Consider the following 1,128,198-nt stretch of genomic DNA (forward strand, 5'->3'; position numbering starts at 1 on the left):
TAGGGAAGATCCCTCCCTTGCCTCTTCTTAGCTTTTGATGGCTCTTAGTAATCTTTAACTTGTACCTTTATTATGGCTTGTATCTAGATGTCACTGCAAAGCCTCATGCACCTATTGGTGGGGTTCTGGGGAGGTGACTGGATCATGGATGTGTTATACTGGATTAGTCCACTGATGGGTTTATACCTGGGTGTGATGTTGCGAGGTGAAGCCTGGTGGGAAAAGGGATCACTGGGGGCATGGCCTGGGAGTATACATCTTTCCTACTTCCTGCTTGCCCTGCCATGGACTGTTTCTCCCCTGCAATGCTCCTCTGCCGTGCCACCCTGTTTTGGAGTCAGCCAACTCTCGACTGAAACCTCTGCTTTAACTTTCGGGTGTCAGGTATTTTGTCCCAGCAATGAAACAGTAACTAAGACAACCCTCATCACTTTAATCTCTGCAACCATTTATACGTGACCTGGACTTGGATTTGGCAGGCCTCGAATTTGGCCTTGAATTTACTATCCTGCTTTAGCCTTCTCAGTAGCTGGGATTACAGTTGTGTTCCACAGCACCCAGTTAATTTCTTAATAGTTTGTTTTGTTTTGTTTATACAGAACTGGGGATTGAACTCAGAGCCTTTGCTCTGAGGTACACTCCCATCCCTTTTTAAATTTTTTGAGACAGGATCTCACTGACTCACTAAGTTGCCCAGGTTGGGCTCAAACTTGTGATTCCCCTCCCTCAGCCTCTGAGAGTATTGGGATTACAACAGCACACCACCATGCCTGGCTAACTTCTTGATCTTAATATGTTACAATTATGTGGTATGTCCTCGATTGAAACACACAGTAAAGTTTTTGATGATAGGAAAACTGAAAGGCAATTTATTTTCATATTACTCAAGCGAAAAGAGGTTTATGATTTTTTTGCCCTGGTACTGGGGATCGAACTTAGGACCTTGTGCTTGTAAGGCAGGCGTGGTGCCACTGAGCTAAATCGCTAGCCCTAAGAGATTTATGATTATAATTTAACTTTTCTGTAACTATGTGATTGCTTTAAAACTAATTTTTAAAAATGGAAGCAACTATGCACTGAAAATAAATTTATAAATAATTTGAGAGACAAGTTAATGTTTCAAGATTGAACTTTCCCACTCAGTAACTTCTAATCTATCTCCATGTATTTAAGTTTTTAAAAAAAATTCTCCAGGCAAGTGTTATTTCTCTTACATAGGTCTTTGAACATCTCACTTTTAGGCATAATATAACATTTTTACTATTATAAATGGATCTGTGTTACATTTCATTTTATCTTGTTTTGTTTTTGCTGTTACATAATCAATGAACATTTATTTGTTTCTTTTGTATCTTTGGTACGCAACAGACTTCTGAACTTGTATTAGTTCTACTATATTTTTAGTCATTTCCTTTTGCATTTTCTTAGTACTAAATCATATACCTTCAAATAATTTTAGTTTGGGCTCTTCATTTTATAAATGTATACCTTATAGCTTTTTTTTAACCTTAGTTCTAGTAATTCTAGAATTTTGGAGCCTATAGGCTTAAAAGCTGATATCCTTGTCTCAAACTGGGCTTCAGGGGGGACTTTCACAAATGTTTTACTGTGAGTTACAATATTTACTATCTGTATTTAATAGATATTTCTTACTATAGTAAGAGAATATTCTTTTAGTCCTTAGTTTACTGAGAATTTTTCCCCTAAGGATTGGATGTTAAATTTTATGAAATACCTTTGTGATGATTATCAAGATAAAAAATATCTCTCACTAAACATGGTTGATTAGCTATTTAAGTTGATTTTCTAAAGTTGACTCATTCATGACTCCCTGGAAATAATTCAAATTTAGAATTGATATAACATTGGATTTAACATGATAATATTTTACGTAGGATTTTATAAGCATATTTATAAGTTATTCATGTTTATTATGTTGTTCTTGTTGATTTTGTTTATTTAAAAAAAATTTTTTTTTTTGGTACCAGGGATTGAACTCGGGTCCTTGTGGTTGCAAGGCAGGCGGCAGAACCACTTAGCTAAATCCCTGGCCAGTTGATTTTAAACTCTAAGTTAATGCCAACCTCATAATACTGAGGAACATGCCAATATTTTCTGTCTTCTATAATTACACAGATAACATAAGACTTAGACAAACTTTCAGTGAGTAGAGAAACTTTACCCTAGAGCATATAGGTTTACTGGCTTTCTCTTTTCCTTTGTTATTATTATTGCTCAATAATATTTTTGGTTTCTTTCCTACTTATTTGCCATACAAAAATGCTTTTGAGCCAATTTTGATACCCACCATTTTCTTAGAAACTCTTTTTTTTTGGTACTGGGGATTGAACTCGGGTCCTTGTGCTTGCACAGCAGGTGGTGAAACCACTGAGCTAAATCCCCAGCCCTAGAAAGTCTTTTTCTAACTTTGTGATCTCTCTTTCTTTGCCTCCCTACTGTCTTGTTACACTGATCAAGTTTCCTTTGATTCTTTTCTCTAGTGATTTGAAAGCCGTACATCCAATTTCCATTTTATCACTGATTATTTTACATTAGGAATATATTTGAACTTACATTTAATATCATTTTCCAGAGCAAAGTAATATCTATGCATGCTCCACATTCTGTCACTCTCCTCAAAGAAAAGTTAACATGTTTTACATCACTCATCAATCCTTTCCTACTCTTGAAGTGAATCCAGATTATCTTTTAATATCATACACCTTTATTTTTAAATGTTTTATAATTGCTTTATTCTTCATAACTAGAATAAAATATTATTTTAAATTTTAATTTCTTTGCTATTACCAATATAGAGATATATTCTCATTTTTAAAGTTTAATCATTATGCATAAAATTAAACTCTTCTTTCATCTGTGCCTAGAATGCCAGTGCTTTTCAGAGAAGCTCTTACAATTATGTGATCATGCATGACATATGTGTCCCAAATCTGTACTATATGTGCAGTATTCAGAATAAATAAGTTGGGTCTTATGGCATGCACCTGTGATCTCTGCTAGGAGCCTGAGGTGGGAAGATCATTTGAGCCCAGGAGGTTTAGGAAAGCCAGGGCACCATAGTGAAACCCTGTCTCAAAAACAACAAAGACAACAAATTTAGAATAAATAGCTTAATATGACACAAGCAGTCATGCAACTTTAAAAAAAACCTGGCCAATATATCTTTGCGTTTTTATGTCAATACAGATTTGTTTCATTCTTCTAAAAGGTTACATATGGTAGTATAGATGTACTGTAATTTTTTCAACCATTCCCTATTGTTAGACACATAGGTAACTATAGTTTTGGTGTTATTACAAATCATGTTTTATGTGCCTCTTTTTTCACTTGTTCAAGTGTTTCTCTAGGGTTATGTGTCAGTTGGACTTCTCTATTTCAAGAAGCAGAAAATGATCTATGTCCTCCAAATATAAAAGGATTTAATACAGAAATAAGTTGTCAATAAAATAACTGTGAGTGCCGGAGGTGTGGGAGAAGGTTATTCTGTTGGAACTGGGGCTTCAATTTCAACTCTTGTTGGGTTGATTCCAAGACTAGGTGACTGCTGTCTCTCTGTGGCCCCCATCACCATTCCCCACAGGACTGGACACCAAACAGTGGATGACAAGCATGGCACCCACAAAACCCTCCATCCCTTAGAGCCTCCTTGGCTGCCCACACTACTCAAGAGAGAAGGTGGACTCTTCCCTCTGTCTTAAAAAATATGCAAATGCAATTGATTGGCAAAACTAAATTTTTATCTATAAATTTAGCATCAAGAGAATTCTAAGAAATGTAGTTTTTAGGTTTTGAGATCTCCAAATAGAATAGCGAGAGTGAGGACAAGAAACACAGAGTTGAGTCAAGCCAGTTATCCATCACTGCCAATCCTTTGACTATTCAATCACCATGAACAGGTCTGTATGGATATGAAGCCTTTCACACTATCACAATGGCAACTCACTCCTACCTAATATCATGCAACTTTGTCTTATCTGAATAATACTTTTTCACAAAGGAAAATCCAAATTCCACCTCATAGAAACGGAGTGAAGATAGAAAATTGATTAACACATGCAAATATTTTTGTACAAAGCAAAGAAGAAAAGCATGGGCAGCTGTAGTCCCACCCTTGAAACAGGTCATAAAGCTACAGTTTGGATTTATGATTTCCTTTGCCCACTGCAAATTTTATGGACCAATTTGCCCTCCACCTGAAACTTGGTGGTCAGAGTTCTGTCGTGAGGATGACCCAAGACTTCACTCCTTAACTGCTCGAGCCTCGCCTGGGTTTGCCTGTGTTGGGTTGCTGTAGTGTTTCATTAATACTTACTATTGTACATCAAAGTACTAGAGGGTACCTCAGAGTAGTCTCTGGATTATAAATACCCCTTCCTGCCCTTGATAAGTATCAATAATTCTGTCTCTACCTGATAATCAGTTAATCACTCTTCTTCATCTTCATCTATTATTTTAGTAGCATGTGAACCCCAAAGTGGTCAGGAGGCTGACTGATCTTTCAGTTAAAAGACCATCCTGTGTCTCATATGAAGGGAGCCCTCCACTGGGGAATGAGACATTTAATCCAGATGAATTTATGTTCATGAGGATGGGAAGCAAGATTTTTTCCAAGTAAATAATTAAATATTATAGAAAGAGAGGCCGCTTCATTTTTCCCCTTTGATTCCCAGACTCTTAACATTTAATCTGCAGGGAATTACCATATTATAAAACTGCCCCCTACATCACAGAGTGTCATCTTTCAGCTGATGTATAAGTGAGTTTTCAATCCAACATCCACCATTATATAAGGTGTTAGGGTACACAGTAAGATCCATAAATATTAAAAGAAAGAGTCTCATTGTCTCAATTTTTACAAATATAAAATAAGCTCCTTGGTCCAAAGGAATATTGTATGAAATTCCATGATAGATAAAAGGTATTGCATAAGTCCATGGTGATTGTAGCAGAAGCATGCAGAGAAGGTGAGTCCATGTCTAGAATAAGATTATTTTCTACATAAAAGAGTCTAGGTCCAAGCAGGTCATGAACAAATTTCATGAGGTTCAACTGCGGAGTACCCTTTCACAAATCTGTTTGTCAACTGGAACTCAGAGGTATGGCCACACAATGGAAAACTACTTAAATGCCTCAGTACCAGAAAGTAGATAGCACCCTGGGCTCCTTGACTCTTTCCCTTCTTTGGATTCCATGGCTGCCCCTGCTCCTCCTTTCAGATCCAGGCAGTAGGGTGAGCAAAATTGTAAATGACTGGCTTTTATTTTTGGTACTGTTATTTTAGGGATATCTGTGTTCATATCTTGTGAATGCATAATAGGTCCGCATCGTATTTTGTTTGATAAATTAAAATATTGGAAATGAAACTTGAAACTCTCTCCCTGTGTTTCACCCTGGGACTGAGATTCCTCATTGTTCTGGTGAGGGGTCTCTTCGCGGTTGCATGCTGATGACTTCTCCTTGTGTAATCATTCAGCAGAAAAATGTGGAGAAATCTCTCTGCATTCCCTTTTATAAGGGTACAAATCCCATTCATGAGGGCTCCACCCTCATGACCTAATTCCCTCCCGGAGGTCCCATCTCCTAATACCATTGCTTTAGGGGTTAGGATTTCAACATATTTTGGGAAAATATATTCAGTCTGTCAACTTGGAACTATCTTCCAACTCTCCCTCCAAGGGATTATACAGTGGTGAGTCTGCATGTGGTTTTATCACCCATTTCTCACCATGTCCCACTCTGCATTCACAGCCAATATGTCCCTGAAAACTGCCCAGTTGTAGGATCTATCTATGCTGGCATCATGCCCTGGCTTATGGCAGAGCCATGGAGCTTATCTATCAAGCCCCTAGCTGAGATTCCTGATCTCCTGCAAGACAATACAGAGAAAGGTGAAAGAAAGAAAAACACAGAAACAAAACTTAAACAAAGAGGATCAGAGATTGTCTGAGCTGATCTGGGAAGCAAAGACAAAAGGCACTGAAGGCCTCTGGTATTTAATGATTACAAGCATGGGAAGAAATAGGGCAGAATATATGCAAGACATCTGGTAATAGTGTGAGGCATCTGGCAAAAGCTGTTATTGCAGGCAAGTCTGGAAAAGGGAGGCAATGCATTCCTGCAGAAGAAACAAGGGAAGACCAGGACTGGGTCACAATTAACCAGTAACCCATCAGATCAATGAGAGAGCTATAATTCAGGGAAAGGAATTTAGTTGGAGCCACACTGTCCTCAGCCATGATTTTATCTCAATCAGGGCCCCCAGCTTCACAGGCCAGGTCTTAGGTCTCTGCAACAGGCATTGGAGGAGGGGCTATGCTCACCTGCTCACCATCTGACATGCCCACATGAGTCACGTAGGCTTCAGTCAGACTCCTAATACAGCCAAATAATGGCAAAGCAAGAAGCCTATGCCGCTTATAACCTGCTAGGAAACTGGCCAGGAGGATCAGCTACATTTATCCTTCTGTAAACTTGACTTGCCTCCTTGGAAAAGTAGGAGTGGGAAGGAAATGAGACCTATAGATCCAGGCTGCCATGTCTGTCTCAGAAAGCATCTGATGAAATTTCTTTAAAAATATTTGCCATTTGGCTGGAGGTATAGGTCAGTAGTAGAGTGATTGATTCACATGCATGAGTTTTGGGGTTCAAGTTTTAGCACCTCAAAAAATACAGTTTATCTTGATTATAAAAATAATACATGGACATGGAAAAAATTCTGTTGTACAATAACAAATGCTGATGAGGCTGTGGGGGAAACAGGAGCCCTTCTCCACAGTTGGGTGGGAGTATAAATTGGTACAACCACTGTGGAAATCAGTATGGAGGTTCCTCAAAAAGCTAAAACTAGAAATTCCATCTGACCCAGCTGTGCTCCTTCTGGGTATCTTCCCAAAAGAGTTAAAAGCATCATACCACAGTGGTATATGCACGCCCATGTTTATAGTAGCACAGTTTATAATAGCTAAACCTTGGAAACTGCACATATGCCCATCAACAGATGAATGGACAGAGAAGATGTGGGGTTTTTTGGTACCAGGGATCAAACTTGGGACCTTGCGTTTGTGAGGCAGGTGGCGGAACCACTGAGGTAAATCCCTGGCAAGTGGTTTTTATATATGATGGAGTACTACTCTACCATAAAGAAGAATAAACAAGTCATTTTTAGGTAAACAGATGTACCTCGAGACCATAATGTTAAGTGAAATAAATCAGACATGCCAGTTTAAATATATTCATTGTTTCTTCTGTGTGAGAAACCCAAAGGGTAAATAAGGAGCAAAACAGAGGATAGATATGGGGAAGGAGGAAGACCACATTCAGATGGGAAGGGGGAAAAGGGATTAAAAAAGAGAACAGAAGAAAAATGGAAACAAAGCTTTTGTTAGTGGGGAGGGGAAGAAGGGTGGAAAGAGGGGGAAGGAAATGGGAAAAAAGAATTAAGATGTATTAGAATAGCTATAAATTCTCTATGATGAATGTAATCAATATGTATGGTGAATATGTACTGATAAAATTTTTAAAAATTATGTAATAACAATACATGTTCAGCGATTCTACCTTATTCTCAACTCTCTCTCCAGTGGTAAACATTAGCATCAGTTTTGCCTCAAACTCAGATGCACACATACATGTGTATATATACTCTTCCATAGTAGTGTGTTAGTACTTTTTACTAAGAGGAATATTAGTACACAAATGTTTCTATTTAATAAGATATGTATTCACTTATCTCTTCCAGGACATCTTATTCCTTGGTACAGTGGTTTAGTATTCTACTCTCAGCATGCAGCATAACATAAGTCAATACGGCAGCAAAGGAGAGTTAGAAGTTTATATATTTTTCTTATGTCTATGTACATATGGGGGTGATTTTAAAAGGAAATTTCACCTTTTCCTCCTTGGACTCTTCCCAGAGTTTTACAAAACACAAAGGCTGCCTAGACATGGGGATGGAAAGCTAGACTTCCAACTGGTGTAGAAAGCTATGCTTGCTTTAAGGTGTTAATTCAGAATCATTTCAAAATAAAACAGCATTCTTTGTTTATTTTTGTTTACAGAGGAGGGAATTGAAGTGTGTTGTGTTCAGGGGTGCAGTATGTGCACAACAGTTCCTTAAATAAATGTGCGGCATAAAATGCTTTTTAAAGAAGGCACATTAAAAATATCCTTTGTCTTCAAAGAAAATATTCTATGCAATGATGTTTTAATGGAATATATGAACACACACACACACACACACACGCTAACCACAGAAGGTGCCTTTTGTTTGTATTAGAGAGATTTTTATACTCTATTTGTAATAACTTTAAGTTTTTTAGTCAATGAGCTGTTACATCATCAATTTTCATTTCTTTTTATTTTACTTCGAGGTGGACTGGATCCAAGTTGACTAAGTCACACATTTAAAATAATTAAAAGTTTAATATTGCAGAAGAAAAATACTCTTCCCTCCACCTTGGACTGTGTCCTTTTCTACACTCATTGATCACTGTAATACTGAAAAATAGTAAACCAAAACAACATCCCATGTCTCACTGTCTTGACTTAAACACTCAGGAGGGAACTTGTGAACGCACTAGATCCCCTGCATGCAGATCCTGTGCTTATAAAGGACGAACTGAAACAACCAAATGTTTTTTAAATTACACTTACTAAATAATGTGTATTTCTAGTCTTTTCAAACAGTATCTCGTGATTGAATATAAGTGGTTATACAATGGTAAGTCAAGCTGAAGGAAGGAAGTGCTGTATCCCAGGAAGGGGAAATGCCTCTTTTATTTGAAAACAGTAGCTGATGCCTGCTGATTTTTAATAAGATCACATTCTCTTCACCTGCAGTCTATACCCACACCTTTCCACTTTTTAACTGCATAAATCATTTTCATAGATGCACTGCACTCATTTTTATTCATGTAATTGTAAGTGGAGATTCCAGAATTTCTATGCAGAAAGAATGAAAGGATAGAGAGACATTTGAAGGTACAATAAAAAACTTGGGAGAATATCAATTGTAGAAGAGAATGCCCTCCCTCCACTCACAACCAGGTGATGCTTTGCTTTTCAAATGTCAAGGGAACTCTGAGTTTTTTTGCTTCAGGGTGAGGCAGGCCCAGAGCTGGACAAAGTGCTCATGCTTATGACCCATGAGTGGTAGTTGGAGTTCCCCATCTGACCCCTGGTCCTGTTATTCATGAAGGGTATTCAAAATGATCAACAATTACCATAAACTTGATGTTTTGGTTTATAGTATGTTTTTTATTTATATATAAATGATGTCATTTCTGATCTTCTAAGAACCCACTTTGGATGAAATAATCATGTCACACAGCCAAAGTCTCATTTGGAGGATATGGGAAGTTGAAAAAATTTACTGGTTTTTTTTATGCTGAAATTTCTCCTGAATTTCTACTCAAATAATGTTGTGGTTGAACATTCAAGTGCTCTCTCTGCTGCATGACCATCTGATCATCTGTATGCACTGCAAAAGTTTCAACAAAGATAATTAGGACATTGATTATAGCTTCTTTGGGAAAATATCTTAAAAGATTTCCTAAGCAGAGTCTGTGATAAGCTTGAAGGTAAGGTGACTGCTCCATCTACAGTGACACTTTGGTTTTTCTTATATGGTGGTTTGGAGAGATTCCTTTGAAGGCATAACTTTCCATCTCCCCATCAGTGCATTTCTCTAGTCTTTGATTTTATCTGGACAGGTTCATGGGGTCAGAATGTGGGAGAGAGAAGCCACCATTTATAAAGGGAAGGAGAAGAGAAGGAAAGTTTCAGGGAAATCACATCAGACATTCAATTTTCTCCTAGTGGCAAGAGTCCAGTGTGTTTACTGAGTGGAGGGAGCAAAAGATGAGTAACATGCTTAGAAGATGTAGAGAGGAGAGTAGGATTTGTAGGAAATGACTGTGTGGGGACTAACTGTTGGTAAGGGAAAGGATTTTGTGGCGGTAAGACTGAGGGCACAGCTAGAATTGAAGACCAGGGCTGAAATGGCTCCAAGGCCTAATTCCCGAAGATTATATGAGTATGAAATTGGAGAGAATGTGTTGTAGCAAGACCAGGGTTGAAGGGTCCAGAGCAGTTGCTCAAAAAGTCTTAGGTGCAAGAAAACCGAGTAAACTGCTGAAGGGAGTATTTCAGATAATTAAAAAACCCAGAATTTGATTTGGATCCTAGGACCCTATAAACTGTTAGTTATGGGCCAAATAGCCTTCACCCTATATGTGGGATGACTGGTCTAGAACTTTGCTTTTTCTTTTGTCTACCACAGAGTTGTATGTTCATAAAGGGCGGATGTAACAGAAGAGGTTTTTGAGCTGCATTTCTTACCATCTTTAGAAGCAGGATAAATTCTCATTAGTCTGGGATAATTCGGGTGTGACTATCTGAAAGGGAAGGATAAATTGCACTATCCTACAAGTACTTTTACATTCCAATGATTTTGTGAAACTAAGCTAAATTAGCTGAGATTCCTGAGTATTATAAATGTTGTGGAATATCTTTACAACATTTTGCAAAGATTCAGAGTGACCTTAATTTTATAAACTTAAAATTAGAACATGTGGTCCAGAAATAAATGTTTTGTAATCTCTAAATTGAATAATATGTGATCACAATATTTAACATTCAGTTAAACATCGAATGTTCTGCCTTTGTAGAAAAGAATAAAATAAATTTAACTTGACATTGCCCCAGAAAAGTCTAAGATATATGACCACTGTACTTATAAAAGAGAGTAATTTGTCAAGTGGATATTTCAGTAACTATGCCTTTTTGATATAGTTTAACAAATTCTGATCTGGGGCATGAATGTCCCAGTGAGGTTTCAGTGGAATTCTCCAAATCCAAGAAAGGAAAGATGTAGCTCTTACTGAATAATTTATACTTCTTCTCTACTTTAAAGCACTGTAGTCTTACATCAATTTCTTGTTTCACTCAACTGCTTAGAAACACATTATCTTACAACGGGGAAGCCACTGAGAGCAGCTGGCTCTAATTCCTGCACTGTACCTCAAGGGAAATTCTTCCTTCTGCAAGTGATAAGGAACTCACAGCAAGTTCAGCCACAGCTAATCCTATTCCTTTGGCAGGAGTGTGTTGCTGCACATTGGAAAGACTGCAACAAACATACTTTTAAGGGCAGTGGCTCAAAGTAGAAATAATAATATCATCATTTTCAGTCACCACACCTTCACTCATTCTTTCTAAAGCTCCCTGCAGGCTTTCAAGGCCTTTTGCTTTCTCTGCGACAATTTGTGCTTTTATAAGAATAAAACCTCACAGTTCAAATCAAGTTTATTATATTAATTGAAAACAAAACAGTCTACAAAACCTTGATATTTACTTGAAATTGTGAGGTGAACACTTGTAAGTTGAGATTACTGGTGGAACCCCTGGAGTCACCTAGGAGGTATGTATGAGTATGATCATTCTGTGCCATAGAAACTGTTATGCAGTGAAAAGTTTACTTGTGTGTATGGAGACGAAAGGAAAAGGAAAAGGAAATAAAGGAATTAGAGGAGAATGAGAGGGAAATTATATCAGAGCCAAAAATGGGCTAAGGAAGCAAGGCCAGAGGCCACACAGGAGTTTCTGACAATAGGGTTGTGGATGCTCTCTTACTCATTTTCTCATTGCTTGGACAAAAACTGGAACCCACAGCTTAAAGGAGGAGAACTTAAAGGTTTGTTTCGGCTCGCAGTTTCAGAAGCTTCAGTCCTTAGTCGCCTGGCTCTAAGGCAGAAATGGCCTGGCAGAGGAAAAGCTGTCACAGTACGCCAGCCAAGAAGCAGAGCAAGAAGGGAGGAGCCAGGGAGGGGAGCCCCTCCAGGCCGCTTCTTCCCGACCCACCTCTTCTGACTCCTGCTTCCTCCATCAGCACACTCAGCTGTTGAACTCCCGGGTGGGTGAATCTGCCCCTGTGGACAGTGCCCCGTGACCCGGGACCTTCCTGAAACCCCTCCTCTTAGCACATGAAGCTTTTGAGGTAAATTCTAGCTCTAAACCACAGAACGACAGGAAATGATTTACTCTTACTTCTGCAATCTAAGGAAAAGCGATGCCTGAATTGCTAATTCTTAGAAACCTGGGATTTTTCCCCCCCTGGAGTTTCTAAATACTAAGAATGGGAATTAAGACCTATGTCCCAGAGCTCTTGACCATGAGGACACTGTGAGATCCCCTGAATTCATAGATAGCTGCCCCATGTTACTGTGTTTTTAACCCCTGTCCTTCCCCACAGAGACACTGGTAAATCCTTCAAGGGTACATTTGTCCCATGCATTCATTCTGAGTCCATCCAGTAAAAAAAAAAAAAAAAAAAATGGAGCAAGCTGGGAAAACAGCCTCTTCTTGTTGTCCAGTTTGGGAGATCAGGAAACAGAGTAAGGGTGGGCATCTTTACCAATCGCAGGTCACCTCAGAGGGGATCCTCGCAGGATCCAGGTGAGTGGCCCTTCAGGGCTTTGGGACAGACATCTTGGCACAGCATGAAGGATCACTGGATCGTGGTAATCTTCTAGTAGCTGCAGCACTGGAGCCAGGGCCAGACTGTCTGGGTGGATCTTTTAAAGAGCTTGTGGGAAAGGGGTGTTCAGTCTTCATCTTTCTAATTTTTCACGTTAAATTCACACTCTACACTCCTATCTCAATAACATGGAAAACCCATTACTGGCTCTGTGTTCCTCACCAGATGTGGTCCATACTCGACAATAAATTCATGGCCAACTGCAGTTGCCCTGGAAATCCTATTTCCTGCCTTGATAAAACTCAAGTTCATAGTAAGCCGCCAGGAATTTCATCTTCATTCTCTTTCTGCCTCTGCTAGACCCTCGTTTCATAGCTTTCCTTTTTATGGGCTCATCTTCCTAAGTCAACTGGGCTATGATGGCTTCCTGTTTTCCAAAAAGCACCACTTAATCCTTCTTGCCCAAATAACTTACTCTCTAAGCAAACAGTTTCAATAATAATGAGGACTTCTTTTCTGGTGCTTCAGGTTTAGATATGGTAGAAAGGAAGGAAGGATGTGGAAGGAGAGGGCAGACAGTGCCCAACCCCTTTTACTACTTGATACCATCACACTCTCTTTGTATTTCTTTGGCTTTCTTGGGTTCCTACAGGCAGGGACTGAATTTTATTAAAGCACTAGGCCCTGAGAATCTAGCACTGTGATGAGAACTCAGTAGATACTTACCGACTGGAAGGATTAGAATTTTCGTCCAGCCTCACAACACACAGGTGACATCGTTTAGTGACATTTTCTGAATCTGCCTCTGAGGCTTGCACACTGGCATTGATGAACTGTCAGACGCTTAGTCATAGGTATCTTTGATCTAATCCCAGAGGATTTCACCCTAGAAGAGAATAATTCTGATGAGACATCCCAGGGAGTACTGGAGCAACTCATCATGGATTCAGTGCATCTTTCCATCTGCTTCTTGTGCTGTCTCCACGCAGAGGGATGAAGTTGCCATGTGACCCAGGTGCCAATGTCTTCTGATAAATGGATGCAATGTCCTTTACCCCGAAGAGAGAAATGATCCAGCTATCATAGGCCTACCCTCCTCGAAGGCCACAAAATATGAACCCCAGGGGTAGGACTGATGGGGAACCCTGAGTTGCTACTGAAGCAGCAGTTGCTCCAAGCGTTCAACCTACATTAGCTTCTCCAGAGCCTTGCCTTAGACCTGCCTCCCTTCTTGTCCTTGTGACCCTGATCAAGGCCAAATGTTATCCCCTTGTACAGGGATATGTGCAGCTAGGCCTCAAGTCTGCCCTGCTTAGCAGTGGTCCCCATCCTTCCATTGGATGCAGCTCTCAGACCAAAGCTTGGGCTTTGTGTGTGGCATACACTGTGCCCTCCCAGATGTGGTGGGGCTGGCCCATGCTGAAGGCATGCAGGGCCCGGGCAAACCACACCATGTAGTTTTCTCTATGCTCAACAACATTTGTCCTCAGGTTAAATCAGGTAAAACTGACAAAGTGGCAGTTATAAATGAAAAAGATGCACTGGAAGACAATGTTTATTAACTCCTTTTTGTGTACCAGACTTTGCATTTTCTTGTTCATCTTTTTCTCCCTAACAACACTTTGAGGTAAATGCTATGAGGTGTATATGTGGGGTCTGGGAATAACCATATGAGTCCCACTTAATGGGACTTGTTGTGCTAGCTACTAGGAGTGCTCTGAACCACTTTTTGGGCTGCCTCAGCTGCAGAGCACCCTTCACTCAGGGTATGTCCTTCCAGGGGGGCCGTATCCAGTGCCTGATCACAGGAGGTCCACGGGGGACAACTCTGAGAGTTAGCTGAGACTTTGTCCTGCCTACACAGCATTTTGACTTCTCCTTGCACCCAGTTCTGCTTCCTTAGGTGCTGTCTTAGCTACTTTTCATGTTGCTGAGACAAAATACCCCATACCCAAAGGTGAAGGAGGAAAGGTTTATTTAACTTACAGTTCATAGAGATTTCAGCTCATAGTTGGCTGGCTCCAAGGCAGGGTGGCATGGCAGAGGGGAAACAGTCCATAGCAAGCAGGCAGGAGGCAGCAAGCAGCAAGTGACCTCACTAGCCCTCTTTCTATCCCTTATATTTTATCCACCCAGGGTGGGGCATTCTTAATCCTACCCAGAACTATGCCAAACCAATCAGTGGACTGATCTAGTAATCACACACCCTTAATCCCAGCATCACCACTCCAGATTCAGCCACCTCTGAAAAAGCCCCACCTATGACCCCATGAGGCTTTGGGGGGAACATCTAGACACAAGCTGTAGCAGTTGCTGATCTCATAAATACTCTGTGCCCCAAACCCTGTCTCAACATTTGCAGGACCAATCTGTGACAACCACACTGTAGGGGGCTTCCTGTGGCCTACTTGGCTGGACTGGGGGTGGATACCTGACACCACCCACGCTAGACCAAGAACTCCCTGCTGGCTCAGGAGGCCAGAGGTAAATCAATAATGTTAACCTAAGTCATGTAAGAAATTAATACTAGTATTATTCAAGCTAGAAGAATATGACTAGTCTGTGATATTTGAATTCAACTACCCACTCTAACACATGGGCATATGTATAAAGCTAATTAGAGTGTCAAAAATATGTACAATAATATGGCAGACTAGATATGATGTCAAAATCCTGCAACAACAATTCATCTAAAAATACCAGGACAAATATATCTCTTAAAAGTCATTTAAACGCAAAATCAAGAAAATCACTGGGGTCAGATGCAAAAGTGTGTAGGAATTCCTAAAACTGCGGTCATCTCTGGGAATGTCTGCAGAGTTTCATTCTTAGAGCTTTCCCAAAAGAGTTTTAGGAAGAGATAATATCTAAGAGAAAAAGGTGAACAAGAAAAAATAGGCTCAGAAAATTCAGAGAGCAGGGACTGTTTGAGATTCAGTTTTGATGGGAGTGAACAGGAATCTCTCCCAATATTTCAAGGTCACCAGCCATGACAGGGAGTTAGGGTCTGAGGCACACTATTTGTGTGACACATGCTATCCCAAGATAAAAGAGGTCCTGGTCAGTCCCTCTCAGAAGTCAAGTCAGTCTATCTTGCATAATGCACCCATTCCCTGGGCCTCCTACTCCCCAAAAGAGAGTCCCTGTAACAGCCCTCAGAAAACAAAACAAAAACCCAAACACATGTGCAAAAGCAAGCCAATGTGAACAAGAACAGAAATACATACAGAACTGGACCCACAAAGATATATCAGAGCCAAAAAATAAAATAACACAGTTTCATATACAGCTATGTGTGGCTTAACAGTGGGATAGGTTCTGAGAAGTGTATGCTAAGGTGATTTTGTTGTTGTGTTAACATCATAGAGTGCACTACATGTAGATGGTATTCGCTTACTGCACACCTAGCTGTATGGTCTAGGCTATTGCTCCTAGGCTACCTGCCTGTACAGCTGTTACTGTACTGACACTGTGGGTAATAGTAACCAAATGGCAAGTATCTGTGCATCTAAATATAGAAAAAGTACAGTAAAAGTAATAGTGATAGGAATTTTCCAGCTCCATTGTGTCTTATGGAACCACCATTGAATATGCTGTCTATAGCTGACAGAAACCTTACTTATGGAGCACATGACTATATTTTTTAAAATTAAAAGAAGTTTTGAAAGAGTAAGGCAGATTTGAAAAAGAACCCAACTGCAATTCTAGAAATAAAAAATAATAATTTAAAATGAAAATGTAATCAAAGTTGTAAACAGCCAAATAGACATAGCTGAAGAGAGAATATGGGGAATGTGAACTGGAGAAGCAGGTGAAAATATGAAAGAGGGAAGTTAGAAGCCTGAAAGTTTACCAGGATTGGTGAAAATGCATCTCCTTTAATTCAGAAGACCACTGAATGCTTACCCACAGAATTCAAAAGAAGTCCACAGAATGGAACTGGAACACAGAACAGTAATTCAGAGCAGCCAGAGGAGGAAGAAAAGTCAGTTTAGCAGGAAGGAACGAGGACCAGGTTCTCCACGGCAATCATAGAGCTCAAGGACAATGGAACTGTATTAAAATCTTTAAAGTAATCAACTGACAGTAACCGTAAAAGAACTGTATTCCTAACAAAGTTATCTTTAGCAAAGGGAAATGTTTTCTGTAAGATAAAATATTTTCTGAGGGGGTTTACTACCAGCAAATTCTCACAGAATTTCCCAAGTATTCTTCAAGGGAAAGGAAAACATTTCCAAAAGGTTTGAGCTGTAAGAAAAAAATAACCTATAAATAAAATGATAAGCATCTTACTAAATCCCTCTTGATAGTATAAAATGATAAAATCTAACTTGTGAGATGAACAATAAAACATAGCTAAAAATTGGACAAAAATTGAATATAAAATGGGTGACGGGTTGATTTAATGGACAATATGCAAATCAGTTAAATAATCTGAATTATTCTCTAATTTGAAATAACTAATAACACATAGATAAAAGATAAATCAAACTGAAACTAACAGATACAGAAAATTAAATGACATATACTTCACAGAAAATTACATGCGCATGATCATTAGGCACAAAAATGCTGCAATCAATAATAAAAAAATAAAAATCAAGACCACAAGGAGTAATTACTTTACACCAATTAATTGGCAAAAATTAAGAAGCCAGGGGCCGGGGATTTAGCTCAGTGGTTCCGCCGCCTGCCTTGCAAGCGGAAGGATCCGAGTTCAATCCCCGGTACCAAAAAAAAAAATTAAGAAACTGACAAAATCAAGTGCTCTCGTGTCCTGGAAGAATCTCTTAAATCTCTGGGCGCTGGCAGGATGCAACTTTGTGGTCATGTTGGAAGATAATGCAGCAGTATGGAACATTCAACTCGGCAACTCAGCGATTCCATTCTCCCCCACACACTGTTCTTCCAGACCAGAACGTTCATAGCAGCGGCGTGGCATCAGCAACAACTGTGAGCTAGCCCTGTCTTCGCTTGGGTCCTCTGGGAAGTAGACGTGAAGACAGGGCGAGAGGCACGTAAGATCTCGGGGAATGCTCTCGAAGGATCGCGGCAGCAGACTAGATCACTACGGGGGAATCCGTACTGTATGAGAAACGCAAGGGAAAAGGATGAGGAACAGCGTGGGTGACTCTTAATTACCTATCGTCCAGTGAAAAAGGCAAAGAGAAAGAGACTTCCAGACAACCACCTAGGAAGCTTTGTGAAAGTCTAAAAACACACAAAACTAAATGGTCCGTTATTTTAGGCACACATAGATCTGTGATAAAACTACTCTTAAAGTAACTAAAAGAATGATTAATCTTAAAAGTCGGGATGGTTGTTATCTTTGGAGGTGAAACTGAATCATATGTGATGAAGGAAAGGAAAAATTCATGGAAAGGCAGCTGTGTTGGTAATACTGATCCCAATTCCTATGTGAGGTTCAGGTTTATGTGCAGAATAAGTACCGGGTGGGAATAAAATGAACCTATTAAATACTGAAAGTAAAGAAATTAATTAAAGGTCTACCTGACTGTAACATGTAAACTTAGAGATAGGTGACCGGGTTCAGGCATCTTACGCCCATATGTTCAGCAGGCAGAAAAAGATATGGGTTAATACTAGACTTTTTAAATGTGAACATGTTAAAATTTCAAGGACAACTACTTGAAGACTAGAAATAAAAAAATCTTCCAAATCAATATAGGAGAGAACAATGGAATGAAAATAAATCAATTCAGGGGACCAGAAAGAAGAAAGGTAGAATTCAGAAAAAGATTGGACAAATAATCGAATAAACAGGGCACATTTGTAAGAAATCACGATAAATGTCAAAACGCAAATCAATAGTTGGTTTCTTTTTTAAATGCCCACCTATATACTTTTTACACATAAAAGTTTACAGAATTTTTCTTCACCTAGCTTATGTGTGCTAGGCCATCATCATTATGCCTGTTGTCTGTGTACTTAGAGTGCCTAATACAATGGAAATTCACAGATGGCTGAGCCCACAAATGTCACACAAGTCAGAATTAATTTGCCTCCAGGGTCCTTGGAGATCTTTGGAGGCATGTTTTCATTTCATTAGTCACTGTCTTGAGGCTGAGAGGTATTTTCAGGCAGTCCTGGAGTTTCTTGAGAAATCTTTCTGGGATCGTCTAAGATTCACCACTTGGTAAGAACTCGAGTAACGCATGTCAGTATTGGAGCTTCTCTGACCTTGGCCTGGGAACCTGGCCTCAGGGATGTCATTCTGGGATCTGTTCAGAGGGCTGGGTTCTTTCTTGGAGAGTCAGAGCTGACTTACCACAGTCTGATTCCATATCTGCCTATGTACCATGACGTTTACTCATGTCAATTTCATAATGTCAAGACCAGTCTTCTCACGTAGGCTGGTAGTCCGCTGTCTAGAACGGCAAACTATTGCAAGCACTGAAGTGCTGGGTGACCTTTTTTGTTGGTAGATAAAAAAAGTCTATTTCAAAGGACCACAAAGGGTAGAGTTAAAAGAAAACTGTAAAATACAGGAGTTCTTATCCCTTTTCTTCTTTTAAAGAAAACAATGCTGTAAGAGGCCTGAAACTTAAGAAACGTGCTGTGCTTCTTTTCTTCCTAGGAACTAACAGGACCTGTGCCTAGGCAGATTTGACAAACCCAAAATGGCTTCCCCTTTCTCCAAAAATATTCTTCTGTAGCCTTCTATGCTAACATTCTTACAATAGGCAATCACAATTAAATTTTATTTATATTTTTATCAAAATGAAATATGAATAAAAATTTTAAGTTAAGACATACAAAAATGGCGCTCCATTGCCCCAGTCCCCAACTTGGCTTTCTGAGAAGGAACTTCGTAACCGCATTTAGTTATTTCTTCTCATAATTACCTATGTGATTTGAAATTCTGGTTTTTTTCAGTTTCTTCACTTTTTCACTTTGTCTCATTTTACTGAATTTTAATTCCCTTCCTGTTTGTATTAGTTTCTGCCTTTCATATGAGAAGTTTTCCTCAATTGTATATAGCTTGGATGTCAGTTTACATTAAAAAACCTATTGGGAACGTATGTGTGCCGGTGGGACTGTCTGCATGGGTGTCTGCTAGTTTCACAGCAGAGGCCCAGCTGTTTCAGAAGAGTTTTCTCAAATGTCAATATATTCAAGTCTTCCTCTCAACCTCCACTCGATCTTTTTATATCTTAAGAGAATAATTCCCCACTCTCCAGCCTGGGGGAATATGACTAGTTGCCTGAATTCTTGGAGCTGAGTCATGGTGAAGTGTGGATACTTCAATATTTAGTTATAAGTATTCAGATTTTCCTTTTTGATTTACATATAATAGGGCTCTTTTTTTTATTTAGAGCTTCGTGAGTTTTGACAAATGTAAATTGTCACAAACCATCACTACAACCAAGAAACAGGGCAGTTTTATTTTTCCAATACCTTCATGCTTCTCCTTTGTTTCCAACTTCTCCGAACCTTAACCATTGTCAGCTACCACTGATCTCTTCATCATGCCTGAGGTCTTTCTTTTCAGAGTACAGTGGACTCCTGACTTATGAACTCTACCTATTCCCAAGGGCTGGTTGTAGCTCAAGTTGGTCGTAAGTCAGTAGAGCTGAAATCTGGATGTTTACCTGGGTACACACTATAGATAACAAGAGGCAGATGAATGTTCCATTAGCCTAATTAACCCAAGTTGTTTGCATGTCAGGCTGGTCATAACTTGAGGGTCTACTATATCAAGTACATGGAAACATTTATTGTTCACTGTTTCTGATTATTTTCATGTGGTATAATAAATTTGAGTTTAATCCATCCTGTTTCATATATCAACAGTGTATTTCTTTATTCATTAAGTAGTATTCTATCAACATGGATTTATCATAGATTGTTTATCCATTTCCCTCTCCAAAGACATAAGGATTAGATATACTCTTTGGTGATTATGAATACAGTTGCCATAACATTTGCATACATAACCTTGAATGAAATAAAAATTATTTGGTAAATACACAAACTTTATAAGAAGAAATGGCTTTTTAGAGTCTATTGTCCATCCTCACTAGTAGTGTCTGAGAGTTCCAGTCACTCCGAAAGCTCATTAGGTCGAGTATTGTCAAGATTTGTTTGTCCAACTTCATTCTGCTTTTGCAAAATTCTTTTGCTTTGCTATTCTGCTTTCCCATCTAAACTTTGGAATGAGCTTGCTGATATTTACAAGAATTTCTGGATTTGATTAGGACTGCTACAGGTGAGACTAGTTTCCTGGTGGAAAAGCACAAGTAATGGTGGAGAACACATAGGAGATGCCACTTAGAGAATCCTACACTTGGTCAAGAACACTTTGCAAAGCTGTCCTAAGTTAGTGTGTATTATCCAACAAATGCTGAATTAAGACATTTGCTTCTGGTCAGAATGGAGTAATGAAAATTGTATTCTTATGGAAGGAACAACTAAAATACTGGAAATAATACATTAAACTATAGTTTTCAAGGCATTGAACAGCAGCCAATGAAGAACAGTTTCTCCCGAGTAATGGGAAACACATGACTGGGAGTTTTGATTGTTCCAGCTTACCACTGCTTACAGTGCATTTCTAGGTTTCATTAGGAAAAGAAAAACTAGACCAAATGCAGAACTCTTCCTGAATTAAGGTGAGGCAATTGGAAATCAGGGACTGTAAAGCCTGCTAAATTTTGAAGAAGGGAATAATAGAGAGAGAATGCTAGACAGAGAACTCTAGTTATCCCCGTGCAGTACTTTCTGACTGCCCTGCATAGGACCAGCCAACGTATGCATTTAAGAAAACTACACGAGGTAAGGAAAAAGATTTCTTCAAAATGTCAGAATGGACAGTGCCTGGTGTTCACACAGAGCCTGAACCAGCACCTGGTGCCACTGGCCAAAATGGAAAAAACATAATTCTGGGAGCACTGGGTAGAGCGTTCCGTAAGATCTTGCCTGAGAAGTGAGGACCTGAAAGGGGACACCACTGTGGACCTGGCTGACGTATAAGCAAAGGCAGACGCAACAAATCAAGTTCAGCTAAGAACAAGGCTCATTAAAACTTACAGAAATACTAAAAATAAAAAAAAATTTATAGAAATACTAAAAAAACAGCTAGTAGCCAACGAGAAAATTTTTAACATCTCGCATCTAATAAAAAATTACCAGGCATACATGGAAGCCGGAAAACATGACTTGTAATAAGGATACAAATTCCATCAATCAAAATGGACCGAAACCTGTAACAGATGTTAGAATTACCAAAGACATTACGTAGATATAACTGTCTTCCAGATGTTCAAAAAACTAGTGGAAAGTCTAAATTAAGTAGTAATATCCTATATATTTAAAGCCTAATATTTTTAGTGATCATACCTAAAATATCAGAGATAAAAAGTTCACCACATAGGATTATTGGTAGATTAGCCTATGCAACCAGGCAAGGGAAAGAAATAATAGTCATCAAGACCAGAAAGGAAGAAGTAAGAATTCTTTTTATTCACAGATAATTTGTCTTAAGGCTGTATTTGACGAAATGTACAAAAAGTTACTAGGACTAATTACTAAGTTTAGAAAAGCTGCATGAGAAATGCATCATCAATATACCCAAGTCGAGGTATTCCAAAATATCAGCAGTGAGCTCTCACTCTTCTTTTATGTGCTCTTCATTAACTCTGGATGTTTAGACGTTGAGATAAAACCCATATCATTGACACCAAGCAGAATTATGAAATATTTGTGATAAACCTGACAAGTAATACATCAGACCTGTACATTGAAAACTGTATATTGAAACATTTTGGGGGAGATTTTAAGAGACTGAAATAAAAGGAAACATATATTGTATTCATGGGTTGGAAGGCTCACAATGTTAAGATAGCAGTTCTCCCCAGTTTCGTTTATAGATTGCTATGGCCTGTGTTTAGATGTCCCCCCAAACCCTCATACTTTTTCAGAGGTGGCTGAATCTAGAGTGTGTGATTGATTTGTGGTGGGGCTAGGACCGAGGGTACCAGGATTATGGACATGAGTGCTACCTTCCCAAATTAGTCCACATCAGATAAAGGGGGCAGAAAGATGCTATTAAGGTCCCTTGTTTCCTCTGCTACCTTCTGGCCACCGTGAACTATTCCCCCTCTCTCACCCTGCCTGGAGCCAGCCAATTATGGACTGAAACCTCTACAAACTGTGAGCTAAATTAACCCTTTCCTCTTTTACTTTGAGTGTCAGGTATTTTGCCTCAGCAAGGAAAGAAAAGTAACTAAGACATAGATTAAACATAATCTCAAAATGGAAAAATAAACTCTGGGCCAACATTCCACTATTACATCTGAATCACAGCAGAGAACTGGCTTAAGGAGTAATCACACCTAAGGCGGCTACCAGAGTAGATGCTTGCCTACGTACCCCTGGCTGCCTGTATTCGCTAGACTCCAGCAATTCTACTTGGCTTCAACTGTCCCCGCTACCAGCAATGATTCCACCGCAAAGATTTTTTCCTGACAAGCACAGCTAAACTGAAATTCTTTGCCAACACCCTCTCCAGTGAAATAAATGCTCCAGACCGAGATTATTTCTCACGTTTCTCACTTCTGAAGTCTTGGGTGGAGCACATGCTACTTCCAAGTCCCTTGCCTGTACTCTGCTACAAAATGAAGCTCTAAAAGTAAAATATCAACTTTTTCACTCTTGAAAAGGTGAAACTTACTCAGAATTAGAAAGGCATTCAAAAATTTGGGGCAGCTAGAGGCATAGCATTTGCCCCATATAGGCCAAACACTAAAAATCATCAAAATAAAATAAGAGGACGGCAGCTGTATTTTAAAAGAAACTCCGTAAATTGGAAATGTAGGAGTCCTTTTATTATTCCTTAACACATTATTCCTCTGTGTCTTAATCTATAATGTGCATTCATTTTCATTTCCTCCAGATTCATTTGAAGAGCTTCAAACATGTATGTGCAGGTCATAGCCAGGAAGACACAATACAAAAACAGAAAACAAAACAAAATTAAAAACCCCAGCCTGATAAAGAAAGCCTTCATTAAAAGCATTATGGGAGGGCTGGGGATTTAGCTCAGTGGTGCTGCTGCCTGCCTCGCAAGTGTAAGGTCGCAAGTTTGATCCCCAGTACCAAAAAAAGTATTCTGGGAAATTGGCTATTTCCCACTGCCGGATCATCACTGGTTCCCAGGAAGTCATGGAGAGATGGGGAAAGGGGACCCCTGTGATCAGCCATGGGCGCTCGGATACCTCCTTGGGAGTCTCTCAAGAAGTCTTTAGGCTTTGGGCGTCTCCCTTATTCAGTTTCCTGAGGGCTTTTCTTCACTTTGCCTTATTTCTTTTAAAAAAGATTTTGTAAGTTCCATAAAAAATTCAGACATCAGCGTCATTGTTAACATTGCTGTTATAATTTAAGGCATTACCAGCGGTCTTCTGGAGCACGTAAGCTTTGAAAGAATTGTACATTTCTTCATAGGTGCCTTGAGTTTTTAAAAGAATGCTTCTTTTATGTAGCTTTGGGTGGATATATAGTCTAAAAATATGCACTCTATTTCTCTAGGCTACCACAGAGCGGGGATTTATAAGAGATTTTACCTCCCTCTCATACATATACAAGTAGTATTTCTATAATTCTATACAGCTTTCCATTACAGGACTTTAGTCCTCTACCTAAAGAGTGTTTGTCTTAGTCTGGTCTGGCTGCTACAAAATACCTCGACTGGGTAATTTATAAAGAATAGAAATTTATTTCTTACAGTTCTGGAGACTGGGAAGTCCCAGATAAAGGTACTGGCAGATGCAGTGGCCGGTGAGGGTTTGCTCTGTGCTTCAAAGATGGCACTGTGTGGCTATGTCCTCCTGAGGCAGAAGGGGAAAGTGGCCAAACAAGCTTCCTGGAACCCCTTCAAGAGGCCACCAGTCCCATCCCTCAGGGCAGAGCCCTCATGACCTAATAACTCCCTAAGTGCCTAGCTATTAGTACTATTTCATAGAAGATCAAGTTTCAACCTGAAGTTTGGAGGGACACAAACATTCAGACCATGCCAGTGTTCCTTGCATCCCTCTGAAGAGTCCACTTCCAGGCCAGAATCCTCAGAGTGATAGAGGCTTTGCCAGGCAGGCCTCATGGAGGAAGCAGCCCTGCTCACCCCACATAGAGAGTTTCGTCAAAGACTCGGGGCTCCTAGGCCAGCCACCCCACTCATATATCTGCACGCCCAGTCCAGGGATGTCCATACAGCAGCCTTTTGATGAAGGGAGAAGCTCTACTCAGGCACTTTTCTCCATGCCCATTCAAGACTCTTCCTCTCCTAGCCTTTCCCCTCTGTGATGGTTAATCTCGATTGTCACCTTGATTGGCCTGAGAGACCCTAGGAGATAAGTAATGGATACTTTTGGGCACTGGGTGCATCACGGAAGCATGACTTTAGGGACTATATATGGTCCTTAGCCCCTTTCTCTCTGGATCCTCCCCTGCTCTCTGCTTCCCAGATGCCATGAGGTGAATGTATTTGTTCTGCCACATCTTCCACCATGTTGTTACTACATTGGAGCCAATGGACCATGGACTGAAACCTTTGAAATCGTGAGCCTGAATAAGTCCTTTCTCCTTTATGTTGTTTTTGTAAGGTATTTGTCCCAGATATGGAAAAGTGATTAACAGACTGTCTTCCCTGCTCTTTCTCTTCATTCCTGGGCCCATGAAAAGGCAAGAGATTTTTGTTGGGGGCTCCACAGCAGTGAGAAGGTCTCCTGATTTTCTATTTTTTTTCCTGATTTTCTATTGGTCCACCCTGCCCTTCCCCTTTTTGCTTCTTGCCTGTACTTTTTCAGTAAGTGAGCAAAGCCTTGCCTGGCTTCTTGTTCTAACTGAACGCCCACACCTGGATGCTCAGCAGCCTGCCTCCATCTCCCACTCACCTCCACCCGGGAAGAGCTTCCTTCATGTAAGTTTTCAGCCACCATGTGGTTTCCTTCTCCGCTGGTTCCCTGTCTGGCCCTGGAGACTGAAAACTGAGGACATTCCTTCCTAAGTGCTGTTTCATCTGGCCCCAACACCTTCACCCAGGGATGTTACCCTCTTCTTAGGTGGCCCAGTGTACCAGACCCACCAGGTGGCTACTGTGGGCATTGTTGGTACTGCCTTTCCAAAAAGCCTTCCTACTCTGCACTATCTGCTGGGGTTTGAGAAGGCGAATTCCTTCCTGAAGTGTACACACAGCATTACTGAGATTCAGAGCAGGGCTGGTTTGTTTGCTTAGGAATCCAGGCTTCATGAAATCATCTAAGTGATAGAGACTCATTGTTCTCAAAATTACACTGTCCTAGGACAGCCCAGTGCATTAACCTCCCTCTCTTTAGAAATGGGTCATATGTTTGTGTAAGATCTTTCTTGGCCATTTCTAATTGGTTCTACTCATGGACTCACTAAAAATCTTCATTCCACACAGTAACTGGGGAGGTTTGGAAAGGCTAAAGCTTTATTTCCAAAGGTTCCTCTACCTAACATTCTAGACTCACTAATTAGACATAACTCACACACACTTTAGGTGGCAGAAGCATGACAAGAGCCAACTTGGGGCAAGCTCTGGCTATTTCTGCTTGGAAAAGAAGGTCCCAGACATTACAGTGGCCTTGCAGTGACAGTGTCTTGCTCTCCAGATGTGGAGAAACAGCTGCAGTGGCACAATAGAAGTGGGATGTGGTTCAGATTGCATAACTCCAATGGTAGCTCCAGAGGTGATAGCCAGGGTGCACGTTGGGCTCCGTATTGCTTTGAGTGTTGTTTCTGGAGGCTCAGGGCAAAACAATTCCTTCCTGATCCTCCAGTGATTTTTGTGAGCACCTAATTCTAGACATTAAAACACTGAGTTCTTAAAATATTTGGAGCAGCTAGGTATGGTGGTGGAGACCACCATCCCAGCTATCTGAAGGGCTGAGGCAGGAGGATTACAATTCAAGGCCAGCCTGGCAAAGCTGTGAGACTCAGAGTAAAAACGTAAGCCCACCCAAAGGGCTGGTGTACCTCAGCATTAGAGCACTTGCCAAGCATGTGTGAAGCCTGGGTTCAATCCCCAGGAGCGTGCACACGCGTGCATGCCCCCCCCCCCCACACACACACTGAGCAAATTCTTTGTCTTGTTCTGACCTTTGACTGCTAGACCACCTTGACAGGAGTCCCCTGTGATGCAAACTTACACTCACCCGGAACATCACTTCCCTCCCCCATACTCACCCATCTCACGCGTCTTAGTCACTTTTCTCATCTCTGGGACAAAATACCTGACACCCCCACAACGTAAAGGAGGGAAAGGTTTATTTTGGCTCTGTTTTCAGAAGTTTCAGTCCTCGCATGGTCAGCAGTATGACAGAAGGGCCTGGGCGGAGGAAAGCGCCTCCCGTCATGGCAGCCCGGAAGCTGAGCGCTCAGGCCAAAACAGGAAAGGGAGCCACGCCCTACCAGGTCACATGCCCTGTGGCCCCACCTCTTCGCCCCACATGTAACTGTAGTGCTGCCATGGTCCGGTCCTCTTCAGAATTCCTGCCTGTGAGCACACGGAGCTCTTGGGGGATATCTACATATAAATCATAACACATCTCTATAAATATTTCCCCTTAGAGATATATTATTTTTCCTGCCCAGTAATTCATAGTACATGCAGATTTTTAAAAACTAAGATGTATAGTTTAAAACTCCAGAAGCAGTTGCTGGAGAACAGTTATGGTCATTGCACACTTCTCCTTTTATCATTTTAATGGAACTTCCTGGAAGGCATTTGGCTTGCAGTTTTCATTTGCCGTGGTCTTTTACACACAAATCTGAGGATTAGTTCAAGACAGCTATTTTTTTTTCTTTAAAGTAACTGCAAGTGAAGGCATACATGCCCAGTGATTATTTTGGAGGGCTGGATAATGTTTCAAATGATAACATCCTCCAGAGAGCTCCATATGCTGTCAAAATCGATGGGTCTTGCTGTGCTGGAAAGAACCAGGAGCAAGACTGCTGAGCACAGGCAGACTCGGCACCCTGGCCAGGGTTGCGGCTCTGTGGGCACTGAGCAGTTCTTCCTGGGAGCTCCCCTAGGTATTGCTGCAGCAGGGTCAAAGAAAATTTTACTATACAGTGCAATATCCAATTAATTCAAAAGACTGAATGTATTGCTTGAAACACTGGAATTTTTGACTGCAGAAGTCTCTGGCCGACATTTCCATTCTAACACATTAAAATAACCTGACTGCATCAGAAGAAAAACCCCAGGCAAAAAGCAAGGAAGGTGAGGAGCTCCCTCTTCCTAGGTAGTAAAATGGGCAAGGTTTTCAATTTTGTGTAGTAGTGCTCTTTGGACATTGTATATTTTCAAATGGCATGAGTATTTTGGCCATGGAAACTTCTGCTCAGTGATTTAAGCTGCAGCACTAACTGAATTACCTCAACCTGAAAAGATCATTGCAGGAAGAGACTGACAGGTCTACTTAGCACAAGCCAACGGGTATTTATATTGACTGCATTTTCAGTGATGTTGTTCTTCTTTATTCTGAGTTGGAAATGAGAGGCAGTCACTGCTTCTTCAACACAGTCAAAGCTGATTTTCTGATCATTGTTTAGTAAGATGAGGAAAGATAACCGGCTGACAACTGTATTCTTCGTTGGTTACCACAGGGTAAGGCTCATGTAAATGCCCACCCCATATTTCCTGGGAGAAGTAAGTGGCAGTTTGTGATTAACAAACTGCCCTCTCTGTGGGGACATATTATACATCATAATTATACACATTATACATCTTCATGGCCAATTTACTCCTTGTGGACACACAGATCTTAACCATCCTTAATGTTGGCTGGATGTGAGGATGAAAAAGCCTTCAAAGAAGACTGCTTTGAATAGTTTGCAACTTGAATACAACATAAGTATCTCCCTGCCATTTCTGCATCTCAGAGGTGGGTGGAGGAAAACTGCAGGTGCATCTCTTCACCAGAATATATAGTAACATATTTTTGGAAGATTGTATAATGTGGTGCCCATTATACCAAAGGTTTCATAAGATAATTATGAAGCACTAAAGCAAATCAGCATGCTAGACTGGTTGACTATGCTAACATTCTAATTTTGTATAGAGGGTGATTACTGTTATTATTTATAGAGTGCAGCAAATGTGCATAATGCTTTATATACACGTAGGTAGACAAGGGCTCTGCCCAGAGGTGCCTAAGTTCTAATTGCCTGAATTAGACAATATAAATGAAAAAAGGCTACTGTGTGCAAAAGTGGGAGGACATTAACAGCAAAACAGGGTTAAAGAAATAAGTGTTTATGAAGGAATAATAAATAAAGTGTTCTTTTAGACTTACGTTGAAGTTGTTCCATACAAAAAAAAAAAAAGAATCAAAGTAATGTAACTAAATCCATTCTGGAATGCTTCCTGAAGCCTTTTAAGGAATTCTAAGTGGTTCCTATAAGTGGTCCCTAACTTGACCAGGTGAGTTTCAAAGACTCCAAGCCAACTAAAAGGGAGTTCAGTAGGGAAGGGGGGCTGGTGGGAATGTGCACTAGTCCAACCACTAAGGAAATCAGTGTGAAGATTCCTCAAAAAGCTAAAAACAGAAATTCTATTTGATCCAGGAATTTCTCTTCTAGGTATCTTCCCAAAAGAGTTAAATCATCATATTACAGGGATATATGCATACTGCTGTTTATAACAGCATGACTTATAATAGCTAGATCTATATGACTACTAATGGGATGAATGGATAAGGAAAATGTGGTATGTATATATACTATGGACTACTATGCTACTTTAAGGAAAGATAAACTTGAGACATTCTTACATAAATGGATGCAACTTGAGAACATGATGTTAAGTGAAGTAAGTCAGACACATGAGCTCAATATCACATAGTTTCTGGTACCACCACTCCCAGCGCAGAGGAAGGAGCTTCCAGGCTGCTGTACCACCACTACCAGCTGAGAGGTAGGAGCTTCCAAGCCACTTTGCCATCACTCCCAGCACAAGGAAGGGGCTTTGTGGCCACCATACCACCTGTCCCAGTGCAGAGGAGGTGACCCGTGCGGGCACCAATAGCACACACCCCTGCCCCCCCATTGAAATGAGAAGATATATAAACAAGTCTCAAAACCAGACTTCCAAATCATCTAGAGCAACCCCAAAGGGAAATGAGATGGAACACTCTGATTTGCAAACACCTGGACTCCCTGAACTGGCAACAAAAGAGGATCTGGAAAAAATTAAATCAGAAATAATCTCTCAGATAACAGCAGAGAGTGTGCTCGTAGTGCAAGACTTTGTTAATAAATCTAGAGAGGAGCTCATGAACAGGATAGAATCCCAATATAGTAAACAAATGGAATCCATAAAACAGATGCAAACACATTTCCAGGAGATTAAAAACTCCATCAAAAGTCTACACAGCAGAATGAGCCAATGTGAGGACAGAATTTCAGATATAGACGATAAGATTGCAGTTAGTGAACAGGAAAAGAAAAATTGCTTCAAAATTGTAGGGACCACAAGAAATCAATCCAGCAGCTTCTAGATGATGCAAAGAAGAATAACATAAGACTGACTGGAGTCAAAGAAGAAACAGGAGAGAGTGCAGATGACATAAAAAAACTGTTCACAGAAGTAATGGCAGAAAACTTCCCAAGGAGGGGAAAACAACTTGACATACAGATAAGTGAGGCATATAGGACTCCAACTAGCCTTGATAAAAAAAAATCTATACATAGGCATATAATTGTTAAGATTCCAGAAACCCAACACAAGAACAAAGTTCTACAAGCAGTGAGAGAAAAGAAACAAATCACATACAAAGGAAAGCCCATCAGAATGACAGCAGACTTCTTAATGCAAACCCTCTAAGGCAAGAAGAGCTTGGAGTGATGTATTCCAAGCCCTAAAAGAAAACAGCCTCCAAAGGAAACAAAGTCTTTATAAATAGGGAAAGGTGGAGGGGGTAAAGGGAGGTCATGGAATGGGGAAAAAATAAGAACCAAGATACATCATGTAAAGGTACAAATTCCCAATGATTAAATGTAAATGTGTTGTATACCTAAAATATACCAATAAAAGAATTTAAGGGGAAAAAAAGAATGAAAGAAAACAGCCTCCAACCCAGATTGATGTACCCTGCAAAATTACCTTTCAAAACTGATGGAGAAATAAGATACTTTCATGACAAAGAGCACCTTAGGAACTTCATGAATACCAAACTAACACTACAAAAAATTTTACACAATATCCTAGGAAAAGACAATGAGGATCACAACCCCAGGAAGCCCAGAAGAATGAATCTGTCAGGTGTGACATGAAATTAAATGCAAAGGGGGAGAATCCAACAAACAGAAAAAGTCATGATGATGATAACTCAATACATATCAGTTATAACCATGAATGTTAATGGTCTCAATTCAACAATCAAAAGAAATAGACTGGCAGAATGGGCCAAGAAGCAAAATCCAACAATATGCCACACAGAAGAAACACACTTAATTCAAAATGAAACTCATAGACTGAAAGTTAAAGTGTGGAAAACAATACTCCATGTGACAGGAACCTGAAAAAAAAGCAGGAGTAGCTATCCTCTTTGCAGATCAAGTGTATTTCAAACCAACACTGATTAAGAGAGACAGAAGGACACTACATCCTTGTAAAGGGAACAATCCAACAGGAAGAGATGACAATCATAAATATATATGCACCAAATGCTAGTGTGCCCAACTATATAAAACAAATACTGACATGAAAAGTCATATATACAATAATACAATAATAGTGGGGGACCTCAATACCCCACTGTCACAAATAGATAGATCAACTAGACAAAAAACAAGTAATGAAATACTAGAACTCAATTGAACTCTTGAACAAATGAACTTAACAGATGTTTACAGAGTGTTCCACCCCACCAAATCAGAATACGCATTCTTTTCAGCTGCACATGGGTTGTTCTCCAAAATAAACCACTCATAGAACATGTTTAAGTAAGTGCAAAAGAATTGAAGTTATCCCCTCTATATTATCAGACCATAGTACAATGAAATTGGAGATCCATAGCAAAAGAAACTGCAAAAATTTCATAAACACATGGAAATTGAACAGCACACTTCTGAATAACCAATGGGTCACAGAGGAAATTAAAGAAGAAATCAGACAGTTCCATCAATTAAATGACAATGACAATACAACATATCAGAATCTATGGAACACAATGAAAGCAGTCATATAAGGGAAATTCATAGCAGCGAATACACATATTAGGAAAACAGAGCGAGTCCAATTAAACAACCTGATGCTGAATCTCAAGCTTCTAGAAAAAGAAGAGCAGGACAAACCCAAAACTCATAGAAGGGAGGAAATTATAAAGATCAGAGGAGAAATCAATGCAATGGAGATGAAGAGAATGATACAAAAAATTAATGAAGAGTTGGTTCTTTGAAAAAATAAACAAAATTGAGAAACCCTTAGCCAACCTTATCAGAAAAAGGAAAGGCCCAAATCCATGCAATTAAGAATGAAAAGGGTGAAAATATAACAGACCCAGCAGAAAACCCAAGGCTCATCAATACCTGCTTTGAGAACCTATACGCCAATAAGATGGAAAACACAGAAGAAATGGACAGATTCTTGGATATGTATGAATTACCAAAGTTGAATGAAGAAGACCTAAAAATTCTAAACAACCCAATATCAACCAATGAAATTGAAAACGTATTTAAAAACTTATCAACTGAGAAAAACCCAGGTCCTGATGGCTTCACTGCTGAATTCTACAAGACATTTAGAGAGGAATTACTGCCACTACTCTTTAAACTCTTCAATGAAATTGAAAGGAAAGCAATAATCCTGAATTTATTCCTGAAGGCAAGGATCACCTTAATCTCCAAAGCAGAGAAAGACCCAACCAAAAAGGAGAACTATAGGCCAATCTCACTAATGAACATAGATGCAAAAATCCTTAACAGGATACTTGCAAATAGAATTCAGAAGATCATCAAGAAGATCATATACCCTAACCAAGAGGGATTCATCTCAGGGATGCAGGGATGGTTCAACATAGGCAAATCAATCAATGTAATACACTATATCAATAGAGCCAAGGACAAAAACCATGTGATCATCTCAATAGATGCAGAAAAAGCATTTAACAAAATCCAACACACATTTATGATAAAAACCCTACAAAAAATTGGAATAGATGATCTCTACCTCAATCTGATAAAAGCCATCTATGAAAAACCAACAGCCAATATCATACTAAATGGTCAAAAACTGAAATCCTTCACACTAAAATCAGGAACAAGAAAAGGATGTCCACTATCACCACTCCTGTTCAATATAGTTTTGCAAGCATTAACCACAGCAATTAGACAAGTGAAAGAAATAAAAGGAATAAAGACAGGAAATGAAGAAATCAAATTGTCATTATTTGCAGATGACATGATACTGTATATAGAAGACCCCAGGAACTCCACCAAAAGTCTTCTAGACTTAATAACCAAATTCAGTAAAGTAGCTGGATACAAGGTCAACACACAAAAATCAATAGGTTTTCTGAACACAAAACACAGACTCACTGAGAGAGAAATGGGGCAATCGATTCCTTGCACAATAGCATCCAAATAATTGAAATACCTAGGAATCAACCTAACAAAAGAAATCAAAGACCTCTTCTCTGAAAACTGTCTAGCACTCTGAAAAGAGAGATTGAAGATGATATCAGAAAATGTAAAGACATCCCCTGCTCCTGGATAGGAAGAATCAACATAGTGAAAATGGCCATACTTCCAAAACTGCTATATAGATTCAATGCAATCCCAATTGAAATCCCAGCAGCATATTTCATGGACCTTGAGAAAACAATCCAAAAATTCATTTGGAACAAGAAGAGACCCAGAATAGTAAAAGCAATTCTAGGTAACAGAGACATAGCAGGGGGTATCACAATCCCCAACTTGAAACTATACTACAAAGGTACTGTGATAAAAACAGCATGGTACTGGCAAAGAAACAGATCTGAGGACCAGTGGAACAGATTAGAAGATGCAGAAACAATGCCAGATACAATCAGCCATCTCATCTTTGACGAAGGACCCAAACACCCTCCCTGGAGGAAGGATAGCCTCTTTAATAAATGGTGCTGGAAAAATTGGGTTTCAACTTGTCAAATATTAAAACTAGATGTATATCTCTCACCATGCACTAAACTAAAATCAAAATGGATTAAAGATCTAAATATTAAAATAGAAATGCTGAATTGGCTGGAACAGAGGTTAGGTAGAACTCGTGAAGACATTGGTGTAGGAGATTTTATGAATAAAACCTCAGTTGCCCATGAAATAGCACAAACAATCAACAAGTGGGATCTCTTCTTGTTAAAAAGCTTTTGCACAGCAAGAGAAACCACCAGCAGTGTGAAGAGACAACCCACAATGTGGGAAAAAAATCTTCACCTGCTGTTCCTCAGACAAAGTTCTACCATCTAGAATCTATAAAGAATTTAAAAAGATCAGACCTCCCAAATTTAAAGACCCAATCCAAAAATGGGCAGCTGAAAGGAATAGACATTTCTCAGACAAAGAAGTAGAAATACCAAATAAATTATGAAAAAATGTTCTGCCGCCCTTGTCATTCATGAGATGCAAATGAAAACAAATGCTGAGATTCCACCTCATCCCAGAAAGAATGGCTGCTATCATGAAATCAACCAATAACTAATGCTGGCAGGGCTGTGGGGAAAGAGGAACCCTGTTCCACTGCTGGTGGGAGTGTAGATTGGTACAACCACTGTGGAAATCAGTATGGAAATACCTCAAAGAACTAGGACTGGAAGCCCCATTTGACCCCGCTATTCCACTGCTGGGGATCTTCCCCAAAGAATTAAAAGAATCCTACCACAGTGATATATGTGCACCCATGTTCATAGCAGCACAGTTTGTGATAGCTAAAACTTGGAAACAGCCCAAATGCCCATCAACTAGAGACTGGATAAAGAAAATGTGGTTTTTTTATAAAATGGAGTACTACTCAGCCATAAGAAATGAGAAATTAGAGACATTTATAGCTAAATGGATGCACACTGAGGCAATAATCTTAAGTGAAATAAATAGGACACACATGTGTAAATACCAAATAGTTTCTCCAGTGTGAGAAACTGAAAGTGTAAATAAGGACTAAAATGTATAATAGATACTGTGAAATGGGAAGAAAAGGGGCAAAGGGGAAGGGGAAGTAGGAGAGGTAGGGGAAAGGAAAGAAGGAAATGGAATTAATATGAGAAAATGAAAAAATGGAAAAAAAGTCTTTGTAAATAGGGAGGGATGGAGGGGTTGAAAAGAGATTATGTAAAGGTGCAAATTTCCAATGATGAATGTCATTATATTTATACCTAAAATGTACCAATAAAATAATATTTTTAAAAATCGCATAGTTTCTCTGATATGAGGAACACAATATGTATATTATGAAGAGAGATAAATATATAAATATATAAATATGTGTGTGTGTGTGAAGAGAGACAAATAGGAAGTTCAAATGCTTCCCCAATCTGCATATTTTGTTTCAAAATATTTTAATCTATATGTTAATTTGTTTCAATTATAGTACTAGTTTACCTTAGTTCATTGAAAAGAAAGCTTTGTATTAGTATCTGTTTGGGGTTTTTTTGTAAGAATCTTTTTGGTTTATGTCTTGTACTCTTCCTACTTTGAAGGTAATACAGTGTGTTAATTATTGTTATTGTTTCATTATTTTGTTATGAATTTTTTTCATAAAATAAAAAAGTAAAAATAAGACTCTATGTATTTTTTTTTGTACCGGGGATCGAACTCGGGTCCTTGCGCTTGTGCAGCAGGCAGCAAAACCACTGAGCTAAATCCCCAGCTGAGACTCTATGTATTAAAAGAATGTTATGGCTTGTATCTGTATGTCCCCCAAAGCCTCACCTACTCATAGGTGGGGCTTTTTGGAGGTGGCTTAATCTAGGGCATGTGAATATGGATTAAGGGTGTGTGGTAACTAAATTAGTTTAGTGTAGACCTGAGTGTGGATAAGAGGCAGGGCCACCTTGGGCATGGTGTAGCCTGGATGGAATACAAAAAGAGGCCTCCTGCTGCTGTGGCTGCTACTTTGCTGGTTCCTGCCTACCTTGCCATGGGCTGTTGCTCTTCTGCTATGCCTATCTGCCGTGGTACCCTCTCTTGGAACCAGCTGACTATGGACTGAAACTTGTACAAAGTGTGAATCAAAATAAACCTTTCCTCTTTTAACTTGTGGGTGTTGGGTATTGTGCCTCAGCAATGAGAAAAGTAACTAGGCCAAAGAGTAAAAGGAAAGTAGTGGGAAAAAAAGGAAAGGAAGAAAGGAGCAAGGGTACTAAACTGTAGGCTGTTAAAGGCAGGAAACAAGTCTGATAAGTACTTGACTTTCTAAATCTGTTCTGGCTGAGACTTTTCTTGACTTCATACAAGGAATAAGAAAAATGAAAACTTTGTAATTTGCAGCATTGTTGCCACATAGAAGCAAATCTACATAGAGGAGAATGCCTTATAAGAACACTCAATAGCCCAACTTCTAAGGAAGCCCTTTCCAAAATTTGAGCTGGAAGAAACCATGAATTATCTCTTTACTATTGCTCATTAGCTTTGATGACAATGACAGGAGTGTCCCCTGCTGTAAAAGTAGCCTATACAGGAATCACGGTAAGGCAGATTCAGGCAATAGTCTAAAGTTCAAATTGCAAATCTATGGTAACATATAATTACAACATATGAACTCATACATGAGTAAAAGGTAGTTATTATTTAATATAATAATGGCAGCCAAACTCAACTTTCATTACAAAATTATTGCTAATCTACGATTATCCATAAAACATTTGGTTACATAAATGAGTCCTCCTTAACATTTTAGTTTAAACTTAATGAAATTATCCTTGGGGACTACTATCTATTAGCGTATTATGCAAGTGTTTGCTTTGGTTATGGCATTTTTTGAAATTTGAATGCGTCAGTTTAGGACTTTAATTTCCCAAAAAGAAAAGGCCACTTAGATTTTTGTCCTAGGGGTTAACTCCATCAGGATTAGAGGGCACTGTAGAAGCAGTTCAAGTACAAAGCTATGAATATATCATGAAGCATAAAATATTAAGAACAAACCCAAGTCCTGAGAGAAGTTGCAGGAAAAGTCCAGTGTTTTATACCAATTCTGCTGTGTTCTGAAAATGTGTTTAAAATTTTTTGATCAGATTTTCTTCATCATGAGCTAATGTAGCAGTCTTTAAAATCTCTCTTTAGAAGTAGGCCTACAAAAATCAGATAGATTATTTAAAAGTCATTTTGGTCATAATATATGAGTGATATATATGTGTATTTATCTATCTAGATAAATATATGTATATATACAAGATGTGACCAAATATACAAGTGAACATTTAAAGAAATTATTATAGCAAAAGGCATATTCCCATTAATCCTTCCCAAAATGTTCTCCTAACTCAAACACACTGATGCCATCATTCTTGCCACTGAAGCAGTTCTGATTCAGTTCCAGAAGTCCTTTGTGTCTTTAATTGTGCTGTCACGACTGCCTTGATGTCCTGAATCAATTAAAAATGTATTTCTCATGATCATTTTGACTTTAGGGAAGACCCAGAAGTCGCCTGGTGCCAGATCTGGTGAATAAGGTAGATGAGGATACACTGTAATATTTTTATAATCCTGCCTTTTAGTGGCACTCAGCAGCAGCATTCATCAAAATTTTGATCATACCACATTAAGACACTCATGAGAAAAGACTTCTAGAACTGCTTCAGAAAGGGCAAGAATGATGGGATAGGTGTGTTCAAAGTGAAGGGGTTGTTTTATGGGAAAGTGATAGAATTGTGTCTTTTACTGTAATGATTTCTAAAAATTTAAACTTTCACCATGTATTTTGATCACACCTTGTAAATATACATATAAAGATAGGTTACAAATATATACAAGATACATATTAACTGGGCTCTAGGGCACATATAGGAAGTTAAATATCATGTGAAATAACTAATTTTCATTACTCTTATCTTGTTTTACTTTTTTTGCTACAGAAAATGAGAAGCTGCATGAAAGATAGAAGGAGTTTATTTTGCTCAGGATATAGCTTCTAGAAGGACAGAATTATGCTTTTCCATAACGATGCGTTTGCCAAAGGGTTTGTTTTCAAAGCTTTAATGGCTGTGGAGTACATGATGAAAAGCCACAGCTGCCTCCCCCAAACAGCTTACTCTGCAGACAGAGCTGTTCCTTCCTTCTTTGTGGATGTGATGCTCTCACTCTGGTAGCTGTGGATTGACAGGGGTGTGTGGGGGGGGGTATGCGGCTTATTTAACACCTGGTCCTTACAATATATCTGACAATTCCCTAGGCTTAGGTGGCCTGTATTTGACAGCACAGTACACAGCCCTGGCCTGGGCCTGTTGGGTGATATTAGCAGTGCCAGGACCCTGGCTTTCCTCACACTCATCAGAGCAAAGGCCACCGTGTAGTTGAGCTAAGAGTGCTTTTTATCAGCGATTCCCAGACTCAACTTGAATGCTGCATCCTATACAATCGAAAAATATTTGCAATGCACTTTGGATAGTGCTGCTGAGTTCCAAACATCAAACTTTAAAACGTGCAAATGTCAAAAGACAAACAAGAAAGAATTCACGGGGTAAGAGCAGCCAGTAATTCTATGGTAGCTGAACCTCCCCACCTAGACCTGGTACCATTTGGGCCCCCAGCACCTGACCCTTTGCAGAGCTGATTTTCTGTTCCTCCCTTCTCCTCTTCTGTTTTCTCTCCTCTCCTCTTCATCTTTTCCACTTCATATCTATCTATATCTATATCTATATCCATATAGGTACGTATTTCACATGTATCTATATGAGGTATGATCAAGTAAAAATACAGTGAATGTTAGATTGGTGCTAATCCCCCTCAAAATACTCTTCCTTGCTTCAAACACATTTATCTCCATTCTTGCCACTTTCCAAAGCAGCTCTGGTGGTCCTCTTTCATGAATATCTTTTCCTGCATCCCTCAGTGTCCAGAGTTGATTCAAAATGTTTATAGCAATTGCTGTCAAATAAAAAGACTGCAGTTCGTCCTCGTCTACCTTATTCTCTGGGTCTGGCACCATCTAATTTCTGACTCTATCTCAAAATTAAAATGACAATGAAAGGTAAGTGTTTTGAATTGATTCAGGAGTCATGGCACAGCCCAACTAAAACATACACACACACACACACACACACACACACGTTTCACACTGATGGCATAGGATCCACTTTTAAAATATTTTATAAATTCTACTGTGCATAATCAAAGTTTACAATATGATGTTATGGGATAGAAAAATGATTATAGTGAAGCACATTAACACATCTATAATTCAAGTAGTTACTTTTTGTGACCAGAGCCGCTAAAATCTACTTATTTTACAAAAGCCCTAACACAATTTTAAATTTTGTGTCCTCATATTATACATCCAATCTCCAGGCCTCATTAGCCTACATATTTGCTATTTTGTTTTCTTTCACCTGCATGTCCTCATTTCTTCTTACCCACATCTGCCTGTGTGCTGAGCACTCTCTTTTAGTATATGTGCTGCCAAAGCAAGCACTGAGCACTCTTTTAAAAAATATATTCTATATGTCATTGAGATCATACAATATTTTTCTTCCTGAGTCTGCCTTATTTAATGTAGTAATATGTCCTCCAGTTCCATCCGTATTGTGGCAAATGACAGAATTTCCTCTTTCTTTCAAAACACTGAATAGCATTCCATTGAATATATTGGATAAATATATTTCTTTACTCTTTCATCCATCAATAGACATTTAGATTGTTTCCATATCTAAGCTGTTGTGGATAATGCTGCAGTGAACTCTGGAATGCAGATTGCCTAACAAGGTGGTGATTTCATCTCCCCTGGGTATATACCCTGATGGATGGATGGGTCATGTGGTAACTCTACTTTGAATACGACTTTCCATAATGGTGGCACCCATGTTGTTCCCCAAGTGTGAACAAGGGTTTCCTATTTTCTACATGCCTGTGCACATTTATTATCTTTTGCCTTTGTATAATAGACACCCTAATAGGTATGGGGTGACTTTTCATAGTTTTAATTTGCATCTCTCTGGTAATTACGGATGTTGACCATCTTTGCACATACCTTTTGACCATTTTTATGTCTTCTTTGCAGAAGTTCTTGTTCAGGTTCTTTGCCCATTTTTAATTCAGTCATTTGTTTTTGTGGTTGAATTATGAATTCTTTTGTGTATTAATCCCTTCCTAGATTTGTGGTTTGCAAGTATTTTTTCCAAGTCCACATGTTGCCTTGCTTGTTTCTTTTATGCAAAATATGTTAGTTTGAAGAAGTCTTCTTTATTTTTGCTATTGTAGCCAGAGCTTTTGGTGGGATAGCCAAAAAATCATCCCAAAGCTAATGTCAAGGGGCTTCTCTCCTTTTATAGTCTAGGAGGTTTTTTGTAATGGCTTCTCATCTTCATTTAGATCTTTCAACCACTTTGAGTTGATTTTTGAGAGTAGTAGTTGGCATGTAGGATTCAGTTTTTCCAGCATCATTCACTGAAATGATTACCCATTCCTTACTGTATCTTTTTTTGGCTCCCTTGTTGATAACTAGTTGATCCTATGTTTGGATTTATTTATCTCACTTTTGTTGGTCTATGCTTCTTTTTTCAATTTTAGTTTATTAGTACACGTGTGGAGTACAGAATGTTTACATTCCTTGCAGGAAGTTGATGCCTGTACATACCACATCTTAATTCCTTTCTTATCCCCTTCCCTCTCTCGCCCCTCTACCCATTCCTGGTTCCCCTTCCCCCTTTTTATTTTTATTTTTTTGGTACACGTTTGCACTACATAATGTTGACGTTCCTTGTGTGGAATGTTGTGCCACTACCATACTTAAACCAGATTTTAAACGTAGTTGTTTAATACTCTTAAAAACAATTAATACAGTTAACATGTATTTTGTTGCCATTCACCAGGCACTGTAATGGATTCCCAAAGCAAAGCCAAGTGCCTGTACTGGAGGAGCTTCTAAGTTTAGAGAAAGTCGGACGTGCACACCACCAATCACATTAGAATGCAAAGGACAGTTATCCTGGAGGTAGGTGTCAAAAGAATGCAACTGGAAATAAGGGAAGGAACGCTTAGGCCTGCCACATCAAACAGCCATTACTCACTGTGGGGCAGGCCTGTCAGCGCATGCTGTCATTCTTGCTATTGGAGCATCACTAACGTACTGCATTGAACCCTGGGAAGTGATATTGAGCCCAACGTAGAGGGTTCCTAGCTGCTACTTTACAATTTTGTTTTCAAGTCATCCCTTTGTCAATGACTTGCTTATTCCCACACTATTAATCTGCATTAGCATTTTCAGGGAACAGTGACTCCTACTGAGGCACGAACTGTTTTTGAAACATGCATAACGAGGAAGCCCTTATGTAATTCCTTCCTCGTGTCCGGGTGCTCTCAAGTTTACATTAAAAATGGGGCGGTTGCAGAAGGACGGGGGCCGATGACCCCATGTCCTTCCCCAATAGTCTGTTTTCTAATTAGGAACATGCTGTATCTTTACTTATTTTAATTGTACTATTTGTGAAATCCAACCCATGGTTAAAGATATCTAGTTTTACCTAATCAGCTAGGATTCTAATTTTCAGGGAAATTTAAGATTTTCTAACCCTAAGGCGGTAGACTTGCTTCTATTTTATTAAGTTTCCACTGGAGCATTAAAGTTGTCATGAAACCTCTCACTACTTTGTCCAGAACTGATCCGACTTAAGAGACTTTAGAAAGTTGGGGATGAAAAAGAGTAGGGGCGGGGGATTATTTCTCCCCCTTTTACTTCTGTCCTACTCTCCACCCTTTCTATTAAAACTTATGTTAATGAATAAGAGCATCTCGGGCGATTAAATAGGTCTGGATTCAAGAAGGAAGACGCTTGCACTTAAAAATTAAACATCGATCGCCACTCCAAGGGGGCAGAACTGGGGCTGCCCTTGCGGCCACTGCAGCGCGCTCGCCGCCCTCGCCGTGCACGTTTGGCTCCGGCCGGGAGGCAGCGGCCCCTGGGGCACGCGGGACGCTGTGTCCCAAGGGGCTAGGGCTGCAGGAACCCCCGGGGCCTCTCCAGGACCGCCAGCGCCTTCAAGGGCGCCTCTGCGGAAAGTCTTCGAATTCCGGCCCCGGGACAGTTTTAAAAAGCAAGGAAAGTTTGGTGTCGGTTTGAGGGCGCAAGGTCCCGGAGGGGCTCAGCCCGCGGACCGCGGGACCCGTCTCAGGGCGCGAGTCCCCGCGGCCTGGAACCCGGCACCCACGGGCGGGGCCCGCGCCCTCCGGCCGGCCGCCCCGACCCCCGCCGGTGCAGGGGGCGCTTTCGCCAGCTTCTGCCGGAAACTGCGCAGGTTCGGGCGTCCAGGGGCCTCGGGGATGGGGCTGGGGGCGGAGGGCGACCTCGGCCCGCTTCGCGGCTCCCCGAGGGCCCGGGAGGGGCTCGCGGGCGCCCCACTCCGGCTCCCTCGCGGGGGCTTGCGCAGGCCGAGGGCGCCGGGCTCCCCACTCCCTACCGTACGGGAGCGCGAGCCCCGACCCTCGCGGCGGGCGCACACCTGTCCCGGGCCCCTCCAACTTCGGGGGAGCGCGCCCGACTCGGCGCCCCGCCGCCCCCGGCGCCCGTTCGCGGAGAGCGCGGTCTCGGGGCTCGGGTCCAGCGACGGTTCCGACCGGCCCGGCCCCGCGGAAACACGCGCGCGCCCACCCCGCGTCCCCGCGTCCCCGCGCCGCGCCGCCTCCGACCCGCCTCCGCCTCGCCTGCGGGGAGCGCTGACGTCAGGACTGCAGTCCCGGGGAGAGCGGCTCCGCGCCCCGCGCCTCAGCGCCAGAGCTGCGCTGAGAGTCGTCCCGGAGGACGGGCGGGTCCGCGGGCCGGGCCGGGCCGCACGGAAGCCGAGAGTCGGACGGAGGCGGCCCAAGCGGGAGCGGCGCAGCCTCGGGGCCGCTGCGGGAGGCGGCTCGGCCCCGGCCAGGGCGGCCGCTCCCCCGGATCCGGGCCGGCGGCGGAGCCGCTTCCCCCGCGCCGCCCTCCGCGGCTGCGCTGCGCGGACGTGGGGCTCCGGGTGCCGCGGAGCAGCTGCCGGCGAGAGAGCAAGCGGAGCCCGGCCCGAAGTAAGTGCGGCCGAAGTTTGCGCCGGCGCCCGCCGCTCACGGCTCGAGTGGGAGACGCGGTCCCGCTGCTGCCCCAGGCCGGGCGCAGAGCGAGGCTCGCGGGGGCACGGACAGGGCGAGAGGCGGGGACCCCGGAGAGGGCAGCCCAGGTGCGCGCGAGCAGCCCGCCCGCGACCTCGGCGGGCCAGGCCGGGCCGGGGGGCGAGGCCGGGGGGCGAGGCCGGGGGGGTGGGGGGGTCCGGGCCCGGGGCTCCAGAGCTGCCAGGCCGTCCGGGCTGCGCGGAGGCGGGCGGGTGAGGACGCGGGCCGCTGCCGCCTTCGGAGCCCCAGTCAATGTCCCTGCCCTTGGGCGGCGTCTCTGGGGGCGACCTCGGTCCGGGAGCGGGGACCGAGGCGGCCGCTGGCCCGGCTGCCGCCCCCTGGCGCCCCTGCGTCCCGCGAAGCCCTGGGAGCTCCCTGGGCTGCGGGCCCGGAGGGACCCGGGCTCCCTCTCGCTTCCAGGGCGCGATCCGCTCTTCAGCTCCCTCTTGTCCCACTGATCCCCCCGGAGGTTTCATTCCGTAACGGACCAAACTTCTAAATGGTTAATAAAAGGAGAGAGGAAAGAGAGAAAGAAAGTTCCAGGGAGCCGCGCTCCGGCTCCTGTCGGCTCAGAGGCCTGCAGAGGGCGGGCGAGGACGGGGAGGAGAGGCGGCTGGGCCGCGCTGGGCTCCGCAGGGTTCCAGGGACTCTGTCTGAAGGTGAGGAAGAAAAGATTCCGGCAAGACAGCAAGGACACTAACACTGTCCGTGCCCGGAACCCAAAAGCCCATTTAGCTTTCGGTCCCGAGGCCTGCACTTTGGGGGGCGGGGGGTAGTGTATTTAGAATAATGATCCCAATGACTTTTTAAAAAGTCAATCAAAATGGATACAAGTCACCCGGTTCCAGCCAGCCAGCCAGCCAGCCAGAACATGCATGGGGCTCAACTGTTTGTGATGAGTTGTGTTAGGTGATGGGGCAAAACCTGATCCATGTGTGGTCTCAGAGCTCTGGGAGGTGACAGTGAGTGAGGGAAGTGTTCTGGAAAGAATCGAAAAAAAGACACGCTCCACAGAGGGTACAGGTGCTGCCTGGTTTTACCCAGAGTGAGTCACTCCCCACCCAACGCCTGCTAGACTCCATACTCCCTGGGGGCGGGCACCCGACATTCATCTTGGGTGCCCAAGGCCACACTGCCTGTGCCAGGCACATCATGGGTCCTCAACGAGTACCATCAAGTAGATAAATGCACGATGCACTGTTCATGGTCAGAAGCATGCAAGAGAGTGGTGACATGCTGGGAGGAGCATGAAAAGGAAGAAGAGAGTAAGCTGGAAAATAAACAGAACTGGAGAGGCCAGGAGGGAGAAGACAGAATTTCCAAGCATCTGGAATTATACATTCTTTAACAGATGAGCTGCGTTTTCCATTTCGTGCAGTGGGAATTATCAACACCCAACTGCGTTCTCTGTGTGTGGAATGCATGCATCTCTGGGGATATGTAAATTTTAACATCTACAGCAAGGTCTCTACTAACTTGCCATGTGGAAGTCACAGGGACAAGCTCATGTGAACATGTTGGTAGCATGATGACTTGGACATGTCTTGGGCGGTGGAACAGATTGGTGATAAAAATACTTTAGAATCACCAAAATAGTTCCTTCACATGTCTAATAATATTTGGCTATTTGGTGCACACATTTCTCCTCTTGTATTTTCAACAGATTTAATTTAGACTTGATTAAAGATTTAAGTATAGACTTCGCTCATGAAGATTAAACACATATATGCCAGACTCTTCTTCATTTAATTAATTGAGCCCATCATTACTGCCCTTAGGTAGAAGGTAGTAAATTCGAAAGTGAAAGATCCAGGGGCTTCCTCTTCTTAATTTTGTTTTACTTTTACCAAAAAACTCAAGTTTCATGTTTCTTTTAAGTAAATTTTTAATTGCACTGGTTTTTCAGTATTTATCAGTGGTAATAATAAAGAACTCAGTAATTTGAGCAAAGAGTTTATAGGCAGTAATATTGGCTTTAGTTGGAATCTTTTTAGTGCTATGTGGTTTGGGGCCTTTTGTAGTATTTTTGTAAGCCTTTTTTTTTGCTAGCAAGAAAATAAGATAATTTTATTTATATGACTTAATTAGGTATTGAAAATCAGAATAGATGGATATAAAATGCTACTTATTTTGGACTTTGTATTCTGTAGTTAATGTCATAATTAAGTAAATCAACATTGACAAAAACTTACGAGTAATAAATAGAAAAAACACCCTGTGCTTTCCATTATTAAGGTTGTATTGACATTTAAAGATATCAGAGTTTTCTGAGGAGTATTGTGATTGTGGACACTTAATGGTGGTTTAAAATTATATATATATTTTTAAAAATTAGAAGTACATGTAAAGAAATACATGTAAAGAAATACTAATAATGGTGTCTAGACTTCAGAATTCTTTAACCAAACTCTGAGCTGTTCTTTCCATTGTGTGTGTTTGATCTGGAATGTTTCGATGAAATGGCCTTTGGAATGGGTCTTGCATTTGAATGAGATTTGGCAAGGAACATGCTTTAGAAGAAAGAAGTGTATTTTGGGGTACTGATGTTTTAGGGGTGTGGGATCATAGATTACCAAGATTAGAATTTACCTAGTTTAACTTTTGTAGAAGAAGGAATTGGGGCCTGGATTGGCCAGGGGTCTCTGTTCCCCAGGATGACATTCAGGTGCCCTTGGGTTGCCTAAACCCTGGGTCAATTTAATGGACTTGCTATCTTTGGAATTCTCATCACTTTTTTGGGTGGTGGTTGGTATTGAACCCATGGTACACATCTTTTCTATGACTTCCCAGCTCACACCCACCTCCTGCCCCATGTGTCAGAGGGAGTCCTACCTGCTAGCCCCCACTCTTCAGGGCTCCGGATCCCTTCCTAAGCTCTCCAGAGAGCAGAGCAGCACAAGACTTACCTGGGGTGCTGTGGCTCCCAGCTTCAGTACAGGCCTGGTCTTGAAATGTGAAGTAAGTGAAGCTCCAGTCAGGAGTTCTTCAGATCTTCTTTCCTACCTTTGGATACCGATATGCACCCAAGAACCCCGGTTTCTGAAGCAGAAGGACCTTTCAAGACGATCTGCTCCAAACCCTTCATCTTACAAAGAAGGAAAGCTGGCTCTGTAATGGCCACATCACAGCCATGACACAGGGCTTCATGGGTCAGTCTTATGGCCATTGGTTGCTTTGTGTTTTCTGTCTCCACTGAATGGTGGACAGCACTGATGTTCGATGATGCCACAGTGCAGCCTGTGGGTTCAGAAGCAGGCAAACATGTTCATGTTCCAGTCCCGTCCATCCCCAGCTATGCAGTCACAGGCACGTTACGGAAGTTGTCCAACACTCATTTCTTTATTCCTTCATTTTTGCTCTGTTCTGTCTTTACTCCCTAGATGTTAACTATAAATATATTTGCATAAGTGTTTGCTTATTGCTTTCCCTCTGGATCATGTGTCTTGTAAGGGAAGCTACCAAGTACAGTGTATCATGTTCACTACATATCCAAGACCAAGCACACCGAGTAAAGAAATGAAGGAATTGGGCCTGGGATAGCTCAGTGGTTCTGGCACCTGCCTTGCAAGCGAAAGGTCCTGAGTTCGATCCCCAGTACCGAAAGAAAAGAAAAGAAAAGAAATGAAGGAACAAGGGCATGTATGAGTGAAGGAGACGTCACTCAGGCAGAGTTAGAATCTTACTCATGAAAGCTACGTCATTCTGCAGATTCTAAGTCACAAATACCATAGTTCCTGTGGCCACTATCTCTGGATACGTGAGCTGCTGCTCTACCTGCTACTCAAACACACATCTCTCTTAGTCTGTCTCAGTGATGCACCTTGTTTTTCTGATTGCTTGGACCAAAAACCTTCCTCTCCTCCTGGATTCCTCTTTCTCTCCCAGCCAGCATTCAGCCCATTAACAAATGCTGCAGCTGGGCCTTCCTGATACACTGCAGATCTGATCAATTCTCGCTGCTTCCTCTGCTAACCACGTTAGTCCATGCTTCCATCATTTCTCTTGATTATTGCAGCGGCTTCCTAACTTCTGTCTCTGCTTCCATACTTGTGCCATCCTACCATCTGGATTTCATGCGCAGCCAGAGCAGTACAAATCAGATCACGTGATGCCCCTGCTGACATTTTACAGCGTCTTTCTTCCCTTCTGTCTCGCAGTAAAAGGAAAAATCTGAACTCAGCACATGCGTGGAATCCAGATACACGGTGTGAGGATTGCAGGCTTGGGGATAGCCTGGGCAACTTGGCAAGACCTAGTCTCAAATTAAGAAATGAAAAAGGGGGGCCGGGGATTTGGCTCAGTGGTGCCGCTGCCTGCCTCAAAAGCGCAAGGTCCTGAGTTTGATCCCCGGTACCGAAAAAAAAAGAAAAAAGAAATGGAAAAGGGCTGGGGATGTAGCTTAGTAGTACAGTGTATGGTTAACGTATGCACAATCTCCAATCCCTCACAAGAAAAGAAAGGAAAGAGCCCTTAGAATTAACAATAAAGCCCTATACTATCTAGCCCCCTTTACCCTCTGATTTTATCTCCTGCTTTCTCCTCCTAATCATTTCTTCCAACCTTTTCTCAAATTTCATCTCAATGAGGTCTTCCTTAGCTTCCCTATTGAAAACTACACCCTTTAACTTTGTACCCCTTTTCCTGCATGAATGTTCCTTTCAGATAGTGATTATAAACATCCTACATTTTACTTATATTTTTTGTTTCTCTCCACCATCCAAAGATAAGTATGAAAGTGGAGATTTCATCTATTTGTTCATTTCTGTACCCCTGGAACATGTGGCACATAGTAGGTGCTCGGTAAAAATTTATTAAATGAGAATGCAGTAGTGCTTGTATCATGTAGTGTCTTGCTAGGATTAAACAAAATAATGTGTGCTGCTGAGTGCCTAGCGCAGTACCCCACACAGTGTTAGTTGGTATAGGGCATCATTATTACAGTGTCATCTCTTGTCTCCTGGCCAGTCGGTCCCTCCTTTGACCAGAATTGAGTTCAGGGACAGAACTCTTCCAGGATGATTAGATACTATTTTTGGAAATGACATTGAAGGAGTCCCATCTGCTGCTGGAAATAATTAGGAAAGAGCTGCAGTTCTCTCTCCAAGCTGTGGGCTAATCCTTCTGTCTGGGGCTCCTGGAAGGCTGCAGTTGTCCGCTTTGTCCTCAAGGTGAAAGTGCCACATTCTCTCATGGCAGCCATGCAAGGTCTCGTGAAAGGAGGCAGGAGAACGTATCTCACTTCTCACATGGCGGTGGAAATGGGGGTGAGGCTGCAGATCCTAGCAGAACTAGCATCACAGAAGTGTTTCTGGAACAGCAGGTCTCATTGGAGTTGCCCTGCTAAGTCAGGATTATGAACAACAGGGACAGAGGGACAGGAGAGGGGAGGGGAGGGGAGGAAGGAGAGGAAGGGGAAGGAGAAAGGGGCGAAGAAAAGAAGAGAAGAAGAGGGAAGAAAAAGAAGGCGAAGAGGGAGAAGAGAAGAGAAAGGCTTGGATCAGCTAGTCGGCCACTCAAGTTGTTTTTCACAATTTTCATTTTTTTAAGTTGTAACAAGGTATCATAAGCGTCTATTCCACTTACGTGTTACAGTTTGTACCCCACTGCATTTCTAAATCAATGATAAAGTATATAGCTTGTAATTCTCACTGGTTCAAAGCAGTCACATTTTAGAAGTGGGCTTGACAGAGACTGCTTTCAACTCTGGATTTGAAATGGTTTTGCCTGGTCAGGAAAAAGAAGTGTGCTCTCTGCCCATTCTTCGCTCTGGAAATAGAAAGAAAGCCTTGGGTTCAGTGCTTGTAGGGTACCGTTCTGTTCTTAGCGTGCTCTGTGACCTTGTCCAAGGTACACTAGTTTAGAGTCACTTTTGGAGCCAGAAAATCTACCACAGCAGCAAAAATGGGGCCAAAACACTGAACTGTATCCACGAAAATCCATTTCCTTGTAACTGTGAAATAGATGCAGCCAGGGCAACACTTCAGGGGAGAGAAAGTTGGGAGTGGGAGGAATATGTACCCTGGAATAGAAACACAAACTATCCTAACAGTGAAATGAAAGAGGGGTGACTTTCGTCTCTACAAACAACGGGTGCACGCAGTTTTTTCTGCCTAGTTCACAAACACATTTTGTTCCAAACTTTCTTCATAAGTAGGTTGTTGGGAAATTTTCTTTCTCGTAGAAACAATATTGTATGTGGAATTTAGGTTCCCGGCTGCCTTGGGAAAACCCTATTTAATTCATTGCTGAGCCTTAAGAAACGATGCTATCGTTCTCTATCTCATACAGAAAAGTGAGCCTTAATGTCTAATAGAATCCCAGTTTCCCTCATGGTATCGCATGAAGATTTAGGCTGTCATGTTTGTAAGCCATCTGTCCCCTGACCCCTTGCTGATTTATTCAGTAGAGTAGGGATATACATTGTCATATGTTGTATGTGTTGCGTATATCGTATATGGAATCTACCAAAGAGACAGTATTGGGTTCCTTTACTTGCCACCTTTAAAAAACAAGTTTATAAATAACATTAAACTAATAAAGTAAATAAAATATGTGATCAACATTAAGTGTAAGTCCCATTAAGAACTGAGATGCCTGCTTCCACCCGGCTGCTGCCCCTCAGCCTGAGTGGTGCTCCTGTCCCCCATCTTCTGGCAGTGTGACCAGCGCTCGCCTCGTGGAGGTCGGGAACGCTTCCCCCGGCTCTGGTCAGTGCCCGGCGTCTTTGCACCTGCTGCAGCCAGCCCTGGCCCACGAGCTGGGTGCTGCTCCTCATGGCAGTGGGGTCTGGAGATCGGGCTGCGGATGGAGACAGCCCTGGAGGCCCCTCCTGTTACCAGAATAGTGCACGCCCAGCAGGCCTGGGGCAGGGTGGGAAGGGGGAAGGAGCCGTCGAAGAAGCAGGATGAGGGTGGAAGACTCAGATGTCGCCCCGACTTTCCCGTGCACCCCAGCTTTGAACCGTGGTGTCCCAGCTGCAGATCCCCGCGGACCAGAAGTCTGGTTCAGAGCTGCTCCTCTGCCTTCTGATTTCTGAAAAGGCGAGAAGATTTTTATTTAGTGATGCGCTCGTTCACTGCAGGAGGGAAAAGCCCTGATTTGCAGTGGCTGCTGATTTCCGTGTTGTAAATATTTCCACTCTAGCCACTTCCAACACGATGTCAGCTGGCTCACAAAACTCTTCAGAATTTAACAGTTGCCTCCCACGAATCTGTGCAAGGGGGCTCTCGCCCTGCGCTATTTATTGTTAACAATGCTGCTGAGAAAAAGGATAAGGTTTCCTCGCGTCCTCTCTCTTCTACTTGCCCTTTTCCGCTTGGTAAGTGTAGAGGGAAAAAAAGGTATGGATCAGGAGTCCACACACTTGTGCTGAAAAGTGCCAGATAGTAAGTAAATATTTTAGACTTTGCAGTCTACGTTTGGTTTTTGTCATGTGTTCTTTAAAGAAAAACTCTTTGAAAATGTAAAAACTGTCCTTAGCTAAAGGCAGTACAAAAACCAAAACCAAAAAATTGAGTGTTAAATGAAGTCTGTGTGTCTTAATGTACTGTCCTTGAGATATGTTTCTAGACCAGAAGACACTGTCCTGAGGATCTCATTGTAGGACCCACCCAAGCTGGGGTCTCTGGGACTGGGGTGGAGAGATGTGGGGGTCCTGAGGGTGGAGCTCGGTTGTGAATAAGAGCATGACTGCAAGGCATCCTTTTCTTCCCATCTTTGTTAAGAAACAGCTTTGTTGAAATGTAGCTCACCCGGTATAAAATACATCTATGTAAAAGACAAAGTTCAGTCATCAAGAAATCAAATAATAACATGCTGGCGAGGCTGCAGGGAAAAGGGAACTCTTCTACAGTGGTGGTGGGCATGTGAACTAGCATAGCTATTATGGAAATCAGTATGGAGATTCCTCAAAGAACTAAAATTAGAAATTCCACTTGACCCAGCTATTCCTCTTCCAGGTATCTTCCAGAAAGAGTTAAAGACATCATATTATAGTGACCCATGCATACCCATGTTTATGGCAGCACAACTCATAATAGCTAAATCTTGGAAGTGGTCTTTATGTCCAACAAAGGAATGGTTTTTAAAAATGTGGTATTTACACGCAGTGGAGTACTACTTTGCCATAAAGGAAGATACATGAGTCATTTGTAAGAAAATTGTCCCACCTGGAGACCATATTGTTAAATTGCCATGCAACTGTAAATATTGCATGATTTTTCTTTTATGAAAAACCTAAAGAGCAAAATGAAAGATAAGCAGTAGTAAATAAAGATATCGATCGCTCTCAAACGGGAGGGAGTTCAGGAGATGGAGGGAGGGAAGGGCTGGAGGGAAATGGGATGAAAAAGGAATTAAGTTGTATTATGTACCTATACCACCTCCTCACAAAGAATGTAAACATTGTGCATTATAACCACATATTGATGAGTTTTAAAAATAAATATATTCTTAAGGTTATGTAACTGTCACATTTCAACCTACCTAGAAGATACTCCCACACCTATAGCAGTCACTTGGCATTCCCTCTGCATGGTCTTCCCCCCAGGTCTGGGCAACCATAATCTACTTTCCATTTAAATTTGCCTATTCTGGACAGTTCATTCAGCTGAAATTCATACAATACGTAGCCTTTTTACTTAGTACTTTTTAGTTAGTATGATGTCTTCAAGGTCCAACGCACATTGTAGCATGCATCAATACACTTATTTTTACTGCCAAATAATAGTTCAGCGTATGGATGTACCATATTTTATTTATCTGTTCATCAGTTGATTGACAACTGAATGTTTCCAATTTTGGCTATTATGAGTAATGCTGCTATGAAGATTCATGTACAAGTCTTTGTGTGGATATATGTTTTAATTTTTTCTTGGTAGCTATTGAGAAATGAGGTTGTTGGGTAATATGGTAACTATGGTTAGTGTTTTGAAAAATTACCAAACTGTTTTCTAGAGCAGCTGCATCATTTTATATTCCCATCAGCAATGTACAAGGGTTCCGTTTTCTGCACATCTGTACCAATGTCTGTCTCTGTTTTTTGTAATAACAGTCCTAATGGATGAGAAGTGGTGTCTTGTGATTTTGATTAGCATTTTACTAATGAGTAATTATATTGAGTATCTTCTCATGAGTTTGTTGGATATTTGTGTATTTTGTTTGTAGAAATGTTTATTTGAATTCATTGTTGATTTTCAAATTGGGTTTTTTGTTATTGAGTTGTAAGTATTCTTTATGTATTGTAGAAACAAGTCCCTTGTCAGATATGTGATTCATAAATATTTTTTCCCTATGTCTTGTCTTTTCACTTTCCTGACAGTTTAGTTTACAACCATTGCAGAAATTTTGATATTTTGGTGAAGTTCAATTTATTTATTTTATTGCTTGTACAACAAATCCAACATTATTAAGATTTATTTCTGTTTTCTTCTAAGAGTTTTGCAACTTGAGATCTTGCTTAGTCTATAATCTATTTTAAATATTGATTTTTGTATATAATGTGGAGAATGTATCCAACTTCATTCTTTAGCATGTGGATATTCATTTGCCCTGGGATCACTTAAAAAGAATTGAAGTACCTTGGCATGTTTGTGGAAATCAGTTGAACATAAATATGAAGGCTTATTTCTAGATAATCAATATCATTCCTTTATTCTGTTTATTCTTATGCTAGTATTGCAATGTCTTGAATACTGAAGATTTGTAATACATTTTTAAATTTGAAAATGTGAGTCCTCTAGATTTTTTCTCATTTCTCAAGATTGCTTTGGTTATCCAGCTTCCTTCATTTTCCACATACATTTTAGAATCTGCTTGTCAGTTTCTGAAATAGAAAATCAACTGAGGGATTTTGATGTGTTGAATCTGTAGATAAATTTTATGAGTCATGTCATCTTAATTATATCGATTCTTTTGATGCATGAACATGAGATTGCTTTGTGTTTATTAAAATCTCTTAATAGTTTTTCAATATTGTTTTGTAGTATTATGAATACAAGCTCTGCATTTCTTTTGTTATTCTTAAATATTTTATTTTTTTTGATGCTATTGTAAATAGAATTGTTTTCTCAATTTTTTTTTTTTTTGGTACCTGAGATTGAACTCTGGACCTTGCGCTTGCGAAGCAGGCACGGTGCCACTGAGCTAAATCCTCTGCCCCCTCATTTTGATTTTTAAATTGTTCACTGCTAGTATATAGAACTATAATTATTTTATATTGGTTTTATATTCTGAAAACTGGCTGAACAATTTAGTTCTAATAGCTTTTTTGAGAGACTTTTAAAGGATTTTATCTATATGAGATCATTTCATCTGCAAATATAGTTTTATTTCTTTCTATTCTAGAATGGCCCTCCACGCATCTTTCTTCCTTTCCTCATTCTTTCTCTTTGTTCAGTCCAATTCTCCCAGATGAAACTGCAGTATAATGTGAAATAGGAGTAGCAAGAGGAGACTTCCTTGTCTTGCCCCTGATTCGAGGGGGAAAAGCCTAGGTTTTTGCCATTGAGCATATTAGTTGTGGTTCTTTTGAAGATGCCCTTTATCAGGTTGAGGATTTTTATTTTTCTCTTTTTTATTTTTCTCTTCTTAGGTTGTTGAGTTGTTTTTTTATCATGAAATGGTATTGGATTTTGTGAAGTGCTTTTTCTGTGACTGTTAAGATAATCATGTTTTTATTTTTATTCCATTAATATGGTATATTGCATTAATTGATTTTAATATGTTAAACCAACCTTGCATTCTTGGAATAAATTCCATTTGGATGTGCTATGTAATTATATATGTTGCTGGATTTAGTCTGCTGGTATTTGTTCAGGACTTTTGTGTTTATATTCAGAAGGAATTTTGGTCTACAATTTTTATTTTATTGTGCTGTCTGATTTGGATATTTATTCTTCATTCATAATACTGATGTTTTACCCACTTTAGGGACTAGCAGAATTAGGAAAGTGTCCAGGACTGATAGCAAGTGTAGCACTATGGAAAAGAATTTAACTCCAAATAGTTTCTATAGAAGACACAGGATTCTTCGTTGCCATATGAGCATGGGAGAGAGAGGGGCTGCTATTGAACATGTCTTATGTAGAAGATGTATTCTATTTGGTTCTTTTTCCTGTACTTATTCAGAATGTTTTATTGCTTACCTACCATGTAGTATGAAGTAAATTTATTAATGTCAAGTTTGAATGGACATGATTCCTCTCCTACTTGAATATACAGTTTAAAGAGTAGACAGATGTAATAGCTTACACATTACTTTTGAAATTACAACTGTAATCTGGATGGTGTAGGGGAGCCTCCTGGTGCTGTGAGAGCATGTATTCGGGGTTTGGTCTGTTGTGGTGGAGAGAACAACATACCCAAAGCTTACCCCATGGAAAGAAGTGATAGAAGGCTGGGTGGAAGGAGCACATAGAGTAAGAGGAAGGGAACAACTGTGGGGAAGGGACAGGAAGGAAAAGCCAGACCACTTGGCACCTGGGTATTTGGTGAATGGCCTCCATCATCATCTGCAAGAGCCAAGTGGAAGTGGGCTAGAATATGGGATTAAGAAAGGGGTTTTATGCTGGTCTTAGAGAGAAGCTAGTTAGAAAAGCAAGGAAGAAGATACCTAGTAGGAGAATAGCTAGGTCAAGTGGAATTTCTAATTTTAGTATTTTGGGGGAATCTCCATACTGATTTCTATAGTGATTGTACATGTTTACATCCACACAATTCAGAATAGCTGACTCTTGGAAGCAGCCTATATGCTCAAGAGTAGACAAATGGATAAAGAAAATGTGTTATTTATACACAATTGGATACTACTGTGGTATTAAGAAGGATATATTTCAGTCATTTGTAGGAAAATGGGTGCACTTTGAAGCCATAATGTTACGTGATATAAATTAGATACACAAGCTTAAATACTATCTGATTTCTCTTATAAGAGAAACTCAAAGTATAAATAAATTAAAGAGCAAAATAAAAGATAGTTAAAAGGAAACGGGAAGATAGATCTTCTGCAGATGTGAAAGAGACCAAGAAATGGAGAGATGAGATCAGGGGAGGAGAATCAAGATGTGCCATGTACCAAATACCCACAATGAAAGCACTCATTATGGGTCACACTCATGTATTAATACATTTAAAAAAGAAGAAAAAAGCACAAGAAAGCAGCGTTAAAAGCAATAGAAAAGGAAGAACAGGGATAGAAAGAAGCAGCGCTCACATCTGGTCCAATCCCCTAATCTTACAGGTGTTACCAAGGCTCAGAAATGAGGGCTGACTTCCGGTCACATAGCCTGCGGGGGCAGAGCCAGAACAGGAGCCAGACTTGCCCGCCTGCGTCCTGGGCGCTCTTAGCACCGGCTTCTCTTTTCCTCAGCTGATCTGTGCGGGTTAAGAAGAGCGTCGGGAAGCCTTAGGCTAGAGGACAGTGCTGCTGGCAGCTGTGGCTGAGGGCTGTTCTAGCCGCAGCACAGCGAGTGCCGTGGGGACGGTGGGAGAGGGGGTGGAAGAGTTGGGTAGGGAGTCTTGTTGGTTGGCGAGGACTACAGATTGATTCTAAGTAGAGTGTGAAGAGCTCAAGGGAAGATTCATGAGAAAGACTGATGTTTCAGGAAGATGACTCTTGGTACTTTGCGGAAAGCAGATTAAATAGGACCAGGGCAGAAGTGGAGGTGGAGAAGCCAGGTCTGGGTCAGTGGAGGCTGAGATGGGTGAAGAGAAGGGAGCAGACTAGAGATCCGCTCTGGATGTTATTGGCAGGCATCCTGGGCGGAAGTGGGTTATGACTAAATTTGGGGGAAAGGGCAGTGTGGCTCCTTCTCGGAGCAGTCAGGCTGGTCTGGAGGCAGATGCGTTACGTGTTAGCTCTTTCCTAAGCTCCTGGGATGTGCCCAGTTTTTACCCAAGGTATCCCTGGCTTACCTTGCAAATGTTCTGACCAGATGTTGCCCTACCAGTCTGTGGCCAAGTGATATTTGGATGCCTCCTTTCAGGTATCTGGCTGCAGTAGTCATGGGGGGAAACAAACCTTCCTGCTGGGGGTGGAGCTCAGCGGTAAGCACATGCTTAGCACGTGTCAGGCGCCGAGTTCTACCCCAGCACCTCTCCCCGCTCCAAAGAATAAAAAAAAGAAACTACTTTTTACCTGGAATGGCTTTCCTCCTTCCTTCTTCACTAATGGATAAATAAACTATTTTTCAAAGCCTGGCTCAAATATTTTCTTTTCTATGCAACCATCAAGTTATACACATATATGACATTTATTATGCCATATAAGGCTTTTTTTTTTTTACTGTGTCTACACCGTACTTTTCTGCCTTAAATGTTATCATTATCTGTGTCTAACACACTGAGATACGAAGCATAGGGAGGTTGAGTAGCTCACGCGGGGCTGTAAGGAAGCCACCTGGCTCCACCGTCCATGCTGTGCCGTCTTCAGTTGAGTCCACTGGGCAGCCTTGCTGGCTTCCTCGTGCTCCGGAGCAGGGGCAGATTGAAGACAGGAACTGCATTTCTCACTCTCACATTCCCAGTGTGGGGTAGTATCAGAGGCAGGGTGAGTGAGTGTGTGAGTGAATAAATTCATGAACAAATGGACGAGTGGATGACGGATTAAAGAAGTAAAGTGGCAGAGTGGGCAGGACCTTCTGTTTACCATATGTAAGTGACACTTTTTCTGGGCCAAGGAGTCCTTAACGAGTATGATAATTCAGGTCAGTGCGTATCTGGCTTTGCCACCATTTTATTAAAAATTTCTGTTATTCTTTTGGTGTATTCTAATCAGGTAATGCTGTTCTCAGTCAGATGAAGCTCCTTCTCCGGTAGGAATTATGCTGTCTAACATTGCTGCTTTGATGTCACCAAGGACATTTCTGCATCTGCTGTTGACTTAAATATTTAGTTATGAATGTCGGGAAGGCAAGTATTTATAGCTAATGAGGATTGTATTGGCTGAAGAAATTCTGACAACTTGACAATACAGTATGTACTTGCTAATCTAGTGTGAATGGATAGTGGATTCATCGATCCACATTCACAGAGCCACATTTATTCTGTGCCAATGTGAAGTTGAGAAATATTAGGTACTATTATTTGACTGTATTTTGGTGTCAGGTGATGAAAGTACTTTTGGAGAATTAATTATCATTTGCAGACAGTTCAAGTTGTGTTGAACTTTTGCTCATATATAGATTTACACTGTTGTAACTTGATTTTGAAGAACTTGTTTTACCAAAATGTGAGTTATAGATGAGTTATATGAGAAAGAAATTCCATCATGAAAGAATCTCCAGGTACTTCATCATATATTTCTAGAATGAGACCAATGAATCTAGGAGACTGAGGCATCATCTACTCATCTCATTCTCTAGGGCCTGATCAATAAAGCAAACTAAGCAGGATCGCTGGCCAGGTGGAGATATGAATCATGGTTTTGCTTGTCTGTATAAATCCTCAATGCAGACCTTTGTCAAATTGACATTAGAATACATGCTTCAGGCTCCTTTCAATGTGGGATCCTTTACTCCTGCTCTTCATCTATATTTGAGCCCTGTGGCTCAGGTGTGCTTGCAGAATGAAGGAGGTGTAAACACATCTTCAGGTCCCTCTCCAATATCATTTGCTGGCAGACTGGCTCCGGGAGGGAGGTGTCATGCAAGAATAATACACTGTCCCCCAAGTCTGTATCCTACCGCTGCAAAGCTGGGACTATGTTACCTTACATGGACAAAAGGAGTTTGCCCATGTGCTTATGTTAAGGTCTTGGAACAGAGAAGTTGGCCTTATCATCCAAGTGGGCAGCATGTCATCCCAGGAGTCCTAGTAAGAAGGAAGCATGAGCGTCATAGCAGAACATGAGATTTTGGAGACACAGGTCAGGGTGATCCAAGGCCATGAGCCAAGGAATGTAGACAGCCTTCAGAAGGGGGAAAAGGCTAGGAAATACATTCTCCTTAGTGTGCAGCCCTGCTGACACCTTGATTGCAGCCCAGTTATCTAACATATGGAACTCTAACAGTACGCTTATATTGTTCTCAGCTGCTAAACTGATGGTAATTTGTTACAGTAGCACTAGGAAACTAATACAGAAGACTTGTGGACCTGCACAGATGTGATTGTCATAGACAACAAGAAACAAAGGAAAGCCCTCCAGGTCTGAGCCTGGAAGGGAAAGGAGACTGATCCGGCCCACTAGGAAATCTGGTCCATTTAATGTCAACAGCTCAGACTAATTGCTCTTCTCTCCTGGCATAGAGTGAGGGAAAACAGAAGTTCTTAAGTTAACTCAGGGGAAGAGTTTAGCCCTGGGAATTGGAGCCCTCCATAACCATTAAAAGACGAGAGGGTGAGTCCAGTATGACCACTTTTAGGAAGGGCGGGATCTGCAGGGAAAGCTGTTTATTAAGTGTCTCAGGAGGGTGCCAGAATCCACTTTCAGCTTTACCTATGCTGTCCATGGATGCTGGCGAGCCTGCAGCCGCCATGACAATATAACGACTTTCATTGTCTACGTCACACGTGAGGAGGCCGTCTTGATGGTGGGCTCTTACAGGAACCTCAGTCAAAGGAGAAATGTGATTTCTAGGATTTCCTTCTCTGAAGGTTAAGGGCTAAACTTTAGCGGGTGTCAAAAAACCTGGGCACAGTCGTGAAGAGATCATGGCAGAATGATCTCACTTAGTTAGCGGGAGGAAAGTAGAAAGGACACAATCATTCCCTCTCCGTGAGCTCCAGACCTGTGACCTCTTCACCTATGGGGACCCCATAATGGCAGAGCCCACTGTGATCCCAGTCCACAGAAGTCTTGGCAAACTCTTTTCAACTCCTGCCGAGCTGTGCGGGCCACTCAGTCCAGAAGAGATAGAAAGATGTGAAATTGAATATTAGTGGAGAAATCTTAAATGATAGTGTTGTAATTTACCTGTAACTTACCAGATAGCTATTTTAAACCTCCTTTGTTTCAAGGGCACTTTGCTTTGAAGCTTTTTGCAAGTAATTGAAGCCAAATTAATATTCATTGCAAATGTCAGGAACAGTTGACTTTTATTTTTATAGGGCTTTTGAGCTCCTGTGTTTGCTGGGAGAAATTAAATGTTATGATGCTATTATTTCTACTTTTTAGAATATGATAGATACATATGTCACTGTTATCTAATTATTAATAGCTATTCATATCATCTAATTTATATAAGAGCAAAGTCAGTATGCTATCTTTCTTATTGCTCTTAATCAAGTTATTTTCAGATTTGTATATTACCCATTTGTTCAAACTTTAATTACCTCTTAAGAGTATAGAATTGCTTCAAAGGGTGGCATGGATGGGGTGAAGTGTCCTTGCAGACATTTGGCTTAGTACAAGGTCCAGGAGGATGAAGGTAGGGCTCAGCTGAAGTGAATACCCAGTGGTCAGTTGGAATCTTTAAAAACTGAGAAGGGAGCTAAATTGAGCCAAGTTTCAAGTCACGAAATTCAGGATTTAGAAAAGATGGCACATTGTGGATTAGTTGAACAATCAAAGGATAGAAGTGCAGGAGCAGAGTGCTGGAAAATCACTGAATAGAACAATTGGACTTGTCATACTTTGGACTCCGTTTACCTGCTTGGTTGTCAGGTGCTCCTTCAGGCTCATCACCATAAGCTGTGGTCTCATGAAGCTTTTTTCCTTGGCTCTTTGCCTCCAGATATATCATAATGGATTGTTTTTCCATTCCTAAGGCTACAAGGCCGAATTCAGGAGCTGTTGGGTTCAGTTCCTAGTAGCTAATCATTTCAGTTTTATTTTCTCACCAGAGATTTTATGGATTTCCTTCAAGTGGATTAGTCCCCAGCCAGACTGTCATGGCCCAAGAGGCAGGTCTAAATATTCTCTGAAACTGCATGTCAGTGAACGTTCCCATAGTCCTTTGCGTGTTTACCACCTCTTAGGAACGGTGATATCATTAGTGGTTATCATTCTACACATCATGTGTTCAGTTAATAGGGAAGTTCTGCTCTTACGTAGTCCAATTTTTAAAGTCCTACCTAATTTTTCTGTGTCTAGGAGACTTGATTTGCATGGAGGTATTTCTCATTATTAGCTATTATTAGGTAGGACAGTCATTAAAACAGTTAAGGATCTCCAATTAATTTCAATTTTAATTGCTACTAGAATATATGGTATGATTCCATAAATGAAATCATTCTTTAAAAGTCAATTTAGAGTGTCATATTGCCTACCAGTAGGTGTTTCATGATCACCTATTTCTGATACTACTAGGAAATTTCATTTATAGCCTTGGCTCAAACTTCCTCTGAAATCTGTCCAGCTCAGAACTCTCTGATTGCTAGGTGCTCAGCTGGTTCCTAGGTATCTCACCCCTCACAGGTGCAAATCTGATATTATCCTCCATTCTACTCCCCAGCGCCTGCTCCTGCAGGCAGAGCCACATTCTGACTTCAGGAGAGGCCTTCCTCCATAAATAGATCCATCTGACTGTAACTAATACCGTGGACCCTTGACTTACGAACCAGATCGGTTCCCAAGTGCTGGTTGTAACACAAGTTGGTTGTAAGTCAGTACAGCTGAGATCTGGATGTTTACCTGGGTACACGCTATAGGTAACAAGAGGCAGGTGAATTTTCCATTAACTTAGTTAACACAAGTCGTTCATATGTCAGGCTGGTCGTAACTTGAGGGTCCACTGTACCTACCCTTTCCTCTCTGCCTGAAACATTTTCCTTTATCTTCTCTGTACTCTTGGCTTCTGGAAGAAGGGTACCTATGAAGTCCTACCAGCTCTCCCTCTTCGATGCCCTTGCACCCTCCAAGGAGGCTTGCTGGTCCCCCGGACCCCGGGCGGGTTCTTCGACACTGCTCCTGCACGGTGGACTGACTCCTGTTATAGAGTGGCTACTTATGTATGTTGTATCTATTGTTGGCATGGTCACCTCTCACTTGTGGTGGTGGAGGAAAGAGACAAGATCTTTCCATTTTTATCCCTTTGATGTTTAGTTCAACACTTGTTGAGTCAGTGAAATGAGTGAAGGAGTAAATGCATTTGATGAAAGTACTGTGACCAGAGTTTGTACCTATTGTGTTCTAAATCATTTAATTTCTGGAGATCCTGAGATTCTACTAGAATATGTCGTGTAAATAAAACTTGTTTTAGCTTATCCATTCCTTGCTATTGAGTGTTGTTATGGTTTATACCTAGATGTTCCCCTAAAGCCTCATGTGATCATAGGCAGAGGTTTTTGGAAGGTGATTGGGTGGTGGGGCGTTATTCCTGACTGGCCTACAAGGTGGGGCCTGGTGGGAAGAGGCGGGTCAGTGTGGGGGTGGCTTGGTAGGGTGTGCCTCCCCTCCTGGCTCCGCCCCCGACTCCCAGCTTCCCTGCTGCCATGAGGGGAGCCCTTCTCCTGTGTTCCGCCCTTCCGGCATGCCTTCCTGCCTTGCAGCTGGCCGACTATCGGACTAAAACATGAGCCCAAGTCCACCTTTCTTCCGTGATGTGGTGGGTGTGAGGTATTGGGTCTCAATGACAGAGGAAAGGTCCCTCGTGGTGTAAGTTATATCCACTTTGGTGTCTCTTTAGTGTAGTTATAAGATTTAAAATTTTTTTTTTATGATTCCCCATTTGAAGTTTGAAATATATACCAGAAATATTTAAAAGGAGAATCAAGCAGATGACTAACTTATAAAGTTGAGAATTTCAGTGTTAAAATATATACATCTATTTATGTTCATTTCCTCTCAGCTATAAATACTATGCATTCTTAAAAATTAGGTAGAGCTGATTGTAAAGAAAGAAATCATGCCAAGATTTTATAAATCAGACTTGTCCATGAAAGTAAAGTGAGGTTTACATGACACTTTAATTTTTACATTTTATTGAAAAGATAAATGTCATTACTCAGTTCACCAAAATGACCTTTAAGAGCCACAATCTTTAAAAAATAAATGGTTTTGTTTTAAAGGAAAACACTTTGCTCCAATTTACATGTTAATAGTTGTATTTTTGCCTTAACAGTGATAAGCAGAAATTGAGGCACAAATACTACAAATGGTGTGTTACAGTCTTGAAAGGCATTATTATTCTTTTTATTTCTTAAATAAGCTTTTATGGAAGCATTCTGACTAATGCGGTATACAAGCGATTTATACACATACTTCCATTAGATGAGAATATGTCATTAAAATATATGAACATAAAGGCTGTGCACACAAAATGAAACAAAACTATGCTCGGGGCATGGGAAAGTTTCTCTTTATAAAAAATGAACACTGCCTTATTTAAATCCATCTAAACAAAGCTCTGATTTACAATATAGGGCTTAGTTTTGGATCATTGAATTCTCTTTGTACTGGATTCTTATGAACGCATTTTTGTACTTCTAAACAGATAAACTAATCAACCCAGTTCTCTTTTTGATTGGTCTCCCTCATGCTGAATAAATGCAATAGGTAAAATGTTTGGATTACAAATTATAAATTAAGACATAAATTCAATGTGTGTATTAAGACCCACCTGCATTTGCAGTGGGAACCTGCTTTGTCTTTCCTAAGATAAAATTGAATCTATTGGGCTAGCCAAGTATTATGTTTACAACTAATTTCTGCATCTGGAGAATACCTCCCTTTCCACCCCCAGCCTGGACTGAACACAGAGAAAGACTGCATGCTTCTATGGTGTAAATCAGTGAGAAAGCAGGTCCTATTCCCTGGTGGCAGCTTTTTAGGTCTATTGCCATTGTGCATATTAAACGACATCTATATGCATGTAAAAGACAAAGATATGTATATGGCTTTACTTAACTTATTAAAGACATTCCTCTCCCCCCTATTTTTTTGTAGTGCTGGGGTTTGAGCTCTATCCCTAGTATTTTTTATAATTTTTATTTTGAGACAGGGTCTTGCTAAGTCACTAAATAGGCCAAGCTGAGCTCAAACTTGTGATCTTCCTGATTCAGCCTTTGGGACTACAGAGTGTTGGAATTACAGGCATGCACCACAACAGCTGTAAAGACTTTCTGTTTTTAAGAAAAAAGATCCTGAATGACAGTTTTACACAATAGAACCCAATTTATTACATCATATTTTTTCTTTATCATCATCCATTGTTCTTTTAGGTCCTAATTTTCCATTTTAAAGTCTTTATATATAATAGGTATTTATACTTATTATCACCTTCTGTACCTACTGTGTACATTCATGTTTCTCTAGCCTTTAAAAACTCACAGAAATACATGTTAAGCAACAAAAAGGCAAAGAAAAACAATACATAAAGTTAAATTCTCTTCCATACCAAATCTGAACCCCAGCCTGGTGCTTTTTCCACTGCCTGAGCTTCCTCACCATCTTTACTTCACCTTATGTTCGCCTCTGGGTGTCTGTGGATTGGAAACTCTTCTTTGTTATTAAAAAATACTTGGCCATTTCTGTGCTGGTGGGGTCTTCAGTGCAATAAGTTGACTTCTGCTTTTAGATATTTGTTCTGTGAATTAACCTCATGGGAGGTCTTGTTAAAATACAGAACCTTATTAGCTATTAAGTGTTAAATATTATAGCTAATATTTACTGAATACTTATTATTGACCAAGTATATGCTAAACTCCTCATGTGGATTTGTCTACCTTATGCTTCACAATCACATCATGGGGCAGAAATTTTGTCCACTGGGTAACGGGAAAAAAATGAGACACGAAGTTGTGGCCAGTCTCAGGCACAGTAATATGGGTCACTCCAAGATCACCCTGAACTGAATAATTACATGTTTCTAGATGCTCATCAACTAAAATTAGAGTCCTGCAATGGAAAGTCCAGTTGGGGATGGGATGGGTAAATTTATTTCCTAATGCTCGTACATTATTCCAATAGAATGTGAGTCAAGATAATAAAGATATACACAATGAGAATAGAAATAAAGATAAGGAAAAATAATCCTAAGCTAAGAGTAGGATGTAAAATGTATGTTAGAAATCTTCTGCCCTTGATCCAGACAGTTGGGCTGGAACTTAACCAGCAGCCAGTGCTCATATGAAACATCACCAGGGACACGATTCATGGTGCCTAAGTCTGAGAACAAATGAGCTGCTCAGGAAAAGGGCAGCCAATCCTGGACCCAGAGCCTCATAGCAGTGGTTATATAGCATCCACGTGAATGCTGTTAAAGATACATGTGTATTTAAAATGTCTTTTTCATATGTACTCCTTAACTCTACTGAGCTGTGTTTTTATGTCAAAGCCTTTATGGTTCTACTTCCTGTTGGTTCGCCTCAGTTTTCTTTGCTGTCTTGGTAGCCTGCTCAGCTGAGGTGGAACTGCGAGTTTCCTCTTCCTCACTACCTCATAGGAGGTGTGAACACAGGAGGTAAAACAAGTGGACCCTCATCTATTACACGCACCAGTACTGGGGAGAAAATTTTTATACTTGTCTTGGGAAAATATTTAAATGTGGCTCATAGGATATCAGAGATACTTTTAGGAGCTATTTGTTTTTAAGTGAGTTTTGTGTTAAGAGGGAAATATTTTATGAGTCAGAATTTGTCTCATTTGTTTTTTCCATGTGTAATTCTTTTTGCCTCCCCAGCTCCCCCGCCCCCCCCCCCCAGGGATTGAACTCAGCACCTTGCACTTATGAGGCAGGCTCTGCACCACTGAGCTAAATCCCCACCCCTCTTTTTGCTTGCTTTTTAATGCACACAGGCTTTAAACAGTTTCAAAATTGCATTCTTTTTTAGTTACTTGATAAATCCTCTATCAGGGTAGAATTATATGGGTAGAGAAACATTAAGACAGGGCTGATAAGGAATCAACTCAGAGTTAGAAAGGAGCTGGTGAAATTGTTTTTAACAGAAGATAAATCATAGGCTTTATCTTTGTTCAAATGGACCAAATTCTTTATAATATTTTCTCATAGTAGTCTCAAAGTTTATGTGGATGAAGTGACTATTTAATAAATAGTTTTAGACCATCTACAGAAGCACATCAGGGTTCAGACAGTTTAGAGAGAGGGGAAAAGAGACAGAAAGAGAAAGAGGGAATTAAAGACAAAGATTTCTTTTTGAGAAACTTACTTATTTAGCTGATATTTGCACACTAAGCAAGTGTTTGACTGTTCCTCGAAAGGTTAAGCATAAAATTACCATATGACCCTGCAGTTCCAGTCCTAGGTGTATACTCCATAGAATTGAAAACAGATATTTACTGTGCATACACACACATGTTCATAGAAGCACTATTCATAATAACCAAAGGGTGGAAATAGCCTAAATATATATCAATGGATGAACGGATAAACACATTAATACAATGGACTTTATGAAAATAAAGGAATATTACTAAGCCACTAAAATGGAGTGAGATACTTATAGGTCACACAGTATGATAAACCTCAGAACATAATGTCTGCAGTATTGAAAGAAGCCAGACACATGGGCAGGGGAATGGGGAAAAAATGAGAACCAAGAGAGATTATGTAAAGGTGCAAATTTCCAATGATGAATGTCATATTTTATACCTGAAAGAAGCCAGACACAAAATGCTACATATATATTATATGCTTCCACTTGTATGAAATATTCAGAGTAGGTAAATCCATAGAGGCCAAATGTGGATTGATGGTTTCCTGGAGCCAGAGGACAGAGGGAATGGGAAGAAATTGCTGAATGAGTGGAAGGTTTTACTTTGAAATGATGGAAGTATAAATATTCTGTAAGTAGATAGAGGTGGTGGTTGTGCAGTATTGTGAGTGTACCACATGCAGTGGATTGTTGACATTAAAATGGTTAATTTTGTATAAATTTTACCTTAATAAATTATTTTAAAAATAGCAACATATTATCTGGAAATATGTAGGCTTATAAATGCCTGATTAAGCAGCTGAAAGATTCAAGAGTGTTTGCCTCTAGAACAAAAGAATGGGGGTCTGGGGAGGGATGGGACTGTCATAGTATTTTTGTTTCAAGTGTCATAGTCACATTTAACTTGTTAAACTATGTGTATCACTTTATGAAATTAAATTTCCTAAGAGTTGGCTCAGTAATATTTAAAAATAGTATGCATAAATAACAATGAAATTCTAAATCCTAGAGAAATATTGAGTGAAAAACCGGTTAGAGTATTGAGGGTTATTTAAAGAAATCTCTTTGTGGAGATAACTTTTGCACTGGGTGTTTGAGCTCCAGAGAGGACAGAACAAGTGGAGACCTAGAGGTGACGGAAGGAGTGGGGACAGCAGAGGGCTGGGCTACAGGGCAGTGACATAGAAAGGATTTCTCATCCTCACCTCTTCTGCCGGTCGAGTGCTACTACCTGGAAAGCGAGTCAGGGCTCCTGCTCTCAGTAACATTTTAAGCTAAGGTCTCGGAGCTGTCTACCATCACCTGATTGCTCACAAAACATACAGGTGAAAGATAGATAAACGAATGCAATCTGGGATACTTTCATAAATAATATATTTTGTTATCTATTTTTTAACATGTGATGGACTGCTATTGCTTTTGCAGTCAGTGTATGGTATTCCTTCAGGGCTTACAAAAGTGTAAGTAAATAAATACACCTATGTTCTCGGTTACACAAACTAATGGAAACCAATAGATGGGATTAAAAATGTTTTTCTGAGTATGTTTATCTTCCATGTAAATAAGTTTCGAAAATTTTCCAGAAAGTCTTTCCAGAAAAGTTTTCTTCTTTTAGGAGTTACTTGCTTTCTGAAGAAATGGAAGAAATTAACATAAGCACATTTGTTCAGAGTTTAAAAGAACTCAGCCCCAATGCTAATGCACATGAAGGAGGCGTTTCTCATAAAATGTTTGAATTTTCACTTTTCCATTAAATCAGATACCCAGGATTTCCTGTATTTTATTGTTTCATTGATTTCCGATCATTTTGCTTTTAAAAATAATTTGCTATTGCAATCCAGGTGTCCACTGATGGATGAATGGATAAACAAGATGAGGTACATAGATACAATGGGATACATAGTGAAAGAAGCACGTCGCAAAAAGACATACTGCACGATTTCATTTATATAAGGTTGCCTAGTAGTCAGATTCATAGAAAGTAGAATGGTGCTTACCAAGGCGGAGGGAGAGGAGAACAGAGAGTTTGCAGTGGGTTGAGAGTATCCGTTTTGCGAGATGAGATGTATTCTAGGATGCATAGCAGTGACACCACGTTGTAATGTGAAAATACTTAATGCCGTTGAACTGCACATTGCAGAGTGAGTGGTTAAGATGGTAAATTTTGTGGTTTGTTTTGCCAAAATTTAAAAAATTAAAAAGTAAAAAGATCTGTAAGATTAATGGTTTTTAGAATTTCTCCACTCTCTCTCATCAGCCCTTTTTCATTAGTACCTAAGAGACCCATGTGTGTAGCATTTGCTCATTTCTACCCCTCCGCTAACATCTTTCCCTTTCCACACCCTGAGCTCCCTCCCTCTGCTTTAAGTCTCTCTTCTACTTCCACATATGATAGGGACCATGAAATACTTGTCTGAGTCTGGCTTATTTCTTTCTCTTATAGTGATCTCCAGTCTCATCCATTTTCCTGAAAATGATAAATTATGAGCTCTTAGATTAGTATAAACATGGCTTCATTAAAGAAAATGTCTGCTAATATTTTTACAAGTAAATTAAAATTCAAGTAATTTTAGGTAAAACTTTTTCCAAGCGTGTGTGTGTGAAATGTGGTATACAGCAAATATTTAAATTTAAACAATGTATTGTAGCGAAAGACACATTGCCATTAATCTCCTCAAAATACTCTCACTCACTTCAAACACACTTATTCCATCATTCTTGCCCCTTTCTGAAGTAGTTCTGTACGTTTTCTGTCAGCAAAATGTTTCTTTTTTATGCTCATTCTGATTTTGGGGAAAAGTCAGCAGTCACAGAGTGCTGGATCTGGTGGATAAAGTGTATGAGGACCTACTGTCATGTTTTAACAAGCCCATCTTTCCCTCGCTGGCACTTGGCAGCAGCATTCACTGTCCTTTTGATCATACCTGGTAAAATTGAGGGAACATATATATGTATATACATATATATATAATCTCGGTATACCATTCTTTGGTGCAATGAACCAGATGTGGTAAATATGCTTTAACTTTGTTAGCTCAGTATCTACTCACAATTTCTTCAATTTCTTTGAAGAAATTTTACCAATGAGGAAACGGAGGCTCAAACAAAATGAAGAACCTTCCTCAGAGTCACATAGTGCTGCAGCCAAGATGGGAGCTCAGTCGTGTAATAAGAACCTTTGGATAGTGCAGACCTGAAATCTAAATTCAAATTGGCTTCAACAGGGAGGTGATATAGGCCACATATTCCAGCTCCTGGGGGCGCTTGGGGCCTTGAAGCTGGAGTCTAGCTGCTCTTCTCTGACTCTGTTGATTCTGCCCAACCCACGTGTGGGCCTCATTCCCAGGCTGGTGTCAAGGCAGCCAGAGTAGCTCTTCTGAGGGCTCCGTCAGCCCCTCCTGACAGGACTGTCCCGAACACCAGTCTTCACAGCCTCTAGCCAGCAGAGTGACGAACTCAAGTCAGGTTTGGGGACCCGGCAGACAGAGGAGTCCTCCTGCCCTGACCATTACAGCCAGTCTGGTTCCTTGTAGCAGCTCCCTTCCTTTGGCTGCTGATGTGTAGTCTCTTCTTCACAGGCCCAGAGTGGCCTGTGCTTCTCTGCTTTTTAGTCACTGTCTCTGGCATAGCCCCATTTCTCTAGCTCTTGCTGTCACTGTGAGCTGCTTCTCCCGTTTTCTATCGCTGTGCTTGTTCCCAGCAGTATTTCCATTCCTCCTCTGATTATTTAATTACATGCTGCTCAGCTGCTGTGCCCTGAGAAAATGAAAAAAAAATTATTAGAGCTGTATGTAAAATTTAAAAATAGATTAATAGCAATGCCATGTTGGTCTGTTCTAAGGGAAAAAAAGCGCAGGTCTTAATGTAGCTTCACTTGGCTCCTCTCTTTCTGCTGTTCACATTCATTTTTGCACAGTTATTGCTTCATCCCCAAGTTTCCTGGTGGTTTAGGGTCACTCACAAGGCATTTCTAGCTGTGAGTATTTAAAGTTATACAAAAGAATGTATAACCGGTCTACATTATTCAAAGCTATTTTGCAATTGGCAGCATTAGAATTTTTAGCATTTTTCAAGAGACACTAAGACATCTGTGTGATTATGCTTTGCTGTTTGATGATTTATAAAAAATATAGAAATTCATATGTGAGAATGAATACATTGGTAAGCTTAAGCTTTGCATATTATATTTTTGCATGATTTCACAATTCCTGTTTTTTTATCAAATTGATAAAAATCTTACCATTTAAATGTTTGACTTTTCAATGCTATTTGTGTGCATACATTTTTTATTTCATTAATTTTAATTTTTACTGTTGTGATGTTTTACTTTGGTTTAATTAGCAAATAATTTTCTACATTTCTTAAGTTTAGCTTTTAAATCATACATTGCCAACCTTTCTTCTTTTTATATTTTGAAGATGCTGTCCAAACTGTGATATTTGATTTATCAATAGTGGAAGATGAGATGAAAAGGTAGGCAAGATTTTGATTGCCAGTCTGGATAATTTAGCAGATTCTCTCAAGTTTTATCCCTAGATATCTCTAACAGTGGAAGATCCCGCAGGCTTAATCTGATAATTTGGATGACAACCCCTAAATGGTTCCCAACACCCCACCAAAATTTCTTCCCACATTTGTGTTTCAGTTTAAAAATTCACATGAATTTCACATTTCCCTCTAGGTATGTGTGTGACTGTTTTCCTGTGAGTTATGTTTTAGTGACTCGTCGCGGACGTAGCTGATGTACCAGGAGGACGAGCCAGGGTTAGTGGGTAACTTTGCCTTCATATTCCCATCAGGAGGACTGTATAGCTGTTCCATGACGTTGGTCCTGTGTGAAAGTTACAAAATGCGTCCCCACCAGTTGCCCAAAGCCATCAGCTTGGCCCCAGTTCTGCGAGGCGGGAGCCTTCTCCGTCCAGGCCTCTGGAGCAGTCTTTCCAGCAAAGCGCTTGCCCTTCTACCTGCTGCTCTCACGGGTTCCTGTCTTCGGTTTCTTCAGCTGCACCCCTATTCTGTTTTCAGCAGCTTATCCACTTCTCAGCCACATTTGGATTCTTGCTGCCCTGCTTCCAGCACCCAGTACATGCCTCGGCCCATTCTGTGAAACAGGAGCTGAAAACCACAGATAGCGCAACTGATTCATGGGTGTTTCTGGAAACTTGCTTAGAGTGGTGTGGGAGAAGAGTTTTGGTGGGAAACTGCAGCAAGAGGGACATCCACGGTAATGTGGGTAGCTGGCAGTGAGGCTGACATGAGAGGATGTCATTATTGAAGGACCGCAAAGATAACCGTGACCTGTATCTTGAATTGTACATTTTCCCCTTTAGTTTAGAGATGATTTCATGGGTGAATACTGCCTCATGAAATTTTTAGCTATTTTCCTAAGTTTGACTTTAAGATTGTAATCATGTATCAGGTGTATGAGAATAAGACAAAAAGTATAATACAGCAGGTGAGCAGGTTGTCCCCTTCTTTCCAAGTAGGATGAAGTATAGAACACTGGAGTTGCTGGAGTAATGAATGCCCAGCACTGACGAGAGTGAATTCTTTGGTTTAAATCAACAAAAAAATATTGTCTTGTGTACATACATGGCTTGTTTATTCACTGAACTTTTGACTTTCAGAAACTAGCATTTTACTGTAATAAACGCTTGGTCACATCTGTTATAAATTGAACACAATTGGTTTTTCCAAGAATAGTGTTCCAAGTCTATCCAAAATTATAAGCAGCTGTCTGCTAACCGATGTCTGCACCTCAAAAATCAAGCTCAGGTGGCTGTAATTTCTTAATTTCAAAATTTTGCTTTAGGATTTTGTGTTCTCTTTTTTCCTCACTCAATAAAGGAACTGTTGTTTGTGGGACAAACCTGGCTGTTTGGATTTTTTTCTTTTATGTTACCTTTTATTATATGATTTCAAGGAAATATTTTTCTATTATTTTTTCCACTATTCGAACTAAATTTCAATTTTCACTCTTTTTTAGTTCTAAGAGGGTTTTCAGTTCACATATTTAGTTTTTCTTGATGCTCGCTTTTCTTTTTTGTTTTCTTTTCCTTTTGATACAAGGGATCGAACTCAGGTCCTTAGGCTTGCTGGGCAGGCGGCGGAACCAGTGAGCTAAATGCCCGGCCTGCTTGCTTTTCTTTAGTATGATTCTGAATAACGTTCCTAGGATTTAGGGGAGAATAGAAGTAATATGTTTGTTTCAAAAAAGGTAAGCTTAATTTTTGAGCAAGAGATTTTCATTTTCCTATTTATTAAAATTGTAAATAAAATATAACACATATAAAAATCTCAGAAGATTAAGAATGGCTTGTAGATTTAGCCTATCAAAACTTTTAATAATTTTGAAGAATTTAATTCTATTCTTTTTATAGGCTTGTTTTTTTAAAAAAATGAAATTGTCATCATGATGCATATGCATCTTTGTATTCTTTTTCATCTAATGTTTATTAGCATTTCTTTTTAAAAATAGATTTTATTTGTAGAGCAGTTTTAGGCTCACACAAAAAATGGAGGGAAAATACAGAGATGCATTTCCCTGCAAGAGAGGAACATTTGTTAGGATTGGTGAATCCACATCGACACAGCTTCACAAAAAGTCCATTCTAATAAGTAGAACCTGAGGATTGTTGCTGACAGCATAAAAGGAGAAATGTAGGGGAAGATCGTGTGCTGTTGATCTTTGATTTTCTAGGAGAAGCTCGGTGTGGGTGGTTTTCCTGATGCGAACTCGGCTGTTCTCCTTGGAGGAGGAGCTGGGGCCTCGCTGCCCCGGGGAGGGCTACTGTTCTCCTCGGGGGAGCTCTGGTCTTCACCATGAGAGTCGCCTCCTGGCTCCAGTGCAGATCCCTCAGAATGGTGGTGCAGACCCTTACCCCTGGCACAGATTTTCTGGCTTCCACCCTGGTCTTTGGGCCTTCCCGGTGCAGATTCTTGATACGGACTTGCATGAGACACTGCTGTGGGCTCCAGGCCTCTGTCTGGACTCACAGAGGGCCCTAGGCCCTCTGCTGGGTTCCTCAGATCTCTAGTGCATGGACAGACCTCTCGCATTCTTCTGCATTTGACTTTTGGGGTGAATATTATAAAATAATCCTATAAATTATGTGTTCGCTATTAAATCTGTCCCTTTGCAAAATGCTGACGGTGACAGTTACACTAAGGCTCACTCTGGTGCACACTCTGTGGAGGTGAAAACCTGCAATGACACATGTCCGTCACTATTGCACATGACCGTACAGAGTAGTTTACTGTCCTGGAAATTCTTTGTCTTCTGTCTGTTCCTTCCGCCTCCCAACCCTAAGCAACCACTGATCTTTTCACTGATTCGAGAAGATTTTAATGGAGCTGGAAAGGTTTATTGCCCTGTGATGTTGTAGCTATTGGAATGTCTTAGCGCAGTCTATTCCTTATGTGTGTGTGGATATCGGCGTGAATGCTTGTCCTCTGCCAGTCGTCTGAGAGTGTAGCACACACAGTTTTCACAGCATAGCTGAGGACGATAATGATGTTGCTGGTTCATATATGTACGTACTTCTTACCATTAGCTTAGAGTGTACTTTTTCTACTTCTCAGGAAAGAAAGTTGACTGTGAAACAGCCCCAGGCAAGTCCTTTAGGAGTGTCCCAGATGGAGGTATTGCTGTCATCAAAGGGGGCAGCTGCATTGTGCCCCTGGCCTGGAGGACCTTCCAGTGGGACACAGTGCAGTGGAAGACAGTGATACTGATGCCTCTTTGTGTCACAGGTCCTCCCTGTGTCAGGCTCAGGTGTGTCTGGATCCTCGTTTTAACAAAAAAGTTTAAAAAGTAAAAATGAAAAACTTAAAACTACGGACAGATCTTACAGACTGAGAATAAAGGCAAACTATTTCTGTACAACTGTACACCATGACTGTTTTAAACCAAGTGTTATTACAAGAGTCAAAAAATTAAAAATAGAGTTTATAATGTAAAAATGTTACAGTAATTCAGATTGATTTGTTTTAAAAATAAAACTGGGGCCAGGGATTTAGCTCAGTGGTTTCGCCACCTGTGTCACAAGCAGAAGGACCCGAGTTTGATCCCCAGTACCAAAAATTAAATTAAATAAAATAAATAAAACTTTGAAAAAGAATTTAGTGTAGCACAAGCGGCACAGTTGGTAAATCCACAGCACTGTGTGTCCTGCCTCCCCCAGAGCGACTTCCAGGCAGCACCTATTCAGATGGACTTTTTTGTCTTTTATACCAGATTCCTCACCATTGTGTGATGGTTGTCTGAAGTGTGTAAGAAGTTGTACAGTTTTGTGGCCAAGGAACAAAAGGCTATGCTATAGCCTCGGTGTACAGTGGGGCTGTAACATCTAGGTTTTTTGAAGGACTTCTGTGAGGTTTGCAGAATGATGAAATTGCATAAGCACTTCCCACAATGTGTTCCCCATGGTTGAGAGACGTGTATGTGACCTACTCAGTGCTATAAGTTTCTAAGTGCTGCTTTTTCTATAGGCCATCCATGGGATGTAAGCTTTTTACATGCTGAGTGAAAAGCCTTAATGTGACTTTTTTGTGGCTATGTAATATTCAGAGCTGTCAACTTTAATGTCCATGAGCCATACCTTTGGAGAAACATGATAATTCACTTACCATATTTTATATTGTCGAATACTTACATTACTTTTATGAGTAAACTACAACATAAAGGCAGGGTAGCTAGATAAAGTGTAAGAACATATTTAGATTGTTAAACTGCTTTGATAATTCGTTCTTTAACAGTATTCTAGTGTATGGTTTTCATAGACTTTTAAGTGTCTACTTTTAGCTCTACAATAGGTGACATAGAATTTTTTTAAATGTGTTAATTTAATTTGTAGTTACTTACTGCTCTTTCTTTTCTTTTCTTTCTTTCTTTCTTTCTTCTTTCTTTTTAGTTTTTTGAGACAGTGTCTTGTTATTAGTTCAGGCTGGCCTTGAACTCACTATGTAACCCAGGCTGGCCTCTATCCTCCTGCCTCAGCCTCCTAGGTGCTGGATTACAGCTGTGTACCATCACGCCTGGCACTGCTTCAGTTATAGCTTAGTGGTTGTATGGCTGAATTTTTGTCTATATTTTTTGCTGGATTTTGTTTTTTTTATAAATTGTTCCTTGTTCCTTGGCAGTTTACTACATTTCTAATATTTTCTTAGGTATTTAAATTTTACTGGCTGCTTCCTGTGCTAAGGAAATATACATTTTTCTTTTAAATAATTTGTTTCAATGGCATTTAGCACAGAATATTAATCAGAAATGTCAGTTATAAAACTAAGTGCACATCATCATAACTTAATGAGAGCACCAGCCCCCAACTTCATAGGAATTCCTCTGCCTGTATCTTCTCACTCCTCTTCCTGTCTCCCTTCGTCACTAGGTACTATTCTTATTTTGAGGTTTATCATAGTCTTTGAATTTATTTCATCATGCATGTTTCATTCTTAACCTTTCATTTGAGTTTATTATTTTTTCAATTTAGAACTATGTCGTACTTCATGTGGTCTCTGTACCTCTGCACTTCTCCAGTGACATTATATTTCTGTGAAACATCATGTTGTTGCAGTTGGATGCCATTTATTCATATTTACCATGATAAATTTTCTGTTAAGAGAATATATCACAAGTTAGTCATTCGTTCCCCTATACATGAGAATTCGCATTTTTCCATTTTTTATTCTAAATAATACTGTGAATATTGCTGTATGTGTTTGTCTCCTAATGTAGACATGCAAGACTTTCTCTAAAATATGTTCCTGAGAAAAGAATCACTGGGTTATAAGGACTGCAGAGCAGCAATTCTAATCTATACTGTTGCATTGTCCTTTGAAATGGCTCATTATTTTAACTTTCTACAACAATGTGTAAGACTTTGTATTGATCTGTATCCTCCTTACACTTTACTTTAGACTTTTAAATTTTTTATAAATTAATGAAGGCTAAATAGCACACCATTTTGACTTTAAAATTATGTTTTTCTGTTTAAAGGTTCAGCCTCTTTTTATATGTATTTGGGTGTTTGTGGTCCTTTTGTGAGATGCCTATTTGTGTCTTTCACCTGTTTTTCTATTAAATTATTGACTTTATTCTTGTTAGGCTCAAGAAAATCTTTATATAGTATGAATACTATTCCTTTTATGGTTATATATGTTGAACATATCTTCTAGTTTTGGCTTGACCTTTCTTTGTGATATCTTTTTGAAACAGCTTTATTGAGTTACAGTTGACATACAATAAACTCCATATATTTAAAAGGTACACTTGAACACATTTTGACACATGCATATGAAACCATCAGCTATCGACACAATTAAGATAGCAAACTTATTTAGTACTCTCTAAAAGTTTCCTTGTGAACACGGATTCCCTCTCTCGAGTAAATGCATATGAGTGGACGGGTGAATGTTTGGCAGGTGTGTATTTAAATTTTAAGAAACTGCCAAACTGTTTTCCTGAGTGGTTGCACCATTTTACACCCCAGCTAGTAGAGCGCAAGAGCTTTGTCATGAAATCTTGTTTTTTATGGACATAAATTCTTACTTTTAAAGTAGTTGAATGTATTAATCATTTATTTCATTGCTTCTTTTTGAATGTTATTTACGAAGTTCTTCTCTACCTGAGACCATAACGTATGTTCCAGGTTTTGTAGATTTTAACATTCACGTTCAATTCTTTTGTCATTTATTATGGTATGCATAGTATGGTCAGTACGGTGTGACTCACAAATACATTCCCATATGTGTGCGTCTCCACACTGTCTGTCAAAGTCTCTCATTTCTCTCGTAGCCTCCAGTGCCACCTCTGCCATAGTCGAGTTTTTATGTGTGAAAGGCTCAGTGTACTCATCTGTATTCTGTTCCATTTGTCTGTCTCCAAGCCAAGGTGACACTGTAATAATTCATCACTGCAGGTTTTGGACAATCTTAAGTGAAGGTGGAACAAGTCCTCTGTGTTCAGCAATTTCAAGCCTATTCTTGGCCTTTTATCTCCCATACACATTTTGGAATCTGCTAGTCAAGTTCCATAAAAGAAATAAGCTTCTGAGATTTTTGATTGAGTTCTATGTAATTCAAAGATCATTGTGAGAGGATTTGAGATCCTTATACAGTTGAGTATTCTGACCCATGAACATGATATTTATTTCTCTTTATTTGCATCTGTAAGCTCCTTCCAAAGGGTTTAGTATTTTTCCATGAATGTCTTGTACATGATTTAATAATTTAACCACCAGACTTTATGGATGGATGGCAGATAGTATGTTTTAAATCCTACTAGTACTTACGTGAACATTTTAGAAGGACTTTAGTCTTCTTTAACTTTCCTGTTTCCCTTTCATCGCCCTTCCCCTCAGTACACATGGGACTCATTACTCTTCCCACAGTTTAATCTAGAATTTCTCACAACTTTACAAATAAAATCCCCTCACTTTCAAGACATGCATAATTGTTCATTCTGTTCGCATTATTATAATTGTAATAATTAAATTATTTCTGAGAACATTTTTCTCACGATGATTGACGTGTTTAGTTGTTTCTAAGTAGTTAACCAGTTTCAGTGCCTCCTGACAGCTATTTTCTACTAAAATATCTGCACATTTTGCACTCATGACTTATTAATTTCTCGATGAGATGGAATACATAGGTAGTGAAATTTTATAGAAAATCAATTGGGTGCAAGTTTATGAGAACTTTTCATCTCCCAGCTATATTTCTTATAACATTCATTTCCAAGTGTGGGCATTTAATATATGCTGTCCTAGCACATGAAGAGCACACGGATATTTATAAAGTCTTCATTAGTAAACTTCTTTCCTCCATGCAGTATATACTGCCTATTGTCTGTCATTTATTATTATAAAATATTGAGAAAGAATCTATAGTTGTTTTTTCTCCTACTTTGATATATTTTAAAAATTTATTTATTTCAAAAACATATAGTTCATATTTAAGGTATACAAGATGATGCTAAGAAATACACACACACACACACACATGGAGAGAAAGAGAGGGTTAGTGTTGCTGTGGAACAAACTGACATGCCCATCATGGCACATAGTTACCCATTTTCCACGATGTGGCAAGAGCAGGTATAATCTATTCAATTAGCAAAGCCTTCGCTACAATGCTATTACTGATAGTTCTATGGTTGTATCTTAGATCTTTCAAGTTTTTCATCCTACATATTTGCGTCTTTGCATCCTTTGACCTAGACCACCCCCCATTTCCTGTGTCCCCCCAACCTTGCTAACCATTGTTTTATTCCCTTTCAATCTCTACATGTTTGACCTTTCAAAATTTTTTTTTGACATATAAATGAGATTATGCTATATTTTTCTTTCTGTTTCGGTTTATTTCATTTAGCATAATGTCCTCTAAAACTGTAAGTTGCTCTGTGCTGTGGTAAGTCTCTGTCTTGAAGAAAGAGTGTGTGTGTGTGTGTTTATGTATGCGTTTTTCTGTCGTATATTTACATGGAAAACGCGTGTGTGTGTGTGTATACGTATGTTTTTTCTTTGTCCATTGGCTCATTGATGGAATTCTGGGTTGCTCTGTATCTTGGCAGTTTGCCGTGGGCCGAGCCTGAAGATGTCCCTTCGCCTCCTCCCTCCCTCCTCCGTGGACTGTGTCTGTGTGACTCAGACTGTAGACCCTGATGGCACAGACCCAGGGGACAGTGCCCTTGTATCCTTCCCTGTCTCCTTCCTGCGCATGGCCCGATCACAAGACGATCACGCCGGTCAGGGTCCGCCTAGGCCACATCAGCCACGTGGCACTGTTTGCCCCGCCCTCTCTTCCCGTTTGCTTCCACTATAAATAAAGCGCGCGTGGAACTCCAGGCAGCCATTAGCTCTCGACAGGCTATGGTTTCACCTGGTCCCAACTTTCAAAAGGAGCATTTGTTTCTTCATTTTTTTTCTTCATCTCCCACCATTCTCCCGGCTTTGGACCCTACGCTGTGCTGTACAGTTGTGAACACTGCAGCGCTGTGCATGTGACTGCAGATATCTTTGTATGAGGTGGCGACACGACTTCCTTTGAACATGTACCCAGACAAGAGTTTGTGCTGGGTCACGTAGCAGTTCCATTTTTAATTTTAGGGTCATCTATCCTGTTTTCCACAATGGCTTCACCACTACATTCCTACTAATGACAGTATGCTAGGGTTGTCTTTTTTCACACTCGCACCAGCATTTGTTACCTCCTATCTTTTTCGGGCTTCGAGGATACTGGCGGTCAAACCTAGGGCTTCATGATGCCGAGCTCTACCACTGAGCTACATCCCCACTCTCTTGTCTTTTTGATAGCAACTATCCTACTGATTAATTTTAGAGCTTGGTTAAAAAAAAAAATCTTTATGAGACAGTATCTTAGTATTTCTGCTCATTATGTTTCTTGGAAGATGTTAAACTGTCAGTTTCTAATCTCAAATTTGTTTTATCAGGTCTAGAATGTTTCATCCTCTCACGTCTCTGATTATTGTCTCTTATCTATGCCTTTGCAATTTTATTGGTAGGCTTTCTCTCTGAGATCTGCCATAATATGTCATAGGCGTGTGCATATTTTTACAAAATTAATCATATGGCCTTTGTTCTAGGAGCAGTTCTCAAGTTCATTCTCTCAAATTAGGAACAGATTTTCTGCATGCCTGCTGATTTGACTTCTGGTACTACAAATTTAATTTTCCTATGTCATGTCTTATTTCAACCAGCTCTTGTTTAATACATTCTTTTATCATACTGAGATCAGAAAGTCGATATTCTTACATTTCCCATTTTTTTGATCTGTAAGAGAAAGGATCCTGAGGAAGGAATCAGATTTTCTCTTTAAAAATTATATTTTTGCCTTCTGTTTCTTGGGCAGAAGGAATTTACAGACAGATGATTGATTAGTTCAACACATGCTATGGAGCACCTCTTATGTGCTGGGCACTGGTTTTGGCACTGGAGATATAGCAGTAAACACAGGTAAAAATGTTTTTCTGCTTTCATGGAATTTATATTCTGCTGGGAAGACAGGGAATAAACATGTAACTAAATAAAGCATGTGTAGATCACATGGGGTGATGTACTCAAGAGAAAAATAAAAGGGGGAAAGGGGAAAGTGTTAAATGGGGGTACATGGGATGCTTTTAAAACTAAGAAGTAAAGCTATGTGGAGGAGATGGAAGAAATTATTACTCCAAAGCCTTTAGTGGGAACATGTCAGGTGGTATGAGAGAGAGTGATGGCTTCAGCAGAATGCACAAGGGGACCAAGAAGTAGGAGATGGCATCAGAAGGGGAGTAGGGCCCAGAATGCACATGACCTCTTGACTTTGGCTTTCTCTGCATGTGATGGGCATGCTGTGGAAGTGTTAGAAGCAAAGGGAGACGTGACCTCACACTTGCTTTTACATGACCACTGTGGCTGCTGTATTAAGGATTGACCTGACTCATGAGGCCAGAGTGGATGAGGAAGGGGAGGAGTGGCTGGGTGAGCTCTTCAGTGGTCCATGTGACGCATGCTGATGATTTGGGCCAGGTCACAGCAGTGACTGCCCAGGGCTCAGCTGTGGATCCATTGGGAAGCATAGCCAATGTGACTGCTGAAGTATCGGATGCCAGATGAGAGAGCAAGGAGTGAAGGATGAATTCAAGGCTGTTTGAGAACTGAAGTGGAGTCACCACCTTTTAAACAGGGGAAACTGAGGAAAGATTAGAGTTGGGGAAGTGAAGGGATTTCATTGTATGCATCTCAGATTGGAGATGACTTTTGCACATGTAAGTGGGGCTAACATGTACACAACTGGATGCAGCCACTGGGAGGCCAGACAGGAGAAATGATTTGAGAGGCATCAGTGGATAAATGATCTTCACGATCACACCAAGGGGAGCATAGATAAAGAAGTGTGCTAAAACTTTCATCAATTTAATTCACTTTTGAGTTTAACTTGGTCGCTATTTTCCCCAGAATCCCTGTGGCATTAGGGCTCCTCTTCTGTGGGTATGTGGGCACGGGCACATGTTGTCTTGCTTTGCTTTATGTTTTGGGTGGAGAAGTTCCATCCAGGTCTGGGCTGGAGGAGACACAGAAGTAGGCAGGTAGGCCTCACCTCATCACTGTTGCTATCCACAGATTTTTGCTAGACATGAAAGTGTGTGTGGGTTGAGATGAAAAACATCTCATTTTGTGCTGGGGATAAAAGATGTGTTCAACAAGTTTTGGTTTACTTGATTAGGTATACATTTCCCATCCTTTCTTCAGTTTGGCTGCCCGAACATTGGTCCAGTGGTAGACATAAGGCATAAACCAGGCAACTTGAGTCATTCCTGGGATTAGTATGAAGCTCCCTGGACCAGGGAGCCTCTTTCTACTGGAGTTACTGATCTGTGTGATCCTGGAATCCACTGCAGCATGCAGGAAGCATCTCTACAGTAGGAGCAAACATGGCTTTCATAAGGAAGAAGAGTGAGGCAGGAGCCGATCAGCACTGCAGTCTGCTAACATTCTTTAAAGATCTTGCATTCAGATACGCCTGAAGTCACTTCATGGGGTTTCTTCCTGTCCCTTCTTCTTTGCGCTCAACCTCCCTCTCCCTCTCCTTTCTGTCTTTCCACTTAAGTGTTTTGAAAATGGGCTTCTATTCATTTTGAATTAGAATGGTTCTAACGCTACACCCATTCAAGCCTACAAATTCAGGCAGGGAAATAAAAATCCTTACAAGTAGTTCATTCAACAAAGACAGCACATTTAGATGCTTATTTCAGCCCCTGGAACTTCTGCATCAGGAGGTATCCACATGTGCTTTCCGGGTGGTTTTCTGGAAGCATGTGAACATGCAGAGCCCGTGCTAGGTGACTTGAGCCACCAGCGAGACCTGGAATGGTCCCAGTCATTAAAGAGTAGACAAAGGCACATTTCTCCCACTCCTCCAGCTTAATGAGGGAGATAGACACCAAACAGATAAATAATAGAAATAACCAGGAGGAGTAGGAGGTAAGGAGTGTGGGGAAAGAGGCTGGGCATCTGTGATGGGAGGACAGGCCGCTGTCAGGGCCAGACCTTCGGATAACAGAAGAGAAGTCAGTGCGCGAATCTGGGGCGATCTCTGGGAATGAAGTTGAAAGGAAGGAAAAGCGGGTGTGAAGATGCAGGGAGGAGACTGTGGCCTTGGGAAACTGCAGGAAGCTGCATTGAGCAGAGTGGTGTGAAGGGCGGCAGAGCAGCAGTCAGAGCTACATGAGGCCCAGGTTGTTTCTGTCCTTTGAAAGTCCTTGCGAGTGTGATCAGGAGCCTGTGGGTGATTGCAGCAGGGAAGCCATGCGATTTTATTTATTTCTTGGAACTATCACTGTGCATTCTATGGAGCATGGACTGTAGGGCAGGAGATCAGGTAGGGGTTGAAGCAATGGCCACCCAGGTAGAGGTAGTGGTGACTTGGTCCCGTGCTGTAGTAACAGGGAGTGAGGTAAGCACCCGAGAGTCAGCCATGGAGCTGCAGGGATCTGCTGCTGGAGTAGGTGTGGGCTCTTTTCAGTACATGATAGAAGTCAAGGATTGCATGTAAGGCTTTGCCAAAGTAATGCTATTGTGCCATGGACTGATAGGGGAATGTGTGGTGTGTTAGTTACTTTTCTCTCATTGCTGAGACAAAATACTGGACACCCAGATTTAGAGGGGAGGGGGTTTATTTGGTTTAGAGTTCATAGAGGTTTCAGTCTGCATTCAGCTGGCTCAAAGGCCAGGCAGGTTGGTGGTGGGGCATTGCAGAGAACATTCATGGTAGACAGATAGTAGTAAAGCAACAAGAGAGTTTAACAGCGTCTTTCTGCCCCTTTATCCCATCCAGACTCCTGGGATTAGGGCCTGGCCAAACCAATCACTCATGTGTACTGGTTTAGTAATCACACGCCCTTAATCCAAGCATCACACATTCCAGATTCAGCTACCTTTGAAAAAGACTGCACAAGGCTTTGGGGGACATCTAGACATGAGCCACAACCTGTGGGGACCAGGTCTGGGGAGGAGATGGGATGTAGAAGAGCTGCATTTGAGAGCGATTGTGTTCAGATGCTGCTCAGTGCCTGACGGGGAGTGTGCACTGAGGATACATCTGTAACTCTGAGAAGAGATCAGGGTGGAGATGCACACGAGGAAGTCCTTGGTGTGTAGGTGCCTGTAAAGTCATCAGACTAGACGAGAGGACTTCAGGTGTGAATGTGGAGACTAAAGGAGAGAGGAGGGAAGAGACTTGTGTTCTGGGAGATCCAGAAGAAGAGGCTTCCAGAAAGGCTGATCTGGAGAGAAGCAGAATTGCGGGACAGTGTGGCATCTTGAAGGTCACACGCGTGAAGATCTTCAGGAGGAGAAGGCAGTTCTCCTGAAGCACTGCTGAGTAGCCGGAAGCCAGGAGGACTGAGGCTGCTGGATTAGCCATTCTCATCATCCGGTCTCCCGGCCAGGTTTTGGGGGTGATGGAAAGGAACTCATTCTTGACCATTTGTCGAAGGGGCAGCCTGATCCATGCCTGCCTCTGCAGAAGTATTAAAGTGATGGGTTAGGTTGCCGGGAATAAAAGCCCAAACTGGCACCACTGAAGCTGTGGGGAGTGAAGGGGAGCAAAGCACAGAGTGCTGGAAGTTTCAGTACAGGGATTCTGCCATCGCCGTTATGGTCGGTCTGATTATGACCTGCACAGGAAGCCTGAAAGTTGAGCCAAGTACAAAATTGAAATTGCCTCCTGATGGGCCCCAGGTGATAGATGGGCTCTGGGAAAAATCATTGTTTATGGCAGCTCTAACCACAGACTGGTTGGAAGTCCCGCCTAACACCTATTTCCATAATTATCTCAGTACTTCAGCTTCCTTCCTTCCTTCCTTCCTTCCTTCCTTCCTTCCTTCCTTCCTTCCTTCCTTCCTTCCTTTCCTCTCTCTTTCTTGCTCTCACTGTCTGCAAATCATTCCTAATCATGCCATGTGTGCTAAAACCAATCTGATAGAGGAAAAAAGTTCTCTGGCATTTAAATGGATTTGACACGTGCCAGTTCTGGAAACTCCTAGCAAGCGGGGACATTTTATTGTGATGTTCCACATAGTTGTTTGAACTGTACAAATTACATTTGCTCTAGAGATGGAGGATCTCAAGAGTAGAGGAAATGAGTGTAGTTGTAATCAAACAATAAAAAGGATGGCTATATTGAGAGAAATTATCCACACCTACCTCACTGACATGGGATAATACATTTTTATATTTTGGAATTCTTACATTCGAAGGGCATCTTGCTGAGCTATCCATACCTGGGAAGATCTATTTACAAATTGCATTTATGAATACTGGTACTGACATCAGAATAAAATAAACCAGTAATATTTGCACTGTCATATTTGGGTTAGTTTTCCAGGATGACTTTTATTGGGCTGATGTTTGAATATATGGTTAATATGACCTTGTTTTTTTGTATCTTTTTTAATTTTGGAAAAAAAATAGAGGTGTCTCTGAGAAGACAGTTAAGGGAGTCATTAATTTTTCCTGGCAGGGCTCAGAAAACACTTCAGAGAAAAGGCCATAAGGACCTTTTTCCAGTAGAAAAATGGAAGAGAAGCATTCCAGGCAGAGGGAAAGCATAAAGAAAGCCTACACCATGTGGAAGAGCTTGGCACGGTTGGATCCAGGCCAAGGCCAATGGGAAGATGGCATCCTTGAAATCCAGGGCCACCTTAGTCACTTTCTCATCACCGAGACACCCACAGCTTAAAGGAGCTAGGATGTGCATGTATCTATGTTTATTTTAAGGAATTGGCTTACATGATTATAGAAGCTAGATAATTCAAAATCTGCATGATGGGCTGCAAACCAATGTTGCAGTTCAAGTCAAAGCCCAGCTGCTGACAGGCAGAATTCTCACTTGAGGTAGGTCAAGATTTGGTTTGTGAAGGTCTTCAACTGATTGGGTGAGGCCCACCCCCATAATGGAAGACAACCTGCTTTACTCAAAGTCCGCTGATTTAAATTCTGTCATACAGAAAAGAAAAAAAAAACTTCACAGAAACTTTCAGAATGATATTTGATCACATATCTGGGGACTGGGGTCCAGACAAGTTGACACATAAAATTAACCATCACCTCCCCATCCAAAGGCTGAGGTAAGAAAAGCAAAAGAATCTCTATTAGAATCTAATATCTGTTTGTTGTCTTTTTTTGCCAACAAAGCATGAGGGATATTTTATTATGTTTTCCATGTTGTTGCATCTCCAGTACTTGAAGAAGTACTACATAAATGAATGAATAATGGAGTAAATGTTTGAGTTTAGTTATTTGGATGCATATTATCTGGCAACTGGCTATTTCCATCCTGGCCAGGGTGCTGGTGCTAACAATGTGATGGCACCGAGTTGGGCAGCATGTCTGGCTTGCATCGCGGCTCCTTCCGAGGCACGTGTTAAGCATCCTGGGAAACTGCTTTAACTCTTTCCTGTTGCTGATCACCATGGAGATGATGGCAGTGGTCTTCAGTGTACAGTGGCTCTACTTGTCCTGATGGAAGCTCTCACTCTTGTGAGAATCTCTAATTAACAGCCAGAGGAATTTTAACCATTTTAGCTGTATACACCTCGGAACACTTTGAAAGAGAAGGAGAGATGATGTATTTTCTTTACCAGCAAAACTTGGGAAGGCTATTTGTAACTGTACTTGGCCTACAGATAATTTGTAGCCCTGGAAGACAAGACAAGTGTGGAAGTGCTCACAGAGCTCACAGTAAAGTGAGTGATAAATTGCAGCTTGGTGAATGGATGGCAAATCACAGGGAGATGGGGCTGGAGGGAGGAAGCTCATCACGCAATGAGTGCAGAGGCAAAAGACAAAAAATCATCTGGCTCTTGTTGTGTCTGCAAGCAAGTGAAGAGAAGCCTGATCTATGCGTATCCTCTTTCATGGTTCAGACTTCCGTGTTGTTTTGCACCCTTTATAAATACAGACATGACTCTAAAGACTGCATGAATACCATTCGATGAGTCCCCTACCTTCCACCAACTTATATTCCAGCTGGAAGGTTGGGGTAGAGGCCTGTGTGCACATTTTCTACCTGGGGTGGCCACATTATTTGTTCAGCTAGAATTTGAGTGAGAACATATATGAGAAAACAGAGGAACCCGAGTAGACTGGTGTTAGGAATCATTCCCCACCAACTCTTGTAGGGAAGAAGCTAGGAAGATAGCAATGGAAGGAGTAGGCAGTGTGCCACTACCCGCCCTGTTGGAATGAGAGGAGGTGAAAGGCTATAGGAAGTGAAGAAGCAATCAGGAAAGGGGCAGAAAGCCTTGAAACCATCATGAAGGAAGCTGAGATTATACAGAGCCCAGGGGACCATCCTGACTCATGTGAATGGCACATTTGAAAAGCACATCATGGTGTGCGAACACTCATCTAGGAGCATGACCTGATTAATTTGGCAAGAGACTTCCTTGAGTCTCTGGAGAGGAAACTAGCTAGAAATAAGAGGACTCTGGGAGTGATGGCAGTACCCAGGAGCCTTGAGGAATAAAAGATAAATGAAGGTAGTAAGAATGGTAAAGGAAGTGCTGATGCTTTATTTCTTCTAGAATTTGGGTGAAGATGATGATGCATCTTTTTCTCGTGGTCTTCTGACCCGAGGTGACTGGGTGTCTCTTGGTGACTTTATGTAGATAAACAGTGGAATGGATTTCAGGCAAGAGATGAAGACTGTGGTCTTTAGTGTAAGTTCAGGCAACAAAGAATAGTTCTGGGAAGTATCCTGCCTGCAGAGCTACCAACAGGCATGTTGGGTAGGACCAGGATGGGTTAGAAGAGGGCTGACTCTCCAGATCGTGGTGGTGGTGATAAGAAAGGGAGCACATTCCTTATTATGAAGGAACTGAGAACAGATCTCAGAGAAATATGAACATAATAGTGGTAATGATGAAGGTGTGCATTCAAAGGAGGTATAAAGCTTAGAAAAGTACAGAGAACCAAGCCAGGGGTGGATTTCTTGAAAAGCCCTAGAACTGGCTAGCCTCTTTGCAAAAGACCTATCTTCTGTCTGAGTGCCTGGGGCTGTGTGTAACCAACATGTGGTCAAATCATGCACTGCACTTTCGCTGTCCTGTATTGATTGCCCGAGACCAGGGTCTAACTAGGCCTTGTCTGGGTTTATGATGAGAACCAACATCCCCGGGAGTCACTGTTGGATTGTGTCCCTGGGGAAGCATACTTAATCAGGACCTGTGTGTCTAGGACAGATTCCCCTGGAAACCTAGGGGCAGTTAGCTCTTCCAGCAGGCTACACATCCCTGCTGTTCTTAGTGTGTCTCCAACACGAGTTCTCTCTTCTCTGCCACCCGACTTGCTCTGTGTTTTCTTCCCTTGTCTCAGCCTTCCCCACCTCCAATCCCCAAATCCTGAGTATTGGGCCTTTTGGAGTACTGGTCCCCAGCGAACCCAAGTCCTTTCCTTTACTGTCCTTTTCTGTAGAAGGTATCTTTACTCTGGATTTCACCTCACACCATTATCCCTCTCAAACTTTCATTTTTCTAGCAAAAGCATGTGTGATTATTTCCCAAGAATTTTCCCAGCAGCCAGCACAGCCCCAGAATGAGCAGATACCAGGAAACGCTTCTTTTTTTTTTCCCCATTAAGTTTATTGGTACATTTTAGGTATAAAATAGAGTTACATTCATCATTGGGATCTTGTACCATTACATGAGTATCTTGGTTCTTATTTTTTTCCTCTTCCCCTGCCCTTCCTTCACCCCCTCCACCATTCCCTATTTGCAAAGACTTTGTTTCCATTTTTTTCCTTTTCTCATATTTTTTCTTTTCCCTTTTTTCCTTTCCCCTACCCCTCCCACTTCCCCTGCACCTGTAGACCTTTCCTTCATGTTACACAATATCAATTATACATTTTTTAAATTACAATATCAAGATCTAGGAAACGTTACCACAGATTTTACAGAATTTAAAAGGATATAAGAAGCATATTACAAAAATCTTTTTTGAAATAAATTTGACAACTTCTAAGAAGTACCTTGGAAGACAAATTAATGAAACTAACTCTGGAGGAAATATAAAATTTGAATACCACCTATTAAAGAAAGTATATTCCTACCTTGAAAAACTACCTATATGAGAACAACAGGCTCATATATATTTTAACTGATAAATTATATCAAACATTTAAAGCAGAAAAAAGGAATACTTCTCCCCTCATTTGAGGAACTCAACATTGTACTAATCCTAAAACTGGATTAAGATAATAGAAGAAAAAAGTATGAACATAGATAGGAACTTGTTTAACAAAACAAACTATTAGAAGTCAGATCTGGCAGTATGTAGAAAGTGGTTTTGTTATAGGGATGGCAGTGTTGGTTCAGCATTGGAAGATCCACCCCCAAAAGTCATCATTTTAACAGAGGAAAGGAAAAAGCTATATGATCCTGCCACTAGTTGGAGGAAAAGTATTGGACTAAATTCTACAGATGTTCATGGTAAAAGCTATCAGGAGACTAGAAGTAGAACAGAACCTTCTCAACAGATTAAAGACATGTACTCCATACTTACAGGGAGAACGCCTTATATGAATGGAGAAGATACAATGCTTTCTCCTTAAGGTGGGGAACGAGGGCAATTATGCTTACTCTTTATCTGTCCATTAAACTTTGAAACCTAGGCCCCACCAAAATAGTCTGGCAATAAAATGACACAATTAGGATGGGATTGGCAAGGTAGAAGCAAAATCTTTATATGTAGATGAAATGATCATCTACAGAGAAAATAGTAAGAAATCTCTAGGAGCCCTTAGAACTTGTATTTGAATTTAGCAGGATTAGAAATTCAGGTCTGTGTATACTTGCTATAAATGAAGAATTGGATATTGAAATTTAAAAGTTATGTAGGAGTACAAAGGACCTAGAAAAGTTAAAAAAAAAAAAAAAACTGTGTTGGAAGACTTTCAGTACCTAATTTTAAGACTTCTTCTAAAGCTACAGTAATCAAGGCAGTGTTGGTGTAAGGAAAGACATATAGATCATTGGAATAAAACAGAATCTAGAAATAGAACCACGCATATATGGTTCACTGAGTTTTGAAAGATTATTTAACATTAGCATTTTATAGAATATAAACTCAATTCAAGAGCAGAGGAAGAGATAGTATTTTCAGCAAATGCACTAGAACACCTGGTATCCGTATATAAAAAATTAACCTCAACCCTTTTTTTCCATACATGAAAATAACTTGAAGGGATCTATGAACCTAAATAAGAAAGCCTAAAAGTATAAAACTTTAAGAAGAAATTATAAGGGAAAATGTTTATGAATTCAGGGTGGACAAGAACTACCTAGGATACAAAAGACATGATGTGTAAAAGAAAACAATTGATAAATGAGATTCCATCAAAATTTAGAACTTTAAATGACATCATTAAAATAAAAGTAGTCCTTAAACAGACCATATTTACAATGCATATAACCTATGACCAGGATATATAAAGAACTCTTACAGCTCATTAATAGACAACCCAATTAAAAAGTAGACATAAGAAGATGATAAATAGCCAGTACAGCCCAAGGAAAGGTGTGCAACTCTAGAATCAGAAAAATACTGATCAGTACAATAACAAGACTGAATTATACACTCATTAGGGAGATGAAGTCAAAAGTTTTAAAAGCCTTGTCATGACTTTTTCTTTTTGTTGGATTCTCCCTCTTTGCGTTTAATTTGTCACACCCAATGGATTCACTCTGCTGGGTTTCCTGGGGTTGTGATCCTCATTGTCTTTTCCTAGGGTATTGTCTAAAATTTTTTGGAGTGCCGGTTTGGTATTCATGAAGTTCCTGAGGTGCTCTTTATCATGAAAGTATCTTATTTCTCCATCAATTTTGAAGGATAGTTTTGCAGGGTACATCAATCTGCGTCGGAGGCTGTTTTCCTTTAGGGCTTGAAATCCATCACTCCAAGCTCTTCTTGCCTTGAGAGTTTGCACTGAGAAGTCTGCTGTGATTCTGATGGGCTTTCCTTTGTATGTGATTTGTTTCTTTTCTCTCACTACTTGTAGAATTTTGTTCGTCTGTTGGATTTCTGGAATCCTAACTATTATATGCCTATGTGTAGATTTTTTTTTGATCAAGGCTAGTTGGAGTCCTATATGCCTCACTTATCTGTATGTCAGGTTCTTTTCCCCTCCTTGGGAAGTTTTCTGCCATCACTTCTGTGAACAATTTTTTTTATGTCATCTGCACTCTCTCCTCTTTCTTCATTGACTCCAGTCAGTCTTATGTTATTCTTCTTTGCATCATCTAGCAGCTGCTGGATTGATTTCTCGTGTTTCTTTACAATTTTAAAGCAATTTTTCTTTTCCTGGTCACTAATTGCAATCTTTTCTTCTATATCTGAAATTCTATTCTCACATTGGTTCATTCTGCTGGGCAGACTTTTGATGGAGTTTTTAATCTCCTGGAAATGTGTTTGCATCTGTTTTATGGATTCCATTTGTTTCCTATGTTGAGATTCCATCATGTTCCTCAGATCCTCTATTTTTTTATCTGTGTCTTCTCTAGATTTATTAATCATGTCTTGCACCATGAGCACAATCTTTGCTGTTATCTGAGTAATTATTTCTGATTTCATTTTTTCCCCAGGTCCTCTTTTGTTGGCAGTTCAGAGAGTCCAGGTGGTTGAGTATCAGAGTGTTCCATCTCGTTTCCCTTTGGGGTTGCTGTAGGTGATCCAGAAGTCTGTTTTTGAGGCTTGTTTACATGTCTTCTCATTTCCATCGGGTCGGGGGTTGCTTCTGGTGCCCGCGCAGCTCACCTTCTCTGCCCTAGGAATGTGGAATGGCGGTGGGGGAGCTTCCTTCTGGGTGCTGGGACCGGCTCACCTTCTCTGCCCCAGGAAATGCTTCTTGAATGAATGATGAGTGAATGAAGAGTTTACTCATTAATCCACAACCTATGTTGCGAGGCAGGTGTTCGGAACCCCTGTGTTCTCCCTGTGCATTTTGCAGATAATGGCTATTCCTCTTTGCTTATCAATGCCCTTGTGAGGCTCATGCTGATTCATTATAAAGCCGGGTAACCTATATTGTTGCTCCTCTGTCCCTCAGGTAGTAAATAAAGGCTTTGCTGTCTGACTCCCCCTGCCCCCAATCCTGAGTAACATCCGTGTCCAGAACTACCCAGCTCTATGGTCTGTTGACTTCCTCAACTTCTGTGAACCTCAACTTGACCTCCCGGCAGCTGTCCACCCACTTGGGTCCATCCCAGAACTTGTCATCATTTGGTGTCCTACATGTAACATTCTTGTTCTCATGCATATAAACTTCCGGAAGTGGACAGTTAGTATTCATGAAAATGTTGTTTCCACCTCCCCATTTCCTAGGGGCATCCTAACTGAATCCCATTGCGTGTTTGTAGTTTGAAGACCCCTGACTCCTCTACCACCATGCTTTTGTTAAATCCTTTTGCTCTTTTCTTTTTTTTTTTTTTTGCACTTTATTAAATTCTTTTATTGGTACATTGTAGGTATAAAACACAATTACATTTCTCATTGGAAATTGTACCTTTGCATAATGCATCTTGGTTCTTATTTTTTCCCCTTTCCTAGCCCTCCCTTCACCCCCTCCATCCTTCCCTATTTACAAAGACTTTATTTCCATTTTTTCCATTTCTCATCATTTTTCCTTCTGACTTTATCTCACTTGACAAGTTGGCAGTGTTTGCCAGTTTTGATAATTGCCACCCTCTTAAAACATTTGTCTTTAGCTTTCTCCATACTCATTCTCTTAGCTTCTGCCCCTTCCTAAAATGCTAGTGTTTGTAATGTTCAGTTATTTGCTTTTTTCCTCTACTCTGCTTTTCACCTGTGCTCTTTCTGCCTTTCCTGCAATTTAAATAACTGTTTACGCAGAGATGCTGTCTACATTTACAACCCCCTCAGACAGCTTGTGAGGCTGGGATGGGCATCTTGCTGCTGTGTGCTGATTGTCTGTACAGGGCTCGCACTGAGCTCACGTTCAGCCTGTTATGAGCTGAGAGTGTCATTTCCCAGCCATCTCCCTGGACTTGTCTTGACCCTGTATTCCTTTCCCTTTCTCTTTTTTAACCTTCCTCATGTGTCTTGCCTCATTTCCTCCTCTCCAGTTCCACTCCCACAGCCGCCTTTCTGACCATCAACATTTATTTCCTGAGTTATTACAATCCTCTCTTAAACTATCCAGGTGTCTTCTCCTAACTCCATCCAATTTAATACCCCAGCTATCACCTTTCTAAATTTCATAAAAATCAGGCCATGTCATTCTGTTGCTTAACACCCTTCCATTTCTCTGCATTATCCTCATAAAATTCTAAGCTTTTTGGCATGGAATACACAAGCCACCAAAATGTACCCACTCTCCTCTCTTCTGCTTCACTCTTGCCACTGCTCTTTGGACTAAAGTCTAACTTATGGGCTGTGTCTGGCTTGGAATATAGTTGTTAAATTAACGAGTGACTAAGAGGCTGTGACTGGCTAGTGGGAGCATAAATACAGGCTTGTTTTCCATTTGTGGTGTCTTGGCCGAATGAGGCTGTTGGTCCTGTTTTTCCAATATCATTAATGTGGTCTGGTGCTCTCTTTGCTTGTAGAAATGCACAGTTTAGTGGCTCTTCCACAGCTGTTCTTGTTCCTGACATGCTGGCTGTGAGATGTTCTCCACACTTCTGTGTGAGGGTCCTGTGTACTGGAACAGGTGCATTGCTGGGAGGCTTATTCCATCACATATTTTAACAATTTAAATCAATGAAGACTACGTGTGCTGAAACATTTACTTCCCCACACAAGTCAGGAGAGCCTTTCAGTAAAAATGTCTTTTGCCTAATGAGATGCCATTTCTTCCCTTGAACCTACTCTCAATGTAAGAAAGAATTTGAATTTCATCTCATTTTACTGAGAGTGATTAAATTAATGTGTGATTTATGGCTAGTGGTTTTGAAAATCAAAATAATTTCCTTGGTTTAGCAAATCTGGTTGAAGAATGTGAAGAAAAAAATTCACTCTCTTGGTGTTTATTACAATATTTTGAGACATCCTCAGGGGCTTCCTGTCAGATTATTGTCATGAAGATATTTGTGACTAATTATGAGCAGTGTAACTAGAAGAGAGATTGCTCACTTTCAAATTTTGAAAACATTCAGATGAGGGAACATGAACAAATACCCTTTATTACATCTATTCATTTTTAAAATAAATTTTCTGGAAAATTACTTTTATAGGCCAAAGTGGGTCTGCTGTGTTATTATTTGTTTTGCTTTTTACTGTGGATTTCATGTGTCACATCCTGAGTCATCCATGCTCAGTTTAGAAGAGAGATGGGGCAGTTTGTGGATATTTGAGCCTTTGCTGGAGCCAATTAGACACCAGTTTCTTTCTGTTTCTTTTTCTGGTACCGGGGATTGAACTCAGGACCTTGTGCTTGCCAGACAGGTGGTGGCACCACTGAACTAAATCCCCAGACCCCGAGACACCAGTTTCTACAGTCGTTCCATTGTCCTGTGGTGCATGTTAAGACCACAGTAATTTTCATAAAGAAATAGATTGTATTTCCCTGTAAACGTTTTAATCAGTTCCTGAAATCTTAGAATGCTATTAATTAGCAATTTGCAAGCATTGTGTTATGTGGAAGGATTGATGTAATGAATTGAAATACCATTAATTTGTCTCTCTTATTTGGGTTCCTAAGACATTTACATTTTATTTACACTTCAGATGTGATTCTTAAGTAAGTCTTTTTAAAAGTGGAAATCATTGAATGAATTATTTGTTAGATCCAAAAGTAGGTTGATTTTATTGCTTTGAGTTATATGGACAAAAATTGTACTTGATCCTTATTAATTGGATGCTACAGAACTGTTTCTGAAAATTTGACTGTTTTTAATCACCTTGATGTAGGCTCCAATTAAAATAACCACATATGACATTCACTTTAGTTTTCATTAACTGAGAATTAAGAAGCATGTTAGAGTTTTACAGTGTCATATGATATTGCTCTTTCTCTATTTCCCTTAGGTATTATATTTGACTATGTTTATTTTTGAAATGGTGCATTTTTCTCTTGTATCAAAACATGAGTTATGACATGATTATTAATAAATGTGAGCATAAGGGATCTACATTTAAATAATTCTTTACACATTATGCTTTTTCAATGTCTATTCTAGGAATTCTGTCATGAACCCAAGTCTATAAATATTCTTTGATTGCCTTCTATGCATCAGCCCTGTGCTAAGATATATGTACTACACAGGCTTCATAGGTTATTGCATTTAAGCCCTTCTAGGGCCCTATGAAGTGTTATCATCCTCAGTTTACCTCGAGGAAGCTGAGGCACAGAGCACTTCAGTGTCCACTTCAAGTTTGCAGAATAGCATTTAGCTAATTTGGGAATCACAGACTTGAAATTAGTGTTAAATGCTCTGCACATCAGTTCTCCAGTTCTTCATTTTAATTTGTGTGTGTGTGTGTGTGTGTGTGAATATAAATTTTTATTTCCCTAGGAGTGGGATTTCTGGATTATATATATGCATTTTTTGCTTTTGCAGTACATAATAATGACATTGCTCTGGGGAGTTGTTACATGTGCGTAACTCATCTTCATTCTTTTTACTTCTCCTTCCCCTCCCTTCCACCCACCCTGCCTCCATCTCTTCATCCTCTTCCCATTTGCAAATGATCTGTCTCCCTATTTCCCATTATCTACCTTTTATTTTGCTCTTTATTTATATTTTGGGGTTCTCATGTAAGAGAAACAATGTGATATTTGAGCTTGGGTGTCTTATTTAATATTGTGGTCTCAAGGTACATTCATTTTCTTACAAATGACTCAAGTTTATCCTTTATGGCAGAGTAGTATTCCACTGTGTATACATACCACATTTTCTCTATCCATTCATCTGGACATATAGGCTGCTTACAAGATTTAGCTAATTGTATTTACATGGAAGCCTTAAGAATGTCAACAAAAAAGCTCAAACTTCTTTTTTGCAACTTTGAAATTACAAATGGTGTCAAATTAAAAGAACGACAATTTATTTTATGTAAACTGCATCATAGACAACTGAAGGTGAAAAAAATACCATCCACATATGTAACTAATTTGTACTATGTGCCAATAAGAACCTGCTTTAAATTTCCATGCCAATTTACAACGCCTGTGTACCAGGCAAGGTTAGTGGCTACAGGAAATACCAGCAGGACAGGGATGTCTGAAACTTGTTAACTGTGCTGTACAGTTTTCAAAGAAATCTTTACCCAGGCTTATATCTCACTTTTTTTCTTTAAAAGGAGTGAATTATGTACAGATGGCTTGAGTTAAATGCTTTAAAGATATACAGAAAGCTGTACTGGAACCAAATCCTTCATCACAATTGTTACAGCTTAATCTAGATGTGCCCCCAAAAGCCTCATGTGCTCATAGGTGAGGAGTTTAGAAGGTGGGCAGATTAAGGTGTGTGGATGTGTGGATGTGGATTAAGGGGGTGGTGCTTGGATCAAGGGTGTGGATAATGGAAGCCCCAACCTGGATGTGGGTGGGACCAATTAATAGGCTTGTAGCCTGGATGGAATATAAAGGGAGAGAGGGAAGACAGGTTGCTGCTGCTGCTTGCTGCCTTCTGCCTGTTCAGCCACACCATGAACTGTTTCTTCTCTGCGATGCCCCTCTGCCATGCTGCCCCACTTTGGAACCAGCTGACTCTAGACTGAAACCTCTACCGACTGTGATCCAAATAAACCTTTCCTTCTTTAATTTTGGGTGTTGGATATTTTGTCTCAGCAATGAGAAAAGTAACTAAGACAATAATCATCTTCATCTTCCTCATCATCTTCCTCCTTTGCCTCAGTCTTTCAGTCTTGTCAGTTCCCTTTATTGGCTCAGTAGGTAGCAATATCATTTTTGTATTTTTCCTTCAGCTTTGCAGCTTCTGTTCATAAAGCTGCTCATCCTCTGCAGCAGTGTCTTCCCATCTCCCCCAGTTTCTTTCCATCACCACCGGTGGATGAGCCAGGATATTCTTTGATTTGGGGGTGATACTCAGAACAGAAAGAAGGCCAAAGAAGGCCTCTTGGGTGCTTTGGGATCCTTGAACATTTTTGTTATTTCACTGTTAGGGATGATATAAGTTTCCATTTCTCTTTTACAAAAAGCTTTGTCCATCCTTTCTATGTCTTTAAATTTCCTTTTCTTTTCAGAAGGGAGGCTCTCCCACTTCTTTCGGTACTTCTTAGAAGACTCTGAGAAATTGGCTAAGTTCCTGCACGCTCCCTGGCACAGAGATGCACATGAGGACATTTTGCTCCCAGCTTCCTAGGCTGTCCTGTGACCATGTTTAGTTATTTTTCCTCCACGAGACACAGTTGCCCAGTGCCTATGCCACTATCTCTAAGGAGTCCAGTGTACTCCAGCTCGCCAGTTTAATGGCTATTACTTTCAGTGAAGCTCAGGTGTTTGTAAAAAGCATTGCCTGCCTATCTGAGAAAACATTTTAGATTTGATAAACAATGGTGCCAATAGAGGAGGCGTCAAACAAGAGTAGAGGAAAGACCAGTGGTGCTAGTTATAATCAAAATGTCCATGGTCAGTGTTTAGAGGCTCTGTAGAAAGATAACATCCTCAGACAAGGGTCATTGTCCCTCAGGGATCTCAGGACTTCTAAGCTCCTAATCATTTACAGAAACACTTTAAGCTACACTGTAACATACTGTCTATCATGCCTGTTTCCCCTGTACATTTGCTTGTGAACATAATCAAAAGTCAGATAGCTACCAAGATATCTTGTGATTGCCATTGTTACTATAATAGTTTTAGAAAACTTAGGATGGAAGCTAGGAACTAGATTTGAAACTCAGTAGCCTGCATGTGGTTGGATGCACTCAGCTCCTTATAAAATGCTCCCAAACTTGTGTGAACAGAAATCTCACTGAGGGCAACAAGAGTTCTCTTGACTGCTGTTCTCTAAACAATATTGGAAAGCAGAATAGGAGTCTATTCAGTAATAAGCAAATTAATCTTTTTTAATGGTTTTAAACATTGGAAATGCCACATGTCTAAAATCTTACCTAATTTTAACATTTGGTCAATGAATAGTGATTGAGAACTTCTGAAGTGACAGCACATCCAAAATGAGTTTTGAAATATCTATTTTTAGAACGTAAATGAAATCACAGGTCTTGAAATTTCCAGACTTTCACTTTCCACTCTGCCTTTGGAACTTGATGATTTTAATCCCATTTAGTCTCCCTGAACATTTTGCATTTATGCGCAAGACACAGCTCAAAAGTGTGCTCATATAAGAATTCACCCCCATCCGCTCACTGTTCCTGCTCTCAGTCCGGTTGGAGTCAGGCACTCCCTGCTAGCCCCTGGACATCGTGTAATGACTGGCCTCTATAGCTGTCCTTCCCCCCCCCCCCATTAAGTTTATTGGTACATTTTAGGTATAAAATACAGTTACATTCATCATTGGGGTCTTGTACCATTACATGAGTATCTTGGTTCTTATTTTTTTCCCCTTCCCCTGCCCTCCCTTCACCCCTTCCATTCTTCCCTATTTGCAAAGAATTGTTTCCTTTTTTTTCCTTTTCTCATATGTTTTCTTTTCCCTTCTTTCCTTTCTTCTACCCATCCCACTTCCCATGCTCATTTAGACCTTTTCTTCCTATTACACAATATCAATTATACTTTTTTAAAATTACAATATCAAGATCTAGGAGACATTACCACAGATTTTACAGAATTTAAAAGGATATAGAAAGCATATTACAAAAATCTGTTTTGAAATAAATTTGACAACTTCTAAGAAGTACCTTGGAAGACAAATTAATGAAACTAACTCTGGAGAAATATAAAATTTGAATACCACCTATTAAAGTATATTCCTAGCTTGAAAACCTACTTATATGACAACAACAGGCTCATATACATTTTAACTGATAAATTATATCAAACATTTAAAGCAGAGAAAAGAAGGAACACTTCTCCCCTCATTCTAGGAAATCAACATTGTACTAATCCTAAAACTGGATAAAGATAATAGAAGAAAAAAGCATGAACATAGATAGAGATTTGTTTAACAACACAAACTATTAGAAGTCAGATCTGGCAGGATATAGAAAGTGGTTTTGTTATAGGGATGGCAGTGTTGGTTCAGCACTGGAAGATCCACCCCCAAAAGTCATCATTTTAACAGAGGAAAGGCAAAAGCCATATGATCCTGTCACTAGTTGGAGAAAAAGTATTGGACTAAATTCTTCAGATGTTCATGGTAAAAGCTATCAGGAGACCAGAGATAGAACAGAACCTTCTCAACAGATCAAAGACATGTACTTCATACTTCCAGCAAAAACACTTTATATGAATGGAGAAGATACGATGTTTTCTCCCTAAGGTGGGGAACAAAGGCAGATATGCCTACTCTTCCTCTGTCTGTTAAACTGTGAAACATAGGCCCAAACCAAACTAGTCTGGCAATAAAATGACACAATTAGGATGGGATTGGCAAGGTAGAAGTAAAATCTTTATATGTAGATGAAATGATCATCTCCAGAGAAAATACTAAGAAATCTCCAGGAGCCCCTAAAACTTGTACTTGAATTTAGCAGGATTAGAAAACACAAGGTATATATAAAAATTCAAGTATATGTATACTTGCTATAAATGAAGAATTGGATGTTGAAATTTAAAAGTTATGTAGGAGTACGAAGGACCTAGAAAAGTAAAAAGAAAAAGGAAAAAAAAAACAGCGTTGGAAGACATTTAGTATCTAATTTTAAGACTTCCTCTAAAGCCACAGTAATCAAGGCAGTGTTGGTGTAAGGAAAGACATATAGATCATTGGAATAAAACAGAGAATCTAAACATAGAACCACACATATATGATCCAATGAGTTTTGAAAGATTATTTAACATTAACATTTTATAGAATATAAACTCAATTCAAGAGCAGAGGAAAAGATAATGTTTTCAGCAAATGGCACTAGAACACCTGGTATCTGTATATAAAAAATTAACCTCAACTCTTTATTTCCATACATAAAAATAACTTGAAAGGTTCTGTGTAGCTAAATATGAAAGACTAAAGCTATAAAACTTTAAGAAGAAATTATAAGGGAAAATGTTTGTGAATTTAGGGTAGGCAAGAATTTCCTAGGATACAAAAAACATGATATATAAAAGAAAACAATTGATAAATGAGATTCCATCAAAGTTTAGAACTTTAAATGACATCATTAAAATGAAAAATAGTCCTTAAACAGATCATATTTACAATGCATATAACCTATGACCAGGATATATAAAGAACTCTTACAGCTCATTAATAGACAACCCAATTAAAAAGTAGACACAAGATGATATATAGCCAGTATAGCATAAGGAAAGGTGTGCAACACTAGAATCAGAAAAATACTAATCAGTACAATAACAAGATTGAATTATACACTCCTTGGGGAGATGAAGTTAAAAGTTTTAAAAGCCTTGTCATGACTTTTTCTTTTCATTGGATTCTCCCCCGCTGTGTTTAATTTGTCACGCCCAATGGATTCATTCTGCTGGGCTTCCTGGGGTTGTGATCCTCATTGTCTTTTCCTAGGATATTGTCTAAAATTTTTTGGAGCATTGGTTTGGTATTCATGAAGTTCCTAAGGTACTCTTTATCATGATAGTATCTTATTTCTCCATCAATTTTGAAAGATAGTTTTGCAGGGTACATCAATCTGGGTTGGAGGCTGTTTTCCTTTAGGGCTTGAAATACATCACTCCAAACTCTTCTTGCCTTGAGGGTTTGCTTTGATTCTGATGGGCTTTCCTTTGTATGTGATTTGTTTCTTTTCTCACACTGTTTGTAGAATTTTATTCTTCTGTTGGGTTTCTGGAATCTTAACAATTATAAGCCTATGTGTAGATTTTTTTGATCAAGGCTAGTTGGAGTCCTATATGCCTCACTTATCTGTATGTCAGGTTCTTTTCCCCTCCTTGGGAAGTTTTCTGCCATCACTTCTGTGAACAGTTTTTTGATGTCATCTGCACTCTCTCCTCTTTCTTCATTGACTCCAATCAGTCTTATGTTATTCTTCTTTGCATCGTCTAGCAGCTGCTGGATTGATTTCTTTTGGTCCCTTACAATTTTGAAACAATTTTTCTTTTCCTGTTCACTAATTGCAATCTTATCTTCTATATCTGAAATTCTGTCCTCACATTGGTTCATCCTTCTGCGTAGACTTTCAATGGAGTTTTTAATCTCCTGGAAATGTGTTTGCATCTGTTTTATAGATTCCATTTGTTTCCTATATTGCGATTCCATTGTGTTCCTCAGATCCTCTATTTTTTTAATCTGTGCCCTCTCTAGATTTATTAATCATATCTTGCACTATGGGTACAATCTCTGGTGTTATCTGAGAAATTATTTCGGATTTTATTTTTTCCAGATCCTCTTTTGTTGCCAGTTCAGGGAGTCCAGGTGGTTGAATATCAGATTGTTCCATCTCATTTCCCTTTAGGGTTGCTGTAGGTGATCTGGAAGTCTGGTTTTGAGGCTTATTTACGTGTCTTCTCATTTCCTGGGGGTGGGAGTGGGGGCATGCTGCTGGCGCCCATGTGGCTCACTCCTCTGGGCTGGGAGTGCTGGAATGGTGGCTGGGGAGCCTCCTCCTGGGTGCTGGGATTGGCTCACCTCCTCTGCTCTGGGAGCAGTGGAATGGCAGCTAGCTGTAGCTATCCTTTTGGCAGAGCTGTGGCAACCTAGGTGGAAGCTGCCAGACCTTTGATCTCAGAACCTCCAGGGTCTAGTACCATACCTGGCATTCAATGTTTGTCGAGGAGATGAATGAATAGCACAGCCAGGGCAAAGCGTGTGTGCAGGGACAGTCATGTCAAAAGGAGAGGAAAGGAGGGGGATGTCCTCTGGAAAACTCCAAAGCGAGAGGAGTCCTGTCCCTGACTTGTCTCTGTTCTAGAAAAAGAGTGACAGCTGTGCACAGTGGCATTCTTGGCCTGTGTCCCATGTAGAGTCCCTTTAAAATGAGGCTTTACTGGAATTCTGAGATGCATGTGTTCTACCCAGGAACCTTCCTGGCCTTTTCCAACATAGTCTGACAGGCCGAGGACTTCGTCTTTCTTAGGACTGTAGACATATCTTCTGTGGGGTGTGGCACGGGCAGGGGTCAGCAGGGCTGAGCATCTCCACCCTACCCCTCCCACCTCCCCTCTCCCCCGCACCCTGCCTGTCCACCGTCTGGAGGATGATGAGTCCCTCGCCCGACCCTGCCCTCCAGCTTCTCCCTGGGCCCTTGAGTCCTGCCTCTTGAATTTCTAAATGCTCTTTTCTTGCCTTGCCATTCTTCCTTGGTGTTGTGCATCCCTAAGGGGATGAACGCAGGGGTCCATTGTACCATTTCTTACAGTATGCTTTTTGAGCATTGCTAATTTTTTCCATTTGTGAGCCTTAAGCAGTAATGTTTAATTGCTACATTAAGAGGAAGGATAAAAATCAAAGGAAAGGGAATTTTAAAATACCATTGGCAAAAGATTTAAAACCACCAAATTATCAAAGCAATAATTAAATACAAACCAAATTTCATCTCTGTTATACGAATGCACAGGCAAATGACAGACTGTGTCGCTGTCGGGGCTGACCCTTGAGATCCAGGGATCCACAGCTGCCACAGCCCCGCATGGGCTCCCCTGCACCCTGCTGCCTTCAGCTGTGGCCCAGATCCCTCTGGACTGTGGTGCAAATGGTACAAAAAGTTGGGAAGGGATGGTAATGGATCATTGCAGATTACTGAGAGATGTTAAAGCCTGGAGGAGTCCTAGGAACCTCTCGGACAGAGGAAAGAGAATATTAGTGTGCATGACAGTCCCAACTATGTATCAGTAGGCAGTTAGGAGACCTGTTTTCATCCCAATTCAGTTGCCAAGTGGCCCTAATAGCCTTGTCCAAGCCTCTTAACCTGTGATCCGTTCATTGATGATAAAAGTCCCTAGGAGTGCTCGAATTCAGCCCTTCTGTGATCCCGTTGTCAGAGCACCCAGAATGTGCTGCAGAAGGTGGAGTTGAATGTACTTTTCATTTCTCCCCAGTGGCCTCCAGTGAGACGCAAAATGCATATAACTATGTGAATGAGAGGCAGAAACAAGTGGGGAATGAAAAGCAAAGAGAAACAAAATAATAAGCCTAGAGGGAGATTTAATAGACTGTTGCAGGAGTAGCAGGAAAGAGTAGAAAAGCCAATAGTCAGAACATGAAGCCGGCCATGCTGTGTGCTACTGAGAACATCATGGGTGGAGTGCAGGCTCATGACTACAAGCACGAGTCCTGCCAGCCTCAGGTCCTCTCGTGTCCATGTGTTCATGGTTATGAACCAGTACATATTGCACTGACATTTCACTTTCCTTTTAACCACTCGTGTGTTCATATTACCTTTAGTTATTTTGTGAATCTAAGACCTCTTTAAAGAAATACGTTAAGACTGTTTTCAACATGATAGATGACAAACAGGAATTGATGCGGGTAGATATTATTAAAAAATAATATTAAGAATGCTGAAACTGAGTTTGGTGCCAAAAGATACGGTGCTGTCAGTGTTTAAAAAGGATGACTTATTTTCAGATTATTAGTGATTAACTTTTTACATATTTTTCACAATTTTTATTATTAAAATACACAACAAAATTCACTGTTAAGCATTGTTAAATGTGCAGTTCAGCAGCACTAAGTATATTCACATTGTCCTGCTGTCAGAGCTGTGCTCTAGCTACAGAACTCATGATCTTGTAAAACTGAACCTCTGTCCCCATTAAATAATATCGCCCCACTCCCTGGTTTCCCAGCCCTGGATAAAGCACTACTGTACCTTTTGTCTCTATGAGACTGATTACACTTACACCTCATACCACACATGAGCAGGATCATACAGTATCCATCCTCTCTGGCTGACATAGTCACTTGCCACACTACCTTCAAGCTTTATCTGCATTTACCTCTTGTCAGAATTTCCTTCCTTTTTAGGGCTGAATATCGTTTCTGTTGCATGTATTTACTGTGTTTAGCATATCCATTCATTTGTTGATGGACACTGGGTTATTTCCATGTTTCAGCTGTTGTGAGTGGTGCTGCTGTGAACATGGAAGTGCAAACAGAATCACTATACTGTTTTTCACAGTGACTAGTATTTTATGTTCACACAAATATAATATGATGGTTCCAGTTTCTTGTCAACACTTGTTAATTTTTATTTCTTTTTTAATTAAAAAATTATAGCAGTCGTCCTTGTGGGTGTGAGGTTGTATTTCATTATAGTTTTAATTTGCATTTCTCTAGTGATTAGCAATGTTAAGCATCTTTTTCCTTTTATTGACCATTTCTCTTCTTTAGGGACATGTTTATTCAAGGTTTTTCCCCTTTTTTTAGTCTTTGTTTTGATACCAGGGATCGAACTCAGGACCTTGTGGTTGCGAGGCAGGCAGCAGAACCACTGAGCTGAATCCCTGGCCCTTTTACCCATCTTGTAATCCACTAGTGAAGTTTTTGATGTTAAGCTTTAGGGGTCCTCTCTAATGTCTGAAATTAGTTCCTTAAATAGAAACGTGATTCGAAAATATGTTCTCCTATTCTGTGGGTTGCCTTTTTACTCTGCTGATAGTATTTAAAAAAATTTTTTTTGAGACAGTCTCACTACATTGCTAAATCAAATTTGAAATAAAAATGCATGAGTCGTATAGCTTTGTTCTTTTTTAGAATTGTTTTGGCTAATTGGGTTCCCTTGAGCTTGCATATCAATTTCAGGATGGGCTTTTCTGTTTTTGAAAAGTATGTCATTATGATTTTGTGCATATGAATTTTAGGATGGATGTTTCTGTCTTTGCAAAAAAATGTCACTGGGATTTTGATAGAATTGCATTAAACCTGTAGATCACTTTGGGTATTATTGATATTTTATTAGTAAGTCTTCAATCCATGAACATGAATATCTTTTAAGTGATATAAATCTTCAGTTTCTTTCAGAAATATTTTGTAGCTTTCATTCTACAAGTTTTTTCCCTCCTTTGTTAATTTAATTCCAAAGTACTTTGTTCTTTTGATGCTATTGTAAACAGAGTTGTTTTCCAAATCGTCATTGTTAGTGTGCAGAAACACAATGGATTTTTTTGTGTTACCTTTGTATCTGCTACTTTGTTGATATAAATCCATTTATTCTAACAATTTTTTTTTGGAAAATATTTTGTTTGCTGGGTAGAAGATGACAGTATATCTGTAAGCAGAAGTGTTTTACCTCTTCATCTACAATTTGGGTGCCTTTTAATTGTTTGTTCCTCAATGTCTATTGCCTGTGCTGAATGGAGGCAGTGAAAATAGGCATTTTTGTCTTGTTCCCAAAGTTAGAGAAAAAGCTTTTGTTCTTCCACCATTGAGAATGATGTTCACTCGGGTTGTTCATGTATGCCATTTTTTGGTGAAGTATATTAGTTTTTCATTTTGACTAATATAAATTGAACATATAATGTTTCTAAGTGCTTGATCTCAAAGTATGATAATGTCTGAAAATCCTTGGGTTCATTCACAGCGTTTCTGTTTTCTGACTCTCAGACTTTGGACAAAGTGAGTTTCCAGTTCTGTCTGCACAGTTGCCTTTGTAAAGTATATATATATAAAATTTATAATATATATTAATATAACATTAATATAATATATAATATACAATATAATATACAGATGATTATATATTTATATTAAATATATATTAAACATTTTCTTTTGTTCTACATGCACACCTGTGTTATAGGTATGAAGGATGCATTTTTCTTCTGTTACTTGCCATGGAAGGAGGACAAAATTATTTCCTTTGATTCAATACCCTATTGCTATTTGGTTCATTTCTTCTATTTGCTTCATATTATACATATACCATATGTAGCACACTAACCAACATTGCTTTATTCTGTGCTTTTTCTCCTTTCTTATTTAGGGAAGTTGTAACTTACTGTCAAGGCCCTTGTGTATGACTTCCATATTTGGCACATATGGGTCAGTGGGCAGGCATATGGAAACCAAGTCAAGAGGGTGAGGAGTTGAAAGTGATTTTGCGTGTACTTGGTGCTATAGTTAATATCTCAGATGTCCACCAAACCCCACATACTAGGTGCTGGAGTCCTGGGCAGGCTATGGGGAGGTACTGGAGCCTTCAGAAGGTAGAGTATAGTAGGAGGTCGTTAGCTCTCTAAGAGTGACCCTCAAACTTGGTTGTGAGACTCCAGCTGCATCTTACTCTTCTTTCTCTTTTGCCCTGTAGTTTATGATGCACATGGTTTTGCTCAGCCAGATGTTCTCACCATGCTGTGCTGCCTCACCACAGGTACAAAGCAACAGGGCCAACTGATCATGGACTGGAACTATAAAATCATAAGCCAGAACAGCCCTTTCTCTTTGTAACCCAGCACTATAGTAACAGAAAGCTGTTAGTAACACCCTTGCTAAGAGCTTCGTTTGTCTGTGGATGAGGTTCCCTTTCATGCAGGGCAAAGTGGGTGGAGGGTCAGTGTGTTGCCACATTGAGGGCTGCAGGTGGACTCTCTTTACCTCATCTGATTGACCCATGCCCCTCGTGTTCCCACACCATCTTTGTGGATTGGAGGTGAATCAATAAGGTGCTGGTGGCATCCTCAGGTTGCATCAGTGTACACCGAGATGGGGAAGTTGGAGAATGCACGGAGAGGAGGGATTGGGTGGGAAGTGGCAGGAGCTGAGTTCTGGCAGTCACCAGGCACATCTCTTTTGGTACCTATAGTTTTTCACCTTTTGCGTGTAATATGAATAATAGTAATAGTAGGGGAAACAGGTGCAATGTAGGGAATGAGAGAGAAAGCGGCCGAAAGTTTACTAGTGAGAGCAGCAAATCTCTGCGTGTGCTTACACTGAGCCCTTTCAGCAGTGGGTACAAAAAAATTCAGAGTTTAGCAAGTATCTCCTTTTAGGGTGATCTAGTCCCAAACTTGCTCATCGGATCTTACAAGGTGATTTTTTTAAAAGTAATTGGGCAATCTTTTAAATTACACTTTCTTGTTAATATATTGCAATGTCAGCTATGATAAACACTAGAACTCTTGGATAGAAAATTCTTTGCCTTTCCCTTTTCCTTCTCTTCTTTTCCTGTTTCCTTCTCTTCCTTTTGCTACCCCAAGGGTGTGCATTAAATGTCAGAATTAAAAGAATGTGCTTGCTGTCCTGTGTTACGTGTGCTAGTTTTGAATTTCTAAGTCTCATCGGATCACTCATTGATTTTTATTTTTTTCAAGTAGTCACAGTAGAGGAGAATTTCAAGGTGTGTTGCAAAAGACAGCATGTCAATTCGGAATGGGGACAGTACAGTCTCATAAGCAGCAGTGATTTCAGTATGCTTCTACTCTAAAAGAATTGAGTCAGGTGGCAAGTGAAAGGTCATGTGTTCTAAAGGAAAACTAGGTACTTCCCCAGGAGATTCTCATGGTTTCTAAATTAAATGTAGTTTCATTCTCTGTAGCTGTCTCCACTGGTGTGATAGAATGAATACAGCAACTACTGACTTTTGTTCTTGTAATTTTTAAATAATGGCATTCATGTATGTTAGTGTCTTGATATCAAAACAATAGTTTATGGTTTGATCAAATTTGACATCGTGTGGTTTCACTTGAAGTACCACATAATGCAGAGAGCAATAATTTAGTTTTCAATGCCAATGTTAGGTAGGAATTTACTCAATGAATATTTGGGTCTACAGAAGTCATTTGACTCCAGAGCCAGTGTTGTTACCGTGTGCTCAAGTTGACCCTAGAAAAGTCAGTCATTGTCTTCTCTCTGCTGAGTTATTGATTCAGCGAATGTTCGTCCAGGGCTCATCCAGTGCTGGGCGTAAGAGAGACAGAGGTGAGATCAGTCCGGCCTCCTCTGGACCTTACTGCTTTGGAGGTAGTCTACTCTGGGCTGGCCTGGAGGAAGGATGCGTTGGCTGCCGTATACAATATTCCAGATGAGAAGTGCTAGAGCTCCAACTAAGCAGAGAGGAAAACACATTTAGATTCTACTGGAGAACAGTCAGAGGATGAGGTGAAAAGGAAGGGACTGGAACAACTCAAGTTGGCCGTTAGGGGGCGCCATTCACTGGTGGTGCATTTGGGTTCAGTGAGGTATTTCAATGCCCTTCTTTTCTTCTTAGTTTCACGTGTACTTAAGGAAAAACATCACATGGGACCGAAGAACTGCTTTAGTAGTGATCAGTTAAGCATTCTACAGCCCAAACCAAGCCCAGGGCACAGGTCTTCAGCCCAGAAATGCAAGCAGGGCTTTCTTTTTCCTTCTTCTGCCAGCAGCTGGAAACTGGGAAGCAGGTGCTGGGCTGTCCAGCTGGGGAGACCCCAAGTGGTGGCCTGGCTGGCTGCTGCCAGGCGAGCAAGACCTGGGCAGAAAGTTACTTTGAAATAGAAAGTGACAACAGAGTGGTGGCGTCTCGATCTGTCTTGGAAGAAGGGTGGCTCCATCTATTCCTAAAATTCAGCCGAGTGAAGCTTTTAAGAGTGTATCAGTAAGACTTGTGGGCTCCCCTTTGGGGAAGAAGTAGTGACGGAGGGAAGCAGTGGAGCAAGGTGGTAGAGATAGAAACACGGGGACAGTGACAGGAGTGTGTTTCTTTGCACACAGTCACTACCAACACCGAACACGCTACAGACAGAAGAGCTGTCTGGAAGGGAAGGAAGAGAAAACAGAAAACATAAGTGTCTCTGACTCCAAGAGAGGAGAAACTATGGAAAGGGTGGAGCAGCCGTAAGCCGTCGAGCACTGTGAGTTTCAGAAGTACCCTCTGAGCCTAGCTAGCAGGGGCCACAGGGAGCTGGCTCAGCATCCACGGGTAGTTTGAGGAAGAAGGCAGAGTGAGTGCACACAAAAGTACAGTAGAGGCAAAAGGGCAGAGGCCGAGAGTGCAGGAGTGGGGTGGGGGCAATGTAAGGAGTTGCTGGGAATGGGGACGCACCCAGAGCTCCGGGTGCACCTGCGCCTCACCTGCATCGGGAGTCCGCATCTCCGTCACTTCAGCTTTCAGCTCCTCGCTTGTCGACTCCTCCTCGTCTGATGTGATACTTCCTCATAGAACTTGCCCTAAAACCCTCAAACCCAGCACTGTCCCTCCATTTCAGTCGTTTATTGTGCCTTGAATCTGTTCTTGAATTTCAGAGCACTTACCGCTGCTGGCAAGTATATCTCCGCCTTTATTTGTCTGGTCATTTTCTCCTACTAAAATGATTTTGTCTGGGTTTGCCCATTGTCCTCCTGGCACAGTGCTGGGTACATATCATGTGCTAAATAAGTACTTGTCAAATCCACCTATGAAGCACTGGAAGATTTCCACCTTTTAATTTTACCACTCACAAACAAGGGTATACTTGTGAGCTTTTCTGTGATCTAAATGTAAGATACCATTTTAAGGATGTAGAGAACTAAGCTCTGCCATGATCATTAACATGACCGATGAGAGGATGTGAACACAACTGTGTAGCAAAGAGCAGAGATGACTTAGTGTGAGAATCGCTGACTCCCCACAGGCTGTCCTGGCCCGAACTTGTCTCAAGGGGGTGCTTGGAGCCAAAGGTGACCCAGATTTTCCTGACTCTTCTGGAGCCCAAATCTACAGGGAAAAATCTCGCCAAACCAGGCCAGAGAGGTTAACGAGCATGGATCTTTATGTTGTACTAGTTTTGTATTGCAAGGTGCTCGAAGTCCTCAGCTGAGAGGTGCCTATCTCCCATACTCATAGAGTTGCAAGTCTAGTGACAACTCAGGGCGATGGAGACCAAGAGTTGAGACAGAAAAAAGTATTTTACCAAAGGAGTAGGATGGATTGTACTACATCATTCCTGCATTCCAGCTTTCTCCAAGGGTTCTGCTTAATGACTTGAGAGTCTAAGGAGCTCTACTTAGACACCAGGAGACCTTGGCTTCGACAGAGGCAATCAGTGCAGGCCTTGGGGACTTGGTTCCCTTTTCACTCGGGATTAGTTATAGGTGCTTATATTTCAGGGCCAAAATGAGTAATTCAACCTAAGTGAGTGGTAGTCAGTGCTTCTCTTCCTCCCGACTCTTCTCTGTGTACAGTGCCAATTACATGAAGATGAGCTTGATGCTGAGAAGACGAGAAAGCTTTTCAAGGCTTGGGGAAGGGACATCATTCTGACCTCAGAAACAGAAAATATGATGTGTAGTTTCCAGTTTTGCTGATGGTTTTGGGGTATCCGTGACTATCTTTTACACTTGGCAGTTTTCCTGTCCTGTGCCGGAGACTGTATAAAATGTGCAAATCCCTTTGCTCAGGTGTTTGTACACTGGAGGAGTCTTGATTCTTGCCATTTCTGTGGCCTAGGCTTCATTTAATTTAGTTACACATTATGGTTGTTTAAAACATCCTTCCAGCTAAGGCTCAATTTTCACCAACTATTCACTGGTAGGTAAAGTTTGGTGAGCTCCATGGTGGTGATGGAAGGAGAAAAGACAGGACTTGGTGACATAGCTCTTCAGAAGGATGTCGAAACATCACTGCAGTGGTCCCCAACGGTGCAGAAACACCTGTGGAAAGGTGATTCTACTGTAGCATTCATCCAAAAGCTTAGTTTCCAATGGTCTTTTTGAAAACTAATAGTAGATCTCCTCTTATTCATCATTGAGTCAATCTAGATTGTCTAGTGTCTACGTGATGTATAATTCTTCCAAGTTTCCCCAAAGGAAGTGGGTCATAACAATAGCTTCTGTGCATATAGGTGGCCCTGTGGCTTCCAAGAGTTCACCCATTTTCCCAGTGTCATGGAACTCAGTGAGATTGGGCCTTGATAGAATTAAGGATTATGTTAGCTGTAGAACATATCACCTTTTATGGATGCCAATATTAGTACGGCATATCCAAGGTACTTTTGGTCAAGCTTGAGGAACCCCTTTAACGTGATAGTGTACATTAACATACTGTTGGCCTAGCATTCCTTCTGTAGGTAAACAGACCTCTTCTCCTTTCATCACCTGCATAGAGCTCTTTGAGGGCTTGGAAGTTGTAAAGAAGTGTACTCTGTAAGCACTGTAGGATTATTGTAATGATGCCACCAGAGTGGTTATGTACAGTTCCTGAGCCATTGTTAGATCTGCTTCAGGCATGGTTTGCAAGGGCATAATTTTGCCTCTGATATGGTTCAAGTTGAAGAAAACTCTCAGATTCTGTCTTCTAATTCTGCCTTATTCGTAGGTTCTGCAGTGACTCTTAGAACCTACTTGCTACGCCTCAGAGAGCCTGCCGTTGAACTCCTTCCTTTGTCATAGGTTTTGATTTAGGAAAAGCAAGTAACCTTTTAATATTAGCATGCATAAGAGAAAACTGGAAAAAGATACGTTTTTGCTGCCAAATCCTGCTGAACCTTTTGTCCCAGTGTAAGCCATTTATTTGTGCGTGAATAAGTGCTGCTTCTTGCTAGTATTTTGTGATGTTTATATTAGATAAAGTAAGCTGGCCACTGTACAATAGATAAACTTGGAAATCTGAAGAACAGAGTACAATAGGACTTTATTTCTCAATCACATAATGTGTTTTCCTGGTTAGTGGATGGAACCAAATAAAGGGAGCTAATCATCCAAGCAATGATTCAGAGACCCCACTTTCCTTTATCTCGTGGCATTGCCAGTTTTGACACAGCCTTCCCCATTACTGTAGAAGGAAAAGGGCATGAAGGATTGCGTGTGTTAAAGGCTAAGCATGGGGCAGCACACATCACTTCTGAGTTGGCCAGAATTTGGTCCCAAGCAAGGAGGCCGAGCCAGCGGCCCAGCCCTGCAGTCCCGGGGAGGAAGGTGTGGCTGCGATGAATTGCTAGCCTGTCGCTGCCACAATTGTTTTCTTTGTTTCTTTACACCCTCTCTGTTCCTTTTCAGTTTATCTTTTTAATTTCTATGATGTAAAGGTTGGCAGTATAGCTGAAATGTTGAGAATTTAAGAACAAATCTAAAAATACAAAATCCCATCGTATTTTATGAATTTTAAATCTTGTGAACTTAAAAAGTGTGATTTAAATGTTAGTAAATATTTTAGCAGCATCTCATTTGATGTGTAAAATTTGAAAAAGTTAAAATATACCCTAGCTAAAAATAATCCACATTGTACAATTTTTGAAGCAAAGCAAAGCAAATTATAAAGTATTATGTCTTTGACACTGAGAGACTTAACCTCAGCTGGTAACAGAAATAGTCACTGTTCTACATAGATACAATATGAATCCTCAAGTTCTTTATTTGCATTGTAATCTCTGGTGATGATTTTAATGACTGATGTACATCAGTTTAATGTCCACAGTTGTTGTAATTGAAAATCTTTTTTGATATCCTAAAAGAACACTACAGAGCACTCATGAAGTGGTATTAAAGTACCAATGTTGAAATGTGCCTGCAAATCAATATTATTAAAATGGGGAGTTAATAATAATTATCAGGAGGTGGAGAAGGATGAGAAGAAAAAACACAACTAGAAAACTAAGAACATTTAGTATTTGGGAGGCCAGACTTTGTTATTATGAACACTTAGGTTGTATTGACCCTTTTGTATTGTATTTTATTTTAGATTGTTTTGTTCTAAGCCCTTGGGTTATACTGACCTCTGTGTTAGCCAAGATGGTACCTTTTTCACTCCCATTCTACAAATTTAGAAACAAAATACTCACGGCCAAAGGCCACACGCTTCCAAATTATGCCATCATATTAATTTAGGGGTGACCACTCCGCAAACTATTAGTGATACTCCTGAATAAATACAGAGGAAAAGGCACAGAGTTTTTTATTCTGTTCCATTCTGCAATTCATTCTGTGGGATAATTAACAGTATAATTCTTCAGGAACATATACCCCTGGTAGACAAGAACCTGCCCTGTAACTTAATACCTGACCAAGGAAACGCTCCTTACGATTTCTTCACACTGCTGGATTCAGAGCCCTTATTGATTGTGTCTGGTTTCCCTTCCCTCCGTGCCTTTGTGTGAAGAGCATGTTACCCTCCCACCAATAGAATAGGGTTTTATTTTATTTTTTCTTCCTGGAACCCGTGATGGATTTAGAAACCCAGTGATGAGAGTGGAAGTTGAGGAAGAGAAAAACAGGAGCAGGCTGGATCCAGGGCTGTGACTGATTCATTCACCAAAGCATTGTCGAGGATGCTGTGTGCCAGGCATTGTTGTAGACTTGGGAGATGCAAAAAGGGCAGGGACCATCAAGGTACTCTGTGGAGTGAGCAAACATGGACAATAGAAGTGAAGCAGGCAACCATGGCGTGTCTACCTTTCCCTGTGAAAAGACTTTACTTACAGTTTGTTCAGACAAGAAGAGGTGAAAGGACCCGATACATGCCAGAAACCAAGAGGTGTTGTATGTTTCTGGGGTGTAGGCCGTGCTGGTGGGTGGCTCTATTGCCTTTGGCTGTGGGTGATGGCACTGCCGTCCTGGATCCTGCCCCGAAGAGGGTGTCGTGGTGCCAAGAGGCTTGTGGAGCCCAGGCGAGTGCAGCCTGGAGCCCATACTCCTGCCCTCCAGGGTTCCAGGAGCAGGCTCAGATCCCTCCCAGGCCCACTTCCAAGGTCTCGCCCACCACCTGGGGCGGTTCGTCTTAGAACACACGGCAGATAGAAGCATCTCCAAGCCCAAAGTGGGGTCAGAGGCTATTTGTGGGAGGTTGAGGTTGAGCTCTGACCAGTCAATGGGTCCACATAGAGGGAAGCCAGCGATGGAGGGAGGGGAGGGGAACAGCTGGGGGCCTAGAGCCTGCCCTCCCCATGCCTCTGTTTTCCATGTGGGGGTTGGAGGAGTCCAGAATCCTAAATTTACCCAAGTAATTTAAGCAATTATACTTGTTAAAATAGAAAACTTGAGTGTATTTCATGGCTTATAAGCTGGATTTATAATTATGATCTTTCTATATGCATGGGTTTCCATTTCTACACTTGCCCTGGGCCCACAGTAATAGAGAATGGGGTTCATGGAGAAAATGAAGCTGATGAGAGATTTTCCAAATGATGCAGATCTTTGTGTTATCATCCCATTAGCACCAGGGAGTTAACAGACATTTTTAAAAACAGGCACACGATCAGATGACATAAAAGACAACTTCACTTGGTTGGAAGCTGTTGCCCTTCATTAGCCGCCCTTCGTTAGGTGACAAACAAGCAAGAACTGACTGAGGCTGTGGAAAAGGTAGTGACCGTGATGGTGAAAAAAGAGGAGGCCCTGGATTTGCAGGACAAAGAGTAGTAGAATGAGTGAGTTTTCCTGATGGATTAACAGGTGGCTTCATGTCTACAGTGGTGGAATGGGATCTGGGAGTCAGAGAAACAGGACTCATCAGAAGATGATGCCATTGACTGAGACAGAGAGACAGAATTTAGGGGAGAGGTAAAGAGTTCATTTCAGGTGCCCTAAACCGGAAGTGTCTCGGAGGCATCCATATTCAGGGGCCAGCTGGCACGAGGAAAGGAAGTCAGAGCTGTCCCCAGACCTGCAACCCCACCCCAAGCCACACACCTTGTGTAGGATGTGAGAGTTGATTGCATCCCATAGAAAATGAATGGCCAACATTAATTACGCCTTTGACTAAAAGGACTTAATAGTTGAGTTAATTCAGGGTTTGAAAGTTCACAACAGACTCTCACTTTCAGATTATACTGGGATCTCTCCGCACCCAAGGCCTCAGGGAGATGAGATTTGCTGTCTAAAAGTACAGCATTGAGTACGGGATAAACCTGCATGTTCTTCCTTGCACGTAACTGATTTTTAGCGCGAGACATTTCCATCACAGCCTTCTTTCCAGTGGTCAGTGTCTCACTCTGTATTTTATATAATTTTGATTTAAACCATTTCATATTGAAGCTATGTTACCTTCTACAACCTCTGCAACCATAAAACATAATTATCCCGCAGACATATCAGATAATGCTATGAAAGTAACATTGAATCAAAATGACTTTCACTGAGTCCTATAAAGAACTCTAATGATTTCTTCTAAATGATTTCTAAAATTATAGGGCAAGTCATGTTCACCAAAGAATCAAATATTAAGCAAGGGAATTACATTGGATTAGTGCCCAATTTCTTAAGAGGGATCATTGGTTATGATCAGCAGCTCTCCTTTGAGCTGGAATCTAAATCCTGTCTCCTTGATACTGTGCTACTTGACAGTAAGGCTGAGGATGAGTTTGATCCTTTAAGATTCTTACTTAAGGATATTGTTATCAGGGTAGTTTGTAACCTAATTCCTTTTTAAGGAATTTTGTCAATGATAAATAAATGAACTTAGAGAACTGTGGGAGAAACACATACTTAATTTTTTATTAATGATAATGTAGATAAAGATATTCTTATGCCTTATTATAGCTTTATTCACACATTATTTTCATATACTTATTTGTTATATTCTATTTTAAGCTGTTCTTTCAGGGACAATTGTATATCCTGCAATAGACATATTTCATTATAGATATTATCTGAGGCTAGTAACTCAAAATATTAAAATTATGAAGTTAATTACCTATATGACCTTAAAATGTACAATATCAGTAAAATTACTAAACAAATACTTTGGAATTACTGCTAAGTGTATTGATTGGTATGGCTGTGAGTCTGTATTTCTTTATACACATTGAGCATTTTCCAAAATTTTTTCAATGAACATACTATTCCTATATTTGGAAAAAGACAATCTTATCATTTAGAAAAAAAGTAAAAAGGTGTATAAAGAAAATATATGGTTGGGGAACATGGGTGGTAAGGTCTGCCAGGGTTATATGATTGCTCATGCATGTAAATCCCACACATACACTCCAAGGAAAGAATAAAGCTGAGAGAAAGAACAGAGAAGGCACTTGTAAATATGTTGCCATCCTTGTTGGATAGAAAGGAAGTCAAATCACAGAAAAGACCTGCTTTCTGATTATCTCTTCAAGAGTCACTGATTATCAATAATAACAGGCAAACAAAAGCATCAATTGCTGCACCAGAAACATTTTTATTTCATAATTTGAGCAGTTACCATTACCACTTATTTTTAATATCATTAAAAATTTAAGCACATAGAAAATTATAGAGAAAAATTATAACAGCCATGTTCCTATGACCCTGCTTTGTTAAACTGTACTTTCTAGATTTGCTTCTGATGTTGTATTGTTAGTGTCAAATAAAATATTGCAACTTCACAATGGACCGAAAGGAAGGCCCCAGCTAGTTTTTGATTGGGGCCATTGGTGTGGACCAGAAGGAGGCTGGCTAACTAGCAGCAGGCAGCTTACATGGTTAGTTAAGGAAACATGTTTAGCCTTCTCTGGTCTGCGATTGGAAGCAGGGACAAAAATTAGGAAGGTGCAGTTAATAATCAAGGCCTGACCATTTGAGGCTGACGATTACTGAGGCGATTGTTTAGTTTTCCAGATTGTTCCTGGTGATAGCATCTTGCTTCCTGCAGATTTGGCCTCAACCAAGCTGGCTTCCTGGGGTGTTTATTGGAGATAAAGGGTTTGGTTTCCTGGGCAGGTCGCTGCAGGTCATGGGTCAAAGTACTATTTTTATATATAGTTTGACTGTTGTTCAAACTCTCATGATACCCGAACATCAAATTCATTCATGTTAACCTGTTGAATGTTTCATTGTAGCCTCCATTGATGAACTTGTATCTAAGCTTGCTGTCCTTCTGAACAGTGCTACAATTAATATTCCCGTCTATTCGTGCAAGAAACTTTTATTCAGTGTTTCATATAACTTTCCTCCTCTATTTCTTCCTTCTGGTTTTGGACCATGAAGATAAGGTTTTATAAGTCTCATGTTTCCCTTTGGTCAAATCTCATGTTTTAGAACTTTAAAAGTAAAATCAAATATCTCTAGAATTAGACTTTCAAAGCCTGCCCCCCGAAATTCTTGTCCTTCCTCCTTCTGCAGAAACGGGAGCAGGTCATCCTTCCCTTCCTCCTGCATCTCCTCTCCATGTGGAGTTAGTCAGTTGGGTGGCAGTTGCTCCGCTCCACCAGGACAGACGCCTCCTTAAGTGAGTCATTGGAAATAGCCTCCAGTGTCGCTTACCCAGGACGTTATCACATAAAGTTACTCGGTGTGAATGTTTTTGGCCAAAGCCAGGCTAATAGATAGTTAACTAGAAGTTAAATTGACCGCAAGTTCTCTGTTGAATCCTTGGTCCTGAGTAATTGTCAACACGGTTATTTTATGTTTACCTTCTCCTTTAAAAACTCTACTGTGTATTGAATATTAATATTGCAATGCATCCTGTATATACTTCCTAGGATTTTCAATAGCTTTTCCTTTTATTCCAAATGACTAATCTATGCACATTAACATAGATACTAAATATTTCAAAGGAATAGTACAGAAGTAAAGCTATACATAATAGGAAAGATATGAGGTTGTATGTCTCTCATATAAACAAGTGTTTTGATATATGTGTATATTTAAGGTGTACGACATGATGCTTTGATATATTCACACATAGTAAGATGATCCACATAGTCAAGCAAATTAATAGCCTTCACCTGGCATAATTACTTTTGTGGTGGTAAGAGCAGCTAAAATTTACTGTTTATAAACTTGCCAGTATGCAGCGCTATGTTATTTAGTATAGTCTTCATGCTGTAACTGGGGTCTCTAGACTTCTTCGCCCTCTATCCATACAACTTTGCACCCTCTGACCCATGCACCCCCTTCCTCTCCTTGCACCGACCAACCTGCCCCTGATAATCCCAATTCTCTTCTTTGTTTCTATGGTCAATTTCTTAAAATTATGCATATATACGGCACAGTGCACTATTTTTCTTTCTATATCTGACTAATTTCTCTTAGCGTACTATCCTCCAGGTTCTCCATGTTGTTGCACATGATAGGATTTCCTTCTTTTTAAGGCAAAATAACTTTCCTTACGCGTATAAACCTCATTTTCCTAAGCAAGCACTCATCCATAGACAGACATTTATGTTACTTCCATATCTTGACTGTTGTAATGCTGCAGTTGGGATGGAAGTGTAGATATCTTTAGGAGGCGATGATCTTATCTCCTTTTGGTATATTCCCTGAAGAGGAATTTCTGGGTCATCTGGTGGTTCTAGTTTTAATTTCTTCCATAACAGCTGAACCAATCTACATTTCCACCAATAGTGTACAGGATTCCCTTTGCTTCACACTCTCGCCAACATTTTTTATCTCTTGTTTTTTAACCACCAGTCCTAGTCCTACAGGTGTGAAGTGATATCTGATTGTGGTTTTCATTTGCCTTTTCCTGTGGTTATTAATGTTGAGCACCTTTTTATGTACTTGTTAGTCATTTTTATTTCTTCTATGTGGAAATATCTATTCCAGTCCATCACACACATTTTTAAATCATGGGCTTTTTTTTTTTTTTTTTGCTATTGAGTTGTTAATTGTAAATGTCTTTGAATATTAGCCCTTTTTAGACATATGGTTCTCATGTTTTCTCCTAATTTGTAAGCTTCCTTTTCATTATGTTTCCTTGGTTGTGCAGAAGCAGTTCAATTGCACATCTTTATTTTTTGCTTTGGTTGCCATAGTCAAAAAGGAATCATTGCCAAGGCCAATGTTTTCTCTGGGGAAGTTTATGGTTTTAGGCTTTACATTTAGTTGACTTTTACGTATAGTGTAAGGTAAGAGTCAAGGTCACTGTCTCATGTGTGGAGATCCTGTTTTCCCAGCACCACTTACTGAAGGGATATCTTTGCCTCAGGGTGTCAGTTCAGTGCTCTGGGTGGAGTTGGTTGACCACATGTGAACAGGCTCCTTTCAGGTTCTCTGTTCTGCTCATTGGTCTGTGCATCTCTTTTATGCCACTAAAATACTGTTTTGGTTACTGTAGCTTTGTAATTTAATTTTAAATCAGGAAGTGTGATTTTCTTTTTCTTGCCCAAGATTTTTTTTTTCAAGCTTTTTCTTGCCCAAGATTGCTGTGGTTTTTTTGGGAGTCTTTTGTTGATCTATCGTAATCATAGGATTATTTTCTGTTTCTATGATGATATCATTAGAATTTTGATAGGGATTACGTCAAATCTGTACATTGCTCTGAGTAGCATGGACGTTTTAACATTATTAATTCTTCTAATCCACAAATATGGGATATCTTCCCATTTATTTGTGTCTTCAAGCTCTATCACTGATTTTTAACAGCTTTCAGTTTCACCTTCTTTGTTCAATTTATTCTTAAGTATCTTCTTTTGGAGCTATCGTAAATATGTTTATTTTCTTGATGTCTTTCTTGGATAGGTAATATTGATGTAGAGAAATATAATTGCTTTTTATTTTGTATCCTGCAACTTTTCTGATTTTGTATCAACTTTGTTGATTTTGTATCCTGCAACTTTGCTGAGTTCATTCATATTAGCAGGATTTTTTTTCCTTTTTGGTAGTGTCTTTACGATTTTCGACATATACATTCATGTCACCTGCTAATAGGGATAATTTTACTTGATTCTTTCTGATTTAGGTGCCTCTTGTCTGAGTGCACTCACTAATATTTCTACTACTATGTTGAATAGAAGTGGCAAGAGTGGTTGGTCTTGTCCTGTACTGTATTTTAGAGAAGAACACTTTATTATGACAACAGGGCTATTCATCAATGGCCTTTATTGTATTGAGAAAATTTCCTTTTGTACCTAAATTATTGAGATTATTTAATTGACAAAGATGTTCACCTTTGTCAAATGTACTTTTGGATTTATTGAGTTGACCATAGAGCTTTTACATTTCATTCTGTTAATATAATATATCACATTGGTTGATTTGTGCATGTTGAAACAACTTTGCATCCTAGGAATAAATCTTATTTGGTCATGATGCATAATCCTTGTGGTCTGTTGTTGAGTTTGGTTTGCTAGTATTATATGCAGGGTTTTTGCATGTAGGCTCATCTGGGATATTTGCTTGTATGTTTCCTTTTTGAGCTTGTCATCATCTAGCTTAGGTAATAGGGTAATGCTGGCTTTATAAAATGATTTTGAAAATGTCTGGATTTTTTTAGAAGACTTTAAGAAGGATTGGTATTAATTCTTCTTTGAATGCTTGGTAGAATTCATCCATGAAGCTGTCTGGTCTTGGGTTTTTGTTTGTTGGGATATTTTAATTAATACTTCAGTCTCTTTGTTATTGATCTGTTAACACTTTCTATTTCTGCCTGATTTGTCTTTGTAAGTAACATTCTTCTAGGACTTTATCCATTTCCATTAGGTTTTCCAATTTTTTGACATATAACTATTCATATTCTTTTAGAATCCTTTTTTAATTTCTGAATATCCATTATAATCTCTTCCTTTTCATTTCTGATTTTATTTATTTGATCTTTGCTCTTTAAAAATAATCTAGTGAAGCATTTGTTAATTTTTTATATTTTTCAAAATTCAACTATTATGGTTGTTATGTCCCACAAAGGGCTTATGTTTTCAGATGTAGCACTTTTGGAAGATTATTGGATTACTAGGGCTCTAGCTTCATTAGTGGATTAATCCATTGATGGATTCGTAATTAGATGCATTACTGGGTGGTGATAAAATCTTAGGAGATGGGACTTACTTGAGGGGAGTTGGTTGTCCAGGAGCACATTGTTTAGTTTCTACCTATTTGTGAATTGTCCAATTTTCCTCCTGTTATTGATTTCTATCTTCATACTGTTGTAGTTGAAAAAAGATACTTGCTCAAATTTTACTCTTAAATTCATTAAGACTTGCATTGTGGCCTAAAATTTCATCTGTCCTGAAGAACATTCTCTGTGTGCTTCAGGAGAATTTATATTCTGATACTATTGAGTGAAAGATTCTGTAAATATGTTTGGTTCATTTCATCTGAAGTAGCCATCAAGTCCAATGTTTCTTTATCAGTTTACTATCTAGGTGATCTGTCCATTACTGGAAGTGGGATATTGAAGTTTCTGTTGATTTCTCCTTCAGATCTGTCAATATTTGTTTCAAACATTTAGGTGTTTGAAACATACCTATTTACAGTTGTTATAGTCTCTTGGTGAATGGATCCTTTTGTCATTTAGTGACATTCATTGTCTCATGACAGTTTTTGACACAAAGTTTCTTTTGTTTGATATACATATAGCCATCAATGCTTCTTTTGTTACATTTATATGGAGTATTTTCTTCTTTTCCTTCACTTTATGCGATAAATATCTTTAAGCCGAAAATGGGTCACTTGCAGGCAACATGAGATAGGATCTTCTTTATTCATCCATACACTCTATGTTTTTGATTAGAGAATTTAATCCATTTACATTTAAGGTAAGTATAATAGATGAAGACTTACTGTTACTCTTACTTTGTTAATTTTTTTCAGGTTATGTGTAGACGCTTTATTCTTTCTTCTGCTCTTATCTCCCTTTGTGATTAATAAAATACTTTCTCTTTTGTGGTTCTCGCACAGGCTTTGTTTTGTAGTTACCATAAAGGTTACATGAACAGTCTTTAACAGTTATTTTATGCTAGGTGCATTTTAACTTCTATTTAAGTTAACAACTCAAGTTCTGTCACTGTTTCTTCACCCCCACGTTTGATGTTTCTGATGTCACAATTTACACCTTTTTTATTGTATGTCTCTTGACAGATTACCGTGGCCATAGTTATTTTGGCTAGTTTCTCCTGTGACTGTTTAAAAAACCCAATCTCTTAACTCATAGATCTGTTTCCTTTCGCATATCCCACTGACTCCAATATTTCTTTCCTGAACTCTATTTTAAAAATCAAAGTCAAAGCTTTTCTAATAAAGTTTATATCACGGGGCTTGCCCTCTTTCAGGCTTCTAGCCACCACTACCAGAGTAATATTTCTAAAATGAAAATCGAGTTACTTCCCTCGTTAAAATCCACTACGGCTTTGTAGAACCATCTTTAGGGTGAAGTTAGCACCTCGTTAAACTGGCAGGAAAGGTCCTTTGCAGCCTGGATGTCCCTGCCCCAGCCACCTTCTCTCCCACTACACCCGCAGCTCCCGGAGCGCCACAGGGGCCGAGGCTGTTGCCTAAAGTATTTTCTTTCCCTGTTTATCCTTCTATCCCCTCCTTAGGACTCAGCCCCAGAGTGACTTGCTGGGTGGAGCTGTTCCGGAGCCTGCTGCTCCCTCACTTAGGAACCAGGAGCCCCTTTCCCCACCCACAGACCCCCACTTTCTGCCTTTGTAGAGGCCCCCACAGGGCACCTGGCAAGGAGGTGTGCGATTGGCAGTGTGAAGCCCATAGACTTGGCTTTCCTTGGTGAGGGACTTCCGTGTGTCCTCTGTATAGATGTGAATTTAAAATTTAAAAGTACATATACGCGCGTATGTACATGTATAAACTTGCTTTGTTTTTAGCTCTCCTTTGATACTTGCTTTCTAGAAGTGGACATGTACAAGAAATTTAACGTTCAGGCCTTTGGTTTTCTTATGAGGATGTTCAGCCTAGGTTTGAGACTTTGGAGAAGTTGTTAAAAGTTTCAAACAGGGCTGGGGATGTAGCTCAGTGGTGCAGTGCCTGCCTGGTAAGCATGAGGCCCTGAGTTCGATTTCTGGTACCCTTAAAAAATTTCAAACAAAGATCTATGAAGAATAAGCCCACTTCACCAAACTTTTTTTTTTATTATTATTATCCAGGAAAATAGGTAGTAGCTTGATGAATAAACTGAAAGGAAAAAGAAATGAAAGAGGGAAGAGAGGCATGAGGAAGGGAGAAGTGGGAAGGCACAGAGTGGATCGTGCAACTACTTTGAAATCTACACAGTGGTGGGGAAACCAAAACAACCTTTGAACTTGGCTGAAAGAGAAGGAAAAGGAGGAAAGCCGTGCTGGGCAGGCACTAACAATATTGACACCAAACTCAATGAGATATGAAATTGCTCTCAGAAAGCTTTCTTTCTAGTAAAGGCGATTAAAGCACATGTCTATATAAAACTATCAGACATGGAGGTCTCCTGAAGAAGTCCACAGGATGCATGAATAAATGAGCAAATAGAAATGCAGGTGAAGTTCTTAAGAGCACTTCAGAGCAGAAGTGAGTTCCATCCAGCTGAGAGATCCTGGGAAGGGAAAAATAACACTTTCCCTGGGCTTTGAGGTCAGGGAGAATTTGTATAATACAAGTAAGGGACAGGGATCTGGGGTGATAGCATGGAGGAGAGTACATTCTGGAGACTGAAGAAGGCAGAGTAGTAATGGGAACTGAGTTTAATTTTTTGACCAAGCAATTCAGCTTTGAATGCTTACAGTTAGGATACCTATGCCTCTATCACTGCAAACACTGACACTTTAGGCACACATTATTTAATTGTTACAGTTACCCTCAAATGCCAGTTCTACCTTTCCAAATCTAAAATCTATTCAGAAGCAGCCCAATGAACGTCAGTGAAAATAGCGACATTTGGCTGTTTTAACTGCAGCAAACAAGGAGACCTGGAAGTGAGCTCCCAGAATCACGGAGCCTGGGTGGCAATGGATTTTTTGTAGTCTTGTTTCTAATGGAAGATTGAAAACATCTTTTTTTATCCATTAAGTTTATTGGTACATTTAGGTAAACAATATGACATTCATCATTGGGAATTTGCACCTTTACATAATCTCTCTTGGTTCTTATTTTTCCCCCTTCCCCTGCCTTCCCTTCACCCCCTCCATCCCTCCCTATTTACAAAGACTTTGTTTCCATTTTTTCCTTTTCTCGCATTTATTCCTTTCTTTTCTTTCCTTTCCTCTGCCCCTCCCACTTCCCCTTCCCCTTTGCCCCTTTTCTTCCTATTTTACATTATCTGTGATACAGTTTGATCCTCATTTACACTTTCAGTTTCTCACACCAGAGAAACTATTCAGTGTTTACACATATGTGTCCTGTTTATTTCACTGAAGAGTACATCCTTCACTAGAGTAAACCAAGGGCACAAGGAAGTGCCGAAATCAGCAGGTCCAGCAGCACTCAGGGACATCCTGCCCTTGACTGCTGAGATTTCTGCCTGGGCTGCTCCGCAGTGTGAATTCCTGCAGTGAAAGAGTGCTTTCCAGTCGTCAAAGCTTGACCTTTAGGAATGGTGACAGCTCTCTCTGCGTGGTCTGCTCCGGTCCTCCATGGAGAAGGTTGACTGTGACAATGAGAAAGGGGAATCATGTTTTCTGTTTTATAAACATGTAAGAAATGTTAAAGTTTAATAGCGTGATATTTTCCTTCCAGCAACATTTTAAAACTTAAAGATCTTTGAATCATTTTCTGTATAATGAACAGTGAGATAATAAAAGTAAGAGTTTACTATATTTTTTAAATATTCTGGAAAAAAACACTCTCCCCATTTATGACTTATTCCCCACTTCCAGATGTTCACCCATCCATCACAATGAGTCTTTGGGTTAATTTTTTTTTCCTTCGATACCAGGGATCGAACTCAGGACCTTGCATTTGCCGGCAGGCATGGCGCCACTGAGCTACATTCCTGGCCCTTCTTTGGGTTAATTTTTAACCCTCCTTGACTTAAGATGGGATTATGTCTTGAGAAACCAATTATAAGTTGAAAATATCACAAGTAAAATGCATTTAGTATGCCTACCTTGTCAACTTTCATGCTTCTGCCTTTTATCTCTTAATGTGCTCATAACACTAACGTTAGCCTACCCTGGGCGTGCTGTATCACAGTATATTTCTAGCCTGGAGAAAAGTCAAAATTGAGAATGTGAAGTACAGTTTATTCTCAATTCATATCACTTTTTAAAATCATTGATAAGTCAAAAAATTGTTATTTGCCATGTCTAGTAAGTGTGGCTAAGTGTGGGAGGTATAAAAATACAGAAATACCTGACATGGCAAGGCAGGGCTGGCAGGACCTCATAATTTTGGGGCCCGCATGTAAGTGCAGAGGTGAGCACAAGGTTCCTTCGGAGCCTGCAGTAGGAACCCAGGCCAGTTCTGAGAGTCAGGGAAAGAGTCTAGGAGCAGGCCATTGAGGTAGAATGGGCATGCGAAGAAGGGGCTGGAGGTTAATGTTCTGGGCAGAAGAGGCTCGGAGAGGGTAGAAAGCATGGCTCCCAGGGAGCTCGTAGGGATTGTGCAAAAACAAACAGAAATCTACCACACCGCCCAAGTTTTAAACTGGTTGTGTGTCATCTGCATATTGTATGGTAAATAGCCTTCTGTGTCTGATATTTCTTTTCTGAACAGACCGGTGAAGCAAATAACTGCTAAAATATGAATCCACTGCAATGCATTTGGTGGTAGATCCTCTGGGACAAAAATCAGGCAAAGACTGTTATCTCGAGTTTAGTGTTTTTTAGTATTTTATCACTTTTTTAAAATAATTGATCACTTGGGAAAAATTGAAATCCTCTTCCTTGCCATTTTTAGATAGCTCAGTGAGAGAAACATGGGATGCCTGTACCGGAAAAGCCCTCATGCGATCATAGGCCTTGGTTCACTGAGGAAGCTGCCGAGTTCCCCATGGGAAAAATGCTTTGTCCAAGCTCACTGCTCAACCCGTCAGGGTTAGGGTTAGATCAAGGTTTTGTTGTTATTGTTTTGTTTTATTTTGGTTTTTGTTTTTTTTGAGACAAGGTCTCCCTTCCTCTCTGCAGTCTAGACTGGCCTCAAATTTGACATCTTCCTGCCTCAGCTTACAGGGTGCTAGGATTACAGGCATGCCCCATCACACCCAGCTCCAGCTCAGGGTTTTAAATCCCCATCAGCTTTCAAAACTCACCCCTAAATTTTCCAAGAAAAGCTTTGTGAGTATCCTAAGTTCTTTTGTCAGTTGTCCACTGTGACATAATCCTTTGCTTTCCGCTTCTCACATGCGCGCTTTCAGTTAACGCAAGGTCAGGTGACAGGCGATTTGCTTTTCGATGGGATTTTGATATGCATTGTTGAGTGTGATTATGTGTGCACATCCTGGGGAGAGCAGATCCCTGACAGCACTCATTTACATGGCTAATTCCCAGGGGCAGCCCAGGCCAGCCAGCTGTGATGAGTTGAGGCCGGACAGGCACGAGAAACCCAAAAGGACAGCAGATGGAACACATACTCTGCTATTTCGTGATTGCAGAGCTTGGTGCCACATTTTAGATAAAGTCTCCTGATTATTCTCAGTGTCTTTTTACTCAAGGCTCTTGACAGTCATAGAACTCAGTTACCTTGAAAGATGAGCTGCAGATCACAAGGGACAATTTTTGATAAATTTTGGCAATGAGTTGGGGTCAGGGACCTCCCAATTACTAATAAACGGCAAAGCTCTTTTGGCATCTCTGTACTGAGCCCACATGAGAAGCTGTCTTTATTCCCTGTCTCTGACTGTCAAACACATCTATAAGAGAGAGGAGGGATGGCTTTTATTTTTATTAGGTTTTCTTTGTTTTTTATTACAGCAGAGCTAGTTAAGTTACATATATGAGGGCCTTGTGATTCTTACTGGCAGCAGTGACCTTTGTTTTTAATTTTGGATGATTTAACTTTGGTATCTTGATTTCTGAGACAGAGTGTTGCATGAGTGATTATGTAGTGTACAATGCACTAATTCCTTGAATGCTATGGCTTATATCTAAATGTCTCCCAAGAGCCTCATGTGCTCATAGGCAGGGCTTTGGGATGACTGGATCATGGGGCGCTATAGCTGATTGCTAAGAAGCAGGGCTTGGAAGGGAGAGGTGGTCACTGGGGCAGGACCTGGAAGGGTCCATCTCCCTCCCAGGCTCCCCTCTTCTCTCTCTGCTTCCTGGCTGCCATGCTGTGACCAGCGTCCTCCACCTTGACCCTTCCTCCAGGCCACCTCTGCCCTGCAGCCCGCTGACTGGGACTGAAACTAAGCCCTGCCTCCTCTAAGTTTCAGGGGTCAGGGATTGTGTCTCACACACAATGTCCTGTAGCTGAAAGGCTGCTCGGATGCAGGCTCAGAAGTTACACATTTGTGGGCTCTTCATCTAGCTTAGCTTCTCACCACCTGAGAGATTTTAGGCAATTTAATTTAAATTTTGTAAGATTTCTCACCTGCACAGTGGAATGATCATGATACCCACATCACAACATATTAGTGAGAACAAAGCGAGACAGAGCCAGTAAAGGTCTTCCTGAGGTGCCCAGGCATCCTAAGAATTCAGTAAAAGCCACCAAAATATAAGGGGACTGGTGATGCAGAATTTTGTCAACTTTCCACAATACATTTGGTATCTAAAACTTTCATAGCTGTGCTGACTCCCGAGTTCTGTTACTGAGAAAGGCCGAGTTCTATTCTAAGTGTGGAAGCATTTATTTCTTTAACACTTGCTAAGGTGTCCATCAGTGGTCACAAGGTGGTATTGAAGTTCATTTTGGTAAAAACTGTTCACTTTTTAAGAATCAGTGATATTTTTTTCCATTGCATTGCCAAGCAAAATGAGGGCGAAAAGACTTATATGTGAGGTCTCTAAATACCTTCTTTCAAGAATCCTGGTAGATATTCTTAAGCTAATAATAATATGATTATTAATCATAAGTAATAGTTGACTGTCCCTTTTACAAAAAACTTTATATCATGAAAAATTCAAACTTATACAAAAATAGAAGAGTTTAATAACCCTGGGTATGCATATATCACAACCTCAACAGTTAACGACACATATCCAGTCTCAAAATTCCTACTCCTTTCCCTTCTGCCATATTACACTGGATTATTTTGAAATAAATGTCAGACATCATATCATTTCATTCTTAAGTACTTAGAATTGTATCCTTAGAGGATGAAGACCCTTGATGTTAAGAAAACCTCCAAGAACTTAAATTCCTTGCCATTGCTAATCTCTTGTCAGCTCTCCAATTTCTTCAGTTATTTTGTGAACATTGTTTTATAGTTTGGGTACCTCTTTGAATTAAAAAAAATTTAAAAAGCAACCTTACTGTAAATTTGCGTCATGTGATATAGTCATTTCTGGAAATTGCCTCTCGTGGAGTAAAATACACCACCTCAAATATTGAAATTTTTTTCCCTTGGAGAATCGAAACATTCAGTGGCTGAACTTTTCATGGCAACTGATGGGCGCAAGTGGGTATCGATGGCCCTATCAAAGGTGGCCCTCACACTGCGGGCTAGAACCATAGTGGCCAACTTTAGCAATACCGTATCATGCCTCCACCAAATAACTGATTTTCCCTCTCTTATCTAGACACTGGCCTAATGCAAGGTCATTTATAGTTTCAATTTTATATTTAAGGACCCTACTATAAGACTATTTTGATTTGCAATTTGAGCTACATCTAAACCACATGTTGTCTAGGAAAAATATTGGTATCTATGGAAGATTTTGTGAGTGCCCTAGAAATGAATTGAATAGAAACTCTTTCTTTGGGGTGATCATTTTATGATGTGTTTTATCTTTGCAAAGCAGGACCCTGGAGGACAAAACAAACACTGAACCTGACTGGTAGGGCTGGGGAAAGGACAAACTTTCTGCCATAGCAGCTCTAGAATATGTGTACATCACACTTTCAGAGCTAAGCCATGCTGCAGATGCCTGTAGAAGCCTGCGATGTAAGAATTACATGGACCAAATACCCACAGTGGATACATTCCTCATGTACTGCAAACGTGTACTAGAAAAAGATTTACAACGAATCCTTATGCACACTAAAGCATACATTGTTCAAACCTTGAGCAAATACTATACATTTCATTCACTTATAGTAAATTGTCCATATATTACCTTTTTTCAAATGAATCTAACCTGAATGTCATTACTATTAAAGTTTTGCACTATTCTTTTTGTCTTAAAGTAAGAAAGGAAGTGGATAAAACGGTAAGCTTTTATGGTCTTATAACTGCTCTGTTCTACAGAATTACATTTTCCTGAGACTCTTTTCCTTTCCCTCTCTGATTTCCCTCATTAGTAGAAGGTTATTCTTTAGCCATTTTTCATGGCAGTTGGACTGTGAACTGTGTAATTATCTGAGAATATCATGTGCCATGTGGAAGAAGGGATGAGAGTGAGTGTGCAAAGTCATTTAAGCTCCATTTTTTGCCTTGGAAGAAATGAGTGAAGACTTGGGCACAGAATTTGTTTCCTCTGATGGACAAGTAGCTCATAAAATGCAGTTCTTCCCCCTCCCCAGGTACAATGAGCGCCTAGTGTTTGGTGCTTCTGCCTGCAGGGTGCCAATTCCAGGGCACTAATGCTTCCTGGCCATGAAGCCACATTCTTGTTCATACTCTCTTTCTTCATTGTTCTCTCCTCTTCTTCCAAGTCTGAAACTGTTTCTTGCTAGACAGATTGCACTACTATCCAGGAGACACTCAGCCATGGGCCAAGATTTAGCACTATTCAACACACTTCTACTGCACACATTCTTGGCAAGGACAATAATGCCTTGGCCGGCCACCCGCTGCCTGAAACACACTGAGAGTTACCGCCATGCATGCTTGCATACCAAACATCTGTGCAGAACACCTGCTCTTTGGGCCTGGGCTCTTTGCTTTCCCACTGCTGCGGCTGCCACCTCGGTTACCCCCTTGCCCTGCTGCCCAGGCTGCTGAGATGACCCCGGACCCAGCTGAGCTGCAGCACGGAGCCACCAGAGGCAGTAGAGGCTTCTGTCAGCAAAAGCACTTAAAAGTGAGGGGAATTATTTCATTTTGACCTTTTCTCCCGTGGTTCAAATAAGGTGAAATTAACTTTTAATAGTTATTCATCAAAGGCATTTTGACTGTTCCTCTAAATTCACTGCTTTTCAAAATGTGCATATGGTTGTTATGAGAAAATGATTGGACTTCCAGATCCTCTTCAATTTAAAAAATATCTTTTAACAACATGACATCGTTGACATCTTAGACCTTCTTACGCTTGGCTTCCCCACTTGCTTGTGAGCCAGTCATTTAGAGGCTGTGGCACAGGAGAGATGCATTGTGTCTTCGCACCGGTCTCCGAGTTACTCTTTTAAGTACATCCCTGTCCACCGTCATCCCGTTCTTCTGGGGTGCTGGTTTCTCGCTGACTTCACTGTCCCTGGTCAGAAAGAATTGCAGTGTTTGAGGAATATCCTAGCACTTAGAAAATAGATGTATGCAGGGGATCTAAAAATTGTCCCTACAATAACTTGACTCACGCGCTAAGCTGTTTAGGAAGGAAGCTGATGTAGCCGGTTCCGCTTTCTACCTACTCCTGATTATGAAGAACGAAGCCAAGCTCAAGTTTTCACTAAAGAACACATTTTTCTTCAGGCTTTTGCTTACAAAAGCAGAAAAAGCTGTTTGTTAAAGTTTTCATTTAGCTGACAAAATTGCAGTTATCTATTTTAGGGAGGCTTTGATATTTGTTAAAAACCGTGAGTCACTTCATGTGAAATACAAGCTTTGGTTTCATTCTGTCAGGGTTCAGAACAAAATTTTAGATTTCCTGAAATAAATGCAGAGCATATGATGGCTTCCACGTAGAACCAACCCTACTTCTTCTATGAAGGCTAGTCTGAAGAAACAAATGAAGAAATAGGTTCATAATTAGTTTCCTTCATTATGAGGAAACAGATGCGTAATTAATCACCTTAACCTGGGGACCAAGGAAGCTTCTAAAAGACCTGAAAATGAAAGACTTTCACTTTATGCATTTCCTTTGGTGATAAGTGCACAGGGATTATCTTTTGTTTGAGCATTGAAGGGTACTAGAACATCACTGGATTTTACCTCTTGCAGCCTGCATGTCTGGGGGGCCACCTGCTCTTTGAAGAGCTCTTACCCTTGGCCTGACTCTGGCCCCTCAGACCCTTTTAGGACAGCCGGGAGCCCCTGGGCTTTCCTCCTCACGAGCCCCAGGCTGCTGCGCTCCCAGGTCAGTATGGCAGCTTCAGTTTCACCCGGCCCACACTGCTCTCTGTAAAAAGAGCCTGTCTTCAGCATTTCCTGCTCTTAGTAACCTTTGATGACCTTTGGGGGGAATGGGGCGAGGTCACTCAGGACCCTCTGATATCTCCTTAGCTCCACCTCATTTTCTCAACTCCTCCTACCTCCACTTCCCAAAGAAGCAAATTCATCCCTGATGCATCCCGGGCTTCATCTTTGATTCCCAGAGGACACAGAGTATGTTGGGGAGGGTGACTCGTCCAAGGAGCCTGGATAACTAACTGCCTTCTCAGAATTCTGTTCTTACCTTATAGATGACCTTGTCACAGTCTTAATTTCACCTCCCTAAACCTCAGTTTCCCCATTTGTCAAGGGGAGATACTAATAAGGCTTTGCCTTTCTCAGAGGCTGCTCTCCTTATTTATCTCTCACCTTCTCCTGAGGATGTGCAAGAGCCGTGATGGCAAACCTATGGCATGCATGCCACAGCCAGCTCTAAAAGGTTCACCATCTCTGCAAACAGGATTATGAACAGCTCTACCAAGTTGGAACTTTCCCTCAGTGGAGTTGACTACTTTAGGGACAGTGATGTCACCACTTAGTAAAATGCATGTTTTGTGCAAAGACTGGCCATACTACCTAGATCAGGAATCTGAGTAGACTTCAGGCCTTAGGGACAAGAGGGAAGACCCTTGCTCTGAATGGTGATGTAGGTGTCTTCAGTGAACATCTGTATGTCCCACTCCACTGGACACTTCATATTCATTATCCACTAACTACTCACAGTCGCCCGGAGATGTTCTTGTCTCTGTTTCAGAAAGATGGAACCTGAATTTTTGAGCTGTTAAGTAACTTGCTGAAGGACACACAGTTAGTGGGTCGTGTGTCAAGGCATGCTTGACCCCAGCACTCATGATCATTCGCTTATAGCAAGCTAGAGGTCAGATTGCTGTTCATACAGAAGAGCTTCTAGTTCCTATGGACACCAGGTCTCCTGGACCAGAGAAGGAGGCTTAAACTCAGAGAAGTGACCCAGAGAGATCTTCCGGGTCATTGGCACCTGCAGTGTTCAGAGAAGTTACGAATCCCATACTTCAGCCACAAGTTAAATGGGGTACACACGGGAGGGCTTCTTTCTTCTCTTCTTCCTTCAGAAAAAAGGTCTACAGCGTGCTGTGAAACAAAGCCCATCAGAAGGTGGGAGGAATACAAGGGGTCGGTAGACGCCAACACTCGGTTAAGGCTTGGAACCAGGGTTCTGCAGTCTGTGGTCACAGGGTCAAGCACCCATCCAAGTCAAAAGGATGGACATACCTCACCCTAGGTGGAAGAAATATCACAGAATCTCTGGCCTTTTTAGTCTTCTTCAAGGTGTGTTATTTAAACCAAGCAACCAATAACCCATCTGCGTGGATGCAGAAAGGACTGTTTATAGGAGCCGCATGCTGTGTTCTCTCCCCTGGTACCTCTTTCCACTTGGAGCCATAGACCTTCTGAGTTCTTCATCCTCCCTCAGGGCATTTTTATAAACCAGAGTGTCACAGCTAAAGACATAGGCTGCCATTTGAGTTGAGTGATTTTCTGCTACAAGCCAAGCAGAAAGCTTAATGGCAGAGTGACCCATAGGCTCTGTAGTTTGTGGGGTTGTCTCATGAGAGTAGGAGAAAAAGGGAAGTATTTTGACCCCTAAATACCCTAAATGCACAGTGACCCTGGCCAGGCTGGGCATTTTACTTCCGTTGCTTCCTGTCCTATCAGTGTCAGCTTCTTGCCAGCATCCTGACTGAGATGCCCAGTGTGGCTGTAGCGCAGAGCAATATGCCAAGGGGCTGGGTCACAAAGGGTCTTTGTATTGGATTTTTGTGGGGCTCATATAGCAAAGAACCACAGACTAAGTGGCTTAACCAACAGAATTCACTGTTTCACAGTTCTGGAAGCTAGAAGGTAGAAGTTCACTATGAACGTGTCAGCAGGGCAGATTCCTCTGAGGGCTGTCGTCCCAGAGAAGCTGCTGGGGAAATCTTTGGTGTGGCATGGCCTGCGGATGCATCACAGTCTCTGTCTCCATGTTTACCCAGCCTTCTCTCCAGGGGTGCCTCTGTCTCCAGATTTCCTCTTTTCCACCCTCCTCCCACCAGGCTTGTTAGATTAGGGGCAGCCCAGGGACCTCCTTGTAACGTGATCACCTTTGTAAAGACCTTATCTCCAAATGAGGCCACACCCTGAGATAGCAGGGGTTAGGATTTTGCCATACAAATTTTTGAGAGGGAATGATTCAACCCTTATCAGCTTTATAAATGAGCAAAGATGGACAGACTTTGAAATCAGAATTTTTATTAGGATCACTTAAGACAGTATTAAAGAAAACACTTCAAAAACTGTGAAGTACAACACAGATGTGAGGCATTGCTGTCATAATTCCTAGGCACTTTATAATTATTTCAGCCCATTTCTTCCAGGTTTCCTCTAATTTTTGGAACAATGGAGAGGAGACTACCACTGTTCGGAAAGTGTAAAGAAGGTGGATGTGTCTACCACTAGAGGTTTTTGAAGAGAGAAAAAAACAGCTACCTTTAGCGTATGCTTCTGAGGAGTTGGGATCTGCTAATTAATTTCTGCTTTTCTGTGGGTCTCCAAGAAATGTCCTCCAGAATTTTTATTGGATTTATTAAGACTCACTCTTATACTTAAGGCCAGTGAGCTTATGTGTGAAATAGAAATGCTGTATTAAAGGTAACCTAGCTCTGTTTAAATGAAAACCTTCTCTGTTTAAATGAAAAGCTTAAGGACTACCCTCTTTGGAATGTCAGATTTAAAATAAAGAAAAGAGATTATGTACAAAAAGGCAGAAAAGAGGTTAGAGTTCTAAGAATTAAAATAAAATAAAATAAAATAAAAATAAAAGAATATGTGACTTCAGGTTGGGGATTTAGCTCAGTGGTGCCGCCACCTGCCTCGAAAGTGCAAGGTCCTAAGTTCGATCCCTGGTACCAAAAAAAAAAAAAAAAAAAAGGAAAAATCAGTAGAATATGTGAGCTCTCCAAGATACACCTTTCTAGGATATAAAGAAGATTAATTTTAAGGAGATTTCTTTTTCTTTGTATAATATTTTTCTGAGAGTAATTTTCTTTGCTTTGAAAACTGTCACCACCGGGCATCTTAGGAATGTCTTGATTGCTTTATCATCTGTTTACAGCCCAACAACCCTCACCCCAGCCTCTCATATTTTCATGACAATAGAAGATCAAAATTCATTTAAACAGGAAGAGGAACACCCATAAAACAGAGCAAATAGCATAATAGGCAGCAAGACACCAATCTACACTGTATGGATTTGTTTCCATGTTTGTGTATGTAATGACTTTATTCCTCAATGGGGTTGAGCTGTTTCATGAAAGCACATATATCACAGCAGGATTATGTAAACAACTGAGGGACCAGGGGCCAAAGGGAAAGCATGGGTGACAAAATCAGAAAATGGGAGCAGGTGGAAAACATAGGGTCCCCTGACCCTGCGGAAGTGCCCTCAGGTGGGGCCCAGTTTCCTGACTCCCATGGCGCTCCTCACAAAGTGCCCATTTCTGTGTGATGTTAACACTCAGAACTTCACTGGAGGACCTTCTTAGTCTTGCCTGCAGGAGGATTTCTTCCATGAGGCCTCACAAAAAGGCCTCTATGTGATGAACATGGTCCTCAGCCTCCCTCTGCCATAGCCACAGTAGTGGATGCCATGTGGTCAAGTCAGTGGCATAATTTAAAAAAGAAAAGGTCCAAAAGGACATGGTCCAGATGAGCAGTCCTCTGTAGTCTGACTCCATCTAGCAGATTAACTGAGAATCCTCACAGGAGTGTGTCTGAACTCTTGGAGTGTAGGCAAATATAAACGGAAAACCTAGGGTACCCAGACACCTGAGATTACTGTGCTTCATCTGCATAGCAACTGCAGGGTAGATGCTCCTTCTATCCCTCATTATAGATTAGGAACTTGAGGCCCCATGAAAATAAGTAACTTGCCTGAAGTCACACAGTCAGTCAGGTGGAATCAGATATAAACTCAAACAGTCTAAGTTCAGCCTGGCATAAGCCACCTCACAGACCTACCCATGACATGCCCTTCAGTAACCCGATAATCAGATTAAATTAATTAAGCAGTAGATCCAGAAAATATGCACATGGACATAAACACCAAAATCCACATCATCTTTACAGCCTTCATATATTCCCTGGAAATCTTCCAAATAGCCAAAGAGCTGCAGCTGTGAAGATGGACAGGTTGAATGTCGTTGAGGACATTCTGGGAAATAGCTCTCGTGAGGACTTTGTGAGCTGAGAGAGCAGGCAGCTGCAGGCTGGGTGATGCCAGAACCCTGCAGATAGACACGTGAGGATGCAGATCCACGAGTCTGTAGAACCAGAAAGGCACGGGGAAGCCTAGTGCTCTCTGGAGAAAGCTGAGGAGGGTGACTGCTAAGTGGATGGCCCTGCAGGAAAGTGCTCAGCGTCCACCCTAAAACATAGGCGAAAGAGTGACTCGGCCCCGCACTGTCTCACCTACATAATCACTTAAGGAATACTGTTCTGGGCCTGGGGACTTAGCTCAGTGGTTCCACTGCCTGCCTCATAAGCACAAGGTCCCGAGTTTGATCCCTGGTACCAAAAAAAAGAAATACTGTTCCTGTCCAACATGGTGACCATGTGAATGTTCTAATGGGGAACAGTGCTATCTCCCTTCACGCAGCATCAGTTTCCAGGCAGCCTCCTTAGATGGACTCTGCACACTGAACCTCGGGTGCCTGATTGGCTTGCCTGGCTTAATTGAATGAAAATGAGCAGTTAAAAATTGGAAGACATTTCACACTATGATAGCTTTGATTTTGGAAGGGTTGAGCTAACACTGTCTTTCCGCTCTCTCAATCTTAATGCCAACTGTCCTTTCGTTTAGACAGGGTCTCACTGTGTAGTTGGGATTGACCTTGAACTCACTATGTAGCCTACACTGGCCTCAAATTTGCAGCAATCCTCCTGCCTCAGCCTCCTGAGTGCTGGGGATACAGGCGTGTGCCTCCACACCTGGCTCCAACTGTCTAGTAAAACCATATCTTCTGACGACAAAACCAAATACAAAAAAGAAACACCCTTTTTCTTAGTGATATGAAAGTTAACCGAATGTAATGTGAAGTCATTGGCTATTGCCTAAAAAGGGGTGGGTAAGAAATAAACATGTCACAGGAACCTAAAATGTTAAAGGCTGGGCAGGTTCTCAATTCTTCTTTAGGTGGTTTTTGAAGCAGATACTAAATGGCAACAGTAATCCTGAAATGATATTGAATTCACAGAGTTTTTCAGAAATAGTAATGCTGATAATAGATAACTGTATGATAAGCACTCTTAGAAGACCTCTGCCTGGATAATTTAATTTATTCTGCACACCCCATGTGGCCAGTACTATTATTACCTGCCCTATTTCATGGGTAAAGAAGCTGGAATTCACTCTTTTCCCACAAAGTGTGCATACATTTTATTCTAGTCTTATTTCTCTACATGGTCATCAAAGATACTTTCCATGTGGAAAAATTGGACTACAGTTGACTCGTTGACTGAAGAAGTCAGATTTGCAGAAGGAAAACTCACAAAGATTGGGGGATATCTGTTAGGACAGTGGGTTTGTGATTCAGGTTTAGCCCTCGTTAAAAACTGAGATGGACTCACAAATCTCAGATGATGGGGAGCTCCACCAAAGCTCCCCATCAGGCCTGAGGCCCCTCTTTCCCTGCCTGCTGAGAGTGCCCCTCACTGATGGGTCACGGTCGAGTCCATGTCCAGGTGCTGTTCTCCAGGAACGGGAGCCTCTGGCCAAGGATAGACCTCCTCACCAGGGAAAGCCCCTTTGTCCACTGGGCCAAGCAGGTGCAAGGGCACCTCGATCTTAGATCCAGGGGTCTCTGAAAGGCCCCCAAGAAACTGGGCTGTAGTCAGTGCTTCCCTTTGCTCTGTCACCCGCCTGCACTTGCTGAAGGGCACTGCTGATGTCTGACCCAGGACATCTGCTTTGGTTCTCATATTCCTTTTATCAATTTTAAATCAACGAATGATTGCTTTCTCATTTCATGTAGGACGTATTAAATCACTTTTATGTCTGTATCTGTTTTTGTTGCTTTCCATTACTTTGTAAGAGAAATAACATCTTAAATTGCATGTTGATGAAACTACCATTAGAATAGTTTGATATTACCTGGTGGGTTTGTGTTTGCATACACAAAAACACACAATGGCAAAGATACTGATTTAGACTCATAGCAATATGTGTGCTTATATAAAATTAAAATAATTACATATAGTGGCAGTAGATATAGGAGAGGTAGTGATTTAAATATGGAAAAATACAAATAACACACACACATTTTATGGTACAGACCTACAGACAAAACATAGCTCTAGACATGGATATGGATATGGATTTTTGTTGTTCTGTGAAGCCTCTTTCTAGATCCTGTTTTCAACCCAGCACTTCTTTCTTCATTGCAGGCCCCCTCACCTTTATTAGGACAGGTAGGGTGCAACTGATCAAGTATGGCTTACATCAACTGCTGGGATACTTCAGGGAAGGTTGTGATTCTGTGCTACAGACAAGCTGCAAAATCATCTTTCCTGAGTGTCTTTACGAGGAGTGATCAAAACGGCAGCAGGCAGGAGATTTAGCTCAGTGGTGCCACGCCTGCTTTGCAAGCACAAGGTCCTGAGTGGATGGATCCCCAGTACGTCAAAAAAAAAAAAAAAAAAAAAAACCTGCAGGGAATACTGCTACTGAGTGCCATCCAATGGAAAGGAGGGCTTGTGAAAACATTATGTGTCTTCACTCACCTTATTCACCGGATCTGGCACTAAGAGATTTCTGGCTCTTCCTCAAAGTCAAAATGACCATGAAAGGTAAACATTTTGAATCAATTCGGGACATTGAGGCAGCCACACCACTGCAACTAAAGACACTCATGAGAGAGGACTTCCAGAATTGCTCCTGAAAGTCCCAAGAATGCAGGGGTAAGAGTGTTAGTAGTAAGAGGTAGTGTTATGAGGGAGATTATACTGAATCTGGGCTGTGATCTAAAAAATTGTGTAGAAGTTCAATGTGTTCTTTGGTCATGCTGCATATCTGTATGCCATGTATATTCAATATATAGGTCACATATATATATGGCACATATATGGATTATATACACTCATACATATGTGCATATATTTACATATATGACTTTATTGATGAGACAGCAAGCCTCGGTGGAATAGCACATATTCTGAGACAAGGAATCGGACTACATTATTCCTTTCAGTGTTCTAATCAGCTGACCCAGCCATTGTGTACTGACGAAATCTCAGTTTGAACCTAAGACGGGGCCCATGCAAGAGGACAGTATAAGGCAGCTGTCTTAAAAGAATCAGTCCTCTAACGGGATTTAGCTCAGTGGCTCCGCCGCTTACCTCATAAGCAGAATGTCCTTAGTTCGATCCCCAGTACCAAAAAAAAGATTCAGTTCTCTAATCAGCTGCTACTCCCACCTTGGGAATTTCTTATGTATTCAGGCCAGAGAAGCCTAAGAGTTGACTATGGTGTGTGTGTGTGTGCACACATTTGAGGAGAAAGGATTTGTTGAAAATCCTCTGCATTGCTGAGTTTATTGCATTGTTTATGACAATATTCATAGATAAAGGGGTGCATATTTAAGTGCAAATTAAATTATATATAAACAAGTCCAAATTGAATAATAAATGAATGATAAAATGTGAATGTCTTTTTTTTTTTACATTAGATAGGCTTTATTTTGGATAATACCATAGCTGGTGATTCAGGCAGTAATTTTTCATTTCACCAGACCCTTCTCTAATTACTAAACCTCCCTTTACCTTAGTGATGACCTTCTCTTTTTATGTTCAGCAGCCTTCCTAAGGATACCATTCTGCATTCTCATGAGTTACACTTTGGGAAGAAATTCTCAAAACAAATATCTGGGTTGGATTGTTTTTTATGCACATTTCATATTCTATCACTTTCTTCTGTTATCTATTCTAGGAATAATGATTTTCTGCTAGCCTAGTTAAATCTTCTTAGGTTTTAACCAAGTCTTTACTCTTTTGAATGAGTTTAATTTGCACTGCTACTTTTTCTTTTTGCCAACTCTTTGAAGATTGCAATCAACTTCTTTTTGCCCTTCACTGTACATTTTTAAATTATTGATGCACAGCATATACAGTATATAAATGAAGCTTACAAATGCAATTTCTTTGGTTCCTAAAGTACTGATGTTCCAGCATTTCTAACTCTATATTCATAATATCTTGGCCCATTAGCAGCCAGGATTTATTTGGACCGAATGAACCATATTTCCTTGCTCTAATGAAGCACACAAATTATAACAGCCATCCCCTTTGCTAGCCTGTGTAGGAGGCCAGAGCAAATGTTGTCTAAGATTGGAGAGCTAAGCTCTGAGAACTTAATGAGCTTTAAGACACTGTCTACACAGGACTCCAGCATTGAGATAAAACTCAGTGGTTCACTTCATCAAAATCAGTTGCTACCTGTTGGGCATCTTGAATGGACACTTTCACTGTCCCACTGGGTTTTCTTGTGGTTTTAATAGATTAATGACCTGGATGTCGTAGCTCTGCTTTCAAATCCATTTTTCATTTTCCATAGTGAAAGTCACACAATGTCACTACTAGAAGTAGAAATAAGTCCTAGAAATCACCCTTCAGTTCCATAAAGCGACGATGTTGAGGTATGATATCACTTGAAATGTTTGGAGAATGAGGCCTAGGCCACTGTGGTTGTCAGGTAAGATTGGGGGATTTAGGATGTAGCTGAAGGTGACGTTTGGGAACCAGAATTTCACCTGAATGTGAAGTTCTGATATAGCCAGGGAAGGAGATGGGCTATTCTTCAAGCAAACCAGAACCCACTGAAAGCCATGTATTTGTATTTAGAACAATCAGGTGCATATGGCTGACCAAACTGTTACAAAACAACATCCTGGACTTTTCGCATCAACACATGGAAATGTTGAAAAAGTATAAAACTGTAAAGACCTAGGCCAAGTTCCAGATCAAGAAATGAAATCCTCAGCTGTCAGAAATGAAAAGGAGACTCAAAGCCAGAGCAGTGAGCAGGAACTGAGGCTGAAGTGGACCATGAAAGAAAGCAATACAGACAGAGGCTTAACTGCTGGCCCCCGGAATTTCAATTCCACAGGCAGGCAGCTCCCACTACCCACAGACCCATGTGCTCCAAACAGGAATTAGAAAGGGCTTGCCAGTCCAGTAAAAGAGAATAGGCAACAGTGCAGGGCCACTGCAGATGTAAGAGCTGGATTTGCTCAGACCAGCACTGAGAAATCAGCACAGAGTGTCCAGAGACCAGGAAATCAGACCTCTGGCACAGGCATCTACTGCCATCCCTTCCGAAGTAATTCTCACTGAAAATGAGCTCAGTCTCAAAGAGTAAAGATCAAGTGAACAATGAAGACCAACAGATAGAATTAGGAGACCGACAAATGGTAGAATGTAAATTCCAAGAACTAGCAGTGACATAACAATCAGAAACATCAGTGCAGGTGTACTTAGAGCTTTCCAGGAGCTAAAGGAAAACCATGGGGAGGTAGAAACCCACATGAAAGCAGCGTATCAGAAAATAATCAAAAGGTTTTTTTTAATTAGAACTGCAGTTTTTAAAATAAAAAGGCGAATTAATCAATAGACCAAACAGAATCAAAAAAGTAGAAAAATGACATAGCAATCTGGGGAAATGATGGAGAATTCACTACAGAAAAGTAGAGATAGAAAATATATAGGAGAAATTAAGAGGAAAAGAGTATACATTTTAAAAAATCAGCATATGTTTAATACAAGTTCCGGGGGAAAGAGAACATAAAGAATGAGAAAAAAGCATTATTCAAAATGCTTATAGTGAGAATATTCCAGAATTTGACTCAAGGAGTACAGCGGGTGCTGAATATAAGTAGATAATAAAATAAAAACAGAAACCCACTTAAGACACTTAACTGTGAAAATACAGAATGTCAATAGCGTAAAGAAAATTATATAAGCTTAAAGAGACAAAAGCAAGTAATGAAGAAGGGCAGTTAGGAAAACAGTACACTTTGCATCTGTAATAAAAGATGACATAAACAATGAAATAATATCCTCAAAGTACAGAGGAAAAATAATTGTCAGCTTAGAATACTCCACTCAGGATCAGTAAAATAAAGGATAAAGACCATGTGTGACTTACAGAGATCATTTACTACTCTGACTCCGCAGTGAAATGAAATCCATTGCAGAAAAGAAGAGTGAAGGAAGAATTTTGTAAAAAGACATGCAAATAAATGTAATATTCAAAGCATGTCTAATGATAGATATTTAAGGAAAAAAGGTAAAAACACTAAACATGGGGATGGGGAGCAAAAGGAGAGAGAATTGGATCCTGGTCTTGCTAAGAAGAAAATTAGAGATACTGATAAATTTAATTTATGATTAAGATTTCATTGAAAACTTTCATTATAAGAATTATAAGAAAAAGTAGAACTCATTATAAGAAAAAAAGTAGAATATGTAATTTGGGAGACAGAAGAAGGTATAACAGAAAAATAAAAAGAAATAAGGAAAACTTGATTAACAACAAAAGTCAGATGAGGGAAAAGGAACAAAGCTAATTCAAAATACAAAATAAGTTGGCAGCAATAAGTCTAAATATATAAATAATCACAATAAGTGTAAATACTTTAAATATACATTATAAAGTTAAAACTGTACACAAATAATGTATAAATTCGAACTTAACAAGGTCATTAAATTGAATTTCAGTGTGTGAAAATGAATTAACATTTGGGTAATAAATAACTGCAACAAAAATAAAAATTTTAAATATTTAAAATAGTATAAAAATCAAATACTAAGAAATAAATTTATGAAGGATCTATTAGACAACTACACAGAAAATTGTAAATCTTAGAGAAAGGTAAAGAACTAAAACAAAGGATATATCAGGTTAAAGATCTGAAAACTCAATATTGTAAAAAAGTGAGATTTTCTCAAACTGATCTGGAGCTGGAATAAAATCCCAAACAGTAATCCCAGAAAGAACATGCATGGAAATTGACTAACTTCAGGATTTTTATTAAAATGCAAGTAGGTATCCAAGATAGTCTTGAGGAAGAATAAAGTTTAAGCATAGACAGTACAAGATACCAAAACTTTTTATAAAATTACATTCAATAAGATGGTATTGAAAGGATGGACAGGTAGACCAGCAGTACAGAATAGTATCCAGCAGCAGAATCTACATATAGAATTACATGGCTCACAGTCAAGGTGCCCTTGCAATGTGCTGCAGAAAGGATGCCCTTGACTTTATGAATGAATAATACTGGCATCTACTCCTGCATTTGCCAAAATGAATTCTAAGTCAATCATAGATCTACAAGGTATAACAATAGTGTCTTGAAAATGATACAGAAAAACATCTTGATGCTATAGATAGTTCTTAAAATATGTTTTATAAAAATACCCTAACCCTAAAATACTACCAGAAAAGGGATAAAATGAAGAACTTCCATTTGCTCTCATCCTTAAGAGTGAAAGGGCTAGTAGTAAGGTATGAGATGTTTATTACACATGTGGCTCTTGAATATGTAGCTAGTTAAAATATATAAACTTCCCCAAGTTAAGAACAAATATGACTCAATAAAACCTTGGCAAATGATTTGAACAGACACTTCATAAAAAAGGATTAATATTCCCAATAAAGCTACAAAATAAATTTCAACACTATTCATCAGGGAAATAAAATTAAAATTATAATGAAATGCACCACCCAGCATTTGTTTTTTGAGAAGCAATACCAAGTTTTGGAGATGATCAGAAGCAATTGGAATTTTCATTTACTACTGGTGGAAATGCAAAGAAGGAAATAAGGAGGTACCACTAAAACTGAGTAGGTACACAACAGTGACACTCCAGCTCACTTGTTTGTAGGCATATACCCTGCGGAAATGTATGTGTGCATATGCATGCAAAGACAGGTATAGTAATATTTATTGAAGAATTATACAGTGTGGTTCCAAACTGAAAACAACCCAAATGTTGGTTAAGGCTGAAATAAACCACAATGTATAAAACAGTGAAATAGCACACAGCAATGAAAATGGGCAGCTGACTGCATGCAACATGAGTGGACTCGACAGACATAGTATTGAATGAAGTCAGACACAAAAAAGAATATAGACATGCACACACAGTGGAAGTCTCCAGACATACTTGTGTAGCATTCGAACAAGGCAAAACTCATCTGTTATGATAGGAAGCCCAATGATGCTGGGCTTAGGAAATGACAGGTACAAAAGACGCTGGCGGTGGTCTGTGTCTGGATGTGGAAGGGGCTGATGTGGGCGTATTTCCTTTGCAAATATTTATTAAGACATATCCTTAAGATGTGAGCTCTTTATTGTATTTATGTTAAGTTTCAGTGATAAAATCAGCAAAAAAATATACAAAGCAGCACCATATATCATTTATACATACATAGCATACACACGTTCTGTGTGTGTGTGTATGTGAAGTGTGAACTGAAATTGAACATCCAAATTCATAAAATTGGGGGCTAGGGATGTAGTTCAGTGGCTCCACGCCTGCCTGGCAAGTAAAAGGTCCTGAGTTTGATTCTCAGTGCAAAAAAAAAAACAAACAAAAAAAAACCCCAAACTCATAAAATTGTCTCTGGGGTGATGAGTAAGGGCGTGGAACTAGAAAGGGAACGAAAGGTGATCTCAGCTTTGATTAGTCATTTCCATCTAGAAAAAAGTCACAGCAAAAGTTCCATTGCATTAAAATGTGTTCATTCTTTGCTAAGCAATTTTTAAAATTTATTTTCGAGTTTGAGAAATGCAGTTGGAACGGGGAGAGGAGATGGTCCTGAGAGCAGCATGGGGGTAAAAATCGGGAGGCCAGGCTGAGGTGGGAGGCCAGGCAGTCGTACTGTTCCAGGTGAAGACAGGGACTAGGCAGTGGTTAGGGGAGAGAGTGGAACACAGACTCCTGAGACAGAACAGGCAGGACAAGCCCTCAACTCTGAGCTGCGCTGGGAGACGGGGATGTGCAGGACTCAGGACTCTCAGAGCAGGCTGTGTCGTGCGCTCCCCAGATGTGGAAAAAAGTGGACCTGGACTTGGGGCATCCAGTGGGCTGTGGGGAGGATGCTGCAGAACTGGAATGGGGTTTAAAACTTGTGTTTGAGTTACTAACCAGAAAGGATAGAGATGAGATTTGACAGACATTTGTATTAACTGATGAAGTCATTTACATGTGCTTCAAAAATAGCAATGGAGTAAGAGGTGTTAATAGTTGTCCCATGGCCTTTGTGTGAAGTTATAAGGAAATATGTGTATAATGTGTCTAATTATATATGCATGATAACATTGTTTCTTCTAGGATGGGTTGGAATTCATTGCGTTCATCTTGAAAGCAAAGAATTTATGTCTCTTTCCTTGTGCTTAGCCCAGGCCATCGTAGAGCCAACGAGGGACAAATAGATGAAATAATGAAAATAATTTTTCTTGTTCTTTTGGTGTTTTAAAAAAATCGGGCTTTGTTGTGATAGAATTCAAATTCCACACAATCAACTTATTTAGAGTACGCAAATCAGCAGTTTTTAATATATTCAATGGAATAATATCATTACCACAGTCAACCTTGGGAAATTTTGACTATCCCCAGAAGGAACTCCGTGTCCACTGTCTGACGTGCCCAATCATCCCTCATCAACCTTCTACCCTGCACTATTTAACTAGTAGTTTGTTTCCTATTTCTGTAGATTTGTTTACTCTGGTTATTTCATAGAGATGAAACAATACAGTATGTTGTTCTTTATGACTGGCTTCTTTCACTTAACATTTTGCTTTCAATGTTCATCTATGTTATAGCATTTATGGATACTTTATTTCTGTTTATTGCCCAATAACATTCCATTACACAGACGTATTACATTTTATTATACTATCCATCAACTGATGGGTAATTGAGTCATTTCTACTTTTTTGATATTATGAATAATGCTGCTATGAAAAGTTATGTACAAGTTTTTGTGTAGACATATGTTTTTTGTGCCTCTTGGATATATATGTATATATGAATGAAAATGCCGTGTCATATGATCATTTTGTGTTTAACCATTAAAGGAATCGCCAGACTATTTTCTAAGGTGGCTGCATAGTTTTACATTCTTACAAGCAGCATTTAAAGTTATAATTTCTCTATATCTTCACCAATACTTGTTATTATCTGGCTTTTTAGTAAAGCATTCTTGTGTGTGGCATGATATCTCATGGTTTGCATTTCCCCAGGTTGTTAGCTTTTCGGTTGTCTTTTGACCATTTGTCTGCCTCTGTACAGTTCTTTAGCTGATTTAGCTTATGTAAAATAATTGGGTTGCCTCTTTATTATTGAGTTATATTAGCTCTTTTCACATTTCTTATACAATTTGTTCTACCTGTGTTTCTTTTCATTCGTTCACTGTCTTCATGGTGTCCTTTGAAGCACAAAATTTTGATAATATTTTATTTTTTTCTTTTGTTGATGGCCTAAGAAACCATTGTGTAATCCAAGAACACATTCTTCATTTTCACAAAATAACTTTTATGACTTTGTTTTTTCTTTATATTTCTTTTTTAAAAGGATATATAGCTTGCCCTGCCCTTTTTCTTCTCTTTCTGCCTATAACTACCTATCTTTAAATGAGATCATCATGTATGTAATGATTTGCTACTGCTTTTCTCACTTGAAATCTATAATGAATATTTTCCTACATCTTTCAAAATATTTGGAAAAGGTCACATAAATGGTTGTACATCCTACCATGTAGTTTAGGTACCATGCTGCTCTTAACACTGTCCATATTCTTGCACATTTGTAAACTACTTTCTGTATTGTGGCAGTATTACTATTAAGGGCTAGTGAACATGCACATAAATATATCTTGATCCAAAGACCTAATTCTTGGCTTAGAATAGATTCTAGCTAAGAGGTGGAATAAGTGGGTCGAAGGGCTGGCATATCTTTCGAGGTGGCTTGCACTGTTTTCTAGAAAATTACCCCAATTCATACTCTCTCGGAAAGTGCCAGTTACTGCGCATCCTTGTCAGTGTGGTATTATTTGAAGCGAATTAGTAACCGTGTGGCTGCTTCTCCTTCCGGCCCAGCCCTCCACATTTACGTACAGCTGAGGCTGCAGCTGCCAAATCAGAATGATGCATCCTCCCAGGAAGCTATACATTTTGCCACGGCTTTCACAGTGTCCTCATGACTTTTCAGTGACTCCATTTTAAAAGGTATAAAACAATTATGGGGTTATTAGCACACGCTTTTCCAAAGGAGCTTCAAAAAAATATTCTCCTAGACATGGCTTCTGAGCTGGTGTTTTATTTAGAGGATGAGGGGGGAAGGAACAGTTCAAAGGCAGCTGTCAGAATGGCAGGAGAAATGAGTGGACTGCCCTGCCCCCTGGATTGGGCCGATTTCCTTAGGGCAGGGACTCTAACTCACCCTAGTATTGTGAGTCACTTAGCAGGTCAGTGTCAGAGCCTATTTTCTCACCAGGTGATCCTAGGTCTGCCTCAGTCATATCTGAAAATGCTTAGCACAGCTAAGCACATACTAGGTTATCCATGTTAGCTATTTTTCATTATTGCTCATTTCTGATCTTTAACAAGGCAGTAAGCACTGGGGGTGGCCAGAACAAGTACTCAATACGTTAGTAAGTGGCTAGATTATAGAAAAACTAACACAGTGCCTATGGAAGAACCTTCCCAATTTTCCATCTTATAGGCCACTCATACTCATTTCAAAACTGAATCTTCTCACATTCTTCTGAAAATTTCCTATGCTGTTATCCACTCCGGCATCCTTGGTGAGATTTTACTCAGAAATGAATGGTTATTTGCAGCCTTCCAGGTTTATATTCTTGCAGGGATAGGTGTTGTGCTTTAGTCCTACTATTTTAAATCACTTAACAGGCATTCTCCAAAGTCACTTAGCTTCTGATTTAATCAAAAAGCACAGGACGAAGTGTGAAAAATCCAGTGTAGTTTGATCCTCAGCTTTGATGAAGGTGCAAAAAGATAAAAATGAAGTGACCATTCCAGGTCAGGATTTTGTGCCTCTGGTAAATTTCCCGGGCTTGGTAATTCCATTGGAAACACCAAGTAAGAAGAGGAGGAGTGTTTCCCTCCAACTCCATCTCTCCAGTGAGTGGATGAGACAATGGATATGAAAGTGCTCAGAGAAAAGTGCAGTTTTAAAATTCTAAAACATTATAATGGTAGCATAGTTGCTATTGACACAATAAAGATATGGACTTAAAACTGAGGCTAGATTTTAATTTTTTTCTTATTTCATAAGATCTTACAGCTAGATAATCAGAAGTTTCATGTTCCAGATTTCTCACTTTTATATATTAAAAAAGAGAACTCACTTCAAGATCACCTCATTCAAAACCAAGCTCTTGGCCAGGGATTTAGCTCAGTGGTTTCATCACCTGCTGCACAAGTGCAAGGACCCAAGTTCGATCCCTGGTACCAAAAAAAATTTTAAAAAGATAAAAATAAATAAATAAATAAATAAATAAATAAATAAAACCAAGCTCTTATTGCTCTACATGAAAACAATGGCTGTTAAAAACTAACCCTTTAAAATGTTCACAGAAGACTATACTATTTATCTTCACAAGGCAAAGACAAAATGACCTCTTTTTGTTTATTTCATGTATAAAAGGTTTGGGTGCATTTTAAATGTTATTGTCCCAAGGTAAATTTTAACTGTAAGTAAGAAATTTCAGTTATGAAGTCTTTATTGGAATTGATCGTTTTTGTGTTTTGAAAATGTTTTTGCTGCCTAAGCAGGACGAAGTTACACTCTCTCTGAGCCTGCTGTAAGTTTGCCAACTGGCCCCCTCCTTTGGAAAACTGCTTACAGAGAGGGGCTGGCATCCCTGGAGGTTAATTTACATGGAAATTAATAAAAGTTAATGACAACTCAGGAAGTTTTTCCCCTCTGTGGGATGCCATACTAAAAGGTAAACTACACCCCTGAAGCAGAAGTCTAAGAAAGTTATTTCCTGGCAACTTGCATTCCATCGCTTTGAGCTATAAAGGTACTGGATAGGCAGTATTGAATGACATTTTGAACAAACACAAAAGCAAACAGTAGATGGCTTTTTTTTTTTTTTTTGCAACTATAACTTTAATCTATAGGAGGAGCAGTCTTCAGCGCTCTTTTGGATGATACTGTAGTTTAGACATGGTTCTTTCTCCTTCATCCAACTCTGGAAACAATGAGAGTAAGAGTGAGGAATACACATCACTTTAGGGGGGGGTAGAAAAGAGCGTATTTCACTTTTATAATTTGAAAGGCCAGTAGATGAGGAGTTGGAGGATAAAGCTGCCCCATGGTTTGTCACTAACTGCCAATGGAAATCAGCCACATGGTACTGAAACCAGCAAGAGAAAACAGCAAAGAAGTGGGGGAAAGGGTGACTGCTATTCTCAGGCTACAGCATTTACTGCCGTTCCTGCTGCCATGAACTTGAAATAGTAACGAGGATGTAGAATATGATTAGGAAGCACTTGACATCAATAATCCTGCATAGCTGAAAAGTAAGAGGATTCTTTCCCATTGCCGAAAGACAGAATACTACTTCTCCCCAAAGCCGTCCTCTAAGACTACTACACAACACTCATCTCAAACGATGTGAAATAATTTTAATTGGTACTTACCTGGAAGGCTGTGTCACTGTCATTTCACCAAGTCCCTTGAAACGCCACAGTGAATTGCCTCTCATCGGCAGCTGTGAAAGTCTGGTAAGACAGGATGATGTATACAAATGATTCCTTCTTTGGAAGAATTTATCCAGAACTGTCAAATCATTTTTAAATGGTTGTAGTTCTTATTGAAACATTGAAGAGAAGCTTAAATCCTTCACTTGTCGTATGTGATGCTGCCGTGGAAAGGTAAGCCTATCAAAGTTCTAGGATGCTTCATCTGAGACCTCCTGGAGAGATTATCTTTTCTAAAACACTCATTTTTTTCCAAATGAGACAACAGATCCAGAAAAGTTAGATACCTTGAGGGATATAAAGTACACTGGAAGATCAAAGTTGCCTTTAAAAAAATCAAAAATATCACACTTATATAATTGATTGTGAGGAAGAATGAAGAGTGTCTAAGATTTCAATACCAACAGACATTGGAGGTGGGAGCTGTGGAAAGTGGAGGGCAGGCTGTTAGAATAAGGTGTATTTCATTGACTTTGCTTAAATGTTGAGATAGCACTGGTGGCACTTAAAGATTGTATGGCAGGAGAGGTTTTGACTCAGAGTGATGTAGATGTTCTATCTGAGAGGCCACTCATTTTGAACAGCTATCAGGGAAGCCCTGAAGGGATGAATTAGATCCAAAGTGAAAAAGATTTTGCATTTATTTAAAACCTAAGTTCTTAGTTACGCTTATTTTCCAGGTTCCCTTTTTGTAGTCCCTCCACTATGGCGGAGTCTCCATAGTAAAGTGTCAGCAAATTTAATCTCTGTGGAACCAAGACATGGGGATTTCTTGACAGAAGCAAAGATCAGACCTCTATTTATTTACCTCAGAGCAACTTTGTGCTTCCTTGGACTTGTTTGATTGTAGCACAGGTGCCCGGGGTCAGCTAGAGAGTCGCTTTGGCAATGACTTGACCTTTGGCAGGATTTAAGAGAGTAGGGAATGCAGGTGGAAGAGGCTGGCCAGACTCTTAATAAAATTGCTCACCCCTGTAAGGTCTTTTGACAAATGTTACAACCTGGTAGCTATTTTCTTGCCCTGTGAGGAATCTTCTAATGCCCTGGGATTGTTTTGCTGCATTAGTATCACTAAACCAAAGGTGTGAGCTTATAGTGTTTGCATTCTAATAAAACATTCCTTTTATATGAAATGTTTTAAAGACTGTCATGATGCAGGTTCATATTACCTGATCTATGTAAATCGCATTTCATTTTTAAATATGCATTGTCTTAGTAACTTTTCTCATTGCTAAGACACAATACATGACACCCACAGTTTATAGGAAGAGAGGTTTGTTTTGACTCACAGTGTTTAAAGACTTCAGTCCATGGTTGGCATGGCAGAAGGGCCTGCCATGGAGCAAAGCTCCTCACATCGTGGTGGTCAGGAAGCAGAGGAAGAAGGGAGGAGCCAGGGAGAGAGAGATGTACCTTCCAGGTCAGGTCCCCAGGGGAACCTCTGCCCACCAGGCACCAGCTCCTGTTGTCACAATGAGTTATAGCACCTTAGAATACGACCTCCTGACACAAGGAGCACGTGGGCGTCTTAGGGGTCATTCTTGTTCTAAACTATGCTGTGCATTATTTGCATAATATTAATCTTTAAATTGAGAGAAAGCAATGGAAGGGATGGTGGTCTAGCATTCTGTGGAGAGGGATGCCGATTGCATCCCATATCCCTTTTCCCCTTTTTGCCTAGTAAAACCTCCCTTTTAGCCATAATAAAAGACTACCTCATCCAGGTCCCTGCATGCAGGGTGGAGCCACATGACCAGGTTCCGGTTCCAGCCAAGGCATTTGTAAGCAGAATTGTTGGTTCAGATTCCTGAGAGGTTTTCTTAAAAGACAGGAGTGTACCCTTTCTCTGCCTTTTCTCTTTGCTGGCTGAATTCCGAGGAGAGGGAGCCCTAGGGTCAGCCTTGAACTCAGACGCAGTGTGAGAAAAGGATGGAGTCACTTGCAGAGACATGGAGGCCCCAGAAACCGGAAAGCTGCACACCAGCCCTGGGTCCCTGGCGTTGGGCTTCTTTAGGTGACAGAAAGATAAATGTGATTCTCACTTAAATCAGTACTGTTTAGAGATCCCCTCATACATTCAGTCTCATGCATCCTAAATAATATGCGTCATAAAATAAGATGCAACACACTTAACCCACATAGGAAATCATTAAGCCGCACAACAATATGTTTCATGCAGTACTCTTGCGATGCCCCGTACATAGCAACTGTCTTGGTGGTTGGTGAGGTTACGTCATCACATTGACTTTTGGACAAGACTTCCCCTGTGGATCGTGAGAGAAATGCTGCACTCCGGGCCTCCTGAGCTGTTGATCGGTGCTATACCATTGAGTCAGCATTCCAAGCTCAGTTTTCCCTTCTGCAAAACAAAAATTGTGGACTACTCTCCATAATTCTCTAAGTTCGCCACGCTGGAAATTTCAGAAACTGCCTTTAAATCTACAGAAACCGGTTCTGGGCCCCAGCCCTGTGGAGTAGGCCTTCTGTCTCCACAGGTTCCACACCCGACAATTCAACCCACCATAGATGGGAAATACTTTTTAAAATTGGCCTGTACAAAACACATCCGGACGTTTTCTTGTCATTATTGCATCAAATCACAGCATAACAACTATGTACACAGCTTTTACCTTGGGTTAGGTCTAAATAATCTAGGGACGATTGGGAGGTACAGAGAATGCAAATAGGTTATGTGCAAGCACTACACTTTTTTGTACAAGGGACTGGAGTCTGAGGACTTGGGTGTTCTTGGGGTGGGAGGGAGCCTAGAACAAATCCCCTTCAGGTGTCTAGGGGTGACAACGCAAATACAGAGTGGCTGGTGTCCGTAGACAGTTACTCAGTTTTGCGTTACATGGGGGAAGGAGGCCACAAAGCCCTCTAATTGTGTAGAAAACCATGCAAATATTGAGCCACAGTATTTTGAATGACCTGTGACCCCTGACTCGAGCTCAGAGCCATGTTCTCTGCTCCATGTTCTTTCTCATACAGCTCCACCTATTAAATTGACAAAGGTCTGCTAGCTCCGTGACTTAACGAGAAAGCTCTTTGACAGTTCCACCATTTTGTTTAGTGCCATGAAATGCAGTTCTGCTCTATTTTAACACACCTAAGACCAATCAGCTGACTATGATGCCCACCATTCGACCTCTGCCTAATTAACCCTGCCACTTCCTCTCCCTTTCAAGGCTACATATCAAGGAGAGCAAAATGTTCAGGTGTTCACTGAATGCCCACATGTTGAGTTGATGGGATAATTAAATCAGAGAAGATTTTTCTGGAGGAGGTGAATTTTGATCCAGAGTTTTAGGAAGGTAATAAATATGGTTGTCAGAGAACTGGGGAGGCCCAGGTGAAAGGGGAATGGTAAGTGCACAGACAAGGGCAGGAATGGGGTGCTTGGCAGTCAGATTGGCTTACTCAGCTGGAGGGCGGGGTGGGGTCAGAAGGCAGGCAGATCCCAGAGCTTCCTCCCTTTGTTTCCCTTCTGCCCGGACTTTCTTGTTGACATGAAATACTATGCTGAACCCCCATTGGTTGGGAGTGTGGAGGCAGCTTATGTAGAAGAGAGATGGATACGAACAGGGCTCTGCCAGAAGTAAACTTAGATATAGAGCAGGAAATGGCAAATCCTCGCTGCAAGAATGTGGGCTTTTGCAAGAGGTATTTCATTTGCATATTTGGGCTTCATGCTTCATTATGTGCCTCTATGGTGTGGGTGAGATAATGGTGCAGAAGGAACTTAGAGTTGCCTGACTTTTCAAAGTTAAGTCGGCTGTGACTTGCCACTAATAAAGTATCTTCGTGGCCTTAATTCTCTTGCAGCTGTGTGCGTGTGCGCGCACATGTGTGTATGTGTGATATTTAATGGAAAGAGGATAAATAGGCAGCTGATTTATTGCCAGTGGTGTGTTTACTTGAGTGTGTCATCACGGAAATTGTCTGTAGCATTCTGAGTAGAAAAGTCAAGAGTGTCGGCTTCAGTCTTCCCCTTCTGCTGCACAAACCTCAAAATTAGGACCTTTCCCAAGCATCTGCTTGCCCATCATCCTAGGGACAAAGCACAGAGCCATGTTATGATAGCACATTCCATGCAAACTGGAGTGGCCAACTCACAGAACACACGCAAACTGCACAGCAGAGTTAGTGCTGTCTGTGTTTTCTCTCTGAAGCGGGAAGCAATGCTTCTTTTGGGGGTATCTTCCAATGTTTCATTGCTTGTGGTTCCCACCTTCTAATCCAAAGGCAGGAGAAAACCTGGAGAAGCTGAAGGAGGCAGGATCCTTTCCACTGTACCCTCCTTTCTGCAGCTAATTTCTTTTTTCACTCTTTCCTACCTATTCACCAACACACACATCCGGTTGCCATGAATTTGCTTCACATCAATTGTGTACAAAAATACCATTTTTCCATATGAACTCAAGGCCACACCACTGTCCTTTTCTTGCGAGAGAAGATCCACCACGGGTACCCCATCTCTGAATAAGACAGACCCCAGTGTCTCAGTAAGACTGGTTTTCAGATTTCTGCTGCAACTTCTGTTTTCAACTCATAAAATTTCTGGAAGTCCTAATCTCATAATTCAACAGTCTTTTCCATCTAGGAAGAGGAGAGTGAAACTTCCCTTATTTTTCCTAGATTCTATTGCAGTAGAAGAAACAAGGCACAAATTTGCATTTGAATAGATTATCTGGAACACACGTAACATGTCTGTCGGAATTTGTGGCATGTGGAGCGGACAGGAAATTTTGAGCACTGGAAAATTGGCAAGTTTTTAAATTTCTTTCAATTGTTGACAATATGACTTTGTGTTATACAGTATAAGACTTTTCTGAAGGTCAGTTTGACTGATAAATTGAGTAAGCAGAATCTGCTTGTTCTTCCTGCATCACAACCTCTTATTCCATTTACACAGTTTAAATTTTTATTCTATTCTAGTGAAGTGGGAGGGACCAAATTATGTCCCTTGATTGCTGGAAGAAGCAAGAGATTTAACAGGGGGTATGTTAGTGAGACTTCCGTGACTGTAACAGATACCTCTAGAAGAGGTAACCCACTCCATAGAGAAAAGGTTTATTGGGGACCACAGCCTTGGAGGTCTCCATCCATAATTGATTAGTCTCATTGCTCTGAGTTTGTGGAGAAGCTGTGTAAAGCAAAACTACTCACGTAGTGTCTGGAAATAAAGGGAAAGGGGCTGAAGGCCCCACATCCCCTTTGAGGCAATGCCCCAGTGACCTAAGACCTCTCACTAGGCCCTGGCCCTTAATGTCCTACCACCTTCTGATAGCACCACAGGGTGGGGACTGAGCTTTTGACACATGGGCCTTTGAGGAATTCTTAAGATCCCAATGATAGCAGAGAGCTATTTAGAAAAAGCCCAAAGAGATTTTTCCTACTGAGTTTTCTGAGAATGAAGATGAATCAAATGTTGGCAGTAATGATGCATGCCTTGAGAATGAGTCTCTGTAGATCACCAAGTTTATTCTTTGGTTTGAAAACATAACAATGATTTAAAAATCAATTAGTGCATATCCTCCATGTCCATATGTATTTTTTAGTTTCAGGGGTTACTCATCTCAAAATTGAGTAAGGTTAAATATCATTTGTTTTGTATTAGTGTTCCATTGCTGCTATAACAAATTGCCACAGATGTAGTGGCTTTAACTGTCTTTATCATCCGGCAGTTCTGGAGATCAGAAGTCCGACTACAGCGTGCCTCAACTGGGTCCTCTGCTTAGAGTCTTATGAGGCCATAATCCAGATGCTGGCTGGGCTGGGCTTTTCTCTGGAGTTTCTGGGGGAAGAAGACCCACTTCCCAGTACACTGCAGTTGGTGCTAGAATCGAGTGCCTTATGGTTATCAGACTGAACTAGTGCCTTCTTGCTGCTGTGAGCCAGGCACCACCCATTGGTCCCACAAGCCCTCCTTGGTCCTTGTACATGATCCCCTCATCCCATAATCCCCTCCTTTTCAGAGCCAGCAAAAGTTTGAATCCTTTGCACCCTTAGAATCTCTGCCTTCTTCTTTTGTTGCATGTCTTCTGCCTTCAGCTAGGGAAATTTGTCTACTTTAAGGGTTCATACAAGTAGACTGGGCCCTCCCAGGAATCCAGGATAACTTCCTTCAAATACACAATCATATTTGTGAAGTCTCTTCTGCCATGTAAAATATTCTCAGGGTGTGGACGATGTTTTTCTGCCTACCAAAATGCCCTTTTGTTTATATATATATATATATATATATATATATATATATATATATATATATATATATAATTTGATTTACAGAGAATGTAAAACTATTTGGTAAAATTAACAAAAAATCTTAATTCTAATTTAGGCCCAATAATGGTAAGTTGGGATGGGTCTGATAGGATGGAGGTAATGGAGAGTCTTGATAAGAGAATTTATTTTTTAAAAAGGAAAGAAGGAAGAAAAGGAGAGAGGGAGTGAGCTACAGAGATGAGGAGGCAGAGTCAGGGAAAGAAGATCAAAGGGAAAGAAATGAAGAGAAAGAGGGAAAGGAAGAGTAGAAACTGGAAAGAAAGGTAGGGGAGATGAGGAGATGGGTAGTATATACAAGTTAAGAAGGTAGGCAAAGGTTAGTAAAGGAGAACAGGGATGTCCAGAGGTGTATGAACAAGGGAGAAGTTCAGTAGGGTTTGAAGATTCATTCGTGATTCTTTGGGCATTTAGAGTATTTATCATCTATTGCAGTGGCACGCACTCTAATCTGCCAGAGAGAGTCTCCGATTAACTGTCCGGGCATATGTATTAGTAGCATCTTTCTCACTTTTGTAAGTGTCCTGATTTGGACAACATATTGTACAGTAATCCTCCTTAATGGGATTCCATTTGGGGAGCACATTAACTGTTTACTGCTCCTTGCAGCGTTTAAAATGCTGTCGGGAACGTCTGCTGCATGCCAGTTGGCCTCCGAATTCTGCAAAATGCATGAAATTTGTCAGTGACTGACTCCAGTCCCCAAGCCACGTTTCCAGTGTGCAGATTCATCTTTTGTTCTGTTTGTCTCTGACATTCACAATCTGTAAACTCTATTAGTGGAATTAGAAAACGTCCATGTTTTCTCTTTTAAACTAATTTCCTTTCTCCACTCTTCATGTATCATTGTAGAACACACAGTTTAAAACGTAATCTTATGCTTTTTGGAGGGAGAAAAAGGAAAACTCATTATCTGTTAGATGTTAACTCAGAATATGCTTTCTGGCATTTTTGTTTTTTCACATTAAAATGTCACCTTTTCTTTATCATTTAAGCCCTCCTTAAAAGGTTTAAATTCTTAGCAGTTCCAGACCATGTTTGCGTGCTAATTAACCTTTGTGGTGAACTTGTATAAATAATGGTGATAAATAAAAGAGCAGCCCACCCATAGAACAGCTATCTCTGGTTCTGATGCATTTGTATTTCTGGTTGTGTTTGGTTATTAAACTACATACAAAGTTTTGCCTTCCAGTTATCACACTCTGCAGGATGGTTATTTGATTATGAGATATTTGCTTTAAGTAAAATTCATTTTCATGGGCTACAGTTTAGTTCTATGTATTGCTTTGGATTACAGCGACTTCAGGAAATAAAGCATTAGGGCAATATTTGGTTTGCCACAGATTGAAATGCTGGGTAGGGACTTGGTCTGTCCAGTGTGGCAGGGTAGCAAAAACAATAACTTTGGTGTCAGGCAGACTGAGGTTAAAGACTAACTTTGGGGGGGAGGGGGGCCAGGTGACCCCAGATAAACTCTTCATCCTTGCTGGTACCCAGTGTCTTCATGGGCAAAACTGACATGCCACTCACATCCTAGACTCAGGGAGTTGGATGTAAATTAAGTGAGAAGCGAATTAATAAGAAATCCCTCCCACAGGTTTTAGTATACAGACAGTTTTAAAACTTATTAGTTAGCGTCTCCCTGACTCCTGCAGTGGCTTATATGCTAGTATGCTAACTTCAGCCTCCCCGTATTTGGTGATGAAAGAATTGTTCCATGTAGATTTGACGTCCTATTTTATGTTACTCTAACTATGGATGGTTTTGTTTGTTTGTTTGCTTGCTTGTTTTTTTGTTACACCCTCAGGGCCCACCAAAAGAAGCTTAGGTATTGTATATGATCATATTCCAAAGAAATAACGCAAAATTCTTTTTTCAAAGATTAAAAGTTATAAATTTTATAACAAGACCAGAGTCAGTAGCATTTTATTACTTACATTAGATTGGCCATTTCAATAGCGAATGCAATTGAAAAAAGTTCTTAGGATGAGGAACTTAAGATGAATTATTAGTCACTGTTCTAAAGAGTAGCAAAAATCTCCTTGTGTTCTGTGTCTAATGGGAGAAAAGCAGATAGCATCAATGGGCGATTTGCGAGCAGAGCAGAGTCCTCCCGCTTGGACTTTGGAGCCTGGTTCGTGGCTCCGCCCCCAGGGTGCCCCTGTCCGTGGTGCTGACCGGCAGGCGGAGGTCTGGGCTCCCGTTTCAGGGGTCCAGAGGCCCTGTAAACAGCATCCTTTGGTTTGTGGCCCCTGGTTGCCTGTGTTCAGTCTGCTGTAATTTTAAAGCTTTTCCGGGACGCTCCTAGTGCCCCAAGTTGGATCGTATTCCTGAGTACACTTTAAGCCCCCGGCACCGCGTCTTGTTTTATGCTGTCAGCCAGACTTTCTTGAAATGTTTTTGCTTGCCCAAGCTTCTTGCTAAGATTCGAATCCTTCCTATCATATCTTCATTCATTCATTCCACAAAACTTAATTGCTCCCTTTATAGGGTAAATCCCTGTCATAAGCACTACAAGGAAACAAAACTTGAATGTAATTCAGTCCTGGACTTCAAGAAGCTTGGATCTGGGTGGGGTGGGTGAGGGATGGGGCTGGGTAGAGTGGGGGATTAAAATCTTGACGCAGCCCGGGTGGTGGTGCACGCCTGCAGTCCTAGCACTCTGGGAAACTGAAGCAGGAGGATCATAAGTTCGAGGCCAGCCGGGTAACATAGTGAGACTGTGTCTCAGAAAAAGTGTAAAGACTGGGGATGAAGTTCAATGCAAAAGTCCTGAGTTCAATCCTTGGTACTGGAAAAAAAAAAAAAAAACCCTGATGCATATTCTGTATTCCAGACAAATTCAGAAGCTCTAGGAGTGAAGGTTGAGGCATCAGCATTTTTAAAGTCGATTCGAAAGATCCTAGTGTGGAAAGTTGAGAATCATTGGCCTAGAAGAGAGCTTGACAAATTCTGAGTGGCTTGATTATGAACTAATAATAAAATCTCAGGTACCTGTTTTCCCCTGATTTCTTGTGCCTGTATTCATGTTATATCTTGGGTACTAATAACCTCCTATTTCAATGTTGATAGGGAACTTGTATGTATTTATCTGTTGATAGATGAGCACCTACTTTTAAGTCTCCCCCTTTTTAAAAAATGCCAAACATTTCCTGAGCACCTACTTTGTTTTAGTCACTACACTGAGGAGCGGAGACCTCAGCAGGAAGTGCAGTCCTGTCTTTCCCTGGGCTCTGTGGTTTCCCCTCCATCAGGAAGGTCTGGGGAGCTTGTCCACAGAGCAGATCCTTGGGTCCTTCCTACACTGTTGACAGAGACTTTGAGGTGGAAGCCGGGAAACATCCTCTGCTTGCAGGCTGCCCAGATGATTCCCATGGACACGAAAGCCTGAAGTCACTAAGTGACAGCAGTGCAAAGCCACAGCGACAGAACGCTGCCAGATCAGAAAGCTGGCATCTCTTGGGGGACCAGGAAAGGGTCAGGGAGGAGGTGGTCTCTGAGGAGATCTTGAAAGATGAGCATTGGCTCCAGTAATAACAGGGGAGAGCGTTTCTGACAAAAGGAGGCCTCTGTGTCAGAAAGGGGAAGAGATATGGCCGGTGGAGGAGACTGGAGCCAGACTGTGAAGGGCGCTTGGTAATTTTAAGCTAATTAATTTTTATTGATTTTCTACAGTGTTTAAACCCTGTGGGCAAAGAGGGTGATGAAATGCTGGAGAACAGGGTGCTCCTGGGTCTGATTCTGAGCCCTGGTTTTTTCCAGCAGGGTAACGCTGAGCTCTGAAAGTCTTCTAAGAACAGGAAGCCCATCCTGGGTCATGGTGTGATGAAGCAACACCCCAACACGGATGTGTCTTTGTGAGAAATAAACTTCTGGAGGCCAAGCAGAGGCAGCCAGGTTTGGGAGGGTAGGGGGGATTGGCTGACACGCCAGCAGTTCACACCCAGTATGCTGTGAAGCTGGGAGTCTGGTTTATTAACTGGGCTGTGAACGTTATTAGGAAAGTGGGCTTTGGCAGCTTAACCTAGAACTCTAACTTTTTGTCTAAGGAGAAGAGGAAAACGGATTCCAAAGTTTAAATTTGTGGAGTGACAGTAACTTCATTCTTCACTTACCAGGCACCTGGCCTCCAGTGCTTTGCGTCTCATACTTACTAGCCCCCAAGAGAGACAGTGTCATTACATCTGTCTGACAGACTGTGTGTCTTAGAAGTGACAAAGTTGTCATTTTTACCTATGTGTACATAGCTATTAGGAACTGAGTGTGTGGCACTCAACCCAGGGCACTTTTGGAATGTGATTTTTTTTTAATTGATGATTTTCTCTGCCTTCTTTATATATATATATATATGGGCCTGATGAGTAGTTAAGATAAAACAAATTAAAAATAAATAAGTTTCCCCAGAGTAAACAGCAAGAAAAGTCCTTCAATACTGTGATGCTCACCGCTAGGCACAGAGAATCCATTTTCTTGAGTACTTTGGCTTAAGAATACCAGGTAAAGGGGTAAGAAAATGTAAAGCTATTCATTCAGGTAGGAATTACAGCTAAGGTTCAATATCCAATTACTCTGCTCCAGGGAGCATTTTCAGAGATATTGACCATAGGCTGCACCTGAGTCTGATTCTGCAAAACAGACTTTGGAAGGGGAGGACAAATTCAATTGAGTTATGAGCACAAGTACAGTACTGCGCTTTATTAAGTACATTCTTTTATCACCCATTTCCCCCTGAAAGCTAGGTAGTTACCAGGGGCTTGAATCACAGTCTGCACCTAGTCATTTGATGGTCTGTAAAACCCGGGTGACATGTCAGCTTGCTAGGTCTCTCCGGATGTGTCAATGCAGGGAGAAATATAGACATTGCTTTGGCAAAAACTCATAATTTAAATACACGAAAGGAAAAAGCTACAGAAACAAAATCCCTTCACAGTGGTCTGGAGTCTTCATAATATTCAATTATTATACATTAGCACCTTTTTATTCAAAAGATACAATTGTTTTTACCTTGACAACCTGATGTGTGGCTTGATATTTAATCCAAATATTTCATTTGATCATTGGATAGACTAACTCATTTTCTCTCCTTCCTAAAAATCGCCAATCTTTACGGTCATTGATATGATTAAATTATATCATATTATTTAAATTCTGCTCTATGGAATGCCTTCTATGTACCAAGTATTTTATTTGCAACATTTTTGTACACGTAGTAATTTCAGATACCAAGGAGTTAAAAATACTGCATAGTCGTTAGGCATTTCAAAATATTTGTAGGGTAGATTTGAATTTACATGACCTTTTAGAAAAAAGAAATTAATTGAGCTCATGCTGTGAAACTAAATAAATGAGTGGGGAGAAAAACGGTAGGGTTTACTAGCGGAAGTAATTAGATCAAAGAATTCACGGTTGTACTAAGTTGCCACTGTTTGTTCCTGAATGGCTGCTAATGTTTAAATCTCTGGGCTGCCAGATTTTTACTATTTTGCCAACAACATTTTCTCTACTCCAAATGTTACTGGAAAGCTAATCAGATGTAGTAATTGATTTAACGACAGGATGATTCAATAGTTGCAATCTTCCATAAAATCTCCTCTTTTTATCAATTTGTAAGGTAAACTGTCAATTTATAGATTTCAGAATAGCAGTTCTCTTTGCAGAGAGGGTAAGAGTTCTATGCATTAACATTTATTTGGGGGTAGACTGTTGCGCTTCCAGAGCTCCGTGCTGGAGAATTAACACAGACCTCCATTGACAATGAAAGGCTCTCTGGAGATGGTAACGCTGCATGATAATAATTACATACCTGGTCAGAATTACATATAGTCAGAGTAGTGCAGCCTTGATAAAAGAGGACCATGCCCAGGAATGTTTGAGAATTCAGCAGTAGAAAGTTGTCTGTTAAAGGAGCTGGTCTTTTATCGTTAGTTTGTTTGGTGTTCTGTACCTGAATTGCCTATCCTAGCCCCTAGCCCCAGTCTTCAATAGACAACTGCAGCTCCTCTGTAAAGCTAGGCATGTGTATACGAGAGAGAGAGAGAAGGTGGAGAGACATGATAGATTGACGGATGGTAGAAGGTAATAGATAGGTAATATGTACACAGACATACTCATATATTATGTGAATATACATACTTAGTGACTAAAACAAACATGAAAATGGCAGACTTTTATGTCCAGACTAGAGGGTTCTAAAATACCCACAGGCACTGAGTGTGACACAGGGTTTATGGTGACAGAAGGGGTGAGCCAGGCAGGGGAACCATGTAGAACTCCTAGTTTCCAGAAGTTGTCTTCTCTACTGAGTCCCACAAAATCACTACCTTCTACAGAACAACACAAACTGGACTCTTATCTCACTCTGTAGATAAGAATCACCTCTCAGTGGACCTGAGTGTGCGTTTAATCAACTGTAGAACTGAAATTGTACCACAGCTTCACCCCCTCCCCGCTTCCCCGGACATCCCAGCCTCAGCAGTGTGACTTACATGATCAATGTCTGTGCCATTCCCATGCTGAACTGCAGCTTTTCTTGTTAACATAAAGCAGCTGCGTGCCCTCGCCTAGTTCTTACTCATCAGACTCACGAGCAGCAGTTTGCTGCATAGCCACATATTCCCTCAGGTCCTTTGATTGTGGCTTGCTGGTCTACCATTGCATTTCACTACTGATCTAAGTCCAATATGAATCATTTTCTTAGTTTCATTTTATACATCCTAATTCTTGTTTGAAAATGTGTTCTTTTTCCCTCACACTTGAGTGAACATATGACTGGAGACAGAGTGCCAGGTTCAAAGTCATGCTTTTCAGAACTGAAGGCATTGCTTGTGATGGAGAAGGTAATGTTTCCAATGTTCTGTGTTGCCAATGAGAAGTCGAACACTATTGATTTTTTTGTTTTCATTGGGTTTTCTGCTTTCCTCTCTGAATCTTTAAGATTATTTTTTTTCTGAAATGTCATGAGGATGTGTTTGAGTGTGGGAGCAAAATTTACCTTTGACTTGGTATTCAGTAGACAAGTCTAACATTTATTTAACTTATGAATATTTTCTTTCATAATAATTTGGATTATTCTTTACTTCTCTAATTTTTAACATTCTAGCTTTTTAAACTAGTGTTCAATAGATGTTGATCCTTATAATCACTATGTGTTTTAATTGTTTCTAAGTTTTTGTCTGTGTGTATTTACTCTATACTGTTGCATTTATTGGCTTCTCTCTGAAGGTAATTACTGATGTCAAGAAAAATACACCCATACGTTAAATAACTAAAAACTCATTCTTGTTTTTTAATGAATATTTTTACTGTGGCCTGTTCTTATTTTAGTGATAGGATGCCTATTAATTCACCTAGTTATGGGCCAGGGATTTAGCTCAGTGGTTCCAGCACCTGCCGCACAAGGTCCTGAGTTCAATCCCTGGTATCAAAACCAAAATCACCTAGTTAGATTTTCAAAATCACATTTATCTCCTAATCATATACTTCCTTCAATGTCTGTTGTCATATTTATTATCCTTGATTTTCTTTTCTAGATGTTGTGATAGGTTCCTATTTCCAAATAAAGGTCTAGGTTTTTTTTAACATAGACAGCAAGAATGGATACTTTCTGACTTTAAGTACACCATTCTGCATAGTTTTACAACAAGATTGTCACCACCCTGAAGGGGTAAAGCCTCTTTACTGAGTTGTATGAGAAACTGGGGGGGGGGTCTTGATCTGCTTGGTTAGTCTACCCAGCATATGTTTTAGAACTGAAAACGATGATAGATGGCATTATTTTCATCAGATTTCCGACTGAAGTCAACACACATTGCGTTCATTATGCTATCAACACTAGGTAAAAATAAATGAATGTTGAAAGGTATACAGTTACTGAAGCACTAAGTCACAGTAGAAATATAAAATCCCTGTTTATGACCACTAATTTTTTAACAAATTAGCTAAGAACATTCTGAATAAATATCTCCTGGAGTATAAAACTTAATTTTGGAGATGGTAATACAAAGATCCAAGTTATGACTGACTTTTTAAATTACATCTTGCAAAACCTATGGTCTGAATGTTTATGTTTATGAGTCTCCCTCTTGCCCAAATTTATATGTTGAAGCCTTAACCTCCCATGTGGTAGACTTAGGAGTGGAGGAGTCTTAGAGTAGTCACTGAGTCATGATGGGGTCAGTACCTCTCCCAGAGAGGATCCAAGGAGTGCCCCAAATGAAGATATAGCAAGGAGACCCCATGTGTGAACCGGGAAGAGCCCTCACCAGATTCCTATCCTGCAGATACCTTGGTCTTGGCCTTCCCAGTTTCAAATTGTGAGAAGTAAATTTCTGTTGCTCATAAGCCACCAAGTCTAGGGTATTTTGTTATAACAACCCAAACAGAGCCCAAGGCTAGAAAATAAATGAAGCTGTGTTAATTAGAATAAGATGTTTTCAAAAGTTGAAAAATATTCCTAATTATTATTGGTATTCATGATGAGAAGCAACCAGTGACTTCTGAAACAACTGCCAGGGGCAAAGGGAAGTGAGAAGCAGTTTGGGATTGGCTCTTCAACTCAGCCCTAGAGGGACTGGTGAGTCACTTACAGTTGGATAGAAAAAGCCCCAGGGAATATCAAGAAGTGGCAAGAATTCAATCATAGGTAAACTAATAAAATTTGTTTTAAAAATTCTAGTAGTTGAAATGATATTTCTAGTAGTAGAACATAATGTTAAAAAGTGACAGGAAATATTGCTGGATTGAATGAAATCTGGCTGTTGCAAGATAAAGGGAGGAGTATTAAAATATGTAGAGCCAGAAATTTTAGAATTTTAAATATGCATCAGGTAGTAAAATCCTCTCTGCCCCTGGAAAACACTGTGGTTTTATTTATGGTATATACTAGAATAATTTTATAATCCCTTGGACATATATCAGTGTTCTCAAGCTTTATTTGAACTTGACATTTTAGAATTCAGGGATGGTGTGAATATAGAAACTGATTTCCTGAAAAACCACACTGAATTCTTTCAAAGAGACTGAACTATTTTAAACACTCATCCTGAATTCACTTGAATTTTGTCATAGAAATGATCAGTTCCATTGATCCGACTTCAGCTGCAGGAAGTAGAGTGACCATAGCTTGTTTAAGCAAAAGGCAGAATGTTTTGAAAAACCTATCACTAAATCACTGAGAGAGGTGAAGAAAGAATTTGTAGACTGTGCTTTTAGGAACTGGATCACACACAGAGTGGCCACCAGTGGCTTCTCCCGCTGTGATTACAAAGCTCCTGTCTCCAGAGAATGGCACCCACGTGTACGTCAGGAAGGCCAAGCAAGGCCAAATCAATGCTATCCAAATAATTGTTTTTGGTAGCTTTGTTTTGTTTTCTAATTTTTTTATTTGCCGTACTATGGACTGAATGAACCCCTGTATGCTAGGCAAGTGCTCTACCACTAAGCTATTTCCCCAGCCCTTTTAAAAAATTTTATGAGTATTTTGAGATAGGGTCTTACTAAGTTGCCCAGGCTGCCAATGAACCTTTGATTTTCCTGCCTCAGCCTCCTAAGTAGCTAGGATCACAAGTATGCACCACAACACCCAACTTGTTTTCTATTTTGACCCCGTTCTTTAATGATTTTAAATTCTAAGTAAATAGTTATATATCCTTAGCATTTGGAATATGTTACTCTACTGTTTCCTTATTTTTGTAGTTGCTGATGAAAAATCTGTGCTGTCAAATATTAAACTTCCCATCCCAATACATTTTTCTCCTTGATTTTTTTCAATTTTAATACATGTGTCTCTATTTTGGGATGGATTTTTATTCTTTATTTTGGTGTTAGGGTCTACTTTCATTCAGTGTCTTTCTATAGTTCTTAGAAATACTAATCAACCAAGTTTTCAAATATTATTTTGTAGCCTTTCCTTAGATTTTGAAATTTCTACTAAATAGGTAATTCAGCCTCTTTGTTATGACCTGTATTTAGATGTTCCCCCAACACCTCATGCAGTGTTAGGTGGGGCTTTTTTGGAGGTGGCTGAATCTAGAGTGTGTGATTGATTTGTCATACAGTGCTAGGTCCAAGGGCTCTAGAATTAAGAGTGTGATTGCTACCAACCTAAGTAATCTGAATAAGATAAAAGGGGCAGAAAGGCCCTTTTGTCAAGGTCTCTTGTTGCTTTTGTTGCCTTCTGCCTCCATGAGCCTGCCTTGGAGCCAACTGTAAGCCAAATAAACCCTTTTCCCTCTTTAACTTTGCATATTTTGTCTCAGCAATGAGAAAAGTAACTAAGACAAAATTTGGTATCAGGAGTGGGGCTGTTGCTCTGACATTACCTGGCCATTTGGTCGAGAGCCTTTGGAACTAGCTTGTGGGAGGGGAAAGAGTTAAGAAAGGTTTAGAGATGCCGGCTGAAGAAGTAGAGCTGGAATGCCTTAGGCTGTTCTGTATGGGAGATTCTGGTCAGAGCTCAGGAGACCAGAAAGTCAGTAAAGACCAGGCTCAGGAAGCTTCTGTTAGGAAGAAGGACTACATTGGCTGTTGGACTGCAGATGTGTTCTATGGCTTGACAGAAAGTTTGTCTGCATTTTGCTTGTGTCCAGAGACTTTGCCTAAGACTGAGATTAAGGGTGACAGACTAATTAATCTCACAGAATAAATTTCAAGGCAATCTAATGTTGAGGCCATGGCATGACTGCTGTTGGGGACTGTTAGCCAGATCTATGTTGAGAGTCAAGAGAAAAAAACCATCAGAATGATTTAAAATGTTTTGAGTTTGGCCAGAAGGGAAGCTCCAGTAAAGCTGTGGACTACAAAGATAAAACAGAGGGAATCTTGACTGATAAGAAGGGACAAGAGGATAGAAAAGATGGCCTGAGGCCATCACAAGAAGCAGAAGGGCTCAACTCTTTGCAGCCTCAAAATTGCAAAAATGAATGACTTTGCTCTGAGAAGAAAGCCCCAGAGCACCATGTTCCAGAACGGTGGTAGCCTAGAGAATTTGTTCCTTGGAATTGGATTCAGTGTGCTCAGAGATTAGAATCGACCCCTACAGCCAAGAGAGAAGGAAGCCTGGCTACTGCTCCAACTGGGAGCAGACCTTGATGTCATCCATGTGGTGCTGGTTTTAGCTGCATGCAGAATGCAAGCGTTGTGGGGTCAGGAAGGCTTCCACCCCCTCAGAAGAAGGCCCGGCAATGTGCCACTGAGAGGGCAATGTGTGAAGCTGTGGGTGAAGCTGAAGGTGCAGTGGAGACCCTAGAAGTTTGGAGAAGCCAGGAGTGTGGATCATCTGAGGAAAGCTGCAAGGAAGGAGCAGAGCTGACCCAAGAGAGAGAAGCCATAGGAGCTACAACCTTCTGTGGTGCCACGGGGGCAGAGATACCCAAGCCCTTTGAAGTTCACAACTTGCCACAGATTGCCAGGGATGCTGGAAGTGGAACTGTGGGATTTAATCTTTGCCCTGATGGATTTTGTTCTTGCTTCGTTCCCATTCATTGCTAGCCCCCTGTTTGTAACTGTTGGAATGGAAATGTCTGTCTTGTGCCATTGTATCTTGGAAGTGTTTAACTTTCTTTTCATTTATAAGGGGCTTGCAGCTAAGAGTTTGCCTTAAATCTCAGAGGAGACTTTGGACTTGAACTGTTTAGCAATGCTGAAACTGTTAGGACTTTGGCAACTCTTAGAGGTGGACTAAATGCCTTTTGCATAAAGGAATATGCATGAGTCTCTGGAGCCCGAGAGTGGAATGTTATGGCTTGTGTTTAGATGTCCCCCCAAATCCTCATGCAGTCTTATGTGGGGCTTTTTCAGAGATGGCTGCACTATAGTGTGATTGATTCACAGTGCAGTGCTAGGTCTGAGGGCTCTAGGATTAAGTGTGTGAATGCTACCCTCCCTATGTAGTCTGAATTAGATAAAAGGAGCAGAAATGCACTATCAAAGTCTTGGAGCCAGCCAATTATGGACTGAAACCTCTACAAACTATAAGCCAAATAAACCCCTTTCCCTCTTTAACTTTGGGTGTTGGGTATTTTATCTCAGCAACAAAAAACGTAATTAAGACACTCTTAATCTGTGTCTCTTTATTTTTAAATTTTTATTTCTCATATGTCAAAGTATAGCTTTTAAAAATCTGCTTTTCTAATTTTATTGCCATCTGTTTGGTTTAATGGTTTATTGTCGTGGGTAGCTTATATACACACATACTTTATGATGGGTTTTATATCTTCATTTATGTCTTCAACCAACGTTTTTGATTGTTAACATAAAATAACTTTCAGATATAGTGAGTTCATGTTTCTGTTATTATTGTTCTTTTTTTGCTGTTTTTATTAGGAATAGTTTTCTTTTTCTTTTTTTAGAATTTATATGTGTAGGCTAATTTTGAGTGGAAGATCTAGCTTTTTGTTTTATTTTGTTTTACCTTTCCTATCTGCTTGTCCCTGAACAGATTTGGTTGTTAGGTCAGCACTCCTGGAAGGTAGTGGGACTTGAAGGAGGTGGGGCCTAGTGGAAGCAAAGTCACTGGGATGTGGGCTTGTTAGGGTTTATTTTTAGATGTTCCCCAAGAGCCTTGTGCACTTATGGGTGAGGCTTTGGAAGGTGGCTAAACCGTGGGAGCATTGTGGCTCAGGTGCTGTTAGGAGCTGGGGTCTGGTGGGAAGAGGAGGGTCACTGGGCGTGTGACCCGGAAGGGTTTATCTCCCTATCGGGTTCCTCTCTTTTTTCTCTGCTTCCTGGTAATGCTGACATGAGGACCTTTTCTGTGCCAGACCCTTCCACCATGCTTTCCTGCCATCGAGCCAGGCCCCCGTGTGGACTACAAAGTGTGAGCCAAATAAACTTCTCCTCTTTAATTGTAAGTGTTGGGTATTTTGTTGTAGCAATGAAAAAAGTAAGTAACAGAGCCTTTGAAAGGGACATTGATACACTTGCCTGTTCTCTCTCAGTTCCGCTTCCTGGCCATCATGAGGTGAGCAGTTTCCTCTGCCACATGCTCCCTGCCTTGATACACATGCTGTGCCGCCACAGCTCCAAAGCAACAAGGCCAAGTGACCATGGACTGAAACCTCTGAAAACATAAACCGCAGTAAACTTTTCTCCTTTTGAGTTATTATCTGAGGTATTTGTCCCAGAGATACACGTTCTGGAGTTTGAAAGAAACATTAAGTCGGGGAGTTGGAACATCTAGTAATGAGGCCATGGGACAGGTGAAGAAGAGAGAAAATGTAATAGAGACAGGAGACTAGATAAATCTGAGGGCAAGTCTCTGGGCTATGCCTACATGAGAGGTAGGGGAGATGAATAGGAACTGACAAAGACAAAGAAGGAGGTGTCAATGAAGTACAAGGAGAACTAAGAAGGAATGGTATTCAGGAACCCGAGCAAAGAAAACATTTCAAGAGACTAATAAACCAGCTCAAATGCTAATAATGAAATGAATATAAAGGTTAAAAAGTAAAGTGGAACAATGTAGTAAACTTGAAGACCAAGTAGTTTTCTTGCTGTTGTTGATGCTTTGTCTTAGCTTTTCTTTGAAGAGAAGGGGACCATCTCCCATCCATGGGACATTTTTATTCCTAGGACATAACCACCCCAGCCCTGCTAGCACCTACATTAGCACCCAGCAGGGGAGTTGCCATAGCCACTGATATTTCTGCCCTTTTCCTCATTGAAAGTGGTATTTATTTCTTTAAGAGCCTGCCAATGCATTTTTGTTTGCTCTTTTCTATTTGATAACATTGTCATTCCAACAGTGGAAAAGTATGAACCTACTGTACCATTCTGACTGAAAATGAAAGTTCTTTCAGCTATATTTTCAATTTCTTTACCCAATATTCATCTGGCCTTCCCTGGCTCACTGTTATAAACCATTAAGGATGTGATTTTTGTGGTTATTTCCTCAAATGGAGATCCATGTTCTTACCCCACTCTACAGACAGTTGCATTGGAGGTGAAGTTGATATTTCATCACTCCAGACTGCCACTAACAGTCATTTCTTCTTCATTTATGATCATCTCATTTGTTATTCTTCTAATATTTTGCTCATTAATGCTTTAGTCAGCCCCTGTTATGAGCTAAATTGTGCCTCTACAAAAATTCACATATTGAATTCCTATTCCTCAGAACCTTGGAATGTGACCTTATTTGGAAGCACACTCTAGAGTCTTTGAAGGAAGTAACTAAGTCAAAATGTTGTCATTAGAGTGAGTCCTAATCCAGTATTACTGGTATTCTTATCAAAAGAGGAAATTAAGAAACAGATTCACAGATGGAAGGCCATAGCGAGAAGAAGCCTATCTATATGCTGAGAGTGGCCTCAGAAGAAACCAGCCCTGCTGACCCTGGGAGCTTGTTCTCGCCTTCTAGACTGTAAGAAGATAGATTTCTGTTGCTTGAGACACCGTGTCTGTGATCTGATTATGGAGGCCCTAAGAAATTAATACACCCCCTGCCTATTTGTGGAAGATTTTAGCACCTAGCTCACTGATCTTATTTCCGTCCACTGCACTGCCTTCCTCCCGGCTGACTTCAGTGTCTGTGAGAATGGACAATTTAATATGCTAGGCATTTATTTACCACCAAAGTCATCTTCATTCCCAAAACCAGACCCTGGTTTCATCCAGAACTTGAAGTGACACTTCCACCTTTCTAGCAGTCTCACTCAATTATTTCTAGTGCACTAGCTTTTCTAAATTTCCCTCCCTGATTATTAGTTAGCTCTTCATGACTTCCTCTCTCTTTGACCCATTTTTTCAACCAAACTCTACCAGTAACCCTTGCTGTCTTGTTCAGCTGTCTTGTACCTGTTTGGTAAACCCCAGGTCTGTATGAATCCAGTTGCTCTCTTCAAGTCTGCAACTGGGACACATTATAATGTGTTCAGTGATTGGGCACATGGAAATTGCTTCCTGTTTTACTATTAAATAATACCACAATGAATATCATTGTCCATGTATCTTTGTGTGTTTCTCTGATTACTTAAACTAAATGCCTAAAAGTATAGTTTTATAATCAAAGGGTTTAACACTTTGGAGATATAACATCAGGTTGCCTTCATTAGGTTGTAATGATTTTCCATCAATGATATATGAAAATATACATTTCATTACATATTTCCCAAGATTAAGAAAAATGAGTTTAACATTTTTAATGAACTTAACAAATGAAAGATGACACATTTTAAGATATTGGGTTTTTTTCATGAATAGGGAGAAAGAATTTTATTTACTTATAGCTTATTTAGAAGTAGTGTATTAGGTTTTATATTTTTCATTGATTTTTGTAAGACATCTTTTTTCTCATTAAACAATTATTTGATATATATTGACTCAGAGCTTTGAAACTCATAAATGTTTTATTCTATTATTGTATATTTAGGACATTTTTTAAACACATAAAATTTGATTTTATTTCTGTCATATATTATTTGTTGTTACACATACATACTCCTATTTTTCCCTTTCATATTTTTTGTGGTCTTTAATGTCACATTTATCTATATTCTTTCTCTCTGTATTCCAAAAAGCCATCTCAGGTTTTCGCATTATATTGACTTCTCTGTATTTTCAATTTTTTTATTAATTTCATTACAGGTTTTTAATTTGACAATAAATTTCTAGTTTCTTATAATATCTCATTTCATCCAGTTCCTTTTCCCTCTCTTCCTGTTTCTCAGATAGCTTCTTGTTAATATCTTGCTGTGGTCTTCCTTTTCTGTCTCCACAGAGTGCTAAATTTTGGGAACACACAGTTTGCATTGTCAGCCATGTTCCTGTGCATCTGACAGTGGAATGTTGTTGAAGCCGATGGTTCTTTATCTTGAACATGAGATTTCTCTGCTTTGGAGCTGCAGAACTTCCTCAGTTGGTTTTGTTTTGTCCTGTTTGACCCATGAGGAGTTTCTCTCTGCATGTCTGCTTTGGCCGATTCCAGGATGAGTACATCCTCTTCATTGTCCTCACTGCTTGCCGATTTGTGGTTAGAACTCTCTCTCTCATGTGATTACGAGCCTGGGCTACTTCATAGAGCTCCTTTTCTGTTTCCTGAGCCTGTGGTCATTTGTGTTCAGCATGACTGTCATACCCTGAAGAATGACGTTCTGCACGCCCATCATCTTGTCTCACAATGTGGAGAATTTATCTCAGGTTCTCAGAGCATCCAATAGATCATCCCTTTCCAGAAATAGTGCAAGAAAAACTATCCCCTCCCTAACTTGGATGGCTCCCACAGTTCTTTCTTTTCCTTCTCATTTTACAATCAAGTTTGTATCCCAGGATTGATCTCCCACCGCAAATCTGTCTTTTCCCAGTGCAGTTTAATTAAAAGCTTATCCAAGTAGGTATAGAAAAGAAAGGCATATTTGCAATTGGTAAGAACAGGTGGAAAATGACCTCCTGTCCTACAAGACTCAGTTCCCGTATTTACCTGATGCACTCCCTTGTTTTGATCAGAGAAAGCCCCCAAAACCAAGGTAGGCTGCCTGGTAGGCAACAGTGGATCCACCTCATGTCCTCTCCTTGGGCTTTGTATTATCTTCTCCACCACTGGGACCAAATACCCGACATACACAATTTAAAGAGGAAAGATTTACTTTGGCTCACAGTTTCAGAGGTTTCAGTCCATGGTTGGCTGGCTCCAAGGCAGAAACATCATGGTGGAAGGGCAGGGTAGAGGAAAGCTGCTCAGTCTGTGGCAACTAGGCAGCAGTGGGAGAACAAGAATGAGCCAGAGGGGAGGTACATCCTTTGGAGCTAACCCCAGTGACCGACTTCTTCCAACCAGCCCCCACTTTCTAAAAGTACATTCAGTTATGAACTTATCAGAGGATGAATCCACTGGTAAATAGTGTCCCCATGATCCAATAACCTTTCATAAGCTTCACCTCTGAACACATGAAACATCTGGGGGGAATATTTTAGATCTAAACCATAGCAGTTAATATTATTGGTATATTATTATTACTGGTATATTATTGACCAGTATTCATATTTCCAGGGCTCTTGAAATTATGCCTCTCTTTTAGTGTTACTGTAAATATTTTAAGGACAGGATAGAAAAGTGCGGATGTGACACACAATAACTACACTTCAGCTTAATAGAGAAGTGCACGTTCTTTCTTAGAAGTTATAAAATATTTTAAAAGGGATAGGTCTAGGGGCCAGGGATGGAGCTCAGTGGCACGGTGCCTGCCTGGTAAGAGCAAGGTCCTGAGTTCAATCCCTGCTTCTGGGAAAATAAAACAATTAATTAATTAATTAATTAATTAATAAAAGTGGAGGGAAGGAAGCAGAATGAATTGATGAACCTTTTATATTACCGGCAAGTAAGTCATTAAAAAAAAAACATGGAATTACTATCGATTAAAGTTTTTCACTTACTTCATACATGTTTTTAGTTTATGAAAGTACAGTCATTATAAATTACACATTCTCCATAATTACTAATGTTTTCAGATTCTCTTCAACATACAAGGAAAAACCTATCATATCTATCTTACCCTGCAGGAGAGCAGAGGAGAACTGAGGCCTGACTGGCCTCCTCTGTGACACCAAGGAGAAAGGCTGCACTCGGGAGACTGCACATCACAGGTTCTAGGGAAAACTTAGGACAGCCCAGGTTAAGTTGTTTATGTGAGATGCAGGAATGGACATTGGAAAGCAGTGTCTTTTGTGTCACTCTGATTGCTTGTGCCTTGTTTGTGTGAATAAAGGGAAGATGAACCAGACATGGGTGGGGTGTTCCTCTGCCTACTAAGAGGTGAGAGCACCCCCCCATGTTAAACTGACTCCAGGTCTCTTTGTCATTCATCCCTGGTCAGGGAGAACAAAGTAGTGGGTCCAGGTCCCGAACAAGGCCAGGTGGGCGGGTCAGCTACAGGTGTCACCCCAGGGTGGGCTCACCCCCTGAGCTTGGCAACATTAGTCAATCACTAAGACATAAGATATTTAAGTTTCTGAGATGGGAAGAGTCTGACTGAACTGGTAGGACTCAGCTGGCAGTTGCATATCGTGTTTTAAGAAGCCTAGATTAGTGGTCAAGACCATAAGCTCTGGAGCTAGAGTACTTGTACTGTAACTTCAGGTACAGCTGTAACTACAGATCTGAGGACAGTTTTACTCAGCCTGTCTGTGTATTGATTTCCTCAAAAATAATAGATTCTCTTCATTATATATCTGAAAGTATTATGATTGTACTTGCAAGAAACAGAAAACCAGCTTGAATTAATTGAATCGTAACAGGTAATTTATTATTAGAATATTAGGGTGCCTCATGCAACACAAAGGCAGGATTCTGGTTAACCTTTAAATACAGCAGTAACCTTGCACCCTTGTGGCATTGTATCTCCTCATTTCTGTGTATCTGTTTTATTCCCTTTTACTATAAACTAGTTTTTTGATTTCTAGTCTACATGGTAGGAAAAAATGGCTTCTGCCAGTAGCTCCTAAACTCACATCTTCATAGTTCAAGAGGATGGCCGGGGTGCTCTCCACATTCCTAGAGTGGACTGTCATTGGCTGAGCTTAGGTCAGGTGCCCAACCTTGGACCGATCACAATCATAAGGATAAGTCAGAGAAAGGTTAATCATAAAAGAGATGGTGGTGACATCAAGAGGGGTCCAGTCAGGCAAAGTAATCATTCTGTTACATATTTTTGGACTAAATCCTCATCATAAACTTAAGAGGTTAAGAAATATCACTCATTTCATCAGAAAATAGAGCAGGAATTTAAATAAAATCTGTACTTAAGTACCACACTAGGCAACAAACTTTTAATTATATGGTAACTGAATGCAAGGTTAGTGCCTTAATGTGATGATATAAGTGAATTACAGGCTCAAAAGGAATTAAAGAGATTCAACCAAAGGAATTCCCACAATGGACTAATTAGAATTTTCATACAGGCAGGCATGGACCTCTCATAACTATTCTTAAGTTTCAACATGAACATGAAATGAACTGTAGGGTAGGCGTTAGAAAAAAATTTTAAGAAATGTTTATGTCTGACAAAGAACCAAGTGAAATATTAACTTTTTTAAAGGTTTTTCTAAAAACAAAAGGCACTGGGAAAAGTTAAGATGCCCCACTAGTGCACAGTTTTTTGAGACCGCTTAGGGTTACTCTGAAGTAGAATAACGTGTTAAATGTTATCAGTGCAAATGTCTAGGCTTACTTGTCAGAGACATAGTTTGAGATTTGAGCAGTTTTGATTTCTGTCTTTCTTTCTATACAAATCTTTCATCATACGTGGTAGATTCCTGTGAGCATGAAGATACTTTATCTTTTATTAAAACACATGAGCCTTGATTAAACAAAATGGTGGTATCTTAAGTAATTTCACTGAACAGCTCAAAACTCTGTACCCCAAAAGTAAATTCTACAAATCAGAGGGGTTTTTTATTAAGCTTTTTCCTAAGTCCCAGACTTAATAGATTCTTTTCATTTTAGATCGGTCCCAACAGAGACGACTTAAAAATCAATCCATATTCTTACCTGCCTTTTCCTTTGTCTCTTCTTCCAAGTGTTTTTCTGCCAATTTCCAGAGGCACACTCCTGCTACTTGTCCCTCCTTAGCATGTTGTTCTTTATGGAGACTATCCCTCTCCACTGGCCCTTCTAGATCTACCCCATCCTTCTGCATTCTGCTCTCTACCCCAGGGGGCTGATCCATTAAGTAGGTTTCTTGCCCTTTATCTTCGAGTTGGGTTTGGTCAATGGAGATACTCAGCAAGGAGTCAAGGAAGGAAGGGACTAAGGTCACGTTACTGCCCAGTGTGTCCTTCAGTGTAGGGGACAATGTTTGACTTGTTTCCTTGGGGAGGACTTGTCAGTTTCTTTGGCTTTTTTCCCTTGGGCCAGTCAAATTTCCTAAAGAAGACTCAACCAATCTCTTCCTAGCCCACTAAACCTGGCTAATTTTAATATGCTCAAAGAAGAGGGCTTTGGGTTTCAACATTCCAGAAATAAACTTTGATTTAATTATCCTTTATTTAGCATGGCATGTAATTGTACCTGGGCTCAGTTGTGCCTGGGCTCTGCCAAACCAGAGATCTTCTGTTGTGTCCTCTGCAAAGAATGAACTTCCCATTGTGTATTGGCATGTAAGAGGGGCAGCTGGTAACAAAAGGTATATATGAAAATTTCAGTTCTTTTAAAGTATTTTCAATCAGCCCTCATATCTTGAGCATCCCCTTCATCTTCACTTTCAAAGGAACCCAGTGTCACAGTTTCTGACTTCTGGTGGGTTTTGATGTATAACTCTTGCTAATTTGCTTTTCTTATCAGTCTAGGGGCCAACTTCCTAGAACCATCAGTAGCTTCTATCCTCTTTTCCTTTTTCTTTGTGAATTTATGTCTTTAATGTCTTTTTCATCTTTGTTTTAGTGCAGGTTTGGAAAAGGATGACATACACGCCCATTTTTAATCTGCCATCTTTAAATAATGGCCTCTTCCTTCCCTGATTCCTATGGAACGTACAGCTTCTGTCTCCCCTTCTGAGCCACAGTGGTCTCATGTTCCTCTTACTTGGTACTTCAGCATTGTTTTATGATGTTGAGCCCTTGCTTTAGAAAGAGTATACTTTCTGGATCTCAAGACCCTGCATTCTCCTGGTTTTCTCTCTGGCTTTTTTCCCCTCCTTCTCAATATCCTCTGCAAGATGTGCTAGCAAAATTTGGGGCCTCTCAAGGTGCAGTTCTCTTCATGCTTCTTACTCTCTCCCATCACATAGGAAGTCTTAACTGCGTCTCTGCCTTCTGTTTTCTCCCAGTTCCTCATCAGTTCTAACATATCTCCAGGCAGATGGCACCAAAGGACCCCTAATGTTCACCCAGCTCCTCCATCTGAATGTCTTCAAGGAGCCTTCAAACCGTTGTGTGTAAAACGGAACCGAGGAAACCCCAGCAAACATACACAGAACACACACAGTTCCAAACCTTAGCGTTTGATATTTTAGTGAATGGCACCATCATCTGTGCGGTTGGCTAAATCAGGGACCACCCTCGAGATTGTGCCGCTGGGAGGACGGTTACTGTATGCCCTGGAAGTCACTCGGTTCCACAGTGTATTTTTTTAAAAAACAAGAAATATAGCTTTGTTTTTGTAAACAATGAGATATTTAGATTGCTTATAGACACAGCATAATTTAGCCCATCCTGAATAACACAGTATATATCAGGGTTTATAATTACACATTCCTTTATTTATTATCTTCATCCATTGCGAAATTGTCAGATTTAGTAGTACAGAAATTGTGTCTAGGTTTTGCATCCCCAGAACCTGGCACATTCCTAGCACATGAAAAGTACTTACAAATTATGTGTTTGATAAACAAAGGAATAAATAAAATAGGAAAACCCAAAGCATAATATTATGTTGATACAGCCCTTTATAAATATTGATAGAGCAAATGAATAAGTTGATTTTTGCTGTAATTTATAACAATTTATGAATGGAAGCCTAAAATAATGTCTTCAATCTAGAAACAAGGACTATATTTTCTGTGCCGCAATCCTGGTTTACACCCCAGTCAGTCACTAGCCAGCCAAATTCTGACGGCAAGGGCGTTTCAATAACAGCCGGTGCTTATGAAACGTCCTCGGATCAATGCATCTGTGTTGAAATAGAGGGAAATCAGGCGGTTGCTCTTCATCCACCTGGAGTAGCCTTTGCTTGAAAGAATGTTACTTTGCCCCTCTCCTGAGGAATATGCTGCAACTTTGTATCCAGATAGCATTCTGCAAAGTGCAAAGCTCTTCACACCTCCCTAACTGCTTGCTGTTGTTCTCCCCGGGTTCTCTTACCCTTTCTGCTCCCTGGCTGCCTCCTGTCATCCCCTAAGAAGACTTTCTGTTCCTGCTCTCAGCTCTGACGGCACAAGGTCTCCCAGGGTGACACTCCTTGTTTGACCTTCCTCTCTCTTCCCAGGGCTCCTCTGCCAATTTCCAGGTACTCCAAACATCACCCGTGGGACGGATACATTGCAATCTTGCTTATTCTCCAATATTAATAGCCTGTAAATCCATCTTTCAGAGACCGCTGTGAAGTTTTTATTGTGTTCTCAAACCAGGAGGCTATTTTTAAACATAATTTTTAAACTGGACTTTGGAAAATGAGGTGAACCAGGTTCCAGCGTTTTCAACAAATAAGTGCCTGAAAGTCCATCCCATTAAGGAGTTTTTAATTAAAAAGAACAACCCACAGGTGCCTCATTGTTCAAGTATGCTGGATCACTCAGCAGCCTTCCGAGGAGACAGAATAGTTCACTGCATGGTTAACGTTTTCGAGACAAAATTAACCCTAGCACAAGAGCAGGGCTGGCCATCAGAGGCTAAGGTAATTTTGTCTGAAGTGGGACTAGCTCCTCACTTTCATTTCTTTAAGTCTCCCAGAATAGCATAGAAAAGAGTAATCATGGCCTGGATTCTTTTATTTCCTCTCTACTCCATCATTTTAATGAGAATTTCAGCGAATGCCAGCTGACAATACCACTGTAGGGGAAAAACCAGAAACAGAAATGTAAATAGCAGGGGATAATTTTCCTCTTCACTTCTCTACTGATCTCTATGAAGGACGAGACAAAGATTAACACCCCTCTGTAGGCCCGGTACCTAGTGGAGTACAATGAATATAGTAGCCATTCAATAAATATTCGCTGGATGAAATTCATGTAAGATCTTGAAATACCTTCAATTAATAAATCATAATCTCAGAAAGAGAAAGTCCCCATGTTTTATTAACTTATGATGGATTTCGTGGCTCAGTAAATTTTATTCCTTGGGCTATGTGGGTCTCCTTTGTCACCACTTCTGAGCCTTTTGTCAAATAGAGTTGATCGGGTCACTTGTTTATTAGAGGGAAAAGGACAGGACACAGAGAGAGAGGAGTGGGAATCAAATGGTCAATTAAAGAAAGCATTTGCTGGAACCAGAACTCTGTCCTTAACAATAATGATCTTCAGCCGTAATTGAAACAGATTGATAAGTTTGTTCATGCCCGTGTGCTTTTGAGAGACCCTGTAGGGCATCTCTATGTCAGAATCACCTCGCAAGCGATGGGCCCACCTTAGAAATATTGAATCAAACTCTGGGGCTGGGAATGTAGCTAAGCACTTGGGAGGCCCTCAGTTCAATCCCAGTTCTGCAAAGAAGGCCGGGCCTGGGGACCCTGGAATCTGCATTTTGTATGACTGTGGTTTGTATGCGTTTATGATGTATAGCTACTTAGGTAACCGCGCTGCCTCTAAGAATATTTAGTATGTATGACTGCTACCTCTCCACCTTTAGGAAGAAGGGATTAATCTTTCCTCAAGAACTTCATGGAGAATCAGTTATATCAGAAGAGAAAGCAACTTAGACTTATGTATGCATGGATGTATGTTTTTGTGCATGGATGTGTTTCCAGGGAAGGCTGTGGCTATGATTAAAAATACTTTTAAAGTTGAGAGCAGTGAAAATGAAGTTTAATAAGTATAGATGAAAAGCATTTTAAACATTTCTAAGAGAAGGAAGGAAGCCAAGATGCTCAAGCAGGAGACAGCAGAGAGGAGACGGGCCAGGAGGAATTGAGGAGGGGCAGGGCGGGAGGGCAGGATGTGCTTCTTGGAAACTCTTTCAGGGCCAGGTCCCCCTCTTCCAGGCTTCCCAAGTCCCAGTTTCCTCTCCTGAAGATGAGTCAGGTGGAGAAGAGTAGAAAACATACACGGTATATTGTACGTGTTGATTCCTTCCCAGCCCTGATGATCAAAGCCCCCAGATCTCCTTGCCTTTGACTCTGACTCTGACTGACAACTTCGAACAATGGATGTTAAACTCCATCAGTAGTGACAGGAGCAACTTTGGGTGGAACTCTCCTTGTGCACAGGTTGATTGTTTTTCTTACCTGCAGTGGAATAAAAAGCTCATTCAGTGCCATTTTGGGAAAAGTGGTACGGCTACAAGCTCTTACTAACCATATCCCTCGGGGGATTCTTTGACCTGGGTACCTAGGGCCGGTAAGACTGTGGCTGTAGTGGTATATGGGGTCCTTCCACATGTAAATAGTTGTTCAAGTTTATATCTGAACTGTATTACTTTGGGCCATGGTATATTGGAAAGCTTTCAATGCAAAGAATAAGTTAATGCATATGTTAGAAAAGGGTCGCACTTTCAATGGAAATTCTAAATATATAAATTTATGTCACTGAGAGAAGGACATACTAGCCTCATGAATATTGCCATGTTTAGACTAAAGTGATTAATATTACTTTTCTGTGATTTTTTTGGCAGCCACTACAGAAGGAATTAGTCAGGCCCCAGGCCTGGATGATTTTCCCTTCCGAATGAGAATGTCATACAGACTCTCAAAAGCATGTGTAAGCCAGGAATGGTTGGTGGAGAGCGCCTATAATTTCAGCACTCTTGGAGACTAGGGCAGGAGGATCACAAGTTTAAGCTTGGCTTGGGCAGCTTAGGAACTTAGGGAGACCCCATCTCAAAATAAAAGTTAAAAAGGGCTGGGGTGGAGCTCAGTGCGAAGGCCCTGGGTTCAGTCTCCAATGCTGGGAAGAAATGCTCATATGCTCTCTGTCATTTTCTCCTTTGAGGAAAGATTTGCAGCTGCGATGCTGAGTATCGCTGCCTGTGTGGAAGGGGGTGAAGAGGAGCAGCCGTGTTGTGTCTGAGCAGCTCTGCCTCTCCAGGCGCTGACTTCTACGGCCTTTTCCTCAGGGTTGTGTCTGGCTGCCTCTCACAGCCCAGGCAAGGAGATTTTCCTCCTAGTGCCTCCAAGGTAACTTTTTTTTTTCTTGGCACTACACTCCAATTGGCCTTAATGATGAAATCTTTACAAATTTATACCTCTGGTTTCCTAGGTGATAATTTAATATCATTACTCCTTGCTTGCAACCTGCTTGGAAACTTCCATTTCACTGTGGCCCTCTTTTTGGTTTGATTTCATTGTGTAACTCCCTTCAAAGGGACAGGGCTCCCTTGCCTTTGGTGACAGCGATGTCATTTAATGATGCTATGACACACATGTAGTGGAATGTTTTTATGTGGGACCAACCATGTTTAAAACTACATCAAACAAATAGTTTTGCAATTAAGAATTGTTAAGAAGTATTTTTCATTCTTTATTTGTAAACAATTTAGGGATTCAGTTTTTTAAATTATTCAAATATATTACTATAATATTAAAGGAACTGTTATTGAAGAATGTCAAGTATTATCGCTTACTTGCAGTTTGCTTTAGGCAAAACAAAGCCCAATCAACATTAAATTCTTTTTAAAAATATTTTTATTAGTACCTGTTTTCAGTACATAATGATCACATCTACCATGGGGAATTTGTATGTGCACAGAAGATATCCTGATTCTTGTTTTGTTCTTGTTTCTTTCCCTGCCAACCCCTACCTGCCTCCTCTCTTGTTCCCCTTTCTATTTCCGTTTTTTCCTTCCACCACCTCATTTTTCATCTCTTCTCCTTCCCTCCTTCCTCTTCCCTCTGTCTCTTGTTCCCCTGCCCATTTGAAAAAGACATCCTATTTCCTATTATCTTTCTTTCATTTTGTTCTTTATTTACATTTTGGATTTCTCATATAAGAGAAGCCATATGATATTTAATCTTGTGTGTCTGATTTATTTCACTCAACATTATGGTCTCGAGGTGCATCCATTTACCTACAAATGACTCAAGTTCATTATTGCATTATTGCATTATTCATTTCCTTATTGCAGATAGCACTTAAAAACGCTCTTTTTCATTTCCTTCCCACCGTCTCTGCCATACAAGGAGGCTAAGTTTTCAGCATTCGTGGTAGGATGTATCTTGTCTAATAGCACAGTCATGAGCCTTACAGGAAGAAGGGGACTTCTAGAAGTTTCAAGCTAACCTGGGTTGAGTGATGACACGCACGCACAAACAGTAGGTCTATGAGGCAGGCAGAATGGGTTCTCAAGAAGCCCGTGCCCTAATCCCTGGAAATTGTGTTATCACATTACATGGCAAAGGAGACTTTGCAGATGTGATTATGGTTGTGGACCTTAAAAATAGGAGTTTATCTTGGATTATCTAGCTGAATCTAATCTAATCCACATAGATCTTTAAGAGCAAAGAGCCTTTTTCAGTTAAGAGTCAGAGAGAGGTGGCAGAAAAGGAAGTCAGAGAAATCTGAAGCAGGATCAGGCGCAACTCACCATCGCTGACTCCAAGAGAGAGGGACCATTGTGATGAGGCTGCAGAGGCTGGGAGGGTCCCAGGGCACCCCCAACTGGCAGGCAGCAAGGAAATGGGGACCTCAGTCCAAGTTCTTTCCAACAATGGGAAAGAGGATAGAAGGGGGTTCCTCCCCCAAAGCCTCTACACGATAGCCTGACCCAGCCCACACATCAACTTCTGCCTTGTGAGCCTCAGAACCAAAAAAACAAAGCGAGTCACCAAGATTTCTGACCTACAGAACTCTGAAATAACAAAATTTGTTCTTTAGAGCTTCTAGTTTTGTGGCAATTTATGACAGCAATAAAAAGTAATACAAGTAGGAAGCCTGGGATGAGAGTCATAGATTCTATCTCTGAACTGATCAACTTTGTGAAGATGAAACCTTTGCATTATTACAAAGAGGATTAAAATGTTAGATCTAAGGGACTGCACTTAGATGAATTCAGGAACAGCCTAATATGTTCAGGGGTTCCCAGATGGTTGGCTTGCATTTTATATTAACGTCTCTCTGCCTAGCTTCTCTTATCTCATAAGCTGGATTTGTAACAGGCCTTAAAGAAAGGGAGGGTAATAAATGAAATATTAATAAAGATGAACTTCAAATTCAGTGGACATTCTTTAAATGTATAGATTATAAACATGGTTATTGTGTGTTTTTAGGTTTAATTTCAAAATAAAAAATTGGATGGGAGTATCAGTCAATGAGAGTTGCCTATCTGCAGTTATTTACAGATGTCCAAAACTCATGTTGACCAAACTCTTGAGGTACTTGAGAAAAAAATTATTAGCCACTTTCTCATCTCTTAGACAAAAGATCATAGTTACACTTTGTGTGTGTGTAGTAAGAATGCTTAAAATCTACTCTCAAATGTTTTTTCTGCATATAATACAGTATCGTATTGGTGAGCTTTCCTGTTGCTGAGACAAAATACCTGACACCTGCAATTTAAAGTCAGACAAGCTGATTTTGGCTCATGGTTTCAGAGGTTCAGTCCATAGTTGGCTGGCTCCAAGGTAGAACATCATGGCGGAAGGGCATGGGGAAAGAAAGCTGCTCACCATCAGGAGGTAGTTGATGATGGGAGCCCTGAAGAAAAGTGAACCTGGATGAGTGAGGGAAGTGACATGGGGCAGAAGGAATGCTATTTCTTTTGTTGTTGTTGTTGTTTAATTTTTGGTATTGGGAATCAAACTTGGGACCTTGTGTTTGCAAGGCAGGCAGCACAACCACTGAGCTAAATCCCTGGCCCTGCTATTTTCATTTTTTAAAACAAATTTTATTTTAAATAATTAAGATATACATCACAATGTTACAGGATACATGTAGAGAGTTAAAAAAAAATGCTGTAGTGAAGCAGCCTCACATACTTGTCCATTTTTTGTTTCTGACTTTTTGGCACCTGCAGCTAAAATGTCATTTAGCAAGAATTCCACATACAGTACAATCCTCATGTTGTACATTAGATCCCTAGATGTGTCCACCCTACTTATCTATGACTTTTTACCGCCTGATCTTCATCTCTCCATTAATTGTCTTCTACTCCACACTAGCAACCACTGTTTGGTTTTCTATCTCTGTGTTTTTGAATTTTTTTAGAGAAATCCTTTTTTAGACACATGGGTCAGTGAAAGCCTCTGACAAGGAAATATATGACAAAGCTAAATTTTAAAAAATGCAAACGATTGCAGGCAGAGTGATCCAGAGGCATGGGAAGCCCCTGCGTGTGCAGGAAAAACAAGAGGCCCCAGAGGTTGGAAGAGCATTAGGTGGGGAGCAGTGGTAGGTGACAGAATCAAAGGGGTAGGTAGGGGCAGGGTCAGACGGGACCTTGTCGGTCAAGAGAAGGATTTCTTTTTATTCTGAGAAGAGGAAGAAGCCGTCAGAGAGACTGATTCAAGCAGAGGCAAAACTGCAATGCCTTTCTGTCTCCATGTCTTAGATATTATATTCCTTGAAAAAATAGTCAATATTTATCAGTTTTTCTTGCGTTCTTTGCTTCTGAACCCGCTGAAGTCAGACCCTAGCGAGGATAAGGTTACCTCCCACTTTCCAAATTCAGCATGTTTTCAGTGTTTCCTTTTCAGCCCTTGGTGCCTTTGACTTTGGAGTCTAAGTTAGAGTTCCCTTTAATGTTTACAACCCAGTCCCACAATTATTGGCTCTGTGGCCCTGGGAAAGTTAGTTAATCTTTCTAGTCTTCAGTTTCCTCATCTGTGAAATGGGAAAAGGAATTGTAACAGCTTCACAGGATCATGGCGAAGGTCATAAAGATTACATACTAAACATTTATAAATACCAGTGATTTATCCCAAACCAAACTCCTCATGTTACCCTTCTCCCAAAACTGTTCCTCTCCTGTTAGCAGCATTGTCTGTTCTGGCTCAATACGTCACCTCCAGCATTCAGCTGGACCTGTGTGAAGAGATGATCAGGCATGGAAGCTGCTCCCTCATTCACGAGATTAGGGCCCTCCTGACAGGCACTCTGCGCGGCATTAAGCCAGCTTGCTCTCTTCCAGCTCCACCATAAGACTGGCAGTAAGGCTCTGTCGGGCACCCGAGGCTGGGGCCTTGCTTGGTCTTGAACCTCTCTGTCTCCAGAACCATGAGAAGTAAATGTCCATTCCTTACAAATTGCTCCATCCGTGGTATTATGTCGGAATAGCACAAACGGACTAAACCGTTTAAATCTAGCCCAAAACCTTCAGCATCCTTCTCAATAACAAAATTCTCCTGCAGGTTTAAGCTCTGAGACCCTCCCTCCACCCATTCCTATGCCTGCTGCCTGTCCTGCCTGACCACAAGCACACAGCAGATGTCCGTAACACACAACTCTCCTTACCTTACGCTTTGGATGTCCTACTTCACCTGCCACTTACCTGATTTTTGCAAATTTTGCTTGGCTTCTCTTCATAATCCTTTAGGAATTTCTCTAATAATCACAAAACAACACTAGTAATAAATTCAACTGTTTACTCCATGCTAGCAAGCAGCACTGTGCTTCCGTCCATGATCTCATGGGATACTCACAGTCTCACGAAGTGGGTGTTATTATTACTGTTCTGTCTTACAGCTAAGGTAACTGAAACTCAGAGAAATGAAATAATACAGAAAAAGTCACACCCAAATAAGTTGTGGAGCTGGGATTTAAACCCAGATCCAGCTGATGTCCAAGCCCAAGCTTCTGAGCACCAGGCTCTTTTTTATTATACCTTGCAGGGAGCTCATCTTAGCACATTCGCTTCAAATTATTCTTGTTCGTATATTTTAAACCTTTGATGACTTTCCACTGTGTGTAGGACAATAGGGCACTTAGGTCTAGCGTGAAAGACCCTTTGCTATTCAGTCCCAATTGATTCTTTTAAAATTTAATTCACTTATGCCTATTTGTGTATGTTCAATTTTTATGTGCCCCTGATTTTATTGTACTTCCTTTTATATTATGCTATTTCTGTTTTGCTGTAGATGTTTTTCTCTTCTTCCTCAACACACATACACGTACACACACACACCAGTATTTTCAGCTTCATACAAATTTTTCTCAGTGTTCTGCATATTCACACAAACCTATACAAATGTAAATATCCATTCACAAGTCCGAAATCTGCAGGAAGGCTGGCAGGCTGCAGCTCTGCATCCTGGCTCTGGAGGCCCTGTGGAGAAAGATTTCCTCCTTTCTCTGGGGATCTCAGGCCTTTTCCTTCTTAAAGTCTTCAGCTGATTGGCTGGGGCCCAGCCAGGCCCTGCTAAGTAATCTGCTTTATTCACAGGGCTCATTGTAACGTTAAGCACATCTAAGATCTACCTTCATGGTAACATGGAAACCAGTGTTTGACAAGATATCTGGCCTCATAGCCTAGCCAAGTTATCATGTAAAATAAACCATTGCAATGCATTTCCTCATACCTTACCTTTTCTTACAAACAGGGTATCATTGGTGTTTCTTCTTTTCAATGGTTACAAGCATAACACTTTGTTTTGAGACAGGGTCTCACTGTGTGGTTCAGGGTGGCCTTGAACTCACTATGTACTCCAGACCAGCCTCAAACTCATGGCACTCCTCCTGCCTCAGCCTCCCAAGTGCTGGGATTACAGGCATGCACCACCATGCCCAGATGAACTTATTCTTTTTCATAGCTGAATAACATTTCATATTTTACATAAGACTATGATGTATTATTTTTTTTCAGCCGTTTACCAATTTATGAATATTTAGTTTCTTCTCAGATGTCTTTGGGGGGTAGATCAGTACAAATAATGCTGAACATTGGAACTATTTTCCTAGGTACTTTTGGATTTGTTTCTTAACATGTGAGAGAACTTTCCCTTTGTCCTGGCTGGCACATGGGATTAGAGCTCTAGGTAATTCATGTCAATCTAATAGATGAAAGATGGCATGTTATTGTGCCTTTAATTTGTGTTTCCAAGCCTATTGGTGAACTTGAGCATCTTTTCATGTATTTATTAAGGCCATTTGGACACTCTTTTGTGAACTATATTTGTAAAATGTGATTATATCCCTTGCCCATTTTTTAATTTCCATGCCATTTTATTAACATACTGATTTTAACCCCCAATCTCTCAAGTGGTTTGGAAATATTTTTTCCACTTTGTAATTTGTCTTTTCATATTGTTTATGAAATCATTTAACATTCTAAATGCCTTTGTTAAACTTCTTTTTATAGTCAAACTCTCTTTGGCTTCATAGCTTCAGATATTCCTATTTTGCTTAAGGACTCCGTTTCATTTTTTAAACTTTTTAACATTTAAATCTTTAATTCTTCTAAAATTTATTTTTGCTATTCATGTGGGATGGGGTCCAAATATTTTACCTCAAAATGGTTTATGAATAGTGCTAGAAACATTTATCAAACTTTATCAAAATTTAATTTAGAGGAGAAAAGACTAAGCCATTTTTTTCTAAAAATTGAAATAATTTGTCACATGTCAATGTCACATAGATATTTAGATCTGTCTCTGGATTCTCTATTCATCTACTTGTTTTGTTCCTGTGCTTGTTTGATTAAAGAAACTTTCTAACGAGTTTTGTAGACAGTAACACACAATTCCCTCCGCTTCAGACCCACGTACACACTAGTTGTTCTCCTAAGTCTCTGGGGGATTTATGTTTCCATGCAAACATCAAATTATTCCACACACTTCCAAAAGTAAAGTAAATAAAATAATCTCTCCTGCTCTAAAGCAAACACACAGCCCTCTAGGAGCCCACGTATAACTGCATTACATTATATGTTACGAAGGAGAGACACACTGCTGCCTTCCTGATGCTAAATCTTCCTATCTCAATACAAGATGCTTACTTGCAGAACGAGTATTATCATACACATTGTTCTTTCAGGGTAATCAGGCCTCGAGGAAAATTCCCCAGTTGGGTCTGGGTAATTCTGTTGATTAAAAAGCACTTTGCAAAAAGGTGAAAACTTAGTATCAGGAAATTTTGTATTTTAGTAAGTCTCTTTTCTAGAGAAAGATACAATGTGTCCCATCAGTGCACCCACCGCCTGTGACTTCAGAGAATAAGGACTACCCGCCCCCCGTGGGAGCCCCAGGTCTAGACCCTGGTGCCCACCCTTCTGGTCCCCGGGGGTCCTGCAGCCTAGCTCCAGGCTTCAATCTGCTTCCTCAACTTCCACGCAAGGTGCAGGCAAGGTTCCCGGATGTCTCACTCACACCTCTGCACGAGATGCTCCTGACCGGGCAATTGTTTTCATGCCCTCGAGAATCTGTGGACCTGGGAGCATTGACAGAGGCAGCTGGAGCGAGCCTGGCACCACCCAGTCCTTGTCCTTGGCAGAATCTCAGGATGCTTTTCCATGTGTTTCTTCCTTTCCCGCTGGCTCAGCCCTTTTTGCTTTTGTGTTGCTTTTTGCCCTTTCTCAGCCCATAACATAACTCCCGACCACATGGTTTTCTTTGCTGCCAAGAAGGCAGCCCAGATGTAGGGCTGCTCAGTTAAGCCAGCATTGGCAGGAAAGACTGGAAGACAGACCGGCAAACAGGCTGGGCAGAGCCTGGGCAAAGGTTGCCCTGACCCAAGGGCACAGTGACCCCCCATTACTACGCACATGGTGCCTGGAGCAAGGAAAAACCGGCGAGGAACAGATCTGTTAAATCTCCGTCCTTGTCTGTGGAGCTCTTTGTATGGAGATTTTTTTGTTTTTTATTTTTAAAAATTTTCCCCATCTGCTACCAAACCAAGATTCTCCTGGCAGGCAGCCTGGGTCAAGATGCAGTGGTGAGTCCCTTGTTCCTTTTGAAGGCTGACATTTTCCAACATCTGCAGCCTAGATACCGAACAAATAAATGGCTATCATCTCACAAAGGGAGGAGGACTTCATTTCACATGACCTACGTCTAGGATATGTGGCAGCCACTGAGCTGTCTGTCCTTGTTAGCTGAGTTTCCCAGCTCAGGCTTGCTATACTCTCGGGATGTCTGCAGAATCCTTTTATTGGATGTAATAGTTAATAAAAAGTCATCACTTGATATCACAAGTTGAGGCCATACTTTCTGTGCATATTTTTGAATAATATTTGAAAGAGGATCTTCCCTGTGGAAAAACTAGGATGTCTTTTATAAAAATAGGCCTGTTCTAATGTCAATTTTCTGCCTGAATAAAAGTGAATGAATATTAAACATTGCTGCGGGCAGTCTTGTCATTGGAGTTAAAGATTCTCTGCTATAATAAATAATTTTGTAAAAACATAAATTTTGTCCAAGCAATGATAAGCCCAATTCTTTTTTTTCTTTCGGCAAATGTATTTTCAGTCCAGGGTACATGCATTTGCAGTGTAATGTGTGAACATGAAACGTTGGTTTTAGAATAAGGCTCATCTATTTTGCAAAAGCAGCACAGCCACCTACCTGTTAAAAAGTGGTCTGGTGGCTAAATGGGGAAGGGATGACTCTTCCTTGTGGGAAGATGGCATATGTCTTCCGGAGAAAGTGAGTCACATTCAGCACCGTGAAATTGGTGCTCACTGGAGTAGTGGATTAGGCCCGTGCAGCAGTGCCATGCGTCCTGCAAGAGGGCTCTGCACCCCGCTCAGCTGACTGGGTTTCCAGTGCGCAGCCGGCTGCTACTTGCCAGCCGTGTGGCCTCTGGCGATTTATTTATGCTCTCACTGCTGTGGACCACGACAGGGAAGGATCAGACTAGGGTCCTAACTGCTTCACCTAATACACTGGCGCATCTCCATGGGTTGTGAGGTAAGTCATTTATTGCACTGGAGATAAAGTCCTGACGTTCGTAAATGATTTAAGTGTGGCCTGTGATGTCATTCTCCCCAGGTCAGCTTCTGGGGAGTCTAGAGGTGAGGCGGGAGTGGGGGTTATGGTTTCCACACTGGTAGCAACACCAAATCATGTCTGTATAGAGTAGTTACAAAAAAAACCCCAGAGTCAGGATTAATGTCCTTTATAAATAAGATGAGCGCCATGCTGCCAAGAATTTCGGATGACTAATTTCATTATTTAAGTGCTTATAAAATGTTTTCATAGGTACTCTCTTCCGATAAGTGTCTGGCTGTTTGCCTTCTGAAGAAATGGTTTTTTGTCGCTATTTTCTTGCTGTCTGAGCACTCTCTGAAGAAGGAATTAATTCTTGAATATGGCCCAGCATGTAGGAACTGCTGGGCTGATTTTCTGTGGCATTTGTCCCCGTTAGCCACCCTCTGTGCCCAGTGAAGGTTCTCACACACCCCAAGTGGAGTGACTGAGAGGAGATAGTGACTCAGATTATCCAGGGATGGAAATGTGTCCGGGCAGGGAAGAACCTCCAGAATTTTTCTTCGATTTTCCTGATTCTGTTTTTGCTGCTCACTCCTTAGCCATGGAGATTGTAATTTCCTAGGGTTTGAAGATTGTGAATTTCAAATTCCATATTTTTATATTCTAGATCTTCTTTGCCTCAAGGAGTCTTAGCGAAGGCAGGAGACACTGAGTGAAGCCATCGTGAATCCCCACTTCCTCTCCTACCACACACACACACACACACACACACACACACACACACACACACACACACACACTGAAGGAAACACCAGGAAATGATGGACTGGTTAAGGCACTGGCAGGGAGACAGGTGACAGCAGCCAGGGCAGCAACGGTCACCTCATCACTGTCCAGCCTTATTTATTGCTTACTCTGTGCTAGGCAAGGTACCTGTTCTTCCACGCATCAAGAACAACTCTGTGAGCTAACACTGACATCTGTATTTTTATGAGAAAACTGAAACTCAGAGAAATAAGTAATCCACCCAAGTGGCAGCATTTGGCTGAGATTCCCACTCAGGCAGTCTGCCTCCAAATTCAAGGCTGTTGGCCAGTGATCTCTGCCACGTCACGAGTACCCTAAGTTAACTGGGGTTGGGGCAACTACTGTCACATTACCGTCCTCTGCTGCAGCTCTTCTTATCCCAGTGTGTATTTGAGGACCCAAGGATTAGTGAGAGTATACAAGTGAACAAGATCACATGGCGGGAAATACTGATGGGCAGAGAAGCTGGACTTCAAACCTAGGTGTCTCAGACTATAAAACTGAGTACTTTCCTCTGTTGTGTATTGTTTTCTGTGTAGTTGACGAACCTGATACAATGGATATGAAACACTCCTGGGCTTTACTTCCCCCTGAAAGGATCATTTGTCCACAATCATTGAAGCTTTCATCTATAGCGTGGAATCCTCACCTAGTGCTTATTACCGCAGCAGTTTCACCATGCTCAGGTTTTGAGTATCTCAGAAGGCTCACTATGAATAATTGCAAATAGAAGAGACTGATGACTTTAATTCTCAAGCCCTGCCTCTTCCACCCAGAGCCAGTCACAACCGAACCTGACAGTGTGTTGGGTCTCGCTGCCCACCAGTGGGTGGGGCCTAGAGACAGTCTCATTTACCTAAGGAAGATGGATCCCCACCTATAACCCAGCTCAGTGTGGAAGTTCTGTCCTCATTCTAGATTTGTAGTCAAGCTTTTGATGGAATTAGGACCTTGCTCTTTGATGTCTGAAAAGCCATTAGCCAGTTCAGTTCCCCTCCTTTGGGACTGTGTCACTTATCCTGGATTATTGGCTGGGATTAACCCAAATATCTTCCCCTTTCACCCTGCCCCCTAAATTTGATCAATTTCTGCTCAGCATGACTTTCTAAGTAGGGCATTTGGGTGATGCATCCATTATCCCTCTTTGGGTGGTACGATCTTTTGAAATTTCTCATCTAAACCTCAGGCTGTTGCCAAGATTCAATAGCTACTATGAAAACTCAATAGCAATCAATAACTGCTGCTGATGGCATGAAGAGCAATGCTGGCAGCATCACCAGTGTGTCACTGTAAATTTCCCATTCAAGGCAGGCCTGCTTGTTACCAACATGCCAGGCGCAGTGTTAGGCAGCAGGGATTAGTGAGTCTTTGGTCCTGTCCACAGGCCCTGGCAGGTTCATTTGTGCCCAGAGAGGCCTGTTGCTCTCCAACTGATTTAGCTTTTCTGAGACGGCCAAAGAACCTCTGTGTTCCTGATGTTCATGGGATGCATTTGCCTATTTGGGGAAAAAACAAAACAAAAATGCCAAACCAAGAAATGCACTCAGCTCCCAAAATTTAACTCAGAAGCAGAGTAAGACAGGTGACCTAGGAAACCTCAGATGAGCCTAGGAAGATGAACTCTTGTCACCTTCCAAAGGCAAAGGCTTCACAGGTGCAGATAAAAGAGGAGAATGCACCTAGGATGATAGATTTTCAAACACTGAGCAGCAGTAGAAGAGGATAGATGTTTACACATCACAATGTTAAGTGCTACTCTCGACTTCTAGGAGGAAGATTTGCTTTCAGCTCCTTGAAAGCAAAGGAAGCTGGAGTGCCAGACTGCCGCTCGTGTCTTGGGGACTGTACCCCCAAACACAGCTTCAGAGCAGCCTTCCCGAAACTGCAGAGAGCTTCATTTACCACTGCAAAACATCTCCACTGGCTGGTGTTCTCATTAAGGGGAACAATTAACAAGTTAATTAATTGTATGTTTTCCTAGCTTTTCTCTTTTCAACTCCACTTTGCCTTGATCAGTAGCCCAAGCCTTTTTGTAGGCTCATAGCTCTTTGCAACTCAAGGTTTGTGAAAATATAACATTTCAGAAAAGCGATCTGAAGATTTACAGTAATTTCTAATGACAGTACTCGGTGGAAGATTTTTATACACTTACAGATATTTAATTTTTAGAATTTAGGAGGACCGAAGCTATAGTCTCCATTGTTCTTCCTGGAGTTTGTAATTGATTGACATTCAGTGTTCTCTAGGAAAAACATCTATCAGGAAGGAACAGCTCACCCTCCTGGAGGTCAGGTTTCCAGTATTTTCAGAATGAAGTAAACCCAGAACAGGCAAGTAAACAGACTGATATAAAGGGCCAATAAGTGACAAAAGTCTGTGAAAAAGCCCATGTGTTTTCTTCAGTTAGAAACATATGAGTTCCAACTGGTGAGAGACTAAAAAAAATAAGACCCAAATTAGACACAGGATATTCTGATAGAAAATATGGGGCTCAGAACAGGATAAGGACAATAATCTGGGGTCATTAACTAAATGGACAAATAACTTTCCATGCCTTAAAATCCTTCCAGAGCACTGCAGTTTTCATATAAAATAATTGCTATTCATGCTTTTAATTTTATCTTTTCAAGAGAAAATCAAACTATGTTTAGTATATACTTTTAAAAACTCAGGGTCATTATTAATTTTCTGTATCAGTAAGTTAGTTAAAATAATTTCTCAAAAGACGACTCAAAGGAATAAAATTTATCTAAAAATGAGTATATGTGTCCCATCTTTTCTGTGAAGAGGCTAGATGAAGCATTACTACATATCATCGAACATGTTGCATCCTACCTGACTTGTAAGTTAGGTATTAAACTCTGTTTTAAGATGGGAAAATTAGTCACAATCGGGTGAATGGGCTTAAGCAATATTTGAGTTGATGGATACCAGTACAAGACACTATCACCTTGTCTGTCCCTGATCTGGACCTCTGTGGGCGTGGTTGAGAGGAACACAAGGAGAGCTCCACTACTGCCATCTCCTCGGTCTTCTGACCCATTCTGTCTGGCTCTGTGTCCGGCTGTCTGGCCCCCAACCATTCACTGCTCAGAACTAACTGAAGAAAGGACCCTTCACCCAAGGTAAATCCAGATTACAAAGTTGGAGCCTCCAACATTATAAGGCAACAACATATGAATACACATGTGGTAGACTAGTAAGGCCTTCCGGTTCTGTGGCCCAGCTCAGTCCAGTTCAGTTCGATTTGGCATCGTAGCATCAGTGGCGAAACACAACACTGATCCCTATTGGAGCCCTTGGCATTTACCCAAGCATTCTGCTTGACAAGGTGAAATACACCTAAGTTGCGTTGTGCTTACATGGTGAGAACATATGCAATGTTTTGTGGGATCATCTATGTTTTATCCAACCTGGATTCTGTTTAATACTAACCAAGTCGCTTTTATTTTCACCCTGACCTTCACCTGTTAGCTGTGACACTTCAAGCCCCCAGCTTCCACTATTCTTCTGCGAGTCATCATGGATTTGTCTTGTAATCTGTCCTTGAATGGCATTACCGTGTTCACTTCTTGTCATACATTCTGTGTGTTCTGAACAAAGCTGTTGCTTCTTTTTAAGTCCTAAATTCTCTCTGTCTCTCTTAGCTATCAGGGGATATCCCATCGTGATTTAGCTTATGAGGTCACTTGACCAGAATCCTAGCTCTGCCTCTAAGTGAGCTCTGAGACCTTAACATCCCTAGATCTCAGGTTCCTCACCGTTCTGGCAGAGAGAATCCTGAAACTTTCTGGTGTACTGTATCTTCCAATCCAAAATTCTGTTATTTTATATTTATATATTAATAATTTCATATCCTTTATGATTGCACAATCTTTACTGATTATAAGTATGTCCAACATGTGATTTGCAGGTTGGGCAAGCCTGTGTTATAATAAAAAGGATGTTTTGTTACCTTTATAAGTTTTATTAAATATTTTATATGCAGCCCAAGACAATTCCTCTTCACTTATTGTGCCCCAGGCAAGCCAAGAAGTGGATGCTCTTGTAGTCATTTGGAGATTTTTAAAAAAATACCGTATGCTCAGTGCCCACTCCAGACAATTAAATGTAAGAATCATATTTTTTAAAGCTCTGAAGTTAATTCTAATGTGCAACCAGAATCAGGAGAACTCATCTCCACTAAAGCATATTGGTTTTGTCTTTGGCCTCTCCACTGGTCACTATTAAAATAAGGACAGAGAGAGAGACAGAGAGAGAGAGAGAGAGAGAAGGGTAGGGAGAATATGACTGCCTTCCTCTCTGTATAGAAGCAAAGGAGCAAGGAGAGAGGAGGGCAGTAGGAGGAGGGAGCCAGTAGCAGACAAAACAACATTGTTTTGGGAAAACATTATGAGGGGTCACTATTTTCCATGCACAGAATAGAACCCTGCACAGGCTTGGCTGGCGGAGTTCTAAGATATCCAAGAAAAAGAGTGGCTGGTTTCCATTGTAACACTGTTCTAACTTGTTCTAACAAGTCTTCCCCATGAAAGTGTGCCTCCAATTATGTAAGGCTGTAGAAGGTGCTGCATGATTATGCTTTGGGGTCAGTGCTGCCGAATGGAGTTCTTCCCCAAACACGGGCCAGGCACACCTCTGTCACCATCCTGGCCGCTCCCACCCAGCCACGAGCTCCCTCTCCCACTCAGCCCCTCCGCTTCTTTGGAAAGCCGCCTATGGCACTGAACTGGATTCTACAATTCAGTGCTTTTCCCCCTTTACTATTAAAGATTTCCCTGTATTCCAATAGATGTGAAAGGTTACACTGAAAGCAATATATGCTCAGCGGTGAGACTGCCATGAAATTCTACAACTGTATTTGATACCAGAAGTAAAGGAGGTTGTGACAGGTCAGGTTTGGTGATTGGCAGCCAGTGCTTTAGAAAGGATACTGGCTTCTGCATGCCCTCCATGTGAAGAGCCTCACTCTGCTTCTAGGTGACTTGATCCCCCAATCTTTTCAACCTTTAAAAGGTCTCTGTTTTAAAAACAATGGGATGAGGGAGTGTGGCATGATCTTCCTTTGGGTCCCTTTTGGCAGTCAGGTTTCATAGTTTTAAGCTCAAGTGCCACTAACTGCTTTTCCTTGGCTAACAAATGGACGGTCGGTCTCGTTTTCCTCTTTGGGTGATTGTGAAGTTTGTAACTTTGACAAGATGTTCACCCACGGGGCAGAGCCTTCCCACAGCAGAATGAAAGCAAAGCGCCTGAGAAGCCCAGCCAAACGACTACATCCTGTTTAATTGTCAAATGTTATATAATCTTTTATATCTGCAAGAAAAATGTGTTTTTATATACCTTCCCATGCAGACATCTATTTACTATTTTTAATTTTTCTAGGATTATCCCCTTGGACACTGAGATTAATGTCTTCCATCCATGAACAAAACTCTTTCTGCAGCAAGAAATATTGAATATGGGGTGAGTGAGACAACCCTATAATCGACACGTTTATATGAACAGTGAGTCTGTCTTGGGAATTTGAGAAGTTAATATATTTTTGCTTTAAGTGATTACGGTTTCCCTAGGAGGATATTTACATGTTTCCGTGGGCCGTGTGTCTCTTGCTGCATCAGATAGGTGCAATCGTGTCTTTAAAAGTCGGAGCTAATTCTCTTTGCTAGCTTCAGAATAAATGCTCACTCTCACAAGCCTTAACATTAGATAGAAATTGACACTTGAAGATAAAATAGGCCTTTAAAAAGCTATCATTGTATTTGGCTAGCATCTGTTTGTCATATCCTAAATAAACACGGGTACATAAAAGAGTCATCCAGTGATGTGAATCCTCAGGGCAGAGGGTTCCTGGACACAGTGAAGTCTTGATGTGCAGCTACATAAAGGCACTGGTTTTCCACTGCTTCCTGTCAAGCTCCCGTGGAGCCTCGGTGGGAGCCAGATTACCGGCCACATGGTGCAGCTGTGCCGACGGCCAGTCAGGGAAGTTAGAGGGTAACACAGGTGCACGCTGTCTGCAGAAGAGCCACACATGTCCTCTGCTATTTCTTCTGGTAGGAAGGCTCTAGACCAGGGAGAGCAACTTACCATGAGACATTGAGTCTGATCGTGGAAAGAGAAAATGTTGTGTATTAAAATAACGTGCTTTCATTTAATATCAAGTTTTTAAAAACATGATTCTAGTTAAATGTAGGAGTAGAAAAAAGAGGAAGTGTTCACTTTTTTAATACACTGATTTAGAAATTTGATATCTTATTTCAGTAGCTCTGAGGTGTTGATAGCGTTATTTCTGCTGACAGTGTTGAAGCAGGGTGACTAACTAGGGCATATTATTTTTTTCCTAGTAAGCCAGCCATTCATGATGTTTTCTTTGGAGTTTCTGGATAAGTTCGAGAAAACATTCTGCATGTTAAATCTAGTCTGATGTACTTATCCATCTCATTACAAACAAAAACAAGCAGACTACATTTTGTGGCTCTGTAATCCTCGAATATAGAAATAATCTTCTTTCCTGACTTTGACATTGCAGCTCTGTTTTCATTTTGATTTTTACAAATCCTTTGGGTCCAATTCTGTGAGCCTACCTATAGCACTGGATTAAATGTCTGCATCATTTTTTAGTTATCCAGTTGACTTTAAAACTGTTGTAAAAGTGTAAACCAGCCCATGAGTTTTTTGTACATGTAAAGAACTTTATTGTTCAGTTTTCATGATTATTGTGCAATGAAGACTGATATAGATGTTCTATGCTGTCCTTGACCATGTTAATTACACTTATGATGTATTTTGGTTCCACATCATAATGATTTGTCCATAATAACCCTTTTGTCCTTTCTAGGCACATTTTTTGTTGATGTTGTTGTTGCAGTTTCCCTCTGCATTGTATTGCTTTCACAACTGAAATTTGAATCAGATCTGAAAGAGGCCCAGAATAAAATATATTTCATTATTATGTTGGGTGTGTACATAGATAAAACTTTTGATATCTATGTAGTTTGTACAAATTATTTACTAGTTAAGAGCGAAGGAGGGTACTGTTTACAATTTCTTGTTTACATTTTAATTGCTTTTATTTCTCTAATGTTCTGTAGAATTGTAGAATTGTAGAATTGTTCTGAAAAAGAAAATGATGTGCTCTTCATGCTTTCTTTTTCAGGGGGAGGAGGGAGGCCACTTGTGCACCAAAAGCTTTTTTTAACTCTGCTGTCAAACAAGTGGACAGTATGAAATAGTAACCTTTGAACCACAGCCTTGGCTGGCTCTTCCTTCTTAACATGATCAGACTCTGTTCCCTCTGATTCATTTCTATGATTGTATTCACAGACAGACTTGTGTACTAAGACATTAAAGACTCAATCATTCATTCAGTAAATATTCGGTGCCTATCTGTTCTCATGTTATAGGTTTATTTCAAATGCAAGGCTTTCTCGAGCCTGTATTCTAAGGGAGACACAGAATTAATAAACAAGAGGGCCAGGTAGGCAGCTCAGTAGTAGAATACTTGTGTGGCATGCTCAAGGCCTTCGGTTCAGTCTCCAGCACTATAAAAAAAAGTGAAAAATGTGGAATGTCAGATGGCAAGAAGTGCAATGGAGTAAAATAAAGTCAGAAAGTACAATAAGGTATGCTGGGATTAGGTGCTATTTTAACTGGGGCAGTCAGAGAAAGCACCACTGAGTGGATAATATTTGGGCAATGAATGAATAGGAGAAGCAAGCAGTACATCCACTGGAGGAAAAATGATGGTGGCAACAGAGGTGTTGAGCAGTGACAGGTTTTCTTGAGCTGTTTTGGAGGTGGAAATGACAGGATTTTTCCAGATTGGATGTGGGGTATGAGTGAAAAACGATGAGATGACTCCAGAGTCTCTGGCTTCAACAGCTGAAGGGTGGTCTTGTCACTTCCTGGCAGGGAGAAGACTCAAAAGCAAGCTTGGAGAGGGCAGAATTAGGAATTCTATTTCAGAGCTGGGAAGTCTGAGACACATATGCGACATCCAGATGTAGAAATCAAGTGGGTAGTTGGTCATTCAAGCCTGGAGGTCAAGGCAAGGCATCGGTTCTGAGATGGTTTTTTACGGCTGAGGCCAGATGAGAGCATGGGATTTTCCACCAATATCCATCTTCATCTTAGAAATTCTGCTTCAGTTGGAATGTGGTGGGCTCCGTGCTTTGGGATTGTTAAAAGCCTTCCCAGATGAATCATATTTGCACACAGATTTAGTCCATCTGACTGAGAACTGAGGATGACTAAAGACAAGCAGAGATCATGCAACAGAGTGTGGAACACTAGCATTTAGAGGTCACTTTTGATGAGTTTCTCTGTGAATGTGAGAAGACGGGACTTAGCTGGATTGGGAATTGCAAGTAAGAGCAATTTGTTTTTAAATGAGAAAAGTGGTGACACATTTGTATGCTCTCGGGTTTCGGGTTTTTGTTGCTGTTATTTTTTGAGACAGAATGGCCTCAAACTCACAGAGATTCCCCTGCCTCAGCCTTTGCAGGATTGCAGGTGTGAGCTACCACACTCAGCTATATGCTTGTGGAAGAAAGCCAATGCAGGGAGAAAACGATGTAGGAGAAAGGAAGAATGGATAAAAGGATTGGATTGGGTAGAGAAAGGAGGGCCATGCTGTGGCTGATTCTCCAGCTCAGACCCTGGCCGGTTGCCCCTGGTTACGGGAGGGAAGGCTTTAGAACACAGGCCAGTGCGGGGCAGGATGGTGCTCACATTGCGGGTGCTGGAGGGCACTGTCTAAAGACTACTGTCTCCTCAGGGGAGCGGGAAGCAGCGTCTTCCATTAAGAGAGGGGTTGGGAAGGGAGAGGAGGAGGGCTGAGGAGAGAGCAGAGTATGAGCTACATTGCTATGGTTTGCGTGTGGACTGTGCCCTCTAAAGTCCATATGTTACAAGCTTGGCCCCAGGGCGGCATTACTGGGGAGTAGTGGGCTCTGTGAGGGTGGGGCTGGTGGGAGGTCGTAGTCCCTGGGGGTGTCCTCGGCCTCGCGGTGTCTCTGCTTCTTGGCTTGTGACCTGTGCTGTCCACCATGGCATCTGGCACCACACCAGAGGCCCTAAAGGAATGGGACAGCCCCACTGGATGGAATCGCCAGAACTGTGAGCTCAGTACACCCTTAGTTACATCCTTGTGTATTTTGTAATGGACAAACAAAGCTGGGTGTTATGCACTGCATACACGTAAGGCAAATGAATGGGAAGGTAGAACTGGTGGGCAGTTCAAGGGCCATGGCTTTGGTGTGACACCCGCAGCTTTGTATGGTGTTTGCCGTCTGTGTTCAGCCGCCTGCTGCTGAGAACTAGGAGGGTCAGAGTAAACAGGGGCGGAGTTCCTGCCAGGTGAAAGACTGGAGGAGCAATGAGCTACAGAGTTGAAGCTGTGGGCAACTCTCAGATTATAATGACCTACCTTACTGTTTATGCTGCATGGTAAAGTTGGGGAAACTGAGGACTCCAGAGGAGGGATCATGGTGAAAGGGAGGCAGGACTTGAGTGTCAGAGGCCTGGATAGAGCCACAACTTTGCCGAAAATGGTTCATTACAGCACAAGAGCACTTTTAATTATGGTGAAAGGTAGGCATATTCATTACAGAAGCCGATTTCACTTGGAAACTACTTAATTAAGTTTTCATCCATTAAAATTACTTAAGTTATGCAAAAAAGGACCATAGCTTTGAACATTAGTATGCAGTCTTTCACTTACAATTATGAAATGAATATATTTGTTTATAATCTAAAAACAATTAGTGATTGCTAGAATACATCACAGTAATCTGTTTCTCGTAAAGTAATAAATTGCCAAAGACAGAATTAAACCATCCTGAGCACTTTTTAAATATTTATGCTTCTTTGTAACCCCAGTGGTTTGGGGAAATGATGACAAACAACATAGTATATGTCTCTGCCTATTTTGTAAATCACTTTACCTTTCCTAAATTGCTGGAAAGGGATTCACAGCAGTTAAGAAACTTTTCAAAAAATCTAATTGATAAAATTGTGTTACATAAGACTGATGCTAGAGTTATGAAATGCTTGACTTTAATAAAATTTTATCTGCTACACATCAGAATTGCTAAATGCAAAAAGGGAGTTGGTCATTCACAACTGACCTAATGACATTTCCCCGCCACCGGGATGCTCTGCCTGACGCCTGGGTTCCCTGATTGTCTTCTTATAAATTTTGACCTTGTCCAGTTTGTGGGAAACTGTGCTGGTGGACTGGACATCTACAGGGGGCCCAGCAGACCAAACCAATTTAAAAGTTGAATCACAATAACTGTACTGTTGCAGGAGGCCTTATAGCCAATTAACTAAACTATAACCAACCTACTGGTTGATTCACTAAGCTGTGGCCAGTTAAATTATTTGCTGTATCTCACTTCCATTTTTCTATAAATTCTTTCTGATAGCACTGTTGTCCAGACTGCTCAGAAACTGCTCTGGTTCTAGAAACTATCTGATTCACAAATCCTGTTTTGCTTTGTTTTGTTCTTCGTCGCTCGTATTAAACTCTAAATTTAATTGCTCTAAGGAATTTTCCTTTTAGTAGCAGCATCAAAGTTAAAGTTTTGAATAAATTAAGAACAGTGAAGACATGTAAAAATCCCATGGTTGGTAGGTTTAGTGAGCTCCTGGTCAGAAAGAGAGGAATCCACTTTTTCATGTATTGTTCAACTTGGCAAGCGCGTGGCTTCAGAAAAAGATGGAGTCTTTCATGCCTGCCATCTTTGTCTGTATGACTAGCACCTGGGTGAGATCATGCTAAAACCACTCACTATTGCTCCCACGGTACTAAAGCCACACCCACAGACTGGAAGTTTCGTCTGCCAGCTGTTCTTAGTGTGGAGCTCAGCTGACCCCCTTTAGCAGCTCTGGGTTCAGTTATGCTGACCTCAATTTCTGAATTTCTGTTGATCCCCTGCCTAGTGGAAGGCCTTTGACAAGAGCAGTAGGGTACATATCTGCATGTAGCAAATTCCTGTTTGAATTACGGTAAAACAAACCTACAGGTTGTTCTCTATTTTTGCACATAAAGTGCTCTTGAAAATGTAAAAAATCAAATGCAGGAAAATTGAAAAATAGACTTAAATATTCTAAGATATTTCTATTTCCATGGAGAAAAACATTAAATCCCCAATGGCATTTCACCTATAGTCTTCAGTGAAGTAGTTTTAGTATTCAGGATGCGTTCTTCACTCATAATTAGACATGCTGTTGCCAAGGCAGATTCGGGTGAAGCTAGAGACATACTGTTTCGTAAAACACTCTAAGGTCCTTTTCAGGAGGATCAGAGTTTCCATTTCTCTGTTCTTACCTACATAATGTATTCCACAGAAAATACTAATCACGTTCACATGCTCATGGTGTACCGTGGTGGACAGGTGAAGCTAGTGATCCCATGAACCCAAGCCCTCGAACTGCAGATACCACCATTGCCTGACGATGGTAGTGTGGGAGATTGGTGTCAGTGGTTATGAGAAAACAAGACAGAATCACCCCCAGGAGGGAGTACCTGCACGCTTTCTGAAGGAGAGCCTCTGAGTGAAGGAAGGAGAAGGTAGACGGGGAGCCAGGACCCCGTGGCCGATGGGGGATGGTGCAAGAGTTTTCACATTCACTGAGCAGTGCTTGGAAGCGTGGCTCAGTCCCCTACACGTGAGTTAGGGTTTGTTTGGCATGGCACGTGCTAACAATTGGTACCTTTTTATTGGTCTATGTTTATCTGTGGATTGTTCAGTTGCTTTTTACAATTGGGAAACCACATGTCCCAATAATTAAACAGAAAAAAAGCTGAAATCTATATCCACCACTCACGGCCCCCAATGACTGGCCTGTCCTCGGTGTTATCCCAGCAGTATTCCTCATGCTACATGTTGATTACTGGAACGTCTGCTACTTTTATTGGGTGTTAAGCATTTTTTATTCCCTACTGGGACTGAGCCCAGGGCTTTATACCAAGCCATATTCCTAGGCCTGCTTTTTATTTTGAGATAAGGTCTCATTAAACTAGTTGCCCAAGCTGGGCTTGAACTGCACTCCCCCTGCCTCATCCTCCAGAGTGCTGAGATTACAGATGGGCACCACTATGCCTGGCCTAAGCATATTTATAAGTACTGCTCTTTGTGAGGCATCATAGGGGATGAAAAACACATGATTCCTTGTAAAAATGGATCACAGTGTGGAAAAAGATGTGGCCAAAGCCATAATTAACCAATTAACTGGGAAATAGTTCATATAATCTTGAGAAGAGATGAGACAAAGTGATTGTTAATTACGGTGGGGGAGTTTACATTTTTATGATGAACATCACTAGCAGGATAAGCCATATTCCTCTTTTACCTAGAATGCTTTGCATTATAGTAACTGCTACTTCAGGTCATGCTGCATTTTAAAAAATCAAAGAATTAAAGGCAACTACAGATATATTGAGTTATGATCATTTCAAGAGCCAACCAAATTAATACAGCCATGCACTGCATGAAGCTGTTTCCATTATGAGTGGATTCCTTGTATGACAATACTCCAGAAGATTGTAAAGGGGCCAAAGAAGAGCTATTGCTTCAGGAGGTTGTAGTGACCCCAGCATCAGTGCCATGCACTATTCACGTGTTTGTGGTGACGCTGGTGTAAACAAACCTGCTCTGCTGCAGATGTGTAAAAGTGTAGCAAATCAATTATGTACCAGTCCATACACCCTACTTTCTATTGCTGTTTTAGAGTGGACTCCTTCTGTATGTAGAACAGTGCACTGTAAAACAGTATGCCCCGTTTCACCAGTGGCATTCTCAAATAGCTTGTGTTTACCATGCCTCTCCATCACTTTAGCAGACCATGTGGCGAGAATGACTGAGACCAACTTGAAGCTTGTGGAAGTAAGCCCTGCACGCCTTATGATCTTTGCCCAGAAGCAAAATCACCTAATGCTCCAACTCTCACAGTGCATCTTGGTTGTTAAGTGATGCATGACTATATTACCCTTCACTGAAATTGTATTTCCTTGGAGGAAAGCTATGACAATACACTGGTCAGAAACTTAAAAACTGACTTCCAGATCCAGCCAGTGTCCTGACTCACTCTTGATCTGAAACATATAACCTAAAGGAAGGACAGGAGGCCAGTTATGACCCAGGCTTTTAGCTTTCAAAATTTAAATTATGTAGGACAAAAGGTGGAATATAAGTGAACTGTTTGGGCCCTTACTATAAAAACTAAATTTTTAAAAGTCTTTGGCATTTGAGTGTTGGGTGCTGTGTACAAAAGAAAAACATCCATAGACTTTTTAAAAATTGACTATTTTTTTTGGAGCAGTTTTAGGCTCAGAGCAAAATTGAGCAGCAAGTAGAGATTTCTCACATAGTTTCTTTCCTTCCATGTATGCATAGCTTCCCCTGCCACCAAAATGCAGTATGTCTTTTCTACAATCTGCGATCGTATATTGACACACATTACCACCAGGGCCCACAGTTCACTTAGGACTTGCTCTTGGTATTGTACCTCCTGAGAGTTTGGCAAATGTGTGATACTGTGTCCAGCACTGTAATGTCACACAAAGCACTTTCCATTTTCTAAAATTCCTCAGTGCTCTTCTTCCATCTTATTCAACCCTGGCAACCATAGATTTTTTTTACTGTCTCCATAGTTTTGCTGTTTACAGAATGTTAGTTGGAGCTGTATAGAATATAGCTTTTTCAGATTGGCTTCTTTCACTTATATTGTAAGTTTCCTGCATGTCTTTTCATTTTTTCTTAATATTCAATAATATTCCATTGCCTGAATATATCATAGGTTATCCATTTACCTACTGAAAGATATCTCAGTTGCTCCTAAGTCTTGGCTATTGTAAATAGAGCTGCTGTAAACATCCCAGTGCAGGTTTTTGTGTGGACATAAGCTTTCCACCTCTTTGGGTAAATACCAAGGAGTGGATTTGCCAGATCATAGGTAAGAGTGTATTTAGTTTGATAAGCAGCAGGCAAGCTGTCATCTAAAATACCCATACCATTTTGCATTACCACCAGTAATGCAGGAGAGACCCTATTTGCCTACATCCTCACGAGCATTTGGTGGTGCTGGTATTTAGGATTTGGGCTATATGAGTAGGTGTATAGTGGTAGCTCTTTGTTGTTTTAATGTGCACTTCTCTGATGACAGATGATGTGGTTGGTATATTTTTCACGTGTTCTCGATTATGCTAAAGCTTGGAAGTATGCTCTGTGGATCCCCAGAGATGTCTGACTGAGGAAACCTGCCAACAAGAGGCAAGAGAAGTGGCTTACCGTCTTTGTGGCTGACCTGGCCCTTCTCAGAGCAGCAAGTGGGCAGATCATAGCCTTAGTCCATATCCTCTTCATCTTTTACACCAATTTAGCCAGGAATACACTGTCAGCCCAGTAATCTCAAGAGCAAAATTATTTCCAAAGGTAGAGCGGCCTTTCTCCCATCAGTAGCCAGGGAAGAATAAAACTCAGCCACCCATGTTGCCTCTCTAATTATCTTATCACAGGCACTGAGAGAGTAGGAGAATGAGGAGAGTTATTCCTGCAGATCTGCCCTTCATCACAGGTGTCGGTTTGTTCTCAGCAGCTGGAGTAGTAGCATCCTGTTCTTGGCCTCTGCACTGCCTGCTGCTCCCCCAGGACTCCAGCAGTCATGAGACTGCGGTTAGCCACTCACTCCAGCACCGAGGCTCTGAGGCTCGGTGCATTGCCTGCGAGTTTAACTTGAAGCAGAATCATCCCTACCTACCGCCTCTCCTGCTTTCCCGTCTGTCTGACCTCAGCACTCTGTTCTCTCCTAGTGGCTTACATTGCTGTTTTTAGGGGGAAAGCATTCCCACTCCCTCCAGCCAGAGGAACTAAGTCCTCTTTGAGTTTTATAGTTCATAGTGCACTTTTAAATATTTTTAAAAATTGGACATATTTAAGGTGATGTTTTGATATATATATGTATATCTGTATAGTGAAATGATTACCATGGCAAAGCGAACATCTCTCTCTCCTCACCTAATTACTGTGTGTGCACGCACGCAGTGAGAACACTTAGCATTGGCTCTCTTAGCTCATTTTGATTGGACAATGCTGTGTTATTAACCATGAGTAGCATGCTGTTCATTGGATCTCTAGAACGATTCATCTGCATAACTGAAACGTTCTACCCTTTAGCCATCATCTCTCCATACTGCACCTAAGCTGGAATCTTGGGGTAGGGATGGTGACAGGAGAGAGGGACTCCACCCAGAGAGCTGCAGAAGGAAACCACGGAGGGGGCAGACAGGAAGGACAAATGCGCCCTTCTCCAGCTCATTTATAGATGGGACCTCCATGTGTCCAGGAAGAGCATCCCACTCATCTCTGTATCTTCAGTTTGTGACGCTGAGGGGGTGCTTGGTAAATGTTTGTGGAGCTGGACAGAACAGAGCCACACACGGCTGAGCCATGGATACGTGGCCGTCAGCTAGTGACTGACTATAACTAGTGATAGGAAGAGCACAGAAATGAGGCGTCCACCCCGCTTTTATTCCCAGCTCTCTCTCTGCTGCACCCATTTGAAATTGTGTTTATATGACTCGATCAGTTCTAAATTGATCTCAGACCGTTGACATAGGAACAGTTGTATCCATGTTCAGTGACTAATTTGTGGAACCAAAGGTGCCGAAATGAAACATTTATTTCTCCAAATTACTTCCTCAGTGGAAAGTGCCATTTGTGCTTTGAAATGCACTTGCATATATTTCTGATTCACTCCAGTGTGATGGTGTGGGTGAAGTTTTCAGTGCTTGATGGCGTTGGAGTCTCCACCTGGTAGTAGATAAATCATTATCCTGATGTTAGCTTTTGCTCTCCATCCGCCTATTCTTTTTACTGCTGCTGCCGCTACAATAGGGGGCACTCTAGTGGCCTTGCTTTCTTGATTTCCTTATTGTTCACTTTGTGAATGATAAAATGGAAAGAATTTCCTTTTCCTAAAAATGCTTTCCTTAAAAGAAAGTCTGGAGTCTCATGTTCATTCAGAGGGATTGTCCCCTGTGTGCTTCTATGCCTGACCCGACCGGTCAGTTGCTTTTCAGCAAAAGCTGTCCTGAAAGATGAGAGCTCTCTATTAGGTGTAATTAGGAAAAGCAATAGCCAAATTAGCTGAGCAGTCAGAGCAGCTGGGAGGCTCTTTCTGAGGAGGGGATGACAGAGAGGAACCTGCTGAGCTTGGAAAAAGCATTTCCTTTTTTAAATGCACACTAGGGTGCAGCAGAGAGAGAAACTGTGTGTTCTCAGAGGTTAATGCTCTCAGCCAAACAACTGACTTAATCAAGGGTGGCCGAATGGGCCAAACACAAAAGGTTCAGATGATAATCTTTATTATATTTTAAATAGATTTCTTTCCCCCTAAAAATGGATTTGATAAATTAGTAGTTGTTCAGGCTGTAGGAGTTAGGAACTCTATTCTCTTTTTAACTTTTAGAGGATAGGTGCAGTTAAAATGTTAATTACTGCAGATTTTGGAATCAAATTCTCCGACTGCCCTACCAGTAGAGAATACATTTTCACCTGCCTTATTCTGTAAGTTAATCGATAATGTAGGAGATTCAAGACTCTTTTTAGTAAAAATATCTTCCCATTAGATTATTTGGAGCTATACAGGGGTCCCTTGTCACCTGCACAGGATTGGTTCCAGGACCTCTGCTGTCACTGAACTCTGAGTGTGCTCTGTCCCTTGTGTAAGATGGCACAGTGTATGCATGCAACCTTTGTGTCACCTCTAGAATGACACCTCACACGGTGTAAATGCTGTGGCAGTTGTTACTCTATCGTTTAGAGAGTAATACAAGAGAAAGTTCTTATGTTCAGTACAGACTCAATTTTTTTCAAATATTTTCAATCCAGAGTTATTTGAATCTGCAGATGCAGAATCCATTCACACAAAGGGGTGACTATTTGTTAGGAAAACAGATTAAAAGTCAGGAATCCTAGATTTTAGACTCGACGTTGCCGCTGTCTTGCTTTCTTACCTAAGTGAAATCCTTTAACCCCTCTGAACCAGTTTTGCCAGTTGTAAAAAAATAAAAGAATAATGGTCTCTAACATTGTTTTGATGATCTTTGTGAAATAAAGTATGTCAGAGTAGTTCTTAAAAGTGTAAAGTGTTATGTGTTTTATGCTTAAGACAAGATATAAATGCAGCAAGGAGATCGTATGAATGCTGGAGGGAAAGAAATGTTTAATCTCTAAATCACATTCCTTTGAAATTTTTCCATTACTGATGTTTTCCAACAAGGAGTTACAAAGGAAAAAGAAGTAAAGGAAGGAAGAAGCACAGCTATAGGCAACCATTAGGATAAGTTAGAATCTGTCTCTAAAGTATGTGAGTTTTACATCTCTGTCCCGAGGGGTCAATATTCACAGTCACAGGAGAAAAACAAAATTCTATCTGTGAATAAAAACCAGTCCTGAAATTTTCCTGTACAGGCTATAATCTGGCCATAAATGTATTCATCTTTACTTATCTCTTTCATTCCACATTTTCTTGGTTTCTTTTAATAAAAACCCACCTTTTGGGGCTTTTATGAAGTTCCATGTTTGATTGCTTATGAAAGAAATGGAAGTTTAAAAATAACTAAGAAATTTTACCCATGACTTGGATGTGATTTACTTTTGGAAACTCTGAAATAATACTAAATTATTGCTCAAATATTTATTATATCTCTTATGAAATAGTTATCTTTGTGATTTATATCATTAATTCTTATAAATTGGTGGTATATATTTTAGGATTTTTCTTCATAAGCAAGACTGCAGAGAGCAATGCACAATCTTTGTAAGATTCTTAACAGAATTTTCCATTTCCAAAACAGAATGCAATCAAGTGTGAAATTGTTTATGAGTATTTCCACCAACATTTCTGCTTGTCTTATGTAGGAGGTCTAAGCATGTGCCAAGAACCCCTTACTAAATTCTGGGACTCATTTTACCAGGCTGACAATAGTTAAAACCTAAAGATGAGATTTAAGAACTCGAGCATAACACTGATTTAACCTCATTTAGTAACCATAAAAAGAATGCTGAGAGGGCCAAGGATTTAGCTCAGGGGTTCCACCCCCTGCCTCACAAGTGCAAGGTCCTGAGTTCAATCCTCAGTATCAAAAACAAAAACAAAAAAAGAATGCTGAAAATAAGATAAGGATGGTCATTTTCTTGGATTGTTTTTGGCATTTCCCCATTTTATCAGCATCATGCTATTTTTGGCCAAGTGAAATGCCCTACTCTTGAGTTATGCTTGTAATTGTGCATCTGAAATGATCTGTCTGGCTTTGAAATTTAGGAACAATATCTAGTGTGTTGCTTCACATCTAACATCCCACTAGACTTTTCTTATGTCTTGATGATGTGAAAACACACTTATGTCTTGGTGAGACTCAGAGCTGCCCAGCATTTCTTTAGCTGTAATAAGTAGCTTTACGTTACTTTTGTGTTAAACTAGTTTTTGCACTTTTGAGTCAAAGTAGTTTTGTTAATTGGAAATCAGTCCATGCTTGGAAAGTTTTAATGATCTTTAGCAATGTATAATTTACACAGAGTAAAAGCAGTCCCATAAAATGTATAATTGAGTTTTGCCAAATGTGTAGGTGCATGTAACCAATGACCACATCAAACTGCAGAACATTTCCTTCACCCAGGCACTCGCCTCTTGCAAGCTTGCAGTCCATTGATCTCTCCCACCCTAGCACCACCAATCTGCTATCTGCCTCTACTGATAAAGCATCGTATAATTGGAACCATGCAGCACATGTTTGATGTGTCTGGCTTCTTTTGCTCAGCGTTATGTTTTTGAGATTCATCAATTGTGACATCAGTAGTTCGTTTCTTTAGATCACAGAGACTATTTCGTTTCATGGCTACACCAAAGTTTGCCTTTGAATATGTGAGTTGTGTACAGTTGTTATTAGTATAGCTAGTCTATATTTTCAGCCCCCATTTTAATGTTGATATATATTTTCATTTCTCTTGGGTGCATACTCTTGGCTTATAGAGTATAAGTGAGCATGTACTTTTATAATAAATTTAAAATAAATTGACAAATTGTTTTCCATAGTGATGGAACAATTTTACACTCCTGCCTTTGATGTAGGAGATTTCAGTTGCTCTACATCCTTATCAACTGCTTGCTTTGCCAGTTTTCTTTATTAGAGATATTTCAATGCAGGTGTATTTTGTCTCACTGTGGTCTTATTTCTTGATGACTTTCATGGGTTTTCACCCATTTACATGCCCTCATTTAGATCACTGTTTTTATCCTTTTCCTGTTTATCAGTTTATCCACACATTCTAGATTTGTAAGACTTTTTAATGCATTCTTAATGTGAGTCTTTTATCAGGTATGTGCTTTGAAAATATTTTCTCATTTAGAGAAAAATTTGTAACTTTAAATGAGTAAAAAAGGAGAAATGGTTTGCATTTTCATAAATACATTAACTTTATTGGAGTCCATTTAAATCAATTTCTTGCTTCGTTTTCTTCTAAAAATCATTTGTGTTGCTTAGAGTCAAAAAGGTGGTCCCTCATGTTTTGTTCAGAAATGCAATTGATTTCTGTGTGTTAACTTCGTATGATTCCATGTTGCTAAATTCATTTATTAACTCTCACTCATTTTTGGTAAATTTCTTAGGTATTTTTTTCATAGATAATCTTCAGCTTTGTAAACAGAAGACAATGCCATGTCTTTAACAGGCCTTGGTAATGACTTTAGAAGTGTTTCTCCTTTAGTTTTTAAAGAATTTGCATGTGAATTAATCTATTTTCCTTAAATGTTTAATAAAATTCACTAGTAAAATCATCTAAGTCTAAGTTTTCATTAAGGGAACATCTTTTATTATAGACTCAAATTATTTAATAGATATAAAGCCATTCAACTTTTATATTTCCTCTTGAAGTAACTTTTGGCATGTTATGTCATTCAAAGAATATATGCATCTCCTCTCCTTTATTAAATGTTCGGGATAAGTTTTCCCATTATTCTCTCTCAAAAATCTGTAAGCTCTATAGTAGTTTCCTTTGTCATCCTAGGATCAGCAATTTATATTTCTCTGCTTGGCCATAATTAGTCTTACTAAGAGTTTATAATTTTAATTGTTTTTTCAAAGAAGTAAATTTTAGTCTAATTTTCTGTTTTTTCATTGATCTGTGTTGTTATTTTCTTATTTCTATTCACTTTGGAATTATTTTGATATTCTTTTTCTAAATTCTCAGGATAGACACTTAGAAAAGATTTTAGAAGTCCTTTTTAAAGTTACAAATTTTCCTTTACATACTGCTTTTGCATATTTTGATGTGTTGTATTTTTATTGTTGTTTATTTTGAAATTTTGTCTCACCTGTCTTTGACCCCTTCTTTAATCTATGGATTATTTAGGAGTGTGTTGGTTAATTTTGTCAACAGAAATTCACTGGGAAGGAATTTTAAAAGGGAGGCTTAGCCGCCTGCCTCGCAAGCGTAGGGTCCCGAGTTCGTTCGACCCCTGGTACCAAAAAATAAAAAATAAAAGGGAGGCTTAACTGGCCTTCCTGGCACACACCCATAATCCCAGCTGCCTAGGAGGCTGAGGCAAGAAGGTGGCAAATTCAAGGTCAGCCTGGGCAATTTAATGAGACCCTGTCTCAAAATAAAATCCAAAGGGCTGCAGGTGTAGCTCAGGGCCCCGGGGGATGATCCCCAGCAAATCGAAACAAAAGCACCACATAGTAGGAGGATGCGCCTTCTGTACAAAACAGCAGTGCACTCTGAAGGAACGGAGAGAGGGCTCCCACGTGGAGAAAGTTCCTGCTGGTGTCCCAGAGTGTTCTGCTATGCTGGAAGAGGTACAGGCACACTCGGTTCTGATTGGCTGATTGCAGGTCCCCCCTCATTGCTCGGGTCTGGGTGGGTGCTAAGATGTGACTTTCCTGAGCCTGTTTAACTTGGCAGTTGAAACAGGAACCTGCCCAAGCGAGGACCTCAAAGTTTGGTGTATGGTTTTTCCCGGAAGGTAGAGTTCACGTGTAACACACACACACCCATCAGCAAATGGCTGACAGACTACATTTTGCATTAGGATCCAGTTTTTCTCCACATTCATAGTTTTCAAATATTTAGGATTTTTTTCTATATCTTACCATGACCAATTTAAAATTTAATTCTGTTCTGGTCTGGTCAAAGACTCTGTCCGTTTTCAACTTTTGAAATGTTTTGATCTTGATGACTAGTCCATGTACCATTGAAACAAATATGTATTATGTGGTTGTGAGAGAAAATAGCTTGTAAATGACAATTTGGTTAGTCGATAGTGTTTTTCAAATAGTTTGTATCTTTACAGAGTTTTTGCCTACTTAATCTATTAACTTCTTAGAACAATTGTAATAACAAAAATTCCAACTTACTTATTTCCTTAATTCTCCCAGTTTAACTTCCTGTCTTTTGAATTTCTGTTGTTAGTATATTTATATTTAGACTTACTATGTCTTATTGATAAATTGTATTTTTTACCACTGTAAATTTTTTTCCTTTAACTTGAGTGATATTTTTTGCCCTGAGGATCACTTTAATCTTAAAATAGCCTTGTCAACTTTCTGGTCCTGTCTGTTCTCCTGAATTCTTGCTCTTTTACTTTCATTACATTTGCACATTAAAAATGCATTCTGCTCATTTGGAAGGCACCTTATCTGCTGCATGTTTATTTTATATGTAGTTAATAATCTTTTAACTGGGTTATTCAATCAGCTCATATTTAATGTACCAATTGTTGTTTTTATGTTAGGATACATCGTGAGTTTTTTTCCCATTTGTCCCTTTCATTTTCCCTTCTTCTGTTATTCCTTTATTGTCTTCTTTTGAGTTAATTGAAAAATTTATAATTTTCCATTTTACTTCTTAACTATTCTGTTTGGTTGTTTTTAGTGGTTGCTCTGGGACTCATCAGTGCTTCTTTAGCTGCATTTTCTACCACTTCACGTTTTCTTTCACTTCCTTCTTCCTTCTCATATTTTACCTTATTGAAATCACAAATTAATTGTCTGTCACCATTACAATTTCAGGTAACTATTTCTCTCTGTACTTCGGGCTATTTTTATTTATTTTATTTTCATGTGCACTATTTACCCTACCTTACGATGATATTATTTTCACTTTAAACAGATAAATGTCTTTGAAATTCCACCAAGAAAAAATATCTTTTACATTTACCCACATATTTTTGTTGTATCATTTCTCTGGCGCATTTCCATCATTTTCCATGTGCTGTGAGGTTTATCTGGAATCATTTCCATTTAAGAGATCCTTGCCTTCCGTAGCTTTCATAGGTCTTAAAATGTGCATATAATCACCCTTGTATTTAAGGCATATTTTTCCTGGATTTAGAACTCTAGGTTGACAGTCTCATTTTCCTTCAGCAGTTTAAAGATTTTTTTGTTGTTGTTCACTGGCCTCTAGTTTTCCTCTTCTTTTTCCTTTTTTTTTTTTTTTTTAGCTATGATATACCTGATGTTTGTTTTCCTTTTATTTATCCTGCTTTGGATATCCTTATCTTTTTGGATCTGTTTATCAGAATTTTTAAACCTGGGAAATGTTTGGCTATTATTTCTTCAAATACTTTTTCTGCCCATTCTTATTTTTTTCTCCTTTTGTTATTTCAATTCAGATACATTATGCAATTGGATATTATTCCACAGGTTCCTGAAACGCTGTTCAATTTTTTTATTTCAATCTGTTTATGCTCTATTCTTTCAATTGAGTAGTTTCTGCTGGCTTCTCTTTAAGTTCACAAACTTAATATTTTTTTTCCACCTCCAATATGTTGTGAGTTTGTTTATTTGGGGTAAGGTATTGTTCAGTTCAAAAATTTCCTTTTATATAATTTCCATTTCTTTTCTGATATCATTCCCTAGCTGACTTATCATCTTGTTTTTGAACATGTTTATTAAAACTAATGTGAAGTCTTTGCTGATGCCAACATATCTATCTCTATTAACCATTTTTTCTCTTGACAATTGGGGACATTTTTGTTTCCTCACATGAACAGCAAATTCTGATTTTATAATGGAAATTATATATGTTATAGAAACTAGATTTTGTTTTCTTTCTCTGAAGTATATTGTCAGTGATCAGACTGAACTTGCATTAAGCTTTTTTTTTTGATACTTCCAGAGATTGGACCCAGGGCCTTGCCTGTGACAGACAGGTCCTCTACCCGACTTCCATCCCTCTCCCTGAATGAAACCTCTTTACCCCTTGTTAGATTGGGTCTAATGGAAGCCCGAGATATTAAATTGTTCAAATGACAAAATTCCATGTTCTGTCATCCCTATCTCTCTTGATGAATTGTGGTGTTAGAATTTGTAAAGCCAGGCATAATGGGAACCTTACTTTAAGCTGTGGTTCTTTCTCCTTAGGCAAAGCCTTTCTAGTGTCTCAGGAGTGTCAATATTATCTACTTGTATGTGACCAAGGTCTTTCCCACCTGATTGAGCAGGAGCTCCGAAGTCTCCCAGTGCTCCTTGATCCCGGTGTCTCTGGCTCTCATCCCAGCAGCAGCAGCCTCTTCTTAGCCTTTTGTATTGCTCTGCACACACACAGCCCAGCCCTGAGCGAAAGACACTGAGGAATACATGTTTAGGCCTCAGAATCTGTCTCCCCACACTCTGGTAGCTCTCCCTTCTCCAGGACACGGTCATTCTGGTGTTAGTGGCTGATCTTTGCCTGATGGGATTGCAGAACTGCCGCACTGTGCTTGGACTCCAGCTGCTATGCTGCCGCTGGAAAATTGTCTCGAGGCAGAATTCCAAGGTAATCCCAGGCTTCACCTCCTGAGTTTCTGTTCTCTCAGGGTTTGTATTCTTATACTTAGTATTGTCCCCTACCTGGAAATCATTACCTCATATATTTTCTGGTTGTTTATGGGAGAAAGCTTGGTCCAGTTGAGGTCCCTAAATTCTATTTTTCCCAAAATCCCCATAATTTCCCATAAACCCCATAATTAACACCTCAGGTGTTAATTTTCTCTTATTCATTAGTCTTTAAATTATTTTTGTATTTTCAGAGCTATTTATTTTTAAACTAAAAAAATAGTTTCCTACTGAATTTTTATTTATTTGACTTAAAAATGGAAAACCACAGGAAGAGCCAAAGTAAAATATAATGTATTTTATAAAGATAATTTGTGGTGCCTATAAAGAGAGTAAGCATCAGCTACTCATTTTTTCTCCAGCTTATAAATCTCTGAAGTTTATGCCTATGAAGTGTTTCCAAATTTTTATCTAAGTATGTGTCAGTTTTTCTTTCAAATTTACAGCTAATATTCACACATATATAGTCACAAATTTCACTGTAGCGACAAAAATGAAAATGATAAATACCAAGAATTTTATTTTATTACAAGTATTTTTTATCCCTTTGTTGTTGAATGTTTTAAAAACGTGGTACTCACTTCAATAAGCCTCACCTATGCTAGATCAAAATCTAAAGAAAGAAAAATCATAATTAAATACTTTAATATCTGTTTAAAGTGAAAAGTCCTTTTAAAATATTGCTTGCCAGCTAATAATAAAGAAGTTCCTTTTATGGGAACATAGATAATTTTTAAACAAACAGTATGGGGGGTGCAGATTTATTAGACAGAGTTAGGAAGGAAAGGAAAATAGAAAAAGGATGAGCAATGCTGTGGGTCTCACTGTGATAGAGAGATTCTGGCTCCCCTCAAACAATGCCTTTGATGAGATTTTTCCCTCAGTCTGTTTCTTCTAACTAATGGGAATAAAATGATCATTACAGGAAGCTGGGAAGCTGTTCCTGGTTCCCAGGGGCATCCGTCAGGAACCTCATTGGGTTGTGCTACATCTGGTAGACCCGAGTGAGTCATCTTTCATAATATGCTCAGTGTCTGCCTGCCTTGGGACCAGGAGTCCGCTGATGAACCCTGGCCTCTCAAGTAACAGAAATGAGTCTTTGAGTTAAGAGTTATTAATGACATGCATTAAGCCTCAGCTGTCACTTCCTCCCAGGAGGAGAAAGCTCTGGACAATCTGCAGAGTGTGCCTCATTTGTTGTGTTAAAGGTCTTTTCACAATGATGGCTTGTATTTAAGTTTTATTCAAGGTTCACAAGTTGGAGAGGGTCATTTGTCCTGTTGTAAACAAAAGATGTTAGTTAAAAACTTTGATATAACTGTGGACAAACCCACAACTTAAAATATATAATGTTATCACTAATGGACCGTCATCTGGTGGTAAAAAAAGGTGACGTCCTCATCCCTCTGGCTGACTTACGGTAGAGAAAAAAAAAACAACAACCAGAACATAGCATTGAGGCCTCTCTGAAAAGTAGAATTATCCAAGGCAGTGGCTCCGTATTTTCATATCAGATCCTTTTATCCATTTCCCACTATGTTTCTTGTTGTTTTTGTTAATTTAATAATCACCATCCACAAAATACAGTTTACATTAAATGCTTCTTTAGGCTCTATTTCAATAGGTTAAAGAATACTTTTGAATGAGTTTTTTCCTCTTTTATTAACACTCATTCTGCGTACTGTAGGGAGTCCCTGCTGTATATTTCTACCTTCTTCCTCCTCTACCCAGTGAAGCCTTCCCCTGACTGTGATGTCCTAGCTTCAGGATGTGGACAGAGGTCTTGCTGCTGAACACTGCAGTGCCATTTGATGATTTGGTAGGCCATAGCCGATACCACTTTGAGCTCCTGTCTTTGGCCTACTGTATCATTGGATATACCAGTTTTCATTTTGCCTTCTTTATGTTTTTGCTCTATCATACGGTGGGGGGGGGTGATGATGAGGATTTGAAAAGAATAATTTTGAAAACAAACTCACATTTTGCGACTGCATCAGCACATTTGGGGGAACACCCTAAAAACTGGTGAGTCTCTTAGAAAATGTCTTGGGTAGCCAAATCTGAATGGTAGTCCCCTTCTTCACGTGACCATCTTTTAAACTTGAAATATGTCCCATTATCAGTTATTTTTTTTAATTCTTAAGTTTTTCTGAAACCTGGGTTTTTATCTGTTTTTACAAAGTTGAACCAAATGAAAATGGACTTTTTACAATGAAGATATAACTAAGGGTGAGTGGTGATTCATAAATTCTAGGGATCAGAAACTCTAAATGAGTGCTTCAGAATTCTGCAATCCTTTTAAATTGTTTTTGGTCTCCATTTGATGAAGACAGTTTGTGGTCAAGCCAGTGGTATAAGGAGATATTCCTCATTTGCTTAATGACATTTTTTGGAAATAAATGGTGAATTTCTGAAAGCTGAAGTATGGGAAGCTCCCAGAGCTTCATGTAGTTGAGCTTGTTTATTGGAATGTGGTTTTGACACCCTCCCTGGTAGAGATACACATCTGATATAAGTAACGCTGTTCCCTGTTAACCGACACCACCAAAGGCAAGTGACCTTGTCAAGTCACACGCGAGGCTTGTATCTTGGGGTCCTCATCAGCTCCATCCTCATTTTATTTATACATGAAAATAAAATCTTTTGGTTCCTTCATCTGCAACTGAGGTCTAAGTTGTCCGGCATCACTGGGATTGTCTCATTGGCTCTTCCTGGTTTGATTCTTTCCCTTTGTGTGTCTTCTTTCCACTTTTTGCTTCAGTTTGATCTTAGCCTTGTTAGTGGCACCTGACATCAGAAAGACAATAGAGTTACGACTCAGATGAACTCTGGTGGAGGCTGGTGATGAGGTTGCACGCTATGGACATTGGTAGGTTTGGCCAGCTGTGGAGACGGTGTCCTTCTGTATTGAAGTTGTTTTCAGGCGGGTCCCTGGGGACTGCATGAAACGGGAATGAAAGCTCTCCAGCAGCTGTGAGCCGTGCGTGCTCTCCAACCTCCCCTGAACTCAGAATCGTAATTGGGCAACCGCACTTTAGTTTTTATCTCATGTGAGACCAAATCACTGTTCTATTTAGAACCAAAAATGTTATTCTTTCTTAGATTGGAAAAAGGCCTTTCCATTTGTGCAGTGTCCAAATAAATAAAATAATTTATTGAAATAATCTGGCATACTACATTTTATTTAATAGTAAATAATTTTTAACTTGTTTCCAAAAGTTCTTTCCTGGATCTTCAATTTCCCTTCTTTTACGAGTGGACTTCTATTTTGGGCTAGGCTGATAGTAAGTGTTCAGAGAGAAGCTGCCAGCACATCTGTGGACATGGCTGTTTTCTCCGGTGCCAGTGCTTAGCTGTTGCTAAGGAAGTCCAAGAAGACAGTGGTGGTTATTCGTATTTTATTGAACAGGCAGAACGCATATTCTTATTATAACCAGGGGGTTGGGGGTGTTACTCCGAACAGAATGACTTTCTAACCTAGAACTAGTACCATACATTACGCATGCTGACCATAGTTTTGACATTTGGAGAGGGCTTTAGCTTGGAAAAAAAATTTAGATATTGGTAAGATAGATAGATAGATGAGAGATAGAGACATAGAGAGATAGATAGGTAGATATTTTTGGGGGGGGTACCAGGGATCAAATTCAGGATCTTGTGCTTGCAAGGCAGGTACAGAGCCACTGAGCTACATCCCCAGCCCAGGATCTATGTATTTGAAGTATGTACAAGCATCAGGCTGTATCTGATGCCCAGTTTAAGGGGCACAGTGTAAGTATCATACCGAAAGGCCCCTGTGCCCTTTCCCATTCTCATAGCAGCACCTTACTGCCTATAATTTTACCATAGGTGTTTGTGTCTCTAAGAACAAGTTTGCAGGTGTTTGGGAATTATAAAAGTCTAATTATACCCTGTGTGTTCTTCTACAACTTTTAAATTTTTTTAATGGTAGCAAACTCCTGAAACACAAAATTTACAATCATAACTACCTGTAAGTGTGCAGTTCAGTATTGTTAAATACATGCACTTTGTTGTACAACTGATCTTTTCCATCTTGCAAATTGAGCTTTGTTTGCATTAAACCCCTCTTGCCAGCACCTGGAAAGCATCATTTTCATTTCTGTCTGTATGAATCTCACTACATTAGATGTTTCATATAAATGCAACCACATAAACTTGTCTTTTGACACAAGCTTACTTTATGTACCCTAATGTCCTCACATTCATCCAAGTTGTAGCAAGCATGTGAAGTTCCTTCTCTTTTCAGGACTGGATGCAACATTATATTCCTGGCTACACCACGTGGGTGTGTACCATTATTGTTGTTGGTTAATTTGCATTGTTTTATGTCACTTCATTATACAACCATGCCATGGCTTATTTACCCACTCCGTTTTTTTCTGGGTTTTGAATTATTTCCAATGTTGGTTTTCTATTTGCTTGTTCTATAACCAAAGTCCCTAGAACAGTCTTATTGATGTCATCTTATTTGGTACCTATGCAAGTATTTTTCTAAATTGTAAACCCAGTGAAGTGCAGAGTAATAGTGTACGCACTTGCAAACTTGACTGGATAATGCCAGATTGATGTTCAAAGTGTTTCTAATGATTCCCGTTCCTGTGTGGGAGTTCTTGTCTCACACCGTGGCTAACACTGACATCATCAGAACTTCTCATGTCTGCCGGTCTGGTGGGTGCAAAATAGTATCTCATTGTGATTTTAATTTGCATTTCTCTGATTGCTGATGAGACTGGAGCATCTTCTCGTGTGTCTGACTTGAATTTTTAAATCTACTTTTAGACTAGAAAGGAACAAAGCTAAGTGGAGGGAGAGAAATGGGAAGAGCTCTATATCCAACCCCTAACTGTGGAAATTATGACTCCATAATTGCCCATATCTGTGGCAGCTTTCCCCTGATTGGAGCAATTTAAATATGCAAAATGAGCACTGCCCTTGAATCCCCCCTCAGAGGCTTTATCTTTCTGATGCTGCTCAGGATCTTTGAAGGGAAGGGGTCATGTCAGAGCCAGAGCATGGGAAAACACGGAAGGCTCTTAACTTTTTGGAATGAAAGATGTTTGTGAATGTGTGGAAACTAAGTACAATCAAAAATTTCAAAAACCAATTCGTAGATTGGCCAGGTGAACTAAAATGTGGCTTTTTCTTTCACTTATTCATCTCTTTCTCTCTCATTTTCCTTCTGTCTCTTCTCCCTCCCTTTTTTCATCCCTTCTCCCTTTTTTCCTTCCTGATCACCACCCAGCTAAATTGTCGTCTCAGTCCGAGTGTGTGCTGCTTCCTACTGGGGACATCACTGCAGCCAAGCAGTATTTTGGATATTTGTGAGGGTTTTCCTGGCACTCATTGGCTATGAACCAAATATGTGGTCATCGAGACAGTCTCAAACAATAATAAATGATTCCCTATATGACAGATCATGAGAAATTGATGTAAGTAATCATTGACTATTTATGCAGGTTAAAAAATCTTAGAACTTCCTTTTCTAAAGTACATTTTGCAGACTTTTCATACACAATATGCACTTATATTATAGGATTTATATCAATCTTCTTATAAAATAGTGGTCTATTACCACTGAAGTGGAAGCGCCTTGAAAGCAGAACAGGTGTGGCATTTACCTGGGGTAGCCCCAGGGCCCGTGGGATACAGGAGGGCAGTGTGGTGGTGGTGGGACATAGAATTTAGTTAGAGAAGGACTTGATTTAAGTCCCAGCTATATCAGGTGCAGTTAGACTAGACTAGGTAAATTAGACTAATAAGTTATATAAAAGTTCTCTATCCTTCCCTCACTCATCTGCAAATGAATTAATACTACACACAGAAAATTTCTGTGGGGATTAAATAAAAATTTATAGAAGTACATAGAGTAGACCTCAAATTATCAAAACTATATGACTATTAGCAATTTTTATTTTAATATTTTTAATTTAAATGTTTATTAACACTTGGCTCTAGCCCATGTTGCTCTAATATTTTATTTAACCATAATAATAAACATTAACTTTTAGGGAATGCTTTGTATTGGAGATAAAAACTTTCCACGGATTACTTTTCTTTGGTTAATATTTGGTACAACTCCATAAAATAATTATTGTCTGGCTAAGAAAATTTGCATAAAAGGCTGGGGATTTAGCTCAGTGGTTCCACAGCCTGCTTTGCAAGCAGAAGGACCCAAGTTTGATCCCCTTAACCCCCCCAAAAAAAATTGCATAAAAGAGACTATATAACTTGCTCAAGATCTCACTCCTGTAGGAAGCCAGGGTATGAGCCAAAGGAGTCTGAAATCAGCATGTATATTTTAGCCATTTTTCTGTTGCTTGCCAATGTAGAGAACTGTTTAAAGTTCTTTAATACCTTCACCTGGCTTCAAGCTTGACACATCATTGAACCTGTCCATATAAAGTCAGAAACGAAGTCTGTGACCAAGAGCACAAGCCTAAGACTTTAAAAATGTGGTAAATCTAACTTATTTTGGAAATCAAGCATCCAACTCCAAAATTTAATTTATGACCTAGGACTGAATGTTGCTTCTCTAATATTGCCATATCGTTCATAAACTGAAAACTGAAATATGAAGGAGCTGGCATGTTTGGGTCCGAATCTAGATGACAAAATCAAGCGTGAGGGTCCGGGGATTTAGCTCAGTGGTTCCTCCGCCTGCCTCGCAAGCGCAAGGACCCGAGTTCCATCCCCGGTACCAAAAAAAAAAAAATTCAAGCATGAAAATAAAACTTTAGGCAGATACACAGAGCTACAAATCAAGAATAGATTGCCGATGGTTCTGGTATTTCTTTTGTGAGCCAGCATGCATGTGGCATGAGGTGTGTGTGTGTGTGTGTGTGTGTGTGTACATGCTCACACATGCTGGTCAAGAGCTCTCTGGATGTGGCTATGAAAACTTGCATTTTTAATCTCAGCCAATAAGCAGTGCGAGCCTGCAATCTCACGGAGGCGGAGCAGGGATTCCAGTTGGAAGGCTGTGACCATCACCCCGGCTGGAAACACCATGCACGCTGCCTCATCCTCCCCAGGACTCAGGAGCAGGTTCTTGCGTGTGCTGTGTTCTTTACATATCACAGACCTACACGTGGATGTAAGCAGGAGAAGTGGATGCCATGAGTCCACTCATAGGATTTTCAGTGTAACATCAGATGGCAGGCAGACAAGGCTGTGGCTGACACAATCCTCTCTGGTCAGCCCAACAGAGTTGCTGAAGTGCTTGCTGGGACCAACATATGATGAGGTGGTGAAGTGCAGTATAATTAAGACAGGGAAACAGAAATGCTCAGATGGACTGGAGGCTGGGTCTGTGAGCTCAGTTCACCATAAGGTTCAAGTGGCCTAGAGATGAGAAGATCCTGTGGAAGGAGAATATATAGCTTCCTTACATGAAATGAAGGAGAAATGACTCATACAAAGTCAGCCAAGTATCTTCAAGATCTGGGAAACAATTTCACGTCAAGTCCATAATTTCTGTGCTAGCACATACAGACCATGACCACCTGACTCTTGAAGTAGTCGGTATCTATATGTTTTGAAATAATCCTTCAGCTCTACTCTACCCCTGATGAACAGTAACCTAGAAGAGTTCTACAAAGTGAAAGACTTTTTATGAGTCTGTAGTTTGAGGATGAACTATTATTTCATCTTCAAAGGGCACACTAAATGTAAATGCAATTGGTATTTAAGATGATTTAACATCAGAAAGACAGTATCACATATGCATGGCCTGGAATAACATCGGAAATTTGGTGGGCGCTCTGTAGGCACTGGGGTCATGAGGAGGAGCTGCCTTAGCTGTCATCCAGATGCATTTGTGTTACCATGGAAACAGGAGCCTTCTGTCAGGAAGGGTAACATTATCTTTACACATACCTGCAACTGTGATAATTCACATTTATGATATTGTATTTGGCAACACTTCTCTTACCTGTATTTGTAGGGATAAGCTAAGGCTTGCTGTGTTTACAACAACCTCCAAAATATCCTTGGCTTAACACAAGAAAGGTTTCTGTCCCAGTCATGCAGTGTTAGCTGCAGACTCTAATCCCTAAGTTGGGACCACTTTTCTTGGGTTGCCTCCTGTTGGGGTATACCAGTCATCCCGGCAAGGGAGGAGAGACCATGGGAAACCACATGTAGCTCTGAACTATTTCCACGTGGAAGTGACACATCCCTCTCATTTCATTGGCCAAAGCATGTCATATACCCACATCTGGCTTCATGAGGTCGCCAAGTATGAGCTTGTGACCCAGAAAGAAAATTTGTGAGCCCCAGTAATGTCACCACTCCTACCTTGTTTGCCATTTGTTCTTTCTGAGTTTTACAAGGTTTAAAATTTTATTGTTCTTGGCTATCATGCCTCTTGGTGATAGCCCGCCTTCACATGGTAGGGTGTACTTCTTTTCCTACTTTTACTTGGCCCAAATGCATTCTGCAGAGCCTGTTTCTTTTCCTACGTTTAATAAAACTTTGCCACTGTTAAATTTTTTTTATTGTTCTTATTTTCCGAATGAGATAAAGTAAAAGTAAAGGTCAAGTAACTTTCTCACAATCAACCAGCTGGTAAGAAATGGGACAGCTTTGACCCTCAGTCCTCTAATGGCAAATCCTCCCTTTCTTTCCTCCACCGTAGTGATGGAGTCCACTGCTGAGAGTGTGCTTGGAGGCAGAGTTCACACTACGCTTTTTTTTTAAGTAAGAGCCATATCACCATTTATGTGGCTCTACCTAACCTATTAGTGTGTAGCCTGCCACACAAAACTGAACTCAGGGCAGGTGTTCTTACTACTTGGCTGCAGCAGAAGTTCCTACATGCAGTAGGAAACTGTCTGCCCAGGACTCCAGAGCCATCAACCCAGGGGTCCCAGAGAGAGCAGCAGAGTAGAGGGAGCTTTTTTCTCAGTCTCTCCACTCATGGAAAGCTCTCTGTGTATCCTGTGGGGAAAGGTAAAGAGAGCAGTGTGGGGGCACCAGATACAGGCCCCAGAGTAAGGCCCATGACCAGCTCCCTTCAGTTAGGCCCCAGCTCTTGATCCACTGATGGCATCAGAGCCCTCTCAGTCTATTCACTTCCCCTCACCACTGGATTCATCGATAAGCCACTCCCCAGATGGAAGAGGCCAGCACCCTCACAACATGAGTCTTTAAACCATAACACTTGCCTGGCCATAGAGCCAGGGGAGATAGGGCAGGAGATTCCAAGGTTCCACCATCCTCCTTCAAGAGTACCCCCTGCATCTGAAGGGGACCCCAGAGAACACATCACCACAGACTTCCGAGAGCAGCCATGAGGTAGAGAGATGGGGTATAGTTGCTTCCACCAGCTGGAAAGAGCCTCCTCTTTAAATGAAAGCGGGGAGAGTGAATGGCTTTCTCATCCGTCAATTAACAGATTGGTGTTTCCCCAAAACGTGAAACACTTAACAATAAATGTGAGCCATTCCCCCAGAAGTCCCTGTCCAAGACTGCCATGGTAGCCTGGTGCATGCCCATGACCACTGAGTTGTTCCTGCTGCTATCACAAAATGCCTCAGACCGAGTAACTTATAAAACAGAGAAATTTACTTTCTCATAATTCTGGAGATTGGGAAGTCCAAGAACAAGGTGCTAGTGGATTCCATGTCTGGTAAGGGCCATGCTGTGCCTCAAGACAGTGCCTTATTGCTGTGTCCTCACATGGCAGGAGGAGGAAGGGCAAAGGGCCTAGTGACTTCCCACCAGCCCTGATGTAAAGGACTAACCCAGATGTGCGGGATGAGCCCCATGGCCTTATTACTTCTTACAGGCTCACCTCTTACTACTGTTGTAGTGGGGATTAAATTTCTATGAGTTTTGGAAGGGGGCACAAACATTCAAACCATAGCAAGTGCACACACACACACACACACACACACACATACTCATCCACACACACTCCAAACATGTAAGACATTTTTATAGTGTAATATTCATAATATCTCCATAACATTTTTTAGGATAACCAAATCTGAGATGGAACGTACTTTAACAACAACAAATGAGAAGTGGAAAAAAATTTTGTTTTGTAGATGTTTAGTGTTTTCACCATCACATGCGTTATGGTCTTATATCTAGATGTCCCTGCAAAGCCTCATGCAGTCATAGGTGGAGCTTTCTGGAGGTGGCTGGATCTGGAGTGCATGATCCTGGGTTTAAAGGTGTGATGCTGGGACTGATTCGTGGTGCAATGATAAAAGTAAGGGTGTGAGTGCTACCTGCTCTGAGGGTGGGTAGCCTAAATGCAACATAAGGGCCAGAAAGAGGGCTGCTATTGTCACTTGCTGCTTATTGCTTACTGTTGTTGCTGCTGCTGCTTTGCTGTCTCCTGCCTACCCTGCCATGGACGGTTTCTCCTCTGTGATGCCCCTCTGCCATGCCACCCTGCCTTGGAGCCAGCTGACTATGGACTGAAACCTCTACAAACTGCGAGTTAAATAAACCTTTCCTCCTTTATCTTTGGTTATCAGATATTTTGTCTCAGCAATGAGAAAAGTAACTAAGACAGTGTGATTTTAGTATTTTATTTAGGGAAAGGCCATTATTGGGTGAATTCATCCATTGATTTATGCAACAGTAGTCCTGTTAGCAAAAATATTTCACAAATTCTCCCATTTGCAATTTCTTATAGGATTGTGTCTAGGAAAACAGTTTGGGGTGCACTGTGTAGGACAATGGAGTATTTCTGATACTAAATCCCCAGCATTCATTTGGTTTCATGTACAGGACAACAGTCTATGGGCCCAAACAAACAAAACTGCAGTTGTGTTCCTGGAACCCTGACAGCTATGCGGACCTCAGTGGAGAGCAGAGAAGTCCTCCTGGTGGGTCAGTGTGGAAGCCCCTCATCCTGGCCAAATTTCTCTTTTCTTAATCCTCATACAAACCACTGACACCATTACAGAGTTCCCTGACTTTTCATAAATATCTTTTTGGGAGCAGTGTGAGATTTACTTGGGCTAAATTCTAAAATGGAGAACGTTTATGAGGAAAAAGTGCCTTTCTTACAGAGTCAAATATTTATACACTGAGGTATCGAGGGTTCCAGTGAATGAACTGTCAGAGCTTAAAACCCTTTATGGATTTCCACATATAAATAATTGACATGGTTACTGCACACAATTCTCCCCTGTGAACTAGAGCAAATGACCCAAAGACCTCTATTGGGCTGCTGTTCTGCTTGAGTTATTCATCAAATAGGTTCTGTTGTATGCTTTTCTCTCTCCTCCTCTTCTTCTTACCTATTCTTCCTTCATTCTTTTCTTTCTTCAAAACATAATTATTGAGAGCTGTTTTGGGGGTCTAGAGAAAAACAAAACCAATAAGATACATATACTCACACACACAGAAGTGTACACACACTTGCATATATATACAGAGAAAGAAGAGACAGGAAGTTAGAGAGTACAGATTTTGCTCATGCAATTTTAGAACCTGAGAAGTTCTACAATCTGCTGTCTGCAAACTGGAGGACCCAGAAAGGCAGTGAAATCATTTAGTGTGAGTCCAAGGGCCTGGGGACCAGGGAAGTGGTGATTTAAGTCCTGCTCCAAGTCCAGACCCAGTACCAGGAGCAGTGGTATCCAAGGTCAGGAGAAGATGAATGTCCCAGCTCAAATAGAACAAACACATTCTTCCTCTGCCTTTTCATTCTGTCTTGGCTCTCACCAGGTTGAATGGTGCCTGCCTACAGTGGTGAGGGTGGATTTTCTTTACTGAGCCTCCTGATTCAAATGCCAGTCACTTCTGGAAACACCTTCTAGACACACACAGAAATAATGCTTTACCCACTACCTGGGCATCCCTGAACCCTGCTGAGCTGACACACAAAATGAGCCATTTTAAGGACTAACTATATACTCACCCCTCTTCTAGGCTCTGGAGAAACCACAGTGAACAGGCATGGGTCTCTGCTCATGGACTTAATATCCATGAGTAAAGGGCACACATAGCCACAAATACATGGAGAAGAAGCTAATTCTTCCTGTGAGACAGGAGCTTGGAAATGATGCCAGATTGTGCGCTCAAGAAATAAGTCTCTGAAGAGTTTGCATTTGAAATGTTGAGCAAATGACCATGAGAAGCCTGGGGAAGGGAACCCAGGCAGAGGAGGAGCTGAAGCCAGAGCAGGCAGCAGAGAAGCTCAGCAGAGAGGAAAGGCAGCTCCGATGGGAGCCAGAGGAGGAAAAGGTGGGCAGGGTCCTCTGCTTGCTGCTGAGGAATCTGGATTTAAGAATCTATTAGTGCATTGATTTATTTCATCAATTTTCCATAAATTGGAGCGCATCCTCTCGACAACACTTCCTCTGATTCCAAAGCTAACACCTCCCCTTTGCAGTTGCGGCCCTGACTCTTCCCATGGTGGTGCATCTGGCATTTTCTTCCCCTTTCTTGATCGCTTCTTCTCTCTCCTACACTGGCCTCTTCCTCAGCTCATACTTTCAGTGTAGGTTGCACCCAGACTCAGCCATCTGCTTTCTTCTTTCTCAGGAAGTGGGCTCCAACCACTGACTTTGAGTCCCCAAAGCCATTCCACCAGTTCTCCAACTCGGCCCCGACTTCTCAGCTGGACTCCGAGGCCATTTGGGCATCTCTGCTGGGTGACGTCCAGTCTTTCCAGGGGCAGCCTTTTCAGTGTCTCCCTCTCCCCACAGGCAAAGCCCAGGTCCCTGGTCATCCCCCTCTGCTCTGTCCTCAGTCTTATGCCCCGCATCTTCCTGCGAATGCCGTGAGACACAGGAGGGCTGCGTACCATTGTCGCCAAGCAATGCTTTCCTGCAATACAGCTTCCCCGACAAACTCGTCCACACATGGGGGTAAGATGGAGTTTGCGATAAGAAATAAGCACTCAGGAAACACCTGACAGTAAAGAATGTCCTTCAGAATTTTAAAGGGCCCATAGAATCTTTTTAAAGGGAAATTGAAGAAAGACATGATTTGGACAAAGTATTCTAGGACCTCAGATGAAACTGCCTTCAGAAGAAGCAGGAAAAGTGGGAATTTCTGGACAGGAAGAGAAGAGGAGGACTCCCAGGAACAGCGCTGTCTTGCCTTCACCACACCGTGCTCCAGAAGTCCCCCTGGCTGCTGCTGCCACACTTACCTGATGGAGGAAGGTGATGTCCCCTTGCCTGGGTGAGGCCTTCCTCGAGAACAGACTCCAGGTTTACTGAAAACAAATGCAGCACTCAGAGGAATAAAATCAAATCCTGGGCAAGAAAACCTGCGGTCTGACAAATGATAAGATGGATAAAGACAGTGCGAATGTTTTTCCCAGGAGCATTTAGAATAAGCTGGTCCATCCGTGTCAGTGCTGAACACCTAGGGCCTGTGGCCCGGCCTCAGTGCTGACGTCAGCCAGAGCAGTGTGCAGGGCCCTGGGGGAGAGAGAACACACACCCTGGTGGAGTCCTTGCCACAAAATGCTCAGACCCGCTGGGCCTGGGAATGGCACGCTGCAGGGCTCCTCTGAGGACCTATGGATCCGTATCTGCTCAGGGTCAGAGTTAATAATTACCAGAACCTGGAACTGTGGGGCCAGTGCTGCACAGGGTGTTTCCAAGCATCCTTTCCCTTTGTCCTCATCGATCTCCCTGCTGCAGGTACCACTGGCCCAATCTGAAAGGTGAGAATATTGAAATAGGAGGATGTGACCAGCCCTGGTTATATCTCTGATGTGTGAAAAGACAGGGTTCAATTCACCTGCCTCCACAATGGGCAGCATTTTCGTAGGCGTCTAATTGTTGCCAACACTAACTTCATCTTCTGCCTACCTCCAGGCCTCTTATCACTGGTTGTTCTTCTACCCAGGATAACCTGTCTCTCTACAGCTTTGAGTCTGAACTGTCTTCACCACTCGTAGCTTTACAGCTTCATCTTTTGGAAGGCAAATAACCACCCTTCTCATGTTTGCTGTTAAGTGACAGGAACAGATGCGACAGAAAGCTTTTGTGTCTTTGTGATCCATGCATGTGTGTGTGTGCATGCAAGAGCACAGGCATTTGTAGTGCTTGTGTTTCCCTTTCTAGCCCTTCTTCCTCATCTTACCCCCAAATTCAAAAGAAATAAAATATTTAAGAAGGAAAATCTATGTATTATTGGAATAACAAAACTAGAGTGATGCCACCCCATGTTTTAACCAAGTTCTTGATCAACCTGGTAATCCAGGCTAGGGGTGAATTATCCTCCAGTTAATACAGCTGAGGATGGCTGAGGTCTTCAACTCTCACTTCTGTGCTATACAGTCTGTAGCAGCAAAGCTAAGACTTTCTGTCAGTAACCCCTGGCTCTATGCTATTATTGCTGAGATTGCCCTATATGAACTGCTTCAGGTAACAGGGAACTTGAGGCAGGATGAGCACAAATAAAGCCCTCAATGTAACTGGGCGTGGTGGTGCATGCCCATAATCCCAGTGCTCTGGGGGACTGATTCAGGGTCTCACTGAGTCACCTAAGTTGTATTTGTGATCCCTGGGTTCACTCACCCATAAACACACACACACACCCAAAACCCCCTGAGCCAGAGGCCTAGGAGGAAGCCAGTTACCTTGTTGGAAGACATGGTTCCTTGGCATGCTTGCCTTCTCTTTCTCTTCTCCCATTCACCAGCTTCTTCATACTGTTCATTCCACTAACAAAGAACCAAGCCCCCCCGGCTCCTCAGTTTTAGGAATGCTGTCAGTGCAAATGCCCTTGGCAGAAGTAACGCATTACCCTCAATTTACATTGAGGTAAAAGTTTCCAGTGGATTTGGCCAGGGATCCTGAGACTTCTAGATCTGTAGTTCACCTTTCTCTGCCTAGATTTAAATGAGCATTTGTTAGGGTCCATTGGAAGAGGGCTGGAAGTACCAGGAAGGATTGTTGTCCATCTCAAAGGCTATTTTATTTTTTGTGCTGGGGATTGAACCGAGGGCCTTGGGCATGCTAAGCACATGCTCTACATCCTCCAATCCATAAAGGTAAAATTTTAAGCCAGTATATAATATAGAAGTTCCATTGCAGAACACACTTTCCAGTAGAAAGAATTTAGGGCAGGAATGGCAGGAATAGAGAGAAGCATTAGATTCTGGCAGCAAGAGGAGACTGGATGCCAACCGTCTTAGTTTCACTTCATTGTCCTTGGTAAATACAGTGACACAGACTGGGCCTGCTTGGGCCATTCTGTCACTGATGTTTTCTTCAGACTGTCAGTTCCTCTCCTGAGTTGTGTACATAGCCTTCAGGTCAGCATTGCTAGCAAGAGAAAATTAAAGCAATGTTGTTTTTATTCGTTTACCCTTTGGAATAAAGGTCACCCTCGTAACTGTCCCTTATTGAGACTGCCCATGAGTTGACAGTGACTTGTGACAGCCAGCCAAAGTCCTAATGGAGACATTTCTTTGGTGGAGAAGAATTCCGCTAAGGCCCTGCTTTCACCTCCCTCACTGTAGCCACTGCTGACTTGCGGCGATTCTTCGGGTTGGCGATAAAGAAGTTGTCAGGCTGAATCAATCCAGGAGAGCAGACAGCCAGTGGAGCACGCGGGTCTACATTGGCAAGGAAGAGGGTCACAGCTTGTTACACTGTTGTGTTTTAGCCAAGTTTTTCCTGTAGCCGGAAAGAAGGCGGCCAGGAGGAAAGAAGGAATGAAGGAAGGACAGGGAGAAAGGGAGAGCAGAGGAAGCATGCTTTTCCTTTAGTATGAGGTAATCTTACCCCTTGCTTCCTACATTACCCTGCACGGGGCTCTGAGGGTTCTTTGGGGATGAATGGAGGGTGAGTTGGAAGCATCTGGTGAGACTCAATGCATTTGAGGCCCCCAAGCGGGAGCAGAATGTTAAGTGAGGGGCCATCCCGAGGCCACCAGAAAGTTCCTGCTTGGTGAAGCAGGAGGCCGATGGCCAGGGAAACCCCTGCTCTGAGACTGTGCTGCTCCGTGTTCCTCAGCTAGATTGATGTAACTGACTTCTCCTCACCCTTTTCTGTTGCTCACCCTTTTCCTTTGCTCACTGGGAGGCAGCCAGGCACAAAAGGAGGCATCTTTTGGGGTTGGGAAAGAAAGCCGCTGCCTCCCGCTCCTTTTACTTCTCCTTCTTACCCCCGCAAGGTGTTTATCCCTACAACCTTTTGTCCGCTTAACCAGTGCTTATTGGCCTGCTCCTCCTTGCTGACACTTCTAGGTGGTGGGAACCACCGTAATGCAGATGCATCCCTGCCCCCTTGGTGGACTGGCTGGGGCTCAGTGCTAGCAGCGTAGTCTTAAGTTAGAGAAGAGGGGACTGAACCTCAAATGAGTTTATGCAAGGAAGCGGCCACTTAGGCCAAGGTGCAGAAGCTGAGTGGCTGGTCTTCTGGGCAGAGGGAAGGCAGCCTTCTGGGCAGAGGCCTGCGTAAGGTGCGATGGGGCCACCTCTGAAGTCAGGCGGCAGCACACACACATCCACCTTCCCCGACCTTGGTACAAAATCTCAACATCAGCTCTTGCACAACCACTGTGGTTCTGTGCATGTAACGGAGTGCAAGAGCAAAGAGGAGGAGGCTCAGTGTTGGTTCCCAGCCAGGCTTGGGGACAGTGTGAATACCTGTGTGAACCTTTACGCTTAGGACCAACATAATTTTAACTTTTCAGTCAAAATCATTGAAAATGGGAGGAAACCACTGCCCGGTCAGCTGCCTAGTGAGTGCAATAGTCAGTCCATGTTCAGTTAAGTTACAGTCCAGACTCCCAAGCCAGTGCTGGGTGAGCCGTGGAATGATGCCCTTGGGAGAAGAGACAGTGGGCTGGGCCAGGGGTAGAGAAGGGAGGTGGGGAAAGCCAGCCCGGAGCTTCCTGTGACCATGCCAGGGACTGTTGGTAAGATTTGACGTGCTGGTGCTCGAGGGAGATTTCAGCGGTAGAGCTACGTTTGAGTGCCCAGTGAGCTCTCTCAGTGAAAATATCTAGTGAGTGAGAAGAAAGGGGATGATAGACCAGACTTGAGGCAGAAGAAGGAGAATCCCACAAGGAAAAAGAAACGAAGGAAAGAAAGAAGAGAGAGGAGGAAGAGGAGGAAGACAAAGAAATGGCTCAAAGGGAAGATGAGAGGTTGTGGGAAGGGGATAGCGGCCCAGGACAGCCATATCGCTCGGAAAAAAGAAGGCGTCCTTTCGTTTAGCAATAAGTGGGTCATCAGCAAAACTCCCCAAGGCAGTGTTAGTGACTGCAGGGAGCTGAGGTAGAGGAAGCAAAGCGGCAGTTTATGAAAGAGAAAGAAAGGTAGCTACAGTTGGCCATGGATTTGACAGAGGCTTTTTCCATGTTTGTGATACTGTGGAGACTTGAATCTGGTAAAATACCATTAGGAAGAGAAATAGGAGATGAGAAAAACCCTGCTGAGATCCCAATAGGGTTTGGGGCACAATATCGTTTCCACATCGGAGGGTCCAAGATGGCGTAGGATGTCAATGCCAGGGGAAGTTGGGTGGGGCTATGCGGGAACTCTCTGAATTATTTTTTTCAACTTTTCTGGAAATCTAAAACTATTTCAAAGCAAAATGGTTATTTTAAAATTGGCTGTTGGGAAGGTGCTTCCAGGAGAGGATTGGGAGCCCTACAGCAGAGGAACTGGTTAGCAGACAGGGCTGCGACCAGACCTAGGAGGAGGCTACAGATAAAGACAGCTTGTTTGTCAATTTTCTGGCCCGAAGTGCAAGGCCATCTCACAAATGACATCTGCTTTCTCTGTCAGAAGGAAGCTCCTACCATTGTTTAATTTGGAAGAGAGCTAAAAAGGAAGATTTAGGAGATAGGGATTCTTTTAAAAGCCACAGTACATAAGGAGAGAGAATACCTGGAGCAGTGTGGGAGAAGACATGAGCACTGTGAATGGCTTTTTAGGCATTTCCCGTGTGCTGGTTATCAGTATTCTACTTGGCACTTTGAAATACTCAGCCTCCAGTTACAAGTACCACATTTAGGTTCATGTTGTCAGATAGTCTGCTTGTTTATTCTAAGGAAGAATTTAAACTAGAAGCTGCCTTAGGGATTGGCTAACGTCTCGGGAGGGTGGGCCCAGCTTGTCCGGGTGCATAATGACTCATGTAGACTGTGGCCCCGAAGCCGCCAAACTTCACGGAAGCTGAGGTTGCGAGGAGTTGAAGCAGACACATTTGGATGGCACTGTACAGCGCACTCTCTGCCTGCTCTGGCTCCGAGCAGTTGTTCGCCATCCTTCCCTCCCCAGTCGTTGTCCTGCCCCTGCTCGCCTGGGCCGCGCACCCTGCACAGAGTTCCACTTCCCGCGCGCGCCGTACTCTCGTGCCGGTTTGCATCTTTTCACTAGAAGGAGCAGTGATCTCCCTCTATTGCAGGCAATTGTTTATTTAGAGCTTCAGGGCTATGCTAGAATAATTAATTTTCTAGTTCTGAAGGGTTTTTTTTTAAATAAAGGTGACAAGACAAGACGTGATAGTAGGTTCCTTACCCACGTAGCTTAGAGCCATGCCCCGCCACCCAGGTGAACTGTACTTGGAAATGTTTGGCTCTACCCATCTCTCTGTCTCTTTCTTCGTCTCTTGCCCACTTCTCTCTCCCCACCTCCTTCTCTGCCTTCCTCTTTCACTCCCTCTCCCTTTTCCCCTCTCCCGTCTTCCCTCTTCCTTCCTTCCTCTCTTCCTTCCTTCTCCTTCCTTCTCCCCCTCCCTTCCTTTCTTCTTTCCTCCTTTCTTTGTTTCCTTCCTTCCCGCTTCTTATAGAATATTGTATATACGTGCCAGTTAGGCCTCAAGTTTTTAATGTTTAAACCTTTTTTCTCTTCTGGTCTGTTTAAGTGTGTTGAGGACAGCATGGTGGCTCTTGTGTCAAAATTAAACAGGGATCAGGGGAGGAAATCTCTGATGCTAGCAGCATTGCGCACAGAAGCGCAGCCCTGCTGTGTTGCAGTCTCCATGTGCACGGCTGTGGCCCAGCAGAAAGGAACACTACTGCTTCCATCCAGGGAGTTGCAGGGCGGTAGGGCAGCCAGAGCAAGGGGCTCCTCGGGTCTTTATTTCTCACTTGAAGTTATTAGGTGGCTTGCTCTGTAGATTGGCAGCAAGCCTGCAGCTGGTCAGGAAGGGCAGTAGAAGAGGGAAGAGGAGGCTGAGCTGGCGTGGGGACAGGGCGGGGGACAGGTGTGTGAGAGGCAGAGGGACAGCAGGATGGCGTCTGGAGCAGAGAACTCTGGCTGTGGAAGTAGAAAGCGGCTTGGCTTTATTCTGGAGATGTTATTTCCCAGAGCTTGTCTGGTGCAGGCAGTATGAAAGGTCAGTGGAAAAGAGCCAGCAAGGAGTCCCCAGAAGGTGGGGCACGGTTCTCCCCACCTGTCCACACAGCTGCTGCTGACAGATGACACCTGGGTCTCGCTCCCCCTCAGTTCTAAGTCCTCAGTATGATTGGCAGGGGATGATGAAGAACTAATTCCACGGTCAAAAGCGGTGAAAGGCTGTGATTCTCTCTTCCTTTGGGAGGGGTTTGATTACTTGAGTGCTTTGTTTCGGGGTTTGTGCTATGGTATTTATGTTATAACAACAGTACTTATAGAAGTTATAGATTTATATATATATATATTATATATATATATACCTGTTGAGTTGTATGTAAACAATGAGCTAAATTAATTCCAATCCTAATTTAAATGCATTAAAATAGGATTCATATTTTCAATTTTAAGGCAACATACTTTTTATCCAGCAACTCCTAAGGAAAAAAAAATGAGGTTCATGAGAAATTGACCTATCTCACCCTTGGAGAAAATAATTGGAAAAAGTCACAAATGGACCTTGTCCAGTTAATGTAACTGACCCCTGGTTGGTCTTCTAGGAAGCTGTTTGGAGCCACGATGACCTTTCAGTGAGAACTTCTCCAGCGCTAGGTCATGGCAGAGGTCCCTGGGAAACATCACCATTCCCATGGAAGCTTCAGCATTGCTCTGCTGAGGACCTGCTGCCAACACGAGGCTGCCACCAATCAGGGCTGGGGCACAATCAGCCATGCCTGGCACGTGCCTAATGTTGGCCGGATGCTGTTATATGTTATATCCCTTGGGTGGTAGCACCATTGAGATCTTTAAGAAGAAAAATGTCATTGGAGACAATCCCTTTTCTCCCCAAAGCAAGTTTGCTGACAGAAGATGCCAGGAGAGTTGTCTTTGCACCAGCAGGGCTGCTACAGAAACGGAACTAGTGTCTTGAGGCTCTGTTGCAGTTTGCCCCATGAGAGTCTTAACTGAGCACATGGGGTAGGAGCCATGTCTCTGAGTGGTTAAGGAGGGAAACAGACTCTACAGCAGGGTCCAGTGGGCAGGCATAAGTTATGGATTTTCGTGATGCATCATGATGTTGAGATCCCTGGGAATGATCTCTGAACCCATCATTCAGCATTCATTGTCATTGGTTGTGGTCTTCTTGGGTGAATGTTTATCTCACCAGTAGGAATCTGGGAATCTGGAAGTCTCCTGTCAAGAATGATGTCAACGCCAAATGTTAACCTGTTAACTTTCTGTTGCTGTGACAGAAGAGCTGACCTAAAAAACTTTAGGAAAGGTGTATTTGGGCTCCTGATTTCAGTGCATGGCCAGCCAGCTCTGTTGGTTTGGGGCTTGTGGTGGAGCAGAAACAACATGGTGGAAGAGCAAAGTAGAGGAAAGCTGCTCACCTGATGGGAACCAGGAAGTAGAGACGGAGAAGGAGAACCTGAGGGGAAGGTGCCAAGGACAAGATTTAGTCCCCAAGGTCAGGCCTCGTGATTCATTGCCTTCAAGGAGCTCCCACCTAACAGCCATTCCACTTAATTAATCCATTGGTGGAGTTAATGCCCTTGTGATCCAGTTACCTTCCAATGTCCCACCTCAAGCACATGAGCCTTTTCAGGGATATTCTTAATCCAAATCATAAGTGATCTGTGTATGTTTGAAGCCCCAGTCACAATCTTTGAAAAAGTTATTCATTGCTCTTGGCTATAATGACTCCACACTCAATCTCTAGTAATTATGTCTCACCAAAACCGTAATAGGGGTTGAGTATGCAGATTTATCCATTCATTTCACGAGTATTTATCCACATTTGCCATGTGTTCAGACACTGTCCTAGGCTCTAGGCGTAGCTAATGGTGTTCATTAACACAAGGCTTTGATCCCAAGCCCTATGCTACTAGTAGTGGCCAAGGAGGGCTGCCCTGAATAAGACCTCTTTGACTAGGCGAGGGACCCCAAAATTGTGTGCCACCCCTTCTTCCATCTCGGCCATGCCCTCTCCAGTAAGGAACACTCTCAAACTTGCTGACATTTGAGAAGCAAAGTGTTGTATGGGATACAATCCAGAAATAGAGTCTCCAAGAACAGCAGATCTAAGAATAAGATCTCCAAGAGAAGATTCTGAACTGAGAGGCTGTACAGAGGCCTTGCAAATACACACACACAGCAATTCTAAGACAGGACTTTCTCAGTGTTGGCCCTGACGTAAGCCGGTACTTCTGTCAGCACAGTGGCTCTCGGTCCTTTTGGCCCAGCACTCTTTAGGGAGGATTCAGGTGAAGGGAGAGGACAAGGTACCCTCTTCCAGTCTCATTTGGGACGAGTCTTAGACATGCAGATTTGGAGTAGGCATTGAGCCCTTTTGGTCTCTGGCCACCCTGCGCCAGCCTGTTCTCTCCTTTGGGACGGTCTCTGGCTGGATGGGTTAATATGTACTGAATTTCTAAACCAATACAGTTTCATTTTGAAGGGAACCTGGGCAAGTCAGGAGGCTATGGAATTCCCTGGTCTCTCTGAGGTCTTCCGGGTTCGTAGTTTCGGATGAGTCATCAGACCACTTCAGACATGGCCTTAGAACGAGTGAATACCAAGTTTTCCAGAACTCTGAAGGTCAATCCCTTCTTTTATCCCTCTATTTGTCTCTTAAATCCCTCCTGTCACATGGAGAAGTAGCTGTCTGATCTCCTTTTGAGTGCAGTGACAGGAACTTCTCTATCTCATGAAGGTGCCTGTCAGTACATTTTCTCTGAAGTAATTTATAAAGCTCCAAGTCATGGTTCTGGAGGTCAAGGGGCTAAACCTAGTGAGGGTCCTCTTGCTAGTGGGGACTTTCTGTGGCATCCGAAGGCAGCCCAGGGTGCAGAGCTCTCCCCGAGTAGCTCTGTAGTCTCCTTTCCTCCTCTTTTAGCCACTGACATCTCCAGGGGAGCCCCAGCATCATGACCTCAGCTTATCACAATCACCATGTGGAGGCCCCACCTCCAAATACCATCGCCATAAACTTTAGGAATTATGCTTCTAACACATGAATTTCAGGGACACACCCAAATCATAGCAAAGGCCCAGTCCACAGATACCTTACATGGAGAGATAGTTCTCCTGTTATGTGAACCAGATTTCAGGTTATAGGAAATTATTTTCATTTTAAACTCAATGCATCACTTTCATTATATAAGACTATTTCAACAACTGGAAGATTTGTCCCTGGAGAAGTGTGTGTTTTGGGATTCCTAACCCCCACCCCAAATGAAAGATTTCTCCTGGGGTTTGGGTTAGAGATGGAACACTCCTTCACTGCTGCTGGAGCCTGTAATGGCCAACTGTGGCTTCCATATGGCCCTATTTTCTGATCTAGTGAGCAGATCCATCAGTGAGAACATGTTTTTCCTGGCTCCGTCTACTTGAATGATTTAGTTTGAGTCAAGCATGTTGTTATCACTTCTTTCCCGCCTGGTTGGAATAGGAATGCCTACCTGCTCCTAGATGTTTCCTGTACAGTGCAAGGATGTTTCTTTAAACTCTGCCAAGATTAGAACGCAACTACCAGGAGCCTCATATAGACCCTGTTCAAAGTATGCAGTGCAGATATTCTGTGATATTCTCAAGGCAGGCCAGGGATTCCCTTGTAGGAAGGGACTTGGGGAGAGCAGATATCCCCAGGGGCTGGTTACAGTTATGTGACCATTGCCTTCTCATAGGAGTTCAGTGAATTTGGTTCATAGTGACACAGTGGGGGATGGGTTCCCGGGAGATAGATTCCAGATTCTTGTGTGTGAAGAGTAAAACATTTCAAGTTATGAAGTGTATGCAATGATAAAGAAAAAAGCAGCTACATTCATTGAAGTTAACGGGCAAGGTACACTCAGAGTGAGCAAGTTCATGCCAGCAGAAATGAAAAAATGGCCCATGTAGGGAGAGTGGTGCTGTGGGGCAGTGGGGAAAAAGGAAGGGAACGGGATAAGTTAGGCTCTTGGATTTGAAAACTATGTGCCCCGCCTACTGTGCCTCTCATTGGGTCTTCAGGATATGATTAACGCCATGATTGACAGCGTGCTGAGACATCTCATTTGTATCTACTATGCAGGACCTTTCCCATAATTCACTCAATTATAATTACAGGCATGCTATGCAGTCCATATGAAGCATTAATAAATTCTGAGTGAGGGAAGGTCATTGTAGGTCATGCTAGTATATCTAACATGCACCCGGACCTGGAACTTTAGGAGTTTCCTGTCTTTGTTATTCTTATTTCTGCCTCCCTTATGACAGTGGAGAGAGGTTGCTTCTGGAGTGTGACCCAAGTTCAGGAGAATGGAAGGGGAGTGGTCCCATGGCCCTAATCGTGCTATCTGTACTACTAGTACTACTTATTATTAGAAAACAAAAAATCTGTGCATGTCGTCCTCATTTCTGGTTCCTGGTTGAAGAGCTTTTAATTAAGACCTGCATTAGTCAGATTTCCATCCCAGTTACCAAATACCTGAGACAAACTACTTAAAGGAGGAAATGTTTATTTTGACTCATGGTTTCAGAGGGTTCAGTCCATGGTCAGCTGGTTCCATTATTGCTGGGCCTGTGGTGAGGCAGAAACATCACAGCAAGAAGAGCCTGATGGAGCAAAGCTGCTTACCTCATGGCAACAAGGATGAAGAGAGAGATTATGAAAGGGCCTGGGGACAAATATACCCTTCAAAGCCACACCTTTACTTATCTACTTCTTCTGGTTAGCCCTCCCTTCCTACTGGCCCATTCAGCGATGAATTCATCAATGGATTAATCCATTTATTATCCAGTCACTTCTTTGGGCACCACCTCTAAACATTGCTACATTAGAGATCAAGACTTCAATACATGAGCTTTTGTGAAACTTTCCAGATACAGATCATCAGATTCTTGGAATCTTTGGACTGATAAGCATATCTTTGTGTATGCTAATAAGTTGGCTGGGGACTAGGCGCTTTAGGATGGGGTTGGAGTTGCCAAAAATTAAAAAAAATCTTTGTGATTAGACTGTTTGAACTTTCAGCTCTATCTTACTCACAACTTCTAGGAAATGTACTGGAAATTAAGTTCAGTCACCAATGGCCAGTGGTTTAATTAATCATGCACAAAACCCTAAACAGATGGATTCAGAGAGCTTCCGGGTTGGTGAATACTCTCTCGAGTTGGGAGGGAAATGCACCCAGAGAGGGCCTGGAAGTTTTGCACTCCTTCCTGTACCCGACCCTGTGTGCCTCTTCATCTGACCGTTCATTTGGATCCTTTCTTATAAGTCAGTAAATGTAAGTAAAGTGTCAGTCTGAGTTCTGTGACCTGTTTTACAAATTAACCTGTGGAGAAAGCTGTAATCAAGTGAGACAAACATTGTTAATGTGGAATCCACTTTTGCCACTGAAATGAGGACAGTCTTGTTGGGCTCACCCCTTAGCCTATGGGATCTGTGCTAACTCGAGAATTAGTGTCAGAGTGAGACTAGATTGACCACTGGCCCTTTGGGCGGTGTGAGTGTAGACAGGTTAGTAAACCTCTCTCAGCTTGTGATGTGGGATTCGTGGGACTTCTCTTTCCTGAGTGTTTTGATCCTCTGATAATTGAGGCAAAGTAGTAAAGCTAAGCAACTCCTCTGTCAGCGGTGGCGAACCTATGGCACGTCTGTTATTTGTTTTTTTTTTAGACAAAAGATGTTAAGGTATGAGCTGTTTGTTCTAAACTAAAACCTCAGTGTTCAGGTTGAATGCAGTGTTGGTGCTTTAGGGTAAGTAAGCAGGTTTTGGGTTGCAGTTTGGGTGCTTAACTCTAAAAGGTCACCATCACTCACCCATGTTCTGGATAATGGAGGACCTGGCTTATATCCACTGACCAGTAGACTTTCCCACACTGACTTGGAGAATATGCCTACTTACCCACACTCCAGGACTCTGGTTCTAGACCCAGGCCAACTTCCTGCTTCTGGAGAAGCAGAGGTCAAAACCAGCTCAGGCACATTGGTCCTCATGACATAGAAGGAACAGATCCATGTAGGTACAGAATCAACCTCCTACCCCTTAATTAGATCAGGTGCATTCTCTTCCCCAGGAGTAGGTTGTGGGCAAAGAAACTGAAAAAAGCAAAGAGTGTATGTTAGCATTACAGTACTGTGACAGATTCCTGAGATGATCGACTTATATGGAGGAAAGGTGTATTTGGCTGACTCAGAGGTTTTGGTGACTTGGTCTTGTTGTGTTTGTTTTTTTTTCTTACATACTTTTATTGGTACATTGTAGGTATACAACACATTTACATTTCTCATTGGGAACTTGTACCTTTACATGATGTATCTTGGTTCTTATTTTTTCCCCATTCCTCGCCCTCCCTTCACCCCCTCCACCCTTTCCTATTTACAAAGACTTTGTTTCTATCATTTTTCCTTTCCCTTCATTCCTTTCTCCTGCCCCTCCTACTACCCCTACCCCTTTGGACCTTTTCTTCCTATTTTGCATTATCGATTATTCATTCTAATCATTGGTACATTTTAGGTATACAATATAATGACATTCATCATTGGAAATTTGCACCTTTACATAATCTCTCTTGGTTCTTATTTTTCACCCTTGCCCAGCCCTCCCTTCAACCCCTCCATTCCTCCCTATTTACAAAGATTTTGTTCCTATTTTTCCATTTTCTCATATTAATCCCATTCCCTTCTATCCTTTCCCCTTTCCCTCCCACTTCCTTCCCCTTTGCCCCTTTTCTTCCTATTTCACATTACCTATTATACATTTTTAGTCCTCATTTACACTTTCAGTTTCTCACACCAGAGAAACTATTCGGTATTTACACATGTGTGTCCTATTTATTTCACTTAAGAGTATCGCCTCAATGTGCATCCACTTAGCTATAGATGTCTCTAATTTATCATTTTTGTGGCTGAGTAGTACTCCATTTTATTTTTTTAAAAAACACATTTTCTTTATCCTGTCTCCAGTTGATGGGCATTTGGGCTGTTTCCAAGTTTTAGCTATTACAGACTGCACTGCTATGAACATGGGCGCACATATATCACTGTGGTATGATTCTTTTAATTCTTTGGGGAAGATCCCCAGCAGGGGAATAGCTGGGTCAAATGGGACTTCCAGTCCTAGTTCTTTGAGGTATCTCTGTATTGATTTCCATGGTGGTTGCACCAGTCTACACTCCCACCAGCAGTGGAACATTGTTCCTCTTTTCCGACAGCCCCGCCAGCATTTGTTATTGGTTGATTTCATGATAGCAGCCATTCTTTCTGGTGTGAGGTGGAATCTCAGTTTTGTTTTCATTTTCATCTCTCGAATGACCAGTGATGTTGGACATTTTTTTATGTTTATTTGCTATTTCTGCTTCTTTGTCTGAGAAATTTCTGTTCATTACAGATGACCATTTTCGGATTGGGTCTTTAAATTTGGGAGTCTGATTTTTTTTAAGTTCTTTATAGATTCTAGATAGTAGACCTTTGTCTGAGGGACTGCTGGTGAAAATTTTTTTCCCCATTGTGGGTTGTCTCTTCACACTGTTGGTGGTTTCTCTTGCTGTGCAGAAGCTTTTTAGTAAGAAGAGATCCCATTTGTTGATTGTGCTAGTTCACAGGCAACTGAGGTTTTGTTCATAAAATCTTTTCCTACACCAATGTCTGCAAGAGTTCTACCTAACCCCTGTTCCAGCTGATTCAGCGTTTCTGCTTTACTATTTAGATCTTTAATCCATTTTGATTTTAGTTTAGTGCATGGCGAGAGATATAGGCCTAGTTTTAGTCTTTGGCAAGTTGAAACCCAGTTTCTCCGTCACCGTTTATTATCTTTTCTCCACTGAGGATGTTTGGCTTCTTTGTCGAAGATGAGGTGGCTGAGTGTGTCTGGAGTTGTTTCTGCATCTTCTAATCTGTTCCACTGGTCCTCAGGTCTGTTTCTTTGCCAGTACCATGCTGTTTTATCACAGTAGCTTTGTAATATAGTTTCAAGTTGGGGATTGTGATACCTCCTGCCATGTCTCTGTTACCTAGAATTGCTTTTGCTATTCTGGGTCTCTTCTGGTTCCAAATGAATTTTTGGATTGTTTTCTCAAGGTCCGTGAAGTTTGCTGCTGAGATTTCAGTTGGGATTGCATTGAATCTATATAGCAGTTTTGGGAGTATGGCCATTTTCACTATGTTGATCCTACCGAGGAGCAAGGATGTCTTTCCGTTTTCTGATAACGTCTTCAATCTCTCTTTTCAAAGTGCTATAGTTTTCATAGAAGAGGTCTTTGATTTCTCTTGTTAGGTTGATTCCTAGGTATTTCAGTTTTTTGGATGCTATTGTGAAAGGAATTTTTTTGTCCTATTTCTCTCTCGGTGAGTCTGGTTTTTTTGCACAGAAAAGCTGTTGATTTTTGTGTGTTTACCTTGTATCCAGCTACTTTACTGAATTTGGTTATTAAGTCTAGAAGGCTTTTGCTGGAATTCTTGCAGTCTTCTATATAGAGTATCATGTCATCTGCAAATAATGACGATTTGACTTCTTCATTTCCTATCTTTATTCCTTTTATTTCTTTCTCTTGTCTAATTGCCATGGCTAATGTTTCCAAAACTATATTGAACAGGAGTGGTGATAGTGGACATCCTTGTCTTGTTCCTGATTTTAGTGCTTTACCTTGTGTATTTCAAGGAAGTTATATGAGACTGCAATCTATCCTATTTATTTTAACTGCTTGAAAATTTTTAGTACAAGTGAAATTCTTTTCTAGCAATAATACCATTTTCTCCCATCTGGCATTCCCTAACTCATCATAAGAAAGGTGTCAGTGTGAGGGCTGGGGATTTAGCTCAGTGGTTTCGACGCCTGCTGCACAAGCGCAAGGACCCGAGTTCGATCCCCGGTACAAAAAAAAAAAAAAAGAAAGGTGTCAGTGTGTGTACACAGACCCGTGTGTGTGTGTGTGTGTGTGTGTGTGTGTGTGGCCAAGTTTGGCTTTAAAACAAGGTTCTCCTCTCTATATTGCTGACACTTGTTGTGTTTAAAGTATAACATGGACGTGACCTGTGAGGTAATGCTACATAAAACTTTCAGTAAATCAGAGGTAGAATTTTAAAGAATCAAATAGGATTTTATTATACTATAAAAGAAGGAAAGTGTCATGCCATGAGATGCTCATCTATGGTGGAAACTGATTATGTGAGTTTGTGAAAGTAAAATTTTCAGAAAGACAAAATGATTATCACCAGGCTTTTTTTCAAATATTTTCAGGATGGGATTTATAAACCCTCTATCTCTATTTAATACTCCTGAAGTCTTTTCTTTTGAACTCCCTGAATGTCACCTGGTTTGGGCATCCAGGGTTCTGTAGCAGATTCGAGTATAAACAGATGTGCTCTTCAGACCTCCAGAGATGGTGAGATTGTTTTTTTCACTTAGTTCTGAGACTAATGTGCAATAAACCAAATGTCACATTGAACCTAAGACTTTGGAAGGAACTCATGTGTAAAATATTTAATTAAGGGGAGGAAAAGTTAACCACGAGCTTGAGTCAATCCTTCCATCATGGGTGGACTGGTGCTGATGAACTTTAGGTGAGAAGCAGCAGCTAGCTCATATGGCAAACTGGCCGACATGAATTCCTGTCACAGAACCTTACTTTTTGTTTAAGAATATAGCTCAGTGGTTGAGCTGTCTACCTCTTCAGGATGGTGGACATAAACCTGTGTGGCAATCCATTTAGTAAGTAGCTATCGTATGCCTGCTGTGTTTTGTATACTGGATTACAAACTGGGATTGTGAATTGAGCACGGGATAAGCTCCTTGTTCTCATGAGACTTAGTGACGTTGGCTGTGGAAAACAGTCTGAGCAAGGAACTGGTGCTCACCACCTGTCCTGCTCCCAGCAGCTTTATGAGGGAGATACTGAAGAAATTGAGGCGCTCAAAGGCCCACACAATTACTAACGAGCTTGAACATGGGAAACAAGCTTCACTCTGCTTCCTTCACTTCCCCATTGGACATTACAGTATGGTGAGCTCATAGCCAGTGGGGCCAGGTTATACTGAGAGAAGGTTTCACTGTCTAAGCAAATGTCCTGAGAGCTAGGGTTTGAGTAATAGGAGGATGTCAAATATGCAGACAGGGACAAGGTACAGCAAGGGCAGAGTCTCCGAGGCCCAGATAAGCTTGACAAGAAAGAGGATCAAAAAGAAAGACACATGAGCAGGCTGGAGGAAAGATGTGTTCACTGAGCCGGCCATGAAAAAGGCCCAGTCAGGTCTGGCTTTGCAAGCCTAAAAAGGGAGTTGGAATATTAATTATCATTTTTAAAATATGGCTGTGCCAAAAACTAAGACAAAATAAATTTTAAAGTATAGAAACTTTTCATTTATCTTCAGTGTTAGCACAATTCTTCATGGTTGTACCACTCAGTTGACAGCAGTAAGAAAAAAATATGGATACACTGAAATAAAGGAATAAAAAAGCAACCCCGGGTTCTTTACAAATATGTACAAAAACTGTTAGCGTTCTCAATAACACCTTCCCCTATGTCATCTTATATAGTTGTTGTCTAAATATTTCAACTGGAAATGTCTGGAAGCCCTGGTGAATGGCAGCCGTGTTTCACCAAAAGCACAGTCTGCCTTTGTCCCACATCGGTCAGTTTGTGCTTCCCATTCTCCCGCAGACATTTTTGCACACTTAAATGTTTCTAAAATTCGCTTGCCTCTTCCAATAAAGATGTGCGTGTATATGCTACCAAAATATACAGGGACTTCCAGAAGTTACAGTTTCTGAATTGTTACAACTTCTGAATTGTTACAGTTTCGCTGGATGGGAATTAAACTAGTTACAGTTTCAGAGGAATCCAGAAACAGTGAAATAGAGCCTTCTGGTGTGTGCCTGGTACCTCGGGAAGGCATACAACATTTGTAGATGCTCTGCATTTGTCTTAGTCGCAGTCTGATTCTCAGAACTCAACACCTGGACACCAGGCCCTCCAAAGACAATTGACCTCGGGATTGCCATGTATTTCACAGCCATGGATGGCTCCTGGATATTGAGTTTATCCTCCTTCACCTGAGCGCCTTCCACTAAAGGAGAAGGTGGCAGCCAATTATGGAGCTTCCAGCTCATGTTGTCTTTCAAAATTAAAGGGTGTATTTCTTAATTCTGGTAGGAATACTGTGGACATATAGACAGTAGCAGAATATTGTATTCATACTCAAAAATTTTCTATAATCCCCACTTCTAGGCTGTGAGCTAACTCACCCTGCCTGGTTTGTTTGGGTTTTTTTATGACATGTTATTCCTAACAACCCGGCATTTATTCAGTGCTTTCCTAAAGGTCCAGCTCCGTGGTCAGTTCTTAACCTGCAAGTCTGTGTAAAACCCTCAGCACCACTGGGTGGCAGGTGTTGGCATTAGCATGTCCTTTTGATACATGAACTGAGCCCAGCGAGAAGGGGTGACTTGTTCTTGGTCATATAGCCAGAAAATGGCATGGCCAAGATTTGAATCTCAACTATCTTAGCTTGAGCCTCTGCTAATTGATGCTCTTTCCCTTCACGTTTATTCTTAAATAAACCCAGAGGAAAGATTCACCGTGCCAAGTCCATGCCATCTAACACTTAGCTATTGCCTGACCTGCACTGGTTTTAGCATGAGCTTTATTCACTAACTAGACTGGAAATTCCTTGAGGCAAGAATTATATCTTCTAGTTTTCCTGTGCCCTCCCCAGTCCCTGACACCAAGTATCTACATGATCACTATTGGGGGATGGATCGCCGCTGTTCATGGGAAGGGAACTATCCACTATGATCTGAAAGCATCTACTCACGTATAACAAATGAGCACCATTTTTCCTTCTTACTGGTGGTTGCTGTGGTTTGCATCTTGAAATGTCCCTCATTGGCCCATGTTAAAGACTTGGTCCCTAGCTTGGTGCTCTTGGGAGGTGGTGAGGTCAAGTGGGCTATCTTTAGGTCATTGTGAGCATACCCTCAAAGAAGATTGTGGGATCTCTTCCTCTGTCCTTCATTTGCTGTCCATGAGGTGAGCAGACACACATACTTCTTGCCCCAGGCCAAAGCCCCAGAGCAACTAACTGTGGACTAACACCTCTAAAACTGTGAGCCAAGACAAATCTTCTTTCTTTATAATATAATTATCTCAAGTATTTTTATCATAATGGCTAACATAGTGATGTTAGGTTCTGTCTCCTCCTATTTTATTTCAATATATGGCAGACATGCAACTTCTTAAACCTCTTGTTTATCAGAGTCCTGGCAGGAAATAGTTCATTCATCTGAGGAATTGAGAAGTATTTTCAAAAGGGGCTGTTTGCAAAGGGAAATTACTCTGGGGCTGATAAATGAGGAGCTCTCACTATCCCTCAGTCTGAACAGACAAAGGGGGATCAGCTACTGGAATCTAGAGAGTGGCTGAGCAAAGCTAGGCTGGAAAGAGCTGTAGCAATTAGCAGAAGAAAACAACTACAGCAGCCTACCAGGGAGGAAGAAAAGAATAATAACCTTCTCTTCTCTCTTCCCCTTCGCCATCTCTGCTAGAACCTTTGGTTGACTGAAGATAACAGGAAACTGAGAGGTAAGGGAGCACTAGATGCTCCTTCCTGGGGCACAAATAAAGTAGAGAGGGGCAGAGGTGGCACCTGGTGGAGGAAGCAGATGAGATTCATCACATGTGAGGAAACCTGAGAGTTAGCTTGTAATGATGGGACTAGCATAGCTCCCACTTATTAAATATGACTTTCATTCCTAAATGGAGTGTTGAAGGACTTATACGTACCAACAAAAGTGTATGAATTGAGCCAGATTCTCTTAGGCTTTAAAAAAGTGTATCTTAACTTACATGTTCGTTTGATGAGTTTTGACAGATGTTTACATCCATGTATACCAGTCCACAGTTCTTCCTCCCTGTCAAATTAAAAAATGTTTTCATTACTCCAGAAAACTCTCCTATCCTCCTTCCCACTTCCACCTCCAACCCCAGGCAACCAACCTTTGTTCTGATTTTTTTAATCATTGATTAGTGTTGTCTGTTATAGAATTTCATGTAAATTATATCTGTAAGATGTACATAGACTGGCTGCTTTTTTTTCATCGATGTGGACATGATGTTAGGCTTATCCATATCTTTGCATTCACATGTATCATTTTATCACTTTTAGTGTATATGAATGCATCACATATTGCTTATTTTCTCACTAAACATTTGTACTCATTTTAGTTTGAGCCATTCATAAATAAAGCTGCTATGAACTTTGCTGTACAAGAAAATGAAAAATATAAAAAGTACATCTATAGGGAATCTTGGAAACATTGACTCTTCAAAGACACTTGAGTAGAACAATGAATTATCAGCTCCAAGAGCTGGCATACATCTTTGAAGAAATTTATTCATGGAGTGTGTGAGAAAACCAGTAAATTTTACACATAAATAACTTCCTCAAAGCCCAATGAATCTTGTCCTCATGGAGAATTTCCTAAATGATTTTTAAGTAATAACATTTTAACATCCTTCTACTACCTACTGACAATATTTTTTGTAAAAAAAAAAAAAATGACTCCTCGAGTCATTAGATGCTATATCCCTTTAAAGTAGCCATTATGATTTAAATCTAGATGTCCTCCCAAAGCCTCATATGCTCATAGGTGGGGCTTTTCAGAGGTGGTGGGACCTAGGGTGTGTGAATATGGATTAAGGGTGTGTGGTGATAACTGAATCAGTCCACTGATTGGTTTAGTATAGTTCTGGATGTGGATAATGGGAAGGCCCATGCTGTGTGTGGGTGATACCAACCAATGGGCTTGTAGTTTGAATGGAATAAAAGGGAAAGGGAGGCTCACTGCTGGCTCCTTCCTGCCCGCCCCACCATGAACTGTTTCTCCTCTGCCATGCCACCCTCCCTTGTAACCAGCTGACTATGGACTGAAACTCTACAAACTGTGAGCTAAAATAAACCTTTCCTCCTCTAACTTGTAGGTGTTGCGTATTTTGTCCCACATGAGAAAGTAACTAAGACAGCAGCCAAACACAGTAATCTCTCTAATTCGTGCTTTTGCTTTCTGTACTTTCAGTTGCCTTTAGTCAACTGCAGTCCAAAAATATTAATATTTGCATTAACTCTTTCGAGAGAGAGCAAATATGAATGGTTCCCTACATTTGTAGAACATTTATTACAGTATGTATATTTTTTTCAATTTTCTATTATATTTTTGCTAATTTATGTGCCTAATTTATACATCGAACTTCATCATAAGTCTAATATAGGAAAAACTAAATATATACATATATATGTATATATTTTGTACTATTCATACTTTCAGGTACATATGGGGGTCTTGGAACATACCCCCCATAGATAAAAAGAAACTATTACATGGTGATGTTAACTTTTCATCTGCAAATATCAAAGAAAAAGCTCCATAATGCTGTGAATTTCTCTAAAGTATCTTGCTCTAAATTAATATTTGAGATAATGAAGCAAAAGGAAATAAATGAAGTTACTTAGAAGAATTACTAAACGTGAAGGTAAAATTGGAGCCATTTGTAAGTACTGCCCTTGTTTTTAGATTATTATGACAGGCAAAATAAACACCCTAAGAACTTGTTATGAACAATTAGTTGATTAGCTAGAACTATGGGCATTTATTATATAAAAGTAATAGAGGTATTACATTAACATTTCAACATTACTTCTAACTTCTATTATTTTGCCAGTTTCACTTCCTGTATAATAAAATCAGCATTTTCTCTACTGCATATTGTGGAGCTTGGGTCTGTTTACACACCTGCCATTGTTAAATCTATACTGTAAGCTGTCTGATGACACCTTGATGATAGAAATGGATAGAATCTCAGGATATTAAAGAGTAGCATTTGAAAAGCCTCAAAAGACAATACCACCTTCATGGGAAGGATGACATAATTTCTGAAATGAGCATCCTGCTTTGGGACTTTAGGGACCCAGGATGGGTTCTGGGGGCCCAGGACCTGCTCCTTGCTCAGTAACCAACCCTGTTCCTACAACAAGACTCTGTCGGCCTTTGTTTCATCAGTGGTAAAATCATGCACTTACTTTTAATGGTCAGCATGTTTCATTCCAGCCCCAAAACCCCAGGATTATCTGCTAACCAACATTTTTAAATTATTAAATGCTTAGAGAATATTTCTATGGTTTGTAGTACAGAATGTTCAAAACAAATGGACATAACTTTATCTAGCCTCCAGATATAAGTCTACCATGAATATTGACCAGAGCTTAGAACTGATAACTCCAGGAATCCATTAGCTATTCATAGCTACCCCTGTCATGCTGGTGGTGTTTTTCCCTAAGCAAAGTCTGTGTTTTTAAGGAAGTAAGAAAGTCCAGAGGAAGTGATGGCATTTCCTGTTTGTGGAATTCTTGTCCAGTCCTAAACTGAATATGATAAAACATATAAACACCATACTTTTTGCTAATTATTACCCTAGTGTTGTCAAAATAAATTGACTTACTAATCTAAATGGTGGGCTTCTGCCCAGCTCAGACCACTAAAAGAAAAATTCATCTAAGCATTCAGCATAGTTGCCAGCAAGCATCTGCATTAAGGTGATGCCTCTTATTTTATCAGTATTTGCTCAACATTTATTGAATCTGCTTTAACCTGAAATTCTTAATTTAGTATGCAATGCCATGTGAAATTCTATAGCCTAGATGATATGACCTGCAATGGTCAACCTATGGCACATGTGCCACAGCGGGCTGTTTGTTGTTATTGAAAACTCTAGAAGGTTCGCCGTCACTGCCTTAGACCACAGCATATTAGCAACAAACTAGGAGTCAGGAGGAAAGAAAAAGAAATACACATCATAATGGGAAGGAAGTAAAAGTTCAGAGCCTGGATCTGAGTAATAGATAAAAACAAATAAAAGGTGGACAGCAAATTGTGTAATTAATATTTACAGCAAATTTCCTACATCATTATATATTGTTTTTAAGCCAGCATGCCTTTAAAAAGCCATGTATAATATTATCTCTAAATTGAAATGGTTCTTTATTCTTTTAAGTTTTGGTGCTTCACGATACAAGCTACAAATATATTGGAGGGTTTTTTTTAATCACCTACTTGAAACTGAAGCCCAAGTATAGTGGATAAATGTCAGAATCCCAACAGGCAGCAGAATATACACTCAAATTAGGATAATTCTAGATGGCTCATTAAGGAACAAAGGAGACTACAAAGTAGATTGCAAGAACTAACTGAAGCCATACGTTCCAAAGGGCAAGAGAAAGAGTTTAGTAGAATCAAGAATGACTCAATAAAATATAGCAGGCAGCCTGGTGACCTGCCAAGGCACCCAGTAGCACTGGCGTCACTTCTTGGGATGAGATCAGATAAATAAATTCTTTGACCTCACTGTTCTCATTCCCTCCAAATCATTCCTAGGGCTCACATTCACTGAACTTGCCCAGAAGCTGGGGGTCATGAGAGCCCATTGATGCTGCCTATACCATATCTGTTGACCTCGGGGGGCACAAAGAAAGGTAAAGCGAGGCGGAACCTAGGACCAAGAGTCTGGGGAAGTACCTATCACGCCAGGTGTAGTGAGTTGAATTATGTTCCCACAGAAGATAGGTTTAGAACAAGTGTTTAAATCCGGTGTCTGCAAGTGTGACCTCATGTTCAGCAGAGTCTTTGTGCAGGTAAGCAAGTTAAAGCAAAGTCACACAGGATTCAGGCTCCAAGTTCAGTGATTGGTGTCTTTATAAGAGGAAATAGAAGAAATTTGGCCAGAGAACCTCAGAGCATATTCACATCCATGGGGAAGAGGGAGGCTGTGTGACGTTCCGGGCAGGGATCCAGTGATGGGCCGGGAAGCCGTGGAATGCCAAGGATTTCCATCAGCGGGACAATTAGAAAAAGCAAGGAAGGATTCTCCTCTAGAGTCGTCAGAAAGGACGTGTATTTCAGACTTCTAGCCTCCAAAACTGTCAAAGAACCATTTCTGTCATTTTAGGAAGTCCAATTTGTGCTATTTTGTTATGGCAGCCCTAAAAAAAAATCTAATAAACACATGAAGCAGTCCTAGACTATTAAACCACAAATACAGTTCAATTTTCCTTCATTGGATCTTTATTTTAAGCAATCACAGCCCCCAGTCAGATCCCCTAACTGACATGCAATGGAACCATGGGGATGGAGGTGTCTAGAAGGGGAAGAGAGACCCACGCCTGGTCCCCCTGGGGTGGAGAATCATGTGTCCTCCAAACAAACTCCTCTGCCTGCTGCGCTGAGGTGCCCTGGCTATCCAGCCTGTGAGTTAACCTGGGTCCCATTCCTAGGACCTGTGTTCCAGGCCCCCGTGGTTAAGCTGGCTTCCACTTGTCCTCTTTCCAGATTTTACTTCTGTCACCAGCAATGCTGCCTCACTTCGGTTCACTGGAATCTGTGCCTCTTAGACTCGCTCAAGTTTCATCCGCCACTTTTTAAAGAGTTAGGCTAACACAGGTGACAAACAGAAAGACCTTCTCAACAGTCTACGTCTTGCTTCCCCAGGAGACACACAAGTAGCATCTGCCCCTCCCTTGCTTCTCTTCGCTCCCCTCCCCCTGCCCCCCAGGAATGAACTGGAAGAACCTGCCATCCTGTCCTGCCACCACCACGAGGTTGCCCCAGGACTGCTCTCTGCACTGCTCTGACAGGTTCAGCTCAGGCGTCAGCCATGGCACCCCCCACTCCTGCCGTCAGGTGCTGCCGCCACCTCTTTGAAGCAGAAGAGAGGACCACGCTAAGGTGACTAAGGTGAGGCTCTGTACTAGCACCTCCAGCCTCCCCAAACCCCTAGCTGAAATAAACACAGCCAGCCCTCCAGAAGATGCAAAATCCATACAGTATGATATTCAGTAGGAACTAACAGACGTGCAGGAAAGCAAGGAAATGTGACCTATAATGAAAATAATAGCCCCTTTAACGTGTTCCCATTGGCTTGGACCACTGATGGTACATGCATGACTGTCCCATCAGACGACTTGTACCACAGGTGGCACAAATGGATCTAATCACTTTTATCAGTCTTTTTACTAATAAAATTAATAAAAAGCCAACCCAGTGGGACAGTTATGCACACACACCATTGGTGCTCAAGCCACCTGGTGCTAAGATGAACAAATTACAGCCTCATTGTGAATGTGTTAAACTAACCCATAAATGAGACAGATAATAGAATAAGTAGAAAATGATATTAAAACAGCCATTGCAATTATATTCCATAGGTTTAAGAAAATAGAGGAAAACATTAAAATAGTAAAGACAAGGAAGATGTATTTGATGTAATTAAATTATATAAACCCTAACACCCATTTAAAATACAACTAATAAGTCAACAAATAGATAAAATGGAATAACAAAATTAATGCAAACGAAGTCAGAAAAGGAGGAAAAGATACAAAGAACAAGTAGAAGAAAACAGTAAGGTGGTATGTTTAAATCAACTATAGTTTTGAAAAATCACATCAAAAGTCAGTGATTTGGATGTCCTGGTTGAAGAGCAAAGATTATCAGGTTTGGTGATCTCTACATGTAGATCCACACAAATGTGTGTGTGTATGCACTTTACAGACACAGGTTAAAAGTAAAAAATATATGTCAGTATTAAGAATGAGAAAATAATGTGGCTATATTAAGTGTCAATGCAATCAATTTATGAGAAAAATGTTAATAATTACTAAAAATGAGGATTGTTTCTTCATATCAAATGGATAGATCATTAATAGGACAAAACAACCCAAATGTTCATGTACCTAATAACAGCTTCAACATCATGAAACAGATATTTATACAACTAAAAGAACAAATGGACAAATTCACAATTCTAGAGATTTCAACTGTTCCTTCTGCTCACGTATGAATAAAACAATTAGAAAATCGGCAGGTACGTAAAGATTTGAACAATAGTTCAACTAAATTGATCTAAGGGAAATATATAAAATGTTTCATCTGAGAACAGAATACATATTCTTTGCAAGTACATATGGTACTTGTACCAAGGTGGACCATATTTTAGGCCATCAAACAAGTATCAGTAAATGTAAAAGATTCCATTATACAATGTATGTTTTATGACAATGCGATTGTCAGAAATTAATTTCAGAATTGTATTTGAGAACTCACCTAACTAGTTGGAAATTTAATAACTGATTTCTGAATGACCCATGTATCAAAGAAATCATAGACATATAGGTATCAATTTATAAATTCTTTCTGATCAGTGTCATAACATTTCAACTTCTTATTTCTATTTCTGTTTCTACCTAACTAAATTCAACAATCAATATCTAGTAATTTGGAAAAAAAGAATGAGCAAGTAACTTCTCCCAAGTTTCCTGATGCAGCAGCTTTGTCTGCAGATATCTGGGGTATCTACCTATGGAAACTGTTCAGGTGTCTCTATTCTCGCTAGAGGAACAGGCCATCATATTCCTATTTTCTATCCATAGGAAAAAGTCTGAAGGAAGATACTGCAAAATTTTAATTGTGGTTGTTTAGGTAATTTTTATTTTCCTACTACACTTTAAAAAATTTTTAATATTATTCTATAACATACACTTATGCACATGACAGTAACACTGCTAAATATGAATAATAAAATTCTGCAAGCAACCAAAGGAAAATGATACATTGATAAAAAGGATAACAAAGGAAAATAATAGCAAGGGAATAAGGGTAGATGCGGAGATTTACTCTCCCCACTTCTACTCAACACTGTACCGGAGACTGTAGCCAATTTAACATGACAGGAAAAAGAAAATTCATATATATAAGAAGTCTTTGTGACAGACTTCACAAAGTGTGATAAAACCAATGAATACTGCTGTCTAGTGCCATCCAGTGGAAAGGGGGTCTATGAAAACATTACTAGGGTGTCCTTATCCACCTTATTCACTGGATCTGGCAACTTCCAACTTGTGGCTCTTCTTCAAAGTCAAATGACCTTGAAAAGTAAATGTTTTGAATCAATTCAGACATTGAGACAGCCATGACAGCACAATTAAAGACACTTATGAAAGAGGACTTCCAGAACTGCTTCAGAGAGTGGCAAGAATGATGAGATAAGTGTGTTCAAAGCAAGGAGGAATATTTAGAGGGAAAAATGTGACTTTTACTGCAATAATTTTTTAATATAAAAACTCCTGTATTTTTATCATAGCTCATATATATAATATATATAGATGATATATAGCAATACAAAGGAAAAATAATAAGTAAAAGCTGTCTGTATTTACAAATAATATGAATGTTTAGAAAATCCTGATCAATTAACAAAACAACTACTGGAACAAATAAATTTAGTGAAGTCTAAAGATTCAAGATTAATATGTAAAAAACAATTGCAATCTGTACAGTAGCAGCACACAATTGTAACATGAATTTTTTTAGGTAAAGTAACTATAAAGTAGATAGGAATAAATTTAACAAAAATGTGTAATGTATATATTGAAAATTATGAAACTATCCTAAGGCCTCAGGCATGCTCGGCAAGTGCTCTGCCACTGAGAATGTCCCCTGCCCAACTACTAAATATTGTGGAGAAAACTTATACAAGCTCTAAATAAATGGAGAGGTGTAACATACTCATATATTAAAAAGCCAGTGTTGTTAAGATGTCATTTTTCTTCAAATTTATCCATAGATTCGGTACAACTCTGATAAAAAATGTAGTAGACTTTTGGGGGGATTGAAATTTAAAAATTGATTCTAAAACTTATATTAAAAATCAAAGATCCTAATATACTTTAAAACATCTTGAAGAATAAAATTTGAAGATTCACACTGACACCAAAATTCTCTAAAGTCGAAAATGATGATGATGGTTATGGTGGTATGGTAAATACAGATAAGAAATTAAGAAACAGACAGAGATATGTGGTCAGTTGACTTTTTACCAAAGCAGTAAAGCAATTCAATAAGAAAAGAAAATATCTGTATATCACTCAGGAAAAACTGAACACATAATGAATAACTAAACTTTGACACTGACTTCATCCCACACAGAGCAATTAGAATCAGACAGACCTAAACATAAAAGCTAAAATTATAAAGCATCTGAAGTAAACACCGGTCACCCTCCTCACTACCTTGTGTAGGCAAAGATTGTTTTAGAAAAAAAATTAAAAGTTCTAAATGTAAAAGAAAAAAATGAAAAATGCAGTTGCATCAAACTCTAACCTTATCAAAAAAGCACACATTAAGAATTGAAAAACTATATTAGAATATATAAAGCTCTATAAATCAATAGCAGGCATAAAAGCCCAATTAAAAATCTGGAAAAAGAATTGAGCACAAAGCTCTTCAAAGGTGTACCAGTAACCAGTGAGCACAAATAAATGTGGTCACCATCACTGAGTATTGTTCGGTCCAATAGTAGGTAATTCCACAGCAAGTTATCACCCCACCCCAACCAGAATGGCTAGACTTGAGAAGACTGTGGACATCAACTGTTGCTAAGAACATGCAGATGGTGCTGATAGACACACATATTAGAAAAGAGTTTCGAAGTTTCTTATGAAGTTAAACATATGCCTATTTTGTGACCCAATGAATCGACTTCTAAATATTTAACTGTATTTATACATAGATTTAAACATATATATATATATATGACCCTTCTACAAGAAATTTCATACTAGCTTTATTCATAATATCTCCAAAGTGGAAATAATGTAAGCTTCATCTACAGGAGAATGGATAAACAAATTATGATATGTTATACCAGTAGTGGTGAATCTATGGGACACGCGTTATTGTGTTTTACTTTTAAGACAGAAAGATGTTAATGTAGAGTTAGTTTTTCTAAAAGTTTAATTGCACTGTTGGCACCTTGCAATAAATAAGTGGGTTTTGGGTTGCTGTTTGGCATTTGGTCTCTAAAAGGTTTGCCATCACTGTTACACAGTGTAACACAACTGAAACAATGAAAAGGAATGAAATAGTGATACCTGTGATCACATGGATGCATTTCAAAACCGTTAAGCAAAAGAATCTAGCCATATGCTGAACACTATATATTCCATTCATATGAAATTCACAGAAGCAAAGCTAACTTTGATGATAGAGATCAGAATAGTGGCTGCCTATAGTGAAAATATAGGAATTCACTGTCAAGGGGCAGAAGGAAATTTTGAGAGGTTAGAAGTATTCTGTATTTCAGTTGAGAGGTGTTACAGCTTTGTATACTATCAAAATGCAACAAATTTAACATTTAAGTTCTGTGTCAGGTCAATTTTCCCTCAAAAACAACAATAACAACACCAGCAAAACCCAGGAAACTCCAAGGAGGTATCAAAATTCTTTTATTATGCAGAACAGAGTTTAAAAATCAAGTATTTGGGGATAAAAATAGTTGTGCATTTGCTAGAACTTAGTGATGACTCTCCCATACTTAGTTCCTCACAGGAGTGATAGTGATTCTTTTGAGGGAGAATTCCACACATAAAAATGACACAAGAAAGGAGCAGAAAGGCTCCTCTGACATATGAAGGCCATTCACAACTGCAGAGGGCTCTGTAAATCCTTGTGTCTATTTTCAGTGCAAGGGTAACTTCAAAGCCCGGGTTTTATACCTGGAGGACATTTGATGTAGACCATAAGTCTATTGGTTACCAAAGCGCCATGTAGATGGCAGTGATAAAGCACACAGAATTCATTTAGGCCATGTCCAGTCTGTGCTACATGGCCGACCCTTTTGTTCTCTACCAGCTTCTGCCTAAAGAAAATACATGTAGGCTGTGTGCCTCTAATGTGTGTTCTGTTAAAAAAAAAATTGAGAGAGTTATTTGGCACGTGGAAAAAAAATACGTAAAAAAAAATCAACCTGACTATAATTGCCTTAGGGCTCCCTGGTTTATTTCAGGATCTCAGATTGTGTCTCTTTAATTATATATCTATTCATTTTACATTCATATATTACTCACACACTGAACCATTGTTGAGTTTAAATTCATTTACCCACGAGAAGAAATTTTCAAACAAATAAAAAGGATGTCTTCCACTGTCAGACAAATTATTAAGCAAAGACTTAGAAGAACAGCATTGTGTAAAATGACCACTGCAAAAAAAAAAAAAAAATCACTGTTTTCCTCTTTGCTTTTTTATTATTCTGATACCTGCAGCACCACATTATCATCACCTAATAGCTTGTACGTATTCTTCAAAGAACCGTCTCTCCAAGGGTAAAAGATTTTGACAAATCTTAGTTTGAAAAGATTGAGGTGGGAAGAACTTTGGAGAGACTGATTCATTTATTCCTAGTAGAATTTAAATATAAAGATCAAAAGTAGATGACAATAAATACATCTTTCCCTAATAAAGCATATTTTTGACTGGAGAAAAAGATGCAATAAAATTAGCCAGCCAGAAACTAAAATTATGATTTTTCAGCAGTGTGCGACCTGTATTTCAGGCACTCATATCGTGTGCCATCCGTAAACTCCCCAGGCTTTAGCCAATCCTGTAAATTTCATTCCATACCCAAGCTTTTCACCTCACTGCTGTAAGCAACAGAAAGAGCATTTTTTGTATTTCTTCATCTTTTCTCTCTTCCTCTTTTTTCAACAAAAGATGTGAACATATTGTAACTTGAAGCAAACTCCAGTAGAGTAAAAATTATAAAATTATTATTATTGTATTCATTCAATAAGTACAGTGTCTTACCATGTGGCAGGCACAGTATGAAATGGAAAAGTCTGCTCTCATGGAGCTTATAAAGACGATACATTCTGTATGACATGAGAAATGGTCATAATGAGAAAAATGAGGAACCTTTAGGTCATCTACTTTTGAGTAATTGAGAAATTACTGCATTCTCATTATCTCCCAGACAGGTTTCCTTGCCTTATGAGCTCAGATCTTGCCAGTGTTATTCATTTGCTCAGCTACCTTTCCCCGAATACAGGAAAGGTGCAGAGAATGCCAGTGTGTCCGTGAGCTAATCTGATGCTCAGAGCTCCTAGGAATTTCTCATATGCAAAATTATACTACATGTTTGCAATGTGTTTGTTGGTTGGTCTGAGTGCTTGTTTCTGGTAGCAGCAGAAACCCAGTAGAAAGATGGAAAGTTAGTCTCTTACTAGGTAAAGACAAAGATTTTGCTTTGCATCCTAGTGCTCCCCAGCTATGTGATCAAAAGCAAGATTCTGTGAATGAGTCTCCTCAGCTAGGCAGTGGTGATGATTATGTACATGTCTCTTAGGGCTGTTGTGTTAATGTTTCCAAGGTTAGGTTGGGTTGAAGATTATATACAGCGCCATACCCATTCTGAAATCATTGCAGGCAAATGCTTCTTCACTAAACACCATGGGGTGATACTAGAGTACATGAAGTTTTCTTTGAGATTTAAAGAGATTATAATACCAATTCTATTAATTACTCTGTGGTTTTGAAAATTAAGTCCCCATATATCAGGAAAACTTCACTTGTTGTTTATTCTTTATTGTCATTTTTCTTCCACTGACAGCTTGCTTCCGTGAGGTCACAGGTTTTATTTTAATCCTATTTTTGTTTTTGCTTTGTTTGTTGTTCACAGATGTGTCCCAAGTGCTTAGAACGGTATTTGGCACATGGTAGACATTCAACACATTGGATAAATAAATGAATAAAAGAAGGGCTCAATAACAGGTGGTGGGGAGGGATGAAAAAATTACAGCCTAAAAAGGAGAGGGGCCAGGTTTAATTCTGGCTTAGTCACTAACCCCAATGGGGCTTCATTATTCATCTATAAGATGTGTTTATTTTTAGAATGCTTTTGAATCTAACATACACAAGGTAATCTGCTAGACTGAGCTCTCAGAAAGCCCACAGTGCACTAGCACAGTGTGAAGGGTACATAAATAAAGAATGTAGGTTGGAAAGGTGTAGGTCCTTTGAAAAGAAAACTGAGAGAAATGGAGAGGTCCGGGAGAGAGTCCTTGCTGACCTTTGACCTTTTATGCCTGCCTGGGGGTGGTCACATGATCTTTTTATGGAGCCTTCTTCAGTTAGTCTTTTGAAAGTCAAAGTAGCTGTCCAGTTTGCAAACTCTGTGAAACTAGACAGAAAATACATAGGGAGATCTGGTAAAACCAGACACCCTCATGTACAAAAGCAAATAAGCGCTGAAAGAAGACGGTTATTTGGGGGGAACTCTGATGAGATTTTCTAAGTCTGATTTTTTTTAGTTTATATATTTTTACACTTTCTGTTTTTGTCACTTCTCTCGGTTATTTATGTTATTTAATTTGTAGCCGTACAAGAGCCTGTGACATATGCAGAGTGAGAATTTGTTTCTCTGACAATGATTACTTATGTGTGTACAGAATTACACTACAAATGCATTAAATCCAGATACCCAAGAGAAATTGCAACTATAAATTTCATTTGCCAGAAAACAGACAGCAACGTTTCTTTATCTTTTTACCTTCTTAAAATTTGATCTTCATGATATTGCAGAAGAGAGTCATGCTTTTAAAAGCAAGTGTACTAGAAATCATTTATGATCATGATAATGTAAGTGCTGGGAATGAAGTTCTTATTTTTAAAAGTCGAAAAGTATTCTGTTTTGTACATGTAAAGTAACTAAGAAAAATAAAGGTGAGAAATCATAGCTGCTTTACAATTAAATTCTCTAGTTTGTTTGCTAAACCATTTTCAGTTGTATGATGAGGCCAATATGGTGAGGTGTAGCATTGTGATCCTGAATCAGAGAAATAACAGCTAACGTTTAGTACTTCCTACATCAGGAATTCTTCTAAGGCTATTACATTTGTATTAACACATTTGATCCATGCAATAACCCTGTGAGGCAGGTGTTTTTGTTATTTTAATCATAGATAAATAAATCCAATGAGAGATATTAAGGGATGACCGTTTTTCAGAGCCAAAAAGTTACAGAGCACAAATCTGAACCAAGACTTCCGTAATTCCACAACCTTGAATGACCTCGTGTCATGGAGAGGCTGCACTGTAGTTGTAACTGGAAAATATCCAGTCTCTGCTTATAGAATGTATGGCTTTTCTCTCCATAAGACTGCTGGGATTTCTTAGGTAACCATCACACTGAAGAGCTGTGAGAACTACAAATAAAGCTGAAATGCTAAATGTTAGCATATTCCAGCCTTTTTTCCTAGGTATTTTGAGTGTTAGCTTTAGATTTCATTTCTGATCTGTGGAGGTTTCAAAGATATACATGATAAGACCCAGGCATGGCCAAGGGGATGGGAGAAGAGAAATATTTATTGAGTACATATTGGGCCAGGCCTGTACGAGGCCTTTACTGGCATTGACTCAAGTCAAACACAAAATAATTCTGTCAATCATTCATTCATTCTGGATGGTGGTGAAAATGACTTTCAAGTTCCATATGTGCAGGTAAAATGGGATCAAATTAGAGGCTGAGATGGGGTTGAATTGGGCGCCAAGGATGGAAGCAGAAATGAGGCCGGGAGTAGAATGACACTGTAGACAGTTTCTATGTTCTACTTCTTTACTTTCCATTTCCCCTTGCTAGAATATAAGCTCCATGAAGTTTCAGGTTTTGTGTTTTTTTCTGAAAGCTTGCATTTCTAGGGTCTAGAACAAGGCCTACCGTATAATAGGCATGACTATTACTATGGGAGTCGATCAACGAATCATTTTATAAACATTTTTGTGCTGAACCAGCCACTTCCCTGAAGCAGGGGTCTTGCATAAGAGGCGTTGTCCTTGGTCTTAGTAATTTGCAATGATGTAGTTTGAGAGATGATTTAAAACAAAACCAGGAAGTTTCTGATTGGTGTGAAAGGTACCACTGCGGAGGTGGAAATTCAGGAAGCATCTGTGTGATCGTGGGGACCTAACACAGCCGTGGGAAGGCGGAGTAGGAAAGCCTGAGCTGAGACCTGGACAGTATGGGAAGCCAGACAGGAGGAGGAAGGATGTTCAGACAGAGAAAGGACCAGAAGGAGGCTGCGGGGTAGGAGAAGCTTAACAGGCTCCTGGAACTCGTAATGTTCCTGTTTTAGTTTTGAGAAAATTGAAGCTCAGAAAAGTAAACTAATTGGCCCAGCGTTAGCCCAAATCAAGACTCCAGCTTAGACCTGTCTGCGTCCAAATGCCTCAGCTTTTCCAGTACACTGCACGTGTGACCACAGACCCGAGTTCCCTAGCACCCCAGATGTCCCTCTCATGATCACATGGTTATACTTTCCAAACGGACTGTTCAGGTTCCTGCCTGGTAATTGTGTCTCATTTTTTACTATTTAAAATATTTCTCAGAGAACTACAAGCTTATTTTCTAGGCTTCTTTCTATGTGATTTAGAATAGCAAGCTATCTGTACTTTCTTAGGACACCACAGATTCACTTTGTGGACTAATATATACAAGGTATGATCACAAAATATGGTACATGTTTAAATTAAAAAAATCCTCTAGTAAAAGACACATTGCCCTAAACCCCTCTTAGAATATTCAAAATTCTCCCTTCGCTTAGAACACACTTATCTCATCATTTTTGGCAATGTGTCTTTCACTGTAAAAAGTTTTATTAAATTTCAACATTCGCTATGCCTTTTGAGCACTCGGTATACACTTAATCAATGCAGTTTAAAGGGCTGAGAGAATTCATGTACCTGCGAAAGAGATGATGTTTCCCCTTGGGACTGGCATCCATATGAGGATTAGCATCCCTCTTCCCAACAGAATCATTGTTGGACCAAATCCTTTAACCTCCAGAGGCCAATTCTGATGGAAACTTGGGCTTGTATTTGTCCAATACCATCTGCAGATGCGGCATGCATGGCACATGACCACTGAGCCACCATGGCCTGCTTTGGGAGACTTGCCTTTGCCTACAGAAGCACACATTATCTGAGTTGGAAGTGTTTTTGTCCTTCTATTTAACCCTTCGGCTATAGCCACAATTTCTCTAGACTTTTCTGTCTGCCCTTTCTCTTTCTGTGTTCAGCAGGTGTCTCATCTTAAAGTCAGGAACATGGTGATCTCCAAATCTACACAGGAAAGCCCTGTTGCAATTTGTTCTTGAAGTCGTGGAAGACTGCACTAATCTCCACTCCCAAGAGAAAGTACCTCTGACAGAATGCTTTAGTTGGGCAATTCTAACTGCTAGGCATCAGCTAGGGTCTCAAGTGCTTTTCTCTCAGTATTACCAAGGTTCTTCAGTACTCGTGTTGGCATTTTCTCCCATCTAGGAGCAAGGTAGTAGGATTTGGAGAATCTGAGGCTTAGCTTTAGCTCTGCTATGTGGAAATCCTTAGCTCTCTTGAGCTAATCTGTGAAATGAAAATAGTAATAATGGAGTCACCTATTTCAAAGTGTCTTAGTCACTTTCCTCTTCACTGGAACAAAATACTCAATACCAGCCTCTTAAGGGAGGGGGGGTTTACCTTGGCTCACAGTTGTAGATGGTTCAGTCCATAGTCATCTGGCTCCAAGGCAGGTCAGCACTGCACAGGGCCATGAAAGAGGAGAAGCTGCTCATGGCATAGAGGAATGAGGAAGAGATAAACCTTTCCAGGCCATGCCCCACCTCTTCTGACCAGATCCCACCTCCTAATAGCAAGTCAGCTATAAACTCATCAGTGGCCTAGTCCACTGATGATCATCACACCTCCATGATCTCTTCACCTCCGAAAATCCCCAACTATGAGCACATGAGGCTTTGTGGGGCCATCTATAAACCCTAACACATAATGTCTTCCTAAGGAACCAATGAGATAATATGTGTGAACATAACTTGAAAATTATAGAGCATTGTAAATGCAAACTGGAATATTGTGATTAGCCATAGACTGAGATGCAGGTAAGCACTTTTATTTCCATTCTCTCCTATGACAAGCCATCGTTGTAAGCATCAGGACTGGGTCGGGTGGTATAGAAACATATTGCTGGGTATCGGTAACAGTGCCATCCCACTTGGAATGACTTCATTCACGAAAGTGAAGAAGGTAATGACAGAGTCAGGGATTTCCTGCCAGGAGCTCTGTTGATGTCATGTGTTGTCCACTTCCTGAGAAAATACAGTGGAGACATTCTGGAATTCTGCATAATGGCTTCAATGTTTTAAAAGACTAACTTTAGGACTAGAACCTGGCAAATATATGGTAAATGTTCCAGAGAACATAACACAATGGTTAAGAGTTGGTGCTTTGGAGGCGGCCCAATGTTCCAGTAGTGTTTTATGTACCAGTTTCTGCTACAGGAACCTGTTAATTTTGAAATACAGTGGTTTAACATACTGTAAGTTTCTCTTTTGTGTAGAAGCTGATCCAGATCAATAATAGTTCTCCTCCATCAGCATCACAGAAATCCTAGCTTCTTCCAACTTGAGGCATTGCTGTCTCAACACATGGCTTTCACACTCTCAAGGCAAGGGAAAAAGTTGCCCTAAAGTGACACCTCAGGCCGAGCATGGTGGTGCACGCCTGTAATCCCAGCCTTCAGGAGGCAGAGGCAGGAGGATTGCCTTGAGTGCGAGGCCAGTCTAGGCTACATAGTACATTCAAGGCTAGCTTGAACTACACAGTGAGACCCTGTCTCAAAAAAAAAGATAAAGTTGACACATCAGCCCTGCCATGCCTTAGTCCACAGCAGTGCTGGCGAACCTCTTAGAACTTTCCATAAAGAGAATTTGAGGTCTCTGACATACATGGCTCTGCCCCTTAGTGAATTCTGGCATGTTAGGGTTCCTCATGTAGGAGATAAAAGAAGTATAGTTTCTACTTCATGTAGCTACTGTGCAGAAGGAGTGAGATAATATACAAAAAACACTTAACATAGTCCCGACACAGAATGAGTGCATGACAAAAGGAAAGTAGTATTGTTGTGAGTGAGTAGAGAATTGTCCTAAGTCACTTGTATTAAGGGTCCCTGAAAGCACTGTATTGCTGACCTCTGAATTTCTTGGAAATTCTTCAGCACCAGAACCAGCTTCATGTCCAGGAGGATTTAATTTTTGTCCGAACAATTCTTGAAACATTACGTATCCTGTAATTTCTAAATGAAGATCTTTCTTTCTAAGAAACCACCATTGCCTTGATTTAAATATATTTTATCCGTAGTACAGATGAAAGTGAGTTCATATAGCAAGTGTGGAAGAGCTTCTGCCCCGTTGAGTGAGAACTGGCATGATTTTTTTTTAATGGCTACTTTGTAATTAAAAGCCTATGAAGTTCTCTTCCTCCGGTAAGTCCATTGACAAAAACATAACAGCTATGTTCCCAGCAGGCAGGAAAATTCTTATGAGTCCTGGCCACTTGTTGAAAACTCTCAATAACAAGGGAGGGAGATTGTGGGCTCCTGATCACCACCATATGCTGCATGCCTGCTAGGTCACTCCATTTAATCCTCATGGCAAATTTATAAGATCAATGCTATCCCTTAGTTTGTAGATAAGAAAACCAAAACTCAGGAGGACCAAGTAATTGGCCCAAGGTCTCTCAGCTGGAAACATCCTGCTTGGGTTTGAACCATGGTCTGAGGGCAGAAGGGGGAGTGAGAGACACACTTTGAAAAGAGAAAGCTGAGCTTGAATCCTGCCTTTGCCACTCACTGGTGTGATATCAAGATTAGGTTACTAAGCCCAGCTGATTCATCTGTAAAATGAAGATGGTAATAATAAAAATAATAATGACAACAATAGCAACATACATCCAGCTGATTGTCAGGGTTTTTTATATAGGGCTTATTCTGCCAAGTTCTCCTGATGTACTTTATGTACATGACCCGACTTAACCTATACAATCAAATGATTGGGGTAGGAAACATCATCATCCCTATTTTAAAGAAAACAAAGGTCACGCTGCTGGTTTGCAGGAGAACGTGAATTCCAACCCAAGCTCTCTGGCTCCAGAGTCTGTCCTTTGCTGATGTCTCCCCTTGAGGTGCCGACGCTGTGCATAACACATAAGAGAGCACCGGCAATGCAGGACCTCCCCGAGCAGGGCCTCAGCAGTGCTCACCATTCGAGCCTTTCCACTCTGCAGTCCTGGGCCGTAGTTCCCAGGTCTCTTTCCTCTAGAGAAGCGTGTATACCCTGTGAACTGTGAGCGTTGGCCCAGCCGTGAGCGGCTCTTGCTCCTTCATCTGCCGAAAGGTTTCCCTCCCGTCCTTTAAATTGTCTTGAATTCTGTCCTTCCATTGAACGGGAATTTGTGATTTCTCTAATCTAAAGGAAATCAGATACAGGGCAGGAGCACCCCTGCAGTCTGCAGCCGGTGAACTGTGTGCCCACTGGGAAGGCTGTGGATGATGAAACATGGCAGTTGAGCAGACCGCTCATCAAATGGGGAGATAGCGGGATAGTGTAATTCTTAGAGGTTTTACCATATATTTGGTTTTTTGCTAATGGAGAGCTTAACTGTAATCCTCTTGAACTGATGAGCCGTTGTTCCTGTTGTGAGACCAAGTGCTTAAGGACAGTTTCTTGTTTCCTCTCTGTTCGTTTTATCACCAAAATCTAAGAGATGGAGGGAAGTCTTACTTTCACAGGAGTCGTTAAATGGGCAGAGAACACGGGAGGATCCTGAAGTCTTTGGATTCAATATGGTGCCTGATGCAGAAGGATGATGAAGTGCGTGGACTACAAAGAGCAGGCCCTGTGAGTTACTATGGAAATACTTCCCAAGCCTCCAGGCGAAAGCAGACTCCGGGAAGACAGATAACTCTGAGTGCTTTTGTGAGGTGAATCCGTAAGGAGCCACAACTTCGGAACTCTCTAAGGCCACTGTTAACCTTCTTGCTTTCTCACATCAAATTTCAAAAAGCAGAAGTCAGAGTTCACAGAAAGTGGTCTTTCGTGGTGGCTTTTTATCCTTATGTCTTTGACAGAGTCTCACCCCACACTTAGGAGCTAAGAAATATGTAGTGCGAGGGCACACTCACACGCATGGGCATGCACACTCAAGGACGTTCACTGCAGCATTATTGTATGTCACGTGGATTGTTCGCTGACCTTGGTCACATATAGGGACATTACAGTCGCAATTCAGTAAACACAGCTGAAGACCGTACAGCCAAGGCAGTGGGCTAATTAACCTCTCTGCATTAAAATGCTGTCAGATGCCACCTTCTGACCTTGTCCAACCCGTGACCGAAGCCTGCTGTCCCTGGAGTCAGGACATGCCCTTGACTGCTTTCCAGTTCCACCAGAGCCTGGGCCTGTGCCGCCCCCCACTCCCCCTCAGCTCTCCGAGCCTCGCCCCTTCCTCTGAACAGTGTGCTCCTTAAACTGTAACTCACCTGCCGCTGTGCACTGGAAACTCTTCGCTGCTGCCGGCTCCATGGCCAAATTCCCCATGGGCCCCGGTGAGCCCTGGGAGCCCGGCTGTACAGGCCAGTGTCCCCGTGTATCCCTTCCATCTGCACACTCTCCGGTGTCACCTTGAGGCGCCCCGTCCCCTCCTGCCCGAGCATTTACACGCTGGTTCTTCTGCCGAGCAGTCCCCTAGCTCCACCTACCCTCACCTGCTCATCCTAGGTCCTCAGTGTAAATCTTATTTTCTCAAAAAGTGAAATCCCAACCCACCCCTTCTTCCCTCGCCTCTTCTCCATCCTGACCGTCCTCCTTTGGAGCAACCTGCTTTCTCATGGATGTCGCTGTCAGCACAGTTTCTTTGCCTACTTAGTTGCACAGTAAATTTGCGACCCCCCTGAAGACCAACCTGCCCGAGGAGGTATTTGGCTGTTGCGGTCTCAGGATCTAACGCAGAGCCTCACACAAAAGAGATGCTAGATATTTACGGGATAAATGAATGAATAGCTAGCCACCAGTCCTCCTTGCTGTGGTCCTTACAGAGCATGGGTTGAGTCGGTCCTCCAGAGATTCGTGCACGGGAAGCTTGGTTCCCAGTTGGGCAGTGTGGAGAGGTGGTTAGGCCTTTAACGGTGGAGCCTCCTCGTGGGCGTGGCTGGGTCGTGAGCACCTTGGGAAAGGGTTGGTGATGGTAAGTGGAGTAGGTTGTGTCTCACAGGAGTGGATTCTTGCTTGAGAGTTGTTTGTTAAGAGAGTAAGCCCAGACCCTCCACAGTCTCTTGCTTCGTGAGCCTTCTTGAGCATGCTCTCGCCGTGTGGTGTCATTCTGCCGCGTCGTGACACAGAGAAAGGGCCTTTATTTGCAGCCTCCAAACATGTGAGCCAGAGAAACCTTTTTTCTTTACAAAGTATCTAGCTGGAGGCATTTTGTCACAGCTTCACAGTCATTTCCTGGTACTCTAGAGGGATGGTTTCAGGACCCTGTACGGATACCAAAATCTACAGAAACTGAAGCCTCTTGCATAAAATGGTACAATATTTGCACATTCTCGTGTACTCCAAACCATCTCTAGATTAATCACAGTCTAGTACAATAAATGGTTGTTAAACTGCATTGTAGTACATACAGTTTAGTGTTGTAAATGGTTGTATTGTTTAGTGTGCAGTGAGAAGGAAATGATCTGCTTGTTCCACACAGACATGACCCCTTCTTTCACAGCCACACCAGCTCTGAGCTTCCATCCTCTCTCCATGGCTGGCTGAATCCCTGGGTGTGGCCGGAAGATAGAGGACCCACTGTGTCCTCTGCTAGAGAAAGAATATTTGCACCTAACTTAACAGAAAGGAGAAAGAAAGAAACACTGTGCGAGTGGATATGGGAGCCATGAATTCCCCTAGAGGGACGGGCGGAGTGGCCATCTGTAAAGTGGACGTTCAGATGAGCAGAATTAAGAGGCACAAGGAGGGATGGCCCTGTCCATGCGCCCGGCCACAGACGTGGGCTGGCAAGCTGTGGCCGACACAGAGGCAGGTGGCTGGCAGGGATGGGGGCTGAAAGCTGCAGCAGGTGGGGAGGGTGGCCTTCGGCATCTTGTTAGGAGAGAACATCGCTTCCACACCCGATGTTAGCAGCACCTTATGGCAGGTGAGAATAATGCAGCTGAAAAATGTGGAAAAGCTAAAGTAGACCAATGGCGAGGAAATAAAAACCAGAACAGATTCAAAAGATGGGGCAAAGAGTGAGATCACTTCACTTTCCACATTGAAAGCAAACGCAAGGGATTTTTTATTTCACTCTTTGCTCTTTTTGTAATAAAGAATCTTCTTTTTTTTCACTGAGAGTGCTCATTTAATTATTCTGAGCCTGAGCAGTAGCTACCCTGGGGAAATAAAAATATAAAAATGGAATAACCATTTATTTAAATATTCAAGAAGAAAGAAAAGCTTAGACTTATGAAGACCACACAGAGTAACATTGCTTTATGCTTCATAGACAAATAAATTTTACTTGGATATTACATGTTTTGATGAATAAAAATAATCATTATTTAATAATTTCAATTTTCTGTTTTTAACCCAACATTTAAAATGTAGTGTCCATTTAAAGTGTTACTAGTCCAAATGGTCGGTCTACTGGGGATAAATATTGCCTTGCACATAATAGTGGCTCAATAAAACTGTGTCAAGTGGAGAAGCAGAGTATTCTTAACCTTTAAAATATAAAAACCTTTCTTCAAACAAAATCTTCATCTGAACACAAATTGTACAGTAGAGTGCACTGGCTTTCATTAAAGTTGAGGTGCATGTGGAAGGAATGGGGATCCAGAGCGCTTTCTGCTCTTTACTTTCTTTGACCAGACGAAAACATCTCAGGTGGGTATGTAGACTCTGAAGGCCTCATGAGCTGTTGTTTTAAAACTACTGACTTACTGACCTGGCACAGTGCTGTAGGCCCATAACACAACACTCGGGAGGCTGAGGCAGAAGGATGGACGCCAGTTCCAGGCCAGCCTGGGCTACCTAGTGAGATCGAGGCTAATCTGAACTACATACTGAGAGCCTGTCTCAAAAAACAAAAACAACAACAAAATTACTACCATGAGCCATCCCACCCCAAATCTCTACATCCATTTTAGCTTCAGCCCTTCGGTTGCACCAAGTGATTTTCATTATATAGACAGATAATGTAACAGGAAGAGTAAAAGATAGTGCATTCGTTTGCTGCAGCTCCCTTAACCACAAACTACAAGTCCAAGTTCAAGGTGTCAGAGGGCAAATGCATGTTTAATACGAGTTTGTTGAGAACAGCTCTGACTTTTCCCTTGCAAGCCATTCATCTGGAACTTTGTCCAGTGTTTCTGGGAATTGAGAGAAAGAGACAGAAAAAGATTGTTTGGTTGATTATTTCAGTTGCAAGAAAGAGAAATTTAACCCAAACTAGTTTAGGCATCACGAGAACTTATTGGCTGTGGTACCACAGAAAGGCTGGTTAGCTGCCAGAGGCTCTTCTTACTTCTCCTCGTCTTTCTCTGCTGAACTTTGGGTATCAGCTGTACTCCAGCAGACAGGTGCTTGCTGAGCTTCTCCCTGAGTGGTGGTCTCCACACATCCTCAAGATGCTGCAGGTTGAACATCTCTAAGTTGAAAACCTAAAATCGGAAATTCTCCAAAATCTGCAAATGAACACAAACATAACATCGCAGGTGGAAAATTGAGCACCCAACCTCCTATGACAGCAGAAATACAGACACACTAACAGCACCTATGAAATCACCTTTAGACTGCCTGTATGTATACATCACCAAGAGTTTTCATGGCTGAGACCCTTAGAACAAAGACATTAATTAATAAGGGAAAAGCATGCATTTATGTTACATGCATGTTACATGACACCAGAGCCTTCAAAAATGAGGATGAAAGAAACAGGCAAACTTGTGTATTTGTGTGCTGAGTTTAACACAGAGTGGACAGTGGTAGAGAAGTAGGATTGGGAAACGGGTGTGTGCTCTACTAGTGATAAACTGGGGAGGACTCAGCAAGGCCTGGCTCTCAGATTCTTCTTGGTGTCTGTCTCTGAGGCTAAGGGTGCTCATTCCCAGAAGCCATTGGGAAGGCAGCTCTGAAGGAAGGCCTTACAACCAACTCAGGAAATTCCTTCATGATCTGCTTTCAGGAGAAGGGCGAGGTAAAGCCAAGCATGGCACTCTTGTGCCTGCTGTCTTCTCAGATGCCCAGGTGCATATTTTGAGGTTCCCTTTCCTGAGCCCCATCAAGACCTACTCACAGGGAGCTTCCTGATATCCACTGACTGGGCTCGTCATAACCTAAAACATCTTTCCATGAATCCACCACTTAATATTTGAAGAAAATAGAAAGCTCCCCGACCCCAGTCTCGGATTGGTTAACTAAATGAATGTTCTTTCTTTAATGAAGTTACAATGGTTATTTTCATTCCAGAAATACAAGAATATGTATCTAGAAAAGGAAATAACTGAGCATAATATTTCTGTTTCTTCTGGTTTTACCTTACTTCATCATTGAATAATGTCCTAAAGAGTCAGAGGGAAATAAAGAAGTGGAACCAATATTTCACTTAAGAAATTTAAACAAACCAAAACAAACAACCATGAAAATTCTGGAAATCTAGCCCAGTTTGACACACCCTAACCAGGTCATTATATAATTCAAATTAATCAATTTTTTAAAACAAGAATAGATGCATACGACTAAATAATATTTCATCTTATATTTCATGTAATCACATTCACATAATTATTTTATAATAACAAAGTAGGAGTTGACAGCCATGGATTTGGGCAAGTATGTCTAAGAGCACGTAATTTAAAACACATTACATTCAAAAGACATACCTTGATATTCTTCGGAAATCAAAGTCAGTAAAGTAAAATATGAAATTATACTACATTGAGAATGTTCAAATTATGTTGTTATGGATTATAAATTAGAAGATTTTTACAAAGCCTCCAGAGAATTTTAGAATTTGCGTTGGAGGCTTCTCTGTGGAATTCCATAAAAGACTAAAGGTAGGAATTTTCACTAAGGGCTTCTGTAAGGCACCATAAAAGTGCAATTTCCATAAAATATCATGTTAATGCACTTTCAGCTTATTTATCTTTGTGCTTTCCTCCAGCTGTAACCTAGAAATCATCTTCTACTTTTTATGTTACTTTTTGAGGGTTATCCAGATGTAAATCTGTACTTTAGTTATATTTCATATGCCTTTTCAAGGACCATGTTATCCAAAAATAATATCAGAAATGATGCCAGGAAACATTTTTGTGAGGCTATTAGTCAACAGTGGCATGCACTGGGAGATCACAATAGAGACTTTAAAACATTTTTAAGTAAAAGAAATACAATTAGCAAATTTCACAACAACCTCTATAATTTTAGAAAAATTGTTCAGTAATCATTGCATTTATAATTATCACTGATCCTCTCTGTGTGCTCCATGAGCTTTCTGGTAAAAGCGCATGGGTTTTCTGGTAAAGGTGCAATTTTACAAGTGTTATTATACCTATAAATTATGTTTAAAATAAAACAAGTTTTTTTAATATGACAAAGCAAAGTAAATCAGATCCAGTTGAGCCTAGGAAAACTATTCTTTTGGCAGCAGATGAGGTAAGATCATGTATGAGTTGGCTAAGGCTGTTATAACAAAGTACCCCATGCTGGATTGCCTAAAGAAGAATATACTGTCTCAGAGTTGAGGAAACCAGGAGAGCAAAGTCAGGTGTTGGCAGGGTTGGGTCCTTCTGAGGAACTGTAAAGGCAGGATTGTCCAGCCCCTGCTTTCAGAGAGATGGTCATTATGTTAGTCGGTGTCATGGCTGTGTCTAGATGCCCCTCAAAGCCCCGTGCACACAGGTGGGGCTTTTCAGAGGTGGCTGGGCCTAGAGTGTGTGGTGCTGGGATCAAGGGTGTGGGATTACTAAAGTAGTCCACTGGTTTGATTTGTTCTGGGAATGGATAATGGTAAGGCTCAGCCTGGGTGTGAGTGCTACCTGCTGTGATGGTGTGTGGCCTGGATGGACTGTAAGGGAGGACAGAAAGAGGGCTGCTGTCAGTGCTTGGTGTGTCACTACTTCACTGCTTGCTGCCTTCTACTTTCCTGCCACTTTCCCACCATGAACTGTTTCTCCTCTGCGATGCCCTCTGCCATGCCACCCTGCATTGGAGCCAGCTAACCAAGGATTGAAACCTCTACAAACTGTGAGCCAAATAAACCTTTCCTGTTTTAACTTTGGGTGTTGAGTATTTTGTCTCAGCAACGAGAAAAGTAACTAAGTCAGTCAGCTTTCTACCACTGTAACAAATACATGAAATAATAAACCTATAAAGAGAAAAGGTTTATTTTAGATCAGTTTTCAGTCCGTGATCCATTGGTCAAATTGCCTTCGAACCTGTGGTGAGGCAATACATCATGATGGGAGTGTACAGCAGAGCAAATCTTCATACTTCATGGCTCGCTTCATGGCTAGGAAGCGAGCAATAGAGGAAGGAGCCTGAGTCCCACAGTCTCCTGTGAAGACACATCTTCCATGACCTAGGTAACTCCCACCAGGCCCGTCTCCTGAAGGGTCCACCATCTCCCAAAAGCACACTAGGGACCAAGGCTCGGCACATGGCCTCCTGAAGAACATTCTAGATCCAAACCGTAGCCATCAGCTTCTCCCTGTGTCTTTCACATCACCTTCCCACTGTGCCCATCTGCTTCTGTGTTCAAATTCCTCCTTTTTGTAAAAGTCGCAGTTGTATTGGATGAAGGCTGCCCTAAACGACTTTGTTTTATCCTGATTATCTCTGTAAAGACCTGTCTTCAAATGCAGTTACATCTGAGACAAACGTGTGACTTTGGGGGCACCCAGTTCACCCGTCACAGATGAGGTGGCCTCACTGTCTGACCACGCAGGCCAGTTCTGACCTAGGATATCAGGAGACATTGCTGTCACTGGGGGGAGTTGAGAGTACAGGCCCTGAAGCTTGAGAGCCCAGATTAGGATATTTCTTCTTATACTTGCTTTATATCTGATAGTGGCTAACACATAACCTTGCGTAGTGTCACTTTCCACCTCTGTCAAACAAGGGTAACAAAAGCATCTGATGCATAAATGAAAGAATCCATAAAAGTGTTTAGCAGCTAAAATAGAAATCCACTCAAACATGACACCTTCTCTTATTATTTTTAATCATTAAATTATCTATCAATTCTTATTGTCACTTTTACCTTAACTTTTCTATACCTTTTATATTTATGCTGACAGAAAAAAAAAATGAATTCTAGATCTGTTTGAGAACAGCCATGGCTCAGGATCTGTGGAAAGTTGGCACCAGGACCCCGCGGATACCCAAATGTGCACATGCCTAAGTCCTTCATATAGAACAGCACAGTATTTGCATGTAATTGACATACATCCTCCCATAGACTTTAAATCACCTTTGGATAACTTATGTGATACAATGTAAATACTTTCTAAATTTTTATACTATATCATTTAGGAAATAATGACAAGGAGGTTCAGAATAAATCCACTGTTTTCCAAAGCAGGGTGAACTGCATATGTAGTGCTGATGTACCTCAGGAAAGCTTGTGTGAAAAGTACTATCCCCTTGCCTGTGATCTGTTTATATTAAGAAAACTAGAGGCAGGTTGAATGATCCTCTCCTCATGCCAAAGAGTACATAGATAATCTTCTGATCCCATCTATGACTTAGAAACTATTTTGCACATGTACAGCTGGAACAGGATCACTTCTCTCTTGTTTGTTTCCTCTTCTGAACAGAAGAGGATGCCCAACATAAAGCTAAGATTTTCAGTTCCCAGATGGGGCCAGGCCAGCTCGCCCTCCACAAATTCACTTATTACTCGTCACCAGGTAGAGCATAGGTGAAGGTGGCTCAGCTCTTGCCTCATTTGCATTTTTTTTACTGGAAAAATTTTCTGAAAATATAAAATCTCTAAAAGGGAGAGAAGCTGAGCTGGTCCCAGCACTTGGAAGGAAGCTCCCCTGCCACCATCCCAAGCTCCTAGGGCAGAGAAGCTGAGCCAGTCCCAGAACCCTGAAGGAAGCTCCCTCGCTGCCATCCCAAGCTCTTAGGGCAGAGAAGCTGAGCCACGCGGATGCCAGAAGCACCCCTCCTACCCCTGTGAAAATGAGAAGACACATAAACAAGCCTCAAAAACAGACTTCCGGATCACCTACAGCAACCCCAAAGGGAAATGAGATGGAACAATCTGATATTCAACTACCTGGACTCTCTGAACTGGCAACAAAAGAGGATCTGGGAAAAATGAAATCAGAAATAATTACTCAGACAATAGCAAAGATTGTGCTCATTGTGCAAGACATGATTAATAAATCTAGAGAGGACACAGATAAAAAAATAGAGGATCTGAGGAACATGATGGAATCCCAACATAGGAAACAAATGGAATCCATAAAACAGATGCAAACAGATTTCCAGGAGATTAAAAACTCCATCAAAAGTCTGTGCAGCAGAATGAACCAATGTGAGGATAGAATTTCAGATATAGAAGAAAAGATTGCAATTAGTGAGGAGGAAAAGAAAAATTCTTTAAAATTGTAAAGGAACACGAGAATCCAGCAGCTGCTAGACAATGCAAAGAAGAATAACATAAGACTGACTGGAGTCAATGAAGAAAGAAGAGAGAGTGCAGATGACATAAAAAAACTGTTCACAGAAGTGATGTCAGAAAACTTCCCAAGGAGGGGAAAAGAACTTGACATACAGATAAGTGAGACATATAGGACTCCAACTAGCCTTGATCAAAAAAAATCTACACATAGGCATATAATAGTTAGGATTCCAGAAATCCAACAGAAGAACAAAATTCTACAAGCAGTGAGAGAAAAGAAACAAATCACATACAAAGGAAAGCCAATCAGAATCACAGCAGACTTCTCAGTGCAAACTCTCAAGGCAAGAAGAGCTTGGAGTGATGGATTTCAAGCCCTAAAGGAAAACAGCCTCCAACCCAGATTAATGTACCCTGCAAAACTATCTTTCAAAGTTGATGGAGAAATAAGATACTTTCATGATAAAGAACACCTCAGGAACTTCATGAATATCAAACCGGCACTCCAAAAAATTTTAGACAATACCCTAGGAAAAGACAATGAGGATCACAACCCCAGGAAACCCAGCAGAATGAATCCATTGGGCGTGACAAATTAAACGCAAGGCGGGAGAATCCAACAAAAAGAAAAAGGCATGACAAGGCTTTTAAAACTTTTAACTTCATCTCCCCAATGAGTGTATAATTCTATCTTGTTATTGTACTGATTAGTATTTTTCTGATTCTAGAGTTGCACACCATTCCTTGTGCTATACTGGCTAATTATCATCTTATGCCTACTCTTTAATTGGGTTGTGTACTAATGAGCTCTAAGAATTCTTCATATATTCTGGTCATAGGTTATATGCATTGTAAATATGGTCTGTTTAAGGACTACTTTTCATTTTAATGATGTCATTTCAAGTTCTAAATTTTGATGGGATCTCATTTATTAATTTTTTTCTTTTATACATCATGTCTTTTGTATCCTAGGTAGTTCTTGCCTACCCTGAATTCATAAACATTTTCCCTTATAATTTCTTCTTAAAGTTTTATACTTTTAGGCTTTCTTATTTAGGTTCATAGATCCCTTCAAGTTATTTTCATGTATGGAAATAAAGCGCTGAGGTTAATTTTCTATATACGGATAAAAAAAATAATAAAATCTCTAAAAGAGAAAACATTTTCAGGTCTCAGGTCATGATCTTCATTTAAGTATTAGGTTGAACCCGAGTCACATGGACAGTATTTGACCTTATGTGACATACAAGCAGAGTGGTTTTATGTGATTGAACTAATAGCTGAATTCTCAGAGAAAGAATGAGCATGAGCTTTATCCTGGGTTGGTTATTGCAAAGTCACTTCTGCCAGCAGAGGAAGAAAAGTGGCCTCATCCCTTGTCCTTCCTGTTGTGATTTGGAGGGAAAAAGAGTCACCCGATCTATCTCCATTGGAATCTTTCTCAAACTAAAAACGTAAATGTTGTAAAAAGCATTTCTGTTATTAGAACCAACTGCAGCCTAAATTAGCAAAAATAAAATTACACATGTACATGCACATTTATAATCTTAGAATGTCTTTTCAGAAAGAACCTAAGCCATGCTTAGCAGCTTTAACAGGCCTCATGCTCCATCCAGGAGAATTGTCTGCAGGTGTCTCTAGAAACGTGTGAGCTGTAGATCTGGGGGGTTTATAACCTACCAGGAGGCACTTTGTCACCCATTGCCCTGCTGGGTCTCCTGCTCCTGGGCCAGTGGACAGCGGCAGCGTGGAGAGCAGTGTGGTTCCTTGGAGAGAGCACCTGATGCCTAGAATCCCATTCACTGCTTCCACCCCAGGGTAGTCAGGACCTGGATACCACTATGGACGTAACTGTGTACCAGGCTGGGGCTCCCTCACTGGGCTGTAATTTATGGAAGTCTGCTACATGCAAGAATGGTTGTGTCAGAATCTCCCGACATTCTGCCGCAAGGTACTTGTGTGTGCAAGGATACAGGAAGTGGAGGAAAAAGCAACAGCCAGAGCAGAAGTGGGACATTAGATACCACCCACCTGCACTTGCCCAGCACTGTAGGCAAACAGCACTGGCCTCAAGGGGACTGAGTTGCATGGGCACAGTTCCCAGCACTTCAGACTGAGGGTACCTGGGAAAACAAGCCTGCTTTGTGCCCACGGGGCCTCCACAGATTTGGGTACCCTGACAACTTTAAAAGATGCCTGTTCTCTTTCAGCAAGTGAGAAAAATCGTGTGGTTGTACCTGGCTTGATTTAATGGCATGTCCATGACATATCATGGCCTGTCTGAACCCCAGCATTGCAGGATGTTTTGCCAACATTCCTTCTACCCAAGCAAAAAGCAATTGACTTCCAGCATAGTTAAAAAGTAAACGGTACTTTCAGAAATGCCCCTCATTGACCCAGGACACACGAAGCAGTGTTACTACTCACAGCGTAATTCCATCCCCCATGCTGGAGCGGAAGAGCAGGCCTAAGAGTGAGGATGTGTTTGCATAACAATGGCTGAGAATTGTCCAAAGCCTCCCTGCAGAAGCCAGCTAGGTATCTATATTCTAGTATTATGCTTAGTATTGCATACAATGGCGTTCACTGAAGACAGCAGCTACTCAAGAACTATCCCACTGTTTTCACACAAATTCATTTATAGAGAAACTAACCAAGGCAACTAGACAAAAAATGTATAGAGAGAATAATTTTTAATGATTTTCAGATGTAGAGGTATACGAATGTAAAATTCAGTTACACAAGGTATCAACTTAAGAACATTAACCATTGTAAGGTAATTCAGAACAATTGCTGGTTATAATTTGGGATGTAAGGCATGAGAACCATGTGTCTTTTCTCACATACAAAGCAATCATCAGAGGATAAATATGATGGAGAAATGAAAAGATAATTTATATTAACAGAAGATACTGAAGAGTCAATTACAAAAGAAATGTATGGGACCTATCTGCAGGAAACTTTACCAGTTCTATTGGTGGATGTTTGAGAAAATTTGAACACATGAAAAAACACACCTTGTATTTAGGGCAAATCATTATTAAAAAGATATCAATTCTTCAGGAGTAGCACCAACAAGATATTTTTCTAGGACTTCAACAAAATCTGTAGAAACATGTGGTCCTGCCAGGACACTTCTGGACTGGAAGAGTAATAGGAGAGGCTGATGGATTAAACATGTTGTGAACAGTGATTAAAATACCTCAGTCCTAAAGGTAAAGTGATATCAGGGTACAAGGACACAGTAGTATAGGAATTGACCTGAATTCAGGGAATGTTGTTGCTCCCTATCAAATTTTAAGTAATTGAGGAAACTTGGGGTAGATGTTAGCCACTTTAAAAAATAAATCAAGGTGAATATCCCATTTTTTCATGAAAACAAACTCTATGTATATCAAGGTTTTAAATATAAAAAGTGAAACCAGGAAGTATCAAAAGAGAGTAGGGACTTATTTCTAATCTTGAAGTGAAAACACCTTTTTTTGCTTTTGGTTTTGAGACAGGGTCTCACTATGTAGCTCAAGCTGGCCTTGAACTCACTGTGTAGCCCAGGCTGACCTTGAACTCATGGTGATCCTCCTGCCTCAGCCTCCCACGTCCTGGGATGACAGGCATGAGCCACCATGCAAAGACAATGCAAAACTCACAGCTATAAAAGAAATCAATAAAATCAACAGCATAAAATTTTAGAAAATTATATGATTTTAAAAAGACAGCAAAAGAAGACGCCGTTCTAGAACAGAATCATCAAAGCACCCGTTTCAATAGTTCATAAAAAATCAATAAAAATACAAGAAGTCCACAGAAGAAGGAATACAAATGGCCAGTAAATAAACCCAGTGATGCTTAGCCTTCTTCATAAGGAAATTCCATTTTTCTAGATAATATTGTCAAAGAGGTGGGGGAAGCAGAGGTCCTCCTACAGCGCTGGTAGGCATAGAAATGAAGACAACTTTTGAGGACAGTTTGGCACCATAGTTCCCCTGCTAAGCCATACTCCCAAAAGAACACCCAAGTCCTGCTGTGGGTATGTGTGTGTTACATGCTTATGTATTCCTGTATACATATGTATATTCTCATATGTGTGTATACATAATGCAACATGACATGGAAGGCTGAAAGCGTTCTAAGTGTCTATGAAAAGAATAATAGTTCACTATATGATGATGTATTTATGGAAAAGAAAAAGCACTGAAGGCAATAAAGTGGGTATGTATGTGCTTGATGGGGAAGGCTTTTCAAGAGCTACCTAGGCTCAGGTAGACTGGCTTTGTATAAGTTGACTTAGGAAAAATACCCAGGGCTACTTTCTTTTTTGATGTTATTTTACCAGCTTTATTGCAGTATAGCTCACACAACATATAATATATCCCTTGGAAATGCATGACTCAGTGGCTGTTAGTATTTTCAAAGTTATGCAACCATCAACCACAATCAGTTTTTGTCCCTCTCAAAAGAAACTCTATACCCATTAGAAGTTACTCCCCACTCCCTCCCAGCCCTCAGTGTCCATGAATCTACTCTTTGTCCCTATGGATTTGCCTATTCTAGACATTTCATATCAATTCTATCATAAAATATATGTTCTTTCATGATTGGCTTCTTCTGCTTAATGTTCAAGTTCATCCATCATATAGCAAGTACCAATATTTATTCTTTTATTGTAAAATAAAATAAAATAAAATAGTATTCCACTCGTTTTTCAAAAACACCATATTTTATGAAATTTTCAATTTTTTCCCATTTTTGACTATTATAAATAATAATGTTATGAGAATTTATATAAAAGCTTGGATGTGGATCTATCTTCTCATTTCTTTTGAATACATACCAAAAAGTGGAATTTCTGGATCAAACAGAAATTTGGGGTTTAAAATTTTGAGGAACTATGACATATTTTCCTAAGTGGCTGTACCATTTTACAGCACTATTATAATGCATGAGATTTCATCTCCCAGTTGTCTTCACATGTGTGAAGTGATATCTCATTGTGGTTTTAACTTTATTTCCATAATGCATGTTGAGCATCTCATCATGTGTTTATTGACTTATTTTTATATCCTGATTGTTCATAATTCTGTTGGGTTATATATCTTTTAATTATTGAATTGTAAGAGTGTATTTATGCTCTGGGTAAACAAACCTTATCAAATATATGATTTTCAAATATTTTGCTTGTTGTCTTCGCTTTCTTAATGAAATAATTTGCAGCACAAAAAATTAATTGTGTTGAAATCCCATTTGTGTACTTTTTTTTGTCACTTGTGATTTTGGTATTGAATCCAAAAAAGTGTAATCTGAGCTCATAAAGATTTTTTTCTGTCGTTTATGACAACGTGAGTGAACCTGTAGGAATTGTATTAAGTGAAATAAGGCAAAAACCTAGAAATACAAATGGCATGTGATCTCACTCACATGTAGAATCTAAAAACTCACAGAGGGGCAGGGATTTAGCTCAGTGGTTCCAGTGCCAGCCTCGCAAGCGAAAGGCCCCGAGTTCAATCCCCAGTACCAAATAAATAAATAAATGAAAAAAATAAAAACTCACAGAAGTAGAGAGGCTCCCAGGAGCTGACAGGCCAGGAAAGGGCAAATGTTGATCAAAGGGCATAAAGTTTCAGTTAGATATGCAGGATAAATTTTCTAAGCTCTGTTGCACAGCATACTGACAGTTTATAATGAACAGTTGAAAATGGCTGAGAGTAGATTTTAAGTGGTTTTTCCACAAATAAAAATGTTAATTATGTGAAGTGTTGTACATATTAATTTACTTGATTTGGGTAATCATTTATTTCTATCCATATATATCATATATTTCACATTATATATCATAAATATATACAAATTTTATGTGTCAGACATCAATAAACCTAGAAAAAGACTTCTTGAATTGAAAAGGCTTACTTTGAAAGGATATATATTTTTTCAATAACTTTACAATTCTGATATCGACTGATACTGATGGAAGGTGTGTTTTTAATATATATCTTTTCTGTTTAGATGCACACAGAATTAAGTTTAGGAGAGAAAATGTCTTTAGAAGGGAAAAAGGGAATTATTGAAGAGTTTTATCCTGATTATTATAATCATAGCTACCACTTGTTATACACTTGCTCTGCATTATATATTATGTGATTTAATCCCTAAAAACAATGTATTTTACAGGATAGGACTCATGCTGTTTCCACCTGGTAGAGCTGGAATTTGAAGCCAGGCCTATTTGAAACTAAAATTCAGAGACAGGACTGGGGGGTGTGGCTCGGGGGAGAGTACTGGCTGAGCACACTTCAGGTCCTGGGTTTGATTCCCAGCAGTACAAAAGAGAAAAAAAAGATAAAATGTTAAAACAGTTTGCTGCCTATCTTGATATGGTTCCCATACTCGCAAAGGGATCATGCTGAAATTCTAGAAATATCATACCCGAGGGGAACAAGTACATGTATTGTGCAAACAGGGAGTTATTTGTCCAGATCAAGGGTGGCCAGGTAGCAAATTCCTAACTTGTTGCACATATTCCAAACAAGCAGCCTTGTGCTCATGTGTAAAGATGATTCCTCACCGCAGGCAGGCAGAGGGAGGGAGGAGAAAACTCAGCTGTTTGCTTCTTGAAAGTCTTAGATTTCACACCGATTTTGGTCAGCAGTTTTTTTTCTGTAGGACCACTCCTAGTCAAGGAAGAAAATATGATGGGGAAAATGCCTCCCACTTCCCCTCTGGAAGGAAAGGTGGCCGCACTCACCCCCGTGTTGTTTTTCAGCTCTCTGGAATAGTCCTAGACTAGGTGTCAGCCAGACAGCCTGTGAATCCATAGTCAATGTTTGCAAAATGGGAAACAGAAGAGGCTGTGACTGCCGTGCAATGTGATCTGGATTAATTCATTCACTAAAAGAAAGAAGCATTTACGGTAACTATGCATACATTTCTGATGGAAAACTATAGATTTATAGAACTAGTCCTTCAATGTAGGGATATTAGGGATATTATTATTATTATTATTATTATTGGTACCGGGGATCGAACTCAGGACCTTGTGCTTGCGAGGCAGGCACAGTGCCACTGAGCTAAAGCCCCGGCCCTGGATCTTATTATGAAACATTCCACACCATGAAGATTTTACTGTTATTAGAGCTGGAAAAGCTTGGCAGTGAAGAACTAGGGGTGAAGTACATCCTATGATGCTAGCTTTGGAGAAATCACAGAACTCCCCACATACCAGTTTTTCTGTCTCTAAACGAGAATGTTGGTAACTATTAAATATGGAGTCATGTGTAGAGTTAAGAGTCTGGGCTTTGTAGTTATTCACACCAGGGTTCAAATCTTGCCAATCGTGTGATGCTGTATGAATAGCTGCCCGCTCTAAATCTTGGTTTTTTTCTTCTACAAATGAGCTGTCATAAAACATTTATGAGAATTAAGAAAAGTAATATGTAGAAAGTACATAAAATTGAACCTACCTTCTATTACATGCTAAAAGGTGCACGTATCATTTTTTGTTTATTATCATCACTACTATGGTGTGGACACCTAGCATAATCCCTGCCAGGAAGCAGGAACTGTCTCTCCTACTATATAGTCTGAAAGGACATTCATTAGTTTTATGATTACGCCTCCCTCAGTGGACAGACATTTGCTCTCCAGTCATAATGTGCATGTGGAATACTTTAAGCTCCTTTTCATGAGTTGTGGGTGTAACTGTTATTTCTTCCTCCTTAGCAGTCAACTTGAGAGTTTTCCTTTCATTGCTCAAAGCACATTGCAGACAGCATGCTTTCCCTGGGTCAGTAGCTCCCAGAACAGATACACACTGAAGCAAAGGAGCTGCAAGCTGACCTGCCAGTTTCCCTTCTCTTTACATAGAAAATGTGCATTTTCAATTTAGAAACACCATGCGAATCACTGGCCCCAGAGGCAGAGGCTATTTTTATCAGAAGTTGGCCCCTCAAACTTTCTTTGCCAACTGATTTTACGGCATCCTGGCTCCTCTTGTCTGGCTCCCCACACTGTTCTCTGACTGAAAGTGAGATCTAGTTTCAGGGAAATGCTTGGCTGGCTGGCTGGCTGGCAGGACACATTTTATAAAAAGCAAGGATCTGAAATTAAGATTTCACCCTGCTGTCCCAGCAGCAGATTTTTCCAAATTTTACTTTCTACCCTGAAACTGAATTAAAAATACCAAAAGTTCCTTTGAAAATAAAAGGTGAAACAGTTCTGATTAAAAGGCACAGATTAATGCTTCCTCAGCTTCATTGGATGAGTTAGAAGCCTTAAAGAAAGGACCTCAAATGACTTATGAGGGCAGAAGTGGCTGCCCATGTCAAACGCTGTTGTAGAAGGAAATGTGAAGGTCAGCTGCTCCATACCAACCTGAGACTCCCAGATGCCAAGACCACGAGTGACCACTGAACAACACACCTTTGTATTTGTGTTGTCAGAATAAGAGATGTTTAGAAAAACAGAGAGAGCTCAATTATACAACCTGATGCTGAACCTCGAGCTTCTAGAAAAAGAAGAGCAGGACAACCCCAGAGCTCATACAAGAGAGGAAATTATAAAGATCAGGGCAGAAATCAATGCAATGGAGACTAAGAGAATGATACAAAAAATCAATGAAGCCAAGAGTTGGTTCTTCAAAAGAATAAACAAAATTGACAAGCCCTTAGCCAACCTTATCAGAAAAAGGAAAGAAAAGGCCTAAATCCATGCAATTAGGAGTGAGAAGTGTAAAATTACAATGGGCCCAGCAGAAATCCAGAGGATCATCAATACCTACTTCCAGAACCTATACACCAATAAGATGGAAAACACAGAAGAAATGGACAGATTCCTAGATACATGTGAATTACCAAAGTTGCCAAAGATGAGCTAAAAATTCTAAACAACCCAATATCAATCAATGAAATTGAAAACATAATTAAAAGCTTACCAACTAAGAAAAGCCTAGGTCCTGATTGCTTCACTACTGAATTCTACAAGACATTTAGAGAGGAACTGCTGCCACTACTGTTTAAACTCTTCAATGAAATTGAAACGGAAGCAATACTCCCGAATTCATTCCTGGAAGCAAGCATCACCTTGATCCCCAAAGCAGAGAAAGACCCAACTGAAAAAGAGAACTATAGGCCAATCTCACTAATGAACATAGATGCAAAAATCCTTAATAAGATACTGGCAAACAGAATGCAGAAGATCATCAAGAAGATCATACACCCAGACCAAATGGGATTCATCCCAGGGATGCAGGGATGGTTCAACATACACAATTCAATCAATGTGATATACTATATCAATAGATCCAAGGACAAAAACCATACGATTATCTCAATAGATGCAGAAAAAGCATTTGACAAAATCCAACACACATTTATGATAAAAAAAAAAGCCCTTCAAAAAGTTAGAATAGATGGTCTCTACTTCAATCTGATAAAAGCCATCTATGAAAAGCCAACAGCCAATATCATACTAAATGGTCAAAAGCTGAAATCCTTCACACTCAAATCAGGAATAAGACAAGGATGTCCACTATCACCACTCCTGTTCAATATAGTTTTGGAAACATTAGCCACAGCAATTAGCCAAGAGAAAGAAATAAAAAGAATAAAGATAGGAAATGAAGAAGTCAAATTGTCATTATTTGCAGATGACATGATACTGTATATAGAAGACCCCAGGAACTCCACCAAAAATCTTCTAGACTTAATAACCAAATTCAGTAAAGTAGCTGGATACAAGGTCAACACACAAAAATCAGTACATTTTCTGTATGCAAAAAACAGACTCACTGAAAGAGAAATGGGGCAATCAATTCCTTGCACAATAGCATCCAAATAATTGAAATACCTAGGAATCAACCTAACAAAAGAAATCAAAAACTTCTTCTCTAAAAACTATCTAGCACTCTGAAAAGAGAGATTGAAGATGATATCAGAAAATGGAAAGACATCCCTGCTCCTGGATAGGAAGAATCAACATAGAGAAAATGGCCATACTTCCAAAACTGCTATTTAGATTCAATGGAATCCCAATTGAAATTCCACCAGCATACTTCATGGACCTTGAGAAAACAATCCAAAAATTCATTTGGAACAAGAAGAGATCCCAAATAGCAAAAGTAATTCTAGGCAACAGAGACATGTCAGGGAGTATTACAATCGCCAACTTGAAACTATACTACAAAGCTACTGTGATGAAAACAGCATGGCATTGGCAAAGAAACAGACGTGAGGACCAGTGGAACAGATTAGAAGATGCAGAAACAACTCCAAACACACTCAGCTACCTCATCTTTGACAAAGGAGCCAAACACCCTCCCTGGAGGAAAAATAGCCTCTTTAATAAATGGTGCTGGAAAACTTGGGTTTCAACCTGCCAGACATTAAAACTAGACCTGTATCTCTCACCATGCACTAAACTAAAATCAAAATGGATCAAAGATCTAAATATTAAAGCAGAAATGCTGAACCAGCTGGAACACAGGTTAGGTAGAACTCTTGAAGACACTGGTGTAGGAAAAGATTTTATGAGCAAAACCTCAGTTGCCTGTGAACTAGCACAAACAGTCAGCAAATGGGATCTCATCTTAATAAAAAGCTTCTGCACTACAAGAGAAACCACGAACAGTGTGAAGAGACAACCCACAATGGGGGGAAAAAATTTTCACCAGTGGTCCCTCAGACAAAGGTCTACTATCTAGAATCTATAAAGAACTTTAAAAAATCAGACCTCCCAAATTTAAAGACCCAATCCAAAAATGGGCATCTGAAATGAACAGACATTTCTCAAAGAAGTAGAAAAAGCAAATAAACATGAAAAAATGTTCAACATCACTGGTCATTCTAGAGATGCAAATGAAAACAATGCTGAGATTCCACCTCACCCCAGAAAGAATGGCTGCTATCATTAAACCAACCAATAACAAATGCTGGCGGGGGTGTGGGGAAAGAGGAACCCTGCTCCACTGCTGGTGGGAGTGTAGACTGGTGCAACCAGTGTGGAAATCAGGATGGAGATTCCTCAAAGAACTAGGACTGGAAGTCCCATTTGACCCCGCTCTTCCCCTGCTGGGTATGTTCCCCAAAGAATTAAAAGAATCCTACCACAGCGATATATGTGCACCCATGTTTATAGCGGCACAGTTTGTAATAGCTAAAGCTTGAAAACAGCCCAAGTGCCCATCAACTGGAGACTGGATAAAGAAAATGTGGGTTTTTAAAAAATAAAATGGAGTATTACACAGCCATAAAGAATGAAAAACTAGAGACATTTATAGCTAAATGGATGCACATTGAGGCTATAGTCTTAAGTGAAATAAATAAGACACACATGTGTAAATACCAAATAGTCTTTCTAGCATGAGAAACTGAAAGTGTAAATAAGGACTAAAGGATATAATAGGTAGTGTGAAATAGGAAGAAAAGGGGCAAAGGAGAAGGGGAAGTGGGAGGGGTAGGGGGAAGGAAAGAAGGGTAAGGAATTAATATAAGAAAAAGGAAAAATGGAAACAAAGCCTTTGTAAATAGGGAGGGATGGAGGGGTTGAAGGGGGGGCACAGGAATAGGGAAAAAATAAGAACCAAGACAGATTATGTAAAGGTGCAAATTTCCAATGATGAATGTCATTATATTGTGAACCTTAAATGTACGATATAATTAATTTTTAAAAAGCATAAGGGATGTGTAGCCCTTCTGCTTTCCTTCTACCCCAAAATATCATGAAGGACACCTGTAACCAATTGTTTTTCTGGAACTGGAGATGGCTCCGCAGCTGTGTTACCATCTCATGCTGGAATTCTCTGTGGTCCACTCATTTTCCCGACAGCATCTCAAGATAAGCATTCCCCTTGTAAGACCTCAGCAGTCTGTGTAGGGAGCACCACTTTCCGCTCTCCTTGCCTATCCTCCAACCCAGCAGACCCAGAGTGACTACAGAGACTCCCAGCTCAGCATCAGAACCAAATAGGGCCCTACAGATCAACCAAGAGCATCCATTCATTTTTAGATGAACAACTGAATTGAACCTTAGGGAAGATAAAGTGATTTATCCATAGTCACCCAGGCAACTTATAGGAAATGGGGAACTAGAACCTCTCTCTGCCATTCTAGGCTGTCCCTCTTCCTATTACTAAGCTGTGGTTATTCACTGAGAAGCAGCTTAGCTGGTTACATTCTTCCTTTACAAGATTATAAATGGTCTACTCTCAAATGCCCTGCAATACTTAACTTGTGGGTAGCAATTTAGACACATTAAAATATGATAATTTGTACCCACGAGCACAACTTCTGTTTATAGGCAGATGACACACACACACCTATGCCAAAATGTCCTTCTGGACTGGAGCTCACATAGTGTTTTGTATGCAAGATAATATTCTTCAATACTCAGTCTGTATAGATTTAATGAGTCTGCTCCAATATGTTCAGATATGCTCAGCGCTCTCCTAGGTGTGCTTGAGACTGAAGGGGGAAAATTGCTAATGCAGAGGTAGACTGCAGAGGAAATTTGGAAGGAAGAGAGTCCAAAGGCTCTGGCTCCAAGGAATATTTTGGATCCTGAAAGGTCGAGGGGCAGGCAGGGAAAAGGAGGAAAGATTTTCTATAAAGTCCAATTGAAGGCATTGTTATAACACACTAATCAAGGGAAAGCTAAGAAGAAATACTTTCCTTTGCTTGGGAGACTCTGTGCATGTAGCTTGCACTACAGAAGTACAAGAGCAAAGTCACTTGCAGTCAGACACCTAATAAAACCCCATATGATGTGACTTTCTCTCTCAGCAGCATAATAGCTAAAAGTTAAAGATGATTCTGCCGTTAGTCTGTGAGCCTCTCTGCTGACAGAGAGCTTTCCCATGTGTGTTTTATGTCTAAATGGAACAATGCGTCTCCTTGAAACAAGTGTTGTCTCTACTATCAGGTCCTTCTTGGTCTCGTGCAGATGCTTCGTGACCCAAGACTTGGAAAACCTTTTGATTTAGTTGTAAAAAGAAAAGCATATTTTGAACTGATTTCAAACTTTGTGAGATGTTTCAATGAATTAAGTGCCATCTTCCATCCTTAGTTTTTAAAATGTTATAAATGCATTGTTATAAAGCATTTTTATTTCCGTGCTTCGAGCAAAAAGGAGGGCAACTATTATTACCTTTGGGTTACAGATGAAAAAAGGAAGTTTCAGAGGGCTTAGGTGAGTTGCCCAAGATTATTCAGCTAATAAGCAGCAGAGTTAGATGAAGGGTGAAATCTTCCCTGACTTCGTTTGATGTTTTTTTCTGCTGCATTTTAATGCAGTAGAGTTAGAAGGGGAAAAAAAGGAGACAGCAAGATAGAGGAAAGGGGAAGGATGTATGGGTATACACACTAAGGTACCCAGTTTCTCTAAAAATGCAACAGTCAGAAAAGAAAATCTACGCCCTTGTTACATGCTCCACCAGGGTTATATAAAATGAAAATGAATGACCACCTGTGAAAGATGTCATTGCCCAGCTCTCAGGGGCTGCAATCTAAAGTTAGTTATTTTCTGTATTAATAGCTGCTGCCAATGATGTTTCCTCTTTAAATTAAGGCAGATGCTGGGTCATTTTGAGGAGGCCAAAGAGACCATGAGAGGCAGCTCAGCCCACTCCCTCAGCAGCCCTCTAATTTCAAAAGAGGGCTTCGGGGGCCCTTGCTCCTATGGAGACTTCATCTGGGGCCGTTAGATGTGCACTAGCTGCTACTTAAGAAGAAAGCTTCTCTCCTTCAGAAAAACCTGCAGCTCCTCGTAGTTGTAGAGTAGAATTCCATTACTGCTGTCCTTCTGCTGAGCTTCTCTCCTCTCCTTTTTTCAAACGTGTTCCCTAAGAGTGGCTGCTTGCTCCAGCACTGGTACAGGAATCGGATGACATATTCTCCTCATCAAATTCCAGTGACCGTCATCGTGGTGATTTGGGGTGAAGAGTGAAAACTTTCTGAGCCTTTCTGAGCCATCTGAGCTTCGTATTCAGAAACCACACAGGACTCTGCAGATTACCCAAGCTCTGTGTGTGTTCCGCGGGAACTGAGGCTACCCAAGTCCTCCTTGCACCGCACCTGACTTCCCACAGTGCAGAGAAACTCCTGGGATCCTGGGTGCTCCTCTCTCTCTCTCCCTCTCTGTCTCCCTCCCTCCCTCCCTCCTTCCCTCTCCCTCCCTCCTTCCCTCTCCCTCTCTCTCCCTCTCGCTCTCCCCATCAGGTTTATAATTATGTCTGGGAATAAGAAGCAATGGAAATGTGTGAGTGTCCTTTCTGACACCAGTTTGAAGTGGTTCTGATAAAGCAGCCTAGATTAGAGTGGAATTCCTCAAGAGCAGGGAGTATTTCATGTTGAATTCATGCTGGGTGTTCATATATGCCTGGCCCTTTCCTGCCAGTTTCTGAATTTGGTTATGAAGCCCCAAATTATGGAGAGATAATGGAGTGGTTGTAGAACCAATGGACTCCAAATAAACAACACACACACACTATAGATAGAGCTAGAGATAGGGATAGAGATGGAGATGGAGATATTCCCCCAACTTACAAACAAGTTCCAGCAGTCCCCTCCACATCACCACTGCTTTTCCTCCTGCTTCCAGACATCTTGGGCTCTGACTGAGCACCGTACTGCTGTACACTATCGCACTGTGCAGTGAGCACCCAGCAGCACAGCTGTGAGAATGTCCACAGACACATGAGCTACTTCCATGGTTTGTTTGCATCCCTGAATGTTTGCAATGTGAGATCCATTCAGATCTGTGGGAGTTTGCAACTTTATGTCGGGGACCTAGTGTATACTCAGTACTTATGTGTACAAAAGTCCATGTACCAGTCCACAAGAGTACACAGACTGAGCATCCTCCATCCCAAACCCTGGAACCCTAAATGTCCTAAAATCTAAAACCTTTTAGGCACCAACATGGCACCATGAGTGCAAAGTTCTGTGGCTGACTTCATGTGTTGGGACACAAGCACTAGAAATGTATGAAATTAACTTCGAGCTGTGTGTATGAGCGGCAAAGGATCATGACTGAATTTCATGTGTAGACTCTCTTGTCTGTGGAAAGATTCTGAAACTCAAAGCATTGCTAGCTCAAGGGTTTCAGATGAGGGGTACTTGTCCTGTACTAATAAGTGGCATACATTGAAAACGCAAACTAAGAGATAACTATGAATAGTAATCATACTTTCCTGTACTTCGATGTATCATTTAAAATGTTTCCTCACTGAAAGTTTCTAGCTCCTCTAAAGAAGTCACTGTTCCTGCTGGTTTCTTTGGTGGCCCTCTTGGGGTGCAGTAAGGGCAAAGGTCTAAATGGATTTTGTTTCAGTTAGTTCTACTTGCTTGTTCCCTGGGAGCAAAGCCAGCAGGGCATGTGGAAGGTGGGCGCCCCAGTTCCCAGGGACTTGAACATCTGGCAAAGATCACCAGAACTAGAACTCACCTGTGTCTCCTCTTCCTCAAAGGCCTCAGGGGAGCAATGACAGCTCCCCATTAAGTAGCTATTTGGGCAAATCTCACTGAGCCACTGGAAATACAAAGGGGGTGGGACGATGCACTCTTCCCAGCCTTCCTTAGAGTTAACATCCGGGATTTAAGTGGACACTTGGAAGCCGCTCTGCAGGAAAGGACACCACGTCCCAGAGAGGCGACCATGATTACCGGAGTTTACGTAGCCAGTCCCACTGGGTGCAAGGTCTGATGCTCTGGTCCGGTTGCTCCCAATCCTGCTTTAGTGGAATTTGTACCTTAGGGTTGAGAAGTGTTGGCTTCCTGGGCCCAACCCAGCCTACTTTTCATACCCCTTAAATTCTCTCTCTTCTCACCTTTCTCAAGGGAAACATACGCGGTGATAAAGAATTGGATGTGCTCTGCTTTTCATCTGATTTAAGATACTGCTCGTCATTTCCTTGTGGAGGGTGACACGCGCAGAAGGACCCAAAATGCGCTTTTCTGTTACCTTCCGGGGATGAATAGCTTCCCCGCCTCCCCTGGGGTGGAGTGTGAGTGCCCTCGGCCTCTCTGACTCTCTCCCAGCTGATGCATCAGCAACCCCAGGATTCCCCGCTGCCCCGCTACCTGGACTCAGCCATCCTCTCGTGTCCAGATGAATTTGTGCAAAGTTCTCATCCTTGGACATCCAACTCATTTTCTGTTTTAGAAATAATAGATTTCTCAGCTCTTAGCCCAGCTTTCTGGAAGGTTTCTTTAACATCCAGCTTCACTAAGTTTTCTAAATGTGACTCTTTTACTTCCCAAAGAGTAGTTCTTATCACTGATTATTTCTCTTTTACAGTATCTTATATTTGTTTCGTGGGTATGATACTTTCTTCTTCCTCTCTGATGACAGTAATGTATACATTTCAAGTTTTCTTTCATTCTTTACAGATAGTCTCCCATGTAACCCTTCCTTCTCCGTGTCTGTTTTGGTTCATCTCTGTCCCCATGTCCGGAGACCTTGCCTGTCTGGACTATGTGAGAGGGGGCGGCATACACACAACTTGGAGTTCCTGTTGGGAGGGATGGGAGTGCTGACCAGTGAGTTTCACGGCCGGTCACTGAGGGAACCAGTCAAACAGTGACAGCTGTCATGACCCAGAGACTGTTTCCTGAGCTCCTCCGTTTCCTCAGAGGTATCCTCCATCTTTCTTTGTGATTGGGCTTCCTTGAGCAGGACTAGTTCAAGTGCCATGGATTTGTGGAAACCTTTGTCCCCTGCGTGGAGCTCAGCACTACTGGACAGTTCCCCTCTGTGCCCTGTGATTTAGAGAGCCCACCTCAGGGCTACTGTGCAAGGGTGTGTTGAGGTGGGTGAATAAAGAAGGGGAGGGCAGCCATTTTGTAAGGCCTCTGAGAAGTTACCCAGTTTCTTTCAGTCTCATGCTTTGTCCCTGTCCCCCTTCCATACCTCCCCATCTTCCTGGTACAGTGGACCTTCCAGCTAGGACCAGCCTAGCATACGAACAAGTTGGGTTATGGCCAGAATTTTAGTTTTAACTTCTGACCAGAGTCTTTAGTAAGGACCTGAATGCTGGCCACTTGTGCTTCCAGATGGTCTCAGATACAGATCTAACCCTTAAAGAGTTCTGGAAGGAACATGACAGCATCCTTTCCTGTGTGGGGTTAACTGAGAAATCCTGGGCCAGTGTCTTTCTAAGGACGCTGAGCTCTGCCTGTGGACAGGAGAGAGACTTTGACACCTGTGTAGAGGAGCCTGAGCCTTCATCGACCAACCTGAGTTACAACCAGCCCTCAAGAATGAATTGAGTTCGTAAGTCAAGGGCCCACTGTACTTGGTGCTCTCAAGACCTTTGCTGTCATGGGATTTGGTGGCTCCTTCTCAGCCTGCCCTTTGTTGGGCCCTTGGGTTGTAATTGTGGGGCCCAATTTGTTGTCGCCCCTCTTTCCTGATGCCTCCTTCTCAATATTAGTGTGTGATACTAGACACTAGGGCCTGAGTTAAAGTTTCTCATGTGTTGCTGTCTCCTCCAATTCCTTTTGTCCTTCTCATTGATACCATTTGTGTTTTAAGAAAAAGAAAAGATAGGCATGGTTAACTTGTTATATTGACTCAGAAATCCATAGAGTTCATTTGCCTTCTTGATATTAGCTGAGGTTTCCACTGATAACTTTCTTTATAAATGGAATTGTGCAAACGTGCTCATTTCAAAAATAGTACCATATTTAAACTAGAGATAAATTTTAATTACTATATCAGTGGAGCTTTTAAAAAGAGAAACATTTTGCATGCATAGATAGCGATGTTTATAAGCTATTGAAGACATTTATCAATCATATCTACAGAACATTTGTTTGGACACTTTTGGAAAGTACAAGAAAATTTTGTTTAATTTAGGTATTCGTCTCAAATTATAGCACTTTAGATTGCCTTCATTTTGGAGAGTATTTTCCTGAAATAACTTCTTTGAAGTTCTAACAAGTTCATTTGAGTCTTAATGACAGTTTCCCTTTTGAAAAAGTGTCTACTAGATGAAGTGAGGCAAAAGTTTATCTCACAGCCTTGCTGACCTTAGGCAGATTGTGAAGTTCTATGTCCTTGTACATAAAAAAGCTATTGATGACCTTTAACTCAAAGGCTGATTTTCCTTCTGCAAGGCTTTGTCACATCTGTAAGTAGGTGAGGGTCATTTCCTGAACAGATAATCACTTAATAAGCTGAAAATCTATTTTTTACTCTCTATAAGGACTTCAATATTCGCTACATTCATTTTTTATAACAGAACAAAGGACCTTGTTATTTAGTCTGAGTCTCCTCTGTCTCCTCACTGGAAATGTACAGCTTACTTCAAGCATTCGAACAAAGCCTATTTGTGGACAATCTACTCTGAGGGGACTTTTGCATTTTTTTAACCCAGCAGAGAACCCTACGTGGGCCTCAGCTTTTCACCATTAGTTATTTTTGGGGTTTGCTCATGGAAGTCAAATATACTAGTTAAAATGCAAATATACTAGTAATTCTTTCAGCTGCTTCTTTCTTGGGAAGATTGGAACAGCTGAGTTAAACTGGGCATTAAGAGAACTCAGAAGGTAAAGTTCTGGGATCAAACCGAAGAAAACAGTGGTGCACAAAACACTGTCCCGGTGTTGCAGAGCGGTGGGGTGAGGAGACAGCAGGAAGCCCGCGAAGTTAGGAAAGGAACTCACTGCTGCCTCGGTGGTGAGACGCTTTCCTGCAATAGCTCACGTGGACCACAAATGAGGTCTGGCTGAGACCCTGTAATAACCATAATGCCCCTCATTACATAGCACAGTACCATTTTAAAAATTGTTTTAGTTTCCGTCATCTGCTTTCCTTTACTTTAAATAATACCATGGGTCCTAAGAAGTGTGAGGCAAGTGACAATTTGTAAAGGAGGAAATCGGGACCAGGGAAACAAAGTGATAGTCCCAAGGTCGCATGGTTGGTAATAAACGAACAATGTGACTGACGTAACCGGGGGCTTCGTGATGGTAGTCTGGGGCGCTTTATTTGGCAGAATGTTTGCCAAACCACTCCCTCGACGGTGGCGTAAGTGACCAGCGGTCCCTGAGGTCAAAAGGTGTAGCCCCAATAGAATATCGGAAGTATGAGAGTTCCCGGAACACTTATGTTTTATCTTCAAAATGGTGGGAAGTTTGCATTTCACTCAGTATTAGTCCACCTTTTCCACGTAGCGAGCAACCTGAAAAAACTCAGGGCTTATCATGGAGAGCAGTCGCTTTTTTATTCATGGCTATGCAGGACTGCCTGACTTTCGGCCCAAACTGTCTGCCGGTTCAAGTCTGCTGTGTGAGTCTTCTTATTCTCCTTGGACCAGCAGTGCCCCAGGGTGTGTCCTGCTCATGGCAGGTCCAGGGCAGGCAAGAGGAGCAAGCAGAAGCGGGCAGTGCCTCTTATGGCAACGGTCACTGCCCGCCTCCATCCGTGGCTGAAGCCCAGGCCAGCAGGCCTCTGCATATTCTGCTGGTTCTGCTGCACCTGACTGTCGCCTTCCCTCCTGACCGCGATTATTCACCCTCACTCATGTGCAAAGTGTATTGAATTCCATGCAAAAACAACTCCCCAGAATTCCATCCAATCCCGCTATCAGTCTCCAAGTCCTCAGCCTTGTGGTTCACATGAGATCCTCATGCAGCTCCTCCTCGAATGGAGGTGTCTTGACTAAAGAAACAGTTCCCTGCCCGTCTGTCCCCATCAGCACACACACACCATGGCGCACCTAACACCAAGTGATGGGAGGGACAGAGGCTCAATGCAGAATCCACTCCCGCTTGCAAATGCCCAGCCTGGGAAACACATGGCAGTCGCCAGCTCACCGCCGTTCTGCAATCCTGTGGGCAAATAGGGCGAAGTCGCAGGTCAGGCGGTGTTCCTTGGCTGAGCCCAGTGCTGCTCTGGGGGTGCAGCCCCCACACATTGCTCTCCAGGGTGCTTGGCCCCGCCCAGCAGGGGGTCCTTTCCCAGCATCTACCCTGGCCAATCTTAAGAGCGGTCCGGTGGGCGTGTCTTTCCCGGAGGCTGAGCCTACCCTCTGCCCGCCTCGGCCTGTAGACTTCTGATGGCCCTTAATTGCTTCCAGTCAACTGTTCACAGTATCTTTCAATTAAGGCTGGCAGAACTTTAAAAAATTTTATTAGTACATGCTTAGAATTCCTGTAGTTTACAGCCTTCTTGAGGGGTGGTTACACATACCTATTTCAGCTTGTTTTGGGGGGGTTTTAGGCCCTTTCCCCTTTCCTTCCTCCTCCTCTTTCTTCCTCTGGTTCCCCGTCCCGTTTTTCATACTTGCTGGCGTTACTGTCTTAGCCCATGTAAGGGCATATGCTGTTTACATTCATTGGGGTTATTGGGTTGCTGTGCATGGCACATCTCTATTCTCTTGATTTTCCCCTCCCCTCCTACTCACCCCTCACCCTTGTTCCCTTGGACCACTTCCAAGTGGATTATAAGAGATCTGTGCCTCTGTCCCTTTCTATCGATCCTTTAACATTTTGTTCATTTGTACTTGGGCTCACTTGAATGAGAGACACCAAATGGTATTTATGTTTGTGTGTCCATTTTATTTCGCTCAACATTATATTTTCCAGGAGGATCCATTTCCCTACAAATGTCTCAAATGTGTCATTCTTTATAGCCAAGTAGTATTCCATTGTATATAGACACCACATTTTCTTTATCCAGTCGTCTGTTGATAGGCACACAAGCTGCTTCCAAGATTTAGCGATGATGATGACTACCAGTGCTTTTGCCAGTGTAATTATGTGAAGTATTTCTGAGTTTTTCTGGAGCATAGTCATACCTTGGTACTTGACTGCTTTGAAACTCATCCAACTTGCTTCTCAGTACATTATAAAGCGAAAGTTTTGCCTTAGCATCTTCCTTTGTTTGGTCTCCATGTGCAAGCTAGAACTTGCCACTGTTGGTTGTCTCATGATGTGCTGCCCCTTTCAGCCAAAACACTTTAATTTGGCACTCATGGTTTTTGGTGCTCATTGTACCCCAAAGCAATTAACAGTGAGTACTCGGGTACCCATCTGTGTGATTCCAGTCAACTCTGTGCACCTAGGCTGTTCCTGCCATTCTTTTGGGACATGATCTGATTGCCCTTAAGTCTTCTGAGGTGAAGAGCCAGCTAAGGGCCCTGCCCTCAATCCGTGGAGAACCCATGTTCCAGGTTAGGCCAGCAATTAGGGCTACCTTCATCCTTTCAAAAATATGGAGACCAGAGTCTTCACTTAGTGTTCTACTTGAGGTTGTAGTTTAATGACAGCCCGTGGATGAGGTCTTTTTCCCAGAAACAATTTCAAGGTAGGAGTGTGGCTCAGTGCCTAGCATGCACGAGGCCCTGGGTTCAATACACAACATCACAAACAAAGACAGGAGAAAGGGAGGGAGGGCGGGAAGGAGGGAGGAAAGTGTTTCATCTGACAACTCTACAAGTCCCAAATTTTCTAGGCTTTTTTCCTTCTGCAAACAGGTCTTTGCAGAGTTCATCTCATTCTTGTAATAGCTAACCCCCCAAATCAGCTCATTCTACTCCCCTTTTTCATCAAAAGCTTCTCACTAAATCCCACAAATATTATCAATATTTTCTATATTCCAAGTTACCACAGAGGACAGTCTTACCAAAAACATAGCTTGTCCCTTACATAACATAGCTCCTTATTTTTCCATTCTCCTGTAATGGTTTCTTTACTGCCTGTTGGCTGATCTCGAGCTCAATGCTTCCTATTGCATATCTATTACACAAGCGTTTACTTCCAGCTACCGATTTCTGTATTGTTTAATGTTTGAACCATAATGGCCAAACTAAAAATGTCGATGGATAAAACAACAGGTATGCATTTTTCTTGGTTCTTCAGATTGGCTCAGTATGGCTCCAGCTTTTAGACTGAGTTCAAGTGTGCTCTGGCTGTCTCCTCATTCTTGTGGACCCTCAGACTTCCTGCACCATGGTTTCTTCATGGCAGACCAAAGAAAAGGGCAATCAGATACACGTAATGCTCACACAGCCTCAGGTCAGAAGGATGCCGCTGTCATTTCTGCCCCACTTTATTGTCCCGGCACAGCACACGTCTACACCCCAAATCAGTGGGTGTAGAAATGTGTACTCTTCCTGTGCAACTCTGCCGACGACTGGGAAGAGAGAAAGGAAGAATTGAGATACATGCTTTGAAATGTGTATATATTATAGATTATAGGCTAAATCAACCATTATCATATACATTACATATTTTCTGTTTGCGTGGTGAGAATACTTTAAAATCTCTCAGCAATTCTCAAGGAGAGGGTACATTTTCTTTAAATATAATCATGTTAGACTGTACACTAAATCTTCTGAATCGATCTTTCGATTTTTTTGAATTTATTCTTCCGATGAAATTTAGTATCCTTTGAGCAACACCCCAACCCCCTTTATTGTTATTCTTATTATGTGAATTAATAAACGTTTTTGAGTGATGTCTTCAAATAATTTTAAGAGTTGTTTGCCAACTTTACCTCAGGATTCTCTTCTGTGGAGGCAAACGTATGGCACCAGTGCCGAGGGGGCTGTTGTATCACTGAAAGCTCTAAAAGATTTGCCATCACTACTCTAGTCTTAAAATTAGAATGTTTGTTGATATAGGTTCTATCTATTAATATTCACCATTATGGAGATTAAAGCTATGAACATTTGCAAGTGTCTCTTTATTTTGAGAAAAGGAGCTTAGATCCCTCCACTTGCAACTTTTAACAAACTACGTATAAATCACCCAGCAACGTCCTCCCTTCTATGCATTAATCTCTGCCCCAGGGGCTAGAAGCCAGAGAACTCTACTAAAATCTTTTTCTAGGAGGGAGCCAGGTTACATCTGCCAATAAGATTAGATTTTGCCAACAAAATTATATTCTTTCAAAATTTGGAATACAAGCAAACTCAAGATTTTGACTCAATGGGCAGGTTTCTGGGCTTTAGCAGATGTGCAATTTTTCAGCAGTTCAGGGTGTTCCTATAATTACTGGTTTCAGAGATTCACAAAACTGTGATTATAACCAATGATTTCCTGTGGTTCCTGAAACCCTGTTTTTGAAGCAAGTGGTAAAATTACATTAGTTCTCTTCCTACCCTGAACATTTTTGTAATCATCAAATTCCTTGATTTATATCTCTTTCTACTTGAAATACTTGTAGAGGTTTTTTTTAATTCTTGAACCAGCTTCCTTTCTGTAGTTAGGAGTCAAACACCAAATTAAGAAATAAGTATGCAGTATGCTCACAAATTATGTTAAGTTCCCCAAGAGAAATAAAATGAGTGTCATAATATAGACTCAGAATATTGGCTTTAGTTTAGGTTTAAAATATATTAAAACATCATAAATATATAAGAAATATGTAGTCTCTTCATTTATGTTATTGATTATGTATCTGCTTTTGATTTTCTAAGAAGTCATTTTTCTAAGTTTCAAGGCACAAAGAAATAAAATCATAAAATTATAGTGGGAAAATGACATTGACTTTTAACAAGTTAACACCAGTGCTCCTTGCCTGAGTGATTTGTGAATGTGTTATGAAACTTTATAGATTCTCACCATATGGAAAGGTTTTGCACAGAAATTTTTGGGAATGTAATTTAGAATCTCATTACATCATACTTTGATACAAAACACTGATTTGTTAGTGCAATTGATTAAAAACAAACTTTCCATTAATATTTTTAAATTTTGAAACACATATTTCATTACCTCTTTTGGAAAAATTGCCATAATCTAAATAATGTGAAATACACTTCACATGATTGGAGCAAAAATCTTAGATTGCAACAACAAAATCTCTTATAACTCAACATTGTAGAAACAAATAATTTCATTACTATAAGTGAGAAGAAATATCTTTTCCTTAAAGTTCTTAGGTTCATGGCAGAGGCCCCTATAGCAGAAGACAAATTAATAAGAGAAAAGCATACAAATTTGCTTAATACAAGTTTTATAGGGCACAGGATCCTTTATAAGAAAAAGAAGACTCTTTTTGTTGGATTCTTCCCCTTTGCATTTAAAAAAAAGAAAAATTCATGACAATGATAAGGCAATATGTATTGGTTATAATCATCAATCTTAATGGTCTCAATTCACCAATCAAAAGAAATAGACTGGCAGAATGGGTCAAGAAGCAAGATCCAACAATATGCTGCATACAAGAAACACACTTAATTCAAAAGGAAACTCATAGACTGAAAGTTAAAAGGGTGGGAAACAATACTCCATGCGACAGAAACCCGAAAAATAGCAGGAGTAGCTATCCTCTTTGCAGATCAAGTAGATTTCAAACCAACACTGATTAAGAGAGACGAAGAAGGACACTACATCCTTGTAAAGGGAACAATCCAAGAGGAAGAGATGGCAATCATAAATATATATGCACCAAACACTAGTGTGCCCAACTATATAAAACAAACAAATACTAATAGACATGAAAAATCAAATAAGCACTAATACAATAGTAGCAGGGGACCTCATTACCCCACTGTCACAAATACATAGATCAACTAGATGAAAAATAAACAATAAAATACTAGAACTCAATCAAACTCTTGAACAAATTAACTTAACAGATGTTTACAGAGTGTTCCACCCTACAAAATCAGAATACACATTCTTTTTTTTTTTTTTGTACCAGGAATCAAACTCGGGACCTTGCACTTGCATGGCAGGCGCCACAGAATACACATTTTTTTCAGCTGCACATGGTGCATTCTCCAAAATAGGCCACATACTCGCTCATAGAACATACTTAAGTAAGTGCAAAGGAAATGAAGTTATCCCCTATATATTATCAGACCATAGTGTGACTAAATTGAAGATCAATAGCAAAAGAAATCACAAAAAGTTCATAAACACATGGAAATTGAACAACACACTTCTGAATAACCAATGGGTCACAGAGAAAATTAAAGAAGAAATCAGACAGTTCCTTCAATTAAATGGCAATGACAATACAACATATCAGAATCTATGGAACACAACGAAAGCACTCTTACAAGGTAAATTCATAGCAGTGAATACTCACATTAGGAAAACAGAGCAAGCCCAATTAACCTGATGCTGAACCTCAAGCTTCTAGAAAAAGGAGCAGGACAATCCCAAAGCTCATACAAGGAAGGAAATTATAAAGATCAGAGCAGAAATCAATGCAATGGAGACTAAGAGAATGATACAAAAAAATCAATGAAGTCAAGAGTTGGTTCTTCAAAAGAATGAACAAAATTGACAACCCCTTAGCCAACCTTATCAAAAAAAGGAAAGAAAAGGCCCAAATCCATGCAATTAGGAATGACAAGGGTGAAATTACAATGGACCCAGCAGAAATCCAGAGGATTATCAGTACCTATTTCGAGAACCTGTACACCAATAAGATGGAAAACACAGAAGAAATGGACAGATTCCTAGATACATGTGAATTACCAAAGTTGCCAAAGATGAGCTAAAAATTCTAAACAACCCAATATCAATCAATGAAATTGAAAACATAATTAAAAGCTTACCAACTAAGAAAAGCCCGGTACCTGATTACTTCACTACTGAATTCTACAAGACATTTAGAGAGGAACTACTCCCACTACTATTTAAACTTTTCAACGAAATTGAAAGGGAGGTAGTACTCCCGAATTCATTCCTGGAAGCAAGCATCACCTTGATCCTCAAAGCAGAGAAAGACCTAACCAAAAAAGAGAACTATAGACCAATCTCACTAATGAACATAGATGCAAAAATCCTTGATAAGATACTGGCAAATAGAATGCAGAAGATCATCAAGAAGATCATACACCCTGACCAAGTGGGATTCATCCCAGGGATGCAGGGATGCTTCAACATGTGCAAATCAATAAATGTGATACACTATATCAATAGAGCGAAGGACAAAAACCATATCATCATTTCAATAGATGCAGAAAAAGCATTTGACAAAATCCAACACACATTTATGATAAAAAAAAAAAAGCCCTTCAAAAAGTTAGAATAGATGGTCTCTACTTCAATCTGATAAAAGCCGTCTATGAAAAGCCAACAGCCAATATCATACTAAATGGTCAAAAACTGAAATCCTTCACACTCAAATCAGGAACAAGGCAAGGATGTCCACTATCACCACTCCTGTTCAATATAGTTTTGGAAACATTAGCCACAGCAATTAGCCAAGAGAAAGAAATAAAAGGAATAAAGATAGGAAATGAAGAAGTCAAATTGTCATTATTTGCAGATGACATGATACTCTATATAGAAGACCCCAGAAACTCCACCAAAAGTCTTCTAGACTTAATAACCAAATTCAGTAAAGTAGCTGGATACAAGGTCAACACACAAAAATCAATAGCTTTCCTCTACATGAAAAACAGACTCACTGAGAGAGAAATAACGTAAATAATTCCTTTCACAATAACATCCAAAAAACTGAAATACCTAGGAGCCAACCTCACCAAAAAAAAATCAAAGACCTCTTCTCTGAAAACTCTCTAGCACTCTGAAAAGAGATTGAAGATGGTATCAGAAAATAGAAAGATATCCCTTTCTCCTGGGTGGGAAGGATCAACATAGTGAAAATGGCCATACTTCCAAAACTGTTATATAGATTCAAAGCAATCCCAGTTGAAATAGCAGCAGCATACTTCATGGACCTTGAGAAAACAATCCAAAAATTCATTTGGAACAAGAAGAGACCCAGAATAGAAAAAGTAATTCTAGGCAACAGAGACATGGCAGGGGGTATCACAATCCCCGACTTGAAACTATACTACAAAGCTATTGTGACAAAACCAGCATGGCATTGGCAAAGAAACAGACCTGAGGACAAGTGGAATAGATTGGAAGATGCAGAAACAACTCCAGACATACTCAGCCACCTCATCTTTGACAAAGGAGCCAAACATCATCACTGGAGGAAAGATAGCCTCTTTAATAAATGGTGCTGGAAAAATGGGGTTTCACCTTGTCAAAGATTAAAACTAGACCTATATCTCTCACCATGCACTAAACTAAAATCAAAATGGATCAAAGATCTAAATATTAAAACAAAAACGCTGAACCAGCTGGAACAGGGGTTAGGTAGAACTCTTGAAGACATTGGTATAGGAAAAGATTTTATGAACAAAACCTCAGTTGCCTGTGAACTAGCACAAACAATCAACAAATGGGGTCTCTTTTTACTGAAAAGCTTCTGCACAGCCAAAGAAACCATCAGCAGTGTGAATAGACAACCCACAAAGGGGGGAAAAATTTTCACCAGCTGTCCATCAGACAAAGGTCTACTATCTAGAATCTATAAAGAACTTAAAAACAAATCAGACCTTCCAAATTTAAAGATGCAATCCAAAAATGGGCATCTAAAATGAACAGACATTTCTCAGACCAAGAAGTAGAAAAAGCAAATAAACATATGAAAAAATGTTCAACATCAGTGGTCATTCAAGAGATGCAAATGAGAACAATGCTGAGATTGCACCTCACTCCAGAAAGAATGGCTGCTATCATGAAATCAACCAATAACAAATGCTGGTGGGGCTGTGGGGAAAGAGGAACCCTGCTCCACTGCTGGTGGGAGTGTAGACTGGTGCAACCACTGTGGAAATCAGTATGGAGATTCCTCAAAGAACTAGGACTGGAAGTCCCATTTGACCCCGCTATTCCCCTGCTGGGTGTGTTCCCCAAAGAATTAAAAGAATCCTACCAGAGTGATATATGTGCACCCATGTTTATAGCGGTACAGTTCATAATAGCTAAAACTTGGAAACAGTCCAAATGCCCATCAACTGGAGACTGGATAAAGAAAAAGTGGGGATTTTTTTTATAAAATGGAGTACTACTTAGCCATAAAAAATGAGAACCTAGAGACATTTTATAGCTAAATGGTTGCACATTAAGCGGATATTCTTAAGTGAAATAAATAGTACACGTGTAAATACTGAATAGTTTCTCTAGTGTGAGAAACTGAAAGTGTAAATAAGGACTAATAGATGATGTGAAATCAGAAGGAAAGGTGCAAAGGGGAAGGGGAAGTGGGAGGGGTGGGGGAAAGGAAAGAAGGGAATGGAATTAATATGAGAAAATGGAAAAATGGAAACAAAATCTTTGCAAACAGGGAGGGATGGAGAGGTTGATGGGAAGGCAGAGGAATGGAGAAAAAATTAGAACCAAGAGAGATTATGTAAAGGTGCAAACTTCCAATGATGAATGTCATTATGTTGTGTACCTAAAATGTACCAATAAAATTAAATTTAAAAAAAAAGAAAATGAAGACTCAAAGAAAGAAGTAAACCCTTGTGGTTTTTAATGGTAGGCTTAATGAAGAAGTGGATAGTTGTGGAGAAATATAATTAGACACCGTGTGATGTAATAAACAGGTAGGGGAGGATGTTTAGCAAGTTTTGCTCTGTTCAGACTTGCTTCTGTGACCTTGATCTTCAGAGGTAAGATGTCCCTACCTCTAGTTACCAGGAGGGCTTGGAGTGTCCTATGACCTGCTGCAGAGGGAAAGAAGGAAGAAGTTCAGAGAAACTTCCCCACCTCTGCCATTTTCTCAATATCTTCAGCTTAAAATACTCACATCCCAGAGTGCCATGTTTTGGAATACTGTGACATAGACTTCATGGCCTCCAATAATTATTTTAAATTAATTTAATTAACTTAATTTAAAATACTTTAAGTATTTTACCAGAGCTATGGGGAAGACATTAATGTTGCAGTTATATTCATCAGATGGAATTGTCCTCTGAAACTTGGAATTGTGTTGGCAGATCCGTAAGAGGGAAAGAGTAGGACATGGTGAGACAAGATGTGGTCTTTAGAAATAGCCTTAGAGATCAAATATCCAGATCATTTCCTTTCCCAGATTTCAAAAGTAGATTGGACAAGTGACTTGTCTGTGGGCAGACCCAGAAAGCAGCTGTAGCCCAGGCTGCAGGGCACTCAGTGACAGCCAGGACCAATCAGGCGTCTGGGATTTGTATATGAACAATAGGCCTCTGAAATATTTCCTGATTATATTTCTTTTTTATACTGGGGATTGGACCCATGGGTGCTGTACCCCTGAGGTACACCCCCAGCCTCTGTCTGTCTCCCGTCTGTCTGTTTTGTGACTCACTAAATTGCCCAGGCTGGCCTCAAACTTACCCTCCAGTAGCCTCACCCGCCCAAGTAGCTGAGGTTTCAGGCCTGCCACTGCACACAGCTGTAAATAACTTTCTAATGACCGCACAGTCTTCCTTAGAGATGACCACAAGCTCCTCTCCCCAGTCTCACCAATTAGGGAGAATTTCCTCACTCGAGACATTTAGAGGGTACTACTGTAAAGAAAGTGAAGATGAATGAATTTTAAGGTATGCATTTTACACTTTTGTGCAGGAGAAAAACCAATGCCTTTTCAATGCAAGGCTCATGGCTGATATTTCTATAACAACAGAGAGATGTAAGAGAAAAATAGAACAGATTTATTTAAAATTTATGGGACATAGGAGGCTTCTGAAGTGAAAATCCAAACATCCAAGAGAAACTGTAATTTTATGCTCAGGTTCATTGAAGAATGAATGAATATATATATATATATATATATATATATATATATCCAGATAGTTATATATGAATATATAGAGATATATATATTCCACATAGTTGTATGTCTAGAACCTATCTACCTTTCACATATACATTAATATATAATGAAACAGGGAGCCGCATTCTAGGGAAGAGGACTGGGCATACACACTTTAATTTAGATATAAACACCATGTACACCGTGCTCAGGCAGGAAAATAATCTGTTGGGGTTGGGGAATTCATGTAAGAATAGTTGGTTATGATGCTTTATGGAATTTTGAATGCCAGGCTGAGCACTTTATATTTATCTCATTACCTTGAATAATCCTACTCCTTACGACCCTGGGACTAAATAAATTCTTCATGCCAGGAAGTAGAGAAGATGAATGGCCTCGTGGCCCCTTAAAATAATGACATGAAGTCAAGGTGCCTGATATCCAAAAAAGCAGAGTGTCCCTCTGCTCAAAATTACTCTTCTGACTGTGATATGGAAGAATACTCTCCAAACCACAGCACTGAGACAACTTCAGCATTTTGGCTGGTGTTCCTTGTGGGGATTTATAAATCTTCTCCTATCGCTACTTCACTGTGAAAATTATTTTTGGCATATATGTTTTCAGAAGTACATTCGAAAAATGCTCACTAAGCAAAGAAACTAAAAATGCAGACGATATCACAGAGCAGCTGAACGATGGACATGGGGAGCCCAGAAGCTGCAGGAAGCACCCAGGCCAGTGTGACTGACAGGAGACACAACGTGCCTGCCTGCCTGCCCGCCCCACTGCAGTCTTGAAATCCCAAGAGAAAGACCCAAGAAAAGCAGAAAAAAAGTCACAGAGACCAATTGACTTTCCTGTCACTGGGACAAAATGCCCAACACCCACAGTTTAAAGGAGGAGAGGTTTATTTCGGCCCATGGTTGTCTTGGCTCCATGTCAGCGACAGCATGGCAGAGGGGCCTGGTGCAGGAAAGGCGCTCAACCCATGACAGCCGGGAAACCGAGCGAAGGGAAGAGCCAGGGACAGGAATACAGCCCCCAAGCCACGCCCCAAGCCACCTCCAACCAGGCCCCACCTCCTGGCTGCATATCCAGCTGTGGACTCATCACTGATAAGTACATCGCCCCAGGATCCGGTCACCCCTGCACACATGAGACATGAGACCACATTTTAGATCTAAACTGTAATAAAGCAAAGCAGCTGAAAGAAGCCACTTCAGATATGCTGGCGTTCTGATTTGAGGTTGAGGACTCATCAGGCTAAGGGATGTTCTATATGAGACAGGTTTATGTGGCCAAAATAAGGCTAAGGCGATCAATTCCATCTTTTTCTCTTGGAGACCTCTTGGTGGATTAAGAAGAAGCATATCTCAGCCGAAGGAGGGACCTTTGTTTCCAGGATGTAAGGAAAAAGCCTGACTTGGTAGGAGGCCCACTGCTGCCCTATTGCAGTGAAGCGAGGCATCTCCACCAGCTCCTAAAAATGGTCAGTGGACCAGCAGGGTTTGTGTCTGCTTGGCAGGGTCACACAATTTGTCCTCCTCTGCTGAACTTGCAACTCTAGAAAAGGCAACTTTGGGGGATGGGGGTAATGGGAGGCCACACCCACGTAATGGCCAAATCAACTGAGTCTACACCTCAAGACAGTGGAACAAGTAATATCCCCACATTTCCACCTTTCTCTACTTATGTGCCATGCAAGAGCTGCTTGCAGTCACTTCTCACGGACCTCGGCATTTCCACGGCTTTCTTTTCATTCTCACTGCCTAATTTGACTAAGAAGCAAGGGTCAGAAATCCATTTCAATCATTCTCTTCCCTCGTTTTGCTAAGCTGCTTCCCAAGCTCCTAATCCTAACTATAAATAGTCAGTACCTTTGGAAATGTCATGGGAACCGCTGGCTGTCGATGGTTGTCCCAGCCATTCCAGATTTCCCAGAGCTCAAGAGTTCGTCTACCTGTTGTCAGCCTTTTCCAGAGACACATCTCCCCAGTTTACCTGAGTTAGAGCTTTGACTCTCAGCATCTGGGGCACAAAGAAATAAATAGTCCTGAGCTTCACGGCCCTCCCACTTCTCCTCGTCCAGTGGACAGGGGCGCACACCACGTCTTAATAACTGCTCCAGCTCATGAGCTGGTTTGAGAACCCCACGAAAGGAAGGGGAGGATTGGGTGCATTAGTAGTTCTCTTGGGTCTACTCTGGTATGACTGTGCTCTCTCACGACCTGCCTGCCCCAGGAAAATCCTATCTTGCTTTTTAAGACACACATCCATGGCTCCTGACGCCAAACAATGACCTTTTTGTTGACATGTGACAGCAGGGCAAAGGGTGTGGATATGTAGGAGTTTAGGGGCTGCAGATTGACTGGGTAACTGAGGTCCAGGAACATCTGTTTCCTAGGAAACTTCTGTGCTGAGGTTAGAAGACCTGACACATGGGCCTGTTGAGGCTCCTAGGTTGAAATCTTAACATCCTCCTTGTAAGCAGCTTGCCTTTCTCCTTGCTACCCAGCTCAAGATTTGCAAAAAGAAGACGGAGACGAAATCTGGAAGTTGGGGACAATAAATTTTAATACTCTAAACTCAATCTTTTCTTGAAGGCGTTGCCGTGGAAACCTGGGTCTTGCCTGAGTTTGACCGCGACTTTGATGGAAGTTTGAGAGTACCGTCAAGCATGACACCACCAGGGGGCAGTGTAAAGCCATGTCTGCTACTCATCATTTTAGCCCTGACCAAAATCAAAATCATGCCACACAACACTTTTTGTCCTTTTACAAGGACACCATTTAAACTTTAAAGCTATAGAAACATTTAGTAAATCCAAAAGCATCGTTAAGTGAAGGCTGGATTTTCTCTTCATAACCATTACTGAATTCAGCTTTCCTCGGAGCCAGTCATCATTTATTTTCTTGTCGGAAACCATTATTCAATAGTTTCAAGATTTGAAATAAGAATGCATTATTTACCGTCATGTAATAATATCCCTGTCTTAAGCTGTAAAATGGAAAACTTGCTTTCCTGAGTCTTTTAAAACTTTGCTTCCAACCTCTGATATTAAAATTTTAAAGAGCCCAAGAGCAGCAGAGGCAGATTCACACTCAGATTGATTAGTTTTGTTCTGCTTTTGTGTCAGATGTTGACCTGGAAGCCAGGGTTGCAGAGACGGGCCCTGCCCTCGGGGAGCTTATAGCCTCCTAGGGGACCCCACAAAATGACACAGGAGCCAGTTCCCTAGCACTCGGTATGCTTAGAATGCTGATCTTAGCTTTCAGAAAAAAAAAATAGTCAAGTTGGAAAATGACAGAATCATTTTGAAAGCAAGCACAGTTTAGGAAACCTCATGTGTTCATAATCTCAGGATCTGGGGTAAAACCCTTCTGGAAAATGTCCTACTTTATCAGTTGCATTGTGGCCAATTACGGCATGCTGTGTGTATGTGTCCATACAGAACACAGTTGGGGCAGATGGCTTCCTCATTATTAAGAGAGCATTTTTCCTTTCCCGGAGTTTTCATAATTTCCTAAGTAATGTTTTCTCAGGGCAATTTTGCAGCTAATATGATACATGGGAATGGATACAGATTGGATGGTAACATATACAGTGCTGAGAAGTTCAGCAGTGCACTGAGTTTTCAAATGGAAGCAGTAATAAAATAATGTCACTGGGTTGCAAACCAGGCACTGGCTTCTTGTCCAGTGTGTCTTGATGCTAATTAATATAATTAATAGCAAAATGGAGCTCTTACTTTTTGGTGAGGTTAAGCTTAAGGTTGACCATGCTCAGCACAAGGTAGAGAATTAAGAACTCTGAATCCCAGTCCCTGGTCTATTGTTGACTTTGGGAACGTCATTTAACCTCTTGTTTCTTATTTCTCTTGAGTAAAATGAAAGTTATAAAATGGTCCATCTTGCTGGGATGCTATGAGTCATGTCGCAAATGATGGAAACACACTTTGTAGATGCAAATTGGAATTGAAGTGCTGAGCTAACCCTTAGAAAAAGGGCACAGATCCTGTGTCACAGAGAAGGAGCCCTCTGCCTCTCCTCCTGCCTTCATCGTTCGATTACATCCAGAAACTCCAAGGCCATGTCCAGCCCTCCTTGCCTGTAAGCAAAGGGGAGACATAATTACTACACAGGCACTGAGAAAGCTTCTCATCTTTATCTTTTTGCAGAAGTAGGGAAAGGCGAACTGAGATGATCATAACTGAGCTTTAATCCACCCTTGCTAGCCTGAGACTGATGGCAGGGTGTAGGATTTGGGGAGCACAGGGGCAGCATGGATTTGTTGCACATGAAGGAGACGGTTTCTTCATGTCGGAAGAAGAGCGTGGCACCAGCATCTCTTGGTGGTTTCTTTTCACTCAACAGTGATCATGAAAGTAGGCACCTGGCCACTAATTCTCAGAGTAGCCAGGCAGTAAATATTTGTTGAAAGAATCGTGGGGGGAAATCAGCTGGTTTAGGTGAAACTGCTAAACCAGAGTATTTTTAAAAGTGCATTTCCTGTGCAAATCTGAGACGTGAGATAATCACAAAATGACAGGAACTAGTATGAATCAAGTTTTATCAATTTATATGTAAAAATTTAATACATTCAGAAGAATGGGATTTCATAAAAATGAATTTTATCCTTGATCATGGTTGTTTTTAGCAGTCATGTTTTTCATCGAGTCTCAGTGCCCAGGGTACGGAAGAGCCGAGAGACGTGTTGCTTTAAACTTTTGCTGTGCAATTTCCAACTATGCCTCACTGACTCACACAGGAAAAGGTAACTTCCATGAGGCAGACTTCATTTTTGTTTACTCTTAAGCATCTGAGACATTTTAAAATGTAGAGGTAGAAAGAAAAGATGCAAATGCCTTCAAAACCCACTGCAACTTCTTAGAAGCCCAGTGCTACCTGAGAATTCAAAACCAGAAAAGCTTCGTGATCTAACCTCTCCCACAGGTGACTCCCAAGTCCCTCTTACAAATAATTCACACTTGGATTTCTGTATTTGTTCTTTCAGAGTTCTTTAAGGAGGATTTAACCATTGCTCAATAATCTACCAACTCACAGGAACCTCTGCTATGAAAGCAAATGGAACTGGGTATTATTTTTGCAAGAAGAATTATAATGTCCCTGGTAAACTAATGTTCCCAAAGAAACCCATAGTCCAAGGGAAAAACCAATGACCACTCAAAAGAAAATATCAGTTTAAAGCCATTTTGAAAAAGAAATGCTTTATTTTTTAAAACTTGCTTGGATCTATATTAATTAAAGAACTTTGTTAATGATTTTTCCTAATTACTCTGGCTAACTCATAATTGATGAAAAAAGTACATTGTGAAAACTGCTCTGAAATGTAAGTTGCTCTCCCGTGCAAGTAATTTGTTCAGGGAGCTCATTTTTATTACACAAATAATTTATGATAGATTGTCATAAGGGAGGGTCTCAAGCTGGACAGCCGTAAGATAATATTCCCTATGTGAAGGCTTCTCTGTCTTGACAACTCATTCTATTCCTTGGACTTAGAACACCTGCTCTACATCTGACTCCAGATGTACAGATTCAGCATGTCCAGGTCTCCGACTGCACGGTGACATTTTGGTAGCATTCTGCCCATGGATGGAATTGAAGGCTGTGGGCATCCATGGCCATGTATTGTCCTCTAGGGTCCCTATTTCTCTAGCCTTGTTTCTATTTTCTATTTTCTCTTCCAGTGCCAAATGGATTATATGTGAGAAATTGGGAATGGTGGAGGATGGAAGAAGGACAGACCTTCTAGAAACTTACTTCCAGAAACCTGGGGTAGTTTCTCTTTGGGAACACTGGCTTATTTTGTTCATTGTTCTCTGAAGCCAGAAGGCTAGGGGAGGAGGTCGGTTTGTTTTCTAAAACCAATCTCTCTCCCTGTATTCTGGACTCCATTCATAATGACCCCAGGAACTTCTTCTCAACTATTTTCCATTTTAGTCTCTATTTCAGCATTCTCCTTTGCTTTCAAACAAAAGTAAATTCATTTACATTTGAAAAGGAAAGAAAAAAGACACAAAAAAAGAGATTTCCTCTTAGCAAAGTCATCAAACATCTTCTTTCCTTGGTCCTTTTATTTCTTTGTGATCCATTTCCTGGCTTTTATGTACTTTTCAGTCTGGCCATATCCCTGAAATATCTTTATTTCTAAAATTTTAATTCAATAAAAATCAAACTTTAATACAGAATTTAAAAAAAGCCAAGAGATTAATCACTCTTCAGATCTTCGGTCAGCAGGGCCCCTGCACTTCCCCCAGAGGATGTTCCTAGGACCTTGCTGTCTCCTACTTGTACACGTCCCTGATGCCAATGGGAGTCCAGGGGAGGCTGGTTGGGGATAGCAGCTCTATGCCTGGAATAACTCCCCACTCTATACACAAAGCCCTGGGGTCAACAGCCAGAGAAAATTGTGTATCAGAACCAGTCTTACGGCATTTTCTGGAGTTCTTCAGTGTTTCAACCCCGTTTGATACAGTTACAATCGGTTTCCCCTGATGCTGTGTTCTAAATTGAATTCTAAACAACAGGGGAGAATTAGCTGGAGGAAATGGATACATATAAACGGTTTCCAGGATCCTGTAGATTAACAATCAGTGAAAGGCCTTCCTATTACACTGAAAATAGTTTTATTCTGTGAGCAAAAACACAAGCATGATTCTAACGAAGAAAGATTATTGATTTAAAAGCAATTGGAAGCTGAATGCAAGTTCCAGGTTTGATGTTTGGCTATGGTTATTTATTTAGACTCTGGAAATATTTCCAAGAGGAAAAGAAGCCACTGATACAGTTACAGTGGGATAGGCAGTATATTTAGGTATCCATTTAAATATTCAAAATTGTCATAAGGGAGGAGCCCCTCCCTTATGACAGGATAGTTTTAGGTTTATATTTTTGAGAATAGCTCTATCACTAAAATAACAATATATTATGTTTCCTGGGATTTTTCTACTTTCCTTCTGTCCACTAATATTAAGCAGTTGATAAAATGAGGCCATATTGCATCTCAAAATGAGAATACAGAAAGTGCATTGCATCGTTGCAGGTGTATTTGGTGGCGGTGCTTTGTATAGTCCGTTGGTTAATCTGAATAGGAAGATTTAAAGAAGGAGGCTGTGTCTTTGTTGCAGGGAATATTCTCCACTACAGGAAACTGAAGCTGACCTGAGCTAGGAGACTGGGGCCTCAGCGCTTTAACTTAGACCACAGATAGAACCAGGCAGCCTCTGATCCTGAAGGGCCAGGTGAGCAGGGTGCTGGTCACCCATCGCTTGCTGCCAGACTCACCCACACTGTGGCCACTGCTGCTTCTATTCTCATTGTCTGAGTCAGTCCCACAAGGTGGAACCTGTGTTGCCTACCTAGATGCTGGCTGCAAGAGATGCTGAAAAGTTCTGGAGTTTGGCAAGGGAAAACCTGAGAAGGGTCTTGCCTCCCAGTGTCCTTAGATTAGGGGGTGAAGGGCCAGGTTCTCTGTCTGATGCAGACGAGAATGTCCAGTTATGGAAAGTAATATCACATGGTGGGTCATCCTCCAATCTTCATTACAGAGGGGGAAATGCATTAGAATCCCTGCCTGATAAAAATTCCATGTGCCCTCTACCTATTTATTAAGATTACGATAGTGCTCCCAGCAGCACTGCTGTAAGCATGGTTAATGTCTTACAGTAATCTCTGGCATTGTGTACTCTTTAAATCCAACTCGGTAGAAGTATATCTTCATGCAGTTAGCATCAGACATGGAGGGAGGCAACAGATACATTGTAGGTAGGATGTCCTTTCTGTGCCATGTGGGGCTTCATCAGCCCTCAAGCAGTAAGATACATAGGGTATTGCCGCTTTTATTGTCAAGGTGAGAATATTTTAATTGAAGTGTTGCCCTGTGTATAACTCAATGAATGTAGGTCATATGATGTAATATATTCACAATCTTGGGTGTAATAAGTGGAGTGACTCACGTACTATTTTCACGAACCTGTTCATTCATATGCCTGGCCTGCTTAGCATCTTAGTGACTCTCAGAAGCAGCCATTCATTGAATACTCATTGAATGAATGAAGGACCTAAGGGATAAGGGTTACTCCTGGTGTGAGATCCGCAAAGTGAACACACACAGGCCCTGTCAGGAAGAGTTCCCATTCTCGTGGAGAAGATAAAAACCAAACATTTTAATATGCTATATAAGAAGATGCTAGTATGTGTTGATTCCTTACTGGAAGCGAGGCAGTCTAATACTAAGTAGTTCTCAAATAGTTATTTGATTATTAATGCCACTAAGTTGTATGTGTGTATCTGTATCACCGTCATCATCATTTCCATTTCATAGATGAGGAAAACGGCTGTGAGAGGGTAACTGGCTTGCTCAGGGCTGCCTTAGATGTGGAAAGTGCTGGAGGAAGATTCAGGAGGACACCAGGAAGGGCGCTTTTTGCCAGGAGTTCCTGAGGGCAGGAAGTGGAAGTTGGGCTGAGCGAAGAGAACGCCTCATTCAAACCCAGCCATGCCATCCAGTCCGCACACTCCAGGCCACTACTTTCTACTGAACTCTAGCAAAGGGGAGCTGGCTGTGGCTTTGCAGAGCCAAAGCTGCCTTCCAGAGTTCTCAGGACTTTGCAGGCAGACCCTGGCCATTCCAGACAGAGAGTCACGGAGAGCAGCCTCAAGTCCGGCGAGCATTATCGAATAAATAATTGCAAGTCCTCTAGCCGTGACTTAAGCACTGAATCCTTGTGAGGAAGGAATGTGGCAGGAGATGAGTCAAGAATTTGATGGGCCACAGTCGCTTGGTCCTCTGTGAGGCATGGGGGTGGTGACCCCAACCATGAGGAAGTCAGAGGGGTCTCTGAGAGCAGATTTGGGGCTCAGGCTGCAGCACCAAGGCCCTCTGTCCACCCGCACTCTGCAGCTCCCTCACAATCCCTTCCATTTCCTTCTTGAGCTCTTTTCTGCCAGCTCAGATGTGGGTCCACCAGGGCTGGGCAAGGTCAGCCCCAGGCCTCAGTCGCATCTTTATGCAGACTGCCCTCCCTTGACCACTGAGGGGCTGTCGGGCCAATCCAAGAGCTTGCATCTCTCCTCCTTGACGGGGACTGTTCTTACTGTTCCGGTCCCCCACGCCACCTCCCCCTTCCCCGGGCTGTCCTGGAACAGCCGCTGGATTCAGCCTCATGCATCACCCTTACTTCACACTGAACCAGCAGTGACTAGCAAGGCATCAAAGCACTTGTTGATAGGAACTATGTGAACGGAAGTCCCCGCCCTTGTACTCTTCAGATAGTATTCCTTCAGCTCTGAATATCATGCCTTATTCCACCTTTGGGAGGAATCTCAGCTTGCATCCTTGCCTGTCTACCTAGTTTATGCATCCTGGTTGGATTTCTCAAAGGAGAAAATCTGACCAGTAGCCAGTGGATCAGAGGAAGAAATTCTGCCTCAAAAAGAGGCAAACATCACTGTTGCTTTTCTCTTAAATACTGTGCTGTCATGAGAAAACCCCCGATGGTCACTGTGTTACCTTGAGTCGCAGGATGCTTCTGTAATTCTGCTACTGTAGTAAAACTTTATACATTCAGACTCTGGCTTTCATAGTCCTTTTATTTCAAAGTCTTTGACTTTTAAGTATTTTAGAGTTTAGCTGATTTGATGTTACTATTTACAAAATAAACTCTCTTCCTAAATCTTACAAATTGCGGGCCAGGGATTTAGCTCAGTGGTTTCACTGCCTGCTGTGCAAGCACAAGGACCCGAGTTCAATCCCCGGTAAAAAAAAAAAAAAAAAATCTTACAAATTGGATGGAATATTCAAACTATTTGGCCTTTTATTTTATTCAAAGATAAGATTTTTCAGGTTAAATGAGGTATTTTCAACATACTCATTTACTATTTAACAACTTCAGACAAATTCCAAATGTCCTTATTTAGTCACCATAACAGCATTAAAAGCTTCTACTTGACCATTTTTAATAGTATACCTGAGGCTATTCTGAATGAAAGAAATAAAACTGTATTTGGAAATATATTTTTTCAATTACATCCCCTCCTGCAATTAATCTGAATTTTCCAGACTTGACCCTAGAGAATTTTATTTACTACAAAGATAATCAAGCACTGATTATTATCAATACTTCCCAATAAGTGATCAGCAAGTAATTTAAAGTGTGTTTGCCTGTTTTGTTGTTGCGATACTTATAGTACATGCACACAATTTATCTGCTTTCTCAAATAAAATTTTGTAATACTGCTCTTCTCTTCACCTTCTCGCAAACAGGCAGTGGAAGGGCAGGAAGGGGAAGGAGCAAAGAGTAGAGGAGAGAGGAGCTGAAAAACAGTAATACAAGTGTTTGGGACAAAAACAGAACTGGACAAATTCAGAGGGCGTGTAGGGTCATGAGCCACCAACCTGAGGCAGTTGGGAGCCTCCTGCGTATCAGGAGAAGCAAGAATGGGAAGGCAGACAGCAAGACTCCAGGAAAAGGGAAGGCGGGTGAGACCAGCTTAGGACTCTTGTCCCGAGGAGTAAATTCATGGAGAGTTGCAAACTGACTAATAGAAAAACATGGTGGATGTTGAGAGAGTGGGCTGTGGAGCTAAGCATACTTGCCTTTGCGTCAGGCTCTGCCACTTACGATGTGCTTTTGGACAGTGTGTTTAACGTTGATGAGTCTCAGTGTGTTCGTCTGCACACTGGTGCTAACAGTGCCCAGCTGCTAGGATTGTTATGAGGACTATGCGATAACGTGTGCTAAATGATGCTTGACACTCCATCTGGTTATTGTCTCTTTCCTGATACATATTTTTCACTTTCCTTCTCCAGTTAGTTAGAATTCACTGGAATTGACCCACATAAGCTTCACTACAAAGAAATCCAAGCAGTGGGTTATTTTTATTCCAATAATAATTTGAAGCCATCCAATACATATGTTTAAAACATTTTATTAAGCAAAATAATCACTCCTCTACCTGGTCAAGGGTTTATGTCAGTGGAAGGATCCCAGACACTGAAGTCAGGTCAGCCTAGATTCAAATCCTGGGTACATTCCTCAGCAGAAATATCATTTTTAAAATGTCCCTTGAAGGCCCATGTAGTATGGTTTGGTCCCGAGCCTGTGGTGTTGTTGGGGTGGGGTGGGACTTCTAGGAGGTGGGGCCGGGTAGGAGGAAGTCAGGTCATTGGGGGGGGCCCTTGAACGGGACAGTGGAACCCCGGCCCTGCCTCTGTCTCTTTCTCTCTTTGACCCTGGCCGCTGTGAAGTGGACAGACCTCCTTCAGCACACACGCCCGTCTTGGTATGCTGTGCTGCCACAAGTCCACAGCAAATGTCCACCCACTGAAACCTCCAACACTAACAACAAACCAAACAAAACCTTTTCTCTTCATAAATTGATTATCTCAGGCATATTCCCACAGTACTAAAAAGCTGACTAATACAGATTTCCTTGGTAGTGATGTGGGAGCAAGTCATCTACCTTTTTAGGGAGTTGTTAGGATTAAAAGTGAAAACAATTCATTTAGGATGTTATCTAATTAAAATTGCCAGCTAGTTGGGATAGTGATTTCCAGTTTTCAGCATGTCCAGTTTTCTGATGTCATTAATTGGCCAGGGGAGGTCAGTGAGTAAAGGAAATGGTGTTAACGTGTGTTAAATAAAGGAAGTACCCAGAGAAGGCAAGAATTTTCACAATGTCTTATAATGAAGTGGCCGTAGAGTCAACCCTGAATATAGATTAACAAAGCCGCGGGGTCTGTTCTTGGCTTTTCAAGCCCTTGTAGCTTTACTTTATTGGTTAATAAGCTACATCTAGAAACTAAACGTCTTCCCCGGAGCCATAGACTACAGGTTTCCTGACATCTGAGCTGCTCCTCCACTCTGGGTTATGTACAGTTTCCAGTGGACCACTTCAATGCCAGCTGATACCAAAGAAGATTTTTAGAAATAAATATGATAGCATATGCAACTAGCTAAAGTCAGCACAAGAAAAAAATGTAAACTGCAGAACCAATATTTTAGGAGTTTTATAATATGGCTTTTCAGTATCAAAACTCAACAATGGGTTTGCAACATATGTGTTTGATGCCCTTTGTTTTTCATAATTTCATCTACCATTTTCTTTCCACTCAAGATGTATTTCTCTGGATCCTAAAAGGAATTTATAGGAAAAAACTTCTACTGGGGGAAATGTTGTTCAAAGAGTTGTCCTACTGTGTGTGCATCCGGTTCATTGACTTCAACGACTCCCCCGAGCTTCTAGTAGCATACAAACCTGCTGGTAGGGCTGGGGATTTAGCTCAGTGGTTTCACCACCTGCTCCGCAAGCACAAGGACCCGAGTTCGATCCTCGGTACCAAGAAAATAAACCCAAAAAAACAAATCTGCTGGCAGTAGGAGAAAATTGCAAGATCAATTTCAGTTTTCTGAGGCTCCTGGACCCCCTTTCTACAGGAAAGGTGCCTTTCATCCTCATCTATAAATTCAACATCAGTAGGCATCTGTAATTTCAAATCTTAGACAGAAACCTTTGTGTTGGAAAACTCATGTTCACCAGCATCCAGCCTCAGCACCTGTCCATCTCCTGGGCCATTTCCCATTTGGCCTGGATGATGGAATCCAGGTGTCTATCTATGTGCGGCATGCTCTCTGAGGGACACAGCCATGGCAGCTGTCCCTAGCTCCCTGACAAAGGGAATGGTGAAGTTGGAGAGTGTCCAGCTCTTCATTCGGGCTCTCTGGTTCTCAGCTGGCTGCTCTTTTTTTTTTTTTTTGGTACCGGGGATCGAACTCGGGGCCTTGCGCTTGCGCAGCAGGCAGTGAAACCACTGAGCTAAATCCCTGGCCCCCAGCTGGCTCCTCTTGATTCCATTCCACCCTCAACTCTAGAAGCCCACTCTTATTTTCGTGGTTGATCCAGTTTAATGTGTTTACCCTCCTTTGTGGTGTCTAACTAATGTTTTGGGGGAAACGAGAGGTTAAATCTTCCAACTTTGAGTAACTATATGAAAGTCTGCATGAGATGACAGTGCATCCTGGTGTGCATGTCAGATAGGCACTTTATTATTAACTCTTCCTGTGTGTTTTAATCATCATAGGTTTCTCATTACTCAGTTAGCAGTTACATGGTAAAAACAATTACTTTGGTATTTGTGTTTTACAGATGGAGATGCTGGGTCCTGAATGTGTAGCTGATCACACTGTGGCCTGGACACAGAGTTGGAACCACAATCCAGAGTCCCTGGGTTTTGCCTGCAAAGGGCTGTGCTGCTTATCCGTGGAGCCCTTCTTCTCCTTGTTTTCATTTAGGTAAGTCCTACCTTCTTATTAAATCATGAGAGCCATTGTCTTGAAAATGGATGAATTATAAGTTAAAGGTCCATCTATGGATGCTAGCTTCTTGTAATTCCTTCTTTGAGCCCAGTAGACCAAAATGTCTGAGTTCAAATGTGTGATTGTTCTGAGTGCCACTGTTTTATTCTTTCAGCCCTTCTTCCTTTGATCTTGCAGGCAGGGTCAATGGCCTATGTGTTACTTTTCGGGCCATGTATTATGCTCATTTACATGCTTTTCTTGGTGCTCCAGCTCTGGTTTGAAGCCATCAAAACAACAGCATGCTCAAAGATGTGAATTCTAGCAAACAATATAGGGACCTTGGTAGGTATCTGGTGACTATTTCTGTGTCTATGGAGTGAATAGAAAGAATCAAAACTAAGTCTTTTTTAGGCCTACCCACTTGTTTGACTTTGATTAACCTCAGGGTCCCACAAAAGTAGCAAAATGAATTAGCCAGTTTGACCAAGGTCCTTTTGGTTGGCCTGGGTCAGCCCACTCAGGTGTCCTTGAGTGTCTGGGATAGTGAGATGCCTCTGTGAGCCCCCAGTTTTAGCTGCATTCATGCAACCTACTTTTTTTTAAATTTTTTTAAAATTTATTTTGGTACTGGGGATTGAACTCGGGACCTTGTGCTTCCGAGGCAGGCAGTGGAACCACTGAGCTAAATCCCTGGCCCTATGCAACCTACATTTTGGTCATAAATCCACCTGTTCAGTATTTTACACTAAATAAACGCTATATCCATTTTGAGTTTTCACCCATTACTGCAGTCCTCAGACAGCCTTTTCCAGTCTGACACCAAGTTATAAAATTTTGACATTTGCTTTGGAGGAAGATAGCAAAGTAAATAGACAGATCTTTCCATGGTGCCCTCTTTATTCAACTTAGCTTTTCATTGGGCCAGCTGTGTGGATCAGTACTTAGCCACATCACCGAGCTCCTGAGAGTAGAAGGGTCAAAGATATCATGGTTGGGGAATCACCAGTAGGAAACCATTAAACTCAGCTTCAGCAATGTAGGGACCGAGAATTCATAGCTTCCACGTCTACAACAGCCATGAGACAGGCAGTCCATTGCATAACGGCAAGAGCCAGGTTTGCAAAATCGCTTCAAAACTCAAAGAACAAAAGAAGGGTGTTTTCCTCCCTGTAAAGCTCCATGTTGATGCAAGTCCATCAGATGAAGGCAGGCATGTGAACTCTGGATCTTGTGCAGCTGAAGCATGGAGTGGTAGGTCCTGTTTACGCTCTGCCAGAAGCCGATGGGCCTCAGAAAGGGAGTTCCAGAGTTCTCTTCACTCCCAATGATTTATTCTGATTTCCCTTTGCAGCATATGGATTCTATTTTCTGCTGTCTTTATAAATACTGTTGTGACTGTCTCTGCCAGGCCAGCTACCTTTATTACTCCAGGGAGAAGGCAGAGAGCGGACATTCCTAGTCTCCACCCCATTAGACACTGCTGCAAGAGGAGGGAGCACATTTGCCAGTCAAGATGATGTGTGTATTTGAATCTTTAAAGAGCCAGGCTAAACTTAGAATCAGGGGCTCCCATAAATAACCTGCACCCCTCTCTCTTTGTGTGGTTAGGGCTGGAATGCCTTTCTCTTTTGAGTTGTACAAGCAACAAGAGATCAAAGAGTCAAGCATTTATAGATGTGTAGTTCATTACAGAGGCACCCCTCTCAGTGGGAGGATTCTAGCAAAAGCACTAATAATTCTCTCTGTGACTATTTTGTTCCATGCACTGAAGTTAGAGGGCACTGAAAGAACCTGCAACCACTTTAATAACTTTTTTTAAAAGTAAAGATGAAAATTCACTTTCAAAGCAGAATTAAAACTCAACTGGCATCTTTTTAGGGTGTAGAATGTGGTAGGAGGGAAGAGGAAGTAAACAAATGGACCGGTTACCGCAAGGAATGTGGTTCAAGAAGAATAATAGAAGGTGGAACAGTATCCTGTGTAATTTACTTACTCTTGGGTAAGCATTATAGGCAGCCTTTGATAAGCAGAGCAGAACATACTCAGGGATTTTTCTTTAAGCCTAAACTTATAATGTAGCTGAAAAACAGGCTTTGAACTAGTTTGCTGGAATGTAAAGAAGAAATGGATTTCAAATTATAGCATTGGTGATCTCACAATCTCAGGATTGCAGGTGATCACTATGCTACAAAATAATAACTACCATTTAGCCCACTTCTGCTGCGTGCCACATGCAGTGCAGTGTGTGTGGTATCATTTAATCCTCACAGCCATGCACACGGAGAACATACTGTTAGCCCTATCTCACACACAGGACTCCACAGACTGGAAGTACTTTGCTCAAGGTCACACAGTCATTCAAGGGTAAGCTCAGGACTTGAACTGTGTCCTGGAATGAAGCAGAAATGGCCACCATTTGGCCTGCAGTGAATACTTCTGGCTTCTGCCTCCTTTGCAAGCTTATGTTATAGAAGTTGTTGGAGCTCTTGTGTTTTCTGAGCCTGGGAGCTTTGCCCTCAAGAAGCTATCACAATCTGTGACTGCAGTTACTCGGGCTGAACTAAATCATGTCCAAGTATAGCTTCCCTGCCTTTCTGTTGCCTGCACTCTCTCTCTCTCTGGTTTGTAGAATTAGAGGCTATGGAAAAGTGTCCACTAGGAACCATTCCCAGAATTCATAAGAAGAAGGCATGTAGAGGAAATAGTTTGTCAGGTCTGTTGCCCGTTTCAGGGGCAATCAAGGACCTCAAGATATTAATCATGTATATCTACATGGGTGTCTTGTCTCTGCAGTTGTCTGTGGTCTGTCAGACATAATCATTAGTGTCCTGTACACTACATTTCATACTTGAGGGCCTTGCATGATGTTGGAGACTGACGTCTTGTCGAAGAACACCCGTCAGAGCTTGATCAGTTATAGAAATAGCTGAAGAAATATTTCCTCAAATGTTTTATTTTAACTGGAATCACGTTTGAGTTTGCCATTCTTTAGGGTGCTTTAACTTTAATAAAAGCTGAACTGTATGAGCCTCTAAAAATGGCACACAGTAGAGTACAAAGAGCTCAAGGATTGGGGTGAGTAAAGTCTCAGTGACTGTGTAATCTCTGGGAGCTTTTGTCCTTGTCACAGATAAAACCTGAATCACAGGACGTCACAGATCAAATGATTAAGATGATTGGAAGGCTGTGGGTCTCTACAGATGTTACCTTCTTTCTGTTCTCAGGATTGCTACCTTTTATTCAACCCATCACTTCATCTTGCTTTTTTTAAAAAAAAGCTTAAAAGATCAGAAATAGAACCAAAGATCCAATCAATTCTTTTTTTTTTTTTTTTTACTGACTTAATAGCCATTGAAAGCGTCATCGAAATCCTGTGGTTCTTCCTCCCTCCAAGTTTTCCTGAAAGATTTCACACTTGCAGTGTGAGGAATTGTGAGTCAGCCTTCTCCAACCCTGACTTTAAGAACTGCAGAAATCAGGTGCCAGGCAGCACATATGTTCTTAGCTCCCTGAGAAGAAGAAAACACATTTGCTGAAAAGCAAAGAAAACTTTTTAAACTGATTGAGTTGTAATAAAGACCTTTTGCATTTTGCTAACTTCTTTTTCTCTCTGGTGCCTGAGAATTTTCTGGCCCTGGACAGGTTCTCAGGCTAGGCAGACAGTGTCATCCTGAATATTCCCTTTGTGGGTTAGGCTCCAGCTAGCCATGAAGGAGGGGCACAGGAAGTGTAGAATGACCAAAAAGTGGAACTGTGATCCGGAAATAAGAAATCAACAGCATCCACCACCACAGTGTACAACTTCGTTCTGTCCTGAAGGTCCTGTAACTTCTGATGCAGCTGGTAATGAACTACAACCTGTGCTCCCTTGAAGACACATGGTCTTTAGCAGGCTAGATCACTGGCCAAGTTATAGAGCTACTGAGCCTGACAGAAATGAATGCCTAAGCCTGTAATAGCTGCATTTCGTTTACATGGATTACATTATACAGGGGACCCCTGGAATGTTGGAAAGGTGTTTTCTTCTAGAAAATGGTCTTCAACAAAGCATAGAAAGAGCCACCCAGTGCCCTAAAAGGGCAGATGGCTGGCAAGTGGTATCGCCTCCGTTTTAACATTGTAAAAATCAAATTCAATGACTGGAAAAATGAAATCCAACTTAGCGCTCTATTTGAGAAATCTTAAATTCAATTCATGACGTTTTGACCTTCTTCAGCTTTTACTGATGCTGTTCTGTTCCTCGGTAATTGGTATTTGGTTGTTCTTGAGGATTGTCGGTCTGGGTGTTTTTATTTTTATTCATTCAGTTGTGTAAGTAAAAACTAATGTGCTAGAATAACCATGGCATCTTCAGCCACAAAGACAAAGGCTTTTCTAACCAGCGTTTCTCCCGTAACACCTGGGCATAAGTTTCGTGTGGGTTTTCTCTCCTCAAGTACCTAGTGGCATGATTCCCTGTTCAGAAGCAATTGACAGTGACATTTCATTTGAGCAGGAAGAAAATTTTTTCTACTTTTAACCAAACCCAAAGGCAACTTGAAAAACACTTTGAAAGCTGATTTCCATTCCTCGGTCTAAAGCAGACCCAAAGTACCACACAGGCAGGTGCTGCTTGTGGCAACTCTGCTGAGTCCTTGTGAAACGGATTATGTTGACTTTCTGAGGCGATCTCAGGATGTGTCCATACAAAGGAGTACAAAACAGTGGTTTTTTAAATTCCACAGAAATGGGATAAATCTTACGAAGAAAACCAAATCAGGTAAACCTAGAATTTGGGCTTTGTGTCAAACCTTGCGATTTAAAATCCCTGGTCATTCCTCCAGAGCCCCCGATACAGACATCTATAATCCCATCCACGTCAGCACAGCGACCCCGCCCCATGGCGTGCTTCATCCCCCTAAAAGGGAGCCAAGAGGCAAAAACTCAGAGCCCCAGTTTGCATAAAACTCTTGCACGAACAAAGAGAAGGCAGCAGAAAAGGAATTCCTGGGTCATAGATTATCAGTTTCTGATGCTAAGATGGAAGTCTCTTCCTTCAGGATGAGGGTAAAAACTCTCCCTTGTGCCTTTGAATAAGGGCATTATTCCCCTAAATACAATACTGAACTCTGTTTAGTCGTAGGAATACTGGAGACTCCTGATTAAGGCCAGGAGAACCCCATTATGATGAACTATGATTTAGAAGTACTCTGTAGAGATAAGAGAAGCCAAAACTTTAAACAGAGCTTTAAGAAAAACTGACACGTCATCTGAATTAAATGGTCACTGACTTCCTCATGCTTCAGTCAATAGAAAATATACCTTTTAAAAGAAATGTTTTCTGCCATTGGTTATGTTCTAACCCGTAACACTTGTATGATTTAAATACTGTTGATCCTTCCCTGTTTGTGAATAAACATACTCACTAAAACTTATTTTGAATCCCAAATCAGTACTAATGGTGCTTTTGCAGTCATTCATAGATGAGCTCAAAGTGATGATGAATTTGAATTACCCCAAAGTGCACTGTAAATGTGTGTTCTTTTCATGGTCTATCGAGTGCCATGTCTTCCATATTTTTGTATTTTCCCATGTTCATTGCTCATTTCACTGTTTAAAATGGTGCCCAAGCTTAGTACTGAACTTCTGTCCAGTGTACTAATGTATAACGGGGCTATAACATGCTTAATAGAGAAAACAGCTAAGTCACCTTCATTCAGATCTTAATTATAGTGATTTGGGTTGGGAGGTTGATGTTAATGAGTCAACAATAGGTATTAAGGGGCCAGGGATTTGCAAACACAAGGTCCCAAATTCGATCCCCGGTACCAAAAAAAAAGGTATTAAATAAGTTATCTTTATATATATAAATGTAGATATATATAAATGTAGATAGATATAGAACAAGGTTATATACTGATTATATGACTTAACAATGCCACCAGGAGCAAGTTAGAACTGAACCCTCTGTTTCCCCCAGCGTCAATGATGCGTCATGTACCAATTTGCCGTTCATATCAATGCTGTAGAATATAACCACGGTGGCTAATGAGAATCAACTGCATTTGATCAGAAGCTCTGTGGCATCTGAGTATTTGAGTAGCTCTGCTGTGTGTATATAATCTCCAGTTATCCTCTCAAGGTAACGCAGAAGCAACTTGCTTTGTTCAGGATACAGCTTCAGATGACTTAGGTGTGAGACTGGATGAGAATCCCATGAATCTCACACTTCAGGCAGAGAAGGGGAAGCTAGTACTGGAATGTGGATAAAGAGGGAAACTGGGTCCTATGCTATGGGAAGGCTGCCACAGGAGAGAGGTGAAGAAGTTGGAGAGGAAACTGAAAGCAGACGGGGAAGTGACTTTAAGCCAGATAATTCTACTAATCATAGGGTATATCACTGCCTGAGCACATTCAACATTATTTCCCCATGGCAAATTAAGTGTGCACATTGTCATCTGTTGTACTTTCTCTACAGACAGTGAAATACCAATGCATTCTGCAAAGCTTAATGGCATCATTTTATGTGACTTGTGTCTGTTTTCCCTCCATATAAAGGTCACATAAGGTGATGATTCTTTGTCTCATGCCTATCCTAAACAGTTTGACTTTTGATAAATAATATCTGTAGAAATGTACCTTTTACACCAGGGGCTCTTGCATACAATTAAGTCAATGAAGTTCAATAATTTACTTAATATACTATGGCCAGAAAGAGTTTCACTTGCGAAAACAGGAAAACCTGTGTGTTCTCTTACTCATGCATAAGGTAATTTGTTTTATAGGCAAAAATAGAGTTTACAGTTTGAAATAATCAAACCATTGCTTTAAACAGTGTAGGAGAAAGTATACACTTCAGAAATAATTGCTTGTTTACACACATGTGCTTGTTGGAAATAATAGACTGAAATGAGGGCTCCTCTATCATTAGTCTGTTAAGTGAAGAAATTGGAAAGTATATACAGGGACCCAAAGCATCAGAAAGAATTTCCCATAATGCCACGTGCACATGATAAATTGTACCATTTTGCCACATAATGGTATATTAGATCAATACAGCATCTGACTCATGAGCTTAAGTTAGAAGTCTCAAATCTGGTGGAAAAGTATTTTTTAGCTTCCCAGAAAAGATTCTCAAGACTTTAGAAAATATAAGTGTTTGTGAAATATGGCCAAGTTATATCTTTACACATGAAAAATGTACTATTTTTTTTAGGAGTTTGAATATTGTTTTGTAAAGAGCTTTTAAAAGCAATATTTAAACCACACTGAACTTTTGTTAATGCATAATATTCATACGTCATACTTTTTTGAAAATTAAACAAAATAAAGTCCATAAAACAAAAATTGATACAATTTCTTCAATGAACTTTAGCTGAGACAAGCCTTCAATTGGACAGTTTTTTCTTATTCTTTTTTCCCCCCACTTTTCTGGTTTTTGTGTTTGTTTTGTTTCAGTTTTTCTTCGTTTGTTCTTGTTTTTATATGAGTGTGAACATGCTTTCCAGTATTTTTGTTGTTGTTGTTCTATTCTGTCCTTGTTTTTATTTCTTCCTTCTCTCTTTCCCTCCTGTCTTCTTCACCAGTTTCATAAAGTGTGCATAATCTTCCTTTGGCGGAGACCCCTGTAGTCAGGTTCCAGTACCTACCTGCCTTGTGAGCAATGCAGGCCTGAGAAAAAGAATGCATAAGACAGAACTAAAAGAGAGAGAAACCGGGGACTCCAGGATGACCAATGCTGGTGCAACCGACAAAGGGCCTGGCCAGTCCCAGGCACTGACTTGTACTGGCAATCAGTTGGGGTAAAGGCGATGTGTGGTTTCTATGGAAATTAATGTAAACAAGGCTCAGAAAGGACACGACCAAACATTCTCGAATTAGGAACAGAATAGACCAAATATACGATTGTAATTGGAATATTGTCCTTCTAGTCTGAAGGTTTTAGTTGTGGGAACGGAATTTGGATGCGCGTTACCCTGACCTCGGCGTGTAGGCTTCAGCACGTAGGCTTCGAGCAGACTCACTTCTATAAACAACCAGTTGTGAGGTTAGCTCTTCACAGCCTGCTTTGGGCATAACCAGCATTACAGTCCTCCGCATCCCCCCTTCTCTGTTTGGAAACGGCAGCTGCATCAGGTCTGGTGATCTTTGCAGGTCCCAGAGCTGTCACAGGCGAGGGGAGTGGCTCAGATGCAGTCTTTGCTTGGCTCTCAGCAGGGGCATCACATCGTGCTGCTTGCAAATCTTGTTGGTCCATGGTGGTATGTTTTGGGATGATGGCCACAACATCTTTTTATTTTCTGTTGAAAAATAAGCATCCCCTGGCCCCTATGTTATTAATTGTATTGAGCCACTGACCTTTTAGTTAGGCTATACTTTGACAACACCAGTGTCTAGGACATGTCTGTAGATGTCTTTGTACCAACGGAGTTTCAGTGGAGTATATTTACCTTTCGTAAGTGGATCTTAAAAATTTTAAATGAAATTAACAAGATCTAATTGAGCTTGTAGAGGTAGCTGTACCCCCCTTTGTTTGTTTATGTATTTTGCCTTTAGGGAAGGGTGCATGCACCCAACAATGGCTTGTCCCGTGAATTATCCAATGGACCTGTGTCACAAGGACTTATAATGTGTCTAACTGATTTAGCTGCCTATAATAATTTCCTTTATAAAGAGCATCTGCAACTATAGTTAGGGGAGAAAGGGCGTAGTTTCAGTTGGAGCTGAAAAGGGACAATGTAGGGAAGATCGCAGTTAGGGGCTCTCTTCAGGGAGCTAATTTAATAGGCCTTAAATAAAAATCATGTTGTAATTTAGCAACTATAAACTCTTATAAAGTCAATCTGGTGGATTTTGGTTTAAAAAAATCTAGCACACTTGTTAAACTGTTTTTAAGGATTAAAATAGTAATTGTAACCTACTGACTCTTAGACCCTTTTATTAATGGAGGTTATCTATAAGTCTGATATTTTGTCATAATTTTTCTTTTAATTTTAGCTGTAAAAATTTGAACATTTCCAGTGCCTGCCTCTCAAGTACAAGGTACTGAGTTTGATCCCCAGTACCAAAAAAAATAAATAAATAAAATTTGAACATTTAATAATTTTAAAAAACAATTTTAGCTAAAAAATTTGAAAGCTCTCGTTGAGGTTTATAAATTTTACCAAGTTTCTTCTAATGACCCTTAACAGGGGTGAGGCACCAGTGTAGATGGAAACTGCCAGTAGGGTCAGCAATTGGAGCCCCTACTTATATACAGCTTTATTGCTAAGGTCTTGACTTTATGTATCTTTGGATTATACTTTTCTACTGGGTGTTCAAGACCAAGTTAAGGTGAAACCTATATTAATTAAAATTAACCTCTTGCTGTCTATCAAGGTCAATTAAGTCTCCACAGGCATGACTTGAAGCCTTGTACAGAGCTTCTCAGGTTCTGTCAGTGTCAGCCATCAGGATGTCATGGCCTTGCTTGACCATGTTGCTTGCTGTGAAAGTGTGGGAAATTTTTCCCTACAAGTGATACAACTTTGGCACACTGTTGATTCTTATCTTTTTGGTGTCCAACAACCTCCCTACTCAGGAGGTTGGGTGACTTACCAAAGTTGGAGGATGTAGTAACAAAGGTTCCCTCATGTCCTGGGTTGTTTGTAGACCTTGAAGAGCCAGGGCCAAAATATTGGCTGTCTTAGCCCAGTTACCTTTCTAGTTCTGGTCTCTAAACTTTAGTTGTTGAACACCCAGAAGAGAAGATCAATAACATTAGCACTGCAGTGGGAATAGTGAACTTAACTATTATAATTTTACCTGGATATCAAGCACTTTGAAATATAGTTAGAAGATTTATTTTTTAGCCATCATGATTGTTCTAGTAATTGAATTCCTATAAAATGTAAACAGAAAAAAAGTTGCAAATCAAGAGCCACAAATAATATTTTAGCATGACAATCATGAGGACATTATCTTTGTAACACACTTAAACATCCATCTTAATATAGAACAGCCATTGTTAAATGCACTCATTCTCCTCCAAAAGCACAAAAATTTCCCATCTAAATTTCTATCCTTTGATAGGGTGCCATCTAAAGAAAATACATCAGCCTATAAATGTACCCGTTATCAGAAGTAGCTGGAGTGTTAGAGAAAGGCAAACACCTGAATCAAAAGGAGGTTATTAGCTTAAACAATATATTAGAAAACCTGTACAGTCAGAAAACATGAAGTCATTTAGAAATTTGACAGAAAATTGACAATAATAATTATCACAATTATATGTATGAAACCTTATGCCCTTTAGTTTGGTACCAAAAGCATCTTTTCAATAAAACCTTGTTGTTTTTCTTGCAGAAAATTTAATCTTTTGAAGATGACCAGTGTGAACATATCACAATAACGTATTTAGATCTTAACCGTTTGATGACAACCAATGTAAACATATTACAATAACATATTTAAGTAGTATTCATTGATGTAAGTCTCTTTATGCCTGTAAATGTAAACCTTTTATAACAAACTTGAAACCAACAAGCAAACATACATATTTCCTTGCTAAATCACTTCTGCACACCTTCTCGACCATCCTAGGCCTTCTGGTCTTATAGATCTCTGTTTATCCTTCTAACAAGACAAACATACAAAACCCTTTCATATCAAAAGTATATCTTGGGCCAGGGATTTAGCTCAGTGGTTTCGCCGCCTGCTACGCAAGTGCAAAGATCTGAGTTCGATCTCCGGTACCAAAAAAAAAAAAGTATGTCTCGTCTACTGATAGTTTTCTTAATATTATTCCTCCATCTCACTTACTACAAACCTTCTATAACAAACTTGTCTTCAGTTGTTAAAATTTTAAAGTGTCCCCTTTTTTCTGTTCTCAGATTGTTACATATTAAAATTTGACTGGTTGCCAATAGAACAGGAGTAACCTTGATTTTTTTCATCAACAAAGTACAGAAGAGAGCAGGTTAAACCTATAATTACAATTCAAGAATTTGTAATGCACAAGAAATGTTTTAACCACACCAATTAAACATGGACTCAAATTGAAACAAAGATACATTTATCAGTTAGCTACAATTTGTAACTTGGTTTCTCTTGTAAAATCTCTTGATGTCTGGTAGAGCACAGGTGCAGTTTCTCTGGTTTGTTTTGGATTCCAGACCTTTGCAGCCGCATCCGGCTGATAACACAGCACTGACCTTGGCTCTCAAAGCCAGGAGGGTCTTTCTTACTATTTTGCTTTATGCTCTTCAGAGCTTTCCTAGCTGTTTTCAATCCATTACTTACTTTCTCATTTCAGTTCTTTCCAATCTGAGTGCAAGGCCTGCTGGACCCTCTCTGAGTCCAGCCACGGCACCCGCACGCACCCTCGGCTACGCTTAGGCCAAGCAGTTCTCCTCGTGCCTTTTCCTCACCTCGTCTGCACCTGTGAACTTAGCAGCTCAAGCGGAGTGGGAGTCAGCTCGACCTCCTCCAAAGGAGAGCACTGGGGTTTGCCTGTAACGGTGGGTGTCACATTTTCTGAGAGGCCAGTCCGCCGTGTGAAAGACAGCCGATTTGGCGAGCAGTTGTTCTAGAACGGAAACCGAACAGTTCTCCCCAGCGGCTGATTGCCACGGAGCAGAAGCTTGAGCGGCTCCCAGGCTCGGCGCACAAGGCTCCAAGTTGTCAAGGTCTCAGTGAAAGTCTCAGGGGAGATCATTTTCTCCTTCGTTGAGCTGTCCGGATGTTATTTTTGACACGCTCCCTAAGTTCCATGTCTAAAGTTCCTGTGTGTGAGTAGTGATGATTGTATTTAACTATCTTTTGCAGCATTTATTTCAACACTGCAGGCCTGCTTGGGCCGAGAGTGATCACCCCGTGCTTTAGTCCCAGCTGACTAGCTTTACTACCTCCTCCAATCTGAAGCACATACCTGTAGTCGGGTTCCAGTTCCCACCTGCCCGGTGAGTGATGCAAGACTGAAGAAAAAGAATACACTAAGGGACAGAACCAAGAGAGAGAAAGTCGGGCTCCAGGACGATCAATGCCGGTGCAACCGACAAAGGCTCTGGCCAGTCCCAGGCACTGACTTTTACTGGCAATCAGTTGGGGTAAAGGCGACGTGTGGTTTCTATGGAAATTAATGTAAACAAGAAAGGCCAAGACCAAGCCTTCTCATGTTAGGAACAGAGTAGACAAAATATAGGATTGTAATTGGAACATTGTCCTAGTCGGAAGGTTTTGGTTGTGGGAACGGAATTTGAGTGCGAGTTACTCTACCTTGGCACGTAGGCTTCGGCTGGATTCACTTCTCAAAACAAGCCAATTGTGGGGTTGACTCTTTACAGCCTGCTTTGGACCGAATCAATATTAGGGTCCTCTGCATTCCTTTGTCTTCCAGCCTTGCTTTGAATCTCTTCCTCTTCTTCTCCTTCTCTATCCCACCCCCCAATCCCTTTTAAATTTTCTCCCCTGAAGGTAAAATTGCCATATTGAGGCCTTATTTACTGTAAGCATACAATTTTCTGGTTCATTTTAGATTTTGTTATATAATCACAAATCTAGTTCATATGGTTAAAAGTGGCAAATTAATAGTAACCACAGTTTGTTATTTTCAAGGCTTTGATGCTATTGTTATTGCTGATTATATTACTTTAGCCAAGCTGACATAATTGTGTTAATCAGTTATTCTTTCTGGTATACCAAGACTGAGATTGTCTAAGGGTCTTAAAAAATACTATAGGCCAGTGGCAAAGAACCAGGATGTTACGGTTTGGGTCTAGATGTTCCCTCAAAGCCCCATGTGGTCATAGGCTGGATCTCAGTGTGTGAAGCTGGAATTGATTCATGATGCAATGCTAGGCTCAAAGGCACTAGGATTAAGGGTGTGAGTGGTACCCTCCCTAAGTAGTCTGAATAATATAAAAGGGGCAGGGAGACAGTGATAAGGCCCTCTTGTTTCTTTTGCTACCTTGTGCTGCCATGTTGTTTCTCTTCTGTGATGCTTGTTTGCCATACCATCCTCAAAGCCAGCTGATTATGGACTGAAACCTCTATGACCTATAAGCCAAATAAACCCCTTCCCTTCTAATTTTGAGTGTCAGGTGTTTTATCTCAGCAATGAGAGAAAAGTAACTAACACAGAAATTTGGTGCCAGAAATGGGGTCATTGCTGTGACATTACCTAGTCATGTGGCTCAAAAGCCTTTGGAACTAGCTTGTGGGAAGGGGAAGAGTTAGGAAAGATTCAGAGATGTTGGCTACAGAAGTAGCACTGGAATGCCTAGGGCTGTTCTGTACAGGCGATTCTGGTCAGAGCTCAGAAGATCAGAAAGCCAGTAAAGACCAAGCTTGGGAGGTCTCTGCTGGGAAGAAGGACGGTATTGGCTGCTGGACTCCAGACGGTGTGTGTTATGGCCTGGCAGAAAGTTTGTCTGCATTTTGTTTGTGTCCAGAGACTGCCTGAGACTGAGATGAGGGGCAGCAGGCTAACTAATCTTGCAGAAGAGATTTCAAGGCAGTTGAATGTTGAGGCAGAGGCATGGCTACTGTAGGGAGCTTTTAGCCAGATCTATGTTGAGAATCAAGAGCAAAGAGCCCAGCAGAAAGATTTAAAACATTTCAGTTTGGCCAGAAAGGAAGCTCCAGGAAAGCTGTGGACTGCAAAGATAGAGCAAAGGAGATCTTGATTGCTGAGGAGGAACTAGGAGAATAGAAAAAAAATGGTCTGAGGGTATCAAAGGAAGCATCAGGACTCCACCCTTTGCAGTCTCAGAGTTGTAAAGGTGAAAGATTTTTCTTTGAGAAGAAAGCTCCAGAGCACCATGTTCCAGAAAGGCAGTGAACTAGGGAAATTGTTCCAAAATGGTAGTTTAGGGATGTTGTTCCTCAGGATTTGGTTAATAGGCATGGGACCCTTACAGCCAAGAGGGAAAGAAGCCCAGCTACAGCTACAGCTAGCAGCAGACCTTGGCATCACCCACATGCTGCTGGTTTCAGGCACATGCAGAATACAAGAGTTGTGGGGTCAGGAAGGCTTCACCCAGATTTCAGAGAAACAGCGGGAGGCCGGGCAGCGTGCCCCCGAGAGAGGAGTGTGTGAAAATGTGAGTGTGAACCCAAAGGTTCAGTGGAGACCCCAGAAGTTTGGAGAAGCCAGGAGTGTGGATCGTCTGAGGAAAACTGTAAGGAAGGAGCAGAGCTGGCCCCAGGGAGAAGCCATGGGAGCTACAACCACAGGAAATGCCATAGGGGCAGGGCCTCCCAAGTCCTTTGGAGTTCACAACTTTCCACAGATTGCCTCAGATGCTGGAAGTGGAGCTGTGGAATGTAATGTTTGGCCTGCTGGAATTTGGACTTACTTTGGTCCCATTCCTTTGTATCCTCTTGTTTGTACCTTTGGGAAGGGTAATGTCTATCTTGTGCCATTGAATGTTAGAAGTGTTTAACTTTCTTTTCATTTGTATAGGGGCTTGCAGCTAAAAGTTTGCCTTAAATCTCAGAGGAGACTTTGGAGTTTTCAGCAATGCTAAAACTGTTAGGACTTCAGCAACTCTTAGAGATGGACTAAATGCCTTTTATGTAAAGGAATATACATGAGTCATTTGGGGGGACAGGGAAAGAATGTTATGGTTTGGATCTAGATGCCCCCCCCAAAAGCCCCATGTGGGCATAGGCTTGATCTAGAGTGTGTGAAACTGGAATTGATTCATGATGCAATGCTAGGCTCAAGGGCACTAGGAGTAAGGGTGTGAGAGCTACCAGCCCTAAGTAGTCTGAATAAGATAAAAGGGGCAGGGAGACAGTGATAAGGCCCTCTTGTTGCCTTTGATACTTTGTGTACACCATGTTGTTTCTCCTCTGTGATGCTTGTTTGCCTTTCCAGCCTCAAACCCACTGATTATAGACTGAAATCTCTATGAACTGTAAACCAAATAAACCCCTTCCCTTCTAACTTTGGGTGTCAGGTATTTTGTCTCAGCAGAGAGAAAAGTAACTAATACACAGGGGCTTGGCCAAGTAAGCAGCAACTTCACATCCCCAATAAATTAAAGAGGTAAGATCTTTCAACAGACTCAAAACCCATAAGCCAGATACACCTGGAAGACATCTCTGAGAAGTAGCCATATCCTAAGGGTTCTAAATACTAGCAATAAAGCTATTCACCATAAGTCATTTATAAGCATCAACCCAGAAATTAAACTAAATATAAGAAGACACTTAAACAAGATGAAATCCCAGACTTTCAGCTTGCCAAAAGCAAACCCAGGGGGCAATGAGGAAGAGCAGTATGAAAGTTGCCCAACTGGACTCTGAGTTGGTAACAGTGGAAGTAACAAAGTAGATGAACAAGGCTCTAGAAAAAAATCAAAGCAGGAATAATTTCTCAGATAACTACAGAGATGGTGATCAAATGAAAGACATGGTTACTGACTCTAGAGCAGATACAGATAAAAAATAGAAGAGTTCAGGAAATTGATGGAAACTGTGAATACCTACCATAGGCAAGAAAAGGAATCTATGAAACAGATTCAAACAGATATCCAGGAGAATAAAAATTTTATTGAAAGTATATGCAGCAGAATGAGCCAATGTGAGGACAGAATATCAGATATAGAAGGTAGGATTGTGGTTAGTTATCATGAAATATTTCTTAAAAACAGCAAGAGACTGCAAGAAATCAATCCAGCAGCTACTAGATGATACAAAGAATAACATAAGATTGATTGAAGTCAATGAAAAATCAGGAGATAGCACAAATGACATAAAAACCTTTTCTCAGAAGTAATGGCAGAAAACTTCCCAAACAGGGAAAAAGAATTTGTCATACAGAAGATAAGTGAGGCATATAGGACTCCAATTAGCCATGATCAAAAATAAAACCTTCCACAAGGCATGTAACAGTCAAGATTCTAGAAATCCAACACAAGAACAAAATATTAAAAGCTATTAGAGAAAAGAAACAAATCACCTATAAAGGCAAGCCCATTAGAATCACAGCAGACCTCTCAACACAAACCTTCAAGTCAAGAAGAACTTGGAGTGAAGAATTTAAAGCCCTAAAAGAAAACAACCTCCAAACCAGATTGATGGACCCTACAAAACTATCTTTCAAAATTGATGGAGAAATAAGATACTTCCATGATAAAAAACACCTGAAGAAATTCATGAACACCAAACCAGCACTCCAAAGTATTCTGAAGGATGTTTTAAAAAGAGATAACAAGAATTACAACTCCATGAACCCCAACAGAATGAATCCACCATGCAAGCAAGCAATTAAACAGAGGAAGAAAAAAGGGAGCCAACCACAAAAAAATAACATGAAAAGGATAAGTCAATACATTTCAGTTAGAACTATCAATGTTAATGGTCTCAATTGACCAATCAAAAGAAACAGACTGGCAGAATGGATCAAAAAGCAAGATCCAACAATATGCTGCATACAAGAAATACATTTAATTCAAAATGAAATTCATAGACTGAAAGTCAAAGGATAGAAAACAATACTCCATGTGACAGGAACCCAGAAAAAAGCAGGGATAGCTATTCTATTTTCAGAAAATGTGGATTTCAAGGCAAGACTGATTAAGAGAGACAAAGAAGGTCACTACATTGTTATTGAGGAAACAATGCAAGAGAAAGTGATAAAAATCATAAATATATATGCACCAAATACCAGTGTACCCAACTATATAAAACAAATATTAATGGATATGAAAAATCAAATAAGCACTAATACAATTGTAATAAAGGAACTGAATACCCCACTAAGACAGGTAGATCAACTAGACAAAAAAAAAACCCAACAATGAAATACTAAAACTGAACCAAACTTTTGAACAAATGGACTTAGTAGATGTATACAGAGCTTTCTAGCCCACAACATCAGAATACACATTCTTCTCAATTACACACAGAACAGACTCCAAAATAAACTAAAGACTAACTCATAGAACATGCTTAAGTAAATACAAAGGAATTGAAATTATACCATGCATATTAGCATACCATAGTGGAATACAATTGGAAATCAGTGGCAAAAAGAACCAAAAGAACTTCATAAACACATGGAAATTAAATAATACCCTCCCTAACAACCAATGGATCACAGATGAAATTAAAGAAGAAATTAGACAGTTTCTACAATTAAACCATAATGCCAGTACAATGTACTGGAATATATGGGACACAATGAAAGCAGTCCTATGAGGGAAATTTATAACAGTGAATTCCCACATTAAGAAAACAGAGTGAGCTCAAATAAACAACCTAATGTTGAATCTCCAGCTTCTAGAAGAATAAGACCAAGTCAAGCTCAAAGGTCGTATAGGGGAGGAAATTATAAAGATCAGAGAAGAAATTAATGCAAGGGAGACTAAGAAAACAGTACCAAAAAGTCAATGAATCAAAGAGTTGGTTCTTTCAAAAATTAAATGAAATATTCAAGCCCTTAGCCAACCTTATCAAGAAAATGAAAGACTCAAATCCATGCAATTAGGAATGAAAAGGGTGAAATCACAACAGATCCTGCAGAAATCCAGAAGAACATCAATGCCTATTTTGAGAACCTGTATTCGTTTTTGTTGTTGTTGTAAAATTCTTTTATTGGTACATTTTAGGTATACAACACAATTACATTTCTCATTGGGAATTGTACTTTTACATAATGCATCTTGGTTCTTATTTTTTCCCCATTCCTAGCCCTCCCTTCACACCCTCCACCCTTCCCTATTTACAAAGACTTTATTTCCATTTTTTCCATTTCTCATCATTTTCCTTTCCATTCTTTCTTTCCCCTGCCCCTCCCACTACCCCTACCCCTTTGGAGCTTTTCTTCCTATTTTGCATTATCTATTATTCATTCTAATCATTGGTACATTTTAGGTATACAATATACTGACATTCGTCATTGGAAATTTGCACCTTTACATAATCTCTCTTGGTTCTTATTTTTCACCCTTGCCCAGCCCTCCCTTCAGCCCCTCCATTCCTCCCTATTTACAAAGATTTTGTCCCTATTTTTCTATTTTCTCATATTAATCCTATTCCCTTCTATCCATTCCCCTAGCCCTCCCACTTCCTTCCCCTTTGCCCCTTTTCTTCCTATTTCACATTACCTTTATACATTTTAGTCCTTATTTACACTTTCAGTTTCTCACACCAGAGAAACTATTCGGTCTTTATACATGTGTGTCCTATTTATTTCACTTAAGAGTATCCCCTCAATGTGCAGCCGCTTAGCTATAAATGTCCCTAATTTCTCATTTTTTATGGCTGAGTAGTACTCCATTTTATTTTTTTAAAAAACACATTTTCTTTATCTAGTCTCCAGTTGATGGGCATTTGGGCTGTTTCCAAGTTTTAGCTATTATGAACTGTGCTACTATGACCATGGGTGCACATATATTACTGAGGTGTGATTCTCTCAATTCTTTGGGGAACATACCCAGCAGGGGAATAGCTGGGTCAAATGGGACTTCCAGTCCTAGTTCTTTGAGGTCTCTCCATGCTGATTTCCACAGTGGTTGCACCAGTCTACACTCCCACCAGCAGTGGAGCAGGGTTCCTCTTTCCCCACAGCCCTGCCAGCATTTGTTATTGGTTGATTTCATGTTAGCAGCCATTTTTTCTGGAGTGAAGTGGAATCTCAGCTGTGTTTTCATTTGCATCTCTCGAATGACCAGTGATGTTGAACATGTTTTCATGTATTTATTTGCTATTTCTACTTCTTTGTCTGAGAAATGTCTGTTCATTTCAGATGCCCATTTTTGGATTGGGTCTTTAAATTTGGGAGGTCTGATCTTTTTAAGTTCTTTATAGATTCGAGATAGTAGACCTTTGTCTGAGGAAGAGCAGGTGAAGATTTTTTCCCACATTGTGGGTTGTCTCTTCACACTGCTGGTGGATTCTCTTGCTGTGCAGAAGCTTTATAATGAGAAGAGATCCCACTTGTTGATTGTTTGTGCTAGTTCATGGGCAACTGAGGTTTTGTTCATAAAATCTTTTCCTACACCGATGTCTTCAAGGGTCCTACCTAACTTCTGTTCCAACTGGTTCATAGTTTCTATTTTAATATTTAGATCTTTCATCCATTTTGATTTTAGTTTAGAGCAGGGTGAGAGATATAGGTCTAGTTTTAATCTTTGGCAAGTTGAAGCCCAATTTTTCCAGCACCATTTATTAAAGAGGCTGTCTTTCCTCCAGTGAGGGTGTTTGACTCCTTTGTCAAAGATGAGATGGCTGAGTGTGTCTGGTGATGTTTCTGCATGTTCTAATCTGTTCCACTGGTCCTCAGGTCTGTTTCTTTGCCAGTACCATGCTGTTTTTATCACAGTAGCTTTGTAGTATAGTGGCAGGTTGGGGAATTGTGATACCCCCTGCCATGTCTCTGTTACCTAGAATTGCTTTTGCTATTCTGGGTCTCTTCTTGCTCCAAATGAATTTTTGGATTGTTTTCTCAAGGTCCATGAAGTATGCTGCTGGGATCTCAATTGGAATTGCATTAAATCTATATAGCAGTTTTGGAAGTATGGCCATTTTCACTATATTAATCCTTCCTACCTAGGAGCAGGGGATGTCTGTCCATTTTCTGATATCATCTTCAATCTCTCTTTTCAGAGTGCCATAGTTTTCAGAGAAGAGGTCTTTGATTTCTTTTGTTAGGATGATTCGTAGGTATTTCAGTTTTTTGGATGCTATTGTGAAAGGAATTATTTTCCCTATTTCTCTTTCTGTGAGTCTGTCATTCGTGTAGAGGAAAGCTATTGATTTTTGTGGGTTGACCTTGTAACCAGCTACTTGGCTGAATTTGGTTATTAAGTCTAGAAGACTTTTGGTGGAGATCTTGGGGTCTTCTATATAGAGTATCATGTCATCTGCAAATAATGACAATTTGACTTCTTCATTTCCTATCTTTATTCCTTTTATTTCTTTCTCTTGTCTAATTGCCGTGGCTAATGTTTCCAGAACTATATTGAACAAGAGTGGTGATAGTGGACATCCTTGTCTTGTTCCTGATTTGAGTGTGAAGGATTTCAGTTTTTGACCATTTAGTATGATATTGGCTGTTGGTTTTTCATAGATGGCTTCTATCAGTTTGAGGTAGAGACCATCTATTCCAATTTTTGTAGGGTTTTTATCATAAATGCATGTTGGATTTTGTCAAATGCTTTTTCTGCATCTATGGAGATAATTATATGGTTTTTGTCCTTGGCTCTATTGATATACTGTATTACATTGATTTGTGTATGTTGAACCATCCCTGCATCTCTGGGATGAATCCCACTTGATCAGGGTGTATGATCTTCTTGATGATCTTCTGCATTCTGTTTGCCATTATCTTATTAAGGATTTTTGCATCTATGTTCATTAGTGAGATTGGCCTATAGTTCTCCTTTTCAGTTGGGTCTTTCTCTGCTTTGGGGATCAAGGTGATGTTTGCTTCCAGGAATGAATTTGGGAGTATTGCTTCTCTTTCAATTTCATTGAAGAGTTTAAATACTAGTGGCAGCAGTTGCTCCCTAAATGTCTTGTAGAATTTAGCAGTGAAGCCATCAGGGCCCAGGTTTTTCTTAGTTGATAAGCTTTTAATTACATTTTCAATTTCATTGGTTGATATTGGGTTGTTTAGAATTTTTAGGTCTTCTTCTTTCAACTTTGGTAATTCATATGTATCTAGGAATCTGTCCATTTCTTCTGTGTTGTCCATCTTATTGGCATATAGGTTCTGGAAGTAGGTATTGATGATCCTCTGGATTTCTGCTGGGTCTGTTGTCATTTCACCCTTTTCATTCCTAATTGCATGGATTTGGGCCTTTTCTTTCCTTTTGCTGATAAGGTTGGCTAAGGGTTTGTCAATTTTGTTGATTCTTTGGAAAAACCAACTCTTGGCTTCATTGTTTTTTTTGTATCATTCTCTTAGTCTCCATTGCATTGATTTCTCCTCTGATCTTTATAATTTCCTCCCTGGAATGAGCTCTGGGGTTGTCCTGCTCTTCTTTTTCTAGAAGCTTGAGGTTCAGCATCAGGTTGTTTAACTGGACTCGTTCTGTTTTCCTAATATGCATATTCACTGCTATGAATTTCCCTCATAAGACTGCTTTCATTGTGTCCCATAGATTCCAATATGTTGTGTTGTCATTGTCATTTAATTGAAGGAACTGTCTGATTTCTTCTTTAATTTCCTTTGTGACCCACTGGTTATTCAGAAGTGTGTTGTTTAATTTCCACATGTTTGTGAAATTTTTTGAGTTTCTTTTGCTATGAATCTCCAATTTCATTGCACTATGGACTAATAATATACAGGGAATAACTTCAATTCCTTTGCACTTACTTAAACATGTTCTATGTGTGAGTATGTGGTCTATTTTGGAGAATGACCCATGTGCAGCTGAGAAGAATGTGTATTCTGATTTTGTGGGGTGGAAGACTCTGTAAACATCTGTTAAGTTCATTTGTTCAAGAATTCAATTGAGTTCTAGTATTTCATTACTTATTTTTAGTGTAATTGATCTATCTATTTGTGACAGTGGGGTGTTGAGGTCCCCCACTACAATTGTATTAGTGCATATATGACTTTTCATGTCTGTTAGTATTTGTTTTATATAGTTGGGCGCACTAGTGTTTGGTGCATAGATATTTATGATTGTCATCTCTTCCTCTTGGATTCTTCCCTTTACAAGGATGTAGTGTCCGTCTTTGTCTGTCTTAATCAGTGTTGGTTTGAAATCTACTTGATCTGCAAAGAGGATAGCTACTCCTGCTTTTTTTTGGGTTCCTATCACATGCTGTATTGTTTTCCACCCTTTAACTTTCAGTCTATGAGTTTCCTTTTGAATGAAGTGTGTTTCTTGTATGCAGCATATTGTTGGATTTTGCTTCTTGACCCATTCTGCCAGTCTATTTCTTTTGATTGGTAAATTGAGACCATTAACATTGATGGTTATAACCGAAACATATTGACTTGTCATTGCCATGACTTTTTCTTTTTGGGGGGTTCTCCTCCTTTACATTTAATTTCTTGTTGTACCAGATGGGTTCATTCTGCTTTGCTTCCTGGGGTTGTGATCCTCAATGTCTGTTCCTAGGATATTGTGTAAAATTCTTTGGAGTGCTGGTTTGGTATTCATGAAGTTCCTAAGGTGCTCTTTGTCATGAAAGTATCTTATTTCTCCATCCATTTTGAAAGATAGTTTTGCAGGGTACCTCAATCTGGGTTGGAGGCTGTTTTCTTTTAGGGCTTGGAATATGTCACTCCAAGCTCTTCTTGTCTTGATGGTTTGTGCTGAGAAGTCTGCTGTGATTCTGATGGGCTTTCCTTTGTATGTGATTTGTTTCATTTCTCTAACTGCTTGTAGAACTTTGTTCTTCTGTTGAGTTTCTGGAATCTTAACAATTATATGCCTATGTGTAGATTTTTTTTGATCAAGGCTAGTTGAAGTCCTATATGCCTCACTTTTATGTAAGTCAAGCTCTTTTCCCTGGCTTGTGAAGTTTTCTGCCATTATTCCTGTGAGGAGTTTTTTATGTCATCTGCATTTCTCCTGTTTCTTCTTTGACTCCAATCACTCTTATGTTATTCTCCTTTGCATCATCTAGCAGCTGCTACAATGATTTCTCATGTTCCCTTATAATTTTGAAGCAATTTTTCTTTTTCTGGTCATTAATTGCAATCTTATCTTCTGTATCTGAAATTCTGTCCTCACGTTGGCTCATTCTGCTGTGTAGACTTTCAATGGAGTTTTTCATGTCCTGGAAATCTATTTGCATCTGTTTTATGGATTCCATTTGTTTCTTATGTTGGGATTCCATCATGTTCCTCAGCTCCTCTCTAGATTTATTAATCATGTCTTGCACTAGGGGCACAATTTCTCCTGTTATCTGAGAAATTATTTCTGATTTCATTTTTTCCAGATCCCCTTTTGTTGCCAGTTCAGTGGGTCCAGGTGGTTGAGTATCAGAGTGTTCCATCTCATTTCCCTTTGAGGTTGCTGTAGGTGATCTGGAAGTCTGGTTGTGAGACTTATTTACGTGTTTTCTCATTTCAACTAGGGGTGGGGCTGTTGGCGCCTGCACAGATTACCTCCTCTGAGCTGGGAGCGGTGGGACAGGGGCCAGGAGCAGTGGTAGGGACAGTGGCCCAAAAGCCTTTTCCTCTTTGTTGGGAGCAGCCGGAGGGATGGTGGCTGGGAAGCCCCTTCCTCTGGACCAGGAGCAGTGGGACGGCAGCTCAGAAACCCCTACCTCTGAGCCGGGAGCAGCAGGACTCAGTACCATGGTCTGGTGGTCTGGTGTCCTCTGCATCTTTGCTGTGTGGAACCAGGTGGCTGTAGAGAGGAGTGGGGGGGGGGTCCAGTGTATTGCTGCCGGGGTGTGGGCTGATTTGGCATGTTCCGTGTGACTTGCGACCATGGTAGGGCATGCACAGACCTGCCTGTCTGCAGTGATCTGATCGAGAACCTGTATTCTAATAAGATAGAAAACACAGAAGAAATGGACATATTCCTGAGTATGTATGAATTACCAAAACTGAATCAAGAATATATAAAAATTCTAAATAAAGCAATATCATCCAATGAAGTTGAAGAGATAATTTTAAAAAATCTATGAACAAAGAAAAGCTCAGGCCCTGATGGATTCACTGCTGAATTCTCCAAGAAATTTAGAGAAGACCTAATGCTGTTACTTCTCAAACTCTTTAATGAAATTGAAAGGGAAGCAGTACTCCCAAATTCATTCCTGGAAGCAAGCATTACCCTGATACCAAAACCAGAAAAGGATCCAACCAAAACAGAAAACTACAGGCCAATCACCCTAATGAACATAGACACAAAATCCTCAAGAAGATATTGGCAAACAGAATGCAGCAAATCATGAAGAAGGTTATACACCAGACTGAGTAGGATTCATCCCAATGATGCAAGGATGGTTCAACATAAATCAATAAATGTAATACACTATATTAACAAAGAGAAGGACAAAACCAACAGTCATCTCAATAGATGCAGAACAAGTGTTTGGCAAAGTCCAACATCCATTCATGATAAAAACCCAACAGAAAATTGGAATAGATGGTGTTTACTCAGTCTGATAAAAGCCATCTATGACAAACCAGCAGCCAACATCATACTAAATGGACAAAAACTGAAACCTTTCACTCTAACATCAGGAACAAGACAAGGATATCCACTGTCACCACTCCTACGCAATGTAGTTCTGGAAACATTAGCCAGACCAATTAGACAAGAGAAAACAATAAAAGAAATAAGAATCAGAAAGGAAGTAGTTAAATTATCCTTATTTGTGGATGATGTGATACTCTTCCTAGAAGACCCCAAAAACTCCACCAAATGACTTTTAGGTTTCATAACCAAATTCAGTAGCATAGCTAGGTACAAAGTCAACACTAAAAAATCAATAGCCTTCCTATACACAAATAATTAACTCAGTGAGAGAGAAATTGGGGAAACAACACCTTTCCCAGTAGCACCTTAAAAAATGAAATACTTAGGAATCAATCTAATAAAGGAAGTAAAAGATCTCTACATTGAAAACTACAGTACTCTGAAAAAGGAGATCAAAGAGGATATCAGAAAGCAGAAAGACATCCCTTGTTCTTGGGTAGGAAGAACAAATGTACTGAAAATGGCCATACTTCCAAAATTCTTATACAGATTTAATAAAGTCAAGATCAAAATTCACAGAATTAGAGAAAACCATCCTAAAGTTCGTTTGGAACCAGAAGAGACCTAAAACAGCAAAGCCAATTCTGGACAACAAAGGCAAGGCAGGGAACACCACAATCCCTGACCTGAAATTATACTACAAAGCTACTATTATAAAAACAGCATGCTACTGGCCAAAAAAAAAAAAAAAAGAAAGAAAGAAAACAGACCCAACAATCAATGGAACACATTAGAACATGCAGGAACAACTCTGACATATTCAGCCACCTCATCTTTGACAGAGGAGCCAAATAACTTCACTAAAAGAAAGGTAGCCTCTTTAATAAATGGGGCTTGAAAAACTGGGTTTCCACTTGTCAAAAATTAAAACTAATGTATTAAACTAAAATTGAAATGTATCAAAGAACTGAATATTAAAACAGAAACACTAAATCTGCTGGAAAATAGGATAGGTAGAACTCTCAAAGACATTGGTGTAGGCAAAGACTTTTTGAACAAAACCCCGATTGCATAGGAAATACTTCAACAAATGAATAACTGGGACCTCATCTTATTAAAAAGCTTTTGCACTATAAGAGAAGCCACCAAGAGAGTAAAGAGACAACACACAGTGTGGGAAAAAGATTTTGCCAGCTGCTCCTCAGACAAAAGTCTGTTATCTAGAATATATAAAAAACTCAAAAACATCAGACCTCCCAAATTTAAAGACCAAAAATGGGCATCTGAAATGAGTAGACACTTCTCAGATGAAGAAGTAGAAACACTAAATAAATATAGGAAAAAATGTTCAGTATCAATTGTCATTTGAGAGATGCAAATTAAAACAACGCTGAGATTCCATCTCACTCCAGAAAGAATGGCTGCTATCAAGAAATCAACCAATAACAAATGCTGGTGGGGCTGTGGGGAAAGAGGAACCCTGCTCCACTGCTGGTGGGAGTGTAGACTGGTGCAGCCACTGTGGAAATCAGTGTGGAGATTCCTTCAATAAGCTTTAGATACCATAATAATATTGTTACAGTCATTGTGGGTCCTAACGTAGTATGTAGTCATCAAAATTGTTCTAAACTATGCACTTTAAAAAAATTTTTTTCATTGCTATAACTATGCCATTCTAGAAAACCCTTAGAACCAGCAAAATGAAAGATAGGAAACATGGGATGAAAGGAAATTTCTAGGGCAAAAATACCCTTTCCTGAATTTTCTAAGACATTTCTTACAAAAGACTATGTAGCGACTTTTCTTGATCTGCGTTCACATCTGCTTTGTTAGTAGTTAAAACTAACTGCTATCATAAGCAACCTGAAAGTATCAGTAGCCTAAAACAATCAAGATTTGTTTACTGCTGATGAGAAGTTGCATAAGAATCAGGTGGATCTTCTGGGGGTTGTTTTATCTTGTGGTTTCCACAGTGTCAGTGGAAGAGAGTTTGTAGAATATTTAGGGAGATTTATGACCAGACCTAAAAATAGCAATACAACTTCCACTCCCATTCTTTAGATTAGATCCTATTCCTAAAGCCACAAGTCACTTCAAGGTGTGCTAGGAAATGTCTTCCTGTTTGCATTAGGAAAGGAAATAAGATATGCTTTTCTGATTCTCAAAGATAAATGTCTAAACTTCCCATGCTTCTTAGCATGTCATTAAGTGGGGTTAGATAAGAGAAGAAAAGGTAGTATTTGACACCATAACTTATGAATCTCAGCCTGTAAAGTTGAGGTTGGTCTTCATCGCTGCTAAAGTTCCAGTCTTTCATAAGTTTCATCTTTCCATACCCTATCATGAGCCTCTCATCTGCACTATTGTGGGGTATTTAGCAAATATTTCTCTGTATCCTTTCTATGTTTTCTATCCATTTCTATTAAACACTAGGCTTCTTATGGGTTCTTGTGCATTGGGGTATCACACAGTATCATGTCGCATACCAGTCAAGAACATAGTCTCTGCAGTCAGATTGCAAGGTTTGAATCCTGAATTCATTACCTACTAGCTTTTTACCTTAGCTAACTATTATAGTTTAGCTTCCTTATTTAAAAATAAACATAGTCACTAAAGAATCTACTTTATACATTTTTGGTAAGAAATGTACATGATAAAAATGCATGAAGCACTGAGAATAGCAAATATTTAAAGCACACATAATGAGACCCCAGGAGATGTTAAATGTAATTACTAATACAATCTAGAATTATGACTTTATTTTATGCAATCCTCTGGTGCAACTAGCCTACAAGTATGCCCATGGTAGGTGACAATGGATGTTATTGCAAAAAATAATGAATATTTTTCTTGCTGAATTAGTGAACATCCTACTTCAATGTAAAGGGGCTTCAAAGAATTCTTCTCCAAGATATTTCCCTCAGTTCTATATAGATACCGACATTAATTAAGAACTAATCTCTTATTCTCAGTTATGAATCAATGTTAAAATGGAAATAAATCTGGAAAAGTGATGGACTGGCTTAAGTTCACATTATCTTTTTCCATTAAGTACTGTACAGTAATACTATAGAGTACGTTTTATGTGAGATTCCCACTAACAAAGCATAAACAAAAATCTGGATTAAATTGAAAAAATCTAAATTTAGATGTATAACCAAGCAATTGTGCAAGTAGGGAAAGCACCTGACAAGACCACAAATTATATGAAAGCGAAATTCCACAGGAGCACAGAAGTTGACCTAGGGACTTCTCTGTTCCTTAGAGTCAGGACCTGAGTTCCAATGGTCACACACAGAGGGTAAATCAAAGCCTGGGGTAAGGTAGAAGAGCCAATTAGAGACACAGATAAACACCAAGAAATGGAACTAGGAGAAGAACAAATGCAAAACACTTAGAGAGTTGATTGCTTATACATTCTTTACTCTTGGGGAAGAGCAGGATGAAGAAAATGTCTGCCCTAAAAATATCTAATCACAATACCTTGGGAACCCCCATAAAGGCAAAATTTGAATTTAAAGTGGCCACAAATTGTGAATGTCCCAGGTGCTTGGATAGAAGAAATGCAACCTTTTCTGGAAGAATTCATTTTAAACCTAAGCTTCATGTTAAAAAAGAAAAGAAAGGAAAATGAAATCTCAAACAAACAGACAAAAAAATCACCAATTACAATAAAGTAAGATATGACTACCAAAACCCAAGAGAAACGGGAAGAATTCTACACATTAGAATTAACAAACTTGGAATATATGTTGTGTGTCTTTAATATGCTCAAGGAAGTAAAAGTATATAGAAAGTATTATAAAGTTATGTAACATTGAAAAGTGAAAATTGAAAAAAATTAAATTGCTGGAAATAAAAAAATAATTACAGTAGAAATTGATTTCAACATCAGATTAGACTGAGTTGAAGGAAGAATTTGTAAAATGGAAGATAGAGTAGTAGTAATGATTTAAAGTGGCACTTAGCAAGACAAAAAATATTTAAGTATGAAAGAGAAGGTAAAAATGAATAAAACATGGGAAGATGGAACACATTTCAAATTGGAGGTATAGGCTAGGGGTTGGCAAATTTTTTCTACAAAAGGTCACAGTAAATGTTTATTGTGCCATAGATTCTCTGCTGGGAATACTCAACTCTACTATTGTAGTGCTTTAAAAACAACCATAGATAATAATGTAAAACAATGAATTTTACTTTGTTCCAATAAGGCTTTACTGACTAAAAGTAGCAGGCTAGATTTGTTCCATGGGCTACAAATTAATTCCTAGTATAGGAAATAATAGAAAATGAGAGCAGAGTAAAATTTGAGAAGATAATGAAATATATCTCAATCAAGATAGTCTAAAAAATACCCAAAAAGTTAAAATAATACCTAAGAATTTTCCAGAAATAAGAAAATGCAACTCTTAGACTTAAAAAGACGAAAATCCAAAGCAGAATAAAGTAAAAGTAAGTCCAAAACTAGTAAATTGCTATGTATCTACAGGACAAGAATGAAAAGGAAATCTTAAAAGTAGCATTAAAATCAGTAATTTTCCCACAAAAAGTATAGAGAAACTGGGCAAAATTATGAAAAATAATCATATGAGAGCCCTTGAAATTTGCCATCAACAATAATTATAAAACATTGGTTCATTAAAGAAACTCCTAGAACTTTGCGTAAGGACATGGAAGTCTATGACCTTTGTAGCTAGAGTTCATCCCATTACTCCACTTCCAGCAGTAGCCACATTGTGACAGTAGTTTTACAAGAGTGGCACTAGCTGTTGAAACCAGAAGGTGAGCTGTCAAGGGGCCAGCTCGATTTAGATCCAAAGATGAAAACACACACTGCAGACCCTTGGCAATAAAAGTACCAAACTTGATTGAACAGAAGAAAGGTGCTGCTCTGTAGCATGATATTGTGCTCTTTGGGTGACCACCGAATGAACAAGTTCAACAATGAGATCTTAGAAGAGAGAGAGTCATAGAGGGACTCAGATAAGCTCCGTACATCTGTGACTCGTTGCAGAGTGTGGACATGCACAGGGAGGACCAGAAACAGGTCTGAGGAATGTGAAAGTCAGAACAGGTAAGAGAATGCCGAAACCTTTCCCATGCTCCCCAGCAACACATAGAAAGCAGAAGCTCTACACCTTGAGGCGCTTGAGTATAATCTCTGCCCGGTCACTAGTTGACCCCTGAGCTGAGCAGACACAGGGGTGATCCCCTAGAGAGCCAGGCTGAAAATATAAAAATAAGAATACAAGAACTGAGGAGAGAGAATCAGTAGCTATACCAAAAAAAGACAGATTCTGCATATTAATTCCTAGCAGGATTCCTTAAAGAGGGTGGGGGGTCAGAATTGCACTGTTATATTATCTAACACATCATTTTTCAAGAAAATAGTACAAGGTATGCAAAAAAAAAAAAGGAAAGAGTGCCCTGTAACCTCTACTCAAGAAAAAAGTGGTGTGTTAGCTTTCCATCACTGTGACAAAACACCTGACAAAATCAATTTAAAGGCAAAAGGATTTATCTTGGGTCATGGTTTCAGAGGTTTCAGTCCATAGTTACTTGGCTCCATTGCTTCTCAGTCCATGGTAAGGCAGAATGTCATGGTGGGAACATGTGGTAGAGCAATGCAGCTCACCTTACAGCAAACAGGAGGCAGGGGGGTGTTGGGAAGGGAGGGGAGGGGAGAGGAGAGAAAGAGGATAAGCACATGAGTTAGGGCCCCAAGACCTACTTCCTCCAACTAGGCCCCACCTCTTAATAGTCCATTCAGCTGTGAACTAATCAGTGGATTCATCTACTGATGAAGTTAGCACTCTCGTGATACAATTACCTCTCCAGGCCTCATCTCTAGACATTGCTGCCTTGATGCTCATGCATCTTTGGGGAACACTTCATATTTAAATCTTAACAAGTGGTCAACAGTAACTGACTCACAGAGGGCCAGGTGTTTACCAAGAATGTCAACCCTGTTATCACAAATAAGTCCCAAAAAGTCAAGGAAATAGTGTATAAAGAATTAAAGCAACGTATGATGGGAATGGCACAATTAAGAGAGATTCTCAATAGAGAAATAAAAATGATTTTTTGAAAGAATCAATTATCTATGTAGATAATTCCAAAGAAACAACAATAAAAAATTATTTAACTAGCAGGCAATTATAGCAAAATTCTGAGATGTAAGATTAATATAAAAAAATCAATTGCTTTCTTTATATCGGCAATGAATAACTGAAACTTATAATTAAAAACATAACATCATTTATATTAGTATCGAAAACATTCAATATTTTATGTATAAATGTCTATATATGGGAAAACTGAAAACACTGATATAAAATATCAAGGGTCTAAATAAGTCAAGAGAGATACCATAATTACTGATAGAAAGGCTCAATATTGCCAAGACGTCAGTTCTTCCCAACTTTATCTACAGACTCAAGGAAGTCCCAAACAAAGTCCTCACAGGCTATTTTGTGGATATTGACAAACTGATTGTAAAGTTTACATGACAGGCAAAAGACCACCGAAACAGGGAAGATGAAAAACAAAGCTAGAAGCCCGATCCTACCTCACTTCAAGATTCACTCTGAAGCAACCATGATCAAGACAGCGTGGTAGAGGTGAAAAAACAAACAATCAGTGCACCAGAATGAGTAGAATAGAAATCGACCTATAAAAATATTGTCAACTGACCTTTGGCAAAGAAATAAAAGCAATTCAATGGAGAAATTATAGCTGTTTTGACATCAGAACATCCACATATAAAAAAATCTAGGCAAGACCTTGTATGTTTTACAAAAATTAACTCAAAACAAATCTCAGACTTAATTGTTAAATTCAAAACCATGAATCTTCTACACGATAGATAACACAGGAGATTAGAAGCACAAGCCATGACACCAAAAGCAAGAGCCTTGAGAGAGAAAAAAACCTAGTTAATTGGATTGTGTTAATATTAAAAGGTTCTGATCTGTAAAAGGCACTGTCAAGAGAATGAAAAGATAAGTCACACCCTGTGGGAAAATGTTTGCAAAACATATTATCTGATGAAGGATTTGCATCCAAAAATCTAGAAAGAACTCTTAAAATTCAACAATAAGAAAATGACTGGATTTTAAAATAAACAAAAGATCTGAACAGAAGAGACATCTCACCAAAGAAGAACTCCAGGAGGGTTGCAAGTTTGAGGCCAGCCTGGGCAATTTAGCAATGTAGTGACACCCTGAATCGAAATAAAATAAAATAATAAAATAGGAATCGGGATAAAGCTCGGTGCAAAGGCCCTAGATTCGATCTTTAAGACCTGAACAAAACAATAAAAACAAGATATACAAAAGGCAAATAAGCATATGAAGTGACTTACAAAATGATATATCATTTGGAAATTGCAAATTAAAATAACAACATGTTATTACACACCTATGAGAATGCCTAAAGTTCAATACACCGGCAAAAACAAATACTGCCAAGGATGTGGAGCAATAGGAACTCTCAGTCATTCACTGCTGGAGGGAACACAAAGGTGCAGCCACTTTTCAAGACAGTTTAGCAGCTCCTTCCTGAGTCAACACGGGCCTACCATACCATCCAGCAGTCACACTCCTAGCTCTTTACCCAGAACAGCTGAAAACTTATTATACAAAAACATGCACATAAATCTCTACAGAGACTATTTTCAAAACTGTCAAAATTTGGAAAGAACTAAGATGTCCTTCAACAGGCAAATGGATAAAACTGCAGAACATCTGTTCAATGAAGTATTATTCGGAAATAAAAAGAAATCGACTAGCTAGTTATGAAAAAGACATGGGGAAAACTCAAATACATATTGCTTAGTGAAAGCAGACCATGTGGATAGCCTGTATATTGTGATTCCAACTATTTGACATTTTTTAATAGATAAAACTGGGGAGAGGCGTAAAAGATCAGTGGTTACCAGGTAGTAGAGATGCAGGAATAGAAATGAGTAGGCGCAGCCCTGGAGCTTTCTAGGACAGGGAAACCACCCCATATTATAGTAGAGTGCTAGACACGGGGCATTACGTGTTTATCAAGACCCATAGACTGCACAATACCAATAGTGAAATCCAACGTAAGCTACGGAGTACTGGCGGTAGTGATGTGTCAGAGTTGGTTCATCACCTGCAACAACACTGCTACAAGATGTTGATAATAGAGAAGAGCATTTGCAAAAGGAGGGAGGTATATAAAGGCTCTGCATTCTCTGTGCATTTTCCCGAAACCTAAGATTTCTCTGAAAAAGAAACTCTGGTAAACACACTTTCTCATAGATCATCCTTGGAAGAAATAATAAAAGATTTCAATTTAAAAGGAATTGCACTAACAGAAATTGAACTCGAAGGGGGAAATGAAAAGTTCTAAAATGGCAAATATGTTGATAAAGTATAAGACTTTTTGAAATATTGCTTGTTCCTAATTTCTATAGAAATCATAACATAAAACAATAACAATACTTATTTGGCCTATAAAACACATAAACATATTGTTATACAGTGTATGACAGTAATACGGAGAAAATAGAGCTATAATGAAGCAAAATTGGAATTAAATAAGTATTAACCTGAAGTAGCTTATATTAAACTAAAATGAATATTGTAAACCCTATAACAGGCTCTAAGAAAATAACTAAAACTAAACTTTTAAAAATAATAAAGGGATTGATAATGACACATTACTATTTCTTAGGTACAAAGAGAAATGTGAAAGAGGAGAAAAGAACGGAAAAACAATATGAAGTTGGGGCCGGGGATTTAGCTCAGTGGTTCTGCCTCCTGCCTCTCAAGCTCAAGGTCCCGAGTTTGATCCCCGGTAGCAAAAAAAAAAAGAGAGAGAGAGAGAATATGAAGTTGGGCATGATCCATGGCTATGATCGCAGAACTCCTGGGGGCTGAGGCAGGAAAATTGCAAATTTGAACCCAGTCTGGGCAGTTTAGCAAGACTGTGTCTCATCCAGAGGGGTGATTTGGGGGTACAGCTAAGTACAAAAGTTCTGGATTCAATCTCTAGTAACACACACACACACACACACACACACACACATATACCCATACAACATACCCACAAGCACATATCTAACCTAATCAATAAACATATTAAGTATCAATAGACTAAAAGTGTGACTAGACTCCAGTCACAGGGTTTAAAAGTTTTATCCAATGACATGCTACATGGAAGAGACTGACTTTATATTTTAAGAAATAGATTGAAAGTTTTAAAAAGATGTACTATGCAAACAGTAAGCAAAAGAGAGCTGAAGTGAATATATCCATATACAACAATGAAGACTTTAAGATAAAATGAAAATTACTAGGAAAATGGATATTTCCTAATGAAAGAAGCATTGATCTATGAAGAAGATGTAATGATTACAGAAGTATATGGCTCTAATATCAAAACCCAAAAATACATGAAATAAAAACCAACAGATTAAAAGAAAAATATGCAATTCAATAATTATAGTAGCACATATCAAAATAAAATTGAGTGACCAATCTGTCAGAAAAAAGCCAGATCATACAAAAGAACAGGATTATGTCTGTTGTTCCAACAACAATGGAGGGTATATTCAGTGGAATAATGTTAATGACGTGAAGAAAAACACCTGTCATGCTAGACAATGTACCAAGAGTAAAGTAAAAGAAAGACTTTTTTTAAAAATCATAAAAACCTGAAGGCGTATTCTACCAACCAAAACTTCACTCAAAGGAGATACTTCTATATACCTCAGAAAATTTGAGAGTATCATTTGCTTATTTTACTGTGCGGTTACACTTTGATAATTTTTAGTCAATTATATTTCCATATAATAGCAACAAATACAAAGTGCAATTTGAAAATCTCATTTTCAATTGCATAATAAATACAGGATATCTAAGAAAATACAAATGTAACAAATAGTACCTACTTTATATGCAGTGCTATTATAAATTATGATTGAATGGCTTTAAGCCTTAAATAAACATGGATCATTCTAAAAAGCAACTGTAAATTTCTTAACAAACTAATAAACTGACAGTGATGTTTAACTTGAAAGATTTAATGAAAGACAGTGTCAAGGATCAATTAAACTGTATATCCCACTACCACAAACAAGAAAAGTTGGTTGAAATAATGTTTTCTAGAATCCCTATAATTATTTTTAAGAAAGAAGAAAAACATTTATCTTTAAACTTATAAGGTAAACATAAAAAATAGAATGTATATGTCCAAACTTGTAGAGAAAAAGAATTATTAGAAAGAAAAAAATGTCTAAATTAAAAAAAGAAAAAAGAAAAAACTGAACTAAATACAATGGACAAACCCGAAGAATATAAATAAATCAAAATGTACCCATGACCATAATCAGTTTAAATGTATTAATGTAAACCATTCCACTAATAGTTTAGAGAAAAAACCCTATATGAAAAAACCCCAAAAGATTTAAAAGTAAAAGCAAAGAACATTGTAATAAAATTCAGCAGTCAAAACTTTTTAAGTGCTATCAATTTAAAAATGGATGCTTCTCAGAGCTCCAGCTTGCTTTTGGGCTTTAATCACACTGTTAAATGAAAATAAACACGTTCTATGAAGAAAAAAGACAAATAAAACTGGATACTTAAGTTGGACAAAAGGAATATGTACAAAAAATCTATGGTAAATATTACAACTTAAAGTGTAATATTAATTCCCTTTAGGTTCAAGAACAAGACCCAAGTCCTTTCTTTGAAAGACCTATTCCTTTGAAGCATTGTACTATTGAGACTACCCATCAAAACAAGACAAGAAAAAGGAGCAAAAAGCAAAGTGATTTCAAAGGAAGAAATAAAAACGTCATTACTGATTATCTGGAAATCCAAGCAACTCCTGTTTTATTAGTTAATAAGGTAGTTTGATAAAATTGGTACATGTAAGATCAAACTGCAAGATTAACTTTCAACACCAAGTATAGTCAAGCATGGGCAGAAACTAAAATCCTCCTATTTTGCGTAGGAAGAGTAAAATTTTATAGCCATTCTGGCAAATTGTTTGCCAGTATTTATAAAGCTGAATGCATGTTTATCCTATTACCCAGCTCTTTTTCTATGTACAAAACCAATGGAAATATGTGTTTATATCCCCTAAAAGATGTACAAGAATGTTCTTAGCTTCACTCATAAAATAAAACAATGAAAACAGAATTAGCACATTGTAATATCATATTTAAAACATTACACAGCAATGAATAAGCCACAGTTGTCTACTTAACATTGAGCAAAGAAGGCAGAGATTAAAGAATTTACATTGCATCCATTCCATTTTTATACAGTACAAAAAAAGAAAATAACAACCTCAATCAGTAGCAGTTTCTTGGTGAGAAAGTATTAACTCAGCAAGTGCAGGATGGGGCCCTCTGAAGAGGGCCATGTGTTATATCGCACTCTGAGTGGTGGTCTCATAGATACCCATAAACAAAAATTAGCATCAATTATTTTTAAAAATTTCGATAGTTCAAATTCTCCAAAACTATGTTTTAATTTATCTTCATCAGCTTTATTAAACTTACAAAGCTTATTAAACTTTATTAAACTTACAAGTAATGAATTGACAAATATTAAGTGTGCAGTTTCACAGATTTTGATAAATACATGCATTTTCCTAAGCATCATCATAGTATGGAACAGTTTTACCACCCCAAGCTTTCACTATGCCCTTTTCAGTCAGTCTTCTCGTTCCTCCTAGTCCTAAATAAATGGAAGCATAAAGTAAATAGTCGTTTTCAGCGTCTCATTAATTATACTTATAACAATACTTTTGACATTTATCTGTTGTTTTATTTGATCAGGAGTATATTCTTTTTTTATTTCTGAATTGGTCTTTGTGGAGTTATTTTATTCATTTAGTAACTGATGGATATTTGAGTTGCTTTCAGTTTTGAGGCTTTCTGAATATAGCTGCAATAATATTTGAGTACATCTACGTGTAGACATATATTTTAATTTCACTTAGTAAAAACCTAGAAGTGGAATTGCTGAGTCATAAGGTAACGGCATACAATATTTCATAAGAGACTGATAAACTGGTTTCCAGGGTAGTTGTATCATTTTGCATTTCCACTAGCAATGGGTGAGGGCTCCATTTGCTTCACAATCTCACCAATGCATGGTACTGTTCATATTTGTAATTTCAGCTGTTCTAATGGGATTGAAATTTGTATTTCCTTAATCAGCAACGATGCTGGGCATCTTTTCATGTGTTTATCCGAAAATTGTAAGTCTTCTTTAATGAATTGACTGCAATTCCTAATCAGCGTGTCTCATTACTTATTAGTAAGAATTCTTCGTCTGTTACAGATGCAAGTCCATCCTTAGATACAGTTTTAGAAAGGGTCTTTTAGTCTGTGTCTTAACTATGCATTTTCTCAAGTGTGTGACAGTTTTGTGTGTATGGTACTGGGGTCGAACCCAGGGCCTTCCATGTGGTAGGCCAGTGCTCTGCCCTGAGCTACACATTCTGCCCTCTAAGTGTGATTTTTGAAGAACAAAAGATTTTAATTTTTTTTCCTTTTCCAGTACCGGGAATCAAACTCAGGACTATGCACTTCCCAGGCAGGCGCATTGCCACTGAACTAAATCCCCAGCTCCAAAAGATTTTAATTTTTTTTTTCATGGGAACAACACCTTATTTATTCAGGGTGTAAATTTCTTTTCATAAGACTTGAAAAAGATCAAAACAGGAGATGTACAGGTAATACCAAAGATGGGTCAAATGCACAGAATTCTCAACTCTTTCACGTATGTAAAAAAAAAAGTCAATTAATGGCAAATTCAAGAGGAAACTTTTTTTTCTACTGAAAATGAGGACATCCAGATCGCACCAATGATGATTCAAGGCATTTCTGGTTTTCCTCTAGGCTCGGGAGGATCCTTAACTTCTCCAGCTTACAACTGAGTTGCTCTCTCCAGGCTTTTTGAAGCATCTTTAAGTTTCCCAACTAAGTCCTGTAATTGTTCCATGTTGCAGCTAAAACTAATCTCTGGGTAGGACTGGGAATCAGTGTTCTCTACATTAAGAGTCACCAAATATGCAAGTCTGAACATCTTATTAAGTTGATTGGTCTTTATCTGATATTCCAAGCACCAAGAAACATCAGTTATATGAGGGAGAGATCTGCCTATACTTCCCAGTAGGAGTTCTGGGGAATTCTTATTATTCTGATATTCTGTGCAAAACAGTTCTATTCGCTCTGGGTCAAATTTACAGTCTTCTAGATAGGTGCTCAGGGTTGACTTGTCAGCTCCGTGCTTTCCTGCCTCCAGTATGTAAGTTGCAGCTGCTGCATGACAATGTTTTAAAACCACTGGGTCGATATGTTTCAAGTCTGGGTGATCTAGCATGGCCTCATCCTCCTGGGCGTCCAGCAGGCTCTGGAAAGGCGCCTGGAGGAGAAGCGCGAAGGCCCAAAAGATTTTAATTTTAACTTAGTGTAATTTAACAATTTCTCCTTTTATGGTTCACGTTTTTTGTGCTCTTGGAAATCTTAGTTTAACAGAGTTTCCTCTTATATCTTCTCCTAGAAGTTTTAAGCTTTAAGATTTAGGTCTATAATCCATTTGTTTGCCCATGAATACTCAATTAGTCATGTGAATTATGTAGAAGACTATTCTTTGCCGATTAAATTGCCTTAATATCTTTTTCGAAAATCAGTTGTTCGTGTACATGTGGGTCTGTATTTCTGTCTTTGCTATATAGTGTGGTCCTTGATTTGTATCTCTATTTTTATTGCAAACACATTTCTTTTCCTTTCTTACAGTACTGGAGATTGAACCCAAGGCCTTCACACTGAGCTAGATTCCCTGGTCCTTTTTTTTTTTTTCTCAGATAGGCTCTCCCTAAGTTGCCCAGCCTGGGTTCGAACTTGTGACCCTCCTCCCTCCACTCCAGAGTCCAGGGACTGGAGGCCTGCACCACATCTCCCCTGATGAGTATAGCTGGACAGTATGTTGAAACTTAAATTTGCGGAGAACAGGCCCTCTACTTTTGCTGCTCTTTTTCAAAAACTTTTTGACTATTCTAGTTTTTTGTTTGTTTGTTTGTTTTTATATTGATTTTAGAATCTATGCAGACCGGCTAGGATTATAATTGAGGTTATAATGAATCGTCAAGTGAATCTGGAGGATAATTAAAAGCAAAACAATAGCTAATCCTATAACCCGTTTCTCTCCATTTATCCCTCCCCAGTCCTAGGGCCGGAACCTCAGGCCGTCACACTGAGGCACATCCCTAGCTCCATCTTTAGTTTCTTATTCTGAGAGAGGGTCTGACTACAGTGTTCAGTTGCTCACACAGGCCTCGCGCGGCAGTGCTGCCACCGTCTCCCGGAGTGCTGGATTACCAGCCTGGGCACCCACCTGGCTCCCTCAGCATAGTTTTGAAGCTTCTGGTGTACAAGACTTGAAAATCTATTGTTAAGTTTGCTTTAAAGTTTTTCGCATTTTTAAACACTTATGAATGATAATTTGGAATTTTAACTTTCAGTTATTCTTTGCTAAAATATAGAAATACAATTAATTCCATATATTTACCTCACCTTCTGTGAACTTGCTAATTCCTTTTTAGTGATGAGTCCTAGTTGCTGTATTGTAGATTCTTTTAGTTTTTTTCTACATGGACAATCATGCCATTTATGATAAATACAACTGTACCTTTCCTTTCTAATCTGAATACACTTAATTTCTTTTCTTTTCCTTTTTTAAAGTATTGTATTGGCTGAAACTATCAGTAAAATTCTGAGTAGCAAATAGAAATATTACTAAGAAATACCTTGCATTTTTCCAAACATGACAGCAGTTAATCTTTTGCCATCAAGATGAAAGCTTGGTTGTTTTATCTTTTTTTTCTTTTCTTTTTTTTTGTCAGTGCTTTATATCAGACTGAAGAAGTTCCATTTTACTGAGAATTTTTAGTATGAATAAAACTTGAATTGGTCAAATTTTTTACTGTAATACTACTGGGACAATAGTATTGTTCTATTTTTTAAATTATAATTCTACATATTTACAGAATGCCCTGTAAAAATTTGATACATGTACAACATGTGTGATTATCAAAACAGGATAATTATCATTTGAATCTGATTAAACATCTCTCTTTTTTTGTGTTAGGAAGCTTCAAACACCTGTTTTCTAGTTCTTTAAATAATACATAATATGTTGGGCGTGGTGGCACATGCCTATAATCACAACACTCGGGAGGCCAAGGCAGGAGGATCACCACAAGTTTGAGGCCGGCCTGGGCTACATAGTGAGTTCAAGGCCAGTCTCAACTACATAGTGACACCCTGTCTCCAAAAAATAGAATATATAATAAGTAGTTGTAGTGTATGGTTACCTCTAGAACATGGGAATTTATTTCTCCTATGTAACTATAGTTTGGTGTAAATTATCTGACCTCCCTGGGGCCCTCCTGCCCTCTCGTGGCCCCTGTTCGACTTTCTGCTTCTGTGAAGTCAACTGTTTTAGCTTCTGCATGTGAATGAGGCCACACGACATTTGTCTTTCTGTGCCTGGTTTATTTCACTTAACACTATGCCCTCCAGTTCCGTCCATCTTGTTTCAAGTGACAAAATGACAGGATTTCTTTTTTTTTTTTTATGGTAATTCTGGCTTCATAGGATGAGTTAGAAAATGTTCCCTCTGCATCTATTTTCTGGGGGGATGCGGGTAGGATTTGCATTGTGTCTTAAATGTTTAGTGTAATTCACTAATGAAACCATCTTAGCCTGGATAAACCATCTTAGCACTTTGATAAGGTTTTTCATCAATTCAATTTATAGGTAAGGAATATGACCTATGCCTTCTTAAGTGAGCTCTGGTATGTATATCTTTATAACAATGCTTTATATTTCGTCTAGGTTGTTTAATTATTTATTACTATAAAGTTGTTCATAATAGTTCCTTCTTGGGTGCTGTCTTCTTTCACTCCTGATACTGCTCGTCTGCATGATTGTCCTTTCTTCCCAGTTAGATTCAAGCGAGTCTTACACATTTTGATTCTTTCACAGAACTAACTTTGATGGCCCTGATCTATCTCCTTTGCTTTCTTTTCTTATCTATTTCATGGCTTTCTGCTCTTTATTTCTTCTTAGTTTATATTTATTTTAGATTTAATTTTTTAAGGAAAAATCTTGTATCACTGATTTGAGACTTTAGCAATTTCTAGAATAAAGACTTATGTAAGCCTATATGATACCATATAATAATAATTTTCCTTTTAAGCATATTTAGCAATATCACTTCAATTTTTATATAACATATATACACCTTCATTCAGTTCTGAGTTTGGTTTCTAACTTCCAAATATTTGGCAATTTTTTTCAAGTATCTTTGTGTTACTGATTTCTAATATAACTGTTTTCAGAGAAAATTCCCCATATATCTTTATGTCTGTGTAGCACCTGCAACTGATGTTTTTCCTTACGCATTATACCTTTGTGCCTCTGAACTGTGAACGCTGAGCTCTGTTGGGGTCTCCCCTCTCTGCTCTGTGGCCAGTAATGCCTCCAGGCAGTTCCCTGGAAATGTCACGGGGCTTCCCACATTTGCTTTTACTACCTCAGCAAACACAGTTCTGCTCTAGATTGTACAATGTCCAAAAAACCACTGTTTCATGTATTTTGTCTGTTTCCCTGGGTATTTAAAGAGGAAGGGCAAATCTGGTCCTTTCCACTCCACCATTGCCAGTGGCAAGTCAGGAACTATTTAAAGTCAATCATGTTTCCTCCTCCAGCAACAGAAAAAAAATGCAGCCTTAAAATGATGCCGTTTTCTGTAGCAGAAACAAAATAAGATACCTAGGAATGTGTCTAACAAGAGATGTTCCATTTGTAACATATTATAAAATATAAAAACACATTATTTAGTACCAAAATAGAAGAAGAATACCATCTTAACGGATAGGAAAACTCAATAGTATAATTTACTTAATGAAATATCAATAAGATTGTAATAGTTTTTGTTTTGCATGAAATTTAACAAACTATGAAATTTGTATGTAAAAACAAGAGATTGATACCCAACACACTCCCAAATACAGCTCGTTTTCCACCGAGGTGTCATGGCTTATAAGTGCACAATTTGTATTTTATCTAATAGCAAAGCTCTGTGGATAGATTGTCTCGTTTTCTGTTAGTATCTAGCTTCTTCCAACTCATTCTCTCAGCTCAGATTCCTCATCCGAATAGTAGTAGTGCCCATTTTATATGGTAAGATGTAGAATAAGTCAGTTAACATGTGAGAAATGCTTGGAACGGTGGCTGGCACATCACAAGTGTCAACTTGTATTAGCTGTTTTTATTACTATTTATCTGTAATCATTAAGACAAGACAGCACAGCTCCAGAATAGAGAAATAGATAAGCAAAACATATTTGAGAACCCAGAAAAGATTAGGGCAACAATAGAAACGAAGAAATGACAAAGCGAACATTTTTGGTTATTTGTGGAGTGGAAGGCCTGGGGCCCATGTGAAAACCAGGAGTGCAGACCCTTTCCTCACACTTGGCACAAACCGAATGTTCCTCAACCACAGAGTGGGATGTACTCATTCACTGTAATATATTCATGCCCCAGATATACACAGTGAAAGTGAATGAATCACAGTATGTCAGTTGCATGCATACATGAATCCCAAAAACATCATGCTGAGCCTCAAAGCAAGTCACAGAAGAATAAATAATGCTTACTGTCATTTGATGGCATATATGAAGTTTGGTAGAAAGCAAAACTAAGACACACACATTTGTAAAACTTTGAAGAAAATGAACAGAACCATTAAACTAAATCCAGGAATATTGTCACATGAAAGTCATTTAGAGAACTTCAAATACTTGGAAAAGTAATGTATTATCTCTAAAGCTCAGCATAGAACATAGATACAACTTATGTCATTTGTATTTTTTTCATCTTTACATTCAAATGTACAGCTTTCTTATGTTTCCTGCACTTCAAAACTTTTTTAAAAATTACCTGGAGTACCCAAAACTCTGAATGGTCATTATTTGTGGTATATCAATAGTTTTATGCTATCATAAATGTTCTATTTGCTATTTGAAAATTTAATGCTATGAAATAACCTTTTTTGCTTTCACCTAAAAAAATACTCTAAGTTATAAATATCTCGTGAAGACTCTTTCTAGCAAGCAAGCTTTCAGTGGTTTAGGATTAGGGGTCTCCAAAGTCATAAAAAGAGGTCTCCAGAAAGCAGAAAGAAGTAAAGGCAGCCGAGAGTTATTAAATGACATTAAAATATAATGGAAAATAAACTTCTATTTCGCAGTGGTCCTAGTTGTCCGTAGTAGAAAAATATTTTGTCTATGAATCTGTTTCAAGAAGGAAAGAATGTAATCACCTAAATCATTCTACCTTAAACTGGACATACAAGCTTGAAAGGACCGCATCTGAGTCAATTAGAAATGTCTGAAGGAAGAATACAAAATGTCTCCTGACGATATAGGCTGTCCTGTTTTTTTACATCAATATCTGCATGGCCTTGTTTGCAAATGTACGTCCGCAGAGATAGAAAGTTTGTAGGCTTTTCTTGAAATCATTGGATTTGTTCTTCCTGTTATCCACTCTAACGAGCATTCAGGTACTGGTGTGGGCTGCTGTTTCTTTATACAAACACGTATAGGGCATCCAGTGGCTCTTTAGTTCCTTCTGGAGGAAAAATGCAACACTCTAGTCTCACATATAATTCAAGGCAAATTTTGGAAAGTTGGGACCTATGGATCTGCTGACAGGATTCTGTGATGCTGGGGGATCCTCTTCCTTGTTTTGAATAGGGTTTACTATACTTCTCACGAAAGAAGCTCCAGGAAAATTCCAAGGGCAGAGCTAGGAAACCAAGGGACCAGGAGACGAACTTAAAGGGGTGGGCGTGTTGGTCAGTGGCTAAGCACGTGCTGAGCTGGATTCAATCTCCAGTTCTCCAGACACCCCCGCCAAAAGTCCGTCTGGCTCCACTTGATGTCCTGCTTCCCCGGAGCTGCTAGAGTGGTAGTGTGCGTTTGTCTTCGCTAAGTGCGGGAGAGAGAGCAACCAAGTTCTTATGCAGGATGAGCCAAATTCCTCTGCTTAACATTGTCTTTTGTGTTGCGGTGTGGCAAAAGAAGCGGACATCCGTGAGGCCGCCCTGTGAACGGGGTTGGCAGGCGGTCAAGGCTTTGTCTAGAGACAGCTGCAGGGACAGAAGGTGGGGGGCGTCTAGCCCTAGATTTCATAGGGTGTTAGAGTAGCAACTCCATCCAAATATAAACTCGAGTCATTACTGTTGGGATAAAACATATACAATACAGAATTTACCATTCTAATCATTTTTAAATGTACACTTCTCAGACAGGAAGCGCTCCACATGGTGCGACCCTCACCACCTCCTCCCTAGAGCTTTACCATCTTCGTCAGCATAGACTCCACCTCATCACTCGACCCTCCCAACCCGCCAGCTACGGTGTTCTGCTTTCTTCCTCTGTGAATCTGATTGTGCTCGTTATCTGGTATACACAGAAAATTTGTTGTCTGGTGACTGGGTTACTTAATTCAGCATAATGTCCTCACAGTTCATCTGTGTTGTAGCATGTATCAGAATTTAATTCTTTTTTAAGGCTGAATAATATTCTATTGTGTATAGAGGACACATTTTATTTATTCATTTGTCTAGAGATACTTGGGATAGACACATCTACACTTTGGATGTTGTTAATATTGTTACTATGAAAATAAGTGTGAGAATATCTGCTCTCATTTCTTTGGTGTATAAACTCAAAAGTGGAATGGATGAACATATGATAATTTTATATCTGATTCTTTGAGGAGCCATTATACCATTTTTTCATAGTGATTTCTCCATTTTACATCTCCACCAATAGCTCGCGGGGTTCTGGTTTTCCACATCCTTGCCAACAAGTGGTATTTTCTGTTGTTTTGGTTTTTTGTGTTTTGCATGATATCTCGCCAGGTGAGTGTGAAATCTCATTGGTTTTGAGTTGTGGTTCCCTAATAATTAGCGATGTTGGGCACATTTCCACGTGTCTATGGGCCTTGAATAAATTTAAAACTATGCAATTTCATTTCCCAAGGAAAGAACTATCCACTAATCCTACTCTTTGTGTGCGGATGTACTTTTGTATAAGATGTATGTGGTTTGAAATAGGGAGAAAGGGGAATTGTAATCTTCAAACACATTTTTAGAAAGTTTGCGCTTTGTTGAAGGGTCACATGATTTCCACAATGCTTAATGGATGTGCTTTCTCTTTACTCTGCTTCATTGAAAGTTAATTAAACATGGGGAATTTCCTCAGAAGCTTAGCACATTCTTAGTTTTATTTAGTTTTTTTCTTTCACCTCATGATTTATCACACACCGTGCCACCATTAAATTAGAGCATTTAAAAACTTAAGGAAAGTAGAAAAGATTCCTACAGATTTCTCAGAAAAGCAGCAAGTATTTATTGAACGAAATGTCATTCCGTATTGCCACAAGTGCCTGAAAGTTACAAATAACCTCTTTGGAGTTTTTTCTTTCTCAAGATTTGGATATTATTAACTTTGAATATTCAATAGGCTGGGTGCTTTATAGTAAAAAGGAAGCAAGATCATCTAAAATTATATAAGTGCACCCCCATCACCTTTCAAAGTTGCAGTGAAAAATCAATGTTTGTTCATTTACCACAAATTCACTGTAGTCTTGCTGTTAGGGTTCAGCTCCAAAATGAGCTCCCCAAAGTCTCCTGTGCTCGGAAGTAGGGTCTGGTTGGGGGGACCGGTCAATGGGGGCATGACCTGAAAGGGTGCATTTTGTCCCTGGTGCTTCCTTTTTTTCTGTACTTCCTGACTGCTGTGGAGTGAGCAGCTGACCTTCCTTATGCTCTTCCACCCTGTCCTTTCTCCCTTAGAGTCACCCACCCATGGACTAACGTCACTGAAACCCTGAGCCAGATAAACCTCTCCTTTAAATTATGGGTATTGAGTATTTTGTACCCAGGATACCCCTAAAATGGGGGGATTCAATCACCACTGCCATGTTAGAGTAGGTTAACCAGTGTTTTCAGGTGGTAATATTTTAAATGATACATTCAAGAATAACTCTGGAGCTAAGTCTAACAAGAAATAGCTCATCTTTAGGATTCCACTCTGAATTATAGAATTTTAACTTTCACTTAAAGCTGAGATAATTCTTAAAATGGCACTTGGAAAGCTGCCTGTGACTACAGAATTCCAGCCTCCATCACAACCTGGCTGTCTAACACATTTTTGTACAACTTTGCAAACCACTTCCAACTCTACTTATTGGTTCAGATAAGTCATTCAGCCTTCTATGTATGGGAGTGTTTTGCAATAAAAACCAAAAAATTCCTCTTGGCACTGACAATTTTATAACATAATGAAGCGTGCCTTAAATCATTTTAAGAGTCTTATAATATAGAAGCACAAATGGGTGACATCATGGAACAAGCAACTTTTATTAAAAATGCTTTTTAAAGGATTCTTAGAAGTAAATATGGTTAAGTCAAGAACTCCTTCTGCAGCATTTAACTAGGAAACTGAGAAGTCTGAAGTTACAAGCCTTTGTCTTGAATCTAGGAATCATTAAAATTTTTACAAGATAAGCTCAGACCTGAGATTCAACTATCCAAGTTCTCAAGTCATGCCTCCCTATGCTTTACAACCTATGTAAATTAACTATTAGCATAAAATGTCAAATCATGATATAAGCCAGGTAGCCAAAGAGTTAGGCATACCCCCAGCCCCAGCAGATTTTGTAATTAGTTTTAGAATCAGTATTGCTGTTTTGCCTTTCCAGACAAAAAGTGAGGCAAGGAATCCATATTGCAGGTATTGGTCAAGGAGACAGGAATCAGAATGACGGCATCATTCACAAATGGTTTTAACTGGCTGCTATAGAGAATAAAAAAAATAAAGACAGATGAATCTGTCCAGCCATGTATTTTTGTAAATAAAGTTTTATTGAAGTACAGCCTTGCTCATTCATTCATATTTTGTCTATGGCTGTTTTCATACTCTGATTGCAAAGTTGAATGCCCATACCCAAAGCTGAAATATTGATTGGTCCTTTACAGAAAATTTGACAGAGCATTCTATTAGGATACCAAGCCAGTCTTTAGGCAATCAAAATGGAAAAACTAGAGTTAATCCAGCCCCAAAAGAAAATCGGTACTTTGTAATTCTTAAAATTATAACCTTTATTTAGCCAGGTGTGGTGGTACATGCCTGTAATCCCAGCACTCAGAGAGCCTGAGACACAAGGATGGCAGGCTGGAACCCAGTCCAGGTAACTTAGCAATTTCGTGAGACCTTGTCTCAAAATGGAAAATAAAAAAGGATGGTAGGTGCAGCTTAGTGCAGAGGACTCCGGTTCTACCCCCAGCTCCACTTCATAAATAAATAATGTTTAAACTGTGTGTTGCTGTGCAATCATCAAAGTGTTTTCCTATTTACCATCTCACCTAAATGTTGAACCGATCCTAAAGATGAACAGGGCAGATGCTATAGCACCTTCCTCAGCAGCACTTCGGCCCTGAGAGTAGAAGTGAATTCTCTGGGGTTTCATAGCAAGTTGAGGTAGGCTGAGCATAGAAGTCAGACAGATCTTGCCAAGATGCTTCTGGTACCACCTGCTCAGAGAGCAGGCTCAGAGGCAGGAAGTAGGAAGGCCCAGAAGCCTGGCGCTTACCCACACTCCCCCAGAAGAACGTGGCCACAGCCCTTTCCCTGGGCTCGCTGGCTCCACACAGGAAGCTGCTCCCCTCCTCCTCCACACTGCTGCTTCTCCACACAGGATGCTGTTCTTCCAGATCGCAGTGGCTGTTTTCCTGGGACACTGACCTCACCCACATCCGATCTGGGGGCTCTTGCTTCCAGGGTGCAGTGCCTTTTGAGGTCCGGCAGACAACATCCCAGAGGGGACGGGCACTTCACCCAGGTCACCACTGTGACTCAGTAGTCACTGGATGTGCACACTTAGTGTGGCTGTGGATTGCAGCCAGAATTTTTTACTTAGAGAGAAGAAGGCAGATTTGGGGCCAGATAGACTGAGTTCGAATCCTAGCTCTAGAATTCTGTGAATTCTTGGCTGAGTTTCCAGGCTTTTGAATGCCTTCATTTTCTCGGCTGTGAAATGGGGCTAATAATGGTATCTACCTCTTAGGGCTATTGACAAGGACAAATAATTTAGGACGGTGCTGACTGAGTGTATAGTACACAGCCAATTACTGTGAGCCGTTGTTATTAATGATGGCCGGGACCCTGACACAGCCTGTAGCATTTTTATCCTGGCAGAAGGGGAGGGAATCTCTATTGTCTTGCGATACCTGATGTCTTTACAGTTGGGTGCAAATGGTCACCTATCATTTCTCCCTCACTCAGTGGACATCCTGCAAGTTGGGAGGCATAAGCAATTCCACTCCATACTGCAGCAGCAAGGTGCTGAAGCGCTAAGAAGGTAGCAGTCACCCTGGCTTTTGGGGAATGACAGGCAGAGTGTGGCTGTATGGAAGGGTGGCCAGGATCTGTTCGTGTCACAGGGTCCTATGGAAAACCTGCATTATGTAATGTTCCTCTTATGGACCTTAAAGAAATAAGAGACAGAGTTCCTTATAAAAGATCCCAGTTTCCATGTTCAGAATGAGAGAAAGAGAGAAAGTTTGTTTGAAGTGCATAGGAGGAATTTAGGTTAACTTCATGAAAGAACTGGCAAATCTGGAGGGTTTGTGGGCTACCAAAAAAGCAGAGTCAGCCGACACCTTTGGAGTTTGGAAAGTGGAATAGAGTCAGGGGTATGGAAAAGCTCTGAGCTAGGCGTGCCTGAACCAGGAGACAAAGGAGATTTCGAGAGCCAGACCCCAGCTGTGGAGCAAAGACCCCGACATGAGTGGGAAGCCACTGCTGTCAGACCAGCCAAGCACAGAGTCACTGCAGGCCATGACCTTGAACCAGCCCCTGGGAGCAGGGCATCAGCAGGCCCCTCCTTCGCAGGGGCAGCCAAATTTCATCCCTAAGCCAGGGCTGCTTAGCTACAAAGTTGGATTCTAAGAACTAGACCTCAGGGTCAGAAGCTGAAAGGAGAATTCATGGGAAGAATGGACCGATTTACTCAGATCCTGTATTCTAAACATCATAATGTCTCCTTGATAAGGAATAGGATCAATATAATGAGGATTTCCAGGAAGCTAGACGTATCCAGTTATAAAATTAAATAGAGATATATTTGGGGAGGGGAAGCAGGGAGAACCCAAAGTACAACAAAAACTTAAATAGTGATAGCACTAAGCACAGCTCAGCAAGACTTTCTGTCTGATCAAATGGTGGTGGCTGGGTCTAAAGTAGAAAAACTATCCAGCCACACCTTTCCTGAATAGGCCCTGGGTGATCAGGCAGACAGCAGAGATGCTGACAGCAAGATTGGAGACTCAGGGACTCCGGAGGACCCTGGAGGACAGAGCTGTCACTAACGAGCTGGAGGTGAGACCCAGAGTCTTGAAGGAAGGGGCCAGCATCAGGGTCCAGCGTGGCCGAGATACTCACCCCAAGGGCCACAGGCAGGAATAAAGCCCCAGAATTCGGTCCCCCTGAATCCAAACCCGATTTCCTGAGACTCCTCCTAGCCAGAATCATGAAGACCTGGAGTTGATGGGCAGGCTGGCTGCTGACCATAGGGGCTAAGCTGCCCATCGCTGACTAGGGCAGCACTCCGGGCGTGAGCATGCAGGTGTGCTCTATTCCTAGCATGAGGTGGGCTTGTTCCTTGGGAGTCTTGGCTCCGAGGTCGCTCACAATTCCAACAGGATCTTTGCATTGCAGTGGCATCTTTCTTATCATTAGAATCAAAGTAATGATAACAGCACAGCAGCTCCTCTTTGCCTTTTTACCTCGGTGCTGGGAAGCTCAGAGCCAAATTCCTTTTCTTCCAGTCTCTTACTATTCATTTCTTATTTAACCTCACACAGTTTATCCTAATTGAGCCTGTATTTTGATAATCAAGTCAGACTTTTAGGAATAAAGTAAGGATGAAGAAAAAGTGAATAAAATCTCTCCTACTTATTTCCATCTTGTGTTTTATAATGGGTTTGGAGGAGCCAGGTGTAGGGCTACATAACCAAGCAAATGCTCCTGTGTCTTTTCTTGGTTTGAAATGAAGGTACCCCATGCACAATGACAGAGGCCCTGTGCTCTGCCTTTACCATGGCCTGAGGGCCTGATGTTTGCTGAATCACAGAGCATCTCAGGAAGCATCCAGCAAGTGGAGACCAAGAAAGATGCTCCATGTAATGTTCTCCCGGGGCTTGCAAGCACCGACCTTGCAGGTGAGCCAGCCTTACCTGCACAGGTGAGTCAACTTTGGTGCAGACAGGCGAAGTCTGTGTCTTGAATGGCAGGGGAATAAACTTATCCCAAGTATTAGAGCTCCAACCAAGTGTGGTCTGTGAAACTGGTGAGTCTGATGCCCTCAGACAGGTCCCCAGGGCCCATACAGAATGGAAGTGGCCCTGTAGGTGACCTGACCCCTGGGAGGCAGCAGCACCCACGGGACACCAGAGAATCCAGTCTGGGGGCCCTCTAGCAAGGGCACAGGGCCCAAGGCCAGCCCTGAGCAGCCCCACAGCCACCAGCACGAAGGCCACCTGAGAATTGCTTTTGTCAGTTTCTGGCAACCCCTGTGGGCTGTGCCCAGAAATTTTATTCACTGGGCCTGATGAGCCCAGAGATGCTCATTTTCAGACATTTTCTAGATGACTCATTTGTCTCTCAGACTTGGAAAAACCACAGCCTGGGACAGCTCCCACCCCAGTCCAGGTATCCAGGTCTTATGCACATAAGAAATAAATCTATGGGGAGATTTATATATTCACAGCCACGCACATATGTTCTGCAGCCGTGTGTGTTTATAGGTCTGTCTGTCTGTCTATCAATTGTCTATCTGCCTACCTATGCAGTATAAATACCTCCTATCGGTCCTCTTTCCTCTGGAGAACCTTTATACATTTCCCAGCTCTACAAGTGGCCATTTTCATAATCACTTTGATTTTTCCCACCACCTTCATAAAATAGATCTAATTATATTGCCTTTCCCGGGGAAGGAAAATGTGTTAGGAGACATGATCCTATCCCTCTGAAATGCCCTGTCCTGTCAGATGGGTAAACCACCTGCTCAAAGTGGCGTCAGGGCACTGTCACACCTCTTTCCTGGCATGGATCCCTCCAGCTGTCTTCCCAAGCTGAGGCCCAGCACCAGGTGCCCAGGCTCTCAGCAGCCAGAGATTGCACACCCGTGTCGCGGGGGGTCGTAGAAGCAGGAGTCCAGACGTAAGCCTGCGTTTGCTGTGGCCCCTTGGCTGTGAGGTCGCGACCCTCAGCTCCTCTGTCACTGCTCGCCCCCAAGCTGTACACTCGGCCATCCCAGAAGTGGCCAGAATTAGTTTCTCGACATGATCTATTCCTGAAAGGAACGCTGACCGCTAGTGTGATGTCAGAAGGGAGGAAGCCCAAGAAACATGGTTCTCAGGTGGACGTAAAATCTAATATGGACACATTAAAGTTGTACTGTATTATTTGCACTGAATTATTAAGAGTAAAGGGGTCACTTAAATTTTATGCCTCACTACTTAATGGGGTGGATTTTATGATACAGCACTGTTTGCTGATATAGTGGTTCATTACATTCAAAGGATACTTTCTCAAAATATTATGGGCTTACTCGAACGTTATTTTTCCCCCAGTTTTATAGGTCTGAGATCATGTTTGTGATCCCACTGTGGACAGTCTGAGTCAGAATTTCAGCTTGTAGCTCTGCACAAATTTGCTTTTTATTTTCAGTACTGTAGATCAAACCCAGGGCCTCCCACATGCTCGTCAAGGGCTCCATCACTGAGCTACATCCCCTGTCCAAGCTCATAACTCTGATGTATTTTATAAGATAGCGCTACACTTATTAAGAATCATTAAAACTAAGTTTTTGGAAATATGGGGTGAAGAGATTTGTATTTGTCAGGTGCTATTGTGTGCCATGCAATATGCAGACTTGTCATCTCAGTGGAGTTATACAGTAACCCTATAAGGCCAAAATTATTATCCCAATTTATTAATGAAAAGTTGGAAATGCTTTCTCGGGCCAAGCCCACATTTGGAGGTTAGAGGTAACTCTTTTCCAGTTGATCCCGACATTGATACTCTTCCCACCACATAATTCTGTGCCTGATAAAGTGCTAAGTAGCTGCGTACTTATCACGGTATTTACATGATCACAAATTCCCAGAACCTTTTTACAGTTCATGGAGAGTTGTGTAGCCTCTCCCTAAGGGAACCCAGAATAATAGAGGTTGGAAACAGTTTACCCCATGTCATAAAAACCACTGACATGGGAAACTCAGAGGAAAAATGGCCGCCTTAGCAGAGAAGCAGTGCTGACCTTCCGGTATGGGCTGTGTGTTCAAATGGTGGCAGCGATGTGTTCAGCCTAGAAAACTTTGACCTCTTGATTCTTACATCTTTACTATTAGCCTTTCAGAAAGCATGGTGATTGCAAGTATTCATGTGCTCATTAAGCTCTGAGCTCTTTAAAATGTAAAATAATCCATATTCCCAGACTCCCTCTCCTCTCTCTCTCTTTCTCTCTCTCTCTCTCTCTCTCTCTCTCTCTCTCTCTCTCTCTCACACACACACACACACACACACACACACACGGCTACATACACTTACATATGCACACTCACACACTGTTTTATGCAGACACACAACGCCCCTCATCAGTTAGTCAATATGGGCAGCCTACAAAGGAATGGAAAGTTATGGAAGCTACATTCTTCTATTTTCTTTAGTTTCCACTGTGCTATATGTGTTCTGTAAACAGCAGGAAAAGTAATTATGAAGGTGAGTATTTGCGACATGATCAACTCTTGGAATATAATATAAGAATGTGCTAAGGCAGGGAAATATTTGCTTGAACCTGTGCCTGGAAACGGAATGTGGTATGAGCTTCCTAGTAATATTAACCTCACATCTGGCTCCTTTTCACATGCAGTACCTGAGTGGGTGGGGTAATACGCACATTCATTTTCCCTTGCGAGGTGTCCAGTGCCTAGCCTGTGTGTGAGGGAGCTCTGTGTGTGAGTGCGTGCGTGCGCGCGAGCATGCATGCAAATTTGACATTCCCTGTTCCAGAGCCTGCCGTTTGCTGAGTTGGAGCATTTACCACTGCAAAGCTGTCACAGGCTTCTTCGAAGCACACATTTACATTCCACAGGTCTAGTAAATGGGCTGCGTGTTTGCGTGACGCCTTTTGTTTAAGAGAAACCCCAGAGGCACTCTATCCTGCACTTTATCTCCTGCTGCACCTCAGACTCGAACTGTGCCAGGTGAAAAGTGAAGCTCAAAGGATTTTTTAGAATCTGCTGCCCCAGCTGGTAACATTCTGGGGTTGGTTCTTTTTGTTGTCGTGTTTTCTGCTCTGTAAAATGTCCAAACCTTCTCGCTCGGCAAGACCTTTCTTTGCTAATGCAGCGTCTAAGCTGCAGTCATCCAGGAAGGATGATTTAAACAGTAAACAGAGAAAAATTAGCTTAAGTGAGAAGATTCTGAGGACTGGGAGCGACGGAAATTTGGTCAAACAGCAGCAGGTGCAGTCGGCGGCAACTCCAGCTCAGCGGAAGTCCTCAGCACACAAAGGTAATGTTTCACCTGGGCTGCCTTTGTCAGCTTCTGCCTGGAAACTTCCTGCTCACTCATACTGCCAGGCGCCTGCAATGAATGAGGCTTTGGCGGATTCCAAACTTCTGTTTGTGGGTGTGAAACAGTTTCCAAAGTCCAATAGTTAGGAAGAGGGAAGTAATAGAAATTTCTATCATTAATTAAGGAACAATATAAGAAAAATGGACTGTTTCCATCTCTCTTTCACAATGACAGATTTTATTCTTGATTGTTTTATGGTATTTCATATTCTAGTCATACTTACACCAAGTTTCTTATTGCTTGTCTATTTGAAAACAAAAGAAAATAACTGTCCTAAAACCACATCATGAACTAGCAACAGGATCTTTCTCTTTTTATCTCTTTTAAAAACGAATTGTGTCTAAAATGTTAATCTAATGATATAGTTCCTTGCCAAGCATGACAGAACTCCCTAGGAGCTGTGTTACCTGCATGTTTAAATAAACCCTCTCAGGTGAATGTTATAATGTTTCACTTATCAAAAATGTTGAATATCTGACCCCTAATTGGGAAATGCAGTAACTAAAAAGAGCTAACTGTTATTTTAGTGTATATAATCACAGAGGACAATTAAATTGTTAGCTGAAAATGTAATAGTAATTTCTTTTATTGATCAAAGAACTACATATTAAATCCCTAAGAAATATTTTATAAGACTTATTTTAATATATTTTGCTTTCTCTACTAAAAATGTAGTATTTGATCGTGTAATTTTATGGTAAAGTAAAAAATTGTTTTAATATTCTCATTCTTCTTATGAGATCTTTGTGTTTTATAAGAAAAAATAAGCTACTTTTATAATTTTAATCTTGGCCTCTTTTCTATGAAAAAGCTATTACAAATGAACATGCAATAATACCACATGTTATATGCGATTTCAACTATGCAAATATCTGTCTGGAAATTTTAGTTTTTCCTTAGCTTTATTATTGTTGTTTTGTTCACTTGATCAATGAAGTATTTGTACAAAAACTGGGACCAAAATACTTCATGAAACGCATATACAAACACTCAAAGACTTTGGAATCATTGTTAGAAGTTGTTGAATAGACTGGATTTTGGCTGCTTAAAAGGCAAACTTTCTTTGACGTGCTAGCATATGAGTCTGAAATGTCAACCACTTCAACCTAAAGAATGTCCAAACATTTTTATGCTAAAAATACCTGTGTTTGTAAAGTGTGCTGGGGGGCAGATTTTTCATACTAATGACCTGAAGTTAGGTGCTTATTCCAAACTATGTTTAAAATGCGGACCTTTGTTTTTGTTTTTGGCACCCTATGAGGCTATCTCTGAATAGAATTTGTGTGTGAAAATAATTTCTTTTTGCAAACACATTGGCTTGGAGATTCATCAAAAGTCACTTGAGGAGCCGGGGATTTGGCTCAGTGGTTTCACCGCCTGCTGCGCAAGAGCAAGGACCCGAGTTCGATCCCTGGTATAAAAATAACAATAATAAATTTTAAAAATACATAAATAAAAGTCACTTGAAACCAAGGGTTATTATCAAAGTGCAAGATCAATATAAATGATGTACATTTTTGTGAAAGGAAAACTGGAGGAAGATTATGAATTAATATGGTAGTGTTTTCTTTGTGATGCTCTAAGGAGCAGAGGAAGAGTCCCACCTACCGCAAGACTTCTGAAAGTGACAGCAATATGGATTATTGGGAAAATGCCGCTAGAATGCGTCTTTGTTTTTATTTTCTAAACAGTTATTTTCATCTCTACCCACCATACATGGTACTAATAGAAACCTTTAATTGTTGGAGAATATGATTAAATTTCTTAATATGATAGCTATTTGTGTTAGGCTTTCACTTAAACTGGTTGTCCAAAGATCAGAAAATTATAGGGTTTGTAATGTAGTGACACAGAGTGCTTGCTGAGGCCCTGGCTTCCATTCCAAGGAGAGAGAGAGGAGAGAGAGAGAGAGAGACAGAGAGAGACAGAGAGACTGCTTTTGCTCTTTATCCCTCTTTATGGCCTGCTCCTGGGGCCTTTTATTTTATTTCATTTTCTTGAAGCACTATCCCAAGAAATTTTCTAAGAAAAGTTAAAAGGAAGGTAACTTTCTGAGTTTTTACATGTTCTCTTTTAACATTTCAGTGAGAGTCTGAATAGGCACAAATCTTTAGTCTGCAGATAATTCTTCCCACATAATGATGAGATTTTTCTTCACTATCTTTTGGGATCTATGAGTGTTGATAAGGAAGCTTGTGTTGCTCACACATTCACACATTCCTCTGTAGGTGATTCTCTCTCTCTCTCTCTGTCTGTCTCTCTCTCTTTCTCCCCCCTCCTTCCCTCCCTCCCTCTCTCTCATTCCAACATCTCCTTTTTATCCTCCAAGTTTTGAAATGTCACTGAAGTATGTAAAACTGTGGGATTTTTCTTCATTTATTTTGACTGGATATTGAATGGGCCCTTTCAATTTGAAAAGTAATGACCTTCAGTTTGGAGTTTTCTTTTCTATTAATTCTTTAATAATTTATTCCTCTGTTTGCTATACTTTTCTCTTTTTTTGAACCGCCTATGATTCTAAAGTCAGATTTTCTAGACTTTATTTTCCAACTTCTGTACTGTCCAGTTTTGATCATCATTATATTTTGAATTTCCAAAGAGTTTTTCTTATTATTATTATTTTGAGACTGAAATATTACTTTTCTATATATAAGCAGTGTATCCCTGTGCTTTATTTTATGCAGTTCTCATGGTGTGTTTCAGCTTGAGGGTAGCAGACACATTTGTTTTATGACATGTGTAAACACATCACCGTGAAGTTGGTGTGTTTTTCATCTGAACAAATGGTTCAGAAGAGCCTGGTAATTCATAATCTATAGGACAACTGCTAATTAAGACCTGTGAAAAACTTTCTTCATAATGAAATCCACCAGGTGGAAGATGAATGTTGAAGGGCGCATTGATGTGAGCCAACAATTTTACCTAAGAGCAGGACGTGGTGCCTGTCCAGGAATGCAGCATGTCTTCCTGAGCTTTCTGGGTTCTCCTGGCTTCTGCTTTGAAACATCCCCCTGATGATTTAACCCACAGTTCGTAATTAATTCTTAAATTTATACCTGCTCCTTATCTGCTCTAAATAATGAAAAGCTTTCTTAGATGTGAACATGAATCTGACAACTTTGGTTTGAAAAAAGAGCTTCCCTCTTTTATGTCTTCATGATGGTGGTGGTGGTGATGGACTCTAACACCCACTGGGGCCCTCTTGTGTGGCCAGCATAGCTCTGAGCTCATTGGAAATACATTGTCGCATGCAGTTCTCCCAACAGTACCAGTTCCGTCTCTATTTTGCAGATGAGGAAACTGAGACAGAAAACTTGAGCTATTTCCCCCAATCATGAAGATGGGGAGAGACAGAACTGGATTTCCAATTTTAGGAGTGTTAACTTCCAACTCTTGCATACTTTACCACTGTGCTAAAACACCTTTTTAAACAAAAATAAATAAATAAATAAAAGAAAAAGAAAATCTGCTCATCAAAGAAATTAATAAAATTAGTCAAACCTTGAGATTGGCTAGTCTGGTCCCTGAAATATTCTGTAATTCAAGATACTTCTGTTTGTAACCCTTTTTGTTTAAAGTCCAATGTTATGCTTCTTACACAAGACAAAGAAGTGAAAAAGAAGGAGAACACGTTTCAGAGTCAGTAGAGTTAGTAAATGTATCACGGTCTGAAGATGCTACTGTAACACTGAGAACAATGAAGGGATACAGAACCTTTGTACTCTAATGCATGACCTGGTGGGCCAAGTACAAGCCTGTGGGCCAAAAATCACTCAAGTCTGCTTCTGTTCTGATGCAAGGCTTTCTCTGTGGCCTTGAGAAAGCAATTATCCTTCCCGACTGAGTTTCATCAGCCATTAAAGAATAATAATATGTGGTTTATGGGCAGAGGTATTGGTGAGCATTAACGACTTAGTTAATGTGTATCTGTTGCTTTCCAGAGCCTGCGCGCTGCATGAATGCCCTATGTAAGTCAAGCGCAATGGGATGGGGTCTCTGTTTACCTCTGGATGCTGTGGAAGTAAAAACTCACTCTCTTTTAGACATCGTGTGTGCACCCACTCCGGGGAGACTCCATTACAAATCCACGGCTGCAAACTCTGAGCTGTTCTTTATGTCCAGCAGGCAAACCGCACATGCATCTCACTTCCCACAGCACATATTATTTGGGATTGCTTTCAAATACCTGCAGGTATTAGGGTGCAACTTCGTTCTGGATACTGCAGTGGCATTAGACCTTTGCACACTGCAGTGACATGGAAGGTAATTACGTCTGAAGATAAGTAATTTCTCCAAAAGGCACACTCTTGGTTCTGTTTTTCCTGTAAAAATCTGATACTACTAAGCACTTATGCACTAGTAGAGCCTTACTTTAGTATTTTCTAGAATCAAGAATGTATTTGTGCTGATTTCTTTTTCTGACTACCGTTGGGGTCAGAACCACTCAATATTTGAGAAAAGCTGATGCCAAGGATACAGCTTTTTTCCTTTTTTTGGTACCGGGGAATCGAACTCTGGACCTTGCACTTGTGAGGCAGGCAGCAGAACCACTGAGCTAAATCCCCAGCCTGATACAGCATTCATTTAACAAAGCAATGGCGATTTATGCTCACAGCTACTAAAATTCACCATTTTGGTTCATTATTGGAACCAGCCACCCTGGAGTCGTGCATTACACATCTGTATGGGCCGCTAAATTTCTCTGGATGCTATTGCTAAAATTCATATGGCTTTTAGCCTGTTCAGTTATTTTTCTTTTTTCTTTTCTTTTCTTTTTTTGGTACCAGGGATCGAACTCGGGACCTTGCACTTGCGAGGCAGGCGTGGTGCCACTGAGCTAAATCCCCAGCCCTGTCCAGTTATTTTTCATACAAGAACTAACCACACTTATTGCTACTTAGTAGTATTTCATTCCAGTTTTTCCCGAACTAAATATGAGCTATGACTGTGAATATTGAAACCAACTCTTATCTCTAGTTCTCCTTATTTTCCTATCTAACCTTATCTACATTTGTCTTTTCTATCTAATAATAGATGAGAAATAAGAAAGGTAAGGAATTCTCTTTCCCATATTTTACTTGCTTCCTTAATTCTATTAAAATTCAATATGTCAGAAAAGGAGTTAGAGGTGGGTTAAATTTAATCTGGGGTTTTCTTTTAGCAAATCTATAGTTTTCTCTAATGCAGCAAAGTTTACTTAATGTAGAAAGATTCATAAAAACTCACAAGTGTGGTCAAAAACCAAATGCTTCTGCCCTGAAGAACCACAAGTCATTGAGGAAAAGAGGATTAATGGTCTCGAAATTTTAGAGTGGGCTTAAAAACACGCAGATCATCTAGCTTGACTCCACAGACGCGTGTGACCCGACGCACTCGAGTATTTGTTGTATGATAAAGGAGAGGTTATGTTTGTTTACACAGTCAGTCATCGAGAATCTGTGTGTCAAAATAAAGAAAAAAGAGATTCCTTCTATGTACGAAACATGAATCAAATGTACTGTTAGGAATACAGATGTATTTGTTGTAATTTATATTTGTAAATATACACAAGTTAGACATTAAAAATGTTATTTAAGCAAAATTACTTGTTCAGACTATAGAATATTATGCTTATAAATGACAGCTAGTCATATGCATAGGAATATATATAATATGCTGTTATTTGGCATTTTATACATTATTTTGGAATTAATAAACTTAAAAAACTCTGTTTTAAATACGTGTTAGACATCCATTAGATAGATCTTTTTTGAGCAAATGTTTTATTATTTGACCTTGGTAATTAAGTTTTCTGAAAATATAATTTCTACCAGCCTTTACGCACTCAAAAACCAAAATCATTGACATCTCCTCTGTATCTGACATTGTGTAGCAACTGGAAAGCTAAAAAAATATATATATATAACATGTTTTCTGCCCTTGAGGAGGATTATACAGTGGCTGAGATATTTGGGCTATCTGGATATTGAAATAATTTTTTCAAAATAGATTTATGTACAAAATTATGAATGCACAGAGGTGAAGCAGGCTATTTCCCTCGGATAATAAGAATTTCTTAGGTAGGCAATGAAAGAAAGTATGAAGAAAGACCATGCTATGCTGCATTTAGGAAATGGCCAAGTGGACCCACCCATTGGGCTGTACCAAGAGGGAAGAGATAAGGGAAAAGGTGAAGGGAGGGGGAGGCTGTTCGAAGTTATTTCGAAAGAGAAAAGTGTATTCACTCTTGCATTCCATCGAGAACCATTCATTGGCTCCTTCCTAACTATTAGGCACTGGTGGAGGCTCCACGTGGATGAAAGGCATGGGTTTCATGGAGTTTAACTGTGTCATTTGTGACAAAAATTAAACAAGAAAAAGTTGTAGAGGAAGTGAGACCATAAAAAGTACTCTTTGTGATGATAATTTGGTGAGGTTCTCAAGAATCCAAGGAAGATGTCAGATAAGAAGTTGAACTCATGGGTTTAGAGATCAGGCCTGGGATGACAGTTACGATTGAGTGGGCCATTGTATGAGGTCTAAGTGCTATTGAAAGCTGTGGGAGTGTATGAAGCCCAAGAGATGAAGGCATAGAAAGTGAGTGTGACCCATGTCTAAGGAAGCACCCTAATCCAGGCCCCGGGCACCCCAACATTCAAGGGTCAGAGTAGGAGCAGAAGGAAAATCTAAGTATTAAGGTTCATGCAACTTGAAGACTTGCTTCTAAAACACCAAGCCAGCATATTCTAAATATTGCATCTTAATACAAACAAAGGCATCCATGGCCCTTTTTTAGTTGCAAATATATACTCCCAATAAGAATTTTTTTGAAATCTTTAATATTTAAAATGATGCAGTTCTTGTAATTGAGCCCATAATATCTTGCTTAGTTTCATTTTAGAGCATTTTAAACTGAATTGGCACCAGAATTAAAATGCTTCCTACATGTTCAATTCATAGCTTCAGGTGTCCAAGAAAGTCTGTCCCACATTGATAGAGGTTCCCCTCTCCTTTCAGAAGAGAGACAGCAATAAGGACCCTTTAAATCATTCAGCTGGGCTGGGGATTTGGCTCAGTGGTGCTTCCACCTGCCTCGCAAGGGCAAGGTCCCGAGTTCAATTCCTGGTACAAAAAAAACAAACATTCAGCTTCCTTCTATCCTTATTTTTAATTTCATACTTGCATTCCGTAATTATTTTATATCATGTTAGTATTTGTTTAGCTGTCCTTCATTTATCCCAGAGAGTAGTTTTCTGCTTTTGATTATGAACTTCTTTCTAAGAAGATAAGGACTGATTTGTGACTTCCATTTCTAGCACAGTGTAATGTCTTTTATTTTTGTGCTGGAGCTGCCATTTACGTTTTTAGAGATTTGTGAAGAAGCATCTCAAATATTGAAAGATAATACACTAGGAAAATCTCAGCTCTATTCCATTTTGCCTCACTTACTGAAGTTATTTCACAAAGATTCTTGAATACCTATAACTGGAAGAATCACCAACAAATAATGACAGAAACAGTCTGTAATAGATGTTCACAGAATGCAGTCCCTGAGGGCCGAAGCTAAAACTTGTGAATTTAAAAAGAATACTATGAATATATTTTGTAATGCCTGATTGTTCTGGAAGGAAAGTAGAGAAATTCCTCTGAGACCAGTGCAACAAGAAAGCATCAATGCAGAGCACCAGACCGAGTGAAAGCCACACCTGTCATTTGCTGGGTGGTTGTGCTCTCCTTCAATCCTCCATACCCTAGGGAGTTCTAATAGACACATCAGTGGGTAGTAGTCACTGAGCCCCAGGGACAATAGTGACACCATTGTGGGATGAATAAGCAAAAATATCTGCCTTGCAGAGGGACAATCTTGAAGAAAACTCTTCGTACAGCCTCTTCCGTGAGTACAGAAGAATAAAAAAAAAAATGGAGAGAATGCCTGCCATTGTGTCTTCACTCACATGGCCATGTGGCCTAAAGTCATGTTATTGTAAGGTAAAGGATAAACCAAAACCAAGAGTCAAAAATGCTGATGGTCCCGACTGGCAGTGTCCCCAACTGCATAGAGGCAGAAAATGAAAATCCTCTTAAAATTAATGCACTGTGGGCATCTAACATTTCTCACAAATGAAAGTCCAAAAACATGAGCTCACAATGCTAAGTCACTAAGCAAGAAGTTAACTAACCATTAGGGAGAGTTAGAAAGGGAAAAGGACCCTACTGCGTCTGATCTACATAAACTACCAATATTGGAACTATCAGGTGCAGAATATGAAATCCATGTATTGTATATATGTTTAAAGAACACATTCTATAAATATTGGCTCATCATGTTCTAAAAATCAAACTTTTTGAAAGGAAAAATATAACATTTAGAGGTGGAAACTCTTTACCGTTGTTAAATGGTAAGGATTTGTTAAATGACAGACCAGGTGCAATGAAGAGAGATCTGATAAACTGGAAGGTAGATTTTTTAAAAAAAACTTTCTTGAGGCAATATAACATAAGACCTACTTCTTTAATGGATTTTAAGTGTACTATACAGTATTGTTAAATATAGGTATGATGTACAGCTGAGCTCTAAAATTTGATCATTTTGTATAACTGAACTTACTAAGCTACTAATCTTTTCTTTGTCCATTCCCTCAGCCCAGGAAACCACCACTCTCCTGTTTCTGCGAGTTTCACCATTGCAGATTCCTCGCAAAAGTAGAATCACACAGTACTTTACCTCTGTGAATGGCTTATTTCATGCAGCAGAATGTCTTCAAGGTGTATTCTTGGTTATCACATGCCTCAGATGATATCTCATTAAGATTTTGATCTGCCTCTTCCTGATTCTCAGCATCATTTTGCATGCCAGCTGACTGTAGGCTCTCTTTGGAGTCAGGTCTATTCAAGTTGTTAGCCTATTTTATAATCAGCTTGTCAGGGCTTTTTGCTATTGAGTTGTAGGAGTTCTTTGTATATTTTGGAACTTAACCCTTTATCAGATATATGGTTTGCAAATATTTTTCTCATCCCATAAATTGCCTTTTCACTGTTTCTCTTGCTGTGCAGAAACTTCTAGCTTATTAGTTTGATGTACTCCCACTTGTCTGTTTTTACTTTTGCTGCCTGTGCTTTTGGTGATAAATCTATGAAATCATTGAAGATGGTAATGTCATGAACCTTCCCCAGTCTCTGTTTTTTTTTAAATAGCAGTTTCACAGTTTCAGGTCTTTATTTAAGTCTTTGCTCTATTCTGGGTTGATTTTTGTGTTCTGTGTAAGATAAGGGTCTGAACTTTATTCTTTTGCATGTGAATATCTGATTTTTCCAATACCATTAGTTGAAGACACTGTCTTTTCTCATTTAATATCTTGGCATCCTTGTCAAATACCAGTTGGCTGTGTATACATGGGTTAATTTCTGGGCTCATAATTTTGATCTATTTCTGTCTTTATGCCAGGACCATTCTGTGTTAATTACTGTAGTTTTGTACTGTATTTTTAAATCAGGCAATATGATGCTTTCAGCTTTGTTCTTATTTTTCAAGATGTTTTGGCTATTACAGGTGCTTTGAGATTCTATATAAAATTGAGTTGGGTTTCCTATTTCAGTAAAAAACATTCATTGGGATTTTGATGGAGATTGTTTGAATCTGTGTTTAACTTTGGGTAGTATAGACATTTTAATAAATATTAAGCCTTTCCATCCATGAACATGTGATATCTTTTCATTTATTTGCAACTTCTTCCATTTCCTTCATTAATGTTTGGTAGTTTTCAGTATGCAAGTCTTTTACTTCCTTAAGTTTATTTTTAAGTATTGTATTCTTTTTGATGCAATTTTAAATGGAATTGTTTTTCTAATTTCCTTTTGAGAGTTTGTTATTGTATAGAGAAACACAACTGATTGTTGCATGTTGACTTGATGAAGTTATTAGTCCCGAAAATTTGCTGAATTACTAGTTCTAACAGGTTTACTAGAGTCTGTAAGACCATACTTTCTGCAAATGGGGATAATTTTATGTCTTCCTGTATGGTGAGGATGTCATTTATTTCTTTTATTGCAGACTTGTTCTGGCTGGGACTTCCAATAGCACATTACATGGAAGCGGTAGTACTGCACATCTTGTCATGTTCCTGATGCGCAAGAGAAGTTTTCAGCTGTCACAACTGAGTTTAAGATTAGGTGTGATCTTATCATATAGTACGTTCATTTTATTTGGGGTAATTTCCCCAACAATTCTTAGTTTGTTGAAGGTTTTTATTATGAAAGTGTTGAAGTTAATTTTTTCTGCATCCATTGAAATGATCATCTTTTGGTCATTATCTATGATCTTTATCTTTCATTCTGTTGATGTGTTATATCACAATTGTTTATCATATGTTCAACCATCCAGGGATAAATCTCACTTTGTCGTGGTATGTAATCCTTTTAATATGATGTTGAATTTGGTTTACTACTATTTTTTGAGGATCTTTACATCTATGTTCATCAGGAATATCAACCTGCGATTGTCTTTTATTTTGTAGCATCTTTATCTCACATTAGTTTAAGGATAATTCTGGCCTTGTGAGATGAGTCTGGAGATTCCCCCCTCTTCAATTTTTTGGAGACATTTGAAAGACTTAGCAGTAATTCTCTTTAAATGTTTGGTAAAATTTGCCAGTGAAACCTGGTGCATGGCCCTGTGTTTTTCTTTATTGAGAAGCTCTTTCTTACTAAAATAATGTCCTTACTAGCTGAAAGTGTATCCGGACTTTCTCTTTCTTCTTGAATCAGTCCTGATAGCTTATACGTTCTTAGGCATTTATTCATTGCTTCCAAGTTAACCAGTTTAGTGGCATGCAACTGTTCATAGTAGTCTTTATGGTCCTCTGTTTTATATTTAGTTGCACACCCTTAATCCCAGCATCCCACACTCCAGATTCAGCCACCTCTGAAAAAGCCCCACCTATGACTGCATGAGGCTTTGGGGGACCTCTAGATGCAAGCCATAACGTGAGTTTTCTCTCCTTTTCTCTAGTTTACATAAAAGTTTATCAATTTTTTGTTTCAAAAAGCCAGCTCTTCATTTCATTGTTTTCAAATTGTTTTGTTATTCTCTATGTCATTTATCGCTGGTAAAATCTTTACTCTTTCCTTTATTCTGTTAACTTATTTTCTCCTTTTGATTTTCTTGAGGTGTCAATTTAGATTATTTAGGTTGGGTTATTTTTAGAGATCTTTCTTTTTTTATTTTATTTTTTTTGAGATCTTTCTTTTTTTAATGTACGCACTTAACACTGTAAACTTTGCTTCTACTACTTCTTGTGCTGCATCCCATCAGTTTTAGTATATTGGGTTTTCATTTTGTGTCCCAAGATATTTTCTTCTTTTCTAATTTCTTAGTTTACTCACTAGTTGTTTGGAAATGTATAGTTTAATTAACACATATTTTTGAATGTTCTACTTTTCCTTATGCTATTGATGTCTACCTTTTTTCTTTATGATTGTAAATGATATTTGGCATGATTTTAGTTTCTTAACTTTATTAAGACTTGGTTGGTGACCTAACATGTGACTTATCCTGGATAATGTTCCGTGTCCACCAAAGAAGGGTGAATATTTCGCTGCTATTGCTCAGTACATGTGTTAGGTCCATAGACTGAGATCCACGTCAATGATTTTCCACCTGGTTGTTCTATCCATGAATGAAAGTGAAGTGTTTATTCTCTTGTATTGCTCTATTTCTCGCTTTGCTTTTTCAATATTTGCTTTATATGGGTGTTCTTATACATGTATTTATAATGGTTATATTTTCTTGGAGAATTGTCTTTTATGATTATATATTATCCTCCTTTGTCTCTATAACCATTTCTGATTTAAAGTCTACTTTAAGTATAAGTGCCCCTCATATAATTTTATTTTTTTGCTTCAACCATAATAATGTGATATCCAAATTTTGTCTTAATTGGTGGGTCTGTAAACACAGGCTTGTCCATTCCACTCACAGGCAAGGCAAATGCTGCTTCTTAAAATGGTCCTACCATGGTCCTTCTGGTCATCCAACCCAAGTCACCCCCTTGCCTGGCTTTATCTTCACTATACTGTGTGACCACTTCATTGAATCACATTCCAGACTTTAACTTTTCCATGGCTTCCATAATTTTTCCGTGTTTTTCACACAGAATGTGTCAGACCTTTACTGTATTGCCACCACCTTTGGGGCCCTGAGCCTTCTTGTCAGCATTACCACTTTTGAAAACTTTTGAAATGTGACAGTGATAAGTCATACGATTTAATTTCAAATATACTAGATCATCTCGATACTTTATTATTCAGGTTTTACTGTGACAACACCAGGAAAAGGGTGATTTTCATTTGAGATTGGAAAACAAAGAAAGATAGAATGAATCCGAACATCTTTCCACTGAGTGCCCAATAGAGGAGGCTTGAGAGCCTGGTGGAAAGCTGAGAGTCAGCAGCTGTCCCTGCCCATGCTACAACAATGGAGAGGGGCATTGTTTAGTAGGCACCTGCTGATCTGAGCCAGATTTGAAGGTGGATGAAGTGACTTAATAAGGTGCTTTATTTTCTTTATTTAATTTTTTTTGAGGCAGGGTCTCACTACGTAGTTCAAGCTGGCCTTGAACTTACTATGTAGCCTAGGTTGGCTTCAAACTCACTTACTTACATTTATGTGAAGCTATTTGCATAAATGGAATGTAAACCATACCCTTTAAGCAGCACTTGTACATTCACTGATTCAGACAGTTTGTAGTTCTGGATCACTTTAGAGGAAATTAAGCCAAAAGATGATTGGACTTAAAATATTTTCAGAATGTGGGGAAACAAATTAAGCATGTAATCTAATCTAGTTTAGGAGTTTTGTTTAATAATTATGGTGGTCCTCAATGGATAATTTAGTTATGAAAACAAACACAGTTCTATTAAACTAAATGGAAGTAATAATTATAATAAATATTCAATTTTAAAGTAAAAAAAAAAAGTATAGGTGCCCCTGCTCTCTTTAGCTCTCATCTGCGAAGACTATATTTTCCATCCCTTCACTTTCAGCTTATATGTGTCCTTAAACCTGAACTGAGTGTCTTTAGACAACATATTATTGGATCTTGATTTTTAATCCATTCAGTCACTCTTGCCTTTTTATGGGGATCCATTAATATTTAAGGTAATTGTTAAAGGAAGAGATTTACCTTTGGCATTTTGTTAATTGATTTCTGTTTGTCTTATAGTTCTTCTGTCTTGCCTTTCCTCTTTTGCTGTCTTTTGTTGTGTTTCACTGATTTTCTATCAATACGCTTTGATTCATTTATATTTCTCATTTGTGCGACTTCTATAGGAATTCACTTTGTGGTTTCCATGGGCCTTACATAGAATATTTTACAGTTGTAACAATCTATTTTAAGATGATAACAATTGAAATTTGGTTTCATACAAAAACACTACACTTTTACTTCTTCCTCCATGCTTTGTTATTGATGTCACAATTTATATCTATTATATATATATATATATACACACATAACTATAGTTATAGTTATTATAATACTTTGGCATTTTAACTTTCATACTACAATAGAAGTGATTTACCCACCATGTCACAGTGATATAATCATCCTTGGTATCTGCAGAGAATTGGTCACAAAACTCCTCCAATAATACCAAAATCATAAAGTAGCATAGCATTTGCTTGTAAGCTATGTGTGTCCTCCTATATATTTTAAAACATATCTGTATCACTTAAAATACCTAATGCAATGTAGATACTGTATAAATAATAGGTGTATTGTATTGGTTATGGAATAACAAAATATCCATACATGTTCAGTACAGAAACAATTTTTTAACAAAAAATTTCAAGCAATGGTTGGTTGAATCTGTGGATACAGAAGCCATGATACATATTATGAGAAAACCAACTGTACAATAGTCTGTATTTGTCTATATACATACCCTTATCAATGAATTTTATACTCTCTTGGTATCACGTTGCTGCTGAGCATTCTTTTGTTTCAAGTTAAAGAGCCTTCTTTAGTATTTCTTGTAAAGCAGTTGTTATGGTATAGGTCTACAGTGTTCCACAAAAGTCTCACACATTCAAAGGTAGAGCTTTCAAAAGGTGTTTGGGTCATGAGGAAACTAATGAGTTAGTGGGAATGGAGCTAAGTTGGAGGACATAGGTCACTGGGGCCATGCCTTTGAGGGAAATATTCTGTCCTCAGCCCCTCCCTCTCTCTCTGGCTCTTCCTGCTCTCTTCTCAGCTGCAATGGAAAAGTTTTCCTCTGCCCTTCCCTCCTGTTATGATGTTTCAGCCTTGGGACCAGCTGACCATGGACTGAAACCTCTGAAACTGTGAGCCAAAGTAAACCTGTTCTCCTTCAAGTTGTTTACATCAGGTATTTTATTCCAACAATAGAAAAGCCAAGTAATACAGTGCATCTAGTGTTCATGAACTCTCAGGTTTTATAGTTCCGAAACGTCTTTATCTCTCTTGTATTTTGGAAAAACAATTCTGTCAGGCATAATCTCATTGGTTGGAAGTTGTTTCTTTTTTTAGGACTTGAACATATCATCCTACTCCTCTCTGGGCTATAAGGTTTCTTTTGAAAACTCCACTGATAATCTTATGAGAGTTCATTTGCATGCAACAGGTCAGTATTTTCTGGCTGCTTTCAAAATGTCTTTTTCTTTGGCTTTGGACAGTTTGATTATAATTTGGCTTGCTATATATTTCCTTGAGTTCATCTGTAGATGTGATTTACTCCCTTTGATCTGATATGCTTCCAACCATTGTATCTTTGACTAAGCTTCCTGGTATTTTCACTTCTTTACCTAGAACTTTCCCAAAACATACTATGGTCCACTTAACTGGAAAATTTCAAATGACTTCCCTTTGCTTTCACTGACTGCTGTAGTCTTCTACTGGTTGTCATCTGCTGTTGGAGCCCCCCTATTGAATAGGTCAGTTGAGTTATATTTTGCAGCTCCAACATTTCTGTTTAGTTCTATTTAAAATTCATGGCCAGGGATTTAGCTCAGTGGTGCTGTGCCTGCCTCACAAGTGCAAGTTCCTGAGTTTGTTCCCAGTACCAAAAGTAAAGAAATAAAATAAAATTCATGGGCAAATTCACACTTTGTCCATGCACTGTTCTACTGAGCATTTTGAACATTTCCATTATGGTTGCTTTGAAATCTCTGTCAGGTAATTCATGTCTCCATTTCACTAGGGTTAACACCTGGAGTTTTATATTACTCCTTTGTGTGCGTGTTTTTGTTGTTGTTGTTTGTTTTTGTTTTTGTTTTGTTTTGGTACTAGGGATCGAACTTGGGATTTTGTGCTTGCGAGGCAGGCGGCAGCCCCACTGAGCTAAATCCCCAGCCCTATTGCTCCTTTGTTTAGATGTTTCTCTGTTTCCTTTGTTTTCTATGACTGTGTTGGCATTTACACATTTTAAAAAAACCACCTCTTCTCTTAGTTTTCATAGACAAGACTCACAGAGGAGAAGACTTACGGGAAAACCCATGGCAGGTATACATGGAATAATTCAAATATTGTTTTTGTTCTCTGAAGTCCTCAGGGATCAAACATTTGCTGGGTCAATCAGCACTGAAATTCAGATGAGAGAAAAGCCATTTCGTTAGGTATCACCTCAATAGATACTACATTTGATGTATAGTCCAACTCTTTTCTCTCCAGAGAGAAGCTGGAAATAGGTTTTTATTTCTGTTGTTTCTACCAACACCATGCTAAATGAGGGAGAGGAGCTGCATGCTGGTTCAGACTGCTGCTTTTATTCTCAGTAGATCTAGCATACAGTGGAACCCATCAGTACTCTGAGGCAGGGGAGATAGAAGCCAATCTTTTGGGAAGCACCTGAAAGAGATAAAATATTGAATGTGTTGTCCAAATCTTTACTTCCTCAGAGAGCAAGGGGGTGGTCAGTCTCTTTCCAGTCATATGACACTGTGCTAGAAGTAGGGATTGTGGGGAGGGGGTGTTTCCAACTTCACTGCCAGTTTCAATTTGGTTAGCTTCACATTGCACAGGGTGCAGAAGCCTCTAAAATAGTTTCTGGGTTTTTCACAACTAGAATTTATTTCTTTGCTGCTGTTGAATCAGTGTGTCCATACTGCTATGTCCAATGCTTCCTATTCCATCATCTTGCTGATGTCACTCCAAGATAAACTTTTAGAGTTCCTGATACTGCTACATTGAGAGAAGAAGTGATCTGAAATATGAAAGATAAAATATATAAACAATAGTGTAAGAAGGTCCAACATACATCTAATTGGATTCTGGAAGGAGGCAATACAGAGACTAAAAAAGGATTATTTTAAAAACAGTGTTTTTGGTACTGTCCTTGATTTAATTCCTGGGTTGATATTTCAAGATTGCTTAATGTAGGTAGGTATCTTTGTTGCTTGTGTTTAAAACCCTTGTTAAATGATTGCTTTTCAGAAGTGTCTTCTAGATATGGCTTGTGTTTGGGTTTTGAAACTCTAATGACTCTGAAGCTATTTTATCAGGAAGGAAAACTAATTAGATCAATCACAGCATGTTAGCCTAAATGACATAGTCAGCAATACCATAGCATCAAGCACAGCTTAGAAAATGACAATTTGTGGTAATTATTAATCTATCACTTTTAACTATGAGAGTTAAATTAAAACCAAGGGCCAACCCAACGTAAGTTTATAATGAATAAACTCTTCAATATAGCATCTTATGAAATAAGAAAAGGTCCAAGGGTTTGGGGATGGTGTAATGGAAAGGGGAAAGAGAAGAAGGGAAAGAAAAAATTATGAGAAAAAAAGTGGAATCAAACTCTGTGTAAATAGGGAAGGGTGGAGGGGGTGAAGGGTGCACAGGTAATGGAAGAAAAAATAAAAACTAAAATGCATCATGTTCTGGTACAAACACCCAATGATAAATGTAAATGTATTTTATACCTAAAATGTACCAATAAATATATATATTTTAGAAAATAGTGAATAAGCATATTACACAATGATCTTTAAAAAGATATTAATCTCTGAATCTAGAAAGTCCAAAAATTTCCAAACAAGATGTATTGAAAAAATAAATAAAACAAAAACCTATGCCTAGACATATAATAATAAATAATAATTATTTAATTGTAAAAATCCATATAGAGGATTATGATGAAACAAGTTAATAGGTTGATACACAGCAGTGTATCAGTTTTAATAAAATATGTGCTCTGTAGACAAATCTTTGTATAATATACTAATGCCCAAATCAATTCCTAGTTCTGTTATAATGAGCCCAAAACATATCCAAAAGGAGTGTTTTTAACCATGTATTTTTTCCTAAACCAACCAAAAACACAAGGGAAACTCCTGAGGTCAAGTTCAATTGCTGTACCCTGTTTTTCTATGGTAGGAAGGAGAGAGAACTACCTATTCTAATTTGTTTAATTTTTGATGAAAATCTTTAGCTTGTTTCTACTTGCATATTATCAATTCAAAGAAAATTTGAAAAAAGGGAGACCAGTATTTGGAGAACAACATGCAAATGGATAGTTGAAAATAGAATTCTATATTCTCATTGTTTTATACTCAGAGCATGTGTATATATAATTGAAAGTATTTATTCTATGAGATTCATTGATTATTCAGGTTGCTTTGATATTATAGCCTTGTTAATATTTTAAGGCCATTTTTATAATCATTTCTTGAATATTCATGGAAGTATATATCTACTAAATAAATCATTATATCTATTTGCATACCTAATGATACCAATTAAGGAGAACATTATGGCATCATCAAGAGAATTAGAATCTCCTTTAATTGACAGTCACCAATTACTGAAGACAACATAAAACTTGCTTCTTTTAGAATTATCCATCCAAATAGCTAGAAATTCTACAAACTATCCATATAATTATTTAAGCCTCTTCTCTATGACTGAATCAGAAGTAGACAAAATACTGCAAGTTTTATTTCTTTATGCAATCTTTCATTTGGGGAAAAATGTGGCTTGTGAATTACCTTTTGCACCTATTGGTTTTTAGACATTTAAGCTAAAGTTAATGCACATGCACTTAATGTTAGGCCTTCTAATGTTGGCTTTCCTCTTTCCACCTATATTCAGATCATCTTATTTCTTTAGATGGGAGCCTTAATTGCTCATTGAAATTAGAGAAAAAAGACGAGAGTTGGTATTTTTTTATCTTTCTTTACAACCGAATATTTAATTAAGTATCAGTATACTTAATGTTTTCTAATTTTGAAGTACATGTTCTAAGAAGTCACATTTCTGCTTTGGTGGGCTTACAATGTCAAAAGGAGAGTAAGAGATCAAGTCCAGTCTGGTGTGGACTTGTACAAGATGAAGACTATATTTTACACTGTGCTGAATGCTTAACTAAGTGCCATCAGCTACCAGGTGACAATAAACATGAACTGTGACTTCAGCGATGGCCCTGAAGAGGCATCATTGCCCATCATTGTTAGAAAGCAGAAGAAAAAGGCCAGGAATTTAGCTCAGTAGTGCCACTGCCTGCCTTGCAAGGGCAAGGTCCTAAGGTCCTGAGTTCGATCCCCAGTACCACAAAAAAAAAAAAGAAAGAAAAGAAAGCAGAAGAAAAATATAGTGTTGAGGATGGACTGGGGAGACATCACAGAAGAAGAGAGAGAAGAGAGGTGAAAAAATATATATTTGGAAAGTGACAAGAAAAATAAAATATTATTGTTTCACCATCTCAGCACACAAAATTCTTTATTAAGAAGTAAATTGAGGCCAGGGATTTAGCTCAGTGGTTTCGCCACCTGCTACGCAAGTGCAAGGACCCGAGTTCAATCCCCGGTACCAAAATAAATAAATAAATAAATTGTCAGCGTTATTTTTATGAATGTTACTGAGAACGAAAAAGAAAAATGTTTATTCTATTTTATTACTTTTCTAAAAAAAAACTAGTTCCAAAAAAGAAATAGCTTGAGATGCCCTAATTTAAGGCAGGCATCCTAAACTTAATATTGATCAATTAATCAGAGAAAAATAAATAAATATACTATTGTTCTTTCTTAAATGTATGAAGTAAACATATAATGATAAGTATGATTATTTTCAGGCTACCATTTAGATATTTAGGGTCAGATTCCCAATAATATGTCAACTTTGTAGGATGTATTGAAGGGTAGTGTGTGCTGCCTGATAAATATGGTCAAATAGCTTCAAGGTTCACTGTCTTTCAAGGTCCAGTGACAAGTTGCATTCTTGGGTATTTACTACCATTGCCACCAACATTATATTTAGCACATTGGTAATCCAGCAAATGTTTGAAGAATTTGAGAAGTGGGATGGACACGATCAAATTTATCCTATCAAAGTAACTTTGGAAGCAATTTGAAGGATTGGGTAGAGATAAGAATAAAGGTAAAGAGGAGATGTATCTAACATAGAGGGACAGAATTTTTTCAGAAGGAGAGTTCAGTTCACCATCTCAGTGCCCTGGGGAAACTACAGCTGGGCACATCATTCCATAAACCTTCAGCTAAGGCCTGAATTAAAGAACAAGCTAAAGAGCTAAAGAAAAGAAATAGAATAGTTGGCATCATTAGACAACAGTTGTTTGGGACATGTGTCAGAGAGGAAGGGAATTTCCTGGGCGGTCAGAGGTGACCCAGTGGGTGAGCCATGGCATAGAAGGTACCTAACAACTGTGTGGTAGAAGGTGCAGGAGAACAACAGGGCTATATTGAACTTGAAAGACCTGAGGAACATCCAAGTAGAAGTCCAGGAATCAGATGGCTATTTGAAGCTAAAACACAAGGGTCTTGTGCTGCATATTTAAATTTGAGAGTTATTGTTGTGTTTTGATTTTGGATATGGATAGAATTACCCAGAAAATATGTCAAGGGCTGCCATAGTTTGGATCTTGGCTGTCCCTTGAACAAGTATGTGCCATGGGCTTTGTCCCCATGGTGGCACTAGTGAAAGTGGTGAAGACTTCAAGAGGTGGGGCCTGGTGGGAGGTCTTCAGGTCACTGGGGGTGTGCCCTCAGAATGGACTGGGGGAATCTGATCATTTCCTCTTTCTCTTTTGCTCCCTGGCTCAAGATGAAGTGAGTAGTTTTTCTTTGCCACACTCTCCCATCATGATGTTCTGCCTCTCCACAGGCCCCAAATAATAAGCCAGTTGATAATGGACTGCGACTTCCATAACTGTGAACCAAAATAAATGTTTTCTCTTTGTAAGTTGATTATCTCGGGCCCTTTGTTATAGTAAGGGGAAGCTGACTAACACAGGGCTGGGGACTAGAGCCTAGAAATTTGAGTTGCTCTCAATCTACAAGGTTTGATCAAACAATACAGTGAATATTTAAATAAAAATTTTTAAAAATATATTTCCGTTAAAAAAAATTGCTATGAATCTCCCTTAAAGTATAATCCTCACTTCACACACACCCATCCCATCATTCTGGCTGAATTCTGAAGCAACTCTGGAAATCCTCTTCTGTGAGTGTCTTTTTCTGGCTGCTACAATGTCTTAAATTGATTCAAAATGCATCCAGCAATTTCTCCAAATAAAAACATGATAGCAGCCACCTTAGTCACCCAATCTGATACCATGCAACTGTGGCTCTTCTCCAAAGTCCAAATAACTGTAAAAGTTTAATGTTCTGACTCAGTTCAGGGCATTGAGGCAGCTTTGACAATACAACAAGACGCAAAAAAGGAATTTCAGGAAACAGCAAGCAGGATGAGATGTGTCCCAAAGCAAGAAGGAGTATTTTAAGGGGATTCGTATCAATGTGCCTTTTACTGTAATACATTTTTTAATTTAACTATTCACCACATTTTATGATCACGCCTCAGAGCTGTTATGTTTTTGAAGAGGCAGTGATCAGCTGGAGCAACCTTATGACAGGGGAATTAGTTAGGAGTCTGAGGACCCAGCAGATGAGTGCGATTCCAAGATGATAGTACTGTGGACTGCTGTGGGCTTCTCAGGACTTCTAGAACACAGCTGAGACCAAACAGGGTATCTTAGTCACTTTCTCATTGCTGGAACAAACTATCTGACACCCACAATTTAGAGGAGGCGAAGTTTATAGTTTCAGAAGAGTTAGGCTATGGTCAGCAGGCTTCAAAACGGAGACAGCATGGTGGACAGGGCTGGTGGAGGAAAAGTGCCCGGGTCACGGCAGGCAGGAAACAGAGAGAAGGGAAGAGCGGGGGACAAGAATGTGCCCTCCGGGTCACACCCCCAATACCCCTCGGGCCAGGCCCTACCACCTACAACAAGTCAGCTGTAGTGCCCCATGATCCAATCACCTTCCAAACCCATGAGGCTGGGGTCATTTTAGATCTAAACCACAACATGGGGAACCTAAAAAGGGAAGACGTCTTGGACAGCAATACCTTGCCGAGGAGGTAATGAGATTCCTGTCACTCGGCCAAATGGGGGTGTTGAGGTGAGGCAGATTTCCTGAACTAATGAGCGCTTTGTTAGATAGGTTCCCTGCTTCTTTCTACTTCTTGAGTCGGGATGAACTGTATACCACAGTAGAGTGAAATGCCCCAAAATCCCAGGAAAATAATTGGATTGTCTCTAGAAAGGTCTTTTTTTTTAACCTGAGTTTTAGAAAATGCTTTTGCTTTTGGCTTTGCAGACATTTTCATTTTCCATCTGTAGCTACTTCTATTATTCCTCTCCTCTCTGACTCTTCTCTGTCTCAGTGGTTCTCTGTGCAAAGGTGTCACAGGGAAAATGTCAAAGAAAGGGGAAGGGCAAGAGGGAGAGGTCACATGACATATCTTTGTGAGCCAATGCCACCTTTCTTTCTTTCTTTCTTTCTTTCATGTCTCCCTCTTATCTGGAATTCTTATTTCATCTCCTCCACTACCTGTCATTATTTTTCTCCAAGAGTTTTCTGCTCTATCATTGTTGTCAGTCCCTGTTATGGATTCAAGAAATCTGACAGTTCTTCTAAGAAGCTCCCTTTACACACACACACACACACACACACACACACACACACACACACTTTGCTCTCATGCACAGCAGCATAGTTTGAAATTCCAAAGTAGGTACTTCACTGCCTGAATTAAGGATTAAGGCAGCCCTCCCTGCAAAACACAAACCATCCTGGAAGACGTATCATGGCAAATTGTTATGCCTTTTCTAAACTTAGTGAAAATGAATTTTATAATTTTAGAGCTACTTTTAAAGTGGGAGATGACAGGAAGATGTCACATCCTAAGGAGAGGGAGAGATGGTGCTGCCACAGCAGGACACAAGGAGGATGGGGCACTCTCTGCCTCTCCCCATCAAAATACCCCCACTGGATGTCTTAGCAGAGCTTTGTGTCTCATAAAAAGACACACTACCAATATTTTTTCCGAATATTTCAAGTGTATCCTTCCTAGTTTTTTCTTCTGGTCTTTAGTTGTCATGGTGACAATTCCTTTTACTCGATGATATGTTGCCCAAGACAAATCCTCTTCAATCAGTACAGCCCAGGCTGTCCAAAAGGCTGGACACCCATGCTCTGTAACATGCAGGGAGTAGGGGAAGAACCAACTACAAAAGATACATGAGTAAAGAAGCAGACACTGAAATGGAGAGCAGGGAGATGTTGTGTGGTATAGCCATGAAATGGGGGCCAGAGGCATGGGCTCCAGGCACTGGGAGAGCAGTGCTCACCTGGACCCCACAGAGGGCCACATGAAGCTACTGTAGGGCCATGGGCACGGGAATCAGGTTTGGTCCCATTCTGTCCACACCATTGAGCTCTCCCGGGACACCGCCAATCATGTGGCTACCTAGTGTCACTCTCCCTCTGTAAGGGCAGCATAACAGTCTCCACTTTCCTTAGAACATAAATGGGATAATAGCATACTGCCTCTAATGGCATCACATCAGAAGAAAAAGGAAAGGGGATAAGCCAATTTAAATATAAATAAGGTATCTGGTTAATCTCATTCCTTTGAAATACTGAAGCATGCTTCCTATAAAAGCTCTTTGGTCAGTCCTGGATAAGAAATTATCCATTTCATGATTCCACATTTTTTCTATCTAGAAAATTGGTCATTTTCAAAAGGGAAGGATACTCCTGACAAGAGACATAATTGAGGCATGATGGCAAAGCCCAGGTCTGCACGCCCAACACCCAGAGAAACGGGCCCTGTAGAAATACTCGTATCTTCCACGCCAGGCACAACTGAACTGAAACACTGATGAAAGAGATGATCTCCTCTGAAAAAGTGAATTGGATTTGGGAGTGCCTAGAGAGTGGCTGTTGGTACTTAAACCAGAACATCCTGCCACATCCAAGTTCATCCCAGTGTACAGTTAATCAAAGAAAGATGGTTTATAGGGGAAAATAGCTACAGACATGCAGGTAGAGAGCAATGAAATTATTAAGCCAAGACTCCTCTGCCGCCCATGTGTGGCTCTCGGCTGCGTCCTTCGTGCAATACTCCCGCAGACTTTAAACCCTCCCATTGTTTGAGGTAGTGTGAGAGACAACCGGAAGATCCCCAGTGAAAACACTGTGCCTCCCAAGGCCTTCTTTTCTCTTCTCTCGGTTTGCTGTAAGTTTCCTTATAGGCATGGCACATGAAGTGAAATCTTAGGAAGGCCAGAGGAGAGCAAGTCCATCCTATTGGAATGGCTGCTGGCCAAGCAGGACCTTGGAAAATCTGAGGACTCTGTACATGGTTTGGTTGTTTACACAGTGCTCCCGGGTCAATGTTTGTCCTTGCCTTTTTTAAAAGCACGGAGAGGAAGACAGGACACTCTGTCCTTGCCTTGACTGGTATTGTTCAGTGGCACATCTGTTTTCCCAAGTCATTAAAGAGTCCTTCTGGAAGCAGCTGACTCTTTCTCAAGCATTAGGTCAGCAATCCTGATTAGAATCAGCACCAGCCACCCGTGAAACTAGACGCTTCCCCTGTGATTTATTATGACAATAAAATCTAACTAATTAACCATAATTAGAAGGAAAGGCCCGTCTCAAATTTAAGATTCTAAAAGAAGCAACATTTTAATTTCTCCCAACTTTGCACTGTGATTTAAATTAGGCTATCCAAGTGCATTTGACTTAATGTGTAAATAAAAATTACTTCTAAACAGCACATCAACCTAATACGTGCATCTTTTGGTATATAAATGCTCTTTAAAGAACAGCTGGTTCTTTCAGACAGGCAATCTAAACATTCTTATATTCTTCTAGTATCAGTAGTTTAGCAAGTACTTTTTTCCCATTGAAAACACAATGGTTAAATTAATCTTAACACTTGTCAAAATTATTATTAAACAGGCTGAAACTGAACTACCGGGATTATTATATTTTTGTAACAATATGACAATGATTAGGGGAATGAATGGTATGAGTTGAAGTGTCATGAAAACTAGTTCTAAAGCTTTTGCATCTTTCCTAGGGCTCAGAATTTCACCTGAAAATTAAGTTGATTTATTTAAGAGTCTGGAGGAATGCGTATGTTGTGAACGAGCTGAAAATCGTTTCTCCCATATCCTTGATAATGCTATGATCTTTACTCTGTGCTTCCAATTTACAGAGAGACAAAAGTAAAAGTGAACAGGGCTATGATGGGATGCTTAGTGCTCAAGATCATTTTTCCTGTTTATTTGCTGCTTATAAAGTCTAAAGCAAATGAGCTGGGCGTCCCGGATTGGTATCATGGGTAGAGATTAAGTGACTACACTAACTTCAGTCCTGCAGGAATGTCACATGTAGGGAGAGACGCTGCACTGGACAACCGTGGCAGGGTTTCTGTTTGTTTTGTGCAGGAGGCAGGATTCAGACTGGGACGGGAGAGCTGGGCACCACACTGGGGCTGGCCCTGGGAAGCCACCTGCTAAGGAGCCCAAGAGAGCCGGACTCACCCAAACACTCATTTCCTGACGGAGCCTCCTTCCTGCTTTGTCCCTCTGCTTCCTGTACATTTTCTGCTTTCAGCCTCCTGCTTTGCTTTGCTTTTTTGGGGGTACTGGGGATTGAACTCAGGACCTTGTGCTTGCCAAGCAGGCATGGCACCACTGAGCTACATCCTCTTGCTTTTAACCTGAGCTCCTAAAATGATCTGCACATTTTAGTAAGACAGAGTGTGAAAGCTAAGGCAGATTTTTAGAATTAGTTAAAAACTGCCCATGTTCTTTCCTGACCCAGAGAAGCTGCAGCCCTACCCAACTGGATCCAGAGTGCATCTTTGACTTCACAAGGTCAAGTCTACCAAAGGCACCACCTTGGCAGATGTCCTGGTTAGTTAAGATCGGACTAAATGTTGTGCTCACATTGCAGAGTTCATAAAGGAAGATGCAAAGAAGCATTCTGTTGCTGAGGGCCATGGTGCTTTGATCCTCCTAATTCAGCCTTCAGTAGGAATGACTGACTGGCTGGGGCGACTTGCCCCCCAGAAGTTTGTTTTGCTTTCCCAGAACATCAGCCAGGCCTTCACCACAAGACCCTTTGGGCTTCAGCAGTTCTAAGATTATCTGTTATTTGTTTGGCACCTTTGCTGCCTTGTTATAGGTTTTTATCTTACTTGAAGTTAAAGCATGTATACGGTGGAAGGTGTGTGGCTATCACCCTGCCCACATTCAAATCCAGATCCTACTGTTCTCTAGGCCTTAGTTTTATGAAAAATAAAACAATTAAATTAGACAAAGGACTCAATAATTGCTAGCTAATGTCATGACTTAAGCTTTCTGGTAATCTGTGGGCTTTTATAGACCCTGGGAAAGAATTACCCTCCTTATTCTTATCTAGCCCTTCTGTACAATAGAGAAATAACATATTACATCTAGTGTACTTGGACACAAGCCTCTACTATATTTTTTTTTCTTGTCTTCTTTAGGTCTTTGCTCAAAAATCATCTTTGCCCCAAGACTCTCCTGGCTACCTAATTTGAAATGGCAAATGCTTCCTACCCATGCACTCCATATCTATCTTCTTTACGTGGTATTTTTTCCATAATGCATCACATCATCACATCACATCACCTACCATCTATTGTACTTACTTTTACTTATTTGTTTTGTTTATGGTGGCCTGCCTATTTGAATGTAAGCTCCACATTGGCAGAAATTGAGTCTGTTTTGAGTCCCCTTCTGTATCCCCAACTGCCAGAATGGTGTCTGCTACACATAAGCACTTCACATACAGTTGTTGAATGCAAGAATGGGCCCTTCCCATGTGCTGGACACTAAGAGCTTTCCGTGTGCTGTCACATTTCATCTGGGTGAGAGATGGAAATTTAGGATACATGAGTTTATAGATAGTGAGGAGAACTATGGATACGACCAAGACCTGGAAGAAGAGTATTTAATTTCAAAATATAGATGCTAAGAAGAGAGACCTGAAAAAATATCATCCTTTTAGACACAGGTAAAGGAAATGGACCTCCCATGGGAAACCAAGAAAAGCTCCTAAGAGGAGGGAACCAGGCTTCTGCAGTGTGTGGGGGTCAACTGAGGGGACACTTCCAGAGGGAGTAAGTGCTCGAGGTATCAGATGTTGCAGACAGGTTTGCTCCAGCTGGGGAGCAAAGGATGGAGAGGATGTGCCAGAGATCTCTCCACTCCTTCTTCTGCTACATCCAGTTCAGACTCCTTGCAGAGAAGCCTCTGGCCAGAAGGGTAGAGTTGTTCTTATTACTCTCCCCTCTGACAGTGCATATCACAGAGGCATAGACAGCACTGTTTAAGCAAACTGTAGTTGATGGTGGATTGTTCAGCAGTTCGCAGGCTCTGGAATGTCATAAACTGACAACGTTTGGGGAGGGGGTCAATGAAATATTAGATCTCTTGCCAATCTGAGTAACTGCTCGTAATGCATGTAGAGCAATCTGCCTAGAGAGAATGAATCAATGGAAAATCCACTAGGAGATGTGAAACCCAGACATAGACACTTGGCTTGGCTTTCTGGCTCTTGGTGCAAGTAGAAATCTTTTGGACAGGCTTCCAGCACTTTGCCACCAACAGTGTGCCCCAGTACAGCTGACTATTGCTGGCCTTGCTTTGTTCACTATTGCTCACAACTATGAAACCATGGATTGAATGATGCTAAAGAGTAGCCTGAAAATTCTTTAATCCTTGATGAGTCAACTCCATCGGCCTCCCACAGCCCTGCCACAGGTAAGTGTGCAGTCACTCAGACTTGATAAAAATATGTGTTGGCTATGTTGCCTGAGACAGGTCCCCTGACTGTGCCTCCCTGTAATCACACAGATGCACATACACTCACGCACATGTACACACATGCACACACGCACATACACACACACACACACACACACACCTGGCTTCTGCAGGGCCAGCCCTGGGCAGCTGAGATCTCTGCCATAGCTCCTGGTGCCCATTGATAGTGGAGTAAATCTATAAAAGAAGATTATTAAAAACACGGTGGAAGGGGCTCTAAAAGGGAACTGCAACAAAAGGAGGCTTTTTCTAGGGCCAACTTGTCCTTCAGCAATTGAACAAATTAAGCAATTCCTTTTGCTTCCAATAATATTTCAAACTGGGGTAGTAGCCTCCCTCGTGTTTGGGGAGGACAGACATTCATTCATTATCAGCTTGACATTAGCCAGAATATTTTAATGTCAACAAAGACATGTGGATGATTGTGAGCCTAATTATTTCTTATATCCCCTTTGGAAGTTTCCATGTGTACAAGGAAGAAGTCTTTCCAGATTGATTTTGTTGTTGTTGCTCTTGCAAGGATCCTGAATTTTATCAAGGATACTGTCTAAGTGAACCTGGAATAAAGCTTTAGTTTCATGTTTTCTGGCTAATGTCCCAAACATGCCCTAACGTGGCTTTTTAATGGGGAGTCTGCATTTTTAAAATAGATATGCTGAACAGTAATGAAGGGGAGAAGAGAATGCCTGAGAAATGGTATCTCGAACTCTAAAATATCCAAATTAGCAATAAAAATAGAAGTTTCTTATCACCAGGAAGGAGAGGAAGTAGATATAGACATGAAAACAGACCCTGTCTGGTGCTTGATCCCAGCTGCTCCCCACAAGGGGTTCAGAGGGTGGCCTTGACCCAGCCATCCGCCTCCTCTTGCCTGTGTCTCCCACGTGTGCAGCAAGGACTAAGCACTCATTTGCCCGGTGACACTGAGGTTTCCAGCTGGTACAGGGTGTTGTGATGGTCCTGAGGGTGACACAGCCTTGGAGCATCTTCATTCCTGCATCATCCAGTAGGTCCCTGACTGGAAGACTTCATCTCATTTGGAAACTCCTATGTGATGTTTATGGTATCCAGTTTCAGCGAATCTGTTAATCCTTAAATGAAAGCTGCTCTGCAGGCAAAGTTTTACTACCAACTGGGGTGGAAGCAAAAGTCAGTCTGACTTAGTTGGAACCATGAAATCGGGAAAATTTTTAAGAAGAGTAGTTTTATTACTCTGAAAGATTTATAGTAACTAGGATTAGGTTAAATCCTGGCCTAATGGCAATTTTTAGAAACTCTTTTGACACATCTTTAAGAATGGTCTGTTTTTAATGAATTACCTTTGTGTGCTACTGGAGGTACTACTGAAGGGAGTGTTTGAAAACTACTGCCATCCATAATTCAGGAGTACTTCCACGACTGTATTTATGTTCCTCGTTGATTCACTAAGAATTTATTTCAGTCTTAAATTTAGTATTTTCTCAGACTCTGAGCTAAAAGGGTGCAAATATGTGAGGTTCTATTACTGTGGCTCTCATCTGTTAGCCCAGGTTTGCTCTGCTCATGGAGCGCTTGGCAGAAAGCATGAATATTTGATTGAGTTAGTGATGAATAGCGAAAGGCCATAGACTCTATCCTCACTCCCCTCACTTGGCCTTGCTTGATTCCATATGCAGAGACAGAATCTTAAATACATCTGCTCCCAACTTCCCAAGCAAAGCATCTTTCCTTTCTTGGCTCCCAGTGACAGAAATCACTGTGGACTGTAGACTCTACTTTGGGGTCTTTCCCAAAGGCATCCGTGGGAGGCACTGTCTCGGGTCACAGTGGGTCCCAGGTTCCAATCTTGCCATCCATTCACACAGCCTGGGCCACATAGCAAAGGCCACTGCTGTGTGACATGGGGCTTGTTCTCTCACGCTGCTCTTCTTGCTCAGGTGATGAACTTCAGTACTCTCTCGCCTCCACACGTCCATTATGCAGAGTAGCAGTGATGCATACTTCTTGGCTGCAGAGGACTTGGAAAAGGCTGCTGTGGTCACAGTAGCCCCCCAGCCCCATCAAAGAGGAAGTGTTCCAAGGCCCAGCAGATGCCTGAAACTGCAGATGATAACCAACCCTACCATTTACTGCCTTTTCCATTTTAACAGCATTTACCACATGCCATGGCCTTAACCTTTGCAGTTTGAGGTGCAACAGCCAAGCCAGTATGAATTTCTTTTTCTCAACTTTATAGATAGTTGTTCTTACTGTAGATCTTCATAATCTCAGCATATGGTTTTTTTATTTCTTCATTAATTCAAGAACTGTCCCATTTTCATGTAAAAGAAACTTTACAGGTCCTTTGTGGCATATCTGAACGACCACCATTGCTACTCTTACACTGTGGGCATTATTCAGTAAAATAAGAATAGAACATTGGCATGGAGATATCACAACAATTCTGATAACCTAGAGGACTACTGAGTAACTAATGAGAGAGTAGCACATACAGTGTGGATTTGGTGGACAAAGAGATGATTGATGTCCTGGGTGGTGTGGAGTGAAACAAAGTATGATTTTATCATGCTGTTCAGAACAGTATACCATTTAAAACTTATGAGTCCTTATTTCTGGAATTTTCCATTTAATATTTTCAGAAAGCAGTTGCCTTTTGGTAATGAAAAACATGGAAAGTGAAATTGTGGATAAAGGAGACTGCTACAATACTCTCTTTATTTCAGATCAAAGCTGTGTTGGGCTCCCAGGGCTTCCCATGATGAGATGTGAATGGAGCAGGGCATGAATCAGTTTCCCAGTCCAAGGAAATAGGGAATCTGCTGTTGACAAGGTAGCACATGTAATGCGGTCCTTTCCCTAGGCTCGTTGGTCTGTTTCCACTCCACACCACTGAGCCACCCTGCAGCTTTGCTGTGTAGGGTAAACTCTAAGGATTGAAGAATGATTTGTCCCTAAGAAGAGGATTGTGGCTTCAGGAAGTTGTCGATGTCTATAAGCATACAGCTGTCCTGCAGCCAGGCTAAAGGATTCATTTCCAAACCCATGTCATCCTGTTCTCTGAGTACTAATGCACCTTGACGATTCTAGCTTTGTCTTCTTTCTTCTGCTGCTCAAATTGAGGGGATCTTGCTCATTTGCTGAGACTCAGAGATACAGAAGCTTTCTTAAGCACATCTTCTCTCAGCTTCCAAACAGAGCTCATGTTTCCTTCCCTGGGGTCCTAGTGACTCACATCACGGTGGCCTAGAGCTTCTGCTTTGGGGTGTCTCCCACAGGGCATTTGTGGGAAGTGACTGTCGCCACTCCACGGTACATCCCCAGGTCAAGCATATGGTGCCCGCACTGGAAAACCCTGTAAGTGCATCAAAATCAAGCAACAACCTTATCATCGCAAAGCTACTCCTGGCATTCTTGGCCCTGATGTTAGTAGTCTTGTCTTCTAGAAGGAATTTCTCAAAAGTGCAGCCATTTTATTTAAAGTATGGAAGCCTCCAGTGTAGAACCTCGTGGCTGAAAAACTCAAAACAATGGGCAAAAGTCATTCAAACACTAGTCACCTGTGTGGCATATTTTGAGATTCACAGGGCAAGTCTCCATGTGCAGTACTCTTCCTCAGTTATGTTCAATTTTTGACCCACACAAAGACTTTTCCAAAAATGAGAAATTATGTTTCCCGACCTAAAGCCTCCTAGCATTTTCAGGCACAAGATGAAATCATCACACTAACGTCTTCAGCACAGACTATTCCACAAAGCATTTCTTGGTCCCTACAAATGTTTAAGGTATCAGATCTGATATCCAATAGCTGTGTTATTATCAGTCCTGGCTCACAAATTACTCCGCTGCCTATCAGAATGAGGTTTTGTGGAATCTGAATGACTGGCTAGAGTCATTTCCGGCATTTCTCTGAAAGTCTTAAAACCATAACTTTCTAAACAAAATTCCCAATGACTTGCATCCTCATCATTTTGGTTAATATAAATGCTGCTTTTCTCATTAGGTCATTATTGTTGTGGCTGTTTTCTTGAAATAAATGAGGAGAAAAATATAGCCTGTTTTACTCATTAATGAGTCAGAGGAAAAGTCGCAACTGCTTCTAATTACAAAGGGTCAGGGTCAGGAGCTCTAGCAAGGAAACACATTGATGCGGTCAAGAAAGCTAACAAATATTCCAAACTACAGCATTAAGGGGAATTTTATGATCGTATCCGCAAGCCCTAAGTCCTCCACATGCCCAGTTTTTGTGGCCTGGAGGCTGTTTGGTGATCCAAGTGATTAGAATGACCTAGAGATCAAAATTCGAACATCATAAGACTGTTTGGGTAGAAAATAAGGCAAAATGTACCTCTGGGGACAAACATTAACAGACTGCTGAACTTGTAGCTTTGCCTCTTTTCGTTAGCAGATCCTCTCCCCACAGGGCAGCCAAAGTGATTGGCTGCCTCCTCCAAAACATAGCTTAGCTCTTAAAAGAGCAGCACCGTCGGGTCCTGGTGTCATCACAGGATGGTCTGGCTGGGGCCAGGGGCCTGAGGCATGTAGCTCGAAAGGGCCGCACTTGGCTCCTGCCCCCCCCGAAGGTCATGCATGCGGGCCAGCTGAGGGCTTGGAAGGCTCCTTGCTCTTGTGCTCTCATTAAAATAGTGGCTGCCTTCTAACCAAAGCCACAGTCTCAGAACCCTTCTCCTTAACCCCTCCCTGCCTGCTGCCTCACTGCTGTCATCGTTAAGTGTGCTCACACATCTTACCTGTGACCAACCCCACCTCCCTAATTCTCACAGCCGCCTCCAGCCACAGCTGCTCCAGTCTCTCCAAGGCAGCTGCGATTCCCCCGCATTGCTTCTTTTACTGTATCCACTGCCTCACTTCCCACCTACTTCTTGATCCCTTCTACTCCCACATCCCCCTCACCAAACTGCTGCAGTCACCAGGAGGCTAGTGATCATAGAGCCACACAGAGCCTGTCGCTCAGCCATCCCACCTCCATGAGAAGTGAACTTTTGTTTAGATAAAGTAGGCATAAATATCTCTCTACCAGCTCTTCATAACCCATGGAGATGGAAAGTAAGCAGCTGAACCTTCAATCCCAGAATGAATAAGCAAATTATCATAGATCCACATAATGAAATAATATCCACAATCAAACGGAACGAGCCATGTCTTCATGCAATAACATGAGTGGCTTGAAATATGCTTTGCTAAGGAAAAGAAGCCTGGCTCGGATGTTTCAGTCATGACACAGAAAAGACAAAACAAACTGCGGGTTTCCAGGAGCAGGGAGAGAAGGGGATAGCATGAATGAAAGTGCGGGTGATAAAATGTGGTGGTAGAGACACAACTCTTTATTTATTAGAGCCCAGGATTTTATAGCACAGTGTTGTTATGAGGTGCAATCAAAATAGATGGTCAGTGTTTAAATTAGAAACGAGGAAAGAACACATCGCCGTTAATCCCCATTGAAAGCCTCCCCCTCACTTCAAACACACTCATCCCGTCACTCTTGCCACTTTCTGAAGCAGTCCTGGAAGTGCTCTTTTGTCAGTGTATTTAGGAGGCATGATCAAAAATGCAGTGAATGCTGCTGCTGAGTGTCATCCAGTGGAAGGGCAGACTTGTGAAAACATTGCAGTGTGTCCTTGTCTACTTAATTCACCAGATCTGGCACCATGCAACTTCTGGCTCTTCCCCAAGTCCAAATGACCATGAAAACTAAACATTTTGGATCAATTCAGGACATCAAGGCACCTCCAATAGTGTAAGTAAAGACACTTATGAAAGAGGACCAGAACAGCTTCAGAAAGTGACCAGAGCAATGGGATAAGTGTATTCGAGGCAATGGGATTAATGGCAACTGTCTTACAGTAATGATTTTTTAATTTAAATATTTACTGCACTTTTTATCACACCCTGTAGGTTTTTGCCAGCGAACTAGGGTACTAGCGAGGATAGCTCAGTGGTAGAACACTTACCTAGCATGTGAAAAGCCCTGGATTTGATTCCTAGCACCACACCATAAAAATTAAAAATTAAAAATCTGAAGGGACCTCAAAATGGAAAGCACACTACGAAAATTTTTAGCAAATGATACCAACGACCTCTGTACATCCATGGGAACTTAATAGCGCATAGCTTCCCTGTGTGCAATTCTGTGTCACTGCCCACACATGCTGCCCTGCCCAACATTCATCTTCCCTGAGCTCTCTGGGAATGCTGCTTTCCCCTACTTCACTAGCCATGCTTCCTCAGACCCCGTTCCAAGCTCTTTCTTTTCTCCTCAGCCTTCCATGTTGCAGCTCCTTGAGGCTCAGTCCACAGCTGCTCTCTCTTCCTGCACTAAAAGTTCTCGCTCCACGGCCTCCTCCACTCCTGTGCTCTCATCGCCAAGCGGTCAGTGAACCTCGAGGTTGTGTCTCACACCCACCGACACCTCTCTTTGGAATTCTAGGTTGACACACGCCACTGTCACCAGACCCGAGTGGCTGCTCGCCACACGACAGCCCCATTAAGTCAAGAGACCAGGTGTTGAGGCAAGAAAGGCGCCTCCAAGAACCTAATTGAACTGGAGAGTGGAGGACTTCTGTCACAGTCCAGCTTGCTGGGTGGCTGCGGTAGAGCGGTTTCTGTAGGTGGGTGATGGCTTTCTATGGATGATGCTTTCTCACGACAGTCGGGCCCTAGTCCATGACTGGCCCTGGTCTTCTCGTCATGAGGTGCTCTTCGTGTCAGATCTCTGGTACAAAGATCACTATTTCCTCGGGGCGTTCTTGGTATTGACTAGTTGTACATTACACAGCAGACCAGCCACAGGGGTAGCTGCTCTGCGCAGTCTTGCTGATGGCCAAATTCACCATCATGAAAGAAAACAACCTCAATGTGCAGCTTCCTTGTACCCCCCGGAGATATCCACTTCGGACTAAAAAGTCCAAATGAAACTGAGCATCTATGGCCTCCCGCACCCATCCCAGCTTTCTCCTGCTCAGACCCTAACTCACTAAACATGCCCCAGGTCCTCGGCGGGCTCTGCCTAAACCTGGATCTTAGGTTAACGTCCCTCGCGTCACCTCCCGCTGCCTCTCTCCCCGGTGCTGACCGCCGAACCTCACTCTTCCTTGTGTCCAGGTATAGTCTCCTTTTCTGTTCCTTTTGACAGCACCACACAGTGCAAGTCGCCACCATCTCTAATCAACACAACGCTTCCTTCTGCTCAGTCGGCCTGCAGCCTCCTTTTCAATTTTTCTCCACTTTGCAGCTAGGGCAATCTTTTTGAAACAATAAATTATTGCATTCCTCTGCCTCAGACCCGCTGTGGTTTCCCATTGCTTTTATAATAAAGCCCAAATTCCCCAGTGTGTCCTACTGGGCTCTGCTGGCCTGGTCCCCAGTGACCTCTCCGCCTTCCGCCCCCACTGTGCCTCCTCCTGTCCTGGCCTCAGGCCCCTCAGCCTCCCTTTCCTTACACACACACACACACACACACGCACACACACACACACACACACACACACACACGATCAGTCTATTCCCCATGTCATCCCCTTTGCATATACTGCTCCCTTCACCTGCACTTCACCCATCCTCCATTATTCAGCCCTCCAGTGAAATGTCACTTCCAGGCCATCCTCCCATGACCCCGTACACGAGACTTCCTCCTCTCATTACATGCTTTTGTAGTTACTCTTTCTGAGCATTTATCTCTAATATCAACTCCTTCTCTCAAAGGCAAGGATGAAATGAGTCTGGCTTATTTGCTGCTGTCTCTTGAAAGCCCAGGATGATGTACAGCACCCTGCAGACACTGAATAAATACCTGTTGGAAGGAAATAAAAATTAAGGTAATAAGCTGAGTAATGCATGGTACACTATGTGGTACCTGGGTAATGATGAGCCATTAAAGGGATCAGTGCATGGAAAGAAGAGCAGAAAACCCATGAAATACCAAGAACTTTGCAATCGTGTGCAGGAGAGGTGGAGGAAGCCAGAAACATGGGGATTATAATGTAGTAATGAGACATAGAGAAAGGAGCTTATAATGCTTGGATTAGAATGGTGACAAAGGGAATAGGGAGGGGAAAATGATAGGATTTAATGACTCATTTTATTTGCAAAGGCAAAAGGTAAAAGTAGATTCTGAAATTGGGGTCTGGTAATTTTTAAAATAATAAATTATGGAAAGAGAACTGGGATTCGGAGGAAGCTGTGATCTCAGTCTAATAAATTGTCACGGTGATGGTGAGACTTAACAAAGAAATCCAAGTGGACTGAAAACCAGAAGTCATATTTCAAAGGCTGTCTGCATACCTTTTCCAAATCAGGACCATCTGCAAGGAAAGCTGCAGTGAAATAGTTCTTTATGCAAATCATTGTCTCTGCAGGTGGTCTCCTTTTTCTCAGACAGGACTGTGCTGAGGACAGCCACATTTCCTATGCAGTCATGGCTGTAGCACCATTGGGAGGCACCTGTGTACGTCTAGGAAGCTGCCTGGAACTAGAAGATGTGGGTCCCTGTTTCCCAGGAGCCTCTATTGCCCCATTAGCAGCCATCTTGGGCAAAGTGACCTAGAAAGGGGCCAGTTAACTCTCAGACAATAATACAGGACTGTGTGCGTGTGCAGGTGAAGGGCCTGGTACACTTTGGTTTTTTGAGGCTAGGAAAGAAGAGTAGCTACTGTAAGGTCAAAGGGATTCTAGGGAAATAGAAGTTGAGGGAACCCTGCAAGGTATGGGACTGGAGCAGAGATTCCAGAGGCCTGTTAATGTTTAGGCGTAGATGTTCTCCCGTGCGTAGGGGAGGAATGCAAATATGTTGCCCACCTTAAACTGAGTGGCTATAGACTGCAAAGTTTAGAAAAAGATGAATGTCTAAAAGGAGAAACTTGAAGTTTGCAAAACACACATAGGGAAGAGAGCAGGATTGTTCAGTGCTGAAAGCCTGCTGGGGCTCTAGATGGGCTGCCCTCAGGCCACGGATGGAGGAGAGGCTGCCAAAGGGCCGCCCACATGTCTACAGAGGCCACGAGCTAAGACCAAAAGGCACTTGGTGCAGCACAAGCCATGCCAGCCACTTTCTGGCAGCTCTGACAGTAGGGGATTTCCCTGAGCTCCTGGAGGAAACGGGAGGGGGTTGAAAGTGGGCTCCATAGGTTCAGACCCCAGACTATCTACTTGACTGATAGAGAGCAGCTTCAAATTGTCATTGTGTGTGTGTGTGTGTGTGTGTGTGTGTGTGTGTGTGTGTGTGTGTGTGTGTAAGAGAGATAGACACTGAAAAGGGAAACCTTAGCATGACTCTGTGGGGTCCGTGTTAGAAGGAATTTGAGACCAGACCATGCCTACTTTAGCCCTCCCACTTCTACCCCTGTTAGCAAATCAACAGCGAGCAGAGCTCCAAAGCTCCTCCTTGAATCCTGCCTGTAACTCTTACCCTAACCCACTTCCCAGCTCACAGAAGGAAGAAGGGAGGCCCTTTTGTGATACTCTGGGAGATGGAAAGTTTATGAGTTCTGCCATTGAGGTGATTGCTCCCACCTCACACACTGCCTTCCTCCACCTGCCTCGAAGGGGAGACTTGATTTGATTTCCTTGTGTTTTATTTCCATCCCATTACAGCCCAGCCGAAAAGGGGATGCACGCAGCTGCATTGCTCTCTGCCCTTCTGGGACAGCTCTTTTATTTCTCTCCTTCTTGCTATAGCAATCAACCTGGAGAGTCTGTGTTGCTTATTTCAGTGGTCTTCAAATCTTTTAGGTTTTTTTGAATCACCCACCAGGGTACCGGGGTTCTGACGCTGCTGCTGGGATGGTTCTGGTGGTAACAAGCCAGAAGCTGTTGCTCTACTTGGTCAGTGGCATCTGAGCACAGCAGCCTGCACATGTGTTTCACTGAGAACAAAAGTTTTCTCTGTGACTCTTGGTGCTAAGTCCGGGAGATGGTGACAGTGGACTCAGAGTGTGGAGGGGATCAATCTCCTCCGAATGCGGTCCATATTTCAGCCATGAAAATTATCAGGGAAGAAAGACAACAAAGCTAACATGAATGAACATCGCCCAGACTCCGGTACTCTCGTCCACGAGTCTGTCCCCTGCTCCTGACCGCTCACTGTAAGCCGAACGCCTTTTCACCCTGAGCCTTCCGAAAGGCAAGCACGCACTACCTAAGGTGAACACTGCCTCTGGCCCAGGTGCCACCTAGGTTGTGTCCTGTCCCAGTTTAGAGAATCCCCTTAACAGCAGGAAATGCGATTAACTCTTCCCTGTCCACAGTGTTTTGCCAGAACATAAATTGTGGTTAAAAGGACGTATTTCTCGTGTTAATGGAATTTCTACTATTTAGGTCTAAATTATTCCAGATGTTTTGTTTCTCTATTTATTTTTCCTTTTCATGTCAGTTTCAGGGAAATTTGTGTTTCTGTTTTGTTTTGACATTTTCTTCATAAAGTTGGCTAGGAAAAGAAAAATTTGCTATATAACCCTGTTATTAAGTGATAATAAAAAACGTGGGTAAAGATTATGTCCAAGGGGCCTGGGGTGAATGAATAGTAGCAGGAACTTCACTGCCACCTTGATGAAAACTATACCCCAGCTAGCAAGCACTCTGTACACTTTTTGTGATTTTTTTTGTAAGGAAGAAATGTCGTACATGTTACTATTGTTTAAAAGAAGGAAAAGAACAAACGATGATATGTTCCATCCAATCACAGGAAGAATCGTGTTCAAAATATAGTTCAAGCTTGGTGAGAACAGAGCCACCGTCTGAATAGCATGTGTGGCTACAGAAATCCAGCTGATGGGACACCGGGAGACTAGTTAGTGAGCCCACACAGCACGGGCCCAAGTCCCGTGTTATTTCCTCTAGTGGCTACTAACCGAGTTGTAATAGGGTTAGAAATTACTCATGAACTTATCCAGCAAGCTTAAATACTAAAAAATAAAAAACTTCAAATTAAAGTACTTGGGTTCCCTTTCGGTGCACCCTAGAACCCATCCAGAACTCTCTTTCCTGGGGAGCTATGTCAGCAGTGGTCAATACTCAAATCAAACATGTGAATGGGACTCTAAATGTTTGCAGGTTCCATTTATTCATGCTCCACCTGTACATTCTTGTTACTAGGGAGTTGATTATAAGTTAAATGGAAGGCTATATTCATCAAAGTAGTCTGGAGAAATTCAGTGATGTAAATATCAGATTAAAACAAATGAAATTGCCATCATTAGGTCATTTTTCCTATAAAAATGACAATTCCATAATATTTAGCCTCATATTTTTCACTTGGAAATTAGTCATATTATACTTTTAATTATCATGTTATACTTTTCCTTATATTTTTGTTTTGCTTTATTCTTTTGTACTTTAAATTTTTCTAACAGTGGTTTATTTATCATGGATATTGGGCTCTTGGTGTAAAATGTGACACATCTAGGAGATAAAGAATCAAAAATGATGATATATAGGTATGGGGATTTTTTAAGGGGTGATAAAAATGGACTGAAATTAAATAATGGCAATGGTTACACAATTTTGTGGATAAAGTAAAACCCATTGAATTATACATTTTTAAAGGTCCAGCTATGTGATATGAGATATTATTGAAAAATGCCAAGAATATTTAATTTTTTAAAGAAACAACTAATAAAAGCTACATTGACATTAATCCCCCTCCATCATTCTTGGAATTTTCTGAAGCATTTCTGGAAGTCCTCTTGTGTGAGTGTCTTTAGTTGTGCTGCCATTTCACGGTCATTTTGACTTTGAGAAATTACCAGCAATCACACAGTGCCAGATCCATTGTGTAAGGTGGATGAGGACACACTATAACATTTTTGTAAGCTTGTCTTGAAATTGAATGGCACTTTGGGGCAGTGCTCACCATATTTTTTATCACATCTTGTACAGACAAGAAAGAAGACTTCCAGAGCTGCTTTGGAAACTGGCAAGAACAATGAGACGTGTGTATTTGAAGCAAGAGGGATATTTTGAGGGTGATTAATAGCAGCGTGTCTTTTGCTGTAATAGATATTCAAATTTCATTTACCACATATTTTGATCACCTCTTGTGTATGAATTGCATTACAAAGAGTTAATATATGAGTCATTTGCTTTCCTATATATCCATAATGAACAATTGGAAATTTAAACCATAATACCAGTAACATTGGTACCAAAAGGTTGAAATACTTGGATAATAATTTAACAAAATATATACAAAATCAACATGAGAAAAACTCCAAAACTCTGAGAAAAACTCAAAGAAGAACTCAATAAATTGAGATATTCCATGTTCATGGATAAGAAGACACCATATTATCTAAAAGTCAGTTCTTGCTGACTTCATCTGCAATTTCAATCAAATTCCAGCAAGTTACTTTGTAGATATCAACAAACTGATTATAAGGGGTATATGTAAAGGCAAAATACCCAGAATAGCCTACATAATATTACAAAATAAAATAAGACTACAGTAAGTGAGATAATTTAGAATTGGTGAAACAATAAACAAATAAATCAGCAGAAATACATACGCCCCAGTAGACACAAATATAGTGAACTGACCCTTGATGGAGGAGCAAAGTTGATACAAGGAGGAAGCTGGAATCTTCAAAACTACTGCTAGTGGTCTGGTAGCATAGCTCTGTGGTAGAGCTCTTGCCTAGTATAAATGAGGTCCTGGATTCCATTCCCTGCACAGAAAAAATATATATATATAAAAAGACAAAACAAAACCTGGTGCTAGAACAATGGAGAACAATTTCAACAACAACAAAATCAATCTATCTGCAGATGTTACATAGTTCACCAAAATTAACTCAAAACGAATTCCTAGGCTTTAATATGTAACACAAGACTATATAATTCCTTGAAGATAACAAAGAATTTCTGCTCTTCAAAACACACCATCAAAAGAATAAAAGATATCCCACAGACTGGGGGAAAATATTTGTGAAAGGCACATCTGTCATCCAAAACATACAGATAACTCTTAATATTCAACAATAAGGAAACAAACAACCCAATTAAAAGTGGGCCAAAGACCTTAATACCACCTCACCGAAGGAAATAACAGATGACAAATAAGCATTTGGGAAGATGCTGTGCACATATGTCATCAGGGAAATCCAGATTAAAACAACAGCAAGACACCATTATGTACCTATCAGAGTGACCAAAAGCCAGAGCCCTGACCACCCTGGCCAGGGTGTAGAGCAGCAGCAACTCTCATTCATTCCTGCTGGGAATGCAAAATGATACAGCTGCTTTACTACAGCCTCTTTGGATGGCATCTGGAAGCTTCCTACAAACTGAACACTTTTCATGTGACTCAACAATTACACTTCTTGGTTTTTACCAAAAAGAGTTGAAATTTCTGTCTACATAAAAATCTGCACCTGGATATTGGCAGCAGATTTATTCAGAACTGCCACAACATGGAAGCAATTAAAATATCCTTCAGTAGGTGAATGGATAACTGGGATACATCCAGAAAATGGAATGCTGTGCTAAAAAGGAATGAGCTATTGAACCCTGAAAAGGCATGGAAGAAATTTAAATACATATTAGTAAGTAAAAGAAGCCAACCTGCAAAAGATTATATTCTGTATGATATGCATATATATATATCCACATACGAATGAATGACATTCTTTACTGTTTGTTTGTTTGGTTGGATTTTGGGTGTTTTGTTTTGTCTTTTGAGACAGGGTCTCACTGTGCAGTTCAAGCTGACCTTGAACTCACAATATAGCCCAGGCTGGCCTGGAACTTGTGGCGATCCTCCTGCCTCAGCCTCCTGAGTGCTGGGATTACAGGCATGGGCCACCATGCCCAGCTATGAATGATGTTCTTGAAAGACAAAATGAGAGAGACAGTAAAATAGATCAGTGGTTGCCAGGGGCTGGGGAGAAGGGATGAATGGACTAAGCACAGAGGATTTACAGTGCAGTGACACTATTCTGCCCAACACTGTAATGGTGGGTGCGTGTGTTTGTCACAACCATGGAAAGCAAACCCCAAGAAAGCCTCATGTGAACTGTGGGCTTCAGGTGGTGGTGGGTTGATGCACAGTCATTGAATATAACAAATGTCCACTGTGGCTCACATGGCAGTGGTGGGCAGGATTGGGGAGGGAGTCCAGGGGAACTTTGCTTTCTGTTCAGCTTGTCTGTGAACCTGACATTGTTCTGAAAAACAAAAGCTATTTTAAAAGTTTGCCCATACTCAAAGAGAAAATGGTAAAGATTGGTTTTTTTCTAAAAACCAATAAAGCGACATTTTCTTAAGTTGACTAAATATCTGCTTTTACCCCTGCAAAATCTTGTCTAGAACAATCAAGAAGACTCCTTTCAGAACCTTCTGCTTACATTCTTGGAGTCACTTGGTACTTGAAATTTGGGGAGACCCCAAAGAAAATGTTGAAAAGAACTAAACATCCATCCCAGGATGATGATTGTCCATATTTTATTTTCTAGTTATGTGAATGTACATATACATGGCCAAATAATTAGAATACACCCATGAAACCCTGGGTTTGATCTGTGTAGAGATTTTAGAAGCTCATAGAGGAAAATAAGAAAAAAAAAGTGGGGAGCAAGGGAAGATCCAAGGTAGAGTCCTAGAAAAACCGAATCAGGAACAACCCGGATAGTATAAAACCCCAAGTCCCAGAAAACACTAGGCAAGTGGACAGCTCAGGTGTTAAGGCTTGGCCAAGGAGTCAGCCAGACAGGACTTCAGAAGGGAACAGGGACCAGCTTCTTAATGCCCCCCTTCCGCCCATCTCAGCAGGACAGGACCCCTAAGAGCTCTGCAGTGGGCGGGCAGAGATGAGCTTTCAGTTCCTTTTGTTTTATCCAAGAGACAGTAGGCTCTGTTCTCAACTAGCACTGCATCTCTTTATACTTCAGGCCCCTGATATGGGTGCCTGCTGGGGCTGCCGTTCAGCCACCTCCCTCTGAGCAGACCAGGTCCTCCGTGGGTCTGCTTTGTCCCTGTGAAAATGTGTTGAGTTAATTTCTCAACAGATCTTTATTGAACACCTACCATGTCCCAGGTAAAAATTTTCTCAGACGTAATGGTAAATAACAAATGAAAGGACGAGGTCCTGCCTTCCTGAGGCTTCTTGCCAGGATGGAAGCCGCTGCAGCCTATTCCACGTGGCACGGTGCACGCGGAAAGTCCCCACCTGGGCTCTGCCGTGTGGAAGGAGGACCCCAGCCAGGCAGGGAAGCCTTCCTATGAAAGCTGAAGGGCTGAGGCCGAAAGGAAGAATCAGCTAGTAGCGAGTTGGAGTTGCTTTTGATTAGTTGTGGAACCTGTAAAGTGAGCAAGAAAAAAATAAGTGAAAAAATGAATGATTTGATCCTGTTACTCTGAAATAATGGATGGTGGAGCAGAGCTGCCTGGAAGTGGATCTGGAAGAGGTGCACCCAGCCAGTGTCCCGAGTCAAGGGAGAGAAGAGAGAAGAGGCACTCGGGAAGGCTCAGGAAGTCTCCTCAGGTCTTATTTGTCCTCTTAGGGTAGGGCAGGCTATTTTATTCATCTATCGATTGTCAGCAACTTATAACCATAGGGATTGTTTATAACAGAAGGAAATCACACATCTTCAAAAATTACTAACCCTGATCGAGGCAGGGACAGAAATGGTAGGATTACCTCGAAGCCAAAAATATTTCAGAGGCAAAAATAGACAAGAGTGCATGATGCTTATGTTATTAACTAAAATTCAGTGATGAGATTAAAAAACATAGTAGGCTTGGGTGATAAATAGGAGCTGGAGGGAAAAGAAAATCATGAAACCTTTAGATTTTAAAGATGGGAGCAAAGGGCTGGGGATGTAGCTCAGTGGCATCGTGCTGGCCTGGCAGTTGTGAGGTCCTGAATTTGATCTTCAGTACAAAAAAAAAAAAAAATGTTAGCAAAATACATCTTCTAGCTTCAATCCCTTGCAAACTAGTTGAACAAATACTAAGAAAGAAATCTTCAAGCCGACTGAAGATTGGAAAAATGAGGAGCAGAAATTATGTTTGACTAACCCAATTGCTTTTCTTACAGAATGATAAAATTAATGGACAGGGAGAAAAAATAAAGGTAACATAGCTGAACTTTCCAGAAGCAGCTGTTGCTGTGTCTCTGAACTTTACTAAGTTGATCCAAACTTGCCAAGATCTAAATGTGACCCTACATTGGAAAGTGGATGAAACCTACATAACATCTAGTTATGAAGAATGGAAGATGAGAGAAAGCAGTGTGTTCTCAAAGCTGGCTGCACCTTGAATTTCACTCTGTCACATTTTTCAGGAAGGATCTGAAAGAGGGAATCAGCACCATAAGCAACAATAAAAATGAGCCAAATCCCATGACAGACACTTAATTATTTAATACCACAAACAGAAAGATACTCCTTTGTCTATTTTCCCAGTTACCTTTTTTCCAATTGTGAAATCTTGTCCTATGTAATTTTAATAACTTTTCAATTGGACTGTGGTCTCTTTTTATTAACACATGTGAGTTTGCTGGCTCTGTCACTGAGTAATATTTACATTGATCTACCAATTTATGATCTTTGCATAGCTCTTACCAACTGTCAGTAATTTTCTATGTGGATTAGCTGTGCTAGAGAAGTCCAAGGAAGGATGGTGTAGAAAGTAAGTACATGGGGATGTAAAATCATCAACAGAAATCTGGGAGAAAATTAAGAATATTGGTAAAGGGGGGAAATGCTCAACTTTGAAAGGAAGAATGATGAAAAGAAAGATAATCTGGGAATAAGTTGTAAAAGAACCAGGAATGGAAAGTAAATGTTTGGCGTGTGGGGTATAAAACAGAGAGGAAGGACTGAGTAGCTATCAAGGTGATCCAGGGCACTTATGAAGCATTTAGTTTGAGACCAATTTGGAATCATTGAAATTAGAAATAAAATTTTATGTCATTGTTACTGATAAGTCATAGTTTGATGGGTTTTTTCATTATTGTTTACATAACCATCGAGTGCCAGATGACTCTGCCACAACTGAGGATAAGAATTAGAACTTTGGAACAGTTGTACTTGAGTTTATATAAGAGAATTATGGTTCCTAATTCACCTTTTCAGTATAGGTAAAACCAGTTAAACTCCCTGTCCATCTGAAGTCAAACTAACCGTATTTTTATATCAATCACAGGAAAGTGAAATATCAATATGGATGGATGTTGGAAGAGTTCCCTTATCCATATAAGAGAATTATTAAGGAGTCTATTTTGTGATTGTATTCAATGCCCTTAAAGATCCAAAAATTAGTGAAAATACGAATATCCATTTTTCAAAAGCTCATTTGCATGGGCCGGGGGTTTAGCTCAGTGGTTCCACCATCTGCCTTGAAAGCACAAGGTCCCGAGTTTGATCCCTGGTACCCAAAACAAGGTGGTATGCACTATTAATTGCTGTGACTGAACAATAGAAACATACAAATTTAAGATATTTGGCATTCCTTCAATGGTATAATAAACTTTTGCAATTATACGTTAGAGAAGAAAAATATATGTGGATTAAAACATATTTATCCAAAGTCCTGACCAATAACTTTTCTCCATAATCCTGATTTTTTTCTCAAAATAATTTTTCTTAATTTCTCAACCTACAGCAAGTGGATTATAAACTTTTATCACAAAGTTTTGAGAAATAACTTATTAGTAACTGTGAAATATTGCCAAATAGAAAAATGATAAAGATTTTAAGTGCCCATTATGCCAGTAATGTTTTTCCATTGTAAATTTGGAGTTTTAAGTTATATGGAGATAAATGCTTAAGCTAAAACAAGATAAGATTTTGTTTCCTCAAAATATATGTTAAAAATGATAGCTGACCACTAAAATCTATTTTAGAATTATTTTTTGAGACATGACATATTTTAGTAGTATTTTCTTATGCATTCTTATAAGCTAAATATTCAGATTTTAGTTATAAAGGGCATTGTATTAATATTTTCAGGGATACATTAATGGATGCCCAGAATGATTGTGTATATAGTTTGTTTATACCAACAGTTATTTTTGATGTTAGCTATTTGGTACAAAATACAATTCTTACATATTATGGGAACATAAACTTTATTGCTGTCACATTACCATGCAGAAACCAAATATGAGCAGAATAATAGCATCCTGTATTAACCTTTCAAAGATTGGCTATGGGTAACCCAACTGATTACATTACAGTTTAATTATTGGAATAAAGAAGGAATAAGTAGCTTCAATAGTACCTAATAAATGTGATTCTCTCACAGCAAGATATGTATAGTGCAAAACGATAAAAGAATTCCAGTAGAATGGCTTTTTGTCTGGTTGACTAATGTAATTTCTTCTGTGCTCATAAAAAAGGATATCTACATCCTAAGGCTGTATTTTGTAGTGTCACTTTAGGTATTCAGTTTTTGGAGGAAAAATACTTGCTTCTTCAGCTTTAAGGAATTAGATCTCATTGAACTAGAAAAAAGTATCTCAAACAGCTTAAATTATTTTTTGATTTGTGAAACATAAAAAGTCCTTACGGTGGGTGAGTGAAGTCGCATTAGTTTCAGTGACCTTTTTCTCCTCTACACAAACACTTCTCCTTTGCCGATGGAACGACAGCAGTTCTGTAGCAGAACAAGATTAAAAGGGCGTATTCGTGAAAAAAACTTAGATGCAGCAGCTTGTATTCGACGTTTAGTTAGAGTTAATTATGGACATCAGCCTGTAACTTTAAGATTTTCTGAAAATTAAAACAAAGCATCAGAAGAAAATCAAATGTCCCATATAGGTCTCCATATTGTGAGTGGCGGGTGTACATGAAGGTAAAACCAACTTTCTCCCATGATTGTAGAGTCAAGTTTTCTAATCTCGCGTGTCTGGCCGGCTGGTTCATCTGGCCAAGATGTACGACTTCTGTGTGAGACAGTGGCTCTATTTTGTTCTCTGGGCTGAAGTTCACATCATGGTAGAGAGGCTTCAACAGTAGCCCTGCCCCGAACACATGTCCACCCGGAACGTTAGTGTGTAGTCTTATTTGGAACTTGAGCCTTTTCACTGCCATTAAGCTCGGATGAGGCCATGTTCATTAGGATCGGACCCAAATCCAGTGACTTTTCCTTATGAGAAGAGAAGGTGTACAGAGACATAGGAGAGCTCCATGTGCTGATGAAGGAGATAGCGATTGGAGTGAGGAATAGGATTCCCGGACTTCCGGCGACTGCCAGAAGCTAGGAGAGTGGCAGGGAGCAGACTCTTCCCCCACTCCCACCAAGTAATTAATCCTGCCTCACCTTGACTTTGAAGATTTGGCTTCCAGACCTGGGAGAGACTAAGTTCCTACTGCTGTTGGGTGCACAGTAGGTGGGAGCTTATTAGGACAGCCAGTTTGACCAATGCACTTGGCCAGAGCTTGCTCACACTGTGCCTGTTACAGACGCGTGTAGGTGGGATGTAGAGACTTAGGCCTTTAGGTCTTCCAGGGGGAAATCGGCAGTAAGGAAAGAAAATGCTTCTTCATAATTTAAGGTTGTAACTAACATCTCCAAGTTCGTCCCAGGTCAGCAACAGCTTATGCTCTTCACCCAGTGGGGTCAGGTCTAGCACATGGGCTCTAAACAGGGCCGATAGTCTACCACCTCGACAGCGCAGCCGGATGACAAAGCAACAGAAGAGCCCTTCAGGGAAGCCACTTCCCCTGAAAGAGTGGCCCTGATTCACAAGGATATGGTTGAAGGTAGTAGCATCCAATCCACTTTCACCAATCCACTTTCAATGGAAAGGAAATCTGGCTCACAAAATCATCAGAAAGGCTAAGTCAGGATCTGGACTGAGATTACCCCCAGTGAGAGAGAGAGACAGAGACAGAGACAGAGACAGAGAGAGACAGGAAGGGAGAGAGAGGGGAAGGGAAAGGAATGGAAGGTAGGCAGGCACAGCAGACGTGGCCCCCAGTCAAGACCAGGAAGACAAGATCAGGCAGCCCCTGGGCCAGCTACTGACCCCTGTCTGTCGCAGTCTGTGACGCCAGCCCCAGCTCTTGGTCATAGAGTCACGGGGGTCTGCCAGTCTCCGCTGGCAACATGGGTGCATGGGTGCATCTTGTACTGTCACCCGTCCCCACTTAAGCCAGCACCGGGTCCAAGTGTGGGAATCTGCAAGATGGCAGGGCCTTGGCTGCGGGAGTCTGGGAGTGTCATTTGGGGCTGCCCAGACTGCCAGCAGGGAGGAACGCTCGCAGGAGCTGGAGAACATGTCGGGTGGTCACCCAGGTATCCAAATCCTAGGAGCAAAGCTGACCTTTTGTAAAGCAGCGTTTCCTCCTCTCGTGGAGACCACCCTGCTCCCCACAGCTGTCCACACCATCCCAGCCATGGCACCGAGTGCATTACCGTCTACACCGGAATGTGGGGCTGCTCGGGGTGCGGTGCTGACCAGGGAAAATGAGGTCCCTGCCCCTGGATTTCCCTCATGGGCGGAAATAAAGTCAACAAATGAACAGCTAACTGAGATGGTTTTAAATTATCACTTCAGGGAGCAGAGTGCCCGTGTCTCCAACGCACATCTCCGTCGTCCCTTCAAATGCCATCTCGGCCCCCGCCGGCGCCTGTCTCTCAGCGGAACGCCTCACCCCGTCACGCCCCCTCCGCCGTACTGTCCACAGTAGGGCTAGAGAAACCCTTTGAAAAGCACGCCTCCAATCGTGCACAGCCCCTTGCTGTGACCTTTTCCATGCCCTTGGGAAGAATCCAGAGCGCCTCATTATTAGTGACAAGAGCAAACGGCAGCCGGCCTTGCTGCTTACCTCGCCCTACACAGCCTGCCCACTAAGGCACGTCAGCATCTGGCCTGCTTTCTGGGACATGCCAAGCTCTTCTCTACCTCGCCCACTAAGCTTCAGCTCCCTGGATCCTGCTCAGCTCCCTCCTCAGCTCCCAGGATGCAGATCAAGTGTCACACGCTCAGGGATGCTCTCCACAGCCATCCGACCGACCTAAGACAGAATCCTGGCTTCAGCTCTGATCTGTGTCGCGTCACTTTGGCTCATTTTTCTGCAAGGACTTCACCACCACCTTGCAGTGTCCTACGTGCAAGTCTGTGTGTTTCTCTTTCCAGTCCCTGAGGCCAGAGATCTTGCCTGACCATCTTCTCCCCCTGCTCAGCACAGTGCCTGGCACGTAGCAGGAGCTCGGGAAATATTTAGTGATTAACTGATGTGCTGACAGATTGACACCTGAAAAACTAGCTACCTCCATGGGGCCCACATTCATCACTGAGGTTGGTTAAAGGAATTAAACTTAAAAACTGAGCATTAGTTTGGAGTTCGGGGAAATGACAGCAGAGAATTCAAAGCAGCAGGGAGTCATCAAATCACACAGGTCAGCTCTTGTGGAAAAACTGTGGGCTGGCTTTGGGGTGAAAAGGCCAGGCTGAAACTACGGTAGCATAGATGACCTCACCCTTGTTCTCGGCTTGTTCTGGGGCTCTGTTCTCCCCGTTCTCACAGCCAGATCCCTTGCTCACTGTGAGCAGGACCCCTGCCTTTCTCCGGAGCGCCACGGTGGCTGCGTGTTTCTGACGGCCGCTCTCTCCGAAGGGAAGGTGCGATGCACTGGCAAAGCTGCTGTACCTCGGGTTTGCCTTCTAGTCTGACTTCCACCCCCAGGCAGAGCGACCAATTTCTTGGGGCAGAGGAGGTGCCCAAATGCAGGGCCTTCAGTTTTAAGACTGGTCTAGTTCAGGGGTGAATCGGAGTGATTCATTGTATGGGGGGGCACCAGCAAGACAATGTCCCATATCCTTATTTTTCCTCAGAGTCTTGATTCTACCAGTTGGCCTGGAGATTTCCCTTCCTGACTTGTAACTGGCTGTCACTGTTCTTCCCTCACTGAGGGCTTCATGGTGCTTCTCCCTCTTCACGCTCAGTCCTTCTCTGGGGCCCCTCCCTGACAATGTGTAGATTCCTCCTCTGATACCGTCATCCTGCACCTCCAATATGTGGCCCGAACCATCTTGGCCTCTAGGAGCGTGGCTTTCCCTGCCACAGACCCCATAGAAGCCCTCCTGCCACATGTACCTGGGAGTGGTCAGAGGACATTTGAGCATTACCCTTAAACAGAGTTATGCTCTTCCACTCCTGATTACACACCGCAGGGAAGAAAGCTGAGGGATGCAGCAGTTGTCTGGTAGCCTCTGCCAGGCTGTTTCTCTAAAGAGCCAGATAAATATTTTGGGCTTTGTGGACCATACAGTCTCTGTCATAACTACTCCACTCACTGCTGTAGCATAAAAAGCAGCTACAAAAAGTATGTAACACATAGCTCTATTTATAAATTTAGGAAGTGGGCCTAATTTGGCCCATGGACCATAGTATCTAAACCCCTGACATAGAACACCCTTCCACATAATTTTGAAAATTGTTTATTAAGTTACACAAAGTTTTCTTGGTTCTCACCACCCAGATAGGTCATAGTTCTACTGATTTTTACCTCTTGTAATAATTCACTCCCATTCCACTGGCCAGCCTTATAGGAAAAAACTGAATTCTCACACGAAGATAATGGAAAGCAAGATCACGTGGCACTTACTTCTCAAGGGTGTTTAGCACAAGTTTGTAATGTGAAATACGGACACAGAGCTATGGCGATAGCGTGGGATCATTGAGATTAATACATAGTTAACGCTGTGTTTATGGGATTAGCTGGGAAAGAATTCCTCCAGTGGGTGGCAGTGCCCTCACCCTTTGCAATGGGAAAGGAAGAAACTCTAAATGATGCTTTTAAACATGAGTTTGGGCCCTTAACTCTTTCCAAGATTTTCAAACTAAACAACACCAGGCCTCTGCATCTGTGAGTGCCTTACATATACTCTTGCTTTTGTCATTTAACAATAATCCTGAGGGTTTTCCCAATGCATTTTTAAACTTGCTGTCTTTAGAATATCCTCTCATAGGAGCAAAGGGTGGAAGGGAGCGTCGAAAACATTTTAAAGTAATTTTGAGGACTATTTTCACAATGTGCATGTGCGTGGAAACTGTATCAGATAAGAAACCTGGGAGACGACCATGAAGAGACAAGGAGGGAAGGAAAGGGGTAGGAAGATCACTCCAGCAAAACGCCCTTACGTACATGTATCTGGTCCTGGGGCACCATGAGATTGGAACAGGGCGTGGAGTCACCCTCACCCTGCCGCCTGGAAGCCCATGCAGTCGCTGGGTTCTGTAGGCAGAGGCGGCCCAGCGTGGAAACAGCGCCTTAGGGAGTCAAGTCCACGCCCCCTCGAATTTATGCCTCGGTGGGGAGTCCCCAGCAGGAAATCTCCATCTGTTTCCCTTTACTACTAGCAGCTTCAGAGAATGAGTTCGTTTCTCTTCAAACAGCCTCCCGTGGCTGTGAGACAGCGTTGGGGTGAATGATGACAAACGTGACAGAGAACGAAGAGGCCGCCTTCAGATGGGGATGGCTGAGCCGCGTACACTTTGGGATTAAATTCTAGTTCTAGAGAGCGGGGTTTGTTTTTTTTCTTTGTTGCTTACATTTTGCTTTTGCTTTTTTTTTTTGGTACTAGGGATCAAACTCCTCGGGACCTTGGGCTTGCAAGAGGCAGGCAGCAGAACCACTGAGCTAAATCCCCTGCCCTGCTTTTTTTTTTTTTTAGAAGTCTTTTGTTCTTTACAACTTCCTAATAGAATTTGGATATTTGGAGAAATACATGCAAAAGGAAGATTTGTCCTGTGGATTAATGGGGTGGACCCTGAGGTCCAAAGGATTCTAGCTAGATCAGGCTTTCCTTTTAAACAAAAGGCTATTTTGAATTTCAGGATTGCTTTTAAAATATCAATGCAAGTAAGTGCTCTGTTTTTCTCTTTTCCTTTTAATCCCCTAATCAGCATTTTTTGCATATTTGTGATCTCATTGAAGTTATCAGTTGGACTATAAATATAAGTAAAATGATTTGCCAACCCATAAATTAATTTCAAAATAAGATAGAGTTTTCTGCTCTTGACACTGCTTAGCAGGTAATATTTATAGTCATGTTTATATTTTCATGTCAAGAATTGTTTAATTTCATTAGCGTTCCAAGTGAATATCTTTTGCCTCATTTCCTCCAGTACTACAAGCAATGTTTTAAATTGGACAATAAGCAAGCAAAAAATCTCTCCTAAAACAGCATTGTTGCCCTAGCAAGCAAATCAAATTGTCAACTCTTCTGGTCTATTTCGGTCGATTTGCTGAGGAACTGATAAATCTAAAGAGTGAAATTAGCTAAAGCTGTGAGTTTTGTGAATCCCTCTAGAAACACCCTAAGTCCTATTGCAGACTTTGGGGCAGGGAACCCCATAGCAAAAGGCACTGAAATATGAGAACATTTCAGCTGCTCATACCTTGCAGCGGTTACGCTATGAAGTTATGATACAGCTGTGTGTGGGAGCCTCCTGGGGACTCCCAGAATCTAGAGCTGCGGTACTGATCCATTTGCATGTCGTTCAACAGTGCACAGGTAATCAGGGAAGAATCCAGAAGTGGCCAGAATGTTCTGTTCCCCTCAGACCCTGTCTTCAGCTGCTGTCTGTCAGCCCTGTGGTCCCCACATGGTGGTTACGAGTCCTGGAAGAGCTCCTGAGCGATGGTGTTTCCCTTCCAGGAGTTACGTAGGGAGAGAGGTGACCACTGGGAAGTGACCGTGTAGGTGACCATTGAGGTGGCATCTGGATGAGCAGGGACCTAGCGATGGTTGCTCCATACTTCCTCTGCATCCTGTGTTCCCACTCCACCACCAAACCCTCATCTGCACCACAGCTTTGTATAGGCCAGCTGGTCTGAAAGGACATAGGAAAGAAAAGCAGTGGGTGGAACCAACTTCCATGGAGGTCGGGTGTTGCATTTTCACCTCCATCTTCCCCTGGTTTATAAGTGTTGTCTGCTTTGTCTTCTAAAAACCGTGATTTCTATTCATGGCCTGCTGTCAACACTAAGGGCTCTCAGAAGCAGCATTATTACTGGTTAGCCTGGAGTTACAGATCATTATCTGTTATTTCACTCGGGAGAGTACTGTATCATTTCAGATCCATAGGTGTCCTTTAAATTTCCCCTCCAGGTTGTGTAGTAGCTAGATGCAGTTCAAGGGCAAAGGCATGTTGAGAACAACAGGAACCTGCGGCCCACTTTTGCAAGCATTAGTGGCAGTGGTATAATCTCAGATGACCACAGCGCACACGCCCTCCAAGGAGGGGAGATGCGGTCTGCGAACTGTGAAGAGGGTGTGGACTTTGCCCCCCAGGATGGCTGCTTTTACAGGAATGACCTGCTCGCAGATTTGGTTGTGCTGAGGGGTCCGTGGCACTTACTGTGGGGTACAGTGCTGTCCCCAACAGCCCCCTGTGGGTGCTGGCTCCCCATCAGCGCTGGTGGTCTTGGTGCTGTACCCTATCAAAGGAGAGCATGAAGAATGGAAGCTTGGGACCTGGAGTAGAGCCCATTGGTAGAGCACTTGCCTAGCATGTGTGAGGCCCTGGGTTCGATTCCCAATACCACAAAAGAGGAGGAAGAATAGGAACAGGAAGGAGAGTTTTCCTGCTTCTCATGTTCCTGTTTCACCAGTTGAGAAAATGTTCAGTAATTTTTTTCCTCTTTATGTGGTTGGTGATCTACTTAGTAAATGAAAGTGAACCTTGTGATTTCTTTTCACCTGAGTAGAAAGTACATTGCCGAACTGCAAAAGACATCAGGACATCTCTGAAAGGTTGGGTAACTTTCCTGTAAAGAGAATGGTTTCCTTTAAGTAGCTCTTTTATAAACCTATGTTCTGGACAAACCTGAAATGCTATGCCCTATGTCCTAGCGTATGACAGTGATGACAATGATGATGATGATAATGAAGACAGTGGTGGCCTCTAACCAGGATTAGCTGGCATCATTTGCCAGCTCTAATACTAAATATTCTGACACTTATCACATCACAGCTTCCTTACCTGTGATATGGGTAATGTAGGCAGCTTCCTTCTCTTATTTCAATGGATTTCAAACAAAAAATATGCAAAGACATTCCTATCAACTATCATCCTGTATTCTTCTCGTGTGTGACGTCACTGCTGTTTCTTTCATCCAGCTGTCTACCTACCATGTTGTAGACTGCCTGGGCTCCTTTCCATGCTACTCCAATTCATAGGTAGCAAAGACACTTGGCAGCAGCGAAGAGGTAGCAGGCTGGGGTGCAGTGGAGTGGGAGGAGAAACCAGGACCTCGGCAGTGATTTTTGCTGCATGCATAGGAAATGGATTTCAGTTCTCTCTGCTCTGCATCAACTTCTTTGTAAAAAATGACCTCATCACACAACATGTGTTTCTGTGCTTCAATTTCTGCAGGGTTATGGGGATAATTAATCCTTGTTTGCAAAAAAATCGTAATTCTTGGGAGGAAGCAGCACATTTGTGAGGAAATGTGTTTGAGTTGTTGCATTGAGCCAGGTTTTCATTATGAGCAGGTAAGACTCTTAGAGGGTGAAATGAAGTCTTTCAAATTACCAGGAGGTGTGGAGAGATCCGGTTTTTGCTGTCATAAAACATATATTTTAGATAAAATTTACTAGAACAACTACTGTTAGAAAAATTTTTGTCACTAGACGACAAATAGCAGTAAGCTAATTTGTAAATAGGCATTCAAGGCAAAAGACAAAACATAATGAACAAGTGAATAAAGAAATAAGTTTATAAGTTTGGGGATGGAAGTCACTGGTGTTCAGAAACAATTTTTTGTGTCGTTCTTAATTTGGGTCATGGGAACATTTTTAAGCTAATTTACCACCTTTGTTACATCGTTGATTAAAAGATTATGTATTGACTGTCCCTGGGACATTACTTTTGGTATAGTTAATGATTACACTCAAGAACAAAGGAGGAGGGGTGAGTGTATATTTTGAAGGTGACATCCAAGGAGTGAGAGAATTTGAATTCAGAAATATCACCTCCCACAGCTTTACACTCATAGACATTTGAAACTGGGATGGATTCGGATCATCTTGCCCAACTACCTCAGTTTATGTATCAGGAAACTGGAGCCAGTGTGATAAAATTATCTATGCAATGTCACTAATTAGCTACAGAACGAGGATAAGAATTCTCACCTCTGGTAGCCAAGCCCAGTGATCTTTTAAAAACATTTTTAATTCTTTTTTTGTGTGTATCAGGGATCGAACTCGAGGCAGGCACAGGAACCACTGAGCTAAATCCCCAGCCCTGTAACATTTCTAATTCCTACATTTGGAAAATATTATTTTTTGCAATGACTAAAAAATAATAAATATATTCCCCTAAAATCATGCCAATCACATTGCTCTTTTTGCTTTTTAAATATTTTAATGTAAAATATCTCAAATATGCCTCAGCACTCTGGGAGACTGAGGTAGGAGGACTGCAAGCACAAGCCCAGCCTGGACAATGTAGTAACATAGTGTAACAGCTAAGACATTGGCAGGGGAGTGTAGCTCATTGCACAGGCTTTAGGCTCAATCCTCAGTACTGAAACAAAAACTCAAACACACGAAAGAATCATGTAATAGTTATCTGTAAACCAACCACCAAGATTAAGCACATACTTTGCCACTTTTAATTCACGTAACTCGGAAAACAAAATAAAGCTCATTACAAATACAGTTAAAGCACTGCCCTTTTCTATTCCCCTTCTGTTCCAAGATAATTACATATAATCCTGAGATTTCCATGTATCATTCTTGTGTATACTGTGGTATTTTTACTGTGTCTATGTGTGTCTGTGTTGGAACATGGACATGGATATATGTGTATCTGGATATATGTATATCGTGGATATATGTATATCTATTTGTAGTTCTATTATTGTTGTGTTCAAAATTTAAAGTACCTAAACCATCATCCATATTCTTTTGTACTTTTTGGAACATTCAGCATTCTTTTGAAGATGTATCCATATTGGTTCATATGTAATTGCATAAATTTTGCATAAATAATTCCAGGTTGATTTATCCCTTTCTTATCGAGTGAAATTTGGATTATCCTTGTAGTCTTTCTGTTTTAACCATGCTACAATAACCCTTATACATATATTTGTACACATGTAAAATGAATTGAAGGAAATTACTTATAATTATTGGTTTTATAGGGTTGTGCGCTTCCCTTTACTGGATGTTGCTGAACACCCTACAAACTATATCAGTTTACCCAATTATATACAGTGTTGACCAGATGTTCCAAACTCTACCTATAGATGAGAATCACTAGGAAACTTTTAAAAATTGCTGGTGGCTAAGTCCTACCCTAGATCAGTCAGACCACAATCTCTGGGGATGAGACCTGAAACAGTATTTGTTTTAATGCTCCCTGGGTGATTCCAAGGCACACAGGGTTTAGCATTTCTGTTTCCCCATGTCTTCTCCAGTACTTAGTGTTATCAGATATTCTCATTTGTTAATCACTGGGTGTAAAGACTTTTGATTACTAGTGAAACTGAGTATATTATGATAATGTTACTGAGCATTCCAATGCCTTCTATTGAGAATTGTGTGTTATGTTTTACCAGTTTTTACTCTTTGTCCTTTATTGTTTTGAAGGAGTCCATATACATTTGCAAGTATCTACCCCCAGTTAATGACTTATCTTTTTACTTTGTGGCATCTTTTATTAATGGAAGTTGAAATGTTTTACAGTTAGGTTTATCAATATTTTCTTTTATGGTTCATCATTAAAGGGGTATTAAGAAGTAGGTTTGGCCCGGGGATTTAGCTCAGTGGTTCCGGCGCCAGCCTCACAAGCGCAAGGTCCTGAGTTCGATCCCCTGCACGAAAAAAGACAAAAAAAAAGTGAACCATAATTATCAGTTCTTTGGGCCGGGGATTTAGCTCAGTGGTTTCGCTGCCTACTGCGCAAGTGCAAGGATCCAAGTTCAATCCCCGGTACCAAAAAAAAAAGAAAGAAAAAAGAAAAAGAAAAAGAAGTAGGTTCACCAATGATTTAATAAATTTATCTTTCTATGTTTTCTTAGAAAAACTTTGAAGCTACTTTTTCCTAGTGAGATCTTCAATGTATCTTGAATTTATTTCCATATACTATAATACATTTATCCAATTTTATCTATTTTTGATGAATAATAAATTGCCCCAGTAAAATATATTAACTAGTCTATCTTGTTTCCAACCATGTTGAAATCCATATTAAATGTTTTGAAGTTTGTAGGTTATTTTAAATATTCTACATAAATAATAACTATGTATGCAAATAATTCCAGTTATGTTTATTGTTTTGTAATATTTACATATTTTATTATTCCCTCTTTCTATCTGGATTAAGACCTCTTTCCCTGTGTTGAATAGAAGTATTGATAACAGACATCATGTCTTATTTCAGATTTTATATGAAATGTCTCTGACTTTTCGCCATTAATTAGAGTATTTTGTTGGGGTTTTTTAATTAAATAACTTTATTATCAAACACACACATATACAAAAAATTAAAACCATTCAAAGAAAAACAATGCAAGGGGAAAAAAACTACAATAATATTCAAATACAGTTGAACTCAACCAAAACAAAACTGAAAAGCACTTAAACATTTTTCCATATAACTTAAAAAAGCATCTCAAGCACCAACAAGACACCAGAGGATGTGATTTGTTTCAGAAAGATTCCCAAAACCAACACTGAACAAATAATGATCTAGAAAAATCTCCAGTTAGTTAGCAGACCCCACATAAGCCAGACTTCTCCCTAATTTAAATTTCGATATGTTCATATGACACATGATGGAAACACAATCCAAGAAATATGTTATTAGGCCATATTTATCTGGGTGTATCCTTATTTACACTTTCAGTTTCTCACACTAGAGACACTATTCGGTATTTACACATGTGTGTCCTATTTATTTCACTTAAGAGCATGGCCTCAATATGCATCCATTTAGCTATAAATGTCTCTAGATTCTCATTCTTTATGGCTGAGTAGTACTCCATTTTTTTAAAAAAACCGCATCTTCTTTATCCAGTCTCCAGTTGATGGGCACTTGGGCTGTTTCCAAGCTTTCGCTATTATGAATTGTGAAGCTATAAATATGGGTGCACATGTGTCACTGTGGTATGATTCTTTTAATTTTGGGGAAGATGCCCAGCAGGGGGATAACTGGGTCAAATGGGACCTCTAAGCCTAGTTCTTTGAGGTGTCTCCATACTGATTTCCACAGTGGTTGCGCCAGTCTGCACTCCCACCAGCAATGGAGAAGGGTTCCTTTCTCTCTACACCCCCACCAACATTTGTTATTAGATGATTTCTTAATAGCAGCCATTCTTTCTGGAGTGAGGTGGAATCTCAGTGTTGTTTTCTTCTGCATCTCTCGAATAACCAGTGATGTGGAACATTTTTTTGTATATTTATTGGCTGCTTTTACTTCTTTGAATGAGAAATGTCTGTTCATTTCAGATACCCATTTTTGAATTGGATCTTTGAATTTGGGGGGGTCTGAATTTTTTCAGTTCTTTATATATTCTAGATAGCAGTCCTTTGTCTAAGGTACAGTTGCTGAAAATTTTCTCCCACATTGTAGGTTGTCTCTTAGCTCTGTTGGTGGTTTCTCTTGCAGTGCAGAAGCTTTTTAATAAGATAAGATCCCAGTTGTTGATTCTTTGTGCAAGTTCCTGTGTCACTGAGGTTTTGCTCATAAAATCTTTTCCTATACCAATATCTTCAAGAGTTCTACCTAACTTATCTTCCAGCAAATTTAGTGTTTCTATCCTAATATTTAAATCTTTAATCCACTTCGACCTTAATTTAGTGCATGGTGATAGGCATGGGTCAAGTTTTAATCTTTGGCAGGTTGAAATCCAGTTTTTCCAACACCATTTATTAAATAGGCTATCTTTCCTCCAATGAGGATGGTTGGCACCTTTGTCAAAGACAAGGTGGCTGAGCATATCTGTAGTTGTTTCTGCATCTTCTAATCTATTCCACTGATCCTCGGGTCTGTTTCTTTGCCAGTACCATGTTGTTTTTATCACAGTAGCTTTGTAGTATAGTTTCAAGTTGGGGATTGTAATACCACCAGCCATATCTCTGTTGCCTAAAATTTCTTTTGCTATTCTAGGTCTCTTCTGGTTCCAAATGAAGTTTTGGATTGTTTTCTCTAGTTCTGTGAAATATATTGTTGGAATTTCAATCAGGATTGCATTAAACCAATATAATAGTTTTGGAAGTATGGCCATTTTCGCTATATTGGTTCTTCCTATCCAGGAACAAGGAATGTCTTTGCATTTTTTTATATCCTCCTCAATCTCCTTTTTCAAAGTGCTATAGTTTTCAGTGTAGAGATCTTTTGCTTCCTTTGTTAGATTGATTCCTAGATACTTCTCTCTTTTTTTGGATGCTATTGTAAAAGGAATTGTTTCCCTAATTTCTCTCTCAGAGAGTCTATTATTTGTATATAAAAAGCCTATTATTTTTTGAGTGTTGACCTTATATCCAGCTGCTCTACTGAATCTGTCAATTAAGTCTAGAAGTCTTTTGGCAGAGTATTTTGAGTCTTCTATGTAAAGTATCATACCATCAGCAAATAATGACAGTTTAACTTCTTTCTTTCCTATTTTTATTCCTTTTATTTCTTTCTCTTTTCTAATTGCTGTGGCTAATGTTTCAAGAACAATATTAAACAGGAGTGGTGATAGTGGGCATCCTTGTCGTGTTCCTGATTTTAGCTTGAAAGTTTTCAGTTTTTGACCATTTAGTATGATGTTGGCTGTTGGTTTTTCATAGATAGCCTTAATCAAGTTGAGAAAAAGACCTTCTATTCAAATTTTCTGTAGCGTTCTTATCATGAATAGGTGTTGGATATTGTCGAATGCCTTTTCTGCATCTATTGAGATAATCAAATGGTTTTTGTCCTTGACTCTGCTAATATAGTGTATTATGTTTATTGATTTATGAATGTTGAACCATCCTTGCATCCCTGGGATAAATCCAACTTGGTCAGGGTATATGATCTTCTTGATGACCCTATGTATTCTGTTTACCAGTATCTTGTTGAGAATTTTTTCATCAATATTCATTAGGAAGATTGGTCTGTAGTTTTCTTTTTGGGTTGTGTCTTTCCCTGGTTTTGGAATCAAAGTAATAATTGCTTCCAGGAATGAATTTGGAAGCTTTGCTTCCCTTCCAATTTCCTTGATGAGTTTAAAGAGTAGTGGTGATAGTTCTTCTTTAAATGTCTTGTAGAATTCAGCAGTGAAGCCGTCAGGACCTGGACATTTCTTTGTTGGTAAATTTTTTATTACATTTTCAGTTTCACTCATTGTAATTGGGATGTTTAGAATTTCTATATCTTCTTCATTTAACTTTGGTAATTCGTATGTTTCTGGGAATCTGCCCATTTCTTCTGTGTTTTCCATTTTATTAGAGTACAGGTTCTCGAAGTAAGAATTGATGATGCTTTGGATTTCTCCTGGATTTGTTGTGGCTTCACCCTTTTCATTCTTGTTTGCATGGATTTGAGCCTTTTCTTTCCTTTTTTTTTTTTTTTTTGATAAGGTTGGCTAAGGGTTTATCTATTTTATTTATTCTTTCAAAAAAACAACTCTTTGATTCATTAATTTTTTGTATCGTTCTCTTAGTCTCCATTGCATTGATTTCTGCTCTGATCTTTATAAGTTCCTCTCTCGGACGAGTTTTGGGTTTGTTATGCTCTTCTTTTTCTAGGAGCTTGAGGTTCTGCATTAGGTTATTTAACTGAGTTCTCTCTGTTTTCCTAATATGGACATTGACTGCTATGAATTTCCCACGTAGAACTGCTTTCATTGTGTCCTATAGATTCCTGTATGTTGTACTGGTATTATTATTTACTTATAGAAACTGTCTAATTTCTTCTTTAATTTCCTCTGTGACCTATTGGTTGTTCAGGAGGGTGTTATTTAATTTCCATGTGTTTGTGGGAGGTTTGCAGTTTCTTATGTCATTGATCTCCAATTTTGTTGCACTATGGTCTGAAAATATACAGGGGGTAAGTTCAGTTCTTTTGTATTTACTTAGACATGTCCTATGAGCTAGCATGTGGTCTGTTTTAGAGAATGGCCCATGTGCAGCTGAAAAGAATGTGTATTCAAATTTTGTGGGGTGGAACACTCTGTAAACATCTATTAAGTCCATTTGTTCAATAGCTTGGTTCAATTCTAGAATTTCGTTGTTAATTTTTTGTCTAGATGATCTGTCTAATTGTGATAAAGGGGTATTGAGATCCCCACTACAATTGTATTAGAGCTTATTTGGTTTTTCATATCCATGAATATTTGTTTTGTATAGTTGCGGACATTCATATTTGGTGCATATATATTTAGAATTATCATCTCTTCCTCTTGGACTGTTCTCTTCACAAGGATGTAATGACCATCTTTGTCTCTCTTAATTAATTTTAGTTTGAAATCTAGTTTGTCTGCAAATAGAATTGTTACCCCTGCTTTTTTCTGGGTTCCCGTCACATGGAGAACTGTTTTCCATCCTTTTACCTTCAGTCTATGTATTTCTTTTTGAGTTAGGTGTGTTTCTTGTGTACAGCATATTGCTGGATTTTGCTTCTTAATCCATTCTGTCAGTCTATTTCTTTTGATTGATGAATTGAGACCATTAACATTGATAGTTATAATTGATAGATATTAACTCATCCTTGTCATGATGTTTTACTATTGGTGATTCTTTTATTTCTTGTTTTTGTTTTTGTTTTTTATCCTTTCACTTTAGTTTCTTACCTTGCCTGGTGGCTTCCCTCTGTTGGGCCTCATGGAGTTGTGATCTTCATTGTGTTTTTCTAGGATATTGCTTAGGCTCATTTGGAGTGCTGGTTTGGTATTCATGAAATTTCTCAGGTGTTCTTTGTCGTGAAAGTATCTAATTTCCCCATCGATTTTGAAAGATAATTTTTCAGGATACAAAAGTCTAGGTTGGAAGTTATTTTCTTTTAGGGCTTGAAATACTTGACTCCAGGCTCTCCTTGACTTGAGGGCTTGTGTTGAAAAATCTGCTGTGATCCTGATAGGCTTTCCTTTATAGGAGATTTGTTTCTTTTCTCTAACTACCTGTAGGATTTTGTTCTTCTGTTGGGTTTCTGGGATCTTAATTATTATGTGTCTAGGCATGGATTTTTTTGATCATGGCTAATTGGAGTTCTCACTTGTCTGAATGTCCAATTCTCCACCTCTGTCTGGGAAGTTTTCTACTATTACTTCTGTGAACAGTTTTTTTATGTCAATTGTATTTTCTCCTGTTTTTTCGTGGACTCCTATCAGTCTTATGTTATTCTTCCTTGCATCATCTAGCAGCTGCTGGATTGATTTCTCATGGTCCCTTGAAGAAACCTCTGTTTTCATGGTCCTTAACCACAATCCTGTCTTCTATATCTGATATTCTATCTTCAAATTCCCTCAATCTGCTATGCATGCTTACAGTGGAGTTTTTAATCTCCTGGATATCTGTTTGAATCTGTTTCATGGATTCCATTTCTTTCTTATGTTGGGTGATCATGGTTTCTATTTCTTTCTTATGCTGGGCATTCATGGCTTCCAGCATATTTCTGAGCTCATCTGTTTTTTTTTTTATCTGTTTCTGTTCTAGAGCCTCTAATTACGTCTTTCACTCTGCTCACCATCTCTGTAGTTATCTGGGAAATTATTTCTGCTTTGAATTTTTCTAGAACCTCATTCATGTTTTGTTACTTCCTGTGCTATCAGTTCAGGGTGTTCAGGTGGTTGATTATCAGACTTTTCCACCTCATTTTCCCCAGAAATTGCCTTTTGTCGGGTGGAAGCCTCTGTTTGTGACTTGCTTAAATGTCTTTTCATTTTTGTTTTTGGTACTGTCAGTTATAAGTCAGTGAGTCCCAGTAAGCCAGTCATAGACCCCTGAGATTTAGACAGACTTCTGGCTGCAAGTCCCAAATTGAGCTCCCTGCCCTCCTGCAGGGCCAAACTCCACAAGGCTCTGCTACAGGTTCCAACTGCCTTTCCCCTGAAAATAGTCCAGGATCAAATGGGAGGTGATGATCCCTCCAATTTGCCAAGTATGGCCGTCTGGTGTGCCTATGTTGCAGAGATTCTCTTCACCTTTCCAGAGGGCTTTAGTTTTCATCAGGGAACCTGAAAGAGGCCCTCTCTCTGCTGTTCACCTCTGCAACTAAGGACAATACCCTTTATGTCCCCCTGTGCCTCTGCAGTGTGGAACTAGGTAACTGCACAGCTAAGAGGCCAGAGGCCCGGGGGGGGGGGGGGTGCGGGCTGTGGGCCTGCGGGGGGGTGGAGGGTTCCTCATGGTCTCCTGGATGCAAGCCAGTGGGGCAAGCTGGAAGGAGCAGGGCACAGCCACCCATGTCTGACCCCAAGGCCAGGCTGGCAGCCAGTGTGCCTGCCCAGGGGGTTGTCCTCATGGTCTCCTGGATGCAAGCCTTGGGGTTTTTGATATATGATATCTTTTGCTCAAATGCTTTATCAAGAAAGTGTTTTGAATTTTATCAAATACTTCCTGCATTTAATGAGATGTACTTAGGGTTGTTCTTATTTGATGTGTTAATTGGTGAATTATATTAATAAATTTTCTAAAGATAAAACATTCTTCTATTCTGGGATAACCCCTACTTTATCACAATTTTAATATATTCATTCTAAATTTAATTTGCTAGTATTTTTCTTAGAAATTTTATATTCATAAATGAAACTGGCCTGTAATTTTTCTTGCTTGTTTTATATTAAGTTTATCCTACCTCGTAAAATGAGTTAGGAAAGATTGCCAGTTTATTTTATTCTGTGAAATAGATTTTACAGGGTTAGAATTACTTTTACTGTGAAAGTTGGTGGAACACACCTGAAAGAATCCTAGGTCTGGTGGGTTTGTATGAGTTTTGAGTGGATTAGTGAGTCCGTTTCTCTCATTGTTGATCAATTCAAGTTTTATTCCTTCTTGGGTAATTGTAAGTTACATTTATAATGAATGAACCATTTTGGCTAGATTTTCAAATGCGTTGTGTTTCTGATATTCTCTTATTAGAAATTTCTACCTTATCTGTCATCACTTTTTTCCCACTAATACAGTCATTACTGCTTTCCCTTTGTCTCTTTATTTGATATTAGTCTTGCAATGATTCTGTTAGTTTCTTTTTTTAAACTCTTTGATTCTCAAGTTCCATCAGTGAATGAGAAATATTCTCAATAGTCAAAACAAAAAAATTTATTGGGTATATTATTGTAGACTGATAGTTATTTACCTCACCCTATTAAGATATTCCACTGATTTCTGCTACTGAGGAGTCATTGTTGTCCAGAGATCATGTCTTCGTGGATAACTTGTCTTTCCTCTTAGTTGCTTTTAAGATCTCTCTTGTCTTTGCTGCTCAGCACTTTCACTATAATATAGCTCACTGTGCAATTGTCTTTTAAGTATCTTGAGTTCTTCTTAAAGAGGCCATATAATTAATAATTACATGAGAAATATGTATATATAAATATGTATATATATCTTTATAGGTACTTCTAATTTTATTTCAGAAATTCATGTTAGATACATTGAATGTTTTGTTCATTTTATGCTCCCATCTCTTAATATTCATCCCTTCTCTCTGTGGTGCATTCCATATTTCCTTCAATCTGTCTTTCAGTTCATTGATTATGTCTTTTACTGTGTCTAAATGGCTGTTGTACGTATCTATTGCATTTGTCATTCGTTTGCTCTAGTCTTCATTTCCAGACAGTCTATCTCCTATTAACACTGTATTTGTCTTTCCATACAGTTTGTTTTTCTTTTAATCTTAATCATTAACAACTATAGCTAAGTAATCTGTTAGTTAAAAAAAGTTAAATAATCTGTTATTTTACTAATTTATCCAAAGTTCTTAAGATTCAAATTCTTCTATTTATTGTGTCTGATGGTGTGATTGTTCCCATGGTGGACTGCTTCTTCATTTGATTTATAATTTTGAATTTTGAGTTCTTCTTCAAAGGGAAATACCGTATAAAGATATGCAGCCAGAGTAGATACAATGAACCCTTCAGAGACATTTTGCAGTTGTTTTTGATATGTGTCATACATGAGATTTTAGACTATTTTTAATTGGGTTTTACAGATGCACTCATAGCCCTGGTTATAAATTCTGAATGGGTACTATCTTTTCCCTTCACTTAGTATCTAGATAGTGAAAGACAAGTAATATGATTATGTCCATTTCCTGGGGCATTTTCCCCTGCCACCCACTCCTACTTAGAAATTTAAACCTAAGTTTCTAGAGAGACCTGTAAGCTCTCTTATAGCAGTGCCTGTTTGTCTCCGTAAGTATCGCAGATCTTTGCATCTCATTCCTGAGTCCCTCTCATTCACTCTTGGCTCTTGTGCTCCCTTTTGGCAAACTCAGTAGTGCATTTGAAACAAAAACATCTTTTTTTGGTTTTTTTGGTTTTGGTACCAGGGGTCAAACTCAGGTCCTTGCGCTTGTGAGGCGGGTGGCGGCACCACTGAGCTAAATCCCCGGCCCCTGACCTTTTTGATATTAAAAAAATAAGATTGGAGAGTTTCACAAATTATATTTCTCCACAGAGTTTTCTTGCTAGTGTATGTAGAAATGGAGATTATCTGGAAATCAGCTTGAAAATTATTAAAGCAGTGTAAACCTGCATGTATTACTCCACATCCTCTGAGGAGGTGCATTCCTGTGAATCTCTACGATAAACTCAGCTACAGCCTGGTGTGTTGAGAATGACAAGGTGGGCCTGGGGAAGGGCTGTAAAAATTTTCCAGGGAGTGTACTGTGGAGGAACAAATAATATATTCTGAAACACTGCAAACATTTTTTGCTTTTCCTTATTGAGAAACTAGGACATATTTTAAAAGGCTTATAATGAAAACCCCAAGTCCTTTCTAGTTCTAGAATTTTATGATTTTTCTCCCACCCTGAGACATTTTCCTCCCAAATCTTCTTATGGGCTGCCTATATCTCTGTAATCAAATCATAAGTCGGAAGGTTGTTCAATCTTCTCAAAACGCATTTCTACCACTTACCGTAGCACCCCAGAGAGTCAAGAGAAATGAAGATCATATTCAACTTTTATTCTGCTGTTAATATTTCTCTGATCTGATTAGCCACATATAATTAATTATGACAAGTCAAAGTTACTAATCCCTCAATTACAGTACTTTGTCATTAAGCAGTAAAATATTATTTGTTAGTTATTAGCAAACAAAATAATTAGTGGATTAAAGAGAATAGTAATTAATGAATGCTGTCTAAGCACAACATATTTCACAGTATACACTATTAGAACCTTTTATTACTTCCATTGAACAGGCTATAATTTTGAGACATTTTCCCCTAAAACTCTCTCTGGAAGCAACAAGTTAGTAGTAAGTCAATAATAAAACACTGTTGAAATAAAAACAAAAGATTGTGAAAAAATGGCAAATATTCTTTCAACACTTGATACCTAGTTATTTCTGAAGCCTCGGCATTGTTATTTTAGATTAAATCTCTAAAGCAAATCATTGCAAAAATAAATCCGTCTCTTTGCTGAATTTCATTGTGTGTTTGGATTGAGATGAAGTCGTTGTCAGCTGCACGCTGCGAGGGCAGAGGCTGAGGGTTTTCATTTTCGTGGCTAAGAATTACCATCACAGGCACTGTCTGTGGTTTACCGTGACAATAATCCCTTCCCAAGCAGCTGTTTCTCTAGATCCTGAGTGGTTTGCCAGAACGTTAACCTGAACTTGACTCCTCGTGGCTGCAAGGAGGGCTATGCAAAGGTCAAGAATCACTTCTGGAGAATTATCAAGCTTGGGCTGCACCCTGGATTATATAACTTGCTTTAAAAATAATTATACTGTCTTTGTCATTTTAAATGACTGGACTCAGCGAGGCTAATGAAAATGTTTAAATCCTTATCTGCTGGAATGAAGAGCACTGGCTCTAGAGAGTGCTGACTTCCAGTTTTTGTGCTGCTTTTGTTGATCCTGTCAGCTGATGCGCACGACCCACTGAAGTGTGGCTTGGCACGTCACGGAGACACATTCATCCGTGTTCCCCATGAGAGGCGCTTCCGGGCCTCTACATGGGCCACACCACATTCCTTTACTGGTCTGACAAAGCTTCTAATGGGCGACTGTGACTAATGAGCATGAAGTCCCAGAGGAAATAGAGCATAAGCTTCCCCTGCCCATTCTGATGAGCTCTGAGTTTAGGGTTATCACGCTGGACCCTCTAAAAGCCAGGGCCAAAGGCCTGAGATGAATACTGGAGAGTTTCATTTTATACCTTCATCAACTGGCATCCACAATTCCTACCTAAATTACATCACACTTTTAATTGTGTTACCTACACTGTCATAGCCAAGGCCCTTACTGGCCTTGGCCATTGAAGGCCATATAACCTCTTTCCATGAGTCGAAATTAACCCTGCTTTATCCAAAGGGTAGTCTGAATATATTTTCCCAAGCAAAAAAGTCTCCTCTTTCACAGGATAGCAATCCTATTCTGTCTGAAATCACTTGGGATGAAGTAAGCGCTGGAATTATGCCATTTGGGGCTGGTAGGAAAAACACTAATCTACCATGGATATAAAATGCTGATGCGGACAGTTGTGCTGAGATTTTTGCTGTTTTCTTTTTAATTTATACTTTCAATTATGTGCCTTGCTATAGTACAGTAGAGGAGCAAGTGAGGATAATAAAGTAGGTCCAGAATAAAGAACTCATAGTCATTACCTACTACTTATTACCCTTAGTCAAGGACACTAGATAAATAAGGTCATTAAAGTCCGGCCGTTGCCGGGGCCGGGAGAGATCTCAGCACTGTGTTCCAAGGGACACTTGTAGGTTTTGGTTGGCCATTGGTATGTTACAGACTTCTCACTGCTCTGAGTATGCATACCTCTTCAGTAACAATGATTTAAATGTCTTTAAAGTATATAATCATGCATTGGATTCTAAAATTGTCATATTCCATAACCTTCCTCTCTCTCATTGTTGCCCTTGGTTGTAAATAGCCATCTCTCTGCCTTTGTGACTCTATTCTCGCTCCTCCTATGTTTCTGTGTCCTATCCTTTCTGTGTATCTGTCTCACTTCACAACTTCCTTTTACCCATCTTTGAATTCTTCATTTCAGCTTCCTTTCATCCTGTCCAGCTGGGCCACCCAGCCCTTGGTTTCCCGTGGAGCTTTTTCTTCCTCCTTTGTGACAGGCCATTATTCATTATTGCTCTGATTAGGATTCCTGGTCCGAGTCCTCATATGTCTCTGCCCACATACTCAGCCCACATTGCCTTTGGCTCCCATTGCCCCCTTCCTACTTTTCAAAGAAGACCTGTATCCTTAGCATCTGCAGACTCTTTTGGAAACTTACTGGCTATTCTCACCTGCCATCTCTTACAGGGAAAAAAATGTTTCTATTCATATCTCTCAGTGTGTGAATTATAACTCAGCCTTTCAATGAAAACTTCCTAGATTGGAGATACTGGGCTTTTTGGAGTTTTACAAGCTTCAAGGCTATGGGGTAACCTGGGTAACACAGGTTTCCTATATAAAAATGTGTCATTGTCATATATTGGGGAGGCAATGTTTTATCATTTTTCTGGAACAAGATCACAGGCCATTTTAAGACAAAAATTAGGTGCTGTGTCCTGTAGTATCTTGAGTGCCATGAATCTTTGTATAATCTGTATCATAGTAGTCAATAAAGTGATCTCCAACTCTCTACATAAAATGAACTTCTAGCAAATGTGTGCCTTGAACACAGAGTCAGCAGAACATCATGAAGTTCATGCACTATACTTTAGGAACTGAAATTTATAGAGAAATAAGGATCCCAGAATCCACTCAAGAGAGATAAATCATTAGCTACTCATTAAAATCAGAGCAATACTTGTTGGAATTACCTTTTATTTTCATATAGTAAATTGTCAATAATATTAAATTTACTGTGATTGGAATATGTGTTCAATTCCACATGATTGATCACTCTCTTAAACTTTTCTGGCAACTTCTGAATAAAATCTCCAGCCATGTTATGGTTACCTCAAGGTTCCAAAAGATATTATAAATCAATGCAGTAATTGGTGGACATGATTCTTTACATTGAGTTCTTCATTCTCAGGATATAGCCCTCTATCTTCCCTTGGTATCCCTAAAAGGTAGAAAGTTAATGATGATTGTCAAAAGTAGCAAAACAGTGATAACTGTTCTTCCTCATGGAGGAATAGATTATGTAACTTTAGTCAGTGTTATGAATAGTGAATCAGATTATAGTGAAGATATAAAATCACCTTCTTTATAGTTCATTAAAAATAGGATAAAAAATAGATAGGTTAGTGGATTTGGGGACTATCTCAAGCTTTACAGATGTGGGATTTTGCAGTCATCAACAATAGTTCTCTGTTCTTTGATTACTTGGTGTTTCCTCTGGGGTATTTTTAACTTTGGAGCACTAAAGCAAGATGTTCAAATTCATCTTTGGAGTTTCACATGTCTCTCTTACCAGAGACATTTACCGATCCTGTGTTATTTAAAGGCCAAATGGAAGTGGTGTGGAAATCTAAAAAGAATGTCAGAACGAACACAGTATAGAGAACAGATTTTCACAGAAATAATGATTCCAAGTCTTGTAATTTAATTTGCATGGTTGAATGAACTTGTCTTTCTCCTCTGCCAAAAATACAGCTTACCACATCCTGAATTGCTGCCCTTCAGAAAAGCAGCCAAGTGCCCAAGTTAGCATTCCAAAATTGTGCCCACTCTGCACCTTCAAACTCAATAATAATTTTTTAATTAAAAATGAATTTTAACCCTGTAGGCCTGAGAAAATGATGGAAGGAAAGAATTGCTCTATATTTCTTTTAGCTAAAAATGAAATCACTTAACCTAAAAAGAGCATGAGACTTATACTTTAGTTGGGGGCATGTGAACGGTCACAGAAAAGAATAGACCCTGTCCCCCGAAACACGAGGAAATATACTTTTGGCGTTTTCTCAGGGAGACCAGGGAAAAGTTCCTCTGAGAATTTCCTTAGCTTGCTTTCAGAGTATATTATTAGAATCTGGCCCTCTGTATTCTGTAATAATAATCTACAAATTTCAGCAGTTGCTCATCAGAAGGTGTGGTTTTGAGTCACAACATTGTCCTCTGGGGTGAAGATGAAGCCACCGTGAGGCTGTGCACTGCACACACGGTCAGGGACCTGTGTTATTCACAATGTGTGGTTGTGCTGTGTCTCAGAATCCTTTCCTAGAGAACATCACAGTGAGTTCCTAGGGCCCAGGAGGCCCTTCTTGGGACAGACCAGAAAGTGGTTTATGTCACTTCTGCCCTCATCCCACTGGCTGGGACTCAATTATACAGCTCAACCTCCCTGCAAGGGACACAGAAATGTAGGCTGGTTGCCTGCAAGAGCAAAAGGAAACAGGCTATGAGAACACAGAACAGTCTGTCACATGAGCAGCGATTGTGAATTGAGGTTCATTAATAGCTCCACGATTGGTTGTGAACACTCATAGGTATAAGAAAACACAAGCCAAGGATGTCCATTCCCAAGAGCTCTGGCTGTGTATTGCCTAAAGGTGTTGTGGGATGTAAGATGAATCTGACATTGCCCTGCCCTCAGGCACCATATGGTCTTCTAAGAGACCAGGACCTCCATGTAATTGTCCTCTACTTTTGTAGCAGGGTGTTCAGTTGGACATTTCTACTGAGTCTCCTAGCTCTATGACATCTAAAATTCCAAGGTGAGGAGCCACCGCTACGTGGGAATTTTCACAGAAAAATCAAGAATGAGTTCTATAAACTAAAAATTTTTAGCCACAAAGAAGATCTAAAAGGACTCCAAGAAGGAAAGTCTAGAGAGGATTTGTGTGTGTGTGTGTGTGTGTGTGTGTGTGTGTGTGTGTGTGAAAAACTGTGGTTTCCGCTGCCATCCCTATGGAGGAGAATGGGAGCTCTCTGCAACTTCATCTGAATTCCAGTAAGAGTGACTTCAGCAGTACCATTTTAGCAACGTGAGACATAACCTCTGGGGTTGGAAGAAGGGTGGACTGATGGTTCAACACTCAGAAATCTGGAGATTGATCCCCATGACTGACTGCTTATTCAGATGGCAGGAGCAAAGGAAGGTTGTTTCCAGATTGAAATCAGCCTGCCTCTCAGGAAACTGTTACCCAAATGGATGTGGACTGCTACCATTTGGGTCCTAGGCATCCCAAAGGTCCATATGCTAAAGGCTTCCTCCCCCGGGTGGTGCAGAGGGAGGCCATGGAGCTTTTAGGAGTGGGACCTAGCGGGTCTTCAGGTCATTGGGGTGTGCCTTTTATGGGACTGAACCCCTACCTCTTCCTCTCTTTTACTTTTGGACCATGAGGTGCATGGTTGTGTCTGTCCCACACTGCCACCATGATAAGCTGCCACCTGGATAAGCTGTCTTCCCACAGGCCCAAAGCAATGGGGCTAATGGAACAGAGGCAGGAGCCTCCAAATCTGAGAGCCAGAAAACTTTTCTCTTTATAAGGTTATTGGTCTCCACTATTTGTTATAGTGACACGAAGCTGGCTAACACAGGATGCATCTAACACAGACATGTAGGGGCAATGAGCCCTCAATAAAGAAAACCTGGAGGTGAACTGCTGGGTTCCTAGGGAGGAAGAAGCAACCAGATGAATTTGCACTGCACTACTTGACTCAATGATAAGAAGAGTGGGAGAGTCTCTGGAGAACCCACAATGTGTTGCAGAGAGAAAAGATCAGCTTTAAATATTGGCTCAACTCTCTTATGAGTCAAAACAGTCCTGCCCTATCTCTCCTCCTTACTTCAGCCCTGGGGATGGAGCTTGGTCAGAAACAGCAGTGAAGGAGTAATGGAGGAAGGAAATGAGAGCTAGAGGACACCAAGCTGCTGTTTATACTAAAGCCAGAACTTAACTGCTGGCAGCCTCAGCTGGAAGAGGGTAAAGAATTAATTACCTTTCATTAATAATTCAAGTACTGCCAAATACTGGGTTGGGTGTTCTAATTACTAGACCGAGACTGTGTTTTGTCACCTATTGTGCACATGGAACATTTTTTTAAGTAGGAGTAATCAGAAAATCGTGGTTTTTGCCTAACTTTTATCAGGGGCAAAGGAAGAGCTGGTTGCTTCGATTGAACTTAGAGGGCTAGTAATTCGGGGCGGGGGGAACAATGATCTTTATGACCATAACTGATATAGCTGCTCGTTCAGTGTGTCGTTTAGATTTGAATTCTGGTAAATTGCCTTAGAAGTACAAATAAAGTACTCTGAGAGACCAAAGAGAAAGCACTGTGCTTGCTTCTCGCAGAAGTGGAAGTCTCATGTGGAAAGTCTTCATGGAGAGGGCACATGGATCAGACCTAACAGATAAAGGGATGATTACACAGATACTTGGGGTGGGCCAGGGAATGATAGATGGTGGAGGAAGCAGTCAAAGGCACGTTAGGAGAACAAGCATCAAGGAGACAGAAAAACACAGCAGATGCAGGAAGAATAGAAATTAGTACCATTTGGCTGAAGCCAAGCATGGGGCGATAATGGAAAACAAGGTGGAAGGTTTGGCTTCCAGCTTGGACAAAATGCGTAAGTAGTGCTTGAATCTCCAGTGTCAGGGACCAGGCATGTGACCAAAGCAAAAGGGGAATCCTTGCAGTTGGGATGACCTTCATGGTAGACAGACAAATGTCTGTCTTACAATCCAGTGAAGTATGGAGCATTAACTTTTATTTAGACTAGATTGGTATCAACATGGGGGTATCAACATTGGTATCAACATGGTATCAACATTAAGTTTTATTTAGACTAGATTGGTATCAATGTGAGGGGGTAGTTATATGACAGGAGTGACAACAAAGAATTGTAGCAGTGGGATGATAAATTCAGTAAGCTGTGCTTGCAGGTAGTGTTCTCAGCAATCAAATCAGTATATGTAGAAATAGTTTCTTTGTGGATAGACAACTACAACATTCTGTGGGGTCTGATAAGTAACTTGACTTCTCAAAGCCTCACTCTTCCCATCAGTGGTAATAATAATAATGTACAATAAAATAATCTATTTGTCAATCATCCAACAAGCTCCTGGCACCTATTTGGGGACCAAGAAAAGCTACCTCCCTCCTCTTTCCTTCAAGAGAAGAAAGAGGATGGGAACTCTAAGCAGGCTGCTATTCAATTTTTGGTGCCTGTCTCAGTGAGGAATCTAGAGGAAGATGGACTAAGCTATCAGGAGGAATTGGGGGAAGGATCTAGGTCAGTGAGTTTTAGGGACCCTAAAGACAGAGCTCGGTGACAGAGCTTAGGCCCAGAAGATTCAATTCTCCACCGCCTGGCCTGGGCAGGATTGCCATGGGCACCAAGCTGTGCCCAGTTTGCAGGCCACGAGTCCTCTCATGGAGGTAGAAAGAGAATGGATACGGGGGTTAGGGGTGAGCCCAAGGGTTTAAATGTCATTCCGGTGCACTCACAGGCCTGTGGGACAGAGCCAGAGGAGAAGACAGACAAGACCCATCCCATCTGAGCAGTGGTAAGGCTGGCAGGGTGACAGGTGGAGCAGCCCAGACCATGAAAACACACTGAGGCAGAAAGCAATGGTGAGAAGCAGCACATGGGCATCATGGTCACAGCTCTGCTGCCTAGCTTTCCAAGCCTTCAGATGGACTTCAAGTGATACCTCCTGTACCCGCAGGATATGATCTGAAATATCACCTGTCCTTAATTTAGCCAAAACATAACAGTAAAAATGGTCTTTGGGCAGTCGATGTAGACATCCTTGCGATGCCATGAAAACATGCGGCTGTGATGCTCTCTAGAGTCTCCATCCGTGGTACATAAAGACGATTCCTGACTTACAGTGGTCCAGAAGCTGTACACATTTGGCAGAAATTGTCCTTCAGAATCATTGTTTTCACCTTTTTGGTGCAGAGGATTAAACCCAGAGCCTTGCCCTTGCTCAGCAGGCACTCCACCACTGACCTATACCCCCCGTCATTTGAATTTTGAATTTGGATCTTTTCCCAGAGCAGCACTGTGTGATCCAACTGCAATACTGGGCAGTGACGGGAGCTCCAGCTCTCAGTCGTCCCTGTGGTCACAAGGGGAGGCAGTCAGGACCCTGCAAGGTACTGGTTTGCTAAGCTAGAACTGCTTAGGAGGTTAGGGATGTCCAAAGCAGTTTGGACACGGGTGTGATTTATGCTGGGTTTATCAGAAGTAACCCTGTAATCCCATCATAAATCAAGGAGCATCTCTTCTTACTTTGGACACAATTTTAATACATTTGACACTCTGGTTACTCCTGCCAGAGAAGTGAAGTTGCAAATTAAGAAGGGGCATTGGAGTGGAAGATTCAAGCATCGGAAAGAGAACATGCAAGAGTGGAGATCTTACTACAAAAAGGAGATGAAAGCAAGCACAGAAATTATTTTCAAAATAGCCATATGGATCCATTCAGTGTAGGAACAAAGAAAATACACATCTTCATATGCTCTGGGGAATCTATCTGTGTTTTTGCTGTACTTTTTGGAGTCTCCAAACATAGTGAGTAATTGATGTTTTCAAGGGTAGTTCTGAGTCATAAAGAAATGGATAAATTATGTTCAGAAGCCATTGGTTTAAAAGAAGAAAGGGTGGGGAATGGAATAAATGCTTAAGTTTCATTCAAAATTATGAACCTTTAACATTGGTATTTTCAGGGGAATAAATATTCACTATGTGAACATTCATTTATCCAGTATTTGTCTTTTATAGGTCACATTAGTCTGTTTAGTAACAGGACTATGAAACATGAAGACTTAAAAGGGTACAGATATGCCAAAATGCAGTCAAAAGAGCATTCATCTTGAAAGGCTATCAACTTGTGACACTCCTACCTTCGCTGAAAATATTTTAATGATTGCTATTTTTGTGATCTATATCTAAATGTCCCCTGAGATCCTCATGTGCTCATGGGCAGGGCCTTCGGAAGCTGACTGGGCTTTGGGAACTTAGAGATGAATTGATGTTAGGAAGTAGCATCTGGTCAGAAGAGGCGGTCACTGGGGTGTGGTTTGGAAGGGTTCATCTCCCTCCCCCACCTCTGCTTCTCAGCTGTCATGTGGTGAGAGCTCTCCTCCACCAGACCCCTCTGCCGTGCCGCCCTGCCTTACAGCAGCCAACTCTGGACTGAACCTCTACAAACCATGAGCCAAAATAAACCTCTCCTCCTTTAAATTGTGGATGTCAGATATTTTGTCTCAATTATGAGGAGAGTGACTTTTTACTGAGTTTATAATGATGTAAGGCAACAAATTCCTTCCTTTGGAATCTCACCTGATTTCGAAGAAAACTTGCACCACCAATAACAAAATATTCTATGCCTAGTTCTTCCAGGAAAGAGTGGATGAGCATTTAACTAACACTATATCCAACAGAAACGCTGTATGACCCTTGAAACTAACTCAGAGTGTAGCTAAATTATCCTCATCATTCACGAGGTATTTTCTTTCTGCTTACAAAAACACCAAACTGGGCTGGGGATTTAGCTCAGTGGTGCCTGAGCCTGCTTCCCAAGCACAAGGTCCAGAGTTCAATCCCTGGTACCAAACAAACAAACGAACAAAACTGGCACCTAAAAGCACTGAACCTTTCCTAAAGGTCAAAATGTCGGAAATGTTGAAAGTTTCTTTTTGCAATTGTTCCATACTCTGGTGTCAGAGTTCAAAGTAAAATACCAAAGGTGATGACATCATTAAAATAAAATAATCCCTTTGAAGGGGCCGAATTTAGTTTGGGCACTTATTTAATCTGTTAGCTCTAGTATATTTGTTCAAAAGAGTCATCTCATGGAGTCACCTTTGAGACAGCACTGCCAATCTCTTTCAAAAGGAAAAATACTGTCGTCCAGCTCTTTGTCATCCTCGTAGCACAGCAAGCTGGGCTCCTGAGGCTGGTAGAAACTCAGCCCTCCCTTTAAGGTCGCTGGCAGGATCTGCTGCCCTAGGCACCAGGTGCAGTGAGGGACAAATCCCACAGAAGCCGAGCCTCCCGAGGCCTCTGGGAGAGCGCTCTCCCGGCAGAGATCCAGAGTGGAGAAGGATGTTTTGCAATGGGCATTTTCTCCTGCCGCACCTAAGTCTGCCCCGGAAGGTCACACGTCCTTTGACCAAACCTGTTTTCCTGAGATTCCCAGCACCACTGAGGTGGTCCCAGACCCAAAAGCTTTTGCCCAACCTTTGTTTTTCAAACTGTTATGACCTGATCTCATTTTCTGCATGTATTTTAAAAATTGAGCCAAATCATGATATTATATAAAGTGTTATGAGTCATTTATGTTTTCACCAGGATATACCGAGCCTGAGCTTGAAAACAGTGAAGGGGAGATGTTATATTTGGAAGGGTCCAGCATCACAGACATTGTGTTCCCCTTACAGACTAAGCATTAAGACTTTACTGTTTATTCCCTTATTAAACTGATGTCATGACATTTTATTAAAAACATTCCTTTTTTACCCATGGTCTTAAAAAACAAGGCTCAAGTTCATGTGTCAATTCATGGTCAGCAGTTTTTCAAATGCATAAATGAATTCTGTTGGTATATTTTTAGGTGCAGAGGAAGTTGTTTTGACTTAAATTATTGCACATTAAGTAACATTTAAATATTACATAGAGAATAAACATGCTTTAAATAACATTTAAAATATAAAAGTAATATATTATTAATGTAGATTTTAAAAATAGAAATGAATTAAGAAAAAATACTAAAGATAACCACTGTTAACATAGCAAAAAGACTCTTGTCCACCTTAGTCATGTAAAGCTTTCTTCTAAACTTCTGGTTTATTTGGTTGTTTTCTTTTTTATCATATTTACTATTATTATATATGAAGTCAGATGATTTTTTCCCTAAGATTAAATGTTTTCAGGGTATTATAAGCTATTTGTAGTCATAGTGTTAATGGCTGCATAGTTTTCCATAAAATGGGTGCTCTATAATTGACTTTGCTAATTTTTCTTTTCTTTTTTTGACTTTGACAATTTTTCTATGGATTTTTGTTTACATGTCTTCCGCTTATACAAAACATACTTCATTGGACAATGATATACCATCACCTCCCATACATGGAATTATTTCCTTGAGATATATACCCAGAAATGCCATACATCAAAATTGTAATTATATTTTTAAGAATTTTTAAAGCTGTCTGTGAATTCTTGGGCTCACCCACAAACTGTATGTGCATGATTCTGACTCTATGCAGCATGTAGCAGTTAGCAAGAACCTACCTATGGGAATAACAACTGTGAAAGATCCATAGAAACAGCAAGAGGCATGTGAGGACAGATCTAAATAGTGCTACAAAAGCTTTGAAACTTAAATTTTACATTGGAGTCACAAATCAAAGGAGATTTGTCAAAGTCAGCAGGCTGAGCCCAATCAGATCAAACATCTGACAAAGGAACATCACCAGCAATCTTCATAAGAGCTGAAGAAAGGCCATGACCTCATATCCCAGCATGCAAAATTTCTAGGTTATAATCTGTCTTAGTTATTCTTTTCTCATTGCTGAGAAAAAATACCCAACACTCAAAGTTAAAAGAGGAAATGTTTATGGTGGCTCACAGTTTGTAGAGGTTTCAGTCTACAATTGTCTGGCTCCAAGGCAGGGTGGCATGGCAGAGGGGCCATGTAGAGGAGAAATGTCCATGGCATGCAGAAGGCAGCAGAATCAGCAAGAAGCACAGCAGCCCTCTTTCATTCCTTCTATCTCATCCAGGCTCCCCACCCTTAGGGCGGGTGGCACTCACACCCAAGACGAGGCACCCTTTATCCTAGCATCCCACCAGGAATCCATCCCAGCATCACATCTTTGATCCCAGCACCACACACCCTAGATCCAACCACCTCAGAAAAGACCCAGCTATGACCCATGAGGCTTTGGGATTATGTCTAGATAAAAGTCATGACACAATTCAAAAGTCTTCAGTATGTGAAGAACCAGGAAACTCTTAGCTCACCAGACAAAAGACAATCAATAAACAACAGCACCATGATGACACAGATTGGAATTATTGGATGAAGAATTTAAAGAGTCTAAGATAAAAATGCTCCATGTGGAACCACTGAGCTAAATCCTCGGCCCTAGCACCAATTCGTGAAACAAATAGATAACAGGAAAATCTCTAGACAGCGGAAAATCAAGCAACAGGTTTATAAAATCAAGTAGGAAGTTTTAAGAGAATTTAAAAATATGTGAAACTGAGCAAAAATGGAAATAACCCCAAATTAGTAATATTTGACTGAAGAAATGCTTACAAGAAAAGTCATGCCACTGTATGTTTATATTAGGAGAGGACAGGGCTTAAGTCAGTAGTCTAGACTTCTACCTCAAGAAACTATAAAAGCAGCAAAAATAACCCAATAAAAGTAGAAAGAAGGAAATCCTAATTAGCAGATTTCAATAAAATCAAAAACAGAAAAGGAATAAAGAAAATAAATGAAGCCAAAAACTATATCTTTTGGTCTAAAAAAAAAAAAAACTAATAAAACTGATGAAATTCTACCAAGATTGACAAGTTCAAAAGAGAAAATACTAATTACAAGTATCAAAAATTAAAGAGGGGATGTTACTGCAGATCTCATGTACACAGTAAGGCTAACTCTGTGTGTAAATTTGGTTATGTAGATGAAATGAACCAATTTCTTTAAAAACTTCACAAACCGCCCAAACTCACCCAAGATGTTAAGATAATAGTCTTCTATTCAAAAAATTGAGTTTGCAGTTTAAAACCTTGCAAAAAAGAAAACTCTAGACCCAGATGGTTTCACTGGAAATTCTACCAAATATTTAAAGAAGAAATAATACTAATTTTTCATGATCTCTTCCAGAAAAAGAATACTTCTTACTCATTTAACGAGGCTACCATTACTCTGATAGCAAAACCAAAACCATTACAGAAAAAAATTATAGAAAAAGTATACATGAAAAAAATTATAGAACAATATCTTTATTGAACCCAGTTATAAGAATTCTCAATATAATATTACCAAATCCAAGGCAAAAATACATTGAAAACAAGAATAATATCATACAGGCGCCGGGGATGTAGCTCAGTGGTACCACTCCCATCTGTCAAGCACAAGGTCCTGAGTTCAATCCCCAGTACCAAAAAAACAAAAGAATAATATCATACAGTAAAGTGGATTTTATCCTGGAAATGCCAAACTTACTCAATATTTGAAAATCAGAGTACTCTACAATATGGACAAGGCAAGTGGACACATAAATTAATACAGAGCAAGCATTTGACAAAATCAATATCCAATACTAGAAAGAGAAAGGAACTTCCTCATAAGCATCCACAGGCACCCTACAGTTAGTACTTAATGGAGAAAGATGGAAGTAGACGTCCCCCTAAGATCAGGAATAAGGCAAAGATGTCTACTCCCACCAGTTTTATTCTGCATAATACTGGGATTCCTAGACAGTATAATAGAGCAATAAAAAGAAATAAAAAGCATTCAAATAAAAATTAAATGCAACTTTCTCTATTCACATGTAATATGATTTTTCACACAGAAAATCTCAAAGAATCTACAGAACAATTTCCACAATTGAGTTAAGCAGAGTTGCAGAATGCAAAGCTAACACTCAAAAATCAATTGTATCCTAGCAAACAATGATAGTAAATACTAAATACTTCCTAAATGTCATTTTCAACAGCTACAAAAAGATGGTCTCCTTAGAGAAAAATCTAACTGAATATATATATATATATATATATATATGTATGTATGCTAGCTAGCTCTTCTTCCTCCCCTCCTTTTCCTAACCCTTTAGCTCTGAAGCATCATTTACATTCTATATTCACTATATATGTTTCTTTTTTTGTTGTAGTAAATTCTTTTATTGGTACATTGTAGGTATACAACACAATTACATTTCTCATTGGGAATTGTACCTTTATATAATGCATCTTGGTTCTTATTTTTTCCCCATTCCTAGCCCTCCCTTCACCCCCTCCACCCTTCCCTATTTACAAAGACTTTATTTCCATTTTTTCCATTTCTCAGCATTTTTTCCTTTCCCTTCTTTCCTTTCCCCTGCCCCTCCCACAGCCCCTACCCCTTTGGACCTTTTCTTCCAATTTTACATTATCGATTATTCATTCTAATCATTGGTACATTTTAGGTATACAATATAATGACATTCGTCATTGGAAATTTGCACCTTTACATAGTCTCTCTTGGTTCTTATTTTTCACCCTTGCCCAGCCCTCCCTTCAACCCCTCCAGTCCTCCCTATTTGCAAAGATTTTGTTCTTATTTTTCCATTTTCTCATATTAATCCCATTCCCTTCTATCCTTTCCCCTAGCCCTCCCACTTCCTTCCCCTTTGCCCCGTTTCTTCCTACTTCACATTATCTATTATACATTTAGTCCTTATTTACACTTTCAGTTTCTCACACCAGAGAAACTATTCAGTATTTACACATGTGTGTCCTGTTTATTTCACTTAAGAGTATCACCTCAATGTGCACCCACTTAGCTATAAATGTCTCTAATTTCTCATTTTTTATGGATGAGTAGTACTCCATTTTACAAAAAAAAACACATTTTCTTTATCCAGTCTCCAGTTGATGGGCATTTGGGCTGTTTCCAAGTTTTAGCTATGACAAACTGTGCTGCTATGAACATGGGTGTGCATATATCACTGTGGTATGATTCTTTTAATTCTTTGGGGAAGATCCCCAACAGTGGAATAGCTGGGTCAACTGGGACTTTCAGTCCTAGTTCTTTGAGGTATCTCCATACTGATTTCCACAGTGCTTGCACCAGTCTACACTCCCACCAGCAGTGGAGCAGGGTTCCTCTTTCTCCACAGCCCCACCAGCATTTGTTATTGGTTGATTTCATGATAGCAGCCATTCTTTCTGGAGTGAAGTGGAATCTCAGTGTTGTTTTCATTTGCATCTCTCGAATGACCGGTGATGTTGAACATTTTTTCATGTATTTATTTGCTATTTCTACTTCTTTGTGTGAAAAATGTCTGTTCATTTCAGATGCACATTTTTCGATTGGGTCTTTAAATTTGAGAGGTCTGATCTTTTTAAGTTCTTTGTAGTTTCGAGATAGTAGACCTTTGTCTGAGGAAGAGCAGGTGAAGATTTTTTCCCACATTGTGGGTTGTCTCTTCACACTGCTGGTGGTTTCTCTTGCAGTGCAGAAGCTTTTTAATAAGAAGAGATCCCATTTGTTGATTGTTTGTGCTAGTTCACAGGCAACTGAGGTTTTATTCATAAAATCTTTTCCTACACCGATGTCTTCAAGGGCTCTACCCAACCTCTGTTCCATCTGGTTCAGAGTTTCTATTTTAATATTTAGATCTTTAATCCATTTTGATTTTAGTTTAGTGCATGGTGAGAGATATAGGTCTAGTTTTAATCTTTGGCAAGTTGAAGCCCAATTTTTCCAGCACCATTTATTAAAGAGGCTATCTTTCCTCCAGTTAGGGTGTTTGGATCCTTTGTCGAAAATGAGGTGGCTGAGTGTGTCTGGTGTTGTTTCTGCATCTTTTAATCTGTTCCACTGGTCCTCAAGTCTGTTTCTTTGCCAGTACCATGCTGTTTTTATCACAGTAGCTTTGTAGTAGAGTTGCAGGTTGAGGATTGTGATACCCCCTGCCATGTCTCTGTTACCTAGAATTGCTTTTGCTATTCTGGGTCTCTTCTTGTTCCAAATGAATTTTTGGATTGTTTTCTCGAGGTCTATGAAGTATGCTGCTGGGATCTCAATTGGAATTGCATTAAATCTATATAGCAGTTTTGGAAGTATGGCCATTTTCACTCTATTAATCCTTCCTACCCAGGAGCAGGGGATGTCTGTCCATTTTCTGATATCATCTTCAGTCTCTCTTTTCAGAGTGCCATAGTGTTCAAGAAGAGGTCTTTGATTTCTTTTGTTAGGATGATTCGTAGGTATTTCAGTTTTTTGGATGCTATTGTGAAAGGAATTATTTGCCCTATTTCTCTCTCAGTGAGTCTGTCATTCGTGTAGAGGAAAGCTATTGATTTTTGTGTGTTGACCTTGTAACCAGCTACTTTACTGAATTAGGTTATTAAGTCTAGAAGACTTTTGGTGGAGATCTTGGGGTCTTCTATATAGAGTATCATGTCATCTGCAAATAATGACAATTTGACTTCTTCATTACCTATCTTTATTCCTTTTATTTCTTTCTCTTGTCTAATTGCCATGGCTAATGTTTCCAGAACTATATTGAACAAGAGTGGTGATAGTGGACATCCTTGTCTTGTTCCTGATTTGAGTGTGAAGGATTTCAATTTGTGACCATTTAGTATGATATTGGCTGTTGGTTTTTCATAGATGGCTTCTATCAGTTTGAGGTAGAGACCATCTATTCCAATTTTTTGTAGGGTTTTTATCATCAATGCATGTTGGATTTTGTCAAATGCTTTTTCTGCATCTATGGAGATAATCATATGGATTTTGTCCTTGGCTCTATTGGTATAGTGTATTACATTGATTGATTTTCATATATTGAACCATCCCTGCATCCCTGGGATGAATCCCACTTGATCAGGGTGTATGATCTTCTTGATGATCTTCTGCATTCTGTTTGCCATTATCTTATTAAGGATTTTTGCATCTATTGTCATTAGTGAGATTGGCCTATAGTTCTCTTTTTCAGTTGGGTCTTTCTCTGCTTTGGGGATCAAGGTGATGCTTGCTTCCAGGAATGAATTTGGGAGTATTGCTTCCCTTTCAATTTCATTGAAGAGTTTAAACAGTAGTGGCAGCAGTTGCTCTCTAAATGTCTTGTAGAATTTAGCAGTGAAGCCATCAGGGCCCGGGCTTTTCTTAGTTGGTAAGTTTTTAATTACATTTTCAATTTCATTGGTTGATATTGGGTTGTTTAGAATTTTTAGGTCTTCTTCTTTCAACTTTGGTAATTCATATGTATCTAGGAATCTGTCCATTTCTTCTGTGTTGTCCATCTTATTGGCGTATAGGTTCTGGAAGTAGGTATTGATGATCCTCTGGATTTCTGCTGGGTCTGTTGTCATTTCACCCTTTTCATTCCTAATTGCATGGATTTGGGCCTTTTCTTTCCTTTTTCTGACACGGTTGGCTAAAGGTTTGTCAATTTTGTTGATTCTTTCAAAGAACCAACTCTTGGCTTCATTGATTTTTTTGTATCGTTCTCTTAGTCTCCATTGCATTGATTTCTCCTCTGATCTTTATAATTTCCTCCCTTGTATGAGCTCTGGGGTTGTCCTGCTCTTCTTTTTCTAGATGCTTGAGGTTCAGCATCAGGTTGTTTAGTTGGGCTCATTCTGTTTTCCTAATATGTGTATTCACTGCTATGAATTTCCCTCGTAAGACTGCTTTCATTGTGTCCCATAGATTCCAATATGTTGTATTGTCATTGTCATTTAATTGAAGGAACTGTCTGATTTCTTCTTTAATTTCCTCTGTGACCCATTGGTTATTCAGAAGTGTGCTGTTCAATTTCCACGTTTATGAAATTTTTTTAGTTTCTTTTGCTATGGATCTCCAATTTCATCGCACTATGGTCTGATAATATACAGGGGATAACTTCAATTCCTTTGCACTTACTTAAACATGTTCTTTGTGTGAGTATGTGGTCTATTTTGGAGAATGACCCATGTGCAGCTGAGAAGAATGTGTATTCTGATTTTGTGGGGTGGAAGACTCTGTAAACATCTATTAAGTTCATTTGTTCAGGAGTTCAATTGAGTTCTAGTATTTCATTACTCATTTTTAGTGTAATTGATCTATCTATTTGTGACAGTGGGGTGTTGAGGTCCCCCACTACAATTATATTAGTGCATATGTGACTTTTCATGTCCGTTAGTATTTGTTTTATATAGTTGGGCGCACTAGTGTTTGGTGCATAGATATTTATGATTGTCATCTCTTCCTCTTGGATTCTTCCCTTTACCAGGATGTAGTGTCCGTCTTTGTCTGTCTTAATCAGTGTTGGTTTGAAATCTACTGGATCTGCCAAGAGGATAGCTACTCCTGCTTTTTTTCGGGTTCCTGTCACATGGAGTATTGTTTTCCACCCTTTAACTTTCAGTCTATGAGTTTCCTTTTGAATTAAGTGTGTTTCTTGTATGCAGCATATTGTTGGATTTTGCTTCTTGACCCATTCTGCCAGTCTATTTCTTTTGATTGGTGAATTGAGACCATTAACATTGATGGTTATAACTGAAACGCATTGACTTGTCATTGCCATGACTTTTTCTTTTTGTTGGGTTCTCCTCCTTTACATTTAATTTCTTGTCATGCCAGATGGGTTCATTCTTCTTTGCTTCCTGGGGTTGTGATCCTCAATGTCTCTTCCTAGGATATTGTGTAAAATTCTTTGGAGTGCTGGTTTGGTATTCACGAAGTTCCTAAGGTGCTCTTTGTCATGAAAGTATCTTATTTCTCCATCCATTTTGAAAGATAGTTTTGCAGGGTACATCAATCTGGGTTGGAGGCTGTTTTCTTTTAGGACTTGGAATATGTCACTCCAAGCTCTTCTTGCCTTGATGGTTTGTGTTGAGAAGTCTGCTGTGATTCTGATGGGCTTTCCTTTGTATGTGATTTGTTTCTTTTCTCTGACTGCTTGGAGAACTTTGTTCTTCTGTTGTGTTTCTGGGGTCTTAACAATTATATGCCTGTGTGTAGATTTTTTTTGATCAAGGCTATTTGGAGTCTTATATGCCTCACTTATCTGTATATCAAGCTCTTTTCTCCTGCTTGGGAAGTTTTCTGCCATTATTTCTGTGAAGAGATTTTTTATGTTATCTCCACTCTCTCCTGTTTCTTCATTGAGCCCAATCAGTTTTATGTTATTTTTTTTTGCATCATCTAGCAGCTGCTGGATTGATTTCTCATGTTCCCATATAATTTTGAAGCAATTTTTCTTTTCCTGGTCACTAATTGCAATCTTACCTTCTATATCTGAAATTCTGTCCTCACATTGGCTCATTCTGCTGTGTAGACTTTCAATGGAGTTTTTAATGTTCTGGAAATCTATTTGCATCTGTTTTATGGATTCCATTTGTTTCTTATGTTGGGATTCCATCATGTTCCTCAGCTCCTCTCTAGATTTATTAATCATGTCTTGCACTAGGGGCACAATTTCTCCTCTTATCTGAGAAATTATTTCTGATTTCATTTTTTCCAGATCCCCTTTTGTTGCCAGTTCAGTGGGTCCAGGTGGTTGAGTATCAGAGTGTTCCATCTCATTTCCCTTTGGGGTTGCTGTAGGTGACCTGGAAGTCTGGTTTTGAGACTTATTTATGTGTTTTCTCATTTCGACTGGGGTGGGGGGCTGTTAGCGCCTGCACAGATTACCTCCTCTGAGCTGGGTGAGGTGGGACAAGGGCCGGGAGCAGCGGTAGGGATGGTGACCCAAAAGCCCTTTCCTGTGGGCTGGGAGCAGCCGGAGGGATGGTGGCTGGGAAACCCCTTCCTCTGGACCAGGAGCAGTGGGATGGGGGCTCAGAAGCCTCTCCCTCTGGGCCGGGAACAGTGGGACTCAGTACCTTGGTCTGGTGGTCTGGTGTCCTCTGCGCCTTGGTAATGTGGAATCAGGTGGCTGCCTGTCTGCAGTGGGGTGATTCGGTGTCTCCCGCGTGACTCAGGACCTCAGTAGGACGTGCACAGACCTGCCTGTCTACAGCTGGCTGATTCGGCGTGTGTTCCGTGCGACTGGGGACCTCGGTAGGGTGTGGGCAGACCTGCCTGTCTGCAGCGGGCTGCTTAGGCGTCTTCTCTGCGACTCAGGACCTTGGTAGGGCTATATGTTTCTTTTTCATTGAGCTATTTGTGCTTTTCGAATTTTGCTAAAGGTTCACACTAAAAGGTTCAACACCCCCTCAAAGAAATCAACCAATTCATTTCTCAGAGCGGTGGCCATGAAGCCAGAAAAGTCAAAGACCAAAAATGAATCCTAGGCTCTCACTGCCAAGCCACCCAGAGCCAGAGCAACTCAGAGGAAGCCAGGTGCCTGCCCGAAGTAGTTTTCTGCTAGAACACACCTTTGCAGAGCCTAGAGCGTCCTCCTCCACTGACTACCCAAGCCGCTTCACTCAGTCATGAGCTGATCCTCTTCCTCCAGGAATCTTCTCTATAATCCAATTCCCAGGTAGGATTATTCTTCCACACAATAAAAGTTCCTGGACTTTGAATGAGATATTCTTTGACCCAGAAATTCTCTGGGTGCCTTTCTAGTAGATGCCTTCATTCCCAGATAAGCTGTGATAGTTGGTCAAAGCGTGTGTTCAGCACTGTTCCTAACCCTGAGATGATCGCGGTGCCTCGGGGTCAGATCACGTCTGCTAAATGAGGATTTTCACTGCATTCTGAATCCATCCCTGGACAGAACAGCTGTGGTCCAGTACCTTTGGCCACTGTTCTTTAGCAAGCAGGTATCCAGAGCTTGTCAAACTCATGATGTCAAAAAGCCATCCATGATAAAAGACAATTCTTACATGCTTTCGATCATTTGGAAGGAACCAGATCAACACATACAAGCTTAAAGATCTATCTTACATGTTTATAAAATGTTATTTTAATTGACTTATTAAAACTTGGAACTCAGTCCTCTATAAAAATTTGGGTGATATAAACAGCGATCGGATTCTTAGACCATGCTTGAAGAGTCCACTTGGCCCACAGGACAGCGGGACCATGGAACCTTAGCACCACGTAGAACTTCATTTCTCCAGAAAAGTGAGTTCCAGTCTCAGACACAAAACAATAGGCACACATGTGTCTGGCCAGGCAGCTAGAGAAGGGGCCCCTCACCATCTAAATGGCTTTTCCCAGGGGGGTCAATAGCCATATGTCTTTAACTGTAACAATTTTTTTTTAATGTTAAACATCCACCATATTTTTTGATCACACCTGCTGTATAAAGATCACAGGAACCTCTGAAGTCTCCAGGTCCTGAGTTCTCGTTACATCCTCTTCTGCCTCCCTCCTCTGTTCGCACTGTGTTAGCCCCATCAGTGGAACCCGCACCTGGGGATTCATTTCTTCAGGGGCTGCAACAAGTATGGAGAGGGATGGCAGAGAGAGGGTTTCTGACAAGAGTGACCGGGTAGGCAAAGGTTTTCCTCATTGTAGTTCCAGCTCCACAGTGCTTGTGCTGACTCCAATGGCAGCGGCATTAATAAGATACCTGTAGCTTTTCATTGGCTCACACAGTTCAGAAATTGCCCCCCCCTTCCTAAGCATCATGTATTTCATGTACTCCAGGGTAGTATGGACATGTCTGATGGCAGAGGTGTAGAAACTATTGGGTTTTTTGTGTTTTACAGTAATGGAAGAGATTCCATAATGACAAAGGACAGCTGTGTGGGCCGGACTGAGATTGGAAGCAGGTGACCCAATGGGAGGGGATGGGACCCTAGAGAAATTGTATGAGTCTGGGGGAGGAGCATTAATCTTTGTTCAAGATTTAGAGTTTGAACTAGAACTTGGCCAAGATAAAATTGTCATACATATATTAAGGACCAAGGTTTGATTTGGGAAGTATTTAGAAATCAACCATTGAAGATAATGTGATTTTTTGGTGAGGGGAAAAAAGACAGATTTATCAACTATGTGAAAATTAAAATTTGATGGAAATAAATACTCCTAGGAGATAAAATCTCCTAGGAGATTTTCCACCTGGGCCAGGTAGACCCTAAGTATATACACTGGCTGTCCTACCAAGGCCAATGTTGTCTAATAGAAATGCACTGCAAGCCAAATACATAATGAAAATTTTCTGGCAGTTACATTTAAAAACTAAAAAGAAAGAGGGCCGGGGATTTAGCTCAGTGGATAACACACCTGCCTCACAAGCGCAAGGTCCTGAGTTCGATCCCCGGTACCAAAAAAAAAACTAAAGAGAGATGAAGCTAATTTTCAATAATATATTTTATTTAATCCAATTGTTATGGTCCAAATGATCGTATTCCCCACAATTCTTATTTTAAAATGTAATCACTAGCGTGATGGTATCGGGAGATGGACTTTGGTGATTAAGTTATAAAGGTGGAGTGCTCATGGTGATTAGCATCCTTATGCAGGAGCTCTCAGAGCTCTGTCTATCCTGTTCTCCATGTGAGGACCTGCAAAGAAGGTAACATCTGTAAACCAGGAAATGAGTTGTCATCAGATACCTCACCTGCTCATTCCTTGACCTTAGACCTCCTGCCCTCCAAAAATGTGAAGAACAGGTTGTTTATAAGCTGTCCAATCCAAAGCATTTCATTACAGCAGCCCAATCAGACTAAAGCATTACATATACAAGATACTAGTTCCACATGGAACAGAGATAAAAATGGTACATTCTGCTCTCTTCTTTCTCCTAAGTCTTTGGACTTCCATGTGCATCTTATACTCACAGCATGGACCAATTCAGACGTTAAATTTTCATCAGAAATACCCAATATGTATTTAGAGTACATGAAATTGTAACTGAAAAAGTAGATTCTCATACTGAAGTTGTTCCAGATGTACCTCAAAGTTGTTAAGGAGAAAATTCTTTGGACCAATAGAATCTACAGAAGTGAACCAGAGCAATTTCTGAGAACTCCAACAACCTGATCAGAGAGCATGGCTAGGAAAACAGAAATAAGGCATAGAAAACTTGATTGATTATAGTCAAGTCAATTGGTTACAATTTAGTTGTTTATCACTTCATTAATTAGTTGGCTTTATTAGTGAATTGCAACCAATCACAGCTCGGTTAGAGTGAACCCTTGACTTATGAACTCAATTTGTTCCCGAGGGCTGGTTGTAACTCAAGTTGGTCATGAAGGCACAGGCTCCTCTACACGGCCTTCAAAGTCTCTCTCCTGTACACAGGCAGATCTCAGTGTCCTTAGAAAGACACTGGCCCAAGATTTCTCAGTTAACCCTACACAGGAAAGGATGTTGTCATGTTCCTTCCAGAACTCTTTAAGGGTTAAATCTGTATCTGAAACCATCTGAAAGCACAAGCGGCCAGCATTCAGGTCATAACAAAAGACTTTGGTCATAAGCTAAAACTAAAATAACCCAAGATGTTCGTATGTCAGGCCACTGTACTTGATTAGTGTCAGGCCACTATACAACTTGAGGGTTCACTGTACTCTGATTAAACTCTGTACTGGTTTGGGTGCTGGACTCAGTGTTGGTACCCAGTCCAGATCCATAGCCTTGTACATCTTCTTTAACAAACTTCCAATAAGTGATCAAATACTGTCATACCTTTGTACTCTCCTGCTTTGAAGCTCCTGGAATTTGGTATTCAACACATGTTGATGCAAAATCTTTGTCCCAGTTCTCACTTGTTGAGGTGCAAGCTAGAACTTAACAGGATACGTGGCCTTGCGACTTGCTACCCTTTCCAGCCAAAATGAATTGTTAAATTCATTCATTGTTAAATTTCATTTCATTGATGCTCATCATTTGTGGTGTGGCCCAGAACCAATGAACGGTCAATACTGAGATACCACTGTAGAGGTTTTTAATGTAAGTTTGAAGATCCCTGGACTAGGATATCTCTCCGTGGTCTAAGAATCTGTGGTTCTGTTTGGGGAGACTGTATGATCCAACAGTCTTGGGTGCCGTCTTCACGTAGGTAAGACAGTGTTGAGCATGTGTCTTGATGCAGATAACATGGCTTAGAAAAATGAGAATGGGGCAGGTGGGATACACAGAAGGACTGGCTGGACAACGAAGGTACCAGAGATGCCAATGAGCACGTTTATAAGGACAGACAGGAGGGCAGAAAGTGACTGTCAACCTTCACACTGCCAAGAATTGGAACAGAATAAACTAGTGTGCCCCCCCCGGGTGCCATGGGACCAAAAACCGTCATCACCATTGTCCTTGTGGGTGTAATACCAAAAGTGACTTAGAAGGAAAAATTTGAGCCCTGCTCTTGATGCTAAAACGCTATAATGTTTATCAGGAAGAGAAAAGGAATTTATTACCCACATCAAAGACCAAAACTACAATAATCTGCAGCAGGGGGAAAAACCATTAATCCATATCATGTTGGAGTTTTTTCCTACACTATTAAAAAGTAGAAGGACAGAGAGGACAGATAGCAATGAGCACTTTCCTAGTTGTCTCAGGTAGACACTTTAGGGTTGCCAAGAGCACAGAGATGTCTAGTTAGCTTAGTTGAAGTCGAAACAAGGAAGGAGGTGTCTTCATCTCTCTTAGAAACTGCAAAGAACAGGAAAGCCCTTCAAAACGCTTTGCAAACAAGGCTGCAGGGATCCACTTATTGTGTTATCCCCTACTCAGTGGGCTTCCACTTCTCAACTTGTTCCTCTTCATGTGGGGAACTCTAGCCCTTCTGCTTCGGCTCATTTTGCTGCTGTAACTTACTAACGAACTGACCCTCCCAATGTGAACACATTCAGTCTCACTAAAAACCAGGCTTTGATTGGCTCAGCACATCACCACTGAAACGGGACAACCATGTGACATACAAGGGGAGAGAGGGGAAATACGGTGTGTGTTTAAAGTGTCCAAACTGTATTGCAGCAAAAGACACACTGCCATTAATCTCCTTCAGAATATACCCCTCAATTCAAACACACTTACTCTATCCTTCTGCCACCTTCTGAAGCAGTTCTGGAAGTCCTCTTTTGTGAGTGTCTTTAGGAGATGTAATAAAAAAATACATCGAATGCTGCCACTAAGTGCCATCCAACAGAAATGCAGACTCGTAGAAAACATTAAGGTGCATCCTCATCCACCTTATTCACCAGATCTAACCCCGTGCAACTTCTAGCTCTTCCCTAAAGTCAAAAGGGAAATATGAGAGGAAAATATCCATGAAAGGACATCAAGGCAGCCACACAGCACAAGGAAAGACACACAAAAAGAGGACTTCCAGAACTGCTTCAGAAAGTGGTACAAATGTTGGGATAAGTGTGTTTGAAGCATGGGAGAGTATTTTGAGGATGACTAATGACAATGTGTCTTGGACTATAATAAATTTTTTATTTAAATATGCACTATTTTTCTGTTACATCTCATGTGTTAGTTACTTTTCTCTCATTGCTGGGACAAAATACCTGACATCTACAAGTTGAAGTTGGAAAGATGTATTTAGCTCACAGTTTGTAGGTTTCAGTCCATCATTGGCTGGCTCTAAGGCAGGGTGGCACATGGCAGAGGAGAAACAGTTCATGGCAGACAGAAGACAGCAGAGCAAGCAAGAGATGCCCACAGTTCTTTCTCTCCCTTCTATCTTATCCAGGCTACTTAGGGAGGGTGGCACTCACACCCTTAATCCTGGCACTCTGGATCCTAGCACTGCACCATGAATCAATCCCAGTGTCACACATGCTAGATCCAGCCTCCTCTGAAAAAGCCCCACCTAGGACTGCATGAGGCTTTGGGGGGATGTCTAAAGGAAAGCCATAACATCTCATTAAGGCAAAATCCTTTACTTAATAAAACCTGTTATCAGTTTAATTTTATTTATCTTATTTACTGCTTCCATCCCTTTGTTCTCACTTTTCAATTCAGATTAGATGTAAATCTAGTCCAGTACTGCACATAGTGAAGTTGTATGAGACGTAATGAAAACATACAATGAAAGTTGGATCCCTGGTACCAAAAAAAAAAAAAAAAAAAGTACAGTGAATTATTTAAACATTTTCCTTTTAAAATTTATTACAGTAAAAGACACATTGCCATTAATCCCCCTCAATATATTCAGAACATTCCCCTCACTTCGAACACACCCTATTGTTCTGAGCAATGTGTCTTTTACTGTATCAAGTTTTTAAAATTTAAATATTCCTTATATTTTTCATACATTCCCAATATTCAAATGTTTTTTCAATGTTCAATGAGGGGATAAACTTTGAAAGCCTGATTCTCATTTTGCCAGTCATCTAGAACACATCAGTAGTTCAGAAGTGTTTAACTGATCAATATTAGGAAAGCAGAAGAAAAAATATTTATATTTGCAAAACAAAAGGTGGAGGGAAACAAAAGATACTAAGCAAACATTAACACAGCACAAGCCTACGAGGGAGGGGGCTGCACATCCGCTCTGCTCTCATGCTTATTAGTGCCTTAATTTTGTGATTCACATAAATTCCCAAAGAGAAGTGACTTTCCTCATGACTTTTCTGAGTAAGAAATCGAGAAGCCCCGGTGTAAGGACCACCGGCCTAAAGCAGGGTGTGGAATTGCTGCCTTTGCTGAATGGATAGGAAGGAGGTGATGCCTTTTTTAAAGATGCCTTTTTATAACCCCAAACTGGAAATGGCGGGATTTGGAGCACAATGGCAGAGCCAGTCTCTTCAGGAGGCTTTCCACACCGGTCCTGCTATTTCTGGGTGTTTTGTGCTTACTTCTTCCCCGAGTCTGCTTTCTCCCACTGGCCCCAGGGCTGCCCTTCCTCTCTCATTCCTTATAATTTACATACCCTGCCGCCCTGCCTGCTTCCCACTCCTGCACAAAGAGCTGTCCACTGCAGCCAACTGGTCACCATGGCTCTGTAAATAAGGGACTTGGTTGGGTTAATGATTGTCATCTTATTCGGGTTTCCACTGTAGATCAAAGAGCATTTTGGAATTTGGTTTGCTATGAGATCCAAAGTGTCAGAGGTCCTATTCTGGAGTTGCAAAGAAAGAAGAAGGCAAGCAAAGTCTTCCTCCCCACGAGCGGCTGTTATTCCAAGAGCAGACATCTACAGTTCCTGCTACGTGGGTCAGGCCCATCTTCAGACCTTACACAAGCAGGCCTTTCTTTTTCTGTCTCCAGCACTGTAGATTGAACCCAGGACCTTGGCACTGAGCTACACCCCCAGACGTTTGTTTGTTTTATTCTGAGCCAGGGTCTGGTTAAATCACTAGGTTGCCTAAACTGGGCTCAAACTTGCCATGTCCTGCCTCAGCCTGCCAGAGTGCTGGGATTATAGGTGTTCACCTCCACACCCAATTTACAAACAGGTCTTGAAAGTTCCAAAAATCAGGATAACTATTGTAAGCAGTATGGGGGTGTGTTCTTCACTGTCCATTACACTATAACTTGATAGTTTGCTCACAAACACATTCAAGTATTAATTGTGGAGATTATAGTCAGATGCTTAGCTTATTAGATTATAATTAAGCACTGTACATATCCATGCAAACATACCTCTTACAAAAGCTATTCTGGCAACTGTCATAAAAAAATCACATAAGACTTTGAGAAGGACAAAGCCAGAAAATAAGTGTGTACTAAGTAAACAGTATGTAAATTTTTTGCTTGCCTTTGTAAGACCTGATAAAAAAGACATTTTCCTGATAAAAAGGAGAAAAACATCTGCTTGTGATAAGGATCAACTATTACATGTTACAGCTGCAGAATTTGCTCCAGAAAGGCCCCTGTGACAGAGGGTCACGTAAATAATCTAAATAATCACCTTGCAAGCCAGGTGTGGCAGGCACACCTGGAATCCAGCCACTCCCCTGCCTGAGGCAGGAGGGCCACAGGTTCAAGGCCAGCCTGAGCCACTTAATTTGGGCTTTTGTTTGTTTGTTTGTTTTTGTACCAGGGATCAAACTCCGGTCCTTGTGCTTGCACACCAGGCAGTGAAACCACTGAGCTAAATCCCCAGCTGCAGCCTGAGCCACTTAGAAGACAGTGTCTGAAGTTGGAAAACACAATAATGGCACAGTGTTTGTGTGCCATACCCTGGGTACAATCCCCCGTCGTGGAAAGAGAAATTCTAAGTCCTTCTGCACGTAACGCTTTTAATTTATTTTCTTATTTGTTTATTCATTGTTTTTGCAGTACTGGGGATTGAACCCAGGCCTTCACCCTGAGCCATTTTCTATTTATTTATAATGTGCCACCATGCCCAGCCTGCTTGCGGGGTGGGGGGGTGCGGGGGCTCAGAAGTAACAGATTTATTTCTCCCATTTTGGAGTTCTGGAGGCTGTGATGTCCAAGATGGGGTGCCGACACGACACGGTGGAGCTCTGGTAAGGGCCATTTTTCCAAGCTGCCGATGACCAGCTTCCTGCTGTGTCCTTGTGTAACAGCAGGCCAAGGCGGCAATCTGGGCCTCTGTTAGCAGGCCTGTTTTTCAGCCTTTCTCAAAACATTTGATAGTTTGAAGAAAATTCAGAAGTTCCCCGTTCTCATTTGTGGACTGCTTCTATGATGTATGAGGTACACCAAGAAATTCAGACTTTACAGATTGCTTTGAAAATTGGCATCTGAGAGAGAAGCTGGACACTGCTGCAGTGGCACCAGACCTACAGGAGCCCTGAGCCCTTCACCAGACTGGAGACTTGTGAAGCCTCTGTGACCAACAGGGAAAACACAGCAGCTGCCACCTCCTCCTGAGGACCCAGATGAGGCTGACCCGAGCTGCACTTCCCAAATGCCCCCAGCCCCGGCTCCAAAAGTGGAGGGAGAGAGAAATCAAGAAACAGATATGTGTCGAAGAAAAAGTTTCTGGGATAACATCTGGCATAATCAGAGCTATCTGCTGGTGGCTCCTCTTGGGTCACAAGTTGCAGCTCAAAAATTTCATCACTTGGGGAGCATGCTTTTAAAAACTTCTCAGAGCTTCTCCTTGCATGAGAAAGCCTCAGCGAGGCTCAGGACCTGCAGCTTCAGTGCCCTCTCCTGGGATTCCAGAACGGCCCCAGTCATAGCTTCTGCTGCTTGATAAAGGTAGAACATCTTGCTCTTCTCTACCAGTGTTTCCACTGTAGAGATCAGACAAGCGCTCTTGTTTTCTTTTGACAGTTTGAAAATGTAATATTTTTATTTTTGTAGCTCAGTGGGGCTGAGGGCGAGTGGGGAGTGGATTGTCACTATTTCCTGAAACACGTTATCATTTTGTAGGAAAAGCCTCTTGAACGTGATCTCTATTACCAGTTCTTAAAGCAGCTCTCCTAGCTTTCAAAGCACTCCTTTGGGGATTCTTTGTCTGAGGTGAGAGGTGAGATTGCTCCACAGATTATGGGCTGTCTCTCAGCAGTGCTAACACAGCAGAGTTGCACAAAAATTACCTAGTCATTTGGAAAATGAACTTTCTGTTCTGTGCCTAGATTCGTGTTTCCCATTGTACGTTTCAGAAAATAAAATATATTAAATTCAGTATATGCATTACCAAAAATGCAGGTTTTTCAAATATAACTTTGGAGCCTGAGGGCACAGCTCAGTGGTAGAATAGTGACTAGCATGTGTAAGGCCCTGGGTTCCACAAAAAAAGTACATATACTGAGAACATGTGCTAATAAATGAAAATTTTTTATAAATTATATACATATAACTCTATATAAAACTCTCATAACTACATGTATTTCTATTTATGTATATGGTTGTATATATATGGTTAAAATATTGTTTTAAATATAAACAGTCATTTTTGTGCATTTAAGTCAAAAAGAGCTAAAAAGTTTTTTTCTTCTGTTTCCTAAAAATAAACTGTCTTTGCATCAAAGCCATATATGGAGTATTTATCCCTCAAGGAGACTTTTTTCCTTCTTGGTTTTAAATTTCTAAGACTATTTTGCATTCTTAACAAAAGCATTCACTCCTATGAATAGATTTTACATTTTTCTCACACCAGTGTAAGCTGAGCTTTACAGAACACTTATGTGGTATTATGTAGAAGAATTGCTCCCTCCGATGCAAATCTTTCACATGTGAATAGAAAGGCACAAGTCTTCCAAAGCTAAAAAGAAAACTAAAGTCAAATGTATTTCCCCATTTTGAATCATTATCTTGAATCATTATCTTGAGTCATTATGAGAAAAACATCTACTCTTTTCTCTGAATACATATATTTTATTTCTATAAAATGATCATTGCTGACCCTCAAACCGTAATCCATTTTGCACATTTTTAAATGATATGGAAAGTGCAGTGGGTTTTTATTTTTAGACTACAGTGGACTCATTCTGTGAAGTGAGAATCTTGGAGTTTTGCACGCACCTTGCTGACTGCCTGACAACTCGCTCCTGAGGAAATCACAGAGTTTCCCGGGCTTTGCCAAGTGACTTGGTAGAACCAGCAGTTTGTCAGAGAATATACCAACATTCTCTTTCCTCCTCAAGAACAGTATGTCTTCTTTATGTAAGGAAATAGAGACAGCATGTTTATAAAGAGTTACCGAATTTTGTGTATGTGCATTTGAAGTGTATGAAAATAAGAGGGAAAAAAATCATGGGCAAATTTTTATTTTAAATATAGGAGTGAAAGATACGCTGTATTTTTTTAAAGGTTCCTAAGCATTTTATAGAAGGCAGTGGGAGCTGATTTGTAGAGAGCGCTAACCTTGAGAAGTTATTTCAGAGAGCAGTTAAGTTTTGCCTGTCTGCTTTGAGAGCTGGCCAGATTGGAGAGGAGCCGTTTTTTTAGGTTCCTTAGATTTCCAGGCCTATCGCTCCCTCCTTCTCTTGTTCTGCTCTTTCAGTCACCTGGATGGAATTCAGGTATCAGGGATCTTACTGGGCAGGGCCAGGAATCAGAATAAACTGGCTTTAGATGAGAGGGGTTAAAGATGAACAATGACCAGGGATAGGGCCTGGGATGTAGCTCAGTGGCACCGCACCTGCCTTGCAAGCGCAAGGTCCTGAGTTCGATCCCTGGTACCAAAAAAAAAATGACCAGGGGTGATCAGCATCAGGCATGGCTGCAGCCAGCGTCCCCAGGACGTTAGAGAACCTTTCCCTTCCTTCCATCTTGGGGCTCGCTGTGCCTTCCCCTGTGTAGCTTCCCCTCTGGGCAGTGACTAGACAGAGCTGAAGTTTATGAAGGAGTGCATTTTCCCAAAGGCAGGCCCAGTCCTTGGGATGGGACAGGATGGGGTTACCCTTCCCCAGGCGATCACCAGAGTGGCCCTGAGGAGGCCCGGCGGGCGGGCTGGGGAGGGGCAGAGGTGAAGTGACACCTCACCTGACTACAGGAATGTCACACTCTGGGACCTGCTGTCTGTTTCCTTTTTTCCCTTGGTACTGGGCTTTGAACCCCAGGCCTTCACACTGAGCTACGTCCCCAACCCTTGTAAAATCTTTATTTCTAGATCTCACTAAGTCCCTAAATTACCCAGGCTGGACTCGAACTTGGGGTCCTCCAGCCTCAGCCTCCAGGAGTGCTGAAATGACAGGTGTTGGTTTACTTTGGGGTCGCACTCAGGGACAGGAGGACCCTAACAAAGGCAGGCGGCGCAACACGCTGCATTTAATTTCACAGGAGCAGGCAGCGCATATTGAATTCTACACATTTTATTTCTTTGAGTCTTTAAAAAAAACCCTTTATAACCTTTATTTTAAAAAAAAAAAAAAACTGTCATTATCTCTGTATTAAGGATAAGGAGACTGAGGCTTTAAAAGACTGAGAAATTTGCCTAAGGCTCCCAGACTTCGGGGAAGCATCTAACCCTGGTGGTTCATTTGAGGTAGTTTCTTTTTTTGTTCTTTTTGGTACTGGGGATCAAACTCAGGACGCTGCACTTGTGAGGCAGGTGGAGGCACTGAGCTACATCCCCAGCCCTAGGCGGCTCATTGGATAGGGTAGGGACTGGAGCCAGAGGTTCACTCAGTCCTGCTGAGTAAATGAACTCGCTCCACCTCCTGTGCTCCTTATGTTCAAACGCCAGTCATTCAAGTTGCAGGTTCAATCTCTAAACAGAAGTGCATTCAGTTTTGTGATTGTAAGTCAGACCTAATATTTTAGGTTACAATTGTTTTCTTCCTCCCTCCCTTTTTCTTTTTATCCCCCACAGTCTTAAGAATGCTTTGATCCGTGGATACAGACAATAAGCTCCTCTCTCTCTCTGCCTCCCTCCTTCTGCATTTATTACATCTTGCAATGAAGGTATGATTTCATTCTGATGACATTTCATGTATTTAAAACATTGGTTTGACTAGTCCACATTTGCTGTAAAGGCCCAAACGGTAGCGAGGTGCCATAAAAATGAAGTGTTCTTATTGTAGTGAATGTCCACAGCCAGAAAATAGGGCCTGATTCCATCTCCGTTTCCTTTCCTTCTCATTTGCTGGATAACTTCTTGGCCTTTTAGAAACCTCTCCATGCGAATCAGTAAGTAAAATATTTGCCATGTGTCCTAACTGAAAGTTAATGAATTACAAAAAATTTGTACTTTGTGAAATAGCATTTTATACCTCTTTACGCATGAAGTACACAGAAAGAGGCAATGTCTTTAAGAACCAGGGTGATCTTTCCAAAGCAGAGATTTTGTTACTTGTGTGAGATTTCTAAATCCCTGCTACATGCAGCACATAGTTCTCTCTTTGGACTAAATAAAGCAGAACATATGATGCTTTTTTCATCTATTGTCTAACACTTAAACTCTACTATCTTATACTTTCCCCCCTTTAGAAAGTTAAAGTTCTCTTTATAAAGGAAGATGGCACTGATTTAATTTCAAAGCAGTGCTAAATCTTTTAGCAAGAAAAGAAGACTCGAAGGTTGGATTTTTGTTCTCATTTTTGTTCTCATTAAAAACAAACTGTTCCTAGAAATTGTGGAATGCTTGCAAAATTCTTTAATGATGAATAAATAAGTCTCGAATTACTGGTATAGGAAAGGAACAAAATTTAGTCACTTTGAGGTTAAGAATAAATCTAAGGACAGTTTTGTATGAAAATAAAAATCTTTCCATGTCTACAAGGCAAACTTACTCAGGAGGCCACCTGCGGGGTGCAAATCCATGGTTCTACTGTCAGTTCCTGAACTGTTCGCCTTTAGTCAGTTTGCCCCTCACTGGCTTTTCTCCTCCTACTGGCTTCCTAAGTCTGGCTGAGGGCTGTCTGGCTCACTGTGGGTTGATTGGCTACAGCTGGCCTTGGGAGAGACTAACCCTGCTTGTAATTCTAAGGGTTGCAAATTCCTACCCTCCAGGATTCCCCAACAGCTGAAACAGCAGCCAGGAAAGGGTTAGTTTATACTCTTAGGGTAAAAACACCACTTGTGGCCATGTCTGTCTGGAGTCTCATTCTGCGTCTTCCAGAGACATTTAACTCTGAACACCGGAAGTCATGGAAACATACTCCGTGGTTCCATGTTACTCCACTGTTTCAGAAGGCGCTGGGGCTGTACCCATTTTATCTAACTCATTTTTATTTCACCTTGGTTCTAGGAACAAAACAATATGAGTAAAAACATACACACATACATACATATAATTTATAGACACCCAGAGACCACGCCGCTGAGGTTCCCAGTGGCCCAGTATAATCCAGACAACACTGGGAGTGGAATGAACTCCTCTGCCTGTGAACTAGCTCCCTACCTTTTCGTGAGATGTATTGTTATCTGGTTACAGCAGGAGGGCTCTAGGCTTTGGAACCAGCTGACCTATGTTTAATGCTGGGCCAGTGACTTCTTAGCTGTGTGACACAAAGCTGCTCATTGAAAGACTTTATTTGTTCATGCTTTCATTTAAAGGGTAGTTCCTACTTCCTGTCTTATTGGCAGGATTAAATGAGATCATATAAAAGCGCTTCGCGTATTGGATGGTGCCACCTAAAATAGTCACATCCATAAAGACAGAAAATGGAATTGGTGGTGGCCAGGGCTCAGAAAATAGGAAGTGGGGAGTTAGTGTCTCATGCAGTTTGTTTTATGTGATGAAGAGTTCTGCAGACAGAATGAGATGACAGTTGCACAATGATATAAACAGACTTAATGCCGCTGAACTGTACACTTGAAAATGGTAGATTTTATGCTACATGTATTTTCCACAATAAAAAACACAGCACTTAGACCCTGCCAGGCACCTTCTGCTACCCCGCCTCCTCTCCCACTCTCGCTTTCTGCCCCTTCACTGGAGACCTGATCAGAGGTTATGTGGAATTCCCAGCTTGGACCGATCTACATAATCCTAAGTACCGGTACTGGGTCCACTTTTTGGAAATACAAAATCACAGATTGTCAGAGATGAAAAGCACTCAGAGAATAAGTCCCACCTATTCATATTGTACACAAGAAAACTGAAGTCTGGAGAAATTCAAAAATTTGATTTAAACACAGCAAATCAGTGGCAGAGCTGAAACCAAAACCCAAGATTACTTACTACTTCCTGATCCAGTTTGCTTTTCAAGAGATCTTGGATCTTCACTATGTAGGGATCATTTGGGCCACTCCGTGACCTCAAATTGGGCTAAGGAATTTCCACACTCTGATTAGATAACTTCAGAGCCTGGGTTGTAGACATACCCTTGATAGGCAATTGTTTTAAATGGCATTGCTGAAGTATAAATGACCATCAGTAACTGCACACATTTAAATTGTGCCACTTCCTAAAATTTGAGGTACATTAACCCTATGAAACCATTTCCACAATCATGCTAATGACCTACCCATCACTCCCAATGTTCCCTTGTGACCATTTTAATGTCTCTCTCCACCCCATTCATCACCAGGCAATTGCTGATCTATCATCTGTCACTATAAATTGTGCACTTTCTAGAATAAATGGAAACTTGCATATTCCTGTTTTGACTCCTTCTTTTACCTAGCATAATTATTTTGAGATTACTTACATTGTTTCATATGTCAGTAGTTCGTTCCTCCTGTAATTCCAGCCACTCGGGACTGAGGCAGGAGGATTGCAGGGTCCAGGCCAGCCCAGACTACTTAGCGAGACCCTGTCTCAAAATAAAAAGGGCAGGGTTGGAGATGTAGCTCAGTGCTCACTGGGTTCGGTCCTCAATACTTGGGGGAAGAAAGTTTATTCCTTTTATTGCTGAGTAGAAAGTAGCCCATTTGTGGATATACAAACAATGGATTTCATATAACCATGGGTTAGACATAATCATCTGTTGTCTACAACTTCTGCATCCAGAGATTGAACCAATTAAAAGTCAAAATATATGAAAATCGCATCTGTACTTGACTATGTACAAGCATTTTTTCTTGGCATTATTCTCTGAATAATACAGTAAAGCAACTATTTACATAGCATTTGCATTGTACTGGGTAGAGATGCATCTAAAGTATGCAAAAGGATGTATATAGGTTATATGCAAATACTGTGTCATTTTATATAAGGAACTTGAGCATCTGAGGAGTTTGGTATCTGCTAGGGTTCCTGGATCCAATCCCCCACAGACACTGAGGGACAAATGTACCACAGTCTGTGGATCCGTGTAGCTGTTGATGTATATTTGGGTTGTTTCCAGTTGGAGGCGATTACAAATAAAGCTGATATGGACAGTCATGTGAAGTTCTTTTATAGAGATAAGATTTCTGTATAACCATGTGTTTCTGGTGTTTGACATCTGAGACATTACTGATGTTGGAGGCTGCCTCTTCCAAGGTTAGCCAAGTCCTAGAAATAGCAAGTGCCTCTTCCCCACAAGCATAACTTTCATATGCAGAGCGAACCAATCCAGAGCCCATAGCCTCCAACTGCCTCTTTCATCGGACTGTTGCACTAGGAGTATGACCCACCTGCCATGATCCTCCAGGGCGAGGTGCTAGAGAACTAGGAGTAGTTCCTAACCCCTGGAGCCTGCTGAAATTATTCAAACAAGCCAATCCTAGATCTGCATAGTATGCTTATCCTGCCTCACCTGTCCCTCTTGCAAAAGCCACAATAAAGGTTCTTGTCCAAATTTCTCCCTCAATCCCTTTGCCCCCTGACTGACCCTGATGCTCCAGCACGTGGCCCTTTAGTCTGGCTCACCACATCTCCTATTTCTAGGAAATTGAAAGTAAACTTCTCTTCCATGACGGTCATCTCCATGTCTGCATGTCTTATCAGACCTGATTAAAACAAATCCCAGGTACATTTTAAAACACATATTCTTCCTGAGTAACTCCTGGCAAAATTGCTAAATAATAGGATTCATGTTCCAGTTTTCAAAAAACCCTCCAAACTGTTGTCCAGAGTATGCATACGTTTTCTATTCCCAGCAGAAGCAGATGAGAGTTCTGGCTGTTCTACTTCTACACCAGCACTTGGTATGATCAGTCTTTTTAAATTTAGCCATTCTAAAAGCTATGATCTCATTGTGGTTTTAATCTTCATATCTTTAATGAATAATTATCTTGAAGATTTTTTTGTACTAATTTGCCATTCCTTTTCTTCTTTGGACCTGCACAGATATTTTATTTGCTTTTTATTGAGTTCTGTGTTTTTTTATTGTTGAGTGTAAGATCTCTTTATATATTCTGAATACAAGTCCATGATTTGCCAAGATTCTCTCCCGCTCTCCATCTTGTCATTTTGTTCTCTTAGTGGCATCTTCTAAAGAGTAGAAGTTTTCATTTAAATGAGGCTGAGTTTGTCAATTTGTTCTTTCATGGATTTGGGATTTTGTGTCATGTCTAAGAAATCTTTACCTATCCCAAAATTTTCAACTTCATTTTTTTTTCTAGAGGTTTTACAGTTTTAGATTTTGCATTAAGGCCTATGATACATACTATAGGTTTTCTTTTTTAAAATCTGCTTCAAAATGCCAATTGAAGTATATTTATTTGCTTCGTTGCACATGGGTATCCAATTATTCCAAAAGAATTTGTTGAAGATACCATTATCTTTGCCTTTGCATAGAACTGCCTTTGCATCTTCATTAAAAGTCAGTATAGATCTATTTCTGGATTCTCTATTATATTCAGTTGGTCTATTTGTGTGTCTTTCTGGAAGTTCTGTCTTGATTACTATAGATTTATAAGAAGACTTGAAATCAGATGGTGTTAGTTCTCCAACTTTGTTCTTCAGAGTGGTTTTGGTGATTCTAAATCATCTCCATTTAATAAGAATTTTAGAATCATTTTGTCATTTTATTCAAAAATCCTTCTGGGATACTGATAGGAATACATCAGAGTGGGGAAAACTGACATCACAACAGTATTAACTCTTCCAGCCTAAGAACATGGTGTATTTCTCTCTAAATTTTTAAGTATTCTGTAACTTTTCCAAGTGAATATTTTGTAGTTTTCAATGTACATGTATTCCGCATCTTTGTGAAATTTATCCTAAAGTATTTCAGGGGCTGGGGATTTAGCTCAGTGGTGCCGCCACCTGCCTACCAAGCACAAGGTCCTGAGTTCGATCCCCGGTACCAAAAAAATAAAAAATAAAGTATTTCAAAATTTTTATGTTGTTAAATGGCATCCTTTTCTTAATTTTAATTTCCAGTTGGAAAAAGACCTTGTTACATCAAATGTGAATGCTCTGCTTCCATAGAGAACAGTGAAATGATGGTTTTTCTGTTCTATTTTCACCTCTATCTTACTAAAGAAATTCTACAAATGGATTTTGCTCTCAGCCTTTCAAATTAAATGCCACGAGTCCTGTAATAAGACTGGAAATGGACCCATCCTTCTCAGAAGGAGCTCACGGGATGTCCTCCTGCAAAAGAAGTTCAGCAAACTGAGTGTATTAGAGACACATGTTTCCAGGGCTGGCAGGGACTCTGTGGAGCATGTGTAATGAGGATGAATTACTCTTGCCAAAAGAGCATCACCTTTTGCACTTCTGACTTTACTGTGGCTAAAACTGAAATACAAAGCCAGTAATCCCCACAGTGCCAGGATCTAATTGCATTAATTGCCTGGTCCCCACAAGCCCATAAATTCTTGTCTCAAAGGCAGCTATCCTATGTGTACTTTCTGGGAGAGTGTAACTCTTAGTTCCTTACCTGCTAACTTTTCCGGAAGCAGACAGCCTCACCTCTGACATCCAGGCCTTGTAAGGAGTCAGCCGCTCTGACTCCTAAAGAAACTGCTGTCTCGGGAGAAGGCTCCTGGCCTAAATTGAGCTGGATGCCATCCATGAAACCCATGCTCCCAGACCCCTGAGGGGATGTGTTCTGGTAAACTCTGTCAACATAAAATATTTTGAAACAGTGACTAGGTCAGCACTTTTAAGATTATTTGCATTTTAGAAGACCATAACTGTAATGTAGAGATGTTTATCCGAATGGTGGATTTCAGGCATCGGGAAAAGACACAGAGGGGTCAGAGAGCTTTCCTTCATCCCCTCTAATGTCCTTGTTAGTCGTGACTTTTGGAATTTTTTGTCCAACTTTCACCTCTGACCATGAGAAGGCAGCTCAGTAACTCCTGAAATATATTACTAGTGCACACGAGATTTTCTGTCTCAGTATCCCCACCTGTGTAACAGTGAATCACAGAATTTTTTTAGGTTTCCACACAATGAAAGTTGAGAAGATAGGACATAGTATGTAAAGTTACATGAAATAAAGTTCACAGCCAGGTTGAAATGACATTTTTAGCCATTATCCAATTCTTTCTTCACCATGTCCATTTCTCAGGCACTATTAGATCATATTTATTAAGCCCCCATTGTCCGAAGCTTCAAATGCCTCTCATATTAGAGAATGAAGTTGGGGAGCCAGGAAAGACACCCACAGAAGCAAGAGGAATATAGAACCTGGTTCAGCTCTACTTATGCATGAGGCATAATGGTGAGGAGATGGATAAAAACTTTATTTACAGGGTAGAATCACTTTAGAAAGGCTACATAAATCCAGTGAGCTCAAACTTAGCCATGCAGAAGGAGAGGAATATAACCTAGTGGAGAGACGGGGTGGTACCACTCAGGTGCCAGGTGATGCCACTAAGAAAGACACAGGCCCAGCAGCACAAGTCAGTCCCATGCCCTAAACTGCAGGTGTTTCAAAGACTCCGCAACCTGGGACTGTGAAAGGAAATATTAAATTTGGGTTCCCTGACATCTCCAGAAAACTCTTCCCCCCAATCCAGAGCTAACTTGTAGCAGGACAGGGAAGGTGCAGCCTCTGGATGTGTCTTGTCTTCCAAGAGCGTAGCAATAGCAGCACAGTGGTGCAAGTCTGAAGGAAGTCGACCTAGGCCTGGGCTCTGTGGTCCCTCCCCTCCATGAACATCAGCTCACTGCCCTGCCTTTGGTCCTGGTTCCCCAGTGGAAGTCTAAACACCAAGACTAACACCTGCCATGACCTGTCCTTGAAGAGGCATTGCTGGCACTTTGCAGAGCCATTTCCCACCCTCTTCGGTCCCATGGCAGATCCTTGAGAGGAGCAGGTGTCTGTGAGTCTCCCCTGTGTGTGAGAAAAAACAAGAGTTAACCTTCGAGTAATGTACCCCATCCCATGGTACCTAGGATCGCCTAGGTGAATAAACCACGATGCCCACAATAGTTATGGATTGCTACACTAAAGATTACCCTCCAGAGAAACATCTTGCCTAATAAACATTTATTATCTCACAATCTCTTTGGTAGGCATCTCCGGAGCAGCTTAGCTGGGTTATTTCCCCTCGGGTCTCCTGTGGGGTCCCTGATGGCCAGGGCTGTAGTGACAAGAGGCCAGAGGGTCTGTTTCCAAGTTCACTCACATGGGTGTTGGCAAGACTCTGTTTCTTGCTGAATGCTCTTTAAGTATCTCACTTCCTTGCCATGTGGACCTTTCCATAGGCTGTTGAAATATCCTCTGGATGTGGCAGCTGGCTTTCTCCAAGGAACATGAGCCAAGAGAGAGACCAATATGGCAGCCACGATACTTTATACCTTGGAAGTGACATGCCATCACTTCTGTGATAGTCTGCCGGTCACACAGACCAACCGGGTACAATATCAGAGTGAAATATCAGGAGGCAAGGACCAGTAGGGACCATCTTGGAAACTGCCCACTACCTCTCCTCTCACCATGCCAACAACACAGTTGCTCCTTGATATAATGGAATCAGTTAACACTGAATAGCTTATAAGTAGTACCACAATATAGTGGCAAGACTAGTGAGTTGAAAGAGGTTTGATTTCAAGTTCGATTCTGGTAATTATGACTGTTACCTGACTTTGGAATGATGTTTTACCTTTTTGGATACCCATTATCTCATCTGTAAAATGAGTGTTATAAATTATCTCAAAGGTATCTCTCAGATCTGAACTCTGTGCCACAAAGAAATATACCATTTCAAAAAGGAATGTTATGAAAGCAGTTTTGTTTAACGAAATGAGCCATTTTTCCATGGAGATTTCTCTTATTTCAAAGTAATAAGCCACACCCTAGAGTTTTCTTATACTTCATCGCTTTTCTGTTTGTAATACTTTGTTTTAGTAAGCCAGCCTCACAGTAACATATTTTTATTTGTACGATACTTTAAGGTGCCACACACACATTTTACAGATGCCAGTGAGTTCATCCATGAATCCCACATGGAAGCGCTCCAGCTGTCCTCCCTTCTATTGCTAATAACTGGTGGTTACATGGGTGGCAGTTTGACCAGAGCTCCAGTGGACTTCTGATAAGGACGCTCCCTGGCACACAACTAACATATGACCCCAATAAATGAGTGAAAATGTCTTGCTTGTCGAAAATCTCTAAGTCTATAAAAATTGCTGTAATGGCATAGTATAGCAGGTGGACTCGAAATGCAATGAACAGTGGAGCTGTTTATCTTATGGGCTGATCTAGCACAAGCAGAGGACAAGGGAAGCGTTTTTTCTTCTGCAGTGAGACTGGAAAAACCACCCACTCGTTTGTTTCCCAAGTCCTCGAATGTGAGCCATGGGCTCCCACACCAGGGCTTTTCCATCTGCCCTGTTGGGGAATCACAAAGCTCCAGCTCAGTGGTCACCCCTGCAGGTGGCATCTTTCCCCCGCAGTCTTTCTCTACCATTCTCTACCACACCCTAATTTAGCATCTTGGGGTACTTAGCACTATGTAAAATCATTTTGCTGGTGTGCTTGATTCGAATGCTCGCCTCCAAGGGGTGGAAGGGAGGGCAGGGGAATGGGGAAAAAAGAACCAGGATGCATCACGTACAGGAACAAATTCCCTGCGATGAATGTTGTCTTTATGTATATCTGAAATGTACCAATAAAAATGTTTCAGATGCTCACCTCCGATAAAGTGCGAGTTCTCTACAGCAAGAAGCCCCGCTGCCTGGTTTGATGGCCCACTGCCCAGGCCTAGCACTGTAGCCGTGCAGAGTGCACTCGGTAAGCACCTGCCCCCTGAGTGCAGGAACCCTCAGGCTGGGAGAGCCTCTGCTTTGAGGATGGGTGTTTCAGGAGACATGTGGATAGTACTGTAAGGGTTTATGAAATGGGCCAGATGTCTGTCTCCTCGGGACCAGTAACTTGGCCAAACCTGAGAACAAAGATGCCTGGGAGTAGCCCACACCCTAAGATGGCCCTGAACGACCGAGGAGACCCGGGATTCCTCAGCAATTGCAGGGGAGGAAGCCCTGCTATCAAACCAGCCATGCTGCCGGGAAGGAGGGGACGGAGAGAGGCGCATCTGGAGCATTTGGAGTCCTGCTTACGCGAGAGGGGAGCCTCCTCCTGGGACATGACAAGGCACTGTCCCTGTTTGAACCCAAGGGAGTATTGGTGTGAAGAGAAGCGTGCTAGCGACTGTAAGAGCCTGGAACCTCTTTCACGCTTAGGAAGCAGACTGACAGCTCAGCTTCTGTTGCGTCAACCCTGGGGGAGGGAATGGAGAAAGAGTGCGGAGCAAAGCAGGGAGAACTGCCACGAAGCCAACCGCACCTGAACGGCAGGGGGCGGCCAGGCCGGCCAGGCAGGGAGGCCCCCTCCTGGGCCATCATGCGCTCCGCTCCGCTCGCTGGGCGCCTCCCGACTGCTGTCCACTAGCAAACGAGGCTCCTGCCTTCACACTAGGATGCGTGTGCCACGCGTGCTGCACGGGCCTCGTGGCAGTGAGAGAGTGAACACGAGCCTGATCGCCCAGGCCAGCGACTTGTGCTCAGAGTTCTCAGTGCTCACACGAGGAGCAAAGAAATCGCCCAGAGAGACTTCGCCTCACCTTCCCTCGCTACCCTAAGCCCTCCAAGGAGCTGGATTTTGGATGCAGCGGGCAGAGGTGTCGAGAGGTAGACGGTGCCGTCCCAGAGGAGCGTCCCAAGACTCAGTCGGCAGCACCAGGGAAGGGGAGGGCATCACTTTAAGGTGGACGTGAGTTTGGAGCTTTGAGCCACAGCGGACCTTCGATAACTGCAAGGGACCAGAACTTACAGGATGCAGCTCCAGTGTTATTCAGGGTTTTCAGTAGAGCACGGTGGAAGGCAGTAACTGGAGAAAAAAGTGAAGCCGTTTCATTTTCAGTGCCAAACTATCGGATCACAGCAGAAAAAAAGGCAATTTGGTAGAGTTTTAGTGAGTTTCCCAAACATTTGATTTTTCTTTGGGTGACCTACCACTGGCTTCTGTCAGAGGGTGAAGTGGCAGGACAATTGGTAAAAGTTCGGTACTCAAGACATAACTTTTGTACTGTAGGCTCAGTGGTACTCCTTCATGAAGTAGCTCACCCTCTGCCTCGCCCCTGATTTTGCGAGTCAAGAGGAGAAAAGACTGAAAACTACTTTTTTTTTTTAGACAGGGTCTTGCTATGCAGTTCAGGCTTGCCTTGAACTCACTGTGTAGCCCAGGCTGGCCTCAGACTCACAACGACCCTCCTGCCTCAGCCTCCTGGGTGCTGGGATGACAGGCCTGTGCTACCACCACCCCCAGCCATGAAAACTACTTTTTGAAAGTCATGTTTCTATACAGTAGCTTCAGAGGATTGTTCAGGCCTTTGTGTGAACCATTTACAAAATTTCAAAGGTTCCTTTTACTACACTTGAGTGGCTAGCCCGCTCCCAGTCCTGCCTCCCTTGACGTCAGTCACTGGACACCTCTGTGGCGCTCCCAGCTGCGGGGCATCCTGGGAGGGCATTTCTGGTGGCTGCGGAGGCTGGGTCAGGGAGGTCTCCACGGAACAACTGGGAACCAAGGCTGTTTGGGAAATGAACGGGAGTTGAGGGAGTCAGGAGTCTCGCTTTGAGCTTTGCACACGGGTTTTGAAAGGAACGTGGCGGGCTGGAGGTGCAGATCCGCAGCAGAGCGCTGGTCTGGCCGTGTGAGTCCAAGTGCCATCCCAGGAATGGGAAAGGGTGACAGCACATTTCTGGAGTGGAAAAAAAACACAGAAAATATGCTTTTTTAGAAAAGATACATGATGAGAATGATAACAGCTGCTGTGGCTCTGCCTTGCTTAAACTCTGTTGTTTGGTTTTGTTCCTTCGAACTCTATCTTCCGGATAAAAAGCCCTGAATAACAGAATCACTCCTACTCAGAAATACATATTAGAAAGGGGTGAGTGCGTGTGTGTGTTGCTTTAGATGTTTAAAAAAAAGTGACAAACCAGTACCCCGTGTATGTCCTTTCAGAATGTTGTGGGATTTGAAAACTTTGTGACAGCATCTGTAAAGCCATTTGTCCCTTCGCTTAGGCGCCTCTGTCTTTCCTGCAGATCTGTAAGCCGTGTGTAGCCAGCCTGGATAGAAAGGCCGCCCAGCCTCTCTGGCAGCCAGGGATGTTTGTTTCCCGAGGAGACCACCGGGCGCTCTCACGCCACCTCTGCCCACCACGGACAGCCGTGCAGAGCTCACGGGGCCCTTGTTGCGTGTACACCTAGATGGCCCTGAAGCACTCACAGGTGGGGTTTGGGAGGTGACTGGATCCTGGGGGCCATACTCAGCTGTGGATTGGCCCGCGGTGGGTTTACAGCTGAATGTGAGGTTGGGAGGGAGCCGGGTTGGAGGAGGAGGTCCCTGGGGGCACAGCTAGAGGGCTCTGTCTCCCTCCTCCTCCTCCTCCCCATCTGTCTCTGACCCCTGCCCTGCCATTCCATGAGCTGCTTCTCCTCTGCCATGGGCCCTGCCTTGGAGCCAGCCGGCTGTGGACTGAGACCTCTACAAACTGAGAGCCAAACCAACCTCCCCTTCACCTTGCCTTGTTGGTGATTTTGTCCCAGCAATGAGAGAAGCAGCTAAGACAGCCTGTTACTGTGCTTGTATTCATCAACAGACCCTTTTCTCTCTGACTCTCCTCTTCCCCTCACATAAAACCAGATTGTCTGCTTATCTCTTCCACAAAGTATGGGAATGAGATTTTATCTCTCCCAATTACCATCTTTTGGCAGAGGGGGGTGAGGCTACTGTGTTGAGAATTCTGGGCAACATTCATGTTTACACAGCCTTTGTCTGCCTTGGCCTGACATTTACTGGCAGATAGGACATCAGGATTCTAATTCATCACTGTCAGATGCTCCTGGACTCAAATCCTGGGCATATCTAGAGTATGTAACCCAGAACCTAAAAGTTATAGGATTTGAATTACTATTCATAATGATAGTAGGAAGCATGACCATCAATTGAGTGCCTGCTACTTGCCAGGAAATAAGACACAGACGTATAACTGCCAATCCTGAAGCTTACTTCTAAAGAGGGAATTCTAACTTTTCAGATGGAAAAGCTGAGTCTCGGTGAAAGTAGTAACTCACCCAAAGACACTCGGCCAAGAAGCAGGCAGCGGGGGTTGGGAGCTGCCTTCTAGCCAGTGCACGCCTGCTTTCCAGAGATCTCTAACAAGCCGAAACGTGACTGGGGTCCCCTCTGCCGTGGAGACCTTCGGCAAGGGCCGGGGAGTGGGCCCTTCTCTCCTATGTGGACCTATGTTATATTAAAGAGCACTGGGATGGAATGAACAGCTGATTATTGCAGAATTGGGTCCCTCTCTGCATGGTAAAGTGGAGTGAGAAGAAAGAGCAGGCTCGCCGATGTATCAGAGCATTGCCTGGTGGCCCCCAAGCAGAAGGGGCTGCTGTGTTTCCTCCATGCACGGAAGCCAGGCTCTGCTCTCCCAGCCACTGCCAGTGTTTGCACGTCGCCTCCTGCAGGGACGTCCTGTGCCCCTCAGCAGCCCCTGGAGAAATTGTTTTACAGAACTTCTTTCAAGCAAAGGAGACTCCACAGTTTAACGAGGCCATTTTTCATCTGGATCATTGCAAAGTGGCTCTAAAGATGTGTTGAAGTCCAGTCTTAGAGGCTAAGCAGCGAGCCAGGCATTAGCAGGACATGGCTCACTCAGGCACCTAAATCACAAGATTTTCCAAACATACTTTGCCCCAGGACATTTGCACATGTTTGGTCTTTCTTCTATCTGGAAGATTTTTCTTCTGGTAGCTTCATTTCCCCCTCTACTCCCTCATTTAGGTCCCTAGAGCATCAGGGTTACCTCATCAGAGACAGAGTCAGCTTTCCATTGCTGTAACATATCTGAGATAAATCAATTTAAAAACTAGAAAGGTTTATTTTGCCTTACAGTTTTTGAGATTTCAGTCCATGATGGATCAGCGTCTTTGCTTTGGGCTGTCATCTCCCAAAAGTACCAGGCTGGGGACCAACCCTTGAGGTATATTCTCAGATGCAAACTATAACATGCCACAGTCCCTCCTTTCCACCCCCAAAACAAAACTGCCTTCATTCTCTAAATCCTCAGTCTGCTTTGTCTTCCTCCACTGCATTGAGGATTCTTTGTTGACTCTTAGCTATACCAGCAGAAGACTAAGTCTGCAAGGACAAAGAATCTGTCTTGCTTTGAATGCCTGGGAGTTACTCGATAAACTGAAACATGATTGTCTTAGTCTGTTTTCTGTTAGTATAAAAAATACCTGATGTGGGTAGTTTATTAAGAGGAGAAATTTATTTAGTCATGGAGACTGGGAAGAGCAGGAGCCTGATGCTGGCATCTGGTGAAGTCCTTCTTGCTATGTCATGAGGTGGTAGAGGGCACAGGGAGAGAGCAGGCACGCCAGCTCTGGTCTTCCTTCCCCTTCTTAGTAGGCACTAATGCCAGCATTCGGCCCCTCCTGTGGCTTCATTGGATCCTAATTATCTACCAAAGGCCCCGCTTTCAAGCACCTGAAATTTCCCACACATCAACTTTGGGGCGACACATTTGAGCCATAGCAATCCTGAGTGAATGAGGGAAGGAGGGAGGGAGGGCAGGAGGGAAGGGTGCTTCTGGGAAAAGACGGTGGGATTTGGTGAGCAAGTCCTCTGGATTTCCCTACTCAACCTGCTCTACCTTTACGGTCCTCAGGTCTGTCCTGCCCTTAGGCATCCTAGGCTATCAGGACTCTCCCAAGGGAAAGGTTGCTCTCCTTGGAGAGACAGATATGAGTTTCTCTTCCAACTTGGCCACCATCTTGTTTCCATGGCAATCCATAAAGGGCACCTCTGACCCTGGGTAATTAATGGGAAATAAAGTCCCCTATGTGCTCATAAAATTTTTTAAACTTTTTTTACCTCCCTAAATTACTATTTTGGAAGATAATTTATTACTAGTCAAAAACTTAAGGAATTGTTTTCCCCAAACAGGCTATATTTAATAGCAAAAAGTACATCCCTATGAAAGCCATGGAAAATGGAGATTTTATGCTAGCATGGTGACTATTGGGAATGATTATCTACCCTCATCCATGCTTTACACAAAATCCAAATTAAATTAAGGTGAACATTTTCCAACTTTAGTTTATTTCTATCCTAAATACAGCAATGTTGAAAAGTCTTTATTTCCTGTTCAATATTTTGCAGCATTTGTTGCGTTTGGCCAGGTGCTAAGTTGGGCCATTGTGTGGAACAGAGAAGTAAATAACACTTGCTCCTCAAAGGAGGAAAGAGAGGTGGGACTCCTGGGGATATCAGGCCTTTGTGTTTGTAGAACACAAGAAAAGAGTCTTTTTCAGGCGTCTCTGTTGTTTGGTTGTAAAGGAAACATACACTATCCTAGCTGTTCTGAGTGCATTGTGTGAAATTTAGCTTGTCTGGGGACTCCATTATTTTCCTGGCTGTGAAAGGTACAGTCCATGGGTCATGCAGGAGGTACTGCTTGGAGACATTCCCAGGGGACACTTCTTTGGCATCCTCTCTGCTACAACAGCCGCGGGGGAGTGGTGTTCAGTATGTTGGTCCGAGTTCCGTAATAGAGTGAAGTGCTGAATGGTGCGATGCTCAAAAGACTGTCTCAGCAGGAGTTGTTATTTTTATCCCTCCCACTGCTACCACCCAGTAACACAAGATTTCAGTTGGCGCCATCCATTGCTATTCTGAGTTGATGGGAGTTTTACAAATCTAAACACATGCCCTATAAACTGCAAGTCTTCATGAATGGAAAGTTAGAAACATGCAAAATGGTACTGTTTATAGCTCTAAGATGTCCCGCTGGAGCTGCTTCCCAAGCAAAGAGAGCCCATGTCCTCTGGGTGCTCCGGCTGTGCAGCACCCCCAGGAGGTCCCAGATGGGCCTGCCTCATTCAGGGCAATATTTTGCCCAAAAATGCCTAGTGGAAAAGCAAGTTCCAATGTAATTTACTGAACATCCTCATTTCTCTTCCCAACCCATTTGAGACAGCTGAATGCTTAGATTGGCAGGATCAGTCTGCCCAGAGCAAACACGCGTAAAGCACTTCATGCATTAGGAGATGTGAGAATCAGAATTATCCTCAGGCAGATCAGCATTCCAGTGAATGCTCGAAGACAAGAAGTATGTTGTCACCATGGTGTTTGTCATCATGACCATCATGTTCTTCTCAGTTAATAATAAATTTGTAACACCAGAGTATGAGTCTAATGGGAAAGTTTTAAAGAACATTTTGTTTGGAAATATTTCACAAATAGCAAAGGAACTCCACTACTGTAGATATTGACAAAGAAAGACTTTGTGAAATTTTTAGAAGAAGGGATCTGAAAAAAAAGCATTGAAAATATTTAAAATAATACCGTGTTTTTCCTCCAATGATGCAGATGATCAACGTCATAATGAAAATCATAGTGCATAGCTGGGAGTTAATGAAGTCTTTCTGCCAGTCAGGAACCACGGGGACTAGTCTGCATGCATTGTTTTGATGTTAGCGTCACGGTATTCGGTGAGGTTGGTGTTATTATTTGTATGTATTTATTTATTTTATTTGCAGACAGCAGTGGTTGATGTTATTATTATCCTCCTTTCAGGGGAAATTGAGGCTCAGGGAGGTTGCAAGGGCTTCACAGAGGCTGTGCAATTTGTATGTGATGGAATCAGAATTTAAACCCCACAAGGCTAGCTATCTACTGAGCGTGTCATTCATACAGGGTGTGCAGAAAAGAATAAGTTTGGAAACCTCCCAAATTTTGAACAAAAATAAAAGTGCCTGTTCTTTTCAGTGCTTAGGTTTGAACCTAAGGAGCACTGAGCTATATCCCAGGCCTATCTAGCTAGCTACTTACTTACTTACTTATTTTCATTTGGAGGCAGGGTCTCACTAACTTGCCCAGGCTGGACTTGAACTTGAGATCCTCCTACCTCAGCCTCCCAAGCAGCTGAGATTACAGGTGTGCACCACTATACCTTCCTTCTTTATAAGTTGATTTTCTCAGGCATTTGTTATAACGACAGGACACTGATTCACACAGAGTTTATTTATTTGTTTCTATTTTCTCCCTTTGAACTGACAAATCAGACTTATTGTCACCTTTTTGTCTTGTTTTTATACACTGTACAGACTTTTCCATTATTTTACACTCAAAACAGTAAGTTTCAATGAGGTAGGTCAAGAAAATAATTCACAGAAGCATACTACTCAAAAGTTACCAAGTCTATGTAGATAATATCATGATACAGAATCTAAGACTGAAATCTATGAGATTATCTGGTTTTATCCACCATCTAAAAGATGGTTTAACTTTATCACACTGAAATCATATATATATATAATATATATGTATATAGGCTCTCAAATTGGAAACTGTTGGGAAAAATGGAATTTTCCCCAGATAATTCCAGAATTTAAAGAGCTTAACATGCTGCCTGGTGCACAGGAGATGTTTGATAATTATCAACAATATTACTAATCTCTCCCTCTCTCTCTCTCTCACACACACACACACAAACACACACACACACACACACAATTCTAAAGCTGCACCTGGAAACACACTTTCCTATCACAGAAGAAAATTCTTCCAGGAAGTTGAACAATGAGTTCATTTCCTTCTTTATGGGAATGACATCTTCCTAGAGAGATAGATGATCTTTTTCTGTGGCCCCCCAAGAAATAATGTACATCAGAATATATTATCCTGATGGTAGAGCATTTTGGATCACAAATAGCTGTGGTTAAATATTATAATTAGTTGTGATTAGCCCACTGGGCATTCTCATCTGAAATGTCTACATTCAGGCACCATTTTAGCACATTTTCTTCTTTCCCTTGCTTACATTACCATGATTAAAAAGACCATTTTCTGCCCTGAGGTTGAATTCAAGTCTCCACTCTAAGGAGCTATAAACTGCTTCTAACTGTAATTAATTAGATTAATTTAATGTTTAAAGCTTATGGTACCACCTCTGGGAATCTGTATGGAAAAGACAAATATGTACCCATCCCTGATGTCCCAAACCCTCTGTTATACTCAGACACACGTGAAAAGGCTAGAGAAAGAATGTTGATTATTTGATGATATCCTTTTTTAAAAAAATCTACTGTATTTGCTGGAGATGAAGCTCCGTGGTAGAGCTCTGGCCTAGCATGTTTGAGGCCTTGGGTTCCAACCCTAGCAATGCTCAAAAGAACACAAGGAGCGGGGAGGAGTCACTATAAACTTCTTCAGAGGGAGGTGGCTTAGCAGGGTGCTCCAACAGCTTATGTGAGAGGAGTTGATGGCTTTGACTAGATAGAAGCGGTGCAGGTGGGGAGAAAGAGAAAGACCTGGAATATAATTTAAAGGTAGAGTCAAAAGATCTTACCAACTAAAGTGGATATGGAGAGTAAGGAAAACAAAAGGACTTTTGACCTGAGTGGACTTGTGAATGAGGGGTCCATAGACCAAGCCCGGAGCCACTGGGGGAATACTAGGTTGAGGAACAGGAAGGGAAAATCAGGAGCTCTGCTCTGTGCACAGTACAGTGGGGAGTCTGTGGGATACCTAAGTGGGAACGTCAAAGAGACAGATAAGCCTGGAGCTCAAAGGACAGGGCGGAGGACAGAGCAGAGGAGATGGAGCAAGGGCTGTCAGGAGCAGGAGATGGGAGGATGCTGTCCACACCCCTGTGGAGAAAGAGTTTCGGAAAGGACAAAGTGATGCACCAAGACCGAGACTAAGAGCTGGGTGTGGGGCTCGGCAAGAAGCCTTGCTCCACCTCGAGGGGGTTCCAGTGAAGCAGGTGTGAGGATGAATGCCTGGGGAGAGGGACCCAGGCCGACGGCCATAAGGGGACCTGGGTCATTCTCAGTGGGGCTTCCCCTCCCAGCTCTGCTCATAAATCAGAACAACTGTCCGCACCGACTCTTGGAGTCTCCCCTAGCCCTAGTCATCACGATGTAGGCCTAACTTTTAGGCTCTTGTACTAAAAATGGTTGTTGTCACTAAAGCACGTGAAATGTACAATTTTTGGAAATGTTTGGTGTGAATGTCATTGCTGAAATTTTAGAAAAGTTAGATGAACAATAATGAGGTGGTTATGACTCCATCTCAGCAAATGGTTCCTCAGTGGGACATCAGACAGTAGCGGGAATGCATAAAAGGATAATCCTCCACTACCTGACAAGGCTGGCTCCTCGATGTCACATGAAGGAGCCCGATTTTCTTCTTGGAGATGCTGACCCAGCTTAGTGTGCTGGGTCCTCTCTCTGAGGACCGCCTGGAAAACTGAGCTGCTTTCAGGTTGAGAGAAGACATGTTTGAGGCAGAATAAGGAGGAAAAGACTGGGAAACAAAGTGTGAAATTTAAAGGGAACCACGGAGAGAAGCAGATTAGAAAAGAAAGGATAAAATGAAAGATGATGAGAGAAGATTTGCAATGAGGGGAGATGCACCAAGAAGGGCACAGCTGGGACTGGGGATTCTCATTTGTGTTGACCAACTGGGCCCCGTTTCAGGGACCGAGGACAGCACCATAGTCACTGTAGGGAAGGAAAGCTCACAGGTGCCTGAGGGCCATGACATAGGATCAAATTGTGCCATGTGGAACTATTATGGTTTTGGTGAGTTTCTCAAGGGACGTGTTGAAGTCCTGAAAGCCTGTACTTGTGAGGGTGATCCAGTTTGGAAATGGTCTTCGTGGTTACAATCGTGTCAAGGTCATATTGAAATAGGATGGGCTCTAATCTGATATGACTGGTGCCCCTCTAAGAAGGGGAAAATTTGGACATGAAACACAAGGGGAAGATGTCCATATAAATAGGAGACAGAAATCAACAGGACACACACGTGTAAATGCCAGATAGTTTCTTTGGTGTGAGAAACTAAAAGTGTAAATAAGGACCAAAATGTATAATAGATAATGTGAAATAGGAAGAAAAGGTCCAAAGGAGAAGGGGAAGAGGAAGTAGAAAGGGAAAGGAAGGAAAGGAAAAATATGAGAAAAAGAAAAAATGGAAACAAAGTCTTTGTAAATAGGGAGGAGTGGAGGGGTTGAAGGGAGGGCAGGGGAAGGGGAAAAAATAAGAACCAAGATACTTATGTAATGGTACAAGTCTCCAGTGATGAATGTCATCACATTTTATACCTAAATGTACCAATAAACTTAATGAGTAACAAAAAAAAAAGAAAGAAAGAGGCTATTGGAAAATAATGTACCATGAGTCTCCTAACTATTCTATGACATTTTTATTCTTGCCTTTTCTCCTACCTTAAGTGAAAGCCATTGTATACAGGGATGCATTAAAAACATGCCACAGAGTTCAGTGTGGCTAAGGCTTCCATGTTATATTTAAATGAGGTTCATTTGAAATTACTTAATCTAGGTTATGGTGGCTATTCAATATAAAGCTCATTTTTATTATACTCAAAGCCATATGTTGACTTTATCTATTCCTCTGAAGATGAGATTATTTGTTTTTTAAAAAGCATTAAGGCAAAAATAAAATGCATTGTAGCATGTGAGACAAAATCTCATCTCTATTTCTATTCCTATGGTCCCACAGATTATTATCTGTCCTTGTAATTTCCTACTAATGTCCCCCTTTGAAGAAAGTCTGGAACAGCTACTTACCATTAAACATGAGACGGAGGTTGGGATTTTTCTCCCACAGGCCCAGAAAAGCCCACTGTAAGCTGGAAGGTGTAGGAATAAATATCCCCTGGAGGCTTCTGGGGAGCACAGCTCAGTCCACAGCCTGGTCTCTGCCCAGAGCTGTGAGAGAATGACTTTCTCATGCTTCAGACCACCTACCATATGCAACTTTTTCTCCGGGCCTAGGAAACCAATGCAGGAACCATAGATATTTTTGAGCCATGATATATAAACCTGTATACAAAGATATTCTGAAACTTTCATAAATGCCTATGAGCATGGAACTTTTTAAAATTCCAGCTCTGAAAAAAATACCCCCAATCCAAATCAATTCCTATATTTATTTATTTTTTTCTCCCAAGTAATGGAACAAAATCGAGGTGGCGGGGGAGGCCAGCTCCCCTTGATTTCTAGTGAATAGTGCTGATGAGTTGGGACCGTCGCCTCCCTCTGAAAATGCTCTGTAAAAAGCAAATCTGAGTGTTGTGTTTACTAAAGTGATGCCATATGCTGGCTGATTAACAAGTTGTCAGAATATTAGAAGTTCTTGGCTGATTACAGGCGGGAGCATCTGTCTGCTGAATCCTTTCTCTAATGTGTGTACAGATAGCAGCAGGTCTGGTGCTAACCCTAAATATCAGGTGTAATTCCTGCAGCATTTAGCCTTCCGAGAGCAACACTGATGTGCTGCTGGAGTTGAGGATGCTGAGTCTGTGGTAAGCACATGAAGTAGGACCACAATTAAAAGAAAAAAAGAAGCGTGAACATAGAGTATTTTGTCGTTCAGAATCATTTAGCCACATACCTGACACCATCTACTACAACTGATGTCCACTGACTGTCACTGGCATAACAATTTAAGGAAAAGAACAAAGGAGGGAAATCTGTTGTAAAGCCATTTATTGCTTTACCTGTTGGAATTTAATAATGCCTCATATTTATGCAGCTTACAACTGCCTTCACATTGGATTCTCACAACTTTGCAAAGATGGTAGGGAATCCTATGCCCCGTTCCTATATAAAGAGTCTGCAGCTGAGAGCTGGGAGGTAGCTCAGTGGTAGACCACTTGTCTAGCATATGAGAGACTCTGGGTTTGATCCCAGCACTGCAAAAACAAAAAAAGACTCTGCAGTTGACCTGATGCCTCCATCTGCCTCGAGCACGGTGGAGCCAGGTCTTCCGGGCTCCATCCTTCTGCCACTTGCAGATTCCATGAGTGGGAGTTCAGAAGCCTCTACAAAAGGATCCAGCCAGGAAGAAATTCTGGAGATTTTTGCAGTTTTTTGCACCTCTCCCCTTTGGGTAACAGTCGGCTGCCGTATATTGGATTGTGTCATTTTAATTTCAGCAAGTGGTTCCTTTCCACTGCCCATCAAAGCAAACATGAAATAAGCAACGAGGGAAAGGGGACTCCTCTTATCTTAGGTTCAAAGTTGAACTCATATTTCAGTTGTTCCATTTCCTTTGAAATTTCTCAGCATCCGTGGCTTAGAACTAAGTGCCACTGTGCTATGACATACATATCACCTTTATCTTTAGCCTGGGATTTTTTCTTTTTGTCATATATTTTTTCAACATACAAGAAGGCAATGTTGTGGAGAAATCTTTTAATGTTGCAGAGAAATGAGAGATATGAAAAGTAGAGTACTGCCTTGCAAATATTTCAGATTTTAGCTCCTTTACTTCAAGTACAAGTCAGGTGTTACATTTGGCCATTTCTTCCTGGCATTCTGCTTTGCTTAAGGTAGGGGAGGAGGAAAACTTTACCCTTTTAGGTCCAGTGTCTTGTGGGTGTGCATTCAACTGATAAAAAACAGATTAGCAAGAGACAAAGTTCATTTCACACATGTGTCAAAGGCCTCTTAGAAAAAGAAGCGAAAACCCTCAAAATGTCGTTAGGCCTATGTACCATTCAAGAAAATGATACATGAGAGACAAGGGATTTGACTTCCAGGGCACAGGTGTGGGAAGGTCCAGTCACCGGGGAAACTGATGGCAGTGAGGCCTTGCCGAGTTGAGTCGGTGCCGCCCCAGCAGTACGAGTCAGGCTCTCCTCCGGAAGGGGGACAGCTTCACTCAAAGAATCCCTGCCGTTCTTGAAGCAGGAAGTGGGAAGGCGGAGACTTCCTCCTGCATCTGCTATTTCTCAATTGCCTTCTGCTCAAAATACCCTCACACTAAAGCGGCGTTTTGAAGGTGGCACCGTCTGATCCCCGTGCTAGCTCTGAGGACCTCGAGAGTCAGGCTCTTCCCTGTCTTTCCTGTCATCTGCAGTGACATGACTTCCAAGCCTTTTGAGGGGCTGCTGCTCCTCGCACTGTACGCTTCCCTGCCTCTGGATTCCTACCCATCTGTCTGTGTGTCTATTTCCCTTCCTCTTCTCCTTCCCCACCTGTGTCACCTTTCTACAAAAGCCCCAGTTTACATTCCTGTTTTCATGCCTCTTCTTCTTTCATGCTGTCTTCTTCTCAGCATTTTGTGTTGTCATTATCTAAGGATCAATGTGATAATCTATCATTTAGCCCTTCAGAGCTCCAGGGGTTTTTCAGCAGTTATGCAAATCTTCTGCTGTTATTTAACTTCTGTTTTGCTTCCTTTTGTCTCTTTAACTTCAATTCTGCCTCTCTCTCTTGCACTCTGCACCCTGGAGTATTGCTTTGGAAAGTGTGAGTTGAGGACAGGCTGAACCAAAATCCCCCAGAGTGCTGGTTGAAGAGGTAGAGCCCAGGAGCTGACCACGGAGCTGCTGAATTGGTTTTCCAACTGACTCCTCTGCGTTGTGGATGGAGGTGACGCTGAATTAGACTGCACATCGCACTTACCCATGTATTTGTGCAGCAGCTCCTTGAGCACAAATCGGGTGCTAGGTGCCTGGATGAGTAGTGGTTCCAGCAAACACGGTCCCTGGTATCTTAGAATTTCTAATCCAGTTTGGAAACCAGACAATGAACAAAAGAGTGGTGTGGACTATGATGGAGAAATGTGAAGAACCATAGGAGTATCTAAGAGAGGAACTTAGCCTGGCAGGGGCTGGTATAAAGGAACACTGCCCTGAGCATGTGGAGATGCAACATAAGAGAGGGAAGCAGGAAGGAGAGGCCAAAGGAATAGCGTGTATAAAGCCTCTAAGATAAAAGAGCACAGCCTCTTGTTTGACAGTTCATTGCTGTAACTGTAACAAAATGCCTGAGATAAGGTGATTTATAAAGAATGGAAGTTTATTTGGCTCATGGCTTTGGACCCTGGAAAGTCTAAGAGCACAGTGTTCAGCATCTGGCGAGGCCTTCTTCATGCATAATAACACGGCGTAGGCATGACATGGCAACCCAGAGGCAGTCGGCCAGCTTGGCTCTCTTCCCCTTTTTATAAAGCCGTTAATGGTAGGCACAGGGCCCTGGATTCAGTCCCTAGAAGAAAGAAATGAGGAAAGGGAGGAAAGGAGGGAGGGAGGGAGAAAAGGGAAAGAAAGGAAAGGAAAACCAAAGGCTGCTGATGCCATCATAGATGCCCCACCGCCTTTACTGACCTCACCCAACCTTGATTACCTCCCAAGTGCCACCCCCTCCAAATACCACCGACGTATGGATTTGTAGGTTCGGTTTCCACACATGAAATTTTCAGGAACACATCCCTCCATAACAGACAAGAGACAAGATCAACATGACTTGAACCTTGAGGTGGAAGGGAAGGTGAAAGGAGGTAGAGCTAAGGAAGCGTCATGCAGTCAGGTTATGCAGAGTTTGGAATTGCTCCAAGGCAGCAGGGAGCCACTTAAGGAGATCAGCACTGTTAGTTTTGTCTTTAGATCATTTCAGCTCTAGCACAGAGTGAGAGGGGACCTAGAGAAAATAATTTGGCAATTTTCTAGTGTGAGAAGATGAAGGTTTTGTCCAGGGTGGTGATAGATAGAATCGATTCAGGTGGTGCTTAGGAAATACCATAGATTATATAAGATTTAGTTAGGAATTGGATATTAGAGTGGGAGAAAAGGAAATGTCAAGGCTGTCTGTGATTTTTGTTTTGATAGTGATCAGTAGAACTGTGTAACACTGAGAGGACCAGATTGTAAGGACAAAGTTATAAGTTCAGTTCCAGGTACGCAGATTTGAAAGTACCTGTGAAACACTCAAGTGAAACATGATGTACTTCTTCATCTTTCCAACGGAAAAGTGACATTTAAGCAGGCTTTGAGCGAATGGTGGAATTTAGATGAGCACCATAGGGATCCAGTTAGAAGATCACAAATTATTTATCCATCAAAAGAGTGTCTTGGTGTGTTTTCCCTTACTTGATATTTGGTGATACACTGTATTCACAGTTCTGTATTTTTCAATCCATCGTCAGATGTGACTGTGTTCTCCAAAGAGATTATGACAGTTTTATTTGTTTTACTTTTGTCTTGTTTAGAAAATGGGTCAGGTCAGTGTGGCTCTGTGCATGCATCTGTTTGTTTCTTTGGTTGGAGGTAGGCTTAGTATAGCCGTGTGTGCCCTTTCATCTGTAAACACAACTTGCATTTCTAAATGTAGTATATTAATCAGTCATGGATGGGCTCAGATACTTTCAGAGATATGACAGAATGTCCATGAAGAGAAGAGGTATGTCTCACTCACTTTTCTTTGACTGCTGAGACAAAATACCCGACACTCACAAGTTGAAGGGGGAAAGGTTTATTTAGCTCACAGTTTGTAGAGGTTTCAGGCCATAATCGGCTGGCTCCAGGGCAGGGTGGCACATGGCAGAGAGGCGTCACCAAGGAGAGCCAGTTCATGGCACCCACATGGTAGCAAAAGCAACAAGGGAATCTTCACAGCGCCTTTCTGCCCCTTTTATCGCATGCACACTACTGGGATTAGGCTGATGCCAAACTAATCAATGTACTGGTTAAATAATCACACTCTAGATTCAGCCACCTCTGAAGCCACCTACGACTGCATGAGGCTTTGAGGGGGCATCTAGAGCCAAACCATGACAAGGTGAAAATAGGAATGTTTCATTCTGTATTAAACTTGTAGTGCATCTAGTAAAAATTCATGTGAACATTTTAGGAGTCTGTGTGCAAGGCTGAGTTAGTCTTTGATGAAAGTACACTCTAGTTATACAAGGGTTTGCAATTCATAGAACTATTCAATTACGGCCCAATTTCCAAGAGAGAGAAGCTAATGGAAAGCCATAGATTCCCTCTCTCCTTCCTCTGATTTTTCTTTTCTTTCTGTTCACCATCCGTTACTCATTCATCTTCAGAAAAGAGGTGAATAATGATTTTCTTCTTTAAAAAGCAGTGGGACTAAATTATCCTCTGTGTCTTAAAGATATTTTCCCCAAATCATGATTCACTACATTTTGAAGATTATATAAAAGGCTTTATAACCAGCACAAATGTAGAACATAAAAGTAGACTCCTTGCTTATTCTTATGCATTGAAGTCTGAGATACTCCTCCTCACAATCTCTAAGCAACGTCCAACTGACCTCTGCTTGGTTATTAGGAGCAGGGAGCTCCCTCTCTATTTTCGGAATCAAACTTCTTAAAAAGCTAAATCCAATTAGTCAGAATGTCTGATATAATGAATCAGAATGAACCTCCTCACTGGCACTTGCTCTGCACCTACAGCAACACAGAACATATTCTACATGGCAAGACTTTTGGGTACGTTAAGACAACTACCATGAAAAAAAAAGACAACTTCCATGGCTCTCAAGCTTTCCTGTCTGCAAACCAAAACCCCCACATCCCTCAGGTACCTTTCTTATGGGACAGTGAGGCCCAGTGTCTGTCTTCTGCCTTCCTCACCATCTGTACAGAAATGTGCCCCTCTGGGCTCTCTTGAGTGACAGTCGACCCTTTCTGAGTGACACCTATGCTCTGACTGGCACATGCATGGCAGGACAGCTGCCTCTTAGTTGTCCTTGCCTGTATTTCTAATGACAAACACTGTCATTTTCAACAGAGGTCCATGAGTGTGTAGGTGGAGCTTTGAGACTTTCCGAGGTAGGTGGGACATTATTGCATGTTTTATAACCCAAATGACTTTCCACCTGTGGGACTGGAAAGGGACTGAATCCCAGGGGAATTACTGGGCAATAAATGTGAGGGGTTTTAAATTCCATCAGAGTGTGGATAAAACAAAATGGAAAGACATTTCTTTTTTTCACTTTTTATGTAGCAGTTGTACCTTAATCTGTTTTTAGGAACAGCTGCTGTAACAGATGTTCATTTTACATGGCATCATTATTTTTTACTTTTTAGGGTACCTAGCAAAATCCTTTCCATGAAGAGATGTTTTTAAAAGCCCTGAACTTTTTTTTTATGATGCAAGTAAGTTACCATCTGTATAGCACTGTCAAACTCTCGCCTACACTGACTGAGCGCCTTCCGAGGGTGCAGTCCTGAAGCACGTGACCCGGGGTTTCCCACGAAGCCCTTCACCTCCAGACACTTTCAGCATGGGATGCTGCATAGTCCGGGCTTTCAGCTGATGGGAAGAGGTCGCTGTCCACAGAACAGGGCTTGGAGAAGCTTGGCCCAATCACTGGGAATATGAGACTCAAAACCAGGAGCTCTTTGTTCTGACTGTCCCTACTGCTAGATTTTTCACCACATAGAGAATCATAAACACAGATGTGCTGGTGAAGCCAGCTCCTGGTTAATACATGGACAAAAAAACCCTTTGATCTCAGTATCTATACAATATAATATTGATATTTGTTATATTTATGAAATAGGCAAAAGGAAAAAGAGATGAATAGGCTGGAATTCATTTGTCAAATACTGTTCTAAAAGCTCAACTTTAAATATACCAATGTGAAGGATAAAAGATCAGCTCCATCAGTATGAGGCTTCTCATGCTAGTTTCTGTTCTCTATCTATGATCTAAATGGGGAAATTCCTTGCTAAAAGTGAACTCTTGGAGTCACTGTTTACCCAATTGTTACTACCAAGAAAGTTTTCACATTTTCATTATGACTTGGTAAAACCACTGATAATTTCTCCCAAAACCTTAGCAATATTGATCCCCAAAAAGATGAACCATAAGTTAACCCTGAAGGATGTAGAATTCCAATCAGAGCACATACCCAAAGACACCTCTTAATTCTTCAGATTGGTTGGTCAAGGCTTAAAGGAATCCCCTCCAATTCATTCTCTTCAACATTCTCCTTACAAGTCATTGAGCCTTGCCTTGGTTGTAACTATCTATAATTTTAATATTTTTATTTCAATAAGTAATCTGTGTTCATCAGCTTCCTGTTACTCTGACAAATACTGAGACAATCAATTTAAAAAGGAAGAAGGGTTTGGCTCATAGTTTCAGAGGTTTCAGTCCATGGTTTATTAGCCCTGCTGCTTTTGGGCCTTTGATAAGGCAGCACATCATGGCAGGAGCACATAGCAAAGGAAGCTGATTATCTTTGGTGGCTAGGAAGCCAAAAAAGAAGCAGAGAGCCAGAGCCTCAGTATCTATTTCAAAAACATGCCCCTAGGGCTGGGGATTTAGCTCAGTGGCACCGTGCCTGCCTTGCAAGCTCAAGGTCCTGAGTTTGATCCCTGGTACCAAAAAAAGATCCCCCCAATAATCTAACTTCCATCCATTAGCCAACACCTCCTAACAGCCCTGCTACCCCACCATAACACCACAGATGGAAGACCTTAACATATGGGCTCTTGGGGGACACTTATCAAAATCATAAACCAGGTGAGGTGGCAGATGCCTAGAATCCCAGCTAATCAGGAGGCTGAAGCACAAGGATTGCTATTTCAAGGCCAGTTTGGGGATCTTAGTAAGACCTTATCTCAAAATAAAAAAATAGAATGGGCTAAGAATGTAGTTCAGGAATAAAGAGCTCCTGGGTTTAATCCTAGTCTCACACACACACACACACACACACACACATATATGCATGGATAGTCTAGACATGTGATTTAAAAAGTCAAACAGCCATACCACCGCTCCCACCACAGAGGAAGGGGCTTCCGGGCCACCGTACCACTGCTCCCAACACAGAGGAGGTGAGCTGTGTGGGTACTAACAGCACAATCCCCCCACATACACAGAAAATGAGAAGACACATAAACAAGTCTCAAACCAGACTTCCAGATCACCTCCAGCAACCCCAAAGGGAAATGAGATGGGACATTCTGATACTCTACCACCTGGACTCCCTGAACTGGCAACAAAAGGGGATCTGGAAAAAATGAAATCAGAAATAATTTCTCAGATGACAGCAGAGATTGTGCTCATAGTGCAAGACATGATTAATAAATCTAGAGAGGAATGGAGGAACATGATGGAATCCCAACATAGGAAACAAATGGAATCCATAAAACAGATGCAAACAAATATCCAAGAGATTAAAAACTCCATTGAAAGCCTACACAGCAGAATGAGCCAATGTGAGGACAGAATTTCAGATATAGAAGATAAGATTGCAATTAGTGACCAGGAAAAGAAAAACTGCTTCAAAATTATAAGGGACCATGAGAAATCAACCCAGCAGCTGCTAGATGATGCAAAGAAGAATAACATAACACTGATTGGAGTCAACAAAGAAACAGGAGAGGGTGCAGATGACATAAAAAAACTGTTCACACAAGTAATGGCAGAAAACTTCACAAGCAAGGGAAAAGAACTTGGCATACAGATAAGTGAGGCATACAGGACTCCTAGCCTTGATCAAAAAAATCTACACATAGGCATATAATTGTTAAGATTCCAGAAACACAACAGAAGAACAAAGTTCTATGAGCAGTTAGAGAGAAAAAACAAATCACATACAAAGAAAAGCCCATCAGAATGACAGCAGACTTCTCAATGCAAACCCTCAAGGCAAGAAGAGCTTGGAGTGATGTATTCCAAGCCCTAAAGGAAAACAGGCTCCAATCCAGACAGATGTACACTGCAAAACTATTTTTCAAAATTGATGGATAAATAAGATACTTTCATGACAAAGAGCACCTTAGGAACTTCATGAATACCAAACAAGCACTCCAAAAAATTTTAGACAATATCCTAGGAAAAGACAATGAGGATCACAACCCCAGGAAGCACAGCAGAATGAATCCATCAGGCATGACAAGAAATTAAATGCAAAGGGGGAGAATCCAACAAAAAGTCATAAAAACGATAAGTCAATATGTATCAGTTATAACCATCAATGTTAATGGTCTCAATTCACCAATCAAAAGAAATAGACTGGCAGAATAGGTCAAGAAGCAAGATCCAACAATATAGCTCCAACAATATGCTGCATACAAGAAACACATTTAATTCAAAAAGAAACTCATAGACTGAAAGTTAAAGGGTGGAAAACAATACTCCATGGGACAGGAACCCAAAAAAAAAGCAGGAGTAGCTATCCTCTTTGCAGATCAAGTGGATTTCAAAAAAACACTGATTAAGAGAGACAAAGAAGGATACTATATCCTTGTAAAGGAACTATCCAGCAGGAAGAGATGACAATCATATATGCACCAAATGCTAGTGCACCCAACTATATAAAACAAATACTAACTGACATGAAAAGCCATATATGCACTAATCCAATAGTAGTGGGAGACCTCAATACCCCACTGTCACAAATACATAGATCAACTAGACAAAAAATAAGTAATGAAACACTAGAACTAAATTGAACTCTTGAACAAATGAACTTAACAGATGTTTACAGAGTGTTCCACCTCGCAAAATCAGAATACACATTATTTTCAGCTGCACATGGGTCATTCTCCAAAATAGACCACATACTTGCTCATAGAACATGTTTAAGTAAGTGCATAGGAATTGAAGTTATCCCCTGTATATTATCAGACCATAATGTGATGAAAGTGGAGATCCATAGCAAAAGAAACTGCAAAAATTTCATAAAGACATGGAAATTGAACAACACACTTCTGAATAACCAGTGGGTCACAGAGGAAATCAAAGAAGAAATCAGACAGTTCCTTCAATTAAATGACAATGACAATACAACATATCGAAATTTATAGGACACAATGAAAGCAGCCTTATGAGGGAAATTCATAGCAGTGACTATTCATATTAGGAAAACAGAGCGAGCCAAATTAAACAACCTGATGCTAAACCTCAAGCTTCTAGAAAAAGAAGAGCAGGACAAACTCAAACCTCATACAAGGGAGGAAATGAGAAAGATCAGAGCAGAACCAAAAAGAAAAAAGAAAAAAGATCAGAGCAGAATTCAACTCAATGGAGATGAAGAGAATGATACAAAAAATAAATGAAGCCATGAGTTGGTTCTTCAAAAGAATAAACAAAATTGACAAACCCTTAGCCAACCTTATCAGAGAAAGGAAAGAAAAGGCCCAAATCCATGCAATTAGAAATGAAAAGGATAAAATTACAATGGACCCAACAGAAATCCAGAGGATCATCAATACCTACTTTGAGAACCTATACACCAATAAAATGGACAACACAGAAGAAATGGACAGATTCCTGGATATGTATGAAATACCAAAGTTGAACAAAAAGACCTAAAAATTGTAAACAACCCAATATCAATCGAAACTGAAACCTTAATTAAAAACTTACCGACTAAGAAAAGCCCAGGTCCTGATGGCTTCACTGCTGAATTCTACAAGGTATTTAGAGAGGAACTACTGTCAGTACTGTTTAAACTCTTCAATGAAATTGAAAGGGAAGCAATATTCCTGAATTCATTCCTGGAAGCAAACATCACCTTGACCCTGAAAGCAGAGAAAGACCCAACTGAAAAAGAGAACTATAGGCCAATCTCACTAATGAACATAGATGCAAAAATCCTTAATAAGATACTGGCAAATAGAATGCAGAAGATCATTAAGACGATCATACACCCAGACCAAGTGGGATTCATCCCAGGGATGCAGGGATGGTTCAATATTTGCAAATCAATCAATGTGATATACTATATCAATAGAGCCAAGGACAAAAACCATATCATCATCTCAATAGATGCAGAAAAAGCATTTGACAAAATCCAATATGCATTTATGATAAAAACCCTACGAAAAATTGGAATAGACAGTCTTTTCATCCATCTAATAAAAGCCATCTATGAAAAACCAACAGCCAATATCATACTAAATGGTCAAAAACTGAAATCCTTCACACTCAAATCAGGAACAAGACAAGGATGTCCACTATCACCACTCCTGTTCAATATAGTTTTGGAAACATTAGCCATAGCAATTAGACAAGAGAAAGAAATAAAAGGAATAAAGATAGGTAATGAAGAAGTCAAATTGTCATTATTTGCAGATGACATGATACTCTATATAGAAGGCCCCAAGAACTCCACCAAAAGTCTTCTAGACTTAATAACCAAATTCAGTAGAATAGCTAGATACAAGGTCTACAAACAAAAATCAATAGCTTTCCTCGGCACAAACAACAGACTGACTGAGACAGAAATAGAGCAAACAATTCCTTTCACAATAGCATCCAAAAAACTGAAATACCTAGGAATCAACCTAACAAAAGAAATCAAAGACCTCTTCTCTGAAAACTATAGCACTCTGAAAAGAGAGATTGAAGATGATATCAAAAAATGGAAAGAGATCCCTTGCTCCTGGGTAGGAAGGATCAACATAGTGAAAATGGCTGTACTTCCAAAACTGCTATATAGATTCAATGCAATCCCAATTGAAATCCCAGCAGCATATTTCACGGACCTTGAGAAAATGATCCAAAAATTCATTTGGAACAAGAAGAGACCCAGAACAGCAAAAGTAATTCTAGGTAACAGAGACATGGCAGGGGGTATCCCAACCCCCAACTTGAAACTATGCTACAAAGCTACTGTGATAAAAACAGCATGGTACTGGCAAAGAAACAGACCTGAGGACCAATGGAACAGATTAGAAGATGCAGAAACAACTCCAGACACACTCAGCCACCTCATCTTCGACAAAGGAGCCAAACACCCTCACTGGAGGAAAGATAGCCTCTTTGATAAATGGCACCAGAAAAATTGGGTTTCAACTTGTCAAGATTAAAAGTAGACCTATATCTCTTACCATGCACTAAACTAAAATTGAAAGGAATCAAAGATCTAAATATTAAAATAGAAATGCTGAATCGGCTAGAACAGAGGTTAGATAGAATTCTTTTTTTTTTTTTTTTCTTGGTCCCGGGGATCGAACTCGGGTCCTTGTGCTTGCGAGGCAAGCAGTTGAACCACTGAACTAAATGCCTGGCCGGTTAGGTAGAACTCTTGAAGACATTGGTGTAGGAAAAGATTTTAGAACAAAACCTCAGTTGCCTGTGAATGAGCACAATCAACAAGTGGGATCTCTTCTTATTAAAAAGCTTCTGCACAGCAAGAGAAACCACCAGCAGTGTGAAGAGACAACCCACAATGTGGGAAAAAATCTTCTCTTGCTGTTCCTCAGACAAAGGTCTACTATCTCGAATCTATAAAGAACTTAAAAAGATCGGACCTCTCAAATTTAAAAACCCAATCCAAAAATGGGCATCTGAAATGAACAGACATTTCTCAGACAAAGAAGTAGAAATAGCAAATAAATACATGAAAAAAATGTTCAACATCACTGGCCATTTGAGAGATGCAAATGAAAACACAGCTGAGATTCCACCTCACTCCAGAAAGAATGGCTGCTATCATGAAATCAACCAATAACAAATGCTGGCGGGGCTGTGGGGAAAAAGGAACCCTGCTCCACTGCTGGTGGGAGTGCAGACTGGTGCAACCACTGTGGAAATCAGTATGGAGATACCTCAAAGAACTAGGACTGGAAGTCCCATTTGACCCAGCTATTCCCCTGCTGGGGATCTTCCCCAAAGAATTGAAAGAATCATACCACAGTGATATATGTGCACCCATGGTCATAGCAGCACAGTTTGTGAAAGCTAAAAGTTGGAAACAGCCCAAATGCCCATCAACTGGAGACTGGATAAAGAAAATGTGGCTTTTTTTTAAAATATAAAATGGAGTACTACTCAGCCATTAAAAAATGAGAAATTAGAGACATTTATAGCTAAATGGATGCACATTAAAACGATATTCTTAAGTGAAATAAATAGGACACATATGTGTAAATACCGAATAGTTTCTCTAGTGTGAGAAACTGAGAGTATATATAAGGACTAAAAGGTATAATGGATAATGTGAAATAGGAAGAAAAGGGGCAAAGGGTAAGGGGAAGTGGGAGGGGTAGGGGAAAGGAAAGAAGGGAATCAAATTAATATGAGAAAATGAAAAAATGGAAACAAAGTCTTTGTAAATGGGGAGGGATGGAGGGGTTGAAGGGAGGGCAGGGGAAGGGGGAAAAATAAGAACCAAGAGAGATTATGTAAAGGTGCAAATTTCCAATGATGACTGTCATTATATTGTATACCTAAAATGTACCAATAAAATAATATTTAAAAATACATAAATACATAAAAAGTCAAACAGTACAAAATCGTACTTTTCCACTCATTCACAAGCTCTAAAGGATGGCTGCCTTTTCACCCTCCATTTGAAAAGTGAGGAAATCAACATGTGTATCCAACTTCATTCTTCTCTTCCCCTTCACTTCCCAACACCTGTTAACAATGTTGTTATTGTTAAATAGTCTTTGTTCATGTGGTTTAAATTCTGAGATCAGAATTTCTGGAATTTCAGCTTCAGCCCCCAGTCGACTCAGTCCTCTGGGCAGTCCTTTGCCTTTGCCAGCTTTCCCAGTCTTTTCTTGCACGGACTGGTGTTTGGTCATCTAGGTCTTCGAGAGGATTCACAGGAACTGTTTTCCTGAATGCCTAAGGATGAAACGTCTTTGCCCTCGCATGTAGATGATAGTGTTGAGTCCAGTGTCTTCCCTTTGCCGTGGTGATGCTGAAGATCGAATCAAGGGCCTCATGCATGCTAAGCGCACTGTCCACAGCCAAGCTCCCCCCAGCTCAAATCCTTGAGTCGAATTTCACACATCTGAAGACTCTGTACCTATTATCCACTGCCTTTCAGTGTTCAACTTCTCCCCTTAGGATTTGCTCTGCATCTGTTTTTAGTCTCTCTCAGTCTTTTACTTCAGTGAAGTTTTCCAAATGATCTCTGGAAATAATTATTCTTCCAGTTGCTGTGTTCCTTCCAGCAATTCTATTATGTAGAAGTTGGATCTCATTTGTTTTCCTCCACTGTAAGTTTTTACCTAATTATTTTTCACTTTTTCCCTAGCTCATTTTACTTGGTGTCCTCAGCTGTAAATTTCATGTCTCAGACTCTTCTGCTCCTCCCCCTTCCAGGGTGGCCTCCTTCCTAAGATGACTTTATTCGTGTGCTTTGAGTCCCCCCCAGAGCCCCAGTCTGCCAGCCTTATTATTGTCCTTAGGAGAAATTCATCAACAATTTCCAGTAACCTGACTGTGGATCCTCTCTTTTGCTCAATTTTCCCTAACCTGAGTTTCCTTTCTTCCCTCAACACCATAGGCTCACTACACCCCTTCTTCGCCTTCCTTTCTCTTCTGTATTTGTTCATATAACCTTTGTGGCTGACTGAGCTCATTGCAATTAAGCTCCTCATAATTTCTCCCTCTTCCTGACTCCCAGGTCATCTGTTTCCTTTCTCAGTCTGTAGAGTTCAGCATCTAAAAAATGTCACAGGTCTATCCTTCTCCATTTCCCTTCACTAATTAATATGCTCTGTGCTTTTAAGCCATGTCCACCCAGTAAGAAAGCATCATAACTCTCCACAGCGAAAAGGAAGCCAGTACCCTTGGCGATTTAAAAGTGCAATCCTGACAGTGTCAACTTCATGCTTGCGATTCCTCTGAAGTCCAGCACTTTATCTTAAAAAATAAGGCAATATTCAGCTCCATAATGTCCATGTTTGTTTTGTTTGTTTGCTTGCCTAAAGTGCTTTAAATAATTTAGCTATTAAATTACTTAATTTCCCCACCCTCTCTTCAGTCTTTGAGTAAAATTGAAGCAATAAAAAGATAAGCTATCACAATAATGAGGTTTCTCGTACTTTCCAGCATGCCACTGGAGATTTTCAGGGGTATGAAGATCACAGCCATGAGTAATCGCATTTCTAAGAGGCTGCTGGTTTGCATCTTTGAATCTCTGGCCTCTGGCATGGCACTGAGTGCACAGGTGGCATTCAGTGATTGCCCGTGGAATTGTTCACAGGAGAAGCTGCAGGCTTTCCTCTTCCTGACATTCAGGAGGCTGCTGCTATTTTAGCCTATTCTTGGTGGCATTATAACTGGAATGGACTGCTGTTCATGCTTAAAGGGAGATGGAGTGGACCTTAAAGACTCAGGTAGAGTCCCAGTGGACACTGAAATTTGTAGATGCTCCAGTCCCTCATATAAATGGCACATTTGAGTACAACCTACACACATCCTTGTGCGTACAGTCATCTTTAAATTTCTATGATGGCTAATACAGTGTAACTGCTATGTAAATAGTTAATACACTGCATTGTTTAGGGAATAACTACAAGAAAGAATTCTGTGCGTGTTCAGTACAAACCCAATTTTTCCCTGAATATTTACACTCAACAGTTAGTTGAATCTGAGGACACAGAATCCATGGCTAAAGAGGACTAATTGTGTAACAGGTGATTGTTAGGAGGTGATTTTTCAAATTGACATTCTTTTGGTCATTTCTTCTAGCCCCAAGGAGCCTGAATGCTTTCATTGCATCTATGTCCATGGGCTTGTGGTTTTAAGAATGGACACTTTATATTCCTTGTCTTTACTGTGAGGATGATAATAACTACCTCATCTGTTTGTTGAAAGGAATGAATGAAGCCACTTGAAAATATTTAATATGCAACCTGCTACAAAGTATGCTCTCCTTAAATGATAGCTACAGTTGCTACTAAGTGACTGGCTAAAGGGGTGGAGCACTCATAGAATGAGCCCAAGCCATTCTGTTTAAAAATTCTTTGACTATGTGAGCCAGCAACTGTGAAGCAGCTTCAGACAATAATTAATTGCCTTGATAGAAAACTCCATTATTCTAGGCAGGGGTGATGGCACAGACCAGTCATCCCAGGACCCTAGGAGACAGAGGTAGGGGGATCGCAAGTTCCCACCCAGCCTGGGCAACTTAGTGACTTCATGAGACCAGGTCTGAAAATTAAATAATAAAAAGGGGCTGGGGACGTAGCTCAGAGCGAAGGCCTTGGGTTCAATCCCCGGTATTAACAACAACAACAACAAATCCCACATTAATGTATTAATTTAACAGTTTCCTATCCCTCAGCCTCCTCATAAAAACATACGCGTTTGCTCTTGCCCATTGTTACGATGTAGATTTAAAACATCCCCCCAATCTCGTGTGTTCAGAAGTGGGGCCATTCTAGCGGAACAGTAACAAACTGGAGGAACTAGCACATCCTGTTTGTTCACTCTCCTTGGTCTCTCTGTGTAGCATTTCCTTCCTCTGGGCAGAAGGAGAACACTTGTCACATGGGGATCATTTGTCCTATTTTCAGCAGAGGTTGGTCAGAGAATTCCTGGATGACCAGCTCAAAGAGAAGGGTGAGGGAAGTCAGAGAGGATGCTCCAGGGAGTCACGTTTTAGAGTAGTGTGTGCTGAGCCCCATTTTTACTACAGGCCCCGTGCTGTGGCCACTAATCATCCTTATTTCCGATGCTGCATCATCCCTCAGGGTCTGGGGAGCATGCAGAGCTGAATCTGGGCCTTCCTGGGCTTAGAGCCTCCTCACTATGGAACAGTTCACAGCTTTGGGTTCCTGCTGGGCTTTAGAATTTAGCTGTAGGGTTTTCCCACAGCAGGGTTGTCCTAGGTGACAAAAATAGAAAGTCTAGAAGTTTCTCCTGCCCACAGATTCTCCCATATGTCCCGGGAGAGCCAGAGCTATCTAGGAATTGCAGAATTAGAAAGAGCCAAGGAGGATGCCACCACTAGGGACAGGCAGGCTGCTGACCAGTTGTTTTCTTTACACCTCTCCATGCTTTGGCGCTCACTCCAGAAAATGCCATCCAGAACTCCCCAGTTAGCTACCAGATGGAGAGAACCCACAAGAAGACCACGCAAAATCCACATCAGTTCAGTGCTCTGAACAGACGACTTCACAGAAAGAATAAAAGAACAAGAACGTAGGTTTGCCAAGCTGTCTTCTAAAAAGTCACCCAGCACCTTCCCCCAGGGTCAGTCTTCTTCATCACACAGTTTACTCTGTTTCATTGACTGAAAGAGCTGCACTTTTACTCTATTAATAATCTGGTCAAGAGTAAGAAACATGCAGTGAGCAAAACAGTAAAGGTCTCCATTCAAGAGCACTGCTTAGTACTTTGCGATTCCCGAAGGCCTGGGATTGCAACTCTGGTAGAACACTTGTCTAGCGTGTACAAGGCAAAGGGTTTGATTCCCAAGACCAAGGAAAACAAGAAAGAAATTCCTGCAAAAGAAATGCAGATGAAGATCAAAGATGGAAGCAGTGAAAAGATGGTGCTTTTCCTCACCCAGGGCTGGGTCCATGGGTGGGGCACCCCTAACAAAAGATGGATTAACAACACGGAGACACACATGTTTATTTAAGTCTTAGGAGACATGGGCGCTTTCAGAAATGAAGACCTAAGGAAACAGGTGAATGTGCATGTGGTCTTTGTGTGTGTGTGTGGTACTGGGGATTGAACTTAGGACCTTGCGCTTTCGAGGCAGGAACAGTGCCACTGAGCTAAACCCCTGGCCGGCCTGTGAATGTGTGTTTTTGTGCTTAGGCTTGATAAAGCCGGAGAGTCACACAGAAGTCTAGTGGAAGGACGGAAAGGCTGGCCTAAGGGTAATGGCCCAGGGGAACTTGGCAAGGCCTGTTTGTTAGACTCTTCTCTGCACCCCGCCTTAGGAGGGAAGGCAGATCCTTTCTTCTAGGTACAGGCAGGCACCTCTCACACGGAGGACTGGTGACCTGTCTCAGGAAGCAAGGGGAAGGGGAGATGCATGGCCATGCTGATTCTGTCCCTTTTGCAAAGGCCAAGGAGTCATAACTTGGGAAAGTGTGTCTTGAACTCCAGCAGAGCCATGATTACCATGACCTGATTTTCCAGCACCATCCCCACAAGGTTCACTGCTTCCTGTCCCTTGTTCATAACCGTACTTTATGGGACAGGTGACTCAGGTCATGGGAGAGGACCTTACGTGAGCTAAAGGTCTCACTCAACTGAGCACCATCAGGATCACTGATGGCGCTGAGCACAGGGCACAGTCAGCATTCTGGGTTTGTGACTGGAGGTGATGTTTATGATGGTTGGATTAATGCTTCCCGGAAGGCCTTGGGAGCTTCTCATAGTGACTGGAAAGCTCTGGTTTCCAAAATCCCTAAGATAACTTTTGACTCATTTCCACAAATTCTGTACCTCTAGTTTTTGAAGAGTCATGCAGACTTAACCGGAAAGAAAACGTGCTATCGAAAAGTAGGTGTCCGATACAGGATTTTATACTGATGTCAGTTTAATAGCTACTTGAGAAGCATTCCTCAGTGATCCAAGTGCTGAGCTCTGTGTTGGAAACAGGGTGTGAGCTGTCACCCCGAGGTCACGTGTCCTGTAGAGTTATAAATACAGCACTTGGTACTTCTTCCTCTCCAGCTTCCCTAGGCCAGGCCAGGGCAGGTAATGCTTGTCGTCTCTTATCTACAGAAGAGAACTCTCTAAATTGTTGCTATCTGACCTGAACCAGAGAATTAGCTTCAGTTGTTGTTCCCAGAGGAAATAAGCGAGCCAGGAGACGCAGCCCTGTGCAGCAGTGCAGAGAGTCCCTCAGCCAGCAGCAGGAGAGAGGGCATTCCACTCCTCACACCTGAAGTGTGCAGGCAGGCAGAGCTAACGTTGCCTGTTTTAGACTTTTCCCTCTTCAGACTTTTTTTAAAAAACAGGAAAGAATAGTTGTATATGTGTACATGCAGTTTGGTTTGTTGATATACAAATAATTTAAAATAACTCAGAAAAATAAAAGGATTATACCACAAAAGAAACCATCAGACAGGCAGCATAAGACTAAAAGTTTCTAGCATTTACAGCTATACTGTGAGTCCCAGCTCCTTCCTGTCCTAAAGATGTAACGTTTGTCAGGCTAAAGAATGTCCCCATTTCCTCTTTTGCAACCTAGGAATAATAATATTAATAGTACCTTCCTCATAGGGCTGTTATGAGGATTAAATATGAAACATACATAAAGATCTCAGAGTAATGACTGTGATGTACTAGGGGAGAGTTTGTGGATTAAGAAGGCCCCATCATCTGATACCACATTTTCTGTCCCAGTTCTGAACAAAGAAAGTGGTAAACAAAGGAGTCAGACAGAAGGATACTCAAAGAGCACCTGTGTAGTGAGCATGTTGGCACACACCTGTAAGCCTAGCATTCTAGGAGGCTGAGGCAGGAGGATTGTGAATCTGAGCCCAGCCCGGGCAACTTAGTGACATCATGAGAACTAATATCAAATTTTTAAAAAACAAATTAAGAGCTGGAGTTATAATTCAGTGAAAAGGCCCTGAGTCCAATCCCCAGTACACAGAGGAGGAGGAGGAGGAGGAGGAAGAGAGAGAAGACAAAGAGGGAAAGGGGAAAATGACTGCTGTTACTACCGAAACAGAGACTGAAATTACAGCTCCTGGTTAGAACAACAGTGGGCTTTTATTATCAGTATTTTATTACCATGACAAAATATCTGAAAAAAGTCAAATTCAAAGTAGGAATGCACTTTTGGCTCATGGCTTCAGAAGCTCAGTCCATGGTCAGCTGGCTCTGTTGCTTTTGGGCCTGTGCTGAGGCAGAACCTCACGATGCGGACCACATGGTGGGGCAAAGCCGCTCACTTTGTGGCAACTGGGAAAGAAAAAGGAGCGGAAGCAGCCAGGGCCCAGTAGCCCCTTCAAGGTCACAGCGATCTGAATTCCCCCTGAATGCCCCCCCTCCCCGCCCCGGCCCGTCTGAAAGGCTGCACAGCCTCCCTGCAGTGTTTCAGGTTGACAACCAAGATCTCAGCACGGGTGCCCATAGGAGACATTTAAGATCCAGACCACAACAGGGCCACTCCCCAGAATTAGGTTCACCTCAATTTTCCACCAGTTCCAGACATAACCGGGCTACCACAAGCCTCCAACCTGGAGGCCCAGAGCAGGTGACAGAGAGAGGCAGGAACAGGAGGAGGACAGGAGAAGGAGAGGAGAGAAGAGAAGGAGGAGGAAGAAGAGGAGAGAAGCATGTGGATGGGGAGGGGCGGGAAGAGGAGAAAGGAGGCGGGGAAAAGAAAAAAGGGAGGAAGGAGGAGGAGATGACAGGAAGAGGGAAGAGAGGGGTAAGTGGGAGACAGAGGAAGGAGGAAGAGGAGAAGGAAGAGGAGAAGAAATGCACCGGTGAGCAAGCTGGCCCAGCATGGCGTCTTCTCCATGAAGAGCACAGGGAGGAACAAGAGCCCCAGAGGAGGGAGGAAGAGCCTTCCTTCTGGAAAGCCAGGCAGCAAGAGCTGCTTTCCTCCCCAGGTGATGCGCCTGTGTGAGCGGGTGCTAAACTCGGGGCTCTCCACTGCACCCTATCTTCACGTGCTTGGCCCAAGCCGCTGAGTGTCCTCAACGGCGGAACTTCTGAAGGGAGGGATGGGGAAGTGGCTGCATTCTGATGACTGCCTCTATTCAAAGTCACCTCCATGGAGACTGTAACTAATTTTCCAGAGCTTCTTTGATGATTTCTCCTCTGATCCTTGGGTTCACTCTGTTGAACTTCCACGCCTGGCATCTCTAGCTTCTCCTTGGTCCTTGACAATGGCACCCTTCTTTGTTACCTCTCCTTTGTGCCTCTGCTCTTTCTCTCTCCAGGCTTAGCCCTGTATGTTGCTTGGTGCCCGGGAACGGGGGGCTTCACAGTATTATCTCAGATCGGTGATTCTCCTGCCCTGCAGAGGTCAGAGGGAGAGCACAAAGACAGAGGGGAGAGGGCCCAGGACAGCAGAGATGAGTGATGCGTGAACGTGCTCCTGGAAAGGCTGTAAGACGAGCAGATGCAAGGGGGCAAGTGGTCACGAGGGTGTTCTTCCTTGTCAGGCAGGTAAAGAACAGGCTAGTTGGGCTGAGGATTTAGCTCAGTGGTTCCACAGCCTGCCTCGAAAGTGGAAGGTACCGAGTTCGATCCCCAGTACCAAAAAAAAAGAATGGGCTGATGGGAGAGCTAGGGAGGGGTGAGTCTCTTCGATAAACTGTGCCAGCAGGAGAGCTGAAGGTAGGTTTGGTTTTGTTGTTTGTTTCTGTGAAGAACCAGGGCTTGCTGACTGTGTGCTCAGGGGATGGAACCCAGGGTCTGTGTGTGCTGAGTGCACTGTACCCGCAGCTCACACTTTGCCTGCGCCAGCCACAGTGGGGAATAACAAACCAGCCCAGGCCAGGCTGCCCGCAGGGCTCACTCCACAGCAGGGCTTCCAGCCTGGTGCTTGCTCAGCCTTCGGAGGACCTACAGAATGGCCCGTCCTTCCGCTCCCCACAGAGAATCACCAACTCCCACCCGGGCCCACTTCCCAGACAACCACTCCGTCACAGCCCCGCCACCACTGGCACCCGGGTCCCCCAAGGCGGGCCTTGCACTGAGGAGAGGAGCTCGTGCTCTTGGCTGGGAGGGGACAGCACTCCGGGCAGGGCGGTGGCAGGAGAGTGACAGTGGCCAAGAGTCTCTCCTTGTCCCCTGCCAGAGTGAGCAGCAGGGTAACCAATCACCCACATTGGAGAGAAGTGTTTTCAAGCATTCAGCGTTCACCTGCGCTTCTGACCTAACCAGCGTCCTGCATTGTCCCTGCCAAGCCTACCTAGTGCGCAGTGCGTCCTCTCGCTGGCTCACAGCATCTGGGAATCACGCAGGGGTGGCTCGGAGCCCTGGTCAACCCTGGGAAATTTTCCTGATTATTTTCAGCTTTGCCTTTAAATTATTGTCAGGGGAAGCATCGGCAAAGGCGGCTGTGTCACCTTGCGAGGGTGGGTCCTGCTCCGGTTCCTGGCTCCTGCGGCCCTCGGCATGGGGAACCATTCACCGGAAAGGAATCAGGGCCCCTGCGTGGTCGCCAGCCCGGGAGGCTGCATCAGGAGGCCGCGGGCGTCCGAGCAGCCTTTTCCTCTCTCGCCCTCCGGTGGCCGAGCGCCGCACAGGCCCGGGGCATCACGGAGGAGGGCTGCCCGGAGAATCTGGCCAGCAGCTCCGCGGCTCTCATCTGCCCACCGCTGGCGGCCTTGCTTCCGTGCGTCCGCTCGGAGATATCTCCGGAGGGCCTGATGCCTGCCAGGCGCTGGGCCGGGCGCAGGGCAGGCCCCTCTCGTGCTTCGTGGTGACTGGGAGTTGAGGAGGCCCTTGCCCAGGTTTCCAGGGCTGAGCCCAGCAGAGGAGCTCTTGGCTGGGCACAGGCAGGAATGGGGATCCGCAAAGCGAGCTGCAGAGTAAGCTTTTCAGCCGAGCGAGCGGCTGTTTCCCGCCACTTCCCTTCTTTATCTCACACGTACAGGGCTTCAGCAGCTCTTCGATAAATGGTCGTTAGAGTTCCTGACAGCCGTTCATGATCTGGTACGCGAGCGATCAAAATCGCGTGTGGTACAAAGTTAAGGCCAGGTGACGTGCTGTTCCTAAACACGAAGGCACAAGGGCGTGGGCACAGTGGGATCCCCGCCCTTGAGCTAGAATGTGACGTGCAGAGTTGGCGGTGCTGAAAGGGTGGCACCAACAGAAGCCTAGATACTCGGGCCTATCTGTGGTAGTCCTAGGCAAACAAACCCGGATGGAGCGCTGACTCTTAACTCGAGTTTGCTTTTGAGTGGGGGCCGCCTCCCAGCCTGTGTTACCACACTTCTGATTAATTGCCACCTGCTGCCAGGTTAAAACCTGTTGCTCAAATCTGGGTCCTCTTGCGAGCCTCACTACCTACTTTGTCAGCTTCTCGAATCTTTCTTCCTGAGCCGTGGTAACAGACGCTTCATTAGGGTCCTTCTATCTGCTGCTCTCCGATCCGTCTCCACTGAGCTGCCTCCCGGCCCTTCTTATTTTCTAGCCTCACACACGGCCTTGGTAAGTTGCTGAGTTGCCCAAGCTGAGTTCAAACCTGCTCTCCTCCTGTCTCAGCCTCCCACAGTGCTGAGATCATGGGTGTACGCCACCACACCCAGCTCTGTTGCCATTCTGTAGGTAAGAAAACAGAAGTGCCTGGCCCAAGGTTGCACAGTGGATGAAACAGGGATTCATGGAATGGCTGTGTGCTCTTCCCATGTTGATGCTCTTGCAGAAACATTAGCTGAGATTCTGTGTAAACGTGAGACGTCAGGAAGCAGCCTGAGCCAGGGACAGCGAAGCACACCTGGAATCCCAGACACTCAGGAAGCTGAGGCGGGAAGATGGCAAGTTCCAGCCCAGCCTGGCCAGCTTGATAACTTAGTGAGACGCTGTCTCAAAATAAAAATGGACTGGGGACGTAGCTCACCGGCAGAGCACTTGCCTAGCGTGCCTGAGGCTCTGGGTTCCTTACAAGCACAGGGGAGGAAGAAAACAAATGAAGCAACTGTAGCCTTGTATGTGCAACCAGCATTCCGGCAAAGGTCAAGCCGGAGGGCCAAGTGTGGATACCCCCTTCCTTTGCATTAGTGCAGCTGAGGCTGGGGTGGGGGAGCCTGGAAAAGTCAGCTCGTCTTACTGATGGGTGCTCGAGAGCTGTGTGCAAGGACCACGACAGCAGAATTAAAATCCAGCGGGCCTAGGGTTGATGTCGCCTACAGCCTCCCTGTGTGGATGCGCAGGTCCAAGGCTCAGAGAGGCTGAGCGGCTGCCCTTCCGGGCGGCCTCGGCTCTCAGGTGACCACCAACTGCACCAGCGAGTGAGACAACGCTGTGTTAATTAACAGCAGTCTCTGCCTTGTGATTTTTTTGTCCGCTGGGCCACATTGTGTTTGTTGATTGTTTTCTTAATGGATAAACGTAGATGCCGGTTTGAAGTCAGCACAGTTTCTGGGGTGACTTACACTTGGCTGAACGGACGCGCTTCCGTGGGGAGACTTTAAACTGTGGTGGCAGGAAGAGGGGGCCTGGTGACAAGGGACGTTCTTTGTGACTCTCAGCAGATGGATCCCCGAATCCAGCTCCTCCACAGCCCCCAGCTTCCCCCCCACTGCAGCCTCCATGTGCCATGAGCACCCCTAGGCCAAAGTGGGGTCACTGTGTGAATTATGAGCCAGGCATTTTACCTTTTCAGTGCTTGTGTCCTTACTCTGTCAAAAATCTGTAACTGCTTTATCAAACCCATACTGTAACTGCATTATAGAAGAAAATGCTTAATTTTTAAGTGAATTTATATAAAGTTAATACTAATATAAATTGCTATACTTTGATGAGAAAAGACAAATGGTTAAAATTTGGGTAACACTGACCCAAACGAGATAATCTTTTCTCTTTTGTTTCTTTCTTTCTTTCTTTTTCTTTCTTTCTTTCCTTCTGTTGTTGTTCCTTCTTCCTAGTATTGGGACTTGAACCCAGAACCTTGAGCTACTTCCCTAGACTTTTTTTTTTGAGACAGGGCCTCACTAAGTCATGAATTTGCCCAGGATGGTCTCAATTTTGTGATCCTCCTGTCTCAGCCTCCCAGAGTGCTGGGATTACAAGCATGCATCCCTGAACACTGCTTCCTTTTTCTTAAACTTTTCTCCTTTCCTGAGTTTGGTCTACATGCCTGTACCTTTAGGGTTCTGGGGTGCTCATGAAGTGAGTCATTTGACTGTAAAAATTTGCCACCAAAGGCAATTTTGAACTATTGAACTGAAGTCTCTGAAAAGGTAGGACAGAGAACATGGCGTGTGTGTCTGTTTTTAAGATGAACCAAACCACATTTATTATTTTATTTCAGAGGGGATTCCATAAGCTCTTCAACTGAATTTCCTGATTTTGGCTGGTTGTGACCTGTGTAGGGAATAAGGAACAGACCTCGGCATAGGCTGAGCTATTATTTATATGTAGAAGTTAGGAAGAGGAAATGGCTTTTCCAGGCCACCTGAGCAGCTGTGTGTAGTTCTCAGCCACCTGAGACAGCAGTAGCAGCAGCAGGTTGACTGCAGCCCTGGGAAACCATGGGGGATCTGTCTTTGACCCACTGCACCTCCATCCACTGAGGCTCCATCCCTGACTCTCTTTCTTTCTCCCTCTCTCTCCCTCTCTCTCTCTCTCTCTCCCTCCCCCCCCCTTCTCTCCCTCTACCTCTCCCTCCCTCCCTCCCTCCCTCCCTCCAGCTTCTGCCTACATCTGTGGTCACCACTCAACCTGTTTTCCTGGGACGTCTCAGCTTAACAACAACATTTCTGAAAGGGGCAGCTGGTCACCTAGTTGGATCCCTTCCTGTGCTTTTCATATTCCAATTCTGGAAGAGGGGATCGGATCTCAGATCGGCTGGATGTCCAAGGCTCCTCTCCAGCCAGGGCCTGTCCCCGATGACCCCTGCTGACTGCACCAAGAGAGGCTGGGGGTGACGGAAGGACAGTCCCCCAGCTACGTCCCTCTGCAGGGCCGTGTGAGTGTCATTGACCCCACCTGTAATTCCCTATTTTATCCCACTAAATCTTACCCAGTTGAGAGATTCTAATTTTCCAAAGGAGAGGAGATGTTTCAAAAGAAAAATGGTGACCCCTGGAAAGGAGGGGTTTCAGGCTCCCCCAGCAGTGGGGACACGCATAGTCCACCTCCCGGAATGGATGAGTCCTTCACCCAGGCTGGGGGGCCTCTGCACCCCGATTCCACACGTGTCTAACACGAGCTGTGGGCCCCCGCATCCCCCTCAGTCCTGAGGGCTGGGCTGCGGAGAACCATCGCGGCTTGGAGGCACAGGCCAGGGTCGCGGAGCCCCAGAGGACCCCAAAACCTCACGCACCAGAGCCCTCTCAGCGCCCCAATCCCTCGGTCTCCCCGAAGCCCGCTCCCCGGGCAGTCTCCCCAGTGGCTGCTCCCCTGTGAAAGCCAAGGCCTCCGCCGGCCTCCGGCTTCTTTCACTCATTCTCCCATGGCCCAGAGCTCTGCTCTGATCACAGGTGGGGCTTCGGGGTGCGCTCAGCGGTGGGGTGCTTGCCTGGCAGGCGCAGTCCTGGAGTTCACCCCCTGCACTGCAGAAACAACAATTCAGTTTATGCGTGTCACTCACGGAAGCTGAGAACTACCAAGCCCAACCCAAACTGGACGCTTCCGGAAACATCTCATGGTGCCTAATGGTGCTTTGGTAGAGAAGCATAAACAAGTGACCGACCCAAGCCCTGCCTGACAGCCAACCAAGCCTGTCATCCCAGCCCTGGAGAGGCTCAGGCAGGAGGGTGGCGGCCAGTTCGAGGCCAGCCTGGGCTCCATTGTGAGTTCAAATCGACCTAAACTGCACAGCAACATCTTGTCTCCGAAGTTAAAAAGAAAGAGAAGGAAAGAGGCTCTGGACTTCCCATGCGTCCCGAGCTGGACGGTGGACAGGACTGGAAAGTCGAGGAATCCTGAAATTGGGAGGGGTGGGAGACGGGCGAACACAGCTGAGCAGGAGCTGAGGGTCTCTGCCGGAAGTCACTGCCTGGACGCCAGGCCTGGTCCTCCGGGACTAGCAGAGCGGCCCCGATTTCTAGGCAGCCAACCAGACCGAAAGAAACCCCATTAAACCAACGTCAGCGGGCTCTCTGAAGAAGGACAGCAAGAGCGCCGGAGGTGTTGACACGCTGGACCCAGCTGCGGTGTCCGGGCGTCCTGGTGTGCGACTGCCGACCTCGTGTGGAGGGCAGGACATCCCGGGCACCTGACGGGGAGACCTGGGTGTCAGGGCCACAGGGCACCTCACAGCTTGGCCAGCAGGGTCTCCTTCCAGCTAGGGATTTCAAGGCTCCCATATGAGGGGAGTGTGCTACCTTCTTGGGAAATAGTGGAGGTAGAAATGATTGCCTGGAGCTGGGTGTGTAGCACATGCCTGTCAGCCTTGCACTCTGGGAGGCTGAGACAGGACAATTGGCTCACAAGTTTGAGCCCAGCTTGGGCAGCTTAGTGACTCAGTGAGACTGTCTCAGAAAAAAAAGTCTGGAATGTAGCTCATTGCCAAGGCCCTGGGTTCACTCTCCAGTACAAGAAAGAGAAGGAAGGACGGGAGGAGAGAGAGATCAGCTGGGTCCTATCTGTGAGGTCCCTGCTTTTAACAGAGAAAGAGTAAGATGTGTTACGTGCACGCCCAACTCCCCACCAGAGTGTCCTGACCGGTACTGCGGACAGGAACTAGTAACAGTGATAGAAATGAGAAGGGGCTCAGCACAAAGCACAGGCTTCCAGAGGAGGTGCGGAAATGCCAGTGAATCATACAGAAATGTTTCACAGGGCGGAATTTTATTTTCTGATGTGAAACTGGCAGTGGGCTTCACATAGGGCTCTGAAGGGAATCGCACCTTTGCTTTAATTAACGCTTCACATTCTGTCCCTGAGAGAGTTTATGGAGAAGCTCACCCAGTGGGCTTTGTTTCACTTTCGGCAACCTGAGACGTGCCCAGGGCTCTCTTGGATCACGAGTGGGCACCCGTCTGTGCTGGGTGGGCGGGGACAGTCACCTCCTGCTGTCCAGCGGTAATTATGAACAGTGCCCTGCCCTCTCCCGCACACTCAGGGTTACAGTGAAGTAGAAGGTGACTCCGGCCACCCCACACTCTGCTGTCCAAACCAGGAGGGGGCACCTACTTGGCACTCACTGGGCTGTCCACTTGGGCACATGCGTTCCCACTGGTGAGGAGTCCTTTCTCTCTGACTTTTGGGGTACACACAGTGGCCTGGCCCTTGGACACCGGGCATGTGTTACTGTTACGTACGTCAAACCTGAGGCCTCTGCTCGAAACATTTTTTTTTTTTTTTTTTTGGTACTGGGGATCGAACTCAGGTCCTTGCGCTTGGGCAGCGGGAGTCGAAACCACTGAGCTAAATCCCCGGCCCTGAAAACATTTTTGTTGACTTCTTTTTCTCTTTATTTTTGTTTTGTTTTACTCTCATGGTTATCAATACTTTTGAACAAAAGGACATTAATTATTTCCTTTGTGTCCTGATTCTTGCATTTTAAAATATCTTGCTGTTGATAGGGCTCAAAGGGGAAAAAATTAAACATATATTATTAGGACAAGTCCACTTATGCTTGGTTCTAGCAATGATTTCTTTCTGGAAAAACTTATATAAAGGAAATTGACATGCTTTTCCACTGCCCTGTAATTAAATAGGCTTTCTGAGAAATCATGCACAATTGTTTATGATTCTTGTGATTAATCATGACAGATGGCACTTAAATTGCATTATCAAAACCACCAGCAGCCCAGTCCTGCCAGCTCTGACTGAAAATCACCTTTGCCTTCACAGAACCCTTTTATCATATCACTTGTCTTTTCTCTTAAATGACACGTGTGTGTGTGTGTGTGTGTGTTAGCTCATTTTAAGTCATGAATTGCAACATATGGAACCATTAGCCAAGAAAGAGTCTTATACCTTCCCAGTTACCAAAAATGGAGTTGAAAATTTATCCCCTTGATATTGTTATTGGAGCTCTCTGTATGACTGGAAGAAAATCAAATTTCAAGTCCTTCCTACTTTCCCAGCAAATTTCGAAGTATGGCAGGCAGTAGGCAGATTGGATTGTAATAGCCATTTTTAAAGCCAGGCATTAAACCAAAAAGCACAGTGCACTTCTAGTTCAAAGACTGTTTCTTCCCAGAAAGAACATCTTCCCAGTAGCAACAATGGCAACAGTAGTATTTTTCACAAGGATCCGAGTTACACAGTAGCTTGTAGAATATAGCTGCTTTTTCAGGGAGAGTCACAATCAGTGAAAAGTGCTTGGTAAGGGCTGTGTGCTTTGGGGACAGACATGTGGAAGGGTTTGGACACAATGGCCTGGATCCTGTGCTGTCTCGAGTTATTTTTAGTCCCTGTTCTTAAGGAGGAGGACCCAGGAGAAGTTTTCCGCTACAGAATGACTAGAAAGCTTGATCATTGGAGAGAACATGTTTCACTGTAAATATGTGTCAATTTCATGGTGCCTGGTGATTTCCATCAATTATCTTTTTCCTGTGCCCTTGCTCTTTGGTGCATTCATTCCACAAGGGGTTTTGCTTGGTGGAATAGCTGCCCTAGAGGTGGCCTTGTTGGAGGGGGAGGGGACAGAGCAGTGGGCATCTGGCGGGCCCTGGGGCTGTGGGAAACTGGGAATTCAGACGTGGTCGGGGAGCGTCCCACATTTTATCTGAGCATCAACAGAGGCCTGAAGGGCTGCTCTCACATTTCCACACAGCCCCAAGAGTGCAGCGTCTGTATCCAGCAGAGCTTTCCTACCTGGATTGAGCTAGGCAGGAGGACTCCAGGCAGGGTGCTACTGGTGTCACTGGGGGCCACGGCAGGCTGGGGCTGTCCGCTTCATCTTGGGGCCTCTGCCGAGACCTGTTGAACGACAAACCTGGGCTGCTAAGAGTGGGCTGTTCCCAGGAAAGCAAGCTGGGTGGAAGGCTGAGGGGCCTCCGGCAGAGGTGGACATCTTCCCTCCTGCTGCACCCAGCACACACCTGGGCATTAATGATGTAAAGACAAATACACAGCAGCTATGCAGGAATCATAATGACTGGGCCCTGGAGCCTGAACACGGGAGATTTTCCCTTCACAAATTTGTAAGGCTGACCGGGCGTTTGCTGGCAATGAAAGGGCAGGCTCTTTCAGACCACCAGGTGATCACCAGCTAATTCTGTTGCAAAGTCGTGACAACCTTGGGTAATCTGCCAACTGCTCGCATTCACACTGCCAAGGCACAGCGTTAATTCCCTAGAAGACTGGCTGCTGCTTCTTGGGCTTCAGGATCAATCCCATTAGGAATCCAGAGGCTTTTCTTCCAGCCCTAACATGGGTCTAGCCCACACCTTGGCATGCCTACTTTCCTTCCGGCCTATGTCCTTTGTCCTTTAGGGCTTCCGCATATTTACGTCCCAACTGGCCCAACTATGTCCCCTCCACTGCCAAAACACACAGGTGACCCCAGTCATAAACTGAGGCTGGGCCAGCCATTGTTCTGCTCTCATTCGCGATCCAAATCGAGGTAAACCTTGCCCGAATGGCCTGTAAATCGGGTCAAGTTATGGTCAGCAGGATACCCACTGCCCCTTCCCTCAGATGATTCGGCAGTCACTTAAGCAGCGCATTCCTCCTAAAGTCATCCTGTTAGCTTTAGATATCTGAAATAGCAGGGCGGGGCAAATGTTTCCTAGATTGTGTGTGTGTGTGTGTGTGTGTGTGTGTGTGAGTGCGCGCGCGCTTGTGCGTGTGGACATCTTGGCTCCCATTTTCACTTTCTGGGAAATTTGCCAGTTTTTCAAGGACTGGGTAAAGAGCAAAATAAATATTTGTAGGTAGTTAAAAGGACAATAAGTGTGTTGCTCTCAACTCTGCCCATCCAAAGAAGAGCGCTTTACTTTTCAGATGTGTCAAAGTGATTAACCTGAGAGATCTGGAGGTCACTTTCCCGCTTTGCGGCCGAGGTGCGTGGCGCGCGTGCGCGCCTGTCGGGACGGGGGCAGTCGGGGCGCGTGGAGCCCAAGGGCACAGCCCGCGAGGTGCGGCTCAGGAGCCCGCGGCTGGGCGTGCGGAGACCACAGCGGCTCTTCGGGGTGCCAAGCGGCCGTCGCAAGTCCGTCCCGGAAGTGTTTCTTTCCCCGCAGTCAGCACACTTTTCTTCCCCAAAACTTTGTTGGCGGGGATTTCCGCGCGCGCTGGAGCCCGAGCCCAGGCGGTGGAGCCCCGGGCTCCGGGCCGCGGTCGGGGCCGCACCTGCGCGGGCGGGGGGCGGGGTTTCGCCGGAGCCCTCCCCCCCTCCCCTCCCTTCCCCCCGCCGCCGCAGCCGCCGCCGCCGCTGCCGCCGCCGCCGGAGCCCAGAGCTGCGCGGACGCCTCCGAGCGGAGCCCGCCCGCCCGCGCCGGGACAATGGAGCGGAGCGAGGCCCGGGGGCGTGAGCCCGCGGGGCCGGCGCGGGGTGAGTAGGAGCTCTCCGGGCCGGGGGCGTGCGGCTCGGGGCCCCGCACCGCCCGGGGCCGCTCTGCGGGCGCAGCTGCACCCGGCTGGGCCCGCGGCAGGGGTCGGGTCCGGCCGGCGCCTCGCGCGCGGCGCAGCCCGGCGGGGGCGCTCGCACCTCCGGGGCCGCGGGCGCCGTAACTCCGGAGGCGGGGAAGCCTCTCCGGCCCCTCGTCCCTGCCGCGCGGGTCCGGGAAGCCCCGCTCCCACCCGGCGAGGGGCAGCGGGCCCGCGGCGACGAAGGGACGAGGGCCGGAGAGCGTAGCCACGCGTGGGGCGGGCGGGCTCCCGGACGCGCAGGAAGAGCGCGCGACTCGGCTGCGCGGGACGCGAGAGCCGCCCGGCAGGGGGAAGCAGCCGGGGGAGGGAGCCAGCCCGGCGAAGGCAGGGACAAGCTCCCCGGGCCGGGGCTGCGGGGGCTGCCCAGCACGGCCGCCGGGCGCCGGAGCCGGGCCTGCCCGCCGAGTGCTGTCACCGGGCGCTTGGACGGCAGACGTGCAGTGACTTTCGGACGGCCACTCATTCCTGCAGCGGGTACCGAGCAAGTGTGTTGCCCTCACTGCCTCGGCTGCTGGGAGTCCGGCAGTGAAGAAAGCAGAGTAAAAACACTTGGCTACGTTGAATTCACATTCTGAGGGCCAGACTGGGGCGGGATGGGGTGACACAGACACTTACAAACAAATGAGATAGGTAGCATGTTAGATGGCAGGTTTGGCACATCTGCACATACAAACACAAGATTCCCAGAATCGGATAAAAAGTGGATGATTTTTTAAAATAAGTATGTCCCAAATATTGCATGAGATATACACGTACCAAAAGATTACTTGCTGTACATCCAAAACTCAAATTTAACTAGGCATCCCGTATAGGGGGAGACAAGGCAGGAAAATAAGGAGTGCAGCTGGGGCTGAAACTGTAGGAGGACCATCGGGGAACTCTTTGGGGTGACATCTGAGCAGAGCTGTTGAGGATCCAACATGTGCAGAGGGCGGTGAGCAGACAGAGAAGCGTGGAGAAGACTGGATGGCAGTCCCAGGCCAGCCAGTTCATCTCAGGGCCTGGGACACCGTGCTGGGACTTGGTTTTATTTCAAAAGCAGTGAGAAGCTGCTGGCAAGTTGGACTTGCCTTTTAAAAGGTAGTATTGCCAGGTTTGGTGGTGCGTGCCTATAATCCCAGCACTCTGGGAGGCTGAGGCAGGAGAATCACAAGTTTGACCCCAGCCTGGGCAACTTCGTGACTTACTGATACTCTATTGGAATAAAAATTAAAAAGGCTAGGGGTGACATTCAGTGTAAAGGCCCTGGGTTCAATCTCCTATACTGAAATGCAAATAAGCAAATATAAAGAAAAGGTAATGCAGGATGCTGCATCCAGCGGAACCCAAGTGGGCTGGGGGAAGGGCAGGTACCCCCTAGGAGGGTTAAGATGTAAACCAGGCAAGGAGCAGTGCTAGTGTGGGCCAGCCAGTGATAAGCAGGTGGAGATAAGAAGACAGATTCCAGATGTACACGGAAGGTAAAGCCAAAGGAATTCGCTGAAAGACTGAATGTGGTATGTAAGAGAAAAAGGGGGCAAAGCTGTCTTCAGAAATTCTGGTCCGGGTAGCTGGAAGAGTGGAGTTGCCCTTTGCCTAACTGGGAAGGCATTTAAGAGGAGCAGCGCGAGGGCTTTGTGGTGTAGGGTGAGGAAGGAGAAACCCACGGGCGTGTCAGGTTTGGTGAAGTTTATCATACACAGGGCTGGGGGAGGATATGATGGATGCTGATTGCAATTTAGATATCGCCAACTGGAGCACAGAGAATGGGACCCCCAGAGATGCCTTGTGATGGAAGGACAGGTCCGAGAGATGTCCCTGGGGCTCCAGCATTTAGAGGCCTGGGTTTGGGAAAAGATTGCTCGTGGAGAGGAAGGATGCAGGGTGGATTTTCAGGTCCCACGCGGTTCGGGTGAACACAGTGGTGTGAAGGAGCGTGGGTTCATTTCGGTTCCGCCAGCTTAGTGACTGCCAGGAAGTGGCATCTCTGAGGCTGGCGTCGCCCGTGTACCCTGTGTCCGCGCTGTTGTTGCTCTGTCTCCTGTCCGCCCAGTTACAAGGTGATATTCCGGGGCGAGGACCGTGTCACCTGCACCTGGGCATTCCCAGCCCCTTGTGGAGCGTCGGGCATGTGGAAGGCACTCAATAAACACTAACAGGAGCCCAACTAGCCCAGGGACTTTGAGTTCATCGGATCCCTTAGTGACAGAGAAGCTTGTTGTACAAATCCAGACACTTTTGAGAGTGAAGGGAACACTATAAATAACTTCGCTGGGCAACAGTTGTAACCCAGCATCGTTTGGGCGAAGTGGGGCATATGGTCACGCCAAGAATAGCTCTCATCAATGAGGTTCCCGCTCGTAGGTGAATGACAGTATGGAAATGTACTACAGAGTGCATTTGTCTGAGTCGGCACTTCATAATTATTGGTGGCATCTGAGTCTGTCAGGTTCGTGTCGAAAGCCATGGGTTCCTTGGTGTGGTCCTAGGGCACCTTCATTCTTGGGGATGGCTACATGTGCTCACTGCAGCCCCGAGGCGTCTGCTTTTGCTTTGACCCCTAAGGTCATGAAACCTGTGTGCAGGTGGCCAGTCCACCCGCTGGCCTCTGGCCAGTGACAGGCAGGCTTCTCTAGAAACCCCGTCAGGGCCGGGATTTAGCTCAGTGGTTCCGCTGCCTGCCTCGAAAGCAAAAGGTCCCGAGTTCGTTCCCTGGTACCAAAAAAGAAATAGAAACCCTGTCAACTCCTGTTCCCTTGTCTTGTTTTATTCTTCAAAGCACTTAGCCCTGTGTGACACTGAGTTGAATATTGTTGGCTGTCCATCTCGCTAGTTATGCTGGCTCCTCTAGAACGGAAGGAGATTCAGCCTGTGTTGGTCACTGCGTCACCACTCGGTCTCCTGACTCCTTCCATTGTATACAAGAGACGCTGTGTAAATATTGGTGTGAATGGATGAATAAATCAATCGATTGATAAATTAACTATCAGTAGTTGGCACAAGAATGCTTTTGGAGGTAGGGGAAGGGCTGTCTCTATTTCTTCTGAGCTCTAGACCAGAAATCCTTATCATCCCTGACTTCAGCGGATCCAGCTGTAATTTTTGTGCTAATTTGCATATGATAATGAGCCTTATAATATTAGCAAGAGAGCTGGAAAACAGTGGGACCCCGTGAGCACCCGACAGGGTGTGTGCATTAGTCACAGTGGCCACTGTCCTATCAGCTCGATCTTGGATCTTGGTGGCTTTTCGTGGTTGAGGTTGATTTCTTCCTCCCTCTCAGGACAATGTCCCGCCCCAGCCTGGCGGGTCTCCAGGGGCCACCCAGGGTCCTATTGCCCCATCTCTATGCTTCCTGCACCATAGGCTCCTGCTGAATTCTTTGCATTCAGAGAAAGAGAGAGAGCAGGGAAGAGTCCTCAGGAGGTCCAGGGCCAGGACTAGATGTGCCCATGTCACTTCCGCCTGCATTGCCTGGACAGGATTAGGACCAGGCCCCGCTGAGGTGGAGAGCCCGGAAACGCACTCTCCCTGGGATACGAGAGGTGGTACAGCTGCATACAGCTCCGCACGGATCCTGACAAGCATCTCAGTTAGGAAGCTGCCTCCTAGACGCTAACCAGTCATGCACAGGAAGAAGGGACACCTCTCCCAGAGTCAGGAGCCTGCTAGTCCTGCCCGGGATGCTTCTCAGGGAGGTGGCGTGCAACTGTGTGTGCTTAGGGTGAGCACGACCCTGTGTTCATCCCCAACACCGAAAAACCCCCAAATGAAAACCTCAGGAAAGCCCCCTGCGCCACTGCTGGCCCCCGGTGGGTGTGGGACGAGTCACAGAAGGCCCCTCATTTTTCGCTGCGGGTCAGCTGTCGAGACCCAAGGAGCCTGGGTGGGTGTGCACGGAAGCCCGCCCTCTGGACGTGGAGTCCCGGCTGGCTCATGGGGACTCTGAGGAGTGTCGCCAGCCTCTGCCTTCCTCCCACTCCTGCCCGGGCAGGGTTTAAGGGCTTGTTTTCCATTTTGAGCTCCCTTTCCCTCTGCTCTGGGCTCTGCAGAGCCCGGGAGGGGCAGAGCAGGAAACAAGGCTGCTGTTCAGCATCTCCCAAGCCCTGTCCCCAGGCCTCCACTTCATTACTTCCTTACGAGGACTCCCAGAATAGCAAACAGCCAGACACACCCATACTTGAACGTTAGCACCAAAGCGCATTCCGAACAAGACATGGAATTGTGTTTCTGTTTGGAAGGTTGGCACAAGCCACACTGGAGCTTTTCTCTTCATGTGGATAATGAGGGGCTGGCAGGACTGAGGCCCGGACTCCATGGCTGTGGAACTGGGATGCAGGGTCCTGTGCCTGTCCTCTCTTGTTTACTTGGAACCCTGCGTGGCTTTGCTCCTCAGCTGAAAGCCTGCACCCTCCCCCAAATGGCTCACATGGCAGAGTTGTCGCTCTTCGCTCGGGTGTGGAGTTGGCTGCTCCCAAGAGGGGCGCCTCATGGAGAAGGCTCAGGTGACTGGGATGTGTGTGAGGTGGCTTTATGTGGGGAAAGTGGAGCAGGTGCCGGGGGGAGGACGGGAGGCTGAGGGGCCGACAGAGCTTCAGGCACGCAGGGCTGGCAGGGAGGAGAGGCGAGGGGAGCAGTGGGCCCTTCAGGCTGCTGGGTGTCTCCATCAGGCGCCTCCCGGCCCATCAGTGACTGGTGCTGCTTGCTGCTTTCCTGCAAATCACATCACGCCCTGTTAAGCAGCAGGAGACATGTTAGAAACATCCACAAGAAAGAGAAAAAATAAAATGGAAAAGCGATGTAAGGTTGGTGAGACTTTCCTAGTGAACAGAGTTAGGACAGAATGAGGGTGGAGAGAGCCCAGATCTTGAGGACTCTCAAAGGTTAACATTGGGAGGTGAGGCAGGAGGATCACCACGAGTGCGAGGCCAGCCTGAACTCCACAGCAAGGCCCTGTCTCAGTCCCCCACCCCCCAAAAACCCAACATGATTGACGCTGACAGAGGATGGACGGTCACCTCCGAGACCTTCCATCTAGCCCTCCCCAATTTATTTTAAACAAGAAAGTGAAAAACCTGTTGTGCTCCCCAAGGGTCACTGTTCTGGTCACATGACCTCTTCTGACCACCTGGGATGAAGCAGACCCTGGAATCTGTGGGGCACAGCCAGGCAGGGCGTGGCTTTCTGCCATTGTCAGGACTCTGTCCGGATGGGAAGTGCGTGAGTGTTCATCCAGATGGGTGTGTGTGGGTTCTGTTTGTGTTATGTCCATGTAAAGAAGTCACATGAGTCTTTCCAGAGACTCGGTCCTGTTCATTAACACAGCTGTCCTGGATAATTTTTAAAATACATTCTTAAAATGGCATCAAAAGTAAGCTTTAAAAAACCCACTTAAGGGCTGAGGATTTAGCTCAGTGGTTCTGTCGCCTCCCTCACAAGCACAAGGTCCTGAGTTCAATCCCTGGTACCAAAAAAACAAACAAAAAAACCCCACTTAAAAGTTAATAGTGTTATATCAAGTATACAACAGTTTTGGTTAATACGAATTGTATGCACAATACACACTCAAAAGGTAAAGCTGAGCGTCTTCAGATTGCACATGTTTTTACCGAGCTGAGATATGGCCTGTTCAGCATTTAGTTTTCTTCCTTCCTCCTCCTCCTCCTTTCCTTGTCTCTATGCTGGGTATCCAGCCCAGAGCCTTGCACAGACTAGGCAAGTGCTCTGCCACTGAGCTGCACCCCCAGGCCTGTGTCTACCTTTATTCAATAGATCCTGTATATTATGAGGGAAGGGGCCCTGAATAAGGTACTGAGCAGTGTAGATTTTAGAAGGGTACCCAGATATCCTTCTTTTAACGAGTAGTTCAGTCTTCTCCCCTTTTAAACTTTCTGCTGAAACTAATGAAAAGTAGAAGGACTCACTAATTTGGCTGTGTTTTCCTTCCACTGTCTGATGGCGATTCTATAATTAGCAATGTAATGAGAAGTGAAGGGGAAACTGGAAGAATTGTTCCCAGCACACATATCAAGCTTTGGAAGGCTGGAACAGGAAAAGCAGCCTGAGATTAACATCTTTTCTACACCTAGCCAAAGGGAGTCTGTACCTAAGCCCCATATGCAGGTGTTTCTAGGGGAAAAAGAGGGAAACTGTGCTGGTGGCCTTGCTTTTAGGGAGCTGGTTTATGCCTCAGCTCTGGGCACCTGACATTTTACATCACTGGTGTGAAAGTTTGGGTCTCTGATTATCTGAGATACAAATGAGCAGAATTCTCAAATATGGAATCTGTTCTTGTGCGTTTAATTTAAAGATAAATTATTGACAAACTGCTACCAGAAATTTTTAAAAATTTAGAATATATTTAAAGGATTTAGAGATAGAAGGCTCTTGCCATTGCTAATGCAACCCTTCTGTTTTTATTAAGGAAGAAAATGAGACAGAGGGAGATCCAATTGTTTGTTCTAAATCTAGGAGGAAAGCCAGGATTCCCAAGAGCCAGTCTAAAGATTTTCTGTGGAATTCAGTGGACAGGGGCGCTTTATTTTGCCTGTGTCTGTAAGACTGCATAAGACCTGTTTCCCATAAGGAAAATGTGGCTTTGTGATGAGAAACCCATTCAGTTCCTGAAGTATTTGTGAGTGATCTTTACTTTCCCTAGTCTGGCCTTTTAAAGACCTAGCTCCTTTTCCTACTTAACTGGAGTATTGATATCTGAAAGCCTGTTTCCCAGTTCTCCAGCCTTGGGGATGAACAGAAAGGAGGGTACCACCTACACATTCCTGTGCTCTGAACATTGACCTTGCATGTCTTAGTCAGTCTCCTCTCAAAAGAAGCCACCGTGTCCCATAAAGGCCAGCTCGGGAGCCGAACCATGTCTAAGCCCAGGCTACTATGACATACCGTGTCTCTTCCTTTGTGTGTTTCGGGTAAAGTCTCCTTCAAGTAGGATGTGTGAACTTTTACTTTCCATCCCCTTGATGATTACTTCTAGTATTTTTTTCCTGCTTGCCAGCCTTATGCTAATGGGAGAAGTAGAACTCTCAAGTGGTTGACATCTGTCAGTGATTATGTGACTTGTGTGTAGGGTAACAGCTATTTTTGTTCTTGGTGATGAAACACATATTTCAGAAACTGTCCTCAGATTTTTAAAAAAATTTAAAACCCTAATTTCTGTAGTTAAAAATACAGAAATAACTTGAATTACTGACGCTAACTGTGCTGTGGTTGCAGACGAAGGTGTGGGGTACCCCACTTTCCTGCAGAGAACTCATCAGACCAAGTGCTTTTATTTGGATTAAATGTGTGGAAGGAGAGCCAAAAGTAGCAGACTAGTATGATTTTTCAGTCTCTTTTGATTATGTATATTTTTCCCTTCTTGCTGCAAAAATAAAGTAAGAAAAAGGAAAGAAAAGAAGAAAGTGAAGAAAAAGGTTTGCTAAGTTACACTGCTATGTTAACAATGGCCACACAGCCTCCTGGTGCTCTGTAATGAGGTTTCTTGTGTGAAATCACTCATTGCGAACTGTATTTCTTCATCCTGCAGAACAAGGGAAAGGCAACCTGCATGTGACGTCCTTGGAAGATGCAGAATGCCGCAGGACCAAGGAGCGCCTTGCTAATGGGAACAGTCGAGCTCCCGTCTCAAGGGCTTCCCGAAATATCCCGAGGAGACACACGCTAGGTGGGCCCCGAAGTTCCAAAGAAATCCTGGGAATGCAGACATCTGAGATGGACCGGAAGAGAGAAGCCTTCTTGGAGCACCTGAAACAGAAATACCCGCACCACGCCACAGCGATCATGGGGCATCAGGAGAGGCTGAGAGATCAGGTACGGGGTGCCCCATTTCTCCTCATGGAGCGCATTCCTTCCCTCCTCCTCCTCTTCCTCATTTCTTTTCTTTTTCCCAGTACTGGAAATTGAACCCAGGAAGTGTTAAGCTACATCTTCAGCCCTTTCCCCCATCTTTATTTTGATACAGGGTCTCACTAAGTTGACTAGGTTGGCGCCATGCTTGATCCTCCTGCCTCAGCCTTCCTAGTAGCTGAAAATGCAGGTGTGTGCCTCTGCACCCAGCTAGGTCATTCTTAGTGTGAAGAAAAGCAGAAGAACCCTTAGTTTAGAGGGAAGAAATATAGTTTGGAGGACTATGTCTGCTGCTTAGTTGTTCCAGATCTCTTTTCCCTTTTTCTTTATGAAAGGCTTCTTCTGCATGCTCAGTCCTCTGCCAGCACAGCAGGAGAACAAGAGGCCTGGCTGGAGGGTAAGGGCCGTGAGAGTACGGGTTCCCCGGGCGCAAGTGCGTGCAGAGTGCAGGAAATCAGGGGTTATTTTACTGTGGCACCAGCTATAGTGCACCCTGTAAGCGCTCAGTAGTTAGCACAGTGAGGGAAGGAATAGATGAACACAAATCCACCAATGACATTGGTAGTGCAAGCAGAGCTTGGAGGAAGAGACTCATGATATAGCCCTTCCCTGAAGCTGACTCTAGGCTTTGTTTCTGCTTTTTCTTGCTTTCTGTGTAGTCACAGATGGTTTCCTTGCGTGCACCTCGCTTTCCGCTGTCTTCAGCTACCTGTTTTCTCTGGTTATCTTGACAGCCACACAGATACCACCCAATTGTGGCTCGGAGTGGCTTTGTTCTTGGCTGTGCGTTTTACCGTTTGGCAGACAGAGCAGGTTTGGGGTCCCAGGAGCTGTGCGCCTTTCTCTGCAGACCTCGCTGGTGTGTTAGCAGGCGGACTCCTGAGTGTGGAGCCAGTGGTCAGGGGAGCAGAGGGCACCTGCTTAACCAGTGTGTGTCTGGGTGGGAGGGAGAGCGGGCAGCCTCTGACGTCCACGCTCTCGGAGAGATAGATAAGCTTGGGGCTTTTCTCTGCCTTCTGGGAGTTAGTTGCTGAAATCCTGTCTAATTCACTCAGCTTTTGATTACCCATGGAAAACAAGATCCCTGTAGGCCTGTACAATTTCGGCCTCCCTTTCCCCCTTTAAGGAGAGAACCTTTCTCCCCCATGGAATCTTTATCGAATGCTTTCAAATGTGAACTGTGTTTTATGGACTTTATGTTTGCTTTTTGATCACACTGCCAAAAGGCAGTAGACTCAGAAAAGGAGAAAGAAACAGGAATCCTGACCTATGTGAAGATGGGCTGTGATTCATTCTTCAGTAATTAAGGAAAGAAAGGCTAGGGCCGGAGATTTAGCTCAGTGGCACCAGGCCTGCCTTGCAAGCACAAGGTCCTGAGTTCGATCCCCGCTTCTGCGAAAAAGAAAAGAAAGGCTATCGTTTCATTTTAAGTGTGTGTAGAAAATACCTCTATTTTCTGTTGATAGTAGAGTTGTTGTACATTTAAATAATGGGACCTATGCTTGTTTCCCAGTGTCGCCTTTTGGGAGATGCCGTATTTTACCCAAAGCTGTTCAGTTTGAGGAAGCACAAACTCGGAGAAATTACGGTTACACTGTTTGCTAAAGAAACTTTGGGATTTGAGTTCAGAATCCTTGCTTATTCAACTATCTCAGAAGTTTAAGGTAAAAGCTTGTAAGTTTAGTGTGGCCTGGGTAAGGAGCATGCTAGAGGATATCAGAGAAACCGTGATAAGGTGAAAAAGACTTTAAAACGTATGATGCCTGAGAAGGGAGAACATGTTTTTTTTTTCAAAGTTAAAATGTATTAATGTTCCTGAGCAATTACCCTGTCAAAAGTGGTATCCTTTTCCTTGTCAAAAATGTTTCCGTTTTTCTTATTCGTGATGTCCTAATTATTGCCATTACCATGATGACGGTGGCTTTGGCTGAAACTGCTACCAGAGGGAGCAGCTGTGATCAGAAGGTTGCAGGAAGCGTGTGGCAGCAGATGAGAGGGAGTGACAGCACGGTGTGGTCGTGCTCTGGTCCTTCCTTGCATCTGCATCACCGTGGCTGTCCTGTAGGGTGAGGGAACCGCCCCTTCTGTCTCTCTGCCTCGGCCATCGTCCACGTGGATCCTGCCAGCGTGGGGGGGACTGCCGTACAAATCCGCATGCACGTTTTCAGTCTGTTGCTGTACTTTGGCAAGCAAGCCCCAGGCAACATTGCAAACACCAGAGGTGAGCTCAGGAAGGTCTGTGAAAAAACTCTGCGCACATTCCCTCGTCTTCTGTCTTTTTCCATTCTCTGTCTGCTACTCCACGTCCCTTTTTCTGTCCTTCCCTTTGAGACACCTGCTGTTGTCCCACGTTTCTGAGCAGGAATTATTCCTGGCCCCCTTTGCGAGAATATTGCAGGACCTCCGAGAAGGGAGTCAAATAACACAAGTTTGATGTGCCAAATACCAGATGCCCCTCTGCTGACTGTCAGTGGCTGCCTCCCGAACAGAGCTGGTGAGTGAAACGTAGGAGATGAGGCTGAAAGTGATGTATCTTACACTTTTCATGAAATGTCTTGGTAGTAGGAAATCTAGGTTCATATTCCTTGGTATTGAACATAGTGCAATCGAGTCTGCCTTATGTTCCAAACTCTGAATTCAACCATGGGAAGATTCATGGTTTAAAAGCTTACATTGGAGTTTTAAAAATATGTTGGTGAGTGTTTTCTTTAGTCTAAATTGTGGAAGAGCTGAGAGGTTACCTTATGGGTCTATAGTCTTCAAGAAATGCAGATGGTCATTCCTGCACGCAGCTGCACCAGAGTAGCTGCAGTGGTCACTGGCCCCTTCCACATTCCTCTCCTTTTAATTGTGCCGGGCAATCAAACTCCGAGGGCGTGGCTCCAGAGTGGGCTGCTGGGAATCCAGCCTTCGCCGTATGCTAATTGGGAGATTTGAAGCTAATGCCTGTCTCGCCAGGGTTCCCTCATTTGTCAAAGGACAGCAGCATCTGCATCATAAAGTGCTGAGCAGGAGGCTGCTGGAGCCTCCTACCCTTTGAAAGGTGTAGCGTCACACCTCACGCTTCTGGTTGGTGGTGTCCAGGAGAAGAAGGTCAAAGGCTCTAATGTCAAAATTAGTGTTTGAAATTGTTTTACTTTTCTAATCAGCAAGTATTTGAGCACCCAAAGTGGTTTGTTTTCCCCATTGTCAGAAAACAATTTTAGTATCTTTTATGAAATTTACGGTTTTTATTAAATGCCTCAAATTTAGATTTCATTCATTTATTATCCCATGCGTATGTATTTCACAAATACTATGGTAAAGGCTCATGAGGGTTCAAACTGTAAGGTGTGGCCCTATTTTCAAGTCAATAAAAAAAAGAGGCATTTACAAAGATGTACATTTGTGAAACAGGCATGAACAATGATTTACCCTTCACGATCTAGCCCAAACACCTTCTGAGTTGGTCAGAACACGTTGTGTACTTATATTACGACACCTCATTGTGCTACTTTGTAGCGTCATGATGTATCCTGTTTCCTTATGTTTCTTTATTCCACCTGGAATGAGCTTTTGGTGGGGAGGAACCGCGTTTTTATCACATTTGTAAACCCATATTTAGGGGATGGATTGCACAGTGTAGATGAGAAATGATCAAAATATATACAGTATTAGATGAAGGAGTGCATCAGTATTTTTAGCTTAATTAGAATGTGATAGGTAATATCAGCAAAAAGGAGGAGAGTCCCAGAAATAAATGGTGGATTGCCACTTGGGCAGTCATCAAAAAGCTGGGAAGCTAAGAATTGCGTGTCATTTCCCGGATATCGGGAAGCACACATTCGAATCAGGGTCCGAACTTCCAAGTGTGGGACCTTTCCATTTGTACTCGCCTTGGGTCTTCCTGCCCGCTCTGTTAGCAAGCTGCTAACAGAATGTGTCCGGCCCATGGGGCCAAGCAAGAGCAGTAGGCATAAACTTGACTTCCTTTGGCACCGTAATTTCTTTTAAAATGATACATTTTATTCAGTTCCAGAGCACATGAAATAACCATAAGAAGAAAATTCCTGCATAGATTTTTACGCTGGCAAAAAGTTTTTTCTTTGAAATAGCTCCGAGTTCAGAAAGGTTTGTAGTTCAATAGTCCCTCCCATCATGGTCATCCCATAACTATAAAATTGACAAATTTCTTTTACATCTTCACAAGTAAACAGATATTCAACTAGCCTCTCTCTAGCAGAGAGCAATTTCCCACTCCTGTGCTCAGAAGTCTTTCTGATACTAAGGTTTTCAATTTTTTTCTTGTCTATCCACACGGTTTCTATTTCTGAGTAGATTGTACTTGCTTTTTGACTGCAGTTAGTCTACACATAATACTCTATGGCTGGAAAAAATCGGATGGTTCTTCAGTTCAGTACCAAGAAGGGAAGAGCCAGATACCACCCTTTAACAGGAACGTTAGGGTAGGCGAACTGAGGAGATGAGAGCAGCAGCAACAGGGCTCTCTGAAATAGGGTTCATCAGGCAGAGGCCTTTGGGCTGCCCCCCGAGTCCTCCACAGCTGCTGGGTACCCCGAAGATCTCAGCACCCCTCAGACATCCAGTGTGCCCCATCTCCACCCCTGAGCATTACCCAGCCCTTTCTCTGAGCCAGCTTGGTGTCCTCTATTTGCCGTTCTCTACCACAGTCCAGTTCACCCAGTGTGGAGATGCAATTATGCTGACAACTCAGAAAAGGAAAATGGCTACCAGTCTGTTTATTCACAAACACCCTGAGCTGTGATTCATCCTCCTCCTTCAACAGCCTCTGAACAGCTTTATTCACTGTTTGAGGAACTGTCATGTGGAAATTGGAACTCGTGTCTTTGGCTCAACCTCAACTGTGTATTCCTCTGACTGACTTTTCCTTTTCAGAGATATACACTTGGCCTTATCAAGAGCCATGGAAAATTAAAAACAGAGAGCAGGAAAACTTTTAATTACATTTGAATCGAAAGGGCAGATCTCAAGAAGCAAATTCTGTTTACAGTTGGTAAAGTCATTTTGACACCTGTTCAGGCAAAACTCACAGCAAACCACAGAAAGTATTAACAAGAGAAAGAAGGACCCCGCCACCTTGAATGAAGCAAGGAGATAGTCAGGACCCAGGGCATGGCTTTGGAGATACCCAGCGTACACAGAACGAGGACAGGAAAGGAGAGTTGAAGGAGGAATGGATGCTGCTGCCAACAACTCCTAAGATTGTGACCTCACCTCCAAATGGGGGAAGCTTTCTGGATGAAAAGCAGGGTTGGAGCAAGAGAAAGGCGGTGATTATTAGATTACAACACTTGTGATCACAACAGGCCTGTGAGTTAAAGGGCTGTGCTGGGAGCTTCACGGACCATAGATGCTACAGACGCAACTGTGAAGGTAACACGCTTTCAGGACAAGCGAGTGCTGTACCATATTTTTGTAGAGAACATGTGATGTCACAAACCAGTGGGTGCAGGCTTCCTCTGCTAATTCCTTGCTTCTGTACCTATTTTTCAGTAGCCAGTTGGTCCATTCAAATACAAATTATAAGAAAAAAGGAGCTAATAGTAGATGTATACAGTAAAATTGATGTATTGGTCAGCTTTATCCAGATATGCTGTATAACAAACCTTGTGGTTCTGTTGTAATATGACACAAAAAAAATTATTTCTCACACAAAGTCTGTTATTGCTTAGACAGGTCTCCAGAGAAGCTGTTCATGCAATGATTTAATAATTTTGGCTAAGTCCATCCTACAGTGATGCAGTCTTAACACCCAGAGTCAGTAGACAAAAGATTAATGGTGACTCTGGAATGGCTGAAGTGTCAGCCTGCCACTTGGATCTGTCTTTCACAATTTGGAGAAGAAAAGGAATTAGACACAAAAGAAGCAGTGGCATAAATAGTGGTGAGTAGCTGAGAAGGATGATCATGGGGAAATGTGCTTTTGCCAGAGAATACCAGTAAATGGAACACCATGGTGTCATAACAGAATCATAAGTTTTCTGTAGAGAATTTATGCTAGTGTATGTGTGAGTGTGCTTAGTGAAATACCAGCACCTTGGGAGCAGAAAATATGATAGTATCGAAAGACTCCATATGAAAACAGTTTTTTGTCCTCAGAGAAAATCCACATAATTTTGGATGTGTCTAGAGGAACTGAGCATGCACGTGGTCAGCAATAAGAAACAGGAGTCATCTAAACTTGGATATGATGAAAAACAATAGTAAAAATGTGAAAAGAAAGAGCAAACTAACATCTAAGAGAGGGGATGCTACTCAAGAGAGTAAACAAAGGCTCTTACCTGAAAGTGTTTCCCAGAGGACTCGCGTTTTGAATTGTGACTTAAAGGTTATGGGTCAAGCACTTGCCTAGCATGTGTGAAGGCCATGTTTCAGTTCCTAGCACCATAAGGAAGAAGAAAAAGGTTATGAAAGAACTTTCAGAAGATCTGGAATATTACATAGTAGGACATCTTGCAGCAAGGACTCATTGATTGAAAGAAAAGATTAAATTCACAGGTTGCAGTTGTACTTGCAAAATTGATTCCCATCTGACATTGATCATACAGAATATGGAAGAACAGAAAAAGAATGCTAAATTGGGAACATTCCTACACTTGATCTTAGCCAAAAGGCCGAGAAGCGATGGGAACATTCCTAATGTGTGGCTTTTGGTCCATGTTTAATTGGGCACCACCCGCCTCCGTGTTACCTTTCATTTCAGTTCGTGCTGGAGAACAAGAGAGTGCACCTTGAGGGAAGTGCTATATTAGGAAGAGGTCTATAAAAATCAAAGTAAAATTCTACTGGAAAACCTGTTAAGCAGTGTCCGGGAGTGAGTCGGAAAGTAAGGGGAAGGCAAGGACCAAAGTATCGCTCTGCCATAGTAGACGACACCTGGAAAATGACAATCAGCAAAACCTAGAGAAAATGCCACCAAATTAGGTGCAGATTTTCAGTGTTGAAGGATCTAAAAAAGACCACCGTGATTCAGCCCAGTACCTAGATGCAGAACTCACACTGCAAATATCTAAATTGCCCTTCTCGGCTTCACTGATCAAGGTTATTTCTTGGCCGTGTATTCATGGTTCATTCTGCAGGTGTGTTCTTGGAGTAATTCAACCAAATGGTTATTTATCATGGACCTACACAAAAGGTTTAGCTTCAGGCTTTACATAAAAAGCACAAAACCTAGTACGTGCCCTACAGAGGGTATGTCTTTCCAGACGAGTCTGAACTTCTGGTCCGTTGTAACTGAGTTTATGTATTTACTGCGACACCCTTAGCTTGGGTGAGTCACTCTGCCTCCCTGAGGCTTTTTCTTAACAGTAGAATGAGACAGACAATCGTGTCATGGTGAGGATTAGATGAGGTAATCCATCTCCAGCAGCAGATGTTGAATGCATGTTACAACTCTCCTCATTGATGGAAGGTATTCTGGCTGGAAAACCACAGCCGTGGCACCTGGACATTCTGAAAGAGTGCAGGTTCCAAATTGCAATGATTTAGACCAGCATTATATACAAATATGCTCCCCAGATTCCTAGGTCGTTAATAGCTATTTGAGGAATAAGGAGAAAATTTCAAATTGGGGGCAAGTTCTTGGTCTACCAGAGTGCAATGAATTTCTATACTGCAGGGCTGGTGAGATCTTGGAACACGCTAATAGACATTGTGAATGAATCTCTTGGATAAAGACTCCTAGGAAGGTGGGTGAGGAATGAAATAGTCATTTTTGGATCTGGGAGTGTAGCTCAGTGGTAGAGGACTTACTTAGCATTCATGAGGCCCTGAGTTTGATCCCTAATGGAAGGAAGGAAAGAAGGAAGGAAGGAAAAAGGGACAGAGGGAAGGAAGGACAAAGAGGAGGAGGGAGTGGGAAAGAGAAATACTCAGTCCTTACTAAATCTTTGACCCACAAAATTATTGTTTTAGGGGCTCCTGTTTTATGGGACATGAGTTAGGAGATGGTAATATGCACCTCCAATCCTTGCTAGAGCTCAGAGCAACAGGAGAGCAATAAGGAGGAATCATTTCAAACCGGAGCCCAGAATTGAATGGAGTTACTTAGAATAAGGTAGGGCTCTTAGTCTCAAAATTTTTTTCTAGACGATCTCTATTTCCGCAGTGCCCAGTGTATCACAGGTATTTGAACCTATCTGTGGAAGGGTACTAATAGCGTACAGTGAGAATGAACAGGATGAAGGCTCAGGAGCATTCTAATTGAGGGAGAAAAGGAGAGATGATGTTGGGACAGAATGCAGTTGACTCCCTTGTGACTCATTGCGTAGTCCAGTGTGAGGCAGAAATGGCCTTTGGGAATGAGGGAGGTCAGTGGGTTCCAGGAGAGGGAAGGCAGGTTGTGTTGGGTCTTGACCATCGGGAGAAAGTGTGGACCAGCAGACACGGGCACTGCTGATGATGGAGGTGGAGTGAAAGCACAGTTTAAACACGAGCTTCTCAGTGCTGCCTTGGAAGGTTGAGGAGAAAGGCCTGGGCGCTGGTGTGGAAGGGATGTGGTGTCCAGACCACAGCAGTGAGGCCCAGCATGGTGGCTGCGGACTGGGTCTCATACCAGAGTCATGGACTAGATACTTGGAAGAAAACCAGGGACAGTGTCATGGCTTGGGAAGAATGAAGGTGTGAAAGGGCTGTTGCAGGAATAGCAGAAAGAGAGGCTCGATGGGGCCCCCGAGACCTGGGTTCTGGACTTGCTCTGCCATTGCTGTGCCAGGACCTTCCACGTGTCACCAGGTCTCCCTGGCATCTGTCCACAATGTGTGGAAACACTGGAAGCCTCATGATTTACCATTAGCTGTAATCGAGAGAGGCATGGATGGACAGTGACTCCAGTGTCAGCTCTTGGGATCTGATGTTGGGGGTGGAATTTGGAGGAAAGGACCCAGCCTGGAGCTTAGCAGATTTTTTTAACAAAATTCAGTAGTGTCTTCCTTACAGGACACTCTCAGATTGCCCTGTGCAGCCCCTGCCATAGCACTAACCTTGCTTTGCTGCATTGCATTTTCAGCTCAGCTTCTTTGGCTTCTTGAGTCTCTTCTTTCATCTTCCTTTCAATCCCCTAATTTGTGGGATTCATCCCCCCCCCCCTCCCTTCCTTCTCTTCTGTCTCTCCTCCCTCCCTCCCTTCCTCCCTTCCCTCCTTCCGTTCTTTCCTCCTTCCTTCATTTCTTTCATGGTACTTAGAATTGAACCCAGGGTCTTTGCACTGAGCAACATCCCCAGCTGTTTTTATTTTTTTATTCTAATTCAGGATCTTACAGAGTCTCCCAGGCTGGCCTCAAACGTGTGGTCTTTCTGCCTCAGACTCCTAAGTAGCTGGGATACAGGCATATGCCACCATGCCCAGCTCAGTCTGTGGTTTTCAAAGTGTAGCTGCAGACTCTGCACAGTGTGAAGATGAATTGTGCACAGTGTTTAATGTGTGTGGAGTGTCAGATGGAACTTTGAACTGTGGGCCTGATTCTGATAAAGCAAAAAAGAGAAATGCGATGTGCTGCATTACCAAGAGGCTTTGTGTTGACCCAGGCTGGTACCAAGGAAGCATTTTTGCATTTATGGAATGTGCAGTGACTTTGCTTCATGAGTGCTTGCTAGCATTGCTCCTGGGCCAGTCAGCAGTTCTACTCCAGTAGCACCAAGATGCTGAGAGGGCCTAGGTGACTGGTGTGTGACTTAGGTAGTGCATGTTTGGGGAAATGGCTTGTGTTGTACAAACTGGGAAGGGGATGCTACCAGAGCCCCTGCAGTGGGCCCTGGTCTCCTGTGAGCCACAACAGCACAAGGCAAATTAAAGAATAAAGACAGGAAAGGAGACTTAGAGAAGAAGCTGAGCTTTGGGCCTGACCAGTGCTGCTCTGGGTAACTAAGACGAAGGCCCCCCCACCCAGCTCGCCACTATTATTGGGTTCATAGAGAGTAACAGATGACTGATGGTGGCGATAATCCTAGGACAATGAGGATTTTATGCTGATGAGGATCTTATGCTGATGAGGGTCTCATGCTGCTGAGGGTCTTAAGTTGATTAGGACAGCAAGATGAGCAAAGACATTCTTATAACAGTAGGTGGGATGAGTCAAGCTGATAAGGAACTTGTCCCTCCCCAGGTGAGACCTTTCTATTTGGTTCTTAAAGAACCAGGATGTCTTCAGCTGATGTAATCCTGTCCTTGAGCATCACAGCATCATGGGACCATTGAGGTCTCAGCTGTGACCAGAGGCGAAAATGGAGTTATGTTTGGACATGTCATAGCCAACCTGTAGGCAAGTAGACTAGTCCTGATCATAATTTAATTGTGAAATGATTTTCCCAAAAATTATGTAGAATTGCTCCTGACATTGTGTGTGCAGTAAGTATGGCAGATTCCATATTTTGCGTCTTCCTCCATCGTCCCTTCTCTTCTGTCTCTTTCTTCATACTTTCTTTTTTAGTATATGTGCTGCCAAAGCAAGCACCATACTTACTTTTTTTGAAAAAAAAAATTGTATGATTAGGAACTGTTTGCAATGCATACTGACTGCATTCTTCATGGGGAGTTGGTGCGTGTACAGAAAACATCTTAATTTTTTTATATCCCTTCCTCTCCCCTCTCCCTCTCTTGTTCCTCTTCCCATTTGCAAAAGATTTATTTCCCTCTTTCCTATTATCTATCTTTTATTTTGTTCTTTATTTATACTTTGGGTTTCTTCTATAAGAGAAAACGTGATATTTAAGGTTTTGTATCTGATTTATTTCACTTAACATTATTAATCTCAAGGTGCATCCATTTTCCAACAGATGACTCAAACTTATCCTTCTTTACAGCAGAGAAGTACTCCATTGTGTATACGTAAATACATTTTCTTTACCCATTCATCTGTTGATGGGCGTATAGGCCATTTCCAAGATTTAGCTTTATGAGCTGTGCTGCTATAAACATGATATACATAATATGATGTCTTTGACTCTTTGGGGAAGATACCTAGAAGGAAAATAGCTGTCAGATGGAATTCCCATTGGATGGAAATTATTCTGATTTACTGATTTCCATATTAGTTGTACTAGCTTACATCCCTACCAACAGTGTAGAACGGTTTTCTGTTTTCCTGCACCCTTGCCAGCATTTGTTGTTATTTGATTTCTTGAGGATAGCCATTCTTTCTGAAGCAAGATGGACTCTCAGTGTTGTTTTAATTTGCATTTCTGTGATGGCCAGAGATGTTGAACATTTTTTCATATATTTATTGACCATTTGTACTTCTTCTAAGAAGTGTCTGTTCATCTCGTTGCCCATTTTTTTGACCAGATCTTTTATTTTGGGGGTGACTAATTTTTTTTTTTTTTTAGTTCTTTATATATGCTAGATATTAGTCCTCTGTCCAAGGAATAGCTGGCAAAATTTTTTCTCCATTCTGTAGCTTGTCTCTTCACTCTGTTGTTTGTTTCCTTTTCTGTGCAAAAAAGTGTTTTAATTTGATATAATTCCATTTGTTGATTCTTGGTGTTCTCTTGCACTTGTTTTGAGACAAGGCCTTTCTCTGTAGTCTAAGCCAACTTTGGACTCACTGTGTAGCCCAGGCTGGCCTCAAACTCTTGATCCTCCTGCCTCAGCCTCTCTCATGATAGAATTACAGGTGTGTGCCATCATGCGTGACTTGTTCCTCTCTTTGGGTTTTAAACATTTCAGCTGAACCAGAGCATTCCCTTATACAAAAGCAGGATGAATATAAAAGTGTGAGAATTATTCTTTGTTCAGGTCTAGCATGGACCTCTCCCACCTTCGTGATTCTTTCTCCTTTTACTTTAGAAAAGCCCTGCTGCCCTCCTAGTTAATAACAAGAATTTAGGGCCAGAAGAGCTCTGAGAGAGCAGATATTATTGTGCTATCCTCTCATGCCTATGTTTTATTAATATTTTTCAAAGAATCAGTTTATGTGTATTCTGTCTAGATTATTGTCTATCTCATTACTTTTAGCTTTTATCTTAATTTCCTTTTTAGCTTTTTTCGGTTGTCTTTTATAATTTCTTAAAATGAACATTAATATTATTTTTAATGTTTCTCTTTTAATATTGAAGGCATTTAAGGTCATGCAGATCTTGACACTTGCATGGGTTATGTTCTGCAGTTTTTTTGTGAAATATTTTCTGTTTCATGCTTTAAACAGTTGAAAAGTTTAAATTTTCTATTTTTATTTTTTATTTTTTGTTTTAGGAGTTGACTGAAAATATTTAATTTTCAAGTAGTTGAGATTATTGTTTATTTATAATTCTTTTAGATATAGTCAGGGGATGCAGTTTATAAATTTTTTTTTGTTTTTGCATTTGTTTTCTTTGAGGCAGGGTCTTGCTCTGTACCCCCGCCTGGCCTTGAATTCCCTAGGTAGCCCAAAGTGACTTTAAACTCATGGCGATCCTCCTGCCTCTTCTTCCTGAGTGCTGGGATTACAGGCGTGCGCCACCACACATAGAAAATTTTATTTAAATTCTGTTTAAATTTTTTTTTTTTTTTTTTTTGGTACCAGGGATCCAACTTGGGTCCTTATGCTTGTGCAGCAGGCGGTGAAACCACTGAGCTAAATCCCTGGGCCTATTTAAATATTTTTTTCCTTGCTGTGCATTGTGGTGTATCCCAGTGTTCCCAGCACTTGGGAAGCTGAAGCAGGAGGATCCCAAGTGTGAGGTCAGCCTGGGCTATGCAGCAGCACCCTCTCTCAAAAAGAAACAAAAAAACCCCCCTTTTTTTTTTGATGAGTCAGATAATAATGGATGTTTGTAAATGTCCATAGATAGACATAGAAAATTACTTCTGTGTATTTATTATTTATAGATCTATATGTACATACAGATGTACATGCCAACTGTGTGGCTTGTATTTTTCATTTTTTCTTAGCTCCCACTTTATTTTCTAATCCTAAATGAAGTTAAGTCTCCTACTCTAGTTTTACTTTTATCATGTCCTTGCATTCCTAAGATTTTCTGCTTTGTAGTGTTTTATTTGCTCATTGTTGCAAATTTGTTATAATCATACCTCTCCACAAATTGTCTTTCAACACTAGTGATTAGTAACTTTTCTTAATATTACTGCTTTTGAGCTGTGCATATAGTTCAGTGGTAGAATACATGCTTAGCATATATGAGAGCCCTGGATTCCATTCTCAGCACCAATATATATTTATACATACATGTGTATTATACACACACACATGCATTGTGTATACACATATAAACACATCTGCATACATATGTGCATTTACATATATGTATGTACAACATATATACATGTGTATAACACGTACACAACACATAAATGTATACATTTGTGCATTCTGTATACATGTATATATAAGACATATGCTCTTTATTTTTATATATTTTGCTTTATATTTATTTGTATTTGTTGGGTATGCTTTACCATCTCTTTCAACTTTTCTGTATTCATGATGAATATACTCACTAGAAACTACATATAACTCTGTTTCACTTTTTTAGCCCCATTTATTAGTCTGTCTTTTAATAGGAGAACGGTCTGAGCAGAATAACCAGTGGGCGTGAATATTGTCCTTCATCTTAGACAGCAGATTTGTCTGTTCTTCTCTACTGGGGTATACAGCTCATGCCAGGTAAACGCTGAACAGCTGTTTGAGTTTAGGTTGGGAAAAGCTGTGTTTAAGGTGATAGTAGGTCTTCCATGAGAAAATGGCAGTCAGACAGTTGGGGTCGATGAGGACTGGAACCAGTGCCAGGAAACGAGCCTACACAGTCACACGTGGGGCTTGTCCGCTGTGTTCCCCAAGAAGCACAACCAATAGCAGAATTCCTTTTACTTCACTGGAGCCTGTCGTTCCTCTGAGAGCCTCTGCTGATTGAATTGTGGGGAAAATCTGCTTTATGCAGTCTACTGATTTTCATGTCAGTTACATCTAAAAAATACCTTTGCAGCAGTATCTAGACTGGTGTTTGACCAGCCTACTGGTCACTATGGCCTGTTGTGCCACAAGAAATTAACTATCATCTTAGCACCACTGCAACAGTTGACACAATTTAAATAGACAATTTCTAAACCAAATAACTAAAATCAAAATAGCCCAAAGATCAAGGACAGCATAAAGCAGTTACCACAATTGGGTTCCATTGTTGCGCTCAAAACTCCAAGTGTTGGGCCGGGGATTTAGCACAGTGGTTCTGCTGCCTGCCTCGAAAGCACAAGGTCCCGAGTTCAATCCCCAGTACAACAAAAAAACCAAAGCAAAACACTAGATTTCAAAACTCCAAGTGTCCTTATTCTCCTGGTGATACCGAGAGTGTGTGCTGTTTAGAAAATGTATGCTTGTTTTGTTTTGTTTTGTTTTTTCGCTTTTTCCTTGGCCTAGAACTTCAGGCTGCAGATACGTCCTGAGTGTCTCGTGCTGTGTGAGCCTTATGTGCACCCCTGTCCTCTTGGCCCTAGGCAGTGAGAGCTGAGCCCCCAGCTCTGCGCCTTCATCCTGCTCTGTGCAGACCTTGCAGGCCTGGCATACAGCCTGCAGCTAGATCAGTGTCTACCCTGTCCTGCTGCCGGGAGCCAGCACTCTACCCTCCCGAGCTGTCCCAGAGCCCACTGCCTTGTCTGCTGTGTTGGTATCCTTGGGAGGATCTACAGCTCTCTTTATCCTTTGCAATCCAATACGTACTTTCAGTTAGCCTCCTAAATAAATCCTTTCGGCCTCGTTTAAATTTAGGTAAGATTTTAGTATCTCCGATTACGAACAGTTTTATTGAAGTAGGGTAATGTGCCTGTTGCTTAAGCATAGGTGTTTGAGGTTCAAATCTTGGGTCCACCTTGGTTCAGATTGAGACTCCAACACTTAGGAGTCATACAAACCCACTTAAATTGCCCAACCTCTGTAAGGCTCACTTTCTCCATCTCTAAAATGGGAATAATAGTTGTTCTTACATCGTACTATTATTGTGAGGCTTAAGTGAAATAAGAATTGACTGTTTTAATGACAAAAACATTGGTTTTTCTATTCAAGTGTTCCTTTCCTACATGACAGTTTCTAACTCATGTTTTTTTAAAAAAAAACTCAGGCCATACATGGTTAAATCTGATCTCTTTCTCCAGGTACTTTATTTTCCTATTTTCAGGGGCCTTTTCAGTGTGGAGTTTTCCACTTATATTACAAATTTAAGAAACAAAATTTATTTGTCCCCCAAGTCAATGTTTAGATACCTATGATGTTGCTAAATTAGAAACAGAACAGGTGGTCTGCTTGGATGAGTTGCATCGTGGCTGGTGCTAATCCCAGGCAAATCTTGGTGCCACACAAGTGCCCTCAGCTTGATGCTGTCCGCGTTGGGGTCAGCCGGTGAATCATGACTGGATGGTCACCTCTAATCCAGTGTCGGCACTTCCGCCCATCTCTTACTGCTGAGACTGCTGTTGTCTGGAGCTTAGCTTTCCCCACGGTGAATGCACCAGGACCCCGGCATCGTGATGTCATCCTTGGCTACAGAGCTGCATCGCCATTTAAGTCCGCTTGCCTGGCCATGAATGGGTTAATCTAGTTGCTTTCACCTCTGAATTATTTCTCTGATTATCTCCATATGCCTTTCCCCTTCTGTTTGTTTTTTTTTTTTTTTTTAATCTCTTTCCCAAGCTTGACTTCAGCAAGCAAAAGCTGAGATACTGCAATTTCCTCAATCACCCAGTGGGACGATCTGGCCTGTTAGAACCACTCTGACTGCTGAACCCACTCTCACATGCTCTTCTCGCTAATGGGACTTTGAAGAGTAACTGTCCTTGAAGAGTGCCTCCTCCACCCATCTGCAGATACCACGGAATAAAACCTCCGTCTTATTCGGTCTTGTTTTTGTTTGTTGCCCGTTGTGTTGCTTCCTTGGGTAAAGCATAAACCTAGGGTTAATCTGAATGGCTTTTCAACTCACAGAGGCAGTGATTGGCTTGGCCCCCAGGAATATTCCAACTCTGGCTGCTGTACTAAACCAGGTAGTTCTTGGTTCTCTCCAAAGGTAACATCTCATCTGTTGACTGTGAGCTATGGAAATGCAAAACTCAGAATCGTCAGAGGATGAGACTAAAGCCTTTACAATTCCTTCATGCACAGAGCGGTCCTAAGCTTGCGGGGAGGGGGCTTTGCTCTCTATAAATAGCAGCTCGAGCTGGGCAAGGTGTAGAGGCTACTGCAGAGCCAGTGGATCCTGCAGCAACCTCTGTGGCAAGTTCCAGCAGGCTGGTTTTCCACTAGTTCTGCTTCCAACACTCCGCAGTGTTGCATCAGATTAAGCTTGAGCTGCCTTAACGTGCTCGCTGCTCAGGCTGTGCCTGATTTCATTCAGCTGCTTGTTCAGGGCCACTGAGAACTTAACGCAGTGGCACGTGACAGCCGCTTGATAACATTATGCTAAACTCCCTTGGGTTTGGACCAAGTCCTACTCAAACCTCCCCCCCACCCCAGGTCAGCAATCCTAGACTCGCAGTGTGAGATAAATCTAGAGTGGATCAGAGGTGAAAGAGTGCCAAACCCATCATGCCCAAGAGGATTCGAGTACCAGGCAGAAGCTTGTGTGAAAACAGTAAGGATCATGTGAAATTTGTGATAGTAAAAGGTGCCTGAATGAAAAAGGGGCTACATATCTTGTACAGCCTGTTGACCACCCCTCAAAAGCCAAAAGTGGATTTCGTGTCACCCGGTAATTTATATAAACGAGGATGTTAGGAAAGAGTTAAATTCCACACCTTCTCCCAACATTTCTGCACCCCCGGAGGCAGAGGCCAGGGGAATGCACACACACAGAGGCCAGCGGGGAACCTGTTCTGCAAGTTTTGCTGGTAGAAACTAGAAAGGGGGTTGTTGGAGAGTGGAGTGGGAAAGCCTTAGAAGTATCAATTGAAGATTTTTTTTCAGAACCTGAATTTTCCAAGTAACTTTATCCTGCAGAGAGGCTCACATGTGCCACTACAGTCAGTATTTTTTGTTCTTCCACTGATTAAGTGCATTGTTAGACAGGGAGGGGCAGATTAACGAATGCCTGTAATTTTGATCATTGTTTTCTACAGCACAGCTCAGTCTTTGAAAATGAAGCCATCGTTCTTGGCTGAGTTGCTGCCAACAGCACAAATTACACCATGGGGAGAACCGAGGCCCCTAAAAAGGTTTCATTAATGAACAATTTCAGACGATTGTTTAAGTCTTCGCCTGACAGGTACAGTTGGCATGCAGGCAGGTGGGGTTAGGGTTTCCATGGAGATTTATGATGTCATGCCTGAAAAAGCATGTCAAGACAGCCGATTTAACAAGTAGCTACTCAGAAAGTCCTATAGGGTACAAGTCGGTTTTATGCAAATGGCAAGAGTTTCACTGGCAAAAATTGCAAAAGAAAACAGCAGAGACATGGAGGGGGCTTTACCTGACAGCTGCAGGGGGGACCTCAGAGCCCAGCAGCGAAAACTTGCGAAAGACAAAATACATTTTCTGCTTTAACGGCTGCCTCACCTGTCAAGCTGTGGGTACAGGTAAGTATATGAGTTTTTTTTCTTCTACGTTATTGCCAAAAAATTTGGAAACGTGGAGGTCTGTTTCTCTGCCCTATTCTCTTGGCAGGAAGAACGGATTGGTAAGCACAGCTTTGCTGCACCGAAGGCTGGGCTGCAGGGCTGTTTGAAGGGCTTTTTTGTTGAATGAATGGGGAGTTTTGAATAGAGCTGAAAAACAAGCCAGTGCATTATGCATTATGCTGATTATGCCCCATGAATAATGCTATAAGAATGCCGTAGATAAGGATTAGAAGGATCATTGGAGAATTGAGATACTATATGTATTTGTTGATTATTCCCAGATGTGGAGATTGTATTTTTTTTTCTTTTGCTGTGAAATTGGGACTACATATATCTATATATTTTCACTTTGTAAAATGCCAAAAAATCCTGGAATATCACAGAAGTAGTTTGGAGCTCAGGCTTAGGAACATTGCACTTTGTCTTGTTTTAAAGTTGTATCTGCATGCTTTTCTCATAGGGGCATTTTTGGGGACTAGAAGAAACATCCTGTTTGAGATATTCGTTTCTGGAGTTTTAGGGAATCTGGTTTTCCAAACTCCAAAGAGACAGATCAAGGCTTTTTGGTGGGAGAGTGGCGTACAGGTGAGATTAGGGGTTTGTAAAGCGTGCGTTGTAGAAGGGGGGTCAGTTTGCGTCAGTCGCGCGGGAGGTAAACGGTGTGGGCAACCTTTGGGTGTGAGAACAGTCACTCAGGTGGCTTGGATGGGAGCTCCCTGACAGGGTTACCTCAGGGGCTTTAGCTGGGGGGTGAGAAGTTAAGTCCCCCAAGCTGAAGATGAGCACGAAGAAAACTCATTTTCCTCCTATATACAATGCGTGAGGTTAAAGCAGGGTTTCAGTATACCTGTGGAAGGGGAATTTGAACTTTTGAAACAAAAAGTACTTAGAAGCAAACCAGCAGCCTTTTGGATGTTTTTAAATCTGTCCAAGGAGACTTGACATTTTGTGGTCACGCAGTGTGGACAGGCAGGCACCGTACCCATGCTCCTATTCCATCGCTGTTACCACGGTTCCAGCAGAGCAGCCCGGCAGAGGAGTCTGGAGACACCAGCACTAGCTAGTTACTGCCTCGGGAAGTTGGGAAAGTAGGTTCATGGCCCGAAGCTCAGTGAAGTGTTGTAGAACAGTTCTAAGCCTTTGTGCCTCATGTGTTAGAGATTTTCCTTATTTACTCTTCGTAGGGCACTGAACGCATTGCAAAGTCTCTTTTAACCAGGTGTGGTGGTGCACACCGATAATCCCAGCACTGTGGGAGGCTGAGGGAGGAGGATTATAAGGTCCAGCCTAGCCTGAGCAATTTAGCAAGATAGGGAGACCTTGTCACAAAATTAATTAAGCAGTTAATTAATAGGGCTATGGGGTGTAGTGGCATGCAAAGGCCCTGGGTTCAGTCTCCAGCTCTGCAAAAAAAAAAAAAGCTTTTGTTTTCTAATCTTTGCTTCATGTTAAACGCCATCACAGGGAGTTGGCCGCATTGTCCCTTGCTTCCTTTTTACCCTCCCTTGTCTCCACCGGAGCCAGACCCACGGGCATACTCACAATCCTGCTGCACATCCACTGTGTGCAAGAGAAGAACGTGTCTTACACCGTGGTGTTTTTAGCAGCAGTGTTTCCAGCCAGGGAAACACTGTTAGTTTCAGGGTTTTCCTAGCAACTTTGCCAGTTTTCCCACTTTTTGCATATCACACTGAGACTTGATCAGGTCCCATACTGCTGGAAGAGGCTCTTAGTGGGGGCCTGGGTGGAATCACCCAGTGGGATTCATGACTGTGGCTGAGCCCACAGCAGATAGTGTCCGTGTCCGTGTGTGTGTGTGTGTGTGTGTGTGTGTGTGTCTGTGTGTGTGTCTCACTGGGAAGCTCTCTGGTTATCTTATCTCTAGGGCAGATCTGGAAGTCTGAAAGCAAACATTTACTTCATTCACTATTTCAGTGCCACAGAGCAGCAATTTTAAGATGGAAAAGGAGCCACGAACTCTTAACAGCAGCAGGTACCAACATTTAAAGTAGGTTTGGAACCGCTAATGAATATTCTTCCTTTCCCCCTAAATTTCTTTTGTTTAGACATTAATATTTTATTGGTATAGTTTAAATATACATAAGATCACATTCATCGAAGTGAATTTGAACCTGTACATGATATATCTTATTCCTCTTTTCCTCCCAATCCCTTCCCCTCCTTATTTACAAAAGCTTTGTTCCCATTTTTTCCTTCTTTTCTCGGTTTTTTTCTTTTCCCTTCCTTCTTCCTCCTTCCCCCCTTCCCAGTTTCCCTTTCCTTTTGAACAGTTTCTTCCTATTTCACCTGCAGAGCCTGTAGGAAAGGTCATTGAGACTTTCTATTGCACTTACTTGTAGTGGCGATCAGCGATAGCTTCGATCAATAAGTAGTGCTTGCATCAGTGAAGCCCTGTGCATGTGGTGCGGCTGAGTAACCATTCATCTGGTCAGAGTCTGTGGCAGTGAGTGCAGAATCAGGCTGCCTGGGTTCAAATCCTGCCTCCATCATTCGTATGCAGCAAGGTTTTGTACTGAAGAGCGCTTGTAGTTTTATTTCTATCCCAAATAGAATGGAGCACCTGAATTTCAGAAGCCTTTTAAAAGGAGTTTGTGATTTTTTTTTTTTTTTCCTACTTCTTGTTTATTAGGCTCAGTCAACATGGATCTGGGCTCTGTCTTACCCCCTCTGTCAAACAATGACAATGGAGACACACCTTGAAGTGGACATTTTTTCCCCTGGATTTCTTCCCTTCTATGCTTTTTAATTTTTTCTGTTTTCTCTCTTTTCTTCATTACTTGCTCTTGTGTTTTATATGAGTAAAAACAATTGTTTCTAGTTTCTGTTTGATTGTTTTGTTCTGTTTTTGTTTCTTCTTTCTTTCCCTCCTGTCTTCTTCACCAGTTCCCAAAGCTTGCCTGATCTTCCTTTGTCCTCCAGCATTGCTTCTAATCTCTTTCTCTTCTATTTCACTATTTTTTTCCTTTATCCTTTTAAAAATTTTCTTCCCTTTATTAATATATTAGAGAGCCTCTAGTGTCGAGTTTGTGATCTTTAAGTATTATATTCTCTTATGAAAACTTTTTGGAATTTTCATGGAAATTATTTCTTCAAAAAAGGGTATGAGCACTAGAATCTCCCATGTGGAAATAGAACTAGAAATTCCTCTCAGGCAAGGTGCTGGGGAATTAGAGACCAGCGAGTTCTTCTTAGTGGGAGGGAAGCTGCTTCCAGAAGTCATTTATGGGTCAGGCCCTTTTCATGGTTACTTGCCAGCTTAATTTGATGAGAGACCCCAGTTTTACTTTTTTGTTTTGTTTTTGCTGTGCTAGAGATGGACCCTGGGCCTCACCCATGCTAGGCAAGTGAGCGACATGCCCAGGGCCACACACCTCAGCTTTGAGGCTGCCAGAGAGTAGTCTCCACGATTTGTTTATGTCACAGAACATGTCTTGAGCAATGGGCCATTGCCTTTGCTCTTCAGAGGTGCATCCCTGAGGGGTCAGTAGGTGGAGCAGGGAGTGTGTTGTCAGCCTTACCTGTCAGGCTTCCCTTTCACTTTTCTTTCAATTCATTTTTACTGAACAGGGGAAAACCTAATTTACTGGGAGCCAGTATTGCAGAGAGCACCCACATCCGGGATCTGTGTTTCGTGTGTCTGTGAATTTTGGCCATTTCATGTTTCAAGGTGGAATTTTCCTGTAGGTCATCACAAAATCCATCCCCTTCTCAGAAACTCCAGTGCAGTGCTGCGGATTGAACCCAAGGCGTCATACTGAGCTACACCTGCAGTCCCACGGGCGAGATTCCAAGGTCACAGGATCTGCTGAGCCCCTTGGTTCATGACCAAAGGCGGCGACTCTGTTGTCTACACAACCTGTGGGCTGTGGTGGGAGGAGCAAAGCAGGGCAGCCTTGGGTGGGGAGGGTGAAGGATAGAGACTGGGGTGGGCTTTACCCTAATGACGGGCAGTCCCCGGCTGTGGAAGTCCCAAGAGCAAATGTAACCTGTTGTGCATGTGGAGAAGCCCTCCTCTCCGTTCTGTGGGAGGCACAAGTTCTGTCAGGGCAGAGCACGGGCAGGCGGTAGCATCTGCGGCCTCTGTGGCCCTGGGCTCTGCCCTGTGCTGAACCCTCATACCTTATCTGCCATTGTGTGGTCCTCTTCCCTTCCACTCTTTTTGTTGGCTTAAGAAAGTAATTGAAATGACAGTGATGTTTGCTGCTCTGTTTTTTTTAAAATTCTGTCATTTTTATTAGTACATACTTTAGTTTTCCACTCTGTTTTATTAGGGTTGGTAAAGACAGATGGTCCTGTCGGCACAGGGAGTACTGATGGGGCCCTCGCTCTGTGGGCTCCCCTGGGTGCTTGCCCCTGCTCTGCGCTCTGCATGTGTCGTACAAAGTGGAGAAAGCACAGGCCCCAAGGAGAAGTGTCTTCCTTAGGCTGCCATGTCGCTCTTGTGCACGCTTTGGCCACACTGCTTGGCTCTAGGAAGCGGAGCAGGCGTGCCTCCCGTGTGTTGGGAGTGGCTGAGAACAGGATTGGACACATCTTGGTCGCTTTTCTGTCTTTGACATTAAGGATGTTTGTGAATACCCCGCAGAATGTCACAAAGACATGGACCCTCACTTTCCTCATGGTCATTAGCAAGGTTAAGTGCCAACACTTGCCCTGCTAGTCCAGAAGGGACCATTATGTTTTGCAATCGTCAGTTTGAATTTTGCAAAGGAAAGGTTGCGTGGGCTCCTCCCTACTTTTTAAACTGTATTATTATTTGATGTCTTTCTTGTGTTGAGCTTTAAGACTATAAAAGACAGCTGCTCCAAAAAAATTGCCTCATAAAGGACGACTTGCAGTTTCTTCTCGGTGGAGTGAGTGTGAGTGTGTGTGTGTGCGCGCGCGCGCGCGTTTAGGATAGCAAGAACTACACAGTCTGATTGAAAACCATTCTCTCCAGAGCAATGATAATAATGGCCCGGTTGTATATTGACTTGACCCCTTTGTAATTGCTGCTTAGATTGTTTCTTTTTTCTCTCTGGGTTATCAGCAGCGTTGCAGTGACCCTCTTCGTATCTCTGCACATATCAGCATCTGAAGGACACATTCCTAGATGTCAAACTGGAGTACTCATGTTGAAAGATATCGCCCATTTTTCTCTAAAAATACTCACCAATTTATTCTGTTGATATGAATATTGCAGAAAATGTTTCGCATATGCAGGTCAAGCATTGGCTGCAGTCATGACAATCAGTGAGGCAGACCCTAGGTGCAGGTATGAATGCGTAACCCAGCTACAGGAACTAAATAATCTAGGTTACAGGGCAGTATAGGTAGCACGATACCATTTATTTTTAAAAGCGTGGGCCCTATGGGGATGAAAACATTTTCTGTGCATTTATCTGGACATTAAAAATTTCTGGAATGATGTTCAATAAATCAGAAAGACCAGTAGGCTAGTAGAGCATAGAAGTTTTATTTTTAAATTTCTGTACTTTGCTACTATTTATGTTTATATCGTATGCGTTTAAAAACTAGTGTAAAACATACACAGTGTGTTGGTTACTTTTGTCTTGTTGTTGAGACAAAATACTTGACGCCTAAAGTTAAAGGGGAAAAAGGTTTATTTGGCTCATAGTTCATAGAAGTTTCAGTCCATAACCAGCTGGCTCCAAAGCCGGGTGGATGGCGGGCGCACAGGCATCGCAGAGAAGCAACATGGCGCGCACGAAGGAGCCAGAGCAAGAAGACACCTTAGCAGCGTCTTCCTGCCAAAGCAGTCACTCACGTGTGGTGGTGTAGTGATCACACACCCTTCACCCCAGCACCACACACTCGAAGCCCAACCTCTTCCACATGTGACTTGGGGCCATCGAGGCCCGAGCCATAACGCACAGCCGCCCTGGGGTCTTCTGAGGGAGGGCAGCTGTCCCGGGCAGGCTGAGAAAGCAACTCGCAACAGGTACCAGTGCAGGAGCGTGTGTAAGCTTGGATGGAGCTGCCTCCTGAAGAAGGAAACAGGTCTTTCCTTGCTTTGTTTCCTCCTTTCCGGGAGTGGTCAGTTCTGTCACTGCTCACCGCGTGAGTGGTCTCAGCCCCTCAGAGTCTTCTCTGAACGAGTTTTCTCCATCAGGATCCCTCGTTTTCTAAATAAATCTAAACTGAACAGCAGGTGTGTTTGGTTTAAATGTCTTCTGGCTACCTGAACTTTTCAGCAAATACTATAAATTCATCTCCATAGGGCAGGGCATCTTCTGACCCACTGTAGAAAACATTCTCTTCACAACAAAACCCCATCCTGTTCCACTGTACTTGAGGGTCACTTGTGGATAAAGTGTATTTAAGTTTATATATGAAATCTATAGCTAGGCAATGATAGTTCAGTTTCCTAAATAGAAAAAAATCTATTTTAATATATGGAACAATTAGATTTGAAAAGACTATGAGAGGTTTTTTTGTTTATAATGAGGCAAGTCAAGAATAGAAGGCAGTTTGTCAGAGGCTGTCTCATGAAAGAGCAGAAACAACACATTTTGTACTCCCAAATCTCTGAAGAAAGCCTTGGACGTGGTTTTAAACTCCAATTTCTTTTTAATGCAGAGGCTCAGAATACCTTCAAACCACAAGGCCAGTGGGTTTGATTTATACGTCCTGTTAGCACAAATCTGTACCTATCTTCACTGTAATTAGACTTTTCTTCCTTTCTCCTTCTCAAAAGCGACTTCCGAAACTTCATGTTTTCTCTAGGTATATTATTTTTGACTTCATGAAATACCTCACTTCCACAGCTAACTGCAAATATTTGCAAAGGGAACAGATGTAAAATAAATGTCTCTTAATGTAGTATTTTGTGAATAAACATATGCCTGACGTTACTTGGTTAACCTAAAAAATAATGAAAAACAACTCAGCTTAAAGGAAAAAAGGTAAAATCATGCCTGTGATGTGCAAATCAAGGGAAAGCTGTAATTTAAGCAATTCCATTAAAGAGGACATAATTACCATAGCCCTAGGGTGGAGTAGGTCATTTTAAATCGAAATTTAACTTTTTCTATATTATTAAAAAAAACAGCCAAGTTTCCTATCTCGTAGGATAAATTCTGTTTTCTTCCTCCAGGCATTAAATACCACTGGCTTTTAACACATATACCTTCAGATCTCAAATGACTGTGCCTTCCAGTGCAGTACAATAAAATTTTGCCTGTATGAATTCAAATGTCTGCAAATAAGTACAGGAACTAGAATTCCCACACATTATGTGCCAGAAACTTCCACACAAATTATTTCAAATATCTTTTTTTAAAAAACCCTTATTTATATGTATGAAGCAATATATATAAGTGAGGCAACCCAATCTTGAGTATAATCTAGGGACTTGAGTCCTTAGGCAAAGGAGTGGGGATTTGAACCCAGCAACTCTGATCCAAGCCTAGGGCACTCTTCCTGGATCCCTGAGGGTTTGCATGCTATGAAAACTGGCTCATTTTAGAGGTGGGATTTCTAAACAGGATAGTCATGCTGGGAATGGTTTGCCTCTCGCCTCTGTAGCTTGGTGTCCGCTTTGGCACCTCCTCTGTGTGTGTGTGTGTGTGTGTGTGTGTGTGTGTGTGTGTGTGTAGTCAGGCACCAGAGGGAGCAGGAACAGCTGTCCTGTTGCTCCCACTAGCAGCACTCTCAGAAAGGGCGGGCAGGGAGACATCGGCCAGTCCTGAAGCCAAGCCTGGAGATTATTACCTGTCAGGAATGTCAGAAGCATTTATGAAGCATCCTTCTTCCTGGCATTCTAGGGAGAAGGCCGCACACGCTGATCACATCCCTTCCTTAAGAAGACTGTGCTCTGTGAATGGACCCCCAGAGTCACCCCAGAGAAAGACCACTCAGTGCTTCATAGAACCTGCTTCACCAACAGCACACTCACACTTACTTCCCAATAACACACACACGCACACACACACACAGACAATACTTTCACGTGGGATTTCGAACGTGCTCACTGGAGTTGGAGCAACAACTTGGACACCTTTCGTAGGCCAGAAATAAGAATGGGTTAGAGGCAGCTGGCCTGGGGCCCAGGTCTGCAGAAAAGCCCAAGCAGTGATTTCTGCAAATTTTGATAAAACACAGAAACTTGGCTAGGGGTGGAGCTCATTGGTAGAGCAGATGTTTTGCATGCATGGACCTGGGCTTGAGCCGCACAGTATAGCAAAAAGAACCACAACAAAGAAACAAGAACTACTGAAAGTTTGTAGAATCAGGCATTTTCACATAAAAGTCAGGTGTCTTACATCCTGAGAGGAGGGGACAAATCGTGTGATTAAGGAACACAGGGCTCAAATTTCTTTCTTGAGAGAACTAAGTAACAATTGCCTTTTTAAGACAGATGCAGATTCTGGGGTTCACTGTGGTCCCCAACTCTGTCCCACCCCTGCCTCTCTTACCTGCCTCACTGCTGCTGTAGACAGTGACCCTAACCACATTCTTGTGGCTTTATCCAACGGGGAAGCTCAGCTTTGTTGTTGCAGACTTAGGTTTGAGAACTGGTTCTTCCACTTACTGTGGTCTTTAATAGAATAAGTCTCCTGGTCTAAGTAAGCTTTTATTTTTGCATCTGTGGAAGAGGGCTGAGCTTCCTCCTCAGGAAGTTGGCTTGCAGATCTGATACAGTGTGTGAGAAGTACTTAACACAGTACCTGGCATGTGGTAGTACTTGGTTCATGTAGCAACAGTAATGGAAGCATCTCACATTTAGGATCAGACTCAATCAGTATCTTAAGTATTCTTAGATTGTTCAGGGTAGGAGGGACCTTTGAGCTGTTGCAGGAATTGTCCAAGTTCCACAGGGAAGGAATCTGAAACTGGGGGAGTTGACTGGTCAAAAGTTACTCAGTTACTTAGAGGCAAATAGGCCCAGAACCAGTGGCTTTCCACTGACTCATCCTCAAAAGACCTCAGAATGCGATTCAATGCTTTAAGTTTGTGAAGTGCTGTTTGAAGCTGGATGTGGTGGTTCACACCTGTAACCCAAGATCACAAGTTTGACCCCAACCTGGGCAGTTTAGTGACTTAGCAAGACCTTATCTCAAAATAAAAATTAAAAGTGTCTGGAGATGTAGCTCAGTGTGAATGCCTTGGTTTCAATCCTCAGTGCTAAAAAAGAGTGCTGTTTGAATTCTGAAGTATAAAAACAAGATCATTTTGATTAGCATAAAGATTGGATTTAGTACTGATTCAGCACTGATTGACTCTCTAGTTTAGACAGGTCCCATGTCAGGCTCAGGGAATATAACACTAGATGAGAAGTCAGGCCATTCACTACCCGCACAGAGCTTAGAATCTAAAGGGGGAAGGCAGAAGAGACCACAGGTATATAATAGTCCCCTCCTTTTCCATGGTTTCACTTTCTGCAGTTTTAATTAGCTGTAGTCAGCCTCAGTCGGAAAATATTAAAATGCAAGAAATAAATAATGTATGTTTTAAATTGCATGACATTCTGAGTAGCACAGTGAAATCTTGTGCCTGTCCAGATATGAAACATACCTTTGTCCAGTGTGTCCACACTGTATGTGCTGCCCTCTCCTTGGTAGACTAAATAAATCATGTTTATCTGATCCACTGTCATCCTGTGTCCACATAACCTTATTTTACTAAATGGCCGGAGAATGCAGGAGTGATGCTGGGAATATGTCAGAGAAGCCTATTACCAGGAAGGTGTATCAACAGGGAAAAAACACAGTGCCTATGAGATTTGGTACTGTCCGTGGTTTCAGGCATCCACTGGGGGTCTTAGACCATATTCTCCGAGGATAAGGGGTGTACCGAACAGATAATTTCAGGTTGAGATAAATGCCATGAAGGCAGTGAAGAGGCGTATATGAGAAGCAGCCAGTCTAGAAGACGTCCAAAGAATGAGCAACAGTTTTCAGGAGGAAGAGCAGCAAGGGCAGAGGCCGCAGGACAAGAAAGGACTTTGGTGAATGACTTTCATGATACCAGAGAGGTGGCCTGGATCTCTAAGCCGTAGTAGGGTTCTGGTGTGTAACATGATCATAGTGCAGAGGTCTGGAACGGCAGAGGGACAGTGTTTTTAGCTTTCGTTCAAGCACCACTGTACATAGAAGCCCCTTGGATGGGTTGGGGGTTGCTTCTCAGTAAGCCCATCCCCTTTTCTGTCTCTGCGGCTGTCCTCAGAGGAGCCCTGTGGAAAGTTAGGACTCCCCAAAACGCACTGTGGAGACTTCCTAAGGGAGGCAGTTTAGCGAATCTTGAAGGTGAATGGTTGTTCCCCAGGGTCCCCTCTCTGATGTCCAGAATTCTTGTCATTAACCCAGAGACCTGAAGGCCAAATGGTAGTATTTCTGTCATTTTTTCCCTAGATCTAAACACATTTAGAGTGCGCTGAACTATTGCTCCTTGACGCCAAAAGTAGCATATATCTGTGCAGTAACGTTTGAAACCGGGTATGTGTGTTGTATGGATCATGAGTTTGATTTTTTTCCAGTGATATGATGATAGATCTAAGTGCTGGCTTTTCAACTGCTGGTAACTGAGAAGAAAAGAAATCATGAATGTATTTTTCAAGGTGTTGGCTCAAAGCCTCTTGCCTGTCCCTGCTCCGCCGCACACTCCGATGCACCCAGTGAAGGTGGGCAGAGTGAAGGAGTCCTGTGGTTTTTGTTTTCATTTGTTTTGTTTTTCTTATCAGTGTAAGGCTCAAACCTGGGGCCCCAGGTGTGCTGAGGCTCCACCCCTGAGCTACACTCCCAGCCCAGGAGGGAAGTCTTTGGGTCCCACCGAACCTGGGTAGTTGGCCTTGGGTGTGGAAGTGAGGGAAGTGCTGCAGATAGCACTGAGCTCTCCCTGAGCTTCAGGACTCCATGTGTGAGTTGGGTGTGTCCTTGGCTTGGGGGCCTGGAGTCCAGGCCTTCGAGTGACCCCTGCCCTACAGAACCAGCTCCTGGGAGGCCAGTGAGCGCAGTCAGGTTGGGTGGGTGGCGCAGGCCAAACCACCCGGAATGGAGCCGGGTGCAGGGGTCCTCTGGGTGGATCTCAAGCACGGGATGCTGTACCTCACCCCACCCCACCTCTGCTCTGTTGTAGAAGCTCCACTCCGGAGTGGTTTTGAGGCAGACAGAGCACAGGTGAAGCATCTTTGCCAGGACTGCGCCACCTTTTAGGACGAAGCAGTTTGACAAATGCCGACACTGAGACAGCTGGCCGGAGGCAGAGACACCGCCAGTGTCTCGCTGTGAATTATGCGGAGAGCTGTCTCTGGCCTCACTCCGCACGCGGCCCCCTCACCTCCATCCAGCGCAGTTTTCTGTAACAGCCGCTGTGTGGGTGGAGCTTATTTGGCCAAATGAGAAGTATGGAGAAGAAGCACATTCTTATCTTCATTTTTTTTGGTGTCCACATCCGGATTTACCTAAACCCCACCCAGGCTGCATTTGCGCAGCAGTGGAAAACCGGTATTTTCTATCTGTGAATCACACTCCCCATCCTGAGGCCGTCTGCCGCTTGCTGGGGGAATGGGCCAGGTGGAGGACGAGCTGACATGAGAGTGCTGGGGACACTTCCTGCCCCCGTGGGCCCAGCACCTGACTGCCGCAGCCGGATCCGACATGGAGGCCCCTGCCTTCCCCCTCGGGGAGCAGCCGCGGAGGGAAGCTGGCTTCTCGTGCTTCTGCTGTCGGGGCCCTGGCAGTGCTGTGGACAGGAGCCAGGTACTCACGTGGTGTGATTCTTGGGGTGGCCCCCTGGGGTCCCTAAGCTGCTGCTTCACACATCCCAGGCACTTGGGCGGCTCCCCTGGGAGTGGGCGGCTGCTGGACATTTGCTAACCGCAAGCCACCCCGGGCATGGGCCACACGGTTTCTTTTAAGCTAAATTACGCTTCTCAGGCAGAAGATGATTGCCCGCAGCGGTTAAACCTTTTTTAATGATAATTAAATTGCTTGGCTTTATTCTGGAACACCTCTTAATTTTGTGCACAAAGCCAGGGAGCATTTTTCTTTGATTGTAACCGAATATTTCTGGGTAAGGTGTAATCAATGCGCCTTGCCGGACTCTGAAAGAATGTGTCTGTGGGATGCTGATTTGGAGATGCCTTAAAAGTTAGAAAACCCAGTTTTCTCAGAAACCCAAACAGGTGCTTTTCCCTTCTTCTGCCTCTCCCTGTGATTCTGCTTTAAACTTGCATTAGGAGCTTTTTGCAGTTTTGTCTTGTAATTGTTGTTTTGTGAAGCTGGGGATGGAACCTGGGCCTTGAACTTGCCAGGGAAGCACTCTGCCTCAGAGCTGCACACTTAGCCCAGCCAGGTCTTAAAATGCACACAGCTGCTTCGGAAGGGGGCGTCTCAGCCTTTGAAACGCAGGTGAAGTGCCCTGCGTGGACCGCCTTGCCCTGGCTGTGTCACCCTGCACTGAGGCAAGGTTGGGCTGTGTTGTGGGTCCGCAGCACTCAGAGCTTGGAGGGTGGAGGCCTACACCCTCCCCTCCCAAGGGGGACGCGTTCGCGATGACAGAGGAGGGGTGAGGGCTTCACTGCAGACCGTGGAGAGAGAAAAAAGCCTCAAAAGTGAGCAGCCCTTACACAGAATTTGTTTGATGAGTCCTTGTATCTGATCTGTTATTTTCCTGGGCCTGTCTTCCTACTGCCAGAATTAAGACATTCTAAACAGAAATGTTAGGAAATAGAGTAGTTACCAAGTTTGATGGCGTGGAGGAAAACAAATAATTTTCCTGAAAGAACTGAACCAACTAGGTTTTAGTAAGGCTGGGTTTCAAGTTTTAGGAGGGATTATGAGCAATATGAAGACCTGTGTGTGTGTGCACGCACGTGCGCGCGGGTTTTGTGCGTGGGAGCATTTGAATGTTTGGCTCAGGCCGTTCTTTGTTACCTAGGTCTTGGAGGTTAATTCCAGGCCCAGCCTGCTTCCTGCAGACAGTGTTGAGCTGAGATGAGCCCACAGAAGATACCTGTGGCAGAAGGGTGTGGGGCAAGGTGTGGGAAGAGTTGGGTCCATGCGAGTACCTGCAGTAAAATGTGCAGCAGAGGAAACAGAGCTCAGTCGCTTGTGTGGAGAGCGGGCGGAGGTCCGAGGGCTTAGGAGGACTGTAAAGATAGTTTAAACTGGGTGGAGCAAAGGAGTGTGGATGTGTCAACATGTGGAACCAAGATGGCCAGGAACCAAGTCTGTTTTTGAAGTTAGTGTAAGTGGGAGGGAGGTCGAAATCATGGTGATGCTGGTGGCATCGTGAGTGCTGTTGCTCACCCTTTCCACGCTTTGACTGCCGTGTAGTGGTTGGGAGGTGAGGTCTTTTCAGCAGTGATCAGGCTGTTAAGAGGAGTAATAATGCCTTTCTCGTGGGACCGGGTGAGTTCTTGAAGGACTGGTTTCATTACTGTGAGAGCAGGGTATTACAAGCTTTGTCTCTTTTTCATGCACCCACTTGCCCTTCTGCTTGCCACCAGGGACTGGGGCAGCACAGGGCCCGTGGTGGTGCCATGCTCTTCACATTTCCAGCCTCCAGAACCATGAGTCAGAATGAAGCTCTTTCCTTTCTAAATTACCAAGCTTAGCTCGTCTGATACAGCAGCGGGAAGTGGAGTGAGACAGCCAGGCAGGGTGAGGATTTCTGCAGACTGGTCCTGCCCTGCAGGAGGGGGATTTCAGTGTATTAGATTTGGGTTTCTACCTGGTTTGCTGATGGCTTTGTACAGCTTTGTAAATTGAAGGATGAATAGGAAGACAGCATTGGTTAGCAAGGTGGCGGGGAAGAAGCTCCATGGTTCTTGAGGGAGGACGGGTGACATGGTGAGGGGAAGGTACTTGAGCCACGCTCTGATCTCCCGGTGCTGACCAGGCCTCCCTGCAATTCAGCCAACATCTGAGGGCAGCCCAGACTCAGACAGGCCCCTCTCTTTTCTCATTTCCTTTCTTTCTGTCTTCAAACCAGGATCAAACTGGATCTCTGATCCCCTCACACGGTCCGAATACCCTTTTCTAGTTGAGTTACCACCCACTTAAGTGTTCCTAGTCTTGGTCTGAAAACGAAAACAAACTCAGGTCAAAATCTACCCTAGGAAGGGCTGGGGATTTAGCTCAGTGGTTTTGCTGCCTGCCTCGAAAGCACAAGGTCTGGAGTTTGATCCCCAGTACCAAAACAAAATCAACCCTAGGGAATCCAGGAACACAGGAGCAGGAAGGTACTTATCCACTTTTCTCCATGGGACATCCAAGGATAGAAATCCCAGGGACTGATCCAGGGGCACACGAGGCATCACTTAGTATGTGGGAGGGGGGCTCAGGCTTCCTGAGAGCAGCCTCCTGCCTCAGTTTGTGGCTTTCTGAAGAGGGGCCTTCAGCATCTGGCCAAAGCAGGATGATGTAGCATCCTAGGGATCTACGGCACATGGAGCTGTTTTCCCCAAAATCCATGTTCTGATTTCTCACTCTGGTCCTGCCTCCTGACTGCTTTCTTTTCTCTCTTCCTTCAGCAGGCCGCACAGGCAGCATGGTAGCCTGGTGGCATCCCCTCCTGGGCACGTAGTCACCAGCTCATGATGAGTGCCCACAATTACAAGTGCTGTATGCAGACAGACTGCACAGGGAAAGGAAAGTGTTTGTAGGTGACAGAGAGAATAGTATTGTTGATTATTTACTGTGTTCTCCAAACCCCAGATGCAGAGATGTACACACACGCACGTGCACACACCCGATGAGACAGGATTATTTGAAATCCTGACTGGCATTCCAAATCTGGGGCCAACAGTGCAGTGAAGTGACAGGTGAGTGTGAGAACGTAATGGTGTAAAACTGCAGGCCAACAGGCAGGACACATGCATAGGAAAACAGCCTACGGACCCCAGTGCCAGGCCAGGGTGGCAAGGGCACACAGAAGCAATTCCTGGCATCCTAGGATGACCCTGAACCTCTGGATGCCTATCTGCTCTGTCTTCAGCAAGGTGATAGCTTTTCCCAGCAAGCTATCTTGTCTCCAAGCCCAGGGCTGGAGGGCAGCCCTTACAAGGTGAACCGCTGCCTGATTTCAGCAGATGCCCACGGTGGCGGGCAGTGGGGAGTAAGCTTCTACCCTGTTCCAGTGGGACGGGGTTCTCTTTAATCCATAGCCAGGGACTGTTTATGGGGGCTCTGGTATTTTAAAGAGTGAGGTGTCTGCCCCATGTGAGTGTGTGTGAGTGTGTCTTTAAGTAGGAAGGAAGAACAAGGATCTTCACAAATTAAACTTCGGTGGCTTCTCATAGCTTTTCCTACCTGAAAGCGTGTTTACCAGATCACTTGGAATTACCCTAACAGGAACTTTGCCCAAATACTTGGGAGTAAATATGGGCTCTGCTTGGGGGTCCCGTCTGCAACGTTCTGGAGTCTGGAACTAAACTGTGTGTTTGTACCACCCCTCCCTCTGGGAGCCTGAGCAGCCTTGGGGTGAGAGACTCACTCTTGGGGCTCCTGTGCCCCTCGGAGGGGCCATCCCTCACCCCTCCTCTCTCGGATGGAGGAAGAGAAGGGTGTGAAAGAAAAGACGACACACTTCCTCATCCTTCTGGGCGCCTCAGGCCTAGCCACACAAACACACGCACGCACCCACGCACACATGCACACATGCCCTGGACTCGCTCTTTCTCCCGTGAAACCTGAGTCCGAAAGGCCAGACCATTCCGTCCACTGTTTCTGGCTCCATTGCTCCGAAGATCTCAGGTGTCTACACTTGGGAACTTTCCGGGGCTTAGGCTTCTGCTCCTGCACATGTGTCCCCTGCAGACACACAGGGCCCTTCCTTGTGTTTACTTTTCTCACCTTGTAAAGAAAACATAAAGGTTTAGCCTTGAGTTGTGCAGGCCCAAAGCGGAAGGAAAGATAATTTAAATCAAAGCGATATAATTGTAGAATCATTAGCTTGGGTTGTGTGTGTGTGTGTGATTGTATGTGGCAGAAAAATAAAGTGGAGAATTGAATCTCTGAAGGGTGAGGAAGGAGATGCAGACATGACAGCGATGCTTCAGACAGCTTGTTTTCACAGATTCACTTTAAAAATCCTTTCTCAAAGCAATTAGGAAGCCCCTGACCCAGGAGAAATATGGAGAACAAAACATGGACCGTTAATCAGGTATAATCAACTGTGCCGTAATCAGCATTTGTGTTGTTTAGTAATTACATCCCCAAAGTACAAGTGCATTCTAAAAGACAGTCTTAAGATATTGCACACCAGCCAAGAGCTTTATCTAGATTGCAGACTTTTCTCCAGACTTGACAAGAACTGTTAAATGCGACAATGTTTGATTACTTATCTTGCCTTGTGTCTGGGCATGGAGGTGTCTGAACCTTACTTGGTTTATAGGATTCTCATAAAGAAGGGTGAAGTATTAAAGGATTTATAGTATTAGCAGTGGAAGGTCCAAATACTTCTTTATGAAAGATACCTAGTGGCAGAACTACAGAAAGTAAATGTTTAATTTAGTTCTAGTGATGGCTCTCAAGGTGGCAGATACCTGACATGTTAATACCTCTGCCGTTGTACACATAATGTCCTCGCCCACATGATGGTTTGTTGTTGTGAAAGTTTGTCTTCTGATCTGGTTGTGTACAATTTGGCACCAGCTTTCCAAATTGTTCCAAAGAAGTGCAGTACACTAATGAGAGAATGTGCAATTCAGCTGATGTGTTGTACTCTGATTTCTCCATTGTTCCTGTGGGAAATAGGTCCTGACTTCTAATTCTGATCTTTGGGCTTGAGGAGTCCTTTTCCCCAGGCTTTGAAGACTTTGACAGTGGATCCACTGCAGGGAGCTCTGGAACTGAAGGGGGACAGGTGATATTGCATGGGAAGGACATTTTCTTCAGCTAAGCCATGGAATAAAAATCTAAATTTAGATACCAGAGCACTTCACAGCAACTGATCCAAGACCAGCAGAAGGAGTGCTTTGGCCTTTTGGAATCCAGTTTTTCACATCACAGAAGAGTGAACCTCCTTATGCAAGGATCATTGTACTGCATGGGATCCACAGTTAGCACAGAGGATTTAGGGAATCCTCTGAAAATGAGGAGAGCGGTGGGAAGTTTAAAGGAATTGGGGGGATATCTGTCCAAGAGAAGTCTAAAGGTGGCGTGTGTGTGTGGAAGTCTACAGTGGGCTGCTTTGAGGAACACTCAGGTGTCACCCTACACGTCCGCTGAAGCCACCCAAGGAGAACAGGACTCAGTCAAGGTGATCAGACATTGGCATGCGGCGCCAGTCAGGTGGATCCGTTGTGAAGCGCACATTCGTGGTCTGATGGGGCTCGGTGAGTGGGACTCCCACCTGAGGTTTTCTTCAAGGTAAAATGCCTCATCAGAGTCACTCTGTCATCAAGGATCGGGGCAGCAGTCTGCTCAGCTGCGCATGCTCGAACAGAAGGGTGCATCTGTGAGTGCCTCGGGTGCCACTCGGCCATGCCACCCTCCTCCTCCTCCATCCTGGGCCTGGTGGGCACGTGAGAGTGTGCGTGTGTGTGCCAGGGCCTTGCCCTCTTCTCTGTGTGACATCAACACACAGGAAAGGGGATGAGGGTCTACTAATAAAGCTTCCACAGTGATGAGTCCTGCTCTTCTCTGCTGGTAGCTGTCAGGGAACTGTGTTAAGGAGGTGGCTTGGCATTGAAAATGTGCACCATAATCTGGTGTTGCTGGGCAGGGGAAAGACTTGCCCAGTCTTGGGTCATCTGTTCTGCTGTGGTGTTGTCTCCTGCTTGGATATCCACCCTGTTATGGGAGAGCATGAATGGTATATGTATATATATATATTTCCTCCCCCCCCATTGAGTAATAACTTTAGGAAGAGCCTTTAAACTTTGGTAAGATTTAGTGCTAGATATAGTTATCCCTTGGTATCCATGGCAGATTGAGTCTAGGGCCTCTGCAGATACCATAATCTGTGGGAGCACAAGTACCTATTTAAAATGGCATAGCATCTTCCCTTATACTTTAAGTCATCTAGAGATTACTTATAATGTCCAGTACAATGTAAACGTTATATAAATAGTTGTTGCACTATATTGTTGAGGAATAATGACAAAAACAGAAAAAACGTCTGTATGTATTCCATACAGGTAATATTTCTGACCCACAGCTTGTTGAATGTGGAGCCCCAGAAGCAAACCCTGTGGATCTAGAGAGAACTGTAGATGACCATCGTACACCCCAAAACCATATGGCAAGTACAGGGTGACTTTTCTTTCTCTGCTCAGATTCTGGAAGAATGAGTAGAACATAGAGAACAAAAGTCAAAAGAGAGTTAAACAGTCGTTTCCTATTTTATTATGTGTCTGAAACCTGTAGAGGGACTGGAGAAAGAATCCCTTTTCAGAGTTGCGAGGGAACTCATCCCGAATGGCACTTAGGGAGGGGGTGAGCAAGATAGAAACAAAGCCAGGCAGGTCCAGATTTGTGCATAAGCAGAAGAAAGGTGAAGTGTGTGATAATGTGTTGAACTAGTAAGACCAGCTTGAGAGTTTAAAAAAAAAAAAAAAGGAAGAGGGAAAGAAAAGCACAAACACAAAGAAAATTGCACACAACATTCCACAAAACCACTGAACTGTGAGTGATAACGTCTCCTTTTGTGCCTTCAAAGATGTGTTTCAGAGCATAGTTAGGCTGAAAGCTTACACTGTAAAAACAATATAGGGGATTTGTAAAGAACAGGGAAAGGAAGGATTTGACACAGTATATATTATCATCAAACCTTTTCTTAGGTTAATTGAACCTGAGCTTAATATTGTGTTGGCCTTGATGTTCCAGAGACGCCAGGGCCTTCGTCATGTATCTGTACTTCATGACTTCATACTTCATGCTTATGTTGGTCTTATGTGTGGTTTCACATTGACCAGTGTTTCATTCAGGTAAAATATCAACCACCTTTCGAGAATACTTTAGAAATCTCTTGTAACTAGAAACAGTGTGGCCACCATCTTTCTGTTAGCTCACACTCCTTAAATCCCACAGCAACGTACTCATACTGAGATAGCCTCTCTCTTGGCTTTTTTTAACCATTTTTTTCCTTGTCCTAAGGCAAAATCTGAGTGAGACCTCTTCTTTCTTGACTCAGCTCGCAGTAGGAAGAGGGCGAAGGGATGCTGGGGCATCGGTTATAACGCTTTCTTTCCCACCTGCATGCCTCTGACTCTACTGTCTTCACAGTGGAGAAAGTGTCCTCTGACTTCCCTTTGTCCCTCTGTCTGTTGAAGAAACAAAGTATCTCTCCTGTCCTGGGCGTAAGGATAGACCATGGAGGCCCCTAAGCAGCAAGCTGGGCAAGGTTTTCATTTTCATGAGGGAAATAAACATTAATCCACAGAATGATGAGTATTAAGAGGAGGTGAGGAGTGTTGGACAGGACTGATAGGGCTGGGTGGGATAAGGGATTGGAAAGTCTGAGTAGCACTTGCAGAGAGGAGTTACATCTTAAACTGTAAGGTTTATCTTTACAAAAGGAGGTGAATGAAATAAGATTCCCAAGAAGAAAGGGCAGAAAGATGGTGTTTTATATAAAACATTGAACACCATATTATAGTGAACCCCACATCTGTATATCTTGAAGACTGATTATTTTTTTATTTGTGGTCCAAATGCTTCGTCTTTTCCCCTTCAAACTGCTCACTGTGACCATTATGCTGCTGATCAGCAGTGGTGGATGACAGAAATCAAAAGACATCGGGCATCATGTCACTGGCTATGATTGGAAGTGAATGGGCTGGAGTAGAAATTTGTACATTTTTTTTTTACAATGAGGTTGAATTCCTTATAACATTGTGTCTTTCCTCTTCGCTCCATAAATATAATGAAATAAATTCTTATTAACATCCACTAAGACCCAGGAAAATTCGTGAGATGCTGGGAGCATAAAGATTAATAAAGACAATAGATGTTCTCAGGGGGTGCCAGTTTAGTGGCAGAAACCGGCGTGCTTTTACCCAGTGGTGTAACTGTTCTGGTAGATGTGTGAGGAAAGCCTTGCAGGAATCCAGAGGAAGAAGACGTTCCTCCAGTGCACAGGGTCCTTCAGAAAGGAGACATTTGAGTCGATCCCCACAGAATGATACACTCTAATAAGGCTAACTAGGCTTCTTTAAAGAGTGAAGTTATTTTTGTAGTTAAAGCTTAATAAGAGCAATCATGCTTTAAAAAGAGAAAAAACACCAGTTGAAGTGAGTATAATGTTTTCTTTCCATCTAGGCATAATGTTAGTTGGGAAATAGCTGCTGCATGGTTTGCCTGCTGCTATGCAGTAAATGAGGTCTTGATGTTTCAGTGTGGGTTGATTTTTCATAAATCATATTTCCCATTATCATGCACTTAATTAAAGAGATGATGTGCTTTCTGATGACCCTGTAACCGTCAGGAGTAGCCAACCCTTTACTCTGATTTCCTGCCCTGCAGCCCCCTTCTCCAGCTGTCAGTTAATCGTCACTGCGCGCAGACTAATAGTTACTTACTTGGGGGAGCTGTTTATTTATTTTTACAGTATTGGAGATGAAAGCCAGCATCTTGCACCTGCTAGACACGCAGTGCACCACGAAGTTACACCCCCAATCTAAGGAGCTGCTGTGTAACTTTTTTAAAAGCTGTTGCCGAACAGGAAAGGACTGAGAATCATCACTCCCTGGGTCATTTGGGTAGGAAAATCTGATTTCTTACATTGAATTTTCATAAAACTCGGCATACTATAATTTCAAAGTATTTAAAATAGTGTGTACAACTGTGGACTACTTTCACCTTGACAATTAGTTGACTTGCTAACCTCCTGTCAGGATTTGTCCACTTTAAAAAGAATTGCTTTAAACATTCGTCAAAAGGCAATAATGTAGGAGGAAATTATGCTTTGGCAGAAGCATGAAGGGCAGTATCTGGACGTGAACACCCTTGCCCTCGGGATGTATTGCACTGCGGGCAGGAGGATCGGGTAGATTTTTCTGTGGGACCAGGAGTCTTTGATCTTGGTTCTGTGCTGGCCCAACCAGATAAGTTTGGTTTCTTCATGAAATTCTTTGAAATGTTCACACAATGCGGATAACGGGCATGCAGTGCCACCCGCCTTCCCCACCTGAAGGCTGGGATCCCGTGCTATGTAAATGTCAAATGGGTTTCCAAGCCCGTTTAGCGAAGGCAGTGAAAGCGCCTTTGAGTCTTGCCACTTTCTTGCCATCTGCAGTAGGCACGAACCTCCCCTATCAGAACCTCTGGCCGTGCAGCCAGAAGCGAGCTTGGCTGGGTCCACCCAAGTCACCAGTCTGGTCTTTCCCCCTAACTGTGGGACGCAGGTGTTGGAAATGGAAAATTCTTAATACATTCTTTTGATTTCCAGTAGAGAACCATTGATCTTTAACCCGTAGTGAACCTTTCACATAATGAATAATTATTCCAGACCAAAACTCAAGATTGTTGTTGAAGTAAAGAACTGGTTTGGTCACAGAAGCCTGCAGCACCTATGAATTCTGTCACAGGCGGCCATGCTGAGCCACCTACCAGGTTCCTGTGGCACTGTTCTTACAGACCCTCTGATGCAAACCCTCACAGCCCCTTCCTCCGTCATAAAGGCGACGCGTGTGCACGCATTCCCTGAGACAGACGCAGAGCGCACTGTCTCTATATTCCATGCCCCATGACCTCTTTCCTTATTTTCGCCTTTCTGCCAGTTAGCGTGCATGAAAACCAGAAGTGAGGAAGTAGCCTTCTGCACTGTAAAGTGTGGCTTAGATTTCTTTCTTTTGATGATCCGCGAGAGGAATCCTGGCATGTGCCCCCAGCCTCTATTGCAGAGCAGTATTTCTTTGAACTATAAACCACTTCGTATACTTCTCTATTCTGCCAAGGGAAAATGGGTGAGATTGCCAGATTTCTATGAGAATTACAGGCTTTTCAGGTCATCATGGAGAAAATTACTGAGGTTCAATGTAATTAGAAAAACCATATTCTTAATGTGCCTGTAATTTTTCCTTTAATGGGGACTTTGGCTCCATTTTCAAAGCAAGTTTGAAGCTTTTTTTCCCCCAATTTGACATTAAAATTATTTTTAATGACTTTAATTTTAGGATTATTTTCTATTTTGATTGACATTAAAATATATCATTCTGGAGGAGAAAACATCAACACATTTGAGTTTGCTAATCACTTCTGTGGGAAGTAGCTGTCGACACTGGGAAAGACCTCACCGTATAATGAACTTGTTATATAGATCTTAGGTTGTAAATGCTAATTTCAGTTCCCACTGTAACCATCTTATTAGCTCATATTTTGTTGTTGTTTGAGACACAGTCTTGGTATGTTCCAGGCTGGCCTTGAACTCTTTGTGTAGCCCAGGATGGCCTGGAATTCATAACACTCCTGCTTCAGGCTTCCAGAGTGCTGGAGTTACAGGCATGCACCATCATGCCCAGCTAAGTTAATATGTATTTTTCACTAAGGGAGTAAAGAATAGGAATAATGAAATTGTACACACACTGGCTTCTAACGTACTTTCCACCTGTGCACAACTCATTCCAACTTTATATATTGCCCTTGCAGTAGAGCCCTTGCCTAGCATGCATGAAGTCTTGGGTTGGATTTCCAGCATTGTGAATAAAACAAAAATGTGTGACCTGTCCTCATGCAAGATAAAAATGTTCTCACTGTCAGGTTGATGAAGAGCTCATTTCCATTTTAGACTGAAGCACAGAGAGACTAAGGCCCGTGGGGACACTCACAAGAACAAGAAACATGGCGGAGGAGCTCTCGGCTGGGAGGCATCCTTGCATTTCCCTACTTAGCCTAGAAAGGGGATCAGAAGGTCCCTCCTGCCTCCTGCTGCCTCTCCATATGGTCAGGGTCCCATTCCTAGAACGGATGGCAATATGTTTAGGAAGCAAAATTAGGTAAGGGGAGTTGCCAGGAAAATCACTACTCACTTAGTGTGCAGATGAGAAGCCAGGAGGGCTCCGACCCAGCATCACCTGCGCCTAACTCAATGTGTGGCATTGACCACTCTTTCTTTTTTCTTTCTTTCTTTCTTTTTTTAACCATGGTTATCTTATCTATTGGGGAAAACATTCTAGTTTTACAGATAGCTAAATGATGGCTGAGGCTTCTTTCAGCATTTAATTTCTCTACTGAGCAAACATGGAAGCAAGAATACGAGTTCCCAAAGCTCCACTCCACTCTGGGGAACCCTGCCTCCACCGAGCCACTTGTCATCATGACAATGAATACTGAGGCTAACTTACTTTTCAGGGCCTCACTCCAGTCCAGTTGAATGTACATGCACAGATTCGAGCTATGTGCCAGGCAGACTGAGATAGCTGTTAAAATAGAAATGGATTTATTTAATAATCATCTTTGACGTTCTTCACTTCTTTCAAGGTGAAGTTAACAGCCATGCTGGAATTTCAGTAGAGATCTGTTTTCACACACTCATCTGTGTTCCCTGTGAAATAAATCATACCGAAGAGGTTTTTTGCTGTTGTAAGTTATTTGCCTGGAGGAAAAACTCTTCACTTTTTTTTCTTGCAAATGCCTGTTGGAATAAAGTCTTCTTTGAAAAGTCTTAATGAAAAGACCAAGCATGGGGATAGCATCCACTCCATTCTTTCTCTGGTCTCTGAAAATGAAGTCTTGGACAGCTAGCAGAAGGTCAAAGGACTCTCCCTGTGTAGATGTATATTCCCTTCTGATCTGCAAACAAATGTTCTGTTCATATTAATGGAGAGCAGGCTTTGAGAAGAAAAATTATGAAAAACTAGTTAATTTTCTAGGAGTTATTTCATCAACACTGAGTATATGCTAGAGGAAGCTGACTTTTCTACACGAGATTGCGCTTCGCTTTCCCAGCTCAGTGAATACTACAAAAAGACAAAGGGGAAGAGTTATGTTCAGAGATGGATGAATTCCCTGTGGTTCCCATCAAGAGATCGAACTCTTACTAACATTTGCAAAAAGTGAACAGAGAAACTTTAAACAATGAGCATCAAATTAACTATTGCTCTCCTCATCATTACCCTTTCTCTGGAGACCCTCTTGGAGAGTCCCTGCTAAATATTAATATCTTCCTGGGGATAAAGTATGCCCTTGCTGCTTTCATTATTATTTTTAAGTTCTCCTTTTTGGAATATGCAAGGCAAATGACATGCGTGGCAGACCTGGGCCCACTTGTATTCTCTCCTGCAGGCACATGATGGCCTTCTGCACTTAGGAGCAGAAGACTGCCCTTTAACTCTGTGCTGGGGCCATTTTAAATAACAAAAACACCAGGAAAAAGCACAAAAAAAGAAGCACAGTTCATTAAATAGACCGGAAAAGAACATTTATTTACAGTATGAGGGCTGAAAAAAGAAAGCAGGGCATTGTTTAATTGGACTTCACCTGGGAACATGCTTATTGGGCAACCTAAGTTGTTCACTGCTCCATTCATACCCATGAAGTAATGCAAAATGTCTGGGTGTATTTATGGATTTGGGGCCCATATACAGATTTAGGCAAGTAGACAAATTTACACATAGGGAAGCTGCGGATGACAACTGACTAATCCGAGTTGTTTTCCCCTACACCCCCGCTGACTGTAGAGAGGACTCTGGCCATCGCTTCTCCCTTCTCAGCTTCTTGCTTTTCCTGTCTAGGCTGCTGCTCCCTATGCAGCCTACAGTGGACGCAGCAGCACTGTAATGAGTGGGGGTGGGGGGGTAGCGAGCTCTTGCCCCCTGCCCACTCATTTCTCCTTCTGCTCAGAATGGGGAAGAAGAGTTGAATTTAATTCATGCACCCAGATGTTTGAGTGCTGTTGATCCTGCCGTTGTTTAGTGAAATATTGATCGAATCGGGCTACCAGGTCAGTGGAATCAGTGCTGTTTCATTGTGTATCATTCTAGATGCTGTTGATCTACTAAGAATGGAGAATAACAAATGGAGTTTGATACTGTTTGCTGATTGCCTGTTTTATTGACACTATTGAAACGAACACAAAGGAAATTCTATGGCATTTTAGCTTTGATGTCCTCTGAAAAAAGATCATTCCAGGATTGCAGAAGACGAAGCAGCTTGCTGTCCCATCCAGTTCTGCCTGGCTCGAAAGCATCCCTTAGAATTCCTGAGACAGTAATGAGAGTCCAGAGGAAATCTGGGTTTGCATTTGTCAAAAACATTTAAACCAATATTAAAATGTCTGATCTTCACTGAATCTCACCACTAGTTTTGTAGGTTGGAAATTCTTGCTGTGTTCAAACCAGCTCTTCACTTGGACCCAGTAAGAAAGTACAAGGCTTTCAAATTCAAGCCATGGAAGCTCTTAGCCTGAATTCGTCAGTCACAGAAGGTGACTTTTCAGGGTTGCTGAACTGACCTGTGGTCATTCAGAAGTTTCCAAGGGAGACCTTGCTTTGGCTGCAGGAGCAAGCAGGTCTGTGGCAGGTCTCCCTCCTAGAGAGAAGCTCCCTATGGAGCAGGGGCGAGGTTGCCCAGGGGAGCTTCTGGATGGGAAGACAGAAGGCCACTTGCTATCTGCATATCCCTTGTCCTCTCCCTGATTCACCCTGTGAGCAAATGAGGCAGACAGAGCACCCGAGAGGCTGCAGCACCACAGCCTGCCCTTACTGGCTGACTCCTTGGGGTGCTCGTGGGTGACACCTCTCTGGATGTGTGCCTTGTGTCCCTTGAGCCTCTTGCACATGGTCTGTACAGATCAGGGAGCTGGTATGGGTGAAATACATTAGGCTGTGGCAGTGTTGCCCTTTCGGCTCTGTGTGGACACAGCGAGAAGAAGCAGGACTTTGCCGAGCCACTTTGGGACAATCTGTGGGCACCGTGAAGAACATTCCCACCAGACTGAGGGTATAAACAGTCAAGCGAACATCTAGACTCAGGAAGTCTTCAGTTTTGGAAGAGTGTCATGAAGAAGATGGACGAGGATTACTGTGGGACCTGACATGTAGCACCCTGGTCCTTGTGTGCAGTCTGCAGGAACAGGCCCTGTTTGTACACAGCCCTATTTTTGAATTCACTCGTGAGCTGTATGACTTACAGAAAGCTATTTAATACCACTGACCTTTGTCTATAAAATGTCCAAAAATAACTCCCGGCTTGGGTGGTGGATAAGAGGTGATCTATTCACAGCCTCTGGCAGGTTGTAGCCAGGCAGTAGGCATTAGGTGACTGTCATTCGTCTTTCCAGTGCCCATATGTGTGAGGCTGTGATATGGGCATTGTGTTAGGCTTTGGGGGGGACAGGAGGAATAAGACAGAGTAACCTGGTGTTTCTAGGCACTCGGGGACTGCACATACACAGGGAGCTCTAGTAGACTTTGATAAAGGAAGAGACTGGTGACCCGACAAGGCATAGAAATGGTTCCTCAGCCAAACTGTGCATTCAGAAAATTTTCCACTTTTCATTTTACCAATTTTGATGAGTTACGTCGATTACCAAGTAAAGCTAGAAAGTTTAGAGAATTTTCTATTTTTTGTTAATAGAATAAAAAACAATACTGTATTTTAATTAAGCAATTTTAACAAGTGTAGAAAACTGACGAGGATAACTTTGTAGAGACAAAGTATTGTAAGAAATTAAGACATTCCTGAGAGAAATTATTTACATAGATCAAAGCCCAGAGACAGCAAAACTGATGTCCAAGAGCTGAAGAACATTGCAATTAAAGATTATTCTGTAGAAATAAACAATAAAAAAATAATAAAAAAGATTATTCTGTAGAGGATTATGAAATTTGTCTCTCAGGATATAAGATTGAGTCCTCCTTGACAAGTCTCACTTGCATTGCTCTGCAAATAAAATACAAGAAAAAGAGTTCTAGTCTGCAGGTGAATACGGTTTTTAATTTGATTACTGTTTCTTCAGTAACAAGGAAGATATTTTAATTTAAACCTCTTTGGGTTCGCAGAATGTGTGCAGCAATGAAAATGAACATTGGGATGCTTGCCACGTGTATCCTGCTGCCTGTCTTGCTAGGATTTATAGTGTAATAGCAGTGAGAGTAGGCTCTTGGGATGCACAGAAAGGCGCCTTCACGTCCATCTGTGTCCCCTTAACATTTGTCCAAATCTGTCCCACTGTCCCCAGGTCTACCAAGACTACACAAAAACAACTGAAAATGTACACCAGGAATCCCACGTTCTGTCTTTGAAAACTATACTCTTATTATTTCTAAATTGCATTTCTATTTGAGACATTTTATTTAAAGTAGTTTCTGCAGAGGAAATTAGTACGGAGTTAATGAGCTACATCTCACTGAATGCTACGAATATAAAATAAGTGTCGCCTCCAACATACACTTTAACATCTTAGCCAAGTAACTCAGGCTAGAAGGGCCTGCCTTAGACTTAGCCAAATCCCCAGCGATGCCTCAGGTTCCATGTTCAGGTTATGTCAGCATAAAGGGGCTGAAAGTCTTGCTAATTTACAGTGAGTGCTTTGGTTATGTAGTGGGAGATTAAAAAGAAGTCGGGGATGTGGAGGTGCCGAGTTCCTCTTACGTTCTTCCTGTGTGTTGTTCAGGTAATTGGACTTGTTTTGTTTTTTGTTGTTTTTTTTTTTGGTACCGGGGATCGAACTTGGGTCCTTGCACTTGCAGGGCAGGCAGCGGAACCACTGAGCTAAATCCCTGGCCCTGTTCAGGTAATTAGAGAGACACTGAAGATTCAGCCTTCCTTATATGGAGTCATAAGCTGTTTCAGGCAGCTTCATAGAGGTCTCTAAAAAATCTATGCCTTTCTTGTCCTTTTTTTTTTTGTCAAGTCAAGAATGATTTCCATGTTCTGTTGTTTGAGTGAAATAATGAAATTTCAGAAGGAATTCTTTTCAACCTAAAGATTCAGTTTTGTGAGGGTTGATACCATTGGATATTTTTATTATTAATTTTATTTGTACATTGTAGGTATACAATATAATGACATTCATCACTGGAAATTTGTACCAGCCATTGGATTTTATGACACAGCATCAATGCTGAATTTTTTTTTTTTGGTACCAGGGATCGAACTCAGGTCCTTGCACTTGCGAGGCAGGCGGCGGAACCACTGAGCTGAATCCCCAGCCAATGCTAATTTTTATTTATTCTAGAGAACAAAGTTGGAAAAGTGCACCTGACTCCCCACACGTAATCCCTGTTACATTTTGTGTATAATTTTCAGTATTTACTTATGCAGAGATATTATTAGAAGAAAATAGGATCTTTGGGAACACTAATTTTTTACATTTGTCAACATTTCATGAACATGTTCTCAAGTTGTCAAGCATGTCATATAAATTTTTAACTTCACTCATAGCCCCTAAAACTTGAAAATTCATCCCATTTCAACTCTCCTTTGCTGCTGGTCGGCAAAGAGAAGCTGTCTTCAAGTAGTAAATGCAGAATCACCTTCTCAGTACCTGTAGGAATCATTATACTTCTTCTGTCTCACTTATACAAGAGATGTCAGTTGAAGTACGTGATGGACAGCTAGAGTCCATTATATATTTCATTCAGCCATTGAAGATCCCAGTCGGCTCTGTAGCATGGCCTAAGTGTCACTCTCTCCATCAGAAAGCATTAATTAAGCACATAATTTACAGAGCATCCCGTAATCAGTAGAAACACTCTACTGAATAATCCCTCCCTGCAAAGATTTCCTGCTGGGAGTGAATGAGCTCCTAATTTTACTTCTTCAAATAGATAGCTCTGGATAACAGGAGCCAGACTTGCTCCTGGCTCATCACTGAGATGAATCACGTGCTAGCTCAAGCCAGGAGGTGTGTTCTGGAAGTTCAGGGTTCAGTCAAAGCACAGCCATGTTCCACTCCACTCATTCCAACAGCCAGACAATTCCTTGCATCGAATTTGGGTGAACCACTCACATGCTTTACAGTATCATGCTAGATAAAAATTACTTCCACCAGGTACCCACTTTTCTCCTTGTTTTTCAGTAGGAAATGGGTGATTGCTAATTGTGAAAGCGTCAGTAACAAGCTGAGTCAGTTGAATTTGGTGTGAGTGTACTCAAAATAATGGGAGCTGTTTTTAAAAGATGGGGCAGAAATTCTTTATGCTTTTGCTTTCTCCTTTGGGTCTCTTGGATTTGTGTTTTTGTAAATGTGTCAAAAGCAAAAGCAAAAAAAAAGATCCACAGAGCAGAGCATGTGCTGTGCAACAGCTGGAGCCCAGTAATGATTGTTTTTATTTATTTATTTTTTGGTACCAGGGCTCGAACTCGAAATGATTGCCTTTAATACATCACTATAAAACCTACAGCATCACTCAGGTGAAGATATTACTGTGTAACTGGGAGATACCATTGATTAATGAGTGTGTGGAAAATTTCTCCTATTAAATGAAGTCTTCATGAAAGGGACTGAAAGATTTTTGCAGAAAGCATATGAGAGATATTATAAACCACAAGTTTATGAATGCTGCATATTAAATACAAGTAGCTATTAAATATTTATTTTATTACAATTAAAAAATGATTAAATTAGAGCTTATCATTAAGAATCTGGGATTTATGTGAAAGGTTATGTAACTAAAATGTAATAAATGTGAAATAGAAAAATTACCAGTTAACTTGTGTTAAAGCTTTTTGCTTGCTTTTTTTCTTTTCAGCAACAGAGGGAGAAAAATGCATTCTAAGCATGTTATTATGTTTAAAAAGTAATATTGCTACTGGACAGCAAAAGAAATAGCAGGGGGCATTGAGAGGACTCAAGATCATCTGATAGTTGCAGTGAAGATGTTCGGAGGAAGTTCTCTGCCACTTAGTTCTCCAAGTTTAGTGTTTGTTTTTTTGTTTTGTTTTGTTTTGTTTTTGGTACTGGGGATCAAGCTTGGGTCCTTGTGCTTGCACAGCAGGCGGCGAAACCATTTTGTTTGGTTTTTTAAACTAATTTGAAAATTCATGGTGTGCAAGGCTCGGTGAAGGCTCATTTGTTGAAGAAAGGACTTCCTAAAATTAAATGAACACATGTGCCCTTTTCTATTAGAATAGAGTGCTTAGACTTAGAAGGACAGGTTTGGTAGAGGTTGAGATTCAAAATTTATGCTCAGATTAATCATTAGTCCTTTTCCAAAAGAGGAATGTTGAAGTCTTTTGGATGAAGCCATGTAAAATTGACACATATATATATATTAACGGCAGTCAAATACCTTCAGTTTCATATGGTTCATGCTAATGGGTTCTAAATAGGACCAAGTCCATGATTCCTAGAGTTAGCAAGGAATGAGTTCTGAGTTTCAAGGACAAAAGCTTTGACACTTGTTTACAAAAATGTAATGGAAAACTGAAAGAAGTAAAGCATTTCTTGGTTTTCTGGGATTTCTAAAGTAAGTGAGGGTAAAGGAAAATGAATATTATCAGTGAAACAAAGTGAAAGATCCTATAAAGTCAAATGAAAAGGTGTTAAACTTCACTACTAGTTTGAAATATACCCAGATTCTAAGTTGAGAAGGATCTTTTATCCAGAGGTAAAAAAAAATTTGATAAAGTAATAAATCTAATTATAGTTCTTAAAATTAAGATGGATGTATTTCTATTTAAGAAAACAAAATTATCAAATACTCTAAAAAATTTGAGTTTGTATTTAAATAATATAATCTCAATACATATGAAGGCCAGTATTCCTTAGATTCATGTGCTTATAGCTTATTTCAAATCAGTATTTTTTCATATATTAAACCTAGACTTCCACTAGGTAAAATTTGGTAGAAAATAGTGTAATTTTCCAGATTCACTTATGTATTTAAGATAAACTTTTTATTTTAGGACAGTGATGGCAAACCTTTTAAAGACTGAGTGCCCAAACTGCAATCCCAAAACCACTTCTTGTTTACAAAGTGCTAACACTGCAGTTAATCCTGAATACTGAGGTTGTAGTTTAGAAGAAACGACTTATACACTTTGTTCCCATGCTGACAAAGAGGGCTCTGCATGCCCGCTGTGGCACGCATGCCATGGGTTCACCATCACTGTTTCAGGACAATGTTAGATTTTCAAAAAAGTTGTAAAGATAGTACGGAGCTCCCTTGTGCATCATATGTATTTCCCTATAACATCTGTTGTTAGCCTAGTGCACTTGTTACAATTACTGAACCATTGTTGGTGCTTTGTTGTTATATCAAGTTTGTATTTATTCAGTCTACAGTTTTCACCTATCTGTAATGTGGAATCTGTTTCAGATGCTGTTCAGGGTCTCAGATAACTTTTTGTCTTCATGTCTCATTTGGCTCCTCTTTCCTGTAACAGCTTCTCGGATCTTCCATGTTTTTCATGGCCTTGACAATTTGGAGGAGTTCTTTTGAGATATTTTATAGAGTCTCCCTCAATGGAGACTTGTCTGATGATTTTATCATGACTAGACTAGCTGTTCTCATCACACCATATCAAAGGTACAGATAATTGACATCGTTTATCACTTTGACATCGTTTATCTTGATCATCAGGCTGGGGAGTGTTTGTTGTGTTTTTCTACAGTAAAGTTACTCATCTTTTGCCTTTTTGTGGCTTGATGGCTTTCTATTGCTTCATAAGAAACGGCCAAACTGCCCTGAAAAGTGTCTGCAGGACTTGGCCTTCTCACCCCCACTGAGTGAGAGTTCCTTTTCTTCTACATACTCATCAACATGTGATGTTGTCAGGTTTTTGTTGTTGTTTTTGTTTGTTTTAGCCATTCTAACAGAGTGGCACCTTGATTGTATACTGCTGTTGAGTGGATGTGGCTATCTATTAAGTCCATTAGTTCAAAAGTTTTGTTCAACTCTGATACTTCTTTGTTGATTTTTTGGCTAATTTGTCTATTTGTGATAGTGGGGTGTTGAGGTCCCCCATTATAATTGTGGGGGTTTTTTCTGGTCTTTTATGTCCAGCAGTACTTGTTATGAAGTTGAATGTACCATTAGTCAGTAATAATTATTATCTCTTCCTACTGGATTGTTCCTTTAAACAGTAGGTAGTATCTGTCTTTGCTTCTTTTGATTGGTTTTAGCTTGAAGTCCACTTTGTCTGACTATAGGATAGCTACATCTGCTTTTTGGCAGGGAGGGTACCCAGTACATGGAATATTGTTTTCTAGCCTTTGATTATTAGTCTATGAGTTTCTTTTTTGGTTAAATGTGTTTCTTGTAGACCACATATTTGTTTCTTGATCCATTCTGCCAGTCTGTCTTTTGACTGGGGAAGTGAGATCATTCATGTTGCAAGTTAGTACTGATAGGTATTATCTTATTCCTGTCATTGTCTTGTTTTCCTGTTGCTGATTCCCTATCTTTCCCTTCTACTTAACTGCTCCTTCTGCCTGCTGTATTTATTCTATTATACCCACTTGTCATTGTTAGCTTCAGTGTCTCAGCTTCAGTGTCTCTTTCTAGGATATCCTTCAGAATTTTTTGGAGTGCTGGTTTAGTGGTCATTAATTTCTTTAGGTGTTCTTTATCCTGAAAGTATCTTTTTTCTCCATCAATTTTGAACAGCCTGGGTTCGAAATTATTTTGAGGGCTTGACTCACTTCATTCCAAGCTCTCCTAGCCTTTAAGGTTTGTGTTAAAAAGCCTGCAGTAATTCTAGTTCTTTACCTTTTTAAGTGATTTGTTGCTTTTCTTTAACTGCCTTTAAGATTTTATTCTTGTATTGGATTTACAGGATTTTGACTGTGATGTGTCATGGAGAGGTTCTTTTCTGATCATGGCTATTTGGGGTTCTGTATGCCTCATTTATCTGTATATTAAATTATTTTCCCTTATTGAGAAAGTTTTCTGCTATTATTTCAGTAAACATTTTTATGCCATTTGTGCTGTCTTCTGATTTTTCATTAATTCCAATTAATCTTAGATTAGTTTTCTTTGCGTCATCTAGGAGGTGTTGGATCCATTTTTTTTATGTTCTTTTGTTGTTTTTAAGGTTTCTCTCATAAATTGGTCACCAACAGCAGTGCTGTCTTCTAGTTCTGACACTCTGTCCCCACATTGACCACATTTGCTGCCCAAATGTTTGATAGCATTTTTTAAATTTAAAAATAACTTTATTATCAAACACACACACATACAGAAATTAAAACCATTCAAAGAAAAACAATACAAGGGGAAAAAACTACAATAATATTCAAATACAGTAGAACTCAACCAAGACAAAACTGAAAAGCACTTAAACATTTTTCCATAAAACTTAAGAAAGCATCTCAGGTACCAACAAGACACCAGAGGATGTGATCTGTTTCAGAAAGGTCCCCAAAACCAACATTGAACAAATAGTGGTCTGGAAAAAAACTCCAGTTAGTTAGCAAACTCCACGTAAGCCAAGCTTCTTCCTAATTTAAATCTTGGTACAGTCATATGACACGTGATGGAAACACAATCCGATAAATATGTTATTAGGCCATTTCATCCTTGTGTATCCTTATTTACACTTTCAGTTTCTCACACTACAGAAACTATTCGATATTTACACGTGTGTCCTATTTATTTCACTTAAGAGGATGGCCTCGATATGCATCCATTTAGCTGTAAATGTCTCTAGTTTCTCATTCTGTATGGCTGAGTAGTACTCCATTTTATAAAACAAACCACATCTTCTTTATCGAGTCTCCAGTTGATGGGCCCTTGGGCTGTTTCCAAGCTTTAGCTATTACAGACTGTGCCACTATAAACATAGGTGCACATATATCACTATGGTATGATTCTTTTAATTCTTTGGGGGAGATACCCAGCAGGGGACTAGCTGGGTCAAATGGGACCTCTAGCCCTAGTTCTTTGAGGTATCTCCATACTGATTTCCACAGTGGTTGCACCAGTCTGCACTCCCACCAACAATGGAGAAGGGTTCCTTTCTCCCCATGCCCCGCCAGCATTTGTTATTAGATGATTGCTTAATAGCAGCCATTCTTTCTGGGGTGAGGTGGAGTCTCAGTGTTGTTTTCATCTGCATCTCTCTAATAACCAGTGATGTTGAACATTTTTTCATACATTTATTTGCTACTTTTACTTTGAGAAATGTCTGTTCATTTCAGATGCCCATTTTGGAATTGGGTCTTTGAATTTTGGGGGATCTGATTTTTTTCAGTTCTTTATATATTCTAGATAGTAGACCTTTGTCTAAGGTACAGTTGCTTAAAATTTTTTCCCACACTGTAGGTTGTCTCTTAGCTCTGTTGGTGGTTTCTCTTGCAGTGCAGAAGCTTTTTAATAAGATAAGATCCCAGTTGTTGATTCTTTGTGCTAGTTCCCATGCCACTGAGGTTTTATTCATTAAGTCTTTTCCTATGCCAATATCTTCAAGAGTTCTACCTAACTTATCTTCCAGCAAAAGACAGTGTTTCTGTCTTGATATTTAAATCTTTAATCCACTTTGATCTTAGTTTAGTGCATGATGATAGGTATGGGTCTAGTTTTAATCTTTGGCAGGTTGAAATCCAGTTTTTCCAACACCATTTATTAAATAGGCTATCTTTCCTCCAATGAGGATAGATAGCATTTTGATAGCATTGTTTGATAGCATTTTGAATCCCCACATTTTTATTTGTAGCTTTTTTATGGAATCTAATTCTTTTCTATGCTGGTCATTCATGGTTTGCATCATTTTGTTTAGCTCTGCTAGTGTTTTGTTAGTGTATTCTATAGACTTATTGATTGTTTTTCTTTATTTGGCCCAATATCTGTTTACTTACATTTTCTGTGAGCTTGCCAAATGCCTTATTAACCTGTTTTGTTACCTCCCCTGATATTTTGAATAATTCAGGTGCACGGCTTTTGATTTCTTCCTCTTTGATGCCTCAGGGGTCAGCTTTAGGGAAGTTGCAAGTTCAAGAGGCATCTTTTTGGCTTGTCATCTCATGTTTCTGTTTGTTTGTTTGTTTTATGCTGGGGCTTGCAGATTAATTGTTGTGAAAAGCTTTGATTCTAGTATGGAAACCTCCTTAGTTAATGCCTCCTTTTCAGTGGTGTCCCCTGGGTGTGGCTAACTCTTATCCGTTGCTCTGTCCCAGGATTCAGCCACCGCTGTTCACTTGAGATGGGAGGTTACAATATATTTTACCCAGTACCCAGTTCTCTAGGAATGAGCCACTATATTGTTAATAACTCTACAGCAATCCAAATATCAGCACCTGGAGAAAACCAGTTCATAGCAACAGCTGTATTACCTTGGCTGTAGTAATAAAATCAGCATCAGTTATAGTGTCAAATACAAACTGAATATTGACAAACCCTAAGAACCAATAATGTACCCCCTTCATCATAGAAAAAAGATCTATTATTATAGTATGAACACTAAGACAAACTGAATATTGATCTACTATTGACCTATAGTAAATATCTACAAAATGGAATAATTTACCTCTGCTAATAATAGAACAGTATTCAACAACAATAGCGTAGAGTTAACCAGCTATCTAGAGATTCCTAAAGCTTAGAAGGTATACTAGTAAAGGTAGAAGGGATGAGGAACAAGAGAATGAAAAAAGCAAAATTTGAAAAATTTATCAATGAGATATGAGAAGGAGTGAAAAGTGAGAAAGGAGTCCTATTGAGGATAAGAAACTAATAGTTTTAGAGAACAGTCATGGGAAAGAATGAACAAGAAAAAGGAGGGAAACCCCCCAGCAAAATACAGGAAATAAGGAAGAGAAAACATACAGACATTATCATACAAACATTATCATACAAACAGAAAAACTATTCAATTTATTTATGATAAAATAGTGGAATAGCAATTTCCTTGGAAATTGTAAGTTTACATCAAGTTAGAGGGACCCTAGAAAAAGTGATAAGAATGAAAATCAAGTAGGCTGCTGCTTATTTTTTTCCCCTGTTGATCTATACTGTTAAACTCATATTCATTGCATACCTTTTAAAAAAGGAGAAAAGGAAAAGAGAAAAGAAACTAAAAAGGGGGTGGGGGGCCTCAAACTCTCAAAGACCCAATGAAAGAAAGATAAAATAACAAAAATAGGAAAAAAAACAAAAAAGATTGATTCAAAGAAAAAAATCCTGTATTTTTGAATGAGTGGTTTTTCCCCAAGATCTGCAGTCTTGGGGTCCGGCCAGTCATGACTTTCTCCACCTCACTTTAGGACATATGGGTCTTTGAGGTGCCCTCCCTGCACCAGAGGCCCCTCTGTCCATTCCCCCCAGACTGTGGTTGCCATGCAAGCCGTATCCTTGCCGGCATTGGTAGTGGAAAATGCTGTCAGCTCTCTGGGCTATGCCGGATGTGGTCTGTGCATGGTGGGGGTATCTCAAGTGGACTGTTAGACTTAATGCCTACAGTCACTGAGTTTGGTTGCTTCCTTCTTTCTCAGGCATTGCCCTTGTCCCAGACCAGGTCAGTTGGTTTGCCCTTGCTTCTGCCGCCCCATGCCAAAGGAAAGCAAAATGTAGAGCCAGCCTGGAGTTGGCAGATGCTCATGCCCTTGTGTGGTGGTGGGGCAGTGTCCACCTGGCCAGAACATCTTTTCATGTGTGTTTTTTTTGGGGGGTGGGGGTGGTATCGGGATCGAACTCAGGACCTTGTGCTTGTGAGGCAGGTGCAGTGCCACTGAGCTAAATCCCTGGGCCATTTTCATGTGCTTCTTTGCCATCCATATATATTCTATGGTGCAGTGACCAGATGTTTGGGTTGTGTGTTTTTTATTGAGGGTTTGTTTTCAGAACTGGGTATGGAATCCAGGGTCTCACATGGAGCCAGGTATTCGTTGTGTTTGTTTATTTGTTTGTTTGTTTTTGAGACAGGGTCTCCCTAAGTCATTAAGTTGCCCAGGTAGGGTTGGATCTTGTGATCCTCCTGCCTCATAGTCTGAGAGTGCTGAGATTTCAGATATGGATCAACATGACTGGCTTCTTACTGAGTTTTAAGCATTCTTTGTATAACTTCACTTGTTTTCTGCAACCAAAATAGTCTATATATTTTAAGAGACTTTTAATATAATCATCAACTTTGTAATTTTACAGAGTTTTTTAGAGCAAGGCCCTACTTTTATAGGTAAATCAGGAAGGAGGACACAATTAAAATAATTTAATACAAGTTACATTTTTACAGATTTAATTTGATAGAAAATGAAGCAAAAGCTTTCAAGGACATTATCCCCTTAATACCTTCTTCACTCTCCCTTTTTTTTTTTTTGGTACTGGGGATCGAACTCAGGTCATTATGCTTGCAAGGCAGGTGGCGGAACCACTGAGTTAAATCCCTGGCCTACCTTCTTCACTCTTTGCTGATTCGGGCTTTGGAGACATGAGAAGTGTTCCAAAGACCTTTTTTTCATTCTCTGAGGTATAGTAAAAAGTATTACTTCTGGATGTCTTAGTTACTTTTCTTATTGCTGGCACAAAATACCTGACACTCACAAATTAAAGGTGGAGAGGTTTATTTCAGCTCACAGTTTGTAGAGGTTTCAGTCCACAGTCATCTGGCTCCAAGCCAGAGTGGCCTGGTAGAGGGGCTTCACAAAGGAAAAACAGTTCATGGCAAAGCAGGCAGGAGGCAGGCAGCAAAGCAGCAAGCAGCAGTAGCAAGCCTGCCTTCTCTCTATCACTATATTTCTTCCACGCTGCAAGCCTGTTGATTGGTGCCACCTATACCCAGGGTGGGCCTTTAATCCCAGTATCACACCCTTAATCCACATTCACACACCCTAATCCAGCCACCTTCTAAACTCCTTATTACATGAGGCTGTGGGGGGACATCTAGATACAAGTTTTACTCCAGACTCTTAGTGCTCACATTCTGTTTTATATTTTTCTCACCAAAGCATTCCATTTTCTCCAGAAAAAAAAATTTTTTGACAAACAAAAATACCTGTGCTCTCTCACCTTCTCTTCCTAGCACTAATTGGAAAGACCCCTGATCAAGCCATTTTTTTCACCTTGAATCATAAAATAGGGGATTACATTCGATTCAGCAAAATAATATAAAATTCCCCAACCCATGTGTATGGATTTGGATTTAAGAGCATCCTGATCTGTTCCTGACTTCTTTGGAATTAAGATGTTCAAATTAGTGAGAGCTTTCATGAGTCAAAAGAGCCACATGCATATTTGAGAAGACTTGGGCTGAGAAATCAAGTTTTTAATTACAGGAAATAATCACAAACTACTTGGACATGCAGTTAACAGATTTTTTTTTTTTTTTGAGGAAGCTTGTTTTTTTACATTTTGACTCCCAAGCTCATTATAAGAAATAGTATATTCTTTTTTGTACTTGTATTCTGAACTCTGTAACTTCTTTCTGTGAGTATGGAAATGGGCTTTGTTGAAATTATTTAATAAGGTTTTGCAGGCTTTTAATAGAATTTTAAAAGAATATTAGTTTTGCTTGTGATTTCACTAGACATCTGACCTCTGATATCGAACCCCACACATCAATGACCTATGAATTGCCTTATGTTTCACTAGTTGAGAATTAATAAAATAAACCCAACATTCAATTCCCAAAACTGTTTAGAATTCAAAAGTAGAAAATATATCTCACTTAGTAGCGTGAGAGTTTTTTGTTTTTCTTTTTAAACATTCATTCTGCTCATTAGTAGCCACCAGAGAAACAAATGAGTTTGGAAGGCATCTTGGGTCAATCCTGAAAGCCTGCAGAAGAACTGAGTTGGAAGACTATAACCCTGCACTTGAAATTTAGCCAGTCTTTGAAATTTATTTTCATCCAAAAAGTATTACAGTGTTTTTGAAATAACATGGTTTACATGTTACCTAGGAGCCTACTTCCTAATGTTTCTCTAGTTATTCATTTGCCAAAATCCCATGCTTATTTGAAAGATGTGGTGGAGGCTAGACTGAAAACACAGTGATTGCTTTCCTTCCTGTGTATCGTTTTAATTTGGAAATGTCAAAGTATAGCACAACTGTTCCCTATTTCACAGATTTGTAGCCTGAGACTCAGTTTTGGTGGGTGTGAACTTTCGGAGCTAGACTTCCAGTTGGCTTTCTCTTCTGCCATTTCAATGCAGTTCATCCGAGACAGCCACACTGTGTAGAGTGTTTTATCTGAGTCCTCCTTTGGTTGCCAGTCCTTCAACAAATATATATTGCAGAGCAACCACATGCTAGGCAAGGCAGCTGCAAATAAAGACAGTGCTCAGGGCTTCTCCTCAAGCCATATGGGAGAGATGGCGCAGGCTTGCCAGGTAGGATGTAAGTGCAACTCAAGGCACAGAGCATGCAGCGGCACCTGAAGGACGAGGCCTACAATGCTGCTGAGAGCGAAGAGATGGGAGGTGGGTGGGATCAGAGGAGGTGACCTTTGATTGAGTTAGAGTTGGGCAGACACAAATAAGGTTGTTGGAAGGTGAGAGGTCCTGATGTGGCCAAGAAATGGTGCATAGAGTGGTTCAATGAGCACAGCATCTGTGCAGGACGTGTGGGCAGGGCATGCTGAGAAACGAGAGCTAGGGCTTCTTTGGCTGAGAAGTTTAGTCTCAACCTCTGGTACTACTGGAAGATGATGAACCTTTGGGAGGCCAGGCCTCCTGGAAGGAAGTTAGGTCCCTGGGACCATGCTGTTGAAGGGGATACTGGGGCCCCCAGCACCTTCTCTTCCTTTCTTTGCTTCCTGGGCACCATGAGATAAGCACTTCGCCCTACCACATCCTTCCTATCATGATGTACTGCTCACCACAGGCCTAAAAGGCAGTGGGGCCAAGTAACCATGGACTGAAACCCCCCAAACTATGAGTCACCCCATGTTTCCTCACTACAGGCCCGAAGGCAATGAGGCCAGGTGACCCTGGACTAAAATCTCCAAAACTAGGAGTCAAAATTAATCTTTCATCTTTTCAAATTGATTTGTCTCAGGTATTCTTGTTACAATTACAGGAAGCTAACATCAGATACCAAGTTTTGGCATGCTATTTCCCTATTGACTGCAGTGGTTGTCAGAAAGGAAGTATGGCCCACTGAGGTTTTCCTGTAGAGAAGAAGGACCGAGATAGCTTTTCTTTCCTTAAACCCAGGGGCAGTCCCATAGTTTAGTCCTCTATGAGATATCACTACCAGCTTATATCTTAGAAAACTCTGAGCAACCATGTATATCTGCTCCTGCAACTCCTCCTTGGAGTTTGGAAACACTTCTGAAGCAGCCTATGGGGACAGTAACAGGTATTTATCAGAAGTATGTTTTGGACTAAACTATCATTTGTATGTACTATCACAGGGTTGAAAATATTAATCCATCTCAAATTGCTTTTTTACCCTAATTAGAAAAAAATCCTACTAAGGACATGGTTTCATCGCAGATTTTTTAAAGCAAGAGCTATTACTTAAATACAAGGGATCCCAAAAAATCTAAGACTTAAAAGACTTTAGGTTCATCTTGTGTACAAGTATGTTAAGTTCTCCTGTATACCTGTGGGGCTTTAAGTAAAGCGTGATAAAGTGTGGGTCTCTGCCGCTGCAACGTACTTGGAGACCCTGGAGACAGAGATTGAATGAAATAACATGGGTTTCTTTTGAGCGATTTAAAAATGCAATAATACATTTTGTCCATGTCTGTAATGAATCTTGAATGATCTCTGGGTTTTCTCATCAGGAAAGGCTTGCTGGAGAATTAATGGAGATAGGATTGGGAAAATAAAACATAATCAAGAAAAAAGGCTAAATTGGTCCAGATTAGCATGAAAACAAAGTTGATGTCCCTTAAGTTAGGGTGACCACAGATTACTGTGGAGGTCATTTAGCTGACGGACAGTTCTGAGTTGAGTCAAAGACGTGGGGATCAGGATGGCCCATTGCATCCTCTAGGCGCACTCTGTCCATCCAAGTACCTACTCCTCTGCCCCGTGGCACAGGCTGGTCACACGGCCTCCCGCAGATCCTGTGCTCCTGGTTGTACAGGAAGCCCACTCACTCACTTTGCTCATCAGAAACCAGAGGGATTATGATTCTCTGTAACCAGGAACCGGTTAAGGAAAAGGGCGGGGGGCAGTGGGTCTTCTTACTCTTCAACCAGAGTTAAGCATTTTCTGTTACGTCTCTATAAGGCTGGCAGAATTGGCCCAGGCTCCTGGTGGTGCACTTCCGGCCCACTACTGAATCACCTTTACAGCTGACTTTGGAGATCAGGAGACTCGGGGCCCTGCTGTTTGCTTGTAAGGAAAAACTACCAAGTTGTGCTTGAGGTGGATTTTTCCAGGCGAGCCTGATGAGTTGAGGAAAACACTCAATATGGTCGTCTAGGGAGAGAGGGAAGGGAAGAAGGATGGCAAGAAGGGGAGTCTAAAATACCTTTACGAGTGTACCCGGAAGTACGCAGACATTTAGAACTTTTGGTGCAGCATCCTATGAACTGAACCGAGGCTCCTGCACAAAGTGCACTGAAATGTGTTCAAGGGCGTCTTTGTTAAAACAGTAACCCAGCAGCTGCCTTGCCCTTGCTGCCTCTGACCACATCCCCATCGCACTGCCCACCCCTTCCGCTTGTCTCAGGAAAGCACCTGGCATTTAGCGTCTTCCAGTCTACATTCAAGAAACAAGAGATATGCCTAGGGACTTTTCCTCTAGGTCATACCAGGGCTGTTTGTTGGGCTTGGCAGCTGTCAGGACAAGAGGACTCTGTAAAATAGCCCATTCCTCTCTCTACACTGAGCATGCACATTCAGCCTAGAGCCCCAGGATGTCTCGTGTGTATGCTTTCAGCTTGGAACCTCCTGTTGGTCCCTTTCTAGGCAGACTGCATGATCAACAGTGTTGAGGCAGAACTACGTGAGACTGCGCAGTCCTAAGCGCCGCTTAAGGAAGCTAACACCCGGAGTACAGAAAGGCACGTACTCGGCTTTTCCAGCCACGCTGACCTCCTGGCATCTCGGTCTTTGATGTCATCCCTTCCGGCCACCTTAGGTTTCCACCTTTGCTGTCTTGCTTCCGGTATTTTCATCCCACTTCAGGTACCTTTGACTCTTTCCTCCTCTCACTTCCCTTAATTCAAATTCTTAATGTAATTGCTGACTCAGATGGACAGTTCTTTTAATAGTCAACCACGAAACTTCAGTGTTTTTGTGATCGTCAAGATGGGGACCGATTCCCAGGCAGAGTACATTTCCTGGTCAGGGGAATGAGTCATTGGCTGTGAAAATCCCCAGTAGTTACTGACCTTCACACAAGAAGATAATAGACTGCTGTGCTGAGAATATATTTAGTAAACAGAACTGTGCTCAGTGGGTCTGCTTCCCTATCGGAACGTGGTTCTGCTGCACTGTACAACTGCCCAATTGTGTTAGAGTAAAATCATTCCTTAAGAGAGTTTTCACCTAACTAGGATTTTAAAAGGAACATGGAAATTTTAATATCTCTGTTTAGTCTGTTGCATACCTCAGGGGTTCCTGTATCTCCTGCAAGGACAGAAAAGGAGTTCTGGGCCTGAATTTTACAGTCCAAAGGAAAAGCACAGTTTGGACATTGTTCACATTAGCAAGGTATCATCGCACATACCTGACATGTGGGAATTGGGAATTTAAAATGATCACATTTTTACTTTGGAACACCTTGCAGTCCCCCTTCCTGTAAACTCATTTTCAGAGTAATCTTCTTTAGCTATATTTCAGAGCCCTATGGTTTTCTTTAGAAGTAGATCTCTTTCGTGGTAAAAGGAATGATGTGGTTAATAACACTGGGACTGCCTCTTCTGAGAGTCAAAAATGACAATTTTGCTTATACATTAATGGTAGACTTAAGTGTCAGAAAAAAATTACAGCATCTTTCTCGAAGTAACCCAGGCAAGCATTCCAAGAGCGTCATCTCGTAACTTTTAATGTATCCATCTTTCCCAGATCTTTAGAGAAATGTTTATAACTTTGCTTGTCAGACCGGGAAAAGGAAGGCCACGTTCCAAGTGAAGCCTAACACAGGAAATTCAGGTGTCAGTGGTTCTACACGTTTTTCCTTATCAAAGATTTACGGTGGACCCTGCCCCAGGGCTTTTGTGTCTCTTCCAGACTGTCTCAGCAGCCCCTGCCTTGGACTGCTGGCCCCTTTCTCACTTCCTCTGCTCCTTCGGCCCGTCCCTCCTGCCGCTCTGACAGCTGGCACACAGCTCTAGACTTCCTGACGCGGGTGTCCTGGGTTGCGTCCTTGGCTGCTCTTAGGCCGTCTCCCAACCCCATCTCTCCCCATGTTATTCTCAGCTCCCACCGCCAGCCTTCTAAATGAGACGAGACTTCTTCCTCTTCACCTGAGCGTGCCACACTTGTTAATTTGGTGGTTTTGTTGACACCTGTCTCTGCCAGGCACATTCTTCCTCCTACTCATCTCTGTTGCTAGGTACCTGGTTCTGCTTTCACTAAGAAGTCAGCCTAAATGCCACCTTCTTCATCATACCAGCCCAGATGCCCGACCACTCCCCGCCAGGATTCTTTGGCTTTAAATAACTCTTTACTCCTGTATCACTCTTTTAGCACGTAGTTCTTCCATTTGGTTCGGAAGGAATATATCTCCTTACACAAATTGTAAGCTCGGGGGCCAGGGATTTAGCTCAGTGGTTTTGCCGCCTGCTGCGCAAGCGCAAGAACCCAAGTTCAATCCCCGGTACCAAAAAAAAGAAAACAAACCAAAACTGTAAGCTCTATGAGAGCAGGGTCCATGTTTAATTATTTTGTTTCCTACAGTATCTAAGAGTTACTCAAAACAGGATCTGTTGACTTCACGTGGGGAGTTCAAGCTTCTGTTTGAAGGTTCAATAACTGAGTCTCTGACATAACCCAACAATATGCAGACCAACAAGAATGTGCACGTGTGCGTGGGAGACACAAGAAATTTGAAACTCAAAGAAGGGCCAGAGAGTTGAGGCTTAAATAGCCTTTTCATAAGGGAGTGAGAAATCGGAGCAATATAGGCGATTTTGAGTAGTGGCAAATGGTTTTTAAGGTTCATTTAATGGGCCCAAAGAGCACATACCAGTTTGTAAATGATTCTGGAAGTAGACTGGGCCTGAAGAACAAACAGTAGTAGCTGGTAACAGCACCTGTCTCAGTGCGATGACATTCTTCAGTCTTCTCACCTTTGCTATGAGTTCCAGCTCCCCTGGCTAATGCAGTATCAGGGAGGGGGTTGGCACCCACTGTGCTCCTGGAGGACACCCAGATGAGGTGCCTTGAGGGAGACAGGAGGATGAGCAGACAAAGAAGGTCTCTGCTTCAGAGGACGCTTCTAAAGCCCTTCAGCTTTCTTTATTCAAAGTGCCATACTCAGGGAGATGGTTCTGTGAGCTCCAGCATTAGAAATGCAGAATCTCAGCCTCCATCCCAGGCCAGTGGAAGCAGAATTCACTGTTAGGAGAGCTCCCCAGGAGACTATAAGGCACGTGAATCGGAAGTCCTGCTGGAGCGCATCAAATGGAAACTCCCGTGAAGCAGGGACTCCATGAGTGTCACCGGACGATTCATGCACGGATTCCATTAAACGCTGACATTGTTCTTGTTCATTCAGGGAGTAGCTCATAATCACTCAGACATAGAAAATGTAACCCACCACAGGTCTCTTCCTGGTGACCATTTCCAGCCTTGAAAACATGGAGAGCTCTTACTTTAAAACTTCTGATTTGTTACTTTCGGGTCACCTTTGGTACTGTTGTCATGTTCTTTTCTTTTCTTTTTTTGGACCCGTGTAAGGTGGTATTTGACCTTACATAAATAGGTAAAGAGAGAAACCTTGTTAATTGCATCTAATGATAGCTTATGTGCAAATAACAATTGCTAGCATCTAAGAATAAGCACTTGTATGGGTGTATTGCTTTGTCATCTTATTAGCGGCGTTCTTCAGGACTACGTGAATATCAAGGAGAATGTAAAGGTTAGGAGGATGTTCCCTGTCACGGTGTCAGAAGATGAGTCTTCCAGTTCACACGTATTTCCTAATAACCACAGGAGAAGATGACAATATAATATGCTGAGCTTTTCAAAATGCTAAAGAATTTGATAGATTTCCTTAGCTGTCCAGAACTAAAACAGCAATAGAGAGAAACATGTAAAGTAAGGAGGCGTAGCTGTCTAAAGCTTAGACCAGGAAAAAGCAAAGTACCACCCACTCTGGCGAATTGTGAAGTATGTGGGGCTACTTTTCTTGCCCCATCAGTTGGGGTGGTGACATTTTGTGAGTGGAGGCTGGGGACGGTAGGTGTCCCATACAGCGGAGACCTGTCCGTGTGAGACTGAGACTCCAGAGTTTCTGGCCAGTAGTCTTTGTGGTGAGACAGTGTGGAGATAGTAGACTCTAAATGTATTTTATAGAGAAACGAAAAGGATGCTTCATACACGTTGAATTTTCCAGAATGCAATCAGCTTTTACATTGAGAAGATATTTCTCTTTGTTTCGTTTGGAACTTTTGTATGTTTATATCAGAACAGCTGTGTCTCTGCCTATGTCAGTCTGCGCGAGTGGCTACAGGAGTCACATGGATTCTACTTCAAGTGCAAATATGTGATTTCTTATGTCTTGTGATGTAGTTTCAACTGAGCGTTTATATATTGAGACACATCTTACGTGCTTATAAATTCTTTTATTTCTCCTTCGTATAATAACTAGGACATTATATGGCTTTAGCAGGTTGCTTTTATTCATGATATCTCAGGATATAGAAAGCTGTGTTGGGTTTGAGAACAGCTGGCAGAGACAGCCTCGTTAGCTCCCATCTCAAGACAGTGGCAGTAAAGGCTAGAAGCAGCGCGGGGAGGCGGAGCCCAGATGACGGATGCTGAGAGGAAGATCCAAGGTGGCAGCGGAAGGGATCAGGAAGGAGCTGCTAGTGGTCTCACGGCGCCTGCGCGCAATTCTGAGGCCCCTGAGTCAGAATCGCTCCGGCGCCGCTTCCTACTGTGTGGTAACTAACTGTCTTACACGCTTGCGTCTGGACGTCGTGGCGGGGCCAGGGTCAGAGTGAATTTTAAGATATGTCCTTAAGACACCTGGCGCCGAGATGCAAATGTGCTCGCTACAAACTGTAAATAACATAAATAATAACCCTAACGTGGCGTGGCTCTTTGAAAATGGAAAGCGAAAAAGCTCTCTCATTTGGCTTCTGGAGTGTTGACTGAGTTTTTTATGATTCTTTGGGGGTAGATTTTGGGTACAGACTCCAAAATCCAGGATTTGAGTTTAACTTGTTTGTGGCACTGGGGCTCCAACCCAAGCCTCGAACTTGCTGGGCAGGTACTCTGCCCAAATCCACAGGCCCAGCCCTAAGGTTCTTTAGCGAATTACTACACGAACGCACAACTGTGCCTGGAGCTCCTGACTGTAACCACTCTCTAAAATCTTCTGGCCTTTTGTTTTGCCTGTATAGAGCATGGACCAGCTCATCAGCCAACAGCAAACATTATACAACCCCAGAAGCACATCTGTGGCTTTCCCATGTCAACTTAATTGTCTTTGACAGGTTAATTCTTCTTCATAGTCACTTTTCCACTCGTTAAAAAAGCTACAACTTTATGAGGGAAGAAGAGATGAGAAAAATGAATTTCCTCTGGCTCTCTCTGTAATCACCCCAGAAACCCCCACCTTGCCCTGGCCCTGGAGCTGGGTCCTGCAGCCCCAGTGTAGGTCAGCTTTCTGTTACGGTAACACATACCTGAGGTAAATGACTTAAAAGGGGAAAAGTTAATATTTACTCATAGTCAAGGATGGTTCTGAACAAGGTTCACTGCACAGCAGCTGGATGAGTTCTGTTGTTACACACTGAGATCGGAGGACCAAACTGGGGGACAGATGTTACATTTGAAAAGTCTGTTAGACGTCTGTTGTAGTCATGGTTTCCAAGGGAGCAGATTTAATACAGGGCATAATTTACAGGGTTATTTTATAATAGTCACCCAAAAAGTCAAACGCAGAGGAGTGCGAGGGAGCTGTCCACACACCAGAGACCAGAAGGATCCAGCTGAGGGCCTGGCTCCCAGGAGTGTCCCGAACAAGTCCAGCTGAAGGCCTGGAGCCCACAGCAGTGTCTTGTACAAGTCCCTGTGGAAGATCTGCACCCGGAAGGCCCAAAGGCCAGGGTGGAACCCAGAAAGCCTGTGCCATGGGGTGAAGGGTCTGCGCCACCAGGCTGAGGGATTTGCACTGGAGCCAGAAAGTGATGCTCACAGTGAAGACCAGAGCTCCCCTGAGGAGAACAGCAGCCGCCCCCAGGGACAGCGAGGCCCCGAGCTCCTCCTCCAAGGAGAACGGCTGAGATCGCCTCAGGAAAACCAGCCTCGGAAGCTTCTCCAGGAAAGTCAACAGCCCACATTTTCCCCTCCCTTTCTCTCTTTATCCCGTTGGCCACAATCCCCAGGTGGGTCCTCCACGCCCAGCCACGCTGACTCTGCTCAGCTGGACGTTCCGAGTTGCCCATTAGTTAGTCCACCCTAACACCCAATGCCGTTGGCTGTGAGCTTCCCTTCCCTAACTGTGAGTGTCTGAACATAAGCTCATGTCTTGGCCATCTTTGTATTCTCAGATCAGTGGATGCCTAAGAGTTGCATTTGAGTTTGTGGACTTCAGATTTGCACGTGTGTGGGGTTTTCTGAAGGTGGTCCACAATTCCACCTGCATCTGCATATTCTTTTCCATCCTACTCTGTAAAAACAAAGGGAAAGCCATCGGAAAGAAACGCTGTGTGAAACATTCTGAAAGTGGGTAGAACCAGAAATGATGCTGACGAGAGGTTTAGAAGTGAAAAACTGAGAGTGGTCACTCAGACCGAATATAAGTGAATTAGCATAAGTCACCCTTCTTGCTTTTCATGCCTCTCATATCTGGATTGGGTGGCTCAACAGCTGCTTCTGTAACTACAGCTGTGTCATCCCCCACGGTTTCTTTTTCCATGGAAGAAGTATTCTGTCGGTCACGCCTTTTTCATCTGCTATTTTATATTAGGCTTCTTTCTTCCTTCCTTCCTCCTCCCTCCCTCCCCCCCTTCTCTCTTTCTTTCTTTCTTTCTTTTTTTGCCTGACAGTTTTCAGTTGGGATTTTTGTTTTAGACCCACTTAGAGTTTTTATTATTTGCCTTCAAGGCCCGCCCAGCTCACTCTCATTAGAGATTTGAGGAAGACATCTCTAAGGAAACTTCCTTCTGGGTGAAGCCTGGTGTGAGGGGGCGGTGGGGAAGGCCCCCCAGGCAGAAGTAGGCACGTGGGTTCCGGGAGAGCCAGTGCCTAGTTTGGTGTGGTGGGAACACAGGCAGGTGACAGGTGGGTAATAAAGGCCCCTGAGGGCTACACTTCAGAGGATGGAAGACAGAGTGTCAGCAGTTTAGCCTGGGAATAGCATGATGATATTGTAACCTGAGGCAAAGCTACTGTGACTGCCATAGGGAGAACAAATGGGACAGTGGTTGTATTTTTGATGTTACAGGCAGAGGAGATGAAGATCTCACAAAGTTGCTAGCACAGTGACTGGCACACATTCAGTGCTATATAAATGTTTAAAACATGCAAATAAAGGGCCGGGGATTCAGCTCAGTGGCACCACGCCTGCCTTGAAAGTGCAAAGTCCTGAGTTCGATCCCCAGTACCAATAATCACAAACAAACATGCAAATAAATAAATGAGACCAGAAACATTTGTGATGATGAGGAGAGCATAAAATGGGGGGACATTTTACATGTAGGGTTACAGCATCTGCGTGGATGAGTGGTGATACTGCTGGACAGGACACAGGTGGGCTGAGGCGAAGGGCGAACGGGCCGTGTTCCACCTGGCCATGTCACCGCTGTGGAGCCCTTGCATTGGACGGCTGGAAGTGTGTCTCAGGGCTTAGCAGAGACTGTGGCTGGGGAAAACACCTTTAGAAGTCTTCAGCAGATAGGAATGAAAGAGATCACCAAAGGAAAGGAAAAAGGCAAGACTAGAAAATGGTCACAAACAGAAATCATACTCATAGAACTGAGTTTCTACGGTAGCCGTGGTCTAACCATTGATATTGGAATTAGAAGAGAGAACTTCTTCAAGTTCTTGTTGATTTTTGTCTCTTAGTAACATTTTCTGGCTAAGTGGTAAATGTCCCAGGAAAATACTATATTATTTTCATTTTATTAAAAAAAAAGAATGCAAAGTATGGTCACTCTCTAGGCAGTGCCAAATGGTGACAGTGAAAATGCCCTAATTAGGTGCTCTCTGCTATCCGTACCTACCACAGACAGCGAGTGACTTTGAACTCATTCATCATAAAGGAAAGTGCATGTTATCATTTCCTGCAGACACCAGTAATTTGCAACTTTGGGCATAGTCATTTTGTTAACATTCTACAACTCTCTGGTATTTGGGACTTGGGGAATCTGTAGAAGTTGAAGTAGAGCATCCTTTTGTCCAAAAACTAGACACCACAATAAGAACCCAAAAGCCCACCCTTAGCATCAGTATGGATTCCTAAATGATGTCGTGGAATAGATCCTGCATGTGTGGGCTCCAAGGCCTTAGGCAGGGCATTGCAAGCTGCCTCGTGGCCACTTGGTGTGTCTTAGTGACTTGCAAGCAGCTGTCCGCCTTATCAGGAGTCATTCTGTGAAGCCACAGAATATATCAGGAAAGACTGGATGTGTATCTCATACCTGCATGAGCAATAGTACTTTCAGCAGCAGCATCTTCCAGCTAGTAAAAATAACTCTGCTCCAGTCACCAGGCCTGAAGCCAAGTGTCCTCTTTCACTTCCTGTTCTCTGTTGGTACTCTGCAAGGGGACATCTTGTCTTCCAAAGTTTGGAATGTGATGTTTCTGTTCTCACTGATGTCACTGCCCAGTCCATCCATTTCTCCTCTTGACATACCTTTAAAGAGTCATTGTCTATTGATCGGCTGCTTTATACATTCTTTGGGTCTGTTTTTCATTCCTACAAGAGTTGGATAGTTACCTACCTGCCAGGCAAGAGTTAGCATACATGGTTATTTCTTGATTTCTATCATTGCCTCAGTTTTTAATTAATGGCAGTTTAATTACTGAGCAACAACCCCCATGTTAAAGATTTTACCTTTATCCCCCATCACAGAAGGTTCATTCAGGCCTGATATTCTGAAAACAGGCATATTTCCTCTAAAATACTGGATCAGCTTTTAGATTCGGAGGTTCTTTACAAGTCTCCTTTTTGAAATTTTATTGACTTGTCAATAAGATTTCTCCTTTTCCTTTAGCTCTGAGACGAACTCCTTCCTATGTTACTGAGCACCAAAGGGCTGATGGTGGGCATTGTTAATCCCTGAAAGATGTGGCTGCCCCTGGCGTTATTGTCTGCACCAAGCTTCCCACTGGGAGACCCGCAGAGTGCCGAGTACTTTGTTATCGAGGGAATCGAAGGGAGGTCCAGTCACTGCCCAAGCGATGAGATCACTGCCCAAGCCAGAGAAAGTTCTTGATCTCCAGAGCCATATTTAACTGAACAATTACACTTAAAATTGTAAAAGAAAAATATAGCCTAAGATGATTGGATACCATAAACTGGTTTGAGTTATCTGTTCCCACGTATAAAGACTGCTTGGGTACTGTGGTCTTTATTGCTGAGCAGTGTGAGGAGCTCTCGGTCTTCTGTCCCTCCTGCACCTCCTGAGTTAACTCATAGCACATGTGCTTCAGAGTGGAACCTGGGAAAGGAATGTATATGGTTCTCATATGGAAATATCATTCCAAATTCCATATGCCATGCAATGATACACTGGCTAGACGGTCAAAAGTCACCCCAGAAAGGGGGAATTTGGATTGGAAAGGAATCAAAGGAATTGTGAAGCTGATATAATTGACTGCAGTTAAGCAATAATAGGTAGTCTGGACAGTTGGATGAAGGCCAGGTTCACAATCGCAAGTAATCCCCTGCCGTTTGAGAATGAGGTGAGGTCTACTGAATGAAGCGCAGGGCAAGCCATCTACTTGCTCAAGGTTTAATCCAACAGTGGACCCTGAGCTTTGTGTTGTTCTCTGAAAGGGACAAAGATATTGAATCCAGCTAGAAAAACTTGCGTGTATCCGTCATAAGTATCCACACAATCTTCTTTTTCTTCTTGTCCTTCTCTCTCAGAAAGGGAGCTCTGAAATAAGTTCTTGGTTCCATTTGATAAAGGTCAGCCAATTTCTATGACTTCTTCATTTCTTTTCTTTTTTTTTTTGTACTGGGGATCGAACTCAGGACCTTGCAAGGCAGGCACTGTGCCACTGAGCTAAATCCCCAGCCCTGCCTTCATTTCTTTTGTCCTCTGTACCTGACACAAGGTCTAGAATAGCATAGTTTTTAAAGAATGACAGTGGTGTCCAAAAAAGAAGGAAAATGTTAGTGAATGGAGGAAAGATTGAAAGCAGCAACAAATCCTACGTGTAAGGACAAGCAGTGCCTTAGTGCCCTGTATGAGAATGGTGTTTTCAGAACTGTGCTCCTTGGAAGAGTACACTGCAGACATGTGCACCCACACATGCACACACGGGCTTCCATGATCTAACACACCTTGCCTTTTATATCACACCATGGGCTCCTGAGTGTACCTTTGCATGCTGAAGGCTCTAAAAAACCCACAGTAAAGATAACTTGGTGAACCTTTACTGACTTAGCGCTTCTGCATTGTCTCTGACCATGAAGCTCTTGCGTTGTACCTATGCTATCCCCCTCCCTGTGGAACATGATTGGGCCAACAGTAGTAGAAATTTACAAAGCCATCATAGATTTGAGTCCTGAATTTAAAATGCAGTATGTGAGCCTGATGCGAATCAAGGAACTTCTGGTCTCCCCTTTCTCCATCTGCAAGATGAGGACAATGTGGGACTTAAACATCCCCAAAACATGGGACTTAAATAATGTAGGTAAACCATTTTCAAGCACACAGCCCAAAGTAGACCTTCCCTAGTGCTCACGTCCTCCTTCACTCTTGGCATTTCTGTGCACCACAGAGCTACCTGCAGAGAGAAGCTTCTTTGGATGTAGCCTACTGTGACTATTGTTATTTGCACTAGTAAAATATGAATAATTAGTCTTTAAAAAACAAAACAGAACTGCTTTCCTGAAGGAAATGTGTAACAATGCATATTACATGTACTTTTGCATTTGTTGGTGCAGTTGCCTCCTGGGTTCTGGCAACATAGTTTTTCTGGACTCCCCCAGAATTGAATGTTAAAAAAAAGTCTTTTGGGAAATGTCATGTGTTAGTCAGCTTTCCCTACTATAACAAAATACCTGAGCACATAAGTTTATATAGAGGAAAGGTTTGTTTTGGCTCACAGTTTTGGAGGTTCCAGTCCATGATCAAGTGACACCATCTCCTTTGCTTTGGACCTGTAGCAAGGCAGTACATCATGGTTGTGGCATGCGGTAGAGCAAAACTACTTACATCACAATCCAGGAAGCAAAGAGCGAGAAAGGGGGGGGTCTGGGATCCACAAGCCCCTTCAAAGGCATGAACCTAAATAACCTAAAATCCTCCCAGAAGTGCCCATCACACAAAGGGCCTACTACCTCCCAATAGTGCCGCTCTGGGAACCAAGTCTTCAACTCATGGGCCTTTGCAAAAGATTCAACTAGAGCATGCTATTTGCTAATCCACTGAATAAATGGCCATCCAACAACTCCATTATATAACAACTATAAATAACTCCCTTAGAATAACAGCCACTAATGTTCATTTTGCTTTTCCCATGTTCCAAGCACAGCACATGCCTATACGTAACCATGGCCTCATAACCACCCAATGAGATGTGCACTGTTATCTACAACTTGCAAATGAGGAAACCCAACCTAACGTTCCTGAGGTCACCCAGCTGGGAAAGATAACCATGACACAGTGACTGTGGCTACTATAGCTGAGCAGGGCAAGGATGATTTGAAAATATGAAAGTCACTCAGTGGCAGTTCTCAAGGTTTTGATTTTCTTGCTAAGTCTGGGTGAACATTTCTCACTTTTCAAGAAATAAAAGTTACGTGCTCGAAGTTTTAAATCACAAGTTAGACACAGTCCTCTCTGGTCCCCACATTTTCAAGCAGGATCAACAGGACCCAGTGGAATTCTGTTGAATTCAGGACCATTATTCCAAAATTTCCTCCTAAATGCAGCTTCTGATCATAAAAGATAGGGCTCATAGAAGTGGATTTGTCAAATATTCAAACATCGGCTCCTATTAATTAAAAAATGTGAGCAAGGATCTCGATATTTCTTTTTAAAAACCTGCTATTTCCCCTAACAGTGGACCCCAGGCTGTACGGAGTTAGTCCTGAGTTCAGAGCTTTTGCCTCTACGTGTTGGAAATAGCCCAGGATCCTACGTGAATGAGGACTCAGCCCGAGCCCTGAGATGGCAAGAACAGCTGGGCCTGACTGATATTCGGAGAGTGAAGAAAGGAACCTTCCTTTCTCCTTTCCGGTTGCTCTGCGGTCATCCGAGCCACTTCAGACAGGGGACAGGTCTCAGCTGGGCTCATCTCCGAGCCTCACACCTTGTCTTGCTTGCGGGAATCAAGCAAATACTGGCCGCGGACCCGGCAGTGTCGGGTATCTGCTGTGCCCTCTGGTACCTGCTAGGGACACAGTGGTACAGGGGAGAAAGACAGGGAGAAATGAGAGCTGCTCCCAGGGTGAATCTTTCCCTGGTGCTTTTATCTCTTTCTACCTTGCACCTGAGACAGGGAGCACACTGGGCATTTCTTTCCCTGTGACCTTCCCGTTTGAGTTAGGGTTCCTGAATCATGCAAGCAAGTGCGTGTGGGGTTGGAGTCACGGTGTTATAATAGATCTTTGGGGAACTGTATTGTCACCTGGTGGGGGGCAAGCCTGTTCTGGGGGAAAAATGGTCTCCTTTTGACTCTGAGTGAGAAAGCTCTGCAGTTGGAATGAGGAAGAGCTTCTCGTAGATAGAAACTTGGTAGGTGACGCCTGAACTTTGTCCACAAGGGGGGACAGAAGAAAGAGAACAGGAACACAGTGCAGTTTTTCTTTTAAGACTTGCTGATACTATGCCCTGTTGATACGATGCTGTCTGCCCCACACAGGCGACTCTCCTTGCTGTGGGATTTTCTTGTCCCTGGGCTGGGGTTGGAGTGTGTAAGTACAGGAAGTGACACGAGGAGAAGGAGTGCTGTCGACACCCGAGTTTACGTGTGGAGCCTGGACCTCCTCCCACCTCCACCCACGGTGCTTTTCTTCCTCCAGAAGCTTCCTTGCCGTCTGAGGCTCTCTGCACAAAAGTAAGGAGTCCAGCTGAGTGGGGCCAGTCTACAAACCACGGCAGAGATGGGTAGAAGTGGAGCTAGGAGGCTATGTTTTTCTGCCGTGGAAAGGTTACGGTGGGGCTCTAACTCACAGGCTTTTATTTATTTGTGTGTGTGTGTGTGTTGAGACAAGGTCTCCCTGTGTTGCCTAGGTTGGTCTTAAACTCCTGGGATCGAGCCATCTTCCTGCCTCAGCCTCCCAAGTGATGGGACTGTTAGGTGCATGCCACCACACCTGGCTCACAGATTTTTGAAAAACATGAGTATGTAAGAATGCGCTCACATCACACCCCTCAAGTGTGCAAACTGGTGAGTGCTGCTTAGGTTACATAATACGGAAGGGGGATCCATCGCCGTGATGCAGAGCCCCCTGCACACGCCTCCGGTTCGCCTCTTGATGAAGGTCAGCGGGAGAGTGAGACGTAGTGCTCACGTTTGCTGCTGACTTTCAGGGAGCTGGAATGCGGACTTCTAAGTGTTCCTCTGCAGACAGTGTTGGGAGCTCTGGTTGTCAGCAGAGACAACAACAGAGCTGTGTTTTTATTTGTTCACGAGCATGGGCATAACGTGTGACAAAGCGCACTTATTGGCAGGCCCGGGCCGAGTGGCTGGTGATTAAGTGTTCTTATTTCAGAGTGAGAGGCACGGCTGTGTTCAGAGGAGCCCATTACGCCAAGCACAGGCCCATCAAGAGCCCAATTAGGAGCAGAGGGAGTGAGGCTGTGAACATATCAGTGGGCTGTGCTATGAAAGCTGTCTGGCTGCAGAGCCAAATGGGGCTCTTCGGTGTGCAGCTGATAGGGAGCTCCTGCGAGTTTCTGACGGCCTCCTCCAGAGAGGGATGGTTACAGATAATTATTGTTTTGCTTCTTTCAGCTGCCACCTGCAGAAATGTGTTTATTTTGAAAGCTTGTAGATTGCAGAAAGCTGGGGAATCTGCTTTGGGCGAGGTGGTTCTTTGGACCAGTGCCCTCCCCACCTGTGACAAAGGTGACCTTGGAAGTGCCAACAGGCTAAAGGTTATAGGCCATGCCACAAAAGGAGGCTGCTGGTATGTAATGCTGGCCCCCTTTGTGGTAGATGTCCTTGGAAACAGTGAAGTCAACCGTATTTGGTTTTGAAAGAAAATCCTCAACAAAATAGCTTCAAAAACATCTGTTACTCTATACCTTCTTTTAAAAATAAGTCCTTACTGCCCGCTAACTTTACCCAACTCCTACTATAGTTCTCTTTACATATTAGAAGGAGAGCCAGTTTCGTGTGTTTGTGAGTCCGGTGCAGGCACGCAGGTGTGACTGTTGGCGGGTGTGCATGCGCACGTACTTGTGTGCCAGGCCCCCTGCTTTGGAAGCAGAAATCCTTTAGTTAAAAGAGAGATGCACATGGTCCACTCCGCGCTTCCCCACCTATTTTCTGGAGGGGAGGTTGGGGACCCCACAGGGAAGGGGCTGCAACTTTGATGCCGACCTGTGAAGCCAAGCCCAGGAGGCTCAGCCTGAGCCTTAAGTCATTTTCACACACAGTAGCCACTGATGGAAATGGTTTACTGTAATTTTGTCTCTTGCCCAGATGGAAGTTAAATATTTTAAAATGATAAACAGTGAACCAGTTGTCAGGTTTTTCTTAATGCATTTTGTTACATGCAATGACTTTAACTTTCCGTCACTTCATGACTGAACCAAAGATGGTCTTTACCTAATAGTGGGTGAGACAAAGGGTCCTCAAAGAGATATCTGATAGAATTAAGATGGTATAGAAGATGGTTACCTGTAAGCTGAAAACCCTTTCTTTAAACACTGTAGGCATCTGTTCCTACCTATGGACGAATTGTAGAGCCCAGCCGGGAGCCCCTTCTGCCTCAGTGTATCCCGTCACATGCTGGTGATGTGGAAATGCCTGGGCTCTCTCACCTGCGTCAGGTGGTGTGCGCTCTCCAACAGCCAGGCTGGTCACCAGTCACCACATCGCGTGGTTTGGGTCACCTCAGCTGAGATCAGCTTACAAGGGGCTGAAGGGCGCTGGCTGATGTCCCTCCCCTGTGCAGCACTGAGGGAGGCCCTGGGAGTGGGACTTTCCATTTTAAAGCTGACAGACCTTGGGCAACCAGGACAAGTTGTCACTCCGTGTGAGCCAATGGATTTGGCCCTGAGCTTCAGTCTTGCATCTCACAGTGGTAAGATGTTGGCCTTCTGAACGTCCCCAGACCTGTTTTACGTCAGTGTGGACCTGTTGCCCAGTACCCCGGTCCATGCCTTGTGGCTTCTCTCAGCCCATGATGTGCTCCTGCTAGGAAGGACACCGACCTGGCTCCGGAATGGATGGCGGCTTCTCCTGGCCTCCACCCCTTCTTCAGCCAAGAGGCCATTTCTTTTATCTTCAGAAGGAAACTGCAGCTAAAATTTTACAGTAATAACCATGCATATCCAAGTCAAAGATTAGATGCTTGACTATCCCTTCTGCTTCCAGCAGCATTCTGTGGTCTTCTGTGGAGAATTGCTAATTTTCCAAAGGCTTGGAGTGGAATGAATTTAAAGAAAATAATGCCTGTTCACGTGGTTCTTGTGATAGTGAGAGATACTGACTGTGTGGTCTTTTTATTTTTAGTAAAAGTGTTGGAAAAATCAGGTTGTGTTTATTCTGTCTGGGGGGGGGCGCTGGTGAGATTGTGTAGTCTAGAAAATGCTGGAATTATAAATTATTATAAATGTCTGCTGGTTGGGGAAATTCATACACCAGAAATACTGCAATATAATATAAGTCAGGCTATCGAGTTTTACCTAGTTCATCGCCCAAAAATGTACACATTGGCTGAGGAGAATAAACTAAGAACAGTACATTCACAGAGAAATTGAAATATGTTTCAGTCTGCTATTCTTTTGTCAACTGTGATTTTATATCAGATATCTTGCTTGTCCCACAGGCACCCTGTTTGAAATTCATTGCCTTCATTATGAATCTTAGTGTGGACTTATTTTCTTTTTTAGATAAACACTCGAAATTCAATTTGTAACACTTTCTCATCTTTAGCACTGTATTAACTAAATTTTTGATGAGTTTTCTCTGAGTGATCATCTATTTTTAGCTTCCTGTTTATTTTCACTCAAATGCTGAGCTTTCCACAGGACTGCACACAGGCTTAGATGTGTGGAGGGCTGTTGAGAACCACCTTTCACTTTGCTGGGCTTGGAGGGCCCATTGAAAGGGACTGATTTCTTTTTATGCTGATCCCGCTGTGCTTTATGAATAGCAAGTGCCCCTCCTTGAGAGGGAAAACTTGCCTCACCTTAGTGATGGGGAATGGGGTTCCATAAATATTATCATGCATCGTGGAGCAGCATCTTTATTCAACAGAGCAGGTATTGCCAACGAAAATGAAGTAATAGAGGAAATAACTTCCAATGGTTTCCAGCTTTAATTCTGAGAAATAACGGGAAAAGAGAGGTCAAACTCAAAGTTTTTTGCATAGTGCGCTAGTGGCTATCTTTGACTCAAAGGGATTTATGTTCTCCAAGGAAAACAGATAAATGGAGTATTTTCACCTAGTGTTTTCTGCCTTTGGTTTGTGCTTTGTGAAGTCCAGTGTTGCACTTGTATTTTAACCAGACACAGACACAGCTGTTTGGGTGGGATGGACTCCTCACCTCGACAGAGCCTGGCTCTGCAGCTTGGGGATCTCACCATCCCAAGGGATCTTCATGAAGAATCTGACTGCAAAATGTTTTAGCAGAGGTCGTGTTGGAAAGTACTGTTTCTTCTAAATCAAGGAGAATTTCTCTTATCAAAACATGCTCGCTAGTTGCTATTCTGGATGTCCTATATCAACCGCTTTTTCTAGATATGGTGATAGGAGTTAAAAATAAACACATTCTCCTGAGAAATCATGAGCCCTTAATTTACGATGTGAGGCTTTAATCTGTCAGTGTTTAGTTTTGTTTTTATAGTAAAATATGACATAGGTAAAAACCATTATATGACCATGAAGGGAGGGTACTCAGAGGGAGAAGTTCCTGAGGAGGGTTAAGAGATACATTGCTGGAGCAGACATTGGCACATGCTTCAGTCTCAGCCACTTGCAGAGCTGAGGCAGGAGAATCATAATCGAGTTTAGCCTGGACAGCGTAGCTGGACCCTGTCTCAAAACAGGCTAGGGATTTAACTTAGCAGGACCATGCCCCTGGGTTTGATTCCCAGTACTGCCCCCCAAAAGTTTGGGAATCAGTCCGACAGTAGGTTTGGTGGGAGATAAAATAAATTTGGGAACATCTGAGGCCAGGTAATGGTGGGGATTCTGTTTTAGATACATGTGAGTTGGTGCTGTAGATGTAGATGTAGATGTACTGTATGTGTATACTGATTCACAGGCAGAGTATGCATTTCTGGAACTCCAGAAAACCCTCTGGACTTCAGCTGTCAATATGATCGATATGTCGGGCAAAGTTCATGCCATGCTTCCTGCCTGTAGAGTAACAGTTGCATTCCTTAAATATTAAAGTCCAAACGACTTAGTGTTTATGACCTAACGATGCAGTGGCTGATTGCCACACATTCAAATAAAAATATCTATCTTTTTTATTAGCGAGTGATGATTAGTTTTTTGGGTCAACTTGGCTAGACCCTGATACTCAGATATTTGGTCAGTCTGGATACTGTGGTGATGGTGTTTTTTAGATGAGATTTATTTTTAAGTCAGTAGTTTTTGAATGAAGCTGATTACTGTCCAAGACTTGAGGCCTCATCCAAACAGTTGAAGGCATTCCGAGAAGATTGAGGTTTCCCAAAGAAGAGGAAATCCTGCTGTCTTTGAGCTTGGGCTGTGACACCACCTCCTCCTTAGATCTGCATCCTGCTTATCGTTTATAATAAGTTATAATTCTTTTGGTTCTGTTTTCTGGAGAACTTATACACTTACCAAAGGGCTGTGCGTGTGTGCCTATTGGGATACTGCAGAATTTTCCAAACCTTGGAATCAGATGGGACACCACTTCTTGTAACACTGTGGTTTTTATGAGTTCTTGCTTTTTTTTTTTATGGCAACCTCAGAAAACCCACTGTGCAAAGGTGATGCCACCAGAAGGGATGCAGATAACCAGTGTTGAAACTGAACTCCTCAGCTAGTAGTTTGCATAATCTCCAATAAGGGTTGCTGTATGTAGAGTACCCCACAGAGCCAGGGTGAACTCCCTGCGGCATCCCAGGCTACCTGGGCTCACTGCCTGAGAACTGCAGGAGCGAATGCGGGTAGCAATGATGGAGAATGGATAAGCTCAGGCAGAGAGAACAAGGAGCCTTAGAGAGTGGAGGGGAGCCCCACGAACCCCTGGAAGAGGCGGGAGCTGCGGGAGGTGCCTTGGAGTGGAGATTGTAGAGCCAGACCAGCAACATGCAGAGAAAAACAATACACTGTAGAAAAAGAGGAGGAAAAACATGATTCCAGTACCATTACAACTAAGAGATGAATTTGGCATAGGAAAGAAGATAGGAAGAAATGTTCTCCAAAGCATTCAAAGTTGGAGGAGTTAGGATGGTGGGATGATGGTAATAGTTATACCCTCATCTCTCTTTAAAAAAAAAAATAGTGTGCATGTCTTCACTGTGCAATAAAAAAATATATATTGACAGCTATGAAAATGTTTCTTTCTAGCTCTGCTGTACTCAACAAATCTTTTCTCCCATTTTCATGCACTGTACTTCTGTTCAGTTCCAGTGTTGATCTGTGGATATGAGGAAAGTAAAGTTAGGGGGAGATGATAGCAGAAAGTATAACAAAGGAAAATAATTTCTTGTTTGATTTTCTTTATGGAACTCTTGTTGGAGCTAGAGGTAAGACATGAAGCAGATTTGCATAATGAAATGTGCAGAAGCATCAGCAAGAGCCAAAGGCCCCTTATGCCAGAAGAGGGGATAGAAAGGACCCAGGGGCTGCAGAGGACCCCAGGGGCAGACAGGAGAATTGCACAGGTGGGGCAAGCCTGGGAGGCCCTCAGCTCAGCTCTTGAGCAAGGCCAAGCAACAAAACTCAGGCGTGTGGCCCCACTTTTAGGGCCATAGCTTTAGCAAACTAGCATTAAACCCATGCATCTTTGCCAAAGCACGTTAAGTCTCCTGGCATGTATTAAAATTAATTTGTCTGCAAGGAAATTCACATATCCAGCTTTGCTAAGTGCACATTTGAGTAAAGTGTTTCTAGGATAACTAAAGCCCATATTAGTGATACAACAGTGTGACAAAATGAAAAGGTGGCATAATCAAGCATCTAAAACTGTATGTTTTTGCAATTATTATTTAACTTGTAACTGGTTGTTTCATCAGTTAAAAGCAGTGATTCTGAGAGAATCATGTGGTTAGAATCAGTGAGCTTATGTGTATCATACGAAATGTTACTTGGGATCCATTAAACTTTTATTCTGAAGAAAAAAAAGAACAAGGAAATCATCCTATTCAAAGTCTCCAGGAAGGTTATGTCTTTAATTCTACACCATAGAAAATACAAACAAGTTTGTAATTATACTTCATGCATGGAGCTCTGTGGAGGAAAAATAAATTGGTACCCTTCTCCCCAAAACCCATAAATCAGACATCGAATGGCTAATCACAGATAAAAAGTACACGCTTGATACTGATTACTTTCTTCTCAGTCTATTGTGAATAATTAAGGATTTAGAACTTGGGCTGGCACTGCTGGTTTTTGAAGGTTAACTCAGAATCATAAAGTTTGTTTTAGATTCCCCTAACCCAGGATTACACTTTCCATTCCTCTCTGGCTAAAGTATTGTCTTCAGGAGGCCCTGCATACTAAACTATAAACACCACATTGAGGCAGCTGTCTTAGTACCATGGCACCTGTCCATTCATCAGAATAACCAGATCTGCCTGCTGGCTGGGAGAGCATAGTCATTTTTACCTTATAAAACCAAAACTGTTTTGAGTAGTGGTAACTATTAATTGGTCTAATGGCATCAAGATGGTTCTAATGGTCTCAGGACAGATTCTCTACTTTTTCATTCTCTTCAGTCTCCTGGGAACATCTTTAAACCTAGAAAAGCTGGTGCGGCTTCCTCAGGGAAAAAGCTAGAATTACTCTGTGACCCTGCACTACCCTGACTATGGCCAAAAGAACTGAAAGCAAGGACTGTTAAGAGCTAGTGCACACTGCTGTTTATGGAAGCATCGTTCATAGTAGTGAAGGGATAGAAGGAATTCCTGTGTCCATCAGTGGAAGAGCAGATTACAGAATGTGAAAGGAAATTCAGGCATGTGCTACAACATAGATCAACCCTGAGGATATTATACAAAGTGAAATAAGCCAGGCACAAAAGAGACAAATGCTCTATGACTCTACTTATATTAAGGTACTTAGAGAAGTCAGTTTCATAAAGACAGAAAGTAAGTGGGCTAGGAGTATGGAAAGAGGAGTTATTATTTCATGGGTACAGAATATCCGTTTTGCAAGATGAGAGAGTCCTGCAGATGACTGATGGTGATAGTTGCACAAAAGTGTGGATGTACTTAATGGCACTGAACTCCATACTTTAAAATGGTCAGGGGCTAAGAGAGTAGCTTGTGGTGGAGCACTTCCTAGCATGCACGAGGCCCGGGGTTCCATCCCCAGCACCACACATGCATAAAATAGTTAAATATGGTGTGTCTTTCACTACAGTTAAAAAACATGCAGCACAAAAACCTGCTCTACCATAGAAATTCAGTTCCAGCTGGTCACCAGCGGGGGCCCAGGCTGCGGCCCTATCTCCTAAAAGAACCAGCTCTGCTCAGGGTCTTACCTGGAAGGCTACTCATCAGGAGCTGGAAGTGAACATCCATCTGCTTAGAATGTGAAAGAAATAGGAAGGAGGCTCAGCCTAGCCCTTTGTGACCGAATAAAAGAGACCCTTAGGAGAGGCTTGGGTGGTGCGATGCGCAAGTGAGTGTCGCTATTTTATTGGTGAAGGTGTGGCCCGGCCTTCTGATGGGGAGCACCCTATTGATTATTGGGCTAATGGAGGTCACCTCTGTATCAGCTTAATCTAATCGGTAGATTCACCTGGAGGGTTTTGTGTGGGTCTCAGTGGCTCACAAAGCGAGGCGACCCACAGCACCTTTCAGGAAGTCTTCTTCAGCCCTGGGCTCCCAACAGTGCTCCATCCTGCTCCTCCAGAGAAGTTTAGGGGATCAATAGTGAGCTGGGGCGTCCGGCCCACGCGGCGCTTCATGGAGCACAGTTCCTTTGGAGTGACCTTTACTTTGGGAAGTGCAGACGCAAACAGCCTAACCAACCCTCTGGCTTTTGGTTACTAGCATTCCATCTGCTTTATAATGTCACTGTAAAAACCAGCTGGGCTAGGAAGGAAAAAAGTATTGATTGAATTTTTTTTTCATTGGAAGGAAAATTCTGTGGCATTAAGATTGCCCAAGCTCCCATGGTCTTTGAAGAGAATGCCAATACCATCACTTGTGTGTGTGTGTCTGACTAACTTAAAAGTTTTTTTTATATTTATCCTTAGTACCTCAAACTCATTGTACCCTAGTTAATGATGGAATTATGAACAAAAGTTTCTAAAAATCAAGAGAGGGAAAATAATTTTAATAATAAATTTTTATAAAGTTAGCCATTAGATCTTTGGCTGAGGAACTACTAAATAGAGAGAAGATGTATTTGAAGGATTGAGCCTAAAGAAACATTGTTAGTATGGACTCTTGGATTTTTATCCGCATCATGTGTCTCATTAGTTATTTATCTTGTAATCCTGCTTCTTTGGTAATCTTTGTACTATTTCAGAGACCCCATTAAAAAAAAGAAGAAGGTGATGTTGATACTTGTTGGTGTGCTGGTCCTGCCAAGTCTTGCAGACTTGTACTGGTGTTGTGCTGATTTCTTGACTTGCAGCCTCAGATGTCCGTGTTGTCGTGTTTTCGTGATGGCGCTTCTGCTTGCTTTTATTCAGACTGCTGGGAAGAGCCCGGCCTTGTTAGGCTGCCCGTGGCCTGGAGCCAGAAAAGGTATAAACAGAGATCATCGAGGTCCTGGTTACCACCTTTTTTACTTGAAAAAATCCTAGAAATTCTCTTTCCCGCTTATCACAGAACAATACCACCGCCTTTTGGAAATAAGCGGTAAATTTAAGCTGAAGCTCAGGTTTCTGGCTTGTCTTCATTCTTCCCATCTTTCCTCATTACATGAGCAGCAGTGATTTGCAAGTCCTTTAACATTAGGGTTTTGCACTGGGGATTTTCTTTCCCTTTTCAAGTTTGACGCTCAGGTCTCTGACTTCAAGGAAGAGAGCTCGGGCAGGTTATGGCAGGTCAGTATCTGCTGACATCAGTGCCTGGAGTTATGGATCAATTCGGGCTTACTAGCGAGAATGTGAAGGCAAGCGGAGATGAGGAGGAAGGTGTGCATGGCTTCTGAGTGGCCATCTGCCCCCTTGTGCCGTACTTCAGGTGCTGTGTTTTGTATGGTTTTTTCTTTTTCTAGGAGTCCTAGGCTGCAGCCTCTGGTCTCTTCATGCACCCTGTATCTGGGCTGTGATCTGCTTGTGGTTTGAGTGTGTTCCCGAGTGATTCGTGTGTTAGAAGCTTGGTCTTCAGTATGATAGTGGGGAGGGATGCTGGGGCCTTTCGGAAGTGGGGCCTTGCGGGAGGTCACCCTTACTGCACTCTGGCTTCTGGTATTACAGTGTGATCTCTCTCACACGTGCACTGCCTCTGTATGCTGTCAGCTGTGCGGTGGTATAGCCAGGAGAGTCTTCACCGGAATCAGCACCATGCTGCTTGCACTTTCAGCCTTCAAAAGTGAGAGCTAAATAAACCTCTATTCTTTATAAGGCACACAGCCTCAGGTATTTTGTGATAGTAACAGAAAATACACTATGCAATCTGCTAGTGTCTTCACAATTGCTCATTTCCCGGGCATTCTTAGGAGGGCAGACAGATCCAAATCCCAGGGATGTTCAAGGGTTTCTAGTAAAACATCATTGTTCTTTTCTCCTGGACCTATAAACTCAGAATGAGCAGAAGAGTCCATTCTAACCCCAGTAACTCACCCTGCCTCCTCCTCAGATTTGTCTCTCATGTCATTCATGTATTCAAGAGAGATGCTTCTCTCTGTAAAGAACAGGAAAACCTTCATTTGAGATGCCAAGTAATTACACTCATCATTTTTAAAACTAAATCCACACTACATGCAGTCTTACTTCATTTAATTGTGACATTGTTAATGAAACGCTATATTCTACAGCTAAATAACTTCATGAAAATCACCAGCTTTACATGTGCTTGGGGCTACTCAACTCCAAGTAAAGAATACTTTACAATTAGCTAAAATTTCTTAGTCTTGGTTCACCACTTATGTCTGTTATACAGAGCAAAAGGGAAATGTGAACATAAAGCCATCATTTTGTAGTTTTGAAGCTAGGCCATGTGGATGCAAGCCTGTGTCTCCTCGGAATGGCCTAGAGAGAAGAGGGACTAGGAGGGAAGACCCTACATCAGCAGATGACTGGGATGATGTATACCACCGGCTTCAGGAGAAATGACAACTCTTCCATGTGAACAATAGGAGAAGCATAATACTTCAGTGCATGAACGCGGTGGATCTGAGGGTGAGAAGATGAGGTAGTTCTTATCTATCAGTGGCATATGATGGGGGCAGTGATCAGAAGAAGGAAAGAAATGTTGGGAGTTTGAGGAGAGAATATTAGATTATCATCTTGAAAAATACAATAGTGCTATAGCCGTAGAAGAATTATCCAGCAGGGCTGAGTGCCAGTTGGAGATCTATGGTGAGGAATTTAGGGAAAGGTCATTAAGCGCAATTGTGTGGGTTTTTTCCTGGCAGCAGTGTGAGCTGTTCAGTTGCCGATGGTGATTGGGTGCCAAGCTAGTACATTGGGGAAGAAAGGGCCAGACAAAGACACGTGTGAGAAACTGGTCCTAGAGTTCCACCACAGCATCTGAGCTGGGTGTGGAGCAGAGCGAGCCTGTGAAGTAGAAGGTGGATTGGGAATATGGGGAATAAAGTCACTGTGGGCCCAGGGACTGGCGAGGAGGGCTGGGTGAAAGTTTTCAATGGCTTCCTCTTTCTGCCTTCATTTTGTAAGTTGTCTAAATTACTCCCTGCACAGCCAGTTGTCCTCAGGGCACACGATGGGGGGCATTGTCTGTGAATCCCAAACTCAAGTTTTCTCATTGTTTTTATTTGATCTACTGTGTTATTATTGAAGATGAGGGTTTTTTAAAATCAGCTTTTATTCAATTTGGGGTTAACTTGTAAATTTAAAAAGATCAATGGCCTGGGATTTAGCTCAGTGGTGCCGCCGCCTGCCTCACAAGTGCAAGATCCTGAGTTCGATCCCCGGTACCACCCCCACCCCCCCCACCCCCCAAAATCAGCTATTTCTAATTTTTTTTTTTTTGGTGGTGGTGGTACTGGAAATTGAACTGAGGTCCTTCACATTGAACTGCATCCCCAGCCTCCCCTTTGTGGCATGGGACCCTGCTAAATTACACAAGGTAGGCTCAAGCTTATGATCCTCCTCCTGCCTCAGCCTCCAAAGAGTGCTGGGATTGCAGGCATGTGCCACCATGCCTAGCTTCCTTAATGACCTTCTTTTTAAAATCTTTTTTTAAAAGTTTCTCTTTTTGCTGATTTTGTTACTTACAAATGAATCTCAAGTAAAAATGAAGGTTAATAATATGTAGCCCTCTGGAAATTAAAAAAAAAAGTAAAAGGAAATCACATTCGTTAGGGAAAATTCACAAGGCTCATTAAAACATTTTAAAAAATCCTGTCCTACAGATAGAAATGCCATTCCATTTTCGGGAATATTTTAAAGTAGTTCATATTACTTCATGCTTTTTTAAATCACTGCAAGATATTTTTGCTAATTCTTAAAATGAATGAAATTATTTTTTATTATACAGTTAAATTCTTTTCACATTTATCATATCATGAAAAACTCTGAAATGAACTCCAGCAAAATACTGTCTTAAGCTGTAGGTATACCAGTTGCTGCAGTTGTGACCTGCTCTGGTAAGGCCTGGTTTGAAGCAATGTTTCCATGTTAGCAAGTGCTAGGACTGCCGGTAGAAAGTACTGATACAGGAGGGCTTTGGATGTTTGGGAGAGTAAAGGCATCTTACTAGGTATTCAATTTTCACCTCTTTCTCATCGGGCTCTTTCATTGCTAGCATGGCTATATCAATGCTGATACCTGTTATAAATTGTACAATTTCCCCCAGGTTACTATTGTACTTACCTCCCAGAATCATTCATTTCACCCAGGATTTGAAATTAACATCTTATAGAAAAAACTCTTAAATCACAAAAATTCCATCTGCTTCCTCTATCCCCTAGGCCCCTAAGAATTTTTAAAAATTGCTGGTTTTTTTTTTAATGTCAGTGCCAGAATACTTAGGTCTAGCTCACGCAGTAAAATTCTGTGGTAGCCTAGTTTGAGAATAACTGACAGAAGTACTTCATGAACCAGGTGTCATCGTTGTAGAATTCATTTTTTCTAGTGTGCTTTATCTAACATTTTTCAAATCTAAAGGTGTGGAAGGCTTGGTTACCAGAAACAAATAGATGTGAATGGTGCTGTGTTACGAAATGTCATGCTTCTTGATTTGACAGTCATATTGTTTAAAATAAAAATACATTTTCCCACTCCTACATTTGCATTTTCTCATGAGGGCTATCTATTCAGTGTTGGTGGCATTTCTGTTTATTCAGTGAAAAATGGAAATTTCAATTTCTTTTGGACACTTCCACAATTATTTGAATTAATACTGATCCTCAACTCTCACACACAGGAAAAGTACAGTTGGAAGTAGGGCAGGATTTTGATGATAACTAGAAAAGAGAAAGATAGGAAGCAGCTGATGGTTTGTAAATGATACGTAGTAATTTAGCACAGAAAGATGGTAAATTGTTACCTACATTGGAAGTGCTTTATGCAAACTATTTCTGGTTTTGCTTTTGTGGAGTTATTGCTTCTTGATATTTTCAAAAGATGGCATAAATATTTGGTTTTGATTTGTTTTTGAAAGGTAAGATGTAAAGTGCATACTCATCAGGTTTATGTGAGAATGGATGCAAGCTTGTTGTAGTCTTCTAAATTGGAATTGCTTATTCTTTCATGAGAACTAGTTTGGATACCGTCAGCATTTTAGGAAACCACCTCATGAGCGCTAGCTTCACAAAGCGAGGTAAGATGCCAAATACAGATTTTTCAAAAATGTAAGCTGAAGGTGATACCATCAGTGTGGTATACAGACCCGAGGTGAGTGTGATATTTACAAATCTCTCCCAAAACATGGTTAGCTATTAGATTTTTAATTTTGTTTTTATTTTTAAATTTATTACCACGTTTGCAGTCCTAGGGATCAAACCCAGGGCCTCACACATGGTGTGCAAATGCCACACCACTTGGCTATACCCTCAGCCCCGTATTGGCTATTAATGTGCTTTGGCTGTTTTATTAGTTGTTTTAAAATCTTCTTGCAGTGTAAATTGAAAGGAATCATTCATTGAATCCTGCCTACTTTACTTGTATTAATGCCTTTCAAATACCCTTTGAGATATGAGGTTTTGTTTTTATTCTAATTTATTAACAAGGAAATACAGGCACAAGGATTTATGTAACTTGCCTTCGATAACAGGTAACAGATGGAAGTGCCAGGATTCAAACTCTAGTCCTGGTGAATGTAGTCTTAATGTTTCCTCTGGTACCCAAGGTCCTTCTCCTGCTCCCTGCAGCTCTGGCACCCACCCCCCTTCTCGAGGCTAAAGGTGAAGGTCATCTCTGTGTGGGACCACATGACTTCCAGACAAGGACCCAGGCTGGACTGCTGAGCAGTGAAGCAGCTCAATCAGTACAGATGCACATACATTTATTTTTCATTTACTAGGAATAAATGAGTAATTCACATGCTGTGTTCAGATTTTTAGAACTGTGTTCCTTTGTCTTCCTTATAACCACAAAACATTCTCACAAATGATTAAATTATATCTAGCATTTAATTTTGAGACCTGCATTTATTTTTCTTCTTGCAGAAAGATAAAAATGGATCCTTGTGTCTGAGGATCTGTGATCTTCTATGTACAGACCTGGCCATTGTAGATATTACCATGCATGCTGGGATCCCAGTTTCCGGCATTGGATTGGAAATTACTCTTCCTCCATGTATGTCTTTCCATGTTTCAGTACCGATGGCTCTACTTTGTAGAGCTGACTAGCAGCATCATTTCATGCTCAGAGGACAATATGTACACATACACATACATATTCATATACATATACATGTACACATACATACACAGTTGGCCCCTCGTACCTGTGATTCCACTTTCATGCATTTAACCGACTGTTACAGTTTAGATCTCAAATGTTCTCCAGAAGTTCATGTGTTCAGAGGTGGGCCTTTGGGCAGGTGATTGGATCATTACAGCTCTAACCGTCTCGGTGGTTAATCCATTGATGAGGTCATAGTCTGATAGCATTATTTGGAGGTGAAGGAAACAGGAAGTGAGATGTGTTTGAAGGAAGTGCATCATGGGAGTGTGACACTGGGCACTGTATCTGTTCCCTTGTCTCTTCCTCTCAGGCTCATTCTCCTCTCTCTGCTTCCCTGTTGACAGGAGGTGAGCAGCTTTCCTCCACCGCATCCTTATTCCATGACGTTCTGCCTCACCTCCAGGCCACAGGAATACACCTAGCCATCCACGGACCGAGACTGAGCCAAATCAGTCTTCCTGTCTCATGAAAAGCCAGGACACCAACCTTGGATTGGACATAGTCAGGAAAAATATATGTCTATAGCGAACGTGCATGACCTTTTCTCCTGTCATTTCCTGAACAATGCAGCTTAGCAGCTATTTATGTAGCATTTACATACTATTAATTACTCAAGTAATCTAGAGATCAGTTAAAGTATGCAAAGGATGTGTAGTAGGTTATATGTAAATACCACACCCTTTTATGGAAGGGGAAGAAACAGGAATTAAGGGAGGAAATAGAAGCAAGAAAATCTCTATTCTTCATTTGTCTGATGTGTAACTTTCTTAAGAATTCAGAAGTGTGACCTGCTTAAGAATAAGCAGGGACTAAAAAGTAAGGTGTGTTACTTGGCGCAATTTTTAACCTCTAAGAGAACAAAAAAGGAAATCATCAGGCAAGTAGTCTGTGGGTTTTGCGAAGTAACATTTTAGACAGTGATCCCTTTCGAGGGCTTTGATGTAGATCTTTTCATTTATGAGAGGCTACTGAGGGGGCTTCTTGAACACCTGACCCACTGTGGACCTTGGAGATATCAGGGTTCTCAGTGCTGTCTTCTGCCTTATAGAGCTAGATAAATTCATAATCTCTTATAGTGTATTCTTTGCTGGTGATTGAACCTAGGGCCCACTGCATGCTAGGCAAGTGCTCTACCACTACCTCCAGCCCAGTAGGATGAGAATCAACTAGAATGACTGCCCTATCAAAAATGAAGCATTACAGCCTTGCAAGCGGAAGGTCCCGAGTTCGATCCCTGGTCCAAAAAAAAAAAAAATAATGAAACATTACAGACCTAGGAGCTGTGTGAGTATCTCAGCATGAGAGATGTTAGCATTCCACAGGCTCTTCAAAGGCTACAGGCAGACAGGATTCACGAAGCTGAATTTAGAATAGTAGCTTACAGGTACTTAAGAGGAAACTGCCAGTGCACAGGTTGGATAGGGAAAGGCCCGGGAATCCCACAGAATGGGCTCCACCTTGATGAAATTTCAGTGAAGGAAATAATGAAAGGTGATTCTCACTGAGGTAGGGAAGGTAGGTGGAAACCCAGCAGGATGAACAAAGAGCTGCTTGAACAGCGGAGACATGAACAAGAAAGTGACAACAGAGTAGAGGATGGCAGAGGGCCAGGGAGGAACAGAAAGAAAGAGCGGCCTCGGAAGTTGGGAAGCTCAACAGGAAATGAGAGACAACTTTCAGAACACATCAAGGGGAGCATTTTTTAAACACATCAGAAGCAACAGGATAGGGAAATGTAGTTGGTTTTAAATGACAGCTATAGATCGAGTTGCCTATTTTTTTTTGACCCCCCAAAGCAAAATTTCTTTATTTTAAAAGAGTCTAGGGGCATTGATGAGGAGTTCAGGGAGTAAGCAAAATTATTAGCAGAGCTGGCAAAAGGCTGTTTTGGCAGGCAGTTTATATTAAAACCTGTAGGCACCAATAGCTTATCTGTTATGCTGAAACATTCATTTCAAATGATAGCCTCATGAAGCACGAGTCGTAGAGAGAATATAGAACTTAGAAATGGAGCGACGTGCCATTTCTGTGTCCCACTGGAAGGAAGAATGGCCTTGAAATGACAAATCTAAACAGTTTTATGACCTGGAAGGAAATTTGGTGACAGGGTGCAGGAATGGTAGTGGGCATCAAGTAGGTATCATAACAAAATTGATTTGGAAATACTTGCGGGCTGGAAAGCAGGGGGAATTACCCATGTGTTCTGGAAGACAGCAGACCCTACCTGATGAACGCTTTCTCCCTCTGTAATAGAATGGCAGCCCACGAATGCGGGGAAGTGAAAGATTCCATCTAGCTTAATTTTTTTAGGGAGGCTTCTGAGGCTGATCCACAAGGCACCCCTATCAGATCACAAAAATGATTATTTTTCACTATGAACTGAGGGGCTGCCTCATGAGAGTGCACTGAAAGTGTGTTTAATTAGGAATTAATGGCCATAATGGAATGGATAAAGAGGGTCGTATCAATGATCAGTCATGATCAGTACTAAATCTAGGGCTTATTGAAAATACCCAGTAATCAACCAGATGTATACAGAATACCAAAAATCAGTAGGTTTGCGGCAGGAGTAGGAGGGGAGAATTTACGATCAGTGGTCAAAATGATTGTGGTCATTTAGAGGCGTAGCCGAGAACACAGCGGTCGATGGGAATGTCAGGGGCCGAATGGTAGGGCATAGAGTACTTAGTCTCTGATGTGTAAGAACCATAATTATGAATGCGTGCTCAGAAGACATACATTTTGCGTTTCGCTCATAAGTGTCACTTTTATCAAAAAGCAATATTAATTTGATTTCTTTCTGAGTCTAAAAGTTGATCTTCTTTGGACCAGCTAACCTCTAAGTAGAGTTAAGAGAAGACCTACTCAAAGTAAAGCTAAAAATCAACAGGCAAATCCTCAAGTTCAAGTAACAAAAATACATGCACTCAGCTCATGTCTTAGCCTTCGTGGAGCTCTGAGTTCCACAAATAAAAGAGGGATTGGAGACACTGAAAAAGGCATAGAGATGGCTAAAAGGTCGGGGAAAATAAGGCTTCCAGGCCGAGCAAAACTTGGATTCCGTGTGGAAAAATGTTGAGGGATAACTTATTAATGTTAAGTATGCAAAGAGCTCCTAAAAATCACACTGGTGACAGCTGTTCTGTGTTGCTTCTGATGACAAACTTAAGAGGAGAACGGCTTAGCTACATAAAGGATTTGGGATAGAGTTAGGAGAAGATCGTATGACTGGTGTGAAACACCGAGGTTGGATAGTGAGGGAGAGAGTGTCTTCTTGCATGGAACCTTTAAAATTATGAGCAGTTTTGTTTGGGGGAGGATTATGTGTTATACATTTATAAAATGCTTGGGTTTGGACTCAAACAGAAAATGAAGGAGGCGAACCCTCTTATCTCTATCAGCCATATGTCAAAATTTGTATTTGTTTTGAAGAACTTAGTCTTTCATAAGAAAGTTTTAATTGGCATTTTCCTCTTTGTACCACAACTATGTGTTCAGCCCTCTTCTAATTACTGTGTAACTCCCTTACAGTCGTGGTTGTATATTTTTATTGTGTGCTTAATTCGCCTCCCTGGTGCCTCTCAGCTCCGTAAATGGACCATGTCTAGTCCTCAACATTGTGACACCGATTCCAACCCAGTATCTGGCACACAGTTGTAAAATTTGGGGAATGAATAACGAATGTTGGAAGAAATACGGCACAGAAAGCTGCATGCTCAGAAAGCTGTCACTTTAGAGATGATTTGTAGAGGCTGGAATACCAATAAAATATGTTTTCTAATCTTTGCCATATTATTGCAGTCCTACCGCTGCTGGAAATAGTGTCACTTGAATCAAAGACCTTCATCTTGAACGGTCTTCTCTTAGATGCATATTGAACCCAAACATAAACTTGTATGTGGATGTTCATAGCAGCATTAATCATAACGACCAGAAAAAAATGGGAACTCAAATGCCCGTCTGCCGGTGAATCTGATGAACAAAATGTGGCATATCCAAACATGTTACTAATACGTGCTACAAGATGGACTGATCTTGAAAAAGTTACACTATGTGAAACAAGCCAGCCACTGAGGAGCCCTATTATGGTTCCATTTATATGACATGTTCAAAGTTGGCAAATCCATAGAGATAGAAAGCGGGTGATTTGCCAAGGATTAGAGAAGTTAGAAGGAAAGGGGGAGAATCTGCTAATGGGTATGGAGTTTCATCATGGGGTGATAAAACTGTTCTGAAATAGACTGCCAAGATGGCACAGCCGGCAGATGTACTAAAAAACCATTGGCTACACATTACATGGGCACAGTTGTGGGGCTACCCAGCACCATGGTGATCAGCCTCTAGCCAGAGAAGGAGGACAGGAATTCAGGCAAAATTCAAATTTTTTTCCTTACACTTAGCACATTAGGTTTGGTTTAGTTGTGTTTTGTTTTTTAAACCGGGTCTCACTAGGTAGTTCAGGGTGGCCTTGAACTCTGTGTAGCCCAGGCTGGCCTACAACTTGCAGCAATCCTCCTGACTGCTTCCTGCGTGCTAGGATGATCGGCGTGGGCCACCACTCCCAGCACCACATTGGCTCTTGGTGGATGTTTCTGTATCTGCCTTATCTGTCACAACATGAACTTGAGTACCGCAACCCTATCCTACTTGGCACTGTGCCTGCATTGATTTGCCAAGAATTGGCACATGATAGGAGGACCACAGGTGTTTGCTCAATTATCTATATTTAAGTATAAATACCTGGAAATATTTTGTTTAAAGAAAGGGCGCAGACTCTATTATGAGCCTAACAGAGTTTCTTTGCTTAATGGTTTTCAATGAGAGTACCAAGGTCATTCAATGGGTCCAAGGCAGTCTTTTTAACAAATGGTCCTGGAGAAACTATATATCCACGTGGAAAAGAATAAAGTTAGTCCTTTTACACTATCTATACAAAATAGCCCAAAATGGATAAAAGACCTAAAAAAGCTAAAACTATAAAACTCTTAGAAGAAAACAAGAAAAAACGTTCATGATATTGGGCTTGGCAGTGATTTCATGGCCATGACAGGGGCATGATCAACCACAGGAAAAAATAGAGAAATTTGATTTTATCAAAATGGGACCCTTTTGTGCCTCAAAAGATACTGTCATGTGGGTGAAAAGAGCAATAAGCTTTGGCTTGCCTTACACCTTTCTTCAGAATTACGTGTGAACATGCAGTAACTTACAACAGTGTGGAAAACAATCTGGAATAACCTGGAGCTTTCAGGTATCATGGGGCCAGACTCCAAGATTTCCTAGTGCTGTCTTTGGTGCTTGGTTGATGGTCTAATTATTTTTCATACTAAGGTATGTGAGACTGCACTTTAAAAATATGTTTGTAAAAATTGTATTTTTGAATGATACTACAGTGTCTCACTAGCTATTCCTATCAGCAACCAAAGACTTCTTGAAAGTGACAGAATGCCATTTTGGAGCCTAGAAAGGGGGCCAGGAACTTGATACTGTGTGCACCTGGCTTATTCTGGGACCTGCAGCTTACCGTAGTCTTGGGTTGGACTGTCCATGAATACCTCACTTTATGGGAGATGGCAAATCTCATTTTGTTAATATGCAGACTTATTGTTTTTGCATTTGCCTTTTTCTTCAAGTTTTTCTTTTTGCCAGCTATTCATAAGTCGTAATCTTTCAAATTGTTTTCTAAATTTAACTTGATCCTGTAGTCGAAAAGGCAATCAACTAATGCCCAGTCCAGCACAAATTTCAATGTCCTGTCTGCCTCACTCAATTCTGTCACTAGGAGTACTGAGTAGACTACGTGAGTGACTTTCTTTGCTGCCAATACTTCCTTCACTTGAAAGAAGCCTGGGACAGCTGTCCTTCTCTCAGGGCCTTGAGGGAGAACAGACACCTACACCAACAGTCAGCCCCCTCTATCCACGGCTTCAGCTAATCACAGATCAAAAGTAGTCAGAAAAAGATTTACATCTGTGCTGAACATGTATGGACTTTTTTGTCATTGTTCCCCAAATAATACAGTATAACAAATATATAGATATATAGATATATATGACGTTTACGTTATATTAAGTGTTATAAGTAATCTAATGTGCTTTGACATATACAGGAGGATGTGTATAGTTTATATGCAGATATGATGGAAGTTTATATAAGTCACTTGAGCATCTGTGGAGTTTGGTGTCCCTGATGTCCTGGAACCAACCCCCCTACTGAGGGATGACAGAGCTCACGAGTTCTCTGCTGTCTGAAGCAGGGCCTTTGTCTGCCTTCTACAGAATGCATAAATCCCTTTGTAGGAGAGCTGACCTCAGTCAGCCCCTTACTCTTGTCCCGTGTCCTAGAGGTTGACACAGACATAGCCCTGAAATAAATGACATGAACTCTCTTTTGCTTCTGGAGAACTTACAGAGTCCCTGCATCCTGTAGTATTTGAACCTGCTGGAGAGAACCTCATGAAATTATTCATGCATTCAAGGTGGGTTGAATTTAATCCTTCAAAAAGAAGTAGCTTGTCGGCTTTGTAAGAAGCTGAGCGTATTTTATAGTTTTGACCTTGATGCTCAGGGATACCTCTGTGTGCAACCTAAAATTTGTTTGAAATAGATTTGCTTTTCATGTGATATAAATTGGGTTCTTTCCTTATTCTAGAAGTCAAACAAGTTCCTCGTGAGATATTGTAAATTGGAGTCACTTTAACTTTATTTCCGTAATTCTTTTCTGGTGGCTAAGAAATCTAGACAGAATTGACTCTTATAATGGGTAAGACTCTTATGAAAGAGTAATTTATATTAATTTATATTAAGAGTAATTTAATTGTAATAGAATCATATCAAAACTATCTTAGAAAGGCATATAAAAATGTAAAGTAACAATTACACCAAAGATTTCATTTATATGGTAAAAGAAATCTTTGAGTCAAAATGGCTCACATTTAAACCACACCAATTTTGGGGGATTGAACTCGGGACCTTGCGCTTGCAAGGCAGGCGTGGTGCCACTGAGCTAAATCCCCAGCCCAAACCACACCAGTTTTTAAGAAAGTTTTTGAAGTTTCGTTTCCTTATCTGTAATACTGAAAATACAATATTTTTCTCAGTGTTTATGTGTGAGTTGAATAAAATCCTATGTATAAAAGAGCCTGACACTTATCTTGTGTGTAATAGCGCCTTAAATATAATCCTTCAGACCACCCTTAACATACTGCAGTCTCACTTTCTCTCTCCCAGCGCTGGGGATGAAATCCAGGGCCTTCATGTGCTGCTCAAGTCCCCTACCATTGGGCTGGACCACCCGCCCTTGCTGTCTCTTTCTCAGCATAGAAAATACATTTCTTTGTGTCTTAATCTTCACTTCAGTTATTCAGTGTATGTTTTCTGGTTTGGGTATTGCCAGCAACTTTGGGCCCATCCATATAGGTGCTCATAATAGTTCGTTTTAGCTCCAAATTTCAATCTAGAGAAAATGAACCTTTGTGAAAGATTTACTTTCTTGGTGTGAAAGTAGCTAGTTGGGGTGTAGCTTCAGTCCTCCCTGGACTTTCTGAATTAGTAACTAGGTACACAAGCCAGCGACCTCAAAGGCCAGGTGGTAGTCAGTATCTTAGTGTTTGTCTGATACCTCCTGTGGGCCAGGTGTTTTACCTGTCTTCATACTGCATCTTCGCCCTCTCCGATGGTTACCATCATCACTGTTTCATGGGAGAGGAAATTAAGCCCCCCAGAGGTTGGCTGGTTCACACACATGCCACACTAAGAAAGTTCTGGGCCAATGCCGTACCTTGGCTTTTCTAAGACTGTAGTATTTCCCATGGTTTCATTGCATTTAGGAGTTAGGATTACGAGGAGACGTGCTTTTAGCATATAGAAATTAAGTCTCTCCCAAAAACCAGTGTCGCACAGAATGGACTCAACTCTTTCCGCAGACTCCATCTTCGCTCCCATTCTGCCTGAGTTGTCAGAATAACAGGCTCATTGATTCACGTGAGTTACTGCATATGGCTGGTTTCGAGGAGTGAGACTGTCTCAGTGTGACGTGTGCCAGACTGCTGCAGCCTCTCTGGGCCTCTGGAGGAGGAGAGTCACATCTGACCGTCTAACTAGGGCTTGGTCTGCGGGCTCCTTAGGGTCTGGTGAGAAAATGGCTGGAAGGAGACCTGTTGTGGCCCCTTCCTTGGGGGACGCATAGCTGACAGTGCTCCAGTTTCTGCACTCCACTGGCTCGCACGGCTGAAGTGCCCTGCGCATCTCCTCCCTCCCGCCCCATAGCATCCATGATGGTCTTGTGCCAGGTGAAGTCGCCAGCCTGAGCAGAATGATCAGCGTGAAGTTTACTCTTGGGAGTTTTCATTTGCCTTAAGCTGCCTCAAAAAGAAAGATGTCACCGGGGATGTGGCTCAGTGGTTCTACCGGCTGCCTCGCAAGTGCAAGGTCCCAAGTTTGATCCCCAGTACCAAAAAAAAAGAAAGATGTCGACAGCTACCTTCTCTAGTTGACTGCCTCATATCTCGTGCAGTGCTCTTTCTGTCTAGTAGATCAATCTCATAAGGACTTATAGACTTAACTTGGAAATTATTTTCAAGTAAGCAGAAATACCTCAGCATCTGATCCAGCTTTTAATGTGTGAGACTAATCTGAGAGAGAGAGAGAGAGAGAGAGAGAGAGAGACTCTAAATGTCAGACACATGCTATGTGGAGATAGTTCTGTCATGTAATCCTAAGAAATGCAAATCCTCTTCTCTCCCGTTGCTTTGCTCTTTCCTTTCCTGTGGATACTGAGCTATGCTCAGTAGGCCGCCAAGTCCATATGGCTTAAGGCTCGCTATCCTTCCACTCCTGTCAAAATAGCCAACACAGCACAGGAGGGACACCATTCTCTCTGGGCCGAAGTGGGACTCAGTGCCCCAGCTTGCAAGTGAACTTTCTCAAAAATTCTCTCTGAAGCACTCTGCAGTTGTATCTAATAGGATTTCCCTATCCATATCTTCTTCATGAAAGCAAGATATTTACAGGTTGAACACTCCTCATCCAAAAATCCAGGATTTAAAATGCTCCAAAATCTGGAACTCGTGAGCATTGTGACAATTAATCTTGATTGTCAACTTGATTTGCTTGGAAGACACCTAGGAGTTTGGTTAAGCACACTTCGGGATTGGTCTCCGTGGGCCCTGGAAGGATGACCTTGGAGAATATATATGATCCCTGGCCCCTTCTCTCTGGCTCTTTCTCTGTCTCTCTGCTTCCTGTTTGCCATGAGGGGAACAGTTTTTCTCTACCACATCCTTCCACCATGATGTATCTTTCTTGGGGCCAGCCAGCCATGGACTGAAACCTCTGACACCATAAGCCAAAACAAAGCTCTCCCCCTTTGAGTTGTACATATCAGGTATTATGTACCAAAGTGAAAAACTAATAAAACAGATCTTGGACAGATAATTAAAACTGAAAAAAGTCTACCAGACTCGCCTTGCTAGCAGGAAGTTGTGCTTGAAGGCATAGCACTGAGGCTTTTGTAGCCTGTCAGCTTGATTTTGAGAAGCTCCAACCCACTGTAGACATTGTAGTAGCTGGTCAGCTACTACAAATACACACAGGGCTATGGTCACAGGGAAGAGCAGCCACAAACTTTGGCGTGTAGCCATCAGTTCAGATGTGGGAAAAAAGACAGTTGAGAAACAAATAACTGTGTTTAAACCTAGGCATTTTAAATTTAAAAGTTGGTTAAATGTAAAAAATAATAACAATAGTAATTAGTCCTCTTTTGCTCTTAGTTGCCATCCCTTCTGTTGCCATAATCTTTTACTAAATTAGTAAGGTGTGTCTAATATGTAAGATGGGTGTCTCTCTATTAAAAATGGTTACTCTCAGAGTAATTGAGAATTGAGGGTTTATATATTACATACTTATATAAACAGTATATTTATATATACTTACATATATATTTACATCAGTAGTAAAAGATTCATTCCTCAATTTATGAAGTGGCCTTGTATATGATTCAAATATATAGAGAGAAAAATTGAAACTATATATATAAGTATTGCACTGTATATAATAAACATATATATGTATGCATGGCTTACTTGTATGTATAATTTGAAGATTTTTTTTCCATGCACAGTAGCATGTATACAAATACTTACAGAATTAATAGATTTTAACCTCAATTCTCAGTTCTTTCTAAAAGTAGCCACTGTTAATAGTTTCTTAGGAGAGTCTTTCCCACAATAGCATTAGTATTCCCCTGGGACAGGCGCACTGTACTTTTGTATACATTTGCACAATGTGCAGTTACTGTGTAACTTGCTTCTTCACTTGATGCACACCCTCAAGGCGTTCCACACCAGCTCTCACAGGGGCAGCTCAGTTTCATGATTATATTGTTTACCACCACATAGAGCATTATAATTGATTAAAGTGGTCTCCTCTGCAAGTGCTCACCCCTCTTGGTCCTGCTTTTCTCAGTCTGCAACTCCTGTTATCTCTCTGTGGTGTTCTTTTCCGAAAGGCAAACATGGGTTGAAGAGTCCGTTCGAATGTCTCAGGGTTTTTCCCCAGCTCGTCTGTATTTGTATACAGAATACATTTCTAACGTAAATTTCTAAAAGTTGAGTTGGTTGTTCAAAATGTTTACAAGTTTTACCAGAATGGTTGCACCAATTTGGACATCCTTGCAACATGTAAGAATACTAGCTTATTGGGCCGGGGATTTAGCTCAGTAGCATTGCGCCTGCGACCTGAATTCAATCCCTGGTACAAAAGAAAAAAAAAAAAAAGGTACCTTATTGTTACTAGCCCTGAATATCAAATTTTTTTAAATTCTGCTAAGCTAATGAGTGAAAAAAAGCTGTTTAATTTACATTTTTAAAATCATGGATGTTAGGGTATATTGTCCTACGTTAGTTGATTTTGTGTATGTGTAAAGTTCTAGTGTGTGTGTTTTTTGCCTTTTTTGTCTTCTTTGCAGCACTGGAATTGAAACCTGTGCTTTGCACTGAGCTCCATCCCCAGCCCTTTTTTGTTTTTTATTTTGAGACAGGTTCTTGCTGAGTTGCCCAGGCTGGGCTAAACCTTGCAGTCCTCCTGCTTCAGCCTCCCTCTGTGGTGCTGCGGTTGTAGGCATGCACCGTCATGCATGGCTGTGCTTTGGCCCCTTTAATTGGATGGTTACTCTTTTGGTCTTTTTTTTTTTTTTTTTTTTTTGGTACCAGGGGTCCTTGCACTTGCGCAGCAGGCGGTGGAACCACTGAGCTAAATCCCCGGGCCAGTTGCTCTTTTTTTGCATCAATGTCCAAGAACACCTCATAAATTGAGGAATGAATCTTTTTACCACAATTGATATAATATTTGTTCCAGTTTGCCTTTTGTTTATGCAGAGCTTTTCCTCCAAGAAATTTAAAAATTTCACGTAAAGTGATTAGAAATCTTCCTTTGCATATTTCTGCCTTTGGGATTCTGTTTTTAGAAAGGCTTTCCCCATTCTAATATTACATATTTTAAAATTGCATCTTAGTCTACAGTTTTTAGAGTTTAAGTTTCTTGGGTTGTATTACTCAATCCATCTACAGTTTATTTTGAAGTAAGGAGTTTGATAGGGAACCAGCTTTATTTCTTTTTTCAAGGGGCTTGTCAGCAGTGCCACTAACACTGACTGAATAATTAATCTTTTCTCCACTGATGTGAAACATCTCTCCATGAGATCCAAGTTTCTCTTGATGTTCAGGTCCATTTCTGAGCTCTGCACTCGGTTCCACTGAGCCGTTTCTCCTTCTCTAATTCGGTTATGTTGGAGTGACTGTATCTTTAATTATGGAGCAGGCTGGATGGAGATTAGCCAGGCTTCTCTGCTCAGTTCATTGTTTGGGGGTCTTCACGAACAGACCTCTGCGTTTCCAGTCTCCTCTATTAATATCAGAACTAGCACTCCTGGTGGCATGATATTATCTAAGAAGAATTAACCTTTGTCATTATCTTATGCTTAGGAAGATGGAATGAATGCGAAATTTAAAATATGTGATTTTAAAATTAACTTCTAGAAAGAGATTTGTAAATGTCTTATCTAGAAATCTCACTTCTGTGAGAACAGTTAATAAATAAAACATTACTGAACCTATTCACACATATGTTTGTGGGAAATCGGACAGAAAAGCGTTAGCATTTCTTGTGCTGCATCTTTTCTCTTGGTATGTGGAGCATCAACTAGAGCTATGAGGTGTCCCAGTCCGATTGGTTTCATAGAAAGGTCTTTGTTTGGCAGCAATAGGGACCAATTCATTCTCTGAGGTAAATCTTCTTGCCGAACAGGAAGTTGAGGTTTTAGGGTAGATTCCAGGAGTCAGTTCTGACCTTATTGTTGGGGAATGTAGAAACCTAAAGCCTTCCTTTAGTTAATAATATGAATAGTGAAGGATTTCCCCCCAGAGCTAATTGGGTGTTTTCCAAAAGAGGATGAGCTTTTAATAACAGGAATGTAACTTTTCATTTTCCACAGATCCATACTTAAACATGGTCAGAGAGCAGTCCCTGTTGTAAAATCTCCTTATTTGTACATGTTATAGTTCAACGGAGAGGACTTACTATTTATGTGGCGAGGAAATAAATGAGATTTCTTTCGATCTGTCTCCCATATGTTTAATGGTAGGATTGCGTCTTGGCTCTTGAGTTAAAACAGACTGCAGATTCAGTGAGTTGATATAATTAAGAACCTTTCTTATCTCAGAATCACCACTGCAGTCTCTCTCGGGGAATCCAATATCAGCTGTCCAGGTGGGAAACGCATCTTAAGCTCATTGAGCCGTCTGGCTGTTTCTTTTCAGGTGAACAGAAAGACTTAGGACCTCCTTCGTCCCAGACCCCAGCCAGAAAAACAACATGGGAATCTTAAAAAAAAGTATATACAGGATATTTTACTGTGTAGGCTTCAAAGATGATTTTTTAAACAACTTATTTCAATCCGACTAATGTGTACCATCAAGCGCAGCGATTTCTTTGCCAAGAACACTGGAAATGAATTTCACTTTCCTCCCAGCACATAAAGCAGGGCCGCGAGAAGCCTTGCCAGGTGGTACTTGAGGGACAGCTGTCCCTGAGTGGAGTTCTCCTCCTCATCAAGCACAGAGCTGACCACTTAGTAGGAAGGAGACGACATTTGTCTACACATAGCCCTCTTCCGAGTGAAAAGGTAGCAGGCGCAATCAGTGTCTACCTCAGGGAGTCTCTCCAAAGGACATCTGTACATAATTCAGCAGTTGAGGTAAGAACATGGGCAGATACTTCAGTGAAATGAGGCTTGAGGAAATGCCCGTGGGACCTTTAGGCTAAAAGAAACGTGCCTGAAATCTCCATTAGAACCTGCTTGGGTCCAGAGCCAGTCCTCTCCAGAGGGGCTTGTTAGGGTAAGACTTAGCTTTGTCTGAATACACAAGCAAGGAATTGCCCCTGCGGCACACATGATTTGCTAGCAATAATTTGCCCTTGTGCCCTCTTTTCTTGCTTAGGTACTTGTGGGCAAATTCAGGCTGGGAGTCGTTCCTCTTTGTTCATTTCCCCCCTCCTTATTTATTTATTCTGACTGTTGACAGTACTTTTTAACTGTGGTAAAATGCAGATAACATAAGATCTACCATCTTAACCAGTTTTATATAGGATCCAGTGGTGTTAAATGTATTCACATTGTTACATAGCCAATCTCTAGAATTTGTAATTCTTGCAGATCTGGAATTGTGCATCTATTAATCAATAGTTCTCCATTACCTGGCAACTGGCATTTAACTTTCCATTTCTCTGAGGCTGATTACTCTAGAAAATTCATAGAGGTAAAGTTCTATAGTCACTGGTATTTGTGTGTGTGGCTGGTTTATGTCACCTAACACAGTGCCCCTAGGTTTGTGTATGTTGTGGCGGGTATCATTCCTTTTTAAGGCTGAATAACGTTCCATTGTGTATCTATATCCATGTGTTTATCCATTCATCTCTCAGTAGACATTTGGGTTTTCTTCACTTTTAATCACTATAATGGCTCACCTATCTTTGTCTCAGCAAGGCTTCTGTAGAATCTGAAGAGACTTCCTAGTTAGAGTTTTATTCTTGTCAATAACTGTGAGTTGCCTTGTGAGGTGACAACACATCATCGTAGTCCGAATGATTGCTTTAGAAATAAATTGCAGTGATTGATCACTGGTGTCACCTGAAGTTTAGACAGGTGCAGGGCCCATGAAAGGAGCCAGAGGGCAAAGGTGTCAACTACTCAGTGAGAGATGTTTGCTTTCTTCAGCTGAAATCCCTCTCCCACATCCGGAAAGGTGTGGTTTTTGTGGGTATTTTAAGACCTCTCATAAGCTTGTGGGGTGGGTTTATTTCCTGAGGCACACAGTGTGTGATTTTTCTCACCAGACTTTTCTAAAGGCTGTGCTAGAGATGGGGGAAGTGGGACTGGAAAGAACCCTTTCGATTTTTTGCCTCCTCTTGCCCTGGAGCACATTCCTTCCTCATAGCTTTCTTCACGTTTCTCAGAGAAAGACGGGCTGGAAACTTGGTATGTTTGTTTTTCACACACGGGCTTCGTTGACTACTTTTGGCACTCGCAAGCAGAAGATTAGCAGTTGGGATTTTGCCTTGGAAAAAGCCATAAGACTTACATCACGATTCTTATTTTTAAAATTATTATTTTTTTTTTTTCATAGCTGGGGATTACTCTCTTGGCATGAGGGAGAGGGGATGAAGAAAACAGACTAGAATAAAATTTGGAGTACTGATTAAAACAGCAACAATGCGCACACACACACACACACACACATCCATTTAAAAGTATAACACATTCCTTATCATTTTTGTGAAGAACTCCCCAGAGTTTCTTTGGCCAGCTTTATTGAGGTAACACTGACAACTGTATACAGTATATTCTAGGCATTTAACACGATGATTTGCTGTGTGGATACATTGTGAAATGATTACCACAATCAAGTTAATTAACAACTACAGCACCTAGTTTTACTTACCTTGCTTTAAGTTTTGTGGTAAATAGAATAGTATCTGTACGTATATGTCATTGCGTATCATTCCGTGCCTTAAGAAAATTGCTGTGAAACTGAAAAGTAATTATTGACCCATTGAATTTAAGGTATGATTAATCTTACGTAAAAAGGTTTATCAGCAAACTTGCTTCTAAAATACAGGCTACTTTGTTCATTCTAGCGTTCGTTCATATAATGGACGCAAATTATTTCCGAACTGTACATTCCCTGCAAGTGAGTAACTGCCAAGTTGTCCAAACAACATTTGATCTGTACCTTCTCTTTTGTCCGCACGTAACTTAGAGAAAAATAGTAAGTTTGTAGACCCTTAGTTTATTTTTCTATAATGTACCTTGATTCAGAAATCCTTAAAGTAGATGGCTGGTGTTTACAAGTTTGGAGATTGAAAGTGATAATAAGTTATTAAGGTTAAGAAAACAAACTGAGCCGGGGATTTAGCTCAGTGGTTCCGGTGCCTGCCTCGCAAGCGCAAGGACCCGAGTTCGATCCCTGGTACCAAAAAAAAGAAAGAAAGAAAACCAACTGACTCGCTTGGCTGTAGAAAGCACTGTGGATATATATATATCAAAAACATGTTGCATGCCTTATCTATGTTTCTAAGGACGGAAATAAATGAATGACTGAGGAACACACCGCAAAAATAAAAATAAGAGCATTGGTATAAGCCCAATATTTAATTAGGAAAGCAAAAATCTAGTTCCACTAAAATTTGTTTGACTTATGTAGATGTTACAGGAATAGTCCTGTACAAGTGGATACACACAAATATCTAGAAGTATGTGACTTCATCATTACTGAATGTGGTAGCTTTGGGGTAGCATATTCAGCATAGTGTAGCAAATGAACCCCTTTACAACCCTGATTGTGTAGTCACAGTGGATATTTCTGTCTTTTTTATTTTACATGTGTGGCCCAGGAGGTATTTTAAAAATTATTTTGTGATTTTGGTAAAAGTTACCTAAAGATAAAAGGAAGTTTTTTTTTTTAATTAATTTTATTGGTACATTTAAGGTATACAATATAATGACATTCACCATTGGAAGTTTGCACCTTTACATAGTCCATCTTGTTATATTTAAAAAGATGTTTTAAATGGGACATTAGAAGATCCTGGGGAAAATGAAGAAACATTGTATACTTGTCAGGAAAGCCTCCCATTCCTAGGATCTTGTGGATAATAGAAACCAGAAAAGGCCAAGTTCAGCGTCCATCTTGAGAATAAGCAGGCTAAATTTTCACACCCATTCTTTGAACAACTTTAGTGAGTCACGGTGACACTGGGGAGACGCTGCATGCATGGACCAAAGCATTCAGAAGAGCTGGGGTCTGCTGCTGTTACAGTCAGGCTTCTTGTCAATGGGAGCATATTAACTCGGTGATCTTATTTGAGAAGAACATGTAACCTTCATTCAAAAAGAAAGATGTAGGCTGCTAGAATCACCTGACACATAGTATGGAAAACCACCCTCTAGCAGAGATCCCCGAAATCTGTGTTATCTGTACAGTTTGGTTACAGGTTGGAGAGTGGGCAAAGCAAAGGTGTTTCCCAAATGCTAGCCAGGTGCCAGACGTTGGATCAGGCACATGGCGGGAGTCCCATTTTATACACCGGTAGAGGGAGGCGCATTTGGGCTGAGGGATATGGCAGACGATACGTAGGAGAGTTTATGTCCGTCTCTGGCCTTTGTGAAACCCCCTCGGGTCTTCCGTTGACTCTGTCAGACTCGGGGGCAGGGAGCCTTCCCTCAGAACCCAAGGCTGCTTCCTGCGTGGGGACACTGTGGGCCTGGGGCGTGCAGGCCAACAGCTGCAGGCCATCGAGGAATGAGTCGCCTGCCCAGTGCACTGCTTCAGCTGATGGCAGTCTTTCTCCTGGAGATTATCGTCCGGAAATGACTTTTCTGGTGAAAAAGCATTGACTGTCCCCTGAGTAGAGGTTGCTGGCAAGTCTGTGTGCAATCGTGGTCGGCAGAAAGGAGATTGAAGCAGTAATGGAGAGCATGTGGACTCAGCGTGCACTGGGCCGGGAGCTGAGGACCAGGCTCTTTCAGGGGCCGAGGCCAAAAGGCGGGAAATGGAGAGCATGAAGAGAATCTCCGTCCAGGAGTGAAAGTCAGGTCCGAGAAAATGAGGTTAAACACGGGCCTGATGCCTGGCCCTCCTCACCCCTGGGTAAGAGAGTATAAATTGCTTTTCTTTTATCCCCTACTCCTCCAAATAATTGTCTTTAAAGAAAGCAAAGAAAATATTTTTGAGGTAACTCGTTAGCTTTTGGCTTGAGGCCTAGAAGCCTCTGAAGATGAAAGTCATTTTTATATGCTGGCCCCGAACAGTGAGACCCCGGAGCTGAGGGCCCGAGTTCTTCCCCGTCATGAAGCTTCAGCAGCCCCAGGGCAGTCCCAGTCAGGGAGGGAACGGACCCCGGAACAGTAATTTAGTGTGGCTTTTATCGCATGTCAAGATAATTTTTATTGTGTTCTAGCTCCAAGACGGTGCTGCAGATAACCTATCTTGCCTGTCTGCATTTTAACATGTCTTTATGTTGATTATCTCTTTTTTGATGTGTTTTCATGATCTATTCAGACTACCCAAGCCATAAAACAGAGCAATTATAAAAAACAAGAGCTCCCCTCAGAAAAAATCAAGGAGATTATGCTTCCTTTGTTTAATTTTTGACATCTTTAGGGGAACACAATATAAATATACTCTTGTCACCCATTAGTAGATGGCCTGAAACAGGGTCTGTGTACTTCTTTTGTGGTCAAGAAGCAAGCTCAGTTTTATGCTTGTCACCATTAGGCCAGGTGATAGAACCCCAGAAATTTCATAAAACACATTATTCCTAAAGTGGCCTCCTGCACTCACTGGAGCTGGCTGTGTGTACAGCAGGAAGCAGGGTACAGGCATAGTAGAGGTGGGGGGGGCGAACATAGCTGATAATGTCTTCATTGTAAGCATCGTTTTCATAGTTGATCATTCCTAATGGGCCGTTGTATTTCAACTGTCCCTGTTTGGAAGAGTGATATGTGTCTTGTAAATATATTTGTAGAATCTATTAAAAAATTCCTCACTGGATTCCTTTCTTCCCCTGTAAGAGTGGATTTTCTTTCCTGCTTGGGGCTTCATTCTTTTCTAGAGCTCCTGCCAGTCTCTATGACCATGCCTTTTACAGCCCATCCAAGGTCAGAGCCGAGCGGGGCTGCAGTTGGGCACTCAGCAGTGTGGGCCACGTGCTCTAGTCTCACCCTGTGGCTCCTGTAGAATGGGCAGGTTCCAGCCGTCAGGGGAAAGGGGGGCTCTGCCTGGAGAGCCAGGGAGGATACACAACTTTTCTCCCTTTCAGGTAGCGAGAGAACTCACGAAAGACAAGGAAGTAAGGACTCATGACTTTTAGCACCAGTTATTTTATTTCTAGACTCTGTTTCCTGGATCTTAGCAAATCCCCCTGGAAAGTAATTCTACTAAACTTATCAGCAATGAAGTCTACTTGGGCTGCTGTTATTTGCCTCCCACTTTTATAAGAGAGTCCACAGACCCTGCTTAGCTCACCGAGGAGGAGGTATGGATTTGAAGGCAGCAGGAAACAGGGACACTTAACTCCTCCCAAGTTTCTTCACCTCGGCTGCTCACAGGACTGAACCTGCCTGCCTGAGGCTGAGGGCCAGAACAAGAGTCACAGGTTGATGTCACACAACAAGGAGCCCACTAGAGACACCTGTCCCAAGCCAGGCTCACCTTCCGGATTACCCGCCCTCAAGGATCACTTACCTCGCTCGCTGGGCTGTTTTTCCTCACCCATCAGCAGATCTGCTGTCTGCCCCACCACAGGTGCCTTGCCAGACTGCCACACTGTTAGCACACCGGCTCCCCTGCGTTGGGAAAGAGCGAAAGATGAATTGAAACGCAGCTGGGTGTTAGGTTGCACTCACCACTGGTCTTCTCAGCTGACGGAAGAACTGCGGTATGAGTGGAAAGAGGATTCCCTTGAGATCAGCCACCCTCTAGGGAGAGGTTGGCGCCATCCAGCGTCTTCCTTCCTTCAAGTGTTCCCCGTAGAATCATCACGGGTCACATAACATTTTTGAATTTGCATGCAATTACTTGCAAGGTACGTATGTCTGCTTTAGGTATAGGCTTAGCATTGCCTTACCCTCTTCGGAAATGGGCACACTGATCTGCCTATGGTAGCACACTGTGGCCAGCCAGCACCACTCTGTTAAACAGTGTAATCCACTTGCGTGCCCACCCACCACCCAGCACCCTGTCTGTGTGAACTCTGCCCTCCGCTCTGCATTTAAGGCTCTTCTTTGCATTCCAAGGCCAGGCCTTATTGAGAAGTCAGTGTCAAGTAGGAATAGCTGGGGAATGGAGGTTATTCTTGCCAGGGTGAATTACTGTTCCCATGGACAAGGGAACTGCTGCTGTCTTTGGCTGATGGTACAAAAACGGAATTTATTAGCTTTGTAACGGAGGTGGGAGGTCACTGTGGACTTGGTAAATTAGGAGAGGAGCTTGGGGTGAAAAGGAGGAAGAGTTCCTGCCAGACATCTCTGGCTAGGACTTGAGTTACCATGGGACAAATAATCCGAAAAGCATGAGTGACTTTCTCAACTCCGCCTTAAACCCTTGTGCCCTGGAGCGTAAACCGAAGGAGGGAATGTGACTTTTTAAGGACTGGGGATGTTGGGTGGCAACTGCCCACCTCTTTGTGGGGTTCAGGGTTCCCCAGTGCACGAGGCAGAGCTGCAGGATGGAAAGAGTGTTGAGGCCTCCCCAAGAGCTCTAGAACAGCCCCAAGTGGCTGCACACCAGCCTCAGCCCTCATCCTCAGGAGGATGAGATGGGACATTCCTTCAGGATGTGTTCAGACATCCTGCTGGGATCACTCATGGCAATAACGTGCTCCCTCCCGCCCTGTACCCCAAAACTGCTGCCCTGCTTTTGTTTCAGAGGAGGGAAAGGGAAGCCACTTTGCCCGTGGTGTTTGCCTTCCAGCATTGTGGCCACTCATAGTCCTAAAGAGGAGGAGGAGGAGCAGCTCGGGCCAGGGCCCCAGACAGCAGCGCCTGTAGGTATCGGTGTTACCCCGATACCCACGTGGACCTTATCTGTGGCAAAGACCGTGTTTACAAGAGCACTGTGATTTCTTTGTGAGTGCTTTTCTTTCCCACTACGTTTACTCTGTTGTGTATTTTCAGCTTTATTCCCCCTTCTCCTGGGAGGGCACTTGGTAATCATGAAAGCCTTTTGAAAACCTTTGGATGGCACTGTGCCGTGCCCTGCTCCTCACTTGGGGGCTGCAGTCGTACCCCAGTTCCAAGGTTCCGTGTGGATGATGATAAACCAGGGTTATAACAGCTTTAAGATTGCAGAAGGCTCTTTTCTCTCCCTTGGATCCAAACTGCCCAGCTTTCCGTGCAAGGCCAGAGGCTGTTTGTGTACCCAGAATCTATGTTTTGAACTTTTTGCTCTTGACATTTTCAGGCAATTAGCAAAGTCTGTTTAGGTGGAATTGTTACGTGTGTACAGTCTATTTTAATTCATTGTGATTAGAGGGATAACCGTTACACTTCCGCAAGACGTTCTAGAATCCAGTCTTCTGATTGCAAAGAAAGCTTTACTTGTTTTATGAGTAAAGGATTTGACTGGATATTAAAAACAACAACTGGCCGGGATTTAGCTCAGTGGTACCGCGCCTGCCTCGCAAGTGAAAGGTCCTTAGTTCCATCCCCGGTACAAAAAAAATGACTTTAATAAGTTTTTACAGCAATTAATAAAAATGTCCTCAGAGGGTGGAAGACAACAGGAGAGAAGATAGGTAATAAAATAGAGAATTTTTGAGATTTGTTTAAACCTGATGTTTCACCCAGGATGCAAAATGTTGGCACGTCATAAAAATAGATGTGTACACAATGGTAACTGTGCTGTTTGTGGCAAGGGAAAGTGTATTTTATTTTGATCAAATAAATAATTCTGGAATAAAAAAAACCCGACAGCATTCACACAGATCGCAGAACGTATGTGTCCCACCCTATGACTTCCAAATCATGCTGTGGATATGTGGCTGTTTTATTTTTTTGGTTCAATCCTCAGATTATCTTCATAAAATGCAGTGTTATAAAATCATGATTTGTAACTGTGGCCTTCAGTGATGTTTATTAGATGATGACATTTGGTCATACAAAGCAGCAGTTGATGATGGTCCACTTTTCTTGTTCAGAAATAGCATCACTTCACTATTTGGTTGCTATTCGCGGTGAAATGCAATGTTCAAGAAAAGTATTTCTACAAGGATTTTTCTCACACTAAAGCTTTTTTAGCCTCATAGGATAATTTTCAACCACTGAAGTATACTTAGCTGTCTCTGGAAGTTCAGGCCAGGAGATAGGTGATGAGGCCAGAGTCCAGCCCTGACCTGGTCAGGTGATGCAGGTGAGGTGGCAGGTGAGCTGCTTGGGGTCAGGTGGCAGCTCCACAGGCGGGAGGGCATCAGGGCGTCAGGAGCGCAGATCTCACAGCCAGACTCAGCGAGGGTTCAGAAGCCACTATCTGCCACCATGGTGTCCACGGACTCATTATCTCAGTAAGGTTGGGCTGCTATAGCAGACACCACTGATGCAGTGGTGCATTGGAAATTCACCTCTCATGGTTCTGGAGGCTGGGAAGTCCAACATCAGCGTGCTAGCATTGCTCTCCTGAGGGTGCTCTTCCTAGTGTGTGGACGGCTGGCTGTCTTGCTGCACCCAGGCACTGGAGAGGGAATCTTCATTGTGTATTTACTGGGGCACTGATCCCATCATGAGGGCTCCACCCTCACAGACTGATTACCTCCTAAAGGCCCCACTTTCCGATACCCAAGCATCAGGTCTTGGGTGCAGGGCTTCAGCATCAGAGCTCGAGAGGCACAGGCATCGTGGACCAAGGCCACGTGCTGAAGGTCTTCCTGCAGGGAGCTGGGGTGGCCCTAGCAGCTCATCAGCCTAAGACATGTAGGAACTCCTTACATGCTCCCTCTTCATCACAGCACCACTGCCTGACTGTTGTCAGGGCTTTACAGCTCTGAAAATGATGTTTTCATCCAGTTGACGTCACTTTCCTTCTCGGTGACCTTGTGAAGTAGGTGGAATGACTGTTTCCGTTTTGCAGATGTAGAAAGTGAGGCTTAGTGGGTCGACGAGTCTAGTACTAAGTCTAATGTCAGGTTACAATTTTGCTCAAGTGAAGCGGCTCATATGTGCTGAGCCCAAGACTTGTCTTGGGTCTGTTGCCTTCAGGCTCTTCTTCACATGTTGTGTGACACTGGCCTTCTCCTCTGGGCCTCCGCTGATGCTGTGTGAGGGAGGTTTCTGGTGTAGCACAGATAGGGAGGTCATCTGTGCCTAGAGCAGCACAAAGCTAAGATTAGCCATAAAGGTTTCATCTGACTCTTCATCTGAATGCAAAAGGAAATCTGGGACGTGACAATGCCCAGGGTGGATGGAGTTCAAGGCAGGCTCTGGATTGCAGCCAGGTCTCCGATTCTCTGCCCAGTGCTCTGTAGACCCTGAGCCTCACCTCCCTCCTGCTACAGATGTCCCATTTGTACCAGTGCCATCCATCCTGGAAGCTTCCAGAGTAAGTGTGTGGAGCCAGCCCTCCATACTGGAGTAGAGGAAGATGAGATACTCAGAGGCACCCGGCTGGTTGCCTGAGCCTTGGGTATGTGTATGGGTGACTGCCTTTCAGCTTTCTTGCAAGCTGGTCAGGATCCTGAGACTCTAGGCTTTGGACCTGTCGCCCACGGAAAGAAGGGGATCAGAACCGCAGTCCTGGCTTTCGTTAAGTATGCCTACGTCTTATCTCGTCTCTCCTCCTGTGAAAATGTTACTGCTAGCCCTGGCTCTGGCTCAAAAGCCTGCTCCTAAAGCAAGGCCCCTGGGGTTGTGGCCCGGGTGAGTGTGAGCTCCCCCGGCAGCAGTGCCCCCAGGTGGCTGTCTAGAGTGTGGAATGCCTTACAAAGCCTGGGTGATAATGAGGGGAGATAGAAACCTGGGGTTTGGAAGCTCTTTTTTCCTCAGGGGGTTCTGAGTATTTTTGTTTAACTTTAGTGTGCCAGAAGGGGAGGGTTTGAGTGAAAATTGAAGAAAACTTTTGCCAAACAGAAATTCCGTATCAGTGGATATTTTGGACGGCCAAGAAGTGATCAAGCGTGTGGAGTCGGGTGGTAGATGAAATGCTCTTGGATGGAGCAAGATGGCTGAAAGTCAGTGCTAGCAAGCTGGGGTTGAGTCCCATGTGAATGTCGGGCTGGATCCGGGCCTCTGGACGTTGTTGGCTGCTAGGCTGAAGGCCCACTGCCCGGGGCATACATCTGAACCCTCAAATCAAGTGAGCTGCACAAAATCAAAACTCCCAAGGGTCAGTGCTTTCTTCCAGACTGTCATTCATTCTTTACTAGGCCTGAAGAATATCCCTGCCTCGTGAAGCTTACATTCTAGCCTGGAGGCGTGGGGAAGAACAAGTGAAATACATTGTATTCGTCAGCTGTGTGTCACCATAGTAAAACACCGTGAGAAGCTGCTTTAGGAGAAGAGGTTTATTTAGCTCAGTGTGGGAATTTCAACTGCGTCCGCTTAGTTCTGGTCTAAGCTCCATTGGACATGGTGGGAGCTCATGTTGGAGCAAGTGGTCTGCTCTTGAGCCAGGAGGTAGAGAGGACTAGGTAGGGCCAGTTTTTTGCTTTTACAACAGCCTTCTTGGAGAGCAACCAAGGAGTCCCAAAGAAACACTTTCCACAGAACCGCCTTCTGAGAGCACTGCCCAGCAGCCTAAGGACCTCTCACTGGGTCCCACCTTCCAAATGTTCCACCACCTCCCAGAAGTGCCAGCCAGAAGCCCAAGCCTTCTGTCACAGTGGACTCTTGGGTGACCCTGAAGCTGCACTCAACCCACAGCAGATGTAGTGAGGCAGGTGGTGTCTATGAAAGAACAAATATGTAGAATATTCCAGGAACTTCATCTCGATGTCTGCAGGCTGCACCTATTTGAGGGCAATTCTGAGATTATCTGTCAATATCAAGGAAGTGATCTGAGATAACTCTTCCCAGACATTTCACACGACACTGGGCAGGAACACTTCCCACTCAGCTCACTTCCATTCCTGTCTTTGTTAACAAGGAATATGGAGGCCTAGGAAAAAATCCTGAGGTCTGTTCCTAAGACAGCAGTCATCCTGTATAAATAGCCAGTGTGTTTCTTCGTCCTAGTGCCACCTTGCGTGTGCATGAGTCTATTAACTATTTCAAATTTCTCATGTATCTGTTCTAGTCTCATGCTCTGTGAGGTAGGAAGAGTGGATACTGCAATACAGAATCGGAAATGAATAACTGTGGTCAGTGTGACAGTATTAACCGTGGAGATGGCACAAGTCATCCACTCAGAGCAGTGGCCATGCGCAGTGGCGTGGGTATCATGAGGACTGTCTGGAAGCCCACTCTGTCTGTGGCATATTTACTTGGCAGTCTGGTTTTTGCAGGCAGTAGCAAGGTCACAGAAGTAAAAGTGTTGATATAGGAGAAATATAACTCCCGACGCATTAGATGTCAAATATGCCGACTTTGTGGTCTCACAACATCGAAGAATGACGTCACGGACCCAAGGTCAAAGTTAGGAAAGTTTTATTGGAAATAAAGGGGAGAAGAACAGCTCCTGAGTTTCCAGGAGGGGTCCTGAGGGGGTGGCCACTGAGGCCCTTTGTCAGGGGCAATTTCTACAGCCACGTGGGTCAAACTGCAATCAGCCTATAGCATTGCTCATATAGCTAACATTGATCCAATGGGGAAGCAAGTCATGTAGCAGGGATCTATGGAAAGAGGAAAGGCATTTGGGGGGAAGGGATGGGTCCGGATGCTCTGGTTGCCCACCTGGGTGACAGATGCTTATCTGGACTTGATGGACCAGCTGGCACTCATTACAGTGTGATCTCAAATTGCTGTTTATCCTTTAAGGAGTCACATAGATCTTGCCATTGCATCTTCATGTTGAGGCCTGGCCTTCTGGTGAGCCTCCAGCCAAAACTCTGATGTCTTTATTTTTTGTGCTGACTGTATATTAATTTCTCTCTAACTTAGCTGTCTGTAACTGTGTAACCTTTCACACCCACTGCTTTAAAATCCAGTACTGTACTAAATCACATGCAAAAGCATATGTGATAGATTTCATTTTTAAAAAATAAATCAGGCTTTTTGATTTGACTCCAGAGAGCAGGAGCACAGAGTGGTTGTTGAGAAGTCCCTTGGCTGTGTCCTGTCACAAGAGTGGGGTAGGTATCACACTTACCAGGCTCCTTCCTAGGAAGCCAGATACCTGTATGCTGTGCACTAATTTTAGCATTTGCCACAAGTTATGTCCTTTTGTACAACAGACTGTAACATAAACATTATCATTACTATTATCTCATGGATGAAGACACTGCAAGTGAACTTTCCCAGGTCCCACACCTACTTCTGTCTCTTCCCAAAAGTTATGTTCTCAGCCAGTGTCCTGTGTGCACTGTAGGATTAGTTAGGATTCCCAGGGTTTTTTAGGAAATCAGAAATTCTTAGGATTTCAGATTCATAGGACACATGTCCTGAACTTTTTCTTTTTCTATTTTTTTGTTAGAAGTTGCTGCCCGTCTGCTTGCCTTTTAGAATCTTTTAAGATTATTATTGTCTCAATGATAAATACAAATGTCAGCATGACTTAGTCTCACAAGGCTACACAATTTTATTCCATTCTTCCCATTTTAAACATTTTTAAAGGTTTTATATTATAATTGGGTTTCTCGATTGAGTTACTTTTTTTTTAACCCTAAGAGACCTGAAATTGCATGGATCCCCTAAGTTACTGAGAGGCTGTTTTTAGGTTGGAATTGCTGTAAGGCTGCTTCCCCAACATTTGCTCTTGTGTGCTTTAGTTCTGTATCACAGGGCCAAAATTGATCCTTCAATGGGAACTTGATTAAATCTGTCAGACTTGGAGAAATCAGCTCTCCGTTCTGTCACTGGCGATATTTGTGCAAGTACTGGTTACAGGCAGCCGGAGTAAGTTTGAAGGGGGATTCTGTGAGGCGAATTGAAGAGGCTGAAGGCTGCCCAGAGCAAGCGGTGGGGAGGGTGTCTTGTTCCCCTAGTCGGGATTCCAGCTGCTTCTTGCCTTGAGGCTTGGGGTGCCCAGGTTCAGGGCACCCCCTGGTGGTGCAAGGGACGCATCACACTGAGAAAACAAAAAAGTGGTAGCAAGCTTAATAAAGGGGCGAAGAGTTCAGGTATGATCTTATTGTTCTTCCCCTTGGTAAAACGCCCAAGTGAATAAAATCTTGTTTTCTCCTTTCATCTGTAACTATTTACATCATATTCAATGCTAAGTGTTTGGAGTAGAAACAAACCAGAAAAGCAAGCACAAATAATTTGATGACAAATCCTACATGACTTTTAAAAATACTCTCTTTTTATTTTTTATTACAACAGTGACACATATAGTCTGGAAAGAATAAAAAGAATCATTTACAATCCAATGACCTACACAGGATACCTCTATTATTATTTTGTGGGGTTTTTCTACTATTATTTTGATGTATTCTGCTATTTTTTTCTAGGTCTTTAGACTCATAGATCACACAAGTACACGTCCCTTTTTAAAAAAAAATCATTATTTTATCCACTTAATTACATACGTGAGCTTTCTTCTGTATTACAGAGGTGAGCCCTTCAGCATTGCTAGTGGTTGTTTGTTTAGTTGGTTTACAAACACCAGTGTTCACAAATTCAACACCATCCCTTCCTCCTTATGGATTACTGTCCTTATTTCCTTAGGGCCAATCGGTGCAAACAGAATGGCTGAATCAAAAGAACATAGAATTTTAAGGCTTTTGATATTTATTGTCTGTTCATTTGTTTTAAAAGCATTTTTCGATGATGCAGTTATAGGAAAAAAGGTTTCTTCAAATCCTATCATTTGCATTTTTAGTCTCTGTCAGGAATTGTGTGGTGTTTTACATGCCTCAGTCTCATTTAACCTTCCAACAACCTGTATCTGTTGTTATCCTTACATTGCATATGAGTAAAGTTGAGTTTGAGGAAACTCAGTAGTTATTATATGACTTCAAAAGTCAGGAGAGAATAGTTTTCTGAAATTTAATGAAAAATAGCATTTTGCATTCCTTGAGTCTTGAACTGAGTTGGAACTAATACTGAAAATTTTCCACTGGTAAATTAAAAAATAAGTATGTAGACAGTAAAAGAAGAGAGGAGGAAAAGAAAATATACTCCTATATCCTTTGATTAGAAACACGAGTAAGAATTAAGGGAAGTCTGGATAGGTCTTCCTGTGAAAAGGCACTGTGGTGGACATCAGTACCAGCTCTGCTGACTTATTCCACAGAGATGTTTTCAGAGTCTCATAATTTTTTTGTAAATGCATTTTATTTAACCTCAGTGCATCAGACTGATTAATTAGCCCTTATCTAGGCAGAAGTTGACTCTGGTAATGTCAGGATATCTCAAATCTCTGAACAAAACCAGAAGTAAACCTTTAAAGTTTAAACTTCTGAAATTTTAGCAATCTCTATGGTTCTTTGCAGTTTACCTTTCATAGTTGTTCACTAGAGATCTACATGTTACTTTTTCCACTTTTACCCTGTATTTTATTCTCTACATTGCAAGACAATATTCTTTGTTATTGAAAGCTCAGGAACAGCCACAGCAAAAGAAGAATAATAAAGATTGCTCATCGTTCACGCGCCAATAAATATTGTATGTGTGTTGTTCATTTTTGGTTCAACATTTGCCATTCCTTGGGCTCCTTCACACTGAGCATGTAGCTCACTAGTGCAACCCTTGCCTAGCAGGTGTAAGGCCCTAGTTTGGATTCCCAACACTAAAAACACCAAATTAAAAAAAAAAATTGAACCTTTTCCCCTTTCTTTCAAGGAAAATCTCAGGTACCACTCAACAGAATAGGAACATCTGTAGTTTCCTTTGCCATTTCTCTCCTTCTGTGATAAGTCATGGAATTTATTAAGCATCTTTGAAAAAGCAACAACCTTCTTTTCATTTTTATAACATTGTTGTTTTTGTCACCTCCGCTATGTCCTTGAGGTGGTGGATGGGTCTTATGCATTTCTCTGGTTAACGTTCCCTTAATTTTGATGCCATTTCTGTGTATTCCCTTAACTGCTTGTTATTGTTATAATTAATAATCATGGAGTTTATCAAAGACAGCTCCTTTCTCACCACTCTTAGGGTTTTAGGCACAATTTATTTTCTAGTCAAAGACGTAGATCAGGCTCCCAAGTTCATGTACTTCACATGGAAGAGTCCTGAAAAAGTCAGTTTTCTTTCTCTGATTTCTACTCTCGGGCTCGAAACCTCTTCCACACAGACCTAGCGGGACAAGTTTCCTCTTGGAGACCCGAGAGAGCCCTTCTGTGAGGATGGAGACTGAAATTCCTTTGGCATCTTGCAGGAAGGGCCTCCTGCCCTAATACCCGCATCCTTCCTTATTCTGCTAGCAGAGACTCTTCCAGCAAAGGCAAGAAGAGAAGGTACAACCAGTAGACTTGGAATTTGCTCCAGTGTTCGAGAGCTTTTGCTTCTCTCACCCATATTTTCTTACTTTCCGGTGATACTTACTTAGAACCCCTGCTTTATTTAGCAACTCCCCTTTCTGCAAGCATCCCCCTCTTGGATGCGAGTCCCCTAGCAGCGAGAGGCTGGGTCTCTGTCTCCTTCACCCTCGCCGATTCCGAGCTGTCCCCATGCGGGACTGTCTTTCCTGGCTCTCTGATCCCAAGTACCATCCCCTTGTGCAGGAAGCTGTGATGTTCGGTGCCCTTTGTCCTCTTGCCTATCCACAGCGGCTCTTCAAATCTGCCATCCTACCTCTGTCCCACACTTTATTTACCATGTACCTGCAGGCCTTTCTTATTTGCTTCCTTATTTACTTGCCTACATCAAGATCTTTCTTTCATAGCGGATAAAGCCTGCAAACTTGGGAGCAGAGACTATGTGCCCTAAGCAACCCTTACCTTTCCAGCACAAATATATTCACCTAGGAAGGAGCTTTTACGAGGTCAGTCTAGCTAGGGGTCCTAATGGTGTCACTTCTCTTTCCTCTTAAAGGTCCCACCTCCAGCTCTTTTACTGTTTTTACCCTGGGTAGACTATTTTAGTATATAGTTCTTGTCTGCAGACCTATCTTTTGGCTTTCTGGCTTTTAAGCATAGCCACCTTACTCAAAGGTTCTTTTTCTTTTTGTAATTTGTGTCTCATATGTGTGGGGCCAGGTTCTAAATAATATAAAGTAGTTCAAAAATAAATAACTTGGGTATACAGTATAGATAGATATAATATTATGTGTATAAGATGCAGATATGGATCCTGGATATTGTGTCGCTCAGTTGCAGTGGTATTTAGAGGCGGTGTGTGTGGACATATCTGAATGCCCTGTAATAATACAGAGCAAGGGTGCTGCTTTGGCAGAATCAGGGCGAGAAATTTTCCTTTTTTTTTTTTTTTTTTTGTGATTCTAGAACAACTTTATTTTGCATAACAAGTTTATTTTTTAAAGGCATACAGACAAAACAAAGTAAACATTTAAATAGATTTTAACTTCTGCCCTAAAACTGTTCCATTAAGTGTCAGTCTCTAAACATTTTTAGTTCAGTAATAGTTATCTTCATCAGTCCATTACTTTTCTTCTGTTGAATTTAACTGTTGTTTTCTTTTCTGTTTGTTGGCTTCCTTTTTCAAGGATTTCTGTTAAACCTTGTTCTGAGACCTTCCCACTTAGCTGTCCATACTTTGCCATCTGTATAAGGTAATTCTCTACTGCTTCCGTGTTTTCAGGCTTTACAAGTGCTAAGTTACTTAACCTGGCCCGGGCTGATTGATCCAGAACTTGCGCTAAGATACTGTTTCTCATTTCCGCTTCCCTGTGCTTGGCTTCCTGTTGTGCTGCATCATTAGGACCCCCGTGTTTCGCCTGCAGCTAGGCCAGCCTCTGCTTGCTCGGCCAGCCTCTGCTTCCTCAGCGCCTCCAGCTCCTCATCCGCCATAGCGCAACCGTCGTGGAGCAGCAGCAGTAGCTACTGTCCGGCCCACCCGGAACGATCTCAGATTTTCCTTTTTTAAGAAACAAAAAATATTTTCCTAGCTTTTTTTAAGTTAAGTTGTCTAAAAATTAGTCAAATCAAAGAGAAGTAAAATATTTAAGTACTAGCACAGCACCACCGTAAACTGAAGCCCGGGTTCAGATATTAGCATACAGGCTCTGGATTACATCGCTACCCTTCTCTCCCGAGCATACCCCACTGGGTGTGGCATCCTGCATGAGCAGGGTGGAGAGAGGGCACTATCCTCAAGGCCTGCTCTTATGGCTGGTGCCCCAGGGGCCAATGCCAATGAAGAGGCAGTCTTGGGTCTCACAAACACTGCATTTTGACTGGGGAAGGTGTTTCTCCTGGAGTGGGCAGCTCTGGGACCTGGGACAGCCTCAGGGACAAGGGTCAGCCTGACACTTTCAGATGATGGGAGGTGAAGCCAGATGCGTTTTGGAGAGAACTCAGCTGCTAGTTAGGACTTGCTTTCAGCCTTCCTTCTAAAGTAGAAGGCGGGAACTGCCACCTTTTTTTTCTTTCTTATGGAAGGAGGGGGAAACTCTACTGTATTTCTACTGGTCAGCCTATTCTTTATTTCTTCATGTTTCACCCCTTTTCTTTTCTTTTTTTTTTCTTTCTCTTTCTCTCCTGGTCCACAGGCTCTGAAGTGCATGCTGATATCCCTTCAGGCAGAACTTGACATGCAAAGGTACTTGATGAAAATTGAATCATCTCAGCGAGTTAGTACTCTACCTTTTCTTTTTCTGCATTGACTTGCACCTCGCCTTGTGCCTTTCAGCTCATTTGTGTGTGGCATTCTAATCCGTGGTGGTGACAAAACCAGATTGCCTGTTCTTTCCCATTTACCCTAAGCCTTGATTCAAAACTATCCCAAGCCAAGTGCCTGTAGCCTTGTGAAACATGTGCCTTTCTAAACAATGAGAGTTGGTATTAGAGTGAACACTAATTGCATGCTTGCTTTGAAATGTGTAATATACTTCCACAGATGGATTTGGGATCATCTGAACAACGGTCCTCTGAAACAGAGACCCCATGCTGGCCAGTAAGGCAGAACGCTGCATCCTTCTAGCATTCCAAAGCCTTGGGTCCAGATCATTTCACAGGCAGGCATTTTAATGATGATGATGATGATGGGAACAGACACATTTGCCTAGAACTTGCTGTGTGTCAGCACGCTTTTCAGAACACTGCACCAGTAACAACCTCTCACCACAGCAGTGGGGGTAGGCATCCAGTGATCCCCATTATAGATGAGGAAACTGGGGCACCAGAATATTAAGTAACTCGCCCAGGACCACACAGGTGATTATTGGCAGCACGGAGATTTGATTCTGGGCAGTCTGACCCCAGGAAATTGTCCGCTTAGGATTTGTTTGCCATAGACCTCAGGGCCATCTATCTTACGTTGAGTTGGCTTAGAATGTTAAACCTGGAGGGAATGGGAGAGTTCCCCGCCACTTGGCTGGATGGACACTGGGTCTCCGGCAGTTGACACTGGGCACACAGCCACCCATACCCCCTTGTCCCCAGAACCCGCACACTGGTGCCTCATGGTGATGCCCAAAACACTGTCCTTAGAAAGTGCCTCACTGTGTGTCCTTCCCTCCTGGTCACTCTTCAGTGACCATGCTGACCTCTTCACCTTCCCCTTTTAAATAATCAGTCTCTTTGGTTTTTATTTAGGTCAACGAGCTCCAGTTAAAGAGTTCCTGCCCAAATAAATAGACATAAAAGTTAAAGGTGGACTAGATCTACTACAGAGAGCCAATGTCATAGCTTACATCCTCCCAGTCCTGACAGGTGTTTGTCTTTCATGTTTCCATGAGCTCTTCCTTGCTTCCGTGTTTCTACAATCCAGGCAAAACAGAGGCATCTTTACATTTCCTTGCACATGTAGTACCCATGAAGTAGAAATGCGGGGAGGAGAGAGGATGCCAGGTACACCCTTCGACTTGGCTGCTTTTAGAGCAGAGCTTTGGTATTGCGGGATTTTCCCATCACAAATGGTACCGAATGTGGGCTGCCCTCCTGTGTGCCTTGTTGTTGGCTGGGAGGGGACCATGGGGCTGACTCCAGAGCCCGCGCATGCTCAGCATGTGCCAGAGCTTAGCTCCCCTCCCCCCAGCCCCTTCCCAGATCTCTTCTTCTGCTTGAAACAAATCCTCACTACTGATTTGTCTTTCTCTCCTTTTGTGTTTTTAACATATCGGCAAATAATTAAATACCCAAAAATGTCTTTCAAGTTTTGGAGTTTTGGGTTTTGAATTCTTTTGCTCTTTTTTGTGTTTGCATTTCTAGACAAGTTTCAACTGCAGTGGTGATTTTGGAGAGGCACAGGAGGATGGTTAAGCTTGGAAATTGAGAGGATTCGTTCTGTCCTGGAGTGAGCGAGTGGCTCAGAGACCTCTGTGGATGTCAAATTCTCTGTTTTGAAATTGGAAGTAATCCTTAGCCTGTCTCCCAGGACCAAAGGCAGCAGGGACACATAAAGTACTGGTGAGACCCTTCCTGTCTCATCCGGGTCCTGTCTGTATGGCATCGACCCGAGCAAGACAGGAGCTAAGCTGCCTGGAGCTACCCCCGTGAGAGGGGTGCCCTGTAGGGTAGCTAATGCTTTGCATCATTCGTAGGCCACAGATTGCTCTCTTGTGCACTTATTTTCAGTTATCCTCACCACAACTATATCCAGCAGGTATTGATTAGTTTATTTTATTTATTGATATACACTTTTTTTGGTAGTTCTGGGAGTGGAACCCAGGGTCTTACACATGCTAGGCAAGTGTTCTACCACTGAACTACCCCCCTACCCCTCTGATTATTTAATTAAAGTGAAAATTGAGGCTCAGAAAGGTTTCATGTGGAGTTGCAGCACCAGTATGAGTCATTGTTTGAATCTGTGTTCCATAAAATAACATGATAAGAACAGCAAGCCCTCTTGGGCTGGGGATTTAGCTCAGTGGTTCCAGCACCTGCCTCGCAAGTGCAAGGTCCCAAGTTCGATCCCTGGTACCAAAAAAAAAAAAAAAAAGAACAGCAAGCCCTCTCACCCTTAATCTTGTCTGCTCTCCACTTCTCTAAAGCCTGGTATTCTTTAACATAGCAGCATTAGAAGAACTTTTATAAAGTGTTTTTTCATTAGAAAACGATTTCTGTGCAGTGGGTCAGGTGGTGCTGGTGGTGTGTGTTTGTGTGTCCACAGTGTGACTTAGAGAATAATAGCAGACTCTGTTCCTGGGATGTGTGGAAAGGGTCCAGGCACAAGCGTGAAGACTTGGTGGCCTTGGACACCCACAGCAGCTCCTCTGGCCCAGCTCCCTTGGGCTTCCCCACTCTGGGCAGTGAGGACATCGTGAGATCTCCCAGGTCTCGCTGAGGTCCGGGCCCTTGCTATTGGGACGGCCTCACTGCTTCACAAAAATGCCACTGGACCATAGTGCACCACCCCTGGGCCTCAGAAGCTCGGAAGCAGAGGGTGTGGGGACACATTTGCTCAGAGGTGTGTACGGAGCACTCCGTGCTCCGCTGGCTGCATCTCGCCGGAGCTTTCAAAGCCTTAAGCAGGTCCCTTTACTCTCATCACTGTAATAGCAGCGAGCCCCACACAGACACCTTTTACCAGAAGCCTTTTAAAGCGAATGCCTGGCTCTGAATTCCAAAGGCATCTGGTGCCTTGCTCAGGCTGCAACCCAGGAAGACTTCAGAGCCAGGGCCTCTTGACCATTTTTCTTATTTCTAATGTACATATTAGTGGTTTCAGAAAGAATGGAAGGAAGGAATAAATTGATTGATTGTTTGATTCAGTAAAGAAACTCTAAGACAGATACACTAAAAATCAAAGGCAAAACCTCATCAAAAAAGGAAGCAAATTTACAAATAATCACTACCACATAAGCTTCCACATTAGATTTAGCTTCAGACTTTCTAATATATGCCATATTTTACATAATTTTCATTATAAGGCAAAGTAATACTTAACTCTTCAGGAGGCCAAGTTATTTTCCTCCTTTTAAATTCTACAGGAAACATTGCTTGCTTGTGACTTCATACGTGAGACACAGACTGACATCATGGGCAGCATCCACAAGCGAAGAGCAGTCTTCTTCACCTAGCCTTTTTTATTTTGTATCAGCAAAATAAAAGAGGAAAACACGGCACTAAATAATCGCATGAGTGAATGTCTGGAAGGGGTGGGATCTTAGTGAGATCCAGATGTGGAGCTCGCTGAGTAGCTGATGACGCAGCTTTGGGATTTGACGGAAGGATGCTAAATAGAGATGGTAGGAGCGAGGCCACATGTTCTTTAAATAGCCTGTGTCCAAGGCTGGCTTTGGGGAGGAGTCATACAGCAGCCCGTTTTAGGAGTCCTTCCAGAAGAGAGCTTCTGTCGTGTCACAGCTAAGTCACCAGGGTGGCAGGTGGGCATCTCATCCTGGAAGCTGGAAGCACTGGCCGGCCTTCTGAGCTGGCGAGGTGCAGGATCCACCTGCAGCGCAACAACAGACCTGGGCACCAACTCCAGGCAGAAGCAAACCCCTCTGAGAGGAACCGTGTCAGCTGTACAGGGCGAAGGGACTAAAAAGCAGAAAATGTTCAAGAAGTTTTAGATAAGAGCTAAAATTCCAAATTTACTTGGAGTCAAATTTTAGCAGCCTTATAATGAAGTTACTATAATGGTATTAGAACCGCAGGATGAGAAAATGTGTCTCTTTAACATGCAGAGTGTGATCTGCATATCCAAAATTGATCTAAAGGCTTAGGTGCTTCTTTCCTACCTGAAGCTTTTTGGAGTTAGAAGTCTTTGCAATTCTGGGTTCTTGGCACGTTCTACATGGCAAGAAAATGAGAATATTTCCTAGCCCGTGTTTTCCCTGTGTTTCCAGAACCACCTCTTAAGGACAAGTCCTTTCAGCTGACCCATCCTGCTGACTGCACCCCTTAGGCATGGGTGTGAACACCTCCAGGTCCCCGTAGATAGGAAACCTGGATCCTGAATATTTGTATCAGTCATCCCCTCCCCGATCTGTTACAATATCAGTAAGTATTCAGTAACTCTTTGATATACAAATGCAGTATATTCTCATTTTAGAGAATGAAGAAAGTATGTTACCCATAATACCACAATCAAGGGAAAGCCAGGGTCAGTATTTGGGTGTATTGCTTCCATATCCTAAATTATACAAAAATTCCTTAAAAACACCTTCAGTATGACTCCATAGTATTCCAGAGCATGAATATATTGTAACTATTAACCCTCTAAGTTGTTTCTAGATCTACGGATATATTAAAGGTGTAGTATGTACAGATCTGCTACGTGCCACTCATTTTTCCCAGTCAAATTAATGTGGCTTGCCTTCGGCAGTTACTGAGAATGAATTCATTCTCCACATCCTCAGGGAAAGCACTGTCCCCTCACGTGGGGTCAAAGAGGCCCTAGGGAGCTTGTCTCCTCCTAGCCAGTGAGGCTGGTTGGGCCTGGGCCTCCTGGGACTCGAGCAAATGGCTTCTGGTGCCCTGTTTGCCCTGGCCCCTGGGGTCAGCCCCTCTGAGCACGTCGAGAGTCCGTATCCCCACGTGGGCTCTTTGCACATGGCACCCTGTTCTCCCCAGTCCGCCACCAAAACTGCCACCCTCTTCTTTCCCCTGGAAAAGTCAACCACTTCCCTGCTCCTGGTGGATTAGTAACCTTCTTCTCCAGATTCACTTCCGACTGCCGTATGTTCAGAAGCCAGGTTAGGGCGAGGGTCTTCAAAACAGCCTCTGTAGCGGGAAGCCTCTGTTAACAGCACTTCCCCTGGGAGGCCTCGGGCACAAAGGCTTGTGGTCTGTCCAGGAGGTCTGGGGTAGGAGTAGAAGCTCCGTAATTCTTTGATTGTTTTTGACAATCATAAGAGCAAAGATAAATTAAGAGTAACTTAAAAGGTGAACCTAACACAGATTATACCCTATGGAGAGTGGGAGCGTATGTGGTGACCCTAAAGAGGAGGAAGCATTCTTTCCTGCTTAAGAGCCGTCCTCCTGGTCCTTTGCTGTTGTCTGAGGAGAGGACTGCCTGGTGAGGGCGGGCGGGCAGAGGGGTCCCTCTTGGCTCCTTCGTGAAGCGTCGGGGCTGCCTCTCTGCTCACACAGCTCCCTGCGGCTGGCTCCATGCGGGCCTCGGTGGACAGTGAGTGTTAGCATCCCGGCCTTTGCATCTTTTGCTGCTGATAATGAGCTAATGCACACAGTAGAGGAAAACACGGAAACAGAAGACACAGCTGTACTTTGCTCTGCTGCTGAATCGTCTGCTTTTTCTCCAGACCAAACATAGCTCTGTTTTCACAGGTGAAAATCATGAATAACGTCTGGGTACTCTTTGGGTGGGAGAAGGAGTAAAACATGGAAATGTTAGCCTTGAAGAAATAGGGTATAGATTGAGTTTATCAAGCATAATTCATCAGAGTAAATCCAAGAGAAAATGCTTCGCCTTTGTCCACATTGGGGAAGGGAAATGCTAATTTACAGAGTTTAAGGTAGGAGAATCTGTCACGCACAGTCGGAAGGCGGCATTCAAACTCAGGCTGAGCTTTTGTGTCCACCTCGTACTGAGGCCCACTGTTAGTACACCTGGCGTATGTCCACAGACTGCCAACGCGAAGCACCCAGAAATACACTTAAACACTCAATTTTATGAGTTTATTTCTTGCTCTTGATTAAAAGCAGGACCCTTTAGAGCTTGTGCCCAAGTTTTCTAATAAAAACTAAAGCTGATTTATTGTCCTCTCCCATCATTTCTCCGAGTGCCAGGACTGTAATAAAACCACAGCTCCTTCTTAGATTTATACTGCAGTCTCACTTCCTCTTGTCATCGTGCAGAACCTCGGCTGTCCCCAGACTGTTCCCGACCGACCCTTGCTGTGAGGATGGTGCTGGGAGAGGCCTGGCTCGACCTTTGTTTCCCTGGCCCTAAACCACAGCCCTCTGGGAAGTAGCAAGGAACCATGGGAGACCAAGGCCAGGCTCGCCTGGCTGTGGGGCCCAGGGCTCATCTGGGATGCAGGAGCCCGGCCTGGAGGGGAGGACATCAGCAGATGCTGCCGCCCAGGGTGCCTTGTGTGAGGACAGGAGGCTGAGTGGAAGCCAGGTGTGCTTTAAAGAGCTTTGTCTCCCTTATCCGCCCCCATCCCAAACTCAAAAACAGACTAGCAAGAGGGGGACGGCACTGTGGGCTGCAGAAAGGACTCGGTAACTAGTTCAGAAGCTTGGCCTCCGTAGTAACAGTCTGCGAAGTCTCCCTGATATTAGAGCATTGCCGAGCAGCCGTGGGACACAAAAGCTGAAGCCCGTGGGTGCCCCGTGGTTTATTAACCTAATGTTTTGCTCCTAGCAACTGGAAAGTTCTCCTCAACTGAAGTCAGAATTTCGGCTAGGTTGAGTTGAAAGTTTTACAAGCACAAAGAATGAGGTTCCCGCACGTGTCCGGGTTGTCGTGGTTAAGTTCACCGTGTCCCTTGAGTGCTGGGAATGAGTCGTCCTGAATACATTTGCATGTGGGAAACTTCATTATATTTCGGAATTCTCCGTGGCAAACTCGGCTCTCATTAGGATGAAGGAAAACTTCATCACTAAGGCAATGTTGATTTTTCTTTTCAAGACAGAATGTAATCTGAAGAAAAGTGAATGCCTTGGCTAACCAGGCACCCCGCTGTTCCTGACAATTAACATATTATGTAAAGCTATATTTCAGGTTCCTCTCCTGGACCTCAGCATTTCAGTTTCGAGTTTAAAGCCTCTGATAATGAGAACAAAAAAATACCATCAGTGACTCCAGCTCTAATTTTCTTTCCTCATCAGCTGTAGTCTTTTAAATCCAATAGCATTGCAAAAAATAAGAATAAATCGGCTCCGCTAGTAAAGCATAATGCATGTGGTGAACGTTTCAGCAAATATTTGTTCATGATGATGAAATGCAAGCGTGGCCGTTTTTTACAAGTTAATACCAGGCAGAAAACTAGATCTTAGCACTGCCTTGCTACCTATTTTTACAGAGCAGGTGCCATGGGGATATACTCTGTGGAAAATCTCAGTTCTGTGAGGGTGCCACGAGGGTTAAGAGAAAATAAGCCTGTATCCGTCACCTGGCACAGTGCAGCAAGGGCCCGATCTATATTTTCCCTCTTTTGCCCCTCAACACATGCTTCACCACTGAGCTACACCCCAGCCATGTTTTTTTTTTTTTTTCAATGCCTTTAACTTTGCAAAATAAAAGCATTCCTGGATTGTAACCATGCACCAATTATGTATATGTAAAACATTAATCCTTGAAATAGAAAATAATGGGAATTACTGCTCAGAGAGCTAAGCTTTCTTCATGGTTATTACTCAGATTATGAGCACCATAGCGGCCTGGAGAGAAGGAACAATTAGAGTTGGTGGGTGTCCCCGATAGCTCCTCTGCATGCACACAGTCATCGCAAATTAAGGTAGGGACAAAGGTGAACTAATTGGGGGACTTAGTTGACAAGGCCTCACAGTGGTCTGGAAACAAAGTGGCAAGCCTAGAAGCTGCTCCGTGTCCTAGGGCTGGCTCATTAAAGTCGGCACGTCTGTCACCTCCATGTCCCTACACAGATCTGCTTTATCTGTTCACCTCCCTCGTCCACTTTAGACCAGCCTGAAGTGACCTCACTTCTGCATCTGTCTGAGTCAGTGTTTCCAGGGGAAAGAATTTGGTTGGTCCCGCTGAGATCAGGGGTAACTGCGTGGTCTAATCAGCAGAAACCATAGATTTCATTCACCATTCAGCTCAGGGCAGCCAATCAGCACCTCCCTTGCCTGAGTTCTGTCTCCTCTGCCCACTGCTCTTTTTTAAAATTTTTACTTTTATTTATATGTGTTCGCAGTACACAGTGATACATTCATGTCAGGCGTTATTCCCCCAAGCCCCTTCCATATCACAGTGACACACCCCTTAGCTCTTGTCCAGCTGTTATGGATAATAGTACTGGGCATGTGTGCTGCATGTTGTCTATCCACTCCTCTGACAGTGAACATGTATGTAGGGTGATCAAAAGCTATGGTGAATATTTAACTTTTAAAAATGATTTATTACAGTAAAAGACATCCCTGTGAGTTCTTTTCAAAGTCCTCCTGTTTGCTCTGGACACACTTATCCCATCACCCTTGCCTCTTTCCAGAGCAGTTCTGGAAGTCCTCTTGCGTGTCTTTGCTTGACTGTCCCAGCATCCTGAATTGATTCAAAATGTTTACAGCAACTTCTGTCAAATAAAAACATTACAGTGTGTTCTCATCCACCTGATTGACCTGAACTGACATTGTCTGCCTCCTGGCTCTTCCCCAAAGTCAAAGTGACCATGAACGGTCAACATTTTGAATCAATTCTGGCAGTGACCAAGGAAGCGAAGACAGTGCAAGTGAAGATGCTCATGGAAGAGGACTTCCGGAACTGCTTCAGAAAGTGCAGGAATGATGGGTTAAGTGTGTTCCGAGAGAGAGAGGGAGAACATTAACCTTATTTCAGAGTGAACACTTATCATACACCTTAAGTACCTTACAAGCCCAAGAACCATGCGTAGTACTTGTCACCCCCAGTGCCTGGCATTGTGCTGCATCCAGTGTTCCGTTCCCAACACTTTTTGCCTTTTTTCTCACTGTGTCAGATCACAGGCTATCTGACCCTAACACCAGCCGTTTCCATTGTCTTTGCCCTGAACTAGATGATGTCTCAGCAAGCTGGCCTCAGAAGGAGGGTACCATGTGTGAGGAGATTGCTAATATGCCGTGATAGTTTTCAGTGAGAAACTGAAAGACATAAAAAGCAAGGGGAGTGTCCATTTGGAACTGAAGAGCTATGCAGGAAGTCAGGGGAAAACAGATTAGCCCTGTATTTCTATTTTTATACTTACCTACCACCATGATGACCCTGAACAAGAAACAGAGATTTGGTTTTTATTTTCTTCAAGGATTATTGCCTTTTGCAATGGAAAATGACAAGTCATCAAATGTAATGTGCCTGCCATAGGCTTCAAAGTTGACCGAGAACATCAGATATAGCAAATGGAGCCATACTGCTTAAAGGAATATGATTTCTTGACCGTCTTCTAAACTAAATACGTCTCATTTTTTTAAAGTTAGGAATGGGAACATCTTAACTAGATATTCTGCTGAGCATAGTAAGTAGGAAGCTACTTCATTGAAGACCGCATGAATTTATCTAAATTTTGGTGAGCTAAGCAGGGATTTAGGGATGATTTTCCTAGTCAAATAATAGTTGTTATTAAAGAGTGCCAAAGCCAGATCCCCATAATGGAAACAGACTTTATGAAAAATAAACCTGGGAATAAACTACTTTGGAAACTTACACAGAAAAATTAACCAAAAGAGATAATTTGCCTATTAATGGGTGTCCTTTCTGGCCATAATCTTGGCTTGTAATCTGATTGGCTGAGTTTCCCGTGGAACATCCAGGCATCTCCCCAAAGCCACATCCCTTAAGGACACAGAAAGGAAAGAAATGACTTGATTCCCGTTTCCCTTAATGGGCAGGTCCTAAGAGGTGTCCCAAGGTGTGGGCATGCAAGCAGTGAAACAGTGCTGCTGCAGAGAGGGGTCTCTGTACTTCTATCAAGAAAGAGGGGAAGAAACTGATCATCCCATCCTCAGAGAGGTCTCCTGGAGTATGAGGCATACTTGTGGCATCCTTCAAAAGAGCAGAAGCCAAGCCAAAGCCTCAAGGCTTTGCTATAGAATTTTCAGGGTCTCCTGTACAAAAAATGGTTAAGAATTTCAAGTCGGCCACACCAGAACATGAAACCGAGCACAAACCTTTCGGAGAGCAGAGCCCTGAGTGACTGCACTGCTTGTGCCCCTGGAAGTTGGCCCTGTAAGCGTTCAGCTTCAAACTGCACTTAGCTTCAAACTGCACGGGCAGCCTTGGGAAGGATGAAAGGAAGTTAAAGAATGCAGCTGACAGACAAACCCAGCCAGCTCCTGGGAACTGCCAGCATCCTAACAGAAGCCCACTAGCACCTTGGACGTCCCAGTAAGAGAAAGCTCAGCTGCCTGGTTACTTCAGATCTGCTAGCCTCGAAGGAGGTGCTGGAATCATGGACCGCAAGTCAGGGGTGGGTCATGGGAGAAGGGGAAGCTCAGGTGATGTAGTCATGTGGCAAAATCCCAGTTTTCCTAGCATCCTTTCTCCGCCCTTCTACATGTATCACCACACAGTAGCCAGAGCAGTTCTCTAAAATATGAATCAGGCCCTGCCTGTCCCTCACCCCTTTCCCGTCTAAATACCTCAGTGGTGCTCTGTTGCCTCGGAGTGAAGTTGAGAGGCGGAGGGGTCGGGCGCTCAGGGTGGTGTGGCCGTAGGCTGAAGCTGGGAGTTCACACCACAGTCCCAAGGCTGTGGGCCATCTCGCCTTTGCCCCCCTGAACCCCCAGTGTCCCTACTTGTCTCTGCCCTGGGGACTTCCCTACAGCCCCACCGGGATGCCCTCCTCTCTATCCCTACCCTCTGGACTGCAGCCTCCCCCAGCTGCCCCTTCCTGGAGGTCGGAGTGAATGTGCTCCTCTGACTCTGCCCTGCACAGCCCCACCCTCCATCCACCCCCACCACAGCTCTAACTCGCCTTTAATGTGTGTCTCCTTGCCCAAGGACAGATAGCACCAGGGCCCAGGGCGGGTCCTGCCTGTCCCCGTACCTAGCATAGTGCCCTGACACAGCAGGGGACTGCACGAATGGGTGGATAAAGCACACAATTCATGGTCTCCCCCTTCAGGTGTACATTGCCTTCTATTATTTGTTCCACATACATCTCACCGGTTTAGAAACTCTTTGATGTTAGCCAACGCATCAGTTCTTCCAAATCTTTCTCAGGGTTCACCCTGTATGTAGTTCATGTCAAATAATATTATTGACTAACAGATTAGAAGGACTTCACACACTCAGCTACTGCCATCACTGCATAGATAACTGGGAGGAAAATTCAATTAGGTATCCTGTGAATAGGTTAAGTTATTACAGATGCTTTTGTTGATTAGCAAGGTAATATCCAAAGCAGATGTAATCTCAAAGGATTTCTGCCTCAAAAATATTCAGCAGTGACGTAAACATTTCCCTTCAACATCTTAGTTTACTGATTTTGGAAACAGTCTGATCTAAGACTTAGAAAGACTGGTTGCATTCAGTTTACTCTGGTGTGAGTACACAGTCCATGTTGGCTGTAGAGAAATGTGCACAATCCCATCTGTTGTGATAACAACTGTGAGAATTTGTCTGGCAGAAGCAATTGATTTGCCATCATTCTTTCCCGAGATGTGTGCTAGTCCTCAGCTCCCTGCTTGAAATGGCATTCGTAAGGTAGATGTTCAGAATTATGGCTTGTGATTAGATGTTCCCCCAAAGCCTCCTGTTTTTGCAGAGGCGTTGCATCTAGAGTGTGTGATTGACTCGTGGTGGGGTGGATTAAGGGTGTGAGTGCTACCTGCCCTGAATAGTCTGAATGGATAACAGGGGCTGGAAGACCCTGTTAGGGTCTCTCTTTGCTTTTGGTGTCTTCCGTTGCCAAGAACTGCTGCCCCTCTGCTACTCTGCCTTGGAGCCGGCTGGTTATGGACTGAAACTTCTACGCCCTGTGAGCCAAACAAACCGCTCCCCTTTGAACTTTGGTGTGTCGGGTATTTTGTCTCAGCAACAAGAGAAAAGTAACTAACACTTTCTGTGATTAAAAAAAGAGATCTTAACAGAATACTCGGGGATAATTTTTTTCCAGTCATTTCCACAGCTGATACTTCCCCACTGGGTCTTTGTGTTCCCCCTTCACTCTCCTGATGGAATTTTCCCCCCTCATTGTATTATTTTTTTTCAGATCGGCAGAGAGGACATTGAAAATATTTTCAGCATAATGAATAATTCTGTTTTCCCGCTTTCTTTAAAATATCCTTTGCAGACAAGAAGCCCCAAACTGTCTCACAGTCCTCAGCCTCCCACCTCGGGTGACCTGGCGGAGCACTTGTCGGAGACATCTGGGGACTCTCTGGAAGCCATGTCTGAGGGTGAAGTGCCGAGCCCTTTCTCCAGAGGCAGCCGCACTCGAGCAAGCCTTCCGGTGGTGAGGTCGGCCAACCAGACAAAGGAGAGATCTCTGGGTAAGCTGCAGGAGGCGGGCTCCGCTGCCTGACTACAAGTGTGTACGTTTGCACTTCTGAACACATACCCTGCGTTAAAATACTAATTTGATCTTTTTTTTTTAACAATCACATAAGGAAGCATTTATTTGGGGTTTAACATGAAATCATACAAATAAAATTTGTGTAAACACAAATCCACACTGAGTCATAACACATAGCAAAGGACAAAGTAAAAACAAAGAAAACTAATTGGCAACTATATACATGATTTGATCTTGATTTGTAAAAACACTAATCCCAAGGAACTTCATTGATTTGGTATTGGGTTAGTCAGCATTGCATTGCTGTAACAAACCACCTGAAATGACAACTTAAATGGAAGAAAGCTTTGTGGTGAGTCGGGGTTCCCTTGGGCCTGTGGTGAGACAGAATGCCACGGTGGGAGTACATAGTGCAGCAAACATGACTGAGGGGCAGAGAGAAAGAGGAAGGGACCGGAGCCCCGACGTCCCCTTTAAGGGTACAGCCCTAAAGATGAACTTCTGCCTACTATAGATCGCCTCCTAGAGGTTCTAGTGCCTCCCCACATCGCCACTGGCTGGTGAGCAGCCCTCTAGCATGTTGGCTTTGGGGGGACATTTGAGATCCATACCACAGCAAATATCAGGCTTTGAGGATTTGCTGAGAATCAGGTAAAATCCAAGCTGTTTGGAGGCTGGGCACATTCAGAACTGGGTAGAATTAGCAACGTGAGCCAAGAGTTGTTCCTTGCCTAGGTTCCTGGGATAGGAAGTGCTAGAGGACAGACTGTAGAACGAGGCTCACCTAACTCCAGTATCCTGTCAGTCGCAGGATCCAGGATGGTTGTGGCTGGGTTTTCACAGGCCTCACCCCACTTGTCTGGCAGTCTGCCGGAGGACACAAATGGCTCCAGGCAGGAGGACAGTGTGACCATTGTGCCTCCTATGTGGGTATAAGCCCTAAGCACAGGGCTGTTCTCCCCGCCGCAGAGGAGACGACAGGGCCTTGGCATGTGCTGGCCCCACTTTGCCTTTCGAGCAGCCTCTCCAAGAGCTGGAAGGACCTCCTTCTCACCTGTGCGCCTATCCTTGCTCTTTTGTATTGGAAATTCACCTGCTATCTTGCTCGGCTTGATTCCTTTCTTTCATTTTTTGGACCGTTAAGAAAATGTACAAGTCTTAGCCCTCTTTCTCAATTCTTCTGGCATTTCATACCCTTCACCTGACTTTCAGAGGTTCCCATTTGGTCCTTGTGTTTGCAGATAGATGGGGTCGGGTGGAGGAGAGACTCGAGAAAGTCTTCAGAGTCTGGCTTATGGAGGAGACAGCTGAATTCTGCCGGGCAGCACCTAGCCAGTGCATCGCAGGAAGCCTGGATGGAAGGACCAGTGTGAGATGCTACCTCTATCCTGTTTTCTCAGTTGGAGGGGATGGCCAGGGCAGACTGGGTTTAGAATTGTCCCGGCTTTCCAAAAAAATACTGTTTCTATCTCTGATGTTAGTACTTTTTCCTTGTGTCTGGTCAGTTTTCATTGGTAATGGTACAGATTTGTGGAGTAGAGTGTGACAATTCAATACATGCATAGTGATCAAGTCCTAGTAATTACCATTCCTGTCTTCTTACATCTTTGTAAGTTGTGACGCACACATAATAACGGTACCCATTTCTGTGGTAGAGTGTGATGTGCCAACCTTGTATACAACATGTACCAGTCAAATCAGCCTAACTAATGCCTCCGTTTCCTTATCACTACTTTGTGTTAGGAGGCTTTGCTCGGCTCCTTTCTAGTTGTCCATAAATGTACATAATAGGGTCGGTCAACATGTGGGAGACTTGTACGAATTTGCCTTCTCCCTTGAGCAGGGTCGAGCTAGTCTCTATCATTCCAGTTGCAGGGAATGTGCTGCCAAAGCAAGTGCTCGATACTAATTTTTAGCATTAAATCTGACATCCTTGCCCTTAGCTTAATAATCCAGAGTTCTTATTTCATAAATGAGGGAGGAGGGCCACAGAACATCTGCTCATCGGGTCGGCGTGTGTTTGAGCTTGCACGGTTAATTGAATTGGAGGAGCAACAAAGCTGGGCCTCTGGTTTCCGTAACCCCACAGGGACTCCTTGAAGGCACAGGGACACTGTGTTGGGGTGGGGTGGGGGGAATACATCCTGGGGCGCATGGGCCAGGGCTGCCGGAAAGTGACTGACACCTGCCTGCTACTGTGCATCTGGACTCCTGGCTCTTTCTTGGCCCCACTGCTCCTACGGGCCTGGGGAGGACTTTCTGCTTCCTGCTTTGCAGGAAATGCATGCAGGTTGGGGCTTCCGAAATAGCCTCTGCTTTGCAAAATAGAGTGGCGATAAGGACTGCCTCTTCCTTCACCTTCTCCAAACCCAGGGGCCTTGAGGCTGTTGGACAATGGGGCTTTTGTGTGAAACCAGGAATTTCCCTGGCAGCCAGGCAGGTAGCAGGGCACGTAGAGACTTGCAGGGTTCAGGAACCAAGCCTGGGGCAGGAGCTGCAGGAACTGGTGGCAGCCTTGGGGTAGAGACTGCTGAGGGTGACTGCGTTTCTCCCAAACTCTCAGTCCTTCCAAGCCCACTGGGGCAAAGTGCCAGTGAGCACACTGTCCTAGCAGCTTGAACAATGTGGCCGGGGTGTTTGTTCTGCCATCTCCATGAGGGGCATTGTGGCTTGGGATTTTCACAATTTCTGGATGGAAACAAAGGAACACAGGGAGAGGAGAGAAATGCAAAGGTTGCCAAAATGAGGGAAGCTGTGGCTTTAGACAGGGAGATTGTGCCAGCTCCGTGGAGCTGCCCTGGAGTGCCCCTCTGTGGCCCATGGGGGAACCTCTTCCCATCACTCTGGGCCCTGCTGGGGAATCCTGTTGATGGGATGAGAAGTAAAGGGGAAAATGTGAGTCATGGGGAGTCTGAACATAATCTCCCTTCCAGCGGCCTCGCTCCGTCTTGTCTCTGGGGAAACCCCCTAAAGCCTGGCTTTATGTAGCACACAGACACTCTGGGTCCTGGGTAGAGCCGCGCTCTGCAGAGAGGCCAACTAGCAGCAAAGTCCCCGGGCACTTTGGTGCCCCGGAAGCTCAGCTGTGACCTCCTGAGGACTTGGAGCATGCACATTGGACACTTAGAGCTATGACCTCTTAGAAACCCATTGTCGGGCCATTTGGAGGTCCTGGCTGTCTTTGGGGATCTTTGCATTGTCATTTATCTTAATCCACAGAATTTTAAGATCTCCTTCAAAGCCATTTTGATCTTTATTTGAAATTTTGATTTGTTCATCTTAGGTTGTTTTAAAAGAAAAGCCTGTATTCTTTCCAAACACTCTCAGGTTGACAGCAAAGTGAAAGGAAGGCCCAGTGCTCCTGTAGGTCCCCTGTCTCAGGGCACCTGCAGCTTCTCTGGGCACCACCATGCTCACAGTGAAGTGCATTGGTAAGAACTGAGGATCCTACATTGACACCTCATTGGCACCCAAGGTCCGTACTCTACATTAGACTTCGCTCTGGGTATTGTACATCCTACAGATTTGGACAAATTATGATGCATATTCACCATTAGAATACCAAGCAGACTTTTCACTGCCCTAACATTCTCTGTGCTCCCCCCATTTATCACTCCCTCCCTGCCTGGCCCCTAGCAGCGTCCAAGCTTTTTACTCTCTCTGTAGCTTTGCCTCTTCCAGAGTGATACACAGTTGCAGTCAGATCATGTGTAAGCTTTGCAGATTGACTTCTTTCACTCAGTCATACACATTTCAGTTTCCTTCATGTCTTTCCCCGGCTTGATAGCTCATTTCTTTTTAGCACTGAATAATATTCCATCATCTAGATGTGTCACAGTTTATCCACGCACCTCCTGCATTGTATCTTGGTTGCTTCCAGATTTTGGCAGTTGGGCATAAAGCTGCTAAAAACATCCGTGAGTAGGTTTTTTGTGTGGACAGAAGTCTTCAGCGTCTTTGAGTAAATTCCAGCGAGCTTGATTGTGGGATCTTATGACAAGACTATGTTTAGTTTTGTTTCATCATGGATTCTTGAATTAATTTTGAGTTTTAAAAATGTTGCACTAAGATATACCTTACCGTAATTAGTGACTTTTGGGGGGACTGCTTACACTGTGCAGTGGAAGCTCTGCCTCCCCACTGTCACCCCAGGAATGTGTGAGCCCACTGCTGCCTAGAGTGAGGAGGGCTGGCTCGGTTCCCAGCCTGTCCTTGCAGCGTGCATTTTGCCACCCAAGTCCTTCCCAGCATGACGGGGAGGCCTGGGGCCGGGACGGTGGGCTTGGGTGGGGCGGGACCCTCAAACCCCCTCACTCCCTGGAGGAGAGGAAACCTCCATTCACGTTGGGCTCCTGTGCCTGGAGGTGAACATGCCCACTTGGGAATGATCCCACTTGGATAATCCCTTGTTTCTGTTTCCCCCGTGTAGGGAGGTTGAGAGCAGCACATTTTACAAAGGCTATAGAAGGATATATTACAAAGATGTGTGTTATGCTTACATTACGCTTATTGTATATATTATATTTAATATACTATGCATATATATATAATGTTTATGTAGCCCATAAATACAAGTTTGCCCCCTGAATCTACCAGTTCCAGATACTCAGATTCATCCCACTGCATATCAAAAATCTTTTTTTTTTGGTACTGGAGATCGAACTCAGGAGCTTGCGCTTGCGAGGCAGGTGGCAGAGCCACTGAGCTAAATCCCCTCAAAATCTCCCCCCAGTACCAAAAATAAAAACAACAAATCTTTGAAAAACAAACTATGTCTATAGGGAACCTGTACACTTTCTTTTCCTTGTCAGAAATCCCTGAACAGTTCAGCACAACAATTTACACTGTATTCAGGGTCATAAGTCATCTAAAAGCCTTTAAAGTACACAGGAAGTTGCACACAGGTTATATGCAAATACTGTGCTACTTTATAGAAGGGAGGAGAAGTTCTGCAGCTTTGGGCATGTGAGGGTCCTGGAACCAGACCCTAGCAGATCTGGGGGTGCAGCTACTGAATCAAAATGTGCACTTCTCCTTCAGGAAGGACATGCTGAATTTTCATTCAGAGCCAAATGACTGCAAAGCAAAGTCCTGCCTGATACTGAGAGCCGGGCAGCCATTCTCAGATATTTAAAAACCAGCAAGGTAGAGAAAGAGATTCACTGGGTGGCCCTGATTTATCACATGACCAGGTTTCTCCACCTCTCCAGGGTCCCTGCCTGTCTCCATCCAGAGTTCAGCTGAAATTCTTTTCAGTGGAATTTATGCTGTCTTTCCTTCCGCTTCTTTTCAGTGAAAATAGAGTATTAGAAGGGCAGCCTAAAATATAAAGGGGAAACCACTTTCCAGTAGAGTTTGGTTTAGAGATAATTTCCATGAAAAACCGTCCCACTGATATTAGGTCTGCAGTCTTAATGATGGAGTAGGCGCCTTTTCCTCGTGGTTCAGGTCTTATAAATGCCTGTCTGGAATGCAGCGTGGGCAGGGGCTGGTGTCTGGCTGCTCTGCTGTTGGCCTTCGGCCTTGGGGGAAAGGGTAGCCGCAAGATGTTCCCACCCCTCCGTGTGCCCGCAGGAATTTGAAAATAAAGCTGGTGAAAACAGGAACAAGAGCGGCAACTTCCTTCTGGGTGCAGCCAGATTCCTTTGTGGACCGTATTCCAAAAGGATAGTTTTTGAGAACAGTCCTCCCTCACCAGCCCGGAAATGTGGCCATGAGCTGCCCCTGAGCACTCAGGCTGAAAAGCACAAACGACTCGATTTGATTTTTATCTTGAATGAGTGCATATCTCCTGCACAGAGCAGGGGGTTTCACCTGGCATTTCCACGTGTGTACATGACATGTGTGTTCATGCCATGTGTGTGCATGGCATGTGTGTTCATGACATATGTGTACATGGCATTGTGTTTGTGGCACGTGTATTCATGACACATGTGCACATGACATGTGCCCGTGGCATGTGTGCTCGTGGCATGTGTGTTCATGGCATGCATGTTCACAGCATGTGTGTTCACGGCATGTGTGCTCATGGCATGTGTGCTTGTGGCATGCATGTTCATGGCATGTGTGCTCATGGCATGCGTTTTCATGGCATGCATGTTTGTGGCATGTGTGCTCATGGTATGTGTGCTTGTGGCATGCGTGTTCATGGCACACTGTGACCATCTGAGCCCCGCCCTCCTACCCTCCCTCACCCTCCTTGTTACTGTCATCCTTTTCTCTAACAGTCTCCCTTCTACTTGCATGGCATCTTTTTCTTTATGGAGAAATGATTTAAAATAATACAGGAGGATTTTAGACTATCTGGGGGACAAGATCCCCAACCAGGTGTGAATTACAGAGAATGTACCTGCTTTTTAACTCCAGGGAGGTAACTTTGATGGTTACCACTCCCTGTGGGGAAAGCTCCTGGCTGCGGAATCTGCGGTCCCTTTTGTCCTTGCAAGATGGGGTTGGAGTTAGGACAAAAGATTGAGGGAATATCTATCTCTGGCAGGGGAAGTCCACAGAGGTACGGACAGGGGCTATAACACCAATGTTAGCCTGAGCGTGAAGTTATGCCTTGAATATCAAAAAAGTAAAATTACTTTTACATAAATGAAAAAGAAGCATTATGTTGTCGAGTAAGTAAAACACGTATGACATTTGTTTTCCTTAGCATTGATATTGATTGAAATGCAATGTTAGAAAAACCAGTTTGCGGAAGAGAGTTCTGTAGCAGATCAGGAGGCCTGGGCATACCTGAGAGTTCCTAGGGGTCCTGGCAAGGACAGCACCCGCCTGTTTTCTGTGGTCTTCAGAGCAGCGCCCTGGCCTGCGCGGGACAGCTGGGCGCCTAGGGTGAGCAGCGCCCGCACCCGCTGCAGCCTTGCCCCCGTCCCTTCCTCTGCTGCCGAGGCTGGAAGCAGACGGGTTCCAGAGCAGCAGATGTGCCTGGTTCTGGCGCCAGCAGGGCACTGTGGGGCTTTTAGGTTTTCATCACCATCGTCCACCAGGGTCCCCGCACGTTTGACAGGGTCAAAAGTGGGCGTGGCCAGCTCTGCAGTTCCCCTGGCAGCTTCCTGACCCAGGCAGCATGGCTTGGGGGGGTCACACCTGCTAGTTGTGGGGTAGTGGCTGCTTTGTGGGTCCAGTTCTGTGGTGGCCCATTGAGAGCATTCAGCGCAGTGACTGGGTGAGCCATGTGATGAGCCATTAGCTGCTGCTGGTTTGGGTCTGTATTAGTAGCTATTGCCCTACTGTCTGGACCTCGTTTAGGAAATTGACAAATACTGGAAGGTGTAACTGATGATCTCTAGGGACTGGGCAGTAAGCTGCAAGCATCATTTCAGACAGCTACAGAAAATGCTCGAGAGCTCCGTGGAGTTTTCTCTGCTACCGAAATTGCAGTTTCATTTAAGGTATCATTTGAACAATGCACTGATCCTATATTCATATAATAAAATTAAAATATCGACACACAGTAAAACATATCAAACAGACCATGGATACAGGTGTGATATCTTTAGGGAAAGGGAAAAAGGAAAGATGGCAGGCAGTCAAACAGATTTCCTTTGTATAAGAGTTTGGGGTTTTTTGTTTTATTTTTGTTACTGGGGATCAAACTTGGGACCTTGCATGGCAGCACTACTGAGCTAAATCCCTGGCCCCTGTACAAGAATTCTTAAGTACTTTAATTTGGCTATGTTGCATTAAAAAAAAAGATCATCACCTGTTAGTTTTCTTGCATTGTAATGGACATTCTAAGAGGTAGTTTTTACAACTGAGACAATCTTTAAATAAAACATGAGTTTGGGGCTGGAAATTAACCATTGACAAGAATATTTCTAGAAATCTTTTCCTACAGTGAAACATACCTTTGCGATAAAAGCAATACACCTCTTGTTTGCCCTTTATAAGGTAGGATCTTCGCACGTGAGATTTACTGAAAAAATGAAGACTTACCCAGGCTTATCCACTTGGCACTCAATTCTCCTATAAAAAGACTTCTTATAAAAGATGGTGTGGACCTCCGATGCGCTTGTTTTTACTTTTAGAAATATAGTTAGATATCTTTAGAAATCTCTTGCTATTAAAATTCCTGGGTTGGAACTAGATTTCCCAAACTTTGAAGAAGTTGTTTGGTTAACATGAACCTGAGCGATTCTGCACCCTCCACCAGTACCTTCTAGGATTGCTTTGTAAACAGGATGAGGCCTCGCCCGCCCTCCCTAGGCCACAGTTATTTTACAGGGTCTGCCCGTGGTCAGATGGGTCACGGATGAGGAAGCCTGGGCAATGAGAAGTGATGCTTTCAGGTTGCCTGTTTCTGTTTCTTTCTTTGCAGTCAGCGTCTTGATAAACTTGCCTTCCTTTTTATAAAGTTGACGTAAAGCTTCTTAATACCAAAGATGAAGGATTCAGATAACTGGAACACAAGCCCAAAGCTATGGGCATAAAATCTATCTTGCAGGAAGTTCATGTGAAGTATTTTCTTCTCTCTGTCCCAGCCACAATGCCCCATTTTAACCCAGACACCTAGCTAATTGCTTCTTCTGCTGTGAAGAATACTTCTGTTCAAAAAGACAATTTTAAGGTTTCAAAGACTATGGAGAGGACAGTGGGACAGTTTTTATCTGTTATCTATACCTTATACCCAAAATAGATTTGACTTGGCTTAATCAAAACCAATAAAAAATGTAAGAACCATTAAAATAAGAATCATAACAGGTAGCAGTTGAGTATAATATATGTGCCAGAAAAATTTAGATTAGGATAATTGCTGTAATTTTAACCAAGACTGAAAAAAGAAGACAAAAGGAGAAATGTAGGGAGTTAAATCAATTTCATTATTTTAGAAAAGGTTTATGCCAGCTCATTAGGAAAAAAAAAGCTTGAAAGTATTATAATCCAAGAATTCCTGTGTGTTAATGCTCTTGACATCATATTATGTTACAGGTATTACATGTAACAGTTGTTTCATGAAAGCTTTTTCATATAGCTGTATCTTTACATAAAATTCAGAGCCCAGTACTCTAACATAGTGTTAAACCGTGTTGTAAGAATCCGTATCTTGGGATCTGGAGGTTTCTGTGGGTCTTACTTGGTACATGGAAAGAGGTAATACAGTATTGATAATTAAAGAGCCCTTCAAGTGATCCGCCCCTAGCTATTGATTGTTCTGTCAGGATAGACATTTTCAGCTGGAAAGGAATATTTGAGGGGTAGTTCATTGTTGAAGGCTTGGATAGCAAAAGAGAGTTGAACAGGAATCTCCCATGATGACAAAATTCCAGATTTTGAATATTTGCTAATGATAGCAGCCACCATTCCACACTGTCTCCCGGAATGAGAGCGGAAGTATCTGGATTCAGTGTTCTTCTCTCAGTTGCTCTGAGATGGTCTCCTCAGAACAAGAGAGGAGAGGATAGGAATGTTACCTGAACTGCTCATAGGGGAAAGATTTAGTTTATTCATCTTTTTTGTTTTCCTTTGTCAGGATGAGTCTGTTGAGAATCGCTTCGCCATGACTTGTTATTTTGGTAAATGCAAGATTAGTTGCACTCATGATTTTTTAATTAAAAGTTTTTTGTCAAGTTAATTTGTTTTCTAAAAGCTGACTTTCACATGTGATCCTTTATATCTATCTAACTCTATAAAACATGCACATTTTTTGTACCAGCTTTGAAAGAATATTCTCTGAAATGCTAGCAGTGAGATTAAGACCGAACCCTGATTCTGCATGTACTCACATAGAACTTCCTGCTGAACACTCTCCTGCCAGCAGTGGCCTCCAGGAGGCTGACTGATAACATCCGGAAACAGACTTGGGCAGTTTCCCTTCTTTCGGGTGGAGGATTAGAACACGGGACAGCGCATGCTGTGCATGCGTGTCCCCAGGGTGAGCCCCTGTCTTCTTGGGAGAAGGCGTTGGTGACAGCTGCCCCCCTCCCCATTCAGGTTTTTCCGGTGGCTCTGTGACGTGGGACAGAGACGAAGCGAGCCCGGGCTGGAGTCAGCTCCCGTCTGGAGCGCTGGGACTGGCTTCCCATCAGGGTAGCTGCTTTTGAGCTCTACAGGAAGTAGGGTGCTCCAGTATTTGTGGCTCTAGGCCGTTCTCTTACACACTGAATGGGGTACCCCTAAAGTCCAGGTATTGAAATCTTAAAGCCCAGAACTTCAGAAATGACTTACTTGGTAATAAGATTGGGGAGAGGGGGTACTGGGGATCGAACTCAGGACCTTGCACTTGCCAGGCAGGCGTGGAGCCACTGAGCTACATCCCGGCCCATTGATAAGATCTTTAAAGGGTTGCTTAAGGTAAAATGAGATCCTAAGGGTAGACCCTAGCCCAATATGACCAATGCCCTTAAAAGAGAAGCAAATTAGGGTTCCGACATCTACAGAGTGAAGACAGAGTGAAGACAACATAGGAAGGAGACAGGGATCTAAAAGGCAAGGCGAGAAGCATTGATCCTGAATTGTGAAAATACACATTTCTGTGGTTTCAGCCCCCTGCCGGTAGCGCTTTGTTACGGCAGCCAGAGGAAGTCGCTTAAGGGCTTCAGCTGGGCATGGCAGCACAGACCTGTAATCTCAGTACTCTGGGAGACCTAGGCAGGAGCATCTTAATTTTTAGCCCAATCTGGGGAACCTGGTGATTTAGTGAGATCCTCTCTCAAAGTTTAAAAAAAAAAAGTTTGAAAAGGGAAGAGGATGTAGTTCAGTGCAGGGGCCCTGGGTTCACTTCCCAGTAACGCCCTGGAAGGAAGGGAGGGAGGGAGAGATGCTGGCCAGTCTTCCTCTTTTCTCCTTGCTTCCCTTCTCAACCACGTGTGACATTTTCATAAACATGTTATATGTTTTTCTTCAAGGCATTAGAATTATGTTTGTCAAGTTTTCCATTTGCCTTCATTTGGTTTTATTCCAGCCTTTTCTAGCCTTGTGTGATGTATCAACTCGGTTTCTTAGCATAACAAGGGAAAATTTTTAAAATCTTGAGGACAGACTCACTTTTCACTCCTACTTTTCTTTTTGCAATCCTAAGCCCCATCCTCAAATTTAATAAATAAATATCATTTGGTGTCTGACAAATTCAACTGCGTCTCATCAAGAATAGCTTCTATTTTCATTGTGCTGAGTTTGAGTTCTCGAAAGTTTGGTAATGTCATTAAGAATGATATTCCAACCAAGATTTCATTTTCAGACTTTCCTAAGGTGTTAATTGGCTTTAAGACATCTCTAGCTAAATTTCTCCCAGTAATATAAAGTAGTGATAAAAATAAATCCTCCTTTCTCCTTCACCCCAAGTTTTATCCACTCTCAATTTTTTTTTTTCCAGTTCATGTGTTTATTAAGAATCTACTTGGATTCTGGCACTGCTACAGGTGCCATGGTGAGTTATTTTAAAATATATGAAATCTGGTTCTTGTCTTTAAGGAATTTTTAGTATAACTAAAGGCACATGTAAGGGCCAACTTAAAATATACATAAATCAAAGACTTCACAGATGAGCTCACGATTACGCCCAGCCACATGGGCTGCTGTAACCTTCTCCCTCAGCATCTCCACCCCTGCTGCTCTCCCTGCCTCTGCTCATGCCCCATCCTGGGATCTGCACAGACTGCTCCCCCATGCTTTTACACCTCTGCTCATTGGAGAATCCTTCACCGAGTAAAGTAACATGTGACCTGCAACTTACACAGCTGTCTCCTCCCCACAAGGCACTTTATGAACCCTGGTCCTCAAACTTCATCCGAGAACTTGTTAAAACCCAGATTTCTGGCCCTGCCTTCTGAGTGTATGATTCGGTCGATTTGGGGTGGGTCTGAGAACTTTCGTCTCTCCCAGAGTCCCTAAGATGAAGGCTGCAGGTCAGGGGACCCATGACTCGGTCGCTAGCTGCCCTGGCAGAGTTTGAGTGTTGTTGCAGTGTGGCACCACGGGAGAGCGTTTTGATCAGTCCCAGTAGAGGATGGGAAGTTGCCATTATATTTTGGGGGAAACAGAGGCCTTTCCATGGAGGAAATAGCCAAGTCTGACTTTGATCGTGACCTTAAACTACAGTATGTAGCTGGGGAAGAGGCTCACTGGTAGAGCACTTGCCTAGCATACGTGAGGCCCTGGTTCAATCTGCAACACAACCAAAAACTAAACAAAACAAATCCTGGCACAGGTGACTGGCAAGGCCCTCACAGGGCAGCAGGACCCACATCCTCCAGTGAGCTGGAACATCACCCTGCTGGCCGAGGTCGGCTACTCCTGCTCTTTGCTGCTTCTATTTTTGATTCCTCCTTGGTCTTTGAACCGCCTTTGTCTGCCACCTGAGCCCCCAGCTTGACACACAGAAATGGGCATAGGACCAGCTCTTACCTGTGACCTTTTTCTTGGGTTTTGGGTAACTGACCTTTTAATATGACTTCGTACTGCTCTGCAGTTCCCAGTACTGCTCTTCATACCACTCGACACACATTCCCGTTTTCCTGATAAGGGATTTCCCACACCAGTGTCCTGGCATTACCCAGCCCCACAATATCCCAGGCCCAAGCCTTGGGCACTTTGTCCCCAGACACTGATACTGTTCATGTTGTGAATGAGACAGGGGACAAAACAGACAGACTGATGCACCTAACAGTTTCCCTGGGGAAGAAAGCTCCCCAAAAATTGTTGATCAAAATCTAACACCACTTCTTGATTTTTTTTAAAAAACCTTGCCAAGAATGTGCAAGGCCCTGGCCTCACTCTCCTGGATTTTATTTCCACTACTGCAAAAAAATTTAAAAAATTTTTTAAAACTCCAGCACACTAGAAATAGGAGAGAACTTCAGAAAAAAAGCATCTGTAAAAAATGTGTAACCAAGATCATATTTAATGGTGAAAGACTGGATGATTTCTCTCTGATTAGGAGCCACCAAGTGTGTCCACCCTCACATCTGTGACTGTGATTCTGGACATCTAGCCAAGCAAGTAGGCAGGAAAAAGGAAGAAGAGGCTTGCAGTTTGGAAAGGAAGAAATAAAACCGCCTCTGTTTTCAGATGATATTATCTACCTAGAAAATCCCAAAGAAGGTACCGAAACGTTCAAACCAAAACAAAACCCTTCTAGAAGTAATAAGTGGGTTCAGCAGGGACACAGAGCACAAGATCAATGCACAGAATCGTCTGTGTTTCTGTCTACTAACAACAAACAGATGGAAGGGGCATAGCACCATTTACAGTTACTCCAAAGAAAATGAAATGCTTAGGTGTAAATATAACAAAACATGCATTAGACATGTGGGCTGAAAATTACAGCATGCTGATGAAAGAAATCAAAGCCCTGGTAACTGAAGAAGCATACTTTATTCATAAATTGGAAGACTTAGCAAAGCAAAGATGTTTGTTCTCCCCAAATGGGTTTATACCTATAGCTTTAAAACCATCCCTACGAAAACGATAGTAAAGTTTTCTTTATTAAAGTAAATAAGCTTATTCTAAAATTTTTATTAAAAAGCAAAGGAATTAGAAGAGCTGAAACTATTTTGAAGAACACTGAAGTGGGAGAATCAGTCTGCCTGGTTTCAGGATGGGCCACAGTAATCAAGGCCATGTGCTACTGGTGGAGGAACAGACACATAGATCCGTGAAACAAGAAGGAACCCAGAAATGGACCCACACAGATAGGCCCATCGGACTTTTTACCAAGGTGCAAAAGCAATTTAATGGAGGTCAGACAGCTTTTTCAACAAATGACGCTGAAGCAATGGGCTAGCCACAGGCAAAGGAAGAAAAACAGTTCTAACCCGAGTCTCCTATCTTATACAGAAATTAACTCACAATGGATCGTGGGCTTAATATAAAATGTAAAATTATAAAGCTTTAGACAAGAAATAGGAGCCTCAGGACATTTCGTGTTACAGTGTGGATCTGCAGTGTCCCCAAAGGCCCATGTGTTGAAAGCTTGGTCCGAGGTCCATGGTGCCTTGGGAGTGGGTGGGATCTAAGAGGAGGGGGAAGCCTAGGTCACTTAGGGTGTGCCATTGAAGAGACTTGTGGAGCTCTGGGCTCCACCACACACTCCGTGTTTCCCTTCTGGACCTGAGATGGGGCTTCCTCCACCACACACTCCCTCCAGGCTAAACTGCCTCTCCTAGACCCAAAAGCAATGGGCCAATTACCCAGACTGAAATCTCAAAACTGAGCCAAAAATCCCCTTCCTCTTTGAAGGTGATTATCTCAGATACTTTGTTACAATAACAGAAAGCTGACTAATGTGCTAGAGCTTTGTGATTTTTTTCTACACGATAGCAAACACATGATCCATAAAAAGAAAAAAAATCAGTAAATTTAATCTCATTTTTTTTAAAGCTGCTGTTGAAAGGATAAAAAGTTAAGGTACAGACTGAGAGAAAATATTTGTAAATCATGTGACAAAGGACCAGTATCTAGAATATATAGAGAACTCTTGAAACTCAATAATAAAAAAGAACAATTATACGCTGGACAAAACACAGGAAGAGACATTTCAATAAGAGGATGTACAGATGGCAAACAAACACATGAAAAGATGCCCAATGTTGTTAGCCTTTAGAGAAATGCAAATTAGAACTATAATGAGTTAGCACTACAGAATAGTTTAATAAAAAATAATGATAGTAGCAAATGCTGTTGAGGATTCAGAAAATCCAGACCAGCTGGAAGGAAGCTCCCCCACCACCATTCCATGCTCCTAGGGCAGAGAAGGTGAGCCAGTCCCAGCACCCAGAAGGAAGCTCCCCTGCCGCCATTCCACACTCCTAGGGTGGAGAAGGTGAGCTGCGCAGGTGCCAGAATCACCCCCCCACCCCCACCCCCCGTGGAAATGAGAAGACACACAAACAAGCCTCAAAAACAGACTTCTGGATCACCTCCAGCAACCCCAAAGGGAAACGAGATGGAACACTCTGATACTCAACCACCTGGACTCTCTGAACTGGAAAATCCAGACCACTGACCCATTGCTGATGAGAATGTAAAGTGACACAGCCAGTCTGGAAATTGATTTTATTATGTCTTTTAAAGCTGAAAATGGACTTACTGTGTGACCCAACAATTGCACTCTTTAGCATTTATCTCAGAAAAATGAAAACTTCTGTTCACCCAGAATCTTGTACATAGTGGTTCAGATCAGCTTTGTATGTAGCAGCCAAAAGATAGAAACTACCCGAATGCCTCCGGCAGGTGAAACTCCATCCCATACCATGAGATACTACTCCCAAGTGAGGGACAAAACATCGACATGCCCAAGTTGGAAGTACCTTGCAGGGATCGTGCTTCATAAAATAAAGCCCATCTCAAAAAGTTGCACACTGGGCCACTCCACTTACACATAATGCTCTTGGAATAAAACTGAAGAGATAGATGGGCTTCTTTCTGTGTCACGATGGCATTGCCGCCAACACAGTGAGCACTCCTAAAACCCGCCAGACTTTCTGCAAGGAACATGGGAAGCGCCAATCCCACAAAACAACACAGTACGAAAAGAGCAAGGATTCTCTGATTGCCTAAGGGAAGTGGCATCATGGCAAGGAGTAAAGCGACTGTGGTGGCCAGACCATGCCGATTTTCTGGAAAAAGACTAAAACTCCTGAGAAGATTGTGCAGAGGTTGAGTGAGTTGAGCCCAGCTACAGATCTAAGAGAACACTGGCTGTTTAGAGAGGTGGCACTTTGAACGCCGAGGGCTAAAAGGAGGATAACCCTAAGTCATGTGTAGGAAACAGGATGCACCTTGAGACCATAGTGTTAGTGAGATGAATCAGATGCAAGCGTAAATATTGCGTGCCTTCTCTTATATGAGAAACCCAAAGTATAAATAAAGGGCAAATAAAAGATAGTAAGAAACAGGAAGATAGAACTTTTGCAAAAGGGAAGGTAGAGGGAGGGGAGGGGAAGGGATTAAAAAAGAATTACCACGTGTTACATATATTGTTACATGTATCAGCTCCCCACGAGAAATGTAATCACTATGTACTTTTAATGTATACTAATAAAAACTGGAAATTAAAATAAATTTTTAAAGGGCCAAGTGATCTAGTAGTAAACCTCATCTTTTGTTTTCTTATGAAGACATAACATCTTTGATGTTATATTCGTTCCGTTTGTTTGCAGTTAGTCTTTTGGGAGGGAATGAACTAAAGTCATTAATAAAATTCCCTTTGTGGGAATATTTGTGCTTTGAAGAAAAAGCAGCAGAAGAGATGGGTACAGATTAGTGGCAGGCAGGGGCCAAGGTGTAGGGAAGAGAGTTTGAATTCAAAAGGGTGGCAGAAAAGGATCTTGTGGTGGTACATTAAGTACATCGAGTACACTGTGTCATTAAGTCGTGACACACAGCTACGCATGTGGTAAAATTGTATGGAGCCACTAACACAGGACAGGCACAGCCCCGAATCATCCCTATGCCGATGGCCGTTCCCTGGTTTTACTATTGTCCTACAGTTACGCAGCTGAGGGAGAGTGGGTGAGGACGGAGTGGGGCCGCCTGCACATTTCTTTGCGGCTATTTCAAAACAAAAGGTTGAAAAATATGTGTTCAACTAAGAATGGTAATAAACATAGAAGAAAGGAAGGGAATATGTGAAGTGCTGGTGAAAAAGTAAAACAGCGAGCGTGTTTTTGGAGACTCAAGGAGGTCGAAAGTGAGAGAAAGTGAAAGCAGCAGACAGAACAGTGGAAGACCAGAGAACAGTGAAAGCGTCTAAAGTCCTCACATTTTGTTGGACGGGGTTGACCTCGGTACATTTGACCAAATGCTTCGATGATGAGAAGGTAGAATGACATTTATGCAAGCCAGGTAATGTTACTAAATATGAGGTCTCACTTGCCGAGCATCTGCCGTGGTCTGGAAGCCCACTGACCTCACGCTGCTTAGTACAACCCCGGTGGAGTGGTTTACGCCCTTTTTATTAATCAGCAGCAGAGGCCGCGCGATGTGTAGGTCAGCTGGGGAAGTGGCAGAGTGGACATGAGGACCCAAAGGCTGTCGGACTCCCAGGCTTACCCAATCCTCACTGTGTACAGAAGTAAAGTGATGCTCTGACAGGAGCGCTTGGGATGTTTGGAAGGTGAAATAACCTCACCTTTTGTGGAATGAAATAGGAATCTTTTTCAAACTATAGGCAAAACAGAAAGATTTCATATTTCTCCTTTTCATTTGACTTCATTGCCCCATCACGCTGTGGGCAACAAACACTAACTGCAAAGCCAAGAGCTTTCATAGCTACTCTTCCCTTTCATCAGATCTAAGCAGTCGCTGTGATATTGTGTGTCCCTGGACATTCACCTAGTTGTGCTACCTGGAAAGAGAAGAGCACCAATGCACAACTAAATAATTTAGTGTTTTCTTAATAGAGCTGTGATCATAAAAATGAAATTTTTGATATCAAAGTACTGGGTAACAAATATTGTGAACGTCAAAGAAAAACCACCAATCTACTGATTTCTCATTTGTAAATCCTTTTTCTCATTCTCTTGATGCTAAAATTGTCTTGGACCCCAAATATTCTAAGGTCCCTTCTTAGGCAGACACATCCACTGCCTGGGTTACTTTCTCATCACTGAGACACAAAACCTAACACCCACAGTTTAAAGGAGCAGAGGTTTATTTTGGCTCAGAGTTTGCAGAGGTTTCAGTCCAAAGTCAGCTGGCTCCGAGGCGGGGCGGCCTGGCAGAGGTGCGTGGCAGGCAGGAACCAGGGAGGCATGAAGGGAGGAGGGACCTGTCTATCTATCCGTCAGTCATCTGTCTGTCTATATTTACACCTTTTCAGACCAAGCCCCATGACCCACCTCTTCCCTCCAGGTTTCACCTCCAGTGTCACAGCCAGCTGCAAACCTGTCAGCGTATTAATCCAGCACCACACACCCAGGATCCAGGCACCTCCCCAGGGCCCCACCTGTGAGCTCAGGAGGCTCTGTGGGGATATCTAGATCCAAGCTGTAACCTCCACAGAGCCTGCAGGCCAGAATACACACAGACACACACTCGCTGGTGTTGACCCTAAGACAGCCTCCAGAGGACTCAGTTGCTCATGTTTGTTAATGGGTTTGAATAAAAGAAACCCGGGAATTCCTGTCTAGTCTGTCAGGCCTTTTCTCTCCCTTTCAGCCTAGAAAGCGCTCCAGCTTATAGGATTGGAAGCAGGAGTACTTTGATCGTACCTGAAACATTGTGCAGCCAAAGCTTCTATTTACTGACTTGCAAAAGATTTTATGCCTCATCTGTTGTGCTTAAGATGACAGAGAATGTAGGAGAAAGAGATGGGGATGCCACCCCCTGAGGTAAGAAATAGAAATAATCAGGTGTACTATGGGGAGTCCCACTTTCCTGAGCAGGTACAGATTTCAGCAGAGCAGGAAGTGTAGCAGTAAACCCAAACAGGGCTTTAAGCAAAATGTGGCCTCCGACTCTCAAAGCAGGCACCATTGCCTGGCCCATTGTGGGCAGAGCCAGATGCATTTGCCCACATCTTTCACCGAGGTGCATCTGCTGGATCAACAAAAGCACCTGTCACAGGGTGAGCTCACAGCCTTCCATAAAAACATCAGGAACATTCTGCTCCCTGCCCTGCTGTCCCAGCTCTGAACAAGGCAGAGACCCCCAGTGTGCCTCCTGTCCTTTCTGCTCTTCAGTCTCCTCACGCATGAAATCCTGAGCCACTTCCCTGGACACTGGAAAGGAATATTGGCGTCTTGAAATGGTTATGAGCCTCGGATGTTCCCCAGCAATATTGTATTGTTAGTGATGATAGAAGGGAGGGAGCTGTTTCTTCATTCTGTGCCTTTGGTAAAGAGAAGATAGCTGTTCTTTTGCCAGCGTAAAACTAAAAGTGCCAGAAAGAATTCACCAGAAAGAAGGCACACATGGTCATAATTCTCTGAATTGCTCGTGCTTGGCTCATTTTGGAGTCTGTGTTTCATGTTTTCCGAAGAAGAGGGTTGCCATACACGGTACTTGCCACTACTGTGGTCATGGTTATTCACAGTGGCCAGACAGCCCTGCTTTCTCCAGGGAAGAGTGAACGTTGGTCCATTAAAAAATGATTTATCCTAGTCTTAAAAGATAATAGAAGTCGTTTCTGCAAATTTTTTTGAGACCCTGAGTTTTACATGAATGGCCATTATGTTTCTCAAGTTTTTGATTGGTCTTCGTTTTCCGTGAACACAATAGTTATCATTTCATTGATACATTACTTTTGAGAAGCCATGTGACATATAGTCAACAGCAGACTCTGAAGGCAGCTCAGCGTGTGTCATATGCAGGGTGTCAGGGATCATGGGACTGCTGGCGTCCAGTTCCTCATCAGTAAGGTGTGGTAAGAGCAGGACCTACCTCACAGTTCTGTTGTAAGGCTTAAAGTGTTATTTTATGTTGATTGCTCAGCATACTTCCTGGACTACATAAATGGGGGTGCGCGTGTTAAGCGTTTCATAGAGCCATCGTAGGAAGATGCAGCTGTACCTAGAACCTGACCACTTTCTACTTCCACTGCTCCTAGTGGCCACCAGCCCTTGCTAGGACAGTGGCAGCAGGCTGCTGACCCGTTCCTCTGCCTTCTTTCCTGCTGCCAACAGCCTCTCTAGAGCAGCCTGCGTGGTTGTCCCCCTCATGGGTCACGCCAGGGCACGCCTCCGTGGGCACACTGCGCAGCCTGTCCTCACCTCGTGTGCAGTGGAGGACTCCCAGCCCCTGCCTGCCCGCCAGCCTGCCCACATCGCTCTGTCACTCCCCTCCTGGGTCTGCGAGACCCTTTAACGGTCCAGCTAATTGCCAGCAATGTGTGTCCAGGCTTCTTTTGTACTCTCAGTGCCTTTTTCTTAAAATACTCTTTCAGACATCTGTCAGAAGGTGGTTTTCCTTCATTCTGTCTATTCAAACATCATTTTATCTGAAGGAGGATTCTCCGACCACCCTTTATGCAGAACCCGTTCCTTCCATGTATAAGTTTTCTCCTAATCTGTCTGATTTCCCCTGAGAGAACTGCTGCCTGACAAACACTTGTTTGTTCATTGACACAGCCTGTCTCTCCCAACCAGCACTAAAGGTTCCTGTGCGCGGCTGTCTTGTTTTGTTTGCTGCATTTTGCAAGCTTCTAGTGTGGTGCCTGCACATAGTAGATGCTCAATAAATATGTGCTGAATAAATTAACTGACAGCATGAATGGCTTAGTAGTTATCTGGGCTTTGTGCACACTATTCTGGTTAACACCAGGAAGTGAAGGTTGCATGAGGGTGAATATCTTCCCTGCCCCTTCACCTGTAAAAATTAGGCCAGATCCCAAAGAGGGTTCTCCTATTCCCAGACCCAAGCAGCTGCCACCTCTTTACTTCCATACTCATGTCATGTGTGACTTATTTAATTAGTGAGGGTCAGTATTTAGCTCACTTAATGTTCTCTCGATAAAAGCAACAACATGGGTAAATGTCAAGATAATTGCACTAAATGAAAGAAGCCAGGTTGTATTGTATGATTTCACTTCTATAAAATTCTAGAAAATGCAGTCAGATTGATGGTGACAGAAGGCAGATTAGGAGTTGCTCAGGGGATGAGGGGATATTACCAAGGGCCCAAGGGAACATTTGAAATGATGCAGATATTCTTCATCTTCATTTGCTGATGGCTTCATGGGAATATGCATGTATTAAAAGTCAAACTGCACCCTTTCAATATACGCAATCTATTATATATTATTTTGCTCAATAGAGCTGTTTTTAAGAAACAGCAGTTTGTCCAAGGCCACGTTGTGTAGTTTGGCGGAGCTGTGGTAGAGCCGGGCTGTATGTGGGGTGCTCTCCGTCTCCATCCCTTTGGGGCTCCGGACCCAGCGTGCATGGCATTGGCCCTGCTGTCCTCTACCCTGTGCACCCGGCTCTGACTGCACAGTTGGGAGATGTCCCTCTCACTTCTGTGAGGCCCCGTCCCTTAAGCTGAGCGACAGTCAGGTAGCCACAATTAATTGGGCAGCATTTGCAGAGTTGTGGGTGTGTGCGCCACCCTGCACCGCGCAGGGCAGGGTCACCACCTGTAGCACAGCGTGATGAAACGGACGTCGTGAAGAGACCAGAGCAAACTGTGTGTGTTGGGTGAAGGCTGGAATTCTGATATTTAAGTCGCCCACACTGTAATTAATACATTTGTTTCTGATAGAGCAGTTGCTTTTCAGTTGGTGAATATTTTACCATTCAGTGGGGCACTTTTTTTACTTATGGCCATGTACTATACTGAGTACACATTTTACTCATTAATAACACAGAACTCAGAAGTAATTCCGCCTGGACCAAGGAGTTAGTGACCTGGCACTGTGCCTGCCTTGTAGGCACAAGGTCCTGAGTTCAATCCCCGGTACCAAAAAAAAAAAAAAGAAATTATTCAGTCTAACTCCCAAGCCAACAGAAGAGAACAAATGTACAAATACTTTTCAGTGGAAAGAAAAACATGTTTTTGAGATATTTGAGGTTATTTGGGTTCTTTAAAAAATTAGAGGGGGGCCGGGGATTTAGCTCAGTGGTTTCGCTGCCTGCTACGCAAGCTCAAGGACCCTAGTTTAATCCCCAGTACAAAAAAAAAAAAAAAAAAAAAAAATTAAAGGGGCCAGGGATTTAGCTCAGTGGAACCACACCTGCCTTGCAAGTGCAAGGTCCTGAGTTTGATCTCTGGTACCAAAAAAAATAAATAAATACAAAATAGTAATGGTTCTTAATACTGTAACTTTGAATGTTTTGGTTTATTCCCTTTATTGCACTTGTATTTAAGACCTTTAACCAATTAATTTATAATTGTGCATTTTGATGCTGAGTCCTACTTATATGTATGGTGAATTTTTCATAATATTAATTACTTTCTGATTTAACCTGGTATGAGAAATTATACATGCATATATGTATGCATATGGACATGTGAATACATTTATATTCAAACACACACACATACAGTTGTTCCTCTATATCTGTGGGTTCCACGTGTATCAATTCAACCATCTGTAAGTCAAAATATTTGAAAAAACTTGCACCTGTACTGAACATTTACAGATTTTTTTTTTGTCGTTTTCCCTGAACAACATAGGGCAACGACTATTTTCAGAGCATTTTATTAGGTTTTATAAATAATCTAGAGATGATTTAACATATATTGGAGGATGTGTAGGTTATTAGCCAACACTATGCCATTTTATATAAAGGACTTGACCACCTGTGGATTTTGGTTTTCACAAAGGGTCCTGGGACCAATCTTCCACGGATTCTGAGGGGTGACTCTCTGCATATACATCTTCTTAGATTGGGGCATTCTTTTCCATGATATTTGCAAGCCTCTCTCAGTAATCTGAGGCAAGCCTGTTCTTATGGAGAGAAAGGAAACAATGGAAATTTAAAACTACACTGTGATTCTTTTGTTCATTTGTGCCATGGGTCACTTCTAAATGCACGCTGGCATGTTTCCTCTAGTCTAGCTGTGAACATTGAAAATTTTTGTTTTTCTTCGGAACTTGGAGACCAGATACTATCAGGAGGGAATTGTTAATAGAAATGGATGCTTTTGATTTGGGCCTTACATGGCGCAGAGATCACAGAGACAGCATCCAACTTGTACACAAGACACGGCTATAAAACAAGAGCAGGCACTGCCAAGGGTAGGTTGGTAATGTGTGCAAAAGAAAAGCTCCAGCCGCGTGGCCAGGCATATCACTGTGACCGAAAGTTGTTTGTGTCTGCAGAATTCTAAAAGATCCTATGCAGTTGTTATATTTGTTAAATTTTTCCATTGTGATTGTAACAATCCCACAAAAATGTTGGGCCAAAAAAGCAAAAAGAAATCTGAATCTTGTAAACATATTGCTACTCTTGCTGATGACATTTGAGTCTCCTCTGCCTTGCTTCGTCGTCAGGAATCACTTGGGACTATTTTGAGACTGGATTAACTGATATTGTCCCATAATATTGTCCCCCACCTATTTTACCAAATCCCCTCCGGTATTATGCCATGGCGACAGCCTGACTGGAAGAGCTCAGCCATGGCACTGACTCCTGTTCTTCCTGTCGAGTCTCAGACCCTCGGTCCGGTCTCCCCACCAGTGCAGCTTTGTTCTCGGGCACATGCCGTGCATGTGTTATAATCAGCAGCCTCCTGTTGCCTGACTGCTGGCGCTTCACAGGCCAGAGCACCTCCCGGCCCTGAGATGCATCTTTCTTCCGGCTCTGGAAACCTCTTCCTCCCAGTTCTCTTTCTACCTCACCAGCTGCTCCTCTTCAGTCTCCTCTGTTGGTTCCTCCTCATTTTCTCCCTCAAGCACTGGCCTCCGGCCCAGTCTCACCACCTCTCTGTGCTAACCCTATAGCTGATCCGGCCCAGTCCGGGTCCCGTGCTGTCAAGTGCCAGCTATACAATGATGACTGCACACGCCTGATGTCTCCCCTGCAGTCCAGATTAATATTTCAGGCCGTCTTCTTGACGCCTCTTGTCCCGGAGAACATCAGCTCCTCCCAGTCTTCCCCCTGCCAACAAGAGGCAACCTCAACTTGCAAGTTGCTCACATAGAAGCCTTGCCATTATCCCTGACTCCTCTTTTGGTCTCGCTGCATATTCCATATGTCAGGAAATCCTTCTCACTTTGTTTTTCAAGTTATAGTTGGTCCTACATATTTACCGCTTCTGTATCCGTGGACTCAACCAACTATGGATCAGAAATATTTGGGAAAACAACAATTACGTCTGCACTTAACACACAGTCTTTTTTTTTCGTCATTCTTCCCTAAACAATATAGGATAACTGTTCATGTAGTGTTTATTTGCACTGATTACTGTAACAAATATAGAGATGATTGAAATTTACAGGAGGATGTGCATGGGTTGTAGACAAATACATCTTTATATAAGAAACCTGAACCTCCATGGATTTGGGTATCTGTGGGAGTCCTGGAACCATCCTCCCAGTGGATACAGAAAGACCACTGTATTTCCAGAAAGCTGACCGCTTTTCACAATCTTTAACCTTCCACCCAGGTGTGACCCTCTCTAATCTCTCACCTACATTTTGTCTTAGCTTCCTGTTGTTCTCACTTCTCATCATGGCCTTCCTGGTAGTGCTTGCCAGATAAGCCCTAGTGATAAATCTCATCTTCTCCAATCCTTTTGGGCTTTCTGCTCCATGGAGTACAGAGGTCTGCATAGGCTGACCGCTTGGCCCCTGCCCAGCTTCATCTCACTCCCTTGCCACCTTGCTTGTTTTCCTGCTGACACAGCCACTCTCTGCTGTTCCCGGAACTGATCAAGCACACTCTGTTTCAAGAAAACTTGCTGTTCCTGCCCTAGAGATATTTGCAAAGCTTGCTCCCACACTTCTTTCAAACGTCCTCCTATCTGCGGGACATCCAGCTACTGAATAAGATCTCGGTCCTCCCACTCCCACCCTGCTGCCCTCCACTCCCCATGCCCTGTTTTCTTTTTCTGCCTATTATTTGGCATGCCCCACACTTCTGTGTTTGGGAGTGCATTATCTGTTGTTCACTGGTGGAAGCTGAGGTCCCTGAGCTGACTGCTGTATCCCTAGCCTGTAGAAGACTATGTGCTACATGTACGACTCAGTAAATATTCCTACGGTGAATGGAACCCATCTGTGATTACGCGGGTTCCATTTAAATGCTACTCCGTAAATCTGAAACCACAGTTCTGTATTCTTAAAGAATTTATTTAATAATCAAAATAATAGCTCTGTCTGCCTTGCTGTAGTTACTTGCATTTACACACTGTTCTGGTTGGATTATTTTGTCCTGGGGAAAGAGGCATAGACTATTATTCTTCCTTTTGTTATGCAAGTTATATAAGTGTAATGTTTATATGTGAACTCTGTGGCTGTCACAGAAGAAGACAAAGCTGAGACAATGCTTGCAGACCTCTAAGCGACAGCAATTTCAGTTGTTTTGCCTCTGCTTTCCTGCAGCCCAGGGTGGGCATACAACCCATTCAATGCATGCTATTTTGTGGGCAGACATTACAATTCAAGTTGACTTTGCTTGATAGATTCCTTAGCTAATAAAGCAGCTAGAGATGCCTATAGGGTTTATGGCTTCTTTCTTATTGCTTTCAGTAGGAATGCCCAAAATGGTCATTTTGACCTTGGGGCATTTAGAAGGGACCCCTGTCTATGAATGCAGTGAGGAAGAGACAAGGGCCAGGGATTTAGCTCAGTGGTTCTGCAGCCTGCCTCGAAAGTGAGGAAGAGAAAGAGAATGAGTGGTTTATAGTGAGTCTGAAAGTGGAGCTTGTTTTGTACAGGCAGTGGTAGGAGGGACGGGGGACGTGGATCCAAGCAGGAACGCTTTGTCATCGTGGTCCCCCCAGCCCCCAGTCCCAGAGCTGCCTTTACTGGGATCTGGTGGCTGACATCAGAAACGTCTCTCCAAAGGCACAGCTGGAGCTTCAAAGGGGCATGGCGAGGCCCAGGTAGCTGTGTGTGGTGTCTCTTCAATGCCTCTTCAGACAGCGCCTCAGGGCAATAAGATGTAAAGATGCAATAAAAAGCCCCTTGGAGGGCCAGGGATTTAGCTCAGTGGTTTTGCTGCCTGCTGCGCAAGCGTAAGGATCGGAGTTCGATCCCCGCTTCCAAAAAAAAAAAAAAAAAGCCCCTCCGAGCCTTTTGGAAAGTCCAGCCTGCCAGGCCCACAGGTGGAGGGTCTCACCTTGGGAGCAAGTGGCTCCGAGCTGGCCTCTGCTTAAAGTCCCCGCGTGCTGGAGGCTGCGCCTCTTCCTCATCTTCCTGCCGGCCGCCGCCAGCAGTGGCGCCCTCCTTTCTCTCTCGCTGTCCAGGCGAGACGGGTGCGCACAGGCGCACGGCACAGAGCTAGACTGGCCCCCGAGGTCCCTTTGCCTCTTCCCTACCAGGACAGTGGCCATCAGATGACCAGACCCGGACACCTGAGCGCAGGTCAGTCTCAAGAGCCTTGTCCTTGGCACACACACTCACATTCACGGCTGAGATCCGAGCGCCCACCCCAGGCTCTTCCCACTGCCACCTCTCTTGGTTCTCCTAACCAGGATCTCTCTTGGAACCTCATTATTCCTCCGGCCAGGACCAAAGGACATTCCAGTTCTCCCTTAGGGCCAGGGTGTGCAGAAGGGCAGGGACAAAAGATTCCAGGAGGCCGCCAGCAGCTCCCCGGCCTGCAGCCAGGGCCCCACACCCCAGGAGGAGTCATGCTGGGAGCAGCAGGCCGGACCCCGGGTGGGGCAGCAGGCGGGGAGCCAGGGGACAAGTTTTGGAAGGGAACAGTCTCATCCTGTCCCGGCGCCCTGTCACTGCCCACTCCGAGCTGGTGCCTGGCCAAGTTTGCCTGGAAGTGCCACGGGACAGCAGCTGCGGCCTGTTGCAGGGCAGGGGGCAGCATCCCAGCCCCAGGAAAGCCTGCTGACAGCCCAGAGGAATCAGATGTTGAGTACATACAGTATAATGAACATGTAATGGTAATGGGGAAAGCTTGGAGCTTAAGCAATAGGAAGGGAGGGTGGTCCAGCAACATACACATGTGGGTGCCCCCAAAGCAGCTGAACGGAATTCCTCCTGTGCTATTAGCACAAACCAAAAACAAAGTGAGCACATCCCTGCAGAAGCAGAGGGCACTCAAGTGCCCCCCTCCATTCAGATGACCTAAAAAATAAAACCACAATCACCTATTGATAGCATGGACAGCACTATGATGCCACAAGGTGAAAAAGTTCTATTTCTAGCTTTGACGCTGACATTTACGAAACACCCCTCATCTTCATGTATCACACACAAATGTCCCTAGGCAAGAAGACAGACTTGTATGCCTTTTGTCTAAATTTTTTAAAGGTCTAGATCAGCCTAACAAGCCACGAGGCAAAATAAGTTTCATCCTCGTGCTTTGACGCCTTCATCCTGACCAGACCTGACCGTAAAGCCAGATTTGATTTTAGATTCCCTGACCCATCATTGCATAGAGTTTTGTCTGTCAGATTATGAGATTCAGAAGGGTTCTCCTTCCTCCCAACCTGCAGCAGAGAAGGCTCCTCCCTTTAGCTCTACCTCCAGCTCCCCTCCACGACCGCCTGACGGCCTGTCCGCTGCTTCATGAGCAGCTCCCTCCATCTGTGCTCCGACAGCTGTGTGCTGGTCACCATCAGTCCTAGGGGTGCATATACTGCTGTTGGGTTGGGGATGCAGAGACCCCCTTCTCCAGACTCCTCCTCCATCACAGAATGTGACTTTATCCCATCAGGATTTATGCTCATAAACCCTGCACTTCTAATCAAATCAAATTGCAGAGATGTAGAGGAACTCATTGTCCCTGGGAGAGCTGACAGCCGATGGAGTATGTGTTTCCAGGTCACCTGAGAGATACAGCAAGGATATGTGTTCATTAAGAGCAAAGCCAGTGAAATATGGAAATCCTCAAACTGCCCACGGCCTCTTTCTCACCACTATCTAGAAAAGAAGAAATATCAGAGCCTGGCCCCCGAGATCCTTAAAAGGACGCTGAGAAGAAGATACCCAGAGAGTAGCAGCTGTTGAACACATGCCTTGTCCTCCCTAGATGCTAGTATTTCAACTTTTTTGCCTGGTCCATTAGATCTGGGAAATAAAAAAGCAATGAGTAAGATGTGTATGCTCTTGCGTATTTCCCAGTGGCTGCTTGTGACCAGTGTCACCCTTGGATCAAGTACCCACTTTTTAGGGCCCTGTGATATGAATGGGTGTACCCCAAGGTCTAAAGGTGGCAAAGACCAGCCATTTGTAGATTGCTGGTGATGGTTTCCCCAAAATACTTCCTGGAGTGCTAGGGAGGGAATGGTTTCCCTGGAAGTCATAGACGGATGGGGATCAGAATCACTGGCCAGAGAACCCATGCGATGGCTGGCATTGAGATGCAGTCCAGAAGAAAGGACAGAGGTGTGAAGCCTAGGAATGAGAATGAGGAAAAAAAGAAGCAGGAAAAGGTGGCACCAAAGAGCAAGACTCTGACGTCCAGGGAGCCTGCATTTGTGACTTTAAAATAATGCTTGAACCAGGCATGGTGGTGTGTACCTGTTGTCCAGCTACTCAGGAGGCTGAGGGAGGAAGATGACTTGAGCTCAGAAATTGTAAGCCAGGCTTGTTTGTTTATTTATTTTTTAAATTTTATTTTATTTTTGGTACCAGGGATCGAACTCGGGTCCTTGTACTTTTGAGGCACGTGGTGGAACCACTGAGCTAAATCCCTGGCCCTAGCCAGGCTTGTTGAGGGATTTGAAGAGACTGGAGAGCCCAATGGGTGAAACCAGAGGATTTATTTTGGACTCCCGTCCAAAGGCTGAGCCTGGAACAAAGGAAGGGCTCTAGTTCTGTACATTTTGGGGAGGGGGGGGGGTTGGCCTGCCTAACTGCTCAAAACTTGTGGGTGGGCAAGCTTACAGGAGCTGGACAAAGGCAGCTAATCAAAAGTGACATTTTGCAACTTAGCACATTTTGGGGGCCTTCACTGAGAGAAAAGAAACAGGCTCTTACAAAAACTAGGATGTTATGGGAACAGAAGGTTATAAAACCTTACAGGGACAGAGTTACTAATTTCATGTGTAATAGAACAAAAAACAGCCACAGGGAGGGGGAAAACTAAAGGGAAATTGCTTAGGTTGGAGAAACTTGTTTTTCCTTTTTTTGTAAGTCCTGCTGCAGGCTGGGCAACACAGCAAGAATCTCTCTCAAAAAGCAAAAATGTAAAAATAGGGCTGAGGGTGTAGAATAGCAGGAGAATGCTTGCCTAGTATGCATGAGACCCTAGGTTTGATCTACAGCACTGCAAAAATATGAAAATAAAATACATTTTAAAATAGAGTATTGATCCTATGACATGGAATCTCACAGGTATACATTAATTGACATTTGTTTACAACGTTGTCAAAAGATTACTTATTTCCTTTTGTCACTAGCATAACTTAATGGTATAAAAGAGAGACCCCTGCCTCTATGTATTGGTCAACTTAGCATCCCTGGGACACGATGTCCCATTTCCACAGCTTAAAGGAGGAGAGGTTTAATTTAGCTCAGGTCTTAAGGATGTTCAGTCCATGGTCAGCTGGCTCTAAGGCAGAAACACCATGGCAGAGGGCACGGTAGAGGGAAGTTGCTTGATTCATGCCAGCCAAGAAGCAGAGCCAGGGAGCAGTGGTGGAAAGGAAGGGACCTGGGACAGGATTTAGTGGCCCAAGCCACACCTCTTTACCCACTGAACATGCCCAGGAGCTTGCTCTACTCACCTGTACACGTCTTAGTCCAGTGAAGCTGACATAGCAGGATTAACAGTCACTGCCCTTCCCCTGAAAGCTTCCTCTGGAAAGCCTTGAAAAGACTGAGTTTCGTTCATTAAGTAGAAGAGTTCATCAAGTTGATACTTCCAGATCACTTTCTCTCCCCAGTTGAGAAGCAAAGAGATTGCACCTTTCCAATCAGAATAATTTTTGGCTAAATAATTAAAAAAATAAGAAATTCTGACTAATTCATTTTATGACACCATCTATTGGTGTTTTTTAAAAAGTCTTTATATGATACTATTAGAGCTAGCATTTTAAAAAAATCACTTTTCTAAAGATATTTTCATTCTTCTGCAATAATTATTATTATCACTATGTAAAACTCTAATACTTTAGCAGAGATGAAAAATTTTAGATTAATTCAAGACAGCTTCTCACTCATGTCCTTAATCTCTGTGTCTAATTCTTCTAATTAGTGTGATTGAAGAAAATACAGAACATATAAATCTCCTAGGTGGAGCGGTTATAAACTTTTAAAAAACTCCAGCCACAATCTTTCTGAGGCTGAGAAAACATCCTTAGGGAAGTCTCTGTAAGGTGCACTTGTTTCTCCTTTGGGCAGTACTGGGGAACTAGCCCAGGGCCTCGGGCATGCTGACCAAGGGCTCCACCACTGAGCTGCAGCCCCTGCAGCCCAAATGGCCCTTTGCCTATTTTATATCCATAAAAGGGCAATTCATTTTCATCTTTTGTTCCTTTTTTTCCCTGGACCATGATTGTAAGTTTAACCTTTTGTTCTTATCTTAGACAATTTCATTCTTCCTTTTGCGGCCTCTAGTCTTTGCTTCCTATTATAGAATTTCAACAGTAACGGTTTTATCTCAAGCCAGAGAAGATTTCCAAATTCCCATAACTGCATCCAGATTTGAGCTCTTGCACTAGATCCGGGTGCTCTGTGGAAAGATCGCTGTCAAAACAGTTCTTTTGCAAATTATTTTCTTCGAGTTTCTTGACCAGAGAAAATACAGGAAACATAACAGCATAACAGATGCTACTGAAAGCAAACATACACTAACATCTGTTTATTGTCCGAGAGGCAGCGCGACATGGAGTATGAGCTTTTGCTGAGGGAAATCACAGGAGCTGCTGCTTTTGCCTCAGTTTTCCCCGTCTGAAATGGAGATGAGAGTAGTGACCTCGTAGAGAAGATTAAATGAGTTAATTGATATTTGGAAAGAGCTTACATTAATTCCTGGCACATAGCAAGTGCTTTATATGGTTTTGTCAATTTTTACAAAGAAAAATATGTTTCCATGATTGCTTCCTTCCCCACGTTTTGAAAGAAGTGAATTGCTATAAAGCCCTCCTTTTCTTTCCTAGAACTCACCACCGCTGACCCTGAGCGTCTGCCTTACGGTGTGCATCATGTCTCTGTGTCTGTAAATGCGCTCACACTGCATGCAGCTGTTGTGGGTGTCTGTGTTCACTGTGAGGTAGAAGCCGCTGCCCTTCACTGTCCCGCTGCACGGCTAAGCCATGAGAAGGGGGTGGCAACAAGCGTCCCGAGCAGTTCTTACTCCGCGATTCTCTCCAATGCCCAGTTTAAAAGAACTTACTTTACATATGGTATAAGAAAGGGATATATGTTTTACTTTTTCCACAAGGGGAACCAGTTTTGCTGACACCATTTATTTAATAGTCATTTCTCCACGGATTTGCAAGAACACTTCTGTCATACATATATCAAGGCCTCATAAAACCTGTGTTTTTTCTAGACTCTGTTTCATTCCACAATCTGTTTGTCCTGTGCCCAGACCACGCTGTTTTAGCAGTGTGATATCTGCTAGAGCAAATACTCCCACTTCTCCTTGTTCTTCTGAACTGCCAGCTTGTTATAAATGGTATATTTTTATTAACAAAATTCTCTCCTTTTCCCTTTTTCCTAGTATCTAGGTTGCTATTGATTTTATGTATTGATCGTGTATCATTTAGTCCTATTGAATCTTTAGGAGTTTGAATGATGTGTTGCCTTAAATTCTCTATTCAACCATGTATGTACATGCGTCATTTTAGTTTCCCTTTCTGTCTTGTGTCTTTTCTTTTTCTTGTCTGAACTGTGTAGCTGGTACTTCAGATGCAGAAGTCCCAAGATGTTCCAAATATAAACACAGGGCTTCTAACATTTCATCATGAAGCATTTTGCTTTTTTTAGATTTTTGGTGAATATCTTTCACCAAGTTAAGAAAGCACTCTTTAATTCTTGAATTATTTTTTTAAAATTATGAGTGAATTGAACTTTTCTTAACATTTATGTGGCTCTAGTAAGATTAGTGTATAACTTTCCTACTTATTTATTTTGCAGAAAATATTAAGACCAGACTCTGATATTAAGCCATCTTTAAGTTCCTGAGATAAACTCTTCCTGGTTGTTAGCTAGTTTTTCATATTATGCTCTGTTTTCTTTGTTAATATTTTATTTATGGGTTTACATTTACATTTGAAGTCCTTTTGTATACTGTTTGTCTAATATCAAGGTTAATACTAGTTTTGGGGGGTTTTGTGGTACGGGGGATCAAACTCAGGACGTTCCACTTGTGAGGCAGGCGACGGAACCACTGAGCTACATCCCCGGCCCAGGTTAATACTAGTTTTAAAACATGGTATAGTGTTTGTCAATACACTAATATTTATCTCACTGTGCACCTAATTTAAAAAGATTCAATTACATTTTTAGTACATCCATAATTTCTATAGTGTTTCTCACAGCATTTTCTTATATTTTCCACCTTCATTGCTGAATAACTTTTTGTTGCTGTTATTTTTGAGGCAGGGTCTTGCTATGTAATTCAGGCTGGACCAAAACTCTATAGTCTAGACTGGCCTCAAACTCGCAGCGATCCTCCTACCTCAGCCTCCCGAGTGCTGAGATTACAGGTGTTCACCACCACGCCTGGCTGAATAACTTTTAAGATTAAAAATATTAGTTGAGAGTCAGGCATGGTAGCACTCGCATGTAATTGCAGTACCTGGGAAGCTCAGACAGGAGGATCACAAGTTCAAGCCTAACCGTGACAACTTAGTGTTGGGGATGGAGCTCAGTGCAGAAGCCTGAGTCTGGTGTTTCTCAACTGAAGATAAAGACAGTTCAGTCTCCAACACCCTCTCCCCCCCAAAAAACAACACAAAAGAGAAAGAAAACAAAAAACTGGCTCGATTGATGCTGCTACAAGTTCTGTGGTAACTTTGCAAAATGGCGGAATGGCTTCTTCGCAGTCGGGTTTCTACACTCCATGTAAAGGGCAATAAGAACATTGAGAATAGGGCTGGGGATGTAGCTCAGTGGTGCTGCGCCTGCCTCACAAGCTCAAGGTCCTGAGTTTGGTACCGGGGGTGGTGGGGGGGACACTGGAAATAAACGAAATCAGCATCCTGGACATGCATGCCTTTAACTCAGTCGGAGTTCCAGAAATCACCAATGTATTCCTCAAGACGTTTTCCAGAGCAGCGGCTCAGGATGCTCATTTTAGCAATACCATCATTTCACATGAGTCTCACCTGCACCAACTTGTCTACAAAGATAAGGGGATTAAGTTCTGATAGGTGCATTAAACATTCCTATAAAGGTGTGCATTTTTAAAAATAACCAGGACTCTGTGTTGAGAGTCCATCTCCAAGTAGGGTCTGCATCCAGCGACTGCTGTCTGTCAGGACAGTGATAGTGCGAAACTTTATCATAGTTAACTTATTGTGCATTGATTTCCTTTGACATGTTCTTTCATGATGCTCATACAGGTCTTCCACAAATGACCCTTTAAGTACAGCCTGCCTTGGGATTTGCCTTAAAAATCGCTGGAACGTATCAGTCCTTCCTAAAATCTCCTTGGAATTTCCAAATTCCACATTCGAACAAATATGGGAAATTAATTAAAAGACTTAACAAAGTCTCACATTATCTTTAAATGTATCTCCTAGTGGACATTTTTTAAGTAGTGCATTGACAACTTTTTTTGGATTCTGCGGGAAAGGTCTGGTGTTTCTCAACTGAAGATAAAGACAGTGAAATCTGAGAGGAAAAGTGACACCAAAAATAAAGAGCATCCAGACTTTTCGGGGAGAATAAAATTCCTGCTATCTTTTCCTCTCTCCTGAGGCGACTGTCGCCATTCTGCTATGTCTCCTACTTGGCAAGCTGTTCTGCAGGAAGGGACTTGAGCAGCCTGAGCGTCCTCTCTGAGTCACAAGCCAAGGGGGTGCTGCGTTTACAGGGGACACGTGCAGCCTTGCCCCACAGCTGCCGTGTTGAAACAAATATCAGGTGGTGCCAGGTACGAATCGCTAACGTCCGGAGAATAGTGTCATCTGTGGAAGCTTTAGGGGAGTTGCCAGAAAACTTCTCCAAGAAAAAAGGGATTGTGACTGTTTTGTGGCCAGAGTTCCTGGCGCAGCCCTGAAAGGCTTATCTAGGGAGTGAATGGGGCCCTTTCTACCATTCCTCTCTTAAGGATACACCATCGAGTTAACTATACGGAAGTCTTCCTCTTGTATTAAAACAAATACCTTCCGCATTCAGATGCCAGTTTATGATCTGCCAACTCAACTCAAAGTTTTTATATTGCAGCCTCCTTTGATCGATCTTTTCTGACTTAAAAAATTACTCAGTTAACTGAGTACTATTTCCAATTGGCCAGTCTTTTTTTTCACATGTGTAGAAATTGGCTTTTAAGATGATGGCTTCAAGGCCAGGGATTTAGCTCAGTGGTTCTGCTGCCTGCCTTGCAAGTGCAAGGACCCAAGTTCGATTCCTGGTACCAAAAAAAGATGATGGCTTCAAGCCATACATACACTAGAAAGAAGACGCAGAACATCATGAGGAAGTGTGGGCGAATTTACCACTCGCAAACAACTCCTCTGAACTTCTTGGTATACTGTCATCTAGTAAGTAGACTTACTATAAAACCAACACAACCAAATTTCAGGCCCCTAGAAATAAATATTTACTTTCATGCCTAATTTTGTTTCTAACTTTGTGTCCCTGATCTCAGGACTCTCAGAATTTTGTTTCAGGGTCCATAAGTCCTGGAACTAACACTCCATCATAGTGATTAATTGATTTTTTATAAATCTACCTCCTTAATGTTTTATAATATGCTTTGTCACTTAACAAAATACGATTTTTTTTTTGCTTATTGGCATGTGCATCTAGAATTTTTAATAACATGATAGTTTTCCAATGAATAAATTTATTAAAAGAATTGATTTACTGAATCAATTCCCTGTTGCTAGATTTACCTCTTTGCTGTATGCTGTTCTTACAGATTTTAATTTAATTCATTGAGCATCCTGTTAAGGACGTCTTTGTTCTTAAGTTTGTAGGAGTAGAATTATTGGCCCAAACTATATGCATATTTGAAGGAAGAGGGCTTTAGACACACACAGCCATTCAAAAAAGTGGTGTCAATTTACTTTACCAACAGGGATATAGAAAGTACCTGTTCCTCAGTCCCTTCCCATGGTTTATTTTACTGTAAAAATCTTTGTTCATTTCATAAATATTAAAAAAATATCTTCTTGGGCTGGGGATTTAGCTCAGTGGTTCCAGTGCCTGCCTCACAAGTGCAAGGTCCCAAGTTCAATCCCGGGTACAAATAAATAAATAAATAAATAAATAAATAAATAAATATCTTCTTAGTTTAATATTAATAGTTTTCTTAAATTGAAAACTTAAGTGCTACAAGATTTCCTTATACATTTAGGGCCTTAGCTGTTTACCACTGATAATGCAAATTTGGGTTTGCATAATCTTACATGGGATTTGGAGAAACTGAAGAATTTAATTCATTCAGAATTGCCACATCTTTTGCCTGAGGAAAATGCCCGATGGGGGAAATAATACTGCCATTCCAGAAGGCACGCATACGTCTTATTAACGTGCCCACATGACAGGGAAAATTGAGTTCATTGTAAATAAAGACAGCCGAGCATCTAGTTCTGCGGTGGCAAACCTGTGGCACTCGTGCTGCAGTGGGCTGTTTGTTATCACTGAAAGCCCCGAAAGGTTTGCCATCCCTGACCCAGTAGATGCTTGACACTCTGTACCACTGTCTTTTGAAGGAAACTGACGTGTATACAGCTAGCCATGGTGCAGAATTAAAAGCCATGCTTACAATTCCAGTGAAACACAATACGACCAAGTATGGGAGGAAATTACTTCCTTGACTCGTAGCGGCAAAGTGGTGGAGGAGCAGGTGGGGAGGGTTGTGGGATGAGGGGTTCGCGCGTGAAGACGCGGTGTGGGGAGAAGTGGCACAGACGTGGCATGGAGGGGCACGACGCACAGCACAGCCGTGGTGCCCAGCCCAGAGGGACAGTTTCAGAGGATAAGGCAGGGGCGGGAGTTTGAGATCCCACTCTGAATACCTTTGAGTACTGTAGTATTAGGATAAAGGATATTTTAGAACAGGCCCCACTTTCCAGAACTGATTCTAAAATTCATGAGATAATGAAGATGTACAGTGTGATCAGAAGATATGGTGAATGTTTACATTTTTAATATCTGATTATGCAGCAGACACATCACCATTGATCCCAGTCAGAATCCTCTCCTCACTTGGAGCACACTTGTCCCGTCATTACTGCCGCTTTCTGAAGCGGCCCTGGAAGTCCTCTGGTGAGTGTCTGAGTTGCGCTGTCCTGGCTGCTGCAAATCCTGTGTTGATTCAAGACGTTGACCTTTCACTTTGACTCTGAGGGAGAGCCGGAAGTCTCAGGGTGCCAGGTCCCGTGAATGAAATGGATGAGGACGCACGTGCTGTGTTTATGGGCTCGCCTGCCTTTGTTCGGTGACACGTGGCAACAGCATTTGTGTATCTTTTCTCACCGTTCATAAAGACACTCACGAAAGAAGACTTCCAGAACTACTTCAGAAAGTGACCAGAATGATGGGATAAGTGTGCCCAAAGCAGTGGGTGGGAATGTGTCTTTTACTGTAATAATTTTTTATTTAAACTCAGCATAAATTTTAATTTTGAAGCTTTTCATTAGTGTGTTTGCTGTACGTAACGGTCACCTCCATCACAGGCAGTTGGTACACGGACATAACACATCTCAGTTCTTTTTACCTGCCCTTCCTCTCCCCTCCTTCACCTCTCACTGTATATTTTGATCACACCTCCTACGGGGCCCAAGCATGTGTCCTTTGTTTTAAGCCAGTGTGCTTTGTTTTAAAATTTCAAAGCCAAGAGGCCTTGGCTTTGCCGAGCCGAACCGTTGGGGCCCAAGCGCTCTTGTGTGCTCAGCCTCCTTGGAGGGTCACCTCAGAGCTCCGGCATGGCCTTCAGAGCTCTCTGACTCCCCAGAGCCCTGCAGATTGGTTCCAGCCGTGCGCTTGCACTCCCTGCAGCTGGGAAAAAGAAGAGTCCTTCTCCTGGACTGCCCGCCCCATCGCCCCTCACAGCGTGAGGGGACAACAGGGCCACGCTGAGAGGATGGGTAGAGAAGATGGTGGCCGAGCGAGTCACTTGGACGCGTGAGTTTCTGCTTCCCTTGTGTGAAATGGGACCATGGTGAGACCCTGACAAGGCCTGCTGTCCTACTGAAGTGCTCGCTGTTTCTCACGTGCCACAGGCGTCCTGTAAATGCATTCCCAGTGTCCTCTTCCCCGACTTAGAGGAAGGGGAATTCTGACCGGAAGTCCCTGGGACCCCTGTGAATCCAGAGCAGCCAGCACTCACATGTGCCAGAAATGCTGCCCTCCAGACCACGTGGGCTCTGGCTCATCCCTGTGCCAACGGGACGCCCTTGCGCAGTAAGAGAGTCCCTTCTGGGCGTCAGCATTTCTGAATACCTTTCCCGAATCCAGTGCAAAAGACTTCTCTGTAAAGGCATCTTTCCCACCCTCTCCGAATGTTCCTGTTCTGTAACTGGACTGTGTTCCCAGCTGCCAGACCTGAGGTAACTGGAGTTTTAGGCCCAGTTCTATTTTTTCCAACTCCAAAGGCTACAGATTCTATTTCAAGCACACACACGTACAGAAGGCAGATGTGGGCATAAAACCCAGGCCCTTTAGGGGAGAGAGACTGATGCTGACCTGGAACGTGGCCAGAAGTGGATGTCTGCAGTGGCCTCGCCGTAGGCCTGGTCAGGCCCAGGCCCCAAGAGCGGCTTTGGCCTTTCAATGTGGCATTAGCAATCCCCCGGGACGGTCACCATGCCTCCCATTTGGGGGAAAATATTGCACAATCTGTGATCGTGCAGGCTTGAAAGATTTTTCTTTCAATCGGAGCAACATGTAACCACATGGACATTCTGGAAAACTTGCTTCAGGAGGAAGCTGAAGGTCAAAACTGGGGCGAGTGGGGAGTTACTTATGAGGATGCAAAAGAGCTACTCTGCTCTTTGAAACAGCCACCCAGAATGCATTTCTAACGAGTATACAAGTAGCAATGAGGCTACCGGGCTGTTTACATCATCTAGCAGAAGCTCTTCCGGCTCTGACACGTGAGATGCCTTCCAGATGACTTACAAATAATGTATTTATTCATTCAACAAGTGTTTATTGAGAACGTATTATATACTATCATAGATATGAAGAACAAGCAAATGCATTTTTTTGAAAAATCCTTGATCTCATAAAACTGACATTCTAGCAAGAAACACTGACAGTAAACAATACCAGTAATTAAGGTAGGAATTATAAAGCATGTGGTGCAAAATGCTAAGGAACTGAAGTAAAGTAAGGATATGAGTTGTGAAATATAGGCAGAGGGGTGCTGAAATCTTAGGCACAGTAGCCAGGGCAGCCCTCACCTGGGGGCTGGCCTAACAGACACCTACGCAGTTGTTGGAATGGCCACACACAGGACGGAAGCGCACCCCACCTCCCACCTGAGATTTTAAGAGCTGTTGCTCCACTGTCCTTTGGTGTCCAGTTGCTGTTGAGAACGCAAAGGCCTCCTTGCTGCCTATCCCTTTCCGAGGGACTCCACCACCTCCCCGGTCTTGGGGAGGTTTTAGGAACTTCTGCTTTTCCCTTGTCCTTTTGCAGTGTCTCAGTGACAGCCTGAATGTGTCAGGCGTTTCATGGACCTTTTCCATCTGCACTCTTATGTACTTCAGTTTCAGGGAGCAAAAGAAAATTCTTACATTTTTTGGAAAACTCTCTTTTTCTTGGTCTCTTCTATCCAAATCCGCTTCACTAAGAAAGCAGATGCTCGGGCTGGGGATTTAGCTCAGTGGTTTCGCCGCCTGCCGTGCAAGCACAAGGACCTGAGTTTGATCCCCAGTACCAAAAAAAAAAAAAAAGAAAAAAGAATGCCGATGCTCTGACTTCATTCTCTAGTTTTCTTATTGCTGTCCTTCAATTTCTGGGGTTTCATTGACGTTTTCTGCACTGAACTTTACATTCCTGTTATGTGGTTCTCAGAGCTCACTGTTGCTCTCCAAATGTTATCCTGTCCCAGCCTGTCTCATCTCTTCTGAGTCTCTGTCTCCTGTTTGGGTATTTTCTTTCATGATAGAGGCTTTTATAAAATGAACCAATTAATGTGTGCGTGAGATGAGGTCCTACCCATGGGAAGCTTCTATGTATGGTGACCCAGGTCGGGTGGGTGGCTGTTTCACGACGGGGTGAACAGACAAAATCTGAACATCACCTTCTCCTGCCCCAGGCAGCTTCCTCAGGGGCTTCTCCAGTTTCCAGACTGAGAAGGCAGCCCCGGTGCCAGCATCCTGTGAGCCTTTCCCCCTATGTCTGGTCCGCCAGAATCGAACCTTTGACCGGAGCGCTTCAGTCTCCTCTAATGTGCATGGATCAAGGAGGTCCTTGGCTGGGTGGGGTGGAAAGGAAGAGAAAGGACATCTTGCTACACCACTGGGAAAAAAGAAACTTCAGTCAGGCCTCATGCTTTCAACTCACTCTGCATTCCTATTTTCGGAAGGATCCGGTGCCTCACTTCCTGAGCTTCTCTGGCCCTATATGCTTTATGTTGAGCTCTTCCCTTGAAGATTTGGGTGTCAGCTTTCTGTCATCTGCTGTTTCTCTCATTATTTTGGTTCTTTGATTTATGCTGTTTTAAATTCTTCATTATCATTTTAATGGAATTTATAGAAGTAGATAAATTTGGTATATGAGCTGCCGTATTTAGCCAGAAGTCACTGTAGTGTCTTTTTAGTCTCCCCTGGTAGAGCTTATTCTAGGAGTGGCTGTCCACCCACACTGGATTCTCACTGAGAGTCAGATTCACATTCAGTGGAGCATCTTAGATTTCCAGTTTCAGTTGTCTATTTCCAAATAAAACATGGCCAAAGACCAGGGATTGAGCTCAGTGGTTCCGCTGCCTACTTTCCAAGTGCAAGGTCCCAAGTTCAGTCCCCGTTCCAAAAAAAAAATGGCCAAAGACACGGTGGCTTGAAACAACTCCAATCATTTATTGGCTCGATTCTGCAATTTTAGCTGTGTTTGGAGGGGCATCTTGTTTCTATATGGCATCAGCTGGGACAGCTACCTGGGGCTGAGGAGTCCACTCTCATTCACATGATCAACCAGTGGTTCGGGCATGGGATGGGTGCATAGCCGGAGCAGTCGGACAGAGCTTTGGCCCCTCCTCATGTGGCCTCGCTGCGTGCCTAGGCTCAAGTCCTCAAAGCTAGGTTCCAAAAGGGAACATCCCAAGAGCCAGCTCACCAAGAGGACAGACTTCAGTGTGCAAGTGAGCATCACATCCTCCTTTTGTATCACACTTGTTAATTTCCCAATGGCCAATGCAAATCACATGGCCAAGCCCAGAATCAATGTGGAAGGGACTGTACTTTACTGGGCCGTGAAACATGAAGAAATGTGGTTCACCAGGGACCACAGACCCCTTGCCACACTGCCATTCTGTGATTCGGTGCTTGCGTTTTTTGTGTGTGAGTTATTCTCTTATACCACTTTATTTCTGAAATATTGGGGTGCCAGACTCTTCTCCCAGATAGTTTAATATGATATGAACATCGTAGCTACCTATTAAAACCATAGGAATATGGTAGCATTTCCACCTAAAATGTTTCTGAATGGACTACAAAGAATTAAGCTCTATAGCTTACCTATTGCTATAATGATTGTGTTCCTAGTTAATGAAAGACACACAAAAAAAAATCCTACAGAGTCAGAGTCCTAAATATACCTTCCAAGGGAATTAAGTGTTGCCTTTTGCCTTAGGCTATCAGAGGTTATTAGCTCCTTGTCCTTTTGGTTTTAAAATAGTGCAAAATTAGGCTCTTTAATACCTACCTGAACTCCAAAGAATAAAAGTGAGTTCTTATGCAATAACTATATAATACATTTCTTTAAAAATCTAAATGTACACATGCCTCGATACATGCTTTTCAAGCTTTTCCTAAACATTTACGAGTGAAGATGGATGTGCCTTAGTTTACCCACTGTGTCCTGAGGGTCTTGGTCTGTGGCTGATACCTGTCCCTTCTGCCTGTAGGAGTTCTCTATCTCCAGTACGGAGATGAAACCAAACAGCTCAGGATGCCGAACGAAATCACAAGTACAGACACGATCCGTGCCCTCTTTGTAAGTGCCTTTCCCCAGCAGCTCACCATGAAAATGCTGGAGTCGCCCAGCGTTGCCATTTACATCAAAGATGAAAGCAGAAATGTCTATTATGAATTAAATGATGTAAGGTAAGTCATTACATCATTTAGTTGTTTTGGTCTTCTATGTTGCATGTAGCGTTTGTTGGTTTGTTTCTTCTCCACCATATTGTACTTCCAAGGTTTTTCTGCCCACCATATTGCATTGCTAGATTCTGCTGAGTCCCCTACTTTTCCTCCCTGTGAAGAAAGCACAACCGTTATGGTGATTAACAGGACTAGCTCATGTAGGTGTGATTCCACTGTCCAGCTTTCTACAGTTCGTTCACAAGATACAGCTTACAAAAGTAAGGGCATATTTCATCCCTGTAGATCTTGGAATGTTACATCAGATCTTCCAGTGTCAGGAACCTAAGAAATAATCTAGCCCACCATCTTATGTAAAAGTTAGGGAAACCAAGGCCCAGGGAGGTGGTAGAGAAGGAAAGAAGAGTTGAAAGCAAACTTTCCCTACTGCCAGTGCCTGTGGATGTCTTAGGTAATGATCCTACTGGATCATTCTCAATACCCGATAAATTCAGCAGATTTGGTGTTATTCCTCCCAGGAGGCTGAGACACATTCTCACTGTCCGTTTACTTCCTAAAGAGCTGTCTTTACTCAAGTGCCTCTCCTTGGAGGTGGGCTTTCTCCAGGACTTCTGGCTGAGTGTATTCTAAAACTAGGCCAAAGAGTCTCATGCTACCTACCGCAAGTGCCAAGGAAGCAAAAGCATTGTTACGGACTGCAGTGGTCACTGCCTACAGGGCAGAAGGGACCCATTTGAATGGTCCCAGCCAAACAGCCTGACAAACAGGATTTAAATCAACACAAACAAGCAGTCGCTAGCACAGCCTCCAGATATTTTAGAACTTGAAAGATTATTTAGTAACTCATCCAGCCTTTTACTTCCTAGAAGCAGAAAAGCACACAGCCAATTACGGGCCCCAAACTTCACTATTCAAATGCTGAGTCAAATCACTGGGGTAGATTTTGGGGTTTCTGCCCCATGGGGACAGCAAGCTCTCCTGTTTCTCCATCATGGAAAGAATGACTATCACTTTCTAAAAATGTGCCTCTAGAGTATAATAAGTGACAACTGATAAATATCTAACAACAATCACAAGTGACATATTGAGGCATGTGCCGAGGCCTATGAGTAATTTAGGGCTTTAGTGTCTGACACACGCCCTAAGGTATAGGTGTCACATCTGTTGCACAACTTCCTGCTCTATAAAAGCGAGTTTAAATATTCATGAGAATCAGGAAATTCATACTTGTTTTGAAATAAATTATTAATCAACCTGTCACCAAAATTTTTAAAAAATTTACAAAGTGTAAACTTAAACCCCAAATAATCACATTATATTTGAAGAGTATGTTTATGGTAATATAATCCCATGTAGCATTTTTACATGGATGTGCCATTTTACAGCAGTCAATTTATATTCCTACATTTACGGTTAGAGGCGCTGAGGGACGTAGTAATAGGAAATAACCGTGAAACTGAGCAAAGCCACTCTGGGTCACGGAGCTGAAGGCTGACAGGGTTGTTGTGAACAACTGGCCCTCACTCTTGCAGCCTTGTACGCAATTTCATATTGCAGTGAGCTACTGTCTTCTAAGGGCCTCCCCAAGCCTCGGACTGCAACTCCGTAGATTCCCGTGTCACATTCTCTGAGAAAGACGCAAAGAGGCTTGGGAGGAGGAGGACAGTAGGAAAGAGGCTGTGAGGCTCTTCCTTCATCAAAATCTAGTGGATAAAGTAGATGAAAACAGCACTCTGGGGGTGATCGCTTCAAACCCTAATAACCCTGTTATGCGCGTGTGTTTATGTTTGTGAAGATGATAAGCTTGTTGATCGTTACGCTGCGGTACTGACTACCTGATTTTTTAAAAAGTCGTATTTAAAATGCTTAAATGGAAAGTCATTAATTTACAATTTTACTTTTTAGTTGCTTTGATTTAAATATTAAAATATCTACAGTGTTCAAGTGGAAAAAATGTTTTCATTTAGTAATGAATATGTTTATGGTAAATGATTATACATATCCTTAAATATTCTGGTTTTTGCTTTTAAACAAGATGATTCAATTATGTATAGTTTGGGAATGGTGGAAAAAATTTTCACTAGTATTATATAAAACAAAATAGTAGGTTTTAACTGAAGACAATGACCTTAATCTTCTAAACTTGGTGGCAGATTTTCTTCCTGTCCTTCAGCCTTGTTGCCGTGGCAGTGCTGTGCTCCTTACGTTAGTCTGGGCATGTTTCCTTGGGAAATCGTGCCCCGTGTTCACGTTGGAGTGCCGTGCTGTAAACATTGCCACAGTGGGTGCAACCTGTCCTTTTACTGTTGGTTCATCTCAGATGAACGCATTTCTAAATTAATCATAAACCAAATTCATGTATTTTTAAATACCTTCACCATGGCAGTTAGTTTTTTTCATGGTTTAAGTGAGGTTTTCAGTTTCTCCACAGAGTCATACCCCAAGGGGGAGCTCCTTTAGGGAACCCCTTCCTTACCTTTGGGACTCTCCCTTCTTATTAGCCCAGCCCCTTTTAACACTGAGAGCAGCATGCTCCCCTCCAGCCAACTTCTAATGAGGTGCCTGAAATGTGGAGAAACCGTACAAGCTTGGGCTAGTCGTGGCTTCAAAGCAATGGCTGAGGGGTGTTTCAAAGAGAAACAAGACTAGTGGAAGAATCCCCTGCTTCATTTAAAACAAAGACACACACGGTAGTCCCCGAGATTGGGGTCTGCCCACTGCTGTGCAGCTGCACGTGGGAGAGGGCATTACCTCTCCCACACAGCTCTCTACAGCCGGCACTTGAACGAATCACAGCACAGATGGGGCTGGCAGGGCACCGGGTCCCTCCTAAGCTCCTGGAGAGGGAGAACCGCTTTGTTGACACTCGTGTGCTCTGAAATAATTTTAAGGTAGGCTTTGAGCAAGTTGTGGGACTTCTGTCTTTTACTGCAGTATGATTCATTGGTCATAGGAGCTGGGTTCAAAGGGAGAAAAGAATGTATTTGCTGCTATTTCTTTACATCCCGTAATTCATTTTGTATGTAGAAAAGTATTTTTAAAAACCCACTGTAGAAGGGGAGAAAAGCATTGCAAAGATAGTAGTTTTGATCTCTGCAGTACTTCTTTCCCCCTAGACTCATATACATTGTGTTTCTTTTGTTGAGCATATAGAAAGGCAGAGAGAGAGCTGTGTGTGTGTGCGCACCGCCCCACACACATTCATTAGATAAGCAGCAAACCAGGTGTTTGGGCAAAGCAAACAATTAAATATTTAAATATTAACTGAATCTCTTTGAACATATTGTAAATGTTGGAGCTTTATTGTTTTTGAAAGCATTGGTTTTCCATGCTCAGAATCTTGAAAGAAAGTCCCTGTTACCTGATATTTATGGGTGGAGAGCTACACTGAAAGAATAACACTTTCCTGAGGAACGAGACAAGGAAAGAAAAGCTGAAGTCATTTTTCTTCCTCTTTCTCTTCTTTATATCTGACTACTGTGTGGTGAAAGGACTTTTGTCTGGTTTATGGTAAAAAGTTGCTGGTTGTCTGTGTGTGTTTTTTACCTGGTCCATAAGAGCAGACAGAGGAAATGGCCAAAGTCAGACTTCTTTCGTCTGCCATAGTTATTGATGTTTTTGATTCCAGGAATATTCAGGACAGATCTCTCCTCAAAGTGTACAACAAGGATCCTTCGCATGCATTTAATCACACATCAAAAACTGTGAATGGAGACCTGAGGGTAAGCATTGCTGTTCTGTTTTTCCCTTTCCCACCATCCCTCTCCTCGTTCCTGTTTCCCAAGTAGTCCCAGCCCACCCCAACCGTCTCCTGCTTACAACTCTGTTTCTCACAATTTTTTCTGTCTAGTGACTCATTGTCTGTCCTTTGGTAGAGAAATAATGTTTCCTGGTCATTAGGAGCAAAGGGATTAAAATGAGGCTGGATGCACTTTGATTCATCATTAAGCTTGGGGATGGATTGATTAATTGAATGATTGGTCGATTGGTTGGTTGGTTGGCAGTGCAGGGGCTCCCACGTTTTAGGCAAGTGCTCTACCACTGAGCTGCGTCCCCACACCCTAAGTGTAGAGCTTAGATATATTCTCCCTCCAAGGAGATTCTGAAAATCTTCACAAAAAAGATCCTGAACTTGAGTCCATAATACATGAACTTACTCAGAGGCTCTCTTGCCATTTTTTTTCTCTAATGAAAACAAAGGTAGCATACAAACAAACCAACAGTGCACAAGTTGCATGGAAAAATCTATTCATGTTCTTACATTAGCATTCTCGTTCAATAACTCACCTTCTAATCCAGGACTGTGCTGTGTTAACTATTATCAAATCATCCCTGACCCATGTTCAGAGTACAAACATCTGTGTGATTTGGGGGCTGAAATGCTCTAGATTTAGGTCAACTCAGGAGATTATCCAAACATTCACAGAGCTGTTTTGAAGGAAAAAGAACAAGGGAACTAAAAAAAGTAGCCTTTAAAATCATATTAGTGCAGGTCCCCTAGAAAGGGATTGAGTTTCTAATAATAATGCTACATTCCTCTGAAGTCAGAATGGGAGGGGAGATACAAGATCAAGATCAGTCTCTCAGCTCTGCACACATTTTTTTGTTGTTGTTTTGGTACCAGGGATTGAACTCAGGACCTTGTGCTTGTGAGGCAGGTGGCGGAACCACTGAGCTAAATCCCCGGCCCAGTGTGCACACATTTTTGTATGGATTAGCATCAGTTGGATGCTAGAGTTCAAGTAGAAAAAAATAAATGGCTAAATTTTACCACCAAAGAAACCAGACTCTATTCGGTCCTGGGTTACAGTGTTATTCCCGAGTGAGGTGCTTTTTATTTTCTGACAGCACGTATTAGTTTTCTGTTGCTGTTATAACAAATTATGGCGAATTTAGTGGCTTAAAATACCACAGATGAACAATTCTACAGTTCTGGAGTCTGTAGACAGACAGGCGTCTCACTACTCTGAGATCTGTAGGGAGAACTCTTTTCTGGAGGCTCTGGAGAGAATCTATTTCTCATTTTTATTTTTCCCCATCTTCTAGAAGTTACATACACTGATTCGTAAGGCCTCTTCCTCTGTCTTCAAACTCAGGAAAAAATAGCATCCCTCTGACCCTGTTTCTGTTGTTTTGTTTCTAACCTCCTGTTGTCCACTTTTAAACACCCACAGTGGGCCTACCCCTATAGTCCAGAAGAAAAAAAAATCTCCTTAATTTAAAGCCAGCTGATTAGCAACCTTAATCTCTTTTCCATGTAATCTAACATAGTCACAGATCCAGGAAATTAGGTAGTAGACCTTTTGGGAGTCCATGGTTCTTCCATACAAGGTCTGTGAATTTAAAACCAAGAAAAAAATCTGAGGCTCCAGCCGAATGTGCTGGGAGAATTTCTGTGAAATTTTGGATTGGAACGGGAGTGATGACGTAGTAGAACCAGAGCCTATACTTTCAGAAGAGAAGACCTCTTATGTTCTCAACTTTATTTTAATGTCTAAAATGATGTGTGATCAGGGTGGAAGGCTGGTGTGCTCATTGGAAAGATCTAGGATTTTGAGGTTTGCTTTTAGCCAGTTAACACTTCAAATGTAAACCAGAGCCACATAAAGACAGACTGAGCCGTGCCAATCACGGAGCGTGGACAGACGGTATGAGACGCTTTGCTTTTATTGCACTGTTATGCTTGTTCTAGGCAGCATTCATAAGAGTCTTTGCCCCCGTGAATGCCTTTGTTTTGAACTGTGGTTCCATCATGCTCGCAATTGTTTCTGTGATGCAAAGCCTTTCCCCAGCCAGCACCGTCCCACAGTTGCTGTTGCAAGCCTGTTTGTGGCTGGAGAGGACACCTGTTTTAACTCTGAAGCCTAACAAGGCCTAAGTGCCTAATAAGGACTTGCCGTGAGGGCAGGAGCATCAGATGTTAGCCACATGCACAGAGCCTTTTAGAAGGCAGAGCTTTGGCGATGTGTTTCAGCAGAGCGGTTCTGTTTTTACTCCTAGATGAAGCAAGAGCAATCACTCTCTGAGTTCTCCACAGTCCACTTTAGATACCAGTTGTCCCTGTGAGAAAACCAGCCATCGTCTCCAAACGAGGGCATAATATGTGTCACCATCCACCCAGCAGAGAAGCCCTGTGTGTCAGTGAAGAATATGGACAACCAAAAAAAAAAAAAAAAAAGAATATGGACAGCTAAATAGAAAGCATGACTCGGCCCTCTTCACAGATTGGAGACATTTAGACACACGGGATTCCTTTGGCCTCACCTTTTGGCTCTGGAAGTTAGGATTCTCTGTCCTCTCCCACAAATATGCCTGCATTGCCAGGGAAGGGCAGAAGTTTTGTTGAGCCCTGCCTGTAGCCCAGCTGTAAAGCCCTTTGCTCATGGTGAAGAGCAGAAATAGAGAACAAAGGAAAGACTGGTTGCTGTAGACTAAACCAAGCCGAAAGATGGGTTTAGGGGTCTCCATTCTCACATACATCTGCAGTGTGAGCATGGCCATGCAGGAATCTGAAGGTCACCGCTCACATGCATCTGTCACTGCGGCCCTGCCCATGAGCTCATCAGACTTTGCTTATCAGCCCCCAGACAGCCTGGGCCAGACTTCCCGGCTGTCCGCTTGTTAACAGTAAACATGCATCTGAGAAAGACATCTGTAGGAACAAGCCACACCAGCTATGCCAGAACTCTGCAGTGCTCTCTGAGGCTTTCCTTAAACAGTGAATTTAGCATCTTGCCTTTAAACGACAAGAAAATGTAAGCCAGCGCATCTAAAATTTACAGGCAGTTTCCCCAGAACAGTTTATGACAGAATGGTATTCCCCAGGAAGCATACTGCACTGAAGTAAATCTCACCCCTGAGGTGGGATTTATGCTTGGTGGGGAAGGATGTGTCTAGTTTTGCATTTAGCATCTAGCTGAGCATTTTCGAGGCTCGTCTATCTAATGAGACTTGTGGATTTCAGCTGGAATTGAGCACACCCAGCTCTTGATTCTTTACTGTGGGTGCACATCACTCTGATGTAACTTAATTGCTCAGCTTTTGGTTCCTCACATCAGATAGTGGGTTTGATAATGCAGTTCCCAAGGGACTGAGCTCACTGTGGCTCAAGCCCTTTTGCACAAATTACATATACACTCACAAGGTTTTTCGTTCATAAATGTACATCTCAGAGGTGAGCCATTCTATTCTGCGGTTCTCCCTGGTCCCCAAACCTGATGGCTTTTCATGGCTTCTGGGTTTCCTCACCTCCTCGTGTGCATGGTGATTAATTCCCAAGATGCTTTGCTGTCATCATTCATGGTTCTCTTTTCTTTCGTTAATTTCACTTGCATGTCTAATTTCTACTCGTATACGGACAACTCCCAGATTTCCATTTAGAACACACTGCCTAGACTTTAGCCCTGTGTCTTAAATTACTTCTTAATACCCAAACCAGCCACTGCCCCCGGTCCTGTTCCTGATGAACTTTGTGTTTGGCACTGGGGAATGGTCTCCTTAGAAACCACAGGTTTCCGGGACACCGCCATGACTGAACTCCTTGCCTAGGGTTACAACAACTCTTCTCCTTCCTTATAACCCAAAGCTGTCTTCCGTGTACAAGCAGGCTTTACCAGTGTTGGGGTTGGGGTGTTTATTTGTTTTGTTTCAGGTTTTGGATCGGCTCTTTTCCTCTGAACCTTTGCACTTGTGGCTTTCATCTTACTACTGATTTTTTTCTCTTTAATGGTTCTGGGGATTGAACCCAGGCTCCTCCTGCTAAGATAGCCCCCAACTCCTTTTGTTTGTTTGTTTGTTTGTTTTTATCTTGAGTCAGGGTCTCGCTAAATTGCCAAGGCCGAGCTCTAATTTGTGATTCTCCTACCTCAGCCTCCCAGAGTGTTGTGATTATAGGCAGGTGCCACTCAACTCTTGGTTCTGATTCAACTGTCACTATCATGTCAGTGTGAATAACCCTTGAAACTATATCCGTAATTCTGCCATTTCTACAGTTCAAGACTCAAATGTTCAACTTCTAAGCAGTCACATCAGTATTCTTCCAATACTTCCAGTGTTGGAGACAAAATTCCTAGTCTCTTTTTTTCCCTAAGGCTTTATCTTGTTGGATTATCCTCTGAAGAATGGAATGGCCATGTTAGTGTTTGTGTGTGTGTGTGTGTGTGTGTGTGTGAGCACCTTTATGTTTTGGGAGATGAATGAGTTAAAATGTTGAGTTAATTATCAGTGATTCTCTTCTTGTTCATCAACAAATTCACCAGTCACCAGGTCTGGCACATTCCATTCTGCAGGGTCCCATTTCCCAAGTGTCTTTGTAATAGCTGGCTGGTTTGCACATTTATCAGGCACTTGCATGGGTAATTTCATTTAATCCCTAAGACAAAATTTTGAGGAAGGCATTGGTGTCAGTTTCTGTATTTGCAGCTGATAAAACAGTTGCTTGTGTTAGGAAATTTTCCCCAGGGCCCCTAGCTAGCAAGAAGCAGAGCTGGTATTTGAACCCAGGTACCTTCGTTCCAGATCTTAATAGCTTTCTGCTGCTATAGTGATAGCACTCATTATTTCTCCACCAAGGCACCTGCCAGTTCTTCCTCCCACGTGGACTTTTCCTGTTCTGGGTGTCTGAGATGCCCTCCACACCCCACGTGTCTGCCTCACATGATTTGAGTGTGTCCCCTGAAAAGTCTTGTGCTGGAAGCTTGGCCCCCAGCGTAAAGTGATGCGAGGTATTAAATCTTTAATGGGTGGTGCTGAGTGAATGACGATTAGGTCATGGGGCCCCAGGCTCCGCAGGAATTGATGTAGCTCTCCCGGGACTGGGTCAGTTCTCGAAGGAATGGTTTCTCATAAAGCAAGGCCACACCACAGCCTTGACCTCTTCTAGATGCAGCCATTCCCCCTCCTGTTTCTCCACCACCGTGTGACACACTCATGCCTTCACCGGGCTCTGGCACCGTGCTGTCTGGACTTGGAAGCCAGCAGAGTCATAAACCAAAAGAACATCAGGCATTTTGTTATAACAACAGAAAACAGACCAATACACTCACGTAATATGTTACTGGGCAACTGTCCGAATCCTTCAGTAAACTGCTGGTGTGGAAAAAGTGGGTGGAACACCAAATTTCTCAGGGCTCTGCTGCAGGAGGCCACCCAACAGCCCAGTGGGTTGCATGATCGCCTTCTGAGTAGAACAAACCAAGCTGTCAAAGACATCGCCAAAGCTGTTTGGGAAATTACAACGTATGTTAGGAATCAGATGATATTAAGGGAGAATGCAATTCCGTTGGATATAAGAATAGGTTGGCAGTTATGTTTTTAAAATGAAACCTGCCACAGTATTTATAAAGGACACAGTGAATGGGATTTGCTTTAAAAGATCCAAGCAACTCCTCCCAAAAAAGGTGAAATTAGATTAAACAAAATTGTTAAAATGTGGGAAGATGTCAAAGCTGAATGATGGGAGTTTGTTCTATTATTTTGTCTTTTTTTTAATTTGAAAATTTCCATAATAAAATGTTTAAAAGGTTAAAAACTTCCTTTTAGAGCCTAAACAAGAGGCCTGCTCCCCAAAGCTTTCCCTACTGCTCTGTCTGAGTTAATCTTCCCCTATTGGGGGGGTGTTGCCCATTGTTGTGCTGTAATCATTCATGTGCATGGTTGCCTCCTCCACTAGATGGCAAGTTATTCCAAGATCCACGCGTATCTCTGTCTCTCTCTGAAAGCTGGTCGAGCGTCCTAACTCATGGTGAATGTGGATCAAACGCTTGTTAAATGGGACGCATTGAGGACTATGATGATAGTGCTACAAGTGCTGTATTAGTCATTTTCTGCCATTAATGAGGACCCACTGTAAAAATATCTCTGTTCTCATCACCAGAAATAGTTGTGCTTCTCCTGGTTTATTTTTATCATGTGGACACTGTGAATCTTGTAAGTGATTATTTTCCCTCTTTGTGTTGCTCTGCGAAAGCTTAGAATTAAATTTGTGGCCCACCCACAGTAGGGTTGCAGGCCTTTCTGGTGTGTATTTGTGTATTGGCTGTGTTCCTGGCCTCTCTTTAATTTCTCTATTTTCATCTTCCCCTTGTCCTGCATTCTACTGCCACTTTATTTTTTTCAGAGTTGTAATAATTTATGTGAACTCTGTTAATTTCTTTACAATATCTGTCAGGATAGTTCTATACTATTAGTAGGAGAGAATAGCATACTCTATAGCAGTACTCATTCTGCACCAGTGTTGTTCAGGATATAAGATAATAGTGCTTTTTGTGACTGGAGTGGCTGACATGTTGAAGTATTTTACATATAATTTAAATTTGGAAATAACTGCAGAGTAGGTGCACGAACTTGATTTTTACAGATGATAAAACTGAGGCCAAACAAGTCTTTCCCAAGCTCATACAGCTGATAAAGGCAGCTATGGGATCTCAGCTCACCTCTTTCTGTTTATTTTATTCAGCCTACAGTCTCCCTTCCTTGCTATTTCCGTTTAAGTATTTGCAAGGTTTGAAATGATATTCCTAATGAGATTTTCAAGCACACAAAATATCCTTTGTTAATATTAACACTATTGTGTATCTATTTCATGGCATCTTTTTCATTTTACTTTGCCCCATTCTATCCACTGCTGGTTGCACTAAAAAGATAACAACCAACGTAAAAAAACAAAGAAAGTGCCCATTTAGTATGTGTGTCTGCAGTGGCCATAGAACTGAGAGCTCTTTTTCCCACGGGGCAGTGTTAGGATGGAGAAGAAGGACTCGGAATTTGGGAAGGAATGAAGTAATCTCATAGAAACGGAAGAAAAATATGGCATAGAGATGGAGGTTCCAGAAAACACTCCTGGCTAATCTTACCATTTGTTCAGAGTCTTCTCTGAAGCAACTGCAGTGCCCCTTTGCTCCCACAGTGGCAGCAGCATTAATAGCGGGCATGCGACTGTGCGTGGCTACCCCGAGAAGCACTTTGTTTGGATTCACTTGTTTGACGTTCACGCCAGTGTGAATATGGGGGGGGGGATTCTTCCTGTCCCCCACTTTCACACGGAGAAGTGCACTTCCCGAAACCACACCGTGCTGCGGGTGAGATTCAGAGCCAGGAGGAACTGTGGTCACTGCTGTCCTCCCCTCCTGTCTTCACCAGCAGTGTCCGAGGTCGGCCCCGCGCGCCCCGCTGCCACCTGCTTCTGAGGACCTGCTCCAAAGCGGCTCTCCCGGGGCTCGCCTCCCTCTGGCCTCCTGCAGCGCCCACACCCTCCCTTCTCCGTGGGAGGACACTTGCCCACACCACACCTTCCCTGTGGAAGGACTTCACCTCCCTCCTCCGTGGCAGGCTTCCCTTCTCCTGTCTGTGTTGTAGTTACTGATGCCCACGTCCCGGCTTGCTTTCGGATCTCTGCTCTTCTCCAAGGCCGGGCCCCCTTTCATGCATCTCCACATTACCTGTGCTCACGGCCAGACGTCCTCCCTGAGTCGGTTCTCACCAAGTATCCGGAAGGAAAGTGGTATTTAGATCAGCGCTTTCCTGTCACAAACTTTCCCTGAATGCCTCCCCTGCTAAGATCAGCCCAAGGATCTGTCTGTAAATGCACCTTTCCTAGTTTATCCTCGCGTGGATTCCCGACGCCATGAGAGACGGGAACATTTACCTGTCCTAACAGCATCCCTCATTGCAGCAGTGTCATTTTTTTTATTTTGTACCGGGGATCAAACTCGGATCCTTGTGCTTGGGAGGCAGGTGGGGGAACCACTGAGCTACATCCCGGGCCCCTGCAGCAGTGTAATTTGATACCCATTGATATCCTTGAAGTTGAGGCATGAATAACAATGAGGAGAAGGTGTGGCTTTGTCAGACTGAAACAGATGCTCACCCCACACACCTGTGTGCCCCTCCTCTTCTGGGGAGGTGGCGTCAGGAGTGGCAGTCACCTGTGCTGGAAAAGTCAGCTGAGTCTCTGGGTAATGAATCTGAATATAGCAGACTGTGTTTTGCTGTAGTTATAACTCAGTAGGACAAATCGGTTTTAGAACCTCATCCTTGGGGTAACGCATCACCGATTCTCTCAGCACTTCTGGTCTAGTCTCTGGGACAAGATCCTCAGGATATAATGGTGATCAGAGTGTGTGAGAAAAGTACCCTCTCAGACCGGGACAGTAGATCAGAAAAGCCAATAATCAATAATGATGCGGCATCTCTGATTTGTCCCATCAGCTCAGGCTGTGTGAAATTCTTGCCTTGGCTCTGCTGTGTGCTTGATTTATCGCCCTGGAGCGGGCTTGTGAGTGATGCACTGAAGGATGCCCCTTTGCATTGTGACTTTCTCACCTGCGAGAGGACCATTCCGTGGCAGCTGATAAGAAATCGCTCTTATCGCAACACTTAGCCAGCACGCAGAATGTAATGCACCAGACGCCCAGAACATGGCATATATTTTCTTCCTTCCTGGCTGCCCCCAGTTATAAAGCCTTCTTTTTTAAGAAACAAGGTGATAGATGCATGTCTGATAGGCAGCTTCCAAGTGCTACAAATCTCATCCCTCCTGCTGTGTGTCTGCTTGCTTTTCCTTACACTTTTTTCTTGTCATTGAGAGGTTATGACAACATGAGCCATATTGTATTTATAAACATCACGTGTTTCCTTGATACTGCTTGCAGTTTCTGCCAGACAAGAACACATGGAAGAAACATTTCTTGTTAGCTCAGCATTGGTTTTAGTTATGCTGATTTCCGGGACAGGAAAAATGCCTTCCTACTCAGGTTTAATTTTCATAGAGTAGAAACAAAACCTCTGAATGTCCATGAAATAGTTTTAACAAGGGTGGATACTGCTCCTTTAAACCACATATTTTGCCTAAAAGCTTCCTTCTGCAAGAAAACCAAGCCTTGCATTTAGTCACCGTGAAGACAGGCTGAACCAAAAGCATGCGAAAGACTGGAGGTTTCCAGGGCACTGCACATCTAGAAAGTTTCTTCCAGAAAAGAAAGGCTTATGGAAGATGAAAGGTAAGAGCCGTCCGTGTCTTTGCCGCAAAATACAATCTTCAGAAACGTTCCTGTCACACTCTAGCTCTTTTACATTCACTTGAGTTAAGTCTTCTGTATTCAGGTTCAGTTCAGTAAGGAATTACAGCAGGAGTTTTTTCTGTGGACTTCCTCACATTGCTGAGGATACTTCTTTGTCGCTGGCTTTAGTCTGCTTTTTTAAAGATCCACTTAAATTATACTGGGCTGTCTCCAATCTACAGATCTTGTGATCTAGTTTCTGTTTAACCTTGTAATTTAGAAAAGGATTTTAAACATCAATGTAGTTTGCTTGTACAGAGCTCATTGATTTATATGTTTTGTGACAGCTTTCATGAAGCTGCTGGCTTGGGTTTGGTTTCTGAGACGAATGTAGACAAATTAGAAGGCATGGTAAAAATAGGATTAGTATGTATCTTTTAACATTGAGGGGGAAATTACTTGATTTTTTTTTCCCCCTATGAAGAGGGCTTTACATTTTTAAATAAAAATGGTTCTTTATCTTTGTTTCAAAATTTTTTTAAAGAAATATCAGTTTAAGCCTTATGAAATAACAGTGAGAATTCCCACAGTTTTTAAGTAACAGACAAGCCTGTTGTGTCAGGTTTAATGATTGTCTGAAAAAGTCTTTTGACAGAAACCATGTTTATTTGACATAACTATTCTGTCTTCTTCTTGCAGTAATTCTATCATAATAGTTTGCATTTATTTCTCTCAAAGGAACTTAATAAGGTACATGTCCTTTTTAAATCAATTGGTTTTCTTTTAAAGGAACACATGTGTGTGGACCTAGGTACCCATACTCCTGAGGAAGTCTTCATGCTGCTTAATAGAAGAGTTAAATATACATGAATCATCGTTTCCTAGTGTGGTCATAATAACATATATCATTGTATTTTGTCATCATGATAACCCCATGGCCCAGGTTCTTTATACCCATTTAACCACTGGAAAATTGAAATTGCCAGAGATTTTGTAACAATATCACACGCTAGTTGGTAGCAGAGCTGGGATTTAAATCGGGCCTGGCTCTCTATAGGCTTTGTTTTTATATCCTAGACCATACAGCCTCGATGAGAGCTTCTAGTCTGCAGTAAAATACAGATAACTTATCTTGAGAAGGCTAATAATAAATAAGTAATGTTTATTTGGCTTCGAGATGAATTATTTTGTGCTTTGTTGGAATTTTTTTTTAATATCTGTAGCATCCAAATCCTAGGACTATATCAAGCTGATTGTTTATCCAGGGATTTGGTTACAGTTCGAATGAAATGAAAACAGTGAACATCAGGTAGTGTGGAGATAGCAAAAATCACCTTGGATAAACTGCTTTTTATTGCGGAGACTTTTATTACTTCGTGCCCTGTTTTCCTCATAAAAAATGTGCTCACAGGCTAGAGCAGGGAGTGTATTTGTGAGCTTGGTTTGGAAGTGAGGACGTCTTTTTGAAGAGAGACTGGCTCAGTGAGGCTGGCCCCTGCCCTTTTGGAAGGAAGCCAGGAAGAATATTTAAAAATGTTGAAGGAGAAGGTTTCAGAGTCAGGGCAGCCAGCTGAGCCAGTTCAGAAGCAGAGCTTCACCTTTACACCCTCTTCCCGCCCCCTGCTGATGACTGAGATAGTGAAGTCAGCAGCAGAAATACCCTGGCAATTTGTGATGCAAAGTAATTACTGCCCAGGGCAATGCCAGGGGTGCAGCTGCTCATCGTAGCTTTTGGAACAAGGCGACTTGGTCCAACCCTATTTCAGCATAAAACTCCGGGGCTGGTCAAATAGCCAGCACAAGAGAAAGTCACCTGGACGAGCCACCTTCTCCTTCAGCAGCCACTGGGATTGTATCCCAAAGATTTCAGGGCCACACCCCTCTGCCCTTTGATATCCACCCACATCTTTCTTTGATCTCGCAAATATAGATGTTGGAGGAAATGGCCGTTGACCTGCTGCGTATATCCTTCTACTTGCAGGTTGCAGTCCTATGACCCGCCTGTTCTCTGGCTGGGGATTGGCTTTGCCGTGTTTCCCATGGGTGCTCATGGGGCAGTCCAGACCATAGCAGAAGGTCCCCCTCCCATCACCCTAGGGTCCTTAAGTCCCAGATCCCACCCATGGTAGACTTCTAGGTGACCATTCTTTATGCTCTTTCCAAAATGTCTCAAGCAAGCTTGTATTATTTTATATAAATTTTAGTGTAGAAGCAATTGTGTACTAATCTTTTAAGGGGAAAAAACATGTTCAAGACACACATCCCTTGCTGAGAGCATGCTTGTTCCCTGCCCTGCTGTTCCCCCATGGGCTAGCAGTCTCCTCCTGTGGGTATGATTTGCAGGACTGAGAGCCCCTCTCTGCTTTTGAGGAAATTGAGCTGGCTGCTTTCAGTTTGTGCCCTAGCAAACATACCTAACCTGTAATGCTGTTGTTCCCTCAATGAGCAGGTTTGACTTTTTTGGCGTTACCAGGCTTTCCAGGTGGGAAGAGGGTCTTAGGCATCGCCTCTGTAACCTGCTCACCGGTAAGCTGAGACCCAGGAGGCCCAGAGAGATTGGAAGGACTTGGGAAGATCATAAAATAGGGAAGTGAAAAGTGGGGCTGGAGCCCAAGCCTCCCAGCTCCAGACCAGCCGTCTGCCACGCCCAGTGCCCTGGGCTGGTTTGCGTTGGTTCTCGTCCCGTGTCTCATGTGGCTTGTTTTGTTTATAGGCTGAAGAAAGCTGTCTATTTGACATGGCCATCCAGTGCTGTAATTGAGTATAACTGGGATTTATTTACCCTCCAGAAAGCAGTTGGAGTCCCTCTCTCCTGATTATCTTACTAAAAAGGAACCAAAGGTCCTATAGTAGGACCAGTGCTCATTAACTGGAAAAGCATGGGCCCAGACCAAAAATAAAGGGATTTTGAACCAACTAGATTTAGATTATCCAGTATTTTTATGGAAGAGGAAGCCATCAAATCAACCAAAAAACAGCAGCTGCTCCAAATTATGAGCTGCTTTGAATAAAACAATATTGGGTTAACAAAGTTGTGTAGTATTACAATATTATCTTCCAAAGTCAGTCACATCACGACGGCAGATAGCTTCTACGGTCACTCTGTTTGAAGCTATACTATACTGCTGCTCAACTACTTTCAAGGTTATTCTGCACTTGGAACTAGTCAGTTAAGTGTCTTGGAAAAACAAAGTTTTAAATTTTAGTAATTGTGTAATATTGTTTCTATTGATATTTTTTAAAAACTGATAGCACAAAAAACAGGAGAGTTTAATGAATAATATTGCTTCAGTCACAAGAAGAAAAAATTCAATTTAATACTTACTTAAAGAACCTAATTGAATGAGTAATGGTATAGCTGGTGTAAGGATACAGTCAATAATGGTGAAGAGTATCTTATTAATGCATGGAATATAGAAACTGAGGCTTTGGACAAAGCCCAAGTTAGGGTATCATGGAAAGGATGAAGTAAAACTTCATTAGAAATTATACAACTGAAAAAAAACACTGAACCATTTCAAAATCCAGCCTAGGTCTTCTTTAAGAGTTCTCAGAACCTCAGCATCTTACTGCTTGGGACAGAAGAACTATTTATCCCGTCATTTTTGTGCAGCTTGTTTCATTCGTGCCTCTGAGGCCGAAGGACCTGTCCGCTGCTGGAGCAGCACTAACTCACTCCATATTCCTCAGAAGCAGACAACGTGCTTGACTCATTTGGTTGACCAACATATGTACTTGATTTTTATTCCTTTTCCTGTGATATCAAAGGTCATGCTTTGGCTTTCTCTGATTTCAGTCTTTGAAACGGCTCCTTTTCATTTGTTCTTGATAGAAGAGCTGCCAAGAAACTGAGAAATCATAATGATAGCAATAATGGGAGAAATTCAGAAGCAGTAGAGGCCTGATTCACAGTGTGCCTAAACACTGATGTACATTTTTCATGAAACAGGCCACCTCTACCACATAAGATTTATGGTCAGAACCTGCTTTGTTTAGGAAGAGCACGTAGCACTGGTCCTTGTACTTCCTTCCAGGAAAAAGGGAAACAAATACAACATTCTGTGATGTTTGACACCTTGTAGTAGTGTCTTAATTACTTTTCTCAACGCTGGAGTAAAATACCTGACACCCACAAGTGGAAGGAGGAGAGGTCTATTTTGGCTCCCAGTTTGTAGAAGTTTTGGTCCATAGTCTGCTGGCTCCAAGATAGGGCAGCATGGCAGAGGGGCATCGCAGAGGAGAAACAGCTCATGGCAGGGCAGACAGGAAGCAGGGAGGGGGAGTGGGGGGGGGGGAGATCAAGGGAGGAGGAGAGAGGGAGATACACCCACTCAGGCCATGCCCCCAACCACCTCCTCCAACCAGGCTTCACCTCCCAAATCACATTTAACTACAAACTCATCAGTGGACCAATCCACTGGTGAGAATCACACCCTCACGATCCAATCACATCCCAGAAGATCCACCTGAGTGTGCATGAGGCTTTCAGGGACATCTAGCTATAAACCATTACAAGTAACAAACAAAGGAACATTCTGGATGCAAATCCACAAAGGAGATACCCATTTTGCTTGCTTTTAAAAGCAAATCTAGGGCCGAGGATTTAGCTCAGTGGTTTTGCTGCCTGCTGCGCAAGCGCAAGGACCCGAGTTCGATCCCTGGTACCAAAAAAAAAAAAGCAAATCTAGAAATATGTTTCTTAGCAGCTGTGTAGCTGCAAAAGTAAAAGATATTTTTAAAAATATGTATCTGCTCCACTGCAGCATAATTTTCTCACCAGATATCTGCAGGGCTCAGCCCTTAATGCCTCAGAAATCTGCTGCAGATTTTCCTGTATATATTTAGACCAAGGAGCCTATTAGCTTGTGATCCACAAGACCCTCTGCATTCTCATGAAAATGAGAAATGGGGCACTGTTGGCAGGCCAAGGCTGTAATTATGTTAATCTGACCATTTTAAGACTGAATATGTTGTTTTAAAATGTTTCTGTATTTTTAGTATTCATAACAACAATCTGAAGAAATGTAGCAAAATGCTAATGTTTCTACTCAGTATCACCTTGTGATGGGAACATCGAAGGAAGTCCAGTGTGGAATTTTGATCTTTTTAATTTTGACACATAATTTCTATCAAAAGATATATGCTCATCTTCATGGGGTATCTTAAATGTAAGTTACCCAAATATGTTTTATATTTAAAATATACATACAGTGAATATATATGTGCATGCCTATCCCAGCACATGTGTTCAATAGCAAAACATATTTTCCTTTGCATTAGACCACTACTTAACTGCTTTATCATAAAAAGCCAAGAGTTAATTTTGACCAATATCACAAGTTTGTTTTTTTTAATCAAGAACTCTCCTAAAGCACCAACATCTTTGCTTGTTTGTTTAATATTTTATTTTGAGACAAGGTCTCATGACTTTCCCCAGGCTGAGTCCAAGTTTATCTTCCTGCTTCAGCCTCTCAAAGCGCTGGGATTATGAGCATGTGCCACCATGTTAGGCCAGATCTTTGTTTTTTAATATAAATGTGGGACAGGCAGAGGATGGATAACAGTTGTTTAAATTTTGAGGACATCCAAAATCTTGCTTTAAGTTAATTGGCTCAGCTGCTTCCTCGGCGACTAAAGTTTTAATTCTGGCCACAGGTAAGTAATGAAATGGATTCCCTTTTTATTATCAAAGAGACTGCTCCCCAATGACGAGATGGGAAGTCAGGCACAGTGGCACACATCTGTAATCTGAACACTCTGAGAGGCTGAGGCAGGAGGACCACAAGTCCAAGCCTAGCCTGGGTAACATAGTGCCTTGGGGGGAACCTGTTTCAAAATAACAATTAGAATTAGATAAAGTAAAAGTGTGACGTCCCTGGGTTCAGTCTCCAGTCCTGGGAGAAAATGAAAAGATGTGAGGGGAAAGAGAAGGCTCCACAGACAGAGGAGGAAGAAACCGCTATTCTCAGACGTAGAGATCTTCACAGTGTGCGTCTGCCAGGATGAAGTAAACTGGGAGTCTTCTCTACAGCCCGGCCTGGGTTCTGCATCCTCGGTTAATTTGGGAAAGGCAATGAAAAAAGCAACTTTCTAGATGTGAGGCCACGTCACGTCATATAACTGGACTTTCCTCAAGGGTGCTATCTGGGGTGCAGCACAGCACGGTGTTCTTACACTGGCTGCATTCAGACATTCGGGGTTTCCACATTTTGTGAGTCCTCCTCTTTCAAGAGGAGATTGCCTCACCCTGTTCCTCCTCCTAGGAATGTCCTCAAGTGGCGATTATGCATTTTATTCATGTCGTTCTCCCTCGGAACTTACTGGGTGAGCCGGGAATGTTCATCGGTGATGTTAATGAGAATGTGTGTCGTTCATACGTTTGTGCACATGAAGTAATGTAGTAATGATTTAGCCCGTTTGATATTCATGGCCCCAGACACATAAGTAGTAGAGATGTTCGTGGACCAACTCAGCAGAATCAGAGGCTCAGAGAAGTTCAGCCTCAGGCCCAGGGTCACAGTTGTGTGAACTTCATCAAAAAAGAGGTTCTTAGAAGAAACTAAATCTTGTGATTAACGATACCCACATTGTACTGCCTTTCTTCATTATTATAATGGGGAGATTATGATTGCTGAAGCTGATTAAACCCTCTAAACATTTGTTTTGGAAACTGCCAAGCAGGGTTACGCTTTTAATCCCAGCTACTGGGGGAGCTGAGGCAGGAGGATCTCAAGTTAAAGGCCAGCCTGAGCAACTTAGACGTCATCTCAAAATAAAAAATAAAAAGGGTTGCAGTGTGGTAGAGTACTTGACCGGTTTGCATGAGGCATGTGTTCAATCTCCAGCAGAGCAAAGAAAAAAAAGAAGGGAACTAATTTGATTGCTGCAGTATTCTGGAGGAGAGGTCATCAGAACAGAGCCAGCATCTTGCTCTCCTAATTTTAAGAAGCCCGTCTGTTTATTATTCCATATCTTCCTGTCTTCTCTATATGTCACTTCCCAAGGTCACTTTTCAGAAAAGAAGTAAGAGGAAAGATAATAGAAAGAAAAAGTTGAGGAGAGCTAGAGTTTGCAGGGCAGTAGGAGATGAAGCGCTCTCCTTCGGTTTGCCCTAGTGTTTGTTGAATTGAGCTTAATGCTTTTGTTACAAACCATGAACTTTGAAAAGCACTCCATAGCACACAAAGAACTCTTCTTCACGTGCCCACCTCATGTGGGACCAAGGATTCTTTCCTGATCTCTTGAGGTGCTCAATTTCAGGAATGCAGGGATTCAGGAAGAGGAGGAAAGGTCAGAAGTCCCGAAGTTTCCAGCTGGGGCATGGGGAGGCGGGTCTGGTATGGAGGGGATGAAGGGACTGGCCTCCTGTGGCCAGCTAAGCTGCCCCAGCTGCGGGGCGGGGCAGGGCGGGGCATGGGCAGACGGGCTGCCAAGCTCAGCCTCGGGGTATGCGCAATTCCCAAAGTGGTTGTCTTTGAGGGTGTTATTTATCCAAATAAGGCGAAAGCAGTGGTCTTACTGACCATCTCAAATTTCCAAGCCCTGCTCTCCGGCTGGCTGACTTGATATTTGAACTGAAAACACAAAGGTATTCCTTTGAAACAGAGCACTCTTGTGGGGCGGGCACATGGAAATCCTGGAGTCATTGTTTGGAGGACACCCACCCCATTTGTAGATAATGTTAATAGACTCCAGTCTGCTTCAGCCTTCTCTTAGGAGTATTGTGATAGTCATTTGAGATGGTTTTGTTCAGATAGCCCTGGACCTGATTTTGTACAAAAATAATATTCATCTTCAGTGGTCTGTGAACCCTTGCTCTTCTTTGAAGAGCAGCCAGAGACGCTCAGGCCTCCACACTCGTTTCTTGACTCTAGATTGTTCTGGCACTTCCTACATCTTGGCCCTGTTCATTTGACTTTGAATAAGACTCTTGAGGTCTTGGGGCACTCATTTCTGTAAAGCAAGGATGCTAGTATTTATCTGATCGGAACAAGCTAGGAACTAAAGGTGGTAATTCTGGGAAACATTTAGTATATAGGAATTCTCTACTAGTGTTCGTCTCTATTTTCTTCCTCTCGTGGAAGAATTGGTTGAAAATATTTACTGATAGAAAAATTCTAGGAAATTATGATTCCTACTCAAAGTTTATTAAATTCAGGAAGAGCCACCTTCCTGAATTAGGGTTTGGCCAAGGGCAGAGTGGAATGAAGATCTCAGAGTGAGCGCACAGTGAGCCTGTGTGGACATATACACACACACACCCTGGTCCTCAGGAGAGCAGTGATTATAAGTGAATGCTCCCTGGACCAACAGGGCACCATCGGCTGGGGACATACCACAGTCCATATTCTCAGGCCCTGTGAGGCTCCTAAGTGAGACACTGCATGGAAGACCGAGCAGTCTGTTTTAACAAACCTTCCCGGTGATTGCCATGCACACTAAAGCTGGAGAAATACTTCCCTGGAGTAACTTTGGGATGGTATCATAGGCTCTCTCGTCCATTGGGGCATCTGGCCTTCCTTCTTCCCTAGAATACCTAAGAAAGCAAACTCTGTCTTAGCTACTGAAACTGTACTTATAATTCATGGACTTACTTAAATCTCACCTCTTCAAAAAAGTGTTCTTCAACTAACTCAGCCAGAACACTCACATTTTTCTCTAGACTCTGAGAATATTTGTCTGTTGTCCACACTGGAGTGATTTTTGTTTTGTCTTATTTTTAATATTCATGTACATAACTTATTTTCCCTACCAGCATGTAAGCTTTCAAAGGTAGTAACTATGTCTTACAGATTGCCTTTCCTTTATCACTTTTACCTCTGGACTTACACAGATAGTGGCTACTCAGTAGATATTTCATGAACCCACAGAATCTTGTCATTGAAAGGGGCCTCAGAGAAAGTGTTCACCGGACATCTCATTTACAGGTAAAGAAACGAACTAACAACTGGGCCAACACATACGCTCCATGTTTCCCTGCTGGTCCTCTTCCCTCCTGCCAGGCTCCACTGACTGGGGAGTCTCACCTGGGGCATTCAGAGCCACGGGTCTGGTCCCAGAACTAGCAGGTGCTATTGTGCTTTGTGCCACCTAAACCCAAGGAAATTGATGGGCTTTCATGGGTGTATTTGTTTACTTTATAAACCTGGAATCTCTTGGCGTTTTTCAAACCTGATGAGAACTGGTAAAGTTCACTTTTTCCACTTGTGAGCCTACATAATTTTATAACACATAGCATCTGATTCCAGTCTTATTCATGAAAATTTTCCCAGCCCTCACACTCAGTATATCCAGGGTTCCCATGGAACTGCTGGATTTGAATGTTGCTGTCAAGAGCAGACCAAGTGACTCTTCTGAGTCCAAGATGAACTGCCACATGGGGCTGTTTGGATCTGAAACGCCATCATTGTTTTCTCTTGTTTGTTTTGAGGGGAAATTGCACTTGGTGATGTGTGGATTATTGTCCTCCAGTGTTTTCCTCTGGGGCTCTTCCCTAATACCAGCCTTTCTTCCTCTGGTGCATTGGCAAATCTTGCTCAGCTGAGGATCAAAACAGCAGAACAGTGAAGGCATCTTTTCATCAGAAGGCATCCTGTGCTGACACCTTACATTGAATGTCTGTTCTGGTATCTGGTATTAGAACCAGCACATATACTGCTGAGATCAATAAGAAGACAGAGCACAATGCAGGCAGTGGGGTAGTCACCACCTAGAAGAGTGGAGATCGCCACCCGGGGCTGCAGAAAAAGTTCCTGGTTCTAGGAAAGCTGTGAGAAAGGGAGGTCCACAGGAGCCGGACCTGCCAGGGACACTGGGTGTAAGGAGTGCGAGAGACTGCTGAGGTTACTGCAGGAACAGGAAGAGTTCAGAGATTTGAAGAGCTCCGTGGTCAACTGTGGTTCTAAATAGTAAATGCAAACTTCCAGGAAGAATGGATTCGTAAGTTTTTTATCGCCTGCCCTTCTGAGCAGTGGGATCTCTTGTACCGTCTCCGTTCAGCCCCAGGATGAGAATTCTCCCTCTGTCCAGTGTATCCAGGCTGTGTAGACCACCTGCCCAGCAGTCACTTAGCAGATATCTCAGTTGTGAATCAACTGTCAAGCGTTGCAGTATTTGTGTTAAGTTACCTTTGTTTTAATGAGTGTGGGCCACAGAGCACAAACGTAGTGATGCGAGCAGTTTGGCTATGCCAGAGGGAGGCTGTAAGGGCTTCCTTTAAGTGAAGAGGTGAAAGTTCTCAACCTAAGGAAGGAAAATAAAATCACATGCCAGAGCTAAGATCTATAAGTAATTGTTGGTAATCTCTTACTGTGACTAATTTATAAATCAAACTTGATCATAGGTATGTATATGAGATAAAAGCAGTATGTTTAGGGAGGGTTTGATACTATCCATGGTTTCAGGCATCCACTGAGGGTCTTCATTGTATCCCCAAGGTTGGGGGGCACTGTAAATGGCTATTTGGTTTTGAATTTAACACTTACCATTCATCAATGCATTTCCTATCATTTTCCCTAATGGGATTCTATATAGATTATCCTCAACTCATTTGGCAAGTTTAGATCTCTCATATTATCAACCCAAAATATATACACTTTTAATATTCTCCTGCTTTTGTGCTCACCCAAAGCTACATAGTGCTCTGTCTAACTTTCTGCACTGTCAACATAATCAACTTGGTCAGTTTCCCTCACGTGTCAAAAGATGAGCACAGGCCAAGGTGGCGGGGACCCACACCCCTGTCCGAGATGCATGCCTCTGCCAGAGGTGCAGTCCTGGGAATGATACCCAGCAGCAGAATTGGAGCCATAATGCTAAGGAATTTTAATCAGATATACCCCAGAAGTTTTAGCCAGAGGAATCTGGTGTCTGTGATGAATGATAACGTACGTACATATATACATGTGTGTTTATTCATATGCACACATGTATAACTAAGTCATGTAGTGACATCATACAGTGATAGCTATTGAGTATTATATAAGTATATGTAAAGCATAAAATATACTGACATATCTATTAGTTACATATAACTAATATATAATTAATTATATAACTAAGTAACTGATTTTCAGACAATACAGCAAAACCTAATGTAAGTCAAGAGACTACCTGGATCGTTAGCTCCCGTGCCCAGTGACAGGGCCCGGCCATTCTCCCCCTCTGCTGTGAAAATCCGGACCTGTGAGTGAAGCAAGATAGGTTTTTCCCAGGTAGAGTTCGCTGTGTTGCACACGAAAGGCCAGAAAGCAAGCGAGTCAACCCTGGGGCCCAGTGGGAAGGCGTCGCACGGATTCCGGGCAGAGCGCTCAGGGTCCTCCGAGAGGTGGCGTCTTGCAGCAGAGGGTACAGCGGCACCGGGAGCTGACGCTGGTTCCGGCTGCTCACGGTGGTACTTCTCCCCATCCGCAGTTTTCCTTTCTCAGTTTCAGTTCCCCAAGTCAATAGCGGTCTGAAATATTAAATGTTAAGTTCAAACATACAAGACAGACAGACACGTTTTAAGTAACTTTTATTGGATGCATTGTTATAGTTGTCCGATTTTATTATTCTTGCTAATCTCTTGCTGCGCCGAAATTATAAATTAAGCTTTATCATAAGCGTATAGGTAGAGGAACAAATACAGGCTATAGAAGGTCCAGTGCTATCCAGTTTCAAGCGTCCACTGTGGGGCTTGGATGAGAGGACACTGCTGTACTCATTAGCTACGTGACCTTGGGTAAGGGTTTAATCCCTGCACTTCATTTTCCAACCACTCTAATGGGTACAGTAACACCTGTCCTGTGTATTTCACTGAGTTCTGGGCCCCATGAAATAAAATCAATGCCGAAAGCATTTTGTAAACTGCAGAGTGCTAGATGATTATCAGGTTGAGAGGATACATTTAAAATTCTTTGTAGAATAAAAGGGATTATAAGTAAATAAAGCAATAGATTACATTCTGTATGCTGAGTTAAACAAACATTTCAAGAGCTGTTCTAAGACAACAAATAAAACCTAAGGCACTGAAAAGTTAGAGCAGGACAATGTAGATGATGTACCAGGGACAGAGCTAGAAAATCCTAAAAGGAAATCAACATAAAATCCTGGCATGAAAGAACCAGGTTCATCCAGGAAGTGGGTGCTAGGGCAGGAATGAGGATAAGAGAGGGAAAGGAGTCTCTGCTCCGTCTGTTGCCAGTAGTAGAAAGAAGACAGCAGTTTATAAACTGTGACCACTTTAGGAACAGAAGGAGGTTGTCCTGGCCTGCATGACACAGGAAGCCCCAAAGGAAGTTGGAGCATCTGTGGGAGAAGTACATTTTTCTTTTACCTGTCCTGAAGCTCAGCAGTTATTGATTGGGGCTTGGAAGTTAAATGATTTATTTAACATGACGTCTTTATTCTTTTCCAGACTTGAGCTCTTTCATCACCGCTGGGCACAGGCCCGTCCGCCAGGTCTGGCACAGGAGGAATCAGCCAGAGTTCCTCCTAGCAAAGTATTTGTGAAAATAGCACTCATCTTAAATATAGCCATAAGCTAACTGCTGACTGGGCCATGTCCTTCCTGACAATCCGATAGTTTTGACAACAGTCTGCCTGTCTCACGTCTGGGAGATGTCCACTTAGGATCAAATGAAACATTAATACATGAACAAGGCCTGACAAATGACCATCTTTGCAGTTTTAACAGCATAAACAAGATGAATCTGGAATGCTTCCAACACCGTAACCACTTTCCTTCACAATATTATCTTCATGTTTATAGGCACATATTGAGTTTTCTTTCAGCATACATAGTTTTTTTTAAGCCAATAAAGAAATTAATAGGAAGAGAGAATTAGGCATAAATTTCACAATACAATTGGCTTTACCAGAGCATAAAAATCATTTCCTATTAAGGTAATGCTGCATATTTACTAGCATGTCTGTTCTTAACACTACCTCAGAAGAAATAAATGGCTTCCACTTTGCTCAAAGCCTTAGTCAATGGAAGAAGAGGGGAGTGGATGGCAAGCCAGCTTATCCACCGCTGGGAAGAGTAATCTGACCAAGGCTGCAGCATCCCAAGGTGGATTGGGCTGGAGGGATCTGGAGAAATAATCAGACCAGTGTGGGGTGGCAGCGAGTGGTCGAGTGCGCTCGGACTGAGACAGGCTTGTGGTGAGCCCTTCTCCCGAGTGCGACCTACCCCAGTGAAGCCGGTCGGTCCTGTATATGGCAGGATGCTGTTCATTAGCCACTACTCCGGGGCGCCCCTCTCTCGGGGGTAAGTGTCCTGCTTACTAGAGAACATCTACCCTGTCTGATTCCCTGGCTTTCAGACTCCTGTCGGGGAATTAATTATTGCCCCAGTGATGACAGAGCCAGGCCCAGGGCTTGCAGTCAGTACCCTGGAGCATCTTGAAAGTAAAAGGAATTTCTCGGAAGGAGGCAGGAAGGAGGGACGGGAGAGGAGAGCCAGACCTGTCTCACAGGGCACCCACCGATCACACGGGGACAGGGTCCACAGAAGCCACTGCTCCCTAGGCCAGCAGACACAGATCACATGTTGACCATGGAGTGACCCACTCATTCTGCCCAACAGCCCTGAAGCGGCTCACTGCTTCTGTGTCCTGGGCACGAGACACTTCCCACACAGCCCCTGGCATAGCCAGTCCTGCTAGTAAGACAGCAGGTAAACCAGAGGCCAAGGGCATGCTTGTCAGTCCGCCTTTGTGCCATGAAAAGGACTTCGGGAGATGTGGCGGGGTGGAGTCCAGGCTGGCCCCTGGTCCCGCTTCCTGGAAAGCCCCCATGTGACTAAAGAAGCACAACTTGCCAAATGTAGACCAGATGCCTCAGGCTGATCGCTTGCTCTCCGCATAGAGCCCGGTGAGAAATAACAAACCTTGGTGATTAGATTAAAAAATCAAAACAAGGGTTTTCACATTCCTTCTCCTCTTTCCACCCTCTTAGGTAGCATCTGTTACAACCACTTCATGCAAATATTGTTTCTAATGAGTCCTGTTAGGGGGTGGATGTGTCATGTGCTCCTCGATACCCCCTCCCTTAATAACTGAGAAGCGACTTAATGGCAGTAAACAGGTTTTTTCAGAAAGCCTGCAACGCTGACTGCCCTTGGACTTGAGAGACGTCATGGGATTCTTTTGGTCAGCAAGAACAACCTCTAAAAGCCTTCAAATATCTGAAGAATGCACAGGCTGCCCGCAGGGTGGTCGTTAGGTGTGGCATGAGGCCAGCCTGGAGTCTAGTTGCTCATTCAGGATTCCCAGCTGGACAGCACTGGGTTCCACTTGGTCCCTGTGAGCTCCAAAACACAAGCATGATCCGACAGAGCCTACCTCTGAGCCAGGGAAGTGCTCCCGCCTCCCTCACCTTTCCTGCCATGCCTCGGCCACACCCGTCCTCCAGAGCTGCGGAAGCCACCTCTCAGAGACGCACCTGGTGTGGCTGTCCCCTGGAAGGGCGGGGTTGTGCTGACGGCTGCTGTGCAGGGACCTCTCTGGAGAAGCTGGGGCCAGCTCCACCCGTGTCTTGCCTGGGGCGTGGCTCTGGGCTCGCTTGCCTTTGGGACTGTCCTCTTGCAGTCCCTGTGAGCAGTGCTGTCCTTCTTTCCTCTCATCTCAGACGTGCTTTCCAGAATGACTGCAGGCTCTGCCCAGTGGCGCGCCAACTGGTGAAAGGGCTGCCACCCCGAGTTCAGCATGGTGAAACCCGCTGGTTAATTAGTAGACAGCCTCCTTCCCCGCCCTTCTGTTTCCCTCGGGTGCTGCAGACCGGGGAGAGGCTTGGGTCACCTTCACTTGCCGGTCTCCTCACTTCTGAAGCCTGGCAGCTGTTTGGGGTGGTGGTCTAGGTTTTTATAGCAGCACCCTCAGCTCAACAGAAAAGTGATCCCAGAGCTGGTCCTGGGGTAATTAACATGTTGGACTTTCTGATGGTTTCTTTCTTGGTTGCTGGTTGTTTGCTTTATTCAAGGGTCCTATTTGCCTTATGTCTATCTGGTAATGTTTCCTTTATTGCTAACCTAGTTACCTAGGCCTCTCGGAGTCCCTTCCTTCTTGGTGTGTTTTCCCAGTAAGCAGTCACCGAAGGACTGAGTCACCCCTGTGACAGCCTGTGGTTGGATGTGGGCTGAGGTTACTCAGTGACTAATTTCCAAGGGGAGGAGAAATCGGTTTATCATGGGAAGGGCTACTTCTTACCCTGGCCTCCGGCAGCTTCGCTCCTAAGACTGGGTAAAACAAAACAGTCTTTACTGGTTGTGAGCACTCAAGCTGGGGAGCATTTTAGGATCTCTGTGTGCTTTGTGATGATTTTCGTCTCTGAAGAGTAAGCCGCATGAACTATCTGCCTGTGGAACTGCGGAGTTAGATGAAGCCAGCAAACAAAGGAGTCTCGTAACCGGGAGCTGAGCCAATGTGTTTTCTCACAGCGTCAATTATTATAGGTGGTTTCCTTAAGAAAAAGTAAGTGGCTTTAATTCTTTGAGGATAAAAGCAATTCATACAAATCCTTGTTAGTTTACTCCAGTTACTCATTGTAGGGGCTGACAAAGTGGAATGTTTACAGATTAGAGACCTGGAAGGGAGGGTCTGAAGTATAATAAACTGCCCATGATAGTACCTTTCCGACAAGCATGTATCTGTGTGTCTTAAATGCCCCGCAAAGAGACATGCATACGTGAAATAATTTCCCCCAGTGATGTTAAAGAAACGTTCTTCATGCTAGAGGTGTTTTTTTTTTCCAGAAACAATTTTAAGATGTTCCTTCTTACCTTCGAGAAACTTCTGAATGAGTGATACTTGACTTGACTTACAGTGCTTTGGGAAATGAAATATAGCTGTCTAAAGATTCCTAACTTGAACTTTCGATACTGAATCTGAAGCTGCCCTAGGTATTTTCGGGCTATCTGGAGTACAGCTCTTCATACTGGCTACTTACTGAGCCTCCCTAGGTGCCGAGGGTGGAGACAGCAGCCTCTCTGTCACCTGAGGCTATGGAGATGAGGGTCCGGGAGAAATCTTCCTGTTCACCAGAAGGATGCAAACCAGCAAGACAGTCCTGGACTGAGCAGTAGTGAAGAGGGAGAGATGGAGTCCCACCAAGCAGATGGATGCGGGAGGAGGGTCTGGTGCACACACAGCTAACTGTACCTTTTCTGTGTCTGAGTTCAGGTATAACAAATAAATGTCCATGTCGAATTCGAAAAAAATAGTAGAAGGATCTTTAGTCTTGTGTTTAGGTCGTCTGTTTTTCTGGCTATGAAATGAAATTCTGTACCTGAAGATAGTAGTTCTGAAATTTTTTGAGAGGCAAGGGGCAAGGGTATAACATCCAGATACTTGAACTTACTAGGAGAAATGAGACAATTCCTAGGAAAATGAGTGGCGTCCGGCTGGTGGGAAGAGAAGGGATTCGGACATCCTTGGGTGGAGACAGAGCGAGATAGACACTTATTTGTTTCACCGTGTCAGGTTCGGGTTATTTTTCCTGGGGGTCTGACTTTGAATACTAGTGCAGGAAGAATTCAGTATGTGTTTCATGCCATGTCCTTTACTTGTTAGCTGGATACTTAAAAACAAAATGAAATAAAACCATGTAGGTGCCTCATTCTAGGAAGATAACACCTTGAGAAGAAAACTAGCCTGAAAAATGAGCATCGCGTTAAACTATGAATTATAGAATCTTACTCATCCTCTGCTTCATCCAGTCAGGCTGAGCTCTTGTAGAATCGATAAAATCCACCCCTTACTGGAATAACGAGCAGTCTCCTTCCTTCAGAGATCACACTTGGAAAAGGACTCTCTCCTCTCCTCTCTCCGTGTCTTCCCATCACATCCTAAGTGTGAGTTGCCTGTACTTGCTCCCTACCATTTAGCGCATAAACCCAAGTTATCTCATTTCAAGAGTTTGTTTTAGTTGTAGGTTTAAAAAACTCATTTTCCTAGGGCTTAATGGGATCCTCGTGTCATTCTTTTCCTGGGCTCTCTAGAGCTGAGGATAAAATTGTCATCAGGGTGCTCCTTCAAACTCCATCCTGAAAAGTCAGCCAGAGCTCGGCTGAGCAGCGTAAGAATTCTGCAGACGGCTTCCAAGTTAACTTCTGAGTCACTCAGTCAACCTCAGATTACCTGTTCTGTCGTAACTGAGCCTTGTATTCAGTTCCACAGTGGATAACTCAGTGATTTATTCAGTATGCCTGTTGGCTGATGGCTAGATTGTTTTTTGTTGTTGTTGTTTGTTTGGGGTTTTTTTGGTACCGGGAATTGAACTCCTCGGGACCTTGCACTTTCGAGGTGGTCGGTGGAAGCACTGAGCTAAATCCCCAGCCCTTAGACTGCTTTAAAGTGGACCGAGCAGGGCCGATACCAAGCGCGACCATCAGGTATATGAGCCGATTGGTTCCAGCCAGGAGCCATCCACACTGGAGTTCTACTCTGGTCGATTGGACTCATGCCACACTAGGTATTGGGGTTAATATTTTGACTATCACTCACACTCTACATGTGAACCCACAAGGCGATGCTTCAGAATTATTCTTACTTAATAGTTACATTGCTTTCTGATCACATCTACACATGCCATCCGGAAGTCTAATGAGGTTTTCTTTTCTAAGGAGGTTTTTTTAATATTTCTTTTTAGAAGTTACTGATACAATGTAATTCCTAACCATTCCTTTTCATATCACCATTTTAAAAACACTCCTGCAGGTAAGCAAGGTAGGGCTGCTGCATTAAGAGACATCTATTCAACTTTTTATTACGTTTTTCTTTCATGCATACTATTTACGCTTCTAGATAGTCCTGTGCTCCCTAGAATCTTGATGTCTCCTTTTATTCTCTTACCAGAAGGTGGAGGTTCCTGCCGAGTGTGAGTTGGAATCGTGGTTCCCCAGGTCAGGATGTTATCCGCAGATGAATAAAGAGGAAAAGGAGGACAGGGAACAGTGACAAGCTTGGTTAGAGCTGTTATTCATCCCAGTGGAGCTCTAGGCACTGGGAATCTTATCTTATTTGGAATTAGTAATAATGATGACAACTGTTCCTACCGTTTGTTGGTAGCGTCCTGGGCACTGTGTGTTGTTTTTGCACAGTGTGCGTGTGACTGCTGGGATGGATCTGTCTTGGTGTTTGTTTGGTCGATCGCTGTGTTGTGTGGCCACTTGCGTGGGGCGTTGGGTCATTTGTGCGTTGCCGGCTGAATCCCTCTGGTGCTCTGTGCTGAGGCAGATCTTCCCCTTTTATTAAGCCCTGGGTTGTGGAGGACAGAGTGGGAGAGGCATTGATGGAGGATCTCTGCTGACTTTCTGCAAAACCTGTCACGTGGTTGCTTGCGCCATTCTTGAATGAGGAGCAGCCGGGTAAATGGCTCCACAGTGACCTTGGGACCCACCACCTGCTCTGCGGTCCTGAGCACCTGAGTCATGAGGCTGCCAGGCGTGGGCTGAGGCCCCAGCGCACCTGAACCAGGCCTGGCTGCAGAGCTACCAGGTGAGGACGTGGGGGAACAGCTCCAGGGAGGCGACCCCCAAAGGTGTCATGGTCAGGTTTAGAGGAGGATAAACAGACCAGCCTTTGGGGTTGGAGCTCTAGGTGGGGGTTGGACAAGGAGCGATGGCAATGAAGGCAAATTGTGACTGTGAGTGAGGAACCAACCGGTACCCTCGGGGTCCTCAGAAACACTCGGCCTCTCAGGGAGCTGAGAGGCCAACTCAGTGGTGCTCAGGAAATGTACCCCTGAGGCCCCCATTTTGTTTCTGTTTGTGTCTTGTTTATACTTCTAATTGGTGGCTTTCAGTCTGAAGTCCATTGTGATACCTAAAACTCCCCAGTCCAGTTAAGGCTCTGCACTGCAGGATCCTCCCGGAGTAAGAGAAGGAAGCCTGGGAGACAAACAGCTCCGTGTGCCACCTGCTCACCTACAGGGAATAGACAGAACCCACCCTCCCCTTGCCAGGGACGTGGGGGCCCTCCAGAGCTGTGTGCTGGGAGAGCACCTGGCTCTAAGTAAGTGCTGGGTGACTGGTTTACTAAACCAGTGAATTCCTCTGGCAGTGATCACTTGGTGTGTATTCAAGAGACCAGGCTCTCTTTCATTCCCCACCTTGACTGGCTGCCTCTGCTTTTTCTCCTCCTCCCCCTCCCATCGTCCTCCACCGCACATCTTGGTTCCCGTCCTTTAGAGTTGCCTCCTCTCCCCTCATGCCCCGTCTCAGCTCTCCTGCAAGCATTGATGCTCTTGTCTGTCCTTCTCCTGGAATTCAGGACAGGGAATACCCTACGGCAGCACAAATGGGACTTGAAGCCAGTGCCAAGACTGCCATTTCCCTCAAAGCCACTTGGAGAACCTCAGCTTGTCTTTCCCTCTGGGGTCCTCTCCGGAATTCATTTGTATTTTTCATTCTGACGCTTGCTAAGCACATAATGTAGTTGCAAATTACAGATCCATTTCCCCTTTAACTGGATTCTTCAGTGACTGTTTCTCCTAAAGGAGAGTTGGGAGAAGACCCTGTGGGATTCTCACTTCTCCTAATCTGGGGGGAAGGACATAGCCCAGAAGTGTAGGCTCCCGGCACAAAGCCCCGCCAGGCCCCGTGCCACAGCAGGGCCAGGGCCTGAGCTTCAGGATCCCTCCTGTCATGCCTGGGTCCCTCCCTCCCCTCCCCGTCGCCCTGTGCCCTGGGACTCCGCCTGTACTCTCAGTCACCTCTGGGGGATTGTCTCCCCAGCCTCTCCGTGCAGGTTTCTCAGACTCACGGAGATTTGGTGCATGAAAGGACCCTCCCTCCAGGTTTCCCCCAGGCGTCTCCTTTGCCTCTCTGATCCTGTCCCCAGACTGGATTAGCTTAGAACGATGGAAAATCAAATTACTGTTTCCTAGGACCCGGAAGAAGTTGTAGAAAACATCATTTTAGCACCGTTGAGACATTAGACCAGGCTTATCCAGTGTTTTGGAGAAGCTATGACCTCAGAATTTGAACTACTGCATTGTTTTGTTCTCAGACCCAGCAGCATTGAGCTCTACATTGGGCATGTGCATTGCCTGTGGTTGCCGGAACAAATCACTGTGAACTGAGTTTCGGGGCTGCGGGTGAGGTTGGGTTCGTCTATCACCATTACCCCCCCAAAAAAAAACTGGCTTAAAACACCACAAAATTATTGAATTTATTATCTCATAGGAGTCAGACTTGCAGAATGAGTCTCCCGGGCCAGTATGAACCTGTCAGCAGGCAGGTACTCTCTCTGGAGCCCCATGTCTTTACCCTTTACAGCGTCTAGACCCTTCCTGCCCTCATCCGGCCGTCCAGGAGGCCAGCAGCCTGGCACCTCCAGCCCCTCTGTCTCTCTGGTCTGCTTCCGTGGTTGCTCCTGCCCCTCTGACTCTGAGGAGGTGTGACTGGGTCCCAGCCTATTTCCGCATCCTTGACGTGACCGCGACGGAAGAGTCCCTTCTGCCCAGGGAGGGCAGGGTCACGGGCTGCAGGACTGAGGGCCTGGGCATCTCGCAGGAGAGGGGCAGTGTCCGGACCCCCAGGAACGGGAGCGGCACTGCCCCTGTGAGACTTCTCTGCAGCCGGGCGTGTGCAGCAGGCCTCCTAACCCCGTGCTTCGTTTCCAGATGCAGAGGGAGATTGTCTACGCACGAGGGGACGGCCCTGGCAGCCCTCGACCTGGCGCCCCAGCTCCTCCCCACGCCCTTCCGCATTCCCCACCGCCCACTCCCGGGCCCCACTCCATGCCTCCGTCCCCGTCCAGGATTCCGTATGGGGGCGCCCGCCCCATGGTGGTCCCCGGCAACGCCACCATCCCCAGGGACAGACTCTCCAGCCTGCCCGTCTCCAGATCCATCTCCCCCAGTCCAAGCGCCATCTTGGAAAGAAGAGACGTCAAGCCGGACGAGGACCTGAGTGGCAAAACCCTGGCGATGTACAGGAACGAGGCTCTCTATGCGGATCCTTACCTGTACCACGAGGGCCGCATGAGCATAGCCTCGTCCCACGGCGGGCACCCCCTGGACGTCCCCGATCACATCATCGCTTATCACCGCACGGCCATCCGCTCCGCCAGCGCCTATTGCAACCCCTCTTTGCAAGCAGAAATGCACATGGAGCAGTCGCTGTACAGACAGAAATCAAGGAAGTATCCCGAAAGCCACTTGCCCACTCTGGGCTCCAAAACACCCCCTGCGTCTCCTCACCGCGTGGGCGACCTGCGAATGCTGGACCTGCACCCCCATCCCAATGCCCACGGGGCCCCCCACACCCTGCAGCCCGACCGCACCTCGCCCGGCCGCCAGTCCTTCAGAAAGGAGCCGGGCACCCTGGTGTACATCGAGAAGCCGCGGAGCACTCCGGGGATGGCTGGCCTCGTGGACCTGGGCCCTCCTCTAGTGGAGAAGCAAGTTTTTGCGTACAGCACTGCTACGATCCCCAAAGACAGAGAGACCAGGTAAGGCGCGGGACAGGGCTGTCCCAGGGCGGCCTGTGCCCAGCTCCGGCCTCTGCCCGGGCGCGGCTGCAGAGGGCGCCCCTGCTGGGAAGAGTGTCCGAAGGGGGGCTGCGGGAGGTACAGCGGTAGGCAGCCAGCCAGCCCGCCAGGGGTCGGACAGGCGCCCGCCCGTGAGACGGCTCCTGTGGGCGCTGGGCGGGGCCCGAGAGCGGTGTCCTTGACGTAACCGAATCGTTCGGAAGGAAACTGTGACGAACAGAGTCTTTGGACACGCAGACCAGAGCGCGTGGTGACTGACCTGGCCCCCAAGGTGAGGAGTGAGCGGTTTAACTGTCGGGGTCGAAATTTCTGGTTTTGCCTGTAGAATGCAGTTCTGCTTTCTCTTCTGGGTGGGGAGATGGAAAGAAAGCAGCAGGGCCTGAGTTCGCGGATGATAAAGTGAATTGGCGTGAACAGAGGATGGGTCCAATGGGATCCTCTCTCGGCAGTGCTGCTGAAGTCAGCAAAAATTTTCTGGTAATCAAGACACTGTGTGTTTAAATCTCTCTCTCTCTCTCTCTCTCTCTCTCTCTCTCTCTCTCTCTCTCTCTCTATATATATATATACATATATATATACATATATATATATTTAAACTGTCAGTCCTGAACCTTCCTTCTGTATTTTGAAAACACTCCAGAATTTATAAAGTAATAACAAAAAGCAAAATTGATAGAAGGAATTTCTCTACCCTGAGTTGGTTAAAAGGAAATCAGCACAATAATTGTCATCATAAAAATCTAGTTCAAGAAATTGAAACCAAAGAGGTTAAGCATCTTACCTGCCTCCATACGTGAATTCAGAAGGGACATAAGAAAATAAGAATCAGATATTTAGCTACTCAGAGCCTTCCTGGGTCCTGTGCTCCTCACTAAAAATGGAAGTACCACTTCCTTTTCCTCGGGTTACATAACCTAAGCTCTGGAGAAGAAGGCTGAACCTGTCGATGGAATGTGAGCTCGCCTTGCTGTTCTTACACACAAGCCAGGGAGCCCTGCCGCTGGCGGAATTTTGTCACGAAAGGCAAGGCTGTCCCTCCTTATTTGTTCAGTCCCCAGGGATCTCACAGAAGGAGGATTTCAGGAGAACAGAGCAAGAATGAACATGAACAGGAAGGAAGGGATCATTAATGCAACAACAAATCCGAGCTCACTCAGCCAGGAAGGCAGATAAGTGGCTGACTTGATTATGAAGACTGGGAAATTAAGGATTGGAAAATAATTTTTATTCCCCTTTCCGAAGTCCTTAGTAAGTGAATTTGTTTTTTCTTGCTGTACTGGAGATTGAATCCAGGGAGTGAGCTACATTCCCAGCCCCCCCTTTTTTTTAATTTTTGAGACAGGGTCTTGCTAAGTTGCCCTGCTTGGCCTCACACTTGAACTCCTCCTGCCTCAGCCTCCTGAGTAGCTGGGATTATGGGCATGTACCCGGCTAGGAAGTGAAATTCTAAGAACCAGAGAAAGGCACTTTCCTCCTAACCATGGACAGCTAAGGGGTTTGAGATATGCACTCGTGGTGGCTCTGCAAGACAGACTGTTGTCACCACCAGAGAGGAATCGGCTGAGGTGCTCCATAGGCCTGGGAGCTTGTGCCGCATGCTTTGCGGAAAGGGTTATAGACGCATCCCCTGCAGTGGGCCCAAGATGCAGGGGAAAATGGTGCATTGCTGAAAGGAGGGGATGTAGAGCCACAACAGTTTTATCTTGTAAGCCCAGCACTCGGGAGGCTGAGGCAGGTGGATTGCAGCAGCTCGAGGCCAGCCTGGGCCACATAGTGAGTTCAAGGCCAGCCTGAACTACATAGCGAGACCCTCTCTTAAAAAAAATCTAGACCAGAAAAGAATAGAAAGAATCCATCTCCCAGAGAGAAAGTTGAAGGGCAGAATCCACATCCATCCTCCCCAGTGCCCCCAGCCCCACACTCACCCCGCCCCGACGCCCCTGGGCGGCAGAGGGTGGTCATGGTACACTGGGTCCGGGCACGTTTTGGCCAGCAGTGGTGTCCATCTCTTCCCAGCTCCAGCAAGGGGACCTGGTGGTTACCATGCATCCCTGCACGTGGAGCCCTCTTTGCACAGGGCGTGGTGGGGGGCAGAGGAGCTTCCTGCAGATCTTAGGGTCCTCTCTACATGGCTCCCTGGCAAGTCCTGGAGAATGGGAGGTTTCAGTCCAGCTGTATTACCCTGTTTTATTCATTCATTCATTTACCTTGCGGTACTGGGGCTGGACCTAGAGCGTCTACACTGAGGTTCGTCCCTAGACCTTTCTCTGCTGTTTATTTAGAGACAGGGTCTCACTGAGAGGCTGAGTTGCCCAGGCTGGGCTCCACTTGCCCTCCCCTGCCTCACCCTCCTAGGGTGCTGGGGTCACAGGGGTGCACCACCACACCCAACCTCCCTCAGTACCCTTGTAGGGCCTCCGTTCCCTTTTTAAAACAGATTTGCCAACCTCAGAGACTCCATTGTTTCAAATCTCAGAAAATTCTGTGGATTTGTTTGCAGTGTGAGAGAACTGTTTTAGAAAATCCACAAATTACCGTATATCTAGAATAAAAATATTTTAGAAGTTGACTAAAAAGATTACTGCTCACCTAAAATACACTGTCATTACCGTCATATTCTGACATATGATCCTACTGTAATTAGAAATATAATTTCCTTCTTTCCTTCCCTAAAATGTGAACTGTCAGGAAGAATTGCATTTCACACATCTGGCCTGGGTCACTCCTCACCTGTTAATCAGCTTTTGGCCTGCAGGAGGAGTTAAAGGCCTGTGAGTGTGTCGGTGGCTGGGTTCCATTCTCCTGTGCGCCCTCACAGACACACACCACACAGATATGCACCACACACACACACACACACACACACACGTACACCCAGAGGTGCACACCTCACAGAAACACACTCCACAGACTCACACATATGTCTTACACAGACACATACCATGCAGGCACATAGCAAACATACACACAAACACTCACACTCACGCACACTCGTACAAAGCAGGCGCGTACACCCTGTCACTGAGAACCACTGTTACGGAGGACCTAACCCCGCCTCAGCCAAGCTCAGGCCTGTGATGAAATCGCCAGCTGTTCTCTGGAAAGAACTCTGCTTGCTCTGCTCCCGCCTCCCCACATTACCTGGACAGATGGGAACTGGGTGGAGGAAGAAGGGTGGGACTTGTGCTGCCCCCACCCCCACCCCCCCCAGCCACAGCTCTGACTGGCTCTGAGCTCTTCGGGAGAGTTCAGTGGCCGGACTGAGTAGTCCTGCCAGTGTCATGTGCTTATCGCTGGCAGCTGCCATTTCTGGGGAGCCTCTCAGGAGCCAGTGTGTAGCATAGCATGTCCAGGTCCACCACAGAATCTGTACTTTCTCCCAGTATGAATTATTTTGCTCAGTGGCTGAGATCTCTGAGCCTCACCTTCCCACAAGAGCAAAAAATTCAGGAGTGAAATCTGAGCATTTCAACCAGAATCCTTCAAAAATTGTTTCAGGACTAGACGCTAAGTAACTGTTCCCAAAGGATATTGACAATCATAAACATGGTAGAATTTGCATAATTATACTGCTAAATATATACATGCCATTTAAAATTTAACTGCCCTAGCTAGTATATTAGCACAATTAAGCAGAAAGAGAGAAAGGAAGGAGAGAACATTCTTGGTAGATTTTATTTTCAAAAACCATATCTGAGTACCATGCCAAAAAAAAATATTTGAAGACAAGAACACCAGAAACAGTTACTGAAGCACAAAATCATAGCCCATTGTCTTGCTTATCCCGTGATGTTATTTTAGAAATATTTAATCTGTGTAACTATTTTCTAAGAGCATTCAGCCCCTTGAAGTCTAACTTCATGAGTACAGAGTATAAGATGCCAAATCAATTTCTGTTGCACTCTCATAATATTAAAAAGCAAATAAATCTGAGAGTGCTTTTTATATGAGACTCTCGAGTGACATCTTCCATCTAAGATGTACAGCAGCACAGGAGGGAGACTGAAAATTTGGTGGCTGTGCTTTCTTCTGCCGCTGCTGGATTCATAGACTGTGCCAAAGGACACTTGAGTGTGATAGTCTGAATAACTGTGGGACATTAGAAATCAGAGAGGAAAATTCTTTCTTTCACGTCTGTACTCTGGAGACAGCCAACAGGAGCTTGTTGGAAGGAACATGCTTTTATAATAGCCCTGTTGAGGTGGAAATGAAGAGCTAGGACTAAGCAGTTGAAACTTGATTCTGGTATTTAGTCGTGCGCATGGGCGCCTCTTCGCTCTTTAAGGATGCTTCAGTTAGCATCTAACAGCGACAGGTGTACCCAGACCTGGAGACAGCAGTGAGGGTGGCGTCGCAGGTGTGGGGCGGCCTCCTGCCCAGGAGTCCAGAGACTTTGGGGTGGAGCTGCACTCACAACCCCTTTGACGCTTGGGACAGGCTTCTCACGTTGGAGCTTCTGGAAGGAAGACATACTTGGGTATGAATGTGGCTTTGCCCACTGAGCCCCCTTCAGCTCCAAGGGGAGAACAGGTGTGCGTGTCTGCGAGACTCTGCCGAGGGAGACAGGGCGTGACAGCGTGTGAGGCTCTGTCTTCCCTTGCTTATAAAATTACCCCATTAAATGGCATCATCATCTCTATCCACGGCACATAAAACAGCCCTTTAGAGTTGTAAAACCCTAGGACATTTATGTTTTGCTATTTTCTATTTGTAGTCTGGATCACAGAGTATAAAACATCTTCATCGAAATAACATTCGATTCAAGGGTGCTCATTGCACAGTGACTGATAACTCCCCTTCCCAGTGTTGGACAGATTCCTCCAAGTGGGACTCAGTTTGTCACACGCGTTAAACTCGAGCTGAGATTCTGTCTTTCCACTGTCTGCCCCTCGAGCAGCTAAGTTCAACAAACGAGGAAAGAGTCTCATGGAGAAGCAGATTCTTGCTCTGTTTGAGCGTCTAGATCTGGAGACAGAGCCACACAAGACCTTGTTAGGGTTTCTGAGGCGCTGTACGTTTGGAAGGTAGAGTCTCTTGTCTTTGGACAGCTGGAAGGAAGGAGAAACAAAACCGTGTGTGTGGAAGAAAGCCTGCACGCTGTCTGTCCGTCGTCATTTTACATCACTTTTTCATTTTACGAGAATTAAATGTTATCATATTGGTACTTTGAGAGGTGGGATGGACCCATGGTTTAGCTGTTAATAAGATGAAAGTGTAAATTGGGGTTTCTGTCATTTAAAATGTCTTCTGACTGACAGGCCTTTGAAGGTTTTCTGAAGTAGGTTTTATCCTGCTAGAGAGCAGTGAGTCTGGATGATAGAAACAGGGTGAGTTATTCTGACAATTGTTTTTTCCTTTGTGCGTGTTTAGTCAGAAGTGAGGCACATCAGAGTTCTCCTAGGTAGTTCTCCTGGCTGCTCTATAGCGCGGGGCTTTTACCTCGGGGCTGTTGACAGTGTGGGCGAGACACCTGGATGTGGGCTCCATCCCGAGCTGTCTGGCCTCTCCCCGCAGGAGGCCACGAGCAAACCCCATCCTCCCTCGTCCTGACAATCAGAGGTCTCCAGACGCTGTCCGCCCCCAGAGGGAGGGTGTCCCTGGAGAGAAACAGCTACTGTAAAGGAAATTTGAATTTTTTTCTAAAACTTAGTGACATAGAGGAAGGAAAGTTGCCCATGCTGAAGCAATATATAAATTGTGCCATTCATAAGGCATGGATCTTGGCAGTGATTATTTCAGTTCTGCCCTTTACCTCTTTGTAAGGCAGCTCATTATCCATAGACTTGCTGTTATTACCTTCAGTTCAAGTGATCAGCCATTTATTGACGGGCAGAAATGCTAGCAGACTTCAGAGCCAGACTGCCTGGATCAAATCCCAGTCCCAATACTTGCTAGTAGCGGGGGGGGGGGGGGGGGGGGGCCGGGGGGTGTCTTTGACAAGTATGGAATTTTTTTTTTTGTACCGGGGATTGAACTCAGGTTCTTGTGCTTGAGCAGCAGGCGGCGAAACCAGAGCTGAATCCCCGGCCCCTGGAACCTTATTCTGTGTCCGTTAGCCCATTTGTAAAGTGGAGATGGTAACAGTCACTGCTTCATAGAATGCACGAGGTATGGTAAATGCATAAGAGTTCCTATTTCAAGCAATGTGCTCCACTAAATGCTACTGACAAGGGAGATAAAGACACAGAGATGGACAAGGGGCTGCCTGAGGAGGGAGGGAGATGCGATTTTTAATATAATACCAGAAAGCACCAAAAGTTGGGGTGGAGGGTGGGGTGAGAGAGTAAAACAGTGTGAGCAGAGTGTGAAACTACCAGGGCAGAGCTATTCAAATTAGAATCTTTAGGGTGTCAGAGGCACTTTCAAGTCCACTTCAGGGGAATGAATAGCCAGGGTTGTGCATTCTCTTGGGTGCAGGGCAGAAAGACCAGCCAGATTTAGGGCATCATTATAGGGTTGCATCTGAGCTGTGTGACTGACGATAAAGGTGCCGCCAGGTTTGGTTGAAATTGGTAGGTCATCTGTTGATGCCTCAGCGTACCTGAGTGACTCAGCTGCTCTGCATCGAGTTGTCATGCAGCTCTAATTGTGGATCAATAAGTTTTTATCAAGATCCTCTTATGTGCTTAGCTACAAAGAGGACGTATTGCTGGATACAAAGAAACTCGGAGGCGACTCCTACAAGTAGGGAACATAAATATCAAAAGTTTAATATCCACATGCAAGCTATGCCACAGTTAAGTACAGGAGGCCCTGAGCCAACTGAATACCTACTTTGAGGGAATACCCACAAACAGGGTTTCACCCTGGACATTTCTTTGGGTGTTGGTAATGCCCAGGGATGCTTCTCATCCTGAGAGTGAGTGTCTCCTGCAGAAACAGAAGGGAGGGAAATCTGCCTAGTCCAGTGTGTCTCCCACAGCCTTGAGATTACAGGGAAATCTCTCCCCAGTGTTTCAAAGTCCAGCTGGGAAGTTAGGACTTGATTTCCTTGAAAATGATACAGAACAACAATAGGACTAATAATACATTGTAGGTTAAAAAGGCTTCTGTGGGCCAGCTGGAAAGCCACCCACCACTTATTCCAAGTTCTACACAATGGAAGTACAAGTAAACTTCTCAATTACAAGCCTGCTATAATTTGGGGGGCTGCTTGTACATAATTAATTCCAAAGTGGCGACACAGACAGTAATTTGCTAAGAATTCAGAAAAGAGAGCACTTGCCCAAAGTTATACTAGCCTGGGAGCCTTCAAGATGATCCAGGGGCCGGGGATTTAGCTCTGTGGTTCCAACACCTGCCTCACAAGCACAGGGATCCGAGTTCGATCCCCAGTACAAAAAAAAAAACAAAGATGATCCAGAATTTAAGGCATATACACAATGAAATGAAAAGATATCGCTTGAAAAGACAGACTGGTCTTAATGCAAAATTTGCAATATTTTTAACTTCACAGCACCTGTAAAAGTACATCACAATATGGTTTTCTGCCAATCTCAGAAATCAGATAAGTGCCAATAATTTGAATTATTACTTTATGCATAGGAAATTTCATGGTTAAATAATATTTGCTGAGTTCAAGCAACAGATGTCTGATAACACCCTCGACCAACTGACAGATTTATGAAGCTAGCGCTACTCTTACACAAGAAATATTCTGTCCAAAATACCCAAGAATTACCACCACACAATCTGTGCTACTTTAAACAAGCCAGTTTCTCAGAGGGGAAAGCCGTCATCTGTCACTAATTAGATCAAATTAAAATGCGTTTCTGCGTGTCCTTTGAATATTCAAGAGGGGCTGTCAATCACAAACCTTCAGTCTGAAACCAGAGTTGCCTGAGTGCTGTGAGGTTCAGATAACTCCTCTCCCTCACCATCTAGAACCTCTTCAAAGAGAAGAGTTATGTGTAGGTGCAGCTTCAGCCTGTTTGAAAAGTGGCGAGATTAGCTCGGGGTCTAATCAGCAAGGCGGCCACCCAGCCTGCAGATGGGTGCTCTAAGTACCCACAGCGCAGCCAGTGAATGATCCCGGGCTCTCGTGATACCCAGACCACGTGTTAGCCCGCTTTATGATTAGTTGTCCTTCTGTCTGATGGAGATCACACTTGTCCTTATTTGAACCCTGGACTTCAGTTTTCGTGATTCAAAAATAAAACCAGACCTAAGTGTTAATTCTATCTCACAGAAATAGCGGTCGAAAGAGTGTGTGTTGCCCATGATACTCACGAAAGCCAAGTCGGATTATCAGAAAACACCTCCTTCCCCTCCCTGTTCGCTCTCAGAGCTAAAGACCATGGAGAACACAGTGTCCTAAGGGCTGACTTCATAGAAGGTAAAAAAGACGAGGCGTTGGAAGGTGAGGCAACTGGAAATATTTGAAAAAAATGATATTTTCACCTAGCCTGTCCCTAACTTCATCAGCATGCAAAAGTAACTAGGAAGACAAAACAAAAAAGAAACACATATAGGAAATATCTTCCTTCTTCTTCCTAAGCATCGTTATCTTATTTCTTTGGGATCCACCCTAAGACTTTATGGGGAACGGGAGCTAATTTTCACAGCCACCTGAGGAGCACAGAAGACACAGCCTCTCCGCAGCTCCTGACACTGTCTCTCACTTGAAGGTAAGTTATAAGCTACGACACGAATAGTGGTTCCTACCAGTTCATACCTGTGTAAAAACTGAGGTGTCACTTTCCCCAGAATGACTGTTAAAGATAGTACCCCGAGGGAGAGAAAGAAAATGCAAAATGGGTGACTATGAAGCAAGCAGGGTGTAGGCTTGCCTTGGGGAGTGGTGACTGAGCGAACAGGAAGTGAAGTGCCAACGGGAAGTAGCCAGCCAACAGGAAGTGAAGTGTCCCACCTGAGCAGTGGTTGGCACAGCAGGCAGCTCAGCCATATGGAGCACGCTGGCCTCAGAGCTCTACGGGCTTTGTTTTCCGAACAAATTTCTACCTCACTGAGCCTGTGCCCTTCACTGTAACCTGAGGACGGTCACTCCTCCTCCTCAAGGGTATTGCTGTTCAAATGAAAATAGATGCAGAAGCACTTTGTTAGCCAGAAAGTTCCCTAGCAATAAGAGTTTTACTAATATAAAACTATGACACCGTCTCGTCAGGCCTGCCGTTCAGATCTGAGAGAGGATTGTGTGCTCAACGCAGGCTTGGAATTTTTTTCTGGTCCCAACCCAGAGCAGCCTGCACAGAAAGTAACTAGGAACCAGGGTGAGGATCACCGGCAGCAGTTCCTAACCCCAGTTTCTATGCCCAGCAAAGCCGCGTTGCAGCTGCGGGGCACCCGGCTGGGTGTGGCTGAGCTTTGCTCTACTTGCCTGGCCTGCTACACCCTTTTTTTTTTTTCTTTTTTTGCTTCAAACAAGATCACAGAACAGAATACAAAGAATTACAGGCCTAAATAAGTCCCGTCCAACTAGAAAGTCCTACAATTCTAAAATTCTCAGTGAGGCCAGATTTCACACGGGGCCCTTCTGGGGGCGGGTGTAGGACCATGGGTGCCCCTGTTTAGCAGGGAGTGGGAGCCCCAGGGGACACATGTCCTCTGCATGCTGAGACCGTCAGCTTTCTGTCCCTGTAACAAAACACTTGGGATAAACAACGTAATCATAGAAAAGGTTTGTTTTGGCTCACAGTTTCCAAGGGTTTGGGCCGTGGTTTCTTAGCCCTGGCTCTGGGCCTGTGTGGTGCTGTTCCTCGGGATCAGAGCTTGTGACAAAGGAGGCGTGGTCACCTCAGGGTGGCCAGGAAGCAGAGAGAAAGAGACAGGATGAGGCCAGAGTCCCCTTATCCCTTCAAGGGTGCTCCCAGTGACCTAGATCCCCTCAGTAGGTCCCACCCAGGAGTCCCTTGCGGGGGGACCGAGCTTTCTTTTTTTCTTTTTATTAAATTCTTTTATTGGTACATTGTAGGTATACAACACAATTATATTTCTCATTGGGAATTGTACCTTTACATGATGCATCTTGGTTCTTATTTTTTCCCCCATACATGGGCCTTTCGAGGTTCAAATGACAGCAAGCCTTTTATGTTCCCTATGACAGACTCCGCTTGGTGTTCATTGGCTTCCTCGCTTTGAACTTGTCAGGGACTTTCCTTACTCAGGGGACTTTCCATTTGTTGTTTCTTCTTCCTTGTGTATTCTTGAACCAGACGTCTACCTGGCTGGCTCCTCTCCAACCTCAGGGCTCTACCCAGTGCTGTCAGCTCAGAAAGGCCGCTTCTGACCATCATGTATGACGCTGTAACAACCCTACTGAGCCCTGCCACATGCATATATGCAAATGATACCATTCAAAAAACAGTGCATGCATATTTAAATATAAACATGTGTTTATACACTTGTACATGTACCTATATATATATTTCTTAGTTTATTATCACTACTGTCACCCCATAGAATGTAAGCTCATGGGGATAAACCCTTTGTTTTATTTGCCACTATAACCCCAGCTCCCTGAATTGTGCCTGGTTAGTGCCCAAGAAATATTTGCTGAATGAATGAACTGCCAGAGATAAGATGAAGCCTTCCATCTCTATAGTGCTGCACGGACGCTTGTGCATACATTTCCTCATTTGCCTCCATTTCCCATGTCTCTGTGGAACGTCAGCCTTTGATTAGATAAGGCGGTGGCTACCAGCCTGATGTCTGAGGAAACCGAGACTCAGAGACACTTAAGTGACCCAGCAGTGGAGATTAAGCCTCTCCTTTGATGTCCAGTAGTCAACTTGAATGCGGCGTGTCCGGCCGGGCATGAACTCCTGTCTTCTACTTCTTGTGTAACGTCAGCTCACTCATCCAGGCACTTAGGCCGAAAGCCTTAGTGTCACTGCTGTCTCTCCCGGCCACATCTGGGCACCAGGAGAATACAGTCAGAGCCGTATGCAGAGGTGGCCTGACTCCGGCTGCTGCTTGCCCTCACAGCTACCACCCTTGCAAACCACCACTGCCTCCCACCCAGTCTCAGGGGCCACCTGAGTCTCCCCACCCTGTCCATGCTCACTCCAGTCTTTTCTCAGTGCAGAAGCCAGGGGCTTCTTGCTCATAAATGCAGAGCCCATTTGTCCCCTCTTGGCTCAGACCTCCCCAGTGGTTCCCGTCACATTCAGAGTTGAAGATAAAGTCCCCAAGTGGCCCACATCTGGGGAGACGCACTTCCCAGCTGGCGTGGAACCACTCCTGTTGATCCCTGGGGTCCTTGTGCAATGACAGCTCTATCTTTCATTTTGAAAAGTGTCCTCATTTTGCAAGATAAGTTACAGGACCCCCCCCATCAGCTCAGACAAAGCCAGCTCCTGTGACCCCCTCTTGTTCAGTCCACTGCAGGCACTCTGGCCCCTCAGCTCCCCCAGCCTGTGCCTGCTGCGGTGAGTGTGTGCATGTGTGTGCAGCTCGCTCTCGAGTCCCCGAGGTCTTTATCCCAAAGTCCCTGTCTCAGTGAAGCCCTCTGTGGTCACTCTCTCTAAAAGTCCAACAGAGCCTTCCCAACTCTCTTGCAATTTTTTTCTCTCCATGCATTGGCATCTGACTGGTTTGTTACTCGCTTTGCTGATGGTCTGAAGACTTTAACCTCCGTGCAGGCAAAGATTAGTGTCTGGTATTTGCACTTCTGTGTCTTCGCTGCCTAGAACACGACCTGGTCGGTAGCAGGTGCACAGTGAATGTTGGTTTAATCGTGGATGAAAGAGGAGTTGCACCTCATGGGTGGTGGAGTCAGAGCACAGACCTGTGTCAGCCCTGCTCTACTGCCTTGGCTCTCACCAGATTGAGCGGGTTGGTGCTGCTGGCCTCCCCTGGCCTTCTCTTTGGAAACTGTTCTGTCCTCCTCCTCCTTCCTCTCATGCTATAGTGAAGCGCCGCCATTTCCAGCTTCATACCCATGTCACTTCTTGCCTGGAGCTGCCCCGCGCTGGCTCACTGCCCTGTCTCCATTATCCAGACCTTCATAAGAATCCCAGTGCAGACAGCTGTTAGCATCGTGGACTCCCAGCACCTAGCACAGTGCTCACGCCACAGGGCTTGTTGAAGTGGACTAAGGTTCATGTTTCCAGGGTTTCCCAAGGCCCTGAAGAAAATAAACAGCGTCAGTTACTAGTATGTGAAGAGGCATCCGTCGGAGGAAACAGTGTAAATTCCACAGCATCCCCTCTTCACATCTCATTATAAGCTTTCATTCCCCCCGTGCCTCTGTGTGTTTATGAAGAAAGATTTGAGATAGATTTCTTCCCCGAATCCATATAAATGTCTGCATTTCTGCCTGTTTTTTAAGCAGGTGTCCTTAACTGTGTTTGTCTTCATGGATCATAAGTTAAATGCAGAGCATTTCAGATGGGTACCTTTGGTTTGGTCACTTGTGACTTGGGAACGTGTGACTGCCTAGTGAGAGGATTACCCTACTCCCTCCTAGAAGCATCACCAAGCGGAAGTGCGGTGGGCAGAGGTAGACAGGACATAGGGGCCATTTCTGCTGTTTATTGCCTTTCTCGGTCAGTCGGATGGCAAAGCCAGTCCAGAACAGGAACAGGAAGGCTGGGACAGCCCGGCGGTGAGGGAGCCCTGCCGGGAAGGTGGTAAGGGACTATGGGTCCGCACTCCATGCTACAGTTGGATCTGAAGCATCTCCCAAATGCCTGTGTGTTGAAGCCTTGGTCCTCCGCTCAGGTACTGTTGGGAGGTGGCAGAAACTACTCGGTGAGGCCCGGTGGAAGGAAGGTAGGTTCTTGAGGGTGTGCCCTCGAAGGGATAGTGGGGCCAGCCCCTGCCTCTCTCTGCTTCCCAGCCACTGTGGAGAGACAGACCTTTTCTGCCATGTGCGCCACACCTTGATATACTGTGCTGACACAGCCCCAGAACAGCAGGGCCAGGTGACCTGGACTAAAGCCTCTGAGGCATGAGCCAAAATAAACCTTTCCTCCTTTTAAGTTGTGTATTTCAGGTATTTTATCACAGTGACGGAAAGGTGACCAACACACTAAGTGAAAGGCAGGAAAATTAATAGGGATTCTCCAGACAGTACTGGCAGCTGACGGTGAGGGAATAAAGCCAGAATGTATAGGTAGAGGGCTGCTTTTCATGAAAAAAGTGACCTAAGAAACAAAAGATTGCTTTGCTCAAGGGGGATTTTTAGGGTTTCAGATTCAGGCAATAAAGCATTTCAGTTTAGAGTTCAGAGCCAGAGCATGACTGCAAGGAAGAGTTTGAAAATCCAAAATGCCAAATTTCTGCAAGGGTTATCAGGGTGAATGTTGAAATTACAAAAGACACTGCCCTGAGATGTGTCAGTCAGGAGAGCAGCTTCCCGTATGGGAACTGTCCGAGGACAGGAGGGAAGTTCCTGGCTGCTGGAAGACAACTTAAGCATAAGTAACGCCAGTTGCAGAAGAAAGGGACACGTGGAGGTGGCGTCATGATAGAGAACACAGATGTGCCCCGTCTTCCTGCCCACTCCATGAATGAGGGCAAGGGGAGAGATAGCAGCTCCCTACCCCCAACTCCATCAATACCCGCTCAGTGAATCCACTGGTAGTTAGCTTTCCATTGTGTGGGAAAATACCCGAGAAAATCAACTTAAAGGGAGCAGAGGTTTATTTGAGGCTTTTCCATTTTATATGTGTATAGTTCCTATTTACATTCCCTGTGTGCAGTTGGTGCGTGCACGTGACACATCTTCATTCTTTCTTCATCTCCTTCCCCTCCTCCCCTCCCCCCCATTTGTAAAAGATCTGCCTCCCCACTTCCTATTATCTATCTTTTATTTTGCTCTTTAGTTATATTTTTGGTTTCTTACATAAGAGAAACCGTGCCATGCTGAAGGTTGCATGTCTGACTTATTTCACTTAGCATCGTGGTCTTACATAGAGAACACCAGGCCAGAGCAGAATACACGCTGCAAAGGCACCGCCCCAATCTACTTCCTCCCACCAGGCCCCACTTCCTAGAGTTTCCACCTCCCTCACAAAAGGCCCATGAGCCGTGGGCCAAGCATTCAACACATAAGCTTTGGGAGTTTTTCCTAACAGTGTTTTCAGTTATATACCTTTTTTTACTTTAACCAATAAATAACTTTGAGCAGAAATACGAAGGTCATTGTTCAGAGCAATATGTGAGGCTTTACCAGGAATTCCAGTCATTTGGATTCCTGAGTTTTGCTGAACTCATCTAAAAGCAGTGTCTTCAATTACTTCAGGGTTTTCCCCCTTCATACTATAGAGTCGGGGCATGAACAAACAAGGCCACAGCCCAGCTTTAAACTTGTTCATTATTGAGTTCTGAAAAATGCCTTCAGTGCTGCCAAGACTAAAAAGGTTTCAGTTCAGTTTGATTTCTCCCAGAGAGAAAATGTTGACATCGTGAAAGGAAGATGCTGCTTAGGAATAACGGTACTTTGCTGTACCCACAGGGGCTAGTGTGGCACTTAGCACATATTATGGGCCCAGAAATATGTGCTGAATGACTTATTAGCCATTCATCACATTCTGGGGGGAGAGAAATGAGAGGGAATGAGCAGGGTATTAGTCAGGTTTTCGTTGCTGCGACAGAATACCTGAGCTGAACAATTTAAAAGAGGGAAAGATTGATTTTGGCTCGTGGTTTCAGAGGTTTCAGTCCACGGTAAATTGACACTGTTGCTCTGGGTCTATGGTGAAGCAGAACATGATGGACGGGAGAGCATGATGGAGCAAGGTTGCTTACCTCTTAGTGGCTCAGAGAGACCAGGGTGTCAACGTCCCCTTCAACCCCACACCCTGAATGACTTAACATCCTTCCATTAGGCTCCACCTCCTAAAGGCTCCACTATCTCCCAGTTGAGCCACAGGCTGGCCACCAAGCTTTTAACACAGGAGCCATTGGGGTGTACCTAAGACTCAAAACCATAACAGGAACAGAAATGAAATCACAAAATATTAGAATTGGCCAATTGAGGGCCCACCTAGTACATACTCTTAAAATGCCAGTTTTGGTTACTATAGTTGTTGCAGACTATCCTGTGCCAACCACTGCTTTTCAGAATGAGTAACTAGTTAGGAAAGTTAATGCTTCTGACTTAAAACTAATCACATCAGTTCAGCTGGCCAGTTTTAGCCTGCTCCTCTCTATCTCGTTTGGATATTTACAGACATATCCTGTGGGATTCCTTGTCTGGAAACTTCCAGACTCATACTTGTTGCAGTGTTGACCTGTTTTTAATACCCATTCATGTACTGAGCCATACAAGGATAAGGACCTAATCTGGGTTCAATGAGGCCTTGGCCGGTACAGACATATCACAAGTCAAAGAATATCGAAGGTGACGCCTGAAATAAAAAGTTGTATAAATGGAGTCATTAGCTAAAAATAGTTCCCCAAACACAGGTTGTTTTGCGTCCTTCCCTTAAAAATAGACCAAGCAGCCCAACAGCAAATCAGGGTGTTGCTCATCTCGCAGATGGACACAGAGCTGGCAGGAAAGCCGGGTACAGCAGTCGCTGACTGGAGCTGAGGTCAGCACTTCCCCTGAATTTGCCTTGGAATTTGTACCCAAATTGTGTTTGGGCCTCGAGAAGATTCATTCAGCCAAGCTGATTTATGGCAGTAAATGACCACTTAACCATACCTCCTAATCACATAAATAGGGATTATGGAGTGATATAGAATGGTTTATGAAATCATTTTTGAATCATCTTTTCAACAGTAATTATACCAGTCCTGGAATACCTTAAACCCAATGATATTGGCATCCATTCACCTAAGCAACTTTAATATTCTGGTGATTATCATGCAAAACTGACAGTGCAATAAAATGACAGGCTTACGCTTAATTCCTCTTCTTCCACTGCATTTCTTTTATTTTTTTCCCCTTTCACATTAAAACATACTTCATAATATTTCATCACAGGAGAAGGCTGTGTAAGTTTCCAGTTGCTGTAATTTAGTTAAACCATAAAATTGTTTCCAGATTACCAACCATGAAATGGAAAGACAATCTTATTTATGAATTTATAAATTAGATAATCTCCCTCAAATGAATCCTGAAACCAGAAACACTTTGATGATTAAGTAGGGGAGAAGAGTTTTCTCATTACCATGTGTCAATAGAACTACGTTTTCCTAGAGTGGTTTTGGGCGAGACAGCGGAGCTCGAATGCGTGATCAGTTCAGACTGGCTGTTTCCTGGGGAAGGGAGGGAACACTCCTCCTGCTGTCGGACCCAGGAATCTCAACTCTGGGGAGGGTGGCAGGTGAGCAGCTGAGACCTCAAACCTCCTTCCAGGTGGTCCTGAGGGTGACGCCAGCTGGAAGGGTCCATGCAGGAGCATGCCTGCCCTGGCACACAGACACTGAAAGGAAAGCAAAGCACCTGGCTACCCAGTTGGGATATGGGCTTCTGCCCCAAAGCATCCAAAGTCTCGCCCAGGTAGTCCTCCAGTGCTGTCGTTAGCACTCTCAATGAGGAGTGGAATGTGATTTGGGAATTATCTTCATGCACATCCTGAAATCGTTATCGGGGAAAGCCCAGGGGAGAAGCTGAGCACCCACAGCGCAGAGGAAAATCCCAGTGAGCCTCTCGTGCAGGTGACCCACCTGTGCAGTGCTACTCCGTACTTTGATCCACAGTCAGGACCAGCTGAACATCAGTGTCCACACTACAGAGTCATCCCAGGGCGCTGTTGTGGTTCTGATGCCACTGCCCCGCTTGTTTGCAGGCCGGTGAAGGCCATAGCCTGGAGAGGGGTCGGAGGGAAGCTAGCCGGCCCTGGGCAGCATTGTACCCAGAGGCAGGGTTGGAGTCCAGATTCCCAGCACTTCCTTCTGCCATTTCCCTCTTAGCAGATTTTTGTTTATTCTCTACAGCCACAGATTCACCTGTCTCTTGCATTTCTTCATACTGTTGTCTTTGTGTGCTTAGATCGTTGTCCTGCTTTCCCGCCCCACACTCTGGTTGGGCAGAACTGCAGGCCACTTCCTAACCAAAGCTGTGTAGATCCTGCAAATGCCATACCACTTAAAGAAAACCAGTGCGTGTCTAGGGCTGAATAAAAGCAACCAGCTTGTAGCTCTGAGTTCACCTCCTGCCATGAGTCGTGAGTCTCACTCCAAGCACTGCCCTAGACAGAGTCAGTGCCTGTGGGATGTGAAGGTCTGAACCGCTCCCACCCAGCACGGAGCATTTTCCCCAAGGAAGTCACTTGTTTCTCAAGAGTTTGTGTGAGTCAGTGTCTCCCATGGGGCAGACAGCCTGGCCAGCCACCGCCCCATCATTTCCGAGATCCCACTATAACTTGGATCAATAAACGGGATTTCCAGTGAGTTTTAACCAATTTGTTTTTGTTGTTTGAATTCCTTACTAATTTTTCTCTTTGACACACTGACCATCTTATGGGAATGAGGAGGCCAGGGGCACAGGTATGGCTGAAACTGCTCCACAGCTCAAGGCGCAGCATTTCCTGTTGGTGCATCTGGAAGCATTTGTAAGGTCACCCCGGTACACCGGCAGATGCATTTCCATGCTTCCCAGGCGAGATTTCTTCTCTCCACTCCACTAGAACAGAGACACCCTAACATTAATACTTAGATGTGGGGTCGGGGTGGGTTTACAATCAGTACCTCTCCCGACTGCACGCCTTAGCTCCAAGAAACTCAGTATTGTGACAGAACCATCAGCTCTACTCATAAACTGAACACATGGAATTCTGAAGTCAGAAGCTTGTAATTGCAAAATTAAACTTGACATTGCATAAGGCATGAAAAGTTATATTCTGAAGGCAAAACTCAAGGCCCTGAGCTCGCAAACAATCATTTGCCACAAAGTTCAGGACACAGACATACCATGTTTTAACCAGTTGCTTTTTTCTAGTGAAAGACTAGATCACTACCATTAGTGTTTGCACTGAGCACCCGGTGATGTAGTTGAGCTGTGTGTGAGAGTGACAGTGTATGGATGTGCTGTTTGTCACCTGGGAATCACCATTGCCCACACTAGCGGCCCACAGCTGTGAGACCTACAGTGCTCCCTCACCTCACACTCAGGCTAGGGCACCTGGTGATGGGGTATAATGGTAGACAAGAGGTCCACACCACTCTCTTCCTTTCCTGTTTTTGACTACTGAGTGTGTGCACATGAATTCACAGGAGGGGAATTGGGACGCCACTCTTCACTTAGTTGTTGTGCTGTTGTGTTCATAATGTATTGAAAATAATGATAAGAGTTCTGTGAAACAACCGTTGTCTGGGGCCCGGAAACATGAGCCTATTTCAAATGCCTGATGTGGCATCAGAAAGACCTAAAGAGAGAACACAGTATGGTATCTGTCCATGCTTAGTAACTGGAGGGACATTTTCTTAAAGTCTTGGGACGATCAGGTTGTTACAGATACTCGCTTTCCTGTTTTATCCTATAAAATCCTTGAAGCCAGAGTTTCTATGACATTAGATTGAATACCATATACTCCCAAGCAGACAGTCACTTCAGTCATATATTCCATGGTCTGAATAAGAGACATTTGTGCTGCCCTTGGGCTACACGACAGGTATAAGGTTACCTCCAGCAAACTTCTCCGTCATTCACTCCAAAACCAGGCGGTGACCTTGTAGCTGAGGAGAGCAGCTCAAAGCTGTGTGTGACTGTTCAGTTTCTGCCCCAGGGCATCGTTGGGCCCAGGGAGGAAGCTTTTTGTGCAAGGTAAAATAAGAACAGGGCAGAAAGGCTCCAAAACACACAAGAAGAATTTACTGGGGAGACGTCTTCAGGAGGTCTCTGCTGGCCCGCGCCGTGTTTTTAATGTGACCACCAGCTGACACTCACCTCTCCTCCCTCCGTCCTGACTTCAGCCGAGGACTGGTGGGCTCTTCTTCAGTTTTCTGAGCCAGGCCAGGGTGAACTTGCGCGGCAACCAGCCAGTACCTTTTGGAACCTTTGTAATAATCAGGTAGATCCTTCACCTAGAAAAACCAGTCTGAAAGTCAATAGAGCTTTAACAAACACTTCTCTTGTTTTCCAGAGAGAGGATGCAAGCCATGGAGAAGCAGATCGCCAGTCTAACTGGCCTTGTTCAGTCTGCGCTTTTTAAAGGGCCCATTACAAGTAGTAGCAAAGATGCATCTAGGTAAAAAGCCTCGGGCCATCCAAATGAAACATGAGTCCACCTGTTTCTCTTTAATCATTAAGATCATTCGTTCATTCAAATTCGTTTCCTCGTAATCATTTCAAGGCTGAAAATATTCATTTCTCTGTGATTCATGGGTCTTGGTTTGTTTTGTTTGCCTTCTGGTAATTCTTGGACGAAGGTGACACTTTGGCCAAGAAGGGTGAATGAGCGTCCGCTGCATGGGGCTTCGTGGACCACTCACCGCACAGTGCCTGCCAACACCGCCACACGTCTGCCGCCCTCTGAGAGTCACCAGTGTGACCGCTGCGCCCACCCCAGTGTCACGCACACCTGGGAGCCTTTTCCATCGCAGCCACAATTCCCTCATGGCTTTACCCATCTCCGCTGATTGCTTCGAGCACTGACCTGAAAAAGGCATCTTGGAAAATAGCTGACTCTGTTTTTCTTTTATTCAGTGAGAAAATGATGAAAACCACAGCCAACAGGAGCCACACAGACAGTGCAGGTGAGTGAGCGTTCTCGGTGCTCCGGCAGGCCTGGGGCTGCCTCCGGTCCACCTTGGCTGGGCAAGGACAGTGGGTAAACACAGGGGGCATCATTCAGAAATGGCTGCCTACATAGAACTTTGCACTCTGAGAAGCTGGAATCAGAATGAGTGATCTTAAGTGTGTTGAGCGTTGAGAAGTACAGGATGCGTGTTGGACCAAGAGGGTTAGCATCTTCGTGGGGATGTGACCCAGAGCAGGTGCGAAGGTGGCTAGACTTGGGGCAGCAAAAGGTGGGAGGGGGGGTGCAGGTGGAGGGGACTCAGGTGCTACTCTGCGAGCAACATGAAGCTGTCAGAAGGTCACTGGGAAGGATGCCAGCCCAGCTCCATGCGGGAGTGGCTGAGAAGGGACAGAAGCGAGTGGGGAGCAATCGGTGGTCCCGGCAGGAGAAAAGGGTTTTGCCTTTTAAATGCTAGCACTCCCCCACCAAAGAGGACTACATTAGTCAGTTTTCCATCACTGCAACAAAACACTTGAAAATGATAGCTCAAAACAATGAAAGATTTATGACTCAGAGTTTCAGAGGTTTCAGTCCATGGTCAGCTGGCTCCATTGCTTTTAGGCTTGTGGGGAGGCAGAAGCATCACCACAGAAGAGCGTGGCAGCGCAAAGCCACTCACCTCATGGCAGTCGGGAAGCAGAGAGAGCCTGAGAGGAGAAGGCCAGGGACAGGTCCAGTCCCCAGGATCACCCCCTGAGCCCCACTCCCTTCAGCCAGGCCCTGCCTCCTACATTTGCAGATCGCTCAGTGAGGTCATCACATTACTCATCCATCAGTGCATTGATCCTCTGATGAAGTTAAAGCCCTTATGATCCAATCCCTTCTAAAAGCTCATCAGCTGGGAACCAGCACATGGCCTTGGAGGGCATTTTAGACCCAAACCCTAACAAGCACCGATTCCACCCCCAGTGGAGTATCCCAGTGTCCCAGTTTCCTAAGAGTGAAGCCTTCTCCTGCAGTCTCAAGGGAGGCCCCTCTGGAGAAGATGCGGCCTTCCCTCCCATGGGGTTAGAAATAGAAATCCCTGGCAGGGACATGTTCAGAAGCTAAATTACACAGAAACATATGGCAAGTGGGGCCAAACCCTTAATTTGGGGGAAGCCGCATCGACTCATCTTGCACAGCATAGTGAAGTGGACAGAATTTGGAACTTAGCTTTGAGCCCCTCTTGGCCCCAGTTCCGTGCTAGCTGAGTTCAGCTTAGCTCCGAATCCAGCAAGGCTGTTTTTCCAGCAGCTTGCTGAGAAGTCAATCAGTAGCCTTGGCTGAAGCCAGAAAATTATTTCATCAAAATTGCCAAACTTGTCTGCAGAGCAGTTGCCAATTTGTTGTGGAGGTATTTACTCATTCTTTATTTTCTTATTTGTTATGAACTTGGGGGGAGAACAGAACGTACTAAACCCTAAAACCCTCCAGCTCTCCAGAGTCCATTCTAGAGTGGCTGGCCTCTGACGCCACTGTGTCCATGCGGGTGTGTCCTCTCTTTTCTTCCTCTTCACTCTCTGTGAGACGATAATAATAGCAAACGTTTAAAGAGTGCCTCCTGTGTTCCAGGCATTACTCTGGGTGTTTTCAGCATAGATTCTCCAACTTCTGACTGCACCCTCAAGGAGTTGGTGTGATCTTATCCTGAGACTGAACACATCCCAGCACACGTGACACATGTCAGTGCGGGCGACACACCGGTTATTGTATCTCATTCTTTATGTCAGATACTCGTGTCCCTTGGGAAGAAAGTTATTTCGTCTCTCTTTTGAAAAGCTTTGTAAATGTCTTTTTTGAGCACAGGGGAAGGAGCAAGTGTGTTTTCCTTGGATCTGTTTCCCCGCATGCAATCAGTAAGTCCAAAGGGATGAAGAGCTTAGTGGCCCTGGGAACCCACTGCCAGCTTTCTCTTCTGAAAGGCTTCACTGGTCAGTGATGCCCCTGGCAGCACACAAGTGTCCTTGCTCCCAGGTCTCTGCTGAATTGGGGGCTTCTCATTCCAATGTATCAGGCTAGATGTGGTCTGCAGGGGTTCTGTTGCCATAGCAGCATAGGATGATGCATAAAATATATTAATTCTTCCAGAGTCCTTGGAAGTAAGTTGCAAGACAAGAGTTCTTATCCTTGTCCTGTAGTCAAATAAACAGAATTATATAGAAGTCCAGCAACTCGTTTGGCCCCAGGGAAACCCTGCCTGGCTACATTAGAAATGTGCAGGTCATTATAAGTACAAGAGGACAGAAGGGATCTCCTACTTCCAAGTTATAGTGTGTGTTTCGTACTGTGGGTTACATCATTTAGCACATGTGATGCTATAAAGGAAGATGTTGCTGTCCATTTTTTACCTGAAAATTGACTCTCAGGGATGTCAAGTTATTCATTCAAAGCCACAGAGCTACTAAGTGACAGCCAGTCTCGCCATATCCCAACTCTGTGTCCTATCACAAGATAGATTAAGTTGACATCAACTGTGTACTTCTAATATGCACAATAACATATAACTGACCAAAACATAAATTAGCTGAAGTAGATGAAATGTAGAGACAAGAATTAGGTTCTGAATATGAACTGTGTGTTGACTGTCCTCAGTAAGCAGGCATGAGGGGGACAGAAAGTGGCCGCCTGTGGGTGGAGACTCGACCCCAGGTGTGGTGAATGCGAGCTGGGGGGGTCCACTTGCTGTCCCCAACCACCAAATGCATCTCCATCCTGAACCTAGATTTCAGGGCACTTGCTTAGCTCTCAGCCAGCTGCTGCCTCACCCCTGGCCCTTTGCACATGCTGAGTTCTAGAGGAGGAAGGGAAGCTGACAGAAGCATTTTCCACTACTCCTTGAAGAGAAATAATACTCAGAGCTAACAGCAGTGACGCCAGACAGTAACCCACACAGCGACACTGACATGCATTTTACAAGTAAGGGACCAGAGAGAGGGACTGATACTAAGGTACTCGCCCAAGGTCACACTAGGAAGCAGATGCAAAGGATGACTCCAAGCTTCCTGGCTTAAACAGTTGAGTAGATACTAGTGTCCCTGGCTGAGAGGAGGTCTCGTGAGACAGAAAGGTTTGGGGGAGATGAGAGGAAATGATGAATCTGACCTGCTGGTGAGAACGCCCGGCAGTGACGCAACGTGAAGGTCGATGTGTGCCAGAGACAAAGGTGTGAGGACATGGCAGGTGGTGGAGGCAGGAGGGATCTTTGTAGGAAGCATGTACAGGAAGGAGCCGCCGGTACAGAACATGCCGTGACTCTGGAGGTCAGCAGAGGAAAGAATCAGAAAAGAGACTGACTGAGAGGGAGCGGCAAAGAGGGAGGAAGCTCCAAAGTGACCGGCCAGGGCAGAGTGACACGCGCATGTCGCCAGGGACATCACTGGACAGCATCCACTGGGTGGACAACTAGGAGGGCATCGGCCCTTACAAAGAGCCGCTCCATGAGGGATGGAGCTGACCACCGGATGGGGCGGTTCAGAGGCTATAGATGAAGACACCTTAAAAGTGAGTGTAAAGCCAGGGACGTAGCTCGGTAGCACCGCACCTGCCTGGAAAGCACAAGGTCCTGAGTTCAATCCCTGGTTCTGCCAAAAAAACCACAAAAACTGTAAATTCCATAAGGAAGCTTGGTTGTGAAAGGTATTTTTTTAAACCCAGTTATTGGCATTCAACTCTTAACAGATGGTATGAGGCACCGAACCTCATTTCTGTAAGAATTAAAGATCACCGAGGTGCACTGGTGCCCTCAGAATGGGTAAGGGGTGAGATATGTCAAGGAATGTGTGTCCGCCCGGCCGAGGAGTTGGCAGAGCGCTTTTTATTACCGACAGGAGGTGGCCGTGAGCAGTGTCCTTGCGGTTGGAGAAATACCTTGATGAACTCACTCTTTGTATAAATGCTGTGTATGGTGTGCGTGCGTCTGTGTGTGTGTGTGTGTTTGCATATGCATAAAACCACACTTTTGCATAGGTACAGGCAGTGACGATAAGTAATTTCATTGATTCCAAAAGGAAAATTTCCAAGGCTGCAGTCTCGCCTCAGACCTTGGAGGCACTGAGCTAACCCCAACATGGCGCTGTGTTGGACATGTTCTTGGATGTCCTTTTGTTACTCATATTGAGGGTGATTTTCACTTGGGGTTGGGGGGCGAGGGCAACCAAAAGGTGATCAGCTGTGACTGCTGCTGATGAGTGAAACTGAGGCCCAAAATAACAAACGCGCTGTGTGGGCTGCTGGCTTCCTTTGTGAACCCTCTACAGTGCCTCTGGTCTGCTCGCCTGGCTTCCCGGGGCGCTCAGGGCTGGGAGGAGCCCAGCGCTCTCTGATGGACACTCAGAGTGCAGGGCATGGCGTGGCAGCAGCTCTCGCTGCACTGCTGAAGACAGAAGGCAGAGCACAGGAACAAGGAGCCGCCTCACTCTGCACACGTCGCCTTTAGCCTGTGCCTCAGCTGCACTGCGGCTGTGTGGGCTGTGTCGATGGAAACACAGGCCACTGCCAGGGAACCCTGCAGGGTGTGCCCATCAGGGACAGATCTCCCTGTGAGGCCAGCCTGGCCCAGGCCAAAGGTCCCTCGTTTCCTTTGCAGGAAAGAGAGCTAAAAGTATGTGTGCGTGTGTGCGTGTGTGTGTGTGTCTGTGTGTGTAACATGGACTCAGCATCTGCTCCAGGGTCCTGTTCCAGACAATTGCACTGTTTTGAAGAAGAGACAACACTTGCTTTTAATTCTCATACTGTAAACCTTGCTGATCTGTAAGTCCTACTTGGATTCTGTGTGTATAATGAAGATAGAAGAAAAGAAAAAAGGAAGAGGGAGAGAGGCACGTAAGAGTGAGGGAAGGAAGGAGCCAGGGAGGGAGGGAGGGAGGAAGTCAGGCAGGCAGGTTCCTTTGCGTGGCATTGTGCTGTGCGTGCTCCGTGGTCTTCTGTCCTGTGACGCTGAACTTCCGGAGCATGGTACTCACAGACTGCATCCCATAACACTGCATGACTTATTGCTGTTCTCCTCAATGAAGGAAATGGCATTTTTAGGGTTCCCAGTAAGCTGCATTGGGATGGGACTCGCAACTCAGACTTCCCACTCTGCCAGTCTAAGGTCCTGGGCTGCTCTCTTTCCTAGGCACACCACACGCTCCTGGTGGGAAGACTCTGGAGTGCACGACACCCTCCGGCCAGGCCCTGCCGCCCAGCACCTCGGCCATCCACATGAGCCTGCTGGACATGAAGCGGAACGTGGCTGAGCTCAGGCTGCAGCTGCAGCAGATGAGGCAGCTCCAGGTACAGCACAGAAGCAGCTCTGCCTTAGCGGCCCAGCCAGCTTTCTCCTCCTCCCTCCTCCTGCATCACTGCTGTGCCTCATCTTCCTGGGCTCTTCCTACCACCCCCTTCCCAGGGGCTCACTGAGGAGCCAGCACTCACGACTGTACGCTGGTTCCTCACACCCATAACCCCAGTGTAGAGCTGTCCGCTGAACTGCAGTCTCTGCACCCACTTCTGTAAGCAGTGCATGCTCTCACACACGGAAAAAATGTAAACCTTCGCCATCTGCTTTCGCAAGAGAGCAGAAGGCGAGGAGCCCCAGCCAGGGACACCGCCAGCTCAAGGTGCGTAACTGGCTCCTCCCCTTCCCGGGAGCTGGCGCAAGGTGCTGGATTCAGCCAGGCTTTCTGGCTTTTGCAAGGAACTGCGATGTATTTAAAACCGTGAGTTTAGAATAGATGAATTCATAAGGCAAAAAGCCATGATGGATGATTTATTGGGAAAAACATCTGCATTTTATTCGGATAGTGCATTCTGAGTTCCCCTTACGTTTTTCCTTCGTTAAGTAATACACAAACTATGGAGGGGAAGAAGGGAGGGGAACATAACCCTGCGTGTGATGAGGCTTGGTCCGTAAACCTCAGATCTGATGGGTGGAATACTGTTGTGGCCTGAGGTGGGCCTGCACTGCCTGTCTTTGTCCAGGCCATGTCTTTCAGTCACGTGGTCTCACACATCCACTTTGGTGGTAGGTTGAGCACCGAGAACGCAGCCCTGGTTTAGACTGTGTCTCCTCTGGCAGGGCTAAAGGCAGGCACACCCAGGATTGGGCACTGCTGCACAGGTGTGGACATGCCGGGATGGGAGTGCTTACGGCCGGGACGACCGACCGGAGGGCTGGGAGGGCACTGAGGAGAGAAGGGACAGTCACAGCTCCCTGTCCTGTCCTGTCCTGTCCTGTCCGTCAGTGCAGCAGTGGCGCCTTTCCATCTCCTGATTGGGGCTAAGATAACCATTTCCGAAGGGCAGTTGGTCTGAGAGCCCCGCTCTGGCCCTGGTGTCTGTGGACCATGAAGTTCGGCAGAGCGGATCACACTGTTCAGACCTCCCCTTCTCTCAGATGGCGTCCTCAACCCCTTGCATATGCAGCGTGAATTTGTTTAAATCATTTCTGAGTCACATCATCTGTGATGTTTCCCGTCCCGTGCACGGGCCCCACTTTGCCATTTTAAAGACACTTTGGAACGAAATGAAGTGTTGGGTCGGACTGAGGGTGTGACAGAGGCACGGGACCTCGGCGTCCAGCAGTGCTGTGACAAGTGCGGAGGGCCAAGGCCCCCTCAGAGAGCAGTCGCCTCTCCGTCTGCCCACCTCTTCCCCCGACAGAGCCCACTGTTTCTAGAGGCTTCAGTTTCAGGAGAATCTGGAAATACAGCTTTTTTATGAACTATGTTTAAATGCTGGAAAGTAATTCAGACTCCATTGTTTGGTATCTGAAGCCAAAGGACAGCTCTGCAGGCTGGGAGGGTCTGCTGTGGGGACAGAGGAGAAGCACCTTGCTGGCCGGGACGTCTCATGGGTGTCAAGTAGATGTGACGCCGTGGCTTGGTGTTTGTGGCTGTGGTACCGCACTGCCGAGACGGGCCCTGTGGCCCTCCTCCCCCAGGCTGACTGGAAGGATCTCTCGTGGTTCACCCTTCTGCAAACCCTTGAACCGTGACAGGTCAGGGCAGGACAGACTCTTAACAAAGTGATGCTTTGGTCAAGGTCTAGGAATGCCGTCTTCACCACACACGGTCCTTATTGCTCCAGAAGTGCTCGATTTCTCTGTCTCTGTGGAGATAAAGAACAGTGAGCAAAGTGTACTTCGGAGCTGAGAGTGTACAGTTCCGAGAGCAGGCCCGAGGGCTTTGTTTCCTAACCTGGTTGCTATTGTTTCTCCCTCTGTCTTTGTATTCTCTGCATCCTGTTGGCTTCCTTCCCCCTCAATATTCTGTCTTTTCACATCAGGGGAGTCTATTTAAAACAAAAACAATTCAGAATAATTAAGTGATGGCAGGACCAACTCTCCATTAGGGTACGTATTGTCATACACCAAAAATGGAGCGCAGCCTCAAAGCGATTATAAGCCCAGTAATGGAGCTATCACTAGAGGTACTCAAAACTCTCCAGAAGAGTATCAAAAGAACAAAAATTGAATTAGAAATTCAAATGTTCTTTGAACTGTGTTGTAAAATAGTGAAACTGAATAAAATCTTTTCTGCTTGGCAGCCAGCTCCAGTAATTAGATAATTAAATCATTGGAATATCCTAGACCGTGAACATATCATATTTGAGCATTTCATTTTCAGAATTGATGGATTCTTTTCAGAAATGTGCATGGGATGCAGGCCCTGGCTGGGGGTGAGGTGGGTAGATTTCAGCAGGGCAAAAGGGCTGTCAGGGAGGCGAAGGGACATCAGCAGAAGAGCAAGAGAACAGCTTGACCCTCTTCCCGAAACTCACTGCTCTTCGTCAGTCTAAGAGGGGCTGCCAGTGCTGGCTGCCGGTCAGAACCACCTCAGGCCCTCAGCAGAAACACTACGACTGTGGCACTCGTGCTAGAGTCAGACATCACTGGTGTGGATGAGTGGCTAGGCTGGTTCTCGAACGTTCCAGGGCAAGAACTACTGCTCTCATGCTCAGACCCATGAAGCGCTTGTTGGGAATGTTCGGAATCGTCAGCACTCACGAAGCGGGAGAGAGGAAACAAGTGAGGGAAGTCCACAAGACACAGTGATTGAAGACCTTGACTTCAGGCAAAGCACCTGGTGGCCAGTGGCTCTCCAGCTGTGTCCTGTGCATAGTGATGTGCGGGCACACGCCACGTGGAAGTTGACTGCTGTACTCCCACTCCCAAATAATGGAGGACAACAAAGGAAAAAGGGTCTCGGACTTAACAAATGTTCTCTTCAAAAGATGGCGGTCTTTTTGTCATACCTTTCTTGCTATGATTCTTTTTAAAAACTCACTTTTTCTAAATGATGAATGGCATCTTTTCCCCAAAATGGCTCAGTCCTTAGATTTTGCCAAAATAATTTCAGATCCTCCGAAGTGGCCATACTTCTGTCCCTCTCCATGTGCTGTGGAGAAAAAGTTTCTGAAAGAGATGACTCAGGTTCTGTGGAGGCCAGATAAGATGACTGAAACTGAAAGAATAGGTAGAGTCTGCTTCTCTAAATCTCACATTTTTTTTTCTTGAACTCTCTCTCCTCCTGATTCTGCTTCCTGATAAATAAAAAATTGGGTTATTCTGAACATAATGTTACATCTTTAAGATTCCTGAGAATTTGCTATTGTTTTTTTCAGAGAAGGGAGGATCCAACATAAGAAACAGTACACAGAGCCCTTGTATTTGAAATTAGACACGTTATCTTAATGTGTCTTTTTATAAGATACAGCCTCGAAGGAATGTGTCAAAGTCTCATCTTTTTCATGATATCCAAGGTAATGATCAGGGGAATATGTGTGTCAGAGAAAGGCACACCAGAAGCTGGCCGTGGGAACTGGACCTGTTTTCTCCTGCCAGGCAGAAATAATAAATGGAACTAGCATAGTAGAGTTTGGCCATGAGGCTGGGTACAGAGCAGCCAGCTTTAGCCAGATCTTCAGGCCAGAGGCCATGGTGAAACTCGAGCACCCAGATAACCCAAAGGTGAGCGGGCATCTTTGCCTTCTTCCCTAAGGCTGAGGAGAACATGTCCAGATGGGCAGGAGCCATTCTGCGGTCTGTCATCGGGACGCTTCCCAGATGTTGATGTAACCGCAGCTTGGCAAAATCAGTCCCATCTTACTCTCCACTGTTAGCAAGACTGATTTTCCCTAAGAAATCAAAAATGAGTATATGAAGTACAGGTCTGTTCTGAGGTGCGTGGAATTAGATTTGATCATTTTCCTACTTTGTCCATGAAGTTGGTATGAATAACTCATTTGGTCCAATTAAAATCTTTATGGCCCACAACATTATTTCTAAGTATGATTATAAAAATGTCAAAGGCATTTTCAATAAATTATGCCTCCAGTTTTGAGAGTGTAACTGCAATTCTGCTGGCTGACTTTCCCACGGCTAACAACTGGAGAAGTGAAAAGTATGAGACAACTCCTTTCAGAACCTGGGTGATGGATCTAACACAGAACGGTGGTTCTGAGAAAGGTGGAAACCTAGGAAGTGAAACTCGTAATTGACCCAGGCTTGTGCTGGGGGAATTTGCAGATGTAATGCAGACAGGAACAACCCGGGCAGACAAGGGGCCATCCCACTGAGTGGAGGAGCTCACACCAAGGGATAGAGAGCGGAGGCAGACAGACTTTGTGGAAGGGAGTACCGAATAGAAGAAAGTTTGGTATAGAAGGAGCTGCATAAACCTGTGAGTCTGCTGTTGCATAATAAGCCAAGCGTGCTTAGTATGGAAAGACCAGCAAAGGCCATGGTGGGCTGGGGGATAAGATAAAACTTCTCGGGCTCATACAGGCCTGAGGGCTGCTCCTGTGTTGAGACTGAGAGTGAACACGCCTTGGTGAACACCTGGAAACCCAGTAAATATCCAGGGAAGGCTTTAGGACTAAGCTAGCCCTAAGGGAAGACTACCCAAGATTTGCCCTCGCAAAGCTTGAAAATAAGCCTCTAACAGACAGAGGTATCCACAGTAACTAAAGTGACTGCTGGAGAAAATCCAGAATCTGTAAAGGAAAACAAGAAATCCAAAGCTCCATGCCTAACATCCAGTCAAAAATTACCAGATAGGTGATGATGGTGAAAAAATGTGACCTGTCACCTTAAGAAAATCAGCCAGTAGAAGCCAATATAGCTGGGCGTGGTGGCACAGGCCAGTAATCCCAGCACCTGGGAGGCTGAGGCAAGAGGATCGCTGAGAGTTTGAGCCCAACCTAGGCTACAAGCGAATTTAAGGTCAGCCTGAACCATGTTGTGAGGCCAAGGAAACTAATAGAAGTGACAAGGATAATGCAATTGACCATGAAGTCTTCAAAACAGCTATTATAATTATTCTTAAGGATTTAAAGGCACATAATGAAACAAGAAATGGAAGATATAAAATGTATGTAAGTAGATCTTTCAAGAGTTGAAAAATACAATATCTGAACGGACTTAGGCACTGTCCAACAAAATATTAGTAAACTTGAAAACACAGCAATAGAAACTTTCCAAACTGAAGTATAAGAAGGAAATGAACTGAAATTTAGTGACATGTAAAACAATATTAAGAGTTCAGTGGAGAAGAGAAAAATATGCAAGAGATAATGGCTACAGTTTTCCCAAATTTGATAGAAGCTATAAATCCACAGAACAAAGCTCAACAAGACCTAGACTAGTAAACACAAAGGAAACCACACAAAAGAATGTCATAATCAAATGCCTAAAAACCAGGGATAAATATGGCTGGGGATTTAGTTCAGCGGACAGTCCTGCCTGGCAAGTGTGAAGCCTCTGAATTCAATTCCCAGTATCAAAAAAAAAAAAACCCAATCAGGGATAATATAAAAATCTTTAAAGCAACCCAAAGGGGGAAAACAGACAGTTCATATAGGGAAACGTAAGTAAGAATTAATACTTATTTCTCATCAGAAAAGACAAGTTAGAAGACAATAGAATGACATCTTTAGGAAAATTTTTTTAAAACCTTTTTCATAAAATAAAAAAACTTTCCAAGTGACTTTGTGCAGCCAGTATTACCCTAAAAACAAAACCAGACAGAGATGTTATAATCAAAGAAAACCTCAGGCCAGTGTCCTTCATGAAAACAGATGTAACAAATCCTTAACAAAATAATAGCAATGAAATCCAGTGATGTATAAAAGGATAGTACATATCCTAGGAATGCCACTTTATTGCAGTATGGAAAAAAGTAATGAAATTGACCTTATTCATAGAATAAAGGAGGAAAAAAATCATATCATTTCAATAAACACAGGAAAAGCATGTGACATGTTTACCATTGGTGCTAAAAAGCCTAAGGAATTTGGGAGAAGGGAACCTCTTTAACCTATGGAAGACACTGTTGTGATGGTGAAACACCAACCACATTCCCCATGAAATCAGGAATAAGGCCAAGGGAATCTACTCTCACTTCTGGGTGACACTGTACTGAAGACTAGCAAATACTAAAAGCTAAAAAAAGAAATAGAAACACACAGATGGGAAAGTAAATTGTGTAATTGGCTTTACTGTACTCACAGATGATGAGATTGAATACTTGTAAAGTCAAAAGGAAGCTATAAAAAAAATCAGAAATAAGTGAAGTTAGTAAGATCACCAGAATGCAGTCAATATATAAAAATATGATGTTTTTGGTATATCTGTACAATAGGATATCACTCAGCAGTAAAAGAATGAATTACTGAAACTCAACAATATGGCTAGGGTTGCAAAAGCAGTGCACTGTCCCAGGGCCAAGGCTGAGCGATAGAAGGCTTGCCTAGCGTGTCTGAGGCCCTGGCCTCCATCCCCAGCACTCTGAAATAGGGAAACCAAACCGCGTACTGAATGAACAAAGCCAGACACAGAGGAGCATGAACTGTATAAATCCACTTACAAGACAGTCGAGGACAGGAAGAGCTAATCTCTAATAACAGATACCAGACTGGTGGTTTCCTTGGGCTGAGACTTGGGGACTGATGGCAAATGATCATGAAAGAAATTTTTGGAGTCATGAGACATGTTACAGTATCTGGGTTTTTAAGGCTTCTTACCCCAGTGTAAAAATTAGACAAAACTCAAGCAGCTGTGACTTAATGCCTCCACAGATTGATTTTATTTTATTATTTAATTTTTATTTATTTATTTTTTTTGGTACCGGGGATAGAACTCAGGACCTTGTGCTAGCGAGGCAGCCCCCTGCCCCAAGCCCCTCCACACATAGATTTTAAAAAGCAGAACCGTTGAATGTAAGCACCACCTCCTAAACAAAAGTAAATCCATAATCTGGGGTCCTGCTCACCAGTTATTCAGGGCATCTGGGGAGACACAGATCCACTCCCTGCCTTCTGCACTTCCCCTTTTCCAGCCCCTCTTCCTGGGAAGGAGGAAAATAAAACCTAGAGCTCTAGGGGAGTCCCTCCCTCCCTCCCTCTTCTAGTGCAGTGAGTTGCACTTGAATGTTCCACACAGTTGCATTCTTCCAATATGTGTGCACCTGTAGCCTTCCCGAAAAAGCTGAGATTCCTTCATAGGACAGAGAGAAACCGGATCCCTGCTATGTGCCAGGAAGTGTGCTGCAGCGGGAACGGCACACACTGCTCCCTGGGTTTGACAGAAGGGCAGCTTCGGGTGCTGGGCAAGTGACGGGTTGAACTCAAAGGACCATGAACCGGACCTGCCAAATGACCCTGAACAGTTACCTCACCTCTCAAGGGATTCAATTCTCCTGACTTTGAAATTTCCATTTTAAGAATTTTAAATATTTAAATTTCCCAGCAATAGTTTCTAGCTTGAAAGCCATTGATAATATCGACTGCTGAAGAGACAGCAGTGTACTTGAGCTCGCTTGTGGATTTGGGCAGCAGGGTTGGCAACAGAAGCCTGTGCCCCACGGATCACGGCGACTGATGTCCTCTGTCCCTTTGAGACCCTTTTCCTAGATCCTGATCCCGTCCTTGGTGGGAAATCAGTCACCTGAGGAGGTTAAAGCGTCCGTGTTCATGCTGTACCTCAGGATGATTAAATCAGAATCTTTCAAGGGTGGGACCCAGGCGTGCATAACTTTTAGACCTGTTGAATGATCCACTTCCTGGTCCCAAACTAGCCCTTCCTCCCTCCCACGCCATTGAATTGAAGCCTCCCATTCCCATAGCAGGGAGTGCTGTGTGCATTTAACTGAGCCATTCAGTGCTGCCCTGGAATCCGGCCCCAGGGCTGTAGTCAGAGCCGGGTAGAGAAGTCCAACTGAGCTCGAGGCCAGTTTGAGCCGTGGCCACTCCATATTTCAACCCTTTAGATGACAACTGGATTCTCCACTGTTCTCTCGCATCATCAACATTGCTGCTTATTAAGTGTATTTGACAGATATTTACTGAGTTTGTGCTATGTACTATGTGTTCTGGACGCTTTGGAGAGCAGAAGTTAACCAGGTGGAGGGAAGACCATTTCAAGAGGCAAAAAGAGCAGGTGCCAAGTCCCTGTGGCAGAAAGGAGCTTGGCCAGTCGGAAAAGCTGAGGGATGCAGGTGTGGCTGGCCACCTGTAGTGAGGTGAGAACAGCCGTGTGGGTAAAGGCTGGGTGGACAGGACGGGGCCGCAGAGAGCACAGCAACAGTTGTGTACTGTGCAGTCTCCAGATGGGAGACATTCAGCAACACATGGTGACTGGTTTTAAGACCACAATAAAAAGACATTAGCACAAGCAGTGTGAGGACACGGTCATGAGTCACACAGGGAGGTTCACCCAGGGTGGCACATTTGTACTTGGCTCCTCCCAGACGCAACCACAGGCTCACCCCCGTTTCTGCTCCCCAATAACAACAGCTGGGGTGTGCTCAGCTAAACTCCTGCCAGGTGCTGTCATGAACAGTGTGTGTTGTCTCGCTAGGTCTCCTCTCCGGGCCAAGAGCTATGGACTGCTACCTGCCTCTGCATCTAGGCACAGATTGCTACAGTGACTCGCCTGTGGTCACACAGCTCCTACCAAGTGGTAAAACGAGAAACTGAAGCCAGGCTCGCTCGCTCTCTCTCTCTCTCTCTCTCTCTCTCTCTCTCTCTCTCTCTCTCCAGGCTGGGCTGTCATCGGGCCGTGCAGGTGTTGGAACCCACTAGGGGCTTTGCTTGTGGCCCAGGTTAAAATGTCTTTATTTAGAGAACACAGAAGCCGTGATGAGGCTTCCAGCCAGGGGTACCATGGTCAGATGGCATATTCGTGCAGTGTGGACAGAGCATGGGCAGTCAATGAGACGTCCTCCCTCCCGGAAGTGGTGTTGTAGTAGCTGGAGAACAGTGTATGAAACCCAGAAACAGAGGACACAATTGAGTCGTCAGTTGATATTTCAGGGGCACTTCAGGACTAATATAATAAGTAAACATAATCGCTGCTGCTAAGGCTGATCGCGGGGATTATGTGATGGATGCTGTGTCAGAAAGCTGTCCTGCCCCGGGGACTCCTTGTTTCCCTGGCTCTTGCAGCCTGGACGTAAATATGCACATCCCGTGTCTCTGGGATGAGCACGCGGTATTGCAAGGGTCTGTGAGTCTGAGGTGTCGGTACGGGGAGTCATGAGCGAGGGAGCGCAGATTCCCTTTCAGCTGGCACTGGAATAGCCCACGGCTGAGCCAACGTTTGTGGAGTGTTCTGTGGCAGGTACCTCGAGGAGCCCGTGCGTGCTAAGGAAAGTAGATTGGAGGGAAATGGAGGGCATGAAAGCCCCAGTAAGATGCTTCAGTTCTCACAGTGGCGGCGGAGAAAGTTTGGGGAGTGACCCCCAAAGTCTACCAGCGCCAAAGCGAGTGTTCTTGGCTGCTCTTTAAAAGAAAATGTCCATGAGAGTTGCACCCTGTGTCCATTCGCACTAAAAGGGTCCTATTTTCTGCAGACACAGAGAGTCCACACAAATGGCGTCCATTTGTCCACTGTCTGCTGAAACTCAGAGGTTGAGTGAAGAAGCCATGGTGTACACCCTTCCCTTTCTCACAGAAATGAATAAATGCTCAGCTGGAGGCTGTCACTCCAGTCCACGTCTGAGGACCACGTCAGGCAGGTAGAACCACTCAAGACTGATTTCTTTTGTTCAACAGCTGCAGAACCAGGAGCTGCTGAGGGCGATGCTGAAGAAGGCTGAGCTGGAAATCAGTAGCAAAGTGATGGAAACCATGAAGAGGCTGGAGGACCCGGCGCAGCGACAGCGCACCCTGGTGGAGCAAGAGAGACAAAAGTATCTTCGCGAAGAGGAGCGGATTGTCAAGAAGTTAGGGTGAGTGGCAGTGCCTGGTTTCCAGTCTGTTCAGCCTGAAAAGGAAAACTGTCTTTGTGTTTGTTCTTCTTTGTTTTCTCCATGGCTCTGTACTGAACCCCTCCTCTGGACAAGTCAGAGTCCTTCGGGTCCTGGTGACCACGAACCCCAATATCTCTGCATCCAAGCCTGAGAGAGCAAGAGCCCCAGTGCCTGAGCCAGTTTCTCTGCAGATTGGGGTGTCACCCTTTCCTGGGGCTCAGCGGCACATGAAATTAAAAGAAGCAAATGGCAAAACCTAGTGATGAGTAGGAAGTCTGTGTTTAATCTCGATAAATTAAAACTAATGGCCAAAAGAACACAGCACTGAAATTATCCTCATTGTTCAATGGTAGTTAAAAATCGCAGAAGAATTTCCATGTGAAATGTGTCTGATCTGGAGTGAACAATGCCTCCTTGGCTGTTACCAATCTTACATAAGGTCTTTATTGAAAGCATCGACCGAGTCACTGTTGACCTTTTTTTTTTTTGGTACCGGGGATCAAACTCAGATCCTTGCCTTGCTCTTGTGCAGCAGGCGCCTAAACCACTGAGCTAAATCCCCGGCCCTCCGAGTCACTGTTGAAATCAGCAGAGTTTTATTACTTCCCCACAGGAGGCAGCCCCATCTTTCATGTAATATATGTTTTGTTGTTTGTGCAACAAAAGTTTATCCTAGAACTATTTCACCTTTTAGTACAATGAATAGGAATTTTGTAGGTTCCTCTATTGTTGGTAACTCTCCTTTTGCTTGGAAGGCTTAAATCTCCCAAAGTGGGATTATAAAGGAGCAACTTTCAAATTCATCTCATGGCCAGGGTAACCAGAAGTGGTGGAAGTGCCCGGTCCCACAGCTTAGCTCCTATCCAAGCCCGGCTTACAGCATCCTGGTTCCAGTCCCAGAGTTTGATTCACATGGGTGTCACTCGTGGCAGTCTAGAGGGGAAAAAGTGAACTTGAGCTACCATTTCCTAATAAATTAAATTAGACCACTATTCATTCACATCTCAAAATAGCTTCTCAATTTTTACTTAGTTTGTACATTTATAGAGTGAATCACCTACCATGAGTTAATGAGTCTATTATTTATCTGAAATATTTTGTGACATTCTGCTTACTCAAAAGTAGGTTTAGGGCTGGGGACTTAGCTCAGTGGTTTCACCACCTGCTGTGCAAGCGCAAGGACCCGAGTTTGATCCCTGGTACTCAAAAATAAATAAATAAATAAAATAAAAATTAAAAGTAGGTTTAATGATTTATCTTTCAAACTTCGGTATAGCCACTTATATTTGTAAAAGTTTTCTAGTAAAATGATGAAAATGTGAGAAGTTCTTTCCTTTAAAATTTGTGGGTTTTGGTTTGCTAAAATAACTCTTGCTTCTGGTGTTTAGAAAAGGCATCTCTAACCCCAGTTCGAGTCCTGAGGCTAGTAGCTCAGGATAGGAATGAGATAGGAAGGATAAGGGGGAAAAGGGATCCTAAGAGGGTTTTATCTGCCTGGCTTTGTGAGCTGGCCGTGAGTGAATAAGGTGAGCTTGTGCACAGGGCACTTGAACTCTACCAAGCAGAACATAAAGGTGGTACAGCGCATGGCTGGTGATTTATGTGTGCCAGGTGAACCTGCACAAAGGAAAGACTGCTTCTGAGCCCAGGGGTCAGAAACACCAGGCCTGGGTTAGTTATTTTCCATGTGCCCCACAGGCCAACCACGGCACCATGCACACAATAGTTTCAGAAGCTGTTAAACTGCGCTGAGATGACTTTGAAATTGGTGGATTTCATCACAGAGCCTAGAGATCCCCCAAGGCCGAGGATTCATGTAAACCGACAGCGCTACAGACCAGGAACAAGAGAGGACGTGCTTGGAGAACTAGGGATAGACCAGTGTCGCAGAATAATCGGGTGCAAGATGCGAATGATGTGTCACACTTGGGTTGTGCCGTTCCTCTTTTCGTGCTGTCTTGCTGAACCTTAGCCCATCCTCCGACCGTGGACTCCGCCTAAGGCCAGTCCGGGCTGTGCTGACCAACACTGGAAGCCCCGTTAAACCTAGATTTCTGATTTCCATGGAAGCCCCTAGGCCCAACCCCACATCCAGAATTTCTCTTGTGGAACTTAGACAAAGCCACATGGGTGACGCTGAAGCAGCGTCACATGAGGAGGAGGTTGCTGAAGGATTTTTGATCGGGGAGGTAGGAGAGCGAGGGCTGTGCTTTCCAGAGGCTGCTCTGTGGGTCCTGTGCAGGACTGATGGGAGGAAGAGAGGTCGGACCACACAGGAAGCCACTGTGACCATCCAGACACAAGGCAGTAGAAGTAGCAACAAGAAAAGAGGTCAAGGGCAAAAAATAAATACATAAAGTGTATCTTTTTAATATCTGTGTTCAGTTTCCTTATACCTTATAAAAGGTGTACCTGCACAGGTCCGCCTAGTGAGAAGGCACAGATTATAAAAGACAGCCAGAAACTCCAACTCCGGGAGATGAGGAGATTCTAATCACGCTCCGTTCCTCTTCTTCCGCTTGTGCCCCAAAAGTAAGTTCCTTTCATGCTGGCAAAGCAGTCAGGAGTGCAGAGAGATGAAATTTGGGTCTAAAATGAGGGACAGAAAGTGGGTCAAGATTATCTCTCTTTCTCTTCTGTTTTTTGTTTTTTTTTTTTTTAAAAAACAGGGAAATAATAGTTGGACTTCTATTAACAGTCAGATGAAATGTATTTTAACAAGCTAAATGCTTCTTTTAACAAAGGTAGAATGAAAAGTAAAACAATCGGGACACTGTAAACTGCGGCGTCTGTGCACGTCTGACCCTCTGCAGAGGAGCCGGCACTTCACTGAGCACTGTATCAAGCGATGTTCCGCACTGATGTGCAGCTCCATGGTCCCTTTTCGTTTTGAATTAGCAGATGTATCTTCACTGCTTCATCTAAGTAGCTTTCGTAAGCACGTGAACCGCAAGGACACCACTGTTTAATAGCAGCATCGTGTTGAAAGTCCGTGTTGCACAGCGAAGGAAAGCCGTGTGTTGGGCGTCTCCTGCGTGCAGGCTGGGAAGTCCGGGAGGCTCATTGTGTAGAAGAGATCTGAACGTAGGTTTCAGCGCGGTGACTCTGGGTCAGATGGCAGCTGCTCACAGGGTCGGCTGCACACGGACAGACTTGCGGGTCGTGCATGGAACCATAGCAGGATTTGGGCCGGAGCGCGTCCGTGGGAGGTTGGCTGGGTGTGCAGCCAGAGCATTCTGTTCAGAAGCAAATTCCGTCCAGGCCTGCGTGGGAGAGAATGCCTCTCAGCAGGTCTTAGGAGAGACAGCACGGTCTCCCCACCACAAGGGGGAGCAGCCCCGGGAGTGCCTCACAGGGCATGCCTCCCATTGCTCTCAGAAGGGGCCACCGAGCAGGAGCAGGCGAGGCTTCCCTTTCGGTCCTGAAAGGACATCCTTTTAGCAGCAATGGCTAAAAGCCTTTGCCGTAACAGAACGCACGTCACTAAATGTGCTGTCCCACTCCCTAGAGGTGGGGGACTTTGTCATCTGCCCCACGGTCGCATCCTGGCTGACCCCTTTCTGTGGCTGCCTGGTGCCACCCCCTTGCTCACCCTTGGGCAGGCTCTTCCGTCTCTTCGCAGGTGACACTGCCTTCCCTCGGCTCTGCCCGGCCCCTTGACCAGGCTCCAGGAGGCCGAGTCGCTGTTCACTTACTGCCACCTAGTGGTGCTGCGTCTCCTGCAGCCTTTCCCTTAGTCTTAAGAAACCTTTTCTCTTGCTGGATTCACAGGCAAGCTGAAATGGTACAAATGGAAGTTTAGGCTGGTTAGTAATGTGTGGGGACGGTTGTCACTTACATTGTTTCGAGTGGAGCTGGCCTCTCCCTACACATGCACACACACACCAGAAATGAGACCTGTAGTCATTTCTTCTCTTTGTAGCGTGGAGAGCAAAGAGCCCATCCCCAGTCGGGGACAGTTTAGCTGTCTCTCTCCAAGGGCACTTGACAGTGACCAGAGACGGTCTTGATTGTCACACAGTGCAGGGGACAGGACGAAGGACTACTTGTGCCTAAATAGGCAGAGGCCAGAGCTGCTGCCAAACATCTGAGTGCACAGAACGGCCCCTCACGAGAGGAATTTGGCCCAGGATGTCAAAGAGCAAAGTTGAGAAGACTTCTCACTTTACTCTCCTGTGAGTTTATGTACACACCCTCCCCATCTCTGTGTGTCCTTGTCCCTTGTCACACGTCCCCCCTTAGGTGGCATCAGCACCACCAAACTGAAGAATGCTTTCCAGACAAGGGCCACCTCCGCACACGAGCCTGGGAAAGCTGTCTTGTCCCCGCCATAGCCCTCCAAGGCTGGCCGCAGTGGGCCGTCCGCTGCTGTGCTAACTGCTCCCCCGGTCTCAGGAGAGGCTCTGGAGGGGCAGGGGCCCAGGGCACAGTTGGGGGCCAGGTGAGCAGGCGCCTCTCGAGCCTGGCGTACCCAGGGCTTCTGCATCCGGCTCCATCTTCGACTCTGCTTCTCCCCACAGCGAGCTGGAAAACTTTGTGGAAGACTTGAAGAAGGACTCTTCTTCCGCTGGCCGAGTGGTCACTCTAAAGGCCGTGGAGGATGGGGCCTTCCTCCTGCGACAAGTGGGAGAAGCCGTAGCTACCCTGAAAGGTGAGTAAAGTCCTGCTGAAGGGGAGGAGGCCGGAAGTGTGTTTCCCTGGATGTTTAAAAACCTGTCAAATATGTGCAGTGTGGTGACACATGCCTGCAGCCCTGGCTGCTTGGGAAACTGAGGCAGGAGCATCCCTTGGGCCCAGGAGTTCAAGACCAGACTGGGCAACACAGTAAGACGCCATCTCAAAAAAACACAAAACAATTCATCAAATAGTAAAGGATTCATTCGTGCATGCATGCAAATCTTTATCAACACCTACCCACGCCAGGCGCTCACCTGGGACACATTACAGAACAAGGCAGGCAAACATTCCTGTCTTCTTAGAGCTTATGTGGGTGCCTTAAGAGTTCAGACTAAACAAGACCTTGGACACATTCTACTCGCTTTTATATGAGCTGGGCTTTTATATTAGGGGTGTGCCAGGACCCCTGCGGCAAGCTCATTAAAAACCACAGGTTCAGGCCTGGGATCTAGCTCAGTGGTTTCGCCGCCTGCTGCGCAAGCGTGAGGACCTGAGTTCGATCCCCGGTACAAAAAAACACACAGAAAACCCAAAAAAAACACCACAAGCTCAGTTGGCCTTTCCCCAAATACCCAGGAAATGGGAATGGGCTGAGGGGGATGGCGACTTTGCCCAAGGTCACCCGACCAGACCCTCTTCTTGCTCTCTCCTGCGCCCATGCACACGTGAACTCCACACCTGTGGGCGCTTCCGGATGTCAGGGTAGTGGATGGGGTGCTCTGGCCTTTCCTCCTACCTCTCACCGGCGGGTTTGGTCTGCAGGAGAATTTCCAACCCTACAAAACAAGATGCGCGCCGTCCTGCGCATAGAGGTGGAGGCGGTGCGCTTTCTGAAGGAGGAGCCGCACAAGCTGGACAGCCTCCTGAAGCGTGTGCGGAGCATGACAGACGTCCTCACCGTGCTGCGGAGGTGAGGCGGTGGGCAGGGCTGGCGCCTGCAGGGTGCTAGTGGACGGGCAGTACAGGTTTTGCACCTGATTTCGGCTGCCCGAAGGCAGTGCCTTCTGTGCAGCGACCTGGGACGTCTGACGTGGCTCCCCTCGCCCCCAGCTCTGTTGCAGGAGGGTGTGAGGTTGCAGTTCTTCGCCACAGACGTGCACACCATGCTCCTCCTAGAGTTTACAGTGAACAGACACCGGCTGGGTTGTGGCTCAGTGTACAGCACTTGCCTCGCATGCACGAGGCCCTGGATTCAATCCCCAGAGCCACAAAATGATTTAGTGTAAAAATAAAGTTAGTGGACACAGTAAACATTTTTTAAAAATCAATTGAAGGTGAGCGTTTGGGGACACTTTGAAGTTGAAGAATGGATTAAAATAGTTTCCTAGCCTGCTTCGCTTCAGAAACACCAATGGTCAATTGGAATAAAGTGAGTGGCAATGAATAAATCTTCCTTCAGTTCCCGTCTGAAAGCGTACCTGAGAGTTTATTGGTGCCGCCTAGAAAGGAGATTTAAATCCCCGTGAGTGGGCTAGGCGGGCCTCCTCATGGACAGGTGTGCTTACCAAAGAGGGTAACTGCGGAGGAAAGACCGAGAGAAGTCTCTGGCTGCTCCCTGACTTCCGGGGGAAAGAAGTTCCAGAACTCCACACCTGCCGACAGAAGTGCCTGCAAGGGCAAGTGTGTCGCTCAGGGGTAGAGCAACAGCCTGGCAAGCACTGGGCTGGGCTCCATCTTCAGCACCACAAAAAAGACAGGGAGAGAGGGAAGAAAGGAAGGAAGGAAATGTTGCTACATCTAAGTATGCAAGATTTGTGCTGCCACAGCACCTTTGTAAATGACTCCCCTCTGCCATGCGCACTGTCTCTGGGTTACACTTAGATCTCTTTCTTCCCAGCCTAACAGTAAAAATAACGTACACGTTTGAGCGTGTTCTCTGCCCCAGGTACTGAACTGAGCCCCTTCCTTGCCTTAGCTCGTGTAGTCCAGGAGCTGATGTTTGCGAGGCAGGTGGCAGAACCACTAAGCTAAATCCCCAGCCCTTAGGAGCTGATGTTTCCCTTACTTGTAGGTGGAATCTGAGGCTTGGGAACTTTGACTGTGAGTCAGGTGGGGCTGGGTGGGAGCCAGTAGTTTCACTCCAGAGTGGAGACTGCCTCCTATCTCGGAGCCAGGAGCCGGGAAAATTAGGGCGTTCTCTCTGTGCTGCCTTCCCTGCCTGCCGGCCCGGGCCAGGGCGCCGTGATAAACAAGGACAGTGAGGTCCCTGCCCTTACAAAACTTACTCTCTCACCAGGGGATTATTGGTCTCTGCCAACAACCAGAATAAACCACTTCCCAATAGTGGCAGCCCCTGAGATTTTAGCGGAGTTTTGGGGTTATTTTTGTTCTTTAACAGGACTGGGAAAGTGTAGAGTAGTTAGCATCTTGGACCAGATTTTTGAGTAGATCCCACACAGAAGTAACAGGCAAAGAAACTTTCCCTTGGGAATTTTAATCGCCAGCTGTCATCACGTGATCAGCCTTATGCGAAGAGTTAGAGTATCCTACACCGAGCTGCTTGCTTCTTGTCACCCAGACAGCGAAGGGCTGGCATCCGTCCGGGCAGGCCCCACACTCTCCTGAGAAAGGCCTGGAACCCCATCTGAGAGAGCACTAGGGTGCCGGACAGGCCTTTAGGACGTTGTTATAGAAACCCTCACCCCTGAGCTGCTGCTCTGGGTTTTGGATGTTTGCATCTCACCTGGCTCTGGGGTGCGTGACCTCGAGCGCCCCAGAATAAGCCGGAAGTGACGTGTGGGCGGTTGACGCTGCTGTGCGTGTTTTCTCCTAGGCGTGTCACCGACGGGCTCCTGAAGGGCACAGACGCAACCCAAGCCGCGCAGTACATGGCTATGGAAAAGGCCACAGCGGCAGAAGTCCTGAAGGATCAGGAGGAGGCGGCCCCTGCCCCCGGCCAGCCCCGCCAGTGCCCCGGCGCCCCTGGGGAAGTGAGGGCGGAAGTGCTGGGCCTGTCCGCCACAACGCCTCACCGCGCCCCTGGGGAAGTGAGGGCGGAAGTGCTGGGCCTGTCCGCCACGACTCCTCACCGCACGCAGAGCTCTCCCGTGGTCGTCCAGCCCTCCCAGCGCTCCTTGGCTCTGCCGAACCCCGCCCAGAGCATGCCCGCCGGGGGCCCTGACCCATACACGGCCAGCCCTCCGGGGCTCAAGCCGGAAGTCGCCCCTGCCGCGCAGTCCCCTCAGGCACCCGTCGGTGGGGCCGCCACGCAGAGCCTGTTCATTGAGGAAATCCACAGTGCGAGTGCCAAGAACAGGGCCGTGTCCATCGAGGTAGCGTCCCATTTCCGCTTCTTAGGACGCCAGAAACAACCCTTTCCCTCAGTGAGCTCTCAGTCTGGATGGAGAGATGATATATTTGAGCACTGTGTAGGTCACAGATGTTTTCATCAAGGACAGATTTTTAGGACTAGAAACGGGATTCCGTAGGGTAAGGGAAGGATCATCCGAACCTGTAATAAGCTGAGTCACTGGGGTGCGGATGAGTGTTTGACAGCTGGCTCTCTTGGAGAAAGCTCCGATTCCTAGCACTTGCCGATTTCCATGGTGTAAATACTCCCACCGTGGCTGATGCAGCCTCTCAGTGACATCACTGAGCAGGAACTTAGAGAGGATAGGCCGTCTGAGGATACTGAGCCAGCGAGTGCTGCTGGCTGAAGCTTCCAGCATGCTGCAGGCAGACCTGGGAGGGTTTGTCGGGAATCCTGGAAGATAGGAGAACTGGGATGAGCAGAGAAGGGTGTCAGGGCGTTCTGGGATGGAGGGATGCCGGAGGGATGGTCATTTAAAATAAATAGAGGTACTTTAAAATATTTTAATATGTTGATCGTGAAACTTGGTGACACGTACAGGTCACCTACATACTCCCCTCGAACTTTATAACTAAGCCAATGGGATCCAGATGGTCAGGTGGCAGTCTTGGACAGAAGTAGAACTAAGAGGATGTTTACTCATTAAATTTACTTTTAACCTATACATTAAAACAGTAATTACACATATTAATTGAGCTCCGTGTGATATAATCAGGACATAGAATCTTTTGTTATTGTTAGTGTGTGTTCTGGGTTTTATTCATTTATTTGAACACCTCGTTACTGAAAATTCAATTTGAAAAACAAAAATATGGTAGTGGAAGACAAACCTTTGACAGCATTATCTGTGTCCCTTGTTACTTAGTGTTGGAGAAATGTATGGCAAGTGCTCAGGGATTTAAGGAATGGATTGGGGTTTCTGAGCTTGCTTCTCTGTGGATGAATGTCCCTGGGCTGAAACCAGAGCCCATGTAGCCCCCTGTGGTAGGTGGCAGAAGGCCGGCAGGGGGCCCTGTCCCCACACATGTCCCACAGATGGAAACCAGGGCATTGTCTTACTGACACTTTCACTGAGCTACCCTCCTTTCTCCTCTGATGTGAAATCTCCAAACTAACATGTCTTTTCCCTCTGGTTTTTAAACTTTCTTCACTTGCCATTTTCCTTCAGAAAGCAGAAAGGAAATGGGAAGAGAAAAGGCAAAATCTGGAGCACTATAATGGGAAAGAGTTTGAGAAGCTGCTGGAAGAAGCTCAGGCTAACATCATGAAGTCGATTCCAAACCTAGAGATGCCACCGAAGGGGGATGCCCCAGTGGAGAAGCCAGAGCTGTCAGGTGAGGTCAGGGCTGGAGCAGACGCCTCAAGAGCAAGGTCGGGTGACTGTCCTCAGTCTGGTTTCGTCCGCATGTTCGTACTGGACAGTGAGACCAGTGTCCCACTTCTTAAGAGTGAACCCCAGGTGTCCCCTGGGTCCTCTGACATTTTAGCTCTCCCCACAGCAGGGGAGCCATGTTCCATATTGGCATTTAGAACAGCATCCAGTAAAGGAAGACGTAAATTCCCAGCTTCAGCATTTCCTACAGATGTGCCGTATATCACAGCACCAGCTGGGAGAATCTGAGGTCTGCATTTGAGATAGGAAAGGGAATGGCAGCTCTTGTGCGTGCCCCAGGGCATGCTAGAGCACTTTTTAAATTGCAATTTTTAAAGCAACATGCTTAGAATACACAGTGGCACCTTGGTTCACAGACTTAATTCTTTCTGTGATTCTAGTTGGAGAATTTGTTCTACAGTTCTGGTTGTGACCAAATTGCAAGCAACCAACTCAAGTTGTGGAAGTTTAAACAACAACATGTCAGTAATAACACAAAATACTGTTGTATTATGGCCAACAGTGGGCCATATAAGCCTGCTGGCCTCATGAGATTCCACGGCCCAGCGAGGTGGTCACCATCTTAATTTATGTAGCTACAGTTTGTGTACACGCACTCTGGTGTTTACATGTCAACAAAATTGCCTAGGGACACATTTCTCAGAATGCACCCCTGTCATTAAGTGTATCTTTCACAGAACTCAAGCTATTAGATCTTCCACCAGTGCCAAGCCATGGCTTGATTCTGATCTTAAAATCATGCTATTTTACTTGCAGCCTAATGTTGCTTCAATGTCCTGTTCAATGGTGCCTTGTCCAGCAACTGACATTAATTTGAACAGGAATTGCCTTCTTACCCACCGTGACAAGGCACAGCGACTGGGTTTGATTTATACCGACTGGAATCCCTCCCATGGGCCTGGAGTTCCAGCTGACACCATCTCCAGGTCTCCTCTGAGACTTTGTCCCTCTTCCCACTTTTCCCCTGGGGGCCCTGGACGGCCAGGCAGAAACCTCCCGGAGAGGACAGGGCTGGAAGGGACGGTTCTTCTCTCACAAAGATGGCTTTGGTCCCGATCCCTGTCCACCCAATTTCTGATGGATAAAATAGCCCACTTGGTTACATTTCTGTCTTGCATAATTCTGTCCTCCATTATTAATTTTGCCCTGTAGTCCGTCAGTGCAATTCTCACAATTGTTCCTTCTCATGCTTGTACAATGGAATTGTCGCATTACATTTTTTTTAAGTTACCCTCCTTTTCACTTTTTACTTTCAGATGGAAAACATTTTTACCCAAATTTTAAAAATTACTTCCAACAGTATTTTTGCTCCATTAAAATGTTCATGCCCTCCTCTTCCTCCTCCCTTTCCCTTCCTCTTCCTCCTCCTCCTCCTCCTTCTTTAATGCACACTCTGATTTCTTCTCAGAAATAGTCCACTGATGTCCAGGTCTCCAGGAATGTAAGAAGACATCATCCATTACCTGTAAACGTTGGTTTCTGTCATTTTCATCCATTTGCCAATGATGTTACTGTTTTACATATTTGTGTTTATTAATGAAGTAAAATTCTACATGTGAGGTTTTAAAAGCCATTCGTATTTGTTCTGGTATTGTCTGATTACTTAAATAAACAATATAAACCTATCAAAAAGATAATGGAAATTTAGGGACTGCAACCTCGGCCATTGTTCAAAAACATTTTCACTGGATACTTTGTTAAAAGAGCAAGGAAGCTTTATTCAAGACCCTTGCAGTAGGGAGTAGAGATAACAAGAGTGGTGGGCCGGGGATGTAGCTCAGTGGTTCCACTGCCTGCCTCGCAAGCACAAGGTCCCAAGTTCAATCCCCGGTACCAAAAAAAAAACAAAAGAGCAAGAATGGAGAGAGTCTTGCTGACATGACGCAGCCCGAGTCTCTGCTAAAAATAAGCTCAGTGACCAAGGTGAGGAGGCCCAGAAGAGAGGCGAGGACGCCCCCTGCTGGGCTGCGGCCCCTTCACAGCTGCCACGGAGCACCCAGTGCTGGTGCACGAGAGTCACTTGCTTGTGGCCCTGATGATTTACCCAGGTCTAACCAGAGATTCAGGAATTTCCTTGAGACAACTCAGTCTCGGTTTCCCAGAGAAGAAAGGCACTCCTAGAGAGCCAGGCCACGTTCTGGAGAGAGGAGGGACAGAGCTCCAGATCCTGAACTGCAAGTTCTCGTGGCTCCCTGAGCCTTCCGGTCAGATGCAGATAAAAAGCAGAAATGGGACCGTTAAGGTGCCATTTGCGTAAGGATGAGCCTGCATGCCAGGGGAAACTGAGGCACCTCCCACTCCTCCTAACTTGAGTGATAAAGACTCCTTTACCCCTCTCTGCTGCTCCTCTTGTTAGCAAAGAGTCTTTTCCAAGCACATTTCTGTGACCCTCCACACACACCCCAAAACCGAATTCCTCTCTGGTTTTGTTCTTTATTCCCATTTCCTCTCTGGCCCTCCCTTGGCCAGATCCACTCTAACATTCCCCTGCGTGAATGCTCCTTGATAGAGCTATTTTTTTTTTATTTTATTTATTCTTTTTTGGACTGAAAGGATGACGGCTTGGGAGGCCATGCAGAGAGTTTTGGATTTGCCTTTAGTTTCTCCTTTTACATTTTTCTGAGTGATACCTGGCTTTTTTGCATAACAAAAAATTTGTTTAATAGTAACAGTTAATACTTTGCATAGCATCTGTAATAACCAAGGGCTGTGTATAAGTCATTCAATTTTCAGAACTCCCCAGTGGTAAAGATATTGGTGTCATAGCTAGTTAACAAACTGACAGACGGGAAACTGGGGTAGAGACTGGTAACGTGTGCAGGGTCTCGCTGGGATGTAAACCCAGGCACCCTTCAGAGTCTATGCTCTCCACCACTGTTCTACGGAGAGAAGAGGACGTTTTTAAGTCAGATTGCATTATGTGTATGGCGATACCCGGACTTGGAAATGATGTCTGAACACATTGTTTTGCAGAAGACTCTCCAGATTCAGAACAGGACCCGGACAAGCTGGGGGGGAAGCCCTCCCCTCCACCCCCAACACCCCCTCGGCGGAGCTACCTGCCGGGGCTGGGACTCACCACCACGCGGTCCGGTGACGTGGTCTACACCAGCAGAAAGGACAGCACCAGCTCTAAGGTCTGATGGGTTGAGCCCGGGTGCAGGCAGGCTTTCCACAAGGTCTCTCTGTGTTTGAATGTAAAAGCAGTGAGGCAGAGGAATGGAGGCCAGCTAAACTGATCTCCAGAAGGTGCTGCAGATGGGGAACGTCAGCCAGTGTTGTAGACCAGACATAGCTCTGTGAGTTTTCTCCTGACCTGACCTTAGTTGTGACATGCCAAGTGCAAATCACAAGCTACTTTCTCAGCGGGGCATCACAAGATGCAGACAGGGTAGGGGGAGGAAGCAAAAGAGAGACTGTCTTACAAAGGTAACCGAGATTAGCTGGCCCCGTTGTAGGAGTTTATATAGAAATATGTTAAATGAGCTGTAGCTTCCACATGGCAAGTTGTCTCCTATTTAAATTAAATTTAAAATGTAATTTTCAGAGGGGGGTGTGGTGGTGCATGTCTGTAATCCCAGCCCTGGGGAGGCTGAGGCAGGAGGATCAGGCCAAGTTTGAGGCCAGCCTGGGCTACAGAGGGAAACCCTGTTTCAAAACCTCCCCTCTACTACCAACAAGATACAATTTTCAAGAAAATAGGGGAAGGTCTTTCATGCAGACAGTGAATGTTGAGGAATTAGTTTTCTTAAAATTCTTCCATCATGTCACCAAATGACAGCTTATTCAAACAGTAATTCAAACTAAATACAAAGGAATAAAATAGCCTTTCGGCTAGACATCAAGAGCTGGGGAACCAGGAGACCAGACAGTGTGACCTGCCCCTTTTTGCTAGCACCTGGGAGGTATTAAGCCAATCTCTGTGGTTTGAATCTCCCGCAGGCAAGTGGCGCAGATGCTGGACAAAGCCCACAGAGTAGAACCACAAAGTGTGCAGTGGAGGAGGCTGCTGCAGCCTGGCCCCCCTCCCCGCCTCTGGCCGTTACCTCTTCCTGGAAGGATGAGGAGGAAGAAGAGGAGGAAGGAGAGAAGCTAATGGCAGAGCTGCAGGTGTGTGGGCAGAGTGGCGCTGTGGGCTCCCGGCCTTCTCACGCAGCTCACAGAGCTGCTAGCTAGTGGGCGCCTGGGTCCTGGAGCCGGGCCGCGTAAGCTGCACCTCGGGCCGTTACTTCCGCTTTCCTAAGATGATGCGGAACCAGGCTCCTGGTGTAAGATGTGGGAGGAGTGACGGTTTCACCAGACAGCTCGCGAAAGGCTGTGTGGAAAAATCAGTTGCACCCCTCCCTAACGCCGGCTGGTAGGAGTTACTCCTTGGTTCTAGTCTTAACTCTCCGCTTCATCTCCAAGGCAGTTCAGACAGGGATGAGGAAGACAGCCCCCTCTTGTCTTGATAAGGACTGGTCTTCGTGTGAGTTCCTGCCCTTTGGCTTCACCCTTTGCATAGGACCTTGAATCATGGCTCAGGGACAGCGACCGGCCTCCTGTAGCTCATACCAGCTTCCTGTTCAGTGACATCTTGTCACAGATTCTGCAGAGCTCAATCATTTTGTTCCCTGTTTTCCTTGGGCTATTGGGGAAACTCTGCTTTACTACTTTAGGTGTTTACTTTTTAACTCATCGCCATAGTTGACTCACGAGATTAAGGATAGGCTACAAGGGCTATAGGTAAAACTGATCCCCTATTCTGACCACGAATGTGAATCTGCCCTCAAAGTGTGCTCTGAGACGTTGTTAATTACAGGCGTGTGTGTTTTGGTTGACTCACGCTTACTATGTGATGCTTCTGTCGAGCATAGTCAGACTGCAGCTTGCTGGGGGCCTCGGCACATGCTGGAATGTCACCGCTGCACCCGTGGTTTTGTGCAGGCCTGTCAGTTTTCAGATTTCATTTGGAGGAGGGAGAAATTTCAAACCATGTATTTCCAAGACACTTGTTTACTCTGGTTTCCATGGTGATGACTACCCAAATTGAGCTGTTTGGATTTTACAGGGAAGTTGGGGCTCCTGATGGTGTGGCAGGCACAGGAATCCTCTCCAGCCCCCACAGCTCACAGGTCGGCCTGGGACAGTCCCTCCACCAGGCTGTTCACAGCCTTTTAGACTGCTCGGACACACATTCACGGGAAGCGTAGCTTTCTAAAGTTAGGAACTTTCAGACTGCTGAGTAATCCAGTCACACGTCTGCCATGAGTGCCACCGTCCCACCACTTGATGATGTTTTCCTCCACCGAAGTCTCTACCTTTGATGACCACCTTACAGAAAGCAGTGTCCCGCTTCTCGGCCTGTGATCAGTAGCTACTTAACAGTGGTGAATTAAGAGCTGCGCCCCTAACTCAACCGAACCCTCCTACTGGGATAAAGACCCAGGCTGATGGCCCAGAAAGCTGGCCATGGCTCAGCGGCTGTGCTGGTTTCTTTGCCTGGGCGCACCCTGGAGCTCGATCCCAGGCAGGACGAGGAGACTGTATCCTCTAAGAGCGGTCGTGGGGCAGCTTCCTGTGGTCCATGTCACTGGACACTGAGGAAGAAACACACGAGCTGCAGCATCCAGACCCTAAGAGCCCAAAGCAAATGGCAAATGACCTCGTCACACACATCCAAGATAAACCACAGAGCCAGGGCACCGGCAGGACTGGCTTTCCACGGGGCAGCAGGGAGCGCAGCAGTGAGAACAGAAAGACAGGCAGTCATGAAGTCCGACACTTGACATTTAAAGAAGCCACTAGCAATTATTTAAGATGATTGATCACCTTATTAGAAGGGGGAGTTGTAAAGGAAAACTATCCTGCCACCCAGAGATTCTGATTTCGCTCTTCCCTGAGTGTGGCTGGGGTTTCGGTAGTGTAAGTGGGGTGTTGAGACCACTGTTTTCCCACACTTGGGTCCCTGCTCATGGTCTCTCCTGCGGCCAGAGTTTCCGAGCCTGGGGTGCCTGTAGTGTCTTAGCCCTGTGGATCCAGCCTGTACTTTCTCTCTGTGTGAGGACTGGCCCGCGCAGTGATCACAGCTGGCCGGCAGCGGCAAATCTCTGTAGCTCAGGCAGTTCCGGGGCCCAGGAGCCTCACTTGATTGTGAGCTGGCCTCAGAGCGTGGGAGGACCCATCACTGTCTCAGAGAGTGGTTGCTAAAGGACAGTTTGAGGGTTTAGAGGGTTAAAATGTCCTGTGGAGCTTTTTTTGTTCTGTAATTTCAATAAAGCTAGTAAAAGAGGGAGGAAGAAGAAGGATATCTTTTTGATTTAATTATCTTGCATATTCAACATTTTGATGCAACTCGAGTTCCCCCACACAGAAGAAAGGTGTTCCTTCTCCCTTTTTTTTTTGGTGCTAGGTTTTGAACCCAGGACCTCACACATGTTAAGCAGGTGTTCTCCCCGAGCTCCATTGCGGGCTGAGGGTGTCCCCCATAGGGCTCTGTCCACTTTGTCCTGGTAAGAAAGCCTTTCCCTGGGCTCTGCCTGAAGGCCACCCTGCGGACTTGCGGCCCAGCGGGGAGCAGGATTTCAGGGTGCTGCCTCCGGGGTGTGAGCCAGCTTGCAGGGCCAGGGCTGGGCGCTGCACACCTCTGGACTCCCGTGTGTTTCCCTCTTCTCTCCTGTACCCTTGGGGCCCTGCTAACCTCCATATTTTGATTCCTTAGGCATTCCAGAAGTGTTCCCTTATGGATATAAACTCACACAGTCATGCTGAGCAGTCCCGGGCTGACAGCCACGTTAACGACACTAGGCCAGGTGCCACAGCCCTGCCCAAGGAGAAGAAGGTAACGAGGTGGCCACTGCACACCTGCCCCGTGGCCAGACAGCCCTTCCTCCCTTGCTCTGACACTAACACGGCCTCCTGCACTTGGGCTTCATTCCTCTCTCTCTTTCCCTCTCTCTCCTTTTTTTTTTAAACTAATAGAGACACAGGTTTAGGTTAAGATCAGAGATATCTGGCTCAGGTTTCTAGCATACAAACGCCATGTTCTTCTGCGTGGAATACAGTAGTGTATGGAAAAGCTAGACAGTATCTTCCCATACCTTTCAAGATTTTCTAAAAAAAAAAAAAAAAAAAAAGATTTTCTAGGACAATTTTTAAAAACAAAACAAAACCTAGTGACCAAGTATTCAGGAGTTTTTCTATATCCTGTAGAAAACAAATCAAAAAATTGATGTTAAAGCTAGGTAAAAACCTCAGATTCAGGGAAGAAATTCACAGCAGAAAATACCTTTCACCACATATGTACAAAGGTGGAATTGTGGAAACATACAAGTATGTATTTGCATCTACATCTAGGGCTGCCAAACAGAATTTGTGCAGGGTGTTACCAATTTTTAAAGTATATCTTCCAAGACAGTAAGCTAAGTTCAATATAATTTTGGTGCTAAAATATATTTGTGGTTGTCATTCCCTAAGTACTTTAGGGAAAGGATTTCGCCTGACTTTTGGAACTGCAAATTAAAGTTGAATCTACAGCATTTTTGATTTGAGGATTCAGAGTCACCTTAGTTTAATTAAGAGTCCATATAAATTTTAGGATAAAACCTGTATGGATTCAAGTTCTAACCAAGAACTTACATTGCAGAGTTCAGGGTCACCACTTTCCCTTACAGGCAGACACATGAGCGTCAGTGCACCTGTTCCAGTGGTGCTAAGGTCAGGAAGGTGGAGACCTTATCACACAGTATGGAGGACCAATCTAACCCAACCCCCAAGCACCTGCTCCCGTCTGGCTCCAAGGCCTCACGAGCCCCATGTGAGCGGCGTCTACCACTCGCAGGCGCATGAAGCTCTCATCAGGAGCAGGGAGCTTTCTCCCAGGCGTGGTGCACAGCCCCATCTGTAGTCCGAGTGCTCTGGGAGGCTGAGGCAGAAGGACTGCAAGTTTGAGCCCAGCCTGGGAAACTCAGCGACCTGACAACACTCTGTCTCAAACTAAAAAATAAAGAGGAAAGTGGGCCGGGGATTTAGCGCAGTGGTTCCGCCGCCTGCCTCACAAGCACAAGGTCCTGAGTTCCATCCCCAGTACCAAAAATAAAGAAAGAAAGAAAGAGGAAAGAGATCTGTTTTTGTACCAGGGGCGATTATTACATTATTCCTGATAAATCTTGCATATGAAGAAAATGTACTCATTTGAATTAAACCCATGAGATCACATTGGAAGTATATTACTTTTTCTGCTTATGGAGTTTTCCTTTGTGGCCTTAGTGAAACTAACTCTTAAGGCCCTGCAGGTCCATGGGCCAATGTGATTGTTTCTGTCTAAAACCCTGACAGGGAACTGAAACTTCTCAAAGATCTCTCTGGAGGAAGTCATTGTCTTGCGGTGGAATTTTTCTTATTGGCTAGAATCTTGCATGAGATTTCGTGTCTTTTTTTTCCTGGTACCGGGGATCGAACTGAGGACCTTGCGTTTGCCAGGCAGGCATAGGAACCACTGAGCTCCATCCCCAGCCCAAGATTTCTCCCCTTGCAATCATGATCCATCAGGAAAGCAGCACTGCCCGGCACTGGGTCTAACTGCAGGAACTACTCTGCGCCATTACTGTGTAGCCATTGGGTGGGTCTGTTTTATAATACTAAGTATTAGACTAGTCCCCCAGTTTTTGTCATTATTAATCTCTACCTTGGCTATTCATTTATCCTTTCATAAATCAAATGTTTTCTTAAAATTTTTTCCTATCATAACAAAGCCTCCAGACTTGTACTGCACTTTTATATAACTTGCCTATCATATGTCTCTAATTTTGGTTTATTGTCCATATGCATACTGAGTGTGGTTCTCCAATTGCCTAAGAAGTCCGTATTTGGGGGTCTAAAAACAAATATCCAAGAGGCTTAATTACCTTTCAGGCAGAGTCTTCACTGTCAAAGACTAAGAAAGCATTGTGTATTTATAGGATGACTGTGATCAAGTTATTGTGGATGAAGCTCATGCACTTGTTTTGATACATTTATTCCTTTTTCTAATCCAGTGATAAAAATAATAGCTTATGTGAAAACTACATGTGACATCTTCAACTTAGTGATTTGCCATTAGAGTATTCCTGCTACCAGATTGGAATTAAAATGCACATGTGCAGGGTGACCTTGGAAATGTTTAACGGGGTATACACAGGCCCTGCCTAACCAGGACAGTGCCGGCCTTACCCCGGTAGATGCAGACAGTGGGGCACCAGCCAGGCTGTGTCCGCAGGAGATCCCAGGCCGATGCCTTCTTTGATTCAGTGAGTGTCCTCTCTCTTATGCCATGGTGTAATATGCTACCTACCGTTTTAACAGCTGAAACTGTAGGCTGGAGCCCCTTACTTCTTTCCTTAAGACCTTTTACTTGATGTAGTTGTCTCATCTAAATTGAAGGTCCCAAAAGAAATCCTGTGGTTCATGTGCAGCACATGGTTCCCTGCCATTGTTAGGGGACTTTGTGGGATACAAACAGAGGCTAAACAGGAGTTATCTGGTAACTCATGTACCTTTACCGTGGGACGACTGCCATGTGATTAACACTGACTTGGTCGTCTGTGTGTTGCTCCTGAATGTGTGTGAACACTCTTTCCATTTTTAACCAGGGCAGGAGGACTGCTCTGGGTTGACTTTGGCCCGGCCTGGATGAGTGTGCTTTGTTACGTTGTCACTGCTTTAACAAAATTACCTTTGCTGGGATTGTGTTCTGCCCAGTTATAATCACCATGTCCTCTTGGGCTTCTGTGGCAAGGAGAAAGGGCAGCAGCGCCGTGCAGTGAGGAGGCCTTGCTAGTGCTGGGTTATGCAGGGCCCGAGGCGCTCACATGCCAGGCTGCAAAGCCCGGGCTGCCCAGAGCGCTCGGACTGCCTGCACCCTCACGGTTGGGTCCTTTGCTTCTGAGTGCGGGTGGGGCCCTCAGAAATGCATCTTTGCTCTGCATTGTAAGATACAGACCATGAAAGGTGCACAGTGAGATGCAGAGGATACAGGCTGACTCGGGCTGGCAGAGTGGCACAGTGGTAGCGCGTTTGTCGAGCACATTCGAAGCCCTAGGTTCCATCCCCAGCACCACAAAAGAAAGCAGAAAAACATCTGAATCAGGATGTCATAGTCGCCATCTTCCTATAAGTGTATGTTTTGTGTTCAGGTGACAGTCACGCATGCACCTCCACATAATGACACTGTGGTCAGTGGTGGACCTGTGTACCATGGGGATCCCACGGAGATAGAGAGCCAGCCGCACACTCTCTGCCCTCCTGACACTCACCGTGCCAAGGTCCCAGCACAGGGATCACGCATGCGTGCGTGCGCGCATGCGTGCGGAGAGTGAGGCCGATGGAACAGACCTGCGGCAGCACAATCCTGTGCGTGCACGGTGCTCTGATAGCAGCTGGGTCTGCGCCGTGTATTCGCGTCACGTCACTGTCTTACAGCGTATTCCTTCACTTATTAAACAAAACAAGCTTAGGCCAGCAGCAGCTTCATGCAGCCGGCTTACTCTGTCCCTTGGTCACTTCAAGAGGCCACCACCTGGGTGTCTGCAGTGTCTGCACCGTGACAGTCACCTGCTCCTGCATTTCGCAGCACGTCCTCCCCTCTCTCGCCATTGAGGGCCGCATGAGCCCCCGCTGGGGCGGCAGCAACACCGTAAATTTGAATTTGACTGTCGTGGTTAGTACTAATCTGAAGGTTATTTTGACACTTGTAGTACAAACTGCAGGGATATTTTCAATCTGTCGCTTGACCAGGGAGAAATAAAGGTTGGTTTGTTTCTTTCTTTCCCATCCCAAAATGACCACACCAAACCAATGCAGAAGTCTTTCTAGGACAATTTTCATGAATGAAGCAGAGATGGGTAAGATTTGGTGACACAGATAAGTAATTCCAGCTACTCTAGGTCACAAGTGTGAGACTCAGCTGGGCAACATGGCAAGAACCTATCACAAAATAAAGTGTAAAGGGCTGGGGACGTGTGGCTCAGTGGTCGAGCATTTGCCGGCACGCGTAAATCCCCGGGTTCAATTTCCAGTACCCAAGTGAGCACAGGACTGAAACAGCTAGGTGACAGGGGCAGACGTGAGAAACCTCTTGGTCTTATCCCTCCATTCATGGAGCAAGGAAACTGAGGCCCGGAGAAGTAAAATAACAACTTCCCTAACGTCGCTCAGTAGAGAGGCGGGTCTAGATCAGAATCCGGACATTCTGCTTGCCCCATGCATTGTGCTTTCTGCAGTTTCTTTGTAGATTCTAAGCTCGGGATCAGATGCTGATGGGTCCCTTTATTCTTTTAACTGCTCCTCCACAAAAGCTGAAACACATGAAATACTTTGCTAATTGAAATTTTCATCTTGTGCAAACGCAGGGCATTTTTGGAAGCTGGAGGACAAAGCAAGCCCAGGTAAACAGAGCTGCAGGCTTTGGTTTGGCGTGTTGCAGTTGTGCTTGGCAGCATGTTTGGAAATGTAATTAAAGGAATGATTTAGTTACAGTCCACTTGGGGGGGGGGTTGTGAAGTAATGTATCCTACACTGTTCTACCAGAATTTGGAATTTTTCCACGAAGATGTTCAGAAATCTGATGTTGAATATGAAAATGGGCCCCATGTGGAGTCTCAGGTGAGTTCACCAGACCTGTGCTCCAGGTAATCCATGCAGCTTAGTTCATTTCCTGTGCTGACCCATTTCTGATTAATATGTGTGGTTCCCCTCGCAGGTTGCCACGGGGGTTCGGAGACCCGGGGACCCTCTTAAGTGGGAAACAGGACTGGAGAATAGTATTCCTGAGGCATCAAGAATATCAGAATATAAAACTGACAACCTAATGAAGGAAAGTTCCCTATCCAATAAAACTTTATTCAGGGACAGCAGAAACTATTCCCAGAAAAATGTGCCGAAGGTCAATTTCATTCTCACTGGAATTCATTCCCTCGAAGATGAAATAAACAAAGGGCCTGAAGTCCCAGCACTGCAGCACCCGCTACCTGACACTGAGGCTCTGGAGGTGACTTATGGGAAGATGAAAGAGACGGGTCAGCAAGCACAAGAAAACACAGAGAAGCCTCACATTCCCGCCACCGCGTGGTCAACAGAGCCGAGCGTCCGCGAGATCAAGATGCAAGATCAAGCCACGCTCATGACAGATCCTGGCCAAGTTGTGCTGAGACCCAAAGCGACAAGGCAGAGTAATGGGGCTTCTCCTCGTGAGAAGGGAGAGTCTACCCCAAGATCTCCCACCGAAGAGAATGCCGCCGCCGACAACATCGCCTTCATGATTACCAAAACCGCTGTCCAGGTCCTGTCCAGTGGTGAGGTCCATGCTATAGTGAGCCAGAAGGGGCAGGAGGTCCAGACGGTGAACATCGATGCCAGGAAGGAGACAGCTTCACAACAGGAAGGGGCTGAACATGAAGAGCCAGTCGTGTGCCTGGACAAAAAGCCAGTCATCATCATTTTTGAGGAGCCCATGGACATCCGGTCTGCCTACAAGAGGCTTTCCACCATCTTTGAGGAGTGTGATGAGGAGCTGGAGAGAATGATGACAGAGGAAAAGATAGAGGAGGAGGAGGAGGAGGAGGAGGAGGAGGAGAATGGAGACCCCGCCGTCCAGAATAACACTTCCCAAAAGTCCCTTCCGCAGGTGGCCCCTGGCAGTCTTCGCGTGGGACAGCAGGAGGTAACGAAATTCCAGCCAGGCCTCCTGTCCACGGAGACCAGGACCTCGGGAGGACAGGAAACGTATCAAAGCGAGCCAAGCACGTCCAGTGCAGCAGACTTCCCCAATTCTGACGGCAAGTGTGACACGGCCGATGACCAATTTGAAAGCCCCAAGAAAAAGTTTAAATTCAAGTTCCCTAAAAAGCAACTTGCTGCCCTCACTCAGGCGATTCGCACCGGAACCAAGACAGGAAAGAAGACCCTCCAAGTGGTGGTCTACGAGGAGGAGGAGGAGGACGGCGCCCTGAAGCAGCACAAAGAAGCCAGGCGGTTCGAGATCAGCCGGTCACAGCCTGAGGACGCCTTGAAAAATGCGACTAGTAGACAAGAGCAGCCGAGGCAAGACAGCACCTGTCAGATTTCGAGAACCGACGAGATCAGAAAAAATACCTACAGGACGCTGGACAGCCTGGAGCAGACCCTAAAACAGCTGGAAAACACCATCAGTGAAATGAATCCCAAAGCCCTAGTGGAAACTTCCTGTACTTCCGACAGAGATTCGGGGGCAGGCTCGGCCCACGAGGCCTCTCCCCGAAACTTGCTAGCTCTGGATGAAGCCCCCCCTGCCCCAGAGCCCCCCACATCCATATCTTCGGCTTCACGTAAGGTATCTTGGTCTGGTGGAAAAGTGGAAAGACCCCTCCCCGGCTGCTTTCTCACAAACCTGCCGTAATCACCGTTAGCAAAGGGTGTCTTGTGATTTAATTGCTTCCTTTCAGGTGGCTCGTGTCGTTTGTGTGTTCGCCATGATGCCCTTTTCTCCTCCTGTCTCCCTCACCTTCCAAGCAGCAGCACCTAGGTGTCTAACCGCTAATCGATCCTGTGTTTACGTCTGTTGCTGATCGGTGCTGGGTACACCCGAGGATGGCGGGCCAGCCGCCTGTTGGAATGATTGCGCTGATACTCACATTAAAATCCGACGGATCAGTAGTGAGCAGTGATTCTGTGTGATTCTTCTGATTAACTGCAGTCGGTGTCTCCTCCATCTGTCCTGCATGCAGGGTTCTGGCCTCTCACCTCAACCTTCTGCGCACCGTGGGGCAGCGTGGGGCACGGTCCACTCACGCACCTCCTTTTCTCTCCCTCTCTCGCTGACCTTCCGCAGGCCTCCAGTGGGACCCCTCCAACGAGCCGGATGCCCGTCCCCATGAGCTCCAAGAGCCGCCCCGCCAGCCTGGACAAGCCCAGCAAGCAGTCCAAACTGCAGGACCCCCGCCAGCTCCGTCAGGTAGTTTTACCCTAAACCCACTTTTGGATGGACACTGTTGCAATTAAGAAGCAGCTCTTGTTAGCTTATACCAAATCCTGTGTTTCCTGTGTAGGACACGGTTTACTAGGCACCCTGGATGGGGGGCATGAAGAGAGTCTGAGACACCTCTGTTACTCCTCTCTCCACGCGCTCGTATGCATGCAATAAAACCTCTTTTACTGATGACTGCAGATTTCACTGTTAACACGGTGCCGGGCCAGTGGAATTGTTTGTGGATGTAGCGCTGCGTCAGAACACTGTGGTTGAACTGCCCCTAAGTCAGCCGTACTAACGTCTGTCCGATGGAAGCACAGTCACGCCCCCCCGGTGCCCCGCCGCCCGGTCCTCTTCCCCACGCACGCGTGGCCGCCCTGGCCCTCGGGAATGGAGGCGGAGCGCCGTCCGCGCAGCCCTGCCTCCTGTCTGTGGGCCGCGTCCTTTGCTGTGCGCGGGTGCTCCTCCAGGGCCACCAAAGCCGGGAGCTAGCGCAGGCCTCCCACCGTGTGGCCCTTGTGTTGCTGAGTGATCTCAGACGGGCTGTGTGGCCGGCGCCTTCTGACACTGTCTCCACCGTCTCTGTTCGCAGGCTAATGGAAGTGCTAAGAAAGCTGGTGGGGATTGTAAGCCTACTTCCCCGTCCTTACCTGCTTCTAAGATTCCAGCCCTTTCTCCCAGCTCTGGGAAAAGCAGTTCCCTGCCCTCCGCTAGTGCTGACGGCTCTAACCTCCCTCATCCACCGGCTGCTAAACCGGCGACCGCTTCTAACCCTCTCAGCCCCCAAGCAGGACGGCCGGTGCTCTCGCTCTCCGCCTGCCTCATCCCGTCCGTCCCTAACGGCTCCTTGAAGTCCCAGAGCCCCGCGGCTCACGCGGGGAAGGGCCCCCACCCCGGCTCCTCACCGCAGACGCCCAACGGCCGCGCGGCCCTCTCCCCGCCCTCCCTGACCCAGGGCGCCAGGGCCGTCAGGATCGTCCACGCCCCCAGCCTCACCAGCTACAAGGCGCAGAACGGAAGTTCCGGCAAAGCCACCCCGTCCACAGCAAAGGAGACCTCGTAAAGGCCAAATCCTGTGCGGCGCAAGCTGGAATTACTTCTTCTTCTTTTTGTTTTTTTCTTTTCCTTTTAGCAGTCTACAACTGTGTTTACCAGAGAATGTAAAATAGCGCTGTACCATTTGAGGCTTCGTGCATAGTGTCTGCTCAGTACTGGATTGATAGATTTCGGTAAAGCGTGTTTTGTTTTTTACTTTGTTGCTGTCGTAACTACATAATGTTGACTGTCTACACTCAATACCTACTAAAGGAAGTGAGCATGTGCTACGAGAAGAGTGGAGAGAGCAACTGTGTGAGAGATGGGAAAATTGTATGAAGCATGTAAAACATGTATGATTCCAGAAACTTAGTATGTTTTGTATAAAAATATTTTTCATTATGGAGACTAGAAGTGAACAGAGAAATACACAAGTGTGACTATATGAATTGTAAAACAGATACTATAATATTTCCTTTTATTTTAGTGTTATTTAGCTTTATTACAGATTTCTATTTTTGTCAAAACTTCACGGTTCCTTTCAAGATCTTTTTTGCCAAAACATTTTGATACTATATAGCATTGTACATTTGAAAGTAGACACTAGACGATAAGCCAGTGAACTTCTACACAAGCCAATAGGGAGACATATTTAGGAAGCAATTCATCAAAACGATTGCACTGCCATGAAAAGTAGGTATAATAATTTGTTAGCCCACGCAAGCTAGTTTTCTTTCCTTTTTTTTCCTCCTTCCTTTTCTTCTTCAAATTTTAACATATTGAGATTCTCTAGTTGTTTTCTTTGGAATATCTAGCCCCTTTATTTTCTGAGACCTGGTCACCCACACTATTACATTGTGGATTTTAAAATGTACACTTCTGTATGGTTCTGTAAACTGATCCACTTTTGTAAATATATAAATACCAATAGACATAAAAATACTGTATGTGACCACACATAGAGTAGTTTTCCCACACCAAAGTTAATTTTTATGCATGCTTTAAAAATATATATTGGGATGGGTAGAAATGGGACTATCCACACATTTTTAAAAAGCAACAAATTTGCACAGTTGGAGTGTTTTTGTAAATAAATGTATTTGTATAACACCGTCATGTAATATACAGAACTATAAGCAGAGACTTTGCAAAACTAAATAAAGGGCTGCATGCTTATTATTTTTTGTACCTTGTCACTATAATTACTTCCTAGTCAAAGAACAACAGGCAGTTCTTACCAGGTGAAGTGTTTTTGGCTTGAGGGCATTATAAAACCTGTAACATCCGCTCGGATGCTGCTGCTTTTCGGAAAGCGCTGGGGGCTGATGAGGGGCCTAATAAATTAATTGCAAGTGTGGAGCCTTGGGTGTGGGCTGCTGACTCTTTCCTGGGGCTTCTCAGAGGCTGACAGCCAGCCGGAACGCCAGTGTCCCTCACCTGCCGAGGAACTCCTGCTGCCTTCCTTCTCTCTCTCACCCAGCACGAGGAAAGTGGAAGGAAAATGTCTTCATCACCACTGGGATTTTTTGTTTTAGTTTTCAATTTTAAAATACAGTGTTGCTCTGGAGGGATGTACTAACATGACACTATATGTTTTTGTTTAAGAATGGAAGGAAAGTTGGTGAGAATACCAAGACACTGTATGTACTACAGGGACAACCTCAGGAGCCTGCTTATCATTAGTTTTCAAATATTTAACTCGGTGGTTTGACATGAAGACCAGACAGTCCTGCCCTTTAGAGCCCACTTGTATGTTCTCACACTTCACAATTAACCAGGTGGGAAGCCTTCACCAGAAACAGTTTCGGATGTCTCATTACAGTTGTGGTAGTCACATGTTTCAGAGAGTGTGTAGGAAAGTGTTTAGGCGTAAAAGGTTCCAACATTTCAGTCGCATCCTATAATCTCAACGACTACATTTGTATATAAAATATACAAAGAATGATCAAAAGATATGGTGAATTTATTTTTTAAATTGTGAGACCAGGCCGGGGATTTAGCTTAGTGGTTCTGCCACCTACCTCGAAAGTGCAGGTCCCGAGTTCGATCCCCGGTACCAAAATAAAGCTTGTGAGACAGGGTCTCATTATATAGGCTGGCTTACAGTCACTATGTAGCACAGGCTGGCCTTGAACATACGTGATCCTCCTGCCCCAGCCTCTTGAGTGCTGGGATTACAGACATGTGCCACCATGCTTGGCTTAGATATCTTAAAAGTCAATCACAATAAAAGACATTGCTGCTAATCCCCTTGAAAGTACCCACTGGCTTCTCATCAGTCTTGCCAGTAGCAGCAGTTCTCAGTCCTTTTTTGTGAGCGTCTTTAACTGGGCCTCACTACACGGAACCAATTTGAAATGCGTACCTTTGATGGGAACTTTTACCTTTAGGAAGCCCCAAAAGCCGCAGGGTAGGGTACCGGAGCGAGGTGGGCAAGGGCGCAGAAATCCGCTGACAGCCGGGCCTCGGCCAGGGCGCTGGGCAGCAGCAGCCTTCACCGAGACCACACTGGCAGGGACGGGAGAGGACGCCCAGAACCGCAGGAAAGTGCCCAGGCAAAGGGAAGTCTTGGGAGGTGGGTTAATGGCAATGTGTCTTTTACTACAATAAATTTTAATTTGAACGTTCCCTGTGTCTTTTCATCGCACTTCAGCTAATACATAGCGAGTGGAAGCATTTTGTGAGGCCCAGTGTAATAGCTGGCGATTTCCTGCCAGTTCGCTGGCTCCCTCTTAGGCACGCTGAGAACCACGCAGCTGAACAGCAGTTTGGCTCCCTTTGTCAGTTCGACCCGGATTCCGCAGAGCTCAGGCGGTCAGAGAACGTGGGTAGGGTCCACTTCAGCCAGCGACGGATCCCCCGATTCCCCGGCCTCACGAGAGGGGAGCCTGGCGTAGCCGGGCTGCGGATCCAGGGCCGCGCGGGCCCAGGAGCTCGCCGGACACAGCTTCGCTGCGGTTCATGGTCTGGTAGCTCCCTGGTGCCGGCGGGAGAGCTCCCCTGCCCCTGCCTCTGACCCACCTGCAGCCCCGCTCGCCCTGCAGCTGCAGGCCCTGATGAGCTGATGAGACCTAACGGCAGCACCGGTCCCGGAGCAGCTCCCCTCCCCGGGCAACCCACGCCCCCACCCGAAAGCCCCGTGGCCCTTGATAAAGACGAGGTGCCCTGCCGCTCTTCCTCCCTCCGTAGTGCAGCCCCCTGCTGCCGCCAGGGCGCCCTTTGGACCCCACCAGCGCCCCCTGAGCCTCGCCGGGACCTGTAAGTAATGCATTTCTCCTGTCAAGTACTTTGGGTTTCCCTCCTCACAGCTCTCCTGGCTGACCCTCCCCAAAATGACCAACAGGATTGCTTCGACCTCTGGCCCCGCTAAGCCGAGGAACCACGAGGTCAGTTAGAAACGCTAACTATGAAAATCATAGCAACACCTCGCCTCCATTCACATGGGAAGTGGAGCTGTTAGCCGCTACTTTTTGTTCCGCTGTTAACAGGCTCTCACTTTAGGGGGTGTCTTTTAGCCAAGTGTGGACACTCATCTGTAACTCAGCACTCCAGGAGGCTGAGGCGGAAAGGTTGCGCCCAGCCTGAGCAATTTAGCAGCTTAGCGAGACCTTGTCTGAAACAGTAAAACGGGCTGGGGATGTAGCTCAGTGCAAAGATGCTGGTTTCGATCCTCAGTATTACCACAAAGACGGGGTCTTTTAAATTATCAGTGGTTTTCTGCATCTTAGAAATAAACCACACGGGCTTGGGGGTTCACTTAACCATCCGTTAATCTCTTGGAGGGAGGCCCGGGCTCCGCCCACGGGCGCTCCAAGGAGAGGACGCTCGGGAAGCCGCACTCCCCGGCTGGGGCAAAGGTGCTGCCCATCCGGGCCGGGCCGGGCCCCTCGGGCCTGCAGACTTCGGGGTAAACCCCGCCCTCCCGAGGGCCCTGCCCCGCAGCGGAGCGACCTTCAGTGCGGTGCAAATGCAAAGGCCTGGAGAGCAGCCGGGCGGCCCTGGCCCGGGCCCAGCGAGCTTCCGGGCCTGGGGAGGAGGAGGCGGGCGCGGCTGGCCTAGTCTGGGGACAGAGGTGGCCTCGGGGGCTGCGGCCGGCCCCTACGTCGCGGGCCAGCGGCTGAAGCTCTAGGCGCGGGGCCGAGACGGGCCTCCGCGAGAGGGCGGAGCCTGTCCGCCTCCCCGCCCCTCCGGCCACACCCCCGCCACGCCCAGAGACGCTCAGCCCGGACTCGCCATGGCCACTCCCCCCCCCCCCCCGCCATCTTCCACCTGGGCCCCGCCCCCTCCCGGCCCGCCCCATTGTATCACGCCCAGTTCCCCGCCCACTCCATGCCCCTAGGGCCCGCCCAGCCCCCGCCCCGCCCCCGCCGCCCCTCCGGTGACCGCGCCCTCCGGTGACCGGGTGCAGGGTGCTCCGAGGGGGCCCCAAGAGCCTCCTAGGGGGTCCTCGGGGCCCAGCCTGCTCTGGGGCCTGCTGTTGCGCAAACTCCCCTACTGTCGCGAGCAGGTACCGTGGCTAAAGAGGACTCGGACTCGGATGGCAATTCACACACTTATCTTATATCATCCTAATTCATTTCAATACAATTACCACACAATGTTAAGTCTGCCGATGACCACGTCCCTGTACCTGTACTGCGCAAGTCCTTAATGGGAGCGCGACGTTTCCTCCCACAGGGTCAGAGGGTCCGATCCGTAGACGAAGGGCGTCGAGTCGGCGCTAGGCTGTCCGCCTCTCCGCTTTCCTGGTCCTCTGGTCTCCTCTGGTCGGCGGCGATGCTCCTCCCAGCGGGATCAGGTGTGCAGATGTCTCGATCGATCGGTAGTCAGATCATCAGACTGACTGGTCGGTGGGACGGATCGTCGACTTGCTTGGGGTCTTCAGCTCCTTTTATACTATTCTAGCTGGGCGTTCGTGGTATTGGTTCAGACTTATCACACTGTCCAGCTTGGAGGCACACTCTGCCCAATTCGGGGTACGCCCTGTCCAGTCCGGGCTACACCCTTATCAGTTCCATACCACCTAAGGTTCTACTTTCATTACTTTCATATCTTATGGTTACACATCACTCTTATGATTGTGTTATACTTAGGTTACAGCACTCTTAAAGTCACAGCACACTTTAGGGTTACAGCACACTTAGGGTTATACAATTCCATCTTATTCCAAGCCTTCGTGGACGGAGGCAGATGGTGACCCCGGGGTGGTCAGTGAGTGTGGAATACAGGACTTGGGGTCCACACGGAGGCCGCGCGGCAAGGTCTGCCCGAATCTCGGACGCCCACCCTCCTGTGGGCGCACAGGCTGGGGAGGGGGCGTGGGGGTGTAGACACACATTTCCACGTCATCCACATTTAAACTCCCCTCTAAGATTTGCGACGTAAGGCTCCTCCATGAATACAGCACTATTAGCCGGGCGTGGTGGCGCACACGTGTAATCCCAGCACTTGGGAGGCTGAGGCAGGAGGATCGCAGTGCGTTCCAGGGCAGGCTGAATTCCAGAGCAAGACCCAGTCCGAAGGAAACGCGTGTTCCTCTGCTGCCACCTGCTGGGCGTGGCTGGGGCTTCCTCTAGGCCTCGGGAAGCCTGGCTGCCCCACTCCTGGCAGCTTCTGCCGTGACTCTGGACGGAGCGGCGAGGCAGCGGCGTTTGCCCTCGCCCAGGGCCTCCCATCCTTGCTGTTTTGGAGAAAGTGAAGCAAAATCTAAGACCCACTGGGCCTGCGGGAAGAAGGCAGGGTGAGCCCGTGGGGCGGCTCCCAGCGGGGTCCCTGGACTCGAACCCCGCACAGGGCCGGACACACACCCGTCCGGAGAGGCCGCCTTCCTGCCCGCCGTCCGTCCGCTCCGTTCGCCCAGCGCACCCGGCTGCCCGGCCCGGGTGCACCTCAGCCCCGCGGCTCTGCGCTGCGGTTCCTGCCCGAGCCCGGCCGCCCGGGAGAGCTGGTCTCCCCCAAGCCACGCTGGGGCAGGGGCAGGCCCGGAACCCGCCGTGGGGGCCCAAGCGGGGGGGGGGGGCGGCCTTCCCAGCCCTGAGCCGCGCTGGTTTTTTTAATTTAACCTTGGTTCGGGGTTTCGGCCAGCCTCGGTGCTTTCGGCTTTTCCCGGTGCGGTACAGTACTGAGGCTTGTACTCGGGCCCTTAGCACTGAGCTACGTCCCCAGCCCTTTTTCAAAAGTCACTTTGAAACAGGGCCTTGCTAAGTTGCCAGGCTGAGCTCCTCCTGCCCCAGCCTCACAGAGAGCTGCGATCTTAGGCAAGGCGGGGACCACTGAGGCCGCCAGGAGCTGCTGAGACTGCTGGCGTGGTCTGGGGCGGACTGGCCTGAGCGGGGGGCAGGACCCAGCCCTCGGCCTGTGCTGGGAGGGACCGGCCTTTCCCTGGGCCTTCTGGGTTGTCTTTGTCCCACCTCCGAGCTAAGTCTGTTTCTATTTCCGAGCGCACACCCCACTGGGGGGCGCAGGATAGGAGGAGGGCAGACAGCAAAGGGGTATCAGGCTCCCCTGGACCCCAGGGGGCCCTTCTGGCCTTCCCTGCGTCCCCTCTGCCCCACCATTGGTGGGAACGTGCTGACGGCTCCCAAGCCTCTCCTAACAGCTCAGGGTTGGCCGGTGGGGAGTCGCTGCGAAGGAAGACTTCGCGTGGCTCATTTGCTCCTGCTGCTGATCGTCCAAACACGGATAGCTCCAGGTGCTGTGGGCCCAGGACCTCTGCCCTGGGCTACATCCCCAGCTCGCTCGCGCGCTCTCCCTCCCTCTCCCTCTCCCGTCCCCCTCTCTCCCCGTCCCCCGTGCCCGTCTGACCAGAGTTGCCCAGGCTGGCCTTGACCTTGCCCCCCCCCCCCGCCCCTCCTCAGCCTCCCCGAGTGCTGGGGTTACAGGTGTGCGCCACCACGCCCCGCTTACTTGTCTACTTTTAAATCTGTGTGTTGAAACCCTAACCCCAGAGAGGACTGGGGCTTTGCAGCAAGGGGTCAGGAGTGCGTGACTGGGATGAGGCCCATGAAAAGCTCCTTCACCTCCTTGGAGAAGGCGGCTCCTCCCACAGGCCGGGCCCAGCCTGGCTCCAGGTGCTGCACAGGGAGCTTGCACTTTTACCCTCCGGAGCTTGGGAAGTAAATCCGCCCTGGCGCTATAGTAAGCGGCGTGGGCTCCAGTGTGTCCCGAGGCCCCAGCAGACCGGGACAGTGCAGGTGCCAGGTGCTCGGTCAGCTGGAGGTCCCCCATGCAGCCCCGAGGTGTGTCGATTCAAGAAATAAAACCTCGCCGCCGGGGCCCTTCTACTCCCTCCCAAGTGCCCCACAAGGAGCCGGAGCTCAGTTACTGAGTCTGCGACCATAGTTACTGATTGCCACCTTTATTAAATAAAGGAACTGAGTGCTTTGTGCTTTGCTTCTTTCACTCACTTGTGGTTGTGAGGTTTATCGAACATGTTGCTCATATTAGTAGCTTGTTCTTATTTCTGTGCAGCATTTCATTGGACAAAAATATTACAATCCATTTTACTGTTGATTGGAACTTGGCTTGCTTCCAGTTTGACCCTTTTACTAACTTCTTGGAGCACTATTGTATATATTTTTGATGCATGTATGTGTATATTTGTGCTGGGCCTATACTTAGAATTGCCAGGGCTTACAGTTTTCCAAAATGGCAGCATCACATTATTACATCCAGTGTGGGAGCGTTCTACTTACTCCACATGTCAGCATTTAGCATTGTCAGTCACTAATTTTAGCCACTGGGGTGGCTGTAAGGGCTAGTCATTATAGGTGCTTGGTTTGCTTGCTTTTATTCGTTGTATCTGTTACCCACTGTATTATTGAAATGAAGGACCATGGACCTAGTGTGTTGAGCAACACATAGTTGCCGTGGGTTGGGGGTCCAGACAGTTTAGCTGGGTATGTGCTGCTGGGTTTCCATGAGACTGCAAGCACGCTGTCAGCTGGGGCTGCAGCAGGGTCTGCTTCCAAGCTGCAGTGGTTGTTGGCAGGCTGTGAGTGAGAGGCGGTCTCCAGACAGGGAGCTCCCGCTCACAGGCAGGTGTGTACTGGTTAGAACAAGCTCTCGGAGAGGGCGCTGGGCGAGGCTGTGAAGGTGGCAGACAGGGGTCGCGGGCCCGTCTTACCCTTTGCTCACTCCCTTGAGTGAAATGGGCATGCGACGAGCTACACTGACCCTCACAGTGCACAGCTTCCTGAGTCTTGGCACCTGCACTGCCATCGTGAGAATAAAGATGGAGCATGCTAATCACGCGCCAGATTCCTCCGTGTTTCTTGGTGATCCTTCCTCTCTCTCCCCATCTCTTCCCCAAACCCAAATCTGCTGCTTTGTCACGGTTGATGGGTTTGAGTGTTCTAGAGCCCTGGGTAAAGGACTGTTGATCCTGTACCATCCTTAGTCTGGTTTCTTTCCCTGATTGTAGTCATTGTGAGATCCGTCCACGTGATTGTGAGTACCATAGTCCGCTTCTTTGCCTGACAGTCATATTGCTGCAGGGCTGATCCATAATGTGCTTATGCACTTACCTGATGGTAGGCCTGTGGGTGACTTCAAGGTTTGGATTGTGACCAGTGAAGGTACAGGGAGTGTTTGTGTGGGCAAACACTCAGATGTGGCATGCTTCGATCCTGTGGGAGCTCTGCTTGATGTTTTGAGGACCCCCCAGACTGTTTTCTGGAGTTGTACATTTAAGTCCCACCAGCAGTGTATGACAATTCTGTTCCTCCCCAACCTCTCCAACGCTTCGTGTGGTCAATCTTACGTTTTAGCTGTTCCAGTGGGTGTGGAGTGGTTTCGATCTCACTGATTTTCCTATTTCCTTAGTCACCAATCATGACAGCATGTCTTCATGTGCTTATTTGCAACCCATATATTTTCTCTGGTAAAGTGTTCGCCAAAATCTTTCACACATTCTTTTATTACGTTGTTCGGTGATTTTTAAAGTTTATATCTTAGATCTTTTAAATTGGATGTGAGCTTTGAACATATTTTCCCCATTATGTAGCTTGTCTTTGCACTCCCTGAAACTTGCCCTTTGAGAGGTAGAAATTTTAAATTTTGCTCATATAGTTTGTTTGTTCTTTTATTTATTGTTTTTGGTGTCATATCACCATAACTTTCTCCTACATCTGCTTCTACAAGTTTCATAGTTTCAGCTATCACACTCAAGTCTGATCAATTCTATATTAACTTTCTAACGTGGTATGAGAGATGAGTCCATCCAGTTTTCTGTTTGTTGGTGTGCATGTGGATATCTACCTGTTTCAGGGTTATTTGTTGAAAAAGCTGCTCTTTCTCCATCGAACTGTTTTTAATCCCTGTCAGAAATGAAGTCTGGTTAGTGAAGGTGCCGAGCCCCTGAGGAGCAAGGGGGGGTTGCGGGTCTGAGTGCCAGGTGGAGCCCCCTGCCCAGCAGCTTCGGAGGCCCAGGGCTGGTTCCAAGCCGCCGTCAGCTTTACTTTTGAGATGATCAAAGGGTTGTTGCTTCTGAATAGAACAAGCTACCTTCTGGCATGTTCTAAGGGGCCTCAGGAAGTCCTGCCTGAGGAGTTTGTCCCTGGAAAGCCAGGGCCCCATCCGAGGAGGGGTGACCTGGAGTCTTGCTCTCCCCCTACCCCACTCCTTGAGAAGAAGGGTATGAAGAATGCCGTCAGAACCTCAGGGTAGAGGAAGGGCAGCTGTCACCTGAGAGGAGGCTTGGTGGCCAGTAGATGTGTCCCAGCAGCCTGGCCATGGTGGGCGGCTGGCAGTTTGGCCTGGCCATGGCAGCCTGCAGGGTGCGGGGGAGACAGGTGTACTGCCTGGGGAGGAAATACGCCCAGTAGGGGGCTCCATCTGGCCTTTCCCACGGCCACCTCCAGGGCCACGGGACCTATTGTGAGCCTGGTTCACCATTTAATCATTGCCTGCAGTCCTGAAGTCAAACCCACCCTGCTCTTAGAGAACTCCAAGCCCAGCAGGAAAGGCAGGGGGCAGCTAGACCCCTGCTCACCAAGGGGAGGAGGTGGCCCTGCCGAGAGCCCACCCAGAGAACGGGCAGGCCAGGACAGTCTGACCTGGCTCCAGGCACAGTACCTCAGGGCAGGAGCAGCGGAACTGCTGGGAACCACTTTGCATGCTAAGCAACCAGGTAGCCATTTGCTTTGTAGGCAAAAGCAAAGTGTGAGTGGGTATGAGGCAGCAGAGAGGTGGAACTTGCATTGAAAGAGCATTTTGGAAGCAGTGCGGCCCGGCCGGGACGGATGGGAGGGAGATGGCAGTTCAGGAAGAGCCAGCCTGGTTCCCAGGCCTGGATGGTGGCTGTGCACAAACCACGGGGACAGATCAGAGAGGCTGACGGTAACCCTCTGGTGCCTGCATGGACACGCGGGCATCTGAGCGTTCGCCCTGCCCGGCCTCACTTCTCCTACCCCTCCGTTCCACCTTCACCTCTGCAAAATGAAATGTGCTGCGTGTCTGTAGAGGACCCCCAAGGGGCGACCTGAGCCCCGTGCATGTGAGCCACAGCACGCAGCCAAGCTGGTCCCATAGTCTCTTGCCCTAGGAATGCCAGGTGCTTCTGTCAAGATGGAGGTGCTGAGGTAGCTGCCAGGATCTCTCTGCCCTGGAGACCAAGGTTTGGATGATTAGCCCCAACTGCTGTCTTGGGGTCAGAGCATCAGAGGCTAAGGGGCTCCTGACGAAAGCCTTGCCGCCTACTGAGGATCCTATCCAGTGTGCATCCGCCCAGCTGCCTCTCTGGGCTCTGTCCATCCCTCCCTCCCTGGACCAACTGCCCTGCCCTGCTTCTGGTACCCACAGGGTTCCTGCAGCTCCGCTTGTTGTGGGAAGAAGGGCTCAGTCCCTCACCTAAAGACAAGTGTGGCTGAGCTGAGAAGCAAGCCCGCCCGCCGTCACCGTCAGCCTGGCTTCCTGCCTTAGGTCAGCTGCAGAGGCTCCCGGGAATAAGAGGAGCGACCCTCCTGCCTGCAGAAGCAGAAAGGACCAGGAGCTGCCTAAAGGGAGGCAAAGGGAGGACCCGGCCGCCTCCCTCTCGCAGGCTGAATCCAGGCCAGGGCTGTTCTGGGGGAGCTCCGGGCAGCAAAGGAGACCAGGTGGCCGAGCGAGGACACTGGGCTTGCTTCTCCTGTACAGAACTGGCAGATTGCGTTTTGAAGAGAAGGATTTGTGTGCACCAAGCTATTGTTTGAAAATGACATAGGAATTGAGGTGTGTGTTGTATGTTCAGCTTGGATAATTTTATTATACATAATGCTATATATATACACACACATATCATATACACATATCTTTCTAGGAAATGATTTTTGGCAGCAAGAAATAAAACTTTAAAGCACTTTTCCTGAGGGAGTTTTGTATGTCAGAGCCTTTACTCCAAATGTAGTGTTGCTATGAAAAAGTGAGATCACTTAGGGAAATGGCTGTATTAGCAATTAAAAGCACATGACAACTAGTGTTTAGATGGTTCGGGTTGTGTACTCTGTGCTCTCGGTTTCTGGGACACACTTCACCCAGTATACTCTCTCACTTTAGAGAAACTATTTCTAATGACAACATGTGTTACACCTAAGGTCCTCAAGTGACTAGATTTTATTCAGATGTGACGTTTTCACATTTGTCTTCTCAGCACACCCTGAAGGGGTGGGCATTTCTAAATGTTATAGGTTCTCAAATTGTACCTGTGACAAAAACTGGAGCCCTGGAGCCACAGTGCCATGAGACGCTGCTGCCCTGGGAGGAGACGAGGCGGTGGATTGGTTGTCTGTGTCAGTTACATTGATGGGGCTAAGCCTCTGAGTGAGTCTCATCTTCCGTAAGGCAGGGGCATCATGCTCTGGGCCACTGGTTCAGTTGCAAGAGTACCCCAAATAATAAATAACAGCGTAAGCGAGAGAGGCCTACTTCTTGCTCACACCCGAGCAGCTCAGAGGTAGGTTCGCAGCTGGGTGACTGTCCACGGTGTCGCATTCCTGGGGCCCACGGCGCAAGACCCCCATTCCGAGGCTACCTGGTGGCTCGAGAGGGTCCAGGCTGTGTCCAGTCTGTGGAAAGAGGAAAGCAAGCGGAAGCCCATGTCGCCTGCCTTTCAGGACACCGCCTGGAAGCTGCATACCGCACTTCTAGGATGCAGGCAAGACCTAAGAAAAGGGTCTGCAAGAGGTTGGGAGGCACAGCCTCGAAGTGCCCCAGCTGCCTCACTGTGAGGAGAGCTCAAGGCTGCTGCAGGTCACCCTGGAGCAGGGCTTGCACCCTCTGCGTGAGCCTCCATGTTGGCTGCTGTCACCAGACGGGACGTGGTGGAGGTGGGCGGTGTGGCCCCCAGGAGACGTTGCGCTGAAGGAGCTGCCTCCTCCGGCGTCCCTCCCCATGCTTATCCATGACTTAGACGCCTAGCTTGGGACTAGCAAGGAGGCCGAAGGCTGTCTCTAGTCCAGTTCTATGACTTGGGAGTTTTGTTTACACGCTGTCTGCTAAAGTGGACTGGAGAAATGGAAAGATTGCCATTTTCCAGTATTTAAAATGTTCTAGACTAGAAATACAACAGGGCACTCCTTGAAACAGAACAAAGCCACATTCCTGTTCTTGGGGTTGGTTCACCCGAAGCTGCCTGAGTTTTTGTTCTGTTGCCTAACTCTGACCCATGAGGAACCTGCTAGCACGAGACCTCTGCTCACCCCTCCTTCGATCGAGGACAAATCCCTCTGTGCTTGAATGACCCATGTTGGGGATGGGAATGTCTGCCAACCAGTAGTAATCAACCAGAGGAACCACAGGGCTGGAATCAAAGCCCTGGCCCCTCCTTGTGTCATCACTAAGGAGACCTCTGGGCTACAGTTGGTTGTTAGAGTAGCTCGCTTATGGCAAGGAAATAATTTGCTATTTCTCCTCCTAAAAATTCATAAGAAGGGGGCCAGAGATTTAGCTCAGTGGTTCCAGCACCTGTCTCGCAATTGCAAGGTCCTGAGTTCGATCCCCAGGACCACACACACACACACACACAACTCATGAGAAGGGAAAATGTGGAACGTTGTAAGAGTGTCAACATAGCATAAGGCATCTTAGGCTTCTTTAAATAAGGTATTTTGGCCAAAACAAGATAATGAACAAGTCATAAATTTAAGGATCTTTCTGATTGCTCATAAAATAAATGGAGGGAGATTGATTCTTTTTCTTGTGGGAGAGGAGACAAAGATATAGTCTAAAATGGCCAATCCTTATTGCCGTGGTTAACAGTTTCTTGGGGAGTGATTTAAACCACACAAGAGTGAACTAAACATGATCTTTATACTTTGGAGACCAAAGTTTTGAAAAGATCAGCTCCTAGCATTCCTGAGGAACTACCATACTGGGTGCATCCACGCCACTTGCCACCCTGGGCTTTAGCTGTGCCTTCTCTACCAGGGCCAGACTCCCCTGCCTTCCTTGCTTCGAGAGAGAATGCTGCCCTTCTGACACCTCCCAGTCACCTGGCTTTACAGTGCTTCTGTCTGGGTTGTTACTGGAAGGCTTTTTTTAAAAAATAAGTTTGTTATCACACATACAAAAATTAAAACCATTCAAAGAAGAACAATGCAAGGGGAAAAAACCTACAGTAATATTCAAATTCAGTAGAACTCAACCAAAACAAAACTGAAAAGCATTTAAACATTTTTCCATATAACTTAAAAAAACATCTCAAGCACCCACAAGACACCAGAGGATGTGATTTGTTTCAGAAAGATCCCCAACACCAACACTGAACAAACAGTGATCTGGAAAAGAACTCTGGTTAGCTAGCAGACTCCACATGAGCCAAGCTTCTTCCTAATTTAAATTTCGATACAGTCATATGACACGTGATGGAAACACAATCTGAGAACTATGTTATTAGGCTATTTCATCCGTGTGTATCCTTATTTACACTTTCAGTTTCACACCAGAGAAACTATTTGGTATTTACACACGTGTCCTATTTATTTCACTTAAGAGTATGGCCTCATTGTGCATCCATTATAAATGTCTCTAGTTTCTGGTTCTTTATGGCTGAGTAGTACTCCATTTTATAAAAAAACCCCACATCTTCTTTATCCAGTCTCCAGTTGATGGGCACTTGGGCTGTTTCCAAGCTTTAGCTATTACAAACTATGCCACCATAAACATGGGTGCACATATATCACTGTGGTAGGATGCTTTTAATTCTTTGGGGAAGATCCCCACCAGAGGAATAGCTGGGTCAAATGGGACCTCCGGTCCTAGTTCTTTGAGGTATCTCCATCTCCATACTGATTTCCACAGTGGTTGCACCAGTCTGCACTCCCACCAGCAGTGGAGAAGGGTTCCTTTCTCCCCACACCCCCGCCAGCATTTGTTATTGGTTGATTTTTTTTTTTTTTTTTTTGGTACCGGGGATCAAACTCAGGTCCTTGTGTTTGCACAGCAGGCATCAAAACCACTGGGCTAAATCCCTGGCCCATTGGTTGATTTCTTGATAGCAGCCATTCTTTCCGGGGTGAGGTGGAATCTCAGTGTTGTTTTCATCTGCATCTCTCGAATAACCAGTGATGTTGGACATATTTTCATACATTTATTCGCTACTTTTACTTCTTTGAGAAGTGTCTGTTCATTTCAGATGCCCATTTTTGAATTGGATCTTTGAATTGGGGGGGGGTGTCTGTTTTTTTCAGTTCATTATATATTCTAGATAGTAGACCTTTGTATGAGGTACAGCTGCTAAAATTTTTTCCCACATTGCAGGTTGTCTGTTACCTCTGTTGGTGGTTTCTCTTGCAGTGCAGAAGCTTGTTAATAAGATGAGGTCCCAGCTGTCGATTCTTTCTGCTAGTTCCCGGGCCACTGAGGTTTTGTTCATGGAGTCTTTTCCTATGCCAAAGGAGGTGACAATCCCTCCAACTTGCCAAGTGTGGTGGTCTGGTCAAGTGCACAGGGCAAGCCAGGCGGGGCGGGGTGCAGCCACTAGTGGCTTTTTAAAAAAAATGTTTCATTGGTACATTTTAGGTATGCAATATGACATTCATCATTGGAAATCGGCACCTCTACATAATCTCTTGGTTGGAAGGCTTTCATTGATTTTTTTTTAACAGTACTGGGGACTGAATACAGGGCTCTCTGATTAAGATAAAGGCTCCTTAAACAGAGCTCTCCCACACTCCTGTGTGACTCTATCAGCTACTACAGATCTTATGCTGACTTCCTAAATCAGAGTAAGTGGACAACAAATGTCTGTATGAGTCCTCTTCTCCCTTCATCTTCAAACATCAGCCTTTGGGCTGATGAAGAGAGAAGTAAGAGAGTAAACATACCATTTGGGTATGCTAAACTATGTACACCATGACAAATGTTTACCTTTCTAGATCAAAGATGACAATGGTAAAACTGTAAGTCTAGTGTTCTGATTTGTATGACTAGAAATTGGACATGTTTTATGGAAAAAATGAATCACCATCAAGTAACAGTAGAAATGTAAGATTAAAGAATCAGATTTGCCATTATTGAATTATGGCAATTACTGGACCAAAAATATAACGAAAACACATGGCGACTATAAGACAGGGTTTACATTTCCCTCGTTTTACATATGAGGAAACAAACTTGACAACCTGTCCAAACCCACGGGCTTTGTAAGTGGCAGTGCAGCTGTAAAGCCAGCAGTCTGGTTCTAGAGTTCATGCTAAGTCAAGTGTTGTCATATTTTACAAAATAATGGGGTGAAAGTGAGATCTCAAAACTGACTAGGCTGTTTTGAAAAACAATTACATAGAACTTCTAGAAATGAGATAAAATTAGTGAAATTTAAAATTTATGGAACAGATTAAATTACAGATTAGACCTGGCTAAAAGTAACTTAGAAACCTACCCAAGATGCAGCTCAGAGAAAATGAGAAGTGAAATATGAACAAAAAGGCAAGGGGCATGGAGAGCACACTGAGTCCATCATGTTTAATAGAGGCTTCCGAAAAAGAACAGTGAGGTCAGTCAATATGAGCAGGGACTGAAGATCTTCCAGAACTCAAGAATAGCAATCAATCCCAAGTTCCAAAAGACTAAACAAATCCCAAGCGTAAGAAACCCAACTCCAGAGACACTGTAGCAAAGCCTCACAAGACCAAACACACAGGATCTTAAAACCGCCTGAGAATTTAAAAAGTAGATTAATCACACAGACAGCAATACAGAATCAAGAGTGAATCGACATCTCCAAATGTTGAGGGAAAATCTTGCTGTCAGCCTAGAATGGTGTATCCTGTAATGGTATATCCATTATAATGGTGTATCCAGCTATGGATTCTTTCAAGGTGAAAGCAAATTAATTACATTCAAAGATGAGACCTAAAAATATTTATCACTGATGACTCTCACCGAAGGAATTTCTGAAGATAACTCTGGTAGGAGGAAAGTGATCCTAGAAGGTAGGCCTGCGATGGCAGGATCAGGGTCAATGAGAATGGTAAATCTGATTATAAATCTAAGCATTGATAGTGACTCTATACAACAATATTGTCTAGTTTATGGAGTAAAAAATAAAATTCTTGAAAATGTTGGTACGTAAGTTGGGACAGAACAACTAGAATTAAGAGAATGCTGAGATCTTTGTATTGCTTGAAAGGAAGATACAGCTATTGATTAAATGTTTAGTGTGTGTATTAAAGTTTCTAGGCCTGGGCCTGGTTGCGCATGCCTGTAATCCCAGCACGCAGGAGGCTGAGGCAGGAGCATTGCCAAGAGGGGCCACCTTGGGCTACACAGTGAGACCCTATCTCAAAAAAAATTTCTAGGATATCCCCTGACAAAGGATGTTAAGCAAAATAAATGAGACACACAAGCTTAAATATCATGTTTTCTCTTATATGAGAAACCCCAAGTATAAATACGGAGCAAAATAAAAGACGACACGAAACAGAGACCTAGATCTTTGGCAAACGAGAAGGGGGAAAAAAGATGAGGGGAAGGAGCATGAAAGGGACTGGGATATGCTGTGCTCACGCCTTGCCTCCCCACGGTGTATGTCATCATTATGTACTGCAGACATACCAGGACAAAAGGAAAGAGAAACCGAGCAGAAAATGGAAAGAGTAGAAAATATCAATCCAAATTACGAGTGAAAAAGAAAAAAATTAAAAGCCATCCAATTCAACAGATGGAAACAAACCAGTAAGTACTTTCAGTGGAAAAAACTAATCATGGGAGTTAAATGACAGTTTGTCAAGCTGATTTTTTAAAAAAACAGGAGAAAAAGAAAAATGCAGCTGTGTGGTGTTTATAAAGAACTTAGTAGAGACGAGGAAAAGTTTAAAGGATGGGAAAAATATACAAAAGAGAAAATATACAAACCAAAACAAGGCGAGTGAGCCAGACTGACAAAACAGACTTGATGTAAAGAGAGATTAAAGAATCACCAGGAGATGATACAACTTTAAGCATTACATAATCCAAGTGGCCTTCTAAGAGACAGACAGGAAATCATAGCAATTTTGAGCCTGTAAAAGCAATACACCAGAAACAAAAGAACAGGAGAAAGTGACCAATTCCTTGTCTTAGAGGGCAGCCTTTCTCAGTGATTTCTGGAGTTCGAAACTCAGGGAATAGGTTGGAAACAGACACACACAGAATGGTGGTCTTGGAAGAATGCACTGTGAAGAATGTACTTTTTTCAGAGACAGCAGTAAACTAGGCAAAAATCTCCACTCTTGTGGGGTTTACATTCCTGTGGGCAACATACACGCACTTAAGACGAGTTGGGCAGTTTCTAATTCTTTTAGATTGACCCTTGGTACGTGCCGACAGTGGGGAGTTAGTCTGGCAGCCCTCAAAATCCCCACTACTCCTGTGCCACCTCTTCAGCGCTGCAAAATGTTTTTGCTTAAATACATGTGATGGAAAGACATTCACTGTGCGTAATGGCTTTTCTTGCATGAATCTAAAATGGATACATACCATCTACCCTTGGGATAATTCAGAGAACACCTTCTCAAAGCATTTTCTGTGTTGCATGGTTCAGAAAACAATAAAGGCTGGGACATATTACGGCAGTGCTGAAGAACAGCATCCCCGAGTCGGAACTCTTTCGAATCTTCCCATTATATTCTTTCCTAAATGACAATACTTGCTGCCATGGCAGTGGCTGTCAGAAATGTTTCTTAAGCATCGTGGAGAAAATTATTTCCTAGGGCTGGAAATCCCTAACAGACTAAAGGCCAGGTTGGTTTTAGGGGCATTTGAATTTGCCTATTTCTTCAAATGAACCACTTTTCTTGGTGGTGGTCAGTAATGCATGCCTCGAGCTGCTTCACTGATGTTTACACAGAAGATAGAAGTGAAAAGCCCAGTCTGAGGCCTTTTGTAAATAACCAGTATTGAGGACAAGTCTTTGTGAGAGCCCAGTCGGGTTTATTTCCAAATCCGCTTTCTATTTTCTTTGTCTGACGGCCTACAACTGGAGCCATAATCAAGGGCATTTCAGCACAGCAAGTGCCCTTGGGCCACAGTGTTTTAGAGATGGAGAATCTGAGCCAGCACTGCTGGGTGTCAGAGCAGCTGGAATGATCTAAATGGAAAGGGCTTGGTGGGCACGGTACAGAGGTTCAAGTGTGGTTGGGTTATCCCGTGGACCCTTCAGTGACCATTAACTTTGACTTACAAATTTAAAATTTTATGAAACCATTATTATATAAAGAAATACCTACATATACATAGTTGTGTCAAGAACTGAGGCATAGGGATATAAAGGCAAGGTCAATCCACACCTCAAAATCTAATGCTAATTAACCTGTATGCAATCCAGACAATGTAGCACATGAACACCTAGGTTTTTCTGCTTTATGATGTTGGCAGAATTTCACAACCACCATCTTTATTCTCAGAAAGTAAAGGTTCAAATCATCTCACCTCCAAGTTACTAGCAAAGCATCTCCAGCACCCCCAGTCAACAAACTTGACAAGTGCCAAGTCTCCACCCCCAGTTCCCAGTATTTCCCTTAACTGCTCCACAATAGGAGGTTTATGCGTATTCTACATCTCCGTCTGCTCCCTGGCAGGACAGAACTAAGCTTTCTCCTGCTGTGTTTCTTTGTCCTCTCTCCCAAGACGCTGCTGTGGCTGTCAGGGTGGCATCCGTAGCAGGCATGGGGAGGCCACGTAACAGGTACCCCTCCCTGGTACGATTCTGCCCGCCCTTTCTGCACAGCCAGCTGAATGTCTGTATTGTGACCAGGCCCAACTGCACTGTTATCTGCAGTGTAAGGATGCCCTGCTGTTGTAGTTTAATCTTGGCACAGCGAAGTGGCAAGTTAGGGACAGCTTACAGTCTTACAGAAATTTTAGATCCATCAACTCTTACATAAGAGCTCACGAAGAACTGGTAGACATGTGGAAATCATCCTTAAAGCCTACTAGAAAAAAAAGTAACTTCTACTGGTGGATACGTAAGTATTTCTAAGTGGGTCTAAAGATACACATAAAAGCTGATAAATTTGGTTAAATAAAAAAGGAAAAACAATGCAAAGAAATTAAAAGTGGAGAAAACAGACTGAAAGTATTTCAAATCAGGACTAGTAGCCAGATTATGTAAGGACCTACGAGAGAAAGACAAATGAGGAAAATGGTCAAAGGCTAATAAAATTTCCTCAGGAAAGTGGAATGGCACGGGGGTGGTGGTGGGGGGTGTTCTTTTGCTTGGTAATGTAGGAAATATCTCACATCCATTCATTTTGTCTTAAAACAAAATAAAAATGTGAAATCCCGACAGTGCCAGGGTTTCAAAGGCCATGAGGTGAGCAGGCCCCCAGCAGCGCATACCGGATGTCCAATCAGCAACTCTGAGCCGAGTGATGTGGCGGGCTTGTTATTCCTCTCTAGTTTTCAGGGTTTCTTTCTTACATTTTCTTTTGCAACTTAAAGGGTTTTAAATTGCAGTCTATAGAAGAAAGCGTACAATGGTAGATGGAAACTACCTGTGGGCCATCCATCACCTGGCACCTTTAGGATGGGAGCAGCGTTCCAAGACAACCTGAGGTCAGGGCTGGACTCAAACATGATGTAATGAAAAGGTACAGCACACGCCCTAACTGGGAGAGTTACGTTTGTGTGTGCAGCAGTGAGGCGAGGCTGATGCAGGCATCTGTAAGAGATTCCTGCTAGCCACAGCTTGAGAGATGGAAGCCAGGACCAGTGAGTCACAGAAATGGGTAACAGCATTGAAAACAGCAAAGTCTGAAGCCATGCAAAGGTCACCAAAACAATTTTTATTTCCAGTGTTTAATTGGGTGTGCACACAGGCATGACACAGGTTTGGATTCATTAAGTCCTCATGCAGAATTATATTCTTCTCATAAAGAAGCCAGTTCCATCCAGGGTCCACTATCTACACACCTATGTTACAGCATTTATATCAAATCTGGTATCTGAAGAAAAGATACACATATAATATGTTCATTTAAGTTACGTATTTTACAGAAAGATTAAAAATTCAAGTCACACAAAACTCAAAAACTGTTTTAAAACTTTGAATATAAAACTCAGATCCACTTGGAATGACTAAAGAATGGAAGTTCTGTATCCACCTGTGTTAAAACTGGTCAATGTAATGAAATGTGTTACCGATAAAATGCATTCATTCATTCAATGTGAGTTATCTAATTTGAACAATATGGCACCCTAAAAATCAAACGTACTTTCACGAGGCACTTTTGTTAGTGATGAAACCGAGAACAGATTTGCTGCACCCTAATGCCGGCGCTTTCCTTCAGTGAGTTGGGGGTATACTAGGCAGTACGTTGCAACAGAGGCCTTGCTCATTTGTATACAGCTATCCCATATACTCTTAAATACATGTACGTGTTCTTCTGGCTGGAGTAATGCACTGCAAAGCTATTTCACAGTGCAAGATGATGAAACGAGCCCGAATGAAGGCTGCATAATAACAATTCTGGTACAAGGCAATATTTACAGCGTTACCGGAGCGTGTAACAGTGGCTCTGTGTCTGTCAGGTGGACGCGCCCAGGTTAGCGACAGGGACGAGGCTAGGCCTGACCGCCAGGGGCTTGGGACGGTTCGTGAGGAGGGGCATCGGTGGCGCAACTGGGCCTGGGGCTCGCGCTCCGGAAGCCTTCCCCGTGGCCTTGGTCGGGTGACTGTGGCGGTGTGGAAAGAAGGCGCCAAGCGGCGGAAGCCGAGGCACGGGAGGAACTGCCGGCGGCGTGGCGCTGCGTCTCCACTGCGCTGGGGAGCTCCAGCGGGGGCTCCGCGGCCGGCCCGCGGCTGAGGTCCGAGGCGCTGGTGCGCAGGCGCTCGCGGGCCAGCCAGTCGGAGATGGACAGGCCCTGCGCCGCGCACCGGGGCTGCAGCCGGTTCATGGCCGACAGTTCGGAGTCTCTCTCCCCGCTCTGCTCCTGCGCCCTCCAGAAGGCCAGCACACTGAGCTCAGAGGCGTCCCGCTGCCCGCCCAGCGTGTGCCTGCGCTTGATGCTTTTCCTTTTAGCGCTCTCGGGGTTTGTTTTTTGATTCCCCACTCCAAACACATCGTCAGCCAGCGCTCTGGGCCTCAGTTTTAACCGATCTGCTATTTTTGCTTTCCAGGTGGGCTCCTGCTTTTCCGAGTCATTTCTGGTGGGCGGCAGCAGACTCCCGGTCGATTTTCCCTTCTTCATGACCTCGAACACTTTCGTTATCGAAGGGGTTTCGTTCTCGTTCTTGGCACCGCCCAGACTGCCGCTGTCGGACTTGAGCCGAGCGGACTTCTTCCTGGACAGGGTGTCACAGTCAATCAGTCTGTGTGAGCTGAAGAGCTGCCTGCGGCTGTCCAGGCTGGGCGTCAAGCTCCCCTCGGTGCAGCTCGCCTCGCTGCCTTCCGAGTTCCTGCGGCCCGGCCTGCTGGCCTCCGCTGCTCTCCCCCGGAAAGGCCGCTCGCAAGCCAGCGCCGTGGGGAACACGGGGAACTCGCTCTCGCTGTCCGTCTCCACGGGCCGCCCCTCGCTCACCAGCTCGCTCCCCTCGTCGTCGGCCTCGTCGCCCTTGCTTTCGGCCACAGACCGCACCTCGGGGCTCAGCCTGCTGGAGTCCAGGCTGGCCAGGTACGCGGTGGACGCCGTGGTGGGATAATCGGAGGTGACGGTGCCGACACGGGCCAGAAACTCGCTGTGTCCGCTCTCTGGACTGGTGGGTCTCCTCGCGGGAAACCTGGCCAGAGCAGCCCGGGAAGAGGCGCTGAGCAGCGTGCCCGAGTCAGACCCCGTCTCGTCCAAGTGGGAGGACCTCGGGGTCAGCAGGCCTCCGGGGCTTTCCTTCAGCGCGGCGAAGCGGCAGTCCGGGGCGGGTGACCGGCTGGGCTCCGCGCTGTGCGGGGGGGACCGCTCCTCGGACGGGGTGCTCTCTCTCCGCAACACCGCCTTCTCCTCTTTTGAGGCGCTGCTGTCTTTCTTAGCACTACTTTCTTTGGCAACGAGGATCCTCTGTTTTCTGCCCGAGGTCTCACTTTCTTTTTTGGACTCTTCTCTAGTATCACTGTGACACTGTTCCACGTTTTCCTTCTTAAAAAATACACTATCCAATTCATCTTCCGAGCTGCTAGGCTGTGCTTTCTCTTTTGGCTTTTTCCTCTTGCGACTAGCAGCTGCGAAGATGGAGGATACAAGCAGTTCCCTGCTATACTGATCCTTTCCGGATCCCCAAGAGCCCTGGGGAGCAACAGAGAAATGAGACTGTGAGCCTAACGCTACTCAGCCCGCTTTTCGGAGGCTTTTCCCGTAAATACTTCTCAAAGAATTAAATCTACTAAAGCTCTAGAAGCACAAAAGGAGTGCAATTTGTTTTCTTACACTCCGGTTAAACTTGTACTGAAAATCTATCTTCATTTACACTCCCTCGTTTGCCAAGTCACTTCCACCTGACCTTTCAGGGTAATACTGTGTGTTCAGTGGCACCCAGCTCTTCTTACTAATTTCTCTGAAACTACTGACTTTCCTGCCTCCACAATGCACCGACATCCTTCAGTTTCCTTCATATGAACATAGGTGCAAGAGTTCAACAACGTTCTGATAGGTTGTTAAGACTTTATGGCTGCCTTCAGTTTTCTAGTCACAGACAACCTACAATACAGATACTGTGCAGGGCAAGAGAACCCAGAGCTCCCAGCAGTTCAGCGAGACTGGATCTTAGGGATTTGCCTTCAGTAGATTTGGTCAATAGTAACATCTTTATTTAGACTCAAGGCAAAAATAAGAGTTGGAAACTTCAAATAATACAGGTTATCAAAGCATCTGAAATCCTCACCATGGAAGCACCCTGCAGCACTTCAGTTCATTCTTATTGGTAAACTTGTTTGCAATGTATAATGGGTTGATCAGTTTGTTCATAATGTCTGTATGTCGAGTGAGTGGCTAGGGGAGTCGAGAGATACTTATTTTAGCACATACTGTCTATGACAAGAAAGCAGGCAGGAAGTAGGCTGAGTAACAGATCAAAAGTATATCTTTCTTGCTATAAAAATCTTAGTGGGCCGGGGATTTAGCTCAGTGGTTTCACCGCCTGCTGAGCAAGCTGAAGGACTAGAGTTCGATCCCCAGTACCAAAAAAAAACAAAAAACAAAAAACTTAAGCTAAAACTGTTATACTGAGGTCTTTTAAAAGGCTGTAGTGATGGAATCACACATTAACAAGTTTTGTTTTATAAGTTACAAGGGATTTCATTATTACCTAATACTTTGCTAATGGTGGTTCCTATGTTTCCACGTTCTGCTGAAGACTAGGGGGACCTGATGTTCCTTACTCTGGCCTGCAGTGTAGCATGCTTAGTGTGTTAGTGATCACTTTTAAACAAATCTGTGATGACGTATGTGATGAAGCAGATGTCTTGTCCAGAACTGGGAAACTGTTAGGAGTATTATCACAAATACCACCATAATTAGGATGAAGAGAGAGGTGAAGGAGCATGTGTCTAGTGTGAAAGACGGCAGAGGTTTAATATATGCCTTTTGGATTTAAAATCTCACCTTCTGGCAAAAGAGGTTGGGAAACTGTTCTAAAGTCTAAAGAGATTTGACAACCAAGTGCGAGGAATAGTTTGTGCATCCTAAATTGGGATAACTGGGGAAATCTGGATAACAATTGCACATTAGATAACGATGTTAGCACCCTGAGTAAATTATACTGGGATTATATAGGGTAATGCCTTTGTTCTCAGGAGATATATACTAAATATTTGGGGGTACAGTTTTGTGTACAACTAAAATAACTCAGGAAAAAAACAGACATTTCAGTAAGTCCCAGACTTACACACATGTACTGTATAAGACTCACTTTGTAGGCTTACAAATAATTCTCCAGAACGGAACTCAGTCGTAAGTTGGGGGCTGTGGTGGATTGACTGATGGTCAACTTGTAATAACACCCCACTGAACTGAATCTGCCTGGTCTGGGCGTGGAGGATCCACCTGAAGACTGTTACCAATAGCCATAAAAAGAGAACTGGAGGGGAAGATCTTGGCCTGTTGATTGGGTAGGAGAAGCTCACTGTTCTCAGAGGAGGAGCTCGGGGCCTCGCTGTCCCTGGGGACGGCTGCTGTTCTCAGGGGAGTTCTGGTCTTCACCGTGAGCGTCACTTCCTGGCTCCAGTGCAGATCCCTCAGTCTGGTGGCCTGCATATCCTTCATCTCACCAGCGTAGGTTTTCTGGCTCCACCACTGGATGGACTCCAGGAGGACACTGTCTTGGGCTCTAGGCCCTCAGTTGAATCCTTTGGGCCCCTAGTGTGCGGTGAATCTCTTGCACTCCTTTGCATTTGATTCTTTGGGTATTGTCACAAAATAACCTTATAAGTTGTGTGTCCTGTATTTAATGTACTCCCTTGCTGAATCTTCCTGACTAAAACGGGCTTACTGTATTTTTCTATATATCAGAATTTGTCAACTGAGGATTTAAGGTACAAGGTTTCAGTGCTCTTACTTTAGCAGCTTGGTTTAGGCTTAACATTTTTCACACTGAAAAGCTGGAGGCAATCCTATGTGATAAGATATTTAAACATAACATGTAAAGTTCATGTTTAATTATAAAGTACAATAATTAAAAAATTGACTTGATGTTGTTGATGGAATATAAATTACGTAAAAATATAAAAACAAACAATATTATGCTAAAAAGAAAGCATGAGTGTACAGTAAGTCTGTAACACTGAAATATCTGCAGATAAAATGGCATGTTTGGGACTCACGTGAAAATAGCTCCAGGAGAGGAAAGTGAGTGGAATGCACAAGAAACGGGATCGGCTGTGCTGAAAACTGCTGAGGAAGAGTAATGGTGCATGGAGGCTTATTCTACCTTCTCCCTGTTAAAACTTTAAGAACGAGGGGAAAGCCTGGTTGTCTGCATTTGATGACTATTCTATCGAACTCCACAGCCCAACTCAATCCAGTGCTGTTCTAACCTATTCTATTAGAATCTGTTGTTCTGGCTCACCAGGTATGGATAAGGATACACCTGTATATTAATCACAGAAACCAGTCCAAAAGCAATTCCTCCCTAAAGGACTTCCAAACTGTATACAACAATGTACCGGGCCGGGGATGGAGCTCAGGGACACCATGCCTGTGTGGCAAGCGAAAGGACCTGAGTTTGATCACCAGTACCAGAAAAACAACAAAAACAAATTTACCTTAGATTTTGTTGAGTCACTAGTAGCTGAATCTGTGAAGAAGGTAAATGAAACACGATCAGTATTAGCCAATCTTCATTACTTTCAACAAACAATGCAGAACTTGCGGAGAAGACAGGCACGGAACAAAATGTGAAAGCAAAACTCAAAACAACAACACAGTGGATAGTCAGAGCTCACAAAGATGCAAGCTGCACCACAGAAAGCCACCGCCATGAAAGGATGCTGTGAATTGTAGGCAGAACCAGCTCAATGAGAGGAATGGCAAAGGAGCCCTGTGCTAAACAAAACAGAAACACTAGTATTTATTTCTAAATGTTAAGTCTAGCAATAAAGAAGCTTGAAGACCTTGTAAGAACTATATTATGTACCACATCCTGTATCTCAAACTGATACACAATGTAGAACTTTGAGATTGTTGGCTGCCCTAGCTACAAATTGAGACACTGATACTGGTGTATTTTATTGATTTTTGTCAGACTTAAATTTGATAAGCATACACTGTATGCATAGCCTCAGGATAACCCTGCTTCCAGGTAATTTTGGTTTTACTTTAGATAAAGCTGATTTTTGTGCTTCAGAACCCAGTTCCACATCAGTGTAGTCAGGGATCTTTTGACTACTTTGGTTAAACTGCTACCAGTTTTATAACTTATCTATTAACAGATGCTATTATGGAAATGGAAAATGGAGACCATAATTTTACTGTCTGGCAAAACTCAGATTATACAATTATAAAGAGGGGAGGAAGGGGCCAGCACTATGCAAAATAATACCAATTTTGATATTTTATCTTTCAACTTTAGGGAAATTGGTCTTCAAAAGTAATGAGCTGAGCCCGTGCCACGCCCCTTTTAACACATGGCTAAATGCTTTATGACTTTAAGAACTGGTAGACCATACCATGCTATTTCTCCTCAGGGTCTGCTTCAGAAATAACAAGAAACAGCAGAAAAACTTTTAAGAAAGTAGTATTGATCTGTTTACAATATTCTTAAGAGAAACTTTACACCACAGATCAACTATGAATTTACAAGAATCGGGGATTTCTGCAGACAAGGCAGCTACAGTGTGGACAACAATCCTCCTTCTTCCTACAGTTCCAGCTGTCCATCAGGGACATCACAGAATCCACTAGTGACATTACCGTGTGATAGACTCCTCCCACTTCGCCTGTTCAACATCAGTACAGATTTGCCTGTGTCAGTAATGCTGAAAAAAACCCTTTAGGACTAAAACAAAAACTAGAGACAAAGGGAGAACACTGTGTGAAACAACATGCTAGATTAGTGCAACAGTTTGGGAGGAAAAGGTTTGCATCAAAAGAGCCTATAAAAACTAATACTTAACCAAGCATTAGGGTGGCAATAGGAAACAGAAGAAAATAAAGGTCAAAGAGTGACTTTTACTGTGACATTCATAGTGACAGACACTGTATTTATGACAACGGTGTCCATTAGCAGTTTGACATATGTTAACTTGCTGCTTTTAACAGAACTTCTAGCTCCACAGTAAGAGCTCTGTGTACAGCCCCGACCATACTTTCTGCCATCACAGCAACCACATATTCATAGCATGTCTCTGTTTTACCTTGTGGTGACTATTACATGGAAACTGTGAATTAAAAAAAAGAACGAAACAGTGGTTTGCATGCTCATTTCCCTTCCATTTCCACTCTGACAAACACTACAACTCCATGCATTGTCAATGGCATTACAGTCACTGGAAGATAACTGTGATCAATCAGAAAAGGAAGCCTTTTATTAGTTGAAAGGAAAAAAAGGAAAAGAAACCAAAATCACAGTGAATTATTACATGACTGATTCGCTCTGTTATAAGAATGCGGTTTTGACCCTCGGAATCCACACTGCCCAGGAAGGAGTTACCTGATACATCTCCGGGGGACACGCCTGTCCTTCCAATGTTGGTGAGTAAGTGATCTATGTTGGGCACTGGCTGGGAGTCTACTGTGTTTTCCTCCTGCACTGTCGTCTATGGTTAACAAACAAAGATCTCTTCATCATCGCTTCAAAGATACTTTCTTTAAAATTCAAGCAACATTTAATAAAAGGCACATTACTGAACAGAACACCTGGGCTTGCTTTTCTTACATTACTTCTATACCATTAACTGAAAATTATGCATTGTACTTGTATTTTCATTAGATCAGAAACTGAGGAGGTAGAGAACTGCTTCCAGGGTGCAAAGCGGACAATAGCGTACAAAGCAGGAGGTTGACACTGTCGTAGCATCAGGATCTGTGTCCCAAGTGACAATAAGTGAGTAAAAATATTGTTGGACAATACTTACAAGAGGCTCTTCAGCACCTTCTTCTGTGAAAAACCAGTCATGCTAAAATTTAAAATAAAAAAGGTGAAAAGAAACATTAAATAACCTCCTAAATATATTTTTATCGTGGAAGATAGGACAGAAAAGGTATTTCTTAGGATGAAAAAATCAAAACCAGCATTTGTCCTGCGAAGCATCGGTGCTCACGCGAGGTGGAGGAGGACTTACGTGCTGTATGAGCGTCTCCACTATCTTGTACTGGTCCGGCATGTGGGTGACCATGTGCGTCATGTTGTCCTCTGATGTCCGAACCAGAGTTGGGCCAAACACGATGGCCAGGTTTCTTGGCTCCATCTGAAAGAATTGGAAGATATCAGAATTTTCCTTAAAGAATTAAACTTAAATTCTCATTGCAGGTTTGGCATTTCTAGAAAGTTCTTTTTGATGAAAAAACAAGAGTTGACTAACGAAGGTAAAAACTAAATGCTTTAATGAAAATGTGCAATGCCTAATTGGCATTCATTTTTCTCAATCTAGATATAATCTTTTTGACCAATTTTTACTTCCACCAAATCCTCTGAACCTCTTTGCTTGACCTGGCTCCAACAAGAACACCTCAATTTGGGCGGGGGATTTAGCTCAGTGGTTCCACCACCTGCCTTGCAGGCAACAAGGTCCTGAGTTCAATCCCCAGTACCAAAAAAACCACAAAAACAACAAAAAAAACCACCTTAATTTTACATACTTACATGTTTGTATATCGTTTTGAATTCCTTAATTGTAAGATTATCATAAATTAGATGTTTTGGGGCCGGGGATATAGCTCAGTGGTTCCAGTGCCTGCCTCGCAAGTGCAAGGTCCCGAGTTCAATCCCCGATACCAAAAAAAAAATTAGATCTTTTGTTTTCCTTTGTTATGTCTTATAAATAGCCAAAATATGCCGAGGGGTAAAAAAATCAGCACAGAACTTAAGAACTCAAAATGGATTTGGGGTGGACACGCCTACATTAGTGTTTTGTGGGGTGCTAGCACTGTTAGGAGTGACACAAATAGGCAAACCCGCAACCCTCCACCCCTACCTGAAGCAGATGCCATCCATGATATATGCATTATTATAACATGCTCACTGAGAGAGAAGAAACTGTGGCTGAAATCACGATTTTCCTAGAATACTGACTTAGCAGGATTAAAACAGGACTGTGGACGAAGGGAATGGTTAAATTGCACTCAGGGTGTGTTTCCGGTCTGCTCTGGACATGCCGGTGTCCTATTCTGCTACCTGTACCAGTAATGGTGGCTCAAAAAACTAAGTTCACCATCTCGAAGGTTTTATGTCAAATTTTCAGACAATGATAATTGTATACAGATATGATTGAGCATGTTGTTTTAGCTAGTTCCTACATGAAACTAAGTAGTTTGGATTACTACTTAAAACAAATTCTGTATTTATTCAAAGATGTTCCACAAAATATGGTTTTAAAAAAAGGATATAAAACTATAGTTCCTTCAAGATTGTATTACTTAATGGCTAAGAAATTCTGCAGTAACGAAACCTGTGGAAGTTTAATCACCCATTCTTTCTCCAGTATCTCCTCCTAACACCCAGCAAAACTGATGAATGAATACTCCAGGCAATACTGAAGTAACTACAATGTATTTTACCTAGAATTAAATTGAAAAAATTTTGACTTCTACTTATGAACTGTCGAAAACGGGATAGTAAACTGATAAGTTTTCATTTCCTTTTTCCCTCCCGTCACAGCTGAGGGTGCTGAGCATCTAAAGGAAAGGGGAGCCGCTGTCATCTTCGTGCTCTGCAGGCATGGGGTGGAGCCTGCTCTCACCCGGCCTTACAGCAGCTGGGTGCTTCCGGGGCATGGACTGGCCCGCTGGAGTCATTCTCAGAAAAGGGAGTGCTGGCTGTGTTTATTTTCTTCTCCGGAAACCAACATGCCTATTTCAGTACTCTAAGGAGTAAGGCTCTAGAGTTAGGAAATCATCGTTTTTCACCTTCTAATGATAAAATGGATTCAAGTAATAATCATTAGTGACAGGAAAAAGACGAAAAATTAAGACTAATGTATCAACCAAATATAATGTGTAGACCTCGTCTGCATAGTAAAACAAATACCTGTAAAAAGACATCTTAAAAATGTGCTGGGCGTGGTGGCGCACACCTGCAATCCCAGCACTCGGGAGGCAGACGGGATATCATAGGTTCCAGGCCAGCCTGAACTACAGTGAGATCCTGTCTGCAAAAAATCCAGTATGGACTGATGAGACAATATTTACAGCACATCTTATTTGATAAAATAATAGAGCAGCCTTAAGGGGGGGCTTGTTTAAAACTAAACCAAAGTAAAGGTCCTGCTTTGAGCTGGGGACTGTGTGGCTCCTTTGCGACTGATGTACGTAAGTCACCTATTTGCAATAGTGACAATACAGCTGAAAATTCCAAGTTTAATTTTGACTTTTTTGTTTTTCTTGGCCAGTAAATGTAAAATGAAATACTTTTCCAAAATGAAATACATTTGGAAAATAGTGGATTTTTTGCTTTTAAGAATGATCTTCAAAGGGAACTCTTCAAGTTGATGTAATTTTAGAACTTTTGTTGAATTTTTGACTTTTGGAACGAAGGAATGAAGTATATCTTTTAAACCAAAGCCCCTAAAAGTCCACTTCTTCAATATACACCTTACGTACCTTATTTTTTTCTGAATTTTCTGCCACCGTCTTCAGATGAGCCGAGAGGAACTTGAGTGTTTCATAATGATGCTCAGGCAAATCGTGAATCTGAAACACATTGTGCTCATGTGGGTCTCAGTGCTGCATTTCAGCCACAGCTCCAGCAATACAAAGCGATACCTACCAGTCTCTTTAATGTTCTCAGTCGATCGAGAGGATCCTCTTTACGATTGGCTTCAATAAAATCAGCATACTTATCTGACGATAACAATAAAACAAATTTATCTTAAATTGCTTGTGTGAACTGTAACCTAGTTTTAGGGTTTAAGGCCACACACATAAAAAGGAAGATCTCATAGACTTTATGGTTTTTAAGATCCTCCCCGTCTTATCAACAAATAGAAAATTCACAAAAATGTGAGTTCCTTGAGGGTCTCACCCAATTTTATATAGTCTGTCCATTCTCCCTACCCTCAGCAACTCCTAGGACAGTGTCGCTCACAGCACTCAATTATTCAGCTTAACTGAAAAAGTGTTTTTCTATTAATGATACTTTATGTCTTAAGACTTTTCACTGAGCACAATGGACGTTGATGTTTGCCAACACAGAGGACCCAGATTATATATATTTTATTGACCTGAAACAACTTTTTTTGGTATGTTAATTTAAAAAATTTATTTTTATTACCTGTTTGAAGTACATAATGTTTGCATCTTGTGTGGAGTTGGTCCGTATACATACACATCTCAATTCCCTTTTTCATCCCTTTCCCTCCATGTCTTGATCTATCTTCCTACTTTCTGTTATCTTTTATTTTGCTCCTTGTTTATAACTTGGGTTTCACATGTAAGAGTAACCATGAGATATTTAAGCTTGTTTATCTGATTCACTTCACCTAATGTTAGGGTCTCAAGGTGCATCCATTCTCCTATAAGTGACTCAAGTTTATGGCAGAGTAGTGCTCCACTGGGTATATATACACCACATTTTCTTTATCTGTCCATCAGTTGGTGGACATCTACGCTGCTTCCAAGATTGGGCTAGTATGAATTGTGCTGCTATAAACAAGGTATGTATGTGTCACTGTAAATGTGGTATCTTTAACTGTTTTTGGGAAGATGCCTAGAGGGGGAACAGCTAGGTCAAATGTAATCTCTACACATTTCCATAGTGGTTGTACTAGTTTATGTTCGCAACAATACTATAGAAGTGTTCCTCGGTCAGCATTTGTTATTGATGTCCTGATGAGAACTATTCTTTCTGGGGTAAGATGGAATCTCAGTATTGTTTTAATGTGCATTTCTCTAATGGCCAGTGATGAACATTTCTTCATATATTTACTGTATTTCTGTGAAGTGCCTATTCATTTCATTGCCCATATTTTGATTAGGTCCGAGTTCTTTATATACTCTAGATATCAGTCTTTTTTCACTGAAATGTATCAGCAGAAAAACCCACATCACAAAATTATGCATTTCATAAATAAATTAGAATTAGAACCTCTTGTTTTCTTTGACAAAAAATGTTTTTTGCCTGGTTCAATATAATACCAATAATTCTGTAGTTTTCCAACAGTTGCAATATGAACTGTCTCCTCTGGCTTCTTTCCTAGGAGTTAACTTACCATTTGTGAAGAGAGGCTCAGGAAGTTTTCTGAAGAAGGATTTCAGTAAACTGCTTATCACGTTCAAATCTCGCCATTTCTAAGTATGCAAAACAGAAATATAGCATTTTTGTAATCAGTATTATCAAAGGACAATACCAACTGGACTAGTTATTAAAATAAACTTACATCATCTTGTATATCAATATCAGCCATTCCCTTGTTGAGTTCTTCTTGCATACTTGAAATCGCTGCATTATTTCCAGGAACTCTGTAAATACCTGTATATTCAAGACCTCGTTCTTCAACTAATTTGCAACATATGTCAACTATTAATGGAATATACTGCAAAACAAGATATAAACATTTTATTTAACACAGCATAAAGGTTTATATTCAATTAGTAGTTGTGTATCACAGCTTATAAAAGGCCCTTTTCATCCAGAAAGAAATATGTGTGGAGAAAATACAGGATATATCCACTGGAGAACTGGGAATAGATAAAAGCAGCAAGCAACACTTGAAGTGGGAAGAGAAGGAATAGGCCAAGACAGAACAAGAAGGGCCCTCAGGAGATACGAGGAAACAAGAGCAACCCAGAAAAGGTGGAAACAGTTCAGGTGAATAAATCAGAGTCAAGAAAACAGCGAGGAAGAGTAACATCAAGCGGCTCAGGATATGAATCCTAACATGGCTGTAGCTGAACATGCATGCGCATTTACATTTACTATACTTTGTGTGTGGGGCACTGGAGGCTGAACCCAGGCCCTCACATGTGCATTTACTATACTTTCTTAATTGAGCCTGTGTTGTTCTCATCTTAAGATGCTACAAGCACAAACACACATGATTTTCTTTTCTTTCTTTTCTTTTTTTTTTTTTTTTTGGTACCAGGGATCGAACTCGGGACCTTGCGCTTGTGTGGCAGGCAGTGGAACCACTGAGCTACATCCCCGGCCCAAACACATGATTTGAAATTGAATTCTTTTTGACCTTTTCAGGTGTATCCCTAATGACTGAGTCATCATTCAATTCAGGTCAATACATTAGGAAAAACTCTACAGATAAAATTACTCTGCAGGCACAGGCAGAAGAACTTGGGAAATCAAGGTCTGCTAGAAGAGGGCACTCAGCAGATGCACAGGCGGGCCCTGGTGTCTGAAAGGCTATGGCCACAGTTGAATGAATGACAGCAGGAAGCCGGCTGGCTGTGTCTCCTACCCGGTTAGAGTGAGCTGGAGGGCAGTCATCGAGTCTGACGCCGAATGTCCCCGTAGCAGCAGGCTTTTTTTCAAATGTCTTTCTCACGATACTTGGAATGCCTTTTCTCCATGTGCCTTTGTCTTTTGGGGGACTGGTATCATCTTTTGATTCTTATTGAAAACAAAATGACATAAAGAAAATGAAAACATGAGCATTTAAATCATGAATTTAAAAATCTTTATCAATGTTTACAAAAATTAGAATCCCATAAAATATTACACATTTATCAAAACTACTTTCTTTTACTATTTATATGCACTGTGATCCTTTAAATCAGCCAGAAAGCAGAATCGGTGTATCTTCTTAGTGAGATTTTAGCAAAGGGGAAATACTGGTTTTGCTAAAAAACGGTGGCGCCTGTGTCCTCCGAGCCCTTCAAAGTTGCAGTGGTCTATGTATCACATCCCTCTCTGTCTTGATTGGACAAACTGCACCCTTGGACGGTGCCTTGAATCCCACGTTTCATTTGGCAGATTCGCCCGGAAAGCGGACATCAATACCTTTACTGAGAAGCTTCCTTTCTGACTCTTCCTTTGGGGAGTGTGGACTCTGAGTCCTTGTCTCTGATTTACCGCCAAGCAAAGTCTGCCTGATGCTGAGGCTCTGGCGAGGTGTTTTTGGCAACTGTTCTGCTTTGCTGCTGAAAGAAATGAACATTTATTAACACTTTCCTATTTTACATCCAAATTGACTACGGGCATGATGGGATTCTCACCTCATCAAACTGTTATATTCTTTTATTCTTCGGCTAATTAGATCCCTGTTAGTAACTCCAGTATCCTACAGAAGAAACACAAGGTAATTTTGGAAAGTCAATTCTAAACGTGAAGAGATGATGCCTTTTCTCGGATACTAGTGTGCTTGTCCAACATGAACACGGTCATGTGTTCTCTGCGGAGTTGTTTCAAAGCCTCTATTTCACATCACGTGACAAATGTCCTAAGAGCCTCCTCCCAACAGTTTTCTGATTGTTTTCTCTGTGCAATTCTTAGAATAGTACCAGCAAGACACAGGTGTTCAATACTTATTGATCTGTCATTTTTAATAACTTGGCAGCAGAGAGCCCATTTTTCCTCTAACTGCAGGAAGAATGGTTAGCATTAAAAATAATACCCTTGGACAAAGATGGAAAAATACCGCCAGAATTTGTTAAGGATTACTTTGTAGAAGCAGTGGGAATGAGTCAATTAGTACCATAACTGGCAGTTAGATTATCAAGAGAAAAGCTTGAAATCTGTATTTTTTTAAACCTCAGCATGTTAATGTTTTGGTTTTTTTGCCAGTACTGGGGATAGAACTCAGGACCTTGCACTTGCGAGGCAGGCACGGTGCCACTGAGCTAAATCCCCAGCCCAAGTTAATGTTTATAATATACTGCACGGTAAACCCTGAGTTGAACATGAAGGGACTTTTCTTTTTGTACCCATTTCAATTATATATTGAGATGTGTCTTCCAATTCTCATTTTCATTATACTGACATGCTTTGGAGTCTTTCATTATATTATATTTTACCATATAATTTGGAGGAAAACTGTCTTAAATTTAAATGTACTACTCTGCTAGGGCGGGGAACGTAGCTCAGCGGCAGTGCTGGCCCAGCACACATTCGGCCCTGGGCGAAGGACTAACTTTTCCAGTTGTCCAGTCAGAGAGAGCACATGACCAAGATCTAGAATAAGAAAACCTGGATTTAAATCCTAGCCTTGACACTTACTCTACGTAACCTTGGGGAAATTACTTAGTTACTACTTTCAAACAGTTTTTGTGTTTATAAAGTGGCGATGATAACACAAATATTCACGTGGTTGCTGAGATTAATTCATGAAAAATGTTTAAGAATAGAGCCTGCCATGTGGTATGTGCTCGGTGAACTCTTTCATCTACAAATCTGGGAAAATCAGATGATGACAATGGCGGACATTAAATAAATGCTTATTATATGCCAGGCACTACACTACATTTTTCACATGTAATATATCTCATTCAATCCTCAAAACAGCCTTATGTTTCTCAGATTGTTTGTTTTTGAGATAGGGTCGCACTACACAGGCTGGCCTCGCACTTCAGAGTCTCCTGCCTTGGCTTCCTGGGTGCTGAGATTTCAGGTGTGCCCTGCCTGTGTAATTTCATTAATAAAAATCATCAGTACTTCTTTGCCTTTATATGGAAACTTATTTTGGTAAGTATTTTTAATATATTTTAAGCCCACAACAATCCAGTTTTTTGAGATCACAAAACAGATCTGCTGGGCATAGTGGTACATGCCTGTGATCCCAGCACTCAGGAGGCGGAGGCAGGAGGATCACTGCAAGTTCAAAGCCACCCTGGGGTACATGGTGAGTTCAAAGCCAGCCTGCATTACATAGTGAGACCCTGTCTCAAAAATCTAAAAATACTGAAAGAAAAGAAAAAAGAAAGCTGAAGAAGGAGGACTGTCCAGAGCTCAAGGCTAGCCTGGACTACACAGCCAGACCCTATCTCAAAAAACAACATAAAAGAAAAAAGAAAATTTGGTCATAAAGGCACAGCTGACCTTTCCTAGTTGAAAGTCCTACATCTGAGGATTCAACCAAGCTGGGACTAAAAATATTTGCAAAAAAACTGCACGTGTACTGAGCACGTATAGACCTTTTATTCTGCCATCATTTCCTAAACAGCACAGTATAACAAATCTTTGCTTAGCATTAACATTGTATCGGTTACTGTAATCTAGAGACGGCTTCAAGCACACGGGAGGATGTGGCTAGCTTATGTGCAGACACCGTGCCATTTTATACAAGAAGCTCGAGTCCCCACAAATTGAGCTGTCACTCGAGGGTCCTAGAACCAACCCTGAACAAACACCCAGGGACAGCCCTCAGTGACCAGGACCGGGAACGAGGTCTCCTGTCTGTGACGCACTGCTTCTAAGAAGGTAGCAGAGTGCAGTTAGCCTATTTTGCTAGTTCAGTGATGGTGATTTTCAGTAAGTAAAGGCGGTCTAATCTAAGTATGGCTGCCTTTTCCTTCTGTTTTGTAAATGAAAACAGCATATTGTAATTTTTTACAAAAATAACGTACCAGGAGCGTACTGAGAGCATGTTGCTTCCCATCTGTGCCCTGTGAACACGTACCTCCTCGTTTAGGGTGCTGCTCTCCTGGATGGTCTTGATCCAGGCTAACATGTCCTCTCGGTCTTCGGCCTGAAACAGGCACTCACAGTCAGATGTGGTGAGTCGGAACACGTTCTTCCTCTTGGTCTCGCTGTAGGAGATGTCGATCAGGCAGGCGTTGACGCTGATGGGCTGCTCTTCCTCAGACGGAGTGCTCTGCTCTCTCTTGTCTTTGTACAAGTAGAGCGAATGGCCTCGGAGTACAACATACATCTGCTTCCAGGGCCGAATACTTCCACCAACTCGCTAGAAAACATGAATTGGCTCGTTAACAGGAAATACGTGGCTAAGTCTTCGTGATGGGAACAGCACACGGCAAGCCCCTAACACACCCTGTGTGGACACCCAGAGCAGCAGGTATCTGATTTACCTCACTGCATGCTTTTTCAGGAAAGCGAAGGAAAAACTGGAGTATAAACGAAGTTAGGTGAAATATCCCTATCAAAATCAAGGATAGTAAAATCCCAACTTTAACTCAGTTGGGAAGAAAAAATGAACGAAGTGTAACTAAAATAAAAAATAGAAAACAAGGGAAAAAAAATAAAAAATCTTCCCAAATAAGACTACGACTTAACCCACGTCTGAGAGCATGAACATGATGGAATTCCCAAGACATGCAAAATAAAATGTTACCAGCTTCACTTTATACGGTAAAGCACCAATGTCCATATCACAGACAAGTGTTATTAAAATTTTAAACAGACTATTGTTTTTTGGTACCAGGGATCAAACTCGGGATCTTGCGCTTGCGAGGCAGGTGGCGGAATCACTGAGCCAAATCCCCAGCCCTAAAATTTTAAAATTAGTTTTGGCAGTATTAAAATGGTCTTATAATGTTTAAATATTATAGAAAACTCTTATGGTAAAAATTATTGTATTAGAATCTTTTAATGAAATATACTGATGTTTTTATGTGTTTACATAAATCAGTATTTGTAAATAAAAATTATAAATGCAATTTAAAACAACAAACTGAGACAAGTATTTTACAATTATTAATCTGGAGAACTGTCACTTCCTTAAAGCCTAACTGTGAGAACCTGCACCTAGCAAAGTGACAAGGAAAGCACCAGAGTTCCTTTTCACATTGCCAAAATATACAATCCATTCCACATGCAGCTGATGCACAGGATGAAAAGCATAAAGCTAACTCAAGGATTCAAGTCTTCTTTAACTTTTTGCCTTTATATAGAACTGGATTTTTTCACTTTTTAATCTGGATATCTTCCTGTTTCATGAACACAGGGCCTGTGCTTTGGGAGTTCACAAGAGCTTAGGAGATGCACTACCTTCCCCTTATCGGTGACAAGGGGTCGGAGCTGGAGCCACCCTTCCTTGGCTGCATCACTGAAAACCTCCGGGGAAGAGCCCTTCCTGGACCCGGAGTCTTCTGATGACTTCTGGCTGTCAACGATCTAAGAAAAGGCCAAGCAAAAGTCAATGTTTTACTAAGTTACCTGAGAGAATTTAACAATTAAAAAAAGCTACAAATACTACAGTATGCTCCTCTTCCTTCTCTCATGACTTCACATTTTAGTAGGAAATAAGCAATTTTAAAAGAGAGACAAGAAAATGATGAATTTGTGATTTGTGCCATTTGGAGAATGAAAATAAATGCAATAATGAGCAAGTGAGTAGCAACTATAAATCGATGAGGCAAAGCCTCTGAGAAATAACACCAGGTGACATGTATAAAGGGGGGCCACAGAAGGTCAGTGATGAACATCTCAGATAACGCACACCTAATGAAGGCATATCCACTGTTCATTGTGAGTCAAAGAGCTAAGTAGATCGTTTAGGGTGTTTGCGCAAGGAGAGTGAAGGAGAGCCTGTGAGTGATGATCAGAGAGCAACATTATCTGGTCACACAGCTCTAAGACTGCTCTGCAGCTCTGTGGAGAGCAGCTGTGAAAGGGACAAGCGTGAAAGTCTGGGTACTGGAGTAATCCAGGGGAGGGATGAAGGTGGCTCTAAAGCGCTGTAAGACAAAACAGAGTAACTGTAAATATTCAGGATACGCTGAAGTACAAGGACCTGGTGTGGGGGAGAAGAAAATAGAAGAAACAAGGTTAACTTCTAGAACTTGGCCTGAGAAAGTGGGTGAATGGAACTGAAGGAGTAGGAAAGAGACCCAAGGGGTAAACCAGTCTGGAGGTAGTTGAGGTCTGTCGGCCACGTACACCCTAAACATCCAAATGGGCAGGAGCTGCATCAGCGGCAGTCTGGGAAAGAGGGAAGGTCAGCTATACAAACTAGGGGAGACTTCTGTTAAGATCACTGAGAAAACCAGAATGGATAAAGAAGTCGGAACAGACTCTAGGCACGTCAACATTTTGGACATTATGCAGAAGCAGGAGAGCCAGCAAAGGAGGTGAAGTAGTTTTAGAGGTAAAAGGAAAGGCAGAAAAAAATGGTAAAACAGAAGTCAGCATGTGCAAGTATTTCAGGAAGGGAATGGGAAGTTGCTGCAGAGGTCAAATAAATGAAACGTAACTATTACTTTAGGGCCCAAATGCCAGTAGCAGCCTCGGCGTGAGCAGTGCCATTCTGATGAGCGTGGACGGAAAGTAGTGGGGACTGTAAACGAGTTTTCCAAGGAGGTTTAGTGTAAAAAGAAAGCAAGAGCAGTTCACAGAGGGGTGCAGACCCCAGGAAGAGTGGCTCTTGTAGAAGAGGGGCTTGAGAGAAAGAGCAGAGGTACAAAGCAAAGACTGCATTTGGCCTCCAGCAGGGCAGCGTGCAAAGGTGTCTCTGGGAGAAGCAAGAAAGCCAGGAAGTGCAGGGCACAGGTGTTTTGGAGATGGTAAACAAGAACACTCCTGACCATCCTGTGCCTGCGATGAAGAGTACGGAAAGGGCAGCAGAGAGGACAGGTGTGGGCTGCAAAGAGGGGCCCACCGGGAAGGTGCGAGATAATTCTGAACATGTAAGAGTGTGTGCACTGAAACACCGAAGATGCTGGACAGGCAGATTGTTGGCCTTGAACGATAAAGAAAAATCAGTATCATGTGTGTAAAGTACTACATAGTTGATAAATGTGTTTGGAAATTAGAAGCCTTTATATTATGCAGTTAATACTTATAGAATAAAAGGTTATGACACGGAAATACTTAGTATATGATGGCTAAAAGAAATACTCTTCCATGGTGTGCTGAGTAAACTAAGATAGAGAAATGTTTATCATTTGCTTGTTTTTTTTTTTTTTCCGCTTGGTATTTTTAAAGTACTGAATACCAACCTTGATTCCTTTCAGGCTAGATACGTGCTTAAAGGATCTGTTGGGAAAAAAGCATATAAATATTTGTAATAAGCACAATAATACTTACTGGCATAAAAATAATATTAAAACTAATCTTTCACTAATGTTTCATCATTATTACATTCAATATTCACTTTTTTTTCTCTCTCTCTTTTTTTTTTGGTACTGGGGATCGAACCAATATTCATTTTTAAATGTGGGTGAAATAAACTTTCAATGACAAAAGCTTTCTTGGCTACCTGGCAAATTAAAACTGTTTCTACTTAAAGTGTAAGATTTTCTTATCCTTTTTACTTATTTATTTATTTTTTGGTACCAGGGTTCAAACTTGGGTCCTTGTGCTTCCGCAGCAGGTGGCGAAGCCACTGAGCTAAATCCCTGGCTCTCCCATCTTTGCTTTAGATCAGAAAAAACTACTGAGAATAAACACTGGGCTATATATTAGTTAACACAAACCAGAAGAGGATTAAGGATGTACACCACCCTAGCTACAATCAGTAAGCAGCTGCCATCGGCAGTTAGCTGCACCTCTGCCTGTGCAGCTGGGGCACCCGGATCCATAAATACGGCAGCAGCGAGACCCCAACTGCCCGCCCAGCTGCCCACCACACTCTGCCTGTCTTCAGGGGGTAGGTGAATGATGGGTCAGGGGCTCAGGAGGCAGGTCCACATAAAGTACTCTAAATGTAACTGCTATAGAGGACAAAAAAATTTTTAAATGGAAAAATCCATTTAAAGAAGTTAGAATTTTAAGATGTAACTAAAAATGTCACTGACTCCCCTCAGAAACTACCCCATAACAAGGAAATCAGAAACACACATAAATGCAACTTTGACCAGGATAAGGAAACACTGTAATGCTAAACTGCAATATGCAAGGGAAGGGTGGCTAAATGCATTACTTAAAAAAAGGGTACTGGAAGAGAGGACAGCTTAAGTACTGAAGGCCACTCTTCTTTCAGAGACCAAAAGCAACCTCCTATGGTATGGAACAAGGGAAGTGGGGTGCTAGACTGGGTCAGAGGAGCCACTTCTGTCACCATGGAGGATGAGAGGAGAAATCAACTGCATTAGAACCAGTTGTAAACAAAAGAAAAATACACACATCGAGAAGTAAACATGGCAGGATTTTGTTGTAATTCTGGAATAGAAACATTTTTTTTCAATGATTCAAAATCCAAAATTCATTAAAATATTTTCTAAATTTAACTACAGAAAACATTGTCTAACATTTTTGCATAGTTAAAAAAAAGAACAAAATGAAAAACAGTGAATTGGAAAAAAGACCTGCAACCCTTATCAGAGAAGAGTGCTAGCTTCCTTTATATAAAGAACATCGAGGGCTGGAGGCTCAGCGCCTGCCTGGCAAGCGCAAGGTCCTGAGTGTGATCCTCAGTCCCACAAAAAAAGAAGAAAAAAAAAAGAGCATGCAGAAATCAACAGAAAAACCAGCTGAAAAGAGACAAGATATGAAAAAATACTTCACAAAGAAGAACATAAATATCTAGCCACGTGCAGTAGAGCATGCCTGTAATCCTAGCACTTGGAGGCAGAGGCAGGAGGACTGCCACAAGCTCAAAACCAGGCTGAACTACATAGTGAGAGACTATCTCAAAAACCAAAACCAGGGCTGGGGATGTGGCTCAGTGGCTCCACCGCCTGCCTCGAAAGTGCAAGGACCCAAGTTCAATCCCTGGTACCAAAAAAAGAGTAAAGAAACCAAAACCAAGAAAATCTTTTATATATTAAATGATGTTCAATTTGTTTCAAATTACAACTAAAATATGATACAATGAGATTTGAAAAAAACCAAAAGTTAAATGACAGACAGCATGGGTGAGATAAAAGGAAACTTTCATACAATGGTGGCAATGTGAATTGTTTTATGCAGAGCCAACTGACAGGAACTACTGAAATAAGGCACACCCTTTGACGTGATAACCCTGTTTTCAGTCTTGTTCACGCACATGCTAAGGCAGGTAAGCACTGTATCTGACCATGTATAATTCAAGCAAATTAAATGAAATAAAAGGATATTCTACATCCTACTAATAGGATATAGAATACTGGTTAAATAGATTACAGTACAACAACTCAATGGAAAACTAAACATGCAAAAACTGGCCTGAAGGATTTCCTGATCACTGTGTACTCCAGCTATCCTTTGCTCATAAAAATAATTAAAACACAAGTACATGTATGTATAAGTGATTTTACACACAGGCCAGGTCTAGAATTATACACACAAAAATAGTAACATAGTTGTGTGTGAGCAGTGCTGAATGGCTGCAAGTCTAGGTTGGGAGGTAGATTTAATACCTACATACTTATACCATGCTTGCATACTATCCATTGGGTATGTTGCCAAATGACAATCCTGTGCAATTTGCATCCCTAGTAGCACATAGTTAGAGAGTACAAGACCACCTTTGAAACTCAGTGTATGCCCAGTTCGTGCCCAACACCTACAAACACACACAAACACATACGGCTTTATAAATATGTCACAGCTGCAACTTACAATTTTGTGTCTTCTCTATAATCATCCAGACCTTCGTCATAGGATTTGGACCTTTCTGTCTTTGAGCTGGGCTGGCCGTCCAGGCTGGGAGGTCCCACAGATTCTGTAATTGAAGTCCAACACCCATCTGTCTGTAAGTGGGTTCCAGACTCTCAATGGTGAGAAGCTCAGCTGGCCACACTGTTGTGGGAAGGACTCACAGCCACTCTTTAAACATACCTTGGTCATGCGAGAGCTGGCGCCGAATTAAAGGAGCTGAAGTGGTGAGGCTGGGAGGGACTGTCACTGCCGAGGGCACGTGAGAGGCTGAGGCTGAGATCACAGCAGACGCAGGGATGTGTGCGATATCGTGGTCAATGCTAGGGCTCGTCGGCTCATCTGTGAGGAGAAAGGAAAGTGTGTCTTAGAATGTTAAATGGCCTGTTATTAATAATACAACCGACACTCAATAATCAGTACTGAAAGGGTCAGTTGAAATTTTTATTAACCGGGGCCAGGGATTTAGCTCAGTGATTCCACTGCCTGCCTCGCAAGCAGAAGGACCCAAGTTTGATCCTTGGGACCAAAAAAAAAATTTTTTTTCTATTAACCACAAAAGTACCAATAAACGACATATTTAGTATGCTAAATCTACTTACAGGTATTACTTTAGTAATTCCAAACAATTCTAGGACAATGATATAAACAATTTAATGAGTTGTGGCCCCTACCAACGAGTAACTGAAAACCAAGGTACCAAGTTCACAACTATTCAGAAGTGAAATAATCACAGCAGAGCTCGAATCATATATCACCCTAAAAGTTATTTTTAAAATTGTAAATGTATCACAGATTATCAATTCGGGAAGCAAGGTGACCTGGCTAAGGCTTACCTTTTGAAGTATCAATTTCTCACACCTTCCTTCCTCCCTTAACCCCACACAAATGTTATCTTCGCTGTTTCAGAAAGACAACAATGCTCATTCCACGGCTGCGGAAGGAGCTGCACATTTCCAGGACCACTGCTAGTCCATCTGGCGCTTCTGCATGCACCACAAAAGGGTCCCCTCTTTCCAAGGTCAATGCCGGTTTCGACCCTCCCCAGTTGTCCCTTTAAGATCCTTGTAAGAATATGATTATTTCAGGTGCTATAATTTCTAAGCTTCTCTAAAGCTTATCTCTGTCAAATTCACATGCACATATAACAAGATAACACATGAATAGCACTTTCTAAGTATTAGCACCAGTCTAAATAATGTATTATTTCCTGTGACACGAATTCCTTTTTTTTTTTTGGCACCGGGGATCGAACTTGGGTCCTTCTGCTTTCGAGGTAGGCAGCGGAACCACTGAGCTAAATCCCCGGCCCGACACTTATGAATTCCTAAGCAATAGTTGCTATTTTTCAGATGAAGATACCAGAACAGGCAGATTAAGCAACTTGCTGCAAAGCTTTAGAGATGGGGTCTGAACCCAGTCTGACACCTGAGGCCCTGCCCTGTGTCTGTCTTTCCACTGGTGAATTTGTAAAAACTCTTAGTCTTGTAACAATACCAAGTGTTTAAATTCTCATATTTTAGGCCCAGAGAATGCAATTTCATAGGATGCCACAACTATAATCCTTAAAATTAAATGCTTCATGATGAAATACTTTAGAAATATGATACAACAAGGCTTTAATTCCCTCATTCTAAATGTCAGGCTACTTTACCTGTATCATTTTTTTTTTTTTTTTTTTTGGTACCGGGGATTGAACTCGGGACCTTGTACTTGCGAGGCAGGCACTGGAACCACTGAGCTAAATCCCCGGCCCTACCTGTATCATCTTAATGATCAGTATTTCAATAAAGATGCATGCTCACAAAATTATAAAATTTCAATTTTATGCCTAAAATCAGTAAATTCTAACTATCTTAAGTTTACTTTTTGGTTTTAAAATTTTTAACTTGAAGTGGTTCTTTACATTTTAGCAAAATAAAACAATGACAATTTCTCTATGAGACACTTTCACCAAGTGTATGATAGTTTACTCTCAGGACAGTGAAAAATCTAATAATCCTTTTTCTAAATGCAAGGAGATAAGTGAAGTGTTTAATTCGGTAAGGATACTATCATTAGGATTTAAATGACCAGAAATGCAGGAGTTTCTTTAAATGATACATATCTATAAAGTAAGCTGGTTCTACTAGTTTACCATTCTTCGATGATTCATAAATACTGATGTGAATGGGAAACGCTATCTTCTTTAGAAATTATCTGGCTAATGCAATATTAATACTATAAATAGCCTGAAGAGTTTTTTGCAGCAAGAACATTCATTAAATGAGATCCACTGCACAAACTGATGATAGAGTAAAAAGGTATTAAAATTTTTTAAAAATTTAGACAATACTCCCATATTTCTCAAAGGCTAGCAACTCTATGAGGATATGCAGTTATTGCTGTGTTAAAGAGTGCATGTGAGATGTAGAATTAATCTTTGAGAAGAGTAATTTTATGCCTAGCAAAGTAAGTTTTAAAAAATTTATGTCCTTTCATTTAAAATAAAATATCACAGGGTGAAATTGCCCAATTTCTGGTTAACCACTCTTCTCTGTACTTCTGTAAAGTCAGCTATTTTAGATGGCATATATGAGTAAGATCATACAGTGTTTATCATCCTGCGTCTGATTTATATCTCTTATCACTCAGAATGCCTATTATCAAAAAGACGACAAATGCTGGCAAGGAACTCCTACACACTACTTGTGGAAATACAGATTAGTATGGCCATTGCAGGAAACAGTATACGGGTTCCTCAAAGAACTAAAAACAGCGTCACCATAAGACTCGGCAACCCCACTGCTGGGCACATCCAAAGGAAAGGAAGTCTGTATGTCAGAAAGGTGTCTGTACTTCCATGTGTATTGGAGCACTGCTCACAACGGTCAAGTTTTAGCATCAACCTAAATGCTAACACCAAAGGACAGGTTAAGGGAAACTCTGCGTGCATGTGCGTGTCTGTGCACATGTGTGTGTGCGCAAGGGCATACACGGGCATACACACACACACACACACACAAAATAGAATGCTATTCAGTCACCAAAGATACAAAGTCTCACCACTTTTCACCACACAGATGGACCTGGGTGACACTGTGTTTAGGGATACACCAGGTACAGAAGGACAAACATCATGTAGAGGAAATTTCTGAAACATGCTGGATGTAAATCTTGGTTTTAATGGCACACCCCTGTAATCCCAGCACCCTGGGGGCCCAGGGCAGGAGGGCTCCAAGTCAAGGCCAGCCTTGGAAACTTGGTGAAACCCTGTCTCAAAGTGAAAAACATGCAAAAGGGCCAAGGATGTAGCTCAGTGCAAAGGTGCTGGGCTCAACCCTCAATAGCACAGACCAAGTAACCTGGTTTACATATGTGTCTCAAAAGAGGTGGAAGGTACACAGTGAACAAGAGACCAGCACTGGGTTAACCCATTTCGGTACTGTTCACATTCTTTATATTAAACACTAATGTTAGGAAGAGAAAACAAAAAGCTTAGGTATATTTTTAAAATGTCCAGCTACATTACCTCGTATTTATTAATTATACTATTAAAACCAATTCCTTATTCCCTTAAAAAAATGCAAACTTTTGCGCTAAAAAATGCAATTTGTGATTAACCCAAGCTTTAAAACTCTAAATATCACCAATATTAGATTATGTAAAAACAAGAATAATTCAGGTTGATCTCATTTTCAAGGTAATAAGATAGATCTTCAGTTGTTCACAGGAAAAAATCTCAACTTATATACAAATATATTGAAAACCACTGTGCTGTCACATTTTCAACTAGATTTTTAAATAATGAAATAAATGTCTGTCACATGAAAACAACCAATCATCTCTATCCCAGGCATATCATAAACTCCTGGGGCTATGCAGTTATTATCAAGAGCCACAATCTTCTATGTTAAACTGGATTATATAACCCAAGAGCTGACTTAAGAACTGAGGCTTTACCCCTGGAGCGGTGGTTCACAACTGTCATCCCAGTCACTCCAGAGGCAGAGGCAAGAGGACCACAAGTTTGAAGCCAGCAAAGGCAACTAGGTGAGACCCTGTCTTAAACAAAATTACCAAAAACAGGGCTGGCAATTTAAATCTGTGGTTGAGCATTTACACAGCATGTGTGAAACCCTGTGTTTAATCCTCAGTATCACACACAAAAAAGTAGCCTGTAATTTACTTTTTTTAACCAAAGGCCCCATAGTTCTGCAAATTAAAGAGAAGGCGGAGGACATCACAGTTGTTATATGTTAAAATTCAGTGTCATCACTATTTCTTAATGTGCAAAAACATAAATGTTTTAAAAATTTGCCTTACTTTTGGAAAAGTGTTTTTCAAACATAGATAAGTCACTTATTCCCACAGATAATATATATACAGGGCCGGGGATTTAGCTCAGTGGCTCCACCGCTTGCCTCGCAAGTGCAAGGACCCAAGTTCGATCCCAGGTAACAAAAAAAGCCTCCAAAAGATAATATATAACACATAATTCAATTTGTAGTTTTCTAAATGAAAAATATTCCAAGTTACGTTTATATCAATTATTCATATCTGAATAAGAAATATTTGCTTTTGATTATCAATTAATATTCTAGAAAAAATCTTAAGAGATTTCAGATATCAAGTAAAACATAAATGTACAAAAATCAAGCAGAAATACTGTGCAACTCTATGTAACTATTATACTTGTTTTTCACAGAAGAAATACAAAAGCCAAATAAAAATGAGGAAAAAACCCTTCTGAAAACCTATTAACCCAATAAAGGGAAGATGAACTAGCGATACGACAGTGTCATCTTGCAATATTCTCTCCGCCCCTCCTCATGTCTCACCAGATGACAGCAAGTGCGTTTCTGGCTCTGAGGCCCAGCCACTCCTTTGCTTCCCAGGGCTGCGTGTCACCACGTGGCCCTCGGCCCGGCCCGAGTCCACGGCGACTGGACGGGGAGGAGCGCAGCCCCGTCAGGACCCACAACCGCACCTCCATCAGACTCAGTAAATGCACAGGAAGAAACTTAAGTCTTTCTCATCTTGTCCTTGCCGAACAAGAGCCGCAGTCATCAACAGAGTCGCCATAGTCTGCCTGTGCACCACGTGAAGAAAACGACCGCTCACAGAAGGAAGCAAGGCTGAGGAAAAGGCCCAGACCCCATGGCAGGGCTAAGCCATACTCGGAATCAGGTCTACAGAGAACTTCCTGGTTGTGAGATAGAATTACTTTCTGCCATAATATTTAAATATTCTAACTTAAAGTGATATTCAATTTGTTGGCAAGATGATTTGGAGCAACGTAAAAGGTGGAGCACATGGGCAAGACAAGGTTGCCCGGTCCTGACACTTTTACTCGGCATAGTATCGAAGTCCTAGTCAGAATATTTGCTTAGGGAAGAGCAAGAAATATAAGGCATCCAAATTGGAAGGGAAGAAGTAAAACTGTCCTTGCATACAGATGGTATGATCTCATATGTACAAAACCCTAGCAATCCCATCAAAAAACCATCAGAAATAAATGAATTCAGTAAAATAGCAGAATACAAAAACCAGTAGCATTTCTATACACTATTTCTATACAGTAGCCTTCTGGCTATCTGGAAAAAATCAAGAAAAATATCCTATTTGCAATAGTCACAAATTATCCCCTAAAACCTAGCAATAAATATAAGGAGGCAAAAGATACCTACACTGAAACCATAAAATAATGACTGAAAAAACAGAGGACACAAACAAGTAAGATATTTCATGCTCATGGATTATTGTAACAAGTATGGTCAAAATGTCCATACTACCCAAAGTGATCCACAGATTCAATGCAATCCCTATCAAAATACCAACAATTTTTTGGGGGGGAGGGACCGGGAGTTGAACTCAGGATCTTGCACTTGCCAGGCAGGCATGGTGCCACTGAGCTAATCCCCGGCTCACCAATGATATTATTTACCAATAGAAATCACTTATTTTACAGTGAACTGATCTTTGACAAAGGTGCCAAGAATATATACAATGGAGGAAAAGACAGTTCCTTAAATATCTGGTATTCAGAAAATGATTTCAACAGGCAGAAGAAAACATAGTACCCTTTCTCTGACTGTATATAAAAATCAACTCAAAATGCACTGATACTTAAATGTAAGACCTGAAACTACGTATCAAACTACTAGAAGAAAACATTAGTTTGGGCAAGGATTTTTTGGGGGGGGGCGGGACAAGACCTCAAAAGCACAGACAGACAAATAGGATTACATTAAACTTAAAGGCTTCTACACAGAAAGGAAACAAAAAAAAAAGTCAACATACAGAATGAGAAAGTTTCCAAACTAAACATCTGACAAGGAGGGTCCAAAATATACTAGGAACTCAGTATTCCTCCCCTAAAAAACCTGACTAAAAATAGGCGAAAGACCTAAGGATTTCTCAGAAAAAGACGCATTTATCTCCAGCAGATGTATGAAAAAATCCTCAACATCACTAATCATCAGGGAAATGCAAATCAAAATCTCAGTGAGACCACCTTAAATTTGAGGAGCTGTTACCACAAAGACAAGATAGCCTGCGCTGGTAAGAACATGGAGAAAAGATAACCTGTACACACTGCTGGTGGTAAATTAGTAAAGCTATTATGCAAAACAGTATGGAGGTTCCTGAGAATCTACAAACTAGGGCCACGGTATGATCTAGCAATCCCATTACTGGGCACGTACCGAAGGAAACGAACTCAGCAATGTCAGAACCACGTTTACTGCAGCACTGCAGTGCAGTGCTCACCATCAGATGATGGACCAAGAGAATGTGGTACTCATCTACACCACACAATACTGTGCAGTATGGTAACAGATGAAATTCTGTCATTTGCAACAACACATATGAACATGGAAAGATATTAAGTGAAATAAAGCAGAAACAGAAAGACAAATGCAATGACTGTGTGATCTACTCACAGGTGCAATCTACAAAAGAAAAAACCCAGCCCCATAGAAGAAGAGAGTAGAAGGCAGTTATCAGAGGCCAGAGAGGGGAAGCAAGAATTCACATAGTTCAGTAAAAGTATCATAATATTTGGCATAGACCTAATGTAAAATAATCAGTTCTCTGAAATAATGTCGCTCTTTATTTCACCTCTGCTAGAAAGAAGTAATCTTACCCCTCTCTAAATTACATCATAAAGTGGTTTTTTTTGGTACTGGGGATCAAACTCAGGACCTTGCGGTAGCCAGGCAGGCGTGGTGCCACTGAGCTGAATCCCCAGCCCCATCATAAAGTATATGACATTAGAATATTAGTTACTTATTTCAATTATAGAGTCAATTGTGTATGGTTTACAAGAGGGGCAAATTTGTATAATTTTAAACAAGTGGTGACTACCATAAAATTATATATGTCGTTCCAAAATATTACCAGCCACTTGTGTATACCTTTTACCAAAAAAGACAGAAACTCAATAGGTTGGTCCTGTTCTAACTCCGAGAAGGACAATGAGTGAAAATGGCCTGACAAGCCAGGCTGTGCCTCACATACTCATACGTTTAAAGCCCTTGAGATTTTCATTATCCGTAAAGGAGAAGAAGAACAAATGCCACTAACAGATTTGTCGTACAAATAAACCCAAATGTGACAACTGCCCTTTCTCCTCATTTCTCTTACGGCAGTCCAGGCGGGAGGCAGTGAACAGCAGACACACTCCTGAGAGCGGCAGTGAGCGCGAGCACTGCGCTGTCCAGGTCAGCCTTGGGCCTCCCAGGCTCACGCTGTCCTCCTGCCTCAGTCCCCCAAGTTACAGAGCTACTCTGTCAAATCACTAATACATGATCATCTAATATCTACTTGTAGGAAGCTTAAGATTTACTAAGTAGGCTTATAAAATACGCAAGTATATTCAATGTTCGCAAAATGCTGTTGAGAATATTCCTAAATTTAAAATATTTATTTTTTTCATTCTCCTACATCTGTGGCGCAAGAGAAATATTAGATTAAATACGTAACAAAATGTAAGAAAAGTTTTCTTACTGTAAGATATAATTAACTCTGCATTGTAAATAAATGATTTGGCACTATTCTCTGATTATTTCGGGAATAAGCCACGGCATTCAGTTATTTCTGTAGATCAGTTTGCCTTGCTTCCAACTAATAAAAGTAATTATGTAAATAACAGTATGAAATTCTGGGTGTAACAATATAAAAGCAAAGCTTTATTTCTTTCAATTTAAATACTGCATAAAAATAATACAGAATTCCCTGGAATGTGTTTTACGATACCCTAACCCCATGAAATACGCTAACTAAAAGGGATCCTGGTCACATTTTTAGAGAAAACTGTATTATATTCTCCCTGGAAAATTCATAATGTATGATAGCAAATTAATGATTCTGAAGAGTTCTGATGAAAACCCTAAAAGCTTGTTTAGCTATTTAAATCCAGACTTTAAAGTTCAATGATCTATATTGAGGTTTTCTAAATAAATGCACAGCATTAGAATTTCCAGAGTCAAGGACGTAGCTCAGTGGTGCCTCACAAGCACAAGGTACTGAGTTCGATTCCTGGTACCAAAAAATCTCTACTTAATGAAATGCTGAAAGTTCTTCTACAAACAAACACAGGTTAACAACAAAATCTGTCCAGTTGATAAATAATTTATGGACTTTAACCCTTTCAGTATAGGATTTCTTTTAAATCAAAAAGTTAAGTTTTTCACAGAAAGGAGGCAAGTATATTAACTAAAAGAAATTATACTTTCCATGTTACAGTCTAAAAACTAGACAAATACTAAAATTAAAAGATTTATAATGCCTTTACTTTAAACAGTATTCAATTGTGTAAGAACCATGAAAATGCTATGCTAACTGAGGGGTACAGTGTCATTCTGGCTCAGAGCAGACTCTCTGCTTCCTACATCATGGACAACATTCACATGCAGAAATGCGGTGAAGTAAATTCTGCATTAGCATGTCAGTTCTCTGTTCCATCCCATTCTGCTAGTGTTATCAAACTGGCACCACAGTAACCACGAGCTGTATACTAAGGTTGTAGGAGGCATATGTAAAATAACTGGGCTATAAAGATGTTTCTCTTTTTTAGTACCAGGGATCGAATTCAGAACAATCTTTGCTTGCCAGACAGGCACGATGCCGCTGAGCTACATCCCCAGCCCTATAAAGACTTTTTATGCTGGACAACTTTTAAAAAAGTGTCTTATAAAACAAAGATTTTTCACTACAAACTATGAAAAGAGACGTTGGTAGGTACTTACTTAAAGTCGAATAAAATCAGAAATCATGTGCACTTTTATTCTTAATAACCAAATAAAATGGTTTGTTTTTAATCTGTATACAGGAATCATATAGATCTTTATTTTGTAGTATAGCCAAAATCCTCTTTAATAACATAATTAACTGTTTAATGCCTGTACTTCATAAACAGAAGAAATAGTAACAAATAATAACCAACACATTTTTTTACCATTGATTATAATGTTCTTCTTATATAGAAAGAAAATGTACTATTGTTCTGATAAGAACTCCCAGGCTATGAAATACAGCTGCAGGTTGTAGGGCTTCTAATGTTGTTAAAACAAAAGTGCAAAACAGTCATTAGTTTTCATTTACTTCCTATACATTATGTTCTAGATGATACATTACGCTCCATTTACAAGGGTCTACTATTCAGGGTCGGGGGTTTAGCTCAGTGGCGCCACACCTGTCTCGCAAGCGCAAGGTCCGGAGTTTGATCCCCAGTACCCCCCGCAAAAAAGTCTACTATTCCTAGGATTCACTGGGCGTGGCCTGGAGAATACAGCTAATATGTATGCCATTTTGGCTGAGATTCTCCACGGTATTTACAAAAATGAATATATCACATTTATAAAAATGGTAAGTGGAATTTTTCTTTTAAAGCTGATTTGGACAGTATAATAGCTCAATAGCTTAAATCCTATCTAGAAAAGAAAAACTCAAATATTACTCAAAAAGCAGCCCATTATATTGTAAAATATGGCAAACTCTTCCTGCACCGAGAGGCAGCAGGGTAAGAGCACGCTGGGCGCACATCAAGGCCTGTCTCGCGGGTCCAGGCGACCCGTCACAATGCATCACCTACAGGCGTGCGGGGAGTGGTGCGGGGTGACGAGGCTGAGCCCAGGGGACCCAGGCTTTCCTGTAGCTACCACTAGTTAACTGTGTGCTTTAGGGACGCTGGTCTTTCTGCACGTGTGAAATGAAGGTGACAGTAAGAACATGCATCACGACTCTGTGGCCTATGTCTCAGAGCTGCCCAGTAATCGTGATGAGACACTCTCCTGCACTGATTTTGTTACACAGGACATTTAGCTGTCCTCTTGAAATCATTCAGCCATTGTTTCGACAACTATCTACTGAATGCCTTCTGTATGTCAGGCAGTATTCTAGGCATTAGGGATTGGAACTGATCAATAATCTTGGCACTTAGTTTACATTTTAGCTCTACAGAGAAAGATGTAATAAAAACTGAGATAGCTTCTGTGGATGTTGGGCACCTGCTGGGGACCGGCTGGACAAGAGAGCCTGCTTGGCTAGGTGGGATCTGGAGGGAGATCCGGATGCAGCGAGGGAGGCGGCCTGGGGTACCTGCGGGGTATGTTCTGGCGGGAGCCTGCAATGCGGGGCTGAACAGGGTGCTCTGGGCACTTCCAGGACCTCCAGGGGCCGGCAAGGCAGCAGGAAAGATTCGAGAGACGGGGGCAGAGACCGTGTGCAGGTCGGAGATTCTGAACTGGACTCTATTTAAGTGAGATGGGAAGCCGCAGAGGACTCTGAGTGGAGGAGGGGCGTGGCAGGACAGCCCAAGTTAAATTTACAAACAAACAAGCAAATAAATAAAAACGCTCTAGGGCCAGGGATTTAGCTCAGTGGTGTCACCGCCTGCCTCGAAAGCACAAGGTCCCGAGTTCAATCCCTGGTACCAAAAAAGAAAGAAAGAAAATGGTGTAGGAAGTAAAAGGCACTGTTTAAATGGAAGTCTGGTCACTAATGACCAAAACTGTTCTACTTGGTTTTTGATTCGGGCGAATCAACAAATAGATATAACTGGCTTGTTAATTCTCTTGGCCCCAGATGGTAGGAATCTGTTTCATCAAAATTAAAATTAAAAATGAGTGCCAGATACAGAAATTTTAAAAAAAGAAAAGAAAAACTGATATACTAGTAATAATTTTAAGGATAAAAGACGATAGTCTGGTTGAAGCACAACTTGCAAATTCCAAGACAAATGTTTTAAAGTCAGTGTTAAGTTTCTGAGCCTGTGAGCATCAGCGTTTAGCCCACGACCCTAACGGAGCTCACCTATAAACGGGATGGAAGCCAGGGAGTCGCCGGGCGGACTGGCAGTGGAGGCCTTCCTCTCCTCCATCCTCTTCATGTGCACCTCCCTGCGGGCGTCATTCGGCAGCCAGCAGGTGGTGTCGGATCCGGACTCCAGGTCGTTCACTGCCAAGATGTACGACTGGTGCCTCAAAGGCTGTGGCATCTGGCGGCCGGACGGAGGCTTTTCTCGTAGGACGACAGTTTCTTTGCCGTCTAAAGCATGTGACGGCTGGACGTCAGTCTCCTGTAAATTTAGATCCTGATTCCTGTGACTGGCAGCTAATTCCAAATCTGAAGTGCCCATGCACTCGCCCAGCTGAGGGCCAGGCCTGGCAGAAGCTCCAGGGACAGAGGGCGCCTTCCCTGGCTCCCCCTGGGGACCTGGAGCACTCTCAGTCCTGAACCACGTCTGCTGGGTCAAAACGCTGTTTTGATGCAAATGATTTACCGGTCTTTGGTCTTTGACAGAAACCAGTGAATTCTGGCTAAATGATGGTTTTGCCACATGTGCAGAAGGCGCTTTCAGAGAATTACTCCGGACTTTCACAAGAGGCGACCTGTCCTGTGAAATGCCCCGAGGCAGCGACATGCCACCAGCAGTCTGAAAACCTCTGTTGGAAGGCAGAGTTTTAAAATCCAGTGGAAGTTTTTTAAACTGTGACACAGATCCCACTCCTCTACCACCGATCCGCCAGTTATCAGAATTGACCACACTTGGGGCCACGGTCAAATTCGAACCTCGAAAAGACTTACGAACTTCTTGCTGCCTGGATCTTTCATAGATACCTCGTCTGTCATCCTGCTCAGTAAACCCACTCCACTTGTATGTCTGTTTTCGCTCTCCATTGGAATCAGGTATTTGATTTTCAGAACTAATGTTTTCTAAGGTTTCACCCTGTCCCTCGATGTAATCCCACGAGCGAGTTCTGTGATTACTAAAACTAATGGATGGGGACGTCAGCGCTCCTTGAGATGCACTTCTCGGACAGTACTTCATCAGCACCGGGTCCTCCAGCCTCTCCTGGGACACACTGCGCGGTCGGAGCTGGGCGGCCGGGGGTGCCCTGTCCTGAGAGGTGCTTCGGCGGCGTGCCTGCAGGGCTGTGCGGCCAGGCCCCACCCGGCTGTAGTCCGGTGGGCTCTCAGAGGCCGCTCTTAAACTGTGCAACCTTTCTTGAATTGTCCGACAGCCCATATGCAGGCGCCTGTTATCAATATACTCCTTGTAAGTTTTATAGTTTTTCCAGTCTATGTGCTGATGGGAACTGGGGGAACAGTGATTAACAGATACAGAAGGAGAATCCACAGCTTGCGATCTACTGCTTGGGATCCCTTCCGAATGTCCACTGTAATTTGCAGACTTCAGCAGAATTCCAGAAGGTTCTAATGACCTGGAGCCTGCAGTCTGATGAACTACATGGGCAGTAGAAACTGACGATGGTGATATGGTTCTTGACACTGCTTTTAAAGAGGTCTGCTCACTTATACCATACCTCACCTCTTCAGTTCTATGTGAAGGACCTGCATGGTTGTTTCTATTGGGTAACAAGTCTACAGCCTTCTCAGAAGGCAAAATGACAGTTCTTAGATTTTCATTGCAAACACACACTGCTGTGTTTGATTTTGCAACATCTGTTGGTGATGGAGGCACTTGTATTTCCATTCTGTAGGCCCTGCCAGGCTGTGTCAGGACCGGTGTAGTGGTTTGTTGTTTATTCAAGGATGAGTCTGGAGGAGATACTTCAGCTGGTTGTGCCATGGCTGAAGGGGCAGGTGGCAGCCAGGGATAGCAAATTGGTGGAGGCTCAGGTATATTCTGGGCATTGCCACTGTAGGCTTCGTTGCCTTTCAGATAGGCATCTTGAGAATATGCCTGTATGGAAATGAGAAAAATGTCACTCCAAATTCATAAAAAGAACAATAATTTCCAGGTCTTCAGGTCACTACCTTACTACGCCTTGCCTTGTTCTTGAATGACACTCACTATAGCAGGCATGCAAATATAATGTACCAACTTCACAAATCTAGGAGAGTCTCTCGAAAGATGAATAAATTATAAAATTTGCAACAAATACAAATTACAATCACTTATTTTCTCAAAAGATGTGAGATACATCAAATTTCCCCCAACAAAATAGATAAATCCATGTTGCTTCTAAAATTCTCCCTATTGGATCTTTATAATTTTTTCCAGTGATTGACAGGTTAAATGGCTACCCAATAAATCCCAGCAAGAGAATATTCTTATCTTTTGCCAGAGAGAAGGTAAAAATATTAAAAATCTTAGCCAAATAATTTTCATTTTAACCACCACTACTACCATAAATATAATTTCCTGAGGTGTCTTGCCAATTAACTACTGAATCCTTACTAATAATCCATTTTGATAAATTAAGCCCTTCAACAGCCATGCTAAATATTTTGATATTTAAAATTTAAGAGAATATGCATGCTTAATAAAGCACATCCATAAGAAGCACAAACATGAAAAAGGTAATGCCTTTTTCTGTATATCATTATATTTTAAGCTAATGCAAAACTATATGAATTTATTTGGTCTTTTACTTATTTTAAGAAGACATTTCTATATTACTAACAGACAGGCATGCAGCTCAAATTATTTATCAAGTACTTATAAAATTATCTAGAAATATCTTTTAAAAATTTAAGCACTGAAATTAACTACCATGACTACACAACAGAGCTCATCAGTGCAACACAGAACTACATTCAGCAGCTCAGGCAGGTAAGTGTGGTGACAAATCTTCCCTAATCAAAGCAGCTTAACTCAAGACTATCCTCATATCCTGTCTTTGCGTGAAACAGCTTGCAAAGCTCAAGTGCAGCCACAAACATAACAGCAAAGTACCAGGGAAAGGGAGAGATACTTTAAAATATACTGATGCAGATAAATATTATGCTTTAAACACCAGTTATGTACAGGACACAAAAGAAAACAAAGACAGAAAAGAAAGGAAAAACACACATCACAAACACTTTTTTGCAAATTAGTAAGATTAAGGCTATGGAGGAATTTCTGTAAGCAAACTTACAGTTTTAATAGATTGGCTTATTGCAAACATCTATAAAACATGACTTAAGAAGCAAAGAAATGGCTACTGTGCGTTTCTTACCAGTGCTGTGACATCCTTGGTAAACTGTAGCTAGCAGAGAATAGGAAAACATAGTAGAAGCTGCTTACTGATATAAAGACAGAATCATGTTGTCACATTGATGCTGGAAACGGCAAGCTAAAAATACATCTATACTGAATTCTCTGGAAGGTACCAAGAGAGGTAAAGGGCAGTGAAGCATAAAGAATAACTTCAGTATCCTTCTGAGGATCTTTTTCTCAGGCTTTTTTCTGGTTCTTATTTGATTTGTCTACCACTCTTGCAGGCAAAATACATCTGGTGACACGCATCCCTGACAGATATTTTCTTCAATAAGGACTGCTGTCTGGTAATGTGCTACAAAGCTTCCCTTCCACAGCAGCAACATTGTTGTCTCTCATTTCCCCTGAGCTTCTCCCATCCCTGCTTCCAAATGACGAAACGAATGCTATTATGCATTTAAAATAGTGCAACCTCCTCCTTCCCTGGTAAATCAGAGCATAACCACATGCTGTCAGCTGACTGCAGCCACCTTTACACTATAATCTGGGGGAAAGAGACTGTCTTGTTAAATACATTTCTCTCGAAAAAATTAAGATCTTTCAACACTGCACCTTTTGTACTGCTTACTGCTTTACTGATTTATGAAACAACTACTAAGTATTCATAAAAATATTACTTCCAGAGCAATGAATACTATAGAATATAGACTGGAATGCAGTGAGAAATTACAGCTAAGTAAATAGAGAAAACATGCATATCATAATATTTTTACAGCATAAACACGGTCAATACAAATGAGCACTCGCATCTCGGGATGTGCACGGACACAGCCAGCCTATCTTTCTCATGCTGATTATATCCACACGACTGCTTTTCTGTGACAGGGAACATGGAAGAGGCATCCTGCAGTGTTTGTTCAGTGCAGCGTTTTCTGCAGCAGGCTTGTGACATCTCCTTACACACCACTCAAGAGGGCAGGGCCCTCCCTGCAGCCAGTGATGCACGGGAAGCTGGGAAGCCCCTGACACCTCAAAACTCCCGTGACAGTGGCACAGCTGTGAAACTCAGAGGACAAACAGCTCTCAGGGAGCACTGTCCTCCCTCCAGCATCATCAGAGTAGGTGCCTGGGAAATGCTGTATAGAACTAGTAACTTAAAGATAACTCCTCTGTGGAAATTAAGGGGGGAGTATTATCTGTTAGTAGCAGAAATATATAACTCAAACTATTAAATAATTTTATATCAGATAGGCCAAGATTCCCACGTGGCAACCTTAAATAACCTGCAGTTATGGGGCCTCCGTTTTAGGTAAATTATGACAAGACGCCGTCAAGTTCATGCACACAGACCAGGCACCGACAACAGCTGAGCAGAACATCTCACACACAGGATGATTGTCTTAGGTAAGCGGGTCTGGCCGAGACACTAAAGCCTGGGTCCACCCAAGAGCAGTACTGACTCCGTAACAAAGTCTAGTTCACGAGCACTCAACAGTCTTGCTCATTTATCTCTTAATTTCTATTTACCTTAAATAAAGGCTCTTCATTCTCATAAAATTTAAGAACCAAAATCTTTCTAAACTGCATCCATGGAATACAAGTGCCCACAAGGTCACTGTGGTTTAGAAGGTATTCACTGGTAGGTCAAAGACATACCTAAAAAGAGTTCTGGAACATGTATGGCTATTCTAAGAAAGATGGCACAAGACACAAATCAGCTCCCAAACAATATTCAGGAAGTAAATTAGGAGTAGACAATAAGCATTTTAAGGACTTTTCTTCTCCCATGATACCAATAAGCATTCCCCTGGAAAACCAACTCCTACTTCAGAATGCTTTAGACTCCTTTGAGGAGGAAGCTATCAGCAGAGGTTGGTGTGCTGGGCCATCCGGAAGGGGTCACATGTGATGGGTTCACAAGTGCAGTGATGTTTTCTATTTGGGGGCAGAATGGAAATCTATAACCTGCTCACCGCTGTGACTGTGCTGGGCTTTCTCCCGTGTGCCTGGTTACACCAACTCTTGCACTGAGTCACTGTGGTCTGATATGTTGATGTTTTAACTGCTGCCCACTGGAGGTCTTTGAATTGTCAGTGGGCACCAATTAAATGGCACAAAATATCATTTAAACAAAGTCAGTACATTCTTAAATAATGATGTCAATTTACATTCTTAAACACTGATGTCAAAATTATTATGGAATAATGTGACCTAGAAATTTTTTAAACTAATGTCATTAAGAACTGTATATTCACCTAGTAATAACTTTGTTTTTGGTTTTGTTTAAGTCCAAATGGACATTACACAATATATGCAAGTCATTGATGGACATAGACAGATAATAGTTAAGTTTTTTCCAAAACAGAACAAGGAAAAAAAAACCAATTTTTTTCACTTAGCCCTGTTTACACTACTCTACATTCTTTTGTATGTATGTTTTCCTACAGTGGGTTTAACACTCGTATTTTAAAATTGAAGTCATCCCTAAAATAGGATAGTAACAACTCTACTGTGCCTACTACAGCCCAAAACTCTTTAAAAAAGAAGGGGGGAGGAATAAGAAAGGTGAGCCCCAAGATTCTTCATTTGGAATTAAATTGTGAGGAGCCTATTAAATAACATTTAGTATTAACAGTCTAGTTTTGAGTATAGGTATCAGGCCTAACAGTTACTACATAATCCTAAAATAATCATTTCATTCATTTTTAAGTGGTCACATCAAAATCACTATTACCATGCCTATGATACTATTAAGTGGTAAAAACAAGGGAAAAAAAATAGCAAAACAAAATGCCCCACAGAATAAAGAGGCCAGTGAGACTGCAATCTAGGCCCCGCTCATCTTAACAGGTCGACTGTCGGTTTATGGCCATTACCATGAGAATCAGAGTAGCTCTGTAGTTGTCTGGGCAGAGACAGACAACTGACCGGCTTGACGGTGAGGTGAGAGGGGGTAATGTGGGTGGAGACGGACTTAACACCCTTCTTAACTTTAACTAATAATTAACTATTGCTGGGGTTTGAGGCCAGGGCAGGAGAATGCCAGACAAGGGCTCTATCCCTGAACCACACCCTCAGCTCTTTTATACCTTTCTACAATATTTGAAAATTTTTCAATAAGCATGTAACATTCTTATGCTTAAAAATAGATTTATTGGGGCCGGGGATTTAGCTCAGTGGTTTTGCAGACCAGAGTTTGACCCCGGTACCCCAAAAAAAAAAAAAAAATTTATTACAAAAGAACAAAGTAACTGCTCCTAATAGCAAAATATGAAAGCAACTTCCAAAGTTCCTACTTTTTTCCTTGCTTCCCTCCATACTTTAGGCAGAACTTTGATCCACATATGACAAACGTACACAACTTCAAATGGAATATTATGCTGATCATGAGACATAAGAAGTGATTATTTTAAAAGTAACCCTAATAAGTTTAAAGAAAACCTCTGATTAAATTATCTTTTTCAATTTATATCACATGTTCAGGGAGTGGCAAAAAGAGCCCTGGACTCAAAGCCTAGAAAGGCTGAGTTAGGGCTGAGGCAGGAGGACCGCAAGTTGAGCCCAGACCCTGTCTCAACACAAAAATAAAAAGAAGGGCTAGCGATGTGACTCAGTGCACAAGTCATGGGTTCAATTCCCAGCACCATAAAAAACAAAGTAACAAACAAAAATAAAGTGACAGCTCTGTTACTAACTAGCAGTGTGAGTTGTTACCCTAAGTTTACACCTCCCCAAATCATACCACCTTGTGGTTTGGAGTGCAGCCTTTCGTCTCAGACCTGTGGGACATGCCCAAGGTCAGCAGAATTATCAGAACTGCTTAACTTAAAATGTGATTTTTGAATCCACTGAGCCCAATGCTTTACAAAATATGTTGTGTTGTGCACTGAGAAAAATGCCTAAATCTAGCTTTCCCATCACTATTTCATGCAAAGAGAGACAAAGCAGTGGTGGTTTTGTACGCTCCTAAATTCACAGTGCAAACTTCATCACCAACGTGAGGTGTGAGGAGATGAGACTGGCGGTCACAGGGGTGCAGTCATCACGCAGGTTCCTGCTTTTAGGAAAGAGGCCCCACTCCGCCACCTCGGCCTCTCCACCAGCTGAAGACGCACGGAGAGGCAGCACCCCCGAGGAGACCAACCCACTACACACTGGAGCGGCCTGAGCCTACATCTTGACTTCCTAGCCTCTGGAGCTAGGAGGAGAAAGTATGTGCTGTTTATAAGCCAGCCAGCCCAAGGTGTTTTATGACAGCATTCTCAACAGACTCAGTCAGTCACCGTCTTTGCCAAGGTGGCTGGATGGGGGAAGGGTGTTTCATTCATGCACAGACAACATTTGATAGGCAAACAAAACCTTTTTGAAAATAAAACAAGTGCTTTTTGTTCTGAGATATCAGTCTAAAATACTTCCGTAGCATACTGCTAGTGACCAGAATGTAACAGTTTACACTGTTAATTGAAAAAATACGTTGTCTTAAAAATGTGGCTGCCAAGCCCACAAGTATTACAAACACTAGTTTTAAGATATAATAAATTACTTATTTTTTACTTATCTTTCTGTGGGTTTTAAACCAAATTGAACTTTCTATGCCATCTCGCCAAAATGAGCTGAGTACTTCTAGAACAATTTTGGTTCATGCATCACTTTAGGAAACAATAACCCCATATGCTCGCAATCCTGCTGCGGCCCAGGCAGACATACAAAAACTACTGTGGCTTTTCCACGGGTAAATGATTTTCACAGTGGCTGTGAAAAATGTTCTTGTTACTGAACTTTTCTTCCCAATGGATATTCAACCTCACAGGGAGAAATACATCTTTAAAAGCCTATCATTTGAGCAACAAATTTAGATCAGTTTAAGTACTTTTCTAAAGGCCCCTTACAGGACATTTTAGCTCTATCTGTGCTAGAGATAGCATTTCTACATATGGTTTCTAAAATCCCAGGTTCTCTCTGTGTTTTATATTAGCTCTAAAAAATGGCACCTGTAGATATCCCAGTGAAAAGTTTTATGCAGACAAGAAGTAGCAACACCCTAATGTCTTTTACAGAACAGTGCATACATCACACACACAGATATAGTGTATTAAAATGTGAGTCATGGCTAAGTTTATGTTTTATCATCTTTTTAATCTTTCTTCCTCCAGCAATATTTAAGCTTAGTAAAGTATTCCATTAAATTTCTAAAAATATCAGAAAAACGTTTTAGACTACATGCTATTTTTCACCTATGTAGCTTCATTTCTTCTAACATATTTTCTTCTCAAGTTGTAGATTCCATTCATTGTGAACACTACTTCTAATGGAAGGAATTTATAAGTGTTAATAATACTGCTCGGCTAATTTAAAACAGTAATATTGATCCAAAAATTAGGAATGGCTTTCATATCCTCATGCTTTAAAAAAAAGAGAGAAAGATTCTCCTCCTTAGTGTTATGTAGTTGCTCTCTGAGCTTTAGTTTTTGGTTAAATGACTACCTACAATGCAACACTGGGTCAAGCTTTTTAGGAATTTCATCCTATAGGTAAACAGCGCTTCATTGTGGAATCAATAAAATATTCTCAGGTCACTTAATTCCACACAAATGACAATGATCTTATTGTTTTGTAAATGTAGAGAAAATTCTAGATTTCTCTACAACCAGAAAGGTGTTCTTTCTAGAATCATTTTTGATGCAATCTACTTTCTATCTCAAAGCTACTTTATTAACATCCATGGCTATAAAGCAATTCATACTCAAAACTTACCACTTGGAGAATGTCTTCATCTTTTGGCATCACACTAAGTTCCAATGTTGTACCACTGAAATTAAATATATTACACTGCTTTAGGGCATGTCATAAAGACTTATAGGAAAAGTTATTCACTTGGAAATATTTTACAATAATTTAATTTTGGATTTTAAAAAGTTTAATTTTCATGACCAAATCATTAGAACAAAAAATATATAACTTTTATACAGGTAAGTCAATAATGTACAAGAGAGCACCCTGCCACATATTTGTGCTATTTATAATCAGTCAAGTCTGTTTTTTTGGTACCGGGGATGGAACTCAGGACCTTTCGTTTTCGAGGCAGGCAGTGGTACCACTGAGCTAAATCCCCAGGCGAAATAATTTATTTTTAACAACTATGACAATATCATCTCAACTATTTGTTTTCAGCCCTATGATTTAATTCTAGAGCCTTTCAGGAACACCTCAAAGTCTTATTTCATTTTCATGTTATAAACATTGTTAAACATAGTGGAGAGGTCTCTGGTTTAAAAGGTCAAAGTGGGGTGGGGCACAGCTCAGGGATAAGAGCGCTTGCCTCAAAAACAAAAGGTAAGAGAGACATTATACTGAATCCTGAGATCTAGAATTACATTTAGATATAGCAAGGGTAGTGATGTTCCATCCACCAAGTGTGCCAACAGCTCTTTTAACAGTATCGGATTTTTCCTCCAATATAAATCAACAATTAAGCAAACAGCCAAAAATCTAAAATCTAATAATTTCCCAGTGTTTCTCCTTGGCAGATTTGAATATTTTAGGTTCATAAATGCTAAGAGAATGGCAAATCCACGAAAATAACAGGATCAAATAAATATAACTAGTGAAATTAGGGGCATCTGTATTTCAGAAAAGTTGTCTGAAAATGCATACTGATGGCTCAGAAAAATTCTTCTGCAAGAATACATTTTTACATTAGTGCACTGCAGAATCTCAAATACCGCCACATTACCCACTTCTACCAACTGCAGACAACAGGAACACAATTTTTTCTTTTAAAGAGTAGGAAAAATTTATTGAGAGAAAGATAGCTTCTCTCTAAGAGACAGAAGGGGGACCGGAAAGTGGGTTGCCTGCTCACCGAACTTCTCCAAGGTGTTTTATGGGACAAAGCCACGAGGTGAGGTGGAGAACACAATTTTTAATAGAAAATAAGATCATGAAAAAAACAGCATTTCTCTAATTTTCAAACTGCTTTTATTGGCTGAAAACTGAAAATTAAGACAGTTATTCCAAAGTGTTATTTACTCTGAAAGATCTACACCAGTAACAGAAAGGTTATGTAGATCTTGAAGAAAACAAAGATCAAGCTGTAGTTACTTAGAATATTTTAAAAGAAGATATACTAACAAACACAAAAAATCCTTAAGTTATAGGCTGACAGAACACATTGGTGTATTTATGAAGATTTCAGTTATTGTTAAGAAACTAACATGTTGGTAGATCTCTCGAAAGAAGAAAAAAGTTATTTTTCTCTAAAAATTGTATTAAATATTAAAACACTACAAAGAATACTTTGAGATCAATTATTAGATTTGCCCTAAAGAGCATGATAAATATCTTTAGAGAATGAAGACTTTCATGAATTATAAGAAGGTGAGTGAATCTAACAGAAAACATTAGCTAACACCAAAGTCATGGTATTTTGGTCTGGGAAGAATTATCTTAGAACAGTTCTGATCCGAAAATCAGACCCAGATTCCTTGCCTATTCTCGACAAAAATCCAGTATGATAACCCCTTTGGATTTAATTTCTTTATTCGTTATTTAAAATTCTCTAAGGTGTGTATGTGAAAGAGACACAGACTAAATTATCTTTAAGGCCCTACAGTCATTCCATAAATATGTATTTATCTTTAGAATTCAAAATTCTATTATTCTACAAATTGCAGGCCAAGAATTAAAAAGAAATATCCTGTTAAGTTGGTTAAAACGAATGAATTTATGACAGAAAGCTTATTCAGTAAGAATATTCAGCAAGATACATTAAAAGTAATGTACCTAGAGAGGTTTTAAACTAGGTTTACATTTGTTTTAAACATTATGTATTTGCCACTTTAAACAAAAGTAGGTAAAACTTACAGTAAGTGTAAAATGTGTACCTCTCTGACTCTGAGGTATTTTACTCACAAATCTGACACATGTGCCAAAGCAAAACCATCAGCTCAGCTGTCCTTAGGCAGACAGTTTTTGGCAAGTCTCAAATGCTGCTGCAAAATAATACAGTTCCACATCCGCGACACCTCAATTCTTTACAAGGGTACAACAGTACATACCATCTACTTGCTCTATTGATTTATAAAGCCTGGGTCTGGCCAAAATTCACTGTGTTTCAAGAGCCTTACCTGTTCTGGATTAGAGCAATTACTTGGGAATAGGTCTTTCCAATGACACTTTCTCCGTTGACTTTAATGATCCGATCACCTTCAAAGAGGAGCAAAAAAAAAACAACAAAAAAAACCATACACACCATGAGGAAGTCCTAAAGAAAGTCACCTTTGAATCCTTTTGGAAATTTCTTTTTGAGAACGCCTTTATTTTGTGCAGTGCTGGAGATGAGACCCAGAGCTTCACACGTGCCTGCCAAGTGCTGTACAGCTGAGCACATTCCCAACCCCGAGAATGCCCCTAATTTGTAATGATGCTTTCTCATTAATTTTTAAAAGTACCTTTTAAAGGGGGAATCTAAATTTTAACATAACCAGCTTCTTATGAAACATCAGCATGTTCTAAGAGTTCTAGACATTGATGAATTTATAAACTTGAAAAGGTAGTCACCAAGTGACCACAACTACACCGTTTATAGCCCTATTAGTTGTTTTCTGAATTACAATACTACTAGCTCCTTCTCCATTTTCCTTGTCATTTCTGATAGAGAATATTATTCAACAGATTTAAAGTATTGTTTTTATTTCATCCAAGTCATCTACTTTCAGTCCACCTTATTTTCTTGTAGTATTCTTCCAATCTACATATTTGGTTTATTGACTAGTCTGTAATATGAAACTAAAAAATACATGTTTTGGTCTTTATACATATTAATACATTGGGGAAAAATACATTGAATTATTCAGAAAAACTCAGGAATCAAAAGGAAAAGACAGAGAAAAGGGACCAACGAGAGAAAGGACAGAGGAAAATAGAAAAAAAATACAATTTTTATGTGTTTACAGCATCCCTACTTCATCTCAACTTTGCAACATCTAGATTATCAAAACTGATACATTCTATTTAACAGCCTCCCACATGTACATTAATATGCACACAGAACAATGATATTAAAATTAGGTTTATTTTATATATGCTGAAAAAGATAATTAAAGTAAGCAATACACAGTGATACTACCAATCAACCACCGCATCCAGTTACACTGGAAACCTAAGGCACTCTATGCAGCAAATCAATCTGCACTTGGCTGATCAAACACTTCTAGAACTTGGAAATCCAAGAGTATTTCAATCATATCAAATACTCATCAGTCTGCCATTTTGTAATCCTTTGTAAAAAATTTAGTGTATGAAAAATAACTTCTCAAAAGTGTTTCCACATCTGTTATCTGAAAGTGCTCATGATTTATAATTTTTATTATTTCTGTTCAACCCCATTCATTTGTGTATCAAGAAATATAATTAGGTCTCAAAAACAGTACTAACAGATGTGAAGAAAAAGGGACAAATATACAGAAGGGTAGAAAGGAAAAAGTATGGAATACACTGTATAAGAAGGAAGAAGCAAAGAAAATGAAAAGGCACTGTTTAAAGATTATCAGCACCTGTGCACAGTCCGGCTTCAAAGGCAGGTCCTCCTTCTTTAACTTGTTTAACAAATATGGTGTCCATTGGCTCCAAGCGGTTTCTCTGTTTTCCTATGGGAGAAAAAGAAGCCCAAGGCATGATTTTACTTCACAATATTTTATTAAAATACATAACAGATATCGTTGGAGTATTGATCACATATACTGAAATGGATGCTAAATTCATACTACTGGAGTTTCTTCCATCATACAACAGCAACCACAAAACTGAGTATGTTCCGTGTATCAGTTACTATATATATACTATACATGCCTTGGAGCTGCTGATTTAAATGGCAATAAGCATTGCTACCACCACTGCACCCAAGGAAACTGAGGCTCAGAGAGCGAGTAAATCCTCTGAGGTGACTTAGCTAGCAGTGGCAAAGCTCGTTACCTAGGTGACGTAGTGTGCTAAGCACTCAGATGCAACAGTTACCAAGATGTATCTCTTCCCTTTCAGGGATGCTGGCAGAAGGAAGACAAATAAATGAAACACAAAAAGCAATCAGATGCAAATATGAACTACATTCATGGCAATGAGGAGAACATGACCAACTGTAACACAGTCCGTTTTTCACAAGCTGCTGTCCATGGATCATCTATTGGCATTAACATCTAGGGTGTTTGCTAAAAATGAATGTTCTGGAGTCCAAATAGAAATGTTCTTTATTAATAGGTTTCCCAGGTGATCCTAATACACACTAAACCTTGGGAATAACAGTTTGAGTAAATACAATAGAAGGCAAGGGAAGATTCACAGGAGAGAGAACATTTTGGCTAAATGACAAAGTATCGTAAGTACCGCATGGGGACAAAAGGTGGTTAGTGGTTCTCTACGTGTGGTCCCCGGAGTAGTTGCATCAGTATCACGTGGGAATGTGTTAGGGATGCAAACTGTGGACCCTGCCCCAGACCCCCCAAATTAGACCCTCTGAGGTGGCTGTGATGTACACTCGAGTTTGAGAACCCCTGAAGTAGAAGACGTATCCCACACAACTAGAGAAGAATATAACTGAGAAGATGAGACACACACAGATGTGCAGTAATAATGAGTATCAAATATAAAATACTCATAATGATTGTGGAAAAAAACCAAGTTTTTAATAATGGTATATACAAAAGGTGGCTCAAAATAAGTTTCTTAATGGAATGCCTACCAGCAGCCCCCTTACATACTGAGCTATTTTCTTTGAAAGGATCTTCTAAAGCAACAAATGGATAACTCAACTACTTCAGCCATAGAATATAGCAGAAATTGTTTCAGAAGCAAGGAGACATGGATTCAATTCCTTGCTCTGCCATTTTAAATTCTGTGTATGTGCCAGGCTTTTTCTTCACAGAACTTATGACTTGGTGCCTGAAATTATCTTTTTATTTTCTTACAGGCGCCATATGTCTCTCCCACTAACTGAAAAACAGGAAGTTTATCATGCTCACTAATATCCACAGTGCTGGGCATCAATCAGGCATTCTGTAAGCAGCCATTAAATAAATTCATGGTGATAATTCACACAAGCCTTCAAGGTGGGTGTTATGATCCTAAAATTTTCAACTGACTAAAGAAGAAACAGAGACTAAGCAACTTGCAACAAGCAGAGTAGGAATTTGAGCCTAGGACGTAATTCAAATATGGCATTACAAGCCATTTCAGAACCAATTGGAAGTAATCCGTTTACAATTACAGTCATGAGCCACATAATGGCACTGTGGGCAGCGCACACCAAACACAATGGTGGCGACAGCCTAGGTAGCAGGCCATGCTGTCTCAGTCTGGGTAGGTATACAACACGGCATTCACACAAGGACAAGGCTGCCTGACAATGCATTTTGCAGAATACACTGCCATCGAGCAACACATGACTATAGTTTAAAAGGAAAAGAGTTTCTTTTCAATTGAAGTCACTCAAATGCAAACTGAATTCCAATCAAGTTGGTCAAAGTCTCGGTCCCTCCGTAGCCGACCCCAAATTTACAAGAGTTAACATTAAAGAAAATCTTCTTGGCTGAAGAATTCAGGATTCACTCATTTTTGCTGAATTAAAACACTGCTTGTATGGAAAGATTTAAATAATATGAAACATTGATATCTTCTACTCCAGTGTTTCTCAAAGGCGATTATACTAGACTTATATTTAAAAATACAAAATGTAAATGACCATTCATGAATTCTAGAAAATAATAAAAAGTTGGCTGAGTAGCAATGGAGTGACTTTTGAAAATTCTGAAAAGTTCACTTACACAGAATAGAGGCGCTCCAAAATAATTTGGTGCTAATTTCTATAAAGGAAATACTAATTTTGCAATGACTGCCGTTGTAAAGTCAGAGATATTTTGCCATTGACAAATCTGTCAATACACTATGCCTGAAAACATATGAAGATGGAACAGATTAAAAGAGAGGCCAATCCTACAGTAAGCACCATCACAGCTGCCGAGACTCATACTTTGATCCTCATTCACTTTCTGTTCTGGACTTTCTCCCAAATTCTACCCCAATATTATTTAATTCCCGCTACGTAAAACTGCCTCATAAGCACCCTCTGAACGTAAGCTGGTTTCACTAAGGAACACACACTTCTCTTCAATTTCCACACTCCTTGACTCTAAGCCTTAAACACTTGGCTTGTTAATTTTAAATGTCTTTTTAATTTACCTGGTCTGTAATTCTGCTCAAACTAGAAATCAAAAGTATCAAACTTAAAATAGGTATCATTCATTCTCCTGGGTTTTTACTTTTTGAAAGTAAATTTTTGGATGCTGTATGCAAAACTAACAGCCCAATCTAACTTGTGATATAATTCAACAGGAAATGACTCCCTTACTTTCATATATGGTTACTTAGCAGATAAAGACAGCTTTCCTGGCAATCCCTAGTAAAAGCCTCTTTTAATTCCACTCCTATGCTTCATAATTTCTCAGTTTTTAAAAACATATATAACATGTTTCAAAGATCTGTTTAAATATCTTATTTAAGTGTCATTCCCCTGATATTATCTAAATACAGGAAAGGAAATGCATCTTTTTAGCACATACATGTAATTAAATCTTTCTGTTTTTGCAGAAAGCTGAGGAAAAAACACAATAATCTTACATGGATGAAAAAGGCTAAAACAATCAGATTTAAACAAGAGGAAAGAAAATGTATGTATGGATTTACCTGAATATTACATTACAAAACAAAGAGAATGCACGTAATTCTACATTGTAGTAGCAAAATTAGTTGGGGAAAATAACTTGAGTACAACAATTAACAGCATATAAGTAGTAGCTACCATCCAAATCTTGAATGTCCTGGAGAGTTTTATTCTGTGTCCAATATAATTCCATAGTTAAGACGTTGGGCCCTGTGACAACGTTGTATGGTTTAAAATCCGGCTCTACCATTTATTTTTCAAGTAAGGCTAACAGATTTTGCAATATTTGATACTTATTTAAACTAAAGATTATTATTCATTGATTTGAAATTCAAATTTAAATTGGCATTCTTTATTTTATCTAACATGTCTATACCCAAATGATCTTACATAAATTATTTATAAATACCCCACTTTACTCAACTGAAAAATGGGGATGATGATAATCATTCCCCCAGCAAGGTTGTTCTAACAATTAAGAGAAACAATCCATTAAAGTGCTAATGCCTAGTACAAGCAGGTATTTAATAATATTATATATTATTATGTTGGCCTGATTATAAACCTTCTGAAGCTTTATATACAGATCAGGGATGAGTTAGGCTAGGTAATATAGAACCTGTCACCCTGCCAGTAATCAATAAACAGTGGCTAATAGGATATTTCTGTTATGAGGAAGCTGGCAAATATTAGCCAAAGGAAAAAGAACAGAAAAGAAGGTAGAATGGTAAAAGAGACTGTGCTAAAAAAAGTTACCAGTGCCTCTAAAATGAACTACATACCTTCTAAGAGACTGGTGTTTAAAACCAGAATGCTATATCTCTAGTCCACTGTTAAGACTTAACCCAGAAGGATGATTTAAACCTCTAATCTAATGACTTTTTCTTTGGAAAATGCTAGATGCTGAAGTCACTTGCAACATGTAAATTATTTGTAAATTTAAAGTATACAAAGTGAACAGACTAAAGTAAATAGATTTACTTTACAAAGAATGAAGTTTGAACTATGCCAGTTACAAAAGGACTGTGAAATGAAGATCGACAGACAAATGGAGCACTTTTTTTTTTTTTTGGTACCGGGCATTGAACTTGGGACCTTGTGCTTGCAAGGCAGGCGTCAGAACCACTGAGGTAAATCCTCGGCCCAAAATAGTACTTCTTTAACAGACTGAAAATAATAGCTATCAGGTTTTGTTCTTCTGAGTTCTCAAAAAAAAAAAAAAAAAAAAACAACAACAACAACAAAAACTAAACTAAATAAATAGAACTAAATAAATAAATCATTTCTGCCTATTTAGTGAGTTTTTTTTTAAAAAAAGTATTCTTTCTTTGTTGTTTTTTTAAAAACCTTTATTTCTACATTTAAAAAGGTGGATAAAGTGAAAAGTACTTCAATATAAAAATGAGATGTGAAGAAAGTGTGCCCTCCACAAAGGTAGAAAGCTAAAGACATATCTCATCTAATGGAATATGAAAGCATTAAACATTATTTAAGGAAAATCAAATAGCTTATTTAAATTGATACCTATTTTTCCAGATTTAAAAAAAAGTGGGGTTGGGGGTGCAACTCAGTGGCTTGCCTCACCATGAGCAAGGACTCATCCATCCCCAGCACTGCAAAAACTCAAATTCAGAATGTTAGCTGAAACAGATATTAAAATTAAATCTGAATGGTTAAAAAAAATCTTCTCTTTGATGGAGAATAAATTTAACACATGCAGAAGCCATGTAGACAGAGTATGTAGAAGAATTTATTGAAGAAATTAAGAATTAGTATGCATCTACTGAGCCACATAAGTGAGAAGGAATAAGCAACACCAAACTCAGCCTGGTGGTTACTTCTGGAGGGAGATAACAGAAAAAGAGTGGTGTAAAGGCCTTAAGTACATTTGCCATCATTGGTGTGTGTGTGTGGTGGTGGGGACATGGCTTCACTGCCGAGTTCTATAAGCATTTAAAGGAAAAATAACACCAATTCTTTTCAAATTACTCCAGAAAATTTAAGAGGAAGCAATTCTTCCAAACACATTCTACCATGTCAATATTGCCCACTAAAACTAGACACAGCAACAACAAAAAGGAAACTACAGGCCAGTATCTTTGATGAACTCAGATGCAAAAATCTTGAAGCAAAATAAAACAAAACTGGCAAATCACATCCAACAGCATATTATTTACATCATCAAGTGGGATTCACCCCACAGATGCAAGACAACAAGGATGGCTCAGCTATGAATAACCAGGACATACCTACCACACCAAGAGAATGAGGAACAAAGCCCTATGATCACCCCAATATATTCAGAAGAGGCGTTTGATAAAATTCAACACCCCTTCATAATAAGAAGCAAATCAGGTATAGGAGGAATGTACCTCAACATAACAAAAGCCATCTAGGAAGACAGCAGCTAACACTATACTGGGATTTTTTTTTTTTTTTGGTACTGGGGATCAAACTCCGGACCTTGCGCTTGCCAGGCAGACACGGCACCACTGAGCTAAATCCCCAGTCCGACTAACACTATACTGAAGGTGGAAAAACTGAAAGTTTTCTAAGATCTGGAACAAGACATAGATGCCCACGTTTCATCACTATTATTCAACATAGCACTGGAGGTCCCAGCCAGCAATCAAGCAAGAGAAAGAAACAGAAGACATCTAAATTGGAAAAGACAAGGTCAAATTGTCACTGTCTGCAGATGACGTGGCCCTATATGTAGAAAACCCCCTTGACTACCAAAACTGTTAGAACTATTAAATTCAGAAAAGCTGTCAGATATAACACCAACATATAAAAATCAGTAGTATTACTGTATTCCAATAGCAGATATTCTGGAATAGAAATTAAGAAGGAAATTCTATTTGTGATAGCTGCATAAAATAAAATGCTCAGGTACAAATTTAAGCAGAGGTTACAAATCTCTGCAACAAAAATTATAAGTCACTGCTGAAATGCGCACGCACGCGCGCACACACACACACAAGTATTTCATGTTCACATGTCCAAAGAATATTGTTTAAAATGTCCAAACTACCTAATGCAAACTACAGAGTCAATGCAACTTCTATCAAAATGCAATGACATTCTTTACAGAACTAGAAAAAACAATCCTAAAATTTTTATGGAACCACAAAAACCCTACATAGCCAAAGCTACTTTGAGCAAAAAGAACAAAGCAGGAAGCATTACACTACCTGACTTCAAAATTTACTACACAGAGGGGTAATAATCAACATAATATGGAATTGGTATAAAAACAGACAAACAGAGCAATGACAGAACTGAGAGCCTAAAAATAAACCCATGCATCTAGAGAGTCAAATGATTTTCAAACTAAGTGCTAAAAACATGCACTGGAGAAAGAACAGTTTTCTCAATAAAAGGTATGGGGAAAACTGGACATCCACATGCAAAAGATGCAACTAGACCCTATCTCTCACCAATTATAAAAATCAGCTCAAAATGGATTACAGCCTTTACCATCTTACGGTAAAAACTTAGGAACACATTTGAGGACACTGGAAAGGGCAAGGATTCTCCCGGACAAGACACCAAATGCATAGAAAACAAAAGCAAAGTAGACAAATGGGACTACAACACACTAACAGGTGCATGTACAGCAAAGGAACTCACCAGAATGAAGGGAGAGGCTGCAAAAGGACAGAAAGTATCTGCAAACTACACAGGATTTGTGAGGAACTCTAAAAATTCAATAGGAAAGGAACACAATTTTAAAATGGGCCGAATACCTAAACAGATATTTCTCAAAAGCAAACATACAAAAGGCCCACACGTATAGGGAACGATGCTCAACATCACTAATTATCAGATATATTCAAATCAAAACTGCAATGAAATATCACCTTACCCAAACAAAATTAAATCAGTTCTGTCAAAGAGACACCCGTACTCTCACGTCACAGTGGCACTATTTACACTGAGAAGTAAAAACCACCAAAGTGACCACAACTGATGGAAGGGTAAGGAAAATGTGGTGAATACACATAAGGCAATGCTCTTCAGCCATAAAAAAGAATGAAATCCTGTCATCTGTAACAACATGGATAGAACTGGAGATCATGGCGTTAAGTGAACTAAGCCAGACACAAAGTAAGTGCCTTGTGATCTCACTCAAATGTGGTATCTGGAGAAGTTGGTCCTGCAGAAGCTGAAAGTAGATAGGTGATTGCTGGAGGGTGGGAAGAGTCAGGGAGACGGAGAGGCAGGGAAAGGCTGGCACAAGTCACAGTGAAACAGGAGCAGGAAGTTCTGATGTGCTACTGCAGTCGGCGGGTACAGATAATATGATGTACTGTGTATTTTAAAAGCTAGAAGACAACTTTGAATGTTTTCAACAAAAAGGTTCTCCAGAGCACGTGGTATTTCACATGACGTAGGCTTCTAGTATAAACTGAAAACACACCCAGTTTTTCTTTCATCATCTACCTAAAAATACCTATTTAACATGAAAAGCAGTGTGTTGTGACAGAATGACAGCCACTGAAGGTACGAAATAAATTTAGAGAGGTTTCACATATAAGAAATCACAATACAACCCCAAATTAAGTTTCTAAATAATTACCCATTCCCAGTGAAACTACTCTGGCTATTTACTCAAATTTATTGAATTTACATAAGCACGAGCGCGCGTGTGTGTGTGTGTGTCACACACATGCAAATCTCCAGCACATAAAACAATGTCTGGCATATAGTAAATACTCGATAAATATTACATGACTGATTTAAATTACCACTCGAAAATTCCCATAACTGAAATGCCCCAAAGAATTCTGGAGTTTCAGGAATAAAGTTATTTTACAACTGTTCTGTACTATTTCCCTCATGGTGTAGTTTCCAGTCGACAGTAGTTTAAGTATAATGCCACTAGGTGTCAGACGTGAATCAAATTTTCTGGCATTACAAACTAGTCCAACCTATAGAAGAGTGTTCTTCATTCAAGACACATTTACTGAGCTCTCATTACTATGTGAGGCACTGATTCTCCCACAATAAACAAAACAGTAGTGGGATGTGCATTCCTGAGTATCTGAAGTTTATGCAGCATTGTAGTTTTGTCCCCTATATTTTAGAAATCTCACAAACCATTTATCATGCCTACTAGATTCATAACCTTGTTATACCTGTAGGTTTTATTTTCTCAGCAAACCCAGAAAAAAATTCTGTTGCAGTACTCTCATCACAAGCAACTATCTTTCCACCTGACTTTATCACCTCTCAATCCCTTACCCAATTAAATTTGCTCCTCAAATTCATCAAGTCCTGCCATTCCCTTGTACCCTCTCTCTGTTCTTCAAGACTACTAACCTCCCCTCAGCAATCGCTTTCTTTCGTAATAACATTACCCATGGGTCAGCATTTCAGCTAAAGTCACCGGCCATCTCCATTCCTGCCCCCCACCCCCTTCAAAGCACTAACTATGGAGAGCTCCAACCACATGCTGGCTCTGTTCTCGGTCCTGGCCTACTAACGCAGCTGAATGAAACTGTGACACCACTGAAGGACAGTTTTTCAATTTCAACTAAGCTCTGCTCAGAAAGGTCTCTCCTATTTTAATTCCTGTTCCCTCAAGTTCGCTGCCGCAGACTAACGTTCTTTACTTGGTGTTCCCTTCTGATAGCCTAAGTCTTTGGATTCCTTTTTTCCTTTCTTCACTGTAACTCAGAGGCTCTACACGGGCATTCCTCATTTAACAACCCAGTTCTGTTCCTGACTTGACTAGGTGGTTAAATGAGTTGGAACTGTATATAGTATGAACATTACAATACTTAGAACCAAGAACAGTGAAAGGAGGCTCAAACTCAATAACTTTGCTCTGCTTAAGTCTTAAATGCAGTACTGTAATGCATAACAACTAAAGCTACAGTACTGTACTGCACAGTACAATCCAGCAAAAATCACAGTACCATATAAACAAGATGTACAGACCTGTCCAAAAAAAGACAAGTTGTAAGTCTGAGAGCAGGCCCTAAGTCCAAACAGTCGTTAACCAGAAGGTCATGAAGACACTCCTGTGGTCAATTTTTTTAAAAACTCTGAGCTGTGTTTTCCTTTGGCCTGTATCTCAGGGCAGATTTAATTGGCCTTCCGCTTCAGGACTTACTCTCCCATGAAATGTCACTCAAGGCCTAAGTCTTCTTTCCAAGCCTCACAGCCGAATGTAAATTTCTCAAACTCAACAAAGGTTCTCCACCCTTCCACGCAGCTTGTTTCTATCCTTTCATTCGCACACTTCTTACAAGTGTAGTTCACAGTTACCTTCATCTACTTCTGTTGCAGGGTTTCTCAGATACCAACAAAAACCCCAAGGGTCCCTGCTCATGCCACCCTGTCCTTGTGGACCGTTCTGCCTTAATTATGTTCCAACCACTGAACGTAACTGCACCCCTCGCCCTTCTGTCCACTGTGCTGAAAACTTCTCAGCAATGTGACCAACGGGCCACTGGCCAGCTGCGGTTGAGCACCCTTCTGGTCTCCGAAATAATGGATTCTCTATAAATGATGAGCTCTCCCTCCCGCTTAAAGCATCACCTCTTAATTAACAAATCTTCAGCTCTCCTAGTGGTCCCCATACCTTTCTACTAAGTATTCTCAGACTGCTTTCTCATTCTTCTCTCTCTGATCGTTTCTTAGGTCTCATCTTTAGGGCCCTATCTTTACCCTATGTTCCCATGTCCCCTGAGTATGGTCTCAATATGCATCAGACCCTAATTAGAACATATCCAGTGACCACTTCCAAAGTTATTTTCAACTGCCATCCACTCCCTCCCAGAGTTTCAGCTAGGTATGGAACATTCTCCAGGCATCCGAAATGCCAGCTCACCACACACTAAATTCACTCCCTAAGGAGAGGAGGTATGTTCCCCCAGCACCCTTTACCTAATGGCACTTCCGTCTACCCACTCTCTCCAAGGCTGAGCACAACCCTCCATTGGTCACCCTAACCCACCCCAAGGTCTTCCACCAAGTCTGGGCACACATAACTCTAGCGATTCTGAATCTGTCCTCAAGTGCTATTTTTCTTCCTTCTGTTACTAAAATTCTCTCTGACCATTAACAGCCTAACGAGGCCCTCAGCTGAGAGCCTTTCCCTGGTGTGACATGATTTCCAGTGCCGTGGTCCTGTAACAGGGGTACACTCTACTTCACACTTACATAATTATTCTACACTTTCCTCCTCCGTCAGACCAGGGGCTTCTTGAAGTCAGAGGCTGTGTCGTGTGTCTATTTTATCAATTAAATGTATACATGCCAGAAACTTCTAGGTTTGAAGAAAAACGTCTCTGCTCTGCATTCTAACTGCAAGAAAACATTAAGAAAAAAGCAGCAGAGCAGCGTGAGAGGCGAGATGGCAATGCTGTGAAGGATGCGCGCACGGGGTGTGGCGTGAGGCGGAAGGCTGGGGGCAGAGGCAGGGCTGTTCCTGTGAAGCGGCCAGGGCCAGGGAGGCTCCGGCAGGTGACATCCGCACAGCGCTGAGGGAAGTGAGGTCAGGAGCCAGGCTGCTTCCTTCCCCGCAAGCAGTTTAGTGGCTGGCGCATGGTCATGACTCAACAGATGCCTGCTCAGCGAGTGAACAACAACAAGAAGTACTGGATGTAACGGATGTATTCACCATCTATATGCAAATATTTGTTCTCTTTTTATACAGAAGATGGAAAGCTACCTGTTAAACATCAACAGCAGGGACTGTAACTGTCACAATTTTTAGTAGCTGGATTTATGAATCACGTATTTTTAATAGACTCGCTGAAGAGAGCAATCAGGGACAAAAATAAGACCATGCAGCCACGTATGTGGGGTCTGCGATCAAGGTCACCACGTTATGGAGCAGCCAGGAGGTGACAGCTCAGCATCGCCTAATTACACGGCTGACTCTGGGAGACATTCCACGGGGAAGTTATTCCCAGAGCGAGAAGGGTGTTCTGGGAGTATTAACAGCCTAGCCCTTCTTGCTTAGTTTTTACTTTTAAAGCCTTATCTGTTCAGTTAGCTTCAATTAATTCTCTGAAATACTAGATCTCTTATTTGGGTAAGCTGTAAGAACTCTTAAAAGATTTTTCTAAATCATGTATTTTCTTGAACACCAAGTAAACCTCGTGATATTTTTCACAAAGTCTAAATCTCCTAAAAAGTGGTTTTCTGACACTATTTAATCCTATTGCATTCCCTTCACTATGGTTTCCTGGGACTTTTAAAGTGAAGAGACTTTTTCAACCTCTCATCTAACTTGACCACCTTACTGTACCTACCCTACCAGTTTATTTTATAAAGCAGAAGTCCAAATACCTACGTAAGACCAGGATTACCATATTTTTGTTAGAATTTTCAAGCTTGCACACTTGGTTCTGTGAAATATGATTTCTATTTTAAAAAGTATCTCTGATGCTTGTGCTAGAAGGACTAATGAGGATGTGCAGGAAGGCAGAAGAGATGGTGGTTTTCTGTTAGCAGCAGAGACCCAGGCAATCTATGGACATTTTGTACAATATGTGACTTCAAACATTTGAAAACAACTATTACTTTTTCCCTAAATATCCTGCTTTCAAGCAAAAAAAAAAAAATTTCTAACACGTTTAATTCAAGCCCCAGAAAAAAAGTATTAGAACACAGTTAGTAATATGTGAAGAGATAGTAGTTGAAATTTTTCTACTAGACTTTGAAAGACATCCATTTACAGTCATAGGAAACTCAATGAATCCCAATCAAAAACAGAAATTCTCATCCAGAATCACTGTTATGAAATGGCTGGACGCCAAAGGCAGAAAAATCATAGATGTATTAAAAAGTATACCTTCCAAGAAGGAATAAATAAAAATATGACTTCTTACTGGTAATAATAGAAACAAAAGAGAGTGGAAAGATAGTGTCAAGATTACTGAAGAATTCTGTACCCAGCGAAAATATATTTCCAAAATGAAAGCAAACAAAGACATACTATTTAAAACAAAACAAAACCAAAAACACACCATGAACTGAAAACAACATAAAAGTGTTATGAGGGCAGGAGGGAAGCAAGTGGGGTTAACGTGTTCTAAGGTCCTTACATTGTTTCAGAAGAGAATAAAGTTTTTAAAACTTTTATTGGTACCGGGGATTGAACTCAGGACCTTGTGCTTGTGAGGCAGGAAGCGGAACCACTGAGCTAAATCCTTGTCCCGAGAATAAAGTTTTAATAGCACAGACTCTGTGAGATTGAGACATTATAATTTCTACAATAACCACTTAAAGAATATTTAATGTGTATAATGTGATCCTCAAGTGGAAGTATAAAGAGAAATAATTTTTAATCTCAAAAAAGAGAAGACTGAACCAACAGAAATCTTTTTTTTGGGGGGGAGGGCACCGGAAATCGAACTCGGGACCTTGCACTCGCGAGGTAGGCGGCAGAACCACTGAGTTAAATCCCCAGCCAACAGAAATCTCAAAATGGAACTGAGTGTTAAGTAATAAATATGTGATTGGTACGCAGGGCTATCCAAAGAGGAGGGTCCTAGAAAACAAATGGTTTTGGCTGTGGCTCCCAAAGGAATACAACCCTTGAGCAGGGGTCCACCTCTGACAAGCCTGAGATCTTCAGGCTGCTCAGACTTTCTTCAAGAGCCTGCTGTAGGCACAGAGTGACTGTCAGCCCCAGCTACTCCCCGAGGCTGTCCTGAAGTCTGAGGCCTTTCTTACTGAACCGTTCCTTTACTCTTTTCTTTCATGGGGTCAGATTTGCACCGTGTCTTCATTCCGCTGTCCCCTCCTGTAAAAGCATTTCTCCTCATCATTCATCTAATCTCTCCCTCTCCCTCTGGCAAGGCTTTGCCAAGCTGCACAGGCTAGCCTCAAACTCGCATCCCCCCTCAGCCTCCCAGGAGGGATTACAGGCATGTGCCACTGCAGCTGACTCTAATAGTCTGGGATTCATCATTCTGTCCTGACAACTAACTGCTTGTCTTTAATGTCTACTAACCAGAGGACCCAAACTGACACACCAATTACCAAAAGACGAAGGCCCACCTTTAGGTGAAGGTAATCACTAAACAGAGACCATGAAATCCTAAACAAAACAGAAAACCTACTTTGGTAATACATAAAAACATAATGCGGCGTGAACAAGACGGGTTTAGTCCTGCAGTGTAAGGTTAAACATGTGGAAACTAAATCAATATAGTTCACCATATTAGGGGGCTGAGAAAAATCAAAGGATTATCCAAAAAACTACGAACCACTTTATGGGAGAGATAAATCACATTCACAGACTGGAAGATTCAATTTTTGATTGAGTAATTTCAAATACTATAAACAATAAAAAAATCAAAATTCCAGCAGAAATTTTTTGTAGGTATACAAACTAAAAACCCAGTCTTAAAACTTTTGTGATACTGTAAATGGACAAAAATAGCCCAGTTCATCTTGAAAAGTCATTGGAAGCCTTCCTCTACCCAACAGCAACACCAGGAATAAAGCTCCATTAAGACAGTGCGCCTGGTGCAAAGAAAATGATCACTGCAACAGAACAAAGGTTGGTGAGCTTTTTTTCATTAAGAGTAGAAAAAAATTTCTTAAATAGAACTCAAAGTATTAACCATAAAAAACCCCAATGATTTAGACTACATTAAAATAGGAACTTCTCCTAATGAGAGTTACTAATAAGAAACTGAAGCTGGGCATTGCTGCCTGTAATCCCAGCACTTTGGCGGCTGAGGCAGGAGGATCACTGTGAGTTCAAGGCCAGCCTGAACTATACAGAGAGACCTTGTCTCAAAAAAAAAACAAAAAAAAAAACAAGCAAGGGCCAGGGATATAGCTCAGTGGTTTCGCCACCTGCCTCACAAGTGCAAAGTCCAGAGTTTGATCCCTGGTACCAAAAAAAAAAAAAGCAAGTCAGATTGGATATCTGCCACATATATACAACTAATAAAGTTCTCATTCAGAATATTTAAAGACACCTACAAATTACTAACTTTACAAAGCAGCACAGCTGAAAAACAAACAGAAGGTATTCAGTTTCATCTGTCTTCTGGAATATCTAATTAAAGCTTAATCCATACCACTGGGTACCACTAGAATGACCAAAATTTACAAGACTAATACCAAGTGTTAGCAAGGATACAGAGCAACTGGAACTCACACACTGTTGGCGAGTGTGGAAACTGTGGCAATCACTTTGGAAAACTGTTTGGCAGTGGTTTCTAAGTTATATGTACACAGAGTCACAGCTGCACGGTTTGAAAAGCTAAGTAATGTTTAGATGTTCATCAACAATAAACTGGTAAGCTGTATATGATTCTCTGTTTTAAGTCAACCTTTAATGAAGTATAACTCATATGGCATACACACGTTTGAAATGTGCTGTCCAACAAGTCTGACAGTGTGTACACCCATGGAACCAGCACTGCAGAAGGACATAGGACATAGGACACGGGACACGGGACACGGGACACATCCTTCACGCCAAGAAGCTGCCTTGTGCTCCTTTCCAGTCAATTCAGAAAATCATATACTCGTTTAGATTTGTCTTTTCCCAAGTTTCACATAAATGAAATCAGACAATATGTAGTCTTCTGTGTTTGACTTCTTTCACTTAACACAATGTTTTTGTTTTGAGTTTTGTTGTTGTTGTTGGTGGTGGTGTTGGTGTTGTCTTTTTCTTTGGTTTTTTCAGAAAGGGTTTTGCTATGTAGTTCAGGCTGGCCTTGAACTCACTATGTAGCCTGGGCTAGCCTGGAAATCACAGTGATCTTCCTGCCTCAGCCTCCCAAGTGCTGGGATTATAGGCATGTGCCACCACGACTTGCTGATCAGAATGTTTTCTGACAGCAAAAGCATGATCAACAAAGAAAAAGTAGATAAAGTACATACGGCCAAATTAAAAACTTTTGTACATCAAAGGCACTATCAAGAAAGTGAAAAGAGTCTACTGACAGAAGATAATGTACACAAATCATGTACCATGCAACAGATCAACTCAACAACAAAAAGATGCAACAGGGCCAGCTCTGTGATAGAGCGCTTGCCTCGAATGGGTTTAATCCCAGCACCATAAGAACAAACAAAAAGGGGAATGGACTTGAATGGATATTTCTGTAAAGAAAACAGAAAAATGGCAAACACGCACATGAAAAGACCCAAAGAAATCAACAGTCATGGGGGAAAACACAAGTCACACCCATCCCCAAAGCTGCTGTGGAAGTTTTCTAGATCCTCAAAATGCTAAGTAGAATACAATATGGTCCAGCAGTTACACTCGAGGTATACACCCCAAAGAATGAAAACAGGGGAATCAAATACTTGTATTATGCATGTTCACAACAGCACCATTCACAATAGCCAAAAGGTTACCATGACATTTCATTCAGCCACGGAAGGAGCAAAGTACTGATCCATATTAGTCATGTGAAGCTTTGAAACATGATAGGCCTAGGGAAAGAAGCCACATGAAAAATGTTAGATATTACATGGCTCTGTATGTGACAGGGACAGAAAACAGATTGGGGGTCTCCAGGGACTTGGGGGGAGAAAGAAGTTTCCTTTTAGGGTGACAGAAATGTTTTCGAGCTAAAGAAAGGGTGGCAGGTGAGTAACATTTCACACATGTTCTCTAATTCCTTGCTGCCACTGAATTGTTCAATTTAAAATGGTGAATTGTGTTCTTCACCTCAATTTAAAAATGCTTTTTGAGATTTATCTTATGTTGCTTCCTGTGTATATTCCATTTTATGGGTATACTGTAATTTACCTATTTATATATTAATGAATATTTGAGTTGAATCAAATGTTTGTTTTTGAGTAAGGCGGTTATGAGCATCCTTCTACAAATCTTTTTATGGACATATGCCTCATTTACCTTAGGTAATACCTAAAATTACTCTCATCATTTTATAAAAGTGAAGAAAACAATACCAAAAATGTGTTATCAGTCCTAAGGTACAGAAGTCTCAAGAATGGAAAGACATTTCAGATATTAAAAGGGATGATGTATTCTTTCTTTTTTTTTTTTTGGTACCAGGGATCGAACTCAGGACCTTGCACTTTTGAGGCAGGAGCTGGAACCACTGAGCTAAATCCCTGGCCCAAGGGATGATGTATTCTTAAGGTAAGACTTGACAGACTCAAGCTCACAGCGCATGTCAAACTACAAAGATGGACAGTTAAAGAACATGTATGAAATGCTAATGCTGTGTTAGCCAAAACCGTATCTAAAAAGTTGAACCGTGGTTCTTTTACTACTAGTTATCTTTTAAGGGAACATAACCCTCTGTACATATTTTGAAGAATGAGTTATATGGAAGTCAAGTACTTTCTCAGAGGCTACGGGAGAAATTCAGAGAGAAAACTCCAGAACCAGACTGAGGTTTAGCCCAGTTCCACCGCTTGAGCTAAACACTCTATGCCTCAGTTTGCTCACCTAAAACACAGGGGTGAAAATCATATCCACCCTGAGAGCTGCTGTGAGAGCTGGACAGCTTAATCCGTGCAGTCAGAATAGTCCCTGGCACACTTGTAGGTCTGGAAGGGACAGAAGGGAGACAAGACAGAGTAAAGGTGCACCTTAGAGGTTGGCTCCTGAGGAAATGGTGCCAAATTCACCACAAATAGCCTTCAAATCGGCCAGAGTTGAAATAACAGAGTTTGAGCTTTGGAAGCTCAAAATCTAAGACATCATTGCTACCCTATGCATTCAGTAGTTTTCCAGGTTCCAATCTTGGTGTCTGGGGGTCCTGGGTATTCCACTGGTCCTGAATTTTATTAAAATTAACACAGCTATCCTGAGGTGGTGGTTTAGTTTCTCTCTGGACGTTCCCCCAAAGCCTCAAGCGCTCACAGGGGGCAGCTTTTGGGAGGTGACTGCAGCATGGGGTGTGGAACTCAGACTGGCCACTGATGAGTTACAGCTAAAGGGGATGTAGGGTGGTGAAGCCTGGTTGAGGGGACTCGCGGTGGGGCTGGAGGTGTCTTTCTCACCCTCCTCCCTTGACCTCCCTCCGCTTCTGGCCTGCCCTGCCATGAGCTCTGCCTTGCCACCTGCCTTGGAGCCAGCCTACTGTGGACTGAAACTTCCACAAAGTGGGAGCCAAAATAAACGTTGTGGGTGTCAGATATTGTGTCTCAGTGACAACAAAAGTCACTAAGACAGGTGGCTTGAGGAGTTTTCTATTTCTTGCTACTATCTGCTCACTCTAATACAGACTGAAGTTACTCTAGCAGAAACAACTGCAATCACAATGCAGAATGCATAGAATTCCTAATTCCTTTTTTTTCTATTAGTAACATACTTGAATATAAATTTTAAAAGTTATTTAAGCACCTTAACAAAATGATACACAGATTTTAGAGAAGTGGAAATATCCCTAAAACTAAACTAAGAAATTTAACTCAAGAAATAGGTAGATATAAGTGATCTTACTCTTATTTTAATTACTTATGTTTTCTCCACAGATTTAAAGGGTAAGATAGCAACAAAATAGCAACTGTCCGCAAGTAACTGTTACCACCAAAAAGGATTTTTCTACTTAAATATTCTATGGCTTTTTCTTATATTATTTTATCATCATACAGAAAAAAATCAACAAGAAAAAATAATTTTAAAAATACAAAAGAGTACATGCATACAAAACAATGGAAAAGTTGGGTAAGTAAAATAAATCAGAAAATTAAGTAGTGAAAGAGATTTCACTAAACTGCCAAAGAAAGAATATCAAAAGAAAACCTTTCAACTGTCTAACAGAATTCTGGCATTCTAACAGGATCTTAAGAAAGTGAACACAATTCTGGCATTGTATTCTCTCCTGTGATTCTAGGGTTTGACTCTGACCAGGACACTGGAGTCTGGGATTCTATTACATTAAAATAAAACTTCTTACATAAAAAGGTTTCCTAATATCACTAGACTTGGAAATGTATATTAAAAGGAAATGAGACTTGTGAAAATAAAAATCGTAACTTCTGTTGAATCAAAATAAATTACATCAAAAGGGTGATCAAAAAATACCTATGAGGTCTTTCGGGCCTCTGAACTTGGGATCTCCCTGACCTTTATGTGAATTGTTTATCTTTAGGTGTTCACAGATACAGAACGAATTTCTTCCATTTTAACTTTCTCAATGCAGACTTCATAGAGTTAATTTCTCAACATATTAAATATACTCTAGATTTATCTACTGACTCTTGGTCCTACATTAAGTCAAACCATTTTTAAGACACAATTATTTTTAAAACAAAATTAAGAAATCAAAAAGGAGATTTAAAATTGTCAACATAAGTCAAAAGAAGATGGATTTAAAGAGTTAGACACAACTGCCTTGAAAGTTCAGTTCTGTCACTTAACAGTTCTGTGATCTGTGTAAGCTGTTTTGCCTTTCTTACTTTCCATTCCTCCATCTATAATACAGGGATTCTACCTTGTGTCTCACAGGGTTAGAGTGAGGGGTAAACATATTTTGATATCTGGAGTAAGGTCTCAATCAAATGCTAGTGATATATATGTATCACCCTTCTCCCCTTCCCCCAAAACTTCAAGCAGTTCTTTTTCCAAATATATTATAAACCAGCATCTTTAGGCACTCTCAGATCTTTTCATATTCTTCTTACAAAACATAGTTCCTATCTCTGGGTTTTATACATTTCTTACATTATGGGATGTTCAACAGCTCCTCTGGCCTCTTCATTCTAGATGCACAATCCCCTCTCCCCAACTGTGACAATGAAAAATGGCTGTAGACATTTCCAATATATCCCCTGGGGAACAATACTGTCCCTAGCTGGAAGGCCTTAAAACTCAATTGGATCTTGGGGTTCTGAAGTCACCTGACACTGAAGAAGCACTGCAAACAGTCACATGAAGACCTGGTGTTGAGGATGTTATCAGCTGTATTACTCTGTTTTCTGTATGGTAGCTCAGAGAGATACCTGTGCCAGACTTGGGGTAAGCAGACTGTCGTTTTCTCATGGATAACGTGTGTCCCTATTACTACTCAGTCTCCCCTTTTCTTTGGACCCTGAAAAATTCAAACTCAAACTCATAGCCCATCTTTGATAATGATGTAAATTCAATGCATCAATTTATGTGTACTAAATCTTGTTGAACATCAATTTATCTTTCTTACCCTAAACTTAACTTTCTTTTTGAATCTTAACTATAGTTCAGTATGTGGACAAAAACTTTCCTTGAATAATATTAAATATAACTTAATAAATAAGTAAACTGTAATCTTTCCCAGCAGATCACACTTTTTACAGTCTCGTTTTACCATTCCACTCCAAATCTTCCCATTCAGCTTAGATCTTCTAGTTTTCCCCTGCAAATGTTTATGTTTATTCCCCCCATCAAAGCACATTAAACCTGAATTGAGTAAGTTACGTCAAATCCATAATGACCTGCACACAGGTTTCTACATTTATTAAGATACATACTTCCCCCAAACAAGCATGGAATTCCAGACACTGGTGACTGCCAGGCTTAGCAACCAGCCCGGAGAACGAGAGGCAGAGAGAGCTCGCACTCTCTCGCCACTTGGTGCCGCTGGGCTTCGTCACAGGCTTCCTTTCCCCACTAGAGCCTGCGTCTAAACCACGCCAAGCAGTGTTTGGAATTCATTCTGAACCCCTGTCCAAGACAGATGGTGCCAGAGAAATGGCCCATCCTGCCCAAGGAACAACTACAAAGGGGCCTACCTGGCCTTACATCTTCATTACCTTCGACGGTGCCAAAATAAGCCATTTGGGTCTCATCTAACCCAACTCATCTTAACCCTGTCCAAGACCTCACGTGGGACTGTAAGATGTGGGTATCACAAAGCCCACCGACAGGTGAGAGGATAAACAACTTAAGGACTCAGCCTTACAAATAATTATACAAACTACTCAGGAACAAAACAAAGAAAAGAAAGGTGGTACTATTGGTATACATACAATACGGTGAACTTCAAAAATACGCCAGGCAAAAGACACAGAGTATACATTGCATTGTTCCACTTAAAAGAAATTATAGAAGACCTGGGCGTGGTGGCACATGCCTATAATGCCAGCACTTGGGAGGCCGAGGCAGGAGGATCTAAGTGAGTTTGAGGCCAACCTGGGCTACATAGTGAGAGCCTGTCTCAAACAAACAAATTCTAGAGGAGGCAAAACTAATCTACTGGTGACAGAAAACAGATTAGTGATTTCTTAGGGCCAGGAAAGTAAGAAAGGAGCACCAGGGAACTTTATGCAATGATGATGGAAATGTTATTTCTGATACCATATCTTGGTTTGGACACTGGTTTCACAGGTTATATATTTTTGAAAACACAAACTGTACACTTAAAATAGGTACAAATACGGCTTTCTTGCTAAAACGCATAAACAAACTCATAATAAGAAAATAAGACAAACCCAAATTGAAGGACATTCTACAAAATAAAAATTGAGTGGCAGTTAAAAAAATATCAAAGTCACAGAATAAAAGAACTAAAAAGGCTGTGAAGCCGTCACAGCGTGGAGGAGACGGAGGGGACGTGGTGACTGGGTCCGGGGTGGCCCAGCCGGAGCACGGGCACAGGCCTCGCAGTCGACGGCCGGAGCAGTGGCAGCCCCAGTGCTATCTGTTCTGTCGCATCGCGGTTCCGTAAGTTTTAACACAGGAGCAGTCACATGAAACACATGTGGAAATCCTCTGTATTAGAGGTGTAACTTTTAAAGTCTAAAATGCTCTCGAAATAAAATTTTTAATGAGTATATCTTATTGTATATAAATTTTAACTCATTAATGTTGATTTAAAATTAAAAGAAATCCACTAAGAAATCCTATTCCCAGCTCAATTCTCCTTTTAAGCTCCTTAAATAATATTTAACTAAGATTAAATACAAAAGGAACTCGAATCCTCTTCAATATTTGAGTCAGTTAAACCTACTTGATAAAACATTCAGCATTTTCAGGTTACTTTTAATATGAAAACTTCAGATACTTTCCTTAGAATCAAAATGATATCAATAATAAAACTACTTCATATTTAAGTTATAATAATGAGACAATGGAACTCATAAAATGTTTAAATCTACAATAAAAACAATTTCTAACCCTCACATAAAAACTGATATATATTTAAACTTCAAAAACTGTAGCATCTCAGTTATTACTTAACAGAGACATGAATAGAAATACATTCAGACAAAAATTAAAACTTTTACAGCATACCTCCTCTGTTTCCATTTTCTTCATCCTACAAAAAAAAAAGCATTTATCATTACACACGTATAAACTGACAATTCACAGCAAGGCCCAACACGTCCAACTGCTCTCCCCAGTACAAGTCAAGTGAGACCTCTGTGACACAGCCCTGTGCCGGAGAGGCGGAGGCCTCACAACAGAGAAGAGAAAGCTATGAGTGAAGCCAACACAGGATGAACAATCAGGAGCTCGGCTTGAGACACTTGAGACACTAGTGCAAGTCTAAGGGAGCTACCGAGAGGGGCCAAGTGAGCAGCCGGGACAGGTGCGGCTCCTCCTTCGGGAACCAGTCTGGCCGTCACCCGCCGTACTGTGTGGACCTTAGCAGAACCTTTAGGGCCATTACGGCGCCCAGAACTCTCTACATGAACAGACCGGTTCATTCCAGTTCTCATACTCAATATGGAAGTTTTACTTGGTCTTTCTTTGCTACCAAGCTGCTGTGTTGCTGCAGTGTTATCTATGTCCACCTGAGAAACTAGAAAAACAAGCTTAAAACCTAGTATAAAAATACATTTATTCAAACATTTGCTGAGTTTCAACCATATGGAAGTCAGCATGTACTGTAAAAAGAAAAACAGACACTTGATGATTTATTACATCATTTCTGACCTTTATTTTGGCTGGTGAAGTGCTGTTTTCCTCTGCTGCTGCTGCTGTGTACAGTTCTGTTATAACTAGAAAGGCTGCCAGCTAAGCGACATAATAGATGTTACAGCGCGAACTGCGCATCTTTCATAGAATGGCGGAACTACTTTTAGGTTCCCTTGGGGCTGGGGGTGTACCTCAGGGGTGCAGTGCTTACCCAGGGTACACAAAGCCCTGGGTTCAATCCCTAGCACCACCAAAACAGAAACACAAACAAGACTCCTCTGAAGGAAGTTGATAAAATACATAATTAAAATGAAAAAGATTTCAATATATATATATTCCATGTAAAAAAGACTAAGACCTATTTGCAAGGACATCTAGACTAAAGAACAAACATCACTAGAATTTGCTGAGCAGTCATTGCATGTCAGGGTCTGTTGTGTTCTGTATGTACTCCACCGTGTAACCAGTCATCTCTCAGCTTGAGAGACGGGAGGTCTTGGTGTCTGTTGGTGACTTATCAGTCACAGGACCAACAAGAGCCAGCAGCAGGGTCACTCAGCCGCTTCTGCCTCCGACAACTACGCTACCAACAAATACACTGTGCTACTGAACATTTCTAGAAATATGCATGGCAAGAATATATTTTTAACTTGTTTGGTAAAATTATCTTATAAAAGTTGTACTATCTATATACTTACCATGACCCAAAGCTCTTATTCAAAACAAAACCAAGAAGGAAAAGACCAAAGAAAGCCCTCAACCCTAATATGTCATTTCAAGGGCTATGATAAGTGACCTAACATGTAATTAATACTATTTTAGACCTTGTAAGATCAAGTAGATTGTCAGGGCATCTAGCCAATAGTTTTACAGATAACTTAAAAATCCCAAATTGGTAAATCTTAATTCTAAAAGTAGCAATTATTCATAATCTTTAAAGGCTACTAGGTACTTAAAAAAGATTATCCTATAAGAGACAATTTACTGAAAAGATGTGCTTAACAAAACTGTACTAAAAGAGTATATTCTCTAGATACAGTTAGACACTGCTCGCAAAAACACCTGTACGTTCAGATACACTGGCCAGGTTCAAGCACGGGTCCATTGTGCGCCCGGATCAGTTCTCATGTCTGTTACAGGAGGCCAAGTATCACCGCTCATGGGACACTGGGCAAGACGAAGTGAGGCGAACTTCCAGAACGAGCTATTAAGAACACTGAACAAGGACCTGGTGTCAGCTCCGGCTGTGATTACTCCATATCTTACTGCTCTGCTCGGAAGCAGATTTGAGTCATCCACTCTGATAAGCACCTGTGTTTTAAAATTCTGACTCACTCTATTACATATCTGGAAGTACTGCTCGGATCTTACTAATTTTCTATAACTAGTAGAATATTTTAATGAGTGATTTCCTTTGTATCTCTGTCCAGAAAACATACAACCTTTCTAGATAGTAAGAAAAGTCATCTATATGTTAGAAAAACTAGAAAGAAGTCTGTAAGTACTTGACAAATAGTTTAGAATTGTATGATCTTTCCTAGAAAATTAAAATTTTTGTTCTAGAAGTTGGAAAAATATCTAAGAACAAAAAGAAGACAAAATATAACATTTAATTCTTTCAAGATAGAAAAAAGGAATGAAGGAAAAAAGAAACTAGGAATTGATTTATTTTTTTCATGTTAGTACTTATTTCTCTTACCTTATATGAAAACTGAATTGCAGACTCTGGAGGATAAACAATAAAATGCCTTAGTGTAAAGCCAAAGCCTTGAGATGTCCTTTTCAACGTAACTGTTTTGGGACCTGGCCAGGAGAAAGTTTCATCTTCGGACGGTGATACAGTTTTACTTTGTTCTTTTCCATCTTTATTTTTTGATACCTGAAGTAAAAAAGTATTTGAAAGTTAACTACATAACAAAATATACTTCCAGGAAAAATTTCATGTAAATATATACCTGGCCGGGGATTTAGCTCAGTGGTTTCGCTGCCTGCTGTGCAAGCTCAAGGACCTGAGTTCGATCCCCGGTACCAAAATAATACACACACACACACACACACACACACACACACACATATAAAATACCTGCATATAAATAAAAGGCTTGAATTTCTTTTTTTTGGTATCAGGAATCGAACTCCGGTCCTTTGAATCTCTTACTTTTAAAGAAGTGTAAACCTCATCAAATTGTGTGTGATTCTGTCACCTACCAAGCAGCTCAGGGATGCCTTCCTCATTGGAAGTCCACCACTGGACTCCCCAACCTACAGCCTGTTTCTTTTCAATTTGCTTTGTTTCTTCTTCATCCACTAAATTCCTGAACTCGGAGTATTCAGGACTCAGTGCATGGCCCTACTGGCTCTATATACTTCGGTCTCAGGCATTAAACACCATTACACACAGATGACTCACAAACACTCATCTCCAGCCTGGACATCTGCCCAATCAAACAGCTTTCTCAAATTTTACATGGACACACTCTTGATAAGATTTTGTTTTAAGTTACAATTCCAAGTTCATCTTAGCATTTCTGAAATGTGAACTTTACCAAAAGGCAATTACTTGACTATGGTTAACTCTATTATATTTTTTATTATCTTCTACCATCAAGTCAATCAATTCCTCCACAATGGTTTGCTTCATACAAAGGTCGTAAGACAGCTAGAAAAAAATTACCTGAAAAAATTTGTAGCAAGACTGGCTGTGTGACTGAGAGACTGGAATGCAGTGAACAAAAATATTATGCAATATATGAAATGAACATTATTTCTACACACACTAGCAGTACGCAATTGAAAACTGAAATTTTAAAACATACCATTTAAAATGGCATTAAAAGTGTGAAATGCTTAGGGCTAAGTTTAACAAAGATTCACAAGACCTGCAAATTGAAGCCCTAGAACACTACTGGGATACACTAAAGGAGAATTAATGAGAGATATATCATGTTCAGATTAAGACTCAGTATTGTCACGATGTTAACTTTCCCAAAATATTATCCATAGATTCAACACGATCTCAATCGAAATCTCAGGAGATTTGTGTATAAAAGTTGTCACATTTTTCTACAACTCATTTTAAAATGCAAAGAACCTAAAATACTCAAAAAATTTTTTGAAAAATAAAAGCAGTATACTCTCAGTTCAAGACATAAAGCTACAATAATCAAGAAAGTAGAATGTTAGCATCAAAATGGACACACAGATTCATAGACCACAACACCGTACAGCTACAGACCCACAGCCACATGACAGAACAACTCAGCTCCTGAGTGTTTATCCAGGAGAAATGTGAGCGTGCCAATTTTGTACAAGTACATACAAATACTGCATCACAAACACTACTAACCACATGCACGAAGAAGAAAAGAACCCTGACTTATAACTTGTATCACATACAAAATTAATACAAAAGATCACAAACTTTACTGGGAAAAATATAAGCAAAAATCTTTACAAACTTACAGTAAGGGTCAGATTTCTTAGATATGATATCAAAGACAATGATCCATTTTTTAAAAAGATAAATGGGACTAAGAACCTCTGATCTTTGAAAGACACATGAGAAAACGAAAAAACCAGCAGTAGAACAGGAGGTGTATAAATGAATGCCACACTGAAGACTTTGAGAAAATTTTCCAAATAAAAAATAGGCAAAAGACCTGAACATACTTCATCAAAGAAGTTATACAGCGGCAAATAAGCATATGAGGAGATGCTCAGCATTCAGAGCCAACAGGAAAATGCAAACCAAACCCACAGTGAGCTACCTCTCCACACCTATAAGAAGTACTAAAGTTATGAAGACCAACCATACCAACTATAGGCAAGACGTGAAGCAACTGAATCTCTCAGACACTGTATCTAGAAAACAGTATGAACACTTCAAAAATCAGTCTGACAATTTTTTTAAAATTCAAACATATATCTACCACGTGATACAGACATTCCGCTGCTAGGTAAAATACTCAAGAGGAACTGAAAGCAAATATCCATATAAAACTCATGCAGAAATATTTCAGAGCAGCTTTACCTGTTATAGCCATGAACTGGAAAAATACTCCAGGTATTTTGTCAACAGGTGCATATATAAATAAACCGTGCTACATCCAAACAGCACAATACTATGCAGCAATAAAATGAAATAAACTACTGATACTCGCAGCGGTATGTTAATTACGTTGAGAGACAAGACAAAAAAGAATACATACTATATGATTCCATTTATATAAGCTCCTAGAAAAACCCTGACATCTGATCGGTACTGACTGAAGTCAGACTCGTGGTTGCTTGCTCGGTCTGGGGAGGGACGGAGATACCTTGAAGCAGCAGGAGGAAATTTTGGAGGGTCCTGAGTATGTTCATTACTTTGACTGTGGGGATGTTTCCTGGGTGCAGGCACATTCAAAGGCTGACAAACGGCGAGCTTTAAACACGTAGGCTGATTACATGTCAAACACACCACAATCAAGATACTTAAACAACCACCTCGAAAAGATGCGATGCGGTGACTTCCATGAAACTGAAGAAAGTGGTTGTCCAGAGGAGGCAAAAAGAATGTCCCAGAGCAAGGAAGCAAGGGGCGAAAATCTGGAGACACACACGTCTTCAGCAGCACTGGGGACAGAATCAAGATCTGTGGGAATGCCTAAGAGTGTGTTTACATTATGACACATAATGGCAATGTGTATTATACGTGTTGTTTTATATGCATCAAATGGAAGCATAAAGAGTAAAGTAATTCTAGAATCTAACTTATTAATCATTGGTTTCCATTTTCCCTCATTCTGTAGGATTGTTTTCTTTTTCATCTGACTCAGCATTTTCACTTTCAGTTTAGGGACCTGGGGTTGAGAATATGGGATCTGGAGTCAGCTGAATCAAGCCCTGATCCTGGCTCTGCCACTGGCTGGTTCTGTAATAGTGGACAATTATTTAACCTCTTTAAGCTTCAGATTTCTCATCAGAAAAATAAGAATAAAAGCACTTCTCTCGCTGGCCGTGGTGGTGCACACCTGTGAACCCAGCCCTCAGGAGGCTGAGGCAGAAGGATCAATGTCTGAGGCCAGCCTCGGCTACATAGTGAGTTCAAGGCCAGCCTGAACTACATAGTGAGACCCTGTCTCAAAAATAAAAAAGTACTTCTCTCAAAGAATTAGCGTGTATTAAATGAGACACGCATATAAAATACTGAGCATATTAACATTTAATAAACATTAGCTCCTCGTTCTTTCTCTGAAAGGACTACAATATATATCATTTCTCTGATTCTCTCCAAATTTATTTTTCATGGTAATTCTTTCCCTCCTTCCCCGTACTAGGGATCAAACCCAGGGCTTACCACATGCCACTGAACTACATCATTTTTTGATTTTTTTTATATTTTTGAGACAGGATCTCACTAAATTGCCTCAGCTGGCCTTGAACTTGCAATCCTCCTGCCTTAGCCTCCTGAGTAGCTGGGATTACAGACGTGCACTACTACACCTGGCTCTGGTAGTTCTTTAAATCCCAATTTTTCACAATATTTTAACATACTCATGTATACAATGTAGGTGGAAAGATGCATCAACACTAATAATGGAGTCCTGAGGAGGAAAGAAACTGGGTTACCAATCAACAATGAAAGGAAGAGACTGAATTTTCTCTCTTTTTTTGGTACTGGGGATCGAACTCGGGACCTTGCGGTTGCAAGGCAGGTGACGGAACCACTGAGCTAAATCCCCAGCCCCTGAGACTGAATTTTCAATAACCAGCTAGCTAAGTTTTTCCTCATTTTTTAGTCCTCAAAGGGAACAAAAGCTCTGAAGTCATCGATGCAGACTTTGCATATTAGAAACGAATTACTGGTAAATTTACTGTAGTTTATCTTCCTTTCACAAATGTGGCGGCTTGTAGGTAGCAGGGGAGCACAGCACTGTTCAATAAAAATTATAGGAGGCCACTGTATAAATAAACTAGGCTCCTGCACCAGCCCCAGCCGATCAAATGAAAAGTCAGAATGCAGCAACTCACACTAAGTTCCACATCACCAACCTGACTGAGGCGTAATGTAAGTCTGGGAAATCAGGAGTGAAATGTAACCGAATTTCTCAAAAGGACAGCTTCAATTAGCACAATAATGAAGATGCCTATGCTGTAATCCTTACCAAAGCAAGCAACCAGAAGTTAACCAGTTATTTTTCTGTTCTCTCTCCCTGTCCCTCCTTTATAAGAAATGAAACTTTGAAATGATTAATCCACTAGTTTCTGTTTTCTTCAGACTTCCTCTCTCAATCTCTTCTGCTCAGCTCATGTGAACACTTAACTATTTTATGGAATGGAGTGTTGCCCAATTCTAGAATCACAAATGAAACCAATCTGTGGTAAATTTGTCTTTTATCAAAGTATCATAGATGGGTGGCTTACAAACACTTCTATTCTTTGTACTTATTATATTTATTGTAATTTAGATTTATTTTTTTGCAGTCATGAAAGCTGTGGAGCCCACAGTGCCAGCAGATCTGCTGTGTGGAGAAAACCCTCTTCCTCACAGATGGGCCCTCCCTTCCTATGGTGTCTGTCCTGAGGGAGAAGGCTCGGCAGTCCTGGGGCCTCTTCTTAGGGCTCCATCCTAACAACACCTTCCCAGATCCTCCCCTCCTATGAGCGTCACTGTGGGGCACAGGATCCTAACACATGAATTTTGTCAAGACACACAGCATATAGTGATTTCATTTTTAATTTTATAAGAAAATGCCACACTCTCTTCCAGAGTGATTGTACAATTTTATTTGCCTACCAGCAATGTGTAAGTGATCTGGTTTTTCCACATCCTTGACAGCATTTGGTACTGCCACCATTTTTTATTTGTCTTTGTGATTGTATGCAGATCTTAATATGTATTTTCCTAATGGTTTTCAAGTGCTTAGTTGTCACTTCATTACATAATTTTAAAGCACAAACGACCTTAATATTTAACCTAAACACATGAACCTTTTCATGTTATGCACAAGGAAAAATTATACTCCAGATTTGAAAGTGAATTATCCAAGATTGTAGCTGGCTACAACCCAACCAAGAATTAAAATCAAGGTTTCCAGGGCCGGGGATTGAGCTCATTGGTTCCACTACTTGCCTTGCAAGGGCAAGGACCCAAGTTCGATCCCCAGTACCAAAAAAAAAAAAAAAGTAAGGTTTCCTCAGTCTGAGGATAGAATATTTTCTCTGCCACATTATTTTCCATCCTCTCTTCCACTATATAATCTGCATAGATTCTTGCTTCTAATAGATCTCTAATTCATTGTTTTTACATTTTTCCTTTTTCTGTAGGACTCTAATTTTAATTCTTCCAAAACTATTTGTGTATTAAATTTATTTCAGCTCCCAAATATGTTTCATATTTTTTTCTCTTTTAAATGATAGGAGAAATTCTCTTAGATTGCCATTTCATGCTTCAAGTTTCTGAATCAAGCTTGCTAGATATGGTTTCACTGACCTTTTTACACACAAAGAAAAGGTGAGATAAAGAATAAACAATTTGGTTTTTGCTTTCTGGAAATGAAAATTTTTTGAATGATATAGTTCAGTTGTCTCAATTATTCCACCCATCCAGACTAACACACTGAAACCCTCCACACTTTTTTAACTTTCCCTGCAGGGAAACAGGGAGGGTTACGGTTTGCACGGGCCTATGTACAAAGAGATGATGAAAAGAAATATACACATGTGCTTCTTCATCCTCCTACAAATCTGCAGTGCCTTTGATGTGTTCTGTTTTATAACAAGGGCAAGCTGTGGGCACACACAGTGAAGGACCAGGCAGTCACAGGTTTCTCCATGCAAGACCTCCATGAGGACCCCTCTCTGCACATCTCATCTTCCCTCCACAAGCAGTAAGCAGTTGGTTGCACAACAGCATACAAGTGTAGGAAGCCAAGAACTGACTGGCCTAACAGCAGTTAAATTCCTGGGCACTAAGCACTGCCATTTGATTCCCTTAAAGGACTTCATAACAAGGTCATTTGACTGAATAATAACTCAAGGTTAAAAGAAACCAAAAGGAAAAGAAAAACTAACTCCTTGAAAATGAGATACAACTAGACAAAGCAAACTAAACGAAGGGTGCCAGGGAAAGTGTACGGGGCAAACACCCATCATAAAACAATGAAAGTAATAAAAACTCACATGAGGGAACACAGACAGACTTAAGTTTCAGGGTAATGGAAATATTCTAAGAGACTGTGATAAGTTTCAAAACTATAAATTTGCCACAAACCACTGAAATGTACACTTCCAATGAGTGAATTGTTTGTAAATTATACCTGAGTAAAGATGGTTTTTATGGAAAAAATGTAGCTATGGGGGGAGTACAAAGTCTAAATATTGCCAGAAGTGAAAGAGATACTGCTATCATACACATGCACATAATAGTTATAAAAGAACGCCTGCATGCACAATAAATACACGTCTTAAGCTATCATTTGAAATCATTTGTACTTAAAGAATGAGGTCAGTTTCCTAGTATATTCCAGTGATTATTTGTGATAAAGAATGAGAAAACATTTTATGTTGTATTCACGTTAGATCATAATTTCATGAATTCTAAGATTATGAGTCCTATGCCAGTGAAAACATGTTGTTTTTAATACTATTACCACCGATCATATCACCAAGCCGAGGTAGAGTAAAATCTATATTTTAGGGACAGATTTGTTTTTCATAGTGATGCAACACTTTATGATGCCAGTTGCTGAGCATAAGACTGAATTTCAATGTGTGCACCCGTACTTTTTGTGTTCTGTTGCATGGCTGAATTTTGGACCTACTGCGTTCTATCATTTGCTTGATGCTTATTCTGCAACACTGGGAAATGGCTTGCATGGAGAGAAGGGCACGGCAGACTTTAGAACCACACCACCTGGGTCTGGACCCTTACTTTGGTGCCTATTCCTTGCTATTAGCATGAGGATGGTAATACAGTTTGAGTAATCCTACTGAAAAAATGCAAAATCCAAAGTGCATCAAAATTTAAAAGTTTTTTGAGCACTTACATGATACACAGGGGGAAATTCTATATCTGACCTCGTGCAGCAGGTCTCAGTGAAAAGAGAGGCACACTGAAAATACCATACATTACCTTCACGCACTGTGTAGAAAGGGCATATAAGCCATAAATAAATTTTGTGTTTAGACTTGGATCCCATCCCCAAGGTATCTTATTTTTAATTTATATATATATATATGCAAATATTCTAAAATCTGAGTCTCCAAACCCAAAACACTTCTAGCATACTTCTAACACTTATTATTTGTCAGTTCAAAGATAAATTTGTTTAAAATATTTAAAAATGAGTTAGTTTATAAAGTATTAAAAAAGTATCTTACATATAGCAAACAGTATTTAACTTTTTAAAAAAATCACAGGGGTTACAACACATGAAGGCCTATTTCAAAAACGTATTACAATATTACTTTTCAGATACTCAGGAAATCAGTGTAAGAAGAAAACAAACAAACAGTTTTTCTAAACAGAATCTTGAACACCCATACAACTTTTATTAGATTTTTGTTGCAGTAGGGATCCCAGGGCCTAGTGCATGCTAGCTAAGGACTTTACTGTTTCACCCCCTGCTGAAACTTTCACTAAGTTTTCACAAGCACCACAAGTCTGGTGAATAAATGGTGCACAGGGGATGAGTACTTTGTCAAAATTAGCTATGAAGGCATGGATCCAGCCCAACCTTTCCATTATATGACATAAGTGACACTGGGAGAATATGACGGTCTTTTACCTTTAAAATATTCCATAGTCCTAATCTGAGCAAATTAATCTTACAGCTAAATATTCCTCACATACTGAGATTGATGGGCTATTTCTCTGTAAAACGTTCCAATATATGCAGGAATCTGATGTTTTGAATCAAGGGCTTTTTAAGTTCCAACTTAGTTAAAATATTACTGAATACAATTTTGTATATGCTTAGTATGCCTGGCAACTCTTAATACACAGCTTGTTTGTGGACTCTCTCCATTTTCCCCTACATTGGTTGAAAACAACTGGAAGTGCATTGAAACTAAACACCTACAAATACTTTCCCAAAAAGTAATTCTGGTTTTCACTGCATATTTAGTAGGACTAAAGAAACTGTAACACTCTCACACCTTGAAGGTGAAAGATCTAGGTGACTTTTGTCCATAATATTTCAAATTAAACAACTGAACTTAATTTTTTGAAATATAACTCAATTTGTAAGTTTATTATTTACTTGGACATTTACTGATAATACTTTTTATATAATTTACATGTATAAATTGAGGATATGGGTCTTTTCTAGTGTCATTTCTGTGCAGTTCCATTTCTACATTATTTTGAATTGCTGCTGTTTTACAAAGTGGTTTCCTTTCCTACTCAGGTTTCTGGGTTCACTCAACTTTTACCTAGACAGTACATTTCTCTCCTTCCCCCTCCCTCTCCACTCTTCCTCATTCTTTCTTCCTCTCTCTCCCCTCCCCCATCACATTTCAAAGATAAAGTCTGAAGTCCTCACTTTTAAAATGCCACATTCATAGAAAATAGCTATTTTTAAACCTAAATTAAAAAGTTAGAATGTTGTGAAACATCCAGAAGTGCTTCATGAACAGTTTAGTTTTGACTGTTATTACAAGTTTGAAAGCTATTTCTGATTTATGATACATGTAATCAGTCTCACAAAATGACAAGCTGGTGAAAAATCACAATGTACTTTTCTTCATTCTTATGATCCATTCAGAATCAGTTTCTGGTCATATTCTCTAAGTTGTTTTATAAGTCGTGATGATATGCTTAACTTATACTATTTCTCATGCTTACTCCTCTTTGTAACAAATATTTTCATGATAACATGGAAAAGTTTGATTTAGTTTCCAAAAATAGAGAAATTGATTTTAAAATTATACCTAGAATAAGAATTCTCACTAGTGGGCCGGGGATTTGGCTCAGTGGTTTCGCCGCCTGCTGTGCAAGTGCAAGGACCCAAGTTCGATCCCTGGTACCAAAAAAAAAAAGAATTCTCACTAGTCATAAGGCATTTCTATAACTTTTCTTAAAATCTGAAAGAACTCCTCTTTATTAGTCTTATTCCAGAAGCAAGAATGACTGAATCAGACTAGAGTATTTTCTGCACTCACTTTTTCTTCTTTAATAGCCTCTGACATTTTTCCTACTTCTGTTATTAAAAATACAAATTACAGTAGAAATGCTAGGACATGTGAGATTTAGGCACATGAAAAGAGACAAGGAAAGGGTTTGATGGTCAGCTAGCCAGTTTCTACTTTGGTTCCTTTATTTTCACTGGTGTATACACTTCTGTTGCGAACACACACATCTTATTTAGCCACTTCTCTACAAACAGAGATAGGAGACTTTGCCCAGATATTTTGCTGTTACACAATTTTAAGTGTTGGGCAGAACACCTTTTGATTATGAAGACATACTTTACATCACAGCTTCTTCGAGGTATTTCCGTGATGTCTTTAAGGAGTTTATGCATGCTTACAGAGTACTTGCAGATCTAAAGACACTCGGCTGGTGACAGGCTGTGTCTTGGAGATGGCTGGTGAGATGTGTGATCTGGACCACGGCCACAGCAGCCTGTGTATGGCACCTGTGACCTGCTACTGAGAGACAGGCGAGGAGAAGTCGTCACCTGCACGGGCATAGGCTCTGCCCGCCATTCCTTAAAGTCCCAGCACACTCCCTGGTACCGCTCTCAGAGAAGTTAAAATTGTCTGCTCTTATTTCTAAAAAATGCTTTATCACTCTGGCTTTAAAGAAAAAATGAAAAATACTTATAAGGTGTTTCGTATGCACTAAGTATATTGGCAGGATTATCTGCTAAAGAACAGAAAACTTAAATTCTATTCAATAAAGGGCAAAAATTCCTACTTCAAGATACATCACTGTAATAAAAATTTTTCAAATATTAACCATGACACATGATACCAAAAATTCAAATTTACAACCATATTTAACTACTAGTACAAATTGAAGAGGTAAACTTTTACGTTTGAAACAATGAGTCTCAGGGAAAAATATACCTCAAGCATTGTCTTTTTCAGTGATAGCTTAAATAACTTACAAACTAAAATCCCAGCCGATAAGTTCGTCAGCCTGGCTGCTGAACATCTTCTGAGTACACTAGGAACTGGTTTACAATGAATAATTGACTGATACTTGGATGGTCAATATTACTTAAAATTGCTGTATATAAATTTTTGATTGGTAAAGACCAATGCTGGAAACTTAAATTCAATACACGTTTAAAACAGAAAAAAAATCTAAAAATGTAATTTTAGCCATTCGAGTACTTCTTCCTCAACAAATCATATGGCAGTACTACATTAACAAGCATTAACATTTCTGCTCAGTTGTGTTTTCCTTCCCTACCTTTTAGTAAACATGCAACTTTCTGAAGACAGGAACAGAAGTATTGATAAGAGGAAATAATCTGCTACCGTATTTTTATAAGTATCATGATAATCACAGCATATGTCAAAAACATTACAGAATCAGATCACAGTAGATATTTACAGTTTAATACAATTTGTACTGACCCAACCAATTTGCAGACACTGTTTAAACTTATCTAAAAAATAAGGGAACAGAGTTTTGGTCATGTTCCTTATTTCCAGCTAATTTCTCAGGAAGCATCTATCAATTATAATGATGCAATGATGGAATGATTATTTAGTACAACAAACCTCTCCTTTTCCAAGTATAATACTTTACTGATAGAACAAATTATAAAGGAAAGGGATGAATTCCCAAAATATTTTTTTGCTAAGCATTTCTGCAGAACTCGAGTATCTAAACTATAGCTAAGCCTCTCATGAACAATGCTCTTTTTATCAGTAGAGAACACTGAAGAAAACATAGTAATTGGAAAAAACACAGTTCCAGTATTATAGACAATGAAATCAAATGGGAATTCTCGTATGTTTCTACTGAGAGTGCCATCTTTCTATAAATCTATTTGGCAGTATCTATGCAGACATAAATTTTGTATCTTTTAAGCAAGGAACTAATAAAATAATGGCAAATTTTCATGTTCTAGGACACTCATTCCAAAGTATAATTACACTCAAATGGGAAACTATTTAAATGTCCAACAATAACAAGAATGGTTAATTAGTATACAGCACAAAAGTCAACAAGTATGAAAATGTTTCAGTTGACACAGGGAAATGTCCAAAATATAATGTTAAGAAAAGTAGGCTATAAAACCTCACAATATGATCAAAATTATTTTGACCACCCCCTGCCCCCGTCTTTGGAATTAGGAACCGTTTTACCTTCCTTAACAATCCATGGATTTCTCTATGAAGAACAGGTCCAAGAGCAGCGGTAACTCTTCACTTAGGCTATGTTGTACAAAACAGCCCCGGTGACAAACCGTGCCAATTGTGCAATTTTTTTCTGTGCAAACTAAATAAACGTTTGGATTTTCAGTGCCAAAGTACCTTATTGCAGAACTTCCTAATCAGCGTAGTCCGGTACTTAGAAACATTTTCCTAGGCCCTTTATTGTAGAGAATACTATCATTGCAGGACTTTTCTATTATAGTATAATTATTTGTTTATATGTCTATCTTTTTTTCTTTTTTTAGTACCGGGAATTGAACTTGAGACCTTGTGCTTGCGAGGCAGGCGCTAGAACCACTGAGCTAAATCCCCGGCCTGGCAATGTATTCTTTTACTGTAAAATTTTTTTTAAAGTTTAAACATTCAATATGTATTTTGATTATATTTCATATCACTAAATAATATAAAAGATTTTCAAAGGATATTTGTGATATGAATAAAATCTTCCTATGAACCAGAGGATAGATTGTATTTTTAATTATCTCCTTATATCTTGGGTAGACAAGAATCATCACATCAAAAGGGACCTTAAATTGCAGTTCATCCTAGCCACCAATGCAGTAATCTAGTCTCCTCTGAAAAGACATAAACAATATCAAGCATGTATATAAGCTGAGTAAAATACCAGTACCAATGGTCAGAATCAAATCATGTGGCCTCACTATTTAGTTTGAAGCACTGTAATGATATAAAAGAATAAGAAAAACTCCCCTTGTTAAATGTATATAAGTTTCCTGATATAAATTACTTCCAAATATAGTTTCAATGATATTATATCAGTAATGTAAAGAGTGAACTCACATTTCATCAGCTATCACTTTAGTAACTGCATAATTTCAGAGAAATTGAAAGCTAAAGTAAACTTGGAGATCACCTGATCCAATGGAATCATTCATCTTCTTAGAAAACATAGCACTGAAATTCTGAGAGGTCAAGTAACTGCCTAAGCTACCCTCGTACTGGTGGCCCAAACTATTCCTTACAGTGCAAGCTGAAGCAGGAGACCAGGAAGGCAGTGTTACTTCAATGGGTCAGGACTAAATGGGAAAAAAAATCACAGACGATGTCAAACTGACTTTCACTTCTGCAAAGTGCAGGCCTGTGTTTGCGAGGGGAAGCGCTCCCCCGATTATTCACTTCCCAATTATTCTCCAGGGATGTGGACGGTCACAGCTGGGTATCTTCTGAGAGTGCCACAGTTTGATAATTAGTTTTCTGGAGAGCAAGGGCATCCTGATACATAAGGTAAGCGCCACTGAGAAGGAAGATGCCCCCAGAATTGCTGAATCTTTCTTTCCTTATCCCACCTCAAATCTATGGAAGATGGCTAAAAACGGAAACAACATAGAAAACATCAACCACAGGAGCTGATCTGCTTGGTGAGGGAGGCAGGGGAGTTCATGTGGAAACCTGCTCCACCCACTAATCCCTTGGACACTAACAGTCTGCTTAAGAGTTTAAAGATCATAGACCTGGCCGGGCGTGGTAGTACACAGGTGTCAGCCCAACACTCGGGAGGCTGAGGCAGGAGGATTGCCGTGAGTTTGAGGCCAGCCTGCACTCACACAGTGAGTTCAAGGCCAGCCTAGAATACATACTGAGACCCCATTTAAAAAAAAAATTAAAATTAAAAACCAAACTACTAAAAATTATAGACCTATTCCAACCAATTTATTTTTCAAATACAGATGCAGAGGCCCAGAGAGAAGAGCCGATGGTCTCACAGCATGGTCTCACAGCCAATTAGTAACACAGCCTGGACGATAACCAAAGCTTCCAGCCTCCAGATCTGGACTTTTCACCACACCACACCATCAACAGACTGTCGCAGCAATCAGCAATAGCCAATGGGTAACACACCAACTTGTTCTTGTATAATTTATATTTATGACACATAATATTAATGTTCATTAAAGAAACACAGAAAAATAGAACTAAGCAAAAAAGCTTGTCTACCATTCCCTCTAGTGATGCTGTCAATATCTGGTATATACCTATGTATCATTCCAGGTTTTTTTCATTTGTAAAACTATACAAATGCACACAAATTTGTTTCTAACCTACCTATTTTTCTGACTATCAGATTAAAAATACATGCCTACATAATTATTTTAAAATTCTATATGGTATTGCATCATATGAACAAATCATGTCTTATACATTCACTCTTTGTAATTATGGCTATATGCTGTTCATTGTATTTTTATGCAATTGCTTCAATTATTATTTTCATAACCACTTTCTAGACCACTGTCAGTAAAAAATTACAAGTTCACTTCTAATATTAAAAACAAAATATCAAAGTGTGATCCAAAAAGAGAATGAAATCAAAATTCACTAGCAACATAAGACTGCTACAACCATACTCCAGTTAATGCTGGGTATCTTTTAAATCTGTGCGAATAGAGCGGGGGCCCACCCCACCGTGGTACCGCTCGGCCACCACCGGGCCAGAGGAGCCTGGCCTCCCCCGGGCGGCCCCTCCCCGGCTCGCCGCTCGGGACCGGTTTCCAGCGCTTCTTCTTCCCAGTCCAGGGCAAGCCGCATTGGGTTTCTGTCTTCACTCGACGAAAACGAGCTGCTGCGCAGCCACTGGTACCTAGCACACGAGCAAGAAGCTTACAGCCTCAGTGGAGAAAATTTTTTCACGTCACGGACAGAGAACTCTTGCAGTCGTTCATGTCATCCCTTCTTCTCCAGACAGAAGATACCAAAAAGGTGCAATCAAAGATCTCTTCATCTTATTGAATAAGTCACTAACAAGCCAAAATGTCTGTCAACGTCAACCGCAGCACTTCAGACCGCTTCTGTCACTACAAGATGCCCCGTCTGACTGCCAAGGTTGAGGACAAAGGAAATGGAAGCAAGACAGTTATGGTCAACATGGCTGACGCTGCAAAGCCGCTTCATCGGCCTCCACGTATCCCACCAAATACTCTGGCTGTGAGCTGGGAGCATAGCCCCGGTTTGAGGTAAAGAATAACTGTTACAAATGGAAACAAAGTCTATGTAAATAGGGAAGGGCGCATAGGTAATGGGGAAAAATAAGAACTAAGATACATCATGTTCAGGTACAAACACCCAATGAAAATTGTAAATGTACTGTATACCTAAAATGTACCAATTAATATATAAATAAATAAAAATAAATAAAAAAATACTAATAAAAAAAAGAATGACTGTTACATTGTCAGTGGATCTCAGGAAGAGAATAAGCTGCAAGACATGTTGGATGGATTCATAAAAAAATTTGTTTTCTGTCCTGAGTGTGAGAATCCTGAAACAGATCTGCATGTGAATCCAAAGAAGCAAACAATAGGTAATTCTTATAAAGCCTGTGGCTATCGAGGCATGCTTGACACACATCATAAACTCTGCATATTCATTCTCAAAAACCCACCTGAGAATAGTGACAGTGGTACAGGAAAGAAAGAAAAGAAAAAGAAAAACAGAAAGGGCAAAGACAAGGAAAATGGCTCTGTATCCAGCAGTGAGACACTGTCCCCAACACCCCAAACGAAATCAGTCCTCCCCCACACGCTGTGGAAGAGGAGGAAGATGAAGACTGGAGGAAGCTCAGAGGCGCAGAATGGATGAAATCAGCAACCGCGCAAAAGTCCTGACACTCAGTGATGATGTGGAAAGAATTGAAGAAGAGCGTATGAATATCCTATTTGATTCTGTTAAGAAAAAGAAAAAGAGGACATTACTGACTCATGTGACAAAGCAATAGTTGCTGAAGCAGAAAGACTAGATGAAAAAGCCATGGGTCCTCTTGTTCTGACTGAAGTTCTTTTTTTTTGGGTACCGGGGATCGAACTTGGGTCCTTCTGCTTGTGAGGCAGGTGGTGAAACCACTGAGCTAAATCAGCGGCCCTGAAGTTCTTTTTAATGAGATTAGAGAACAAATTAATAAAGTACAGGCGCCATTTCCTCTGATTCTGTCACAACAACAAAAAAGCTCAGCAGTATCTTCTTCATGGTCTAGAGTGTGTGGTGGCAACACATCAAGCTCAGCTCCTCTCCAGGATCCCACATATCTTGAAGGAGATGGACGATGCAGACCTTTTGGAAGAGGAGGTCATCATCAGCTGGTCGGAAAAGGCCTCTAAGAAGTACGTTTCAAAAGAACTTGCCAAAGAGATTCGTGTCAAAGCAGAGCCATTTATAAACAGTTGAAGGAGGCAGAGGAAAAATCTTCTGGTGGTGAAGAAGATGATGAAGATGCACACACCGAGGTGTTTCATTCGAAGACTGCCAGTGTACCAAAAGTTGAAACTGTGAAGTCTGACAAGGATGACGACATAGACACTGATGCCATTTAGAAGGACGGATGCGACCTAGCTAACAGTGTAACGCTGCAAATTGTTCTTCATTATCAGCCAGAGGTGCAACATGTATGTGCAGAAGCTACAATGGCCTCACATTGTGCTACACTTTCTACTAAAAATCTACTACTGTGAGTGGTCTGTAATTAAGCCCAGTGAGACATCTAGGGAGTCCATACACACCAGTGAGCAGATATAGTTTGCTTATTTATAGCATGTTTCTTCTGGAAAAACTAGTGGTGGACATATCTGGATCACATTTATACAGTTAAAAAAAAGTAAAGATTTGATTTTGGTCATTCTTCAGATCTTGGGCTCTGAATGACCAAAAATAAATAAATAAACAAATAAATTTGTGCAAATACACTAAAATTAAAAATGATTATTATTTCAATTTTGTATTTATCAGTGAGGCTAAATATCTTTACCTGTAATATCCTATTCATAGGATCCTTTAATGTGAATGACATAGAAATATTTCTATGCTTAAAATTTAAAAAGACAGACTATCTCTAGCTTAAAATTACTTTAGTTCATGGTATCACTAGAATTCAGAACAGAGTTTCAATGAGTAATTATGAATGAAGGTTGACGAAAATGTCTTAAAACGTGGTAGCAGAAATCAAAACAAAATTATTAGGGACTGGAAAGGGAGCTAAAACTACACAGGAACCCAGAGGCGATCACCTGAGGTAACAGCTCCAAGTCAGAGAGAGGAGATAACAAACAACCTGTCTTACAGTCTGAGTAGTCTGAGCAGGGGATGGAACTCTGTGTGGAACAGAATGGATCCAGCTTTAAACCCAGCAAAGGCAAGTGACACGAAGCTGAGGTAACAGCATCCACCGCTCCCTGGAGGAAGCCAGACCTCCGAGACTGAGCAACCAGCCGAAATCCGGTTTCTAATGTGGGAGGGAATGCACAGCCCCTTCAGACCCTTTCAAATGTATCTTTATTTTCAAGTTAAGTTCAATTGTGCCTTATTTCAAAAACTGAGCTAAGAAAAAAATTCTAAATGTAGGAAGTATTCATTTTATACACAGATTTTAGGTGGTAGAGTTTAATATTTAAAGAAATCTTAATGTAAGTCCTTTGGAAAGCAGTAAATTACTTTAATAATTTCATAATTTATGTCTTATAAGTAGAAGTACCTTTCAACATAATGTATTTCTAGAAACACATTATAAAATGTATTATGTATTTTAGTACATAATATTTTTACACAGAAAAATGTTTTCATTGGTTGAAACTCAGAAATGACCCTACAATAAATATCAGAGGAGCAAAGATTTAGCGATTAAAATTGCTGAAGTGACTTACAAAAGAAAGCCATTTGATCGCTACATTCAGTGTAACACTCAGCTGTGTTTTGCCCAAGGAGTCTCACACTGCTGTGCTACGGCAGCAGTGCAGGCTTTACGGCCGCACCCAATGCCACAGCACATCTCTTTCAATGCCAGCGAGCTGGACCATCTCCAAAACCAAGTTCTGGAACTGGCTGATGCCGTCGACACACTGCTGCTGAAGTCTGGAATGGTACTGGGAGGGCAGGACACGAGCTTCATCTCTGAGAAAGGTTTGAAGCAGCAGTGAGTTACCAATGGAGACTTTGTAGTTGGTCATGAAAATGAGTCTATGTTCATGAGAGGGATTTGAAGAGAGGAATCATCGGCGCATGACACCGACAGCCTCAGAGCGGGTGAAAACCTTTGCAGAAAGCATAAGAGAATATGGCGAAAGTTTTGGTACAATTCTTCTCATGAAATTATATAGAACATTTAATTCAAAATTTGCTTAAATAATTCTAATTTCCACAATAAGAAAGTTTTTCTGAGAGTCTGCCTTTTTATAAATTAGTCCTACTTTCTGAAAATTCATCAATGCTAAAATGGCAATTCCACTCACTCTCTGGATCCTTTCTCTTTAAAAATCTCTATATCCAAGTAGATATTGTCAATGTAGACAATATTTAGTATTAAATATTTGATATTTAATTCTTAGCACCTTCTGCAAAAATAAAGGCTTGGATTGATCAAATAGAGACTACTCAAGGAAAATGAAAATAACATTAGTCCTATTTTATGGGTTTTTAACACTGTATTCAAAGAAACTAGGTGACTTAATCTAAGGTCTTACAGCCAGTGAATGACAGGCAAAAGATCCTGATTGGATGTGTCACAAAAAATAATCTAAATGGCCAATAAGCATAAGAAAAGATGGTTGGCTTTATTAGCGGTTAAGCAAATGCAAATTAAAACCATAATGACACACTACTATACATCAAAATAAAAAAAATTTAGCTGGTAATTATTGGTATGGGGTGCAGAGCTACAAGAATTCTCAAATGCAGTACATGTACTACCAGTGGGGCAGGGGCTTTGAAAAACTGGCAGGCACTGTTGAAGTCCGGCCTTATAATGGCGTCTCTCACACCACAAGGCAGATGCTCAACAGAAGCGCACACACAAAGCTATGGGCAGAAGTGTTCACAGCAGCACCCTCTACAGGGGCCCCAAGCAGGAGAGAGCTGGAGGCTGGGGACACCGCCCAACAGCCTGGCATAAACAAGGCACGGGGTTTGATCCCGAGGACACCGAGGACGAGGACGAGGGAGGGAGAAAGCACAGCGGGCAGCCAGACAGGCAGGCAGGGAGGGCAGCGGGATGGATAAAATGTGGCATATTGTTTTCTTTCCTCCCAGTACTAGAGATTCCACCCGGGCCTCCACACGGAGCTACATCCCCAGCTCACTTTTGATTTTGAGCCGGGTCTCACCAATGTGGTATACGGTCTTGCAATGAACTACCACAAATCATTTTTTACATTGCAGCCAGGGCAACAAGATGGATGAATTTCAGAGATTATGCTGAACGAAAAGTGAGAAAGGTCATACAACAAGGCACACACAGTGTGATAATGTTTAGATTAGAGGGCCGGGAGTGGAGGTGCACAGCTGTAACCCAGCACTTACAAGGCTGAGGCAGGAGGGTCACTGCGTTTGAGGATGGCCTGGGTGACCTCACCTGGCCAGGATGAGCTGTACAGTGACACTCTGTCTCAAAAAAAAAAAAAAAAAAAAAAAGATTAAATCCAGAACGGATACAAAGGGAAGTCAGGAAGTAATTAACCTCTGGAGAGTAAGACAATGACCAGAGAAAGGCAAAGCAGCGGCTCTGAGATGCTGTTCCCAAGCTGAATCTTCACTGGACAACCAACGCCCAGATGTGGTCACTATGCATGAAGCTCCCAAGCCCTATACTCATACTCCATGCATGGTGTACAGTGCTGTATTTCCACTTAGAACCTCTACAGAAACAGACATGAGTCTGACTGTCACTCGGCTAAAAACCCGACGGCTGGCTGGTTCCTCATCAACAGCCTTCTCTCCTCTCCGCCCCGCCCCGCCCCGCCCCGCCCCAACCCCGGACGACGCTGCTCCCATCCGGGGCGCTGCTTCCATCCCGCGAAGACCCCACCGCAGCGAGCGGCCCCGCTCACCTCTGGACCCTGCCCGGTGACCCTGCGTCTGACGGGCTAAGGGTTCTGCTCGCACCTCACTTCCAGGAGGACTTCTCCCCACTCTGGTCGCCCAGAGCATCACTCCGTCCTGCTTTGCCTCTCCTCACAGCCCAAAGTGTGCATCTGTCACTTCTTAATTTACTGCCTCGCCCCCACTCGGCCCTAGTTGAGATGAAGGGTCCCCAAGAGCAGGAGCTGTTGTGTTCACACCAGAAGAATGGCACAATACAGGTATGTGAGAAACTGTACTGAATGAATGGGAAATACTTTCCTGTACTACTCTGCCAAAGAAGGATGAGCTGCAGACATTTAGAGCTAAATGGATCCACCTTGAGACCGCACCCTTAAGGGAAATAAATCGGACACACGTGTGTAAATACCACGTTATTTCTCTGGTGTGAGAAACTGAAAGTGGAAATAGGACTGAAATGTATAGTAGATATTGAGAAATGGGGAGAAAATGTTCAAATAGGAAGAAGAAGGGAGAGGGAGGATGCAAGGAACAAGTAAAAAAAAAGTGAAAAAATAGAAGGAAAAAATAGAAACACAGCTTTTGCACACAGGGAGGGGAGGGGGCCTACGAGGGGGAAACGGGAAAAAGAGGCGGGATGTGTCTGTCACGTATAGATGCAAATTCCCTACAGTGAGTGTTATCATTATGTAGGCCTAAAATGTACCAGTAAGTGTCCTGCTATAAAAACAATGTTTTCCTTTCCTATGGAGGAAATTTTATACTTATAATCATATATCTATCTCTTTGTTCGTGTGTTTAACATCTGCCCTACTCACCATTTTATAACCCATACCTTGCACAGGAGCCAGGCCCAAACCAGGTACTGAAAAAATATTTGTAGAAGCAAACACCATATATACTACACTACTGGAATGCTTTTCTCCTAATTCTCTATAAATAAGTGCCGAATGTAAACGCAAGACTTCTGCCAGAAGTAAGTTCCTTTGCTCTTTAGGCCCTAGAAGGTACAATGCTCCCTACCCTCACACCCCTAAGCCTAGAGTGGACGTTCTAACAAAGCACTCTGACTACCACTATTCATGGCAGGCTGCGTGTGAATTCCCATTCCAGCAGGTGCAGAGGTGTGAGCACAGCAAGCCTGACCTGCAAGGTGGCCCTCGACTGCTCCATGCAGCTTGCATTTTAAGAATGTTCTCACCATTCCCCATCTGACTGCCTCAATTGTCTGTGTAAACAACGTGGTTAATGCTGAACACCTGCTTTCCTCCTGGCTGTCTACAGAGTTTTGGCATGTGCTAGGTAGGTAGAAGGCATCTCTGTAACTGACCCTGAGTACAAATCTTGTCCTGAATGAGCTTCCCGAGTATACGTTTTACACATACAGTAACAGTTCGCTGCTGGAGGAATTCAGCACATCCTGTGTGACTCACCTAGGAGAGGACTCCTGGAAGCCTGTGTGTGGTTTCCGCTGAACTTTGGCCCATCCACTTTTTCCTTTCACTGTGCTAATTTGCTTCATGTTCTTTCACTGTAATAAATCACAGCTGGGGCCTACTACATACTGTATATGCTGAATTCCATAGGCCTCCTGGCAAATCAATGAGCCGGGGCTGTTTGGTGAAAGTCTCAACACTTTCGCAACTCTGACATGAATTAAAATCAGCCACAAAAACAGAAAAACAAAAACAGAACAGTGATCCCTGCTTTCCCATATTCATGCTACTTAAAATCCCCTTCCCTTGAGTGTGGGCTGGACCTGATGATTTGTTTCTAATGAATCCCATAAAAGTGATGGTATGTTGCTTCCAGGGTTAGATTCAACACTGTGACCTTTACTTACTCATACTTTTGGGTTCTTCTCCCTTGCTTCTTCCTAGGAAACAAGCAGCCCTGTTGTGAGCTGGCCTCTGGAGAGGTCCATGGGGCAGGAAACAGGGCAGTCTTAAGAGTTGAGCCCGAGCTCGACAGCTTCTGAGAAACTAATCTCACCACCAACCACAGAGCCCGGAAGCAGACCCTTCCCCGCCCAAGTCCTGAGATGACTGCAGCCTGGCTGACCCTTGATTACAACTCTGAAGATGCTCTTGGCCAGAGGACCCATAAAGACCCACCCTGATGGACTTCTCATTGGCAGACAACAATGTTGTTTTAGTGGCTATGTCTGAGTACTCTGCTACTTAGCAATTGATAACTAACACACTCTACCATGTAAACCAACTAAACATTCAGACAATACAGCATATGAAGCAAGGGCTTCCAGACTGTGGACATCTGGCAACTAAGGATATGATGCCCAAAAGAAAGGAAATGAGCCCCAGGATCATGCTAGCTTACAGCACAGAAAGTGAAAGGCTTGGTGCCGGGAAAAGGAGCCCCAGCAAGTAAATTTAAATTCACAGGGCAGAGTCCTAGAGAATGAAGAGGCCCAAAGAGAGCTGTAGGAGCCTGCAGGGGTCCTCCCTACCCCAGTTTTCAGTTCAGGACTTTTAATGAGCCTAGGTTAAAACAGCCTTAGGAGGGGAAGAAGAAAGGATGAGAGGAACCAATCTCTAAAGCTCATTCAGGGCAAGGAATCCTGTCTGTTCTCACCAATGAGCACCTCATTAATTCCAATGAAGTACCAATGAAGTGCTCAGCAGAGTACTGCCTCACTAGTGGGGCAAAACTGGAGCTAGACTACAGTAGATCTGGACCCACAGAAGGCTTAAAAACAAGACCAAACAGGGGTGGGGGTTCTATCCCAAAAGAACCACTAGGCCTGGCTAACACACACTGGTATATGAGAACATGCCTGTGCCGTGTTCTGAGGGTGGGAGAGCAAAGAGACAGAAGATAAACCTGGACTGAGGTAAAGATGAGGCATCCTTACCTGACACAGGATTTAACACTAAGGAGAGAGTTTGGTGGAGGCCCAGATACACTACTGGGATGGCTCTGGAAAACTCAGAAAAACCGAGATCCAGTATCCCATAGAAATGCCAGAGCTACTATGGTTGCCTACCAAGTGGCACCTGCTCCGGATGTAGGTCAGCATGGAGACTGGAAAGATACGGCTTCTTAGGGAGCAACGGGGATATTGGAGCCGTAAAACAGAAAGCCAAGTGCACGCAGCATCTATCTAACCCTCAATGTCAAGAGTGAAATTTGGGAATGAATATCAAAATCTGAATGGTATACAGGGATCGGACCTGAAAACTACAGAGAGGCCTGATAAAACACGTTGCTCCAATGCTGGCCCTCACCTCCCCTGGGAAGAGTGGGGAAATGTCCCAGAAGAGGGGGCTCTCATTAAGCCAAGGAACTGTCCAGGGGAGGCGACAGTGGGAGCTACCAGCTGCAGGGAGATGGATGACGACTCTGGAAAGCAGGAAGGGGTGAGGGTGAGGTTTGGGGACAACACAGCAAATTAAAGGGATGTTTTCGACCCGAAAGAGAAGCAAAGTGAGAGCTACCCCAGTTCCAGTTTGCTGTCTCACCTGTTTGCTTAGTTTGCTCTCGTTTCCCTATGCCATCTGTTCTTCCGCTCCCTGTTCTCTCCATTCCCCTTCAGGCCACATCTTCCTGAAATTGGCCATTAATCTGCAGTATGCTTTTTTATTATATTTGTCACATAGCTTTATAAAGCCTGATGAGTTGAACCCTATCTTTTTCAAACAGGAGACAGTATAGCATGAGAATAGTGCGAATCACATCTGGAGGTCAGGGAGAATCCTAAGTGATAAAACAAGTAAATTCTGTAGCTCCTACATTTGCTTATGTTTACACAACCTTAGAAAAAATGAGACACTACATTCTTTAATAATGCATCTATTGTGAAGTTTGTATCGAATGAAGAAGTATCCCATTCATCCTTTGGAAGTCTCTATGAGTGGTACTCTAAGCAACTGTATCAACATGACTTAAACTTGGTATAATATATACAGCTAAAATGTCATTATTCAAATATATAGCAGAATATAAAATATATCCTGCTTTTCTAAGAATCATTTTTTGTTAGAATTGGACATAAGAACCCCAAATATCAAGCCTGGTATGGTGGCACATGCCTGAAATCCTAGCAACCGGGAGGTGGAGAAAGGAGGAGCCCCGAGTTTGGGGCCAGCCTAAATTGAGGTGAGGCCCTGTCTCAAAACAGTGAAGGAAAAAAACCCTGAAAATCATCTAATCAACATACACACGCACGCACTCATACTCAGATTTAAGATTTGCTCTGAATCACACAAACAAGGAGAGGCAAGCAACTGCTATGCAAGATCTCTGGCCTTACTGTCTTTCCACCAGACCGCAAACTGCTTTCCCCACAGCTGGGCAGGTCAAGTTCAAAGTTGGTATTTTAAGTGCTTCTCCCGTAATCAAGTCCAGCCATCACCGAGATGCCAAAGTAGATGAGTCTGCCACTCCACTCGTACTGCTGGGCCTACACGGACTCCTTGAAATCTGCCTTTTCCTACAGATTTCCACTGTTAGCTTCCTTATGCATTTAAACCCTATTCCATCCTGCAGCCGGAGCTCCCAGGGAAAATGCACAGGCCAAGTACAAACCTAACAGTCAGACAGCTCCTGGGTCTTCCATGCTGGAGCGGCAGAGACAGCTGGCTTGATACTAACCATCAATAGGAACCAGATTCTTAAGCAAACTGCCTGTAATTCAAATGACTGCTTTACAGATCAAAAGCAATTATACACATTGTTAAACTGACATGAATGATCCCCCTCTTTAAAACTTTTAGCTCTGCTCATGTAGGCTCAATGTTTATAATTATGTTGCTTATATACCATGTCTACCAAATCGCTGTGTATTTGCATATATACACACACACACCATAGCAGCATGCCCAAGGTCTTAGTAAATAGAACCAAGGAAAAGCGAAGGTCATTAACAAATTACAAAAGTACCTAAAATTCACAGCTACTACCATTTACCTATTAGTTTTCCTACCTTTCTTAACCTATTCTTTAATGTTTTCTCTCTTTTTTCAGTACAGTGAATCTATTATTCTAGACATATTTTCTCCCTCTTTCTTGTTCTTATTATCTCTTCCAGTGCATTTTTCTGACTACTCTCTAACCTGTCCGTCAGTTGGGAGGAAATACAGTAATTTACATACATATAAATAATTACGTATTTGGGGTACACAATTGTGGCCATTGCCTGTCTGTTTACCGCACTAGCTGCAGGAGCTGATGGCTAGCTCCACCCCCACGGCCGTCCCCACAGCCATAGTGCAGTGTGGGCGGAACGAGCACAACTGAGTCTGCCGCCCGGCCGCTTGGCATCCTGCTCTGCAGCTTCTCAGCTGTGTGACCCTGGGCAAGTGACTTAATCCCTTGTTTCCCAAGTTTCCCCTGTGTTACTGCGATGTGCGGAATGTGACAGTAACTTCTCCGTCCCAGGGCCGCCATGAGAACCATAGGTTAAATATGCAGAAATGCCTGACATATAGTAAGTGCTCTCTAACATGAACTAGTTTTAATCTCCCACAAAATACTGAACTGCAGCTTCTTGTGATTTTTCACCATTTCAGAGCTTGGTGTGAGGGGATCATCACAGGGTACGGGGGTGTCCTTTCCCCCCATGCCTAAGGCCAACAGTTGTGGTAGCTCAAATTCTAAGGCTGTTGGGTCAGCAGTGTTCAAAGGCCGCTGGTGAAATGCGCCGCTGCTGGGTTCTTCTGGACAAGGAGGCCTCTGTTTTTAATCCCCAAGTTCCCTCCTCTGACCTGTGAACCCACCTGGAGAAAACGAAGTGTTTCTGTTAGCATGTGTTTACCCAGCTCACTAGCAAGTCTAAGTCTGTCCAGTGCCACTTCACCTGAGGTCACCTCCCCATCTCCTACACAAGGCCGCTAGCATGGAAGTCAGCAGGAGGACTGAGCAGCACGCCCGCAGAGACAGAAAGCACCGCCCCAGAGGCCAAGCGAAGCACTTGCCCAACAAGGCAAAGCCCGAAGAGTCCTCAGCCCCCCGAACTGAGTCACACAGTAACTGTCCTGGGTGTGTCCTGCTGGTGGTGCAGGCCTGGGACCCCAGTAAAATTAAGTACAGCATCACCTTTCAAAAATACCTTTATCTCTCCTTCCATGATTTAAGGCTGGGCTGGATATGCAGGAGCATCACCTGGTGCTCTGGTTAAGCTGCGATCCATGGTGAAGTCTCAGGAGGCTGCAGCCTGCCTTTCTCACAGGCTCCCAGGTGCAGCCTAGGCGGCCCCAGCCTACCCAACAGCCGCAAGCATAACAACAGGTCCCTCAACTGTCAAGAAACCTCCCGCCATCTCCCCGCTTACCAATTTAAAGCCTCCTCCTACTGGTTAAAAGCAGCAGCTGTGTAAGCTACCAGCGGTCTGGGAACAACAAAGGAGGATGGGAGGAAGAGAAGTAGCTTCTAGGAGGGAACAATTGAATAAATAAATTCAACTAAGAACGTGGAGAAAATTTATGCTTGGTTCCTCATATGGCAAGCTCCTGTGGTTTCCAATTCAAAGACCCAATCCAGGATTCCTCTGCCTCTTCTTTCCTAAAATGGACTTATCCAGAATGACCCTGTTTGTTAAATAATTACATTTCCAGTCATTCTACTCCCTTCTGTCAAATGGTCCTCCTTCAACACGTTAAAACAAACCTGAACAGAACACTTACCCGACGAGGAGACTCGTGAGTAAAACCCCAAGGGAAGAAACTCACCAAGCCAATGTCCGGGGAAAGCACCTGAAGGAAAGCACAACAAGGCCAGTGTGCTAGAGAAGAGTGAGGGGGAAAGTGAGCGCAAGTGGGCAGCGGAGGCCAGGGCGGACGTGGCCCTTCACCTGTAAGGAAGCGAGCGACGCAGCAGGCAGCAAGTAAACAAATGAAAGGGTCCCTAGCTGCTAACCTGAAGAGACCAGAGGCCATATACAAATACACCGAAGAGTGAAAATGCCAGTCTCCCTTCTGCAACCAAGAGCTGAGGCAGGCTGCGCCACATACCCCACCCCCGACAGCCCAAGGCCCTGGACCTGGCTCCATGACCACCAAACGAACCACACGCCACGGCACGGTGGGAAAAGAGAAACACAGGGTCCCTTCCTCCTAATGGCATTATGGGAATGCACAGTTTTGCAAACTGTGAACATGTTTAATTCACTCATCTTTCACAAACCAAAAACACCCTCCTAAGATATTCTTAATTAATGCAGAATGTACTTTAAAGTAATATCTTAAAAGTATTATTATTCTGACCCAGTAATTTTACTTCTGAGAATGTAGTCTGTAAAAATAATCTTATACAGGAAACAATTTTCATCACAAAGATATTCACCATGATTTAATAGCAAAAAACTTGAAGTAACGGATGTGTCCACTAGATATGTGATTTTTTAAAATATAAAGCTTTTCTAGCTACACTATACAGCCACTAAAAATGATGTCTCAAAAACAAAAAAAGGCACACAGTATGAAAAAGACGCCAACTTGTAAAAATACAAACACACACAAAAATACCAGAAAAAAAGGCACTGGTGAAAATTTGGTAGTATACATACTAAAATATTAACAGAAGTCATATTTGAATGAAATATGTACATTCTCTAAGTGATCACACATTTTATTTCCAGTTTTAAAGATTAAGTTAATACTCAACTACAACATTTTCCTGCCTCCCTACCAGCATGAGGATAATTAATGAATGATAATATATAACCTTGATCAACATTCTTCCAATATGGTGGCATCTCCTACTTCCTAACATTTGTCTGGCTCCTTCAGCCCATCTCATCCATCTTTTCACTCACTCCTTTTCTTCCTCTCCCACACTTCTTCCCTCCCCACACTGTAAGGTTTACCCGGCAACATACTTCAGCCCTGGTTGCCTTCAATGGTGAAACTCAAAAGGAACCAACTGCTGCCCTTAAGTGCTTCTATAAATCACATATTACACACTGGAAGCCTACAGCCACATCTGACCACCAGATGTTTTGCTTTAGATCCTATTATTTTGAAAAACATGAATTAGTCAACATTTAAAAATTAAGACAAGTGCAGAAAAAAATCCAAATTTTTAGCTTCTCTTTATAAACAAAAAATATCTGACAACAGTGGGCAAAACATGGCAACAATCTCCTGAATCTTAAGTCTCCTGTTACCCACAATCTCCACCAGCTCCTATTCTCTAATTCCTGACTCTTCAATTTTCTTCACTTTTTACAACTCCCTTTACTCTTCAACTTCCTGGCCCCCAAGGCAACCGATCTGTGACCTTCACCAAATTGTCAGTAGTGGCACAGAAGCCACGGGAGATGTTGTCACATGCCTTTCTTACTTTACGCTAAATTCTGCAAACTCTTCTGACAGATGCTGGCAACTAAATGGCCTATTGTCAGACCTAAACCACAAGGACAGCAGCAACAGCGGTCCTGAGGAACCCCAGGCCAAGCTCAACCAAAAGTACTTGCTTCTAGCTGGCTTACTGGATCAACTCATCTCTAGAATCTGCTGGAACTCAAATTATTTCCTGGGGATTAACCAGAATAAAGAAGGTTTCCGATCTCCAACTAGAAAGTTTTCTGATGATCAGACTAATAGATTTAATAACTGTTGCAAAGCATTGCAAAACATGAAAATTTTTTTTTTAAATTTCATCTTTGTTAGGCTCCTGATAGATAATTGTAATTATCAACATTTAAAATTCATACTATCTTCTTTTACTCTCTTAGTAGCCATTCAAAATCCATATTTTTATGGTAATGTAAAGCCATTAAGGAGAGAACTAGAAAGTGCATCGGGAGATCAATCTTACACTGGAAGAAATACAGACTAAATGACCTTCTCCTCCTCTAATTTCTCTGCTACATTTCTCTGCTGTTGTGTCCAGCCCAAACCACGAAACTATTTTCTCACAATTCCAGAACAAAGAATAGGAGCTACAGAAGAGTATTAGGGCCCCAAAGGCCCACTTAAACAGAATTCCAAGTCTCAAAACCCAAGAGTTCCTGTCAGGGCTGCAGAAGAACTGAGAAGCAGCAGCAGGGGAAAGGGGTACTCACTGGTGGACAGTACATTTCATTTGTCACCACTGCTTCCAATAATATTGTAAATTCAGTTTCCTTTCTAAATTTCAAACGATCCTAAAAAAGAATACCGCAAAATGGTTCACAACCCACAAAGTAAATAATTCATACTGATAACTGGAACCAAAGCTATCATCCAAGTTCTTTGTATTCTACATAAGCCATTACGTTGAATATACACAATGTTATTTAGGATTTACAAAAACGGACTGCATCTGAAAACAATGCTGATGAAGGCTGAACGGAGAAACAGAGTTTTTCCTGCTTAAGGAAGAACAGTCAGAAGCAGATAACTCATAAAAGACACAGCCAGCAAATATGCTCTATTGCAAAATAATTATTTTCTCAAAAACCTGGTTGCTAAGAGAAAAAGTTCACAGAAGAACTTCTATTTGGTCCCACTGTGAGAAATCAAGAATTGCTGTTAATTATAAATGAAAAATTGCCTGAAAAGCAACTCATTATTAAATCTTGCCTGCCTTCTTATAAGCACAATATTAAATACCTCCAAAAATAAACAACATGTACCTTATTTTACAAGTGTCTTGCTTTAATATTTGCTAGTTTTACTTTTTAACTAATCCATTCTCACTTCCCCTCCCCCATAACTCAATGCCTTACAACTGGTCTCCTCTGTACCATTTCATTAATTCTTAGAAAGCAATTCAGATCACTACATTTACAGTATGTCATATTAAGGAAGTATTTCAACAAAAAGCAATAATCTGAAAGATTACTCTTTACTGTTACAAAAAGACAAGATTTTCATACCCAGCATTTTCACTCTGCTCTATATACATTTTAGCCATTTTGAATTAAAAAGCAAAAATATATTTATCAAACAAACCTGACGACTCCAGGCACAATACAGACTGCACAATAAACTCCAGTTGCGGTTGGTCATGCAGTCTAGAAGCCTGAACTGGGCCATGACAGTCGCCTCCAGTGCAGTCTTCTCCCTGACTCAGCTTGTTAGCCAGCAGCAGTGCACTCTGCCTGCCGCGGCCAGCTCTGCAGTGCTGGGAGCCGCAGGCTGGCTCTCCCCCTCCCTTTCCCAGTAGACTGGCAGGGCTGCCTCATCTTCCCCGATGCTGCGCCTCTAAATTACGATATCATGCAGCAAAGACTTTCTTATAAAAGTCTTATTCAGTATTTACCAGTATTTAGTTCTTAAGAGATTGTTTTTTCTTCTTTGTGAGTACCACAGGCTAGCATGCACTTATTCAATGAAAACACAACTTGAGAAAGTGGTGTAAGAAGCAAAGCGTGCTGGCTCCATCCCACAACGAACTAACTCCAACACAAGGTCATCGACGACCCTCACTCTGAAACAGCCCACTGGATGCCAAGGAGACGTCCTCGGGCCTCCCCGGGGCTTCCCGGCTGCACTTCACTGCTGGCTGCTCTTTCAGTGTCTCTTATCCGGGCACTGTATTACAACTCTGCTCTTTCACTGCTTCTCTAACTCCTCTGTTCCCTCCTTCGGAAAAAGTGCAGCAAAGTGAGGTTCACTAGGTCCACACCAGTTCCTCAATTGTTAGAAATGTAGGACAGGGTGCTAATGGCTAAACCTTTCGTGGTAAAATCATTTGTTTGTAAAATGAGAATAGTGACACCCACCCTGGTAGTTTTAATACAAAATAAAGTAGTACGTGGGATGTGTCTCAAATGTGCCTCATAATTATTCTTACCAATATTCCCAAGGCTGGTTCTCCTCCTCCTCGACCCTTGGCTCACCTCCTCCTTTTCCATGCACCCCAAATGATGTCATTCTCCAGCTCACAATTCTAACTAGGAATTATTCCACGCCTTTGTCCCATGCCACCCTCTCTCCCAAACTCATCAGCGTGACTCCACTCTGGTAAACACATACACCTAGAAACGGAAAGCTCCTCCCTCTCACGGCCCCCCAGCCCCGAGAACCCCCAGTCTGCACAGCGCCGGCACGCTTGAGTGCGCCTGAGTCCTGCTCCATACACTTGCTCACCCCAGCTGTACGGGCACTGCTTGGAACACACATGTGGACTCATCCGTCCCCCTCCGATGCTTTGCCACTGCCTGAATTCGAACCTCATCACCCTCCTCCTAGAGCATCCCAGGCACCACTGGTTGGCTCCCACACATCCTGTCTTGCTCCTCTGTAATCTTCCTCTGCAGCACTAACAACACAGTATTTCAAGCCAAAGCTGACGGTATGACTGCTCTGCCCACGTCCCTGATGGGGACTGTGCTCCTGTCTGCTCTACAGAGCGATGGGAATCTTCTTCTAGTGCTTTCAATGATATGAACAGCCTGCTGCTGTGCACACGCCTCAGGCTCGCCACCACTGTTCTATACGACAGAGAACACGAGTTAGAACTGGGTGGAAAAGGTCATCCATGCCAAGCGAATCTGAGAAAAGCTAGGCTAAACAGGAGAAATAAAGTCGCAAGGGTGCTCAAAGTGTAAATGTGAAGATGAAACTGAAAGTCCTCAAAATCTGAAAACGAGGCTCCAGAAAAGCTTGCTTCTGACTGCTTCTTGGCATCGGTAGCCAGTCTGTCACCCATCTGTCCCTGCACTGGTTCTGTTCACTAAGGTTCTGACCGGGGCCCTTTTCTATATCCTCATCTCCCTCAGTGAGCCAAGACTATAACTGCATTAGCACTGACTCACATGACCTCGGCCTATCAACCCGAGTTCCCAATGCCCCTGTGAGTCCTGGGTGCCCCTGGCCAGCACAGTGCTCCGGTCTGGGTGGACTCCAGCCGTTGGTTTCTGCTCTGACCAAATGGCACTTCCACCTTGACACGGGGAAGTCAGCTGTACTCGCGCTCAATCCTGTCATTTTCACTTGGTGCTGTAATCACAGATGGTAAGAAAACTGATGACACAGGAGTAGAAGTGAGAGTTGTTCTACAGCAGCTAACCTGAATGGTTTGAAAAGGCTCACTAAATGCTGTTTTTCTTTTGTATCTTTCCCCTGACTCCGTCTGGGAGATGTTAGAAGTTGCACAGCACAGTCAGAAACAGGCCGTCCCCTCGGCGGGGCTCTTCTTCTCCTGCCCAGGCAGGGTCCCTGTGCTCTGCACCAGACCAGGTGGGTCTGTGGTGTCTTCTTCTGGAAGCACCTTCACTGCACGGCTTCTGGCACAGGTCGCCTTCCCATGGCCTCCCTGTGAGGCAGGGCCAGACCATGTCTGCACTTCCTTACTGCCACAGCCTCACTGCCTAGCACTTAAAAGATGCTCAATGAATATTTGTTGAATGAGTTAATGTAAGAGGACTATTCTAAATATAACAGGAAGCTCTGGCCCTAGAAGTATGGAACTTGAATTCTTTTAAGAGAGCAATTTTTATCTTAGGAACAAGGCAGTTGTTATTCCTAGTTGTACACAAAAACCAAGCTGCTCTCCTCAAACAATTGCTCTAAGAAAGCAGCTGCAGCTGATGGGCTTGTAGCAAAGTCCCCAAATTTCTATTCTCACACTATCTATTGCAGCCCCACTCTGATTCTAAAAAATTCTGGTAGAGAAGGATTTTAGGAATCTGATTTTCTAAAGCTCTCAGGTAATTCTAGAAGGATTTACCTGTTGATAGTCCATAAACACAAGTTCATGGAAAAAAACACCGTCAGATTAAAGGCCTAACTATATCAAACTTTTATATTTTTAAACATGTCAAGTTTTCATATTTTCATGGTCCCCACTGGGAACATCTCTATCTGTAAAAATCCTCTCCTGAATTCAAACTGTTTCACACAAAATATTCACATAACTATTCACTCTTCTATATTTAAAAATACAGCCTCTTTTTTTTTCCTCCTGGTACCAGGGATTGAACTCAGGACCTTGCACTTGCCATGCAGGCGCAGTGTCACTCAGCTCCATCCCCAGCCTTCTTCTATATTTAAAACTAAATTCAGAAATCTCCCCTACATTCCTTCCCTTCCCCCAGAAGAGTCAGTGCAGAGAAAGCAAGCCGAGACAGATACACGCACACACCCTCCACACGGACAATATTTATAACAAAACTAGGGTGATGTTGTGGTTAGAGCTTTGCTGCAAGGGAGCAGATTTAATATAGGACACAAAATTTACCAGATTATTTTATAATAGTCACCCAAGAAGTCAAATGCAGAGGAGTGCGAGAGATCTAACAGCACACTAGCGACCCGAAGAATCCAGCTGAGGGCCTGGATCCCACAGCGATGTACCCCACAAGTCCAGCCGAAGGCCTAGAGTCCAAGGCAGTGCCCTCCCCACCTCCCACGAGTCCAGCCAGAGGCCTGGAGCCCACAGAATGTCTCATGCAAGTCCACATCGAGGATCTGCACCAGGAAGGCCAAAGGCCAGGGTGGAAGCCAGAAAGCCTGTGCCATGGGGTGAAGGGTCTGCCCCACCAGGCTGAGGGATTTGCACTGGAGCCAGGAGGCGATGCTCACGGTGAAGACCAGAGCTCCCCTGAGGAGAACAGCAGCCGCCCCCAGGGACAGCGAGGCCTGGAGCTCCTCCTCTGACAGAACAGCCCAGTTTGCAGCAGGAGAACCACCTGCAGTGAGCTTCTCCAAGAAAATCAACAGCCCCCCATCTTCCCCTCCGGTTCTCTTTATCCCGTTGGCCACAATCCCCAGGTGGGTCCTGCATGTACCACGCTGACTCTGCTCAGCTGGGCATCCCAAGTTGCCCATTAGTTAGTCCACCACAGGTGACAAGGAATCCCTATCTGCCCCAAAATGAAAGTAGGCAGAGACACCACTAAGACTGTAGTTACACATTCTCACAGCACCAGTAACAGCAGAGAAAAAGGCAGGGGGAAACAGGAGGTCACGTCACCAAACAGATGTACATGCCTGGGGTCTGAGTGTGTCCTTACTTGGAAAAGGGTCTTTGCAAATGTAATTAAGGATTCTAAAATATCATCCTGAATGATGAACACAAGGTGAAGGAGAGAGTGGAGTTCGGCTGGAGTTGCCACAAGCCAAGGAAAGCATGGCACCATCAGAACTGTGAGAATCAATTCCAGCTGTTCTAACACGCTCACAGTGAGCTATAATTCATGTGTCTCGTTGCCTGGTGGCTTGAACCACCAGTGAGTGGAACATGCATGACTATCCCATCACGTGGCTTTTTATTAATTTTATTAGTAAAAAGACTGATGAAAGTGATTAGTCAGCTAAGTCCCACTGGTGGTTCAAGCTGGCAGGAATATGTCAGGCCACTGAGTCTGTTAATTTATACAGTAGGTGCACTCAGCCAGAGGCACTCAATGACTCTGGTAATATGAGAAAACAACTAAAGCTAGGTAAGTGTTACCCCCAACTGGGAGGTGTATAAACCAGGAGCCACGTAATGTCCAAAGGGAATAGTGCTGGCTAGGAAATTTGCAGTCAAAACTATAAAACTGACCGCCAAACCTCCCTCTGTGAAAAAGCTACACACTAAAAAGAAACTGTTGAAAACAGAACCAACCCGTAGGACAATACCAATAGCAGCAAAGAATAGGTCCAGATCAGGAAAGGAAGGGTGGACAGAGCCAGAATAGCTCTCAGAGCTGCCATCTTTTTAAATGCTACAGCAAGACAACAAAGGGAACCTTTGCAAAGTTGGAAAATCTACCCTAAACCACACCTCTTTGTAAAAAAGGTGAGGAAATCTAAGTTCGTGTAAAAATTACCTAGGGGAAAGAACCAAACTCAAACATTATACAAAGTCGTAAGAAAAAAAGTGAGAAACAAATAGGTCCACAGAAAATGAATACATATCAAAAACTATAAACTATTACTGCAAAACAAGTTAAATGACAAAAAGAACAAGCTGTGGAAGAATATAATCCGGAACTATGCGAAGTCAGAATTCATCTGATGGAACTCAGAAAAATAGTAGAACAAATTCTAAAATAAAGACTTGGCTGAAGGAAACACAAGAATGTGACCACACCGAAGACAGGAGGTGGTTTCTGTTATTGCTGAGACAAGGTCTCAGCCAGGCCTCGAACCCTCCTTAGCCCAGGCTGGCCTCGAGCTCCGTTCCCCTCCCTCAGCCTCCAGAGGGCTGGGTCACAGGCTGAGCCCTGGCCCGTGGCGTTACAGCAGAGCCTGCGGCGGTTGGCGGTTACCGATGTCCGCGAGCGGGCGCCCAGCTGGACTCCGGCCGGCCCGGGCCTGGAGGAGCCACGAAGGAGTTGGTTTCCCTCGGAGGAGGAGCCGCTCGGCCTCACGCCGCTCGGCCTCACCTCCCTGGGTGCTGGCTCCCGGCCTTCCTCGAGGACCCTTCCCTCCCGGTGCGACTCCTAGGGTCGGCGCCTGGGCTCCAGGCCTCTGCCCGGTCCTCTGCATCTCCAGTGCGGATGGCCTTCGTGCCCCCTTCTACCTCCAACTCTGGGCGGCCCGGCCCCTGTGGGCTAATATCGTGAATTTCCGCCCTGCGTTGGATCTGACTCCCAGCGTGCAGTCTTTGGAGGACCTTGCCCGGGACCTGCGAGCTCTTGTAAGCACTAATAGAGAATCCCTTAAGAAGAGACCCAAAGCAAGCAAAAAATACAAGACATACTGAAAACTGTAATTCAATTCTCCTTTCCTGAAGTAAAAATCTTTTAAGCTACACACTAAAAGGGAATACCAAAGGCACCCAAAACTACTGACCCAGAATGACCAACACTAAGACAGGCTCCAACAAAACTGAATTTGAAAAAATAAATTCTTCAGTTATCTAAACAGAAACGCTGTTATCTATCAGGGAAATAAAAATTAAATGGTCATCAGACTTCTGAACAGCAAAACTTTAACACCAAAAACCAAGCAGGAGCATCTTTTTGTTTGTTTTTGAGACAGGGACTCAGTATGTAGTGCAGGCTGTCCTTGAACTCACTATGTAGCTCAGGCTGGTCTCGAAGTCTCGGCAATCCTCCTGCCTCAGCCTCCCAAAGAGTGCAGGCATTAAAGGTGTGGGCCACCACACAAAATATTCCAAGAAAGAAAATATGAGTCGAGGCTTATGGGCCAATCCAAACTGCCTTTCAGTTTACAAGGCCACAGACAAACTCCTTCCAGCATGTGAGGACTCCAGGAGTTTTGTATTGATATGCTTTCCTAGGAATCTATCAGAATGAATTCCAGACAATCAAAATGGCTAGGGAAACATAAACAGAAGGACTAGAGATGAGCATTCAATACACAGCTATTTCATAAGTAGAACTAAGTGAGTGACAAGGAAGAGAATATTCATGTAGTGTCTATGTAGTTTATAAAGTAGACACACTACAACTAAAACTGTGAGATGAGAAAAGCATAGTTACATGTTTTCAGAAATCACATTGATTGGGTACTACTGTACTGTTAGTCCAGATTGTTGTGTGTGCTATTTGGGATAAAACTGAATGAGTGCTTTTGGTATATACTGATGGCCCTCTTGGTCACCAAGCACCAGGATTTTTAAGGTGGAAGAAAAAAGAACTAGACGAATAAAGAGGAATAAAGCAAAAACTTGTAGTCCTGAATTTGTTTTGGTTTTTTTTTTTTTTTTTTTGGTACTGGGGATTGAACTCAGGACCTTGCGCTTGCGAGGCAGGCAGCGGAACCACTGAGCTAAATCCCCGGCCTGTAGTCCTGAATTTGAAAGGAAATATCAGTACAACTCATGAAATATCACTATGTAAAAAAATTAATATAGGAAATAGTGCCTATAGTTTAATAATATTGGAGCGATATTATTACTATTTTCCTAATTGTCATCATTATACTATGGTTGCCAGGTGTGGTGGCGCATGCCTGTAATCCCAGCACCTGAGAGGCTGAGGCAGGAGGATTGCCTAAATTCATGGCCAGCTTGTCTCCAAAACGATATCCTGCCTATAAAAAAAAAAATCGTTATACTATGGTTATATGAGGTGTTTATGTTAGGGAAATCTGGGTGACAGATATAAGGGAACAGTCCGTATTATTTTGCAGCTTTTCTGTGAGTGCTTTCTGAAGCACTTCTAGAAGTCCTCTTTGTACCTCTAGTTATACAACTGTGGCTGCTTTCCATGTCCTAAATACTGTACATTCCAAACGTTTACCTCTGGTGGTTATTTTGACTTTCAAGAAGAGCCAGAAATCACAAGTGCCAGATCCAGTGAACAAGTAGATGAGGACACATAATGTTCTCATTTGACAAAAACTGCTATAAACTAAGCTGTAAACTGCTTCAGAGTGGCTAGAATAATGGGCTAAGTGTATTCAAAGTCAGGGAGAGTATCTTGAGGATTAATGCCAGTGTGTCTTTTATTGTAATAATTTAAATGTAAACATTCATTCTCTGTATGTATGTGTATGTATGTGTATATATTTCCCTTTGTTTTTCTAATCCCACCTTGCATTTTGTACCTGGGGTCATGAGGTCAGTAAAACGTGAGCCACCCTCTGAAGGAAGAAAGGGGTTTACAGAAATGACAAGGCCCAGGAAAAGCATTTCAGGCACAAGGAACATGAGCAGACAGGAGAAGACTTCCAACTTGTCATAAACTCAGCTGACTATGACTACACCATCTGCTGTGAGAAGATGTTGAAAGCAGCACTAAGTGAAAGCATCTAGGTACCTTAAATCCTGTTACAGTAGTTGGCTCTGAATGAACTCCAGGCTTTCTTCAGAAAAACACTTTTATGGAAGACCAATTACCATCCTGAAGAAATGACAGGCAGAAAGGAGACGCCTGCAGGCAGACCTATGTGACCTTGGTAAGCTAATTAAGCTCTTGAACCCTACTTTCTGATTCTTTAAAATGCAGAGAGCCTGCCTCTCACGGGCTGCTGTGAGGGTTAAATGTGGTAAACGAGTGTCGAGTCACACAGTAGGAGTTCAATGTTCTCTCTTCAACACCACAAAATTATCTAAAATCTACTTTCTCTCACCAAATATTTCCAGGAAACAGACATTACTTACTTACAGAGAACTGAAGAGTTCTTTAAGACTGAATAATTAAGGCTAATAAACGCCAATAGTACATGCCTAAAGTGTAACAGGAATTAAAAATATTATAAGGTTCTTCAACACTCAAATCTGAAGACAAATAGATTCAATTACATACTGTATACTAGAAGTCAAAGGACTAATAAATTTTTCTGACTTACATGTTTACAGGTAAAACTAAGAGTATAAACTAAATGGCTCTTTAACAACCATAGCAACCTTCAGTGGCTTATTACTCTCATTTCCAGCTATTGGGAATCTATTTTCGTGATGTGTATTTTTATCCTGAGACCAAAAAAACCCCCAACTACTATCTTATTCCTACTAAAAGTTTTAGACTACCATGGTAACCAAATTTTTCTAGAAATATGCACAGCTATTCTAACAGAAATACTTCAGTTTTTATAATCTTCCCTGTTCAGATTATTTATAGAAAAGCAAAACATAACCACCCTAAAATCCCCACCAGTTTACAAGTTATGCAATGGTTAAGAAATCTGCCAGAGCAAAAGTTAAATAAATGATGCCTATGAAGCCAGAATTTATTAAGATATTTTAAATGGGGGAATTCTGACTTAACTCTTTGAAAAGGAAATCTTAAAAAAATATATTATCACCATTACTACCATTTCTCAGGGTCCTCAAGCCAGTTTGCTCATGAGAATTAACATATTATACAGGTTGATTTAAAAAAAAAAAAATACAACCGGACCAGGGATTTAGCTCAGTGGTTCCACTGCCTGCCTCGCAAGCACAAGGACCCGAGTTCGATCCCCAGTACCAAAAAAACCCCCCCAAAACCAAAAAACAACCAGTTTGGTACTCACTCAGCATTAACTGGTTCCAGGGAGCAGGACAAGGACCCAAAACAATGAACACCAAACAGTGAGTTGGCGGGAAAGGGCTGCTAGCCATGATGACACACAGCAAGTTCCAGCATGCACCTCCAGTACCAAACAAATGATGGGTACCAGGACAAAATTTTTATGTCAAAATGCAGAGTACCACATCTGACAAGGAGTCGAGTGCCAAAGTGTGACTATATAACATTAAATTGCCCAGGAACAGCATGCCAGTCTCACTAAACCCAAATACAGATCAACTTTTACAACCTAACACTCTATCGACATATGTAATTTTCAATTATTTTTTAGTTCACTTATTTTTCTATGTGACTTACAGTTAAGGAAATAAGAGAAATTTTAAAATCTTTTATCTAGACAAAATTAAAACGGTTACAAATTACGCCAAACTAGAAAATGGATAGTATATAATAGATATAAAGTAAGTACAAGGCTCACGTTTCATTCAACTTTCTGAAAGCTATGTTAACTCCCTAACTATTCGTCCTTTTTAATTCTAAAATTAGATCTTAAGAATCACACAAGCTAAAAGTATTCTGAGTTCCTTCCCCTTAGAAAAATGCACAGGCAGGATATGAGAGTAAGAGGGACAGATGTCACACCGTAGTACGGGGTGAGGTGTTTAGTGCTTTATCTTAGTTTTAGTTTATCCTTCAACTTCACGGTATTCTTAGTTTTTTCTCATTTGCATTTCAGTTTCATCTTTTGTAAGTTTTAGTTGAGGAATACTCGTAATGCAGAGATCTCACGTGATGAATCTTCACAAGCCCCGTACCTGAGTAGCCCACACTGAGTCACGACAGCAAACACTGCCACGGGACCAGCAGGCCGCTGGACCCTCGCTCTCCACCCACGGGCAGGCACTGCCCTGTTTTCCATCGTTACATGTGAATTCTACCTGTCCTAAAACTCATGAATGAAATCGCGTGTACCTTTCTGTCTACCTCCCTTTGTCAGCATGGTTTTGATACTCATTCATACTGATGTATGACTATACAGTCTACTGATTCTTATTACTGAAAAATATCCTACTACATGAATATGCCAGGTTTTTATCCATCTTCCTATTAATGGACATCTGAGTTGTTTCCAATCTGGGGCTATCATGAGCAAAGCCTTATGATCAGTCCTGTATAAATCTTTTGTGTGGACATGTGTTTTATTTCTCTTGGGATACTATCTAGGAATAGAAATTCTGGGTCAGAGAGTAAATATATGGTGAAATTTATAAGAAACTGCCAAAGGTTTTTTGAAGTACTACATCATTTTAAACTCCTGTTAGCAATATATCAGTTTCAGCTGTTTCATGTCCGCACTAACATTTGGTGTTGCCATTTTTTCCTTTTTAAATCAATTTTGCTGAGATTTAAATAATAAAACATGCCCGCTTTAAACATACAGTTCAATGAACTGACAATGTACACAATCTAACCACCAGCACCACCCAAGCAAGAAACAACATTTCTATCACCGTTTCTTCACGCCTCTCTGCAATCAAAGCCTTCCCCAGTCCCAGCCAACCACTAAGCTGCTTTCTATCACTACTGATTATTTTACCCAGTTCTAGAATTTTATATAAGTGGAATCACACATCATAGACTTCTGCGAGTCTGGCTTCTTTTACTCAATGTTTGAGATTCATCCATGTTGTTCCTTTGAGACAAGAGCCTCGCTACACAGTCCCTGCTGCCTTGCACCAGCCACGTAGCCCAGACTGGCCTGGAACGCACAACCCTCCAACCTTGGACTGGCCTCTAGGATGCTGGTTATAGGCATGCTCCACGGCATCTGGCTAGTTTACTCACTACTTGATGGCTGAGTAGACTCTATTACATGGATAAACTCTTAATTTTTCTGATCATTAGTGGTAGACATTTCGGCTATTTCAAACCTGGGGATGTTAGCTATTTGTTATGAACATGAGTATCTAACAGTGGGCCACACAGTAAATATGTTTGACTCCAAGAAACTGCCAGAATGGCAGCAATGTATGAGAGCTCAGCTATTCCACATACCCACCAACACTTGAATTCCAATTCTTTTTAATTTTAGCTATTCCAATGGGTGTAGCTTACTGTAGTTTTAATTTGCCTTTTTCTCTAATTACTGATGCTGTTGAACATATTTCTGTGTGCTTATTTGCCATTCATATACGTATCTTCTTTTATGGAGTTCAACTTCTGCTCACTTAAAAAATTGGATTGTTTTCTTATTATTGACTCTTAAAGAGTTTATACTTGGATATCTGGAAGCAAACCAATCTGTGCCTTACTTGACTTTTCATTTTCTTAATACTGTTTTACAAAAAGTGGAAGTTTTTAATTTTGATAAAGTCTAATTTGTCCTTTGTTTTTTTTCTGGGTAATGCTGTGTTCTGTCTCAGAAATCTGTTTTTACCAAAGCCAGGCATATTTCTTTTTCTCATTAGAAGTTTTATAGTCAGCTTTGACATTTATATGTGATTTACTTTGGGTTAACTTTTCTGTGTGATGTAATATATGGATGCAAGTGCATTTTTTTCTATGCATATCCACTTGTTCCATACCACTTGCTGAAAATATAGTTTCCTAATATTTCATATTTATATATAAATTTATAAGTAATTATGTATATACAGGTCTCCCTGTCTTCCATTCTTCTATATGTTAACCATTACACTAATTCTATACTGTCTTATTTTTGTGGCTCTTAGTATTAACAAAATGGTACTGAAGTCCTCCAGTGTTCTTTTTCAAAATGACTGTCTACTCTTTGTCCTTTGCATTTCCACATACATTTTAGAATGTTTGTCTATTTTTACAAAAAGTCTGCTGGAATTTCAATTGGGACTGAACTGACTCTAATGGAGTAATTTGTGGCTAAGGCTCAATTTAGGTCTTCTTTAAAATATTAGAATAATAATACTTTTAATTTCATTTTCCAATTGCTTGCTACTAGAATACAGAAATAAAATGTATTGCATAGTAATCTTACATCCTTTGAAAATTTCAATTAGTGCTGTTCTTTTTTAAGATTCCTTACAATTTTCTATGTGCACAATCACATCTGCAAAGTAATTTTTTTCCTTCCTTATCTCTTTTCTTCCCTTTCCGTTATGCCTCTAGTATGATACTGAAATGTTGAGAGCAGATATCCTTGCCTGTTTCTGATTTTTGCACATTTAATCTTTGTTTGTTTCGTTTCTGATTTTTGTAGGGAAGTGTTCAATATTTTACCAGAAAGTATCATAGTTATAGATTTTTTAATAGATACTCTTTTTCAAATTGAGAAAATTTCATTCAATTCCCCTTTTTTCTGAGAAAAATGACATAAAAACTAATCACAAACAGAGGAATTTTACTTTAACCCTGAAACTGTCACTAGCTTACAGCAATTTGAAATTTCCCTTCATATTTTTGCCTGTTTTCTTTACAATGACTTTGGTATGTAGAGTACCCTAAGAATTTAGACCTTGGAATCAAAGTTCTCAAACTTGGGTGAACACTAAATGTACCAGGAGACCTGCTCAAAAGTTAAGACTCTGGAAGCTCACTCAGAGACACTGATTCACCACATCAACAATGGGACCAGGGATCCAAATTTCACAAAGTCATCCAGAGGATTCCTATGACTGAGCACACATGCCTGACTTAAATGCCCACCAAGAATCCCCGCTAGAGTACCTCTCACTGAGGGTCATCCTTGCTCTCTACAGACACATGCAAGTTCAGTTAATTTCTAATGTAAAACAAAAACTATTCTGACCACAGCACTAAATAAATTAGCTGGCCCATCTACATATCCACTGGTCCTACTTCTACCTTTTATAGTCACATGAAATAAATCTCATCTCTTCAACATTTCAGCCTTTGAAAACAGCTTTACACTGTGCTTTGCAGAGTTTTTATTTATTAGGAAGATACTGAGCATTAAGGATGTCTAGATTTTGTGAATAATAGGCACTTTTCTTTTTTGAAAAAAAATTACACTAGCTAAGTCATACCCAGATCACCCAGCTAAACTACACCCGCAAGAAATACCAAAATGCAATCAAAAAAAAAAATGCAAACACAGATCCAGCTTTGGATCTGTTGACATTTGAGGATACTCTCTACATTATAAGTAGGAGGAAACAGAGATGTTTTTAAGAATTCAAGTTCATGGGCTGGGGATTTAGTTCAGTGGTTTCGCCGCCTGCTGCGCAAGCACAAGGACCGGAGTTCGATCCCCGGTACCAAAAAAAAAAAAAAAAAAAAGAATTCAAGTTCTTTTAAACAATGTTAAAGATGAGTGCAGTGAACGAAACACTGAAAGTCAGGAAACACCCCACGTTCTAAGGACAAGTGGGGGACCCCAAGAAGCACTATGTGCATGGCACTTGTCTCACTCGACAGATGTCTCTTCAGGACAGAGAAAAGCCACGGGGAAAAGGCTGTAAGTGACCAATTCTTAATCAAAGCATTCCCAATATCAACAGGATGCACAACAGCAGTAAGGCACTAGGGAAAAGTAAATGACGTCTTCAACTCGCCTTTTTTAATAGTAGTAAGTGAAGTCTGCTCTGGTCTGTCCTACTTTCCCCAAAACACAAATACTCCCAAATAGCAAATGAAGAGTTCTAATCTGTTCTGTGGAATTTCTTGCATATTAATAGACAGCTGTTAGGAAGAGAGAAGTTTCTGTCATGTCAAACTGTTCAAACCTCTGATGCACACTACATATGTCTTTCAGATTATTTTAAAACAGGGCTGGGGATGTAGCTCAGTGGCTCCACCACCTGCTCCCCAAGCGCAAGGACCCAAGTTCGATCCTCAGTACCAAAAAAAAAAAAGATACAGATTATGCCATCTTTCAGATTTTATTGTGAAATAAACCCTTTGCACGATACTCAAATTTATGAAACTATGACAACTATTTTAGTAAAACAATCCAAAATGGAGTCTCTGAATGAAGGTGTCTTTATACTTCAAACCAATGGAATATATGGAAGGCTTATAATACTTTAACATATTTAATTCCTTAAGGTCAATTAGAATTAGATAACTACTAGGACATACAATAACCTTTCATTTTAGTAATCTAATCACATCAACCAGAAAGAAAAACAAGTGCCTACCATATGGTCGTTCTGTAACAGAAAGTAGCTGCATTCAATAACAGCATCTGTGCGTCTCACCAACACTCGCACTGGCCATAATCAGCGTATTGTTAACACAGTAAGATGACAAGACCCTTCCCAAAGCAAAGAACAAAAGAAGCTCAGAGTTACTTTTGTCCTGCATTACTTGACTGTCTTAGTTACTCGGAGTAACTAAAGAAATGGCCGTGAAATCAAGGCAAGGCTAAGGAACACGTGATTTATGGATAATTTTTCTTTAGATCTGGGCCCTCATTTTGTTGATAGCTCCTATCTAGTGATAGGTCCCACTCAGTATTTTCAAATCCAGACTTCTGCAGAATTACACCTAATGATACCTGCTGCTGCTACTGCTACTACTCTCAATTCAGTAAGCTTTCCCTTTAACATGGCAGGCAGCAGTATTATGACACTTAGATTCAGGTATATGAAAGAATATATATTTAAAATTAAATAACACCTGTATGTTATACTAAAACTAGTTTAGAATGAATCTTAGGCCTCCAAGCAAGAAAATATGCTTCTTCAAAGCTACTTAAGCAATGTAAGTTCACAGGCCTGACAAAATACAACCTATTTTAAAGATCTAGCCTGGGGGTACAGAGAGTTGACTGGTAGAGCATTTGCCAGAAACTAGAAGGGCCCTGAGTTCCATCCTATCAACAGCTGCTTTTTAGTGTAGCTTTTGAATTAAAAAAGAGAAAAATATTCAAAACCAGAAAATAATCTCAATAGTCTCCTTATCAAGAATTAAAACTGTTCAAATTCTGTCGATGTAATCCTTTCTGATGAAATATCTATGACACTAACAGAAATATATAAGGAATAGTCATATACTGGGATCTTAAGAAAGAAAACACTGCTAATACAGACATGTGTTCACTGTTTGCTGCCCACGAGTCCAGCACACTGCTGGTCCAGTACTGTCTTAGCTCTCTGTGCAAATCACTTTACCCATCAGTACCACACGCAGGCTTGGGGACCACTCTGGTAACCAGCTTCTCAAGATAAGAAAGACGCAGAGGAAAAGGCCTCACAAATGTTAACAGCAGTTGTAATGGAAATGGAATGGACCTTACAGTGGACAGGAAGTCTAAGGAAGGACACGTACTTTATATTTCACATACTTTGCATAATCTAAAACAAGTACTCACAGCTGGGGCGTGGTGATGCACACCTGTAATCCCAGCACCCTGGAGGCTGAGGGCTGAGGCAGGAGGATTGCCAAGAGTTGAAGACCAGCCTGGGCTACACACCTTTCAAGGCCAACCTGGACTACAGAGCAAGATTGTCCCAAAAACAAAACAAACAAAACAACAACAAAAAAGTATTCAGACATTACATGTCTAAATGCAAAATCAGTAACATTCCAGAATTTCACTAATCTGCATTTACTTTTAAAATATACTTACTATGGGCCTAGGGTATATACGGCGCACTCTTCTGAGCACAAGACACACAAGGTTGACCAGGTGTAGTGGTGCACGCCTGTAGTCCCAGCACTTGGGACTCTGAGGCAGGAGGATTGCCATGAGTTTGAGGTCACCCCCTAAAAAAAGACATACTACACTGATCAAAAAATATGGTGATTTAAAAAGACTCACTGCCTTTGATCCCTCTCAAAATATTCCTCTTGTCACTTCAAACATAGTTCTCCCAGGAGTCTCACCACTTTTGGAAGTCCCCGAGGGTCTTTTAAGTTGCACCATCATGGCTGCCTTGATGTCCTCAACTGATTCAAAACATTCATTTTTTCAGTCTTTTGGACTTTGGGGAAAGAGTCAAAGATCACACAGTGCCAGATCCAGTAAATCAGGAGGATGAGAATGCACCGTAACGTTTTTACCTGACAAAAATAGCTAAAATGATTTAGGACATGAAGGCAGACACAACAGTGCAACTAGTGACACTCATGAAAGAGGACTTCCAGAACCGCCTCAGAAGGTGGCAAGGACACTGGGACGAGTTGGGAAAGAGTATTTTGAGGAGGGTTAGTGGCACTGTGTCTTTACTGCAACACACTTTAGCTAAACACACACCATGATTTTTTGATCAGTCCTTGTAAAACAAGAACAGAACTCTACACTTTTAACATTTACATGCTATGGACACATTGCCTGTCTCAAATAAATAAGCAAATCATATGAATAAGGGTGTCAGGTACATAATGAGTGATAAAGATAAAGCAAGAAAGGGGGGCAAACAGGCTGCAACATGAGGAGCAGAGAAAGGGCGTCCTCTAAGTGGAGCGGGTGGCAAAGCTTCACTCAGAAGGTGGCCTCTAAGCAAAGCCAGAAGACAAGCAGGTGAGCCTTGTGGAGACCTGGAGGAGGAGGGTTGCGAGAAAAGGGCTCAGCAGGCGGGAAGGCTCCGGGCCCCTGCTTGGTGTGCATGCAGAAGGGCACAAGCACACAACGGCAGCACCTTAGGAAGCCTGTCTCCAGGGTCCATCAGCAGACACAGCAACCCGAACTCCGTGGACATGGGGCCTGGAACATAAACTCAGGAGGGCTTTGGACTCCAGAATGAGGGGACGGGAGACTCAAGGATGATGACCTCACTCCTCACCTGGACAAGCAGGTAGACAGCAGCACTACTCACTAAAAGGAACCCAGTTGGAAGGGAAGGCTGGTTAGCAGGGGTAGAACCTGCTGAGTTTGTGATCCCTGCTCAGGAAGCAAGTCTATCAGTCAACCGTAAAATATGGGAGACTGTCGCAGATTGAGCGTCACCAACACATAGCCTAATGCCACAGGAAAGACTGAGAGAAAGCACAGAGAGTGAGAAGGAGGAACAGAAAGGGCTCGGCTCTGGTTAAAACCAACATTAAGCAAGGAGTGGAGGAAGAACCTCATGAAAAGGAAAGAAGAGAGATAGAGAGATGGAGGGACAGAGGGACAGAGAGACAGACAGATAAGACGGGGAGGCGGGGCTCAGGATGAACCAGGGAGTCTGAGACAAAAGCACAATGTGTAATGCTCCAGCAAGTCACCAAAGGGTAATCTTATCCAAAGTGAAGAAGAAAAACATAAAAATGAAGTAAGCTAATAAGCCTCAGGAATGAAATTTTAAAAATAATAGACCATGAAAGTGTAAATACTATGGACAATACTATGGACTACAGATAAAAAATGAAATCAGAGATAAAGATGGAAAATATGAGGTGGCCTAGAAAGCTCGCGCAAAGTTTTCATCTTTTGTTTAAAAAAACACAGCAAGCTGAACCCCAGAGGATGAAGCTGTATGATACGGAACAGGTCATACCCCAGAGGAGTCAGAGGAAGAGTCCGTGTGAAGTGACTCTGAGCAAAGCTACTCAAGGTGTGCTGTCAGTACACCTCAGCCTAGGCCACACACACCCAAACACACTTATGGGGCTCAGAGTGAAGCCAGTTTTTAAAATAACACATCTTTAGGGCCAGGGATTTAGTGTAGTGGCACCGTGCTTGCCTTGCAAGCGTAAGGTCCTGAGTTTAATCCCCGGCACCAAAAAAATACATCTTTAGATGTATAAAGTATATGAATTTGTGTGAATACCATCTGTGTCATTCTTATTGTATAATACCAAGACATGTGCTACTGAACTACTCCAATTCCTTATTTGATTTTTAATTTTTTAATTTTTGTTTTTTTGAGACAGGGTTTCGCTATATAGTTCAAGCTGGTCTTGGACTCCCTATGTGTCCCAGGCTGGCCTTGAACTTGTGGTGATCCATTGGCCTCAGCCTCCCAAAGAGTGTTGGGATTACAAGCGTGTGCTACCACACCCAGTTTTACAATTCCTTATTTGAAGAGGTCTGTTATTTGTTTATGGATCTTCTATTATATTTTGCCAGGGTCAAATTTACATATCAACACAATTAAACGATAATACTTAGGATGAACAAGAAATTTCTGATTGTTTTCAACCAAGTAATAGGCTTTATTCACAGGTGGAGGTAAGGCATGAAACAGAGATGCCCTACTACTTTACCAAACTGATTTCTTCTGTCCCATGAAGTTAGGTTTTTGGCGGATTAATAGCATTATTAAGACACATATGTTTCTCTCTTCGTTAAAAACATATAAATTTATTATTCAAATACACAACTCAGGAACATAACTATTGGTTTTTAAATTCTTTAAAAGAATGACAGCATCACAGAATGTAATACTTCCACTAAAATTAAGTGCAGTGTTCAATGAACATCAATGGGCTGTATTCCAGTGGCAACTCCCTTTCCTTTACTAAAAATTATTCACAGTATGGGCCATGGATTTAGCTTAGTGGTTTCACCGCCTGTTGTGCAAATGCAAGGACCCAAGTTCGAGTCCCGGTACCAAAAAAAAAAATTATTTACCGTATGTGAGGCGAAACCGAGGCATTAACTGGAGAGAAATCTGTATCACAAGAAAGCAAGCCAAAATTGTACAAGTTGCCCTTGCTCCCTACCAGGTTTTAAAACGTTTTTGGAGAGCGCACAACCCCTTTATTTCCATTTCCACAAAGAAGCTAAGCAAAATAAAAAGCCAAACAATATTACAGCTTAATACCAAATTCAAGTAGTGTTTATACTATTTAAATGAGCAAAACAGACAATATTGTTTCTCCATTCCGAAACTAGAAACAATATAGCCAAGCCAGCAGTAAGGTCCAAGTGAAAACAAATTTCACAGCCCTTAAAAAAATACAGAACTGTCACTGTTAATAAAAGCCAAATGTGCAAAAGGGGGAGGCACTGCTTCTCCGCCAAGGACAAGATGTGTCTAAATTCTGGGTTTGGGGACTTCCCTTAAATGACAACAAATCAAATAAATATTAGTTTTTGTAAATATAATGCAAATAGCATGCTAATTAAAGTATTTACAAGACAACGACAAATAAGGCTACAGGACCACAGGACGTGTTATTATGTAACTGCAATACACACGAAGCAACCGCGGGGTTGTCCTTAGCCCTCCAGAAGGAGTTATTATGGTTTCCGCGATCAGAGGTTTGCGGTGTTCTGTTTAATCACAGTTTTACCTGCAAGCAGGTGTCTACAGACGTTCAGGAGCGCTGATTCTAAACATAAACCTCCCGTTCTGCCCAGGAATCTTGCCGTGACACACACTCCCATGCTGTCTGCACTGCTGTCCCTTCCAACATGAAGGAAGCTGCACAAACCGAGTTTCTCTGAATGCTCCATGGGCCAAAATTTAACTTCTGATTCATTTCTATTAAATGCCCAAACTAACACACTTAGAACTAGACGCGCGTCAGAGACAAAAAAATTTAACACAGAACGCAAAAGAAACAGTGAGACAGTGAAGGCTGACTGGGGGAAATTATTGCAATTCGGCGTTTCAGTAAAAATCTAGGCGTCTCAAAAATAAAGTCTGAGGGATAATAATATTCACTAGCTTTACGAACTGCAGAAGCCACACTCAGCCAAGTGAACGCAATATACCCGTCACAGAAATAAATTCGGAATACGTGGAGAAAAGAGACAAGACAGGCAGCAGGGCTTGTGGGTGCCATACTCAACGGCTTTTCTACGACTCCCGCTCTGACTGCTCGAAACAAAATTCAAAAAGCCTGGGGTAAAATTTCCCGGGCCCTTTTCACGACATTAGGCCTGGGAGCCACGCAAGCCACCTGACTCCCGAGCGGTCGGCAGAACTTCAGAGCGGGAAAGGGAAGGCAGGCAGAGAGGAACGGTGAAGCGGGAGCTTCTTCGGGGAGCTAGACTCCTAATTGCCCTCTAAGGCCTTTCCAAGGCTGTGCCTGAACTGTCCCTGCGGAAAAGAAAATGTTCTCCTTTTCTTAAAAAAATAAATAGAAGGCAGATCGGTACCGAGAGCAGCCCGAACCCGGCCCCGCCGCGCCTCCGTGCCAGGTTCGCGTCCGGGCACCCCGAGGGCACGCCAGACCTTCATCGCCGCCCCTCCGGCTCACCTCGCGGGCTGGGGCCTCGAGCTGCTCAGCGTCTCCGGCAGGCGGGCCCGTCCGACGCGTGGCCATCATCTCATCCCAGGCTGCACACAGGGGGCCGGCCCTGCGGAGAACACATCGGGGTGGGCGCCGCCGCCGCCGCGCACCGCTCCTCGCCAGGAACACGCTCGGGCGTCGCTGGGGCTCTGTGCGGGAGGTCTTCCCTCGGACGCGCGCCTCAGCTGCCTTCGCCCTGCTCCATTTCCAGGGGCTTCACACACAAAGGCGGCGGGTCCCGGCCAGCTGGCGGCAGCCCACGGCGGAGCCGGCCCTCCACGCGGCGACTCCGGGCCGGGCACACTCCGAGTGGCCGCTCCGGCTGCGGCTCCCGCGGGGCCGTCCTGGAAGGGAGAAGCCACAGGGCGTGAGCCTCCGACGCCGGCCTCCGCGCGCCCAGTCCGGGCGGCGCTAGCGGAGGAAGGGAGAGCCGCGAGTCGGGGCGGCCCGGCGGCGTCCCCGCGGGGCGCGCACTCTCGGCGGCGTCTCCGGGCGGGCGCCCTCTGCCCCCCGCGCCGCGCCGCGCCGGAGCCCGCGCCCGTCCGCCTCCCCGGAAACGCTCGGCGCCCGGGGCCGGCCGGGCGGGCGGGGACGCGGGCGGGGCGCGGCCAGGACGATTCTGAGCCCCGCGGCCGCAGCCTCCATCCCGTGGCCGCGCCCCGCCCGCCGCTCCACGCTGCGTCCCGGGCGGCGGGCTCAGGGAGCCGAAGCGGGGAGGAGGACGGAAAGCCGCCCACCGCCACCCACCCACCTACCGCGCTTCCTCCGCCCCTTCCTGAGGCGGGTCGGGGCCGGCGCCCGGGAAGGTGCGAGGCCGCTCCGGCCGCCCGCGCCCTCCCTCCCGCCCGCCCGCCCGGCGGCAGCGGGACCCGGCCGGGCCGCCCGCGGGACGCTAGGCCGCAGGCGCGGTGAATATGCATGAGGCCGGCGCCCCTCCTCCCCGCGGCTGGCCGAGCCCGCGCCGCCGCCGGCCTTTGTGCCGCGCCCTCCGCACACGCGGCGCGGCCCGGAGCGAGGGCGGAGGGCGGAGGGAGAGGACGGGCACGCACCGGACCGCCCGACTCTGCCCGCCGAGACGGGGACGGACGCCCGGCCGCCGCGCGCTGCTTCCCGGGCGGGCGCGCCTTCCTCCCGGCCGCCTCCACCCACGCCCCCGGGAGGCTGCGGGCCAGACGCCGCGCGCCCTCCCGCCGCCCCGGTCCGGTCCGGTCGCCGGGGTCGCACTCGGCCGGGAGGGCCGGGCCGGCGCGAGGGAGGCGGGGCACTGGGGTTGAGCGGCCGCCGGCCGGGTCCCGCCCGCGGGCCGCGGCGGCTCCAGATAAGGGGTCCTCCCGCCCGAGGGCGAGCGGGGCTGGCGGGAGCGGGGTTCACTCAGGTCTTTGGTATTTTTCAGTCTGCGGAGCCGCTGAGCGCCATGGGCGCGGCCCGGGACTGAGGGGCGCCGGCCCGCTTCTCACAGCGCGCGGCCCCGCGGCTCAGGCACGGACGCCGCCCGGCCCACCTGGCTCCCCGCCTGCCCTCAGACCCCGGCCCCTGGCTCCGCCCCGCCGCGCCGCACAACGTCTCCCGCTGCAAATTCCCCAATCGGGAGCCGCGGTGAGCGAACGCGAGCCAATCAGGGGCTGCTGACTCAGGCTTCGCCCCGCCCTTCTCCGCCTCCCCGGGGGAGCCGGCTCCCGGCGGCGTCTCGGGGTCCCCCTCCCAGGCGCACCCCGCTTCCCTTTTCCTGGTGCTGTTGCCGGTCGTTTCCGTCCCACTTCGGCTGGGGACCGCAGGCCCTGGTGTGCAGCCAGCTGCCGCTCCGTCGCGGGGAGGGAAGGGAGCCGAGCGCCGGGAGGCGTCTCCCCCTCCTCGCGCTGCCCACCCCCCCGCCCGCCCCAGGCCCAGAGCCTCGGCGGGGAGACCGCGAACCTGTTTCCCGGGCCGAGTACCTGCGCCTGCGTCACAGGGAGCCCTTTTCTGCGCCCATGGAAGCTGTGTGCTCCTCGCAGCCCCCGAACCAGCGAGCCACGGTGCCTAGCCTCAGGTGCCCGGCCGGAGAGCGCCGGTTCCAGCCTTGCCGGCCACATGGCCCCGTGGCAGAGGAGATGCCGGGAGCTCCCCCCCAGCCAGCCTCCAGCGCGTGTCCAGAAGCACAAACTGCCCTTCCCAAGCCCGAGTGCAGGCCCGGAATGAAGGGAGTGTCAACCAATCGAGGGGACTGGGGTCAACGTCGCTGTCAGAATTTTTTGTAAATGTTAAACTTTGAGTTTCAATGTGGTACAGGACAATAAAATACCAGCCATGAAAGGAGATGTGAAAAAACACAATTTAGGAATTACGGGGAAACAGTGTAACCTACAGAGGCAACATTTCTATAAGAGGCAGGGAACTGCGTGGATCAAGATTAGAGTCCAGTTTCATTCATCGTTTACCATGTCTTTTACGGCAAATTAGTTTATTGAGCACTAGAGCTGCAAGTACTGACAGTGATCGCCTTGTAGATAGCACTACCTCCTGCGAGCCGCTCCTCTGAGGGTCACTTACAATTCAGCCAGGTGGGTATGTAGCAGAGCCAGCGCTCAACCCCGGGGAGTCTGGCTACAGAACCCATTCTTTTGCCTGCAACACAATACTACTTCTAACATGGTCTTTAAGAATAAGAACAACAACAACAAAAGAATAAGAACAACAGCAGTAAAGTCGTATAACTGAAGGCTTACTTACTAGGTAGTAATTTTTTGTGGTCTATAAGCACCAATTTAATCCTATCCGTGGGGTAAATATGAGCATATTCTAAAATTTAAGAATGTTTGTGGTAATGCACGCCTGTAATCCCAGCACTCAGAAGGCTGAGGCAGGAGGGTTGCTGTGAGTTCAAGGCCAGCCTGAACTACACAGCAAGACCCTGTCTCAAAAAACAAAAAAGCAAAAACACAATGTTTGGGAACCATCACGACAAGTTACTATCATAGCACAACGAGCGTATTACTAAGATTTGGGAAACTGGTCCTGGTCCTCTAAGTGTGCCTGCATTTTCTCCCTCTTGCTGGGCTGTTGAGAGCATTGGTGGGGATACTAGATGTGAAAGAGCTTTAGGAATATAAAACGTCACTTTTATTATTAAGATATTAGGTTATTAAGTTACTGGATATCATTTATTAAATTATTAGGATGAAGGAATTTGTCCTGTTTTACCAACAGGAAGCCTAGTGTTTCTAAGATTTTATTAGGAACATACTAATCCAGATAAAAGACCCATTCCTTTCTGAAGCATGAGCAATAGTGTTATTTTAATAAATATCTGAACTCATTTGGATCATTCTGAGTGAGCCAGAGGGAGTAGGGCGCCCTCTAGTCCACCGGGAAGTGGTAACCGCACCCAGGGTCCATTGCAAAAGCTAACAGTAACTAGTGGAAGATGCAAGCACTGGGAATTCCCAGCTGCCCATCTTGGGCGTTTCACTCATTAACACCTCCGCCAGAGGGAGGGCAGGGAAAGGAGCCAAGCTTAGATTCTGTGGCTGCTTCTTAACAGCTTCACTGAGAGATTTGGTGGAGCAAGGTTTTAAGGTCATCGCAGCTGAAAGGAGATTGGAACCAACTATGGGTTTCGCGGTTGATATCTTGACAGTTTTCTTCATCCCGAATATCATGGGTAAGCAAGAGCTAACAGTAATTCTAGTTTTGTTCACGATGAAAGGCTGATATTTTCCTTCTCAGAGCATAGACAATAAATGCAATTCCTTATCATCTAATTTCTTCTTGGAGTATCCCTTGAAATTAGTCTCAGAAATTACCATAGCTATATTATTAACAACTACCAGACCAACTCGTATGCTATAATTCTTGCACTGCAGGCAAGACATTTTTAAAGGTGGGAATTATATCCTCAAGACATAAGTTTTGGCTTTGTTAATGATATAATAACACTGTTTTGGAGACCCATCACCAAGAAAAAAAATGTCAGTCAGAAATAGAATCACAGTGTCCCAGACTCTGGTCTGAGGTCATTCTGTGATACTCTATGGAAGGTTCTACTCTGAATATAGAAGCTGGCGATTTTAAGAAGCACAAGTGTTTGCCAGTGAATTCCACAAGTGAAATTTGTAATTTGGGATGAAGCATTTGTAAAACTGAGGTATTTAAGACCAATGGCCACTAGAGGAGCGAGCATGTTTTTTTGGCTTTAGGAAAACATGACGGACTTTACTTTTTATCCTTAAATTCCAAAAACGATGCATTACCTACTAATATTTTATTAAAAGCATTTTCATGTTGAACTGAATAGCTCCAGAAATCCTACTGCACTTGCCAGGTATTTCACTGCTGTACTGGAGGTGAGAGTGAGTCCCCATGATAAACGAGTTCCAAGATTCTTCTTCCCTTTCTACCTCTTTTGAGCAAAGAATGTAAATGATTTATTAATCTAATATCTGCATTTGCTAAATATATGATTTACTATGTCTATTCAAAAGATTATACCTTTATTTATTATATACAGTGCCTCAAAAATGCCACACACAATAAATATTTTTAAATAATTTCTTTGCCCTTAGCATCTTATGATCTTTTTTACCTCTGGACTAGAATGATAGTATTTATTTTTGGTTTGATTTGTTTATTTATTGGTACTGTATATTTATTGGTACTTGATCATAAACAATCTTATTACTTAACTGAATATTATCTCCTTTTTTATTTTGAGTATAAATTTCTCTAAGGCAGATTTCTGGGGCTTTTACTTCTTTTCAGATCCCCATAATACCTACCACAGCTTGTACACATAGAAATCAAATTATTTGAGAAATAAGTGATAATTGGGTCACTACAATTATTTATTATTTGCCAGGCTGGGGATTGAACCCAGGGTCTTACATACATTAGGCAAGTGTTGCACCACTGAGCTACATGCCAGCCCCAGTGCCATTTTGAGTGTGTGTATGTGTGTGTGTGTGTGTGTGTGTGTGGTATTGAGGATAGAACCCACAGCTTCAAACATACTGCTCAAGCACTGTACCACTGAGCGACATCCCCAGCCTTTTTTATTTTGAAATAGGGTCTCAGGTTGCATAGGCTGACATCAAACTCCACCCTCCTGCCTCTGTCTCCCAGGTAGCTAGGATTACAGGCATGCACTGCTGCATCAGCTCCTCCTCTGTCACTATTACTGATATGGATTTATAGCTCAAGAAATTCCTGGCTGACCAATACTTACCCTGGTTACAGGAGAATAAGTGAATATGCTTGGACAGGAAGTATAAGTTGTAAGAAGTGTCCATGAAGAAAACACTGGGGATGCTCCTCAGTCTGCAGAAATGCCGTGTTTCATCTCCTTGCCTAATATCTGGTGACTGAGCTGGTGTTTTGGCCATGACACTATCCTTAAAATTAATACTACATTTTAAACTTGCATTTTGGCAGTAATTATAAAGTTTTCGCCCATAGTTTATCCATAATCATGTATCCAATAGTTTCTTTTGGATTCAAATTATTCTTAGCACCAGAATCTCCATAATTAAAAATCTATTGGTATAATGGTTATATTCATCACTACAGAGCTTATTTCTATAATTTAGCGAAAAAATAAGACTAAAGCACTCACGTACAATTTTTTATTTTATCTTGAGAATCGTGACTTTCATTTATAAATATTCTAATTTTTGTTAAAAATGAGACCAATTTTTAAAATGTTTCCACTCGCCTAGCTAAATATGAACTGGAACATCCTATGAAAATACTGTGCAGTCTGGGTAAGAAACACATATTACAACTGGAGAATGGAAGTATGTTTTTGTCATCTTGGAATGGAATGCTGAATTCCAACCGTTCTCATTAGGAAACAATGCTAGCAGTAGATTTTTAATATTAGAAGCCTAATCCAGAGTACTCAAATCTTTTTCATTACGATTTTTTAAAAAACAAAAACAACCCAGCCTTCCCTTTTGTGTTCGTTAGGCAGAAATAGGAAAGACATCTCCAGACTTCTCCATCCTTGAGTCAGTAAAATTGAGTGTCTCAATATTCCCTAGCACGTAGATCACATTCCCCTCTTCCTATGATTGCCTGCATTCTTTACTAATCCAAAAGTCAACTAACCAAGGGTTATTCAGATAGGAAAAGACTGCTGGATGCCATGTAGCAAATCACATCTGGACTTAAGAAGAATAGCTGCAGGTTTGTATAACTTTTCCCCTAATTTTTAAAAATTGTGACATAAACCAGGTAAGGGGCACATACCCCTCTAGTTCCAGTCCTCTGGGCAGCTGAGGTAAAAGAATCACAAGTCTGAGCCCAGGAGGGACAATGTAGTGATTTAACAAGACCCTGTCTCGAAGTAAAAACACAAAAGGGCTGTGGATATAGCTCAGGGTGAAGACCTTGCTTACCAAAACAAACAGATGAACAAACCCCCTCAACATGAAAAAAATTATAAACATTCTGCAAGGGCCCAAGCTCACTACCACAGTTTATGAATCCATGCGCTTGGTGTCTTCCTCTTTCACCTCCAGCATCTCACTGATTGAAGCTCACAGGGAGCCTGAATCACTCAAAGATAATTCACCCATTCTAGTGTCTCCCCCTGACCCTCAGCCCCGGTTTTTTCAGACAGGGTTTCACTGTGCAGTTCAGGCTGGCCTTGGACTCACTATGTAGCCGAGGCTGGTCTCAAACTCACAGTGATCCTCCTGCCTCAGCCTCCCAAGTGCTGGGATTACAGGGGTGCACCACCAAGACCTGCTTTTTTTTTTTTTTCTAAATCTTTAAATAGAAAGTCTAGTTAACAAAATCTTGATCAAAAAAACGAATGGAAAGAGCCAGGTATAGTGGCACACACTCATAATCCCAGCTTTTTTTTTTTTTGGTACCAGGGATTGAACTTGGGTCCTTGCACTTTCGAGGCAGGCGGCGGAACCACTGAGCTAAATCCCTGGCCCTTGGGCTTGAACTTTTGATCCTACTGCCTCAGCCTCCCAGAGTGTTGGGATTACAGCATGCACCACCATGGCCAGCGTGTAAATAGCACAGGACACCATTAGCATGTACAGCCATCCCGTACTCCTTGTGGAGGGATTCGACCTTCTTCCTCCCGTGGATCCCAAAAATCCACCGGTGCTCAAGTCTTTTATATAAAATGGTGTAGTATTTGCCTATGGCCTATACAATTCTCTATTATATTTTAAATCACCTCCAGATGACTTATAATAACTAATGAAGTGCATGTTAATAGCTATACTGAATTGTTCAGGGAATAGCGACAAGAAGAGAACATCCATGTGTGTTCAGTACGGATGTAACCACCACAGGCCTGATTACATGGTCCCTTTCAGGCAAAGCTGATACTGGGCTGACACTGGGGGTGAGGCGCCCACAGATACGGAAGGCCAGTTCATTATCAAGCACTCACTTCTTTTCTTTCCTCTTCATACTTGTTATTATTTTATTTTCTTATTTTCACATATTGATGTTTTCTTATGAAATATTGGAATGATTTACCTATGCTATTGCTTTTACCACAAAAGGCTTATTTGTACTTTTCACTGCCTTTGACTTCCAGTTATTTGATTCAATGCTTTAGTTTCACTAATTCCTCCATTCTGCTTTCCATCAGTTTGACTTTTCTAATTTCTTGACTTAAAAAAGATGATTTGCTTTCTTGGTAATGGAAAAGTACATATAAGGCTATGCATTTTCTTTGAATACAGCTTTGGTCATATTCCTTAGGCTTTTTTGTCTATAACTGGAGGTTTATTATATTCTAATACAGTACCGATCATTTATGAATGTAATTTCTTTATTAAAAACTTCCACCTTTTTTTGTTTATTTATTTGTGTGCATTTTGTAAAACTATTCTGAATGTGGACTGTATGTGTAGAAGTCTGCAAAGAGGTGAATTCAGGATACGCTAAACGCTTTACAAATTACTTTCAAAAACTGTCTGCCACAACCGGGCCTCTACAATTGTCTTCTTTTTTACTCAAAATATTTTTGACGCCAGCCTTCCTTCCAGTAACCCAAACTTGAAAGCGGTTTTCAATGAGTTGAAATGAAGGACTACACCTGCAGAAAAGGAAAGAAATCAATGCTACCAGTTTGAGGTTTCAGATCTGCCCCAACCAGAAGCAGCACCTTGGTAAAGGCCAGGCTGGGACCTGGACAGAGCACCAGCAGGAGGGGAGGCCCGGCGGATTCCGAGCTTCCCTGGGCCCGAGTGGAGTGCGCTGGCTGCCCGCCTTGCCTGTCTCGCCACTCCCTGCATTGGCTGGACTGGGGACAACGCTAGGCAAAGCTCATCCCGTCCCATTGTCTGGAGCTCTGTGGTAGCGCTTGACCGCGCCTCAGTGGACGTCTTCCACATACAGTGTTACGGTATTTCTTCAAGAAATTGCTAAAGGACGCAGGATCCAATCGTTCTGTGGTACTCAGACCCATTTTTTTTAATTAGGCATTTTTATTTCTTTTAATTATGTTCTTTGACATTATAAGGATATTAATCCCTTATTTCACATTCGTTATAAATCTTTCCTGCTTGCTATTTACTCTACAATTTTACTCATGATTTTTTTTTAATTCTTAAGTTCTTTTATTGGTACATTTTAGGCATACAATACGTTTGCATTTATCATTGGGTGCTTGAACCTGTACTTTTATCTAGATGTTCAGTGAATCTCCAATCTCCCCAGATTCATCATAGTAGCTGTAACGGAACCTTTCGTCCCAGGGGCAGAAATCGGAAGAAATCTCAGACTACTAAAATCTGCCAGATACTCACCGGAGAGTTTTCTGAATACCTATTCTTGACTTACTGGGAACTCCAGCGGGGAACAGGACAACTCACCCTTCGGGCGCTCCAGGGCCTTCGCGCACAAGGCAAGTGCGCTTCCCATCTCCGTCTGTCCGCAGAGGGTCCCAGCATTCCGGTCTCCAGTCTCCACGGGCGCTCTATAAAGCTTTCGGTCACCACCGAGCTCACACGGGTGTCCTGCCTGCATCGCCCTGGACAGAGGACATGGAAAGAGGGGCGCGGAGGAGAAAGCCCAAGGATGAAAACTCCAGGGCCATAGATGGGGCTACTTGTGCTAAGCACGGGCAGCACAAGACCACAGTGTGTGCGTCCTGCGGGGGCCAGTTCGCAGGCTGACCCAAGAAGGCCAACATTCTGGCTGTGCATTTAGCTGCAGGCCTAAGGCCCTGTACCAGCTCCCGTGGGACCCAGCGCATGGGGTGCACAGAGGGTGAACAGAGGGTGAATGGGAGACAAGGGCCCAGCCAGAAGGAGGAGCCCCTCAGGCTTGGATAATTACCCTTCTCTTTCTCTTGTTAAATTTCTGACATTTGGGGTTTAATCACCTATGTCATGCAAGAGTTGTTTGGGAGAGGATATGAACATTTCCAAAGGGTCGAAGGCTTTGCTTCTACTTTTATCAACTATTTCTAGCTGTGCGTGGTAAAATATTTTATGCAATTTCTACTTTTTTGGATGTATGGAACCCTTTTATATGGCTTGATAAACTGTCCATTCTTGCAAATCTTTCATGGAAGCCTGGATAGAAGGGGGTCTTATTTTTGGAGGAAGACTTCAATAGCCCATTATTTCAAGCTTGTTAATGATGTTACTTATGTCTTCAATGCTTTTATTTTTCTATTTGCTTTCCCTGACAAAACAAGGCCTGAAGGAAAGCATTTTAAACTTGCCATTTTAAAATAAAAGTAATGCTTTCTCATAAACAATTTTTTAAAAACCTCCAAATGCTTATCCTGGTACTTCTTGCCTTCTCTCCCCCTTTGTCAATTCCATGCTCCAAAGGCAAATATTATTAATAGTTTCTGGTCTTAGTATGTGTTATGGAAATAAAGAGATTATAGTGTATAGTATATTATAAATAAAATGTATTATAAAAATATATTACATACAAATTGCAAAATATGTAATGCTTCATAACTTACTCTTAATTTTAAATACCTAAAACATTATAGCTGCAACCTCACCCCATTTTTCTTCCTTTCCTTCCTCCTGAAGTTGATCTGTATCATTCCATGATTTTATACATTTAATCCATATGTAGTATTCATAAAAATATGGTGCATATGTATATGAATACATAGATTTCTATATGTATCATCATGCTGCTCACATTGACATTTGCTTTTTCACTCAGCATCATTATTTTGATATATGTTGATGTATTCATTCATGTTAACTGCCAAATAAACTTGCGTTGCCTAAGTAGAGCCCATTTTATCCATTTACCCTCAGAAGTACAGGTTACTTCTACTTTTCTAGGAGATACTTTATACACATTTGCTTGCATATTGAAGGAATCATTTTTCTGAATGGACACCGAGACATGGAATATTTTAATAGTAAGGTATGGGAATCTTCAGCTCTTCTGGCTCCTATATTTAAAGATGTGCTTTCCAAAGTGGTTCCTCATTCACTTTTCAACACATGCTTTATTATGTGTCCAGTGTATGTTAGGATCTATTCCAGGCACTGGGGATATAACAATAAATGAAAGGGAGTTATTTCCTGTTTTTCTTAAGTTTATTTTCTAGGCTGGGAAAATAAGCAATAAAAATAAACATAAAACACCAAGTAGCAGTAAGTGCTTTGAAAATTAAAGTATGGGGATGGGTGATGGCTTGGATCTTCAAAGTTACCCATAGGTCCACATGCCAAAGGTTTGGTTGTCAGGCTGTGGCACTTCTGGGAAGTGTTGGGACTTTGGAGGTGACACCTGGTAGGAGAAAGTTGGGGTGTACCCTAGAAGAAGGTCCTGGGACCCTTAACCCCTTCCAGTCTCTTTTTCCCTTCCAAGTTACCATGAGGAGTCTCCTCTACCACATGTTCCCCACCATGACATACTGTGCCCATAGGACCAAAGCAACAGGACCAAGGGACCATGGACTGAATCTTCTAAAATTGTGAGCCTAAATAAAGCACTTCCTCCTTGTAAGTTGATTATCTCAGTATTTGTTACAGCTACACGAAGCCAACACAGGTGAGGAGAGAACTGTTGGGGTGGGAGTACTGAGGGTGTGTGCAATGCTGTTTTAAGTAGGGTGGTGAGGGGAGACCTGTTTAATGTGAGGGCTGAGCCAAAGCCTGATGAGATGAGGGAGGCCTAGGTGGACATGTGTGGAGCACGCTAGCTGGGGAGCAGCAGGTGGAAAGAGTGGTGAGCTGCAGGTGTGTGTGACAGTGGGAAAGCGAGCCTGGGGGTACTTGAGGAACAGCAGCAGCAGGTATACCCTACAGGGGGACTGGTAGGGGCCATGTAAGGACTTTGGCTCTTAACGGAATAAAATGGGAAGCCATTACAGGGTTGTAAGCAAAGAAGTGACATGATCTGATTAAGATCCTGAAAGAATCCCCCTGGCTCCTGTGTGGGAGAGTGGGCACTAAAGCAAGGGCAGAAGCCAGAGGGCTAACTAGTGGCTGTCAGTTTAATCCAGGTGGCAGATAAGGTCTGTGGAGGTGACAGAGTCTGCACATGCATTGTGGGATGTGAGAACTGGCAGCTAACAGGCGCAGTGCTGTGGGGTATGAGAGGAAGGGGAGTGAAGGCTACCTCAGGATTTTGGTTTTGAGCACCTAGACAAGTAGAATTGTTGCTTAATGTCACAGATGAGGGCAGTTTGAATTTAAGACCCCGAGTGGATGCGGAGGTGGAGATGACAGTCATCTCAGATTCTGCAGGTAGTCCAGAAGTTGGGGGTCTGAGAAAATCGTCACCATTTACTGGTTTTATAAATTTCTATTTCCCACCAGCAAGGAGAGAAGAGCTTTATTTATTATTTATATTTTGGTACCGGGGATCACACTCAGGACCTTGCACTTGCAAGGCAGGCGCGGCGCCACTGAGCTAAATCCCCAGCCCAGGAGAAGAGCTTTAGATACCTGCAGTGTCTGTTTTCATCAACACCTGATGTTATCAAATATTTATTTTGGCCAGTCTGAGGGCCTTTAAATGGTCTCATGGTTTTAATTTGTATTATTGTAATTCCAGTGACACCAAGCATCTTTATTAGTTTTAGTGGTTAGATGCAGTTTTTCTTTTGTGGATTGCCCATTTGTCTTTCCTACAGGGGCTCTTTGTAAATCTGGATGTAAGTCTTCGGCGGGTTATACTAGTTGTGTACACCTTCTGATAGTCCGTGACTTGTCTTTTCACTCCACTTCTAATTATTCACTCAACCATTGTATAAGGCAGCACAAATAACACTAGAACATCTTTCCCATAATCCAGTGATGAGAGCAGTTAATACTTTCCTCACCTCTCTTCTCACCTTTCGATTTATAATCTCATTTTTATTGTATCCTGTTTTGTTGCAGTGTTTTTATCTTTTGTGATAGTACTTTTCTCTGAAGATGTGTAACATTTGCATTTTGTATTATTACAGTAATAATCACAGTTGTACCAGGTACCTTCAACTACAGATACCTGTACCAGATACCTTCAAAAAATCATAGTACTTGGGCTGGGGATTTAGCTCAGTGGTTCTACCGCCTGCCTCGCAAGTGCAAGGTCCCAAGTTCAACCCTAGGTACCAAAAAAAAAAAAAAAAATCACAGTACTTATATAAAGAAGTGGCGACACCAGGTGTGGTGGTACACACCTGTAATCCCAGCAGAAGGACTGAGAATTCAAGGCCAGCCTGAGCTACAGAGTGAGACCCTGTCTCAAAGAAAACAAAGCAAAAATTGATAAAACCGAAAACAAACAAAAAGAAATGGCCACATGAAATGTTTTGTCTTTTTCAGATAACAGCCCAAAGGTAGGCCGTTCAGTCCTACTACAATAGTTCTGTTTCTCAGCTTCATTTCTAGGTGAAAGGTAGGTTTTGGTTGTTTTTGGGTTTTGTTTATTATTTTGAGATAAATTCTCGGTATTCAGTTCAGTCTGGCCTTGAACTCACTATGTAGCCCAGGTTGGCCTCAAACTCATGGTGATCCTCCTGTCTCAGCCTCCTGAGTGCTGGGACTACAGGTGTGCACCACCATGCCCAGCCAGATATTCTTACTACAAGGTTCCCAAATGAAATTTAGGACTCCCAGTTCAAACTGAGTTTTAGAGAAACACATTTTTAATATGTTTCAGTTATTGTGTGAGATTTATACTGAAAAATTATGCGTTGACACACTACAAATTAATTTATTTCCCTGAAATTCAATTTGAACGGGGCCTGCTTTATTTTTATTTGCTAACCCTGCAACCTTATCTGCCAGTGAAGTGGGAAGGTCTGAGAAGACACAAACCTCATCCTTTTAAGGGAAAAGCTCAGGAGCTACCCAGGCATTCCTGTCCACGTTTCATGGCCTACAATTTAGTCATACGGCCACACCTAGTTAGAAAGAAGGCTGGGATGCAAAGCCAGGCTGGCTAATCAGGTGCCCAGACAAAATGCTCTTACTATAAAAGGAGAACATATGGTGGGGGACAGAGCATCTGCCACGTTTTATCTTTGAAGATTGTTTTATTTCATTATTTCTAAACTCTTTGTCAGAGGCCTCAATTTCTCTGAATCAGCTTTTGTTATGTTTTCCACATTTTTCATCTCCTGTCTATTCAGTTTTAAAAAACTTATTTTGGTTTTTCTGAGACAGGGTCTCGCTCCGCAATTCAGGCTGGTCTTGAACTCACTACGTAGCCTCAAACTCATCATGATTCTCCTGCCTCAGCCTCTTGAATACTAGGATCACAGGCATGTGTCAACATGCCCAGTTTATTTCTTTTAATCTCTTCTCCTTTTCCTTTTTATTTGATGTGCTTTTAAATAATCTGTCATCCATTTCACTGTTTTCTGATAGATATTTCTGTTTTCTTCCTCAGCTTCTTTTCTGGCTGAAAGGTAGACTTTATTTTTCTTGCTTCTCCTTATGTCTAATTCAGTTGTTACTTCTGCAATGCTGTGATTTTTCTCTCTCAGCATCTCGCTCCTTTTATATATGCTTTATTCACATGTAACACACAGCAAGTCCCTGACTTAAGAACATTCGAGTTGCGAACTTTCACAGATACCAGCAGACCTTCCATTAGGAGCATCTGAGGATGTGAACAAATCGTGGAAGCCGCTCACCTGCCTGCTGGACACTGTCACGATTGTGCACTCTGTGTGACACACAGTGCGGCCTGTAGGAGGAGGGTGGGGAGCCCTCAGGATGGAAGAGTTGGCACCAACAGGAGGCAGAGGTCAAGGCGGGCTTCCGCTCCCACCTGACCTTGATATCTCAGGTGTTTTGTTTTATTTTGTTTTTTTGCAGTATCGGGGATTGAACTCAGGACCTTGTGCTTGTGAGACAGGTGCGTTGCCAGAGCTAAATCCCCGGCCTTTGTTTTCTTTTTCAATGATTTACATTGTATATTTGTGTCAAAGGTGTATAAGACTCATTCTGTTGGACTTACCAATGAATCCGATTTACAATGTTCTCCTGGAACAGAGCTCGGTGGTAAGTCTGGGACTTACAGTATATCCAAAAATCAGGATAATATAAATTCCAAAAGTTGACTCAAGATGAAACATACCTAAAAGGCCAACAATAATGGAGAAAATTAAGAAAGTTCTTGAAGGATTACCTCTAAGAGAGAGCCATAACCAAGAAACTTCCTGAGAGGAATTTTTCCTCCTGATCTTTAATTTTTAAGGAATGAATTTAAATGACTCTGGGGCCTGGTGTCTTAGTCCCTTTCCTGTTGCCGAGACACAATACCTAACTCCCACAATTTAAAGGAGGAAAGGTTTATTTTGCCTCCCAGTTTGTGCAGATTTCAGTCCATATAGTTGGCTGGCTCCAACCCAGGGCTGCATGACAGAGGGGAAGCAGCTCAAGGCATGCAGGGGTGTGCAGAAAGGGAAATCAAGGGAGGAGGCGGGAGCTAGACCCTCCAGGCCACACCCCACCTCCTCCAAATGGACTTCACCCCTCAGTTTGGCTATAAACTCCGCAGTGGACCAGTCTACTGATGAGCATCACATTTCCAAGATCCAGTCACACCCCCCCCCCCCAAAGGCGCACCTGTGAGAGCATGAGACTCTGGGAGGGCATCTAGATATAAACCACGGCACTGGAGAAAGAAGTTTCCGAAAACCACTTTGCAAAAAGCCCAAATGACAACCACATAGTAGAAAAAGAAAACCAGAAGACAATTTCCCCTGTGAATATTGATTTAAAAAGTCTTAGCTAAATATTAGTATCAGCTTCAAATAATATGTTAAATGTGCACGTCAGAGGTTTATTGCTTGTATGGAAATACTGGTCAGTAGTCGGATTTCTTTCCATTTTAAGACACCGAGATAGACGCAGGTGAACCATTCGGTACTCGCTCCAAATAAAACCCCTTTAGGGCTTGGTTCTCCAATTCCTCTCACTAAGTTCCACAACAACAAAAACCCCGGACATCACATGCGCAGCAGACACAGGAAAGGGTGGCGATGGTGAGAAGGAGGCAGGCAGGAGTCGCAGACTCCGGAGCCCTCTGGGCCTTCTGTCCAGCTAACTTGGGACTTCGTTGGTGCAGACACAGGCAGCCCGATCCGAAGCTCGCTGTCTCCAACCAAGGACCAAGAAAGGAGCCGTCCGGCCCGAGCAAAAGCCTTGAAACAATGAGCACTCGCGTGGGGCCCCGCGGAAGGCACAGTGGCCTCGCGCCACTGCCACTGTCCCAGCGAAGAGCGGGTAGGGAGTCAGGCTCTTAGCACCGCCCTTTGCTCCACTCCTCACGACGTCAGTGGGGGCCTTCTCAGCAGCCTGCACCTCGCCCTTAGCTTGCAATAAAGAGGCGCTCTTCCAAACCTGCAGGGAGTACCTGGGGAAGTCGGTGGAGATCCAGAGCTCTCGCTACTGCCCGTTAGTGATGAAGCTGCACTCACGGGATAACAAGGCACACGGGTGTGCCCCAGCGGCGGAGAGGCAGGTCTCTCCCTCCTACCCAGCAGCAGGAGTCCCTGTGGTTAGCAGGGGCTGAGGCCGAAGCCTAGACTTCTGCACTGCAACCGCCCCAAAGTAAGGAGGCAGCATCCTGCTTCCCCTGCTCAGGTGACAGCGAACAGCCAGCAACACAGAAGGTTTAAATCAGATTGAGAGTCACTAACTTAGTGCCCAAATGTCCAGGTTTCCCCTGAAACCACTCATCTTAACAACCAGGAAGAGCTCAAACTAGTCAACAAAGGGCGCTGCCAACATGGCGGGTGCCAAGTACGGGATGGTAAGATGCCAGAATGGGCCGACAAAGCAGCTGCCATTCAAAAGGCGATGCAGTGAGCGATTCCACCAGCTCGAGACAAGCACAGGAAGTAAAAGTTGCAAGTATTGAAAGAGAGAGCAAAAGTTCCCATATTACAGCTGATAAACAAGGCATCTAGAACATCCAGGAGAAACACATGGCACACTATTTATAATCAAGGAGTTCAGATAGAGAGACAGTTGTCAAATGTCTTCAAAAATGGTATCATTATTTTAGATTGCCAAAAAGGGACGTAGAGTTTTAAACTATGGTTGACCTGTAGAATGCAATACCCTATAGCTGTTTTAAATAACATGTAGAACCATACGTATTTTTATGTAAATATACCTGTATCAGTCAGGAGAGGCTAGGTATATGCTCTGGTAACACACAGTCCCCCAAATCTCAAAGGTTTCTTTCTTGCACATTTTACATATCGATTGTGAATCAGCTCTGCCTCACCTTCTGAACATCATCTTAACTTTAAACCTCAAGTTAACGCAAGAGTCTCTTTCTAAGTTTGTGCTTGTTTCAGGGTAAAGAGAGGTAGGAAAAAAGTACAAGCTAATTTATAAAGCTTTTGCTTGGAAATGATTCATATTGCTACTCACATTTAATTGGCCAAAGCTGGTCACATGCTCACGTCTGAGGTCAACAGGATGGAAATTGAAAACATTTTCATTTTCATTGGTACACATTTGCAGTACGTCATGATTACATTCATTGTGGGGAATTGGTACATGTATGTAAAACATTTTCATTATGTTTTCTCCCCCTTCCATCCGCTCTCTTGATCCCCCCCTTTTTTGCCCTTTAAATTATTTATACTTTGGATTTCTCATGGAAGAGAAACCATGAGATAGTAAAGCTGTGGGTCTGATTTACTTCACTTACTATTATGGTCTCAAGGTGCACCCATTTACCTACAAATGACTTGAGTTTACCCTTCTTTATGGTAGAGTAGTACTCTACTGTATATAAATACCACCTTTTCTTTATTTAGTCATCTGTTGATGGGCATATAGGCTGCTTCCAAGATTTAGGTAATATAAATTGTGCTGCTACTGTATAGACAAGGTTATGCATGTATCACTGTAATGTAATGTCTTTAACTCATTCAGGAAGATACCTACAAGGGGAATAGCTGGGTCAAAAGGAATTTTTAGTTTTTTGAGGAATCTGGATACTAATTTCTATAGTGGTTGTACTGGTTTACATTCCTATGGACGGTGCAGAAGGGTCCCTTTTCCCCACATCCTCAGCAGCATTTGTCATTATCTGATTTCTTGATAGCAGCCATTCTTTCTGGAGAGAGGTAGAATCTCAGTGTTGTTTCAATTTGCACTTCTCTGATGGCCAGAGATGTTGAACATTTCTTCATGTGTTCAGTGACCATTTGTACTTCTTCTGAGACGTCTCTATTCTTTTAGTTGTCCTTGTTTTGGTTGGGTTTTTATTTGGGTGGGTTAGTTTTTTTTTTTAGTTCTTCATATAATTCGTCCTCTATATGAGAAGTAGCTTGCAAGTCTTTTTTCTTCACTCTGTTCATTGTTTCCTTTTTAAAAAATTTGATATGATATATTTGATTTGACTTTTGTATTTTTGAGGCAGGGTCTCACTATGTATTTCAGGCTGTCCTTGAACTCACTATGTAGGTCAGGCTGGCCTCAGACTCATGGCAATCTTCCTGCCTCAGCCTCCCAAGAGCTGGGATTACAGGTGTGCGCCACCACACCCGGCTATGTTATATTATAAATTTAATATAATTTGATATGATTCCATTTAGTGATTTTTGCACTTATTTCTTGTCTGTTCAGAAAGTTTTTGCCTATGCTAGGTCTTCAAGAGTTTTACCTCTTTTATCTTCCATCAGATTCAGTGCTTCTGTTTTAATATCTAGCTCTTTGATCCATTTTTATTTTATTTTAGTACACGGAAAGAGATATGAATCTAGGTTCAATTTTCTGACATGGATAACCAGTCTTCCCAGCACTGCTTGTGAAAGAGGCCATCTGTCCTCCTGCATGTCTTTGGCCCCTTTGTCAAAGATCAGATGGCTGAATGTACCTGGGGTTGTTTCTGCATCCTCTATTCTGGGCAGATATTTTTTTCATAGTTTCAAAAAGATGAAACACTGAGGGTAGGAGAAACTGTTTCAAGAAAATTGGGGTATTCTCCTTGTGTGATGCTCTTTGTGAAAGCCCACATTGTCCTCATGAAGAAAGCTTTCCTGATAAGAAACTTCCTTATTCTGTGTAGGAGCAAAACTATATGCCCTTGGCATTCCCAAGATATATCTACAAATGGCTTTAACCAATGCCCAACTTTACAGATGTTACTGGAAGAATAATATTCACACCCTTCCATGATCTCTAGGGGCTTCCTGTGAATGGGAATGAGTATGGGAGAATAAATTTGTCTACAGTTTCTCTTCTGCCTCCAAAGGCAATCACAGGAGCACAGCCTAGTATATAGTCAAGAAAGACTGTAATTTGTATTTTTGAGGGGTGCTGGGGATGAAACTCAGGGCCTGATGCATGCAGGGCAAGTACTCTACCATTGAGTTACACACCAGTCCCCCCAAACACTGTAATTTCTAAATCCCAACAAGTTTGTCCTTTGGCCAAGGGGTTGAAGGCTGTATTTCTCTGAAACGTATTAAAAAGGGACCTCATTTTCTGCCCTCTGATTCGTTTTTTTTTGGGGGGGGGACCGGGAATCAAACTCAGGTCCTTATGCTTGCAAGGCAGGCAATGGAACCACTGAGCTAAATCCCTGGCCCGCCCTGGTCTTAATTATGCATCACCCTAAAGTAAGAATTAGACCTGGAGTAAGAATATGAGAAGAAAAGCGCTGAAGTCCTTCTGCAGGGTGATGCGTAGAATGTGCTTTCTACTGGGAGCAGGGGCGGCGTGCAGATCTTGTTGCTTCTAGGAAACTGTTCCTTGCCTTTAGTGTAGATGCTCACTATTGTCTCTGAGGATCGTTGGCGTTGGGAGAAAAATGGGAATGTGTGTGAGGGAGCTAAGCAGGTATATCTGTGTGGAGGGTGCATTTGAGCTTGTTTCCAAAGAGACGGTCACCAAGACTGGTAGCTGCAGGGACCGTGACTTCTACCTCACTTTGAGAGATGATTTCTGAGACAGGAAGCAGAACGGAGTGCCGAGTCAACCCCGGATAGCTCTGTCCATGGGCGCTCAACTGGGAGAGCTTCTTTTTACGTTTCTTAGTACATGCTTGCTGTAAGTAATTATTACACTCACTTTAGAGAGTTGGGGTGTGGACATAGCACACTTTAATTCTCTTCACTCTCTCTTCCCTTCTCCTCCTCCCATCTCTAGACTCTTTTCCCATTTGAAAAGGATGTATCTCCCTATTTCATGTCATCTACCTTTTATTTTCCTGTTTAAAGTATTTATTCTCTAGGTTTCTCATATAAGAGAAGCCATGCTTATGTGTTTGATTTATTTCACTTAATATTGTGGTCTCAAGGTGCATTCATTTTCCTACAGAGGACTCAAATTTACCATTCTTCATGGATGAGCAGTACTCCACTGTGTATAAATACCATATTTTCTTTATTCACTCACCTGTCGAACATAGAGGCCACTTCCAAGATTTAGCTATTATGAGTTGTGCTGCACTGAACAAGGGGATGCATGTGTCACTGTAATATAATGTCCTTAACTTTTTTGGAAAGACCTTCAGAAGGGGAATACCTGGATCCAATGGAATTTGCAATTGTAGTTTTTTGAGGAATCTCCATACTGATTTCCATAGTGGCGGTATGTGAGTTCATACTCCCACCAACAGTGTAGAAGGGTTCCTTTCCTCCTGCAGCCATGGCAGCTTTTTAAAATTATTTGATTTCTTGATGATAGGCATTTCACCTGTATGATTCTTCTGAGGCCTCTAAGTGTATTTGTGTTGTTGTTGTTACCACCAGAGATTGAACCCAGAGCCTCAGCACCGAGCTGCATCCTCAGCCCTTTTTAAATTTTGAGACAAGTTCGCCCTAAATCATTGAGTTGCCAAGATTAAGCTCAAACTTGTGATCCTCCTGCCTGAGGCTCCCAGAGTGCTGGGATCACAGGTGTCACCATCACGACCAGCCTGAGTGGGCTCTTACGTGAGACACTACCTAAAGCAGGCATTGGGAACCTAGGGCTAAATCTGGCCCATCGTTTGTTTTTATAAATAAAGTTTTATTGGCTCACAGCTGTGCCCATCTGTTTACATATTGCCTATAGCTACTTCCATGCTACAGTGGTAGAGTTGAGTAATTGTAGCAGAACCCCTGAAGCCTAAAATATTTGTTTTCTGGCCTTTTGCAGAAGAAGTTTGCTGGCCTTTTATCTAAAGTCAGTGCTTCTGAAGAGAAAGTTGCACACAATCAAAATTACCCTTGAAAATATTTTTTTATTGTAATTCAGACTTTATTGCATATTAGTTATGCCATTCCACACAATTTTAGGTAAAGAGATTTTGAGAAAATATACTGGGAGTGTTGAACAGATGACGGTGATACTGTGAAAGTGTTCAAGCATTTTACGCAAGGCAGTAAGATGCACCATGGCCACCATCACCCCCAGAAATTTGTACATTTCATATAAAAACAGTAAAAATAGTTCATTGGAATTCAATTAGCATTAATTATTCTTTGTAATCTAGCAATTGTGGTAAGCTTGAATAATTTCATAATCTTAAGAGCAAAACAAAAAAATTTTTTTCCTCAAAAAGGAGTGAACAAATCAACATAACAAAAACTACACATATACAACCCTGAAAACAAGTTAGCATATTCTAGTTGGCATATTAATACTAATTCAAGAAGTAAAACGTGATTCAGTTTTTAAAAGAGATTAAACTTCTTCACTGTAATTGTACTTACAATTTCAAACAGTTTAACAGAAGCCAAACTTTACTTTGTAAAAGCCATGGATACACTTCAAATTACTCTTACGCTAAGGTAACTTCTTTAAAATTTCATTATTCTTTAAAACCTCAGGCACAAACTGCACAGGCATAATGACATACTAACAATCCACCCTTCCAGACATACAGCAGAAGTTCTAAGTGTTCTTAAAATGGAGGGGCTACACCAAGTCACTAAATCACACATAAACACTGATAACCCTTCCTAGTAAAACTGTACCAATAATTGTCTTTATTAATGACTTTAAAAAGCATGTATAACAGTTCAGTATTTGAAAGACTTCCATGTGTATTAAAAAGATCAGAGATGAATAAGTGCATTGGACTTGAAAAGACACTACAAAAACAATATTTGAAATGTAGTTTTATGTTGAACCCACTTAAAGACCTCAGTTACCCAACAATTGCAAACGCAACAGCAGATAAATAAAAATTCATTAAAATCATTGTCTCCAACTATATAAAAATTATTAAGGCATCATTTACTCCCATACTGGTATATGCAGGAAAGAGAAATGTTTTAAATAGTACTTATATGATTTTTTTTCTCACTCTTTTTTTAGACAGATTCTCTCTAGGTAGCCCAGGCTGGCCTCAAACTTACGATCCTCCTGCCTCAGTTTCCAGGGTGCTGGGATTACAGGCTTGGACCACCATAGCTTGCTTTATGCAAATGCTTTCTAATGTAATTGGCAGGTTGGTTTTCATACTCTCCTATTATATACATTATTGAAAGCTCTTATGATCAAACGTCTTGACCCAAATCGAGTGGTCTTCACTGTTGAAAAATCAAAAGTAACTACAAAGAGTGTGATATAAAGTTCAAATACCAGTATTTAAATTTCTTTGAAGTAATTTCTGCATCAGTAATTAAGCAAAAGAAGAGATGAAGACTTTATTTTGGATAACAAGCCTATTAATATGAAACATGATATAAAATAATTATACACTCAATATTCTGCTTTGACAGTTTGAAGAGGGTTTCATACTCCTTTAAAAATTATCACATCCACTAGAATAAGTTCATATGAATTAACTGGTTGCCCCCTGTATTTTTCATTTACAAAGTTCTACAGGTTTTATAAAGTATACTAAACTAATATTTTCACATTTTAAAAAAGGCAAATTTGCGAAAATAATTTAATTCAACCAGATCTGTTCATGAACTTTCTGCTTACATTTATTATGTAAGAAACATACAAAGACTGTATTTTATAAAAAGCCACCTCAGTACCAGAAAATAGTAATGAAAGATGTTGAACCCAGTTTACTTTTTAGAGGATGCTCTTTCCTTATGTCAAATTCCAAGGGCTGGCCACCATCTTTAGAACCAGTTTTGCTTACATGCTTTTCAACAGCAACCCTGTTCCAGCCTCGAGGAAGTTCTCCTTTGTGATGTTTCACCTGCCAGCTTACATTTCTGAGCCTTTGAAAGTTGTTCTTTTTCGTCTTTTTTCTTACTTGATGGGGCTATCCTAGGAGTTCCAACTGAGATGACTGCTTATGGATGCCGTAGAATTAATAGGATGGCGATTTTCCATGAACTGCTCTTTATTGCCTTTGGCAAACTCAAACAATGTATATAGGTCACAGCAGTTCCAAGGTTAACGTCCACTGCTTCCTGTACCTTGGCTAATATACTTTGCTTTACAGCTGATGATATGGTGTTGTTAAAAAAATTATTCACAGATATAATTGGAGGTGTCTGGGGATGTGTTTCTGTCCACGAAATCTCTAATAAGAAGGCTTTGGGATCACCACTTCCACCTATCCTATACTGAAATGAAACTGGACTTCATTCCCGGAAACTTTCATCTCCATAAGTAGAACGTGAAGCTTCTAGTTCCATCTCCTGGTCGTTCTTGGGCTCATCCCGCCGGGCGCCTCCCCGGCTGGCAGCGTCCGTGACTCCGTAGAAGGCTAGCGCGGTGGCCCCGAGGCCAGGGCGAACCCTTCCGGCGCCTCGGGCGAGGTGAGCCCGCACCCTTTTCCCAGCCGAGGAGCCCAGATCACGGGCAGCCTGAAGCCGGGGTGGCTGAGCCGCGGGCTGGGGGCCAGGAGACACAGGCCTCTGAGGTCGAAAATCTTTTAGAAGGTGGAGATGAATATGTTATTGCCCAATAAGCCCAGCGTTTCCTCCAGTGATAGGTGTTGTTTCTTCCACTGACTGCTCAGTAAAGTAGTTGGCGTATGTTAGGGACCATGCTATATGAAAAATGCACACACCTGCTAGCAGAATTACCCTTAGCACAGAGAGAGAAGGCGCTCAGGGAAATGCTACGGATGAAAGGCAGGTAGATTCATGTCTTCCTTTTCATTTTCACTTTCGGTTGTAAGCTTTTGACAGAGAAGGTGGGCAGTGCCATGTGGTCTATACAATTTGTTACTCCTCTCTGTTTTTAAAGGAGGGCTGCAGAGTTGAATTTAAGTAAGTTAAACGGATGCACACTGCAACTCTGTTTTGGGAAAAGCATGGTACAATGAAAGAGTTGAGTGTTGCGGGTTGCCCTGCTTAAGGGAGGAAGTCCTCTCAGTGGGAGGGAAAGATTTTTCCAGTAGTATAAAGAATCAGAGAAAGACCTTTCTCCATAGAAAAGTAGGAAGGCGAAACTTGAGACAAAGAAAACAAGCTAAGAAATGGGTTATGCCAGTAGAGAATCTTGTGAGAAGTGTTTATTTTCCTTTTGGCTTAGATTTTTGAGAATATCCACAATTTGCCTCCTGTTTAGAATTCATTTGCCACCAACATAATTCTCTTGAGTTAGACATAATCCTTCAGTACATCCTCAGGTTGGGATATTGTGGAGAACCAAAGGATGGGGCAATAAATAAATGGTCCTTTGTCTTTCCCCAAATCACACCTCTGCCTGAAATGGCAGTTGCATTAGTCAGCTTTCCCATCTCTGAGACAAAATCTCTGACACCCACAATTTAAAGGAAGAAATGGGTTTTTGGGCTTATGGTTTGACAGGGTTAAGTCCATGGTCGGTGGGCTCCACAGCAGGAACATCAGGGTGGAAGGGCCTGGGGAGCACAGCTGCTCACTTCACGCTGGCTGGGAAGCAGAGGACAGGGGAAGAGCCCCAACAAGAGATGGGCCCTGCAAAGACACGACCCGGTGAACTTTGTCCTCCAACCGGCCCCCACCTCCTAAGAGCACAGTCAGCTATGGACATCAGTGGATTAATCCCACTGATTAGTATAGAGCACCTCTTCAAAGTCTTTTACTGCAATCAGGTTGACAATTAGGATTCACTGGCACAGCAGTACAACACTGTAATCAAGACAGGCTGGTACTTCCAAGGTTTTCTGCAGCAATCAGCTTCAAATTGGGCAGAGGCTCAACATGAAAGCACGAAGCCATGGCTCACCATCTATTTTTGTAAATAATTGTTCCTTTATTATTGGAACACCGTCATCCCCATTTGTTTCTATTCTGTAGCTGCTTTTATGATAGGAATAGTCACTGCTATGTGGCTGCATGATTTGAGAGCAAACCTGAGCTTAATTTGCTATTTCTCTTTCCCCACATATACATATGGAAAGGTGACTGATTCCTGAAAGGGGTGGAGAATAGGACAGACCCAGGGGAAAGGGGTGAAGACGTGAGTTACATAAACACGGGAATGCTTTATAATGGAACACATTTGATGTGTATCTTCATAACTTGTCATCAACTTTCCTTTTTCACTTGGAAGCCACTTTTAACTGGAAGAAAAAGGTGCTATCCAAGGAACCATGCCAAGTAGAGCTCTACAACACTGAATTTAAATGTGGCTGCTCCTATTCACCAGCCTCAAAGCACATGCCAGCTGAATCTGTGTATCAGCCAGTCTACAACTTGCTACTTGTTAGAAACCCCCAGTTTGTTGGTGGCTTGCCTAGGCTGAGAAACTCATATTACCAATTCAAAATTGGGCTATCTGCTGGGTGCAGTGGTGTACATCTGTAGTCCACACACTGGGAAGGCTGAGGCAGGAAGATCCCATTAGTTCAAGAGTTCTAGACTAGCATGGACAACATATCAAGACCACATCTCAAGATAAATACATAAATAAAATAAATAAAAAAATAAAATTGGGCCACATAGTCACTGAAGTACTTAGAACCTTGATACAAAGTCTGATTTAGAATTCTAATTACAGGGCCAGGGATTTAGCTCAGCGGTACTATGTCTGCCTCACAAGTGCAAGGTCCTGAGTTCAATCCTGAGTTCAAGCAATTGAATTGATAAAAATGACAAATCAAATAGCACCTGAATTTGATCAAATGTATAAAGTTTCATGCCTCTCAACCAGGGCTGAGGATTCTAATCTTCCGCGAGTTTTGTAAACTCCTGGTACTCAGGCCACCAGGGCCACAAATCAACCCAGGCCCCCAGAGGTAGGCTTCAGGCCTCAGGACTTGAAGACTCCAGCAGGTGACCCTGTCCTGCCACCGTGCCTATGTGGGAAGCAGTGGTGAAGGAAAGGCTGCACCACGGAAGCCGTCAGGAACTTGGCATTTCAAAAAGCATGAAAGGCTTTGTATCTTGCTTGCTTCTGTTCCCGAGCAGAAGGCATTTTAGGAGTTCTTATTTGGTCCAGAAATGTGAGCCGCTCTGCTCAGACTTCATTAAGGCTCATGTGGGCGATGTCCTCATGAAATCACTTTGGCCATCTGGCAATGTAACAGGAAGTTATTCTGGTTTTGTATAAAATGAAAGAAATGGGGTGAAGCAGGAAGTAAAACTTATCCAAATGGCTTTGATTTTTCTGCATGATGCAAGATTTTTTTCCCCCTTCTCTCCTATTTCCATAGAACATATTTCTAAAGCTGAGTTTTTTTGCATTGTGACTCATATTAAGAAATAAGTAAACGAATACTTCAAAGGCTTCACTAAAAGCATGTTGCTCAATATCTTATTTTCACAGAGAAGAATGTATAAGTCCAATCAATGAATGTTTGGAATGAACACTGAAGCAATATTAAAGCTGAAACAAAAATGTATGCAAGGCTTGTCAGCTACAGGACAGAGTCGGGAGGATTGCGTAGACAAGGTAAGGGCATGGCCTCCTTAGATGTGGTATTTTGAAGTAACGCTACAGAGCCCACTTCTTCCTAACACCTTTGCTTGCCGTTTTATTAGCTGCCCTTAGATAAAGAACACTGCCTCAGGTTATAGCAGTTGAGCAACACTGAGCATGCCTAGCTTTCACTACTGAATCTCAGTGTGTTTTGCAAACAGTATCTCTGTCTCTCTGTCTCTATCTGTCTTCCTTGTTCACAGCAATATATAAAAGTAACTACTAATCAAAATTTGTCCTCATGCCCCTTAGAATGGCTGCTAGCAACAAACGAGTGAACAAACAAACAAAAGCACAGAAAATGACAGCTGTTGATAAGGACATGGAGAAACTGGAATTTTTGTGCATTGGTGGGAATGTAAAATGGCACAGATGTTAAGGAAATGGCATAGAGGTTCCTTAAAAAATTAAAATCAGGGCTGGGGATGTAGCTCAATGCTAGAGCACTTGCCAAGCATGCATGAAGCCTTGGGTTTGATTTCTAGAACTGAAAAAAGAAAGAGTGAAAGAGTTAAAAATAGAATCACCATGTGCTCTAGCAACCCCACTCCTGGCTGTAGACCCTAAAGAATTGAAAACAGGTACTTGAACAGATATTTCAACACCATTCCATAGCAACGTTATTCCCAAGAGCCAAAACATGGAAGCAACCCAAGTGTCTGCTGATGGATGAAGGGGCAAACGTTTTTGTTTTTGAGACACACAAACCCAGAAATATTATTAACCTTTTAAAAAGGAAGAAAGCTGAGTGTGGTGATGCACACCTGTAATCCCAGCACTCATGAGGCTGAGGCAGCAGGATGCCACAAATCAGAGGCCAGCCTGGGATACATAGGAAAACAATGTCTAAAAAAAGAAAGAAAGAAAGAAAGAAAGAAATTGTGACACACACATGCTAAAACCTAGATGAACCTTAAAGACATTAAGTGAAATAAGCCAGTCACAAAAGGACAGATGATTTCACTTATGAGGCTCCCAGAGTAACAAAATTCACAGGGGCGAAGGCAGAATGGCGATTTCCAGAGAACGCAGGCGTTGGGTGGTGGTGGGAACAGCAAGTGACTGTCGCACGGATACAAAGTTTCAGTTTTTCAAGATGAAAAACTGTGAAGAGGGATGTACCCATGGCTGTGCCCATGGCCTTGAATTATACATTTAAAAGTGGTTCAAGGGGTAAATTTTACAGTATATATGTTTCACAGTGATAAAAAATTACGAACACTTTTTAAAGGAAAAGTACTGTATTATTTTCTTTTGGTGGTGCTGGGGATCGAACTCAGAACCCTGCACCTTCGAGGCAGGCACGGTGCCACTGAGCTACATCCCCGGCTCCTAGAAAAGTATTCTATTAGACCGAAGTTGATGCCACGTGCCTGATAACTTGCAGCTGTTACTGTTGCTCACAGAATAACTTATCTCGAGATGACTTTGCCTGACAGGAAAGCGTGTAGCTTCTCTGTGGTTCTCTCTCCACACTAAATTCTGCACACTGTCCCCTGGTAACTGTGATTCAGCCTCAACCCACAGGGGGCCTTGGCATTTGAGAGGTCCGAAGAGACGCATGTCCTGGGACTGGCACGACTTCTCCGTGGGAGCTTGACCATCTGGCCCTTTCCCTGATTTATAAGGTCTCTTTACATTCCAAGAATGCTACGTTTTGTCATTTTTTCTTCAACCTTTATGTTGTTGTTTTTTCTTTGTTTTACTTATGATAGACTGAATGTATAGAAAGGTTGAACATATGTAAACAAATCTATCAGCAAGCATCACCATAACCTTCTACTTTTGGTGCCATTCATAGAAATTAAATTCCTCCTTCGAGAATATATATATAAATATGGGCCACCTGGAGACTGAACAGAACTTCCTGTGTTCTTTCTCAGCTGCTCAGGGACAGGGACAGAGCTCATGGCTGGCTGAGGTGGCAACATTCTATTCCAACTTTCTCAGCTGACTGGCCTTCCATGCCGAAAGGGCACTACTGGGTTCATCCTCATTCACACCGAGAGCATGTGTCCCAGGCATGGAGTGGGGGATTTGAGGCTTTCTGCTGCCCTAAAATTGATCCCTAGCACGTCTTCACTTTGCGGGGGGGGGGGGCTTGGTTTACTTTTTCCGACATAGCCTTATGGCATCAGCAATCGCCAATGTCCTGCAGCAAAGAGGGCTAGAGGAAGACAAAAAGGAGTGAGCAGGGAGTAGAGAGGTAAGAGGAACCACAGCTGCAGCCTCCCAGTCCAGGGCAGACCCGGACCTCTCTTCTCCCCAGGGAACAGGAGCAGGAGAGGATGATGGGGGGCTGAGAAGGAGGGGAGGCTTTCTAAGGAAATTTTCCTGATGTGAAGTATCTCCCTTGCCAATTAGAATTCAGAAATCAGCAGCCAAACTTGAGAGTGAAAAAGAAGGCCAAGGTCGGATCTTTTCTGGTCAGTTACGTGAATGCTAGAGACAGATGCCCAGCCACACCGCATCCCTGCTTTCCGGAGCCAGGCCTGGGCCTCCACATCAGCCAAGAAGGCTGAAGACAGCGCACCAGGTGGGGAAGACAGGGCGCTATTCCCAGGAAGAAATGGGGACAACGCACAGCTGAGGAGGCAGTAAAAGAAGCAGCAGTTGAGCCCTTAAATTCACAATTGGGGAGGAGAAGAAAGTAAAAAAGTTGCATTTTCTTGATGGAAAGGGGGAAGGTTCTTTATGACACTTGGGCTGTTCAGAATGTAGAAAGAACATATTTGAGGAAACATATATTTGAGCACCGATTTACTCTGTAAAAAAACAAAACAAAACAAAATCTCTCTGTCCTAAACTAATGGAAGGGATTCTCCTGGGCTCATGTGCAATGGTTTTAACATTACTCACTGGAGAGATTGGACTTTCTGGAGTTATTTAACCACTATGTTCAGTATTTTAGGACTTTATGATAATTTAATACAAATTTAGCTTTTCTTAATGAAAAAATTATATTATAATTATAATTATATATATAATATTCTTTATATATTCTTTCTATATTATACATAAATAAATTTATATTTTTTACCTGTAATTCTTTTCTACACTTGATCTTAGCCAAAAGGCTGAGAAGCGATTGTAATTCTTTTCTTAAAGAACTGGTTTCAATATTTGTGCTATTTCAATGTCATAAATCAATTATTTAGTGTTAAAGCTGGCTTTGAACTCACCATGTAGCCCAGGCTGGCCTCATGCTTGTGGCGACCCTCCTGCCTCAGCCTCCTGAGTGCTGGGACTATAGGCGTTTGCTCCCATGCCCAGAACCAGTGTTATATTTATTTTATGGGTTTTATCATGTGCTCCATTTGCTCGAGCTCGTAGCTCCCGACTGTGCCCCCATTAAGGATGTAAGAGTGCTAATCCGAGCATGTCCTTTTGTTGTTATTGAGTGCGCACAAAGCAGTTGTCTATATTTAGGCACATTATATATTTCTTTCTTTTTTTTTTTTTGGCACTGGGGATCAAACTTGTGAACTTGTGCTTGCGAGGCAGGCATAGGAATCACTGAGCTATATCCCTGGCCCTGTATTTCTTAACTAGAGTTTTCATTTTAGGAAATCGGCAATTGTAAGAAACAGGTTTCCCCAGTGGTGAAGTCTTGCGATATGGTACAATCAAGACACGGCCCTTGATACAATCAAGACAGGCAACACTTCCATCGCCGTGGATACCCTCAGCTCGCCTTTTCTTTTTTCAGCTAGTCACACTTCTCTTCCAATCCCAACCCCTTCTTAACTCTCTGAAATTAAACTGCTGACTTATTCCTTGTTTCTATTCCTTTGTCATTTCCAGAATGGTTTGTAACAAAACATACAATCTCTGGCCTTTGGGGTTGCGTGTTTTCACTCAGCATCACCTCTGGAGATCATCCAGGTTGCTGAGTCTGTCGGGACTTTGCTCCTTTTCATCGCTGAGGAGTATTCCACAGCATGGATGGCCCTGTCCACCCACTCACCCACTGAAGGACGTCTGGTTTGTCTCCACTTTTAGGGCATTATAAATAAAGCTGCTACAAAATGTTTGTGTACAGGTTTTCTCATGAACGTACATTTTCATTTTTCTGGTATAAATTCCCAGGGGTGCACTTGCTGGCTCATGTGGTAGTTATGGGTTTTTTTTATTTTTTAATTTTTGGTGCCAGGGATCAAACTTGGGTCCTTATGCTTTCAAGGCAGGTGGCGGAACCATTGAGCTAAATCCCCGGCCCAGTTATGGGTTTTAGAAGAAAGTGCCAAAGTGTTTTTGAGAATGACTGAGCCCTTTACAGTCTCCCAGCAGGGTGTGAGTGATCCAGTTTCTCTGCCTCCTTGCTAGCATTTGGCATCACTATTTTTTTTATTGTAGCATTTTTGATAGGTATGTAGCGATGTCACACTGTGGTTTTAGTTTTATTTTCCTAAGAGCTATTGATACAGAACCTCTTTTCATGTGCTCTCCTTATGTTTATTTTATATATAATAGCCTGACTTGGAAGCAGAAGGCAAAAGTACCACATTATCTTTTATGGTGGATGAAATTATAGTGGTTAAGGGCCAGGGATTTAGCTCAGTGGCATTGCACCTGCCTTGCAAGCACAAGGTCCTGAGTTCAATCCCTGGTACAAAGAAAGAAAGAAAGAAAGAAAGAAAGAAAGAAAGAAAGAAAGAAAGAAAGAAAGAAAGAAAGAAAGAAAGAAAGAAGAAAGAAGTTATAGTGGTTAAGAGTTCAAGTTCTGCTCTCACATGACAAAGGTCAAAATCCTAGCAAGACTCAGGTTTCCAAATGCTCTCCTCAGTATGGCCATCTGTTTGCATTTTGTGAAATGAGTAATAGAGCTTAAAATTAAGCAAGGAAGGTAAGTCTGAATCACATCAAAATTTACTGCCAGGAATGTGTAAACAAACTCTGAAGAAGGAGATCAGATGCTCGGTGGAGGGGTTGGGATTGATTTTATATCTTTCTATATTATTTGAAAAATATCCGAATACAAAAATAAGTGATGGTGCCAGATTTTGTATGTTTAGAGATACTGTATTTTCTTTGTATCTCTTAACAACAAGCTATTAGTCCAAGTGAGTAGTAATCAAAACAAAGAGCACACCTCAGCTCTTACTGCAATAGAACCTTCACTATCTTTAGTATATTTATATAGCTATGCTCGAAGTACCTAATAGATGCTGATTTTAAAAGGATTGTAGGCTTTGATGAGAAGAAAGAAAAGCTTATGAATGAATTAAGGAAGGAGAAAGAGACAGCAATAGAAAACAAACATCATGAAAGCTTTCAGTGTTACAATACCCAGGAAGAATATTCTTGGTTTATCATGTAGGCAGAAAATCGCCACACAACACATGACAAAGCTATCAGGGAAACAGTAAGTTCTCTTCTGAGGTGGTCATGCATCATATCCATATGTGATCTTTGGACTCTTATGTCCTTGAGACTTTTTGAATTTCCATTCACCAGTGCTAGCATATAGATCCAATGCAAACATCTGTTAATTCTCATTTAATAGTTAACATAAAATGGCATGTAATGTCACAGCTTTATGGCCCAAGCACAGCTATATATCAAGTGAATGGAAGACCCAGTTATTATCTGTTATACTCATTTGGGATGGAATTTATGTGATCTTAATTTTTGGCAAATGGTCGAAGTCTCTTTCTGTGAGCCATTTAGAATAGTAGGTGACACTCAGATGGCACAGAATATAACCCGTTAGTCCTTTTGGATGTCTGTTTGTCATAATAATTACCTTTAAGCATGATGTTAATAATTATAGCAATATTTTTACATATAAGAGCTTTTAAAGTTATAATTCATTAAGGCTGACATTTTTCAAAGAGCACGCCTCTAGCTTTTAAAACAAGTAATATTGAAAAATAGACACACATTATTACAAATGTGGTGACATTGCACAAAAATAAGCTAAAAGGAATGGCAGATTAATGGCAGTGGATCTAGGAAATAAAACCATTTGAAAAATCTTTTTCTGCTACATAAACACATGTGTTTGAAGAAATAAAAAAAAATTTAAAATACGGTTCTGCAGCTCCTACACAGGGTCAGCGGAGCATCTTGAGAGTAATGCAGGGTCCATTCCAGAGGATGACTTACAGCATCTACAAGGTCAGGGAGACGAGGAGGAAAGTTTTCTTTTCTTTTCTTCGGGTAAAACTAATTTTCCAAAATTTTGGTCACAGAATGCGAGCAACCAGACTGGCTGACCGAGACACTGGCTCTGCTTCCGGTTTAGTCTTCTCCTCTCCCGCTGTGTAAAACATTAGGTGTGCTGGTGACTGCATACCCAAGTGGCCCCAGCTCTCCACTCTTCCCTCCAGCCCTGTCCTCTGCAATGTGACTGCAGTTCTCACCGTTGGGAGGTTGTGCGGGTGTCCTCATCGGCCGCGTCCAGGCTGACCTGTGACCTGTGCTTCCGCTACAATCCAGGTGAAGTGCAATGTGCCCGTGCAGAGTTCAGGATGCTGTGCTTCTACGCTGTTCCCGGGAACGAGTCCAGCCTGCATATTGAAGGGTGAGAGGGCCAAGGGAGCAGAGGTGAGTTTCCCGGCGGAAACCACCCCACCTCAGCCCATCCCCAGCCTCCCCACCAGCTGGCGGCTGGTGTGTTCGTGAGCCCAGCCAGGATCTGCTGAGCATGGTGCAGATCTGCGAAACCACCCAGCAGCCCTGCAGAGCCGTGAGATAAACAACTGCCTTTGTGTCAGGCTCTGAGATTCGAAGGCGTTTGTTACAGAGCAACAGCTAGCTGATGCGTGCAGTGGATGTCTTCAACTCTTCTACTCCAAAGCAAAATGAGATAAAACCACTCTGTCATTCACCTGGAGTGGTGAAGCCAGTGTTCCCTTTTCTTCGTGCATAGTTTCTTAATGTCCACGCAGACCTCACGTCTCTAGAGCTCAGAGCGTGTTTATGGCCAGGGAGTGTCTTTGAAGGTTCCGAGCGTGGGCTGAAGGCATGATGTGAGCGGTCTTTTTGCGGTGATGAGCAGCGTGAAGGCACAGAGGGAAGACGGGCGGCCGCCTGGCCCCTGGGTGCAGAGGCGAGCGGAGCCCAGAGGCAGGCAAGGCCCTGGCCGTGCTCTGCGAGGGCCAGCCGTGGAATGGAAGAGACGCGGCCCACCGGGGGCTTCAGACACCACCTGCCTGTGAGTTCGCTGGTTCTACGAGAGCCGCCGTGAGGCAGTGCATCAGATGTGACGATGGGGGAACTTGTTGGACTTCAAGGTTTCTCTGGTTTGATGCTGGGCTATTCTTCGATTAATCATGTCAAAGAATTGCATTACAATGTTAACTGAAATTATATCACATAGATGAATTGATTAGGAAAGATCTCACTTTTAGGGTTAATAAGGATGAGAATAATAAAATATAGAATATTTTGCTTTTCCATCCACGAACACAGATTTTTCCCTTTAGCTATTTGTCTTCTTTTACTACCCACGTTGAAGTTTTATAATTTTTTTCATGTTTCTATTTTTTATTAAGCTTATTCCCAGGTGTTTTATAATGGATAGTTTTTTATTAGAACGTTTGCCTGTGTATTGTCAAACTGTTTCCTGATATATAGGAACATGATCTCTATGTACATTTATTTTGTTTGTTTGTTTGTTCTTGGTGCCAGAAATTGAACTCGGGACCTTGTGCTTCCGTGGCAGGCACTGGAACCACTGAGCTAAATCCTGGCCCTGTACATTTATTTTGTATATAACTCATCGAGCTCTCATTAACCTTGTTAGTTTCTGTTTCTAAGCTTATTTCTCTTTTCTTTTTTCTTTTGGTGTCAGGAATCGAACTCAGGGCCTTGTGCTTGTGCATTGCCACTGAGCTACAACCCCACCCTCCTTTCTTTTTCTTTTCTTCTTTTTCTTGGTACCAGGAATCGAACTCAGGGCCTTGTGCTTGCCAGGCAGGTGCAGCACCACTGAGCTCCATCCCTGGCCCTCCTCCTTGCTGATGTTTGTATCTATTTCTTTTCTACTCCTATTTTGTGACTAGACCACCCAGAGTAATTCTAAATGGATTACTGCGGGTGGAAAGATGGATATTATATTTTCCCCTAATCCTTGCATATTCAGGAAAGTTATTATATTTTCTTCATAAATGAAAAGGACTTTAATTGGTTTTATTTCTTTGATGTTCTTCTTATTTTGCTCACTTTGCTTTTTAAATCATTAAAAAAAACCCCTCCCATCCTGTCCTCTTTTTATCATTTTCTTTCCTCTTTTGTCTTCCTGCTCTAATTCATTGAGACAGCATTTTCCAGCCTGTCAACAAGATTCCTGAAATTCTTCAGGACTTGGTGATCTTTCTTTCCTGTACTTTTACACTACATTTTCACAGGCCATTATTTTTCTCTTGTTCGTCTTTCTTTCTTTGTTAATACTAGGCATCAAACCCAAGGCAAATGCTTTATCACCAAGCTATATCCCCAGCCCTTCTTGCTTGCTCTTGAATAAGTTGAGATCTGGTTTTATATATACATATATATATGTGTATATATATATATGTGTGTGTGTATATATATATATATATATATATATATATTTTTTTTTTTTTGGGTCAACAGTGCAGACTGTCCTGCCCCTACTCTGCACACTTACGGGATGATGGTTCTTTTCTTGGCTGTATTATTCTTCGGAAGCAAGTTAAAAATGCTACTAGTCCAACTAGCCAGTTCTTACAGTGTTTTCACTACTGAGGTTTGATTCATGACACCTTATGGAGCCACGCATCGTGTGAAAATGAATGCCCTTATTGGGTGCCCGTGATGTTAATTTTGTGCATCAGTGTAAGGAGCATGTGATGGTTCACACAATGGCCAGACATTATTCTCACTGTGTTCAAGAGGATGTTTCTGAAGGAGAGTAACATCTGAATAGCAGACTGAGTGAAGCCGACGGCCCTCCGCAGTGTGGGTGGGCCTCACGCAAGCCTTTGAAAACCTAAGTAGAAGAAAAGACGGGTTAAGGGGGGCTCCTTCTGCTTGGCCGCATCTGAACTTGGACATTGGTTTTACCTGTCTGTGCTTGAGCTGAAATGGCAGCTCTTCCTGGGTCTTGAGCCTGATGGCCTTGGGGCCAAAGTATACCATGGGCTCTCCTGGTTCTCTGGTTTGTTGACTTCAGACCCGGAAGCTCAATCTCTGTAACTGCTTGTGCCAATTCCTGACAATAAATCTCTCTCTCTCTCTCTTTCTCTCTCTCTCTCTATCCCTCTCTCTCTCTCTAGACATATGTATCTCTCTCTCTCTGTATATATCTCCAGAATGGCTTTGAATTCTTGCCCTCAGCATCCTGCCTCAGCCCCCAGGGTTCTGGGAGTGCAGGTGTGTGCCATCACCATGTCTGGTGGCCCTTTTGATTTAGGGGTGTTTTGGAGCAATGTATGGGTGATTTTTTTAAGCTCTGTAATGACCAGAACTATGATCATATTTGTTCACAGTATATTCCTAGAACCTGGCATGGTACCTGGCACAGAATAAATGCTTAATATTTCTCATTAATAATTATTGAGTATACTTTTGAGTTAGTGAAGAATCACCCCAGATTCTGATATGCATATGAGTTGCATATGGCATAATTTTCCTTATGATAATTTTTCTTCTTTCTTTCCTGTAGATTCATAGCTATTTTAGTGGATGATTGGGAGAAACTTTATATATTGGGTTTTTTGGGGGTTTTTTGGGGGGTTTTTTTGGTACTGGGGATCGAACTGGAGAACTTGTGGTTGCAAGGCAGGTGCCGGAGCCACTGAGCTAAATCCCCAGCCCGAAACTTCATATATTTGTAAACCAGAAGCCATTTTGATGACTTCTGAACAATATTGCATCAAAACTTAGGAATGACTATTAAAGGTCAATAATATCCCACATTTCATAAATTAGATTATTAATACACAGGAGTCAGAAATATCAAAGAGCACTATGGTTTGGGGACCCTGAATAAATAATTGCTCAGAGCCTATTTCATCATCTGCATCATGAAGAAAATGAGAGCCATTCCTGTGTTCACTGTGTGTATATGTGTAGCAGGGAGGAGGACTAACCATGTGTGCATGTGTGCAAAACTGTCCTGCAAACAGTAAATTATACGTACGTGCGGACCGATATCTATCTATAGATGTGTTGATTGCTATCATTGTCATTTTCTGCCTTGTCTGCTGGTAGATATAACATCTTTTTGTGACTGGCTCCAAGCACACACTTCATTCTGTCATTTCCAGAAGCAAACAGTGCACTATTATACTCAGTTTCTCTACCAGATTCAAGGGCATGACCTCATTGGCAGGGAGAGAGTTACTGTCAGGAAAATCTTGCTGTTGGATCCAGGACAAACCATTAAGTAGTTGCATAAGTCTTTGTCAGCTTTGAGCTGTTGTTCTGCAGGTGCTTTCTATGTTGACACAGCTCATGTTTGCTCTGTTTTATTTATTGCTCTTTCTTTTGGAGGAAATCATAGCGAAAGCAGGACTCCTACCACAAAACAGAAACAGTTTATCTATTTAGCGATAGAACTCCTCAGGAAAGAATTAAGAAATCAGTAAGAGATGCATGAATGAATTTTTAAAAATCCACCTTCAAAAAATATTAAAAAGAGTAAAGAAGAAGCTAGAGTAGAGAGAGCTTTGCCAGATAGAAACTGGGGCTCCTAGAAACGCAGAGGGAAAAGTAAAAGGCAGTTCAATTAATCGTAAGGAAGTAAATAATTGTTAAAGTCCAGAGATGCGCACAGTTCTGCAGGAGAAAAAGAGGAGTTTTTAAAACACAATCCCAGCCCTGTGAGGCTTAGCATTCAGAGCTGGAATGAGAAACTACAACAAGTAACCAAACCGCACAGATCCTATAGGTACCATTTTATATTAATGATCTACTTTATTGTAAGCACAAAATCTTGTCCTCAAAGATAGCACTCATGAGTCCTGTGAACACACTGTTAGAGAATAATATATAGCTGTCTGGAAAGAAATCAAGATTTTGGGAAACATAAGCAGCTTCTGTCCAACTGCCTGTCCATGCCTGGATGGCCACTGGAAAGACTGAACATATAGGAAGCAACCTTCTTCCTCATATGAAAAGCATATTTGTGTCCCGCGGAATGAGAGGTATGCATGGTATGAGCACAGGACCCAAGGCCATCCCAGGCTCACAGTTGTAACGCGTACGTATTTCTTGAGCTATGCTCTTCCACATGGATCACAGCTTGTTGATTATTCACATCCACTACTTGTATCGGATTCGCCCCGGAATGCTTCATTGTTCTTGTAATTTTTATTTGTTCTTTCCTTCCTTGATCTTTCTCTATGATTATCATTGTGAAATTTCATCTCAGTCTTGAATCCATCTGATCTCATGGAGCCTTTCCATAGCATTTATTTTGTATTTCCTCAGTCTTTACACAGGGCTCAACGATTTTAAAATTCTTTAAATCTTTAAGTCTTAGATGAAATAAAGGCTCAGAAATATATACAATTTTTATAAATCCGTACATTTTAAGTCTGAATGGACAACATGCATTTACTATTTTACAGAGTAGAAGTTTGAAGCTTACTTTTAAATATTTAAAATACTTGTATAAATTATAAACAAGATATACAAACTATCAATTATCGTCTGTCACTTGAGAAGGTTAATATTTATCTGATTTTTAAAGTAAGATGCAGACTAAAATGTGGAAATCTGGAGTATACAATTTGATTAATTTTGATAAATACATTAACCCATGAAGCCACCATCCCAATGAAGACAACTATTTTTATCAGTCCTGAAAGTTTCCTCATACCTTTTTACAGTTAGTCCTCAACACCTATGTGCAACCAGTATCCTGATACCTATCACTGTGGACTGGTTTAGCCTGTCCCCTGCCCCCATACTGGGGATCGAACTCAGGACCTTGTGCTTGCGAGGCAGGTGCAGTGCCACTGAGCTACATCCCTGGCCCAGTTCTTTTGCTTTTTATTGCTGAGTAGTATTCCATTATGGGCATATACTATTATTATATGTTCATACATTCAACTGTTGATAGATATTTTGTTTGTTTTCTATTATGGGCTAAATACTACTAAACACGTTCTTATGCATGCATTCTGTGAATATGTTTTATTTTGGGGGGGTACATACTTAGGAGAAGAATTACTGAATCAGAGCCTATGTATATGTTTAGCTTTATTTTAAAACTTATGTTTTTTCCAAGGTGTTCTATTATTTTACAATCCTAGAAGAGTTCTACTGGCTCTACATTCTCACCAACATTTGATGTCGTTAGTCCCCTGCCCCCCATTAAGTTTATTGGTACATTTTAGGTATAAAATACATTTACATACATCGTTGGGATCTTGTACCATTACATGAGTATCTTGGTTCTTATTGTTTTCCCCTTTCCCTGCCATCCCTTCACCCCCTCCACCCTTCCCTATTTGCAGAGACCTTGTTTCCATTTTTTTCCTTTTCTCATATTTTTCCTTTTCCCTTCTTTTCTTTCCCCTACCCCTCCCACTTCCCCTGCTCCTTTAGACCTTTACTTCCTATTACACAATTATCAATTATACATTTTTAAAATTACAATATCAAGACCTAGGAGACATTACCACAGATTTTACAAAGTTTAAAAGGATATAGAAAGCATATTTCAAAAATCTGTTTTGAAATAAATTTGACAACTTCTAAGAAGAACCTTGGAAGACAAATTAATGAAACTGACTCTGGAGGAAATAAAAAATTTGAATAGCACCTATTAAAGAAAGTATATTCCTAGCTTGAAAACCTACCTATATGACAACAGCAGGCTCATAAACATTTTAACTGATAAATTATATCAAACATTTAAAGCAGGAAAAAGTAGGAACACTTCTCCCCTCATTTTAGGAAATCAACATTGTGCTAATCCTAAAACTGGATAAAGATAATAGAAGAAAAAGTATGAACATAGATAGAAATTTGTTTAACAAAACAAACTCTTAGAAGTCAGATCTGGCAGTATGTAGAAAGTGGTTTTGTTATAGGGATGGCAGTGTTGGTTAAGCATTGGAAGATCCACCCCCAAAAGTAATCATTTTAACAGAGGAAAGGAAAAAGCTATATGATCCTGTCACCAGTTGGAGAAAAAGTATTGGACTAAGTTCTACAGCTGTTCAGGATAAAAGCTATCAGGAGACTAGAAGTAGAACAGAACCTTCTCAACAGATTAAAGACATGCAGTCCATACTTCCAGGGAGAACGCCTTATATGAATGGAGAAGATACAATGCTTTCTCCTTAAGGTGGGGAACAAGGGCAGATATGCTTACTCTTCATCTGTCCACTAAACTTTGAAACCTAGGCCCCACCAAAATAGTGTGGCAATAAAATGACACAATTAGGATAGGATTGGCAAGGGAGAAGCAAAATCTTTATATGTAGATGAAACGATCATCTACAGAGAAAATACTAAGAAATCTCTAGGAGCCCCTAGAACCTGTATTTGAATTTAGCAGGATTAGAAAACACAAGGTATATATAAAAATTCAGGTCTGTGTATACTTGCTATAAATGAAGAATTGGATATTGAAATTTAAAAGTTATGTAAGAGTACAAAGGACCTAGAAAAGTAAAACAAAACAAAACAAAATAGTGTTGGAAGATGTTTAGTACCTAATTTTAAGACTTCTTCTAACAAGAAATTTTGTTTTAAGCTGCAGAAATGTGCCAAAGAAACACATGAGGCGTTAAAATTAGTTTATGGTGATGTTGCGGTGACTGTAGCGATTTCACAGTGGCTGGAGACAGGAGAGAGAGATGCCCCTCAACCCAGAAACCCCAGAGCATGCTGAAAGGGTAAGCAAAACAATTCTGTCAGACAGGTGATGGACGAATCGGGAAATTTCTGAGGACCTGAGCATCTCTTAGGGTTCAGTTCTAAGCGTTTTAACAAACAATTTAAACATGAAGCCAGTGGATGTGAAATTTGTTCCTTGCATTCTGTCAGAGAAGAGCACCAGCATTTGTCAATTTCATTGGCGTTGCAAGATCACACTGCTTCAGATTCCAGCTCTACTAGAAATGTTATCAGGAGGAATGAAATTTGGGTTTACAGTTATCATCCTGAGACCAAGGCTCAGAGTGCTCAAGGGAAATCACCCAGTGATTTTCAATCCAGCCTCAAGGTGATGGCGATTGTGTCTTTTGACCTTGATGGAACTGGGTGAGCTGAGTCCATACCCAGAACACTGTGGTGAACGTTGAGTATCACAAGGGCTTTCCTAGAGTGTTCAAGAAACGATGTGTGTAGAAAACAGCTTGAAAAATGTGCAAATGGTTCCATTCCCCACCATGACAGCACTTTTGTCATATATCGCTTCTGGTACAATTTTAGTCAAAAGCATGCTGGGACCTCATTCACCTTATTCAATGGAGTTGGCAGCTTCTAGTGCTTCTTCAAAATTAAAAGGACCATGGAAGGTAAACATTTTGAACCAATTCAGGACACTGAGGCAGCCATGACAGCGCAACTAAGGATGGTTATGAAAGAGGATTTTCAGAATTGCTTCCAAAAGTGGCAAGAACAGGAGGATAAGTACTTTCAAATCGAGGAAGAATATTTTGAGGGGAATTTCAGCCATGGCAATGTGTCTCTTACTGTAATAAATTCTAAAAATTTAAACATTCTCTGTATTTGTGGATCACACCACATACTTATCTGCATATATTTCTATCATTTTGTGACTACTGTTTACATCTTCTAAATGTTTGTGTGTGTGCGGTACAGGGATCGAAGCTACGGCCTTCACGCTGAGCTACCGTCCCACCCACCCCCTTTTTAAATTTTGATGCAGGATCCCACCAAGTCACTAAGCTGCCAAGCCTGGGCTGGAACTTACTATCTTGTTTCTTCAGTTTCCCTGAGTGCCGGGAGCTACTTTTTGATAAATGTAGTTTTAAATTTTCTGAAGTCCAATTATTCTCCTGTACCGTATTTTCTTTCATAAGCTTTTATTTCTAGCTTTGTGTTTAGCTCTACAATCCAAGTTTAATGAATTTTTTTGTATTGCTTGAAGGAGCAAAGTTAAATTTTTTTCTACATGCTTATTTTTTTTCTACATTGCAGAGGCATTTTGAGAAGATTTTCTTTTCTCCGTCAAATTATATTGGGACTTTTGTGAAAACCAACTTATTGTGTGTATTTGGACTGATTTCTGGCCTCTGTTGTGTTTTATAAATCCCATGGAGTTTTCTATAGAGACCATCATGTCACCTGTGAATGAAGCCAGCTTCGTGTGGTCTTTTCCAATCTGAATGCCATTTTGCCCTGTGGCACATGTTATAAAATCCGGTACACTGTTAAGTAGCATGGATTTTTCAAGCAAACATCTGTTTTCCTCACCAATTTTATAAGCAAATATAGAGCAAAAATTTTATAAGCTCTATATTTCTGTAAGTTTAACTTTTATTTTTTTATTTTTATTTTTTTTGTGGGTTTTTAAAAAATTTTTATTTTTTTTCCCATTAACTTTATTGGTACATTTTTGGTATAAAATACAGTTACACTCATCATTGGGATCTTGTACCATTACATGAGTCTCTTGGTTCTTATTGTTTTCCCCCTTCCCTTGCCCTCCCTTCACCCCCTCCACCCTTCCCTATTTGCAGAGACCTTGTTTCCATTTTTTTTCCTCTTTTCATATTTTTTCCTTTCCCTTTTTTCCCTTTCCCTACCCCTCCCAATTACCCTGCTCTTTTAGACCTTTTCTTCCTGTTACACAATATCAGTTATACATTTTTAAAATTTCAATATTAAGATCTAGGAGACATTACCACAGATTTTACAAAATTTAAAAGGATATAGAAAGCATATTTCAAAAATCTGTTTTGAAATAAATTTGACAACTTCTAAGAAGTACCTTGGAAGACAAATTAATGAAACTAACTCTAGAGGAAATATAAAATTTGAATAGCACCTATTAAAGAAAGTATATTCCTAGCTTGAAAACCTACCTATATGACAACAGTAGGCTCATAAACATTTTAACTGATAAATTATATCAAACATTTAAAGCAGAAAAAAGAAGGAACACTTCTCCCCTCATTTTAGGAAATCAACATTGTGCTGATCCTAAAACTGGATAAAGATAATAGAAGAAAAAGTATGAACATAGATAGAAATTTGTTTAACAAAACAAACTCTTAGACGTCAGATCTGGCAGTATGTAGAAAGTGGTTTTGTTATAGGGATGGCAGTGTTGGTTAAGCATTGGAAGATCCACCCCCAAAAGTAATCATTTTAACAGAGGAAAGGAGAAAGCCATATGATCCTGTCACTAGTTGGAGAAAAAGTATTGATCTAAATTCTACAGCTGTTCATGGTAAAAGCTATCAGGAGACTAGAAGTAGAACAGAACCTTCTGAACAGATCAAAGACATGTACTCCATACTTCCAACAAAACTCCTGCTATGAATGGAGAGGATGCAATGCTTTCTCCCTAAAGGGGGGAACAAGGGCATATATGCCGACTCTTCATCTGTCCATTAGACTTTGAAACATAGGCCTAAACCAAAATAGTATGGCAATAAAATGACACAACTAGGATAGGATTGGCATGGCAGAAGTAAAATCTTTATATGTAGATGAAATGATCATCTACAGAGAAAATACTAAGAAATCTCTAGGAGTCCCTAGGACTTGTACTTGAATTTAGCAGGATTAGAAAACACAAGGTATATATAAAAATTCAGGTCTGTGTATACTTGCTATAAATGAAGAGCTAGATATTGAAATTTAAAAATTATGTAGGAGTACAAAGGACCCAGAAAAGCCAAAAACAAAAATAAAAACAGTGTTGGAAGACGTTTAGCCCCCAATTTTAAGACTTCTTCTAAAGCTACAGGAATCAAGGCAGTGTTGGTGTAAGGAAAGACATGTAGATCATTGGAATAAAACAGAGAATCTAGAAATAGAACCACACATATATGGTCCACTGAGGTTTGAAAGATTATTTAGCATTAGCATTTTATAGAATATAAACTCGATTCAAGAGCCAAGGAAGAGATAGTGTCTTCAGCAAACGGCACTAGAACACCTGGTATCCATATATAAAAAATTAACCTCAACCCTTTATTTCCATACATGAAAATAACTTGAAGGGATCTATGAACCTAAATAAGAAAGCCTAAAAGTATAAAACTTTAAGAAGAAACTATAAGGGAAAATATTTATGAATTCAGGGTAGGCAAGAACTACCTAGGATACAAAAAACATAATGTATAAAAGAAAAAAAATGGATAAATGAGATTCCATCAAAATTTAGAACTTTAAATGACATCATTAAAATGAAAAGTAGACCTTAAACAGACCATATGTGCAATACATATAACCTATGAGCAGAATATATAAAGAATTCTTAGAGCTCAGTAATAGACAACCCAATTAAAATGTAGACATAGGAAGATGATAAATAGCCAGTATAGCACAAGGAATGGCGTGCAACTCTAGAATCAGAAAAATACTAATCAGTACAATAACAAGATTGAATTATACCCTCATTAGGGAGATGAAGTCAAAAGTTTTAAAAGCCTTGTCATGACTTTTTCTTTTTGTTGGATTCTCCCCCTTTGCATTTAATTTGTCAACGCCCAATGGATTCATTCTGCTGGGTTTCCTGGGGTTGTGATCCTCATTGTCTTTTCCTAGGGTATTGTCTAAAATTTTTTGGAGTACCGGTTTGGTATTCATGAAGTTGCTGAGGTGCTCTTTATCATGAAAGTATCTTATTTCTCCATCAATTTTGAAAGATAGTTTTGCAGGGTACATCAATCTGGGTTGGAGGCTGTTTTCCTTTAGGGCTTGAAATACATCACTCCAAGCTCTTCTTGCCTTGAGGGTTTGCACTGAGAAGTCTGCTGTGATTCTGATGGGCTTTCCTTTGTATGTGATTTGTTTCTTTTCTCTCACTGCTTGTAGAATTTTGTTCTTCTGTTGGATTTCTGGAATCCTAATTATTATATGCCTATGTGTAGATTTTTTTTGATTAAGGCTAGCTGGAGTCCTATATGCCTCACTTATCTGTATGTCAAGTTCTTTTCCCCTCCTTGGGAAGTTTTCTGCCATCACCTCTGTGAAGAATTTTTTTATGTCATCTGCACTCTCTCCTCTTTCTTCATTGACTCCCATCAGTCTTATGTTATTCTTCTTTGCATCGTCTAGCAGCTGCTGGATTGATTTCTCATGTTTCCTCACAATTTTAAAGCAATTTTTCTTTTCCTCCTCACTAATTGCAATCTTATCTTCTATATGTGAAATTCTATCCTCACATTGGTTCATTCTGCTGCACAGACTTTCGATGGAGTTTTTAATCTTTTGGAAATCTGTTTGTATCTGTTTTATGGATTCCATCTGTTTCCTATGTTGGGATTCCACCATGTTCCTCAGATCCTCTATTTTTTTATCTGTGTCCTCTCTAGATTTATTAATCATGTCTTGCACCATGAGCAAAATCTTTGCTGTTATCTGAGTAAGTATTTCTGATTTCATTTTTCCCAGATCCTCTTTTGTTGCCAGTTCAGAGAGTCCAGGTCATTGAGTATCAGAGTGTTCCATCTTGTTTCCCTTTAGGGTTGCTGTAGGTGATCCAGAAGTCTGTTTTTGAGGCTTGTTTATGTGTCTTCTCATTTCCATGGGGGGGGGGTTGTCTTCTGGCGCCCACGAGGCTCACCTTCTCTGCCCTAGGATCTTGGGATGGCAGTGGGGGAGCTTCCTTCCAGGTGCTGGGACCAGCTCACCTTCTCTGCCCTAGGAGCCTGGGATGGCAGCGGGGGAGCTTCCTTCTGGGTGCTGGGACTGGCTGAGCTTCACTTCCCTAGGAGCCTGGGATGGAGGTCAGTTTAACTTTTATTAAATATTCATATATGTTTTTACTTACCTTTTCTAATTATGAATTACTGTTATTCTATAAAAGTTTTACAAAATGCCAGGGATTTAGTTCAGTAGTTCCACCGCCTACCTCGCAAGCGAAAGGTGCCGATTTCGATCCCCCGTACCAAAAAAAAAAAAAAAAGTTATACAAGAATACTTAAGATCAGTAATATTGTATGAATACATGATGATATCCTAAGGCCCAGAATAATGTGCCTGTCCTCTCATGGTTGTCAGATACTCATTCTGCAATGCACAGGTCTGCAGCAAGGGATGCAGAACACACTTGGGGGGCTGAGGGGGGGTTCTGTCTTACTGATCTGCAGTTTTTTCCTTGAAAAAGAATGGTGCTGGAGAGATTTGAGCTGAGTCTTGGTTGCTGTCTTGGATGGGAATCTTAGAGGGGACAGTATGTGCTATTGTCATCTTCAAAAACTTCCAGAACAAATAACACGTGAACAAGCAAGATTATAATGTCCTACTTGTAATCTCTTGTTGAAATCTGAGTAGAATATTAAGCCTTCTGATTAATGGGCTCTTCTACATAATAAGAACCCATCCCACCATAATCAAGGGTCATTAAAATGCTTTCTATTATTCTGAAGGGGCTGGTTCATTAGTTCAGAGAGAACTGCAATTTGTATCCTGGAATGCCTCGCCTAGCGTTTAGACCTCAGAAAGGGAGCAGCCACTTTGGAGAGGAGACTGCTCTTCGTAATGCAGGCAACAAGGTGAACCCATGTTCAAAATGAGGGTGAAAGTTGTCTATGGCTCTAAGCACAATGCTGACGCCAGAGTTTTGGGCGGGTTGGCTCTTCCTTGAAAGACTGTTCTATGCTCACCATTCACTGGGATAAAATTTATCTTATAAATTGATAGCATTTTCAGAAGAAAACAAGGACAATTTTAGGAGCATTTCCATGGATATTCCCTTTTCCCTTGCCAAAAAGTAATGAGACAAACCTACAGGCTCTGTTCCATTTTGGTCAAATTGCAAATATGTGACATTTGAGGGATCGTGGCTGCTTTAGTGTTCTCACCCATTTAATCACAGTTTGGTGACTGGGGTTTGATGAAATAAAGCAGTCTGTAGATTCGGGGCAGTTAGTGTTTCTGGGATTTTTGTAGCAACTATGGTTTCAGAAGAGAATGGAAAAAAAATAAACACAGCCACTCAGAGGCCAGCTGAATTAAAACTGGCTTGGGGATTCTGGACTCGGGACTGTGACTGTTTCAGTTTTTTTGTTGTTCTAAATTGTAAACAGGTTTGTGTGGATCCTTCTTTTGTATATTTATATCTGAGGCAGAACCAGGTTGGGGGTATTCCCCGTGGGGTATACATTTATATAACCTTTACAAATTTTAGTATAAGACCCAAAGTTCATATTTATTGAAACTGAGAGCAAAGACCTGAAGGAAGTGTAGTTATTCCCTATTGACATCATTTCCTTTGCATTTAAGTGAAATTGGAGAAAAATATTCCGCACCCTAAGTGGCATGCTCTTGTCTAGAGTGTAAAGGAGCTTTAGAAAATGTAAATCTCAACACAGAGACTCGGATGTGTGGTGGCTATTGATTTCACTTACCTCATAGGTGTCAGAGGGAGATGCGAAGTATACAAGCCTAGTGCAGGCTGTCTGAATTACCCAAGTTGATACAGAGGCATGCCTTGGAAGTTACCCATTCACTGGGCCTGTTCTCTGTGGGTCCAGGCAAAGCCCTTGAATCTGAGTTTCCATTACCATGGTAAATCTAATACTTTTAAACTTATGATAAATTTTAAACTTATGATATTTACCCGTGTGTGTGCATGTGTGCGTGCATGCGTGTGTGTGTGTGTGCATGCGCACACTCCCATAGCTTACATTCAAAATATGTCATGGACTTTGACTGTGTAGGAATCAGAATAGTGTGGGAGAGCCATTGTGATATTGTGAAAAGTGTGAACCTGGGAATTTACAAACTTCATTCAGGCTCTGTTAGTATTTGAGTTCCTTGACATTCAGCATGGCATTTTGATATATCCTAGGCTTTGTTTAGGAAAAAATAGTAAAAATCAAGGGTACAGTGGATGTTAGGATGCCCAGTAAAGTCTACCTTCCCTTCTTCGGCTTACTGTAGGCTGAGATTTGGGGGAGAGTCTCTGAACCCCATTGTAGAACAGCCACGAAATCAGAGGAGTCACTGTGAGGCTGGCCCAGGCCCAGGCTCGGTTGTCTTAAACCAATCAGAATATCTTGTGTCATTGGCCACCATCAAATTGGAGTTGATGAGGCTGACTGAAGCTTCTGAGAAAAATGTTTCTTCGCTCTTCCAACTGCCTCTAAAGGAAATTCTTCTTCCTCTAAATGGGGTGGGAGGACAAGGACGGCTAGGCCGCGTGGCCATTGTTGTCACCATGAGTACACTTGGCCTAAGATGAAGCTGAGGCACTGGGAGCAGGAAAGGGTAGGAGAAGATAAGACGAGAGGTAAGCAAATAACAGCAGTGGGAATCCAGATGGTCTCAGTAACCTTTGGGTCAAGGCCTGGACCATCCAATTAAGCCAGCCAATAAATTTCCTGCCTTTTCATTCTTCAGTTAAATCTATTTCAGCCAAGTTACTTCCACTTGTGACCAAAAGCGTCTTAACTGTTGCAAAGGGGTTGCCTCAGAATGCTATTGCTATGGGCACCCTGTCTACAGAATTTCTGTGATGATGGAAATTTTCTGTCTCAGCACTGACCTGTGCAGAAGCCCTTAGCCACATTGTGTTGTGTGGTTAGTGATGGAGGGAATAAGTTTTTAACTTAATTGGATTAGTTAAAATTTAAATAGCCACATATGACTATGGCTACTTTATCAATCAATGCATCACTAGATGGCCTTTAAGATCTCTAACAGTTCTAACATCGTAAGATTTTATGAATACACTTCAGTGCATATAATATCCATGAATGGATCCAGATGCTACCTAAACTAAAATTTGTTGTCAGTACACAGATAGCAGAATTCCAGTAAGAATGGGTATACTACATGTATGTTTTCATTCTAAAATACCATGGTGTTAATTTCTGAGCAGATGATAAGAGAATGATACCATATTTAGTATTCCTTTCCACAGTAGGCGTTTTATAGCTGGTAATCTTAGGTAAATAAAATAAAATCACTAGTGATAATTTGAGGATTATGTGAGAGAATCTATGTAAATACTCAACATAGAATGTTTTTTCATTTTTTATTAGTACATGTTTGCCGTATATAATGATTTCATTCATAGTAGGGAATTGGTATATGCACGAACACATCTTAATTCTTTTTCTACTACCTTCCCCTTCCCGCCTTCCTCTTCATCACTTGGACCCCTTCTTTATGCAAAAGATTTATCTCCCTGATCCCTATTATCTTTTACTTTATTCTTTAATTTATTTGTAGTTTTTCATATAAGAGAAACTATGCAATATTTCAGCTTGTGTGCCTGACTTATTTCACTTTAACATTGTGGTCTCAAGGTGCATCCATTTTCCTACCAATGACTCCAGTTCATCCTTCTTTATGGCAGAGTTGTACCCCATTGTGTATAACTACCGTGTTTTCTTTATTCATTCATCTGTTGATGGACATATAGGCTGCTTCCAAGACTTAGCTATTATGAGTTGTATAAACATAAGTATGTGTGTGTCACCGTAATATGATGTCTTTTTTTCTTTCTTTCTTTCTTTCTTTCTTTCTTTCTTTCTTTCTTTCTTTCTTTCTTTTCTTTCTTTCTGAAACAGGTTCTTACAATGTATACTAGGCTGGACTTGAACTCATGGAAATCTTCCTTAGCTTCAGCCTCCTGAGTGCTGGGATTATATGTGTGTGGCACTGTTCTCAGCCTGTAATATGATGTCCTTAACTCTTTTGGGAAGATATCTGGAAGGGGAACAGCTGGGTCAAATGGAATTTCTAGTTTTAGCTTTTTGAAGAATCACCACACTGATTTCCACAGTGGTTGCACCAGTCAACACTCCCACCAACAGTGGAGAAGGGTTCCTATTTTTCCACAGACCTACCAGCATTTATTATTTTTTTTTCAGCATTTATTATTATTTGAGTTTGTGATAATAACCATTCTTTCTGGGGTAAGCTGGAATCTCAGTGTTGTTTTAATTTGTCTGATGGGCAGAGATGTTGAACATTTTTTCATGTGTATAGTGGCCATTTGTAATTCTTCTGAGACGTATATGTTCATTTCAGTAACTCATTTTTGATTGAGTCCTTTATTTTGGGAGTCTAATTTTTTTGAGCTCTTTATATATTCTAGGTGTTAGTTTTCTCTCTGAGTAAGATACAGCTGGAAAAAAATTCTGTTCATTGTTTTCTTTGCTAGGCAGAGCTTTTTAGCTTGGCATAATCCCATTTGTTGATTCTGAATTTTATTTCTTGTGTAAATAGGGTCCTGTTCAGAAAATCTTTGCCTGTGCCTACATTTTGAAGAGTTTTGCCTAATTTATCTTCCATCAGATTCACTGATTCTGTTTTTAATATTTGGAGTTTTGATCTATTTTGATTTTAGTTTAGTACACGCTGAGAGATATGTGTCTAAAATCAATGTTTTGCATGTGTATACTCTGTTCCCAGTACCATTTTCTAAAGAGGCTATTTTTCCTTCAGGGTATATTTTTAGCCCCTTTATCAAAGATCAGATAGCTGAATGTGCCTGGGATTGATATTTTTCATTCTTTGTTCTATTCCACTGTTACACGTCTGTAGTATGTGTGCCAATACCATACTGTTTTTATCACTGTAGCTTTGCAGTTTAACTTGAAGTCCCAGATTGTGATAGCTCCTATTTTGTTCTTATTGCCCAGAATTGCTTTTAATATTTTTGGTTTCTTTGGTTGCATATGAATTTTAGTATTGTTTTCTCTAGTTTTGTGAGGAATGGTATTGGTATTTTGATTAGGATTATGTTAAATCTGTCTATCAGTTTTGGAAATATGGCCATTTTTACCACATTGGTTCTGCCTATCCAGGAATGGGACATCTTTCCATTTTCTTATGTCTTCTTTGATCTCCTTTTTCAGAATACTGTAGATTTGGGCCGGGGATTTAGCTCAGTGGTTCCGGTGCCTGCCTCGCAAGCGCAAGGTCCTGAGTTCGATCTCTGGTACACTCCCCCCCCCCCCCCCCGCAAAAAAGAATACTGTAGATTTTCTTGCAGAGGCCTTTCACTTCCTTGTTTAGGTCAATTCTTAAGTATTCAAATTTTTTGATGCTATTATGAATGGTACTGTCTCCCTAAATTTTTCTTAGTGAGTTTGTTATTGGTATATAGTAACACTATTAATTTTTGTGTGTTTACTTTGGTATCTTGCTACAATATTGAATTTGGTTATTAATTCTAGGAGTCTTTTAGTGGAATTCTTTGGGTCATCTATGTCGAGGATCATGACATCTGCAAATAAAAATAATTTGACTTCTTCTTTTTCTACACATCCCTTTCATTTCTTTCTCTTGCCTGATTCCTCTGGCTAATGATTCAAGTGTTCCCCCGAGAGAGTGTTGAGAGTGGACATTCTTGTTTTGTTCCAGATTTTAGAGAGAAAGTTTTTTGCCTTTCCCCATTTAATATGATGTTGGCAGTAAGGTTTGTCATACTTGGCTTTTATCAGATTGAGCTACAGTCCTTCAGTACCTATTTTCTTTTTTGGTATTGTGACTCAAACTCAGGGCCTTGTACTTGCCAGGCAGGCACTGTGCCGCTGAGCTATATCCCTGGCCCTGTACCTATTTTTTTCAGGGTTTTTATCCTGAATGAATGTTAGATTTTTTTCAAAGGCTTTTTCTACATCAACTGAGATGATGTGATTTTCATCCTTGCTTCTGTTTACATGGTGTATTAACATTTATTGATTTGAATATGTTGAGTCGTCCTTGCATCCCTAAGATGAAGCCTACTTGGTCATGATGTATGATCTTTTTGATGATTTGTTGCATTCCATTTGCCAGTATCTTGTTGAGGATTTTCATGTCTATTCAATATAGCATCTTGAACACAGTAAAATTTTAATTTATGGTAGTTGAACCTGCTCCTTAAGATTAACATGAATGAGCTGTATGTGGTGGTGCACACCTGTTGTACCAGCCCTTGGGAGGCTGAGGCAGGAGGATCACTGTGAGTTTGAGGCCAGCCTGGGCTACATAGTGAGTTCAGGGCCAGCCTGCACAACAAAGGGAGATCCGGCCTCAAAAAAAAAAAAAAAAAAGATTAACATGAATGAACAAATATTGTCCACCCTGTAGTATCCATGTATTTCTGACTGCATATACTAGTGATATATTATTGAGACATGGACATAGTAAAGTTGGGATACAGTTATAGAGCAATAAATCCAACAAAATATAGTAGCAGCACCTTGAGACCATACTCTTAAGTGAAATAAATTGGACACACATGTTTAAATACTATATTGTTTCTCTGTGTGAGAAACTGAAAGTGGAAATAAGGACCAAAATATATAGTAGATATTGGGAAAGGGGAAGAAAATGTTCAAATGAGAAGGGGAACAAGAAGGAAGTGGGAGGCAGAAAGGAAAGACTGGAATGAAATGAATATGAGAAAAGGAAAAAATGGAAACAAAGTCTTTGTAAGTAGGGAGGAGTGGAGGGGTTGAACAGAGGGCAGGGGAAGAGGGAAAAAATAAGAACCAAGATATATCATGTAAAGGTACAAATTCCCAATGATGACTGTCATTATATTGTATACCTAAAATGTACCAATAAAATTAATTAAAAAATATAGTTGTAGAAGGATAAATTAAGTCTCTGTCATCAAGGTGATCAGGAAATTAGTATCAGAGAGAAAATAGAAAAAAGACCCCTTGGTTAGAAAATTCAAGACACTGTGTACTTTCTTACAATGCTTTTCAATTTGTTTCACTTTTCCCCCAGATCTTTCAAACTTCCTGGCATTCTTTATTCAATTTAGGAAACAAGTCTGGTAACTTGCAGAGAACTCCATTTGTCTTTTAGGCTGTTTTACAACAATAAGGTCATCTTCTCAAGACCATTTAACCTCATGGTGGTTTCACTCTTTAAGATGAAATGGGAAAATTTTGACTGTCAGTGTTAATTAAATGTCTGAATTATAGTTGTTTCTAAAAGATTTCAAAAATTAGAACACTTATTTTGATCTTATTCTCTATTTCCTTTGGGGAAAATTTTTGTAGCAGGAAAAATCCTTTTCTTATTGAGGTTATAGCACTAAATCATTATGGTCAAAGGCAGAACCCTAGGAATTTGGGGTCACAGATTTTTCTATTTCCCTCTCTTCCCCGTAGGCTACCATTTTATAGTTTTCAAAATGGTGCAAACCATGCCCAAAGCAAGCATCCCTACTGACTCAGGCTTGGGGTAGTTAGTTCACCTCTGGGTCAGGGTGGCAGACACTGCCACACCTACACCTACAACCTATCACTAGCTACACAGAAACTGTCTGTCCCACCTACAAGTTAAGGAGTTTCAAGGCCATCCCAGTCCTTTTCACGGGACACTGAAGGAACGGACTGGCAGAGTGGGTTTTGTAACTGAATCATCTTATTAAAAATGGTTATTAGACTGCTGGGCATGGTAGCACATGCCTGTAATCCCAGCACTCAGGAGGCTGAGGCAGGAGGATCACTGTGAGTTTGAGACCAGCCTAGGCTACATAGTGAGTGCAAGGACAGACTGAACTACACAGTGAAACCCTGTCTCAACCACCCCCCTGCAAAAAAAGAAAAGAAATGATTAGTAGACCAATTTTCCTATCAGATTGTGATTGATACTTCATAAATGGAAAAGCAGAATGCGAAGGTCAGACCCCATTTGAGTTAATTTTGCTTCAACATGGATCTATGTCAAATATTTTTTGAACTACTGCATGAAATTAAACTTGCAATTAGGAATATCTGATTTACAAAAACTTTCTGTGTCACTATACCAGATGTTCCAAGAGACTCACCTCAGCTACCTAAAGAAGTTCCTATACTTCCACACTCTTTTTAAAAAAGACATATCAGGGGTCAGAGATTTAGCTCAGCTGCATCTGCCTTGCAAGTGCAAGGTCCTGAGTTGGATCTCCAGTACCCACCCCCCCAAAATCAGGAGTCGATTTTTTTCCATGGCTGTGAGAGAGAGAAGAATGTGTTCCCAAGGCTGCGTCATTTCTTCCCTTCTCATAAGATAGTTTAGGACAGCAAATGTTTTCTCCAAATCAGTGAACCTCTTTTTGCTACCAGAGAGTTGGCTTCAATAAATATTGTTACAAATGATGATTATATTTCTAAGATAACTCATCAAAAAAGTATTTCAACTAATTTGGGAGTTAGTTTGGCTTTCAGTGGTAGGATGGGAACTAACAACAGATTTCAGAATTATTTCTAGGAAATGTCACCCAAGTTCTGAAAACCAGAAGATAAATCTTTAGAACATAACCTGTGTGGAAATTGGGCTTCCTATATTTTCAGCAGCTTTAAGGTCTAAATGGCATTTTCTGGGGTCGGGGATGTAGCTCAGTGGCACAGCATCTGCCTGACAAGCATGAGGCCCTGAGTTTGACTCCTGGTACTAAAAAAGAAAAAGAAAAAAAAATGGCATTTTCTGGCAGTGTAATTGAATTTATGGGCAACAGTACAAAATAAAATTACTAACTAAGAAATATTAAAAGTATGCTACTAATGGAAAGGAAAGACTGTCAGGCATATTCAGGAAGACATTCTGATACTGGTAGCCAACAGTAAGATCTTATTGGAGAAATAAATGTTATAGTTGATATATACACATAAAAGATGCAAAAGGTAAAGGTTAATCATATCATCCATTGTACTCTTTCACTTTGAAAGCACTGAGAGATCCAGTAGTGAGTCATAATTGTTATTTCCAAACTAGATCAATTCTGAAGGAAATCTATTGCTGAGACTAGCTGATAAATGTCATGTGTAATGGGAAACATTTGCTTTCTGGCTAGTTTAATGCATTTAGGTAGACAGTAATGAGTTACAGCTGAAGGGTGGAGCTCCTCTAAAAAGAATTACATTTTTTCTTTGCCAAAGATAATGAAAAAAGTATGAGTTCCAATTACTCCACTATTGATAGTCATTCAAGAAAGGTTCTTACAATGTGGCTCTTTCGCAGGATAAAAAAAAAAAAAACCAACCCACTGGAAAATAGGAAAAGAAGTTTATTGGGGCTCAAGAAGCAGCATAGAGCCATCAGAAGATTTAACTATAGAAACAAAGACACAAATTAAAACAAAGAATAACTGCAAATTAAAGAATAAGAAAGCAAGTATTTCACAACACACATATTAGGATGGACTAGATAATGTTTTACTTATGATAAATCCTAAATTTCAAGGCTTAAGACAACAAAGATTTACTTTTTCACAGGGTTCCATGTCTAGCATGGTTCTCATGGAGGCTGGCTCGTGCTTGGCAGTGGTATTTTCCTAATCAGCACAGGAGTGGGCAAGATACCATAACACATTACCTTCTGTCGCATTTCATCAGCCAAAGCAAGTCACATAGCCCTGATTAACTTTATTTAAAAAAAACTATTAGTGTGTATTATTTATACAGACTGGTGGTTTTTATTTCGGCACATTTATACATGCCCACCACACACTGAGAGCATTTCACCCTCCTTAGCTCCTCTTCCTTTTCCACTCCCTCCTCGTCTTTCTTTTCTAATTAGTCTCCACTCTAATGGGCCATGATCAGCTTTAATAGTTTAGAGTCCAATTCTACCATATTCCTGAAGAGAGGCAGATTGGAATTATCTGTGAATAAGTATCACATCTAGGATGTCATATCACATTTGACAAAAAAAAAAGAAAGAAAGAAATAGGGCCAGGGATTTAGCTGAATGGTGCTGCCACTTGCCTCGCAAGTGCAAGGTCTTGAGTTCGATCCCCATAAGAAAAATAAATAAATAAAGCTAACTGCTATAGATGAATGTCCTCTAGGTGCAAAGATGGTCCACAGGAACAATTAATAACAGCAGCAATTAATAACAGCAACAAAAGTATTTGTAAACTGCAAAAGAAACCTTTAAAATTTACTGCCAAGGGCTGGGGATTTAGCTCAGTGGTTCTGCTGCCTGCCTTGCAAGCAGAAGGACCTGAGTTCAATCCCCAGTACAAAAAAAAAATGCAAAATTTACTGCCAATCAATATATTAACAGTAGAATGTAAAGAAAGTGTTGCTTAGATTGAACAGTAAGGCACAAATAATCATGAAAAATAGTCCAAAGATAGATTTCAGACAAAACTTTACTGGTCTGACACTGTGTTTTCTGAATTGGTACTGAGAATGTCAAAAACATTTCCCAATCAGTTTTATCTGGAAGCAGTAAATTGGGTTTTGTTAATAGACTTCAATCTCATCTTTTTAAGCCAGGAAAACTTTCTCTGGCTATCGGACTCAGAAATACAGTCTATATAGTGACACAGCGTAGGAAACCAGTGCAGTAGAGCTGAGCTCTGGAACTGGGGTGGGGACTGGAGGCCCAAGGACCCCAAATGGCCCTGAGACCCTGGAATACCCTAAATCACAGTTTTAACAGTCTTCTCAGTGGAAAAAGTGGTCTGATTGCTGAACAATGGGAGTTGTGGTTTTGAAAAGCCAAGAATTAGAAGTATGATTTCTATGTTAATCTATTTAATATATATTTTTTGGTACCGGGGATTGAACTTGGGTCCTTGCGCTTGCGCAGCAGGCGGTGAAACCACTGAGTTAAATCCCCGGCCCAATCTATTGAATATTTTGAAGAAGCAGTGTAGTATGCATCATCCAAATTAGTTATTGTAATTCACGTGACGTTATTAACCTCCGTCTGTGGTTGTGCTAGGTAGACCTCAGTAATGTGTGTGTGTGTGTGTTTGTGTGTGTGTGTATGAGACTCAGTCTCACAAGATAGAACTTGCCATACTACACACAGTCAACTCTAGTGTGATCTATTTCACTCTATGCTGTTTATTAAGAATGCTGATTTCTCCGGGGATGTAGCTCAGTGGCACTGGCACCTGCCTCGCAAGCACAAGGTCATGAGTTCAATCCCCGGTACCAAGGGAAAAAAAAAGAACGCTGACTTCAACCCACAAAATTGTTTTGTGACCCACAAGAGGATCACTGGCATAGAGTGAAAATCAATGGCCTGAGAGACACTTGTAGGGGGGTAGTACCGAGGGCTAGCTGTTAAATCTTTCTGCAGGTGGTGTTTTTAGAACACTGCTCGAGCACTGACCAGGGCTGCGGGTGACACGGCCTTGCGAGGCTGTAACAGTGAGCCCAAGGAAACAAGGTGACGTTGAAAAGAGCTACACGAATAAATCAACACTTGTGTCTGAAAGATAGAAACTATGTACGCTAAACAGGAAATGTTTAAAATTTGATTTTATCTCTGGTGGAGAGACACAGGTTAAAAGTAGAATGTATGGAAATACTTCAGGACTTCACCATAGGCACGATATGAATCGTCAGTGTTAAGATTTGCCAACATGATCAGGTAAAACCGAGTTGAAAAACAGACACAGCTTCTCTGTGGCCTGAGCTTATCCCGAGTTTTATGTTCAGGTCTTGGGACCATATTTTCATGGGGGGTGGGGGTGGAAACTGAGAACAAATTCAATATGGATGGGGGAGAAGAACCACATCACATGAGGAACAGTTGAAGGATCTGAAGATGCAGAACCTGAAAATATAAGTCTAAAGAAATAGCAGCTTTCAAGTATCAGGCTCATACTTTGGTCTAATACAAAATCTGTGAAAGAAATACTGTATTTCTTCCTTCTACTCTCAGGGAGCAGAACCATTCGTTAGTTCAACAAACAGGTGCTGAGGACTCCCGTCGATCTGGGCCAGAGGTTCTAGAGGTACAGAGCAATGACAGCTTTCCATGCTCCTAAGAAACACAGGTCAGTCAGCACGGAGTTCAAGGTCTCGCCTTTCGAAATCTGTATGTTTTGTAGCCCTGCTGTTCCCTTGATGTTGATGTATGTCTTACTCAGATTCCCTTTGCTGTGACAAAACATACCTGAGTTAAGTCAGTTTAACGGAGAAAAGGTTTATTTTGGCTCACAGTTTCATGAGTTTCAGTCCATGGTCATTTGGCTCCATCGCTGTCAGGCCTGTGATGAGACAGCATGTCATGGTGGGACTCTTCTCCTCCCAGGGGGCAGCAGGCAAGGAGAGGGAGTTGGCTTTCATGACAAAGCCCCTGCCCAAGCCCATTGAGCTCCGAATCCATACGTATGAGGTGAGGGCCTGTGCGATCTAGTCACCCCCCATGTGATCTAGTCACTGCTGCCTTGGAGACCAAGCCTTCAACATGTGAGATTTAGGGGGCACTTAAGACCCAAACCACGCTGTGTCACCTTTCCGTGGGTCTGTTGCACTGTCCTGACCTGTGGTCCGCCTGCTCTGCACGATCAAGTCACCAGCTGGTGAAAGTCTTTCTAATGCCTCTAGCTGTGTTTAGGAGAAAACCTAAAATCCAAGTGGAAGCAAGTCTCATGTTCCAAATCTCTCCATACTTTCATCAATATCTCCTTCCACTCTCCCAGTGATACATAACCCATGTTCTCATTCTACATTGATTTTGGTTCTCTCCCTGCCTCCACTCCCCAAGGCCATGTCGCATGAGCCCTTGCTCTGGCTCATGGCACCCGGTGGCACCCATCCCAGCGCATGGGAGCTGGCTGTCACTCATCCTGAGCGCCAGCACAGCAGCCGGCGAGAGTCAGGGCTAAGCATGTCAGTGGATGAATGATGCAGGATGGCTCTGGGCAGCTCTGCTGGCACTAACGGAGAGCTGTCTCTGAAGATTAAAATGTCCTTTGGCTTTCAACCTCACGTAGTGGGTCTGAATAGGAACAGTGAGAGAGGTCCTTAGAACACGGTTCACTTCTTTTAAGGTTAAGGCACCGCTGGCTGCTAGGAAAGAGATCACAACAACCCAGGAGCAGGAAGTAAGAGTGACCCCTAAACCTGCATCCTTGCAGAGAGGTAAGAAGAGGAGATGATGGATTGTTGGCAGTTGTGGAGGTTATCTCCACTCGCTGTGGTGCAGGTCATCCTTGCATTGCAAGGGATACTCCCATTTGTGTCCTGTGTGAAGGCGGCATGGTGCAGCCCGTGTGCCAGGGCAGCAGAACAATCTCGAATGGAGGCCAGCACGTTGCCAGTGGCCGTGCCAGCCCTGGGAAACAGTGCTGCCTTTGAGAGACACAAAGAGTCACTGTCCTTTCCTCTCTCTCTCTGCTCCAAAACCTGTTAGAGCCCAAAACTCTCTTCGGAGATCACTCAGGTCCCTGGAACTGCAGCCAAACCAGCCCACGGGGCGCAGCCCACAGGATCGGGGCAGGCAGTCTCCTTTTGGCCTGGACTATGATCTGGAAGAAGAAGCAGCTCCTCAGAGGACAGACTGCCCCACCCACCCCACCCCGGCGCCCTCTTGTAGCATCCGTGTGTTCCGGACTGTCTGTCCCCATCACAGAGTGGATTGGGCTCTGCACACCAGCATGTGTCCTTGGCAATGTTTACCTACACACTAGAGTTTTCAGGTGGTTCCCCTAGACCCACTTAATATAAAAGCCCGGGAAGTATTTAAGGACAGACTGCGTGACCATTTCATAAGGTGAGTTCCATGCTGCAGAGGAGGTTGGACTGGCCGACCCTCAGACCCCTCCCTGGATCTGTAACTGGGCGGTTGGGAGAGAAAGCCTGTAATTCATTCAAACCCATGGTCACCTGGTGGTCACATTAATACCTAATTGGCTTAAATGTGCACCACAGGGCCACAGATTCAAGTGTAGAAGGCGCGGGTTACTAGGAGAAAAGACTGAAGGGAGAGGACATTGATGTAACAAACCCAACCTGGGCACTTACCGGATGTCAGACAGTGGCTGGAATCACAGAGGAAACTCAGATTGCTTTCAGGTGAGTCAGTGCCACAGCCCTCATGTGCTCCTCAGGGAGCTCAGAGAAGCAGGGGACAGCACAAAAGCCTCAGCGAAGGAGGTGATAAGTCAGTGTGTGTTTGAGGACAAGTTACAAGTGAGTGAGGCTGGAGTGGGCATGGGAAGATACCCCAGGTGTTGGGGACAGGAGGTGCAGACAGTGAAGAGTGATCGTGGCAGGCTTGGTGGCAGGCATGGATGCGGCGGAGGACCCACGTGAAAACAACAAGAAGACAGCTGGAGAAACAAACAGATGCTGATTGGACCACGAAGAGACTTCTTGCTGTGGGGAGCAAGGACTGCTTCCTGGAGGTGACTGGGGACCTCATGGAAGAGAAGAGACAAGGGCACTGGGCTCCCCAGCCTCATCAAGGGTGTCCTTATCCCAAGGATGGCAGGAGGGTGGCTGAAATGTCCGTGAGGGCCAGAGCAATGGGTACCTCGAAGACAGAGGAGAATCCTGGCCCTTCATCCCCAGCTGCGCCCTCTGCATCCTTGAACTCTGCATCTGTGGATTCAACCAACTGTGAATTGAAATGATTTTTTAAAAATTCTGGAAATGTACAGACTTGTTTCTTGTCATTGTTCCCCACAAAATATAGTATGACAACTATTTATGTAACATTTACATTTTATTATGTATGATAAGTAAGCTAGAGGTGACTGGACATATGTGGAATGACGTGTGGAGGGTCTATCACTTGCTATACCATGTTTTATATAGGAATTCGGTATTCACAGGGGGCTGTGGAATCAATTTCTCATGAACTCCGAGTACTGCTTTACTACATAACACCCTGGAGTTGTATTTGGAGATGTGGGTGACACCGTTCCAAGTAGGTCTGAAGTTAACCTGGAGGCAGCCCGTGGGCTATGGTTCAGAGAATATGTGATTAAAAAAATTATATGTATATGAATTTTTATATATACATAAATATGATATTCTTTTACATCAGAATTTGCACACTGAAATTTTTCTCGGTACTGGAAATCCAACTCGGGGCCTTGCACCTGCCAGGCAGGGGCTGCGCCACTGAGCTGCCTCCCGGCCCTGTGTATCGGAATTTACACCTGCTAAATGTATCATCTCAGCTAGGCCTTGCAATAACCTTGTAGGTGAGGTATTGTTTTCTCCAATAGCAATTAAATATGAAAATGATGTAAAGAATGGGGAAATAGCGAAGACCTATTGTCATTTGAAGATCTCATTTTGGCTGGGCACAGTGGCCCGCGCCTGTGATCCCAGCATTCTTGGTAGTTAAGGCAGGAGGCTGGCAAGTTGAAGCTCAGCTTGGGCAATTTAGCAAGACCCTGTCTGGAAATCAAATAAATACATGAATAAAAAGATCTGGGCATGTAGCTTAGTGTGAAGGGCCTGGGCTCAATCTCCAGGACTGCAAAACAAACAGACCAAGACCAAACCAAACTCATTTTACAAGTTTGGAAAAGCTAAGGGAATCTGGAGTTCCTATGTGAAGCCAGGCTAAAAGGTCAAGGACGCCAGCTTTTCTCTCCTTTTTCTCCGTGCTAGGAACCCAGGTCGGGCCTCCTGTGTGCTAGCTACGTACTCTGCCACCGAGAGACCTCAGCCCAGCCCACCTTAGACCTTTTAGCTTTAACCCTCTTGTGCAAGGCAGGCATGCTTAAAAAGCAAATATCCTGAGAGGCTCCACCCTTGAGCTCCACCCCCAGACAAATGTTGCTTGTTGTTTTTTTTTTTAAAAAAAAAAAAAAAAGAAGAAGAAACAAGGTCTTCATCTGCTGCCCAGGCTAGTGCTAAAGCTCTGGGCTCCAGCAATCCTTCTGCATCAGCTTCCCAAACAGCCAGGACCACAGCTGTTTGAAATTATAGCCTAAGATAACAGGAACACAGAGGGCACAAAAGTGCTTGCCTGAGCCTAACAAGGTTAGCCTCTTCCTGAAGTTTCTTCTGCCCCAAGTTTCCATGAGAGGTACAGCAAACAGAGAGAGGGCCAGGTGTGGTGGTGCACGCTTGTGACCCCAACACTTGGCAGACAGAGGCAGGAGGATCGCCGCGAGTTCGAGGCCGGCGTGGGCTACACAGTGAGTTCAGGGCCAGCCCGAACTACAAAGGGAGAAACTGCCTCAAAAAACAAATGAACAAAAATAAACAAACAAACACAAATAAAAAGAGAGAGGGAAACTTCTGGAAAGGTTGCTGCTGCTGGGGAAGGCAGGAAGCCAAGGGCCTGAGCCCTGGAAGGTGCTGAGCAGGTGAGAGCCCGGTGGTCCAGGGCAGATGTCCCCCCTGCTAGAAACCTCCTTTGGGCATAAGGAAGAAATTACTTTTTTGTGTGTGTTGCTGAGGGAGGAAGCCACAGCCTTCACACTGAGCTGCACCCCCCTCCCCACTTTACTGTATTTAATTTATTATTATTACTTTTTTGAGACTGTGTCTCCCTAAATTGCCCTGGCAGGGTTTGAACTTGCCATCCGGCCTCAGGCTCTAGGAGTGCTGGGATTACATGAGGCATCATCACACCCAGCTAGGAAACTATTGTTCCTAAAAGCACGGTAGGCCTCGCCTGTGTGATCTGATTTAACCATTGCAAGAATTCTGTGGGAGAGATATTCTTCCCACTTCATAGGAGAGGATGCGAGATCAAAGAGGCTGGGCTCTGCCAGGGTCAGAGATACAGAAATTTGAAGGGCTGTGATTCAAAACTAGGTCTCTCCTCTCCCCGAGCCCACTCGCTTTGGAATCGATTATTCACACACCCCCCCCATGTCTATACTACCTGCCCTTCTCGGTTTCTCCATTTGTAAAAAGGGCAAGGAAAAGGGCTAGCAAAGCCTTTCTTACCGGCAGCAGAATGGAGGCAGCAGATGTGAGCATGCTTTGAAACAAACAAACGAACGAACAAACAAAGTAAAATACGTAAATGAAGAGTTCTTGGGGTTAAGAAACAGTGGGATTAGGTTTTGCACCTCTGAGGAGTACCAGCTCAGGCTTAATGTCAGCACACAGAGCCTGATAGCATTGCTCTAATAGGATGTTTATTGATAGTTTATTCTAATAAAGGATTGACTGTTACTTTGAAGAAATGCGAGGGGGAAAAGAAAAGGTTTTTTTTTGTAGCAAGAATCGAACTCAGGACCTTGAGCTTGCGAGGCAGGCGGCAGCGCCATTGAGCTAAATCCCAGCCCCTGGAGAAGCATTTTGATTCTGATACTAATAGGAGAGAAGCAGGGAAAGGAGAAACATGCTGTATTTCACAGTGACTGTTTTTAGGGGGAAAAAAAATCCTTGGTGAGCTAATCTTGACCATTCCCAACGGTTCCTTTGTTGTCCAGCTGCTGCCTTGGAATCCGGTGTTTGTGTCACCAACAATTGCCACGGAAGTGTTTAATTTCATTTATTTATTATTCATAACCCTCCAACTTCCAAAGATCAATGCCAGGTATGGAAGTAAAGCTTTTTAAATTTTCACACATTAGATTCTTATCTCAGCTCCTTGGTTTTGCTGGTTTTGCTGATACAGTCGTTCAGAAACCACAGAGCTCACACAACCACCCAGGAGACAGACAGGCTGCAGCGGTTGCCACTAAAATTCAAATATTTGCATTTGACGAAGGGCTCTAATCCCAAGGACACGCTGATCTGTGACTGCAGAGCTCAAATACAACCATTCCAGTTTCATTCTCTCCAACTGTCGCAGGGATGCTCTGCTGAGTGAATCTCTTTCATCTGCCTTACTGCTTCCAAAGCTCTGTGATTTTGAACCCATGGAAGGGTCTGGTAGCCCGAAGAGCAGCCTGCGCCCCCCCACCCACCCCGGGACCAGAGATCCCCCAGGATTCTTTGTTCAATCAGCAGAGGACTCTGGGTGGGCAGCTGAGGGCCTTTTCTTTGTGTCGTGATTGACAGATGTGAATTAAATATCACCCCGCCGGGCCCTCTGATTGGTGTGTGATGACGTATTACAGCATGTCTTGGGACAATGGCATTTTACGATAGAGGGAGACAAGACCAGCAAGGCAGGGCTTTTTCAGCTAACCCTGAACTTGACAATACAGCAGAGACATTGATTCTGGGTTTTTGTTTCCTGTTTTTTTCTTTTTTTTTTTTCAGCTAGGTCTCCCTTGTTCAGACCCTGAAAAGGATGATCCTGCCAGGATGGCCAAGACAGGGATGGCGAACCTATGGCATGCGTGTGGCAGCCGGCTGTTTGTTATCATTGAAAGCTCTAAAAGGTTCACCATCACTGGCCTAAGAGAAGACAAAGGGATGAGGCAGAAGGAAATTAAAATTGGGGAGAGAAAAAGGTTGTTTCTTTAAAAGATTGATATTTCTGCAGATGTACTTTCAGGGTTCCGTTCTAAATGGGCCTGGATTTGTCCCTGAGGCCTTTTCCTCTCTCAATTTATCAGTGAGGCAATTAGTGCTCCTCAGAACAGCACCAGCGCTGCAGTGCTCTCTGCCCATCTGCCCTGTGCATCCCTGGGCAGAAACAGCTCTGCACACACTGCGCTGCCTTCTGACAGCACAGCCTGTAGGACAGGAGCACGCAGGTGGAAATGGGCAGCAGGAGAGGCGCCCTAAATCCTTGGTGAGGCAGCACAAGTGTGCCTGAGCAGATGAGGGGAGTCGGGTGCAGGCGACTCTAGGAGATGCATCATCCAGTCTCAGAGCCAGGGAGCGCTTCGTAAGGGCAAAGCAAGCTGGCTGAGTTGACTCCGTTGAGGACCCCTAAGAAAGAGAGGCCTGGAGCACAGGGCTGCATACTTTAGTCCCAGTTACTAGAGAAGCCGAGGCAGGAGGATCACTTGAGCTCAGGAGTTTGAGGCCAGCCTAGGCCACCTAGTGAGGTCCTATCTCTTAGAAAGGAAGGAAGGAAGGACGGAGCAAAGCACAAAACAGAAGGGGAGACTATAATGAAAGCTCTCACAATGGTTGGAAGCAGAATGCTAGATCTAGTTGTATTTTGTGAATGATGATTCTGATGCATCTGACACGTATTCCCATGTGAAAGAGGGCTCGGTTCTTGTGCTTGCCAGGCAGATTTACTATCTCTAACACTGACAGAAGAGGGCATTAGGAACATGTCTCTTGCTCCAGCTTTTAGTAAATATTGAAGTTTTTTCATTGAATTGGGCACAAAGATTCCTTCTATAAGAAGAAAGGAGAAGTATGTACATGCGGGCTGGACTTCAGACAGTCAAAAGGTAACCCCCACTCTTGCAGCAGTGGCCCAGCTGGGACAGCTTCCCCCAGTCTGGAGAGGCAGCAGTAGGTCAGCGCATCAGGAACAGGCCTATGAGCCTCAGCTCACGCAGCTGGTGCAGGCGGGCAGGTGAGCAGTGGACGGTGTTGCCTAGCAGAGCAGCAGAAGCCATCAGCCAGGCGGGTCAGCCATGGGCAAACTGGGTACAGAGGGAGCAGCAAGTGAAGCAGCACACTGGGTAATGGCTTAGGGATTGGGCGGAAGCTTGGAAAACTCTTCAAAATCCTCACAGAAGATTTGGGCAGCAGGTAGAGAGCATAGGGCCAGAAGCATCAAGTTCCATCAGCCTCGAGACCAAAACATTCCATGAGGAAGCAAAGTGGACCTTGATATGGCCACGTGGGAGGGTGTGAGGCCTGGCTCCGGTGGAGCGCACTGGGGTGCTGGTGAGGGGACCGGGCAGACATGTAGGGGTGCATACTGTGGCACCGACTGCCGGTATCAGTGGTGGCGAACCTGCAGCCTGCCTGCCGCTGTGGGGTGTTTGTATCACTGAGGGCCCTGAGAGGCTCACCATCACTGGCCTCCATTCTCTGGCTGCTGGAGAGGGTATCTCTCTTTGGGGATGAAGTTGCAGCGTTTCCATGCTCCTGTGAGTTGCAGTCTGGGTGAGGTCTGATTTAAAGACTGTGAAACCCGAGGAGCTGCTGGTGGGAGTGGTAAATCGATGCCTGGGCGTGGAGCGCAGATGAGGCCCTGTGGCTCCAGAGAGCATCCTGTGCTGGAAGGAAATGTGAGGAGGAATAACAAATATGCTTTTTTAGTAGACCAACAGCTTGCTGGGCTGTGACATGGTGCAGCCCACACTTTCCCCACCATGTTTTTTTCTTTCCTGAAGCACATTGTGTCGCTAAGAAAGTTTATTAGCTGTGTGTCTCTTCAGTTCCCTCAGGAATCCAAATGGTTCGGCCCCAATGTCTTGGATGTGATTTCTTGATTACAAAGGTCCCTGAAGGGGATGGGTTTGTTCATTTCTAAGAAAAGTGGGCTGGGCAGTGATGGAGTGAATTTGTTTGCTTGGGCTGATTCTAACCCTGAGAGTTGTGGTATTAGGCAGTGGGGCCTTTAGATGTGAAGGTTTGGATATAGACTTTTTTTTTTTGGGTGCTGGGAATCAAACTCAGGACCACACACTTACCACGCAGGTACCGTGCCGCCGAGCTACATCCCTGGCCATAGATATAGTTTGAGTGTTTCCCAAAGGTCTATGTGGTGAAGACTTTGTTCTCAGTGTGGCAGTGTTAGGGAGTGATTGGAACTGTAGGAGGTGTGGTCTAGTGGGAGGTCTTTAGGTCATTGGAGGAGAGCCCGGAGAAGGGATTGAGACATTTTCTGTGGGACCCTGAGCTAGTTCCCACGAGAGTTACTCTCTTTCTTTGGCTTCCTATTTGGTGATGTGGACTTGCCATTGTTGTTCCATCTGCCATGAGAACCCAGCCAGCCCTGGCACTATGCCCTTGGACCTCCAGAATTGTGGACTAAATAAATCTCTTTAAGCAGGGTGTGATGGTGGGCAGCACTCTGGGAGGCTGAGGCAGGAGGATCATAAGTTTGAGCCAAGCCTGCACAATTTAGCAACTTAGTGAGACCCTGTCTCAAAATAAAAAATAAGAAGAATTTGTGATATAGCTCAATGTGAAGGCCCTGGGTTCAATCCGCATTATTAAGAACAAATAACTTATCTGGCCTCAGGTGTTTCATTATAGAAATGAAAAATGGACTAATACAGGAGATGATTAGGTCACAGAGATGGAGCCTTCAAAAATATTAGTACCCTTATGAAAAAGAGTCTGAGAGCCCTCTTTCCTCTTCAGTCATGTCATGATACAGGAAGCAGGTGTTATCTGTGAACAAGGAAGAATATCCGCATTCAGACATGAACTTGCCAGTACCCGACCTGGCATTTCCCGTGCTCTAGAAGTATGAGAAACAAATTTCTGATGTTCCTGAGGACCCAGTCCAAACTATTTTATTTATACACATACTTTTTTGGTACTGGAGATTGAACTTGGGACCTTGAGCTTTCGAGGCAGGCGGCAGAACCACTGAGCTAAATCCCCGGCCCTGGACTATTTTTTTATACCAGCTCTAATGGGCGCTAACATTTAATTACCTCGTATGTATGTATGTATGTATTTTGAGACAGGGTCTCACTGTGCAGCCCAGGCTGGCCTCAAACTCACAACAATCTTCCTGCCTCAGCCTCCCAAGTGCTGGGACTATAGGTGGCGGCACCACACCTGGCTAATTGCCTCTTTAATAGCCCTACCTCCAAATATACATTCTGGAGTACTGAGGATTAGTATTGCAGTGTGAAGATCTGGGAGGGGGACACACTTGGGCCTGTGTCATGTAGTCATGCCACAGGGTGGCCTCCCTGAACACCCTAGAGATACCATTGCTTTCATATCAAAACAGAACTTTGTGGACCTGTAACTGTCGGTTTTCATTCTAGCCAACTACAAGCCTCTTTGTTATCATGGCCCCAATATTGTCCTGTGCCATTTAATTGCCATATCTGTATCAGTATTAGTGGAATGAATAAACAACCCTTCTTAAAAAGATGCTCTTGTTTGTAAGGAGCGTTTTACAGCTGTGATTGCTCCTATTAAATGAGTTGTGGGCAGTCTCTAGTGGACTATAAAGCATCATAAATAATTTAAATTGAATAATACTTGTCAAAATAAATTAATGGAGTGCTCTTCATGACACAGTTACTTCCCAATTCCATACAAGTTTTTAGAAGGTTTACCCTTGCGTGGAATGTGAGTCTCGCCCCCCAGGATTCTAGGATCAGTCTGTGGCTTATAGGTTTTCCTTGGCTAACATCACAGCAGCTATGAGAGTCTTTTGTTATGAGTACTGCTAAGTCGACATGGCACTTGGAAAGAAAATCAAGATTGAAGGACAGACCCAGGAAAAGAGGTAAGAATTTAAAGTTTGTAATATCGAAGGGGCAAGGATGGGATGATTTTTTGTTGTGGTAGAACATGCATAATAAAAAATTTACCCCTTAGCCATCTTAATGTATGATCCAGTGACACTAAGTACCTTCCGGTTGTTGTGCAGCTACCATCTCCATCCACCTGGAGAACTTTTTCTTCTTCCACGAACTCTGTACCCACTCAACACTGTTTTCCCATCCCTACAGTCCTGCAGCCCAGGCAGCCACTTGTTCTACTTCCTGTCTCTCTAAATTTGACTATCCTAGCTACTTCATCTACGTGGAAACATCTAGTATTTATCCTTTGTGACTGGGTTACTACACTTAGCAAAATATCTTCATGGTTCATAATATCTCTGTTGGAGCATGTGTCTAAATTTCCATCCGTTCTGATACCAAAAATATTCCATTGTATGTGTATACCACATCTTGTATACCCATTCATCCTTCAGTGGGCAGTTGGGTGGCTTTCACCTCTTGGCTACTGTGAATTATTCTGCTGCGAACATAGAGTACATGTATTCATTCAAGTCTCTGCTTTTGAGTTGTTACAGTACGAAGTGGAACCACTAAATGGGCTGATACTTCAATCCCCGAAGAGGATGGAAAGAAGCAAAGGACACACACTAAATCCTGGAATTGAGAGGAGCCAGAAAAGGACCCAAGTCCAGGCCAGCAATCTGAGCAGTAGGAATTCGAGCCCCAGCTTTCTTAATATTGTTTATCAGGAAGCGTTTGTGTTTTTAGACTATGTGTTGCCTATGGACCCCATGGCTCCATATCTGTTCTGTTCTACCATCTGTACCACTTTCTACGTTGGAGAGTATTTATGCCTGGAGCTTACATTTCCTCCAAACTATAAACTTCCTCAGGGCAGTGGCTCTGCTTCACCCATCCTGGACGCTCCCAGAGTACCTAGTCCAGTCTCTGGAGCAGAGCCTGTGGTCAATAAATATTTATTAAGTAGATGAACCTCATTTTAAACATTAGAGAAACAGACCTGCTTACTCATTTCCTGGAGTTCTTCAAGGACAGCACCACACTCGGGTCAGTTTAGATGTTAATAGTAGCTGGGTAACTGGAGAAAGTAATAATACCACTGGGGAAAAATCAGGCAAAACGTCTGACACGTATGCAATTCCAGGCCTGCTATCAGTAATCCCCATCCTAGATATGGGGAATGATCTAGAAAGAGTTCAGGGGAAAGGTTAGTAGAAGAACAAAGACGCTGGAAGCTGTCAGGTGAGAAACAGCTGAATGAACTAATTGTTTAGCTTGGAGACAAGGAGAGAGGAATTATAAGTGCAAATATTTGAAAAGCTTTCTCGGAGAAGAGGAAGCAGACTTGGTTTTGCTGGAGAGGCAGCTCCAGGACCAGCAGGTTTAAGAGCAAGGACACAAGCTCCAATGGAAGACAGAACTGTTAACGCTTTAAATTTGGTCTTCCAACAATGGAGTAGACTGATAAGATGGTAAGGTCCTGTGGACTCAGAGACAGTCAGGAATGCAGTATAAAAGGAAATACACACTAGATCCCATAAAGTCTTGTTTTGACTCTCCTAGTTTTTTATTTCTAAGCCTTTAATTGTCCTTAAAAATGTCCTGTTCAATTGGAAGGATGAAATATCTTCTCTTATCTGCCTGAGGATATTAACCTTGTGTTCTCAGAAAAAAGAACTTCTGCTTCTTGAGTTTGGAATCACTCTTCAGCTTATTAGTTTTTCTTAAATGATTTACCCTGAGCTGTGAGCTCATGTTCTTCCCTCAGCCCTGCACAGCCTGTCTGGAATTGCTTTCTCTGCTCCCTGTCATCCTCCAGCAAGGGTGGGACCGAGTGGCTGTCAGCTGGGGTGAGCCAGTAGCTGAGTCCTCTGGGCTCGGGGATCCCCATTATTTCCTTGCTTCCAAGGCATTCTCCCTGCACTGCATTCCTCCTTCCTCCTTGGGGCAGACACCTCTGCTTGTGAAGCAAGAGTCAGAGCTTGCCTGCCAGATCTTCCTAAGGCACTTCTGGAACCTGTAACCCTGGCTTTGTCTCCAGGATCCCTTCTTACTGTCCCTTCCAGCTTGGCACTGGAGGCTTGGAAAACCCTAGATTTCCTCCTTCTCCAACAACCTTGGGCTTTGGAAAAATAGCTTCTCTCAACCCAATCCCTACTGCTTTCTCTTATTGAGGAATTTGTTCTTCTTTCTGGTTCACCAAGAATACCCCTTCCTGCTCTCCAGTTATATTACAGATTTATTATTTTAAACCTGTAATTGCTTTTCTGTCATTTTTAGGCATCTGGGCTTGGTTAACCATCTTAATCCAATCTCCTGTCTCTTCCAATTCTAAATGTTATAATTTTATAAATGCAAAAGGAAAAGTAAACAGAAAACATGCAGTCATTATAAAAACAACTCCATTTAAAGCTGTGGCTTTCCCCTAGTTATAACAATAATGGCACAGAAATGAAATCCAAGGCCCTTCACAGTACCAGCATCAATCACCATCAGCATCAGTTACTGCCAGCATTTTGCAGCATGTGTAAAATACACACGCATACGTATATGCACAGATTTATATAACTTATTATAAGCATGTGTCTACACAGCACGCTACTGTCATACACATAGATACATGGAATGGGAATAAGCTCTTCAAACTGGTGAGTATGCCTTGTTCTCTCTTAACCTGACGTGGTTATTTTATTAATCAAGCCAAGCATACACTGCTGTTCACCTCTTTTCTTCTCTGAACTCCTGTTTTGTCCATTTTCCCGTGGGCTGTCTTGCAATTCTTTGTCACTCTCTTAGTCGCTAATCACAAGAGCCTTGTTTCTCAGACATCTTTGCTTCCTTCACTGTGCGCCGTGACCCCCTGCAAGGCAGAGCGAATGCGAAAACCAGGCATCTGCCACCCTGGAGGCCTGGAAGGACATGTCCACGCTGCCTTTTAAAGTCAGTTAATTTTAATTTTAATCAAGGTAATCCTTGAATGTGGCTTCATAAATCTAATAGTAATATTATGATGCTTTTTGTTTTGTTTTCTGAAACAGGGTCTCGCTCTGTAGTTCAGGCTGGCCTCGAACTCACTATGTAGCCCACACTGGCCTCAAACTCACGATGATCCTCCTGCCTCAGCCTCTCGAGTGCTGAGATTACAGGTGTGCACCACTATGTCCAGCTACCATGGCGCTTTTTTAAAAGCAGGGGCCTGGCACAATGTCATGTACACCTGTAACCCCTGGTACTTGGAAGGCTGATGCCGGAGGATCACTTGAGCCCAGGTGTTCCAGGCCAGCTTGGGCAACGTAGGAAGACTCCATCACACTAAAGATAAATATAAAAATTTTACAGCAGAAGAAACCTTCCCCAGTCCTAGTCCTGCTCTCAAAGATCTATATCAACAAGGTTTCCTATAAAATTTTCTTCCACAATTCTAAATAATGTGCTTATTATACTTCCATTTCTGGGCTTAATTCTGAAATTTAATCATCTTTTGTCATAGAAGAAGATTTGGGTTTTGCACAACTCTGCTTTCTTTACTTCTCATTTTTCTTAGTTTAAATCATTTTTGGATAAATCCATATTCAGAGTTTACAATATTATGACCGGGTAAATTATTATTTTTTTGGCTGAGCTAAGTAAAATAACATGATTGTGTTTCTTTCCTTATTCAAATTTTAAAGATGTCCTTGGAGTTATTGACTCTTTAATATCTTTTCTTTTCTTTCTTTTTTTTTTCTTTTTCTTTTTTTTTTTTTTTTTTGATATCAGGTATGGAACTCAGATCCTTGCGCTTGCGCAGCAGGCGGCGAAACCACTGAGCTAAATCCCTGGCCCCTTTAATATCTTTTCTTAATTTGTGCAATACTTAATTTCGAGTACTCCAATAGCTCTGTCGTGTCCCACTTGGTTCTGTTTTCTACACAATGAAGCACATTGGGTTTGTTTGTTTGTACTTGTTTCTTTTTGGTTCTAATCTGGGAGATTTTCTCCCTGGAGGCCTTCTTCCTCGTAGTTCAGTCTGAACTGGTTGCTTCCTACTGCATGTAGCCTTCTTTACAATTGTCATCCCATTGGGCTCCCTCATTCCTGTAATTGCTGTCTCTTGGTTTTCTCTCTTATTCTTCCAAAGAATGTTATTTAATTTTTCTGGGAAAAAAAATGTATAAAAGGTAAGGCACCTGAGGATTTAAACATCTAAAAAGGTCTTTTATTCTATTTTTACACTTGGTTAATAATTTCGCTAGATATAGATGTCTAGATTTAAAAAAAAGTTCTCTCAGATTTTTCTGAAGATCACAAAATGCTACAGTGACCTATAACTTCTATTATTTTTATGAAAAAAAATCAATGCCATTTTAATTCTTGACACTTTTTAAGTGGATTTTTTATCCTCTCTAGACATTTTTAGGATCTCCTCTTTATTTTTATATGGTGAAATTTCTCACGTAGTTTGGGTTCTCTGTGGTAGCAACTCAACATACCTTCTGAAACCTAGAGTTTTGGACTGAACATAACTTGTGACCTGTGTGGGTGGGCGGATCTGGCTACTCCGGGAAAGCAGAGAGACTTCGTGGGGCGTGTAGACTTCCAGCCAATACGGTAGCTCTCCTTGTCTATGGGGATGTGGTCCATGACTCCCCATGTTCGCATGAAGCTAGCGATAGTGTCTAACCCTGCATATATCTTTCCCAGGATACATACATACCTATGATGAAGTTTAATGTGTAGATTAGTCACAGAGATCAACAACAATAACTAATAATGAAATATAGCAATAGACATTCGTAATAGTTCTTTTAAACTTATGAATTCTTATGATCCCTAGAGTTTTCCATTTAACACTGGGATGTTTTGACCACAGTTGACGGAATAACTGAAACCATGGAAAGTGCAACTGGATAAGACAGAAGGAAGTGGAAATGACCACATCTATCCCTCCAGCCCCCATCTCACATGACCTTCCATCCTACGGTGATTCTGAACTCGAGGGCTTTCTAGGGATCTAGGGGTGGCAGGGGGTGGCAAAGTGACTTTCTTTTCTTTGTTGTTCCTCTCTGTGGGCACTTAGATGGTTGGCTTCTTCATTCTGAATACTGTCTTACTCCCCACCTCCCTTTTGCTTTGGCTTTCTACAAATCATTTATTTGGTCTTTTAATTTTTCTTTTCTTTCTTTTTTTTGTTTTTGTTTTGGGAGACAGGGTATTGCTGTGTAGTTCAGGATGGCCTTGAACTCACTGTAGCCCCAGGCTGACTTCAAACTCACAGCAATCCTCCTGCCTCAGCCTCCTGAGTGTTAGGATTACAGGCATGCACCTCAACTCCCAGCTTCTCACTTTTTAATCATTTTTTTTTTTTGGTACCGGGGATCGAACTCGGAACCTTGTGCTTGCAAGGCAAGCACCGGAACCACTGAGCTAAATCCCCAGCCCTTCTCACTTTTTAAACACCTGCCATTTTACTGGATTTATTCAGCTTGTGTTATTATACCTATCACAGTTAACTGGAAGACTAAAGGGCTTTCTGGGTGAGTCTCTGAAGTCGTAAATGGCCATAGTTTGCTGTCTATGGAGTTATGGGAATGTGTTCTGTAATAGCACACAGAATGGGGGTGCGTGGTTTTTCTTTTCTTTATAAACTTCTGTTTCCTGGCAGCAATTGATGCAGGTGACATCAGTTGACTCTGGCCTTTCTCACTGGCCTGAGGTCTTGTCTGCTGCTTACTTTGCCAGCCCTTTCCTTGGTTGCTAACAATTCAAGGATCTGTTGTTTCCCATTCCTCGGCCAACCGAGGAGCACAGAGCTGGGAGTTGTTTTGCATGCCAGTCTACAGCCCGGACAAGAGACGATAACTGAGTGTCACTTCATCTGCAGGGCACCTGCAGCTCCTTCCTCTGAGCTTTCATCTGCTGAGCTTCTTTCTCTTCTCTTGTATTGACAGCTTCAGCAAAGGCAAGAAGAAAATAAAATTCTTGCCACGGGCTTAGCGGTATCTCAGCTGATGCCTTTGTCATTCTTTCTGTAACGAATATCCCCATGAGGAGTACTTTCTCTCTCTTGGTGTTGAGAAGAGCCCAGGACAGAGCCAAATGCCTAGGTGTGAATCCTGGCTTCCCCGCCTGTTCCACCTGACCTTGTGCAAGATCCCGAATCTCTCACGCTTCAGTTTCCTCGCTTGTGAAACAGGGATACAATTGAAACCAGCTCCCGGGGTAAACTGGGAAAATAAAATTAAAAGAACAGCTCACCACCTTTAAGTAACATATGTGTGTTTGTAATGATTAGTGCAGCTGTTATTTCAAATGACAGGACCTTGGGGGTACTTTGATTTTCAAGAGGCTCATTAGAGGAAAAACAAAAACAGAACGGTCTGGAGGGGCAGCTATTGATCAAATACAAGTCGTGGCACTCATCCCTTAGCAATGGGGCCCAAAATGACAGATGAAGGACTCTTTTCTGGACAGCTGTGGTGCACATGCCTGTAATCCCAGGACCTTTGGAGGCTGAGGCAGGAGAATCGCAAGTTCAAGCCTAGCCTGGGGAATTTAGTGACTTAGTGAAACCCTGTGTCAAAATAAAAAATAAAAAAGGGGGCCGGGGATTTAGCTCAGTGGTTTTGCCGCCTGCTGCACCAGTGCAAGGACCCGAGTTCGATCCCTGGTACCACCCCCCTGCCAAACAAACAAACGAAAGGGCCGAGGATGTAGCTCAGTGCGAGGGCCCTGGGTTCAACCCCCAGTTCTGCAAAAGAAACAAACCTGCTATTTCTCTTTTTTATTTTAGTTGTCAGTATTTCCAAGGTGAAAGTTCAGGTTTGCCTAATAAAGCACGACACGTTCCACCCACGAGTAAGCAACGTCAAGGGGATGGCTCGTGTGCCAAACCTGCATTTCCCGTCTTGCTTCCGTTAGGAGCCTCCTTTTTTGCCTGGTTCTTTTTCTGTAAAGAGATGCCATGTGTTCTGAGGGCACAACCAGCTCACACTTGGATGGGAAGCATTGCTGCCCTGGTCTGAAGCACCGGGTGCCAGCCCGGTTCTGAGGGAAGCTGGGCATGGTAGGTAGGTAGAGGTAGGACTGCTCAGAGGCCAGCAAACACTAACCTTGACTTCTCCCCCACAGCACAAACTGCGGTGCTGGAAAGAGTCCAGCATCCTGCGCCCGTCTGCTCTGTGCTCCACTGTGATCCCTGATTTGGTTCAGTTTCCATAGCTTTAAGAACTTCGTCTCTTCATTTATGAACTGAATACAACTCCATGTTGTGTAAATGAATGACTTAGCACATGCAAAAACTGGTTGGCATAGCCTAGAACTCCTTTTATTTCTCCTCTTTGCTTCTTTTCTCACTACACATGATCACCAATCCACAAATACATCAAGTTTCTCCTAGCAAGATGGGCCCTGGCCAGGGCAACCCCAGGACGTACAGGGCCTGCCGGGACGACACTGCAGACCCTGCAGGGACGCACCTGTGTGGGCTTGGTGGAGGAGGTCTTCAGGGCTGCCCTGAGTCATCGCTGATGATGGCTTGTTGTGCTCTGTGATTGAATGGTGTATACCTAATGAATTCAACAGCATTTGTTAAGCTTCCACCAGTATCCCAGATAATTCAGAGGGCATGAAGAAAGGAGCTTATAATTTGGGGAAGAAAAAAGCCCAAACAACTAAGCAACTAGGTAATAGAGAACTACACCAAGGAGTGCACTGTGGACAAGTCTGGAGGTGTGGTGAAGTTCAAAGCAGAGACTTGGCTTGGATGACCTCGTCCGCCCACCTGTGCAGTACAACCTAGGGGTTCAGTGGACCCGGTTTTGCCTCTTCCAGAGATAACGGGTTCGGGGAGTCATTTGCCCATGTAGGATGGGTCTGGGGGCTTCTGAGAATGTGTGCACATGCTGACTTGTTTGTAGGACTCACACTGCTTTTGAATCTCCATGCTATTTCACTTATTTTCTCATATTCTTGGGGAGGAAAAAACCTAAAAGGAGCATGCTCATGAACTTTTCAGAACGTGTTCTTTTCCAGGCTCAACTGCCTACTAATTTTTAATTTTGGCAATTTTCTAGAAGTAGGGCCTCGATTTTGTAGCATGAAGTCATCTCTAGCACACAGATTCCCTTCCTGCCTGCCCCACCCTACTGTATTTTCCTTAGAGAGGAGGACAGGCTCGTTACAGGCATCAGTGAAAAATCTGCTGCATTGATATTACTTCTCATTTATGTAGCTTCAAATCCTCTGAAAGTACAACTAAAGCCACTACTTACTGCCTTTCAACTAAGGTTATAGTTATTGGAACTAGGAGGTGATTATCCGTAAATGTCTCTTTTCCCCTTCCACTTGTATAAGAACTAGAAGGTAAGCTTTGCCACACTGGGTAATACACTTCTGCTTTCCTTACCACCACTATCTTGTATCCCGTTTTGACCCACAGTAATACTACTGCATTTCTCCTTAATTTTATTTGGCAGTCTCCCATTCTGGAAAATTCCTAGTTTGTGTCTTACGAGACAAACCCATGTAGAAAAGCAATGCTTTCTTGGTTCTGGCTTCGCTGTTCTAACAAGGTGCATCTGGGACTCTTGAAAGTCAATGCTCATATATTTTTTTGAGAGGTGCCTAGCTGGAGTTCACATGAGGTCGCAAGTAGATTTTCCGAGGGTTGGCTCTTTTTTTTGTGCCCTACCTTGGTTCTCTCAGAGGATGTCACCATGGATGTTGCAGCAAAGCCCCTTGTCCGAGCAAAGACATTGATACTTGGTCAAGATTATTCTCGTGAGCTGCTGCCAAGTGCTGTTGAAGCCACTGCTTCCCCAGGACTGCTGTGCCTGATGTTGCCTGTCACGGGCAGCACTATTCGAAGACAGCCAGCCACTCTGCTGCGCCTGCCCTAGGGACTGCTGCCCAAGAGCAGCATGTGGGGTATATGGTACTGTTACCGGATTCTGGGGTCTGGCAGATTCTTTTCAGGGATCCTTTCTGGGTTCATGGTGTCCCGCAAAGAACTAGACAAGACTCATGAAGAAAGGTAGCAAAGATTTACATTTATTAAAGGTTGGAAAAGAAATAGGTCACTGAGAGAAGCTCATAGTGGCCCAGGGCTAGTGGCGAGGGTCTTTCCTATCTCATTCTTCAGTCTAGATCTAGCTTGTCTTATTGAAAACCTGCTTGGTTTCATACCAAAAGCATTGAAGATAGCACTTTCTGATTGGTTCCAGGTGCAGGGCTTAGAAACTGTGTTCTGCTTATGGGTACTGCCTCTCTGTTATTGACAGGTCAGACCCACTTCTCCAGCCAGTTTGCCCCACCCTAATCTCCTGTCTCATTACCATTCTTTATGGGGCAGCTGCCCCCAAAGTGGGTTCTGACCTGGAGGCTGCAAATGCTAATCCTTGGCACTGTTTTCTGGAGCTGCAGTCCTATAGAGGCCCATGACTCCTTATGCAGGGACGGCGTGACAAAGGCAAGGAGCAGCTTTTCTGAACCTTACATGGTCTTACATTTCTGGCTGAAGCACTATTGTTCTGTGCTCTCAAAGTCTCACAGAGGTTTGTGTGCTAATAATAGTGCTTTCCATTTTTACTTGCCTCCTTCTCCCCTTTCCTCAATAAGATTCTGATGCCTGTTCACTGGAGTGAAGTGTCCGAGTTCCAGACCCCATGCTGTTTGTTCCTATCACGTTGAACATGATGTTGAACCAAACTGTTGAGTAATTTCCCAGAAGAGCCACAGAACTTCAAAATGTCAATCCACCTCCACCCTTCTTCCAAATTCCAGCCATAAATACAATTTGTAAACCTATTTTATTGCAGAGAAGTATGGCACTATGATTAATAAAGGATTTTCAAGGACAAAAATAAATTCCATTAGGAAAAAATTATGTTGAGAAGTGGAATGTTTATAAATTCAAAAAGAATAAAAAGGGTTGTATCATTTCCAAATATTAAACCACAGTTTTCATATACATTTTAATGGATGAAAATGGATATTAAGTTGTCTAGATATTTAGATTCCATCAGACACATGTAAAAGTGATATACAGTTTTAGTTTCAAGTATTCACATTTACTGTGTGCTGGAAATAACATCCTTAGCAGCTATTTAAACTTATGTTAAAATTTGTTGAATGTTATCCTTAATACAGGTAAGAAAGTGCAGTTGTTCAAAATTCTTTTTTAGGGCAGATCAGAGAAACTATGAACAATATTTTGAGGATCTCTGTTTTAGAGAGTTTTGCAAGTTGGCTCTGAACTAATTTCTATGAATTTGTTTCATATACTATTCATCTATATTTTGCTATGAATTCTCACCTTCCTTTCCTCAGTGCACTGCTCAATATACTGCTACCTAGAACGCTGGAGAGCAAAGAGCCTTCAGGTTCCTAGCACAAGGAGCACATCCTACAGGGAACCACCTCAACCCTTGCATTTAAAAACCCACTCTGTTCTCATTCTGTTACCTCCTCCTCCCTCTTTTCTGTTCCTTAATGTTAAAAAGAAAAGTGGCAAAGCCTAAAATTACTTGGCCAGGAGGATGGGTGGGAAGGGAACATAATTAGCCTTCTGTGTAAAGCTATTTTCATTGCCACTTTAGGCTTCAAATATCAGTTGAGAGGGAAGAGTTGAGAGTATAATTGGAAACTTGATTATCAAGAGAACCCTTTCCTAATTGGAAAAAGAATAACTGTCCCAGGAAAAAGTGGCTCACAGGGACACACTTTCCACGAGCATCTTTCTACTCTCTTGGTTGCAAGAGAAACAGCATTCAGAGTCTGGAAATGGAAGGGTGATAGGCACTTCCTTTAGCAAGGAAAATGCAAAGAACTGAGGTCAAAGATAACTTTCTTTTGCTAGGGCAATTACATCAGCAGAAGGTCAATTGATGCCAGCAGCAGAGAAAACAGGCCAGGGGGTTTTAATGCCAAAACTGCTACATAGAAGTTGAGCATAAGTCTCAGAAGGCTTTAGAGTCTGAAGAAAACATTGGAGTGAATTAAGTTCATTTCCTCCTCCGTTCTGGTAATGAGCTCCAGAGTCATATTTAACAGTGAAAACTGGAAATTTAGTCAGGAAAATTTAGATCTACATATTTGTACTTAAGTCCTGTTCTGAAGTGACCTACTCCAAAATTTATCGGCAAATAGTGATCACTTGTGTTTGTTATATGTTTATCCTGAAAAGTATATACAGTTTTTTCCCCAGTATTGGGGATTGAACTCAGGACTTTCTCGCTGAGCTACGTCCCCAGCCCTTTATTTATTTATTTTTAAACTTTGAGAGAGGGACACCACTTGGCCCCAGAGATGATGGTACTCACAGGGCTTTGTGTTTTAAATGAGAAAAACCACACCTGGCTTGCCATCCCCAACTGCGGGTCAGAAAATTGTGAACGGAGATTTCTTGTAGAGATTGGAAATCATTGCTCCCCAATCCTCTGCATACCCCAGGGCCACCTACATCAAAGGAGGCCTTTCTTTGCTTGTTTTTCTTGGCCAAGTGGAAGAGGAATGTTGGAGAGTGCAGGACATTCCCAGAGAAAGCAGAGTCCTGACTTTGTGTGTTGTTTGCGATCGCTGTCTGAGTGAATTCCACGGCTGATAAACTGGCTCGGGTACCACGGTTCACAGCTGCATGGAGGACGTTGCATGGGACACAATGGCTGCTGTGTGTGCTGGAGTACAAACAGTCCCACACAGGCTCAGGCTTGGGAAACAATGGGCAACAAAGAGCCTTCGACACAATGCACTCATTTCCTGTATTAACACTGGGCTTCACGAGGCCAGGGGGTCGGTTCTACCTGACCAAGAGACCCTCGGCTGGAGCCCATGGTTTTAGAAGCCTGCTGTTCATTACCAAAGAAAGACACACAGCGAGAGGAAAGGTAGCGAGTGATTGGTTCTTTTTTTACCCTTGCAGAGCAAGATTTAATTAAAACTATGGTTTTTATGCCCCGATAAAACAGTGGGGTGAAAATACTGTAGAGATGTTAGAAGCTCTTTCAATTTTTAGTCTTTCTGATACTAAATGCTCATGATTCACCGTCACTGCTGAAAATGCTAACACAGGGCAGCCTGGGCTTCTCTGCTGCTCAGCAAGCTGCTGACTCTCACTTGATCTCACTTCCCTGCCCTTGCTGAGCTTCCGTCCTCCTGTGAGGAGGGGCTCTTTTGGAATTGGCTTAAGAGAGGGCCCCAGTTCTTAAGAATGCTAATGAGAATAGCTAAAGCTACTCTACTGAGCACTTGCTGTATAGCTTCAAGACCTATAGCTTACAAGAACCCTACAAGGTGGGTCCTATGATCGCCCATACGAGGAGCTGAGGCAGCAGGAGCTTAAAACAACTCCCCCAGCGTATTAGTTGGCTTTCCTGTTGTTGGGATACAATGTCCCACACCCACAAGGTGAAGGAGGAGGAGTTTATCTTGGCTCACAGTTTCAGGGGATTCAGTTCATGCTCAGCTGGCGCCAAGGCTGAAACATTACGATGGAAGAACAGGGATAGCGCAGGAACGGGGATATCGGCTCTGGCAGACAGAAAAGAAGGGGCGAGGGACAGATGGAAAGCACAAGGTCACCACCTCCATGGCCCACCCAGATACACCCAGAAGCTGTTTCACTATCCCCTCAGTGGCTTCCAAGCCGATCAAGCTAACACAACCAAGCTTAACTACATAGCACACCAAGCTCACACTCTTGAGCCTTGTCAGATACCCACCCAGGGCCTCCCAAGAAGGCAGTTGGCTGAGGAGCACTGCACCCACCAGCACAAGCGTCTGCCCCACGCCAGCTCTGTGATGAGGTAGCACTTACAGCTCTCCCACGGGCAGGGCCCCGAGAGGGCTTGGCGGGTAGGGAGCACTCTGGGAAGCTGCAATGGAGCGGTGGGAGAGAAGCTTCTGGTGGCTCTTGCTAGGCCCTTGGTGTTCTTTTGAGTATTAGTCTGAGAAGGAGTGCGTTTGGAGTTGCCATCCCAACAACAAGGCTGCTCACTCCCAGGGAAGACAGTCAAACACACAAGGAAACCCCGCAAGGCTCTGCTCAGAGGCCAAGCCCCGTGCGCCGAGGGTGTGGCTGACGCCCAGGCCGTCTGGGTGCTGTCAGGGGTCCAGGCCTTCTCCTGTGTCTGCTGTGGCTGGGAACGTGCGGGGTGTTGGGGGTCTTGGAGGGGCCCATGGCGGCAGTGGGAAGGGAGAGGGCAGGCTGGAGGGAAGACTGCAGACACAGGAATGGCGTCCACCCACGATACTTTGGAACCTGAGGCGCTTTAGAGGTCATTCCACTGCCTCCTGGTAGTGTAATCCAGAGGCTGAGGACAGGAAGTGAAGCAGCCCGGCAAATAGCATTCTCGAACCATTCAGGGGTTCGAGACAGAACCAGGACTGAAGTCACGTCTCTTTCTGCTCCTGTATAAACGAACAAAGCCAGTTAGTACCATTTGTCATGTAAAGATGGAAAACTAAAGGTCACCTCTGCAGGGAAGTGATGGTGAAGAAACAGAAGATAGGATTCTTCCTATCCTAGGCTTGCAATTTCCCGGGGGCTCACAAATGTAAACTTCTACCTCCTGAAGCCCACATAGAAATAAGAAGGAAAACCTGACTCCAGGGATAGTCAGCTTGGAGGATGGTGCAGCCAGAGGGAGAGAGATAAAAAGACTGAGAGCCAGGAATGATAAAGTAAAAAGCATTCAGTGTGGAAACACCACTTTTCCCAAAGGACAGAGCAGAAATGAGAGAGAGCTAGGATTGTGAGCAGCAAACAGGTTGTTTGGCTGGTGCAGATGGTATCAACAAGTAATGGAAAATGAGCTCAGAAGGAGAAACCGACTTTTGAGACATTCCTGTCAGAGCTCAAGGCAGCTAACCTTTGACATTCGAGACCCTCAAGAATCTGCCCTGGCTTGATAGCTAAAGGACAAAACCAGCCATAAGCAAAACAATGAAATTACTGAGATGGTTTCCTAGCAGCTCACATTTGCAGCCATTAGTGATCATAACTTTAACTGAGCTCCATAAATCAGTGCACAGTGGGTGGAGCCTCTTGCTATAGTCTAGGCCTGAGGCTGGACTCCAGGGACATGAGGAACACGATGAACACGCTCCAGGCATGCATTTTTACATAAGTGCGTTTGCTCATAATAGTTCCAGCAGAAAAATCCACCTTCTTTGGTGGTTGAAAAGTAAAAAGGCCTAGGAACTCTCAGAAGCAGTGAATAATCAGTATTTGTTTCATGGATCTGAAATGCTTGAATGAAGTCACTGGGCTTGTTCTACCCGGTCGCTGATTCAAGTACGGAAGCTGGTGCTCATTATGACTGTTCCTGTTCCGCTGGCAGTACTGGCTGCTTTATCCTCACTTAGGTGTTGTTCTTCCCCTTTCTGCTGCTGTGACAATGCACCTGAGAACATCGACTTACATGGAGGAAAAGTTTATTTTGGCTCATGATTTCGGAGGTTTCCGTCCACAGGCCCTGCGTCCTGGGCCTTGGGCTGCGTCAGCACAGTCCGTCATGGCAGGCATGGTAGTGTGGGCTGCTCACCTCATGAAGCCCGGGAAGTGAAAACAGACAGAAAGGAAGAATTCTTGTCTTAGTTACTTTTCTCACGTTATTGAGACAAAATACCCGACACCCGAAGTTAAAGGGGGAGAGGTTTATTCGGCTTCCAGTGTTTAGAGGTTTCAGTCTGTAATCAGCCGGCTCCAAGGCAGGGTGGCAGAGGGACAACAGTTCATGGTGGCAGAAGACAGCAAAAGCAGCAAGGGGCCTTCACAGAGTCTTTCTGTCCCTTTTATCCTCTCCAGACTACTGGGATTAGGGAACCCATCTCTCATGTGGTTTCGTAATCACACGCCCTTATTCCCAGTATCACACACTCTGGATTCAGTCACCTCAGAAAATTCCCAGCCTATGACTGCATGAGGGTTTGGGAGACATCTAGACAAGAGCCAAAGCAGACCTGTTTCCCAGTATCTCTTTCAAGGCAGGACCCCTGACCTTCCCTCCTGTGGGACCCATTTATTTATTTATTTATTTATTCATTTATTTATTTATATTAGTACGTGCGTGCAGTTCGTAATGATGACCTTTATCTGGGGAGACTGTACGTGTCCCTAGCACATCTTATTTCTTTTCTGGTCCCTTTCCCCTCCCATTCCTGCCTGCTCCCTCTAACGCTTGTTCCCCTTCCCATTTGCAAAAGCTCCGTTTCCATTTTCCCCTCAATTCTCTCTTTTCCATCCCTTTCCCCTTCCTTCTCTCCCTCCATGTCTTGATCCCCTTCCCATTTGAAAAGAGATCGTACTTCTTTTTATCTACCTTTTATTTTCTTCTTTATTTGGATTTTGAGTTTATAAGAGAAACTATGCAGTATTTAAACTTGGGTGTCTGATTTATTTCACTTAACATTACAGTGGCAAGGTGCATCTATTATCCCACAAAAGCTTCAAGTTTATCCTTCCTTATGTCAGAGTAGCACTCCACTGTGTGTAAATACCACAGTTTCTTCATCCATTCATCTGTTGATGGACATACAGGCTGTTTGCAAGATTTAGCTACTATAAATTGTGCTGCTATAAACACGAATATGCCTATAACAGTGTAATATGATGACTTGAACTCTTTCAGGAAGATACCTAGAAGGGGAACAGCTGGGTCAAATGGAATTTCTAGTGTTAGCTTTTTGTGGGATCTCCACACTGATCTTCACAGTGGTTATACTAGTTTACATCCTTACCAACAATGAGATTGTCCCTAAGATCTCACCAGCCTTTGTTATGATTTGATTTCTTGATGATGGCCATTCTACCTGGAGTAAGATGGAATCTCAGTGCTGTTTTACATTGCATTTCTCTAACAGCCAAAGATGTTGAACATTTTTTTCATGCATTTGTTGCAAGCCTCACCTCTAAAAGTGGTGACCAAGGCCAGTGACCGAGCCTTTTACAGTGTGACCTCCCCCTGCAGAGAACAGTGGTATTGTACTGTCATTGTGAATATGTACTCTTATTATTGTGAACACTTCTGGCTCCCCTTGGCGGACTACATCAGGGGACGAATCTCAACTGGGTCTCACTGTGGAAGTCCTGGCCAAGGGCTCTGAACAGGATTTGAGGGCTCCCGGGAAGAAAGCTTGAGTTACTCTTTTCTCATTTGCTCGTTAGCCTTTTCACCAATTGGTGACCAGCCATTTCTCTTAAGACTTCAACTAGAACTGACAGGAAGTAGCTGGAGAGGAGGTGGAACAAGGAAGATATTTTTATTTTAATAAAAAAAAAGTCTGGCACACTCAGCCATCTCATCTTCGATAAAGGAGCCAAACACCCTCACTGGAGGAAAGATAGCCTCTTTAATAAACGGTGCTGGAAAAATTGGGCTTCAACTTGCCAAAGATTAAAACTAGACCTATATCTCTCACCATGCACTAAACTAAAATCAAAATGGATTAAAGATCTAAATATTAAAATAGAAACTCTGAACCAGTTGGAACAGAGGTTAGGTAGAACCCTTGAAGACATCGGTGTAGGAAAAGATTTTATGAACAAAACCTCAGTTCCCCGTGAACTAGCACAAACAATCAACAAGTGGGATCTCTTCTTATTAAAAGGCTTCTGCACAGCGAGAGAAACCACAAGCAGTGTGAAGAGACAACCCACAATGTGGGAAAAAATCTTCACCTGCTCTTCCTCAGACAAAGGTCTACTATCTTGAATTGATAAAGAACTGAAAAAGATCAGACCTTCCAAATTTAAAGACCCAGTCCGAAAATGGGCATCTGAAATGAACAGACATTTCTCAGACAAAGAAGTAGAAATAGCAAATAAATACATGAAAAAATGTTCAACATCACTGGTCATTCGAGAAATGAAAATGAAAACAATGCTGAGATTCCACTTCACTCCAGAAAGAATGGCTGCTATCATGAAATCAACCGATAACAAATGTTGGCGGGGCTGTGGGGAAAGAGGAACCCTGCTCCACTGCTGGTGGGAGTGTAGACTGGTTCAACCACTGTGGAAATCAGTATGGAGATACCTCAAAGAACTAGGACTGGAAGTCCCATTTGACCCAGCTATTCCACTGCTGGGGATCTTCCCCAAAGAATTAAAAGAATCATACCACAGTGATATATGTGCGCCCATGTTCTTAGCAGCGCAGTTTGTAATAGCTAAAACTTGGAAACAGCCCAAATGCCCATCAACTGGAGACTGGATAAAGAAAATGTGGTTTTTTTAATGAAATGGAGTACTACTCAGGCATAAAAAATAAGAAATTAGAGACATTTATAGCTAAGTGGATGCACATTGAGGTGATACTCTTAAGTGAAATAAATAGGACACACATGTATAAATACCGACTAGTTTCTCTAGTGTGAGAAACTGAAAGTGTAAATAAGGACTAAATGTATAATAGGTAATGTAAAATAGGAAGAAAAGGGGCAAAGGGGAAGGAAGTGGGAGGGCTAGGGGAAAGGATAGAAGGGAATGGGATTAATATGAGAAAATGGAAAAATAGGAACAAAATCTTTGTAAATAGGGAGGACTGGAGGGGTTGAAGGGAGGGCTGGGCAAGGCTGAAAAATAAGAACCAAGAGAGACTACGTAAAGGTGCAGATTTCCAATGATGAATGTCATTATATTGTATACCTAAAATGTACCAATGATTAGAATGAATAATCGATAATGTAAAATAGGAAGAAAAGGTCCAAAGGGGTAGGGGTAGTGAGAGGGGCAGGGGAAAGGAAAGAAGGGAAAGGAAAAAATGCTGAGAAATGGAAAAAATGGAAATAAAGTCTTTGTAAATAGGGAAGGGAGGAGGGCATGAAGGGAGGGCTAGGAATGGGGAAAAAATAAGAACCAAGATGCATCATGTAAAGGTACAATTCCCAGTGAGAAATGTAATTGTGTTGTATACCTACAATGTACCAATAAAAGAATTTAATACAAAAAAAAAGTCTAATCATTGCTGAAGGACAGGATGAACAGGTCTGCCTTTTGTTGAGAGAGGGCTGGAGGTTGGGAGAAAGAGTGTCTCCATTACGATAAGCCAGGCCATCAGATAAATGTGTTTAAAATGAACTGATTCAGTCATAGAAGCATGAATTCACTACTTAGTATGTGTCTGAACCTTTTACACTATCTTTGGAGGAGCTCAATATTCTTTTCCTAAAATGCATTTCTTACCATCACACCTGAAATTTAGAAATTGATAGTTGTATTTAGAAACTGATATATGTTTTCAAAGCCCTTTTTCTTTATTTCTGTCTCCTAGTTTTTCTTTTCTTTCTTTCTTTCTTTCTTTCTTTCTTTCTTTCTTTCTTTCTTTTTTTTTTTTTTTGACAGAGTCAGGCTGGCCTTGAACTCACTATGTAGCGCCATTGGCTTTGAACGTGCAGTGACCCTCCTGTCTCAGCCTCTAGTGTGCTGGGATTACAGGCCTGTGCCACCATCTCCAGCCTCTAGTTTTTCATTGATCTTGCTTTCTTCCAATGTCACCTTGGCTGTGCTGAGGGGAGCAAGGAATGGCTTGGACTGGGGAGACAGACAGCATGAATCTTGTGGTGTAGTCAGCACCAGCAACACAGCCCAGGGGTGCTGTCCCTGGTGGGGTGGGAGGGAGTGCAGCCGTGGGCCTTCCTTCTGCCTCTTTGCCTCCTCTGGTCAATCTCTGCTGCAGCTGGCAAGTTGGAAGTGTAGCGTTGTGTTAACCGGTGGGCTCACAGTTCTGTAAACCATTGCTTTCGAGGACCTGCTGGAGAATTCTGTATGGAGAGCTCTTGACCTAAAAAGATTATGGCAAGAGTGGAGGAAGAAAGGAAAAGGGAGCTTTTTGGAATAGTGGCTTCTCCCTCAGAGGGTAGTGAGGATGACTGAGTTAACCCCAGCTCAAGAGACTGAAGGACTTGGCCATCCAGCCATGGATCCCCTACCTGTGAACTTGTGCAGAGACCTGGCCAACTTGAGCTTCGGTCTAGAAGAGATTTTATATCTTGTCCCTACGGTATTCAGAGGTTTCTGAACAAGTCAAGGCCAGAGTCAGAAGGCTCTGCACAAGTAGGGAGAGTGTGGGGGAGGGTCGGAGGGCAGTGTGAGCCAGGTAGTGAATAAAGCATCAGTTTTGACTCCGGCGAGTTATTTAACTTACCCGAGCTTCAGTTTATTTATCTAGCAAATGCAGGAAATCAGAGGAGGCTCTGGAGGAAGACAAGTTAACATTTTCATCCCTTTCGATCAATTTGACCCTGAGAAACCACTTTAAATCTTCCAAAGCTGATTTCCTCTTGTGTAAAATGAGAGCGCCTGAGGATTCTCTACCTCAAAGAGTTACGTGAATTAACTATAATAGCACATATTAAATGTTTAAGTCAGTGTCTAGCACATGGTGTTCAATAGCTGTCAGCAACCTATCTTAAGGAGCTGGGTCTAGAGACTAGAGAAATGCATGCAAGACTTGTCACGTACTGCCCCATGCGGAGCGGGCAAGCAAGAAGCACTAGCTGTGAGACCTCCAGCAGCCCAGAAAGGGGTTGTTGAAAAAACGCCCGGAGAAGGAATGTCTCTTCATCTTTGACTCCCTGGCGCCTAGGTGCATTTGTTCCTATTTATTTGCTCTGCCACATCACCACACATTTAGTGACTTAGAATGACTCAAACTTATTATAGTTCTGGCACCAGAAATCCCAAATAGCTTTCAGTGGGCAAAAGACAGGCCCTTAGGAGGGCCGCATTCCTTTTAGGGGCTTGAGGGGAGAGCCTGCTCCCTGGCCTTTTCCAGTTGCCAGACCGCCCTTGGACTGCTTGGCTCATGTCCGCTCCCCCCCACCCACAAAGCCAGCAGTGCTCTGTCCAGGACCGAGCGTTTTTCCTCATCCTCCTCCTGCTCTGATTTTTACTTCCTGCCTCCCACCTATGAGGACCACTGTGGTTACACTGAGCCCACCCAGGTAATCCAGGATAATCTCCCCATCCCAAGGGCCTTGGTTTAATTACACCTGTATGCCATGTACAGCGATATATCTGCAGGTTCTGGAGACGAGGGTGTGGACATCTCAGGGCCTTCTTCTGCAGGCCACACCAGACTGAGTGAGCAGCGTGCTGTCCAGGAGCACTTCCTTCCAGAACCCCCTTATCCTGAGACCATGACCAGTGTGTCTTACAACAGACAGCTCTCCCCTGGACCTTCTATCAGTTTCAAGGCCATGCCACTTGCAATGGGCTCTTCCAGATGCTAGCAGTTTAACGGCCTTTCTGAGAACACAGCACTCCATGACGGGGGTGAGCGTTTCAGGCTCTCTACTGCGCTGTTTCCCTGCCCTGAGCCAATGATGAGCACCTTGAGGCTTCCCATTGCCAACACTCTGAGTAACTAATTATGCACTGTAGCTATGTGGTGAGGAGCCCTGTTTGTTTCTCCTAGGTTTCCAGATGCATAGAACAAGACACAGAGACGATCCACTGAGGCACAGAATGAGAGCTCAGGGTCGTCGAAGTCAGGATGCTTGAGTTCCAAGTACTGGCTGGATCTTTTACTTCGTTCCCTCTTACTGGAAAAGAAAGGTGGAATTTGTTGGGTCTTAATTGTTGGCAGGACAGCGTGGAGTCATGGTGAGATTAGACTTCTCTCTGTTCCCTAACCGTGGACACACTTTCTTTCTGGTGCCTGACATGAAGGTTACTATAAAAAGAATGTTTGCTGGGCATGGTGGCATATGCCTGTAATCCCACCACTCAGGAGGCTGAGGCAGGAGGATCACTTTGAGTTCAAGGCCAGTTTAGGCTACATAGTTCAAGGCTAACCTGGGCTACATAATGAGGCCCTGTCTCAGAAAGAAAGAAAAAAAGAAAGAAAGAAAGAAAGAAAGAAAGGCAATAATGTTTATGAACTTGTGACACTAAACTAACAGGAACACAAGACCTTTTTAGTGGCTCCTCCCCTTAGTGTGGAAATGATTTCCCAAGTCATTCTGGCTTTCTGATTAAAAACTGGAACTTCTTTAAAAAGTTTTAAGGCTGTAATCAGTTCAGAGATGGTGGCCAAAATAATTTGTACTTTTAAAAAAAGGCCATCTGTGCGAATTAAATCTGTTCCATAGTTTGGATTAGTGTAACTTCAAAACCTAAGATTTTCTACCCTCATTGACAAAATCAAGGTTCCAGGCGTATGTCACCCGGGGGGTTCGCCGGCTCCCCGTGACTAACAGAAGACTGAGAGAATCCGTTCGTCAAGGGAAAAGGTTTATTTTGGGTCACAGTTCTGCAGGTTTCTGTCCATGGTAAGGCAGGCCCATTGCTCTTGCTCCCTTGGTGAGGCAGCAAATCATAGTAGGAAGCAGGCGGTAGAACAAGCTACTCACCTGTGGCAGCCGGGAAGAGGAGAAGGAGGACAAGAGAGCAGAGTTCCATATTCCCTTGGAGGGTGTCACCCCCTCTAGGGCCCCCTATTTCTTTGCCTCGCTAGGGGTTGAACTCAGAGCCTTTGCACCGAGTTATTATCCCAAGCCCTTTTTAGGTTTTTGTTTTGAGACAGTCTTGCTGAGTCACTAATCTACCGTTACTATTTGTTTCTAAGGCATATGAGATAGATTTCTTTCCTCTGTTAGCTTTTATACTTGAGGAAGCAAATGTGCAGTTGGAGGAGCTCTGAGGTTGCTGGTTTGAGTAGGATGGGGGAAATGGGCTCTCGATTGGCGCTGCAGGATGCCCAGTCTTCCTGCAGGCACTGGGTCAAGCCTGGGCTGGAGCGGCACCAGGAGGCTGCAGACGGAGCTGGTGGCTGTGAGGTCAGCTCAGCTCGGAGTCAGGGGAGCAGACAGGATCTCTGTGGCCTGAGGCAGAGAGGACGGGAACCTGCCCATCGGTCAGGACCTCCCTCGCCCCCAGGCTCCAGCACTTTGCAAGCCACTCTGGAGGCCTCCACAGCCTGCAGGAGCCTGTCCTGTGGGCTGGGCATGTGCCTAGCTGCTCAAGGTATACCATTCCAGGCCGGCGAACATCCCCTGCGAGCAGGCTTGTACAGCACCTCCTTGTGCCTTTGGGGACATAGCAAACTTGCAAGACTGCTGGTCTGTTTCCATAAATGACACTGAAGTCTGTGTAATTTTTAGAACTATGCCTCATTCTATATCTAGCATTGAGTTGCTGGTCAAGATCCTCATTTGACTTAAACATAGTCATTGTTGAGAACTTGGACTGATTTTTAAAGGGCCCATATCTAGGACATTACAGGACTGTATTACAGAGATAAGACTGTGAAGGGCAAATGCTGAGTACTAAGTAAGATATATTTGTCCAATGAATGAATACGCCTGCAATGACACAAACAGAAGCCTTGTGCTTTTTGGACCTCTAAGGGTCCCCTAAGCCTCTTCTAACTTTAAATTTTAGTAGGCTGACATAAATCCAAGGAGACTAGTGATACATAGTGAAATGTTTCGTGTGTTTCAGAAGTGAGGAAACTACCCCTCCCCTTGTTCACAAAAGTAGAACTGAGGGGCTGGGTGTAGCGTGGTGGTAGAGCACGTGTAGGCCAACGTTCTGGCTTCGCTGCTCAGCACATATGCAGAAAGTTAGGCTTAGGAGAGATATCTGGGAGGAGAGTCAGTGGCATGAGGCAGAAAAATCTCAGTAAAGGTCACGTTCAGTCCCCTGAGACTCCAGTGCAGAAAGAGATTTATTCAGCTGCCTAAAATTTTGGAGCACCAGCAGCAGGTGAGGATTCTCAAATGCTGCATATGGGGGGATCTGAAACCGAGATTTGTCAGGTGGACTCTGCCTTGAACACCCAAACAACAGAGACGGCCCACAGTGCAAGAGGGAAGAGCAGAGAACCTAGAACACTCACTGGCACTTCATTATTTGTATAGGTCCCTTTTTTCCTAAATCCTTTTCCCTTTATCTAGAAAGGAATCTCCCATCCCATTTGACAAGAATCAACCTTCTTTGGGTGACCGTAGACAGGAGTTAATTGCAGTTTTCAATAGCTTTTCAAGAAATATGTTGCTTCAGCCTTTCAAATTGCATTTCTAAACATTCTCCTGCCTGAACACTGGACGTTTCTAAAATCTGATCAAATTTTGAGAAACTAAATTAGTTGAGGAAACTCTGAACTCAGGAAAGGAAAAGTACATGTGGTGTATTTAGGACACTCTGAGACACTACCAGGTTTCCATTCTTCTCTCACCACAATGGGGAAATTCAAAGTAAAAGAAACTTTGAGAATGAGAACGCTTTCTGAGGAAATATTTATTTGTATTTGTGATACCAAGCACATAAGATTTACCATCTTAACTGGTTTTAAGTGTAGGCGTAGTTTAGTCATGCTAAGTACTTTCACATACAGATTCTATAGAACTTTTTCATCTTACAAAACTGAAACTCTGCACCCATTCAATAGCAGCTTCCCATTCTCCCCTCTCTGACCCCAGCCCTTGGCAAACGCCATTCTGCTTTCTGCTTCTATGAGCTCTCTTACACCTACATAAGTTAAACTATATCATATTGGTGGAGTCATGCAATATTTGTTTTTTGGTGAAAATAGAAGGAAAAAATGGAAACAAAACTCTTATACATAGGGAGGGGAGGAGGTTTGAGGGGGGAATGGGATAAAATAAAATTTATTAAGTAATTTAAAAACCTAAAAAAACCCAAGAACTGGTCTTTTTATGACTGACTTATTTAGCTTAGCATTATGTCTTCAAAGTTCATCTGATGCTGTAGCACATGTCACATGACCCCTCCCCTCTTTCAAAAATAGTGTTGGGGATTGAATGCAGGACTTGACTGTGGAAAGCATCCACACTGAGCTGTATCTCCAGCCCTGCTTTTCCTTCCTTTTTAAGGCTGAGCAATATTCTATTTTGTGTGCGTGGCATATTTTTTTACTCATTCCTCCTTCATTGGACAATAGAATAGTTTCTGCCTCTTGGCTATTGAGAATAGCTGGTGCCATGAACATAGAAAATAATAATTTTTTAACTGGGTACTGTGCTGCCCAGAGAAGAATGCATGTATTTAGGGTGTTACTAAGTGATGAAGTTAGGGGAGGGGAGATACTGGGGACATTTTGCAAAAATCACCAACATTTGTAAGCATGGCAAGACCTCCAAGAATTTTTTGCTGAAAGCATCTCGAGTGTATATACTATCTTCCCTTAAAAACAAAACAAATTATTTTAAACAAAATTGTTTTCCTTTTGGATATGTTGGCAGAGTTTCGTCTCTAATTAAGCAGTCTAGAAAAAATACTGCAAGATGATGTAGAAATATTCTGAACCACCAAATATTCAAGGGACCCATTCACTAGGAGGCTTAAATTGTTCCATGTAAAGATAAATACAAAGCAGATCTTGTTAAACATCCTATTTATAATAAAATTATTGACTAATTAATTGATGACCAACCTATATTAGATGTCAACATCTTTTTCTAAAAGTCATTTTGATGCTTTTAGGTATCTGGAGCCCAATTTGAACATAGTATACTTTTTGCTTCGAGGGTATTTCCCCCCCACCAAACTGTAAAAGCAGACAAATGTGAAATAAGTGGCTTGAGCTAATACTATTCTTTTTTTGACCTGAAGAAAGTAGAAAATTTTAAAAGGCTCTTCAAATGCATGCAATTCCTTTGCAGACAATAGGCTTGTTTTCCCTAGTCCCATTTCAAAAAACAGCAAGAAACTCAAAGCAAGAGCACTAAAAAAACACAGAAGTATGCTTCAAGACCCTTCCTAGAGTGAATATCATGCATAGTTTATCTGTGAGGGACTGTGAGTCAGAAGGGCTGTGAAAAACATCTGGGTAGAAAAAAAAATTATCTAGAGATACATTTTGCAAAATCTTATCCTTATCTTCTTTTTAGTGGTTATCAAAAGGATCACAAAGATTTCATAACATAAAATCCTCTAAAAGAAATACTGGATTTCATGTGAAGTGTATAAATGATACTGGTATCTTGTTTCTTCTAATTCATTCCCAATTATTTCTAGTTTTCTTTTTTTCAAGATTGGATCTGCTCACAACAGATTCACAGCAGAGACTTAGGAATCAATTGTTGTAAAAGTTAATGGTGCAATATTTGACCAAGTTGCTGCATACGCTAATCTTTAGGGGAAAAAAATTAAGATGCCAGTGTTAGACTACACGAAGGGAGCAGCAACTCAGAGAAAAATGGAAGCCTTCCAATCGCAGAAACATGTTGTCCAGGACAAATCACTGATTGTAAAGAACATCCTCTCTCCTTATATAAGCTACCAGATGTTGTTGAACTGAATTTTAAAAAGAAAAAAAAAAGTCTTATGAGTCATAGGGTGCAACTACAGTTGAGCAAAGTTTAGCAGCTCTGTTAATTAAAACACGTTGGGGTTCATGTGATAAACAATGTTGCAAATTGAGAAAATGTAGAGTATGTGCCAAACAGAATTTAAGTATTCAAAATACCATGTAAGCCATAAATCTGAATATTGAAAATAGATGCTGTGTAAGTGAACAATGGTTACATACATAGTGTGATATAAAAAAAAGAGTGGGTGATATAAAAAAATACATTAGGACAAATAAACCTAAGTGTCTTGGGAGGTATTTAGCTTTTCAAAATTTTGGTACTGGGGATGAAATCCAGGGTCTTTGCACTGACTTTTTCTCTTCTTTTCTTTTTCTTTTTCTTTTTAATTTTGAGGCAATTGAATTTTAAATTGCTAAGGTGTCCAGGCTGGGCTTGAACTTGTACCTCACCCTCCCAGAGTGCTAGGATTACAGTCGGGCACCACTAGCTTTTAATAGTACCAGGGATAACTTTATTAAGTGTATATGGACATAGAGAAGTTCACTGACATGCGTATTTTAAACATGAGAGAAAAATGCCTTTGATCTTCACCCATTCAGAAAATGTTAACAGCTTAAGGACTTTGGGAAGTCTAGACAGTCACTTCTGTGACCCCCCACCCCCCCAAGTATAGTGGTACCTCCGTTCACGAACATTTTTGTTTGCAGATAATTTGATTTGCAAGTAGAAGCATTTGGCAAATTTCTGTTTTTCTAGGTAAACTCTACATTAGGTAACAAAACATGACCACAGCCATCTTTCCCACACAGGCACAAACATGGCCATCTTTTCCAAAATCGTAGAACAATTTAAATTCATGAACCGAGGTACCACACACCCATTGCACATTTCAGAGAACTCTACCTTCTTTATTTATTTATGGTGATGGGATCCAATAGGTCCTCCACACACTAGGCAAGTGCTGTACCACTGAGTTACACTCCCAGCCCCATGTTTTATTTCAAAGTGTTGTAGTTCAGTGTTCTAGTATCTGACCAAACAAGGAATTGAGAAAAATGTCCTCCCTGTATCAGAACAAATACCAGTTGTGGCTTCTTTCTTTCCACTGGAGATCATAAATGCTTGAACTTGATTCTCAAGAATGAAGGTTCAGCCCTTCGCCTCTTGACATTTGAATTTAACCCTGATACCCCCAGTTACAAGTATCTTTCTTGATTTCTTGGAAGGTTAGATAACTTTGATAGGGAACTTTAACATGAGTGACACGATTTTTTTACCCGGATCTATTGGGTCCAGTGCAGTAGCTTATTCCAAAATGATGGCCTCTTGTAATTTTTATTTAGCAAGTTTCTCTCTCTCTCTCTCTCTCTCTCTTTCTGTGTGTCTCTCTCTCTCCTGGTCAGTGTGCCTGATTTTATCAATTTTTACAAGTCTTTGCAATGAACCCATTTTTGTATCTATTGATTTTTTTCACTATTACTTTTGAATTTATCACTGATTTCTGATGTCATTTCCTGTCTTCTATACACTTTAGAGTTAATTTGCTTCTCTTTTTCTAGTACTTAAGGTGAAAACCAAAGTTACTAATTTAAAGGCAGGGTTCTTTTCTAATGTAGGAGTGTTATGATTTATATCCAGATGTCCCCAAAGCCTCATACACTCACAGGTGGAACTTTTGGGAGGTGATTGGATCACGGGGCCGTGACGCTCATCAATGGATCGGTCTACTGATGAGTTGATAGCTAAATGTGATATTAAGAGGTGAAGCTGGTTGGAGGAGGTGGTCACTGGGGGTGGGGTGGCCTGGAAGGGTCTGTCTCCCTCCTCCTCCCTTGGTTCCCTTTGCTTCCCAGCACCATGCCATGAGCTGCTTCTCCTCTGCCGTGCAGCACTGCCTTGGAGCCAGCCAAGTACGGACTGAAACCTCTACAAACCGTGAGCCAAAATAAACCTTTCCTCCTTAGAGTTGTGGGTGTTGGTATTGTCTTTGCAACAAGAAAAATAACTAAGACAATTTTTATAGTGCCATAAAAATCCCCTAAGTATTATTTTAGCTGCATCTTACAAATTTTAATGTTATAGTTTCATTTTCATTTGATTCAAAATAATTTATTCTCCTTTTGCTCTCTTATATGACCCATAATTTACTTAGAACCATTACTTTGTTTCTAAATATTTTGTGACTTTCCAGAGCTAGATCTGTTATTGATTTTTAATTTTATTCCCATTGGCCCGAAAACATATTTGGTATCACTTAAACCTTTAAATTTTTCGAGACTTGTTTTAATAACAGAATATGCATATCTTGATAAATTCCACATTCCCTTTAAAAGAATATGTGTTGTGTCATTGTTGGTGGTGTTTTCTATAAGAATCAAAATAAGTATAGAGCTGGGCTTAGGGGTGCACACCTGTAATCCCAGTGCTTGAGAGGCCGAGGCAAGGGGATTGCAAATTTGAGGCCAGCCTGGTATACACAGCAAGACCCTGTCTCAAATACAGACAAAAATAGCCTTTAAAAAAAAAAAGGTGATCTATAGTATTACTCAAGTTTTTATATCTTGACTGGTTTTAGCCGAATTTCTTCTATCAGTCATTGAAAGAAGGATGTTGAAACCAGTGACTGTAATTGTAGATTTATCTGTTTCTTCTTAGAGTTCTTGTTTTTTTATTCATGTGTTTTGAAATTCTATTTTTATGTGCAAAATATTTAAGACTCTTATGCACACTTGATAAATTGACTTCCTTATCATCAGGTCTTTTTCACTGTTAATATTTTTTGCTCAGAAGTCTACTTTGTGTGACATTGATGTAATCACTGTAGCCTTCTCTTGATTAGTGTCTGTGTGGTGTGTCTTTTTCATATTTTATCCTTTCTGTGTTTTACATTTAAGGTTTATTTTCGATACATAGAATTGAGCTGAGAGCTATTCATGCCTTGCAAATGAGGTGTTTAAATGAGACTGATAAATCACAAACTCAGACAGGAGTTCCAACGTTCCACAAGTTGGCAGAACTATTCAGAGACCCCAGAAAAACACTCTACTAAGCTTTCCTGCAGCTTATAAAAGTCACAAATGAAGATATTCCTCCTTGTGGCACTGTGTTCACCAGGCTGGAAACTCTGAATCTCCTTGCACAAGAGTTCTTGTAAAGTTCAGCTTCACTGTGCCCTCTCATAGCTCAGTGAATGGAGCCAAATGCTCCAGTCTTCTAGTCACTTGGTGTTTCTGGTGGCCAACCCCACCCCAAGGGTATCCTATGTCCCACCAAAGTCGCTTGTCACTTCATTAGCATAAGGAGCGCTTCTTGTGGAACAAAAGACACTCCTATCACGCAGGAAATTCCAAGAATTTTAAGAGCTTGATTCCATCGGAAGTGGGAACAAAGACCCAATATGTGTCTTGTTGCACCGCACCATGTTTTCTTATCTTCATCTGATTGTCAAGTATGAGTCTGTGAGCACTTCCCGGAGTTTATATGAAATTTAGGCCTATGTGGGTACTGACTCAGCAGTCTAATAGCATTGGTTCAACTTCTGGCTTTGAACAATGTGTGAGACCTTGGATAAGTGATTCAGTCTCTCTAGGCTCATTTCCTTATCTCTAAAACAGAGAGGCCAAATTCTACTTCAACATTTTGTGCTCAGCATTAAATGAAACTGGGCATGGTGTTACATGCCTATAATCCCAGCACTCTGGAGTCTGAGGCAAGAGAATCACCATAAGTTCAAGACCAGGCAGGGCTACATAGTGGGACCTTGTGTCAAAAAACAAAACAAGCTGGGTGTGGTGGCACATACCTGTAAATCTCAGCACTTAGGAAGCTGAGGCAGGATCGCCACAAGTTTGAGGCCAGCCTGAGCTACAGAGTGAGCCCAAGGCCAGCCTGAATTACATAGCAAGACCCTGTCTCAAAAAATAAAAATTATTAAATTAAAAAGTAATTTAAGGCTTTCGTACAATGCATGGTATCTAGTAGCTGTGGTCAAACTGCTCACGAAATGTCAACCAGACCCAGGCCCAGGGCTTGACTCCTCCACCATGTATTGTGTTATGCTCATGAGACCTTAGCTATTTGCACAGCCACACAAGAACTAAGGAGCACAAGTCTCGTTTTCTTAGCCTATTGTTGAATATTCTTCAGTCGCAGAACCAAAAGCCTTACGAAATAAAGGTAAAACTGATTACATCTATTTCTTCTTTCAGCCAACTGACTATCATTCAATCTTAGGAGATTAGATGATTTAGAGCAGTTTTATTATAATTATAATAATAGGTATTAGACAGTGAGCTGTTCTCTAAAATTTTTTTATTAGTTGATTTTTTGATTACCATTTCTATAAAGTGCTTATAATATAATCCTATAATATACTCATATATAGTATAGCTAGGTATAGTATAGTGTTTCAAGAAACCCCACACTAGAGTGGTTTCTTGGTCAAACTTATGTAATTTCTTCATGTAAAAATAAAACTACTTTTAAAATTTCAGTGTGAATTCACATTTATAGAATGCTTGGTAAGCAAAAACTATTTTACCATATTTTTTTAATCCTGCACATTTGAGCAGTTTAGTAGAAATAAAACTGTTCTTTCAGAGTCTTTATAATTTATTACACACACTATCAGTACGTGTAGGGGCTGCTGTGGAATGTGTCACAGCCCAGGCGTTTAAGGACAACTGAGGGCACCTGAGGACACAACCCCATCATTTAGCGCAGGTGTATGATCGGGCTTCCTTATGTAATAATGAATCAGCATAGACAACCATGCATGTACCACTAGGCCTGCAAGTTCACCCAGAATGTTTTGTCTTACTAATTGTCAGTAAACTGATAAAAACTACTATAAAGTGCTTTGTTGGAAAATAAAGCTGGGTTCCTGCTTTGTGATGTCTGTCCCATGCATGTTCTTTTCTTTGGGAACCTTGCCTGACCAGGCCTCCTTTCAGCCCACTGGCCCTGACAATAGTGACTTTCAGGATGGTCAGGTGGAGTGTCCCCACCATGGCATTTGTGGAAGCAGCATGGGGCAGTGGGGAGGAACCCGGGGAGTTACTGCAATGTGTCCCCCAACCTCACTCTGGCTGCCAGTAGCAGCTTTCTTGGCAGCGTGGAAATCTCCCAAGAACTGGGAGGCTGTCCACCTGACACCTGGATGTTTTATGGGCCTTGGAAACTCTGGAGACACAAATTCCTCTCCTCCACCGTGAATCAGCAGGAAGAATGGCTTGGTTGTTTTTTAGTCTGTTTGGGCGTGTGAGACAGGAGGCAGAAGACCTTGTCCAACATGGGAACCAATTGCAGCAAACTGAAGAGAGCTTGGAGCAACATGTGGCAGCTTTGGAAGCCATGCTGAAGGAAGTTGGGAGTGCTACCTCTCTTGGAGGGTAAGTCTCATACACCAGGAGAGCCCCCTGGTGTTCCAGGCATGACCCACTGTCCAGGAAAGGGTAGAAATAGAAGAGCCCTTGACCCAAGATGGGGACCAGGAAGTCCACCTAGGTCTACTCACCACAAAACATATACAACTGGCAAAATAATTGAAGCAAAGGGTGGGTGAGACAGTGCCTACATGGCTGCTATGCTCTGGGATGAAGGGGCAGATGCTTGCTTCCTTGAAGGTGAGCCAGTGCTGAATCTGGGCAGATCTGATAGCAGCTGGCTTAGACCCAGAGAAGCTGGAGGGGCAGCCCTGAGACATGTTGCTGTCTTGGTGGAAGCAGTTGCACTCTGACCAGCAATACCAGCCCATGGGCCCAAAGGTAAATGCAACCCCTGTGAATCAGGATGAGCTGACGCTGGCAGCCTTTTACCTAGACTAGGAGATAGACCAAGGTAACCAGTTGCTATGGACCCTAGGAGACCGGAGGCCACATGTGGAATCAACTATTTATTGGTTCCCAAAAAATGTGCAGCTTGTATTGGCATTGATGGATACCGGAGCTGAGTCAATGCTGATCCATGTCAACCCAAACCATTTCACAGGACCCACTGCAGGCATAGAAGGTATGGAGGTCACTACATTACGGTCCAGAAGGCCAAGGTGACTGGGCATTGGGCATTTGTCCCTGTGTCCCTATGATGTTTATGTTTCCCCAGTTGCTGAATACATACTGGGTGTGGACATATTGATTGGTACCAGGTTAGGCACCACACAGGGAGAATTCTGTTTATGGATTCAAGTGATAAAAACTATTGTCCGAGGACATCCCCATCATATACCATTGACTCTCCTATAGGCAACTCAGGTTGTGTGTGTGAAGCAGAACCGGGTGCCTGGGGGTCATGAGGAAATAGGACAGACTGTTTTGAGGCTGGAAGAAACAGGTCATATCCCCTGCACAAAGTTCTTTCAGTTCCCCTGTTTGGCCTGTATGGAAGCCCGATGGGACTTGGAGACTTACTATGAACTACCAGGAACAGAACAAAGTGATACTCCATCGCCTGCAGCGGTACCCAACATTTTTGACTTGGTGGACCAGCTCACCCTGACGTTGGGTCGATACCACTGCATAGTGAACCCGGCCAATATGTTCTTCTCCAAGGTGCTATCACACCTGAGTCAGGACCAGTTTGCCTTCGTCTGAGAGGGCAGACAATGGATTTTTCAAGTGTCGCCACAAAGGTATTTGCATATCCCTACTTTGTGTCATGGCCTGGTGGCCCAGGACCTGGCCACATGGACCAAGCCACACTCTGTGTTTTGGTTCCATTATATTGATGATGTTGTGTTAACCTCTGATTGCTTTACAGATTTGGAAGCTGCTGCATGCAGTCTAAAAGAAGCTTTGCTGGCTGGGGTGGTGGGCCATCAAAGAAGACAAGAGTCAGGGCCCTGGCTTGCCTGTCAAATTCTTGGGTGTTATCTGGTCAGGTAAGACAAAAGTAATCCCTGAATCAATATTGATAAGATCCAGGCATACCCCAGACTGACAACGGTATACCAGTTTCAAGCATATGCGGGCTTGCTAGGTTTCTGGTGCATTCCACACCTAGCTACATTGTTACACCCTCTATATCAGATGACTTGAAAGGGTGCAACAGGGGACTGGACTGAAGCAGCAGAAGCTGCATTCCAGGGCATGAAGAGGGCAGTCGCTCCAGTGCAGGCCCTTTGAGTTGTTGACCCTACCTTGCCTTCACCCTTTACAGTGAATGTGGATGAGGCTGGGTCTGGCTGGGGTTTGTGGCAAAAGTAGGGGAAGCGGAAGCACCCTATTGGCTTTTGGTCACAGTTGTGGAAAGGAGCTGAAAGTAGGTATTCCTGATTGAGAAGCACTTGGCAGTGGTATATGCTGCTCTGCACACCTGTGAAGGAATCACGGGGCAGCAGACTGTGGAAGTGCAAACTAAATACCCAATAGAGGGTTGGGTATGCACATGAATGTCCCATCTCAGGAGTGGAGTGGCCCAGGTCCCCACTATGGCACGATAGGGAACATATCTACAGCAGAGAGCATCTTTTTCTGGCCAGCCACCTAGCAGCAGCGCTGGGACCCGTGAGGTACACAGCCCAAGAAAAGGTAGAGGATGATGAGTTACCAGTCATAACCCCTAGTCTCTATGTGGAAGGGAAAGAGAGACCTCCAGCTGAGGCCTGGTATACTGATGGCTCTAGTCATGGCACTGCCCTGCAATGGATGGCGGTCACTGCCCAACCCAGTACAGAGACACTCTGGTTTGAGGTTGGGACAGGCAAGTCAAGACAATGGGCAGAGTTGTGGGCAGGGTGGTTACTTGTCATGAATGAGGATGAACTTCTGCATGTTTTCACAGACAGTTGGGCTGTATTCCAAGGGCTGATGCTCTGGTTACCAACCTGGGTGGCCCAAGACTGGCAGATAGGACATCGACCCCTACATGCCGTCCTACATGTAGGATGCTGTGTTTTTATTCCTGACCACCAGAAACAAGTACAAGAGTCCTTACAAGAGATGGACACAGAGGTGTCCACCATCCAGGCCTTGCACCAAAACTCCCTGACCCAGAGGTGGGAATCCCTAGGATCCACCTGGCATTGGGTAGCTCTCAGTGGTGCTGCAATAGCAGTGGGGTTGGTGGTTATGTGTTGTTCCTTGTATTACTTTTGTGGGCTCGGGGCACAAGGGGCAGCCTTGTGTGCCATTCGCAAGAAGCAGCAGCCCCCTGATCTTTGAAAGGGTGGCATGTAGGGTCCCGCTGTGAGACGTGTCAAAGCCCCGGCATCTGAGGGCATCTGAGGGCACCTGAGGACACAATCTCATCATTTAGTGCAGGTGTATGATGGGGCTTCATTATATAATAATGAATCAGCATAGACAACCAGGCATGCACCGCTGGGCCTGCGAGGTCACCCCAAGTGGTTTGTCTTACTAATGTCTTAGTAAGCTGATAAAAACTACTATAAATGCTTTGTTGGAAAATAAAGGTGGTTTCCTGCTTTGTAATGTCTGCTCCACATGTGTTCTTTTCTTTGGGAATCTTGCCTGACCAGGCTTCCCCTCAGCCCACCGACCCTGATATAGGTAAATATGAATTTCTGCCTTTATAATGAAGGTATACGCACTGTCTAGTATTCTTGTTATCTTGTATTTTCTCATATGTGGCTAGGTGGTTCTGTAATTTTTAAATTTTTTTCCTTCTCTTTCATGATTTGTAATTCTTAACAATCTTTGTAAGCAAGTATGTTTTCAATCACATATCATGATCACTGAATAATCAACTCCTTCACCAAACTTAATAGGAAACGAGCAGGGCATATAACGTTTCTGTGGGTGACTGTATTATCTGAAGATACTTGATTTCCTTATAAGATGAGGTTGCTATTCTTCCATGAGGTAGTGGCAGTCTATGTTCCCTTTCCTTAACTAGTGAAATGTAGTAGAAATGAACCTGCTGCATAAGAGGCAATATAGTAAGCTCTCTTCTTTCTTTCCATTTGCCTCTGGAACCTAGCCAACTGCCATGTTGTGAGGAAGCCTGGACCAGGTGGGGAGTCCACATGGAAGAATCCCAACTGACAGGTTCTGCTGAGGCTCTAGCTGGCAGCTAGACATGGGAATAAGTGAGCTGTCTCATTAGAGCTATCCATAGAATGCTCTCTGATCAGAAAAATGGCCTGTGTCTGCCCTGTCCACCATGGCAAGCACCACCAGAGGCTACTAGCAGTTGTAGCGCAGCTAGAATGAATGAGGATGTGAAGTTTTGATTTTATTCAATGTTGGTTTAAATAACATGTGTCTAATGGCTGCTCCATTGAGCAGTTTAGCTTCACAGGGTTATTACCATGGGTGATGGGGCTTTTCTTGGATGGTTCCCTGGGTTCTTGTACATGACAAACAAAGAATTGGATGAGACACGCAATGCTCAGGAAAAAGTTTTAATCAGGCAACAGTATCCCCAGAGTGAGCAGTCTCATGCTGGTGGAAAGGAAAATGGCACAAGTGCTGGAGACATTGAATTTAAGAAGTAAAAGTGCTGCCGGGTATGGTGGCACACGCCTGTAATCCCAGCACTTGGCAGGCTGAGGCAGCAGGATCACTGCAAGTTCACAGCCAGGCTGGGATGCACAGTGAGTTCAAGGACAGCCTGAAGTACCCAGGAGACCCTGCCTCAAAAAGAGGAAAGTATTGGGCGGGGTCTAGGGTGGCTCTCACTGGGGCTTCCAGAGCGTGATTGACAATGAGGTTGACAGGGCGCTAAGTCTTTTCAGTTGTGTCTGCTACTGATGTCCTTTCCCATACTTCTCTCCATTATAAGGGGGTGTATGAAATGCAGACCACCTTTAATGGGTTCCAGGTGAAGTAAGTTACTTTGGGTCATGCCAGCTGGTCTGGCACTCAAGCATCCTGGTTTGGGATTTCAAAATCTTCTAGAGTGGGCCCAGGGGTTTTGTTTTCTTATCTTTGCCTCTGGGCATTAGTAGTCCTTAGGACAAAGGTTGGAGGGGGTTGCCCCTGGGCACTGCCCAGGTTCAGGGGAGTGGAGCTGTCCCATAGCCCCAGCCTCTGACTTCCACCAGAAGTACCAGCACTTGGTACCAGATTCCACAGAGCAGAGGCACTCTGGAAAACCACAACAAGTAATAAATGACTGTCAGTTTTGTTACAAAGCAATCAATAACAAATACATTCTTCCTCCCTCTCTGGGTTTTGTTCTTCTCTACAGCAAACAGAAAAGCACAAATCCCCTCCTTTTTAAGGTGCTAGGCATTGACCCCAGGACCTTGTGCTTGCTAGGCCAGTGCTCTCCATGGTGCTCTCCCCCCAGCCCACCTGCAGTGTTTTGAAAAGCCTTCTAGCAATGGTTATGGGTTTCTTCACAGCCAGGCTGCTTGAGTGGGCTGTCTACGCTCATCTTCCTTACTTGAAGCTGAGTCACTACTCTACACCTATGACTCTGGCTATAAATGAGGTAAATTAGTTAGATATCTTGTAGGCAGCCAGACAGGGCTGGCCCTGGAGAAGCCAACATGGAGGGCAATCAAGACACATTCACTGAAGGCGAGCATTGTAAAAGAAAACTACTACTCCCACTGCTATTAGGATAGATAGCAGTGATTGGTATTCTAAATAGGTATCAATCTCCTGGATGGGGGACCAAGATCCTCCAGGAAAGGTCCCTGACCCACCCCTTAGCAAAAATCCTTGCACAGTTTCTTGTACACTTGCTATGTGACTTGCTTCCTCATTGGATCCCCGTTTAATCAATATCACCTTAAGTGACTATACTTGCTGTAATCTTATTGGTTGATCATAGTTTTGCCCACCTTGTGATTTCTCATTGGATCAGTGTTACCTAAGCAACCCTACTTGCAATCCTACTAGTTGTAGTTTCATCCCACCTTGAACCCACCTCACCTTACCTCGTGCCTTTGTCCCATAAAACACCTTTGAGTAGCAGAGTCAGGGGGCAACCCACTTTCCGGTCCTCCTTCTGTGGTCCTCCTTCTGTCTCTCTTAGAAGCTGTCTTTCTCTCAATAATTTTTTCCTGCTCTTAACCTCCGTTGTTCCTAGAATTGATTCTTCGATTTTAGAGACCAGGAACTCACGTTTCGGATACCCAGCAGGTTTGGGAATTGCACCTATTCCCCGCCCCCCGCCCCGCCATATCAAGGTCACAGGAACATGAATTCAGCCTGCTTTCTCCCTCTTGGAAAATGTTGGATTTTAGCACCCCACCCTGTCTTCATGTTCTCCTCTAGTTATTTCTGAGGAAAATCTGCTCTGGCAGAAAAAAGCCCCCCCCCCATTCCTGGCTGGGAAATTGCAAATATCAACCAATGAAACAAACAAACAAACAAACAAAACTCCAACCTCCCATCTATTCTGAGTAGAGGAAAAAAGAGCCCTTTAAAATAAAAGAAAGAAAGAAACCTCTCCCGAGGGCTGACCCTGGTCTCAGGGTGGCAGGGTCCCTGGGATCTGGTGACTTCGTGCAGGGCACTGGCAGAGGCTCACACAGCAGCTGTGTTTCTGGGCTGCTCTGCGCCTTGTCCATGTCTCGGCCAACTACACCTCATGTGGTGCTCTGGGATCCTTGTGGATGCTCGAAGCCTCTGAAGGGGCATCTGGTTGAGCCCTGGGGTGTGGACACTTCCCAGCCCCAAGTTCTCCCCACAGCAGAGCCCTGGGAACCTGAACAGGGATCTGGACCCCACCTCTCCCTGCCCCTAAGCTTTGCCCCACTCCTCAGTGAACGTGGAGATGGGCTTGTCAGCTCCACCCCGCAGTAAAAGGCCACCTAGCAAACAGGCTGTGGACCCAAGTCTTTGGCATCTCTTCCACAGTGGCTCAGAAGCAGCTATGGGGTCTGACCAGGCTGTGGGACTGTGCAGCCCTCCCCACAAACACCAGCTTCCATCTCTGCTGGCCTTCTGCAGCAAGGCGGTCATCTGCTCCCTCCCTCTCTCCCTGAAGCAGCCTTCCCACCAGTCCTCAGTGTCACCTAGGGGTGCAAAGGAACTTCATGACAGCAAAGTAAAACTCTCAAATACTGTTTGCTCAGATGGGCCAGACGACTGGATGGAGTGTGACTTAGGGTTCCAGTTTCCTAAAATGGACGACTTCTATTACAAAAGGGAGGAAATATTTCCACCACATCAGGTCTCTGGAAGTAGGACAAGTTTCTTTCTTTCTCCATTGGGAAATCACAAGTTTATCCCACAAGAGGCTGAGCAAATGCCTGACTTGGTCTGAAAGGCTGTTTTTTGTAGTCTCAGAAGAGCGGAAACACAGAAAACCATGTTGTATTCAAAGATAGCCAAAGAATGCCCAAGGCGCCACTCTGGGATTTTACTGTTTGCTGTTCACATCGTGGGTACACGGTTCAACCTGCGGCAGACCCCAGCCAGTTTACAATGAGGGGTTCTAAATGTTTGGGAAAATCCCAGAGTATTACTAATATTGATAATAACTGAAACCAAATTTCCCCATCGCTGTTTCCCTCTCTCTCACGCACACACACAATTTACCCCTCTCTACTAATCACTTTTGGAACACTAAACAGCTTTGTTGTTAATCAGGTAAGAAGCTTTTATAATTTTAGTATTAAGCTAGAGTTTTGCAAGAGAAAAGACAATACTGTTTTTCCCAAGATGACATTCTTGGATATCACTCTCAAAATATTGTCTGATAGGAAAAAATTGCAGGAATGATTACACTTCTCATGTATTTAATGTTTGTCTTTCTCAGCTTTAACTATACAAGTCCTCAAAATATTGTAAATTAGATTAGTTTCCTTCATAATTTGAATAAACCATCCTCAAAAATTATACTGATGTTTACTAAAATTCAAGAAAATTCATACTTTTTTTTAGGTACCGGGGATCGAACTCAGGTCCTTGAGCTTGCGCAGCAGGCGGCAAAACCACTGAGCTAAATCTCCAGACCAAGAAAACATACTTTAAGGATGATTTTAATTTAAAATAAAATATGTGCCTGGATTTCCCTAGGTCTTCTTGATACAAATGTGGCATTGTAGAAAATTATGTTTGGATGACAAATTTTGATATCTCAAGAAATTGGCTAGTTATATACAAGTATTAATCCTATAAATTGGGTATTAATTATGTTACAGAACAAAGCTAGAAGGGATTCCTTTTGCTGATTTTCCCGTTGAGATACATGGGTGTGGTTTGTTTTCTTTTCTGATCAGAACAAAGAGAAGCAGGAAAATCTTCCTTTACAACTAAAATGCCTTGTTCTTACAAACAAGGTTAAGGGGGGGGGAAGAAAAGTAAAAGCAGTAGATACATACTGGCTTAATTGTTTGCTTATATTAGTGCATACATTGGATTTAATCCAGGTTAACAAAAATAAAGACACAGAATAGGTATATGCAATTATATATTTAAGCTACTGGCTCATACACATCTTAATGGCTGCAAGTATATTAAAAATATGAAGGTAGAAGAAAAACAGTAAGCATTTATGAAATATAACCAGATTTCTGATTTTTTATTAAAGGACACTAGAGCCTCATAACATACCCCATACAGTTCAAAACCAAACAAAGCTTGCTTACTAGCAGTTATTTATTTTACATTTATCCACTTTAGGAAGTGAGGGAAAAAAAGCTCTGTTGACACTCAAATTTATTTTTGATTAAAATTCCCACAAATTAGAAAATGTCTCACACAACGGCGGTAAAAAAGTGTTACTTAGAAAAAACTTCTGTAAGTATGCTTATTTCCTACAGCCCCTCAGACTGTGACCTGTCTCGTAAGGACACTTCATGAAATAATTTGGCCCCTGTGTTCATGTTTAGGACAGTACTTAACAGTGTCTTGTCCTTTGCTGCAAATAGGAGGAAAAATCTATACTTGCTTAGCTTTGGGCACGGAAAACACTCCCTGTCTTGAGTCCATGTCCCACACGAATAAAAGGATGTAGGGCCCTGCTGCCATTGTGTCTTTCTAATTAAAATTCAGAGTATTAAGCACAGTTGAGTACGTCCATGCACCGCTGACATGCACACGCCGGAAACTCAGACCCAGAGCACTAGGCCGGGCTCGCTCATACCATCGTTAAGATTCATTGTCCTCTGCGTGTCTGAAGGCTTTGTCAAAGCAGATAATAAAGTCCTGTCAGGAATGTGCAAACAGAAATGTATGTTAAGTCATCCTTTCGCTCCTTTTTTTTTCAGTATGGGAACTTAGCTGGATTCTTAGTCTATGAGCTCAGATACTAAGTTAGAAGGTTTCCGGGGTCTTAATAGTGTAAAGTGTTATAAAAATAGGGTATTAAAAAAGGTTAGGTGAAAAATATTTGAGTAACTAGGTGGTGATATTCCTGGGAATAGTGATCCAGCGTGATGACTATCACAACAGAAGAAGGTGTAGCTTAGGGGTGTGAAGTTGGGTAGAGCTGCGAGTCAGAACTGTGGTGTTTAATATGGAGCAAGTCAAATAAAGGCACGGCTTTCCTTCCCTTACAAACCTTTGGTACACTTTAGATTACAGCCTCAGAAAAGAAAGCTCTCTGAAAACACTTCTTTTTTATCCTGCTGAGTGAAGATGCCCGAGGAGACAGGCTTTATATGCTGGCTTCCTGCATGTGGTTGTAGCTGTGATACTAGAGTCTGTCAGTGAGAATTTGCTTCTTTAGACTCCGTATTTTTCTTTACTATGTTCATTGATCACACATATGTGCTGAAACAATAAAAGATTTAAATGCATCAGTTTCTTAACAAAATATGAAGCGCAGAAAGCATGAGGCAGTAATAACAGAATGCCACCCTGTAATTGGTTATTGTTCATTTAAACATATATATGTGCATTTATACATTTGTGTAAAATCTAAACATACCCATTCAAATGCTGGGCAAAAGGCTCTTTGCTTTTTTTTTTTGTATCAAGAATCGAACTGAGGGCCTCGTGTTTGCCAGGCAGCTGCTGCACTGCTGGGCTACATCCCTGGCCCTTTTTCTTCTTTTTCTTTTTGAGCCAAGGTCTCACTATGTAGTTCAGGCTGGGCTTGAACTCATGGCCATCCTCCACATCTGCCTCCCGAGTGCTGGGATTACAGGTGGCACCACCCTGCCCGGCTAAAGGCTCCATTGTTTTAGTGTTGAGACCTATTCTGAATCTGGCTTCCAGAGCCCCCAAAGCCAGAATTGCTGAGGGTACAGCATGCTTGCCCCAGGTGGAGAAAGAAGTCTACGGGTAACATGACCATTGTGTGAAGGAATGGAGAAATGACAGCGGGAAATAAAGTGTGGACACTTGTTGGGCCACTTTGGGTAAGAAGAAGGATGTCGGGAATATTTTTATTACAAGTGACAGAAAGGGAGTCGGGGCTGATGCAGGCAAAAAAGGAGGATTATGGGTAGGATACTGGGGTGGCTCATGGAATCCAAGGATGAGATGAATAATGAAGTTACTGGAAGGTGGGAACAGGGTAGCCTCAGCCCAGGGAACTGGGGGAGCTTTGTGGGCCCAGCTGTTAGGCAGTGTCCGCCCCAAACCCTTGGCCTCTGTGACTTTTGGGTTGTTTCTAATTTCCTGCCAGGAGTCATGGTGCACACCTGTAATCCAAATATTTGGGTGGCTTAGGAAAGAGGATCAAGGCCAGGCTGAGCTACAAGGCGAGTTTGAGGTCAACCTGAACTACGCAGTGAGACCCTGCCTAAAAGTGTCTGATTTCTGAAAGTAAGACATTGATCAGTCTATCTTGTGTCAGATGTCTACCTGTAGATCAGTGCAGGTCAGGCGACGAAGCTCTGTGTGTGTGTGTGTGTGTGTGTGTGTGTGTGTGTGTGTGTCCGTGTATTGACTATTCCCAAAGGAGGAGTAGCTATGAGCTGCAGGCCAGTGTAATTGGAACCTGTTAGATTTCAAGTGCTGATGTGAACCCATTTATGGAACACTGTCTATTTATTAAGACTGGTGGGACAGATTCAGTGACCATGCATCATCCTAATACCTACTTTGCAGAATGGTGGTGGGAGTTTATGGGGAGTATGGACCCAAAGTGCCCAACATATGCCTGACACAGAAGATACCCATAAAAAGCAGTCATCATCAATAATATTTCAAGAATTTGTTAAACTGAAGTCTCTATTGAGCTCTTATGAAAATGGGGTTAGGGTTTTGCATGCAAGTCTTACATTCAGATCTCTGAAGTATTCGTTATAATCTAAGGTATATCCCACCACAAATAAGTTTGAAATCTTAAATCCCACATCTTAGCAAACAGAGAGAGAAAGAAAAAAAAATATATATATATATAGTACATTAAGACTAATGCCATCATATGCTTTTCTTGATATTCAAACTGTGAGGATTTTTCATTTAGGCAGAAGGAAGTGAGAAAAATAGTATGACAGGCCCAGTAGGGACTAGGCCAGAATGGAGCAGGTAAGGAAAACAAGCAAACATGCGTAGGAATGACTGGACTCCTAGCAGAGTTGAGAAAGAGCTCAGGAGGCCCAGTGGATGACAAGAAGTGTGCGTGAGTTAGTCATGCGGCTTTGTTGTTCCAAGGAAAGCAGCATGTGATGTCATAATGCCAAAGGGAAGGCTCTGCAAAGCACAAAGGACAGATCAAACAGAAGGCATTGCAGTGCGGCACTGTATGAATAGGTGTGCAGACCACAGCATCCAGGAAGCAATTCTTCACTGCATTGCTGTTGCCAGTGGGTTAAAGGGCTGGAAAGGAAAACCTGGGAGACAAAATGAAAGGAAATGGCATTGTTCAGCTTGAGGAAGAGAATATGAAGTGTTATTTTCATGCTAGTCTTGGTATCCCAATGCAGGGGATATTAATTAGCTCTTTATGAGAGCAGAATGAGAGGAAGTGGATTTAAATGCAGCACAAGATACTTAGCAAAAGAAGACTTTCTTGAAAGGAAGACGACTTTTTATAGGAGAGGACCTTAAGAATCAGATAGCATGGTGCCTGCCTGGCAAGTGCAATGTCCTGAGTTCCAGCCCCAGTACCAAAAAAAAAGAGGAATCATAGCAGAGGACAGAATAAGCACGCCATGATCCAGTGCTTTTGAAACTATTTTCTACATTTTAGAATTTGATGTCTGTTTGTTTCAGGCCTATAGGGGAGAGGAGTTTGCTTGCTTTCATACTGTACTTTGGTGTAGCCAATGGGCTTTGAACATGGGCACTTACGTCCATGGTGACTGCATCCCGCCATTTCCATCCCTGTGACCAAACTACTCTCGAGAGGAGAAACCAACAGACTCCTCCCTACAGAACACGCTGGAGGGGAGGATCAGTTTTCTAGGGGATTGAATTGTGGGCTTAAAGGTCAGAAAGCCCATTTGATTCCTCCGAACTGCAGAGCTTCTTGAGAAAAATAATCAAAGAGGAAAAGCAAGAGCAGAAGAAAAGATCGCCAAGGTTCTGTTTAGCATATAAGAAAGAATTGATGATGAGAAAGAGACAAAAAGTGCAAAGCTTCAGCTATCCAGAGAGAGAAAAAGAAACAGATTCTGGGCCAGCTAAAAAATATATAAGCAAATCCCAGGAAGCCTTGTTGTAACAATAATAATGACTTTACCTAAGTAAGCAATGCAATCCCTACAATAGGGGTGGCAGCTCAGACTCGGAAAATTAGAGGCCAGAGACAGCCTAGGAGGCCAAACCTTGTGAAGTCATGGGATATAAGGAGGACAGTGGATCAGGAGGACATTTGGGAATGTGAGTAACCCCTTGCGCATTGGGAATGTGAGCACCTCCTATACTCGCGTTTGGAGTTGACGTTACCAGACAGGCTGCGTAGGTTTGATCCTGGCCCTGCACTCCCACCCACTGTGGGGCCCTGGCATGCTGTTTCACCTGGCTGTTTTCCATTTCTTCATCTAGTAAATGGACATAGCGATAGCAGCTACATTTGGAGAACTGTTGAGAGGATGAAAGGAGGAAATCTCTGGCTCCCAGAGCAGGGCCTGGCACAGGGCCTGCTAGTGTTAGGTGTTACCACTCTTTATTTTATTTGTTGTGGTGTTGGGGGTCAAACCCATTGCCTCTCACAAGGGCTCTAGCACTGAGCTACAACCCTAGCCCCAGCTACTACTATTTTATTTGTTTTTGTTGTAAACGCAACACAAGAAACTTGTAATTAATTGGATATGTTTGGACTGAATGTTTACAATTTCACTTAAAACCTTATCTATACAGTGAGTATCTTATACTATTTCCTTACAGCATTTCTGTTTAGTAACCTCACGTAACCTTGACGGCCAGTTTAGACTTCCGAAGCCAGTGAGCAGCAGGAACACACTACTGGGTCTGTCTGCCCACAACTGACATGCTCTAGAGCCTCTACTTCCAGCAGAAGAATGAGACTTGTTTTTAGGATGAAGAGTCACTGGCACATGACCCATCCATACCGTGCAGGTCTCTAATGTTTGTTCAGCTTGCTGATGAGAACTGTAGCCAAATGATCTCAGGAGCTTTAGAGCAAATGTAAGTTAGAAAAACTGAGCTGAAGTCTGCCTTATGCAAGTGAAAAAAAACTGCCCCTAGTGTTAGAAAAACAAATAATAACGCTTGTTGATCTCTTCAGGCATTGGAACTGCTCCCACTAGGGAGAGGCGGGGAAATGCTGTAGGTGAGGAGCACCTCCCAGAACGCTGTCTGCAGGCAGGTGTGAGGAAGGTACCAGAGATACCTGTGCTGCTCATTCCCCGTGTTTCTGGACTTTAGACCGGAGGGGGCTGGAGATGCCTCAGGTCTCTTCCGTGCTTTAAGGCTCAGGCTTGCTAAACTCACCTCCGGGGGGTTTTGTGGTAGCCGCTCCGGAGGCCATCTGAGGGCCTCAGGAACTGGTGGGAGAAGGGCCAGGCAGGGATCCTAAGTGTAAGAATCAGGCCAGCGGGGTAAGTCTTCCTCCCTGAAGCTGATCAGCTGGGCTCTTTAGCGTTAAGATCTGCATAAAACCAAATAAAAGCAGCTGATGCACGGAACAGAAGTCTGTGATAAAGGCAAGTTACGAGGTTTAAGACCCTCAGTTTTAATGGAGATGACAGGAGTTTGGAGGGTTCTCGGTCCTACAGGGATTGCCCTCAAATGGGGAACCAGTAATTTAAGCACAAAACAAAACACAGTACAAAAAACCACTTACAGCTAGGTCTAAAGCCATCACTTCTGGGTGTTCTCTTTACCAGCAAAATGCCAATAAAAAAGGGGACTGCTTTAGCCATTCTCTCAATTTAATTGCAAATAGAATTAAACCTCACTGAAGGACGTATTTCCCCTGGAGCCGCTGGAGCAAGATAATTTCCCCGTTTTAATCCCTGCCCTTGCGGCTGCTTCGTCACTGCATCAGTGTTCTGGATGAGAGGAGGGAGCTGAGCAGTTGCTCGTGGGCTCCTCCAGCTGCTCCTATAAACAGTTCTTGAGGCCTGGCCAGCAGGGGCTCAGATACAGGCCAAGCACTCCCTTCCCGGGCCCTCTGAGGCTAGCAGTCAAGTGGGCTATTTTCTAGTGTGGTTAAACCATATCCCCCTCAGGGGAAGAGACCAGGCCTGGGACAGAGGATACTGTTTGGAAAGAGCCTCTTGCGTGAGGGTCCCCCGCACTGGTCAGGAAGAGCAGAACTCTCCGTGCTGTGTAGGAGCAGAGCGTCCCACTTACCTGGTGACCTTAACTGTATTGGGCGTGTATTTCTTTATGCTGCTGAGCAGGGCTCTCATGGTCCTCCAGACCCAAAGATCCTCGCGAAAGCAGACAAGTTCAGCAAAACTTACTTGTGCAGCATAGTAGCTCTTTCATCCAGAGATATTCCTTATTAATAATGGATCCTAATTACCAATGGCATCTAAGTGGGGTCCAAGTAAGAGGCAGAGCCAGTTCTGTTTCCTCCTGTCCTTCTTTGTGGGAGGTTGTTGGCGAATTTTCTCTTGTGCCCCTGAGAGTGTGGAAGGGTTAACTCAGCCTCTCCAGGGCTTGTGCGGCTCCTGGCCCCTGAGCACACTGGGGCTTGTGCATGCACATGCGAGTCCCCGAGGTTAGGTAGCACAATAGGCGATGCATGAATTTTCATGGATGTGGGATGTACATCTGAATACAGTGAATGGATAAACATCTCCCCGGTACTCCCCACCCCATAGGGGATTCTCTGGCGGTAAGTGAGTCTTGTCTGGGCTGCAGCTGCTGACAGCCCGGGAGCTCTGAGGGGCTGAGGCCTCGTGAATTCAGGCTCCTCTCTCTGGGGAGTGGCTGCAGCACAGTTAGAGTAGAATGGGCCGCAGCAATTTATTGTCCGTGGGACAGAAATCAGCTGTCGGGAGCTGATTATCAATCAACACAACAGGTCTGAGTTTAGCCTGCGCAGGGCAGTTCGTTTGGCTGCAGGGTCCGCTTCATGGCTTATGTGGAGCCAGAAGGACTGGGTACATCAGGCATAGGCAGGCAATCTCAGAACAAAAGCCCGAGAACAGCCCCCCGGATCTGCGCCAGCTGATGCCACAGACCTGCTCCGGGACCTAGGTGCCCTTTGGCTGTGTTAGTGCACAGGGCTACTGCTCGCTCTGTTTTCTTTTACTTTTTTTTAACCAGGAAAGAAAAGTCATGGAGTTCCCTTAGATTGCCATTTTTAAAAATGATTGTATTTAAGATTTTGAAGTTAGAAAGTACTTGAGAATTAAAGTCACTAGAGATCATTGGCAAGAATACTGTGTTAAGGGCAAAGACAGTTCTAACCTTGGTTTTCACTGTGGAATAAAAGTGGCTCCAGGGGCCAGGTTACTCTTCCTCATAGCTGTCTGCATAGCTGATTGCAGGGAAGAACCCTAAATATAAGAACCAACTAAGCCATTTGTGAAATCGGGTATAAGACAGGAAAGTATCTCACAGCCATTATTACAATGCTTTCATTCTAAACTATTTGAGGCCAGAGATTACAGCTGGCTCCTATTCAATAAATTTGGAGAGCCAGGCACACAGTGGGAATTCAATAAATCCTCGGCCAATTTGGTAACGAATTCTACATTTTAAAACTCACTGTTAGATCCCTTCAACTTCCAAATATGGAAAAGGAAAAGCCAGCTTAGCTTACCTCCACAATGAGGACATTCCGAAATAAGCAAGACCCCTGTTTTAGAACATGATGCAAATCTGGATCACAAGATAACACACATGTTGCTTACAGTTAGAATTTCAGTTTTCTTATCTGTACCATCAAGGAGGCAGGGGTCTGCAGATGGGTCGTGCATTCTGCTGTGATATATTCCCTGTTCCCCTGTTGCCACCCAAGTCACTGAGGAGTCAGCATTCACTTCTGGATTTTCAACCTGAGGAAAGGGCGGAGTAGACAAAGCGCAAAGAGGTCCGGTGTCTCGTGGGGTGGTTGGGTCCGGACCACACTCGAAAGGCTTTCCTCTACTTCTCCCCTTGGACAGCCAGTTCTGTTTCCTGTTAGTTTCTCGTTTGAGATCTGTCTTCTCCACTAGGCTTCAAACTGAAGGAGAAGGGATCAGGTCTGTCTTGCTTACGAATGCATTCCCAGTGTGCTTGCATGTAGAAGCTCAACAATTATTCGCTGAAGAGTAATGAGCTTAATAAGATTAAGCTTATTAATTGGTTAAGTCAATCAATTAATTGGGTTAGTAGTAACATGTCAATGCTTTCCTGCCAAATTAAAATAAGATGGTGTTAATAGGCCATTCCGATTAACTAAAAATGAGAGTATTCCCTCAAAGTAATGAAATTTTTCTCTCTTTAGATGAACATTTATCTCTGTGACTTTTAAAATACTTTAAAAATTGGATGAGATCTTGCACAGTAGATATCTCATGTCTAATGCAAAAGAGATTTAATTGATAAAAATGCTAACCAGTTACCCATCCAGCAACCAACAACACTGCTAAATCCGTACCACATGTCAAACACATTCTTCCATGGAAGTTCCTCTCTTGAAGCACTTTTCTCTCAGATAGGATATTTTTATTCATTAAGTCCATTGGACATTTTATCAGGAAGATGTAAGTTATATTGTCCACTTCTGAAGATGTCAGGTCATGGTACCCTCTAAGAATCTCCCTGACAGTGCAGTCCTCTTGGTATTGTGGATGCCCAGCGATGGCCTTAAGCGTCAGTCCACAGCAGTTGCTTGCTATGTGCATTCTCGGTTTCACTAAGACTCACCAGCCAAGCCGCTGAGCCCTTGCAGAATGCTGTGGTTAATGGAATGTCATTGTTCACAATTTCTTTTTGTTTCAATTTTATGAAGAAAAACTTAGCTAAAATGTTAGTCTACATTCTTGTCTAACTAGAGTGAACTGAAAATAATTAAATCTTGTTTTTTGTTTCGACAGTTCAGAACTTCACACAACAGAGTCATCTTTGGAAAAATTAGCTACAACTCTTAAGAAATCATGGTGGGTGGTAAGTGGGCCTGGGATGTGTGCTCATCCTGAGGCAGAAAGGCAAAATGGCTCAAGTGTGTCCGAAGATTGAGGGGTGGTAAATAGAAACATCCCTTCCCACTTCATCTCTGCTCATCCCAGCCTTGCTCCCTGGAGGCAGGCACTTTTAACTTTCAGATGCTCTTCTGGTTGTTACTTCTGTATTTCTAAAACAAAACATTTAGTAACACATTTGATATAGGTACTTGTTTTTAAACATATGTAAGTCATTTATTGATGGTTTTAGGTTGCTTGTTCTTGGAAAGAGGGTTTACTTTAATTTTTTATTTTATTTTATTTTTAAAAATTTATTTCTTTTTTTGTTTCTTTTTTTTTTTCAGTACTGGGACTCCAACTCATGACCTTGAGCTTGTGAGCCAGACACGGCAGTACTGAGCTAAATCCCCAGCCCTTTTTATTTTTTACTTTTTAGATTTTAATAAATTTTATTTTATCCCATTCTCCCCTAATTACTTTTATTCTAGAAAAAAAATATATTTCATTATATATGTATACTTATTAAAGACAATTTGTCTTATTAAAGATAATTATATATTTACAATATAGAAATACAAAAATTGAAGCATGTTTGAAAACAGAAAATCTAAGGCTTCTCCAACATTTTTACCTAGGGTAGGGATTGTACACAGGGCTTCATGCATGCTAGGCAGGTACTCTGCTACTGAGCTACTTCCCCTAGCCCTAAGATTTTCTACATTTGATGTATTTAACTATTTAAAGGCTTTAACATTTTTATACACTTTAAAATACAGATATGACATTATGCATAGCCAAAGTATTACTACATCTAACAAAAATGATAATTTGTTAATATCATATAAAGTCTACTATGTATATGAGACATAGATATGTATCAGATTTCTCCAGTTGCCCTTGAATGGGCTTGGTAATTGGTCATCTGTCCGACCCCTGACCACACACTGGCTCTCACCTTGGTTCGAGTGTGTGGCTCAAAGCTCGAGCGTTGGACACTCAGTCCCCAGAGCAGCACTGTTGGCAGGTGGGGCCTAAGGGATAAGCAGATTGCTGGCTGGCCCTTGGGAGTGGATCATTGCCACCAGGACCCGAGTAGGTTGATGGAAAAGCAAATTAGGCCCCTTTTGTTTTCTCATTCTTGCCGGCCTCGCACGCGAGACGAGGCAGCACCAAGGCTGAGAGGAGAGGAGAGGTCATAACGGCCCCAACCGTGGCAGCATTTCCACCTGTGCGCACGGCACTGACGGCTCTAATTTAAGAAGCCTGGAGCCGACAGACGTCACGGAGACGGACACGGTGGGCGTGGAAGCGCCTGTGGCCTGACGATGACGTCATCTCTTTCATGTCCTCTAGTTCATTACACTTCGGATACGTCACCTCCATCTTTCCTTAATGATCTGCAATTCTTCATTAACTGAGCTGTAATTACTGACTACTTGCTTTTTAAGTTTGCACTAAGCAATCCTCTGAAATTCCCTTTTTTTTCTTTTAGTGGGCAACCTCGGAATTTTTTTTCAGAACACACTGTGCTGTGGAAACACTTCCAATCTGATAACTCTGATCACTGAATCGAGATGTTTGCCAGTTACTGTCTTAGTCATCTCATCGCACCTAGCTCATTTCCTCCCAGAAAGCCAGTAAAATCTGCAGCCTGGGGCTGCAGGCAGAAATTCTATGGGGACTTTCTAGAGTGTGTTCTTTCTCTGCTCTGGCACGATTCTAATCAAAGCTAATCATACCGAGTTTCCTAGTGAGAGAGAAAGCAAGAAAGAAGAAAGGAAGGAAGAAGAAAAGGATTATACAAATCTCAGTGACTTTCTTAAATAGACAATTCCCTCTTTTGATTGATTGGCACGCCGTGCTGTCCAGTCTGCAGCAACCTGGTTTGGCGGCCGTGGTCACTCTGAGGGGACGAGGGCCTTGAGATGACCAGCTGTGAGGTGGGTGCTCAGCACCAGCAGGAGTGTGAGTACAAACCCCACGGAGAAAGGAACACAATGCAGCGTTTCATTTTATGTGATAATTCACAAAATGGCCAGAATCACCAGTCAGTGGGCATTTGCATTATTGTTGCAATAAGAAGGAATGATTTCAACAGTTAAGGCTGCTAAGGGAGAACATTTGGCAGGTTCTGCGCTGCACTCTGGCTGTGACTAGGAACTTACTGCGGGGGGGGGGAGCGAGGAGCAGTTCCCCCCAATCCTGCCCTTTCCCTGCACATTTGCGTCTCCTCCTCACCAGATCCGGGCTGTTTCTTTGCATTTGGTTTGATTCCACTCTTTCAGAGATTTCTATTGAACATGAATAAAATCTTCTTGCTCTAATGGATGCACACATTTTATGAAGTGTCAGGATTAAATCAACTTTGAAAAACAATCACCCGGAGAGCACGCCGCGCAGACAGCTTAAACACACAGGGTAAAAATGCTTTTAACGCTGCGAGCGAAGTGTCCATTTAACTTAGTTGCTAAGGGTACCCTGTATTCAACAGCAATGACCTATTTAGAACCATGACTCAGCCAGCCTCCTCTGAAAGCAAAAGAGGAAAGGAAGGAAGGAAGGAAGAAAAGAAAAAACAGAACAGAAAGGAGAAAGGTGCACACAAGTCTCCTTATTCCTTTTTTTCCTTTTTGAGCGTTTTTGAGACAGAGTCTCCTCATGAAGTCTCACTATGTAGCCCAGGTTGGCCTCATTCTGCCTCTTGTGACCTTCCTGCCTCAGCCTCCTGAGGGCTGTGATTACAGGTGCATGTCACCATCCATGCCTGAATTAGAGTCTCCTTTCTCTCTCTCTCTCTTTCTTTTTTTGTTACTAGGAGACAGTTTTGGGGTTATTTATGGTACTAGGGATTGAACTCAGGACCTTGCGAGGCAGGTGGCAGCACCACTGAGCTAAATCCCTGACCCTTTTTTTGTTAGTAGGAATTGAACTCTGGGCCTGTGAAGTGAGCTACATCCCCTGCCTTTTTAAATTTCACTCAGTTCTTAGGCTGGATTTGAACATGCAATCCTCCTAATCAACCTCCCAGAGCAACGGGATTATAGACATACACTACCATGCCTGGCTCCTTCTTTGGATTTCTTTAAGCCCAAGGAAAGAGGCTTGCCACAGGAAGACCTTTGGCATGCTTCTTTGGGTGCTGAGCATTACATGAGAGTAAGTCCCAGGCAGTCACGATATAATAAATGTAACTGAAACGTAAGTTTGTTGACTGACTGATGAATTGTGTGATGACTATCAGACAAGGGAGAAGCAAGAATTGAGAAGCGAGGAGATGCCCTGAAGCTACCCTTCTGTCCCATCCTTCTAAAGCTCACGCTGGTTATTGCCTTTTCCTTTTATGTTTTCCAGCTGACATATATTCTGCACGATGGAACAATTCTGAAGGCCTCTGAGGTTGCTTTTTAAAGCTCTCAAACTCTTTCTTGGGAGGCTGAAGAATGGGTGGACGGGGCAGCCACACGGACACCTTCATCTGCGTAAGGAAGGAGACGCCTAAAGTTAGGCCACCCTTTGCCAAGCTTCCCCCTCCGCGGTGCAGCAGTCAGTCCCACGCCCTCCCGGGTCTCCAGCAAAGCTGGGCCCCTGCACAGAGCCTCGCTCCTCTGGACCTTTCTCCTCCAGCCCCGAACCCAGGCAGCTGTGATGTCCCTTGCCCTGCCCTCCAGCGTTCACTGAGCTCTCCCTACCCTACAAACCATCCCTCATGGAGCAACAGAAGTGTTTTTAAAATACAAACTGGGTCTCAGCACTTGCCAACGGGACACTTGCCATTGGGCTTAAATTTACCTTTTCCTTCCACCATGTCCTCTCTTTTCCCCAGTTAACTGAAAACTTCGCTCTGACTTCTATGTAAGAGGACCACACTCACTAGGCACCAAATATTTATTCAACCTGTTGGCTGCAGCCCTTTGCATGTGGGCAGAGAGGGTGGGAGCAAGACAGACATGACTCCTGCCCGGTTTGCGCTGGCTTTCTGGTGGGTGACAGATTTTTTTAAAGCCCCATAGTAAACACTACGCATTTTAGAATGGCCTCTAAACAGGGTGGAAACAGGGTACACGTATAACGGGCTGAGGGGAAGAATGTAGACTGACTTCAGACACTGCACCCTGAGCGCACTGGCCGAGTGCCTTCCCACGAAGGCTTTGCACAGGCTGTGGTCTCTCCCTGGAGCCATTTCCCTCCTGTCCTTCAAGTCTCAACATCCCTACATAAGAGGAGGCTACTGAGGAATTTTCAGCTCGCAAGTGATGTGATTCAACTTGTGTTTTCAAAGGATGCCTTTGGCTGCTTTGTGGTGAACGGTCTGGGGGACTGTGAGAGTTCAATGAAGATGAAAGTCAGGGACACGAGTTAGGTTGTCAGAGCAGGTCAGAGAGGGGCCTTGTCCTAGGAGACCAGGCCTCTACAGCCTTGATGTATACAGGAATCATCTAGGAATCTGCTTCCAGTGAGGACTTCATTTCGGCAGATCTGGTGGTGGGGAATCGGGACCTGTGATTCTGCATTTCAAACACACTCCCAGGTTCGAAAGCTGTGGCCCATGGGCCAAATCTGGCCTGCTATCTGCTTCTATAAATAAAGTTTTATTGGAACACAGCTATTTCTATTTGTTTTCATATTATCTGCAGCTGCTTCATGCTATCGCATCAGAGTTGAGTCACTGCAAGAGATTGCAGTCCACAGAGTCTAAAATATTTACTATCTGGTCCTTTATAGGAAAAATGTGCTGTCCTCCTGAGCTAGACCACAATTTGAACAGCAAGGGTCAAAACTTAGGTGACAGCCAGGGAGGGAAGTAGACAGATTCCAGATATATTTGGAAACGTAATGCAGCCTGCCCTGGCTGATCCAGTCACCCCGTCTGATGAGAGTGAGCCACCCTGAGCTGCAGGGTCCTTAACTCAAGTTGGGATGAGAGCTGAGAGCCTGGCTAATTGGTGTTGATTCGCCTGAGAAATATTTACCCTCTGTGTTCTAAGCCCAAGGAGGTCTACTTGGCACGTGTTTAAACATATGCAGAAATGCATCTAAGCACACACAGAGTGTAAGGATTCAGCTAAATAGCACCTGGGAACCTGGGAGAAATCAATTTGTCCTGCTGGCAAAAAGCTAAGGCAGAGTGTTCATGCTGCTGGCTGGCTGTCCATCTCTTCTCCCTGAATTCCTGCAACCTCTGCATCCTCAAGGGGGGGTCTTTGTGGTCATCGCAGGAGGAGATGCTGCAGCAGAGAGCTGTCACCCTTTCTGCTCATCCCAGTCCTGATAAGAAGCTACCTGTCCTCTAGCTCCTCATGAGCTGTATTAGTCAGCTTTGCATCACTGTGAGCAAAATACCAGATATGCACGACTCAAGGGAGAACAGGTTTATTTCGCTCACAGTTCCAGAGACCTCAGTCCACGGTTGGCTGGCTCCAAGGCAGAAGCAGCCAGGAAGCAGAGAGAGGTAGAAAGATCTAGAGAGGTGAAGGGGCTGAGACCAAGGTACATGCATCAAAGACGGGCTCTCTTCCTCTAACCGTCCATTCAGCCCCAAACTCATCAATGCATTAATTCGTTGATGAGATTAGTGTCCTCGTGATCCAGCCACCGGCCAAGACCTCCTTCGAACACTGCCCGAGATGCACGAATGTTCGAGGCCACTTCACCTTTGAGCTGCAACACTGGCTCTTAAAGAAAGGGAAAGCCCAGTGTTTATTATGAGGGAGATCACTTTAAAACAAACTACAAGACAATTTTATTGACAAGGAGAAAGGAAGCACAATTCTGTCTACACATGTTTTTCTTGTCATTCACCTGGGAATGTTAGCCTTGTCACTCTGACAGAGTTCATCTCGAAAGCACAGGGCAAGATATTTCCCTTGTGGAATAAACCTGTAAGGCAACACCAGACAGAAGTGCCAAAATTGCATCTTTTAAAGAGTGCTTCAGAATGGTATAATTTGATGAATCTATGGAAATTGCTCTGAGTATTTTAGCTTCTAGGATGTTATTGAATGCACTGATGACCCAGTGGTGCATTAACAGGAGAAGTTAATTTCAATCGCTGCGGAACAGAATTTACTAGATGGCGATTTACTTGGAACCTACTACATTGCCTTCAGAGTACGGGAAAGCAGGCTGCTTTGTAGTCAGAATCCTGGAGGCTCTGTACCACTCCCAATGTTATGATACACGCTTTCATTAAATGTGGCTGCTATTCTTTTTCCTCAACTGAGAATTGCATGACAATACGCAAGTATAAGAGATTAAGCCTGTATAACAGACTGATCTATTTTACTTAGCAAGCTGAGTCTACCCCGGGGATAATGAATACAAGCTAGGTCAGTACAGGTGAACAAAAACAAATTCTGCATTGCTCTGCTGCTTTCATTCACGGCAAATTTACATTTCAAATTACATTCCACAGAGATCATCTCTTTTGTGAACCAACCCTTCCTTCCTATTTAAGTATTTATGTCAGAATCCGAATAGTCTCTCCGGTTTGTGATTAGGAATGGGCAGGTTTGGAACTCCCCGTTAAAATTGTAGGTGTTTTCCCCATAATCCAATAGGTCACATTCATTTTAAGGAGAAAAAGAAAAAAAGGAAAGAGGTTAAAAATGTACTTGCAAGAAGCTCTTTATTTCTCCTTCCTTCCCTCAGTTTTGTGCATTTCAACAAACCTGTTTAAATGTCTCACTGCAGCGCCTAGGTGCAGAGGCCCAGCCGAGAGGCACAAGCCAGACAAACAAAGGAAGCGTCCTTTTCAGATGGTGCCTGCAAGGGTGGGCAGGAAGGGACAGAGCACAGAGGGCCAGGGGCTTTACTGTCTGAAATAAGATTGGAATTGAAAGCTCGGAGAGGGAGGATTTGCTCTGTGTCTTGTCCTGGATGCTTTCTAAAAGGAGTGCTTCAGAGAGGAAAAAAACAATTAAAAGGCTTCACCATCCATTTGCATGAATCAGCAAACCGGGAGAGGGTCTGGATGAGGAAGGTCCAGGACGTCCCCAGACATCAGAGCAGACTGCAGAGCTACATCAACAAACCTCTCCAGCCTCAGCCTGCGCTGAAACATCCTCCCCTCTGATCATCTGCATCTCGCCCACGGACTGATCATTCTACAGAAAAAAAAAAAAGAAGAAGGAAAAAGGAAGATGATATTTTACTGCATCAGAAAACCTTCAAAGCACATTTTCCCATCTTCGCGGTTAGTGGCTAGGTGATGCCTTACAAATGCAGCGCAAATCGGCCCCACGGACTTGTGGTTGCCTATGGTTACCAAGAGCCACTGCCCTTGAGACAAAGCTTTCTAATGAGGGACAGAGGAAGGGGATGGAAGGGTGGAGAGAGGACAAATAGGTGAGATTGGGAAGCAAAATGCCCTGGAAGGCACCAAAACCTATCCCGAGGCAGGCAGACTTGGAGCAGAGTCAGACCCTGAACTTCTCCGAGGTGGGTAAGGGAGCCCGGATGCAGTCAGCACTTGTCAGTTCTGCCTTCAAGCGCTAGTTCTGGGCCTGCAGTGAAGAGCAGTCAGATTCCCAGGAGACCGAGGCCTCTCCTCCTGCTGGGGGAGATCCCCCCACTGTGGCAAGGACAATTTTATCAGGCCACGGATCAAGACCAACTGCACTTAGAACCCCTCAGGGCCTTCCTGCAGTTCCAGGAATATAAGACCCAGAGCCACACTTAGAAGACTTGAATTCACATTGTCTCCAGGTTTATAATCGCTCACTTTCGCAATGTTGTGTATTGTACATTACCCCATCCTACTAAAATTTCACAAAACAAATAAACAAACGGACAATGGGTTGTTGTATAGTGAAGATCACAGTGAAGTCATGGAGGCAAAGCAGGAAACGGAGAGCTGACCACTCGTCCGTGCCTCATCACAGACGCAGTCAGAGGAACCGAAGCAGATGGGCTTGGGCCACCGGCCTCATGACCAAGCAAGAACGTGGGCTGTGGCAATGCCTTGATCTGCAGATAACCTCAGGGAGGAGAAGACAACATGGACACCACATGTGCGACATCCTGACCCAGGAAATAAGGGGTCATGCCGTGGACAGCTGCTCCTTTTGCCAGCTCAGCACTCATCTCCCCGGCCTGGCGAGGAGACCTCCCTCTTTCTGGGGGAGTCCATTCCACAGGGCCTGGTGGGGCCAGACTCCCCAGTGCCAGCCGAGGTGACATCCAGCCTGAGACTTTTCAGCTACTCAAGTCAGTGCCCCTTGAGCTAGGAGTTTTCTTGGACTGGTTTGAAATGGATCCTACCCCTGCAACTCAGAACCTTTATATGTCACTTTGTCAGGGAACTGGTCTAGTTAGATGGAAGGGGAAAAATACACAAACCACTAATATGACAGTTGTGCCAGTGAAGTACGATTTGTCTTCTTAGCTTCCTGATCAAATGGGAAACAAATAAAAAGCATCTTAATTAAAAATGTTTTTGCAATACTGGGGATTGGATCCAGGGCTCCCATTGAGCTTTCTAATGCTCCTATTTTGAGATAGGGTCTCAGTAAGTTTCTGCGTTGCCCAGGCTGGGCTCAAACTCAGGGTCTTCCTGCTTCAGCTTCTCAGAGTGCTGGGGTCACAGGTGTGTGGCACTGTGTCCGGCCACATTAAGATGTTTTTACCTGCACTTGCTGAAGCATTCCCTCCTTACTGTGGAGGAAGGCAGGAATAAGAGGAGGCAATGACAGAGCTGTACCCTGTAGCCCATCCTGAAGATGGCTCCCCAAGTTAGTAAAACTAATCATCTTCTCAGGAGAACTGAGCTCAAAAGGAGAAAAAAATTGCACAGAATATCCAGAATTCACTGACCTTTGGCTTTGTTTGGTCTTTTGAGACAGGTTCTCGCTATGCAGCCCAGGCTGGCCTTGACCTTGTGGTGATCCTCCTGCCTCAGCCTCCCAAGTGGTGGGACTACAGGCATGCACCACCACTCCTGGCTCTTTGGCTATTTCTGTAAAGGTGAAAGCAATCATATATTCAAAAGCAGGCATGACAGTGGTAAAGAACATGTCAAAAATGTCAAAGGGGAACATATTCTTATCACTTCTGGAGGTGCTGAGATATAGGACTTAGCATGGGAGGAATATTTGCATATCAGACTCAATAAAGTTGTTACTAGCAGCAAGAAAAAATAAAATTTCATTATTCCCAGGGACTATGAAGAGTTGGATACAACTATGAAACCACAAAGTTTAATGTAACTAATGAGATTTATACTCTGGCAGATCAGAGTAAATGTCACAATAATCCTACTGTTGTCATTCCCATTCCATTGAATGTTTATCTTTATTATTGTTTGTTAAAAGCAAAAAAAAAAAAAAATCAGAGAACATCAGGAAGCTAAGTAATGTGCTCAAAGTCACACAGTTTGTGTTGCTAAGCAAGTCTTATTTATGAAGGCCTTTCTTAGTCCAAGTTTATAAACATGTTTTTAATGTTAAATTTGTCCTTAACCCAACTGGAATTTGTATTTTCCAAGTGTGGTTATAGTCAATTATCCCAACACCATTTATTGAATTGCTTATTACTTTCCCTACTACTTTGAAATATCATTCTTATCATATCTTTCACTCTCATGTGTCAGTTTCTATATTCTTCCAATCTAACATGTCAGTTCTAATGTTAATTAGCCTAACATGTCAAATTAATTAATCTAACCAGTCAATTAAATATAAATAGAAAATAATACTTTAACTTGTCTATTTGGATATTCAAATCATATTGTTATAATTATCACAGCTCTTTGGTATGTTTTAATTTCTGGTAGGGTAAGTACTTTTTGCTCTTTTTAAATATTGTCTTGCCTACTTTTGTGCATTTTCCTTCCTGTCTGGTGGGTTATTTTGAAGATCAAATGAACACATGTGGAACATGCAGAACTGAGCATGGCATCCGGTCGACACTCAATAAATCAGATATTCAGGCCTCCGATTTGGACCCTAAGCATCCCCCAAAGGCCCATGTGTTAAAGTTTGGTTGATCCCAGGTTGATGCTACTGGGAGGTGAGTAGTGGAATCATTAAGAGGCGGAGCCTAGAAGGAGGTCCTCAGGTCATTGGGGCATGCCTCTTCCTCTTTCTCTCTCTCACTTCCTGGCTATAAGGTGATTGGTTGTATTCTGCCACTCACTCCTGCCATGCTGTGCTGCCTCACCAGGGCCAGTCAATTACAAACTGAAACCCCCAAAACTGTGAGTTGAAACAAGCCTTTTCTCTTTATAAATTGGTTATCTCAGGTATTTGGTATAGTGATGGAAAGTTGCTGAACACATTTAGTAAATATGAGGAATTTGTTTGTTTTCTTTCTTACCTCCCCATGCCAAGGAAATGGTCATTCTTCTCTACTACCGTACTGAAGTCTGGAACACCTCTGGTTTAATGACTCCTGTGTTTCTTTTTAAGAGTGGATAATATTTCATTGCATGTATATACCATTTTTTGTTTAAGCATTTATCTTCTGCAGGATATTTGGGTTGTTTCTACCTTTGGGCTGTTGTTAATGATCTTATGAACATTGGTGTACAGTCCAACAAGTTTTGATATGTATATTCTCACTGCCATTATTCCCAAAATATTGTACAATTTCTATTGTGATTTCTACTTTAGCTCCCAAGTTGCTTAGAATTATATTGTTTAGTTTTCATAGGTTTGTGGATTTTCTGTATCTTTCTGATATTTATTCCTAATTTAATTGTTCCTAATCAGAAAACATACTAAGTGATTTAAATTCTCAGAAAATTGCTGAGCGTTGCTTCACATTAACGTATGGTCTACTTTAAAAATTTTTTTATTAAAAAAAATTTTTTTTTTTTTGGTTTTCTGAAACAGGATCTCACTATGTAGCTCAGGCTGGCCTTGAACTCACTACCTATGTAGCCTAGGCTGGCCCCAAACTCATGGCAATCTTCTTGCCTCAGCCTCCCGAGTGCTGGGATCCTAGGTGTATACCACCACACACTGCTTTATCTGTTTTTATGAGACAGTCTCACCATGTGGCCTAGGCTGGCCTTGAACTCGGTCTCCTGAGTGGTGGGACTACAGGTATATGCCCCCATGCCCAGCTCTGTATGGTCTATTTTTTATAAATATTCCACATGTATTTAACAGACTGTGCAGTCTGTCATTTTTTTTTCATGGAGCATTTTATATGTGTCAGTTATATCAAGTGTGGTACTTGAGTTGTTTATATGTCTGCTTGTCCTATTATTAATTATGATTACGGTTTAAAAAAACAAACAAAAAAAGAATCTTTTGTCCACCACTGGGCTGGGAAAGGGAATTTAGGAGGTGCAACTCCTCTGTTCATAGACTTTCAGCCAGCCTTGCTGATTTCACTCCACGCTGTCCTTACTCCATCTTCTAATAACCAGGTGACTCACTCCAAGCCTTTCAGGAGTCCTGTGGCACACATCTGCCACTGGTCACTGACATTTCCCTCCACAGGTGGTTAGATAGTCACTTTCTCTGTTCTGCTCAGCCAGTGCCCTTTGCTAATAAACACTATCTTCTAAGCAATGCTGACACCGCTTGTCCATGGAAGTTCCCTCCCTGTCTCTCCCTCCCTCATTTTTATTTCTTTACTCTCATCTCTGCAGGGTTTCAGGAGGAAGTGGAGTCAGTTGTATGTATCCAACCTATTGTGGTTAACCATGATCTATTTCTGATGGTTCAAAACTATTCTGGATTCATAGGACTGATGTTTGTTTGTTTTAAACATCGTGGACTTTGATTTGATAATATTTTATTTGGTGGTTTTCATCAATCTTTATAAGTAACTATGAATCATAGTTTTTTTTTTTTTGCTTTCTCTGTGGATTTTCAAACCAAAATTGTGCTGGTCTTATATAAGTTGGGAGGTTCTTTGTCTTTTTTTATCCTATGTTTTAAAAGTGTTTGAAACTAAATTGATTTATCAGTTTCACGAAGGTTCACTGGAGCTCAGAATAAGCACTGTTTAATCTCCAATTATGTAGGGGAAATCAAGGGATAGTGAGAGTTTATGAAACCTTCCTAATGTGGCACTGACAGTCAAAGAGCACAGTTCCACCCTGGATTTGCATGGCTCCATACGATTATGGTGCAACCACCTCCCTCCATATTCCTAGGAGAAAAGGCACAAGCCGATGCATCTCTGAGAGTAACATGCAGAAGGAATGGGCTTGGTTGGAATAGAGAAGACACAAAGGCTGAAATGACTAGAGGTCAACATCTGTGGAAATGCTGATGGTATAGGCTGTGTGGATATATTTAAATATTAAAGGACATCTCTGACATTTAGTCCAGGCATCCAATATGGAAGAAATATTTTGGAAGCTGCTAGTTTAGGTGCCTGGATCTCCAGGCACTCCATACAGCATGCCCCAAGAGCCCAGCTGGCGAGGCGATGCCTCCCACAGAGAACGTGGACTGCATCCGTAACACTTGAAAAGAAAACAAACTGAGGAGCAGTAACCATTGTGAATATCCTGTCCTCTTGTGGAAGCAGCAGAAGAAAACTAAAGAAAATAAACAAAAGAGCCACTCTCTATGCCACTCATTTCCAAAGTCAGAGTGACTTGCTTCCAAGTCTCTATGTCCAAAAGCATTCTCAATATTCTCACCTTGTGTGGGGCCGGGGATGTAGCTCAGTGGTTTCGCTGCCTGCTGCCCAAGTGCAAGGACCTGAGTTCGATCCCCGGTACCAAAAAAAAAAAAAAAAAAAAAAAAAAAAAATTCTCACCTTGTGTATGTCTAAAAGGCACCAATAAATATTTTACTAAAAAAGTTAATATTCTCACCTTCACAGATGCCTTAACTTTGCTTACCCCTCTTTTCCTCTGTTCCCTCCTCTCAGTAAATCTCCTGTGCTCAGTGAAGTCCTTGATACTCTACCAAATGGACAGGGATGCAAAACCAAAACCCAAACATTTCATTATAAGAAGCTTTTTTTTTTTGTTTTATTTATTTACCTATTTGGTACTGGAGATTGAACTCAGGACCTTACACTTTCAAGGCAGGCACAGTGCCACTGAGCTAAATCCCTGGCCCCATAAGAAGTTATAATGATCAAACTGGAATGCTTCTAATTAAAATGTTACAAATAGCTTGGGGTTATTTTTTTAAAAACACTCAGAGCATTTAATACCAAGCCAGACAGTGACAGGGAGATTGGTTCCATTGTCCCCAAAGATGTGCTACTCTAAGCAGCACTTGATATAGGACATGACTCTTAATTGGGCCCCTCTTAGTCCTTTAAGGCAATGCTCCCCAACTTTTTTGGCACCAGGGACTGATTGGACAGGGGATGCTTAGTTCCCTTTTTAAATTAATATATGTTTGTGATATATAATAGTTACACTCCCTAGTGCTGGCATCACTGCCTCAGCCCCACTTCATATCATCATGATAAAGAAATAATGCACATCAGGGCAGGCCTTTGTCTGTTCCCACCCCCATGCCCCCACCATGTTTTTGCCATAAGATGTTCAGTTCAAGCAATGTAAGTATTTGAGCTGCACCATGTTCCTACCTGTTGTTTCAGGATGTTCTGTTAACTCCACCCTTCTACTTCTGTGAGCATGCTTGCCCAGTACATGGCCCCACCCCGCTACTCCATAGATTTCTTTATAAGGTTGCTTCCATTTCTGTTCAGGGCTCAGACTTCAGAGTCTGAACTCCTCTGGACCTGCTAGCGAAATAAAAGGTTCCCTGGATCTCGCTGTGCCACCATTGGTTTCTTCGCCTCCAGAGACCTTCGGATAGCTGTAACACTTGGCTGTAAGGGTTAGCTGTTGCACTTCACTGTAACAATCAGGCATCAGATTCCCATAAGAAGCAGGCAATCTAGATCCCCTGAATGCACAGATCACAGTAGGATTTGGAAACCTAATGCTGTTGCTGATCTGAGAGGAGGCGGGGCTCAGGGGGTCATGTGAGCTAGGGAGTGGCTGTAAATGCCGGTGCCTCCTGGTGGGTGGCTAGGGTCCCAATGGGCCACAGACTGGTACTAGTTGGGGACACCTGCTTAAAGCCATCTGGGGTGGCAATGCATAGAGAAAGCCAGGTGTTGGTGTCTGTCCCTTGCATCATGGGGTGATTGTAACTGTGCCTTGCTTCAACCTGAGCAGCTCCACTTGTCTCTGTTGTAGTCATTGGATTCAAAGGAAAACTCGGAGGGCCTGAAGAAGTTCCACTACTAAAATACAATGCAATAAAATTTAAAGCTGTCATGTTCATGTTTTTCCATTGCCTTGAAATGGACTTATTTTCTTTTTGGTTATCTGTTCATTTAAATATCCTTCGGCTTCCAAGCTTGGTTTTTGTCTAGAAACTCATTCCTATAGTACTGTGGGGTGAGTCATAGAAAAGGAGAACATGGAGCCCAAGGGAACAGGTGGCTGGTGTCCAGACACTCACAGCTCCGCCTTTTACTAGGTATTTGACCTTGAGGAAGCACCTTAACCTCTCAGTGCTTCAGTTTCCTTCTGTATAAAAAGAATATATTCATAGTTCCTACCTCATGGGATTACTGGGAGGACTAAATGAATTAACATACAATACGCGCTTAGAAAATTACCTGGCATGTCATAATTAACAGTACGTGAAGTCAGTCCTGACTTCTTGCCATGTACTTTTGGTCTCAAGAAACAGGCATGTCTGCTTCGTTTCCTAACATTGGCTTTGTGACTTATTCTTTGTTCTGTTCACTCAGCACATTGTGAATACATGTAAGCCACATGCTCTGTGGTTGGGGTTCACTGCAGCTGACTGCACCCTAGGAGGCATGCAGTGAAGAAGAACTGATGTGCACCCAGGGCTACTCTGTATCATGGCTGCTGCCTGGTTTGAAACCAGCTCATCTGTGTGTTTCTTTGGGGTTTCCCCATGATCTTCCAGTTGCCAGACTGTGGTGTCTGGTGCATTTAGGTGGACATTTGGTGGGTACAACTTCCCATCATCCTGCTTTTCTGCTTTCACCAATAGATAGAAGCCACCTGGAGATCATGCTCTGACCCATTTCTAGCAGCTTGTGTTGGATGCATGCTGGTTACTTATTCTCCAGAGCAAAGTAGTCAGTAGAGTGTGGACTGAACCTTGAAGCTGTTCTACAAGGTGGCAGTCGATGGGCTGAGTTTGATCCTCAGCACCACATTAAAAAGGAAAAAAGATGGGGGTGGAAGATCTGGGGAAGGACATGAGAATGAATGGCCAAGTCCCTGATATTTTCCAGGCCTGGCTCCATTCTCCCCTTAGGGATCATAAGATACTCCGATTCTTCCTTAAAATCTACCCTTTCCACTTAATGGAATTTAAAGTAGATTTATACTACTTGTCAACAACAGAACCTCGACTAAGATATCACTCTAGTTTATGGAAAAGTCAGTACTCATACATTCCTTCTTTCCCAGGTCACCACTGCCAGTGAGTGCCAGTGGGTTGTGTAGGCCGTGGGAGTGCCAGGCACACAATATGCTATCCTATCCCTAGGTCCTGGCTTGTGGATGATCAGGCCACACCTCAGCCAGCATCTTTCTCCATGGAATTCTTATTTTCTCTTCAAGACTCAGTGCAGGCATCTTTTCTTCTAGGAAGATTTCTGGGATCTTTAGGGCATCACCAGCTCCTATGTCCCAGTAGCACTCTATGCATATCGGATGGTAACCAACCTTGATCGAACATTTTGGTGAATGTTGCAACTGCCAAGGGAATGAAACTTCTCCCAGCACCACAGCCCATTTCCATTCTAATGGACCCCCGGTGTCTGGCACTTGGTGGGATCGGGGTTTGCTGAGTCACTCCGAGGATCTGAGTAAAATGTGCAGTACGTTTTTTAATACCTCTCCCCCGACCCACTTTAGACATGAAATGCTTCCCAGCAGCCTTGGGTTTCTGTTGCTTTAAGTTCTTTCTCCAGACTCCCGAAAGAGTGCATTGCCCAAAAGGAGGCAGAGAAATAAAATCAAAGTTATAAACAAATGCATGTGAGAAAATATCTGTAAAGCCAAACTAGGACAGAAATGAAGCTGATGTGAGCAAAGTGGGAAATGGCATGGTGAATATTACTATCTTCTGTAATATTTGGCTCAACTATAGTTTCTTGTTTGCGTAGCCTCCATTTCATTATCTCAGTTCTCAAACAGCCCCACTAGTTTTTAAAACTTAAACACAAAAAGCTATGTGAATTTTGAACATTAAAAATATGAATTGATATCTTAATATCAATAATTCACTTGATAGTTAAAGATAGATTTTTAAAGACAAACTAGCTATTTTAGCTATATACATAGCTATATATGTATATATACATTTGAATGTACAGTTTAGTTCACTGGAAAGTACACAGTCATTTTGGATTTCCTGACTTTGGTGTGCTTAACTTTGCAAATCTGAGGTGACTTTCTCTGAAGACAAAATGGCTTTCTGTTGCATGATAATGATTAATTACTCTATTGTAATTGGCATTCTACTCCACCCAGTCTCCAAGAGAAGCACTGGTTAACTAAGAGGAATCCCCACCCAGTAGAGAAAGGCTCTTTTCTTTATGAGAAATAGAGGGATGTTGGCTCAGCAGAAAGGACCTCAATGATGTGAAGAATCTATAAGCTAATGGGACCGATGAAGGGTCACCAAGAAAAAGAAAAAGAGGAGGAGAACAGAATGGACCTTCACTTCCACGAAGGTACAGAAGACCCCTGGAAAGAGGAAACTCAGTTTCAAAACAGACTCCGCGACTTTGCTTTGCATGAACTTTGTCTGAAACCTCGAAGCAGGATATCCTTCTGTTTTGAACCTTGGTGTAGACTTCTTGTTTTGACTTAAATTACGTTTTTAAATCATGGAGCAGGACAAACAAGCTGAACCTCTTGACACATCTGGATGACCCCAAAGACTTTAGTAAAGCCTATTTTCTAAAATGTAGATGACCATATCCCAGTGATAGATGTTTCTACACACAGTTTTTCCCCCCTAAATAACCTAGGGAAGATTAATAACTCTAACCTTAAAAGAATGAGATAAACATCACTGGGCAACAATAATGAAGTCTTAAACCAGCTCTCAAAAACCTGTTTTAAGATTGCTAGGAAAAGGAACGGTAATAAGGGAGGACCAAGGAGCGAACTAGAGGCAGATCTCGGGCTTGGAAACATCTTGAGCACGCACCGCTTTTTGGCCTTGGAGTGCTTTTATCTTCATCACCACTTGGCTTTACTCTGGATCTAAAAAGTTTATCTCTGTCACCACTTCTTGGCTCAGGCTGTTCCTGGACATGTGTCCAATGTTGTCCCAGCAATGGGCAGAGCCACTCTTAGTCCCAGACGAGAGGATCTCTGCATATCACAAATCCCAAGTGGGGTGCATTGTGCCAGAGGGACGTGTGCTGCAGCCGGTCTCCTCAGGCTCTGCAGAGCTGAGTTTGCAGCAGGTAGGGGAGAGGATTCTCCAGTCGGCCCCCAAGTCACCTAGGGCAGAGGTGTCCACAGGCTGGGTTCCCAAGGTGACGGTGCTTCCTGCTACCGCAGCTCAGGAGACTGAGTCCTGGGGGCCTTGTAGTTGGGAAAGAGAGGCACAAGGGAGAAGAGGCCAGGTCTCCAGAGCTCTGAGGGGCTCAAGCATGTGAATCCCATCCAAGGCTCAGTGGGCCCAGTTCCCACCCGGGACCTCTGGGTTCCGAGGTTTGACCCACCCTACTCAGGAGGAAAGCGGCTCCCCTCCTTGTGACCTGTGGAGAGGAGACAGATCCTTTGCTCAGCCTGAAGTAAGAGGACGTGGGTAGACCTAGGAGCCTGGCCATGAGTGAAACTACAGCTTCAAAACCTTAAAAGATTTCAGCATATGGTATGTGGATCTGCATCTACTCTTACCCTCAGAAGCAAGCCTGAGTGTCCGAATCATTAGCTGAACATTTACTAAGTGCCAGGGATTATACTGAGCACATTACTATTACGAATCCTAAAATAAGCCTATGAACTATGACCCAGCAATTGCAGCCCTTGGTATTTACCCGAAGGAGCTGAAAAATTACGTCTGCATAAAAAACCTGCTCATGGATGCTTATAGTAGCTTTATTCACAAATGCTAAAATGCAGAAGCAACCAAGAGGTCCTTCAGTAGGTGGCTAGAAAAATAAACTGCGGTGCATCCAGACAGTAGAATATTATTCAGTGCTAATAAGAAATCCATTAAAATACATAAAGGAAACTTAAGTGCATATTATCAAGTAAAAGAAGCCAATCTGAAAAGGCTCCATATTGTATGATTCCAACTATATGACATCCTGAAAAAGGCGGAACTGGAGACAGAAGGAAGCCCAGTGGCTGTCAGGGGTTAGGGGTAGGAGAAAAGGTGAACCCGAAAAGCAAGAGGATTTTTAAGGCATTGAAAACATTCAGCATGATTCTGTGACAGCAGATGTATGACATTATACAACTGTTCATACTCCTAAAAAGCACAACACCAAGGCTGAGCCCTAATGTAAACTGCAGACTCTGGCTGACACTGAGATGTTAGCACTAGTTCATCAGTTTGAACAAATGCACCACCCCGGTACAGGGAGCTGAGGACAGAGGAGGCTGTGCACTTGGTACATGGAGAATCTCTGTGCCTTCCGAACAATTTTGCTGTGAACCTAAAACTGCTCCAGAGTCTACTTGAAAAGTTCTCCGAAATAATAGGCACTGTTATCACGTCAGTATAAGGAACCTGGTGAAGTAACTGGGCCCAGTTTCCCAGGACTGGAGCTGATCATATCACGAAAGCTGCAAGCTTCCACTGGGTCCACATGTTTTAGAGCTTCTCTCTTGGGGCAGGTCACCATCCACCTTCCCGCAGGACTGGCCACTGCCTTCCCTCTCCCTTCTCCAGGGCTTCCTAGTGAGCGTGTGTCACCTCGCAGACCTGGGTTATGCACTTCCGGGGTGGGCCTGGGTCCGCCATGCCAACCTGCTGGCTAAGTCCAGGTCACACCCTGTAATTCAGTGTACCGGCTGGGAGATGCTGTCTCTGCCGCAATTCCTGCCTGGCCCGTCTCTGCCTGACAAAGCCATAGCTGTCCTTAGCCAAATTCAGGTCTTCTCCATTACAAGCGATCACCTAAACTTCACCCCACAACTGTCAGCCAGAATCAATGCTGCCCCCACCCACTTCCTCTGTATTCAGGGCCAAGGCATGCAGCACACATTGCCGCCTCCTTCTGCTGGTTATGCCTCGTTCACTTGTGTGCACCTGCTCACATCAGCTGTTCTGAGAGCAACCTGAGGACAGGGACTTTAAATCTGTCATCCTCACAGATTCCTTAACATTGCCCAAGCCTGGCTTTCTTTTTAATCCACTCCCAAGCCCTCCCTCTTCCTTTTTATTGACAGTGAGAGGAAAATCTAATTCAATAAATATTCAGCAGTGCTTACTGAAGTACATACAACATTTAAACTAAAACTCTCAACAATTGAAAGGGTACCTATTGATGTTCCCAGTTGACAGAGGACGGGATGAGTGCCAGAGTCTGTGAGGGATGGGGCGAGGTGTGTTCTCCTCTTCCATCATGCACCACACAAGGCACCCATATACCCTCATGTAGTGGTAAACTATAAAGTAGTGTAACATAGTTAACATACATCAGTAATGCTTTGCTATGTCTATGAAACTCAAAACAACCAAACTGCAAACTCGTTTCTAGATCAAATTGGATCATGTAAGAAGAAAGAAATTATTCTGATCAGCAATAATGCAATAATAACTGACTTATCAATAACTCACTGGGCTACTGTTATGGATTATATCTAGATGTCCACCTCAAAGCCTCATGTACTCATAGATGGGCTTTTGCGAAGTGGCTGGATCATGGGTGTGTAATAACTGGATTCACCCACTGCTTGGGTTACCATAATTCTGGGTGTGTGGAATGGGAAGGCCCACTCTGGGTGTGGGTGGCACCAAGCAACAGGCTTTCAGCCTGGTTAGAATTAAAGGGAAAAGAAAGGCTCCCTACTTGCTTCCTCCTGCCTGCATGCCGTGGACTGTTTATCCTCTGTGATGCCCCTCTGCCATACCACCCTGCCTTGGAGCCAGTCAACTATGGACTCAAACCTCTACAAATTGTGAGATAAAATAAACTTTTCCTCCTTTAACTTTGGGTGTTGGGTATTTTGTCAAAGCAATGAGAAAGTAACCAAGATAGCTACGTTGGCAAACTCACTTGATTTCTCACTTACGTGCCTCTGTGGACAGAGAGTTTGTGCCCCCTCCTCCCCCTGTCCGCCCAAATTCATATGCTGAAATCAAATCTCCAGGGGGATGGCACTAGGAAATGGGGCCCTTGTGAGGTGGTCAAGAGGACAGAAAGAACCCTTATGAGTAGGATTAGTGCCTCTCCCAAAAGAGGCCCCAAGTGCTGCCTTGCCCTTCTGCCATGTGAAGACACAGGGGAAATGCGTGGTCTATGAACGGGGGTGAATATGCACGTGCCTTGAATCATGGACTTCTAAAGCAATAAGAAAGAAATTTCTGTTGTTTATAAGCCACCCAGTCCATGGTATTTTGTTATAGCAACCCAAACAGAGTAAGTGTCTTACCAGCTCCTTAAAGTTAATGTGAGAAGCAGACAAAGTACCAATACATGCAAACTGCTATGAAAAAATGTAACAAAATTTCCATGTGCAAAAAATCATTAACAATATTTTTCTGCATACCACAGAGCTAAAGAGAAAAGGCAATTTATGTAAAATATACATAAAGCAGAAGACTGGAGCAAGTCCAAAATACTGAGCGTTTCATCTCCTGTTACTATTTCTTAGATTTATGGTCTTCGCTCAAACTTCTCCAGGTATCTAATGAGACATGAATAATATGTAAAAAGGTCAGAGAGCAGAATGCTTCTAGAACCACCTTTCATTCTCAGAAAAAGAGATGGTTTATTTGATGTAGGCATGTTGATTGGCAGGGCAGGCTTGCAAATGCCTTCAGTATTAAGTCATGTCTTCAGAACTGGGTGGGGCGCTGAGTTATTAAATTTTTTCTTTTCCTCCGGAGGCCTGGGCTTGGAAAGCTGAAGTCTACATGTGAAGTGAGTTGGGTGGTCTCAGGAAAATTCAGTGTAAACAGCATTGCTCATCTAAAAGTAGCACACCACAGCACACCTCTGTCTGTCCATATTATCCAAGCAAAATCTGGACTCCATTAATGTGCCTGAGGAATAAATTATTCTCTAATAAATGTTTTTGTAATCACAGTGAAAAGGAAGCTCCAGGACACCAAGGAAACGAGACTGTTGTACCTATGTGTTGGCAGAAGCCCGGAGGAGGAGTGGGAGACAGAAGGAGACCACAGCTGTGTCTGGCTTAGAAGGGCTGTGCCTTCTCTAGAGAGGGGAAGGAGTGCTCCCTGAGAGAGGCTCCTTAAGTGCTTTCTGTTCTGGCCTGCCCACGAGGAATGCAAAGTCCCCTGAGGAGGGTGGTCTCAGCTTTGGAAGAGCGCCTCAGTGGACATTCAACACGAGCTACAAGTCAGACCAGTGCCTTGAGGGTCAGGCACCTCCACACAGCATGGACTCCGAAGGGCCAGGGGCTATGAAGCAGGGTCGCTTTTGCCTCCACTGCATACATGCCCACTCTTCTCTCTCCAGCCCCTATCAAGTATTTGTTGTCCTTGGCTGATGGGCCCGAGGTCTTTTGTTTAATATGGGAGGTGGGGATGGAGGGAGAAGAGAACAGGAGGATGAAGGGAGACAAGAACTCCTCTTGGGCTGGCTCCTTTGACAACACATTGATTGAACTGTGGCCCTCAGGCATGGGAGATTTGGGCAGGGACTAAAGGCTAGAAGTAGGGTATTTCAGGGCTGTTTGGGGCTTCGGTTCCCTGTGAGGAAGCCAGATTTGCCCTGATCCTGGAGAAATGGCAGCTTTGGGGGGGGGCCCTGGCACTACAAGGGCATCACCACAGGCACGGCTAGCAGATGCTGCTCCAGTGACCCAGACGAGGCTTCTTAGAAAGGTGGAAACAGAACACAGGTGCCAGCGGAGGAAGTGGGGGTACCTGCTGACAGACTGATTTGTGTACGCGATGAGGTCCCATTTGAGGATCTGAGAAATACATGGAGAATGACTACTTGACTGGGAAAGCGAGAAGACTTCAACTCAAATCCAGTGTACTTCGGTCATATTTATACATGGATCCAATTTTGTTTTTGTTTTTGTTTTTGTTTTTTGAGGGGGTGCCGGGGGATCGAACTTGGGACCTTGAGCTTGTGAGGCAGCCGCCTGTGGATCCAATTTTGTATTTGTCAACTGGTATTGAATGTCAAAGGTTAAAGCTACCTTAAAAAATGACAGTGAGTTTTAGAAATTGCAGGTATTTATTTAGTACTTACATGGTCTTCCTTTGATCACGTAAAATTCATTTGCTGTAAAATTCGTGATATTCTTACATAATGACACCTGTGAAATTGTTCCCTAATATGGTACCTTGTTTTTACATTTCGCAACATTTGAAGGAAATCATTTTTATTGTTGCAGTTTCAATATTTCATTATGCTTTGAATAAGTCCCTGTGATTTTTACTGTGTGCAAAGATGGAGGAATGAACCCCAGATTTTCTTTTCTTTTCTTTCTTTCTTTCTTTCTTTCTTTCTTTCTTTCTTTCTTTCTTTCTTAAGACAAAATGTACAGGAGAACAGTTTCAAGACTCTGGATGTCAGGCAACAAAACAAAGACAAAGTGGCCTTATGTTACCTCAGCCATTGTCTCGAAAGAGCTCTCAGGCCACACAACGGGGAGGACCCAGACTGGGCTGAGCAGATTCTCAGAGTGGAGGAGATAGGATTGAGAGTCCAGGAAGACAAGGAGACCACAGTTCTCAGGATGAGTACTGAAGAGAAGTGAACACAAAGAGAATCCTGCAGGGCCCTCAGCAACTGGCAGGTGTTTACGAGCCACTTCCCCGAGGCCAAGGAAAGAAGCATTCAGAAAGAGGGAGAGAACAAGGCTTAACATAAACAGGACCCAGACGATGCCTTTCCCCATCGGTCAGAATAAAGAATCTCACTCTGCCAGGGCACTGAGTTCCTGGATGGGCCTGCCTCAGTGATCAGGAATTGTCCCTGAAGTGAGCATTCGCCCTGGACCTACAAAACAATTATAAAAGCAGACCTGGAAGGAGCCAGCTGCTTCCAAGGAACTTAACTGCGTCCAAACAACCCTTAAGAAAAGTTATAGGAATGAAAAAGTACACAGCTATCAACAAGCACGTGAAAGTAGCTTAACATCACCAATTAGAGAAATGCAAATCAAAATCACCATGAGACAGCACTGCACACCCAGTAGGATGCCTAGGGTAAAAAACAAACAGCAAACAGTATAAATCATAAGCACTGCTAAAAGATGTGGAGAAGCTGTGTTATTTGTGGGAATGTAAAGTGGTACAACCTCTCGGGGTACCTAAAATAATTAAAAATAGAATTTCTATACAATCCAGCCTTCCCAGTTCTGTCTGTATGTCCAAGAGACTTGGAAGCAAGATCTCAGAGAGAAATCTGCATGTCCATGCATTACTCATAATAACCAAATTGTGAGTGAATCAAATGTCCATCAATGGATGAATGAAGAAACAAAATGGGGCCCGTAATACAATGGAATATTATTCAACCATAAAAAGACATAACATTGTCATATGTTACAGCATAGACCAAAGACATTATGTTCAGTGAAATAAGCCAATCGTAAAAAGGTAACACTATATGATTTCACATATATGATAGATCTAAAGTAGATAAGTGAATAGAAACAAAAAGTAGAGTGGTAGTTTCAGGGACTAGGGAGAGAGGAAAATGGGAGTTGTTTAATGGATATCGAATTTCAATTTTGCAAGATGAAAAAATTATAGAGATCTGTTGCACAACAACATAAATATATTTAATACCACTAATTTATATTATGAAAATTGCTAAAATAGTAAATTTTATGTTAGATGGCTTTTTGAAGCATAATTAAGCATGATTTTAAAAACCCACTCCACAGCAAGGTACAATTCAGTTTGACATCCGGCGAAAGGCACACAAAGAGGCAGGAAAATGAGGAGAATAATGAACTCATCAGAACCAACCCAGACGCTAGATAATAAAACGGTTGTTCCAATCGCATTCCGTATGTTCAAGCAGCCCCGCTGTGGGTAAGCCAAGCGGCCACAGCTGACAGGCGGAGGAATCAGACCCACGACCTCGAGCACAAGAATTCTTCGAGCCACCCGGGGGAACCCGGATGTGGCTATTTTCCTTAATTAATTAAGCTCATTTGGATGGACCCAGCTGACAACCTTGATTTCAGCCTTGAGAGATCCCGAGCAGAGGTCCCAAGCCACGCTATGCCAGTGTCCTGACCATGGAAACCGAAATAAAAGCTTGTTGTTTTAAGATTTTAAGCTTGTGATAAGTGGTCATGCAGTACAAGAAAATTACCCAGTGGGATAGGGTTAACTGCAGACTAGATATTGCAGAATAAATGATTCGTGAACTGAATGCAGGAAGACAAAGCTTATAAAATGGAAAAAAATACTTTAAAGAAATAAAAGATCAGGCCGGGGATTTCGCTCAGTGGTTCCACTGCCTGCCTCACAAGCGCAAGATCCCGAGTTTGATCCCCAGTACTATAATAATAATAATAGTAATAGTAATAATAAATAAAAATCATCAGGGAGCAGTGGGATTACTCCAAGATGTGGCTTATAAATATGGAATTAGAATTCCTGAAAAAGGAAAGCAGAAAAGCAAACTATTAGAAGAAAGAATGACTGAAAAAAATTTCCAAATTTGATGACCAGTGTAGACCCACAAATCCAAGAAACTCAACAGAACCCAAATACAAGTAGCAAGAAGAAAATTATACCAATGCACCAATCAGGACTGGAGGTTTCTGGCTGAAAACAATGCGAGAGAGAAAGAAGTGGACCACACATTTAAAATAGTGAAAAAAGGACTGGTGACCCAAAGTGTATACATAGCAAAAATACTGTTCAGAGCTGAAAGCAAAATAAAGAATATTTCAGACAAAAGCGGAAGCAACTCATCACCAACAAATCTGCACTATAAAAAATGTTATAAGATTAGAAGATGCCGAAGCAACGCCAGACACACTCAGCCACCTCATCTTTGACAAAGGAGCCAAACACCCTCACTGGAGGAAAGATAGCCTCTTTAATAAATGGTGCTGGAAAAATTGGGTTTCAACTTGCCAAAGATTCAAACTAGACCTATATCTCTCACCATGCACTAAACTAAAATCAAAATGGATTAAAGATCTAAATATTAAAATAGAAACGCTGAATCAGCTGGAAGAGAGGTTAGGTAGAACTCTTGAAGACATTGGTGTAGGCAAAGATTTTATGGTGTGGGAAAAATTTTTCACCAGCGGTCCCTCAGACAAAGGTCAACTATCTCAAATCTATAAAGAACTTAAAAAAATCAGACCTCCCAGATTTAAAGACCCAATCCAAAAATGGGCATCTGAAATGAACAGACATTTCTCAGACAAAGAAGTAGAAATAGCAAATAAACATGAAAAAATGTTCAACATCACTGGTCATTCGAGAGATGCAAATGAAAACAATGCTGAGATTCCACCTCATTCTAGAAAGAATGGCTGCCATCAAGAAATCACACAATAACAAATGCTGGCGGGGCTGTGGGGAAAGAGTAACTGTGCTCCACTGCTGGTGGGAGAGCAGAGTGGTGCAAGCACTGTGGAAATCAGTATGGAGATACCTCAAAGAACTAGGACTGGAAGTCCCATTTGACCCAGCTATTCCCCTGCTAGGTATCTTCCCCAAAGAATTAAAAGAATCATACCACAGTGATATATGTGCACCCATGTTCATAGCAGCACAGTTTGTAATAGCTAAAGCTTGGAAGCAGCCCAAATGCCCATCAACTGGAGACTGGATAAAGACTGGATAAAGAAAATGTGTTTTTTAAAAAAATAAAATGGAGTACTACTCAGCCATAAAAAATGAGAAATTAGAGACATTTATAGCTAAATGGATGCACAATGAGGCGATACTCTTAAGTGGAATAAATAGGTCACAAATGTATAAATAACAAATAGTTTCTCTAGTATGAGAAACTAAAAGTTTAAATAAGGACTAAAAGGTAAAATAGTTAATGTGAAATAGGAAGAAAAGGGGGGAAGGGGAAGGGGAAGTGGGAGGGGTAGGGGAAAGGAAAGAAGGGAATGGAATTAATATGAGAAAGTGAAAAAATGGAAACAAAGTCTTTATAAATAGGGAGGGATGGAGGGGTTGAAGGGAGGGCAGGGGAAGGGGGAAAAATAAGTACCAAGAGATTATGTAAAGGTGCAAATTTCCAATGATGAATGTCACTATATTGTATACCTAAAATGTACCAATAAAATAATATTTAAAAGAAAGATGTTATAAGAAGGAGCCTTGGGCAGAAGAAAAACATTATCAGAAGGAAATATGAACAGGCACACAGAAACGAACAATATCAGAAATAACTATTACATACAAAAGATACTTCTCTTACTATTTAAATCTCATTTTAAAACAAACTTAATTTTACAATATAAGGGGCAATCAAAGATACAGTGAATGTTGAAAGACTTTTTAAGAAGTTATTACAGTGAAATACATGTTGCCATTAGTCTCCCTCAAAAGCCTCCCCTCATTTCAAGCACACTTGCTCCTCATTCTTGCCACTTGCTGAAGCAGTTCTGGGAGTCCTCTTTTATGTCTTCAGGAAGTGCGATAAAAATACAGTGAATGCAGCCTGTCATCCAAAAGGAAAGCAGGGCCACCAAAACTATCATGGTGTGTCCTCTTCCACCTTGTTCACCGCATCTGGCCCCATGTGACTTCTGGCTCTTCCTCAAAGCTAAAATCCAAGGTAAATGCTTTGAATCAATTCAGGACATGGAGGCAGCCATGGCAGCACAACTAGATACTCATGGAAGAGGACTCCCAGAGCTACTTCAGCAAGTGGCAAGAACAGTGGGAAAAGTTTGAAGTGAGGGGCGGAATTTGGGAGTGGGGTTCGTGGCCACAGGTCTTTTACTGTAATAATTCTTAAATTTAACCACGCTGACCTTTTAAAATCTTTTTCTTTTCACACTTCATCATTTTCAGTGTAGGAAGTCTCGATGTTAGTGCACAGAGTTGCTGTACACTCCTCAGCCAGTTCTCCCTGGGGTTTGCACATCATACCTTATAGTAGCAGCTTCTGCTACACGAAGGAACTCACATTGACACATTATCACTTTCATCTTTCTTTCAGTCAGATGTGTTTCACTAAGAAGATTATTATGTGATCAGAGTATCAGATATTTGAGAAAGAAAATTCACTTGAAATTCAAACACAATTCAGAAGGAAAGTATCCAAAATTAAAAAGAAGTTTTCACAGGAACATGTTTTACTAACTAAATCATCCTATACATTAATAACTAGAAAAATTTCATTAGTTTACAATAATACTAATAGTTAACCTGAACTTTACGGTGCTGGATACTGTGCTGGAATTTGTTTTTATTTTATTTTTTATTGAGTTTATTGGTGCATTTTAGGTGTACGTTATGACCACACGTCACTGGGAGTTTGTCTTGGCTCTTGTTTTCCCCTTCCTCTGCCCTCCCTTCCACCTCTCCCTATATACATAAGCTTTGTTTCTGTTTTTTCCTTCTTTTCTTCCATTTTTTTTCCTTCCCCTTCTTTCCTTTCCCCTGCAGACCCCGGCCTGACACAGCAGCACCGTCTCCTCTGACTACCGTGTTTACCTGTGGGGCAATGATGCCCACTCGGGCTCTGGCCGTCGGGAAGCGAAGTGAAGACGACTCTGGTCTCGGCCCAGCAGCGGTGACAGCCGAGGGCCCGGGTCAAGGTCCTGGGCCAGAAGGGAACGCCTAGGGCGGGGATGGCCAACCTTTCGAGCTCCGATGGTGCCCACGGCTGCACGCGTGCCATGGTTCGCCACCCCGGCCCAGCGCTCCCGGCTCTGGCCGCTCCCCTGACGAGCAGGAAGCCGCATCCCGGCACAAACTAGAAAACCGAGGCCTCCGCACATTAGTCCTGGCATCAGATTTGCACATTAGGAACCTGGATTTGACAAGCTGTTCTGCTTCTATGTCTTTTTTCGGGAAATGTCTAACTCTTCTTATTCGAGGGAATAAAGGAGTCTCGAGTTTCCTGTGTTTGAGCCAGAGGATGTGGGTGGCAGTGAAATGGTGTATTGGGGGAGAGAAGCAAAAGAAAACCTAAAAGCCCAGGAAGGACAGAGCTGCCCTGAGTCTCTCTCTGTGTATAACAGTATGTGTCTATTATACATGTCCATAACATGCTATACATATACGTACACATAGGATGTCTCTACTTATATATAGCGATAGGGTTAAACATGGAAATTAATATGGCAATGCAACTTTAATCCATTACAACAATAATGACATTATGAACACTAGCATGTTAAAATTTCTTTCACATAACAATTTTCAAGCCACCAGAAGTTATGCAACATATATTTAATCTCAAAATAAAAGCAGTTCTTTTTCTTTTCCTGTGCTGACGCAGCTCGAAGTCTCCAGCCTGAGCTAAAGCTTCAGCCACACTGTCTATGTCCAGAGAGGGCTTGTTTTTTGGTATCAGGAATTGAACTCAGGACCTTGCACTTGCCAGGCAGGCACGGCACCACTGAGCTAAATCCCCCACCAGAAATGGCTTTTGATAGAGGAAAATAGGGGCCCAGAGGTGGACAGGTGGTGCACACCTGTAATGTCAGCTCTCTGGGAGGCTGAGGGAGGCGGGTTGAAAGTTCCAGGCCAGCCTAGGCAGCTTAGTGACTCGGTGAGATCCTATCTCAAAATAAAAAAGGGCTGAGGATGTGAAGATTCAATACCCAGTACCACAAAAAAGAGTGGGCGTGTGTGTAGGGGGCAGAGGGCTGTGGAGTCTGCATATGAGAAGTTACCTCTTTGTCCAGAACCTCCTTAGGAGAATCCCAGTGTTCTCCAGGTTGAACTTCTGACACTGATGGCTAGTGTTAGACTGTTCCCAGTGGGAGGAGACAGAAAAGACCAGAGCAAATGTGCTCCATTTGAAACCTCCTTAGAGGAAGGACAGAAAGTGTCATTCACATTGTCACCTGGGGCACAGGGTAGCCTAGGATCAAAAATGCATCCAGAATGGGAAGAGCACTGAAGGGTGTCCTGGGAAATCCAAGTCATTCCAGCCCCTCATCAGGTGGGCAAGCTACTGCATGTGAGGGAGGGGAGGGGAGAGAGAGAGTTGGGAGCTCTGTGAGTCAAAAAGTCAACTCCCTGGGCTTGGTTAAAGGGCTTTCCTATGCCCTCCAATCTCTACCCCTAGCATATCAAGGCCAAAGAAAACAAAGCAAATACACTCCCGCTAGCTGCACTCATTCATCTCTTGGCATGCTTACTTGATGACTTCTCTTTCCCTTCCCTCCGAATGAAGAAGGCTGTTGGTATTTTGGATTGAAATCAGGCAATGTGATGTTTTGATGTTTTCCTGATGGCAGGAAACCCTGCTAGCACTTTGATAGAGTGAGTCAGGCGGCAATGGAGGCATTCAGTAGAATGGTAAGAGTGCCCCGGCACGGGACTCTAGAATGTGATGGGAATCCAGCGCTTCTTCCTAAGAGTGATCTGCTTTCTCAAGAAGTACCAGAGTCAAAGGAAACAATGAGTTGGCCCTTCGCCTGTAAAATAAAGAAACAGATTAAAGAAATAAAATGATATCTGAAGGTGGTGGCAACATGAAAAAGGAACACTCACAAACTGCTGTTGGAAATATACATTAAACACAACTGTTTGGTAGAGAAATCTGGTGAGAACGCAACAAAATCAAAGTGACCTTGATTTTAGAAACAGCCCTAGTGAAATAATCAGAGATGTGCACCGTATTTTAGGAACAAGGATGTTTATCATAGCAGTATTTGTGACAGAAGAAGATTTAAGCAATGTAAATCCTTGAAGTGGAGAAATGCTCGAAGAATCTGTAAATATTTGTATACAGTGGGATGCTTACTAGTTGTTAAAAGTGATACTATAAAGGGCTTTTTTGGATAGATGTCCAACTCTGTATTTTCTCAAAAAGACACAGCAGGATCCCTGTTTGAATGAATTTAAATGGAAAGGTGACTGATTAAAGGGAAGAGTAGAATGGCTGCTTAGGAAGACAGGACGCAAGATAACTGGCATGACTGTGGCGCTCAAGGACCAGGACTCAGGTGGCCTTGGGACTTTTCCTTCCTCTTGGCTTGTTCTACTCCATCTCTAAGCTCACATTCTTCCTGAGGAGAGTTTCTTCCTCCAAGCTTCATTGTGAAAAATTCCAAGGAAGATTTGTCTGGCCTGAGTCGGATTACACATTTACTTGTGAAATCCGTCATTGTCACCAGCTCTACAGGACCTCTAAAGAATACCCAATCTGAGTCAGACATCGTTATAGACAGAATATTTGTGTCTCCCCAAATTCATCTGTTGAAATCCTAACCCCACAATGTACCCTTGTTGGGAGGTGATAAAGGCCCAGGATTAGGGCCCTTATAAAAGAGAACCCAGGTCACTGCTGTCTTTCCACCATGTGAGAGTACACAAGGCCCCTGCAATCTAAAAAGAGAGCCCTTCCCAGTACTAATGCCAGCACCTTAATCCCAGACTTCCGGCCTTCAGAAAGATGAGAAATAAATTTCTGCTGTTTATAAGTCACCTAGCCTGTGCCATTTTGTTATGGCAGTCTGAACAAAATACTAGGTTGCTATACCAGCGTACTTAAAGGACTTACATAGATATCTACCCTTAGCTGCTGTGCTCAGAGGAGCCATTCGAACCCAAGAGAGGACTGGAGTGGGTGAAGGAACAGTCAGGTCCACAGGAGAAGCTGCCGGGACCCGCAGGGCCAACGGTATCCGCCACAATTGCAGTTGATAATAGTATTAGTCAGTACTTTCCACGATAGTTGGACCTAGTCTTTTTGTTAGGTTAAAGAACAACTTAGTTTTACTTTATTACAAGCAAAGGGATTCTTTTGTGACCACGTGGTTGGGAAGTGCTCTGGGATAAACTGGATAGGGATTAAACTCTTGGGGTTGTACATGATCACCTCCAGCCACACTGTTTATAGGGGGCCAGATGGAACGAGGGGCCATCGTACCGACAAAAGACTTCTATCTGGTTACAGGGAACAGTTTGCTCATTACAGGGAAATCTAGCAGAGCATCCCTAAAATGCACTGATTTCTCTCTAGCCAGAAAGTAGTCTGCATCATGCTATTATTAGAGACATCCTATTTGAACCATATACTTTAGAGAGAGAAAAAAATAGAATATAACTCTTAGAGCATGTTACCACACAGTCAAATGCTCTAATTCAGTTAGAGAATAGCCAACAATGTTGCAGGAAGTATTCTGCATTAAACAGCAAGGCTGTGTTTATGGATTTTCTCTACTACATCGTAAGTATACAGACATGGACCTACGTGGACGCTCCTCTACTGCCACTGGGAGTTTCAGGAGTTGGTAGGAGACAGATTGAAAATGGACTCAGGTTTGGGAAGAGAGTAGTAGGTATGTGGGGATTTCTAGCTAGTGACAGTTTAAAAATAAGTTTAAAAAAAGGAACTTCAGTCACTCCATTCTGCTCATCAATACGCAAAATTCCACAGCTCACTTAAGTTCCTGATGCAATCTAATTCTCCCTTTTGAAGGCTATTTTATTTATTCAACACCATTTCCCACATTGTTTGGACAAGAGAGCTTAACGATTTACCTTGCAGAAATTTTTTTCTTCCAAATAAAAATTCTGGTGAAACCCTAAACAAATCCCGGGGAGGTGCAAGTAGCTGAACACTGTGCTGCCACTGGCTCACAGCTGGCTCACAGTGGGGTGTGCTTATACCCTGGCTTGTGCGTAGGCTCAAGAGCCTGGAAATCAAAAGGCCAAAAATTTTGAGTCTGTGGCCCTGTGCCTGACATTTCACAGAACCTCAGGAAGCTTAGAATTTTTGTATCTGATTTTTTTTTTACCATCAACTTTTGCAGTTGCATAAAGCTGCCCTCTTCCTCCAGAAAATGAACAGAAAGGCAAAAGCTCAGACTCTTCTAGAGTCTTGAGTGAAGGCAGAGGGCAGGGAGAGTGATTAAGTAATTAACTTTGTGAGAGAGTAACCTGGTAGAAAAAAATATGTATAGCTCTTTAGTCTTTTAAAATATTCTCATCAAATTCATTCACAGAATAAAAAAATAATATTACAAACAGAATCAACAAATCTATATCCCATTACTTGGAAGCTAGGTATTGTGGATTTTAGTTGCTGAATTTTACATATTTATTTTTACAATTAAAAAAATAGCTAGGGTAAGTCCTGTTTACAGTGAGTAAAATCGATGCATAAAAATTATATTTAAAAAAGGGAGAACCCTGTCTCCTACCCCTGTCTCTAAGGAAAGAGACTTTCTCACGGCAAGTTGTCACTAATGTGCTTGAAATTAGATTTTGAAATTTTTGATATGAACGTAGAACCTTAAACCATCAAAGTACAAAGTAATTACAACTCAGGATCAAGTTCTAGCCCTGGGAATGTAAATTCTTCAGAATCAAATGCCTCAGAGATCATCATGGAATTTAAGGGAACGTTTTATCTTGGCTCCTTTGTGAATATGTGTACCACAAGGCCTTGATTAAAACCCCTCTGTCCCTCAAGGCGCCATGCCTGGCTCTTGTTTCTTGAACAGTTGAGCAGGGTAAGATCAAGTGGGTAAGAAAAAAGGAACCTACAACTTGGAAGAAAGAAACTAAGTGGGTCTTTCTTGGTTGGCAGAGTGTCAGTAATTAGAAGAGCAAAGGAAATCACCAGGCATGTGAGCATGGATATGTAATCTTGTGATAAAAATAGAAGTTACAGACAGAAGGTTGCTGTTAAAAAGAAATGACTACCAGGGCTCCACTGCACTAATATAAGAACATGTGTGTGTGTGTGTGTTTAAAGAAGATACTGAAACAGCAGAATTTAACTTCTAATCTTTCACATGCTGTACTAGTGACACCAAAAATCTCTGACTGTTGTCCTCACCCCTTCTGGGTTTGCAGTGGACTTGTCTTTCTGAACCCGTGTGAATAGCCAACTCCTCAACAGACGGCTGTAAGGCAAGGTGACTCGCCAGGAGAGCCACCCACAAGACCCAGAGCTCCAGATCTCATCAGAATCTCACTGCACCATTTATCTATGAATGGAGGTGGTCGGGAGCAGAGGGGGGGGCTGTGTTCTAGTTACAGTCCCTCCCTGCACAGCTGGTGTTGCTATTGGCAATGAAAACTCAGCTGCAGCAAAGGGGTCAGAGGGAAAGGCTGATGGCTTGGAGCAGTGGATGGATTACATCTCAGAGCTGCCCATTTAGCTGGATGGTGGGACCAGATTGCCCAGGATTCCACCCCACCACCCCTTGATCTTTAAATTGCTCTTTTGGAAAGCAACAATTCACATTCTAGTTAAGCATTAATCCCTGCCTGGCTTGATTGGCCAATTTGTAGAGCTGTGGCTAATACCAACAGCTCACTGCTGTGGGCTCCTGGTTCATTTTTATCTCCCCCGTGGCTGCTACAGCTGGTCATACTGAAAAAGTGTGTTGCTAGAACCTTAGAGAAGGAGTGAATTCTAGCAACTGTTTGGCTCTGTACCTTTACAGATGGACCATCTGGTCAACTTCTGCCCAAGCCTTTCTTGTCTGACAGCTCACATCAGAATCAGGTCTAGAATCTGGACCTCAGAACTTCCAATTTAAAGGAAACTATTTTTGGAAAGGCGATATTGTAGGTGCTCCAGAGTAAGGTGACTTATACCTTTTCCTTCACACGCAGATCAAAGATACTTTGAGGTGCAGACAGCTTCCTTCTCTCACCACATGGTGACCAAGGAACAAGACTTGGCCAGCCTGCCATGGTGGCACATATCCACAAACTCAGCACTATGGGCGGCTGAGGCAGGGGGGTCAAAAGTTCAATGCCAGGCTGGGCAACTGAGCAAGACCCTGTCTCAAAATGAAAATAAAAATGGCTGGGGATGTAGCTCAGAGTGGAAGCCCTGATATGCATTTCCAGTACCCACCCCATCAGGCTTTAGGAGCAAAAGCAATCAAAATGTGCTCTAACAAGAGAAGTTAGACTTCTTTCTCCCTCATCATCCTGGTATGCTAGCATCATTGTTGACTTAGGTATTTGTTCATTTATTCTTGCAACACATATCCACTGATTTTAAGATCATAGAAGGTGGAGTAAGTTATTCAGCACAAATTCTCCCCAGGAATGGAATAACGAGACATAATTGGATCTCATGGGGAAGAAAACTATTGAGTGAACATCCTTGTAAGCTGAAGGCTAATAGAGCACGCAGTTGATGATGTTCTGTTTGTGGCTAACTGGTAATAATGACATACAACCATGTTCACTCAGTGAAAATTCATTTTGTTAAAAAAATTCATTTTGCTGTACATTTATGATTTGGGCACTTTACTGTATTTACATCACACAGCAATACAATGTTTGTTTGTTTTAAAAATGCAAATAATAGGGATAATCTGAGTTCTCAAGGAACTTCTGCTTTAGTGCAATTGTCCTATAATATTTATAAAAAAGAAGTTTTGAAAAAGTACTGAAGCCTCGAAAGTTCACATGGCTGCTTTTGGCAGAGCAGAGTAGGAACTGGCTTTTCGGCTTTGATACGCTCTCTGCTCTGGCTCCTTGTCTGAGCAGTGTGTCCTTCCGTGAAGGGCCCCCTCTGAAGAAGACTGCTGAGAAAAATGTGCCATTTTTATCCTTTGGTGGCCTTATTCTGTTTTTTCTATACTGTAAACTGAAACTCAGTCTTTCTTTGGATTAACTAAACTGTAAAGTTTTGAAATTTAATGGTGGTGTCTCATCTCAATAAAGCCTATCTGATGGGAACAGAGGAGGTTGCTTCAGGACCCAGGTGGGGGGCACATGACCACCATTACTATTCTCTTCCATCTGAAATTATGGATATCTGTCTATCTATCTATTGAGATTTTCCATAACATTTCAGAAGCTAACAAAAGCTAGTATGTGGGAAGTACCCACTTTTTCTTATAGTGCTAGGGATGGACCCCAGGACCTCGAATGCTAGGCAAGCACTCTACCACTGCACAGAAGCTAAACCTCCAGCCCTGGGAGGCACCCACTTCTCAGGAACAAGCCACATTGTCCTACTTTCACTGGGACGTCCCTCCCTCGGATGTTTGTAGCTTTCTACCGAGAGCATGGGGACCAAAGGGATCCTGCAGGGCTTTGAGGCAAGCAAGCCAGAGACCAAGAGGGAGGCAGGTCAGTCAGCTGCATGGGGCATTGGCTTCTTTACTGCCTCTTGGGTCATGTTTTCTGGCTTCACAGTTCACATCCTTCTCTTCTGGAAACTTCCTAGGAACACATGAACTTCCAGAAGGACCCACAGACTATGCCCGTTCACAGAGACCACCCTTCCTGGTCCCTCCCTTGTCTTCATTCTCAGTGCTCTCTGGTGTGGCCCCTCATCCTTAGCCCACCACCTCACTTGGAAATTATTGCAATTTCTTCTCTACCTCAACCCAATTTCACATTCTTCTGCCAGTATCTGCCACTCTGTCCATTTCTACCTGTATGCTAATGACTCACTATTTTTATCTCCGGCCAAGATATGTCTACAGTGCCAAGGTTCATGCTCCTAATGGCCCAATAGACATCTGCATGGTTATCCACAGATCCTCCCAACTCTGCATGTACACAAGTATCTGCTATCTCTTCCTGCTGGACAGTTTCTGTCTTTCGTGCTCCTTATCTCAGTAATGGCTCATCCATCTATGAAATGCCTCAGCCAGACACCATGAGTCATAAAATCATCTTCGCTTCCTTTCATCAACCAATGTTCAGTTATCTGTTAATTTAACCACCAAAAGGAATGAGTAATATTGTTTATTTCATAGCATTCTGAGAAAAATAAGGAAGCTATAAAAGTCACTCACATGATGCTTGAATAGTTAGTAGTAAATGAATTGCGTTATCTATCACTACTACTGTAACTCCTTTGATTAGGCAGATGGATGGATAGGTAGATACACAGAGATGACAGACAGACAGAATGACAAGACTCATGTGTCTCTCATTTTACATTAATCACTCACACAAAAGTATTTATAATGTGCTACTGTATACTAGACACTCTTGTAGGTTCTAAGGATACTATATTGAACAAGACAAAGTATTCTCCTGGACCTGATATTTTAGTGAAGAGAGATAAGCAATACATACATAAATGATTTATTATGTGGTGATAAATCCTATCAAGAAAATAACACAGGATAAGAGGGACAAAAGATACAAGATACTACCTCAGATAATCTCTGATAAAGTAACATTTAACAAGAGATCTGACAGAGCCAGGCATGCCTGTAATCCCAGCACTCAGGAGGCTGAAGTAGGAGGATCGCTGTGAGTCCCAGGCCAGCTAGGGCTCCACAGGGAGTTCAAGACCAGCCTGAGCTACATAGTGAGACCCTGTCTCAGAAACACAGGACAAAAAAAGCAAAGAAGAGATGCGAAGGATCTGAGAGTGCAAGCATCATTTTATCCTGTTTATAATTATTTAAAGCAAGTGTAATTATACCCGCTTCGCAGCTAAGAATGAGGTTCATAAAAATTAAAATTAAATTTTTTGACCATTGGGCTTCTGCATATTTCCAGAGTCCCAAGGTCAGCCCATTGCAGCTGTCTGCTGTCTATCTCGGCCTCAGTTCAGATGCCCTTCCTGTCTCATCTGGGTATTACAACAGCCTCCTAAAGACCTTCCCATCTCTAGATTCTTCTGCCTCTCAGGGTCTGAGGACCCGCAGAACGACTTTCCGTGACACAGGCAGATTGTATCAATTTCTCTCTTGAAATCCTTCGTGGCTTCCCCTGCTGTGGACCGAGAGGGCCAGGGACATGCTCCCTGCACACCAGGCCCCTCTCTGCAGACCTGCTCCCTCTCGCTTGTCCGCACGTAGGGCTCCATCCATTCCCAATTCTGCTTCCTCCCTCTCTAGAGATGGACGTAGCTGTGGGTGTTACTTTCGCAATTTCCCGCGCCCTCTGGGTTGCGTGGCGGGTCCTATCGTGACCTGTCCGGACTCAGCCTGAAACCTCTCCTGACCCCATCTGCTCCTAGGCTCTGTGTCTGTGGCGCGTTGTGCTTCAGACCACGCTGTTGCTGCCAGTTATGCTCTGAAGTCGAGAGGGGCAGGTCTGTCCTTAGGAGGATCCTACACACTGAAAATAAAGAAACACTCAGAATTACAAAAGCGTGACATAATTTAAATTCTTACATAACATGTGCACGTGTGTGCACACACACATCCCTAGACACAAATAAGGTTTACTAATCTCTGGGAATGACTTGTATGAATGAATGAACGTTTCTTACTGTGTGGAACAAGCACGGTATTTCCCTTGATATCTGGGCAGAATATAGATCCCACAGAACAGAACACAAAAGGCTGTTTGCAACTGTCCTAATACCCTTGCCATGCCTGCAAAGGGGCCAGTTGACCGGAACGTTTTTATAAAAAGCACACTGCTGCAAGGCCTCATTCCACATGAGCAACGGTGGCCACAAAGCCCACGTGTAGATCCTCCTCGGGACTGCTGAGAGTGGCTGGAGGCCTGTGAGCCGCTCGACCTGGAGCTCACCGCGCACAGAAATGGAGGCGTCCCAGGCCTCAGCTCTTCTTGGTTTTGCCACTAGTTTGGGATATGGGCAGATAGCTGTAAAGCAGCTTATGTTTTACTTCCTTGAATATAAAAGTCATGTGTACACATGACAGAAAAATGATAGCGCAGATAAGTATAAAAATGGAAGATTACTCAGGAAATGGGGACTGAGATAGAGTGAGTTGTATGAATTAGAATTTCTGTGAATTAGAAATTTCTTGAATCATTTCAAGGCCAGTTCCTCAAAAGAAATCATCGCTATCAAAATGCAGTGTAACAATTTTTGGAATTGTTATCCTTCATTTGAGTTCTGAGTATTCTGGACTGCTTCTCCAATAACATCGAAAAAGTCCGATTCTTTCAAAAGTAAAGTCTAACAATTAAAAAAAATATTTGGAGTGGTTGTTTTCTTTCTGTCCTTTTTTATTTTAAAACTACACCCAAATTCATTTCAAAGTGAAATGTTCTGACCCAGTATAAATAGAGGACGCAGAATAAAAGGCCCTTTCATTCTGGAGCCAGGCAGCAAAATGTCATGACCTCTGCCCTAAGAGTTTGATTTTTCAGTACAATTTCTTTATAGAGTTTTCTAGCAGTCATGTGTTTGGAACATTAAATGTGGGAAAATTTTACTTGAGTGCAACATTGCTTTCTACGATATGATCCAAGACATTTAAAATGAATGTTGAATAGAGCTTTTAGAATAAAGTTTCACTGAGTGTTGCTGGATCCACAGCAAAGTTCCCTGACGCCCAGAGCCACATCCTGCTCTGTACACTCACCACTGCAATGCAGAAGACCCCAACAGATTTCTGTTTCACCGCATTTAACTGAATATGCGGTTAGTATTTTATAAAGTACTGCCACACTGTACTTCAATTATTTTTGTGCAAGCAATGTTTCTTTACATAATCTGGCATTTTCACAATCTCAAGCAACAAGAAGTAGATCATCATGCACCAGAATGTCTAGACCCCCCCCCCCCCAACATCTGGCATAGCCAGGGCTTGAGGGACTGAGCACTAGAACCTTCCATGGAGTACTGTGCACCTCACTGGATGCCAGACCTACTTCCTCTTTGGCTCTGGTAACTGAGATCCAATATGGAAGCAGGGAATGAGTATTTGGAGTTAACGCCTCACATGAGACTTCCCATCTGGGGGACATAAAACCCAACACCCACAACATGAAGGAGGAGAGGTTTGATTCAGCCCACAGCTTCAGGGGATTCAGTCCATGGTCAGCTGGCCCAAGGCAGGAACATCATGGTGGAAAGACTTGGGGGGGGCAAAGCTGTTAGTTCCTCGAAGCAGAGAAGCAGAGCAGGGGAGCAGCACCACAGAAAAAGGAGCATGGGACCAGATACAATACCCAAGACCATGTGTCCACGACCCACCCGGAAACACCCAGAAATGTGCTACACCAATCCCGATCTTGTTGACACAATCACCACCATGCCAATCAAGTTAGCCAGTGCACACCTTTTCCAAACAGGATCTTTGATTCTAACTGCTTCAAGAAAACACCCAGGAGATCCTAGTTGGGTTGAGTATGCTGGAATGAGGGTGGCTGTTTCAAATATAAATTCCGATCCTGGCATGGTCAACCTTGAACAGGGCACCTAGCTTTTCTGAGCCTCGGTTACATCAACTGTTAAGTGGGGAGAAGAATATCTTCTTTGCTGGGATGTAGCTCAGTGGGAGAGTGCCTGCTTAGCACGTGCCGTTCTCGGGTCTCAAACTGCAGCACAAAACCAAAACAGGATCTACCTGAAAGATTAGAAAGAGATAATGCAGTTTTAGTAGGCGTCTGGAACACAGCTTTTTATTATGAAAATATTCATTAACCAGTATCACAGAATTTAGGATTCATCTGCTTGCCCTCAGGCTTCCCTTTTAAGACTGAGTCCCTTTAAGACCAGCGTTGAGTATAATTCATTTCCCCCCAAATTCACAAGATCTAGCAGAACCACTAATGCCAGACTCCCTGAAAATGTTAGAAAATTGATGGGTTTTCAAATGTTGCACACATTTCTTCTTAATATTCATAGCTTAGTTTAGGGTGGGAAAAGTCCCTTTTTTCAAACACGGAAAGACTATATAGGCTACACCTGGTACTAGATTTAGAATCCAAAGGTTCTTCCATATTTTATCTTCTGTCTTGAAAATGGTTTCATTTCACTTCCTGCCTTAGTGAAAGGGAGATCATTTAGCGTCCACCGGCAGGGCTTCCTGACACTGCTGGGTTTCTATACAGATGCAGTCGAATGAAATATGGGCCTAAACTTACCCAATGAGCTGAATGACAGTGGAAGCTGAGGACTCAGCAAATGGAGAACAGTCACAGTCTCAACAGCATCTCTCTGTGTTAAGGATAAAGGGAAGAAGGTAGCTTTAGATGAGGAAAGAACAATGCATTTAGATCCAGGAAACCTAAGGCTTATGTTTCATTTTACAATTTGGGTGACCATGCACTAGTCACCTAACAACACCTAGACTTTTATTTCATTCTGTGCACAATGGAGATAATGACTCCTACCTCACAAGGCTACTGGAAGATTAAGGTAGTGTACAGAAAATATGGCATTTGGTCTCATTAAAATTCACATCAATATTAGCTGAGTATGGGGGGGCCAGGTATTTAGCTCAGTGGTTCTGCCACCTGCCTTGAAAGCACAGGGTCCCAAGTTCGATCCCCGGTACCAAAAAAAAAAAAAAGTATATATATATATATTAGTTGAGTATGAAATCAAGTAACAACCTAGAATTTCTGGCTGTCACTATGGCACCAAGCACTCTTCGCCCTTCAGGAGTGTGTGGTTGTAAGTTACCCAGACTTAATAAACCCTAAGACATATATGAAAATACAAGCCTATAAAATAATTCAAGCCCACTTATTTCACTGCAAAAGTATACTTCACAAAATAACACCACCATTGGACTCCACGAAATAAAAGTGAAAGTGGAGGCTATTAAATCAAATTCAATTTACAAAAATTGTTATTATACATACCTTTTCAGATTAAAAAAATCATGGAATCAGGAAGTGTGTCTCCATTTTGCAGCTGTGGAGGCACATGGCCTGGAGCAGTGGTGGCGAACCTATGGCACATGTGATATTTGTTTTTCTTTTAAAACAAAGATGTTAATATATGAGTTGGTTTTTTTTTTTTAAAACTAAAACCTCAGTGTTCAGCTGTAATTGCAGTGTTGGCACTTTGAAATAAAAAAGTGGGTTTTGCATTGCAGTTTGGGCACTCAATCTCTGAAAGGCTCACCATCACTGGTCTAGAGAATTAGGCAATTTTTTCAAGATTGTTTAAGCCAGTGATGGCGAACCTTTTAGAAACCGGGTGCCCAAAGTGCTCTTGACATCATCGGAGTCATGACACCATTACCTAACTCTGCTACTGCTTTCCGAGGATCTGCATGGCTCCTAGTACACTGTTACCTGATGCTGCCTGCCCAGGAGGTGCTGGAGCGATGCTGGGGTGACGTGGCTCACATGCTAACAGTGATTGGGAAAAAGAATTTTCTTTGTTGTTTTTTGAGACAGGGTCTTGCTATACAGCCCAGGCTAGCCTCAAGCGCTCAGTGACTCTTCTGCCTCAGCCTCCCAAGTGCTGAGATTATAGGCATGCATCACTGCCCGGCCCATCTGTATATTTCTATATTAAATCCAACTATCATGTACTGATCTGCCAAATAAAAACACACTAATATTCATAATTGATTTTTTAAAAAAAAATCAGCTCTTTTGAGGTAGAATTTATATATACCAATTTTGGGATATAATTCAATGAGGTATGAGAAATGTATAGTCATGTCTCCATCCCCATAATCATGACATATTATTATTCCATCACACCCCCAAAGGCTCCCTTGTGGCCATTTTAATTATTTCCTACCTCTACTTATTACCTCTGGCAAACACTGCTTTCTGCCTTTCAGCTGTGACAGTTTTATTCTTCCTAGAGTTCTGTTTCAATAGAGTTACACAGCACATAGCTTTTCAAGTCTGGCTCTTCCACTCAGCACAATGCCCTTGACATTCCCCGTGTACTCATACATAGTTCAGTCCTATGCACTGCCCAGTACTATATTCATGGGTGAAGCATTCTATTTATCCCTTCACCAATTCATGGAGATCTGGAAGGTGTCTAGCTTGAGGTATTGTAAATACAGTTGCTATGAACATTTGCATTCCAGACTTGGTATAAAAAATATTTTTATTTCACTTGGATTAATACCTAGGATTAGGCCTGTGGGTCATAGGATATTGGAAGTGTAGGTTTACTTTATAAGAAACTGCCAGAGTTTTTCAAGGTGACAGGACCATCTTACATTCCCATCAGCATTGTTATTGAGGGTTCCAACTCTTTCACTCCCTCCCCGATGATGATTAGTATTTGACTTCTTGATTATAGACATCCTAGTGAATATAAATGGTATCTCCTTGTGATTTTGATTTGCATTCTCCTGATGGCTAATGATGTTGAGAATCTTCCCATGTTCTCATTTCCCCTTTATACATCATTTTGGTAGAGTGCCTATTCAACTTTTAAAAAGTGGGTTATTTATTTTTCTTACTCATGGGTTGAAAGAATGCTGTGTATCTGGATACTTGACCTTTCTCAGATATACATTTTGCAAATATTTTCTCCTAATTGGGGTCTTTATCCCACAATTTGAAGTCGTTCTTAATACCTTTCATTCTTTCTCATTGTCCATCCAATCGTCCTACCTTAAAATGTGTCCAGAATCCACACTTCTCAGCATCTCCCCTGGTTCTGTCCTGGCCCATCAGCTCTTCCATGGGTTGCTGCAGCTACCTCTTCCCCGAAGTCTGCCTGGTTCTGCTCTTGCTCCTCCATCCAATTCCAAACACAGCATCCTGAGCAACCCTTTGCAACCAGAAATCAGTCCCTTTTCCACTCAAAAGCTTCTGAAGGCTTCCCCTTTCTAAGATGAAAGCTACAGAGAGCTATAAAATAATGAAAATTCCATTTATAATGTTTTAAAGTCAGATTTGATGGTAGAGTAGTAAATAAAATTAAAATTCATTAAATAAAATATGAAAGATGTCAAATATGGCCTGAAAAAATTCTAACCCTGATTACCATTGAAATTCTAGACATTTTATGGAGAAAACACTAACTTTTCTAGGGCTGCCCAGTTTTCAAACTGAGTTTCAAACTTGTAACTCAGTTACAAGTAGAGTAACTGCTAAACAGATAAGCCTAGAGCTAAGTTGGCTTAGCCAAGAGGAGGGTATAATACAGTGAGGTGGTAATGCAGAACAATCTTGGAGTTCTTACTGTTTCCCTTACCTTGACACCCCAGGGGACTGCATGGGCTTAGTATTAGGTCTGCGAGCTGATCAATTATGCAAGTTTTTTTTTTTTTGTACTGGGGATCGAACTTGGGTCCTTGCGCTTGCGCAGCAGGCAGCGAAACCCTTGAGCTAAATCCCCGGCCCAATGCAAGTTTTAATTGTACTGAGAGCTAACATGCTTGTCGCTTTTTACTTAAACATTTTACTTATTTTGAGTCAAATCTGACAATTCTTTATGCCCACATAATTTGTCAAGTGAAATTCCACTATGATCATGACAATAAAGAGAGGCTAGAATCAAGTCAGGCGTGAAACCTCCTAGCTGAGTGCTTAGGAACTGACATTTCTGCCAGAAATGACCCTTTCAAGTCAGCATGAATGATTTGCAAAGTCCTAATTAGAATATATTTTCATTTATATTATATAGCCAGATGGTAATAAGGATAAGGCTACTTGGGGCAATGATTTTAAAGCCAATTTTAGAATCTATTTGTGTCTAACATAGGAACTAGACTCACATATGTGAAGGTCAGGAAGCATAAGGCAGCTGTGGATTCAAGATGCACAAACAAATCTTCCCTCAAGTCCCAGGTGAAGAAACAGGATTTCCATGGTTATTTTTAAAGAGGACTAGAAGATTTTTAAATTCAGGGACAAATGAAATGTTATGTTCCCTCTAGGGAAATTACTTGACTTCTGGGAAATATCTATTTTTGCTTGAATTTTTTTATGTTGATAAATTGAGTGACTATGAACTGTAATATAAAAACTGAAATCCAAAACCCACATTGCCCTGTGAATTTCTTGGCTGAAGTCCTCTAAAGTTACAAAGTTTTGAGCCAGATTTTTAAAAAAATCACAGAATCAGGACTCAAAATCATGTATTTAAATAAGAAAAAGAAGTTAATAATAGCTACAAATAAACATTGTTCTAGGATGTCAAACCCATTTGCTAAATTTCCAAATATTTTATTCCAGAGTGAGGAATGTGACTATTTCTACTAGAAATATTTCAGTTTGGTCTGAGTTACTATGAAAATAAAAAGAAAGTCATAACGTACTCTCAAAAAAATATTTTGCAGATATTTTTTATCTGCTGTCTGCTTTGTGAACCAATGAGAATGAAACTAACGCCCTTGCGGACACAGGGCTCAAAAATGAAAATATACGGGAGTGAGAATAAAAACACAGGATGAGGCTGAGCTGAAAGCCATTCGATGCCACAGGCACACACACACAGGCACACACACACAGGCACACACACGCACACACACACAGGCACACACACACAGGCACACACACACACACACGCCTCTTGGCCTGCTGACATTCCCATGCACAAGGTACCCTTCTGCCCTCATATCCCCGGGGCGTAGTATTGTCTTAACCTTCTACATGTTTCGGTGTGGTTTAAAGCTCAGAGTGTAGAGAAGGCAGTGGAATTTGTTTTGGAATATATCAAGAAAATATGGCCTTGAGACCTGCTCTGCCTCTTACAAGGTCTAAGCCATGATAAATGCCTTACAAAAAATTTTACTAAAACTGCCGCTCTGGCCAAGTAGGTTCATTTCAACAGTTGCTTCATCTTTGCCACATGAAAGCAAGCAGCCTCCACTTCAGGCCTAAATAAGATATAGTAATAATAATTATTATTATTATTATTTATTGAATGCATGTTTGGATGACACAGCACTAAGACTCTTCTTTATGCCATTCAATAGTTTGCTCATGACAAAAATCTCATGAGACACACGATTGGTCTTATTTCATAGATGGGAAAACTAAGATTTAGGAAGGTTCAGTAACTTGGTGTCCAAAACTAATATATGATACTGGAATCTGTACCAGAAACATCTTTATTTTAAAGTCTATGCTTATAGCTTCTATATGGCTTTTTATTATGGTTGCCTTTCCAAAGGTTTCTGACATTTGGACATGGATCGCCTGGCTTCCATTTACATGCTTCTACCTAATTAAAAGCTCCAAAGAACATAACTGCTCAATGTAAATGGTAAAACCAGAGCTTCTCATTTTCCTTTCAATGACCCCTTCCCGTACTAGGCTCCCATCACCCTATAAGCAAAGTGAGAACTCCACAGCCCTCCCAGGCAAGGAGTCATTTTCAATGTTTCACTCTGCTTCCCGTGACCAGTTGTGTGGATTAGCTGCTGTTGCTGACACGTCGTGGTTTTCTGAGCCTTTATCGGCGCCACCAGCAAGTTCCAACCTGCTGAATCTGGTGGTCAGCCTGGTGGGACTGCATTGACGGGTGATCAGCCCCACTTCATATGGCTTCAGGACACGATTACCCGCTGTTCCTTCTCCCACTCCTATACTAGTCTTGTCTTGTTCTTTCAGTTTCTAAATACTGGGGCATCCTTAGGGCTCTTCTCCACCCACCTTCACTTTCCAGGTGACTCATTATTTATCATGACTTTAAATACCTATATATTTCCCCCCACCCCCAAAGTATTTGAGATTGAAAGCCATGAGCTAGATCTCCAGCCTTTTTAATTTTTTTTTTTTTTTAATTTTGGGACAGGGTCTGAGTTGCTTAGTGGGCCTCAAACTTGTAATCCTCCTACCAAATTTTATCTATCTATCTATCTATCTATCTATCTATTTATTTATTTATTTGGTACCTGGGATTGAACTCAGGTCCTTGCGCTTGCGCAGCAGGCGGCGAAACCACTGAGCTAAATCCCCGGCCCCTCCTACCAAATTTTAAACTGATAACTTCACCTTCAGCCCCTTCCCCGAACTCCTTACTAGCAGAGCCAACAACCTGTTTGTCTTGGACGTCTAAGAGGAAAAACAGTCCAAAACCAAACTCCTGGTTTCTTCTTCCAGACCTCTGTTTACACTCTCCTCTATATCAGAGACTGGGAGCTCAATTTATACTTTTGTTCAGGCCAAAAACTTTGGAGTCCTGTCAATGTCCACCACTGTCAGACTCATCAGTAAATCTAGGTGGTGCTTTGTCTTCACCTCTCAGATAAATGCAGAATCAAAAGATTTGTCAGCCCTTCTGCAACCATTCTGGTTGGACTTATCATTGTCTCTCAGCTTTCCAAACATCTGTCTGCTTCTACCTTTATGTCCTTCACTCTCTTCTCAATGCAACAGACAGACTTATTCTTTAAAGTATAAATCAGATGATGCCACTCTGCTCAAAAAGCCTTCCCACTCTCTCAGAGAAAAAGGTAAAATACACCCAGTGCCCTGCCGGACTCTATAATATTTCTTCCCCCTTGCTTCTAGTTACCTCCTGTTAATTTTCCCTAACTTAGTCTTCTCTGGCTGCTTTTGGTTTTCTTTGAATGTGTTGAGCACATTCCTGCCTAAGGGCCATTGCATCTGCCTATTTCCTCTTCCTGGAACTGACTTCCTCTACCATCAAGGTTTGTTCCCTCCTCTTCTTCAAATCTTTGCCTCAAATGGGCCCCACTTAGAGGCCACCTTCCCAGCCCATTCTATTTCTCTGACCCCATTTCATTTTTCTGCACAGTACTTTTCACTATTTGACATACTTTATATTTTCTTGCGTTATTTTCAATTTTCTGTTTAACCTGGAATTTAAGCCAAAGAATGGCAAGAAATAGGTACTGCTCACTCCTGCTTTCTTGTCACCTAGAAGCAGGCCTAAAACACAGTACGACTATTTGAGGAGGGAATGAGCCATAGAATGTGTGCTCTCTAGAATCTCAAATAGCATCATCTCTTTCCTGACCAGGCTGGCTCTTCCACCTAATCTTTAGACTTATGGCCCATTTGCCATGTATTCATGTCTCCCCATGGCCTTGTGATTGCTGGCTCAGTGGTGCTGTCAGAGGCACAGGCTTTCTTACTCCTTCTTACTCAAAAAATTGATAAATGAGATTCCATCAAAATTTAGAACTTTAAATGACATCATTAAAATGAAAAGTAGTCCTTAAACAGACCATATTTACAATGCATATAACCTATGACCAGAATATATAAAGAATTCTTAGAGCTCATTAATAGACAACCCAATTAAAAAGTAGACACATGAAGATGATAAATAGCCAGTACAGCACAAGGAAATGTGTGCAACACTAGAATCAGAAAAATACTAATCAGTACAATAACAAGATTGAATTATACATTCATTAGGGAGATGAAGTTAAAAGTTTTAAAAGAGCAAATGTCAGCTTAGGCGTGAGCCAGTTAGAACTTTCTAATACTGCTAATGTGAATGTAAAATGATAAAACCATTTGGAAAGCAATATAGAAATTTCGTGTATTACTGTTAAGAACCAACAGTCCTGTTCTTAAGTTTTTACTTGAGAGGAATGAAAACACATGTTCACAATAGATTTGTACATACAAGTTGACTATCCCTTATCTGAAATCCTTGGGACTGGAGTGTTTCAGGTTTTCATTTGAAATCCACTTGATCTGCACAGAGGATAGCTACTCCTGCTTTTTTTTGGGTTCCTGTCACATGGAGTATTGTTTTCCACCCTTTAACTTTCAGTCTATGAGTTTCTTTTTGAATTAAATGTATTTCTTGTATGCAGCATATTGTTGGATCTTGCTTCTTGACCCATTCTGCCAGTCTATTTCTTTTGATTGGTGAATTGAGACCATTAACATTGATGGCTAAAACTGATATGTATTGACTTATCATTGTCATGACTTTTTCTGTTTGTTGGATTCTCCCCCTTTGCATTTAATTTCTTGTCACACTTGATGGATTCATTCTGCTGGGCTTCCTGGGGCTGTGATCCCCATTGTCTTTTCCTAGGATATTGTCTAAAATTTTTTGGAGTGCTGGTTTGGTTTTCATGAAGTTCCTAAGATGCTCTTTGTCATGAAAGTATCTTATTTCTCCATCAATTTTGAAAGATAGTTTTGCAGAGTACATCAATCTGGGTTGGAGGCTGTTTTCCTTTAGGGCTTGAAATACTTCAAGCTCTTCTTGCCTTGATGGCTTGTGTTGAGAAGTCTGCTATGATTCTGATGGGCTTTCCTTTGTATGTGATTAGTTTCTTTCCTCTAATGGCTTGTAGAATTTTGTTCTTCTGTTGGCTTTCTGGAATCCTAACAATTATATGCCTATGTGTAGATTTTTTTTGATCAAGGCTATTTGGAGTCCTATATGCCTCACTTATCTGTATGTCAAGTTCTTTTCCCCTGCTTGGGACGTTTTCTGCCATCACTTCTGTGAACCATTTTTTAATGTCATCTGCACTCTCTCCTCTTTCTTCATTGACTCCAATCAGTCTTATGTTATTCTTCTTTGCATCATCTAGCAGCTGCTGGATTGATTTCTCATGGTCCCTTACAATTTTAAAGCAATTTTTCTTTTCCCGGTCACTAATTGCAATCTTATCTTCTATATCTGAAATTCTGTCCTCACATTGGCTCATTCTGCTGCATAGACTTTCAATGGAGTGTTTAATCTCCTGGAAATCTGTTTCCATCTGTTTTATGGATTCCAATTGCTTCCTATGTTGGGATTCCATCATGTTCCTGAGCTCCTTTCTAGATTTATTAATCATGTCTTGCACTATGAGCACAATCTCTGCTGTTATCTGAGAAATTATTTCTGATTTCATTTTTTCCAGATCCTCTTTTGTTGCCAGTACAGGGAGTCCAGGTGGTTGAGTATCAGAGTGTTCCATCTCATTTCCCTTTGGGGTTGCTGCAGGTGATCTGGAAGTCTGGTTTTGAGACTTGTTTAAGTGTTTTCTCATTTCAACGGGGGTGAGGGGGTGGGAGGTGCTGCTGGCACCTGCATGGCTCACCTCCTGTGTGCTGGTAGGAGAGGAATACCAGTAACTTATTCTATCTCCATGGGAATTTTAAACATAATATTTGGAAGTTTTTCCTTTGTTCTGTTCCCTTTTATTGTGTTTTATAAAACTAATTTATGAGTGCCAGTGCCAATAACATTCTTGAGTTACTAAAGAATTAATCTTTGTAAAACACTTAAAGTAGCACTTTCACATAGTAATCAGTTAATCAATGTTATTATTATTTGAATAAATCTAACTTAACTTTTTACAAACTTATACACAGATGACTTATAATAGAAAGATATCTTCATTTAAGAAATATTAGACCAATGTTAGCAAGATATTATTTTGGCTTTAAGTGAGCCCTGGCACTGTAGCAGTCTTCTTAGGACCATGAGAAGATAAGCATGAGGACATTCCTTTTCTGTTTTGTTGTTTTGTCTGATTGGTCTTTCGTGTTAGAAATTATGTGGACATAATTAATAAAATACTTTATTATAAGCTTTTTGAAAAAGCCAGATACATATACTCTGTGTGTGTGGGCATGCATGTGTGTGTGTGTGTGTGTATGTGCGCACATGTATGGCATACTTAAGTTCCATGGAACCAGCATGTTTCACATGGGAAACGTGGGAAATGCAGAAACACAAAATCTAACATACTAGGAACTTGCAGGCCAGAGCAGTGACAAAATCGATACTCATAGGACACACATTTTCTTGTGGGTTAGCCCCTGCCCAGTTCCCAGGTTCTGCAGTTTTCTCCCCAGTAATTAGGAGACCCTCACTCACACTGCAACTACTAACTCAGCTGCAGGGAATCTCCAGAAAGGAGCCTGACGTTGTCAGGATTCAAACTCTGGGACCTGCAAGGCAAGCAACCAGCACCTACAGCAGGTGCTCGGCATCAGCGTCTTGCATGCCGGCCTTGAGCTTTCTGTCTTCTCAGGATCTAGTGCCCAATGTGCTCTGGATTTGGGCCTCGTCCCGTTTCCTGTGCCCAAGTCCCTTCTTAGAAGCTCGCCCAGCACACCTACAGAATTAGGGAGCTTCCTCCTCCTGCCCGTCCACCACCTAGGGACTGGAGTCCTCCACGCTGAAGCTATTGTGCTGTGACTGAATACTTCTGCCAGGAGCAGGACAGCCCTCCACTTCCAGCCACGAGCCCTTGGAAAATCCAACAGGCATGCCTGGCCTCGGTGCCCTGGTCTGGAAAGGAGATGTTAGCAATACCAACTTCCTAGGGGCCTTGGGGGGGGGGGGTTAATGAGTTCATACACACAGAGCACTTAGAACAACAGTCTAAGTACTGAATAAATATTAGTCTGGTTTGTAGGTATTAGTACCTACTGCTGCAAGGTGACAGATGCTGCCTAACTAGTTCTTGAGGCCCTGGAGGCTGGGGTCTAATTACCTATTGGATCCCTGCACTAGACTTCAACTTGCATCTGCAGCTGAGTGAGTCCATTCCCCAAGACACCCCACCATAAGGACTGTTCTTTCTTGTTCTGGATTCAACCCCAGCCTGTTCCAGTTAGTTAAGCACAGCTCTGTTTCCAAAGTGATTTCTCAAAACCTGGTTGCTTTGATCATAGTCATGCATAACTACTTCTGGATTATTCTTCCATTTGCCTTCACAGTGAGAAGTATCTCTATGGAACATTAAATTTATATAAAGGATGTACATTAATATAATGCATGGATATTTATAAAATAAAAAGAGCAAAGGGGGAAATAACTAAAAATGTTGATATTACTATTATGCAAAGGAGCTTTGGCTTTGCTTTTAAAAAAAAACATTTACTTGGCAGAATTAGAAATTTCAAAGTAAACTTGCCTAGAGTGATGCTAGATGATCTTTCTTTAGGATCAACTAGATATTTCCTCATGCCAAGTTTCTTCAACCTTGCATACTGAAAGCCAGTAGTAAACACATTTTAGGAACCAAAAGTGGAGGGAGGTGTGGTGCCACACGCCTGTAATCCCTGTACCCTGGGAGACTGGCAGAAAGACCAAAAGTTCCAACACACCCTGGGCAACTTAGTAACACAGCAAGCCTCTGTTTCCAAAAAAAAAAAAAAAAAAAAAAATTTAAAGGAAGGACTGGGAAATCCTTCCCAGTGTGAAGGCCCTGGGTTCAATCTAGGGCTCACCCAGAAATTACTCTCTGGTTTTCAAAAATACTTTTCATTAATTTTAAAGGTATATTCAGATTGATTATTCCTGTGACATTTACAAAAATTCCGAGGATGTAAGAAATATTTTAGACACTAAGGTGCAAAAACGTGTAACCTCAAAGATGCGGCTCACAATTTGCAAATGAGAACCGGAGTGACGGTACAGAGCCCAAGATAAAGATCCTATTTTACACTGTATTTCCACTACTCAAATGCTTGTTGATATTGCTAAAAAGGAACTACAGTGGCACCTTGTTTTGGTAACGCTTTGGTTTGCGAACCATTTGGTGGTTTGCACACAGCAGCATTTGGCAAAACTTTGTTTTTGTTTGCAAACTCTGCACGGGTGGCAAACATGACCACGCCCATCTTTCCCACACAAACACAAACGTGGCCACTTTTCCAAAATCGCAGAACAAATTGAGTTTGTGAGCCAAGGTACCACTGCTATTAGTTTTGATCAATTCCAAGTTGTACTTTTTCCATATTTTCATTTCTTCATATTCCTGAAATCGGGATGCATCTTAATAGCAACCCATGTCATTTTGTTGGTTAATATGCAGCAATTTTTCTTTCTTAGTGGTGTATAAAAAGGCAGTGTTCTTAAAACCTAGGACGGGTCAGATTTGAGGATTTTTTTTACCTCTCATCTTCCCTTTTCTATTCTTTTATCATCTACTTTTCTAATCCTTTACTTTTACTCTCTGTTATCACGTGTGTGTGTGTGTGTGTGTGTGTGTGTGTGTGTGTGTACCTTCTACACACCACCTGACAACCTCAAAGAACTGGGGAACTCTTCTTCAGAGAACATTCTTTGGAGTTAAATGGCATCTCCAAAGCTCTGGAGTCTTGTGTCTCCACTCTAAGCCCAAGGAGGACTGACTTAGATCCTTTGCTCTCAAGTCTGGGAATGAGAAAGAGAAAAGGAACTTTAGCATTTTGCTTCCCTCATGGGACTAGGTTTGTGGCCAACCCTTAGCTCTGATGCGCCCCTTGAATATCAGTGGCAGCTCCCCCAGAGGTATGCACTGCACACAGCCCGCGTGGCAGATCTCAGTCCTACCTTGAAATGTATTTTAGCTCCAAGAAACCTTCTTCTTGATATGGCTACACACGAGAATCACTAATTAATACAAAACAGTGTACATTTGAACAACTGCAAAGGATGGATCTAGGGCAACTCCAGCCTACTTTAAATTCTTCCTCGAGTTTGAACGTCTTGAGGGTTGAGGAAGACTGTACTTTGCTCCCGGGTTAGCTAACCAACTATCAGAAAACAAAGAAATCAGAGAGCTGGCTGACCAACTACACTTTATCCTCACATTGGATTTATATAAATTACTGAACCTTTAAATCAGGGGAACATTTAAGAGGGAAAAGAGGGAAAAGGATTGACAACATATTCGCATACAAAAAAGCTGGCAGAAAATGACTTGTTGGCACCCAACAACACGCCCCTCCCACGCTTCAAACCCGCCTGTTTTTCCACTCGGCGCCCCAGAACAGACACTACAAAGGGCTCCACCGGCACGGCACTTGCTCAGAACACGCTAAACCAAATAGCTCGGGGGTGGCTGTATCACGCCCCTTCCTCTTTGATTCATTTCCTTCCATGCTCAGGAATTGAGAAGGTCCTTGGTGAGTCCGTCAGACTTGGCTTCCCAAAGAGCAGCGAGCTCTAAGTGAAGCCAGAGAGCAAACTGGTGCAGTGAATGTTTTCATTTCTTTGGGAATCTCTCCATGATGTAGGGAGGAGGATGGAAGGAAATCATAGATTTCCATAACTGACGGGAAAACCTTGTGTCAACATTGAGTGTTCATTTTCTTGGAAGGTACTTTACTTCCTTATAGCTCATTGATGCAATATGAAAACACTTTTGAAAAAAATATAAACCTTGATTGTCTATTTACAGACTGCCACTCTTCTCTGCAATCACAGGAGCTGGCTTAACCTGGCTAGGTAAATGTCAAACTAAGTCAGGAAAGCGTAATGCTGATTCACCTGGCAGAATTTCTCTCCTTTTGGGGACCAAATGATGGAGGGAGGGAGGAGGAAGGGTAGAAGAGGGGAAGGGGTTAAAAAAGAATTAAGATGTGTTATGCATATGTACCAGCTCCCCACAATGAATGTACTGCAAACATGTACAGATAACAAAAAAGAAAAAGAGGAGAGAGAAAAAGAAAAGGAAAGAAAATGAAAGAAAGGAAGAAAGAAAGAAAAAAAGAAAGAAAGAAAAGAAAGAAAGGGAGAAAAATTTATTTCTCTCCTTTTGGCCCAATTCCTCTTAACACACCTCTTGGGGGAGGCGTCTATTGTAGTGATCACAGTCTTGGCTCTGAAGTAAAACTTGGGTTTGAACACCAGACCCACGACTTACTAACTGACCTCGAGTATGTTAAACAACTTAACATCTCAGCTCTCAGTTTCCTCATCTGTAAAATGAGTATAATAAGGTTACAGAATTATTTCCCACTTTGTGTCTACTATTGAATCAATCAATGATTGAGTTTTCTTTATTCCTGTTCATTCTCTCTACTAGCTTAGAAATACACCTAGCATTCTATTCTTCCAGGAGTTACTTGTAAATTGTTAATAGGCATACTTAGGGTTTGTAAGTCATTAACATTTCCATGCTTCTCCTAAATACAGAAAACATTGGCTTGCTCTTACTCTGATGATTTTGAATTCCATCTTTGTTTTACCACCAAAATTTGTCACAATTACTATTATTTCATTAATTTGTATTTTAACCAATGAAAGCTTGTTTCCCTTACCTACATGCTGACCAGTTTCTTCGTATCAGAAATTCAGTCTTTTGTATTTACTTTCCTTCTTCCTAAAATAAATTCTTTAGAGAGTGCTTTTAGCTAGCATCTGTTACTTGGAAGTTCTCTCAAACTGTGATTACTGTCTTTGTCTGGCATCCCTGAGAGAGTTACAGATTAGCTGGAATGAAAACCTAGGCTAATGATTATTTCCCCTTGCTCTGCTGACAATACTCTATGTCTTCTGATTTCTGTTGTTGAGTTTGAGAAATTTGTTGATAGGGGGTTCCTCTATAGGTAATCTTTCTTTTCTCCCCAGTTGTATAATCTTCTCTTTGACTCTAGTGTTTTGTTTTCCAGTTTCACCATGACATGCCTAGGTGTCGGTGCATGGTATTTCCCCAGTCTGAATATTTCTATCATTTATGAACTCTAGTTTGTCCTGATGAGACCCCTTTGTGACATATTTTGGTTCTTTTCACTGTATCTTTTTTTTGGGGGGGGGATATTTTGGTAAAGTTGTTTTAATAAATAAAAACTTGAAAATGTCTCAGTGACAGATACAAAGTAGACACAGGTTATCAAGGGTTTCCTATACTTCACTTAGAGTATGAAAGAAAAAAATCATCCTCACAAAAACCACCTGGTATCTGATAATCCCAACTGGAACAAGTAACTTACAGTCGGGCAGGGAAGGGGCTTAGGAGAAAAGATAAAGTGATCCTCCCATTAACATAAAGCATTAATCAGAGGTAAAGCCATGTTTTTGCAATTTTTTGCTGCCTCCCTACTCCAGCTATTCCCTCCTAACTAACTAAACAAATGCTAGCCTTCCTTTAGAACTCTTAGACCAAATAGAGAGGTCAACCTATCTCCCATGCTTGGTGTCTGGACCAAAACCTATTCTGTGGTTCACAAAATGAATTAAATATGTCCTATTTTCTGCGAGACCCTAGGATAAGCACAATCCCTTAGTACCTTATCCCTTTTTAACCCTCTACATATTAACTGCAAAACTGTTATTTTAGAAACATCATAACAACTCTTTATGGCAATAGAGGGCAAAGTATAATTCAGATAGTTATGTTGATGCTCACAGCTAGGAAATAAACATAATTTGATTTTCAGGCTGGAAAGTTTGCTCTTTGAGGCCTTTAACTTTGAAGGACCCATGACCCTTATCAATTAAAGCGAATTTTTAAAAGATGAGAAAATAACAAGTGCTTTAATTAAAATCTTTTTGTACCATAGGTATAGATATAAAAAGAATTTCATCAAATAATTTCCTGTCACTCAGAAGCATCCTTGCTGACTGTAACATAATGTGCTAGAGTCCTTCAAATAAAATTATAGAGTAATTTAAAATATATAGTATACATTTACAACGATTTGAAATCATTCAATAATGTGTAGCACGATAATGGAGTGAAATAGTGAAAGGCAGTCCACATTCATATTTAAGATAAATTTACTTCAGAAGTCAGTTGAAATCCTCACTCATGTTCTAAGTATAGCCATTGTGATAAGACCTAAGATATAAGCAGCCACTAATTTTTGATTCACACTTAAGTGGAGGTAGAGAGGCACCAGCGATTCCATGTCCCCCAGCGTAGGCAGCATCAGGGCTGCAATGCACACCGCTCCCAGGAAGACCATTAGTAAACTAGGTCCTGAGGAGACAGTTTTGCTCTCTGGTTGAAATGACTGCTCAAAAAATAAACTTTCAGTTAAGTGTTCCTTTATTCTTTTTTCCTCTTCTTCCTTTTGTTGTTCTTTTGCAGATGGGAGAAGAGTAGCAACAACCTCTTTTCTTCCTTAAGCCTTCCTCTGGCTTTGCTCGGAAACTTGGAGACGGAATTTGTCTATTACACCATAGTGACAGGATCGAACATCTCTATGACGAATCACAATATCCACACAACACTGAGGCTTTACTGCACCTGCAGCATCAACGACAACATACTTATTTGGAGTAGTACACAAAACTTTGAACTTTAAGGCAAACTCACAGGGATTGTACAGAGTCAACACTTGCTTATGTGTTGACTGATCATCTGCATAAAATATGAGCTCCGTCAGAAAAACAAAAACAGGAAGATTTCCTTCCACTAACTCTGGTTGTCTTTTCTGTTGATGCATTGGCACTGAATCACCCTTGCTGCAGCTTTTGTTTTACAGTTTCAAATCTACTGTGGACTTTTCTTAGATTCAGTTAAAAACTCCAAAGCATTCTGGCAATCTCCACAACACTGGCTCCTGGGAAAGCAGCCGCAAATGTTCCTCTGCTCCTTTGTCAGTGTCTCTGGGCTGCACTCTTTTCACTGTATCTTTCTTGTGTTCTATCTTTTCTTTCTCATATTTCATCTTTCTACATGCTGTCTTGGAGTTATTAATTTCTAGGTCTGTGTTCTAGTTGAAAACATATTTAGAATTATATTCAATCTATTGTTTATCATGAACATTGATTTACTATCCATTCAAATATTATATTTTTCACTGGTAAACATTCTATTATGTCAGGTCTAAAAGTTCTCATTTTTTTCTTGTCCTGTTTTTCTCTAATATTTATTTATGCAGTTTTATTGCGCGTTATTATTTTATATTCTCTGGTATTTCTTTTTGTCGGTTAATCTTGCATGTGGTGGATTGTTTCCCAGCCTCATCTGTAATTTCGGTTTGTAAACCCAGGTAAGAAGAGGTTTTAACCTGCCTAAATTCAGGTTGTCACTGCAGAGAGGTTTTGGATTTGCTTCTACCCTTGGGGTACTGTGGCCTGACACTAATTTTTACAGTAGAGTCTCAGAATGGGATTTCTCAGACCACCCAGAGGAAGTAAATTAAAACTTTCAAGCTCACATGTGGTATAGACTTGTGTTTAAAAATTACCCAAGAAATATTATACCAAAAAGTAGGTTTGCACCACTGAGGACGCTAGTATGTGAGGGACTCATTCAACTTCCAATTTTATTTGGGTCTAAGACTTTCTATCATCTGTCTTTACTAATTTCCAAGTAGTCTTTTTCTAGATTGCTACCAGTCATGCAAATTCATGCAAATTCATCTCACATCTTATGGAAAGTTCAATATAACAACAAAGACACATCAAATTGCCTGGAACCCTGAGACACCTGGAGCCGTCTGTCCTCAGGAAGGACCTTAGTAAACTGGAGGGAATCAGGCAACTGAAGCCTCTCAGGGAAAGAGCTCCTAGTGTGACTTATGAATGCTGACAGCTGGAACAGAGAAATACAGCCTTTAGGTAAAATGAACTTTCATCTTTTTATCTGCAAAAAGAAAATTTAAAAGAATCATTAGGCAACAGAACAGGAAGGAATGAAACTACCCCATGCTTCTGATCGGCACTCACAAGAGGGCAGAGCCCTGATCGCCCCCTGAAACTTCTCCAAGGACTGACAGAAGTGAGTGGCTACTGTCTCTCCCCAGATGTTGGTGAGATGTCCGTGCCTATGAGTGGGCTTGGAGGTACGCGGAAGCCCCACATGCCTCAGAGGAAAATGAGCTAGTCCAGTTCCCTTCATAATGGTAGTTATTAGTTTAAGTTTTTATTGTTCTCTGCCTCCAGGTATGTTGAAAGTGGTCAAGTATGTAAGGAGGCTTAGCTCAAGCTAACCTGACCCAGGAATTAATTCAGCTCTGGACAGGGACAGCTTGCTGGCTATGGGTGGAGAGCTGCCCACGTCATAACCCAGACCAGGAATACAGGGTCCCATCCATTTCTGACAATATCTAATTAGAGGGACGCTTGCCTGAGCTAGCAGGCGGGCTCCACATGATGGAATTACTCAGGGGTGATTTGTGTCACCTTGGTAACAGACAAGAGGAGAAATATTTGGTGCAGAGGGAAGAGACATGACAATCATCTCTGGACCCTACAGGACTTCAGATGTGAGGCAAAAGCTATGTGAGCCTGGATAAATGTGACGATTTTAATGTCAACTACTGCCTTCTTCTTCACTCAAGACCCTGGGCAGGAACCTCCACCTCTTCAGCCCCAGGAAAAATACGGTGATCTGAAAGTATCCAACTAGATGTAGTGATAATGATCACAGTGTTACTGGAGTTTTAAAAATGGAAATGGACGATTGGCATTGCACAAACATGAGTTAACAGGAGTGCACACACTGGAATGCCTGCTGCGAGGTGAACACGTTGGCAAAGTAAAGAGGTTATTTCAAGACATAGACAATGAAGATGTATGAGAAATTAGAAAGAGGAGGATGGATTAATTTAATGTGGGTTACAATGCTGTTAGCTTCAGCAAGATTGACTGTATTCAGAGCTTCTATGAAGGCCTCAACAAATTTAAAAGGACTGAAGTCTTACAAAGTATTATTTCTGCAACAGAATTAAACTAGAAATAATACAGAAACTCCTGGAAAATCCTCCAAACATTTTTATTTTTCTTTTCTTTCTTTCTTTCTTTTTTTTTGTTACTAGGGATCAAACTCAGATCCTTGTGCTTGCGAGGCAGGCGGCCTAATCACTGAGCTAAATCCCAGGCCCCATCCAAACATTTTAAAATTAAACAACATGAAATAAGAATCAAAAGAGAAGTCACAAGAGAAACTAGAAAATAGTTTGAACTAAATGAAAATAAAACAGTATGTCAAAATATGTGGGATATAAATAAAAATGTACTTAAAGGAAAATTTATAGTATTACTTATTCATATTAAAAAGCAAGAGAGGCCTCAAATCTATGCTCTAAACTCCCATCTTATGAAACTAGGAAAATAAAAGCAAGTTAACCCCAAACCAAACTGAAAGAAGAAAATAATAATGGTAAAAGCATAAATTGATGGAACTGAAAACAGAAAGATAATAGAGAAAATTGAGGAAGCCATAAACAACAACAAAAATTTGACAAACTTTTAGATACATTGGTGAAGAAAAACACAAGAGAGAAAACACAATTTAATAATATAGAAACAAAAAAGAGAATATCACCACAGGCCCCATAGACATTAAAAAAATAAACAGCTTCACACCTCCCAAAATGTGAAAACAGATGAAACGAATGAATGCCTTGAGAGACACAAACTGGATACTCCTACATCAATTAAAGGAAGTGAGTTACTTATTAAAAGCTTTCTGGGCTGGGGATTTTGGCTCAGTGGTTCCACCACCTGCCTCGCAAGCACAAGGACCCGAGTTCGATCCCCAGTACCAAAAAAACCCCCAAAAACCTTTTTGCCAAAAAGACCTCTAGTCTAAGATGGTTTCACTGGTGAATTCTACCAAATATGCAGTGAAGAATTGGTAATACTTGTACATAACTCTTCTGGAAAAGAGATGAGAAAGAAATGTTTCCCAATTCATTTTATGAGACCAACATAATCCTGACACCAGATCAGAAGAAGTCAATACAAGAAAAGAAAACTACAGTTTAATATCTTTCATAAATGCAAATGCAAACATTTAAAAAAAATATTAGCTAAATGAATCCAGCAACTTATGAAAAGAACAATATATGAAAAGATCAACTGGAAAGATTAGAAAAACCAATCAATGTAGTTCACCATATCAATAAAGTGTTTGATAATATTCATTCCTAATTTTAAAAAATCTTAGTGGGATATGACTGAAATGAACTTCCTTACCCTGATGAAGAACATCTTCAAAAAACCAATAGCTGGTAATATACCAGTTGAGCACAAGCCAAGGATGTTTTCTTTCACCATTCCTGTCCAAGAGTATATAGGATGCCCTCACCAAGGCAATGAGGCAATGAAAAGTAAAAGTCTATTAATCAGAAAGGAAGACATAAAATCATCTCTATTCACAGAAGAAATTACTGTCTTCATAGAAAATCCACAGAAAGCTACTTGAATAAGAGGGTTTTAAAAAGTCACAGGGTTCAATATACAAAATCAGTGATATTTCTATATACTACTCATAAATAATCTGATATTGAAATTCAAAGAAAATCTTACTTGATATAGTATGACCAAAAACATTAAATATTTAAGTATAATGTTAACCAAATATGTCTAAGATCTGACTCTTTAAAACTGGAAAACACTAAAATTAAATAAGATCTAAATAAGTCTGAAGATGTGCCCTGTTCATGGAATGGAAGCCAGTGCCATTAAGATATCAATTCTCTCCAAACTGATCTACAAATTTAAAATAATCCTAAAGTTCTAAAAATTTGTTTTATGGAAATTGACAGCATGGTTTAAAATTCACATGGAAAGGCAAAGAACAGAGTAACTAAAAGTTATTATAAGGAAAAAGTTGGAGGATGTATAGTACCTGATTTCCAGGCTTATGATAAAGCTACAGAAATCAAAACAGTGTGGTTTTGACAAACTAGATGAACAAACCTGATAAAGTACCAATAAACAGATCCACATACACATAGCCAATTGAATTAAATTATGCTATTTGAAAAATAGCAGTGTTAGGAAACTTTAAAGAGCTTACTGTGTGCGAAATATATTCAAAACATTAATAAAGAATTTATAGCCAAATATATAAAACTCAATAATAAAAAACAACCCATTTTTAAAAAATGGGCAAGATATGTGAGTGAAGACTTCATCATAAAAGCCGTATTTTTAAAAAAAGCCATATGAATAGCAAATAACCACATTAAAATATGTTACACATCATTATTCATTGAAAAAAATGTAATTTAAGACCTTTATGAGATACAATTACCTATTTAAATAGGTAAAATAAGGCAAAAATAAAACCTGATAATATCAATATATAGAGTAACTGGAATTCTCACAATTGCTGGTAGAAATGCAAAAATTATTCAATCTCTTTGGAAAACAGTCTGGGAATTTCTTATATGCGCTCATCATATGATGATCTACCAGTTTTGTCACTAGATATTTATTCAAGGGAAACAGAGATGTAAGTGCCCACAAGAACCTGGATATGAACATTTATAGTGGCTTTATTCATAAAAAGAAACAACCCAAATACCCTCCAGCTGATAAACGGATTAAAAACTGTGCTACACCCATGAAATGGACTTCAACTTGACAATAAAAGGAAATGTACTGGTGATATACACAATGTGAATGAACCTAGAGGGCATTATGTTACAGATTTGCTAAGGCTACAAGATATGCTTTCATTTTTATGACATTCTGGAAGAAGAAAACTCTAGGGAAGGAAAACATCCGTGGCTACCACAGGTTGGGTGTTATGGGAGAGGGAAAGGACACAAGGGCATTTCTGTGTGTGTGTGGTAAGAAACTATTCTATATCTGGACTGTAGAGATTGGCCTGATTGCATTTGTTGAAATGTGCAGAGCTGCACAATAAAAGGGATGAATGTGAGTGCATGTAAATTATACCTCAATAAACATGACTTTTATTTTTGAAAGATTTTAAAAGGTTTTTGAAGAGCAGCTCATCAGGGAGAAATACAGTGAGGATCAGGGCTAAGTGAATGAGAAAAATCTTCTAAGAAGGAAATACAGCTACCTAATCCAGTATGATGGGAACCTAGGGAGAGAAAAAATTTCAACAGAAGATGAAAACCATAACCTAGGGTTAAGGTGTCTGCAAAAAAACAAAACAAAAAAGTTTTAACCTGGTTTGAGAGTCCATCGAGAAACAGAGAGTATTTATCTTAAGAAATGAGAACTAATTTGCAGCTACTCTAAATCAGAGGCAACTTAAAGAAGGTCACACGAAGAGTGCGGAGGGTAGAATTCTAAGCTAGTTCTCAGTAGAAGGGTGCATATGTCCTGAATAATCCTCGCCATTGGGGTGGGAGTGTAGCTGGTAAACATGATAGGAATTCATCCCCAAGATAGATAACTGGTTAGTTGACTGATTCATCAAAAGATGGATTATCCTGGGTAAACTTGACCTAATCAGCTGAGCTTCAAAGTAGGGCTACGTCCTCCCATATGGTTTCCCATGAGGCTTGAAGAGGCAAAAGCTGTTTAACGATGTTGGAAACCGTGTTCAAAAAAAGTTCACCAGACAAAGATCTGAGAGCAGCTTCAAAGAGCAGAGAGGTCTGCAGTCTACAATTAGAAAGGACATGGGGCTTGATTTCTGACAATAATCAGAGATCTTAAGAAAGGACCCCCAAACTCACTTGATTGAAACCCTAACTAACATGTCAGATTTAAGCCTAGTAAGACTAAGCAGAGAACCCCACCATACCATGCCCAGATTTCTGACCTAGAGAACTGTAAGATAATAAACCTGTGTTAGTTGGTGCCGTTAAGTTTGTGGTGATTTGGTTATCTACCACTAGAAAGTCAATTCAAAGAGTGATTAATGAATTCAAACATATCAAACTATTTTCTCAATGAAAATATTTTCATGGTTTTGACCCCCAAGAGTTCCCCAACCAATAGATTTAATGATTTACTATCCAGTGAACCAAAAAGTATCACAAAAGTTAACAACAGAGAGAGGAGAGGAGAAGACTAAAGGGATGTGAAAGCATTAACTTTTCCTCCCCCAAAGAATATTATTTGTATTCTTGCAGCAGGTTCTTGCATTCCTGAAAATTAAACAAAATTACTCTTTTATTTTCATTTCAATTTTTTAGAATTGCACTTGTCATTTTCATAAGTATCTTAGTTCTTTTATACTAAGGTACTGTTCATTCTAAACATCATGCAATAACAATTTAACATATAATAATCTACCTTGTAACTCTTCAGTCTGATGAAATCAACCTTTATAGAGATGCATCTATCTGAATTCCAGCTGATGTTCTTAGGGTGCTCTACAAGTTTGTCACAGAATGTGTAACCTCCTTGAAGGACACAGGACCGTAATGCCACAGCATCCTATGTCTTTCATAATGTCCTTAGCCAGTTGCTCAATTCAGAAACATGCAAATAATAAAAGACATGTTAAAGCACAACTACTTCTGAATATTTTAATTCCTTTAATTAAAGTGCACGATGTATTGTACCACATTAGGTAATTAAGAATGCAGAAATAAGCTTGGGAAATAGAAACCTTCAGATAGAAAAGCTTTGTTAGGCTTGTTCAAACATACTTCTAGTCACATTATCAAGGGTACAGTTTTGTTCCTCTGTGTCATAAAAATCAAGGCGTAAAGTACAGTGTCAAAGATCATAAATGCTATCCATTATTTTATCATTACTGTGTCTAGTTGTTAACCATAACAGTGTTATGATGGTATTTGGTGATATGTTCACTTTATTGCAGAGGAAAAAGAAATGGAGAATGACTCACTCACCGTACATTACAGGAGACTGGAGGAAATGTCAAACCCATTTTAACTGCTATAAGGATAACGAGTCTTATCCTCAACAAACGTAGCACACACATTGCCTGTGTAAAGGTGCTCCAGAGTACACCTGCAGGGGCAGTGTTTCCATGAAAAACGATGTGAAGGATGCCCCCTGGGGCTGTGCAGTGAGCAGTAGCCCCAGACTGCCACCCGACATCTCATGGGAACTGTTCTTGTATTTGTTCCTAATTGTTTATGCCTGTAAGTCCATTGTTCCTGCGCCATATAACATTAATACCTTAAATGAAGGCAGGATCTAAGGTGCATACTTTTAAAAAAAGGTCCTCATTGGCACTTTAAAGAGAATTAGATTAAAACAGATGAACTAAATTATATATTACATATATGTATATATTCTATATATGTATACATTCTATATATGTGATATATATTCTGTATGTGCAATATATATCACATATATATGATATGTTACATAATATTGCATGTTTTATATGTGTGTGCATATGTGCATATACATGTTACAGAATAGTAACTGTAGTTTTAGTCAATGTTTCTCAAAATACAATCATCAGAAAAATGTACATCAGCATATGTGGCATCCTCCTTAAAAAGGGACCTTTGTTTTTAGCATGATAGAATAAGTGGGTCAACACATTTTCTAAACACACACACACAAAACCTATCTGGAAAAAACTTTCAAAACCAGTGATCACCAGCTCTGGAAATCAACCAAAGGCATACAATAAGCTAAGAAGGATTTAATCATGAAAATGTTGAACACTGGATAAAAATGGCACAAGTCTGTGACATTCTTGCCTGGGGATGCGTCCACCCTTCCCTACCCCCAACTCTGTTTTTCTACCATGTAGCTCAGCCAATGTAGGGCACTGCCATAGGGAGGTCACCTACAGGGAACCTTGTAAGCTAACCTAGCCATCTCAGTAACACGGCTCTATTATCCTCAAAGTTGTAATCTCCTTTGAGCAATGAGCTGGCAGGTGAGTCAGGATATTATAGAGAGTGTGAGAGGGTTAGAGGGTCACAGGGCAGGAGTGCACAACAAGTTCTTCCCAGATCTCAAGTTGACCAGAGACTTTTCACACACACAGCGAGATCAGAGTAGGCCCAAGCCACTCACACATTCCTGGATGACAGAGGCTGTCTGCATGCACAGAATAGACCAAAGGGGCTGGTGGAAAGTAAAATCAGAGAAGGCTTGAAAGAGATTGGTTGGAGATTTGAATATGCTTCCTAGACCATGGACACACCCAGCAGTAGAGAGTGGAAGGTACTGTCGCAAAATGTTTGAACACCATTTCTAACTAATCATGGGCTGAACACTAAGTTTTTCAAATTCAGGGGTAAATCCCAGTGAGGCTTAAAAATAGAAACATGGAGGCCAAGATGGCTGTGAGATTTGCCACTTTTCTCAAGAATGTCTGGGCCAAGGAGCCATTCTGGCCTTTGGGACCCTCTCTATAGTTTCATTGCCACTCAGCCCCTTCATCAAGAACACTGTCATGATCAACCAGGCCATACCCTACAGCTACCAGTCCTCCTCCAAGATGATAGGAGGTGGCCTAATGTGCCCAGCCAGCCCCAGGACCCTCCAGGCTCTGGCTTGGAGTAGCTGAAGAAAATGTGTGCAACTGCACTGACAAGGAAGAGGTCCCTTCCCCTATAGCCCCCAATAAAAAATGTGAAAACCAAACTAGGTAAATAAATTTAAAAAGAAAAATAAATTAGTCATCAGAGGCCACACATTGTAGGGGAGACAGATTTTACAGAGTGAAAGGTGAGAGGAGAGAGAGAGAGAAAAGAGGGGGAGAAAGAGTAACAGTAGCAAACAGAAAATAGCTTCAAAAATGAGAGATATTGGGCCAGGGATTTAGCTCAGTGGTTCCGCCACCTGCTTCTCAAGTGCAAGGACCTGAGTTCAATCCCTGGTACCAAAAAAAAGAAAGAAAGAAAGAAAGATATTAAACTTATTATAGCAATAATCATTTTATATGTGAATGGTCTATACCAATTAATAGACAAAGAGTGTCAGGGTGGATTTAATGAAAAAAAGACCCAACTATATGTTATTTACAAAAATTCACTTTAAGGACACAGAGGATTCAATGTTAAAGAATAGAAAAAGACAAGCTATGCTAATCAAAAGAAAGCTGGAATTGCTATGTTAATTTCTGTGGGGTAGACTTCAGAACAAGAAAAATTATCAGAGATAAAGAAAGGTATTACATAATAATAGAGGTGAATTATCCAGGAAGACATTACAATCTAATGTTTATGTTCCTAACAATACAGTGTCAAAAATTGATAGAACAATAAAGAGAAACAGAAAAAAACCCACTCTTGTATTTGCAGACCTCAACATCCATTCTACGAGTAATTTATGGATTCAATCATCAAAATCAGTAAAATGAGCAGAGCAGCACTATGGATCCTACTGACATTTATGGAATACTTCATCCAACAACCACAGAATATACATTCTTCTGAAAAGATACAAACAGGAAAACACAAGGAGACTCTCCTCAAAAGATACAAATAGGAAATGCAAAGACAAGCCACAGACTAATAGAAAATATTTTCATGTCATATATCTGATAAAAGACTTGTCTGCAAAATATATAAAGAACTCTTACAATTCAACAAGACAGACAACTACATTTTTAAAAATTGGCAAAAAACTTGAATAGACATCTCTTCAGAGAAGATTGCTGGTGGGAATGGAAAATGGTGCAGTCAGTTTGGAAAATAATTTGCAGTTTATTAAAATGACCAGAAAACCCAGAATTCCACTCCAAGGAAACCATCCATAAGAAATGAAAAGATAGGTCCACACAAAGACTGTTGTATATGAATGTTCATAGACACATTATTCTCAATAGACAAAATTAGAAATCCAAATGTCTATCAATTGATGGATCAATAATTAGGTATTGTATAATTTTATGTAAATGAAATGCCCAGAAAAATAAATTTATAGGAAAAAAAAGCAAATTAGTGATTGTCACTGGGGGTAGCTGCCAGGATGGACTGCAAACAAACTTTTTGGGATAATGGATATGCTGTGGAACTGGAAGGCAGTTCTTGGTTGCCTAAGCGTAAGAAATCATTGAAGATTCACTTACAATGGGTGAATTTTGTAGTGTAAAATTATGTCTTAATATTTATTTTAAAGGTGAGGACTGGCATTCCTAGGCCCCACCTGAGACTACTGATTCAGGATTTCTAGATATAAGTGTCAATAATATGAACTCTAACAAATTCACTGGGTGATTTTCTCATACAAGGAAAAGGTCTCAGTTTATTTTATCCAGGACTGAATGATGTTTCATATCAGGATGCAACTAACTAAAATCATAAAATTCAAGCAAGAAAAGTAAGAATTTATTTAAACTAAGGTTTGATACCTCCCAACTGCTACTAAGGTAAAGCTCAGAGCTATGAAGAAGTGAGTAACACAAAGTCTCCCATTGCACAAGAAGTTGGTTTAATGGTTTAAGTCAAACAGGTTTCTTTTCTTTTTTCTTTTTGCCAGAATTCCCATACCTTTAATATGATGTTGGTGTTCATTTTGAATTTCTAACTGGGAGATTGGAAATGAAAAATTTCCCAAGTTTGTTTGATCATGGAGATTTTGTCCCTTCTGAGTGAGCATCACACTTGTAGTAGTCCATGGGAAAGTCATCTCAGACCATAAAAAACCCCAAACTAGACCTTATGGCAACAATGTACTATATAATAGGAGAAAAAGCAGTGCATACATCTTAGGCAATGGAAAATCTTAAGAATTCAGATGAAAGAATAACAATTCCTTTTGCTTATAGCAGATGAAAAAATAATATCCTGAGAAGGTGACCACTTAATATCAGACTTTATTTTGCTCAGAACACTTCATTTAAAAAGTTAAATTTTAACTCAGAAGAATATAACAGATTACAAAACTATAGAGGCAAAAGTACAATGGCTTGAGGAAAGGATTGGTGTGCGAGCTCAAAGTCTCAACTTGGTCCTGCTCCCCACTGCCTTCCCCCCACTCTGAATTACACCCTCTGAAGAATTGCTAGGATTCCAGAGGTGGGTTGTAAACACCAGAATGTTTGCTTTCCATAGAATGTGGAGACTTACGTGTTTGACCTTTGATCAATAACCCTGAGGCACATGAACAGTCTTAGCACTGGGGCAGTTTTGTCAAAGGGGCATGACCTATAAATTCTGTTGCTTTTAGTGGGCTGAATTAATTGCAGTTTTCTGAAAATCAAGAGTAAGTAGCAGTGACTTAGGGGCTCAGTACAAGAAAGAAAATATTGTCTTTGGAAAAGTCAATAAGCGACAAAAAAGCCAGACGATATCTATGTAGATAGGCAGGAAAGAACTAGAAATAGTTCTCTGTTGATAGTTTAAACCTACAAATACTATTATTCCCAAATCATTACCACTTGTCAGAAAACATAATTGTATGCAGACGGGCTGAACTGTGACTCATTACTTGGTCCAAGAGAAATGAGATGCAAGTTATAGGAAAAGCTAGGACTTGGGGGGTGTGTCCTGTAAGGTCTCCTCCTGACTCTCCCTGGTGAGCGCAGTCTGTGAACTGTGAGTAGCATGAGATAAAGGTTTCTGGTGAGAAGGAATGCTTCCCCAGTCCCCGCAGTCCTTCTTTTGAACAGGATTTGTCACGGTGAGGCTGTATATAGTTACACACACATATCCTTCTCACCATTCTCCTTGGACAAATGTCCAGGTACACTATTGAGCTACAGCATAAATTCATTGTATTTCAAATTTGTTCTCCCATAAAAGTTCTCTTTTCCACTAAAATAAGGGGCTCAGAAATAGTCTCCAGAATACTGTAGGATTCATACAAAAGAGTGCCAGCCCAGAGCAGGACCAAAACCGATGAAGGAAATAACACTCACCAGTCCACAATGATGCCAGGAGGTAAGAGCACATATTCCACTTCATAATAGTGCTGTGGGTATGTCAAGAAGTTCAAGTCATATCCTGGCCAATTGTCTGTAATCTGAAAATAAAATTATTTCTGTTATGGTGCTTTTCATTAGAAACTACTGCATGATTTAAGCAGGACTACTCCACTGCTATCCTCTCTCCACCCTCATCCTGGTCTGCACAACCATCCTTTCTCCCTGGACTATTGCAGTAGCTGCTAAACTTGGCCCCCTTTCTTCCACTTCCAAAGCTGGAGTGTTCTTTTTCACGTGTACATTGGAGAAATGCAAATAAAAACACAACACTGAGATTCTTAGTCCAGAAAGAATGGCTACCATCAAGAACAAAAAATAGCAAATGCTGGCAAGGTTGTGGGAAAAAAGGAAACTTTTTACACTGTTGATGGGAATATAAACTAGTACAACCTGTATGAAAATCAGCATGGATATTCCTCAAAAAACTAAAAGTAGAAATTCCATTTGACCCAGCTATACCTCTTCCTGAAAGAGTTAGATACTATATTACAATGATACTTGCACAGCCATGTTTATAGGAGCACAACTCACAATAACTAAGGCAGCCTATATGTCCATCAACAGATGGATGGACAAAGAAGATATGGTAACATAAATGCAGTGGAGTACTACATAACCATAAAGGGTACACTTGAGTCATTTGTACGAAAATAGATACACTCTGAGACCATATGCTAAATAAAATAAATCAGATACAGAGGCTAATTATAACATGATTCCTTTTATGTGAGAAACCCAAAGTATAAATAAAGAGTAGCATAAAAGATAAGAGATAGGAAATAGGGAGGTAGACCTTTTGGAGATGGGAAGAGGATCTAGAGATGGATTCGGGGAAGTAATAGGATTAAAATGTGAATTTTCTACCTACCAACTTTCCATAATGAATGCATCCACTGTGTATTGCACACATATACTAATAAAATATACACATACATCATCATGGCAGCTTTCTGCTCAAAACTTTTCAAGGGCTTCTCATTTCACGGTGAGTCAAATCAAGTCCTGACCATGGTCCATCTTTCTGACAAGGATTTCCTGGCACTCTCTTACCCCCACACTCTGCTCCAGCCATTGTTCTCTTGTGGATCCTTGAATCTGCCAAACTTGTTTCTGCCGCATGAACTGCACCTCCTATTTCCCCTGCCTACAATACTCTTCCTGTAGATGGCCACATGGCTTGTCCTTTACTTCTTTCAAGCCTTCATTCAATGTCACCTCTATGGAGGCCTTCTGTGACCAAATACAGAAAAGTATTCCTCCTCTCTCCATCTCTTCTTTTCCTCCTCATCCAACTTTCTTTTCCTTCAGAGCGTGCATTACCACTGCGTGGGGCCCTGTCCTGTCCTGTCTCCTCCCACTGAAATGTTAGCCCCTCTGGCAGAGACTTCATCTTATTCATTGTTGATTCCAGGGCCCAAACCCACACGCTACCTGGCTTCCTCCACTCCAGCCTCAGCCTTCAGTTTGTCTCCTGTGGACAGAGCATAGCTCCAGAGACTCAGAGCTGCCATCTGCCTGGGTCACAGGGTAGATGTCCTCTGCACGCTTGAAAAGCATCACACGCACTCTGCTTCCACCAGTAAAACTGGACAGTGGGACCACTGATTTTGTATGGAGCAGCTCCAGCTCCCACTCAGTATTCCTTGGGCCTGCTATGATCTTTAACAGCCTCCAGCTCCCAAGAAAGCCCTGGGTGGCTCCATGTAGACCATCCGAGAACCCTGGTGAGCACTAGGCCCCAGGGAGGTCGTCCCAGCGTGTCCAGCACTCTTGCTGGACCACGGACATTGCCACTCCACTTCCTGGAGCCCTTCCACTGTCGGAACCGTAGCTAGTGGTCTTCTGAGTTCATTCCTCACTGTGAAACCCTTTACTGCCCTCTGCTCTGATTAAACATCACGGTTGTACTCTCTACTCCAAGTTCAAGAGTTTGCCTCTGACTCCTACAAGTGTTGTGTTAGGGAAATCATTTATCCTTTCTGAGATCCAGCCCACTGCCCTCTTTTTAAAGGAAGACACAATAAAACTATGGAGTGGGGACTGGGGAGGAGTAAGAGAGATAGAATAGGTAATGTAACCCAGTACCTAGTACATTGGCTAGTGTATATAAACGTCTAATAAATGATGCCAAAATGAATGCCGAGAAAAGGGAAATGACGCTAAGAAAATGACAAACAAACCTACACATAAAATCTGTAATGACAATCTGTCGTCAGAGGCAGCATGGAGTAAATGGTCATAGACCTAAAGGTCTAACGTGGGCAGGTTTGGTACTGCGGGACCATGGGCATATTAACTTTTCTAAGCCTTAATGTGTTCATTGATAAGACAAGTCAATGATTTCCTCTTCTGGCTACTGTGAGGCTTAAATAAGAAAGATAATGGATATAAGAGTCAAACCCATATCTGGTCCGTAGAGTACTTAAGCAATAAATGTCAACCATTTGGAAGAACTGGGACGTCAATCATTTAATTACAAATCATGTCTTTATTAAAGAAGCACCTCAAAGCTATTTGCCAAAGTCTTATTACCCTAGTTAAAGCTGTAACTTTAGAAATGGAAGAAATGGATTTCTCTAAAAATCTTATACAATCTGGAATGGGCATTATTTTCAATTAATCTGAAATAGCATTTTCACTGTTGAGATCAAAGACAGTTACTGGAGATGAAAGAACTACTGGTTTAAATTTTGTTATCTTTAATGGTGCATACAAATTATGTTGTAAATAAGTCTAAACCTGGAGAAATGGAGGTGGCTCTGAACCTTAGATAATTATGTTATTCACTTGCTTTTTTAAAAAGTCACAAGCAATCTTTAAATAGTTTCAGTATCACAGATAATATGCTCTAAGTTTATTCAGCACAAGGCTTTCTCTGTTCAGAGAGGCAAGACATTGCCAAGCTGGGGAAGTGACAAACACATAACTGAGTCATTTTATACAGCATCCAAATCCCAGAACTAATTCTGATTCTCTTGTTCTCATTTGAAGATGTTATTGAAAACCTTCTTTCCAAGTCATTAAAAATATTTTTTCTTTTTTGCTTATGCTTAGATTATTTCTTTCAGGTTCAGGTTTTTCCCCAGAGAGAAAAACAGCTTGACAGCACTTACTCTCTGCCTCTGTCCTGAACTCCATACACTTGGCCCTGTTCTCCGGAGCAGCTGTCACTGGTTTTCGGGCGAACCTCCATCCCTCCACCAGCCAAGAAGGGAGCCTCCTCTCTCATACCTGATTCCCGGAATCCCAGCAGACACGTCAGATGGCCCGGCCCAGACCCAGAGGCTGGCAGGGTGGCGAAGTGTGACAGGCAGCCCGCCTTGGAACCACACGTTGAGAACAATGGGTAAAAGTGGCGCTGAAAGAAGGGCCTTGGGTTCTACAACCAAAAGAACAGCGGGACCACAGAACTCCCCGTTTCCCACATGCCTTCCTCTTCTGTCGTGGGTTCAGCCTCAGCAGTTAAAACTCATCACGCCCAGTAAAGCTGTCTTAGACGCACCCCTACCTGATGAATTACCCTGGAACCTTATCGGCCCCAGATCAAGTGACAGCCAACTCTGAGCAGAATTTCTGAATGCAGGGTCTCTAGATTTCTTATTTGGCAACTGGTATATGTTACCATTTATTGTTAGTAATTCACTAAGTGCTACCTGCCTGACTCAATTGAGAGCCACTTGTAGGTGAAAACCATCTTACATCTCTTAAAATATGCTTTTTTATAGAAATTATACTTCTCTCATCAAGCTTAAATAAGTTTTTAAATTCCTCTTGCTATCTTTATCAGCAAATTTCTGCCAATTGAGAATGTTCTCCACTCCATTTCTAGACAATTCTTTGGGTGCTTTGTTCCCAAACCTACATTTGATGATGATTCCAATCATTCTATCTTACAACTCCTTCACCTGTCACCTCAAACTACATATTTGTTCCAGTTTTGCTACACAGTTACATACCTAGACCAGGTCTCTGGAGTGGCCCTGCCTAGGGAATTCTTTCCTGGAATCAATCAAAGCTTACATAGAACAGTGCTTGAAAATTGATACAAATTCTGCTTCTTCCATTTGCTAGTATGTGACTTTGATGATTTGCACGTTCTTAGTGCCTCAGTTTCTTCCTCTGTAAAATAGGAAGTATAATAGGCCTACCTCACAGAGTTGTGAAGATTAAATGAATAACACAGTAAAAGCACATAGGAAGTACTCAGTAAATGCTTGTTATTAATACCTTCCCGTTTACTTCTCCAGTACTAAAACTTCCCTTTGTCTTTTTTGCACCTCATCCTTAAGGGTTCTTTTCCCAGTATGCTTACCCTCTCCAGCGTTCCTTTCCCTCCCTCCCTAAATGACAGGAGCTTCCTTCCAGCAGCTCCTTGAATTCTCTCTGAACTTGACTTGCCTGTTTCTATCCTGCTCGAGGGTAGTCTAATATCCCAGGTTTTACTGGAGAAAATAACATAAACGCAGGGAACATTTCCATCCTGCATTGATTATTGCAAAGCTCTGTGAGCCACATGCAGGTCAGCAACCATTCACCATCCCAAGCCCCACAGTAGTGATGCAAACAATTTCTCCTCCCTCGTATCCCTCTCACTATACCTCTTTGCATCTTTCACAAAATTACTTGGCTTTCAAGAGAGCCTCTGTTGACATTAACAGATTGGATTACATACACTATTCTCTGGTTTGTTTTCTACACATTAATGACTATCCTGTTAGTATATCTAGATGTACCGTATGCTTGTCATTTTAAGAGTACCTTGTATTATATGGTAGCATGGCACTGCAAACCCTGGATGGTTACAATTCCTCCCACTAATGGTGTTGTAATTGTTAAATAGGATGTCCTCTTTCCCATCATTGTCCTACTTGCTCCTTCTGCAGCATCTGACTCTCAGCGACCTCACCCCCAGTCCCCATCCGCAGAACTCTGTTCTCCGGGTACCTAACCCCTGCCCGCTCTCCCATGGTGCTCTCCCTCCTCCCTCCCTTTACCAGCCTTCTCCCCTTCTAGTCTGCCTCTTATATTTGGGCCTTTCCAGGCATCTGTCTTTAAGAGCTGTTTTTATTTTTTTCATATTTACTGGCGGTCTTCATTCCCAAACAATGCATATTACTTTTTTTTTTTTTTTGCCGATGTTTTCCAAGTTTATCCCAACACTTTCCTGAACTCGGAACATGAATTTCAAATCGTGCATGTGATTTGAAGCCCTACAGACTTAAGAGTTCAACTTAATGATTGCCCTTTTTGACATTTTCACCCCCTTTCCATTTTCCCACCCCTGGTCCTGTCCGCAGTCGCTATGGTGACGGAAGTAAATTTGGAAAGAACGTGAATTAGATGCGATGAGGCATCTGCATTTGATATGGGGCCCTGGGCCTCGGAGTCTCACGTGGCCACCTCCTTTAGCCCCCAACTCTAGGCCCAAATGTCACCACCAAGGCCTGGGGCGCCTGAGCGGAGCCCCCCAGGCCTCCGCAGTCTCTGCCCGCCTCCCCATTCTGTGGCGCATCGCTCTCTGAAATCCTCATCCCCGTGCTCCAACGCTGCTCCCGCGTCCACGTAGAGCGCAAGTTGCACGAGAACAGGTCCTTCTTCACTTTGCCTTTTGGGTGCCGCGCGCGCCCCAGAACCTGACTCCCTCGGCATCCAGCAGGGCAGGCGGAAAGGGCGACACGTTTCAAGCTGAGCTGTCGCCTTCCCCAGCTGCTGGCGCTAATCCAGCCACTCATTTCCCCAGACAGGTCGGCGGTGACTCCGTGCCTAGCCCTGCAGGGCCAGGACCTGGGCCCGGCCAGGCCGAGCGGCCTGAGGCTCCACCCAGGGCTTTGCGGGCTCCGGCGGGGCCGGGTCAAGGGCTGGGGCCTGGAGCCTGGTCCGGGAGCCGGGGCCTGGAGCGGAGCATTCCCTTGTGGCCGCTCGCTGCTGGTCCGGCTGCTCCTCCGGTCCGGGCCCGGCTAACGGGGCGCCTGAGAACCGAGCCCGAGGCGTGGCGGCCCGGGTTCCACGGCTTCAAAGCCCCCTCCTGGGCGCCTGACCCCCGGAGGCTCCTCAGGGTCTTTTTTGAAAGCAGAACTGGGGAGCAGGGGACGCGAGGGCGGGCGGCGGCTCCTCCACCTGCGCCCCGGCCCCGGCCCCGGCCCCGACCCCGGCCCGCCCAGCGGAGGCGCCGGAGAGCAGCGCGGGCGGCCTTCCCGGCCTCGCGTGGCCCAGGCGCCCGCGGCTTTCGCTCTCCCGCCGCGCCCGCTGGGTCGCCGCTGGGCCGTCTTGCCCCAGGCTGCAGCTGCAAGCAGTGGCTTCCCTCTGACTGGGAACCCTCCTCGCTTTAGGAATCCGCCGTCAGTCGGCCCTAATCCGCCCTGGCCGACTCCCGGCCCGGCTCCATTCACGCCGTTCACCCCGGCTCCGACGGCTCGCTGTAGGCCCCGCTCGGCCGGCCCGGGCCGAAGCCGAGCTGAACACAGACGCAGCTCTTTGGCCCCAGGCCCGTGTGTGAAGCCTCCGGATTGCGGCACACCGTGGGGAGGGGAGCGCTCATTTTGCCGGATTGGAGGGGAAATAGTTACGGGTCAGTTCAAGTGGCCCTAGGTTGGAAAATATTCCTCAGCGATGCAGCCCGGTCCCGCTCAACATCCCTGGTGTTCACATGCTCCGGAAAGCGGTGCGCCGAAGGGAGCCCCCGGGCCTAGGCCTAGGCTGGGAGCTTGCTGGCCCGGGCGTACCTGGGTGACATTTCCCAGTGCGCAGGTAAACCTTCTCTTAATCAGGGTCAGGGGCCATGATTATTGTGAGCCCTTTATTTATTTACTTATTCTTTGGTACTGAGGATTGAACCCAGGGCCTTCGCCCTAAGCTTTATCCTCAGCCCTATCCATCTAGCTATCTGTCTGTCTATCTAGTATTTTTTGAGACATGGTCTCACTAAAGTGCCCAGCCTGGCTTTGAACTTGCTATCTTGCCTCAGCCTCCCAGAGTGCTGGGATTACAGGCTTTCAGTCGGCCTCTCATCTCTTTTCTTAAACAGAAAGGACCATCTTTTACTGTCAGCTTCCAAACTAGGCCTGGGAACACATTTATAGCCACAGTGACTGAAATTCCCTGGAACTGGGACGTGGTATCATTATGGGGATGAAAAGACTTTGGCATGTGTGGGCCTCTTTCAGGAAGCTGGTTAGTGCAGCTTCGCCGGCCACACCCCTCCTGATGGGTTTTGGTGGATATGGGGAGGCGCACCCAGGGATTCTGCACTGCCTGGAGATGCCCGGAAGGGCGTGCTGTGTGCGTCACAAGCCACCTCCAAGACACCGCTGCAGTGTGCCGCCTCCATGTCAAACTTAGCCACAAGAGGCTCCTGAGAGTACAAGGGCCAGATCAAGGGCCAAGGGACCCCAAAATGTGTCACTTGGCTGGGAGTGTAGCTCAGCGGTACAGCACATGCTTAGTGTTTGCAGGGACCTGGGTTCAGTCTGTGTCACACACACACACACATCAGAGATGTAGTTGCTACCATACCTAGAAGTCAAAAAGCAACAAGTGGCCCCAGTCCAAGTACTGTGTAAAATGTAAGGGAAATACAGATAAGTCTTTTTTTCTTGGGGAGTTTAATTTAAACTTAGAACCCAGTAAGATCACATGAAAAATGTAATTTGCTTGAAAGACAAAAGGCAGCTATGAATACACGTTTAAGAGCACTTTGTATAGACCTTTGTAGGTCATCCTATAAAGACCACAGAATGATGAACAAATAGCTTTTAAAAAGCAAAATCATTTTATTATTTTTGTATATTATAGTAATATTTTGTGTTGTCAGATTATGCTTCATACTCGGACAGTATTAGTATAATGTGACAGTACTTGATATCACAAATACTATTTGCAAATACCAGTATGGAAGAATAATAATGCCCCTGCCCAGGCTTTATTCTTAATCTTACATTATGAGGAGGAATTAGAAGCAAAAAATATTTTTAAAGCTTAAATTTCTGTTACACATAATGTACAATAGCTTTGGACTAGGAGTCTAATTTTTCTAGTAACAATCCATATGACTTTAGCCGATGAGTCTAAGCCAGTTCACCAATGTGATATGCTTCAGTTTTTTCTTCTGTAAAAGGGTATAATACATTTCTTCTCTACTGCATATGATAATGAGATTAACATGGTGTAATATGTAAGAGAAATTTTTTATTAACCTAAGATACTGTGAAAATGTATGACCAAATGTATGTAAAATTATGCCATAAAAATGTTAAGGAATTTCATCAGGGACAGTTATAATGTTGGGACCATCTGGGACTGGGAATAGACATGGGAATAGGTACAGAAAATGAGAAAATAACTAAAATAATGAGATTTTTCCATAAAATGATGTTTTAACTCACACTGTCCATTTTCTAATAATTCTTTGAAGGAGCTATAAGAATAAAGATGCACATCTTTGAAAAGTTAGTAAATAGCAAGTATATTTGCATTTTTGTGGCAATCTCTTTACCACTTTTTAGTTGTAGGTTCTCTGCTTCTTAAATTCTGCAATTCTTTTGTGCCACTACCAGGGTTCAGTTATTATTAACTGAATTCTCCATCTGGAGACTTTTGTCCTGGAAGCACATACTAATCTTTTGATGTTTTGGTAAATCTTTGGCTTTTGCTAAGATGAATCTGTTATTGAAAAGGAATTCAATCTGTCTACCTACCTGTCCCTGCTAGATACTCAGAGACACTAGGTTGGAAATTCAGAGGGCACCTAATTCATTCTGTGTCCTGAAACATGAAAATAAGTTTTTAAAAAAAGTTTAGCCTGGGAATTGTGTTGAAATACATAAACATCTGAAACTGAGTGACTCACTCAGATTGTTAGTCACAGAGTTGCTGGTTAGAATCTGGATGGAGTCCACTGTGGACAAAGGCCAGTAATAATGATGATGATATTTTGCTTTTCCATAGTGCTGAACAAAACACTTCACAAATGTTACCAGTACAAAAGAAAAAGCAGCAAGAAATTTCTCCCAAATAGTCTAAGTAAAAATATTGCTGTCCTTGAGGTAAATTTCCCCCATACATAAATAGAGTAAAAATCAAATGTAAAAAATTCTAACATAACCCAATTTAACCAAAAGTATTCAGTTAGCATAGGAACCCCTCTTTCCTGGCTTGTTTAAAGCAGACTGGACACAATGTGTGGCCTTAGAGTAAAGAAAATAATGGCTCCCTCCTAGCTCTTACAAATAGAGCTAGGAGCTCTGCTGAGAATTCGGTTTTGTATTACTGTAATTTCTGAGGGTAGATTGAAGCCTGCTCTTTTGCAGCCGTGTCAAACATAAGCAGCAATATCCTCAGCAGTAAGTGCCGGGCTGCTTCAGAGATAGCTCCCACTATCTCCCCAACTGACCGGAACAGGAACGGAAGCGCTTCGGAGAACAGGAATAATGTGTCCATGTGTTCCTCCAGATCTCAGCATCCTGGCAGCCAACCTCAACTCTCTTGGCCACCATAAAGCAGTCACTGAAAGGACACAGCTGCAGGAACTCGAGACTAAGCACTAAATAAATCCACAGGGCTGGAGGCAGAAGTTACATACATGACCTTAACACAGTACTCTGCGGTTATGAGTGAACAGATCAGCATCTCATGCTGCTGGAGCTGCGTATGAAGGATCAGTTGACGCCTCAGCCGGTGCTGTGTTTCTAGTGGGGGAGATGTCCACTTCACAAACCAAAACAAATCCCCAAGCCACGCCGACATGAAAGGAGCCTCCTTAACTTTGGCTGGCATCCGAGGGAGAAGGGCTTGCTAGGAGGGGAGCGAACTGTTTATTCTCTCAGATATCGCTTCAGATGGGAGTCGATGCGCAGGCCCATGGGCCCAGTTAGTGCCAAGTTCTGGACTGCAAGGTGAGATGTTGGAAGGAGGCTGGGAGATGTGGCTGGAGGATGGACGGGACCGAGAAACCGCGAAACCGCGAGAGGTGAGGCTGAACATCGACCCACTTCGAACAACACTGCCGAAGTACGTACGCCAATCTGCACTGCCAGCATTCAATACGGTCATTGCAAAATGAATGTTTCCCAAACTTTGTTGACCATGAAACCTTTTTAGGGGATACTTTATAGAAGTTTTACATTTTTTATTATTACAAAATATTTAAATTTATAGTTTTAATGTTATATTCAAGTAAGAGGTTTTGTATAGTTTTGAAAATAGACTAATAGTAATAAGTATTTTCACTATAAGATTTTCTCTCAAACTATGCATTGATACCCTTTCCCTTTAAAAGTATGCAATATGAATTTAAAGGGCTATGACTTAGACCTTTTTCATCCTCTGAAAGACCCTGGTTTCGTAGTGTAGGCCATCCCTCAAGTTGACTTGCACCTTTGCCTTAGTCCTAGAAGATAAGAAACTTTTTTCTACCTGCCCACTACCACCCTTATCATTACCTTCTGTGCCCCCAGGTGTGAACACAATCAGCCTTCCAGGTAGCAAGAAGTGACAGCCATCTCATGGCAGCTGGCCTTTGCCTCTATCAGCCACAGGGCAGTGGCTCACACAAGCAATTGTGTGACATTGCCAGCATGCAGGATGACCCGGGGAACCAGGAAGCAAAGGCAGGAAGTGGTATCACAAGTCATGCAAGGGTGTGGACAAACTAGGCTCACGGTTCTTTCCAGAGAGCTCTGTCACAGCTAAGATAATGGGAGTCTATTGCAGAGCCCACGTTAGTAGTCCTGTGGATTGTATATGGAGAAACTGAGTTCTGTGTTTCCTAATCAGGGACTCTCTTAACTACAGGCCCTCCTTCAAGTGTTCCTATAGGATTCATGGCGAGTTTGGGCCAGGGGTTTTGCTCAGTGGTGCGGCACCTGCCTCATGTGCACAAGGTCCTGAGTTTGATGCCTGGTACAGGAAAAAAAGGCAAGGATTCGAGACAAGTTGAACCTGACTCAGAGGGTTAGATTTACAAAATGCCAGCCATTCTGTTTATAGCTTTAAAGAAATGGAAAAGTATTTTTCTATTTTAAATTAGCATCTGAAATTTGGTTCAGGTTTGAGAATGTAGAAAAATAGAAGTACAATATAGAGGCATTTTAGATGTGTTGGTATATTCTTCCCGTTTTGTGACTCTGGAAAGTTTATGTTACAGGGTTGTGACTAAATACTTGCTCTTTAGCTCTATACCTTCTTCTCTGCTTCACAGTTCAAGTAAAATAAACATAATACAAGTGTTTTTCCGTGCTATAATGAAATATAAACATCACTTGAAATAGTAATGCCATCATTTATTTAACCATTTCCCAATATGTTTATATTACTCACATATTTTGACTTTATAAAGATGTATGTTTGTAATAAATAATTACATGCAATTTGAATTATCTCTGGAGAATAAATTCTCCAGAAATGGAAATTTTAAGTTGGAGGGTATAAATATTTTAAGGCTCTTCATCTATTTTGCAAAATTTAACTTATAATATTAATATCCTTCTTCAGTGAAAAATTGTAGTAAATCTCATGTGATTTTTTTAGAACTAAAATGAGTAAAATTTAATTGTTAAAATACTTTGAGGTTTAAGGGAAGGGGATATTAGCTAACATGTTAAAAGCTTACTAATGGAGACTAATAAACTCAGTTTGAATTTGTGATTAATTCTCAGTAAGCAGGTGGTTTTGATGTTCAGTAGACTAATGAAGTATTTATGGTGCTCTCTTCAGGCTTTTGACTCCAACCAGGCTCTGCTTCAGAGCAGATCTACCACCTATCACCTGACCTTGGGCAAGTTTCTTTATTTCCCACATCTGTTCAATGAAGAGAATATCAATTTTTGCTTCTTTAGGTTACTGTGTGCTTATATAAGATCATGTATTCACAGTGCCAAGCAGCCAACGGTACTCAATACATTTCCTCTTAAAATCTGGTAACTGTAAATGGGACCCTTGGTCAGTTAGAATGCCTGCATTAATAGAAAGATCAGTTGAATGGTTTTTAAAAAATAAACCTGCAATCTGTAGAAGCTACTTCATGTAAATGAGCTAACATTTTCCCATGAAGATGTTTATTTGCTGTGTTATCAACTTGTTCTCTATATCCTGTATTATGTTCATATGCGCATGTGTGTGTAAAATAAAATAATTTACAAGAAAACCTCTTACCTAATTAGTATAACTAGTGATAGATCCTGAATCATTGCTTTATTATTTTTTATTTTCTATTAGAAAGAAAAATGGGGCTGGGGATTTAGCTCAGTGGTTTCACCGCCTGCTGTGCAAGCGGAAGGACCCAAGTTCGATCCCTGGTACCAAAAAAAAAAAAAAAGAAAGAAAGAAAAATGGCTTCATTCAATGCTCCTCATGTTTGGAGTATGAAGGACAATAATAAAAGCTAACTTCAAAATTAACGAATATACTTCCAAGAAGCTCTGTATCAAATATAAATACATCATTTCATTTAATATTTATAGACTATTCCTAAAGAACAAGTGCAAGTGGATTAACTTCAAAATCCTAAGTTAAAAATTAAATTACATTTTTTTCTGAGTGGCTCTGTGAGGAAGAGTTGGAGAAGAGTTGTACACTGAAGTGCTGTCCCTGAGCATCAAAGTGGGGTTCAAACTTGGTGTTTGGGCTGAGGCAGCTTTTTGCTTCCACAGGCCACTTCAGATGCTATTGGTTTCTGTGGTCAGTGGTTTTCTGGCTTTTGCACTAGTTTTATCTTAGAGTCTCTATTGTTTTTAAACTAAACTCATGATCCTTCTAACAGCGAAGCTCAGGCCAGCATTGTCATTATTTGACTTTGCTTCTTGGCTTAAGAAAGAACCTTCATATCCTCTTTGGTTCCTAACAAACTCACATAGAAAAATACCTAAAGGTCACACAGCTGACAGCTTCCCACTGCCCTTGAAATGAAGGTGGCTCACAGGAATAAGAGATCAGAAAAATTGGGTTTACACGATAAGGTCAAATGCTTAAACAAGAAATAATTTATTTCTACCTCCAAGCTTGATGTCACTGGCTTTTCATTGTCAGATTTCTCAGTGTGTTCAGCACAATCAGCTGAAGAATTGACTCCTTGGTCACCTTTTACAGAGAATAAAGCAAGGTTAGGTGGTGGACTCAGGCTTCTCTGTGGCTTATGGATTTTGCCAAAGCTTATGTGGTACAGACAGACTGCCTTAAAAAGTGTGAAAGTCATGCCGGGCCTTTGTACCCATTACCTTTCCACCTCGATCAACAAGTCCTAGTCCTTCCCCGCGATACTGGAGATGGAACCGAGGGCCCTGCGTGTGCTAGGCAAGTGTGTCACTTCTGAGCCACATCCCTGGCTCTGTAGTATCTTTCATATCATGACCCTTCATGTTTGGTGGGACCTGTGACTGTTCTACATTCTTTTTCAACATTTGCTCCTCTAAATCTCAAAGCTAGTTTGTGTGTCTGAGTTTATGTGTTAGGCATGCTTCTTGTAGCCAGTCCAGTTTTTAAAAGTACCTGACTTTGAGACTGGGGATGTAGCTCAGTGAGAGAGTAGGTGCTTAGCGTGCTCAAGGAGCTAGGTTCAAGCCCTAGCGTGAAAGGAAGGAAGAAAGAAGAAAAGAAAAGGAAGAAGGGAGGGAAGGAAAGGAGAAAAAAGCATAGGAGACTTAAAATGATAAATTCTGAGAATGGTTATTGAAGTGGGCATTTGGGTAATTATTCAGAAACCTCTTTTTGTTATCTTGGAAAAGCTGAAATGCAAATTTCCAATGATTTTTCTTAGTTTTAGAAACTATAAACATTTGAAAAAGATTTTTCCAAATCTTTTTCCACATTAAAAGAGGACCGTAAAATGTAATGTAAAATGATCGACAACCAAAAATTCTCACAAGCCAGTTTGTTATTTTGTGGAGAAAAATGAAGAAGTGGAAAGAATGGCCAAAGACACAGCCCCCCGTGCCCTTCACGCAGCACATTCTGTGAATACCTGGTAATTAAGAGAGGAAGCAGGAATCTTTCCTGTCCACTGTCAGAAACTGGGGCCACCTCCGCCATATTGTGATTCTCTAAGTTTGGAGGCTTAGAAGATTTTGTCAGTGGAAGTGCCCAGGTATGTAAACTCCCATGTGTTTTACCTGGCTTGAGACAAATGTTTCTACACATTAGCAGTATGGATATTTGGAGCTCTGTCATTCTTCATGTGGAGGCTGTCTTGCTCCTTGTAGGCCAGGGGTGGCGATCCTATGGCACACGTGCTACAGCAGGCTGTTATCACTGAAAACTAAAAGGTTTGCCATCACTGTGTAGTCTATTTAGCAACATCACTGGCTCTATCCCATTGGAAGCCAGTAACATCCCCATTTGTACAAACAAAAATGTCTTCAGAAAGTGCCTAACGCCCCTAAGGGCAAGGGGAAGCAAAATCGTCCCTCATTAAGAACCCCTACTCCTAACAGGGATGTAGCTCAGTGGTGTCCTGCCTGCCTCGCAAGCACAAGGTCCTGAGTTCAATACCTGGTACCAAAGAAAAGAAAAGAAAAGAAAAGAACCCCTGCTCCTGGATGAACAAACAGCTCTTGTTCTGGCCTTAATTGCTGCTTTCTCTATTTTTTAGGATGTGAGAGAAAATATTAGGCCCATACTCAGTAGACCTATAGACAACAGGTCTATTGCCCTCTTAGATATGTTATAAATGAAGAATATTTTTGGAGGGGGGTGGCTGGGATCTTTCTTTAATGCTTCCTGGAATAGAGGAGCATAAACGTAAAGAAAAATAGATTTTTTTCAGATGTAAAGAAACATAAGCAAAGTTCAGGTCAAAAAGCAAAACCAAAAATTGCCATCTACACATTGTTTTTAACATGGGCTTCTTGATTTTGTTTTCTTCTAGTCTTTCAACATGGGAAATTGGAGTGTGTAATGTTCCTAGTCCTCTAATGTTCATTAGTGTTATTTGCATTTCATATAAAGAAACGGTGAGTCTCAGGAGGCTGAGACAACTACTTAAGAATACTTGCAGCAAACGTGATTTAAATTTGTGAAGTTTGAAGCAGGATTTCCATGGGAGCTTCCTTCGTAGACCGGCCTTTAATTGAAAGCTGTGTACTCCAAGATGAGCAAGCCACTGTGCAGGTGAACCAGCCTGCTTTCGTGGGAAGACCTGGAATGAAGACTCCAACACTGGAGTCTGCGGTGACCGACCTCTGTCACTTCCTTTGCCATCTTGGGACTGATCCTGAGGTTCAGTTCTCCCTGGTGAAAAATGGGAACAACAGTAACACATTGACGTAATCACAGTGAGGCTGTGATGATTATATTAGTACCATTTCTACTCCCACTAAATCCAGTCTGCTTCTCCTCCTTTCCTGTTCTTCTTTTCTATTTGCATCTGTTTCTTGCACACAGCCAGGGCCTCAGGGTCATACGCCTTTTTTTATTTGCTCAGGCCTCATTCTGAGTTCCAGCACTCTATGGAGAGGTCAAGAACACCTCCCTAAGGTTTTTAGAAAATTAAACTTACATCCTTGATAAAATTAACTGGGAGCTCTGACTGGCAATTTCTAACTACTTGAAATTCTTTAAATTTCCAAGTGCTTCTGCAAGAGAAACCACCAACAGAGCTAAGAGACAACCTACAATGTGGGAAAAATTTTTTAGCAGCTGTACCTCAGACAAAGGTCTACTATCTAGAATATAAAAAGAATTGAAAAAAAATCAGACCCCCCAAATTTAAAGACCCAATTCACAAATGGGCATCTGAAAGGAACAGACATTTCTCAGACAAAGAAGTAAAAGCAGCAAATAAACATATGAAAAAATGTTCAACATCACTGGTCATTCGAGAGATGCAGATGAAAACAACGCTGAGATTCCACCTCACCCCAGAAAGAATGGCTGCTGTAAAGAAATCAACCAATAACAAATGCCGGCAGGGTTGTGGGGAGAAAGGAACCCTTCTCCATTGTTGGTGGGAGTGCAGACTGGTGCAACCACTGTGGAAATCAGTATAGAGATACCTCAGAGAACTAGGGCTAGAGGTACCATTTGGCCCAGCTATTCCCCTACTGGGTATCTTCCCCAAAGAATTAAAAGAATCATGCCACAGTGATATATGTGCACCCATGTTCATAGCAGCACAGCTTGTAATAGCTAAAACTTGGAAACAGCCCAATTGCCCATCAACTGGAAACTGGATAAAGAAGATGTGGTTTTTTAAAAATAAAATGGAGTACTACTCAGCCATAAAGAATGAGAAACTAGAGACATTTATAGCTAAATGGATGCACACTGAGGCCATACTCTTAAGTGAAATAAATAGGACACACACGTGTAAATACCGAATAGTTTATCTAGTGAGAGAAACAGAAAGTGTATAAGAATTAAAATGATTAAAATGAATAATTGATAATTTAAAATAGGAAGAAAAGGTCCAAAGGGGTAGGGGAAGTGGGAGGGGAAGGGAAAGGAAAAATTATAAGAAAAGAAAAAAATAGAAACAAAGTCTATGTAAATAGGGAAGGGTGGAGGGGGTGAAGGACGCACAGGTAATGGGGGAAAAAATAAGAACCAAGATAGATCATGTACAGGTACAAGCACCCAATGATAAATGTAAACGTATTGTATACCTAAAATGTACCAATAAAAGAATTTAAGCAAAAAAAAAATTCCAAGTGCTTAGATTCTATGACTATAAAAAAAAAATTAAGTTCTCTGTGAAAATAATCAGCAACTGTAGAGCTGGGGAGGGAGGACTTTTAGAGAAAGGTGTGTAGTCCCAGAAGGATTCTTTGTACCAATGGGTTCTCAGTCCTTCGTAGGATACCTCATTTCATTTTTGAGCAGTTCCAGCTATTGGAAAGTTCTGAGCCTGCTCTACCTGTACCTTTTGGATTTCCTTCTGGAAAAAACACAAGTGGCATTTTGTTCCTTATTTCTTAACATGCAACACAGATGTCGGCAAGTCATGGCCCTGTAGAATTGCTACATTTAAGAATTGTGTATATGAATGTCAAATAAAAAATAATGAAGCTAATTCCATAGCCATTCAATAACCTGAAGCCTTGTCTCATTTCCTACATTTAGTAGGGGTTGTGTAACTTGGAAGAATATAGAATTCATAGAGATCTAAACCTTCTGTGAAAGGATTTAAAATGAGTATGAGCATTAAAATTTCAGAATAAAAGATCCAATTAGCCAAGAAAGCCAATTCTATTTGGTCTCACCTGTGCTATAGTTTGGATCTGAAATGTCCCCTAAAGGCCTGTGGGATAAGGGCTGGGTTGCCAGCCTGCACCCTACTGGGAGGTAGTGGAACCCTTAAAGGGTGGGGCCTAGTGGGAGGAAGTTAGGTCATTGTTCACATTCCCTTGAAGGAGATATGGGGACCTGGGGCCCGTCCCTCTCTCTCTTTTCACTTCCCAGTACCGTGAGGTGCACAGGCTCCTCTGTCACAGGCTCCTGCCATGTACTGCCTCAACACAGCTGCAAAGCAACAGAGCCAAGCAACCATGGGTGGAAACCTCTGAAACCCATGAGGCAAAATAAACCTTTCCTCTTTTTTAGTTGTTTATCTCAGGTATTTTGTCACAGGAGTGGAAAGTGGACTAACACATTCTGCAATGGGATTTGGACACTCGGTAGAGGATACCTGTACGAATACATCCATATTTATCAACTTCTTCCTAAAGAATAAGTGTTAAACACACTCCACAGAGGGCATGAATTGAAATCTTGCACATATGTCCAGAAACCAAAACTAGCATATATCACTAATGCAACCTGTTCTCTTGGCATCTATGGCATCTTCATATTTGGAGAAGAAAAATGAAATCTGTGCCAAGGCCTTAATAATAAAGTTGCTAACATGGGTAAAGTCTTATTATGTCTAGGTTGGACTTTCTCATTAACTTTGAAAGCAGCATTGAATTTATCTTGGACTTTTGCATCCTTCAGTTTTCTTCAGTCCTCTCCCCCAGTGCTGTGGGCCTTTTCTGGACCCGAGAAACACCTGCCCACTTTTCAGCCTCAATTGAGCAGCTTGTGCTGCCAGCCTGGTTCCCCCGGCACACTTTCTGTCATTCCTTTGTGCAATCCTACTTGGTTAGAGTAGACCATTCCACAAACACGGGGGTTAGAGTGCTGGAATATGCTACAAGAAGGGTGCTAATGGTTACATGCAATCTTACTAAGTATGCTTAGGTAGCCTTCAGGCACCTGACTATGTATCTTTACTTCTGGGCATCCATAGTGTCTCCTTTCAGTACTTCTGTCACCAATCATCACTGGTGAGATCTTGGACAATTCCTTAATAATGCCTCAGTTGTCCTGTCAGTAAAATAGGATGATAATTATCCTTACTCCACAGGTTTCTTATGAGAACTATATGAGTTAAGTTAGGTTAAGCATGTAGGACAACACAGGCCCCAGTAGGTGTTATATATGTTTTCAGTGATTGTGTCATAGAGAAGAAACTGTGACAATGTCTCAGTTTTTCATTGTATTTGCTGATCATGGCTTTGAAAAGTCATTATAATTTAGTTATTTTTCACTTAATTTAATAATCAAATTTACTCCCTATTATGAGCAAGACCCTCTGCTTAGCTCATTATAGCTGGCCAGAAAGATTTCAGATTGCACAGGTTCCAGGTTCAGTGTCTGTTTCCATGAGTTCAGAGCTTCTGAGTCTTGTGGGGTGTGTGTGTGTGTGTGCGCACTAAAGTGTGGCAGAGATGGATCCAGCTGGTCTGGACTGCCCATTCTTCTGTCATTACTTTACATAATGAAACCGTGTGATTTCTTTCATCCTGTGCAGCTGGTACCACCTGGTCTGCTTTTAATGGATGCCATGCCCAGGAATGATGAAAGGCTTTGGCTCTTGAAAATGAGAATATCCCTCCAAATGAGCTGGACGCTCACCGAGGAGGCAGGGCAGAGAAGATCGTGAATTTTGTTTTCTTTGTTTCGCTAAGCCCTAGTACTTTTTGTTGCATTGCTTTTTGCTTAATTCTATATGTAGGGCCTTGAACAAATTTTACAATGGACTTTTCAGCAGCCTCATCATGATCCTGACCCTTCTTTAGACCTTCACTTGAACACCTATATATGTGAGATATAGTTATATATGTGTGTGTGTCTATGAGAGAGAGATAGCACACACACACATATATATCTCCAAATAATTGTGACTCAATACACACAAGACTGAAAGAGATCAGCTATATTCTAAAGATATAAGGAAATATGGTAAAGTAGTACTTTTTAAAAAGCAGATTTTAACAAATTCTCATAGATCAGGCTTCCGGTAGCTCTGGCCATCACTGGGACACTGCCTACAGTGGAAAATGTTAGTGGAGAGTGTTGTTTACTGGGAGATATTTCAGGCCTACCTGCAAGTAAGGTCTTGGGCTCTCCCTAATTCTGATCTAGGTAATTGTAAAAGGAAAAACCTCTGTGCCCCTTTTCTTTTGTTTTTTACACAAATCCTGTCCAGGGTTGGTACACAAAGAAAGCAAATGATCAGCCCACCATTCCAAGGTGTCTTACAGAGGCAGCATGGAGAATTCAGGAAGTAGGAAAAGTCTTTCATGCTTTCAATCAATCTTCTCACAAATATGACCCCACCCATCAAGTAGCCACTGTCCTTAGGGTACCTTTTGTTTGCTAAGACCCTCCCTATGCCATCACATCCAGACCTGGGCTGGCCAGCATCAGTGCATATTTATAACAGGTCAGTCCCTACTCTG

General features: G+C 42.4%; 3 protein-coding genes, 2 long non-coding RNA genes and 8 pseudogenes across 55 annotated transcripts; 2 read left to right on the plus strand and 11 right to left on the minus strand.

The window, feature by feature from the left end:
* Positions 1-42,606: 42,606 nt before the first annotated feature.
* Positions 42,607-787,341, plus strand: Kiaa1217 (KIAA1217 ortholog). Of its 31 annotated transcripts, none has more exons than XM_087207135.1 (26): positions 42,607-42,718; positions 177,431-177,615; positions 192,484-192,564; positions 313,354-313,499; positions 521,930-522,213; positions 639,017-639,097; positions 651,326-651,524; positions 692,254-692,452; positions 696,078-696,171; positions 726,052-726,881; positions 745,919-746,023; positions 746,482-746,531; positions 751,674-751,831; positions 761,591-761,766; positions 766,308-766,438; positions 767,227-767,374; positions 769,238-769,736; positions 770,943-771,108; positions 774,141-774,304; positions 775,110-775,277; positions 777,868-777,987; positions 782,534-782,569; positions 782,712-782,786; positions 782,884-784,491; positions 784,990-785,112; positions 785,720-787,341. In XM_087207135.1, the coding sequence occupies exons 5-26, from the start codon at positions 522,100-522,102 to the stop codon at positions 786,188-786,190; spliced, it is 5,715 nt and encodes a 1,904-aa protein (XP_087063261.1). In that variant the 5' UTR covers positions 42,607-42,718; positions 177,431-177,615; positions 192,484-192,564; positions 313,354-313,499; positions 521,930-522,099; the 3' UTR covers positions 786,191-787,341. The 31 variants fall into 31 exon arrangements, with proteins under 31 accessions (XP_087063261.1, XP_087063265.1, XP_087063266.1 ...); XM_087207139.1 differs by lacking the exon at positions 639,017-639,097 and adding an exon at positions 537,882-539,758 and having other exon boundaries at positions 42,608-42,718; XM_087207140.1 differs by lacking the exon at positions 639,017-639,097 and adding an exon at positions 593,702-593,896 and having other exon boundaries at positions 42,608-42,718.
* LOC101703674 (COMM domain-containing protein 3 pseudogene) lies at positions 350,232-360,471 on the minus strand (annotated as a pseudogene).
* Positions 378,219-378,713, minus strand: LOC147829086 (peptidyl-prolyl cis-trans isomerase NIMA-interacting 4 pseudogene; annotated as a pseudogene).
* LOC147829087 (U2 spliceosomal RNA) lies at positions 528,751-528,896 on the minus strand (annotated as a pseudogene).
* LOC147829088 (programmed cell death protein 5 pseudogene) lies at positions 637,921-638,315 on the minus strand (annotated as a pseudogene).
* On the minus strand, positions 706,877-726,548 carry LOC147829089 (uncharacterized). 2 transcript variants are annotated; one of them, XR_015449610.1, is made up of 5 exons: positions 726,394-726,548; positions 723,482-723,683; positions 719,872-720,888; positions 716,560-716,899; positions 706,877-715,689 (listed from the first exon to the last, which is right to left on the minus strand). It is a non-coding gene; the product is annotated as an uncharacterized LOC147829089 (long non-coding RNA). The 2 variants fall into 2 exon arrangements; XR_015449611.1 differs by having other exon boundaries at positions 719,772-720,888.
* LOC110344927 (uncharacterized) lies at positions 752,300-755,597 on the minus strand. The gene is made up of 3 exons (XR_002387890.2): positions 754,825-755,597; positions 753,736-753,829; positions 752,300-753,646 (listed from the first exon to the last, which is right to left on the minus strand). It is a non-coding gene; the product is annotated as an uncharacterized LOC110344927 (long non-coding RNA).
* Positions 787,342-797,445: 10,104 nt separating the features above from the next.
* Arhgap21 (Rho GTPase activating protein 21) lies at positions 797,446-926,531 on the minus strand. 20 transcript variants are annotated; one of them, XR_015449680.1, is made up of 26 exons: positions 905,653-905,840; positions 876,264-876,443; positions 873,938-873,962; positions 852,599-852,691; positions 851,171-851,249; positions 848,799-848,853; positions 843,064-843,093; positions 839,909-841,802; positions 828,797-828,955; positions 828,578-828,680; positions 826,036-826,072; positions 824,087-824,212; positions 822,759-823,043; positions 820,360-820,424; positions 820,145-820,284; positions 819,603-819,754; positions 818,571-818,726; positions 818,403-818,481; positions 816,962-817,035; positions 816,796-816,885; positions 814,320-814,445; positions 814,113-814,154; positions 813,689-813,794; positions 812,706-812,975; positions 811,803-811,834; positions 806,380-808,830 (listed from the first exon to the last, which is right to left on the minus strand). XR_015449680.1 is itself a non-coding variant. In XM_087207244.1 (26 exons), exons 2-26 carry the CDS (start codon positions 925,695-925,697, stop codon positions 807,178-807,180), a joined length of 5,847 nt encoding a protein of 1,948 aa, XP_087063370.1. In that variant the 5' UTR covers positions 925,698-926,005; positions 926,417-926,531; the 3' UTR covers positions 806,380-807,177. The 20 variants fall into 20 exon arrangements, 18 of the variants coding, with proteins under 18 accessions (XP_087063376.1, XP_087063375.1, XP_087063370.1 ...); XR_015449681.1 differs by having other exon boundaries at positions 820,145-820,281; positions 905,653-905,836; XM_087207244.1 differs by lacking the exons at positions 812,706-812,975; positions 905,653-905,840 and adding exons at positions 925,629-926,005; positions 926,417-926,531 and having other exon boundaries at positions 820,145-820,281.
* Positions 890,607-892,461, plus strand: LOC101701436 (eukaryotic translation initiation factor 5-like; annotated as a pseudogene).
* Positions 926,532-941,137: 14,606 nt separating the features above from the next.
* On the minus strand, positions 941,138-955,135 carry LOC101702968 (RWD domain-containing protein 4 pseudogene; annotated as a pseudogene).
* LOC147829090 (U2 spliceosomal RNA) lies at positions 954,877-954,957 on the minus strand (annotated as a pseudogene).
* A 76,367-nt stretch (positions 955,136-1,031,502) lies between the features above and the next one.
* On the minus strand, positions 1,031,503-1,113,459 carry Prtfdc1 (phosphoribosyl transferase domain containing 1). The gene is given in 10 exon segments (XM_004859999.3): positions 1,031,503-1,032,799; positions 1,034,257-1,034,333; positions 1,037,229-1,037,275; positions 1,037,741-1,037,820; positions 1,039,164-1,039,199; positions 1,047,567-1,047,611; positions 1,102,918-1,103,041; positions 1,103,043-1,103,098; positions 1,108,426-1,108,530; positions 1,113,361-1,113,459. Coding segments are annotated over 10 exon segments (717 nt in total). The 3' UTR covers positions 1,031,503-1,032,751.
* Positions 1,095,562-1,096,495, minus strand: LOC101701071 (motile sperm domain-containing protein 1 pseudogene; annotated as a pseudogene).
* Positions 1,113,460-1,128,198: the final 14,739 nt, after the last annotated feature.

Source organism: Heterocephalus glaber, unplaced genomic scaffold, assembly GCF_053883595.1.
Source record: "Heterocephalus glaber isolate CG9 unplaced genomic scaffold, H.glaber_assembly_v1.0 deba00000768, whole genome shotgun sequence".
Classification (NCBI taxonomy): Eukaryota; Metazoa; Chordata; class Mammalia; order Rodentia; family Bathyergidae; genus Heterocephalus; species Heterocephalus glaber.

Bases quoted from the DNA above. Each gene is read 5' to 3' on its own strand.
- Kiaa1217 (XM_087207123.1), top strand. From the start codon at position 518,603: ATGGAATTGTGTTTCTGTTTGGAAGGTTGGCACAAGCCACACTGGAGC. The intron at 522,214-639,016 runs GTACGGGGTGCC...CCTGGTCCACAG, and splicing joins AGGAGAGGCTGAGAGATCAG to GCTCTGAAGTGCATGCTGAT. The intron at 766,439-767,226 runs GTGAGTAAAGTC...TTTGGTCTGCAG, and splicing joins AGCCGTAGCTACCCTGAAAG to GAGAATTTCCAACCCTACAA.
- Arhgap21 (XM_021240491.2), bottom strand. From the start codon at position 905,736: ATGGCCCAGTTCAGGCTTCTAGACTGCATGACCAACCGCAACTGGAGT. The intron at 828,956-839,908 runs GTGAGCTCCGTT...TTCTCCTCACAG, and splicing joins GGCTTCCATCCCGTTTATAG to ATGAGCCGACGAGCCCTAGC. The intron at 818,482-818,570 runs GTAAGTTTATTT...TTGCATACTTAG, and splicing joins ATATTGATATACAAGATGAT to AAATGGCGAGATTTGAACGT.